The 1,142,430-nt window shown below is 39.0% G+C and overlaps 9 protein-coding genes, 3 long non-coding RNA genes, 1 other non-coding gene and 3 pseudogenes across 24 annotated transcripts; 9 read left to right on the forward strand and 7 right to left on the reverse strand.

Moving 5' to 3' along the window:
• The first annotated feature begins 1,079 nt into the window (after positions 1-1,079).
• Positions 1,080-4,689, forward strand: LOC134806959 (WD repeat domain phosphoinositide-interacting protein 4-like; annotated as a pseudogene).
• Positions 4,690-5,118: 429 nt separating this feature from the next.
• On the forward strand, positions 5,119-23,621 carry LOC112209008 (toll-like receptor 2; annotated as a pseudogene).
• A 2,911-nt stretch (positions 23,622-26,532) lies between these two features.
• TLR2 (toll like receptor 2) lies at positions 26,533-53,189 on the forward strand. Of its 5 annotated transcripts, none has more exons than XM_009448315.5 (3): positions 26,533-26,804; positions 30,348-30,489; positions 45,424-53,189. In XM_009448315.5, exon 3 carries the CDS (start codon positions 45,440-45,442, stop codon positions 47,792-47,794), a length of 2,355 nt encoding a protein of 784 aa, XP_009446590.2. In that variant the 5' UTR covers positions 26,533-26,804; positions 30,348-30,489; positions 45,424-45,439; the 3' UTR covers positions 47,795-53,189.
• Positions 52,712-102,384, reverse strand: RNF175 (ring finger protein 175). Of its 4 annotated transcripts, none has more exons than XM_001155746.6 (9): positions 102,221-102,384; positions 93,858-93,895; positions 90,941-91,082; positions 70,609-70,763; positions 65,864-65,971; positions 62,704-62,824; positions 58,064-58,197; positions 55,015-55,116; positions 52,712-53,035 (listed from the first exon to the last, which is right to left on the reverse strand). In XM_001155746.6, exons 1-9 carry the CDS (start codon positions 102,284-102,286, stop codon positions 52,915-52,917), a joined length of 987 nt encoding a protein of 328 aa, XP_001155746.1. In that variant the 5' UTR covers positions 102,287-102,384; the 3' UTR covers positions 52,712-52,914. The 4 variants fall into 4 exon arrangements, with proteins under 4 accessions (XP_001155746.1, XP_009446697.1, XP_016807916.1 ...); XM_009448422.3 differs by having other exon boundaries at positions 90,941-91,123; positions 102,221-102,266; XM_016952427.2 differs by lacking the exon at positions 55,015-55,116.
• A 20,955-nt stretch (positions 102,385-123,339) lies between these two features.
• Positions 123,340-131,824, reverse strand: SFRP2 (secreted frizzled related protein 2). The gene is given in 3 exon segments (NM_001280534.1): positions 123,340-124,507; positions 128,620-128,700; positions 131,091-131,824. Coding segments are annotated over 3 exon segments (888 nt in total). The 5' UTR covers positions 131,593-131,824; the 3' UTR covers positions 123,340-124,202.
• Positions 131,825-350,859: 219,035 nt separating this feature from the next.
• LOC104006251 (uncharacterized) lies at positions 350,860-627,567 on the forward strand. 2 transcript variants are annotated; one of them, XR_010156726.1, is made up of 6 exons: positions 350,860-351,245; positions 489,328-489,454; positions 554,918-555,020; positions 565,570-565,653; positions 570,782-570,867; positions 626,141-627,567. It is a non-coding gene; the product is annotated as an uncharacterized LOC104006251 (long non-coding RNA). The 2 variants fall into 2 exon arrangements; XR_010156727.1 differs by lacking the exon at positions 626,141-627,567 and adding an exon at positions 578,439-578,768.
• Positions 596,094-859,836, reverse strand: DCHS2 (dachsous cadherin-related 2). 2 transcript variants are annotated; one of them, XM_009448442.4, is made up of 20 exons: positions 856,669-859,836; positions 744,427-744,618; positions 733,260-733,491; positions 701,921-702,157; positions 699,530-700,546; positions 696,637-696,824; positions 695,207-695,306; positions 689,470-689,627; positions 687,513-688,356; positions 682,888-683,127; positions 672,254-672,388; positions 671,828-672,037; positions 664,307-665,164; positions 636,353-636,466; positions 623,422-623,633; positions 619,418-619,569; positions 606,541-606,671; positions 604,406-604,692; positions 603,039-603,171; positions 596,094-601,012 (listed from the first exon to the last, which is right to left on the reverse strand). In XM_009448442.4, the coding sequence occupies exons 1-20, from the start codon at positions 858,718-858,720 to the stop codon at positions 598,389-598,391; spliced, it is 10,116 nt and encodes a 3,371-aa protein (XP_009446717.3). In that variant the 5' UTR covers positions 858,721-859,836; the 3' UTR covers positions 596,094-598,388. The 2 variants fall into 2 exon arrangements, with proteins under 2 accessions (XP_009446717.3, XP_024212112.2); XM_024356344.3 differs by lacking the exons at positions 596,094-601,012; positions 603,039-603,171; positions 604,406-604,692; ... (8 more) ...; positions 687,513-688,356; positions 689,470-689,627 and adding an exon at positions 690,241-690,456.
• Positions 859,837-891,288: 31,452 nt separating this feature from the next.
• Positions 891,289-892,083, forward strand: LOC100614529 (methylosome protein WDR77-like; annotated as a pseudogene).
• Positions 892,084-903,595: 11,512 nt separating this feature from the next.
• On the reverse strand, positions 903,596-917,775 carry PLRG1 (pleiotropic regulator 1). 2 transcript variants are annotated; one of them, XM_063808394.1, is made up of 16 exons: positions 917,642-917,775; positions 916,173-916,279; positions 915,823-915,894; positions 915,056-915,198; positions 914,355-914,408; positions 913,469-913,559; positions 913,182-913,269; positions 911,792-911,893; positions 909,522-909,614; positions 908,123-908,272; positions 907,932-908,033; positions 907,289-907,391; positions 906,439-906,547; positions 905,303-905,442; positions 904,620-904,813; positions 903,596-904,078 (listed from the first exon to the last, which is right to left on the reverse strand). In XM_063808394.1, exons 4-16 carry the CDS (start codon positions 915,183-915,185, stop codon positions 904,019-904,021), a joined length of 1,416 nt encoding a protein of 471 aa, XP_063664464.1. In that variant the 5' UTR covers positions 915,186-915,198; positions 915,823-915,894; positions 916,173-916,279; positions 917,642-917,775; the 3' UTR covers positions 903,596-904,018. The 2 variants fall into 2 exon arrangements, with proteins under 2 accessions (XP_063664464.1, NP_001233577.1); NM_001246648.1 differs by lacking the exon at positions 915,823-915,894 and having other exon boundaries at positions 903,845-904,078; positions 917,642-917,763.
• Positions 911,280-911,384, reverse strand: LOC112209067 (U6 spliceosomal RNA). The gene has a single exon (XR_002943747.1). It is a non-coding gene; the product is annotated as a U6 spliceosomal RNA (small nuclear RNA).
• A 12,595-nt stretch (positions 917,776-930,370) lies between the features above and the next one.
• FGB (fibrinogen beta chain) lies at positions 930,371-938,469 on the forward strand. The gene is made up of 8 exons (XM_517495.7): positions 930,371-930,507; positions 933,183-933,374; positions 933,864-934,047; positions 934,969-935,196; positions 935,766-935,879; positions 936,565-936,690; positions 936,897-937,182; positions 937,802-938,469. Exons 1-8 carry the CDS (start codon positions 930,394-930,396, stop codon positions 938,031-938,033), a joined length of 1,476 nt encoding a protein of 491 aa, XP_517495.1. The 5' UTR covers positions 930,371-930,393; the 3' UTR covers positions 938,034-938,469.
• A 12,823-nt stretch (positions 938,470-951,292) lies between these two features.
• FGA (fibrinogen alpha chain) lies at positions 951,293-958,122 on the reverse strand. The gene is made up of 6 exons (XM_001136067.8): positions 957,996-958,122; positions 956,800-956,925; positions 956,156-956,339; positions 954,884-955,029; positions 952,910-954,290; positions 951,293-952,205 (listed from the first exon to the last, which is right to left on the reverse strand). The coding sequence occupies exons 1-6, from the start codon at positions 958,047-958,049 to the stop codon at positions 951,496-951,498; spliced, it is 2,601 nt and encodes an 866-aa protein (XP_001136067.1). The 5' UTR covers positions 958,050-958,122; the 3' UTR covers positions 951,293-951,495.
• Positions 958,123-971,488: 13,366 nt separating this feature from the next.
• Positions 971,489-980,023, reverse strand: FGG (fibrinogen gamma chain). 2 transcript variants are annotated; one of them, XM_001138780.7, is made up of 10 exons: positions 979,887-980,023; positions 979,746-979,790; positions 979,373-979,556; positions 979,160-979,253; positions 977,419-977,549; positions 976,982-977,115; positions 975,818-976,002; positions 974,058-974,335; positions 972,250-972,419; positions 971,489-971,707 (listed from the first exon to the last, which is right to left on the reverse strand). In XM_001138780.7, the coding sequence occupies exons 1-10, from the start codon at positions 979,962-979,964 to the stop codon at positions 971,693-971,695; spliced, it is 1,314 nt and encodes a 437-aa protein (XP_001138780.1). In that variant the 5' UTR covers positions 979,965-980,023; the 3' UTR covers positions 971,489-971,692. The 2 variants fall into 2 exon arrangements, with proteins under 2 accessions (XP_001138780.1, XP_009446721.1); XM_009448446.5 differs by lacking the exon at positions 971,489-971,707 and having other exon boundaries at positions 972,037-972,419.
• A 14,326-nt stretch (positions 980,024-994,349) lies between these two features.
• LOC129143784 (uncharacterized) lies at positions 994,350-1,014,180 on the forward strand. Its single transcript, XR_008547640.2, has 3 exons — positions 994,350-994,537; positions 1,003,650-1,003,717; positions 1,014,078-1,014,180. It is a non-coding gene; the product is annotated as an uncharacterized LOC129143784 (long non-coding RNA).
• Positions 1,014,181-1,039,616: 25,436 nt separating this feature from the next.
• LOC134809924 (uncharacterized) lies at positions 1,039,617-1,062,519 on the forward strand. Its single transcript, XR_010156728.1, has 4 exons — positions 1,039,617-1,039,685; positions 1,051,564-1,051,652; positions 1,054,132-1,054,230; positions 1,060,184-1,062,519. It is a non-coding gene; the product is annotated as an uncharacterized LOC134809924 (long non-coding RNA).
• A 47,933-nt stretch (positions 1,062,520-1,110,452) lies between these two features.
• Positions 1,110,453-1,120,338, forward strand: LRAT (lecithin retinol acyltransferase). The gene is made up of 3 exons (XM_001139032.6): positions 1,110,453-1,111,435; positions 1,111,539-1,112,079; positions 1,116,210-1,120,338. The coding sequence occupies exons 2-3, from the start codon at positions 1,111,540-1,111,542 to the stop codon at positions 1,116,360-1,116,362; spliced, it is 693 nt and encodes a 230-aa protein (XP_001139032.2). The 5' UTR covers positions 1,110,453-1,111,435; position 1,111,539; the 3' UTR covers positions 1,116,363-1,120,338.
• The last annotated feature ends 22,092 nt before the right edge of the window (positions 1,120,339-1,142,430 follow it).

A 1,142,430-nucleotide genomic window follows, 5' to 3' on the forward strand; every position in this document is an offset into this window, starting at 1 on the left:
AATTTTCATATTGTTTTTCTCTTATAATTTTTATTCTTTGCCAATACAGCTTTGAAACTCTGTAGTTTCCTTAGTAACTCTGCAGTGTCTAAAAGTTCCTCAGTCAACTGACGTATAACTCCTCTCTTTCATGTCATTCACCCCATAATTATGTACTTTTGTCAACCTATCATTATAATTAGTATTCATATGCCTAATGTTTTTGTATATCTGTTGTATAGACAGGCAGCTTTGTTTCTCCACTCGATTCTTCTTTTTTGATTTTTTTTAAACAAAAGTTTACTCTTACATGTACAGCAGGCTGTAAGACAACAGTTCATTCTAACTATAGGTGGCAAAAGATGTTACGGCAGGAAATGCAGAGGTTTAAATAGCAATGGAATCAAGGGTCATCATTGCCTCAGTCACAAGGAACAGCTTTTTTTTTTTCCTCAGGTTTCTGATTTATTTATTTTCAACTCTTATTATAGATTCAGGGGGCACATGAGCAGGTTTGTTACCTGGATATATTGTGTGGTGTTGAGGTTTGTGTTGCAAATAATCTCATCACTCAGTTACTGAACATACTACTCAATATTTCCTTTTTCAACCCTTAACCTCCTTCCTCCCTGCTCTAGTATCCCCAGTTTCTATCATTGCCATCTTTATGGCTATGAGCACAAAGTTTAGCTCCCACTTATAAGTGAGAACACATGGTATTTGGTTTTCAGTCTATGCACTAATTTGCTTACGATAATACTTTTTGCCAGATTTCTTAATTCCACTTGTGGCCAGGAGTCCCTTCCCTGTGTCCTTTGCTTTTAGCTCCTCAAGTTTCTTCTGCTCCTCTTTTTGCTTCTGCTTGGAAGCCTGTCTTCCTCCTCCATCTCTTTGGCTTGTTTCTTGGTCTCTTCTTGCCACCTTGCTGCTCTTTCCCCAGACCCTATCACCAGAATTCATTTTTTATAAAACAAATATACTTATTCATTTGGCTCTACTTACCAAGGAACTCATATCTAGCACTTACAAACATTAGGTACTGGCAGGCGGCACCGACAGCTGGGGCCTGGGTCGGGGACACGCGGAGGTCAGGCTGGTGAAGGCGGCAGGAAGCTGGAGCACGATCCCAGGGGGAACAATCCTGGACCTTGACTCAACAGCCACTTCGAGGAGTGACCAGCCTGCGTTTCAACCAAGACCAAAGCTGCTTTTGCTGCGCCATGGAGACAGGTGTGCGCATCTACAACGTGGAGCCCTTGATGGAGAAGGGGCATCTGGACCACAAGCAGGTGGCAGCATGGGCTTGGTGGAGATGCTGCGCTGCTGCAATCTTCTGGCCTTGGTGGGCGGTGGTAGTAGCCCCAAGTTCTCAGAGATCTCAGTGCTGATCTGGGACGATGCCCAGGAGGGCAAGGACTCCAAGGAGAGGCTGGTGCTGGAGTTCACCTTCACCAAGCCAGTGCTTTCTGTGTGCATGCGCCATGGCAAGATCGTGACCGTGCTGAAGAACCGCATCTATGTGTACTCCTTCCCAGACAATCCTCGAAAGCTGTTTGAGTTTGATACCCAGGTCAACCCCAACAGGCTCTGTGACCTCTGCCCCAGCCTGGAGAAGCAACTGTTAGTGTTCCCGGGACACAAGTGTGGGAGTCTGCAACTTGTGGACCTGGCGAGCACAAAGCCTGGCACCATGTCTGCTCCATTCACCATCAATGCACATCAGAGTGACATAACCTGTGTGTCTCTAAACCAGCAAGGCACTGTAGTGGCCTCAGCCTCCCAGAATGGTACCCTTATTCGCCTCTTTGACACACAATTCAAGGAGAATCTGGTGGAGCTGCACCGAGGCACTGACCCTGCCACCCTCTACTGCATTAACTTCAGCCACGACTCCTCCTTCCTCTGCACTTCCAGCGATAAGGGCACCATCCATATCTTTGCTCTCAAGGATACCCACCTTAACCGCTGCTCCGCGCTGGCTCCGTGGACAAGGTGGGGCCTATGATTGGGCAGTACGTGGACTCTCAGTGGAGCCTGGCGAGGTTCACTGTGCCTGCTGAGTCAGCTTGCATCTGCTCCTTCGGTCGCAATACTTCCAAGAAATTCAACTCTGTCATTGCCATCTGTGTAGATGGGACCTTCCACAAATATGTCTTCACTCCTGATGGAAGCTGCAACAGAGAGGCTTTCGATGTGTACTTTGACATCTGTGATGATGATGACTTTTAAGGACCCTGGGAGCTGTGCTAGAGACCTGCAGTGGCAGACTGCAGAGCTGAGCCTTGGCAGTGGGGCATGCTTGGAAGCCACCAGCCAGCAAGCATTAATGCGGCTGGTGCCCACTTTCCACTCAGCAGAGCTATGTCTAAATAAAGAGCTCACTTCCCCCCAGCACTTCTTGATGACTGTGTGCCCCCAGGGCCAGGCCAGAGACCCAGGAAGGCAGCGACCCCTTGGGATCCCTAACCTGGAGGAAATTGCCAGGGACCCAGAGGGAGTGCCCTAATCCAACCTGGGGATTTTTTAAAAGCTTCCTAGGAAGAGATGATCTCCGATGTGATGAATACGAATAAATGCCCTTAATGGCAAAACAAACAAACAAACAAACAAACATCAGGTACTGTTGGTAATTTACATGTGCCATCTCACCAAATTTTCAACCCTATGAAGTCCATTTTACAGAGATAATAACTTGCTCAAAATCATGCAGTTAGCAAGATGGCTCAGAATCTCTATTCATAACCTCTATACATACTGCCTTTGTTATGTTTCATGTTATCAGAAATGTTTAAAAATCACTTTGGAATGTTATTTATCACAACAAACAAAAGTTACATCATCCTAAGCTTCTAAAAGCCAATCTGAACAGTTTGACCAAATGAAAACTTAAGGTAGACTAAGACCCCATTGTACCCAACCTTGCATACTCAAGGTTGATGAGGTACTATTCCTGCTATTCTCTAGTTACTTGGTGAGGCCATCACTAATCTCAACAGATTCTGGTGGTTTGAAGGCAGTGGCCACCTGAATCAAGAAACAAAATGTTGACTACAAGCAGAGCAAGTAACTGTATGATATTCCTTTTTCCCCAGGACAAATGTTTCCACTATTTTCATTCTGATCCATCAACAATGTGATTAGACTTCCTGGTCCCACTGAAAAATGGAACTAAGTTCTCACAGTTTAAATCCTAAGGCCTTTCTTGAAAATAATAGCTAGCACTGAACATTTAACCAGGTTCTAGGTACTATATTCTGGATAAGAATTATCTCCATTTAATAAATGTGAAAACTGAGTCTTGGGAGATCTGCTCAGTTATAAAGATAACATGTGGAAGAATTAAGATTTGAATCCAAGTCTGTCTGACTGCAAAACATTTGCCCTTACAAACCATGGTACATTGCTCCCATAATGTGGAGGGTGGGCATGACTGAATCGTGCTGAGCCCCAGGAATCAGTGGACATAACCTTGGATCTGAGGCACGTGGGCCACAGTTGATAGCTGCCTTGAGACAATCCAGAAGCTGATTTATGGCAGTGATTCATAGTGTGTCCTTTAGAGCAGGAGTCCCCAACCCCATGGTACTGGTCCATGGCCTGCTAGGAACCAGGCCGCACAGCAGGGCATGAGAGGCAGGCAAGTGAGCATTACTGCCTGAGCTCTGCCTCCTGTCAAATCAGTGGCAGCATTAGATTCTCATGGGAGCATGAGCCCTATTGTGAACTGCACATGCAAGGGATCTAGGTTGTGTGCTCCTTATGAGAATCTAATGCCTACGAAACCATTCGTCCTCCTCCCCGGTCTGTGGAACTGGTCCCTGGTGCCAAAAAGGTTGGAGACTGTTGCTTTAGAGCCAGTATAGCATATTTTAAAGATACTATATTGTATTATGCAATAAATAAATGAAAAATTCCAATGAAGAGTTCTTGCTATGTCACAGGTCAGGGATGATGATGATGATGAAGATGATGATGATGGTGATGATACTAGCTAACAATGATTGAATTCTTTCTTTGTGTCAAGCATTCTGTTAAGCACATTATATGCATAACCTCATTTAAACAGGAAAGAAAATCAACTGTCCTTTGAGTGGTATCCGGTACTTGAGCCATTACTCAATCATCGTTTGACTTCCTTCTTGGACTTAAAATAGTATATGGCATTGTTTCAGGCAAGATTTGTTATTGCTTAAAATTCTCATATGAGGCAATCGTACCTGAATTGTGCAATGCATTTGGGCAATATTTGTATGAAGAAACCATGTGACAAAATGGGAACATGCACACACACATACAAAACAAACAACAATAAAATAAATAAAAATAAAGAATTCAGCCTTTTCAGGAGAATCGCTTAAACCCAGGATGCAGAGGTTGCAATGAGTCGAGATCATGCTACTGCACTCCACTCTGAGTGACACAGCGAGACTCTGTCTTAAAAACAACAACAAAAAAATTCAGCCTTTTGTATTATTTGAGTGTTTGGTTATGCTCTCATGAAATAAAAAGATTATGAAGCATGGGAAGTTGGTTTATGGAAATCTAGTGAAATGCATGGCATGTATGCTTTGAAATCAGGTGAAGGTTCCAATCCTAACTATGTTACTTGGCAAGTTTGTGAACTCTTCTGAGCCTCCTTGACTAAAATGCTGATAATACCTGCCGCATAGACTTCTTATAGGATTAAACAAACACACTTAAAACAACTAGAAGAGATCTTAGCTCAAGATAGGGTCTCAATAGAAGTAATTGACTTCCACTCCCCAACCTTACCCTGGATTCTACCTGCCAAACTCTACAGAGTTTACTGACTTCTCCTTCCTTCACCCTCTTTTCTATGTCCCATTTTTATAGTTTTGTATTTCCTAATTACTTTTTTTTACTCATTTATTTGTTCAAAGGTATTTACTGAACAACTGCTATATATGAGGTACTAGAATAAGCACTGAGGCGGCAATGGTAAGCTAAACCAAACAGAATTCCTGGTTATGGCCTAGTGAGAGAGACAGGCATTAATCACACAAGCAGGAAGAAAGCTACAAGCTGAGCCACATGCTTTGAAGGAAAAGATCACATCTCTAGGCTGAAAAGTGAGGGAAGTGAAGTTGGGTGGGAGCCTGAAGAGAATGAGCATGGTCTATGATAGGTGGTGCTGGTGCTAGTGGAAGTGGTGGTGATGGTGGAGTTGATGGTGATGATGGAGGTGGTAGTGATGGTGGAGTTGATGGTGGTGATGGAGGCAGTGGTGATGATGGAGGTGATGGTGATGATAAGGTGGTGGTGAAGGTGGAGTTGATGGTGATGATGGAGGTGGTGGTGATGGTGGAGTTGATGGTGGTGATAGAGGTGGTGGTGATGGTGGAGTTGATGGTCATAAGGTGGTGGTGATGGTGGAGTTGATGGTGATGATGGAGGTGGTGGTGATGGTGGAGTTGATGGTCATAAGGTGGTGGTGATGGTGGAGTTGATGGTGATGATGGAGGTGGTGGTGATGGTGGAGTTGGTGGTGGTGATGGTGGAGTTGATGGTGATGATGGAGGTGGTGGTGATGGTGGAGTTGGTGGTGATGGTGGAGTTGATGGTGATGATGGAGGTGGTGGTGATGGTGGAGTTGATGGTGGTGATGGAGGTGGTGGTGGTGATGATGGAGATGATGGTGATGATGAGGTGGTAGTGATGGAGTTGATGATGGTGATGGAGGTAGTGGTGATGGTAGAGTTGATGGTAATGATGGAGGTGGTGGTGATGGTGGTGATAAGGTGATGGTGATGGTGGAGTTGATGGTGATGATGAAGGTGGTGGTGATGGTGGAGTTGATGATGGTGATGGAGGTGGTGATGATGGTGGAGTCAATGGCAATGATGAGGCGATGGTGGTGATGATATTGGAGGTACTGGTGATGATGGAGGGAATGTGGTAGGAAGTAGCATTCACAACAGAGGGAACAATATATTCAAAGAATCAGTAGTGGTGGAACCTCTGCATGTCTGAGAAGCTGAAGGACTAGTGTGGCTGGCATGTGGTTGGTGAGAGAGAAGGAGCAGAGACCAAAAGGAAAGCAGATTCGACACCACAGACCCTAGAGGGCCTTGTAGAATACGTTAAGCATTTGGATCCTAGTCCTAAGAACAACTAGATGCCACAGAAAAGCTTAAACATGGGGCGAGGTGAGGTGATCAGATTTGCATTGTGAAAAGATCATTCTAATTCTTTATGGTCCAATAATGGTAGCTACTAGCTACACATGGCTACTGAACACTGAAATATTGCTAGTTTTAGTAGAGATGTAAAATAGACACTGGATTTCAAAGACTCAGTATAAAAAATGTAAAATATCTCATTAATTTAAAAATATTAATTATATCTTGAAAAAGTATTTCAGATTAAATGTAATTAAAATCAATTTTAAAATTATTTTTAAAAACAATTACTAGGCCAGGCATGATGGCTCATGCCTCTAATCCTAGCACTTTGGGAGGATGAGGTGGTAGGATTGCTTGAGCCCAGGAGTTAGAGACCAGACTGGGAAACATAGGGAGACCCTGTCTCCAATAAAACAAAAAAGTTAGCTGGGTGTGGTTGCACACACCTATGGTCCCAGCTACTTGGGAGGTTAAGGCAGGAGGATCCCTGGAGCCCAGGAGGTCAAGACTGCAGTGAGCCATGATCATGCCATTGTACTCCAGTCTGGATGGCAGAGCAAGACCCTGTCTCAAAAACAAACAAAACCCATTTCCCCCACTCCCCAAAAAACCAATTACCTGTTTCTTGTTAACATTTTAAAATACAGCTATTAAAAATTAAAAATTGGGGGCAGCCATGGTGGCTCACACCTATAATCCCAGCACTTTGGAAGGCTGAGGTGGGTGGATCACTTGAGGTCAGGAGTTTGAGACCAGCCTGGCCAACATGGTGAAACCCTGTCTCTACTAAAAACACAAAAATTAGCCAGGTGTGTTGGTGGGTGCCTGTAATCCCAGCTACTCTGGAGGCTGAGACAGGAGAATTGCTTGAACTCAGGACGTGGAGGTTGCAGTGAGCCAAAATCACACCACTGCACTCCAGCCTGGGTGACAGAGTGAGACTCCATCTCAAAATAATAATAAAAAAATTAAAAATTGCATATGTGGCTCCCATTGTATTTGAACTAGACGGTGCCACTCTAAGTGCAGTATGGAGAAGGTGCTACGGAGAAGGCACAGTAGAGGAGAACATTTAGGAAGTTGTCTTTGTACTCCAGGAAAGAGAGGAGGAGGTAGCTTGAACTAGGATGACGGCAGTGGGAATAAAAAGAGTTGGATGAATTCAAGGTAAAATGAGCACGACTAAGAGCTGCAGCAGATGCATCTGGATGGATGGTGGAGCTTCATGTTGAAATAACACCAGAAAAAAATCAGCCTTGGTGATATGGTTTGGCTCTGTGTCCTCACCCAAATCTCATCTTGAATTGTACTTCCATAATTCCCATGTGTTGTGGGAGGGACCTGGTGGGAGATAATTTGAATCATGGGGGCAGTTTCCCCCATACTGTTCTTGTGGTAGTGAATAAGTCTCATGAGATCTGATGGTTTTATAAGGGGTTTCTGCTTTTGCATCTTCCTCATTTTCTCTTGCCGCCACCATGTAAGAAGTGCCTTTTGCCTCCTGCCATGATTCTGAGGCCTCCCCAACCATGTGGAACTGTAAGTCCAATTAAACCTCTTTTTTTTTCCAGTCTTGGGTATGTCTTTATCAGCAGTGTGAAAATAGACTAATATAGTAAATTGGTACCAGTAGAGTGGGGTGCTGCTGAAAAGACACCCAAAAATATGGAAGCAACTTTGGAACTGGGTAACAAGCAGAGGTTGGAACAGTTTGGAGGGCTCAGAAGAAGACAGGAAAATGTAGGAAAGTTTGGAACTTCCTAGAGACTTGTTGAATGGCTTTGACCAAAAGCATGATAGCAATATGTACAATAAAGTCTAGGCTGAGGTGATCTCAGATGGAGATGAGGAACTTGTTGGGAACTGGAGCAAAGGTGACTCTTGTTATGTTTTAGCAAAGAGACTGGTGGCATTTTGTCCCTGCCTTAGAGATTTGTGGAACTTTGAACTTGACAGAGATGATTTAGAGTATCTGGCAGAAGAAATTTCTAAGCAGCAAAGCATTTAAGAGGTGACTTGGGTGCTGCTAAAGGCATTCCATTTTATAAGGGAAGCAGAGCAGAAAATTTGCAGCCTGACAATATGACAGAAAAAAAAACCTGTTTTCTGAGGAGAAATACAAGCCACTGCAGAAATTTGCATAAATAATGAGGAGCTGAATATTAATCCCCAAGACAATAGGGAAAATGTCTCCAGAGGTCTTCACAGCAGCCCCTCCCATCACAGGCCCAGAGGCCTAAAAGAAAATGGTTTTGTGGGCCAGGCCCAGGGTCCCCATGCTGTGTGCAGTCTAAGGATTTGGTGCCCTGTGTTCCAGACACTCCAGCCATGACTAAAAGGAGCCAAGGTACAGCTTGGGCTGTTGCTTCAGAGGGTGGAAGCCCCAAGCTTTGGCAGCTTCCACGTGGTGTTGAGTCTGTGGGTGCACCAAAGTCAAGAACTGAGGTTTGAGGAACCTCCACCTACATTTCAGAAGATGTATGGAAATGCCTGGATGTCCAGGCAAAAGTTTGCTGCAGGAGCAGGGCCTAGATGGAGAACCTCTGCTAGGGCAGTGCGGAAGGGAAATGTGGGATTGGAGCCGTCACAGAGAGTCTCTACTGGAGCACTGCCTAGTGGAGCTGTGAGAAGAGGGCCATTGTCCTCCAGACCCTAGAATGGTAGATCTGCCGACAGCTTGCATCATGCAACTGGAAAAGCCATAGACACTCAACACTAGCCCAGGAAAACAGCCAGGAGGGAAGCCATACCCTGCAAAGCCACAGGGGCAGAGCTGCCTGAGGCCATGGGAACCCACCTCTTGCATCAGCGTGACCCAGATGTGAGACATGGTGTCAAAGGAGATCATTTTGGAGCTTTAAGATTTGACTGCCCTGCTGGATTTCAGACTTGTAAGGGGCCAGTAGCCCTTTTCTTTTGGCCAATTTCTCCCATTTGGAATGGCTGTATTTACCCAATGCCTGTATCCCCATTGTATCTAGGAAGTAACTAACTTGCTTCTGATTTTACAGGCTCATAGGTGGAAGGGACTTGCCTTGTTTCAGATAAGACTTTGGACTGTGGACTTTTGAGTTAATGATGAAATGAGTTAAGACTTTGGGGGAACTGTTAGTTTTGAAATGTGAGGACATGAGATTTGGAGGGGCCAGGGGCAGAATGATATGGTTTGGCTCTGTGTCCCCACTGAAATCTCATCTTGAATTGTACTCTCATAATTCCCACATGTTGTGGGAGGGACCTGGTGGGAGATAATTTGAATCATGAGGGCAGTTTCCCCCATACTGTTCTCATGGTAGTGAATAAGTCTCATGAGATCTGATGGTTTTATCAGGGGTTTCTGCTTTTGCATCTTCCTCATTTTTTCTTGCCGCCACCATGTAAGAAGTGCCTTTTGCCTCCGGCCATGATTCTGAGGCCTCCCCAGCCATGTGAAATTTTAAGTCCAATTAAACCTCTTTTCTTTTCCAGTCTCAGGTATGTCTTTATTAGCAGTGTGAAAATGGACTAATACACCTGGCAAAAATATTTTGAGCTCAGATTGGGACATATTGAATGTGCATGCTCTGAGACAAATGTCTCAAGTAGGCAGTTGCCTATCTAGGTCTGGAGCTCAGGTGAGATATTTGGGTAAGAGATTTAAATTGGAAAGTTATTGGGTTATGGACAGCATAAATGAGATTCATTAAGAAGAAAGCAGCCAGTGAGAAGTGGCCTCGGACCTAGACTTGGGAAATGGGGCAGGGAAGGAGATAACCTTGAAAAAGAGGGTTTAAAGGAAAGACTAAGTATGTGGTCATTCAAGCAAAAGGAGAGAACGTTTAAGAAAGGAGGGGCCAGCTGGGTGCGATGGCTCATGCATGTAATCTCAGCACTTTGGGAGGCCAAGGCGGGTGAACCACCTGAGGTCAGGAGTTCCAGACCAGCCTGGCCAACATGGTGAAACCCCGTGTCTACTGAAAATACAAAAATTAGCCAGGTGTGGTGGTGCGTACTTGTAATCCCAACTACTTGGGAGCTGAGGTAGGAGAATCACTTGAACCTGGGAGGTGGAGGTTGCAATGAGCTGATGAGCCGAGATTGTGCCACTACACTCCAGCCTGGGCGACACAGTAAGACTTTGTCTCAAAAAAAAAAAAAAAGAAAGAAAAAGAAAGGAGTGGTCAATCACATCTGCTCTGAGAGGTTAAGCAACATGAGGACCAAAAAATGTCTGGGGGAGTGAGAAATGCAGTGGTCCCTGGTAACCTTCGCAAGTGCTGTTTGGATGGAGTGATGAGGTGGAAGCCAGACTGGAATAGAGGGAAGACTGGGTAAAAGGAGAGGAGATAGAGACAGTAGGTACAGAAAACTCTTTAAAGGTGTTGCGCTGTGAAGTGGAGAGAGAGAGAAAGAGAGAAGTTTGAAGGAGACCAAAAAGATTTTTTGCTGTTGTTCATTTTAAAAATAAATATGGAAAACTTGAGCATGTGTGAATATTGGTAGGAATGGTCTGGATAAGATGGAATAGTAGAACACAAAAGAAAAGAGGGGGATAATAAGCAGAGCATCTAGATAACATCTACATAGGACAAGTGGGTACCCAGCATCCTTGGAGGTCCCCTCTTCTACTGTGCTAGGAAGGTGGAGGGGGTGTTTGGATATAAGTTCAGGTGTGGGAAGTTAGAATTTCTCTAGATGGCTTTAATTTTCTCTGTGAAATAAGAGATAAAGTCATTCCTGGAAAGGATGTGAGGAGGCAGAAGCTGCTGGTGGCTGGACAAGAGTGGAGTAAGCTTGAGACAGTGTTGCAGGAATTGCAAGAGAGCTGGCTCAAAAATGCAATAAAGTACCTGGTCTCCTCTAAGAAGGCATGTCATAGAGTTCTTTTAGGTTTGGGGTTTTGTCACATAGGGGCATAAGGAGAAGAGACAGTGATGGCTCCAGAATTTCTGTTTAGTAGAGCTTTAGAAGAAGCAATCTGATTTGGGGATAGGAGGGCTTGAAGCATCTTGTACAGTATTTTACATTAGGTATATTAAGAAAACATCAATTGTTCATATAGAAGAACAGGGAAGACATAGGAAAATTGAGAATGATGTAAAGCCCTCTCCTGCAACCTTGCGTTCACCAACACCACCGGAAAGAGTTTCTGGTTTTGGCAAGGGTGATATGGAGATTCTGAAGTCTGGGAGCTCTTCCAAAAGCCAGTAAGAAGGGCTGTGCACTATCTGAACTTCCCTGAAGTAGTTCATTCCAGCACTCCTGGGCAGCTGGCATTCATGTTCAGACCATCTGGTGGCCACACTCAGGATGGATTTTTTCCCCTATAAAAAGGGGTCAGGTCTCTCTGTTTTGCAATTAGCAATTTGGGGGGCCAAGTATGACTCCCCATAGTATGCTATGAGAATGGGAAGCCCAGGGATCTGCTGATTCTTCTGCTGTGAGGTCCAAATTGAACCAAGTATTTGTCTGAGAAGAATGGAGGTAACAAATGGATTGGAAAGAGGAGGGATCAGTGGACTCTGATCAAGATGCAGGAGGTTTGAATGAGTCGTTCTGAAGGCTGGGTAACTGTAGGTAATGACAAAGTCCAGGGCATGGCTGAAGGGGCATAGAGGAGAAGATCCCTGCAGAGGAGGAGGTAAAGGAACTGAGCAGCCAGGGTGTTGGGTAGGTCATCTGTGGGAACACTGAAGGCATTGGGTCTCCTGGAAGATCTTGAGAAGAAGAAGACTCTGAGCAGGTCCCAAAGTCTTCAAAAAGTAAGAGGAGTATCTAGGAGGTCAGCAGATGGTGACAGAAGTTGAAGGGCATGAGGACAATGTGGTCCAGTGGCATGAGACTAGAGCCTCACGGGAACTGGTTTTCTTACACCATGTTGCCCAGGCTGGTCTCAAACTCTTGGCCTCAGGTGATCCCAGAGGGGCCTCCCAAAGTGCTAGGATTACAGGTCTAAGCCACCATGCCGGGCCTGTTTTTAGTTAATTTTTTTTTTTTCTAAGACAGAGTCTGGCTCTGTAACCCAGGCTGGAGTGCAGTGGCATGATCTTTGCTCACTGCAACCTCCATCTCCCGGGTTCAAGCAGTTCTCCTGCCTCAGCCTCCTGAGTAGCTGGGATTACAGGTACCTGCCACCATGGCTGGCTAATTTTTGTATTTTCAGTAGAGATGGGGTTTCACCATGTTGGCCAGGCTGATCTGGAACTCCTGACCTCAGGTGATCCACCCTCCTTGGCCTCCCAAAGTGCTGTGATTACAGGTGTGAGCCACCGTGCCCGGCTATTTTTAGTTTTTAAAGGAATCTCCATACTGTTTTCCATAGTGGTTTTATTAATTTACATTCCTACCAACAGTGTACAATGGTAAGGATGTGGAGAACATCCTTACCAGCTCTGATATTCTGTCTTTTTGATAAAAGCCGTTCTAACTGTGTGAGATGGTATCTCATTGTGGTTTTGATTTGCATTTTTCTGATGATTCGTGATATTGAACATTTTTTCCTATACCCGTTGGCCATTTATATATTTTCTTTTAGGAAATGTCAACTCATATCTTTTTCCCCATATTTTAATCAGATTTTTTTTTTTTTTGCTGTGGAGTTGTTTGAGCTCCTTATATATTCTGGTTATTAATCCCTTGTCAAATGGATAGTTTGCAAATATTTTCTTTCACTCTGTGAGTTGTCTCTTGGTTGTTTTCCTTGCTGTGTGTAAGCTTTTTAGCTTGATAAAATTCTATTTGTTTATTTTTGCTTTGGTTGCCTGTACTTTTGAGATCTTATGTAAAAATTCTTTGCCCAGACCAATGTTCTAGAGCGGTCCCTAAAGGTTTCTTCTATAACTTTCATAGCTTCAGGTCTTAGACATAAGTCTTTAATCCATTTTTATTTGATTGTTGTATATGGTAAGAGATAGGAGTTTAGTTTCATTCTTCTGCGTATAGATATCCAGTTGTCTCAGCACCACTTATTGAAGAGACTGTGCTCTCCCCATTGCATGCTCTGGTACCTTTGTAAAAAATCAGTTGGCTGTAAATGTGTGGATTTACAGCTGGGTTCTCCATGCTGTTCCATTGGTCTATGTGTCTTTTTTTTATGCAAATATCATGCTGATTTTGTTACTATGGCTTTGTAGTATATTTTGAAGCCAGATAGAGTGATGCCTCTGGCTTCATTCTTTTTGCTCAGGACTGCTTTGGCTATTCAGAGTCTTTCATGATTCCATATAAATTTTAGGATTGTTTTTCTATTTTTGTGAAGAATGTCATTAGTCTTTTCATAAGGATTGCACTGAATCTATAAATTGCTTTGGATAGTATTGTCATTTTAAAAATATTAATTCTTTCAATCCTTGAGCATGAAACATCTTTCCATTTTTTGGTGTGTGTTCTCTTCAACTTCTTTTTCCAGTGTGTTATAATTTTCCTTGTATGGATAAATGAAATTGCTTTCTTGATTTCTTTTTCAGATTGTTCACTGTTAGTGTATATAAATGTTACTAATTTTTTTTTTTTTTGATACAGGGCCTGGCTCTGTTGCCTAGAATGGAGGGCAGTGGTGCGATCTCAGCTCACTGCAACCTCCATATCTGGGGCTTGTGATCCTCTCACTTCAGCCTCCCAAGTAGGTGCAGGTGCACGCCACCATCGCCAGGTAATTTTTGTATTTTTTTTTGGTATAGACAGGGTTTCACCATGTTGCCCAGGCTGGTTTTGAACTCCTGAGCTCAAGCCATTTTCCTGCCTCTGCCTCCCAAAGTGCTGGGATTACAAAGTCAGCTACCGCAGCCAGCACTACTGATTTTTTGATTTTGTATCCTGCAACTTTACTGAATTTGTCCATTAGTTCTAATAGCTTTTTTGTGTGGGTGTGAAGTATTTAGGTTTTCCTAAATATAAGATCATGTCATCTGTGTACAAGCCTGATTTGATTTCTTCCTTTCCAACTTGGGTGCCCTTGATTTCTTTCTCTTGTCTAATTGCTCTCACCAGTACTTCCAGTATTATGTTGAATAAAAGCAGTCAAAGTGGGTATCCATGTCTTGTTCCAGGTCTTAGAGAGAAACTTTCCATTTTTCCCCATTCAGCATGATATTGGCTGTGGTTTGCCATATACAGTGAGGTATATTCCTTCTACACCTAGTTCATTGAGGGTTTTTATCATGAAATGATGTTGAATTTTATCAAATGCTTTTTCATCATCTATTAAAAAGATCATATGGTTTTTGTTCTTGGTTCTGTTAATGCAACAAATCACATATATTGATTTGCTTATGTTGAACCATTCTTGCATCCCTTGGACAAATCCCACTTGATCATAGTGAATGATCTTTTTAATGTGCTGTTGGATTCAGTTTGCTAGTATTTTGTTGAGGATTTTTGTGTCTATGTTCATCAGTGATATTGGCCTGTAGTTTTCTTTTTGTTGTTGTTGTGTCCTTATCTGGTTTGGGCCTCAGGACAATGCTGGTTTTGTAGAATGAGTTTGGAAGAATTCCCTCCTTGTCAATTGTTTTTGAGGAGTTTGACTAGAATTGGTATTAGTTATTTAAATATTTGGTAGAATTTAGCAGTGAAGCCATCGGGTCATGGGGTTTTCTTTGAGAGAAATTTTTTATTATGACTTTGATCTCATTACTTGTTATTGGTTTATTGAGGTATTCTATGTATGCACAATTCAGTCTTGGTAGGTTGCATGTGTCTAGGAATTTATCCATTTCTTCTAGGTTTTTCAATTTGTTAGTGTATAATTGTTCATCCTAGTCTTTAATGATTCTTTGTATTCTGTGATATCAGTTGTAATGCCCCCCTTTTCATTTCTAATTTTATTTATTTCTTCTCTTTTTTCTTAGTCTAGCTAAAGGTTTGTTGATTTTATCTTTTCAAAAAGCCAACTTTTTGTTTTGTTGGTCTTCTGTATGGTTTAGTCTCAATATCATTTATTTCTGCTATGATCTTTATTATTTATTTCCTTCTATTAATTTTTGGTTGGTGTAGGCTGGGCGCAGTGGCTCACGCCTGTAATCCCAGCACTTTGGGAGGCCGAGGCAGGCGGATCACAAGGTCAGGAGATCGAGACCATCCTGGCTAACACGATGAAACCCTGTCTCTACTAAAAATACAAAAAATTAGCCGGGTGTGGTGGCGAGCGCCTGTAGTCCCAGCTACTAGGGAGGCTGAGGCAGGAGAATGGTGTGAACCTGGGAGGCGGAGCTTGCAGTGAGCCGAGATCGTGCCACTGCACTTCAGCCTGGGTGACAGAGCGGGACTGTCTCAAAAAAAAGAAAAAAATTTTTGGTTGGTGTGATGGTTAATACTGAGTGTCAACTTGATTAGATTGAAGGATGCAAAATATTGATCCTGGGTGTGTCATGAGGGTGTTGTGAAAAGAGATGAACATTTGAGTTAGTGGACTGGGAAAGGCAGACCCATCCTTAATCTGGGTGGGCACAATCTAATCAGCTGCCAGTGGGCTAGAATATAAGCAGGCAGAAAAATATGAAAAAGAGAGACTGGCCTAGCCTCCCAGCCTACATCTTTCTCCTGTGCTGGATGTCTCCTGCCCTCTAACATTGGACTCCATGTTCTTCAGTTTTGGAACTCAGACTGGCTCTCCTTGCTCCTCAGCCTGCAGACAGCCTATTGTGGGACCTTGTGATCATGTGAGTTAAAGCTTAATAAACTTCCCTTTATTTACATATAAAGGGAATATATATATGGAATATATATGGAATATATATATGGAATATATATGGAATATATATATGGAATATATATGGAATATATATATGGAATATATATATATGGACTATATATGGAATATATATATGCAATATATATATATAAGAGGAATATATATATATATATAAAGGGTATATATATACATATATATATATGTAAAGGGAAGTTTATAGATATGTTATATATATATTCCATTACTTCTGTCCCTCCAGAGAACCCTAATACAGTTGGTTCTTGCTTTTCTAGTTCCTTGAAGTGTATCATTAGGTAAGTTTATTTGATGTATTTTTACTTTCTTGGTGTAGACATTTATTGCTATAAACCTCCTTCTTAGTATTGCTTTTGCTGTATCTTGTAGATTTGGGTATGTTATATTTCCATTTCTATTTGTTTCAAGAAATTTTAATTTTTTCTTCTTAATTTCTTCATTGACCCATTGGTCATTCAGGAGCATGTTGTTTCATTTTTATGTGTATGTGTAGTTGTTTCCAAGATTCCTCTTGTTATTGACTTCTAGCTTTATTCCATTGTGGTCAAAAACAATATTTGATATGATTTCTCCTTTTTGAGTTTGTTGAGACTTGTTTTGTGGGCTAAAATATGGTAGACTCTGGAGAATGTTCCATGTGCTGATTCAAAAGAATGTGTATTCTGCAGCAGTTGGGTGAAATGCTCTGCAAATGTCAGTTAGGTCTATTTGGTCTAGTGTGTAGTTTAATTCTGATGTTTCCTTGTTGATTTGCTGTCTGCATGACTTGTCCATTGAAGTCCCTTACTATTACTGTACTGCAGTCTATGTCTCCCTTGAGCTCCATTATGTTTGCCTTATATACTTTGGTGCTCTGCTGTTGGGTGCATAGATATTTATAATTGTTATAGCCTCTTGCAAATCGACCCCTTTATTCTTATATAGTGACCTTCTTTGGCTTTTTTTATAGTTTTTTACTTTATTTTATCTGACATAAGTATAGCTACTCCTGTTTTTTTGTTTGTTTTTACTTGCATGGAATATCATTTTTCATCACTTCACTTTCAATTTATGTGGGTTTTTATAGATGAGGTGGGTTTCTTATAGCTGGATCTTGTTTCATTATCCATTCAGCCATTTTATGTCTTTTAATTGAAGAATTAAATCCATTTACATTTAGTGTTATTATTGATAAGGGCTTACTACTGCTATTTTGTTGCTTGTGTTCTCCTTTTTAAACTCCTTTCTTACTGTCTTCCTTTGTGGTTAAGTGATTGTTTTGGTAGTATGTTTTAATTTATTGCTTTTTTATTTTTAGTGTATCTATTATAGGTTTTTGCATTGTGGTCACCATGAGGCTTACAAAAAATGTCTTATAGATATAACAAGTTGTTTTAAAGAGATGATAATTTATCTTAGATCAGAAAAAAGAATAGAAACAAAGAACAAACTTAAAAAACAAAAAACCCTCTATACATTGACTCCAATACCCCCCACATTTTGACTTTTCTTTTCTTAGTTTACATACTTTTATATTGTCTGTCTCTTAATAAGTTGCTATAGCTATTATTGTTTTTCATATACTTGCCTTATAGGTTTCCTACTAGAGTTCTGAGTGGATTGCATACCATAATTACAGCACTGGAGTATTCTAGGGTTGTCTTCATACTAGTGGGTTTTATACCTTCAAATGTTTTCTTTTTGCATGTTAGTGGTTTTTTTTCTTTCAAATTGAAGAACTCCCTTTAGCATTTCTTGTAAGACAGGTCTGGTGGTTGTGACTTCTCTTAGCTTTCGTTTGTCTGGGAAGAGTTAATTTCTCTTTCATATTTGAAGAATAGCTTTTCCAAACATAGTATTCTTGGGTGGCAGGGTTTTTTCAGAACATTGAAAATGTTGTTGCATACCCTCCTGGCCTGTATGGTTTTCGTTGATAAGTCTGTTGCCAGATGAATTGGAGTTTCTTTGTATGTTACTTGCATCTTTTTTCTTGCTACTTTTAGGATCCTCTCTTTATCCTTGACATTTGGGAGTTTGATTATTTTATGCCTTGATGTAGTCTTATTTGGGATGAATCTGTTTGGTATTCTCTGACCTTCCTCTACATGGACATTTATATCTTTCTCAAGTTTTGGAAAGCTTTCTGTTACTATTTATTTGAATAAGCTTTCCATCCCTTGCTGTTGCTCAACTACCTCTTGAACAACAATAAATTTTAGACTTGGTCATTTCCATGTATTTTAGGTAAACGTTCTTCCTGTTCAATCTTTTTTCTCTTTTGACTGTGTGATATTGAATAGGCTATCTTCAAGCCAACTGATTCTTTCCTTTGCTTGATCTATTCTGCTGTTGAGACCCTCTAATAAATTTTTCATTTCAGCAAATGTTTTCTCAGTTCCAAGATTTGTCTGATTTTTAAAATTATTATTTCAATCTCTTTGTTAAATTTCTCTGATAAATTTCTGAATTGCTTTTCTGTGTTATCCTGAAGGCCACTGAGTTTCCTTAAAATTGCTATTTTGAATTATTTGTCAGAGAGCTCATGTATCGCCATCTTCTTAGGGACTGTCATGGGTATCTTGCTTTGTCCAGTTAGGGAGGTTTTGGTTCCCTATTTGCTGTTGTTTCTTGTGGATATACCTCTATGTCTTTGCATTGAAGGATTTGTTATTTATTCCAGTCTTTTCTGGCTTGTTTTGGTTTTTATTTGGTATATTTGCCTAGAGATTCTTTGTAATTTACTTGTTAATTTCTTATTTCCCCCACCACTAAGTTGCCACCTCCTTTTTGGTGCTAGATGATGCCTTAAGCACAGGTTTGCCTCAGCTCTAGCAAAGAATCAGAGTGCTGCAAGTCCCAAATGGAAGAAGTCCCAGTGGGGATATCTTGCCAGTTTGGGAAGGCTGGCTAGAGGTTCATGCCCAAGGGACCTGTGGAAGGTACTTCCTAAAGCTGGTGCTGCTAAACAGTCACTCTGATTTGGCATCTCCTTTGGCTTAATTACAGAGCAGAGTTTCCAGGGCTGGGCAAGGTAGTCCCACCTCTCACCTTGACTTTTGCAGTTTGCAGGGATATTTCTCTCTTCAGGCACTTGTGATGCTTTCTGTGGGTTGAGGCAGGTACAGTTCCCCTGCCAGGGAGCCGAAGGTGATGGGGAAGCTGCTTGTAGACCTCTATCTCACTTTTTCCAGGGTAGAAACTATGAGTGGGGAGGAATTTTCCCCATGCTTCATGACAGGCAGATTGTGGGGAGGGGCATCGTGGATGTGGAAATCTGATTCTCTTAGTCTATTCCAGGCTTTTTCACTTGTCTGTGGCCCCAGGAACTGACTCATCCTCATATTTGAGTTCTGGGATATTGCTGGTGATAATATCTGCACTGTCTATTTGTTTTGAGTTTTCTGTGGACAGGGAAATGAAGCCAGTATGCCACCATTTTGGAACTGAAATTCTCCAAAGTATACATTTTAAGTCGCTATGATAAGCGACTCTCATAGGCCAAATTCTTTTAAACATGACAAGTCTTAAAAAATCAAGTATCCACCAATTCTTTAACACAAAATATTAATATAAATACTAATTATACATCTTCCAGAGGTTGCACTTAGAAACTTTTTGGAGTAAGTAAGACTGTCCATCTAATTGCCCAATAGGACAAAAACCTTGCAGGCTTTGAAAGATTCTTACACACCCATAGGAAATGATTACATTATTGTATGTAATTTGGGGAATTCCTTCTTAGATACTTGGCCAGCAATATTGGCTGAGAAGCTGACAGTAGTCTTTTCTGTGACCCTGACCAGTACACACTGAGCTCTAGTTATACTTAATAATAGAAACTGAATGAAAAGAAAACAGTGGTTACACAGCTTATATTCCTGACTTTGAATCATATCATGACTCATTGTTTTTCCAACTACATGGAAGTTGGCAACCCCTACACAGACTGGCATACCACAAAGTTGGACTCAGCAGTTATTTGGCTAAGATATATATATAGATATATAGATATATATCTATATTATATATAGAGAGAGAGACAGATTGAGAGAGATGGAGTCTCAACTCTGTCTTGCCCAGGCTGGAGTGCAGTGGCATGATCTCAGCTCACTGCAGCCTCCACCTCTTAGGTTCAAGCGATTATCCTGTCTCAGCCTCCCAAGTAGCTGGGAATACAGGCGGGCACTGCCACACCCGGCTAATTTTGTATTTTTAGTAGAGATGGGGTTTCACCATGTTGGCCAGGCTGGTTTCAAACTCCTGACCTCAGGTGATCCACCTGCCTTGGCTTCCCAAAGTGTTGGGATTACAGGCGTGAGCCAGGCTAAGATATTTTAGTACATTTTTCAAGGTGCTCCAAATAAGTTAGAACTTGATAAAATTCTGCCTTCTCTTCATATTCTTCTCTGAAGTGGTCTGAAAGGCCATATAACCCTTATATATATTAAAATGATATCAGTCACTCATGGTTTTGCTTGACTACGTGGGTGAAAATAGTGCACTATATTTCTTCATTCCCATCTTTAAATGAAGTCAGCTCTTGTGTGGTGGAGGCAAGATGTCAGTCAAGACAAGGGGCCTGGTCTAGGCTTCTTTCCCCTGAAGTCTTGTCTCTGCAATGGCCACTTCAGATGTTTATACTCCATTCCTCCAGGTCTAGCCCATATTCTGAAAAGGCAAGGCAATCCACCACTCAACAAGTATTCATTGAGTGCCAGCCATGTTATCAGGGATGAGAATAGTTCAGTGCATAAAAGAAAACAAAATCCCTGCCCCATGGGATTTACATCCAGTCATACTTAGCAGATGTGTGTGAATCTGGAAGCACCTTTTCTATAGCCTGACAGAATTCTTACAACAGGTGAAAACTGCTTGCCTTGTCTTCGGGAGCCTTGTGCATTTGGATCTATCCTTTAACAACTAACCTTGTCTATCATCCTCACAGTCTGACTCTTTACTTCTAGGATAGTCCATCAGAGACTTGAGGAAATGTTTCCTTCTCTCTTTTTCCATTTTCCCAAATTTAAATTCATGAAATATATGTAAGTTCTCTAAATTAAAAACAACAGGATATTTTACCAGCTTTCTGTTCTGAACTAACTTAAAATTTATGTTTCCAATCCCCAGAGATATGAACTAAAAAGCCTGAAATAAATGTAAATCAGTCACTTGAGCTGACATATGTAGCAGTCAAATTTACTCTGAGACGTTTTGGTTGATCTTTCAAGTTTCTAAAAGTATTTGGAAGTGGGAAACACTGTTCTTCATAAGAGATAAAAGGAAGAAAAAAGGACCTTATAGTCAGGCTCATTGTGAAAAAACTAATATTAAGATAAGCTGAAGCAATCAAACGAGAGCATTTGCAAATCACTTGTTGGAGGTAAAGCTGGAAGCCTATGTAGTTCAGGAAAATGGAAGATGAGATGGCTGAGATCCCATGAACAGACCACGTCCAATAGAAACTGTAATAAAACAGAGCTCAGCTACAGGAATTTTCAATGATGACAAAATTTTAAAGACATGCTTCTACTTTTGTATTGACTAAAGATCTTCAGGTTGAAAGTGTCAAGATCTGCTTAATAGCATATCCTCTGTTGCAACATTCAAAATCATCAGGATTCTTAGATCTCAGTGAAAAATTGATGTTTGAAGAATAATTGAAGTATTCAGTCCATAAGGAAGCCTGAAGCTCCCTATACACCTTGAATTTCATGCTAAATAATCTACAAGTTCTGGAAAATGCTGCTTAACTCTAGAAAAACTGACTAACCTTGATCTTGGTCAGCATATACTTGGTTCTTTACATATCACTTATCAACGGTCAGAAAGGGAAGAATACTTGAACTTATCTAACACAAAAATTCACAATTTAACCAATTGTTTCCCAGACATGAGGCTTACTAGAAGTGAGCCTTGTAAACTTTTATTTAGCTGCAATTTAAAGAACTTTACATTTTCAGATATGTGTTGAAGACCCTACCAGATGCTTTCTTCCCCTTTGAGAAGAAGCAGGAAAAGAAAACTTTCTCTAAAGGGCAACTTGACTCTTTTCACACACTGAAGACTTTGGAAGCTGGTGGCAACAACTTCATTTGCTCCTGTGAATTCCTCTCCTTCACTCAGGAGCAGCAAGCACTGGCCAAATTTCTTATCGGTTGACCAGCAAACTACCTGTGTGACTCTCCATCCCACGTGTGTGGCCAACAGGTTCAGGATGTCTGCCTTTTGGTGTCGGAGTGCCAAAGGGTGGCACTGGTGTCTGGCATGTGCTGTGCCCTGTTCCTGCTGATCCTGCCCATGGGGGTTCTGTGCCACTGTTTCCACAGCCCATGGTACATGAAAATGATGTGGGCCTGGCTCTAGGCCAAAAGGAAGCACAGGAAAGCTTGCAGCAGGGACATCTGCTATGACGCATTTGTTTCTTATAGTGAGCAGGATGCCTACTGGGTGGAGAACCTTATGGTCCAGGAGCTGGAGAACTTCAATCCCCTCTTCAAGTTGTGTCTTCATAAGTGGGACTTCATTCCTGGCAAGTGGATCATTGACAATATCATTGACTCCATCGAAAAGAGACACAAAACTGTCTTTGTGCTTTCTGAAAACTTTGTGAAGAGTGAGTGGTGCAAGAAGGAACTGGACTTTTCCCATTTCCGTCTTTTTGATGAGAACAATGATGCTGCCATTCTCATTCTTCTGGAGCCCATTAAGAAGCCATTTGCCTTAGTCAATCTGGGCTGCTATAGCAAAAATGCCAATAGACTGGGTAGTTTACAGATAAGAGAAATTCATTTCTCACAGATCTAGAGGCTGGGAAGTCCAAGATCAAGGTGTTGGCAGATTTGGTATCTGGTGAGGAACTCTTCCAGGCTCAAAGATAGCTGTCTTCTCACTGTGTTCTTACGTGGTGGAAGGGGTGAGGGAGCTCTCTGAAGTTTCTTTTGTAAGGGAACTAATCCCATTCATGAAGCTTCTGCCCTCATGATCTAATCACTCATCAAAGGGCCCACCTCCAGTACCTCACATTGGGGGTTAGGATTTCAACAGATGAATTTCAGGAGGACACAGGCCTTCAGTCTATGGCTAGGGTCATTCCCCAGCATTTCCGTTAAGCCGCAGAAGATAATTAACACCTAGACCTGCCTGGAGTGGCCACTAATGAAGCTCAGCGGGAAGGGTTTTAGTTAAAGAAAACTCCTAGTTTTTAGTTCAACCATTGTGGAAGACAGTGTGGTGATTCCTCAAGGATCTAGAACTAGAAATACCATTTGACCCAGCCATCCCATTACTGGGTATATACCCAAAGGATTATAAATCATGCTACTATAAAGACACATGCACACGTATGTTTATTGTGGTACTATTCACAATAACAAAGACTTGGAACCAACCCAAATGTCCATCAATGATAGATTGGATTAAGAAAATGTGGCACATATACACCATGGAATACTATGCAGCCATAAAAAGGATGAGTTCATGTCCTTTGTAGGGACATGGATGAAGCTGGAAACCATCATTATGAGCAAACTATCACAAGGACAAAAAACCAAACACCACATGTTCTCACTCATAGGTGGGAATTGAACAATTCCCACCTGGACACAGGGTGGGGAACATCACACACCAGGGCCTAACATTGGGTGGGGGGCTGGTGGAGGGGTAGCATTAGGAGAAATACCTAATGTAAATGATGAGTTAATGGGTGCAGCACACCAACATGGCACATGTATACATATGTAACAAACCTGCACGTTGTGCACATGTACCCTAGAACTTAAAGTATAATAATAATAAATAAAACATATCAAAAAAAAGAAAAATGAGCTTGGGAGTCATCATGCCTCCTGCTCCCTTCCCCTGCCCCCAGCCCCACTTCTGGCTGGGACCTTTGAAGAGTGCAGTTCCCTTTTCCCCATAATTCATTCTGTCCATCTACTCATTCCAGCACACTTTTTGATCTGATTTCTATGGCTCAGCTCCAAGGTGCTTGCCTCAGTCCCCTGGCCCGCAGGAGCCCACCAAAAAAAAAAAAAAAAAAAAAAAAAAAAGAAAGAAAACTCCTAGTTTTTAAAAGGGAAATATATACAACATGAAATATTCTGATATTCTGTTTTCAGAACTTGGTTCTATGTTAACTTAGAAGTTTACTACTATTATTTTGCATAGGCAGTATTTTTGAAATGTCTTAAAAAATTATGGACATACTGACATCTGTGCAGAGTAAAAAAATTTTGAAGAATGTATGTTCATGTATAAAGATCTGTAAAATAATGCAGGATTTATGGCATATTTTCATTAAGTGGTCTTTGGTGGATGAGTTTCTTATTATTTCATCTGACAATTACAATATACTTTATGTGTAAAAGACATAGACTGTGTGTTTTGTTTTGTTTTTTCAAAACAGAGTCTCACTCTTATCTCCCAGCCTCAACCCACTGGACTCAAACGATCCTCCCACCTCAGCCTCCTGAGTAGCTGGGGTTACAGCTACAAACCACCATGCCTGGCTAATTTTTGAATTTTTGTAGAGATGGGGGTCTCCCTGTTTTGCCCAGGCTGGTCTCAAACTCCTGGACTCAAGTGATCCTCCTGTCTTGTGCTCCCAAAGTGCCGGGATTACAGGTGTGAACCACCACGCTGGCCTTGTGTTTTCAGATAACTTTCAGATAACAGCTTAGGATTTCAGTTAGATGCTCAAAACTATGAATATATACAATGAAAGTTACCCTTTCCCCAAATATTAGTACAGTTCATATGCCGTGTTGATTTTCTAACTTTAATCAACATTTTTTTTTTTTTGGTAGAGAGTTATAGGAGGTCTTATATCTAGATACAGAAGGAGACTTGGAGTCTAACCTGGAATTTGCCACATGTTAACTGTGAGCCATGTGACTCTGGGCAAGTTCCCTAATCACTTTAACCAAAGGAATAGTAATATCAGAATTATTTATTGCATGTGTTATTGTAAGATTCAGATGAAATTCTAGATGTGAAGGTGCTTCAAAAATGTCAAGAACTAGGCCGGGTGCTGTGGCTCACACTTGTAATCCCAGCACTTTGGGAGGCCTAGGCTGGTGGATCACTTGGTGCCAGGAGTTCGAGACCAGCCTGGTCAATATAGCAAAACCCTGTCTCTACCAAAAATACAAAAATTAGCCAGGCGTGGTGGCACGCACCTGTAATCCCACCTACTTGGGAGGCTGAGGCAGATAATTGCTTGAATCTGGGAGGTGGAGACTGCAGTGAGGTGAGATTGCACCACTGCACTCCAGCCTGGGTGACAAAATGAGACTCCATCTCAGAAAAAAAAAAAGAAAATGTCAAGAACTGAACAAGTATAAGGACTGTGTCTGAATTGGACGTGCTAATAGCTTTGTGGACAGTGTACAACTACCTTCAATATATGCAGAGGACACTGATTTGTGGCTAAATAAATGATTTCTATCTGACTTTGCCAGAAAATTCTAATTGACTTTGGGATTATAGAGCAATAGCATCAAAATCCACCTTAGGCAGTTCAACTAGGGAAGAGAAATAGAGAAAAAACAAGTTTTTAGTTTCAGGAGAAATAATTTGAAGGAAGTTTTCTTGTGTCAGAAATCACAAGGTAGAGAGCTGGAGATTTGGAATTAATAAGAAAGCATTTTCAGCCAGCTGGACAACGTGATGGTCAGGATAAAGAAAAATAGTAAGATAGTGACCTGTATACAAAAACCTCTCAATTTCATATTTAGGTCTATTGATTAAGTTTCCCTGATATTCCAACCATCAGAGAGGATTAGGGATGTGGAACAGGGTAGGAGAAACAGCCCTGGATTTAAGGTAAAATTCTGGTTTCAAATCTCAGTTCTGTCATATGTTATACAATTCACATGACATTTTCTTGTGTAAGGGAGGAACAAGGATGCTTGCTCTGCTTCATATCTCACTTTGTGAATATCAAATGTAATTATGAACATAAAAGGTAGATTATTAACATTAAGGCAGTTGAATTTTAAAAGCTTGTTTTCTTCCCTTATACATATTCCTAACCATGGAGACAGCTAGGTTCTGTGGCAATGAAGAAAATTGATCAATGACTGTTTTTGGTATTACTTTGGGAAGTAGGGATGGAATAGGGGCAAGGGAAGGGCTTAGCTTCAAACTGTAGATAGAAGTGGGAAGCCCAAATCTTTGCATGGTGAGAAGTGGGATGGAATGTAGGTGCTAGAGATGGTTCACCAGTAGGGACTGTCACAGGATTGGGGAAAAAAATCCGGGGCTGTCCTTATCTGCTCCCTTAGGCAAAATCGTTCTGTGTTAGTCTGGAGGGTGAACCTATTTTAATGCAGGAGGGCATAGACTTGGGCGGAAGCGGACCCTGGAGATGTACTGGCAGGTGAATAGAGTGTGGAAAAGTGGGGAAAGGAGAAGCACGATTCATGAGCCTGAGTTCGGGCTTCCATGGATGGAGAAGCATCAGGAGTGGAGTTTAAAGACGGTGTGTTTCAGGTGATGTGAGGTCCTGGATGCCCGAAGCTTCAAGAAAATACTGGTTGGGCACTTAGCTTTCCCTCTGGTTGCCAATCCCACGCAGGCCGCCTCTAGCGTCTCGATTCGCTTTTCCCTGACCTGGAACCTCCGCCAAGCCCCCAGCTCTCTTCTTCGACCCAGCCTTGCACGGGGCAGCTGTCGGGGCAGGACCCGCCTCTGGCCTGTCGCAGCCTAGCTCACGGTCAAGGGCGGGAGCCTGCTGGGAAGCACGGCCGCGGGGGCTCGCTCGGGGCCACCTGCCTGGAACTCAGCGCGAGGTCCAGAGTTCCCTCCGGCTGCGCAGCGGCGCACGTGCCCCGTGGAAGGGGCGGTTCCCGCACCCCAGAAGGAGGGGGCGCCCGGCCGCGCGGACTTTCCCTTTTGCTTACTTCCTAGTCCCGGGCAGGCCGGCTCGGAGGCAGCGAGAAAGCGCAGCCAGGCGGCTGCTTGGCGTTCTCTCAGGCAACTGCTCGGCGTTCTCCCAGGTACGTCGTGCGCGCCCCACTCGTGTGGTCTCTCTGCACCCCTTCCTGGGGTCGGGTCGGGCAGGGGCGGAGGGGAGCCGCAGCCCGCTCACGGTCACGGGCTCTGGGGACCCCGGGCTCCCGTTCGGCTGCACCTGGGCCCCTAGCTCCTGTCCGGGCGGGGATAGCGGGAAGCGCACCAGGCCCCTGGGATGCCGGTGCTTCTTTGCACGGCCCAGCGCGGGAATGTGGACACCAGCGAAGCCAGCTCAGGTCGGCCCTCGGGAGAAGCAGGGGCTACACGGAAAGGGAGCCCGAGGGTCCTGCGGAGCCCGAGGTCGGGACCCCGCGCGTGCAGTGCCAATGGGCTGCGGCTGGGCTGAGCGCCCTTCCAACCTTGCAGGCCCCGGGGGGGTTGCCGCGGAGAGCTTCCGCTGGGGCTCCGGGCCTCTGGCCGCCACCTCCCTCGGGAGGCCGAGGGGGGCGGTGGCCCCGGCCCGGCCCTCCCGCTTCCCTCACGGCCTGGCCCTCCCGCTTCCCGGATTCCCGGTAGGGTCGCCCTCCCCGCCTCCTGGCCCCTCTTGGCTCGGAGTGCGGATGACAAAGATTGGGTAAAGGCTTTCAACGAGCTAGCGTCTCGCAGGGGGTGTGTCCTCGCTCACTGGTTACTGCTAGGACGGAGCTTGGATTTTGGTCACCGTGGCTCAGAGGTGGGAAAGGTTCCGTGCTCTGGGTCTGTCCAGGACCCTTTGCTCCCTGGCAGGCTTCGCCCCACCTCTGCGTTCCTTCATTCTTAGGATGTGTGAGTTAGGTCTCTGATTAGAAAACAACTTACAGCGTTTAAGCAAAGTCGAGTCCTTCAAGTAAGAATGCTTTGAAGTGCCCTTTACAACTTCTTCAACTTCTATAAATATGAACTTGTGTTTAGAACTTAAATGCAAGCCAGCAAAGTCTTTTTCCTGTTTGAAAGAGAGAGAAAGAGAGAGAAAGAGGTGATTGGAAGTGGTGGGTGGGGGCGGAGAAAGAGAAGGAGAGTAATCTGGGTGTAGACAACTCAAAGTTTGCTGAGATGACTTTAATCTTTTGACTCTGTTATTAAGATTTTTACCAAAGAGCAACTGTAGCTATGGTGGCCTGACTTGAAGGGACAGACCAAACAAACAACAAAACACAAAACAAAACAAACAAACAACAAAAGCAAGAGCAGAAACTATTGGAAAATGATTTATTCACCAATATTTTAAAGGTTCTTCCTGTTCTAAGCAAGGAACATCTTTAAGTTCTTTATAATGTACCCATTTTACATTTACAAAAACTGCCAGAAGTTGACAGCATGTTTTGGGGGTTTCTAAGCTATCAGTTAATTTTTTGGGGTACAGTTTTATTGATAAACTAACAGAGTAGAAAAAATCTAATGGAATACCCCCAAATTTAAAAGAGGGCAAGAAAAGAGAGACAATAGAACATAAAAGAAATGGGACAAGAATAAAGTACATAGTTGTCATAGTCCCTTGGGTACTGCTGTAACAAAATACCTGAGACTGGGTAATTTACAAAGAACAGAAATTTATCCATTCATGGTTCTGGAGTCTGGGAAGTCCAAGATTGAAGGGCTGCATCTGGTGAGGGTCGTCTGGCTACATTATAACATGATGGAAAGCATCACATGGTGAGAGAGAGCAAGAGAGGACAGAACTTACTTTTATAACAAACTCATTCTCACAATACTGCTCCCTTGGTGATAACATTAATCCATTTATGAGGTACAGCCTTCATAACCTAATCACCTCTTAAAAGGTTCCACCTCTCAGCTCGCAGTGAGCCGAGATCGCGCCACTGCACTCCAGCCTGGGTGACAGAGCGAGACTCTGTCTCAAAACAAACAAACAAACAAAAATTCCACCTCTCAACACTGTTGCATTGAAGATGAAATTTCCAATACATGAGCTTTGGGGCACACATTCAAACCATAGCAATAGTTCAATTACTTTAAAGCCCAAAATGTCAGTAATTATATTAAATGCAATTTAATACATCAGTAACTAAATGAGATAGACTAAATTTTATGATAATCAGACTAATATTATCAGACTAGACTTCAAAACAACCCAACAATCATATGCTGTTTACAAGAGACACATTTATGGATACTAAAAGGTATAAAGTGAACAGATGCAACCATTTATCAAAAGAAAGCTGTTGTGGCAATATTACTATTAGACAAAATAGAATTAGGAAAAAAATCATAACTGTAGATAAACATTTCACTAAGTTAAAGGTTTCACTGAGAAGAAATAAAAATTCTGAATTTATAAGTACTTATAACAACATTAAGAAACTAGAAAATAGAAAAAGAATAGAGCCAAATTGACTGAACTAGAAAAATATAGAAAAATAGAAAATTCATAGAAAAATCCACAATCATAGTGGGAGATTTTATCATACATCTCTCAGTAACTGATAGAAAAACCAGACAAAAGATCAATAAGGATAAAGAAAATGCGAACACAATGTAGTTCACATAAGGAACCTATACTACTTCCAACAGCTGCTGAAATCACAGAGCATACTTAAAATCTGACCATATACTGGCTCATAGAGTAAACTGCAATACATTTTAAAGAATTTAAATCATACAGAATATGTCTTCTGACCATAATGCAATTAAAGTAGAAAAGAACAGAAAAACTTATAGAAAATTCTCATATATTTGGAAATTAGTAAATACATTTCTAAATAACCCGTGGGTGAAAAAATAATCAGAATGAAAATCAGAAAATATTTTTAATGACTTATGAAAAAAATTACATATAAAAACTTGTCAGATGCACCTAAACTATTGCTTAAAGGAAACTTACAACCTTAAGTGCATATATTAGAAATGAAGAGTGACTAAAAATGAATGAGCAAGCAAATACCTTAAAAACTGGAAAAGGAATAGTAAAATAAATCCAGAGAAATCAGAACAGGGGAAATAATAATATAAGAATAGAAATTAATGTGCTAGAAAATAGGGGATCTATCAAGTCAGAAGTTGATTTTTTGAAAATGCTAATAAAAATGATGAACCTCTGGCAAGACAATAAAAGCTGGTACAAATAACTCATCTAAGGAATAAAATTGAGGACCTCTCTTTTGTTAAATGACATAAGCAGGAGGCCGTTATCCTGAGACTGTCTCTACACTTTGAGTTCTTGCATAATAAACTGCAACCTAATTTAGTATACTACATAAACAAACTGAAACCTAACTTAGGAGTCTTTTTTTTTGTAATTAATAGCTAAATTTCCACCAAATCATAAATAGCCAAGCTTTAGCCAATCACAGGCAGCCAACTGATCAGACTATGCCCAAACAAGGTAAATGCCTATTACACCATGCCCAAATAAGGCAGACTCCTAGCTGAAGCCAATCAGGTGATTACTATGCTCTTGTGTTTGGCCTATAAAAGCTCACTGCTCACACTGTTGGATGCTCTCTGAAACTTTTGTGAATCTGAGTGCTGCCTGATTCATGAATCATTCTTTGCTAAAATAAACTCTGTCAAATTTAATTTGTCTGAAGTTTCTCTTTTAACAGTGTTTGGTGTTGCAAGCAGGATCCAAAGGAGACCTATAGTGACTCTCAGGAGCTCTTAGTGACCAAGTGAAGGTACCTGCAGGGCTCATTGTGCCCATTGCTCTTTCACTGCAACTGGTAGTTGTGGGTAAGTTCCTGCTCAGACTTGAGCACTATACATTTGCATTTTCAGCTCTCTGACTTTATTTGAGCAATTCTTTGATGGATTGGCTCCAGAATTGGATTGGATTCAGTGAAGAAACTGAAACTGGACTGGTGCTCTAGGAGGCCTCAAGTAGATAAGGTTACTAGAAGACAGGGAATCCTGGGCTTATCTGGATTTAAGGAGTCTACAACTCCATCTGCAACTCCAGCCGATTTCATTTATAAGAATTATGGACCAAGAATCTGTGCTTTTCTAGAGAAATGTGTGAGCCTTACTAAAGGTAACTTAGAATTACAGTGGACTGCTGAGACCAGCTCGGTCGTGGAGACCCTAACCCAGCAGTGCTAGAGGAATCAAAGACACACACACAGAAATGTAGAGTGTGGAGTGGGAAATCAGGGGACTCACAGCCTTCAGAGCTGAGAGCCCCTAACAGAGATTTACCCACATATTTACTGACAGCAAGCCAGTGATAAGCATTATCGCTATAGATTATAGATTAACTAAAAGTATTCCTTACAGGAAACAAAGGGATGGGCTGAAACAAAGGGATAGGCTCTGGCTAGATGTCTGCAGCAGGAACACGTCCTTAAGGCACAGATCGCTCATGCTATTGTTGTGGCTTAGGAACACGTTAAGCAGTTTTCTGCCCTGGGTGGGCCAGGTGTTCCTTGCCCTCATTCCAGTAAACCCACAACCTTCAGCATGGGCGTCATGGCTGTCACAAACATGTCACAGTGCTGCAGAGATTTTGTTTATGGCCAGATCTGGGGCTAGTTTATGGCCAGGTTTGGGAGCCTGTTCCCACATGTCCCCCTTTTTTGTTTTGCAAAGCAATAAAAGCAAAGGCAGCTTTGTCATGGTGAGCTACTTCTTGCAGGAGTCGGGATTCGCATATGCATACTATACAAAGACAAACAACGCAGATTAAAAGCACAACCATCATTGAAATCACAGAGCTTCCAAGTGTCTTTATCTATTTTAATGGGTTAATCACTGCTAATCTGTCTGCAGCTCCTTCAAGCACTCCAGTTCCTGGCATTAAAGTCTGGTGTGCCTGGAATGCTTTAAATATTTGTTCTTTTAATATTGCAATATGGAAAGACAAGTTTGTAGAGTGTCTTTCTAGGTGCTTTTTAATTCTTTCCTGAATTTGGTCTTATTTAAGAGCCATTAATAGTTTCCACAAATCCTTATGTTTAGCTCCTACAGCGGGCCATATCATTTGAGGGTGAGGGGCCACTATACCATCATGTTTCCAGATAATAGGAACTCTTGCCATATTTCTTGCTATTTCTACCATCTGACCATTTTGTTTAGACCAGCTAAACATAGTGTGGCCATGGCACGCAGACTGAGAGGTGCAATTTAAGCTAAACATCCCCTTAGGGGACCAATCAATAATGATTCCGTAGGAATCATCGCGCAGCACCTCTGCCTATTCTGCAATGCAATCTTCCCAAACAAGTATGTTCATTATTTCTGGCCAGGTCCAATTCTGTTTACAAATAGGTTTTTGAGGGCAGTATGCCTCAATTATAGAAACAGATTTATTATGGTAAATACTGAGATCAGAAAGCATGTGTAACTGTGTCATAGAATGATTACATCCAGGCATTATTGCCAGCCAAGATTGATAAATATGCCCAATAAGTATAATTGTTCTCTGTGTCAGCCCTTGTTGAAGGAATACTAATGGCAATGGTGATCACTGCTATCATAGCTATCATTAAATTACTCATTGTGACTGGTTGTCCCACTTTCCTCAGGTTTTCTTCCACCATCTATGGCAGTTTCTTGATCTGTCCCCAGGTAGGTGGCTGTGTTTGATGGTTGTTGCTCGTGATAGTTTGGGTCCTCCTCAGCGTCAGTCTCGACATGGCTGCAACCAGAGGGTCCTCGGGATCCTCCCAGAATCTCTTCCTTGGCATCTGGCTCATGATAAGGTTTCAGGTGTCCTGATGGTATCCAAATCAGCTGTTGATTCTGGCCTGGAGAAACACAAGCATAACCTCTACCCCAAGTTATTATTTTACCTATTTCCCAACTTTTTGTTGTCAGATCTCTGCACCAAGCCAGTTGTTCTGCTTCTGTCTTTGCAGCTGGTTTCTGTAGATTCTCTTCAGCTGCTGATAGCATCTGGCCTTTAGGCAGGCTCAAAAAATTTAAAGTCAATAATGCTAGATTCAATTCTATATGGGGTGTCCCGTAATCCCTGTTTCCCCTTTTTGCTTTTGCAACTGCTGTTTCAGGGAGAGATTCATTCTTTCTACAATGGGTTGTCCTTGAGAATTATATGGGATGCCAGCAATGTGTTTAATATTCCATATAGAGAAAAATGTAGCTAGAGCTTGGCTAGTATAGCCTGGGGCATTATCTGTTTTAACAGAAGCTGGAATTCCTATCACCGCAAAACACTGCAAAAGGTGGTGCTTAACACATGCAATCTCCTGATTGGCATGTAGCCCAGACAAAGTGAGAAAAGGTGTCCACACATACAGGTACATAAGCTAGTCTCCAAAACGAGGGAACGTGTGACATCCATTTGCTAAAGTTAATTAGGTTCCAATCCTCGAGGATTAACTCCTCCTGTTAAAGATGAGGAATGCACCATTTGGCAAGTTGGGCATCACTGGATAATAGCTTTAGCTTCTTTCCAGGTACTGTTATATCTGCATTTGAGACCAGAGGCATTAACATGGGTTAAATTGTGAAAGTGTCTAGCATTAGATATTGCAGTAGCAACTAGGCGATCAGCCATTTGATTCCCTTCAGTTAAAGGTCCTGGAAGAGGTGTATGAGCCCTAATGTGAGTGATGTAAAAAGGGTGCATTCTACTCCTAAATGCTGTTTGCAATTGGGTAAATAAAGTCATCAGTTGTTCATCTGTATGAAATCATAACTGAGCATTTTCAATTAATTGTATGGAATGAACCACATATGAAGAATCAGAAATCACATTAATAGGCATATCAAAAGCAGTCAATACCTCAATTACAGCTAAAGCTCCACTTTTTGAGCTGAAGTATAGGGCGTCTGAAAAACTTTACCTTTCGATCCAGAATAAGAGGCTTTACCATTACAAGACCCATCTGTAAAAACATTCTCAGCACCTTCAGTTCGTTTAAATTTAGTTATTTTGGGGAGAATCCAATTAGTTAATTTCAAAAATTGAAATAATTTCATTTTAGGAAAATGATTATCAAGAATACCCACAAAGTCAGCTAAATGGGTTTGCCAAGTAAGACTATTTATAAAAGCTTGCTGTATTTGTGCCTTCGTGAGAGGGACAATAATTTTTCCAGGATCATATCCATGTAATTTAACAATCCAAATTCTTCCATTTCTTATCATCGTAGCAATTTGATCCAAATAAGGAGTTAGAGTCTGTGAATTAGTATGTGGAAGAAAAAGCCACTGTACAAAGTCCTGCTCTTGTACAATAACACCAGTAAGTGAATGCTGAGTTGGAAAAATTAGCAAATCTAGGGTCTTTTTTGGATCTATTCTATTTATTTGAGGTTTATGGACTTGCTTTTTGATTAGCTGCAGCTCTGCCTCAGCTTCTTTTGTTAATTGCTGAGGGCTAGTGAGACTAGGATCTCCTCTAAGGATAGAAAATAGATTACTCAGGGCATAGGTGGGAATGCCTAGAGCAGGTCATATCCAATTAATGTCCCCTAGTAATTTTTGAAAGTCATTTAATGTTTTCAATTGATCCCTACGAATAGTTACTTTCTGTGGCACAACGGTAGTGTCATTTACTAAGGTCCCCAAGTAGGAGTAAGGAGTAGTAGTCTGAATTTTGTCAGGAGCTATATAATTATTTTTTTTATTTTTATTTTTAATTATACTTTAAGTTTTAGGGTACATGTGCACATTGTGCAGGTTAGTTACATATGTATACATGTGCCATGCTGGTAGGAGCTATATAATTAAACTGGCATGAGAAATCGAGTTTTGCAAGTGATCATAACATTGGAGTAATATTTCTTGAGTGGGGGCAGCACAAAGTATATTATCCATATAATGAATAATGTAACACTGTGAAAATTTTTTACGAGTAGGTTCAATTGCTTGCCCTTCGTAAGTCTGGCAAGTTTTTGAACTGTTTAACATGCCTTGTGGCAACACTTTCCAATACAAATGCTTTAGTATGCTGCAGGTTTTTTACTGCAGGAATTGTAAATGCAACCAGTTCACAGCCTTGCTCAGCTAAGGGGATAGTAAAGAAACAGTCTTTTAAATTTATGACTATTAAAGGCCAATTTTTTGGAATCATAGCAGAAGAAGGCAGTCCCGGCTGATGTCCCCATAGGTTGTATAACTGAATTAATGGCTCTTAAGTCAGTTAACATTCTGCATTTACCTGATTTTTTCTTAATTACAAAAACTGGAGAATTGCAAGGGGAAAATGTTGAGCCATGTGTCCTTTTTCTAATTGTTCAGCAACTAAGTCCTCTAAAGCCTCCAGTTTCTCTTTACTCAGCAGCCATTGTGCTATCCAAATTGGCTTATCTGTTAACCATTTTAAAGGTATAGGTTCTGGAGGCTTAACAATGGCCACCATCAAAAATGATATCCTAAACCTTGGTGGGAACTTTGTCTTTCCGCTTGAAGCTTTTCCTTCAAAGCTTGCAAATTTTTTCCTAGTCCCATACCAGGGACGTACCCCATTTCATGCATCATATGTTGACTTTGAGGGCTGTATAATTATTCTGGAATTAGAACTTGTGATCCCCATTGTTATAATAAATCTCTTCCCTATAAATTTATAGGTACAGAAGTTATAATTTTTTGTATAGTCCCAGGTTGTCCATTGGGCCCTTCACAATGCAAAATATAACTACTTTGATATACTTCAAGGGCTTTACCAACTCCAACTATGTTAAATTGAGCAGGTTGAATTGACCATGCGGATGGCCAGTGCTGTACAGAAATGATTGAAATGTCCGCTCCTGTATCTACCAAACTTTTAAATTTCTTTCCCTGAATAGTTATTTCACCGGTAGGATGTTTATCAGTAATTTGATTCACCCAATAAGCTGCTTTGCCTTGTTTATTTGTGCTTCCAAATCCTCCTGTTCATTTAATTTCACTTTTCCCCATTTCCACATATGACATAATCAGGAGCTGTGCTATATGCTCTCCTGGCTCTGCTTTCCAGGGAACAGAAGTAGATATAACAATTTGAATTTCCCCTTTGTAATCTGAATCAATGACTCCTGTTTGTACTTGCACGCCTTTTAAATTTAAACTAGACCTACTTAGAAGTAATCCTACCATCCCCGCTGGCATCATCTGACTGGAGACAGCAACCTTCTTTAACAGTCCCATTACAAAAGGAGAACCTGGTCCATATGGATTAATAACTTGTTTAAATTATTTGAGTAATTTAAAAGGAAAAGGCTCAAATGTAGCTATAATATTTCCCTGTTGATCTAGGGGGTATATTCTAACAGGGAACTGCTAAGCCTCTGTATCACCCTCTCTTCTAACTTGCTGAATTCCTGGCTGAATAGAACTGAGAGTTGTCGCTCGAGGCGCTGCTCGAACAGTCACTGGGACGACTACTTTTTGCCCAGTGTCCTCTGGAAAAGAAAGATCTGGAGGATCAGGCCACTCTTTTTCTTCAAAATAATGAGGGGGGTGCAGAAGGGTAGGGACAAACCTCTCCCTCCTTTGCCACTTTAGCTTTAGCTGGCAAACAAACCTGCTCTGTCACCTCTTCTGTTACTTCATTATACTTTCCTTCCTCCTCATCTTTAGTGTGAAAAGGTTCCAAGGTGGAATGAACTAGAGCCCACATTTGCCCATTGTTACCCTGATGCTTCCGAGCTCCCCTTCTTACTCACCATGGGGATTGCTTAAGAGTACTCGGGTGTCCTCCAGCTTTGTTCCACGTTTTCCAACCATTGCTCCAGCGAGCCTTCATCCCGGTTTTGAGTCCCCACGTTGGGCGCCACTTGCCGAGACCAGCTCGGTCGTGGAGACCCTAACCCAGCAGTGCTAGAGGAATTAAAGACACACACACAGAAATATAGAGTGTGGAGTGGGAAATCAGGGGACTCACAGCCTTCAGAGCTGAGAGCCCAGAACAGAGATTTACCCACGTATTTATTGACAGCAAGCCGGTGATAAGCATTATTCCTGTAGATTATAGATTAACTAAAAGTATTCCTTACAGGAAACAAAGGGATGGGCCAAAACAAAGGGATGGGCTCTGGCTAGATATCTGCAGCAGGAACATGTCCTTAAGGCACAGATCGCTCATGCTATTGTTTGTGGCTTAGGAATGCCTTAAGTGGTTTTCCACCTTGGGTGGACCCAGGTGTTCCTTGCCCTCATTCCAGTAAACCCACAACCTTCAGTGTGGGCATCATGGCCATCACAAACATGTCACAGTGCTGCAGAGATTTTGTTTATGGCAAGATCTGGGGCCAGTTTATGGCCAGATTTGAGGGCCTGTTCCCAACAGTGGACAAAGAAGAAAAGCTGCTTAAGGCAAACAGGCACATATTTTTAAACCTACAATAGCTAGACAAACTAAGAGAATCCTGTGTATGTTTTACTTTTGTATTTTTATTTTTAATATTTGTGGATACATAGTAGATGTATATATTTATGGGGCACGAGATATTTTGATACAGGCATACAATGGATAATAATAACATCACAGTAAAAGGGGTATCCATTACCTCAAGCATTTATCCTTTCTTTGTGTTATAAACAATCCAATTAAACCTTTTAGTTATCATAAAATGTACAATAATGTTGACTGTGGTCACCCTGTTTTGCTATCAAAGAATAAATCTTATTCATTTTATCTAAGTATATTTGTGTAGCCATTAACCATCCCAGTCCCCCTGCACCTCCAACTACACTTCCCAGCCTCTGTTAACCATCATTCTACTCTCTTATCTCCATGAGTTCAATTGTTTTAATTTGTAGCTACCTCAAATAAGTGAGAACATGGGATGTTTGTCTTTCTGTGCCTTATTTCACTTAACATAATATCCTCCAGTTCCATCCATGTTGTTATATGACAGAATTTCATTCTTTCTTATGGCTGAATAGTACCCCATTGTATATATGTACCACATTTTCTTTATCCATTCATGTGTAGATGGACACTTGGATTGCTTCTAAATCTTGGCTACTGTGAATAGTGCAGCACTAAACATGGGTGTGCAGATATCTCCTTGATATATTGATTTCCTTTATTTTGGGTATATACCTAGCAGTGGGATTGCTGGATTGTGTGGTAGCTCTACTGTTAGTCTTTTGAGGAACGTCCAAATTGTTCTCCATAGTGGTTGTACTAATTTACATTCCCAACCAACAACAGTGTACAAGGGTTCTGTTTTCTCCACATCCTTGCAGCATTTTTACTGCCTGTCTTTTGGATAAAAGCCATTTTAACTGGAGTGAAATGATATCTCATTGTAGTTTTGATTAGCATTTCTCTGATGATCATTGATGTTGAGCACCTTTTTATATATCTGTTTGCCATTCATGTGCCTTCTTTTGAGAAATGTCTATTTAGATCTTTTGCCCATTTAAAAAATTGGATTATTAGATTTTTTCCTATTGAGTTATTTGATCTCCTTATATATTCTGGTTATTAATCCCCTTTCAAATGGATAGTTTGTGAATATTTTCTCCCATTCTGTGTATTGCCTCTGCACTTTGTTGATTATTTAATTTGCTATGCAGAAACTTTTTAACTTGATGTGATCCCTTTTGCTCATTTTTGCTTTGGTTGCCTATGCTTGTGGGGTATGACTTAAGAAATCTTTGACCAGACCAATGTCATGGAGAGTTTTCTTAATGTTTTCTTTTAATAGTTTCATAGTTTGATATCTTAGATTTAAGTCTTTAATCTATTTTGTTTTTGTTTTTGTATATGGCAAGATATAGGGGTCTAGTTTCTTCCGCATATGGATATCTATTTTTCCCAGTACCATTTGTTGAAGATACTGTCCTTTCTGCAATGTATGTTCTTGACACTTTTATTGAAAATGAATTCACTGTAGATGTGTGGATTTGTTTCTGGGTTCTCTATTCTGTTCTGTTGTTCTGTGTGTCTGTTTTTATGCCAGTACCATTCTGTTTTAGTTACTATAGCTCTGTAGTATAATTTTAAGTCAGATAATGTGATTCCTCCAGTTTTGTTCTTTTTGCTCAGAATAGCTCTGGCTATTCTGGGTCTTTTGTGGTTTCATGTAAATTTTAGGATTATATTTTATTAACATATTTCTGTGAAGAATGTCATTGGTATTTTGATAGGAACTGCATTAAATCTATAGATTGCTTTGGGTAGTAAGGATATTTTAACAATATTGATTTTTTCCAATCCATGAACATGGAATATCTTTCCATTTTTTGGTGTTCTCTTTAATTTCTTGCATCAGTGTTTATAGTGTTTCTTTCATCAGTGTTTATAGTTTTCATTGTAGAGATCTTTTACTCCTTTGATTAAGTTTATTCCTGGGTATTTTATTTGTAGCCGTTGTAGACGAGATTACTATCTTGATTTCTTTTTCAGATTGTTCACTGTTGGCATATACAAATGCTACTTATTTTTGTATGTTGATTTTATATACTACAATTTCACTGAATTTGCTTATTACAGAGAGACTAAAGATAGTTAGGTCTGTTACCAAATGTGTTTTCTGTCACATTGAAAAATTATACCATGAGAAGTCACATGCTTCTAGTAATTACAGTTCATAGATATGTCAATGTACAGAATGCTGGTGTGACAGTTTACAATTGTTTGCTTTATAGTTTTCACTGGAAATTAAAGTTACTAAGGGTAAAGTAATCCCAGCACTGTGGGAAGCTGAGGCAGGATGATTGCTTAATGCCAGGAGTTTGAGACCAGCTGGGGCAATGTAGCATGACCCCATCTACAAAAAAAAAAAAGGAATTCTAATTAATATGTGGTACTAGAATTACCAGAAATAATAAGGGAAACAACTCTGAAAAGAAGGTAAGATGTGTTTTGGGTAAGAACAGCTATAAAGTATGAGGGGATGTTTTGTTTTGTTAAGGAAAAAATAAAATAATATTTGTCCTAAAGTAGAATGCCTGGTTGTTAAGACAATGAGAAAGAGAAAGAGTATAGAAGAAAAACTGAATGGATATAAGAAAGTTGTAGAAGGTTGTGGGATAGGAATCCTGGAAAGGGAATTTTATATGTGATCAAACTAAGATTTGAAGAAAATTCTAAGTTTTTTTTTAAAAAATTGAGCATGAATATCAAAAACATACTGACACAGAACTAGAAATTTGTCCTCTATGTTAAAACAACAAGGTTTTCTTAGAGTATTGGTCTGCTCTTAATAAGAAATTGAAAGACTTTTCTTTACCTGCTAAGTAATTGGCCTAGGAAATGAAGATTCTGTGTTTTATTGAGATAATTTATTGTGCTTCATGTTGTCTTTATTAGATCTTTGACTGCCTCAGAGACCTGAGTTCACCTTATTAAAAGAGAAAGAGTTTCTACAATTATGTGGCTTTCTTTATTTGCCTTTGAAGTCTTTTACCAATCACTCTAGTTAAATGAATAAATATTGTTTCATAGGGACCTGTGATCCTATTTTAATCAAATATTTTAAACCTTTTGATATTTTTGACTTCTCAAAATCAAATTCTAAATTAAAACCTTTTGACGTTGAACAAACTTTGGAAGCTTCTAGATGGGCTTCTGGAATATCTCAAAAGAAATTGTTTTCTCTCCTGATAAAAAAGAGAGATATTAAACCAATTAGGCTTATTTGATATGTTATATTGCATGGGAAGAATTGTTAAATTATAAGTGATGCTGAACTTTCTTTAAGTCATATTGTATGGGTATGTTATTAATATGTGCTTCAGAAATTATATGAAATTCTTAGAAACCAGATAGTCGTGGTATAATACTATCAGCCAAAATTCTAATTATCGTGAAATATTATATGTTGCAGAAGTAATACAATTTCCTTATCAATTGCATTATTGTGAACTCTCATCATATCTTTAACAAAGTCCATTTTAAGCTTTGTCATCTACAAAGAGTCACTTGTTTTACTCTGGTACTTTCCGGAACACTGTGAAAAACAATTATATAAAGTGTGTGGACCTATAAGACAAACAACCAAACAAAAATCTTAAAGTGTTCTTTTAAAAGATTCGTGGAAAGGACTCTGATAAGTATAGGTTTCTGATAACTTTAAGATCATACTACTGGACTGGGTAAGAATTTCCAGAACTCTAGCAAAGAAGTGGATTGGTTCATAAAACTGCCAACCCAACATGAAGCAGAATAAGAATTAATTGAATACCAGGGAAATGCTTTGGCAGATTTTCCTGCTAAGTCAGCCAGTACTGAAATTGTTAAGATATGCAATTTGAAAGAACACTATAATATTCATCTGAATCAAATTATCTATGATAACCTATTTAAATGAACAGCATCATGCACCTGAATTGGAGAAACAAAACTGATATTTAAAATGATATAAATTTAGTGTTAAATGTGGCCTCATGGATCAGACAGCTATCTGGTCCTTTCTGAGTCCATATAGCTGCCATTATTAAAAGTTCTGCACTCTATGACTCATCACAGAATAGATAACATGAAATTATGAAAAAATATTGGTGTTATGACTGTTCTAAAATTGCTAAAATGGCTTATAATCAATGTTTAGTTTGTCAAATCCACAATTTTTATAAGATAATAAAAACCTCAGTTGGTACATTTCCACCATCCACTGGACTATTTGAACATTTACAGATGGATTGCATTCAGTTGCCTCATTGGGAATCTGCAGGAAACTTAAGTAAATGCTGGATATGTCACGTTGAACCAAATACTAATATGCTTTTAAAGATCTTCTAATTCACCCTATAGCAGATTTCACTGATATTCCAAGTGTGACTACCTGTTCAAATTGCACATCTGGTCTTTCTATAGGGTTAGGCTTTTTGAGTCACATATTCAGATTTCATGTTTAAAGCTAACAGTAGACAAAACATATAGGAGAGGCTTTACAGTTAAATTATTCCAGAAACTGAATAATAAAACCAAAAGGAGAGACAATTAGACAGTTTGTAGACGAATTCATAACCCTAATTCTCTAATTGTTGGTAGCCTCCATTGATGATAATTAATAGTGGAGCCTTAGATAAATACTACTATTGCTTCCCTGTTGATGACCCCTGTAGCACACAGTGTCCCACAGGGAACTGTCTCTTGTGCCCCTCCAGCATATATTTTTATCTATGAAGGATTTAACTATCAATCATAGGCACAGGCAACTCCATGTCCCAGTCAGTAGGAAATAAGAAGTCAGTGTGGATTAGGGATTCTAACAGTACCACTGTCACTCCATAACCAACTGAAAATTTGACATTGTTCTATACCTCTTAATTTGCACTATGGTATAAAAAGGAACTTTCTAGCAGGTACGAATCCCTCTAAATGGGCATCTTTTGTTCAAATGCTCCTTCCCTGGCTTGGAATAAATGTAAATGAGGTTATGATTAGAAATCCCCTTCAAACATTAGCTACTACAGCTCACTCTACTGCAAAGGCTATATAGTTGCCCAGTGAAGTTCTCTAAATTCTCTTGCTAAAGTTTCTTTAAATAACAGGATTGCCTTGAACTATCTGTTGGTTTGTAGTGGGGCAGGGGGTGTGATAGGGGACACTGTGTATAATAGCTAATACATCCTACTGCACTTGCATAAAGGAATCTGTTATAAAGAAAATGAAATAAAGGTATAAAAGTTGGCAAGAAGAAAACCATCATTATGTCTTGAGGATGATTGGGGATACAGAAAATGAGAAGAATCCACAAACTATTAGAATTACTAAGTTAATTTAGCAAGGTTGCTCAATGCACGGTCAGTATACAAAATTTAATTGAATTTCTACATATATGTATATGCCATATTGTGTTAGATTGTTTTGCATTGCTATAAGGGAATACCTGAAGCTGGGTAATTTATAAAGAAAAGAGGCTTATTTGGCTCATGGTTCTGCAGGCTGTACAAGCATGGCACTAGCATCTGTTTGACCTTAGGAAGCCTTTACTCATGGTGGAAGAAGGGGGAGCAGGCATGTCATATAGTGAGAGAGTGAGTGAGAGGGAGGGAGCAAGAGTGAAGGGGGAGGTCCCAGACTCTTTTTAAATAACCTGAAATCCTGTGAACAGAGTGAAAACTAACTTATTACCATGAAGAGCACACCAAGCCATTCATGAGGGATATACCTTCATGACCCAAACACTTTCCACCAGGTCCTACCTTCAACACTGGGGATCACATTTCAACATGAGATTTGGAGAGGACAAACATCCAAATCATATCACATATATAAATATGTAAAAACTATTTTAAATGTTTTTAAAGTATCGAATAGAAATAAATCTCACAAAATATGCTTAAGAACTTTAAGCAAAAACCATAAAATACTATTGTGATAAGTTAAAGAAGACCTAAATAAATGGAGAGATCTGTCATGCTCATGGATTGGAAGATTCAATACTGTAATGATATGAATAGTTCCCAAATTGTTCTATAGATTCAAAACATTGCCAATTAAAATCTCAGTGGACTTTGTTTTTTGAAACTGACAAGCTGATTCTGCCATTTATAATAATATTCAAAGGGGCAAGAATAACCAAGACACATTTGAAGAAGAACAAGGAGGAAGAAGAATGTATTTGAAGAAGAATAAGGAACTCTATTAAGTGTGTATCTCCTAGATATTGAGATACACATTTGAAATACATCTATCACCTAGATATTGAGATATATTATACATTTAATATAGTGTGTTGATGGTATAGTGATAGACAAATGAACATTGGATCAGAATAGCACTGAAACAAGATCTACCCCTATATGGGCATGTCCCTATTAACAAAAAAAATTGTTGATTATTTCTGCAAGGTGATCTGTAAAAAACAAGTTAATTGAACATCCATATGGGAAAAAAGTGAATCCTTCTGCTACCTCAAATATCAACCCCGGGTAGATTATAGATCTAAAAGTGAAAGGCAAAGCAATAAAGATTTTAGAAAATAACAAAGAGAATATCTTTATGAAAATACAGGAAATATTTTAAAAATAGGCTAGAAAACTCACTATTAAAATATATAAAATATAAGAACATCTGTTCATCAAAAGTACTATAGTTTGAATAGCAGTGTCTCCTCCAAAATTCATATTGAAACTTAATCCCCATTGTAACAGTACTAATCCTAAAACTATTAAGAGGTGTGACCTGTGGGAAGTGACTAAGTCATGAGGGGTCTTTCCTCAGGTATGGGATTAGCATCCTTATAAAAGGCCTTGAGATGGAATGTAGTGCCCCCTTGCCCTCTTGTGTTCTCCCATGTGAAGACACAGCAACAAGGCACCATCTTGGAAGGAGAGAGAAGCCCTCACCAGACAACAGTGCACGTGCCTTGATCTTAGACTTCCCAGCCTCCAGAGCTATAATAAATACATTTCTGTTCTTTATAAATTACTTGGTCTCTGGTATTTTGTTATAGAAGCACTAATGGACTAAGACAAAAAGATTCCATTAAGAAAGTGAAAAGGCAACTGCAGAGTGGCAGAAGCTTTTGGAGATGATGAATATGTTTACTTCCTGGATTGCGGTGATGATACCATGAGTGTATACCTATGTGTGTATACGTAATGTATACAAATTGTGTTCATTGATTATGTACAGTTTCTTTGTATACCAATTATACCTTAATAAAGCTAAGGAAAAAAAAAGAAAATCCAGAATAAATATGCATGGTATGACCCATTTATTTAAAAAAAAAAAGAGGGAATGCGAAGCAGTGGTTTTGGTGCGAACACAAAAATTCTGGCTTCAACAGCATTTAAATTCCCAAACCAAGCATGTTTATGTTTTAATTCTTTGTGGCCATAAATTGTACAGCTCAGGCCTTTATAATCTCTCAGATTCTGTGAATGTGGGGAATTAGTTTTACTCATAAAAAGTTTTGTTCTCGGGGATAAATTTTTTAAAAAAATTTTTGTATAGTTAGCACACTGAGAAAATACAGACAAAGGCATACAGATGCAAGAAATGAGGTAGCTGAATAGACCAAAGAATGATATAGGGCCCAGAAGGTAGGCAAAGAGAAAGTTGTTGGGTTTATGGTTACAAGTAAACTAGCAGTTGTGGTACAGATAGTTTTATTTCCCCCACATTAATCTGAACAGCCCATCCAGACTTAAACACTGCTTTTTGCATTTACTTCTAGGCAGGAAGACAGGGTTCTGATGGTGTGAGTCTCCTTCAACTCAGCAAACCACCTTGGTCTGCCTCGAGTTTCCAACACCCCTCCTGCCTGCTAGTGATAGGTGTGAGGCAGGTTGATGAACATGGAACTTTTTTCTTTTGGTCCCAAAGCATGCTACTCCTGGAGTTTCATTCAGTGAATGAGAACTATAGTTTGGTTCTGTGAGATCTCTATGAATCAAGGCGGCCACTGAAGCGGAGAAAAGAAATGCTTAAATGTTAAGAAAGTTTGAAGTGCAGAAAAAGGTGATTGTAAATCCATATGGTTAAGCTTAGCCCATTTCTTAAAAGGCTTGATTGCTCATTCCTCCATTCATTGATTTACTCACTCTTCCAATCCATGTTATTGAGTCTTGCTCTATATTTCTGGATGGTTGTGCTTTTAAGTACTGCATAGTGGTTGTATGTCTGTGTTAGCATTGCTGAATGTATCAGGGAATTCATTTTTTTATCCCCATTCATTCGTTCCATTCATCTGTTTCTCTCTCTCTCTCTCTTTGTGTGTGTGTGTGTGTGTGTGTTATGCCTAGAAAACATTTCTCAAGAATTAGAATTACGATATGCTGTCAAACACAATGACTTATTTGAACCTCTTTTATTTGTAGGTTGAATCACTGGACAATGCCACATACTTTGTGGATGGTGTGGGTCTTGGGGGTCATCATCAGCCTCTCCAAGGAAGAATCCTCCAATCAGGCTTCTCTGTCTTGTGACCGCAATGGTATCTGCAAGGGCAGCTCAGGATCTTTAAACTCCATTCCCTCAGGGCTCACAGAAGCTGTAAAAAGCCTTGACCTGTCCAACAACAGGATCACCTACATTAGCAACAGTGACCTACAGAGGTGTGTGAACCTCCAGGCTCTGGTGCTGACATCCAATGGAATTAACACAATAGAGGAAGATTCTTTTTCTTCCCTGGGCAGTCTTGAACATTTAGACTTATCCTATAATTACTTATCTAATTTATCGTCTTCCTGGTTCAAGCCCCTTTCTTCTTTAACATTCTTAAACTTACTGGGAAATCCTTACAAAACCCTAGGGGAAACATCTCTTTTTTCTCATCTCACAAAATTGCAAATCCTGAGAGTGGGAAATATGGACACCTTCACTAAGATTCAAAGAAAAGATTTTGCTGGACTTACCTTCCTTGAGGAACTTGAGATTGATGCTTCAGATCTACAGAGCTATGAGCCAAAAAGTTTGAAGTCAATTCAGAACGTAAGTCATCTGATCCTTCATATGAAGCAGCATATTTTACTGCTGGAGATTTTTGTAGATGTTACAAGTTCCGTGGAATGTTTGGAACTGCGAGATACTGATTTGGACACTTTCCGTTTTTCAGAACTATCCACTGGTGAAACAAATTCATTGATTAAAAAGTTTACATTTAGAAATGTGAAAATCACCGATGAAAGTTTGTTTCAGGTTATGAAACTTTTGAATCAGATTTCTGGATTGTTAGAATTAGAGTTTGATGACTGTACCCTTAATGGAGTTGGTAATTTTAGAGCATCTGATAATGACAGAGTTATAGATCCAGGTAAAGTGGAAACGTTAACAATCCGGAGGCTGCATATTCCAAGGTTTTACTTATTTTATGATCTGAGCACTTTATATTCACTTACAGAAAGAGTTAAAAGAATCACAGTAGAAAACAGTAAAGTTTTTCTGGTTCCTTGTTTACTTTCACAGCATTTAAAATCATTAGAATACTTGGATCTCAGTGAAAATTTGATAGTTGAAGAATACTTGAAAAATTCAGCCTGTGAGGATGCCTGGCCCTCTCTACAAACTTTAATTTTAAGGCAAAATCATTTGGCATCATTGGAAAAAACTGGAGAGACTTTGCTCACTCTGAAAAACTTGACTAACGTTGATATCAGTAAGAATAGTTTTCATTCTATGCCTGAAACTTGTCAGTGGCCAGAAAAGATGAAATATTTGAACTTATCCAGCACACGAATACACAGTGTAACAGGCTGCATTCCCAAGACACTGGAAATTTTAGATGTTAGCAACAACAATCTCAATTTATTTTCTTTGAATTTGCCGCAACTCAAAGAACTTTATATTTCCAGAAATAAGTTGATGACTCTACCAGATGCCTCCCTCTTACCCATGTTACTAGTATTGAAAATCAGTAGGAATGCAATAACTACGTTTTCTAAGGAGCAACTTGACTCATTTCACACACTGAAGACTTTGGAAGCTGGTGGCAATAACTTCATTTGCTCCTGTGAATTCCTCTCCTTCACTCAGGAGCAGCAAGCACTGGACAAAGTCTTGATTGATTGGCCAGCAAATTACCTGTGTGACTCTCCATCCCATGTGCGCGGCCAGCAGGTTCAGGATGTCCGCCTCTCGGTGTCAGAATGTCACAGGACAGCACTGGTGTCTGGCATGTGCTGTGCTCTGTTCCTGCTGATCCTGCTCACGGGGGTCCTGTGCCACCGTTTTCATGGCCTGTGGTATATGAAAATGATGTGGGCCTGGCTCCAGGCCAAAAGGAAGCCCAGGAAAGCTCCCAGCAGGAACATCTGCTATGATGCATTTGTTTCTTACAGTGAGCGGGATGCCTACTGGGTGGAGAACCTTATGGTCCAGGAGCTGGAGAACTTCAATCCCCCCTTCAAGTTGTGTCTTCATAAGCGGGACTTCATTCCTGGCAAGTGGATCATTGACAATATCATTGACTCCATTGAAAAGAGCCACAAAACTGTCTTTGTGCTTTCTGAAAACTTTGTGAAGAGTGAGTGGTGCAAGTATGAACTGGACTTCTCCCATTTCCGTCTTTTTGATGAGAACAATGATGCTGCCATTCTCATTCTTCTGGAGCCCATTGAGAAAAAAGCCATTCCCCAGCGCTTCTGCAAGCTGCGGAAAATAATGAACACCAAGACCTACCTGGAGTGGCCCATGGACGAGGCTCAGCGGGAAGGATTTTGGGTAAATCTGAGAGCTGCGATAAAGTCCTAGGTTCCCATATTTAAGACCAGTCTTTGTCTAGTTGGGATCTTTATGTCACTAGTTATAGTTAAGTTCATTCAGACATAATTATATAAAAACTACGTGGATGTACCGTCATTTGAGGACTTGCTTACTAAAACTACAAAACTTCAAATTTTGTCTGGGGTGCTGTTTTATAAACATATGCCAGATTTAAAAATTGGTTTTTGGTTTTTCTTTTTTCTATGAGATAACCATGATCATAAGTCTATTACTGATATCTGAATATAGTCCCTTGGTATCCAAGGGAATTGGTTGCAGGATCCTCGTGGATATCAAAATTCATAGATGATCAAGTCCCTTATAAGAGTGGCATAGTATTTGCATATAACCTGTGTACATTCTCCTGTATACTTTAAATCATCTCTAGATTACTTATGATACCCAATACAATGTAAATACTATGTAAATAGTTGTACTGTCTTTTTATTTATGTTATTATTGTTATTTTTTATTTTCAAAATTTTTAAAACATACTTTTGATCCACAGTTGGTTGACTTCATGGATGCAGAACCCATGGATATAGAGGGCCAACTGTAATCTGTAGCAACTGGCTTAGTTCATTAGGAAACAGCACAAATGAACTTAAGATTCTCAATGACTGTGTCATTCTTTCTTCCTGCTAAGAGACTCCTCTGTGGCCACAAAAGGCATTCTCTGTCCTACCTAGCTGTCACTTCTCTGTGCAACTGATCTCAAGAGCAACAAGGCAAAGTATTTGGGGCACTCCCCAAAACTTGTTGCTATTCCTAGAAAAAAGTGCTGTGTATTTCCTATTAAACTTTACAGGATGAGAAATACTAGAGGGTGTATTTTCATGTGATCTGGATCTGTCTTTCTGGCTATTAGATAGGTTTCTCCAGCCATAGTTACTTGAGAGAGTGAGTACACAGTGCAAGGTACAGTAAATTATGTATTTCTGTAATTTAACAAAATAAATACTCATTTTAGGAGAATTTGAAAGACACTTCCCACATCCGGACTCTGGTCTTCCTCAGCCTCTAACTACCTTTTGAGTTCTAGTTATTGTCCAATCACTCTGACTCTCAGTTCCTGTTTTTTAGCCTATATCTCCTGCATCTTGTTGCTTTTTCCTTCTTCGAAAAGTCTTGTTTTTAATTCTAAAAAAGCCTGCCCTTTTTCCCCTTCTGAATATTTTAAAAAGTACATGTGAGCTAAATAGATTTTTAAGCAAATATATACCTAGAGGTTCCTCATAATGACTCAAAAATAGTTTGATACACAGTAATTTAAAGGTAGATACTACTACCATATGTTAATTTTGCAATCTAGGTATAATAATACCACACATTAAATTTTGATGCAACTTTCTTTGGTAAGCACTATTTGCTGATTCTATGTAACTTTCTTAAGCTGGGAACCATGTGAAAGGAAGTGAGCCTTTGACCCCTGCTCAATTCTCAACCAGAACTGGGTGTATGTGGTTAATTGGGCACTAGAGTCGGAAAGACCTGGGTTAGTAGATGTATAATCTTTGGCAAGTCAGTTGACATGACCCAAAAAGTTTTTCTGTCTTTAAAATAGGGATGGTGATCTCTATATCCTAAGATACTGAGAGTATGAAATGTAGGAATGTAAGTAAACCATGAGCCTAAGCTCCTTGATTCCCATTTTCTCTGGAGGGGTGTTGAGGGCAAGAGTACCACGCCTAAGAGAATGGGCACTATGGGTTCGTGTGTGGGGTGAGGGTGATGTCTGTAGTAGATGTTAGCTATTATTATTATTATTTTCCAAGAAGATATTTCATTCCCTTATATATTATGGCTTGTAAGTGGATATTTTTCTGTTATGGATACTAGCAGGGATATAAGGGATCCTGCTGTTTGCAGAAAAATACCACAAAGAAATATATGCTCATTAACTGCAGAACAAGCTTGTCCTTGGGGAACTCGCATAGGGCTGCTGCTGTTTCACACGACCTCCCAGAAGAGTGTTATGGAGGAAACGGTAGCCAGCCTTAAAAAAAATCAGGCTTGGCGTAATCCCAGCACTTTGGGAGGCTAAGGCAGGAGGATTGCTTGAGTCCAGGAGTTGGAGACCAGCCTGGGCAACATGGCAAAACCCTGTCTCTACCAAAAAATACAAAATATTAGCAGGGCATGGTGGCATGTGCCTCTGGTCCTAGCTACTCGGGATGCTGAGGTGGGAGGATCACCTGAGCCCAGGAGGTCCAGGCTGCAGTGAGCTGTGATTGCACCACTGCACTCCAGCCTGGGTGACAGAGCAAGACACTGTCTCAAAAAAACAAAATGAAACAAAACAAACAAAAAACAAGTTTAGAGGAAGGAAACTTGAGATTCCACAGACACCAAATACAGTAATGGACTTTCTGCTTTACTTCTCTGTTTCCTACATTAAGCACCATGCTAATTATGAGAACAAGGTAGATTTAACATTGACTCAATCTATGTTTAATTTCAAGAACTTAAAATAGCAACTGAAATAGCTTCATAATTAATTGATAGATTTAAAATAATATTTAAAAAATAATCTTTAGGACGGACGTGGTGGCTTATGCCTGTAATCCCAGCACTTTGGGAGGCTGAGGTGGGAGGATCACCTGAGGTGATGTGGTGCCTATTCACATTAAAGGTGGATCTTCCTTTCCTAGTCCACTGACTCAAATGTTAATCTCCTCTGGCAACACCCTCACATACACACCAGAAACTATACTTTACCAGCTATCCAGGCATCTTTCAATCCAATCAAGTTGACACCTAGTATTAGCCATAATACTCTCCAATCTTTTTTCAGTGTATATATACACACTACTTTACAAAATTGGGATTAGATTGTAAATACTTAAATTTTATAAAGAAAATGGCATCTTCATTTTTTTCTGAGGCTGTTTAGTGATTATCTGACATTCCTGAACTCTGAGGGTCATTGTGAATCCCATTCAGATAAATACTGGCTTATTTGCCGAGAGTTCTAAATGGTTCTGAAAGCTGCCATTGTGGCTATACATAAAAGTTAAGTGGGAACTAAATTAGAGATCAGTTTAAGGGTTCTTTTTTTTGTTTAACAGGAGAAAAACTAATTTTTTGTTAGTGCTTTATCCAAATGTGAAGTCTTTTATTTGTCAATAGACTATAAGCTCAAGAATCTTGTTTTATCTCCCTACCCCTTGAACATGCCTACTATATAGTAAGTATTGAATTATTGGGATGTTTTCAGAGTAGAGAAATAAGCAATTAAAAATTCTATAATCTGGATGCTGAATCAGTCATAATGAGAGAGGAGAAAATGAAAAATCAGTTGGGTAGACAGCTAAGGCTAGTCTTCAGAGAAGCAGCCTGCCTGGAAAATCACAGCTACAGGCAAAAATAGAGCAGCCTGGGGAAAACTCAGACTGTACCTGCACAGATAAGCAGGCAACGTCCAGCAGAGAAGCCTTTTGTTCTTTGTGTGATTAGCAGGCTCCCAGGAAAATGTTTTCTCCCCTTTTCAGATATGAACACGGGGGGATCCATGGGAGATTGCACTGGAAACAGAGGGGGTTTACCTAAAAGAAACCCACAATTACTCAAACAAGAAAAAAGCTATGCTTTGTGCTTACCTAGAGACATCTCACAGCTGTATAGGTAGGTGGAGTTGTGCAGACAGGTTTTCAAATAAGAGAAGTTACTCAAACAGCTACAGAGATGAGAGGAGTTTCTTATAAAAGCTTTTGCATTCAGCTGTAAAATGGCACCCCACTTGGGCTCTCCTCTCCACTGTGGAGAGCTTTCTTCTTTCACTTACTAAACTTTTGCTCCAACCTCACCCTTTGCATCCATGCTCCTTAATTTTCTCAGTCATGACACAATAAGTTCAAATAACACCTTAGACAATGAGACAATGGACCCTGACCTATTTCAATAATACTGAAGCATTGGGCAGTTTGAAAGAGGAAAGTTCTCAACAGTAAGAAATTGTAGTGTGAGTTATCTTAATGATGGACCTTTGAATAGCATTAAGTATAGTGCCAATATCTGAACAAGGAAAATAATCATTGTATTTCCTTTCTACTTCATACAATTGTAATGGCTTCAAGTATTGCAGAGTAGATGTCTGGTGTTAATGTATACAGTGTTGACTATTTTAAAAATGACCAGTAATTCAAAACAAATTAATTTTGAGAGTCCAACATATCATTCATGGGTTAATTCTTTCTGACTGGTCTTCTCTATTCAGTTAATTTTGTTCCCTTCTGCCAGATTAATTTACTCTTTCAGCAAATATTTTTTGAGTGCCTCTTATGTGCTAGGCAGTGCTCAAAGTGCAGGGGATATGGTAGGGAACAAAACAAAATTCCTTGTCTTCATGGAGGAGAAGACAATAAATTTATGATAGGATTTCAGGTATTGATAAGTACTATGAAGAAAATAAAAGCAGAGTGCCACAATGGAATGACTGTGCACGTGTATGTGTGCACGCGCACGCAGAGTGGAACAAAAGAAAAGTGATTCTTCTTGCTTTAGTACAGCCGTTGCATGGGTTTGAGCACTTTTGGCAGCTCCGGGAAACCCAAAGTACCTGTGGCCCATTGAGAAGGTGTGGCACCTGCTGTCAGAGGCTTTGGGAGTAACCCACTTTCTACAGAAGAGCTCTGTGGTGCAGAAGCTGCCACATGGTAACAAGCACATGGAGCAGAAGACAAGCACAATGTCCTTGACCATAGATTACTTAACGACTCCACCTACTTTAAAGATGTTGAACTGATGAGAAAGTATTAGCTATGGCTAAATGTTGTATGTGAGAAGTACTTTGCAAACCTCTGAAACACTTTACAGATATTGTTATCAGTCAAACCGGAAGTAGAATGTCCACAGTGCAGTGTAACAAATGTGACATGTGCATGAGTTAAGAAACAGCTGTAATGGGAAAGATGAAAAAACATGCTTTATTTGTTTATTCCATTGTTCAGCTTCTCTTTAAATTCTTTCCACATGGACAAATTGCTTGACAACAAAGTTTACTTAGTTTTCTAAACACTTGGGATCATCTCTAAAATTAAAAAAATTAATATTAAATCTTGGACCAAGGATTTCAACCATGCAGTATGTTGCTTCTGGGGTCTGCTGTCCTATTCCAGCCCTAGTGAATAGTTAATGCCTTGAACTATTCCTATCACCACAGGTTGCCAGGCCACCAAATAACGAAGCCAATCCAGGATTTGTCCATACAGAAAATGTGTGCGCTCCCAGCTAAATCTCAGTTAAGGAGGTTGTTCTATATACAGCCAAGTAGCAGAAATATTCATAAATGTCATTTGCAAATAAACAATGTAATGAATGGGTATTTCCTTTCTTGTTAATTCTATGTGCTCAATTAAAAGCCCCTTATGTGAGTTTTATAGCATTATGGTTGTCATTGTTACTTACATCACACCCAATTCCTGAAAATAAATTGAAGTTCTTTACAATAAAATCCCAAACTAGAAAACAAGAATCAAAGGCAAGGGTATATGCTGAAAGAAGGAAGAAGAGGGGAATGACTATATTGGAAAACCAAGGATAGTGGAAACTGCTCTAAATGAGCAAAAACAGCTCTGGGCTTTCCTGTAGTCATACATCAGAATGAACCCATTGTATATTACGAAGAATAACACTGGTTCATCAGATAAGAGAGACCTTTTTCTGCTGTCTTTGATAAACTGTGCTAGGGAGCTTAATGAATGCATAGTGTCTCTGACAACAATTTTACAAACAAAATGACAGCTTTTTCACATGTAGTTTTTTCTTATATTGAGTCTCAATAAAAGAGTAGTACATGTTTTATTCAACAGTTTATTTTCTCAAGACTACATAAAGAAATGAATTACCCTTTGTTAAAGTATCACTTGAGGTGACATTTATGATCATATTATCACCAATTTTATAACAAAGATTTATGCATTGAGGTTTTATAGGTTAATAACCAAAAACTGTTCTGGACTTGGTATCCTCATTTTAGAAGAGGAATTCCAGGACAGTGGATGAACAGGAAGGTGGAAGGATCATCACACACTTTTAGCCTTGAGTTGGGCTTGAGTGGCACTGACTCACCGAGAAAGGCCAGGTCTGTGGATGGAGTGGGCACTGCAGAGGGTGGTCTCTTGCAATGGTATGGGCCTTGAGACCCAAAGATCCACTGATGTTGCCTCCTTCTCTGATGCCCTCCTTGAATCCCTCCCTGATCTGCAGTGCCCAGAGATGAGGGCATTGCTGCCAGTAGCCATTGTTAAACCATACGTATAGGGTTGGTGAGGAACAGGGGAGCAGGAAGCAAGGAAGGTGATTCCTTTAGCATTGTAAAATTTAGCTGTTACTTAGAAAGTACAGAAAGGCTGTCTCTTAGAGAAGAGATGGTACTTGGCAGGTTGATGCCAACCTTTCAGGACTCTTCTGCTTAAGGGAGGATATGTTTTAATTCCATTCCCACCCTGCTTCCTGAACGAGATATACTATGGTCTTGAGATAGTGAGGTTGAAGACAAAGTCTTTCTAGTTAGCTCCTGATGGGGGCCATTACCTTCCTGCGACCTTAATGTGACTTGAATTTATTCTGTTGCGCATCTCTGATGTCTATACAAATCTCAGTGGCTGCCAGAAGCTGACCAACTCTGTAAATCTTTATTTATTTTCAATATTGTTATCACTAGTGTTTGGCCTAAGAAGAGATGATGCATGGCATGGAATTTAAAAAGCCAAAATCCAAACGGGGAAATACCTACTCATTTCTGGGAATAATAAAATCTGGTACACCCTAACATATTTTAAAAATAGTTTTCTGTACTCTAGTTCACATTTTGGCTCTTAAAATTTCAATTCCAATTTTTCTATTTATGCACCTATCTACCCACACATCCAGTTCACCCATTTATTCATCCATCCATCCATCCTGAATATTCTTCCATATATTTTACCTATTTTTTGCAGTGTCTCATCACATTTCCACTACAGCCCTTAATGTGGAAAATATAGAACATAAAGAGTGGAATGTTTTCTGGCATTTAACTTTCTAACCAGATTAGTAATATAGGCACAGAGGAGAAAAGAGACCATAAGTCATTTTGAAATAGGTGGTTAGGGAAAACAAAAAATTTTCTGCTGGAACTATACAAAAACACTGAAAGTTTTCATTGAAGAATATATCCCCAGAAACATTCAAGATAATCTCTTGTAACCTTTTTGTTTAAAGGATATGGATTACTGATCATCCTCTTCAAATCAACTTTCTCTTTGCAGTAAGGGCAAGTCTGCTTTTTCCCAACGATACACCAACCTCGGATGCAGAATTCATGAAAGCTGAAGCATCTTGTTAGGGAGGCTTCTAGACATGAAAAGGCAATGTCTGGTTCATGATGGCATGGAATGGTCCCATCTTCAGGGTCTAGTGGTGGAGTCATGACTTGATGAGGCACATCGCTTTTTTCGGGAGGTTCTGTAAGGGACCTGACAATGACAGTGAGCCTTGAGTCACAGCTGCATTCGCTTTATGACCCTGAGGAATTTACTTAGCTTCTTGGCCTTCTTGCCTCACTTGATTCTGGTAAGAATTAGATTAGATAAAGAATATGAGTCCTTTTTTTTTTTTTCCTTTACAGTGATGTCTTCCATAAGTGTATTGTTATATTTCCCCACCTTGTTATTGTGCGTTTCTCATGCATTTACCGTAGCATTTCTCTGTTCTACTTTTTGTGCATTATTCTTTAGCTTCATGTAATCAGACTTGTCTTAGGCACTTAGACAAGTTAAAATTATTTGTGGTCATAAAGTTACAAATATTTCCATTAACTTCATAATTTTTTTTCTTGACTTTTAAAAGTACTGATAAGGAGCCAATTATTTTTAATAGAATATATACCTACTAAACTTAACTTCTCAAACTCTAGGCATTTACAGATCCATTTGTATACGTCTCCTGGTCCAGAAAGTCTGACCCTTTGTCCCCAAACTTGAGTGAACCCTATGTGCTCTCACAGCACCACGGACTTACTCTAGTGTAGCAGGACTTTTGGTACTTACATGTTTCTCCTAGACCATGTGTTACCTGTAGGACTATGTCTCATTCATTTCAGTGTCCTCAGCACCTTAAGCCATGCCTAAGAAATATTTATTGAATGAACATTTGAATGACTCTTTCAAAACTGATTATTTTTGGGAATATATATTTCCATGTTCCCTGATACTATGGATTTGGGCAAAATGAACTATAATGAAATCCATCCTACTGATTTGTTTATTTCTACAATCGTTGGTCCCAATGTGACTTTCTGGGCCAAGATCACATGATCTTCTGACTGGCCTGCTACACACCCAGGTGAACAGCAACGATGTAGAAGTTCCCTCCCTAACAAATGGAGGAGCTTGGAGGTGTAGCAAGTCAAGGCCATGTATATAACTCCTCAGTATTAAATTTCAATGTAACCAGGAGTTTCCATTATTTTATGTTCTTGGAATTGGGGTCATTTTTGTAATATGCTTTAAAATAAAGTGGTGTATTATAACGAAGATTTTGAACCAAAACTCAAACAGCCTTTCATTCAAAAGGGCTGGAATACAGCCCCATCTTCCACAGAGGTATAGAATTCAGGGACCATTAAGCCAGCACGGAAATGTCCACATTCTCTCTAATGTTCTTTTTCATTTTCAAAATCTCAATGCTGAAAAACTTGCACACTGGCAGAACTGCTGCAGAGCAAGACTCAGATAACCCATCCTTGTTAATATGACTCATATTTGCCCATTTCTCACTAATATGACTCATGCTAAAATGGGCCATTAATAATACTCCCTGAAAAGCAAATTTAAAGGTGACTACATTTTAGATTATATATGCACACATGTACAACAATCCCTAAGGGCTTTTAAAGGTGGAGAGAGAAAACATTTCCACTTGCAAATGGCAGAAGGGGCTCTGTTCCAACATTTGAAAAATAAATCATATTTAAAACTAGGGCCAGACTTGGAAAATTGCTACAAAGAATGAGTTTTTTGGGAAAGGTATCACACTGAAAAAACCACTACAGAAATCCATATGGGGTATCTTTGTGTTTCTTCCCTTAAGATTTTAAGGCTTATGTGTTGGAGTAAAGGCTCCTATTACTTTTGAGATGCATTTGGTCCAGGTTTTACTCTCAGGATTGAATAAGTGGAAACTGTCCAGATTAAACAGAATTGAATCATAGGTACTGGACACCGAGGTATGACTGACTAAATTAAGTGGGCTTTAGGCAAAAGACAGATGGTTTAACCATTTCATAATGCCAGAGCTTTGAACTAACTGGGTACATAGCGATGACATTATTAAATTGATACTGTACTATAAAATAAAGATAAATGATACCCTTTTTTGTATTTAGGAAGAATTAAAATACTGATGATTGGCCAACCTAAGCCTAACTTTGGTATCCATAGCAAAAGTAGTGTCCATACATGTTCAGGCAACACAGGTTGATTTGTTCAGGGGTCTCGATGCCAGCATTTTTCAGCACATTGAGGCTTTCCTTAATGGTTACTGGAGTTCCCATAGAATGCTGGTTTCCAGGCTCAGGCTGTCTGGTACCTATCATATGAGGATCCCTCAGCCAATGGATAGCTATTTGGGATAGAACCCATTGGTGGAGGAGCCCATGGTCCAAGAACAAATGTCCAAATTTTGGTCCCTGCTTTTGTAATCCAAGGTGTCTTGCTGCCTGTGGCTGTATCTTCTTCTAAAGACTGAAGCTGAGAAGAAGGCTTGGTTTCCTCCCTTGGCTGCCCCCAAGACTACTGTTGCCACAGGTAGGTTCCTAGGATTATTTCTAGGCAAAGCACTCTTTGTATTTCTTGATCTGCTAAGATTCAGACCTTGGGCTCCACTTGGATAGTCTTAAGTTCCCCCTGCACCTGATACTTCACTCTTTTTCTCACCTCCAAACCCCTTCTTTCCCTGATCTTTCTTGGCTATCTGCTCACTTATGACTTCAACCAATTTCCCCTGCCAGCACCCTGCTCAGATACTGCCTTCCTGTCTATGTGGCATTAACAGTCCTCTTTAGAAAGGAAATTACTGGAGGAGGAGGTTCACCTTAATTAGCAGTTCATTATTCAGCAGGGACAAACAGGAAGACTCGACTGGGCTGGAGGATAAAGGACTGGGGTTTGGGCATGGAAGGTAAGCAAGATGGAGGAGATGGGGACAGGAGGAGGAGGAGAAGGAGGAAAGAAGGAGGTTTGATGAAGCCCAAACAATTTCCTTTGAAAAGGATACACATGATTACAGGAAAGCTGGTAGGTGTTTTCAATGAGCCCTTCTTCATCAAGCTCCACAATGATCTTCTGCCCACAGACTGCACAGATATTGTCCGATAAGCTCCTTGTAGGCAACCCGCTGACACTGTAGAACTATCAGAGGAAATGGACAGAGCACAGTCGGAAAGGAGAGCACATGCCACTCTCTGAATGCAGGAAGCCACTGCCAGGCACTGGGACAGGCAGCCCTTGGCACATAGAATCTCCACTGCGGCCGGGCATGGTGGCTCATGCCTGTAATCCCGGCACTTTGGGAGGCTGAGGCAGGTGGATCACAAGGTCAGGAGTTCGAGACCAGCGTGGCCAACGGGGTGAAACCTTGTCTCTACTAAAAATACAAAAAAATTAGCCAGGTGCGGTGGTGGGTGCCTGTAATCCCAGCTACTTGGGAGGCTGAGGCAGGAGAATCGGTTGAACCCGGGAGGCGGAGGTTGCAGTGAGCTGAGATTGTGCCACTGCACTCTAGCCTGGGTGACAGAGCAAGACTCTGTCTCAAAAAAAAAAAAAAAAAAAAAAAAAAAAAAGAATCTCCACTGCTTCTAAGATAGTTTAGAATGTGAGACACCATTTCCTGTAAGAAGAATGCTACAGAGGGGTTAAGGTTTCCAGGCAAAAACTCGTTGAATTCCAAATGGACCCAAAGCACATTGCCAATTATAACTTCTCATCTAACCTCCACATTGAGGAATCCTTTCACAGGAATCGTTTTTATCCAGGGCTGGAGTTAAGAGGAAGCTTCAGAGGAAGCCTTTGAGTTTAATCCATAGATTGGCCCTTCCCTTTATTGTCCTGGAGATTCTGATTCAGATCTCTGGAGTAAACCGAGGCATCTCTCCATCATTTAAATCCCCATGTTTTTATTGGGTGCATGCTGAGCAATCACCATTGGAAGGCAATGCATTTAGAACTTTACTTGGGGATATCTGCATCTTCCCGTACTGTGGATAAGGAGTGGTTCTCAACATTGGCAGCATATTAGAATCCCTAGGAAGCTTTTTTTTTCCCAAAGAAAATTATTTTATAATAGTTTTAGATTTAAAGAAAAGATACAAAAATATTACAGAGATTGGCTATATACCACATATCTAGTTTCCCTATATGATTATTAGATTGATTTTAAGGAATTGGCCCACACATTTGTGGGCAAGTCAGAAATTTGCAGAGCAGGTTGGCAGGCCAGCAGGCTGGAAACTCTGGCAAGATTGATGTTGCAGTCTTGAGGTAGAACTCCTTTTTCTCTAGGAAGCCTCAGTTTTTGCTTTTAAGGCCTTCGACTGATTGGCTGAGGTCTATGTAGAATATTAAGGGTAATCGCCTTCACGTAAAGTCAATTGATTATAGATATTAATCATATCTGCAAAATACCTTTGCATCAACATGTAGACTAGTGATTTTACCAAACAAGTGGGTATCATAGCCTAGGCAAACTGACTCTAAAATTTAATCATCACAACCTCGTTAAGGGAGGAGAATTTATATAAATTATGTGGAGTTCTTTTGCACAGATTTGACTCTTCCACTTATTTATTTATTCAATCATTTATTTGATATCAACGTGGACTCAAGGATATTTATTTTATGCTTTGGGTTATAACCCAATACTACTACTATTACTATTTTGTTGCTCAAATTCCAGCTTTGGCCATTGGGAGCTCTTTCAGTTGGCTCCTGTGTCTCTTTGACATATCCCCAATCACTGTGGAGTTCTTTTGTTTTGTTTTTAGCATTTTCTTGCTTTTGGTCACTACGAGATGCTCCAGGCTTATATTGTGTATTCTTTGCCCAGACCTATAATGAGCCATTTCTTCAAGGAGCCCCAGTTCCTTTTATTGTAGAATGATATTAGAAAACAAGATCTGGACACTATGTATGTTCATTGTTGCTGGAGTGTCATTGCCCCTAGGACCTCTTAGCTGACAGAAAAAGGAATTCATCTGTATATACTAACACACACACACAGATACACACACACACACACACACATACATATCTGTAAATATTTCTATATCTATCCATGTATATCGATATTAAGCTAAACAATTACAGTTACAGAATACATGTATGGTGGTATCAAAATTGTTAACCCATAGACTTGACAGCAATAACTTTATCAACTAGAGTACAGTGCTTATGCCACAGTTTCTTTTGTTTTTAGTCTTATGATCTCCATTCATTTCAAAGTTACTTAGGTCAGCACCTTTTTTCCCACCCCTTTCAATGACGTTATTTCATACATTTGTAATATGGTTAGATTCTTTTGGCATGATCTCAATTCTATCCTTGGATTCTCTGACTTCCTAAATTATTTTTAAAATTTGCATAAATTTAAGGTTCACACTTTCTATGGATTTTGAGAAATGTATAGTGTTGTGTATCCACCATTATCGTATCACACAGAAGAGTTTCACCACTCTAAATTTCCTGTGCTTCACCTATTCAACCACGCTCCTTCCCTAAAGCCTTGGCAACCATGGATCTGTTTAGCAACTCTATAGTTGCGCCTTTTCTAAAATGTCAGATAAATGCAGTCATACAGGATGGAGCCTTTTCAGACTGGCTTCTCTCACTCAGCAACATGCATTTAAGATTCACTCCATGGTTTTGGATGGCTTAATAGCTCATTCCTTTTCCTAAGGAGTTTTTTTTGTTTGTTTGTTTGTTTGTTTGTTTTTTTTTGGAAGCAGATGCACTGGATCTACTCCCAGAGATTCTGATTTACTTGCTTTGGTGTGGGGCTTAGGCACTGATACGGGAATGGAGACTGTATGTCCTTACCTCAGTCACAAGCACATGCACAAGTGTCTGTGGACACACACACACACACCCCTTATTAATCCAAATCACTGGTGGCTGTACCAATGGCTTGAGGCAGTGGTTTTTATAGATTTGGTAGCTGGAATAAACAGACAGGATGACAAAATGTTAAGAACTGGTCGGGTTGGATCAGGTGAGAAGTTTCCCAAAAGCTGGTGCTTAAAGACTTGGTTGTCTTGCCAGGTAAAGTCTCTTCTTCTTGGTCCACTTGAGAACAGCCACGTATAATTCTAATCTTCCTTTTCTGCCCATAAACACAAGAGGTTTTGGGAATTTTCCAAGGGGTATAACTTCTGTTTTTTCTTGGAGAAACTGGGAATAAAAATACTCTTTCCTGTGCTCACATTAAACTTTATAAGAAAGGCAGTTGTATTGTTCCAGCATTTCACCACAGAATTTGGGCTGCAGGTTTTAGGAAAAGAGTAAGATAGAGCCTATGGTGGAGGGGATGGACAATTGCTGTGGGGAGGAAGTCAAGGTCATAGCCACTTAGGTCCTGCTCCAGAAATGGAGGGAGCAGTCCAGAAGTTCACCCTTTTCTTGCTACTTACACTGTTTTTTTCTTTTTTTAAAAAAATTAAATTTAAAATTCCAGGATACACATGCAGGTTTGTTGCATAGGTAAACATGTACCATGGTGGTTTGCTGCACCTGTCAACCCATCAGCTAGGTACTAAGACCCACATGCATTAGCTATTTTTCCTGATGCTCTCCCTCCCCCTCCCGATAGGCCCCAGTGTGTGTTGTTTCCCTCTCTGTGTCCATGTGTTCTCATTGTTCAGCTCCCATGTACAAGTGAGAATAGGCAGTCTTCGGTTTTCTGTTCCTGTGTTAGTTTGCTGAGGATAATGGCTTCCAGCTCCATCCATGTCCCTGCAAAGGACATGATCTCATTCTTTTTTATGGCTGCATAGTATTCCATGGTGTATACGTACCACACTTTCTTTTTCCAGTCTATCATTGATGGGTTGTTTCCATGTCTTTGCTTTACACTGGTTTTTCTACTTCACATCTGGCTGTGTACCAGGAGACACATGTAGAGGACAGAGATGTGGAATTCTTGAAACTACTAAGTCATCCCTAGAGCCTTTAGTTTGTAAGTTTTTAAGAGATATGCAAGAGTCAGACATAGATAAATGCCCCTGATATCTGAATCAGGAATACATCTAACTACAAAGTATGTCCATTCTGAATTTTAATCTTAAAAGAGTTCAAAAAAAGAAAAGAAAAACAACTGTTAGGGATTAAAAAAATTCTAGGTAACAGTATAGAGTCAGAATACATCTAGCATACTTTTTATATCTTCTTCAGATGCTATATAATGTGACTGGTATTTATAATAAGTATTACCCAGAGGCACTGTTGATTCTGAACTGTTTTATGCATCATCAAATATAGTTTGTATTTGCATTAGGCAGGGTTTCAGACAGAGCTAAAAGGTTTTAGTTATTGTTAATGTTTTACTAATCCTTAAATGTTGGCAATTGGAGTATGCTAGATACAATAACATAAATAATTCGCATATTTTATTTTAAAAGATGCCTTATTGCACAAGTATTCTATATACATAAGACATGTATTTTCCAATTAATTAACAAAGAATTTTTTGATGAAAGGAGAATCCAGGGAGCAATTGGGCTAGGTGAACCAAAAGAGTTCCAAAGGAAACAATAATCAGTATATGGAGAAAGACTTATTTGTTTCTGAAAATGGATGCAGACATGTAAGATGAGACCATTTCTCTTTGTGTCATACGTGGTTTCAGAAAATGAAAGCAACGCTTACCCCTATAGTGGAAGCCATGTAGTCTGAGCAGATCTCGGCAAAGTCTCTCCCCATTACTCCATAGTAGAGGCCGTAGAACAAAGACACAATGCCAAAATCCATGGAATCTCTAGCTTTGATTCTATTGAAAACAACAGTATAAGGAAATAAGAATGCGGCATATTTCCAAACAGCTGGAGTTTGGAAAATATTTCCTGTTGATGGTATCTAAGAGAACCTTGTGGGTATTTTTTTTTTCATTTATTTGTTTGATTTTTCTTTTTTAAATGAAATAATTTAAAATTCTCTGAATATCCCTCAAATTGTAGCACTCAGTGCCAACTGGACAAAGGAATTCTTGAGATAGCCTTCAAGTGCTTCTTAGGACTGCAGTGCCTAGACAAGCTGACTCTGACCAGTGGTTTCAGGCTCAGCTGTAGGTAGGCCTCAGCAGCTTGTAACAGTTTCCATCTCCAGGCCACACCCCAGGTAACTCCAATGGGCAGCTAACATTAAAACCACTAGAGCAATAGTTCTTAGCCCTAAACATATATTAGAATCACCTGGGAAGATTTAAAAGCGCATTAACATATGGGCCCACCACCAAGGACTGGAGTTTAGTTAATCTGGGTTGGGGTCTGGAGAGCAGTATTTTTAAAGAGCTTGTTAAGTGATTGATTCTTTAACACAGCAAGGATTGAGTATGTCTGCTGTAGAATTTAGATTTTTATAAAATACTTTCTAATGATCTTTCCTAACAAGTGCTTGAGATAGATATTATCACCACCACTTTGCATGTGAAAACATGGAGACTTAGAAAACATTATTTGCTTGACACAACAATTGGTACCTCACAAAGCCACAAATCAAGCTCACATCTTGAAGCCCTTGATTACCATGCCAGAGTTGCTATGTATTAACTGAAAAAAACTTTTTGCAAGTTAAATCATATTTCAATTATACCAGGATTCTTTGTGATCATCCCCCCAGCAAGTTTTTTTTTCTTAAGGGAAAGATCTCTTTTAAAAGTGAATAATTTGCCCTAAATTTAATTTATGAATCTAAATAATTGCACATTTGGTTTGCTCTATCTATAAAACAATCTCAAATATCAGTGGTGAGCCTTGGTGGTTCTGATTGATTCAGGGAAGGGAGGAAAATGTGGACAAGAGTTGGGTAGTCTCTCTCTAAAACCTATTTCTGTTTTCTGCTCATTGCAGGAAGAAATGGTGAAGGCAGACAGCTTTGTAGATTTAGAAGGTACAGATTTTTGGGTGGTATGAACTGAGGCTTCCAACACAGGCGGTAGCTTGATCCTTTCAAGATTTGTCTGGGTATATCTGAGAATTAGGACAGTGGGGGAAGTGAAGAGTATCTTTCCTCCATGTCCAGGGAAATATGTATCAATAATTTTATTGATAAAAAGTACAGTAACACACTTGTGGCTCCCTAGGAAAAAAGCTTAATACAATGATAATCATCAAGTAGTGAAAAAAAATAGTTCCTTTTCTAAAGGGTTAAGTTTTTGGTATGCCTTACTGTAGGAAAATTCATGAACAAGGATCTTGAAATCTTATGAGGTAATAATCTTGAAACAGCTATCGTTCCCAGTGATTTCAAAAAAATCCTTATGAGTATTTTTATGTTCACTAAAATAAACCAGTATAGACAGTATGTTAAAAAAGACATTACAGTGTCTTTCTATATCCTAACCTAGCAATAATAGATCTGTACAATTACTTTCTACCCCTTTCCTGCTAGAAAATGTTAGGTGCTCCTGCTCCGAAAGTTTTATGAAATGCTTATAAAATCAGATTGCTGTGCCACCATAGGAAAAGCCCTTTCACCCAGGGCTGACTCTCCATCTAATTGCCTTCCCTGTTTTCTGAGTAAAGGGTTGATGATCTCTCCTTTTCAATTTCCGTTATGGTCCCAGAAGTTTAGAGTAACTTTGATGTGAGAGCTATTCTGGGGGATTTGTATTCGAGCTGCTTTCCATAGCTGTGTGGTATGTCTTCAGTCCCCTTTCCAGGACACAGGCTGGTTACTCAGCCTCAGTCGTGTCCCTGAGAATGCCATCCACAGCATGTCTCAGCAACCACCTTAAGTGGGAGCACAGCTGTTGGTCAAAGATGTGGTTATCCCTACTTCCTTTATCTCTCCCTAGACTTTCTTGCTCTTTTATACCTTTACTTGTCTTTCAATTGCTTTTTTAAAACTCCGCAACTATTAAACAATAGATATTGACATGTTTTCTATCCTTCAAATCTTTTTTATTTATTTGGTTTCCCAGCTTATATTTTTTTCCAATTAAAATTATTTTTGAGACGAGGTCTGGCCATGTTGACCAGGCTGGTCTTGAACTCCTGGCCTCAAGCAATCCTCCCACCTCTGCCTCCCAAGTAGCTGGGATTACAGGCATGAGCCACGGCACCCAGCCTCTTACAATTTCGAAGCACTCACTTTTTCCTCCTTTTCCAAGTATCCCCAACACAAGGCATTTCATGACTATCAGAAACCAAATTCAAGAGAGAAGTGCTGTCCAATGTAAATACAACCACAAATATAATTTTAAATTTTCTGGTAGGTGCATTTAATAAGTCAAAAAAGAACAACAAAAAACAGGTGAAATTAATCTCACCAATATATTTAAATACTATCATTTCAAAATGTAATTGATATGAAAATGTTTTTTGTGTAAGTCTTTGAAATTCAGTATGTATTTTACACTTAGAGTACATCTTATTTCATATTTTAGGTGTTCAGTAGTCACATGAGCTAGTGGCTACTATACTGGACAACATAATTCTAGAGGTTTCAGATAAGAAGATATATATAAAAGGAGATCTAGGTACTTGAGAATTTTGTAGAAGAGAAATTAGTTCAGTAAGAATTACTCTAGCACAATTGTAGGTCCACTGTTAATAGTAATCTTTTAAATTTGCAGACCAAATATAAATTCTCCTTAAACCTCCTAATTTTAAAAAATTATTTTGTAGGGTGCTTCTTTCTTCCCTTTCTATTGGTTTTCCCCAGAGAAGACTACGTGTGGATATCTACTATAAAACATGTGTGCATGGAAAATTGTAGGGCCAGATGCTTCTGGATTAAGAGAACATGACCAGGTGAGTGCGCCAAGCAAGTGCTTGGAGATATTAATGTCTTAATTGGAGATACTTACTTGAAAAACAGATTGAATCCACACATTGTAAACATGATCGCCAAGTAACCCACAACACCAAATGCATAGCTGAGTTTGTAGATCAAAAGAAACCATTTGTAGACCAATCTGTGGAGTGAAAAATGGGGAGAAACACAGAACACAGAAACACAGAAACACAGAAAAATGGGGAGAAACACAGTAATATTATAAAATATTTTGTCTTTTTCAAAGACTTATAAATCAGTTTTTAGTTTCTAAAAGTAAATTTATAACACACAGAACACAGATGTATATAGCAATAAGCATTATATGAATAGAACTATCATGCTCATGTGTTTCTGTGTATATGCGTATGTGAATTCTTTTTAAATTTGTCTACGTCCCTCATGTGCTTCACTTAAAAATAGCCTTCAGGAATGGTTACTCTTCCTGGGACCCTGCCTCCCCACAGCGCCCCCTTCTCATTTGGTCCTAGGGTTAACCTTGAGTGGTTTCAGCAGGAGTGCCTTGGAGGTGAACAAAAAGTGGGATGAGAAGTCAAAGGGGAGTCCAGAACTTCTTCCCCAGGAGTTTTTCTTCCCTCTTGTTCTGTTGCCCCTTTTCCCCCAGCCCCAGTGCAGATATCACCAGTAGTGGGCCCAGCCCTCATCCCATGTCCCCTCCACCCAAAGAGCCCTCCCCTAGCCCAGGGGATGAAATGATGAGAGCCCCAGGCTATTTCCTTCTGCTGTGTGGAAGGGTCCTGCGTGTACCCCAGCACCCTCTGTGACCTTCCAAGGCCTTTCCTTGTTCCCAAAGGGTCTAAGTGGAGAAGGAAAAGGATGAGGATGGAGGGTGAGTGGAGAGAATCTAGAAGGAAGCCCTCCCCTCTGCTGGTTTCCTTCTTCATTGGCAGTAAAGGCCCTTAGAAAAAAACTACAAGAAGGACCATGTGACAGCTTCATGTCTAGGAGGATGGGGGAAGAGGTTGGGAGCCCAGTTCCATTCTTGGAGGGCCACAGCAGAGGGGCTATGCCCATTGGTACAAGAGGTAGTGGATGGAAAAGCTGGGGACTTATCTTTGTTGCTCAAAGAAAATGAAGAGGTGGCTAGAAAGCTGCTTACAAGGGTGTGCAGTGGCAGAAGGCCCTGTTTGCCTCACATCCCTTTCCCTGCACATCCTCTTGGAGTCTCTTTCCTGCTTTTCACTCCAAACTGCATTAAGAGTCTCGCTCCAGATATTTAGCCCCACCCTCTCACCCCCAAGTCCTGAGCCCTGTCTCTGACTCTCTCACCTTTCCCAGCTCACTCCCTGTTGGAGCCATTGCACCAAATACTTAAGATCTATGATATTACTAGCATAAGGTTTCAATATGATTTTAATAGGTGCTCTATTTCACTGAGTTCCAGTCAGAAGGGACCTTCTGAACATCATGGTTTAAATGGGTTGTGGGCTAGCTCCTGAAATGAGTTGTCATATACATCACTTCTATGGTGAACCACCTTCTGCACCTGAAGCAACTGATATTCAAGGGCTGTCTGTGCTGCCACCTACTCCACCAGGTGTGATCCTGCCCCAGGGGGGAGTAGGCAGGGGTGAGCTATGTGGGGGACCAGGCAGAGGTGAGCTACGTGGGGGAGCGGGCAGGGGTGAGCTACGTGGGGGAGCGGGCAGGGGTGAGCTGTGTGGGGGAGTGGGCAGGGGTGAACTGCGTGGGGGAGTGGGCAGGGGTGAGTTACGTGGAGACAGAAACTTGCATGGGCTGCAGAAGTTGGCTGAAATTACTGTGAGGCTGTGTGGCCTCGAAAGGAAGCCAGAGAAGGCTTTTGGCGTCTTTCTGCCACAGTGACTCTTGAGCCATGGGTTCTTTTCATTTGTCAGTACTGAGCAGTTTAGATCATTGCTCAGGGCAGCCAGATCAAGGCGGAAGTTTATGTTGCTAAAAGTGGTGATGGTGGAGAAACAGGCAAGCTCTGAGAGGGTCCCCTCTACTAGGCCCCCAACACCTGCCAGTACCAGAATATGGTTCCTTGAACTCCGCACACACTGGTGACCCATTTCCCTGCCTTAAGGGGCCTCTCTCAAACTTCCGCCAGCATTAGAGATGTTCTAGGACTAATAACCTTTAAACTGCAGGGTTTCTCTGTGCAAAGCGGTTTGTTGAATTAATGAAGCCATAGCATGCTTTTGGGAGCAGGAGCTTTGCAGCCACGTAGTTCTTTGGTCTGATCCAAGGCTTTGCTGCTTACTGCCCATGGGACTTTGGTCAATTTACTTGGCATTCCTTCCTATGATTGCCTAATTTATAACATGAGGATAACACTAGCTCCTAAAGTTGTTCTGAAGGTTGTGTGAGCTAATGTATTGATGTTTATTGACTTGGCACACTAAATGCTCAATATGTCATATCACTGTTATGGATGTGTTCGGTTTTCCAAATCTCAAGCCCCACTTCTCCTGCCATTTTCCTGCTTATTGCGGGTACCTATTTTCAGGAACAGTAGAGTCCAGAACTTCCTTGCTACCCAGACTTACACTGTAAGGCAGATAAGCCAGATAGGAGATTGTTTAACTGCTTCAGAGCAGCCTCCAAAAGGAAAGCTTGGCCTTGGGCTGGATTCGATGTGATCAAGCCCAGCTCTTTGTGGCTAGTGTGTGTATGTGTGTGTGTGTGTTTTGTTTTTGTTTTGTTTTGTTTTTGAGGTGGAGTCTTGCTCTGTTGCCCAGGCTGGAGTGCAGTGGCGTGACCCTGGCTCACTGCAACCTTTGCCTCTGGGTTCAAGTGATTCTCCTGCCTCAGCCTCCCGAGTAGCTGGGATTACAAGCACCTGCCACCACACCCAGCTACTTTTTGTATTTTTAGTTGAGACAGGACTTCACCATGTTGGCCAGGCTGGTCTCAAGCTCCTGACCTCAGGCGATCCACCCACCTCAGCCTCCCAAAGTGCTGGGATTACAGGCGTGAGCCATCGCATGTGTGGCTTATTTCTGACCCTGAACTTCGCTGCTTGCCAGACAAACCAACTGTAGTTGAGAGGAAACTCACTTCCCCTTCTTTGGGCACCCCATCCTGAAACAAGAGCTTGATGTGCTCTCAAAGAGAAACAGTAGGCTTTGAACTGCTGGTGCTGGAGACCACTGCTCATGGGTCTGCCTTCTACAGCAATGCTGATTTCTTCATCCAGCTCCCCTAGCCTGTAATGAAATCCTCTGCTTCCAAATGGAAGATAGTTAAAATGTGACTCGCCCGTAATACAATAATTAAGCAAAGATCCATGGTAATTCTGGGGCCTATTGCCTCTTATGTACAGGAGCTCCATCCTGACTGCTCTTCTAGAAGAGGCCCTACTTCACCTTGCTCACTGATGTCTCTTCAAATGGCAGCTGAGTTTGCTTTATAAAGTCAGTGGAGCCTCTTGACTCTCAGACTATCCTCTAGGGCTTGGAGTTGTGCAGGCAGGAAGAAGCTGAGAGGACATGCTTTGGGCATGGGAAAGAGAGCGGACATATGCAAGCCATAAAGGGTAATGAGGCAGCATTTGGGTATTTCTTGTAATAAAGTTCCTCTGCATTGCACGAACTGATGTACACAAAGACACTGCCTTTAGATAGGGTAATTCATTCTACAGTGGATAGGCGAACCATTCTCATGGAAATACAACATAGATTATATCCAGGGGATGAAAACAAGCACATTTTGATTCATCCCAAACTCAGAGCACTTTCACAAATCTTAAATAACTTAGAATATTTTCTAAGGAGAAAGGTACCATACATTCACTTTACCGATTGATAAGCCAGACACTACAAGGGCTGTCCAAGATCCCAAATTGGCCAGTTTATAAGGTCTCCTACCACCACCCAGACCTCTTCCTCTTTAGTTTAGTGGAACTGAACTAAAATACTCATAACATGAATTCATGTATTTGGATATCCATTTTTATCATCACATTTATTTATCTGATTTCTCATTGGATATTTTTCCTTCTCCTAACTTGAAGGAAAAGTTGATATACGTGTTTCCTACTTTTTTAGAGGACGAAGACAAATGTCTAAATAATCATAAAAGTATTTCACTGAAGCTTATGATTTATTCTTCCAAAAGGTCAAATTTAGCATTGTTTTATCACTATTTTACATTTTACACACTTTATCTCATTCCAGTTTTATCATGATGAGGATATGGATTTTATCCACAGAACAGGGAGGGCAAAAGCAAGCCTGTGGGCGCAGTATGTGATGATAAGCACTTTGGAAGGATTTGTGAATGATACAATGGAGTTATACAAATCTTTGGAGGCTGACAATGGTAATTAAAGTGACCATTGGAATATTAAACCATCATTTGTTATTAGAGTAATAAGTTGTCCATGACTTATGATTTATTACATGTTTTCAGGTTGAAACACAACTTTCAACTCTTGCTCTATTTTAAAATGTGTGACACAACTTATAGTGGAATAAAGAAAAATGCTGAGGTAAAAATAAACTTGCAAATAATGCTCTAGAAATTTTAAACAATAGTTTCACTTCTTTCTTCTGCATTTCACTAGCTAATATTTGAAGTAATAAATTTTACATGCATATCTGAATTGCCATTAAATAATGAAGACAAACTAAGACCAGTGTAGCTAATTTCTCAATTGTTTTGCTACCAAAGGTAAAAGACACGTAAAAGAAATGTAACCCCCCCACTCCCCAACCCAGGAAAATGGCAATAAAATATGCTTTGTAATATTTAAAATAAAGGGGCTCCTGGGGAAGGAATGTATGGAATACATACCGTGGTGTCCTTCCTGAGAGGGGTTTTCGGGTAGCTCTGAAGAGGATGTAACTGGTAATAACGGAGAACATCCCCCACATAGACAGAAACCGCCACCAGTATAATTTTATCGTGAAATATAAGGGGACAACCCACATCTGCAACAAGGTCACCAGCTGTCAGAGAAATGAACAGGAAGTCTCTTTCAATGACCAAGTGCCTGAATGGCATCTCCACTATTAAATGAGTCTGAAGCATCTCTGGGAGAACCACCTTCACCATCATGTCTGTACCATGCAACTGGTTCACCATCAAACTGTAAGCTTCCCTAGACAGGCCAGGCTATGGGGAGTATGGGCACAATTATCTGAAAATTCCAATGGGAAACAATCCAAAATACCCGCCCTCTGTCACTTCCTTTCATCTGACAATTTTAGATTAAAGGCCTTTGGGGCCTCCATAGAGATGTGATTTTGGACAAGGGAGCCTCACTTTAGTTGTATAATTGGGGGTACGGATGCTTGCACTGCTTCCCTGCACTCACTGAGGCGGGGATCAAACGAGATCAGGAATGGAAAGCACTCTGAAAACCATACTGCACTACACAGAGCCCAGGGGCTTTGTTACTGTCATGTACCCATACGAAAGTGACAGCAATGTCAAAGGAGGAAGTGGAGGTCAGAGTTTCAGAGAAGCCCCTGGGATGTCTTCTGCCTGCAGTCCCAGGGCACTCTGCAAGGTTTCCTGTTCGTTTGGTGCATAAACCCTTTGTGATCTATGCCATTGACCTGAGTCCAAGTAGCCTTCAGAGGGTCCTTTAATCTGGTCCCATTCCCATAGGTCAGGGAGCAGGGCAGAGTGAACTGACTGTCTGTGGGTCACTGATGTGATATGGTTACCATAGCTACACTCCTACTCCTCGAAGCAGGCCTAGTACCAGCTAGTCACCCCTCTTGGGAAAAGCAGACAGCTTTAATCAATAGCAATATCCTTTGGTCTTTCATGTTTTCTCGCATTCAGACTAAACACCTCTTATTTGCTCAGAATGAACATAAGGGGAACGGCAAAGAGGGTTTTGTCTCAAGGGTGTACGTTAACTAATTTTTAGTGGTAGCCTGCAGCGCTCTGTTGAGGATTCTGAGCCTGGATCCTTGTTTAGTGGTAGAGTCTTATAATCAGTTAATGAAGTCTGCCAGCAATGTGGGAAGAGTGGTTAGAGCTTGCTTATTGCATATTCATCATCCTGAGTATTAAAAAGGCTGCTGCCATTTGTTTTCTTTACCTTCTCAATCTTCGCAATAGAAAAGGGAGGCTTAGAACAAAAGAGTCTATGGATATATTGTTGGATCCTTTAAACAGGTCTTGGTGATAATAGTCTAAGGTCAATAACCAAAGCTCTTGGACAGGACTTCAAGATAGAAATGAGAAAGGCAAGACCACAGCCATTCTTCTTTCAATGTCAGATAAGAAGACATTTCCCAGGCTCACCATTCTCCTTTGATTGCTCCATCCTCATAAATGATCTGAAGTCTTCTTAGAATTGCTCTGAATCTTCTTTCAGAGAACCCTAGAGTTGTTATCATAGATATGCACTTGAACAAAAACACACACGGAGCAAGTCTGAGGTGAGTATCTGAGGAGTTCGGGAACAAATCCTATAACTTCAATTTTTGTTTTTTTAACTTCAAGGAATACTTTCAGGGAAAAAAATCCACTCTTTAATCTTGCCTCCATTTATCAGATAACTGCTTTAAATTTCCATCCTACTTTGTGGGTGTGGAAAATGAATGAGTTAGCACATTTATGTAATTGAGATAAATACACATACACAAATAGGAAAAACAAGCTTTACTTAAGGAAGTAGAATAGTTTTCAAGAGGACCCGAAACCATATGCTAAGTAACCAAGACTCAAGATGTGCTTACTTAAGCATTCACCAACTTTGACCCTCTGCTATTGACAGTAAAAGTATGCAGCACCATGGCCTGGTGTGGTGGCTCATGCCTGTAATCCCAGCAGTTTGGGAGGCTGGGGTGGATGGATTTCTTGAGCTCAGGAGCTTGAGACCAGCCTGGGCAACATGGCCAAACCCTGTCTCTACAAAAATTAGCCAGGCATGGTGGTATGTGCCTGTAGTCCCAGCTACTCAGAAGGCTGAGGTGGGAGGACCACCTGAGCCCTTGAGGTCAAGGCTGCAGTGAGTTGAGATCATGACACTGCACTGGGTGACAGAGTTAGACCCTGTCTTAAAAAAAAAAAGTGTGTAGCACCTTAACAAAAATCTTATCAGCATATTGGTCATTTATTTTCTGTAGCTGATTTTGGAGATAGTTCTTTATCATAAATTATACATTTGCTGACTTAAAAGATCATTACTTCTGGTAGTAAAGAAGGAAATGGACATGAACTTCATCTTTCAAAGTCTGGTCATCTGTCATTTGCATTTTTCCTCTTTCTATTTTAAGAATTTGATTCATTTTTATATTTCCCCATAAAATACTGGAGTTTTTTAAAATAAAAACTTGAGTTGGTTCATTTTAATTCAGTGGAACTACTATGCTCTTATATTTTATACTTTAGATCTAAGCCAAAATATAAGACTAATCAATTTCTTCTAATCCATGGAGTTACAATCCATGATAGTTTGGAGCTACAGCTGGACTATATTTTAATAAAACCAGTTCTCTTCCTGTAGATCCATAAGTATGAACAATTTCTAGAAGATGTCAAATTTCTCTTGATGCCTAGATTTAATTAATAGTGAGTAACAATGTTCAATGTACAGACATTGTACTTTTAAAAATAGGCTTTGGAGATCAAAAAGGAAAAGAAAGCAAAAAATCATTAGAATGTATTATGTATGCAAATATTTTATTTCTTAACTATCTTTAAAATGTAACCCAGCACCATATTTTCTCAATATATGAAGGGAAAGTTCAGTAATTTGCTCTGTGAATTCAATGATTGCATGGCTAGTCATTTTGAAATGAGAGACACATTTCATATCAATTTAAAAGATTCTTTATCAATTTCCAGAGCAGTTAAAAGTTCTCATTTTAAATAGTAACTGCCATATATGAAATGTAGGAATGCTGTCCCTCATAAATAAACACATGAAATACATGAAATCGAGGCACATACATGCAAAGAAGGAAGCCCGGCATCTGGAACTCATTAATAATGCCACAGGGGTCACCATCTGGGCATGTGTGTGTAAAACACATCTGCACTACTGGCAACGGGTGGCTCATGCATCTGGATCACATCACTCACGTTCTCCCCAACCACATATCATAGCAGGAGGAATTTCCTGATGAATCAGATGCTGCCCAAAAGTACCATGGTTTTTTTGTGTTGCCATGCACATAATGAATCTGAAAAGAATTACAGATCAAGCCAAAACAAAGATACCTTTCATTTGGCTAATTGTACAGAATGATGAATGGGCCGTGCAATATTAAAAGAAAGAAGGAAAGAGAAAGAAAGAAAGAGAGAGAGAGAGGGAGGGAGGAAGGAAGGAAGGAAACAAGGAAACAAGGAAAAAAAGAAAAAAATAAATAAATTATGTGTGTTCATTTCCTCTGCACTGCAAATCCCAAACTATCTGCAATCATTTGTGTGTGGAGGGTGGTGGGATGGTGGAGGCAGGGCAGTGGTGTGCTCAGAGGTAAGCAGAAAATTATCATAAAAAAATACCCAGGAAACAATGCTGCTATTAGTAAAAGACAATGAAGGAGAGTGTGAATATAAAGCAAGTAGGAAGAAAGTATGGGTTGGCACGTGGTGACTCATGCCTGTAATCTGAGGACTTTGGGAGGCCGAGATGGGTGGATCCCTTGAGGCCAGAAGTTTGAGACCAGCCTGGGCAACATGGTGAAACCCCATCTCTACTAAAAATACAAAAATTAGCTGGGCGAGGTGGCACACGCCTGGAATCCCAGCTACTTGGGTGGCTGAAGCGTGAGAGTTGTTTGAACCTGGGAAGCGGAGGTTGCAGTGAGCCGACATCCTGCCACTGTACTACAGCCTGGGTAACAGAGCAAGACTCTTGTCTCAAAAAACAAAAACAAAAACAAAAAACAAAAAACAAAGAAGAAGAAGAAAATATGGAAATGGAATATTGGCATACAAAGGTTCCTTAGAAATTCAGTTGGTTCACTTTTTTTAATCTCCACATCAATCTAGATGGCTGATTTTGTTATTTAAACTTTTAAAGGAGATTCTGCAATGTTATGTACATATGTATTTAAGTATGTAAGTATTTGTGTCTTGCCTCATTTTAAAAAGATTTGAGCAGACACAATGCTTTATTGGCCCAGTAATATTTTCTAGTATTTCACAGCTATTAATAGGCAGGAAGGTTGATTTAAATAGAGCAATGCTTCAATCTGGAAAATTATTTGCACTGTATTGAGGCAAGTTAATAGTGTGTCTGAAACCCAAGTTCTGGGCATGTAGTCATCAGGCCTTCTACTGATTTGTGAAGTCAGAGAAGGATTCTTTTTTGGCACTCTTCTGTCTGCTTGCTGCAGATATGGAAAGTAACTGCACATAAAAGAAGGTGGAGAGGGTGATGTTGAATGAAATTTTATTTCTAGTTAAATGCTGTTCAAAGCATTTGGAAACGATTTAACTTTGAGGCTTTGCCTACGTCTATAACATACCAAGATTACCAGCTGGAAAGGGAAAAATTCAAATACCCAGATGCTTGGACTATGCTGTGCTAAAAATGCGACTATTTGAAAACATCCAGGTATTTAGGAGTATCCCACATAAAATAAGAATTTCCCACCTTCTTTCCACTTTTGACATCACATAGGAGCAGTTAACATCATATTTCTATACTTTATTTTCTAAATAAACCATTTCTTTTGCTTTAGGTATTTATAATAAGCTGCTCTGATGTACACAGCTCCTACAGACCACAGAACATAATCTAGACAAATTTAAAAGACCACGTCAGAAGACGGGCATACTTGTTAATAAGTTGTATCTGAAAATATTCTGAGCTTTTTGAATTAGTCTGTGTCCTCTTTAAGTACATGATCTGAATTATGCATGAAAGAATGTGAAAATAATAATCCTTTATAATGAATAATACCTTCAGGGTAAAAATAATATGCATAAATAATAATACATTCAGTGTACAAAGCTTTTACACATATTACTATAAGTGCACTTCCTACTTTTTTTCTAACTTCCATCCCTTGCTTTTCTGTAAACTCCCATTCCAACAGTAAGTAACCTGGCTCCCACTAGCTGCTATTTACTTAATTGTTCAATTCCTGTGTACATACACAGCGGTATGATAATTGTTAATTTGTATCCCCACGGGGAACAATTTTATCAAGTGGAATACAGTGCTTTTTTGCAGTTCCTATTGCCTTCATCTTACAGACTCTGCTCATTTCCAAAGTTACTTAAAGAGGGGACGATACTTTTCCCCTCTCTACCCTTCAGTGAGGTAGTTTTCCATATTTTTAATGCAGTTAGATCCCCTTGCACAGTCTGCATTTCTCCCTGGAATCCCCCAACCTCCTAAATGATTCTTAAAAATGTTCCTATTTTGAAGTCTGGTTTTTGTGCTGTACAGCTCTGTGACATTTGACAAATGCATAATATATTGTACCCACAAATACAATATTACACAAATTAATTTTACTACTCCAAATTTCCTGACCTATTTATTTTCCTCTCTTCCCCTCAAACCACTGATTGTTTTGCTGTCTCTATAGTTCTGTGGTTTTCAGAATGTCATATAATTGAAACCATATAGTATGTAGCTTTTTCACATTGGTTTGTTTCACTATGACTTGTTTCACCAAAGTTCATCCATGTCTTTTCATGACACAATAGCTTATTTCTTTTTATTATTGAATAGTATTCCATTGCATGAATGTACCACAGTTTATTTATCCAGCTTTTAAAGGATATCTTGGTTGCTACCAGTTTTGGGCAATTATGAATAAAGGTGCTGTAAATATTTGCATGCAGGTTTTTGTGTGAATGTAGGTTTTCAATTTAACTGGGTAAATACCCGGTAGAGTGATTATATAGTAAGCCTATGTTTAGCTTTGTGGGAGACTGCCAAACAGCCTTCAAAAATAGCTTTACCATTATTTGCATTCCCAACAACAAGAGTTCCTGCTACTCCACATTGTCATCAGTATTTGGTATTGTCAGTTTTTCGAATTTTAGCTATTCTAATAGGTGTGTAGTGTTATCTTATTATTGCCTTAATTCTCTAATGACACATGATGAGATGATGAGCTCCTTTTCATATGCATATTTACCATCTGTAAGTTTTCCTTAGTAGGAATTAATTAATTACATGTGTAATTAATTACATAAGTTAATCCAGATCTTTTGCCATTTTTAATGAGTTGTTTTCTCGTGGTTGAGTTTTAAGTATATTTTGGATACAAGTCCTTTATCAGATATATGTGTTTGCAAATATTTTCTCCAAGTCTGGCTTGTTTTTTCATTCTCTCTTTTTTTTTTTTTTTTTTTTTTTTGAGATGTTGTCCCGCTCTGTCGCCCAGGCTGGAGTGCAGTGGCGTGATCTCGGCTCACTGCAAGCTCCGCCTCCTGGGTTCACGCCATTCTCCTGCCTCAGCCTCCCAAGTACCTGGGACTACAGGCACCCGCCACCACACCCAGCTAATTTTTTGTATTTTTTAGTAGAGACGGAGTTTCACCGTGTTAGCCACGATGGTCTTGATCTCCTGACCTAGTGATCTGCCCGCCTCGGCCTCCCAAAGTGCAGGGATTACAGGCTTGAGCCACCATGCCTGGCCTCATTCTCTTAACAGTATCTTTTCCATAGCAGTTTTTAATTTCAATAAAATCTACCTTATTTATATTTTCTCTCATGGATCATGCTTTTGGTACCATATCTAAAAATCCACCATCAAATACAAGTAAATCTAGATTTTTTTCCTATGTTATCTTCTCAAAGTCTTACAGTTTTGCATTTTTCATTTAGGCCCAAGATTCATTTCGAATTAATTTTTCTAAAAGGTGTATTGTATGTTCTGTGTCTGTGTCTATTTTTTTTTTTTGGCATATGAAAATCCAGTTGTTCCACAACCATTTGTTGGAAAGACTATCCTTTCTCTATTGAATTGCCTTTGTCCTTTGTCATGGATCAGTTGACTATATTTGTTTGGGGGTCTATTTGTGGGCTCTCTATTCTGTTCCATTGACCTATGTGTCTATTCTTTCACCAGTACCATGCTATATTTATTACTGTAGCTTTACAGTAAGTCTTGAAATTGGGCAGTGTCAGTCCTCCAACTTTGTCTTTCAGTGTTGTGTTGTCTATTGCGGGTCTTTTGCTTTTCCACATGAACTGTAGAATCAGTTTGTTGACATACACAAAGTACCTTGCTGAGATTTTAGTTGAGATTGTGTTTAATCTATAGATCTATAGATCAAGTCAGGAAGACTGGACATATTGATATTGAATCTTCGAATCTATGAATATGGAATAATCTTTCCATTAATTTATATCTCTTTTCACTGTATAGATCCTGTACATATTTTGATAGATTTATGACTAAGTATTTATATTTTTTTGGTGCAACTGTAAATGGTATTGTGTTTTAATTTCAAATTCTAATGGTTCATTACTGGTAACAATTGACTTTTGTATATTTACTTTGTATCTTCCAACCTTGCTATAATCACTTATTATTTCCATGAGTTTATGTTGAATCTTTGAGATTTTCCATATAGACAATCATGTAAGATGGTTTTAATTTTTCTTTCTAATCTGCATACCTTTTATTTCCTATCTTGCTGCACTAGCAAGGACTTCCTGTACAATGTTGAATAGGAGTGGTGGGACAGGACATTCTTTCCTTCTTCCTTATCTTACAGGGAAATCATCCAGTTTCTCACCATTAAGTATGTTAGTTGTAGGCTTTCTGTAGGCACTCTTTATCAAGTTGGGAAATTCCCTTTTATTCCTAGTTTGCTGAGAGTTTTACATGAATGCATGCTAGACCTTGCCAAATGCTTCTGCTACATCTATTGATATGATCACAGGACTTTCTTCTTTAGCCTCTTGATGTGATTATTTACATAAATTGATTTTTAATTGTTGAGTCAGCCTTTCATATCTGGAATAAATCTCACTTGATTGTGGTGTATAATTCATTTTATACATTGTTGGATTTGATCTGCTAATATTTTGATGAGGATTTTTGGATTTATGTTTTTGAGAGATTTTGGTCTACAGTTTCCTTTTCTTGTAATGTCTTCATATGGTAAGTCTTGAAATTGGGCAGTGTCAGTCCTCCAACTTTGTCTTTCTGGTTTTTTTATGAGAGTGATGCTGGCCTCAATGAATGAATTTGCAAGTACTCCCTCTGTTTCTATTTTCTGGGAGAGATTGTAGAGAACTGGTATCATTTCTTCTTTAAATGTTTGGTAGAATTTACCAGTGAAACTACCTGGGCTTGGTGCTTTCTTTTTTGGAAGGTTATTAATTATTGATTGAAATTTTAAATTGATATAGGCCTATTCAGTTCATCTATTTCTCCTTGTGCGAGTTTTGGTATAGTTTGTGTCTTTCAAAGAATTAGCCCACCTTATCTAATTTATCCAAATTTGTGTGCATAGAATTGTTTGTAGCCTTTTCTTTTTATGTCCATGGGATTAGTAATGATGATCTCGTTTTCTTTTCTCTTTTTTCAGGGAGACAGGGCCTCACTCTGTGACCCAGGCTGGAATGCAGTGGCACAACCATAGCTCACTGTACCTCCAACTCCTGGGCTTAAGCAATCCTCCTGCCTCAGCCTCCTGAGTAGCTAGGACTACAGGCACGTGCCATGATGCCTGGCTAATTTTCAAATTTTTTGTAGAGATGGGGTCTCATTATGTTGCCCAGGCTGGTCTTGAACTCTTGGCCTCAAGTGATCCTCCCACCTCAGCCTCCCAAGTGCTGGGATGACAGGTGTGAGTCACTAAGCCTAGCCCAATTTTCTTTTATAATATTAGTAATTTGTGTTTTCTCTTTTTTTTTTCTTGGTTAGTCTGGCTAGAGGTTTATCAGATTTATTGATCTTTTCAAAGAACCAACTTTTGGTTTCATTGTGTTTCCTCTACTGATTTCCTATTTTTAATTTCATCAGTTTTTGCCAAAATTTATATTATTTATTTTCTGTTTGTTGTAGGCATAAATTACCCTTCCTTTTCTAGTTTCCTCAGGTGGATTTTTAGATTATTGATTTTAGACTTTTCTAATATATGCATTCAATGGTATAAATTTTCCTCTAAGCACTGCTTTTGCTGCATCCCAGAAATTTTGATAAGTTTCATTTTCATTTTCATTTAAATTATTTTAAAATTTCTCTGGAGTTTCTTCTTTGACCCATGTGTTATTTAGTATTATGTTATTTAATCTGAAAATATTTTTGGAATTTTCCATGCTTTCTGTTATTAATTTCTAGTTTAATTCATTGTGGTTTGAGAGCATAGGTTGTATAATTTCTATTCTTTTAAATTTATTTTGGAGTGTTTTATGGCTCAGAATGTAGTGTATTTTGGTGAATGTTCCATGTGATGTCAAGAAGAATATATACTCTGTTGTTGTTGGATGAAGTATTCTATAAATATCATTTACAGCAAGCTGATGAATGGAACTGTTCAGTCAATTATGTCCTTACTAATTTTATGCCTGCTTGATCTATCAACTACTAAAAGATGTATTAAAATCTTTAACTATAATGGTCAATTTGTTGATTTCTCTTTGCAGTTCTATCAGTTTTTGTTTCATATATTTTGATGCTCTTTTGTTAGATGCATACATATTAAGAATTTCTTCTTAAATAACTGACCCCTTTATCATTATGTAATGCCCTTTCTTTCTTTCTTTTTTTGAGGCAGAGTCTCACTCCGCTGCCCAGGCTGGAGTGCAGTGGAGAGATCATGGCTCACTGCAGCACTGACCTCCTGGGCTCAAGCCATTTTCCCATCTCAGCCTCTGGAGTAGCTGGGACTACAGGAGCATGCCACTATGCCTGGCTAATTTTTAAATTATTTATAGAGATGGGGTTTCATCATGTTACCCAAGCTGGTTTTGAACTCCTAGGCTCAAGCGATCCTCTCTCCTCAGCCTCCAAGTAGCTGGAACTACAGGTGCATGCCGCTACATCTGGCTAATTTTTTTTTTTTTTTTGGTAGAGATAGGGTGTCACTTTGTTGCCCAAGCTGGTCTCGAGCTCTTGGCTCAAGCAATCCTCCTACCTTGGGCTCTCAAAGTGCTGGAATTACAGGCATGAGCCACTGTGCCAAGCCAAATGCCCTTTCTTATCCCTGATAATTTTCCTTGTTCTGAAGTCCACTTTGTCTGAAATTAGTATAGCTGGTCCAGCTTTCTTTTGATTAGTGTTAGTATGGAATATCTTTTTCCAAATCTTTACTGTTGATATATCTGTAACAACAAATAACTGCATCTTGTTTTTGTAAACTAATCCACTCTGAAAATCTTTGTATTTTAATTTTTATATTTAGACCATTCACATTTGAAGTGATTATTGATATAGTTGGATTAATATCTACCATGTATGTAACTATTTTCTATTTGTTGCACTTGTTCCTTGCATCTTTCTCCCTCTCTCTCTGCCTTCTCTGGTTTTAACTGGGTATTTTATGAGATTCCATTTTCTCTCCTCTATTAGTATATCAATTATACTCCTTTACAATTATTTCTAGTGGTTTCTCTAGAGTTGCAAAATACATCCATAACTAATCCAAGTCCATTCTCAAATAACACTTACAGCTTTGTTGGTATTATAGGTACCTTATAACAGAAATCACAATTCCTCCCTCCGATTTCTTATAATACTGCTATCATTCATTTCAGTTATCCATATAACATAATCACCCAATACACTGTTCCTATGTTTACTTTGAACAATTAATCTATTAGAGGAATTAAGAATAAGAAATAGGGCCGGGTGTGGTGGCTCATGCCAGTAATCCCAGCACTTTGGGAGACTGAGGTGGGTGGATCATGAGGTCAGGAGTTTGAGACCAGCCTGACCAACATGGTGAAACCTCGTCTCTACGAAATACAAAAATTAGCTGGGTGTTGGGGCAGGCGCCTGTAATCCTAGCTACTTGGGAGGCTGAGGCAGGAGAATTGCTTGAACCCAGGAGGCGACGGGTACAGTGAGCCGAGATCACGCCATTGTACTCCAGTGACAGAGCGAGACTCTGTCTCAAAATAAAAAATAAAAGAAAGAAAGAAAGAAAAAGTTTTATTTTATCTCTATTTATTCTTTCTCTGACATTCTTTCTTTCTTTATGTAGATTATCTGAGTTTCTGGCCTAAATCACTTTACTTCTTTCTGAAGAACTTTTAAAAAACACTTCTTACAGGTCAGAACTACTGGTAATGAATTCCTCATTTTTTGTTTGCCTGATAAAGTCTTTATTTCTCTTTCACTTTGAAGTGAATTTCTCTGGATATAGAATCCTAGACTGCTGGGATTTTTTCTTTCAATACTTTAAATATTTTACTTCACTTTCTTCTTGTTTGCATAGTTTGTTTTTCCCCTCTCTGGCTGCTTTTAAGGTTTTCCTTCATCTTTGGCTTTCCGTAGTGTGAATTTGATATACCCAGGTATAGATTTCTTGGTATTTACCCTACTTGGTGTTCTCTGAGTTTCTTGGATTTGTGGTTTGGTGTCTCCTTAATCTTGAAAAATTATTGGTCATTATTATTTCAAATATTTTTTCAGTTCCATTATCTCTTCTTCTCCTTTTGGTATTCCAGTATGTGTATGTTATATTTTTTGAAAATGTTCCATAGTTCTTAGATATCCTGTTCTATTTTCTTTTCACTCTTTTTTTCTCTTTGCATCTCATTTTGGGAAGTTTCTACTGACATTATCTTCAAGCTCACTAATTCCTTCCTCAGCTTTGTCCAATCTATTGATGAGGCCATTCAAGACATTCTTCCTTTCTGGTACCATTTTTTTTTTGTTTTATTTTTAGCATTTTAAAAGGTTCTTTGTAAGTTTCCACTTCTCTGATTACATTATCCATCTATACTTGGATGTTGTCTACTTTTTCCATTAGAGATCTAAGCATATTAGCCATCATTATTTTAAGTTTTATTTTATTTTTAATTGAAAAATAATAATTGTATATATTTATGAAGTACAATGTGATGTTTCTGTACATGTATACATTGTGAAATGATCAAATCAGGCTAATTAGCATATCTATCACCTTAAATATTTATCATTTTTTTGCAGTGAGAACATTTAAAAATCCTCTCTTAGCTATTTTGAGACATTCAATATGTTTATGTTAACTACAGTCACCATGCTGTGCAATAGAATACCAGAATTTATTCCTCATATCTAACTGAAACTTTGTACTTGTTTACCAGTATGTCTTCTTTCCCCATCTACCCACCCCTCTACGGCCTCTGGTAGCCACCATTCTACTCTACTTCTGTGAGTTTGACTTTTTAATCATAATTATTTTAAATTCCTGGTCTGATAATTCCAAAATCTCTCCCATATCTGAGTCTGGTTCTTTATCTCTTCAGACTGTGTTTTTTTCCTCCTTCTAGCATGATTTGTAATATTTGGTTGAAAAGCAGACATGATGTATTGAGTAATAGAAGCTGAGATAAACAGGCCTTTAGTGTGAGGTTTTGTATTAATTTGGCTAGGAGTTGGGCTGTGTTTAATGTTTGCTGTAGTTGTAGGTGTCAAAGGCTTCAATTTCCACTAGTGTCCTTGTTTCTGTCTCTGCGGTTGTCTTTGGGTTTCCCTAAACATTCCTTCTTATATAGAGTGTAAGCCTTGCAGCTCTTTCAGCTCTAACTTTTGGCTATTACACTGGACACCTGTTGATGTGGTGGCAGGGTGTAAGGATAGTGGGAGCATTCTGTTATCATATGGTTAAGTCTCTTTTAGGCCTGTGTCCCTGGGGTGGCCTTTACAAGTGTTTCTCAACTATTTTGTTTCCCCTTAGGTGACACAGGAAGGCTAGAGGGAGCTGGAGTTGGGTTATTTCTCTCCCCTCATATTGGATGAGGCTCTGATCAATCTTTTCCCTTGCTGTGGTAGGCCTTGTTATGGAGAACATTCTGGATCTGCTTCAAAGTGGTCACTTTTCCCCTCCCCTGCTGGAAGCATGAGAGCACTTCTTGGGCTTTCATTGTCAGACCCCGGTGGGGTAGCTGGAGGTAAAACCTAAACAAAATGTGGGGTCCCTGACTGTGGCTCCCAGGAGTTTCTCACTCTCACACTACTCTATGCACTGCTTCCAGCAATCCTTCAGAGTTACTACATTTGATATGGCATTGTCACTTCTGCTTTCGGGAAGGAGATCTCAGCTGTGATTTCCTGCATTCATCTGTCTCTCTAGATTTTGAGGTGGTGGTTTTCCCTGTGACCTCAATTCTCTGACAGGTCCAAGAAAAGCCATTGATAATCAGTTTGGCCCGTTTTTTTCTTGTTGTAAAAGTGCTGACTTCCAAGCTTTTTATATGTTGGAGCTGAAACCAGAAGTCCTTCCTATTTTTTAAAATTTCATCATTTTAAATATTAGGAAACAAAGGCTCCTTGTGGTTAAATGAGTAGCTAGAATCTTCCCACTTCTAAGCCAGTACTCTTTCCTTTCACCATCCTGCCACATTCGGTTGGTGCAAAAGTAATTGTTGTTTTTGCTATTAAAAGTAATGGGAAAAACCACAATCACTTTTGCACCAACCTACTATATCTCACAAAATCAGCCCAGGAAAATGTCCTCAGAAAAAGCATGAGACTGAATAGCTGGGCATGGTGGCTCACGCCCGTAATCCCAGCACCTTGGGAGGCCAGCCAAGGCAGGCGGATCACCTGAGGTCAGGAGTTTGAAACCAGCCTGGCCAACATAGTGAAACCCCGTCTCTACTAAAATAAAAAAATTAGCTGGGCGCAGTGTCAGGCACCTGTAATCCCAGCTACTCAGGAGGCTGAGGCAGGAGAATCTCTTGAACCTGGGAGGCAGAGGTTGCAGTGAGCCGAGATCATGCCACTGCACTCCACCTGGGTGACAGAGTGAGATTCTGTTCCAAAAAAAAAAAAAAAAAAAAAAAAAAAAAAAATTCAGGCAGAATAGAAGGGGGTGGCAAGGCAGTATAAGCAGATGTACTGCTTTGAAAAAAAACAATTCATTATCTCCTCATAGAGGATGTAAATCAATGGTTGAGCATTCTCTCTAGCTTTACAAAAGTGTCCAGAAAAGGATTCTTTTATTAGCAAACTGCTTTTACAGCATATGATTACGTTTGCACAAACGTTATAAACAAACAGTATCTATTGGATGCTTTCGGAGTCAACTAATAGTACTGAACACTTACTATGGATCAGCCACTGTACTAGAAATTCAGAGATATTTAATGAGCTTGTTCTTGATATGAGAGCAAATAACTAGTGAGGTTGGATTCTAGCCTCTCTGCAACTAATTAGTTATATGCCCTTGGCCAAGGTTTTTAATTTCTCTGAACTATATTTCACAAAGGGGATAAAAAATAATCACCTCTCAAGGTAACTGAGGTAATGTACAGAAAGCACTTATCATAGCTGTAATAATAATAGTAATTTATATATAGTAATTTTACGTATAATTATTATGAGTATTATAGTAATTATAATATATATTAATATGTTCCTAATATTGATAGAGGTTACAATATCAAGTCATGGAGATAAATTTCACTATGTAGCCCCTTGTAGAAAAGAGCCAGCAACGTTGTGAATCTTATAAACATGTTCAAAGCTCTCAGTAGCTAGTCTTATACATGCCAAGAAAAACAATTAAAAGCTAGCTTCTCTCTGGATGATAGGGCAATTTAGGTCAGCATTTATGGACACATGTCTGTCAAATTCCATCCCAAAGACTTTAAATTCAGTAGTGTATTAGGCCGTGGTTTTTTTTGATATTGTTCACCCAAGTATAAGAAAGCTGGAAACCAGTGTTAGAATAAGCTAGTGGTACTCTCGAAACAATTTCAAGCTCAAATGGTTGCAGACGTCACCAAGAGTGCCTGAAATGGCTGTGCTCTGATGACCACTCTGGAGGTGAATCCCCAAGAAGGAATGCAAAGCATGGGGCAAAGTCAAAGCTGCAGCATGGGAGAGCCTGGCCTCTCATCTTGAGCCACAGATTGAGTAGCCCCTCAATAGAGACATGCAGGGGAATGGGGCTACTCAACCTGTTCCTTTGGGACAATACCAATAATTAGATGGATTGATGTGCAAAGAAGTAGAATATATTCCAGAGACCAACAAAGTCTATGAGCTAACCCAGCAGAGTCTCAAGGCACCATGAGACCTGAATCTGTCCTTGACTATGGTGGGGGCAACTTTATGCAGGCTCCTGGCTTTGTCAAAGTGCTAGACAGGATCACCATGATCATTATCATCATGAGAGGCATGATAACAGGCACCTGGTCACCTCCAAGGTGATCCTTAGGACTACAGAGCCCCACTGGGTAGCCATAAAACATAGGAGCTGTGTGACAGAGGGACGTAGACATAGCAAACTTAGAGAGCAAAAGTGGGGTGACTAAAGGAGTCAGGGGGAGGTGGCAGTCAAAAGCAAGTCCCTGGAGAGGCACTGCAGGTAGCACAGCTTGTGCAGTTAGCAACAGGACACAACTCAGATGACTCCAGCTAACCAACAGAGGTCAGGGTCCGGGGTGTCCACCTAGTCCAGTGTAGCCTGAGTCATCTAAGGTCAGACCCTTCAATGGCCACAAGTCCTTAAAGGGGATTCTGAGGCATAGGCAGGTCTGTCTCTGGCCAGGTAGAGCCAGTGTGTAAGTGCCACACTTACACTTACTGGTGCAGTGACACACCCCCTCCAAGAGTTGACACAAGAGCAGCTGCTTCAAATATAAAATAAGGATGGTCTTTGTGCATATGCCACCTCAAAAATCACCAAATCTGGCCAGGCGCAGTGGCTCATACCTGTAATCCCAGCACTTTGGGAGGCCAAGGCGGGTGGATCACCAGAGGTCAGGAGTTTCAGACCAGCCTGGCCAACATGGTGAAACCCCATCTCTACTAAAAAATACAAAATTAGCCGGGTGTGGTGGTGGGCGCCTGTAATCTCAGCTACTCGGGAGGCTGAGGCTGGAGAATCACTTGAACCCGGGAGATGGAGGTTGCGGTGAGCCGAGATCGCGCCATTGCACTTCAGCCTGGGCAACAAGAGCAAAACTCCGTCTTAAAGAAAAAAAAAATCATCAAACGAAAATGTTGCAGGAGTGGTGCGACACAGTGCGAGTCAAGGGCTCCTGGAGCATTGTTTCCTTTCAAGGTCGGGGGCTTCCTATGCAAAATCCACACCTGTGTTACTATGGAAAAAGAACATTTTTTTCTACATCAATTTAGAGATAATGATTAATTTTAAAGAAAGAATGCATAAGGCTATGAACTGATTCCTTATGAATCCAGGTTTCTTCCTACATGAGGACTCTAGAAATTTTATCTTAGATACTTCCATTTTGCAGATAAGGAAACCATAGTTAGATATATTTAAAGAACTTTTCTTTGATATGAGTGAAGAACTAGTGAGGTTTGATTCTAGTTTCATTCACTTAAAAACATTATCCAAGTGCAATATATAGAGTGTTTATTATAATTGATAAGACAACGGTGACATGGCAGAAAATGGATACATTTGCTTTATAACAATAAAATGAGATTCCCCTTTCTAAAGAAAATGTTCAAAATTGCCTAAACTTAAATGTAATACAGAACTCAAAAGAATTCCTTTAGACCCTGTACTATATAGGAAATAAATTCTATGACAGGTAATAATAAAATAATATATTGGTCTAAGTCAACACTTCATATGTTGCAGGCAAGTTGAGTCCCTCAGGCTCTATAATGGCCATTCCAAGACCCAGAACCATGTAGAGTGTTAACTGAGGACCTTTTCCCTTTGCAACACTTCTCCATTTAGTCCATGTTTGAATCTAAACCAGAGGATTTTAAAGTGTGGTTCCAGGACCGGCAGCTTCAACATTACCAGCACCATGAGGGAACTTGTTAGACATGCAAATTCTTGGGTCCCTGTTGAATCTGAAACTCTACATTCAGGACCCGGAAACTTGATTTAACAAGCTCTCTAGATGATTCTGATGCACCTTGCTCTAACCATTGAGAAATACTACTCTAAACATTGTGATGGCAAGGTCTCAGGCCCAACAAGGCCCACAGTATGACTCTCTGGCTCTGGTGGTGAACATACTTGAATGAGATTGGTCTGTGAAAACGAAATCTTGCTCCATGTTGCTGAGGTCAGTGCAGTGTGTGCATGAACACATTTCCATGGATATGCAAACCATTAATGCCAAGATAGTTTACTACTAATGAAACAACATTAGACAGTGTCTTAGTGCATTTTGTGCTGCTATACTAGAATATGACAGATTGAGTAATTTACAATGAAAAGAAATTTATTTCTCACAGTTCTGGAGGCTCAGAAGTCCAAGATTGAATGGCTGGCATCTGGTGAGGGCCATCTTGCTGTATCATTTCATGGCATAAGACAAGAGGGCCAGAGAAAATGAGAGAGAGAAACTCATCCTTTTATAAGGAACCTACTCCTGCAATAAAGGCATTAGTCCATTCATGAAGGCAGAGCCCTCATGACCTAATTGCTTCTCATTAGGCCCCACCTCCCAACACTGTTGCATTGAGTATTATGTTTCCAACACATGAACTTTGGGGACACTCTCAAACCACAGCATTCTGCTCTGGCTCCAAAGTCATGTTTTTCTCACACATAAAATATATTCATTTCATCCCAATTGCCCCAAAGTCTTAACTTGTTCTGGTAAAAGTCCAGTGTCTCATCTAAATCAGATATGGATGAGACTCAAGGCACAATTCATCCTGAGGCAAATTCCCCTCTAGCTGTGAGCCTGTGAAATTAACAAGTTCTCTTCTTCCAAAATACAATGACAGGTCAGGCAGAGGATAGACATTCCCATTCCAAAAGGGAGAAATAGGCAAGAAGAAAGGAGTAACAGGCCCCAAGCGAGTCTAAAACTTAACAAGGTAAACAATACTAAATCCTAAAACTTGAGGATAATCTTCTTTGACTCCATGTCCTACTTTCTGGGCATAGTGAGGTAGGGTTTGGAACCTTGAGGCCTCAGGAACAGCCTTGCCCCCATGGCTTTGCTAGGCTTGGCCCACACAACTCTCACAGGTTGGAATCTCATGTCCATAGCTCTCCTAGGCTGGAGTTGCATGCTGCATGCCCATAGCTCTCCTAGGCTGGAGTTGCATGCTGCATGCCCATAGCTCTCCTAGGCTGGAGTTGCATGCTGGTAGTTGTGTAGTTCTGGGACTTGGGGGCATCCCCACCCCGAAGGGCTCCCCTAGGCCTAGTGAGGACTCTCTGCTATGGCTGTGACTCCACACTTCTGCTTGGCATTGTCCTCCTAGGCACTCTCTGTGGCAGCTCTGCCCCAAGACAAGTTTTTGCTTAGGCCCTCTGGTTGTCTGCAACATCCTTTGAAATCTAAGTGGAGGCTGCCATGGCCTCACAGCATGTGCCTACAGAATTAGCGCCACCAAAGTTTATAGATTGTACCTTCCAGAGCCACAGGTTGAGCTGCACCTGGGCTCCCTGGAGCCACAGCTGAAGCAGCCAAGGAGAATGATGCTGGAATTCAAGGAGCAGAGTCCTGAGGTGGCCCTGCTCACTGGTCTTGTGTAGGGTACAATGGGGAGTCACCCCAAACCATTCTACTCTCCTAGAGCTCTGGGCTTGTGATGGGAGGGGCATCCTTGAAGGTCACTGAAATGCCTTCAGGGTCATTTTCCTGTTGTCTTGATTACTTGCACCTGGCTTCCTTCTAGCTGTGTTAATCCCCTTTATCAAAGGGTCACTTGGCTGTACTGCAAGTCTTTTTATTCTTTACATAGCCAGGCTGTGAGTTTTCCAAATTTTATATTGTTTCTCTTTTACTTATAAATTCCATCTTTAAATCATTTATCTCTTCTTTCATTTTACTATATGCAGTTAAAAGAAGCCATGCAGGTCCTTCAATATATTGCTTAGAAATTTCTTTCACCAGATATCCTGGTTCATTGCTCTTAACTCTGCCTTCCATAAAGCCCTCCAGCATGGACACAGTTAAGCCAAGTTCTTTGTGACTTTATAATGAGGATGGCCGTTACTTCAGTTTCCGATACCTTGTTCCTCATTTTCTGTCTAAGACCTCAGGATAATGGCTTCTATTGTTCATATTTCTACCAACATTCTGACCATGACCACTTAAGTGATCGCTAAAAAGTTTCAGCCTTTCTCTATAGTTCTTTTCTTCTTCTGAGCCCTCACTAGACTTGCCTTTAATACTCCATTACAGCAAGACCAGCTGTTTCTAGCCTGTTCCTTCAAACTCTTCCAGCCTCTGCCCAATTACACAGTTCCAAAGCTGCTTCCCCATTTTCAGGCATTTGTTATAGTAACAGACCCACTTCTTGGTATCAATTTTCTTTCTTAGTCTGTTTTCTGCTGTTATAACAGAATACCACAGACTGGGTAATAAATAATAAACAGCAATGTATTGCCTCATGGTCTGGAGGCTGGAAAGTACAAGACAGAGGGATTTGCATCTTGCAAGGGCCTTCTTGCTGTGTCATCTCATGGCAGAAGGTGAGAGGGCAAGACAGAATGAGAGAGAAAATGGGCCCACATTCATATTTTTATAATAAACCCACTCCCACAATAATTAATGGCATTAATCCATTCACAAGGGCAGAGCCCTTATGGCCAAATCGCCTCTTATTAGGCCCCACCTCCCAGTACTGTTGCATTGGGGATTAAATCTCCAACACAAGAACTTTGGGGGATACATTCAAACCACAGCAGACACCCTAAACCATTTCTTTTGGCTATTCTAATCCTCCTTTTCCTGGACTGTTGGCAGAAGTTGTTCATGCATGAAAGGAAAACTGGTTTACTTAAACCAGGGTTTTTCAGTCTTGGCACCATTGACATTTTAGGCCAGATAATTTTTGTTGTGGGGAGCTGTTCTGCATTGGAGGATGTTTTCCAGCATCCCTGGCCTCTATCCACCAGGTGCCAGTTGCAACTCCGCTCCCCCTTTTCACCCCCCACAAGTCTTGACAGTCAAAAATGTTTCCAGACATGGCCAAATGTCTCCCGGGAGTGAAATTGCACTTGGTTGAGAACCACTGACTTAAACCAAGGCAGTTCCTTCAAAGTGCTAACCAAGGGAGAACATGTCCTGGAAAAAAACAGTCAAGCTGATACAAGCTGGAGCAGGCTCCCAGCAGCCACGGGGGTGACTCACGTTGTAGGATCGGCCATGCCTCTGTCTCCACTGAACCAGCACTATCTGGGCAATGACCAGAACGCAGAGGAAGATCAAGATCATTTCCACGTGCATGGAATCGTGGCCCCGGTGCATCTTGTACATCCTCTCCTGCTGCAGGCTGGAACCAGCAAAATGAGGTCATCTGAAAAAGCCCTCAACCTTGCGCATTTAGCAAAAAAAAAAAAAAAAAAAAAAAAAAAAACAAGTTTGGCTTACAAAAAGCAACAGGGGATTTCAAATATAAGGGTTGGTAAGCTTTGATTGTAAAGTTTTTCTAAGTTTTTCTTGGTTTCTTCCCTTTCCCTAGATCTGGAGAAGGAGCAGCTGGGAGGAGGAGCCTGACTTTCTTAGCAAAACCAGTTCCTTTTCTTTCCCATGTGGTTGGCCTCAGCCTTGTCTTTTAAGTTAAGTGATGGGGCTAAAAAAACTAATGAGCCCCAGGAAGACCTGGGGTCCAGTCCCTGATCTGCCACTTCATTGCCTCACAACCTTGGGGAAGTCATTTATCCTCTCTGAGCCTCAGTTTCCTCATTTGCAAATTTCAAATAACCATCCTTCTGTAACTGACAAGGTTGTTGTAAGACTATAAAGCACATGTTATTTTATTTGTGTCTATATAAGGAATAATTATTATTGAGCTGCATCATATGAAACTTCAATTTTTGAAAGTCAAAAACAGTCAAATGTTGGTAATTTTAAATCATTTGCTACTATTTCAAGTAAAAGGATACCCTGCAGATGGTGCTTATGCCAGAGGAGAGAATATTATCCACGGGGCAATGGAAAGCTTCTGAATGAGTTGTATAAATTGTTACAGGACTATAATAGAGAGAAAGAATAGGCTTAAGTATTATCTTAGACATGCACAAACATTCCCATGATGGCTGAATGTTCCCATTTTAGCTGGATGCTTAGTTTTGCACAATTGTAGAGAAAATCAACAAAATAGTTTGTCATCTCTTTTAACGTTCTGGGATAGCCTCGATGAAAACCTAGAGCAGTGGTTCTTGACCTTGTCTGTAAGTTAGGAATCACTGGGAAGCTTTAAAAAAATCTTAACCCCCCATATCCAGATCAATTAGATGACCATTTCTGGGTGTTGGGGGCTGAATTTCACACTCTCAAAATTCATACACTGACGTCCTAATCCCCTGTACTTCAACATGCCAACCAAAACCTGCCAGCACCTTAATCTTGGACTTTCAGCCTCCAGAACTGTGAGAAAATAAATTTCTGATTTTTAAGCCACCTATTCTGTGGTATTTTGTTATGGTATTCCTAGCAAATTAATACAGATTTGCAGAATGGGATGTGACATAGGAATTTTTCAGGCATCCCATGTGATTTTAAGGGGCAGCCAAGATTGAGAACCACGAGCCTAGCAGAAGAGAAAGAGGCCCAGGGTCAAGATGAGTGAACATGGGGAAAAATTATGAATGCTGTCAGTTACTTTCTAAATACTGGTTATCATTATCTTTCATCCTTAGTGTGGCACCATCAGTCACAAAATCTCTTAAAGTTAAGTTTCCACTTACGTCTGGTTACAATATGCAGTTAGCTAATGTACCACCCAGAAAACACCACAGGGTAACAGTCTGTGCCGCGAGATAGTGACCTTTTAAAGGCACTTGATGGGTATGTGGGTTGGGTTCTCTCCCTCTGCCAGCATTTCTACAGCTACTCCAAAGAGCAGTGAATGCCTCAGAAAAGGGTCTCATCCAAATCCCAAGGGTGCCCCCTGCTGGAAAAGGTGTAGAAATCAGCCCACAGAGCCCAGTAAATACTCCTGCTCAAGTTCAGTTTCTTTGAGAGGGATTCTTAGAATGTCAGTGCTGGAAGTTACCATAGATGGAATGAATCTCCCTCATTTATCAAATGACGAAGATGAAATCCATATCAGGTAAGCAACTTGAATAAAATTACATGGCTCTTAGTCTCTCTATTGGAAGCTGAGCTCAGGAGACAGGAATGATTTCTAGAAGCTCATTTAAACAAACAAACAAGCAAAAAACAAACTTGTTCCCCTGAAGATATGGGAAGAAAAATGAAAAGAGTACAAGTGCTTAGTTGTGGTTTATACAGCTCCAAATCTAAAATAGCTGTTTAACATTCTATATAATTAACAGACTTTGAACTTACGGCATATAGATAAAAGAGTGACTTCATCATCAGTCTAAAATAGGATTTGCATAGATATAAAATAAAATATGCTTTATGAGATTAATCTATTAATCTGTTATATGAGATTAATCTATTAATCTGTTACATGAGATTAATCTATTAATCTGTTATATGAGATTAATCTATTAATCTGTTATATGAGATTAATCTATTAATCTGTTATATGAGATTAATCTATTAATCTGTTATATCAGATTGTAATAAAAATGCATCTCAAATTGGTTAGCCTATGTTGAAGTACTTTGAAAAGTATATATTGGTGTACAAATGTAGTATTTTCCTTTTTGAGTAGGAATATATCCAAAATTGACTCCTGTAATACAAAAAAGGAGGAGCTTTTCATTCTTATTTCACTTCATGTGGTGCTCACAGGGCCCAATGGCCCTACAGTATGCACCAGAACACAGGGGCAATGGTATAGGAACAAAACCAGTGTATCTTGTGCCTAAAATAAATAGTAACTTGACACAGCCATATTTTGAAGGATATATTAATCCACCTTTGTGGGACTGCATGATCTTTTCCTACAGATCATGCTGTAGAAAACAGATGAAATCCATGCATTTTGGTCTGTAGTATTTGTGTATCCTACCCCATCTTCTCTATCCTGGAAAATTTACAAATAAAATGATGACTTCATTCATTTTCTCAACTGTTAAGATAAAAATCTAATTTTTAGCAAAACAACTCTTAAAAAATACTAATTACTTACTTCCATGTGTCTTCTGCAGAAAGCTTTGTATGAGAGAGCTGAAAAACATAAAAAGGGCCCTTATCAAAAAATGTCCTTATTTTCTTGGTTTTTCTGTGAAAGCAATATATGGGAAACCCAGACCATGAAAAATAACAATGTCACATAGTATTTGAATAATTTGGGATAAAAGTCCTAGTAAAATAATTTGCTTACAGAACTAAAACAACACAAACAAAAAAAGAGTAATCAGGTCACTATTAATAAATATTTGATCCTGTTCCTGGATCAGAGAATCAGATGAGGCTCCATTTCAGTGGTTTTGTTTTGGCAAATCAGTCAAAGTTACAGAGAGTGGTCTCCCAATAGGCCATGCTACTCTGGCTTCTAGGATATGAAGTGTGAGTCTGAGCATCCCTAAAAAACATCTGTTTTGCTGGTATCTTAAATGATTGCAGTGAGTAAATATCTCCAATCTCAGTGAGTAAATATCATTTCCAAGTTCAAAGTTTCAGAGACAGAGCTGACCAGAGGCTCCGTTGATTTGGAGCATTCTTGTACTCTCCTGTTAGGAAGGCATCATTACTGACCCCAGGGAAGGGAGTAATCTGGGCTTGTGCCCTTACAAATTGAGCTGGAAAGCACAGAGATCGTCTCCAGAACCATGCTTTTTGGATGACCTGCAGAGTCCACCCATGGACTATGTTTTCTAGATTATTGCTAACCCACTACATTTGGTCATTTGAAACCTTTAAGGCCAATCATTGGAAAGACGTAATCGTGTAACTTTGGTGGAGAGCACAGAAGAGCATAGACAACCAATGTTTTTGCCCCCAAAGCAGAAGTTAGCAGAAAGGGACCTGTGGAACAAAGGAGGAGACTCATGCACCTTGACTACCTGAGGCTTGCTTCACTCCTGGAACTCAACACTTGAGCCCAGATGTTGTGACCTCCATTTGAATATTAGGGACCCACCTGGTGGGATCACCTGGGGGCAGGGAGCCATGGAGAAGTTGCCAGTATTACCCCCTGTGCCACCCACTTCTTCTTTCCTGGCATCACCCAGAAAGGTCCTGGCATTGTGCAAATATTGCCTAAACTTATACTTTTCTATTTCATCCAAAGCCTTGTTCTCTCTTAAATGTGAGAAAGAAAACCTTAAAAGTACTAGAAGAAAACATGGGTAAACATGTTTATAATTCTGCAGTGGAAAAGGCATTTTTAAGTATAATGTAGAGCCCAGAAATTATAAAGTTAAAAAATGACAGATTTTGAGGACATTTAAAATAAAATACATTATAGTCCTCAATATTTGAAAGACAAATTGAACTGGGGAAAGCACAACATATGTGAGGGGCAAAAAAACTAAAAAGCATATGTAAAAAGGGCTTTTATAATTTAATCAAAAAGAGACAGTCCAAAAGGGCAAAGTACATGAATGAGAAATTCACGAATTGAGATATACAAATGACACATAAATTTATGGAAAGGTGTTCAAACTCACCAGTGATAACTGTGTTTAAAAAAAAGTAATGAGGACTTCTATTGAAACACGGTAAATAAAAAAAGTGCACTTACCTCCTCTCCCTCCCCAAACACCACTAGAACAATAGCAAAAGGACATAAACCTCCAAGTCCAAGGAGAATGAGAGAGGAGTCCAGAGCAGCCAATTCTGAAACTGACCAGCAGATGGGCCAGCGGAAAGGGACACTGGGACACCACAGGGCAAAAGACACCGAAGCCCACCAGCATGCGGGCAGTGCAGAGCAGAATGTGTGTGCTAAGACCCTCAGGAGGGCTGTGGATTGCGGGCTCCTAGGGCGTCTAGAAGTGGGGGATGCAACCGGGGTTAGTAACAGAAGGTTCACTGAAAGTCAGTTTAAGGTTTGGAGGCCCCCACACTAGCAGAATACTAGTGGCTAAACCGGAGGCCCGGGCCAAGAGGCACCAGGCATGTGGAGGGAGAGTAGAGGACACTGGCAGCCCTCATCTGAGTCTAGAGAGCCCTAGCACCATCCTCCCTGGCAGCATCACCTCTAGATCCGGCTGCAGGGGCCCTGCCTTGCTTTACAGGACCCCGGACATCTCAAACCCTGAAACACAAAATAACTGTGTTGTTATCTTCTCTCTCTCTCTCTTTTTTTTTTCCCGAGGTGGAGTCTTGCTTTTGTCACCCAGGCTACAGTGCAATGGTGCGATCTCAGCTCACTGCAACCTCTGCCTCCCGGGTTCAAGCGATTCTCCTGCCTTAGCCTCTTGAGTAGCTGGGACTACAGGCACTCGCCACCATGCCCGGCTAAATTTTTCTATTTTTAGTAGAGACGGGGTTTTGCCATGTTGGCCAGGCTGGTCTCCAACTCCTGACCTCAGGTGATCCGCCCACCTCGACCTCTCAAAGTGCTGAGATTACAGGCGTGAGCCACTGTGCCTGGTGTCTTTTCTGTCTCTTAAGAAAATATTTTGAGGCCGGGCGTGGTGGCTCACACCTGTAATCCCAGCACTTTGGGAGGCCAAGGCAGGCGGATCACAAGGTCAGGAGATCGAGACCATCCTGGCTAACATGGTGAAACCCCGTCTCTACTAAAAATACAAAAAATTAGCCTGGCGTGGTTGTAGGCGCCTGTAGTCCCAGCTACTCAGGAGGATGAGGTAGGAGAATGGTGTGAACCCGGGAGGTGGAGCTTGCAGTGAGCTGAGATCGCGCCACTGCACTCCAGCCTGGGTGACAGAGCAAGACTCCGTCTCAAAAAAAAAAAAAAAAAAAAAAAAATTATGAAAGTCTGGTAACTGATTGAGTGAGTAGACCTTGATTGGAGAGAGATGATGTAGGGCTGACACCCCAGGGGACTGGCAGGTTGGGGAGAAGAAAAAGAATAGCCTGTGCTCTGGGAAACTGGAGATAAAGTTTTGAAATTTGGCCATCCCAAACCATCTAAGTGGGATCTTGGCTGACCAGGCTCCTCAATTAACTGCAGTGAGGTAGTCTGGGAGCAGCTTGGAACTGCTTGGAAATCCCGAGTCTGAAAAGTGAGATGTGTGGTGGGAGATCCTATCTACCACAGCTTCCTTGGGAGTCAGTGGGGTCAGTCCACATCCCTGGTTTAGGCACCGTAGTGGGTTGAATTGTGTCCTCCCAAAAGATATGTTTGAGTCCTAACCCCCAGTACCTGTGAATGTGATCTTATTTGGCAATAGGGTATTTGCAGATGTAATTGAGGACCTCAGAATAAGACCATCTGGATTTAGGGCAGGTCTAAATCCAATGCCTAGTGTCCTTGCAAGAGAAAGGAGCGGAAGATTTGACATCCAGAGACACAGACACAGAATAGCAAGGCAGAGTAGATGGCCGTGTGAAGACAGAAGCAGGAACCGGAGGGATGCAGCCACAAGCCAGGAACACCTGGAGTCACCAGAGACTGGAAGGGGCAAGTAAGAAGTCTCCCCTAGAGTCTTTAGAGGGAGCATGACCCTGTTGACACCTAGATTTTGAACTCCTGGCCTCCAGAACTGTGAGATAATACATTTTTTTGTTGTTATGGAAGACCTAGGAAACTAGTACAGGTACATTGAAACTTCCATCTTCCCTGTCCCAGCAGATCCTTGCTACCACTCAAGCCTGCAGCCAGCACTGCAGGTAGGGAGAATGTGGCTACACGGGCCACAAGTGGACCTGCAGGCAGGGCTGTGAGAGCAGATCAGTTGATGATACTTAGACATGTGGCACGAGGGCCTCCATTTGTGCTCTTGGCCTAGGCATGTTAGACATGGGCTTGCCCACTTGGCTGGCAGCCAGACATGCCCCTTACACAGGGAATGAATCAATTTAAGCCAAGAGAAAAGACCTATAGATGGACAGTCCTTGTTCTCCCTACGAAAAGGCCCAGCCAGGTCACCCTCCACTGAAGCCTGCCTGTCAACAAGCTTTCCCTGCTAGCAAGAGCTTAACAGTGCTGTACTGTCTCACCTCAGACACAAGTGAACAGTCAAAGATCACAAGACGTTTGAGACAGGAAAGAGTTCTGCACCCATGATGACAAGAACACTGTGCTTTAAAGAATATAGAAAAACAACCAAAAGCTCTTAGAAATTAAAAACAGGAAGACAGAAATAAAAACTCAAATGAAGAATCGAAGATAAATTGAAGAACTCAGAAAGAATTAAAAAAAAAAAAACTCAAAGACATGGAAAACAGAAGAGAAAATATAAGAATATTAGTGAATTGGGCTAGGAAATCTCCTCATATCCCCCCCCCCCAAAAAAAAATGAGTTCTAGAACCAGAGAAGAAGATAACAGATGGCAGGAAGTTTAAAAGAAATTACACAAGAAAATTTCCAAGGACTGAAAGATACCTGTTTTAAAAATGAAATGCTCACCAAGTACCCAGCCCGATGGATGAAAAAGACCCATATTTTTATATATCTGCATAAAAGAATCTGTAAGATCTACAAAATGATAACACAGATTCATATTTACTGACATAGAAATATTTTCATGACATATTCTGAACAGCAAAAGCATGCTTCAAAACAGTTGTGTATAATCTGAGCCTATTTATGTAAATGTATAGTTACATAAAGAGACATCTGTAATAAAAAAGCCCAGAAGAGTGGCTCCCAAGACATTAACAGGAATGCTCCATGGGTGGTGATACATCCTGGGCATTTACTTTTTTTTTATACTTCTTTACATTAAGTGTATCCTACATGAACATATGTCACTGAAAAGAACAATACAAAAGTAAGCTTGCCTCTGTCCTCTTTTTTATCCCTTTCCTTGTCTGATCAGTAGCCATGTCCTTTTTATCCCTGTTCCAGCACCACATTTGTATCAATCTCTTATATCTTTCTTTTGGCTAGCTAAATTTGTGTGAGCTCCAGATGCTTCTGAATGCCTCCTACATAGCCCCACTTGGGACTCTCTCTCTCAGATATGTGAATTAACCTGCCCTAAAGTGAACATACTTGTTTCCCCCCAGGCTGCTCCCACTTCGGTGTCCCCCCTCCCCCATCTCAGTTAATAGCATCCTGTCCTATCTATCCAATTGCTCAAAGCAGAAAAGCCTGGGGCATCATCCTTGCCCCTAACCAACCCTGTACCTCCAACCCACTACTCTCCTGTTGACCCTACCTATAAATGCCTCACAAACATGCCCCCTTCTCTCCACCCCTATGGCTTCTATGCCATTCATTTTGTCATTCATTCAGCAAATATGGAGTGGTGCCTCCCATGTGCCAGCCGCTGGGTGAAGAGCTGGCATTCAAGGGTTAGAAAGACAAACAAGGTGTCTGTTCTCATGAATAGGACCTTGTGTTCTAGAGGAAATGATGCACAATAAACAAGCAAACAAAACAACTGCCTAATGAAGTAAATTATATGAAGAAAATAAAATGTGTGATAAAGAATTACCAGCAGAGGGCAAGGGCTGTCACTCTTTAGATAGGGTGGCTAGGGGAGGATGAGATGGAGGCCAGCATGCAGGGTGTCCCCCTCCTCTGAGGCCCTTGCCTTCGCTCTCTTCCCTCTTCAAACAGTAAGAGTGTTCCCATTAAAGGTAGACTGATCCTATTGTCTTCCTGCCTGAAATCCAACATGGCTCACAAGGCCTTGTATCCCATTTCAGCCTCTCCTCTCTCCACTGCCCCTGCACACCCTCTGCTCCAGCCAAGCAGAGCTTTCCTGTCCCTGAATGCTCTCCCTCCACTCCCAGCCTCCATGCTGGGTTGCCTCATTTCTGCTCACCCTTGGATCCCACTTACTCCAGGACACCCTTTTGGTGAGGCCCCTACCAGGATATCTACTGACCTCGAACATTGTTACCAGACTGCATTGCTGATGACTAATTTACTTACCTGAATCTGTAGGTGGCCAGCACTGGCCTCATCCCCCCACTGAATCCTCATGTCTGGTGCATGGCACACTCAATGTGTTTGGAGACTGCCACCCCGATTGGCTTTCATTATCTCTCACCTGAACTGCTGCCTCCAAACTGATTTTGTCACTTTCAACTCTTCCCTCACAAAACCCTCCTGTTAGAAAAATCTTTCTAAACCAAGTGGCAAAGCCAGAACAATGAACTCAGAAACTAGTGATGACCCTGGACCACATGTGAGTGCCAGGTAGGAATGTTAGGTTTAGAGGGCTGTATTCATTGGTAAGGAATTCATGTCACAAGGCAAGGCCGCATGCCTGTGGGTGGAGAGGAGGGGCTGTGTATGGCCTGCTCCCAGGCAGAGAGCAGTTTTGGGGAAGTGGTGGGTCCTCTCAGCTCTCAGGAGAAATCCGAGCCTGGAAAGCAAGCCTCAGACAAGCAGAAGAGGGAACTCCTAAACCCATGGTCTCTGCTCTCTTACACTCCAAATTTAAGGAGTTTCAAACATACCTAACCAGTTGCAGTCTCAAAAGACCCCAGGGGTTGTAGCTGGGGAGGTGGAGGATGGCGAATAGGGAGATGGTGTTTGTCCAGTAAGGTATGCTGGACTTAGGGTCTTACATCATAAGATTGTACGTTACTGTTCATTTATTCATTCAATACATATTTATTGAGGCCCTGCCATTTGCTGAGACTGTTCTAGGTCCTGGAAATACAGGAGCGAGCAAGGCAGACCACATGGCTTTTCTGCTGGAGCTTTCATGCTGAAGGAGGTTCTTAGACAATCAAATACACACATAGACATACTTCAGGTAGTGATAAGGGTGATGAAGGAAAATAAAATAGGGTGAGGTTCAAACCAAAGGGAAGCTATCAGATAATAGGCTGGTCAGTAACTATCTCTGTTTTCACTTTCTTATCCCTAGCTCTAGTAAAGTCAAGAAACCAGCACTTCTTGAACTTTGATGTGCAAATGAATCACCCTGGGATCTGGTTAAAATGCGGATTTCAATTCAGTGGGTCTGGCATGGGAACTGAGACTGCATTTTTAACAGGCTCCCAGGTAATGCCTTGGCTGCTGGTTCCTGGACCACACTGTCTTGCCATATGGGATTAAGGGAAAAGCTGTGAGTCCCTCCTAGGGCAGCCTCAACAGAGAGGCCATACCTCCTGAGGGCAGCAGACTAGGCAGTGATGCCAGCCTTAAGGAAGAGCAAAGATCAGCAGCAAATCCACCAATACTAGATCCTCTGACACTCCTGGCATGCATTCATCAATTCAGAACCTCCCTTTCGATAATCTGGGTTTGAAACCAGCAAGAAAGTCATGGAGTTTCATTTTAAGTTTCCCCATTTTGTGGTACACAAGCCCCTCCACAGCCTAGCCCACCCTCATTTTTTGCTATAAGCATTCCTGACCCCTAGGTTTCTGCCAGTCAGAGTGGACAGTCCCCTCTCTCTGCCTTGTCCCATGGCCATCCATCCCAATATTTAAAAAAAAAAAATCTCCAAGCCATTTGGTACTGTTGTTCCCTCCATCTAGAATTCTCTGGCCCACGAGGTCAGATCCTGTCCATTCCCCAACACCCAGCTCGAACGCCACGCCCTCACGGGTTGGAGGAGAAGGGGGTTAGTCAGGAGCAAGCCCTTCTCAGAAATCCTACAGTTCTTTGCCTGAACCTATTTTGGGACATTAATCTCTTCCTACCCGCTCTGTGAGTGATTTTTGTTGTTGTTTAAGAGTTATCTTTGCCCTTAAGAGTTATTTTTGTCCTCGTTTTACGGATGGGATTTGGGTTCCTCCAGGTAAGACCTACCCTCCTCCACCCCCAAATCCTCCTGGTACCTGGATGTAGCCTAAGAAGAATTGTCCTATGAATGAAGAATAAATTAAGATTGGGTTTGCAATTGACGCCAGCAGAAGCAGAAATGGGCTAGGTTGAGCACCAGGCAAGACAAGCTGACGATCAGGGTACACATCTTGAATCAGAAACCCTGGGCACAGACCAGCAGTCTGCGTGGTAACAGGCCCTCCGAGTTATTCTGATGACACTCGAGTTTGAGAACCAGGGCGGTCTAGCCAAAAGCCTGCAGTACACCCCTTCCCCTCTCTCGCAGCTTACGACCTTGACCCTGGGCTCTGGGGGCTTCCGCCGAGGAGGGAGGAGGGCACAGGCGGTCACTAAGGAGGGCGGGAGTGGAAGGGGTGAGCCTGGAAGAGAAAGTGCGAGGATGCGAACAGAGGGATGGAGCGAAGGAAGAGGATCAGAAGGAGGAAAGGAAGGTAGCGGGGAGGGCACAGAAGTGGGGAGGGAGGGAGTGGAGGAGGGACTGGCACCCCGCACGGTGGCATCTTCCAGAAGGTCATGCCTCCGTCCCCACGTCTTTCCAGGGCCGGTTCTCCCCGGTGGGGCCCGGGGTCTTGGAGACCAGTCTGTGCAGCCTGCCCGGCACCAGCGTGAGCCCCGGGACCCCGGCCTGGCGTCCCCCACGCCCGCGCCCCCGCGCCACTACCTGCTCCTGCTGCGGGGGGGCCTCCAGCACCGGCGCTGCCTTCCGCGCCGCCGCCCCCGCGGCCATGCCTGAGCCACTGTGCCTTCTCCAGGGCACAGCGCCTGCCGGGGAGGGTCCCGCAGAGTCCGCAGAAGGAGGCGCCGCGGGGCCTCGGGAGCCGAGGGTGAGAGCCGGATCTGCGGCGGCGGCGGAGCGGCGGCCCTGCCCGGGTTGTGCGGGGCGGGAGATGGGAGCCTCCCGGCACGCCCCGCCTCCGCCCCCTGCACGCTGGCCAGCGTCCTCCCCAGCAGCGGCCTCGAGGTCCCGGTCGCCAGCACCCCCGGTTCCTTCAGGACCTCAGGCCTCCCATTCAGCCAGCCATTGTCGCCGATAAAGCGTCCTGAGCCCTACCGGCTGCGTGTGGCGGGAAGCCCGGTTTTGTTACCGGGCGGCAGGACTGGAGGAGGGGTCAGAGGTGGGTAGGGAGAGAGAGGGGAGTAGAGGAGTGAGAAATGGCGGTGGGGGGGCGAGGGGTGCTGGGGAGGAAGAGAAGAGAGAGAGAGAGTTTCCTCTCCCTCAGAGGTGTTTATTAGGAGGCAGGAGTTCGGGTGGCTGTGCAGATACAGACTTACCTCAGTTATCTGTGCTTCCTCCAAAGATGATGGAGAGAAACTCCAATCTAGGGAGAGCGCAGACCATCTTGGCCCCTATGCTGCTCCAGGCCATGCAGGGCCCCTGCGACGCAAGCATCTTGCCTTTGCCCCTCTACCTCCAGGGTCTCCCCTCCCGCCTTTACAACTTAGGCCTAAGCCTGGCTTCAAGGTTGAGAACAAGCTGGAACGTTTAGGCAAGCCTTTAGAAATACCTGGGTGTTGAAAAGAGGAGCACAGAATTAGATGATGTGTCCTACGAAATACGGCTTACCCCTTTCCAGTTTGTGATGGCTTGTATTTGTCAACACCAAAAAGGAGGTGAACGGACCAAGATGGACATTTCTCTGCCATTGTGGAACGTAGAGCCTAACAGGGGATAGAGAAAAATAAGCATCTAAGTACAATTTATCACGGATGGTGCCTTGGTTTTCCAGCCTTAACTGGGCATCAGAATCCTATGGAGGAATGCTGAGTTTGTTAAAACTCAGAGTGCTGGCCAAGCACAGTGGCTGATGCCTTTAATCCCAGCACTTTGGGAGGACAGGGCGGGCGGATTGCTTGAACCTAGGAGTTTGAGACCAGCCTAGGCAACATGGTGAAGCCCCATCTCTATAAAATATACAAAAGTGAGCTGGGCGTGGTACACCTGTAGCCCCAGCTACTCAGGAGGTTGAGGCTGGAGGATCGCTGGAGCCCGGGAGGTTCAGGCTGCAGTAAGCCGTGATGGAACCACTGCACTTCTGCCTGGACAACAGAGCGAGACTCTATCAAAAAACAAAACAAAAATCTTCAGATTGCTGGAGTTGAGCCCTAGAGTTTTTAATATAGTAGGTCTAGGGTGGGGCCTGAGCATTTGTCTTTTGAACAAGTTTTCAGGTGCCGCTGGGGCTGTTACCTACATCTGAAGACTACCTTGTAGCATGATCAGAGTGTGTTGGAAAGAGTGTCTGAGATGGAGAGAACAGCGGACGCAAGGGCCAGAATGCTGGAGAAGGCATAATGAATTGGAGAAATAAAAATCATGGTTAACATTGATAGAATGCTTACCGTGTGCCAGGTGCCGTCCTGAGCACTCTACCTGTGTTAGCTCATTCAGTCTTCCTGACAATCCTGTGAGGTGGGCATTGTGACTGTCCGTGTTTTACACGGGAGAACACTGAAGCACAGAGAGGTCCAGAAGTTTGTTCAAGTTTTGAAGCTAATAGGTGGGGCAGTGGGAATTTGAACCCAGACAAAACTGACTTCATGGTCTGGGTTCTTAATCTCTCAAGGAAGTAGCTGCGAAGGTCAGCAAGGGCCAGATCCACGTAAATCATATTAAACAGTTTGGACTGTAGCCTCAGGAGAATGAGAAGCCATTACCGAGTTTTAAGCAAGAAAATGACAATACCAGACTTGCCTTTTGGCTTCAAGAGTGGGGAAGAGGGCTATGACTATGACTCAAGACAGAGAGACCAGCCAGAAAGCTATTGCTGTAGTTTCAGCTCTAAGGATGACAGTGGCCTTGGTGGTGAGAGTGTGTGCAGGGACAGAGTGGAGGGGAGATGGAGAGATGTGTTTGGGGATGGGAGATCTAGGTAATAGAATCTACTGTACTTGACTCATCTCCAAGGATGGTGCCCAGGCATGTGGCTTGGGCAGTCTAGCATTTGGGCAGACAGTGCTGCCATTGCTGAGAATGGGAACATTGAAAGAGCAGCAGATTTGGGGACACAAAAATAGTGGGTTCATTTGGACATGTTACTTCTCTACCTATCTTGTGGCCTGCCTTCATGTGGCAAGAGCCATTTTTTCTCTCCAGCCCAGGATATCCTCACATTCATCTAGATTCTCCCAAGGCAGCAAAATAATAAAATGAAAATAGTCCATATGGAGATAGATGTTCCCTTTCTATAAAATTCTGACCTGTTATTGTTATATAAGTCTTAGGTCCCTGATTTGAAACTCTCTCTCCTGATTGATTGGCACCAAAAAGACCCACATACTTCACTGGAGACCCATGTATGCACAAAGGTATCATCTTCCTTCTGGCTTCAGCTCAGCAATCATATCAGAATAAAACTCAAAAAGTGCATTTCTTCCCCATCAGTAATGATGGCTTTGCTCTAATCTATCCTCCTCTTATACCTGGTTTCTTCTATGATCAAATTGCAGATATTCAGAATGAATATTTAATTTCCCAGTCAGTTAGGCAATGCTTTCTGGAGTAGTTCACTGAAACAAGGTTAATTAATTTGAAATTTTGTTTTCCAAATCAAATGGTTGGCGGCTGACTCTGTCTTCTGTCCTGGAATAGATGAACTGTATTCTGCTGCTTAACACTAATCTCTTCAGCATTTTAGCTGTAGTCTGTGCATCCTCCTTCATGTCCCGCAATATAGAGTCCTGAGGTGGTTTTAATGATGTAATGGAAGAAATTAGCTAATGTGGTAAATGCGTTTGAGAAACAAGGTGGGGTCAAGAATCACTAGTCAGTTGATTGTCATATTTGGTGCAGGAATCAACAGACTCAAGGAACAGAATGGGCACATACATTTATGGAAAACTAGTTTCATGAGAGGAGTAGCAAATCAGCAGAAAAAAATAGATTATTTAGTAATTGGTTTATCCATAAGAAAAAAAAATTATACCATACCAGCACAAAACTGGTGGTTAGAAAGCAAAAGTTTATCTAAAAGAATGTTTTTATGGTCTCAAGATAAGAAAAGATATATTAAACAAGACTCACAAAGAACAAATGGCAAAGAAAAAAGTCTGCCTGTATTAAAATGAAAAATTTCTGTACAACAGAAACTTGCTGTTAAAAAAGAGGCAAGCCATGAACCAGAATATATTTGTATATATCTCATTGACAAAGGACTAGTACTCAGAATAAGTAGAACTGCTAGAGATTAATTTTTAAAAAGCGTAGATCAATAGAAATGGGCAAGGGATATAAATCAATTTGTATAAATAAAATTATGAGACTTTAAAAATAATTTTAAGGGAATTAATGATTGAATTTATTAATATGTGGATTAATTCAGAGTACACACTTCACAGGAATGCTTGTATATGTTCAGTTACTTGTTCCGCTGTGGCTCCCTTCAGCCTTCCTACCCTAGACCACTCAGCAATTTTCCCCATTTCTCCTCCACTTTCTTGGGGCCACCAAACTTCCTTGGGCCAGTGGTGCCACCTAATGGTTAGATCTTGCAGAATGCCATTGTATTGCTTTACAAATGATCTTTTTCAAGTAACTTCCATTTTCAATTTACTCCTTTCCTCATTTCTCATCTTTTCATATTTCATATACCATATACAGATATCTCATGTCTTTTTCATATTCCCAGATAAAATGTGTATTTGATCCCTAGCATTAAGCTAGAATAAATGATTCAGAATGTCTCCAGCCAGGTGCAGTGCTGGTCACATGTGGAATAGGATGGCAGAGGGAGACTCCAGGCAACTGGCAGAACTTCTCCTCTGTGAAGGGGATAGCAAGAGCAGGTTCATCTACATGAGGGCAGGGCAGGGAAGTAAAAATCCATCCAGGATGTGTGAATATCCAAGAGCTTGTCTGATCTCAGAAATCAGTATGAAAAAGACACCAAACTTTCTGGACTCCAGTGGTTCTTTGGGCCAGGGTTGGCTTTGTTATAAATAGGAATAATCGCCCAAGAGGGGAGGAATGCTGAAGCCAGGTCCCATCTTGGCTGATGAAATAGCTGCATAGGAATGACTAGGCTAACTTCTTTTCAGTCATCCTAACCCTCCATTCCACCCCCTCCCCAAACTCCTTTCTGGGTGCTAGGTTGGTCTTCACATGCAGACACTAGTTCCTTAGAATTGACAGAAATCCTGCAAGTTGGTCTGATTCCCAACTGTCGGGGTTCCTGACTTACAGTCCCAGTTTTCCTTGGTCCCTCTGCCTAACTGGATAGACATTTTCATCTTCCTTTAATTAAATCTGTTTTTGCCTAAGCACTAGTACTCAAGACAAATGAAAGATTTTTTTATCTCACCCTTTAATTATTAGTATTGTAACACTATTGATTTCCACTCTCTTGGGCTAAAATGTATGGTGTTTAGCTATATTATGGTTACATGGCTTTTTGTGAGCTGGCTTGTAGCCCTAATTGCCATTTATAACATTGCTTCTATGGGAAAGTGCATTCTGCCTTTCAAACCACAGCCTTCCAAACACACGAACACAGTTCATTTGTGAGCTGGGAACCATCAGTATTAATGTCTCTTGGCCCATGGCAGCCCCACAACCAAATGACATGTGGTTTAAGGTTCGTGTAACAGCCGGTTCATTTAAATAATGTTAGCTAGGACTCAGCTTTCAGGTTCTCGGATTTCTGGTTAATTTCGAATAGAAGAGGCAGCAGAGTTGTAGCATTCAGACAGTGTATATATGGTGCTCCCTGCTCCTTATTGAGTAATGGCACATTCTTTCTTTTAATGGTTTACCCTGCAGGTTTTAGGAGTCAGCCTCTTCTGAAGGCAAGCTTTTCAGTTCTGTTGAACAATTGATCTTGGAAAAGAAGAACTCCTTTTAAAGGACAACTATACTTTCAAGCCTGGAAGTTCAGCTAGGGTCATTCCAGTTTATTGAGTCCAGGGGCCCTCTCAGCAGGAGGGAAAACCACATTTAAATCCTTGATGGGGCTCCTTCTCCATCTTTCTGCTTGTCTTCCTTTCCCCAGTGCCTCCTCTAAGAAGTTTCTTCTTTACTAAGTTAGAAGCCAAACAGCCCGTCCCAGGCAAGCTAGTCTCCACAGTCCTAGCTATAAAAAGAGTTAATATTTATCAAACACCTACAGTGTGCCAAGGCACTGGCTAAGTGTGATACATGTCTGATATCATTTAATCCTCAAAAGGACTCCCAGTGGCCGGGCGCGGTGGCTCACGCCTGTAATCCCAGCACTTTGGGAAGCCGAGGCGGGCGGATCACGAGGTCAGGTGATCGAGACCATCCTGGCTAACACGGTGAAACCCCGTCTCTACTAAAAATACAAAAAATTAGCCGGGCGTGGTAGCGGACGCCTGTAGTCCCAGCTACTAGGGAGGCTGAGGCAGGAGAATGGCGTGAACCCGGGAGGCGGAGCTTGCAGTGAGCCGAGATCGCGCCACTGCACTCCAGCCTGGGCGACAGAGCGAGACTCCGTCTCAAAAAAAAAAAAGAAAAAAAAAGGACTCCCAGTGATAGGTATCACCATCCGCAGTTTACAGATGAAGACATTTAAGTCAAAAGAGATGAATTGCTTTATCTAAGAATGTGTAGCAGCAACCACTGCTGTTCCAGTGGCCTAACCCCTAGGTTGTGTGGGGAGGCCCATTGCTTCACTGGAGGTGCCCCCAGGAAACCTTGTCCTGATACCATGTCCTGTGTTTTTTTTTCATTTCTAGTTAAGACCAAGAACTTGCCCTCATAATTCCTATACTTCAGATTAATTGCCAGAGGTGCAAGATCACGTGCACCTCTGTCCCAAAAAGTCACATTCTGGTGAAAGAAAAGTACTAATATTCTTATTTTCTCTTTACTTTAGATATTTGTCTTCCCTAGGGGCTTGAAACAATCAGTTATAGAAGCACCAAGAGCACACAGTTATTTTTACCCTCCAGTGCGCACTTCTGGCCTGACCTCTTACTTTGCTTTCTACCCATGACAATAGCTAAAACATTTTATACTCCTGAATAGTGCCAGGTGCTTTACATATATTTAATCCTAAAACAACACTATTGAGGAGGGAGAATAGGGTCTGAAGGCAGGGAACATAAGGCCAATTCACGCAAATTTCCTGGAACTAAATTAAAAGGAAGAACCTGCACTCTGGCCTACTGTCGGTCCATTCTAGGACCTTTATTTGCATAAGGCACCAGTCAACGCCAGCATCTGATTGGCTACGGGCCAAACCTGCACTCTGGCCTATGAGTGGTCCATTCTAGGACTTTCATTTGCATAGGGTGCCAATCATAGCATTCGTGGATTGGCTGCAGCCCATTTCACTTTGGCCTCTAATTGGCGGTGAGCTAGCCCTTCATTTACGTATGGTGTAACCAATGAGAGACCTCTAGAGAGTACTGAAACCCCAGAAGGCTTTGCTACCGGGACTGTTGAGCCACTCGCTGGGGCTTCTCCCGTTCTGTGGAGTGTACTTTCGCTCCTATTACCTTCCGCTTCAGTAAATCTGGGCTTTCATTGCTTGCTTGCGGGTGCTGTTCAATTCTTTGTTCAACGCACCAAGAACCAGGACAACTCATGATTAGAACCTTCCACTCGGTACCAGGTAGGTTATTATTATATCATTTTACAAATAAAGATGAATAAGGACTTCTGGGCCATCCCCTATGCTTGTGAAGCCCTTTCGTTTCCTCATTTAAATCTGCCGAGGTCCCACCCCTCCCCTGTACCCTCCCCAGGCTTTCCCAGAACCCAGCGGCAATACATCTCTCAGCCCTTTGCTCCCAGCTTTTTGCATCAGCCTCTATTCCAGACTGCTTTGTTTTAAAGGTGCTTGTAAATATGTCTTTGTCAGCCACCCGCTGCAAATGCATGGAGAGCAGAGACCATCTCTCAATCATCTTCATTGCACCACTACAGCTAGTAAATGCCTGGCCTGGAGCCAAATCAAATGGGCGATCCTGCCCCCACGCCCCTCACTGGCTTATGCAGGGAGAGTGAGGACAGGTGGCTTTCTTTAGCTCATCACCTGCAGAGGTTCCTCCAGGAAGGAGAGGGGGTCGTTGTCAGTGTGGCCACAGCCTTTCCTTATCTACCCATTACAGGACCATTGAGAACTTGGCGCAGGATACAGACTTTAAATAAGATAAGAGATATAAAATGTTTTTTTCAATTCGCAATTGCAAAAATATGGAACCAGCCCAAATGCCTATCAATCAGTGAGTGGATAAAGAAACTGTGGTATATACGTACACGATGGAATACTACTCAGCCATAAAAAGGAATGAATCAATGGCACTTGCAGCAACCTGGATGGGACTGGAGACTATTATTCTAAGTAAATTAACTCAGGAATGGAAAACCAAACATCGTATGTTCTCACTTATAAGTGGGAGCTAAGCTATGCGGATGAAAAGGCATAAGAATGATACAATGGACTTTGGGGACTCAAGGGGAGAGGGTGGGAAGGGGTTGAAGGATAAAAGGATACAAATTGGGTTCAGAGTATACTCTGCTTGGGTGATGGGTGCATCATAATTTCACAAATCACCACTGAAGAATTTACTCATGGAAACCGATTACCACCTGTTCCCCAAAAACCTATAAAAATTTTTAAAAATGTGCTCTTAACATTATTCCATGCACTGCAGAGTGTATACTCCTTATTTTATAATGAGTTTATACTTTTATATATAAATATATTCTTATAATACTCGTATTTTGTAATATATTCTTATAAGCATCTACTACTTCTTATTTATTACTCAAAATGGGATATATTTTTGCCATCACTTAGAGATGCCAAGATGTGGATGGAAGAAGGCAAGCAGTGTGAAGGATAAGGCCTGGGTCTGCTCCATTCTACCTGTTCTCTTAGCCTTGTATTGAATGAACATAAATTTTGGTATTTAGCCATGTAACTGCTAAAAATATGTGGCACAAGTCAGTGTTGGCGATACAGTTGCTTTTTAAATTTATCCTATAAGTGTAGTAATCCTAGCACTTTGCAGAATAGCTGGAATAGTGCACACAGGGAAATAAAACACATATTTACATTATTTGGGAGTATCAGAAATAGAATATCAGTGTTTTGGGGGTTTTTTTATTGTTGGTTTTGCCTTTTCTGTGGAAAGGATTTCAAATATTCCAAGTTACTAAGTGGTTATAAACAAAAATTTTGTGCTCGGCATGTTATCTAAATAGGAGTATTTTTCTTTTTCTTTTCTTTCTTTTTTTTTTTTGAGACGGGATCTCATTCTGTCACCCAGGCTGAAGTGCTGTGGCACGATCTCTGCTCACTGCAACCTCCTCCTCCCGGGTTCAAGCAATTCTCCAGCCTTAGCCTCCTGAGTACCTGGGATTACAGGCACCTGCCACCACGCCCAGCTAATTTTTGTATTTTTAGTAGAGACCAGGTTTCACCATGTTGGCCAAGCTGGTCTCAAACTCCTGACCTCAGGTGATCCACCCACCTAGGCCTCCCAAAGTGCTGGGATTACAGGCATGAGCTACTGCCACCGGCCTAAATTTGAGTATTTTAAAAATTTAATATGTCGATATAAAATTGCTTAAAATGTTTAATTTTTGTAGTAAAAATATTCTATGGGGCTTTGAAAGAAGGAAAATTTTAGAAACCATTCTGGATTTGATGGTTAGTAGGTAATCTAAGGAATAGTTAGGCTTTACTAGTGTAAGATTTTTCTGACGATCTTACAGATATCCTTTAAAGTGGCCATGGTTTTGGTGATGACTTTAAGTGAACAACTCAAAGGAAGCTTTAGCCTGTGATAAATGTGGGAGAAGGACAGTGTCTGGGTCCACACACTCACTACAAGACTTGAATCAGAGCCCTGCCTCTCCTACTTGCTCTCTGGACTATTTTGGAGACAGGGTCTCTATTTTTTCCGCTTGGTTAATTTGTGTCTGTACTGTAAGTATATTAAGGCATTATTAGCAGTGAAATGAAATTGAAAAATTCTCTTAGTAGTACGTCGTTTGTGTGAAGAATCGCCAAATAACATGGTCAGAGCTGGTAGCCTAAGCATGAAAAACTTGATCATTTACTGAACTTAGGGTGGGCTAATTATCTTTGCTTTTTGAATGGCTGAGCACTGGAAAGGTCGCCCCAGCCAACAAGGAATTAACTACTGATAAGACTATCCAGAAAAGGGAGAAAAGGTTGTGGAAAGTGAAGTTAAGTTTGGTTTAATGTGTATTGATTTTGAGACACCTCCAGGCTACACAGACATAGTTGTCCACAGAAGACAAACTGAAGTCAGGAGAAAGGTTAGAGATTAGAGATTTAGTTTTCGACAGTGGCAAACTTTCCAGGAGTGAATAACATTTCCTAGGAAGTCTATAATGTGAGAAAGGAAGGAGGTCCAGGAATATAGTTGGTAGTTAAGACAGTGGGATTTAGGATCAAATACATTTGGCCTCAAGTGTTAATTATAATATACTCTAACTCTGTGATCTTGGAACATCTGCCTTTGAAAAAAAAAACAGGCTTGAGGTATAATTTATATACTTTATGATTCAGCCTTTTTAAAACAGTTTGATTCTATGTTTTTTTAGTATATTCACAAAATGACTATCACCACTATCTAATTCCAGAACATTTTTATCACCCCAAAAAGAAACCTTATATTCATTAGCAGTCACTCCCCATTTCCCTCTTCTTCTATCCCCTGGCAACCACGAGTCTACTTTCTGTCTCTATGGTTTGTAATAAACATTATGTATAAATAGCATCATACAAGAAGTCTTTGTGCTTGGCTTCATAGCATAATTATTTCAAGGTTCATCCATGTTGTAGTATGTATCAGTACTTCATTCCTTTTTATAATTGAATAATATTTCATTATATAGATATACTACATTCTATCTATCCACTCATCAATTGATAGACTTTTGAGTTTTTTTCACATTTTGGTTATTATGAATAATGATGCTGTGAAAATACATATACAAATGTTTTGTGAATATATGTTTTTAATTCTCTTGAGTATATCTCTACAAGTGCAGCCGTTGGTTCATATGGTAACTCTACATTTAAGATTTTGAAGAACTGCTAAACTGTTTTCCGGTGTAGCTGCATCATTTTACAAACCCACTAGCAATGTATATGGGTTCTGATTACTTCACATTCTCACCAACAGTTATGATCTGACTTTTTGACTCTGGCCATTCTGGTGGGCATAAAGTCATATCTCATTGTGGCTTTGATTTGTATTAAATATTTTCCTAGAGACTAATAATACGAAGCATCTTTTTGTGTGATTATTGGCCATTTGAATATCTTTTGTTTTTGTTTTTGTTTTTTGAGACAAGGTCTCACTTTGTTGCCCGGGCTGGAGTGCAGGGTGTGACAGTGATTTCTCTTGCCTCAGCCTCCCCAGTAGCTAGGACTACAGGCATGTGCCACCATGCCTGGCTAATTTTTAGTTTTTTTATAGAGATGAGGTCTTGCTGTGTTGCCCAGGTTGACCATTTGAATATCTCTGGAGAAGAGTCTATTCAGTTCCTTTGTCCATTTTTAAATTGAGTTATTAGTTATTTTATTGTTGAATTTTAAGTGTTCTTTATATATTCTATGTGACAGTCTTTTGTTAGATATATGCTTTGCAAATTTTTTTCTCATTCTTTGGGTTGTCTTTTCATTTTTTTGATAAAACTTTCAAAACATGAAAATTTGAAATTTACTCATGTGTTCTTTTGGTGTCATATCTAAAAAACCATTGCCTAATCCGGGGTCATGAAGAATTATTCCTATGTTTCTTCTAAGAGTTTATAATTTTAGTTCTTAGATTTAGGTCTTTGATTGAGTTTGAATCAATTTTTTTTTTTTTTTTGAGACAAAGTCTCACTCTGTCACGCAGGCTGGAGTGCAGTGGCGTGATCTCAGCTCACTGCAACCTCTGCCTCCTGGGTTCAAGGGATTCTTATGCCTCAGCCTCCCAAGTAGCTAGGATTACAGGCAGCTGCCATGATGCCTGGCTCATTTTTGTATTTTTTTTAGTAGAGATGGGGTTTCACCATCTTGGCCAGGATGGTCTCGATCTCCCGACCTCAGGTGATCCACCCACCTCAGCCTCCCAAAGTGCTGGGACTACAGGCATGAGTCACTGTGCCTGGCCGAGTTTGGATCAGTTTTTATATTTGGTGTGAGGTAGGGGTCCAAGTTCATTTTAGTTTCTTTCTTTCTTTTTTTTTTTTTTTCTCATGTGGCTATCCAGTTGTCCTGGCACCATTTGTTATTTGTTGTAAAGACTATTCTTTCCCCATTGAATTCCTGTCTTGGCACCCTTGTGAAAAATCAATTGATCATAATATAATGGTTTATTTTGGAACTCTCAATTCAATTTTATCAGTTTATATGCCAATCCTTATGTCAGTACCACAGTGTGTTGATTATTGTGGCTTTGTATTAAATGTTAAAAAAGGAAAGTGTGAGTCATCCAACTTTGCTCTTTCTCCTCCCCCCCCTACCAACTTTGTTCTTCTTTTGCAAGATTTTCTTAACTATTCCTGGTGCCTTGAGTTATCATAAGAATTTTAGAATCAGTTTGTCAGTTTCTGCCAAAAAGGCAGCTAGAATATTGATAAGATTATTTTGAATCTATGGACCAATTTGGGAATATCACTGTATTAATACTAAGTCTTCCAATTCAGGAATGTGGGATGCTTTTCTATTTATTTAGTTTTAAAATTTATTTCAATTATGTTTTGTAGTTTTCAGTTTGCAAGTTTACACTTTTCATTTGTTAAACTTATTCCTAATTATTTTATTCTTTTTAATGCTAGAGTAGAGTTGTTTTCTTAATTTTATTTTTGTATTGTTGATTGCTATAGAAATACATTTGATTTTTGCATATTGATTATGTATCCTGTAAACTTGCTGAACTCCTATTAATTGTGGTAGTTTTTCAGTGGCTTCCTTAGAATTTTTTATATATAAATCATGTTTTCTGTGAATAGAAGTAGTTGTTTTACTTCTTCCTTTCCAATCTGGATTCTCATGCTCTCTCTCTTTCCTCTCTTCTGCCTCCTTCTTTCATTTTTTTCTTTTCTCTTTTTTCCATACTGTGTTGCCTAGAACTTCTAGTACTATATTGAATAAGAGTGGTGAGAGTGTACCTACTTGTATCTTCCTGATCGTAAAAGGAAAGTATTCAGCCATTCACCATTAAGTATGATGTTAACTATGAGATTTATGTAGATGGCTTTATCAGGTTGAGGAAGTTCCTTTTTATTGCTAGTTTACTGAGTGTTATTATCTGAAAAGATACTGGATTTTTTCAAGTGCTTTTCAGCATCCGTTGATATAGTCATGTGATTTTGCTCTCTTATTCCATGAATATAGTGTCTTACATTGATTGTTCTTTATATGATAAATCAACCTGGCATTCCTGGGATGAATGCCACTTGATCATGTTGTATAATTCTTTTAATATGCGGCTTCATTGTTAAGGATATTTGCATCTATGTTCATAAGGAATATTGGTCTACAGTTTTCCTTCCTTGTGATTTCTTTGTCTGGTTTTGGTATCAGGTTAATGTTGGCCTCATAGAATAACTTGGGAAGTGTTCCCTCCTCTTCGGGTTTTTTTTTTTTTTTTTTTTTGGCAAAAGTTTGTGAATGACTGATGTTAATTCTTCTTAAATGTTTGGAATTCACCAGTGAAACCATCTGGGCCTGAACTTTTCTTTGTGGGAAGTTTTTTGATTACTGATTCAATCTCTTTCATTGTTGTAGGTCTATAAAGATTTTCTACTTGCTCTTGAGTCAGTTTTGAAATTTTGTGTCTTTCTAAGAATTTGTCAATTTTGTCTAGGTTATCCAATTTTTTGGCATATAATTGTTCATTGTATTGTCTTATAATCTCTTTTATTTCTGAAAGGTTGGTAGTAATAGTCCACTTTCATCCCTGATTTTGTAATTTGGGTTTTCTCTCTTTTTATTTTGGTCAGACTAGCTAAAGTTTTGTCAATTTTATTGATCTTTTAAAAGAATAAACTTTTCATTGATTTTGTCTATTATTTTCCTATTCTCAATTTTATTTACATCTGTTATAATCTTTACAATTTCTTTTCCTCTGCTTGCTTTGGGCTTAGTTTACTCTTATTTTTTAAGGTAGAAGGTTAGATTATTGTTTTAAGATCTTTTTTCTTTTTAAATATAGGCATTTGCAGCTATTTCCCTCTGAGCATTGCTTTAGCTGCACCCTATACATTTTGGCTTTGTTGGGTTTTTGTTTTCATTCACCTAAATGTCAAACACATTTAGGAATGTGTTGTTTAATTTCTGTATCTTTGTGAGTTCTTCAAATTTCCTTCTGTTATTTATTTCTAATTCCATTTCGTTGTGGTTGGAGAGCATACTTTGTGTGGGTTTATAAAGTCCTTCTAAGTTTATTGAGGCTTGTTATACAGCCTAATGTGGTGTATCCTGGGGAATGCTCCAGTTGTACTTGTGTGGTAAGTTCAAGGATTTGGGGGCTAATCAAGGAAAGACAGGAGCACAAGATGGCAGTGTTGTACAATAAGCTTTTTTGGTGGTATTTGAACAGGGTTGCAGGAGAGGGGAAGTCTCTCACAGCAGGAGACCTTCCAGAGACAGGGCCACCGTCCAAAAGGGGAATATGGTAAGGGAACTCCTAGAGGAGAGGGGAATTGGAGGTGGGGCTCATGTGTCTAGGTGATGTCACTCAGCAGCAAGGTGGAGAGTTTCGGGATCAGATGGCTTTGAAGGGCAGTAATGGGTGGGGTCTTTTCTAGCCACAGAATTTGTCTTATCTATGACAAGCAGATGTGGGCCTACATTTAGAGCCTATCCTGTTTTGCAAAACTGCAGGGCATGCAAAACAGGATAGGCACTAAATGGCAAAAAGTATACTTATTTAGGATATATTTAAGGCAATTAGATGTAAGAATTTAGTGTGGTCCTGGTGGGCTTTCAACTACTGGTCCCAGCCTCTTGTGAAGAAGTAAACAACATGAGGGCCAATATACAGAGACCATCTTTGGCCCATTTATATAACAACTTGAGAAAAGTTGGCTGATAGTATCATTCGAGTCTTCTATTTCCTCATTGATCTTCTGCTCTCATTTGTTCTTTCCATTATTGAAAGTATGGTTTTGAAGTCTCCAACTATTATTGTTGAATTGTCTATTTTCTCTACTTTGTCCTTTATCAGCACATCCATCCTACCTTCTTCTTTGCCCACATAACTCCTTATATCATAAAGGATTCATATTGGTCATCTGTCTGGCTTTGTTGGGCAGAGGGTAACTTTACTGGTTTGGGGATGGTTTTGTTTAATTTTTCTTTTCTAGCCTTGCATCGCTGTGAGCCAATGCACACATTCTAATCCTCTGTAGGACAAGTGTTCAATGGTGTTAGACCAGGAAATGTAATAGAGACCATGCTTTACTCGGAGCCCTGCCCTGCTTTTCACTTTCATCAATGAGTGTTAAAATTGTTAGAAGTTCAAAACACTTAAAAGATTATTATGACCTCCCCACACCATTCCCATATTTTTATTCCATAAACAAACAAAAACATGAAAACCCATTAACTTAGTTTTAAAAATATAAAGAAGTACACAATTATCTGGTTTTCTCTCATGATGACTATTTTGATGATTTTTTTGAGAAAACAAAAAATTACGTGCTTTTTTCTTTTCCTGTTTTTGGAATTCTCACTTTAATGGCACCCTAAACACAAAGCTTTGTCCATTATGGAGGCACTATAAGAAAACCTCCTTTGTCCCATAGGACCTGGATGGCAAGTATCCAGGATATAGCTACCACTCCCTCCTCCCATGCCTATGGCAGACACCATCACAACCATACGTACATCCTCTTCCATGAAATGTCTGTACATGCTTTGCTCATTTTCTAAGTGCTTTGTTTGATTTTTTTACTGTTAAGTTTTGTGGGTTCTTTATATATTCTAGATACAAGTCTTTTATTCCTAATCTGTAACTTGTATTTTTACCCTCTTAACAGGGCCTTTTACATAGCCAAAGTTTTACCTTTTTATGAGGTTCAATTTATTCATTTTTCCTTTTGTGGATTGTACTTTTGGTATCAAATCTAAGAACTCTTTGCCACGTTCTAGGTCTTGAAAAGATAAATTTGTCTTATTTTTCAAAAACTTATATAGTTTTCTATTTTACACTTAAGTTAATGGTTCATTTGAGTTAACACTTGTATGCAATGTTAGATTTAGATTTTTAATTTTTTTATTTGCCTGTGGGATAGCCAATTGCTCCAGCACCATTTGTTGAAAAGAGGATTTCTACTTCATTGAATTGCATTCACATCTTTGTCAAAAGTTAATTGAGTATATTTGTCTGGATTCATTTCTGGATTCTCTGTTCTATTCCACTGATCTGTGTCTGTCCTCCACACTGTCCTGATTGCTGTAGCTATATAGTAAGCCTTAACATGGGAAGAATGATTTCTCCCACTATATTATTTTTCAAAATAATTTTGGCTAGTTTAGAGCATTTTTATTTTAATATATATTTTACAATAAGATTACCCATGTTTACAAAAAGCTTGCTGAGATTTTGATAGGAATTGCTTTAAATCTGTCAGTCAGTTTGGGGAGAATTGATATCTTTACTATATTAAGTCTTCAAATCTATGAATATAGCATATCTCTCCAATTATTTAGGTCGTCCTTGATGTCTTTCATCAGCATTTTGGATTTATCAAAATATAGAACCTGTACATACACTGTTAGATTTATACCTAAGTATTTTATTTTCTTTGGAGCAATTCTAAATGGTTATAGTGTTTTATACTAACAACAAAACAACTTGTTGGTATGTGTAAATGCAGCCACTTTCGTGTGTCAATCTTGTATCCTGTGACCTTACCCAACTCACTTATTAGTTCTCAGAGTGTTTTGTAGATTCCTTGGGATTTTTAAAATGTAGATAATTGTATTTGTAAATAGACAATGTTTTATTTTTTTAACCCAGTTTGTATGTCAGTTGTTTCTTTTCCTTGCCTCATTTGACTGTCTAGAACTTCCAATATGATGTTGAATAAGAATGGAGAGAGTGGACACCCTTGCCTTGTTCTTGATCTTAGAATGAAAGCACTCAGTCATTTACCATTAAGTGTGATATTAACGGTAGGATTGTTGGTAGATGCTCTTTGAGGTTAAGGAAGTTCCCCTATATTCTTAGTTTGCTGACAGATTTTATCATGAATGAATATTGAATTTTATATGCTTTTTTATCACATCAATTAATATGATCATGATTTTTTTCTTTAGCCTGTTGATATAGTAGATTACATGAATTAATTTTTGAATATTGTACCAGGCTTGCATACCTTAAATAAACCAGCATGGTTATAGTATATTATTCTTTTTATGTATTGCTGGATTTGGTTTGCTAACATTTGGTTGAAGATTTTCATGTCTAAGTTAACAGGAGATACTGATTTGTAGTTTTCTTTTTTGTGTGTGCTGTCTTTGTTTGGTTTAAGTGTTAGGGCAATACTAGTCTTAAAAGACGAGTTGGGAGGCATCCCTTCCTCTTCTATTTTCTGGAAGAGATTGTGTAAAATTGGCATTAGTTCTTTTTTAAATGTTTGGTAAAATTCTCCAGTGAAACTTTCTGGGCCTGGAGATTTTGATTTTTAGTGTTATTTTAAATGTGAACTTACTGGTACCTGTAAGAACAAATGGGGCCCAGGAAGACTGTGTTTAGGGGCGTCTGGGGAGGTTTGGGTCTCAGTTACTATTGTCCATCACATGTGTTTGTTACATTAGATCATGAGCTTCTTGAAGGCTAGCCGTGGTGTGTTGGTCATCATTGGAATCCCAGCACCTGGGACAGTGCCTTGCACATACTGAGTACTCAGTGTAAGGTTGCTGAGTAATGGAACTGACTCTCAGCACTTTGATTGTTGCAGACTGGAACGCTGATGCTTCTTAGGGAAGCCAAGGGAGAAGAGGGCAGCACAAAAATGCCTGAGTCTTCTTTTGGGGGTGGAAAAGTCTCTTTGGGAGAAGAGAGAAGTAGATAATATTTGTGATCTCATTCTTCCTCTTGCCTGCTTGAACTGCTACCATTCAGGCCTTGAACAACCCAGTGTACCAAGAAGACGGTGTGTGGAGCACTGGTAGTGGGGAAGAACAGATGCAGACTAGCGCCCCTTCCTGCTGTGTGTGTCTTCAAACACAGAAACAAGCTCTGAGAATTATGCTTCAACATAGAAGATGGAAAGGAGATGAGAATGTATCAAGCTTAGGCATAACTTACTGAGTAATAGTTCTTAATTATTTATAGATGAGAAGACCGAGGCTTGAAGAAACTATTGACTTGCCTAGGTCTCTCTGAATTTCGAAAGCTACGCCAATGAACTTGACACTTTTACTGCAGCTTCTAGTCTGTTAAGTGGTTTATCTTGATATACTTTAGATGATACAGCTGTAGAAAATTTTGTACCAGTTACTGACACCAAGCTCTAGTGCTTTTCTCATTTCATAACATAAAATGACAAATTAATGATTATTACTACTCTGAATTGGAACATCTTGAGACAGATTCTTTGATTTGTCCTTCTAACACTATCTGCATTAACTGATACCTTTATTAATTGAACTTTTTTAGCACTTACCTCTCTGTATCACTCTCTGGACAGTAATGGAGTGCATTTTAAAGTATTTTGTTTTATTATGTTTAGTTACTATTTGTTTCTGAGCAATAATGTATTTAATCATTTTGCAAGTTGAGAATTTTTTAATGTTATTTACTCTAAAATCTGTGGGTCTTATGCTAGATTTATTTGTAGCATCTAGGGCAATAGCTTCAGCATAATATTGCACAATATCATTGTTGATTGGTCAATATGTAAAACTGATGATACTTAATTTCTAAGGCTCTGTCTTAATAGAAGATATTCTGGTTCAACTTATTAAAAATTCTCTTCTTATAAGTACCTTTACCCAGATCCTAATCTCAACTTAAACCCAACATTCTATTTTCAACTCAAGTGAACCACTCTCTCTTCTAAGTCATCCCTGGTGCATGTACACATCTCCCTCTTAACATAGAGCATTGGAGTTGTTTGCACACCTCTCTTCCTTATTGGATTATGAGTTCCTTTTGGGAATGATTCATTGCTGTATTACCAGTGCCTAACACAATCCCTGTGGAATACAAGCTGAAGGATGGCAGAATCATTGTGTACCCACCATCTAGACCAGTGTCTGGCATGTGGTAAGCACTCAATGCATATTTATTGAATGAATAAGCCAGTGTCAATAGTTTGTGCTCAATAAATAGTTGCTGAGTTAATAAATTAATTTGTATTTGTGCAATGTGTTTCATAGGCAAAAATCAAACTGTTCAATAATCCAGATTCAGTGACTACATGAGGGATACATATGCCAGGATTTGCTTTTCAAGGTAACCCCATCCATTAAGAGCATTGAAAACTTGATAGTAAATAAGAGTTGAAAGATAAAAAGGCCAGCCAAATTATCATCTAATGAGAGAATAGGGAATCAGGAATTGCTATAGTTTGAATGTATCCCCTAAAATTCATGTGTTGGGAAGTTAATCTCTGGTGCAATAGTGTTGAGAGGTGAGACCTTTAAGAGGTGATTAAGTCATGACGATTCTGCCCTGTGAATAAATGAATGCCATTATTGCAGGTGTGGGTTTATTGTGGGAGTGGGTTCCTGATAAAAAGAATAAGTTTAGTCCCTTTCCATTCTGTGTCTTGCACACTCTCTTACTCTTTCTCCTTTCACTACGGGATGACACAGCATGAAGGCCTTTATCAGATGCCAGCACCATGCTCTTGAACTTCCTAACCTCCAGAACCATGAGGCACATAAATTTCTATTGTTTGTAAATTACCCAGTCTGTGGTATTTTGCTACAGCAGCAGAAAACAAACTAAGACAGAAATAAAGGGTGTTTTTAGACAAAACTGATCTTTTTTAATCCTGTGAATTTCAATATACTGGTTTGTGCATGTAAACACTGCCTTCATCCTTTGTTCACTTAGAAAATGCTGCCCTAAAACCTTTTATAAATATCTCTTGTAGAACAACTCATTTCTCAAGCTATTTATTAAAGGGAAGAGGAATTAAATGCATAGCAGATATGTAGTTTTAAAAAACTTTTTTTGAGAGACAGGGTCTTGCTATGTTGCCCAGGCTGGTCTCAAACTCCTGGCCTCAAATGATCCTCTCACATCAGCCTCCCATGTAGTTGGGATTACAGATATGAGCCACTATACCTGGCTATTTAGGCTAATCCCCACTTTGGGCATTTTAAGTTTATTAATGGGTCATGAGTCATCTTAGGAAACTCAGAAATCCAATATCCTTGATTACTTGCTTTCTTCTTCCAATAGTGGATGGACATTCACGTTTTCATCTGCCCACAAAAGAAATCTGATAGTTGAAAAAGTAAGAATATAATCATGATTATTGATATAATATAATCATGATCAAACAAAAACCTACCTGCTCTGCCCCAATGAGCATGTCTCATTGGCTTGTGCCCTCGTCAAAGACAGGAACAAGAGGCATGAGGTAGAAGAGTTGGAAAGCGTATGGAGAGACATATAGTCATGCACCACTAAGAACATTTTGGTCAGTGATAGACTGTGTATACAGTAGTGGTCCCACAGAATTATAATGGCGCTGCCCTATACAGGTGTACCATATTTTATCTTTTATACCATATTTTTCCATACCTTTTCTATATTTAGATATGTTTAGAAACACAAGTACTTACCATTGTGTTACAATTGACTACAGTATTAGGTACAGTAACATGCTGTACAGGTCTGTAGCCTAGGAGCAATAGACTCTACCATATAGCCTAGATGTGTAGTAGGCTATACCATCTAGGACTGTGTGTGTACACTCTACGATGTTCACTGAATGACAAAATGGTTTCACAATGTGTTTCTCAGAACACTCCCGTTTTTAAGTGAAACATGACTATATATGACAAGAGGCAGACATTTGGGTGATGCCAGAGCTGCTAACTCCTCAAAACATGACCAAAGGTTGAGCCCCATGAATAGGATTAGTGCCCTTTTAAAATAGGCTAGAGGGAGTTTGTTCACCCCTTCTGCCATGTGAGGACACAGCAAGAAGGCACCATCTGTGAAGCAGAGAGCCCTCATTAGACACCAAAATCTGCCGCCACCTTGATCTTGGACTTTGCAGCCTCTGGAACTGTCAGAAGTAAATTTCTGTTGTTTATAAACTACCCAGTATATGGTATTTTGTTATAGCAGTTGGAAAGGACTAAGAGACATTTAATGGACAGATGTCTGTCTCTCCCTTTTTACCCTAGTTCAAGTTTTCACCATCCCCTTCCTCCTCCTTGCATTCCAGTGGATACTCTCCAAATCATGGCTCTCTCTATCTGAGGGTTAGATTTGAGTCGGGGAAGGAATTAACATTTTTGCAGTGGTGGTTCTTTTTCGGTATGAAAAATCTCAGGAAATGAAAAGCACAACTGTAAAGCTCATAAACCTTAAGTTTAGGGTAATGTTTCCACATAGCTGCAGCTGGACTGCTCAGAAGGGTCAAAAGAAGGCAACCCCTTTCTAGAGGCTGCAAGTCGCTGCTTCCGCAGGGTGAAAGTGGTGAAATCTGTGAGATGTGGGGCATGGTGGTGGAGGGGGAGACACTTTCTGAGTCACTTGAGAAGTAGATCACTTTAAACTGCTGGAGGGCTGGGCTCATGGAAGGAAGTGACCACCCATACATAGCTCCATTCCCAGTTCCTTTTACTAAGAAGACAAGACAGAAGACAAAGAATAGGTAAAACAGGATGTAAAGTTTATATACAAGAATATAATGTTTATCTGAAATATTTACAGTGTTGGTTAAAGCAATATTTTTACAACTTTTAAAGGTAAACTACTATGTATATTACAGGTAAGCTACAATGGGTTTAATTTGCAAAAGTTAAGTAAGAAATGTTTTAAACAAGGCTTAAAGTACTCAAGTCAATTATAAAATTTATATCTTTTGCCTTTTACTTAAGAAATCATGCTATAGAAATGGTTAATGTGCTTTTAATAAATGGAAGTACTGTAGCTGGAATGTGATACATGTAACAGTTTAAGTTCCCATTGAAGGTATAAAATGATGAATTGTTGTAAGACTTAGACACTGAGTCTCAGTCTGGAGCTGATGAAGATGTTGAGATAACAGCCAGCTTTATCTCAACAGGGTTTGTGACCCACAAGTTTGGGCCACAGAGAAAATTGAAGCAATTTGCATGTTATGACAACCTCAGTGGGAAGTGAAAATCAGCTGACTCAAAACAACAAACAACAACAACCAACCAGACCCAAGTCACAGTTGCACCTATTCAAAACTAGCTTTAAAGTGAGCTATTTTTAAACTTCATAAAAATATTCGTGATTTTATTAGTTTGAATATTTCTACAAGATTCGGGTGGGCTTTTCCTTTAGGTGAAAACAGCTATCCACTCCTGTGGCCTTATAACTCAGGAAATGCTGGGGATGCAAACGTGTAAAAGGCAGGGGGAAGCTGCCCAGGCTGAGACTGGAGCAGCTAGGAGTGTGCTTGGGAAACGGGAGCTGAGATCCCGGAGCAGAAATGGTCAGCCGTGCTCTGGAGCAGGCCTGTCGGAGCCATCAGGATGCCGGGACTAGCACTGCAGCTTGCGGATGCTGCGGGAGATGCGTTTGAACTCTCTCTGCCCCTTCTGCCACCGCTTCACCGAGGTGATCACCAGCTCCCCACCCTGTTTCTGTCCCATGACCAGATAGGGCGCGTTGATGTCGTTCATCTCCTCACAGGTGCACTGCAAGCTGTCTTTGAGCCACAGCACCGATTTCTTCAGGTCCCTTTCGGACACACCGTTCAGCTTGTAAATGGTCTTGCTCTTGGTCTCCAGGATGATTTTGGTATCTCGGTTGATGTAGGTTATCTCCTTCACTTTTATTTTCAGTGCTATGAGAGAGGGCAGAAAGAGTCATGCCAGTTATAATGAGGGAATACAGTATACCTCCCCCCATTCTGCCAACTCGTGTGACTTGGCCTGGATGAGGAAAGAGAGGCTTCCTAGAGCTAATGGGACCCTCAGAGGCTGCAGATCGGGGGTTGGGAGCTAGGGGCAGCAGGTGGCTCCACTGCTAAAGCCTCAAAGCATTTGCCAGGCACTTGGTTTCCAATCAGCCATTTTTTCAAAACTCTCTCTTTGCGGGACTCAATTAACTTTTCTTCTCCTTTCCTCACTCACCCTTGTGTTTGTAAGAAAGTTGCATGTGGTGTGTGCTCTCCCCAACAAATGACTTCCTCTGTTAGAAACTTAAGCATGAAAAGAAATGCCTGACTTTTAGGTGAAATGTGATCCCTCTGTGGCCGTAAAGTTTAAACTCAATTTATTATGCAAGAGGTTTTTGGACAAACCTGTAAGGAAACTGTGTCACACAATCATTGTTTTCTAAAGATCAGATTACAGGGAAGGAGAATTGATCTTACAGCTGCATTTGATTTGGTAAAGCAGGAGAAACAATATGCAAGTCTCTTTTTAACAGCACAACATGGTTAGTCATAAAAGTGTTTTTCTGAAGACCTCATCCTTATATGCTCTCATTTGCCAGTCCAAGGCCAAGGCGTTTACGGATCATGTATGTACTGTTTCCAAAATGTATATGTAGACTCGTTAGAATGCGAAGACCAAAAGTAAGTGGTTTACTATAAAGGACACGTTTTATAGTCATGAACAGTATGCTCTGGGAAAGAAAGCCCTACAAACGTGTATGCTGGAATTAAATTTCAAGACTCCATGAAAGCAGGAAAAGAATAGAATTTTAAGGTTAGAAGGGATCATCCCATTAAAATTGCTTGTTAATACACAAAGAATCTTAAATCCAGAGAAGTTTAGTGACTTGCATGAGGTCACCCAGTTTAGGTTGTTTGCTAGAACTCCAGTTGCCAAACCTCCTCCTGTAATACCACTGTGGTGTCTTGAGGCAATGTCCATGTTTTTGTAGTGGTTGCAGCATAAACTTGCCCAGCTGCAGTGTGTCCTAAGACCCTGGGTGCCCCTGACAGCTATTCTGTATAGATGAAGTGTAAGTATGACTTCCTGACTTTGATGGAGTTTAATCTATGTTTAAATTAGTAATAGAGGAAGATTTTTCTGTGTTGAGTACAACTGTTTTTGAGATTTTCTTTTTTTTTTTAAATATCAGAATGGGAATTTGACTGAGTATGGCTTTCTAGTCAACCAGGAAATTATAGAAGCTCTATCAGGTAAATCAAAGATGCTATGACTTGGCCAACCATGGTTTTGTCTGGTATGATATGCATCTGAACTGTGGCACTGAATTCTCAGTTTTTGAGACTCAAGTCGTGGAATAAGCCATACTTGTGGAAATGTTTCATGCTTTTGCGTCCTCTGCATTGGGAGTAGGGTGTTGGATAGACCTCACCATGGTGGGAGAAATGGACTGATTACACTTCACCTGGGAGCCTTGTCTGTAGTACAGGTAGGGCATATATAAGATTTCACCTGGCCAAATGAAACATTCTCAAGCTCCAAACATCAGAAAAAACCATCACTTTTAACCAGGAGGAAGATTTGTTAGTCATCTTTGTCTAGCTCTAAAATAACTAATTTTGCAAATGTTTATCATGAGAAAACATTAGGGATTTTCTCCTTGGATTTTCAGCTAGGCCCAAACAGAGAGAATTGAATCCCCCACATAACCTTTCCTGTCCTGGAGGATGTGACTGAGGATGCAGGATGTGATCGCAGGCAGAGGTGATGATACTTTCTGGTCCTACAATAGGTTGTATATATAGGAAGGTAGTTCTGAACCATTTTTTATTCACCAGTACTTGTACCACTGAATTTCCCTTGTACTTCAGGAGCACAGTAGGGAAGAGGTGATGCCTTCCCAGAGTAGTCAAGTCAAATAAATCAGATTTCTATGCTTGTTCCTCCTACTCTTCCGTTATTCACAAAGAACAGAGGCAAGATGGAATAGTGCTTATAAACCAATAATCTTATGATGCAGTTCTTAAAATTCTGCTTCATTATCCCTCTATGGGTCAAAAAGAGTGAAGAAATAGAAAACAAAGCTTGTGAGGTATCTATGCATGTGATACCTTAAGTGTGATAACTTCTGTGTTGTTTTGAAAGGCTTTCTCTCTGTAAGGAGAGAGCACACTAAGGCACACAGGCATCCATGTTTTGGCTCATGTCTTGATAGGGCATCCTTAGAAAGGTGGTCTTCTGTAAGGTCAGCCACAAAGCAAGCAAGTAATAGGTGTGTGTGTGTGTTTCCCAAAGCCAATTGTTATGGAGCTCCACAGTGTAACAATCAACTTTTCATGGAAGTCAGGAAGGATCTGTTTTATGTGCAGTGCAAAGGATATAAACTGCCAGAAGAACATGATATTTTATAGGCTTTTTAATAGAAATTTTATAAAATGATATTTTTCTATCTTGCCCTTAATGAAGTGATGTAGCATGGGGGCTGAGAACTGTGTTTTGGTAAGGCTCTGGTGATTTGGAATTATCTGCTGCTAACATGCCTGGCTCTCAGCCAGTCTGAGGGTTGTATACATTTGAAAACAGGCATATGAAACCCCGTCAGCCCCATTTGTGGCTCCTCCTGAGGGGAAAAGTTGCTAAGGACTTGGAGCTACCTCCCTTCTTTCTCTTTCCTCAGCAGTGTGAAGCCTTTCCCAACACCGGGACTATGGTAGTTCTGGGACCAGTCAGAGTTAAACCCAGGACACTTTCTGGAAGAGACCTGGAGTTGTCAAAGAGCAGGGATTGGATGGTTCCAGAGTTTTAGGGACCTGACCAGGCCTGAGATTTCGGGAATGGCAAGGTAAGGAGAGTGAGAGCTGGAGTGATTTCCCTCAGTCTCGAGGACTATGATGAATATGTAGAAGTGTTAATATGGGTCTATTAGACTCCATTATTGATTGACAGAGCAGGGAACATATCTGCTTATGAGTAAGTTCAGCCTTGTGCCTGAATAAATACTTTTTAAAAAGGTACCAATAATTCCAACACACCAAAAGGTACCTGCCCTTGGAAAAGGATAAAAGCAAGAATGCCTCTGGGTGAAGTTCCTGGTCATTCCCAACTCTGAATTTAGCATTGATCCTGTGTCTAGCTGGGCTCCTCTTCTGACCTGAGAGCCCTGAAGTCAGCAGATGAGGTGCTGGTAGAGTTCCATGTAGACAAAGCCCCAGCTCTCTTTCCCCTTATAATCCTGTCTTCAGGGGAGTGACTTGCAACTTATGGAACATATCACATGTGTTTTTTATTGTCCCCAAACACCATGTGATCTATCATGTATCTTGCTAAAGTAAATTTCTAAGCTTTTTTTTTCCTTTTTAAAACTATTTTCGAAACTGCGGCAAATGTGTCTAGACTTAGTCATACAAAATTTACGAAAACCTTTTAAAAGGGATTTTAAGATGGTGTTTTAAGGTTGTTAAGTGTTCCATGTTAGGTGTCTTCTCAGTAAGCCACTCTTCTTTTTCAACTTAAGGAACCCCTCCTTGACAAATTATTAATCAGTGCCTTGGATATATTCACTAATGGTAGAACACAGAGGTTTAAAATCATTATGGGTTATAAAGAAAGTAAAAATATTTTTATTTGTGGCCAATTTAAAGCCTTGAATCTGTTTGGCTGGGGCTAATATTTACACTTCCATCCCTGGTGCACATGTTAAGTAATCAAAAGAAAAGAGAACTCGGGATTATGCCTGTCGGCAAAAAAAAAAAAAAAAAAAAAAAAAAAAGGGATTTAAAATGTGCCACTGGAAATTGATAATCTGAATAATTTTCATTATTTGATTATTGGCTTAACAGAACAATGAGTCTCACCTAACAAGATACAACTCAATGCTAGACAGTTACATAAGGAGGAAACTAGGATAGATCAAGTTAGATGATTTTGGGATACATGAGCTATAATGGTGTTTTACCCAACCTTTATCTAGCAACATCATAATGATTTGCACCTTGAAGTTTTACTGGTAAATAAAACTTCTGAATGTGAAATCTGTTGTTGTTGTTGTATTACTTACCAAAATCATTTTTACAAAGCGTTTCCATTATGTCGTTGTCATCATCATTTTTATTTTTGCAGGCTTCACATACCTTTGGAGCTAGAAATGTGAAAAACAGTCTTTAGTAAGTTTGCTTAAAAGAGAACAGTAGGTGGCGTTTGTAAACAACTCAAAGGGACTTATCCAGACAAAAGTAGCAATTGTCCTATTTAACCTCAGCTTCTGCCTCCTCTATAAAAGCAGGAACACTCAATCCTAAGAAAGTTTTCCCATGCTTCCCAATTTTTTTTGGGGGGGAGGGGTGGTGGGAGCAAAATGAGAATGCCTATATGTTGTTGTGTTTAATAAATTATGACTCTCAAAAGGGAGTTGTGGGCAGAGTATACAAGTGTATGTAGTTATAGTTAACTGAGACGGTGCAGCTTTTCAGCTCATCCTCCCAACCTCTGGGAAATTCAGTCTGAAAAAGTTATTCCCAAGGCCTTTTGAAGGAGAAAGCACCCAAAGAACCAAAGATCCTTAAGGGGTTTGGGAAAACTGGTAACTAGAAAATATAGACAAAAGATTGTCTTTCTCACCCACAGGACACCGGTGTAGCTGGCTCTACTCGGCAGAGCTCTGTATCTCAGGGGGGCCAAGTCTGGACTGGGAGGGGTGACTGGCTAGCGTTCCACATGTGGGCTGTTTCCACCTTGAAAACACATCTCACTAATTACAACAGCCTGCTCTAAGTGGTTCTGTGTCACCTTGTGCCTCTGCCAAGATTGTGCTTGAGTTAGGCAGCATTCATTTCATTGTTATCTGCAAGCTCCCTGGTACAGGTTCTTCTTGCCCTTCTGTGCCTGTTTCAAACTCTCAAAACAAACAAACAAATAAATAAACAAACCTGTTTCTGAAGCTAATCAAAGATGAAGCAAAAACGGTTTAGTGGTCTGATCAAACCTAGGGATTGTATACTAGCACAATTATCAGAAGACCTGCTAAAAGCTCTTCTAAGAGTTTGATTTTTTGGGAAAAGTAAAAAAAAAGAACAATTATATTGCCCTTCTCTCATTTATAAATGTGTTAATTATGTCTTTAAAATTTAGGTGAAATGAGATTTTCACTAATGTGAAATTTAATGTTCACAGAAAACTATGTGACTTAATAGAAGCGTTATTTATCAAATTAGAAAAATCACAAAGCTGGAATTTTGAAGAACATAAACTTTTATTTTGAAGGAGAAAAGTGGCTTTTTGGAGAAATGTAAGATGCATAATGTTGCTGCTGATAGTGGGAAGAAATAAAAGCAACATACATAAAACTGCCCTTAAGTCCCCTCACCCAAACAAAATCAAACATTTCCAATTAGGAGCTCTCAGGATGTATATAAAATATTACTAACCTGTATTGGTTGGTCTATGGTACATGTTGGACAAATGTTTGAAAAATGCCAAACATTTGCAATAAATTAGAAATCTAACCAATAAGATGATTGCAAATTCATGGTCCCTGCCAGGAAAGATTGCCAAAGAACTTTGCATTTGCTTTAACTAATGATGTCTGTAGGAAAACTACTAGAGATTGAAAGGGAGAGGCTGCTGAAGCCCTCAAAGGGATTAGGAAGCTCCCTTTTCCAACCCAGGGGACCCAAATCAGCTCAGAGGCATTGTATATGTTTTCCTTTCAGAAAAAATATTGAGAGCCCATGAGGTTTTCATTGCTTTGATGGTTTTTGCACAGGAACTCTCCCTCCGTTTGCTAAAAACTTGGGAATCTCTTTTGCATGACTTTCTCCAGCTAATCAAAACCACTCCTAAGTTAAAAACTGATAGCAATAGAAAAGTGATTTCCACAGATTCCCTTTATGCCCTCTTCCTCAAGTATCTGAGCAGTTACAACCAATGTTCAATTTTCCACACACTCCGTGCCAGTCCCGGTTTTATTTCCAAAATCTAAATTGACAAAGGACAAAAAGACCCTTAAAAGGTTATCTACTTGTGCATCCTGGTTTTCCTTCCTGTACGGGAAATGTTCCTGTGACTAGAATCCTGCCCAGTGGTAGGAAGGTGCAGAATGAGGCTGAGCGAGGGGCCTCTGGCCAGAATGCTCACCACCAACTCCCCCACCAAACACCACTTCCAACGCTCTGCGCGGCTCCAGTGCTAGCATCTTTAACAATAATCGTGTATATATATTTTTTTAAACCGCAGTTCAGTTCTTCGGTTTTTTTGTTTTGTTGTTTTTTGTTTGTTTGTTTTATTTTAAAACTGCCCTTAAGTATAGCTGGTACAACTCGGGAGGAGAATGCGCGAGACTTGGGCGGCGTGGGAGGGGTGCCTCAAATTTGATACAGGCTTGTTGTGATGACAGACCAGGTCAGGCAGAACTTCTGCCCTTCCCGCTACTGGCACCCCAAGCAGGGATGCACTGGGATGCGTGGCAGGGGCGGGATCTCCTGGGAGCGTCTCAGCCCAGCAGGGAGTGGGGAAGCAAGAGGGAAGGCTTACCTTCCTCGGTGGCCGGCAGGAGGTGGTCGCTGCTAGCGAGGGGGATGCAAAGGTCGTTGTCCTGGGGGAAACGGTCGCACTCAAGCATGTCGGGCCAGGGGAAGCCGAAGGCGGACATGACCGGGGCGCAGCGGTCCTTCACCTGCACGCAGAGCGAGTGGCATGGCTGGATGGTCTCGTCTAGGTCATCGAGGCAGACGGGGGCGAAGAGCGAGCACAGGAACTTCTTGGTGTCCGGGTGGCACTGCTTCATGACCAGCGGGATCCAAGCGCCGGCCTGCTCCAGCACCTCCTTCATGGTCTCGTGGCCCAGCAGGTTGGGCAGCCGCATGTTCTGGTATTCGATGCCGTGGCACAGCTGCAGGTTGGCTGGGATGGGCTTGCAATTGCTGCGCTTGTAGGAGAAGTCGGGCTGGCCGAAGAGGAAGAGCCCGCGCGCCGAGCCTAGGCAGCAGTGCGAGGCGAGGAAGAGCAGCAGCAGCGAGCCAGGGCCCTGCAGCATCGTGGGCGCGCGACCCCGAGGGGGCAGAGGGAGCGGAGCCGGGGAAGGGCGAGGCGGCCGGAGTTCGAGCTTGTCCCGGGCCCGCTCTCTTCGCTGGGTGCGACTCGGGGGCCCGAAAATCTGGCAGCCGGCGGCTGGGGCGCGGAGAAGCGGGACACCGGGAGGACAGCGCGGGCGAGGCGCTGCAAGCCCGCGCGCAGCTCCGGGGGGCTCCGACCCGGGGGAGCAGAATGAGCCGTCGCTGGGGCACAGCCAGAGTTTTCTTGGCCTTTTTTATGCAAATCTGGAGGGTGGGGGGAGCAAGGGAGGAGCCAATGAAGGGTAATCCGAGGAGGGCTGGTCACTACTTTCTGGGTCTGGTTTTGCGTTGAGAATGCCCCTCACGCGCTTGCTGGAAGGGAATTCTGGCTGCGCCCCCTCCCCTAGATGCCGCCGCTCGCCCGCCCTAGGATTTCTTTAAACAACAAACAGAGAAGCCTGGCCGCTGCGCCCCCACAGTGAGCGAGCAGGGCGCGGGCTGCGGGAGTGGGGGGCACGCAGGGCACCCCGCGAGCGGCCTCGCGGCCAGGTACTGGCGGGAACGCGCCTAGCCCCGCGTGCCGCCGGGGCCCGGGCTTGTTTTGCCCCAGTCCGAAGTTTCTGCTGGGTTGCCAGGCATGAGTGGGAGAGGGTGTGTGTGTGTGTGTGTGTGTGTGTGTGTGTGTGTGTGTGTGTGTATGTATGTGTGTGTGTGTGTTGGGGGTTGGGGGGCTGCGTCCCTGGTAGCCACGGAGCCGGCAGCCCCTGGGCTCTTTGTGCCCTGTGATGGAGCCCGGGACCTGCCCGCCCGAGGCCGCCTCGGCGAACTTAGTTTTCCCTCGAATCTCCAGCCACCGTTCAGCAGCCTGTCGGTGTGCTCCCCAATGCCGTAAAAAAAATCAGAATTATAAATATATTCGTATGAGCAGAACTTTACATGGAAAACGAAATACTAATAAAATGGGCTTGTTATTTTGTTGGAGTGAGTGCCTAGGAAGGGTTTCGTCGTTGTAGAAACGCCCCTACAAGAGTCTCACCAGTCACACAGGACTGCCCACCATTTCCCCGTTTTGGAGAGATTTTTCCTTCTTAAATGAATGGCATGACTCAATACCACGGCATCACGGGCTCTAACACACAGCCGCCCTTGCAGCTGTGCGCTCTGGAAAGCTGGAGTATGGGCCCCCAGGGCACTGTTTGTAAAGACTGGTGGCCGGCACAAAAGACGGGCACAAAAGATGGGCAGGCTGGGAGGGAGCGAGGTAGAGGAAGGAGTCCTGCCTAGAGATCCACGAGGGCTAGAATTAGCTCATTCATCCCCTACGTACCAGGGGGCACCATGCTGGGCGCTGGATGTGCAGAAATGAACAAACAGGCCGGCCTCTGCTCTCGTGGAGCCTGGGATCTAGTGTCTCTGACTGCAAACAGTAAGTTCTGGGTTGGGGGGTGGGCTTCTTTTGCCTAATTGTCCCTAGTCTCCCTATGGGGACAGGAGGCCTTCGCTCTCCTCAGCTTCTGTCTCCGGGTGGCTGTGAAGATCCAAAGAGATAATCCCCGGAGGGCGAAGTTCTTTCATATGTAAGGTGGGCGCATTGTTATTACTTCCCGACCACTTAAGAGTCATTCACAGGCTCAGACCCCGGCTTCCTAATTTCCCTCCTTCCGGAAGATGCGTTGGCCTTGGCGGCTCCCAGGCCCAAGTTATCAGGCACGCTTTGTGGTCCAGCTGCTTAGAGGAGCCGGGTAATGAATGAATGGGTGGCAAAAGCCCACTCAGTGTTATCTGCTGACCGTAAACACGCCAGGAAAATCGCCATCTGGAGAGAATGCACATTCTGAACTCCAAGAATCTGCGTCCCTAAGAGCCCAGCTTCCGGGTGCTCTGCTGGGGAAGGGCCCGGGGTAGCTGCAAAAGGCCTCTCTTTCCCCAAATTGGTTCAGGGCCTTTTCGTCTCTAACGAAAGCACCAAGAGGCCTAAAAGCCCCCTTCCCACATAAACTACTTTGCAATGAAACCACAAAGGAAACAGAAGCACACCAAAAGAAAGAGCTAATAAAGAGCGTGAGCTCTGAGAGATGCTACGACTTGGGCCTGGGAGTGGGATAAGGGCCCTCTCGCTTTCACGCCCCCCCAACCCCTCGCCGGCCCCGGCCAACCCCTAAATCCCCAACGCCCTCCGCTGGGGTCACCTCCTCCCCGCAGAGCCCCTTGTTGGGAGTTCAAGGAGCCCGAAGCTGGTCTGGCTGGTTTGAGCCCCGCGCTGCCGCACGCCTGGGAGTGGCTGGCGGCCCCCGCGCTCCGCGCGCCTGCTGCATTGTTTTGGGAGCCCTCGCTGCCCGGCTCGCCGCCAGGAGGCGCTGGGAGTCGTGCCTGAGTCTCCATCCCTGCCGTGCGCAGTGTCCACCTCTGGCCAGCTTGTTTGCCCGGCCCGCGGCGTCCCCTGCGGCCCATCGCTGCTCCTCCCGGAACCCACGCCACTTAGTCTGGTCCCGACCCTGCACTCGCTGCTGCTGCCTTTCCCACCTCAAGTCGCGCTCCCCACTCCCTTCTGCTTTTGGGCCAAGACCGGTCCAATTGATCACTGGGGAACAGGGCAATAACCTCCCGCGGAGGCTGGGACGCGGGCACGGAGCTCTGCCCATATGAGCAGCGCAGGGATGGGACACTGGGTGACTATCCCAGCGCGCCTCCCCAGACTGGTCCCTGAGATGCTCACACGTGGCGCGGCACCGCGGCGGCGCCTTCACGAACCCAGACTCTTCTCTGCTGCCAGTTGACCTCAGGTCCACAGGTCTCCTTCGATCCTTGCAATTGATCAAAACCCACCAAAGGCTTTTATTTGTACCAATGGACCGTCCATGTTTACCCCCTCCCTGCCCATTTAAGGCACGGAAAATCTATTCACCCAAGCCCAGGGTAAGTGATGGTGGATGCCCACTCCACCGGGCATCTTGCTTAAAGGGGGCTGCCCATAGGTCCCTGGAGAGGGGCTTGGTCCAGAACACACACAGAATGAACATCATCCCACCCCAATGCTGCAGGTCTACGGAAGAGCCTCGACCTCCCGTATCCTGGGTTTGGCTCTGCTTCTCTGCTTGAGTGTTTCCTGTGCTCAGGGCACTGAAGAAGCTTGAGGCACAAAGAAAGCCCCCAGCAATCTCTCCAGAACAATTTGGCTTCTTGTTTAAACCTGTGCTGGCTACAAGAGTTTCTGGACAGGCAAGACCTTCACTCTCACGTTCAGATTCTGTCCTGTCAGGGAGTCCGCTTGGCCTCCGCGAAGAGCTGGGAAAAGCGAGCCTCCCACCCCCACTCGCAAGTAGTAAAATCAAAGCGGATGGACCCTCATTTCTGAGGAGTGAAAGCGAGAAGAACGATGCGTGTAAAATGCTAGTTCCTTAATTCACACAATCCAGCACCGGCTCCCGGATGATCATTTTGCACACAAGCAGTCACTGGGAAACTGAGGCATGGAGAGGTTAAGTAACGAACCGGGCCACACCGTAAGTGGTACAGCTGCTGACGTTACATGTGCCTCGGTGAGGTGAAGTGACTACCGGGCTAGCCTTGGGGACCTGTCGCGACTTGTCGGGTGTCTCCAACCGCGTTGCCGCCTGGCTTTCAGCCGTGCGCTGGCCAGCCGGGCGGGTGACGTCACCTCTCCCCGGTCCGTGCACCCAGGCCTTCCCTGCTCCGGGTGAGTATTTTTTCATGGGATTCAGCCATCTGGGGGCGCCATTTCCCCAAACAGAGATTGTCCCTTTGGGGTTGCAAGTCAGGTTCCTTTACGCTGAGATCCTTTACATTTTTACTTTTAGGAAGGTTTTTTCGAGGGGTGGGGGGATGACCTCATTCCTTCGCCTTTGGCCCTCCCTCTACCCGGCGCCACAACGAGGACGCCCCTGCAGCTGGCTGGGCCGCTTCCTCTTGCCACGCGGGGGGACCTGTGCCCGCGGCCGTGCACCTCCGTGTACGCTTCTGCTCCTCGGACCACATCGGTTCAGACGCGGATTTCCGAGAACGAGACCAGGGTCTGCGTCTGGAGAGCCTTTGCCCCTCATCTTAGGAAGAGTCTAGTCTGAGAACAAACAGTTTGCCAACTCCTACCCCGAGCTCTTGCGCGTATCTCCTTAAATATTTCAAGGGTCTGGGCCCCAGATGGGTGCTCGGAAAGCAAACGAAGGGTCCAGGGAGGCCGAGGCCGACGCGGAGCTCAGCGCCCCCTTCTTGCCTGAAGGGGCGCGCTGGAGGAGGAAGGGCGCGGCGGAGACGCAGAAGGCGGTTCCTTGGGGGCAAAGCAGGAGCCAGTCTGGGGCCTACCCCTTCTCGCCCTGAGGGATTCTGTCCTGGAGAGAACTGTAATTGCCCAGGTCTGTGTAAGCAATCTGGTCTGTGGGTTCAAAGCCAGTGTGAACCCCACGTTTCCGAGACCTCTTTGCCCCAACCAAGTACAGCGAAGTTTTGAAGCTCAGTAGAAAATGACTAAAAAACAGTCCAAACTCCAAAATGATAAAAACAAGTACACCTACAAGGATAATCTTCTGCAACAGAACATTTTCTTGTTCTTCCCCACCCCATGAGTGTTTTAGTCCACAGCTGACTGGGAATAGACTGAACGCTATTTTGTACTATGCTTCTCTCAGGAAGATAGAGGCACATCATGGAGGCTGGCTGTGGGTTGGTGCCTTGGCAGAGACCAGTTTCTGTTTCTTCTGTTGTTCCTTCAATAAGAAAATAGCCCTAGAAATTTTGGGAGAATGAATGGGGCGAAGGCATGGCATGTCTTTTTTGTATCTCTGGGCTGCTTCTGATTAAAAAACAAAAACAAAAAAAAACCACACACACAAAAAACCTCGAGGGCAGTTCGGCAAGCTCGACTTGTGGGAAGGAAATTCCATTTCTGTTTAGTGCACACGTCCTTACTCTAGCCTTTTATTTATAGCATAAGTTCTCAAATTTGCTGGACCAGTAGAAATTCTTTAGTCTTTGCATTCCAAAATTTGAGATTGATGTTAACGGTGTACATCTATTTTACAATCTTAAATACAGAAATATTTATTGGCACTTCTTTTCTCTCCCCTGTCCCTTTCTTCCCAACTTTCCCTGTCTCTTTTTGGGGTCCTAGTAGGTTATTGCTCACTGATGTGTTGCAACTGCTGATGAGACCCTTGAAATGAAGTATCTCTTAATTGCTCACATTAGAAAATCCTGAATGGAAACAGCAAAAACCCAAGGCCATTCATGCAGGGTGGTCCACAAGCCACAGAGTGTCTCCAAAAAGACCCGTTCCATTGTCTGATTTGAACAGCAGGGGTCACTGGCTAAGCTGGTGTTTCACTCTGGTGAGAATTTATTGCCATCAGATAAGAGCACAAAGTCAATACAATAAAGCATGTAGGCTCTAAAGCAACAGATGGAATCTGAGTTCCTGCACACATGTATGATCTTTCCAGAGACAAATCCCAGAATAAAAAGCCCTTTGTCATTCTTACTGAAGTGACTTTTAGGAAAACTTTTCCATACCCTGCGTGTGTGTGTCTGTTTGGGTCTTTCTCTATAACGATAGGTTTTTATGCTGCTTAAACTGAGACATTTGTCAGAATCATTAAAGCAGTTTATCCTTTTATGACATATACTCAGCTTTAGTAAGTCACAGGATTCACAGCAACACAATTAAATCTGTTAATCAGAAAAGCATGTGTTTTTGGCTGATTTAGAGCCAAGTGTGTAATCTGTAATTTCAAACCATAGTATCCAGCATATGCAGATTTAGCACTCTGACTGAATTCATTGGCACTACCAACAAAGTTTCATTAGTAGGCCTAATATTTCCGAATAGTTTGTAAATCTCTGGTGGTACAATGGGGAGTGACATGTTATATATAAATAATATTTCCAAATGTTAAATTTGGTTCCTGGTGGATTTGGTTCCTTGGTAGTCTGTGAAATGTCTAGTGATCATCTTGGCTATGTTGTCCAGAGTTTTGCTGTTTTCCCTTAGTTTCCTGGAAATCTTAATGAATTAAAGAAATTCATGATTAAGTTCTGCTCTGGAAGAAAATAAGAGAGTGCTTTTGTGAGTATAGTTGATTTGTTATTATTCTTTATGTCCCAGTTTGTCTAGAGTTTGAAGATGAGCAAGATTATCTGAGGTTTTTCTATTATCAATTCTTGTCTGGAACACATACTGAAAACCTGTCTTTAATTCCTTTCCATTGGTATTAATAAGTTGAAACCCTTTGCTTGTTATGCTAGTTATTGTTCCATTCAGAGGAATTAGGGATAGTAGGGATGGGGTAGGGAAGAAGAAGGAGGGAGTCACTCTTGCTTGTACCCAGCTTCAAAATCAGGTTCCTTGCATTTTGAATTTTTTTGGGAAAGGGTACGTTATTCCCCAGGATATTCCCATGGTGTCTGAATGATTCCATAGGTAGTCACTGGAATGATTTTCATGGGATGTCACCATATCACCACAGGCAGGACAAATATTCTGCTCTGCTCTTCTCTGTAACCATAGATGATATAATTAGGAACCTGAAACCTTAAAGATGGAATTCCCCAAGTTCCTTGGGGTTTAATTTCATTCATCCAGTCAAAAGACTGTTGGGCCTCTACCATGAGCTATGAGGGTAATAAAAAAGATCTATGCTTTTGAGGGATTTGTCTTAGTATTTGCAGGTAAAAGTAAAATTTCTGCTTGTCTGCATTTAGCTTAAACGTAAAAAAGGCACATATTTCTGAGAGTAAAGCCTTATTCCCAGTATACTTGGATAAAGGGTGAAGGCTTATGAAGATCCTCATACAGTGAAATAATCGGTGTTGCTCAGTAAAGGAGTAACCAAGCAAAGGCTAACAATTCATTTGCTGGTCATGTCTGAGGACTTCAGTTGCTTTTTGAGTTGTGATAGAATAAGCTTTATTAGAAAGCAGACTACTAGAGAAAAATTCTGGAAAAGATCTTGAGAAATTTGTTCCTTGCCCTTCCATAAGACCAGCTTAAATGAACAAAGGGAGATTATACTCTGTTCAGTTTATAAATTTACTTTCAGAGAATTGCATTCCATCTTAAAAACCCTAAATTGTAGTAGATACGTGGGAAATTCTCATGACCTACCAGATGAATGATGGATCTTGAACAATTGCATTTCCCCAAAAAACAGCTAAGAAATATGCTGATAGTCATATTGTCTTTCCCAAATCAACAGGAATGAATTGAAAATTAAACTGAGTTAATATGAAGCTTTTCACTCACAGCTTGCTTCCCCCACCCCAAATGCTTCTTTTTGTGTATAAAAGTTATACAACTCCATGTAAAAATTTCAGACAAGACAGAAAGTTATCAAGAGAAAAGTGGAAATCTCTAATGTCACTGCCTGGATCCACAAAAAAAACTTACATTCTTTTAACTTAAGAAAATAAACATACATGAAGCTGCATAAAAATGCAGTAACGTGGCACATACTATTTATAACAACTTTCCACATGTCAAAATGGAGATCTAAGCTCTAATAAGTTACCTGAATATACTATTCAAGTCATATTCAGTTTCGGGAGTGGATGCATGTTATTGATGGCTCCTCTCTAGTTTCCTCCCGTTCTCAGGTGGTGCTGCTTGCACAGTGGCTGAATTATGCATCGTGATCAGGATGGCTCTGGGTGAGCATCTTATTGTCCAGATTTCTGCCAATATGCAAGTTTGATTATAATACCCCTGACACTTGGGTAGATTGGCCAGAACTCAGAAACTGTTTTTCTTGTACTTTTCAGTATGATATTTCCTGTATCAACTTATTTGAAAAGAGGAATTTTAGATTTGCAAGGAAAAAAAGAGCTGTTCTCTTAACCTCAAAAATGACGTGGTTAGAATTTGGGAAGGGTTAGCTCTTACTTTTCTGAATCAATTTTTCCCATCCATGTATTTCAAATATCGCTTTGTGCAGAGAATGTACTTTGGGAATCAGAATTTTCTGGTTCCTGGAGAACATGCTTGGAAGGCCCAATTCTGCCTTCCATGAGGGTGATTGACAGGGAAGGTGGGGGGAAGTTGAGGCAACGTAGTCTGGGGGATGAAGGTGTTCACTGTCAAGTGTAGCTTTGGAAGGGGACAGTGTCAGATCTATTCTGACACTGTCAGAGGTGTGGTGTTCCTTTTGTTCACAGAGTGTGTGCCTACAAGTCCTCTAATAAGGATCTTTATGTTGGCATGAAATAGCTGGAAACTGATTTTTATGTTGTGTCTATCTATAGTTTTCCAGAATTAATTTAGCTCAAATAGATTTTTGATTTACAAGATATACAGGGCTATCCTTTATGCACAAGGATGGTCCTATGAACATTGATCACTAAGATATATGCCATTACTTGCTTTTTTAGAAATAAAGAAAATGTATACTGATTTATGCAAATCATCTTTCCCAATTCTCCTTAGAAGCACACATTAGTACTCATTTTTTTAGTGCAGTAGGGTTAAAATAATGTTTGGCCATTTATAGAGCAAGTTGACTAGTTTACTCCAAAATTGTACCTATGGCTCTGGGCTTCAGTATGATGCAAATCATGTATCACACACAGTACTGTATTATAATCACCACCAAACAACTAAAGTTTGTCTCTCACTAATGCAAAGTTTTCTGTGGAGGAGAGGGGCCTTCTAGGGCAGTGGTTTTCCCAGTTCAGCATTCTTAGCTGCTTGATATCATGGTACTCCCATATCAAGACATGCTCCTGTAATCACTGAATAGGCAAAGAGAAGGCTGGTGAATCCATCACTGGAAGTTAAATAGTTTCCTTCAGAAGTGACACGTCACTTTCACTCATATTCTATTAGCCAAATCAGTAAGAAGGCCATCCCTAGCTTCAGAAGGGTGGAACATGTAGTCCTGCCAGTGGCTAGAAGTGGAGAAGAACTGGCTATTAGGGACTGATGCTTACCACATATATGTTGACATTTCAAATGTATTGCTTTGAATAGTGCTTAAGACACTATTGATCAGTACCTGTCAAGTGATGAATAAACGTTGAGATTTATAGATTGACGTGCTGAAAAGTTGGGGCTAGTGAACAGACTGACAGTTGGGAAATATTACATGAAACTTTTTCTATGGTTATGCTTTGGTTTCTATCAGAGCAGAATCTCTAGGTTATGATCCAGTTCCACTGCATTTGTAACTAGCAATGTCAACTGACATGAAGAAATAAAAATAGGCTACTGTTAGGAGAGCTAGAGAAATATAATGTAACTCCCTAGAACTGGAATGCCTATGCTGATGGTCCTATGAAAGTTTTCCTACATTTCTAATGGATGATTTTAATTAACTCCTATAGGAGTTTCCCATAGGAACAACTATAGGAAATCAAAGCATTACCAAGAAGACATAGCACAGAAAATGTGCTTTAAAAATCTTCTTATATTATAGATCTGAGAAAGAGAATGCTTACAAAAATGTAACCTGGGGGAGTAAAGCACTTTTAAGAAAGAAAAGTACTTTCTGAATTAACTTTCTTTAATCAAATAAAATCCTTGAGCCAACTGAAATGTGATGGGGCTGTAGCTAGGGATACACATTTATGATATATTTGTATAGCATGCATTACTGGTCCTCATGAATTAAATTTTCTTTTTGCATTTCGCGGTGATCCAGCTATGAAAATATGTTCATGAAATGTAAACTGCCAGGAGATGAGATAAATACCATAGATTGAGGGAAGGAAGATAAAGGAACCCTCCAAGATATTTTGATGCTCTTGTTTTCCGTGGAACAAGGAATGGCAAAAAGAGGAAGAACATGCTTCAACACTCCCCAGGGGAGGGCAGTCAGAGTCTTATCGTCAGAGAGGGGGAAATGAGGATTGCAGATGTTTTCTTAAATTCTCTTCTTCAGCATTGTTACAACCAAAGAAAGCAAATCCTGTGGTTTAATTTCAGATATATATTTGGTGCTGGGACATATCAGTGTCCCTTAGGCTGATATCTGGGACAGGCTGATAGGAAGAACTCAAATTGTGTTCAAATCTGGTTTCACTACTTTCCAGCTGTGAGATCCTGAACAAATCATGTAAACTCTTCATGCCTCAGTTTCCTCATCCATAAAATGGGGTTAATAATAGCACCTAGCGAGGATTAACAAAGAAAAAGCACTTAGAAGAAGTACATAGTGTTTTCTGTGTGTGTTATTTTTATTTCATCAGGTATACAGTAGTGTAGCCAACTCCACCCACAGAAGCTTCCTCTGGGAACTTATCGTGCAGATGTAATGTGGTGTTAGGAGACTTACCCAGGTCATAAATAAAGTCCCAAATCATTAGCAGAGTTGGAGTGCTGCTCTGCTGTTAAGGATGGGGCTGGGAATGAACTCCCGGTATCATCCCAGGCAGGGAAGGATGTTAAGGATGGGGCTGGGAATGAACTCCACAGCATCATCCCAGGCAGGGAAAACAAATTTGACTCACATTTTGTTGCCTGTTCAAAAGAAAATCAGGCTCACTAAATTAAAAAGAGATCTAATTATTTAAAAAATGTTGTTACTGTTGTTGGAATTTGAATTTTAAATCAAAATTATATTGCAAAATAGATGACAAGTAGTTGAAATATTAACTGAGGGAAACAGTTTTGGCACTCCAAGAAAAACTCTTGTAATTAATCTTCACTGGTAATCTCCTCAGGCTAACCATTACTAATTAGAAACATGTTTTGTCAACCCATCCAGATTTTAAGCCTGGTGATGGTAGGAGTATATTTTTTTGTACTGCCATAGCCCCAAGACTGAGTAGTATGCTTTGCATACAGCAAATGTATAACCAGTGAAGTTTGTTACTACTTTGCACTGAGGGCTAAACATAACATCATACACTTAAGGCAAACACAGAACAGAAGGCTTTTCCTGGGATGGAGCTATTCTCTTTTCCAATCACGTGCTGTTGTTGAGAGACCATCTATGTGGAAAGAGTGATTTGGTTCTGACAGTGTGAGCCACAACATCTGGAGTCTGGCCCTCCACCCCAGGCCTTGACCTTCTCAGTCAGAAACAGTAGATAAATAGTGCCTGTAGAGAAATGATTTAATCAGCAAAAAGATGCAACCTTGTAAAATCCACGAGGGCAACATGACTAGTGTTTTGCAGATAAGTTCATACTGAGTATCATTCTTAGCATAAAGGCATTTACAGTCTTTACTTGATAAGTTATCAGAAGAGGCTTCTGTGCTTTGGGTGCAGATGATATAATTCTCAGCTTCCCATTCCTACCTGCTCTACTTTGCTGACCGACACGGTTTTATTAACCATGCCCCTTCCTACTCTCTTAGAAGGCTGGCACGCTTACAGGTGCTCTCTTAATGTGATTCAGACTTTGTGTTACTTTTTTTTTATTGTGGTAAAATACACTGTATGTTAACATAAAATTTACCATTTTAACCTTTAAAAAATTTTTTTTTTAATTTTTATTTTTTAAAGAGACAGGGTCTTGCTCTGTCACCCAGGCTGGAGGGCAGTGGCATGATCATAGCTCACTGCAGCCCCAAACTTCTGGGCTCAGGGGATCTGCTTGCCTCAGCCTTCCAAAGTGCTGGGATTACAGGCATAAGCCATTGTGCCTGGCCCCATTTTAATCATTTTAAAGTGTACAGTTCAGTGGCATTAAGTACATGTGTCCACTTTAAAAATCAAAATATTATTCACATTTTGGGGCATTTACTACTCATTAACACTTTTACCAAAGGAAAACCTGGCACAGAAGAGCAGGGACACCCTTATCACATAATGAGTTCTCTCAGCAGCAGCTTATTGTAAAATGAGTTGGCAGAGTGGGAATTAGAATTTATTGACTAAAGCAGAAATGTTGTGTTAGCCATAGCCATTATTCTTTTTTTTTGATTTCTCGAAATTTTTATTAATTTTTTTGTTTTTTTACAGCTTGATCCTCTTATGAAAAGGAAAGAATTTAAAGATGAACAATTACATTTTTGTTTAAACAGCAATTAATCCTTATTACAGAGAACAAAAGATCTGTGGCACATTGTCTTTGGAAAGATCTTTTGCAGATTTTTCTTCTAAAAAAACTATAATTCTCTCACAGATCACATATTCTCTTTCAAACGACTATACAAGGCAGCTACACTTTATTCACAAAGCCCCAAGTTGCAGTTCCATTGCTGAAGTAGGTAAAATACATGGAGTTCCCCTTAATTTGTGTTGCACATCTTCCCATTGAGAGCATCACTGCTTCCCTACCCTATGTACAAAATCATTGTGTTGATGATAGCTGGCACGTTATTCCACAGTAATTAAAGAAAAACTCATTATTTTAAAGCTAGATCAGTGACTTTCATTTATCAACTGGAAAATTTACTCCTTTTTAAGACAATTTTAATAATACCAAGATTTGACTTTCCTCCAAAGTTATAAGAAAGCAAAAAATATATAATATTATATAATATACAATGGTAATAAATAAAAAAAAGGCAATCCTGCTCAGGTATCATCCCAAACATGATCACATTCAGAAAAAAAAATTAACACAAGATTTGGGACACATTCGTGTGTACATACATACACACACACACACACACACACACCCCAACATGAACAGTGTATACTCGATATCTGAGGGGGATGTGCAGTAATTTTAACAATACATGTTGATGGCCTGAACGAAAGGTGAAGTTAATACTGCCTGTGTTAAGCATTGCTTAAAAAATCTACTTTTAAGCAGAGCAAGTTGTCTTCCTTAGGTCAGCCACTGCCTGGTCCAACCAGTGCAGCTTGGCCAGCCTCACTATGAGTGGTCTTATTCCCTTGTCCTCTCCAGGCCGATATACTAATATATAGGCTCACAAGGAGCTGTAGGGTTTCCCTCCTGCCCTCTTAGGTAGAGAAGTATAGGCACTTCTCTACCCAGTACAGTGCCTGCTGATCTCTGACGCTCAGTGGAACAGAATATAGTGTCATTTCCCCGACAATAAGAAATTTATAGCCACCTGAAGAAAAGCAGTAGTTGGTATTTGTCAACTCACCATAAATAAGAACTGAAGAACATGATCAGTGCTCACAATTCATGAAGAGATGAACACTCTAAGTCACCGAGAAACCAACACAACTGGATTGCATATTTGAGGTTCACATGGTGGCGATACCACTTGCAGTGTTTGAAAGAAAACCCCCAACACTATGCTATTCTGCCGTTACACCTCCTTCCAATAGAATGACACAAAATAAAGGCACAGGAAAAATACCTTACATCCATTAATCCTAAGTGGGACCCAAAACAAAAGAGGCAACTGGCTCAAGAACAGGAGGGGAAAAAAGGTACTGCCATAATTGATCCTAGCATCCTTTCATGGCTGCAATGCGTAACTCTCACTTTTCAGTGAGAAAAATCTATACTCTTGTGTTTCTAAAGGAAGCACAAAATATTCTTGCAAGATTTAAATATTGCTAATCAGTGGCCAAGAGTGTAAATAGATGAAATGGCAAAGTTTAAAAGTTTTTTGTTTGGGAAAATAAAGAATCTGTGGTAGGAAGCAAGCAGGTTTAAGTATATTAAAAACAAACAAACACAAAAAAACCGAAAGCCTGGCCTCAGGCCTTAATCTACTTTCAGATGGATGAATACAACTCAAACTTCATAAAGCAGAGGAGTAAAAGGTGCAAGAGCCATGTAGCATCCCTGAAGCCAACCATAGCCATTATTGCTATTCTTTTCTCTCAACAGAATTGGTTAGACTTGCTAATAACTTCACGGAGATCACAGCTCTCTAAGCTGAGTGATTCTTTAAAATGAACACAGTTAGAAGTGGATCTGTAGACCTTTAAGCCAGGTGGAAAATTCTGGAATACTGTTTTCCTGTGGTAACTGCAGTTTTTGAAAACCACCTCACCTTTCCGTGACTCTGACGGTAGAGACAGGGCGACATCACCTTCCTTCCTACCTGGAAAGACAGTCCTCAGTCCTTTCTCTCTCGTAGGAGCCAATCTGTGCTTTAAGGCCTATTTCAAACATTCGTGTCCAAAAAGTAGGGCAAAGATGATGGCAGCAGTAAGACAGCATGCGCTTGAGAAATTTAGGAGCCAAAGGAAGGAGGGGACAGAGGGAGTCAAGTGAAAGTCTTTAAATGTGCTTTTGTTTTCATTTTAATTTCTAGATAGGAGAGTGTATTTGATGATGGAAGTGATAATTCTCTTCCGTGGAGAAATCAAAGTTTGTAGAGAAAAATGATAGAATCTAAATGTTGGAAGCCAGCTGGTCTATTCTCCACCCAGTGTTATGTCCCTGATGGGGAATCCAAATTTCTCCTGGACACACACAGGGATGGGGAGCTCCCTCTTGAGCTATTCTCAAGATTACCTAACTCCCTTCACTGTCTCCTGCATTCACCAAGCAACCCTGATCTAGGGAGAGATACTGTATTAATTTGCTAAGGCTGCCATAAGACAATAACCACAGACAGCGTGGCTTAAACAGCAGAAATTAATTTTCTCACAAATCTTGAGGGTAGAAGTCCAAGATCAGAGTGCTGGCAGGGTTAGTTTCCTCTGAGTCCTTTCTCCTTGGCTTGCAGATGGCTGCCTCTTGTTGCCTCATCACAGGGTTGTTCCTCTGTATAAGCACATCCCTGGTGTCTCTCCCTCTTCTTATTAGCACACCAGTCATATTGGATTAGGACCCAACCTCAATTACCTAATTTTAATTTAATCACCTCCTGAAAGAGTTTATCTTCAAACATGGTTACATTCTGAGGTACTGGGAGTTGGGATTTCAATATTAAAATTTTGGGAGGTAGAGGACACAATTCAGCCCCTAAGAGATGCTCTAGATGGAGTCATACCAGGGCACTCCAGTGAGCCACAGAAATCTTACAGATGTGCTGAGATATTGATTCCTTTAGTCTTTGAGGTGGCTGTTTAGGGTGAGGGGCTACTGGGCACCAAGAGGAGCTGCCAAATTTACTCTAGTGTATCTTTCAAAGATCAACATTTCTATTAGTGGCACAATGCAAAAAATATTGTGAAGCACTGGTGGAAGACCCATATATTCCAGTAACTATAAAGATTATGTTTATTATTCTAAATTAATATGTTGTCTCGCAAAGTGGACATGAACACTCATCACCACTGTTATGCAGTGTAAATGTAAGATAGGATTTATTTGGAGGAGAAAACTTAAAGCAGAGAAGTGCACAGGAACCTCCAAGCTCTCATGATCCCACATAGAGACATACTTAGGCTAGGCCCAGCTGGAATGGTTGTATCATGAATGGACCCACCCTGTCTTAGTCCATTTGTATCACTATAACAGTATACCACAGACTGGGTAGTTTATAAAGAAAAGAAGCTTATTCCTTATTGTTCTGGAGGCTGGGAAGTCCAATATCAAGATAGTGGCATCTGGCAAGGGTCTTCTTGCTGTGTCATCCCAAGGTGGAAGGTGAGAGAGGGAGAAAGGGGAAGAAAGCAAGCAAGAGGGCTGAACTCCGTTTGATAAAAAACTCACTCTTGCAATAATGAATCCATTCCTGCGATAGCAACATTAATCTATTCATGAGAGCAGAACCCTCAGGACCTAATCACCCCTTAAAGGTCCCACTTCTTAACACTATTGCATTGGGGATTACAGTTTCCAGAAGTGGACTTTGGGGCACACATTCAAACCATAGCACACCTGTACAATGCTCCGTCAGTGCTGCTCACGGTGTACTCCATTGGCTGTCAGTTAGTTGCCAGTCCATGAGGGACACAAGGAGATGGCACCAGTATGTAAATCTGCTATGTCCCTAAGCACAATGTGTAGTTCAGCAGGCATTTTATTTTCTTGTAGCAAGGCTTCCTTGATGAAGAGAGTAGTGTGTTGATTTACAGTGTGATACAATTTTCAGGCCCGTATCAAACAGTTCCAGTCTGTCCTTTGAGCATAGGGACATATGAGCAGAAAGCATTAATGGAGGCCTCTGGTGGAGGAAGTGGCCTCATTAGGAAAGAAAGTCTTTGAGGCTCAGCAGCTGCTGTCAGCTTGGATTCCTCTGAGCTAACTCAGATTTGCTGAGTCAGCTTCTAAGCGAACAAACGTTGGAAGAAGTGAGCCTTCAGGGTTGTCCAGCTTTATTTCTCCTCACATACTATCCTTTAGGCTTATTATCAATTTCTTTAGTATGTGATAATCCTCTGATCAATTCTCTATGCACCGACAGATTGTGTTTCTGGATCTGCAATACTGAAGACCATGCTCTGGTCTATGGTGACACAGGAAACTACTGCCACCTTTTGAGCAGCTGACCATCCACCCAGCCACACTTTCTGACATCTTTCCATCAGGAAATACTTGACACACAGTATTTTCTTTTTTCTCATTTTCTACAGGATCTGATTAATTTAACAGTTTCCTTTGCCATGTTTCAGTCATGAGCCTTGATGCTATCTTTGTTTGACACTGTACTTATCTCCTTTATCTTTTTAATTATCATTTTAAACATCCTTAACTTGTTACTCAATTTGTGTGTGCGGGTAATAAGTAGTGTTCTCAAACATTTTTCTATTTACTCCCAAGAACTGTTAGAAGCTGCTAATATTTTCTGTATTGTTTTTTGACCATGGAATTTGGTAGTATGGCTGCATTTGGATGATTCATCCCTCCTTCTCAGATTTTCATTTGATGTCTTGCTCTTTTTCCGATGAGGAAACTGCCTTTGAAGTGCATTTCCACCTGACTTTCCACTCTTCACCTATCAGTGGTCCAGTATTTAGGCATCATAAACCAGGATCTAGACAAGTGAACTTATTCTTTGACATTATTTACATAGCAAGTTGCTCATTTTCTATGCCCTCTTCCTTCCCAAATTGTTATCTCCAACTGGAAAGACAGATGAAAATTCAAGATAGGTCTCCATGTGCCAGTTTGTGCAGGATTTCAAAGCCACTTCAGTTGCAATCCATATTTCTTCGAGGAATGTTAAGTGGCCTGAAAATTGAAGGAGAAAAAAGACGGAATATCTCCTCAAGCATTCAGATGAAGACAGCCAGGTGACCGTGAGAAAGTTACTTTACCTCTTTGTCTTGCTTTCTTTCTCTATGAAATGAAAATCATGTATAATGAAATAAAACACATAGGAAACAAATGCTTAATTATGTTTGTGCATTTATGAAGCTGAGTTGACTTATTTCATGGGTATGTACATTTTGAGAGGTGACAACGTGCTAGCAGCCCTCGCTCGCTCTCAGCGCCTCCTCGGCCTTGGCGTCCGCTCCGGCCATGCTCGAGGAGCCCTTCAGCCCTCCGCTGCGCTGTGGGGTCCCCTCTCTGGGGCTGGCCGAGGCCGCAGCCGGCTCCCTCTGCTCGCGGGGCGGTGTGGAGGGAAAGGCGTGGGCGGGAGCCGGGACGGCGCGGTTCCGGATGGGTGCGGCCCGCACTCGGCGCGGCCAGCTGGCGCCTGCTGGGCTTGATCGAAGGCTGGGTCCTGTGCGTGGACCACCGCTCCCTCTTCGTGGGGTCATTGGCCACGATGGCGGGTCTCCATCTCTTTCTCGCTTCCCCTCTTTTCCTCTTGGTTGTCTAGGATGAGCTCCCTCTAGGCTGCCAGGGTGCCTGGGATAGGCACTGCAAAATACAGCGAGGGTACCAGTGAGAGGTGAAGCTGGCTGGGTTTCTCCCAGGGGTGGGGACTTGGAGAACTTTTCGGTCTAGCTAAACGATTGTAAATGCACCATTCAGCCCTCTGTGTCTAGCTAAAGGTTTGTAAATGCACCAATCAGCACTCTGTCAAAACAGACCAATCGGCTCTCTGTAAAACGGACCAATCAGCTATCTGTAAAATGGACCAATCAGCCCTCTGTTAAATGGACCAATCAGCTCTCTGTAAAATGGACCAATCAGCAGGATGTGGGTGGGGCCAGATAAGGGAATAAAAGTAGGCCACCTGAGTCAGCAGCGGATGCTCACTCGGGTTTGTTTCCTAATGGTGGAAGCTTTGTTCCCTAATGGTGGAAGCTTTGTTCCCTAATGGTGGAAGCTTTGTTCTTTTGCTCTTAGCTATAAATCTTGCTGATGCTAAGTTTTTGGGTCCATGCTACCTTTGTAAGATGTAGCACTCATTGCGAAGGTCTGCGGCTTCACTCCCAAAGCCAGTGAGACCACAAACCCACTGGAAGGAACGAGCAACTTCAGGTGCACCGCCTGTAAGAGCTGTAACACTCACAGCGAGGGTCTGCAGCTTCACTCCTGAAGTCAGTGAGACCGTGAACCCACCAGTAGGAGTTTCTTCTACTGGTGGAAGAAACGCTGGACACGTCCGAACATCAGAAGGAACAAACTCCGGACACACCGTCTTTAAGAACTGTAACACACTGCGAGGGTCCGCAGCTTCAGTCTTGAAATCAGTGAGACCAAGAACCCACCAATTCCGGACACAATTTCATTGTAGAGGATTTTAATTGAAAATAAAAAATAACTTACAATACCAAGTCCTTATATAATGCTTACACTACGAGCACCTGTTTAAGTCCTTTGCATTTATTTATGCAGCTCATGCTATTCTGTGGGGTAGGTATGATTGTCTCCATTTTATGAAAGAAGCAGGAAGGCATGAAGATGTTAAAGATCTTGCCTAGGGTCACACAGGTAACAGGTGCTGTCAAGTTATGGAGTCTGTGTCCTTAGAACCTCTATAGCATGGGGCAAATTTGATTTGCACATGCAATGTACAAAGTAAAGCCCACTGGGGCTTTCAGAGCCAGATACCACTCTTCTTAGGATAGAAGTCATTCATGAATATTGAATAAATGACATTTAGACCAGCTACTTAAACCAGGCAGGGTTTATTTAGGAAAAAGTTAAGAACATTTTGGGATCACAAGACAAATTACACTTTTTAGGTCATGGCTTGGTCCATATTATGCAAGAAAACCAAAGATCAGATTATGAAAATCTGAATTCTAACACATAGAAACACCATAATAGGAGTGAAACTTCTTAGGGATACACACAACTATATAATTTAGATTTAAAAAAGAAAAATCGGCTGGGCGCGGTGTCTCAAACCTGTAATCCCAGCACTTTGGGGGGCCGAGGTGGGTGGATCACGAGGTCAGGAGATTGAGATCATCCTGGCCAACAATGTGAAACCTCGTCTCTACCAAAAATACAAAAATTAGCTAGGCATGGTGGCGGGCGCCCACAGTCCCAGCTACTCGGGAGGCTGGGGCAGGAGAATGGTTTGAACCTGGGAGGTGGAGGTTGCAGTGGGCCCAGATTGTGCTACTGCACTCTGGCCTGGAGACAGAGCAAGGCACTGTCTCAAAAACAAAAAAACAAAAAAAACCCCACAAATTTTAAAGCTAGAAAAGGCTTTTGGTATTGTTTATAAAAACCCTTCTTTTTACCGTAAGGGAAGGTGAGGCTCAGAAAGGTTGAAATACTTGACTAAAGTCATGCAGAGAGTTTGTGAGAGAACTCCTGGTTCATGGCTAAATATTCTCAACAGCCTTGGTGAGTCATGTTTTATGGTGTAGTGTGGGGTTAGATAGCACAACAAAAATCCACTCTGATCATCTGCGTTAATCAGGCTGACTGCATAGTTACTGAAGCTGCACTTCACCTTGAGTTGTGTACACAAAAGTGTTGAGTTAAAGCCTTTCTGGCCATCATGCCAGTCAGAAAGAGAGAATCAAATTTAACAGGGGAGAAAGTAAAAGAAAATAATAGAAGACTGCAACTGCAACAACAAGAAATCCCCGTGTTTCTGACCTTCCTGTCTCCCTTAGAATGGACATAATTTTCTTCAGGAAAAAAAAAAAAGACAAGTAGGAACCATGGTCACCTCTCTTGGACTTCAGTTTATCCCTTCTTCTGTTTTTAAAAAATGCATTCTCTAAAAAGCCCTGGAGCTAAGGCCCTGAGGATCGAACTTAAAATGGATTTCCTTCCTTCCTTCCTTCCTTCCTTCCTTCCTTCCTTCCTTCCTTCCTTCCTTTCCTCCTCCCCTCCCTCCCTCCTTCCCTCCTCCCCTCCCTCCCTCCTTCCCTCCTTCCCTCTCTCTGTGCTATTTGTTTTTTTTTCTTTGTTTATTTGAGACAGGGTCTCACTCTGTTTCCCAGGCTGGGGTGCAGTGGCATGATCATGGTTCATGGCAGCCTTGATCTCCTGGGCTCAAGCAATCCTCCCACCTCAACCTCCTGCATATCTGGGACTACAGGCGTGTGCTAATTTTTGTGTGGTGTTTTTTTTTTTTTTTTGAGATAGGATTTTGCCATGCTGCCCAGGCTGGTCTGGAATTCTTGTCTTGGGTTCAAGTGATCTACCCATTTTGGCCTCCCAGAGTGCTGGGATTACAGGCATGAGTCACTGCACCTGGCTATCTGTGATGTTTTTAAAAATACATTTTTTGTATATAAAAAATGGCATCACTTAAAGCTTTTAAAATTTGTGACTGAAATACAGATATCCTGCTTCTCTATCATAGGCTGTGAGTCCAGCAAAGTGCTTAGCACAGAGTAAGTACTCTATACTCAAATACATCAAAGTGACATGATCTGAAATTCATGTCTTTATTCACTAGATGTTCTATGAGAAGCAGGATGTGGTCAAAAAGGTTGCAAGAAAGTGAGAAAACCACCTCATGATGGTGCCTGGGCACATCAGTACTCTTGCAGCTTGAAATTGAGATGAGCCATTGATTTTCCATGGGTTGAGCACATGATACCATCAGGTAGGTTTTAAGCAAGTCTTCTGGGATTTCATACTTAATCAGTAATGCAGTGAGTTTCCATTGCAACTGAAAGGCATTTATATTGGAAACGGGTGCCAGCTGTAGTGTGATGATTTCTTATTTCCAACCAGCTAGGGAGAGATAATTGCAGGTATTGATAAAGCCAACAGATTCGCTCTGTATGGTTCAGTGAACTGCTCTTTTCATTCTGTGTAGACAAATGTTGTTATCGTTTATTTATGACCTGTGAGCAGGTTGTTATATCCTAGATTACTTATATTCAATGAGGCATACTCTTTTATTATTCTTATTTCTTTGCCCTTCTCATTTAATGACTTCTACAAACTCTTCAGTGCAATAGGTTATTCTATAGCAGCAGAAGAATCATCCTGCTTTGCCTAACGATGCACTGCTCGGTTTCAGCCATCATTGATTGTTCAGTTGGTGGAGCCTGCATCCACCTGACTTCCCTGTTTCTTGTTATGTACACTACTTTCTAATGTCACAGATGCCCTTACGTGATGCGCACTTTCATTTTCTTTATTTGCTTCTGCTTCTGTTCTGGTATCCCTTCCTATTTTTTTCATGTTACTATGAATTTTGAAAAGTCAATTCTTAAAAAATACTTTTAATTCCATAAAATAAATATTTCAAAACCAACATATTATTTTCACCTTCACTATCCATTTTTTTTTCATTTGGACCTAGTTAGCGAATATGGAGGATAAAATTTGTTCATATTGCTCAGAGTATAGTGGTGATTATTCTCCTTGACCTTTGAATATCGTGCACCGAAGAATAGGGAAGTGTAGTCTTCTAGAACTGAGAATGAAGCATGAATAAGTTCACATGCTGCACTGTTGCCTAAAGCCATAGGAAATTATGTTGACAGTCAAGAGAATGCTGGCAGTCACAGGACACTTCACCTGTTATTTACGCAAAGGCATAGTGCAGGTTCAGTAGCATAGCCTGTGTGGCTTGTGGTTCATGAATCAGACCGCCTAATCCCTGGAACCACAAGGGACATCTGTAAATCCATTGGCCAATTCCTGAGGTAAGGGCCCACAGGCAAACAGACTGTTTCTAGAAAATGGACAGTAGAAAAAGCCTGATGTGGGGTGGGGGGTATCAAAAAATGATATTAATTTTCATAAACACTTTATGAGTTTAAAATACCATGTGTATTTTAATGTGAGACAAACCTCACATTGAGTTTGATAAAATAGAATAACATAATTATGAAAAATTAAAATGGTGACATGCTGATAAACCCACAACAATGAAATCCTTTTGTCAAAGGAATGGGAAAAACTCAATAGAAATATTAGAAAAGCGTGTAAATAATATTTCTTTAGGGAATAAAGAATTAATGTTACCAGCATTTTATTCAACAGAACTGAATAGGATTAAAATAATAATTTAGGCTAGGCGTGGTGGCTCCTAGTCACCTAGCCTAATCCTAGTACTTTGAGAGACTGAGGTGGAAGGATCATTTGAGGCCAGGAGTTTGAGACTAGCCTGGGCAACATAGTAAGACTTCCATCTCTAAAAAAAAAAACTAGTCAGACATAGTGGCATGCACCTGTTATCCCAGCTACTCTGGAGGCTGAGGGAGGAGGATCGCTTGAACCCAGGAGTTCAAGGTTACAGTGAGCTATGATCTCACCACTACCCTCCAGCCTGGGCTACAGAGTGAGACTCTGTGTCAAAAAAAAAAAAAGTTTAAAAAACTTAAAATTGTTTCTCTATATGGAAATCACTTGATTGTCAGACTTCCAGGAAATACCCTGAACAATACCTTGCTAATATTCTTGTACAGATTTGCACATTTCTGAGTTTTTATGTTTTTACCAACTCTGAATATACAAAACATGTATGCAAAGTGTGTATATTTCTTTCGGTGAGAACTAATAACATGGTAGTTTTCATATGTGAAGGATGGTTATTGCAAGATTGGGATTCTGCTGCAGTTAGCTGTGTAACTCTCTGTTAAGCGGAGGAGAGGGTATGTGGTTGAGGAGTAGGGAGGATGTCATCAACAGATATTTTCTTTCCTAAAATCTCCTTGCTAAATCCTGTTTTTGTTATATAACTAAAGACTGACATTCAACCTTAGAGTTCTTGAGACCCTGGCTGTTGATTAATGGACTCCTGTGAGCAGTCTTCTTGGTGGCCCAGTTTTTTGCTGTGATAGCTAAATGACAGCAGCAACAATGGCAACCCAGACACCTGCAACAACACTGCCACCCATTGAGGCTTGTAAGAAACTTGTGGTGCCCCCCTGTGGACTGGTGAATAGGCTAATTCCCCCACTTTGTCCCATAACGTGATGACTTGGGGACATTTTCAAAGGGGTTAGGCCATCAAGACCAGTCCTCCCAGTGTGTTACCTCACTCTTAAGACATTTCAGCAAGTTATTAAGCAATTTTATTTTTTTACAAGGGAAATTTCAATTTTCCAGTCCTGGACTGTTTTACAGATGTTACTTGGAGACATAATTTTTCATTTAGGCTTATGAGTGCCACTACACTTATGACAGGCTGAACTGAGCAACAGCCTGGAATGATAATGCACAAATCAATCCAACTAAATTTGGCTTCAAGGTCCTCAGACATCACTGACATTGGTTACAAGTGAAGCAAGTATTCCCATTAATTTAATATCTGAAAAGATTTGTGTATCATCTTCTAATGTTCTTTAGATTGGCCTTGGAGGTTGGGAAGGTGATGCAGCTTGTCACATTGCATAGAATATTTATGTTCTCCTTTGACAACCAACTCACCTCTGGGCTCCTGGGAGCAGTTTCCACTGGAATGGAGAGCAGAGAGAATCATAATTATGTCTCAGCCCTGGTTCATCGCCCAGTGGGGACCTGTATTTCTACATGTGCCCTTATAAATATTTTAGCTAAATCAGGGTCTCAAATGTAAAATCTAGTTCCCTGGGGAACTTTTTAATATAAACCAAAGTCCGGTTTAGGCTGATTAAAAAAAAAAAAAAAACTTTGTGAAATGTATTTACTCATGATAATTGCAGATTTAAAACAAAGTCTTAGTTTTATCTGACACTAAAAACTAAAACAAAAAACCCCAGATGAACAAAAGTGGAAACATACTTCAAACACCTTATGACACATGATCAAATTCCTTATAAACTTAAATTTATGAAAATATAGTTTGGAAGTGGATAGGATATTCAGAGGAAGCACAATATTTATGGGCAATGCTATCATCATTGTTTTGCATTCTAATGGAATGTTTTTACTTTCTTATAATATGCATCCCTGAAGAGATAAAGTAGTGGAAATATGACACACTTACCCATTCTGACTGTTCTTGTGTCCTGCAACAACCATAAAATCTGATAATCAGTTAACCAACTGACTCAGTTGGGATTTAGTCCAGGTTAAAGCCTGGGTAAGTAGCATTCTGGAGTAAATCTCATAAGTAACTCTATCTGATGATGTCCTGACTATCCTCAAAGGAAGAGATTCTGTTTGTTCAGCATTTTGGGAGCCAAATATTCTTTTAAAATCTGGATTGTCTGATGTAGTTTATTTTGTATCAGCTGGAGTTTTTTACAACTCAGGTGAATTTTAGCTCATGTCAAAATCCAGACAGAGTGATAAATTACTCATAAATAAAAACAGAGGAAACTATTGTAGTGATGGTCACTGGCTATGATCTTGGTAATTCCCGTTCTATAGCTCTACTTTTAGATACAAATCATTTTCATATGGAACATTTGATTCCCAATTAGAACCTCTGAATTTGAATGGCAGAAGAAGTTGCTGGAAGCTGTTAGCAAAAACTGTGCTGCCTACAAATGATCCTTGGAATCTCAAGAATCCTGCAAAAAAAAAAAAAAAAAGAAAGAAAACCTAGGGACTGGCCGGGTGCAGTGGCTCACACCTGTAATCCCAGCATTTTGGGAGGCTGAGACCGGTGGATCACGAGGTCAGGAGATCGAGAGCATCCTGGCTAACACGGTGAAACCCCATCTCTACTAAAAATACAAAAAATTAGTCAGGCGTGATGGCAGGTGCCTGTAGTCCCAGCTACTCGGGAGGCTGAGGCAGGAGAATTGCTTGAACCCGGGAGGCAGAAGTTGCAGTGAGTAGAGATCACACCACTGCACTCCAGCCTGGGCGACAGAGACTCTGTCTCAAAAACAAAAAACAAGAAATAAAAAACAAAAAACAACAACCTAGGGACCACCAAAAGCCATGTGAACTGCAGAGTACAAATAACTTGCATTTTCTGGAGAATAGATGACTATATTTATTTAATCGTTTCAATTATGACTCTGCTTATTAGCTGCAAACTCCAGAATCACAAATTTAATAGGAATCTTTAAAAAAGACACATGTTAAAATTAGGGAATAAAGTTACACATTTGCAGAATTCAAGATTTATTGGGATGAGTATCTGTCTCATATGTTAGATAGAGTCTTCGTAGGGAATATTGGCTTCTGGCACATACTCTCTTGGCTTCTGTGTTCTTTCTGTCTGCACAAAGTGCTTTTTGTTCCTCAAACCAGTAGAAACTATTTAAGCCTTAAGTGATTCTCCCTCCATTCAGCATCATGTAAACCATAAACATACATGTTCTGTAAAGATACAAGAAAGGGTCCCAGCAAGTAAGTTTGTAGTGTTAGTAATACACTTCTATGTGTTAGCACACTACCTATTTTGGAGTAATGTTTTTTTTGGTCTGAGTGTTTTTGTTAGTTTGCTTTGAATTTATAAATTTTAATTTGGTTCAAAAGTTTATTTTCTGTTTTTTTTTTTTTTTCCTTTTTTGAGACAGGGTCTTGCTGTGTCACCTAGGCTGGTCTTGAACTCCTAGCTCAAGTGATCCTCTTGCCTTGGCCTCCCAAAGTGTTGGGATTACAGGCGTGAGCCACCACACCTGGCCTTCTGTGTTCCTTTGTTTGTTTGTTTGGTTTTAGGCTCCTAAGCAGCTGGAACTACAGGTGCATGCCACCACACCCAGCTAATTATTTTTTGGTGTTTTTGGTAGAGACCGTGGTCTCACCGTGTTGCCCAGGCTGGTGTCAAACTTAGACTCCAACGATCCACCCTCTTTGGCCTCCCAAAGTGCTGGGATTACAGGTGTGAGCCACCACCCCGGCCTTATTTTCTATTTTTAATATATGCTAGGATGCTGTAAATGAGTAAGACAGAAGAAATATAAATGAAGAATTAGCACATAGAAAAATTTCAACCTCAGGAGTCATCAAATGAATGTAATGAATGTATATTAAAATGAGTCCCCCCCCACCATCAGATTAACTAAGGTTTTTAAAAAAGCCTGTTGGTGAGACTATGATGCTAGGGACAATTTGTTGTACTGCTGTTGGAGTGAATGTCATAAGAGAGATCCAAATAAAAATCCTGGGGGGAAAGATCGAGATTGGAAACAGCAGAGAAAATTTCTGGAGGGATTAGTGCTTCAGGAAGATTTGAAGGAGGAATAAAATTCAAACAGATGGAAGGTAAAAATGGCAAAGCAGAGAGCTTGATTAAGGGTAGTACTTTTTCACTCCAGCATGTTTTGGAGATTTATCCCATTCATTTTAATGTTTTTATAGCATTCCATTGGATGAATATATAATAATTTATTTACTCATTCCCCTTCTGGTAGACAATTATGTTGCTTCCAAATTTTTATTGCAAACAAAGCTGTTTTGTGAACATCTTTGTATTTGTCTTCTTGTGCACATTTGAGAGATTTTTTTTCCTGGATGTACGCTGAGGAATAGAAGTGCTGAGCTATGGGGCATGCACTAAAGTGCCTGTGCCAATTGAAACTACCACTGGCAGTGTTTGAGAGTTCTTATTTTCCCACATCCTTATACTTGGTATTGGCAGACACACACATTTTTATCAATTTCATAGGTGTGAATGAATATCATAATCATTTTTTCAGTTCCCTCATTACAGGTGAGATTTGCAATATTTTTCACATATTTATGACTCATTCAATTTCTTCTTGAGCACATTGTTTTTCTCTATTTTCTATTTTTTGTCATTTTCTTTATTGATTTGTAGGTCTTTATAAATTCTTGATGTCATGTTTTTAAAAATACATATTCTTGAGGTCATGGTTTTTAGAAATCTATTAATTGAATTGCAAATATCTCCACTTCTTCTTAGTCTTGTTTTAAAAAATGTTATTATGGTTTTTTCTCTCATCCAGAAGTAATTGTAATTTAGATAAAATTATCAATCTTTTTCTTTATAGTTTATGCTTTGTATGACTTGCTTAAGAAATTCTTTCCTAACGTATTTTCTAAAGAGAATGTTCTACCATTCTTTGCAGAATTTTTGCTTTTTCATATTCAAATCTTTACTTGGCTTGGAATTGATTTTTGTCTATGGTGTGAGGAAGGGTTGTAGCATTTTTTCCTGAAAGATTGGCCAACTCTCCAAGCTCATAAATAATTCCTTTTCTATTTTATTTTTGTTATGTATGCATCACATGCCTGGCAAGTTATACAGGTTTCAGTGAGCAAAACTATGGAAATCCTCTCAATGGCAAAGAGTGTGTGCATATCCCTGTAGTCTGGGTGTTCCAGAAGCAGCTAGAGATGAGGAATACAGATCTGATTGAGTTTGAGTTCCAACTCTGTCGTTTACAAACCAAGGAGGGTAAAAAGGATGTTAACAGAATGAATTGATTTGCAAAAGTTGGAACTGAAATAAATATTATTGGGCAAAAGTTTGGGATAGAAATATAGCATATCCACATCAATTTCAAATAGTTGGAAGGGGTGGAATATGAGGTTCTTCACTGGGTTCTGAAAGTATGGGAATGAAATGAAGAGAACCTTTAATAATACTAACTCTGAGAGCCTAAATAAAAACACTGAATTAAATCAGTTGAATGAAACAATATTAATGGAGTGCAAGGTGGTATGTATGTGAAAACCATTTGTTATTGGAAAAAGAGCTGTTTGCATGTAGCATCAGGACTTGGCTTACTCAGCTCCATTCCCAACTGACTTTTCCCTTGCCTTCCCCTTTTGTAAAGGCTAAAAGTGAAACACTCCGTTTTCTTAGGCATCTCCTGCCTGAGGTGACCACTTGGCTCAGCTTTAGCCAGTGATGCAAATGGACAACATTCCTTTCCACACAAAAAGACAAAAGCTGCCTGGGAAAAGGTCTTTAGCCCTCTCACCTTCTTCCTTCCTGAAAATTGGATGTGGGGTCTGGAAGTGCAGAGGCCATCTTGAGATACTAAGGACAGTGACTTGTGGAATTCTGAGCTACTCTGACAGCCCTCGTGTTTCTACCCTTAGACTTCTTGTTGCCAGAAACAAAATAAACCTGTATCTTTTTAAGTTCTTGCAGTGAAGGTTTGTATTTTTTATAGCCAAACATATGCATACCTGATATAGCTTTGATACCTCATTCCTTCATTTGTTCAATATTGTTATCACTGAAAACATTACAGTAATGGATGTATGTTAGTGAAGTGATGGAGGATTGAACAGAGGAAGGGAAAGAAGAAGATGGAACATGTACATTGTGTATATGGAGTTTAATTTATAATAGGAGGAATAAGACATGACCACAGTAAGAGATAGTTTATGTACCAACATTTGGCCCCAAGTTTTATCAGATAATCTTTTACAAGCATGTGGGATTCATTGTGGCAGTTTGGGTATTACATGGACATCTTTGTGCATCACTTTGTCCTGGGAACACATGCTATGTGCTCTGAAGGTTACATCAGGACTATTTTGTAGTATGAGATATCAGTATGTAGTATGAGTGATAGTATGAGTGATAACCAATATTGACATACTCATACTACATACTCTGGCCACATGGCTCAGCTCAGTTACATCAGGACTATTTTGTAGTATGAGATGTCTAAAGGCATGTTTTCTGCTACAAAGCAATCCATAAAAAATTTCAACAAGGAATTCCATCTACCTGTTATAGACACATGATGTCCCTCTTCCATTGATGTGGCTTTGAAAGAAATAAACAGCCTGCTGTCATTTTGTGTTACCATCCTCAGCAGGCAGCAAGAATGCAGGAAAAAAACCTGCTTACAGCCAAGGGTCAGGATTAGGATGTAAACTCCTGGGAATGTGTGTGTGTGTGTGTGTTTTATCCTGGTATCTCTCATGGTGACTAATTCCTTGCTTGTGCATTTCAAGAGCTCAAAATATTTTTGCTCTTTGCAATGGTCTGAATGTGTTCTCCCAAAATTCATATGTTGAGACTTAATTGCCAATGTGGTAGTAATGCAATAAATCAGATTATATCTTTGTAAGCTTTAAGAGATAATTAAGTTATGAGGGTAGAGCCTTCATGGCAGGAATTAAGGCTCTTACAAGTGGGCTTAAGGGAGTGGGTTCATTACCTTCTATCCCTTCCTCCACGTGAGGACACGGCATTTACTCCCTCTGGAGCATGCAGCAACAACATACCATCTTGGAAGCAGACCACAGTGCAATCAAATTGGAACACAAGATTAAGAAACTCACTCAAAACCACACACCTACATGGAAATTGAACAATCTTCTCCTGAACGACTTCTGAGTAAATAATGAAATTAAGGTAGAAATCAAGAAGTTCTTTGAAACCAGTGAGGACAAAGAGACAATGTACCAGAATCTTTGGGATGCAGTTAAAGCAGTGTTGACGGAAATTTATAGCACCGAGTGCCCACATCAAAAAGCTAGAAAGATCTCAAATAAACACCATAACATCACAACTAAAAGAACTAGAGAACCAAGAGCAAACAAACCCCAAAGCTAGCAGAAGACAAAAAAAAAAATCAAGATCAGAGCAGAACTGAAGGAGATAGAGATATGAAAAACCCTTAAAAAAATCAATGAATCCAGGAGCTTTTTTTTGAAAAAATTAATAAAATAGACCACTAGCTAGACTAATAAAGAAGAAAAGAGAGAAGAACCAGATAGACACAATAAAAAATGATTAAGGGTATATCACCACTCAGCCCACAGAAATACAAACAGCCATCAGAGAATACTATAAACACCTTTATGCAAATAAACTAGAAAATCTAGAAGAAATGGATAAATTCCTGGGCACATACACCCTCCCAAGACTAAATCAGGAAGAAGCTGAATCCTTGAATAGATCAATAACAAGTTCTGAAATTGAGGCAGTAATAAATAGTCTACCAACCAAAAAAAGCCTGGGGCCAGACAGATTTACAGCTGAATTCTTCCAGAGGTACAAAGAGGAGCTGGTGCCATTTCTTCTGAAACTCTTCCAAACAATTGAAAAGGAGGGATTCCTCCATAACTCATTTTATGAGGACAGCATCATCCTGATACCAAAAGCTGGCAGAGATACAACAAAAAAAGAAAACTTGAGGTCAATATCCTTAATAAACATCAATGCAAAAATTCTCAATAAAATACTGGCAAACCGAATCCAGCAGAACATCAAAAAGCTTATCCACCACGATCAAGTTGGCTTCATCAATGGGATGCAAGGCTGGTTCAACATACACAAAACAATAAATGCAATTCATCACATAAATAGAACTAAAGACAAAAACCACATGATTATCTCAATAGATTCAGAAAAGGCCTTCGATAAAATTCACCATCCCTTCATATTAAAAACTCTCAATAAACTAGGTATTGAAAGAACATACCTCAAAATAATAGGCATTTATGACAAGCCCACAGCCAATATCATATGGAATGGGCAAAAGCTGGAAATATTCCCCTTGAAAACCAGCACAAAACAAGGATGCCCTCTCTCATCACTCCTATTCAACATAGTATTGGAAGTTCTGGCCAGGACAGTCAGGCAAGAGAAAGAAATAAAAGCTATTCAAATAGGAAGAGGGGAAGTCAACCTGCCTCTGTTTGCAGATGGCATGATCCTATATCAAGAAAACCCCATCATCTCAGGCCAAAGCCTTCTTAAGCTGATAAGCAAATTCAGGAAAGTCTGAGGATACAAAATCAATGTTCAAAAATCACAAGCATTCCTATATACCAGCAACAGACAAGCAGAGAGCCAAATCATGAATGAACTCCCATTCACAATTGCTACAGAGAGAATAAAATACCTAGGAATACAGCTATCAAGGGAAGTAAATGACCTTTTCAAGGAGAACTACAAGCCACTGCTTAAGGAAATCTGAGAGGAAACAAATGGAAAAATATTCCATGCTCCTGGATAGGAAGAATCAAAATGGCCATACTGCCCAAAGTAATTTATAGATTCAATGCTATTCCCATTAAACTACCATTGACATTTTTCACAGAATTAGAAAAAACTACTTTAAAATTAACATGGAACCAAAAAAGAGCCCACATAGCCAAGACAATCTTAAGCAAAAAGAACAAAGCTGGAGGCACCACACTACCTGACTTCAAACTATACTCCAAGGCTACAGTAACCAAAACAGCATGGTACTGGTACAAAAACAGACACAAAGACCAGTAGAACAGAATAGAGAACTCAGAAATAAGACCACACTTGTACAACAATCTGATCTTCAAAAACCTGACAAAAACAAGCAATGGGGAAAGGATTCCCTACTTAATAAATGGTGTTGGGAGAACTGGCTAGCCATATGCAGAAAATTGAAACCGAACTCTTTCCTTACACCTTATATAAAAATTAACTCAAGATGGATTAAAGACTTAAATGTAAAACCTGAAACCACAGAAACCCTAGAAGAAAATCTAGGCGACACCATTCAGGACATAGGCATGGGCAAAGATTTCGTGATGAAAACACCAAAAGCAAAAATTGACAAATGGGACCTAATTAAACTAAAGAGCTTCTGCACAGCAAAATAAACTATCATCAGAGTGAACAGACCATCTGATAATAAAATATCAAAGAAAAACACCTATTTTTTTTTCCTCCAAGACTTGAGTAAATAGGAGAAAATTTTTGCAATCTATCCATCTGACAAAGGTCTAATATCCAGAATCTACAAGGAACTTAAACAAATTTACACACAAAAAAACCAAACAACTCCAGTAAAAAGTGGGCAAAAGACATGAATAGACACTTTTTGAAAGAAGACATTTATGTGGCCAAAAAACATATGAAAAAAAGCTCAACATCACTGATAATTAGAGAAATGCAAATCACAACAACAAGACACCATCTCATGCCAGTTAAAAAGTCAAGAAACAACAGATGTTGGCAAGGCTGTGGAGAAATAGGAAGACTTTTACACTGTTGGTGGGAATGTAAATTAGTTCAATCATTGTGGAAGACAGTGTGACGATTCCTCAAAGACCAAGAACCAGAAATACCATTTGACCCAGCAATCCCGTTACTGAGTATGTACCCAAAAGAATATAAATCATTCTATTACAGAGATACATGCATGCATATGTTCATTGCAGCAATATTCACAATAGCAAAGACATGAAATCAACCCAAATGCCCATCAATGATAGACTGGATAAAGAAAATGTGGTACATATACTCCACAGAATACTATGCAGCCATAAAAACGAATGAGATCAAGTTTTTTGCAGGGACATGGTTGGAGCTGGAAGCCTTTATCTTCAGCAAACTAACGCAGGAACAGAAAACCAAACACCACATGTTCTCACTTGTAAGTGGGAGCTGAACAATGAGAACACATAGGGAGGGGAACAACACACAGTGGGGCCTGTTGTGGGGTTGGGGGAGGGAGAGCATCAGGAAAAATAGCTAATGCATGCTGGCCTTAATATTTAGCTGATGGGTTGATAGGTGCAGTAAACCACCATGGCACATGTTTACCTGTGCAACAAACCTGCACATCCTGCACAAGTACCCTGGAACTAAAAAAAAAAAAAAAAAATTGATGAATCCCAGTGTTGGTTAACATTAGTATTGGCCCACACTGAAATTCATATTGACCTCAGAGTGGAAGGTTATCTTTTTTTTTTTTTTTTTTTTTTTGAGACGGAGTCTTGCTTTTTTTGTCGTTGCCCAGGCTGGAGTGCAGTGGCACCATCTCGGCTCACTGCAACCTCTGCCTCCTGCGTTCAAGTGATTCTCCTGCCTCAGCCTCCCAAGTAGCTGGGATTACAGGCATGAGCTACCACACCCAGCTAATTTTTGTAGTTTTAGTAGAGATGGGGTTTCGCCATGTTGGCCACACTGGTCTTGAACTCCTGACCTCAGGTGATCCGCCCACCTCAGCCTCCCAAAGTGCTGGGATTACAGGGGTGAGCTGCCACGCCTGGCGGAAGTTTATCTTTTGTGGTTGCTTTGACTTTGTGGGAGGATGGATATTGGAACTTCCCATGGGGAATACTGCTTGCTTGACTTATTTTTCTTCTCCATGATGTTAGGAGAAAAATCTTTCTGACCAGAAGGCTAACTCCTCAGCCAAAGTGGCAGTCCATCTGCCGTATCACTGGCTTTACAGGGGAAAGAATCCCAAGAGGTCAGTTGATCCAGGATCCAGTCCTAGGCTGGGAAGACATTTCTGCTGTTTTACAGGTGAGGTACCTGAGGCCCCAGGAAGGCCAAGCAACTTAGCCAAATCACTGAGAATGATGCTGATGGTGGAGCGGAGATGCAGTGGGTATAGGGGAAGACAGGGTTTGTAGTAGTGAGGGAATGAGAGTAGATGCTAGAATTCCTGGTTCTTCTCTGCATTGCTAATCTATTGGAGATTGGCATCATGCCTTCATCTTTGAATCCCTGGCACCTTCACAGTGTGTGGCAATTAATGTGCCCAATTAATATTGTTGAATAAATGAACCATAATGGCCCCCTCTGGTCAAAATCCTCTATGATAAATTCTCGTAACATTACGTATTGTTCTTTCAAAGTACTTGTTACAGTAACAACTTTCCATTTTTTTGGAGTGTGATTATTAAATCAATGTATTTCCCCTTCACTAGACAGACCATAATAAGCTCTATGAAGCTTTTAGTAATCACTGAATCATGCAGTGCTTGGCACTTAATAGGTGCTTGGGACATATTTGTAGAATGAATAAATGATCTTGGGCAAGAATGGCCTTGGGAGGTTCAGTTTGGGCTTAATAATGGCAGCAGCAGCAAAAACTAGTATTAGTTTAAGGTGTTTTCATAGGTATTATTTTCATTTAATAATTTAAAAACTCCTACTAAAAAGGTATTATTTCTATCATATAGATGAAAAAAACTGAGGAAGATCAGAGAGGTTAAACATCTTAAAGTCTAATACTCTATGATCACTGTATTACAAATGTGGGCCCTGGGTTATTTGTTGTCCATACAGCCAGACTTGCAGAGATCAGTATATGTTTTATGGCACATGAAGTGAATGAGAGAATATGTGATTCTTTTGTATTTTTTGTGTATTGGTTTAGAGCAAAGGCATTTTTACATATGAGAAGAGCTCACTGGAATTGATAATAAGGGCTCACACCCCCTCACTGGCCCTGTAGTAACACAAACACTATCTTCATTTGTATTCCAGGGGCCAGCCAGAAACGGTTGATGTAAGATGTCTTATAGGTCCAGCTGATGCTAACAACCAATGAGAGAAAAATTTTCATGCTTTGAAGACTAAAATACTTTCTCTGTATGAATTTATAATATAAATGATTGACAACCTGAATAAGATAAGGGAGGCCTAGGTCCATGGTTCTTAAGCTTTTGTGGCACATAGAATCATTTGATGGGACACAGACTAATACAGACCCCTTAATCTGGTCATTTCTTACTACTAGAAACATGGGGATAACAATGTCACTCCCACTAATGTGGAAATAGTGGAAAGGATGGATTTGCATGTATGAGTGCCTTATGGGTAAATTATAAATATATTCCTGAAATTGACTAGAGACGTGAGCACCTTGTGAACTTGAATGCTATAGGAGACCAGCAGAAGCTCCTTTGTGGAACATTGGAATTCCCAGGCCTCAGCCAAATGCCACTGGCTAATCACCTTAGAGTTTTAATTCAGGAATGATGGGTTGAATCTTGAAAATACATGAATGTAGAAAAGGTGAAAATGGGATGTCAAGTGTATACTAATGACCTTTAGAAGATGCATTAGAAATGGGATTGGATTCTTATGAAGTGGACAATTATTACTACCTGGTAATATGCTTTATTTCACCATGCCAGTTCAATGAAGGCATTCAACAGTTACTTGTTGAATAAAATAGGACCTCCATTCTATCATATGAATGCCTAGCTAGAGAAAAGCCTTCCCAGACCAAGAAACTTACCTCTATTTCATGTAATATTTGCTGAGGTGTATGGAAATCTATCCTGTGGTGACACCAAAAGAGTCTATATTCTGTCATTTTATGTATTACATAAAAAGGATGGCATCAGAGACATTTCAGATGACATGTGGAATTCCTGTAGAACATTCTTGATGAGGCTGACAAAGACAATTCCTTAATGATGTTTGTTTCATTTTTGATATAAATGGAAAGACTGAAGACAAATGTAAATGAAGGAAAGTGTTTCTAATAATAACAATAATATGAATGTATGAGGTATCAATCTTTGCGTTACTGATCATTGATTTATTTCTTGGTGAGATCTTTATCACAGGATGACCTTGTTGCCAAAAATTACCAAGTATTGGGAAAATGTGTAGCTACTGACAGGAGCATGTGCAGATTTGCTTTTTGTCAGTGTGTGTTTATGTTACATGTAGATATTGTCACTTTATTTAGCAAGGCATTCTTTCTTCTTGAGTCAAGAATATAATGTAAACTCAAGTGAATTTCTCTTTAGTGAGAAGAGCGTTTTATTTTGTCCTTTCTGACCCTTATATTCATACTTTTGACCACCCACAGGCGAATCCAGGAGAACCAGAGATAACTTCCATAGACTGGAAAACCAGGATGAAATTGTGTGTATTTCAGTTTAAAAGATTCCTTTCAGGGGAATTATCACTGTGATGTTGGAAGATATTCTTTCATTCACAAGGCATTTGCAAGATCTATTATGTATGAGATTACTCACATGTAAATATTTTGTAGATGTAAAGCAAATTTGCTCCCTGCAAAATGGACCCAGTGGTGGGAACCAGTTTGAGGAGATGAGGCTGTATTTCCCTTCTCTAAGCATCACCAACAGAGCTGCTTATTCTGAGTCTGGAAGAGATCCAGTGGGATTTAGTTTTATGAGTTTTAATGTAAAGGTGTTGTATTTCATGAGATGAAATCATAACACAGTGGATTGCAAGAATTTTGAGAGATTATTTTTTCAGAGTGTTGGCAAGCACCATCCTCTAGAGAATTTTGTGTCTAAAAAAGAAATATAGATACTCTTTCATAGGATTCACATGATAACTAATCATTAATTCTTTCTAGATGGTCAGGGTTTGACTGGAGAGGCTGATTTGGAACATCTGGAGCAGGTCTGACCTCTCTAGTTGGCCTTTATTGAATTTGTGACTTCCACAGCATCCTAAAACTTCAAAGTACATGGGCAATGCATTTTTTTTGGGTCCTCTACTCCTAAGCCATGATTACAGTTCTTTTTATTTATATATAGATTATACTTCACCTTTAGTCTTCATGCACAGTTTGATTCTCTATGAATTTTGACAATCCAAATGAATATTTGGCCAAGACAAGAAATGTTATCAAGCTGTATCTCAGGTTTCTTTCCTCTCCCGTTCTTGTTATGTTTTCAGCTGAGAAGAAGTTCTCTGTCTCTGTTTTAGAGAAAGCTGAGCCATTTCCTTGACTTAAGTTTGACCTTTTTTTTGCTTCATTCTGGAACACGTATAACTGTTCTTAGGCTAAACATCTCTCTACTTTTGTGACTGTCTCATCTCCAATTTCCCTGTAATGCAACATGTTGGAATAGGTTTCTCATGAATGGCAGGGGAGAAACAAGACGCTCTGGGGGAAATCTGGCACTTCTTCTGATTTTGATGTGTATGGAAGGGAGTTTGTGTTCTATGTAGCTGAGAGCCTTCTTGAAACATGGCTCAGGCAAGAAAGTTTCGGAAGTGCAATTAGTTCAGCATGGGAGTCTAGCAAAATGAATGTATGCCCCAATGTATGTAGCACTTTTCCCAGGGAGATTTGTTCCTACCTTATTTCAGAAATAATAGGTGAACTCTTAAGACTTTATAAAAGTTCTGCAGTGGCTGACATATCATCTGTAAAGATAAAAAGATGTGTACATCAGCACAGATGTGTTTGTATGAAATCGTGCACATGATAGACCTCATGTGGAGCCTCTAGTGAATTCTCATGGTAACGCTGATGAAATTGGTGTTATGGAGGAAGGGAAAGAGGAGTTATGAGTTATTACCATCAAGCAACAAATGTTACATTCCTTATCTTTCTCAAATGCTGTCTTGCAAATGCATATCAGAGGAGATTATGATTGGAGAGAGTCCAGGCATTAGGATGCTGAGGGAGTCAAGCTGAGGGAGATTAAGCAGCTAGGGTATGAGCAGCAAGAGGAGCAAGCTTACTTGCAGCTGTAGACTATCACCTATCACCTTGCTTTCCAAACTTGCCTGCTTACCTGGGGAGTGTGTTAAAAATGGAGATTCTTACAGACTTAGCAAATCAAAGTCTCCAGGGGAAGGACCTGGAAAATAGATTGTTTTTTTTTTTTTTTTTACTTTCTCTGTCTACAAGGTTGATGTGCAATGCCACTGAAATAATGTAGATGACACAGCCTTGAAAAACAGAAAGGTTTTTTTTTTTTTTACCACATTCTGGGATTTTCTTTATTTATTTTTATTTTTAAAATTTTACTTTAAGTTCTGGGATACATGTGCAGAATGTGCAGGTTTGTTACATAGGTACACACGTGCCATGGTGGTTTGCTGCACCCATCAACCCATCATATACATTAGGTATTTCTCCTAATGCTATCCCTCCTCTAGCCCCCACCCTCCAACAGGCCCTGGTGTGTAATGTTCCCCTCCTTGTGTCCTTGTGTTCTCATTGTTTAACTCCCACTTATGAGTGAGAACATGCAGTGTTTGGTTTTCTGTTCCTGTGTTAGTTTGCTGAGAATGATGGTTTCCAGTTTCATCTATGACCCTGCAAAGGACATGAACTCATCCTTTTTTATGGCTGCATATATTCCAATTGCTACAAAGAGAATAAAATACCTAGGAATACAGCTTACAAGGGATGTGAAGGACCTCTTAGAGGAGAATTACAAACCACTGCTCAAGGAAATAAAAGAGGACACAAACAAATGGAAAAACATTCCATGCTTCTGGATGGGAAGAATCAATATCATGAAAATGGCCATATTTTCTAAAGTAATTTACAGATTCAATGCTATCCCCATCAAGCTACCATTGACTGTCTTCAAAGAATTAGAAAAAATCTACTTTAAAATTCATTTGAACCAAAAAAGAGCCTGTATAGCCAAGACAATCCTAAGCAAAAAGAACAAAGCTGGAGGCATCACACTACCTGACTTCAAACTATACTACAAGGCTACAGTAACCAGAACAGCACGGTACTGGTACCAAAACAGATAAACAGACCAATGGAACAGAACAGAGGCCTCATAAATAACACCACACATCTACAACCATCTGATCTTTGACAAACCTGACAAAAACACGAAATGGAAAAAGGATTCCCTATTTAACAAATGGTGTTGGGAAAGCTGGCTACCCATAGGCAGAAAACTGAAGCTGGATCCCTTCCTTACACCTTATACAAAAATTAACTCAAGATGGATTAAAGACTTTAATACCTAAAACCATAAAAACCCTAGAAGAAAACCTAGGCAACACCATTCAGGACATAGGCATGGGCAAAGACTTCATGACTAAAACACCAAAAGCAATTGCAACAAAAGCCAAAATTGACAAATGGGATCTAATTAAACTAAAGAGTTTCTTCACAGCAAAAGAAACTATCATCAGAGTGAGCAGGCAACCTACAGAATGGGATTTTTGCAATCTATCCATCTGACAAAGGGCTAATATCAAAAATCGACAAAGAACTTAAACAAATTTACAAGAAAAAACTTTTTGATTTGCCCATCAAAAAGTGGGAAAAGGATATGAATAGATACTTCTCAAAAGAAGACATTTATGTGGCCAACAAATATATGAAAAAAAGCTCATCATCACTGGTCATTAGAGAAATGCATATCAAAACCACAGTGAGATACCATCTCATGCCAGTTAGAATGGCGATAATTAAAAAGTCAGGAAACAGATGCTGGAGAGGATGTGGAGAAATAGGAACGCTTTCACATTGTTGGTGGGAGTGTAAATTAGTTCAACTATTGTGGAAGACAATGTGGTGATTCCTCAAAGATCTAGAACCTGAAATACCATTTGATCCAGCAATCCCATTACTGTGTATATACGTATATACCCAAAGGATTATAAATCATTCTACTATAAAGACACATGCACATGTATGTTTATGGCAGCACTGTTCACAATAGCAAAGACTTGGAACCAGTCCAAATGCCTATCAATGATAGACTGGATAAAGAAAATAGAATTTTTAACAAGCTGACCAGCTGATTGCTATGATCAGGTAAGTCTTGGAACCACTCACTGAGTGTAATCAGACGGGCATTGAAAAAGGGTTGGGTTTTGTGAGTATGGGTGTCAAGGGTGGCTATGGATGCTAAATAACATAGTCAAAGGGATATTTCCAACTCTGTGTTTGTTGAAGAACACTGACTTTATGTTCTTCAATGCCCCATCTGTAATGCCCCACCCATTATATTTCTTTCAAAATTGATTCAAGAAAGACCTTTGTCTTTCCCAAGAAGATGGTTTGTGTCATTTATGAGATGAAATGTTGCCACTTCCTGAGCTCCCATTGCCTCAGTTTCCAGGAAATGTGATGCCAGGTTTTATGCTCTATCACTATTACCACATCTACTACTATGATTGGCCTGTTAGATTTTCTTTTCCCACCATTTTTACCTTCTTTTAAAACCCTATTTTGATTAATTTTTATTTGTTTTGTAAGTGATTTCCAATTTCTTTTTTTCCCTGAAAAGTGGCAGAGTATAAATGTATTAAATTGAACCCATAATTAATAGTTGCTAATGGAAGGAAAATAAGATAGTGATTAAATGATGACAAATTTAAATAACTTTCATTTCTGAATGCAGTTGTACCTGTACCAAACATACGTGCATTTTATCCTTACTCCTGCCAATGACCTAATGTGGGTTAGGGAGAGAGTCAGAGAGGCTAGGTCAATTATGGATACTTGGGGAAATGCATATTTTAAAGCTAACTGATGTAATTTGCATCTGCAAATAATAATAACAGTTCTATATAATAACAATAGATTATAATAATATAATAGTTCTAATAATAATAATAGTTCTATATAGGTAGGGTGACTTTTTCCCATTTATTCATAATTCACAATTATGGGTGTAATTAGAGATATGGTAGGCAGCATTTTTACTTCTTTTGTTTTCACATTAAAATAAAGATACACCCAGGGAATGCACAAAAGCAAGAAACACAAAGCAGACAAAGGAATTTCTAATGAAAATCAAGCCCCTCACCCATCCCGTCCAACAACAGTCCTTCTCAGAGGTTGTCACTTTGAACTGCTTCAGTTTTTAATTATGTTAGTGGCCACTTGATAATTTCAGGTAGTATGGATATACCATTGGTTTTGAATTCATCTTTTTTTGTTCTTTGCTGTTTTGAAATTTCAATTCTGTGTCCAAGTGGTTCCCTTTATATGCAGTGTCCTCCATGAGCCCATACAAATAGAAGACTCACTTTCTCCAGGTCTGAGAATATTTGATTATTATTTCCCTAATAATCTCTCACTCTTCATTTTCTCTATTCTCCCTTTTAGGAAATCCTACTGGATCATTCCTCCTCATGTCTCCCCTCCCTCCATCCTGCTCCCTTTCTTTCCATTGCTTAGAGAAGATTTTGTTTTTGTTCCTGGAAGGTAAACACTGGCTTACCTACCTCTCTGTGAACAGGGTAACTGGTCCAACTTTTCTATTGCCAGGTATTCAACTAATTCCTTGTTTTCAGTTCTGTGCCTCACACCTGTCCTCCTCCTTGATGGTATTCGTAGGTTTCTTCTGCAAAGGCTGTTTCCCACCTCCACTGTAGACTTAACCTGCACATACTGGGACTGTAGCTGTCTCTCCTCTGTTTGTCATCAATTGCCCCCCTGGGCCTTCTCTCTTTCAAAATGTATTTATGAATTTATCTCCTGTGGATTTCTTTACTTTCACTAAGTTTTTCGTCTATTAGTCAGAGTGGGTCACATTATGATGCATTAACAAACAAACCCTGAAATCTCAGTGGCTTCATACAATCAAGGTGTATTTCTGCCTCACACAAAGTCCAGTTTGATGCTCCTGTTTGGGGAGCTCTTCTGGTCAGTTCTCCTCAAAGCTGTGAGTCCTTCACTCCCTTTTTTTTTCTGCTTTGCTATTCTATTAAGTATATATATCATATTTTACTAAAGCATCGCCTGATCATTGGATCTTTAGATGACTCCAATGTTTTGCTTTTATAAGCATTGCTGCTACAAACTTTTTAAAACATATTTTAAATTTTTCTTGACTTAGAATTTTTCCTTAGACACGGAATTACTTAATGAAGAGTCTAAAAAATTTTAATGTCTACCAAATTGCTCTCCAGAAGGCTTTTTCAATTTATTCTCCCACAGCATTATTATTGTTATTTTCTAATTTAATTTTGTACTTGAAGAATCTTTATTTTATTGAAGCTTTATGCATGGGAGAGATTTCCTCCCTTTTGTAACAAATTACATTTCCTCTTTTTATATTGTTTGTTCATGTAACTTTAACATTTTTTCTAATGGAAATTATCAATTTTTAAAATGAACTCTTCGTATATTAAGCCTAGTAACCCTTTAGATAACTCATTTTATCACATGCTAGAGGCTCGTATAAAAACACGCAAACTTGGTTTCAATTTATGAAAAACTGCTGGCTACTTTATCTTTTCTCCTTTGCTGTTTTTCAGTAATGGAGGAATGAGCTATAAACATACCTTAGGGGACTTATAGTTTCTCTTTTTTCTTCAAGAGGTTATGAACAAAGTTTTCCTAGAAAGTTTGTTTATCAGTTTTGCTTAGAGGAGTGAGTGTAGTGTATAGTTTATTGGGAGAAGGTGATGCAACATTTTAGGACTGAGAGACAATGGTGGAATGGGGGCAAGGAGAGTAGCTGGCAGAGAAGAAAAGGTGAATCTTTTTAGATATTTGGAAATGAAATCGCTGGGTGTCAGAGTGGAGACGGAGGGGTGCGATGGGGTCAAATCTCGAGATTGGGAAATTGTTAAATGAGACTATAACATATAAAATAGTTAAATGACAATGAGACTATATTGCAGAGAAATGTCTGCCACAATCAGAGCTTCAGCTAAAATCACATAGGGGACTTAACGATTGTTAAAAGCATTAAGGAAAGGTGAAACCTAATCAGTTTTTTATACTTCACTCTTAATGTGTTAATGACTTGTTCTGATTCTTTCCTGAGAATGCCCTTTGGTAGGAGGAGGGAGCAAACCTGCAGCACTGGGGTACGACTTGGAGATAACAATGAGAAGGAAAAGGCAGAGAGAGAGAGGTGGAGGATCCAAAGGCACATTTTCCCCTTTTGGTTGAGTGTGATGCATTCTGGACAATGACTTGGGCGCCACCAGGAAAGGGGAGAATGTAAAGGGCAGGCAATATATGGAGGCTATTCCCTGAGGAAGTGCTGGAGAGCATGCCACAGCTTGAGAGAACTAGTTTCTGAGGTAGGTAGGAGGCAGAAAACCATGGCAAATGCAAAGGCTGCCCAAGGAGCCATGTGGGTGGATGTCTTCCATTTTAGCAGTGAAAGCTGCAGGGATATAGTTACAGCGGGATCATCAGGGATGCCTCTGCTTCTGATTCTCTGTGTGTCAAAACTTGCCAACTCTGCAAAAAAGATCCCAAACAGAAAGATACAGTTGATTTATTCTGTCTAGGTTCAGAGTAGAAGTTTATATGATATATTGGTCAATGATACTGAAAGAGCCAAAAATATGACAGCAGGGATTAAATGTCAAGCCAGATTTATCTTGTGTGACCATTTCTGGATGATGTAAAATAGCACACTATCTTTAGTTTGGAAGCATATTAATTTATCTGGATTTTTTTTTTTACTTGAGGGGTAAACTCATGTTGAGGATTTCATTAAAAATGGGTAATTCAATCCAACAACTAGACCTTATGTGGGGTGATTCTTTTTTACTTTAAGGTGGGAGAACAAAGAGAATTTTTCAAAAACTAATTTCCTGATTTTCAATTTCTAGAGATCTCTTAAAGCCATCAGAACTATTACTGCCTAAAACACGCATGGCAAACAAAAGTGTCTCACTGGATTTCAAATAAGGGGAATAATCAATGTTAAGTGCTGCCTTATTGGATTTCTTCCTGATTTTTTTGAAGCTCTGGTAAATCTTTATAATTTCTCTTTTATGCACTAAATTGTGGGTATACTCTAGAATGTATCTCATCATGAAGCAGATATAATACTAGCTGATACATATTAAAATGGTTAGAAAACATTGCTTTTAAACAATTGTGACTCACACCAAAATTTGTATTTAGTAACCTAAATACACATATAAAACAGATGATATCCTGTTGTCCTAATTTCAGCTGATGCTCTAAAGCTGAGTACAAAGCAATAACTAGCTCCTACATTCCAGAGGCGGGTGGATTAGTGACCTCCCTGCTGGATTTATAAGGGGATAGCAGAGCCAGTCACAAAATGATCAACCCGGTCTCTCACCTTCAAGCCATCCAAAATAAGATTAGACCTTTGAAAGATGGGTTGGAGAAAGCCATCAAGGTAAACAGTTAAAGGTAAAAGGGTTGTGTCAGCCCAGGAGATAGTGGCTGTGTGTGTGCGTGTACGTGTGCATGTGCATGTGTGTGTGTGTGTGTGTGCACGTGTGTGTGTGCATGCACGTATACATGGCCAGGGAGGTGGGCGGTAGCACTTCAAGAGAACTGCTCATAGAGATTTGGCATATTCTTAAAAAAGAGAGAGAATCTCATTTCCTTTCCCACCTGGCTGTTTGCTGAGCCACAGAAGTTTGTCAGCTCACTCCAGGTACTGGAGTGGAGCTCATAGAGATTTTCTGGAAGCTGCCTGGCTCTGGCAAAGGGGTGGCAGCTGCAGGGCCTGTATTCCCACTGGGAATAATGGCAAGGATGTGAATTTTCCACAGGTCAGCTAGACATTGAGGAGTGAACCCAGGTTGGAGTCATTGTTATGGACTATTAAATTAAGTCTAGCCTAAAGCTGCCTCCTTACATATTTTAAGTTCAGCCTAAAGGTTTCTCTGTACATAGTGAACCGTAACCTAACTGGATGTGTAAATAGACCGTAACCTACTCTTGGTTCAATCACTGAGGTTTTGCCAATCAAAGGTGGCCAACTGTTCAAACGGTGTTTAAATAAGGCAAACATGGAACTGAAACCAATCCAGCTGTTTCTCTACCTCCCTTCCATTTTTGTGCATCATTTTTGTTTTTCTGTTTACAAATCTTTTTTAACCACATGGCAGCACTGGAGTCTCTCTGAACCTCTTCTGGTTCAGGGGCTATCTGATTCACAAGTTGTTCTTTGCTCAACTAAACTCCAAATTAGCTAGGCACGGTGGCTCACACCTGTAATCCCAGCACCTGGGGAGGCCAAGGCAGGTGGGTCACTTGAGGTCAGGAGTTCCAGACCAGCCTGAACAACATGGTGAAATCCCGTCTCTACTAAAAATACAAAAATTGGCAGGGCATGGTGGTTCATGCCTGTAATCCCAGCTGCTTGGGTTGGGGCTGAGGCATGAGAATTGCTTGAACCTGGGAGGCAGAGGTTGCAGTGAGCCAAGATCGCAGCACTGGCACTCCAGCCTGGGCAACAGAGTGAAACTGTGTCTCAAAACAAAACAAAACCAAACCCTCCAAATTTAATTTGTCTAAAGGTTTTCTTTTAACATGCCTAAGAGGGCAAACTTCAGGCCTGAGGTCCAGAAGCCCCTTAAAAAAGAGTTTAAATCTCATCCAAAGCTGATGTTCACACCTATCCTGATGCATCCGACTATAGCTGTAACAGATGCTTACCCCAGGGGAACCTGGTTCAAGGGAGATTAGGAACAGGGTCCCTGGGAGAAAGTTACCCTCAGTGAACAAGGATTTGGAAAGGATGGGGAAGACCAAGCCTGCGACCCAATGTCAGGATGGCACACGGGATCTAAGATGGACAACCATGCCCTCCTGCCCACAACCATGTGTTCTGTGTAAGAGGATTGTGTATGAGGAAGATGCAAAATAATAATGCCACAAGAGCCCCCAACCCCGTTGTTGTGAGTGCCCTTGACTCTTCTGAACAAAAAGGACATTAAGAAAGAAGCTGCTGCCCTGAGATGTTAGCAGGAGAGAGGCAATAGTGGCCACCACAAGATGGAGGCCAATGCCTGAGGCTGGCAGTGCAGAGAGGGCTGAGGCCTGGGGTTCCTTGTAGCCAAGAGCAGGTGAGCACAGGATGTAGTGGCCTCAGTAATCCCACAGCAGTGGCAGTGGAACCCAGGGACCCCAGAACTGTGTGATGGAGAAAGCAGTTAGAGAGCAGGACTGGGCTGGTCAGATGACAGCTCCACTCTGAAAATAGTACCATCACCACCGTGTCTGCTCTCGTGGAGCCTCTCAGACACCTTGGGGCTGGGAGCTTGAAGGTAATTCCTATTTAGTAGATGAGGACCATTCATTCAGCCCACCTAGCCATACAGTGTCAAAGTGCTCTTCTACGATTCTCAAGCTGCGTGGGACCTTGGGAACCCCTGGGTTACACTACAAACTCAAGTGTGACTCACCCATCCCCAAGGAGGGTATTTCTTTAGAAATCCTCTGTGATACTCATTAGAGAGCACTGTAGGATGTTGATAAGGAGGACAAGTGTGGCAACTTTCAACATTTAGTGGGCTTTAAAATAGTTTTGCTCAGACTATAATCTAAGACTAAAAACTCTAAGGTTCATGAAGAAGTTAATATCGAATAAGTCTCTGGTTGAGAAAAAAAAGGGAAAGAAGTGTACCTCAAATGCTTTGAGGTGTTGCTCTACTTGCTTCTCTTCTGGAGGACAGTGACCCACAAGTGAGATTCCTTGTAGAAGCCTTGAAATGGTGCAACAGCTGGTTTTCTTGGAAAGAAGGGGTGCCAGTGCATATCAGACACCTCTCCCTATCCATCAGATAGATTTCCTAGATGGCTGCAGGGTCAATGTGCAGTCTACGATAAATGCACTCACATACTGTAACCCAAAGAGAAACATGAAATGATTCCTTTGTCCAGGAGAATTTCAGAGGCTGAAAACTCCATGACCCTCTAACCTCCCAATCCCTTTCCTCTGTGCACTCTCTTTCCTCTTGCTTTATTTTGTTGAGGGATTTTCTTTTGTCTTCTGATTCTGCTTCATTTGGCCAGCTCTCTGCGGGTCTTTGGCACCTGGGAAGGTCTGAATGTGGCTTTTGTGTTTGCTGAACTGCACTGTGCCCAGCCAGGCAGAGATGATCACTAAGCTTTTCTATAGCTTCATAACTGCAAATTGCTCAGCCATTTGTTGTTTAATCCTCACAAGCCCTTTGTCCTGGAGGCAGTGCGGCATTGTCATCACCCTTCATTTTCCAGTCGAGAAGGCGGACGATATGTGACTTGTTCAAGGACACAGGTTGAGTTGAGAATCTGTCTGCTTGGGCCACGGGAGACTTGCAAGTGAACACAATAGCAGTGAAGCCCAACTGTGAAGAGTGGGTTAAACTGGGCTAGGCTGAAGTTTGCATCCTTTTGAAGAAATTCTGACACCCTAAATTGAAGGTGTGAAAGAGTTACTGGTTGAAGACCTCTAGGGGGGAATCATGCCACAAAGACAGCTTGTACACTCAGATTATTTCTGGGTGGTAGCACTTATAGAGATATAATTTTGAGGTTAATGCCATATAGGTTCCTTGATTACTTTAGGTGATCTATCCAGGCAATAATGAGTCAATAAAAGTCTCTAGCTTGTACTCCCATCCTGCCTATTGCGAAGGCTTTGTCCCTTCCCCTGGACCATGTCATTTCCCCTACCTTTTGGAGGTAACTTTGTTTTCTGCTTCATTAAGAAAATCTAACTCATCAGGCTTTTAGCTTCCTCATTCTTCTCTTTTTCATCTTTTCTAAGCTGTCCTTTTATTAATCCTACCTCCTCACCTTCTGCTTTCAGGAAAAAGTGGATCTGTCCTTTTGTCTGGGGGCAATCCTACCTTCCTCCCCTTGGTTGCCTTTGATTTACCTTCTCAATGATTTCCTTCACTCTCCCCAGTGCCCTCTTCCTCTCTGGCATATAAAGCCTCTTCTATTGACTCTAATCCCTACACGTGTGCATTCATGACACTCCTTTATCTTGATTTCAGGTGATCCTGATACTCTTTCCAGCTGCCTGAGTATTTTACTCTTTCCTCCTCTTGTAAACCTTTTGAACCAGATGACTCCACTTTTTTTTTTTTTTTTTTTTTGAGACGGAGTCTCGCTCTGTCGCCCAGGCTGGAGTGCAGTGGCGCGATCTCGGCTCACTGCAAGCTCCGCCTCCCGGGTTCACGCCATTCTCCTGCCTCAGCCTCCCGAGTAGCTGGGACTACAGGCGCCCGCTACCACGCCCGGCTAATTTTTTGTATTTTTAGTAGAGACGGGGTTTCACTGTGTTAGCCAGGATGGTCTCGATCTCCTGACCTCGTGATCCGCCCGCCTCGGCCTCCCAAAGTGCTGGGATTACAGGCGTGAGCCACCGCGCCCGGCCGACTCCACTTTTTGTCTCCGCTTCTTACCTCCCACCTTCAACTTCTTGTGGTCTTGCTCTGACATCACATGCTGTGGATGCTGCACTCATTCTTCTGTGTGTTTGGTCTCCAATGACCTGTGATTGGCCATACACAGGTTTTTTTTTTTTCTTGCCTTCATATGTGATTATTGTATGCAACATTTGCCATTGTAGATTATCCCATGCTCTTGGAATCTTTTTCTCATCGAGTCCCATAATACAGCCTGTCCTTGTCCCTTTCTGTGTTGGACTGTTCCCTGTGTCCTTCATAAACCCCTTCAACCATATCCAGAGGTGCTTTCTTATCTTATGTCCTTCAGAGAATTCACTTAGGGCTTTCTCTAATGATCCACTATTATGACAACATGACACCTAAGTCTCTACTTCTACCTTGAAATACCCTGCTGTGCTCAAACTCCTAATTTCAGACTTGTCACTGGACATTTCCAAATTGATGACATGACAGCAGCTGAGGCAAAATGTGTGTAAAATGGAATTCATCATCTGCCCTCTGAAGCCTGCCTCTTCCTCCTGAGTTCCCATTTCTGTTAATTATGTCACCAAGGGCTAAATCTTAGGGCCATCTTTGATCCCTTTCTCTCCTTGTCTCCTATCATCCAGTTGAGTCCTGTCACTTCCTCCATCACAGTGTGCCTTGGATGTGTCCTTTGCCCTCACACTGCCATGGTCCTGGTGCACTGCCTCTGACCTTGGCCTTCCTCATCTCTATCACTTGCTCCCTGACCTCCCTCTCTCCAGGCTCTCCTCTACCATCCATGCAGCACATTCTCTAGAAGAATTTCCCTGCATTTCCAGTTACGGAGTGACAGTTATTTTGTTCACCTTCTTTCCCGGCTCAGAAATTAGCAGTAGTTTCTTATTACTTCTGAAATCAGCTTCAAACGTAGCTGCCTTCAGACTCTCTGCCTCTGGGCCCTGCCGCACATTTCTAGCCTGTTCTCCTCCTTAATGTCCCACAAGATTCTGCTCCACTCAAAATCAAAATCCCTGAAATGCTCCTTGTTCTTTTTCACATCTTTTTTTTGGTTTATGGCATTTCTTCCTCCTCTGACTCACTTTCTCTGTTCTCCATCCCCAACGCTTCAAAACTGCCTATTCTTCATGACCCAGTCCAAATGCTACTTAAGGGGCCAATTCAGGTGAGAGGAAGGAAGGAAGGAAGGAAGGAAGGAAGGAAAGAAGGAAGGAAGGAAGGAGATCCCTACAATGTCCTGAGAGCTGTTCACTGACACTCTCAGCCATCCATGTACTGTGTGTCTCTCCATTGCTCTTGTAAGCAGTGCTTCTCAACCTCAGCTGCACAATAGAATCACCTGGGAGCTTCTAAAAAGTACCAAAGCTCAGGCTCCACCCCAGACCAGTGAAATCAGAATATGTGGGGCCATGACCCAGTGATTCATATTTTTAAGGCTCATTGAGTGACTCCTCTGTGCAGCCAAGGATTAATGTCTACTACTATGTGAATTTTTGTAGATTATTTTTAGTGGCTCTGCGTTTTTTTCCTTTTTTCCAACTTTGGTTCTTGTGGGATTCTGTGTTTTTTAGCCTCTGTGATGTCTAGCACTGTTGTTTGTTTGTTTTGTTTTGAGATGGAGTCTTGCTCTGTCGCCCAGGCTGGAGTGCAGTGGTGCGATCTTGGCTTACTGCAGCCTCCACCTCCCTGGTTCAAGCAATTCCCCTGCCTCAGCCTCCTGAGTAGCTGGGATTACAGGTGCACACCACTACGCCTGGCTAATTTTTTTGTATTTTTAGTAGAGACGGGGGTTTCACCATGTTGGCCAGACTGGTCTTGAACTCCTGACCTCAGGCAATCCGCCTGCCTCTGCCTCCCAAAGTGCTGAGATTACAGGCATGAGCTACCGCTCCCGGCCAGCACTGTTTTTTATACTCAGTGGAACTTCAAAGAAAAAAAGTGTTAAGATTTAAGAATGGAAAACAAATAAAAAGAGTTGATTTTTAGGGAAGGAATGCCAACTGGCTCAATGGTTATCCCACACTGGAAATGTTAAGTTAAGAGTCTCTTGTATGTTAAATAACCGACTTCAAGTATTTGGTGTAAACTGTTTGTATCCAAGCAGTTAATATGCCAATTAAGCATTTATTAACATTTGTCTCATGAAGCCTTACTTGCCCATGTAATAATATTAGTTTGGTGCAAAAGTTAATTGTGGTTTTTGCCTTTAAAAGTAATTGTATGTAGCAATTAATATAATGCTACATACAACTCAAATACCTTGGATGAGTACCTGTTCTACCTCTTGGGTTGTTCGCAAGATTAAACACATAAAACTTCTGGGGAAAAACAAAAGCTTTTAAAACCATGGTTAGATATTATTTTTAATGAAGCTGTGTTTTTTTTTTTTTTTTTAAAAATGAATCTTAAAGAGCTCTTATTCAATGCATTCTCCCTTTCAGGAACACCACTGAATACCTTAAGTCAAAAGGAAAGCTTGTCTTGTGGTGGGCATATCTGCTTCTCTCCCTATGCTATATTTCTGATAACAATTTGTGGATGTCGCAGAGTTTATTTTAGTCTAGGGGATGGGAATGAATTTAAATTCATTTCTACCTCAGGTGAGGCAGCCCCTTTCAGAAAAAAAATAGGAAGTAAAGAAGGAAGACTGCTGAGAAAATTCTCTTTTCAACTTAGAAAAGCACAGAATGCCTCTTGGAGAGTGATTTAATGGCCTGGACTCTGTAGCTTATAGATTCATATTCAAAATCTGGCTCAGTTTAACAGCTATGTTGATCTTGGACAAAGTGCTTGGCCTCTCTGTGCTTTGGTGTCCTCAGCTGTGCATAGAGAGTAACATTTAGGTCTCAATGTTGGGAGGATTGAGCCATATGATATATGGAAGGTAGCTGACACTTAGTAGGACCTCACAGAGGTTCCCTTTTCCTTACGGCACCATGGATATCAATGAGTCCTGTTTTTGTCATGACCTTAGCAGGCTTCCTCTTAGTGTTTTTTCAGGGCATGCATTTTACTCGTATGTTTGTAAACAGAAATATACAATTTCACTTTGGGTCTGAGAGGTTTTCATTATTTTTTGAACCACATAATGATTTTCTTTCTTTCCTCTTCTGTAAATTCATTGAATGTTGGAATTCCTTTGCAGTACCTTTGCCATAAATTCTACTCACTACATATAATTTAAATCAAGCAGATATAACATAATTGCCCTCATTAGGAGAGTGTAGGACGGTATACTAACTTTGTTTACAAGGAATTCACATTGCCACTTGAAAAAATTTCAAAAGTGATTTTCCCAGTTGCAGAAGTTTCTGGAAACTTGGATTGAAGAGTCTGCATACTTTGGTGGGCTTCTAGTTAATGTATTGCGTTGAACATAGATTTCTTGAACGAGTCACAGTAGTCTCTTATAAATCACAAAGAAAAGTTCATCCTCATTCTAGTTACAAGTCCTACGCCATGAATCAAATCTTAGCAAAGACCAGCTTAGAAATCTTGAAAAAGTCCTGACATTTTGTTAAAATGGCAGGCAACTAGATTTCTCCTGCCCTCCCTCCTCACATTTCCTTTCCTTGTTCAACAACAGTACAATTTGTGTAGTGGTATTTTCAGTCTTCTTTTTCTATACTGAAAGTAATTTTTTAAGCATGAAACTGGGTACTTTGTTGCCCCCATACAGACAGACTTTACAAGTTTAGCTGGAGTAGAGTTGAAGAGCACATAAAGTTGATGTCAAGGCCTACTTACATTGAAGTAAAATTAGATTTATGGATTGAAATGGGAAGCCTAATTTGTATGTGCTTCCTTCCTAAAAGCCAGCTATAATCTAGAGGGAAAACTATCTGAACCAATCTGAGTGAACCCAACCCATTTCATCTTCTAAGACTGGTTTGTTCATTACTTAGGGGATAAAGGCAGAGACTAGCTCATGGGGATTAAGAATGACAGAGTGGCCCTCCGACGCTAAGCTAGAAATGTATTAGCATATTTTAGTGCCTTGCCCAGATAGCCTGGGTCTTTCAAAAAAATTGTTTTTTAAAGAATGATAAGATACATTTTTCCTCCACCCCAATTTAAATTTTCTGAATTTCTATTCATGGTTCAATATTTCCAATTCCTGGGTAACTCATCAATTTTTTTATTATTGTTTCTTTCCTAGCTTCTTCTGTTTCAGAGCTATGTTTCCCAGTGGGCTGCCACATCTTTGGGTTTCCAGTACTTGGAATTTTGCTTTCCAGTTGCAGAGCTAAGAAGCCAATTCACATTCCGTCGTTGTCCCAAAGTCTTTTTCCTATTTTGAATGCCCCATCTTGTCTGGATTTATCAAGGGGTAAGAAGCATGTATTACTTTGGCCTGAAAAATTTCTTGCTGAGTCCCACTCCATTAGAAAACAATAATATTTGAAAGAAATCGGCCAGTCACAATTCCTAGGCCTGAACAGTTTAGACAATTTCAGAGAGAGTCTTTTTGTGATTGTTTCTCTTCACATAGTGACTGAAGCAATTCAGGCTTAAAACACACCCTGATCATTAGTTGTTATTACAGACGGTAGGACGAGCAATTATGCTGAATTGAATTTTTCCCATCTTATCTATTTCAGGTAAAAGAGTCAGTGTAGAGCATGAGCTCTTAGACAAGGTTTTCCAATGTTCCAAGGTTTTCCAACCCAGATGAAGTTTCTATCTGAGCTCCTGGCAAATCTTGAAGTTTTCCCTGTAATCCTGATAGGTTTCACCACAATTCTGATACATATTCCTTGGTTTAATTGTGTGCCATAGTCATAGAATTTTGGAAGCAGAAAGAAGCTTAAGGGTATCTAGTTAAATGCCCTCCTCCGTATTCTACAGATGAGAACATGGAGTTTGAATGGGATCTTAGAGAAAAATGAACTGGGGTATTTTTTTGTTTACTTTTCCTCCCAAGGAAATAATCCTTATCTCAGTATTTTCTAAATTAGACCAGCCACATTTTTCTTGCCTTGAAATTCTCATTTCCCTTTGGACAGAGCAGGTTAGCCAAAATTTAGTGAAATGATAGACAATAATATTGCTATTTAATTCAGATTCTTTTCTTTTTTTTTTTTTTTTTTGAGACGGAGTCTTGCTCTGTCGCCCAGGCCGGAGTGCAGTGGCGCGATCTCGGCTCACTGCAAGCTCTGCCTCCTGGGTTCATGCCATTCTCCTGCCTCAGCGTCCCGAGTAGCTGGGACTACAGGCGACTGCCACCACGGCCGGCTAATGTTTTGTATTTTTAGTAGAGACGGGGTTTCACCGTGTTAGCCAGGATGGTGTCGACCTCCTGACCTCGTGATCTGCCCGCCTCGGCCTCCCAAAGTGCTGGCATTACAGGCGTGAGCCACTGTGCCCGGCCTAATTCAGATTCTTTAGCACAAGAATTTATTCTAAGTAAAGGCAAAAGGTAACGTTATTGGCAGTATTCAGACTGCCCTTGACTAGTGTTGTCTATGTCACGTTCCTGATTTATTTCTTGAAAAGCAGTCATTTGGTGTAAATATGCCCAACCTCTCACCACTGAAAATGGCACCCCCATTTATTTTTGCTCCTTTTCTCTAAATAAATAAGTTTATCTATACAAGTGTACTACTTCGATGACAATATATTTTGTAACACCTTTATTGAGATATAAATCACATACCAAATGATTCACTCATTTACAGTATATAAGTCAATGGTTTTTAGTATATTCAAGAAGTTGTATAATCGTTACCACAATCAATTTTAGAACATTTTTATTACTTTCCACAGAAACCCTGCATCCTTCCATCACCACTCCTCAATACCCCCTCCTCCAACCACTAATCTACTTTGTGTTTTTATAGATTTGACTATTTTAGATAGTTCATAGAAAAGAAATAATACAATATATAGTCTTTTGTGACTGGCTTTTTTTCCCCACTCAGCATAATGCTTTCAAGGTTCGTCCATGTTGTAGCATGTATTAGTACTTCATTCTTTTTCAAGGCCACTTAGTATTTCATTGTATAGGTATACCACATTTTGTTTATCTATTTGTCAGTTGATGAACATTTAAGCTATTTATACTTTTTCACTATTACATATAATGCTGCTATGAACATTTGTTTATAAGTTTTTCTTTTTTTTTTGAGACAGGGTCTTGCTCTGTTGCCCAGGCTGGAGTGCAGTGGTGCAATCATGGCTTACTGCAGCCTCAACCTCTTGGGCTCAAGCAATCCTTCCACATCAGTAGGAGCTACATGTCATCCTCCCAAGTAGCTGGGCCTATAGGTGCATACCACCACACCTGGATAATTTTTTATTTTATTTTGTAGAGATGGGGTCTTGCTATAATGGCCAGGTTTATGTAAGGTTTTTTTCTTTTGTGGATGTATGTTTTATTGCTTTTGGGTAAATATGTAGAAGCAGAATTGCTGGGTCACATGGTAACTTTATGTTTAACTACCAGCCTGTTTTCCAAAGTGACTGTACCATTTTACATTCCCACTAGCAGTGTAAGAAGGTTTCAATTTTTCCACATCCTTGTCAATACTTGTTATTATCTTTCTTTTTGATTATAGTCGTTCTAGTGGATGTGAAGTGGTATCTCATCGTGGTTTTGAATTGCATTTCCCTGATTACTAATGACGTACCTTTTCATGTGTTTTTGCCATTTGCATATCTTTTTCAATGAAATATATTCAGATGATAATAATATCTTTAGGAAGAAAAAATGCATGTTTATTGGTAATTCAGATAAAAAGACTGGGAGCAAGGATTGTTAATAGGAGATTAACATTTGACTAGAGAAATCCAAGGAAAAGATTTAATTCTGTGTGGTTGTTATAACTTTCGTGTATTGAAAAAAAGACATTAGAGGAAACAGGGATGTGTGTATAATAATATATGCATACATGTACACACCTCATATATACAAATAAATGTACAATTATATATTGAAAACATATATATACATATATATTTATTTTTTTCTCTTCACTGCCTGGGATTCACATTTGGAATCCATACATATATCTGTATCTATATGCATATCTACATATTAGATTTATATATTCCCTACCTTCCAAAAAGTGACCTGAGGCAATAAAAGAGGAATTTAAATTCATCCATCGGTTCAGTCAGCACTAGCTGTATCCTAAGAATCATGCTCAGCTCATAGGATATACTAAATGAATATGACAGGCTAAATAACTTTTAGACAAGTAACCAAAAACATATTATAGCACACATGTCGCCTTAAACTTTATATTCTACTACTCATGGACTGCAGAATCCTGAAGTAGATGGAATCACCTTGATTTGTCCAGTTGCATTCAGCCCGCACAATGGATGCATCAGGAAGTCTTACTGATTTTTGTTTTGAAATATAATTTCATTTTTATTACTGTAACCCTAGATTAGGCATTTGTTACTTTGTGCTTGTAATATTGCTTTGGTTGGCCTCAGAAGTCTAGTCTCTGTACTTCATTTTATTCCAAAGACACAACAAGACTAATCTTATAAAACAAAACCAAGCTTAGCTTTTATTGTTTCATCCTTTTTGCTCAAACATATTAATGACTCCCTTTTTCTTATTTCATAGTCTAAATGTTCTGCCAGGTTTAAAGTTCTCTGTCACCTTGCCTCTCCTTGCATCCATCAGTCTATTCATTAATTCATTCAATATATATTTTTGGGTACCTACTTTGTGCCAAGCACTATGCCAGGGTAGAGACTATTTCATTGAACAAGGTCCCTGCCCTCACAGAACTCGCCATCTACTGGGGAGCCTGGAAGGCCAGTTGAGGAATAGACAAGGATGAGAGAAGGAAGCTCAGATCACAGTAGGAGTGAGCTTAGAGGATGGGTGTTATGACCTCCCTTGGGAGTTGAGGATGAGAGACTTCTTGGTGGAAGTGGCAGAATGTGAATCCCAGCAAATGAAGAGAAGAATAACATTATTCCTCTGTGTAGTAGAGGACTTGAGGTGAGAATGAGCCTGCTTACTTGCTAATGGGAGTGAGAAGTTAAGACAGTACAAGAAGCAGAGGAGAATGGAGAATCAGTAGGCAAAGTCCCTGAGAAGTGGGTGGCATGGAAGGAAGAGGGAGGGATGAAAGGATGGGGTGCTAATTTAATTGGGTTGGTGATGGGAAGTGAAGGCAGGTATTCAGTTTTTGTATGGCTCTTACTTTTTCTGTGAAGCAGAAGTTGAGGGCCTCAGCTTCAGCTGGGAGGTGGGGGTTAGAAGAAGGAGGCCTGAGGATAATGAGGATGTAGAGTAGCTGCTGTGTTATGATAGGAACAGCACTGTAGGGTGCTAGAGACTGACAACAGTGGTCCACGCTTTGCTGGTGAGGAGCACAGGCTCTGAGGTAAGACACGCCTGGACTCAGTCCCTGTGAGGCCCTATTCTGACACCATGTGTGTTAATGTGGGCAAGGATATAATGTCTCTGATCATCAGTTTCTTCCAAGAATGGAGATAATGAGTACACTGAGTTGTTCATGGGGTAGTTGTGAGCTTAGATAACACATGTAAAGCATTTAGTACAGTGTCTGGTAGGTAGTAAGCACTTAATAAATATTCTTCTTCTTCTTATCGTTGTTGTTGTCATTTTTATTGCTATTGTATTAACTTATGAGTTCAGTCCCTAGCAGTGCTAAGCAGCACAGATGTGGCATGCAGAAGGTAGAGAGTTTTTTGTACACAGAGCTGGGCTTTTCCAGGCCAGAGGTGATGGAAGGCCACGTGGGTAAATGAGTTGATGATATTGCAAGGAGAGTGGTCAGATGACAGAGTCCAAGCTGGATGTATAATATGACAGATGGGGCTGATTGATAGGTGTGTCACGAGTAATTCAGTGAGAGACCTAGGGCAGGAGATTGTGAGAAGACATCAGGAAGTTTGAATGGAATATTTCAGAGATGGAGTGATCACAGATAAAGATATTTACTCTACATCAGTATGACTACTCAAGATGATCAGACTTGATAAACTGTCTAGTAAAATCTTTCATTACCTCTGAACCCCTAAGGTGCAGTCATGTGAAGGAACCGAGAGGCTAGGATGGAGTTTTGAGATTCCCACAGTGTGGGAGCATTTGCAGGTTGGGATGAAGACAGTAAGTGGGTTCTATCATGTTAAATGAAAGCGAGGAGTGACTGGGACATATGGCAGATAAAGATGAGGGGGATGAAGAAGAGTAGGGTTTTCCCAGAAAGTTGGAAGAGGAATGATCTGGAAGAAGTATTAGGGAATAAGAAAGATAGCTTCACCCTTGAAGGCTGTGGAAGAATATGAGGCCTCCACTTGGGAGAGGGAGCAGGTCCTCAATGACTCGCAGGATTCTCCTGAGGCAGGGAGGTCAAGGACAGAGAGCAGCTGTGGTCCCTAGGTGAAGATTGAGGGTATGGCAGAAGCTGAGTTAACGAAGAAGCGCAGCACACAGCAGTGGGAGGGAAGAAGGGCCAGTGGGTGCTCCTCCAACTGGATTTCGCTTTCTTCTTTGGAGGTTTCTGAGTGCAAATTAGTGGTGATTCATGAGGTCGAAAAGCTGTGCTGAGGCAGGGGGTTCGCATTGTTTATTGTCATCTTCGTGTTCAACTGTAACAATATTTGTACTGTAAGAGATAAGATGATCTTATAAGAGCTTCTTAAAAGATAAGAAGCATTTGTCCTTAAATTCTAAATTATTAAAGTTGCATTTGGTTTGACATTTTTTTCATTTTTAAAAATTATTTTTGCTAATAATTAATGAAGTTTTAGCTAAAATCTGCCAGAGGAGAGAAATTGATGTCAGCTCTTCTAGAAGTGCTTATGATGATTTTGTTTTGCATCTAAGCATTCCATGTATTTTCATAGTTCATAAAAAAGAATTTTATTGGTTATTGCATGCATTCTCTATCAGATGAGAAAAATAAAGAGAGTGAATTAACAAACTTACTTGCTCACTTTAAGTTTTTGAATAAAATCTTTTTCTTTTCTATATGCCTTATTCTCATGAAAGAAATCATAATTATTTTATTTTTTCTGTTTCTCAATATGATACATGGTCAGTGTAGAACATTTTTAAAACATCTACAAGGTAGAACATAAAAGAATGAAGTATATACTCCTTCAGCTTCCACGACTCAAAGGGGAAAAACATTGCTAACCCCTTTTAAAGAATGACCTATAAAAAAATGGTGGTGTGTAACTCAAAAGAAATTATGGAGAAAGGTTAATGATACATGGGTTTCTCTGCGATTGAGTATTATTGTCTTTTTTTTTGCCTTTAAAACTTGGTCTTTGCATCGTGTAAGTGCAGCAAAAGTGTGCATGCTTCCCAGTGGAAATGAATCCACCAGGAGGCCTCTGTGGACTTGTTGCTAGTCCAGCCATGGGAGGGCATCTGTTTAAGTGTTGGACAACCTAATAGTCAGGAAGGTCTTTTTTATATGGCTTGTGCTTGTTAGAAAACATTTACTTGTGGTCAGATTTATGGTTAACAAAACAAAACAAAACAACCTGATGAATACCACTAGCTCAACATCCAGAATCTCTTAGTGTAGGGACTGTATTTGAGGAACCAATCTGGGACATTTCAGACTCAGAAGAATACTATTCAATACCTTATTGCTGCAGGGCACTAAACATTTGCAGGATTGAACATATTGGTTTCCTTTCATTGAAAAATGACTTGAATGTTTTCAAAGGATGTCTAACAAAAATCAAGAAGTCCAGTGACTGCTAGTGCTATTGGGACTGGGACATAAGAACCCTGCCCAATTCATGAGAGCCCCTCAGTGGCTGCTAGGAGACAGCTCTGGGAAATATATTCCTCAATGGGATTTGGTAGACTGGAGGTGTGCTATCTTATTTTGAACTGTGATCCTTTGGGACACTTCCATCTCCCATGTCAATTTATGACAAAGTTATCTGTCTATGGGGCAGAAAGGAGGTGATCAGAAAAGGTCAGAGGAGAGTATGGAATAGCTCTGTGGTCAGTTATTCCAAAGCTAGGCTACAGGTGGGTGAAGTAGTGGATGGCATGAACTGGGGACATGGGCAGGATGAAGACGAACTTACCTGGAATTATGTATTCCATGGGCCTGCACAAATACCCCGATCTCCTTTTATAGATGTAGAAATCACCTGCTAAGATTCACCTACTTTCCTGGAGACACAGAACTGTATGGGGGAAGGAGCTTGGGTTTACATGTCAGGCAAGTATCATCCTAATGCTGGTCCTATAAACTACTCAATCTTAGAGGCAGGAGAGAGTCACTAGCACTCTCTTTTCCCTGAAAAATGAAAAGATCAAAAATATATGGCTGTTGCCACGGATTTGTCCCTGTGCAATGCTGCAACAGTCTCCTTGAAGCTTTTGTCCACGTTCCTAGCTGCAAAGGCAATGTATGTAAGCTCTTTGAGGGCAAGGCCATGTCTATTGGGTCCACAGATGTATCTCCAGGGCCTGGCACAGTGCATGCTCAATAAATATTTCTTGATAAAGAGAGAGGAGGTGGGACTAGTCAGAGTAATAGAGGTAGAAAGTAGAATAGTGGTTACCAGGGGCTGGAGGAGGTGGTAATGGGGAGTTATTGATGAACAAATCCAGAACTTCAGTTTGGGATGATGAAAAGTTCTGGAGATGGACAGGGGTGGTAGTTGCACAACAATGTGAATGTAGGAACTTAAAGACACTGAACTGCACACACAGAAATGGTTAAAATGATAAATTTTATGTCATGCATATTTTAAACCCCCCACCCCCAGACAAGATGGATGTGTCTCTGTGGAAATAACATTTCCTGGCTGAGTAAGATTTCATTATTTTCTTACTTGCAGCTTATGTAAACAAACCAAAACATTTTGTCATCAACAACTGTAGTACATGTTTTCATAAGATTTTATATTTTCTACATTAGTGGACTCACTTTAGCCATACTTTCTTCTGAGAGGTAGGCAGGGCAGGGTGGGTATTAACTGTCTCTAAAGCATGGGGATTGTTCACATAGCAAGTTAAGAACATTATTTGACTTAGAAATGGGATTAGTTTCCTAGGGCTTTTGGAGAATGTACATAATTTTACACAATAAGCAGGAAGAGGTAACGTGAAGGTCTTGGATGAGAAGTGCCACGATGTTCTGGAGTAAGGATTTCAATTTGGTGGTAAAGAGAACACTTGCCTGCTCAGTGTTGATCTAAGGTTGACTGAGTAGAGCATCTTTTATGATGTTTTGCTCAAGGGAAACGAGACTGGTTCTGATCTCTGTTGGCCTGAGGAGGCTTCTACTCTTTTCTACGACCTCTATTCCTTTTTTCTGTAGTTCTTCAGGGCATTGCCTATTCCTTGTGCCGCCTGAGGCAGCAGACAATGTTTAAGTTTTATTTAACTGCTGTTGCTTTTCTGCTTTCCCATTTATGTCAGAGATGATTATGGTTCAGAGAATCTCCATGTTCCCTCACATTTCCTAGCCTTTTGTAGCTAGGCAGGGCTATGAGATAACTGGCCAATGGGCAGAGCAGAAGCAATGCTTGTCATTTTCAGACTCAAGCATTTAAGGATCCATGTGAAGCCCTCCAGCTCCTTCTTCCACTGCTGTAGTGATTTGGAAAGTGTTGAGATGTGAAGCATCTGTCAGTGTTGGTCCCTGAGTCACCGTGTGGAGCAGATCCTCCCTCCCCTCACCTTAGCCCTCTCCCACTGTGCAAGCATGCGTGAGAAACATATCCTTGAGATATTTTTCAGATAAAATTCTGAGATCTCATGGTCAATTTGTTAACGCCTATCTTGACTCACCCCCTGTTAGACAGACTCACCCCCTATTCTCCTTGAGAGCAGGAGTTATATGCATGTACTTCTAAAAATCTTTGTATCCTGGGTACCTCACACATGTGGGGTAGTGTTTTCCATGTGGTAGATGCTGAGTACATGCTTACTGAATGAATAAATGCATGAAAAGATAACTGAATGCATTCATAATTGGCCATGATAGGTATTCACATTGAACACAACATGAGCTGTCTTATCTACTTCTGGGTGTTGATAGCCACGTAGAGTCCTTAGAGTCTCCTTTGTCTATGACCTCCCTTCTTAGACTTGTTCTCATCTGTGAGGGTGCAGAGTGCTGACTGACCCACGTGACATGCTGGGAAAGAAAAGCATAGAAAACACTTGACATTATGTTTTGCTACTACCCCTGCTCAGCCAATCCTCTGAGCCTCAGCTATCTTCATTTTATAATTCTGCCCCTGAACTGGGATTGAGACAAACCATTTGCTTCTATTTGACATTTCCTCTGCTTTAAAAAATGGGGAACAAATAATTATAATTTTGACAGCTGGCTTCTTATACTGTGCCATGCACTGTAATAAGTGCTTTACTTGAATTATTTTGTTTAATTTTCATGACACTCGGTGAGATAACTACTATTAGAACCCCAGTTTAGAGGGGAGGAAACTGAGGCCCCTGAGCTGGACTTGCCTTAGGTCTCATGGCAAGGGGAGCAGAGTAGCAGAGCTGGAATCTTTGTCACGGGCTCTCTGGGGTCAAGGCTGATATTCCTAAACATTAAACTGTTCTCCAATGCCATGTCCCTATTTGCAACTTTTCCAGAGCTTCCCTGCTGCAGGACTCAGTCTCTGGACTCCACACCTCCAACAACCTGGCCCCCAGGCACTTCACGGCCACATGGCTCAGAGCCCTACATCTTCTGGCTTCTTTATTAAAGTGATTCTTTCACACAGTTCTTGCTGGACACTGTGCTAACTGCCTGGCCAGCTGATCTGTCCCCGAGTCTTCAGACTGGGCAGTCCCCCTACCTGCTGCTCTGTGAAATCTTTCCCTCCCCTGGTTAGATTCCCTCAGATGTCTCAATTATTTCCAGGCATTAGCCATTGAGAGGATCGTGCTTCAAGGCAGATTTTCTGGCCTCCTCCTCACCTGTGTGCACTGAGCTCTTAGTCTCCCTCGTTCATTTGATGGACAGCTGGTCAGATCACATTGCTTGGCTTGTGTCTAAAGTGATATTTTTCTCATTGCTAGAGGATTTCATATAGTCATCTTTGAATATTCTTAAGACTTGGACACCTCCTCCGCAGACATGCATATAATGGTTGCTGAGGATACCTCCTGCTGCTTTTAAGATGTTAGAGTCAAGAGAAACCCAAAGTGAAGCTTTTATTTATTATTTTCTGAACACTCTACACCAATTTATTCTTACTTTTTTATATTGAGGTATAACAGTAAGTGGACATGTCTTCAGGCACAGTTTTCAGTAAGACCTAGTTTAGAGAGTTGAGTTTTTAGAAGTGAATTCCCTTAAAATCTCCCTGAATCCATGGTCCCCATGGTAAGTCTTCACGATCTCAAAAGAAAAGTCCTATTTCCCTTCTGACTTTATATAACATGTATTAAATGATTTTTCTGTTTTTTTTTTTTTAAGTAACACATGCTCACTGTAGAAAATGCAGGAAGTTATGTAGAGCTCTTTGTCCAAGTCTGGTGGGTTTTTTCTGAAATTTTAAATTAAGGTCTCTGTACATAAATCTCTGTTCTTCATTTAAATCAGCTGACACTAAACTGACTTTAAAGTCAGACCACTAGATCTTGGATTCAAGGCAGCAACTGAGGCCCCTCTTTGGGTTGAATTATGCATTGTAAGCTATTCAGAAGAAGGTCAAAAGTGCAAGCCCGAGGAGACAGGGAGGCCCCCAAAGGAGTGTGATTGTGCTGCCCCAGATAGCTCTCACCCTGAGCAGCACCATCTCCAGAAATAACATGTGTGGGTGAAAGCAATCAACAGCACTTAGAGCTGGAATTCCAGACAGCCACAAACATATCAACCTAAATGTAAAGTGGCACTGCTAACAGTCCATCTATAATTACATGTTATTTTATTAGTTGCAAAGGGTAATTGTATCCAGAAAATTCCTAATGCAAATACATGCTACAGAGATAATGTATATGTTGCTCTGAGAAAACAATGTGGTAGAGAAGTTTCAATAATGTTAAGTGATTTTCTAGCACTCATCACTGATTAAGCACCATCTGGGCTGTAGGAAAACAGGGGAAGGGGAGTTGCCAGAAGTCAGGATGTCTGAATTCTCTCTGGACTCTCAAATCTTTTAATCTCTCAACTTTTTGCCCTTAAGTGTCCTGAGGGAGGGGAATGGCTTTGGAAAACACCAGGCAAGCAGTTACATTCTTGGGACTGGATGCTCAGGCAGCTGGTTTTGGTAGAGCTGAGGTTTAGGCCAACCCTGATGCATGCACCATTGGCAAAGTGATAATCATAACATGCCCTTTCAAGGCAGCCTATGCAGCTCTGAAGGGATGTTGAATGCCATGCCTTTCTTCATCTAAGCTATATGAGTACGGATCTAATGATTAATATAATTGTTTTAAGCACTGGCTTTTAGGAGCTAAGAGATGTTAGAGATCAAACACTATATCTGTGAATGTTAGAATTTTATTAGGATTGAGCTGCAATAGTCCTATTACTGAGGTAGATATGAAATAGAGAGCAGAGAGCATAGTACTTTACAAAGAGATGCTTAGAAAATGTTATTGTTAATAATGAAATTATCCAGAAACTCAAATAACTCATATGCCTAGTAGAAAAATCATAATCTGCTTTCAAATGGTTTTCAAATACAATGGCAGTTTTCACTATCATAGTTTCTGTTTTTATTTATTTATTTTGTCATATTAGACATCCTAAAAATAGATTATATGTTTTTAAGGCTGGTTTTAAGAAATGATTGCCTATTCTTAGAGCCAATGAGGCAATAATTTGAAATAGTTAAAATTACCTTCTTGAATACATCTGACAACAATTACAAAGAAATTGTAAAGAAATTACCTGTTGTGTGCATCAATTGATTAGTGCAATATGTTTAGTTTCCACTGTAATCTGTCTGAAGAGTTGCTATAGGATGAGTGAGGCAAGGCACTTGAGTTGGGAGAAAGGCATGCATGGAATTAATATGTTCCTTTTCACTGTTTTTTGGAGATGCTAAAGACCTCTTCTTCTTTCCCTTTGATAATGAAAGAGAGTGTGTGGAGGAAAGGGAAAGGAAGGAGAGTGCCAGAGGGCATAAGCAAGGTCCATCTTCACCATGGGAGCTGAAATATGGGCATTCCATGCCTGCCATATGTCTGTTCCTTGCATTTTGGAAAGGGGCTCAGTGAGGGGCCTAGAGATTCTCATGGGCCTAAGAGGAATACCTTCAGCCAGTTCAGATGTTTCTAGATACACAAGGAAGGATGTAGGGGTGAGCCTCTTTAAGGATTCTAGCAGCTTAATGGGAAAGAAAAATGCTTGGCTCTTTTGCCCGTTAGGATGGGCAGCTAGTCCCAGCACCAATGCCTTTCAGCCATTGATAAGGGTTGAACTTCCATGTTGTGACTTGGAAGCCAGGAGCCACATGGTGAAGGGGTGACAGCAGGTGGGAGGTTCCCAGGGACCATTCTTCGAGCCCAGACTTGAGAGACAGATACCCATGTATTGGAATTTCTGCAGAGTAATTCTAATATGCCTTCTATGTATGTATGTATATCATAGGTGTGCATATATATGTAGTATATCATAGGTGTGCATATGTATGTATGTAATGAACATGGGCTAGGGAATGACTGCGATGTGTGAGTGACCATGTGAGAAGGCAGCCCTTGTTTAGTGTGAGATGACCACTAGGACTCACCCTTTTCTCCTGCTAATACTGATTTCATCACCGTGTCTCTCCTTCTTGCCAACATAGATAGATCATCATGCCTGGACTGTTTTCCTCCAACCTCACTCCTTATTTTCCATTTTACCTCTCTGCTGGTTCAGAGTGGAATTTGTGATTGCAGAACTCTGGGAAGAGGCAGAAGTAAGGATAGCAGCTTTCTAAATGTACAGTGACATGCCTAATAGCACATCTGTAATCACGTTTTATTAGTTGTAGAGGGCAGTTGCATCCAGAGTGGCTTTTTTCCTAGCCACGCTGAAATGCTGCCTCTGTGTGATGTTGTCACAAGTGGATGACTAAAGGACTTTGGGGGCACGCTTATCTTATTCTTGCCTTATTATTCTTTTTTTTAAATTTTATTTTATTTTTATTGTTTTATTTCAATAGGTTTTTGGAGAACAGGTGGTGTTTGGTTACATGAGTAAGTTCTTTAGTGGTGATTTCTGAGATTTTGGTGTACCCATCACCTGAGCAGTGTACACTGTACCCATTGTGTAGTCTTTTATCCCTCACCCCTCCCACTCTTTCCCGAGTCCCCAAAGTCCATTGTATTATTCTTATGCCGTTGCATCCTCATAGCTTAGCTCCCACTTCTAAGTGAGAACATACAATGTTTGATTTTACATTCCTGAGTTACTTCACTTAGAATAATGGTCTCCAGTTCCATTCAGTTCTCTGCGAATGCCATTATTTCATTCCTTTTCATGGCTGAATAGTATTCTATGACACACACACACACACACACCCCTATATATCTATATCTATATCTACCACATTTTCTTTCTTTCTTTTTTTTTTTTTTGAGACAGAGTTTCACTCTGTCACCCAGGCTGGAGTGCAGTGGCATGATCTCGGCTCACTGCAACCTCCACCCTCCAGGTTCAAATGATTCTCCTTCCTCAGCCTCCTGAGTAGCTGGGACTACAGGTGCCTGCCACTGCGCCCAGCTAATTTTTTGTATTTTTAGTAGAGATGGGGTTTCACCATCTTGGCCAGGCTGGTCTTGAACTCCTGACCTCATGATCTACCCACCTTGGCCTCCCAAAGTGCTGGGACTACAGGCGTGAGCCACCGCGCCCAGCCTACCACATTTTCTTTATTCACTCATTGATTGATTGGCATTTGGGCTGGTTCCATATTTTTGCAATTGCTAATTGTGCTGCTATATACATGTGTGTGCAGGTATCTTTTTCATATAATGACTTCCATTCCTCTGGGTAGATACCCAGGAGTGGGATTGCTGGATCAAATGGTAGATCTACTTTTAGTTCTTTAAGGAATTTCCACACTGTTTTCCATAGTGGTTGTACTAGTTTACATTTTCACCAACAGTGTAAAAGTGTTCCCATTTCACCACATCTACTCCGACACCTATTGTTTTTTGATTTTTTTGATTATGGCCGTTCTTGCAGGAGTGAGGTGGTATCACATTGTGGCTTTAATTTGCATTTCCCTGATAATTAGTAATGTTGAGTATTTTTCATATGTTTTTTGCCTATTTGTATATCTTCTTTTGAGAATTGTCTATTCATGTCATTAGTCCACTTTTTGATGGGATTGTCTTCCACAATGGTTGAACTAATTTACACTCCCACTAACAGTGTAAAAGTGTTCCAATTTCTCCACATCCTCTCCAGCATCTGTTGTTTCCTGACTTTTTAATGATCGCCATTCTAACTGGTGTGAGATGGTATCTCATTGTGGTTTTGATTTGCTTTTCTCTAATGACCATTGATGATGAGCTTTTTTTCATAGTTTTTTGGCTGCATAAATGTCTTCTTTTAAGAAGTGTCTGTTCATATCCTTCACCCACTTTTTGGTGGGGTTGTTTGATTTTTTTCTTGTAAATTTAAGTTCTTTGTAGATTCTGGATATTAGCCCTTTGTCAGATGGATAGATTGCAAATTTTTTCTCCCATCCTGTATGTTGCCTGTTTACTCTGATGATAGTTTCTTTTGTTGTGAAGAAGTTCTTTAGTTTAATTAGATCCCATTTGTCTATTTTGGCTTTTGTTGCCATTGCTTTTGGTGTTTTAGCTGTGAAGTCTTTGCCCATGCCTATGTCTTGAGTGGTATTGCCTAGGTTTTCTTCTAGGGTTTTTATGGTTTTACGTCTTACATTTAAGTATTTAATCCATCTTGAGTTAATTTTTGTATAATGTGTAAGGAAGGAGTCTAGTTTCAGTTTTCTGCATATGGGTAGCCAGTTTTCCCAACACCATTTATTAAATAGGGAATCCTTTCCCCAGTGCTTGTTTTTGTCAGGTTTGTCAAAGATCTGATGCTTGTGGATGTGTGGCATCATTTATGAGGCTTCTGTTCTGTTCCATTGGTCTATATATCTGTTTTGGTACCAGTACCATGCTGTTTTGGTTACTGTAGCCTTGTAGTATAGTTTGAAGTCAGGTAGCTTGATGCCTCCAGCTTTGTTCTTTTTGCTTAGGATTGTCTTGGCTACACAGGCTCTTTTTTGGTTCCATATGAAATTTCAAGTAGATTTTTCTCATTCTGTGAAGAAAGTCAGTGGTAGCTTGATGGGGATAGCATTGAATCTATAAATTACTCTGGGCAGTATGGCCATTTTCATGATATTGATTCTTCCTTTCCATGAGCATGGAATGTTTTTCCATTTTTTTTGTTTCCTCTCTGGTTTCCTTGAGCAATAGTTTGTAGTTTTCCTTGAAGAGATCCTTCATATCCCTTGTAAGTTGTATTCCTAGGTATTTTATTCTCTTTGCAACAATTGTGAATGGGAGTTCACACATGATTTGGTTCTGTTTGTCTGTTGTTGGTGTGTAGGAATGCTTTTTGCACATTGATTTTGTATCCTGAGACTTTGCTGAAGTTGCTTATCAGCTTAAGGAGATTTTGGGCTGAGACAATGGGGTCTTCTAAATATACAATCATGTCATCTGCAAACAGAGACAATTTGACTTCCTCTCTTCCTATTTGAATATCCTTTATTTCTGTATCTTGCCTGATTGCCCTGGCCAAAACTTCCAACACTATGTTGAATAGGAGTGGTGAGAGAGGGTATCATTGTCTTGTGCCAGTTTTCAAAGAGAATGCATCCCATTTTTGCCCATTCAGTATGATATTGGCTGTGGGTTTGTCATAAATAGCTTTTATTATTTTGAGATACTTTCCATCAATACCTAGTTTATTGAGAGTTTTTAGCATAAAGGGCTGTTGAATTTTATCGAAGGCCTTTTCTGCATCTATTAAGATAGTCATGTGGATTTTGTTGTTGGTTCTGTTTATGTGATGGATAACATTTATTGATTTGCATCTGTTGGACGAGCCTTGCATCCCAGGGATGAAGCTGACTTGGTCATGGTGGATAAGCTTTTTGATGTGCTTCTGGATTCGATTTGCTAGTATTTTATTGAGGATTTTTGCATCGATATTCATCAGGGATATTGGCCTGAAATTTTCTTTTTTTCTTGTGTCTCTGCCAGGTTTTGGTATCAGGATGATGCTGGCCTCATAAAATGAATTAGGGAGGAGTCCCTCTTTTTCTATTGTTTGGAGTAGTTTCAGAAGGAATGGTACCAGCTCCTCTTTGTACCTCTTGTAGAATTTGGCTGTGAATCCATCTGGTCCTGGTTTTTTTTTTTGTTGTTGTTGGTAGGCTATTAAGTACTGCCTCGATTTCAGAACTTGTTGTTGGTTTATTCAGGGATTCAACTTTTTCTTGGTTTAGTCTTGGGAGGGTGTATTTATCTATTTCTTCTGGAATTTTTCCATTTCTTCTAGGTTTTCTGGTTTATTTGCTTAGAGGTGTTTATAAGTATTCTCTGATGGCAGTTTGTATTTCTGTGGGATCAGTGGTGATATCCTCTTTATCATTTTTTATTGTATCTATTTTATTCTTCCGTCTTTTCTTGTTTATTAGTCTGGCTAGCAGTCTATTTTGTTGATCTTTTGAAGAAACCAGCTCCTGCATTCATTGATTTTTTGATGGGTTTTTCGTTTCTCTATCTCCTTCAGTTCTGCTCTGATCTTAGCTATTTCTTGTCTTCTGCTAGCTTTTGAATTTGTTTGCTCTTGCTTCTCTAGTTCTTTTAATTGTGATGTTAGGGTGTCAATTTTAGATCTTTCCTGCTTTATTCTGTGGGCATTTAGTGCTATAAATTTCCCTCTAAACACCACTTTAGCTGTGTCCCAGAGATTCTGGTATGTTGTGTCTTTGTTCTCCTTGGTTTCAAAGAACTTATTTATTTCTGCCTTCATTTAGTTATTTACTCAGTAGTCATCCAGGAGCAGGTTTTTCAGTATCCATGGAGTTGTGTGGTTTTGAGTGCGTTTCTTAATCCTGAGTTCTAATTTGATTGCACTGTGGTCTGAGAGACTGTTTGTTATCATTTCCATTCTTTTGCATTTGCTGAAGAGTGTTTTACTTCCAATTATGTGGTCAATTTTAGAATAAGTGCGAGGTAGTGCTGAGAAGAATGTATATTCTGTTGATTTGGGGTGGAGAGTTCTGTAGATTTCTATTAGGTCTGCTTGGTCCAGAGCTGAGTTCAAGTCCTGTATATCCTTGTTAATTTTCTGTCTCGTTGATCTTTCTAATATTGACAGTGGGGTGCTAAAGTCTCCCACTATTATTGTATGGGAATCTAAGTCTCTTTGTAGGTCTCTAAGAACTTGCTTTATGAATCTGGGTGCTCCTATATTGGGTGCATATATATTTATGATAGTTCATTCTTCTTGTTGCATTGATACCTTTACCATTATGTAATGCCCTTCTTTGTATCTTTTGCTCTTTGTTGGTTTTAGTCTGTTTTAACAGAGACTCAGATTGCAACCCCTGCTTTTTTTTTTTTTTTTTTTACTTTCCATTTGCTTGCTAAATATTTCTCCATCCCTTTATTTTGAGCCTATGTGTGTCTTTGCACATGAAATGGGTCTCCTGAATACAGCACACCAATGGGTCTTGACTCTTTGCAATTTCCCAGTCTGTGTCTTTTAATTGGGGAATTTATCCCATTAACATTTAAGATTAGTATCATTATGTGTCAATTTGATCCTGTCATTATGATGCTAGCTGGTTATTTTTCCCTTTAGTTGATGCACTTTCTTCATAGTGTTGATGGTCTTTACAATGTGGCATGTTATTGCAGTGGCTGGTACTGGTTTTTCCTTTCCATGTTTAGTGCTTCCTTCAGGAGCTCTTGTAAGGCAGGCCTGGTGATGACAAAATCTCTCAGCATTTGCTTGTCTGTAAAGGATTTTATTTCTCCTTCACTTATGAAGCTTAGTTTGGCTGGATATGAAATTCTGGGTTGAAAATTCTTTTCTTTAAGAATGTTGAATATTGGCCCCCACTCTCTTCTGGCTTGTAGGGTTTCTGCCAAGAGATCCGCTGTTAGTCTGATTGGCTTCCCTTTGTGGGTAACCTGATGTTTGACTCTGGCTGCCCGTAACATTTTTTCCTTCATTTCAACCTTGGTGAATCTGATGATTATGTGTCTTGGGGTTGCTCTTCTCCAGGAGTATCTTTGTGGTGTTCTCTGTATTTCATGAATTTGAATGTTGGTCTGTCTTGCTAGGTTGGGGAAGTTCTCCTGGATAATATCCTGAAGAGGGTTTTCCAAGTTGGTTCCATTCCCCCCATCACTTTCAGGTACACCAATCAAACATAGGTTTTGTCTTTTCACATAATCTTATATTTCTTGGAAGCTTTGTTCATTCCTTTTCACTCTTTTTTCTCTAATCTTGTCTTCAGGCTTTATTTCATTAAGTTGATCTTCAATCTCTGATATCATTTCTTCCACTTGATTGATTTGGCTATTGATACTTGTGTATGCTTCATGAAGTTCTCGTGCTGTGTTTTTCAGCTCCATCAGGTCATTTATGTTCTTCTCTAAACTGGTCATTGTAGTTAGCAATTCCTCTAACCTTTTTTCAAGGTTCTTAGCTCCCTTTATTGGGTTAGAACATGCTCCTTTAGCTCAGAGGAGTTTGTTATTACCCACCTTCTGAAGCCTACTTCTGTCAATTTGTCAAACTAATTCTGTGTCCAGTTTTGTTCCTTTGCTGGTGAGGAGTTGTGATCCTTTGGAGGAGAAGAGGCATTCTGGCTTTTGGAATTTTCAAACTTTCTGTGCTGGTTTTTCCTCATCTTCATGGATTTATCTGCCTTTGGTCTTTGATGCTGATGATCTTTGGGTGGGGTTTCTGTATGGATGTCCTTTTTGTTGATGTTGATGCTATTCCTTTCAGTTTGTTAGTTTTCCTTCTACCGGTCAGGCCTCTCTGCTGCAGGTCTGTTGGTGTTTTCTGGAGGTCCACTCCAGACCCTGTTTTCCTGGATATCACCAACGGAGGCTGCAGAACAGCAGAGATTGCTCCCTGTTCCTCCCTCTGGAAGCTTCGTCCTGGAGGGGCATCCTCCAGATCCCAGTCAGAGCTCTTCTGTATGAGGTGTCTGTCAATCCCTGCTGGGAGGTATCTCCCAGTCAGGAGACACAGGGATCAGGGACCCACTTGAGGAGGCAGTCTGTCCCTTAGCAGAACTCAAGTGCTGTGCTGGGAGATCCACTGCTCTCTTCAGAGCTGGCAGGCAGGAATGTTTGAGTCTCCTGAAACTGCACCCACAGCCTCCCCTTGCCCCAGGTGCTCTGTCCCAGGGAGATGGGAGTTTTATCTATAAGCCCCTGACTGGGTCTGCTGCCTTTTTTTCAGAGATGCCCTGCCCAGAGAGGAGGAATCTAGAGAGGCAGTCTGGCTACAGTGGCTTTGCTGAGCTGTGGTGGGCTCCACCCTATTCGAACTTCCTGGTAGTTTTGTTCACACTGTGGGGGGAAAACTGCCTACTGAAGCCTCAGTAATGGCGGATGCCCCTCCCCCCACCAAGCTTAAGGATCTCAGGTTGACTTCAGACTGCTGTGCTGGCAGCGAGAATTTCAGGCCAGTGGATTTTAGCTTGCCTGGCTCCGTGGGGGTGGGATCCGCTGAGATAGATCACTTGGCTTCCTGGCTTCAGCTCCCTTTCCAGGGGCATGAACGGTTCTGTCTCGCTAGCATTCCAGGTGCCATTGGGGTATGAAATGAAACTCCTGCAGCTAGCTTGGTGTCTGTTCAAAGAGTTGCCCCGTTTTGTGCTTGATACCCAGGGCACTGCTGGCATAGGCACCTGAGAGAATCTCCTGGTTTGTGGGTTGTAAAGACTGTTGGAATATCGTAGTATCTGGGGCCAGAGTGCACCATTCCTTACAGCACAGTCCCTCATGGCTTCCCTTGGCTAGGGGATGAAGTTCCCTGACACCTTGTGCTTCCCGGCTTAGGCAATGCCTCACCCTGCTTCGGCTTACCCTCTGTAGGCCGCACCGACTGTCTAACCAGTCCCAATGAGATGAGCCAGTTACCTCAGCTGGAAATGCAGAAATCACTGGCCTTCTGCATTGATCTCGCTGGAAGCTGCAAACTGGAACTGTTCCTATTTGGCCATCTTGCCAGCCACACTACTATGCCACTTTAAAAGATCCAGTTTCATTTTTCTACATGTGGCTTGCCAATTATCCCAGCACCATTTGTTGAATAGGGTGTCCTTTCTCCACTTTATGTTTTTATTTGCTTTGTCAAAGATCAGTTGACTAAGTATTTGGCTTTATTTCTGGGTTCTCTATTTTGTTACATTGATCTATATGCCTGTTTTTATACCAGTACCATGCTGTTTTGGAGACTATGGCCTTATAGTGTAGTTTGAAGTCAGATAATGTAATGCCTCCAGATTTGTTCTTTTTGCTTAGTCTTACTTTGGCTATGTGGGCTCTTTTTTGTTTCCTTATGAATTTTCAGATTTTTTTTCTAGCTCTGTGAAGAATGGTGGTGGTATTTTGATGGGGATTGCATTGAATTTGTAGGTTGCTTTTAGCAGTATGTTCATTTTCACAGTATTGATTCTACCAATCCATGAGCATGGGATGTTTCCATTTGTTTTTGTCACCTATGATTTCTTTCAGCAGTGTTTTGTAGTTTTGCTTGCAGAGGTCTTTCACCTCCTTGGTTAAGTATATTTCTAAGTATTCTATTTTAATTTTTGCAGCTATTATAAAAGTGGTTGGGTTCTTTTTTTTTTTTTGAGACATAGTCTTGCTCTGTCACCCAGGCTGGAGTGCAGTGGTGCGATCTCATCTCACTGCAAGCTCTGCCTCCTGGCTTCATGCCATTCTCCTCCCTCAGCCTCCCAAGTAGCTGGGACTACAGGTGCCTGCCACCACGCCTGGCTAATTTTTTTTTTTTTTTATTTTTAGTAGAGATGGGGTTTCACCATGTTAGCCAGGATGGTCTCGATCTCCTGACCTCGTGATCCACCCCGCCTTGGCCTCCCAAAGTGCTGGGATTACAGGCATGAGCCACCATGCCCAGCCAGCGGTTGGGTTCTTGATTTGATTCTCAGCTTGGTTGCTGTTGGTGTATAGCAGGGCTTTGATTTGTGCATGTTAATTTCTTATCCTGAAATGTTGCTGCATTTATTTACCAGTTTGAGGAACTTTTTGAATGAGTCTTTGGGGTTTTCTAGGTATATGATCATGTCATCAGCAGAGACAGTTTAATTTCCTCATTACCAATTTGGATGCCCTTTATTCCTTTCTCTTGTCTTATTGCTCTGGCTAGGACTTCCGGTACTATGTTGAAAAGAAGTGGTGAAAGTGGGCATCCCTGACTTGTTCCAGTTCTCAGGAGAGTGCTTTCAACTTTTCCCCATTCAGTATGATGTTGACTATGGGTTTGTCATAGATGGCTTTTATTACCTTAAAGTTTGTCCCTTTTATGCCGATTATGCTGAGGGTTTTAGTCATAAAGGGATGCTGGGTTTTTTCCAAATGCTTTTTCTGTGTCTATTGAGATGACCATGTGATTTTCATTTTTAATTTTGTTTATATGTTTAATTCTGTTTATATCACATTTATTGACTTGTGGATTATTAAACCATCCCTGCATCCCTGGGATGAAAGCCACTTGATCACGGTGGATTATCTTTTTGATATGCTGTTGGATTTGGTTAGCTAGTATTTTGTTGAGAATTTTTACATCTATGTTTATCAGGGATATTGGTCTGTAGTTTTCTTTTTTTGTTATGTCCTTTCCTGGTTTTGGTGTTAGGGTGATACTGGCTTCATAGAATGATTTAGGGAGGATTTGGTATTAGGGTGATACTTGCTTCACAGAATGATTTAGGGAAGATTCCCTCTTTTTCTGTCTTTTGGAATAGTGTCCATAGGATTGGTCCCAATTCTTCTTTGAATGTCTGATAGAATTCAGGTATGAATCCATCTGGTCCTGGACCTTTTTTCTTGGTAACTTTTAAATTTTCATTTCAACCTTGCTGCTTGTTATTGGTCTGTTCAGAGTTTCTGTTTCTTCCTGGTTTAATCTAGGAGGTTGTGTATTTTCAGGAATTTATCCATCTCCTCTAGGTTTTCTAGTTTATGCACATAAAGGTGTTGGTAGTAGCCTTGAATGATCTGTTGTATTTCTGTGGTATTGGTTGTAATATCTCCCGTTCCATTTCTAATTGGGCTTATTTGGATCTTCTCTTTTCTTTTCTTGATTAATTTTGCTAATGGTCTATCAGTTTTATTTATCTTTTCAAAGAAACAGTTTTTGTTTCATTTATCTTTTGTATTTTTGTTTGTTTGTTTCAGTTTCATTTCATTTCATTCAGTGCTGCCCTGATCTTCCTTATTTCTTTTATTCTGCTGGGTTTGGATTTGGTTTGTTCTTGTTTCTCTAGTTCCTTGAGGTATGTCCTAAGATTGTCTGTTTATCCTCTTTCACACTTTTTGATGAAGGCATTTGATCCTATGATATTTCCTCTTAGCACCACTTTGCTGGATCCCAGAGGTTTTGATAGGTTGTGCCACTATTATCGTTCAGTTCAAAGAACTTTTTAATTTCCATCTTGATTTCATTGTTGACCCAGTGATTGTTCAGGAGCAGGTTTGTAATTTCTACACATTTGCATGGTTTTGAGGGTTCCTTTTGGAGTTGATTTTCAATTTTATTCCCCTGTGGTCTGAGAGAGTACTTGGTATAATTTTGATTTTCTTAAATTTTTTGAGACTTGCTTTGTGGCCTATCATATGGTCTATCTTGGAGAATGTTCCCTGTGCTCATGAATAGAATGTATGTTCTGCAGTTGTTGCATAGAATGTTCTGTAAATATCTGTTAAGTCCATTTGTTCTAGGGTATAGTTTAAGTCCATTGTTTCTTCATTGATTTTCTGTCTGCTGACCTTTCTAGTGCTGTCAATGGAGTATTGAAGTCCCCTGCTATTGTTGTGTTGCTGTCTATCTCATTTCTTAGGTCTAGTAGTAATTGTTTTATACATTTGGGAACTTCAGTGTTAGGCGTGTATATATTTAGGATTGTGGTATTTTTCTGTTGGACTAGTCATTTTATCATTATATAATGTCCTTCATTGTCTTTTTTAACTGCTGTTGCTTTAAAGTTTGTTTTGTCTGATGTAAGAGTAGCTACCCCTGATTGATTGCTTTTGGTGTTGGAATATCTTTTTCCACCCCTTTACCTTAAGTTTATGTGAGTCCTCATGTGTCAGGTGAGTTTCTTGAAGTCAGCAGATATTTGATTGGTGAGTTCTTATTCATTCTGCCATTCTGTATCTTTTAACTGGAGAATTTAGGCCATTATATACATTCAATGTTAATATTGATATGTGAGGGACTATTCTATTCATCATGCTATTTCATTCAGAGTTCCTTTTAGCAGTTCTTGTAGTGCTGGCTTGGTAATGGCGAATTCTCTCAGCATTTGTTTATCTGAAAAAGATTGTATCTTTCCTTCATTTATGAAGCTTAGTTTCACTGGATACAAAATTCTTGGCTGATAATCGTTTTGTTTAAGGAGGCTAAAGATAGGACCCCAATCCCTTCTAGCTTGTAGGATCGCTGCTGAGAAATCGGCTGCTATCTGATAGGTTTTCCTTTATAGGTTACTTGGTGCTTTTGCCTCACATCTCTTAAGATTCCTTTGTCTTGACTTTGCATAACCTGATGACTATGTGCCTAGGTGATGATCTTTTTGCAATGAATTTCCCAGGTATTTTTGGAACTTTTTGTATTTGAATGTCTAGATCTCTAGCAAGGCCAGGGAAGTTTCCCTCAATTATCCTCTCAAATATGTTTTCCGAACTTTTAGATTTCTCTTTTTCCTTAGGAATGCCAATTATTCTTAGGTTTGATCATTTAACATAATCCCAAACTTCTTGGAGACTTTGTTCATTAAAAATTTTTTTTTCTTTGTCTCTGTTGGATTGGGTTAATTTGAAAACCTTGTCTTCAAGCTCTGAAGTTCTTTCTTCTGCTTGTTGATTTTATTGATGAGACTTTCTAGTGCATTTTGCATTTCTCTAAGTGTCCTTGATTTCCAGAAGTTGTGATTGCTTTTTATTTATGCTATCTATTTCACTGGAGGTTTTCCCATTCATATCCTGTATCCTTTTTTAAAAAATTTCTTTAAGTTGGATTTCGCCGTTCTCTGATGCCTCCTTGATCGGCTTAATAATCGACCTTCTGAATTCTTTCTATGGTATTTCAGAGATTTCATCTTGGTTTGGATCCATTGCATGTGAGCTAGTGTGATCTTCTGGGGGGTGTTAAAGAACATTGTTTTGTCATATTAACAGAATTGTTTTTCTGGTTCCTTTTCATTTGGACTATGTCAAAGGGAAGATCTGGGACTCAAGGGCTGCTATTCAGATTCTTTTGCCCCACAGGGTGCTCCCTTGATGTGGTGCTCTCCTCTTTCCCCTAGGGATGGGGGTTCCTGAGAGCCAAACTGCAGTGATAGTTATTTCTCTTTTGGATCTAGCCACCCAGCAGAGCTACCAGACTCTGGGCTAGTACTGGGGACCACCTACAAAGATTCCTGTGATGTGATCTGTCTTCAGGTCTCTCAGCTGTAGATACCAGCACCTACTCTGGTAGAGGTAGCAGGGGAGTGAAGTGGACTTTGTGAGGGTCCTTGGTTGTATTTTTGTTAAATGTGCTGGTTTTGAGTTGGTTGGCTTCCAGCCAGGAGGTGGTACTTTCAAGAATGCAGCAGTTCTGGTTATATAGGGAGGATCACGCAGTGGATGGGACCATAGAGCTCCCGAGAGATTATGTCCTTTGTCTTGGGCTACAAGGGTGGGTAGAGAAAGCCCATCAGGTAGGGGCAGGGTTATGTGTGTCTGAGCTCAGACTCTCCCTGGGCAGGGCTTTCTGTGGCTGCTGTGGGGGATAGGGGTTTGGTTCCCAGACCAATGGAGTTATGTTCTCAGGGGGATCATGGCTGTCTCTGCTGTGTCACACAGGTCACTATGGAAGCGGGAGAAATCCATATCCCACAGCCCAAAAGGCCAGTCTCACTCCCACCATGCCCCACCAACAGCACCAAGTTTATTTCCAGCAGCCAGTGGTCAGGGCTGAGAACTTGCCCCAGGCTACAAGCCTCCTAGCTGAGAAAGCAAGCAGGCTTACATTTTCGTGGCTGTCCCACGGAGCCTGCAGCAACAATCCATCTCCTTCAAAGGGTCTATGGATTATCTTGCTTTCCTGGTATGTTCCTGTGGTAGTTCTTCGAGCAAAAGTTCATGATGTGGGTCTCCACACATTGCTCTGTCTGTCTGAGTGGGAACTCCAAGTTAGTCCTGCCTCTTATCTGCCATTTTTTCCTATCTCCCCTAATTATTCTTTTAGGTTTTTTCCATTGCTCCAAGTCTCTGAACTACATTGTTAGTGTGGTTTTCCTCTCCCTTTCAAGTGCAAAGTCTTTCTGAGTACTTTCATTATTGTATAATTGGAGCTTTAAAATATTTTGGGAGGGCGTCTTTTAAATATCCCAGTAAATACTGAAGGACATTATTAATCCAACCCCTTTTAAATGTCCAGCAAGAAAAGGAGAAAAGTACATACATTTCTCTCCAATCTTATTTAATTTGCTTTATGTAAGGCATCCTCCTGGATAAAGCTACTGCTCTGGGACAAAAGACTTTTGGAAGAATTTTAGACCTTCTCACTCTTAACAAACTTAGAGGTGGCTTAATTGTTGGTTCATTCATTCATGTATTAATCAATATTTATCACATACTTATTGTGTGCCAGTTGCTGTAGTGGGCACTGTAATACAAAGGTGAATGAGGCACAGGCTTTAACTTTCAATGGAGAAGACAGAGTCATAAGCAATAGTTGTGATACCGTGTGTGGAGAGGATGGTAGAGACAAGAACAGGATGTCGTGGGAGACCTGGCCCAGAGGGCCACTCAACCCAGCTGAGGGCCTGGGCAGCCTCAGTGGAGAGAATGAGGCCTGAACTGACACATGAAGGATGAGGAGGCTGAAGAAAGGACAATAAAGTGTAGGGGGAGAGGGACTCAAACAAGTCCACTGGATTTGGGAATTAGGAAACCATTAGTAACATCAGCCAGAGCAGTTTCAATAGAATGGTGGGGTTTTTCAATAGGAAGCTGGATTGTAGCAGACTGGAGAGTGGCCAGGGACTGAGAAAGTGGAGGTGAAAGGGAAAGGGTGAGGGCAAGAAGGATGGTGGCCTCTAGAGAGTCTTGGGGTCAAGGATGTATTTATTTTTATTTTTTATTTTTTAGGGCTTGAAAAATTTGTGCAGTGTTCCAAAAGCAGAGTAAAGGAGGAAAGGCCAGGAAGTATGGGAGAGAGCCAGGCAAGTGGTGAGAGCCAAGGGTTCAGGTGAATGAGAAGGCTTTACACAATGGGAGTTGCCCTGGCAGAGAAAGTTTGGATCTGCCCGGTCTGTGCAATAAGATTTTCTTTTTGGTGCCTGTTTGGTATAATGGGACAGGAGGCATTGATATGTTTTGTCTCTGTGTCACCACCAAAATCTCACCTTGAAATGTAATAATCCCCTTATGTCATGGGAGGGACCCAGTAGGGGGAGTAATTGAATCATGGGGGTGGGCTTTTCCCATGCTGTTCTTGTGATAGTGAATAAGTCTCATGAGATCTGATGGTTTGATAAAAGGGAGTTCCCTGACACACACTCTCTCTTGCCTGCTGCCATGTAAGACGTGCCTTTTGCCTTCCGCCATGATTGTGAAGCCTCCCCAGCCATGTAAAACTGTGAGTCCATTAAATCTCTTTTTCTTTATAAATTGCCCAGTCTTGGGTATGTCTTTATTAGCAGTGTGAGAACAGACTGATACAGTAAATTGGTACCAGGAGTGGGGTGCTGCTGTAAAGATACCTGAAAATGTGGAAGTGACTTTGGAACTGGGAATGAGGGAGAGGTTGGAACAGTTTAGAGTGCTCAGAAGAAGACAGGAAGATGTGGGAAAGTTTGGAACTTCCTAGAGATTTGTTGAATGGCTTTGACCAAGATGCTGACAATGAAATTCAGGCTGAGGTGATCTCAGGTGGAGATAAGGAACTCGTTGGTAACTGGAACAAAGGTGACTCTTGTTATGCTTTAGCAAAGAAACTGGCAGCATTTTCCCTTGCCCTGGAGATTTGTGGAACTTTAAACTTGAGAGAGATGATTTAGGGTATCTGGTAGAAGAAATGTCTTAACAACAAAGTGTTCAAGAAGTGACTTGGGTGGTCTTAAAATAATTCAGTTTTATAAAGGAAACAAAGCATAAAAGTTCAGAAAATTTGCAGCCTGATAATGTTATAGAAAAGAAAAACCCATTTTCTGAAGAGAAATTCAAGCAGGCTGCAGAAATTTGCATTGGTAATGAAGAGCCGAATGTTAATCGCCAAGACAATGGGGAAAATGTCTTCAGGGCATGTCTTCTTGGCAGCCCCTCCCATCACAGGCCTGGAGGCCTAGGAGGAAAAAATTGTTCCATGGGCCAGGCCCAGGGCACCCGTGTTGTGTGCAGCCTAGGTACTTGGTGCCTTGAATCCCAGCCACTCCAGCTGTGGCTAAAAGGGGCCAAGGTGCAGCTTGGGCTGTGGCTCCAGATGGTGCAAGCCCCAAGCCTTGGCAGCTTTTATGTGATGTTGAGTCTTTGAGTGCACAGAAGTCAAGAATTGAGATTTGGGAACCTCTGCCTAGTTTTCAGAGGATGTATGGAAATGCCTGGATGTTCAGGCAGAAACTTGCTGCAGGGATGGGGCCCTCATGGAAAGCCTCTGCTAGGGCAGTGTGTAAGGTAAGTGTGGGGTTGAATCCCCCACACAGACTCCCCACGGGGGCACTGCCTAGTGGAACTGTGAGAAGGGAGCCACCATCCTCCAGACCCCAGAATGGTAGATCTATTGACAGCTTGCACCATGATCCTTGTAAAAGCCACAGATGCTCAATGCCAGCCCATGAAAGGAGCCAGTAGGGGGTTGTACTCTGCAAAGCCACAGAGATGGAGCTGCCCAAGACCTTGGGAACTCACCTCTTGTATTGGTGTGACCTGGATGTGAGACATGGTGTCAAAGGAGATCATTTTGGAGCTTTAAGCTTTGACTGCCCTGCTGGATTTCAGACTTGCCTGGGGCCTGTAGCCCCTTCATTTTGGCCAATTTCTCCCATTTGGAATGGGTGTATTTACCCAATACCTGTACCTCCATTGTATCTAGGAAGCAACTAACTTGCTTTTGATTTTACAGGCTCATAGGTGGAAGATACTTGCCTTGTTTCAGATGAGACTTTGGTCTGTGGACTTTTGGGTTCTTGCTGAAATGAGTTAAGACTCTGGGGGTTTGATACATGAAAATGCCAGGATAAACCTAATCCTTAAAAAAGGCTTTCTAGATCAGAGGTTACAAACAGTTGCTCAGGAGCCAAATTAGTCCCACAGATATATTTTATTTGACACATATGCTGTTTTGTGTAAAATAAATTCAAGTAAAATCATGATCATGCATGATTGGTTTTGAAATCTGAGGACATGAGATTTAGGAGGGGCTGTGTTGGAATGATGTGATTTGTCTCTTTGTCCTCACCCAAATATCACCTTGAATTGTAATAATCCCCACGTGTCATGGGAGGGACCTTGTGGGAGGTAATTGAATAATGGGGGTGAGTTTTTCCCATGATGTTTTTGTGATAGTGGATAAGTTTCATGAAATCCGATGACTTTATAAAGGGGAGTTCCCCTGCATGTGATGTCTCTTGCCTGCTGCCATGTAAGACATGTCTTTCGCCTTCTGCCATGATTGTGAGACCTCCCCAGCCATGTGGAACTGTGAGTCCATTAAACCTCTTTTTCTTTACAAATTACCCAGTCTCGGGTATGTCTTTATTAGCAGCATGAGAACAGACTAGTACAGACACCCTCTTCCCAGTCTGGAAGCCCTTTGGATAGGATATAAGGCAGAAATCACAAGCTCTAGTATTCGTGAAGTGAGGCAGGTGGAGAGGCCTGTGCCCTTCTGCTGGGTGGCTGCTGTTTTACTCCAGTTGTATTTGCCAGGGCCCATTTGCTGGATCAAGAAAAGCCAGAATTCTGGATTTCTATGTGAAATCTCCTAGTTTTGAAATTTTGGCAAATATTTAAAACAAATAAAGAATTAAACAAAATGGCATATGTGTCAAATAAAATATATCTGCTGGCCTAATTTGGCCCCTGGGCACCAGTGAGTTTCTAACTCTGATTTAGAAAGCCTCTTTTAGGGATTAGGTTTATCCTGGCATTTTCACGTATCAACTCTATCCTCTCTGTACAACTATGGAGGAAAATGTTAATATGGAAAATAACATGGACAGTTGGAGAAAAGAAGCACAAGGATGTGTTTAATCCTCCTAAATCTAGTTATTTGCTATGACTTCTCCAGGACATTAATTTTACTAAGTTGATTCCCTTATGTCCATGCTTTTTAACTGAATTTTCTTTGTTCATCTTAAAGTTCTATGAAAAGTTGGATTGCTCCAGGAACCAGAAAGGAGGACATAATTACCCAGCTTATTACTAAAAATAAAATGGAAAAGTAGTATTTTTTTTTTTTTAAATTGGGTCCCTTATACTACAGGGCAAGTCTGAAAAGAACTACAAATACTGAGGGAGAAGACATCTGCATGCTCCAAAGGAAGCAGAAAACTTTTATAATTTGTGCTCTGCTTAGGTTTGATTATTAATCATTTGTTTGTGGCAGGATAATGATTGATGATACATAAAACCTGATAAACCTTGCATCAAGGATCTAGTAAAGATGCTGCAGTTCCAAAATTTGATATGTATCATGACAGTGGACCTCAAAGTTTACTGTGCATGAGAATCACCTGGCAGGCTTGGCTTGTTAAAACACAGGTTGCTTGGCCCTGTCCCTGGAGTTTCTGATTTAGTAGGTTTGGAGTGAGCCCAAGACTTTAAATTTCTAGTAAGTTCCCAGTTATGCTGATGCTACTGGTTCAGGGACCACCCTTTGAAAACCACTGTTCTAGAAAATCTACAGGCTTTACTATTTACAAATAACACATCTGAACCATACTATGTTTACATTTACTGAAATTCATCCAGTCTTTTTGTTGATAAATGCTAAAGCTGATACATGTCTTCGGACCACTGGTTATGTGAACAGATCTGCTGGTTCAAGCAGAAGAGGTTCTTTATTACACATGGCCCAGGTTGTCTGTTCTCTTGGATGCTGTTGTTTCATCCGGGGTGGTCTGGTGATGTGTTCTCTAGGTTCCCTTGGCATAGCGACCCTGCAGAGGGAGGACCCAGATCTCCAAGGAAATGTGCTGCACATTGGAGGAAGGAGCCTGCCCGGCAGCACATTTCCTTGGAGGTCTGGGCCCTCACTCTGCAGGATCACTATTCCAGGTCTCCAGGTTCTAATAATTCCAGTTGCTTCTCTTTGCTCTCCCTGCCCGAGGGTGGTGGCTGCCATCTACAGTAACTATTTCTATGCTACCACAGAGTTCTCTTTTGCTTTTCAATCCTCTAATATTTGTTTAAACCATTCCCTGTATTGAAGTCTCTCTGTTAAAACAGCAACTAATGTTGTTTCTACTTTTTTGACTGCACCCTAAAGAACAGTGATGTCCATCTTATGTGATGTTAGACTGACCTCCATTCTGGAATTTAAAGGCAAATTCTGGAATGGATAAATTCCAGAATGGGACCCAGGAAGCATATAAACGGCTCTCTTTTTCTGGCTATAGTTTCATGGGCTGCTTGAAGTAGAAACATAATCATCTGGGGTGCTTGTTAAAAATGCAGATCCCTTGGCCCCAACCCCAGACCTTAAACATTTTAAATAAACTTTCTAGGTGAGTTTCCATGATAGGTGATTCCTAATTTTTTTTTTTTTTTTTGAGACGGAGTCTCGCTCTGTCGCCCAGGCTGGAGTGCAGTGGTGAGATCTTGGCTCACTGCAACCTCTGCCTCCCGGGTTCACGCCATTCTCCTGCCTCAGCCTCCTGATTAGCTAGGACTACAGGCGCCTGCCACCACGCCTGGCTAATTTTTTTGTATTTTTTAGTAGAGACGGGATTCCACCATGTTAGCCAGGATCACAGGCACTCCAGGTGATTATGATAGGCTGGAACATGAAACCTTCTGGTGACAATTTTAGAGCAGAGAATACTGTAGAAATGCTTTGGGACAATTAATTCGTTTGTGCATTCATTTAAAAAACTATTTCTCATGTGCCTACCATGGGCCTAGAACCATTCCAAGCACTGGGCATATTATAATGTACAGGTCAAGTCTAAACCACACTCCCCAGAGTGTGATTGTCTCACTCCATAGGACTCTCCAGATGCATCTTCTTGAGCAATTGAAAAAGTAAAGCTTTGTATTCATTTTAAAGGTCCATGGCTATCCTCTTCCCACTCTTTTATGCCGAAATTTTGACTCTAGCCATTATAAATATACCTTCCTGGTGACTCCATACTTTGTGAATATGTCTTTAGCCTTAGAGTTAGGTCTCTTGGCATTTATTTCTTAGAGTAGAGGTTTTCTCTCATTTTAGTAAAATTATTTTAAATTAAATTTAAGAAGTACTTACTATGTGCCAGGTGTAATGTTAAATACCTTTCTCTCTGAGACTTCATAGTTTATGTAGGAAAAGACTGATAATAAACTAACTATTAAAACACAGCAGAGGTGTTCTAGGGGCATGTATGTGATATCCTGAGAGGATGGGGAGGGCTCCATCCTGAAGTCGGTAGTAGAAGACAACTTCTCGATCGAATGAATGTGATTTGAAATAAGACTTCTCTTGAATTGATGAGTTATATTGCTTTGTATAAGAACTGCAGAACCAAGCCACAAGGTACCCTATTATTTCACCCTGCAAGACAGGTTCTAAAGTTGGTTTCTGTTGGTTCTTGCTTTATATGGTGTCAGACTCATTGCCAAGAGGGGAATGGCAGGGAGGGGAAAAGGGAGGTATTGAAAATGAAGTTGTTCGAGGATGATAACATTGAGTCTTGATCCCATGTTTTCTGATCATCCATTATTCTCTTGCTTTCCTTTTGCCTCTTTCTTTTATACGTTTAGGATGACTTTTAAGCACCATATATAAAAAGGTTAGGTAATAATGATTCTTATTGATAAGATGGCATGTTTTCTTCGAATGTGGTTTCCAGTTAAGTGCTAGGTTCCAAGTTTCTCGTAAAAAACAGATTTTTGAAGGAGTGTGCTGCGTATTTCGTGTGTAGATAAGAAAGAGCTGGAATAGGCTAGTATCTAAGGAATACATGCATCCTGAAGCAAAGATGTTTCATTCACATGTTTAAACACAATTTTAAGTTACTGCATCCTACTTCAAAATATATGTTTAAATATAATTTTTTGAAATCACATGGTTGATGTTCAAATTAAGGAAGGTGAAAGAAAAGTTTAATGTTTGATTTAGTCACTAACGAAAACCAGAGAATTTATGCATCAGAAATATCTTGTGCCACAATATCTGAGTTAGTCGTCGTTTATGAAGATGATACCAGAAAAGGCATGCTATTAGTATCCATTTAAAAAATCTTAAATAATCACATTTTATTAAAGGAGTCCAAGTCCTTATCATTTTATATTTTAACTACTTATTGCAGTTATATATAAACTTGTTTATCGCAATTCACAGATATCGTGTTTTGTTACAAATTGAAGGTTTGTGGTAACCTTGCATTGAACAAGTCTGTAGGTGTCATTTTCCCAATAGCATGTGCTCACTTTGTGTGTCTGTGTCACATTTTGGTAATTCACACAATATTTTGAACTTTTTCATTATTTTTTATGGTGATCTGTGATCACAGATGTTTGGTGTTACTGTTGTAATTGTTTTGGGGTAACATGAGCTGTACCCATATAAGATGGTGGACTTAATAAATGTTGTGTGTGTTCTGAATGCTTCACCAACTGGCTGTTCCCTCATCTCTTTCCCTCTCTACAGGCCTCCCTATTCCCTGAGACACAGAAAAATTGAAATTAGGCCAATTAATAACCCTACAGTGGCATCTGTGTGTTCAAGCAAAAGGAAAAGTCACACATCTCTCACTTTAAATCAAAAGCTAGAAAGGATAAAGCCTAGTGAGGAAGGCGTGTCAAAAGCCGAGATAGGCCAAAAGCTAGGTCTCTTGTACTAAACAATTAGCTAAGTGGTGGATGCAATTAAAAGTTTTTGAAGGAAATTAGAAGTGCTACTTCAGTGAACACATGAATGATAAGAAAGCAAAACAGTTTCATTGCTGATATGGAGAAAGTTTGAGTGGTCTGGATAGAAGATCAAACCAGCCACAACATTCCCGTAAGCCAAAGCCTAATCCAGAGCAAGGCCCTAACTCTTCAACTCTATGAAGGCTGAGGAAGGTGAGAAAGTTGCAGAGGAAAAGTTGGAAGCTAGCAGAGATTGGTTCCTGGGGTTTAAGGAAAGAAGCCATCTCTATAACATATTATAAAAGTGCAAGGTGAAGCAGCAAGTGCTGATGGAGAAGTTGCAGCAAGTTATCTGCAAGATCTACCTAAGATAATTGATAAAGATGGCTGCATTAATCAACAGATTTTCAATGTAGATAAAACAGTCTTCTATTTTAAGAAGACAGGACTTTCACAGCTAGAGAGGAGTAAAAGCCTGGCTTCAAAGGCTCAAAGAACAGGCTGACTCTCCGGCTGGGGGCTAATGCTGCTGATGATTTTAAGTTGCATGCAGTACCCATTCACCATTCTAAAAAATCCTATGGCCCTTCAGAATTGTGCTGTATCTACTCTGCCTGTGCTCTATGAATTGAACAACAAAGCCTGGATTAAGCACATCTATTTACAGTATGGTTTACTGAAGATTTTAAGCCCACAACCTGCTGCTCAGAAAAAAAGAAAAGATTCCTTTCAAAGTAATCCTGTTCATTGACAATGCACAAGGTCACCCAAGGACACTGATAGTGATGTAAAGGAAATTCCTGTTGTTTTAGTGCTTGCTAACACAGCATCCATTCTGCAGCCCACAGATCAAGGAGTAATTCCAACTTTAAAATCTTATCATCTAGGAAATACATTTTGTCAGGCTATAGCTGCCACAGATAGTGACTCCTCAATGGATCTGGGCAAAATAAATAGAAAACCTCTGGAAAGGATTCACCATTTGAGATGCCATTGAGAACATTCATGATTCACGGGAGGAGGTCAAAATATCAACATTAGCAGGAGCTTGGGAGAAGTTGATTCCAACCCTCATGGATGACTTTGAGGGGTTCAAGACTTCAGTGGAGATAGTCACTGCAGATGTGGTGAGATAGCAAGAGAGCTAGAATTAGTAGTGGAGCCTAAGATATGGCTAAATTGCTGCAATCTCATGATAAAACTTGAATAGATGAGCAAAAAATGTGGTTTCTTGAGATGGAATGTATTTCTGATGAAGATGCTGTGAACATTGTTGAAATGACAACAAAGGATTTAGAATATTACATAAACTTAGTTGATAAAGGATTTAGAATATTACATAAACTTAGTTGATAAAGCAGCAACAGGGTTTGAGAAGATTGACTCTAATTTTGAAAGAAGTTCTACTGTAGGCAAAATACTATCAAACAGCACCACATGCTGTGGAGAAATCTTTTGTGAGAGTCAATTGATGAAGCAAACTTTATTGTTACCTTATTTTAAGAAATTGCCACAGCCACTCCAACCTTCAACAATTACTACCCTGATCGGCCATCAGCCTTTAATATGGAAGTGAAACTGGCAAAATGATTATGATTCACTGAAGACTCAGATGATAATTGGCTTTTATGTTTTAGCAATAAAGTATTTTAAAATTAAGGTATGTACTTTGTTTTTTTCAGGCATAATGCTATTGCACATTTAGTAGGCTACAGTATACAGTATAAACATAACTTTTATATGCACTGGGAAACCAAAATGTTTGTGTGACCCAAAATATTTGCAATATTCACTTTTTTTTGCAGTGGTCTGGAGCTTAACCTGCAATATCTCCAAGGTATACTTGTGTGTTATAAATATATATATGTGTGTATATGTCTATACATACATATGTGCATATACAGAACACATACATATATGCACTAAGTTATCACATATCACAAGTGAACAGCTTGATAAATGTTTAATACTGAACTCACTCATCTAACCAGCATTTGGATAAAGCCATAGAATATCACCAATACCCTAGAAGCCCTTTTGTGTTCCTTTAAGTCATACCCCTCCCCGAGGGTAGCCACTGTCCTCTTCCTAATAGCATAGATTAGTTTTACCTGTGTTGTGTTTTGTATATGGAGTCATATGATATGCACTATTTTGGTTATATTTTGTTTAATCACTTTGATTTGGATGTATACCTTGACTCATATCAGTCAACATTTGAATAAAACTACGAGAAGCCCTTTTCAAATGTTGAAAACATGTTCTTTGAGACACATTTAAGATATATATTCCAATTTCTGCTTCTCAAAAGCTCTCAATTCTTTTAGGGCTTTTCTCTAAACTCTAGAGCATCACAGCCAGTGAGAGCGAAGAGATATGAAAAATAGAATATAAAATATTAATATTTATGTTACTTATGTCTTGAAATAATATTTTGGATATATTGAGTTAAATAAGACATATTATTAAAATTAATTTTGTCTGTTTCTTTTGACTTTTTAAAATATGGCAACTAGGAAATTAAAGTTACCTTTGAGATTTGCACTGTATTTCTATTAGAAGCATTGATTTAAAGTGTCAGCAGGACTAAGAGAGACTCAGTGAGTTGAACAGTAAAGATTCCAAGTAACATCCTCTCTATGAGACCATCAAACTTCTTAATTTGTCCCTGAGAAAGGGTCTTGCTCTAACTCTTGCACAAAAGGCAATGTGTCCATGGTTCCCAGATTTGGATGAGATGGAGACTCGCTTGCCTTCCTATGTATTTTGCCACATTTTCAAAACCAAGTTACTTCATAAATGCATCAGTTTAACCACCAGTTTCTGCATATGTCATGTTTGTCCTGACTCCTGTCTAGCTTCCTGTGGCTCCTATCAGTAGGAAGGGACTCCTTTCTTCTGTCTGAACCATCAGGTTGCACCTGTCCCTCACCTCTTCTCTCTGCCCTCTTTTCTAGCTGGAAAGCTAGAATAGGCACAGATTCCAAAAGACTTAATTTGCAAAATTTGTTGCAGGTCGATGTTTGGTTCTCAGTGTACATTTTCACTTGGAAGCAATGTTTTTTTTGTTTGTTTGTTTTTGCTTTTTTTTTTTTTTTGAGATGGAGTTTCGCTCCTGTTGCCCAGGCTGGAGTGCAATGGCATGATCTTGGCTCACTGCAACCTCTGCCTCCCGGGTTCAAGTGATTCTCCTGCCTCAGCCTCCCGAGTAGCTGGGATTACAGGCACCCACCACCACGCCTGGCTTATTTTTGTATTTTTAGTAGAGACAGGGTGTCATCATGTTGGCCAGGCTGGTCTCAAATTCCTGACCTCAAGTGATCTGCCCACCTCGGCCTCCCAAAGTGTTGGGATTACAGGCGTGAGCCACTGCGCCCAGCAGAAGCAATGTTATACATTGTGTCTGAGGTCTTTGGTCAGTTGATGAGGCCTATTTTACTCATAATATATCTGAAGTATAGTATTTACATTTCTATTTCACACACGCTAATCAGAGGTGCAGGAGACCTAGTAGCTCAGTCCTTGTCATAGGGGAGGGGAGGGTGGATAACTGCACACTGATGATTTACTCATTCTCTGCATAAAAGGAGAAATTGTAATCACTTAAGCATTCAACTTGGGTGAAATAGAGAACTGCTGCTCTGGACATAGAATCCATGAAAAGGTTAGGTTAATTATTGTGCTTCCTATTTATAACATTAAAAAATACATTCTCACTCTCATTCAGCACCTATCACTTACTTAATTAGCATCTATTTACTTCTAGTCAGTTGTATAGGAGAGTAACCCTATCTAAGTTTTTTTTGAGCCATGACTTTCAAATGTACTTGACTTTTTTGCTTTTCACAAATACCCCATCTCTCTCTCTCTTTGTGTAACGGTGGTCACCAGCTGGGAAATGGATGAGAAGGCCACATCCTTAAGGCACTAATTTTTGCTCTGAGTTTCTTTTCTTTTCATTTTTTGTTTTTTTCTGAAGGGTTCTACAAAGTACCATACTCTTAGGCTGGTCTTTACTTTGTGTCACTGTGGGCCCTTGACTCTCAAAATCCTTCTCTATTTCTGGGAGAAGAAAATCTGGGATTGAAAAAACTGTAGACTTTTCTATCTTTGCAACACCACCTGCATTTCTGAAATACTTATTTGCAAACCAGGCAATTCCTTCTTGAATACATTTATTTCTTGTAATTTCTTGTCAATCACAATCAATAACAACTAACACACATTACTAAGTTTCTGTTTTCTAACCCGTTCCCCCTTAGGCCACCAAGTGCATTAAGTACATGGTCTACTTCCCTGATTACTGCAGGCAACAGTTACCGAAGGTGACAACAGTGATTATCTTTAAAGCTTCTCATATCAGTTTTCTACTGCCTGCTGCCTGACCACGAATGTCACCTATTTTAAGTTTTTTTTTTAAACATCAGCATTTTACAACTGCATATCCATATCTGTGTCAAGATAGACAAAATTATAACATTTTGTATTTACTAACCTCAGAGGCTTAACACACAAAGAATTGTTTCTTGATTACACAAAATTCTGTTAGGCAGAACACAGAATTCTCCAAGAAACCCTCCAAGAAAGCTTTCTTCATGTGGTGCCATAGGATTGAAATTGCTTCTCTATTCTGGCCCTGGACCTCAACTCATAACCCCCACTTCACATCTAAGGAGGAAGAGAAAGCAGGAGGGTCATGTCGCTTAGGAAGTTTCTAAGTTAAGGAGTGACTTACATCCTCTGAGAAAACTGCATACTGTAGAGTGTTTCTCCATATTCTCTCACAGAACACTTCTGACACCAGATGTGCAAGTTTTTCCCTCACCAACACCAGCTGGGTGTCCCACAGTTCAATTCAATTCTGACATTATCTGTCTGGAATTAGTGCAGACCTCACAGCTTAAGGGCTCAGTGCCACAGGACTTTTCCCACTTCAGATGCCAATTGCAAATCCAGGACTTCTGATTGACTGGCTATATATTGGGGATTCCCATGACCCCTTCCTTGCTTCAATAGTTTGCTAGAATGGCTCACGAGAACTCAGAGAAACACTCCACTTACATTTACTGGTTAATTATAAAGGATGCAGAGGGCAAAGTATGGATAGGGCAGTAGAGCTTCCAGGCTGTCTCCAGGATGTGCTACCTCACAGCAATTCCATGGGCTTCTTTGGCAGACCAGAAGCTCATCTAATCATGTTATTCAAGAGTTTGTATGGAGTTTAAGCACATGCCCACCCTTCGCCTTCCTGGAGATTGGGAGGTGGGGCTGAAAGTTCCAACCCTCTAATTACTCGGTCATTCTGGTGATCAGACCCATTCCAAGGCTATCTAGGGGGCCCCACCCTGAGTCGCCTCATTAGCATAAACTCAGCATCCCTACATTTTCCATTTTCCAGAGTTCTGGATGTAATTTAGGTTCAGTCAATTAGAGGTACCTGTATGAGGTTTGGAAAATGGAAATAAAATGAAACCTCATGAGACCAGACTCATATTTCTGTTTCTTTCGTGGCAAGGAATGGCCATGAAAGTATTTGATTTTTCTGTAGTAACTGTAGTAGAGGCTCCAGTGCCTTATTCCTGGCTTCATGGCTACCGGGAGGCAGAGAATAGAAGATACATTTTGCTGGAGTGGATTGTGACAAAGGTGGCATGGTTCTGTGTCCACTATCTAAAGTGATGGTTTCCAATTTCACCTGGAGTCTTCCTGATTTTACAGCATTTTGGTCATGGCAGAGGTATTGGCCTCCTTGGTGGCCTGGTTCTGTCATTCCTGGAAGCTTAGCCTTAAGTCTGTCTTTTCAAGTTTCTCATTTACTTGGCAAGCCGTTTTATAACTTCTTATAAAATTCCCTTTCTACTTAAGTTGGCTAGAAAATTTGGGCTTAGTTTTCAGAAGATTTTATATGATATGTTGGCATTACCTGAATGTAGATATTGACAGTTCTACAGCCCCACTTCTGGGTGGCTTTGAAGGAACAGCAGTGAAGGGAAGGCCTCCCAGTGGATTGAACATTGATTATTGTACACACTTGCTCATTTGGCCTGGAAGAAGAGATATCCTGATTAATGGATGAGGATTAATGGTTTGACTAGACTCTCAAAGACTTGGAAGGAACACAATTGGTAACCCGGTGACAAAGCAATCTGGGGAAGAGATATGTGGATGGATCTTTCCAAGTAGGCAGAACATAAAATATATTTGTGTTCTGTATGAATGTTCGCCAAAGAGCAGCCTTAGGATGAACTCAGTAATTGGGTAGACAAGTTCGGTGAACTTCCCTTTGGTTCTCCCCAGCCACCTTTGTCCTTGCTCAGTGTGCTTATGGATAAAGTGGCCAGAGCAGCAAGGATAGGGGTTAGGTATGTTCTCAGCAACACAGATCTCCATGCACTAAAGGGAATGCAACTATAGAATAGCAGATTTTCCAGCCTGCCAACAGCAGAGAACAACACCTAGCCTTCAATATGGCAGAATTATCCAGGGACCAGCTGGCCACTATTGGCAGTTTGATTACACTGGACTACTTCAACTGTGGAAGGAACAGCACTCATTCTCACTTGAATATACACTTACTCTGTGATATGGTTAGGCTTTGTGTCCCCACCCATGTCTCATCTTGAATTGTAATCCCCATAATCCCCATGTGTCAAGGGTGGGATCAGGTGGAGGTAATTGAATCACAGGGGTGGTTTCCCCCATGCTGTTCTCATGAGAGCAAGTTCTCATGAGATTTGATGGTTTTAAAAGCATCTGTAACTTCCCTGGTTGTACTTCTCTTTCCCGCCACCTTGTGAAGAAGGTGTTTTGATTTCCCTTTGCCTTCAACCGGATTGTAAGGTTCCAAAGGCCTCCACAGCCATGCTGAAGTGTTAGTCTATGAAACCTCTTTCCTTTATAAATTACTCAGCCTCAGGAAGTTCTTTATAGCAGTATGAAAATGGACTAATACAGTAAATTGGTACTAAGGTGGTGGGGTGCTGTTGTAAAGATACCTGAAAATGTGGAAGCAACTTTGGAAGTGGGTAACAGGCAGAAATTGGAACAGTTTGAAGGGCTCAGAAGAAGACATGAAGATTTGGGAAAGTTTGAAACTTCCTAGAGACTTGTTGATGGTTTTGACCAAAATGCTGATCATGATAGGGACAATAAAGTCCAGGCTGAGGTGGTCTCAGAGGGAGATGAGGAGCTCGTTGGGAACTGGAATAAAGGTGACTCTTGCTATGTTTCAGCAGAGGGACTGGCTCATTTTGCCTCTGCCCTAGATCTGTGGAACTTTGAACTTGAGAGAGATGATTTAGGGTTTCTAGCAGAAGGAATTTCTAAGCAACAAAATGTTCAAGAGTTGAGTTGGGTGCTCTTAAAAGCATTCAGTTTTATGTTTTCACAAAGATATGGTTTGGAATTGAAACTTATGTTTAAAAGGGAAGCGGAATATAAAAGTTCAAAAAATTTGAAGCCTAATGATGCAATAGAAAAGACAAACCCATTTTCGGAGGAGAAATTCAAACTGGCAGCAGAAATTTGCATAAGTTAACCAGGAGCCAAATGTTAATCACCAAGACAATGGGAAAAATATCTCCATGGCATGTCATAGGTCTTTATGGCAGCCCCTCCCATCAAAGGCCTGGAGGCCTAGGAGGGAAAAATGGTTTCATGGGCCAGGCCCAGGGCCTTGCAGCTTTGTGTAGTCTCAGGACTTGGTGCCCTGCATCCCAGCTGTGGCTACAAGGGGCCAAGGTACAACTCAGGCCATTGCTTCAGAGGATGCAAACCCCAAGCCTTGGCACCTTACACATGGTGTTAGGCCTGTAGGTACACAGAAGTCAATAACTGAGGTTTGGAAACCTCTGCCTAGGTTTCAGAAGATGTATGGAAATGCCTGGATGTCCAGGCAGAAGTCTGATGCAGAGGTGGAGCCCTCATGGAGAACTTCTGCTAGGACAGTGCAGAAGGGAAATGTGAGGTAGGAGCTCCCACATAGACTCCCAACTGGGGCACTGCCTAGTGGAGCTGTGAAAAGAGGGCCACCATATTCCAGACCCAAGAATGGTAGATCCACTGACAGCTTGCACCAAGTGCCTGGAAAAGCCTCAGACACCTAACACCAGCTGTGAAAGCAGAGAATAGGTGGGCTGTACCCTGCAAAGCCAGAGGGGAGGAGCTGCCCAAGGCTATGGGAGCCCACTTCTTGCATCTGTGTGCCCTGGATATGAGACACGGAGTCAAAAGAGATCATTTTGCAACTTTAAGGTTTAATGACTACCCTATTGGATTCCAGACTTGGATGGGGCCTGTAGCCCCTACATCTCGGCCAATTTCTCCCATTTGGAATGGGTGTATTTACCCAATTCCTGTGACCCCCATTGTATCTGGGAAGTAACTAATTTGCTTTTGATTTTACAGGCTCATAGGCAGAAGGGACTTGCCTTGTTTCAGATCAGACTTTGGACTTAGACTTTTGGGTTAATACTGGAATGAATAAAGACTTTGGGGAACTATTGGGAAGGCATGATTGATTTTGAAATGTGAAGGAGACATGAGATTTAGGAAGGGCCATGGGCAGAATGATGTGGTTAGGTTTGTGTCTCCACCCAAATCTCATCTTGAATTGTAATTCCCATAATCTCCACATATCAAGGGCAAGACCAGGTGGAGGTAATTGAGTCATGGGTCAGTTTCCCCTGTGCTCTTCTCATGATAGTGAGTGAGTTCTCATGACATCTGATGGTTTTATAAACATCTGGCTTTTCTCCTGCTTGTGCTCACTCTGTCCTGCCACCCTGTGAAGAAGGTTCCTGCTTCTCCTTTGCCTTCTGCCATGATTGTAAGTTTCTTGAGACCTCCCTAGCAATGCAGAACTGTGAGCCAATTAAACCTCTTTTCTTTATGAATTACCCAGTCTTGGGTATTTCTTCATAGCAGCATGAGAATGGACCAATACATTCTGGATACAGATTTATCTTTCCTGCTTCTGCCCAAATCACTCTCTGTGGACTTTCGGAATACCTTATTCATCATCATAGTATTTGACTCAATATTCCTTCTGACCACTGGACTCACTTTATTGCCAATGAAGTGCAGCAATGAGTTCCTGCTCATGCAATTCACTGGCCTTAGAAAATCCCCAATACCCTGAAGCAGTTGGCCAGATAGAATGGTAGAGTGGCCTTTTGAAGATTCAGTTACAATGCCAGTTGGGTGGGAACACCTTATGTGGCTGCTATAAAGCAGCAACTAATCTCTCCATAACCAGGATTTATATATCCAGGAAATCAAGGAGTGGAAATAAGAGTAGCTCCACTTACTATTAACCCTAGAGTTTTAGTAGTGAAAATTTTGCTTCCCATCTCAGTGACTTTGTATTCCACAAACATAGAAGACTTAGTTCCCAAAGGAGGAAAATTTCCTCCAGGGGATACACCCATGGTTCCCTTAAACTGGGAGTTGAATTTGCCCTCTGTTCACTTGGGCCCCTCATACCATCAAATGAATAAGCAGTGGTTGAGGGAGGAGGGAGCATTGCTATAATGACTGGAGTGATTGATTCTGGCTTGTTGAGGGTTGCTGCTAAACAATGCAGCAAGGAGAAATATGTCTGAGCTAAGATGTCTGCTGAGGCAAAAGGAATATGGAATGGATAATGGAAGAAGAAAAGTATAAATATCAGCTAAGACCATATGACTAGTTGAAATAAAAGCATCATACTATTACGAGTGTTTCTTTCTTATTTTGATATGAACACACACATAAACAAATTCTTTTCTTGCCCTCCTCCATTGCTCTACCACCTAACCTCATACCTCTCTCTTTTTTGGAGACAGGGTCTCACTTTGTTGCCCAGGTTGAAGTGCAGGGGCACAATCATGGCTTGACCTCCTGGGCTCAAGCGATCCTCCCACCTCAGCCTCCTAAGTAGCTGGGACCACAGGCACATCTCCCTGTGTTGCCCAGGCTGGTCTTGAACCCCTAGGCTCAAGTGGTCCTTCTGCCTCAGCCTCCTAAGGTGCTGGGATTATAAGAGTGAGCCACTGTGCCTGGCCTAACCTTGTATCTTACTAGCTAAGTTATGGAATATCAAAGGGGGAAGTATGATTCAAGTAGAAAAGGAATGAGCATCACCAAAAGACAGATAAAGGGGCTTTGAATATTTTTGATACAAACAGGTCAGTGTTTCAGGTTGGAGGAGAGTTTTATGATGTTAGGTAGAAGCATGACATTGTTATTATTTTTATTTGGGTGGTAAGTATAGTTAAAAGAGGGAGGTAGAAAAGGGGCAGACTGCAATGCCTTTGTTATGTGTCGACTAAGCTGGAACTATGTTTCCCAGAATTTATTTCCTATATGGGTTTTGGTAGGATAAAGCTGGGGCTGGCTACAAAATAAATTTGCAAGGTTTGGAAGGTGGAAGTGCAGTAGCAGATATTACACTCTGAAGCCTGGTGGAGGGTACAAGGCACCTGCTGCTCCTCCACACGAGGCAGCCACTGGGCCCACATTCTCCTAGCTCCTGTCAGACCTCATCCTTCAGGTTTTCTGAATCTTAGGTCAGGTGTGTTTACAGTTTCGTGGTGAAGTGTGCCAGCACTTTTTGCACATCCCCATTGAGATTGGGGATGTTGAGAGACAGATGCAGGTTACAGTTTGTCTTTCTGGGTTCCCCTACTTCACACTTACCTTTTCTTTGCTTTCCAGTCCACAGATTTACAACTTCAGGTGGCCTGCACCAGACCCATGGGGCAATAACAGTCTTCCATTGAATTCTTTAGCAGTTTCTACAATTGCATAAGGTCAGTCACTTTAATAATTCCGTTATTCCATATCACTCACACTGGCATTGCTTTTCTGCTAAAACCTTGACTAAAATAAATGAATTCTGGTTTTTTTGAACCAAACTCTGACCAATATAACTTAAAAGGTAATGGCCTATCTTTCTAGTTCATTTAACAGAGTTAAAAGTTCATTCTGGGCTTATTCTTCACTACCAAACACATGTTTTCTAATCACTTATTACTAATTCATATATGCATCCAACCATTGTTTGCCAGATATTGTGTGAGTCCAACAATGAATAGAGTTGGTGCCTGCCCTCAAAAGCTAATGGAAAAAGACAAAAACAAAGACAAAAACAGACATGATAAATGTGACTTTTATTGCCACTGCTCCACTAAACTACTTATTCAAGGTTACTGAAGATTGACTATTGAAGGTCCTTTAAGTGCCAAATCTAGTAGCTATTTGTTATTCTTATCCCATTTAACATCTCCAGAAGCAATGAGCATTGAGCATTGCTAACTATTGTCTAGAAAGTGAGCTCTCTAAGAGCAGGGTTCTTTTTTTGTCTTGTTTTGTGCTGTGTTCCCAGCACACAAAATAATACCTGGCATGCAGAGGAGGAGTTAATACTTGTTGAATAAGGCTGGGCATGGTGGCTCATGCCTGTAATCCCAGCACTTCGGGAGACTGAGGCAGGCAGATCACTTGAGGTCAGGAGTTTGAGACCAGCCCATCTCTACTAAAAATACAGAAATTAGCCAGATGTGGTGGCTGTGCCTGTGATTCCAGCTACTCAGGAGGCTGGGGCACAAGAATCGCTTGAACCTGGGAGGTGGAGGTTGCAGTGAGCTGAGTTTGTGTCACTGCACCACAGCCTCAGTGACAGTGAGACCCTGTTTTTTCAAAAAATATTGTTGAATAAATGATTGAATACATTTGCTTGTTCTTAAGATTTGCTCTTTCATTGGTTTTTGAGATATTGTAGTCTTCCTGTATTTCTTTTACTAATTTCTCCCCTCTATTTTCATTAACTTTTCCTTGATAAATTGAAGCCTTCCTCAATATTCAACCTCTGCTTACTTACTTCTTTTGTATTACATTTATTGATTACACAAATATTTAATGAGTACTTAATCTGCATCAGGAATTATGCTGGTCACTTGTGACCCAACAGTGAACAGGTCAAGTGTGCTTCTCTGATTTCATCCAATTCCCTTCAGACAGAGCTATCTCCATGAAGGTGACTTCCAAAATTCCAGCTACCTCCTGGAACTTTAAAAAAAATAGAAGCCCTGTGCTCAAATTCAACATGCCCATTACAGAACTTCACAGCATTCACCAAAATATTCTTACATATAGGCACCGGCACCCTTGTGTTCATCCTTCTGACTCCACATCTCTTGAGCCTACATCTGAGGCTCTCCATCTTCTGTCCCTAAATCTCCTGGTCTATATTTATCCATTCATTTCACTATTTTCCACCCTTCCTGGACTTGTGGCCATTTCTTGGTACTTTATTTCGCTAAGAGCTGATGCTCCTTCCTCAGTCTGGAATGTCCTTCATTCTTCATGTCTTTTTCCAATGGAAATCCTCTTTTTCTGTCAAAGTTCAGCCAATCACTACCCAAGAAATGCTCAAATTAACCCAGTCGGCATAAATCACTTTTACCCACTTCACTTGCACTTTTTTTCTGTCTTTCATTCAGGTAATTATTAACTGGTTTTCCTCCCCTAATAGATGGTCAGCTTCTTAAAGAGTTTTATTTTTATGGTTCTGACAGTAGCATCTAACATAATAGTAATTGACCATGGTAGGTACTCAATAAATATTTAATAAAAAATATACAGGGGCAAGAATGAAGCACTTTACCAAGCGGGGAGGCTGAATATGAAAGTAAGGTAGGAAGAGAATCCACCAGTGGGACCAAGCACAGTACTTGGAACCTGCGACTGTCAGATGCAGACTGTCACAAGGTCAGCTGGGCACAGGCAGGGGTTTAGAAGAGGTCTGCATGAGGAAGGGAGTGGAGTTCAGCTGTAGAAGGTTTGAAACACTTTTGACCCCAGAGGTCATTCTCATACTGGAATTCATGGAAACTCCTCTCAGTTTTTGTGGGAGAGTCTACTATTGACCTGTCCCAGCATCAGCCAGATCTGTATTCTCTCTCTCTCTCTTCATTTCTATACCATGCTAGAGCCTCTCAGGCATACATGAAAAGGTACTGACTGGTGGAGGGATTATAAAAGCTGGAAGGACATGTTTGTTGCCTGAATTTCCCTGTCTCTAGAATATCTTTCTGTGTCTTCTCTATAAATAAACACATCTTCCAAGTAGAAGTTAGAAATCTCAAGTGTTATTATCTTATAAGGTGTGAGGGTTATGCATTTGGCTGAATATTATCTCTCCATGTACACACACACACACACACACACACACAAGACTTGAGGAAATGGACATGTCTCATTATGTTCTGTCACATCCATTGCAAAGGGAACTTGCCAAAGCTGTTCATTCATAACTCTGACTCAGTGAGGAGTGGCTTTCTTGGGCTTGTATACATGATCAGGCCTCTTTGATCTGTTGGCTCTGTTATTTTGAAAAACTTTTATTTTTTCCAAAACAGACAGAAAAATGCAGTTTGCTTTTTTGAGCAGAGATAGTAACAAGGCAAGTCATTTATGAGTTATTGCAAAATCCCACAAGGAACAGCAGCTGAGGAAGGAAAGGGCAACTTGGGCAACACGTTGACAACTATCTGGATGAATTAGAAAAGTGTGTTCCAGCAAGAGTTGGGATTAACAGCAAATAAAACCACATCCTCCACAGAAAATATTAAACTTGGGACTAGACTATGTTTTATGTCTTTGTCCAGACATCAGGATTTTAGAGCTTGTGACAAGAATGATTTTGGTGAAATGTTTTGTGATGGAAGATGTATTATGATGATGATGACTGTTCATTATGCTCATACATTTTAATTTGGGGTTATTAGCACTGGGTACTCTTTTGCAAAAAAGGGATGATTTCTACTGGACTTACTGCAAGGTGCATTCTGTGGCCATCTTTTTTTTAAAATAATGAATTGTTGTGGATAAAATTTATGTATAGCAAGACAGCTTGTATTTCTCTCACCATTTCAAGAGTCCCAGTGGCGTTGCTCTCAGTATGTTAGAGGTTTGATTGTTTATGTGGGCTATTCTGTTTTTGTCCAGAGTCTGTGTATATAATCTACTTAGATTTTGGGGGTCTGCTGTCTCTGGCCATTCCAGTTCTGGGTCTGACATCATACACATGTGTATGGTTTGCACTGAGGTGCTGCTTTTCTTTTGGTGTGCTCTTTACCAACAGGCAGTAATCCTCAGTTGCCAGAGTCAGTCCTAACTGGAATCCATCTGGCTCTCTGCAGCACAGCATCCTTGCCTAGAAATATTGAGCGATCAACACTTTATATTTTTTCACCCATAATCTATGATTTCTCACTTAGATCATGTTTAGGGTTCCTAAACTCTTCTCTAGAAGAGATTAATTATATTTTGCAAAGAAGTGGGAAGAGCTAATTCATTTGATGTGTTTATCCATTTCATAACATTTCTAAAGATCTTAATTTATGTTTTGTGCACAAACATCACTCTAGTCATTAGCCAATGGTCAGTGTCATCTTTGTTTTGGTGAGGGAGACCAGAAGCCTGAAGACATGATTGTCTTACCTCATGGCCCGGCCTAGCCACTTAGCCTGTGGAAGGGTCAGGGTCCCTGTCTTTTAGGTCTTGTCACTTTAGTCATTAACAATGTACCCTTCATGATCTCTTTCAGCTCATTCTCCACAAGCAGTAGCCAGGTAACAAACGTTACAGGGAGTCAGACAGAGAAAATGTTCCAAAAATCATAACTTTGTTACATCTTATTCTTTCAGGAAAAAAAAAAACTTTCAACTTAGCATCTGGACCTAAAAATGAATCACCTAATTAGAACAAGGTTTCTTAAAAGCAGAACAAGTATTTCTTATTTACTTTAGGTTTCTGTAATTTCAAACTTGAGAGTTTTGTATAAAATGCTTGAAAAAAGAAATAGCCAGTATAAGAAGTGTGCTAAAAGTTGAACAGTAATTAGCCCCTCTGTTGAAAAAGGAAAATGAAGGAAGCATTGAGGTTTGACTGTGCGAGACACAGTCAGGAGAGAAGGAGAAAAGAGAAATAAGGTAGAAACTCACTTTTGCTTGTTTTGTTTTGTTTTGTTTTACCCCGATTTTTTGCAGAAGCCAAGATTAGTGGTAGACAGGACTCGTCTGTATATCTTAGGAAGACTTTCATAAGGATCGCCTTTGCCTGTGTACACCCTCCAACTGTTCCTTGAGATTTCATGTGAAATCCAGGGGTCCCTTTGGTGTCTACTCTATCCTTTCACACTTACCTGCACTCTCAGAGCACTTTGTCTGGCAGCCTCATGTCTGCGGAAGTATGACAGTACTATTCCAGCTCACAGACTCAGAACAAAAGGTGAGACAGAGAGTGTGCTCTTTCATGGACTTTTGAACAATCAATTTCATCCCTAAAGTGCACGTGTACTTGCTTAGTTCATGAATAAAACCAATTTTACCTCTTTTTGAAAATGATTAATTCATCTACATAATAGTAGAAAACCCTTTGCCATGTGCCAATGAAAAGTAGCTTACCTTTTCTCTTCAATTTCCTCAACTGTAAAAGAGGGATTTGACAGGTTTCCTTCCATCACTGAAATATATGAGTCTATTCTTATTCTGTTACTAACTGAAGTAAATGATCGTATTCTCTCTTGTAAATGGGAAGGGTGATTCTGCTATTTATCTGGGTAGTCTTGCAAGTTGTGCAATCTCAAGCACTGAGCTATTGGTGTGGAGTTTGCTTCTAAGCCATTCGCTGTCGTTTATTTTTTATTTTTTTGTAGTTACTCATTCTCTATGAACTATACTAATACTTCCTAAAAGATGTTAGAGGAAGTCATGAGATGTTCATAAAATTCTGCATGACTTACAGAGCAAGTGCTGAATAAGTATAAGGTTTGATTATTCCTAGCAGCAGTTGCCTGCAAATCTGGGCCATGCCTTTGAGGGTAATTTTTTTTAATAAGTTCTACCATCTTTATAATTTTTAAGTCTATAGTTCAGTGGGCAATCTGTTTTGGTGAGAAATAACAGAATGAGTTATTTTTCAAAGCATATTTTCTAAACTGAGAGGTTGAAGGGAGTGATAATTTGGTTCCTTGAAGGATAAAATCTGAACCCTCCCTCATGACTGGCGAGGCCCTACTGGACCTGGCTCATGCTGATAGGTCTGATGTCACCTCCTACCATGCATCTGTCTACATGCCAGCCAGCTTGCCTTCTTCCTGTCCCTTGGATGCTCCAGATGATTCCTACATTAGGGCCTGAGCACTTTCTCTTGCTTTTGAATGGAATGCCCTGTACCTGGATTTCCATGGCTGCCTCTTTCTTGTCATTTGACATTCTGCTTATTGTTACCTCCTAAATGAGGGCTTCAGTGGCTACGTAATTAAAACTAAACTAAAAAATTAAAACTAGCCCCCATCTCCACCTCACCTCCAGTCCAGTCGATTGTCTACCCTATCACCTGGTTGTATTCAATTAATGCTAGGTAAAATGATCTTGTCCATTTATCTGTCTTATTGTTTCTTGTCTGTCTACGTCTTGCAGAATGTAAATTCCTTGAGGGCGCAAACTTTGTTTTGGTGACCACTGCATTCAACAACTGTTTACTGAGTGGATAAATAAATGATTACTCTCTGCCAGTGCTGTCCAAGTGAACTGATGAAGATGTTCTATCATTTGCACTATTCAATATGGTAGCCTCTAGTCATATGTGCCTGTTGAACACTTGAAATGTGGCTACTGTACTAAAAACTGAAGTTGAAGTTTTATTTAATTTTAATTAATTTAATTTTTAAATCATCACATGTGGCTAGTGGCTACCGTATTGGACCTTAAAGCTGTGTTTGGCCTATGGTACTTAGTAACTGAATCAATCAGTAGCAAGATATCAATAGCGATGTCAACAGCAAGAGCAGCAGCAACTTTTGGAGTGTCCTCTTCCTCTTTCATGATACTTTCTCTTTTTCTCTCTCAGTGGGATCAGTGAGGTAGAAAATCTTCATCCAACAAGACTGTGAAATGCCATCTTTTGAAATGCTTTTAGCATCCTTCAATGTGAGCAGTAGAGGAAGTTTAATTAATTGTCCTACGCTTTTCTGGGCTGCTGAAATGCATATTTATCATATATATTTTTTTCTGCTAATAACCTGTTAGTTGTGAAGAATTACATATTTAGTAGTTTCTTAAGAGGTAGGATGTCAAATGGCTTTCAACTAAAAGTTTAAAAAGTATATGCATCAGACATTCACTATTATGTAGCACTCTTACTACAAGCTGTAATTTATTCAGAGGAAGCAAGGAGAACTAACATCCCCATTCATAGTTAAGTCCGGACAAAGCTCTTTTGTAAAGAAACTGTTTATGTACCTTCAACACTTTAAGGCATCATTTGGGGCGTATTACCTTACAGGTGATTTACATTTTCTGTTTAGTATCACTTCTGCTCCTTAGTCTGTGAAAGGAGGCTGAATGGAGAATTTTTTCCAGGCTTGCAGCTTTCTGCTGCTTAAGCCTGTAGAAATACTCCATGTATTTGGAAGTGTGCTGCTAGGGGAATAACAGTTTTTAGACTGCTGACTTGTCCATCGTTTATCATCATTATATGGTGTCTGTCAACAGAAAACCATTTCTCAGAATTCCACAAGGAGTCATTCCATATAGAAGTATGGAGTCTTGTGACAAGAAAAAGGCATTGCAATGAAAAGTAATAAGAAAGGGGGTGGAGGGATAAACAGAAGCTTTTAGAGCTAATTCATGGCTGGCGTCATCTCCATTAGCATTGGGACTGTTTGACATTGAGTTCAGAGAACACGACCAGGGCTGGTTTCCGTCTGTCACGGTGATTAATGGGAGTATTGTTAGGTAATAATAATTTAATAACATAGCTGGAGCCAAAGAGGCACACCAAAAGGGTGTATGTAATTCTAAAACCAAGAGGAACACAAGAGCCAGGAAATTGGGGTCCTGTTCTCAGCTCTACCTCTTAGAAAAGGGCAGCCAGTAAGAAATTTTCCCCTAAGTTGAAAATGGGTAAGAGTCTACCAATGGGTAAAAAGGGTCATTTCAGCTCTTAGGAAGGATGGCCATCTTGGTGGTTTTAATGTACTTGTATCTCACGGATCGAAAAAGTTTGTTAAACTATAACTCTTCTGAGACATGGGAGTAATGGCAGCCAATGAATCAGACAGGGAAATAGACAATTCTTTATGTGAATAGGCTGGATTCAATTCTTCCAAATAATATCCAGATTGCATTATATGATTGGTCCCACACTTGACTCAGTGGCTATCTATCATTAATGTGAAACCTAAATGAAGTTTTCTTGCTCTTCTGGGGCTGCAAGAGGCAAAATCTGGTCAACCTACAACATATTTCAATGAAGTTGCCCTTTTCCTCAGCTGGCAGTGACCGTTGGAGGGTCACAGACCCAACATGACCCATACAAACCCAGAACCTACACCATATGGGCTTTTACTCTACAATGTTGGAGCTTTTAAAGTGAGAAATCACTTTTCTTTCTTCTTCTTCTTTTTTTTTTTTTTCTGAGGTGGAGTCTTGCTCTGTTGCCCAGGCTGGAGTGCAGTGGCACGATCTTGGCTCACCGCAACCTCTGCCTCCCAGGTTCAAGCGATTTTCCTGCCTCAGCCTCCTGAGTAGCTGGGATTACAGGCACCCACCACCACACGTGGCTGATTATTGTGTTTTTAGTAGAGATGGGGTTTCACCATGTTGGCCAGGCTGATCTCAAACTTCTGACCTCAGGTGATCTGCCCACCTTGGCCTCCTGAAGTGTTGGGATTACAGGCGTGAGCCATGCATCCAGCCAAAAAATCACTTTTCTTACAGGAAACTGGCAAAGTGAGACTATTTATATGTTGGCTTTCCTCCCTGTCAGTTTCTACTCAGTTTTTAATCCAGTTTTTACTTAGAAAATTTCCCCCAAATGGATCTAAGCACGAATGGAAAAAGGTTTCAGGAAGTAAGAGTAGGTTTATGTGAAAGGGGAGGATGGAACCTGGCCAAATGCCCTCTGGACCAAGTGGCATGTGTTGACCCTAATAGCTCTTGCTCCTTGTTTAGTCTATCATGGTATCATGGTAGCTTGAACTCCTGTGGGAGAGAGAGGCCAAAATGCACTAAGGCTAACAAAGGAAGATTGAAAGTAAACTGCAATCCAAGAAAAGGAATAAGAGGGCTTTATATTTGTTGTAGTTGTTGTTGTCTTTTTTTTCCCCTCAGTTGTTTAAACTATATTTCTTTTCCCCAGTGGTTTGAACTAAATTTCGTTTCCTGCTTCCAAATGGATGTTCTGGGGGCTAAGAAAATTAGGACAAAAATTCAGGGTTCTCAGATCAGGTAAAGGATTTTATTATATATTTGCAGACAGGGTAGGTGCTCTTCATCTCCTATGCCTGAGCAAAAGCAAATGGCTATCTGAAGGCAATCAGGGATAATTTCTATCACTCACAATCAGGAGGAGGTGATGCTGGGTGTCTAGCCTGTAGGCTTCTATTTAACTCTGGTCTCAGTTGGAATGTGTTTACACTCTACAGAGTTCAATGGGGGATTTGACTTTAGTGGGAGCACAAGGTTTTGTATTAGCTTTTTCTTTCCCAGGGCAAGTCAAGGGGAGGAGTTCTGATGAGAATGAATTAGGGTCAAGGATATTGATTGGCCCACAGTACGAGGCTGTGGAGCTTTGGTGTAATTGGAGAATGAGTCAGGGTCTGAATTTGTGTTGGTTTTGTTTTAGACTTTTCCTTCCTAAAGAGGCCTCGTGGAAGGAAGTTAGACAAGTCCTAGGCCCCACAGGCAAATTCTTGCTTTCCCTTCATTTCCCTTGGCATATTTCCTTGGACTAAGCTTTGGTTGCCATCAGAGTGATAAGATGAAGAGGAGACTTCAGTGTAGGCTGGGGCAATAAATAGAGGGGTAAGAGACCACTTAATCTTTCTCTGGCCTTGACATAAATGGAACTATCATGGGCTTTGGCACAAAGGCCTCTGGGTAATAAAGGTGCATTTTCCTGGTCTTCCTTTCTGAACATGCATTGCTCTCAGAAACATTGAAGGGATGACTGGGTTGAAGGACTGTGGATCCCCAGCTATTATTCAATTTTTAACTTAAGACAAGATTTGTAAAGTAAACACTTCCAGTATCTATTTTGATGCTGCTTCTATTTCTCAAGTAGACTGCCACATATTCTTGACTTCAAGCTGAACAGGCATGGATGGATCTATCTGTGATCTGAGTTACAGAAACTGTAAGAGAATAAAATGACATTCTCATGGTAGTCAAATCAAAGGACAGATTTGTCTCCTTTTCCCTCTCTTTTGTTAATTTACTATAAATCGGTGCAGTCAGCTTGCTGTAGTGCAGTGAGCACCAGCTTGGAAGTCAGATGCTGTGTTCAAGCTTTTGGTCCTCCTTCACCAGAGTGCATAGCCATCCAAGTCCTCTCATTCTATAAAACAGAAAGTTTGAAGTGGAGAATCACCAAGTTCCCTTTCAACAACACCATGCCGACACAACAAAGCAGACAACCGAGGCAATTCCAAAAGGAAATTTATGTCCAAAGACTTGTTTGCTTGAAATATAAACATCAAGGCATAAAAATAGCTCTAGCAGTTTAGTTTTAAAAGTTAATTTCGAGTTCCTTATTAATTAAGTAATTAGAAAAGTTTTCTAACTGCTGTTAGTTGAGGCAAAGACACTTTGAGAGTTTGTGTGTGTTTTACTTAAAATTGCTATATAATTATTTCTTGACTTAATTTCGAAAACAAAGATCATAACATTCACAGAACTATTACATACTTTACAAGATTTAATCATCTGTTTAATATCCATGTTATCTCCCAAAGACATAGTTAGTTATTGTCCACATCAAGTACCTATTCATTTGTGTTCATCTCCCCAGCTCCTTGTCTTTCTTGATGACCAAGTCTTATTACTGTTATCTTCTATTCAGCTCCCTGAGGCCTCTCAGAGGGGTTAGGTGTAGAACATGCTAAAAAGACTATAGGTTTGATCTCCACACAGGTCACCTGTTTTGCCCTCTTCTGGCCATAGCTTATGCCTTTTCTCTACCAGCTACTCACAAATGAGCCCAGGAGAATATGGATGGATCTGCACAAATCCATCACCTCTGTGGGAAACAACCGTTTAAAGTGGGCTTTATTCTCATGATGATGGGTCAGTAATAATGAGATCATTGTTGTCAGGCTAAGAAAATATGAAAGTCTGCCAGAAGAAACCATTTTGGCACCCCCCTGAGTATATTAGTCCGTTTTCACAGTGCTATAAAGATACTACCCAAGACTGAGTAATTTATAAAGGAAAGAGGTTTAATTGACTCACAGTTCTGCAGGACTGGGGAGGCCTCAGGAAACTTACAATCATGGCAGAAGGCAAAGGGGAAACAAGGCACCTTCTTCACAAGGCAGCAGGAAAGAAAGAAAAGCCCAGGGGAAACTGCCATTTGTAAAACCATCAGATTTCATGAGAACTCACTCACTATCACGAGAATAGTGTGGGGGAACCGCCCCCATGATCCAGTCACCTCCCACCATGTCCATCCCTTGACACATGGGGATTATGGGGATTAAAATTTGAGATGAGATTTGGGTGGGGACACAGCCAAACCATATCACCCAGTGACAGTCACATGCAGAAGGCTGGAAAAGAGAATCAAACGAGACAGCACCTCTCAGTTCTGTTTCCTGGTCTGGTTACTTCTAGGTGATGGACATGGGACAGGCTTGATGGCTGGTTTACTGAACTGACAATGACTGAGTCTCATATGCTCTAACAGAGCAGTATGCTAGCTATCTGGGGTGGCAGCAACAGAAAAGAGGCCCCAAATGTAATCTCTACTTTACAGTGATCATTCATCATTGTGCTTTACACGATGCAATGTCTTGACTGGAGAAAGTTCTCTCTTGTTTGTATGTCGTGATTATTTGTATGGTTTACTGTGAAACTGTGAGTTTTAAAGTTTCCATAGTTATATTCCTTTCTAGGCAGGAATTTCCTCAAACTTTCTATCTAAAAATTTCCAGTGAGAAATTGATAGAAGAAATCCAGGAAAGACACAATTATTTGTCACAGAAGAGGATTCTTGTATCTTACCATTACAATTTTTTCCTAGAGAAAGAAAAGTACTGTGCCAAAACTGGAAAAAATGGTGAAGTACTTTTAAAGCTGTGAAAGTTTGGATGTGAGTGATTGGAAAATGCTGCTCTTCCCCCACTTTTGTATATTGATTTTTGGTTTTAGCCTGGCCAGTGTTAAATTTTCCCTAGGTCAAATTGCCCTCCATTAATGCAATTTTAATTGAAGCAGAGAACTGAGGTAATAATTTCGTCTTTAGCAGAAACTTTTTTTTCTTGTTTTTTTTTTTTTTTTGAGAGTTAAGTTAGAATCTTATCCTTCTAGAGCCCAGTGACTTCATATGCAAAGAGTACATTAATTATGGAAGTTAATTCTGCATGAGCACTTTGCTAAGAATTTTCCAAACCCCACATTTTCATCATTTTTGTTGTTGATTTTGCACCTTAATTGCTGTTATGCAAAATAGAGACATAGCATAAAACGTACAATGTGTATAACCTGGCTGAGAGAAAGTGCTTTTTAGGAAAGTAACATGAGGAAAGTTTTAACGTTGTGTTTGTCTTTGCTTTTTTGAAGAGAAAAAGAACAAAATCAGCAACAAAAAACCCAAAACTTGGTCTGGCCACCACGGAGCACAGTAAGATCTGCCGAGATTCTGGCCTGCACCTTTCTACTGTTGAAAGTCTTTTATAACCTGGCTAGGAATTAGGCAGCTTTTAAATTTGGCAGGTCTCTGGGTTCCATTAAGAACTCATTTAAATCCTTTTTCAGTTGAGCCTGAATTTTAACTATCCCTTGTGGGTTTCAATTAGGATTGTTATAGAATTAGGTGAGGATGGAAATTAGATTAATGTAAAGAAACAACAGCAAAGATACTATGTTAGAAAATGTATGATTCACATATCTAGATTTTACCATAGTCATCAAACCATGAATAATATGGAAATGAATTATTAACCTGATAAAACATGTCAGGCAATTGATGAAATTACTGCATACTTTGGAAACCTGTAGTAACAATAAAAACACGTATAGTTTTATGGCTCTGAAGCAAATTGCCTGCATCACCTGCAGCAGGTTTAGTTGAAATAACTAAACTAATTAGATAAGAAATAATGAATGAAAGTAAATATAAAGGTCTAGGTCAGATGAAGAAAAGCTGTTTATAAAATCTGTATGTTATATTTGTATTAAGGTCTTGTTTTAAGGTATGTGAGAAAGGAAATTGCAAATTAAGTCTGGTGCTACGTATACTAAGAGCCCAAGTTTTAAAACTGTACAGTATTGTTTGGCATAAAACATTTTCTTTCTGCCAGCCCCCTCTTCTTTCTTCCCAACACACAACAAATACTGTTTATCTCCTTGGAGTGGGTGAATGCAAAATCAGACCCTGGTTGACCCTATTTTCAGAAAAATAATGACTAATGATGCATAGTTAACTTCTCTGGCAAAACAATTATAACAAATCATATAGTAAAATGGGCTTTTTAATTCATTTTGTGTTTGGTTATATGAATTTTAACACATTTATGGATTTGGGTTGCAACTACCACAATCAGGTTATGGAACAGTTCCATCACCCCTAAAATCTCCCTTCAGGTACTTTCCTACTGAAGTCACATTATTTTTGAGTGGAGATGTCATTGAGACACGTTCCTAACTTGACATGTTCAAAACACGACACTTTCAAACCATTGTAAAAGTGTATTATCTCTTTTGCTCTCATTTTGGCGTTTGTTTATATGTTAAGTGCTCCTGCCCGAGAGTCCTATACAGTTGACAAATTTCCTCAAAACTAAATGGGATTGAATTGAGTATGATCATCTGACCCAAAGGCAGGACATGCAGAAATGTTACTGGAGTAGTGTTGCAAATTGTAATTCAAGGGATTAAGCTGCTAGGAACTAGCAATAGTCAAGGGAAGGGCTTATGATTTGGGATAGGTAGGACTTAAACCCAGGGAACAGAATGGGAAATGGATATTCCAGGCTGAGGAACTGCATGAGCAAAGCATACAGGTGGGAAAGTGTGAGATCTGGCTGAACACAGCAGGTAGCTCTGCATGGCTAATATGAAAGATCTGTGGAAGGTGATAGTGGAAAAGAAGCCCAAAGGTATACCAGAGATGGATTTTCTCTAATTGTTGGTGGGAGATCATTGACTTCTTTCTGAGTAGGTAGGAGATTTGATATGAATTGTGATTCCAGAAAAATAAATGTGTAGGACACACCCCGCTTTGGGGACAAGAATATGTGAGACATCCAGAAAAGGATCCCAATGACACCACAAGTTTTCTTTAGCTGCTCCTCAGTGAATTCAAGCCTGCTTGGTATCAGAACCTTCTGCGTGTGTCTTATGCTTGGGTATGGAGACGCATGAAGATTAGATTTCATGTTGGTCTTAAAATATCCTTTGGTTACCCATATTAAGTTTAGGATTAAAGAACCCTTGCAGTAGTGTTAAAGAGAAATACCAGGTGGTATTTTTCCAATTATTAGAGTCAAGAGTCTAATGTCAAAAGGGGAAAAAACCCAGATCAGTAGCATTTCTTTTATTTTGTATAATTCCAACTTTTATTTTAGATTCAGGGGTACATGTACAGGTTTATTACATGGACTTATTGCAGGATGCTGAGGTTTGGGGTACAAATGATCCCATCACCTAAGTAGAAGGATGGAAACCCTGTGGGTAGTTTTTTAGCCCTTGCCCTCCTCCCTCTGTTCTCTCTTTTGGATTCCCCAGTGTCTATTGTTGCCATATTTATTGCCCATGTGTACCCACTGTTTAGCTCCCACTTATGAATGAGAACATGTGGTATTTGGTTTTCTGTTCCTGCATTAATTTGCATAGGATAATGGCCACCAACTGCATTCACGTTGCTGGAAAGGTCATGATTTCATTATTTTTTATGGCTGTTTAGTATTCTCTGGTGTATATGTACCACATTTTCTTTACCCAATTATTTGCTGATGGGCACCTAGGTTGATTCCATGTCTTTGCTATGGTGAATAGTGCAGCACTTCTTAGAGACATTATTTTACAAGACTTATTCTTGTCTGAGTGAGCTGTACATCATACATATAGGAAAATAATAGCAAACCTATACCTCAGATCTGCAGGAACTCATTCATACAAAAGCATGTAAGTGCACATACTACATATGGGGTATACATATTTTCTGGAAGCCCAGTTGTGGGTTAGGCTAGACTTTAGAAAACTGTGGCAGCCGTCTCCTGGCACCTCAGCCTAAGTTATCCTAGCTAGGCCATTCAGCTCTCATCTTCTCTGTAACCATCATTATTAAGGTCTTTTTGGACATTGGTCCTTTTTTGATGACTTTCTTACATTTTATTCTTTCTTCCTCCATTTCCTGCTAGCTTCCAGGTTCCTGATCCAGTCTCTTGAATCCTGCTTCAGTTGGCCTCCTGCATAATCTGCCTGGTTCATTCCTGCCCACCCAGCCCATAACTTCCACTGGATCCTTACTCTTGCCTGTGTCTGGCCTCTGATGGACTTACCTGGTGTTGACTCCTGACCTATTTCTGATGTTACCCAAATGAGGCATATTACTACCGAGGATCTCTAGTCCGATTTATTTCAGATCACTGACTAAACTTTGAGCAGTGGATTAAAGTTCCATCTTCCACCACTCTTTGTACTTTTTACTGTAGTAATATCAAATTGTTTTCAGGCCTCCATGCCCCACTGTCTCCAAAAGAAGCATGTGACACCAGGATGTTTCATAACTGCTTTACTCAAATGGCATGAAGAGTTGGTTTGGGGCACATTTAGTTCAGAAAAGAGTCCTGTTTTGTTTTGTTTGAGATAGGGTCTTGCTCTGTTGACCAGGCTGGAGTGCAGTGGTGCCATCATAGCTCAATGCAACTTTGGCCTCCTGGGCTCAAATGATCCTCCCCCCTCAGCCTCCCAAGTAGTTGGGACTATAGGCATGCACCACTATGCCTGGCTTTTTTTTTTTTTTTTTTTTTTTTGGTAGAGATGAGGTTTCACTGTGTCACCCAGGCTAGAGAAGAGTTTTAAAAATTCTAGTTTAAGGCCAGGCACAGTGGCTTCTGCCTGTAATCCTAGCACTTTGAGAGGCTGAGGCAGGTGAATCACTTGAGGTCAGGAGTTTGAGACCAGCCTGGCCAACATGGCGAAACCCCGTCTCTATTAAAAATACAAAAATTAGCCGGATGTGGTGGTGTGTGCCTGCAATCCCAACAGTAGCTGGGCAGGAGGGAGGCTGAGGCAGGATAATTGCTTGAACCTGGGAGACGGAGGTTGCAGTGAGCTGAGATCAAGCCACTGCACTCGAGCCTGGGCGACAGAGCAAGACTCCATCTCAAATAAATAAAAAATAAATAAATTAAAATAAAATTCTAGTTTAGTTCCAGATTAATAATCAGGAAACTAGATTTGCTTCTGCTTTAGATAGATTCAAGAGAGCTTAGAAAAGAGCCTTGGTTCAAAATTGGGTTAAAAAATGCATTTAGTTATAGGGCCAGGAAATGAGAATGGTTTCTTTTAGTTTTAGATTCATGATATTTTTTGGGTTTTGCTTGGATTAAAAGGACAAAGACAAGATGGATATGCAGACTGTAGTAACTAGGTGACATGTCACCTGAGGGGCTATGCAACGGTAGGAGTAAAATTTATTTTCTAAGTGATCGACTGTGGCACTGTGTAATATAAATGTTCCACAAGATTACAGTCCTGTATCCAAAGCACAGGGAGGACAGAGAAGATGCTAACACATGTGACATGACGCCACAAACAACCATTCCCCTTTGGGCCAAAGAAGACAGTTGATCTTTGTTGTCCCACAGAGGGGAAACTGATTTCAAGAGATCTGTGGAACATGTGTTCTGCTCATGTCTCTAAGGACTACCAAGAAGAGTGGTGTCTTGCTTAGGAAAACACTGAGACCTGGGTGTTAGGGTCAAATTGACCTCTTAAAAAGACTACTACCTTCTTCTGTGTGACCTTAAAACTGTCTCTTAAGAGCACTTGAAACTCCCTCAACCCCAGAGACATCCATCATAGCTTGGTATGATTAAGGAGGCTTTTTCCCCCTTTCACAGCAAAATGACTGTTTTGAAGCTCTCCTGAATAGCTGAAGGGGAACGTTGTCACTTTGGTTATTCTTTCTACAGACTGAGCACTTCCAGGGATATTCTGCAAATGTGGGGGTAGGAGGAAAGCACAGCTTTTTGCAATTGGATTTTTCGATGTCCCTGGGACACAGAGGACGTCTTTACTCACTGAGCGTGTGAGTCCGCCCAAGCTTCGTCGCTTGCCCTGCTAGCATGTGTCAACCATGCATGGTGAGATGATAGGGACCGGAGAAACAAAGGAAGGCTCTCCCAGGAGGGGAGGGAGTGGAAGTTAGTAAAGATGCATGTCTTATACAGCAGCAGATATTAGGACTGTCTCTGCATGCTATGTCATTACAGCTTTGCACTGAGACAGCTCAGTCCACTTCTACACACCTGCCTCTTCTCAGGCAGAGGGAGGGAGAGGACAAGCATGCAGAGCTGCACTTGCTCAGCCTCAGGTCTGTGCTCCTTCCCTCTCAACAAAGCCCCATTTGCCAAGTCAGGCACTGACTTTCTTCCTGGCACTGAGTGAAGGGCTCCACAGTCACCCTGCCATTCAATCCCTTACAGTGGGCTCTGCTATTATCCTCACTCTATGGGTGGGGAAACTGAGGCTTAGAGGTGTTAATAACCTTCTCCGGGTCACAGAGATAACACATGTGAAGACTGAATTCAAGTCCAGGTCAAATTTTTGGTTAGGGAACCTTAGATTGTATCCACTAGAATTATAAGATTAAATTTCCCTGTACCTGAAATTACAATGAAGTGAGGTTGTTACTCTGATGACTAAGGTGCCCTTTAATTAAAAAAAAATTGGATTGCTGTTTGTGATTTATCCCTCCAGATTAGGGGCTTGAGGATTAGGTAAACTAATTTTTTCAAGGCTGACTGTTTCCTCCTCATCTCTTTGTCCTACTTCCTCCGTAGCATTTTCTTGGCAGCATTTAGGTCTCTCTGTTCCTTTCGCTTCCCCTGACAGCCTATAGCTTCACTGGGCACTGAAAATACACTTGCTTGCACTGCTGCTTCAGGGCTCTTGCAGGAGGTGCTATGTGGTGTGGAGAAAGACAGATTAGAACTGGGTAAGGAGAAGCCAGTGTGCCCAGGTGGAGGTGGGGCTGCAGTGTTACACACGATGGTCAGGATAGGCCTCCTGGGGACCATGATATTTGAAGAAAGATAGGAAGAGCTGTGTGTGTGTGTGTGTGTGTGTGTGTGTGTGTGTGTGATGTGATGTGTCTTAACACCAAACTAGATCGTGAACTCCTCGACAGAGGTCCTGTTTTATATTACCTGGCATTCTGTATGCTGTGTTCATAGTAGGCACCCAGATGTATTTATTAACCTTAGTGTATATGAAATTTAGTAAATTGCTACCAGCAACGAATTAGGTATGAGTGAATAGTGGGATGATTTATTTTCTTTTAAGAGCCTCTCTTTCTTTTAACAAAGAACATTCTTGTTCTTCTTTCCTCTGGCCATAATGGCAATATATGCTTACTGTAGAAAACTGTAGAAACCCTGCAAACATAAAGAAGAAAATAAAAATCACTCACAATTCCAGCTCTCAGTATAATCACTGCCATGCATTATGGTGTATTTTCTCTCTTTACACACACACACACACACACACACACACACACACACATAAGTTAAAACATAGGATCATATTCAGTAATATTTAAAATGTTGAATGACCTGTATATCAGAGACACTGATCCACTGTAACCCTTCAGTGGTTGGATGGTGGGGATGGTCGAGGGACTCTAGAGGATGGGCCAGTGCAGCAGGAGGACACTATTTACTAGTACTAGGCCAGGTTGGCCATACTAGCACATCTGGAGTGACCACCAGCCCTGAGTGTACTGTATGTAGTTTTGTACCTTACTTCTTTTCATCTAACAAAGCACAATCACAGTGTGATTACAAGTCTCTTAACTAAGTTTATAATTTTAAAAATGTCTTTATTGTAAATGTTAACTTTCATCATGGCACTATAAGTATCAACTAAAAAATATCTAAATGCTTTTAAAGTCTTTTATCTTGGGCAAAGCAACACAACAGATCCTACCTTTCCACTGTTCCCCAGATCCTAGCTGGCTCAAGAGTCTTCTTGCCTCTGCTGCAGCAGTTACTTGGCTTGGTGTGTAGATGTCTGAATGCCATGAAGTTTAGAGAGGAAAAGATGACAAGAGCAAAGTAAACAAACAAGAAAGGCCATGGATCTTGGTTGATGCCAACAGATGCCGTGTCGTGAAGATGCTCTGAAGGAAAGACGTTGACGGGGTCTCCTCACTCTCCTGGGCCCTTCTGACTAGTGACTGTCTTCTCACTGCTGCTGCTACCGGTGCCCAGTTTTTGCCTGAAGCCAAAAGCTGAAAGCTCACATAATCTTTTGAAGAGTACTACATAAGTAAATTGAGTTCTCATAATGAAGAATAGCTGAGTAAACAATGCCACACCATGTGGCTACATGCATTTCCTAAGATTAAAAACATTTGCAGTCACAGAAACAGACAGGGGATAGGAAACACAGGTCTATTTTATTTTGTGGGTTTTGAAATTAAACCAATTGTTTACAGTAAAGGCGCTGAAGTTCTGCAGATTAAAAGAATGAATTAAATGTATTTATTCAACAAATATTTATTGATCATCCACTACATGCCAGACACTGAGCCAGGTGCCAAAGACAAGCATGGGTCATAGAGGTTTCATGGTGCTTCCAGGGAAATTTATTAAATGGAGACAGAGCAGTGATTATGCTTTTCTTTATTTCATAAATGTGAATAAGAGTATATAGTTGTTTCTCAGCAAAATGTTAATTTTCTTTATTTTAGGGCTTCAGCTGCTTCTGTATAAGAGAAACTTTACTTTCAGCCCCAGAAGTTCATTCCAGTGTGTTTTCATGAATTTACAGCTATATCACAGATATTGCAACATATTGTTGTGCTTCAAATCCTCCAAGAGGGGCCACTTTTGATGTGCTGAGACATTTAAAGTTGGAAGGCTGTTTAGGAAATTGATGCAAAGACATGTGCATTATCATATGTGGAGAGAGAAAAAAATGGCATCTTGAGAGAGGTGCACATATGCCAGGTTAGCCGTGTCCCACCCCATGGGATGAAGAGCTTGAGGAACCAAGGGAAATGCTTATCTGGAGCCCACATCTGCTTTCAGACCATATTCTGAGGACCCAGAACTTCAGATTCCCTGGCCCAGGGTCTCTAAGTCCATGATCAGAGCCTGTGAGGGCTTCTCTTGTAGGTCTGCCATTTTGAATGTTGACTGCTATCACTATGCACTGGTGTGCACCCAAGCATAGAAGACCACCTCCAAGTAGGATGCAGATGGGAAAAGGGAAGGTGGCTGGACCACCACTGATGTTAGGTATGGGCCTGCATGTAGCTATGGAAATTTTCTCATTGGTTAAAAAAAATGATAAAGCAAGGTGGTGTGTGTGTGCGTATGTGTGTGTGTGTGTGCATGTGTTTAATCTTTTCAACATTTCCCATTACTTCCTAGGGTTACCCTCTGAGAATTTAGATGAAAGGGAGGTGACCTTTCATTAAATAGAGGATTCTGTTTATTAATGTATCCTCTATAGTTAAAGAATTCTTTTAGAGGAAAACTAAAGTTGAGCATTTTATTTTGTGCATCATCGTGTTCTTTGAAGCAATGGATTACATCTTAATCCTGCACACATTCTTAAGATGAGGACTCCATCTGGGAGGACTAATCTTCCACAGAAACGTCTGGGTTACACATGTCCATCCGGTCCTTTGCCAAGTGCTTAATGGAGCACGCAATTGTTGGTGAGATATACTGAGGTCCTCTGGGGAAACCCAAAAGAGAATCAAGGGACTCAGAGCAGCCTGGCGTGCACATCGTTTGGGTCCAGCTTCCATCGCTCAAACCATTTGTTTTAAATAATTACAATTAGACACTCTTCTCTTTATGCTGTTTCTATTTTTAATTCCATTAAGTTTGAAATAATGGAGGTTATTTTACTCTGTCAGTTTTACAATTTTCCTTTGGGTTCATTTCTGTCATTGAAGTTAAAACTAGATAAGAGTTCCAGAACCCTTAAATCAAGAATCTAATGATTCGGTCTTCACACTGCTCTGGAAAATGCAGGAAATGCACTTCCAGTAAATACTTCTTTCTAAGCCTTATGGAGTCCTGCAGCCATAATTCATGACAAACTATCTCTTGCATTGAGACTGGTTGCAGAATCATGAACTGTCAGAGCTGACAGGAATCTGAGAGTTCATATGGTGTCATTGCCTTACTTCACAGGTGAGGCATGAGGATTCAGAGAGGGGAAATGCTTGTCCAAGGTCACAGAGCAAATATAAGGTGAACTAGGACCCAGGACTCCATGATGTAGTTTTCCATCTTCAGTTCATGCGACTGCAATGAATGATCAGGTGGTTCAAATTGTTTCATTGTTGTTTCTTGGTTTAGGCCTGAGAAACCTAAACAAAACTTCAACAACTTGCCCATCCCCTAAATTTTTGTGCTTATAACAAACCATTTTGAGTAAAATAGGAGTTCTTGGCTTATTTCAGCCTTATCCCTACACTGTCAATTCTTGTTATTTGTAGTAGTTATGTTCTGTAAGTTTCCATAAATATCATTGCTCCTAGAGGAAACAGTTAGGTTCCCATGAACCTCTGGTCACAACATTTTCATCAAGCAATCAATACATAACCTTGCTTATATGTGTCTCTGCTTAAAGACACCTTATTTAATATATGTTGTTGATTTGTTAACATTTAACTCATGGCCAACATCACTGTAACTCATGCCAGAATGAGGCTTATCTAGCACATGTATTTTCTCTGTAAAGCACATCACAGCACAGCCTTCTTGTGCTTAGGAACACCAGACAGCGCTTCAGCACTGTGCCTAGGGGCCGTTTTACACAGAGAAGTCACCAACAACAAGCACAGACACATGAAAAGCTTGGCATTGCATAGACTGTGAAGAGGAGATGTATTTATAGCATGAGAGCTGAAAGAAGAAGGCAGAGCGTTGGCTTGTTCCACCTCAGCTGGGAACGTGCACATCAGGGACTCAGTTTTTTGGCCACTCCACGCGTACCTATGAGTGACCACAAAAGTGCTGTGAGTATTGATTTTGGGTGTTACAAATACATTTTTAGTTGGTGAATTTGCATATACAGAGTTTGTGAATAATGAGGATCGACTGTACACACAAGCTTGCACATATCACCACACATTATAATTTCATCCATTAATTTTTAGGTTTCACTTCTGATTCCATGTGGAGCACTTTCAATCCTACATTGGTGGTGCAGTTATGCTGGGAGCCTTTACACAGGCTTCCTAAAAGTCATTCTTCTAAGTGCACCTAGTTTCTAATAGTTGTGTTGCTGAAAGACCCCTTACAGTAGAGCCAGGCTCCATCTCCCTAATCCCGGAACTTCACAGAGTGGGAACCCTCTCTTGGAACCACTATCCACACTCCTCTCCCTCCGATTATGCCAGCTTGTTATGGGTGAAGAGGTGGGTCTCTATACAAACTTGTCCCAAGGAGACTGCTTCATAACTGCTTTTGCCCCCAGAGTTCTGTTCTCAGCCCTCTTCTTACTTGAGCCTCACTTAGGAGTGCTTGTTAGTCCCATGCCTGACCTAGCCAGGCCCATGACTCCCAAATCCTTACCTCTGGTAAGACCTTTCTTCTGCTCTCCGTATCTCCCTCTCTAGTTTCCTCCTTGACATTTCTACCAGAAAGACCCACTGGGACCTCAATATGTCCCAAAGAGTTCTCATTGCCTCCAGCCCCACTCCAAAGCCTGCTCCTTCTTCTCTTCTTCTGGAGGCCTTGGCACCTTGGGCCATTGCCAACCACTTACACAAGCTTGAATTTTGAGTGTCATTCTTAATTGCTCCTTCTCCTTTATTCCCAGATTCTGCTATCTTGTGAAGTCCCACAGATAGTGCTCTTGCTCCCATCTGCCCATGCCTCTCAAGTGTCAATTACATGGCTCTATTCCAGTTCTTATTGAGTGTGGCTGTCAGTCTTGCATGCCTCTGAGCCACTCTCCACAGTGCTCCCAGAAGGATCTCTTGGGAACACAAATGTGACCATTTAACTCTCCTTCTTTAGATCTTTCAGTAACTTCCCATTGACTACCGGATACAATTTCAATTTAATAAAGGCCTTTTCTAATATGACTCCTGCTTCCTCTCCTGTTGCATCTTCTATCACCACCCGTACACCAGCTACATTCTTTGAAATTCTTAAAACACCTCATGCCCTTCCTGCCTGCTTGCCTTTCTGTGTGCTCTGCTCTGCCTGCAATCCTGTTCCTGCACCCATTCCTCTTGTGAGCTCCTGCTCACTATTCAACACGTGGCTCAAGGTTTGCCTCTTCTATGAAGCCTTCCTTGACACCTGCACACAATGTAGTCAGTTCTCCCACGTTTGAGCTTCTAGAGACCTTTGAGCAAACATAAATTATATCACTCTATTTTGGAATTTTAAAATAATGGATCTAGTTTTGGACATGTGTTTTAGATGCTTTGAGGCACATCCATGAAGAAATACTCAGTAGGCAGTCCCACAGAGTCAGGGTACATAACTCCTAGGACATAAAGAAAATCCAACAAATCTTAAGACTTTATGGCACCCTAGTAGCCATTATTTCAAATTTGCAGGAGACATCCCTCTTTTTCCCTCTTCCTGCTTATTAGTTATTTTCATTCATGTGGCTACACTCATATCTGAGCCACATTGAATGAATTTGACTAATAAATTTCATGAGTTACATTGTCAGATACCCTTTCCCTAGTTCAGAGTTACAATTACTTCTGAGAGAGTATTGCCAATTTCATGTCTCCTTTTGCCTATTATGCATTTAAATTTCCCTGTTTTTCTCCATGAAGTTTCCAGACACAGCTATGAGAAAGTTGTTCTTGGTCTCATTAACTCCCTTGAGAGGACAACCATGCTTAGTGAGCACCAGGGGACTATTGCTGGAGTCTGGGCCCAGGGGTCCCAACCAAAGAGTAGAATAGGCATTTTTGAGGTAATTATTCAAGCCCAAAACATTGTACCCCTAGCAATGATCTTCCATTGGAAGACTGAAACTGTGCAGGTTGTATTTTGTCTGACTTTATCTCCATTTCCTGGTGCAAATTGCCCTTCCTCTTGCTCTTTTGTTTTTGATTTCCTTCCTTCTCTGAGCCTCAAATTGTACTACAAAGCTTGTCACATAGTAGAGGCTCAAAAAAAGGTCTATTGAGCTAAATTAGAATGAATTTTTAAGCTATGCGAAGGCTAGTTCCTCACAATGGCAAATTCTTACTTTGTGTTCTCTACCCTGTAAGACTTGCTTCTCATGTAAATATGCCTACAGAAAAATTCCTTGGAAATGGTATTTATCCTTTACTTTTGTGTTTGAGCTTGTGATTGAAGGGGGTTGAAGAGAAGCTGTAGCTTCCTTGGCCACTTGCTGTGGTCTCTGACATTGTAGGTATCCCATGTTTATCGGAGAGTTCACTCTTCTGACCAAACTTGATTTGTAACAGGAAGCTCCTTCCCCAGAGCCAAACAGCACTTGCTCCAAATATGTCTAGAGGGAAATTCAGATTCAAATCAATCATTCTCCCAAAGTCTTTTCTTACCAAAATATTCTATATGTTGGAACAGTGATTTAGTCCATGTTGATGTGACCCTTGACACTTCTATATGGTTGATCTTCTTTCTCCAGGATGTCACATTGTGCTTAGACATTCTCAGTTTGTGGAAAATTATGAGGTTCATGACCCCCCTGAGAAGCCCACCTTGGAAATGAAGATGTCTATTGAGAGAGGAAATGGTCTCATATCTCAGGTAATGCAAAAAATTATATTCATTTGTAGTCAGGGCATGGACAAATTTCTGTAAATCATTCAAACTTTTCATCTTACACTTTTAATCCTGATTTATACTTTTATTACTAAAATATCCCTTAGTCCATCTAAATATTGACTATGTTCTATGAGAGAGAAGTAACAGTTATAACCATGAGGAATAAAATAATTCTTTTTGGGTCTCTCTTTTCATACTGTCTATTTTGTCAGTGCCTGTCTTTCTAAAATTCTGTTCAATCTGCTGAATGGTTCCCTTGTCTTTCAACTTACTATTATTCTCTGATGTCGTTTTCTCCATCTTTTGGGCAATATTTGAAAAATTCCTATAATCATTCATTCTCTGATTCTTTTAGTTAGTTCTATTCAGTCAGCAAAATTTCAAAGTGCAGTGAAATTAAAAATTACAAGCACTGCCAAATTCCAAACCTACTGACCTCGCCAAATGGACTTGAGAAAATGTTCTCCAATATAAACTTTAATTTTTTCCTATTGGTTAAAAATTCTTTCCAAAGGATGTCAGAAAGTAATAAAGAGGGAAACATTTTTAGGTCTAACTAATTAATATTTTAGACAAATTAAGGTTCTTATGATGGAGACCCCACTGTTTATTTAAACAAAGAAGCAGAAAAATAAATGTCACAGGAGCTATATATGAGGCATTTATAATTAATAATAAGTGTATTCCTTCAGAACCATCCTTATGTAGTTTTTCTAGCCAAAATGAGAAAATGTCCTCAGCTTGTGAGTTTATAGGTTAAGTTGAAGTGAAAGGATTTTACCTTCTTTGACGTACTGATTGATCCTAAATGCTAGTCTTAGACTGAACACTCAACAGGACAATTCTGACCACTCAAAGAGGGTAGTTGGGGTTCACTAGAGTTCTTCCCATGCCAGTGTTCAAATCATGTGTTTGCTTTTAAGTTCTGTTACATTTTCATCAGGCATGTGTTGGCTTCTTTCTGCTAAGATCAATCACCTTATTCCTCTGTGTATTTCTAAAGCAAATTAAATGCATTTTTTCCCCAAACCAATGCTGGCATCACCGTTTAAGGAATTGGAATAAAGAGCTGTGAATTCTAGGTTGCCAATAACTTTCTTCATGAAGTCTAGCTGATTACATGGAAAGCCAGGAGCAAGGTTTATTGGGAGAAAGAAAGAATAAAGAGTTTAAAATTTGGTTAGGAAGAAAAGAGAAATATATGAAAATATAGTTAGTTAACATGGCATATGATAAGGGCAAATTAGTCCTGCATTATTCTCAGTTTATTTACATTGGACTGGGGAAGACTCATCATTGAGTTTGATTTTGAAATAACTCTGATTTGAAACAAATGAGACATTTTAGTAGAATTCTGAATTGTTTAAAAAATATTTGGCCTAACTCCTGGGAGATAGATTATATATTTTTTCAAATGTTCTTCTCAAAAGCACAGTCTATTATATCTTGTTAGTAAATATTAGATGAAAGTTTGAAAGGGATAATGATGAATCAGCCTTTGGGTTTGGTTTCCTCATGTGTGAAATGTGGTTAGCAACTAGATGATTTACACCATCTCTCTTACTCTTAGCTCCATGAGTTTAATATGGAGCTGTACGTAAGACAGAAAAGCAAAATTAAGAGGATCTTCAAAATAATATTAGATTTAAAAATCCATTTTGTCTTTTGGGTAAAAGCAAGCAAACAAAAAGAACTAGAAACATCAAGTTATTGAGAAGATTAAAGGAAGTGTGTGTGTATATATATATATATATGCATACATACACATACATATGTATATATATAATTGTTTAAAAAAACCATATTTGTACCAATAATTCTATCATATAAATTAAATATGACTAAAAGGTTGAAATTCCTTGTTTCCATGGTCTCAAGCAGAGTGGACTGGGGAGTTCCACATCTCTATCTTTTCTAAGCCAATCTTGATATCATAGTTAATTGCAATGACATCTTTTGTTCAAATAAACTGCAGTTGATAGAGACACAGCCTCTTTTGACCAATAAGTTTGAAGCGTAATGCCAAGAGCAAGAGACATAATTTGTGAGGGGTAAATCAGTGGAGTAATGGCATTCCATTAAAAAGATAATGCTAGTCCAGAAATACTGAGATAATGGAAGCAATTGCCTAGAAGGCTTATTTTCCCTTCTTTTAGCTTCATTAATCAGAAACGGAGACTCAAGCCTGGACTGAGGACTACAGTTCATAGTAAGAGGAAGAATCTTATTATTCCACCTTTAATTTCTGTGATTGTCCAAATCTGTATTAAAAACACCGAGAACATTCAAAATGTTCATGAAGTATTTTAAGCAACAATAATAGCGCAATATAGTACACTATGTATAGAGAAAAGAAAGAGAATAGCTTATCACCAACTTTATGAAACTTACTGACTCTAAGTAGAGAACGAGCCGGTCAGGTTTCAAGTTTTTCTTAAATGTCAATATTCTAAAAAAGAAAGCTGATTCTTGGGGAGTCTAAGGAAATAAATGATTCTTCAAGCATTTGCATATTTTATGACTAAAATCATAGGCAACTTGTTCCTCACAACATGAAACTAATTTTACATGTGTCTACTTAATGAAATATGTGTTTTGGAAATAATCTTATTTATTTCCCTGTATCCCATGAAGCCAAATCTCTCCTCAAATCAATCTCTTTCTTTCTCTCCTTTTTAGTGTAACAGACATTTCTTGTTTTTGCTATTGGGACCTGGGTAGTTAAAAAATTTGATTATCCACTCAAAATTTCTAAGGTACCTATTTTCTTATGGGAAGTGATGGATAGATGTCATAAAATGCAATGCTAATGTCATGAGACATTAAAAACAATAAGTGTCCAGAACTTTAATTGCTAACTGAATAAGGCTTCCATCAAAGTAGTCACCTTTGGAGACAAGATGCTTGGATGATCATGCCCCTGCTCTAAACAATGTTGGAACTTTTCTTTTGGAAAGAACTTTGGAGTAAGGAATGGGCAATGTCAAAAATTATTTCAAGATTGTACCGACTAACTACCTTTTGTATGAGAAGACATGTTACCCAGCATAATCACCCACATGCAGACTTGACTTCTTTATCCGTCAGGGTTCAAGCAAGAAATATATTGCTCACTTACATAATGTGTGTGTGTGTGTTTAATTGAGGACCTTTTAACAAAGGTCTATTTATAAAAGATGTGGAAGGGATAATGGGAAACCAATAAGGGATGGGGAAGCCTTTACTTTTCCTAGGTTTGGATTGGATAAAAGTAGGGAGGTGCTATTGGCATGTTGAGTCAGATGTAGGTAAGAGCTTTCCCATTGCACCTGGGGACTACAGAGGAGAAGGCAGCCACACCTCTGAGCTCACTCACCTCTTTACCTTCAAAACTCTGATGGTGCTTCCTTTTGTCCATTCTTGATGGAAAGCTGGAGAGCCAGGGACCCTCCTTTCTTCAGCCCATACAGATCAGTCTGCTAGGACACAGAGCAGAGTAGAGAAGCATGGAGAGTGATCTGGAGGGGCGAGTGGAGAATACCCAGCACAGCCATTCCTGGCTCACCTGTTCACAGTGATCCTCATCGCTCCACCAAGGACTGTCAGGAGGACGGTGTAGCTGTGGAAGGCAGTTCTAAGAGAAGGGTCCCTTACATAAATGGAAAATGGAAACTCACTGGAATAAGCAGGCAGCCAACAGGGGAAATGAGTATGTTTTAGTTCATTCATTATGATTCAGCCTTATTCCTTTACCTTATTCCTTTACAGCCATGTCTTAGCTTTTGACAGGAACATATGTGAATGACTTTTAATACATTCAAACTAAGACATTTTCATTGTTCTTTAGGTGAAACAAATGTATTTTTTTTGTGAAGACTTTTAATAGACAGTGGAAAACTACAAAATGACGAATCAAAAATGTGTGTGTTTGGTGTGTGTGTGTGTGGTCATCTCCATAAATTAACTATGCACATAGAGTCTTGAAAATCTCACTTGGATTTGGGAATTGGAGATTAAAAACAAAAATTTTGGACATCTGTAATAATCCAAATCTGCCTGCTCTTGACAGTTTTTATTTCCTTGAACCAGTTTCAGTGCCTTGGCAGGTTCAATGATGTTTTATTTTTGCTGGAAAATAGGAGCAGGGCAGTAGTCATGACTGCCAGGGACACAAAAGACAAATTATCCTGAGTGTGCTCTGGAAAACATTGAGAGCATTGATGTACAAGCCCTGATTTGCTGGACAGAGGTATGGATTACCTAATAGGGCTTCTACTTCTCTGGCACAATTAGGCTATCTTTCATCCAAATTAAGAGATTGAACATTTTTCCTATGAAAATCAGGTCAATTTTTGGTCTTGTAATTCACCAGTTATTGTGCACAGTTACTATCTCTGTCTGTTGAGTAACAGTGGTTCAAAGGTCCTAAATGAGATACTAGGAGAAAGTGTTTATTGTATGTTCTTTTGAGTAATTGAGACAGAATAGAGTGTGATATCAAAACTGGTTTTTGTCCTTAAGAAAACCCAAGGTACAGATAGATTCAGTGGTAACTTCTAGCAAATATTTAAGGGAGCGATGCCAATCTTATACAAATTCTTTCAGAAAATAGAGGAGGAGAAAATGTGTCCCAACCTGTCTTATGAGCCAACATAGCCCTGATGCCAAAACCTGTCAAAGATATTACCAAAAATAAAAAAAAAAAAGAAAAGACAGGAAAATTGCAGACCAATATTTCTCATGAACATAGGGACCAGATTCTCAATGAAATATCAACAAATTAAATCAATAGCACATAAAAGAATATTACATAATAACAATGTGGAAGTTATCCCAGAAATGCAAGATTGATTTAATACTTAAAAATCAATCAACGTAATTCACCATATTAATAAAATAAAGGAGAAAATTTAAATGATCATTTTCATAAATGCAAATTTGTCTATGTGCTTTTCTTTACATATATGTGAATTCATGATAAAGTATTGCCCTTTAAAAACTTTCTGTCTCACTTTTTTTTTAATAAAAAAAGGAAAACAAAAGTAAAGACAAACTGTAGTTTAGTTTAAAACTCTGTTTAAAGATTAGGTTAGTTTCTTTATAAGTAAAGATTATACTTAATTTTTTAAAAATGGCAGAAAGAGTGAAATTTATAAAAATCCTAATTGCTCACATAGTAGGGGTGAGATTTGACCTCAACTGGATCTGGAATGGATCTGTTGTCCATACTGTACACACCCACAGAATGCATTTTTCCTTTGCTGCACGTCCACATTCAGCCTGTGGTAAGTGAGCTCCCACATCTGTCCAAGTCAAGGTGCTGGGGTCTGAGGGCCTCTTTGGATGTGGCTGGTGTCAACCTAAAAAAAGATGAGAGAGGTGTCCAAATCAGGGGTGCAGCTCAATGGAAAGCAACTCCCCTCTTCTTTCCCTCCCTCCCTTTCTCCAGCCATTCATCCGTGTAATAAATAGCTGAGGATCTACCTTGTGAAAGGCACAAGAGAAAAGAAGCTGCTGCCCTCCTGGAATGTATATTCTAAGAGGATTACTCATGGCAATAATAATATGCTTATCTTTCTCTTATGTATCAGAAACCCAAGGAGTAAATGTGGTGGTAATTTTTGGTCTATCACAGTTTAGATGGCTCTTGAATGGGCTAGAATATAACTTCCAGTTTTGTTCATTTCATTTCTGGCCAAAGACTATCTGCTTTCTTATCTTCCTTCCCCTTTCTCATTTCTGTACAGGATTCTACCTGTTTTAAGAGTCGGTCCTACCTTTCTTCTTGATCCACTTGATCACAAAGCAACCTTTCTAGAACATCGTTTTCGCCATCACAAGACAGTTGGTTCCAGATGGTAAAGCCTGATCATTTAAGAACTCTTGATGGAAACATTTTGTGAATAGGCAAATAGTTTCAGTGTTTTTTTCTTTTTTGGTTCTGCATTGACTCCTCAGAGATTTGTTTGGAAGTTGTAGGCCTAGTTTTCCTTGGAACATTACATATTCAATAAATCCCTTGATTAATCTTACTTTGTGTCATGGAAGAACATGGAATTTCTTTGATATTTAATCTGTAAAGTTTCAAAGAAAGTCTTTAGGGTCTATCAAGGTAGCATAACAATATTTAAGTGATAACAACAATAGAAATTAAGCTGAACTCTTGAAGAATTTCTATAGATATGTGATTATTTTGGACCTTGGGTGTTATGAATGATGTGGTATGACGTGTGACATTGTGAATATATGGCATGACACAATGTATCTCTCAGGGGAATAATATTGAAATTATTTATAAAATAATTTCTTCTAAGCTAATTCCATTGTTTTCTTGTTCTGTTTGGTTGTTAATTCCAGGGTTCCTCTGAATTTTCTGAAATGTTTTGTCTAGTTCTTGACAGCTAATTATTTCTATACACAGGTTCCTAATGACTATTAGGCTTCATCCTGTCTCAAGGGTTTTTTCTCCTAAATGGAAATTTGTGTTTATGTAATAATACCATACTAGTTATTTAATGGACTATTGTCTGTCAACATTGCCTGTTTTGCTGAATGTTGGGTCTGTACTTACCACTTCCACAGAGGTTTCATTTTTGGCTTTTTTTGAGGGGTTAGATTATTCTCTGTCTTGAAGGAAATAATTATGTTTATAATGACAGGAACAGAACCTTTTCTTAGGTGAGTTACTTTCCTAGGTAGATGGTGCAATTTAATCCTCTGTTATATATTTTATTCATAAGATGAAGTGAAAATCACCTACCCTCTGAAACATTCAATTTTTATTCCAGAAGCAGTTTATGTAATAGTCCTTAAGGATTTTTCTGGAGGCTCCACTTTTCCCTACATGTCTTGTTAAGCTATGGCCAAACTGCAAATTACCCAGCCTTTGAGAGCAGGTGATAAATAAAATAACTGGATTGAGGTGGTCCAAAGAGATTTTGCAAAGTCATCTACTCTATCATATATTTTTGACTGTTCGTCAGGTGAAAAGTAGTTTATAATTAATAGATGAACCAAACCAATTCAAGATTATTAATTGAAAGTGTGCAAGTAGGCAGGAAACCAGCATTTTCTGAGATCATTGTATCATTTAATCTTTCAACAACCTTCTAAGGAAAAATGTTACTTTTTCCTGTGTCACTGATGATAAACTAATGATAACTTGCTCACTATCAGGCATTGAGTTAGAAACCAGAGTAAGATTATAATCCAGGCTTATGGCATGCTGCTATGAACTGAATGTGTCTCCCTTAAATGCATATGTTGAAGTCTTAAATCCCCAATGTGGTGGTATTAGGAGGTGGGGCCTTTGGGAGGTGATTAGGTTTACAGGGGGTTATTAGGGTGGAGCCCCCACAATGGGATTAATGTCCTTATAAGCAGACACCAGAGAGAGAACATCTCTCCTCCATCCCCCATGTGAGGATACAGCAAGAAGGCATCTGTCTGCAAGAAAGCCCTCACCAGAAACCCCGAATTGGCTGACATCTTGATCTTGTACTCTCCAGCCTCCAGAATTGCAAGAAATACATTTCTCTTGCTTAAGCAACTCAGTCTATGGCATTTTGTTACAGTAGCCTGAGCTGATTAAGACAGCTGACTTGTTTAGGAATAGCAATCTTGCCTCTGCTTAGGGAATTTCTACTTTGAAGATTACCAGAAACAAGGGAAAGAGGAAACCACTTGGTCATCACAATTTGAAAAAAATTTTAAAGAGTTTATCGGTGCTGAAAATAAAAGATAACAAATGAGCAATTTAACTAGAAAGGAAGAGAAAAGAATAGAAAATTATCTCTGAGGCCTTTGCCTCACTTTTGGAAAAGGATTCGAGCTGGTATATGGCAAATAAAACTTTCAGCCTGGGGCTTGCCAAAATGTCAGAGAAGATTTCAATGTCTTTTTACTCTTGTCAGTGCAGTCTCTCCAGCTCAAGGAAAACAATTGTGTAACCACTTAATTCCTTGTGTCACTCATATGAACTAACAGTACTTCCTGAAGTGGGTATTCCATTGTCTGAAAGCAAACTGCTTATTCAGGCCAGACTAATGAGCTCTTCTCAAGTGCCATGCAATGTGCTCCCTCAAAGCTGAATGATTCTTCTCTTCCCTCTCCTCTGTCTTTTGATGGACAAAAATCTGCTCAAAATCGGAAGACGTTGTCACAGCCTGTGGTTTCCTTTCCTTTCTTTATTTTTTGGAATATTATAAACATTTATCTTAATTTCTTTTCCAGATAGATCTACTATCTCTAATTCCTGAGGTGCCAAGTCTCCCATTGTTTGGTGGTTTGTTTTCTCTCCGTGGCTTGTCATGTTTTCTTGTTAACTCATCTGCAGCAGAGGGCGCTTCCTGAGCCCTAGGAACCCTGGGCCATTGAAGTGGCCTTGTAGAGTGGTGTGGGGTTGCAGGACCCTACAGAGCTCAGTGTTTCAGGGCACTTTTTATGTTAATGTGTTACTCTTGAATTTCTGTTCCACTTAGCAGTAGAATTTAGACCCCACATCTGAGCATGGGCTGGGGTTCAGGCTTTAATGACTCAGAGATCACTTCTTTCATCCACCGGCTCAGGGAGAAGGTAAGATTTGTGATGCTTGTCCAGGCCAGTACGCAGAGGTGTTCTATGTCCCGTCTTAAATATGGGTGGTCCTTATGCTCTTGGGAGTTTTCAGAAGACTCATTTCAAGCCCTCCTTTTTCTCGGGCTTAATTTCTCATGTTTTGTCTCTCTGAGTGTGTTACCCCAGATGCCAGCCTCTTGGGCCTACATCTGAGACTGAAACCCTGTGAGTCATGGCCTTCAGCTCCTCACTCTTGTTTTGAGGTCTTTTCTATTTCTGGCACGTGGAGATTTCTTTCTTGTTTTCACCCCCAGCTTATTTTTTGGTCATTTTATCTTTTATTCAGCATTTCTATGTGTTTTGGAGTAGAATGTACTGTGTCAATGCAGTCTACCATATTGATAGGAGGTTTCCCATTACTGAAAGTGTGATATTTTTATTCTATTTATAGTTACCTGTTGATTTTCCTGAACATTTTGTTATTCTAACCTTGGTTACACTTGTGAGATGACTATATATATACTTTGATAGAAAACTATGTCTATAATGTGCTGGCTCATTAAGAAATAACTTATTTAATTATGTAGTTAAACAGATATTAATTCAGAAACCACATTAGCCTAGAAAATAATGTTAAATATATTTAAGCTTAGAATTTACAAGAAGGCTCTTAGAAAGGTTGAAAGCAAAATTTGCAGAGTGCCTAAGGGTTGAAAGTTTCATTGACTCTTTTGAGCAATGAAACTTTGGCAAAGGATATGTTTTAATGAGGCTTTTTTTTTCCCCCTGAGAGAGAAGACTGGAGTTCTACTTGCTGTATATAAAACTCCCTATAACCTCTTAACAGGTGTTCCAAGAATAAAGAAAACTACTGTTCTGCTCTCCTTGGAGACATCTTACCTGACACACAGATCCAGATTCAACCACAAGGGTAGAGTAGGGGATTACATGATTAAATTGGTCCTTTTCTTCAGCTTCAGAATCAGAACAGAAAGGAGATTCCCATTTTGGGTCTGAAATCAAGTGGCTTTGACAATACTTATTGTTATACTTTGTCCTTGTCCCTTTCTTTAACTCATGGGTTTTCAGGAGGAAGATTTTAATGTTTAATGAAAACATAATTCAGTTCATCTACTTTCAAGTTAAATTTATCTTTTTAAAACTGGCCCAGTGAAAAGCTTTATTTGCTCAACATTCTAGAAATACAATGCTAACAAATAAAGAGGACTGGAAAGCTGCAATTCTTTGGAACAGAATATTCCAGAACAGAACTGAAACCATGTGCCTATTTCAAGCATATTTGAAAAAGCTTGTATCACATTTTGTCTCATCATGGGTTTAATGTCATTGGTAGGAAAGGGAAGGTAAAAATAACTGTCTAAACCCTGACTAAAGATTCTTGACCTGTTAAGAATTTCTCTTAAGGTGCAGGAAATGAGATTATCATCTTTTCAGAGGGGTCAACACCAGGGGAAGGTTTAGAAAAGTGTGTGGCAATCAAAACAAAAACAAAATGAAAACAGAACACACTCCTTCTCTGCGCTAACACCTCATAAAAGTAAAATCCCAACCTAAACAATGAAAATCCAAGAGCTCTAAATAAGACCTAGTATACTGAAAGATCCCAATAAAAATATGTAGTACTATATATATATAGATATACATAAAATAATAGGATGTTTTGAAAGCTGTGGGACATCTGGCCAGATGAGGAAGGAGTATAAAAAGGTAGAAAAGAGTAAGGTCCTATTGTAATCATAAGGAGTTTCCTTAAACCTCTGGAAGAAACCTTAAAGGCAGGGTCTCTGAATTCCACACCATATGTGAAGACACTTTGCCAGTTTTGGTTTCTTTACCTTTGGGGCTCATCAGTGAGTCTGCTATAAGCTAAGAACTTATTTGGAAGTATGTGTGACCCTCTTGTATAGGGAAATAAAAACTAAAAGTTTCTGTAATGCCATGTAGTGAAAAGCACAGTGTCTGCTTTTGTTAGCTTGGGTCACATTTTTATTTTTATAAGCAGAGTTTTTCTGCAATCAAGTCAGTTTCCAAGGAATCTGAGAAATAATCTCTCTTTATTTCATTATATCATTTCATTATAAAGAAAGAAACTGATGAATTTGGCCAAAATTATGGCCAAAATGATATTGTGGCTGTGCCTTTGGATAAAGTCATATTCTAGGTATTTTTAATAGCACTGGCACAACCTACCAAAGAATTAAACCTTGAGAAGGAGGAATCTGAGTTGAGTCTTCTAGCTTTTTCAGTTTGGGAGGTTTCCTCTTTAAAAGGGCAAATGTTCGTTAAGTGCCAACTCATGTGAAAAGTTAGGTTATCGGGTACATAATCTCCTTTCCCCTTTTCAAAAATACAGTTGCTTATTAAATTCTTATACATGTAACAGAACCAACACAAATAACATTTTTGGTGAAAACATAATTCTGTCTCTATTTCACATCTTCTCACAATTCTCCAGGCCAGAGTTTTGGGATTGCCCTTTCTCTATACTGAATTCTCTTTCCCCGTAGGGTTATAAACTCATGGCCCTGTGATAATAGACTAAGAGGACTTTCCTCTGTACTGTGATAGATGACACTGTGACCCAAGTCCTTCCAGAGAGATTTTTTTTGTCTTGCCTGAAATGAATATAGTACCTCTTCATGGCCTAGGCAAATCTGAGTATGAGTATGATAAGAGTGTCAAAGTGGAACATAGAGTCTCAAGAATTCTTACCTTTCCCACTGTTTTCTATTTGGTGACTTGGATTTCTAAAACAAAATACACATGGTGTAAGTGTGGGAGGGGACCATAGATATAAGGCAATCTAACCTCCAACAATTAATGATGAAGAATCATTAATTGTTTTAACTATTTAATTGTAAGCAAATCATTAGGCTTCTTGGTTCTAGACTCAAAAGATCTAGAGCAGTTTGAGTCTAGAACCAAGAAGCCTAATGATTTGTTTCACAAACTCTCCTAGTGTTCATGTTTGGTTGGGGACTTTTGTGGATGAATCCAAAGGATAATGATTACTCCAAGAGGGAAAGGAAATAAGTGTCAGTGATCCATAATCTCTGTTTATCCCAGTACTCCACAGATATCTAAGGGCATCATCTCAAGAGCTAATAATGCAAATGATTATCTAATTAATAATTTTGTGCTGTTCTTTGGAAAAAAATATGCAAGGTTATTCCTGCAGCAAGTACTTTATAGACTTCAATAAATTTCATAAGATTTATTTCTATAATCCCTGCCTCGTACTGCTTGCCCCACAACTCAAATCTTAAAGTTATGCAGTTTGGGTTATTTTGATCATGGACATTTGATGTTTAAGTGGGATAGGGTAGGGTTCAAAACTTAATAAAGTATCTGGGTTTTGCTATGGAATGATGCAAACTTTGGTGAATCTCTTGACAATATTGGGATTGGGAAATCTGCCAAGAATATTGCTTCTACTTGGTGACGAAACATTATAAGGCTTTCTCCGGTATGGCAAGTATTGAGAAATGTGGATTTTCATAGTTTATGAAACCTCTTAGTAAAAAAAAAAAGTAACTTTTTTTGCAAAATACTTTGAAAAAAGGAAAATTTCTATTGATCATTTGTGAGTTTATATCTATATTTCGGTGGTTCTCATCTAGGGGCAAAGTTGCCCCGGAGGGAATGTTTGGCAATGTGTAGAGGCATTTTTTGTAGTCATGACTGGGGTGGAGGATGCTACTGGCATCTGGTGGATCGAGGACAGGGATGTTGCTAAACATCATACATGTACATGTAGCACTTTGCCCTAAAAAAGAATTATGTGTCCTAAATGTCAGTATTTCTGAGGTTGAGAAGCATATCATAATTTTTTATTCTTTCTTAGAATATTAACAGTTTGCATAACTCGTGATGGCCTGGTAACTCTAATTTATACACCAACCATGGTTGAAGGCCAGCACATGCCAAGCCCATCTTTTCAATGTTCTTCAAAGTATAATTTTATAGATCATAGAAGGTGGTACTAGGCAAACCCTCTGTCTCCTCCCGACTCTTCAAAACACCCTCCTGCGAGGTTAGATCCTCTACTGGCATTTTACAAACACTGAAATTAAGCACACTTTGTAACTTCAAAAAGCACGACCTAAGAATTACTTAAAAAGCAAAAGAAAATGGCTGAACCCTTATCCTTCTCTCACCTCCCACAAATGTACCAGAGTCAGCCTGCACCATCACTAGCCTTTTAGTCTTTCAAAACAAACAAAAAAAGAGAAGGAAAGAGACTCCTTTCTCCTCCTTGTCTTAAGCCTGTTAAACTGTAGCATATTTAGAATAAAGGATTTTGCATTTTATGACCACCTAGTTTACTATAAAAGGGGAACGTCAACCATCTTTACCTAATTTCTAAGTTGCACATTGTCTAGGTTTAGCTGATGATTGGAGCATATTCATCCTTTCCCCCATACTTGAATAGAAAAGGAAAAAATGTATTTGTCTCTTTGTTGTATTCTGAAATGCTTATTTGTAGTTGTTATGTTAGTACCAGTTTCCTAGGTCTGGACTGTTCTTATTTCTATAGTAACCACATAGCCTATAACTCCTTTAAAAGGTGATCTATTGTTTTTTTTTCTAGTCAATTAGAATTTCTTGCCTTTGTGCTCTGCTTTTTAAAAAATCCATGGTTTGGGATTGTGAGCAAGTAGAGAGATGAGAGGATGCCACACACACTGAATGAAGTGTGTATTTAACCTGTAAGAAATATGTGTGGGTTCCCTTTGTGTTAGGTAGTTTTTCTCTAAGATTATTTTTTAATCTACTTGACATAATAAACTACATGTAACATCCAGATGTTCAGCATATTCGGTACAATGAACATTATCAATAATATGCGACATTCTGATGTCTACAACATGCCAGCTTTGTGCTGAATTATTCCTTTATATCATCTACTTTAAAACAATTTTTTAGAACAACCCCATGGGGAAGATGCTATTATTATCCCCATTCTACAGATGAGGAAATAAAGATTGGAAAAGTTAGGAAATAAAGCCGGTATCAACTGATTATTGAGTGGTAGTGGTGGAAGTAGAATCCAGTCTGTCACTGAACCATGAAGCTACTGTACCTCACCATTCAGTAAGCATCGATTGCAGGCAGGCTAGGGGCTGGGGCTGGAAAGACGAATGATACAGTGCCTTCCTTTAAGGAACTCACAGCTGAGTGAGGGAGATGGATACACAAACAGATAACTGTTTCAGCCTGAAAATATTCACAGGATGTTACCAGCATACAGAATGTCTGATGTAGAAACTGGATTGGGTGCCTTATAAATGACCCCGCTACAGGGCCCTCTCTCTTCAATTACCCAGGAACATGTCCAGCTTGGCCTCTGTGCTTCATGGAGGCTGCTCTGACCCTACAGAGGGATGGAAGCCAGGTAGGAGGGTGGTCTGATGCCTTCCCCTGCAAAGTTAAGGACCACAAATGCCAGGTTCAGATGAGGTTGCTATCCTCTGGGAACACCGATCTTCAGTCAAGATGCTTGGAGGAAGTGGATCAGGGTCTGTGATTCTTATGTGTACAGGATATAGAGATTACCAGCAATGGTCCTGTGTGGATTGGTGATGGCTATAGGAAAGTTCTCTTGGATACAGGCAGCTCTGGAAACTCTCTAAGACCACAGAACAAATCCTGCATTTTTATAGATGGGGAAGATAAGACTTGTCTTAGGTAAGAGTTCCTTATAAAATGAAGGGAGCTTGTCTTGCTGGGCCAAGAGCATTTAAGCGTCAGAGAGGGATTTGAATCCACACAGCCTATGGACAGTTTCCATGCTCTTAATCAGAGACTGACAGCCTCTCATTGAAATATAGGTGGCCCATTTTGGGCTGGCACAGACTACAATTGAAGGTACAGGATTGTCTATTAAAGTCTTGAGGTTTCCTCTTTTCCCATTCAGCACTTTGCTCTCATTTGCATCTGTGTCTTTTCTGCATGTGACGTTATTGATGTTATCTGTCCCTCAAGTTTTTCCTGTCCTTTAACTTTCCCTCTGACTTCTGTCACCAATTTTTCCATCTCTTTCTATGTAAGTCTTTCCTAACCAAAGTTCTGTTAGTATACTTTATTAAATAATTCCTCTGTGAAAAAGACACCCCAAACTTCCAATTTCTTGGCCATATCCACTTCCCCATTTCCTCACAGCCTTCAAGAGGAACCCACCCTACGCCCTCTTGATTTCAGACCTCTGGCCTCCAGAATGGTGAGACAACACAGTGCTATTGTTTAAGCCACTCAGTTCATCATACTTTGTTATAGCAGCCCTGGGAGAAAAACATGCCTTTCATTCAGCACAGATGCCATGGTCTGACATCATAGCCACCCCACAAATCCCATATCCACTTTTGTCATACTTGCCTGGCATTCCCTCCTGTAGCATCCTGGTGAGATCCATTTATTTGCATGCTCTGGGGCTGAACTTTTGCAACAGAACATCATGGGAAGGAAACACATCCCTGCAAACTGGTCTTGCTTACCTTGAGGTTGCCCAGGCTGGCTAACCTCAAGTGGGCCCTTGGTGTTGCCCAGCTACTATGCTACCTCTCCCTAGAGTCAGCTCTCTCTCCTGCCATCTGATATGATCATTATAGCCCTTCTCTCTCTTCAACCTTTCGGCACTTCCTTCCCACCTTCCTGATCCAGTGATGACTCTGCTGCCCAGCTCATGGAGAAAATGGACGTAATTGGGAGAGAACTTCTGTGTGCTCCCCACCATGCACATCTACCCTCCCGTATCTGTATCAAGGTTTTCTGCTTTCTCTCTTGTTATTATGAGGAACCACCCATGTCCTGTCTTCAGCCTGCTTCTTTCTCTTGCACCCGATCCCATCCCTCTTTGCCTATTCCAGACTATTGTTGAAAAACTACCTATCAGGTTCCATGCACAGTACCTGAGTGATGAGATCGCTCATACCCCAAACCTCAGCGACATGCAAGTTACCCATGTGACAAACCTGCACATGCACCCTGAACCTAAAATAAATGTTGAAAAAAAAAGAATATCATTTCAGAAATTTTCTCTGGGATTTTTCTCAACAGTTGTTACACGCTCATTTGTGTTCCCCAAAAATTCATATGTAAAGTCCTAACCCCCAGTACCTCAGAAGGTAACTGTATTTGGAGACAGGGTCTTTACAATAGGTAATTAAGTTTAAAGGAGGTCATTGGAGTGGGCCCTAATCCAGTATGACCGGTATCCTTAATAAAGAGATCAGGATGCAGACGCGCACAGAGGGAAGACCATGTGAAGACACCAAAAGACGATGGCCATCGGCAAGCTGAGAAGAGAGGCCTCAGGAGAAACCAACCCTGACGCCACCTTGATCTTTTACTTCTACTCTCCAGGACCGTGAGAAAATAAATGTCTGTTGTTTAAGTCACTCAGTCTGTGGTGCTTTGTCATGCCAGCTGTAGCAGACTGAGACAGCCCTACAAATGTGCTGCCATTTCTCTCATCTTCAGCAGCCTGATCCTTTCCTTTTTTTCTCCTTTTTTTTTTCTTTGAGACAAGGTCTCACTCTGTTGCCCAGGCTGGAGTGCAGTGGCACAATCTTGGCCCACTACAACCTCTGCCTCCTGGGATCAACTAATTCTCTTGCCTCAGCCTCCCGAATAGCTGGGATTATAGGCGTGCACCACCATGCCCAGCTAATTTTTGTATTTTTAGTAGAGACGGGGTTTTGCCATGTTGGCCAGGCTCTGACCCTTTCTTGATTCCTCATCTCCTTTCCTCTGCTCCTTTCCAGAAAGACCTTGAGCTTTCTGTGTTGGCTGTGTCCACTTCCTCTCCTCTCAGTTTTTCTTCCATCTCATTTTCAGATCTCTGAGTATTGGAGTGTCCCAGGGATTAGTCTTTGAACCTCTCCATTTCTTTTCCCATAATTACTTCCTATGTGAATTAATTTAGTCTCATGGCTTTAAACACTACTCATCAGCTAGCAACAGCTTAGTTCATCTCTCCCTTGCCCATTGGGTGTGTATACAACTGCTCACTCAAGACCTCTACTTGGAGGCCTAATTGCCAACTTCAACTTAATACGTCCCAGACTAACTTCTGATTTCCATTTCCCATCCCCCTAAGACCCCAAATTCTGCTCTCCTGCCATCTTCTGCATCTCTTAGATGGCTATGCCCTCTTTCTATTTGTCTACACAAAGACAGACAAAACAAAACAAATAACTTTGGAGTTATCCTTGAATGCTCCCATTGTCTTATACTGGTCATCTAATCTATCAGCAAATCCTGTTGAATTATCTTACAAATATATCTAGAGTCTGACACTTACCACCTCTACAACCACCACTCTGGTCTAATCCTCCACCATCTCTCATCAGCATTATTGCTATTGGCACCCAACACATTTCCCTGCTTCAGTCCTTGCCTTTACTAGTCCTTCATTTTAGCCTCTGTATAGCAAGCAGAGTGAGCCTTTAGAAATATAAGTCAATCATGTAACTGCTTGCCTTAGATCTCTCCAACAGCTCTCTTTCTCACTTAAAGGCCAGAGTCCTTACTCTAGAAGGACTAGAAGAAGAAGTCAACAACTAGAATCTGCTCCTCCATCCCCTGAATCCATTACCTCTGTGAACACATCACTTCCCTTACTTCATCCTCATTCACTCAGCACCAGCCATGCTGATTGCCCTGCAATTTCTTAAAGATACGAGCATGCTCCCACCTTGGGGCCCTTGTACCTGCTAACCCCTCTTTCTGGGACGCTTTCCCCATAAGGAGAGATAGCACCTGTACTGTGCTAACTGTGGGCCAAGTCTGTTCTAAGCGCTTTGCCGGTAAGAACATATTTGATCTGCATGTCTCATGCCTCGACTTCCTTCAGATCTTTGCTCAATGTTGCTAGAAATGCCCTGTCTGACTACTATATGTATATGTATATATACACACATATATATTAACTTATATATAAATATATAGCTTATATATTTATATATAGTTTATATATTTATAAACTATATATTCTATATATGGTTTATATATGTGTATATATATACATCTACCTCCCTCATCTCCCTATCCTCTTTCTGGACACAAAGACAGACAAAACAAAACAAAATAACTTTGGAGTTATCCTTGAATGCTCCCATTGTCTTATACTGGTCATCTAATCTATCAGAAAATCCTGTTGAATTATCTTACAAATATATCTAGAGTCTGACACTTACCACCTCTACAACCACCACTCTGGTCTAATCCTCCACCATCTCTCATTAGCATTATTGCTATTGGCACCCAACACATTTCCCTGCTTCAGTCCTTGTCCCCCAATCCTGTCATCATCATTCATGAGATACATTTACTTGTTTATTTTCTTATATGTTTCCTTCACTGGAATTATTATACACTCATGAGTCAGGGCTTTTTTGGTTCTCTGCTTGTCAAATCACTGACTGACTGACTGAATTTTATACTTGGTACTATTGGCAAGCCTACCTGAAATCAGTAACGCATTATCAGGGTCTTACAGCTCTCTTCTGTGGCCCTAGCACTGTATGTGCCAGACAGGCTTTGCAGGAGTGTGCAGGGGATGAGAGTGAGTGTTTAAAAAACATTTAAGGCCCTCCTCTCAAAGACCTTTTGGTTAGGTTGATAGCACTGCTCAAATACATGTGACACAGTGATGATTTTTCTTTGTGGGGTTAGGAATGGAACATGGGGAGCTTATATAGCCAGGCACGGCTTCTGTGAAGAAGAGAATTTTGAGCCAGTCTTTAAAGAATGGCCAGGGTTTAGTAGCAGCACAGTGTGAGATGGGACACAGAGTGGAGAGAAAGCCAGGGTTTTGTGAGAATATGTATGGAGATGTTTGCATGTATTCACATACACATGTAGCCACTATTTAGTCCTACTACAAACACAGAGAACACATACACACACACATTTACAGAATAGAATGTTATTTTATTCAATGTTCTGTAACTTTCTAAAACTAATAATAAATTGACAGTACCTTTTTGAGACAAGTCACCTCCAATCTTATCGAATTTGCTTCTGCAACTATAAAACAGGCATAATAGTGCCTGTTTCCTCAGGTTCGTGGTATAACCTAGTGGCTTCAAATTCTGTCTCTGCTACTTTCTAGCTGTATGACCTTGGACAAGTCATTTAGCCTCTCTATACCTCAATTTCCTTATATGTGAAATGGGGATGATAATAAGTGCCTCATAAGATTGCTTTAAGAATTCAGGCTGGGCACAGTGGCTCACACCTTTAATCCCAGCACTTTGGGAGGCCAAGGTGGGCAGATCATGAGCTCAGGAATTCAAGACTATCCTGGGTAACATAGTAAGACCCTGTCTCTACTAAATTTACAAAAATTAGCCAGATGTGGTGGCCTGCGCCTGTAATCCCAGCAACTTGGGAGGCTGAGGCATGAGAATCGTTTGAACCTGAGAGGTGAAGGCTGCAGTGAGCTGAGATGGCACAACTGCACTCCAGCCTGGGTAACAGAGTGAGACTCTGTCTCAAAAAAAAAATTCAATGAATGAATACATGTGAAGTATTAGAGCAGAGGCTGGCATATAGTGCTATATAAAGGTTAGCTGTCATTGTCACTAGGTGAGAATGAACTATGATAATGAACTCACCGACCTATTACTAGGCAAAGATTAAGTATAAAGCCTGTGAAAAGTGATGCATCACATTACACAAATGTATGCTTGTGTATATCTGTGAGGAGTTTCAAGCGAGTATGTGTAAGTGGGTGCATTTTTCATCCTTGCCACAGCATTGAATGGTGGTTAAAATGAATAGGCTCTTAGACATATACTCTAGAATCTAATCCTGAATCCACTATGTACCAGCTGTGTATCCACTGGGAAATTACTCAATCTCTCTGTACCTAAATATCCTCATTTGTAAAGTGGGATTAATAACAACAACCCCCATAATAATAATACCTCCTTTATTGGGTGGTTATGTGGCATAAATGCAATAGTATATATAAAGTGCTTTTCCCAGTGGCTTGGTGTAGTCAGCACTCAGTGAAGGTTAGCTGTTATTAGTAGCTCTTATTTGTGATGAGTCTATGTAACTGGGACCTTAATGTAGCAGTTCTATTAATCCCCCAAGTTTTACAGCATAGTCTGACCTTGTGTGTCCCTTTTGGCTAGTAAAGCGGTTGGTGAGAGGCTGAATAACAAGTCCCAGCCTTGGGTTGAGCTTATCCTGCCTCATAACATGCAAACACTTTATATTAATCTGAATTTTTCCCACCCCGGCTAATCACTACTTCTCAAAAATGCTGACCAAATCTGAAAATAATCTTCAGTTCTGTCATTAATTTAAAAAGTAATATTTTCCAGTGTGGCTAGCTTTCTCAAACCATTCTTCCAGTGAATTACATTCATAACTGTGGTGGGTATTCATTTTTGTTAATCTTTTAAGAGTGAGTAATGACCATAGAGTGGAAATATTTTTCGTCTGTGAGTGGGAATGCAGTTAGAAATTCATCATGGCCTGATTAGAATAGTAGAGATCCGTGAATGGACATGATGAGGGTTGTTGTTGTTGCTATCTTTAAACAATTGTTGTGTTACCTGGTATGATGTCCAGATGCGTCATTGGCTGCATAGCCTCTCCAAGATGCTTCATTCAGAATAATGGTAACCTTTGTCTGCTAACTGGATTTCACTGGGTCTCTACTCTGAGACTGGTAAAAACCAAAGTGTATTTTGTGTGTGTGTGTGTGTGTGTGTGTGTGTACACGCTTAACAGATAATGAATCAATTCAAATCCAAAATATAATTTACAATTTGTACCTACAATAGCTCTATTTCTATAGCTAAACATTCATACCTAATTAATCTTCTCTAGAAAAGCATCTCTAGCCTGTGTGCTTTCTTTCGTATGCAGGCTATCTGCATATTGGAATATTAATTTGGGTTTCATTTCTATTGCTGTAGGGTTTTACTTTTATCCACGTAATGTAGCCAGGCATTTATGTTCCCATAGCTCAGGGGCCTTGGGGTTACAGGCTAAAAGGAGAAATTTCCAGTCACCCAAAAGGCAACCACCCACATCATCACTGGTTTTTGAAAGCCTGGGTTCACCGAGAGGATATCTTTGGCTCTTCTGCTGGGGAGAGAGGGTGGAGGATGGTACTTTAGGAGGCAGAGGCCATAGCAGGCACACTGCGCGGAGGGTAGATTTTCTGAGAGGAGAGTGTGGATCGATTGGGTTGGAGGCTGTCTGTGTTTGTGCAGCAGCCCCTCTGTGGGGGCATGAGAGGCCTGACAATGGGGTAGTTTGTGCCCTTCAGCCTCAGTGGTGAGGCTCTCTGAGGTCGAGGCTATGGTCAGAGGAATGCCCGCTGAGGGGCAATCTCTGGGCTTCCTGGGAGCCAAGGCACATCAGCTAGGGGAAGGAACAGTGGGAATGATGGCAACCCTAAAACTGACACCTTGCTCAGAGTTTGCTGGCACTAAGAGCACCCCATATTTGAGTATGATTCCTTAGCGCCCCATATTTGAGTGTGGTTCTTTTGAGGGTGGGGAGGGATTCTTAATACTGAGTGCCCAGTTTGTCACTAGGCTCTTTGGGTAAGAGCTTAGAGCAGATTTAATTTGATTTAGAAAAACAAATGAATCGGAGATTTCCTGTATTCAAGTGTTGTGGGAAAAAATCCATACTGACCATATTTATAAGCCTGTAAAAGGAAGGTAGTAAACAGTTAATTTAACCTAGAAGTTACCATGAAGTTTAGCAGCATGGCTTAACTGAAGCCTGTCCCAGTAAATGAAGACATGTCTGTTCCCCTCTCAGAGGGGATCTAGCCCATCTTTGTGTGATACTGTGCAGAATAGGAGAGCTCAGAAGACCATGAGGACACCTAGCTGTAACCTCTAAACCTGGAGGAACAGAGAAAGCATGCCTTGTTTAAAGTGACAGCAAGGGTGATGGGGGTACTTCTCAGGTGCATCTTGAAGCACTTGCTTTAAGAAACCTACTTCTTAATCCAAACTCAGGAAACAAACGTCTGCCTTTGTTTCTGTATCTCACCAGAAAAAGATGGAAGTTTCATGTTTGAATATAAAATGGAACATCCATTGGACAATATTGAAAACGACTTGCAGAAAAAGAGATTAAGTAAAACAACAGATTTTTCCAACCATATCAGCCTCCATTTAAACCATGAGCAAACTCTGGTCCGAAATCTTTCACCGCCAGGGTTTCTTGCTTTTTTCATGTGTGGCATGGACCTCTTTGGCAGTCGAGCAGACCCTTTTAGAACGATCTTTTAAAATGCATACGATAAACTACATAAATTGAAAAAGAAACAAGACATGTTGGAAGGGAATTATTAAAATGTTAAGAAAAACAAACTTGTGCTATGTTAACATGTTTCTTCTTTGTTAAGGCATCCGATAACAATGTCTAGCAACAGGGCTAGCAATTACCATAATTTTGAAGTGTTGATCTCTTTACAAAGAGATGCCTGTGGGGAAATCCTCTAAGGCTAGAGAAACTTCAGGCTTTCTCTTGGAGCCTTTGGATTTGGCGACAAGCTCAGCCACTCTGGAGTCAGAACAAATGGAGGCAGTGATCCAGAACAAAAACGAAAAGAAATTTTAAAAGACCTCTGCCTGGGAGAAGGAAAGGGGGTCAAGGGTCAGGCTGCCAAAGAGAAAAGACCTATGCCTTCTTATTTATTCCCTTTTAGGGAGGGCTGGCCGTCTGCTGAAGTGATGGCAGTTTCTGAACCAGCACATGCGGCAGCATCGGCAAGCTGAACTATCGCTTTCATAGGGATTTATCTTACAGAAGGAGAATTGAATGTTTCTACATGTTCTTTTTGATGCTCCTTTGAGGAGAAGCCCTGTTTATTATTTTCTATGAAAACCAAGCCACATGGACTCAGGTATTTTTCCATAGCAGCAGTAGAATTCCATTGTTTACCTACAGAAACATATGACAAACTGCTCAATAAGTTCTTCAAGTGATATCTTTCAGAGCAAGCACTCGGCTGAGATATTTGTCTGAGGGTGTTTCTCTACCCTGTAGCTTTCTCTCTCTCTCTCTTTCTCACTTACCCACCCACTTACACACAAAAACACATACTCACATGCTTTTCTGTTTGTTGTGCATAAATTCTATTATTTTTGTCTGTTACCCTTGAAATTCATGTTTTTAAGGAAGGTTAGGGAAAACAGTTTCATGAAACACTAATATCAGATATTTAAAAATTATCAGTGCTATTTTAAAACAAAACAAAAGCACGATTACAAGGCAACCAATGGAGCTAAAGCTGAATTTAGCTTTAGAAATGATTATAGGCTGAATTATATGCCATGTATACAGATTTGCTTCTAGATTTAGCAATCAAGAAGCCAAGTATAAATATATATACAAGTAGACTTCTCTCTTATAAGATGACAGTAAAGGTACACATGGACATAAGCATGAAAATCCCGTCGTATGTGTTATTATGGAAAAAAAGCATTTAAATGTCTGAGTAGTATGAGCTGGAGCCTGGCATAGAAGTAAAATAAAGGGTTTAAGTTTGGTTTAGATTCCAGGTAGCACCTCTGCTCCTGAATATTATGATCTGTACCCTGTTGCAGCACTTAAGCTGTTGATTCCAGGCAGTCTGGCATTAAGCATAAATAATATCATTGGATGCATTCAACAAACTTGTGACCAGAAGAGCCCCCTTCCAATAAAGACATTGGAAGTGAATATATTGGCAGGGCTGCAGGAGCATCATCCTGAAGATACTCGGTAGTGCATTCAGGGTCTTTGGAAGGAGAGATAGGTACTTTTGGGCTGTTGGAGGTCCTTCCCTGTAGGGATACCCAATATCATGTCTCAGGGTTTGGGGTAACAATTCTCTCTTCTCTTCTAGAACACCCCATTTCAGATAAAATGTCAGCTTTAAGAAATCTGTTATAGATGGGTCACTCAAGACATTTTATTTTGCCAAGAATAAATTGGTAGCCCACAAAGCTAACTTCATTTATTTGACTTTCAAATTCCCCATTCTCAAAATTAAGATTCTTGTAGTTCTTTAAGTCTGGAAATTCTATTTTTTTCTGCTAATTGGGATTGTGGGACTAGAAGTCTCTTCCCTCTTTAATTTGCCTTTCATTTTGGATATCTGGATATTTTAATTAGAAAAATGACTGTTCACTTTAACTGCAGGTCATACACTAGCCATTCACTTGCAGAAAATCTAGTAGGAATCTGATCTTAAATCAACGTGCCTGTTTTTCCCCCTTTATGGGAAAATTTAGGTTAAGCTAGCTCATGCTTTTTCATAAGTAGACTCAATACAACTTTTAATAGGTATGTACAAATACACTTGCATCAATTACTTAAGGGTTAAATCTTCCTGGAAAATGAGATAATAGTAAACTAGAAGAAGAATTTTGTTTACTGAACTTATTGTACAAACTACAACAAGAGGAAAAGAGAATTTTCTGATTGATAAAAAGGCACCCAGTATTGATAGATTTCCAAATAACATTTTTTCAGACATGATCTCAACCATATTAATCTTTCAGGGGCAAAATAAGTAGGTGACCAAGAATTATTTGCCACAGTTTAGAAATCACACCGCTGGGGCTGAGGTAGGAACTGCATGCCACCAAGCAGCCTAGGGCTCAGTGGTGCTCAAGATGGAATGCAAATTCCCCATCTTATATAGTGAGCAATGCCATTAGTCTGTTAGATTGTATGATGTAATTTCACTTGTTTAAAAAAGGCAGGACAGTCTTCTCAAGGAAAACCTTGCAGTTCACATTTGAGTGATTGCATAACCACTTCTTAGCAATGTGTACTCAGAGTCCTTCAGTGTTATGGACAATTTATTTTTTATTAAGTCACTTAGCAGTGGTCCTGATAAAGTCATTATTCTAAGTATGTTATGGTGGTTATTTCAGACAGTTAAGCACCAGAAAATAAAAAGATTAATTCTGACACCGATGAAACTGGTCTTGGTCCATTTAACTGCTTATGTGTGCTGAGACAGCCAGCTGGAGCCTGGATATGCTTCTGGGATACTTTCAGGCTTCTTCTTCTTTTTTTTTTTTTTTGAGATGGAGTCTTGCTCTGTCGCCCAGGCTGGAGTGCAATGGCGTGATCTCGGCTCACTGCAACCTCCGCCTCTGGGGTTCAAGGGATTCTCCTGCCTCAGTCTCCTGAGTAGTTGGGATTACAGGTGCCCACCACAATGCCCGGCTAATTTTTGTACTTTTAGTAGCATACATTGAATAACTTACCTATTTTTCTATTTATTTTGTATACATTTTCCACTTTACAGCCACCTAAGTTACAGTTTTGGGAAATAAACTGGGATGCTCATATTCAGGGCTTCTATAGCTTGTCTATTATTGTCTTTAAAACAGGTAAGATTTACTTTCTTATCACAAAAGTGACCCTTAATCATTGTAGAAAATTTAGGATATTCAGAGCTAGCATTTTGGAGCATATATACATATATAGCTTTATATTCTAAAATAAATTTGAATCACACTATGCATACTATTTTTGAATGCTTTTTCATGAAAATATATTGTGAATATTTTCCATATCTTTTAAGTAGTTCTCTATAGTATAGTTTCAAAGATTGCATAGTATTTTATTGTATGTATGCTGCATAATTTAGTCAGTACTCTCTTTTTAAACATTGAGGTAGATTCTAATTTTCAGCTGTGATAAACGATGCTCCGATGAACATATTTGTAGACAAATCTTTGAGTGCATTCATAGTGATTTCTTTAGAATAAGCTCCTAAAAGGATTGCGTTAGAGAACATCATTAAGTCTTTTCATGTGTGTTGTCAAATTTCCCTCCTGAAAAGCTGTACCAAGTGACAACCTGCACCAGCCATCTCCTCCTTGCCTTCCCTTCATTTCACCTGCAACTGGTTTGCCGCTTCTCCCTTTTAGTTTGATGTTTCGTCACAAAATTGCAACCCCTAATTTTCAAGTGAAGTGATATATTTCCCCCTATTTGTTATGCTTTTCCCTGAATGCAATATGTCCTCAAAACACTTTTCAACACAAATTTTAGACGTAAGAGGCTAACGATTAGAAATGTCCCACAGGAGGAAACCTATTTGCCATCACTGCTTTATGGCTGTGAATGTGGCCATAACTGGGCTGAAATAAGACAACAGGTGATTAGAGGCCAGTCAATCAATGGTATCACATGTCACTGTCCACTGTTTAGGCTTGGATGTGTTTCAGGGCAGGACAGGGCTGAGCAGGGGGCCAGCTGTAGTGGTTTTGTGTGTACTAAGCAATCACCTTCTTATACAAAGATGGGCGAGGGCTCTTGCTTGTGGGCTTCATTTCAGATTCAAAGCTGGGCTATTGCACAGGGATCTGAAGGAGGTAGAGGAAAAACTAGACAAATTCCTCAGGGATTAGGTGGCCTAAGAGGGCTTCACAATGGAAGCTTCCCACTTTGTTAGCTAGTAGAACACGTACCCACTCCTAAAACGGCAGTTATTTTTAAAATCCAGGTTAAGCTGCTGTATCCTTTTCCTGTGTCTGAGTTTTCTGCTGAAATTTGTCCAGCGGTATTATGGAGGAGCTACTGAAGGGAGCCCCAGCTGCTTCTGGATGTGAGGGGTCAGCTCTGGGCACAAGGCAAAGGTTATCGGTTCAGGATCAGACATGAGCCCTGAATGAACCTCCCCTGTAGGTGCTGTCTGCCCCTAGGCTGCTTGCTAGGCTAATGGCTCAGAGAACCTGAGCTTTCAACCTCTGCACCACATGTACCCTAGGAGACCTGGCTTCTCTGGCCAGGCCTGAACATTGGAAAGCAGGAAGTGGGATGTGAGGGCCGGCTTGTGACGTAGACCAAAACCAAACCACTTTGAAAATCAATTTTTAACTGCCTTAGCTCCCACTTTGTAAAGCATTTCTCAACAGCGTTCTCTTTGTTGCGACAATGAAATGTTTCTTCTGCCAACATTTTAAAACCCTTTTAATTTTAATGGATTGCTTTATTTTTCAAAAAAAACTGTGTATGCACAATAATTCAGAAAAAAAAAAGCTCTTGAACTTTTGTCAGCTAGATTTCTGGCAGGCTTATAGAAGCTTCTTCTTCTTCTTTTTTTGTAATTGCAAAATAGTCTAGGAAGCAGAGAATGTCTTTATTCCTAATTCAGATATTCTTGTTGAGAGAAAACGTGGTTTCTCAGGGAAGCTTTTATCTTCCTACCTTCCTATTAACTCTGCTGTGAATGAGGCTCAACCTCAGTGCTGGCAGAGCCCAGCCTGTGCTGTGGCGGATTCTGCCCCTTCCCTGCCCTGCTCTCCTTCCCCCTCTCTTCCCTGCCCTGTCTTCACCCTTCTCCATGGCTCTTTTCTCTTCAGTTCCCACTGGTTCTTCTGCCTTTCATTTTGATTTGTTGTGGCTCTTGATAGTTTTAAAACTGAGTCATTGAAAGCAAGCATCTAGCCTGTTTTCTGGGACTTCGTGTGTGTATAATAACAACTTAGTGTCATATGTGTGTCGTCTCCTTTACTTACTCAATTATATGAACCAATAACTGAAATATGAGAAAGAAGCAAATTTCATGTCTGACTGTTGCCTCATATTGGAATCCTCCTGCCTCTTCAAAATGAAACAAGGAAGGCTTTAAGAGGAGAAGTTTCACAGGAAATGTGTGTGTGTGTGTGTGCGTGTATATATATATATATTTTTTTATTTTTATTTTTTTTTGAGACAGTGTCTCATTTTGTCACCCAGGCTGGAGTGCAGTGGCATGATCACGGCTCACTGCAGCCTTGACCTCCTGGGTTCAAGCCATCTTCCCACCTCAGCCTCTTAAGAGAAGCTAATTTTTTGGTATTTTTTTGTAGAGACAGGGTTTTGGTATGTTGCCCAGGCTGGTCTCAAACTCCTGAGCTCAAGCAATCTGCCTGCCTTGGCCCTCCAAAGTGCTGGCATTACAGGCATGAGCCACCACACCCAGTCTCACAGGGAATATTTGCTACCTATTTTTGTATATTTTATCTTTGCTCTCTTTGTGTTTATCTTCTTTCTCAATGCAGCAACCTCCTCCCCAAACTCCAGCCAAGCCCTTTTTGTAGCTCTAAGTAGTATCTTTTGGTGCATGAATTTAGGTCATTGTTGTACCTTGGTCTCTGACTTTAGTTCTATTCTCAATACTAAATTCAAGTAAAAATACATAAGGACAGAGAGAAAGGGAACATGACATCATTCACTTGCCATGGCTTGTTTTTTCTGATACCTAGTGAATGAATTGGCATTGTTTCAAACAAGGCCAATAGTTAGTGGCATTGAAAGCCAGGTCCTGTACCATGTTAAATGCATGAAAGGCATTTATTCTGTAGGTGTTAATCTCGTGAAAACCAATGGGCATGCCAACTCTCCCGTCTTCTGCTGTCTACATGATCAGGAAAAAGAGAGCAATTCCCTAGGAAGTAAACTCCATTGAGGCCTCATTAATTAAGAAAGAAGATCATGCATATTTGTAGTAGTTCAATAAGAATTGAGCTAAAGCTTGTGTTTATACTATTTTCTGTGGAAGCTTGTTGAACAAGAAAATAGTGTCCACAAGGTAAAGAAAACATTTATTTTACTTAAAACAACATATTAAGCAGGTCAAAAGCATACTTTCTTTTACAAATAATTGTTAAGATAATTAAAACAATTTTTACATTATCATTATGCTATAAAAAACTCAGAGTAATAAAGTCAGATTTTAAAAATGTGTGTAATAATCATAAGCCTATGTAAAGGCTTATATAAAGGCTTACATAAATCCACGTAAAGATAAGGTTAACAAATATTTATTTCAATATTCTTCTTTTAGTCTTACAATAATCTAAAGTAGTATGACAGAAACTATTATCCCTATGCACTAGTTGGGTTAGTTAACTGTAGCTGCCATAGCAGGGAAACCCTGATAATGTCAGTGGTTTAACACAACAGAGGTTTCTTTCTCCCTCAGGAAAAGTGTGATGGTAATTGGATGAACCATCTCGATCTTGCAGCCATACCAAATAGAACACCTGACACATGTGGCCTCTGAGGTTGCTTCAGCTGAGGGAGGGCTGGAGGAGATACACTGGGTTGTACCTGCCTTGACCTGGAGAGATTCAAGTCGTGTGCTTTCAGATTTCACCAGCTCGAGTTAGTCACATGGTCTCACCCTGACTGCAGGGAGGTGGAGTGGTATATCTGGAAAGCATTGTCCTTCTCTGTCAAACACAATTTTACAAATGAGAGAACTCTGAATAATCAGTAATGTGTGCAAATTCACACAGATATCAAATGGAGAAGCTGGATTTTTCAAAGGTCTTTTAACCCCAGTTCCAATGAACATATACAATAGTGTCTCTCTACATAATCTAATAATAGTATCTCTCTACATAATCTAATAATGTCTAATAATAGTTTACTAAATCAAATAGACTCTTATTTAATCCCGAAGACATTGAGACAGTTGTGTTTGTGCACATTTAGGAGAAAATATAAGGAGAACCCTGATTATTCCTGTTATAAGTATTATGTGGAATTCTAATTTAATGATAACACTTAGTACTTCATAGGCTTGTTATGTTTCCTATTCTCCCAATGTAACCAGATCTGTGATGGGGCAGTGTGGTGGAGTGGAAAGACCATTGCCTTTGGTGCCAGATAGATCTCTATTCACATTCCTGTATCAACACTTACCAGTGGTGTAATGTTTTGAGCAAGTTATTTAACTTCTATTATTTTCATTCTCTTCATTTATGTAATAGAGACAACAATATCATGTAGGCTTTTTAAATGTACAAACAAGTTAATATTTATAAAGTACCTGGAAATAGTAGGTAATGTTATTTTTTAATTTCCCTTAAAAAGCAGCATGTTCAAGTTCATAAAGCAAGATATCTTAGAATTAGATGATGAAATACAAAATCAGACTTCATGCAAAGAAATTTCATCAAATTAAAAAATATATATAAGTACAAATACTTATCCAGTGGAAAAAACTGCCCAAACCAGCAATAAAAAAGCAATGTGAATTGAGGAAGAAATCCAGATATATAGCCACTGGCTGGGTTTGCGAGGTTAGATTGATGAAATACAGGCTGATCTATATTTCTTGGAGTTGATGAGTGTAGGTTTTGATGGACCATCTGGTAGTATTTGCTCTGCACAGCCCCTGTTTTCATGTGGTTGATTATCTGTATTACACAGGAAGAAACAACGGGATGATAAAGTCTAACTGCAACAGTAAGTTTCCATGTGCGAGTCTGAAGTTGCTGTCAGTTAGTGTAACCAGAAGATGCTCTGGGAAACATCAGGGCTGGGCTGGGGAAGGGTGGCCGTGGAGCACTGGGTGTGTTTCATTTGGAGGTCATCACCAATGCCCCCTGTGTCCCGAAGCCATTATCATGTGAGGATAAATATCTTCTGGTTTTCTTGAGCAATAAAAACAGTGCTAGATTTTAAGCATATAGTGGTAGAATATACTCATAGCTGTAGGGAAAATGTATATGTTGACATGTGGAATCCAGCAGAGAGATACATATACTGTCAGATTTCCCTGAGTTGAACATTCTCAAAGTCCAGGTCTTAAGTTTAATCCAAGATCCTATTGGGAAGGGGTTTTAACTTTACCCTTCTTCCTTTGGAGAGTGGTGTGGTCACCTTGGCTTGTTTTGTTGTAAAGTGAACAGTGAAAATAGAATTATGAGAATTGCATAGAAGTTAAAATTTGGCATCTTCCAGAATTACTTTTCATAGAAATTACCAAAAGTAGATAGAAAATAGCCAAGATTCTTTGGGCAAATTGTTCCAGGGTCTTATGATGCTTCTTACTAGAGTAGTCTGGATGTGATAGTCAAGGAGTCTTCCTCGGTGAAGTGTGGTATGAACTGGAGGTAAACTGGTTACTATAAATCAGAGTGGGTATATATTTAACAGAAATAAAAGCAATATCTTGAAGAGGTATATCCACTCACATGTTCATTGCAGAATTATTCACAACAGCCAAAATATGGAATCAACCTGTGTCCATTGAAGGTTGATTGGATAAAGAAAATGTGGCATATATACACAATGGAATATTATTCAGCCATAAAAATGAAGGAAATCCTGTCATTTGTGACAACATGTATGAACCTGGAGGACATTATGTTAAGTGGAATAAGCTGGGCACATAACAACAAATGCCATGTGATCTCACTTATATGTGAAATCTAAAAAAGAGAGACTCAAAGAAATAGAAAGTAAAATGGTGGTTGGTGGGTTTAGGGTGAGGAAAATGGGGAAATATTGGTCAAAGTCATAGTTATTCAGGATGAGTAAGTTCTAGAGAGCTAATGTTCAGCATGGTGACTGTAGTTAATAATACTGTATTGTATACTTGCAATTGGCTAAAAGAGTAGATCTTTAATGTTCTCACCACAACAAAAAAGAAAATAGCTATGTGAGGTGATGGATATATCACTTAGCTTGATTGTGGTGCTCATTTCACAGTATATATATATATATATATATATATATATATATATATAGTTGTACACTGTAAACTTACACAATTTTTATGTATAATTATACCTCAATAAAGCTAGAAAAAAAAGAAATCAATCACTGCTCTCTGTTCACAGACCTTCCTCTTAAGGTTTTTAAAACCAATTTTTAAAAGTTTTGATTTTTATTAAAGATCTAACCTGAGCTTTCCAGATAGATGGGAAAATAGCATTTTGTGAGTTAAGGTGGAATTTTTGTTTTGTTTTATTTTTGTTTCATAACATTTGCCCCCTAAAATATCCACTGACAGTCACATTTTCATTTTGCTTTTTAGTTGATTGAGCTACAGTGTTTTAAGCTCTGGGGACCAGATATAAACAGGAGAGGTTTCTGCTGTCATGGAGCTCATGCCATAGCACTCGGTCTAACATGCGGTGCGTGAGCTGCCAGCTCATGCATTATTCATTCACATCATTGAGCATTTGTACATGATGGGTGGTTTTCCATGTTCAATTCATTCTTTTTTACCCACCCATCCATTTGTTTATTAATCGAGGGACCAGAACTTACCTAGGACTTCTGAATAAATGCCTTCTACAATCACCAAAGAAAGAGATCACAGCCTTCCCAAGATTTCAGTGTTCCGTGGAATAATTTTTTATCTGTGGTTCCAACTTAGTGATGTTGGAACCTGGAGGTGATGAAGGCTTACTGACAATAACAAAATCCATTGTTCTGAGGATCATGCTATTATGAGGAGTTTAAAATTTGGAAAATAGCTTTACAGAAAATAAAAATCACAATCAAAATGGATACAAGTTATTGAAGATGACTTAACCAGAATATATTCAAGTTATTAAACTTAGAGCTGGGAACTTGAGAGACCTCCTTCCCTTCCAGCGTTCCAATGTCCTTTTCCAATGTGTTCCAAAGCACAATAAAGAGAAAAACCCACTGGCTAAGAAAAATATTGCCTAGCTATGCTGTAATTCAAAGCAGGTTTCTCAATCTTTTCCTTCTGAAATTTCTTTTGAGTCTCAGAGCAAGAAGGGTAACCACAGGCCCTGTGTGGGAATGATCCTGCCCGAATGAGGGCTGGGAATCCAGAACCTTTTAACAAATACTTTGTCAAGGCAATATTTATTTATCATAAAAATCAAACCAATTTTCTGTAGCTTCCATCTCTCTTAGCCTGCCTGTGAACCTGTGCCTCTGCATTCAATGAGTTAAAGAGCTCTTTGCTGAATGGATTTATAAACAGAAATTTGAACACAGTGGTTTAACAAGTGAGACAGAAATATATCTTCTTCTATCTCCTACCCACTCCTTCTGGCTTTTCTGTTTTTGCTAAAGGTACTACCCATTCTTTGGCCTATCAGCATGGAGCCATCTTTGAACACTCTTCTTTCTTTGCTCCCATCATCTACTGGCAGAAAATTTTAAAACGCAGAAGTACAAAAAATAAATGTGAAAGTTTACCTTCACTCCTCCATCCTCAGTAGTTCTTTAAACTCAATTACTTTTAACCATTTGTATTTTTAATTCTTATGCTTTACCCCCAATACTCTGAATAATATATTCATACCTCTGCTAATTAACATGTTAACCTTAGATAGCATTTATTCATTCCTTACAATGAAAGAAGAAGAATTAGCTTGCTTATACTACCCAACTTTTACCCTCCACATTTTTTGTTTTATGCTATTTGTATTTGTTCTATTGCTTATTTTTTTTTTTTTTTTTTTTTTTTGAGACGGAGTCTCGCTCTGTCGCCCAGGCTGGAGTGCAGTGGCGCGATCTCGGCTCACTGCAAGCTCCGCCTCCCGGGTTCACGCCATTCTCCTGCCTCAGCCTCCCGAGTAGCTGGGACTACAGGCGCCCGCTACCACGCCCGGCTAATTTTTTGTATTTTTAGTAGAGACGGGGTTTCACCGTGTTAGCCAGGATGGTCTCGATCTCCTGACCTCGTGATCCGCCCGCCTCGGCCTCCCAAAGTGCTGGGATTACAGGCGTGAGCCACCGCGCCCGGCCTGCTTATCTTTATAAAATACTTAAACTCCTTCTAGATAAATTATCAATTTTAGAAGATATTGCTTGCCTTACTATGAAAGACCAGGAAATAATCATGCCTGTACTTTTCCACTTTATTTCCTCCATGTAGCTTCTCTGAGCTACGCTTTGCTTTCTATTCACTTTGCTTTCCTTAATTCTTTCCCTGTTTTCTTACCTTTGATTATGGTGATCAAGTTTTCTCTGTTCCTCTGGTCCTTTTACTGATCTGAAAAGTTATGCATACACTTTATATTCTTTTTAAAGGTTACCCTTAAAATTTCAATATGCATGTTTCATGTGACCTAACATTAATCCATGTCTCTATCCTCTTCTGAAAGAAGGTCAAATCATAACATGCTTTAACCCAAACTCCTTCTTCCTGTCTTCTCTGTTAATTATTATTTGAAATTTTAGTTGAACTTAGTTTTATAACTTCCCCAAACAGAACATTTAGATTTACCAAATGCGAGAGCCTGGGAGCTGCCCTGCTCAGATGTCCCTTTAAGTGAGAACTTGCTGCAAGGAGTGTAGTGAGCTGGCAGCCTGCATTTGCTGTACCTTCAGGATCCGTGGCAGTGTTCATGCTGAAGCTCTGCTCTGCATGGGCCATCTCCAGCCAGTGGCTGAGCTCAGGAAGAGCAGGCGAACCGATCATTGCTGCCTACATGGGACTCCTTCACAGGCTGCTTCGCTCTGCCTTCCTGCACTGGCCTGAGACTCTCACAGGTGCACCGCTACCTCGGGCTCTTCCTTTTCAATCCTTCTTCATTTGCCCCTCTCGTTTCACAGATGTCAGATCTGTGTCATGGTCTGAAGGATTTCCCTGACTACTCTTGCTTCATCTCTGCTTTCCTTTTCATGGGATTTCTCTGCAACAGATCTCTTGCATTTCTGATTCCATGATGGTGTGTTTGCTTCCTGGAGAGCTCAAAATGACACCAGAGTTTTCTAATCATTCCTTGGTTCCCTTGAGCTTCTTGTACTCCTGCCATCTGTTCAGCCTGGATGCTTTCTTAGCGTACCATTCTCATTATCCTTAGTTTGTCCTACAAAGTCCTGTATGACCAGGTACCTCCTTACTGTCCAACGTTATCCTCACCCCATCAGTAAATATAACTCAGCCTCATAGCCCTCCTTTTAGCTTCTCAAATGAGCTAAGCTCTTTCTTTCTTGAGAGTTTTTCTGTGCTGGCTGCTCTTCCAGGAACCCTTTTCTCCCAGTCTTTGTAGAGCCAACTCCTCATCTTTACATCTCTTGTATCATCACTTCAGGGATGCCTTTCCCTGATCACTCCCCTTCTGCAGCTTTTTTATGTGGTAATGCAGCAGCTGGTTGTTTTTATTTCCAAAATGATATTTTGTAATTATTTGTCTCTTTTCCACTATGTAGCAAGCAGAGATTATATTCATTTCATTCACCACTGTAGACTTAGCACTTAGCGCAGGACCTGGGACAAAACAGATAGTTAGTAAATATTTATTTCGTGAATGAATAGTCCCCTCTTTCACGTTCACTGACACCATTCTTACCTCTTGCCTTTTCATTGCTATAATGTCCTTAACAGTCTTACTATTCACCACAGCTAGATTAGTCTTCCCTGAGTATAGCCCCTTTTAGTGTTCATTTCTGCTCAAAAAACCACCAAGGAGTTCCCATTCCTCATGACTTAGGTACAGATGTCTCAGCCTGGCACTCAAGGAAGCCACAAGGTCCATCTTTCTAGCCTCATCTCCCTGCGATGGTCTCTCTCTCAAGTCAAACTGGACAATCACCAGTCACCAAGCACATTCTGACATTCTGGGCTTTCTTCTTGCCACATCTTGGGCTATGCTAGATTGATCACCATACTTTTTCTCCTCATCCCTCTTCCATCTCACTATGTTGTTGAGTAAAAATCTATGTGGACCCTCCCAGTGGAAATTCTTCCTCATCATTCTAAATTAATGTGCCAGCTTCTACTCTAAAATCCCATGGCCCATTGTTTGAGATTTAGGGCATTTTCAAATTTACTTTATATTAAAATGATTATTTACTTGCCTTTTCTTAACCTTGCCAAAGTCCATGATCCTTCATGACAGGAACTCTTTTATACATCTTTTGTGGCCTCTACAGCACTGAGCATATACCTTCTTACTCTTACATTTTTATTTTTAAAATTTTACTTTTATTTATAAATAATACTTTAATATAATTACCACTTTATTTGTATGAGTATAAAATAATATATATATTATGGAAGACATGAGAGACATAAAATATTAGAGAATAAGAAATAAACTGCAATTGCATCACCTGCCGATCATCATTTCTTAGCATTCTATTGTATTTCTTTTTGTTTTTATTTTTCAATAGATAATGTTTGTATTAGCACAGATCATATTGAATACACAATTTTGTGTTTTGGAGAGTTCCAGGTGCAGTTGGAAAGTCTAGTTCTAAATTTTCTCTTTTTTCTAGAAAATAAACAATAGGAGAACTAAAAACAACAAGAAAAAAAAAAACCTCAAAATACATTTAATCAAAAGTGAGAGGAAAAAGAAACCCAAGAAAATTCCAGATTTCTTTTAAGTGCTGCCAAAGGCAGAGCTGAACAGGAAGCCCATGTTGTTCTTCAGGTAAGACCAGAGGTTTCAAAGGGCAGTAAGGGCTAGAAGTTCTCAGAGCTGTCCAGCAAATATTCCTTTTGAACAAGAGGTCTCCACTCTGAAAGGGACAAGATAAAGCAGAGCAAGTTCTTTTGCTGAAGGAGGCAGAGGCCAGGTGCGGTGGTTCATGCCTGTAATCCCAGCACTTTGGGATCACATGAGGTCAGGAGTTCAAGGCCAGCCTTGTCAACACGGTGAAACCCTGTCTCCACTAAAAATACAAAAATTAGCTGGGCGGGGTGGCGCATGCCTGTAGTCCCAGCTACTCAGGAGGCTGAGGCGGAAGAATCTCTTGAACCTGGGAGGTGGAGGTTGCAGTGAGCTGAGATTGTGCCACTGCACCCTAGCCTGGGTGACAGAGCAAGACTTAATCTCAACAAAAAAAAAAGGAGGCAGAGAGGGAAGATTCAGAGCACACCCTGGGACTCTGGGAGTCCACACGTGGCAATTCTTAGATAGCAATTGCAAAATATGACTTCCAAAATGGTGCGACAAGCAATAACAATGTGGGGAGTTCAGAAGCCCAGGGCCAGTGGTAGAAACTCTTTTGAACAAAGCTGTGCCCTGAGACCTTGTTTGTGGCAATGTTTGATGATTTTAAATTGAGTTATAGGTAATGTGTATAGAAATTATAGAGATAATTTGGACAGATAATGTTATGTTTTTTCTAAGAGGGTTTATGTTTGCTTTTGACAGGCATTTAGGTTACAGGGAATTCACCTTAATTCAATTCAGGATTGAGCTGATTTGAAACTAGGTTTTATTCTTTGTGATGACTGGTCTACTTATGATTCACACTGATTCTTAGATCCTTCCTCCTTGGTTGACCTTTATAGTAGTTTCCTAAGGCTTCTGTGTTAGGCTGTTCTTGCATTGCTATAAAGAAATACCTGAGCCTGGGTAATTTATAAGGAAAAGAGGTTTAATTGGCTGATGTTTTAGCAGGCTGTACAAGCATGGCTCTGGCATCTGCTTCTGGTGAGGGCCCCAGGAAGCTTACAATCATGGCAGAAAATAAAGGAGGAGCAGGCATATCATGTGATGAAAGCAGGAGCAAAAGAGAAGGGGAGGTGCCACACACTTTCAAACAACCAGCTCTCATGAGAACTCACTCACTCATTATCACAAGGACAGCACCAAGCCATGCATGAGGGATCTGCCCCCATGACCCAAACACCTCCCACCAGACCCCACCTCCAACATTAGGGATTACATTTCAACATGAGATTTGGAGAGGACAAACATCCAAACTATATTAGCTGCCATAAAATATTTACCACGAAGGTGGCCTAGAACAACAGAAATTTATTCTTTCACAGTTCTAGAGGCTAGAAGTCCAAAATCAAAGTGTTGGCATGGTCATGCTCCCTCTGAAGGCTCCAGGGAAGAAGAATTCTTTGCCTCTTTCTAATTTCTGGTGGTCACAGAAATCCTTGGCATTCCTTGGCTTGGAGCTGCATCACTGTAGTCTCTGCTTCCATTGTTACACGACCTTCTGCCCTGAGTGTCTGTCTTCATGTCTCTTCTCTTACAAGGATACCAATCATATTGAATTTAGGGCCCACCGTACTCTACTATGCCCTCATCTTAGTTTTTAAAGGTCTTTTAAACAACCAGATCTCATGAGAACTCACTATCACAAGGACAGCACCAAGCCATTCATGAGGGATCTGCCCCCATGACTTAAATATCTCCCACCAGGGCCCCACCTTATAAGTAATGGCCAAAACTGCAAGTATCTTTTGCATCAACCTAATAATTACAACTGTGTAAAGACCCTATTTTCAAAAAGTTAACATTCTTAGGTTCTAGGTAGACATGAATTATTTTATTTTATATTTTTGAGACAGAGTCTCACTCTGTTGCCCAGGCTGGAGTGCAGCGGCATGATCTTGGCTCACTGCAACCTCTGCCTCCTGGGTTCAAGCGATTCTCCTGCCTCAGCCTCCCAAGTAGCTGAGATTACAGGCACCCACCACCATGAATTTTTGTGGGGGGAACACTGTTCAATGTAATGCAATCTTGAACTCCATTTTTGGCTCCAGCCCTGTGAAAGTTCTGAAAATCCTGTTCACCTTCTTAGTGTTTTAGCCATTACTTCTGAATGAACAAATGCCTTGAGGGCATATGTGCACCAAATGTCTGGCTTACCCTTCTGTGTTTCTTTTCTTAAGTTTGTTTGTTTTATTTTTTAAGGGGGGAAGGTTAGTTTGATACAAGCTTATCAATCATAGCCTGAAATGGTTGTCTATTATAATGTTTTGATTTAATATTTTCCATTATCATTTTTATTGCTCTTTATTCCTTCTTGAGTATTTAATTTCCATTTCGTATCATTTCCATTCAGCCTGAAGAACTTTCTTTAGATTCCTTGTAGTATGGAGTCTAATTTTCTCTGCCAATTTTCTAGAAAAATTATCTTGGTTTCTTTTAACTTAAAATGTCTTTACTTTGTCTCATTATTGAAGGATATTTTGTGGGGTATAGGTTTCTGGATTGACAGTATTTTTTTAAAAATCACTTAAAAATATTGCTCACTCTCTTCTGGCCTTCATAGTTTCATAGTGAGGAGTTGACTCATAATTGAAGCACTGTCCCCCTATATATAATGCCCCATTTTTCTCTTGCTGCTTTCCAGCTTTACTATTTATATTTGGCTTCTGACTCTGACTCCTAACTTCCGAGTCTGACTCTGATGTGTCTCAATGTGGTTATCCTTCTTGGTTTTCATGGAGTACCTGGGATCTGTAAATTTATGTCTTTCATCAAATTTGGAAAATGTATGGCTATCACTTTTTCAAGTAGTTTTCTCCCCATTTTTTCTTGATTCTCCTGTTTCTGGGACTATAATTCATGCATGCAATTAGGTTTACCAGGTGTCTGAGGCTCTGTTCATTTCTTCCCCCTAATCTTTCCCCCACATTGATCTGTGTGCCCATTGGATTACAAATCCAGAAATGCTCTACGTAAGTATACTTGTAATTGCAAATAGGAAACAATGTGTGCTAGAGTAATGAATAGTTATGTAAATGTGGCAATAAGGAAAAAGATATATAGATGTATGAGGAGAGGGTGGTCTTCTCAATGAGCCTATTGAATTTTTGCATCTCCCAGATAAAATATCTATTGTAATTGGAAGAAATATGAACAAATACACAATGAATAGCATATTAAGTAAGTTTTATTGAGAAATTAGGGGAAGAAATCTGATTTCCATTTTGTGACAATACCTACTAGTACAGCATTCATTTGTGAGTTCTCTTCCCACCGCTACCCCATCTATTTAAGTTGTGATATACTTTTTCTTGAGGAAGGTTTTGGTTAGTACAGTGTATCTGAATGGAAATGTGGTGAGGCAGGAGAGATGGAAGGAAGTTTGGAGATTATCACATAACTCAGAAAAATCAAAGGGAGGTAAACTAGGAGGCTGCAGTCTTGCTAACCTGAAAACAGAAAGGTAAAAACAGTATTGAAAGATGATAACTTTTCTGTAGAAGTCAAAAGTTTAGTTGTCTCAGGATTTTATGTATATGTAATTCCATAATTAGAAATTATATAACTGTTCTCAACTTCATCAGTTTTTAAAATTGTTATTTCTCTACTTAATCAGTTTTTAAATAATCCTTATAGATTTCTTCTTCTCCTTTAAAATTCTATAAATCCTTTTTCATCATCTTGGGTTTATTCATATGTATTTTGTTAAAGGCAGAGTATGGATGCTTTAAAATATTTTAAGACAAAGCTCAAATAACACTCTGATAATACTCATATCCAAGCACTGACCCAAATAGGGCTAGCTGGATACACTCATGTACACGAGGGCATTTATCTCAAGGGAAAAATGTTGCTATATGTTTTGAAACTTTTCTTGGTAAAACATATTAATTTTTAATGTATAGAGTAAATTGGTTATAGCATAAATGTAAATAAAGCTGTCCTCTACCCCAATCCATTAATGCTCAATTTAAATTTAAGAATTTCAAGATAAACTAATCAGGAACAGTTTTTCTCAAATCAAGCCAACCATCAAACTCCATTTGAAAAACACATTTTCCTCCTTTGTTTGAGAGTAGCATTGATCTTTCATTTGTGGCTTTATTTGTGAGCAAATGAAAGCATCTGAGGGGTAGGGAAGCCCCTGGGAGTGTGACTGTCTCACAGACATTAAGCCTGCAGGTGGAGTCCTCGATCTCCTGACATGGGGCTTAGCCTCAAAAAGGGCCTCTCTTTCCCACTCCTGGGAGTGCTTACTTCTGAAGCCAGGAGTGTCAGGAAGTGGAGCCAACAAGAGAGGAATTTAGGTCCTCTGGAGACCTTATGGGGAATACTTTGGTTTCCCTTGAGAGCTCTCACACCTTGAGCTCTTCCACCTTCTTGTTTGTCACAGGCCTAAAGTTGGGAGTTGGGGAGAGGTGTGGCTATCGGTGAGACTAGGGCTGGAGTCTTGATGCAGACACTTGGGAGGAAGCTCTTGCTTAGTCTCCAGCAAGTGCTTCTTGTCTAGTTTCCTGGCTGTGGGTGGTGACTATCATTTGCTAAAACTTTGGGGAAGAAGGAGTGCTCAAATATTGAGGTGTCCTGATAATATAACTCCTGGTTTGCTCAGAGGTAAGCGGCCTCCTTCTTTGTGCCCAACTCTCTTGCTTTCTCCTTTCAACACTTCTTTTCACAACTCTCAGGCCTTGGGTCCTCGTCTTAATGCTCAGTCTATGGAACCTCAGGAAAGAATCTAATATCAACCATTTGCCTTTTTTTGGAGTTGGGACGGGGGTGGGTAGTTCTTTTATTTTAAGACTTAGATCCTACTGTGGGAAAGCCTTTGCTTGCTACTAACCAAATTAGTAGGGGGTATTTGGGAGAGAAATTGGTTCGTCTAATATATTTAGGAGAAAAGTTGACTTTGGAGTGAGGATGTAATCCCAAAAGTTTGTGTATGAGTTGTGAATTTCTAAAATGTGATCTTTAGGTGCTCAGGGGATTCTGGTGCAGGTGCTAGATGAGATGAGTTGGCAGTTAATTGTAATTTTCCTGTTGCAAAACAGAAAATCTCAACACAGCATTTCTTGATGACCAGTTTCACCCTTATTTGTCTCATAGACTACACACTACTTGCTCAGATGCTGCACCAATACTTTGCTAAGGAAATTCAATCTCTTAGTGCAATTTCCAAGACATATTTATTAATTGAGGCTGACTCATCATCCCAGAGTTCTAATATCATTAATAGGCCGTCCAATGTCCAATGACATCAGTTTTGAAAATGTTCCTTCAGGTATTTGCACTAGTCTATTAACCCTGCTCCTCTTGTCTCCTGGAGCTGCAATCCTAGTTTAATCCCAATTTTGGACATTCATTTATGTATTCATTCATTCACTGAATTCAAGCATTTAATATTTATTGGGCGTCAGCTCTTGTTGCTGTGCTAAACCCTCAGGGTACTAAGATGAGTAAAACCTCAGAATTCCACATTCATTGAAGACCTTAGAGATCATCCAGTGAAAAGCAAGAAAATCAGGATAAAGTATCTCATGATGCATGAAAAAATAGCTTCTCTGCTCAAGAGAGGTGAGAAGCCAAGAATAACTCTGTGTGCCAATTTCGCAGACTCTGAGAATTTTATAGGCTTAAAGTGCCATGGAGATTCCGTTGTCATTTATGCTTTTTTTCTATTTGTGTTACAGTTAACAAGATCAACCTTGCTGGGAAATGAACAAGCGACCAGGTGAGCTCAAGAGTCCTTTCCTTTTTCCCCAAACTTATGGATTTCTCAAATAGAAACAGGTCATTGCATATTTTAGGGATGTTTAAATAGACTTAAAGCTAACAGGGGTGTTAACTGAAATCTTTCCCTTTTTGGAAAAGTGAGGGAAGAGAAAGGACTGGAGGGCACTGATAATTTGGGTGAAGTGTTTCTACTCAGAAGGGAACGTGAAAAATTTGGATGAAGTCAGTTTTATTAAAGAGCTAGTAGCCTGTTAAACAGAACTATAGGTAAACTTGTGTTAATACAGCTAAATGTAGATCTTTACATACTTAAACTACCCAGAGAGTTGCTCGTTAGAATAGTGAGCTAATATTTATAGTGAGCATTAAGGGAATGGTTTTGAATATTAAAAATGCTCTGCAATAGCAATTTTTATTGTGATTTGAAATGCTTGTCTCTATTACCTTTTTAGGAATTAGTGGATGATAGTCCTGTTCTCTTCTGGCATTTGTGAAACACAGCTTTCTTCTCTATAGTTCTCCTATTCCTAGAAACTGTGCATGTGCATGCGTGCACACACACACACACACACCATTAAAAAGGAATAACAATTCAGGATTTCTGAACATCTTTATTTAGATAATTTTATGTCAAAACGATAAAATGTATTACATGTCCTTTTTAATGAAAGAGAAAGCAAACACTAAAATGTATAACATCTGCTGGAAATAGAATCTACATTAAAAACTCATGTAGACATAAGGACCAAGGGACAAAATATAGGGGCAGGAAGTATGGCAAGATGTTAGTGTTAAAAATAATTTTTTAAAACATTATGCCTGATAGCAGGTGCATAGATGAAATATTTTTGGGGTAAAAACCTCATTCTGAATCTTATCCGAAGATTGACAGCAATGTTTATTTGCTCAAGGCATAATAAATCTTTTAATATATTCCCACTGAGTTTTCAGATTTTAATAGATGGAAAGGCCATATTCACTGACTATTTGAGGATTGAAATTTTCTTTCAGGAATAGTCATTCTTACCTGAATTATTAAAATGATTAATCCCTTGCAAGTGACTAAGAACCACTGCTTACTTCTTTCCCACTTTACTCATCTAACTGAGGTTTGTGTTTATCAGCTGATATAATGTAGCCCCTTAAGTGAACAGTATCATCCAGTCGTTTTGGTAAGAGACCTTCTGTTTGGGACAGGAAATAGAAAACTAATTGGAAGACAGATTTGTTTTACCTAACAAGGAAGAGGTATCATGAGGATCAAGTGAGAAAAAAGTGTATTGAAAAATTATAAAGCACATAATGAAATGCAAGATGAAATTATGCTGTCTGATGGCTCGTGCACAGCTGCAGCGAAACGCAGCATTGTATAACCTGCAAGCTTTGGAGGCTAGTCCTGTAGGTGGATAAATGAGACAGCCTCTGATATGGTATAATTTCAAGATTTCTGTAAGCTCTGCCCACTTCCTCAACAATAGAACCACAGCTTTGGACTGAGATGTTGGCTCCAGAAAGCCTCTGTTGAAAGGACTTTCCTACAAGGTAGAGAAAACAAATGAACTGACTTTATCAGGCTAACCAGCTCTCACCTAAAGAAAGCTTATGAGGGAGGGAAGCACAAGAAAGATAATTTTTGAAGGCATGAATGTGAGATTAAGATGGAAAGTTCTGTGCATGCAGGTTAAGATGGAAAGTTTATTCTGGGGAGGACAAGCCCTCAGCAGTATCCTAGTAGGAGGTTCTGGTAATCTAGGGACAGTATGAGAGCACTGTGTCACTTGTCTGGAAAAGAAGATAGAGGAGAGGAAGTTTGGAAGTGAGGGACACACCCAGGGCCTACACTGCCTGTGCCACAGTTCAGCTGCAGCCCAATCCTGCATGCCTGACCTCAGTTCATTGATCTCTGAGCATGCCCATTCTCTTCATAAAGCACCTTTGTTTTCTGCCCAGTGCACAAACATCACGACCCGTGTCTGAGAATGTTGGGAATTTTATTAGGTCCATAAAGTTTTAGCTGTGGTCTAGTCCACCGAGGCCAAAATAAATAAATAGAGAGAGTGTAAAAGTAACATTAAAAAAAATAAAAAGCCTGGCTTAAAGAAAGAAAAACTACTGAAGCTCTAAAATAACTTTGTCACAGTGGTTTTAGAGGGGATTTCTCCTTACCAGCTAAGAACTCTGTAAAGTGCAGGCTGAGAAACTGCGGTATAATTGCAGCCAACAAATTCACTTTTCATATTTCTCTGAGAATATTCTGTTCTGTGGAGTTAGGTTTAGAGGTTACAATGATTGACAACTGATTGGCCACAGGCCTAAAGCTAACTGAATAAAAAAGCAAAATGCCTTGGCTTTAAGATTCAGGCTTTCTGGGAAAATGTTAAAGATAAAATTAATTACTATTGATAATGTAATGCATTTTCCTTTTTCTTAACTACTTTCTTCAGGTTCAGAATTCGTATCACTCAAATTTTCTTCTGCTTATATATTTAGTTTCATAATAATAATATTAATTATGATTACTATTAAATATAATCATGATTTGAGTGCTTTCTATGTGTCAGGCACTATTCTAAGACCTTGAAATGCATTAATTAATTTACTTCTCACTACGTAAATTAGCTACTGGTATTATCCTTCATTTTATAGTTGAGAAAACTGAGAGACAGACCAGTGAGGTGACCTGCCTTAGATCTCAGAACTAGGAAGTTGAGAACCTGGAATGAAAAAATATATATTTAGCTATGAGCTCTTAAGCTCATGAAAACATTACAAATGAATTTGTAACTACACTCCTTGCTTGGTGTCTTTCCCCATTGTCATCATTATCAAAATCCTTTTTGGGTGTTCAGTATGTGTCCTAAGAATGCAATTAATTAGTAGTGGAAAAATCATAACGTGGAGTGGAAAAAACAAGATTCAGAACAATAGTAAAATATGATGCCCCCTGTGCAAAATTTAAATTCCATACTTAAAAAACCATATAATGTTCATATCACATATAGGTTTTTGTAAAAGCCATATCAACTTCATGAGAGTAGGGCTTTCTGGTCCATGAGGAGGGGATTGGAGGGGTTGGTGGTGAGTCTAGAAGCAATAATTTGAAGTGGGGACAGTTGTTAATTCTGAGTGATATGACTATTGTTCTCTGGATTTATTGTATTTCTTAAATTTCTGTTCAAATTTTTTTTTTAGGGATGGAATCTCACTATATTGCTCAGGCTGGTCTCAAACTCCTGGCCTCAAGCTATCCTCCCTCCTCAGCATCTAGAGTAGCTGGGGTTACAGGTGAGAGCCACCATGCCTGGCTAAATTTCTAAAAGTATGATAAGCAGGAATATATATGAAGGACACTGATTCCTGTGCCAAAGAGACCTTCGTTTCAGTTAGAGAGTTAGGACGTGTAGATAAGGAGGAGACTAAGACAAGGTGTCAAATTAGTGCCATAGCATGTAAGACTTGTGGAGTTTCACAGGAGAGATTACTCAAGGTGAGCAGAAGTAGGTACAGCTACATGGAAGAGGGAGATGTGAGTTGGGCCTTGAAGCTTTAACCTAGACAAGCGGAGAGGAGAGAATCCCAGGCCGAGAGCTGGACAGAAGGCCAGACTGAGTGGGGAAATCTAGCGGTGGCATTCACAGCAGTGGTGAGAGTCAAACGAGACAATGTATGCAGAACATCTAGTGTGGACTTTGTACAATACTGATAAATGTAATTCAGGCAATACCAAACAACAAAAGAGGCATTATCCAGGCTCTGTACTGATGTTCATGATCCCCGTGGCCTATTGTTGAGAGTCACACCCAGGGGCATTTATTACCTTCCTTTGAACCTCAAAGGAACCATAAGTGTTTAAGGGGTCATTTTGTTTATAAAGACAACGTCCCACTTTAAGACCTATTGCAAAAATGGCCACCATATGTTTCTAGAATATCGCCTCTGTTTTATCTCCAGAGCTAGCTTAGAAGTGGTATGAGAAAAAACTTAGAAAACAGTTATTTTTTGGCCGGGCGCGGTGGCTCACGCCTGTAATCCCAGCACTTTGGGAGAGCGAGGTGGGCGGATCACGAGGTCCTGGCCAACATGGTGAAACCCCGTCTCTGCTAAAAATACAAAAATTAGCTGGGTGTGGCAGCGCGTGCCTGTAATCCCAGCTACTTGGGAGGCTGAGGCAGGAGAATCGCTTGAATCTGGGAGGCGGAGGTTGCAGTGAGCCGAGATTGTGCCACTGCACTCCAGCCTGGCGACACAGCTAGGCTGTGTCTCAAAAAAAAAAAAAAAAAAAACAAACAAAAAAACAAAAACAAGTTATTTTTCATTTTTCACTCATTGAATTCTAACCATATGCCCTCAAAGACTGTCAGAAGAGTAAGGACACACACACAACTGAAGGAGGAGGCAGAAGGAGAAAAGGCCAATGGGAGGCAAGGGTGAATTCGTATGAGAGTTTAGAAGGAGGACAACTGTAGCCTCATTGAGTGATCTTGGAAAGATTATTTCCTGATTGTTCCATGGTTTTCTAATTGGGCGAGTAGTTGACTTCACAACTGTGGCAGCATATCTCCTCTGAGTTAGCTGAGGAGTTTGTGTATCAGGACACAGACTGTGAACAATTCTCCTTAGCCCGTTCACCTGGTATGATCATATGGGGCATTTACCACAAGGCCCCTGAAAGAGAAAATAGGTGTATTCATGGCTGTCTGGGCATTATGGCATTGTGACACCATACCCAACTCCTCCCAGTCCCCTCCCATCCTGCAAAACATACCCTTAGTCTCTTCCTAGTCCCAGTTCTCAGTGTTCTCACAGTCTGGGTGTTTCTTTTTAGGATGTATGTGTTAGGCAATCGATTGGAATATGCATGGCCCCTATTGGACTACAACTTGGGTGATGCCCATTTTGTGGTTGGTCTATTTCTCTGAGGGAAGGTAAAAGGATCTGAGGTGGGTCTCAGAACACCACAGGGACACTCCACTGCACTCACAGTGGCAGCTCCCCACAAGCAGGGCTGGGTTCCTTTACCGGGAGGGCTTCTGCCCTTAGTGCAATTGCCCTTTATTCCTTTCATTTTTACTGGGATCAGCTTTTCACGGGTCTTTCTTCCCTAAGACTGCCATATGGGAAGTGGTATCTTAGCTCTCATTGGCTTATTTTGTGTGGAGGTAGAGTGAGGGAGTCCAATTATTATTGTCTCAATAAGAGACATATTGAGACAATAATATTATTGTCTCTTGTCTATTATTATTGTCTATTGTTATTATTGAGATAATAATAATTAGACCCCCTCACCCTACCTCTGCTCAAAATAAGCTTTAGTTTATTCAGAAAAGCAAATTTAGCAACACCAATGAAAAACCATTTTTATAGTAAATTTTGTTAATCTCTAATGTATTTGCACACACATAAATATATCCTATTCTGGACCTAAATACATAGAATATAATTTTTACTTCTCTTTTGTCCAAGATGGAAAAAATGAAAGTAATAGTATTTTGAAAACTTCCCCATACACCTGCCATTCACTTTGTTTTTGTCTATTCCTTATTGATGCTCATTGAGTGATCTTTGAAAGGCTAGTTCTTGATTATTCTTTGGTTTTCTAATTCAGTGAGTAGTTGGTTTCACAACTGTGGCAGCATATCTTCTCTGAGTTAGTGGAGCCACTGAGATGACTCTTAAAAGAAAACCCACAAGGCTATCTGGTAGTCAATCCAAATGGAATAACTTTAATACAGACAGTGGAAGAGCCAGTAGAGATGTCCTCAGTCCTTGTTCACAGCCCTGAAGCTAAAGGAGTTTAAGGCTAATTGAAGTTTTGGAGGAGAAGAACCTAAAGTCCCTCACATATTGCAAGGTAGATTAGCAAAATGTCTGAAATGTATGGAATCTGGAACCAGACTACCTGGTTAGAATCTGACTCCTGATACTACTGGTTATGTAACCCTGTTCTTCAATGCTTTCATGGGTAAAATGCATGTTCCAGCCTAAGCTGTGTGGAAGCAGATGATAAGATGGAGTTTGGTGTGCAGGGCATTGATTAGAGATTAGGACATGTAAAAGGAAAAGGGAGGAAGGGAATTGGGCGAGCGAGAATTCAAACAGTGATTCAGGCCTGACAATATTGGGAATAGCTCAGTGGGGAGTCCTGGAGTGAATATTGTCCATTGGTGTTACCCCAGGTCAGGCTGCAGTGGTCAGGTCTGTCTTTCCCCAACTCATTCTGCTGACACAGGGTTCCTGTTTGAAGAACATGACTCTGGACAGGACAGCTCTGCAGTTGAGACAGACCCTGAAGGAGCTGGAGGCTACCTGCAACTGAGAAGTGAGTCCTTTTTTGGAGTGGGATCTTGGTGACAAATTTCCATGTCTATCAAAAATGCAAGTAATAATAATACCTACCTCATAGGGTTATGATGAGGATTAAGTGAGCCATTATCTGGAGAGTTCTTAGAAGAGCTTTTGCTGCTATTATTGTATGTGCATATGTGTGTGCAAGTAAATGTATGCAATGCTTCTGCTCCATCAACAGAATCTTAGAGAATGATTTCTAGAATGTAGTGAACTAAAGCGAGTGTTTCGACATCTTGTTTGCTCTCTCTCTCTGTTATTGCAAATTCTGCTGCTAGAAGCTCATGGGTTATTTTATGCATTACTTTGTTACACAATTCAAGCGGGTCTTGACTTCTTTGTCTTCTGGACATTATGAGTGTTACAAATCTTTTGAATCACCCTGGGCAGTCATGATATAAACCTTGGCCTGTTTTTCCTACTAGATGATAAAATGTGAACAGTAGGAGCCAAGCAGAACTAAGGAAGGATGTGACTTAGGTTGGGGCTCCTAGGGAATGTTGAACAAATTGTGAAAGGAAGCAAACAATTTTGGAATAAGTGTGATGTGGTGCTGAGAGAAATGTATATTCTGTTGATTTGGGGTAGAGAGCTCTGTAGATGTCTATTAGGTCCGCTTGGTGCAGAGCCGAATTCAATTCCTGGATATCCTTGTTAACTTTCTGTCTCACTGATCTGTCTAATGTTGACAGTGGGGTGTTAAAGTCTCCCATTATTATTGTGTGGGAGTCTAGCAAATGTAAAAGAACAGAAATTATAACGAATTGTCTCTCAGACCACAGTGCAATCAAATTAGAACTCAGGATTAAGAAACTCATTAAAAACCACTCAACTATATGGAAACTGAACGACCTGCTCCTGAATGACTACTGGGTACATAACGAAATGAAGGCAGAAATAAAGATGTTCTTTGAAACCAACAACAACAAAGGCACAACATACCAGAATCTCTGGGACACACTTAAAGCAGTGTGTAGAGGGAAATTTATAGCACTAAATGCCCACAAGAGAAAGCAGGAAAGATCTAAAATTGACACCCTAACATCACAATTGAAAGAACTAGAGAAGCAAGAGCAAACACATTCAAAAGCTAGCAGAAGGCAAGAAATAACTAAGATCAGAGCAGAACTGAAGGAGATGGAGACACAAAAAACCCTTCAAAAAATCAATAAATCCAGGACCTGGTTTTTTGAAAAGATCAACAAAATTGATAGACCACTAACAAGACTAATAAAGAAGAAAAGAGAGAAGAATCAAATAGATGCAATAAAAAATGATAAGGGGGATATCACCACTGATCCCACAGAAATACAAACTACCATCAGAATATACTATAAACACCTCTATGCAAATAAACTAGAAAATCTAGAAGAAATGGATAAATTCCTTGACATATACACCTCCCAAGACTAAACCAAGAAGAAGTTGAATCCCTGAATAGACCAATAACAGACTCTGAAATTGAGGCAATAATTAATAGCCTACCAACCAAAAAATGTCCAGGACCAGAGGGATTCAAAGCTGAATTCTACCAGAGGTACAAGGAGGAGCTGGTACCATAACTTCTGAAACTATTCCAATCAATAGAAAAAGAGGGAATCCTCTCTAACTCATTTTATGAGGCCGGCATCATCCTGATACCAAAGCCTGGCAGAGACACAACCAAAAAAGAGAATTTTAGACCAATATCCCTGATGAACATTGCTGTAAAAATCCTCAGTAAAATACTGGCAAGCCGAATCCAGCAGCACATCAAAAAGCTTATCCACCATGATCAAGTGGGCTTCATCCCTGGGATGCAAGGCTGGTTCAACATATGCAAATCAGTAAACATAATCCAGCATATAAACAGAACCAAAGACAAAAACCACATGATTATCTCAATAGATGCAGAAAAGGCCTTTGACAAAATTCAACAGCACTTCATGCTAAAAACTCTCAATAAATTAGGTATTGATGGGATGTATCTCAAAATACTAAGGGCTATTTATGACAAACCCATAGCCAACATCATACTGAATGGGCAAAAACTGGAAGCATTCCCTTTGAAAACTGGCACAAGACAGAGATGCCCTCTCTCACCACTCCTATTCAACATAGTGTTGGAAGTTCTTGCCAGGGCAATCAGGCAGGAGAAAGAAATAAAGGATATTCAATTAGGAAAAGAGGAAGTCAAATTGTCCCTGTTTGCAGATGACATGATTCTATATTTAGAACACCCCATCATCTCAGCCCAAAATCTCCTTAAGCTGATAAGCAACTTCAACAAAGTCTCAGGATACAAAATCAATGTACAAAAATCACAAGCATTCTTATGCACCAGTAACAGACAAACAGAGAGCCAAATCATGAGTGAACTCCCATTCACAATTGCTTCAAAGAGAATAAAATACCTAGGAATCCAACTTACAAGGGATGTGAAGGACCTCTTCAAGGAGAACTACAAACCACTGCTCAATGAAATAAAAGAGGATGCAAACAAATGGAAGAGCATTCCATGCTCATGGATAGGAAGAATCAATATTGTGAAAATGGCCATACTGCCCAAGGTAATTTATACATTCAATGCCATCCACATCAAGCTACCAATGACTTTCTTCACAGAATTGGAAAAAACTGCTTTAAAGTTCATATGGAACCAAAAAAGAGCCCACATTGCCAAGTCAATCCTAAGCCAAAAGAACAAAGCTGGAGGCATCATGCTACCTGACTTCAAACTATACTATAAGACTGCAGTAACCAAAACAACATGGTACTGTTACCAAAACAGAGATATTGGCCAATGGAACAGAACAGAGCCCTCAGAAATAATACCACACATCTACAACCATCTGATCTTTGACAAACCTGACAAAAACAAACAATGGGGAAAGGATTCCCTGTTTAACAAATGGTGCTGGGAAAACTGGCTAGCCATATGTAGAAAGCTGAAACTGGATCCCTTCCTTACATCTTATACAAAAATCAATTCAAGATGGATTAAAGACTTAAATGTTAGACCTAAAACCATAAAAACCCTAGAAGAAAACCTAGGCAATACCATTCAGGACATAGGCATGGGCAAGGACTTCATGTCTAAAACACCAAAGGCAATGGCAACAAAAGCCAAAATTGACAAATGGGATCTAATTAAACTAAAGAGCTTCTGCACAGCAAAAGAAACTACCATCAGAGTGAACAGGCAACCTACAGAATGGGAGAAGATTTTTGCAATCTACTCATCTGACAAAGGGCTAATATCCAGAATCTACAATGAACTCAAACAAATTTACAAGAAAAAAACAAACAATCCCATCAAAAAGTGGGCAAAGGATATGAACAGACACTTCTCAAAAGAAGACATTTATGCAGCCAACAGACACATGAAAAAATGCTCATCATCACTGGCCATCAGAGAAATGCAAATCAAACCCACAGTGAGATACCATCTCACACCAGTTAGAATGGCGATCATTAAAAAGTCAGGAAACAACAGGTGCTGGAGAGGATGTGGAGAAATAGGAATACTTTTACACTGTTAGTGGGACCGTGAACTAGTTCAACCATCGTGGAAGACAGTGTGGCATTTCCTCAAGGATCTAGAACTAGAAATACCATTTGACCCAGCCATCCCATTACTGGGTATATACCCAAAGGATTATAATTCATGCTGCTATAAAGACACATGCACACGTATGTTTATTGTGGCACTATTCACAATAGCAAAAACTTGGAACCAACCCAGATGTCCATCAATAATAGAGTGGATTAAGAAAATGTGGCACATATTCACCATGGAATACTATACAGCCATAAAAAAGGATGAGTTCATATCCTTTGTATGGACATGGGTGAAGCTGGAAACCATCATTCTCAACAAACTATTGCAAGGACAGAAAACCAAACACCGTATGTTCTCACTCATAGGTAGGAATTGAACAATGAGAACACTTGGACACAGGAAGGGAAACATCACACACCAACACCTGTAGTGAGGTGGGGGGAGGGGGGAGGGATAGCATTAGGAGATATACCTAATGTAAATGACGAGTTAATGGGTGCAGCACACCAACATGGCGCATGTATACATATGTAACAAACCTGCACGTTGTGCACATGTACCCTAAAACTTAAAGTATAATAATAAAAAAAAAAACCAGAAAGGAAGCAAACAAACTTCTGTGCACTGAATCCTCAATTCAGACTCTGGGAGAGCAGGGGGCTCTGTAGGGCTGACTTAAATCAAGAAGCCTGGTGGTTAGGGTGCACAGAAGGCCCAGCCTACCTCTGTCGATTGGCTGGCTTCTGAAATTCCAGACTCAGGTTCAAGTTTTACCTGTGCTTGTCTCAAATGCTGTAGGCTGAAGGAGCAAAGAACTTCACCCTTTGAAACTGTCTGAGGTTGCTTTTCAGATTGAATCGGGTAACAAAGGACTCACTCTTGTTGACAAAGAACAGAAGATGTTTGCTTCCTGGAGCATAGTGGTTGGTATTAGGATATATTCATTTAAAGAATGAAGCTGTGAATAAAAGTTTTGATTTTGGAAGAGCTCACAGTCTGAGGAAAGGAGAGCACAAACTGAGAAAAATGTGTGCATAAAAATATGAACTTAAATGTGAACACTGAGAGAGTGAGGTCTACCTTATGGCTAGGTGAGTTCTGAAGGTGTTTTTGAGAGGAGGCTCTGAAGAGAGGAGTCTGGGAAGACTATGAGTAAAGTAAACATTTTGAAGAACACTTTGAAGGAGGGAAGGAGATCATGACTTGTTGAAAAAGAGAACCCCTTAAGAATACATGTTTGTGAGCTGAACCTTGGACAACACCATTGTTAGGGGTAGTGACCCCCACACACAGTAAAAAATTCATGGAAAACTTTTGACTCCCCCAGAACTGAACTACTAATAGCCTACTGTTGACCGGAAGCCTTACTAATAACATGAACAGTGGATTAACAAGTATTTAGTATGTTATATGTATTGTATATTGAATCCTTATGATAAAGTAAGCTGAAGAAAAGAAAATGTTATTAAAATCATAAGAAAGGGAAAACATATTTACTATTCACCAGGTGAGAGAGGATCGTGGTAAGTTTCTTTATCCTCGTCATTTATGTTGAGTAGATTGAGGAGTAGGAGAATTTTTTATTTTGATTTTGCTGTCTCAGGGGTGGCAGAGGTGGGGAGATGGAGGAGGTGTGAGGGGAGACAGGAGAGGCCGGCACTCTCGGTATAACTTTTATTGAAAAACATCCATGTATAAATGGACCCATGCAGTTAAAACTTGTGTTGTTTAGGAGTCAACTCTATGCAAAAATCATATATCTGTCACTTTGGTATCCCTAGAACTTTACATAGCATTTGGTACATGGTAGGTCTCAAAAAATGTAGGTTGAACTGAGGGCAATCACTCAGGCTACTGCATAGGGGATGGGTTGCAGTAGATGGGGACAAAGGCAAAGAGAGATGTGACCATGAGCCAAGGATAAGAGGTCTAGAGAGGGCATGACTAGGACACCAGGAATGGACAAAGGAAGTCTAACACGTGTGTGGATCTGTGTTTCCCAATCAGGGTCTATAGATACCTTCTCAAGGCCCAGCAAGTGCTCCCTAAGATTTTGAAAAAGCTGCCTTTTCTTTTTGATCATCTGAATAAACCATATTGTAACTAACCCTGCTGTATGATTTAGATGCTGTATTTTCTTTGTATTTGTAGTTGAGAATTGGCACCACGTAATTGCCAAAACGACAGCATTTAACGTTTAATGTGCTGTTAGGCACGCCTGGTTGCCACTGGGTTGGTTGCTCCTAAAGTCAAAATCATAGTAACCGTTCTTGGCTGCCACTGTTCAGCAGATGACTGTTTACCCAGGAGTCTGAACACTAGCAATGCTCAAAGAACAAAATTGTCCTAAATGACTTTAAAATATATATTTTAAACTCTTTTATGTAACAGTGATGAGCTCTGGTGCATTTGCTCCTGTGGATGCCTGGGATTCAGGGGTCCAGACAGCATAGGGTATCAAGGAGGTGTGAATGACTATAAATGGTCACTATAGAATAATAGCATTTTCCCTACAACCCCCTTGTCTCTGGCTTTCTGTCTAAGATTGAGTTGTGGTGCTTCTGGGATATTCATTATTTTGGCAGGTAACAGCTAAGCAAAAGTGCTAAAACGTGAAGTTGAAATTTGGCAAATATATTTTACATATCCCATTGTTTCTTCTAAATGCTGGAAAGAAAAAATAAGGGGATGAGTATATGAAATATTGGGGTGGAGCAGTGTTTTCCATCCTTGTGTGCTTTTGGAATTAAGGCTCTAGAAATATAGGGAATCCTGATGAAGCTATAAACCAGGACATGAAAAAAAAAAAAAAAAAAAAAAAAAGACCAGAGTGTGCAGGTCAAATTTTAAAAATCAGTTGCAAAGGCACAATTTCTCCTTTGCAGTGAAATTTGCTCTCAGAAGGAACTTTCATAGAGCAAAATTTTGGTTCCTTGAGTATTTGATATATGGACTTGTTGATTTGGTTTGCAAGAAAATGGGATGGTGTGGCAGAGTGATCTATTGTTAAAATGTTGAAGCTTAATGAGAAAAGGAAAGGGTGGGTTTAATATGTAAATGATGTGATTGTACCACATGATATTATAGTTCATTATATGGAGGAAATGTTTGCAGTTACTGGAATACAGACAAAAGGTTGTAGAATTGGGTTATTATGTGGTAAACGGTGGCATAGATAGGCTGAACTCAAATGACGTTGGTTAGTAGCAGTTAGTTTCGTAGAGTCCCTTGTGAATTGTGTTGGGTTTGGGCATGTTAATATTACCTGGTTCTTTCAGAATTATCAATATACTGAAGTGTGTAAGTGTAATCCATGTGGTCAGCTACTTTTGTCTGTTTTGTTTATCACTGTATCTCTAGCACTTTCGACAGTATCCGGTACATAATAGATACTCAATAAAAACCTTTTGGAATGAATAAATTAAAATTTTATTGGTTTTATACTTTCATTGTGTTTAGTTCGTAGATTTGTTTTTGTTTTATGATTGCATAAGAACTTTATGCTTAAGAACTTTAAACCTAGTTCTACATTGTGCACATTGAAATGAAATTAAGATAGTTAAATTCAACCAGAGTCTGTGAAAGTGTTTATTTTTATTGGTGTCTATATCTTACTTTAGTTTGTCAAGTACTGCAATGGAGCAGGAGTAATCAAGTTACAAACTCTGTTTTGCGTGTGTTAGAGGGGAAGGGAAGTAGAAAGTGAAACAAAGAAAAGAGAAAAGGAGAGAGCTTAGACATGAAGCCAAGACTATGAACCTCAGGAGTTTCCAGGGACTGACATCATTGCTTCTGTAGTGGGTTAAATATTCCCCACCCCCCGCAAAAGAATGTGAAACCAGAATTGTGAAGGTGACCTTATTTGGAGTAAGAGTTTTTGCCATTGTGATTAAGGCAAGGATCTAGAGATCAAATCATCCTGGATGAGGAAGGGCCCTAAATTCACTGATGGGTGTCCTCATAAGAGAAAAGGAGGAGACACACAGAGACACAGAGAGGAAGGCCATGAGAAGAAGAAAGCAGAGGTTGGAGTGATGCATTTACAAGCTCAGAAGCACCAAGAACTACGGGCAGCCACCAGATGCTGGAGGAGAGTTGGGGAGCAGGTCCTCCCTCAGAGCCTCCAGAAGGAACCAACCCTGCTGACGCTTTCACTTCAGACTTCTGGCCCCTGGAACTGTAAGGGCATACATTTCTATGGTTCTAAGCTACCACATTTGTGGCAATTACTGCCCTAGGAAGCTAATACAGCAGTGGGATATTGAGATAAACAGAACCCATCCCTAGAACTGATGAAACACTAATATGCTTGCTTATTAATCAATAATTTATTTTGTTACAGAAGTTTTAAAAATATTGTGTCTCCTAAGTGGATTCACATTTGAGAAGCTCTGCACAAAGTCCTTTAAAAACCACCCAGCTCCCATAAAGCAGATTTCTGACACGAAGGACTTTTTCCCTTTGTCCAGAGCCTCAGTTAGTGCCCTACACCCCCACCTCTCCGTTGAGCACACATTGGCTTGAGTGTGCTCATGCACTCCAGGCAAGGCTCCTCTTTCATTGTTCCTCTCCTTTGAGGTAAAGAAAGAGCAAAATGAGGTGACTGGTTTGCTAAAGGAGCTATTCCAAATGATTATTGCTAACACCCAAACCCAAAGCCAGATACAATCCCATGAGTCATTCTTGACTAACATTATAATCAGTCCATGGACTTAATAATTGTCACATTTCCGTGTGTTGTCTTCCAATCATTAATCTCTTTCTGCATGTGAGGAGTACTTTTCAATGTGGCTGTCCAGAAGTTAAGACTTGAAAAGAGTATATTTTCTCTTTATAGAAGTTTTAAAACTCAATTTAAAAATATTTCCAAATATGCCCTGAATATCTAAAATATCAAATAATCATTGAATAAGTGCCACATCCATGAGGGTTTTTTTTTTCTTTTTTTTCCTGGCAGGAAGATACATAAATTAGATCAGCATGGGTCCTGCAATCTTCTTTTGAGAAACCTGTACATTCCTTTCCTGTCACAATGGCTAGAAAAGGCACTTTATATTCCACATCCCAAATAGAGCCTCGGGTTTAGAAATGCTAGTGTTTTCATCTGCTTAAATCAGAGAGGACTCTGAAGGGTGGGGAAGAAGTATTATTTTTCATTTCAACCATTTTAAAGAATTAACTTTCCAGAAGAACTTTTGTTCCTATAATAAACCTAATTAGACCTACTTATTCATTTGAAAAAAAAAAAGAAAAAGAAACTTGGAAGAGCCAAGAATCTGTCAGCTCCATAATAGTGGTTGACCAAGCTCTGGCATTGAACTCTTGCAAGATTTCTGCAGGGCGAGAGGACTTTTGGAGTGGAAGCAAGTCTTACAAGGAAGCAAACCTGGGGCGACAAGATCTGGGCTTGACTCTGTTGCTAATGTGCTCTGCAGTCAGGGAAGAAAGGTTTCATCTCTGAATGTAATTTATCTGTTAGGATATTTCCCAAAGTGAAACTGCCTTCTTCCCTAACCCAAAGGCAAGTGGACTGTCTTGCAGCAAAGCAGCCCGCAGTGGAGGAGAAGCTTAAGAGATGCCATGCACATACTCCTGAAGCTGGGTGTAAAGGAACTTGAAACGTTGAATGTTTTCAATGGATTGGCAAGCTTGGTATTGAGGCGTCTTCTGTGTTTAATCTGTGGGTGAAATAACTACCTTTTGTATTATGTTTTCACACACAATAAAACCCCTGGATCAGGAGGCCGAGGAGGCAGGCTGCATAGCAGAGAGACAGCTCCACGTGGGCTCAAATCCTACCTCTCTCTCTTTCTAGCTGTGTGACCTTAGAAAAAAGACTTAAGTCACCTGACTATTCTTTCAGTTGTGAAATGGTCATAGCTATGGAGAATTCAGAGAGTTGATGCTGGGGATGAAACAAGTTAGTGTGTCCAGATGCCCAGCATGGTGCTTGGCCCCAGGGTGGTCCTCTCCATGAAAGCACAACAACAAATTCTCATCTCTCCATTCTCTCACCAAGTGAGCATCCCCCGGTCCCTCACTTAGGTTCCTTATATCCTGGCACGTTTAAATATTACTTCATTTCTAGACTTAGTTAAGATTTGGTTTGGCTGTAGGTCATAGAGGCCCCAAATATCAGCAGCTTAAACTGGATAGGAATTGATTTCTCTGTAGTAGAAATCTGCAGTAGACAATACGGGTGATCATTCTGCTCATGAGTCCTGGGGGACCTGGGCAACTGCTCTTTTGTTTCTCCCTCATGCAAGCCTCTCATCTCATTTCCCATCTTCAGTAAAAGAATAGAAGAGATTGCAAAAATTTTCTCCCATTCTGTAGGTTGCCTGTTCACTCTGATGGTAGTTTCTTTTGCTCTGCAGAAGCTCTTCAGTTTAATTAGATCCCATTTGTCAATTTTGGCTTTTGTTGCCATTGCTTTTGATGTTTTACACATGAAGTCCTTGCCCATGCCTGTGTCCTGAATGGTATTGCCTAGGTTTTCTTCTAGGGTTTTTATGGTTTTAGGTCTAACATTTAAGTCTTTAATCCATCTTGAATTAATTTTTGTATAAGATGTAAGGAAGGGATCCAGTTTCAGCTTTCTACATATGTCTAGCCAGTTTCCCCAGCACCATTTGTTAAATAGGGAATCCTTTCCGCATTTCTTGTTTTTGTCAGGTTTATCAAAGATCAGATAGCACACACTGGGGCCTGTTGTGGGGTGTGGGGAGTAGGGAGGGATAGCATTAGGAGATATATCTAATGTAAATGACGAGTTGATGGGTGCAGCACACCAACATGGCACAAGTATACATATGTAACAAACCTGCACATTGTGCACATGTACCCTAGAACTTAAAGTATAATCAAAATATTTAAAAAAAAGAAGAGAAGAGAATGTGGCCAAGAGGCAAAGGAAGTCAGATCTGAGAACTACGAGTAGTGAGTTTTGATAATTTTTGAGTCCTTTGTAGTCCTTGAGGCCAACTCCACCCCAATATCTCAGTTTGATATCTCCAACAAGTCTGTGTTTTGCTTCAATGTGAGTTTCTGTCATTGCAACTGATTGACTCATGACAAATTTATGCCTCTAGTTCAAAACTCATGGGAAGCACTGCTCATAGACCTGGCTGTGAGTCTGGGCTAAGTTAAAGTACTTTGGTTTTAAAACTAACATTAAAAAAATTAAAAATCATATCACCTGTAAATGTACTAAGCAAGTTTATCGTTTTAAAATGTAAGCTTAGCCATGAGGTTAGGAGGATGCAGTGTGGCGCCAGGGTGCCTTGGTGCAAATCTGAGTCCTTTCACTTAACTAGAGGATGATTCTGGCAAACCACTTCATCTGTCAGTGTCTCAGAGAGATGCTAACCAATCTATCTCACAGGATTGTTCTGAGGATTAAAGGAATTAATATCGGTACAAGTTAAAATAGTGCTTGGATCATATCAGCTATAAGACTTTATAAGATACTTGTATAAATTACTAAGATCTGTTTTGGGGGCTCTCAGTGCAGGCAGAGGCTTAAATTAATTTCACTCTTCTGTTTGTGGAAAAATTAATAACCATTAATTAGTTACTTTATAAAAACTTTACTGGTAATTTAAAAATATTTTTAAGTAACTACTCTAGAATTTACCAACTTAATATTGCCAGATTTTAATATATTGGGGTTGCTTCACACAAGATAAATCTACACACTTAGAATTAAAATATGGCACAGTTTCCCTGATAAAATATGGCATGGTTTTATTTTGCTATAAAAGTATCCACAGAAATCCAGTATTATGGATGGAATGCAGCTTTTGCAAGCTATTTTATCATTGCCATTACCTTTTCTTTCAGTAATATTTTATGGAGGCTTATTTGGAAAGCTGGGGTTGAGGAGTGTTACAGGCCATAGCTGGTACTTTCACAGTAGCAGGCCTGGTGAACTGAGAATGATGAAGGCAGCTGACTCTGCAGACAGTGAACAGAGCTTGAGAAATTATGAAGTATCAGGATTCCAAATCAGTAAAAGAGCTGGACTCCAGTGAGGAGATATTAATAATTAGGTTACATTAATAAAATCTGTATCTGGCCAACTGACACTTTCTGAATCTCATTGAGGAGGATGTCAACTGTGTGATATGTCCTGGAATTAAACATAATCTGGGTGCATGTTGAGAAGGTACACCAGCCCTTGGTTAAATATGTGTAAAACTCTCAAGACTCAGCAAGGGAAAGATAGCCCAGAAATGTACACTTAAATGTTAATGCTTCTGCAAAGAATTGCAGATCCTCATACAAACATCTAAATGAACAACCTCTTAGCCTTAGCTCAGGCAGCATCTGCGTTATCATTAGTAAGGGATTGCCCTGACCTGCAACGAGAGTCTCTCGTAATATTCTCACAGCTAGTTGTTTTCAATTACTTCAACTTTTTCCCAAAACCAAGCTGCAGAATGTCAGAGCCTGAGACAACTGGAGCAATCCTCTTCACTCCTTGCATTATTTTACAGATGAGGGAATGGAGGCTTAGAGAGGAAGAATGGTCCAAGATGGTGCAGCAAATGGCAGCCTCAGGAAGAGGATCCTGACCAGTTCCCTGAAAGGTGGCCAATCATTATTAGTAATTAAAACAGAGGGGCAGTTTTCTCTGTGATGTGATTTGCATATGACCTACTAGCATTATTTGCAGATCCTACTGAATCAGTAAGTCCAAGGAATAGCTAACCAGGAATTTGAGCCAGCAGGGACAATCCTGCAAAAATGCAACTCCAGGACAGACCTGCCACTGTAACTGACATGGCAGTCTGACTTGTCACCCCTAAAGGAAGGCTTTCCAAAGGGTGGCTACCTGGGAACTGTCATGCTTGTCATCAAAACAGAGGGTAAAGCATTTTGTTAGATAAACCCAGCCTGTTTATAGTATTCTACAGTGTATATAAAAGTCAGTGGTTGGTTACTAGCTTGTGGTAAATAGTTATAGGCAGGAAAATGCTATCCTATATGGTTGGCATAAAGTCTAAATGATATTTCCACATCTAAATGTACTCTCAAAGGTAATAACATGTTGCTCGTGATTACTGCAGAGCTGATAGCACTGCCAAGTTTAGATTTTTAAAACCATTCCTATTATAAGCTTTTTGACTCTTGACTGCTATGCAAGCTGGGGTTTTCTTACTAGCTGGCCTGTTGAAGAAATTGGAGCTGGGGTGCAAGAGAAGGTGTAAGGCAAGAAAATAATTGTGATTTACATGTTATTTTATTTAGAAATTGAGCAAATATTTATAAGGAGAGAAATTCTCTGATACAGTTGTTATTGAAAGTAACTTTTAAAAGACAAAGGCTTGATTCTTAAATGCTTCTTACCTGTATTTCCTTAATGTCGCCTTAATTTTCTACACATCCATGAGCACAATTTATTTTCTTGCTAGCCTTCTCTTTCTTTTTCTTTAGTCCTTCCAAATTTCCTTTCACAATATCTAGCTTGGAATCTAGGATAGAGCCGAACGCCCGCGTGATCCCCAGCCACGAGGCACTAGGTATTAGTTCTGCTGCCTGGGTGGGTTTTCTTCTGTCCTTGACAATCCAGCTCTGATGCTATGGGGGACATGAGGCATAGGGTACAGTTGTGGTTGATGTTTCCCTAGTCCTCTCCTGGGAATGATTGTGTGGCCAACTGAGACCATCAGCAGTGGCAGTGGCAGTGGCAGGTCCCATAGTCTAGTGGGTGGAAAGAGCCCTGTACTCAGGGTAAGGTTAGCTGGGTTCTGGTCCTCACTTCTGTGTGGTCCTGGGCAGATCACTCAATTTCTCTGAGAATCTTTTTCCTCATCTATTAAGTGACAGTGTTGGATGATGTAATCTCTAATTCCTTTCCATTTCCAATGTTCATGATTCAGGAGACTCAATTTGATCCAAGGCGTATCCAATTCTATTTAATAAGAGTCGTGTTATGATGGGATTCCTCTCTACATTCTCAAAAGAAAATAAAAATAGATATTTATTTTGGAGTTATAGTAATTGAATGTGACTGCTTTTGGTGAAATTCCAGAATCAGGGAGCTTACTAAGCATTAATGGAGGAGCATAATGAGCCGAGGTCTCAGTCTGATTTTTCATTTTAAATTGGATATGATTGTTTCATCTTGCACTTATGTACCCTGAAAATATCAGATAGCAACAGAGCACAGTCAGAATTCCATGCAAATCTGTTATTCTCATGGCAGGTAGAGTTGCGCAAGTCTCTAGAAGGGAGAGTATCATGGTAGTTAGTGGGGACCCCTGTCTCAAATGTCTCCTTAGTTAGTGTAAGGAGCTATAATCACTCCAGCTCTCTGTACTTCATTGCATGTGTTCACATAGATGAAAATTGTTGGACAAAACAGCCAAACTTGTGGTTGAATCCTAGTGATTGGAGAGAAAAGACAGAACTAAATAAAAGCTCTCATTTATAAAATGTTGAAAAGAAAATCAGGCTGGGTGCAGTGGTTCATGCCTGTAATCACAAGGCTTTGGGAGGCTGAAGCATGAGGATTGCTTGAGCCTAGGAGTTTGAGGTTGTAGTGAGCTATGATTGCACTACTGCACTCCAGCCTGGGTGACAGAGTGAGATCCTAACTTAAAAAAAAATGAGTACCATCTAGGAATCTGATTCATACAATCATCTAAACCAGAGGATGTCAGCTTGATGTAAGGACACACTGGTGAGTCTCCATTTTTTTGGGATGTGTTGTGAATAATGTGTTCAGATGTATTAGGTATAATAGATAAAGTAATCTAGTTGCAAAATTTCACATGAAAACAATTAGAGCAGATTCAAGGTTATCCCTTTAATATTTTTATTTCTTTCATTTGAAGTCCAGTGTTTTTAAAAGTGAGAGGAAAAGGGGGTTTAATTACAACTAGGGTACAGGGAACTATGTATTACTCTGGGGGTTTCCATGGGACTGAGTCTTGCATATGAACTCATCTTGCCTGGCAGGAAAACAAAAGTTGAAAACTGCTGAACTAAAAGATCACTTGTGAATCTCATAGCAACCTAGATTGAGCAATCACTAGGGACTCAGTGAGTACTAAAATTGATACATGTATCATTATTTGTCACTGGGGTGATCACACACACACATTCAACTTGCCTTTATAATATAAGGTACACATATTCACTGTAAATGAATATTTAGATATTTGGAATATTTAGATATAAAAAGTAAATCATAATCCCAGGTGCAATCATAGTAATCTATCTCTAAGAATTACTCTGATAATTAAATGAGTGAATATAACTGTCAAATAGTACAGCTGTGCCTGGCCCAGAGCCAGTAAGCACATCTGAGTGTAAACTGGGATCATGATCATGAACTCAGGCAAACATCGTTTTGATTAGCCCTATAGCTGCTCCTCCTCCAGCGTTTCCTAACTCAATAAGTGGCACTCTCATTGTTTTAAAGTTATTCAGGCCGAAACTTCACTCTTTCTATGTCTCTCACTGTGTATCCAGTACATTAGATAATCCTACTGATATTACCTTTAATATATATCCATGCATCATACAAAGATTAATAATTAATTAAAACAATGTCTTATTAATGAAACTTTGGATTGATTTCAAATTTTTCCCATCATAAAAACTGCTGGCGTAAGCATCTTTAGGAACACTCCTAATTACCACAGGATAAGTTGTTGGAAGTGAAGGGTGACCTCAGATATAATTATTTGCAGGCTTTTACTACACTACAGAGTCCCAGATTCTCTTTTAGGGTAGTTGTGCCATATCTGATTCCACCATCAATATAGAGACAACCTTTATTATAAAGCTTGCATTTGCATAGAAAGATTCCAGAGGTGGAGTTTTATTTATTGAGCTTGAATTGCACCAGAAAAGGTCAAGTATACTCAGCAGCATTTCAGATGTTTTGGGGGTGGCAAATATGAAAAAATATGATGGAGATAATTTTGATTTGAAGCATTAATGCACTTTGGGACTGTCGATTTGCAGAACAGTGAAAGGACTGACAGTCCTCAAAGCCAGGCACGCACAGCAACCACTCTTCTCCCAAATGCAAAAAGCCTGTAAGACAAACTATTTCTAAAGCTGATAATTCTGCCCTAACACAGGATGGTTACATCACCTCAAGTTTGAGTAAGGAGGAAAGAGAGATTTTTCCAGGAAATACTGCATGATTTCAAGGATTCTTGAGCAAAGATTGTCAGAGAACATTCGTGAAGATGTATATAGGCAGTTCAGTCTTGCTTGCATGACTTTCTCTAAGATATACCAGCCCCCACGATCCAAGTGTTTCCCTTGTAATGTTGGTTAAAATCAGAGATTCCCATGCCAAGTATGAATGAGTTAAAAAATGTGCATTTTTGTGGTGCTTTATCTATTGGTCTTTAATAGACTTTTAACAGAAGTGGGAATAGAAGTGGGAATGGAAGTGAATCACCCTGCTGGCCCTAAGGAGGCCTAGTAGCCACCTGGTTTAATACTTATGGTTAGAAATATAGAACTACCCTTGCAGTTTTGTGCAACTTGTGTTCAGAGAGCAGGGCTGGAAAAATTTGATATTCCAGAGGGCCTGCAGTAGGTTCTTCAGAAATTCCTGTGAGCCAGTGTCAGGAGAACAAGGAAGACTGTTACAGGAAAGCTTTGAATGTCTGTAGAATTGTACCCTTTTCTCTTATCCCTATTCTATTGCTTGGGGACTTTGGTGGTGTTTTTTTTTTCTGAGGAGCCGAGGGTCGGGGGTGGTATTAGATCTGTGTTTCCTGGACATAGGGCCATAGCCTCCTCATACTCACACATGCTCGTCCCCTTAAACCTGGCAAGAGACTTTAGATAGGTAACCACCCTGCCACATGGTTAGGGGTAGATACAGTTCTCTAGATGTTATTCCATCATCTCTCTAGTCTTAGGAAGCATCTCTGTGAGCAATAAAGTTAACTGACTCCAAATTTTTCTGATTAAAAGCAGAACAGAATCCTGCTAACATCACCATTACTGCAAAGATCTTAGACAAGAAAGAGGATCTTTTGGAAATATTTTGTAATCCACCCTGCTCTTTGTGAATGCTCTACAGTACTTAATCCATACAACAAGTACTTCTTTCTTGGGAATAATTTTAAATTTATTATTGTGGAAGCCCTAGTGATAAGCTGTGTAATTCCGATTCCTGCCCAGAGGTGTTGAATCAGCCAAGGGAAACTACGAGAATGAACCCAATTTCTCAACAATTTCATATGTTGGAGAATTTACTCATCCCATGTTCCAAGTGTTGCCCTAAGAGCCAGCGTGGAGCAGGAGACATGCATTAGCTCCATACCCCCTGCTTCCTGGACTCACAGAGTGGAAACTGGTCTCTCCATGACTCAGGGTGAGGAGGTTGGACTGGGGGCCCTGCTGTTCCCCCTCAGGGTGTCTGATTTTTATCTCCCTGATTTCACAGTTTGTTAATAACATTTTTGAAAGTTCTGTGGGCTCCAAAATTGTTTCCACAGTTTTATTTTATTTTTGGCATTAAAGATTTAATTTTGCTATTTCGTGAGAGTGAAAATGCTCTTGTCCTGTAATTTAAGTGTGTGACATTTCAGTGTTAAGTCCTGGACTGGAGAGCTGTAAATTGGCTTTTTCTGGGCCACTTGAAGGTGAACTAAATGGTTCTCTCTTGTTCTGGAGAAAGGGCCTTCCCTTGCAGAAGCTGCATCCAGACAGCCCTTGTACAAGTCACATGCATGGCGCCTAGAAAGAGGAAGTTTGGGAGCTTGATTCTACTGGAATCAACCTGTGCTAATGGGCTAATGAACTAGGTGAGACCCCTTCAGAGCCTTGCCTGCTTCAGTCAACAGACTTTGAGCGAGCATTTCCTATGTGCCATGCACAGTGTATGAGGTGCTGGGGGTACAAACAGGGAGAAGACACAGTTTGTGTCTCCCAAAGGCTCAGAGTAGGGAGTTGTAATTGGAGGCTGGGGCCACATTGCAGCTCTGCTGCTTACTCATTGTATAACAAAGTCAGTCACTTGACCTTGGTGGGTCTCAATTTTCTCATATGTAAAATGACTCCACACATCTGAGGTGTGATGAGAATCAGTTGTCAGATGCCGTCCACAGTCCTCTGAAGTTCACAATTGGAAATATAAACGAGTGCTTGCAATTATGTTCTTCATCCTTCAGAGACGTAGTCCTTCATCTGTAAAATAATTTCTCTACTCCTCAGGGTCGTGGTGAAGATGAAGCAGAATGATCTCTGAAAATCTTCTCTAATGGTGCTAGCATGCACTAGTTGCTCAATAAGTATTACTTTTCTACCCTTCAAAACCTTCCTGTGGCCCAGATGCCTGATCTGGCATAGAGAGGTTAGTTAGGGAGGTATGTTGTTAGAACCCTGAGGTGTCCTCCTACCTTTCTATCTGTTAATTTTGTATTAATTTTCAACACATATTAAACTTGGGAGTTTCCAATAAAATTCTGGTTTCCTGCTTCTCCCTTTTAAATATGTTACCAAAAGCAATACATATAAGAATTATAAAAAGTCAAATAGTAGATAAGAATTAGAAATATCAGTTTCCTACCTTCCCGTCCTAAGTCAGATTCCCCAGAGACAGCTGTTTTTGTTTATTTTAGCTTTATTCCTTAATATGTAGTTCTATATTTCTAAATAATATGATACTGCTACTTCTCATTATAATTATTGACTTTTCTTATAAAAGATAAAAATTTAAATCCCTTAAATAACTCATGATATGGCTTGGCTCTGTGTCCCCGCCCAAATCTCATGTTGAATTGTCATCCCCAGTGTTGGAGAAGGGGCCTGGTGGGAGGTGGTTGGATCATGGAGACAGATTTCCCCCTCAATGCTGCTCTTGTGATAGTGAGTGAGTGCTTGAAGATTGGTTGTTTAAAAGTGTGGCACCTCCCCTGTTTCTCTCTCTCTCTCCTGTTTCATCATATGAGGACAGTGCCTCCTTCCTCTTCACCATCTGCCATGACTGTAAGTTTTCTGAGGCCTCCCCATAAGCAGAAACCTATACAGCCTGCAGTCCTGTGAGCCAATTAAACTTCTTTTCTTTATAAATTGCCCAGTCTCAGGTAGCAGTGTGAGAACAGACTAACACAGAAAATTGGTACCAGAGAAATTGGGTATTGCTATAAAGAAATCTGAAAATGTGGAAGGGACTTTGGAATCAGGTAATGGGCAGAGGTTAGAACAGTTTAGAGGGCTCAGAAGAAGACAGGAAGATGTAAGAAAGTTTGGAACTTCCTAGAGAGTTGTTGAATGGTTGTGACCAAAATGCTGATAGTGATAGGGACAGTGAAGTCCAGGCTGAGGTAGTTTCAGATAGAGATGAAGAACTTATTGGGAAATGGAGTAAAGGTCACTCTTGCTATTCTTTAGCAAGAAAAAACAAACAAACAAAAAAATAAAACAAACAAAAAAATGGCAGCATTGCGCCCTGTTCTAGAGATCTGAGGAACTTTGACCTTGAGAGAGATGATTTATGGTATCTGGTGGAAGAAATTTCTAAGCAGCAAAGGGGTTCACGATGTGGCCTGGCTGCTTTGAAAATCCTATAATCGTATGCATATGCCAAGAAATGACCTAAACTGGAACTTATATTTAAAAAGAAAGCAGACCATAAAAGTTTGGAAAATTTGCAGCCCAGCCATGTGGTAGAAAGAATAACCCATTTTCTGGGGAGGAACTCAAGACAGCTGCAGAAATTTGCATAAGTAAAGAGGAGCTGAATATTAATAGCCAAGACAATGGGGAAAATTTCTGGAAGGGATTTCAGAGAGCTTTGCAGCAGCCTTTCCCATCACAGGCCCAGAGGCCTAGGAGGAAAGAATGGTTTTGTGGGCTGGGCCCAGGGCCCTGCTGCCTGGTGCAACCTTGGGGCACTGCTCCCTGCATCCCAGCTGTTCCAGCTTTGGCTAAAGTGTCCCAGATACATTTCAGGCCACTGCTCCAGAGGGGACAAGCTGGAATCTGCCAAGCCTTCCACACGGTGTTAAGCCTGTGGGTGCACAGAGGACAAGAGTTGAGTTTTGGTAGCCTCTGCCTTGATTTCAGGGGATGTATGGAAATGCCTGTATGTCCAAGCAGAATTCTGCTGCAGAGGCAGAGCCCTCATGAAGAATCCCTATTAGGGCAGTGCAGAGGGGAAATGTGGAGCTGGAGCCCCCACACAGAGTCCCTACTGGGGCACCACCTAGTGGAGCTTTGAGAAGAAGACCACTGTCATCCAGAACCCAGAATAGTAGATCCACCAACAGCTTGCAGTGTGTGCCTGGTAAAGCTGCAGGCACTCAATGCCAGCCCATGAAAGCAGCCATGGAGACTGTACCTTGCAGAGCCACAGGAGCAGAGCTACTTGAAGACTTGGGAAACCCACACTTTGTATCAGTGTGATCTGGATGTGAGACATGAGTCAAAGGAGATTTTTTTTGAGCTTTAAGATTTAATTACGGCCCTGCTGGGTTTCACAATTGCATGGGGCCTGAAGTCCCTTTGTTTTGGACGATTTCTCCCTTTTGGAAAGAGACTATTTACCCAATGCATATACCATCATTGTATCTTGGAGGTAACTAACTTGTTTTTGATTTTACAGGCTCATAGGTGGAAGGGATTTATCTTGTCTCAGATGAGATTTTGGACTGTGGACTTTTCAGTTAATTCTAAAATGAGTTAAGACTTTGGGGTACTGTTGGAAAGGCATGATTGTGTTTTGAAATGTGAGAAGGATGTGAGATTTGGGAGGGGCCTTGGGCAGAATGATATGATTTGGCACTGTGTCTCCACCCAAACCTGGTGTTAAGTTGTAATCCCCAGTGTTGGAGGAGGGGCCTCATGGGAGGTGGTTGAATCACGGGAGCAGATATCCCCTTCAGTGCTGCTCTTGTGATAGTGAGTGAGTGCTCAGAGACTTGGTTGTTTAAAAGTATGTGGCATCTTCCCCCTCCCTCTCTCTCTCTCTCTCTCTCTCTCCTGTTCTGCCATGTAAGGATGGTGCCTCCTTCCTCTTTGGCTTCTACCTTGATTGTAAGTGATGTAATTTGGCTGTGTCTCCACCCAAATCTCATCTTGAATTCCCATGTGTTGTGGCAGGAACTGGGTGGAAGGTAATTGACTCATGAGGGCAGGTCTTTTCTGTGCTGTTCTCATGATAGTGAATAAGTCTCACAAGATCCGATGGTTTTAAAAATGGGAGTCTCCCTGCACAAGCTCTTTTCTTTTGTTTGCCACCATGTGAGATGTGCCTTTCACCTTCTGCTATGATTGTGATGCCTTCCCAGCCACGTGGCACTGTAAGTCCATTAAATCTCATTCTTCTGTAAATTGCCCAGACTCAGGTACGTCTTTATCAGCAGCATAAAAATGGACTAATACAGTAAATTTCTTGAGGCCTCCCCATAAGCCAAAACTTGTACAGCACACCCACAGAACTGTGATCCAATTAAGCCTCTTTTCTTTATAAATTACCCAGTCTCAGTTAGTTTTTTTTATGGCAATGCAAGAATGGACTAATACAACTCATAAACACACCAACTTCTCTCCAGCCTCATTCACCCAAGGCAGTTATGTCATAATTATTTTTTAAATTACTCAATATTTACATTATTGGGTTGATGTAAATATTGCTCACAGCTCACCATGACTACTTTTCTTTCTTGTACCAGCTTTTTGTTTTTCTTGGAGTTTAAATGATCTCTTTCTCTAAATAAATCTGTCTAGTGTTATGTACCTATACTAATTAGTTTCCACATTCTCCAGGAGAAGATGGTTTTAGAAATTGATTCCACTTCTTTCCTTGGTGATATTTCTTCTGGAGTATTTCATTTTCCTATTGTAATCTGAACTGGGGGAATTTCCAGGCCTGCTGCATAGGTGCAGATCTGGGTATTCCCATTATTGTTATTCTTAGACGTCTCTTCACAGCTCTTCTGAAACTATATTTCTCATTTTCTGCATGTCTCTGTTTACTGTCTTATTTTTGTGAAGCCATGTGTCAGTAGCTTACTGACATAGTGTTACATGGGAGGTAATATTTTTGAGACCTTGGCCATCAGAAAATATTTTTATTGTACATTTACACTTGATTTTGCTGCTGATAGAATTTTAGATTAAAATATTTTAAAAAGTTAGAATACTGCTAGCATTGCTCCAGCATCTTCATTTCAGAGTGCTTTTGAAAAATTCAGTGTCTTATTGATGCCTGACTCTTGGTATATGCCTGTTTTTTCTGTCTGAAATTTCTTAGGATTTCTTTTTATTCCTAATATTTAGAAATTTCACAGTGGTTTGCTTTGGTGTGGTTTGTTTTTCATTTATTGTTCTCAGCACTTGGTAGGCCATTTCAATTTGGAAACTCATGGCCTTTAGTTCTGGGAAAGTTCTCTATATTATCTGATTTTTACTTCCATCTGTTTACTTGGTGTTCTTTCTGGAATGCCTATTAGTCAGAGGCCAGACCATCCAAATCAATCCTCTATTTTAAAAAACCTTTTCTCTCCTATTTTCCACTGTGTTATTTTTTGGTCCTATTTCCTTTAAGATTTTCTCAACTTTACCCTCTTTTTACTCTATGTTTAAGATTTTTGCCTCCACATTTTTTATTCCAACAATTCTTTCTTATGCTCAGAAAGTTCCTTTCTTTTCTTTCTAAAATAATATACTATTCTTATTATTCCTCATCAAGAAGGCAATATTTTCTTTTGTCTCTGAGAATTTTAGATTGAGGTTTAAGTTTCCTTCTTTCTCTGCATGGTCTCTGTTTCATCCAAGTTTCTTTTTGGATTGTTAATTTTGGTCTTTGTATTTATTTCACGTATCTGATGATCATTGCTGACTGTGCTGATACAGGAGTAAGGTAGGGTTCAAATCAGCGGTGTACCTAGCATATTTGATATCTGGATCAGATCAGTTTATGCACATATGTGAATATATTTATTTATTATAATACATATATGTGTTTATATATGTACATATATAGCAAAATTATTGTCAGTAATTGTAAAATCAGTTATTATTTTTTGGTTAGTTCTTTAGCTGAAAAACAATGAATAGAAAGGAGAATAAATTTCTGTTTTAAAGATTTTATTCAAATTAAGTGAAATATTTTATGTATAAAATAAATTTTGCGATTGCCAAACAAAAGTGTTATTCTTCACAGTTCTCTGTGTCACTGCTTTAATTTGTAAACATAAATAAAAACTCCAAGTGGTTATGTAGAATGACAAAATTAAGTAATTCAAGGATTCTTTTTCTTCACAATTACTTGGTGGTGGTGTTTATTTCTTTATTTTTATTTTTATGTATTTATTTATTTATTTTTAAATGTATTTCTTTTATTTTATTATTATTATACTTTAAGTTTTAGGGTACATGTGCACAACGTGCAGGTTTGTTACGTATGTATACATGTGCCATGTTGGTGTGCTGCACCCATTAACTCGTCATTTAGCATTAGGTGTATCTCCTAATACTATCCCTCCCCCCTCCCCCCACCGCACAACAGGCCCTGGTGTGTGATGTTCCCCTTCCTGTGTCCATGTGTTCTCATTGTTCAATTCCCACCTATGAGTGAGAGCATGCGGTGTTTGGTTTTTTGTCCTTGAGATAGTTTGCTGAGAATGATGGTTTCCAGTTTCATCCATGTCCCTACAAAGGACATGAACTCATCCTTTTTTGTGGCTGCATAGTATTCCATGGTGTATATGTGCCATATTTTCTTAATCCAGCCTATCATTGTTGGACATTTGGGTTGGTTCCAAGTCTTTGCTATTGTGAATAGTGCCACAATAAACATACATGTGCATGTGTCTTTATAGCAGCATGATTTATAATCCTTTGGGTATAGACCCAGTAATGGGATTGCTGGGTCAAATGGTATTTCTAGTTCTAGATCCCTGAGGAATTGCCACACCGACTTCCATAATGGTTGAACTAGTTTACAGTCCCACCAACAGTGTAAAAGTGTTCCTATTTCTCCACATCCTCTCCAGCACCTGTTGTTTCCTGACTTTTTAATGATCGCCATTCTAACTGGTGTGAGATGGTATCTCACTGTGGGTTTGATTTGCATTTCTCTGATGGCCAGTGATGATGAGCATTTTTTCATGTGTCTGTTGGCTGCATAAATGTCTTCTTTTGAGAAGTGTCTGTTCATATCCTTTGCCCACTTTTTGATGGGATTGTTTGTTTTTTTCTTGTAAATTTGTTGGAGTTCATTGTAGATTCTGGATATTAGCCCTTTGTCAGATGAGTAGATTGCAAAAATCTTCTCCCATTCTGTAGGTTGCATGTTCACTCTGATGGTAGTTTCTTTTGCTGTGCAGAAGCTCTTCAGTTTAATTAGATCCCAGTTGTCAATGTTGGCTTTTGTTGCCATTGCTTTTGGTGTTTTAGACATGAAGTCCTTGCCCATGCCTATGTCCTGAATGGTATTGCCTAGGTTTTCTTCTAGGGTTTTTATGGTTTTAGGTCTAACATTTAAGTCTTTAATCCATCTTGAATTAATTTTTGTATAAGGCATAAGGAAGGGATCCAGTTTCAGCTTTCTACATATGGCTAGCCAGTTTTCCCAGCACCATTTATTAAATAGGGAATCCTTTCCCCATTGCTTGTTTTTGTCAGGTTTGTCAAAGATCAGATAGTTGTAGATATGCGGCATTATTTCTGAGGGCTCTGTTCCGTTCCATTGGTCTATATCTCTGTTTTGGTATCAGTACCACGATGTTTTGATTACTGTAGCCTTGTAGTATAGTTTGAAGTCAGGTAGCATGATGCCTCCAGCTTTGTTCTTTTGGCTTAGTATTGACTTGGCAATGCGGGCTCTTTTTTGGTTCCATATGAACTTTAAAGTAGTTTTTTCCAATTTTGTGAAGAAAGTCATTGTTAGCTTGATGGGGATGGCATTGAATCTATAAATTACCTTGGGCAGTATGGCCATTTTCATGATATTGAGTCTTCCTACCCATGAGCATGGAATGTTCTGCCATTTGTTTGTATCCTCTTTTATTTCATTGAGCAGTAGTTTGTAGTTCTCCTTGAAGAGGTCCTTCACATCCCTTGTAAGTTGGATTTCTAGGTATTTTATTCTCTTTGAAGCAATTGTGAATGGGAGTTCACTCATGATTTGGCTCTCTGTTTGTCTGTTATTGGTGTATAAGAATGCTTGTGATTTTTGCACATTGATTTTGTATCCTGAGACTTTGTTGAAGTTGCTTATCAGCTTAAGGAGATTTTGGTCTGAGATGATGGGGTTTTCTAGATATACAATCATATCATCTGCAAAGAGGGACAATTTGACTTCCTCTTTTCCTAACTGAATGCCCTTTATTTCCTTCTCCTGCCTGATTGCCCTGGCCAGAACTTCTAACACTATGTTGAATAGGAGTGTTGAGAGAGGGCATCCCTGTCTTGTGCCACTTTTCAAAGGGAATGCTTCCAGTTTTTGTCCATTCAGTATGATATTGGGTATGGGTGTGTCATAGATAGCTCTTATTATTTTGAGATACATCCCATCAATATCTAATTTATTGAGAGTTTTTAGCATGAAGCATTGTTGAATTTTGTCAAAGGCCTTTTCTGCATCTATTGAGATAATCATGTGGTTTTTCTCTTTGATTCTGTTTATATGCTGGATTACGTTTATTGATTTTCATATGTTGAACCAGCCTTGCATCCCAAGGATGAAGCCCACTTGATCATGGTGGATAAGCTTTTTGATGTGTTGCTGGATTCGGTTTGCCAGTATTTTATTGAGGATTTTTGCATCAATGTTCATCAAGGGTATTGGTCTAAAATTCTCTTTTTTGGTTGTGTCTCTGCCGTTCTTTGGTATCAGGATGATGCTGGCCTCATAAAATGAGTCAGGGAGGATTCCCTCTTTTTCTATTGATTCGAATAGTTTCAGAAGGAATGGTACCAGCTCCTCCTTGTACCTCTGGTAGAATTCGGCTGTGAATCCATCTGGTCCTGGACTTTTTCTGGTTGGTAAGCTATTAATTATTGCCTCAATTCCAGAGCCTGTTATTGGTCTATTCAGAGATTCAACTTCTTCCTGGTTTAGTCTTGGGAGGGTGTATGTGTCGAGGAATTTATCCATTTCTTCTAGATTTTCTAGTTTATTTGCGTAGAGGTGTTTATAATATTCTCTGATGGTGATTTGTATTTCTGTGGGATCGGTGGTGATATCTCCTTTATCATTTTTTATTGCTTCTATTTGATTGTTCTCTCTTTTCTTCTTTATTAGTCTTGCTAGCGGTCTATCAATTCTTTTGATCTTTTCAAAAAACCAGCTCCTGCATTCATTGATTTTTTGAAGGTTTTTTTATGTCTCTATTTCCTTCAGTTCTGCTCTGATCTTAGTTATTTCTTGCCTTCTGCTAGCTTTTCAATGTGTTTGCTCTTGCTTCTCTAGTTCTTTTAATTGTGATGTTAGGGTGTCAATTTTAGATCTTTCCTGCTTTCTCTTGTGGGCATTTAGTGCTATAAATTTCCCTCTACACACTGCTTTGAATGTGTCCCAGAGATTCTGATATGTTGTGTCTTTGTTCTCATTGGTTTCAAAGAACATCTTTATTTCTGCCTTCATTTCGTTATGTACCCAGTAGTTATTCAGGAGCAGGTTGTTTCGTTTCCATGTTGTTGAGTGGTTTTGAGTGTGTTTCTTAATCCTGAGTTCTAATTTGATTGCACTGTGGTCTGAGAGACAGTTTGTTATAATTTATGTTCTTTTACATTTGCTGCAGAGTGCTTTACTTCCAACTATGTGGTCAGTTTTGGAATAGGTGTGGCGTGGTGCTGAAAAGAACATACATTCTGTTGATTTTGGGTGGAGAGTTCTGTAGATGTCTATTAGGTTGGCTTGGTGCAGAGCTGAGTTCAATTCCTGGATATCCTTTTTCACTTTCTGTCTCATTGATCTGTCTAATGTTGACAGTGGGGTGTTAAAGTCTCCCATTATTATTGTGTCGGAGTCTAAGTCTCTTTGTAGGTCACTAAGGACTTGCTTTATCAATCTGGGTGCTCCTGTATTGGGTGCATATATATTTAGGATAGTTAGTTATTCTTGATGAATGGATCCCTTTACCATTATGTAATGGCCTTCTTTGTCTCTTTTGATCTTTGTTGGTTTAAAGTCTGTTTTATCCGAGACTGGGATAGCAACCCCTGCCTTTTTTTGGTTTCCATTTGCTTGGTAGATCTTCCTCCATCCCTTTATTTTGAGCCTATATGTGTCTCTGCACATGAGATGGGTTTCCTGAATACAGCACACTGATGGGTCTTGACTCTTTATCCAATTTGTCAGTCTGTGCCTTTTAATTGAAGCATTTAGCCCATTTACATTTAAAGTTAGTATTGTTATGTGTGAATTAGATCCTGTCATTATGATGTTAGCTGATTATTTTGCTTGTTAGTTGATGCAGTTTCTTCCAAGCATTGATGGTCTTTACAATTTGGCACGTTTTTGCAGTGGCTGGTACCGGTTTTTCCTTTCCATGTTTAGTGATTCCTTCAGGAGCTCTTTTAGGGCAGGCCTGGTGGTGACAAAATCTCTCAGCATTTGCTTGTCTGTAAAGGATTTTATTTCTCCTTCACTTATGAAGCTTAGTTTGGCTGGATATGAAATTCTGGGTTGAAAATTCTTTTCTTTAAGAATGTTGCATCTTGGCCCCCACTCTCTTCTGGCTTGTAGAGTTTCTGCTGAGAGATCAGCTGTTAGTCTGATGGGCTTCCCTTTGTGGGTAACCCGACCTTTCTCTCTGGCTGCCCTTAACATTTTTTCCTTCATTTCAACTTTGGTGAATCTGACAATTATGTGTCTTGGAGTTGCTCTTCTCGAGGAGTATCTTTGTGGTGTCCTCTGTATTTCCTGAATTTGAATGTTCGCCTGCCTTGATTGGGGAAGTTCTCCTGGATAATATCCTGCAGAGTGTTTTCCAACTTGGTTCCATTCTCCCCGTCACTTTCAGGTACACCAATCAGACGTAGATTTGGTCTTTTCACATAGTCCCATATTTCTTGGAGGCTTTGTTCATTTCTTTTTATTCTTTTTTCTCTAAACTTCTCTTCATGCTTCATTTCATTCATTTCGTCTTCCATCGCTGATACCCTTTCTTCCAGTTGATCGCATTGGTTACTGAGGCTTGTGCATTCATCACGTAGTTCTCGTGCTGTGGTTTTCAGCTCCATCAGGTCCTTTAAGGACTTCTCTGCATTGGTTATTCTAGTTATCCATTCATCTAATTTTTTTTCAAGGTTTTTAACTTCTTTGCCATTGGTTTGAGCTTCCTTCTTTAGCTCGGAGTAATTTGATCTTCTGAAGCCTTCTTCTCTCAACTCATCAAAGTCATTCTCCATCCAGCTTTGATCCATTGCTGGTGAGGAGCTGCATTCCTTTGGAGGAGGAGAGGCACTCTGATTTTTAGAGTTTATTGTTTTTTGCTCTGTTTTTTCCCCATCTTTGTGGTTTTACCTACCTTTGGTCTTTGATGATGGTGACGTACAGGTGGGTTTTTGGTGTGGATGTCCTTTCTGTTTGTTAGTTTTCCTTCTAACAGTCAGGACCCTCAGCTGCAGGTCTGTTGGAGTTTGCTGGAGGTCCACTGCAGACCTTGTTTGCCTGGGTATCAGCAGTGGTGGCTGCGGAAGAGTGGATATTGGTGAACCACAAATGCTGCTGCCTGATTGTTCCTCTGGAAGTTTTGTCTCAGAGGAGTCCACGGCCGTGTGAGGTGTCAGTCCACCCCTGCTGGGGGGTGCCTTCCAGTTAGGCTACTCGGGGGTCAGGGACCCACTTGAGGGGGCAGTCTGCCTGTTCTCAGATCTCAAGCTACGTGCTGGGAGAACCACTACTCTCTTCAAAGCTGTCAGACAGGGACATTTAAGTCTGCAGAGGTTATTGCTGTCTTTTGTTTGTCTGTGCCTTGACCCCAGAGGTGGAGCCTACAGAGGCTGGCAGGCCTCCTTGAGCTGTGGTGGGCTCCACCCAGTTCGAGCTTCCGAACCGCTTTGTTTAACAACTACTCAAACTTGGGCAATGGCGGGGCCCCTCCTCCAGCCTCGCTGCCGCCTTGCAGTTTGATCTCAGACTGCTGTGCTAGCAATGAGCGAGGCTCCGTGGGCGTAAGACTTTCCAAGCCAGGTGTGGGATATAGTCTCCTGGTGTGCCATTTGTTTAGCCTGTTGGAAAAGCGCAGTATTATGGTGGGAGTGACCCAATTTTCCAGGTGCCATCTGTCACCCCTTTCTTTGACTAGGAAAGGGAATTCCCTGACCCCTTGCACTTCCCGGGTGAGGCGATGCCTCACCCTGCTTCGGCTCACGCACTGTGCGCTGCTCCCACTGTCCTGCCCCCACTGTCCGGCACTTCCCAGTGAGATGAACCCAGTACCTCAGTTGGAAATGCAGAAATCACCCATCTTCTGTGTCCTTTATGCTGGGAGCTGTAGACTGGAGCTGTTCCTATTCGGCCGTCTTGGCTCCACCCCGGTGTTTATTTTTTAATCTACTGCTTAAACACAGGAATATGTAGTGCCACAGGGATTGGAGATATGGACTGAGCTAAATCAAAGTGGAAGAATTTGGCCCTTTGAACTTACTCTCAAAGGTACCATATACAGCTGTGTTTTTGTTAGTTGGAAATTGACTGAATAATGGGGAGTTTTCTGAATGAACTTTCAGGTAGAACACTAAAATGTGCCAAGTTGAAGTTTACATTTATGTTACTAATATTCAATTATAGTCACAGCACTTGCAAAACTTAGACCCAGAAAACATTTTTTTTTGGAGGAGTACTCTATCACTGAAGTTGAGCCATGTTACTCAGAACTGCTGCACAGAGTAATAATAAAAAGCAAACCAACTTTTAATCAATTTAATTATTGGTTTTAAATTATCTATAAACAGTTCTTCATTGCTCACACCCTAGGCTTATAGCTCCCATCCTGCCCTTGCTGTGCAACAGGGGCCAGTCACCTGGATTTTTCACTTGGTGTTCCATAGATGTCATTTCTTTAGGGCTTTTCTCTAGGGTCAGATTTTCTGGGGAGTATATGGCTGCCAGCATTTTGGGAGCTGCATGAAGGAACAAGGCTAGGTAGTTATGTTCAACATGTAGAGTCTTACTTAATCCCCCTCTTTTCAGTAGGTGGCTCCCATCCCACAGTTTGCTCAGTCAACCATTGCTCAGTGGTTCTGTTTTAGTTTTTTTCATAAAGTAAACCTTCCATCTGCTTCTAAGATTATGGATTGAGGGCCACCTGGAAGCACAGGTAGAGTAGGATCTAAGTGCTCCCTAAATGGACTTTCAACCACTTTCTTCTGCTTTTCTTCCCAATCTTCGACTCTGCTTTTAGAGATACAGGTGCATCCATTCCTGGCCATCCCTAGAATTTTGTGTACCAAATCTGAATTTTTGTTCGCTTGGCATTCTCCTCTGTTGTCATTTTAAATTTTAACTTTTCTACTCAGCTAGGTTATTTTGTTTTTGTTGTTGTTGTTGTTGTTGTTTGTATTTTAAGACAGGGTCTTGCTGTTGCCCAGGCTGGAGTGTAGTGGTGTAATCTCAGCTCACTGAAGCCTTGACATCCTGGGCTCAAGTGATGCTCCCACCTCAGCCTCCTGAGTGGCTGGGACTAGAGGCGGGTGCCACCCCACTTAGCTAATTTCTGTATTTTTTGTAGAGATGGGGTTTTGCCATGTTGCCCAGGCTGGTTTTGAACTCCTGGACTCAAGCAATCCTCCTGCCTTGGCCTCCCAAAGGGCTGGGATTACAGGTGTGAGCCACTGTGCCCAGCCTAGGTTAGTTTTAATCAATTGATTTCCATCTTCTCCAGTTTGGCTGGCATCTCTTTGATCCCTTTCTCTTTTTAGGTTGATGTTATGTAACATTTTTCATGGCATTTTGAGATGGAGCAAAGACAAATGTATTATTTCATCTATTTTATGTAATTGGAAGTCTCTTAGTAATTCTATTTATTATTTTTATGTAAAAGTAGACATTGGCATTTTAGGGAACAAAATGTAAAATTTAAGGTTTAAACTAATGTTTTGATAAAAATTTCAGAGCTATTTTAAAGTTGAGTTGTGCCACTTCTTCTACCATCAGACCCCCAAGAGAATGAATTTGCTCCACTAATAGAGGTACACATGTGTGAGAATCCATTATGAGGCAAATTTTAGATAAATGCGTTTGGATACAGGTTCTCACTGAGAAGGAATCAGCAGGTCAGAAAAATCCCTCCTCTAGTTAACCGGAAACAGTCATGCTTTACAAAATCATATGTTTTCCACCAAGCATCCCATAAGATTTGAGGGTCATAATACAAAATGATCAGGGTAATTAAAAGAGGGAAATAGCCATCCAGCTAAATTCCTATGAGCCCTGGTTCATATGAGAATCCTCACCCAGCTTATAGCTCACAGTTAAGAGCTAGCTCAACTAGGGGGACTCTGGAGAAACTTATTTGCTTTTCTTGTCCTATAAGGTTGGACCGTAAAAGGTGTTTTGTTTCATGCTATTTGCTTATTTTAATTGATAATAGCCAATGTTTGGAAGCACCTGGAAACTGGAACTCTAATAGCTGCTATTGGAATCTTTATTGGAAACAGTTCTTGGTTGCAAACAACATAATTCACTATAACTACTACAAGGAAAAAGAAAAAAAACCATTTATTTAAGGTTACTAAGTATATTGCAAGTTATGTCTCTAGGACAATGTGAAAAGCTTAAGAAATGTGCAGGGGAAGAAACAAGGAAACATTTATCTATCAGCTCCTAGTTCCTATAGTGAAGATTTGGCTATGGAGTGTTAACTATCTTGCACTACATGATTGCATGTGGGTGAGTGCAGAATGGGTTCCTGTGGTTCTCAGGAAAGCTTTGGGTAGGGGAGACCTAAAGGAAAAAGAAAGTCTGTGCTAATTGTTTTTAAAGAAAGAGTTTACGATTGAAGGTTGAGAATGAAATACATAGAGCTTTGGGGAAGTTGCGAATAAGACTGATATTGAGAGGGAAAATAATAGAGAAAGAGGGCTTTAAGAAATATCATTGTGGGTTATAAATGGATTTTCCTTTGACATCCTTTAAGAAATTCAAGAAAATATTGGAATTGCTTTTAATTACTTATAGTTCCAGGACTGTATTTACTTGAATGCTATAACTTGCAGAGACTGGAACACATGGGGCTCTAGTTTATAAACAGTTGTTAAAAGTACAAAGTACTCTTCAGTTAGTTAGAACGAGGTTCTTCAGTAAGAACACACCCATCTTCAGCCTCAGTGGATTTCTGATATGAATTTTCTAATGGTTCTCAAACACCTGAATTGTATCACAAGTAGGACAACTTAAAAACAGTCTCTGGAGATTTGACTCAGGCTGTATTGTTTGAGAATGAGCTACGTTGAAAGTCACTTAATCAGCCTTTAACCAATTGGGTGCTTATTCCATTTTTTTTCTCCTAACAATTCAGGAGACATCCACAGGACACTGGATTCTTTGGGAAATATCACCAAAAAAAGAAGGAAGATGTAAACATTTAGAAGAAAAATCTAGAGAATTTAAAAGTCATATAATGACATCTAGAAGTCTAGACCTACATAAAAGCTTACTTTCATCTTTGATCACCCAGACCATTGCAAAGAATTTGCAAGGAAGAGAACACATAGACTCAGTGATTCAGGGGCCTGGAATCTCCCATTCTCTTGAGAGAGCTAAGGGTTATGTCCATACATAACAATGAGGGGAAAACTAGGCACCCAGACTGACTTGTGGGATCAGGAAGATGTCCAAGGTCAGAGCAGGCAAGTCTGGAAAAATAAGGAAGGAATTAAAGGTCACAGCAGATAATGATCTGAGCCCAGAAAAATCAGATCAAACTGGAGTGACTGGAAGGCTCTGAAAAGTTGAAACAGAACACATCTGGCCTTCAAGAGGTTGTATAATTCCAGGATGTGGCATTGGCCAGGAGAAATGATTCTAAGTTAGACGTTTTAGAGAAATACATTATTTACCACTTATTAGCTATATAACCTTGGACAAATCATTTAATCTCTATGAGCCCCTTCCTTTCATTGTAAAGTGAGAATAGTAAGGCTTATCTTCTTGTAAGGATTAACATATGCAAAATGTCTGGAATAGATCTTGATTGATAGGTGCTCAAAAATTATATAATTATTTCTAAGACTGAAGCTTTTTCACATCAGGAAGCCTTGTGCCTGTCTCCATGTGCTTCTACTGTAATCTATTATGCTCTCAGTGCGGCTTCAGAGAAAGGATAAAGCTACTACCACCTCCCCTTCCCCCACCTCCTACCTTCACCCTCTTCACATGCCTCTGACTCTTCTCTGCTAAACTCAAATAAAACATTTAGAGACAGATGATGGCATCTGTATAGATGTGACTCAGCTTGAAATTTCTTACTGACCTTGACTGTAAGAGTGACCAGGATAGGGAAGAACCTCAAAATCATATCATATGAGGATTGAATTCACAGTGGAAAAAAACAGGGAAATTTCATTTGGAACAGAAATGATAAAAATCAAGGAATGTATGATAGCCATCATAAAATATTTGGTTCAATTTGGGTCTATTCTGGGGAAATAGTGATGTCTTTACCCCTGGGTGGCCACTTCTGGGGGATTTGAAAAGAGAGTCCTTACGTGAGAAAGAGCGAGACTCCAAGAATCTCCAAGGTCTCTTGACTTGAGAGTCTATGGTTTTAGGAGCACAGCTGGCCCACGTGGTGTGTGTGGCATGGGCAAAGGTGCTGAGTTCTTAGGAAGCAGCTCTGGGCATGGTCCAGCCTTCAGGCATGAGCCATGCCACAAAGTTTGCTCTTGGCATGCAGGGTTGTGGCCTTAGAATCCTTCTTACCATAATTCTCTCGGCGCTGTCTCAATGCATTTCCTTTCCATTCTTCTTTGTCACCAGTTGGCAATTACACGCTACAGAAAATGTACACAGAAGGGGTTTGTTTTGGTTACCATGTAGCAGGGTGGGAGGGAGCTACGGCTGGTGGCTGATTCTCTGGGGTGACTGGGCATGGGTTATGGGAATGGAGGATGATGTCCCTCATCGGTTCCCAGAGAGTTGCCTCACTAGCACCCTGGAGCCTGTGAATAGTGTTTAAATCAATGGTCAAAGTGAAGAGAGCAGCTTAGTCCTCATTACTCCCCAGGACTAATTGACCTCTTCTGAAAAGGTACATTCTTGATTTGGTGAGACTCTTCCTCATCCGGAAAGGCCAGTGAAGCAAAAAGATCTAATGTGAAAGGGTGGGGGCGAGGGGTCAAGGGTGGCATTGAAGGGAGGGAAAGGTGCAGAGCATTCACTAAATCATTTCCACCAGAACAGAGGAGAACAAAGGCATCACCATCCTGAGAGTGTTTGTGAAGGACTCATACAGACCGAACACTGCGCAGAGCCTGATGACCTTTTCCTGCCCTGGAGATTCTCAGTTTTGTCATTTTGATGAATCTCTAAGTTGTGTTCACTGTGAGTACCTCTGATAGCAAGTAAGCAATTTAACATAAAAGGTCCTTTGAAAGAAATGCATCAAAATTGAGTCAGGCTCAGTGCTGCTCCAAAGCATGCCATTTATTTTTAATTGTTCCCCCCATCCATCTCAGCTATTAAGAAAGAAAGAGAGAAGGGAGAAAATAAAATGAAATTAAAAGAAGCAAGACACAAAAATGAAGTTTGATTTCTTTCTGAATCCTCTATTGGTGATATAAAGCTCAGATATTTATGCTACCATCCCATAAGAGCCAAAACATTCATTCAGTTTGTGGGAATCAAATCTCAGAGAAGTCATGTTGAATATTCAATTTGATGCCTCCCGAGAGAGTGTATATTTAAGAATACAGAGCACCATAAGAACATGAGTTCCAAATAAAAAGCATAATGTTGCCATCCACTGACAAGTTTGTTCTTTGATCAGTGTGATGTTAATAATACCAAAGAAGCATTGAGAATCCATTAGTCTGCAATTTGATGGAAATTCCACCCACAGGCTCTCCAGGAAACCTTACATTTACAGCTTGTTTCTAGGTCTTTCTCTCTCTTTCTTTAGTCAGGTCTTTGGTTCCTAAGAGTTTTTGAGAAATAAAATTGGCACTGTTTAGGTACACTGGCTATTTAGATAGTCACTAGCTTTGCATGGTTATTTAAATTTAAATTCACATATTTAAATAAAATTAAAACTTAGTTTCTTAGTCATACTAGTCACCTTTCAAGTGCTCAGTAGCTGCATGTGGAGTGGCTACCTTATTGAAAGTTACAGATATAGAGCATTTCCATTATCATAGAAAGTCCTATTAGACAGTACTGACCTGTAGCCTTGTTTATAGAAATGTGGGTCTTTGAAATGTAGTTCCTCACCATAGGAGAAGCATGTTGTCATCTAAATCCCTGAAGTGGAAATCTAATGGACATATTGACACTTCATTTTACTTTCCTTTTTAGAGAGAGGTCATCAATGAATAAGGATGGCTTCTCCCATAATCTTTAGTTAATGGTAACCAAGGACGCAAGCAACAATAACAAAAATCCCTCACCATTGTATAAATGGCATGGTCTTTCTGCTACTTAGAAGAAAAGACCCCCATGGCTGTGCGATTTTATTTCCTTGGCTCTTTTAAAAATTATTTTAAAATGTTCATTTTTATTTGACACACAATAATTGTACATATTTATGAGGTACAATGTTACACTTCAATACATGGATACGTTATGTAATGATCAAATCAGGGAAATAAGCATTTCTATCACCTCAAACATTTATCAGTTCTTTGTAGTGAGGAATATTCAAATTCCTGTCTTCTCGCTATTTTGAAATATACAATACATTGTTATTAACTATAGTCACCACACTGTGCATTAAAATACCAGAACTTATTTCTCCTATCATTCATGTTGTTGCACACACACACACACACCTTCAACACACACACCACATTTTCTTTCCTTCCTTCCTTCCTTCCTTCCTTCCTTCCTTCCTTCCTTCCTTCCTTCTTTCTTTCTTTCTTTCTTTCTTTCTTTCTATCTTCCTTTCTTTTGACAGGGTCTCACTCTGTTGCTCAGGCTGGAGTGCAGTGGCACAATCATGGCTCACTGCAGCCTCAACTTCCTGGGCACAGGTGCTTCTCCCACCTTAGCCTCCCAAATAGCTGAGACTATAGACATGGGTTACCATACCCAGCTAATTTTTTGTACTTTTGGTAGAGATGGGGTTTCACCATGTTGCCCAGGCTTGTCTCAAACTCCTGGGCTTAATGAATCCACTTGCCTCAGCTTCCCAAAGTGCTGGAATTACAGTCATGAACAACTGTGCCTGGCCTATACCACATTTTCTTTATTCATTCATCCATTGATGAATACTTAGGTTGATTCCATATCTTGATTATTGTGAACTGTGTTGCGATAAACATAGGAGTGCAGATAGCTCTTCAATATGCTGATTTCATTTTCTTTGGATATATACCCAGTAGTGAGATTGCTGGATCATGAACATGTGATAGTTCTATTTTTAATTTTGGGGGAAACCTCCTACTATTTTCCATAATGTCTAATTTATATTCCCAACAACAGTTCCTTTTCTCCACATCTTTGCCAACACTAGTTATTTCTTGACTTTTTTGATAATAGCCATTCATACTAGAGTGAGGTGTTAGCTTGTGGTTTTGATTTGCATGTCCCTGATGATTAGTGATGTTGAGCATTTTTTCATATACTTGTTGACAATTTTATGTCTTTTTTAAAGAAATGTTTATTCAGGTCTTCTGCCCATTTTTAATTGAGTTATTTATTATTCTGCTATTGAGTTGTTTGAGCTCCTTATATATTTTAGATATTGGTCCCTTATCGGATGTACAGTTTGCAAATATGTTTTTGCATGTCATAGGGTGTCTCTTCACTCTGTTGATTGTTTCTCTTGCTGTGCAGAAGCTTTTTAGTTTTATGTAATTCCACTTGTCTATTATTGCTTTTGCTGGCTGTGCTTTTGAGGTCTTATTCAAAAAATCGTAGCTTAGACCAATGTCATGGAGATTTTTCCTTATTTTTTCTTCTATCAGTTTCATAGTATTGGGCCTTACATTTAAGTCTTTAATCCATCATGAGTTTATTTTTGTATATGGTGAGAAATAAGAGTCTAATTTTATTCTTCCGTATGTGGATATCCAGTTTTCCCAAGTCCATTTATTAAAGAGACTGTCTTTTCCTTATTGTGTGCTCTTGACACCTCTGTTGAAAATCAATTGGCTGTACATGCGTGGCTTTATTTCTGAGGTCTCTTTTCTGTTCCATTGGTCTATGTGTCTGTTTTTATACCAGTACCATGTTGCTTTGGTTATTATAGGTTTGTAGTACAATTTGAAGTCAGGTGGTGTGATGTCTTGAGCACTGTTTTTTTTAAAATGCAAGACTGCTATGTCTATTTGGAGTCTTTTTTTTTGGTTCCATGCAAACTTTGTGATTGTTTTTTCTATTTCTATGAAAAATGTCACTGGTATTTTGATAGGGGTGGCATTGAATCTGCAGATTGCTTTGGGTAATATGGACATTTTAACAATATTTATTCTTCCATCCATGAACATAGACTATCTTTCCATTTATTTGTGTCTTTTTCAATGTATTCAATCAATGTTTTATAGTTTTCAGTGTTGCAATCTCTCATCTCCTTAGTTAAATTTATTACAAGCTGCTTTATTTTTTGTAGCTGCCATAAATGGGATTGTGTCCTTGACTTCTTTTTTCTCCAGAAAATGTGCCATTAGTGTATAGAAATGCTATTGATTTTTGTATGTTGATTTTGTATATTTCTACTTTGCTAAACTTATTTATTAGATCTATCAGTTTTTTTGGTGGAGTCTTTAGGGTTTTCTACATATAACATCACATTGTCCACAAAGACAGACAATATAACTTTTTCCTTTCTAATTTGGTTGTCTTTTGTTTCTTTCTCTTGTATGATTCCTCTTGCTAGGACTTCTAGTACTATCTTGAGTACAAGTGGGGAGAGTGGGCATCCTTGTCTTGGTTCCAGTTCTTAAGGGAAAAGCTTTCAACTTTTTCCCATTCATTATGATGTTAGCTGTGGGTAAGTCATATAAGGCCTCTATTGTGTTGAGCTACATTCCTTCTATACCTAATTTGTTGGGAGTTTTTATTACAAAAGGATGTTGAATTTTGTCATATGTTTTTCTGTATCTACGGAAATGACCACATGGGTTTTGTTCTTTATTCTGTTGATGTGATGTATCACATTTATTGATATGTGTATGTTGAACCATCCTCTCATCCCTGTTAATCCTACTTGATCATGGAAAAACATTTTTTTTTTTGAGATGGAGTCTCACTCTGTCACCCAGGCTGGAGTGCGGTGGCACGTTCTCGGCTTACTGCAAACTCTGCCTCCCAGGTTCAAGCGATTCTCCTGCCTCAGCCTCCCAAGTAGCTGGGATTACAGGCATGCAACACCATGCCTGGCTAATTTTTTTTTTTTTTTTTTTTTTTGGTAGAGATGGGGTTTTGCCATGTTGGTCAGGCTGTTCTAAAACTACTGACCTCAGATGAGCCATCTGCCTTGACTTCCTAAAGTGCTGGGATTACAGGCATGAGCCACCATGCCTGGTCCCTCCAACCCCCACTTTATTTTTAAAGACTGAAAGTTTTATTGCACTCTTAGCAGTACTGGTTATTAGCATTTATTTTCATTCTTTGTCAATCTGATGAGGGAGGGGTCTCTTTCTGTAATTTAATTAGGTAAAGTTGAATTTTTGCTCACATATTCATAGGAATAACTTTACTACCTTAAGGACTGGTAATTGCCTTTTAATAAGTAATATTGCATTTAGTTGTTTTTTTCAGAATACATATAGCTTTATTTTTATTTATTTACTTATTTTTAATTTGCTTTCAGAGTTTTTTTTTTCTATAGGTTATTGGGGTACAGGTGGTATTTGGTTACATGAGTAAGTTCTTTAGTGGTGATTTGTGAGAGCTTGGTGCACCCATCACCCAAGCAGTATACAGTGTGCCCTATTTGTAGTCTTTTATTCCTCACCCCCTTCCCACCCTTCTCCCCTAGTCCCCAAAGTTCATTGTATTATTTTTATGCCTTTGTGTTCTCATAGCTTAGCTCCCATGTATTGCTGAGAACATACGACGTTTGGTTTTCCATTCCTGTGTTACTTCACTTAGAATAATAGTCTCCAATCTCATCCAGGTGGCTGCAAATGCCGTTAATTCATTCCTTTTTATGGCTGAGTAGTATCCCATTGTGTATATATATATACCACAGTTTCTTTATCTACTCATTGATTGATGGCCATTTGGGTTGGTTCCACAATTTTGCAATTGCAAATGGTGCTGCTATAAACATGTGTGTGCAAGTATATTTTTCGTATAATGACTTCTTTTCCTATGGGTATATACTCAGTAGTGGGATTGCTGGATCAAATGGTAGTTCTACTTTTAGCTCTTTAAGGAATATCCACACTGGTTTCTATAGTGGCTGTACTAGTTTACATTCCCAGCAGCAGAGTAGATATGTTCCCTGATCACTGCATCCATGCCAATGTCTACTGCTTTTTGATTTTTTTGATTATGACCATTCTTGTAGGATTAAGGTGGTATTGCATTGTGGTTTTCATTTGCATTTCCCTGATCATTAGTGATGTTGAGGATTTTTTCATATGTTTGTTGGCCATTTGCATATCTTCTTTTGAGAGTTGTCTATTCATGTTCTTAGAGTACTTTTTGATAGGTTTGTTTGTTTTTTTCTTACTGATTTGTTTGACTCCATTGTAGATTCTGGATATTAGTCCTTTGGTCATATTTATAGATTGTGAAGATTTTCTCCCACTCTGTGGGCTGTCTGTTTACTGCTGATTATTTCTTTTGTTGTGCCGAAGCTTTTTAGTTTAATGGTTCTGTCTATTTATCTTTGTTTTTGTTGCATTTGCTTTGGGTTCTTGGTCATGAAGTCTTTGCATAAGCCAATATCTAGGAGGGGCTTTCCAATGTTATCTGCTAGAATTTTTATAGTTTCAGGTCTTAGATTTAAGTCTTTGATCTATCTTGAGTTGATTTTTGTATAGGGTGAGAGATGAGGATCCAGTTCCATTCTTCTACATGTGGTTTGCCAACTATCCCAGCACCATTTGTTGAATAGGGTGTCCTTCCTCCACTTTATATTTTTGTTTGCATTGTCGAAAATCAGTTGACTGTAAGTATTTGGCTTGATTTCTGGGTTCTCTATTCTGTTCCATTGGTCTATATTCCTGTTTTAATAACAGTACCATGCTGGTTTGGTGACTATGGGCTTATAGTACAGTTTGAAGTCAGTTAATGTAATGCCTCCAGATTTGTTCTTTTTGCTTAGTCTTGCTTTGGCTATGTGGGCTCTTTTTTGTTTCCATATGAATTTTAGGATTGTTTTCTCTAATTCTGTGAAGAATGGTGGTGGTATTTTGATGGGGTTTGCACTTAATTTGTAGATGTTTTTGGCAGTATGGTCATTTTCACAATATTGATTCTACCCATCCAGGATCATGGGATGTGTTTGCATTTGTTTGTGTCATCTATGATTTCTTTCAGGAGTGTTTTGTGGTTTCCTGGTAGAGATTTTTCACGTCCTTGGTTAGGTATATTCTTAAGTATTTTATTTTATTTTTTCAGCTATTGTAAAAGAGTTGAGTTCTTGATTTGATTCTCAGCTTGGTCACCGTTGGTGTATAGAAGAGCTACTGATTTGTATACATTAATCTTGTATCCTAAAACTTTGCTGAATTTTTTTTATCAGTTCTAGAATCTCTATGGAGGAGTCATTAGGGTTTTTGAGATAAATGATTATATCATAATCAAACAGTGACAGTTTGACTTCCCCTATACCGATTTGGGTGCCTTTCATTTCTTTCTCTTGTCTGATTGCTCTGGCTAAGACTTCCAGAGCTATGTTGAAGAGGAGTGGTGAGAGTGGGCATCCTTGCTTTGTTCCAGTTCTCAGAGGGAATGCTTTCAACTTTTCCCCTTTCAGTATTATGTTGGCTGTGGGTTTGTCATAGATGGCTTTTATTACATTGAGGTATGTCCCTTGTATGGCAATTTTGCTAAGAGTTTTAATCCTAAAGGGGTGCTGGATTTTGTTGAATGCTTTTTCTGTATCTATTGGGATGGTCATGTGATTTTTGTTTTTAATCCTGTTTATATGGTGTATCACATTTATTGACTTGCATATGTTAAACCATCCCTGCATTCCTGATATGAAACCTACTTGATCATGTGGATTATCTTTTTGATATGTTGTTGGATTTGGTTAGCTAGTATTTTGTTAAAGATTTTAGCATCTACCTCCATCAGGAAAATTGTTCTGTAGTTTCCTTTTTTGGTTATGTCCTTTCATGGTTTTGGTATTAGGGTAATGATGGCTTCATATAATGAATTAGGGAGGGTTCCCTCTTTCTCTTATCTTGTGGAATAGTGTCAAAAGGATGGATACCAGTTTTTCTTTGAATGTCTGGCAGAATTCTGCTGTGAATCCCTCTGGTCCTGGAATTTTTTTGTTGGTAATTTTAAAATTACCATTTCAATCTCACTGCTTGTTATTTGTCTAATTCTTCTTGATTTAAGCTAGGAGGGTTGTATTTTTCCAGGAATTTATCCGTCTCTTCTAGATTTTCTAGTTTATATGCATACAGGTGTTCATAGTAGCCTTGAATGATCTTTTATATTTCTGTGGTGTCAGTTGTAATATCTCCCGTTTCATTTCTTAATGAGGTTATTAGGATTTTTTCTCTTCTTTTCTTGGTTAATCTTGCTAATGGTTTATCAATTTTATTTATCTTTCCAAAGAACCAGCTTTTTGTTTCATTTATCTTTGATATTTTTTGTTTGTTTGTTTCAAATTTATTTAGTTCTGCTCTGATCTTCATTATTTCTTTTATTCTGCTAGGTTTGGGTTTGGTTTGTTCTTGTTTCTCTAGTTCCTTGAGGTATGACCTTAGATTGTCTATTTGTCCTCTTTCATACTTTTTGATGAAGGTATTTGATTCTACGAACTTTACTCTTAGCACTGCTTTTGCTGAATCCCCGAGGTTTTGATAGGTTGTGCCACTATTATCATTCAGCTCAAAGAATTTTTTTAATTTCCATGTTGATTTTATTGTTGACCCAATGATCGTTCAGGAGCAGGTTATGTAATTTCCACATACTTGCATAGTTTTGAGGGTTCCTTTTGGAGTTGATTTTCAATTTTATTCCACTGTGGTCTGAGAGAGTACTTGGTATAATTTCAATTTCCTTAATTTTTTTGAGACTTGCTTTGTGGCCTATAATATGGTCTATTTTGGAGACTGTTCCATGTGCTGATGAATAGAATGTATGTTCTGCAGTTGTTGGGTAGAATGTTGTGTAAATATCTGTTAAGTCCATTTGTTCTAGGATATAGTTTAAGTCCATTGTTTCTTTGTTGATTTTCTGTCTTGATAGCCTGTCTAGTGCTGTCAGTGGAGTACTGAAGTCTCCTGCTATTGTTGTGTTGCTGTCTATCTCATTTCTTAGGTCTAGTAGTAATTGTTCCAGTGTTAGGCACGTATATATTTAGGATTGTGATTTTTTTTGTTGGACTAGTCATTTATCATTATATAATGTCCTTCTTTGTCTTTTTTTAACTGCTGTTGCTTTAAAGTTTGTTTTGTCTGATATAAGAATAGCTACCCCTGATTGATTGCTTTTGGTCTCCATTTGCATGGAATATCTTTTTCCACCCCTTCCTTAAGTTTATGTGAGTCCTTATGTGTTAGGTGAGTTTCCTGAAGGCAGCAGATTGTTGGTTGGTGAGTTCTTATCTATTCTGCAGTTCTATATCTTTTAAGTGGGGCATTTAGGCCATTTATATTCGATGTTAGTATTGAGACGTGAGATACCATTGCATTCCTCATGCTATTTGTTGCCTGTGTACCTTGCTTTTTTTGTTTCTGCTTTTCAAATTGTATTTTGTTTTATGGGTCCTGTGAGATTTATGCTTCAAAGAGGTTCTGTTTTTATGTATCTCCAGAATTTGTTTCAAGATTAGAGCTCTTTTAACAGTTCTTGTAGTGGTGGCTTGGTAGTGGCAAATTCTGTCAGCATTTGTTTGTTTGAAAAACACTGTATCTTTCCTTCATATATGATGCTTAGTTTTGCTGGATACAAAATTCTTGGCTGATAATTGTTTTGTTTGAGGAGGCTGAAGATGGGGTCTCAATGCTTTCCAGCTTGTAGGGTTTCTGCTGAGAAATCTGGTGTTAATCTGCTAGGTTTTCCTTTATAGGTTACCTGGTGCTTTTGTCTCACAGCTGTTAAGATTCTTTCCTTCATCTTAACTTTAGATAACCTGATGACAATGTGCCTAGGCAATGATCTTTTTGCAACGAAATTCCCAGGTGTTCTTTGTGCTTCTTGCATTTGGATGGCTAGGTCTCTAGCAAGACCAGGGAAATTTTCCTCAATTATTACCCCAAATATGTTTTCCAAACTTTTGGATTTCTCTTCTTCCTCAGAAACAACAATTATTCTTAGGTTTGGTCATTTATCACAATCCCAGACTTCTTGGAGACTTTGTTCATAATTTCTTATTCTTTTTTTTTTTTTTTGTCTTCATTGGGTTGAGTTAATTTGGAGATCATGTCTTTGAGCTCTGCATTTCTTTCTTCTACTTGTTCAATTCTATTGCCAAGACTTTCCAGAGCATTTTGCATTTCTATAAGTGTCTCCAATATTTCCTGAAGTTTTGATTGGTTTTTCTTTATGCTACCTGTTTCCTTGAATATTTCTCCCTTCACTTCTTGTATCATTTTTTGGATTTCTTTGCATTGGGCTTCACCTTCTTCTGGTGCCTGCCTGATTAGCTTAATAACTAACCTCCTGATTTCTTTTTTCAGGTAAATCAGGGATTTCCACTTGGCTTGGTTCCAGTGCTGGTTAGCTAGTGAGATTTTTTTGGGGGTGCTGAAGAGCCTTGTTTTGTCATATTACGAGAGCTGGTTTTCTGGTTCCTTCTTATTTGTGTAGACTCTGTCAGAGGGAAGGTCTAGGGCTGAAGGCTGTTGTTCAGATCCTTTTGTCCCATGGGGTGTTCCCTTGATATAGTACTCTTGCCCTTTTCCTATGGATGTGGCTTCCTGTGAACCAAGCTTCAGTGATTGTTATCTGTCTTGTGGGTCTAGCCATCCAGCAAGTCTACCTGGCTCCAGGCTGGTACTGGGGGTCATCTGCACAGAGTCCTGTGATGTGAACCATTTATGGGTCTCTCAGCCATGGATACCAACACCTGTTCTGGTGGAGGTGGCAGGGGGGTGAAATTGACTCTATGAGGGTTCTTAGCTTTGGTGGTTTAATGTTCTGTTTTTGTGCTGGTTGGCCTTCTGCTGGGAGATGGTGCTTTCCAGAGAGCATCAGCTCTGGTAGTATGGGGAGGAACTGGTGGTAGGCAGGGCCCTAGAACTCCCAAAAGTATATACCGTTTGTCTTCAGCTACCAGGGTGGATAGGGAAGGCTTGTCATGTGGGGGCAGGGCTAGGCATTTCTGAGCTCAGACTCTCCTTGGGTGGGTCTTGCTGTGGCTGCTGTGGGGGATGGGGGTGAGGTTCTCAAATCAATGGAGTTGTGTACCTAGGAGGATTATGGCTACCTCTGCTGCGTCATGCAAGTTGTCAGGGAAGTTGGGGAAAGCCGGCAGTTACAGGCCTTACCCAGCTGCCATGCAATCTGATGGTCTGGTCTCACTCCCACCGTGCCCCCCATAACAGCCCTGAGTCTGTTTCCAGGCAGTGGGTGAGCCAGGCTTGAGAGCTTGCCCCAGGCTACCCACCTCCCACTGCGAAAGAACAGGACTTTGGTTCTTCCACAAGAACAGAACTTGTGGAGTCTGCACACTGGATTCACTCCCTCCCTGACACCAAGTTCTGGCAAGGAGGCTTCTCACCTGGTTCCAATTATTACAGAGTTCAGCTAGTGACTTCCTTTTTCCTGTAGCATTTTTCTCCATGCCTCTGGCTGTCCTCCTCAAGGGTCCCTGTGGTACCAGGCAGGAATGGCCTGCTTGGGGACCCAGTGAGCTTTCATGGTCTTTCCTGCTGCTTTCTCTACCCCTGTGTTTTGCTCGGTTCTCTAATTTGACTCAGCTTCAGGTAAGGTTGGAAGCTTGTCCCACAAACTAGACCTTTATTTTCTCCAGTGGGGGTGTGTGTTTGGGAGTGGAGGGTCTCCCTTTCCTACTTCCAAAGTTTGGGGTACTCACAGTAGTTGGGGTGTCTCCCGGGTCCTACAGGAGCAGTCTGCTTCCTTCAGAGGGTCTGTGGGTCCTCTTGGGATTCCTGTTTTGTTCTTGCAGTCATTCTGGAGCTAAAATTCATGATTTAAGCCTCCGCATGCTGCTCTGTCTTAGTTAGAGCTACAATCTAGTCCTGCCTCCCATCCACCATGATGATCTGTGGAAAACCTTTCTGATGTACCATTGAATTTGGCTTGTTAGGATTTTGTTGAGGATTTTTGCATGTAAGTTCATCATAAATATTCATTTACCGTTTTCCTTTTTAGTGTGTATCTTTGTCAGGTTTGGCATCAAACTTATTCATAGGATAAATTTGGAAGTATTCCATCCTCTTCAATTTTTTGGAATAGTTTAAGAAGAATTAGTATTAGTTCTTCTTTACATGTTTTGTAGAATCCAGCAGTGAAGCAGTCAGGTTCTGGGTGGAAACTTTGATAGAAGACATTTTATAGTATTATTACTGGTTCAATCTCCTCACTAACTATTGATCTTTTCAGATTTTTTATTTCTTCATGATTCAATTTTGGTATATTGTATATGTATTTATTAATTTCTTCTAGATTATCGAGTTTGTTGGTGTATAATTGTTTATAATAGTCTCATGATTTTTTGCATTTCTGTGGTATCAGCTGTAATGTCTTCTGTTTCATCTTTGATTTTATTAAGTCTTTTCTTTAGCCAGTCTTCTTAGTCTGGCTAAAGGTTTGTCAATTTTATCTTTCCACAAAGCCAACCCTTTGTTTCACTGATCTTTGTATTGCTTTTTAAATCTCTATTTCTGCTCGATTTTTATTAATTTTTCTTTCTACTAACCTTGGGTTGAGTTTGTTCTGGTTCCTTGAGATACAGTATTAGATTGTTTATTTGAGATCTTTCTTCTTTCTTGATGTAGGTGTTTGTTGCTATAAACTTCCCTCTTAGGACTGCTTTTGCCGTATCCTATAGTTTTTCATATGATGCATTTCCATTTTAATTTGCCTCAAGGAATTTTAAAATTTCTCTCTTAATTTCTTCTTCTACCCATTGGGTATTCAATAGTGCATTGTCTCGTTTCCATGTACTTGTAAATTTTCCAAATTTCCTCCTGTCATTGATTTCCAGTTTTATACCATTTTGGTATGGTTCAAATCTTCTTTAATTTGTTAAGATTAAGTTTGTGACCTAACATATGATCTATCCTGGAGAAAGTTCCATGGGCAATTGAGAGGAATGTGTATTCAGTGGCTGTTAGATGAACTGTTCTGTAAATGTCTCTCTCCATTTCTATTCAACATTGTCCTAGAGGGTCTAGTCAGTGCAACAAGGCAAGAAAAGGAAATAAAAGAAATACAATTTGGAAAGTAAGCAATAAAACTCTTTCAGATGACATGATTGCTTACATTGAAAATCTCAATCTAGAATAATGCTATTAGATCCAATAAGTGAATTTAACTGGATTGCAGCATACAAATTCATTATATTAAAATCACCTGTACTTCTGTATACTAGCAATGAGTAATTTGAAATTGAAATAAAAACTTTAAAAAGAGCTTGCTAAGTTTCTTATAAGGTTGACTACACTTTTCATAAGACTTAGCAATCCTACTCCTAGATTTTACCTGTCCCCTCCTTCCTCCACCTGTTTGTATTTCTTCAATCTCTGGTGCTAGAGGGCTGCATTCCAGTCTTGCTTAGCATTTCTTAGCTGCGTGACTGGACCGGTTTCAAACTCCTGCCTAAAATGAGGAGAACCACAGGACTTACTGCACTGGAGAGTTGTGAGGATTAAATGAGTTACCTCAGGTGAAGGGCCCAGAGAGGATTCTGAATATGGTGTCACCCAATACATGTTAGTTTTATGGTCACTGCAAGCACCCATCAGGATGCAGATGTTTTGTGAAATTCAGAGATATTCTCTTCCTAGTATATCTGCTAAAACACAAACTCAAACCTACCCTTGAAGTCACCTTTTTTTTCAGCACTATGTTATAAAAACATGCCAGAGGTGGAAAAACTTATCAACATTCCAAGCCTTTTCATATATATATACATACATACACACAAATGTTTCAGAATAAGAAAATGTCAGCTTTTCATGGACAACAATATGCAGGCAACAGTCACGCCTCTTAGGGAGGTTACCGAGAGCTTCATCACTGCCTGGGCAGGTGTGAGGTGGCCCAGGGAAAGAGGGCTCAGCATGAAGTCATGAGCAGTTGACCATCTTTATCGAGTGTGTGTGTGTGTGTGTGTGTGTGTGCATGAGAGAGAGAGAGAGAGAGAGAGGAATTTTTTTTTGGCTAGGTTGCTCTGGATTCTGTCAAAATGACATTCATGCTTTTCATGGTCTCCACCAACACTCCAGAAGAGATGAGAGCAAAATGCAATAAAGTCAAATCCAGGTCCACATGGCAGCCCTTCCCATAGATGGTTTTGTTTTTCAAGATCATGAAAATGACACAGGCTAAGAATTCCCAAGCCCATCCAGAACAATAATCTAGCGTACTTGAGATTAAAAAGCTTGCTCTAAAATGAATTTTAATTTCTTTTATCTTCTACTCTTCCTTCTCATCCCTCCTACCTTCCCATCCCTTCTCTTCCTCTGTTTCCTCTCTTCTTTCTACTTCTTATTTCCAGGAAAGGAAGGAATTTTGGGGGTCAGGAATCAGATAGTTGTGAAAGTTCTGCTCTGGTGCTGTTACTATGGTTTGAATGTATTGGAAACTTAATCCCCAAATTCATATATTGATTGGACATTGGGCCTTCTGGAGGAAATTAGGTTTAGATAAGATCATCAGGGTGGGGGTGGGGCCCAAAATGGGATGGGTGGCTTTATAAGAAGAGAAAGAAAGACCCTAGCTGACCTGCACATTCTTGCTCTCACCACGTGATTCCCTCCACTGTGTTATGATGCAGTGAGAAGTCCCTCACTGGATGTCAGCCTTAAACTTCCCAGCCTCCAGAACCAGAAGAAGTAATTCTTTATAAATCACCCAATCTAAGGTATTCTGTCATAGGAACGGACAACAGACTGAGATGGCTGTTATTTTAAGAAATAAAGCTGGCATATATTCCCCTCACTCAAAGTACTTCTAAAATGCAGATGTCCACCACCAAAGGGCATTGCATGTAGGTGCATATGCACAAACATAGACATCACCATTGCTAAATAGCAGGTACCATGGAGAACAGAGCAATGAACCATTTCCTCATATGGAAAGAAAATACCTAATAAAACCCAAGCAAAGAGTCCAAAATAGCTCCACTTTATTTTTGAGCACTCTTATGTAGAACCATTTAGCCAGGGCCAGGAATAATTGGTGCCAGGTGCCTTGTAGAGATGCCAGGTTCATGGATTTCTCACTCTCTTTATGGGAGGATGACTTAATAACACATCTTTGTCTGCTGAATGTTTGAATCTTATTTCTGAGATTATACCCAAAGATGGCAGCCCTCCTCTGCATGAGTAAATCACATTGAAAATAGGAAAAAGAGTCCAGGCAATCAATGCCTGTCTCAGCTGAAACATAATTATAAGTCCACTGTGCTTAGAGGTAATACTTTATTAAAAAGAATATCAGGACTGGGTGCAGTGACTCATGCCTGTAATCCCAACACTTTGGGAAGCCGATGTGGGCAGATCACAAGGTCAGGAGTACGAGACCAGCCTGGCCAATGTAGTGAAACCCTGTCTCTACTAAAAATACAAAAAATTAGCTGGGCGTGGTGGTGGGTGCCTGTAATTCCAGCTACTTGGGAGGCTGAGGCAGGAGAATCGCTTGAACCTGGGAAGCAGAGGTGGCAGTGAGCCAAGATTGTGCCATTGCACTCCAGCCTGGCAACAGTGTGAGACTCCATCTCAAAAAAACAAACAAACAAAAAAAAAACACTCTCTCTCTTTCTATATATATATATGTATATATATCAGAGCTACATTTTTGGTTTGGTGGCTAAGTCATAATTGTAGAAATCTATTTTCCAATAAATCCTTCCCTTGAACCTAAATATATAAAAGAGATAATGTGTGGAGCTGCTCTGGTTATATTGGGGGTTGGGGGTCCAAGGCATTGCCCATTTAGCTTCTTCCTTGGCTCCCACTTAAGCCACTACTCACCCTCCCCATAAGCTCCCCATGGAGCTCCTCTAACAGAGCGTGAAGAGTACTGACTGTTATGCTGGTTATTAGTGAATACATAGTACCCATTACTACACAGGGGGAAACTGAGGCCTGGAAAATGAAGTGTGATGCCAAAGTGTTGGAGCTGGTGCTGCTGGGACCTGCCACCTCCTGTAGAGCACTAAGTGTCAGCGAGCACTAAGTATCATACTCTGTGACCCTTAGCAAGGCAGCCCCTCTTGGGACAGCACATGCACCCTGCTCCCCAACAGGAAGCAAACATTTAAACTAGTTTGACCTCGAATGTAAAGTCATGGAGTGAAATAGTCTACTTAGCAGAGCCCTTCAGGGTGTTCTCCTTTTCCTGTCAATTTGGTATTTTAGTTTTGGACAACAAAAATATTCTGTAAGAGGAGCTCTGATTTGGTTCACAAGCCTGTGCTAGTAATAGGAGAACTTGGATAGCCAGGCATCCTACTGTCTTGCTCCTCCACACCCCTGCTTCCTCACCTTTGCCAGGTGCCACCTGGCCTGGTGGAATGGTGGGCAAGTACTGCAAGAACATGCTCTAAGCCACGGGGTGGTGCAGCCTGCCCGCCCAGGCCCCTTGGCAGGAAGCTGGCAAACAGGCATCTCATCTCAGAGACAGGACAGTGAAGTAGACAGACTCCTGTGTGTGTGTGTGTGTGTGTGTGTGTGTGTGTGTGTATGTGTGCGCACACTTAAATAGCATGATTTTCCTCTCTAATTAAAAAAATGAAATTTACAAGGAAAATTTATACCATATAATAAGGATAAAGAGAACGTCACTATATAGAGAAGCATTTTTTTTTTTTTTTGAGACGGAGTCTCGCTTTGTCGCCCAGGCTGGAGTGCAGTGGTGTGTGATCTCGGCTCACTGCAACCTCCACCTCCCAGGTTCATGCCGTTCTCCTGCCTCAGCCTCCTGAGTAGCTGGGACTACAGGTGCCTGCCACCATGCCTGGCTAATTTTTTGTATTTTTAGTAGAGATGGGGTTTCACCATGTTAGCCAGGATGGTCTCGATCCCCTGACCTTGTGATCTGCCCGCCTCAGCCTCCCAAAGTGCTGGGATTACAGGCAAGAAGCATTTTAAAATACATATCCTTAGATTCTTTCTTTCCTTCCCTCCCTCCTGTCTTTATTTTCTCTCTTCCTACTTTTTTTTCACTATTTCATTTTGCCAAAATGAGATCATACTGCTTGTGATCCCCTTTTATTTACTTCATGTATTGTGAACACATTTTTTGTGATGAATACATAATAATGTGTACTTATTATTGGTTTAGAAGTATTCCTTTGTGCTATAACTCATTCAAGTACATTTCTACTTTTTAACCTTTGTTTTTTCTGCCTTTATAAATAACATTTTTGTTACTAGTTTGAGTCCTAAATCATTGCATATTTCTCTAGCAGGAATTCCTAGAGGTGGAATTGGTGGATATATAAGAAGAACTGTAGCGATTGTAAATAACCAGAACTATGGAACTGACTCTTCTGTCCTTAAACATTTGCTAATTACCACACCCGACCAGCCCAATCCAGGCAGGCGGTTGATGGCAGCTCTTGGCAATCGATGCCCTCTCCATTTATCAAAGAGATAAATGGAATCATCAAATAGGAAATTCATTATTTTAAGGAGTTCATCTAAAATGGGGTCAGAGAGAGAATGTGACAGAGTTGAAAAAGCAGGCCCCTCAGAGGAGAAGGGGAAGGGGCAGGGGTGAAATGGAAATTCTCCAACTCCTCAGACTTCCCTTTATCCTTCCCTTGAAATCTTGTGCATCCGCCCTGACTCCAGGCCTCCTCAGCAGATGGTGCCAGGCAGCACCTTCCGTTCCCTGCCCAGGGAGGTGACAAAGTTCTGGCTAGCGTGACCACAGGATGGATCTCCATTACTTCTTAGCTGATCCATGTTAAACTCAAGATGACTGTGGTCAGACTTAGTTTTCCACCGAGATTTAATTAACAAATTTTCTGGGCTGTGTTCCCTGGGGCATATTTAGAGTCATGCTCAATGTCTAACTTTCTGGGGAGTTTTCAGCTCGATGAACTTCTTTCTACTTGGACATAGCACATAGCCACAGAAATGTGTGGGGAGACTAGTGCATGAGAAGAAGCCAGCATGTAACTCTGTGAATAGAAGCTCTTTCTATGTACAGGTATTTGGGGAGCAAAGGCCTCCTTTCTGCTCCTCGAGGCGGGGTGTGTGACTGGTTTCGAGAGGTGGGCTCTGTCGGTGTTGGTAGACAGGCCACCTTAACCTCCCTCAAAGGGGCAGTGGAACAGGCTAATGAGTATCCTCTGCGAGCTTGAGAGGTGCACATGCATTCACTTAAAGCAAGGTGGGCCCCTGCCAATTTGTCCAGATTCACTGCCAGTTGGCAGTAAGATTGAATCCTCCCTGAGGAGAGACAGAGAGAGTGGAAGGCCTGGCCTGGGGTTCTGGCCTGACCAGCGAGCAGTAGCTTTCATGTATGGGGAGGCCACGTTTTAGCATAGATGGGCCGAGATGGGCCCAGTCTCTAGCAATTACCTTCATGGTTTTCTGCCAGAGGCTATTTTTTTCCAAGGGAAAACTTCCCATTTGTTTTTTGTATTTTTAAAGTGTGTGTGTGCGTGTTTGCTCTTTGTGCTAAGGGTACATGTTCAGCAGAAGGAATTGGCAGGAGCACGCGCTCTCTCTCTCTCTCACTTTGCATGCTTGACCCTGAGACCTTATGTTCTCCTGAAGCCTCTGCCACGCAATCTCTTCCATCTTCTTCCTGTCTGATGATTTCCCCTGGACTCTCCCATGGGCATTTTTATGTCAATAGATTGGAATGTTTCTCTCCTCACTGGGAAAAGCTCCTTTGGTCTCAGTGAACTCAGAGGTGGAGAAAGTCATAAGAATCAGGGAGCCTGCCCCAAATTGCCTCCTATGATAACTTTCCACAAAGACTGGAGGGGAGGCTCCAAACGTCTTCCTGCAGTGTCCAGCAAGACAGCGAGGCAGACTCCCTTTCTCCTGCCAAAGCCACGTGGAGCCAGACAGAACCACAAGCATACCTGTGGTGCTTGGAGGCCCAAGTAGAAACTTGAATGCTCACGGCTGCATTGGCAGCTTCTACTTGCCTGCCTGGATCACTGTTCCTCATGAGAACTTGGAAAAGCAGGACTATCATTCTTGCTTGACAGATGAAGAAACCAAGCCTCAGGTAGGTAGTTAGTTTCCCAAAGTAACATATTGTAGTGGATGGCAGGGTGGATGTGACAGTCAGCTTTGTTTGACTTTCAACTGAGTGGCATTATAAGGTTGCACTGGTCACATGGGAGACCTGACCATCCTGGGGACCCTGAAACACCTAGGCCTAGCCAATCATTAAGGCAGTTCATACCCAAAGCAGGATAGTTGGTGATCTGATTTTAGGTGGCACCAGGAAACTCCAACACTACCCTTGTGAGGTTCCATAATTTAGTGTCATTCTTTGGTTAATGGATTGTCTGCAATTACAATGAAAATATCTTTGTGTCTATAATCATTTAAGCAGTCATTTCCATCTAAGTGTGAATTAATTTATTGTCTTATTCAATGTAACAGCTAGCTGAGGCTTGATTTTATTTTCCTTCGTGCATTTATTCTTTCAATTGGTATGCATTTAATGACCATCTGAGGACAAGATACTATGTGAGTTCAAGGAGGAGTAAGACATGCACTCTGCCCTAAATGAACTTACAGGTTAAAAGGGAACTGAAGTCACCATAAAGCAGCATACAGTAAGTGACATAAGAACAGCACAAATAGAAAAAAATCAATTGAGGGCAGGAACTGAGGTGTTTAGGGAGCACCCACTGGGGGAACCAACATGTGGGATGAGTCTTTGTGAAGGATGGTCATGATTTCAACTAGAACCTGTAGTGTTACAGAGGGCAGGCAGAGAAGGGAGAGGAAGGCATTGCCGGAGGGAAGGCAAGGAGCAAAGACATGGGGTAAGAAACTGACATGTTTGTTTGGGGCATTCACATGGTTCCCTTTAACTTAAGTATAGGGTATGTGGAGGAGAGTAACAAGAGATAAGGATAAAAGGTGTTTTGAGGCCTATATTTAGAAGACTGTCGGTGCCAGGCTAAGGAGGATGGTGTCTTACCTGGTCGGCAGTGGGAGCCTTTGAAAGTGTGTGAACAGTAAAGCGCCAGGACTCCAACTGTGTGCTAGGAATGATGGGTCAGAGGTTCCTGGAGAATGTTTATTTCAAGCTGAAATAATCAAGGCCTGAGCTTAAATAATAGTGGTGAGAACTGCCAGGAGGGAATGGTGCAGAAGATAGCCCTATATTGTGATATAATACAAAAATATATCCTTGTCTTCAGCCCTGGCTCTAGTTCCTTACACGGAGCTCTTAAAACCTTTGGAATTCCCTGAACGATGGGATGAGAGGAGTGTGTTTTTTTATTCGTAAGCCCCTTTCAACCACACATGAGTGGATGCTAGTGAGATGGCTGGGGGTTGGGGGACTCTAGATAGCTTCTGGCTGGGGGCTGGTTCCCAGGAAGACCAAGACAGGATAAAAGAGTTGGAACTTTCAACCTCACTTCCACCCCTCAACCTCTGAAGAAAGAAGAGGAGATACAGATTGAGTCAATTGCCAATGGCCAATGATTTAATCAGTTATGCCTATGTAATGAAACCTCCATAAAATCCCCAAACAATGGGATTTGAAGGGCTTCTTGGTCAGCAAACACATCAACATGTGAAGAGGGCACAGAAGCTCCATGTCCTCACCCCCATCCCCGGCCCTATGCATCTCTTCCATTTGGTTTTTCCTGAGTTGTAGGTTTTATAATACATACGCAATGGGAAGTAAACTGGTTTTCTGAGTTCTGTGAGCTGTTCTAGCAAACCACTGAAACTGAGGAAGGGGTTGTGGGAACCTCTGACTTTATGACTGTTTTATCAGAAGTATGGGTGGCTGGGACTTGTGATTGGTGTCTGAAGTGGGACAGTCTTGTGGGACTGAGGCCGTAACCTGTGGGGTCTGAATTAACTCTGGGTACCTAGTGTCAGAATGGAATTTAATCATTGGATACCCAGTTGGTGTCTGGAAAGCTGGAGAACTGGTTGTGGGTGTGGAAAAAGACTTACATATTTTGGTGTCAGGGTGTTGTGAGTAGAAACAGATCATGTCAACAGATGGGCTCTTTTTTTTAAAAAAATTTTTTTACATTTCTTTTTTTCCTTCTACATTTTTTCTCTTTAAGCTTTATTTTTGATACACAATAATTGTATATATTTATGGGGTACAGTGTGATGTTTTGTTACATGTATGCAATGTGCAATGATCAAATCAGCACAATTGGGATATCCATCACTTCAAATATTTATTATTTCTTTTGGTGAGAACATTCCAAATCTTCTTTTCTAGCTATTTAAAAATATACAGTAAATTACTGTGAACTATAGTCACCTTATTATGCTACTGAACACTAGATTATATTCCTTCTATAATATCTAAGTGTGTTTTCGTTCCCATTCCCCCTCCTCACTACCCTCTGAGCCTCTAATAACTATCATTCTATTTGCTATCTCCATGTGATTCATTTATTTAGACTCCATATATAAGTGAGAACATGTGACATTTGTCTTTCTGTGCTTGGCTTATTTTACTTAACACAATGTCCTCCAGTTCCATCCATGTTGTTGTGAATGGCAGGATTTTGTTCTTTTTTACAGCTAAATAGTATTCCATTGTGTATATATATGAGATTTTCTTTATCCATTCATCCTTTGATGGATACTTCAGTTGATTCCATATCTTGGCTATTGTGAAGAGTGCTGTGGTAAACGTGGGAGTGCAGATATTTCTTCAAAATATTTGACTTCCTTTCCTTTGGCTATATACACAGTAGTGGATTGCTGGATCTTATAGTAGTTTATATTCTTAATTTTTTGAGGGAACACTATACTATTTTCTGTAATGACTGTATTAATTTACATTTCCACCAACAGTGTATAAGAATTCTCCTTTCCCCACGTCCTCACCATCATTGGTTTTTTTTTTTTGTCTTTTTGATAATAGTCATTTTAACTGGAGTGAGATGATAGCAGATGGGCTCTTGTTTAAGAGTAGTTGTGGTATATAAGGGAGAGGGAGATGTTAAAGATGGCCAAGTGTCAAGTCTTGGTAAGTTGAAGGTGTGGAAGATTAAGAGGAAGCCCAGGAGAAAGAACTGCTGAGGGTGGGAATAGGAGGTGTGCCAATTTAGACATGTTGACTGGAGGTAGCCGCTGGCCTGCAGGCACAGCAGGGCCTCATATGTGGGGAGAGCGTTCAGTGAGCATGAGAGGGCACTGACGGAAGAATCAAGGAGAGACCCATGGTCACAGGGAGGCAAAGGGATTCCAAATCTGTCTCATTCAAAAACATTTTCCTGTGTGAGGCCACTATTCTAAATCCTGAGATTCATACGAGCAAGGACAAGTCACTCTTCTCATGGAGCTTTCCTTCTTATACAGCAATTGGTAGGACCCAAGTCTTCTGCAGAGCCCTAAAGTGTAGCTTTCCTTCACTAGTTGTCATTCTCAATGTGGAAACATTCAGCCTCCACTCCATCATAACCTGAAGGAAGGGCTTCCAGCTCCTCAAGCAATCTGGACCCTTCCCTGTCAATCCCCTGGCACCTGGCCACCCATACACCACCACACATCTCCCGTCAGGAGTTTCTACTATTCTGACTTCTATCATCATAGATTTGTTCTGTCTGGTCTTGAACTTTCATATGAATGTAATCACACATTTTGGGAAGCCTTCATTTGTTCAATATTGTGTGGTTGAGTAGAGTTGTAGCTTTTTTTTAATATTCCTTTTTTTGGGGGTATTATTCCATTGCAAATACCCTACCTTCTATTTGTCGATTCTACTACTTGATGAAGATTTGGGTTGTTTTCAGTTTTGGACTATTATGAATAAATCTGTTATGAACCAGCTGGGGGAGCTGACCTAAAAAAGCAGTCACATCAAGTGATAGCAGGAGTGAGTACTCAGAAAAAAAGGGGGATGTAAGATACACTTTCAACTTTCCCAGTACTTAAAGCACAGCATGCAACCGCCAGGGAGAACCACACTCAGCTTGAGCAACAACACCCTCCCTGGAGATATGTGATTAATACCCAACTGCTCTGGTAGCCCTTAGGGCACGTGAGACCTGGGATAGGGTGAGTTTTGTGTGGCGATTGGGAGGAGGGAAGTGAGGAGATCAGCTTGAGCTGTGAAAGGGCCTGGTAGGCCCATTCCTCAGGTGTATTTCTTGGTCTGGCATGGATTTCTGCCCTTGATCTCTGGCTCTGGAGGTGACTGGGATAATTGAGGCCTTATGCCCCACTCCCCGAAGACTGGTTTTGGCACATATGCAACCTGCATTTTAATATTATTCCTTATGACTGGAAGCATTTGGAAGGAGTCCTTGCCCCTGGTTTTAAAAGGTGGCATTATTTTATGAACATTTAGACATTGATTAATAAAATTCCGAACCCATTAACTAATGGGGAAATGCCAAACTTTTTTGCGTATCCAAGAAAGTAAATGTAATAAAAACTATCCCAAAAGGTAAGTTAAATTATAGTCTTTGCTTTTTCTCTCCTGATAGTCCCACCAGATGTTTTTCAAATGCAGGACACAGGCCCTTTTTTCTGTTTTCTCCAGGGAAAGAAGACAGAAAGCTTGGCTCAGCTATGCTAACTTTCAGAAGGAGAAAAAAGCACCACGTTAGGACAGGGCCTGTTGGGAATCGCCGTGCTGCTGGTTCATAAATCTGAAGACAAGGAAACTAGACCTCCGTCAATTTCCAATCCCTTTTTCCTATTGACCCCCACCCACTCTTCCCAGATCACCATTGGGAATTTAGCTCTGATTTTGAATGCTGGGAACAGAGCTTGTGAAGACCCTGTAAGCCCTGGGAGGTTGAAAGGCGGCCATTTGGTTTCTTCTCTGTGGAGAAGGGCAGGGGCTCCCTGCCCAGGCAAGGCCTCCATTTGAGGACTCCCCTCGCAGGAGCCGAGCCCATGGCCGGATGGCTATGTGGTCACTGAAGACTGGAATCAGCACCTCTCCCCAAACAGCCTGCTCAGGGCTCTAAGTTCCTCTTGCAAATGGGGATCTTGATTTCTCCACCCTTCCTCAGCCCCAATCCAAGTTTTCTGAGTCTGGAAAGAAATAAAACAGCTATAAAGTTGAGGGACAGGATATGTCCAATCCTCATGGCCCTGCGGTCATATCCTCTGCTTTTGCCGTGATGAGCCATGGAAATGTTTATAACCTGGCTGCAGTTCCTGGGCCTTAGCTCCAAGAGCGGAGCTTCCTCTCCCTCCCACGGCTTCCCCACCTCCCTGCCTTCCCTGACTGATCTGAAAAGCCAACTTGTCATCCGAAATGAAATGCAGAAGTCAGGGATGCTTTTAAATTTCTCCCTAAGAGGAGCGTTCCCAAGTTCCCAGGCTTTCTCTCACATATTGCGCTGGAGCTGGGCTTCAGAACAGTTCAAAAGAAACGGGACGGTGGGCCTAGGAGTGCCGCTCCTTTCCTTCCACAGACCCCACTCCTCTCCAAAATGTTGGCATTGTCGCCAACACAACGTGGAAGCTAGGGGGCTGCGGGGGACCACCCTGTCCCAGGGAAAAGTCAAGCAGGATCTCTCACGGTTTTTGGTGTGGGAACGGTCTCTACATGGGAGGAGCTGATGGAGCATAAAGTTTCCATTTTTGTTCCTCCATATTTGTCTTCCCTTTGGGCAGTGCTTCCTATTCCTGCTGTCCTGAGAATCACTTGGGATGCCTAAACAATGATAACACGGCCGGGCGCGGTGGCTCACGCCTGTAATCCCAGCACTTTGGGAGGCCGAGGAGGGCGTATCACGAGGTCAGGAGATCGAGACCATCCTGGCTAACACGGTGAAACCCCATCTCTACTAAAAATACAAAAAATTAGCTGGGCGTGGTGGCGGGCGCCAGTAGTTCCAGCTGCTGGGGAGGCTGAGGCAGGAGAATGGCGTGAACCCGGGCGGAGCTTGCAGTGAGCCGAGATCGGGCCACTGCACTCAAGCCTGGGCGACAGAACGAGACTCCATCTCAAAAAAACCAAACCAAACCAAACCAAACAAGCAAGCAAAAAAAAAAAAAAAAAAAAAAAAAGAATGATAAAAACACATCAAGCACAAGAGCAGGTGAGGAACCTGGAGATGGCTGGCAGGATGATCTGGCTTAATTCAATTTTCTGGCCTGTTTGTGCCACTGTCTTGTTTTAAGGCATAATTACATGTTGTGTTAGCTATAGCCACAAAAATATACAATTTAGGGGAAGAAGTGTTCCATTGAATCAAAAGATGGCAGGCAAACAAAGGATGGAAATGATATTCATGGATGGACTTTTCTTGGTCTTGAACTACAAGTGGTTTTGCAACCCATTCTTAATTCTTGGTTCTGAATGACTCCCCTCTTAACCTCCCCACGTGTGAGGATTTACTGGTGCCCTGATCCCATAACTTAATTTTTGTCCTCTCTTTTTCTTTTGGATTATGAATGTCTGCTGAAGTTAAGCTGCAATAACATAATTTGTCATTGTCTAACATGCAGTGTTATGTTTGAGCCTTTTGACTGAGCAGCATAAATTAGTGTCCTGTTTTATTAATGGTATAAATTCATAGGAGTAGGTTTATTTCAAGTGAGAGATAAGCTGCATAGCAAGGGAAAACTGAAAATGCCACTTGTAGAAAGAAGTTGCTTAATTTTCTGCCACTATCCCATTAGGCCAATCATCCCCTTTATAGGAATCTACCTACAGGCAATTTTCAAAGTCCTAAGCAAGAAACCCTATCATATTTTCCACTGTATTATAGACATTACCTTTCATTTCTGTAGTTCTTGGGGGCAGTGGATAAAATGGTCTTTCTTCACTCAGTATGTGGAGTGCTACAGTCTCCTCTTCTTGAAAGCCTCCACCTCTTACTCAGCCCTTCCTTCAACTCTACTGCCAAAGTTATTTCACACCCTGTGTTTGCTCAGTGCATTCAACCTGATCCCCATGCCTCAGAGGGCCTTCCAGTGGCTCTGCAAAAGAAGGCTCGGGGTCTCATCTTTTGCTCCAAAGTCTAACCCTTTTCTTACTAATGCTGCACAATGCCCTCTGCTTCTAGTCACATTTCCCCCCAAAGCCACACCCTGGTGTCTTGGTGTTCTAGTCATTCTTTCTTCATTCCCACAATATACAGAAATTCCCTTTTTTTAATGAGGCCCTTCCCAACTGCTTTGTAAAAGAACGGGTCTTGCTTCTGGAAGGTAAGCAACATGGCCCCTTTGCCACTCCATTGCCTCTTGCATAATAAAAATGACAATAATTGTCTCAATGGCAACACTTATGTAGCACCAATTATGTGCCAGTCACAGTCCTAAGCATTTTATATGTCAACTGATTTAATCCTGGCAAAAGTCCTTTTAAGTGATGTGATGGTTAATTGTTTGTGTCCAATTAACTTGGCCACGGTGCCCAGATATGTGGTCGAACATTTTACCGAATGTTTCTGTGAGGGTGTTTTTGGTTGAGAGTAACATTTACCTGGGTAGACTGAACAAAGTGGATTGCCCTTCATAATGCAGGTGGGCCTCATCCAATCAGTTGAAACCCTGAATAGAACACAAGACTGACTTCCCTCAGGCAAAAGGAAATTCTGCCAGGAGATGGCCTTTGGACTTGAACCACAGCATCAGCTCTTCCCCGGTCTCCAGTCTTCCAGTCCACCCTGCAGATTTTGGACTTGCCAACCTCTGTAATCACATGAGCCAATTCCTTAAATCCCTTTACAGACACACACACACACACACACACACACACACACACACACACACACACCCAATTGTTTCTGATTCTCTGGAGAACCCTGACTAATACAGGTGGGTATTTTTATGATTATCCCACTTTACAGATGTGATAACTGGGCACAGAGATGTTAGGTAACTTGTCCAAGGTCATTATCAGTACCAGTATGTAGTGCAGTTGGGATTCTGTGTGACTCCTGAGTCTGTGCTCTTCACCACAAGATTAAATACATACTTATGTTCAGACTTATTTGTTCATTGGTCTGCCCCACATATCATTTTTGCTGGGTTATTTTATGTTTTCAGTTGTCAGTTTTGAGAAGACAGAATCTGCCCATCTGGCTAATGTACCATGGAGAGGCCTAGCCTAGACTTTTAAAAGGAAGTTTAGAAAAGTGTCTGATGAGATTGACTCCTGTGTATTCTTCTAAGATTTTTATAATTTTATCTGTTATATGTAAGCCTATGGTTCAGTTAGAGTTAATTTTTGTGTATGGTGTGAAGAAGGGGTCTAACCTCATTCTTTTGCATATGGCTATCTACTTATCCCAGCATTATCTATTGTAGTGTAGGGTGCTACTGCCCAACCTCCTGTCTCTCTCTCATGCACTGTGGTTGGAACTCTATCCAGCTAAATGGTTCTCCCAGGTGTCTCCCCTGATGAAATCCTCTCATGTGAATCCCATCTTGGCATCTGCTTTCTCCAGGGAGCTGGATTAACAAGTGGGTTTATCAGCTGAAATTAGATTTCATTATATTAAGTATTCCCATAATAGTAACATTCAGTACATCCTTTAATACATGAAAAGTGATAAATTGCAACATTTGGTTATTGGGTCTGTCAATTCTTCTGTGCATTTAACTTGTTGATTTTTTTTTCATTCTATATAAGGAATTTGGGCAATGCCCCAATTTTTTATCTTAAAAAATTTCTTTTTTAAGATAAAAAAGAAAAAAATAATTGGATGACACATAAATGGTACTTATTGTAAAGGTAGTTAATATTCCAGATTGTCAACTCTTCAATTTTTTCCTTTCAATCTGATTATTGTCTCAAGACAAGTGAGTAAAATCCCATAATTTTACCAGTGGATAAAATTTTTGTCAGAATTTTAGGATTACATCTTGGAATCCCAAAAGACATATTTTGGAACAAAAGATGCTCAAAATTTTAGAAGAGTTGGATCTTTAAATGTCTACACATATGTGCTTGCTCTCTGTACATTGTACAGCACAGTGTAAACATGGGTCAAAACCATGTTCTTCTATTCCTAGGGAATCAATTTTCTATTCCTAGGGAAACGGCACTGCTCCAGGAAATGGAGCTGTCTGAGGAGACCCAAGCTGAGGGAGGGTCCTCCAGCTCCGAAGACAGCACCTCCCTCTCAGCCCTGTGGTACAGCCTCATCTCCGGGGTGGAAGTGTAGCAGCTGGTTTCCTAAGCTAAAGTTCATGCTTGCTTGCTTTCATACATTAGCTTAATGGAATTGTGTTTCACATAAGCCTTTGATGCAGGCATTTTGTTTCTAAAAATCCGTGAAAGTTTCGTGACTTCAGCAGCTTTGTTGGAAGTTTTCATCTTGGAGCAGTTTACATTTTCCACTGGCCTGATGTGGTGATTTTCACAGACATTTTATTGTATTTTCTGAGGTACATTCTCAGGACCAGCAGGGCAGGAATGGGCACCCAGTAGCAGCAGACCTCTGTCTCCCTTTCTCTCTCTCCTCACAGACACACACACGTGTCACACACACACACACACACACACACACACACACGTCTCCTATAAGCAGTTCACCACAGCACTATTTTCAGCCTTTCAGGCTATCAGGCACCAGAGTGTTTAAAGTTTTAATAGGCTTAGAGGTGACTCTAGAGTCCACCAACATCTGCATTCATCTGTAATTTATGGCTGCCTCTTATTTAGTTGGTTTAGTAAATTGTACCTAAGAGTATTCTTTGAGACTTGGCAGCCTGGTGTACAGTTTCACGATTCAGCTGTGTTTTTGCCAACTATTTGGCTTTTTTTTTTCTCTTGGATGACATTCTCAAATACTTAATTTGGAGCTTTGGTCTGGAACACACTTTATCAGACACCTCTTGTGTGCCAAAGACCCCTTATATTCTGTTAAGACTAACTTTCCACAAGCTAACACATTTATTTCTAAATTGCTTTTAAAGTCACCATATTTCCAAATAGCAGAAGGTAGAGTGTGGTGAGTTTGGACTATGTCTTTCTTGTGGTCTCCCTGTCCCACACCCTCCACCCTTCTTCTCTGGATTTTAGTGAAGGGAAAATTCCTCTGTAAGTGGAGAGGTGAGGGTAATGGTGCCTAATCAAACCATAACATGAATGTCTGTTGCAAAAATAAAAAGGCTCACTTTCTTATGAGTTAGGTGAGGAAATGTTTTGGCCTTATTTCATTTGCTCAGCCTAACCATGCTCTAAAGATTAAGTCAAGGCTGTTATGGGTATAATTTATTTCTCTTCCAAGTCTGTCATCATGTGTGTAGATTTGGGGTATTATGTTTTCCCACTTTCAGGGGTAAGGTCCATATCTGGCAAACACAGATTTAAGACATTCTGTGAAAAGTCCCTGAGGCAGTTTGTTTACAGTTTCACAGAATATGATTTTCTAGCTGAATCTGTGACTAACTGACTACTCCCTTTTCTTTTCAATAAGCATTACGGAGAAGTCAGCTTTCCAGAATTGAACACTCCATTGCGTTGTTGCCTCCAAACAAGAGAAGGTGTAATTCATCTGCATCATGATGAATACACTGAAATCATGTAATCTGTTAGGAAAATGCAATCTTAAGAAAAAAAATTGTAATACAATTAAATCCTCCACTCACACCATAAATCTCTTAAGGTCTGAGGAGGAATTAGAGATTAAAATAAATCTTTTAACATTCTTTCTTATGAGGAGAATAATTAATTTAGCCACTTTAGCTGTTTGTGATGGTGGAATGGGAATTTAGGTTTTAAGCTTGAAATGCACACTTTCCTCCACATTTTCTTTGGGGTTTGGGTCTTCTTCATCCCATTACACTTGTGGGCTGACTGAGAAGTATCTGGGGCCACACGTGCAATCCACTCTGAAACCCACCTCTGTACTGTGTTGCTGCCTTGGGTGCCTGGCTGCTGCCTCTTGGGCTTGTCTCCTGGTGCAGAGATGCCTGATGTAAATATAGTGTGTGCACACTGGTGGCCCGGGCATGGACAACATGTGTCTAGGATCCTTGATTCTTTTTGAATCTGATTTCTCTTCCACATAAATCCTGAATGCCAGGAGTAGAGAAATTGTTATAACGGTATGGCAAAGGACATTCAAAGATACCTGAAGAAGGAATAAATGGAATAGGTACATTTTCCTTTTACTCAGGGACTCCAAATCCCTAAGCCCATGCAGAGGCTTCTGTGTGTCAAATGTGTATCATTTGTAGGACACGAGGTGCCAGAGTCAGCCTCCCTACCTGGTGTAGCCCCTCCCTTCACATCCACAAGCTTTCTAGGGCAGGGGCATGCAATTGGGAGGCTGACCCCAATGGTATTTTTTGTGGCTATAGCTAATGCAAACATGTAATTATTTTGTTAAAAATACTCACAAACCCGTTTTTCTGCTAGAAAGTAAGGAAGTGCTCAAAAGTTAGTGAAGACCTATGGAAAGGACATAGAAATCAGCTTAAAGAGGTTCCTACTGGCCAATGTGGGTCAATTTAAGCATAATAATAAATTATCATAATGGATCATAACACATTACATAAAATATAAATCTATGGATTCTTATTGGCAAAAGTAAAAAATAAATGGAATAGATTTTAGAGATCTACTAGATCTATAGTTATAAAGCCTATAGTTAACAATGTTGTGTTGTATTCTATACTTAAAAATTTGCTAAGGGAGTAGATCTTATGGTCAGTGCTCTTACCACAAAAGAAAAAAATCTTAAACAAAATAAAGGGGCAGAAGGAACTTTTGGAGGTGGTGGGTAAGTTTATGGCTTTGATTGTGGTCATGGTCACGTCAGTGTATACTTAACTCCGAACTCATTAAGTTGTGTACATTAAATAGGTACAGCTTGTTGTATGTCAATCATACCTCAAAAAATGGTCTTAGAAAAACAAAAACAATATAAATGATCCCTGGATTACCTTATAAATTACAATTGTTAGGACAAAAAAAAGGAAAAGGAAAAGCACAATAAGCATGTAAATCGCCAAAAAACAGATATACATAAATGAAAATAAAATGCTAATAATAATTATAGAATCAGTAATAATAAAAATAATAAAATAGAATAACATGCCATAACTATAGAAGGAATGATGGACTTAGAAAATCAACAATGGTTGCTAAAACAAGTGAGTGAAAGTTTGATGAGAAACAAGATGCATTCGTGATCTCAGTGTCTCCTTTCAAATTACTTATTAATTACACAGGGAAAAATAATTACAGTGGAGAAATCTGGTAAATATCACCTTATCCAAGTGATAAAAGTCAATTATCACTCAAAATGAAGCAAACTGGTAGCATGTGTCTCCTGATATGAAGGGCATGGTATCACTCTGTGACATTTCTGCCAAAAAAATGCATAATCTGAATCTAATCATGAAGAAACAGCCATCAAGGCCAAATTGAGGAACATCTATAAAGTAACTGGCCTGTAATCTTCCAGATTGAAAAAGTCAACAAAAGCAAAGGCTAAGGAAATGTTTCTGATTGAAGGAGACTAAGGAGGCATGACCACCAAATGCAATGTGTCTTCCTGGGTGGAATCCTGGACTGGAAAACAATTGGCTCTACAGTATATTTTGGGGACTTTTGACAAACATTGAAAATGGACTGTAGATTTGATAATAGATTTGCAACAAAATTAAATATCCTGATTTTTAAAATTATGTTGCAGTTATATAAGGAAATGTCCTTGGTTTCTAAGATATACAGACAAAAGTATTAAGGGGTAAAGGCACATGATAACTACAAGTTGCTCTCAAGTGGTTCAAAAAATAATATATACACACATATGTCTATATACATATATAAACATACATAGAGATATGTATACATGCACATGTATACACATGTAAACATACATAGAGCTGTGTATACATGCACATAGAGTTGTGTATACATGCACATCACTATGTATGTTTATATATGGAGAGATAATATATACATATATTTATATATGAAGAGAGAGAGAGAAAATGACAATGGAAATAGGACAAAATAGGATAAAATAAACAACTGATAACTCCCGAAGTAAAGGGTACACTGGGTAGACCTTGTACCATTTTTGTAAGCTCTCTGTATGTTTGACATCATTTCAAAGTAAAAAAGTGACAAAAAACATTCATAAGATTAAACTTGGTTAAACTTGATATCACCAAACACTTGGGAAACTCAATTATTATTCCATACTTGTGTTCTACATGACCATACTGGCTATTCTTGTCTCTGTCTGCTTCGCAATTATAGACAGAGTGCAGATTCATTTCCTCAAATCATAGGTATTTAATTTTGTTGCAATTCTATTATCCTCAGTCTGTTTTCACTGTTTGTCAAAGGTTCCCAAAATAAAAATAAGTAAAACAAAAGGAAGCATCCTTGACAGGTTTGGTCATTCTCAGTCCCAGCAGCGAGGAAGAAGGCCCCTAGCTCAGGGGAGGGAAAGGGGAGGGACACCCTAACTCCAGGCAGGGTGTCGAACACAGATGGCAGAGAGGAGGCGATGGGCACCCTCTGGTGGTCTGTGGGCTTTTGAGAAGTGTTGGGTCTAACTTGCCTGGGCAGGGGAGGCACAGAAATCATGGCAGGGGGTTGCAATAGCAACCACAGAAGCTGTACACTCTCCAGAGAGGACGTGAGGGGTGTTTATGTACAGTGCTAGCTGGGTGCTGTTTTGGCAAAGGTGAACAGGCATTCACCAGGCAATGTCACACATGGACACATGACCCCTTCTTGCAGATGTTGCCTCTAAAACCAGTCACACTTAAACAGTATTTGTGCCATAATTCAAACAGCTGTTTCACAAAATTACATTATCTTACTTAAAATTTAGCACCTATAGGAATCACTTAATTTGGGGGTTAATCTACTGATCAAAGAGAATGTGCATAGCTAAAATGTAATATTAGTTTGGCCTTAGGCCATGCAATACAAGATTTTCTGATGTTCTCACAACATATTAGTCTCTTATTTTTGTTGAGCAGAAACAAGAATCACGGTCTAGATCATTGTCAATAGGTCAGTTGCTAATATTGTAATCAGTTTAAGTCAGAGTGAACATCAGCTGTAATCAATTGTTGGAGCGGGGGGCTGATTTGTAGCCCAGGGAACAGGAATGTGAGGGAGTATTTTGGGTATCAAGAGATTTTCAAGTGTTCTTGAAAAATAGCTAGTAAATTTCACTTCCTGAAATATACTAATGTTTTTCTAGTTTGCTTCCTTTCACAAGGGATTCAAAGTGATTTACAATAAGACAATGTTAGGTATCTTGGCAGTTAATAATAATAATAGCAGTTTCTCTTTGTCGAGCTCCCAGTATATAGCAGGCACTATGTTATATTGTTTAATTATCTCGGTCACCCTAAGAGATAGGATCATTTTATGAAGAGGATTCAAATCCAGTGCTCTCTGTTTGTCAACCCATCGACACTTAACTATGTGCAGGGCAGCCCACTAGAAGCAAGTCATGGAGAAACCCACTGGTGGAGCCCAGAGACTTCTTCTGCACATTAGAACTGTGTCCACTTACTTACCTATGGGAGTGACTTTGATACAGAGCTCATTCGCTGCAGGTTTCCTGCTGCAGACTTACTCCCTATTTAACTGTCATATCATGCATGGAGATTCATTTTATTTTGGCAAGAGCAGTGCATTACAACACATAAATAAGCGTTTCTTTTCTTTTCCCTTGGTGTGCAAACATTACACTGCAAAGTCATCAACTAATCCTGCCATTTCCCAAATACATTTTTTTTTTCTTTGAGACGGAATTTTGCTCTTGTTGCCCAGGCTGGAGTGCAATGGCGCAATCTCAGCTCACCGCAATCTCCGCCTTCCCGGTTCAAGCGATTCTGCTGCCTTAGCCTCCCGAGTAGCTGGGATTACAGGCATGTGCCACCACATCCAGCTAATTTTGTATTTTTAGTAGAGACGGGTTTTCTCCATGTCGGTCAGGCTGGTCTCAAACTCCCGACCTCAGGTAATCTGCCTGCCACGGCCTCCCAAAGTGCTGGGATTACAGGCATGAGCCACTGCACCCGGCCCCAAAATACATTTTTAAATAAACATATAACCTTCAAATCCTGATGGACAGACACTGTAGAAGTAAAAAGTGGGAAATTTAGACAGTAAGTAATTGAAATGGAAGAAAAAATGAAAATCACAGTGTATTAGTTTCCAAGGGCTGCCAGAACAAAGTACCATAAACTGGGTAACTTATAACAACAGAAGTATACCCTTACAGTTCTGGCGGCTAGAAGTCTACACTCAAGGTATGGGCAGGGCCATGTTCTCTCTGAAGGCTCCAGGATCCTTCCTTGCTTCTTTTTGCTTCTCATGTTTTTAGAAAATCCTTGGCATTCCTTGGCTTGTAGATGATCACTCCAGTGTCTGCTTCTGCCTTCATGTGGGCTTCTTTCTTTTATGTCTGTGCATCTACATTTTCCTCTCATTATAAGAGCACTAGTCATTGGATTAAGGCCCATCCCAATCCAGTATGTCCTCACCTTAATGAGATTACATCTGCAGAACCCCTATTTCAAATGAGGTCACATTCACAGGTACCAGGGGTTCAGTCTTCAACATAGCTTTTGAGGGAATACAGTTCAACCCACGACACAATCATATATATATATATATATATATATATATTTTTTTTTTTTTTTTTTTTTTTTTTTTGAGACGGAGTCTCACTCTGTCACCCAGGCTGGAGTGCAGTGGCACAATCTCGGCTCACTGCAAACTCCACATCCCAGATTCAAGCAATTCTCCTGCCTCAGCCTCCTGAGTAGCTGGGATTAAAGACGTGTGCCACCACACCCGGCTAATGTTTTTGTATTTTTAGGAGAGACGGGATTTCACCATGTTGGTCAGGCTGGTCTCGAACTCCTGACCTCATGATCCACCCACCTCAGCCTCCCAAAGTGCTGGGATTACAAGCGTGAGCCACAGTGCCCAACTCACACAATCCAATATTTTAACAGAGAAAAAATATGACCCAAGTTGTATTTAGAGAAAATAGGACTTAAATCCTGGAGAGCAACGACTGCCATTGGTATGCTCTCCATTCATATTTTGGCACCTGCAGTTCAGTCTTTTCTTTGCTTGCTCTGAATTGTAGGTGAGGCAAGGATAAAGATTCTGTTGACCTGAGACTGAAAGCAATAACCAAGACTGTACTGGCTCAATGATCACTGCTACATACTTGGTTTTCAAAAAATATAAGGCATACCTTTAGGCGACAAAACACGTAGCCTTCGGTCAAGTCACTACATACAGCAGCTCCATGTTCCTGGGGTTAGGACTGGAAAGAACAGTCAAGGAGACAAACTTGTAACTGATCAAATCACCTAACCTGATTATTATGTCAAAATCCAAAACTGATAAGAAAAAGAAAATCCACTTGGGTACCTAACTCCCTGATTTGGCTCCCTACTGTGCTTATATTAATATCATAACTGCTGGGTCTTCATAAATCTATACTGAAAAGACATATCTTTTGGTTATGCCTGGGCAGTATAAAAAAACTGAACACTTTCAAGTTCATTACCAAACCCATGACTGAATTGCTGAATTGTTGATGCAACCCTTTTTGCAGTAATTGAATCAAATATGCTATTCAATTACATGTTTGGCATTTGATTTAGGGATAGTCTAAACTCCCCATTTTGTTTTCTGTTTTCATAACATATTAGTCTCTTATATTTGGGAAATGTTTCCTGATGTTCAATGGATGCACTAGAGAATAAAAATCTAGTGCCACCTACAAATAAATCTGTGACAAACTGTTTATTCAGAGGAAATATTTCAGGGACTGACATGAAGCTGACAAATACAGTGTCAATATTTTACTGTAGAGTCTTTTATAATATATTGAAAACATTCAAACCCAAATGTCAAGGAAACAATTTTACTCTGACTCAAGGGCCAAGGCTTATATTTTAATGTAGTTACTGTTGAATGTTGGTAAATAACTCTCATTTTACATAAGGATTGGCTTGGATCAGTTGGGAAAACTCCCCTAACTGCTGCACTGGGCAGCGAATGGTAACTTAATTTATCTTTTGGAAGTTCAACAACTCCCCCTTGTTATTAGAGGAGCTAGCTCTAACAATGTGTGGAGTGCAGGACCATTGGAATTCTGGGCTGGTTTAGATTAAGGGGCTTCCTTTCTTTGTGTTCTTAGAGAGCCTGTTGGAGAACATCTAATTTTTCTCTGTCACTCACGTCAACACAAGTAGAAAACCTGTCAGAGGTTAAGCCAATCAGTCTCACCTTGAAGAAGAGTTTTTGTGGAATGTTTAATTTTGGGGGTGTGAAAGAGGAAAGGGATTAGCATGTTCTCAAGCAGCCTCAGCAAGAGACTATGTACCCGGGGAGAGTCTCCAGGAAGTGTCCTCAGAAGCAAAGAGCAAGAGCTGGGAGCCAATGAGGGCGGCAGGAAAATGGGAAAAACCCTATACCACCAGGGAGCCAAGTGGTTGTGGCTTGATGTGTCCTGCATCGTACTTTTTGACTTTTTCCAGAAAAAGCTGGCAATGAGAATAGAAGAATTGCAAACAATGTAGCAGGCCCTTGCCAAGATTTAAATACAGAAGAAACATTCAAAAGGACGGTATCAAATTATCTGCAAAGATGAAGAAAGTAATGACTTACATTCTCCATCCTCTGGCTGGGTGACTCACCAAAGTGGAAAATGAAGCACTTGGAGATTAAAGTTACCCCCAGAAAGAGGGGGAAAGGGATGGGCTCTGGAGAAGCCAATCCACTTACAAGTTAACATGCCACAGGAACATCTGTGATGGAAGGTGGCAGCTAAATGCTTCGTGTCTCTTTGTGTTCTCCAGAATCTTCAAGTAAGAAAGTCCAGCCCTGCCTCAGCATTCTTCATCTGGACCACAGACGTGTTAAAAAAGCACCTACTGCGTGCAGGGTATCATGTGAGGATATGCAGGTGATAATTGTTGTGCATGCACACTTAGTTAGAACACAGAGTGAAAATAGGTGTCCCTGACCACTCTACTTAAAAAGGCTGCTCTCTGTAGTCTCTATTTTTGTAATGGTCATATTGATATATAATTCACACATTATACAATCTATCCATTTGTATTTTGTTATATGTATGTGTTAACTTCTTTAAAGTACAGGCTCCATGAAGATAACAACCAGGTGTCTTTTGTTCATCAGTGGACACCCAGCAGCTATCATAACGCACAATGCAGCCGCTCAGCAATGATGCGGAATGGGGAAGGAAAGTGCTGGGAAGAGAAGGGCGTGGTCCCTTTAAATGATAGGGAAGCGGGGAAGAGCATGGTCCCTGGCCTAGGGCTCCAGCCCTGGGCCTGTGCCCATGGACCTAGGTGAAAACAGGCATTTTTGTTTTCCTGCCCAAATGTTGCATTTCCCAAGACCACCCTGGCCTGCCACGCCCCCATCCTGTGCCTATAAAATCCCTGAGACGCTAGCAGCCAGACACACAGGAGGCTGGACGTGGAGAGGAGCATTTCAGCAGAGGCACACGTGGGCGGCTGGACATTGAGAGGAACGCACCGACAGGCACCAGCACACCAGCAGGTCACTGACTGGCAGAACGACGTGGAGTTTGGCCGGGGCAGTTGGAGGAGAGCCCGGGCGCCAAGCAGCCCGACTCCAGGGGAAAACCATCTCTCTTCTGGCTCCCCCATCTGCTGAGAGCTACTTCCACTCAATAAAACCTTGCGCTCATTCTCCAAGCCCACGCGTGATCTGATTCTTCCCGTACACCAAGGCAAGAACCCCGGGATACAGAAAGCCCTCTGTTCTTGTGATAAGGCAGGGGGGTCTAACTGAGCTATCACAAGCCACCTACGATGGCTAAACTAAAAGAGCACCCTGTAATACATGCCCACTGGGGCTTCAGCTGTAAACATTCAGCCCTAGACACTGCCCCCACTGCCGGTCTGTATGCTCCCCCTAGAGGTTTGAGCAGCAGGGTACTGAAGAAGTGAGCCACACCCCCATCACGTGCCCTGCGAGGGGAACAAGGGAACTTTTGCCATTTCAGTAACAATATATTTTTAGTAAATTCATAATTAATGCATAGACAAGAACAAGATGTCTAAGGCTCAGAAATTGGCTTTAATAAACCTCACATTCTTGTGTTTTCCTCCAAAATTATAGGCAATGTGTTTTAAACAGATGGGGCCTTACTGTGCAGCCCAGGCTGAACTCCAAGCCCTGGGCTCATGGAATCTTTCCACTTCAGCTTCCCGCAGAGCTGGGCCCATAGGCCCTTGCTGCCATGCCCGGCTAACAGGCCATTTTAAAAATCAAGAGGTAACAAAGAAAGAAGAAAGCCCTGGCCAGGCGCGGTGGTTCACACCTGTAATCTCAGCACTTTGGGAGCCCAAGGTGAGTGGATCACTTGAGGTCAAGAGTTCGAGACCAGCCTGGGCAACATGGCAAAACCCCGTCTCTACTAAAAATACAAAAATTAGCCAGGTGTGGTAGTGGTGGCTGTAATCCCAGCTACTTGGGAGGCTGAGGCAGGAGAATCACTTGAACCTGGGAGACAGGGGTTGCAGTGAGCCAAGATCGTGCCATTGCACTCCAGTCTGGGTGGCAGAGTAAGTGAGATTCTGTAAAAACAACAACAACAAAAAACTAACCTAAAAAAAAGTCCCTATTTGGTAGGAGGAAAACAATATGGACCTCTCATTCTCTCAACCACTTCTCACTTTCTCATGTGCTACAGTTTGACCCCAAATCTGAACAGAGGGGACTTTGGTGGGAAAGCCTCTCACCCTCTTTGTATGCTCAGGAAAGCAGAAGACGTCAGATCTTTGTCTCAGAAGGGGTTTGATTTTCTGTACTTTTACTCTTCATGGTTCAGTTTGAATCAATTCAACTCAGCAAGGAATCCCTGAGTGAGGCTTATGCTAAGGCCATGAGGAAAACAAAAGTATGAGATGCCTCCTGGTCTTTCTAGCTTGCTGTCTCAGTGGGACAGCAAAACATATGTCCCTGAACTAGAGTCAAAGAAAAGGCAATGAGACTTAGAGCCAAGCACTCAGGTCAGACTTGATGCAGAAGGAATTCAGGGAAGGAAGAGAGAATGGTGCTTTGGAAGGTCAGGAAATGCTGTGCTGAGGAGACGGGGCTTGGGCAGCATCTGGGAAAGCAAAGCAAAGATGACAAGGCCTATGCTGCATTCAGGGGACCCTGGGGGCACTGGCCCTGCTGCAGTGGAGGGGCCAGGCTGGGGTTGGTGAGAGGGGCATTGGGATGGGCGCTGGAGTTCTGTGTGCTCGTGCTGAGGGAGAGGAGTTGCAGAAACCCAAAGGCTTTTTTTTTTTTTACTTCTACCTCTGTAGGAACCCCATTCTTCTCTCCCTTCTTTCAGCAATGCTCCTACCAGGCTGTTTTGTTGTTGTTTGTGTTTTTTGTGAGACAGAGTCTGTCTTCGTCACCCAGGCTGGAATGCATTGGCGCAATCTCAGCTCACTGCAACCTCTGGCTCCTGGGTTCAAGCAATTCTCCTGCCTCAGCCTCCCGAGTAGCTGGGAATACAGGTGCCCGCCACCACACCCGGCTGATTTTTGTATTTTTAGTAGAGACGGGGTTTCACCATGTTGCCCAGGCTGGTCTCGAACTCCTGACCTCTACCACGCCTGGCTAATTTTTGTATTTTTAGTAGAGATGGGGTTTTGCCATGTTGCCCAGCCTTGGCCTCCCAAAGTGCTGGGATTACAGGCATGAGCCACTGCGCCCGGCTGCTTTGTTGTTTTTGTTTTGTTCCTTCTATTACGGGGGAGAGAGGAAGAGCCTCGCCCGCAGAGGGAGAGGCATTTCTATCAAGCAAAGTTTGTAAATCATCTAAATCAGTCACATTCCAGAAAGAAACAGCGATAGGTCCTGTCTCCTCCCGCCACGAGAAGGAAACAATCCCATAAGCACTCCGTCATGGGCTTGGCACAAGCCTATCATTTGCATTAAACATCTAAAGCCATTATTGAGTAGCTCTATGCATACCCTTTAACATTATGCTTTCTTCTCAATCATAAAGCCATTTTGCTCCTTTGGTTAAGGCAAATAAATATAAGAATCATCATTATTATCAATAAAGGGTACTAGTGTCACTATTTTAAAAGAGAGAAAGTGACAGATTTCATGACAGCATCAGCGGAAGTCTGTGGAAAGATTCAAATCTCAAGGGAGCACTGAATTAGCTTCATGCAGCCCATGGATTCTCACTATGTCTACCTTGGTGGGCACAGAGAATGTATAGTGAATAGGGATAAAAAATAGAGTTGGTTTTCTTTTCCCAGAAACAACTTGTCGTAATATCTAAATAGCTTAATATTTTGAATTTGCAAAATGAGGTTCTCTAGATCCTAATGCGAGCTTCTTTCTTTAAGTAGTTTATTCCCCCTTTCTCTGTAGAAATCTTCATTTACCTTTTCCTCGCTGACTTTTAAACGTGTGATAAAAATCTAACATGGAGAAGGAGTTGTGGGCACTTAGCTCAACAAAAACCGTTTAAGATGACTTTTTCTTCTTAATCATAGAGCTTTTTTTTCTCGTTTGGGTTTAGCAAAGATGAGAGTAGTGCTGTGCAGATGGTAAGTATAGAAGCTTTTGAATAAAAGCTGGTCATGGTTAACCCTCAGACTGTAGCTCTAAGATGCTTTAAGAATGTGTTCTGAGCCCTTCGAGAGCTGTGAAATGAATATGGCCATTTATGAGGCAGTAATAAGAACCTTCAGTGATAGTTTGACTCAGAAGCTAATCTTAAGGGTTGTGAGTTTTTATCAATCACTCATCCTTTTCCTGGACATGTGGCTTAAAACAACCTCTTCCTTGGATGAATCCTCCATGTTCTATTTTTCTTCTCATTATCTGTCTGTTGTTGTTGTTGTCATTCCTACTGTTCATTTCCTCTTTCACTGCAACTTTTGTATTTGGTTCATCTTTACCTTCTTATTTTCACGATTTCTCTGACTGGCAATCACTCCTTAGAAAGCTTCACAAATCATGTCAAGCTGTCACCATCTCCTCCTTATTCTGTTCCTTTTGCTACTTCTCACTCATTTTCTTTTCTTCTTTTCAGTTTTGTAGGCTCCTACCAGTGAAAGCCTCCTCACAACTCTCTTCTTCTCCCCAAGGTAAGTAACTGCTTTTTCTTCTTCCATGCTTTCTTTCATTCCAGAGCCATTCTCTCTGCATAACCTCTATTGATGAGCTTCGTTTGCTGCTGTTTTCTTACCCTCAACTACCTCCTCCCTCAGCCACAGAAGTACAATCCATTGCTCTTTGTCTCTACCCTGTCCTTCTAGGATTTCTACCACAAAATAAGGCTGTTTTATTATGCCATCCTACCCCTCACTTAGACTATTTTAGATATATTATTTAAGCGGAATCGTGTAGCAGTAGTCTTTCTGTGTCTGGCTTATTTCACTTAGCATAATGTCCTCCAGGTTCATTCATGTTGTAGTGTTGAGTATATTTGATATACAAAAATACTTCACATATTTAATGTATATAATTTGCTGAGTTTGGACATAGGCATACACCCATCATACCATCACTGAAATCAAAGTTATATATATATATATACACACACACATCACCTCCCAAAATTTTCTTGTGTCCCTTTGCTTTGTCTGTGGGGGTATGTGTGTGGTAAAAATGCTTAACATGAGATCTACCCTCTTAAAACATTTTTAAGTGCACAGAATTGTACTGTTAACTACAGGTACTACATTGTACAACAGACTTGTAGATCTTATTCATTTTGCATAACTTGAAATTTTATACCCGTTGAACAGCAACTCCCTATTTCCCCCTTCCCTCAGCCCCTGAACAACCATTTTACTCTCAGCTTCTATGACTTTGACAATTTTAGATATATCATTTCAGTGGGATCATACAGTATTCATCGTTCGTGTCTGGTTTATTTCACTTAGCATAATGTCTTCCTGGTTGATCCATGTTGTAGCATATGGCAGGATTTCCTTCTTTTTTAAAGGCTAAATAATATTCCATTTTATGATTATACCACATATTCTTTACTGACTCATCTGTTGATGGACATTTGGGTTGACTCCACATCTTGGCTATTGTGAATTATGCTGCAATGAATCTAGGAGTGCAAATATCTCTTTGAGATCCTGATTTCAGATTTTGGAGATATATACCCAGGAGTGAAAAGCTTCTGCACAGCAAGGAAAACTGTCAACAGGCTGAGAAGGAAACCCAAAGAATGGGAGAAAATATTTGAAAAGCATATATCTGATAAGGGGTTAGTCTCTGAAATATATAAGGAACTTCCTCAACAAAATAGCAAAAAAAAAAAAAAAAAAAAAAAAAGTAGAAAGAAAGAAAGAAAGAAAATAGAGGAGAAAACACACCAAAATCCAGATAACCAGTTTTTAAAATAGATAAAGGATTTGAATAGACATTTCCCAAAGAAGAGATACAAATAGCTAACAGGTGTATGAAAAGGTGCTCAACCTCAATAATCATTAAGGAAATGCAAATCAAAACTGAAATGAGATATCCCCTCACACCTGTTAGGATTTTAGAACCCTTGTCCACTGTTGGTGGGAATGTAAAATGGCATAGCCACTCTGAAAAACAGTATGAAGTTTCCTTAAAAAATTAAAAATAGAACTATTATATGATCTAAAGCAGACCTTCTGAATATGGATCCAGAACTTTCCAGAGGAACCGCTGTCAGTGAGGGCATTGCATTCCTCACCAAAAACGCATCCTTGGAGAAGGCATAGCTATCACCTGCTTTTCAAACCAAACCAAAGATTCAACAACCACAAAACTGCACATTTTACTCAACTGGTAAATTTGTAAAGCTAATCTCCACCATGGGAACTTTGAATCTCAAGGGACCTCAGTCATCGTTCATTTAATCCAGGTGTTTGTGAACTTTTTCTTTTTTAAGTCAAAATCCCTTTTTGATCAAAGAAAATCTTACAAAATGAAGAAGTTTGAAGTCCGATTAAAATAGAACTGCCTTGGCTTGCTCTTCCGTGCTTATCCTATAGCCCCACCTCACCCCTGAGGCCTTGAGGAGGTTGTCCAACTCTGCAACACACAAATGAGGAAATTGAGGCTCAAGATCAAGGAGCTAAAAGCAGAAGGGCTCAGCACTTCACAATCTTCATTTTCAAATAAGCAGAAATGTAGGCACACGCTGACTATAACCAGAGGGTTGAAAACTTTGCTTAGCAATGTCAAAAGTAGAGAAGCTAAGGTTTAGTGTATCTAAAATGAGACTCACTTAAAAGGACTATGCTAGCAACCAGAAGCATTTAATTAGTTTTAAAAATGTGTTTGCATTCTTAGTCTTCAGGAGGAATCCTGGGTTAACTTTTAAGACTCATGTCTATTTAAAAGTCATCCAGAAAATTTGGACTGATGATTCTTTTCCTTTCAATGAATCTTCCCTAATAAGCAAAGGCTTCAGAACAATTCTGTCCCCCAGACTTTTAAGAAAGCAATTATAGATAGCATCTACATATTTAAAAAGTCATTGTTAAGAAAATTTGTTGTGAGCATTTGAAGAATAGGAGCTTCTTGAATCTGGTCCTTCCTATTTTGCTTTTTCTCTTCCTAAGAGTGAAGGCAGCTTCACAGGGGAATCAGACAGAGACCTTTTAAGCAGAATGTCTGGGGAAGGGAAGAGAAAGATGGGGCCAAACATCTGCCTTGATATAATAAAGACTGTGCCTGTTTATGGACTGGCTGCTTTTCAAAAAATTATTAAGAAAAATCTCTTCCACCCCCACCTGAGTTGTTAAACATTCATTTAAACGATATTTCTTGAATATCTTGCATATCTATAGTATACAGTGTAGATATTAGGAATATGTCCTTTTATAGAAAATAAGAACATTTACTGGGAATTAGCACAGTTCATTAAAGATAGTAAGTGGAGGGTAACACCCAAAGTACTGAATCATGGGCAATTGTGGTTCTTGTGTTTGCCTTTCTATTGTTCTGCTAATGACCAGAGGAAATTGTTTCCTTTCCTGAGATTTATCTGGTCACACTCTAGAGGGTAAACTAAAGGTGATGCTTGGAGGTAGAAGTGCACCTTCTAACAAGGGTCCTAAAACATCAGGGCCTGGGCATTTGGTAGGGATAACATGTAAGTTATTTTAGATGTCTCGATACTCCCAACATGCCAGCTAATGGTGATCTAATTTTCACTACCTTAGATAAGACGTGATGAAAAAAAATCAAGAAAGAAAAGTCCTTTTTATCCCCTTTTATACGCAATTGAATGGGTTCTTGACTGGAAGTGTCTGTAGGCAGAGAATCATTCAACATGCTTAGCAACCACCTGAGTAAAAATATGTAGCTGATTTTACAAAGCTCTTAACTAAGCCTTGGAAACTGGAGGGACATTTAATATGCTCTCTGGGAGAGGAGATTCTGTGGTGCTAAGAGTAAGATATTACAATTTCCTCAACAAAGAAAAAATAAGCACATACACCTGTGAGGCTGAGTGGAAATCACTTACTGGGGCCATAAAACTGCACTTTACAGTCGAACTGTTTACCTTAAGATAACTGTCAGCTCTGATGTGCCTCCTTGGAGCTAATACTCCTCTGTGGGTTGGAGCTCTGACTCAGGATGCTCATTTCAGCCCTGATGTAATTTAAACAGCAGTTTCTTCTTGTCAGCAGCATCAGAAGCCCCAGGGAGATGTGGATCAGTGATTCACGGAGTGCCAAGAACAAGGAGGTGATGGGGATCCCAAATGTTTATAAAACCATTTTTTTGTTCAACATCAGATTAACCCTACAAATTTTTAGTTGTTGGAGAGAATTCTGCTAATAAGCTCCCAGATAAGCAAATGCAGTAAACACACAATAAATGTTTTCCTTGGGAAAAATAATCTTGACTTAAAATGAAACAAGATGGAGTGTGTATGGTTGAGGGAGGAATGGGGTTGGAGGTTGAATTGTGTTTTCAAACCCACAAAAGAAGCTTACTTCATAGTCAATATTCATCTTTTGATGTATACTTTATGTAAGTCTTGCTCATCACATATTATCTCAGGCACACTCTTTTTCTTTTTTTGATTTCAAATTTTATTTTAGATTCAGGGGATATATGTGTGGGTTTGTGTGATGCTGAGGTTTGGGGTACAATTGATCCTGTCACCCACGTAGTGAACACAGTACCTGAAGGGTAGTTTTTCCATTCTTAGTTCTCTCCCTCCCTCCCCCATCTAGTAGTCTTCAGTGTCAATTGTTGTCATCTTTATGTCCATGAATACCCAGTATTTAGCTCCCACTTATTGGAGAGAATATGCAGTATTTGATTTCCTGTTCCTGCATTAATTTGCTTAAGATAATGGCCTCTAGCTGCATCCATGTTGCTGCAAAGGAGATAATTTTATTTTTTATGGCTGTGTAGTATTCCATGGTGTATATGTACCATATTTTCTTTATCTGATCCACCACTGATGGGCACCTAGGTTGATTCCATGTCTGTGCTATTGCAAATAGTGCAGTGGCAAACATATGAGGGTCTTTTTGGTGGAATGATTTATTTTCCTTTGGGTATATACCTGCTAATGGGATTGCTGGGTCAAATGGTAGTTTTTTAAGTTCTTTGAGAAATTTCCAAACTGCTTTCCACAGTAGACTAATTTACGCTCCCACCAACAGTGTACAAAGGTTCCTTTTCTCTGCAACCTCACCAGAATCTTTTTTTTTTTTTGACTTTTTAATAATAACCATCTGACTGGTGTGAGATGGTATCTCATTGTGGTTTTGATTTGCATTTCTCTGATGATTAGTGATGTTGAGCATTTTTTGATATGTTTGTTGTTTGCTTGTATGTTGCCTTTTGAGAAGTGTCTGTTCATGTCCTTTGCCCATTTTTTAAATGGAGTTGTTTTTGGCTTGTCGAATTAAGTTCCTTATAGATTCTGGATATTAGACCTTTGTTGAATGTGGAATATGCAAATATTTTCCCCCATTCTGTAGGTTGTCTGTTTGCTCTGTTGACAGTTTCTTTTGCTGTGCAGAGCCCTGTAGTTTAATTAGATACTGTTAGTCAAGTTTTGTTTTTGTTGCAATTGCTTTTGAGGACTTAGTCATAAATTCTTTGCCAAAGTCGATGTCCAGAATGATATTTTCTAGGTTTTCTTTTAGGATTTTTACAGTTTTGGTCTTAAATTTAAGTCTTTAATCCATCTTCAGTTAATTTTTGTATATGGTGAAAGGTAGGGGTCCAGTTTCGTTCTTCTGCATATGGCTAGCCAGCTATCTCAGCACAATTTATTGAATCAGGAATCGTTTTGCCATTGCTTATTTCTGTCAACTTTGTCAAAGATCAAATGGTTGTAGGTGTATGACTTTATTTATGGGTTCACTATTCTGTTCCATTGGTCTATGTTTCTATTTTTGTACTAGTACAGTGCTGTTTTGGTCACTGTAGACCTGTAATATAGTTTGAAGTTGTGCAATATGATGTCAGGTGCACTTTAAATGATAGCTTCACATTTGTAAATGATCTGTGGTAGATTAAAAACATTTACTTCAAAATTCCTGAAAAAGACTCTAATTTGCTTTTTTTTTTTTTTTTTTTTTTTTTTTTTTTTTTTAAATAGGTAAGGTCTTGATATATTGCCCAGGGCTCAAGCTGTCGTCTCGCCTCAGCCTCCTGAGTAGCTTTTAAGAGAAAGGTATGGAGGCAGGGAGTGGGCTGCAGGCCTGGCTCTTAGGCCAGTTGTGTGGGTTCTCTGAAGAAGCTGTGAGAAGGCAGGTGGCGTGGCTCTTGTGAACCAAGGCATTCAAGTCAGTGCAATTACTTATTAGAACGATGGGCTGGGCATGGTGGCTTACACCTATAATCCCAGCACTTTGGGAGGCTGAGGTGAGTGGATCACTTGAGCCCAGGAGTTTAGGACCAACGTGGCCAACATGGCAAACTCCATCTCTAATAAAAATACAAAATTTAGCTGGGTGTGATGGCACACGCTTATAGTCTCAGCTATTTGGAAGGCTGAGGCATATGAATCACTTGAACCCAGGAGGCAGAGGCTGTAGTGAGCTGAGATTGTGCCATTGCACTCTAGCCTGGGCGACAGAGCGAGACTTGGTCTCAAAAAAAAAAAAAAGGATGGTGGAGAAATGCCAGAATAACAACCACTGAGGCATTCTCCTCATCTGAGGAGTCACACCCATGTGATTGTGCCGTCAATTCTGGGGTTCTGCAGACGTGTTGTTAGCAGGCTTCTTTCTTTTATTGAGGCTAGGATGTCCCCTTAATTCATTTTAGCTCTCGCCTTTACTTTTTTCACAGGATACTTCCTGAATGGAAGCTATTCTGCAAAGCAGCCACTCTGGACCTGTCCTGCTTGGGTGGGAAGCTCAGCCAGCTTACTGCTTCTCAGCCTCCAGGGGGATAGTCCTGGGTGGGGTAAAAGGGCAGGTCATCAGCTTGAATCAGGTTGGGCTTGAGAGAGAAAGCAGAGGTCCTGCCCAGAATCTCTTCTGCCTCCTTCCAGGGGGATGAGACAGCTGGGTAGTTGCCCACCACTCTTACTGGTCAGAAGCTCTGCCACATTTTCTACCCTAGACTACGAGGTCCTGGGAGGCAGGGGCTGTACTTTATGTGCCTACTGTAGGTCCCCTTGGAACTCAACACGTTGCTGGGTTCAAGGGGGAGTGCCAGAAAAAGTCTATTTGTTTGAGCAGAATTAAGCACAGGTTGTGTATACTGCAAAGCTGTGTTCTAAACTGGGCAGTGCTTAGAGAAGGCAGAATTAGGGAAGTAACACAGAAGAAAGCCCTGGAACCAAATTGCCTTGGTCGAGCTATGTAACTCTGAGTAAGTTGCTCAATTCTTCTGTGCCTTGGTTTTTGCATTAGTAAAACAGGGACAGTGATAGCATTAAATGGGTTAATATATGTAAAGGGCTTAGAACAGTGTTTCAGAACAGTGATAACTGCTGAATAAATGCTAGCTATTATTTTTAATCTTCAGACTGGACTTCAGACTGAATTTCTGGGGTCTTCAGGTCTTCCTTTTATGCCTAGCATATGAACGTGTGACATATAGTATGTATGTATGTATTCCCTACTTTTTTCCAGAAATAATTTAAGCTGGCATTTACATCCTCTCTTAAAGGATACATTTCCATAAGGCACCTATAATCATCTAGAGTTGGAGCACTGATCTGATGACTAATGCCAGTGTACCCAAATCACTTGGGCCAAACCAACCCATCCTTTTGTTCTCCAAGGAGGTTAAGTATCTAGAAGGCAGCGCCTGGGAAGCTGAACACTCTTATACAGTGGCATTATTGAGGGTTTTCATACTACTCAATTACAGGCAGAAGTATCCTCTGGCTCAAGTCACTTGGAGAAAATTCCATGGCATAGAGATATAAAACTGTATTTATTCTCCAAGGATGGAGGTCTTCTTAAAAAATCTGCTTGCCTAATGTATTTTTTTCTTTTTAAATAAAATGCTCTCTGCTGGTCTGGGTAATCTGGTTTACTGAAAATGGAGGCTATTTAGTTTGCCTCTAAATGGATCCTTTCTTCTAAGGACCCCAAAGGGTTTAGGAAGCCCTACCAGGGGAGGTAGGGCTCTTACTTGAATAATGTCTGAGGTGGGGAAAGAGGGGGCTCCATACAGGTCTGGACAACTGTCCTCAACCTAATAAGGTAGAGCCAGCATTAACAATAGTACTAATTCAATTGTTAAAAATTTTATCAATAAGAAAACCAATCTTGATATCTTACTATAGAGTAAGACTCTGTGCTAACAGCTGTAGGTGATAGACCATGTCCTCAAGGATCATAAATTTAGCATAAATACTTTCTTTTTAAAAATTCTGTAAGTGAATAGTGAGTCAGGGTTCTGAAATCTGTGCTGTCAATGTCCCATTGCAAATCTGCGTGAATACTGAGGTTGACATAGTGAGGTGAGAGACCATCAGTGAAAACATCAAGCAGATTCTATCTGCAGCACAAGAAAATATATTATCATATTTGGAATGCAACTGGCTTAGGCTTGAGCTATCAAATGTTCAAATTCTCTGGTCCAGATAGTTTAAGTGGGATGGCTTTAATTCAAAAGGCTCCCTTGCTTATTTTAATTAGGTAGAAGCAGAATTTAAGATGAGTTATTCACTGATTGTTAACCAAGGAAGATGGCCCGAAGCACCACTCAGTTCCCAAGAATTTCTCAAGTGCTCTTTTCTGGCTGTGAAAACAGTATTTCACATCCAGGAAAAATATAGAGGGCTTATTTAGGGAAAATGATGCCTAGAAACTGTCAACTTTGTATCATCATAAACTATATAGAATATGAAAACAAACTGTCTAAATATGATTATATGCATTCTTTGGTATGTGCATGTATAGATCTGTGTGTAATCAGGGGACCTCCATCCCTAAACCAGCCTTTCTTTAGACAGTCATGAAGAATAAAGCCTGTGGGGGAGGAGGGGAAAGGGGAGAGAAGAGGAAAACAGACAGCGTAAAGGAGACAAGGTGTGTGTGCACTTAGGCGGCCTGCCCTGCAGGGACCCACTCATGCACACTAAGTTGGAACATTGCCTCTTGGGTGTGCCTTCTCACTCCTTCCCTGGAGTGCACAACTTTTCAATGAGCATGGGCCATTTTTAGTTCCCCCATCTTGGAGTGAGAAAGGGGCAAGTGACAGTAAAGTGAGTTAAAGCTATGCTAGTGACAGCCCTGTCCTCCCACCTGGAATGTGGGAAAACTCAAGGAGGAAGATCTGATGGGGGAGCCCAAAGGAGAGAAGGGAAGAGAGAACAAAGGGGGTAGAATTGGTCATTTGTTCATGCCTCCATTTATTAATTCAATCCAAGGCCTGTAGCAAACCCTGCATTAGGGTGTGGCAACCCAAAATCAATTTACTTGTTTATGCATTCATTTATTCAATATATATTTGTTAAATTGTTTCAGATGGTATTTTGATCAGTATGTTTCAGATGGTATTTTGGACACTGAGATTCAGTTATGAACAAGACAGGAGGCACTGCTCTCATGGAGTCTGCCTAATGGAATTTAGGGTGAGAGACAGACAAGCTAACAGGTAGATCTGACACATAGGATGTGCACCTATCCAGCCTGGGGGGTTAGGGAAAGCTTTCAGTAGGAAACTGAATTAAGATGGAATGGATGAGAGGGTAGACAGGTGAGACTATCTTCAAGCTAGATCTTCAGAAGAGACCCTAATATATTTCTTCTGGAGCCTTGCACATCACTTATTTTTTTTCTTAGTATAGAACATTTGGAGACTATTTAGATTGAGCTAGTGCAATTTTCATTCTATTCCTTTTGCAATTTAATAATATTATCACATTCTTTCTAAAAGAAAATATCTCCTATATAGTCAAATATACACCATTGTTTTTAAAATTTGGGAAGAATTTTGGAAGCAATGGACCCAAGAATGTAGAGAAGGTTCCTTCTATTTTATAAAATATGATATCATTCTTAATGAACTTGCATCCAAGTACCAGATATGGTTAGGGAGGTGAAGACAGAAGAACAGTTGTGTGCCATAAGTGGGAGTATCACTTGGCACAGCCTTTTTAGGGAGCAACCTGGCAGAACTCAGTTACATTAATGCATTCCACTCCTGAGGATGTGTTCCAAATATATTCTCACAGGTGTCCATAAAGAGACATGTGCAATGCTATGTGTGGTTGAAGGTAGGTGGAGGCAGTCACTGCTCCATCACCACCCAGGTGCCATGTCGTGCCTGCATACCATGAAGTGCTATGCAGCTGGCAGAAGCAGCAGACAAGGTATTAAAATTGAGATGCTGAGTGACAATTATAAGTAACATGAGGTTTATAATACCACTCAGATAAATTAAAAGACACGTACAGAGAAGTACCTTTTGAAATTTGTAAGAACATACATAACAAGATTTGTATTAAACATTAGAATGGTTAACTGCGGTGAGTAGGGGAAAAGGAAAAGGGAATGGGAGACAAGGGATAACTAACTAACTAACTAACTAACTAACTAACTAACTAACTAACTAAGTAACTAAGAGATCAGCCTTCCTTGGATCCGTATAGAGAATGCACCATAAACTAAAAGGTGTGATTAGTCTTTCTGAGGTTCCCTAGTAAAGGAAGGAAGAAGGGAGGGAGATGGGTGGAGCAGGAAGGGTGGAAAGGAAGGAGGGCATCTCCCAGTGTGCAAGGCCATTCTCCAACCTCTTTCTCCTTTGCCATCCTAGGAAGGAAGCTGCTGCCCCACATTCCCATCCAGCTGCAGAGCAGGGCAGTAGAGAAGAGTTAAAACTCACTATCCAATGCTGAAGAGCCTGTCAAGATTTACAAGACAGAGCAGGGAGCTTGGGGCTTAGTACGCCTAACAGAGAAAAGAAGAAACTTTAGGGAAAATAAGGAGTTAAGGGTGTTGAGGATAAGGGAAGGGGAGTGGAGAGGGCAGCAATGTGAGGAAGGGAAAAGGGGTCCTTTTGGAATCATCCGCCTCACCACCCTATTCCAGGACAGCTGGCCTGGGGAGAAGGGCAGTGCTGTCCATCAGTCAGGGTGAATGATACTCTCTTTCTGGTCCTTGGACTCCCCAAGGATCAGCTCAACAGAACCAGGATGCCCCATCTTCTCAGGAGTCTTTCTAAGAGCTTGAGGGGCATCTCTGCCAGGGAAGAAGATCCCTCAAGCCAAGTTTCATGCAGAACTTTCCCTGGGCTCCAAGAAGGAGAGGAACAGACAGCTCTGTACACCAGCATGTATAGACAGCATCTGTTTCACCAGGGGGAGTTCTATCTGAAGGTCATATTATTTGACAATTTAATGAGAAATCCTAGAATCGCTAATATGAGAAGGGTTGTTAGTGACTACTTCTGACATTTTCTAGCTGAGAAACCTGGGGATCAGTAGATTCAAGAGACCTAATTTCTGTTTCCCTCTGGCATTGCCTGACCTGACATTGGGATATTCTTACTATGAAAGTCAATATTGAGGGGCAGAGGGGAGATTCCAATCTGAAGGGAGTGAGCAGTAGGAAAAGGAAAGTGCCTATGCTTCCAAGATTCTGTTTATAGAAAATTATTTTTATTAGTTTTAAAAGAGCAAACACTAAAAATACTTGACATATCAGCACATTCAATCTTAAATTGATTATTTTTCAAGGTTTTCCATACGACACCAGAAATGAATTAAATTTCTGTTCCTAAAAACATCTGACAGAAGAAATTCATACCTGACATATCACGTAATGAAAAAGAACATGAGCATGGCATTTGTTCCTTTTTCCTGCAGAAGAAAAATAAAATTTTCTTTAGAAATATTTCACCCAGGCGTGGTGGCTCATGCCTGTAATTCCAGCACTTTGGGAGGCTGAGGTGGGCAGATTGCTTGAGTACAGGAGTTCTAGACCAGCCTGGGAAAAAAAAAAAAAGGAAGAAAATTAGCTAGGCGTAGTGGTGGGCACCTGTGGTCCCAGCTACTCGGGAGGCTGAGGTGAGATAACTTGAGCCAGGGAGGTGGAGGCTGCAGTGAGCCATGATCGTGCCACTGCATTCTGGTTGGGGCTACAGAGCTGACCCTCTCTCTCAATCTCTCTCTCAATCCATATACACATATATATGTATATATATTCCTTGGGATTTTTGAATTCAAACATCTGCAGGCAGCTCATTTTTATAATTGGGAAAGTTGTTTTTCACCCCTGTCCTCTGCCTCACCACTTCCTGTTCTTTCACTTCCAGAGGCATGGAATAGCTGGCTCCTAAAATGGTTAACCAAGTCTGTCTTATCCTACCTGTTTTCATTTTCCTATTTGTGGATTCATTTCTTCCTTTCATAGTTAGCTCAGTAAAACATTTGCTTTTAATAAGAAAAAGCGTTGCTTAAATATTTTTTTTTGTCAAAACTTACAAGTTTATTTCTGGCATTTGCTTCTAGCAGAGTTCATTAATTTACTATTGTCAGATTAATAGCCTTTTAATTAGCAGTTATTAATATAAAATGCAATCTTTATCCTCTCATCCAAGAAAAGAGAAAAACTCATATATTTCATTTGTATTTTTTGGCCCTTTGCCATTTTGGTAGCGAAGAAAAAAATAAATGTATATGTTATAGTAAACACACATTTGTTGCATTACATTCTGGAGTATACCATCTGTATTTGTCTGTGTATGTGAGAAAATTATATATTGTTCACCTGGGTAGCAATTTGTGTTCTGGAAAATCTTTATTTGCTCTCAGGGGATCCTGTGTAATATAATTACATTTAATTGATATTTGCGGTGGTGGATTAAGGCAAAAGGAACCGTCATTTAATATGCTTCAGGATTTTATAGGTCTTGTATTTCTTGGCTTGGTTTTCAAAATACATGTAACCAAGTTTTTAAAGCTAGGTACTTAGATAAATTCAGTCATTATTAAAATAGTGCATGAAAAGGAGTGGGTGGAGTTTAGAACTATCTAATATCTTTCTGGTAAAACAATGAAGAGAGAATTAAATCTTTCTCCTCCCAAGTGTTCTCTTACATAATTGTGTTGTCTAAAGGTTTATATGATTAAAACATATTGCTCATGGTTTAGCTGACAGTTTGGCTCCCATCCAAACACATAGGAAAAGAATGGTTAGCTGTTGGGAGGATTAGCACACTGACTTTTCCACCTTCCTTACATTCTCAACTGTGAATTTGGTTTTCTGCTTATGTCAAATTGCAACAGAATTTTTCCATTCTTTGTTGCCTGTCAATGTGCAATGGTTGATTTATTTAACGGATGGCTCTAGGTAACAGTTAAGGCTGCCATATATGTAAAAGCTGGCAAAACAATAATTGGTGTTTGTATCACTGTTTTATTCATGAAGTTATTTGATTTTAATTCGTTTTATAATATAAGCACTCCTAGTGAGCAAAGCAGCCACCAGTTAAATAAACAATTATGTATAAAATGTAATGGAGGACAGTTAATGTTGATGCATGACAGGCTTTGGACACACTCAGACCTGAAGACAAAATCAGGTTAGAGCAGCAGCTGGAAAGATTAGTATATTTACATCTGAGCATATTAATTTCACTTGCAATGGGAGAAATAATGATTACCTAAGACCCTATGAGACACATTTTTTTTTCTGATTTTCAGGGAAATGATGTCATTTATAAATGACAAGAGTCCTAGAAAAGGCAGAATGCTTCACCCAAGATGTAATTTCCCTTGGCTTGTTTTTCCCTAACAGCACTGCCTTCATTATCTTGAGATAATTATCAGGGCCATTTTCCCAATAAAAACATCCAGTTGATCTGTCTTCTTGTTTCTCCCCTTGTACCCATCAAAATGCATAAGTGAGAGATTTCCACCTAACATCTCCAGGGCAGTTATGGGTATCCATTAATCATTCTCTTTCTAAGATTCCACTTGCCAAAAAGTTCAGAGAACACTAGTTCTCAAGCTGAGTACTGTAATTCTAACCCAGGTGACTGGGAGACAGCATCAGGTCCCCTGTGTATGGGAAGAGCCGGAGACGGTGAGCTGGGGGATGTGGGTTTCTGACTCCTCATATCTCCGGACTTTACCTTCCATCTCTGTAGAATAAGGAAATGCTCAGAGGATCTCTGTGAGCCCTTCCAGCTCTACGTTTACTTGGAATTTTATTTATTTTGTTACCTCTTTAGATGTGATGTATACAAATCTCTAGTTTTAATATAGTTTCTACATATAAACTAATAATTATCAATTTTCTGGGAAAGACTTAGACAGTTTTCTATTCGTTCTTTGTTCTCAGGAGGCAGCCAAAATTTCCCAAGCTGAGGTCATGAAGCACATCATTAAATATCAAATTGCCCACCTCTTCCCCACCACACACCACCCATTTTCACAGGTGAAGAAACTGAGGCCTGGAGAAGTCAGGTGACTGACCCACAGTGTCAGGAACTAGACCCACTGCCCCAGGTGAGAGGCTTCCTGCCAGCCAGCTGTGCTGTAATTATTTAATGCTGGACCATTTCATTTGGCACACAGTAATCCTAAAAGCAGGATAAGCCAACTCCCGGTCTTGTATTTGGGTTGTTGGATGTTGTGAGCACTTTTGAGAATTTTTGTGGGGACAGGGAGGGAACAAGTGGGGAGGGGAAGAGAGACAGAGACAGAGACAGAGACACAATGAGATTTTTGTTTCCATTGAAGAAGATAAAGATTCTTCTTCCTTTGATGGAAAGAGACTCATCTTTGGAGACAGGAGATTATATTTCCTGATTCCCCTTCCATTGCAGGGCTAGTGCTCCCACTAAGAAATCAGTGTCCAAGAGATTAGGGCAGTGTCAAACTGTTACTTAGAATTCCCAGGTGGAATAACTTGTTCTTGAAAGCAGTGTGAGGTAGGTTTACGTATGAAATTCCTGGGCCGTCATGTCATTTTGCATTAAACCATCAATTTCTTGGTCTGAGATGACAAGCATATGACACGTCCAAACAATTTTTCTGTCAAGTCTATTCAGACAAAGAGCAGAGATGAAGTATGAGAAAGCAAGTTCAAGGAGACGAAGTTCCTTCTGATGGATGGAATGGAACATTTTCTCCCTGTTTTTAATTTAAGGTTTTGAAACTATGGCTCTTCACTCTGGAAACTGACAGTTCCCAGGCTTGGAATGATGCTGTTTAACATAACGAAGGGTGACAGGGTAACAAGGGTATACTCAGTCAGAGGTTTCAAAAGCCACAGGGCTCATAGGCTCACAGGCAAGAGAGAAGAATCACCTGAATTTAGCAAAATACGGTTTTGGAGGAAGACTGTCTCTTGGGCTGATATGGACATGGGACGAGTTTCTGTTCTCCCTACTCCAATAACCTGCCCTATGAGTTGAGATCACTTGACTTTAAGCATGAAAAAGGCACAGATACAGACAGAAATAAAGCTGGAATAATTTTGAGGATCCCGGAAACATCTTTGCCTAGCTGAGAAAATCAAATGGTGCCTGAGAGTCCACCCACCCAAAATAAGAATTACAATATCATGCTGACCAGAGAGCTTTTTAGGAGGGCTGAATATGTTTCTGTCAAAAATGCACAGGGCTTTGAAGTCCCTGTTCCATCTTTTTTTTTTTTTTGTGGGGGGCAGGGTCTCACTCTGTCACCCAGGCTGGATTGCAGCGGCACGATCTCGGCTCACCGCAACCTCTGCCTCCCAGGCTCAAGCAATTCTCCCGCCTCAGCCTCCTGAGTAGCTGGGACTACAGGCATGTGCCACCACGCCCGGCTAATTTTTTATATTTTTGGTAGAGACGAGGTTTCACCATGTTGGCGATGGCTGGTCTTGAACTTCTGACTTCAAGTGATCCAACAGCCTCGGCCTCCCAAAGTGCTGAAATTACAGGCGTCAGCCACTGCGCGTGGCCCGTTTTCCATCTTTTACAGACAACAAGATCTTGGAGAAGTTACTATTCTCTTCTGAGCCTTAAGGTCCTCATCTTGAAAATGAGAATTAAAAACCTAGGGCCTCACAGAATTGTTGTGAAAATGATGACAATCATTTAGTGGGTGCTTCCCACGTGTCAGACACTGAGTAAAGCTGTTTGTGCCTATTATCTAATTTAGTCCTCAACATAGGCCCAAGAGAGAAATATTATTGACCTTGTATCATAGATGTGTAAACTGAGGCTTAGGGGTTGCCCAGATTCACCTGACTACGAAGTAAAAGATTTGGATTTGAGCCTGAGTTCGTCTGATGCCATGACTGACACTCTTAACTACGAGTCTTGTAAAAAAAAAAAGTTCTTTGTGAGATGCAGGCCATTATACGACAGTTAGTAGTTCTTGTAATGACTTTAAAGTAATCTTGTAAGGTAACTTCAGTTACTTTACTCGTTCTCCTTAGGCTACAAGCACCATTTATTTGGCAACTAGCATTTTTTAAAAAAATAATACTACCATTGATAAATACTGAGTGCCTATGCTGGGCCAGGCCCTGTTTTAAGACCTTGAAATGTTTGGACTTATTTACTCCTCACAACGGCTTTATGAAGTAGCTGCCATTATTATCCCCATTTCACCAATGTGGAAATAAGAACACTGAGACTTTGAATAACTTGCCCAAAGCCCCATTGGTGGTAAGTGGCAGAGCTGAGATTTCAGTCAAGGCAGTTGTAGAACCGAAGTGTGTATTGTCTCCTCATGTGAAGCATAGCTCTAGAAATTGGCAGAGTGAAATCACCAATTGAGTTCTCGCTTATCTCTCTTGGGAACTGGAGTGGTTGGTGATGATGCAGGGCTGATAGCGGGAGCCCTTCTGTGTATCCCCATTTGTCTGGGACACCCGGCCATGGGAACTGTGGTTTTTCTCTCCGATGGTCTCCTGAGTATTCCTCCAACCTTTATTAATCACAGGATTCTTAAAAAATCCCCAGTCACAGTTGGACCCAGGCAACCCCAATTGTTACGATGACCCCTGACTGTTTGGGGTCATTCCCCAGCCTGGATCTTGCCTTCATAAGCCAGATAATTGGGAGCATGAGGACTAGAACAGTAGGGAGGTTATGAGAAGGTGTACCCAGTTCATACAGCCTATGTCTCTGGTCTCTATAATGTTCTGTGATGCACATGGAAGGAGTCCCAAAACTCTAGAAAGCAAGTAAAATTGTATTTCCTAACAATCAGTGTTCTCAATCCTAAATGAGAATTTGCCTATTTTAAGTTATCCTAATCCAAAAATGAACTTATCAAGGGGCTGCTGGGTAGTTCACAGAAGGGTGGGAAGGCTAGCAAAACTGACTCAGAAATGGAAAAGGAAGCTCAGAGGGATGCAAGTAGAGATGGGCTGGTCAGAAGCCACAGCCACTGCTGGAGGACACTAGACCCCACCCCGTGGCCAGGACCCTGGAGGCCACTGCTCTACCAAATGGAATTCTGCAACTGCCCTTGTTTGTTTGCTTGTTTGTTTTATCACTTCTTCAGATGTAAAGTCCTGGGCTAGATAACCAATTGGCACTTTTTCAAATCCTGTGTCTGCATAGTAGTTGCCAGATGTCAGCAAGAGCAAAGACTGGCTTTTCCACTTCTGATTCAGAGGTTGGGCAATCAAAAAAAGCATGACCGCTGCACACCACATAGTTACTGATCTATCTGCCGGGAACCTAAGTGGTCACATTTAATCTTGAGTAAACTCTGCTGGATAAATAGCTCCATTCTCTAACTGTGAACTACAGTTAGGGAGGTAGAACTTAACCAATTTTACACAATTCCTAATATCAGATCTACCTTTTGCAATTTGCTCCTCAGCTCAAGAAACACTGGCTTAGGCAGGAGGAGTTGTGCTTTTATTCATAGATTGCTTGGGTGGAACCTTACCTGTTCTCTCCATGGAACTAAGAAACAGACCGTCCCCTGGAAAGTGCTCCAGTGTCTTCGGCATTCTGGCAGGAGCATGGCCTGAGGTATCCGAAGGGGAAGCAAGTTAATATGAAGTGCAGTCTATAAAATGCACAATTTATTTCTATATATTCATTTGCATCTGGTGCACACACAGCTGTTAAATATATTCCCAAAGAAGAGAAACGTTATCCATTTCCATAATTTTTGAATTATAGAAATATTTAGTAAAACTGAAAATACAGCGAGCTTTTATAGGCTGTTATACTGATTGAAAGGCCCTGACAACTTCTCATAGTTCACAATCATGGGAAACAGATGTGCAGATCTCCTTGAGGGAGCAAAGATGTGAGAGCATCGTGGGGACTGGGGGGGAGAAGCTTTCTGTGGGATTTCAGAAGGTACTGAGACCAAGGAAGGACCTCAGAGATCAAGAGGAAAGATTTTCAGCTTAAGATATATTATCAATAGGCCCCAAAGTGGGAGAGGCGGTACCAACAATGCATTCTAGACCAGCAAGCCTGGAGAGATGTGGCCAGCCTGATGGGCTAGCAAAACATGTTCCCTGCACAAGACCAGAGTGGGGAGGCTTCCAAGATTGTTTCAGGAATGTGACTATTTTTTCAGCAAGCTTTCTGTGCTGTGTCACATTTATGAAAAGAAACACATTTTCCTAATTTGTCTTCTTTGTAGGAAGAAAGGCAACATGACAAAGAGAGACCACATGGTTTAGTCAGAAGCCAGAAGACATGTTCGAGAGCTAGGCCCACCACTGACTGGCTGTGTTGGTCTTGGGTATATTGTGGCACTTTTTCTGAGTCTCAGATCTTCATTTACCTCACAGGATTAAGTTAGGTGAATTCAAAAATGCCCATGCAACTTAAAGCAATCTTCAATTGTGAGGTGTTACTCATAAATGGAAATGTGGCCAGTCATAATTTAAGTATAATTTGGAACATAGTTTCTCCTAAAGTTCAAGTTAAAAACTCAGTAGACACACAGAATACACAATGGATCAGTGTATTGATCCATAAGACCCCAAATGATAGTAAGCATGGGTCATCTGTAGTGAAGATGATGGGATGATCACACATCTATGCTATCCTTTCCTGAAATCTCAATTAAATAACAGCGAAAGGATTTGTTAAAGGCATATGCTCACAAGGAAGGGAAGAATAGTGGGGAGAAAACAGCAATAAAACTTAGGAGTCTGAAAAGCAATTGAGTGAGTGGTAAAGGATTTATAGAAAAGGGAATATTAATAGGTAACAGGGGAACTTAGGCATCAGCAAAACCTAGACTGCAGAGTCCACCAGTGCCTCAGGAGCTGACAACACAGGGTACCTCTGAAGTGAGAGTGAGATGCACCTAAAATGTGGAAGATTGGCTGAAAGTCTGTTTAAAACGCCATTGACCTCTGGGTTCCTTCTCCCACCACACTCAGCCAGAAGACTGTCCTTCTCCTATCCAGCCAAAGATGGGAGGTCTCTGGGGACATTAAAACAGAGGGTGTCTGGCACAATTGAGAATTAAGTGAATGATGTGCACTTTGTAGTGAGGACTCAGCCCTCTTTTTCCAGTGGATTCCCAGAACTCACTGGATAGCCAGGGCTTCACCACTCTGCCGGAGTTAGGGAAAGTGCTTTATTGGGAGTCTAACCAGCCTGAGATATAAAACTTACAGATATTAACTTTGAAGCTTCTCTAATAAATTACCCAGCCATATTTATCTAAGTAATATTTACTGAAAGCCTATGATGTGCCAAGGATTTTTCTAAGTCCAAGGGTTTCAGCAGAAAAAAATAAAGAAAAAAGAAATTCTTCACTTTGGGAGGCCAATGCAGGAGGATCACTTGAGCCTAGGAGTTCAAGACCAGCCTGGGCAACATAGTGAGATGCCACCTCTATAAAAAATAAAAAATTAGCCGGGTGTGGTGGCACATGCATTTAGTCCCAGTTACTCAGGAGGGTAAGTTGGGAGAATCACTTGAGCCTAAGAGGTTGAGGCTGCAGTGAGGTGTGATCACACCACTGCACTCCAGCCTCGATGACAGAGTGAGACCTTGTCTCAAAAAAAAGAAAGAAATTCCTTCCCTCATAAAGCCTACATTTAAGATGAGTGAAATGGAAAATAAAAGAAGTAAATGAGTAAAATATGTGATATGCTAGATGATAATAATTACTCTGGGAAAAAAATAAATTAGGGAAGGTGACAAGAAGTGTCTAGGGATAAGGGAGGGAATTGAACATTTAAATAAGTTGGCCAGAAAACTGCTCCGTGAGAAGGCGATGTTTGAGCAAAGGGCTGGAGGAGGCGAAGGAATGAGTGTCAAAGCTCACTAGGGAATGGGCCACCTCGCAGAGGGAGCAGCCCGGGCAAGGACTCTAGTGTCTGGGAGATGCTGAAGGGCCAGAGGCCAGGGTGGCAAGAGAGGAGAGAGTGCAGGGTCAAGGAGGCCAAAATGAGGGCAAATTAGAGAAGGGATGTGGTGGGCTGAATAATGACTTCACATTGTAATCCTCAGAACATGGACTGTGTTACCTTACCTAGCAGAAGGGACTTTGCTGATGTGGTTAGGACTTAAGATGGGGAGATTATCCTGGACTATCAGTGGGCCAATATAATCACGAGTGTCATTTATAAATGAAAGGAGGAGGCAAGAGATCTAGTGAGAGAAGGAGATGGGAAGGTGGGAACCGAGATGGCAAGAGGAGAGATGCCAGGAAGGGGCCAGAAGCTAAAGAATGCGGGCAGATTCTAGAAGCTAGAAAAGGCAAGGAAACAGATTCTCCCTGAGGATCCCCCAAGCCAAAAAAGCACAGCTCTACTGACACCTTGATTTTATGAGTGCTGACCTCCAGAATGGTAAAATAATAAGTATGTGTTGCTTTAAGCCACTAAATTTGGGGTAATTTGTTACAGAAGCCGTAGGAAACTAATAGAAACTAAAGTAAGAGGGAGGGGAACAGATCCCCTGTTTTGATAAAGTGAGAAAAATTTTAAAATTCACCTTATTTTTAATGCAAGTATAAAAATTCCCATCATAAAACTCTTCTGAAGTGTTTATTGTTTTGAATACATAATCCTAAAACATTATTTAACATGAAGCAATTTAAGTCTCTTGAGCAAAGCTTTCAAATATTTTCCCCTTTGATATGTAAGAATCTGTTCTCCCCATAAGCATATTATCCAGGCATGACTAGATAATTTAAGTAAATATTAATCTATGTTTATCCTTCCAGTGTTTTCCCCTATTTCATGGAGCTGGTCAGGACGGTAGGAGCTCTGCTCTGAGGGTTTTTTGTAAGTGCTGAGCGGAGGTTGCTAAAGCCCGGGGCTGTAGATCTACTGAGAGGTCATACCTGGGGTTTGGGGAAAGGGTGGGTGGAGGGAGGGGAAGCTTCAGATGCGGAGGCTTCTGAGGATTCCAACATATAAGAAAGAAACAGATTTTGCATTTTTGGCCCCTTAATGGAGATTCTAACCTGATAGGGAATAGAGGCCAGTGCTTTGGGCTGAAGGGAGTTGCTGCTCTGCAGGGGTGGGGAGAGGATTTATCTTCCTAGAGACCCAGAGGGGCTGAGCATGGGGTGGGGTGCATGTGGACAGTGTTTTGCAGCCAAAGGATACAGGAGGAGGGTGGACACTAAATGCCTTTATAGGATGTGGAAGGTCTCTGGGGGACCTCCACCTGCCTTGGTCCCTGGAGCAGACTTGGGAGGAATGCCTCAGAAGTTATCCAGACCAGCAGTGATTGACAGAGAGAGAAGAACTAGTCTTCACCAGCTGCCTCCTGTAGGGAGAGGAGTGACTTGGAGTCTAGGTCTCTTGCCCATATTGTAGGCCCTATATAAGCTACTGGGGATCTTATACCATTCTAGGAAGGGGAGCTTTTAACACCCGCTACAACTCTGTGTCATTCAGTAGATGCCATAAAGACCAAACTTTGCTTCCAGATAGTTGAGACATTGTGTGATTTAAATGAGGGGAGCAGCAGCTCGGAAGCTGTCTTATTCCTGCCTCAGTCACCAACCAGCTGAGTGACACTGATTAGAGCCTTAATTATAGGGGCCTCATTTCCTCCCCTCTGTCAGGGGGAAAGACCAAGACATAAGGTTTCAGAATTGCAATTTTTTTTTTTTTGAGATGGAGTCTCACTCTGTTGCCCAGGCTAGAGTGCAGTGGCACCATCTCGGCTCACTGCAACTTCTGCATCCTGGGTTCAAGCGATTCTCCCCCCTCAGCCTCCTGAGTAGCTGGGACTACAGGTGTGCATGGCCATGCCTGGCTAATTTTTTGTATTTTTAGTAGAGACAGGCTTTCACTATGTTGGCCAGGCTGGTCTCGAATTCCTGACCTCAGGTGATCCGCCCACCTTGGCCTCCCAAAGTGCTGGGATTACAGGCGTGAGCCACTGCGCCCAGCCCAGAACTGCAAAATTTTGAGCTGAGTGGAAGAATTCTGTTATATTCTTTCTCTCCCAACAAACCCAACCTAAAGCAAAGCAGGTCAAGCCGATAAACAAACAGCAGCAGCAACGCAAACAAAAAAGAGATAGGTTAAAGTATCTTTGAAAATTGCAGTGTCATCCAAGAAATACCACAAAATATGGAGAAAAAAATCATGTAGGGACAGTTTAGAAAAAATGAGATTCAATAACATAAAGTTGTCACCAAGTCTCATAAAATCCATTGATTCATAATACTTCTGATATGCCATAGGTGTCTGAGACGGCAGTGTAGACAGGGTGAACTATTTCAGAGGATACTCTCTTGCATAGGATATGGAGAAAAATCTTTCAAGTGGCAAAATTTCATAGCTTGGGAAAATAATTGGCTTTGAGTAGAAAATATGATCCTCTTGTAGAGCCTCAGCTTTGGGCTTCTAGAATTACATCGCTGTCAGTCATTGCTCCAAACTGCCTGAAGACAGTGATTTCACACAGCAAACTTGGACTAGCACATTGGAGCCCAGTGCTCTGGGTGTTAGCAAAAGCTTTGGTATTCAAATGTTGCTGCCAAGAGATTTCAAGATTATATTAAGAGTTGCAAAAATCTAGAGCTGTGTAGATATTATGCAAAGCACCGTGAAGAAATATACCTTAATTTTTTTTGACCAAATGTTGATACTGAAACCATATATATGATGGAATTTGAATTATTCTTTTCTAAGTTAATTACTTCAAGGCTCTAAGAAGGAATTAAACAGAGCCACCATCACTGGAGCCACCAAGCACTGGTGTCTGCTCTTATTGCCGGGACCTGGGAGTAGCTGGTCTGTTATCTCTGGATTCAGTTCTGATCTCCCTTTCTAGTCTTGCTGCCCCCAGGTGGCGGTTTCCTCGTCACTCCCCTGCAGACCCATGCCCAGCTCAGTTCCCTATCCCATGCCTTGTCAGAACTCAAGTCTTCCCATTTTGTAGTGTTATTTGTTCGATTTTGAGGGGCTAGTACAGTCTACAAATGAGAAAGGCCCCACACCCCTGGGATCTTGGAAGAATGCATTTGCTTAACTGCAGAACAGCTCATTCTCCATGGCTACTCTCTCAGATAACATCCAGAGGCAAATCTTTGCTTCAATTGTAGACTCCTTGATTATTGTAATGATACTTTCTTCATTTTACTAGTCAAGACTTAGTAATCAGGATAAATATTTCAATGCAGTATTTTCTTAAATAAAAATTAATACCCCCAATGCATGATAAACAAAATATCAGCATTTTAAATAGAGATGAGGTCAGTATTAGTGTTCTTTCTCTTACCTCTGGCTCTCCTATGGCATGGCACAACAGTGTCACTGATCCCATTCGTGTGGTGTTTTCTTATACCACTTCTGACACCAAATGTGATTTTTTCTTTGGCACCAAATAATTGTAGTTTTCCACACCAATTCTCCAACACCAATTGGTGTCCAATAATTTAATTCAATTCTGACACTAACTCCTGGAGTTAGTGTAGACCCCGTAGGTGAAGGGCTCAGTCCCACAAGGCTGCCCCCACTTTAGATGCCAGTCACAAATAGAGCACCCAGGCTACTCCCACTTCTGTCCACCAACTGCCAATTTGGGGGTCCCCATGACTCCTTTCTCAGGTTTCTTAAATCACCAGAATGACTCATAGAACTCAGAAGAGCACTTTACTTACTATTACTGTTTACTATAAAGGATACAACCCAGAAACAGCCAAATGGAAGAGACACATAGGGCATGGTTTGGGGGCTGTAGGGTGCAGAGTTTCCAAGCCTTCGCAGAGCATATCAATGCCTCGATGGCTTCATTAATCTGGAAGCTCCCTAAACCCCATCATTTGTGGGTTTTTATAAAGTTTTCATTTTGTAGACATACTTGAAAATTATTGGCCACTGGTAATTGAAGTCAACCTTAAGGCTCTCTCTCCACCCTGAAGGTCTGGGAATAGGGCTCAAAGTTCTAACTCTGTAATCACATAGTTGTTTCCTCTGGTGACTAGTCCCTAGACTGAAACTATTTAGGGGCCAACCAAAATTTGCCTCATTAGGATAAACTCAAGTATTATTGAAAGGGGCTCATTATGAATAACAAAAGATGCACCTATGAGTCAGGAAACTCCAAAGACTTTAGAAGCTCTGTGCCAGGAATGCAGAGACAAAAGCCAAATATATATTATTTATTGTACCACACTATCTTTATTTAAAATTTTGAGTTTTTCATACATTTTCCCACTATTTTTGATATTTTAAAATATCACATTAAAATATTTTAATTGACAAAAAATAATTATACATATTTATGGGGTACATGGTGATGTTTCAATACATGGAATGTATAGTGATCAGATTAGGATAATAAGCATATCCATCATCTCAAACATTTATAATTTCCTTGGGTTGGGAACATTCAATATCCTCCTGCTATCTAATTGAAACTATATATTACTGTTAGCTATAGCCACCCTATAGTGCTAAAGAGCCCTGGGGTTTATTCCTCCTATCTAGCTGTGATTTTGTATCCTTTAACAAATCTCTCCCTTTCCCCTACTTCCCCTTTCCTTTCCAGCCTCTAGTATTTTCTGTTCTACTTTTTACTTCAATGGGATAAATGTTTTTTAGCTTCCACACATAAGAACAAGTGGTGTTTAACTTTCTGTTCCTGGCTTATTTCACATTACATAATATCTTCCAGTTTCATTTATGTTACTGTGAATGACAGGATTTCATTCTTTATGACTGAATAGTATTCCATTGTGTGTATATCCATATTTTCTTTATCTGTTCATCTTATTGGACAACTAGATCGATTCCATATCTTGGCTATTGTGAGTAGTTCTGTAACAAACATGGGAGTGCAGATGTCTCTTCAATATAATGATTTCCTTTTCTTTGGATAAATGCCCAGTAGTGGGATTACTGGATCATATGGTGTTTTTATCTGCAGTTTTTGAGGAACCTTCCCACTGTTTTTCATAGTGACTACACTAGTTTACATTCTTACCAACAGTGCATAAGGGTCCCTTTTATTTGCATGCTTGCCAACATTTTTTGTTTTGTCTTTTCAATAATGGCCATCCCAATTAGGGTGAGATGATACCCCATCATGTTTTGATTTGCAGTTCCCTGCTAATTAGTGATGACAATCATTTTTTTCATGTATTTGGCTGTTTGTATGTGCTCTTTTGAGAAATGTCTGTTCAGATCATTTACCCATTTTCTAATTGCATTGTTTGTGGGTTTTTTGCTGTTGAGATGTTTGAGTCCTTGCATATTTTGGATGTTAATCCCTGTCAGGTGAATAGTTTGAAAATGTCTTGTCCCATCCTGTAGATTGTTTTTTAATATGTGGATTGTTTCTTTTGCTTTGCATAAGCTTTTTAGTTTGATATAATTCCATTTGTTTATTTTTGCTTTGGTTGTCTATGTTTTCTGGTTGTATTCATAAAATCTTTCCCAAATTCAAGTCCTGAAGCATTTCCCCTATGTTTTCTTCTAGGACTTTTATAGGTTTGGATCTTACAGTTAGGTCTTTGGTCCAGTTTGAGTTGATTTTGGTATAAGGTTAGAGGTAGGGGGTCTAGTTTGATTCTCTGCATATGGATATCCACTTTTCCCAGCACTATTTATTGAAGAGACTGTCCTTTCCCCAGTGCATGTTCTTGGTGACTTTGTGAAAAATCAGTTGGCTGTAGATATGTGGATTATCTTCTGAGTTCCCTATTCTGCTCCACTGTTTTATGTATCTTTTTATGCTGTTTTAGTTACTATAGCTTTGCAGTATATTTTGAAGTCTGGTAGTGTCATACCTCCAACTTCGTTCTTGTTGCTCAGGATTTCTTTGGCTACTTGGGGTCTTTCGTGGTTCCATACAAATTTCAGGATTTTTTTTCTATTTCTGTGAAGAATGTCCTTTTTATTTTTATAGGGATTTTAATGACTTTATAGATTGGTTAGGATAGTATTGTCATTTTAACAATGACAATACTTTTGATCCGTGAGCATGGGAGGAGGATTTTATGTCCTTAGCTAAATTTATTTTTAGTTTTTTTCTTTTTGCTATTATAAATAGGATTGTCATCTTGATTTCTTTTTCAGCTAACTTGTTCATGTATAAAAATACTACTAATTTTTGTATATTAATATTATATTTTGTATATTAATTTTGTGTTCTGCAACTTTATTAAATTTGTCAGTTTTGAGAGTTTTTTGGTCAAGTCTTTAGGTCTTTCTGTATATAAGATCATGTCATCTACAAACAGGGACAATCTGACTTCCTCCTTTCCCATTGGGATGCCTGTTATTTTGCTTGCTTAATTGCTCTAGCTAGACTACCCTGTACTATGTTGAAAAAGAGTGGTAAGAGTCAACATCCTGGTTTTGTTCCAGTTTTTAAAGGAAAGGCTGAAAGCTTTCCCTCAATCTGTAAGATATTAGCTGTGGGTTTGTCATCTATGACTTTTATTATTTTGAGGTAGTTTCCTTCCATTCCTAATAAGAGTTTTTTTTTTTTTTTTATCATGGAGGAAGGTTGAATTTTATCAAAACCTTTTCTGTATCTATTGCATGATCATATGGCTTTGGCCTTCTTTGGATTGATGTGATATGACATTTGTTGATTTGTATATGTCAAACCGTCCTTGCATTCCTGGGATAAATCCTGCTTGACCATAATGTATTACCTTTTTGATGTGTTGTTAGATTCAATTTGATAGTATTTTGTTGAGGATTTTCTCATCTATGTTCATTAGAGATTTTGGTCTGTAGTTTTCTTTTTTTGTTGTGTCCTTGCCCGGTTTTGGTATTAGGATTATGCTCACCATATAGAATGAGTTAGGAGGAATTCCCTCTGCTCTAATTTTTTGAAATAGTTTGGAAGATTGGTATTAATTCTTCTTTAAAGGATCAGAAGAATTTAGCTGTGAAGCCATCCAATTCTGAACTTTTCTTTGTTGGAAGACGTTTTATTACTGAGTAAATCTCATTGCTTCTTATAAGTCTGTTCAGGTTCTCTATTTCTTCTTGTTTCAATCTTAGTAGGTTATATGTACCTAAGAATTTATTCAGTTCCTCTAGGTTTTCAAGTTTATTGTCATATAGTTGTTCATGTTAGTCTCTAATGATCATTTGTTTTTATTTTTTCCATCTGGTTTTATTTATTTGAGTCTTAGCTATTTTTTTCTTAGCTAACCTAGGTAATGATTTGTTGATTTTGTGTATATTTTCAAAAAACTAACTTTTTGTTTCATTCATCTTTGTTGTTTTTTTAGTCTCAACTTTGTGTATTTTCTGTTATTTTTTTCTCTTGCTTAGTTGCCCTGGCTAAAATACCCAGTACTATGTTGAATAAGTGTGGTGAGAGTTGACATCCTTGTCTTGTTCCGGTCTTAAAGGAAACATTGGAAGCTTTTCCGTAAGATATTAGCTATGTGTTTGTCACTTTGATATTAATATTAAGTTAATCTTTAATTTAAACTTTACTATTTCTTTCCTCTACTAATTTGGAGTTTGGTTTGGTCTTGCTTTCCTAGTCTCTTTTTCCATTGTTAGGTAGGTTGTTTATTTGAAATCTTTCTAGTTTTGATATAGGCTTTTTTGCTGTAAACTTGCCTCTTACTACTGCTTTTCCTGTGTCCCATAGGTTTTACTGTGTTGTGTTTCTATTTTCTTTTGTTTCAAGGAATTTTAAAATTTCATTCTTAATTTCTTCCATTACCCATTGATCATGCAGGAATATTTTGCTTAATTTCATGTATTGGTATAGTTTCAAATGTTACTTTTGTTTTTGATTTTTCATTTTATTCCCTGGTGGTCAGATGAAACACTTGATATGATTTTGACTTTTTAAAGCTTTTTAAGACTTCTTTTGTGTCCTAACATAATGGTCAGCCTTGGAGAATGTTTCATGTGCTGATGAAAAGAATGACTGCTCTGCAGCTGTTGGGTGAAATGTTCTGTAACTGTCTGTTAGGTCTATTTCATCTACGGTGCAGTTTAAATCTGATATTTCCTTGTTCATTTTCCATCTAGCTGATCTATCCAGTGCTGAAAATTGGGTGTTGGAGTCCTCAATTATTATTATATTGAAGTCTATCTCTCCCTGTAGATCTAACAATATTTGTTTTATATATCTGAGTGTGCCAGTGTTTGGTGCATATATATTTACAATTGTTATATTCCCTTGCTGAATTAATTCTGTTATTATTTATGCAATGTCCTTCTTTGTCTCTTTTTACTGCTTTCAACTTGAAGTCTGTTTTGTCTGATATAAGTATAGCTGTTCATGCTCACTTTTGGCTTCAATTTGCATAAAATATATTTTTCCATCCTTTCATTTTTCAGTCTATATGTGTCTTTACAGGTGAGGTATGTTTCTTGTAGGCAGCATATTTTTTGGGGGGCCATCTTGTATTTTTATCCATTCAGCTAGTCTATCTCTTTTAAGTGGGGAATTTAAGCCATTTACATTCAATGTTATTATTGATAGGTGAGGACTTCTGCCATTTTATTGATTGTGTTCTTGTTGTTTTGTATGTTCTTTGCTCCTTTCTCTCTTATTGTTTATTTTTGAGTTGAGTGGTTTTCAGTAGTGACAAGTTTTGATTCCTTTCTCTTTTTCCTTTATGCATCAGCTCTACCAGGGAGTGGTATAGTTTGGATATTTTCCCCACTGAAATCTCTTGTTGAATTTTAATCTCCAGTGTTGAAGGTGGGGTCTGGTGGGAGGTGTTTGGGTCATGGGGCTAGATCCCTCATGTTTTGGTGATGTCCTTGTAATAGTGAGTACTCACAAGATCTGATTGTTTAAGCGTATGGCACTTCCCCTCTACTCTCTGGGTTGCTCCTGCTTTTGCCATGTGATGTGCCTGCTCCCTCTTGACCTTCTACCATTATTGACAGCTCTCTGAGGCTTCATCAGAAGCTGAGCAGATGCCAGCATCATGCCTCCTGTAAAGTCTGCAGAACTGTGAGGCAATTAAACCTCTTTTCTTTATAAATTACTGTCTCAGGTATTTCTTTATAGAAATGCAAGAATGGCTTAACACAGAAAATTGGTACCAGGGGTGGGACATTGCTGTGTCAGGTCTCTGAGCCCAAGCTAAGCCATCATAACCCCTGTGACCTGCACGTATACATCCAGAGGGCCTGGAGCAACTGAAGAACCACAAAAGATGACATTCCACCATTGTGATTTGTTCCTGCCCCACCCCAACTAATCAATCAATCTTGTGACATTCCTCCCCTGCAAAATGAGTCTCATGATCTCCCCATCCTGCACCTTATGACTCCTGTGGCTGCCTGCAAGAGATAACCACCTTCAACTGTAATTTTCCACTATCTACCCAAATCCTATAAAAAGTGCCCCACCCCGTCTCCCTTTGCTGACTCCTTTTTTGTACTCAGCCCACCTGCACCTAGGTGATTAAAAAGCTTTATTACTTGCACAAAGCCTGTCTGGTGGTCTCTTCACACGGACTCATGTGACATTTGGTGCTGGAGACCCAGGACAGGGGGACTCCTTCAGGAGACTGGTCCCCTGTCCTCGCCTCTCTTTGTGAGGAGATCCACCTACAATGTCAGGTCCTCAGACTAGCCTAAGGAACATCTCTCCAATTTTAAATCGGGTAAGCAGCCTCTTTTTATTCTCTTCTCCAACCTTTCTCGCTATCCTTCCACCCTTCAATCTCTCCCTTCCTTAATTTTGGTTCCTTTCCCTTTCTGGTAGAGACAGAGGAGACGTGTTTTATCTGTGAACTCAAAACTCCGGTGCTGGTCATGGACTCAGGAAGACAGTCTTCCCTTGGTGTCTAATCACTGCAGGGATGCCTGCCTGATTATTCACCCACATTCCAGGTGTGTCTGATCACCGCAGGGACCCCTGCCTTGATCCTTCACCTTGGTGGCAAGTACTACCTCCCCTGGGTGGCAAGTACCACCTCCCCTTGGTGGCAAGTACCACCTCCTGTGGGTGGCAAGTACCACCTCCCTCCCTCCGTGTCTCTACCCTATCTTTTCTCTAAACTTACCTTTTTACTATGGGCAACCTTCCGCCCTCCATTCCTCCATCTTCTCCCTTAGCCTGTGTTCCAAAAAACTTAAAACCTCTTCAACTCTCACCTGACCTAAAACCTAAGCCTCTTATTTTCTTCTGCAATACCACTTGGCCCCAATACAAACTCGACAATGGCTCTAAATGGCCAGAAAATGACACTTTCAATTCCTCCATCCTACAAGATCTAGATAATTTTTGTCGTAAAATGGGCAAATGGCCTGAGGTGCCTGATGTCCAGGCATTCTTTTACACATTGTTCCCTCCCTAGTATCTGCTCCCAATGTGACTCATCCCAAATCTTTCTTCATTCTCCTTTCTCTCCTGTCTGTCCCTTCAGTCTCCACCCCAAGCTCTGAGTCCTTTGAATCCTCCTTTTCTACAGACCTATCTGACCTCTCCCCTCCTCCTCAGGCTGCTCCTCGCCAGGCCGAGCCAAGTCCCAATTCTTCCTCAGCCTCCACTCCCCCACCCTATAATCCTTCTATCACCTCCCGTCCTCACACCCAGTCCAGCTTACAGTTTTGCTCCGCGACTAGCCCTCCCAACAATCTCCTCTTGGAGAGGTGGCTGGAGCTGAAGGCATAGTCAAGGTTAAGGCTCCTTTTCTTTATCCACCCTCTCCCAGATCAGTTAGTGTTTGGGCTAGTTTTCATCAAATATAAAAACCCAGCCCAGTTCATGGCCCATTTGGCAACAACCCTTAGACGCTTTACTGCCCTAGCCCCAGAGGGGCCAGAAGGCTGTCTTATTCTCAATATGCATTTTATTACCAATCTGCTCCTGACATTAGAAAAAGCTCCAAAAATTAGATTCCAGCCCTCAAACCCCACAACAGGATTTAATTAACCTCGCCTTCAAGGTGTACAATAATAGAGAAGAGGCAGTCAAGCAACAACATATTTCTGAGTTGCAATTACTTGCCTCTGCTGTGAGAGAAACCCCAGCCACATCTCCAGCACACAAGAACTTCAAAATGCCTAAACTGCAGCAGCCAGGCATTCCTCCAGGACCTCCTCCCTCAGGATCTTGCTTCAAGTGCTGGAAATCTGGCCACTGGGCTAAGAAATGCCCGCAGCCCAGGATTCCTCCTAAGCCATGTCCCATCTTTGTGGGACCCCACTGGAAATCGGACTATCCAACTTGCCCAGCAGCCACTCCCAGAGCCCCTGGAACTCTGGCCCAAGGCTCTTGGACTGACTCCTTTCCAGATCTTCTCACCTTAGCGGGTGAAGACTGACACTGCCCAATTGCACTGGAAACCTCCTGGACCATCACAGATGCTTTGGGTAACTTTTACAGTGGAGGGTAAGTCTCTCCCCTTCTTAATCAATATGGAGGCTACCCACTCCACATTACCTTCTTTTCAAGGGCCTGTTTCCCTTGCCTCCATAACTGTTGCAGGTATTGACGGCCAGGCTGCTGGACCCCTTAAAACTCCCTCACTCTGGTGCCAACTTGGACAACATTCTTTTATGCACTCTTTTTCAGTTTTCCCCACCTGCCCAGTTCCCTTATTAGGTTGAGACATTTTAACTAAATTATCTGCTTCCATGACTATTCCTGGACTACAGCCACATCTCATCGCTGCCCTTCTCCCCAACCCAAAGCCTCCTTTGTGTCTTCCTCTCATATCCCCCAACCTTAATCCACAAGTCTGGGACACCTCTACTCCCTCCCTGACAACTGATCACATGCCTATTACTATCCCATTAAAACCTAATCACCCTTACCCGCTCAACACCAGTATCCCATCCCACACAGGCTTTAAGGGGACTAAAGCCTGTTATCATCTGCCTGTTACAACATGGCCTCTTAAAGCCTACAAATTCTCTTTATAACTCCCCTATCCTACCCATCCAGAAACCAGACAAGTCTTACAGGTTGGTTCAGGATCTTTGCCTTATTAATCAAATCGTCCTTCCCATCCATCCTATAGTGCCAAACCTGTACACCCTCCTATCTTCAATACCTCCTTCCACAATTCACTATTCCATTCTTGATCTTAAAGATGCTTTTTTCACTATTCCCCTGCACCCCTTGTCCCATCCTCTCTTTGCTTTTACCTGGACTGACCCTGATATCCATCAGTCCCAGTAGCTTACCTGGGCTATACTGCCACAAGGCTTCAGGGACTGTCCTCATTAGTTCGGCCAAGCTCTTTCTCATGATTTACTTTCTTTCCACCCCTCTGCTTCTCACCTTATTCAATATATTGATGACCTTCTACTTTGTAGCCCCTCCTTTGAATCTTCTCAACAAGACACCCTCCTGTTCCTTCAACATTTATTCTCCAAGGGATATCATGTATCCCCCTCCAAAGCTCAAATTTCTTCCTCATCTGTTACCTACCTTGGCATAATTCTTCATGAAAACACAAGTGCACTTCCTGCCAATTGTGTCCAGCTGATCTCTAAACCCCAACCCCTTCTACAAAACAACAACTCCTTTCCTTCCTGGGCATGGTTGGATACTTTCACCTTTGGATACCTGGTTTTGCCATCCTAACAAAACCATTATATAAACTCACAATGGGAAACCTAGCTGACACCATAGATCCTAAATCCTTTCCCCACTCCTCTTTCTGTTCCTTAAAAACAGCTCTGGAGACTCCTCCCACACTAGCTCTCCCTGACTCATCCCAACCTTTTTCATTACACACAGCCAAAGTGCAGGGCTGTGCAGTCGGAATTCTTACGCAAGGATTGGGACCACGCCCTGTAGCCTTTTTGTCCAAACAACTTGACCTTACTGTTTTAGGCTGGCTCTCATGTCTGCATGCAGCAGCTGCTGCTGCTCTAATACTTTTAGAGGCCCTCAAAATCACAAACTATGCTCAACTCACTCTCTACAGTTCTCATAACTTTCAAAAACTATTTTCTTCCTCACATGTGACGCATATACTTTCTGCCCCCCAGCTCCTTCAGCTATACTCACTCTTTGTTGACTCTCCTACAATTACCATTGTTCCTGGCCCGGACTTCAATCCAGCCTCCCACATTATTCCTGATACCACACCTGATCCCTATGACTGTATCTCTCTGATCCACCTGACATTCACTCCATTACCCATATTTCCTTCTTTCCTGTTCCTCACCCTGATCACACTTGGTTTATTGATGGCAGTACCACCAGGCCTAATCACAATTCACCAGCAAAGGCAGGCTATGCTATAGTATCTTCCACACCTATCATTGAGGCTACCACTCTGCCCCACTCCACTACCTCTCAGCAAACCAAACTCCTAGACTTAACTGAAGCCCTCACTCTTGCAAAATGACTGCATGTCAATATTTATACTGACTTTATATATGCCTTCCATATCCTGCACCACCATGCTGTTATATGGGCTGAAAGAGGTTTTCTCACTACGCAAGGGTCCTCCATCATTAATGCCTCTTTAATAAAAACTCTTCACAAGGCTGCTTTACTTCCAAGGGAAGCTGGAGTCCTTCACTGCAAAGGCCATCAAAGGGCCTCAGACCCCATTGCTCAAGGCAACAATTATGCTGATAAGACAGCTAAAGAAGCAGCCAGTATTCCTACTTCTTTCCTCACGGCCAGTTTTTCTCTTTCTCATCAGTCATTCCTACTTACTCTCCCACTGAAGTTTCCACCTATCAATCCCTCCCCACTCAAGGCAAATGGTTCTTGGACCAAGGAAAATATCTCCGTCCAGCCTCAGAGGCCCATTCTATTCTGTCATCCTTTCATAACCTCTTTCATGTAGATTACAAGCCACTAGCCCATCTCTCAGAACCTCTCATTTCCTTTCCATCATGGAAATCTATCCTCGAGGAAATCACTTCTCAGTGTTCCATCTGCTATTCTACTACTCCTCAGAGATTGTTCAGGCCCCCTCCTTTCCCTACACATCAAGCTCAGGGGTTTGCCCCTGCCCAGGACTGGGAAATTGACTTTACTCCTGGGAAACTCCAGGAAACTTGGAGTTTCCTGCTCCAAGTCAGGAAACTAAAATACCTCTTGGTCTGGGTAGATGCTTTCACTGGATAGGTAGAGGCCTTTCCTACAGCATCTGAGAAGACCACCATTGTCATTTTTTCCCTTCTATCCGACATAATTCCTCAGTTTGGCCTTCCCACCTCTATACAGTTCAATAATGGACTGGCCTTTATTAGTCAAATCACCCAAGCAGTTTCTCAGGCTCTTGGTATTCAGTGGAACCTTCATACCCCTTAGCGTCCTCAATCTTCAGGAAAGGTAGAACAGACTAATGGTCTTTTAAAGACACACCTCACCAAGCTCAGTGACCAACTTAAAAAGGACTGGACAGTACTTTTACCTCTTGCCCTTCTCAGAATTAGTCTGTCCTCGAGATGCTACAGGGTACAGTCCACTTGAACTTTTATATGGACGCACTTTCTTGCTCAGCCCCAACCTCGTCCCAGACACCCGCTCTCTAGATGACTATCTTCCAGTCCTCCAGCAGACGAGACAGGAAATTCGCCAGGCTGCTAATCTTCTCTTGCCTACTCCAGATTCTCAGCCATATGAAGACACCCTAGCTGAACGATCAGTTCTTGTTAAGAATCTGACCCCTCAAACTCTACAACCTCAATGGACCGGACCCTGGTTAGTCATCTATAGTACCCCAACTGCAGGCCTGCAGGACCCTCTCCATTCCTGTTCTAGTGATTGCCCCCCTCCATATCACTGTTCCAGAATAAAGCTGTATCTGTCAGCCAGCCAGCCTGATCTCTCCTCTTCCTCCTGGAAGTCGCAAGTACTCACCCCTACTTCCCTTAAACTCACTCTCATTTCTGAAGAACAGTAATAACACTTATGAGCCTAATACATCTCTTCATTCTATTACGTCTATTCATCCTTACCCTACTTTTTGCAACAGGGCTTTACATAGTCACCCCCACTACTTGGACTGCACCCTAAAAACTTGTCATCCCTACTATCTTCTCCTATTCACCATTCCCAACTACTCATAAATGCCCTGCCCTTGTTTACACTGCCAGTTTACACTTTTTCTGTAAACCATCATAACTGATATCTCCTAGTTTTACCTCAAACTGCCATTCTTGACTCCCTCTTGGAGTGGGTAGGTGATCTTTGCTGACAGGGCACCCTCCAATACTTTCACCCTGATGAAGTCCTATTCTTTACTTGTATACTCACTCTTATTCTCGTTCCCGTTCTTATGCCACCCTCTACCTCTCCCCAGCTATCTCCACCACACTATCAATCTCACTCACTCTCTCCTAGCTGTTTCTAATCCTTCTTTAACAAACAATTGCTGGCTTTGCATTTCTCTTTCCTCCAAAACCACCAAGGCCTCAACTTACTCACTGCTAAAAAAAAAAAAAAAAGAGGACTCTGTATATTTTTAAATGAAGAATGTTTTTTTTACCTAAATCAATCTGGCCTGGTATAGAACAACATAAAAAAAAAAAAAAAAAAAAACTCAAGGATAGAGCCCAAAAACTTGCCAACCAAGCAAATAATTATGCTGAACACCCTTGGATACTCTCTAATTGGATGTTCTGGGTCCTCCCAATTCTTAGTCCTATAATACCTGTTTTTCTCCTTCTTTTATTCAGACCTTGTATCTTCCATTTAGTTTCTCAATTCACACAAAACTGCATCCAGGCCATCACCAATCATTCTATATGACAAATGCTCCTTCTAACAACCCCACAATATCACCCCTTACCACAAAATCTTTCTTCAGTTTAATCTCTCCCACTCAAGTTCCCACATTGCCCCTAATCCTACTTGAAGCAGCCCTGAGAGACATCACCCATTATCTCTCCATACCACCCCCAAAATTTTTTGCTGCCCCAACACTTCACCCCTATTTTGTTTTGTTTTTCTTACTAATATAAGAAGACAGGAATGTCAGGCCTCTCAGCCCAAGCTAAGCCATCATAACCCCTCTGACCTGCATGTATACATCCAGAGGGCCTGGAGCAACTGAAGAACCACAAAAGATGATATTCCACCATTGTGATTTGTTCCTGCCCCACTCCAACTAATCAATCGACCTTGTAACATTCCTCCCCTGGACAATGAGTCTCATAATCCCCCCATCCTGCACCTTGTGACCCCGGCCCCTGCCTGCCCTGCAAGAGATAACCACGTTTAACTGTAATTTTCCACTACCTACCCAAATCCTATAAAACTGCCCCACCTCTATCTCCCTTTGCTGACTTTCTTTTTGGACTCAGCCCACTTGCACCCAAGTGAAATAAACAGCCTTGCTGCTCACACAAAGCCTGTTGGTGGACTCTCTTCACATGTACTTGCGTGACACTATGAAGATACCTGAAAATGTGGAGGCGACTTTAGAACTGGGTACTGGCAGAAGTTGCAAGAGTTTGGAAGGCTCACAAGAAGACAGGAAGATGAGGGAAAGTTTGGAACTTCAGAGACTGGTTAATGGTTGAGACCAAAATTCTGAAGGTGATAAAGACAATTGAGTCCAGGCTGCTGAGGTCTCATATGGAAATGAAGAAGTTTTTGGGAACTGAAGCAAAGGTCACTCTTGCCATGCCTTAGCAAAGAACTTGGCTGTATTGTGTCCATGACCTAGAGATCTGCAGAAATTTAAACTTGAGAGTGATGACCTAGGGGATCTGGTGGAAGAAATCTTTTAGTAGCAAAGTTTTCAAGAAGTTGACTGGTTGCTTCTAACAACCTATACTCAGATGTGGGAGCAAAGAAATGACTTAAAGTTGGAATTTATATTTAAACAGGAAACAGGGCATAAAATTTTGAAAAATTTGCAGCCTAGCCTTGTGGCAAAGAAAGAAAAAGCTTTTTCAGGAGAGGAATTCAAGCAGGCTGTGGAGCAACCACTTGTTAGAGATATTTGCATAACTAAAAGGGGGCCAAATGCTAATATCCAAGACTAACAAGGAAAAGGCCTTAGAGGCATTTCAGAGACCTTTGAGGCAGCCCCTCCCATCACAGGGAAGGCCCCCTCCCTCCTGAAGCCTAGGAGGATTAAACAGTTTCATGGGCCATGCCCAAGGTTCTGCTGCCCTGCACAGCCTCAAGACACTGCTTCCTGCATCCCTGCTCCTCTTTGGGAGCCCCCTCCTCACACCAGTGTGCCCTGAATTGTGGGAGACAGTGTCAACGAAAATTATTTTGAAGCTTTGAGATTTAATGATTGCCCTGCTGGGTGTTGAACTGGCTTGGGGCCTGCAGGTCCTTTTTTTTTTTTTTTTTTTTTTTTTTGGCCAATTTTCCCCTTTTAGAATGGGGATATATGTATATACCCCTATTGTATCTTGGAAGTAAATAACTTGTTTCTGATTTTAAAGGTTTGTAGGTGGAAGGGACTTGCCTTGTCTCAGATGGGACTTTGGACTTTTGAGTTACCACTGGAATGAGTTACCACTTGGTAACACTTGGAAGAGTGTTGTAAAGGCATGATTGTATTCTGCAGTGTGAGAAGGACATGACATTTGGGGAGGCCAGGGACAGAATGATATAGCTTGGATATTTGTCCCCACTCAAATCTCATGTTGAATTATAATCCCCAGTGTTGGAGGTGGGCTTGGTTGGAAGTGTTTTAGTCATGAGGGAAGATCTCTCATGGCTTAGTGCTATCTTTGCAATAGTGAGTGCCTTGCACGATCTGGTTGTTTGTGTGTGACACCTGCAACCCTTCTCTTGCTTACCTCTGCTTTCACCGTGTGATGTGCCTGTTCCTTTTTTACCTTCTCCCATGATTGAAACTTCTTGAGGCTTCACCAGAAGCCAAGCAGATGAAAGCACCATGCTTCCTATAAAACCTGAAACACCATGAGCCAATTAAGCCTCTTTTCTTTATAAATTACCCAGTTTCAGGTATTTCTTTATAGCAATGCAAGAATGGCCTAACACAGGGAATTTTATGGTTTCATATGTTTTCATAAGATGGTTATTGTCTTTTCACTTCTAGATGTAAGATTCTCTTGAGCATTTCTTGTAAACCTGTTCTAGTGGTGATCAATTTCCTTAGTGTTTGCTTATCTGTGCAAGATTTTTATTTCTCTGAAGGATAGCTTTGCTGGATATAGCATTTTTGGCTGGCAGTTTCTTCTTTTAAGAAATTTGAACATACAATTTTATTCTTTTGGTTTCTGCCTAGAAATCCACTTTTAATCTAATGGAAATTCTCTTACATGTTACTTTATGCTTTTTCCTTGCTTTGTCTTTGACTTTTGACAATTTCACTATAACATGCCTCAGAGAGGACCTGTCTAAATTGAATCTATTTGAGGTTCTTTAAGCTTACTGGACCTGGATGTACGTCTCTCTCCCAAGATTTGGAAAGTTTTCTACTATTATTTCATTAAATGTGTTTTCCTCACCTTTTCCCTTCTCTTCTCCCTCTGGAAGGCCCATAATATGAATATTCGTTAGTTTAATGGTATTCCATAAATCCTATAGGCTTTCTTTATTATTTTTTATTCTCTTTTCCTTTTTCTTGCCGCTTGTATTATTTCAAAAGAGCTGTTTTCAAGTTCAGAAATTTTTTTTTCCTGCCTGATCTAGTCTGTTGTTGAAGGTCATGACTGTATTTTTAAATTTCATTCATTGAATTTTTCAGCTCTAGGATTTCTGTTTGGTTCTATTTTATGATATCTAGCTCTTTGCTATATTTCTCATTCAAATCAGGAATTATTTTCCTGGTTTCATTGAATTGTGTATCTGTATTCTCTTGTATCTCACTGAATTTCCTTAAGATTATTATTTTGAATTCTATTTCTGGTATTTCACATATTGTCTTATGATTGGGATCTGTTACCTCCTTTGGAGGTAACATATGTACTTACTTTTTCATGGTTGATATGTTTCTACATTGATTCCTATTCATCTGGGGGAAAAGTCACCTCTTGTAATTTTATGGAATAGGCTTTGTAGGGACTTATTTATATGAATAGGTCTTGCGGTATTGGTCTGATGGGGTACATTGATCTTGGCTCTAGGTGGATGCAGTATATAGTCTCTGTGTAGTTTCTTCAGCCATAATCCACATTAGTGGTATTTGTGAGTTTCTCAGTGGCCTAGGCTGAGAGAATCTGTGGTGATGGTGGTGTAGCTTAGCCAAAGGCGGGCTTGTCTGGCTATTTCTCTAGCTGGGGTTGAGTCAGCTAGCTTGGGGTCTGTCTCTCTGGGATTGAGGCCATGGGCTATCTGGCCAGGAGCATGGACATACAGTTGCTTGGCCAGCTTGGAGTTATGCCTGCCAGGAGCAGTGTGCAGCACTGTTTCTCAGGCCCAGGACACTGCTTACACTGCTCAGTTTTTCTAGTGGTGTGTTTTCTAAGGGCAGAGCACATGGCTATTTTTCAGGTCTAAGATGTAATAAGATGGCTTCTCAGCTGGCTTGGATGCATGTACACTGAGGGTAGCCCAGGGGACTGTTTCACCATCTTGGACATGGGCACACTGCTGCTCAGCCAGCCTGGGGGTGTGTCTGCTGGGGGTGGCCCATGGGGCTGCTTCTCAGGCTCAAGATGTGGGTACAAGACTGTTTGGCTGGCTTGGGGACATTTCTGTAGGTGGTAGTCCATGGAGCTGCTTTGTAGGCCTGGGACACAGGTACAGGTCCACTTTTTCAGTCTGGTGGTGTGCCCACCAGAGGTGCTATCTACAGATTTGTTTCTCAGGCCTGTTTCTTGAGCCTGGGATGTGGGTACATAGCTTCTCAAGCTTGCTTGGGTGCATGTCTGCTAGGGGCAGCCTAAATTTTTTTTCAGGTCTGGAATGCAGGTGCGAGGCTGTTCAGCCAGTTCAGAGGCATGCCCACGAGGGGCAGCCGGAAGGGCTGTTTCTCAGGCCCAATATGCAGGCACATGGCTGCTTGACTTGTCTGGGATATGTTCCCCAGGAGTGGCCCACAGGGCTGTTTTCAGGTCTGATACATGGGCTGTTGGCTGTTCAGCCAGCCTTGGACTATGCTTATCAGAGGCAGCTTATGGGATTGTTTTGCAGGCCCTTATGGGTGGAGGGACATTGGGAAGGCCAGGGGTGTCTGCAGAGGGGCAGGGTACTGTGGGGCTGTTTCTCAGGTCCTGAGCCCAGGTCCATAGCCTCTCTGTTGGCCCAGGGTTGTATCAGCTGCTTGGAAGCTCAGGGGCCTCTTCCATTTGGGGGCGATCTCAGTAGTTTGGCCAATTCAAGGGCAGATTTGAACTGGGCAGAGCTGGAAGACTATTCCTCCATCTGAAAGTATGGAGGCAGGAATTGGTTTCTCTGCTGTGCAGGACTGAAGTCACAGCTGATACTGGGTTCAACCCTGCAGAGCTAGGGGTGTGACATTTAGCCACTCATGTGGGCTTGGTGAAATAAAAATGGAGTCCCAGTGCTGAAGAGATGCAGTGACTGCTGGTCCCCAGAGTAGGGAGGACTCAAGAGGTGGCTCTGGTCTCAAGATGGTGCTGTGCCATAACAGCTTGTCTCCCAGGGGGTGGGTGGGGAGTGCACAACTTGTGTTTCTAACCTGGGGCAATGAAGCTGCATGAATTCCTGGCATCTCTCCAAACTGGGCTCAGGGATTGTGAGGACTGTGGGATTCTCCTGTAGTAAGAACCTTAGGTGTTTGTGGTGGCAATAGGAGCTGGTGGGGATCTTCTCTTACCTTTCCCCTGCAACAGAAAGTCCCTCCTGTCTCTGAGCAGATTCAATCTAGGTTGGGGAGACAGGGCTGCAGAGGCTTGGGCCCTCCCTGCTGCTTTCCTGGACTTCCAGTCACCACAGTTGCATCTTCACTTTCCTGTTGCACTCTAGCACTCTCGTTTCAAATATTAGCTGTTTGTTCTGTGCCTTGGTTCTTTCTTGTAAGAAGGGCAAATTCCAGGCATCTCTAGTCAGCCATCTTGCTGATGCCACTGCAAAGGAAAAAAAAAATATATTATTTATCTTGATTACTGAGCTTTCTGGATCCCCTTAAATTTGGTTTCTGTGGTGAGTGCCTCATTGACCTTACCCTAGTCCTGGCCCTGATTCTCAGCCCCCATCTTTGGGACCCTTAGGTGCCAGACAAAAGTGGTAATGGCATTAAGGGCAAGGCCCTTAATACAGGCTATATGCCACATTATTTAGTAGCCTCTATAATGTGGAGATCAGTTAGCTTTATCTGTACAAAACTGCAAATGAGTGGAATCTATGAGCAGGGCAAACATCTAGCAGTTGGGTCCATAAAAAGAAAAGGAGGGAAGGTGATACCTTCCAAGTGGGAGATGGGAGGAGCATTGAGCAGTACACTTAGGGTCAAACTGCCACCTCCTTTATTCTCATGGGCTGGAGAGCTCTGGGCAATTTGGTTACACTAGGAAGTTACTTCCAGCCTCAGTTCAGCTAGGAGGCTTTGGATGAAATTCTCTCTGGGCCTTGATTTTCTTTTATGTAAAATTAGAAGATTTTTGATTAGCCATTTCTGTTCTTTGTCACAATACTAAATATGTGTGACTTGATTTTGTTTTTCCAATGGTGATTTTCTAAAAATCAGCTCTTAAAAATACAGTGTCGGCCAGGCGCAGTGGCTCACGCCTGTAATCCCAGCACTTTGGGAGGCCAAGGCAGGTGGATCATGAGGTCAGGAGATCAAAACCATCCTAGCTAACATGGTGAAACCCTGTCTCTATTAAAAATACAAAAAATTAGCCGGGCGTGGTGGTGCACCTGTAGTCCCAGCTACTCAGCAGGCTGAGGCAGGAGAATTGCTTGAACCTGGGAGGTGGAGGTTGCAGTGAGCCGAGATGGCACCACTGAACTCCAGCCTCAGTGACAGAGTGAGACTCCATCTCAAAAAAAAAAGAATACAATGTCTTCATTATAAATGATAGCAAATTTGGAAAATCAGAAAAGCGCAAAGAGAAAAAAAATTGTTCATTATTCTACTTCTCAGAGATAACTGATGTTGATATTTTGGTGTATCTAGTCCACACACACATTGTATATAAAACGTACACTACTTTTGGTAAGCTTTACAGATTTGGAGGAGAGTGGCTAGAAAGGTGGTAGTGAAAGAAATCTTAATTTGTTTAGAGTCTCCTTTGGAAAAGCTCTGGATTAAAGTTTAATTTTCACAACTGGTGAGGTATTCATTTTTATTTCCATTTTACAAATGAGAAAACTGAGATTCAGAAAAGTTGAGTGGCCTTCCCTAGGTCCCTAGTGAATAAATAAGCAAGGCAGGGTAACAGCTCAAGGCTATCTGTAGGAAATGCCTAGATTATCTGCAGCCCACCCCACTGTTTCCATCACTCTCATTGGGAAAATAAGTCTGGCAGTAAAAGCCATATTCCATGCATAGGTAAATACATTTTTACTAAAATTAAATATATTGTGGGACTCTGAGAATTCAAATTTAGAGAAAGTCTATAAGATATTCAAAAGGGTTTGTTTTTCTCTGCTATTTCTAGAGAATATCTTTTCTTGGGCAGACTTAAATTCAGGTTCTGGCAAAAATGCCTGCATGAAATTTTTTTCTGAATGGAAGGAAAGCAATTTTTTATTGAATTTGGAAAGCATATACTTAACATCAATACTGATTGCAAGAGATTAGGCAAAACTTTCTTTTCTACTTTAAAACTTTAATTCAAAATGTGTTGTTGAGAGTGGAGTCAAAATCAGTGCTTTGGTAAAGTCTCTAGGGTTCAGGTGCTATGCAGGTTCTTACATTAGGTATTTGAACCACACATTCTAAGGTAATGATCTCACAGCTGCCTTAAAAGTGTACTAATTGTAGAAGGGGGAGACATGCAGAAACTAAACATTAGCTGGTGGAACCATGGGAACTCTTTTAGGAACTGAACTTCAATATGCTTGAATGCTTGAGTTAACTATTACTTCAAGAGAATCTAGATTTAGGAAAAGACAGAATTTTATAGGCTAAACTGAAGCATTTGAGTCTACAATGGGCATTTTGTTAAAAAGTTCTTCCCATTCCCCAACACACTAAAAAGACAGAAAGTTGAGTTGCACTGGTAAGGAGAGCAGGGTAGGACACAAGGCTGACTCTCAGCGCTTGCTGAGGGGGGCTGTAAATTAGCTCCTTCCTTTTTATGTCTTGGGTTTCCCATCAGTGAAACCCATGATACAAAACTTTCTGCTACCTTCTCAACTCTCACCTTCAATGGCATGTTTTGAGAAGATGATTATCTGCCCATATATCCAGACAGTTAATTCCAAGAAAAAATAGTGCATAAAAATCAATGGTATTTTGCTTTTCATCCCTTCTTTCTTTCTGCCATGGCTAGGACAAGGCAATCCAAGTGGGGAAGTGTGGAGGAAGGGATCCCCCTTCCAGAGTCTGCTCAAAGGGCTGCTCACTACACAGGTGGGAGAGTCAGGTTGTAACTTCATCTCCTTAGCTGCAAATAACCTTGCCCATGTCCCAGTTTCTTCATCTGCAAATTGGAACTAATATTTATGTTGTAGCTCAAAGGGATTTAGTCAGGCCTAATGAGATCAGTTGTGCAGCGGGTTTGGTGCTTGTTGGATGAAAGACATTATATAAATACATCGTCATTTTCATTAGGATTATTTTCATCATCATTCTATGGTAAACACAGCTGTGGCAACATATGTTTTAAAGATTTAAATAAACATTCTAAATTTGTGAAACCTGATTCACTTTTGCCCAATTTGGCTAAATTTGCCATCATTTTGAATATTCTGAAGGCAAGCCTTTCAATGCACAAAGCCTCCCCTCCATAACAAGGACCTATTCACTGACAAGCACAATTTTCTTTCTTGCAAGCTCTTGAAAAACAGCAAAATTGCCCAAAGTGATGGCCTGGTAATTTGGAGGTGGGGCTCCCTTATAGGAATGGTGTGAAGGAGGGTCATTTATAAAAGTGACACTGGAGTGCATCCCAGTCCTGCCTACCTCCTACACAAAAGCTTGATTCCTGGAAAGGTAGAACAAATCAATTGAAGGGGCTTAAGTAGTTTTTTTGTTTGTTTGTTTCTGTGTTTTAACTTGGAGATCAAATCATGGCTATGTCTTTAGCGGTTCAATATATTGGCTATAGGCCACTTGTATTTTGGGTCATATCATAACTATTTACTTCATCTTTTCCCAGGATTAAGCATGTGGTGACCCAGCTGCACAATTTAAAGGGCCCAAAGCATTGAATCCTTTGTGCCCTGTATGAGTTACATGGAACCAGCTGTAGGCAGTGTTGCACCAGTAAAAAGGACTCACACCTTTTTTGGCTCTTTCCCCAAAGACATTGTCTTCAGTGCCTTGGGTGGCAGAACCATAACTCTCAAGTTTCTTTTGGGGCAATGCAGATAAGTAATCAGCTAAATCAGGGACAATCCAAGGACTCCATATTTTGGCTTTTTCCGATATGCCCATAATTGAACAAACTCGGTGTCAGGGCAGTGATTAATTAGGTTTGCAACCCTGCTGTTGATTCCTTATTTATCTTTACACAAACTTGTTCTCAGTCTTGAGTACATTGCATAAACTGGTGATTACCTGTCTTGGTTTTATAACATTCCACACTATCTCCAGTTGCCTTAGAGTTGTACATTTTAAAAATAACTTTATTTAATTTATTGGAAGAATAAATACATGTCCTAGAGTGCTTTTAGGGAGAAACATTTTCAAGCCAAATAATAATAATAGTTTGGGAGTATCTCGCATAGAGAGATAGTGGTAGTGATGACCAGATTTAGAGCTTTTACCTTAATTTAGGCTTCAGGGTGTGCCCCGGGAAAGGGTCACCCAGAGGGGGGGAAAAACACGCTTAGGAAGATGAAGATGAAACATTCTTATCAGGAGACAAAAGGAGGAGGATGTTTTGCTTTTCTCTATAAAGCTAATACTATTTGTTAAGCCAAAGAATTTCAAACCTCATGAACACGTTACCTCAGAATCTCATTCTTGGGTTGAGAGTATAGCCAGGAATGTTCAGCTTAACAAATTTCTAGGTGATCCTGTTGGAAGTGGTTTCTATAATTGCAATTTGAGAATAACTGATTTAAATGCCATCTCTTCTAATCCAATTCAAAATGAGAGCAATAGTAAATCAGTGTTCTCCAAGAAGACACTAGCTGTGTTGTTCTTAGAGAGCTACCCTCCACACTCCACCTTTGCCCTTCATCCAAGAAGAGGAATAGGAGGTAAGAAATGAAAGATATCCCTGGAGACTCCAAGAAATATCTGGGTGAGCTTTTGGGGCAGGGGGAGACAGGTGAGATAGGTCCTCGTTATCTCATGGTCCTGCAAAGAGATAAGGCCTCCAGGAAGTGGAGGAATGGAAAGCCACTGTAATTCTGGCCTTTGTGTGGTATGAACCCAATGGGGCTATGGTAGGCTGAATGATGCCTCCTCATCCCCAAAGATGTCTAAGTTCCAATATCTGGAACCTCTGACTGTGTTACCTTACATGGTAAAGGGAACTCTGTAGATGTGATTAAGTTAAGGATTTTGAGTTGGAAAGACCCTGGATTGTCTGGGTGGTTCCAATGTAATCACAGGGCTACTTGTAAGAGTGGGGTGAGAAAGGAGGGTTAGAGGAAGGATATAAGGCAATGGAGTGACCAAAGTAGGGATATAGAGAGATTGGAAGATGCTACCCTTCTGCATTTGAAGATGAGACCATGAGCCAACAAACACAAACAGCCTCTAGAAGCTCTAGAAGAGGCAAGGAAGTAGATTCTCCCTTGAGCCTCCAGAAGGAATGCAGCCATGCTGTATTAGTCTGTTCTCATGCTGCTAATAAAGACACACCCAACTGGGTAATTTATAAAGAAAAGAGGTTTAATTGACTCACAGTTCCACGTGGCTGGGGGGGGGGCTCATAATCATGGTAGAAGGCGAATGAGAAGGCAAAGTCACATCTTACATGGTGGCAGGCAAGAGATAGTGTGCAGGGGAACTGCTGTTTATAAAACCATCAGATCTCATGAGACTTATTCACTGTCATGAGAACAGCATGGGAAAAACCTGCCCCCATGATTCAATTACCTCCCACGGAGTTCCTCCCAGGACACATGGGGATTGTGTGAGCTACAGTTCAAGATGAGATTTGGGTGGAGACACAGCCAAACCATATCACCTGCTGAAACATTTTAGACTTCTGACCTTAAGAACTACAAGAGAATAGATTTGCATTGTTTAAAGCCACCAACTTTGTAGTAATTTCTTATAGCAGCAATAGAAAACGGCATGGGAGGGATTTCCCCAAAATGACTCTTAGGCTTGATGACTCACTACAAGGAGTCACAGGTCTAAGAAAAGCTGTTATACTCATGGTTATAGTTTATTACAGCAGAAGAATCCTGATTGAAATCAGTCAAGGAAAAAGGCACATGGGATATTCACTGTAAGTTAGATGTGCTAGCCTAAAATATTTGATCAAACTAATACAGTGTGGCTCAAGGCCTCAGGCATACAAAAACCCTCTATTAGGGAGCACATGCAAAGGGTTCAGATATTATCTCCTAAGAGTTGCTTATTTTTTTGCATATCTTCTCTTTAGACATTTGTCAAAATGCTCATGGTTATAATAATACCTACCTCTTATGGCTGAGGGTCTTGAAGAAGATGCATTGTTTAGAAACACTTTTAAAATATAAAGTATAATTGTTATCTTCATAATTTCTGGTTACCAATTCAGAGTGACAAATTAAATGAACAAAGAATTGGGAATTAGAAGGCTCTCTATACCATTATACACCTGGAAGTCTTTGGGTGCTTTGCTTAACCTCGGCCTGTAAAATAAGGCAATTGTTCTAGGTGAGTGGTTCTCAACTGACATATTTTGACACCAAGGGGTGGTAGAATCACTGTTAGCTAGCTAGAAATTGTGCAATATCCATATCTTGTAGACACATGTGAATGTGTGAAGGAGTGTGTCCCACATGTGAATGTCATCAGAAGAAAGGGGGAAATTGACCACATGAATAATTGGTAAGGTCTAGCTTGCTCTAAGAAGTTTATTCCATTATGTTTGATGTATTCTACCTAACAAGATGTTGAAGTGTACAGTACATCACAGAATAATTTTGGCCAAAAACACTTCAACGTAAAACATTCAAGATTATACTAAATGGCACATTAATTTGCGGAAATAGAGATTATGTTGAATTCTACTTATACTGGGTTTCTGTATTTTTGTTTTATATTTTGTTTTTGGCAATAATCAATTTTTGCTCATATTTAGTTTTTCATCAATTCTGCCCTGCAGGCCTTTTTCTGATTAACAAGTGCCTTGACTGACTCTACTTAATTTGTCTGTTGGTTTATTTGTTTTTGCTGTGGATTATTTGATCTTCTACTGTCTTTAGTATCTTGTAAGAAAAATTTTTATAATTTATCATCATCAACTTTCTATTGTATTACTGCTTCCTATATTAACTGCAAATATTTCAGGCAAAGCCAAGGGAAAAATTAACATATTCAATCTGGATATAGTTGTGGAAGTGTTCAACATTTCCACAATTATAGAAGTGTAGTAATATTTCAGATGCTCAAAAAATCCATTCTATTTGATTTGTTTTTTGGCTTTTGTTTTTTGGTGAGTGTAGGTATATCTGATGTTCAGGAAATTCATGCATCTTCAAATTCAAAGACTGAATATAGAATATGAATGCCTGAAAAGAAAATAGGACACATGCCGAGTGTGTTATTCCAGACCTTCCTAGCTAAATATCTATTATGTTTTCACTATAGACATAAAATATATAGCAACATTTTTTTCAGACTGAAGAGCTACCCATTGTTTCTGTCCCCACCCCCCATAATCCCTTTGTTTTCTGCTTGCTGAGTCCTTTTGCTTTCTCATTTAATGTATGTGTTTGCATTAGGAGAATTGATTGAATGTTTTGAATCCATACAGATGAGGGGCTGATTACAGAGTACATTAACATAGAATAAAATTTAAGATGAGAATTCACTCCTATTTTTATTTTTAAAACTTAGGCTGCAACATGGTTAGGCACTGAGCACAAGTGCCAAGAACTCAGAGGTAAACTAGTAATAAGTTTTCAACTTTAAGAAACTCACAGCTCAGTGGAGAAGTCAGATGCAAATAAATACAACAAATACTGTGAGTTGGAGTTAAGGGGCCCATCTCCTGTGGTCACATGCAATATAATTAACTTCTGATATGTTTCCTTCTTTAGGTCACGTGTTCATTGAAAGCAGGAATTGTGTTTCTATTAAGCTACGCACAACATTCAGCAAAATTCCTGGCATTCAGAGATTCCTCAATAACTGATTTCTGATTAAATGTACAGAACATGATGGAGAAAAAGAGGAGAGGATGGCCCCTGTGCCTGAGAAGTTCAGGGAAGACATTCTAGAGGAGGTAGCACTTGAGCCCTACTGGGTGGAAAAGAATGGGCATTTCAAGTGGAGGAATAGCAAGGATACACGAACAGAGGTATTAATAAAAAGAACACATACCATCAGGCTATGGACTGGATGGTTCATGCCAGAGAGTGTCATGAGATGAGGCTGGAACAAACATTAAGGACAAGTCACCAGGGGCTTATTTGGAGATTAGATTGAAGCATCAGGGAGACTCTTGCCTGAAAATGTTGTGACTTAGTTTAAACAGTAAATATTTATCAAGTCAAGAACATTTTATATAAGACAGTTTATTTCTCAAGAGTGTTTCTTTTGATTTACATATTTCTGTAGGTCATTGATGTCATCTAGTGCAGCAGCTTGTGACCTTAGTTAACATTAAAGTTAAGTAATCAAACAAGCACACAAATTTAAAATTGCAACGATGATAGCCTATATAATTCAGGGATTTGAAAGAAATCATATTTAATGTGAGATCTGAGGGCTGCACAGTGTATAGGGAGGAACCAGACTATGAAGGGCATTGAGAAGCAAGTTAGGGTCTATGATGTTTATTGTAAGAACCACAGGGCACCATTGAATGTGTTAATGAGAGATGATTTCATTAGAATTGCATTTTGTCAGAGATCACTCTAATTGTGGTGAGGTGAACAGGTGAGAAGGGGAATAAACTGGACATGAGGAGACCTTTTGTGCTGCAGTGAAGGTGAAATACGGCAACTGATTACGTTGTGGTGTTGTTCCTAGAGAAGGATGGATATGAGAGCTACTTACGAGATATTTAAGAGGCAAAATCAACAGGGCTTGTTGATGAATTGCATGTGGCAGAGTGGGACTCCAGTAGATTTCTGGTGTGTGCAGCTAGATTTGTGTTATGCATTCATGGAAATAAGAGACATTGAAAGAAGACCAGGGCTTTTGTGAGGTGGCGAGTAGAGGGAAATCTTAGTTCAGTGTTGTACATACTGAGTTTGCAGGGTCTTAAAGACATCTAAGTGGTGACATCAAGTAGGCAGTGGATATAAAAAATACAAAAATTAGCCAGGCGTGGTGGCACGCACCTCTAATCCCAGCTACTCAGAAGGCTGAGGCAGGAGAATTGCTTGGACCCTGGTGGTGGAGGTTGCAGTGAGCCAAGATCACGCCATTGCACTCCAGCCTGGGCAACAGAGAGAGACTCCATCTCAAAAAAACAAACAAACCCAAAAACCCCCCCCCCCCCCCACCACCACCGCCACCACCACCAACAACAACAAAAAACAACTCAGAGAAGAGGTCAGGATAGAGTCATAAATCTGTGAGTCATTGGCACATAAGTTTTAACTATGGGTCTGATGACATCAGTTTGGAAGAAAGTATTGAATGACGGGACATGGTAACAAAATCCTTAAAATTCCTCAAAGAAGTCAACAAAAACTTGATGTTTACATGGATGCAAAACCTCGAAGAAGGTTGAATTTTAGATAAAGTTTCATCTGATGAATTGATAATTAGAGGAAATGGTTTTAAACAAAATAATTTTAGGGTACAAACTATGGAAGGGCAATATTAGATATTGTTAGTTATGAGGCTCTTGCACTTGCAGAAACAAAGAGATGGTAGGAATCTGACCAAGGAGGTAGCAAAGAAAATGGAGATGAGGGAATGGAGTGAAAGCCTATTTAGAAGGTAGAATGAACAAGACTAATAAAATGGGATCTGGGACAGAAGAGAGAAAGAGGACCATTGGATGGCTCTGAGAATCCCAGCAGGAGTGACTGAAAAGAGGGTGATAACATAAACACAGAAAGGGCACAGGGAGGAAGAGGAAGCTTGTGGCAACAACAGTGTTTGAGATGTCAGTTTAAGGTACCCGTGAGAGGACCTAGTAAGACATCCACCTGATCCCTGGAAATACAGTTGTGCCACCCAGGGCAGGGTCTAGGGTGGAAATGTCAATTGCAAGTTACAGGCATGGGCAGGAGGAAGAAGAGTAAATGGGTGATAGGGAAAGGAAGTGGCCAGTATAACTAGAGAAGGGCAGGAGGGAAATGGGGTGGAAGGCAGTGTGGCCAGGAAAAGCCTGAAAACTCAGATTAGCCCCAAGTCACTCCCAGGGTGGCTAATTCAGAGCTTGGGTGACTGTACCAGCAAGTAGTGGAGCACCCAGCTTGTAGGGAAGAGACACGGAATGAAGTGGGGTCAAGGCCCCACTTCCTTTCCTCCTGTCAGAAGTCTTCATGAAGGGGACAGCCTGTACACTGCCTTTCAGCATTTCTTTGAAAATGAAGGCCTCAGGTAAAACTACTGTAAATTTCTTACAGAAAATTTCTCCCCAGAAACAGCTCCTCCCTGAGACTGCTGTATTTATGAAAGATATTGGATTTCTGGAGGCAATTATGAGAACTGTGGCTTCTTTGGGTCTTGAGCCACCAGAATTCAGCTATGGTGTGCGGACAGCTGAGTGCTGGCCATTAGGCTTGGGCTTTCAAACCACTGTACTATGGAGCTTGTGCACCACTTAGGTGCTCCTACCTGCCCATTGCATTTCCCTGGACCTTCAGGCTACAGGAGAGGGATCAACAGAAGGGGAACATTGGAGAGTTAAATGAACTGGGGGAAGCCAGAAGGGGAAGAAAATAAACCTCCCAGAACCTGCAATATCCTTTAATCTACAAATCTCACACTTAAACCACCTCTTCTATAAATATGATCAGCCAGCTCCAGGTCTAGGTCCATTCTGCCCACATGCAGTAAATCAATCACAGTCACATGGGTTTTGCAAAAAAAGAAAAGATTTCTTCACAAGGCCACAGAGTTCTTGCGGAATTGAGACGTGGGAGAACAGCTCTCAATTCCACTTCCCTAAAGATAAGGCTTAGGGGATATCTATGGGTTAGGGAAGTGGGGTGGTTTAAGGCATGGAGAAAGGTGATTGGCAGTGGGGAAAAATGAAGTGACAGGTTTATTCTGTGCAAGCTTAGTCAGGGTTCATGGCATTTCATAGGACATGTACAGAAAATGGCGGCATTACCACGATCTAAGGGTGGAGGTTTTGGCCCTCTGACATCAAAAGGCCACCTCTTAGGCACTTGCATAGGCCCATGTGAAGGGTTGGTGGTTTCAATGGTTTGAACTGGATAGGAGCTGGCCCAAGTCGCTGAAAAACGACTGAAATGACTGTCAGAATGGCGACTTATGAATGTCATCTATAAAGTGGCCAGTGAAGATTAAGTTTCAGCCTTTAGGAGCATAGCCTTCAGCTACCACAACCTTCAGCTTCATAGAAAAAGCACAGCAAAGCAAAACAAAAAGCAAGCAACCCAAAGCAAGCAGAACAGGCAGACCTGATCAAATTAATCCCTTGGGTTCATTAAGAAACCTAAACCAAGACATCATTAACCCTATTGTTACATAATAGATAAAATGACTTCTGGTTATTACATTTCTAATAACTGAAAGCAAGCATATTGACCACACTTTTTTCCTTCTATCTCTTCCTGTAAATAAGATATTTAGTTAAAGACTTACTAAAATATGCACTATTGTTTAGATAGACCCCAGGCAACGTTCTTTGCATCTGGACATTTAATTAGTGATATGTTTAAAGTGTCAGCGTTATCTGTCTGCTACTAGAAAAGAGCCTAGAATTTGAATTCTACAGGGGCACCTGTGACCTTGACCAGCTCCTTTATTATGTTGAATCTTTGCATCTTCAAAGGAGAAGCAGGGACTTGGTCTCTGGGGTCTGTGTTCAAAAGGGAGTAATGTCAGTGGAGTCCTTAGAGCATTCCAGAGTCAAATGATCAGATGTGGCAAACCTCTGGGTCATGCAATGCCTATGCAGTGAGGGCCCAGGAAGATAGGTCACAGGGCCTGCTGTCCAGTGATGAAAAGAAGACAAATCTCCCACCTTCTCATTGCAATAGCAGGACAAAAAAATCTTGGATTCATTTTCAGCCTCTGTGTAAAAACTAAAAGCATGTGGACTTTAAACGTGTTTAAAATATTAAGAGTCTATTAAAGCCCAAACTGCAGAAGCTTATAAAGTAATATATAAGCAGTTATTTGAAATATTCTGTACAGGGTCCAGAATATGGTAATATTCTGTACAAGTCTGACTGATCACCTGCCAATGCCATCACTGGTTTCATCCAGCCCCACACTGTGCTCTGGGCAACAGCCCCGTTCTGATGAGTTGAGTTGGGCAAACAGGCTTGGAGAATGGTTCCTTCAGAATCAGCCAAACAGTTTCTGTTAAATGTACTTCCCATGAAATTACTCAAAGACATTTTGATGAAATTCTGCATTGATCAAAACTCAATGTAATTAAATATAGCAATGTAATTAAATGTAATTAAAATTCACAACATAGTATGTTTAGGAAACAGTGTAATTTTGATTTGTGTGCTTTTTATTGTTCCCATGCTGGTCACATCCAAATGCAGTTGACATGAACCATTTTACAGATGAGTTTCTTGGAAGATAGAAGTCATGTTCGACATGAATTCGATAAGCATCTAGGGTCCCTTAAAACCTGACTTGTCTTATCTTTTTTGATTTATTGCTGTTAATTTGCCTCCCACTTTAAAGTTACTGTTTCTGCTCTGGTCTTTCCTTGCCCTTTGTTCTTTAATTTCTTTCTTTCTTTCTTTTTAGAAACAAGATCTTACTCTGTCACCCAGGCTGGAGTGCAGTGGTGCAGTCTCAGCGCACTGCAGCCTCTGCCCCCAGGCTCAATCGATCATCCCACCTCAGCCTCCAGAGTAGCTGGGACCACAGGGGTGTGCCACCATGCCCAGTTAATTTTTGCATTTTTTTGTAGAGACAGGGTTTCACTGTGTTGCGCAGGCTGATCTCGAACTCCTGGGCTCAAGTGATCCTTCCACCTCCACTTCCCAAAGCGCTGGGATTACAGGAATAAGCCATTCCTGTATTAGGCTCAGCCACAGTCCTACAGCCCAGATGCTTATAGTTGTATTTAAAGCATCAGGTTTCCAATTGTATTAGTTTTCTATAGCCATCATAACAAAGTACCACCAACCTGATGACTTAAACCTCAGAAATGTAATGTCTCCCAGTTCTGCAGGCGAGAAATCCAAGATCAAGTGGTTGGCAGGGTTGGTTCCTTCTGATGGCTGTGAAGTGGGAGCCTGTCTCAGATCTCACCTCTAGCTTTTGAAGGTTTGTTGGCAATCTTTGGTGTTCCTTGGCTTATAGAAGCATATCACACCCATCTGTTCCTTCTCCCTCATGTGGTGTTATCCCTGTGTGTGTCTGTGTCCAAATTTATCTTTTTTATAAGGACACTAGTCATATTGAATTAGGGTCTGCCCAATTCTAGGATGACTCGTCTTAACTAATTACATCTGTACCAACCTTATTTACAAGCAAGGTCACATTGTGAGGGTTAAAACTTCAACATATGAATTTTTGGGGAGGGTATGTGATACATAATTCAACCCATAACACAAATAAATATTTCTTTAAGGATCAGAAGAGTAAAGAAATTGAAGGGATTCTAATATACAAGTTCTCTTAAAATAACACTTAAAATATTAAGCATAAAGTTTTTTAATTAAAAAATTGTTTTATTTGTAATTGACTAATAATTATATATATTTATGGGGTACAAAATAATGTTTCAATACATGTATACATTGTAGAATGAGCAAATCAGGCTCATTAGCATGTCTATTACCTGAAATAGTTATCATTTCTTTGTCACGAGAACATTTAAAAGCCTCTCTTTTAGCTATTTTGAAATGACTATGCATTATTATTTACTTTAGTCATTGGACTATGGAATGGAATCTGAAGTTTCAGTTAGGAGGAAAAATCCCTTTCCTTTCCCAGTTCTATTTCTCTTCTCCTTCATCTGTTTGTGGCAGATTGGATGGGGTCTCTCTCTTACCCCCAACCAGCAGGAGAGATGTTTGGGGGTTAGAAATTAACAATCTGGGGCTGGTGCTATATCCCTGAGACTTCAGACAAACCCACGTTCAGTTGATATGATGGTTTCAAATATAAGTAGGATCAGAGAGAACAAAGATGCTGGGATTATGATTTCTCAATAATATACTGAATAGTATACTCCTCCACATGAGGCTATTCTGGGTTTTTCTTGGGAGGGAAATTAACACTGTGGTGAAGTATGAGAAAACTGGACACAACCCTTACTAGTGGAAAGACAGAGCTGGAATTGACAGTGTTCATTTCCTCCCACTCTCCACCCTCTTCGTGATATCAGGGCTCACTCTTGGCACCTTCTCACTTAGAAAAAACATTGTCCATCATCACTTGGCCAAAGCCTGAGACACTGGCTTCTAAGATACAAGAAAGGGCCAAAGGCCAGGTTGTATATCCATGGTATCAGGTATATAGAGATGGAGTTTTCTGGTGGAGAGAAGTGCAGACACTTGAGGATAAAGGCTTGAAGTAGGTCTATGGGAAGAGGATGGAGGGGAGTGAATGGTGAGGCAGAGTGAGGTGAGGGGCAAGATGGCATTTGTGTGGAGTACATGAGGCCACAGCTCCTGCTAGGCAGCCTGGCTTTCTCCAGGTTCCAGTCTCCTCTTTTTTCCCTTTGGGCTTAGGGATGGTAATAGCTTCCTTCTATTACTAATTGCTGGGTACTTCATCATCCCCTACAGTTCCCCTAACATTATCCACATCTTCATAAAGATTAAACACTCCATTCATCTGACTGCGGCCTCGAGTTCCTGCCTGTGTTCAGGTTGCATCTCCCTAAGGAGATTTTACATTTCTGGAAGGCAGAGATCAAGTCTTGCTCACCTTTGAATCTGCATAGCATTGCATGAAAAGCCTTGTGGAAAACTCTCCATGAATAGTGAAGACAGAAAAGGAAAAAGGGGAAGAGTGGGTGAGGAAAGAAGAGCAAGGAAAGCAGAAAGGAAAGAAAGGAAACCATACAGGAAGGTGGAAGGATGGCAGAAAGGTGGTATAACACAAAAATGGGAACCCAACTCATTTCTCCAGAATTATGCTCTCTGACTATCAAGGTAAAGCCAAAACAGCCAGGAAGAACAGGGGCCCAACCTGCCATCTTATTAGGCCCTGCATAGACAGATCTTTCTTATTTACTGCCCTGCCCAGCTCCTCATTCTGCAAAATGCTTTTACTGCCCCCAGTGGCTGTCATACAGTACTGAGGAGTAGCTTGGGCTTCTCTCTCTGAGTTAGAGGCCTGGGGACCTCTCCTGGGAGCCCACTCAGCACTGCATTGCATGATGTCAATCTTAGCAAGCTGGGCTATTCTGGAATAGCAGCCGCAGGCCCTCTGACTGCAGTCATTGTGTTCCTGCTATGTGCAGACTCTTGTAAGTCTTAAGGGTAGAAAGACATACAGGAGACTCCTTCACCCTCAAAAGGTATAGTGGCACCATCCAGGGTCCATGAGACAAGTAGAGGGATATTTACAGAGCATCACATCAACCCAAATGGGTGAATTAGGAAGGTCAAGTGAAGCAGTATCAGGCAAGTGAAGTGCAGAGTGCAGATGGGAGTAGTCATGAGGGATGACTCAGAAGGACTGGCGAGATTTTTTAGTTATATTTGTGGTCAGAAGACTGAACCAGGTAGCTTGGAAAATATATTAGAAAGCAATCAATCAGTGTCAAGCACTGTCCTCAGGAATGTGGGCTTCTGGGTCCTCTGAGGATGCTTTATTGCTGATGGAATAAAAACTCTTATATAAGGATATGTTCAAGGTTCAGTGTGGATGTTTTGTGTTTTATTTTTTTTAGGCTGGCAAAGTCCACCAATAATGGTACACAGTAGAATTAAAGGGGAATTGGAAATTCTTTTCCTAGAACCCAGATTATACATATTGATGGGTATGCTGATTTGCATCTATTCCTATTTATTCATTTACCATCTCTGCTGGTAAGCTGATGGTGTGCCCAGCATGTCGAGGATTCATTGATCCTGCCTCAAATAAAACAGACTAATGCATATTTATTTTGCCATTTTCATTATTAAGTGAAATGCCAGAAAACATTTCAATATAACCTCTAGAGAAAACAAACCACTTTCCTGAAACCAGCTCTGTCTCTTCATCAAATGGAATGAAATATTTGGAAATGCTTCATTTCTTCCAGGCCAAAGGCACATCCATTCTCCTCATGCTGTTTCAAAGCTCTGATGAATGGAGTTCCTGTCCTGGCTCTCCTTCAGGAAGTCGTTGATCTCCAGAACCCAATAAATAATGGGAAAAAGAATGAATGGCATATATATGCATTGAGAAAGGACTTAAACTTTCACAATTTTTCTTTTTTGGTGTAGTCTCACAGGTACTCTTTCATTGATGAAAGCAACAAAAGATGGCTCCATTTGTTTCTGTGTTAATTATAAAACTGACAAGCTAGCTCAACAGCACATGAGAAGCATGTTTAACAAATCATATTAAAGAAAAACAGAGCCAGAAACTGGGCCAGTTTGACCATTAGTTTAGGAAATAACACAGGACTGTTCCTAGGAAGAACCAAGAGGCCTAGACATAGCCTGTTAACTAGAGATGAAGGAGCTTCCATTGTCTCAACCACTTATTCATTCAAAAGCTGTATCCTAAGGACTGCCTCTAGATTCTGGGAATAGAAGAGTGAATAACATTAAAAATACCTAGTGCTAGAGACACAATAAATCAGACAAACGAACAGGGTAGGGACTTACCTGTAGGTCTTGCTGCCTGCCAATCTCACAATAAATCAGACAAACGAACAGGGTAGGGACTTACCTGTAGGTCTTGCTGCCTGCCAATCTCACAATATTCTGCATACAATAAGAACACAATGAATGTAGTTAGGGGGCCAGTGGCTGCTGCTCCAGGGCCCCAGCTTGCTGGGGTTGGGGCTTGTGTAGCACTGAGTGGGCTCTTCCAAGTGGAGGTTTCCAGGGCCTCTATCATAGAGAGAGAAGCCCAAGCTACTCCTCTAGCATTGTGTGGAAGCCATGGGGGACAGTAAAGTCATTTACAGACTCAGAAGCCAAATAAACAATGGTAAAATATAAGGTATGCTAGATGGGGCGGAGAAGAAAAATAAAGTATGGAAGGGGACTAGGAAATGTTAAGGGGATGCACAATTTGAGACACTTTTATTAGAACAAAAGAAATCTCTGCCATCTATCAACAAAGAAGACTCGGAAATATCATGAAAGCATGAAGACTTATTAAGCACCTAGTCAACAGTGAGACCCAAACTACACCTATGTAGTTGACATTCTATGCATTCAGCAGGAGCAGGATGAAGGGTACTGAGTCAGAAGTCCTGGCCCAGGCTGTCAGTTCTGGCCAGATGAACTTGGGTGAATCATCTAACCTCTCTGAGCCACTGATTCATCATCTGCATAAGGGAAAAAGCATCTTCATAGTCCACTGCACAGGGTTATAGAGAAAACCTAATAAATATTGAATTTGGAAATTTTTTGCTGAAATCAGAGCACTGACAGTGTGCTTGGGAAACACATATTGCCAGGGATTTCTTCCAAGAACTTCTGGTTCAGTAGATCAGAGAGAGAGACAGAGTCTAATCCAGCAGTTCTCAATGTTGGATGAACATTAGGATCACCTGAGAAGTTCCCAAAAAATACAGATGCCAAAGGCCCACACCAGACTAACTAAATCAGGATTTCTGGGGCACAGGCATAGGTACTTTTTAATAAAGCTCTCCAGGCTATTCAAATGTGTAGACAGTTTGATAAACAACAGTCTAGTGAAGTCCATGTTACTGTGAATGATTAAAATTACAAAAAATTACAAGCTGCTAAAAGGTCTCAACCACCTTTATCTGAAATATTAGAAGAGTGGAACACCCACACTTCATGTATATTAAGTGCCAGGTAGTTCCAGGGTGGAAAGTGGCTTTCCAAGTAGCAGATAGACGCTTAAACATCTCCAAGTATGCAAGAATCTCCTATTTTGTGGGCATTTTCCTCCTCCTAGAGGCATTGGCTCCCTCTCCCCATTATTTAATCACCCCATGATGAGGAACCCATCCTTTAGACATCCTAAGTCCCGATTGCCTCAGCATGATGGTGCAGCACCATAGGAAATGGGCACGCCATGTGAGCATCTAGATGTAAAGATTGAGTCAAGTAGTAGCACAAGGATGCAACTTTAATAGCACGTTTCCTTACTTTTCATTATCTTTTATTGGAAATAGAAATAAACAAAGTGAAATGTATCAGTGCTGAAAACAATCGTGTATCAAAGTATCTATGAAGTATCAAGTACAACTTTCTGAAGGAAGATAGGCATAGCCTACTGTCTACAATACTGACCAAAAAGGCTTATTTGCCAGCAGGAATGTTTCTTAAAAAAAAAAAAAAAAAGACAAAGGAAAGATGATAAAACTGGGTCAGATGATTGTGTAAAGTTTTCTACTTAGATGCAAATATCAAATGATAAAATTTCCTCTTTCCCTGTATAAACCTTTCAGTGTCTTGAAATTATCCCGGATCATTTTCTCTTTATTTCATTTATTTTATAATTTTGCCAGATACTTTTGTATGGGAAAATGGGAAGCTTTGGCAGGAAGGAAAAAGGACTACTGATATCAGGTTCCTGTACTGGGGAGCAGTTTCTGTGAATTGTGGAGCTGAGGTGGGAGCTGGGAGGAGCTAGAAGCCTGTGTTGTCTTAAGCTCTGTTAAAGGCTATACTAGGTAGTCACGAAGCCGTTTCCCAAAGGTTTTTTTTCTGATTCACCACAATGTAAATAAAACCCCCAAAGCTCAAACAGTTATCTACTGAGATCAGGTTATCCCTGGATTCCTTTACACATCCCAATGTAACATCTTTCAACACTTGAATCCATTTTTTAACTGTCTTGTTTTCCTATAGTAACTACTGCATTAAATTACCATGCAGGAGAAAGATTTTAATCTTGGCTTCTCAGTTTTGTGAAAGCTTGTTTTATAACCCCGGATCAGCCCTGTTTTTACATTTTAAAAAGTGAGATAAGAAACATCTCATCCTTTGCAAAGAAGGGCAAGTCTTCCATTTGGTTGTTTGAGGGCTGGTTAAAAAGGTCCCTCATAGCACATTTCAATAAAATATGTATAAATGGAAATAGCTGATTTCTATTTTTCAGAAAAACAACAAAAACAACAACAACAAAACCCAGCTGGGCGTGCTGGCTCACACCTGTAATCCCAGCACTTTAGGAGGCCGAGGCGGGCGGATAACCTGAGGTCAGGAGTTCGAAACCAGCCTGGCCAACATGGCGAAACCCCGCCTCTACTAAAAATACAAATATTAGCTGGGTGCAGCGGTGGGTGCCTGTAATCCCAGTGGCTCGGGAGGCTGAGGCAGGAGAATCACTTGAACTCAGGTGGAAGAGGTTGAAGTGAGCCGAGATTGCACCATTGCACTCCATCCTGAATGACAGAGCAAGACTGAGTCTAAAAAAATAAATAAATTAAAAAACAAACAAACAAACAACCCATTGTATTTAGAAAGAGAATATTTTGTTAAAATTTTGAGGCTAAATTTTATTATTTAGAATATCTTTTTAAAGTGTCCTATGGAGCTTATACTGTAAACTATGCCACTTGCATTCAGTCATCTTTCCACGTAGTAATTTTGGTCTTATGCTACTGTTACTTAAAAGCTATTCAAATTATTATGTTGTGACTCTATATTTCTTCATTTTTGACTGTTGTCCTGTTATTCTTACTCATTTAGAAGCTCCAAAGAAGATTGTTCCCAGCATATAAGTACACATGAACATATCGTGTTAAATTTCTCTTTGCTTATTTTCTTCCCACCTTCTACCCATCCAAAAAAATCAGTCAAGAATGACTCAGAGATACCTGAATGGAGTTTGCAGTTCTGCATTAAAATTGAAGCCAAAATTAAGAACACTCTCTGAAGGATTGATTTCAGAAGAAATAATTTGATTCTTATTTCTTAGATGAAAATTGGTTCTCCCTACTAAGCTACATTGGACAAATCCAAATTACATAAATTTGCCTTAGTTATATGACTATTTCTGAATACATCGTTATAATGATTGCTATGTTTTGCTATTTTAAACGATCCATAATAACTCCATTTTGTCATTTTCCTGTGTACATACAATCAGACTTAGGGTCTTTGCATGCTTTCAGTTTGTACTCTTTGATGGTATTAGAATACCCTTTCTCTATATCTAGCACTCAGTAGGCATTTGATACATCTTTACTGACTAAATAGTTATCTCTTTAGCTACTTTCAAGCCTATTTCTATTTTTTCTATCCCTTCTTCTTACTATTTCCATGAGGTAGGCAGAACTGACTACCTCCATTCTCAAGGAGGAAGAATCCATGGCCCAGGGAGGTAGAAGACCATCCCCAGTCCTTCTAATAACTTATGCAATATCTTTCCTCTTTTCACCGGCCTCCTTTGCATTCATGATTCTCAACTGGGAGCAATTTTTTCCCTTCCTCCCTCTTAGGGGACATTGTCTGGAGACATTTTTTGTTGTCACAAGAGGGGTCCTACTTGCATCAAGTAGGTAGTGGTCAGAGATGCTGCTAAACATCCTACAATATATAGGACAGTCCCACAAAAAGAATTGTCTGGCCCAAATATCAGTATTATTGCTGTTGAGAAACACTGTTTTGCATGTGCCTGCAATGCCTTTGATGGTCCTCAAAGCCCATGACACCTGAGGACCTCAGCTCCTGTGGCAGGTTGGTGGACTGGCTGGTTGCGAATGCAAGAGCCCAGTGGTAGGTAGCTGAGAGTCCACCTTTTTTCTGGAGGTTGAAGTCACTTGACATATTAATGGATGGAGATTATTCAATTTTAAATATTTTTATCTTTAATTGCAAAAGGAACACATACTCCATGCATACAACTTACGTCAATGACCATCTTTGGCCAAAGACCACAAGAAACACACCTATTCTAAAAGTTAGATTTGTTGATTTTGCTGTAGCAAGGGAGGCTGCTGAAAACCATAGCAGTAAGAGGCTGTTACAGGGGCTCGTTAGGATTAGCTTGTGTTGGATATTTTGGGTAGGGTTCGAGGATGTGTGGATTGGGAGGAAGTGGAAGAAGGGGAATTCTATGATTATATTACAAGTTTTTATCTTAGGAGGTAGGAGAACAGAGTAGGTTAACAAACACTATAGTAAGCAAGGAAGTTGAAGTCACTCATATTTGGCTCTTTGTGGTTTGCACAGCGTTTTTATTTTTGTCTGTGCTCAGACATGTTTACAGAGTGGTCCTGTGTTTGTTTTACTTCATCGTGGTTACAGATAAAGGTCACATGCTGTTGGTGCAGTGTGAAATTATGTTCATCAGGAGAACAGTATGATGCAGCTATTAGAGCCAGTCCAGCTTCCAGCTGATAGCTCTCAGGGGCTTCTTTTTCTTTCTCATTTGGAACACATGAAAAGGCACAAAGAAAAACAACAAACAAACAAATAAGCAGAAAATACCTTATAATCGCACCATTCTGAAAGAAGAAAATTCAGATGTTTGTTGTAGGTCTTTTCAGTATTTTCCCAGTCATGTAACTATCATCAAAATGATAGTATAATTTATCAAACAAGGTTTAGTAGTCTGCTTTATCACTTAGCAAGATATCAAAAACATTTTTCTCATGTCAGCAAATGTTTTACTACAACATGATTTTTTATTGGTTGCAAAACACTTCATAAGATTAATAGCCTATAACTTAATCAATTCCATATTGTTAAACATGTACATTATTCAAATTTTTTACTATTATAAAAGTATTGAGATATATATCCTTGTACAACATGTGTTATTTTCCTCAGAATAAATTTCTAAAAGTATAATCAGTAGGTCAAAGAATAACCACATTTTTAAAGAGCTTTTATGTTGAAATAATTATATTTTAGGATGATAGCCTTTGTCTGCTGGTCAGAAGAAAATCATAAGAAATTGGGTTAAGTGATTATTATGGAGATCTTCTTTACCAAGTTTTGTTTTAGAATCCTGAGGCTAGAAAAGGACAAATAATAATAAGTACAAATTTATATAACTGGAGAAAATCTCGTAAGCTTGATGAGGGATTTGGGGAGAAAGCTTATTTTCATCATGTGAAATGTGTCAGAAAGTTTTAGCCTCTTACGCAAAAATCAACTACAAATCAGAAAAGGAAACCTGTTGATATCTTCCTTCCCCTACCCATGGAGCATCAAGTTAACTGCTTTTCTCTCTGACAATTAGAAGAGAGGGTATCTCTGACTCAAAGCAGAGGAGAGTGGTGACTTGATTCCTTAAAAGTGAAGGTACATGTTGGATGAGGTGAGTTCGGATGAAGAGAGGGAAACTTTGAGCAGGAGAGTGAAGATTTGATTCTTCTTTTCCAATTCCTACAAGTTTTATTTCCTTTTCCGGGCTAGTTATATTAGATAGCATCCTCAGGTATAAAACTGCATAGCAATGGAGATTAAGGAGCATGTGGTTCCTGATTTAATGAAACTGGATTAACAGTTTTATAACTAATGTTCTGTTTGATCCAACTTTTTGATAGAAACTCTTTTCCAGGTTAAAGAGGTTTCCTTTTATGCCTAGCTTACCAAGAATTTTAATCATAAGTGAGTAAGTGTTGAAATTTATCAAAAAAATTGTGCATCAGTTAGACAAACATTTTTCTTTTAATCTGTTAATGTTGTGTAAAAGATCAGTAGATTTTCTGATATTCAACCATTCTTCTATCCTTATACTAAACCCAACTTGATCAATATGAAAATGACTAAATTCAGCTGACTAATATTTTTGTATCTCTATTCGTAAGTAAATTTGGACTATAATTATATTGTCCTTTTTTATTTTGGGGTCAACTAGCTTTCTAGAAGTATTCGGCAACTTTCTTTCATTGTCAATTATCTAAAACAGCTTTTATAAAATAGAGATTATCTGTTCCTTGTAAATTTGTTATAACTTGCTTCTAAAACCATGTCCTCTTATATTCTTACCCCATTCTCAACCCCCACCAATAGAATAATTGATAGTCAGCATTTTAAATGGTTACTCATTTGGGAAAATTTTAATAATTAATATTTTATGGACTATTATACCATTTCATCTACATTTTTGAAAATTAATTAGAATATATATTGTATTTTAATATTTTCTTTTAAATATTTCCACTGTTTCTGTAGTTACATCTTCTCTCATTTTTCCTGATAATGTTTATTTGTGTATATTCATGTTATTTTTCTTATTTGTCTTGCTAGAGATTTGTGTATTTCATTAGATTTTTCTAAAGACCAGTTTTGGAGGTCTTAATTCTTTATATTTTTTCTTATTTATTAATTCTGTGTTCTATAGGTTTATTTGTATTTTCTTTTCCTATGTTTTTGGGTTTAATGTACCTATTTTCCATTTTTCTTATTGAAACAAATTATACAAGTGCCACTTGAATTGCTTCCTGTAAGTTTTTGCATGTGCTAACTTCACTAACATCTCATTCTAAATAATTTCCACTGTGATTCCTCTTTATTTCATCAGTAATTTAAGATTTGAACTTTATATTCCCTAGGATATGAAATTTTAAAATTATATTTTATTTTGTTACTTAATCAATTTATGGTTAGAGAATGTGACTTGTATGGTTCTGAATCTCTGTAATTTGTTAAGATATCTTTTATGAGCTAGAATGTGGTCAGTTCTGAAAATGCATTTATTAGCTCAAGCGTGTTAGTTTTGTGGTTCAGATTTTTAAGTCCATGCTATTTTTTTCTCACTTGATCTATTACTATCTTATAGAAATATGACAAAATATCTACTACAATTGTGGATTTGTAAATTTCTGCCATGATTTTGTCCATTTGTATGTATGTATGTGTGTGTGTGTGTGACACTATGTGTATTCAAGTGTATGTTGTTGGCACATTTAAGTTCATTATTGTTATAACTTCTTATTTTATTACTTTTATTATTATATTGTTTTCTTCTGTTTTTCAATAAAGCTTTCTCCCTTAACATCTATTTTGTCTGATGTAAATATTGTTACATCAGTATTCCTTTCTGTGTGGTTTTTTTCAGGTGTTTTTATTTTAAAGAACATACAACTTGATATTATATACATATATATGGTTATATAGACATCTATCTATATCAATCAATCAGTCTATAGGTCTCTCTCTTTCTTGTCTCTCTCACCACACACACACACTCATCACACACACATACACACACACAAAGTGTATTCACATGAACCAATTTAAAGTTCTAGGTTCTTCAATAGCTAAGCATAATCAATTATATTTATTGTGATTAAGGATATATTTATCTCTATTTTCATCATCTTAATTTGTATTTTCGATTTATGATCATTTACCTTTGTTTCTATTTTTCTCCTTCTCTTTGGTCTTTTGAGTCAATAATATTTTCTGAAATTATTTTCCTACCTCTGCTGGTAAGGCAGCTAAAGATTATACTTTTAAATAATTTTATCTTTAAACTTCATGTTTTTTCTGAATCAATTTAGAAAGTTTAGTTTGCTAAGGATAAGGACATGCTTGTGACACAGCCTCAGAAGGTCCTAATGACATATGCCCAAGGTGGTCAGGGTATAGCATGGTTCTATACATTTTAGGGAGACATGAGACATCAAACAGTATGTGTAACATGTGCATTGGTTTTATATCTATATCTATATACTCAAGTATAAACTTTTCAACAAAATTAAAATTGTTGGGTATTTCCAGTCTCCTCCTGAGCAAGGGTCTTAGCACTCTTTAACTATATATTGAACTACACACCTGTTTTATAACTGTTAAAAGTTTCAATGTTTTTGTAACAGGAAATGTTTATTATTTATTTTTATAGCTAATACTTGATTAAATTTATTGGCATTTTTAATGATTTTTCTGCTCATCATTGCTTCATATATTCTTCCCTACTTTCTGGGTTTACTTTTTAAAAGTATTTTTTTCAATAATTATTTTCTGTGGAAGGTAAACTATTTTTATTCTTATATGAGATATGTAGTCTTACCATTCTTATATATTCTGAAAGTTTATTTTGCCCCCTTTTGAAGTGATGGTTTAGCTGAATACAACCATAATACAACCCCTGTTTTCAGGGAGCATTTAGGAATTTTTTTTGTCCCCTGGCATATATTGTTTCTCTCAAGAAATGTGGATCGTTCTGGTTGTTCCTTTGTAGATAACATGTCTTTTTATGACAAGATGATATCTTTCCTTGCTGTTTTACAGTTTTTCTATAATGGGTTTCTGTGGGATAATTTTATTTATTCTTATTGGTATTTACAGTGGATTTTTAAACTGAGGTGTCATGATTTCACTTTTGAAAAACTCTCAGTAAATATTTCTTCATATTCCTCCCATTTTCTTTTTCTCAAACTCTCATTAAGTAGATGTTGGTGTTTCTCAAACAATCCTGATTCTTAACTCTCTTATGTTCCTGATTTCAGTGTCTTTGTGTTGTGGGTGAATTTCTTAATGCCATCTTTTAGTACTCGAATTCACTCTTCAAACACTTCTTATCTAGCATATATGTAGTATGTTGCATTTTTATTTTATATATTTTACTTTTCATTCTTAAGATTTCTGATTTTTATTTTTCTATTTATTATACTTAATTTCTTATTGTTTTGTCATTTTTGTTTTTAATTTATATATTGCATCTTATTATTTCTTATTTCTTATCTTTTTGAACTTCTAAATATATTTCTTTTTTTTATTATACTTTAAGTTTTAGGGTACATGTGCACAACGTGCAGGTTAGTTACATATGTATACATGTGCCATGTTGGTGTGCTGCACCCATTAACTCATCATTTAACATTAGGTATATCTCCTAATGCTATCCCTCCACTGTCCCCCAACCCCACAACAGTCCCCGGTGTGTGATATTCCCTTTCCTGTGTCCATGCGTTCTCATTGTTCAGTTCCCACCTATGAGTGAGAACATGTGGTGTTTGGTTTTTTGTCCCTGCAATAGTTTGCTGAGAATGATGGTTTCCAGCTTCATCCATGTCCCTACAAAGGACATGAACTCATCCTTTTTTATGGCTGCATAGTATTCCATGGTGTACACGTGCCACATTTTCTTAATCCAGTCTATCATTGTTGGACATTTGGGTTGGTTCCAAGCCTTTGCTATTGTGAATAGTGCCGCAATAAACATACATGTGCGTGTGTCTTTATAGCAGCATGTTTTATAATCCTTTGGGTATAGACCCAGTAATGGGATTGCTGGGTCAAATGGTATTTCTAGTTCTAGATCCCTGAGGAATCACCACACTGATTTCCACAATGGTTGAACTAGTTTACAGTCCCACCAACAGTGTAAAAGTGTTCCTATTTCTCCACATCCTCTCCAGCACCTGTTGTTTCCTGACTTTTTAATGATCACCATTCTAACTGGTGTGAGATGATATCTCATAGTGGTTTTGATTTGCATTTCTCTGATGGCCAGTGATGATGAACATTTTTTCATGTGTCTTTTGGCTGCATAAATATCTTCTTTTGAGAAGTGTCTGTTCATATCCTTCACCCACTTTTCTGTTAATACTTTATCAGACTACTCTATAAAATTAGCTTTACCTTGGGTCAATTCATAACCTAGTTGTTAGTTTCTCTATTTTAGTTTTGGCTCACAGCAGATACTTTTAGTTGCAATCATTTCATAGGATCCAGTTTTTGTTCACTCCCCCAACTTTCGTTCCTACCTTCTAATACTAGATTTCAGCATGCCCAAGGCTTCATCTCTACTCAGCAATTTACATTTATGATCTATTTATGGTCAATAGAAATGTCTTATTTTCTGAGCCTGGCTATGTCTTCATGATTTTTTCTTTATGTATTTCATCTGTAGTTGCTATGCTTTTAGTATAGAGAGTGCTTGTATGTGTGTACATGCTTTTAGGCATGAATTTCCTGTGTCTTTCTGACCAAAATTATCCTTACAGTCCCTCCCAATCCCTCTCTTCCAATAGGTGATTTTTCCAAATTATTACTCTTCAAACAGTCAGTAAATGCTCATAATCACTAAGCACACTATTCTTCTCTTGTGTTTAGGACCTAATGGTACATTTCAAGTATGTACAAGAATAAAAGACAAGGTTTCTGACCTCAAATAATTTACATCTAGTCACAGAGACAAGTGAGAAGGACAGTACACAGGGTAGTAAGGATTAATTACAATAGCATAGATTTCCAAGAACATAATAGGCACTTGATACGGTTTGGCTCTGTGTCTCCACCCAAATCTCATCTCAAATTATAATCCCCACATATTGAGGGAGAGAACTGTAATCCCCACGTGTCAGGGAGGGAGGTGATTGGATCATGGGGGTGGTTTCTCCCATGCTGTTCTCTTGATAGTGAGTTTTCATGAGATCTGATAGTTCTATATGTGTTTGACAGTTCCTCCTTTGCACACTCTCTCTCCTGCTGCTTTGTGAAGAAGGTGCCTGCTTCCCCTTCCACCATGATTGTAAGTTCCCTAAGGCCTCCCAGCCATGCCTCTTTCCTTTATAAGTTACCCAATCTCAGGGATTTCCTTATAGCAGTGTGAAAATGAACTAATACAGCACCCAATGCTTATTTCTTATGTTTCTATGTCTTTGTCCATGAATCATAGCAGTCAGTTGAAATTATATATATATACACACACACACACACACACACATATGTGTGTATATATACATATATACATATGTACGTATATATACATATATACATATGTACGTATATATGTGTGTATATACACATATATACACATGCACATATGTGTGTATATACACATATACATATGCACATACGTGTATACATACACATACATGTGCACATACGTGTATACATACACATACATGTGCACATACGTGTACACATACACATATACATGTGCACATACGTGTACACATACACATATACATATGCACATATGTGTACACATACACATATACATATGCACATATGTGTACACATACACATATACATATGCACATATGTGTACACATACACATATACATATGCACATATGTGTATACATATACATACATATATATGTACATATGTGTGTATATACACACACATATGTACATATATGTGTGTGTATATATATATACACATATATAGACTTTTGTGCCAGATAGACAAAGTTGAGATGCTCAGTTTTACTTATGAGTTTAAAGATCATAGACAAATAATTTTAACTCTCAAAGTCTCAATATTCTCATTTCTAAAATTGGGATAATAATGTCTGTTACTATGTTAGAATCTGTAGATACCAATTTGAAACAAAAAGATCTTGCCTCTTCTCTCATGAAACTTTCAATCACTGGGGAAGACAGGTGTTTCATAAATGGGTAAAAGTGCTCTGAGTATTATCATGGAGAGATTTAGGGTGCTATAGGAGCTGATCAAGAGTGAGGAGTCTGAGAAGACTGGGGTTGTGAAGGAAATAACATTTTACCTGAGACCTAGAGCATGCATTACTCAGGGAAAGAAAGTTGGCAGGTAGAAGCAGCAAGTGTGAATCCTCGGGGGCAGGAAGAAGTATGGTATGTTTGAAAAACTGAAAGAAGCCCAGTGTATCTAGAGGGTAAACATGCAGAGAAGTAGGTGAGAGGAGGCCCCTGGGCCCTGAGGCCCTGCTCTTTTGTTTGTTTGTTAGGGGTGTGTGTCTTTGTGTGTGTGTTTTAATCCTAAGCAAAATGGAAAGCCATGGAAGATTTTTAGCCAAGTGAATGTTATACTCACACTTGTGGGTTCAATCATGGTGGATGAAGTAAAAAGGAGTCCTTGGGAGGCAATTGCAGTAGCCTTGGGAGAGATGGCCGTGGCTGAGACAAGAGCCGGTGTGTAGAATGGAGAGGATAGAAAATACTGAGAGATATTGAGAGGGCCAAATCAGCTGGACTTGGTGTTGATTGGATGGGAGTCCAGGGATACAATGTGAGTGAAATATCTCTTCCATGCATCCATTTCTATCTGGAATTTCTGCTCCTTTTCCTCCATTCCCTCACATAGTAAATTTAATGGATTGAACTCATTGAAGAGATTATTAAAAGTTGTCTCACAGAGAATGTTTTCCTTGTGGATGACAAAAGACATACATTTAATATGCTTTTATTTGTTCAGTTGGTTTCCTTAATATTCTGGGCTTAAAAGAAGCGATAATTCCTTTAAGTAATGGCCGTTCAGTGTCAAGCACTCCATGTGTACTACATAGTAGCTTAGAGTCACCCACCATCCACCTCACCCAAAGGCTCCAAGTAGGTAAAGTGTGTGATGTATTTGGTGCAGTGACTGCATGTCCCTCTGCTTCTTCTCTAGAATGTGCTAAAGGCCTTTGTTTTCCCCCTCTCCACCCACCATTTCCTGGATTGGAGAAGAGGTGGAGTTAAAGGATGAGATCAAATTGTAATTCTATAGGTAGGAGGGACCATTCAGGTTGATGTCTTTCTCCCCTGGTCAAATTTCATCCAGCAGTAGTCATCTAATAGTGTTGTCCTATGCAGCCCATGTTCCCAGGAAAATGGTAAAGAATGGAGCCTGATCCTTCATAGATATGATGATATCTTGGCAGGCACTTTAGAAGCATTCCTGGGGTTTTTCTATAACTGCACCAGTTCTAATCTTTGAAGAACATCGAGGCCAATATAAAATTTCTGCCTTTTCTAGGACAAGAGATTTGGGGGACTGAATTAGATTTTCTTTTTCAAATACCAGAGTAAATATATAGCTATGTTTATATGGAAACTCTGGAGTTTTGTAATCTATTTCCTAGTGAGAACCCCAGGTGGAACTTGTCAACGTTCTACTGGCAATTGGACCTTCTTTTTGGGATGTGCTTTCAGTTGGCACTCAGAACCGCATCCAATATATCAAGTTCAAAACGTCTTACGCTATGCTCTCATCAAAAACTAAGATGAAGGAAATTGCATACGGAGAAGTTATCTGAAGCAGAAATTCTCAAGTGGAAGTGGGCAGGTTCTATCCCTTGAAGAATGTGGTCTTTCAGAATATCTGGTAGCACCTTTCCATCACTCTTGTCCCATCCGTTTGAAAATCACTGTGTATTATAGGGAGCGTTATTGGTGGAACTGCAAATGCTGTGGGAAGAGAGAAAAAAAATGTGTGATCTCTAAAACGAAGGGGTAAGCTGCTTATAATTACATTCATGGACTAACACACAGATGTATGTTCTTCCATTTCAGAGCATGTAAGGAAGTCTATTCAGATATCATTCATTAAATGCAAAGATCCTTACTTTCCTGTGGATCAATTTACATCTCTAAGTTCTAACCTTGACTCAAATTAGACACTTAGAATGCAGAATACTTTGTTCACTCTAAGTTATGCTTTAATAGTATTATTTCAGCTTTTAGCAAAAGAATAAAAAGTTGCTACATGAAACAAGCAGATGACATTCACTTTTTAATTTGCTCTGCAAAAAATACATGACAATTATTCTTTATATAACTTAATGCTTTCAGAACAAAGCTCCATGTGAGAAATTTCTTCTAGAGTTGAAGAGGTTTATTTTCTTCCTTAAACAACTGATTTGACTCCTTTTTCCAATAATGAGAGTAATGCAACCAATTATGTTTCCACTTTTGCCTTGACTGCAAGGAAACTATATAGGCAAATTTTTAGCTTCAGCATTTGAAGTAATATATTTACACCCTCCTGTTTTATTTGTTTATTAATTGATATTTCTATTTTACTAATCTTTTTGTTAATTGGCTTCTTTTTAAACTAACTCAAAATTTCTTTTTAAGGATAAAAATTAGGGCTAAATTTAATATGCTAGTAGACATTATGTGGCTAGCTTCAAAGTCCAAGGTTTGCAGCAGCCCTGTAGAAAGGAAGCCATTTGGGACTTTCTCACCTGCCATTCTAGCTGAAATCCTCAACCTGGAATTACACCTTATTCACAATCCCATAAAAGCTACTATTTAAGCACTGCCCTCTGTTGAATTTCACTCTTGAACAGATCTAGTGTCAAGAGGCTTAAAAGTACTCCAGGAAGCTTCACACGCAGCCTCCAACTCTAACACAAATCACTCAAGGTGGACTTGCCCAACAAACCTGTACATGTGATGTTTTAAAAATCTTGTTCCAATGTTCAGCCACCTTGAAAGTTTAGGGTTTGTTTTGCCTGAATTTTTTTTATTCTTCTCTTTTTTAAATTGACATATAATAAGTGTACATATTTCAGGAGTACATATGATATTTCAATACATATAATATATAGTGATCATGTCAGGATAATTAGCATGTCCATCATTTGAACACTAATCATTTTTTTGTGTTGGGAACAGTCAATGTCCTCCTTCTAGCTATTTAAACTGTATATTGTTGTTAAAAGTAGTCATCCTACAGTAGTATAAGACTCTAGAACTTATTCCTTCATCTAGCTGTAACTTTGCATCCTTTAACAAATCTCCCCCTATCTCCCTTTTCCCCAGCCATTCCCAGCCTCTAGTATCCTCTGGTCTAGTTGGTACTTCTATGAGATCAACTATTTTTAAGCATCCACATGTGAGGGAGAACATGAGTGTTTAACTTTCTGTTCCTGGCTTATTTCACTTGACATAATGTCCTCCAATTCCATTCATGTCGACAGGATTTCACTCTTTTTATGGCTGACTAGTATTCCATTGTGTGTATGTGTGTGTGTGTGTGTGTGTGTTCATTCAACTGTTGTTGGACACCTAGGTTGATTCAAATCTTGGCTATTGTGAATAATGCTGTCGTAAACAGGGGGATGCAGATGTCTCTTCAATACTCTGATTTCCCTTCCTTTAGATAATGCCAGTAATGCGACTGCTGGGTCATATGGTAATTCTATTTGTGGTTATTTGCAGAACCTCCATCCTGTTCTCCATTGTGCATTGTGGCTATCCAAGTTTACATTCCCACTAACAGTGTACAAGATTTGGTGGGAATCCTTGCCAGCCTGCTTTTGTTTGTTTGTTTGTTTGTTTGTTTGTTTTTGACGGAGTCTTGCTCTGTCGCCAGGCTGGAGTGCAGTGGCATGATCTTGGCTCACTGTAACCTTCGTCTCCCAGGTTCAAGAGATTCTCCTATCTCAGCCTCCCAAGTAGCTGGGACTACAGATGCACATTACTACACCCAGCTAATTTTTGTATTTTTAGTAGAGATGGGGTTTCACCATGTTGGCCAGGATGATCTTGATCTCCTGACCTCGTGATCTGCCTGCTTTGGTCTCCCAAAGTGCTGGGATTACAGGCGTGAGCCACTGTGCCTGCCCCCCCTCCCCGCTTTTTTTTTTGTCTTTTTGATAATTGCTATTCTAAGTAGATTGTGGTGACACCTCATTGTAGTTTTGATTTGTATTTCCCTGCTGATTGGTGAGGTTGAGCATTTAAAAAATATATTTGTTGGCCATTTGCACATCTATGTATTCTTTTGAGAAATGACTGTATAGGTCCTTTTACTATTTCTAAATCGGCTTGTTTGTATTTTTGCTGTTGAGATGTTTGAGTTCCTTGTATATTCTGGATATTAATCCCCTGTCAGATGAATAGTTTGTAAATATTTTGTCCTATTCTTTAGGGTGGCTTTTCATTCTGTTGATTTTTTGCTTGGCAGAAGATTTTTGGTGTGCTGTGCAGAAGCTTGTTAGTTTAGTATAATCTCATTTGTTTATTTTTGCATTTGTTGCTTGTGCTTTTGAAGTCTCATTCCTAAAATCTTTTCCCAGACCAGTGTCCTGAAGTGTTTCTTCTATATTTTCTTCTAATAGTTTTATAGTTTTGTGCCTTACATTTAGGTCTTTGATCCACTTTGAGAAGATTTTTGTATAGAGTGAGAGGTGAGGGTCTAGTGTCATTCTTTAGCATATGGATATCCAGTTTTCCCAGCACCATTTATTGAAGAGACTCTCCTTTCCCCAAGAAGTGTTTTTGGTGCCTTTGTCAAAAATCAGTTGACCATAGGTTGGGTGTGGTGGCTCATGCCTGTAATCCTGACACTTTGGGAGGCCGAGGCTGGTGGATCACTTGAGCCCAGAGTTTGAGACCAACCTGGGCAATATGGTGAAACCCCATCTCTTTAAAAAAATCAGTTGACTGTAGATATGTGGATTATTTTCTGGGTTCTGTATTCTGTTCCATTGTTCTATATATCTGTTTTTATCCCAGTACCATGCTGTTTCAGTTACTATAGCTTTGTAGTATATTTTGAAGTGTGGTAGTGTGATGTCTCCAGCTTTGTTCTTTTTCCTCAGGATTGCTTTGGATATTTGGTGTATTTTAAAATTCCCTACAACTTTTAAATTTTTATACTACATTTCAATAGAATTTATTTGTGTTTGGGCCACATATAGATGCAATTCTGACCCATATGCCCTGTTTAATAACTCTGGGAGCACTTTTAGGACAGGATAACACTGTGCCTAATAGGGTGCCTGGTGCATAGTAGGTGATCACTAAATTGAATTGCCTTATGATGCTTCTCATCATTCTCTCTTTAAGGAAAAAAAGTGATGTCAAGTATTCTTGTTAATTTTGGTCTGCATGTGGCTTCCAAAAGCCTCCAAATGAAGAGCTCATATAGCACTGCATGAAACTCCAGGGATGTTTTTTCAGAATGCTTGGTCAGGCTCACAAAAGCCCTTTATGGGTTCCTCCTCAGGCTCATTATATCATCCTCTAAGCCATTAAATCAATCTATTTCAATTAGATAATGACTCCCACTTTGAATCTGTGTAAAATCCATCCCCACCTCACTGTGTATCTCCAGCAGCAGATTTCCAATGTCTTGACAGCAGCAGGGCTTTTGTCCTCCCTGTATCCCTGCAGGCACGAGGGGCCAAAGACCAATTTGTTGTAATGAATTTAATATGTTTAGTCTGAGCCATATAATTCCAGGCCAAGCAGAGAGGGCCTCTGTTAGGGTTAATTTCCATTAAGTGAATCAAAGAGGCATGTTAGCAACTGCAGGCTGAATGTGCAAACCCTCTTGATGCCAACTTCATTTTAAGTCCAGCCAGCTTCCAATCACTTTATGGACTGCCTCAAGACCATTTTGACAGTAGTTTATTGTGCCTCTGGCTCCTAGAAACTACACTAGACCACTCCCAAGCATGTATTGCAACTCTTGGAAGATGAGCTTGTTGATTTCTCATCTAAGAGTTGGCTCTTGTTAGTGACAAGAGATGGTTTTACAAGCAATCAATTTCTTTGGATATCTTGGAAACCTGTTTCTGTGTGTGTGTGAGGCAAAATATACCTGAAAATTTTGTTTTCAAAGGAAGGCAAATACAGAAAAGGGTAAGGATTGACATAATTTAAGGATTTTAAGAGAGTATCCATTCTAGGCCTATACCTCTAGAAATAGACTTAGACTTCCAGTGCTCAGGACATTCATCTTAAGTGGACATTCCAAGGCCCTTGACAAGGTAGATGCTGAATATCTGTTAGATGCATCCAATCATGAATTTTTTTATTTTGCCAACCTTAGCAGCAGGTACCTGGCTAGGTGTTAGGGAAATCAAAGATGAATTTAAAAAGATACCCGTGTTTAAGGAGCTCACAGTTTGAATCTGGTATAGGAAACACAAACAAGAATGATGTTATGAGGGCTTTCATAAAGATACAGGAACATTGTTATTATCAAAGGAAACTTGGAACCAAGAAAAGTCCATTTAAATTGAATCCATTTAAAGTGGAGACCAACTTTTCTAATTCCAAGTAAATTGGAAAAGGTTTGTTTGAGAATTTGTCTTGAAAAATAAAGCTAAAATATAAAAATAATTTTTATTTATTAAACTAAATTTAGATTATTATTTAATTTTGTCTATACTGTCATTCCTAGAACAAACAATCAGAATAACATTTTTGGTGGAAAGTAGCATTACGGCAGGAAGGTAATACATAACAGAGGGTTATTTTGCAAAAATATTTAGAGTTTAATTGGTTTTTCCAAAGACCAGTGTTAACTTTTGATATCCAAATCATTTTATTTCACATTCCTATATTTCATTGTCTATTGATTTTTGTTGTCTTCAATTGCTGATGCATCTAAACCTCCTGGATTTTCATTCGTCAGTAACTTTCCATGTGATTCCAGCAGTTTTCTAAGAAAAAAACTTTTCTCACTTTTGTAAAATCCTTCATTGTTTGCAAGGTTTGCCATTTCATGTGCAGTTGAAAAGACTTTGGAACCAGAGGAAGGAGGATAGACTCCAGTGTGAAGTTGGGTGGCATGTTTTGGTGGGGATTTATATTGTTGATAAAGAGTTGATTAGTAAACATTTTCATGTTGTGATGACAATTGGTACTTCTCAAATTCTTAGTTATGGGGTTTTTGACAATGAATATTTAGATAATAATAATAATCTGCAATCCACCAAGAGCTCAGGTGGCACAAAAACTCAGATGCCAGAATTTAAAAAAAATTACATTTACTACTAGGTAAGAAGTGGTTGTATTCTCATGACTGATTCAAATAATAAATTCCTATATGAATAATATGACTTATCCATTAACATGATCAATATTAGTTGCAACTAGACTAGTGGTACTAAACTTGTTTGAGATCACAGATGTTACAGTTCTTTCACTTACAACCAAATATGTCCCTGAGGTTTTCTAATTCTGAAGTCAGTGAGTACTCTTTCACCACACGATTGGCTCCCAAATGTATCCTGGGAGATACTACTTTTATTACTCTATTGAATTACTTTCCCAGAATCTCAATCCTTACAGGATGCTAGAAAGATAGCGCCAAGTGTCTTCTTAAATTATTATTATTATACTTTAAGCTCTAGGGTATGTGTGCACAATGTTCAGGTTTGTTACATATATATACATGTGCCATGTTGGTGTGCTGCACCCATTAACTCATCATTTACATTCGGTATATCTCCTAATGCTATCCCTCCCCACTCCCCCAACCCCATGACCAGCCATGGTGTGTGATGTTCCCCTTCCTGTGTCCAAGTGTTCTCATTGTTCAATTCCCACCTATGAATGAGAGCATGTGGCGTTTGGTTTTTTGTCCTTGCGATAGTTTGTTGAGAATGATGGTTTCTAGCTTCATCCATGTCCCTACAAAGGACATGAACTCATCCTTTTTTATGGCTGCATAGTATTCCATGGTGTATATGTGCCACATATTCTTAATCCAGTCTATCATTGATGGACATTTGGGTTGGTTCCAAGTCTTTGCTATTGTGAATGGTGCCAAAATAATCATACGTGTGCATGTGTCTTTATAGCAGCATGATTTATAATCCTTTGGGTATATACCCAGTAATGGGATTGCTGGGTCAAATGGTATTTCTAGTTCTAGATTCTTGAGGAATCACCACACTGTCTTCCACAATGGTTGAACTAGTTTACAGCCCACCAACAGTGTAAAAGTGTTCCTATTTCTCCACATCCTCTCCAGCACCTGTTGTTTCCTGACTTTTTAATGATTGCCATTCTAACTGTTGTGAGATAGTATCTCATTGTGGTTTTGATTTGCATTTCTCTGATGGCCAGTGATGATGAGCATTTTTTCATGTGTCTGTTGCCTGTGTAAATGTCTTCTTTTGAGAATTGTCTGTTCATATCCTTCACCCACTTTTTGATGGGGTTGTTTGATTTTTTTCTTGTAAATTTGTTTAAGTTCTTTGTAGATTCTGGATATTAGCCCTTTGTCAGATGGGTAGATTGCAAAAATTTTCTCCCATTCTGTGTGTTGCCTATTCACTCTGATGGTAGTTTCTTTTGCTGTGCAGAAGCTCTTTAGTTTAATCAGATCCCATTTGTCAATTTTGGCTTCTGTTGCCATTGCTTTTGGTGTTTTAGACATGAAGTCCTTGCCCATGCCTGTGTCCTGAATGGTATTGCCTAGGTTTTCTTCTAGGGTTTTTATGGTTTTAGGTCTAACATTTAAGTCTTTAATCCATCTTGAATTAACTTTTGTATAAGGTGTAAGGAAGGGATCCAGTTTCAGCTTTCTACATATGGCTAGCCAGTTTTCCCAGCACCATTTGTTGAATAAGGAATCCTTTTCCCGTTTCTTGTTTTTGTCAGGTTTGTCAAAGATCAGATGGTTGTAGATGTGTTGTATTATTTCTGAGGGCTCTGTTCTGTTCCATTGGTCTATATCTCTGTTTTGGTACCAGTACCATGCTGTTTTGGTTACTGTAGCCTTGTAGTATAGTTTGAAGTCAGGTAGTGTGATGCCTCCAGCTTTGTTCTTTTGGCTTAGGATTGTTTTGGAAATGCAGGCTCTTTTTTGATTCCATATGACCTTTAAACCACTGCTCGATGAAATAAAAGAGGACAAACAAATGGAAGAACATTCCATGCTCATGGATAGGAAGAATCAATATGATCAAAATGGCCATACTGCCTAAGGTAATTTATAGATTCAATGCCATCCCCATCAAGTTATCAATGACTTTCTTCACAGAATTCAAAGTGTCTTTTTAAACATGCCAACCAAGCATTGTTTTAGTAAAACAAAAAAGATGTCTCCTAGAGTGGTAGAATTCTACTGAATCAAGTAGCAAACCATTTGCTAGTTTGTTAAATGGAGTATCTTGTTAAATGGACTACCACGAAGTAGAATATTTTAGGTAGATTATGCACAATTATTTATGGTAGATTATGCACAAATATTTATGCATAATCATAAATATCTCCCTAAAATATTCAAGAGTTTAATCAGTTTTTCCCAGGACCAGTGTTCACTTTTGATATCCAGAGTTTTAGGTAGATTAAGCACAAATATTTATGAGATTTTCATGATACCAAGGTATATTATTCTTAATCTTTCAGAATATTTATTATGCATATGTTATACAAGATATACCCTTTAAGGTCTTGTGGGAAAATAGTTTGAAAAAATAGAGTCAGATCAATAGCCAAAGTGAGACTACTGAGGGCAGAAGATTATCCAACTAATTGAAACCAACTATAGTGGTCCCATGCCAGAGTGGGAAGACAACATTAGCTTTAGGGACTGCAGGTTTAGGACTGCCTTTTAGTTTCAAGTGACAAAAATCTAACACAAGCTAGCTTTAACTCAATAATGGGAATTTATAGGCTCATAAAACCAAACTCAGGACAAAGGATAATACTGGCCTCAGGAATGACAATGCTGGTGGCCCTTGATGCTCTCAAGGCTCCCTCTCTCCATTTCTGTCTGGCATCTGCTTTTCGTCTGTGCTGACTTCACTCTCTTACCTCTGCATCATCTTTTGGCACGTGATGGGCAACAGGAATCCCTCAAGTCAACCCAACAACTCTGCCACCAGGAGAGTAAAGAAGTTCTGTCCCATTAATCTTAGGTGGAAAAATTTCAGGGCAGATCTTAGTTAGGGTCAGTTGCAACTGACCATCACTGACCATCAATTGTCATCCTGGCTTCCACGTCTGAGAACAGGAGGATACACTAACTGGGCTAGCCCTGGTCTTCTGAGCTCTCATGAGGCCAAAGGGATAGATTATGTTACCAGAGAAATGCAGAGAAGCTGGGCAGAAATAGACAAAAGCCACTGCAAGGATAAAATCCTTACCTTCTATTACTTTTTGTCTCTCGTCTCTTAGTTGTATGGTTTTACGTGTTGCATATGGATTCTCATATAGGCCAGTTAAACTTAGGTTAATCTGACTTGGACTTGAGTTACATTTTCATTAGTTTAGGACCAGATTGTGAAACAGAGTTTATGTGGGAAGTAATTTACAGATGGCCTGACATTGGTTTTGTGAGCCTGTTTACTGTGTCTAAACCTGAGAAATGCATGGGTGTTTTTCCTCCTTTAATTTAATTTTAGCTGTGATTTGATACATTAGGTGTGTCAAGAAACACATTGAAAGTCTCAGTTCAAAATAAATTTGTTTCTAAGAATGTCCCATTTTCTCTCAAAATGCTATGAGAAAAATTCAATAAAACCTCTTTCATATCCTTAAATGAAGAGACCAATAGTAATTTAAATGGATTTTAATCGTATTTATGGTTTTTAATGTTTATGCTGTAAGTATATTTATTAATATACATATGGGTTAAATTTCTTTATGGCCTTGAAACTAGTTTTAAAAGTCATTAAATACACCAAAAATTATTTAGCTGGTAAAATTTTCCCTTGGCTTTGTTTAAAGAATCAGTCTACCCTCAGACAAATAAATATATATTGAGCATTCAATAGTCCTGAACTCTGAACTAGGAGCAGTAGCAGCCAAAGCAAAAGGCTTCAACGAGTTTACTATGTAGTTAAGGAGACAGGTCAAAGGCTTGAAATAAGAGAGAAATATGCATGGCCTTGTATCACATGTACATAAGCCAGCAATAAGATGAAACGCATTCAAGAGCATGATCAGCTGCACAGGCTTCAAGGCGCTAGTTAGGTAGGGAGAACATTGCAATCAAATAATAATGACATTACTTTTCAGTCATTCTCACATTCCTGCTGACTTATGCCAGCTTAAATCCCCATTTGTGTTTGTAGCACACATATTTATACTAAGGTGGTGCAAGGTGATGTGACAAACAAACCCTAAATTATATAATGGCTTAGACATAATAAAGCTTAATATGGGTGTTCATGATTGCCACTTAGTGACTCAGAAACTCAGGCTTCTTCTGCCTTATGGCTCTGCCATCTTCAAAACAGCTTCCAAAAGGATGCTTTGCTCATCGGAGCCAATCCAGAGGAAGGAGGGAACACCAGGAAAGAGCATCCATTGCAGGTTTTTATGAGCCAAGCCTGGAAGTGGCACATATTCCTTCTGTTCACATTCTGATGAGTAGAAGTCAGGTCCATGGCTTTGTCTAACTGGCTAAGAAATGTCACCTAGGTGTGGGCCAAGGATGAAGAGACAGGTTAGGTGAATAGTTAGCCATAACATCCGTGAACATCAAATTGAAGAAACAAAAAGAGAGGGGGGACAAAGTACTACTTGACATGTGTTTGTTGATGACTCACCCACCATCATTTAATCAACTTGTACTCTGAATCTTATTAATTTTGTAATCTGAATCTTATTAATTTTGTAATCTGAATCTTCTTAATTTCTCCACTGCCAGACAGTGATTTGTGGAATGGGTTCAAAGACAGATGAACATTATTTAGATATGCTCCGCTTGTACACATGTACATATGCACAGCTAGGGAAGCATGACAGTAAAGCCTCATCACACCCTCATGCAGAAGCCTGTGTGGTATAAGATTGTGTGTTTGTGTGTATATGAGTTAAGTGGATGGGTGCATGCGTATCTCCACAAATAATACACATATATATGAAACCTTGCTATTATGAATGTTTCTCAAATTAAGTGGATACAAATTTTAATATTCCCAGTGGAAACATAAATAATAGCTTTTCAAAACTTGTTCTTTCATTTACACAAGGTAATTTTAGCATTTTGGTTGAATGGAAATACCCTGTTTTGGAGATGCTGGTTATTATGGGTTAAATTGTGTTCCTCATGATGATATCTTAAAATCTTAACCCCTTATACCTGTGAATGTGACCTTATTTGGAGATAGGGTCTTTGTAGATATAATTGGGTTAATATGAGGTCATACTGGATTACAGCGAGGACTAACCCAATGACTAGTGTCTTTAGACATTAGACTTAGAGGATGTTTGGACTCAGGGAAACACAGAGCACTCACTTTGTGAGTCCTCCTCACAAAGCAGAGGACACCAGGAGAAGATGAAAGCAGTCATTGGAGTGATGTGTCCCCAGCCAAAGAACATCAAGGGTTACCAGCGACCACCAGAACCTAGAAGAGAGCGTGGAAAAGATTCTCCCTCAGAACTTCCATAAGAGACCAACCCTGACAACACTGAATTTCAGACTTCTAGCTTCCAGAATTGTGAGGGAATAAATTTCTGCAGTTGTAAGCCATTTACTTTGTGGTAATTTGCTATGGCAGCCCAGGAAACTAATGTATATGTTATACATTTATTTATAGTATGGTTGTTTTCCTCTTATAAGTGTTCAACTTACACATTTTCATGGATATAAAGAAAGGTATGAACACCATTAGCACTGTGACTATTCCCACTGCCAAAAAATAAGGCTAATAGTTGCCTTTATAAAATCACTCTGGGTGGCTGGCAAGATGGTGGAATAGGAACAGCTCCAGTCTGCAGCTCCCAGTGAGATCAATGCAGAAGTTGGGTGATTTCTGCATTTCCAACTGAGGTACACAGCTCATCTCATTGGGACTGGTTATTCAGTGGGTGCAGCCCATGGAGGGCAAGCTGAAGCAGGGTGGGGTGTTGCCTCACCTGGGAAATGCAAGGGGTAGGGGATTTCCCTTTCCTAGCCAAGGGAAGCCATGAGGGAGTGTGCCATGAGGAATGGTGCATTCTGGCCCAGATACTACTTTTCCCATGGTCTTTGCAACCAACAGACCAGGAGATTCCTTAAGGTGTCTACACCACCAGGGCCCTGGGTTTCAAGCACCAAACTGGACGGCCATTTGAGCAGACACCGAGCTAGCTGCAGGAGTTGTTTTTCATACCCCAGTGGCACCTGGAATACCAGCGAGACAGAACTGTTCACTCCCCTGGAAAGGGGGCTGAAGCCAGGGAGCCAAGTGGTCTAGCTTAGCAGATCCCACCCCTATGGAGACCAGCAAGATAAGATCCACAGGATTGAAATTCTCGCTGCCAGCACAGCAGTCTGAAGTCAACCTGGGATGCTTGAGGTTGGTGGGGGGAAGGGCGTCTGCCATTACTGAGGCTTCAGTAGGTGGTTTTCCCCTCACAGTGTAAACAAAGTCGCCTGGAAGTTCAAACTGGGGGTAGCCCATGGCAGTTTGGCAAAGCCACTGTAGCCAGACTGCCTCTTCAGATTCCTCCTCTCTGGGCAGGGCATCTTGGAAAAAAAGGCAGCAGCCCCAGTCAGGAGCTTACAGATAAAACTCTCATCTACCTGGGAAAGAGCACCTGGGGGAAGGGGTGGCTGTGGGCACAGCTTCAGCAGACTTAAACGTTCATGCTGCTGGCTCTGAAGAGAGCAGGGGATCTCCCAGCACAGTGCCTGAGCTGCGTTAAGGGACAGACTGCCTCCTCAAGTGGGTCCCTGACCCCCATGCCTCCTGACTGGGAGACACCTCCCAGCAGGGGTCGACAGACACCTCATACAGGAGAGCTCTGGCTGGCATCTGGCAGGTGCCCCTCCTGGATGAAGCTTCCAAAGGAAGGAATAGGCAGCAATCTTTGCTGTTCTACAGCCTCCGCTGGTGATACCCAGGCAAACAGGGCCGGAAGTGGACCTCCAGCAAACTACAGCAGACCTGCAGCAGAGAGGCCTATTAGAAGGAAAACCAACAAATAGAATGGAATAGCATCAACATCAACAAAAAGGACGTCCATGCAGAAACCCATCCGAAGGTCACCAGCATCAAAGACCAAAGGTAGATAAATCCAAGAAGATGAGGAAAAACCAGCACAAAAAGGTTGAAAAAATCCAAAAATCAGAATACCTCTTCTCCTCCAAAAGATCCCAACTCCTCACCAGCAAGGGAACAAAACTGGACAGAGAATGAGTTTGGCGAATTGACAGAAGTGGACTTCAAAAGGTGGGTAATAACAAACTCCTCTACGCTAAAGGAGCATGTTCTAACACAATGCAAGGAAGCTAACAACCTTGAAAAAAGGGTTGAGGAATTGATAACTAGAATAACCAGTTTAGATAAGAACATAAATGACGTGATGGAGCTGAAAAACACAGCATGAGAACTTTGTGAGGCATATACAAGTATCAACAGCTGAATCGATCAATCAGAAGAAAGGATATCAGAGATTGAAGATCAACTTAATGAAATAAAGCGTGAAGACAAGATTAGAGAAGAAAGAATGAAAAGGAATGAACAAAGCCTCCAAGAAATATGAGACTATGTGAAAAGACCAAACCTACGTTTGATTGGTGTACCTGAAAGTGACAGGGAGAATGGAACCAATTTGGAAAACATTCTTCAGGATATTATCAAGGAGAACTTCCCCAGCCTAGCAAGACAGGCCAACATTCAAATTCAGGAAATACAGAGAACACTACAAAGATACTTCTTGAGAAGAACAACCCCAAGACACATAATCATCAGATTCACCAAGGTTGAAATGAAGGAAAAAATGTTAAGTGCGGCCAGAGAGAAAGGTCAGGTTACCCACAAAGGGATGCCCATCAGACTACCAGGGGATCTCTCTGCAGAAACCCTACAAGCCAGAAGACAGCAGGGGCCAATATTCAACATTCTTAAAGAGGAGAATTTTCAACCCAAAATTTCATATCCAGCCAAACTAAGCTTCATAAGTGAAGGAGAAATAAAATCCTTTACAGACAAGCAAATGCTGAGAGATTTTTGTCACCACCAGGCCTGCCTTACAAGAGCTCCTGAAGGAAGCACTAAATATGGAAAAGAAAAACAGGTACCAGACACTGCAAAAACATACCAAATTGTAAAGACCATCGACACTATGAAGAAACTGCATCAACTAACAGGCAAAATAACCAGCTAACATCATAATGACAGGATCAAATTCACACATAGCAATATTAACCTTAAATATAAATGGGCTAAATGCCCCAATTAAAAGACACAGACTGGCAAATTGGATAAAGTGTCAAGACCCGTCAGTGTGCTGTATTCAGGAGACCCATCTCACATGCAAAGACACACATAGGCTCAAAATAAAGGGATAGAGGAACATTTACGAAGCAAATGGAAAGCAAAAAAAAAAAAAAAAAAAAAAAAAAAAAAAAAAAAAAAAAGCAGGGGTTGCAATCCTAGTCTCTGATAAAACAGACTTTAAACCAACAAAGATTAAAAAAAAGAAAGCAAACAAAGAAGGGCATTACATAATGGTAAAGGGATCAATGCAACAAGAAGAGCTATCCTAAATATATATGCACCCAATACAGGAGCACCCAGATTCATAAAGCAAGTTCTTAGAGATCTACAAAGAGACTTAGACTCCCACACAATAATAGTGGGAGACTTTAACACCTCACTGTCAATATTAGATCAATGAGACAGAAAATTAATAAGGATATTTAGGACTTGAACTCAGCTGTGGACCAAGTGGACCTAATAGACATCTACAGAACTCTATACCCCAAATCAACAGAGTATACATTCTTCTCAGCACCACATCACACTTATTCCAAAATTGACCACATAATTGGAAGTAAAACACTCCTCAGCAATGCAAAAGAACAGAAATCATAACGGTCTCTCAGACCACAATGCAATCAAATTAGAACTCAGGATTAAGAAACTCACTCAAAACCTCACAACTACATGGAAACTGAACAACCTGCTCCTGAATGACTGCTGGGTAAATAACAAAATTAAGGCACAAATACATAAGTTCTTTGAAACCAATGAGAACAAAGTTACAATGTACCAAAATTTCTGTGACACTGCTAAAGCCGTGTTTAGAGGGAAATTTATAGCACTAAATGCCCACAGAAGAAAGCAGGAAAGATCTAAAATCGACACCCTAATATCACAATAAAAAGAGCTAGAGAAGCAAGAGCAAACAAATTCAAAAGCTAGCCAAAGACAAGAAATAACTGAAATCAGAGCAGAACTGAAGGAAATGGAGACATGAAAACCCCTTCAAAAAATCAATGAATCCAGGAACTGTTTTTTTGAAAAGATTAACAAAATAGACTGCTAGCCAGACTACTAAGAAAAGAGAGAAGAGTCAAATAGACATATAAAAAATGATGAAGGGGATATCACCACTGATCCCACAGAAATACAAACTACCATCTGAGAATATTACAAATACCTCTATGCAAATAAACTAGAAAGTCTAGAAGAAATGGATAAATTCCTGGACACATAAACCCTCCCAAGACTAAACCAGGAAGAAGTCAAATCCCTGAATGGACCAATAACAAGTTCTGAAATTGAGGCAGTAATTAACAGCCTACCAACAAAAAAAGCCCAGGACCAGATGGATTCACAGCCGAATTCTACCAGAGGTACAAAGAGGAGCTGGTACTATTCTTTCTGAAACTATTCCAAACAATAGAAAAAGATAAAATCCTTCCTAACTAATTTTATGAGGCCAGCATCATCCTGATACCAAAACCTGGCATAGATGCAACAAAAAAATAAAATTTCAGGCCAATATCCCTGATGAACATTGATGTGAAAATCCTCAATAAAATACTGGAAAACTGAATTCAGCAGCACATCAAAAGGCTTATCCACCATGATCAAGTTGGCTTTATCCCTGGGATGCAAGGCTGGTTCAACATATGCAAATCAATAAACATAATCCATAACATAAACAGAACCAATGACAAAAACCACATGATTATGTCAATAGATGCAGAAAAGGTCTTTGATAAAATTCAACACCGCTTCATGCTAAAAACTCTCAATAAACTACGTATTGATGGAACGTATCTCAAAATAATAAGAGCTATTTATGACAAACCCACAGTATCATACTGAATGGGCAAAAGCTGGAAGCATTCCCTTTGACAACCAACACAAGACAAGGATGCCCTCTCTGAGCACTCCTATTCAACATAGTATTGGAAGTTCTGGCCAGGGCAAGCAGCCAAGAGAAAGAAATAAAGGATATTCAAATAGAAGAGAGGAAGTCAAATTGTCTCTGTTTGCAGGTGACATGATTGTATATTTAGAAAATCCCATCGTCTCACCTTAAAATCTCCTGAAGCTGATAAGCAACTTCAGCAAAGTCTCAGAATATAAAATTCATGTGCAAAAATCACAAGCATTCCTATACACCAATAATAGACAGAGAGCCAAATCATGAGTGAACTCCCATTCACAATTGTGACAAAGAGAATAAAATACCTAGGAATACAACTTACAAAAGATGTGAAGGACCTCTTCAAAAGAGAACTACAAACCACTGCTCAAGGAAAGCAAAGAGGACAAAAACAAATGGAAAAACATTCCATGCTCATGGATAGGAAGAATCAATATCGTGAAAATGGCCATACTGCCCAAAGTAATTTTTAGATTAAATGCTGTCCCCATCAAGCTACCATTGACTTTCTTTACAGAAATAGAAAAAGCTACTTTAAATTTCATATGGAACCAAAGAAGAGCCTGTATAGCCAAGACAATCCTAAGCAAAAAGAACAAAGCTGGAGGCATCATGCTACCTGATTTCAAACTGTACTATAAGGCTATAGTAACCAAAACAGCATGGTACTCGTACAAAAACAGATACATAGACCAATGGAACAGAACAGAGGCCTCAGGAATAATGCCACACAGCATGGTGCTGGTACCAAAACAGTTACATAGCCCAATGGAACAGAACAGAGGCCCCAGAAATAACGCCACACATCTACAACCATCTGATCTTTGACAAACCTGACACAAACAAGCAATGAAAGGATTACCTATTTAATAAATGGTGTTGGGAAAACTGGCTAGTCATATGCAGAAAACACAAACTGGACCCCTTACACGTTATTCAAAAATTAACTCAAGATGGATTAAAGACTTAAACATGACACCTAAAACCATAAAAATCCTAGAAGAAAACCTAGGCAATACCATTCAGGACATAGGCATGGGCAAAGACTTCATGACTAAACACCGAAAGCAACAACAAAAGCCAAAATTGACAAATGGGATCTGATTAAAGAACTTCTGCACAGCAAAAGAAACTATCATCAGAGTGAACAGGCAACCCACAGAATGGGAGAAAATTTTTGCAATCTATCCAACTGACAAAGGGCTATTATCCAGAATCTACAAGGAACTTAAACAAATTTACAAGAAAAAAACCAAACAACCCCATCAAAAAGTGGGCAAAGGATATGAACAGACACTTCTCAAAAGAAGACATTTATGCAGCCAACAGACAAAAACGTTCATCAACACTGGTCATTAGAAAAATGCAAATCAAAACCACAACGAGATACCATCTCACACCAGTTAGAATGGTGATCATTAAAAAGTCAGGAAATAACAGATGCTGGATAGGATGTGGAGAAATAGGAACACTTTTACACTGTTGGTGGGAGTGTAAATTAGTTCAACCACTGTGGATGTCAGTGTGGTGATTCCTCGAGGATCTAGAACCAGAAATACCATTTGACCCAGCAATCTCATTACTGGGTATATACCCAAAGGATTATAAATCATTCTACTATGAAGACACATGCACACATATGTGTATTGCGGCACTATTCACAATAGCAAAGACTTGGAACCAACCCAAATGCCCATCAATGATAGACTGGATTAAGAGAATGTGACACATATATACCATAGAATACTATGCAGCCATAAAAAGGATGAGTTCATGTCCTTTGCAGGTACATGGATGAAGCTGGAAACCATCATTCTCAGCAAACTAACAAAGGCACAGAAAACCAAACACCACATGTTCTCACTCATAAGTGGGAGGTGAACAATGAGAACACGTGGACACAAGGAAGGGAACATCACACGGTGGGGCCTGTGGGGGATGGGGAGCTAGGGGAGGGATAACATTAGGAGAATTACCTAATGTGGATGATGGGTTGATGGGTGCAGCAAACCACCATGGCACTTGTATGCCTACGTAACAAACCTGCACGTTCTGCACATATATCCCAGAACTTAAAGTATAATTAAAAAAAGAGAAAGTTCAAACAAAAAAATATTTAAAAAAATAAAATCACTTTGGTCTTATAAATAATTGACTCTGAGAATACTTTCCACAACCTAGCCAGAGTGCAAGCAAAGGAGCGTCTGTATCATTCAAGTCATTCACATACATTTATCTTACGAGAGACGTACCTAATTGCGTTACATATATAGAAGGAGCAGAAAACTATATAGAAAATCAATTCTTCTTTTTCCAATTTATGGAATGTCTTGGAAGGTGGGAATTTCACTTTTCTTACAAATGAGCATTCAAAACCCCCAAACTAGCAATTTGTGTAGACCTATTTTCAAAAAATCAGTCAAGACTTAATGCCTCTGAGCTTCACTTGAGGTGAACTGGATGTTGACCTGCCAGCCAGGGGTCCCTAAGTGTTTCAGGTTGTCCTGTCTCCATGAGACCAATGAATCTGATCCTGATGTCAACAGTGATGGGGCTGTGTCTCAGGCTGGGCCACACTGAGGAGCTGTCCTCACTTTCCAATCACCTAGCCCTGTCCATTGCAGTGGATCAGACACACCACATTTGAGAGTAGGAGGTAGACATTCGTGATGGTTTTGTAAGCAAATATGCCTTTTCTTCCTTCTTTTTAGAATATATTTGGCACTTCCAGAATAGTTACTATTCGAGGAGCTCCCTACTTTTATTGAGGAACTGGTACAGGCAGCTGAAATACTACAAGTAGCATTTTAGATTTTATATTTGGTTATGATTACATTCATGGAAGAACACACTTTTGTATGTTCTTCAATTTCAGAACATGTAAGAAAGTTTACTCAGATACTGTTCAGTTTGATATGATTATTGACAGAAATGCTAGGATAAAAAATATTCACATTAATGATGCCAGGCACAGCATCTGTTTTTCAGGTCACAGCACTTGGTGAAGTAGCATAAACTGCAATTAATTTAAAAGGTTGAATTTCTGATTCCCTGCATAAGCTGACATGCAAATCTTATAGTTTACCTGAGAGCAAGAATGAATGAATTGAGATTGCATCATTTCTCAAGAAGATTGGGTGAAGAATAGGCAAGATTCTTTGTACTGAGCCATAAAGTATTAAGAAAGTAGTAATTGCAAAGATTTCTCTTATCCATTCTTTTAAAGCACAGGGAATACATGAAAACAATTTCCTGTACTTTGTCTTTTGATTTAATGCTTGCTATAGACATGTGTTACATTTTAATGGGGGTGTGGTTAGAAGAGAAAATTGTACCCAATCTATATAGTCAACAAAAGTGTGGTGCATAAGTTTCTCACAGAGGTGGAAACAATTACATTATTGACAACATAAATTTGATCTGGGATACTTGACACAATTCTATTATCTATTTCCATGTTGTTTATAATGCTGAGACCCCTTTGCTTCTCAGAAAGGTCCCCTATAATTCTTTCTCCTGCTGGTTTGTTTTGTTGGTTTAAGTAAGCACCTTTTACAAGGGGATGCTTGGGATTGGGTCATGTATAATGTTTGTGGCAGAAGAAAAGACATTAACAATACACAACAACAACAACAACAAACTAATGGGGTTGGAAGTTTATAAATAGAAATACTAGTTGAACTAAAAATGGAAAATCCAAATAATGAACCTTAATTTTAAAAGTGACAATCTTAGAGTGTGTGTTTCTCAGAGTTCTGAAGACTCCTGTTTTCATTTTACTTTCCTGAAATGATTAATTCATAAAATAGCAAAGGAATAAAATAAAATATAGGCTCAAGGTTTAAAACACTCTCCTAAAGGTGGGGCAAATTTTCTTCTGGAGTGTTGAGTTTTCACTTGGACCTAGCAATATGTAGGAAAATGTCCCAGACTTTGGAAATATTCTTTTATCATGAATTAATATCTTAATTGTTTCTAAAATCCTCTTCACTGGCCTGTCACTTCTGCTAATAAAAAATACCACAAAAATGATATAATCTAGATGAATTATGCCAAAGTATGATTCTAAAAGAGTTTACATCTCAGAACAGTTTGACATGATTATTGACAGAAAGGCTAAGACCAAAATATTCACATTAATGGTGCCAGGCACAGCATCAGTTTTTCAGGTCACGGCACTTGGTGAAGTAACATAAACTGCAATTAATTTAAAAGGTTGGATTTCTAATTCCCTGCATAAGTTGACATAGCTTTATCGTCTCATGCTGGTAGAAAGTAACTTTTACCATTTATTTCTATCAGAAGACAGAACTAGGAAGGAAATAGAATAAATGAATTAAAAAAAGAAAAACAGAAAGAAAGGAAGAAAGAAAAGCCAGAATCCCCAACTGGGAATTTAAAAAATAATTTCTTAGAATTCAAAGCAAATAGTTCAGTCAGCTAATAGAGAACAGTAAAAAATAGGTACTACTGCTTCTGCAAGGCATTTAGTGTCTTCATCTTTTCGGAATGCTGATTGGGGCACTCAAATAAACCTGAATTTTTCCAATTATACAGGGCACAGAAAAACTTTACCTTTACTCAGGAACACATAAGTCACAGAAGGAGGAAACACATAAAGCTGTCACATGTATTTTTATATCCAAAATTAAGTAATGCAGATCAAAATATCCAGTTAGCAAGGTTTGCTTTTTATGCTAAAATTGAGCACTGATAAGAGGTTGGGTGAGATGGTTACTTTTATACATGGTTGTCTGGAAGATGTTGCCAAATAATTTGACAATAGGTGTAAAAGAGCTTAAAAATGTTCATACACTGTTGCCAAGTAGTTCTATTTTTAGAAAGTAGTCAGAGATGTGTTCAAGGATATATGAACAAAGATGTTCATTATGGTTATTTACATCAGGGAAAAAAATAGAAATAAAAGCCCTACCTGTCAGATAAGAGGAGGAAGCCGGCCTGGCGTGGTGGCTCATGCCTGTGGTCCCAGCACTCTGGGAGGCCGAGGTGGGCAGATTACCTAATGTTAGGAGTTCAAGACCAGCCTGGTCAACATAGCGAAACCCCACCTCTACTGAAATTACAAAAATTAGCCGGGCGTGGTGGCATGCACCTGTCATCCCAGCTACTTGGGAGGCTGAGGCAGGAGAATTGCTTGAACCTGGGAGGCAGAGTCAAGTGAACCGAGATTGTGCCACCTCACTCCAGCCTGGGAAACAGAGTGAGACTGTCTCAAAAAAAAAAAGAGGAGAATGCCTAAATAAATTGTCATATGTCTGTGTAATAGACTATTCAGCAACCATTAAACAAGTGAGACTCAACTCAGAGCCCTAGGGTTCATGAGTAAAACTTGAATTTGGCTCAGAATGTGCCAGCTCTCATCATCTCAAATATCCTAGAAGAGGGAACAAAGGTTGAGCCTGTGAGTGAGACCTCAAAGAATTGAAACCTGAAGCCCAACTCCAACACAGCTGCCTGTATGGGGGGTCTAAGCTATCAAGGGCATGACAGCAGCAGCGACTTGTCAGAGTCCATTGGGCTGTGAGAAGAGGGGACAGTGTTCAACATGTGAAGATGCAGTAAGAAGACCCTCACTAGACGCCAGAACCTTGATCTTGAACTTCCCAGCCTCGAGAACTGAGAAATTTCTGTTCTTTATAAATTACTTAGCCTCAGGCACTCATATAGCAGCACAAAAACAGACTAAAACACACATACTACACATATTTTGAAGAAATTTATAGAGGTAAAAGTTTATGTTGTCAACTTAAACGTATACTGTTTATGTTGTCTTATACAGTCTGGTTTTTAAATGTCAGTACCTGTATTCTATTGTATTTACTAATCATAACTTACTTTATAAATCTCTCATATAATTAGATTTAGTTTTTCCCAGGATTTTTGTAATTATAAGTAACACTGAAAATGAAAGCACTTAAAAGTGCTGACAGGTCTTAGGCTAGAGAGTGAAGATGAAGGCTTTTAATTACCAAGCCATTGGAAGGGTGCCTACTGGTGCAGGCATGGAAATGCATCTTATATTGATGTGATGTATTCACTAATAAACCCAAAAGGCAGAAACGTTTTGTTATGTTTACATTTAAAAATTCACCGGAGGTTACAACAGCGGTTACAATGGTTACAAATGATAAATTCCATTGGTTTTCCACAACGAGAACAAAACCTTTACATAGAATGTGTGCAGGCATGCCTTGTTCTATGCCCAGCAGAGTGACTATTCCACATGGGCTGATTTGGTGTCTCACCACTCTTTCTGCATTCAGCCTGAGGCCAGGCATGCTCCTGGAGAAGTCATACGAGCTAGGGAATGACCATGGGCCTCTTCATTACCTATCTCAGCCCTGCCTCTTGGAGCCTCACTGCTCCAACCTGTAAAAGACAAGTAACAGTAGTTTCCATCATCATTGTTATCTCACATGAATAAACAATATGATAGCATGCCATATATATGCACATCCGCTTAGTGAATTTCATAGGTAATCTTTACCAGTGAAGGTAGGTGAGCTGGGAGGAGGAAGGACAGGAGGTAGTGGCATTGTCCCCCTCAGGGAGTCCCTGCCTCAGCCTGAGCTGTAAGGTAGCTGTGTCCTCGGGGTGTCCCTTCTCCTGCTCCTCAGAGGGTGAGTGCTCCACCCAGAGGAAAGAGACATGCACAGCATCCTTTAATGTAGCCCCTGAATGCAAGCTGCACCATCTTCATTTGGTGCTCAAAGAAATAGATCTGTTCCAAGCTGGAGATTTTCAAGTGCAGTATTGATAATACGGGTGTTGTTTTGCTTTATATGCAGACTTCGAAACCAAAATCCCTTGTCACTCTTCTCAGAAGCAATTCCTTTGTTACCCTCATTGTATGGAGGAGAAAGCTGGCACCCCAGAGACTGGCAATCACCTGAGGCAGCAGGGTCATAGCCACTGACTTCCAGGTCAACATCACTTCAAAATGGCGGCATGCACGAAGACCCTTCATTTTTACCTGTGGGTGTCCCAGAAAGTCGTGAAACAGAAAATTTCACTGATGTCAAAGGGTCTTCTTCCCCTGGAAGGCCCTAATGAGCAAAGGTGCCCATGAAAACAAAAATTTAATATGGGAGAAACAAAACGTCTGGTAAATCCATGTATGATAAAGGATCATTTGTTCTCAATAGGTTTTTACTTCCATCACCCTTCATCTCACTTGGGGATTTCTTAAGTGTTGCTGGGGGAGGAGAGTGAGAGCTGTCTTGTGGCTTGGCTGAGGGATGACTCTCTGGGTGCCTGCCTGGCCACCAGGACAGTTGGGCCCCAAGAGGACTTAGTTTTCCTTGAGTTTGAGGATTTGAATTATTTTTCATCTATTTCACTGCAAAAGGGTTAATGTCCTTGTGGTTCCTGGCTCATGGCAAAAATTCCTCCATGACTGACACTTTTATAGATGCTGGTGAATTTGGTCTGGGATAACATCTTACTAGTTTACCAGGTAAATGCTGGCTTTCCTTGTCTAAATGGAAAATTTAGTGCGAACCGATTTAGTTGCAGGTGAAAATTGACTGTGTGTATCACAGAGGTGGTTTCTCACCACTGAAAACACCATGTCCTGTTTGGGAAAGAAAGCACCAAAAACCAAAACCGCCTTTGCTTTTCATAAGCAATTTTCTGCCAAAAGGAAAAGCAGTTTTATTTTTTGTGAACCCACAAAAATGTGATATTCGCCAGTGAGGAAATCACATTTGTATAACTGTATTAAAGATGTTTTGCTTATGCAGGCAAATGGAGAGAATTTTACCTGGAACTACTTTGGGGGCAGGAGCAAGAGATAATGCTTTTATATGTTTTAAAAAATAGTCTTCCTTGTCTTGGAAATAGAAATTGCTCTAAAAAGTAGACTTGGAAGCACTTTCTAGTCTCTCTGCAGCTGTTAGTCCATCACTGGCTCAGGTTTAAGTAGAACTTCCACAAACCACACTATGAACTTTTTTTTAGTGAAACATTTTTGACAGATTTAAGCTGTGGCATGAAAGTATGCACATGACAAGATCACATTTCCAAAGAACACAAGATCATTGGATACTTCCTGGGGGAGGTAGGCATGCTCTCCAAGTCGAGTTGCCTGCAGGAAGCAGACCACACTGGCTTCCCAAACTTGTCCTCTTGCTAATTGGTTCTACTGGGCACTCCAGGGCGGTAAACACTGATCTCCAGGGTCCAGATGAGAATGCATGATTTCTGAGGTCCACCCTTCTGGAATTGATAACCACCCATGGCTCTGCAATGCTGGCCTGTATGCCACAGGGTGTGGCAAATCCAGAACCACAGGCCAGAGGGTCTGTGAGGGAGGGAGTTGCCTACTCTTGCTTTGCTTTAGGAAGGGGCAGGCCTGCCCCCAGCATGTCTCCTCCTTATGCAAGCACAGTCCAATGTCAGGTATCGGCTCAGTGTTTTCAAAGCAGTCAGAGGCTGTGGCCTTTGTGCCAACAGGGGCCTTCTCAGATTCTGCCTCCTGGAATGGTTCTTAACCTGTCCCTGCTTTTAAATAATTCACATCTCATTCTGTCTATTCTCAGTCCAGAGCTCATTTACCTAGAGAGCTCTGGACTGAGAATAGATTGAGATGCCTCTCAAAAACTGGTGCATGCTCTTGTTATATTCCTGCTACCCCCTCTGTTTAAAGGTGCCCTGGAGAGTGAAGAGTAAAAGAATGCTAATCACAACCAGGCTTATCACTCAGTTTAAATTGAGTGAATAAAGAAAGGAGAGTTTATGATACACTAACATTTGGATATTAATGATGGTGGGTATCAGCTATAGTTTTCATGAGGAACAAAAAATGCCCTTAAATATCAATATAACAGGTTAATGAGCATTTGATATTAGCATAAATTGCTGAAGAGAGGCTGTGACAGCTCCAACTGAAGGTAGCTTCATAAATTTAGAGCACTGACTGCCTAATAGAGCTCGTTTGAAATGCTACAGTTCTGCTTTAAGGAAGATGATGTGGACAACATATTGTCATCCCTGCCAGCCTTGGTGTTAAAAAGAGAAAAGCCTAAGAGGCAGAAAGATGCTGGAAAGCAGTTAGCTTCACCCCCTCCCTCAGTACAGAGCCTGCTGGAGTACTTGAGTTGACCCAGGAGGACTTCCATTGACCACACAAGTGAGCCTGTTCCATTGCCAGACAGACCCAACTGCCCCGAACACTGCTTTTTATATTAAATTAAAATCCACTTTGTGCTAACTTTCACCAAGTCCAATCTCTGGAGTCCCACAGCTCCCATCTCATTCTCCTCCTTCGTGTGAGCTGCAACAGTCCCCACTTTGTAGCGATGGGTGTTCCGGCTCAGCCATCGACATCCCATGGCAGGTGACGTAAACCATGCAAGCTAGTCAATTTTGAAAACGTAAATTAAGCCTAAAAGTGACTGAATACCAGCAACTTGGGTCTCTACTGCCTGTGTAGGCTACAAGGATATTTATTATAACCCAAATGGCTCCAGATTTTACCAGTCTACATCAATGAATATTGTCACCTCCACATGAATACTAGAATCAGGCTGCTCCAGTCCTCACCTGCTTGTACCTGAGTTTCAATCCCATGAACCGTCCTGTACCCCATTCCATTGCCCAGGTGAGTTAAGCTGGAATGCCTATCTGCCTCCGTGAATCAGTTTGGGATTTTCTGTTGCTATGGCCTCAGCGACTTCCCTCAGGCCTCCCTGCACCCACCTCCCTGCTGCTCTGGTCCAAGTTGCTCTGTGTGCTCCCACCTCCACCCCAGCCATTTCTGCTGTTTGTCCTCAACGTGCTGTGCTAGCTTAACTGTTCCTTGCATGATGAGATGTGAAACTCACTCATTAGTGAGGAAGCCTGTGTCATTTTTGGGGTAGTTAACATTAGAAAAACTTTTCTTATGTTTATCTGAAATGCATATTCTTATATTTTCTACAAACATTTGTTCCCTTGTCTTTTGGAGCAGTTTAGACCAAGTTTCTTTGTTTGTAGGGTATGGCGTAGCCTGTGTGTGTAATTTCTCTCTCTCTTGCTCTCACTCTTATCTCTTTCTTTCTTAAGATTCCTAGATGGCAGAATGTGTATCTTGATGACTGGCCTATAATTTTTGTGTAGGAGAATGCCACATTTAAACAGAAGCTTCAGCTAAGCATAGTGGCTCATGTCTATAATCTCAGCACACTGGGAGGCCGAGGTGGCAGGCCAATTGAGACCAGAAGTTTGAGACCAGCCTGGGCAACATAGTACCTAGTCTTCACATATACACAAAAAATTAGCTGGGCATGATGACATGCACCTGTAGTTCCAGCTACTCGAGAGGCTGAGGTGATTGCTTGATCCTGCAAGGTGGAGGCTGTAGTGAGCAGAAATCACACTACTCCACTCCAGCCTGGGTGACAGAGTGAGATCCTGTCTCAAATAATAATAATAATAATAATAATAATAATAAGAAGAAGAAGAAGAAGAAGAAGAAGAAGAAGAAAAGTAAAAAACAGAAAAAAAACCCAGAAACTTTATATATGCTCTAGATGATTATAAAAATTGTATAGCCAGGGTGGACTGCAGGTGACTACCTTCCTAGTGTGATATAGACAGTCCCACAAATTTCTTCCCCTCTGTAAAATACCTCCTTTATTAGTGTGCCTGTCTATCTGCAATTCCAAGGGTTCCATCACTATATCCATGTTCAGATGATGTCCTGGGGCCTTTCAGATGAACATCTGTTTCTGTGGCACAAACACACTGACACAAATCAAAACATTGCTCTAACTGGATTCTAGGAGGAGCTACCTCTACTACTTATACCTAAGTGATGAGAAGAGGGATCTGAAAAGTTTCAGTGAAAGGATCCTGGTCGAAGAACAGATCCTCTTAAGGTGCCTTAGCGGGTGTCTGTTGCAAATTGGGGTGGTGGGTTCCAAAGAAACTGCCAGGCATGTTTAGACTTGCAGCCTTGCATTAGCCCGTTTCTAGCTTCTGTGAACTTGATGCTTTAACCTGCTCTACATGCATATGCTAGGCACACCCTGTTCTGGACAACCTCATAATACCCTTGAGTCGCCCTGCGTTTCTGCCTCCCTTGTCACCTCCCCACACCCTTTGGTAGGAGTCCTCCTCCTCCTGTCTCTGAGATCTTTTCTTAAGGATTACCTTAGCATGCCTACTGGACTCTCTTTGGAGGAGGACACAGTGTCTCTACCAAACCTTCCCATTGCCCCTATTGCACTTCCTCTTTTTTATCCTTCCTAAGGCCCCTCCCTGGCCCTTCTCAATCTCAGCCCCCATGTAGTCAGTCTCATTTATTCTCCTAGTAATTGTCCTCATCACTAGCCTTTCCTCCTCACAGAGTGGTCTTCATCAAAATGTAAACTGTATTTTATTTTATTTATTTATTTATTTTTAAGATGGAGTCTTGCTTTCTAGCCCAGACTGGAATGCAGTGATGCGATCTCGGCTCACCACAACCTCCGCCTCTCAGGTTCAAGCAATTCCCCTTCCTCAGCCTCCCGAGTAGCTGGGATTACAGGGACTCACCACCACGCCCTGCTAATTTTTTGTATTTTTAGTAGAGACGGGGTTTCACCATGTCGCTCAGGCTGTTCTCGAACTCCTGACCTCAAATAATCTGCCCGCCTCAGCCTCTCAAAGTGCCAGGATTACAGGCATGAGCCACCACGCCCAGCCAATACTGTATTTTAATAGGTTTCATTATTATTTAGGGATGGCATGACCAATGGTCTTAGGCCACTCCAGCTGCTGTGATAAAAATAGCATAGACTGGGTAGCTTAACATTTATTTCTCACAGTCCTGGAAGCTGGGAATCTAAGATGAAGTTACCAGCAAATTTGGTATGTGGTGAAGGCCTGCTTTATGATTCACAGATGACTGTTTTCTCACTGTGTCCTCATGAGTCAGAAGCAGTGAGAAATCTCTCTGGAGTCTCTTTTGTAAAGGACACTAACCCTATTCATGAGGTCTCTACCCTCATGACTTAATCACCTCCTAAAGGTCCCACCTCCTAAGACCATCACACTGGGGGTCTAGATTTCAACATATAAATTTGGGGGGAACAAAAGCATTTAGAGCACCAGAGGACCAACAGATCAAGAGACGACAGCCATTGGAAGGCAGTCTGCTATACTCCCAGATCCCAGGAAAGGGAGGGCACATCATGCCACAGGCCACACAGGGAGGCACTGGGAGGAGTCTGGAGGCAGAGAAGGGATGCTGTGGGTGAGATTCTCTACTGTGGCTCCTGCAGGAAGGAACAGGCATGCAGGAGAAGCAGGTGTAGGACTGGCTGGTTTGAATGATTTCAGTGACTCTGGGGCACAGGGGCTATCTCTAGTTGTCTAGTTCTTGACCCAGAGGTGTTTTGGGCAGGTGGACAGGGGCCCAGAATGTGAGAGCCTGGTAGAGAAGGTGCTTAGGGGTGTGAGCTGTGGATTGGTTGGTTTTGTGCATTTGAAAAAAACTGTGCATTTGAAAAATGTGCCCTAGGAGGAGGAACACGGTCTTCTTTACATTTTGATGAAGACCACTCTGTGAGGAGGAAAGGCTAGTGATGAGGACAATTACTAGGAGAATAAATGAGACTGACTACATGGGGGCTGGGATTGAGAAGGGTCAAGGAGGAGCCTTAGGAGGGACAAAAAAGAGGAAGTGCAATAGAGGCAATGGTAAGGTTTGGTAGAGACACCATGTCCTCCTCCAAAGAGAGTCCCATAGGCACGCTAAGGTATATGTAAGAAAAGATCTCAGAGACAGGCAAGAATAAAAGCTGCCTATGCAAAAGATATACATTGAGGAAAATTAGAGAGAAAGAGCCCATCAGGAAGAAATCCATTCCCTCAGTGCAAGGATTCCAGTGCTGTAGGGGAAATTACTCTAGCAAACATGCCTGCCCTGCATTTCCAGGAAGTTCCCCAAGGTGAAGGCTCAGGCTTGTTTCTGTTTTCTTCTCTAAGGTTTTGGAACGGCTCTGTCTAGACAGATCACACAGAGCACCTGCTGTCATACGTTCTATGTGAGGTGACTCTGGCAGGAAAGGCCCTGGTCTCCCATGTCCCTGTGTCCCTGGACACCGGCCCAGGGGTGGCGGTGGGGCTATCTGTTCTGAATGGGCATATCTGGGGTTTGCCAGGTCTCAACCCTAATGGGCCATGTTGTGTCTCTTACTTACTCTTAGCATAGGGCTCTCTAGATCCTGTCTCCTTCATTGGTGAGCAAAGCCTCCATGTTGGCTGACAAATGTCAGGGGGCTCATTAAGAGCTTTTGGGGTACTCTTCAATGAGCATTCCCCATCCCCACTCTGTTCAGCTCCACTCCATCTATTTTGCCTTCTGTTTATAGCAGGGGCCCCAGTTTAAACCTAAGCTCTGAGCAGCAGGATCTGACATGGATGGTGGGTTAATTAATTTGCATGAGTCCATTCAGCTAAAGAATTTACTCTTTGACTCAATTTCTCCTCCAGCTGTGCTCCTGCTCCATCTCAGAAAATGATACCAACTTTCACTCAGGTCATCAGATCATCCCTGCCTTCTTTCTTTCTCACATCCAATTCATCAGGAAGTCTAGTCAGCTCGGCATTCAAAAGATCCCTCAATTTACCCATGAATCACCTCCTTCACTGTTGTTACCCTTGGCCAAACAGCCACCCTGTCTTGTCTAGACCACTGTCTGTCTCTCTGCTTCCACTCTCTTTTTAGTAACAGGGTCTCACTCTGCTACCCAGGCTGGAGTGCACTGGCAAACTAACTACAACCTTGACCTCCCAGGCTCAAGTGATTCTCCCACCTCAGCCTTCCAACTATTTCTACTCTGCAGGTCATTATTTTAATTAACACAGAAGCCAGAGTGACCTTTTACAATTTGAAATCAGATTATGTAAAACTGCAACTCGAAACCCTCTGTCTTACCAACATACTTGAGATAAAATTCAAACCCTTCAAACTGCCTGGCCTCTGTCCATCTCTCCACTTGCCTTCCTACCACTATCTTCACACCCCTCTGAAATGGGAGAGTTCCCTGACCCCCTCGCAGGATGTGTGACAGGGGTGTGGCTTGTCTGTTTGGGTGGCTGCTGCACTGTGTGCTGAACCCCTTACAGGAAGGGGAACACACAGACAGGCAGGAGCAGGAGCCAGGGCGAGTGCTTTTGGGCTCCGGCCTCATGGTAGTGTCTACAGGTTGGTGCCTGTGACTCTTGAAGCCCGAGTGGGTGTACTACAGTGCTCTTTCAACTCTGCCATCTGCAGACAACTTAAGTGTTAACCAGCTCATTGCCTGGTTGGTACTTGGGTTTTTGTTTAGTGTCCAGAAAGAATCAGGTCACACACAGACTCGAAAGATTGTGAATGTGGGGATTTTATTGCCAGATGGAGGTGGCTCTCAGCAGGATGGGTGGGGAGCTAGAAAGGGGATGGGGTGGAAAGATGATCTTCCCCTGGAGTTTGGCTGTCCCATGGCTGATGTCCTCTCCAACCATCCCCAGCTGAACTCTTCTCAACGTTCAGATGCTCCTTCTCTTCTCTCCCTCTTTGCAGTGCCACTCTCCTGTTCCTCTGCTCTTATGTTCGTCTGCTCATCTGCTCATGGAGCCTGGGGTTTGAGGTTTATATGGGTACAGAATAGGGGGTTGTGCTGTGCCAAAAGGCAACATTTGGGCTCAAAAACAGGAATACCTATTCCCATTTAGGGCCACAGGTTTCTAGGCTTGGGGATGGGGGCTTTGCTGGGGAACTGCCCTCGTCTACCTAGTATTTCCCTGTCCATATCACCTCCACTCCAGCCACACTGGCCTTGCTGCTTCTCTAAAAGGTCACGTTCACTGCCATCTTGGGTCCTTTGCACTTGCTTTCTTGTTTGGAAAGTTCTTCCTTTAGATACTCACTCAGATGTCTTTTAAGATGTTACCCCTCAGACAGGTCTTCCCTTATGATGTGGGTTCACATAGAACCTTCTTCCCTGGTCATTCCCTTGCTTTGTTCTTTCCACATAAAATGCATGCATGTGTTAGTAGGTTGCTGTTTCTCCTCTTACCAGAGTGTACATGCTGCAAGGTCAAGATTTGTCTGCATTGCTCATTGCTATATCCTAGAGTTTTGAACTGCATCAGTCAGCATCCCAGCAATGTTCAACTCTTGCTCTAGGTTCTTCCTGGCAAATCCGTAAGTTGCCAAAGTTGTGTTAAAATTCATTCAGGGGCAGAGATTGAAATCTCTTAAAAACAGTACAACTGATTATGCTACGCAAGAAAAGGGGAAGGAGCTGTGTGAAGTTTAGAGGCACACAAAGGCAGGGACTGAGCTGGCCTCCTCTACAGGAGTGTTGTAAATGGCTGTGCATGGAGGGAAATGGCTTGGACGGATCAAGGCAGGGGTGGCAGCAGGCAGTCCTAGGGCTGGCTCGCTGGGAGGCAGCCTGGGGTAGGAGATGAAAAGTCTTTCTCAGCAATGCCAGTTTGGACAGAGCTTTGCAGATTCCTGAAGTGTTCCAGCATGGGGCCAGGGAGGGCAGGTCAGGATGGTGGGGTGATGTGAGTTGGGAGATGTTAGAGGGAAACAAGACCAATAGTCTTCCAACAAGTAACAGAAGAATGTGGCAAAGTGAAAACAAAGGAGGCAGCTCCAATCACGTTATGGAATATTTCTATTAATTTGCAAATAAATCAATATTTTAGATTCCAGGAATTCTCAACACTTCTACTCTTTGGTGAGATGGGATGCCCCTAGAGCAGTGTCTCTCCAAGTGTAGTCCTCAGACTTCAGATAGCAAAATCAGCCTCACTTGGGAACTTCTTATAAAAGCAAATTCTCAAGCTCTCAAGCTCTCCAGACTTCTGAATGAGAAACCCTGGAGGAAGGACCCAGAAATCTGTGTTTCTACAAGCCCACCAGAGGATTCTGGTGCACACTAAAGTTTGGAAACCAGTGCTCCAGAGTAGGCCTTCTCAGACGTTAAGGTACATGGGAATCACCAGGTGATCTTGTTAAATAAAAATACACATTCTGATCAGTAAGTCTGGGCTGGGGCGGAGATTCTACATTTCTTTCTTTTTTTTTTTTTTTTTGAGAGGAAGTCTCACTCTGTCACCCAGGCTGGAGGGTCTGCATTTCTAACAACTGCCCAGATGCCACTGATGCTGCTGGACCACGGAGACCACAAAGTGACGGTCTGTGATCAGAACAAGACCAAGAGTTCATGACCTGTGTCATGGGCTTTGTGGGAGCTTTTCTACATGGCAGGGAGGGAATAGAAGCTAAGTATAACCTCCTCTAGGAATCCCTTGTGGGGTGATGAGGGCTGGACTTCAGGTCTTGATGCTGCTTTCTGGTCTGAGGGCAGGTGGGAGAGGGGCTGAGTTGGTGGTAGTAGAGTTAAGAGCAGCCACATCTGGAAAACATTTGCTAGATCTGGCCTTGTGGGGAAGGACCCTGGAGTACTTCCACTCAAATTCCTTCTGGGGGTTTCCATGCATGCATCAGTTTCATGCTCTAGACTGTGATTTGAAGTTTCTTTCTTTCCTGAGGGGTATAGAGGAAGATGGGAGGAGGCAAACAAAAACAAAAATCAAAACGTTTGGAGGGAAATTGGCTCGAGAATCTCACAAAAGATGTTTGTTATATTTAATTGGAAAGGAAAGGGTTTAAGGTGGAAATAGGTGGCCAGAGTCAGATTATTTTTATTTCTGATCTAATTAGTTGCTTAATGTAGTACTAAACATGAACAAGCCTTAGTAAAGCAAAATGGAAAGACTTCTAGGCAAGACTGAAATCCACATTGCATTTTCTTTTGACCAGGAGATTTTCTTTGCAGTTGAATAGGAAAGCAAATTAGACTGGATGGTCTGGTATTAACCCCAATTTGGATGGACAAGAGACTCCTTGAACTTCAGTGCATAACCAAAGAATGAACTTGAAGTAGCTGAGGATATCTGACTCCCTCTGTAACTGCAGAAACAGAATTGCTGTGTAAATGGGTTTATGATCATATGGCAGAGAGAATGTTCATTCAGTGTTTAGTGCTATGTTTGAAAACAAGAAAGTTTTTTTGCTTTCTCCATTCTGGTGAAAGTTAAGTATGTGCTTTCTTCTTTAAATGAAAAGCAAAGGCAAGAGTGTTGCTCTTTTACCTTCAATTTTTATGACACTGGAATCTCTCAGACTCCTGAATTATACAAGTCTAGAAGGAACACAGGTTATTCTTTAGGCTAACTTAATACAAATTAATATGAGTTGCTTAAATTTACGTCATGTATGTCAGTCTTATGGGACCTTTGCCTTTAAAGTACTACAATTATTATTCAATAAAACAATATTAAGGGGTCTGACTTCAGGTAGGAGAGTTCTCAAAACATCTAAGTGGAGAGCTACAATTCCTGGAATAAGATGCCCTTCCTTTTCTTTGCTTTTGAGTATGTCTCAAAAATTAGATATGACATCATACTTAATGTGAGAGGCTAGATGCTTCCTCACTAAGATCAGGAGCAAGACAAGAACATCTGCTTTCACCAATTCCATTCAACATTATATCAGATGTCTTAGCTAGGTCATCTGGACAAGAAAAATAAATAAAAAACATCAGATTGGAAAGGAAGAAATAAAACTGTTTCTTTCTTTTTCTTTTTTTTTTTTTTTGAGATGGAGTTTCACTCTTGTTGCCCAGGCTGGAGTACAATGGCACAATCTCAGCTTACTGCAATCTCCGCCTCCCGGGTTCAAGTGATCCTCCTGCCTCAGCCTCCCGAGTAGCTGGAATTACAGGTGCCCACCACCACACCTGGCTAAGTTTTGTATTTTTAGTAGCGACAGGGTTTCACCGCATTAGCCACAATGGTTTCAATCTCCTGACCTCATGATCTGCCTGCCTCGACCTCCCAAAGTGCTGGGATTGCAGGCATGAGACACCGCGCCCAGCCTAAAACTATTTTTATTCACAGATGATATGATCTTGTATATGGTAAATGTTAAGAATTCATGAAATAACTCTTCAAACTAATCAATCAGGTCAGCCAAGTTGCAGGATACAAGATGAGCAATAAAATTAACTGTCTTTCTACACACTGGCAATGAGTAATTTGAAAAGGAAATTGAGAAAACAATTCAATTTAAAATAGCATCAAAATGAATACTATACCCAGGAGTAAATTTATCAAAAGAAGTTCAAGACTTGTACATGAAAAACTTACAAGACACTGTTGAAAGAAATTCAGCATCTGAATACATAGATATCTCATGTTCATGGATTAGAAGACTTAATATTGTTAAGATAGCAATGCTTCCCAAATTAATCTACAGATTCAATGTGTTCCCTATAAAAATCCAAATAGCTTTTTTTTTGGAGAAATAGAAAAGCTGATCATAAAATTCATATGGAAATGTAAGAAACCAAGAAGAGCCAAAACAATTGTGAAGAAGACAACATTGCGGGACTCATACTTCTGACCTTCAACATTTGCTACAAAGCTACAGTAATCAAGACATAGTGCTGGCATAAGGATAGATATAAATATCAATGCAATAGAATTGAGAGTCTAGAAACAAAACACTTACATTTATGGTTGATTGATGTTCAACAGGATGATAAGACAATTCAACATATAGTAATAGTCTTTTCGACAAATGACATTGGGACAACTATATATCCATATGCAAAAGAATGAAACTGGATTACTTTATATTGTGAAATTAAATCAAATGGATAAAAGATAAACACAAGAGCTAAAAGTGTAAAACTCTTAGAAAAAAGCAGTAGTGAATTTTGATAATCTTGGATTAAGCAGTGATTTCTTAGATTTGGCACCAAAATTAAAAGCAACCAAAGGAGAAACAGCTGAGTTGAATTACATCATAATTAAGCAAATTTTGTAATAAAGTGATAAAATCGAGAAAGTGAAAATACAATATACAGAATGAAAAAGGATTGCAAATTATGTATCTGATAAGGGACCTGTATCTGGAATATATAAAGAAATTTTAAAACTGAATAATAAAAAGAAAGCCCAATTAAAAAGTGGGCAAAGGATTTGCATAAACAGTTCTCCAAAGAAGATATTCAGCCAATAAGCACATAAAAATGCCCATTATTATTAATAATTAGAGAAATTGAAATTAAAACCATAATGAGACACTACTTGACATACACTAGGTTGACTGTAATAGAAAAGACAGACAAGAACAAATGTTGACAAGATGCAGAGAAATTGGAACCCTCATAAATTTGTTGGAGGGAATGTAAAATGGTGCAGCCATTTTGGAAACAGCTTGGCAATGGAGAATTATCATGTGACTGAGCAACTTTACTCCTAGGTTTCTATATAAGAGAAATGAAAACATCCAACCCCAAAAAACTTGTACATGAAAATTCATAGCATCATATATGAATGTTCATAACAATGTTTGGTTATTATGAATAATAATATCCAATAATAATTATTATGAATAATAACCAAACATTGGGGACCACCTTAAATTGATAAATGCATAAATAAAATAAAATGTGCTATATTTATACAATGAGATATTGTCCTGAAATGAAATGAAGTTTTGACACATGGTATGCCATAGTTGAAACTTGAAAAGTGAAAAAGGCCAGAAGCCAGCTGCAAAACCCTCACATATTTCATGATTCCAATAATATGAAATGTTTGAAATACACAAATCCATATCTAGAGGAAGTAGATTAGTGGTGACTCAGGCTGTGGAGGAGAGAGTTGGGGGGAATAAGCTGGGACTGCTAGTGTGATGGCTGTGGCGTTTCCTTTGGGGTGATGAAAACATTCTAAACTTAGATTGTGGTAATGGTCACACATATCTGTGAAGATGCTAAAACCATCGAAATGTCCAGTTTACACAGGTGAATTCCTTGATATGTGAGTTATATCTTAATAAACATATTTACGAATAAATAGGATTTTAAGTATGGAAATCTAAGTTGTGCGCTACATAATAATTTTCTCTTCCTATTTCTCCTTGTTTGGTTGATATTAAAATGAATGTATGATTATTTTTTAGACCTATAGGTGGCCAGTCACATATGGTTAGTTCCCTTTCTTATGCAGAGCTTCATTGTGTGTAGGCAAAGACCAGATCACTACAGAGTGAAGAGGAAAAAGTTATATTCCCTAAACACTGAAAGCCTGATTGCGGTATGTGCCTAGTGCTTGGTGCTCCAAAATAAAAGAGGCTTCCTGTCTTAAATACTTTTTTTCTTTATTTATTATCTAATGTATTGATTAGGTCTAATCAACAATGAAAACTTGATAATCTAATACAGGATGGTAAATGGAGTTTTACAAATAGTAAATAAGAATAAGAATAAGAAAGTTTTATTCTAAGTCTTATTGTAAGAAATAGGATAAGACTCAGCTTTGGAATGTCGTAAAGGTGAGGCGTGTCTCATTCCATGGACATGTTTCACTGAAGAGGCAGAGTAATAATAACTCAGTAAAAATCACTGCAAACATTTGTACTACTCTTTTTCTAGTTTGCATGGCCCCTTGCCTAGCCATTACCATTGCTTTGCTTAATGCTCCCAGCATCCTATGTGAGGTAAATATTGCTACATCCAATGTAAAGAAGAGACAAGGGTGGTTATGCACAAAGATCCCCTACTTCAAACTCTGGGCCACTACTGGAGGTCAGTGATTCTGTGAGATTTTACATGGAATAATTTTGGAGAATACTTGGAAGACAATTTTTTAAAAAAGCAAACAGGAAAAACCTTACTGAGGGAGTAAATTCAGGCAGCCCAGCCAATCTCTAGAAAATGGGTAAGACATTCCTCTGTAAATTGTAACACCATCACTGAAGCACCTCACAGTAGAGACAAAGAGCTTCATCGATTTGGACATCTACTTAAACGCTCACTTTGCTCAATGCGCAGCCTTTGTTAAGTTTGTTATTTTTCTCACTACAGAGAGAAGGCAATAATTGAAATTGCTACTTGGTTTTAAATCTGAATCATAACATAGATTCAGGTGGTATCTGGAAATAATGGGAACTGTAGAAAAGTGTGAAAAGGTTATCACTGAATGATTCTGCCCAGAAATGGATGTGTTAGGCATCAGACTTAACTTGGAGTTTGGGAAAGCAGTTTCAAAAAAGTCAGTAAAAAGTTGGATAATTCCATAGCCAGAGACTCTAAAGGGTAGATGCCCAAGAGGTATGGAAAGTTCTGACAGGCAAAATTCTGACCTTTAAACTTGAAGAGTAAAAAAAGAGAAAAAGACTCGAGAAAGCAGCATGTTTTCCCAGGGTGCTCTTTGAGAAACTGGGAAAGGACTTAGCCTAAAAGGTGGAAGGAGGGTCCCAAAATTGTGGCTATAAAATCATGGCATGTTCTCTGATAATAATGCCAGCTAAGCACAGTATCAGAGTGGGCTGAAGTTTTCTAAAAATACCAGAGAAATTTAAAAAGAGACATTTTAAAAAGTGTTGATTGAAAACAACAAGAAATTATGGCGCTCGTAACAAGGACAATAGAGGTGTAAAGAGACCTCTAAAACAGCACCACTCTTCTCCTGCCCAAGTCCGTATTCTCCACAAAAGGGAAAGAACTTTAAAAGCAATGGGTGCCCAGACCCAGTGGAGATGAGACCACCAGAAACTCAGCACACATAGTTAAGGAGCATTTCAACCCTAACTGAGGTGGATGCATGGAGGAAATGAGAAAAGAAGTAAATAAGCAAATAAATAATACAAAAGTAAGTGTGTTTGTTAACTGGCAATTCAATATGAGGCTACAGCACAATGACGTAACCACATAATGAGTGGGTTTGAAAAACAGTCAAAACTGCGGCTTTGTTAGTAGGCTGAGAGTGTTGAAAGTAGAACAGGCAGCCTTACCCTTCAGTGCTGGCTAGACCACATTTAGAGTGTTGTGTTCCATTCTGTGGCCCACACTTCAAGAGGGGACACAAGAAACTGGAGCACACTATTCTTGGAATAGAGAAGGAGTTGAGGGCAGATAGACAAAATGGTGTCGAGTCCCTTCTAATGCTATGATGGAAGAACGCTTGAAAATTCCCTTCCTAGCACTGTGCACCTCCCAAGCCCTAGCAAAGTAACTGCCTTTCCTCCAGGAATGCTCTCTGCTAAAGGGGAGCGACTCAGCTCTTTCATGTGAAGGTAGGAGCCGCGTCTGGCCTGGACTCTCCTGGGAGACAGCAATGTAGCAGGTGTGAGAGCGTCAAAGCAAAGCCACCATGACTGTGGTGCTGCTGAGGACCTGAGGCAAGTCCCTTTCTTCTCTGCACCTCATTTTGCTCAATTGCAAAGTGCGGAGAATACGTAGGGAATTTAGTCTAGTGGTCGACATGTGGAAAACCACCAGAAACACGCATGGAGATGTTTAATTTTGGAAAGAGTCTACCCTGAGCTAGTCCAGCAGCGCCAGTCATCCTTCTTCCTACAGTCCTGTCTGTACTCCACGCCTTTCAGAAATACCATCCCATTTGGGATAGGCCAATGCATCCCGAAGAAAATGGCGAAAGGACGGATCAAGGGTACCGTCTGCTACTTACTAAGCAATTTCAGATTCCAGTTCTGCATTCACTTTTCTCAAGGTTGGATTCATTCCCCACTGCTACCGAAACAGAGACAATGGAGGCATTCTCCGCTCCTAATCACCCCCTTGGTCTTGATATTTAATAGGGTCATGTGGGCTGCAGGGGGCTTGGCTCTCAAGTCCTCAGGGTTACCAGGATTCACGGAGGCAGGGCTAGAATTTCCAAACACTCAGTTCTGACCCAAGCGCTAAAATGGCAAGGACCTTCCTGACTACTATTAATAATTGGTCCCTGTGCCCAGCAGAGTCTGACGGCACCGTGGCGCCAGGGCCTGGGGTGGCAGTGCGCCGTGCCAGACCCGGCAGGGCCTGGACCTAGTGGGCTCCGGGAAGGGCTGAGCGTGAACCATTCCCGCTTCTGCGCTCGGGCGCCCAGCACACCAACCCGCTCAAAGTAGAAGGGCCTGCTGGGGCTCTCGGACGCCAAAAACATGAGAGAGAGTAGCATTTTAATGAACTGAGTGTAAATGCATTAAAAACACATGGAATTAATGCTCCTTGAAATAAACATAGGTTTAAAAAAACGAGGAAAGCAAATGTTTTGGCAAAACACATTTTGGGTTTTTTGAACCCCAAATATTTGAAAACTATTCATGCAATCTTAATCCAGAGTGCCATTTAGCTCTCCTGTGGTGACGAATAATATGAAAGTAGGAACATTCAGCGTCTTTCTCTATATTCATGGGATTTCCACAAAGACACAGACCAGCAGGAAGGCTTTCAGGGAACAGTTTAAAAAATACTTAGGAAAAGCAGGTTTCGGTGTTTGAAAAGAAATGACAGGAGGTAAACGTGTGTTATTTGATTGATGGAAGGCAAAGGAGTAAACAGCTGCCATATTATTTATTTGAATGGTGAGGTGCAGCACTAACCAAACACTGAAGCTTAATGCGTATGACTCAAAAAGCCACAATCTTATTTAAAAAGAATACAAATATGAAAAAACCCTCTCTCAATACATTTTGAAATCCTGTATTTATGTATGGGACTTGACAAGAAAGTAAAACTGAAATAGGAGAGTTCCCTGATCCCCCTTGCAGGACATGCTCACCTGCCTGTAGGACAGGCTCACTTGCCTATCAAACCCCTAGCGGGAGGGGGAGCATGCAGACAGGCAGGTGCAGAGGCAGGGGGAGTGCTTTGGGCTCTGGCCCCGAGGTAGTGTCTAGGGGTGGGTGCTTGCAACCCCAGTTACAAAGCTCTTTCAGCTTTGCTATCTACAGATGGCTTGAGTGTTAGCCAGCTCAATGGACCCTCTGCTTTTTTGCAAAGGCAGAAGACCAGTGTGACAGCTTTCTGTATCCTGAGCTCTTGCCCAGCATCCTGGAAAAATTGGGTCACACTCAGGCTTGAAGGGTGAATGTGAGGTTATATTGAGTGGTGGAGGTGGCTTTCAGTGGAATGGATGGGGAACCGAAAGTGGGGGTTGGAGTGGGATGGTAATCTTCCCCTGGAGTCAGGCCACCCAGTGGCTGAACTCCTCTCTAACCAACCCGGCCAGACTCCTCTCGGCATTCAGACGATCCTCCTCTTCTGTCTTTCTCTGTTGTGTTGTTCCACCATCCCTCTGCTGGTCTGCTGGCTTGCTGGTTGGCTTCTGGAGCCTGGGGTTCGGGGTGTATATGGGTGCAGCATAGGGGGCGTGGCAGGCCAAAAGACAACTTTTTGGGCGTGAAAACGGGAATGCCTGTCCTCATTTAGGACCACGGGTCTTCAGGCTTGAAGGTGGGGCCTTTGCTGGGGAACTGGCCTCTTCTACCCAGTATTTTCCTGTTTCCTGTCTGTATCAAAACTACCTGGAAGGCTGAGGGCACTGAGGCCAGGAGCACACCCACCTGCCATATGCCCCACCTGGGCTTGTACCTTGACCACCAGGCCCAAGAAAGATAGACCCCTTCAACCCTCTCCAGCACCTGTTTGGAGTGCTCACTGACAACTGACATTCCTAACCCACTCCTAGTGCCAGATCCAGCCCTGGAAATCTGACAGTTTGAGCTTCATCACCCTAAGGTCCTTCAGCTGTCCTCCAGCTGCCCCCACTATTTCCCCACCTCTCTAGGAACTGATTTCCCAATAGGCACGTGCTCTCAGATGGCTGTTGGCTCAGGTGTTAGCTAATAAGCAAGGTGTTTGCTGACAAGGGCTTAACGCCTCCCAGAGGCATTTGCATTTTAATAGGGACTGTTACAAGAATTCAACCCCCAAAGGAATGAAGTTATGATGGTAAAATGCCAGGAACCCATGTGGATATTTCAGAGCAGGGAGCCCTCTCCTTGGATCCTAACACCTGGTTAGCTAGCCCTGTCTATAGCTCTCTGGAGTGGAACATGAGATCATTTCTCTTCAACCTGCGGGGGCTGGCAATCAGCTCACAAAGTGAGGCAGCCATCTTTAAACAGCAGGATCCAGAGTCCCAGAAATCTTGACTCAGCCAGATGGGATGTCAGAGGAAGCTTCTGAAGAACTGGAGACCAGTTACAGGAAGCCGCTATGGAACATCTCTGGGCCAGATTCGGTGTTATCTTAAAGGTACCAGTTTCTAAGCAGTTCCTGACCTCAGGGAACTCCCTGTTTAGTGGAGGATGGGCCCTCTCAACGAAGATACAGGAGCACAAAGAGGGAGAAGGGGTTTCTGCAGTTGGCTGGGGGAGCTCTCATCTTTCTCCCCGCACAAGCTATTCACCACGCTGCTGCTCCGTCTCATCTCTGCTCCTTGCATCTTGCTCCCCGCCACGTTATGCACATTTGGGGCCTTTTTAAAGTTATAAAGCTAAGGTAACTTTATTTTAGAAGTTTTCAAATTACAGAAAAGCACGAAGCAGGAGGTAAAAATCCATAATATCACCATCCCTAGGATCACAGGGTTAACTACTATTTTATGTTCTTCTAATCTTTAATCTACACTTGGGGATCTATTTTTTATAAGCTGAAGATCATAAATATATAATTAATACAAATTCTTATAATTTGTAAAAGTCCCATATTGTTAAACACACTTTGAAAATGTATGTTTTTATACACATTCCATATTACGAAAGGTGATGATCCATCTTACAAAGGGTAATAATTAACAAAGAACTTTGTGATATGTTTAGGTTTTAGCAAAATGTCTTTAATTCTTTATTAAATAGTCAAGCTCATGGGGAAGGAAATCGTAAAACTAAAAATCTTAAACACAGGAGCTTGTATTGAGCAATATATAACGTTTTAGGATGATGCATCTCTTAAAGAAGGTTTGATAAAGTTGCATTTTCATTGAAATTAACTCATAGAAATGTGAAACATTATCATTTTTCATTCCAGCCATTGTTTTGTAATTTATATTACCTAAAGTGTAAATTAACCTTGAGGTTAATTTAGGTTAGAGGTCTGTATTGCATAATAGAGAAAAACCAACAAGTCTTATTATTTCTAGGAGAATTTAGTATCTTTTCTCCCTCGAATGTCAGAATCTTAGGGAACAATGAGGGAACATATTTTGCTGGCAAAAAGTGTATTTGCTTTGAGATTTTTTTCCCCTTTGGCTTAACATATCTGGCAACAAGCATCTTACACGAATTTATTTTCTTAAAGGGAAACTCACACTTCTGTAACAAATACATGTTTTTCTTCTGGAAGAGGAGCTTTCTTGCTACTGCCCATAGTATGTATGGGTATAGCCAGCCACTTGTCTAAGACAAAGCTTATTATACAAACTATATGTTTGGAAAACATACTTTGACTCTTCATAGTATCTCAGTATCGCAACCATGACTATAAACAAGAATCACCTGGAAAGCCTGTTAAAATGTCCCAGGCCTTATATTCCAACTCATTATTGGGGTGGAGATTAGGAGGCAGGGGTCCTTATTTTTAAGAAGCCACACAGGGGATTCTAATGACCGAGGGCCACACTTTGAGAAACACTGCCCTGCTGAATAAAAGCCCAACTCCTTAGCATGGGATCCAAGTCCCTCCTTAATCTCATTCCTATTAGGCCCATCTCCCAACACTAGACCCAGCCATTCTTTGTCACACTGATGGCTCATTCTTCCGTAACACAGCATTCTACTCCATGCCTTCATCCCTTTGGTCAAGTAGTGTAGCTGTCTTTTCCTTTCTGGTCTTAAGAACAAGTAATTCTTGTTCTTAAGAATTTTCCTGCTAATTGGTGCATATCATCCTATTGTGTGCCTGGTGGTTTCCTAGTGCTGTTCTAAGCAATATATGTGTGTGTGTGTAAATATGTATATTTATATACAAATAAATTTGTTTATATATAAACTTATAATTTATATAAAATTATATAAATAACATAAATCATACATAATTTCCATATAAATGTATAATATATATTATATATAATATATATTACATGTAATATATATTATATATATTATATGTAATATAATATATATTACATGTAATATATATTATATATATTATATGTAATATAATATATATTACATGTCATATATATTATATGTAATATATATTATATGTAATATATATTATATGTAATATACATATACATTATATGTAATGTACATATAATATATTATATATAATATTGTACATATAATATATAATATATTACATATAATATATATTATATTACATATCATATATATTATATAATATATATGATATGTAATATAATATATAATATATGATATGTAATATAATATATGTTATATATAATATATATTATATTACATATAATATATATTACATATAACATATATTATATTACATATCATATATTATATATTATATATTATATTACATATATAATATATATTATATTACATATATGTAATAATATATATTATATATAACATATATTATATGTAATATAATATATATTATATATAACATATATGTATGTAATATAATATATATTATATATAACATATATCATATGTAATATAATATATGTTATATGTAATATATATTATTATATATGTAATATAATATATATTACATATTACATATATAATATATATGTAATATCATATATTATATATAATATATATGTAATATATATTATATATAATATATATTATATGTAATATATATTATATATAGTATATATTATATGTAATATGATATATGTTATATGTAATATATATTATATATGTAATATAATATATATTATATATAATATATATTATATGTCATATATATTATATGTAATATAATATATACATATATTATATTACATAAAATATAATATATACATATATTATATATGTAATATATAATATATATTATATTACATATATAATAATATATATTACATGTAACATATATCATATTACATATATATGTATAATATATATGTATAATATATATAATACATATATATGTATAATATGTAATATATAGTATATATGTAATATAATATATATTATATATAATATATATTATATGTAATATAATATATATTATATATAATATATATTATATGTAGTATAATATATGTTATATATAATATATAATATGTAATATAATATATGTTATATGTAATATATAGTATATGTAATATAATATGTATTTGTAATATATTATATGTAATATTATGTATAATATATATGTAATATAATATATATTATATGTAATATTATATATAATATATATGTAATATAATATATATTATATGTAATATTATATATAATATATATGTAATATAATATATATTATATATAATTCATATATGAGAATTTATATAATATAATTTATATGTTCATATATATGTATAAATTTATATGTTAATATATTATATATAATTATATACAATTTTAAAATATATAATATGAAACATATTAATATATAAAAATTATACTATATACATTATAAATTTATTTATGCATATATCTTTATAAATATTAAGTATTAAAATATTGATAAATTAAAATATTAAACATTAAATATTTATGTAGAAATTTATATATAAATATACATACACATACACATATAAAAATTTATTTCATCCTCCCCACCTCTCTATTAATGTATTATCATTCCTATATTGCAGCTTAATAAACTATGGCTGAATTAAATAAGTAAAGAGATGAATGAATATTATGAATATTTGTTCAATGTAAAAACAGCTGGAGTAGTGGAGGGGAACAGACCCCACATCCTAGGCCTGAGACTCGGGGGACATGGGAAATGACTGTTCACATTTCATAGGAATACGAAGATAATGGGTGCTATGGTCTGCATGTGTGTTCCCCAAAATTCATGTGTTGAAATCCTCATCCACAAATTGATGATATTAAGAGATGGGGCCTTTTTGGGACATGATTGGGTCATGGGAGGAGACCCGCCCTAAATGGAATTAGTGTCCTTATAAAAGAAGCAGGAAGTGTTTATGTCTTCCACCACAAGGACACAGTGACAAGGTGCCATCTGTGAACCAGGAAGTGAGTCCTCACTAGACACTGAATATGCTGGCATCTTAATCTTGGACTTCTCAGCTTCCAAAACTGTGAATAAATTTCTGTTGTTTATAAGCCATCCTATTTATGGTATTTGTCCAAAAGAACTGTGATAACGGCATGCTGATCATTCAGAATTTGAAAGAAAAGTATTTTTAAAACATCTGTCTCAATTTTTTGTACATATTATGTTGAAATTACAGCATAGCAATGCAAATCTTTTTATAATTTTTCACACCTACTCAAAAATATGCTATGGAGACCTTTATTTATGGGCATAAAATGTGCTGCTTCCTAAGGCTGTTCTGCAGGGGAGGCTTTTCTTCTGGCCCTGTACTGCTCTTTAGTCAAGCCTCTCTGTGTGCCAGACACAGTGGACTCCTCTCAGTTCCTCAGACACATCATTTTCTCTCTACCTCCGAGCCCTGACACATGTGGGCCTCCTGCGTAGAGGCTTTCTTCTTGCTTAGTTTCAACTTGTCTTGCAAAGCCCAGATCAGATGGCCCCACCCCTAACATTTTTAGGGCTGGAAGCAAGAATGCAAATGGAAACACATGCTATAGACAGAATTTAGACTTCTCAGATTCCATGCAGTTTCACATGGGAGTGCTGTGGTGTAAGAATAGGGACTCCTGACTTGTGGCCGAAGCCTCATCTTTCTACTTTCCCCATCCTTGGCTCCTTCTCTCATCATGAAAGGAAGAGCTTGTGAATATCCCAGTGTGTACATCAAAATCCACACATACACACACTGCAAGCAACCTCTCTTGGTCATTACCCTGAAGCCTTAGGGTGTACCTGTTTGTCTTAGTACCCACTGGCATGATAGACCCAGGGAAGAGGCTTGAGGTGCTTTCAGGAATTCAGAGGTACAGGGCACCCCGAGCCTGGTCTAGAATGGAGGTGTGGGCTTCTTCGAAGTGCTGGTTGTGGTGACTCTTGCCTGGGGCCATGGGTGGCACTAAGCTCAAACATCCATTTCTCCAAGTTTAATCTTCCAGATAAACTTTCATACTTCTCTTTGAAGTACTTAATAAGGAGAACTCATTCAAAGTTTAATGAGTTATTGTTCAAACTGGTGGTATAAGGTCTGACTCCCTTGCAAAAAAATCATTTCACAAGGGCAGAGCTGAATCTTGTCTTGTTCACTTCTGTTTTTTCTGTTGTCCAAAACAGTGTCTGGCAAACAAATGGTGCTCATCATATATTTGTTGAATGGATTAATGAAAGTCCGCTGAGACTTCTAGAAATAGTTTGGGTCTCTCAAAAATATTTTAAAAACTCTGCTTGTCTTTTTCTTGTATATCTGCATTATTATCAACATTAGCAGCTTTACAGACTAAAAGTTTAAATATCACAGAAGATTTTCTAGCACTTTGGATCTAAAGATAAAGTCCTCAGTGGGAACTGCAGGGATAAAGGATTTAGGTAAGATTCCCAGGCACAGGCCCATACAAATATGTGTGGTGTAAATCCTATAACAGAATACCAATATTATATACAGAACTTTTTCTTTGTGGCAAATTACAAAGTTAGCATTAAAAAAATCAAACTGGAGGTGAAAAAAATAACATCTATCCTTCACAGGACTGCGTGCAATTCTACTTGGAGATCTTCATAACACCTTAAGGGAAAAATCCTTTTTGAAAGAAAAACAACTCTGGGTGGTGCTTGAAAATTCAGAAGGCAGCTAGAAACTTTGCCAATTACAACTGTAAGTAATAACACAGTATTAAATTTTATTTTCCATTTTTAAGACTGGATTTTTTAAAAGCAGCAGGTATGTGGAGTGATATTTCTAAGAGACGTTTTGAAAAAAAATTAATAGTTTTATTTATCTTGGTTGGTATGAAAACTTTGACCTTCAAGGGTAAGGTTTTGATTCATTGAGAGATGGAATCCTTGTGGACAGAGGCCTGAATGCCTCAGTTTTGGGTTTTAGTTATTTTCAAAGTTTTTGTCCTCTTTTTCCATCTTATTGATTAGCAGGCAAAAATTATCATCTAAATTTGAAATTCTGTTCTCACTTAAAGCTTATTCTGTAATTCTGAATAATCTAGAAAAGATAATATTGTCTATATATCGGTCTTCTTGCAAAAAACACTGAGAGACGACAAGGCCTCTTCAGCCAGAAGCCACTGTATCTGGCCACAATTACTATCCTTATTTATTGAAAACTGTATTACAAGCCATGGAAATTCAAAGTGCTACAGAAACAAACACTCTTCCTTTAGAACCTGCTCAATTTCCCCGGAGCTCAACAGAACTCTATCTTATATTCTCTCTGGGAAAGATAAAATAGCAAACAACAAAACTCAAGGTCTAAAAATAAAACCAGTTAAATCAACACACGGTGTAGCAGAACACTGCCACTCATCTGGTCACCTCTGTAAGACTCACCTGTTTAACCCTGTAACCCAGAGTTTCTCAGCATTGGCACAGTCAACACTTTGGGTTGGATAACCCTCATTTAACTTCTCTTCTTTAACTCCTACTTTTTGTCATTGTGATAAATATGCGCAACATAGAATTGATCATTTTAACAATTTTTGAGTGACAGTTCAGTGGCTTTAAGTACATTTATATTGTTGTGCAACCATCACCGCCATCTGGCTCCAGAAATTTCTCATCTTACCCAACTGAAACTCCATGCCATTAAATAATAACTCCCCCTCATATCCTGCCCCTAGTCCTGGGAACCACTTTTTTTTTTTTTTAAGTTCTAAAACTACCCACATCCTTGAGGCAAAAGTAAAGTGTGAAGGTGCATGAGTGTGCTCATATGTGTGTGAGTGTCATGATAATTTCATTAATTTAAAGGGCCAAGGACCAGGTACTTTCCTCCCCACGCATGAGTGTTCTGTGGGGATTAGAAGACCAGGCTGTACCATCAAACTGCCCAGCTTCAATCCTGCCCAAACCCATTGTTGACTAATGTGAGGGATGTTTCAGATCTGCCTGCCTCAGTTTCCTCATCTAAGCAGGGTTGGTTATAGTACTATCATGTAGAATTTGTGTGAGGATTAAGTGAGTTAAACATTAAGTACTAGGACTACCTCACACTCCATCAAGTTCAAATTCTGCACAACAGTGATCTCCAGATCAGTTGCTGATTTTGGCCAAAAGCCTCATGGCAGAACAGTTTGTTGCCATAGACATAGTAGATATTTAATCCCACTGTCTTCTCCTTGTTACAATGGATATCTAACTTGGAGTGTAATATGTTAGCTACAAGAATCTGGATTTCGTTTTCACACTCTGGGATCAGAAGACATAATCATGAGCAGACTTGGACTGCGACTCAAATGCATGCAGTGTATACAGACGCGATGGCTGCCAACTCAGCCAGGAGACCAGCGTTCTTGAATCAGATGTTTCTGTTGTCCTGCAGGTGCATAAATGCAAACTACAAACTTCACTGGGCTCCGCCTCTTCTCTCTCCATAGTGTGAGCCCCAGGCACATGGTTCCTCCCTATTCTCCACCCTCTAAATGCTGTTTCCCCTTCAACCATGTAATGTAAATAAATTAACATACAGCCTGAGAGGTACTAAAAGTTGGTGATTATTATCTAACTTCAAATTTCACATATTTGAATGCTCCTTCCACCACTTGACTGCCTGTGTAACCTTAGGAAACATTTTACCTTTAGGTTCTCATCTAAAGAATCGAAAGAATCATGGTTCCTGCCTCACATGATTATTGTGAGAAATAATGAGATAACCAAATATAATACGCTTGGCATGCAAATAGTACCTTTCTTGTCCATGAGAATACCAAGACTTAGCAGGCACACATCACTCTCATTGCCTAGACAGATGTAAGATGAGTTCAGCAAAAATCAAAGTTTCTCAAGTAATATCTGTCAGCACTAAATGTATTAGTACTGTGAACCATATTGAATACTATTCTAGAAAGAAAGCGTCTAGAGTAAAAAAGAAATGCTATCAGTAATTGTGTATTATGTGCTAGGAACTGTGTTAGTGATTTCACAAATTTTTTTTGTTCAAATTTTCATATGGTCTACTTAAGAGAAGATATTATTATCCCTATTTTTCTTTTTTTTATTATACTTTAAGTTTTAGGGTACATGTGCACAACATGCAGGTTTGTTACATATGTATATATATGTGCCATGTTGGTGTGCTGCACCCATTAACTTGTCATTTAACATTAGGTATATCTCCTGATGCTATCCCTCCCCACTCCCCCCACCCCACAACATGCCCCAGTGTGTGATGTTCCCCTTCCTGTGTCCATGTGTTCTCATTGTTCAATTCCCACCTATGAGTGAGAACATGCGGTGTTTGGTTTTTTGTCCTTGCGATAGTTTGCTGAGAATGATGGTTTCCAGCTTCATCCATGTCCCTACAAAGGACATGAACTCATCCTTTTTTATGGCTGCATAGTATTCCATGGTGTATATGTGCCACATTTTCTTAAACCAGTCTATCATTGGTGGACATTTGGATTGGTTCCAAGTCTCTGCTATTGTGAATAGTGCCACAATAAACATACATGTGCATGTGTCTTTATAGCAGCATGATTTATAATCCTTTGGGTATAGACCCAGTAATGGGATTGCTGGGTCAAATGGTATTTCTAGTTCTAGATCCCTGAGGAATCACCACACTGACTTCCACAATGGTTGAACTAGTTTACAGTCCCACCAACAGTGTAAAAGTGTTCCTATTTCTCCACATTGTCTCCAGCACCTGTTGTTTCCTGACTTTTTAATGATCGCCATTCTAACTGGTGTGAGATGGTATCTCATTGTGGTTTTGATTTGCATTTCTCTGATGGCCAGTGATGATGAGCATTTTTTCATGTGTCTTGGCTGCATAAATATCTTCTTTTGTGAACTGTCTGTTCATATCCCTCGCCTACTTTTTGATGGGATTGTTTGTTTTTTTCTTGTAAATTTGTTGGAGTTCATTGTAGATTCTGGATATTAGCCCTTTGTCAGATGAGTAGATTGCAAAAATTTTCTCCCATTCTGTAGGTTGCCTGTTCACTCTGATGGTAGTTTCTTTTGCTGTGCAGAAGCCCTTTAGTTTAATTAGATCCCATTTTTCAATTTTGGCTTTTGTTGCCATTGCTTTTGGTGTTTTAGACATGAAGTCCTTGCCCATGCCTATGTCCTGAATGGTATTGCCTAGGTTTTCTTCTGGGGTTTTTGTGGTTTCAGGTCTACCATTTAAGTCTTTAATCCATTTGAATTAATTTTTGTATAAGGTGTAAGGAAGGGATCCAGTTTCAGCTTTCTACATATGGCTAGCCAGTTTTCCCAGTACCATTTATTAAATAGGGAATCGTTTCCCCATTTCTTGTTTTTGTCAGGTTTGTCAAAGATCAGATGGTTGTAGATATGCGGCATTATTTCTGAGGGCTCTGTTCTGTTCCATTGGTCTATATCTCTGTTTTTGTACCAGTACCATGCCGTTTTGGTTACTGTAGCCTTGTAGTATAGTTTGATGTCAGGTAGCATGATGCCTCCAACTTTCTTCTTTTGGCTTAGGATTGACCTGGCAATGCAGGCTCTTTTTTGGTTCCATATGAACTTTAAAGTAGTTTTTTCCAATTCTGTGAAGAAAGTCATTGTTAGCTTGATGGGGATGGCATTGAATCTATAAATTACCTTGGGCACTATGGCCATTTTCATGATATTGATTCTTCCTACCCATAGCATGGAATGTTCTTCCATTTGTTTGTTTCCTCTTTTATTTCATTGAGCAGTGGTTTGTAGTTCTCCTTGAAGAGGTCCTTCACATCCCTTGTAAGTTGGATTCCTAGGTATTTTATTCTCTTTGAAGCAATTGTGAATGGGAGTTCACTCATGATTTGGCTGTTTGTCTGTTATTGGTGTATAAGAATGCTTGTGATTTTTGCACATTGATTTTGTATCCTGAGACTTTGCTGAAGTTGCCTATCAGCTTAAGGAGATTTTGGGCTGAGATGATGGGTTTTTCTAGATATACAATCATGGCATCTGCAAACAGGGACAATTTGACTTCCTCTTTTCCTAGTTGAATACCCTTTATTTCTTTCTCCTGCCTGATTTCCCTGGCGAGAACTTCCAACACTATGTTGAATAGGAGTGGTGAGAGAGGGCATCCCTGTCGTATGCCAGTTTTCAAAGGGAATGCTTCCAGTTTTTGCACATTCAGTATGATATTGGCTGTGGGTTTGTCATAGATAGCTCTTATTATTTTGAGATACGTCCCATCAATACCTAATTTATTGAGAGTTTTTAGCATGAAGGGTTGTTGAATTTTGTCAAAGGCCTTTCCTGCATCTATTGAGATAATCATGTGGTTTTTGTCTTTGGTTCTGTTTATATGCTGGATTACGTTTATTGATTTGTGTATGTTGAACCAACCTTGCATCCCAGGGATGAAGCCCACTTGATCATGGTGGATAAGCTTTTTGATGTGCTGCGGGATTTGGTTTGCCAGTATTTTATTGAGGATTTTTGCATCGATGTTCATCAGGGATATTGGTCTAAAATTCTCTTTGTTGGTTGTGTCTCTGCCAGGCTTTGGTATCAGGATGATGCTGGCCTCATAAAATGAGTCAGGGAGGATTCCCTCTTTTTGTATTGATTGGAATAGTTTCAGAAGGAATGGTACCAACTCCTCCTCGTACCTCTAGTAGAATTCGGCTGTGAATACATCTGGTCCTGGACTTTTTTTGGTTGGTAAGCTATTAATTATTGCCTCAATTTCAGAGCCTATTATTGGTCTATTCAGAGATTCAACTTCTTCCTGGTTTAGTCTTGGGAGGGTGTATGTGTTGAGGAATTTATCCATTTCTCCTAGATTTTCTAGTTTATTTGCGTAGAGGTGTTTATAGTATTCTCTGATGGTGATTTGTATTTCTGTGGGATCGGTGGTGATATCCCCTTTATCATTTTTATTGCTTCTATTTGATTCTTCTCTCTTTTCTTCTTTATTAGTCTTGCTAGCAGTCTATCAATTCTGTTGATCTTTTCAAAAAACCAGCTCCTGGACTCATTGATTCTTTGAAGATTTTTGTGTGTCTCTATTTCCTTCAGTTCTGCTCTGATCTTAGTTATTTCTTGCCTTCTGCTAGCTTTTGAATGTGTTTGCTCTTGCTTCTGTAGTTCTTTTAATTGTGATGTTAGGGTGTCAATTTTAGATCTTTCCTGCTTTTCTTGTGGGCATTTAGTGCTATAAATTTCCCTCTACACACTGCTTTGAATGTGTCCCAGAGATTCTGGTTTGTTGTGTCTTTGTTCTCACTGGTTTCAAAGAACATCTTTATTTCTGCCTTCATTTCGTTATGTACGCGGTAGTCATTCAGGAGCAGGTTGTTCCGTTTCCATGTAGTTGAGCGGTTTTGAGTGAGTTTCTTAATCCTGAGTTCTAGTTTGATTGCACTGTGGTCTGAGAGACAGTTTGTTATAATTTCTGTTCTTTTACATTTGCTGAGGAGTGCTTTACTTCCAACTATGTGGTCAATTTTGGAATAGGTGCGGTGTGGTGCTGAGAAGAATGTATATTCTGTTGATTTGGGGTGGAGAGTTCTGTAGATGTCTATTAGGTCGGCTTGGTGCAGAGCTGAGTTCAATTCCTGGATATCCTTGTTAACCTTCTGTCTCATTGATCTGTCTAATGTTGACAGTGGGGTGTTACAGTCTCCCATTATTATTGTGTGGGAGTCTAAGTCTCTTTGTAGGTCACTAAGGACTTGCTTTATGAATCTGGGTGCTCCTGTATTGGGTGCATATATATTTAGGATAGTTAGCTCTTCTTGTTGAATTGATCCCTTTACCATTATGTAATGGCCTTCTTTGTCTCTTTTGATCCTTGTTGGTTTAAAGTCTGTTTTATCAGAGACTAGGATTGTGACCCCTGCCTTTTTTTGTTTTCCATTTTCTTGGTAGATCTTCCTCCATCCCTTTATTTTGAGCCTATATGTGTCTCTGCACGTGAGATGGGTTTCCTGAATACAGCACACTGATGGATCTTAACTCTTTATCCAATTTCCAGTCTGTGTCTTTTAATTGGGACATTTAGCCCATTTACATTTAAGGTTAATATTGTTATGTGTGAATTTGATCCTGTCATTATGATGTTAGCTGGTTATTTTGCTCATTAGTTGATGCACTTTCTTCCTAGCCTCAGTGGTCTTTATAATTTGGCATGTTTTTGCAGTGGCTGGTACCGGTTGTTCGTTTCCACGTTTAGAGCTTCCTTCAGGAGCTCTTTTAGGGCAGGCCTGGTGGTGACAAAATCGGTCAGCATTTGCTTGTCTGTAAAGGATTTTATTTCCCCTTAACTTATGAAGCTTAGTTTGGCTGGATATGAAATTCTGAGTTGAAAATTCTTTTCTTTAAGAATGTTGAATATTGGTCCCCACTCTCTTCTGGCTTGTAGAGTTTCTGCCGAGAGATCCACTGTTAGTCTGATGGGCTTCCCTGTGTGAGTAACCCGACCTTTCTCTCTGGCTGCCCTTAACATTTTTTCCTTCATTTCAACTTTGGTGAATCTGACAAATATGTGTCTTGGAGTTGCTCTTCTCGAGGAGTATCTTTGTGGCGTTCTGTATATTTCCTGAATTTGAATGTTGGCCTGCCTTGCTAGATTGGGGAAGTTCTCCTGGATAATATCCTGCAGAGTGTTTTCCAACTTGGTTCCATTCTCCCCGTCACTTTCAGTTACACCAGTCAGACGTAGATTTGGTCTTTTCACATAGTCCCATATTTCTTGGAGGCTTTGTTCGTTTCTTTTTATTCTTTTTTCTCTAAACTTCTCTTCTTGCTTCATTTCATTCATTTGATCTTCCATCACTGATACCCTTTCTTCCAGTTGATTGAATCGGCTACTGAGGCTGTGCATTCGTCACATAGTTCTCATGCTGTGGTTTTCAGTTTCATCAGGTCCTTTAAGGATTTCTCTGCATTGGTTATTCTAGTTAGCCATTCGTCTGATTTTTTTTCAAGGTTTTTAACTTCTTTGCCATGGGTTCGAACTTCCTCTTTTAGGTCGGAGTAGTTTGATCGTCTGAAGCCTTCTTCTCTCAGCTCATCAAGTCATTCTCCGTCCAGCTTTGTTCTGTTGCTGGTGAGGAGCTGCATTCCTTTGGAGGAGGAGAGGTCCTCTGATTTTTAGAGTTTCCAGTTTTTCTGCTGTTTTTTCCCCATCTTTGTGGTTTTATCTACCTTTGGTCTTTGATGGTGACGTACAGATGGGGTTTTGGTGTGGATGTCCTTTCTGTTTGTTAGTTTTCCTTCTAACAGTCAGGACCCTCAGCTGCAGGTCTGTTGGAGTTTGCTGGAGGTCCACGCCAGACCCTGTTTGCCTGGGTATCAGCAGCGGAGGCTGCACAACAGTGGATATTGGTGAACAGCAAATGTTGCTGCCTGATTGTTCCTCTGGGAGTTTTGTCTCAGAGGAGTACCCGGCCATGTGAGATGTCATTCTGTCCCTACTCGGGGGTGCCTCCCAGTTAGTCTACTCGGGGGTCAGGGACCCACTTGAGGAGGCAGTCCGTCCATTCTCAGATCTCCAGCTGCATGCTGGGAGAACCATTACTCTCTTCAAACCTCAGTTGAAAATGCAGAAATCACCCGTCTTCTGCGTTGCTCACGCTGGGAGCTGTAGACTGGAGCTGTTCCTGTTCAGCCATCTTGGCTCTACCCCTATTATCCCTATTTTTCAAATGGGGAGACTTGGGCAGCAGGAGGTTAATGAACATGCCAAAGGTAACAGATCCAGTAAATAGCAGGACAAAATACAGTTTGGTCATATTCTCATCTCCTGTGTAACATTGCCTCCGTGCTAAAGTGTTGACTGATGAGACCCTGTAATGCAGTAATGATAAATAATGAAATAATAATTATATTATATTGTATCATATATCATACTATGCAGTGCTACAATACACATAAAATTCCCATGTTATCTTTTAAAGGAAATCTATTTATATGGGTACTTGCAAACTGAAACTAATTTTTATTTCCATATATAACATACATTTAACTATAGTATTTGGTCAAAACTGAAACAAAATATGTTAATGATGTTAGCGGTCTTTTCTTGCTTTGAAATTTGGTGATTATAATGCTGCTCCGTGCACAGCTTTTGCTTGATTTCTGCTCACTAGTTCAGGCTTGAAGACCTAATAAATATCTCTATATAGTCATTGTTGAATAGATCTTCACATTCTGATGAATGAAACTGGTTGAATTTGAAAAATCTACTGTTTGAGATTGGCACATAACCAAATTATAACTTTAGGTGGAAAAAATACCTGATTGCTTGTTACTTTCCAAATTTTTGGCATGTTTTCAATGTTACAAAGCTGTTTCTAAATAAAATTTGTTGGGGGGAAGAAATCTTGAGAACTCCACCATATACAATTTGCATCATTTGCTTTTCTAAATTGTTGTTTCTCGCCAGTGTCAATAAACTGCTGTAAGTGGTTAAGCATGTTTGGTTGGCTGTACTTACGTATAAAATAAACAACGTGGCTAGTATTCTCTTTACAACTGATGACCATGGGTGCTGTGTAACTACCCTATATAACCCTTAATGAGGGAATAATGAAATTTACCTTGCAGAGGTATCAAAAAGCAAACATGTTTTTCTAGTGCCTGGGTCCGTGACTAATTTCCCAATTTCTGTGTAATAATTTTATATATAGGATGTCTTAAATTCCACTCCACATGCCTAACAAGCATTTTAAAACCTGTGCTTGTCTTATCTGGAATGACATTGGAGTGATTAATTTTTTTTAACCTTTTAGAATGGTGTCAGCTGGGATTGAGAAATTAATCAAGGGTAATCAAAGTCTGAAGAAAATTTGAACTGTTGAATTAAGACAAGATGTTTGCACTGAGTGCCAGCAGGAATGGGGTACTATATGTAGTAACTTGTTAAAAAATGTCATGTGTTGAGGTATTTACATAAATTTTCATAGGAATATATTAGTTATACTTTTAAATTATACAGTTAAGGCTTGAGAACAACAGGCAATACATTGTGTAACAATTTGTCCGAAGAAACATCAGGTGGATTTGGAAGCACAAGGCAAACTCATTTTTCAAATTATAAAATCTAGTGTCAAAGGGATAGAGTTTTAGTTTTGTTGCTTTTTAAAAGGTATAATAATAAACAGAAAATGCCAATAAAAAGTATATTTCAGTTATCTTAAACGTAATTATTTTTTCAGAAAAAATTGGCAACAGTTAATTACTTTGTTGTGTGAGAATCTTTGTGATTCTTAAGGCTGACCAAAAAAGGGAAGAGATTTTTAATAAGTAGGTTTGGAAGGCCAAGTTCATGGTGTCCTTCCAAGCTGGATAAATCAGGCAGCATGCTCCTTACCAAGAAAGGGATGGTCTTTTGGAAGAAAGGATAATCAAGCTAGAATCCTTCTACTCGGCATAAACATCAAAGTCCTTGTTCAAAGAAGAAGAATCTGCCTCCATACATTTGGCCAGATTTTTGGCACCTGGTTAAAGAGATTGAGCAACAAAAAGCTTTGCTTGAATTTCATTAAAATTTAGTATTAAAAGCATACTCTTACAATTGAAGTGGAGTGGATTGAATCTCTTGATGGGGATGGGCCCTTAGTATATATGCATGGCTTGGGTAACTTTCTTCATTTGTTTAATTGGAAAAATTGCTGTTTTTATCTCTCTGTCCAACCATAGCCCCCTCTCTCCACAATATTCTTTGAAGAACATCTAGCTCTCCATAAAATATCTAGCAAAAGAGAGAGAAAAAAATACTTCCACAAATGCTTGTCAAAATAAAAGAAAGCAAACAGAATTACATACCAAGTCTTTATTTCCTCTTAGACCTAAATTTGATTAGATGTGATGCTAATGATTAGGCTAAAACGAGTGATGGTAAGCTTGTTTGTTAAACTAATTAATGGCATAAATGTGACTTCCCAAAACAATCCCGCTGAAATCCTGCTTCAGGTTTCCAAAGAAGCCTGTGCTTTCCATCCATTTCCATGGAATTTGAGGGGAGCCACCCATTTTTGCCAGTGGTTTAGCTAGAATTAAAATTAATAACATTTTGGCCCCCTGCCTTTGCTGAAACTTCTGGGAAGCACAGACTTCTGTTGTTCAGTGCTACATGCATCTTCCAGATTCTCAATTGGGAAAAATGCGAAGTCCGCATTCTGGCCTTGGGCAATAGAACGTTAGGCATGGAAATCAGCGCCTCGGGTTTTTATAGCAACGTCAGCCCCTCACAGGTCAGCAACCGCAGCGGCTAACCTCTTTCTCCCAACCGCAACACAGAATGCATTTTCCAATGCAATGCCAATACATCTCTCAGGCCTTTGCTTCATGGGGATCGAGAGTTATTTTTTTCTCTCCAAACATTTTGTTTTGAAAGTTTCAAAATTTACATAAAAGATAAAGACTAGTACAATAAAAAAAGTATATACCCTAATCTAGACTTATCAATTGTTCCCACTTTGCCATTATTTTCACTCAATATCTCCTATTTATTTATTTATGTATTTTTGCTGAACAATTTGCAAGTAAGTTGCAGACACTATGAAATTTCACTTCTATGTACCTTATCATGCATCTCCTAAGTATGAGCTCATAAGCACAGCACCATTTTTTACATGCCCAAATTTACATGCATTATGTTTAATATGAACTCCATATCAAAATTCCCCAATTATTTTTCAAATGTATTTTGTTTTCTTTATCTGCAGGATTCAGTGAAGATTGATGCATTGCATTTGGTTGTAATCACTTTTTAGTTTTGTTAAAGCAAACCAAATATGGCCTGAGAAGGACTCCATACGTCTATATTTGAGTCCTTGAGGATGAACTGCAACGTAACTTAATAGGTAGACAAGATTGAAAACCTAACTTAAAAGTATGCACCTGTAACAATTGCTGAGCAGGTCAGCGATTGGCCAATCCCAGCAGCCTTATTTCAGCCACTCATAACACTGCTGAGTGTTTAAACTGTGTTTAAATAAGGCAAACGCCAAGCTGTAGCCAATCCAGTTGTTTCTACACCTCACTTCCGATTTCTGTACGTCACTTTACTTTTTTTGTCTATAAATTTATTCTGACCAGGAGGCACCCCTGGAGTCTCTCTGAATCTGCTGTGATTCTTGGGGCTGCCCTGTTTGTGAATCGTTCATTGCTTAAACTCCTTTAAATTTAATTCGGCTGAAGTTTTTCTTTTAACAGTTTCTTTTAATCTAGAACAGGTTCCTCACATTTTGTTTTGTTGTTCTCATGATAATTACTTTTCTGAAGAATCCAGGTTCGTTTTCTTATGGAATTTTCTACGTTGTGAAGTTACCTGATTAATTTTTTTCATTGTTAGATTCAGGTTACACATGCTTTGGCAAGAATACTCTATCAGTGTTGTTGTACATTTCTCAGTGCTTTATATACATGATGTTAGACTGTTCCCCCATAATGATGCTAAGTTAGGCCACTTGGTTAAGGTGATGATCGCAAAGATCTCTTCATTGTGAGGTAGATTTTCTCCTCTGGGATTAGTAAATAATTTGCAGAAGACTACCTTGACTGTGTGACTAATCTGTTCCCTAACCTTTCATGTTATATTTTCATGATCTTACTTGCTACAATTATTACTTAGGGGTTGCAAAATGGCATTTTTTCCAATTCTATTATTCCTTCTTAATTTATCAGCTGGTATTCTCTTACAGAAAAATTTTCTTATTTCTCTATCTTGTTTCTTCTCTATTATCATTATGAACTCATTTAAAAAAATTCACTAACCTGGATTTTTCAGAAAAGTCATTATCGTGAGAACAACAAAACAAACAAAATGTGAGGAACCTGTTCTAGATTTAAAGAAAGTGTTAAAAGAAAAACTTCAGCCGAATTAAATTTAAAGGAGTTTAAGCAATGAACGATTCACAAATAGGGCAGCCCCAAGAATCACAGCAGATTCAGATTAATGTATTACAATTAATTACCATCATTGTTCTTTTATAGACTCAAATGTGCAAAATTTGCTTCATGGGAGCCACTTTAACAGGCTCATGTGCTCCTCTGACATGGTCTTAGTATTTCGGCACTTAGAAACAAGTAAACTACATTTTATTTTCCTTGCCCTGGACTTGGAATTAGCTATTACTATAACAAATTATGATATTTTATACTGTGGAATGATGTCTAGAAATCAATAGCTGAACATGAACTCTGTTCATTCCTATTGAAGTGTCATTATTTCTACCTGCTTTAGGTAGAGAGTGCTATAATACATGTGAATTTTATATTCAATTAAAATTAGTATTGCAAGATTGTTTACTTTCTTTAATTTTATATTAATACCTCTTTTACAGTTCAAATCTTAAATTTAGTATGCTTAGTATTTGCATTAAAATTGGTAGTATAATTATGAAACTATCTTATGTATAGTGTATGATAAGTACAGGATCTCTTAATGGGATATTAATCCTGCACTATACGTAACATTTCATTTCAGTTATTTTTGTCCTTGAATATATGCCACAGAGAATGTACAGTCAGAAGAATTGTATTAAAAACTTACTTTAATTATTTTCTTCATTTGATTATCTACAATTTTTGTCATTTTATTGAGGTATACTTTACACATGATAACACTTACCCTTGTAGAGTTCCAAGAATTTTGACAATTGCATGCAGTCAGCTAGCCATACTACAAACAACGTATAATGCACTTCCATCACCCCACTGTTTCCTCATTCCCCCTCCTATTTAATCCCCTTCCTCCAACACCCAGCCCCTGGCAACCACTAATTTGTCTTCTGTCTCTATGGTTTAGCCTTTGCAGAATGTCATATGAACAGACTCATATGTAACCACTGAATCTGACTTCTTTCATTTAGTATAGTGCAGTAGTATTGTGCAACTTAGTTCACTCAGATCATTTTTTTTAATTGATGGGTAGTATTTCATTGTATTGGTGTACCAAAATTTTTTTTAAAAAATCTATTCAGCGTTTGGACATTTGGCTTGATTTTTGAATAAAGCCATTACAAATATTTATATGGACACATTTTCTTTTCTCTTAGGTGAATAGCTAGGAGTGGAATTGCTAATTTTTAGGTGCATTTTTAACCTTATTAAACACCTCTAAATTATTTTCCAAAGCGTCTGTACCTATTTTTATTTCTATCAGCGATGTATAAGAGCTCTATTTGCCTTTCACATCCTTATTAGCACCTATTATTGTCAAAACTGGTTTGTTCATTTGCTTCTCTATTTCTTTCCTTTTTTTACCATTTTGAGATGGAGTCTTGCTCTGTTGCCCAGGCTGGAATGCAGTGGCGCAGTTTTGGCTCACTGAAACCTCTGCCTCCTGGGTTCAAGCAATTTTCTGCCTCAGGCTCCCAAGTAGCTGGGATTACAGGCGCCTGCCACCACGCCCAGCTAATTTTTTTTATTTTTAGTAGAGATGGCATTTCACTATGTTGGCCAGGCTGGTCTTGAACTCCTGACCTCGTGATCCACCCACCTTGGCCTCCCAAAGTGCTGGGATTACAGGCGTGAGCCACCGCGCCTGGCCTCTTTTTTCTTTCTTATCATTGTGATAGTTATGTAGTGGTAACTCACTGTGGTTTTAGCTTGCGTTTCTCTAAAGACTAATGATATTAAGAATTATTTTATATATTTATTTGACATCTGTGTATTTTCTTTTTTTTTTTATTATACTTTAAGTTTTAGGGTACATGTGCACATTGTGCAGGTTAGTTACATATGTATACATGTGCCATGCTGGTGCGCTGCACCCACTAACTCGTCATCTAGCATTAGGTATATCTCCCAATGCTATCCCTCCCCCCTCCCCCCTCCCCACCACAGTCCCCAGAGTATGATATTCCCCTTCCTGTGTCCATGTGATCTCATTGTTCAATTCCCACCTATGAGTGAGAATATGCGGTGTTTGGTTTTTTGTTCTTGCGATAGTTTACTGAGAATGATGGTTTCCAATTTCATCCATGTCCCAACAAAGGACATGAACTCATCATTTTTTATGGCTGCATAGTATTCCATGGTGTATATGTGCCACATTTTCTTAATCCAGTCTATCATTGGTGGACATTTGGGTTGGTTCCAAGTCTTTGCTATTGTGAATAATGCCGCAATAAACATACGTGTGCATGTGTCTTTATAGCAGCATGATTTATAGTCATTTGGGTATATACCCAGTAATGGGATGGCTGGGTCAAATGGTATTTCTAGTTCTAGATCCCTGAGGAATCGCCACACTGACTTCCACAATGGTTGAACTAGTTTAGAGTCCCACCAACAGTGTAAAAGTGTTCCTATTTCTCCACATCCTCTCCAGCACCTGTTGTTTCCTGACTTTTGAATGATTGCCATTCTAACTGGTGTGAGATGATATCTCATAGTGGTTTTGATTTGCATTTCTCTGATGGCCAGTGATGGTGAGCATTTTTTCATGTGTTTTTTGGCTGCATAAATGTCTTCTTTTGAGAAGTGCCTGTTCATGTCCTTCGCCCACTTTTTGATGGGGTTGTTTGTTTTTTTTCTTGTAAATTTGTTTGAGTTCACTGTAGATTCTGGATATTAGCCCTTTGTCAGATGAGTAGGTTGCGAAAATTTTCTCCCATGTTGTAGGTTGCCTGTTCACTCTGATGGTAGTTTCTTTTGCTGTGCAGAAGCTCTTTAGTTTAATTAGATCCCATTTGTCAATTTTGGCTTTTGTTGCCATTGCTTTTGGTGTTTTGGACATGAAGTCCTTGCCCACGCCTATGTCCTGAATGGTAATGCCTAGGTTTTCTTCTAGGGTTTTTATGGTTTTAGGTCTAACGTTTAAATCTTTAATCCATCTTGAATTGATTTTTGTATAAGGTGTAAGGAAGGGATCCAGTTTCAGCTTTCTACATATGGCTAGCCAGTTTTCCCAGCACCATTTATTAAATAGGGAATCCTTTCCCCATTGCTTGTTTTTCTCAGGTTTGTCAAAGATCAGATAGTTGTAGGTAAGCGGCGTTATTTCTGAGGGCTCTGTTCTGTTCCATTGATCTATATTTCTGTTTTGGTACCAGTACCATGCTGTTTTGGTTACTGTAGCCTTGTAGTATAGTTTGAAGTCAGGTAGTGTGATGCCTCCAGCTTTGTTCTTTTGGCTTAGGATTGACTTGGCGATGCGGGCTCTCTTTTGGTTCCATATGAACTTTAAAGTAGTTTTTTCCAATTCTGTGAAGAAAGTCATTGGTAGCTTGATGGGGATGGCATTGAATCTGTAAATTACCTTGGGCAGTATGGCCATTTTCACGATATTGATTCTTCCTACCCATGAGCAAGGAATGTTCTTCCATTTGTTTGTATCCTCTTTTATTTCCTTGAGCAGTGGTTTGTAGTTCTCCTTGAAGAGGTCCTTCACATCCCTTGTAAGTTGGATTCCTAGGTATTTTATTCTCTTTGAAGCAATTGTGAATGGGAGTTCACTCATGATTTGGCTCTGTTTGTCTGTTGTTGGTGTATAAGAATGCTTGTGATTTTTGTACATTGATTTTGTATCCTGAGACTTTGCTGAAGTTGCTTATCAGCCTAAGGAGATTTTGGGCTGAGACGATGGGGTTTTCTAGATAAACAATCATGTCATCTGCAAACAGGGACAATTTGACTTCCTCTTTTCCTAATTGAATACCCTTTATTTCCTTCTCCTGCCTGATTGCCCTGGCCAGAACTTCCAACACTATGTTGAATAGGAGCGGTGAGAGAGGGCATCCCTGTCTTGTGCCAGTTTTCAAAGGGAATGCTTCCAGTTTTTGCACATTCAGTATGATATTGGCTGTGGGTTTGTCATAGATAGCTCTTATTATTTTGAAATATGTCCCATCAATACCTAATTTATTGAGAGTTTTTAGCATGAAGGGTTGTTGAATTTTGTCAAAGGCTTTTTCTGCATCTATTGAGATAATCATGTGGTTTTTGTCTTTGGCTCTGTTTATATGCTGGATTACATTTATTGATTTGCGTATGTTGAACCAGCCTTGCATCCCAGGGATGAAGCCCACTTGATCATGGTGGATAAGCTTTTTGATGTGCTGCTGGATTCAGTTTGCCAGTATTTTATTGAGGATATTTGCATCAATGTTCATCAAGGATATTGGTCTAAAATTCTCTTTGTTGGTTGTGTCTCTGCCAGGCTTTGGTATCAGAATGATGCTGGCCTCATAAAATGAGTTAGGGAGGATTCCCTCTTTTTCTATTGATTGGAATAGTTTCAGAAGGAATGGTACCAGTTCCTCCTTGTACCTCTGGTAGAATTCGGCTGTGAATCCATCTGGTCCTGGACTCTTTTTGGTTGGTAAACTATTGATTATTGCCACAATTTCAGCTCCTGTTATTGGTCTATTCAGAGATTCAACTTCTTCCTGGTTTAGTCTTGGGAGAGTGTATGTGTCGAGGAATGTATCCATTTCTTCTAGATTTTCTAGTTTATTTGCGTAGAGGTGTTTGTAGTATTCTCTGATGGTAGTTTGTATTTCTGTGGGATCGGTGGTGATATCCCCTTTATCATTTTTTATTGCGTCTATTTGATTCTTCTCTCTTTTTTTCTTTATTAGTCTTGCTAGCGGTCTATCAATTTTGTTGATCCTTTCAAAAAACCAGCTCCTGGATTCATTAATTTTTTGAAGGGTTTTTTGTGTCTCTATTTCCTTCAGTTCTGCTCTGATTTTAGTTATTTCTTGCCTTCTGCTAGCTTTTGAATGTGTTTGCTCTTGCTTTTCTAGTTCTTTTAATTGTGATGTTAGGGTGTCAATTTTGGATCTTTCCTGCTTTCTCTTGTGGGCATTTAGTGCTATAAATTTCCCTCTGCACACTGCTTTGAATGCGTCCCAGAGATTCTGGTATGTTGTGTCTTTGTTCTCGTTGGTTTCAAAGAACATCTTTATTTCTGCCTTCATTTCGTTATGTACCCAGCAGTCATTCAGGAGCAGGTTGTTCAGTTTCCATGTAGTTGAGCGGCTTTGAGTGAGATTCTTAATCCTGAGTTCTAGTTTGATTGCACTGTGGTCTGAGAGATAGTTTGTTATAATTTCTGTTCTTTTACATTTGCTGAGGAGAGCTTTACTTCCAACTATGTGGTCAATTTTGGAATAGGTGTGGTGTGGTGCTGAAAAAAATGTATATTCTGTTGATTTGGGGTGGAGAGTTCTGTAGATGTCTATTAGGTCCGCTTGGTGCAGAGCTGAGTTCAATTCCTGGGTATCCTTGTTGACTTTCTGTCTCATTGATCTGTCTAATGTTGACAGTGGGGTGTTAAAGTCTCCCATTATTAATGTGTGGGAGTCTAAGTCTCTTTGTAGGTCACTCAGGACTTGCTTTATGAATCTGGGTGCTCCTGTATTGGGTGCATAAATATTTAGGATAGTTAGCTCCTCTTGTTGAATTGATCCCTTTACCATTATGTAATGGCCTTCTTTGTCTCTTTTGATCTTTGTTGGTTTAAAGTCTGTTTTATCAGAGACTAGGATTGCAACCCCTGCCTTTTTTTGTTTTCCATTTGCTTGGTAGATCTTCCTCCATCCTTTTATTTTGAGCCTATGTGTGTCTCTGCACGTGAGATGGGTTTCCTGAATACAGCACACTGATGGGTCTTGACTCTTTATCCAACTTGCCAGTCTGTGTCTTTTAATTGGAGAATTTAGTCCATTTACATTTAAAGTTAATATTGTTATGTGTGAATTTGATCCTGTCATGATGTTAGCTGGTGATTTTGCTCATTAGTTGATGCAGTTTCTTCCTAGTCTTGATGGTCTTTACATTTTGGCATGATTTTGCAGCGGCTGGTACCGGTTGTTCCTTTCCATGTTTAGCGCTTCCTTCAGGAGCTCTTTTAGGGCAGGCCTGGTGGTGACAAAATTGGTCAGCATTTGCTTGTCTGTAAAGTATTTTATTTCTCCTTCACTTATGAAGCTTAGTTTGGCTGGATATGAAATTCTGGGTTGAAAATTCTTTTCTTTAAGAATGTTGAATATTGGCCCCCACTCTCTTCTGGCTTGTAGGGTTTCTGCCGAGAGATCCGCTGTTAGTCTGATGGGCTTCCCTTTGAGGGTATCCCGACCTTTCTGTCTGGCTGCCCTTAACATTTTTTCCTTCATTTCAACTTTGGTGAATCTGACAATTATGTGTCTTGGAGTTGCTCTTCTCGAGGAGTATCTTTGTGGCGTTCTCTGTATTTCCTGAATCTGAACGTTGGCCTGCCTTGCTAGATTGGGGAAGTTCTCCTGGATAATATCCTGCAGAGTGTTTTCCAACTTGGTTTCATTCTCCGCATCACTTTCAGGTACACCAATCAGACGTAGATTTGGTCTTTTCACATAGTCCCATATTTCTTGGAGGCTTTGCTCATTTCTTTTTATTCTTTTTTCTCTAGACTTCCCTTCTCGCTTCGTTTCATTCATTTCATCTTCCATTGCTGATACCCTTTCTTCCAGTTGATCGCATCGGCTCCTGAGGCTTCTGCATTCTTCACGTAGTTCTCGAGCCTTGGTTTTCAGCTCCATCAGCTCCTTTAAGCACTTCTCTGTATTGGTTATTCTAGTTATACATTCTTCTAAATTTTTTTCAAAGTTTTCAACTTCTTTGCCTTTGGTTTGAATGTCCTCCCTTAGCTCAGAGTAATTTGATCGTCTGAAGCCTTCTTCTCTCAGCTCGTCAAAATCATTCTCCATCCAGCTTTGTTCCGTTGCTGGTGAGGAACTGCGTTCCTTTGGAGGAGGAGAGGCGCTCTGCATTTTAGAGTTTCCTGTTTTTCTGTTCTGTTTTTTCCCCATCTTTGTGGTTTTATCTACTTTTGGTCTTTGATGATGGTGATGTACAGATGGGTTTTCGGTGTGGATGTCCTTTCTGTTTGTTAGTTTTCCTTCTAACAGACAGGACCCTCAGCTGCAGGTCTGTTGGAATACCCTGCCGTGTGAGGTGTCAGTGTGCCCCTGCTGGGGGGTGCCTCCCAGTTAGGCTTCTCGGGGGTCAGGGGTCAGGGACCCACTTGAGGAGGCAGTCTGCCCGTTCTCAGATCTCCAGCTGCATGCTGGGAGAACCACTGCTCTCTTCAAAGCTGTCAGACAGGGACATTTAAGTCTGCAGAGGTTACTGCTGTCTTTTTGTTTGTCTGTGCCCTGCCCCCAGAGGTGGAGCCTACAGAGGCAGGCAGGCCTCCTTGAGCTGTGGTGGGCTCCACCCAGTTCGAGCTTCCCGGCTGCTTTGTTTACCTAAGCAAGCCTGGGCAATGGCGGGCGCCCCTCCCCCAGCCTCGCTGCCGCCTTGCAGTTTGATCTCAGACTGCTGTGCTAGCAATCAGCGAGATTCCGAGGGTGTAGGACCCTCCGAGCCAGGTGTGGGATATAGTCTCGTGGTGCACCGTTTTTTAAGCCGGTCTGAAACGCGCAATATTCGGGTGGGAGTGACCCGAGTTTTCCAGGTGCGTCCGTCACCCCTTTCTTTGACTCGGAAAGGGAACTCCCTGACCCCTTGCGCTTCCCAGGTGAGGCAATGCCTCGCCCTGCTTCAGCTCGCGCACGGTGCGCGCACCCACTGGCCTGTGCCCACTGTCTGGCACTCCCTAGTGAGATGAACCCGGTACCTCAGATGGAAATGCAGAAATCACCGTCTTCTGCGTCGCTCACGCTGGGAGCTGTAGACCGGAGCTGTTCCTATTCGGCCATCTTGGCTTCTCCCCGACATCTGTGTATTTTCTTTGGCAAAGAATCTGTAAAATATTTTCTCCAGTATTTTAAAATTAGTTTGTTTGGTTTCTTACTATTGATGTTTCTTTTTATTTCAACATGCATCTTTTTTTTTATTTTTATTTTTTAAATTCCTCCTACTTAGGAGGAAGGTAGCATTTAGCAATGTGTTTTATTTTATTTTTTATTTTTATTTTTATTTATTTATTTATTTTTTATTTTTTTTAACGTGTTCTTTATTACTATTATACTTTAAGTTCTAGGGTACATGTGCACAATGTGCAGGTTTCTTACGTATGTATACATGTGCCATGTTGGTGTGCTGCACCCATTAACTCGTTATTTACATTAGGTATATCTCCTAATGTTATCCCTCCCCTGCTCCCGCCACCCCACAACAGGCCCCAGTGTATGATGTTCCCCTTTCTCTTCCATGTGTTCTCATTGTTCAGTTCCCACCTATGAGTGAGAACATGCGGTGTTTGGTTTTTTGTCCTTGTGATAGTTTGCTGAGAATGATGGTTTCCAGCTTCATCCATGTCCCTACAAAGGACATGAACTCATCCTTTTTTATGGCTGCATAGTATTCCATGGTGTATATGTGCCATATTTTCTTGATCCAGTCTATCATTGGTGGACATTTGGGTTGGTTCCAAGTCTTTGCTATTGTGAATAGTGCCGCAATAAACATACGTGTGCATGTGTCTTTATAGCAGCATAATTTATAATCCTTTGGGTATATACCCAGTAATGGGATGGCTGGGTCAAATGGTATTTCTAGTTCTAGATCCCTGAGGAATCGCCACACTGACTTCCACAATGGTTGAACTAGTTTACAGTCCCACCAACAGTGTAAAAGTGTTCCTATTTCTCCACATCCTCTCCAGCACCTGTTGTTTCCTGACTTTTTAATGATCACCATTCTAACTGGTGATACTGCCTTCTATGAGTAAAAATTTCTGTACATTGTTATCATTGTCCCTAATAGGGCATGATTTTAGATTATTCACTAGGGTTACATAATGGTAAAGGGATCAATTCAACAAGAAGAGCTAACTATCCTAGATATATATGCACCCAATACATATAGTTCTGTAGATGTCTATTAGGTCAGCTTGGTGCAGAGCTGAGTTCAATTCCTGGGTATCCTTGTTAACTTTCTGTCTCATTGATCTGTCTAATGTTGACAGTGGGGTGTTAAAGTCTCCCATTATTATTGTGTGGGAGTCTAAATCTCTTTGTAGGTCACTAAGGGCTTGCTTTATGAATCTGGGTGCTCCTGTATTGGGTGCATATATATTTAGGATAGTTAGCTCTTCTTGTTGAATTGATCCCTTTACCATTATGTAATGGCCTTCTTTGTCTCTTTTGATCTTTGTTGGTTTACAGTCTGTTTTATCAGAGACTAGGATTGCGACCCCTGCCTTTTTTTTGTTTTCCATTTGCTTGGTAGATCTTCCTCCATCCCTTTACTTTGAGCCTATATGTGTCTCTGCACGTGAGATGGGTTTCCTGAATACAGCACACTGATGGGTCTTAACTCTTTATCCAATTTGCCAGTCTGTGTCTTTTAATTGGGGCATTTAGCCCATTTACATTTAAGGCTAGTATTGTTATGTGTGAATTTGATCCTGTCATTATGATGTTAGCTGGTTATTTTGCTCGTTAATTGATGCAGTTTCTTCCTAGCATCGATGGTGTTTACAATTTGGCACGTTTTTGCAGTGGCTGGTACCGGTTTTTCCTTTCCATGTTTAGTGTTTCCTTCAGGAGCTCTTATAAGGCATGCCTGGTGGTGACAAAATCTCTCAGCATTTGCTTGTCTGTAAAGGATTTTATTTCCCCTTAACTTATGAAGCTTAGTTTGGCTGGATATGAAATTCTGGGTTGAAATTTCCTTTCTTTAAGAATGTTGAATATTGGCCCCCACTCTCTTCTGGCTTGTAGAGTTTCTGCTGAGAGATCCGCTGTTAGTCTGATGGGCTTCCCTTTGTGGGTAACCTGACCTTTCTTTCTGGCTGCCCTTAACATTTTTTCCTTCATTTCAACTTTGGTGAATCTGACAAATATATGTCTTGGAGTTGCTCTTCTCGAGGAGTATCTTTGTGGTGTTCTGTATATTTCCTGAGTGTGAATGTTGGCCTGCCTTGCTAGACTGGGGAAGTTCTCCTGGATAATATCCTGCGGAGTGTTTTCCAACTTGGTTCCATTCTCCCCGTCACTTTCAGGTACACCAATCAGACATAGATTTGGTCTTTTCACATAGTCCCATTTTCCGGAGGCTTTGTTCATTTCTTTTTACTCTTTTTTCTCTAAACTTCTCACTTCATTTCATTCATTTGATATTCCATCACTGATACCCTTTCTTCCAGTTGATCGAATCGGCTACTGAAGCTTGTGCATGCGTCACATAGTTCTTGTGCCATGGTTTTCAGCTCCACAAGGTCATTAAAGGTCTTCTCTATGCTGTTTCTTCTAGTTAGCCATTCGTCCAATCTTTTTTCAAGGTTTTTAGCTTCTTTGCAATGGGTTCGAACATCCTCCTTTAGCTCAGAGAAGTTTGTTATTACTAATCTTCTGAAGCCTTCTTCTCTGAACTTGTCAAAGTCATTCTCTGTCCAGCTTTGTTCCGTTGCTGGCAAGGAGTTGCTTTCCTTTGGAGGAGAAGAGGCGCTCTGATTTTTAGAATTTTCAGCTTTTCTGCTCTGGTTTCTCCCCATCTTTGTGGTTTTTATCTACCTTTGATCTTTGATGATGGTGATGTACAGATGTGGTTTTGGTGTGGATGTCCTTTCTGTTTGTTAGTTTTCCTCCTAACAGTCAGGACCCTCAGCTGCAGGTCTGTTGGAGTTTGCTGGAGGTCCACGCCAGACCCTGTTTGCCTGGGTATCATCAGCGGAGGCTGCAGAACCGCAAATATTGCAGAACGGTAAATGTTGCTGCCTGATCGTTCCTCTGGAAGCTTATTCTCAGTGGGGCACCCGGCCGTATGAGGTGTCAGTTGGCCCCTACTGGGAGGTGCCTCCCAGTTAGGCTACTTAGGGGTCAGGGACCCACTAGAGGAGGCAGTCTGCCCGTTCTCAGATCTCAAACTCTGTGCTGGGAGAAGCACTACTCTCTTCAAAGCTGTCAGACAGGGACGCTTAAGTCTGCAGAAGTTTCTGCTGCCTTTTGTTCAGCTACGCCCTGCCCCCAGAGGTGACGTCTACAGAGGCAGGCAGGTCTCCTTGAGCTGTGGTGGGCTCCACCCAGTTCGAGCTTCCCGGCCGCTTTGTTTACCTACTCAAGCCTCAGCAATGGTGGGCACCCCTCCCCCAGCCTCACTGCGGCATTGCAGTTCGATCTCAGACTGCTGTGCTAGCAGTGAGCAAGGCTCCGTGGGTGTGGGACCCTCTGAGCCAGGCACAGGATATAATCTGGTGTGCCGTTTGCTAAGACTGTTGGAAAAGTGCAGTATTAGGGTGGGAGTAACCCGATTTTCCCGGTGCCATCTGTCATGGCTTCCCTTGGCTAGGAAAGGGAATTCCCTGACCCCTTGCACTTCCCGGGTGAAGTGATGCCTCACCCTGCTTCAGCTCACAGTCTTTGGGCTGCACCCACTGTCCTGCCCCCACTGTCCGACAAGCCCCAGTGAGATGAACCCAGTACCTCAGTTGGAAATGCAGAAATCACCCGTCTTCTGTGTTGCTCATGCTGGGAGCTGTAGACTGGAGCTGTTCCTATTCAGCCGTCTTAGAACCTCCCCACTATGGAGTTTTGAGTCATTTATATATTCTAGATACCAGTCCTATATCAGATATGTGTTTTGCAAATATTTTCTGCAAGTTTATGTTTTATGTTTTTAACATTATTCTTTGAAGAAGAAAAGTTTTTAATTTTAATGAAGTCCAATTAACCAATTTTAAAAATAATTTGTGCTTTTTGTGTCCTGTGTAAGAATCTCTGTCTGACTTAAAATGGCAAAGATTATCTCCTGAATTTTCTGGTAGTAATTTTATACTTGTATATTTTAAATTTATAGGTATGATCCATTTTGATTTAATATTTGCATATGGTACAGGGTAGATAGAGGTCAAGCTTTATTTACTTGTATATAGATATCAAATTGTTCCATCACCATATATGGAAAATAATATCATTTCTGCATTAAATTTACTTAGTACCTATGGCAAAAAGCAATTAAGTATATATGTGAGAATCTATTTCTAAAATCTTTATTCTGTTCCACTGATATACATGCCTATCCTTTTGTCAATATCATATTACCTTAATTATTATAGATTTGTAGTAAGTTTGAAACCAGATAGTGTTAGTCTTCCAACTTAATTATTTTTTTCAAAATCATTTTGACCAGTCCCTGCTTTTCTGGTTATTCATTTCTTTATCTTAATAATTTGATACTCAGCTTGTCAATTTCTACAAAAATAGCCTACCAGAATCTTGCCTGGTGTGCTGTGAATCTATATATTGATTCAAAGGAGAATTAACTTACTAAGAAATTGAGTCTTCCTTGTGTTGATTTATTTTGATCTTCTTTGATTTCTCTCATCAATGTGTTTTAGTTTTCAATACAAACACTCCACATATTTTGTTATATATAATAATTTTATATTTTGTGTATTATGGTAAATCATACTGTTTTCCTGACTTCAATTTTCAATTCTGTATGTTAGCTATATAGAGAAGTACAATTAATTTTTGAATATTAACATTCCTAAATTCATGTATTAGTTCTAGTTGCTTTTTAATAAATTCTTAGGGTTTTTCTATGTAGACAATCATACAATCTATGAAAAAAGGCAGTTTTAATTCTTTCTTTTAAATCTATATGTCCTTTTTTTCTCTTGTCTTATGAGACTGGCTAGGTCTTCCAGGTAATACTGAATAGGAGCCATAAAAGAATATATTCTTGCTTTGCTACTGATATTAAGGTGGAAAGCTTTCAGGATTTCACTCTGAATTAAGGTATTAACTGTAAATTTTTCAAAGATGCCTTTTATCAAGAATTAAATTCCTTTTAATTTCTCATTTGCTTAGAGGCTTTTTAAAAATCATGAATGGATTTTGAATTTTGTCAATTTTTTTTTGGCATCTATTGAGATGGTTTTTTTTATCCTTTAGCCTATTGATATGATGAATTATATTGATTTTCAAATATTAAATCAACTTTATGTTTTTGTGGTAAACCCTCTCTTAGTCATAATGTCTTATCTTCTTTATAAATTGCTGAATTTGACTTATTAATAATTGGTGAAGATTTTTAGGAGTGTTTTTATGAAGAGTAGGTTTTTCTCTTACAATATCTTTGTCAGTGTTCCATTTTGGTTGCTTTCTATTGAACTATCTCTAAGTTCACTGGCTCATCCCTCAGATCAAGTTTAGTCATAACCACATTGATGACATTCTTCATCTCTTACATATTCATCTCTATGCCACATTTGTTATATATAGCATTTCTAGTTAAGTCCTTCTTTTAGTTTTTATCACTTTGCTGAAGTTTCCCATCTATTTGTACATGTGGTAAATCTTTTCCACTAGATCCACTAGAAGTTTTACATATTAGTAAAACTTATTAGTCATAGTTATTTTATCATTTCTTTCTGATAGTTTCACATCCACGTCATCTCTGGCTCTGGTTAAGCTGATTGCTTTGTCTCTTAATAACGTTCTCACCCTGTATGTGTATGTGTCTCATGATTTTTTACTAAATATTAAACATTTTGTGTAAAACAGGAGACTGATGTAAATAGCATGTATGCCTGGAAGTAGGCATACCTCCTTTCAGACAGCTACAGCAGAAAATTGAGTCAATTTAGTCAGTATCTGAGCTAGGTTTGAGTTTTTTGTTGCTTTGATTAAATTTCCTCTAGTGATGTCTTATGCTTAAAACTCAGATGGAAGTGATGGAGACTCTGTCTCAATATTTTGCTTCCTTCTCAGTTTTCAGACGTCTCTATCCACTTGTACAACAGAGAGGATCTTTCTCTGTGGTCTCACCCCTTCCACAATGACAGACTGCTCTTTCTTGTTAATCAGTTCTTGCTAGTCTGGGGTTGGGGGTTAGGGGAGTTCTCCGTTGTCCTGCAGCAGCCTCAGTCTTAGATAGAGCTTATACGTGTGGGCCTCAGGGGTGAAGTTTTCTGCCCTTCCTTCCCAAGGCAGGCAGTCAAACACCACCTTTTATCTATAGCAGGTCTTAGCTAGGAGAGTTTCCTTCCTCTCCTCCAGGAGTACTATAATAGTGTTGATATGGAATCCTGGGTTCAGGACTCTTTCTTACCCCTTTGCCAGGACTAGAGGGTTCTCTCCCTTTCTCCTTTTCCCAGCAACAAGGTGTTTCTACCTGTGCTCTGAGTCCATAGGGTTTACTGCCTCTCCCTAGAAGCTTAGGGCTTTGGAGAGAAGAATCCAAGCAGAGGAGGGGCTTTGTGACATTCCCACAGTGGTGGCTGATCCATACCAGGGTTTTCCTGGCAATTGTATGTTTTTGTTTGCCTAAGAAGAACTTCAGAATCAACCTATGAAGCTGGAGGTGAAAACAAATCTGTGGTATATTTATCACTATATATTCACACTTTACTTGGTGAGAAGTGGTATTATTAATATGTTCAGTTCTAGCCAAAAACAAAGTATATCTTTTTTATTTGTTCAAATCTACTTTTATATCTTTCAGGCATATTTTAAAGTTTTCTTCACAAACTTTTTTTTGTTAGTTTACCTTAAAGTACTATATATATTTTTTTCATCTCTTATATATTTGTATATACATTCATCTCTATGCTATATATATAAATATATATATACACACACACATAGTGGCTCTTATGACTCTTATAAATGATGGGGGTTTTTCTGATGCCTCCAAATCCCAAATCCGGGTCAGAATAGACTCTCAAGGCAGATTTACATGTTGGTTTTCCAATTCTGTAGTCAGTCTTGTGATCCAAGACTAGAATATCTTTCTCTCAAGGCTTTAATGATGATATTTTTTAAAGTCCTTATTAAGGAAAATCTTACCAGTAGAGATTAGAAGCCCCTGAGTTCTTCCTGTTCTTTTTGGTTGGCTCATTTCATGGGTCCAACTGAGCAGAGTTGGGCCATGAAACACAGCTAAAGTGCTTCATAGCACTTTAGCTATGGGGGATATCCTTGTTTTCTGGCTGGTCAAGAATCCTAATGATGGCAGGCAGTGGGGGATAACAGTGCTATAATCCAGATAGGCTGGCCTTCAGGAGATGGAAACTGGGTAACGTGTTCTCTGAGTTAATCCCATTTCTTGCTATTCAGCACCATCAAATTCAACACACATAGACACTGGCAAAACATGTTTAGTTTAGTTTAATTACAGCTGAGTCCCCCCTTTCTCAGTGACTCTACGGGACGCCTGGTAAATGATACTTCCATGAACTGTTATGGTGCATGGGATATAGACAAAATTAAAAGATCATTAGAGTGTTTCAGAAAACCAGGAGGCACTTTGGCACCAGGTGCTGGCCTAGCAGTTTTGGTTAAGGAGGTGATTTGCACATAGATGTACCACCAGGAAGAGGCCAAGGCATGGTCAAGAAAGGCATGGGGGAGGCGTGGAGGACTGATGCTAAGGGGAGAAGCCAGATGACTAACTCCAAAGAGCTCCACAGTGTAGCCTCTTTACCCTGCAGATTTTGTGTGTGGCTGAGTTTGGCCTTTAACCTTACAGGCTCTGACACAGGACTGCAGGGCTCCATCTCTCAAGACAGACTGGTATTCACTGAAGCACAACACTGACTATATCATCAGAATAAATAGGTGCTATGGCAGTGATCTTCGTTGGCATTATCAGGAGAGCTTGTTACAATGCAGATTGGGGGCTCAGCTCCAGACTTTCTCATTCAGTAGATCCAGGTTGGACATGAGAATCTGTATGTTTAACCATCTCTCAGGTCCTGTTGGTGCTGCTGGCATTGAACATCCAGTATTTACAACTTGAATTACAGAAAGGAGTCACCTGTGGAGCTCTTAAAAACACCGTTGCCTGGGCTTAGCACAGACCAATTAAATAGGGACCTCTGGGGGCAGAGCTCAGGCACTTTTATGCTTTTAAGTTAAGCTTCTCAGGTGATTTTCGGGTTTTTTTTTTTTTTTTTTTTCCGGAGATGGTCTCACTCTGTTGCCCAGGCTGGAGTACAGTTGTGCGATCTCAGCTCACTGCAACTTCTGCCTCCCAGATTCAAACAATTCTTCTGCCTCAGCCTCCCGAGTAGCTGGGACTACAGGTGCACACTGCCACACCTAGTTAAGTTTTTTGTATTTTAGTAGAGACAGGGTTTCACCATGTTGCCCAGGCTGGTCTCGAACTCCTGAGCTCAGGCAATCCGCCTGCCTCGGCCTCCCAAAGTGCTAGGATTACAGGCATGAGCCACCACACCCGGACTCTCAGGTGATTTTCTTATGCAGAAGGTATTGATAACTACCAGTATAGGCATCACAGAATTTTTCCTCCTGGAACATTCACCACTTTCAGCTAGCTAACTTCTTACCTGTCCTTCAAATGTCACCCAACGTGTCGCTTTGTTTTTTATTAGCCCTAAAATATCTGTGTCTCTTTCCTTCAGAAACTGTCTCAGATTGTAACAGTGGGTCATTAGTATGATTATTTAGACACTTCCTGTTTCCTTAAAAGGCTCTAAGCTTCATGTGTCTGCTGGGCTCATCACTGAAGCCTCAGCCACCCTCCCACAGCATGGGCTTGAAAATCAGCACTTAACTAAATGGAACCTCCAAATAATGAAGAAAGACCAACCAAGTTGGTCACTGTGATAACTATTTTAATATCTTCTTTTTAATTTCCAAGTATGTTTTAAAGTTTTCGTGCTCATTATTTGCTTGCCTGGGCTTTACTGGCTTTAAGAATATGCTTAGTCTCCTTGTTGAACAGTAAGCATTGGGAGAACAGCATGTGCCAAGGTAGTGGGGAAGGGGAGATAAAATGAAACATTCAAAGAACTGAGGAGGGCAGGCTGGATGAGCACAGTGTAACTAAAATGAAAGGCTGTACCAAAGGGGATTGAAACCCAGGGAAAGGCACAAGGCCAAGGATGGGCTCTAAGTAGTGTACTTAGACATGTATTTTGCAAAGATCAGTTTGATTGTTGTGTGGGAAGTGGTCTAAATGGCCTCAGAATGAATGCTAGTCCACAGGCAGTCACAGTCAAGATGAATAATGATGGGGACTTGTGGGCGAATGTTTGGGTCCTAAACTCCGGAGCAGAATCTCATTCAGGTAGGTTGGTAGATTGAGGTTTTTTAAAAGAAGGACCATTGAATATTGAGGCTGGTAAAACAGTGTGAGACGAGCCAGCCAGTAGAGCAGGACGTGTAGATGAGAACGAGGAATAAAATAAATCATCAACGTTTCCTGGAGACATGTCAAATATTCTTAGCCCCATCTGCCTGATGTCTCATCTCAGTGTGACCATAGTGAGGCCCAGAGCAATACTATTCACATGCTCCCAAGTAACTCCATCCATCAGCCAGGATTGGGGAACAATTTAAATAGATGGAGCTCAGTGTGAACAGGGTAAGCTTGAAAAGATGACTGGCAACAAAATTGGGCAGGCCCTTATGCTATTCCTCAGAAGTGATGATGATGACATAATGTGGAGTAATAAGAACACTACCATATTGGGGCGGGGCTGTTGAGGGAAGGGCCCTGGCAGTCAGAAATGGGTGCAGAGGATGTTTTTATCCCGTGCATCAGCATAGAGTGGGAAGTTTGCAAAATGTTGTACTCTAAAGCCTATAGGTGTTCCTCTGGATGACTCCATTATTGAAGCATCTTGGAAATAGTTTGTGAAGAAGTCTGAGTGCTAGAAACAAAGTAGGCAGCCGTTGCCTTTAAACAGTCCTCCACACCAGCTGCAGTACATTCTCCAGAAGAACTCTCTAACAACTGCCATCAAGCTAGAGGAGGAATAACCGCCAGCATTCAGAGATGCACCAAGTAGCTCCTGCCCTCAATCTCCAAGTGCTCATAGCCTTCCTTTTAAACATCCTCTTTTAGAGTTTTTTGAAACCCACTAATGACATGTTTGTATGGTTAATTTACATGGTCTAGTGTTTAGCCAGTTTACCGTCACATAGTAAAATATGAATGGCTTTTTTTCTCATGATCTGAAGCAAGTTCTGGGAGGGTAAGTGTGCACAGGTGGGTATTGACTGGGGTATAGACAAAGCAGAGGGGAAGGAAGGAAGATGCAGGGAATAGTGTTAGTTTCTGGGCTTTACTAAGTGACACTGAAGGGAGGAGGGCCTGAAGTGTAGGTGGAAGGAGAATCCAGGATTAGGGAATAGGGGTAGGAAGGACAAGGAGCATCCCAAAATAAATCAGCACAAGTTTTTCCAAGGGCTTGCCCGGCCTGCCTGAAGTCATAGAAGTTTATTATTTCTGTGTTCATAAACAACTCCCTTGTTCCTTGCCCCCAGGAGCAAATCCAGGTTTTTTGGGGGTTTGAAGCTTATATGATTTAGGGTAGTTCCTGTTTGAGAAAAAAATTCAGGTTATGATATGAAAGTGAATGAGATAGGTAATCATAGAAAATTACATAATTTAAAAACACTATAATCACATTGCAAACTTTCTAAAATTACATAATTTAATTAATTGACTTCATGGCTCACCTATAAAATACTTTTTCCTACTTTTTGGCTGCACACTCTTTGATCACTTCATATCAGAATGCTTTTGTTATATTATTTTCTAATGAGAGAAAAGAAAGATAATTTAATATTTCCTTTAGCATGGATGATCAAAATTTGTTTTTTATTATTGTTTAATAGCATTCTTTTAGCTTTACAACTTGTTAATGGTATGCTATATAAATGTTGAAGATTATTGCCAAATTTGAAACAAGTGCCTTTTTCATAAGAACTGTAAGATTTAAGTTATTTCAAGTTTCATTGTGCAAGCATGAGCCTTAAATTATCTTTGAATTTGATGATATTCAAACACCAGTTTGTTACCACAACCATATATTACTTCTTCAAACTTTACAATTCTATGAATGTTTTACTGCACTGCTGGGGCTCCTTCCAGGTGAGAGGGGTGCAAGCATCATTAGATCCATAGCAAAACCACCTCTGATTGCTTCACGTGCTTGTGTCTTATTGTTAAAAAAATAGATAATAAAAGCTAACATTTGCTGAACAGTTTCGCTAAATTGCCTCATTTAATTTGACATTTTTTTTTTGAGATAGAAATTAGTGTCCCCCTGTACAGATGAGCAAACTGCTATTCAGTGAAGTTGACTTTGGCCAAGCAAGGACCTGAAATTAACTGAAATTTCCTGGGTGTCATTCCATCCATAGAGCTCTATTCCTTGCTTTTCTCTTCATTGCTGCCTATGAACTTTGAACCATTCTTTGCAAACCAAACCAAAATCTCCACAGAGAACCCTATAAGTCTGCTAAGAATAAAGAATAATCACGGATATTTTATGGATTTGGGCAAAGAAGGTAACCACTTCTTCATAAGAGACTTTCCACATCTTGACTTAGAGTCTCTGTTTTATCCCTAAGTGAGAGGGAAACATCCCAGATTCAGACTCCAGAAGGATCACAGAAGTCCTGTCAGGGGCTCAGCTATTTGCAAGTCCAACAATGTGAGGCCCAGAGGCTGGGAGTGTTTGGCAAATGTGATGTCTTAATGGGCCAAAGCTGTTTGGTGGGATTTGTAACTAAAAAGAGATTTCAGCCCATCTGACTGAATGTTAATGGATTGGTCTGAGGCAGATTTTTAAAAATATACTGTTTTATCTACTCATAACAGAGTTAACAGGTTTTGATGACTCTGGCCCTTTCTTTTTGCTCTGTGTGTGTTGCCAGGCCAAATAACCTAGCTGTGTTGGAAACGAGTTTCAAATTACTTGCAGGTGGCTGGAGGCAGATGAAAGCTGCCATAGAGGTGTTCCTCATTCTATTCTCTAGTCCCCAGACTATCAGGCCATGTGCTGACACTTGGATGCTTGTTTTACAATATCATTTGACAAGTGGGATTTATGTGTCAAAATTTCAGTAGAAGCCAAGAAAATGTCAGAGTAAGCAAAGAGAGGCAGCATGAGAAAAGGGGAAGGGGGCTGCTTTTTAAACCCAGGAGTGTGTGAGTTAAACTGTGCCAAATCCCTACTCTGTATGAAACACACAGGGAGATTAACCTGGCTGCCAAAAGCCCGAGATTTCTTTGGTGTGTTTTTGTGCAGTGCTGTTACTGCCTTTATCATTAAGGAAACAATGTAATAAAAATGAGACCTTTTCCCTGAATGCATTAATAAAGATAACTTATTGGTCCTGGTCCCAAACCACTGGAGCCACATTTAATTTGCTGCATTTATTGTTCTGGGCTCTGGTATACAGAGGTGCTCAGGAGCACAGCAACATCACTGGAAACACTGATAGAAAGGACAAAAGGAAAGGTTCCTGTTCTTACTTAGAATTTCCAAAATGCCCTAGTTACTAAATATTCATCAGTCCTCCTAAATTTGTTTGAACTTTCCCCAAAGTTTTAATCTTATGGTTATTTTAAAAGGATTAAACACCTATACATATACACAAGTCCCCAAACCTTACCTGAAACTGTTAGAGTGTCCTATTAATTCCCACTTAAAATAACTTTTCCCCTATTCTTTTTTTTTTTGGTGTAGGGGAAGGAGAGGTGGCAAGAGATTGAATGTTTAAGTTTCTCTAAGCCGTGTGCTGTTGCTCACCATATTAAGAGCATGTGTGCATTACTTCATAAACTATCAGATGACATGCAACTTTATTTATACTCAGTAAAAAAGAATAATGAGTTACGTAAAGTTATTTCTGACACACGGCAAAATAACTTTGCAAAAAGGCACCATTCATGGGGGTCAGCCCAGCCTGGCTCAGGGGCCATCATCCACTAGCTCCAAACAAATTTAAGAAAGAATTACAGCTGTGGACACCATGTCACGTGCCAAGGGTAATATGTACAAGTCATGATCAAGCATAATAACGAAAGCCCTTATGCCCTCTATTCTATTCCTCTCTGCAGATTAAGGGCCTCCAGGGTCAGGACCAACTGCCTAGGGAAGGCTTAGGAAGTCTGAGTTTGTGTATTCTCCAAATTTATGAAAGACAACATCACAGTGGCCATCAGTCTGGGGTTTGAAAATATCTAAACTGAAAAAGCTGAGATTTAGCCAAAGTATGAAGTACAATGGATCTCCTTATAATCTTTTTTGTTTGTTTGTTTGTTTATTTTGTTTTTTGCTTAATGACAACCTAGATGTAAGTCAAGAGGTAATTAAGTGAACACTTAAGTTTAGCTGATAAGGAGGGGCAAATACTGAGGTTTCTTTGTGGGATGTCATACCTTTGTATTTTTCTCAACCATCCTAAGAGAAACATAAGAGTGTGTTTCTGCCAGGATCCGGGACCATCAACATGTCAATTCTTCTGATCTGCAAATGTCTAATTTCTCTTAGCAGAAATGGTGTTTATGGGGAAAATATCATGTGTACAGCTAGTTGTTGCTTAGTTAAAATGAATTCTGGGAAACATACTTAGGGCTCCTAGGTATCATAAATACCTTATAAAGTAGCCCCAGAGTAGGCTTGCTAATTTAGAAATTTTGGAAATAAAAAGATTGAGATCTTGGAAAACTCCCACTTCATGTGATATCAGCAGGTTAAGTATGTGCTGTTAACTGCTGATAATTGGCATTTCATTACTGATGGAACTACTACAAACTGCCTACTGGGAGGGTGTGTAGAAACACCATGACCAAATCTAGCATGCACCAGTACTTATTTTTCCCTGAGCTCTATTAAGATGATTTATTACTAAATATTAAGATGATTTATTACTATTAAGATGATTTATTACTAAAAAAAGGCACTAATTTCATGGGCTCATATGAACTTAAATTCACATGTGTATGTGTCTCTGTGTGTGTGTATTTCTTTCTCTGTGTGTGTGTGTGTAACTAGAGAAAATTAAGCAAAGACATTTGATTAGCAAGTACAAAGAGGGAAAGAGGGAAGTTTAGTTTCTCCCAGTAAAATGATTATTTTTAACGTTTCTGTACAATCAATAGGAAAAGAGGATGCGGGTGAAAGGGGAAAGTCACAGGTATTTATATCTAAATAGCTCTGTAGGTTTTAGAGAAGGTTAAAGAAGGTAAGGGTGGTGATGTGTTTATTGGAGGTGGGAAGGTGGAAGTTGGAGGAGTGTACATCAATGGGCCCTTTTTTGTTTAGTGTCCTGGGAAATGTGGCCATTTCTGAAAGTCACGTGAGTCAAATGGAAGAGGTAATTTGAGAACTCTGATATTGCTGGTATACAGGAAATAAGAAATAGGATGAGAATAAAAATATTGAGCTGTAATGAAGGCCCATGTGAGAGTGGAAATGACAAATGTACACTAGTGGCTAATTGTTACAATGTTGTCATTTTATTCAACTGAGCTCAACATGTCAGGAGCAGAAAAAATGAATGTGATAGGATTAAGTAAGGTGTATTAGTCTATTCTCTCATTGCTGTAAAGAAATACCTGAGACTGAGTAATTTGTAAAGAAACAAGGTTTAATTGGCTCACAATTCTGCAACTGTACAGGAAACATGATTCTGGCATTTGCTTGGCTTCTGGGGAGACCTCAGGAAACTTACAATCATGGTGGAAGGTGAAGGAGAGACAAGCCTGTCTTACGTGGCGGAAACAGGAGGAAGAGAAAGAGGGAAATTCCTGGTTTCCCGGAAAGTCTATGGCTTTAAATCATATTCAGTTTCAGCAGAATATTTGTGTCTAACCTTTCCCATGCTGCTGCTACACACTTTAAAACAACCAGATCTCTTGAGAACTCACTCACCATACAGTACCAAGGGGGGTTGGTGCTAAGCCATTCATGAGAACTCCACCACCATGGTCAAATCACCTCCTGTGAGGCTCCTCCACCAGGACTGAGAATTACAATTCAACATGAGATTTGGGTGGGAACACAGATACAAACCACATCAGAAGGATTTGCTGGACCCAACATCCAGGAATCAGGAAGGTGGGAGACAAAGATGTTGCAAAGACACGGCTGAAATTATTGACTGTATGGTCCAAGCTGGGTGAGAAAATTGAAACCAAGAGGAATTTGAGAGGGTAGGGAGGCATGATGAGAGTGGAAATGTCACAGTACAGACATAGTTAGAGTGTGAGAAGTGGAAGAATTAGAAGTAGAGATTGGAGAGTGAAATTTTACTAAGAGAATATGCTAGGGTCTGAATGTTTGTGTCCCCTCAAAATTCGTATGCTGAAAACCTGATCATCAAGGTGATGATATTAGAGGATGGGGTTCTTGGGAGGTGATTAGATCACGAGGGTGGGGCCTTCACGAATGGGGTTAGCGTCCTGACGAAAGAGGCCCCAGAGAGTTCCCTTGCTCCCTTTCACCATGTGAGGACACAGCTAAAAGGCATGACCTATGAGGCAAAAAGCAGGCCGATGGCAAACACAGAAACTGCTGGCACCTTAATCTTGGACATTATAGCCTCCAGAACTGTAAGAAATATTTCTCTTATTTATAACCTACACAGTGTATAGTATTTTGTCATAGCAGTCTGAACTGACTTTGACAGACAATTCCTGGTAGTGGCTGGTATCTGGACTGTGGCCCTGGGAGTGGACTGATGTGTAAGAATGAAGGCAAAGTTGGATGATCTGTGAGGCTGGGAAGATACCCAAATCAACACATACATCGCCTCATGTAGGATACATTAAGACTCTGGTTGAAGAGAAAGTCTACATCAATTTAGACCACTTGGCCTCTGAAAAGATGTTGCCCTTGTTGATTTTATGTGTATATATTGCTGAGTCTTTGGTTGATAATGCTTTTTTTTTTTTAATTCTCAAGAGTCAAAAAGTCCCCACAGAGAAGACCCACTTGCTAATCCTGAGCAGACCATGCAATGGAAGCATCTTGAGGCAGAGTGGTGAAGTTGAAAGCCCTGGACTAGGAACTGGAGCTGTAGAGTCCTGCTGTGGTTCTGCTGCTGACTTACTTGTTTAAATCAGAGATGAAATAACAACCTCTCTGGGCCTCTTATCTGTGAAATGAGAGGTTTGGCTAATGTGGTTTCCCAGGAATTTTCTGGCTCTAAGTTACATTCAATTTCAGCAGAATATTTGTTTCTAACCTTTCCCATGCTGCTGCTGAGTTGGCCTAATTGCTAGCCCTCCACTGATTTCATTCTGCCCTACCCCACCCTCAGATGACTCCTTCTTTCCACTTAGAGATAACAGCACCAATTAACTCAGGATAATTTCCCTCACTGCCAAAACTATTTCCAAAATGCAAACTTGTGGCTGCTGATTCATGCTGCTAGAGAAGCACTGTTTCTTTCTGACTGGCTTCACGTGTGTTGCCACTACAGGAAGAGACCAAGTCACTGGTAAAAAGCTAGGGTAACCAGGAGAAATGGCCCCTTCAGATGACACTGTGAGAGTCAACAAGGTAAGAAAGAGGAAGCTTTAAAATCACCACCATCATCATTTTTGAAATGTGGAAAGTTAGTTATGCATGGTGCTTTCCCTTGGGTACCTTAAAATTGAAAACATATAAGCAAAACACCATATATGGCCTCGCACAGTGACTCATGCCTATAAATCCCAGCACTTTGGAAGGTGGAGGTGGGTGGATGGCTTGAGCCCAGGAGTTTGAAATCAGCTTGTGCAATATGATGAAAGCCTGCATCTGCCAAAAAAAAAAAAAAAAAAAAAAGAAAAGAAATACACAAAAATTAGCCGGGTGCAGTAGTGCATACCTGTAGTCCCAGCTACTCAGAAGGCTGAGGCAAGAAGAACGCTTGAGCCCAGGAGTTTGAGGATGCAGTGAGCCATGATTGCACCACTGCACTCCAGCCTAGGTGGCAGATCAAGACCCTGTCTCAAAAGAAAAAAAAAATCAAAAACCAACAAAAACCAAAAACCATATAAACATCATCTTGTAAAGTGAATAAATATATAAGTGATTTAGGAGTCAACACATATTACTCAAGAGCACCCTATTGAGGCCCCAAGTCTCATTGACAAGATCTAATTGGAGTTTATATCTGTAAGGCCAACACTATGAGAATGAATGGGGTGATGAGCAGAAAAATAGTAGGGCTGGGGAGGGGACCCAAAGAGAGACACTCTCAGCACAATTCCCAAAGGAGCTCCTTCTTTCACATGGCTAGATGACAAGAGGAAGTGATGAAGTCATGAAAGGAGTCAATGAGAGAGAAAGAAATGGGTGAGCGAAGTTCCTCAGTATCACATAAAATGTAGTTCAAAGGAGGAGAGGCTGGTGTGAAGAGGAAAATGACAAAGGTGAGTCAAAAAAGCTAGGCCTGGAATAGGTTTTTGGAATTATCCATTATGAGGTCATTGACAACTTTGTCATAAGAGTTTCTGTGGAATTACAGGGCAGGAACCAGACAACATTAATTTACATAGCAAATGTTTGGAATGAAAGTGATGTTTCTAAGTTGAGACTATTCTTTCAGAAAAATTAACAGCAAAGTTTGGTACTCAAGGGGATAATAAAAACAAGGGAAAATTTTGAGGAGGAATAAACCTTGGCCTGAGGTTAAAACAAAAAGGAAGAATTGATTGGAAGCAGGGCATTAACAACACATAGAAGAAGAACGGCACAATGGATGAAGCAGAAACCAGAGAAAGGAGACGAGCTCACAATCCTGGGTGAAGGAATGAGGGGAAAGGAGGGTAAAGAGATTCTGAGTTTTCAAGAATAAAGGATATCAGCAGAGAGGCAGATATAAAGCTGGCCAGTAACTTTTATGTGGAGAGTTTCTTGAAGATTTCAAGCACAGGAAGAGGGAAGAAGAGCAGAGTGCCATGATCCAAGATCTAGGCTTAGAAAGTTCCAGAAAAAGAAGAATTAGAACAAGTAATTGGCTTATCTCCAAATATACCCAAAGATGGGACTGAGGACATTGCCTCACCTGCATAACAGGGAACAATTTACTGTAAAACTAGAAATGATTGGAGCAAAGGTTGATTCTCTCACCTCTTATTACTGTTGTCTCCATTTCTATTACTAACATGGAGGGGCAGGAAAAAAAAACAAACAAAAAACATTGCTGATCCTAGTAAGGACTTCTGCACATATGTGACCAACTGCTCTGTAGAGTGTATATTTGACAACCCAGAGTTCTGCTGGTGTGGCATACAACCATTAAATTACCTAAAACTTCTTGTTAGCTAAAAAATAGTTTCTACTTATATCATTTGTAAGTATACTCAGTATACTCTAATTTTTTGCTGACTGGAGACCTATTTTGGGAAATATATACAGGTCCACAGCTCCTTATTGAAACAGCACCTAAGTAAGGCTCAGCCTCTTCTACTGAGTTTCACACACTATAATAGTGGTCAATAAGCTTTATTCTCAGATATACATTCAAAGGTTTTAAAGAAAAAATACATACTTTTTCATAAATTTTTAAGTTAACATCTAAAAATTTTCATTAACACTATAAATGATTACAAAGGATATCATTTTCCTGTGTGTTATAAATGAATGACATTGAAAAATAGAACCATTACTTCATTTTATGAAAGGTACTAATGACATCAAAATACCATAGTGATCATTTAAAAACAAATTTTTGATTGACATATAACATTTAAAAATGTACCAAATTATGAGTGTACATCCCACTGGTTCCACAGAGTTAAGACACTCATGTAACCAGCAAACAGACAAACAGTTTAAGAAGTTCTTCACTCCTTCTAAGACAGTCCTTTGCCACAAAGGTAACCATTATTGGGACTTTAGTATCACAGATTAGTTTCCTGTTTTTAAACTTTATGTAAATGGGATTATACAGTAGTTATGCTTTTGAATATGGCTTCTTTTGCTCAGTATTAAGTTTATGGAATTTACTGTTGGGAGTAGAAATACGTCATTCTCCTTGCTGTGTTGTAGTCCTTAGTAGGAATATACTGCAATTTATTTATTACATTTTTAGTGTACATTTGAATTATTTTCAATTTGAGACTATTATGGGCAGTGCTGCTGTACATATTTTTATTCATGCTTTTTTGTGATGTATGTAAACATTTATGTTAGTTATATGTCTAACAGTGAAACTGTTGGAAGATAGGGTCATGCATATATTCAGCTTTTTTTATATATTGTCATATATTCAGACATTTTTTAGGGTATTTGTACCAAATTATCTTTTTATTAGAAGTATGTGAGAGTTTTAGCTGCTCTGCATCATTTGATAGTCTCTCTTTATTTTTCCTTTTACCTATTCTAGTGAGTATAAAATTTGAGCACTTTTCAAATTTTTTTGGTTCTTTGGATATCCTTTTTTTGTAAGTCTCTTTCCATTTTTCTATTAGGTTATTCTTTTTCTTATTGATCTGTTGGTACTCTCTGTATACTCTCTATATAAGCTCTTTGATGTACATATTGCAAATATCCTATTTCGTTCTTTGGCTTTCAATTTTACTAGTGGTGTCTTTTATATGCAAGTTATTAATTTTAATGTGTACCAATTTTTAACTATTTTCCTGTATGGTTAGTACCTTTTATATCCTGTATAAGAAATTTCTGCCAACTCAAGATTATGAAAATGTTCTTGCAAGTACTCCTCTAGAGGTTTTATTATTTCAGCATTCACATAAATATAATCTCAATATGATATAATATAAAATTACTACTGTATTACATAATTAATTAGGTAAAAATCAATTTGAATTGACTTTTGTGTACTATGTGAGGCAGAAGTAAAAGCAATTCTCCCCTGCTTCATAGCCAATTGACCCAAGAATATTTACTAAAATGGCATTTATTTCCACAACACTGCAAGGCCATCTTTGTTATAAATTAGGCAACCTTATATTTGTGGTTATGTTTCTATTTGGCTATTGTTGTGCAGATACAATGTTATCTTAATCACTATAGATTTATAATGTGATCTGGTGATTCTTGTATTTACAATTCTTTTTCAATATTGCTTTGGCTATTCTCTACCCTTTAAATTTCTATACAAAATTTAGAATCTTCTGGTCACTGTAAAGACACACATCCACACCCCATCTGGAATTTTTATTGAGATTATATATTGTGATATATACATTATATGTTAGATTAATTTGGGAATATCTTTATACTATTGTGTCTTCTAACTCATGAACATGGTATGTCCACTATTTACTTAAATCTTGTTTAATTTTTCTCAGTAATGTTTTGTAGTTTTTAATGTAGAGGAATATGTGTAGATATATTTCTTTAATCTTATAACTAATTGTATCTTTTTAAGATTTAATTTATCCTTATTGTTGAAATATAGAAATATGCTTAATTTTTGTATATTAATCTTATATCCAGCCACCTTGTAAATTTTTTACTTTTTAATTTTAATAATGTTTAAATTGTGAAGGGGTTATATGCATACAATCATATAATCTCCTAATGTCAGTTTTATTTCTCTCTTCCCCTTTATTAAAATTCTAGTTTTCTTATCAAAATGGGTAAGACCTCAAATACAGAGTTGAAAAGGTGATAGTATCTTTGACTTATTCTAATCTCATGGTGATAGCTTTCAATATGAAATGATTAAATGTGGTGTCTGCTATAGTTTTTCTAATTATTCTTTGTCAAATAAGAAAATTTGTATCTATTCCTAGTTTACTAAAAGTTTTTTAAAATCATGAATTAGCACCAAATTCAATTAAATATTATTTTCTGCATTTATTGAGTTAATTATATATTTTTCCTGCTTTTTTCTGTTAATATAGTAAATTTCCTTGTCATTATAAGTGTATATGTGTATGATATGTATCTAGATTTAATTTGTTAATATTTTCACAAATTTTAAAATTTTATGTCCTTAAGGGATTGGCTTGTAATTTTGCTCTCTATGGCCTTGTCATATTTTGAAATCACAGTTTTATTGCCCTCAGTAAATAAACAATTACTTTCATAATTGCTTATTTAATGAAGGCATTAAAAGTTTGTGTAAGATTTGTATCTTTTTTTTTCTTAAATATTTTGGAGAACTTATCTACAAAGCCAGGTGGGACTGGAGATGTTTGTCAGAAGGTTCTTAAATACACATTCAGATTCTTTAATGAATGTAAGAAAATGTTTTTCTTGTGTTAGTTTTGGTAATTTCTGTTTTTTGAGGTATTTATAGATTCATTTAAACTTTTAAATATTTTACAATAAAATTATTAATAACATTCTCTTATTATCTCTTTTTGTTAGTAGGCTTTACACTTTATAATAGTTCTAGATTAACAGAAAAATTGAGTAGATTATAGAGAGTTCCTATATAGCTTCACACATAGTTTTTCTTATTAACATTTTATATTAGCATAGTATGTTTCCTATAATTAACGAATTAATGTTGATACAGAATTATTAACTAGAGCTCATAGTTTATTCAAACTTCCTTAGTTTTTAACCTAATATTTATTTTGTGTTTTGAGACCTTGTCTAGGATACCATGGTACACTTAGTTGTGACGTCTCCCCAGGCTTCTCTTAACTGTGATAGTTTTGTAGACTTCTTGTTTGGTTTTTGATCACCTTGACAGTTTTGAGCAGTACTAGTCAGATATATCATATGCCCCTTTATTAGAATTTTTCTGATGTCTTTCTCATAATTAAACTGGACTTATTTCTCTTTTGTTTTCTAAGGTGAAAGCTTAGATTATTGATTTTAAATCTTCTCTAATACACATATTTAATACTATAATTACCCTTCTAAGCACAACATTAGCTGCATTCCACAGATTTGTGTTTTTTCATTTCATTTTCATTTAGTCTGAAACATTAAAAAAATTATCTTGAAACTTCATGAATTCATGTGTTATTTAGACATGTTATTATATTTAGAAGTTATTTAATATCCAAATATTTGTGGTTTTTTTTCCAGTTATCTAATTTAATTCTATCATGGTATAAGATAATACCTTGTATAATTTCTATTCTTTTAAATTTATTAAGATGTGCTTTATGGCCCAGAATGTGGTCTATCTTGGTGAATGTTCCATGTACACTTGAGAAGAGTACATATTCTGCAATTGTTTGATGAAATACTCTCTAAATGTCAATTAGGTGCAGTTGATGGTACTGTTCAGTTCAACTATATCCTTAATGATTTTCTGCTTACTGGGCCTATCAATTACTAAAACAGGAGTGTTGAAGTCTCCAGTCATGATAGTATATTTGTCTGTTTCTCCTTGAAGTACTATTAGTTTTCGCTTCACATATTTTGAGGCTCTCTTGTTAGGTGCGTGCATATCAATGATTGCTGTGTTTTCTTAAATAATTGATCTCTTTAAAAGATAAACCCTTTTATCCCTGATAATTTTGCTTGTTTTGAAGTATTCTTTGTCTGAAATTATTGTAGCTAATCCAGCTTTTTTTGTTAAGTATTAGCATGATATATTGTTTTTAACCTATCTGTGTATTTGTATTTAAAGAGGGATTCTTATAGGTAACATAGAGTTAGATTAAAAATGGTTTTTAAAAAATCAACTCTGATACTCTCTGCTTGGTAATTTAGACTATTCACATTATAAGTTATTATCGATTTAACTGGTTTAATATCTACCATAATATAGCTGGTTTAATGTGGCAGATATAGCTTGTTTCTGTTTGTTGCCTTGTTGTTTCTTTTTTTCTCTCCTTTTTTCTGCCTTTTCTGGTTTTAATGAAGCACTTAAATGATTCTATTTTCTTTATTTTAATGCCATACAAATTATAATTATTTTAAAAAATGTTAGTAGCTGGAGTTCACAATATAAATTTATAACTAATCTAAATCCACTCTCAAATACCACTGTACTGCTTCAGAGGTGGTACAAGTATTTTGTAACAGAGTAGCCCCAATACCTCCCTTTCTCTCTCTCTCTTTTTTTTTTTTTTTTTTTTTCCTGGAACGGAGACTCACTCTGTCGCCCAGGCTGGAGTGCAGTGGCACAATCTTGGCTCACTGTAAGCTCTGCCTCCCGCTTTCACACATTCTCCTGCCTCAGCCTCCTGAGTAGCTGGGACTACAGGTGCCCACCACCACGCCTGGCTAATTTTTTTTTTTTTTTAATTTTTAATGGAGACGGGGTTTCACCGTGTTAGCCAGGATGGTCTTGATCTCCTGACCTCGTGATCCGCACGCCTTGGCCTCCCAAAGTGCTGGGATTACAGGCGTGAGCCACCGTGCCCGGCCCCTTTTTTTCTTTTACAACATTCCTGTCATTCATTTCAGGTTATCTGTATACTGTAATTATCCAATACACTTACTCTATTATCACCTTGAACAAACAATTACCTATGTAGTAACATATTTCAAAATGGTTACTTTTCCCTCTCTCTGCCTGGAACATGAGGAGATTTTTCTCCTTTCTTCACCATGAGAATTTGATTTGGTCCCTGGCAGTAAAACCCACAAAACTGAGTCCCCAGAAGTTCACCCACTCTTAAGCTAGTCCACAGGCATACTGTAGCAGTTCCTCAACAATTAAGTATTCCTACAGTTTATGGCTTCAAGTGGCTTCTGCTTAAGGTGAGCTGATCTCAACTGTGATTCTCTGTATTCACTTATCTCTTCAAATTTCATAGTAGCAGTTTGTCTTGCAACCTCAGTTTTTTGATGGATCGAAGAAAAGTCATTTATTTTCAGTTTGTTTAGTGTTTTTTTGTAGTTGTTGCAAGGATGGAAGCGACAACTTCTAGGCTCTTGTTGAAAGTGAAACAAGAAGTCATCCTATCTTTTTAATGTCTAAAAAAATCAGTGGTAATATCCCATTTTTTACTTATGATATTGGTAATATATGACTTTCCCCTCCCCTCCCCTCCCCTTGCCTCCCCTCCCCCTCCCCTCCCCACCCTTCCCCGCCCTTCCCTGCCCTTCCCCGCCCTTCCCTGCCCTTCCCCGCCCTTCCCTGCCCTTCCCCACCCTTCCCTGCCCTTCCCTTCTTCTTTCTTTTCTTTTTACTTTGGTTTTTTTTTTTTTTTTTTTCAGAGTCTTGCTCTATTGCCCAGGCTGGAGTGCAGTGATGCGATCTCGGCTCCCTGCAACCTCTGCCTCCCGGGTTCAAGCAATTCCCTTGCCTCAGCCTCCAGAGTAGCTGGGATTACAGGCATATACCACCATGCCCAGCTAATTTTCTTGTATTTTTAGTAGAGACGGAGTTACAACATGTTGGTCAGGCTGGTCTTGAATTCCTGACCTCAAATGATCCATCCGCCTCAGCCTCTGAAAGTGCTAGGATTACAGGCATAAGCCACCCACACAGCCTTTTTTTTTCTTGATAGTTCTTGTCAGAAGTTTATTAATTTTATTAATCTTATGAAATAAGTACTTTTGTTGACTCTATTATATAGGTATTTTCTTTTTCTTTTTATTATACTTTAAGTTTTAGGGTACATGTGCACAATGTGCAGGTTAGTTACATATGTATACATGTGCCATGTTGGTGTGCTGCACCCATTAACTCGTCATTTAACATTAGGTATATCTCCTAATGCTTTCCCTCCCCACTCCCCCCACCACACAACAGGCTCCGGTGTGTTATGTTCCCCTTCCTGTGTCCATGTGTTCTCATTGTTCAATTCCCACCTATGAGTGAGAACATGCGGTGTTTGGTTTTTAGTCCTTGCGATAGTTTGCTGAGAATGATGGTTTCCAGCTTCATCCATGTCCCTACAAAGGACATGAACTCATCCTTTTTTATGGCTGCATAGTATTCCATGGTGTATATGTGCCACATTTTCTTGATCCAGTCTATCATTGGTGGACATTTGGGTTGGTTCCAAGTCTTTGCTATTGTGAATAATGCCACAATAAACATATGTGTGCATGTGTCTTTATAGCAGCATGATTTATAATCCTTTGGGTATATACCCAGTAATGGGATTAGTGGGTCAAATGGTATTTCTAGTTCTAGATCCCTGAGGAATTGCCAGACTGACTTCCACAATGGTTGAACTAGTTTGCAGTCCCACCAACAGTGTAAAAGTATTCCTATTTCTCCACATCCTCTCCAGCACCTGTTGTTTCCTGACTTTTCAATGATCACCATTCTAACTGGTACGAGATGGTATCTCATTGTGGTTTTGATTTGCATTTCTCTGATGGCCAGTGATGATGAGCATTTTTTCATGTGTCTTGTGGCTGCATAAATATCTTCTTTTGAGAAGTGTCTGTTCATATCCTTCGCCCACTTTTGATGGGGTTGTTTTTTTCTTGTAAATTTGTTGGAGTTCATTGTAGATTCTGGATATTAGCCCTTTGTCAGATGAGTAGATTGCAAAAATCTTCTCCCATTCTGTAGGTTGCCTGTTCACTCTGATGGCAGTTTCTTTTGCTGTGCAGAAGACCTTTAGTTTAATTAGATTCCATTTGTCAATTTTGCCTTTTGTTGCCATTGCTTTTGGTGTTTTAGACATGAAGTCCTTGCCCATGCCTGTGTCCTGAATGGTATTGCCTAGGTTTTCTTCTAGGGTTTTTGTGGTTTCAGGTCTACCATTTAAGTCTTTAATCCATTTGAATTAATTTTTGTATAAGGTGTAAGGAAGGGATCCAGTTTCAGCTTTCTACATATGGCTAGCCAGTTTTCCCAGCACCATTTATTAAATAGGGAATCGTTTCCCCATTTCTTGTTTTTGTCAGGTTTGTCAAAGATCAGATGGTTGTAGATATGCGACATTATTTCTGAGGACTCTGTTCTGTTCCATTGGTCTATATCTCTGTTTTTGTACCAGTACCATGCCGTTTTGGTTACTGTAGCCTTGTAGTATAGTTTGAAGTCAGGTAGCGTGATGCCTCCAGCTTTCTTCTTTTGGCTTAGGATTGACTTGGAAATGCGGGCTCTTTTTTGGTTCCATATGAACTTTAAAGTAGTTTTTTCCAATTCTATGCAGAAAGTCATTGTTAGCTTGATGGGGATGGCATTGAATCTATAAATTACCTTGGGCAGTATGGCCATTTTCACGATATTGATTCTTCCTACCCATGAGCATGGAATGTTCTTCCATTTGTTTGTATCCTCTTTTATTTCATTGAGCAGTGGTTTATAGTTCTCCTTGAAGAGGTCCTTCACATCCCTTGTAAGTTGGATTCCTAGGTATTTTATTCTCTTTGAAGCAATTGTGAATGGAAGTTCACTCATGATTTGGCTCTCTGTTTGTCTATTATTGGTGTATAAGAATGCTTTTGATTTTTGCACATTGATTTTGTATCCTGAGACTTTGTTGAAGTTGCTTATCAGCTTAAGGAGATTTTGGTCTGAGATGATGGGGTTTTCTAGATATACAATCATGTCATCTGCAAACAGGGACAATTTGACTTCCTCTTTTCCTAATTCAATGCCCTTTATTTCCTTCTCCTGCCTGATTGCCCTGGCCAGAGCTTCCAACACTATGTTGAATAGGACTAGTGAGAGAGGGCATCCCTGTCGTATGCCAGTTTTCAAAGGGAATGCTTCCAGTTTTTGCCCATTCAGTATGATATTGGCTGTGGGTTTGTCATAGATAACTCTTATTATTTTGAGATACGTCCCATCAATACCTAATTTATTGAGAGTTTTTAGCATGAAGGTGGTTGAATTTTGTCAAAGGCCTTTTCTGCATCTATTGAGATAATCATATGGTTTTTATCGTTGGTTCTGTTTATATGCTGGATTACGTTTATTGATTTGTGTATGTTGAACCAGCCTTGCATCCCAGGGATGAAGCCCACTTGATCATGGTGGATAAGCTTTTTGATGTGCTGCTGGATTCGGTTTGCCAGTATTTTACTGAGGATTTTTGCATCGATGTTCATCAGGGATATTGGTCTAAAATTCTCTTTTGTTGTTATGTCTCTGCCAGGCTTTGGTATCAGGATGATGCTGGCCTTATAAAATGAGTTAGGGAGGATTCCCTCTTTTTCTATTGATTGAAATAGTTTCAGAAGGAATGGTACCAGCTCCTCCTTTTACCTCTGGTAGAATTTGGCTGTGAATCCATCTGGTCCTGGACTTTTTTTGGTGGGTAAGCTATTAATTATTGCCTCAATTTCACAACCTGTATTGGTCTATTCAGAGATTCAACTTCTTACTGGTATTTTCAATATTATTAATTTCTACCTTAAAAAATTATTTTTGCCCTCCTACTAATTTTTGTGGGTTTAACTTGTCCTTTCTCTAGCCTTACATAATAATTACATCTTAGACTTTCATTCTTTTTTGTTTTCTAATATATGTATTTAAATATATAATTTCTCTCTTAGCATTGTTATGTGTATCCTACAACTTCATATACATAATGTTTTTATATTTATTCCATTTAAAAAATAATGCCATATTTTTGTTATCATTGATTTCAAAATATCTTCTGATTTCATTGTGATTTTCTCATTTGGATCATTTAGAATTGGATGCTTAATTTACAAAAAGAAAATCTTAGTATTTGGATAATTACTTTAAGTTATTAATGGCTAGCTTAATTTCAGATAATATATTCTGAATGATTTTAATCCTTTTAAACGCATTGAGGTTTATTTTATAGCCAAATATAGTTGATACGGGTAAATATTTTAAATGTACTTGAAAGGAATGTGAATTCTTTTTTAAGTACGTTGTTCTATATATGTCAGTTAAGTTTGTTAATTGTGTTGTTCAGATTTATGTCATTAATTTGTTGTTGATTGATTTGCAAATGGTGAGAGATGGATGTTAGTCATCTACTTCTATTTCTCCACCTAGTTCTTTCAACTTTTGCTTTTTGTATTTTGACGCTATGTTATTCATTGTATACAGATATAGAATTTTTATATCTTATAAACTATCTCTATTTTTAGTAATGTTTCTTGCCTTTTTATTTAAAGGCTACTATGATATAAATATAGCTACACCAGCTTTCCTTTGGTTATTGTTACCATGTTATCTTTTCCATTCTTTTACTAACAACTTTTCTGTGGCCTTATTCCTAATACATGGCTTTTAGAAGAAGAATCTGTTTTCTAAAAAATCTAGCCTGAGAATTTTTGTCTTTTATTTTGGGTATTTAGTTTCTTATATTTAATGCGATTTTTATACACTTCAGTTTTTACTTTCTATATTCCCTTTCTCTCTTTCCTAGCCTTTGGTTGTATTAATCAAATATTTTTATTGTTCCATTTCTTTGCTTTATTATATTGGTAATTGTACATTTATATTGTTCTTTGGTGATTATCCTAGAGATTATCGCATATAACTTGAATTCTTTGTAGTCTTAATATAAATTAGTATATTTATCCATTCCCAGATAGGACCTTGGAGCACTTTTACTCTATTTACTTTCTGCCTTTTATGTTACTTTCCCAGGGATTTTAACTCTACATATACTTTTGATACCACAACTCATTATTATTATTGTTCCTTATAGTCAGTTTTTTTTGTATTTATCAATCTGTTTGGTTTTGACTCCTTCTGACATTCTATTCTTTTCCTTTGGTTGGGGAGGAGGGGATATTATATTATTTTTCCTTTTGCTGTAAAAATTCTCAGCATTTCTTTCAGTAAACATGTGCTAGTGAGGAATTGTCTATTTTTGAAGGGCTAAAAAATCCTCATTTTGCCTTGTTTTTGTAACAGATATTGTTACCAGGTGTAGATTTCTATGATGACAGTTGTTTTCTTCCCATAGTCTAAAGGTGTTTTTTTCTGTTGCCCTCTGTAGACAAGTCAGCTGTCCATCTTATTGTAGCTCATTTGAAGAGAATGCCTTTTTTCTTTGGCTTGCTTTTAAATTTTTATCTTTTGTCTTTGGTTTTAACAGTTTTTTCCTCTAATATGCCTAGATGTCATTTTCTTTGTATTAACTCTACTTTAGTTTGTAGCACTTTTCATTCTGGAGGAAGGATTTTCATCCTGGAGGTGTGTTTACATCTGTAGACCAATTTCATTATGCCCCAGATATCTCTTTTTCTCTCTTTCTCTCTAGAATATCTATTATTCTGTCTTTTAGTTCACTAATTTTTTTTTGCATGTCCAATCTGCTGTCAAAATCTTCTCTTGAGTTCCTTATTTAAAATATTAAATGTTGCACTTTCATAATTTCCATTTGATGTTTCAAAATATTTAGTTTCCAGCTGAAATTCTTCACTTTAATAACTATTTTCTTGAACATGTCCATCACATACATTTTAAAGTCTGTTTCAATAAATGGGCCATCTATAATTCTTTTATTTGCTTTTTGGTTTCATTTCTTGATATGCTTGCCAATCTTTTAAAATAAACTACTTTTTAGAGAACTTTTAGGGTCATGGCAAAATTGAAAAGGAAGAACAGTGAGTTACCATCTTCCGCTTGCCCACACACACACTTGCACAGTGTCCACTACTGTTAACATCCTACCCCAGTGTTGTACATTTGTTGCAATCATTGAATCTACATTAACACATCCTTATCACCCAAAGTCCATGGTTTTCATTAGAGTTCATTCTTGTTGCTGTTTATTCTGTGGGTTTGACAAACATATAATGACTTTTACCCACCTCTATACTATTAGACAGAATAGTCTCACTACTATAAAAATCCTCTGTGCTCCATTTATTTGTTCCTCCCTCCTTCCTTACCTCTGGCAGTCACCATCTGATCTATTTATTGTCTCCATAGCTTTGCCAGCCTGCTTAGCAATTTTTGAGTGAATGGAAGAATTTTTGAGTGAATGTAAGAGGAAGTACAGAGGCTCTGGATGATGTTGCCTTCTTCTGGAGGGGCATCATTTTTATTTTTTGATAGGCAGCCAGGGTGACACAGATTATTTCAATCCAATCAATGACTAAACTGACTTGAGGCTGAGTTTCAGTTTTGTGAGGCCTAGTCAATTCTTTTAATCTTTGCCCTGGAGTTTATAGCGTATAGCAGCCTCACCGAGAATTGGGGATGCTTCTTTGGAGGTTTCTAAATATTTTTCCTTTCAGCTCTCTGAGACAGCTAACATACCACTCTGCTTTTCAGAAACTTTTTGCATAGTTACATAGAATTCTACACTGGCAAATTCCTCTGAGGGGAAAAAAACACTAAGTATTGGCCATATTTATTTGTATTTTCTTCCTCCTCGATCTTAGCCCCTCAAGCCCTAGATGTCTTCACTCCCATAAGTAGTATTTTTGTCCCTGCAGCCCATCAGATTGCCTAAAACTCTGCTGGCTTCTATGTCTCCCCTCCATGTTGTTCTACTTTGGTTTTTAGCCTCCTTCCAGGACTAGAATCAACAAACGGCTCATGGGGAAATTTGTTTCAGTGAATGTTAGCTCATTCTTCTTCCTTTCCTCTGAGATCATGGCCCATGAAGTCTAGGTTGCTTTAGTATACCTTTGATACCTCTAAGAGAATTTTCGTTTGTCTTTTATTTAGCTTTTTTAGTTGCTTCATCAGAAACATGGTCTGCTGGAAGCTACTCTATCTTAGCACAATGTGACAATGATTTGATAAACACCATTATCCTTTTTTTTAAAAAAAGCTCTACAATGCTGGAAATTTTACATTGTTCCTTTTGTTCTTTGAACTGGTTTATGTCCATATTTTATTCTGCTTCCTCCATAGGAATCCTATGTGATTTAGGATCCTAATGTGGTATAACTTTTTACTAAAATGTCTGTGCATCACCCTATAATAGTTTTCTGAAACAAAATGGACACACACAATATTTTTAAAACATTTAACATTCTATTATCAATAGTCTCTAATTCATTAAGTCTCTAATTCTGTATTTCTCAATGTTACATAGTTGAATTACCTAAGAGCATTTAAAAATTGCCGATGTAATTTTTGTCCTAACCCTAGAGATTCTAACTTAATTGATCTGCGGTGCAGCTTTGGCACTGAGATGTCTTTAAATCTCTTCAAGTAGTTATAACGTGAAGGGAATCACTGCTGTAACTGCTAAAAAAATGTTCTTCTGGTTTGAGTAACCATTGCAAATGTGTTGGTATACAATCACAATAAATGAAATACGTTACATATTTGGATAAAAGATTGTTCACAGACTCTCTTTCAAATTGTACCTTTGTCACTTTAAAAGTTTTCATAGGTAAGGGTAATACATAAGTATGGATAAGAGGCATGCCTTTTGTTCCAGATAGGTAAGATACGTCTTTTCTTTTCTTTTCTTTCTTTCTTTTTTTTTTTTTTTTTGAGATGGAGTCTCGCTCTGTTGCCCAGACTGGAGTGCAATGGTGCAATTTCGGTTCACTGCAACTTCCGCCTCCCAGGCTCAAGCAATTCTCCTGCCTCAGCCTCCCTATAGTTGGGATTACAGGCACACTCCACCACACCCAGCTAATTTTTGTATTTCTGGTAGAGATGGGGTTTCACCATGTTGCCCAGGTTGGTCTTGAACTCCTGACAGGTGAGTCACCCGCCTCGGCCTCCCAAAGTGCTGGGATTACAGGCATGAGCAACTGTGCCCAGCTGTCTTTTCTTTCTTTTTCTCTTTTCTTTTTTTTTTTTTAAGGTGAATAAAGGCATTTGTAAAAGGGATGGTAGGAAAGAAGTGGCCACAACCAAAGGCATATTCTCAGGCAGATTAATATTAGGAAAGAATACAAATGCAGCTGGAGGATCTGGAACTTGATAGACTTAAAGCTGTTCTTGCCACATACCCCTAGGAAAATCTTCATGTATCCCCCAAATTAGGTAAGGAGTATACTACTTTGAAAACTCTGTTTTATAATATGTTAGATAATGTTCTTTTTCCCTTCCAAATTAATTGTTCACCCTCTTCCACCCTGCTCTCTGCCTCTGGAGGCTGACCTCAATGAATGCCAGCAGACTTTCTTGCCCTCTGGCTTCTGGTTAGGTTTATTCAATGGGTTAGGGAAGAGATCAGGTCAAGGTGTTTATTTTCTAAGCTCCCTTTCAGCAGGGTTTTCAGTCAGCAGGAAGGCTGACTCCCTTGATTCAAGGTCACAGTTCCTCCTAGGTGGCCATCTCTACCTGACTTTCTCCTTGTTCTTGGTAGTCATTCCATCCACTTCTCCCCTTGAGAAGGTAACACCCCCAGGGTATTATATAATGCTTCTGATTTTCCCATAACATTTGAAAACAGCCTCTGCATGAAATCCTCCTTAAATTATCCTAGTTTGCCTGGCTGGTACACATAGGAACAATGGTATTCTCGGTGGGACTCAGTGGTTTCCACAGAAGTTAACTGAGATCAGGAATGTTATTGAACAGGATTTCTAGTTCCTCATCCTCTCTAATTAGACAGTACAACAATCTTTTATGAACTAAACCTCAATTTTGCCTGACAAACCTGGTATTATGGCTCTGTCGATACACAGATCCCAGAGAATGAATGCTTCAGCTGACATCATTTCAAACTAATACTAGGAGAACATGGGTATTCTGTTCCGGATCATTTCCTGCCCACATCTTTATCCTTGGCAAATTAGGGATAATTTGACAAACACTAAAGGAGGAATGTCAAACCTATACAATACGTACATTCCTCCATCACTTTTCCCCGCTTACCCCTTATTTATCTGCAATTCTGTCTTTTATTGTTTGTAAATCATTTCTTAGACGTCAGTCTCCTCTTCTTAGCTAGATTGTAAGTTTCATGGGGACATAAGCCGCAAACTTATATGTCTTTGCAGTTTATACAGCCTGAAAATTTTCTACTCAGCTCTCTTCCAGCTCACCTATCTTTTGCATGTCCAATCTGGTGTCAAGCTCATTTAGTGAGTTCTTAGTTTTAATTATTACATTTTCTTCATTTATTTATTCAACAAAAATATTGAGCACCCATTCCATGCTAGGGATTGGGTGGATTGTAGGATATAAAAGCAAACAAGGACCCTGACTAGTGTTATTAAATAAGGATAATAACTGATTTTAGAAGACTGGTTGCTTTAAAAGGGTCACATGCCCTTATTCATCTTTCATGAAACCACATCCACCCTCATGGTGGTTGCCAAGGATTTTGGTTGAAAACAATATAAACCAACTTTTGTGTAAGGACTTTATTGTAGATTACAGACTTAACCAAAAGTTGGAACACTGGGTGATATGGCTTGGATTTGTGTCCCTACCAAAATCTCATGTTGAATTGTAATCCCTAGTGTTGGAGGAGGGGCTTGGTTGGAGGTGACTGGATCGTGGGAATGGACTTTCCCCTTGCAGTTCTTGTGATAGTGAGTTTTCACAAGCTCTGGTTGTCTAAAAATGTGTGGCATTTCTCTCTCTTCCTTCTGCTTTGGCCGTGTAAGATGTACCTCCTTCCTTTTTGCCTTCTACCATGATTACAAGTTTCCTGAGGCCTCCCCAGCCATACTTCCTGTATAGCCTGCAGAATGGTCAGCCAATGAAACCACTTTTCTTTATAAATTACCCAGTCTCAGATATTTCTTTACAGTAGTGTGAGAATGGACTAATACACAGGCAGAAAACAGGTAGAGACATAAGGAGTCTACCAGGTGAGAATTTAGTCAGAGCACACAGGGGGTCACAGCACTGAAGATGAACACCTGGCTGTATGACTGACTCTAATGTCTCTCTAGAAACTGGACATCAGAAGTCAGTACTTCCCCTGATTCAGGAGGATGTTGTCAACTGTCTCTTCTCCTTGGGTCATACTTAGTCCAGACTCTAGGATCCCATGGTGATTATCTGTGGAGCTGAGTTTAGGTCCCTACCAGTTGCTAGGGGTCTGGGAGAACAAGGATATTCAGGAATTCTGAGAAGTGGCATTCTACTTCAAATTATGACTCACATAGTACAAGATTTCCCCAATATGGGAAGGGGCCCCAAATGCTTAGTAGCCAAAAAGTGCTCATAACTGTCCACCCCATTTATAATAAAGTTTGCGGCCAACACATTGGCAATGGTATTATGCACAGGTAAACTACTTTGAAAGTGCTGAATATTTCAGATGCCCTTGAAGCCAGCATTTTTGGGATAAATATTAGTGACTTCTTTAGGAATGGAACTATTCAGAGCAAGATTTTCAGTTCACCCAAATATTTGTAAGGACAGAACAGAGCACAGTGAATTCATTCATTTACTTCTGTAAATATGTATTGACCACATGTTAAATGCAAGGAGGTCAAGAGTAGAAAAGACATAGCTGCCCCACCCCCCACCATTCCAGCATCAGCTTCTAGCCTAGTTTTGGGAACTGTGAAATTACAAGGATTTCACTTTACTAAAATTTAACCCAGAACATTCTCTCTCTCTCTCGCTCTTTCTCTCTGTCACTCTGTGTTATTATACTTAGTGTTTCTCTTGTGGAGAAACTAGTATTAGTTTTCTAGTTTACTAGGTAACTAGTAAAATGAAGAAAATGACCCAGTGTCAGAAAATTTACTACCCAAAATAAAAATTTTGGGTAAAAAACATCAAAGAAACCCAAAAGTGAATGCTGGCAACAAAGATAATGATATAAAAGAGAAAATACATCTATAAAGCAAAAAATTGGAAAGATTTTTGCTTTTCTTTTTCCCCTATATTCAACATCCACTGGATGGCAGCTCTAAGGTAACACCATGAGAATGTGGCCATTGCAGCTGCTGAGATAGAGCAGCTAATCTGTCCTGTGCAACTGACTAGGCTCTTCATGATTTCACTTGGACTTTACAACAATCCTATGAAGTAGTAGATATTATTATCCTGACTTTCTAATTAACAAACTGATTCTTCAAGAGGATAAGTACCTAATGTAGTCACACAGTTAGTAAATAACAGAGCAAGGAGTCAAAATCATCTTTACCTGACTCTAAAGCTGAGCTCTTAATGATGGCTCTATACATCTTCTCATTGAAAAGCCAAGGTCTGTGGCATATACATGTCTGGAAGATGTTTGTTGGACTTGAAACAGACATCTTCTCTGCAGGTGGCCCTGGGATCTGGTTTGATAGGAGGTGGTGGTTGGGACATTTTATTTTTGAATTTGCACGTGTAAGCTTGTTATTTGGAAGAATGTCGATGATGCCATTTTTAGCCATTCAACTGGTTACCGAGCATGTGCCAATGAGGCATTTTGTTGTAGTGTGTCCTGACTGCTGTCTTATATGTCTTTATGTAACTACATGATCATGGTGAAGACACAGCCTAGAGATTTCTGTGGCTGCCTGCATCTGACTGTAGTGTGTACAAGGTAAACTCTAAGGAAATGGCCTCTCGGTTCTTTCTGTGTAAGATTTCTTTTGCTATGGAATCACAATCTCCAGTCTTTTATCTTATCAATATTACTGCTTCATTTGCAAGTATCTTAAAAATAAAAGAAAGGCTGCTTCTTGGACTTGACTTTATAGAACACCGCACGTGCCAAAGCCATTCCAAATCTTACCTCATTTTGAAATGCCTTTGTGGCCGGTTTTATTTTTCCTTCCTTTCCCTTATTTTAGATCATTTATAACACATTTTATAGGTCAGCGTCAAACAGCAAGGCTTCAACAGTGTAGGGACTATTGCTGGAAGTCATGCCAGAACACACAACTGTAATCCACTAAGTTAGTGGAAATGCAACATTATGGCTGAGATTTTACGTGTGTGGAAATCATGAAAACTCACAAACCCAATTCGCGCAACACAAAGAGAAAAGAGAACTGCCCTCTTTTCTATAAGCAGCTGGCCCGCACGCGGTTAAAGACTCCATTTGCGGGGTAGGAGACCCTTGGTAGTTCACATTTCAATAAATCATAAACATTTACGTGCATATTAAACACCAAAGGGCTTGCAACCATTTCGCTATTACCTAGATCTGTTGAGTTTTCATTGATGCCATCAAAAACCAAAGTGCAAGACAAAAAGCTGTTTTATTAAAAACTTTACATTTGATCAGATCAACATCTCCAATGTCCCCAGGAGAGTAGCAACATGGAAAATAAGGTTTTGTAGTCCCATTTGAGCTCACTGGATGCTCCGTGTTACAACCGCAGCTTTCATCCCGATGCAAACCTCACATCTTTTTGCTAAGCAGAGTTAGCAGGGAAAAAAAACTGTAAAGCAATGGTTCTCAACCTTGGCTGCACTGGAATCATCTGGAAAGTTTTATGAATCCCGATGCTTAGGCTGCACCCAGACCAATTACAGCAGAATCGTTGAGGGTGGGACCAGGGCATTCATATTTTCCTAAAACTTCCCATGTGAACATGAGCCCATGCTGAGGCCCCTGTTGCAAACCTTGCCCTTGGTAGTATTTTTTTTCCTTTTCCATGCCTCCTTTGTTCTTCATTGGGTTCCCCCACTTGCAGATCTGTCTGGGAAATTCCCTGAACTCCAAAATAATTTTTTACCCTGCAAAAACTATTTCACAATAACACGAAAGCTTAATGTTTGCTTTAAAGGAAAATGATCTCCAAGGAGGGAAAATGTTTTAAATGGAACACCTGATTTCCAATACCATCACAGGGCCAATATCAGAGAGGTTGTGGTGTGGATTTTCTCTCTCTCTTCAACCTCAAGGCACTTCATGAAAGAAATGGTCTGTTCTGACTATTTCAAGAAAACTCGGTTGCTGTGGATATACATGCGGTATGAATAAGAGCAGCATTTTAAAATATGTGGGCCATGGGCCATTGCATCAGTCACCTGGGCTCCAACTCCAGACACCTGAATGTCTCAAATAGGGGCCTGGTTATTTGCATTCTAATAAGCTCCCCAGTGATGCTTATGCAAGCACATTTTGAAAAGTCTGGAACCAGCACGTTAACTCTCTGACAGCAGTGCCTTCTGTATAATATCAGTGATATGGTCTGCCTGTGTCCCCACTCAAATTGCATCTTGAACTGTAGTTCCCATAATCCCCATGTGTCATGGGAGGGACCCAGTGGGAGGTAATTGGATCATAGGGGTTGTTACCTCCATGCTGTTCTTATGACAGTGAGTGAATTCTTACAAGATCTGATGGTTTTATAAGGGGCTTTCCCTCCCACCTTTCACTCTGCACTTCTCCTTCCTGCCATCATGTGAAGAAGGATGTATTTGCTTCCCCTTCTGCCATGATTGTAAATTTCCTAAGGTTTCCCTAGCCATGCTGTACTGAGTCAATTCAACCTCTTTCCTTTATAAATTACCCAATATCAGGTATGTTTTTATTAGCAGTGTGAGAACAGACTAATACAATCATTTCATACAAAATATAAGACAATTAAAGTGGAAGAAATATTGAGTCCTATGCTAATACAATTAATAGGTGGGAATGAATTTTTATAAAGAGTTAAAATACAACAGAAATATCTATTGTCCATGAAGCTGTTGGGTTTCACTGATGATAAACGTGTTTGACTGTGTGTTTTGGTGGATAAATAAAAGGGTCTTCGAGGGGATTTGCATCATCAAATTCCATGCACTAAAATTTCATGCTTCTATGTCAAAATCTATGATTGGCCAGGCATGATGGTTCACACCTGTAATTTCAGTGCCCTGGGAGGCCAAGGTGAGAGGATCACTTGAGTACAAGCGTTTGAGACCAGCCTGGGTAACACAGTTAAACCTCATCTCTACAAAACACTAACAAAATTAGCCAGGCACCGTGGCACATGCCTGTAGACCCAGCTATTCAGGAGGCTGAGGGAGGAGGATTGCTGAAGTCCAGCAGCTTGAGATTGCAGTGAGCTGTGATCCTATGACTATGCCACTGCACACCAGCCTGGGTGACAGTAAGAAACTCTGTCTCAAAAAAAAAAAAAAAAAAAGAATCTGTGTTTTGATACAGCCTTGGCTACTCTCTGTGTGACCTTGGACAAATTACCCAATCCCTCAATTATCATTGTCAGATGGGGGCCCCAGTGCCTCACAGACTATGTAAAAATGTAATGAGATGATTTATGTGCTTTATAATCTGTAATGCACTACACAAGTAGTGGCTACGCCTGAAGCTCCCATTGTCCGTACCCACATCATCATGCTGCACAGAGCTCAAGAAAGGTCTAGTCTTAATGAGGGACACATCAATCAGTTTAGTGGCTGGGCTGGGACAGCAACCCAGGACTACTGGCTGTATCCAGTTTTCTTCCACTCCCCCCCAACATCTAAATTGAAATGTTTGACTCAAATTTGTATCATATTGAGCAAGGAACTCAGAGCAATGATTTGAATTCCTTGTGTGACAGAGAAAAGTAAAATTTAAGTATTTTCAATCCTTCCTTTCTCATGTCTTCTAAAGAGAAGGGACACTTTTTCAAGTTAGGTACCTGAAGTTTGTTCTGCTAAAGAAAGAGGTAATAGATAGAGAGAGTGGGAAGCGCTGAGAAGGCCAAACTATGCTACAGGAGAGAAGACTAAGAGCAAAAACCAAGATGAGAGGTAAGAGGAACTAAGCAGAAGAGGGCAAGGAGGATGAGGAGATAGGAGAAGCAGGTGGAGACGGGGGAAGGCAGTGGGCACTGCCTCAAGGAGTGGAATTTCCTGGAGGGAAAGAGATGTTCAGGGAGGGTTTTTAGGAAACTTTGCTTTCCAAAGATGCACAACACAATCTCTTTCTTCTCTCTGCAAGGCACCTTCAGGGATGACCTGCATTGCCTTTAAGTGCTTTTAGTGTCCAATTTGGGTTTACTTGTATGTTTGTTTTTCAGAATGCATTGGTGTATTGAATTTGGCATAAGAAAAGAGTAAAAATTTAAGATAGTTACATCTATTTAGGTAAATGTTTTATCACCATTTTTCTTTTTGAGGTTTAAAAAAAATTACCGAAGGTAAATAAACCACCATTCAAAACAAAATAAACATAAATTCACACACAGTAAAGGCTTGTTAAGTGGGTCAGGCCTTGTCTTTATTTCTGGATTTCCCCCCCTCCCCCGCTGGATAAGGAGACAACCCTAGGCTAGGCCCTCAGAGCAAACAGAGTTTTGCAATTCCTTTGTCTGTTAAATCTGTGGTTCCAGCATGAGGCATTCTGAGACTTTCAGTGCTCATTCAGTGTCACAATTTTCTATAACTGTTCCCATCTCACTGCCTTTCTGCCTCATGACCATCTATATCCTGATTGTTTTGCATCACTGCTGTGGTTTGAAAAATGGTGTCCCCTCCAAAATTTATATTGAAACTTAATTCCCATTGTGGCAGTATTAAGAGGTAGGGCCTGTATTAATCTATTATCACACTGCTATAAAGAACTAGTGGAGACTGAGTGATTTATAAAGAAAAGAGGTTTAATTGACTCACAGTTCCACAGGATGAGGCATGGCTGGGGAAGCCTTAGGAAACTTACAGTCATAGCAGAAGGGCGGAGGGGAAGCAAGCACATCTTCCCATGGCAGCAGGAGAGAGGGAGAGAGAGAAAGAGAAGAAGAAGGAGGAGGAGGAGGAGGAGGAGCTACACACTTTCAAACAACCAGATCTCATGAGAACTCACTCACTATCATGAGTACAGCAAGGGGGATATCCGCCCCCATGATCCAATCACCTCTACCAGGTCCCTCCCTCAACATTAAGGATTACAATTCAACATGAGATTTGTATGGGGACACAGAGCCAAGTCATATCAGGGCCTTTTGGGAAGTGACTAAGTTGTGAGGGCTCTTGCCTCATGAATGGATTAATACCCTTATAGAAGAGGCTTCAGAGAGAATGTGCCCTTTCCTGGCCCTCTGCCTTCTGCCATGTGAGGATGCAACAAGATGGCCCTCACCATATATCAAATGCTGACACCTTGATCCTGAACTTCCCAGCCTCCAGGACTGTGAGAAATAAATTTCTCTTTATAAATTACCTAGTTTGAAGTATTTTGTCATAGCAGCACAAATGAACTAAGACAGAAATTGGTACCAAAGAGGTGGAGTGTTGCTTTAACAAATACCTGAAAATGCAGAAGCACTTTTGGAACTCGGTAATGGGTAGAGGCTAGAATGGTTTTGAAATAAATGCCAGAAAAAAACCTATATTACCACTAGTAGAGCATTAAGGGCAATTCTGGTGAGGGCTCAGAAGAAGAGAGCTATGGAGAGAACCTAAATCTTGGAGATTATCTAAGATGTGAACAGAAATGTTGGTAGAAATGTAGACAGTGAAAGCCATTTTGATGAAGCCTTAGACAAAAATGAGGAATATATTATTGAAAGCTGGAGGGAAGGCCATCCTTGTTACAAAGTGACAAAGATCTTGGTTAAATTGTGTCCATGTCCTACTGTTTTATGTAATGCAGAATTTGAGAGCTATGAACTAGGATATTTGACAGAAGTAATCTCTAAGCAGAGTGTTCAGGGCACTGCATGACTTCTCTTAACTGCTTATAGTAAAATGTGAGAAGAGAAAAACAAGTTCAAGATGGAATTTATAATCAAAAGGAAGAGTGAACGTAAACATTCTGGAAAATTCCCAGCTTAGCCATGTAAAGAATAAAAAATTGCTTAGAAGAGAAAACCAAGGGTGTGGCCAAGTGACCTTTTGATGAGGAGATTAGTGTGGCTAGAAGGAAGCCAGATGCTATTCATTAAGAAAATTGGAGAATAACCCCAAAGGCATTTCAGAGATAATCAATGCTGCTACTCTCATCACAGGCCCACAGCACTAGGACCACCTTAAAGACAGGACCCTTTCAAGGGAGGAAGGGACCCAGGGCTTCCTCACGTCTCTTCTTCCTGCATTCCAGTGCAGCACTCCTCTCTCCACTTCCCCCACCCTGTCACCACACTGCTGGGGCTCCGGTGAGCTGAGGTGCAGCACAGGCTGTCCCCCGGAGGGCATATCTGCAAACCTTGGCAGTGTCCACATGGTGCTAACTCTGCAGGTGCTCAGAGTGCATGAGCTGTGCAGGCATGGCTACCTCTACCTGGATTTCATAGGATGCTTCAGAGAGTCGCAGGGCCCTGGCAAAGAATTGCCACAGGGTCAGAGGCATGTGAACCAGGGCAACTCCATTCTTGAATAGGAGCTGGGTAAAATGAGGCTGAGACCTACTGGGCTGCATTCCCAAATGGTTAAGGCATTCTAAGTCACAGAATGAGATAGGAGGTCATCACAAGATACAGGTCATAAAGACCTTGCTGATAATACAGGTTGCAGTAAAGAAGCTGGCTAAAACTCACCGAAACCAAGATGGCTATGACAGTGACCTCTGGTCGTCCTCACTGCTACACTTCCACCAGTGCCATGACAGTTTACAAATGCCATGGCAATGTCAGGAAGTGACTCTATATGGTCTAAAAAGGGGAGACATGAATAACCCACCCTTTGTTTAGCATATCATCAAGAAATAACCATAAAAATGGGCAACTAGCAGCCCTCGGGGCTGCTCTGTCTGTGGAGTGTCCATTCTTTTATTCTTTTACTTTCTTAATAAACTTGCTTTCACTTTACTGTATGGACTCTCCCTGAATTATTTCTTGTGTGAGATCAAAGAACCCTCTCTGGGTCTGGATCTGAACCCCTTTCCTGCAACAACAGGGGTAGGGACACTGCAGCGAACCCTCAAAAGGGCAATGCCTCATGGAATTGTATGGGGCAGGGCTACTCCTGAGATGCTAGATCTGTAAAGCAACCATCATGCAACTCCCCACCCTGGGGAGAGCCACAGACACTCAACACCAGCACATGAGAGCTGCAGTATGGGCTGTGCCCAGTAACACCATGCAGGTGGAGTCCCTGAAGCCTGGGGGACCCAAACTTCACCCTAGTGTGTCTGGAAGGTGCAATCTGGAGTCAATAAAGATTGTTCTCAAGCTTCAAAGTTTAATGTTGTGTGCCTTGTTGGATTTTGGACTTACTTGGGAAGCTATTACTCCTTTCTTTTTGCATATTTCTCCCTTTTGGAATGGGAATGTCTATCCTATGCCTATCCCATCACTGTATTTTGGAAGCACATATTGTTTGATTTCACAGGCTCACAGCTGGAGAGTAATTTGCTTCAGGATGAAGAGTACCTTGAATCTCACCCATATCTGATTTAGATGAGGTTCTAGAGTTTAGACATTTGAGTTGATACTGGTAACAGTTAAGACTTTGGGGGCAATTTGAATGGAATGAATGTACTTTGTAGGTAACAAAGTTATGGATTTCTGGGGGGCCAGGGGTGGAATGTCATGGTTCAAATGATGATGTCACCTCCAAAATTTATGTTCAACCTTAGTCCCCATTGTGATGCTATTTAGAGGTAGGGCCTTGGGGAAGTAATTAAATAATAAAGACTCCACCCTCATGAATGGATTAATGCCTTTATAAAAGAGGCTTTGGAGAGAATGTGCCCTTTTCCTGCCCTTTGTCTTTTGCCATGTGAGTGAGGATGCTGCAAGAGGGCCCTCACCAGACACAAAATGTCAGCACCTTGATCATGGCCTCCTCTGACTCCAGAAATGCAAAAAATTAATTTCTATTCTTTATAAATTACCCAGTCTCAGGATTTTGTGATAGCAGCAAAAGCAACCTACAGCAATCATAGTCCATTTTTAATCCGTATCATACTACAGTTTTCATCTGTACCCAGTCTGTTTGGTTTCTGATCCTTGGCCCAGTTTTCCATTTATAATATGTAGTTTGTACTAGTTTCTCAACCTCATTTCCTCACCTTCATCCCAAGGACTAACTTCTGGCTTTCACCATTCTCTGTGGCTCCTGTGCACCTCTTTGACTTCCTTGCTCTCAAACCTCTCTGGCAACACCTTCTGCCATTCCAACTCCCCACCAGGCCTTATTTCCAAGACCAAGACCCAGAAGTTAGCTAACAGCTCTTGTTAACCTCACTCCTACCCCAAAAGCACCAAGGAAAAGGTCAATGTCCCTTTGAAAACAAGGCTACAGGGTAATGTATTCCCTATCCATACTTTAATATCTCAAGGACTAGACTCGCATGTTAAATGTAGGCATCTACACACCTAACTGGCATAACCATATCTGTTGTAGTTCTGAGGCAGTAATGAGTAAACACACACACCCCAGAAAACTACTCCTGCGCCTCCACACTTAAGTATGTGTGTGTGTTCATGCTAGTGCACGACTCTATCTAGACCTCTACATTTGGTGTTTATTAATTTTTAAGATATTTTAATTAGAAAACAACACATGTGTTCTACGCTATTTTCATGTGTTGATAAATTCTTTAATTCTTAACCAATTCTATTCAAGCTTAGCAAAGAAGAACAAAGATACATTCTGTATTCTTAAAACCCCATCTGTTTTCTCATGTATCAAAATAGAAGAGAAAAAGAAGAGGAAAACCTCACCTGGACTATGCCATTTTTCCCATGAGATGATCTTGGAGGTCACATTCTTTTCACCATTATTTCCAAGTTGCCCTCTGAGGGCAGAAGCATAATGCAATTGAGCTCCAAAGCTAATTTGAGCAAAACTATTTATAGTCTGAATAAAATATTTTTATAGACTTAAGTAGCATTAAAATCAACAGCAAAACAGCTGTATTTTTGTGAGAAATAAGAAGTGAGTCTACAGAACTGTATCGTGGATGCTCTTTACTCCCTTTTAAAATTAGCACATTTTCACCATTAGCACTACTACATTCTTTCTTAGACACCCAGCCCCACATTTCAGCTCTGCCTCTTCACTAGGGAACACATGAGGGGGATGCCGAAGAGAGATAATTGCAAAAACATGGCGCTTTATGCTTCAGTTGCCAGCTTTTCCCACCCCAAATAATACACTGGAATCTCAAGTCATGTGTAATTCTTTCTGAAGAAAGCATAGAACTATTTTGAAGGAAAATGCATAAAGAAAAAGTGATTTGTTTGAAGGGAGAAAAATGCTACTTTTTCCCATTGTCAGGATTATCAAACTGTTTGTTTTTAACTGCTTTTATCCCCGTATGAGATAAAGAGAAGTCAAAATGAATTCATTAAAGTCACGTGAGCTTATTTTTCAGGAGATGGGTATTAATATTTTATTTTAGAGTCTCTGTCATTCAATCTGACAGGTGTGGCCAGGCAGGGTTGCTGAAACCAACTCATCCCCACTCTGGTCTCATTTCCTCTCCTTGGATAACAGTCACAGAAGCCACACGCCAATGTGCTGAGAGTCACATTTTCCATCAGCAGCGTTTTGCTATTTGGAAAGTCCTTAAGCAGTTGTGCCGGCTGCCTTGGAGTTACCTGCAATATGGCTCATGTGTTCCTCACAGACCGCCTGGGAAGCTTTGTTAGTCTCAGAGGCATTTATTAAATGTTTAAAAAAAAGGCAAGTTACCTTTGTCTGTCAAATCTGTTTTTGAACATGGTCTTGAGTTACTCTGCGTTTCAGGATAGTGCAATAATTCTGTGACGATAAATGAGAATTGGATTTGAAAACGAAGCACCAGTTGTTCCTACTTCTGTCCTTTTCTGCAGAAGGAGATCTGTGTTGTGTAATTCAGCTTTCATATGTGCCTCTTCTGGCACCTGTTTTTGCATGAGGATATAGAGTACACAGAAATTTATTGTTTGCCTAGAAATTTCTTATGTTCACAAGTTGATTGCTGCTCAATCTGTGGCTCAATGGATGACTATGAAGTGTAAAAATAGTTAAAAACATTTCTAAACATTTAGTTTCATTGTTTTGTTTCATTAGTTCAATGTTCACAGCAATAAATGGTTCTTAAAACATCTCTGAAAAGTCCAGTGGAAAACAGAAAATATGAAGGAGGAAATGACCCTTTCTAGCAGAGGGTAGGTGCAGAAGCTCAAACCTCCCTTTCTTTTCCTGATTCCATTCGTCAGTGCTCTGCAGAAGTGGCCCCTAGAGAAAAGTTTCTCTACACATGTCTTGGTGATAATGTGGAAGCTCAGCTAAGGTACATCCAATCTTCAAGGTCCTGAGTAAAATAATGAGAATCTCTTCACCACTTGGCTAAAAATTTATTCTCCAGGAAGAATCTAAACATTGGGAAAACAAATTAATTAATAGCAGACAATGAAACATCCCCCAGATTGGTACTTCGTTACTGAAATCAGTCCCCGAGCCATCCTGAAGACTCTGGAAGGGATAAACAGGGGACTGGTTCAAGTTTCTACTGTTTCTGGCATGATCTCCCACAAACCTATCAAGGAATTTCCCTTTAATCAAATGTTCACATAAAAGACAACAAATAAAAAATCTTAAAGAAAATCAGAAAGGGAAAAATTTACAAAGAATTATCAAGAATGTTTGGTGTATTATTGGTAAGATGCATTACCTGTGTGGGAAGTAGGACTTACCAGAGAGAACCTATTGATCAGTTCCATTTATCCAATAGCTGTGACTGCTCAAAATGCTGAGGTACCACCCCAGCCACCTGCAACAAAGTCTGAGGCCAGAGGTGGCCAAATTGCCCAAGTGTGCAATGACTTCAATGTACTAGGTACATTGCATTGTACCTGGGACAGTGGAATGTAGAGAAGACCTCTATTAGACATGCCCTCTATCTTTCCTAATTCAGCAGTGATTTTATGAATTAGATAATTGGTTTTCCTCTGCAGATGTTTGCAAGTTTTAAGCAATTAGTCTCAATATTTGCATGAACCTTTATTTATCTTAGAGGAAGGTAATTTGGTGCTATCTGTCTTTGAAATTGTTTTCTAGTCCTTTTCCTCTTGTTTCCCTAGGCACCGACTGAAGACAAAAGAAACTTCTCCAGTGGATGAAGTTGTCCACTGGCATCCACAGCAATGATGTCCTTGCTTCCCAAAGTGTACACATTGTTTGCTGGTGAGTGAGCAGACTGGGTTGTGCCATCTTTCCTGCCCCCACACATGAAGACACATTCCTTTTCCTCTCTAAATAACCTTGAAACAGGCTAAGCTTTCCAGAGCTCATTTATAGAAATCCTCGATTTATGCAAACACAGTATCATGCAAAAGAATTAAAAAGGAGAAACAGAATTTTGAAATAGTAGTGAAAGGGAAGAGCTCAATGAGGACCACCCTGGAGATGGAGAAAAGATCCAAAGTCTGTTTCCAGTTATGAGCTTCTAGGAGGACAATGAGTTATATTTAAAGTAGTTCCAAACCAGGTGAGGATGGAGAGGTCATCTGTGTTGAAGAGGGGTGGGGCAGCATGGCTGGTGGCAAGTTGTGACCCTTGTTTATAACTAAAATTAGATAAGTTTGCATACAAACAAAAAACAGTGTGCCTTTGGGTATAGTGACTACAGTTGGGCAGACAGAATGGGGAAATAGAGAAAGGCTTCACTTAGGATGGAGAGAGGGTCAGACCGGTGTTATTAAAACATTTGGAGTGGGAAATCTTGGCTTTGTGTCTGAGCTCTGCCAGGTTGTAGTTACTTTGGGTAATCCATTTCAACTCTGTGGGTCACAGCTTAGTTGTCTTTCAGTGGTGGTATTAGCCAGTGATTCTCAAACTTTTTGATCTAAGGATGGCTTAACACTCTTAAAAACTGTAGAGACTCCAAAGAGTTTTTGTTTATGTGGAATCTATGTGTTGATAATTATATTAGAAATTAAAATGATGAATTTAAATAAAGATATGTATTAATTTATTTATAATAACAGTAATAAGCACTTTTCATATTAACATAAGATATATTTAAGAAAATTAACTATATTTTCCAGAACAAAAAACAGTTTGGTGAAAATGAGAGACAGGACTAGCTGGATTTCCTAGGCCGACTAAGAATTCCTAAGCCTAGTTGGGGAAGGTGACCACGCTCACCTTTAAACAGGGGCTTGTAACTCAGCTCACACCTGACCAATCAGGTAGTAAAGAGGGCTCACTAGAATACCAATTAGGCTAAAATCAGGAGGTAAAGAAACAGTCAAATCATCTATCATCTGAGAGCACAGGGTGAGGGACGATGATTGGGATATAAACCCCAGGCATTCAAGCCGGGAGTGGGCAAACCTCTTTGGGTTCCCTCCCATTGTATGGGATCTCTGTTTTCACTCTATTAAATCTTGCAACTGCACACTCTTCTGGTCCGTGAATGTTCCGGCTCGAGCTGAGCTTTTGCTCATCATCCACTGCTGTTCACCATCGTGGCAGACCCGCCATTGACTTCTACCCCTCCAGATCCGACAGGGTGTCCACTGCGTTTCTGATCCAGCAAGGCGCCCATTGCCCATTGCCCATTGCCGCTCCCGTTTGGGCTAGAGGCTCGCCATTGTTCCTGCACGGCTAAGTGCCCGGGTTCATCCTAATCGAGCTGAACACTAGTGGCTGGGTTCCACTGTTCTCTTCCGTGACCCACAGCTACTAATAGAGCTATAACACTCACTGCATGGCCCAAGGTTCCATTCCTTGGAATCTGTAAGGCCAAGAACCCCAGGTCAGAGAACAAAAGGCTTGCTGCCATGTTGGGAGTGGCCGCCACCATCTTGGGAGTGGCCCACCACCATCTTGGGAGCTCTAAGAACAAAGACCCACCCAATAACAAAAAGATTAATGTTGGCTTGCATTTTTGCAAATCTCTGTAATGCAGCTAGATTCTCATATCTGCTTCTGTAGATTGTGTGTTACAATATCACATATCATGTAGTCTCTGGAAAACTCCACTGTATAAGATAAAGAATGAATAAGTGAAACAATAACTAAGTATTATGAAAATCGTTTTGACCTTGCAGACTCCCAGAAAGGGTCTTGGGAATGGGAAAGCTTACATTTACATTCCCAAGGCACAATAATATCACTCTCTTCATTTTGTGCCTGTAAGATCCTCACAAAGTCTTTGGTCATTATGCACCTATTCCTTTATCTGTGATCTTCAGACCCTTGGCAAAAGGGGAGATATATTAGAGTCCTAAACTTCCCCCTCTATCCTCCTTCATCCTTCAAATAATGCAGTGGAATCTTCCCAGGACACCTCAGGCAACTCTAGGCCCCAATACAACCTGGTATCACCCTATCCATTTCTTATTCTGGAAGCTAGTCCCTCAGAACGGACAGGCAGAAGAAGTAACTCTGACCTGACTTCAGCAATGCTCCTGAGCTGAGGGCATTATTTCATCACTTTACTCTGACTCTGATGTAGCAGAGAAACATGGGCTTTTGAATTGGACAGGATTGGACTGAATTCCAATTCTTGATTTATGTGACTTGGGCACGTTAATTAATATCTTTGACACCCATTTTTCTTGTTTGCAAGAGGTTAATATATATGGTTGCATAAGGATTAAATGTGGTACTATATGCAGTGCTTGTGAGACTCACAGAAGGACTTAAAAATGATAATCATTGCCAGGCATGGTGGCTCACGCCTGTAATCCCAGCACTTTGGGAGGCTGAGGCAGGTGGATCACCTGAGGTCGGGAAGTTCGAGACCAGCCTGACCAACATGGAGAAACCCCATCTCTACTAAAAAAAAAAAAAAAAAACAACCAACCAAAAAAAAAAAAAAAAAAAGAACCTATTAGCCAGGTGTGGTGGCGCATGCCTGTAATTCCAGCTACTCGGGAGGCTGAAGCAGGAGAATTGCTTGAACCTGGGAGGTGGAGAGTGTGGTGAGCTGAGATTGTGCCATTGCACTCCAGCCTGGGCAACAACAGTGAAACTCCTTCTTGAAAAAAATAAAAGATAATCATTATTATTAGAAAAGAGTATCCATAAGCCCTGGAGAATAAATAATGAAGAGAACTATTTGAGAGGGACATACTCCCCACCATTCATTTATGCCTATGTGAGAAGTTCCAGTAGTTCAGTGGTACTTAATCATTTTTGCTTTTAGGAGCCCTTTATGTTCTTAACAATTCTTAAAATGAAAAAGAACTCTTGTTAATGTGGGTTCAATCTACAATGTTTACCATAATAGAATTTTTCCTTTTTTGATTTTTAAATTAATATATGATTTAAATACAGTGAATTTTACCTAAGTTTTATTATTAAGTCTATGATCTATTTTCAAGTTAATATGGTAGAGTACAAAATATAAATAGAAGTTCATTTACACAGAGACAGGGTATCAGAAATGTGCAGACAGCTCCCTCAAGTCTTCGTCTGAGTATTAATGAGCATACATATAAAAGAATACAACACTGAGAAAGAACTACCTGAAAGGAACACCCAGAACCATTCATGAGACTCACACCTGGCTGGCGGTAGTTTGTGTCCCCATGAGTCAAAGTAGAAAAATAATTCTGTAATATGTAGGCACTGGGTACTCAGAAGTATATAGCTTCAGTACTAAGGAAAAATTAGCCCTAGACTAAAAGTTCCTTTGATCTCCCTTAAAAAAAACATGAAAAGTACACCTCAAAAGGGTTAAGCTATTTACAAGAAACTTAACTGCATCTCAGAACAAAGCTTAAAAATATTTTAAGTTATATTAGTTATTTAAAAATATTATGTTATATCAAGTTAATATAACTTAAAATATTATAAAATATTATAAAATTTATTGTTTAATTTACTTATTAAAATAATATAAAATAGTATACAATATTTAAGTTATATTATATATTATATCCAGCACCCAACAAGATAAGATTCACAATGTTTATATCTAATCAAAAGTGACTAGGCATACAATGAAGCAGTATGATATAATTCATACTGAAAATGACAGTATATTTTTCATCAAAAATAATCCAACTTAGAATTATATGCTGAAAAAAATACATCTTTTAAAATGAAGACAAAATTAATGCTTTTGCAGACATTCAAAAACTGAAAATATTCATTATTTATTAGCATACCTGATTTGCAGGAAATGATAAAGTCCCTCAGGCAGAGAGAAAATAATACTGGAGGGAAATATGTATCTACATGCAGGAATGAAGGGCACTGGATATGGTTTTTTGCAACTGCTTTTGAGGACTAAGTCATAAATTCTTTGCCAAGTCCAATTTCTAGACACATACTTCCTAGGTTTTGTTCTAGGATTTTCATAGTCTGAGGTCTTACATTTAAGTGTTTAATCCCATCTTGAGTTAATTTCTGCATTTGTAGGGGTTCAGTTTCAGTCTTCTGCATATGGCTAGCCAGTTTTCCCAGAACTATTTATTGACTAGGGGATCCTTTTCCTGTTGTTTTTTTATGGGTTGATTTTGTCAAAGATCAGATGCCTGTAGGCACATGACTTTATTTTGGGATTCTCTAGACTGTTCCATTGCTCTGTCTATTTTTGTATCAGTGCCATGCTGTTCTGGTTACTGTAGCCTTACATTATGGTTTGAAATTTGATAATGTGAAGCCTCTGGCTCTGTTCTTTTTGTTTGGGATTACTTTGTCTATTCATGCTCTTTTTTGGTTCCATATGAATGAATTTTAGAATAGTTTTTAAGTCTGTGAAAAAATGACGTAGGTAATTTGATAGAAGTAGCATGGAAACTGTAGATTGCTCTGGGCAGTATGGTCATTTCAAAGATATTGATTCTTCCAATCTATGAGCATGGAATATTTTTCCATTTTTTTGGTGTCATCTGTGATTTCTGTCAGCCGTGTTTTGTAGTTCTCCTTGTAAAGATCTTTCAACTCCTTGGTCAGCTATATAAGGTATTTTATTTTTTTGTGGCTATTGTAAATGGGGTTATGTTCTTGATTTTGCTCACAGCCTGTGTGTTATTGGTGTACAGAAAAACTGATTTTTGTATGTTGATTTTGTATCTTGAAATGTTACTAAAGTTGTTTATGAGGTCTAGGTGCCCTTTGGTGGAGGCTTCAGGGTTTTTAGGTAAATAATCATATCATCAACAAAGAGAGATAATTTGACTTCCTCTTTTCCTACTTAGATGGCTTTTATTTATTTCTCTTGCCTGATTGCTCTGGGTAGGACTTCCAATACTATGTTGAATAGAAGTGGTGAGAGTGGACATTCTTTTTGTGTTCCAGTTGTTAGGGGAAATGCTTCCAGCTTTTTCCCAGTCAGTATGATGTTGACTGTGGGTTTGTCATCAATGACTCTTATTATTTTGAGGTATGTTCCCTCAATGCCTAATTTGTTGAGTTTTTTTTTTTTTTATCATGAAGGGCCGTTGAATTTTTATTGAATGCTTTTTGGCATCTATTGAGTTGATCATATCTTTTTTGTTTTTATTTGTGTTTATGTTGTGAATCATATTTATTGAGTTGTGTATGTTGAGCTAACTTTGCATCCAGGAATGAAGCCTTCTTGATCATGGTGAAATAACTTTTTGATATGCTACTGGATTTGATTTGCTCATATTTTGTGGAGGATTTTATTAGGATTATTGGCCTGCAGTTTTCTTTTTTTTTGGTGTCTCTTTCACTGATTTTGGTATTAGGATGATACTGGTTTTGTAGAATGGGTTAGGGAGTGATATGGTTTGGCTGTGTCCCCACCCAAATCGCATCTTGAATTGTAGCTCACATAATTTCCATGTGTTGTGGAAGTAACCCAGTGGAAGATAATTGAATCATGGCAGTGGTTTCCCCCATACTGTTCTTTTGGTAGTGAATAAGTCTCATGAGATCTGATGGTTTCATAAGAGGAAACCTCTTTTGCTTGGTTTGTCATTCTCTCTCATTACTGCAGCCATGTAAGACATGCCTTTTGCCTTCTGCCATGATTGTGCGGCCTCCCCAGCCACATGGAACTGTGAGTCCATTAAACCTCTTTTTCTTTATAAATTACCCAGTCTTGGGTATGTCTTTATCAGCAGTGTGAAAATGGACTAATACAGAAAGGAATTCTTCCTCCTTGATTTTTTGGAATAGTTTCAGTAGACTTGGTACCGGCTTTTCACTGGTAGAATTTGCCTATTAATCCATCTAATCTAGAGCTTTTTTGTTTGGTAGGTTTTTTTTATTACTGATTCAATTTCATAACCATTCTTAATCTGTCTAGGGTTTCAATTTTTTCCTATTCCGTCATGTGAGACTGTGTGTTTCCATGATTATATTCATTTTCTCTAGATTTTCCAGTTTGCGCACATAGAGGTATTCATAATAGTCTCTGAGGATCTTTTGAATTTCTCTGGGATCATTTTTAATCTGTTCTTTGTCATTTCTGGTTGTACTCCTTTGGATCTTCTCTTTTTTTGTTTCTTTGTTAATCTAGCTAGTGGTCTATCAGTCTTGTCTTTCCTTTCAAATAACTAACTTTTTATTTTGTTGATACTTTGTATGATTTTTTGAATCTTGATTTTGTTTTGTTTGACTCTGATTTTAGTTATTTCTTTTCTTCTGCTAGCTTTGGAATTATTCTTTCTTTTCTAATTCCTTGCATATGATATTAGACTGTTAATGTGAGATCTTTCTATCTTCTTGATATAGGTTTTTAACTTTATAGACTTTCCTCTTAACACTGCTTTAGATACATCCTAGAGGTTTTGGTATGTAGTGCCTCTATCTTCATTTATTTCAAAGAATTTTTAAATTTCTGCCTTATTTTTTGTGTATCCAAAAGTCATTCAGGAGCAAGTTGTTTAGTTTCCATGTAATTGTGTGGCTTTGAGAATTCTTTTATTGTTGGTTTCTATTTTAATTCCACTGTGGTTGGAGAATATGCTTGTTAAAATTTCAATTTTTTTAAATTTATTGAGACTTTTTTATGAATGAATATGTGGTTGATCTTAGAGTATGTTTCATGTGCAGATAAGAATAATTTATATTCTGTGGTTGTTGGGTGGAATATTCTTTATATATTTATAAGGTCCTATTGGTTAAGTGTTCAATTTTTAAGTCCAGAATTTGTTAGTTTTATAACTTGATGATCTGTCTAATGCTGCCAGTGGGGTATTGAAGTTCCTCACTGTTGTTGTGTGGCTAAGTCTCTTCCTAGGTTTAGAAGTAATTGTTTTATAAACCTGGGAGCTCCAATGTTGGGTGCATATATTCTTAGGATAAGTAAGTCTTCTTGTTGAATTGAACTATTTATCATTGCGTAATTCCCTTTTTTACCATTGTTGGTTTAAAGTGTGTTTTATCTAATACAAGAATAGTGACTCTTGCTCTTTCTTTTTTTTTTTTTTTGAGATCTTGCTCTGTCTCCCAGGCTGAGTACAGTGGCGGGATCTCGGCTCACTGCAAGCGCCACCTCCTGGGTTCACGCCATTCTCCTGCCTCAGCCTCCCGAATAGCTGGGACTACAGGCGCCCACCACCACGCTTGGCTAATTTTTTGTATTTTTAGTAGAGACTGGGTTTCACCATGTTAGCCAGGATGGCCTTGATCTCCTGACCTCATGATTTGCCCCCCTCGGCCTCCCAAAGTGCTGGGATTACAGGTGTGAGCCACTGCCCCCGGCCGACTCTTGTTCTTTTTTGTTTTTCATTTTCATGACAGATCTTTCTTAATCTCTTTACTTTGAGCTTTTGGGTGTCATTGCATGTGAGATGGGTCTCTCGAAGACAGCAGAAGGTTCTGTCTTGCTTTATTTCAATCCAGTTTGCCACTTTGTGTCTTAAGTGGTGTGTTTAGACTGTTTACATTCAAGATTAATATTTATATGTGTGGTTTTGTTCCTGTCATGGTGTTGTCACCATGTTGCTTTGTAGACTTGATTGTGTAGTTGCTTTATAAGGTCTGTGGGCTGTGGTATCAGGTGTCCTTTTTTCATTTCTATGTTTAAAACTCTTGTATCTCTTGTAAGGCCTGTCTAGTGGTAATGAACTCTCTTAGCAATTGCTTATCTGGGAAATATTTAATTTCTCCTTTGCTTATGAAGCCTAATTTGGCAGGATATGAAATTCTTCTTTGAAATGTTGTTTTCTTTAATAATGCTGAAAATAGACCCTGATCTCTTCTGTCTTATAAGGTTTCTGCTGAGAAGTTTGCTGTTAAGCTGATGGGATTCCATTTGTAGGTAACATGACCCTTTTCTCTAGCTGCCTTTAAGATTTTTTTTCCCCCATTGACCTTGGAAAGCCTGATACCTATGTGCCTTCAGGATGGTCATCTTGCATAGTATCTTGCAGGAGTTCTCTGAACTTATTGAATCTGCATGTCAACCTCTCCGGTAATATTGGGGACACTTTTGTGGATTATATTCTCAAATATGTTCTGCAGGTTGTTTATTCTCTCTTCTTCTCTTTCAGGTATGCCATTGAGTTGTGGATTTGGTCACTTTATATAATCCCGCTTTGTCCATTTTAAAATTTATTAGGTTTTCTTTGTTTTTGTCTGGCTTGATTGATTCGGAGGCCTGATCCCTGAGCTCTGAAATTCTTTCCTCTGTTTGGTCTAGCCTACTGTTAAGGCTTCAAATTATATTTTGAAATTCCTCTAGTGAATTTTAAAATTCTAGACATTCAGTTTGGTTGTTTCTTAATATATCTATGCCATCTTTCAAATCTAGGATTGTGTTTCTGGTTTCACTGGATTGGATTTCCACTTTCTCTTAGATCTTGTTGAGTTTCCTCACTATCTAGGTTCTGAATTCTATATCTGTCATTTCAGACATTTCAATCTCATTAGGATCCATTGCTAGGAAGCTAGTGTGATCCTTTGGATGTAATGAAATGCTCTAGCTTTTTGAATTGCCAGATGAACTTATGGTTTTTAACAAATACATGACAGATAGATAGATGGATAAATAGACGTTAGTTTGTATACATACATATATTTCTATACTCTAGGATCTGGAAACAGTGGTATTCCCACAGCAATGAGGACACCCAGCACTCAGAGATCTTGATTTCTAAATACCATCTTCAGTAAAAGGAACTAGGCTTCTTGGGAGAACTGGTTGATCCAGGGCTGGAGCAGGAAATGTACAAAATGAGGCTGAAACATTTTGTGGTATCAGATAGTAAGAAAGTCTCAGAGGAACAAATGAGCCAATAAGAAAAACTTCCAATGGCCAAAGATGGAACAATTGGAGCAATAACCTAATTTATGATAATATATGCAATCTAAAGAATAAGATAAATGTCCATGACTCCACATTGATATGTTAATGATTGAATAAATAAATGAGTGATAAACAACAACATTTACAGAGTTATTTAAACTACATATTTACATGGTGTATTAGTCCATTTTCATACTGCTATGAAGAAATACCCTAGACTGGTTAATTTATAGGCAAAAAGAGGTTTAATAAACTCACAATTCCACATGGCTGGGGAGGCCTCACAGTTATGGCAGAGGTAAAGGACATCTTACATGACAGCAAGCAAGAGAGCATGTGCAGGGGAACTGCCCTGTATAAAACCATCAGATCTCATGAGACGTATTCGCTATCAGGAGAACAGCCTGGGAAAAACCACCCCCATGATAAAATTACCTCCCATGGGGTCCTTTCCACAATATGTGGGGATTAGGGGAGCTACAATTTAAGAAGAGATTTGGGTGGGGACACAGCCAAACCACATCAAATGAAATGAGGGAAATAGGAAATCACCATTAGAACACCATAATAATAATTACTTCAAGCAATCCACCAATAAATGCTAAAATTAGTGGGCAAAAGTTTAAGGAGAAATAAGATTTTGCATAGACCAAATTTTTATTGATTACAAAGTGAAAAGTTGTGATTTACTATGGAGAAACCCGGTAGACACAGCCTTAACCAAATAATTAAATTTATTATCACCAGTGTCAAGACATATTGATATCATATATTCCCGGAGAAATACATATCACCACCTCTGTGGCATTCCCTTCGCATATCCATAACTTTAATCTAATCATGAGAAAATACCAGACAAACCCAAGTTGAGGGCCATTCTACAAAATCTCTTACCAGTACTGTTTTAAAATGTCAAGGTCATGCAGGACAAGTACAACTGACTATCAGATCAGACAATACTAAAGAGATATGACTACTAAATGCAATGTAGTACCCTGGACTAGATCCTGGATCAGAGTAAATATGTTAATGTAAAATCTTGTGAAATCCAAATAAATTCTGTAGTTTAGTTAGTAGTATTATATCAATGTTGATTCCTTAGTTTTGGTAACTGCATTATGATTATATGAAATGTTGACAGAGGAAACTGGGTGAAGGGTATACTGGAACTGTTTGTGCTTTCTTTGTAACTCTTCCGTAAGCTTAAAATGGTGTCCAAAACTAAAAGCTTTTAAAATAGTTCAAGAAATAACCTAGTGAGAAAAGTGGCATTGTTTTACATTTTTGAAAATCAATTTAATGACTGTTTTTAATGGGAATCAGATGGATTCTGAATTTTACATTCAATCTGTTACAATATTATGTGTCATATAGCCTCTGGAAACCCAACTATATATTTGTCAGAAAATGGGAGTGAAAAAGGCAATGGTGTCATCATAAAAGTAGTTTTGACTTTGTGGATTCCTGGAAAGGGTTTATGGGTCCCTTGGCCCTGTAACACATTTGAGAACCAGTGAATTAGAGTAACACTCTTGAGTTCTCTTTACCATTTAGGGTGATTGCTGAGTTCCGGAGACAGACTGGGCTTCTGCTTTCTTTTGGTGGAGGTGTCTGCTTGCAGAAAATTTATGTTCTGGGGTGAGTATTTAATTTTGAATAACGTTATCAAGCTCATTTTTGGCTACATCTAACTGTATTGAAAAAACAGCTTTGTTACTATTAAATCAGACCTATTGATCTCTATCTACAAGAGTCCTGCTGTATATCTTGGTTAATTCAGAGCTTGGCTACATCTAACTGTATTGAACAAATAGCATTGTTACTATTAAATCAGATCTATTGATCTCTATCCACAAGACTCCTGCTGTATGTCTTGGTTAATTCAGAGCTTGGCCTGGTATCAGAGGTGTTGTTTTCCTCCTACATCCATGATATGAGCTTGTGTGATTCACAATGGAAGGATAAAGGAGGACAACATGGCAATAAATAGGGAGTGATGGGAAAAATCGTCCAGAGTAAAGTATCAGGTTCACCAGGGTAATCCATGGATCCTTTCTCTGAGTTCATTCCAGCCCAAAGAAGGATTCCTTCTTTGTGTGATACCTGCAATACTAAATTTACTTAGGTTCAAAAGCATTAATAATAAAGTAAATGACTATCATATGTGTCTGGTTATAAATCTTTTCTTCCTCCCATGATGAAAGCTTGGCTACTCATTTTTACTCTGAAGTTCATAGTCATCTTCCTCTTGAACTAAATTCTGGGGAAAGATTGATAAGCCATTTCAATATGGCATCCTATGACAAATAAAGCTTTGGAAACTCAGACATTTAGCCCCTTCCAAACTCAGAAGACAGCTGCTACCCATACGGTCACTCAATAATCACAACATGTTCCCAAATCTTGCTTTGTGGCTGAATTTTTAAAGTACCTCTAGAGTTATGATTGGACAATCTGTTTCTGTTTTACTATAATTACTATTTAATTTGTACTCTACTAATCCAGAATTTTGCATAAACATCCCTCCTATGATTCCTGCTTAATAGAATATTGAAAATCATTTCCTCACTGAAAATGTTTTGAGCTATTAAGAATAAAATACTCTGTTTTCAGAGCAGTTTTTACATTTTCCAAACTAAGGGAGCTGAAACAGTAAAGATTCTTTTAGCTTGCCTTTCGTTTTCAGGACTAGCAGGTTCCTGTAATATAAAGGTCTTTGGGGTTTTTAGTGCAAGCCTATTGAGAACTGTAATTTATTTCACCTCATTTCACTTATAAATAATACTATTTTACATGTTCCATGTAAAAGAAAAAAATAATATTTCCTTAAAAATTATTCTATACATTCCTATAATTTAGCCTTGTGTGTGATGATGACCTTTTTCTATCAAAGAAAAATGTATGTAAATGCTGCTATAAGTTAATTATAAATAATGTTGTTGACATGTACAACCTAAGGCACACTTAGAAAATATATTCATATAGCTGGGCGCAGTGGCTCACGCCTATAATCCCAGCACTTTGGGAGGCCGAGACAGGTGAATCACGAGGTCAGGGGTTCCAGACCAGCCTGGCCAACATGGTGAAACCCCTTCTCTACTAAAAATACAAAAAATTAGCTGGGCATGGTAGTGGGTGCCTGTAATCCCAGCTACTCAGGAGGCTGAGGCAGGAGAATGGCGTGAATCCAGGAGGTGGAGGTTGCAGTGAGCTGAGATTGTGCCCCTGCACTCCAGCCCAGGCGACAGTGCAAGACTCCATCTCAAAAAAAAAAAAAAAAAAAAAAGAAAGAAAGAAAGAAAAGAAAATATATTCATATAACCCTGATTTTGGTAAAACACATTTCTACATATTCATTTCTGAGGCACAGGGTTTCTTATACAGTCACCTGTTTTGAGGTATTTAAAACACTTTTTAGTTTTGTGCTAGTTGCAAAAAAATGACATTTTAACATAAACTATCAGTTTTACTTGCAGAGTTTGGTGTAAAAAATATGAAGATTTTATCTCCAAAATTAAGATACTTCTATATACCTTTCCACACGTCTCAAATTTGTGAAGTTTAAGAGGATTTTAGAAGTGATCAGTATCAGTTTACAAAATTACTTGGAACATGTGTTAATCAGTCATCTTCCTTTGCCAAGCTGACTCTGAAATTCATGGAAGGTACCTACACACCAAACTTTAAGTGATTGCATATGCTAGCTTCTAAATATTTATGAGGATTCTTTCAATTTTAGCATTTTGGGTACTAGCAAACAGTCTATTCCCATTACCAAATTCCTAAGCACAACATTGTTTCATTATCAAAGAAAATAACATCTTTTGGGGGCTGTAAATACTCTGTGAGGACAAATGGATTTTCTAAAGGAGACTACTGACCATGTGTTAAACTATGACATTTCAATACACTTGTTTGATTGTTGGTCAAAAACATACTCAAAGGTAAACAACTTGAGCAAATAACAGGCAACTGAAGTTGACCATTTAAAGAGAGGGACAATAAGCATGAAAAATCAAGATGAATGCATTGCTTCAATTTCAGACAACATGAATTAAACACAAGCCACTGCCATTCTGCTTTAATTTAAATAAATCAAATGTTTTCACTGTCTCAGAAAACTAGTTTTTTCAATAACATTTATGACATATTTTTTCTTGGTTTGTGCACCTATTTGGAAAAGCATCACCGAGAGAGTTGTTGGTTATGAAAAAATACAATTCCCTTAGCCATTTACTGGGCTACATCAGTTAGTGGAAAACAGATTTCTCAAGATAAATTGTTATTGGTCATTAAAAACATATAATGCTTCTCCTTAGACAGACTAAATTTATCTGATATGTTTGTATTCCAGGATGAAATCAGAAAAGTGACTGACGACAGGGAAACAGGATAAGATCTATTTTCATACCAGATTTGTTATTCAAGTTAGCTTCAGAACTATTAATAAATATTTCCAAGAGCAGTTTTCATCAACTTAGATTAGACCAAGAATTATGACCACAGACCACAGACCCTCTGCCATCCCAGCTGGCCTCTCCCATCAAGTAGTGCAATGGGGCTATCAAATTTTTTATTTTATTTTACTATTTTTTTCTCTAGTTCTTCTAAAAAAAGGGGATACATGTACAGTACATGCATGTTTGTTACATAAGCCATTACATAGGTATACGTGTGCCATGGTGGTTTGCTGCACCTATTGACCCCTCCTCTAAGTTTCTTCCCTTCAACCCCCCCACCTCCGCCAACAGGCTCTGGTGTGTGATGTTTCCCTCTCTGTGTCCATGTGTTCTCATTGTTCAACTCCCACTTATGAGTAAGAACATGCGGTGTTTGGTTTTCTGTTCCTGTGTTAGTTTGTTGAGGATGATGGCTTCATCCATGTCCCTACAAAGGACAGGATCTCATTCTTTTTTGTGGCTGCATAGTGTTCCACGGGGTATATGTACTACATTTTCTTTACCCAGTCTGTCATTGATGGACATTTGGGTTGGTTCCATGTCTTTACTATTGTAAATAGCGCTGCAATAAACATAAGTGTGCGTGTGTCTTTATAGTAGAATGATTTATATTCTTTTGGGTAGGGGCTATCAAATTTTTTATGAAGACTAGGTGGCCAGACAGCATATCTGCTCAGTTGTTCCTCCATTCCTACCCATTTTCCATACTCTCTCACACTCACTTTCACCCTCATCCTCACCAAAGGATGATAAAGCAAATGCCTACAATTGCAAGTGAGTGAGCAAGCAAGTCAAACGGAGAAAGACGAGCTATAGGAAGCTAAGCAGAATCATATGCTAAAACAGGGAGGTGCCTGCTTCACTTGGGATAAAGCCAGAAGCTTCCTTCCATCTCTTTGGTATCATTTCAGGCCTAGTTGAAAGTGAACGTGAACAGTAAAACGGGTGACCTTGAGCGCAAGCTTATGGATAATGATAGTAAAAAAGGAATTGTGTTTCACAAAACCACAGATTTCAGTTCCTTGAGGCTCTGAAAAAGTAAACAAGGAAGCTGACACATGACAGCATATCTTGAGAGCACACTCGAAGAATTTTTAGACACTTGTGATAAGAAGCTTTTTGGGGAATGTTCAGTTGTTTTTCCCTCCGCACAGAAGCAGTGGGAGGCAGAGTTTAGATTTCTGAGTATTCCAGAACCTGGGGAGGGTCATAGCTGCTGCTGTTGCTAGAGAAGTCTGCAGAGTTAAGAGCAATAAAGGCAGTAAAAATAAAACCTAAAATAAGTATTTGGCCTTCTGTTTCTCAGCCTTCTCACTATGTGAGGCTCTTAGACTTCCTCCCTACCAAACAGTGGGCCAGACCTGCCTTCACTGTCATTTTCATCCTTGATTTATCTGTTTTCTTCAATGGAATTTTTGTTTGTTTTTGTTGTTGTTGTTTTTTGTTTGTTTGTTTGTTTTTGAGACAGAGTGTCGCTCTGTCACCCAGGCTGGAGTGGCACGATCTCGGCTCACTGCAACCTCTGCCTCCCTGATTCAAGCAAGTCTCCTGCCTCAGCCTCCTGAGTAACTGGGACTACAGGCATGCACCACCACGCCCAGCTAATTTTTTTGTATTTTTAGTAGAGACGAGGTTTCACTATGTTGGCCAGGATGGTCTTGATCTCCTGACCTCATGATCCGCCCGCCTCAGCCCCCCAAAGTGCTGGGATTACAGGTGTGAGCCAGCACGCCCGGCCTCAATTGAATTTTTAATGAACCCCTCAGAGATAGTATCTTTGTATCTGAATAATTCCTAGGCGAGGTTTAGATATATCGAGTATGGTCAACTTCATTAGAACACATGAAAGTGGTGACTATTTTCTTCTCCCTCAGTTAGTTCATATCATCCTGTTTCTCTAGTGATAAAATATGAAAGATTCCAAAAGTTGTAAAAGGAGAGAAAACAGGAATATAGAAGCAGGGAGTGCGTAGGGAAGATAAGGAGAGTGGCAGGGAACTAAATCTTGAGAAAGCACAGAACTCAACAGACATAGACCGAAAACCTTGTTTGTTATTAAATCTTACCTTAGATTGAACAAGTGAAACTCCATCCCTGAGAAAGCTCACCTGTGAACTGCACAATTTCAGTGCATTTTTTTTTTCTTAGAGTTATTAATAAGCTGAATTGAGATAATGCCAATGCCTTTTGGAAATAAGAACCAAACAAATGCAAGGTGGCCTGGAAAATTGTCTCCAAAAAAAGGCAGTGAGACCCCCATGAAACATTTTTAACTGTATTTTTCAAAATTGCTTTTGTTTTCAAAGATTTACAACTTCAGGGAGACAAAGGAAACTCCAGCTCATCTCCCACATCATTGATTGAGAGGACCATCTTCTGACTCTCTGCACATGTAAGTACCTTGCTTTCACTAGTTAGAAGCTCTTGCACTCCAGTCCTTACCTCCTGATGCAGTTTGTTCCTTATATTCTGTCTGTGATTAATGTAGGTAACTTCCAACAACACCTGTCACATTTTAATCTAAGCTAAAGGGAGAACTATAGCCTAAAGGCACAGTAGGTAATTTCATGAACTTGTTTCTGAAAGATAGAGAATGACTGAGTAATGGAAAAATTGTGAGATCCTTCTGTTTCAACTCAGTGCATTACCAAATTGAGTGCTGGAGGAAGATCCCAAGGAAAGGAGAAAGAAGGACCAATTAGGGAGAAATCATAAATACTTGAATAGTTAGATAAGCTGCCCATTAATTAGAGAAAAAAATAAGTTATGAAGAGATAAAGGAAAATTTGAAGGAGAGCAGACAAAAAGCACCATGCGAGGAAGCTTGTAATTAAAAACAGAATGAATGAAAACAGATCACAATTGGCTAAGTGGATGAAAAGAGAGGAATGGAAAAATAACATAGTTTTAACAAATGACAATGATAGAGGTAAAGACTCTTCCAACAAAAAGCAAGGATTAAAAAAAAAAGAGATAATCTTCAAAGCAAAAAGAGACCCAAAAGTCTACCTGAAACTGAATGGCAGAAACAAGAAAGAAAAAACTTGAAAGGGGGGAAAAAAGACAAAACATACAGGAGAAGTAAGTAGACCCAGAAACACACATAAGAAAACATTATAAAACAGACCTATCTTATTCAAACATTAATGAAAGAATGAAGCTCTGAGAGTAGTAAAATATTAATTATTATTCCACTACCTGCTAGTCTGTCTCTGCTGGCAGCTTTAGCATATCTACTTGTTTGAGTGACAACCTCCTGTCTTTGCTATTTCTCGCACTTTTTAAAGTCCCTCTCCCCAGGAGAGAACTTATTTTACTCTTATAGAACCTGTATAAATAATGGGCCAAGAAATCTTGTGTTTTGAAGATTGACTGAGAAAAAAAATTTCCAAAATGTTCTCCAAGTTGAAAAAGATGTAGAAGCCTTAGACCAAATGGTAGGTCAGTACCCAGAATATTCCCAAATAGATTTGTATCTGTAATTGGAAATAATGGCAATTTCTAGGGTTATTTGAGGACAAAATGAGATTATACACTTAGAACATGTCTGGCATCTAGTACGCACACAATAAATATTAGCTGTTATTGTAAGCATGGACACTCATTTTTATCAGATGGTGGGCCAAACCCTGTTGGACCGTGACATACTTATTGCTTCTTCCTGGGTCTCTCAACCCAAGTGAGAAGTCAGCAAAGAAATCATTTGGGAAACCCTCTGTTTTTGTTTGTTTGTTTGTTTGTTTTTAATACCATAATTAGATTAACTAATGCTTGTTCCATTATTTCCTATGAACAATCCAAGTTTTTTCTTTCAGGAAGCTGTGCCCTGTGGTCAGGGCCAGACATGTTTCTGTGCTTTTCCTCTCCACCTGCTTCTCCCCTGTGATGCAAAGGCAAAGGGGCTGTGGGTGTGGCTGAGTGCTCAGGAGGGCACCGCCCAGTGAGGTCAGTGAGTGTCAGTGACTCACGTCCGCCTAGAATTGCCCCCACCAGGGCCTTGCTGAGTCTTCTCCCTGCTGCTGGGAATTTTGTCCCACCTTTATGTAGATGTGCGTTACTGAGTTTATCTGCATAGGAAAGGATATGAGCTCTGAGTTCCTGGACTCTTCCTCCTCTCAGGTTCCTTAGAATGATTTAGGAGTAGGATTCTGAGCATCTTGGGGAGCTCTCCTGGGGGGTCTAATCACCCATGTCTCAGGGACATGGGAAGGCCTAACAATCAAAGTGCACTTGGTGCTAGACATAGAAGTGGGAAGAAAGTGGAGAACAAATGAACAGGAGGCTGGCTATCTGGATATCTGGATGAGGGGCCCGAAGGACCATAGAGACCACCTAAGCCATGGGATAGACAAAGAATGGGCAGTGTCCAGAAGCAGAACTGGAAAGTCCCCTATACACACATGGCCCACCCATGCTAGATTTTCAGTCCCTGGAACCAACACTGCTACTGACAAATATGTTATTTCTGGGAGATTCTCTGACCTCACTTATGCTTAGTTTCTTCATATATATAGTGGGAATTTTATAACTCATTTGTCAGTCTTTTCCTGGAATAAAAACAAATGAGATACAGAAATGCTTTGCAAGCAGATGAACTAAATAAATACATCCAGAGAACTGGCAAACCGTACTGCTCCTTCCTACCCACTTCTTTGCTAAGTTTTGGAAGAGGATTTGTGGACAAACATCTTATTTTACACCTCCCATCTGGGGACAATATATCAAATGACTTACAACATTTTAATCATGTAACACAAGTCTACTGTTATGAGTATTTGAAGTGTTGAAGATTTAAAAAGAAATGAAAATGACAATGCCTTCATTTAAAAGTGGAATGTTCTCTGAAAAAGTCAGAAAGAACTCCAAACTCAATTATTATTATTGAATCATATTTATTAAACAGTGTATGCTGTGTCCTCAAGAAAGAGACTACACACACAAACAGATTAAGAAACACAAAACTCCAAACCCCAGAACGAACACTATGGTTGAAAATGCCCAGAGCACATGTGACTTTTCAGGAACCTCTGATGACCCTGAAGCCACAGACAGGGAACCCTGGCTCTAGACTGTTAGCAACTCCAGACAGGAACAATGCTTTATTTGTTGTTGTACCCCAAATCCCAGCACAGTGCCAGCATCTAAGAGATGTCATTCTGAATTGGCAGGGCTAGACTCATTGTTATTTATGCTCTTTGAACACAAGCACAGGTATGAAGGACAGCTTTGGACCAGGGACTCAGAGGGAGGATAACAATAGCTGAAGAGTTTGAAAAGCAAGACAAGAGCACAGGTATCCAAACTGCTGAGAAGTGACTCCACTTCTCAGCTAGCTATGAAGGTGTGGTGGACAGGGACAGTCCTAACAGCCAGCTAAGAATTCAGGAGAACACCTGAGGACAAGATCTTGATACAGTTATTGGAACCACGGTACAAGATGAGGTGTGACTAAGGGCAAGCCAGACCAGAGGCTAGTTACAGAAAATGGGTGCAAATCATAGAGAATGGGTATTCCCAGCCTCCTAGGGTAGGGTAATGAAGGGTCTAGGAGTCAGGGAAATAATTGCAGGAGGTTCTATCTTTGACTGTGCCTGGGACTGGAAGAGATCACTCAGCTTCTCGGAGGTTGTTCCATGGAGCTTGCAAGTTTTCAAAGCACTCTTAGGCCCACTTTTAGAGCTTCATAAATACAAGACAGCTTCTTAGTTTTGATTGCTTCTACCTTATGCCAAGCATATGGTACTGAAAAAATTAAACAGTAGACATTTTTTACAATAATCAGTTGTAAAAATAATCGATTGGTGATATTAAAATGTTGTTTACCCGTATTCATCCTTCCACATAGTGTAGTCTAACAGACGTCATTTAACCTCAACACTTAATCATCTGCTTCTAAAACGCTGCTGCTCTTGTGGGGTATTATACTCCATTATTCTAAGACTAGGGAGTACTTGGAAGAGAAGATCCAGAAGAGTGGCATCATAGTTGGGTAGGCTGGGCTACATCTCATGAAGAAGCATTTATAAGAACAAAACTCATTTGAAGGGGAAATATAAATGATACCTACATTAGCTGATAAATAGAAGCTAATTAAGAGATTTTCTGTAAATTTTAAGTTTACAGACTCTTAGAATCAGAAGGGATCTTGGAAATTACCACATTGCCAATTACTAATTTTCAATTGAAGAACCAGGTTTTAAGGTTGAGTGGGTTGCTGAAGGCCAGGAAGTTAGAGGAAAGGAATAGGATCTGTTTCCTCTCATCCCAATCAATGCTCCTTCCGGGGACCTCCCTGGCTGGAGGAAATGGGGTGGGGATAAGAACCAGGAGGAGAGATGTGTAGATTACTCCTTTCTTCTCAATGTCTGCCATATGGAAGTCATTTTGTCCAGTGGGGGAATTGTAAGGAAAAAACCATATTTTAAAATTCCCTAACAAATATGACATCACAAGTCAGGTTTCTTCTCTAGAATTTCTAGTTGTTTCTAATGACAACCTTATTTATTAACTCCCATAGCATTATTTTTACTTGTTTTCTAAGAAAAATAAAGGTTTTGAAAGTAATATTTTTGAGTAGGAAAAAACTAGGAGATCAAAAACTGAGGAAAATATGAACAAAATTATTTTAAAATTTGTGTTTCTTTTTAAATTGTATTACTTTTGATAGAATAAACCCATTTTAAGCAGTATTATAATAATGAAGTTTACATTGTGGCAAAATTAGCTTTTGATTTATTACAAACAATATTTCTGATAATATTTTTTGAGGAATTTGTTACCCCATTAAAATTTTCGTTACATCTCTACTTGAATGTCTGTAGTTTCTGGTTAAGACTGATTAAATCTAAGGAAATGTTCTTCTTAGATGAAAGAAGGGGTTCAATGCATCATGCTTCCTCTGTAAATGCTTTTGCTAATGGAGTGCTCATGTTCAACCAGATGTGGGAAAATTCTATCGACAGGCCCTTGAATAACTAATTGACAATTACCATGGGAAGTCTTTTGATAGAAGGCCACTTGACATTTATTAAATGTCAAACTTCCTTAGACCACAGATATCACATGTTTCTAATGTGACTTGAATCCTTTGAGAGAAAGAAATCAGTCATGTCTGATGCCAGGGTTAATATAGATTTGGGGCTGTCTTTATTCTTTAAGGAGGATGACAGCTAACATTTATGGAGTACTTATCATGTGCAAGTCTCTGTTCTAAGTATTTTATATGGATTAACAACATTATTATTGTCCCAATCTTACTGTTGAGGGAAATAAGGCACAACAGGTTAAGAACTTGGCTAAGATATACAGCTCATAAGGAAGTCTAGGTCCAGAGACTGTGCCCTTTTATGTTATACTGCCTTCCTTTTTTTTTTTTTTAGGCTATTAAATTACTATAATTGTATTTTTTAGTGGAGAAAGACAGCTAGGTATAATTTATTATAGGTGGTGTATTCCCCAAATTCTGGATCTGTTTGCTTCCTATGGTTTTTTTTAAATTTTTTTTTATTATTATACTTTAAGTTTTAGGGTACATGTGCACAACGTGCAGGTTAGTTACATATGTATACATGTGTCATGTTGGTGTGCTGCACCCATTAACTCATCATTTAACATTAGGTATATCTCCTAATGCTATCTCTCCCCCCTCCCCCCACCCAACAACAGGTCCCGGTGTGTGATGTTCCTCTTCCTGTGTCCATGTGTTCTCATTGTTCAATTTCCACCTATGAGTGAGAACATGCAGTGTTTGGTTTTTAGTCCTTGCGATAGTTTGCTGAGAATGATGGTTTCCAGCTTCATCCATGTCCCTACAAAGGACATGAACTCATCATTTTTTATGGCTGCATAGTATTCCATGGTGTATATGTGCCATATTTTCTTAATCTAGTCTATCATTGTTGGACATTTGGGTTGGTTCCAAGTCTTTGCTATTGTGAATAGTGCCGCAATAAACATACATGTGCATGTGTCTTTATAGCAGCATGATTTATAATCCTTTGGGTATATACCCAGTAACGGGATGGCTGGGTCAAATGGTATTTCTAGTTCTAGATCCCTGAGGAATCGCCACACTGACTTCCACAATGGCTGAACTAGTTTACAGTCCCACCAACAGTGTAAAAGTGTTCCTATTTCTCCACATCCTCTCCAGCACCTGTTGTTTCCTGACTTTTTAATGATCGCCATTCTAACTGGTGATACTGCCTTCTATGAGTAAAAATTTCTATACATTGTTATCATTGTCCCTAACAGGCCATGATTTTAGATTATTCACTAGGGTTCTACTAAATAAAGAAAATATGGATCCTTAAATTAACTCATTATCTCTAATTGTCCCCTCTACATGAGCAGTGATAGCAATGATGGCTATTATTATTATTTTGGACTTTTAAAATAAGTTTTTATTTCCAGTGGAAATAGAACCTTGTCACCATTATTAATCTGGCATTGCACTGCATGGTACAGTAGGCACTAGTTTCCTGTGGCTATTTAAAATGAAATTAATTACTATTAAGTATTGTCATACTCTGTTTTCTGTTGCTTCTAAAAGAATAACTGAAACTGGGTAATTTATAGAGAAAAATAATTTATTCCTTATGTTATATAGGCTGGTAAGTCCAAGGTCAAGGGGCTACATCTGGTGAGGGCCTTCTGACTAGTGAGGACTCTCTGCAGAGTCCCAAGGCAGTTCAGGGCATCACATGGTTAGGAGCTAAGCTTGCTAGCTTGGGTCTGTCTTCCTCTTGTTCTAAAGCCACAAATCCCACTCCCATGCACCCACTAATCCATTAACATATTAATCCATTAACATATTAATCCATTAATTCATGAATGAATTAATCTATTCATGAGAGCAGAGCCCCCATGACCCACTCACCTCTTAAAGGCCCTGCCTGTCAATTCTGCCACATTGGAGATTAACTTTCAACATGAGTTTTGAAGGGGACAAACCTTCAAACCATAGCAAGTACAATTTAAAAAGTAGTTCTCAGTCATACTAGCTATGTTTTTAGTCCTTAATAGTCACAGGTGGACAGTGGCTACCATAGATATAAAAAACTTCTATCATAATAGAGAGTTCTATTGAACAGCAATGTGTTATAGAATGCTCAGCTTCTTTATATGTAACTAAACAAATCAATTACTAGCTGCAGAATGCAGCCAGGAGACAGAACTTCATCTATTTGGGGGAAAAAAAACAAACTCATAAATTTATCTTTAAACTTGTGAGGTTGGAACTAATTAACGTTTCCTATTTGACCTTGAACCAAGTCAACATAAAGTGAGAAAGTTACAAGTGAGAGGAGACAGATTGGCTGGTGATTTGATGAATCAGTAAATTATTTATGTAAAGAAGGGAGGATCTTTTCCATGGAGCTAAAGGGAGTGTGTTAGAAGGACTCTTGCCTCCCCATAACTAGAATAACTCACTTTTGATGTATAGTAACATGGATATATATACCATTTAGAATGTCAAAATGAGCAGAATATTTTGCCATAGGAACATGTTTTGAAGATTTCTGAGAAAGAAATGGGATTTTAGGATCTTTTCCAGTCATGTGAAAGGGACTTGTTTTAGTCAGCTTTCTCCAGAGAGACAGAAACTATAGAATATAGACAGTAATACATAAAAAGGGATTTGTTAGAGGAATTGGCTCCCTTGATTATGGAAGCTGGGAAGTCTCAAGATAGGCTGTCTGCAAGCTGGAGAACCAGGAAAGCAGATAGCCTGGCTTGGCCCATGTCTAAAGGCCTCAGGACCAAGGAAGCCAATGGTGTAACCCTCAGTCAGAAGCTGAAGGTCTAACAGCATGGGGGTGGGGAGGTGGGTGTCACATAAGTCCTGGAGTCCGAAGGCCAGAGAACCTGGTGTTTTGATACCCAAGGGCAGGAAAAGAAGAATGTCTTGGCACTGGCACAGAGATTAAATTTGCTCTTTCTTCATCTTTTTGTTCCATTCAGGCCTCCATCCAATTGGATGGCACCTGTCCACATTGAGGGCAGATCTTCCCACTCAGTCCACTGGCTCATATACCAATGTCCTCTGGAAACACCCTCATAGACACACCTGGAACAGCCCCATCATTCATCGTTCTAATCAAAAGCAACACAGGAAGGGGAACATCACACACCGGGGCCTGTGGTGGGGTGGGGGGAGGGGGGAGGGATAGCATTAGGACATATACCTAATATTAAATGACGAGTTAATGGGTGCAGCACACCAACATGGCACATGTATACATATGTAACTAACCTGCACGTTGTGCACATGTACCCTAAAACTTAAAGTATAATAAATAAAAAATAAAAAATAAATATGTGGTAAAAAATCCCCGCCCCCCCCCCCCCCCCCAAAAAAAGCACATCCACCTGGGTTTTCCTTTCAGCAGGAGAGAGACAGGCTCTGTACCTGCTGCTGCACTGACAATAACTGATGCTTTACCAGCTCTCTGGGTATCCCTCAATCTAGTCAAGTTGACCCCCAAAATTAACCATCACAGTACAAAAGGACTGACTTGCTTAGGATTATGCAGGTCAGACTGGCTTTTAGATTTCTGGGTTGGGACCAAAGATACCAGGATCTGTGGTCATGATTCATTCTGGTGAGGGAAAAATGTTGTGGGTGAGGTATTATGTTTTGTGCAAGAGATAATTTTGACTCCAGGTCTGTTTGTCCACCAAAAGCCTGTCTTCCCACTATGGCACATGTCATTGGTACATATCCCACAAGTTTAGCAAATTTAATTGGGGAAGTCAGAAAAGATGTTGCCCGGAAGAATGGCCTCAGGAAGAGGAAAGAGTGGGAGCCACAGGCTGATTGGATGCTAACAGGAGAGCTGCTCTAGGGAAGAAGATTGGCCACGATGGAGGCACTGGGATGGGGAGGAGGAGACACAACACATTTAATAGCTCTCCTTTGGCCACAGTAGCCTCGAAGAAATGGAAATTAGTACTTAAATTATGTAGGAAGGTAGACTATAGTAATGAGCACAAGAGAGAATTTTCCCTACTATTGCTGTCCAAAGGTGTCATCCTGTGAAGAAGCTGAGACTGACTGCATCAACAGTAACTAGCCTTCGTTATGGAAGTTTCCTATGGTCCTAAACTTGACTTCAAGGTTAAGTTCTGTTAGGCACTAGCACTCCAGAAGGGTCAACCTCCTCTGAATCCTGATGCATTCATTCATGTCTCAATTAAGGGAAATGACATCATTTTAGAGAATTGGCACTTTCAAGGGGGTCAGTAAGTAAACTTACAGTATTAAATGGACTCGTCAAATGGCAAACAACACACTTTCCAGTGCACAGAAATGAGCAGTGTTTTCCTCTGAGACTCCTCTTTTCCTCCTCCGCCATAGGTAACAATCCTAGACCAGTATTATTCAATGTTCCTCTAGGTACCCTCTTTATTTTCCTGAGAAGGTAGAACATTCTTCTGTTTAGCATTTGTTTTCCTGTGTTTTCATCTAAAAAACCATCTGCTGTATTCTCAGAAAAGTGTTTCTCAGGAGGCGAGGAGTTAGGACTGATGTAGAGGTGATGTGAAGTGGAGGTGGAAAAGAAAATGAATCAGTAGAGCTGCTTGTGAAAGCTGACACAAAGTCTGTATTAAGACTTTTGGCTCAAGTTTTTGTATATTTTTGGGTGCATTCTAGGTTTACAGAAATAATTTTTAAAAGCAAAAATAAAAATAATAATTGAGAGCTAGGTTGGGCACGGTGGCTCACACCTGTAATCCCAGTGCTTTGGGAGGCTGAAGCAGGCAGATCACCTGAGGTCTGGAGATCGAGACCAGCCTGACCAACATGGAGAAACCCTGTCTCTACTAAAAATACAAAATTAGCTGGACGTGGTGGTGCATGCCTGTAATCCTAGCTACTCAAGAGGCTGAGGCAGGAGAGTTGCTTGAACCTGGGAGGTGGAGGTTGTGGTGAGCCAAGACTGTGCCATTTCACTGCAGCCTGGGCAAGAGCGAAACTCCATCTCAAAATACTACTACTACTACTACTACTACTACTACTACTACTACTACTACTACTAATAATAATAATAATAATAACTGAGAGCTAAAACATATTTCACCTGTAGGGCACTATCTCAATCTATTCTGGGACTGAGATCATTTGGGGCTGCTGAGAGAAAAGCTGACATAAAATGAATTTTTGTGGCCTTGTTTAATGTGTAAGGTCATAAAAATGAGTATCACCACCTCAGATTGGAGCAGAAATGCCAAGAGTCAGCTTCTTTGTGCCTTTTATCAAAGCCACGCCTGCACTATGAATCATGGTCAGCTTGTGGGTCCACCAATAATATCGGTATTGTGAATAGCTTCAGGTTAATATGTCCAGACATGATTGAAGTGGAGATCTTTGGCTCTACAAACCCATTGGTGCTGGCAGGCATTTGTTGCACATGGAACCAAGGGTCTCTGCACACAGACTAGCATATTCCAGTCGGTGGAAAGGATGCTGGGGATGGGCTCCTCCTCTTCCCAGTCCCACATAGTCATCAGTGTGTGATTGTGCTTTTGGAATGACCATGAGTACACCAGGAACCCACTTGTTGCCAGACACTTCTTGTGGGCTTGCAATAGTTTCACTCTCCTGAGAAAACTGGGGCTTGCTTGTCCATAGTGAATACCATACCCTTTTCTTCCGCCTGTCTCTCCTTGAAGGAAGCTTTATGCTCAAAGAGACAGTAACTACTAAACATCTCTTTTCCTTTAAAGGAACGGGACGTGAAGTTACAAAAATATGACTCTAAATCTGTGTTTGTCTTTCTCTACTTCCAGGATTGTTAGGTTACCATTGTGAAACAGTTTTCAGCATACAAAGTGCTGTCATGTACATTTTTCTTTTTTTTTCTTTTTTTTTTTTTGAGACAGAGTCTCTCTCTGTCACCCAGGGTGGAGTGCAGTGGCGTGATCTCCACTCACTGCAAGCTCCGCCTCCTGAGTTCACATCATTCTCTCTGCCCCAGCGTCCAGAGTGGCTGGGACTACAGGTGCCCGCCACTACGCCCGGCTAATTTTTTGTATTTTTAGTGTAGATGGGGTTTCACTGTGTTAGCCAGGATGGTCTCGATCTCCTGACCTCATAATCCACCCGCCTCGGCCTCCCAAGGTGCTAAATTATTTATTTTATTCTGGCAGGAAGATGTCAGTCATAATTGTGCTAGGATGCAACATCTGTATATGTAAAGATATGTCAAGGACCTAGACACTTAAATTGGCCCATTTATTAATAGAGGCAAGGCAGTTAAGGGAGAAATATCACATTGGCAGCATTTAGCTAGAAGGACAAATTCTCAGTCATCATTAAATGCCCAGATGATACAAAGACTCAGCTTTTCCCTGGGAGAACTATGGCAGCTAAATAATAGGATAAACACCCTGCTTATCTATACCAAACAAATCTCCCAAACTTATACTTCTTTGGAGACATACCTCCTCTTCTTATTCATTTTTACATAGGCAAGTAAAAATGTAGACATGATTAAGAAATCAAGGACTCAGCTTCCAACAAATGCAATTGAGGCCACAAACAAAACTACACTTAATTATGAAGTTGAATGGTGACATGATCATTCTCTGTGTGCTTTCTATGGGTCACTTGCCAATCAGAAAATGCCACATCTCATTCATCACAGAAACAAGGGGCTCTTTTGCTCAAAGTTAAAATGTGTATTTTAAAAACCCCAACAGTTCTCAGGTTCTGTGGTTCACCCCTAGTAATGTTGTAGAGTTACATGATTGCATTCACTACTGATATTCTTTGTAATGTGAAAGAAAAGAAAACTCATTGGCAGAGGATGCTGATTAAAGCATATGCCTAAAAAATTTTCCACAGCACTTAAATGCTTAAAGATTCATTGCCACAGTTTGCATAGAAAAAACACTCTTTTAGAAGACAAGTTAGTTTTCCTAAGTAAGCAGTATGAATATGAATTTAGAAGCAGCCAAGTTTTAAAGTAAAATCTTTTTATTTGATATTGATACTTATAATCATTATTTTTTATTTGAAAAATACTACCAACTACTCAGCTCTGTGATAGCTTACTGTGTTGCCAGATTTGCTTCAGATCTTTAAAAGTAATAAAATATTACAACCACATTTGAAGACCACACGCTCCTGTCTTCCCAGTGGTGAGCACCATTGTGTACTTGTATCACATTGAACATGTATATGTTTATTGACTATACAAATTTCCTTTTCTGTAATTTTTCTTTGTTCATTTATCTATTAAGCTAGCACTTTCTTACTAATTTGTTATTAGGTTGTTGCAAAAGTAATCGCTGTTTTTGCCGGTACTTTCAATGGCAAAAACTGTGATTACTTTTGCACCAACCTAATAAAGGTTATGGATATTAAGGCTTTTTTTCATGATGTATATTGTAAATGTCTTCTTCTAGGTTGTGGATTCTTTTATAACGTTGTATAGCATGATTGTTTCAACACTACTTCTTAATTTTAAAGTAATTTATGAATCTTTTCTTGTGTTTTTGTATTTTGTTTAACAAAGTCTTTCCTACTCTAAGACTATAAAGATACTCTCCTATATTTTAATCTCAAAGTTTAAAATTTAATTTTAATTTCATATATGTGATGAAGAGATCCAATTTCATTTTCTTTTTTATAAAAATAATAATTCAGCACCATTTATTAAATTATACCCTCTCTCTTTATTTACTAAGCTATCTCCATATCAAATTTCCACACAGGTGTGTATTTCTAGGCTACTCTAATCTATTCATCTCTTTCTATCTCATAGGATCCTCCTATCCTTTCTTTTTTCTTCAAAGTTGTCTTCATTGTTCTTGTACCTTTATTCTTCTGTATTAACTTTTAAATAGTATTGTCAAATTCCACAAAAATCCAGACTGGCCCTTTGATTAAATTGCATTGAGTTTATAAATGAATTCATAGAGAATTATCACATTTAAATTATTGAGTATTATTTTCCACTATATATCATCATTTAATTAGGTATTTTATTTACTAAAATAATAATTTAAAATTTTTTTCCAAAAGATCTTCAAAATGTTGTTAGATTTATTCTTAGACACCTTATAGTCCTTGTTATTGTGAATGAGATTATGAGATTTTCTTCTATTACATTTTCCATTTGATTGTATATAGAGGTGTTAAAGATATTTGATATTGATCTTGTATTCACAAATGTTATGAGTTCTCTGTTAGTTCTAGTAGTTTACGTATAGAATAGATGTCTAGATAGTGATATTGTCTATAAATATGGACTGTTGACAGTTTTTTTTCCCAAATTTCCCTCCTTCCCTCCCTCCTCCCACCCTTTCTTTCCTTCCTTCCTTCCTTCCTTCCTTCCTTCCTTCCTTCCTTCCTTCCTTCCTTCCTTTCTTCCTTCCTTCCTTCCTGACTGCCTGCCTACCTTCCTTTCTTTTTTTCCTACTATTATATACAGCTATTGGTACACTTTTAAATAGTAATAGAAGTGAACCTTAAGTCATGGGCAGATTGACTTAGTTCTTATTCATGAGATCAAGTGTCTATCCAGGTTCTCAAGTTCCCAGGTGGTCAGCAACTTATCTTGTTCTATCCTTTTTAGGAGGAGGGAGCTCAGCAGCCCTAACCTGCTTCTGGTTTTAAGTACTTAGCTTAGCTATGTTCCCCATCTTGCAAAGAACATTTTAAGCACTTTCCTTCATAAATGTAAAATGTCCGTGTCTAGCAATGCCTACTTCCTGCAGTAGACCGGGCCCAAACTTCAGCCTTGCACACGGCTCATTTCTTGTTCAATATCTTGGGAGATTTTTCTCTAGAGTACATACCAAGAAATGAAATTATCCCACTTTCTAAGATATCTTCAGCTTCACTAGATATTGCCATGGAGATGATTTTCTTGTGTTTTAATTTGCCTATGCCATTTTTACTTTTATTTGTGCTTTAAGCATTTTATCTCTTGTTGCTATTTTTCTGCAGTGAAAACTGAAACAATATATGAACTTTTGGAGCCATTTTGGCCAGAAAAGTCATCAGTTCTATTTTAAACATGACTTTCTTTGTGTGTAAGAAAAGGTGGGAATCAGAACAATTATAATTATGTGTCTGCAGAATTATCCTTCAATTATGAATTCACTATGACTATAGATTCAAACACAAGGAAAATATCTGCCCAATGGTCATATGGCTTATTTATCATTTGTTGAACATGATCTGTGCATACTAAAGAATTGTTAAAACAGGGTCTGACATACAATGGATATTTGTCCAAAGCTCATGTTGAAAGGTGATCCCTGATGTTGGAGGTGGGGCCCAGTGGGTGCTGTTTGGTCATGGGGGTGGATCCCTCATGAATGGGTTGGTGCCGTCCCTGTGAGTTCTTGCTCTGTTAGTACACACAGAACTGGTTGTTTAAAAAAGCATGGCACCTCCTCCGCGTTTCTCTTGATCCTTCTTTCGCCATGTGACATGCCACTTCCCTTCCCCTTCCACCATGATTAGATACTTCTTGAAGTCCTCACCAGAAGCAGATGCTGGCACCACACTTTTTGTACAGCCTGCAGAACCATGAGCCAAATAAACCTATTTTCTTTATAAATTGCCCCTTCTCAAGTGTTCTTTATATCAGCACAAAATGGAATAACTTAAGGCCACTATAAGTTTATTGTTTTAAAAATTAGACCTTCCTAAGGTGCTTTCAAGTATGTAAAAGACACACTTTAAGACAATGTAGTGAAGGGGTTAAGAGAAGCGCTTCCAGTCACACCACTGAGTTGGAGTCTAGGTTCCACCAATTACTAGCCATGGTTTCCTTATTAATAAAATGGGACCCTATTAGTACCTACCCTGAAGGGTTATTTTGAAGATTAAACAAAATATACTACACTTAAAACATTTAGCACCGGATTTGGCACATAACAAACACTCAATAAAATTTAGCTATTATTTATTTAAGTTCACAAAGGTTAATATATTATCTTTTATGTGATACATAATCTGACAATAATCTGAAGCTTTTATTTTCATTACTTTCAATTTGTCCATTTCATAAAATTAACCACTTATGCTTCCTGTAATTAAAATTTAGGATAGGGGTTTTCCATAATTTTTAGATAAAAATAGAAGCTTTATTTTTAAACAAATTAAATCAGAAAAAGTTGAACTTCATAATCAAAGTCTATTTGCTTGTGTCTCATTGCTGAAGATTACTTTAATATTCTAACAATAGGCAAATTATTTCCATTATATTAGCTGAAGAGAAAAATGAATGACAGACTAAAAATGATAGATAAGGAAATGAGAAATAAAAATTAAAAGCCAAGTTTAGAGATGACCTGCAGATTCAATTACTAACCTTATGAGGCTTTACTCTTCTGCTCTGCTCTGTGCAATAGCACTTAAAACTGGTGAATTCATGGTTTAGCCAGGTATACTTACAAATCTGTGTTATAAGTGAACACGCAAGATAAAAATAGTATCGAATTGATGGTGTTATAGTGACAGAAGTATGTTCCTTTGAGGAACTGGCCTTTCTCCACCAAGTGCTTGCCAATCACATGACCCAACCTTTCACATCACAAGATTGACATGAGGCCAGAGAACCCATCCTCCTGAATACTGTAATTGATTTAGAGTTTGTTTTTGCCATACAAAATATTTTTTAGTCAAATTTGTCACCAATTTCTGTTATTGCTTCTCGACTTTGAGTTTATTAGAAAATATTGGCTGGGCGCGGTGGCTCACGCCTGTAATCCCAGCACTTTGTAAGCTGAGGCAGTTGGAGCACCTGAGGTCGGGAGTTCAAGACCAGCCTGACCAACATGGAGAAACCCCATATCTACTAAAAATACAAAATTAGCCAGGCGTGGTGGCACATGCTGTAATCCCAGCCATTGCACTCCAGCCTGGGCAACAAGAGTGAAACTCTGTCTCAAAAAAAAAAAAAGAAAATATTTTCCTATTCCCAGTTTATTAAATTATGCACTTGGGTTTACTTCTAGTATTTACTTATATTTATTTGTATAGTTTATCCTGGTGTGTGGTATGAATCAGTTTGATCTTTTTTCATAAAACTCTCCAGTTACATCAACCACACTGATTTAAAAATTCCTCTTTTCTTAAATGTATGGCCTTTATCATGTGTTATATTTCCATATGCACCCAGTTCTTTGAAGATAATGTGTCATTTCTCTCTGAATGCTTTTAAGATATTTTTATTTTGTTTTATAGCAATTTTGCTATGATGTGCTTGGTTATGGTTTTCTTTTTATTTATCATGTCTGTGGTGTGTAGCACTTACAAAATTGTGATTAAATGTCAGTTTTGAAAGATTCTCAGCTGCTATCTTATCAAATATTTCTGCTGGCCCATTATCTCCATTCTCTTTTTGAGATTCCAATTACACATAGAATCTGTGTGTAATAAATTAAGGTTTATGTTAGATCTTTTTATTTTGTTCCACTCATCCCTTATTTTCTTTACAGTATTTTCCAAACATCTCTCTGTGTTTGTCTGTATATTTTCATTAGATATATTTTCTAATTTACTAATCCTCTCTTTATCTGTGTCTAATCTAATGCAAACATTGAGTTCTTAATTTTCAGTTACTGTATCTTAACTCATTTATTAATATATAATTCATATATAATTCATACATCATATAATAATTCACCTATTTAAAGTGTACAATCAATAGATTTTAGTATATTCACAGAGTCATATAACCACCACTACAATTAATTTTATAACATTTTTATTATCAAAAAAGAAACCCCATACCCATTAGCAGTCATTCACCATCTTCTCCCAACTCTCCAACCTCTGAGCCCCACTAATCTGCTTTCTGTGTCTATATATTTGCTTTTTCTGGAAATTACACATAAACAATCATAAAATACGTGATCTTTTGTGACTGGATTTTTTCACTTTGCATAATTTTTCTCAAGTTCATCTGTCTTACAGCATGTGTCAGTACTTTATTTTTGCTGAATAATACTCAATTTTATCGATATACCACATTTGGTTTATACATTCATCAGTTAATTGACATTTGGGTTGTTTCCACTTTTTGGCTTTTATAAATAATATTGCTATAAACATTCCCGGACAAATGTTCATATGAACATAACTTTTATTTCTATTGGATATATACCTAGGAATGGAATTGCAGAGTATTATGATTTGACTTTTTGAGAACCTCCTGGACAGTTTCCGTACAGACTGTACCATTTTACATTCCCATCAGCAGTATATGAGAGTTCTAATTTCTCCATATCATCACTAATTATCACGTGTTATTATCTTTCTTTTTATTATAGCTATCTTAGTAGGTGTGAAGTGGCAGTTGTATTTTATAGTTTGGAATTTCTTTTTCATTAAAAGAATAGTTTTCAGTTCTCTCCTGATATTCTCTATTATGGCATCTAATTTCTTGAACAGCTATTTGAAAGTCCACATGGGATAATGCAATACATGAACTTCCTGTTGCCTGTTTCTATTATGTACTTGTGTATATTATGTGTGTGTGTGTATATATATATATTAGCTCTGGTCATGTGGGCTTTTCCTCAGTATCTCTAGCAATTTTGGATTGAATGCTGGACATTGTTGTGAATAATCACAAATGCTCTGAATGATTTTATCTTCTATAGAGGTCTAAATATTCTTTTTGGCAGGGAGTTAGAGTAGTGACAGATTACCAGACTCAAATACGTGATTGATTTTATTTGAAACTTGGCAATATGCTTTGTGAGAGCTTGTCTTTTCTAGTTTACCTCTGCTCCTGAGGTGTAGCTTTCTAGGATTTCCAACTTACAGGCTGGCATATTTATCAAAGGCCTGCCTCCTTGGTAAGCAAATCAGAAATAAAATTCTAAGACCCCAATTATCTGAATGAATTCCTCCTCTCAACCAACAGCATTCCAAAGTTAACCTGAATAACTAGTTCAGGCCATGATAGGAAGTGGGAGTTGGACATGCCTAATTTTACCTCCTGTCTTTTGGAATTCAGGAAAAGCCAACCAACATTCACATCAACACAGACTTTAAGTCTGTTAAGAAACATTTACAGTCTATTCTCTCTGAAGTCAGCTACCTGGAGTCTTCAGCTGAATGATAAAACTTTGGTCTCCACAACCCCTTATTGTAACACAGACATTCCTTTCTACTGATGCCAGGTGTTTAGATAATTTCACTCTTTCAAGCAATTGCCAATCACAAAATCTTTAACTGTTCCTGTGACCTGGGAACCCCCACTTTGAGTTGTCTTGCTTTGCACATTGAATCAATGTACATCTTACATGCATTGATTGATGTATTATGTCTCACTAAAACGTATAAAAATGCAAGCCGTACCACAAGCACCTTGGGAACATGTCATCAGGATCTTTCAAGGCTGTGTCATGAGTATGTCCTTAACCTTGGTGAAATAAACTTTCTAAATTGATTGATGCCTGTCGCAGATACGTTTGGGTTTACAACCCTTAACTCTAATTTTTGTCCCCATAAAATTGCCAATAGTTCTGTGTAGCTACTTCAACTTGCAGTTGACATTGCTGCTCAGCCTCAAGGGTGTTAGAGGCACAGTGTACTATTAGGTTTACCTCTCTGTGTTTCTCATCTTTCCAGGAGCATGGCATCTCAAGTCTTAACTGCCTTGGTGGTTCTCTGATGCTTCACATACAAACACACGTACACAAAACTGCTTCTTTTTCTTCTTCTCCTTTTCCTTCTACTCTTATGCCTCTAGCTTCCACTCCTCCTCTGTCCCTCCTCCTTTTTATTAATTACCCAGCTTTTTGTACTTATTCTCAGTGGTGGGGTTGGTATACAACAACCTAATTCATCATTACAGGAAGACTTCCATGCACTTGGATCCATTTTTGTATTTTCTATTCGGTTCCATTAGTCTATCTAGTCATGCCCTGTTGCCACCCTGTTTTAATTATCGAGGCTTTAATAATACATTTGTTATCTGATAGGGTTAGTGCATGAGTGCATGTTTGTGTACACATGCATATACACACACACAGCTTTTTTTTTAGTGTTTCCCAGTTATCTTGTCTGTTTATGCTTCCAAATAAACAGTATATTCAAGTTCTTTTAACTCCAGAAAAAAATATAATATGTATATTAAGATAAGATTAAATTTGTAAATTTACTTAGGAACAACTGGCATTTTTCTAACATTTACTATTTCTATTCAAAAACATCTACTCGAGTTTACTCTATGCACTTCAGGAGATATAATTTTCCTCACATAGAAGTTAGACATTTTTTGGGTGAAGTTTTTGCTTAGGTATTTTAAATTGTAAATGGAATCTTCTCTTTCATTCATCCTCTAACTGATTGTTATTCATATATGTAAAGAGTAGTGATGTAATTTCTTGCATATTTATTTTATATCTTGCAACTTTACTAATTTGTTTTGTTTATGGTAGTTTTCCGTCAATTATTTTGAGCTTTCCAGAAAAATAACATAGTGTACCAATTGAGATGGTTTCACCTTATTCTTTCAAACTCTGATGTTTCTAATTGCTGTCTTGTCTACTTGTATGGACTAATTTCTACAATATAACATTAAATTTTGGCAGAGAGACTAGGCATGTTGTCTTGTTCTTCCTTTCACCAGAAAGAATCTAGAGTATCTCCATTGAGGAAGATCTGGCTTTTGGATTAAATATCATTTTAAGGATGATAATGATTTTAAAATTTAAATGATATTTAAAATGACGATTTTAAGGATTAATCATTGATGATTATTGAGTGCTTTTTGCATCACTGGGTATTGGGTTTTGTTAAGTGCCTTTTTGCCATTTAAGAAAATGTTCTTATTTTTTTTCCACAGCTCTATTAATGTGAATTACATTGATTGTTTTCTTAATATTGAATCGTTTTGTGTTTATGCAATAAATCCTACATGTTGTGAGGTATTATTTTAAAATATGCTATTAATTCTTTTTGCTAATATTTTATTTTAGAATTTTGCATACCTATTTATAAGTGGGAATAGTCTATGGTCTTCTATTTTGTACAGTTTTTAAGATTTTGATATGAATTCTACATTCAATTCATTAAAAGATTTTAAATATTTTCCTTATTTTTTCATGCTTTGGAATAGTTTATATAGCATTTGGATGATCTAGGATTTAAAAGATTTTTAAGATGTCACTCTGAAACTTTGCGAGGGTGCTTCTTTATATCTTTATTTTTTTCTTTTAAGTTTGGTCCATTTAGATTCTATGTTTACTGAGATCAATTTTAGTAAATTAAATTTTCCTATAAAATGCATTTTTAAGTATTTCAATAAATTTCTATATAGTTGTGCAGAAAAGTCTCTTTTGATGTTAATTCCTCTCTTTGGTGGCTCTCATTATCCTCTCTTTGCTCTTTCTTATTATGTATGCTATTATTTTTTACTTTCTCACATTTAATTTATTTAATTTTATTGATTTTTAGGGAACAAGATTTATTTATTCATAAATTCTGAGTTTTTTGCTTGTTAATTTTTTAACCTTTAATATTTCTTTTCTTCTAATTTCTTCATTTTTCTAATTTATGGCAATAGCTGTTACTCCCAGTTAATACCTATCAGGCAATTAGAAAGCATTCTATTTCCATATACTCTACCTTTCTTCTCTCATTTTTGTAGTTAACATTTATTCAGATGATCAGGGCATATATTAAGCATATACTATTCTATCACCTTTATATCCACCATCACCTCTACAGTTAAATATCTTTAGTGGCCTTATGGTGAACCTGCCCCAGTATTTCCCAGTTGTCTGAAATTCATTTTCTACTTGATTCTTGGAAAATGTTCCTTGAGGTCTTACATACTCATAGCCTTCTCTATGACATATGTATATATATTATGTTGTGTGTGTGTATATATATGTATACACATATGTCTATGACATATGGTATAATTTATCATATTTATCATATGGCATTAATTTACCATATTTTCAATTCCATTTGATTTTTAATATTTTTTTCCTTTCCGTTTTCTATTTCTCTTACTGTATTTTCATTGGTGTTTATTTACTTTTGTTCTTTCCAGTTTAGTCTTCTGAATTTTTTCTCTCATTTTCAATTTTTTTGTTTACACTTTTTTATTTTTAATTATTACAGATACTAGTTGTATAGTTGTATATATTTATGGGGTACATGTGATATTTTGATAAAAGCATATAATGCATAATGATCAAATCAGGGAAACTGGGATATTCATCACCTCAAGCATTTATCATTTCTTCGTGTTAGGAACATTCCAATTTTATGCTTTCAGTTATTTTGAAATAATCTTATTCCTTCTATCTAACTGTATTTTTGTATCTATTCACCATGCCCTCTTTATCTCCCCTCCCCACTACCCTTCCCACCCTCTGGTAACCATCATTCTACTCTCTATCTCCATGAATTTAGTAATTTTTAGCTCCCACATGTTAGTGAGAACCTCAATATTTGTCTTTCTGTGTCAGGCTTATTTCACTTAGCATAATGTCCTCCAGTTCCATCCATGTTGCTGCAAATGACAGAATTTCATTCTGTTTTTATGGCTGAGTAATATTCTATTGTGCATCTACGTGTACTACATTTTCTTTATCCATTCATCCACTGATGGACACTTGGGTTGATTCCATATCTTGGCTATTGTGAGTAGTGCTGCAATAAACATGGGAGTGAAGATATCTCTTTGATGTACTGATTTCCTTTGTTTTGAATATATACCTAGCAATAGGATTGCTGGATCACATGGTAGTTCTATGTTTTTGTTTTTTGAGGAACAGAGAAAGAGGAACCCTCTACAATGTTGGTGAGAATGTAAATTGGTACCTCCACTATGGAGAACAGTATGGAGGTTCCTCAATTATTTCTTGAGCTCTGTTTTCTTTCTTTTAGTATCCTCCTCTTGGTTAGCCTTTTAATTTTCGCCTTGTCTGATTGATTATGCAACCTTTACAGTTTTTATTATTTTTCTAATGTTCTTTAGCTGGTTTTGAAATATTAAGTAAAAAAAACTTTTATTGGCCTTTTTGCTATATTTTTCTAGTGGATCTTCACTGTTCATTATTGTGTCAGTCAGCACATGTACGAAATAAAATGTCTTTGCTTACAAGACATTTTATTCTGGAATTATTTTCTGTTGCTCATGTTTTATTGAGATGGATTATATTATATTTTAGGGGTTATAATGTAGAGGTGGTAGCAGACCAGAATAGCCTTCCTAGATTCATGCATGGCTTTAAGACCCCTTCTTCTTTTGTTTCTGCAAAATATTTACAAATAGGACCTCTTTGTACCTTCTGCTTTCTCTGGTCCCTTCTCTCCTTTATATCTAGGACTTCTCTCCATTTTCTATTTATATGGATTTGAATTCTATTTTCAGTAGACTTTACTTAGTGTGGGGTTCTCTTCTTACAGAAGGAAATTTTGGTCGACTATTTCCAGAGGCTCTGGGACTTGAATGCCCCTGCATAATCTGATTTCACTTTAGTTTTTCTACACCCATCTACAGAGTTGCTGCTCTGTAACCTCTCTCTAGTTTTGGCAATTATTCTCAGACCTGCCTGCTAGGTTTCCATCCAAGAGCAGACTTCTGCTTTAGTAGGTGAGTACTTGTGGATTCTTGGTACTCCAGCTCACAGAAAGTTGGAAGTTCCCCCTTTCTCCTCTCTGTTACTGCCAATAGTTGGTAATTTTTCTTGCCTATCCATATTCTAGAATTTGTAAGAATGATCCTTGTGTTTGTTGAAGATAACCATGAGGTTTTACTTTTACTATTCTAGATGCTCTAACCATTTTGTAAGGGGAATTGGGATGGTTTAAAAGTCTGCACTGATGCTGCCATGTTGCCCTGACTAAAACCTAAATCACTTTCTTTATTTGGTTTTGGAGAGACATCATACTACACTGTCTTTCTATCCTATCTCACTAGGCTGGTTTTTCTGAGAATTAATTGTTCATGGTGTGAGGAGAAATTTCGCGTTTACTCCCTTCCCTAACACCCTGGCACACACTTATGAGATAATCTATATTTGTTTAAAATGTTACCCTTGACACACACTAAGTATACGCACATATAGAATATCCCTCATAAATTCCTTATGTTGTTTGTACTTTAAATATTGATACATTTTGATGTAAACATTCTAGGCATATCTACTTAACTGCATTTTGTTATCATACTGATAGAACTTCATTCTGCCATTCTGCTATAGGGCAGTTACAGTTTATTATGAGATCAGAAACTAAATTAAACCAATGCGCTTGGTCATGTCATGTTGCTGTCTCAAACAATATGCTTTTGAATGTCATATATAGCTTGTTTCTCTTATGTCTAAACTTCACAAGATATACATGTATATTGTGGGGAAGGCAGAGAGAAGGAAAAAACCCAAACCGGATTACAGAAGAAATTACTATTCCTTTGGCATTTTATAAGATATTCTATAATATTTTGATATAATGTTTAAACTTACTTTCTCTCTGCTTTGTGACTGGCTAAAATCACAGAACTATTGTAGCATTCTCACCTAATGGGTTCAAGGCTATGTATCACATCCTTGCATTACAGCATCCTCTGTGCCCGTTCACATATGTACTCATTCATTCTAAAAACCATCTGTACCTCATAATGCAAGTGGAGACAGGCCCTGAGGGTTTACTATCTAACAACGAAATCCATTTATTTAGTTTTCTAACCAAAATAATGCTTTCTCATTCAAGAGATGTACTTGTGCATCTGCTATTTATTTGGCATGCCTTTCCCCTCTCTATTACTCACTTCACAGTTTTGGTTTAGCAAATGCATTGGGTGAAATGAATAAAGATATGTAGACCAAAACAGTAGGAAGTGTTAATTGTCATCAAATAGCCAAGTTCTGAGTTTATAAGAGAAAGGTATAGTTTGATACTCCAGCCACTTTAGGGTGGATCTTTCTAAGATGGCCACATTCTGTTTCTAATAGACAAATTTCTTTGATCTATATGGAATAATTTAATTTATGAATAATTTATGCACCAGAATTCAAATAAAACTGACAATGTTTGAGAACAAACTATTGACCATGCCCTTCTCTTATTTTATACTGTGGTTTACAAGTGATATAAAATGTAATATTTTAACATAAACTCACAAGTGTCAAGCATGCACTCATTTTAAAAACGGACTGGCCATCAGGAAAAAAGATTAGGTAATGAAATTCCACATTCTGACCCACTGTCTTCTGAATGCCCATTTATTTGTTTATGTGAATAAAAGCAACTACTTAAAACTGTGTCATTCTCAATGCCAGTGCAGAGTGGGAAATAAGGTAATCATTCCTACCTTTTTGTTCTGAAATTCACCCCAAAAAAACACAATAAATGCAAGTTTTCATGGTCAAATGTATTCTCATTCATTATCATCTAGCTTTCAATTCACAGCTTGATACATCTAAATTGTCAGACAATGGAGAGAGAGATTTGAGAGGAACACAAAGGAAGGAGGAAAAGAGATTCTTCAAAAGGATGAATCTGTGAAGGGCAAATGACTCAGAAAAATCTTCATACACTAAAAATTACTTTTTAAAAGTCCATACCCATCTACTTTCTTGTATTTCTCTACTTGTGTCCTAATTATTCATTTTAAGATTTAATTGTCTATTTCTCTTCTGTCCCTCCCTGCCTCTCCCCCTCCCTTCCTCTTTCACTTTTCTCCTTCCATCTTTATAGTGGGTAAAAACTCCCACTGAAATGCTTCGTTTGGGTCCTAAGCAAATCTGCAACTCCACTGGATCCCAGTATCCCTCCTGTACAGGACCATCTTCCATTCTAACTTCCTTCAGTTATGGCCAAATAGATGGCTCTATACCTTTGAGCTCAAGTAAAACATGCTGTGAAAATAAACTCAATTTGCTTATCTGGAATATCACGTGAGAATACACTGACCATATTAACGCCATATATTTTATTGCTTTGAAGTGGGTTATCTTAGATCCTTAGTTATGTCTTGCTTTTTAAAGTTAAGGTATGCATAGAATGGCAGAACAAAAGTAACAAAGTGTCTGTTTGGATGAAAATAACTTTAAAATTTACAATTAATTTTCATTGCTATAACTTCTAGAAAACACAGCAAGGAGGGCTAAAGGTGAAGGTGCTGAGAAACACAAATCCTGTCTCAACTGGACGTCTATTATAGATTGAATATGAATATATGGAGGCAGCCAGTAATGTAGAGTGCATTTTAATAACTTTTAAAAGAGTTAAATGATCAAATCCCTAAAGATACAGCATTTTTCTTTTTCTTTGCCCAGGAATCTGTTTTGGAAGCCAATTCAATGATTACTACTAGGACATGGAATTTTGATATCCATTTGGTACTGATTTACACCAGTATTTTTAAGGCTGCCAACAAGAAAGTCCAGAATTTCATCAGGCAGCCAAAATTCCACAAGAGACAACTGTCTTTTATTTTATAGCTTATGAATTTGGGGCTTAATATGATTTTCCACTAACAAGTTCTGTACCCCCTCCAGAGTGCTAAAGCCAGTGCATAGATCAGCAAAGTAATCCAGAACATATGAGGCAAGTTAATATTAAACTTGAAGGAAAAATGTACAAATTATATTGTTTACTTAGGAAAAAAAGCACTCTAGTTGAAAGAGCTGACATACGATTTATTGCAAACACTTAACCAGCGTGTTCACATTTTTACCCCCATTCCCACTTGTAGTACTTGTTTGGTGGCATTGTGGCACTGGATACAGACTAATAAACCCATCAATTAAAAATCCATTAAATATTGGTAAAAAAGCTCTATTACATGTCTTCTCTTGTTATGCAATGGCTAGAAAACATACAGAATCACATCCATAATGAGTAAATAAATCACAGTAATAAATAACTAACTTAGGGAATAGGTAGATGAATAACTCTTTTTAAGCATAAGTAAATGAAGAACCTGTTTAATTAAAAACAACAAAATGTTCTTGGTTTCCAGAAATAATTCTATTGTGAAAAAAAAACTTCCATATATAATTAGGAAAATATAGTATAGGGTTTCTTTCTATGCTCAAAGCAATGTTTTCAAAAGAGAGATAATAAATACTGGAACACATAAATGATTAAATATGTGTGGGTTTTTTTTTTTTTTTTACATAAGTAAGTCATGAAATCTTCTTCCCCAGATGCCAGGAAGAAAAGGAGAAACATATATCAGTCCCATAATATTTAAATTTTCTACTCCTAAAGAATTTTTCCTAGGATTTCAGGCTTATTCAAAAACCTTCATGTTTCATACAATTTGTAATACAGCTTTATACATTTGTTCTCAATCTGAGTCAGCATAGATAGATAATAGAAAATATCAGCATAGGAAGCTGTAGAATTATTTATCTACAAAACCAGATATCAAACACTGCACCCTGCAATATTTTTTAGTAAAGAGAAATTATGTCACAAAATTTCACAGATGAGGCCTATGGAAGAAGAACACAAAGGAACTATATCTGTAGTAGAAGCCCATCCTAACTACTAAGAAAGCCACACGATACCCTTTAGATTTCACATTAGAATTCCTAAACTGTTAGCCTAACACCTGGCCCTCATGCTGACCACGGGAAGAGGACTTCTGAACCACCATCGTCAGGATGCCGTCCACCTTCCTGAAAGGGATGAGAATCCGTGAGGGATTCCCAGGCTTATCAGAAAGAAGGCTAGAGCATTGTATATGAGCACCATCTAGCACTGCTATATTTCTAAAATAGTAATTGTACAGAGTCATTTTAACCATGTGCCAAACTGCTCCATCTAATGACAGTTAAAGCTGCACATATGTGTGAGCAAATGGTAAAAAGACTTCTGACTTCTATTCTTAACTTTTATAGTAGAAACATTTCCATAAAAAAACTTCATTTAAAAATATATTGCTAAATTACTGTATGAGATTTATCATTAGCTAATAACATGATTTTTATCTACACAAACTTTAAAAACTGACATTGAGTGGATAAATTATTTCACACAAAAGGTACTGTATCTAGAAGAAAATAAAACGAAGAAATTGCTATAAATTAACCTTTGAAATTTAATGTCCTTACCCATACCTACTTACTTATAAGACAAGACCTGAAAAAAAAGCCATTCTGTTTGTTCGTAAGAAGGCCAAGATAATATGTTTCAGATGGTAGCAAACCACATAAATATTGCGAGTATCAATCCTGGCCCTCTATCAGGAACATGCATTTCTGGTTTATTGAATCATGAATAATTATTGATATTACCTATCATTATAAATCCTATTTGTTTCTCCCTATTGTCACAGAGTTATGACAAATTTCCTTCTGCATTTTTTATTAGTTTTCCAAAAGACTCCACATTGAAATTCAATTATGGCTAAACTCTACAGGTGTGGTATATGGGGAAAAATGGAGAACTACTCCTCTAAATATATCAGATCCACCGACTATTGCTTTATCTTAAAATGAAAGTTTATTCCTCTAGACTTCCCCTCTCTGCTATATGTTCTGACCTAAACTCATTCTCCATTTAGCCTTTACTAATTTGTTTTCGATATAGCGGTGTGATCAGCAGCAATGTGACCAGAGTACACTATATTTTGTTTCCATATAAACATTCTGGCAGTCAGTTAAGTTCACTGTGTCCTTTGGAAGTCTAATCATACAGACAACAGGTCTGACAGAATATACACTACTTAATATATACAAATGTGAGTCCTGAGAGCAACACATAAGGATTAAAAGAGGAAATAACTTTTCATTAAGGCTGGAAGAAATTTGAGAAACTTTAATGGGGAAGTTTTAAAAACTCTAACTAAATTACATCACTTGCTTTTAGATAAAAATGAGCCCAATCTCGAGTTGCTGGCTTGAAAACATTTTGTTCATTCATTCATGACCAATGGTGAGCAGGTACTTGGCATCCCAGTGGTTTCATATTTGAACTTCATCTTCTGCTTTAAGTTCATGGCATGTACCACTGATGTGTGTTCCTAATAATTCTCCTTCTGTCAACAGTGGAGACAAGGCAGGAGGCTGCATCGTCAATAGGGAAAGAGATGGAGAAAAACTGGGAGTCATGGCTTCTGGCAGAGAACCAAGATGGTAGGGGATGGGAGAGCGTGGGTGTTTCGGAGGCACCTGCCCCAGGTTTACTGCCGGCATTCTTGGTGGAACTGCTTTAATCCCAGGCTGGGCTACTGCTGTTATCAAAGGGGGTGGAAAAACAAAAGATTTCTTCTCTTTTGGAATGCCAGGCATATGCAAATGTTCATCCTTTAGTTTTGCAATATCATTAAATACTGAGGCAAGAGGTTGGAATTTGGGCTCCCAACTGAGAAGATAATTCCAGTGATAGTTGCCTTTTCCATCATGATCAGAGGTCGTCTGAGTTGAAAGAGCTGCACACCTTACTTCCTGATCACTTGAAATAAAGACAGACTCTTTTCTAACGTCAGCCAGGATGCTCTCTTTTGCCTCTCTCTTCTGAACTGTCTGGGGTAACACATTATTTTGAGCACAGGTGGTGCTGCAGCCTTCCCCTTGATCTCCTTCCCCAAATGTTTGGCTGGCTTCTGCTGTTTCGGCAGTCACCATCACATCGGTTTCCCCAGATAGGCAGGAGAGCTGGTCTGAGTCCCTCGGGATACCCGAGTCTGGCACCCTGGACTCGCGGTCACTCAGAGCTGAGTCTGAGCCCTTTCTGTAGGGATGCTCATTTATCCTCTGGATTTCCTTATCTTCTGCAGTTTCTCCTTCCACAGAACAGTGGCCACTGGAGTTTGAGTGTCTGTACAGATTGACAATATCCTTCTCCATGATACTTATTAAACTCAACCATTCCGGCGTGGCATCCACAGGGACCACCTCGTTACTGCAGTCGTCAGTTTTCTGGAAGGCTTTGAGCACACTGGCATCCCGGGTCACTCTCAAGTCCATATCTAAAGATGAGGTTTTCTTCTCCTCATAATTGTTTATTGTGTCTTTTTGTTTATGTCTTAAAATCATTACAATTAGAATGCAGATGAGTATCAGAAACACTAAAAAGGAGACCACCAGGCTGATTGAAAAGCTGCTGGTGAACACTGCCAAGGGTGTTCCTTCAGAGGAGAAAGACACATTCACAAAAACAGTGCAAGATGCAAACTTGGAGTCTGATTTGGGACTATGAGCGATTATTTTCATTTCCATGGTGTCTTCTTTGTTGAGTTGACTTTTTATTAGGGGAAGGGCTCTAATCAAATAAATATTTCCATTGGTTTTATTTACTGAAAAGAAAGGAGATGAGGTTCCAAGGGAGTAAAGAATGACTCCATCAATACCAGCATCTGCATCTGAGGCTTCCACTCTGCCAATCAACTGTCTGTCTTTATTCTTTTCTGGGAGGGTGAAAAAATACTGATCTTGAGTGAAAATGGGCTCAAATTCATCTATCCCTTCAATATCCACCCAGACCACTAAGGAGGCAGTTGCATCACCTTTGTCTTTGGCTTGGACTGTGAGGCAGTATTTATTGCCATTTTCATAGTCAAGGATTTGCTTAGCATGAATATCCCCTGTCAAAGGGTCAATGAGGAAGAGATCATGATCATAAGACATTCCATGAGTGAGAAAACAGGGTGATACAATAGAATAGGTCAGTTCTCCATACGGACCAGCATCAAAATCCAGAGCATTTATAGAGCATATGGTAGAGGAAATAGGCAGATTTTCTGGAACAATACAGCTGAAGCTTGAGAACATAAACTGAGGTGCATGGTCGTTATCGTCCAGGACATTGACAAACACAACTGCAAAAGAAAAATGTTTCTTTTCTGCATCTGAAGCTTGGACAGTTAAGGTGAATTTTGTCATTTCTTCATAATCCAGAGGTTTAATCAAATAAAGAACTCCAGTGTTTTCTTCTAAGTAAAAATGTCCCTTCTCATTTCCAGAGATGATGTTGTAGATGATTTCTGCGTGTGACCCTGTGTCACGGTCATTTGCTGAGACCACAGTGATGTGACTCCCTAGAGGGGTGCTTTCCTTGACATGGGTGTGATAGCTCAGGCTGCTGAAGTTTGGGGGATTGTCATTGACATCAAGTACTTGTATTGATATGACAGCTGTGGAACTCAATGGAGGGCAGCCACTGTCAGATGCCAGAATGACAAGCTCATGGCTAGCACTTGCTTCTCTGTCCAGACTGTGAAGCAACACAAGATAACCGACTTGCTTATAAGGATATTCTGAATGAAAGAAATTAGTTTCCACATGAAAATTGTTCTGTGAATTACCACTGATGATGGAATATTCAACATATGTGTTTTCACGGGTCCAGTCATGGTCGATGTTTGAAAACGTAACAAGCGTGCTTCCAACCAGAGCATCCTCACTTAGGCTAAGATTATAGGATTTGACTGTGAATTCAGGGGCATAATTGTTCATATCTTGTATTCCTATCTCCACTAAAATAAGAGCTCTCAGGTCAGGATTTCCACCATCACTGGCTTCCACAAGAAATTGAGTTGTTGATATTGTATCCAGAAGTAATACAGGACTGATAGTAAATATTGTGCCTGAAAAATAAGACATAGTATTTCAACACTGTGAGGTGCAGTTTTGATGATCCATTTAATCGGCAGTTGACTATCCAATGTCTACTAATATGTGTTTAATTCTTTGTTAGATCTGTTAAGTCACAATGAACAATGACTCCAAATAGAAATACAAATTATTGTATTTATATGTTTATAACATGTAAGATACAGAAATAATATTCATGACATTCACTCTGTGAAATATGTGTGCTGCTTGAGGTTGCTGTTGCCACAAATTCCTCTGAATTTTGTTTTTGTATAGTAAGTTGTTCCACTATTCTTAAAAAATATTTTTGTTTGTAAAATTTATACCCCATTCTACTACCCACAAACACATGTATAAAGATATTCTGGCATAAAGATACTTATTCTGGAAATACTTGTTGATATTCAAGCCAAATGAAAGCAGTAAAAATGATAATGCTGAGTTACTATTATACTATTGCTTAATTAGAGAGATGGGCTTTCCTACAGATCATGCAAGTTGATGTTTCCCTTATTGCTGAAATGTAGTTGATAAAGTTTATTGTATTAAATATAGAAATATTTAATTTTTATAAATATGTGTGTTAAAACATTTTTAAGATAAATATGTCTTAAGGATGGTCACTAAGAAAGAATACAGAATGCTGACATTTAAATGCCATGTTTCAGTTAGAGTCCCACCATGAACTAAATCGGCCATCATTTAATGTTTTAAAAATATTTGAATCAATAGCTTAGTGCGTTTAATGTTTTAAACATTGCATTTAATGTTTTTAACATTGCCTTTAATGTTTTAAACATTGCATTTAATGTTTTAAACATTTAATGTTTTAAAAATATTTGAATCAATAGCTCAGTGCAAAATTTGTCAATAGCACATGTCAAGTAAAAGTGTTGCTAAGGATTGAGTGCTCAGAAGAACTGCCTTGCACACTGTGATTTGCTGTGGCCAGGGTGGCAGTTGCCATCATCTGAGACTAGAGAAAGAGAGACAGACAGAGAGAGAAAAGACGGTGGGGTGGTGGGGTGGGGATACAGAGAGAAGAAGAGCCAAATACCTGATATGTTTGTAATCATGCAGTAATCGTTCATCCACAGGCAGCATGATACAGGACGTACTTCTCCATTTACAACACCCGGTGGGCTTCATGCTGGTATTTTGGGACTAAATTCCCCTTTCAGGTAATCCCAAGGTTAATTTTTAAATGAACTCTCACTTGTGAAATGATGCAATGGTGGATAGAGATGGGGAACACAGAGTGTGATGTCTCCCAGGCCCTGTTATTTTCTAGTATGCTCTGGTAGGGACATTGTTTTGCTACTTATTCATCTTTATAAAATTTAGCTTTTAAATTAAATTAAATGTCCACTCACTGTTCAACTTTCTCTATATACTGTTTAATTGAATGTAGAATCACTTGCCTGAAGGCATTTCACAACCACGAATGTCTTGGTCTCTGATAAAAAGACAAAAAGCCTTGGGAAGCATCAAATAAACCAAAACACCACAGTGGTTTCCAGTTGGTAGAGATGCTTAAATAATTTTCCTTTTAAAATTATTCTTGTGCTTATTGAACATATAATGCTATTACTGATTTTTTTTAACTTGGCTTGGGAAGAAAGCATCCAGACTCTAGTAATATGAAGTCTTCAGCACTAACTTAATCCCTTCAACATCATTTTGATTCTTGCTGAATCCTGGGATAATTGCCTGAACTGTGCTTGGTTGGACGGATGTAACTGGGTGTTTATTATACTGGGGTCTCTGAATTTGTGAGCATTTACCAGCATTTAAACAGTGACATTTGCTTTCCAGCCACTGAGATGTTGGAGAAGAGAAATAACACTGGCATTTGCTATCGCAGCACTTCATGTGAAGAGTAATGAAACAGTCGTGCTTATAATTCCATGGGGGGTGGGGAGGTGAGGAACTTTTATAGAGGCATTTAGAAAGGGTTATTTCAGGTTTCTACTTTGAAACCCAAGCCTATGAGCATTAATGCAACTATAAATAACTCACCATTCTTAGGATCAATGGAGAATTCCTTAGAAGAGGATAGAATTCTGTAAGAAATGTTCTCATTGCTTTCTAAGTCTGTGGCTGACAGAGTCAGCACTGAATACCCCACAGGTATTGATTCAGGAACTGTGACCTGAGGGAAAAAGAGAAAAATAGGGACATTGTGCTTAAAGGCTGAAGGTATTTTCACAAACAGGGACAGAACATGAGGTCATTTTATTCATTTTGATTATGGAAACCATACAATACAACCTGACTTTGTTAGACATATTAATTTATAGAATTGACATATTAAAAAGATTGTGTGAATAGTCCCTGGATTCAGAAAAAAAGGTGCTGTTTTGTTTTGTTTTGTTTGAGATGCAATCTTGCTCTGTTGCCCAGGCTGGAGTGCAGTGGCGCAGTCTTAGCTCACTGCATCCTCTGCCTCCTGGGTTCAAGCGATTCTCCTGCCTCAGCCTCCAGAGTAGCTGGGACTACAAGTGCCTGTCACCACACCAGGCTAATTTTTGTATTTTTAGTAGAGATGGGGTTTCACCACATTGGCCAGGCTGGTCTTGAACTCCTTATCTCAGGTGATCCGCCCACCTCAGCCTCCCAAAGTGCTGGGATTACAGGCGTGAGCCACCACGCCTGGCCAGAAAAATATAAGTTTTAAAAATAATTTTATTCAGTTTTTTTTACTATGAAAAAAAGTTCTTCTAAACTATTTCTATGAGGCAGAAAATAGTTAATACATTCACTAATATATTATTCCATTACATGCATGGCATTAATTCAAGCAAGCCTTCACAGGGGATCATTACTTAGGTTACCCTCCCCTTGTGTTTACACTTAAATCTTGCATTTGCTACATTCAAAAGTTCTGGAGTCCATTTGCAAGTATTGAGTTGAATGCTATCCTTGCCCTTACTTCTATAAACATATATTATGCTCTAAAAGCTAAAATTTCCACTTTATAGTTTTGTTCGTGATTTTTTTTCTGTAAAATTTTAATCAATGCATTCCAAAAATATGCCTATGAAAGAAAGAATTTTCCCAAATTAACTGCAGATAATGCAAACAATCTTATCAGTGGTTTGCAAATATTAGGCAGGTTCCAATTGTCATGACAAACTGGACTACAACCTCTAAAAACTAAAAAAAAGAAAAATACATATGTAGTAAACTAAACCGAATGAGACATTCATTTCCATATGTACTTATAGACTCCGTGATATTAAGTGTAAAACCTGCAGCGTTAACTTAGGCACTACAAACAGTGAATGCTGTCTATCTGAATTAGTCTATCGGCGATGGAAGACTTACATTATTCTCTATTCTTTCTAGTTTTGGCTTTGGTTTCGGCATCTCTTTAAGCCCTTTACCTGATAGAAATCTTGAGAAAACACTGGTGGATTATCATTGACATCCAGCACACGGACTACAAGTGCTCCCTCTGTGTGGTGCACTGAATCAGAAATTTGGATGAGCAGCTCATATTCAGTCATTTCTTCAAAATCCAATGTTTTCACCAACACCACCACTCCAGTGTTCTGATCAATAGCAAACTTGGTTCCAGGATTACTCTCTTTGGCAAAACTGAATATGAAAGCTGAATTCAAATCCACATCATGAACTGACACATGAGTCACAATTACACCAGGCAAAGAATCTGAAATAGTCATGACCAGTGTCAGTCTCCATTAAAATTCATCCTTTGAAATACATTTCTTTAGTAGTTCCATCCAAGTATTTTTATTCTAAGTCCAATATGATTTGCTCTTTCTTGGCTTGATTTCTCATACAAAGCTCATTATGCACTGAACAAAAACTCTGAAGAATTTATGAGACCAATAAAAGTGAAAATTTACCACTGAGTAGGGAATTGAGGAGGTAGGGTATATTCAATTTTTATATTACATTATTTTCATTATATGCTTACAACACAATTCCAGTACCAAGAAACATTCTAAGCCACTTATTTATAATATACACTTTCTGTATCAAAATCATATCTTCATGGGGGATATGAATGGGATGAAAGGTATTACTCAGGACATTAATACAAAACATGGCATTTTCAAAAACAGGCCAGGTTTAAATATTTGGGCACTAATGTCCGAATTAGATACTTATTTCCTTATATTTATTTTTGTGCAATTATTTATTTTGGAGTGGTGCACACACTGCTTCCTTTTCTTAAATCTGACTCTCAAAATTATTAAGACTATAGAAAAACAAAGTCTACATAGTACTAGTGAGGAAAGCAAATCTCAAATATTATTCACCAAAAAATTACAAAATAGATGAAATGTTCAATGCCTCACTCACCACATATGTTCTGTAGCCTAAACAGCCCGTGAAAGGGACTTTGTTTTTAAGCTTACAGATATGGTACAGCTAGAAAAAATATGCCAAGATGCTCAGAATAGTTCCATTGTATATGAAACCCATAATTTTCCATTTTCAAGCTTGAACACTCTCAATGTGCACCAACCACACCGTACCCTATTCAGTATGTTTTGATTTATGTAGTTTCTTCTTGTGATATATTTATATTAGGCCCATTGCTATATTTTAACACTAATTGCATGTGCTGAAAAATAGATCCTTCAATAAAATCAAATGAAAATATATCGAATATGCAAAAGGCAAAACTGGAGAATTTATTTTATTTGTAGTCTGTAATATTTGTAGATATCTCTATGCATAGACATGTCTGGAATATTTCCCTCTGTGAGAGGTTATGGTTGTAATTTGTTTAGAAAGTGAACATAATAAAATGTTAGAAACATTTTAGGAATTAATGTAGTATTACGAGTGAAGTAGAGAGGCAAGCGAGGGTCACCGTTATTTTCATCTTCAACTATAAAGACTTAGGTTATGTTTCACCAACGCAGCCATTGACCATGGACAACTTTGGGTCCACAGACTACGGGACCATTGTGTAACCCACAGACCCAAATAATGAAGTTTAACCAGCATCTCACTTAAAAATTTCTAGTTTCAACCTCTACCATTAGTGTGGTACAAACGTTGAAGATAAGGTTATTCTGGGAAAAATGATGGCTTTGTGCAATAAACATCTAATTCACTTCACTAATTAGTTGTTGTTCGTATCCTGAAAAGACTGACAGAGTTATGAATGCTGATTCTTCTTAGAGGAGGTTCACAGTGGTTATCACAGTCAACAAAATATGCTTCTTCATAGAGTAGATATAATTTGTAAGAAATGTCTGCATTATAAACAGATACTATAAGGGATGATGGTTGGAGCATGGGGACTTGGCCTCCAGCTGATCTGAGTGCAAATCTCAGCTTTAACATTTTACTCCTTTGACATTTAATATTTAACTTATGATCATCCATTTTTTTGTTCTGCAAAATGAAGACAAAAATGATCTAGTTTGCTTGGTTGTTGAGGATTAGCACTCATGTTAATACAGTGTCTGGCTAAAGAAAATAGTAAATGATATTATACAAGTTAATCAAAACCACTATGCCAAATTGTCACACTTACCTTCTGTAATTTCCACTGCTTCAGAGGGGAGAAAAGCTGGGGCATTGTCATTTATATCGGTCACCTGTACCTTGATTACAGTCGTATTAGAAAGCCTGGGCATCCCTTTATCTGTGGCTTGGACAATCAAGCTGGTTTGGAAAAAGAATCAAAGAATGTGATTCATCATCCAGGAATTAGAAAAACAACATAAATATCAAATATCTAGTTGAAAATTTTAAAATGAGCTGACTAGCTACTTTTATTTCTCTCTTGGATTTTCTAAATGGCATCATTTAAAATGTATTTCATAAGAATGGTACTCTGAAATTTATTTATTTTTGGCATGTTCAGAGAACCAAATCCAGCAAGCTGCCAGGGATCATGAGGCATTAATGTCAAAATGGACCATTTCGGAGAGCCAGACTGTAAAATTCAATCCTGTCCTGTGAAGAATAATCTTAAAAAATAGAAACACCAATACCTGTACTTTGGATAAGTAGACTGTTTCCACCTTGCCATGCCCTGGTCTGGATATTGCTACATATTTCCATCTTACTGAACCAACAAAAGATGTAGCCACTAAAAGATTGCTTTGTACTGATATTTTTGGATCCAAATAGCAAATCAATCGAAATGCTAGAAATAAGACAGGACACCGCTATGATGAACACACTTACAGAAGATGCATGATTGGCTAGGATTGTGAAGTAGAGGTAAAAGTCCATGATCTGAAAGAATTTACATAGACTAATTTAATTTCTCTTGGATGATGCTACAATGAGCTTCTCCATCAAACAAACTACAAACCTTGTTACTGTCTTCAACTTCTCCCTTTCTCTCACCACCCTTCCAGTGGTCAACTAATTATGTATCTTATCGGTATTACCTCCTGGATGTCACTTGGATTAGTGTCCCCAGCCATTTCACTCCTACATTCAGAGCCCTCATGTATGGTAATCAGCACATTTTGCTTTGTCTGGGAGTGAAGAATTTCCTGGGACATGAGACTTGCAGTGTTTTTAAAACCAAGATACTCCAGGCAAACTGGACATGGGACTTTCAGTGCTACATCCACTAAAGTCCCAGGCAAACTTGGACAAGCCAGTCCCCTGTAGCCTCAGCCCCTCACCATTTTTACCTGGAATGCTCTATATGTATTGTATCCTTTCTCACCAGGAGGACCTGATAAATTACCAACCTCCCTACTGTGAGTCTCCTCTTGTTCCATCCACCCTCTATATTGCGCTCAATTGCTCTAACTAAGATCCTAATTTGAAAACCTGACCTCCCTATTTAAAACTCTTCTTTGGCTCTCCATGTCTCTAAGAGGTTATCCAAACCCCTGAACATGTTCACATAAACTTCTTTGTTCTTGCTTTTACATGGAATCTCAGCCCTTACACCTTCTTGGTTTTTCAAATCTCACATCTCTGTGAAGTTGTCATGGACCTTTCATTTGATTTAAATGCACCTTTATGTATTCGCATAGCACCCTGTACATTCTTCTGCCATAGCAATCATCACTCTTTTTTCTTAATAACATATTTGTCTGCCTCTTCTGTAAGTTTCTTATGGGCAGGGAGCTGCCTTATTTGCTTTTCTATAGTAAGTATTGAATGTTGGTTTCTCAAGATTTCCCCAAGGTTATACATATATTATATGACAGAGCTGGGATTCAGGCTTATGTGTTGGTCAACTGGAAACCTGTGCTTCATGATACTTGTTGAACATACCTCTCTTATTGTGTATATATCACATTCTAATGTATAATTATTGGCTTATTTTTCACTCCCCTCTGAACACGATGAAGGCTAGGAGGGTGGCTGAGTAATAAAATGAGTTATTAATTAGAAGATGCTCTTTATTTCAGAAGTGGAATTAGTCTCAGCTAGTTGTGGGAACCACCTTTTAAGAAACTATGTCTTGAAAGTTGATACACTTTCACTTTGTTTTCATTGTTAGAACGTTCACTTGATGAATGTTCTTTCTCTTTCCAATCCTAAATTTAAAAATGACATGAAATAAACATCAACTCCTTCTTGGTTTGAATTCCACTTAATATTAAATCATCAGGGCTTATCTACTATTCATGAAGAACACAGGCTGCCTTCTGCATTATCAGAGTTGGAATATTAGTAGAACAACCACCTGAATCTCACATTTCTGGAGCCTAACTTCTGGAATAATTATATGCTGAAAGTTTATTTTGTTAGTATGAATGTCAGTCAGATACATATGGAAATATTTTACCAAAAATAATCAACTCATACTGCTTTCTCCCCTGCTGCTTGCCCCTTCCAATGTCATCTAAAGTCTCAGCCAAGACATCAAAGTTAAGTTTCTACCAACTGTTCTACTGTAGCCATAATTACCGTTATTTTCACAATGTTACAACTTCAGGCATCCTACATAATGTCTTGTCAGATTAAAAAGAAGTGAGATTCTTTGATATGGAGAGAAATATGTTGTTTAGCATCAAAATAAATGGGAAAGGAAAAGGTTTCTCAATGACTTGAAGAACAAATAAAAAAATATGAAGGTAGATGTGCAGATATTCTGTACACAACCTCTGCAAGACTTTAAGCCATCTATGATGGCTCTTTCGCAGTTGTGAAACTGTTGGTTGTAGCCTTTCTAACTCACTCCATGTTCCACAACTGTTGCCCTGATTACTATTATCACTAGAGACAATAAATGAAACTGACCAGATTTAGAACAGGCCCATTCTAAGCCTTTTAAATTCAGAGCATTTTTCTCCTATTCTATCAACAATGGGAAGCTTCTTTTACCATGTTAAACTTTAAATAAGGCCTTTGACCAGGAAGGATCTTTTTGATTGTCTTAACAAGTACTAAACTTGTTGGTAGAGGATTTTTCAAAACTCTCAATTATATCTTAAACATCTAGCAGGAATTTTCTAATCCTTCTGAAATTCTGAAAAAAAAATAAAATATCAGCCACCAGCAGAAATAACTATGAAAAGAAAAACTATGATTTCTGGTTAAAGACAGCAAGCTGACTACACAGGTTTTATCTTCCCTTCCTCTCAAGATTCTTCTAAAATGATATCAAAAACCTTTTATAATAAGTTATAAGTCCATAAAGCTAAAAAATGAGGGAAGATATTAGTGGGTGAAATGAATGAGAAATATCAACAAATTCTGGAAGATACGAGCAGATTGAAGAGTGGTTGCAGATGAGTGGGCCAAAGGAAATCAGAGATTAAAATCCACTCAGAATGTACAACACCAAGAGTGGATCCCACTGAAAACTGTAAATCTGAGGGATAATGATGTGTCAGTGTAGCTTCATCAAAATGCACCACTCTGGTGGGGATTTTGATAACAGGGGAGGCTGTGCATGTGTGTGGGCAGGGATATACAGGAAATCTCTGCACCATCTCTCAGTTTTGCTGTGGACCTAAAACCACTCTAAAAGAAGTCTTTTAAAATGCATTCAGAGGAGCATAAAGATACGTGAGGAGCAGAGTTGCTCCCAGGTCACCAAGGAGAGGCTCAAGACATGGCAAAAATTGCAGTGAGGTATTGAGATAAAAATAGGAAGAATATTTTAAATTCAGATTATTTAAATAGAAAGATTATGTATGTTATTTTAAATACAGGGTAGTTTTGTCCCTCTTGCCCATTACTCTGCATTCTCAGCCAAAGAATGCCTTTGGTTCATACTTGGGGTTAGTAATATTGAAAGACCTTCTCTGGAGAACTGAAAGTCCCCTCCCAAAGAAAAGTAAACTCCATATACTGCCATTTGTATGTCATCCTGAAAAATAGTCGACTTCCCCTGTGGTACATTTGAAAGTAAAGTGTGCTAGTCAAGTCCCTCTAGCCCACTCAGAGGTTCTAATGACTTTGACATTGCCTCACTTATATCTAAAAATCAACACTTATTTACAGAAAGCCTTCACCATGAAAAAGAGAGCTCAATATAGACAAATAAAAAAAAGGAACCCAGTGGAAACAGATATTGAAAGGAACAAAAGAAAATTTAAAACAATTCTAATTAATACCTTGGAGAGATATCAGAAGACAACATATGCATAAAACAAGAGTTGGATATTATTTAAAAAGTCAAACATCAAAGAAGAGCTTTTAGAAGTAAAAACAAGTATATAATATCCTCTCAATTTTTAATTAGAAAATAAAAAAGAAATTTTAGAAGATTAAAATTCAGGAAATATCTTCCCAAAATACAACAACAAAAACTAAACCCACACACAAACAATAAATGGAAAGTAAAAAATAAAATATAACTAACAAAGAATCCATCTAGGCAATCCAATACCTAATTGAATAGGATTCAGGAAAATGAAACAGGGCAAAACAACAAAACAAAACTAAATAAAGGGGAGGAAATTTTCAATGAATTTTCCTTTTCAATAATACAAGAAAATTAAAAGAAATATGTGTTTTTATTAAAAGTGAACACTGAATACACAGCACAAGGAGAAACCCACATCAAAATATGCAATCATATTTTAAAATACTATGGATGATAAGTATAACCTATAAATTTCTAGAGAGAAGGAAAAATTATACAAAGTAAAAGAATCAGAATGGTGGCCAGGCACAGTGGCTCATGCCTTTAATCCCAGCACTTTGGGAGGCTGAGGCGGGTGGATCATAATAAGGTCAGGAGTTCGAGACCAGCCTGGCCAATTTGGTGAAACCCCATCTCTACTAAAAATATAAAAATTAGCTGGGTGTGGCAGCGGGCGCCTGTAGTCCCAGCTACTCGGGAGGCTGAGGTAGGAAAGTCACTTGAACCCGGGAGGCAGAGGTTGCACTGAGCTAAGGTCAGGAGTTCGAGACCAGCCTGGCCAATTTGGTGAAACCCCATCTCTACTAAAAATATAAAAATTAGCTGGGTGTGGTAGTGGGTGCCTGTAGTCCCAGCTACTTGAGAGGCTGAGGCAGGAAAGTCGCTTGAACCTGGGAGGCAGAGGTTGCACTGAGCCAAGATCACACCACTCCAGCCTGGGCGAAGATCAAGACTCCGTCTCAAAAAAAAAAAAAAAAAAAGACTTAGAATGGCACCAGACTTGTTAATAGCAACACTGGGTTTCAGAGAATAACACAGCAATGTCTTCAAAATTCTAAAAGATACTTTCAACTTCTGTATTGTCCATTGCATATATTACATGAAAGAGTAGAATAAAGACATTTTCAGACATGCAAAGGCTCAGATAATTTACTTCTGTGGCACCTTTTCCTGCAAACCTATTGGAAGAGAAAGACATGGGATCTGGAAGCGCTGGCCTGACCTAGGAGAGCTATAAACCAAAGTTATTGGATCTCAGCCTTGCAATAGGTTTATTAACCCAAACTGTTCATGCTAGATGGAGAGGGCATAAAGCAGTAGGAACCAGGTCTTCATGAAAAAAGAGGGCTTGATAGAATATTTGATGAAAGGCAGTTAGAGGATAAATTAGATGCAGATAACAGAGCTTATGGGATATTTACAAGGAATTCAGTGCATAGATATAGCCAATTGGGCAATCAAGAAAGAAACTGGGGGCTTGAGGAGTAGTGATAAAAGGAAAAAAACATATAATATGATTTGACTATGAAGTAAACATGAATAGATTCATATAATATAAACACTAATTACTGATTAAATGAAAAACAGTGATATGAATATAGAAAGAGTTGGAGCATGAGAAAGTAAGGATTTTACACCTATATTATAACAGGAAGTTAAGAGATAATGTTTAAAGTTATAAATTATTACATACTTGTATTTATAATATCAGAGAAAATCAGTTAATAGTGTCTGCTTCTGGAGGGCTTTAGCCTTGGGAGAGGTGAGGCAGTGGTTGCTGACTTTCATCTACACTCTATACACTATTTGATTTTTTTAAAAATGTATATATTACTTTGATAATAATAAAAAATCAAATTAAGAAAATATGCTTAGATCAAAATCTTTAATCTTTATGTATCTATTGAATACTTATTTTCTGCCTAAACAGACTCAATCCTAAGCAAAAAGAAGAAAGCCAGAGGCACCATATTACCTGACTTCAAACTATACTATAAGGCTACAGTAATGAAAATAGCATGGTACTGGTATAAACGCAAACACACAGAGTGATGGAACAGAATAGAAAACTTAGAAATAGAACCACACACGTACAACCATTCAATCTTTGACAAAGCCAGCAAAAACAAGCAGTGAAGAAAGCACTCCCTATTCAATAAATGGTACTGGGATAACTGGCTAACCAGATGCAGAAGAATGAAACTAGCTCCTTACCTTTTACCATATACAAAAATTGACTGAAGATGAATTGAAGATTTAAATATAAGGCCTCAAGCTATAGAAATCCTAGAAGAAAACCTAAGAAATACCCTTCTTGAAATTGGCCCTGGCAAGAAATTTTTGGCTAAGTCCTCAAAAGCAATTGTAACAAAAAACAAAAATTGACAGATGGGATCTAATTAAACTAAAGAGCTTCTGCACAATAAAAGAAATAATCAGCAGAGTAAAGAGACAACCTACAGAATGAGAGAAAATATTCACTAACTATGCATCTGGCAAAGGTCTAATATCCAGAATCTACAAGGAACTTAAATCAACAAGCAAAACCCAAATAATCCCATTAAAAATTGGGCAAAGGACATGAACAGACACTTTTCAAAGAAAGACACAGAAGCAGCCAACAAACATATAAAAAAATGCTCACGATCACTAATCATCAGAGAAATACAAATCAAAACATAATGAGATACCAGTCAGAATGGCTATTATTAAAAAGTCAAAAAACAAAGATGCTAGTGAGATTGTGAAGAAAAGGGAACATTAATACATTGTTGGGAATGTAAAATAGTTCAGCCACTGTGGAAAGCAGTTTGGAGATTTCTCAAAGAACTTGCCACAAAGTACCATTGGACCCAGCAATCCTATTGCTGGGTATATTCCCAAAGGAAGGTAGATCATTAGAGCAAAAAATACATACATTTATGTGTTCATCACCACGCTATTCACAATAGCAAAAAGGCAACCTAGGTGCCTGTTAATGGTGGATTGGATAAAGAAAATGTGATCTACGCAGCCATAAAAAAGAATAAAATCATGTCTTTTGCAGAAACATGGATAGAGATGGAGGCTATAATCCTAAACAAATTAACACATAAACAAAAAAACCAAAATAGCTCATGTTCTCACTTACAAATGGGAGCTAAACATGGAGCACACATGGACATAAACATGGGAATAATGGACACTGTGAACTGCTGAGAGGGAGGGAGGGAGGGGGCATGGGCTGAAAAACTACCTGAGTACTGTGCTCACTACATGGTACAACACGCCTATGTAACAAACCTGCACACATGTCTCCTGTAACTAAAATAAAATTTGAAATTAAAATAAATAAACTATATGAGAGGATTGCATAGGTAATATGCAAATACTATGCCATTTTATATAAGAAATGTGAGCATCCATGGATTTTTGTATGGGGGAGTGGGAGGGATGCAGTGGAGAGTCTCACAACCAATACCTCATGGATACTGAGAGATGACTGTATTTTTAGTGATTCTAATGCAAACATATTTTGAAGTCTTCTTTCATTCAGCCCAACCTCTCCCCTTGGTCTCCATGATATTATCTTTTTCTAGATCTTTCTATTCCCTAAATATATTTTGCAGTTCCTATTTATCGGCCGAATCCTGAGGTGGTGATAAGTCACCACTCCTCAATTCTCATTTTACATATTCTCCCTAGGTAATTCATTTTACACATTTTCCCTGGATGAATCTCAAATCCATATCTTGAGTGAAGACCCCTACCCTGAGCTGCAGATTATTATTTTCAATTGCCAAAAGGGTATCTTTACTTTTGTCCTTGTATTGGTCCTTCCACCTCAAAATACCCAGAATAAAAAAATCATAATCTCCATCTGTTCCTCTCCCTTCCTTTCCTAAGCAGAAAAAGAACCATTCTATCTCTTTTCTTGCTCGATAAATTCAATTGGTGATCAAGTTCCTATGGATTCCATATTTGAATCAATATTTTAGTATGTATCTTCCTTCTGTCCCCACTGCACCATCCATGTAACAGACTTTTCATTGCTGCAGTCTAGCTCAGCTTGTTGGCCTAAGCTAGTTCTCTCTCTTGCAGTGCATCCATTATGAGGTGTCTTTAGAAATAAAGATACAAACATTCGTTCAACTGCTTATAGTAGTATGTAGTTCGCAGAATAATGTTTAGTTTCCACTACGAGACACAGAAAGTCTTTCAAAACTTGCCTGCTGCCTCTTTCATTACCCCAAACTTAGTTGCTTCTTTGGTGTGCTGTACTACTTGCTACTTCCAAACATACCAAACACTTTCACGTTCCCGTGCCTTTGGCCCCAAATCCTTTTTATTCCCTTTTTCTCAGGGCATCAATAGACTGGGATTCCAATCCCAGCTTTGCTTTTCATGAATTGTGTATTTTGAAAAAGATAATTAACATCTCAGTCCATTTCCTACGTTGCCTGTAAAATTGCTTTCTCCCACAGTCATAATGAGCATTCAATGGAGAATACACTGAGGAGTTATAGCATTGCTCCTGAAAATAACTGCTTGCCTTGAATATTTATTTATTTTGTAAATGTACATGCATATACTTTTAAGATTCATTCACATCATAAAATAAGCCCTGCAATCATTCACATCGGCTAGAATCATGTTCTACCATGTACTAGCTTCGGATTCTTGGCCAAACCACTTTACCTCTCTGAGTTCCCATTTCTTTATTTTATAAATCATGTCTATTACAAGAATTCAATTAGATAATAAATGTGAAGCAGGAGTTCCATAAATGGCAACTATTGTGATTATTAATTTGCCTTCTGCTATATATTTTACTAGGACTTGATTTTCTTTTTCTTTTTTTGAGACAAAGTCTCACTCTTGTTGCCCAGGCTGGAGTGCAGTGGTGCAATCTCAGCTAACTGCAATCTCCACCTTCCGGGTTCAAGCGATTCTCCTGCCTCAGCCTCCCGAGTAGCTGGGATTACAGGAGCCCGCCACCATGCCTGGCTAATTTTTGAACTTTTAGTTGAGACGGGGTTTTGCCATGTTGACCAGGCTGGTCTTGAACGCCTGACCTCAGGTGATCTGCCCGCCTCAGCCTCCCAAAGTGCTGGGATTACAGGCATGAGCCACTGCACCCGGCCAGGACTCGATTTTCAAACTCCTTGAGAACAAGGGCTCTTGCATTTGTCTTTGTGTCCCCAGCTTCATGCTTGATAAATACCTTTTTGTATATTCATAAACATCAAACAGAAATTAATGCCTATTTTATAATTTGTCATCGAATTTCCACTGAATTTTCTTCTATGTGGCTTAATATGAAAACTAAAAATTATTTAATACATTCATATTTAGTAGAATCATGACTGATACTATCTCCCTTTTTCCGTTTTATGTTTTATTATTATTTTAAAAAATGCATCACTAATTAAAGGTTAAATTGCCCAAGTCTTGGAAATTGAAGAATATAATAGGAAATCTTTTCTTTTTCAATTTTTAATTTTTGTGGGTACATAGTAGGTATATACATTTATGGGTTACATGAGATATTTTGATACAGGCATGCAATGTGTATCAATTACATCAGGGTAAATGGAGTATCCATCACCTCAAGGATTTATCCTTTGTGTTACAAACAATCCAAATCTTTTAGTTATTTTTAGTTATACTCTTTTTGTTATTTTTAAATGTATAATTAAATTTTTGACTATAGTTACCCTTTTGTGCCAGCAAATACTGGGTCTTATTCATTCATTCCAACTATATTTTGTAATCTTTAACCATCCCCATTTCCCCTCAATCCTCCCTGACCCTTCCCAGCCTCTGGTAACCATCCTTCTACTCCCTATCTGCTTGAGTTCATTTGTTGTAATTTTTAGCTCCCACAAATAAGTGAGAACATGTGATGTTTGTATTTCACTTAACATAATGACTTCCAGTTCCATCCATGTTGTTGCAAATGACTGGATCTCATTCTTCTTTTTTTTTAATGGCTAAATAATACTCCATTGTGTATCTGTATCCCATTTTCTTTATCCATTCACCTGTTAATGGACACTTAGGTTGCTTCTAAATCTCGGCTATTGTGAATATTACTGCAATAAATTGTCGATATAGTGATTTCTTTTTAGTGGGTATACATCTAGGAGCAGGAATGCTAGATTGTATGGTAGCTCTATTTTTTTGAGGAAATGTTTTATATTTTAAAACAAAGGGCTGGAATTGGGATACTTTCCTTGATCGGACAAAATAGCAATACTTCAAAAGTAAAAAGTTGGAAGCTAAATGAGACTGTTTCCAAAACATTCACTGAAGGTGTAGCAGACTAGGGAAAATCCTCCTTTATTTCTTATTGCCTTAAATATCAAGAAAAGCACTAAAGGATAGAAGCCATGCCACAGGTGTTGTGCGGGGTGGGGGGCGGGGCGTGGGGAGAGCCCAGGGAGGAAGGAGGTTTAAAATAATTCCTTGCCTTGGTGATGCTGGAGAGAGAGAGAGAAAGAGAGAGAGAGAGAGTGTGTGTGTGTGTGTGTGTGTGTGTGTGTTGTTACCTGTGTGTATCTCTCTGTGGCAGTGTGTAGGGGGTTCAACTTTTCTCAGTTCCTGCTTCTTCAAGCCTAGAGTTAAATTCTTCATGGCAATGTGAAACAGTCACTTTTTAATATTGGGACCAATTTAATATTGTGAACATAGAAACCATGACGCAAATAGGAAAAAGTTGAAAGAAATTAGATTTAATTGTTAATTAGGTTCCATTGAGTAAGAAGAACACTGTGACAGAAAGTCCTTAAAATCAGAAAATGCTTAGTTCTTAGAACATGGCAGACCTTTAATAATTCCTGAATTTGTAATCACTCAATTAGATTGAGATTTATCTGCAGTCATCCGTGGAAGAGGAGAAAAGTTTCATGCTTAAACAATTACTATAGAAACAATGTAGCAGGGAATAGGTTTTAATATATCTAAACAATAAGTACCAATAGCTATTATGCTAAAATATTATTTTAAAATTTATAATAGCTAATACAGGATAAAGTCTTAAACTTTTAAAATACTTTCGAAGTATATTAAACAAAAAACTAAACATTTAAATTTTTAGCATTGGGAGGTTTTCCAGAGGGTAATTAATCCAATATATCCAGTAAGATATTCCAGTTTAATCAGCTCTCATTGCTCAACCACATGCACATATTATAATTTTTTCATAAAACATAAAAGTAGCCTGGTGTAGAAGCATACTGACACTCACTGTCTTTGGTATACTGTACCTGTGTTTTCCTTAGACAGGATGTCTGCTCTGCAGCTCTGCAGTGGAAAGACTGTGACTTAGAAGCAGAATACTTAAGTGCAAGTTCACTTTTGAACCTCAAATTATCCTATGACCCTGAGCAAGCCACTGTATTTCTGTTGCCTTATCAGCAAATAAGAAAATGCCCACCTTAACATCCTCATGAGGTGCTTGCGAGGATTAAATAGAATACAGTATGAGCAAGGCCTTTTGGAAAAACCCAAAAATACAACATCTATCTAAAGCATACTAAAATGTTCAGTAAGAGAGCTAAGCCTCTCTTGGACCACAGGCTGCCTGACTGCTTCTCCAGAGACAAATAAGGTGAACGGTTTCTTATATTTTCTTCCAGAAGCATTCTCAATATGCGGGTGTGCTTTTACTCAAACAGGCATGCTGGATAAGCATGGTAGTGGGTCTCGTTCCTGCCTTCACTTAGTCACATATCCTAGAGCTCCATCCTCATCGGCACATAGAGTTATGCCTCTTTCTTTTGTAAAATCAGCTTCATGGTATTTCATAGTATTCTATTCCAGGGTTTTGCTAATTCTTTAAGCAGTCCCCACTCATGGATATTTTAGAATTCTTAACAGTCTTTTGCTGGCTGGGCGCAGTGGCTCATGCCTGTAATCCCAGCACTTTGGGAGGCCAAGGCAGGTGGATCACTAGAGGTCAGGAGATTGAGACCAGCCTGGCCTGGTAGATGGTGGAACCCCATCTCTACTAAAAATACAAAAATTAACCACGCATGGTGGCAGGCGGCTGTAATCCCAGCCACTTGGGAGGCTGAGGCAGGAGAATTGCTTGAATCCAGGAGACAGAGGCTGCAGTGAACTGAGATTGTGCCACTACACTCCAGTCTGGGCGACAGAATAAGACTCTGTCTCAGAAAAGGAAAAAAAAAAAGCCTTTTGCTTCCACAATTTGTGATCCCATCACTGTCTCTCTGTATAAATCTAGTCTTTTGTAGCACTGATTTTTTTAAACACCAAGAAAACTTAAACACTATTATTATTTCCTTTGTTGAATTCTGTATAAGGCTGGCATATCTTAGGCTCTAGGCACAAAGTTTTAATGTTAAATGTATGCATTTAATAAGATCATTTCTATTAGAACACAGAACTGCAACAGGACCTTCAAGACAGCGTTGTACTTTCACATGCAAGAATAAAGAATCAAAAAGCAAGGTATCCCTCAGTCTTCACGTTTTAAAAAAACAATAACAACAAACACCTGCAGAGGGCTCTCTAGTTCATTAGACATCTCACAAACATTATCTTTTTAGTGTCCCCCATTTAGGGCTTAATAGCATCACAAATTCATAAAATCTTAGAACTAGAAGGGACCTTAAAGTTTTGCTATTTTAATCACTTTTTCCAAATACAAATAATGGCTGAAACTATTTTCAATATCAAAAAGAGTAGATCAAAGAGAATATCAACAAGTTGGATCAAAGGGATAACACATTTTACAATAAGCTTACGTAACCGAAAGTTATGAACAAAACAGCAATGTTGTCAGTAAGCAGGCAGAATAAATGGAGCCAATGGATCTGAACCCTGGACCAACCTGTAGGAGCTGGTGAGCTCGTAATCTAGAATCGCTTTTGTTGTTATCACACCACTCAGTGCATCAATCTGGAATGCTTCTTCTTGGTTGCCAGACAGAATAGAATACTCAATCAGGCCGTTCAAACCACTGTCCAGGTCGGTAGCAAAAACCTGTGAGGAATCGACTGTTTCATTAGATAAGATTTATTCTGCAATATGGGTTCAGTCTGTTTTTCAGAGACATGCATTAAGAAAGAATCACAGCTTGTCAAACATATTTTAAAAACAATGATTAAATGAAATACCAACAGACAACTGAAGCTTACATTTAACTTTATGATAAACTGAGTGATGTGGGAAATTCTTCATCCAAAGAATTTTCAAATAGCTCTCAGTAGACATGGTACATGTTTTTGAGGTATAATTTTGTGCAATGAGAAGAAATATTTTTAAAAACATCTAAGTTGCTTGAATAGGAGAGTTCCAATAGTGTATATGAATTCATGCTAGCACAAGTAATGGAAAAAATGTTATGGGAAATCTCCACATAGTGATAATTTTTTTTTTCATTTGCTCTTTTTTTTCTGCTTAAAGAATTACCTATAAAATTGGCCAGGTGTGAATTTTTTTATATTGTACTTAAAGTTTTATTTTATTTTATTTTTGAGATAGAGTCTGGCTCTGTCACCCAGGGTGGAGTGCAGTGATGTGATTCATGGTTCACTGCAGCCTCAGCCTGCTGGGCTTAAGTGATCCTCCCACTTTAGCCTCCCAAGTAGCATGCACCACCATGCCCAGCGAATTTTTGTATTTTTTGGTAGAGATGGGGTTTTCCCATTTTGCCCAGGCTGGTCTTGAACTCCTGGGCTCAAGTGATCCACCTGCATCGGCCTCCCAAAGTGCTGGGATAACAGGTGTGAGCCACTGTGGCTGGCCCTAAAGTTTCATTTTAAAGGGATCATTAAACAAGTGAAACAAAACCTAGATTTAGTGCTAGGAAGTGTAGATCCTGATCATGTATTTGATGAGTTATCAAAGTTGTGTTGAGGATAAAACAGAAGTTTTACATCATTCTCTATCATTTTGCAATAAACTTTAATCACTAAACCAATTATGTTAGTGGATTCGATATCTTGATTAAGAACAAGTTGACAAATTAATTAATTACTTTTTACTTATTTATATCTTCTATGCCCCTGAGCCTTAGTCTTAGCTCATGTCCCCTGTCATCTCTCTCCTGGGCTACTATACTGATGAATGTCCTAGTGGGTTTTCATTCTAATTTCCTACCATCTCAATTTATCCTTCACTTTGCTGCCAGAGTTCTCAGGGGACCCTGAGTGACCCAGGTGCAGTATCCAGGAGCTCATCAGACGGGACAGCTCTTGGGACCGAAAGGCTGCAATATGCAGTTTCCTTTGGGATCACCAAGAAAAGAAACCAGTCTGCATCAAAGTCCACTATATCCCTTGGAGCCATACATTTAAAAGTGCTACAGAAGCACTTTGGGAGGCCAAGGCGGGTGGATTACGAGGTTAAGAGATCAAGACCATCCTGGCCAACATGGTGAAACCCCATCTCCACTAAAAATACAAAAATTAGCTGGGCATGGTGGCAATACGCCCGTAGTCCCAGCTACTCAGGAGGCTGAGGCAGGAGAATTGCTTGTACCTGGGAGGCAGAGGTTGCAGTGAGCCGAGATCGCGCCCCCACACTCCAGCCTGGCGACAGAGCGAGACTTCGTCTCAAAAAATAAAAAGTGCTACAGAGAGTATCTCTGGGTGGTCTATCAGCTATGGTTCTAGGGTACTGGCACATCTTAAGTAGTGCTAACCCAACCGGGGAGAGATGTATCAGAAAGACAGTGCCCAGTGAATACAAGAGCCTGAGTGGCTCTAGGGAATGTAAATCACAGCTTCTTTGAGTTGTTGTCATCAAGATGAATTGGCTGTAATTTGTCTCTGTCTTGGTGTCCCTTCACTGAAGATTCAAATTTCAGGGAGAGAAAGTCTGTGTGACTGAGAGAAGCAAGGCAGTTCACCACACCTTTGGCGGGATGGGAGTGGGAGGCAGGTCAATATCTTGATGACAATCCCCCCAGGACTGCATCTACAGAGGGTCAGACCCTCAGAGGAAGTTTGTGGGGCTGTAACCAAAGGAGGGCATTGAGCAGTGTGGGGGCAAAAACCAGGAAGCAACCACCACAATTGGTATGAGCTCCAGAGCCTCCTTCATTTCTAATTTTCTGAACAGGACACAGCAGAATGGTAGTGCTAGCTTCCTGGGAACTCAGTGATTGAAAAATGGAAAGAACAAAGTTCATTCTATCTGTCCCTGACTCAGCCTTCTACAAGTCTGCCATAATTTGAAGCGCCGGTGGGTCAGGCTCTCTCATTCAGTGCACCTGGGCTTTATATGGGTCTTTGCCTTCACTTATTTCACACTGAGCAATTTAGCTCCACCCCAGTTAGCATTTGGGACAGAGAAGTGAAACGATGCAGGGCCCCAGTGTGGGGATCCTCTTGTGACAAGGTGGCCTTGGAGGCATCTGCCATCCCCACTGATCAGCCTCACTGGGCAGGGATGATAAAGACTGGAAAAGTGAATGTTCTTTCTTCTGAAACATCTCAGTCATGGCTGAAACCAGGGTAAAGACATCACATCTGGAACAGGCTAGTGACTAGAGCAATCAGGCTGCTATAAAACAAAATACACCTGCAGTCATAGCCTAGGGGATCCCAGATATCCTGGATGGGGTGTAGGGGCACAGAGCTAAAACTCCAAGGCAGCTGAGACTCTATTGGTCTTGTTTTCACCAACAGCATGGATATGTGCATCAGAAACTGGAATTGCAGTAAAAGAAAGGCTTTTTTTTTTTTTTTTTTTGAGATTGAGTTTTGCTCTTATTGCCCAGGCTGGAGTGCAATGGCGTGATCTCAGCTCACTGTAACCTCTGCCTTCCAGGTTCAAGCAATTCTCCTGCCTCAGCCTCCCAAGTAGCTGGGACTACAGGTGCCCACCACCACACCAGGCTAGTTTTATATTTTTAGTAGAGATGGGGTTTCACCATGTTGGTCAGACTAGTCTCGAACTCCTGACCTCAGGTGATCCACCTGCCTTGGCCTCCCAAAGTGCTGGGATTACAGTTGTGAGCCACTGTGGGGTCTTTTTATATAATGAGGTGAAGGTGTCTGCACAGTAAAGAACTGTTGCAGGTTTTGTCCAGAAAATATGCTAGCATGCCATGTAAACGCCTTACCCCACCTAGCCCAGAGAAAAAGGGGTGTAATAAGCATGAAGTGCTGACCACAGCCATGACATTCCAGGGGCCAAAAGGAATGACCCTCCCTGTGGCTAACTTTGCCTGGAAGTTGGATATATACTGATTTCCTTTCCAAAGTCACGGGAGGTTAGAGATCTCCTAATGCCCAGCTTCCTGACTACAAAAACTCAATTCAATAGTGGAGGGAAAGATGAAACAAGCACTTGTCCTGAGGCAGGTGGAGAAAGTATCAAGGATGGGTGGGTTTTACAGCATGAACAAAATTTCCCTGTGAATGGATGCTTCTCCAGGACTTGGGGCCTTTTACTGAGATGGGGCTAGTCCTGAAAGCAGATCCGTCCACTGTTCACCTTGAAGACTTAGTGTAAATATCATTATTCTATGAAGTCTTACACTTTTCCTTCAGGAGGAGGCTGTGTCTCCTCTTTTCACTCATTACACTAAATGCATACTTCTATTGTATTAATAAATGCATACTTCTAGTGCTCAATAGTACTTCTAGAGAAAGCAGGTGTCAGTAACTGAGCACTGAATAAATAAAGAGGAAGAGAGTGCAAGAATTTCAGATTTTCTTTAACCTAAGGTTTCATCCCATCTATAAAATGTACATGGCCTGGAAAGACTGTTGGACCACAGGGCTTAGAAATTTTTATGTACATTGACTTGTAATAATTCTCTCTCTCTCTCTCTCTCACACAGACACACACACACACACACACACACAAATATATTTCTGTTACCTGTATGACATGAGCATTGTAGAGTTGGCTTTCAGACACTGATGCTTGGTAAACGCTTTGTTCAAAGCATGGTGAATTATCATTCTCATCCTGTATCAAGACTGCTACTTTGCAATAGGCTCTATGCCCACTACTTTCAGCTAAAACGATGAGTTGTACCTCATTTCTGACTTCAAAATCAAGAAACTTGGGTTCTTTCACAGTGAGTTGTCCTATTTTTATTTCCAAGGAGAAAAAAAAGAAAATGATGTTGTAGTTATTCTTTTATTTTTTATTTTATTTATTTATTTAGTTTTGAGACAGAGTCTCGCACTGTCGCCCAGGCTGGAGTGCAGTGGTGAAATCTCGGCTCACTGCAACCTACGCCTCCCGGGTTCAAGCGATTCTCCTGCCTCAGCCTCCTGAGTAGTTGGAGTTACAGGCACCCGCCACCATGCCCAGCCAATTTTTTGTATTTTTAGTAGAGACGGGGTTTCACCATGTTGGCCAGTCTGGTCTCGAACTCCTGACCTCGTGATTCACCCGCCTTGGCCTCTGAAAGTGCTCGGATTATAGGCGTGAGCCACAGCACCTGGCCATAGTTATTCTTAAAATGACTCAAAGCATCTTTGCCTCATGTGCTCACAGCTCACCTGTCCCGCAAAAGCCTCCCATTGGCGGGCCTCCTTTCCCCACCAACCCGGGTCATTGTGAAAAGATTTGGGATCTTGCAGATGTTTGCAGGTTCAAATATGTAGAGAGAAAGAAACTATGAAATACCAAGACCTGGGAGCTATCTCTCTCCATATTTACCCCCTGGCCATGTCTGGAAAGTCTATCTATCTTTCAAATTTAGCTTCACTCCAGCCCCATTACTGCTGCCTTCCTTCAAGCCACCAGCACTTCCCACCTTGTCCCCTGCATTAGCCACAAAACTGCTCTCTCCCTAATCCAGTTTTCATTCTGAATTTAATAAAAAAAAAAGATGCTGTCATTGTTCTGCATGAAACCCTTCCATGATCATAATATGCATCTGCTTCTTGAATGCTTATTAAAGAGTCATCACGCATGCGGTTCCATCAGCCTGGAATGGCTCCCACAGCGATTCTTCCTCAGGGATTTTTCCAGATCACCATCCCTGTACCATCACCTCCCCAAAGTCTCTTACAAAGCCTCTGCATTTCCCAGCAGCTTCATCATTGCTTTGTTCACCTTCATCTGTTTTTGTCCTATTATTCCTCTTGTTTATAAGCTCCATACACCATCTCTTATGTACCATCATATCTCCAGTGCCTGGCTCAGGGTCTGGCCTCCAGAAGGCACACAGTAATACTTTTATGCCCTCATATAAAAGGCAGATCCAGGTTAGGGAAGCAGATTTTTGAGGGTGATGCCATACTCTAGTTTCCCCCACCCCCAGCAAATTAAGAAACTTACTCCTTTAACATAATTTCCTTGTCTAGATTTTACTGTTTTTTCCTCCACTTTACAATAAAATTTCCAACTCAATGTATTATTTTTATTTACTTGGCTTTCACTGTCAGCAAGTCCATCAAATAGAGAGTTGCTGAATGAACACTAATTTGGAGTTAGAGAAACCTGAAACCAGGCATAAATCTGAGGCCTAGAAATTTAATTTAGGTCAATTACCTGGCTCCACCACCTCCTAACTTTGTGACCTGGATAAGTTATGCGGTTGACGTAAAGCTGAGTCTCCTTTTCTATATAAAATGGGATGTTAACAATGAATTCAAAGAGTGGCTGTGAGGAGCAAGTGACATAATGCATATTTGGAATGTCTCTTTGTAGTAACATGTAGATTCCACGATGTGTTACTCGTGTTTGTCTGCCCCTCATCATCACATATGGATTTAATATCTCTGTGAACTCTGAATTTAGAAAGAGAATATTTAATAGACATCAACTACTTGAAGTTCGATCCTCTTGTGAAAGAATCTGTACTGGAACTATGTTCCGGAACTATGGGCTGGGAGCTGCAGTTTTTATTGCTCTATCTGAATCAGCTTCCCCAGATAACCTAGTCCAAGAAGCTTTAGGTCATCTGGCACCTACTTGAATTCTAGTGGGAGGCATATCCTGTTCAAATATTCTATCTTTGTTATTGGGTGTTTTGGGGGAGATTTTGTAGCTTATATTCTGTTAGGAAAAAAAAACAATATATATTAACTCACTATACTACCAAATTTAAAATTTCATAAACTCAGTATCATTTTTTGATATCAAATTTAGTTATCAATTTAGTACTAGAACCAAATTACTTCACAAACCATAGTCTGTTGTGACCAACACCCCTGGCAGAAAATTTAGAGTAGCTCTAACTTTGGGCAGCTGGAGAATAATTAAGATGCTTTTTGATATGCTGGTGATGAAACTAGGTGGTCTTCAGAAACCTCCCTGAAACAAAGGCTGATTCCCACACCCCGAAATGTCACCAGAGCCCGAGTCTGAGGTGGGTCCACAGCTCTCACCCAGATCTCTTGTCTCCACCAAACAGAGCACTTGCCTGGCTATCATGTTCTGTTACTGTTTGTAAAGGAAAAATAGAATAGAAATGCAACACTAAATTTCCCATGTCACTGAGTAGAAAGTGTGCCAATTATAGTGCAGATCAAAGTTGATTTTTAATAAAAGGCTTGTGTTTAGGCTTTGATAATTGGAATTTTGCACTTGGAATGGATCGACGGTTCTAATGCTTTCCTTGCATGGTTTTTATTTTTAGGGTAATAACTGGCATATGCTGTGAAAGTCGTGCAAGTAGAAAAGACAATAACCAGTCTGTGGGATGATTCAAGGCTGCTAGATCCACATTTTTCCTTGGATAATACATGTGTAGTTTTCACAAAGACATCAAGCGTGTACTGTCATCAGTGAGAGCAAAGTACTACTGGACTCTGTCTAATGGTATACGCAGAAACTAACACCTTCCTTAGAGTAAGAAGCCTCACGAATACTAACTTCATGTTCTTGCTTATATGTTAATGTGCCAGTTATGGAATAACTTGAGAAAAAAATGGTAGTAACATTTTCTTCTAAAAAATACATACATTATGTAGCTTTTGACAAAGTTATGAAATACACATCCAAATGAGATTAAGATTCATCAAATGCTACATGCTTGATAACATAATCAGGTTACTTCCATCAGTTATATACTGTGTACATGCATTTGTACAAACCAAAGCAGAATGTGATAAATATTTATGTTATTCAGTAGCTTTCAAACCCTCTCCTACTTAAACAGTGTCTTTGAAACATTGAAAGTTTGATCAGTTTTGTTTTGCGCCACTCTAATAAATACTAAAATGAATGCTGCCATCTGTTATTTACATACAAAACCTTAGTCAAGCTCTAAAATTGCTGCTGATTTAGACAGTGAGAAATACATGTTTTTACACTAAAGTGGCATGAAGTTTAAATACAGAGTCAACTTGGTTTGTGACGATGGAACAGAGGGTAAACTGGCACAAATTGACAGAAAACAGAGTTCTCATCAGAGATCTGTCTAATGACAACTTATTAAACTAATTACTAATAAAATGGTTTTCTCACACTTTTATTCTTAAGTTACTATAATCTTAGAGATAAATATTATTGATTTATTATACATATCAGTCTCACATTTTAAGTGGTGTATGTTTAAAATACATACATTCAGAAAACCTATACAATTAGATACAATTTTAATGATAATTTGTCAAAGGTAGCATAAAAGATGCATTTAATATCATAATTAAAGTTTTAAAAAAGCTTTCTTGACAGCAGTATGATAAACTATATACTTGACCAATCTTCATGATAAAAACAACTAAAATGCATGATAAATTATATATATAATACATATATATGCATAGACATATATGTGTATGTATTACAATGCATTATTGAGTTGGTACAGTTGTAAGAATTCTACAGAGGACAAAACAGAAATGAAGACAGAAATCCTGAGAGGTTAGTAAGTACTAACAGCTCATTTTTCTTCCAAAGATTTCTACCACAACCTTCTATCTTACTATTCATTTCTGATAGTTGCATGGAGTGTGGAAAATAAGGTGAGAACCCACAAAAGGTGAAGGGGCTAATAGGAAAAACTAGCATAAAGCTGGAAACCTAAAGGCTGCATATATTCCAAATCCGTGGCCATTATTGAAAAAAAAAAGAAAACTGAAACCGAAGCAGAATTAGCAATGTGGACATAACTGAAATTTGCTGAAGTGTTTCAAATTGTGTAGATATTAAAGAACAAACTCATGAATACAATCCACAGATGGAATGCAGCATCAAAGTCACCCATATGATCACAGAAGGATTACAATCTGCAGCAACGGTGATGAGTTAAAAAGAAAGAGACTACAACTTCTAATTACAATGTTCTTCCAAAAGGTTTTGGCCAAAAAACCACCAGAAGCTTGACTTTTTTTTTTTTAACCTTGATGTTGATTGAAAGGGAGAAAAAAAATCTTCCGTATTAGTTTAAGCCTGAATTTATGGTAGCTATACTATCATAGTTATACATATTTAAAACTCTTAGGAATTAAATTTAAACTGGCTTCTCCCTGGTGATTCTCCAGGTGAATTGCAGAAAAGGAAGCAAATCCTCTTTTAAGGGCATAAATTCAACTGAGGCTTCAAAGAATCGTCAAAGAGCTTTCAAGGATAATGAGTAGCTCATAGTCTACAAGCACTGAAGTCATAGAGAAGCAAGGCACCATAAATGACAGCAAGCAAACCCATAGACAACAGAACCAAACATCAAAGACTTCAGATGCAGGAATTGTTGGACACAGAATTATTATATATGTTTAAATACATTAAAAACCCTTGGAAATATGAGCAAGGAACAAGAGGCTATTTTTCAAAAGACAAAGAGTTGAAAAAGAATTCAACAGAACTACTGGAAATTAAAAATACAATTCCTCAGAATGAAGAGAAAGACAGATGAAAAATATAAAAAAGAGATGTAGCAGAGAATCACATAGCCCAACATTTGTCTAATTGGAGTTCCAAGAAAAGATACAAATGAACGGCGTTTAGATCAACAGCTGGCTTCTTAATGCGACAATGGGATGCCAGAAGCCAGTAGAATAATATCTTAATATGATGAGATAAAATAACTGTGAATCTAGAATTACAAGACCAGCAAAAGTATTTTAAAAGCATGGATTAAATAACTACATTTTTTAACTACCTAAATCTGAGAGAGCTTATTCTACAAACCCTCACTAAAGGAGATAGTTCAAGCAGAGAAAAAGTAATACTAGAAGAAAGGCTGAGATGTAAGAAAGAATGGTTAGCAGAGACATCAACAAGGATGCAGCTAAATCAACTGAAAAATACTAATAATGCCTAATTTGAAAGCACCAAAATTGTGGTCACAAAAGCATGTAAATTCAAATAGGAGCACTTCGAGATCAATAATTGCAAATCTCTTGTATTACTCAGGAAGAGAATATTGATTAATGTTGGACTTTATATATGTTAAAATAACGAGGCTAGCCACTGAAATAAGAAAAATAACTATATAACTTCAGACAGGGGAAAGTGGTCATTTTCAGATATGATTTTATGTGTCAAATATACAGAAAAATGTCAGTCTCTAGTTTGCAAATTTGCCAGACAAAAAATCAAAAGACAAAAATCATTTTCAAATACATACACCAGCACCGTCAGGAAAAGCATTTTTTTTTTTCATTTACCATAGCAGGAAAAAGTATAATGTACTTAGGAGAAACCTAACAAGAGACATACAAGCCTGTACATTTCATTCTTTGCTATTTCTCTTTAACATGTAATGGTTTATGCACTGTAAGTCATAGTAAAAATGTTGAGCAAAGGAATAAAGTCATAGAAGAGTACGTAGCATGATTCTATTATCATACTTAAGTCAAGGTAAAAGTAAATGACATATTGTTTAGAAATTCAAATGCAGTAGAAAAATTATAACCAAAAATGTCAGCAATCAGTTGGGTGCAGTGGCTCATGCCTATAATCCCAGAGCTTCAGGAGGCCAAGGCAAGGAGATTGCTCGAGTTCAGGAGTTTGAGGCCAGCCTGGGCAACAAAGTGAGAACCTGTCTTTCTTTACGAGAAAAAAAGAAGCCAGTGATCAATACAAATTCAAGTTACTAATTATCTCTGGGACAAAAAAAGAGAGACATAAAGTGATGTGTATGTTAATTGGCTCAATTTAGATATTCCGCAATGTACACATATTTCTGAACAACAAAAAAAAAAAGAAAGGAAAAAAGAGATATAAAAAGGAAGGGGCACACAGAGGCTTTCAAAAATTCGAAAATTCTAGTACAGTAGTTCCCCCTTCCCTGTGGGGGATATATTCTGAGACCCCCAGTGAATGTTTGAAACTGTGGATGGTACAAAACCCTATATATACTATGCTTTTTTCTATATATGCATACCTATGATGAAGTTTAATTTGTAAATTAGGCACAGTAAGAAATTAACGACTAATAAAATTGAACAATTATACTGTAGTAAAAGTTACGTGAATGTGGTCTCTCTTGCAAACCATTGTATTGTACTGTATTCATCCTTCTTCTTGTGATGATGTGAGATGACAAAATGCCCACATGATAAGGTAAAGTGAGGTAAATGACATGGGCACTGTGACATAGCAGTAGGCTACTACTGAACGTCTGATGGTATGTCAGGAGAAGGATCATCATCTGCTTCAAGTGGTCCTGGATCAACGAGCCACGATGATGTCGATGGTTGGATGTCAAGAGCAGATGATGTTGATGGTTGGGAGTACTTGAGAGTTGCAGTGTTTTTTTGTTGTTGTTTGTTTGTTTGTTTTTCCAAAACCTTTTGGAAATCATTGTAATAAAAGCTTTGCCTGTAATCCCAGAACTTTGGGAGGGTGAAGCGGGCGGATCATGAGGACAGGAGATCGAGACCATCCTGGCTAACACAGTGAAACCCCGTCTCTACAAAAATTACAAAAAATTACCTGGGTGTGGTGGCGCATGCCTGTAGTCCTAGCTACTTGGGAGGCTGATGCAGGAGAATCGCTTGAACCCAGGAGGTGGAGGTGGCAGAGAACCGAGATCATGCCACTGCACTTCAGCCTGGGCAACAGAGCAAGGCTCCGTCTCAAAAAAAAAAAAAAAAAGAAACCTTGTCAGTTTTTAATCAAAATGTTGGTACAGAGGTTATAATCCTGTGATCATATGGGTGACTTCAATGCTGCACTTTATCTGAGGATTGTATTCCATAATTTTGTCTTTTCATATCTGTGTGATTGGAAACACTTGAGCAAATTTCAGTAATGTCTACATTGTCCGTTCTGCTTTAGTTTCTTCTTTGTCTTCCCTTTCTCTGTAGATGACTCAAAAATTTCTTCCTCATTTATTAACAATTCTCATTGGCCTTCAATATGTTCTTCTACTTCTTCATCAAGCATGTCGGCAAACCATTCTCCACCAACTTGTCTTGCTGTGTGAATTACTTTCCTAACTTTTCCATCAATCCCCAGGAAGCCATTAAAATCATTCATGACTTCACTCTAGAAGTTCTTCCAGCAGGCATTTACAGTTTCTGGTTTTAATTCATGCATGGCAGCTTTGATGAATGTTACTGCGTCAGCAACAGTGAATGATTTCCAGCATTACATTACATCCAGATTATGATCTGCATCAATCAATTAGTGGCTGATCAAATACCAGGCAGGTGTGTGACCTTGATAAACCAAATGATGCCTGCTCAAGGGGCTGAAGCAATGAGGTTTTATTTGGAGGTAAAAATACAACCTCAACAGTTTCATTTTCATAGCAAGATGGCCAGGTGCATTGTCTAATATTAACAGAACTTTGAATTCCAACCTTTCCTCATCCAAGTATTTTTTTTTTAACTCCTGGAATGAAGCACTGGTGGAACCATTCCATAAACAAGATGTGTGTCACCCATGCTTTATTATTATGTTGCCAGAGGCAGATAATTTTTTGTTTCAGAGAGCATGTGGGTTCTTCACTTTGTATACTACACTTGATTTTATCATATGTCCTGCAGTGTTGCCACATAGTACCAGAGTTCATCTGTCCCTCCATGTTTTATGCCCTGGTGCTTCCTTTGTACATTTATGAATGTAGGTTCCATTGGGCATCTTCTTCCCGAAAAGCCTAGCTTTACGGCAATTAGAGATTTGCTTTAGATGGTTTCCTTTCTCCTTATTCAACATTTTCAGAAATGCGGCAGCACCTTCTTTGTTGGCAGATGCAGCCTCTCCAGTAGTTTTTGTATTTTTCAGTCCAAACCTATTTCCAAATCTGTGTAACCATCTCTTACTTGCAGTAAATGGCTTATGGTCACTCGTTTCAGGGGATTCCTTGCTGAAGCCTTCATAGAGGGCTCAATGCTTTCTGTTGCAACATGTTACTGTCAAATTGAACACGTTTTTCGATTCAAGTCTTCCACCCCCAAATTTAATGCCTTTTCCATTCTTAACTAAGCATTTGCCATGCCCTGTGGCTATGACTTTTGCATCGTGAGGTGCCATAGCAAAACTAGCACAAAATTTTTTTTCTTTCTTCACAATTTCACAAGTAGAATATTCATTCTTACTGTAGATCTTAGCAACCTCAGCATACAATCTTTTCTCTTTTCTTATTAAATTGAGAACTTTCACCTTTCACTTCCCCCCCCCCCAAAAAAATAACACTTTACCACTTCTCTTTGGCATATCTAAATTGCCAGAATCCAGAATACTACACTCGTGCTTTGGGGCCATTATTAAGTTACATAAGAGTGACATGAATATAAGTACTGCAATATGTGACAGTGAAACTGAGAATTGAGACAGCTACTGACTAATAGACAGGGAGCATGTACAGTGTGGAGACCCTGGACAAAAGGAGGATTTACTTCTGTGTGGGGCAGAGTAGGATGATGTGAGATTTCATCACACTACTCAGAATAGTGAGAAATTTAAAACATATGAATTGTTTATTTCTGGAGCTTCCCATTTAACATTTTTGGGCCATGGTTGACCACAGGTCACTAAGCCTGGAGAAAAAGAAACTAAGGATAAGGGAGGGCTACCTTAATGTCTATTTCCAGAGATGGGTGGCATGTGTATGGGTTTTTATTTTACTATTGTCCATTAAACAGTCTTACATGTTTCAACATACCATCTGGCAGATATTTCATAATAAAATTTTAAAACTCAATGTAAATAAGTTATCTAATCAAAAAATAAAGATGTTCCTGTGAATAACCTCTTTGGACTAACCCTAGGAAGATTTTATCTGCATTTTAATGATGGACTGTAGAAGAAATAAGACCAGGTCTGGGCCATGTTAGGAGTGCGGTGGCAGAGGGTCTGGATAGCCTGGGAAAATATGCCAGCTCTGCTACTCTTCTTTGTTCCTAAGCATTTTAATCTGGGCTGCTTTCCCAGAACCCTCAGACACCTGGACTGCAAGAAAATTAAGACTTGGTGATGTTCACAAATGATCCTTTGGTGAACAGGTTTCCTATACTACCCTTTAATGCAACAATGGGATGAAGAGATGAAGACTTCTAGCAGGCTACCTCAGAAAGGTTGCTGACCAAAGGCTGTGTGGACCAAAAAGTCATAACACCACCCTGGATGAAAGGACATTTACCTAAGGAATTACCCTCTCTCAATTCTTCCCAGGTGCATGTAGTATAGATTAAATAAGGTGGTTGTATGGCAACAGAGACATTATTAGAAACATTCTTCTTGAAGTTTGACAACAAAGCAGTAGATGTGTATCTACTACAGAGTTGTTAGTGAAAAAAGGTATGTTTGAAATAATCAATTGGTATTCATTTTAAACAGTAATGGTCTTACTGAAGCTAAGCTTAATACATGCTGTGTTTGGAAGTAATTTCTTTACCACTGTGTAGAAACCTTCGCAGCTGTTCTCTTTTTTTTTGTTGTGTTGTTGACATTCAGTAGCAAATTACAAGAATCTCTGATGAAAATTCCTTACAGCTAGACGTGTTCTTATTTTTGAATTCAGACTCAGTGTCAATGATCTCACTACTCTATCTCCACTTTTCCCAAATACACGGGTAAATTGTAAGTGGAAGCTAATTTATCTTCAAAAGTTTGAAGGGCAGGATAGACACTGTCTAGTTTGGAAATATTAAGAATATAATTCTTAGTGAATATAAATAAATAGTTTTTGATTTCCCATAATTTTTCATAGGCTAGCTTAAAAAATTCTTTCTTGCGCTGCTGGGGAGGCTGAGGCAGGAGAATGGCGTGAACCTGGGAGGCGGAGTTTGCAGTGAGCCGAGATTGCACCACTGCACTCCAGCCTGGGTGACAGAGCAAGACTCTGTCTCAAAAAAAAAAAAAAAAGAAAGAAAGAAATGGTACATTAGGCTGTTCTTGCACAGCTCTAAAGAAATACCTGGGGCCATGTGCAGTGGCTCATGCCTGTAATCCCAGCACTTTGGGAGGCCGAGGCGGGCAGATCACGAGGTCAATAGATGGAGACCGAAGGCACCCAAGACTGTGTGGTAGATAGAGCTCCCTCTCCCCTCTCCCCTCTCCCCCCCTCCCCTCTCCCCTCTCCCCTCTTTCCACGGTCTCCCTCTGATGCCGAGCCGAAGCTGGACGGTACTGCTGCCATCTCGGCTCACTGCAACCTCCCTGCCCGATTCTCCTGCCTCAGCCTGCCAAGTGCCTGCGATGGCAGGCGCGCGCCGCCACGCCTGACTGGTTTTCGTATTTTTTTGGTGGAGACGGGGTTTCGATGTGTCGGCTGGGCTGGTCTCCAGCTCCTAACCGCGAGTGATCCGCCAGCCTCGGCCTCCCGAGGTGCCGGGATTGCAGACGGAGTCTCGTTAACTCAGTGCTCAATGGCGCCCAGGCTGGAGTGCAGTGGCGTGATCTCCGCTCGCTACAACCACCTCCCAGCCGCCTGCCTTGGCCTCCCTAAGTGCCGAGATTGCAGCCTCTGCCTGGCAGCCACCCCGTCTGGGAAGTGAGGAGCATCTCCGCCTGACCGCCCATCATCTGGGATGTGAGGAGCCCCTCTGCCTGGCTGCCCAGTCTGGAAAGTGAGGAGCGTCTCTGCCCGGCCGCCATCCCATCTAGGAAGTGAGGAGCGCCTCTTCCCGGCCGCCATCACATCTGGGAAGTGAGGAGCATCTCTGCCCGGCCGCCCATCGTCTGAGATGTGGGGAGCACCTCTGCCCTGCCGCCCCATCCGGGATGTGAGGAGCGTCTCTGCCCGGCCGCCCTGTCTGAGAAGTGAGGAGACCCTCTGCCTGGCAACCGCCCCGTCTGAGAAGTGAGGAGCCCCTCCGCCCGGCAGCCACCCCGTCTGAGAAGTGAGGAGCGTCCTCCCTCCTCGTCCGGGAGGGAGGTGGGGGGGTCAGCCCCCCGCCCGGCCAGCCGCCCCGTCCGGGAGGTGAGGGGCACCTCTGCCCGGCCGCCCCTACCGGGAAGTGAGGAGCCCCTCTGCCCGGCCAGCCGCCCCGTCCGGGAGGGAGGTGGGGGGGTCAGCCCCCCGCCCGGCCAGCCGCCCCATCCGGGAGGGAGGTGGGGGGGGTCAGCCCCCCGCCTGGCCAGCCACCCCATCCGGGAGGAGGTGGGGGGATCAGCCCCCCGCCTGGCCAGCCGCCCTGTCCAGGAGGTGGGGGGCGCCTCTGCCCGGCCGCCCCTACTGGGAAGTGAGGAGCCCCTCTGCCCAGCCAGCCGCTCTGTCTGGGAGGGAGGTGGGGGGTCAGCCCCCCGCCCGGCCAGCCGCCCCGTCCGGGAGGGAGATGGGGGGGTTAGCCCCCCGCCTGGCCAGCCGCCCCGTCTGGGAGGTGAGGGGCGCCTCTGCTCGGCCGCCCCTACTGGGAAGTGAGGAGCCCCTCTGCCCGGCCAGCCGCTCTGTCTGGGAGGGAGGTGGGGGGGGTCAGCCCCCCGCCCGGCCAGCCGCCCCGTCCGGGACGGAGGTGGGGGGGTCAGCCCCCCTCCCGGCCAGCCGCCCCGTCCGGGAGGGAGGTGGGGGGGTCAGCCCCCCGTCGGGCCAGCCGCCCCGTCAGGGAAGTGAGGGGCGCCTCTGCCCGGCCGCCCCTACTGGGAAGTGAGGAGCCCCTCTGCCCAGCCAGCCGCCCTGTCCGGGAGGGAGGTGGGGGGTCAGCCCCCCGCCCAGCCAGCCGCCCCGTCCGGGAGGGAGGTGGGGGGGGGTCAGCCCCCCGCCGGGCCAGCCGCCCCGTCCAGGAGGTGAGGGGCACTTCTGCCCGGCTGCCCCTACTGGGAAGTGAGGAGCTCCTCTGCCCGGCCACCACCCCATCTGGGAGGTGTACTCAACAGCTCATTGAGAACGGGCCATGAAGACAATGGCGGTTTTGTGGAATAGAAAGGGGGGAAAGGTGGGGAAAAGATTGAGAAATCGGATGGTTGCCGTGTCTGTGTAGAAAGAGGTAGACATGGGAGACTTTTCATTTTGTTCTGTACTAAGAAAAATTCTTCTGCCTTGGGATCCTGTTGATCTGTGACCTTACCCCCAACCCTGTGCTCTCTGAAACATGTGCTGTATCCACTCAGGGTTGAATGGATTAAGGGCGGTGCAAGATGTGCTTTGTTAAACAGATGCTTGAAGGCAGCATGTTCGTTAAGAGTCATCACCACTCCCTAATCTCAAGTACCCAGGGACACAAACACTGCGGAAGGCCGCAGGGTCCTCTGCCTAGGAAAACCAGAGAACTTTGTTCACTTGTTTATCTGCTGACCTTCCCTCCACTATTGTCCTGTGACCCTGCCAAATCCCCCTCTGCGAGAAACACCCAAGAATGATCAATAAAAAAGAAAAATAAATAAATTAAAAAAAAAAAATTCTTTCTTGCTTACCTTTTAAATTATTTAGCTCTAACAATTTCTACTTTGCAAATTTTGCAGAAATAACATTAAATGGAGCAGAAAATAAAGCTAGTATAGGGTAGAGAAGGATTACCTGACTTAGAGCACAGGGAAAGAACTCCATCTTCATTTCCACTAAAAATTGAATATTTCATGCTGTCCTGAATTGAGTCAGGAGCAAAAGCTTTTACAGTCACAATAGAAGTACCTGTAAAAATTAGGTTAAAAAAGAACTCCATTAGGATAAAAAAATTTCATGGAAACACAAGAGAAAATACTGATTATTTATTATTTGCCTACTATGTTTTCACTTGTTCATTCATTCAACAATAACTTATTGTCTTCAATGAGCCAGATCCCATGCTAGGTGCTGGGGATATACTAGCAAACAAGATAGAAAAGATCTCTGTCCTCATGGTGGTTATTAACTTGTGTAAGGAGACAGACAATAAACCATTAAAACATACATAATCATAGAAAAGTTTCAATTGTGCCAGGCCCTTAGAAAGAGAGAAATAATGTTACTTGATATAAGGTACTTCTTTTTCAGGGGAAGCACCAGACTTTAGAGAGGTCTGGGGACAGTGAAGGATGAGAAGCCATAGAAACAGCTGGAAGAAGAGGATTTTGGGAAAAAGAGCCACCACCACAAAGGCTGTGGGCCAGGAAAGGGCTTGGTTGGGTAAAGCACAACGAGTAGGGGAAGAAGAAGAAGGTGGAGATGGCAGGATAAGCAAGGGTCAGATTTTACTGTAAGTGCAAAGGGAAGTCATGGAAGCATTTTAAGGAGTGGAGTAAAATATGATTTGCTTTTTAAAAATATCATACTAAGTGCTATGAGAACAGAGAAGAGAGGGGTAAGAATGGAGCAGAGAGGCCAGTTAAGATAATACTGCAATAGTCCAAGCAGAAGACAATGACCTAGGACTGTGGGATGGGAGATGGAAAGACATGGACAGATTAAAGACATTTGACACACTGCCCCAAAACACTGGAGGTGGGAGTGGGAAAGGAGGCTATGACAGCATAAAGAAAAGAAATATTGCCTCAACCAGCTTCCGATCTAGCTGTAGGTAAAAGCAACCCAACTACAGAGTAACCAACAACTTAACTGCAAGACATGAATTAATTCAAGATTTGTTCAGATAGAGCAGGGGCAAAGAGATAACTTTAAGGGAGAAACAGAAATTCAGTTAGGTATAGGAATTGGAAAGACAAAAGAGAAGGAAGTCATTTTAAGTTATGGGAACAGACTAAATACTAACATGAAAGAAGAATTAGCAAGGACTGATAGAGGCAAGAAGACAATCCTTGTAATTAGATCTAGAACCAAATAAGGCAGGAGTGGGGAATAAATTTAAATAGGAAGTATAAATACAGTGTGAAGAAGGGTAAGAGAGGTAGCAAGAGAATGGGAGAGCTTGAGAGCCAGGGAGATAAGTGTGGCTTTATGTCAAGAATCAGCTAATTTTTCTGTCAAGGGCCAGATATTAATTATTTTAGGCTTTACAAGTCACACAGTCCTGTTGCAAATACTCAAATCTGCTATTGTAGCATGAAAGTAGTCACAGACAATGCATAACCAAGGGAGTGTGGCTGTGTTTCAATAAAACTTTATTTACCAAAATAAGTGGATGAGCAGATCCTCGCTTTATGTGACAGGAAGCAATGAAGAAATGCAAAGTTCTTGAGGGGACTGATATACTAAGAGAAGATGCTGAGTGCCTTTAAGGCAAACCGGGTAGGACAGCTGTCTGTATGGGAAGCTCTGTGGAAAAAGTCATCTACAGCAGCCGGAAGGGTCCCAAGTATTCATTTGGTCCCCAAGTTAGTACTTTGATGTCCTTGTAATATTTTATGTCCTTTGCTGCTCATCTTTCCCAGTTGTCTATGTGTCACCCTCTTAGGATTGCCTGCCTTGTTTTGTAAAAGTATTTTTTTACTTAATCAATTTCATTTATGTGAAATTTACATACAATAATCTGTACATATTTTAAATATAGAGTTCTATGAATCTTGAAAATATATACACTGTGTAATCAGTATCATAAGCATAAAATATTTTCTGTGATCAGTATCATGATCATAGAATATATTCGACACCTCAAAATGCTTTCTTATGCCCATTTCAGTTTTCTCTCACTTTTGGCCCCAGTAAATCACTGATCTGCTTTCTATAACTCTACATTAGTTCTGCCTCTTAAATTTCATACATTTGTGAATTACACAATACCTGATTTCTTTTGCTCAGCATTTTTTGAGAATCAAGCATGTTATTTTATGTATAAAAATTCATACAATTGTTATTACAGAGTAATATTCTATTAAATGGAAAACCACAATTTCTTTTTCATTTACCTAGGGATGGGCATTTGAATTATTTCCAGTTTTTGGCTATTATGAAAAAAACTGCTATGAACATTCATACACAAGTGTGTGTGTGGACCCATGTTTTCACTGATCAAGGCTAAATACCTACGGTAAGTATACATTTAACCTCATAAGAAAATGCAAAACTATTTTTCCAAAGTAGTTGTATCATTTTACATTTCTTCTAACAACATATGAGAATGGCAGTTGCTCTACTAATATGGTTTGGCTTTGTGTCCCCACCCAAATCTCATCTCAAATTGTAATCCTCATAATCTTCACGTGTCAAGGGAGGCACCAGGTGGGAGGTGATGGGATCATGGGGGCAGTTTCCCCATGCTGTTCTCATGATAGTGAGTGAGTTCTCATGAGATCTGATGGTTTTATAAGGCAGTTTTCCCTGCTCTTGCCCACTGTCTCTCACCTACTGCCATGTAAGGCATGCCTCGTCCCCTTCCACCATGTTTATAAGTTTCCTGAGGCCTCCCCAGCCATGCAGAACTGTGAGTCAATTAAGCCTCTTTCCTTTGTAAGTTACCCAGTCACAGGTAGTATCTTTATAGCAGTGTGAGAATGGACTGATAACATCCACATTGATTGGTATTATCAATCTTTTAAATTGTAGCCATCCTAGTGGATATGTAGTATCTTACAGTGGTTTTAATTTATCTGGTGTCTGGTGATGTTGTGCATCTTTTCATGTGCTTATTGGCCACTTCCTCCTCTTTTTAATCCATCTTTGGTCCTTGGCCTCCTGTTTACTACTCACCTACTATTCCTCAGAAACTTCCTCATAGTTCCACTTCTACGCTGTTGGTGAAAATGTAAACTAGTACGACCACTATGGAAAACAGTCTGCAGATTCCTTAAAGAACTAAAAGTAGATCTACCATTTGATCCAGCAATCCCACTTCTGGATATCTACCCAGAGGAAAAGAAGTCATTATACAAAAAAGATACCTGTGTATGCGTGTTTAGGACAGCACAATTCACAATTGCAAAAATATGGAACCAGCCCAAATGCCTATCAATCATCGAGTAGATTAAGAAAATGTGATTATATATATATATATATATATATATATATATGCACACACACCATGGAATACCTCTCAGCCATAAAGAGAAATGAAATAATGGCATTCACAGCAACCTGGATGGAATTGGAGACTATCATTCTAAGTGAAGTAACTCAGGAATGGAAAACCAAACATTGTGTATTCTCATTCGTATGTGGGAGCTAAGCTATGAAGATGCAGAGGCATAAGAATGATACAATGAACTTTGGGGACTTGGGGGAAAAGGTGGGGAAGTGAAGGATAAAAGACTATACAATAGATACTATATACACTGTTTGGGTGACGGGTGCACCAAAATCTCAGAAATCACCACTAAATAACTTATTCATGTAACCAAAGACCATCTGTTTCCCCAAAACCTACTGAAATAAAAACTTACTTAAATTTAAAAGAAACAAAAAAACAAATATGTATACATAGAAAAAATATTATATATATGTATATTCTAAAAAATAAATGAAAGAAGCTTCCTCATAGTTCCTTTACTGGCCTTAGTCCTCTGATATTAGGCCTGTAATTTATGGCATCTGTTTTACACTCCCAATCTTGCAATGCCTGTGCTTCTTCACTTAACTGTCATCCTGCCCTATAGGATTACACATACTGGTAAAAGTATGCACACTGTCCTGACTGGGGAGAGATGGATAGGGAGTAAGTCTATAGGAGTCTACCCTGCTGCTGGGTGCACAGTAACAGAGGCCATGTATAAGACAGTGGTAACAAGTCACAAGAGGAAAGTAAGAGGAAACATTTAAAAGGAACAGGAGCTGACATGGTGTCAGAGATGAGTACAGAGCAGAGCTCATCATCCCATATGCATTTGGGTAAAAGCAAGAAGAAGGAACAAATGTAGGGGTCAAATGGTGGAGGAGGCCAGAAAATGTCTCAGACAGTCACTGTCAGCCTATTGCTGTCAGCAGGGAAAGGAGGCTTCAGGATGCTGAAGATTCTGGGCTTTTCAAGAGAAGCTCAAAATTTTATATATTTATTTTTATTTGAAATCTCTCAATTTCTAAGTGTTGGAAAATAATTTAATTTATGGGGAAACCCCCCACTATATTGGTTGAACAAAACACAACTGTGGTCTGACTCCAGTTCTGAGTTTTCTTGTTTACCATCTCTGATAGAGAAGACAAATCTCTCCTCTTTTGTTACTAACCCTTTTGGCACTTAGATTGTGCTACTAATTTGTCATCTAAGGACTTGTACTGAACATAGTTGAAGACTGATCTCATCTGCCTGCTTAAATTGGACTAAGTTCCATGACAGCAGAGGAGATTTTCTATATATTTGTATTGTATATGTTTTATAACTCTATATTAGTTTTGCTTTGAAAATTTCATATACTTGTGTATCATGTAGTATCTGGCATATTTTGCTCAGTATAATTTTTCAGGAATAAAACATGTTATTTTGTGTATCAAGTTTATTTTCTTGTATGTAGTAGATGCTTAATGAGTACGGGAAGAAAGGAGGTTAAAAAGGGAGACAGAGGAGAAAGGACACTGACATTTTCTATTGTGAGAGATTAGAAAAATCCTGGTCTCTGCCTACAGGATCACTGTAAGCCAAAAGCAATTTTTTTAACTAATTTTTTTTTTCAAATAACTCACTGCTATAATACCATATCTGATAGTGAGATTTGCAGTAGTTAGAAAAAACAAACAAAATAACAAAAAAAACAGCTACTCAAGATCTTTGCTGAGCCATCTCATTGAACCCTCATACACAAGCCCCAGAGACCCCAGCTTGAAACCCATCTTGCTAGAGGCAATAACAAAAATGACCCCTAAACCAAGCCAAATTGTTATTTTTTTTTTCTGGATATGTAAAAGGATTTTACTGTAAAGAACAGAAAAAAGAAAAGGCTCTGGAACAAATAGTAGTTTTCCTTAGAAGCCTTTCAATGCCTAACACTCAAAAATGCAGTGATCACTGTAAATATTAAAGGAAACAAGTGTGATATTGCCTGCAAAACTGAAACTTCAGTGAAAGCTCAGTCAAAAAAAAGGGATAAAACAGAAGTTGTTAAGGAAAAAGAGCAAGAAAACCCAACTGAATATATTACTCTCTTTACAAACATTATGCTTAACATAAACTGTAACAAAGTTTAAAAATCATTTATCAGGATTTCCAAATGGTTATTCTTTTCAAGCCAGTTAGGAAGAAGTCATTTAGTGACAAAGTAATGGATTATAATCAATCATGGTGGAATCAAGTTACTACACCTGTTGAGAACTCTTTCAAATTGCATTATAATCTGATGCTTATTTTATTGCATTTTGAGAGACATATTGTTAATATAAAAATGTCTTAGATTTTTGGTAGGAATATGCCTTTACAGTAGTACAATATGTTTTATCCCCACTGCTCAAAGTTCTGTGCTTCCGGGTACAATTTATTTCCTAAACACAGGAAATTTTATTTCAACTGGCTTGTCATATAAGTCTTAAGGATGGCAGTAAGAAAAGAAACAGCTATGCCAACAAAAGAAACAATCTTGCTGACGGCCTTTTTTTCATGGGTTAGAATGCTTATTATATGCCCAATTACAAAAGAAAACATAGTGACTGCTTGCATAGAAAAGAATAAAGATGAGTACAGAACTGCAAAGAAGAGTTATACATGGCCTCTCTCATAAAGGAACAATCCTATTTTTATTGCAAATCAAATTTTCATAATATCAAATGGAATTGTAGCACAAAAGAATTTCATTCAATGAAAATACTTCAAACTAGACACTGAAGTCAGCAAGAAGCTGCAAATGTTTTATATGTTCTTCCTCTGACAAAGTCCAAATTGGAGATTCTCTTGAAAAAAGATAAAATAACTTAAGGGACTTGAATCCTTCTTGGCATCTGCTTACTGTGAAAATTTTAAATAAAAGTCTATCTCTGGGCATATAGATGAAACTTACTATTCATTTCACATTATCAAGGTAGAAAGGGTAAGCTATGAAAACCAACACTGTACCTGCAACTCGAATGAGTTAAGTGAAACATACAGAATAATTTACCTTTTACATTTTCAAGCTTTTATAAATTTTATTTCAAGTCTGACACCATATTTAAAAAGTGTAAAACATTTAATGTTCTTGGTTTTTTCTTCTTTACATAAATAGAGTTAAAAAACTCTGAGCACTCACAGCAGCAATTTAAAAGCATACTTAGATAACTATTAATTAATGCTATATGACTGTAAAAATCAATAATTATAAAAATATTTAGGTAAAGTAATTATGAAAACATTGTATGCATAGAAGTGCATGAGTGAATAATTCTAGAGTTTTATGTTTGTTATTCCTAAGCAATGCCAACATTTTCTTATTGATGACTGACTTGAGAGAAACAGATTTTCAAACATTTGGATGATTCTGAATTATCTGTTATCACTTAAGTGTCCAACCATTGAAACTAAACATATTGCAACTACTTAAGAAAAGTCTGGAGTGACATTAGCAAGATGGCAGAATGGGAAACCCCAGACCTTGCTGCACAAAGGCACTGACTTAACAAGAACATATGTTCCAAAAAGCCTTCATGAGAACTGCAAAAGCAGTTAAGAAGTCATGGGACACCAGGCAAGCTCAAAACCAAGAATAGTCAGATTGTAGACATTGCATTTAATCCCCAGTGGACATTCCCCTAAGCTAGCAACAGTGCTAGTGAAATTCTTTTGTGCTACAATCCCATTTGATATTATGAAAATATTATGAAAATTTGATTTGCAATAAAAATAGGATTGTTCCTTTATGAGACAGGCCATGTATAACTCTTCTTTGCAGTTCTGTAGTCATCTTTATTCTTTTCTATGCAAGCAGTCACTGTGTTTTCTTTTGTAATTGGGCATATAATAAGCATTCTAACCCATAAAAAAAAGGCCATCAGCAAGATTGTTTCTTTTGTTGGCATAGCTTTTTCTTTTCTTACTGCCACTCTTAAGAATAAACACACAACTTTGGGCTTCTCCACTGGGATGGAAAGAGAAGGGTAGAATATACATCCAACTTTATAGCTTTTGAGGGGGCTACCTGTGGAGATGGTTTCTGTGTTAACTTGGCTCAGAATACTGATGGAGAGCCAGCATACTTTGGATGCTTGAAGGTTGCTGAGAACAAAAGAGAACTCAGTGGCTTACCGCAGTGCCAGAGAATGTGAAGTACTGCAGATAGACACCAGAGAGAGCAAGAGACTACAAAGCCCCTCAGAAAGAAACTGGCAAACCTCTCTAATTGGGTAGTCACGTACGTAAGCCCAGTGAAGATTCATCCCCAGAAAACCTTTAGGAGGCCCCCAGAATCTGTAGCCAGGCTGATTGGTAAAGATCTTCCTTTGCACAAATCCAGTCTGTAAAATCTAGAGAGGTGGTAATTTTTTTCAAATGCACAAATCACACCAAAAAAAAAAAAAAAAAGACAATAGGAATATGAAGAAACAAAAAATGGCTGAATCAATGGAATAAAACAAATCTCCAGGTGCTAACCTGAAGAAACAGATCTATAAATTACTTAACAAAGAATTCAGGACTGAGTGCAGTGGTTCATGCCTATAATCCCAGCACTTTGGGAGGCCAAGGCAGGTGGATCACCTGAGGTCAGGAGTTCAAGACCAGCCTGGCCAACATGGTGCAACCCTGTCTCTACCAAAAATAAAAAAATTAGCTGGGCATGGTGGCGGGCACCTGCAATCCTAGCTAGTCAGAAGGCTGAGGCAGGAGAATCGCTTGAACGCAGGAGGCAGAGGCTACAGTGAGCCGAGATTATACCACTGCACTCCAGCCTGGGCAACAGAGCAAGACTCCATCACAAAAAAAAAAAAAAAAGAATTTAAAATAATTACACAGAAACTCAGTGCACTACAAGAGAACACAGACAATCAAATGAAATGAGGAAAACTGCATGAACAAAGTGAGAATATCAATAAAGAGAGAGAAACTAATTTTAAAAAACCCAGAAATTAAGGAGCTGAAGAACAAAATAACTGAATTGAAAAATTCACCAGAGGGATTTTAACAGAAGACTTGATCAAACAGAGGAATCAGTGAACTTGAAGACAGATCATTTGGAATTATCAAGTTAGAGGAACAACAGCAACAATAAAATAATGAAGAAAAGTGAAGGAAGCCTAAGGAACTCATGGGACATCATCAAGTGGACCAATATATTCACTATGAAAGCTCAGAAGGAGAAGAGGGAAACAAAGGAAAATGGGTAAAAAGCTTATTTGAAGAAACAATGGCAAAAAAGTCCCCAAATCTGAGGAAAAAAATAGACATCCATATTCATGATACTTAAAGGACTATACATAGGATAAATCCAAAGAAATCTACATGAGAACACATTGAAATCCAACTGTATATGTCAAAGATAAAGAGAAAATCTTAATTAAAAAAAAAAAAAGAGAAAGAAAAAGTGACTCATCCTGAACAAGGGAGCTCCCATAAGATTAAGTGGATTTCTCAGCAGAGACAGTAGAGATCAGAAGGGAGTAGGATGATGTACTCAAAGGGCTGAAAGTAAGAAAACTGCCAACCAAGAATACCACGTCTTCCAAAACTGTCCTTCATAAATGAAGGAGAGGTGACTTTCCTAGATAAACAAACGTTGAGGGATTTCAAGTCTATTAAACCTGCCTTACAGGATATGAGAAAGTGAGTCCTTCAAGTTGAAACAAAAGGACACTATACAGCAAATGAAAACACAAAAAAAATATACAGCACTTGTAAAGGTAAATATAATATGGCAATAGTGATGAAAAATCACTTTTATTCTGGTATAGAATTTAAAAGATAAAAGAATAAAAATATAACTACTAACTAGGTTAATGGATATGAAATATAAAAGATGTAATCTGTAACATTGATAATATAGAATGTGTTGGGGATGTAAAGGAGCAGAGTCTTTTGTATGTAATTGAGCTAGAGCTGTTATAAAGTAAATTGTTTTAATATGATATTTTATATAGTCTCCATAGTAACCACAAAGAATATATGTATAGAAGAAACACAAAAGGAAATAAAAAATCAAGGTATGTTGCTACAAAAAATTAACAAAACACAAAGGAAGGTAACAAGAGAAGAAAATAAAGAAATGAAAAATAAGATCCAGCTATATGCTGTCTATTAGAGACTCACTTTACGTAGAAGAACACACAAATAAGCTGAAAATGAAAGGATAAAAATATTTCATACAAATGCTATCCAAAAGAGTGTAGGGTTGGCCATACTTTTATCAGGAAAAATTGGCTTTAAGTTAAAAACTATCACAAGATGTAAATAAGAACATTATATAATAATAAAAAGTCCATTCAACCACAATGGAATGAAACTCAAAATCATTAGCAAAAGGAAAGCTAGTAAATTCTCAAGTACATGGAAATTAAACAACACATTCTTGAACTACTGATACATCAAAAGGAAATCAAAAGAAAATTTAGAAAATATACTGAGATAAAAACAGAAACAAAACATACCAAAAATTATGGGATGCAATGATAGTAATACTAAGAGGAAAGTTAATAGTGGTAAACACTTACATTAAAAAAGAAGAAAGATCTCAAATTAACAATCTAACATTACAACACAAGGAACCAGAGAAAGAACAAACTTAACCCGAAGTTAGTAGAAGGAAGGAAATAATAAATACTAAAGGAGAAATAAATGACATTATAGAAAAGCAATAGAAAAAAACAATGGAACTAAGTTATTTTTTTGAAAAGGTTAATAAAATTGGCAAAGCCTTAGGTAGACTAATGAGACAGAGACAGAGAAAGAGAGAGAGAGAAAAAAATGAATCTTTAATTAAAGAGGAGACATTAAAACCAATGCCACAGAAATCCAAAGGGATCATAAGAGACTAATTTGAACAATTATACAGCAAAAAATTAGATAACCTAGATGAAATAGATAAATTTCTGGAAATATATAACCTACCAAGACTGAATCATGAATAAATAGAAAATCTCAAGAAACCTGTAATTAGTAAGGTGATTGAGTCAATAATCAAAACCTCTCAACAAAGAAAACTCCAGGACCAGATGGCATCACTGGAGAATTCTAAGAAATATTTAAAGAATTAATGTCAATTCTTCTTAAACTCTTTCAAGAAATTGAAGGGGAGAGAATACTTTGAAACTCATATTATGAGGCCAGCATTATTCTCATTCCGAAGTCAGACAAAGATACTAAAAAGTTTTCTTCAGACCAGTCTCCCTAATAAATATATATGCAAAACTTATCAATAAAATATTAGCAAGCATAATTCAACAGCACATTAAAAGGATTATACACCATGACCAAGTGGGGTTTGTCCCTGGGATGCAAGAATTGTTCAACATACAAAAACAAATTAATGCAATATACCACATCAACAGAACAAAAAATAAAAATTACATGATCATCTCAGTAGATGCAGAAAAAGCATATAACAAAATTCAACATGCTTTCATGGTAAAAACTCAAAACAAACTAGGAATAGAAGGAAATTATTTCAACATAATAAAGGCCATATATAAAAGTCCCACAGCTAACACAACACTCAACAGTGAAAAACCAAAAGCATTTATGCTAAGATAAGGAACAAGACAAGAATGCTCACTTCTTTTTTTTTTTTTTTTTTAAGACGGAGTCTTACTCTGTCACCCAGGCTAGAGTGCAATGGCATGATCTCGGTTCACTGCAACCTCCGCCTCCAAGGTTGAAGTGATTCTCCCACCTCAGCCTCCTGAGTAGTTGGAATTACAGGCACCCGCCATCATACCTGGCTAATTTTTGTATTTTTGTGGAGACAATGTTTCACCATGTTGGCCAGGCTGGTCTTGAACTCCTGACCTCAGGTGATCTGCCCACCTCGGCCTCCCAAAGTGCTGGGATTACAGGTGTGAGCCAGTATGCCCAGCCAGAATGCCCACTATTACCACTTCTATTTAACACAGTATACAAGTCCTAGCCTGAGCAATTAGACAAGAGAAAGAAGAAGAAGAAAAAAAATGCATGCAAACTAAAAAGAAAAACAAAGTAAAATTATCTGTGCAGACAACATAATCCTGTGTGTGTAAAACCCTAAAGATCCCACAAGAAAAACTAATAAACAAATTCAGCAAAGTTGCAGGATACAAAAATCAATATGCAAATATTAGTTGTGTTTCTATCCAGTAACAATAAGCAATCTGAAAAGAAAATTAGAAAAACAATACCATTTACAACATCATCAAACAGAATAAAATACTTAAGAATAAACTTAATCAATGAGGTAAAATGTTAATACGTTGAAAATTTCAAAACATTACTGAAGGAAGTCAAAGAAGTCACAAATAAATGGAAACCATTCCATGTTTATGAAGTGGAAGACAATATTGTTAAAGTGACCATAGTACCAAAAGGAATCTACAGATTCAATTCAATCCCCGCCAAATCTTCAATGTCATTTTTTGTAGAGTTAGTATAAGCTACCCTAAAATAAATATGGAATGTCAAAGGACCCTGAATAGTCAAAATAATCTTGAGAAAGTAAAACAAAGCTAGAGGCCTCATACTTACTGACTTCGAAACAGTTTACAAAGCTACACCAATCAAAATGTATGATACTGGAATAAAGACAGACATATAGACTAATGGAACAGAATATAAGGCCTAGAAATAAACCCATATGTATATGATCAGATGAACTTCAATAAGGGTGCCAAGGTTACATAATAGGGTATGAATAGTATCTTCAACAAATGGTGCTTGGAAAACTGAATATCCACATATGAAATACTGAAGTTGGACCCTTTTCTTATACAATCTACAAAGATCCACTCAGAATGGATTAGAGACTTAAATGTAAGAGCTGAAACTCCAAAATTAATATAATATAGGAGGAGAGCTTCATGATATTTAATTTAGCAATGACTCATTCTTTGGATATAAGACCAAAAGCATAGGCAACAAAAGCAAAAAAATAGACAAATAGGAGTATATCAAACTGAAAGCTTTTTCACAGCACAGGAAACAATCAACAGATTAAAAAGGGAACTTATATAATAGGAGAAAATAGTTGCAAGCCATATATCTGATGAGAGGTTAATATCCATAGTATATAAATAACTCTTGCAAATAAACAAGAGAACAAAAGCAAATAACCTGATTAAAAATGAACAAAGGACTTGAACAAACATTTCTCCAAAGATGATATCCAAACGGTCAATATCATTCAATATCAGGGAAGTAAAAATCAAAGCCACAAGATATTATCTTATACCCATTAGGATGGCATTAATTTTATATTAAAAATTAAAAAAAAACAGAAAATAACAAATGTTGACAAGGATGTCAAGAAATTGGAACATTTGTGCACTGTTGCTGGGAATGTAAAATGGTGCAGCCCACTATGGAACATAGTACAGAGGTTCCTCAAAAAATTAAAAATAGAATTACTTTATGATCCAGCAATTCCACTTCAGGATATATATCCCCAAGAATTGAAAACAGGATCTCAAAGGGATATTAGCATACTCATGTTCCTTGCAGCATTTTTTAAAATAATAAATGAGACGTAAAAGCAACCTAAATGTCCCTCAATGAATGAATGGATAGCCAAAACGTAGTATATACATTCAATGAAATATTATTTGGCCTTTAAAAAGAAGGAAATGAAAATCCTGTTATATGCTACAAAATGGATAAAGCTTAATGACATTATGTGAAATAAGCCAGTTACAAAAACAAATACTGTCTGATTCCACTTATATGAAGTATTTAAATAGACTCTTAGAAACAGAAAGTAGAATGGCATTTGCTAAGGGTTGGTGGAGGGGGCAGAAGAAAATAGCTTGGTGGGCACAATTTGAATTTTACAAAATGAAAAATATCTAGAGATCTGTTGTGTAACAATGTGCACACAGTTAACACTGTCGTAGACTTAGAAATAATCAAGATGGTAAATTTTATGTTATGTGTTTTTAACACAATAAAAAAAGAAGAAATGCATTGATTTTTTTCTACCACCTTCCTATCATAAAAATGGCTGAACCATTACTAACGCTTTTTAAAAAAATCACTCCTGATGTGAGACAAAGCATGGAAAATGTATGCTCAAAAGAAATAATTTTCCAAAATTTGTGGATAGGTGAAAATCATGCTTTAAAATGAAAATGGTATACATTCTTAAACTTATTTGCTTTTGTGAACACCTAAAGAAATAATAGAGAAGCCAGAAAACTGCTTATTTTTTTATAAGTTTAAGCAAAAAAAAAGATGTGCAGATAAACCAAAATAAAGTTAATGCATGCAATGAGAAGTAAACACAATTGATTAAGTCTGAAATAGGTTTTTAATAGGATTATAGATTTTAATGGGGCAACTTTCAAAGAAGTGATTATAAATTGTTGCACTTAATTATTTAAAAATGCACACATAGCAACTTAGAGAAAGGCAGGTGCTAAAATGATCCCTAGATGTTCCAACTATATCTCTAATTTTGTGATTTACAGAAGACTGTATTTAAGACATGAGTTTGAGAATTTTCACTGCTGCTTCAGTGTTGGATCAGAGTCAACATCTTGCTTGTGGACCTGGTGCTGCCAATTTTCCCTCACTTCCCAACCATTTCTTGTATGGGCTGTCATCCCAAAGTTGACATTCAGACTTTAGATTCCCTGAATTTTCAGGAGCCATCCTCATTATCCTTTCCAGCTCCCAGAACTCCAGATCAAGCTAGAATCCAGAGCCTGCATGTGTTCAGAAAGAAAGGTTGCATAATTTTTCTATGTGAGTAATTCTCAACTTTGGTTTTGAGATAACCCAGAACATTTCCAATTATCTCAAAAAACAAGGTAAATGTATCTACCAAAATGTACAGTTACACTTCACTTAAAGAAATGCCTTTTAAGATGTTTTTAGTTGCCAAATAATAAAAACTACACTACAGTATTTCCATAATTCAATGATTGTTGCAGCAGCTCTTCATGAAAACAGCATTTTTATCCTCAAAATAATCTAAAATCAGGCTTCAGACATCCACAAACAATAGATGCCAATTAAAAACAAAAATAAAATCCTGTTATTTCTACCAAATGTTTTATTCTATTTTTGACTTAAATATTAATAAGGAGGTTGAGCAAGATGGCAAAATAGAAGTCTCCCCAGATTGTCCTCCCAACAGGGAAACAAAATTGAACAATTATCTACACAAAAAAGGACCTTCATAAGAACCAAAAATCAGGTGAGCAATCACAGTACCTGGTTTTTACTTCATATCACCAAAAGAGGCACTGAGGAGTGTAGGGACAGTCTTGAATTGAATACACCCCCACCTTCCCCATCTCCTGGCAGTGGCCATGTGCTGAAGAGAGAGAATCTGTGCACTTGGGAGAGGGTGAGCATGGTGATTGTGGGACTCTGCATTGGAACTCAGTGCTGTCCTGTCACAGCAGACAGCAACACTGGGCAGAACTCAGCCAGCTCCCATGGAGGGAACATTTAGTCAAACCCTGGTGATAGGGGAATCTCCTATCTCAGCAGTTGGAACCTGAATTCCAGCAAGCCTTGCCGCTGCAGGCTAAAGAGCTCTGGAAAGTTTGTCTAGGCCACAAGGACCACAATTCCTGGATAAGGAATTGTGCAGGGCTTGAAGCCAGTGGACTTCCGGGAGCACATGACCTACTGAGACACCAATTGGGGTGGCCAAGGGAGTACTTTCACCACCGCTCCCCTAACCCCAGGCAGCACAGCTTATAACTCCAGGACAGACTCTTTCCTTCCACTTGAGCAGAGGAGAGGGAAGAGTAAAGAAGACTTTGTCTTGCAACTTGGATACCAGCTCAGCCACAGTATGATAGGGCATTAGGCAGAGTGCTGAGGCCCCCATCCCAAGCCCTAGCTCCCAGACAACATTTCTAGACACACCCAGGGCCAGAAAGAAACCTGCTATCTTTAAGGCAAATACCTAGTCCTGACAAGATTCACCACCTGCTAATGAAAGAGCCCTTGGGCCCTGAAGTACTCCTTGGTAGCCAGGAGTACTCACCATGAACCCTGGGCGAGACTCAGAGATGTGCTGGCTTCATGTGTGACCCAGCATATTCCCAGATGTGGTGGCTATGGGGAGAGATCCCTTCTGCTAGAGAAAAAGAGAGGGAAGGGGAAAGGGGACTTTGTCTTGCAGTTTAGGTACCAGCTCAGCCACAGTGGGACAGAGCACCAAGTGGGCTCTTAGGATCATTGATTCCAGGCCTTGGCTCTTGGACAGCATTTCTTGAACTGCCCCAAGGCACAGGGGAGCCTACTGCCTTGAAGGGAGAGTTCCAGGCCTGGCAATATTCATCACAAGCTGACTAAAGATTCCTTTGGCCTTGAATGAACATTAGCAGTAGCCAGACAGTATTCCTCATGGGCCTGGAGTTGTGGTGGCCATATGAGAGAGACTCTTATGCTTGTAGAAAAGCGGGGGGAAGAATAGGAAGGACTTTTGTCTTGTGGCTTGGGTGCCAGCTCAGTTGCAGTAGAATAGAGCACCAGGTAGATGTGTCAGCAGTCCTGACTTTCTGATGACATCTCTGTACACTCCTAGGCTTCAGGGGAACTCACTGCCATGAAGGAAAGGACACAAGCTTGGCTGGCTTCAACACCCACTGTAGAGCCCTGGGGCCTTGAGTGAACATAGCTGGTAGCAAGGCAGTGGTTACTATAGGCCTTCGATGGGACCCAGTGCTGTACTGGCTTCAGGTATGACCCAGTGCAGTCCCAGTGGTGGTGGTCACAGGGGTTCTTGGGTCACTCCTTCCACAGCTTCAGGCAGCTCAGCACAGAGCAAAAGAATTTGTTTGGGAGGAAGTAAGAGAAGAGAACAAGAGTCTCTGCCTGGTAATCAAGATAATTCTTCTGGGCTATATCCAGGACCACCAAGGTGGTGCCTCTGCATTAGGAACCCCCTAATGCAGATATGACTGCAGTGACCAAAAACTTAGATCACAACACCAAAGTCACTTTGAATACCTGGAAAGTCTTGCCAAGAAGAAGAGGTGCAAACAACCTAGATGGCAAAGACTACAATAAATACCTACTCTTCAATATGCAGACACTGAAGAACATCCATAAGCATCAGTACCATCCAGGAAAACATGACCTTACCAAATGAACTAAATAAGGCACCAGGGACAAATCCTGGAGAAACTGAGATAGGTGACCTTTCAGACAGAGAATTCAAAACAGCTGTTTTGCAAAAACTCAAAGAATTTCAAGATAACACAGAGAGGGAGTTCTGAATCCTATTGGATAACTTTAACAAAGAGATTGAAATAATTGAAAAAATTCAAGCAGAAATTCTGGAGTTGAAAAATGCAATTGACATACTTAAGAATGCATTACAGTCTCTAAGCAACAGAACAGATCAAGCAGAAGAAAGAATTAGTGAGCTTGAAGGCAGGCTATTTGAAAATAAACAGAGGAGACAAAAGAAAAAGGATGAAAAGAAGAAAGCACATCTACAAGATCTAGAAAATAGCCTCAAAAGGGCAAATCTAAGAGTTATTGGCCTTAAAAGGAAAGTAGAGAAAGAGGTAAGAGTAGAAAGTTTATTCAAAGGGATGATAACAGAGAACTCCTCAAACTTAGAGAAAAATACCAATATATAAGTATAAGAAGGTTATAGAACACCAAGCAGTTTTAACCCAAAGAAGACGACCCAAGGCATTTAATAAACTCCCAAATGTCAAGGATAAAGAAAGGATCCTAAAAGCAGCCCAAGAAAAGAAACAACATGCAGTGGAGCTCCAATACATCTGGAAGTAGACTTTTCAGTGGAAACCTTACAGGAAAAGAGAGGGTGGCATGACATATTTAAAGTTCTGGAAGAAATAAGCTTTTATCCTAGAATACCATACTCAGTGAAAATATCATTCAAATATGAAGGAGAAATAAAGACTTTTCCATACAAACAAAAGCTGAGGGATTTCATCAACACCAGACCTGTCCTACAAGAAATCCTATGGGGAGTATTTCAATCAGAAAGAAAAGGACATTAATGAGTAATAAGAAATCATCTTAAGGTACAAAACTCACTGGTAATAGTACACAGAAAAACACAGAATATTATAACACTGTAACTGTGGTGTGTAAACTATTCTTGTTCTAAGTAGAAAGACTAAACAATGAACCAACCAAAAATAATAACTACAACGACTTTTCAAGACATAGTCAAGACAGTACAATAAGATATAAACAGAAACAACAAAAAGTTGAAAAGTGAGGGAACAAAGTTAAGGTATAGTCTTCTTTAAAAATTTTTGATAAGGAGCCTTACTCTGTCTCCCAGGTTGGAGTGCAGTGGTATGATCTTGGCTCACTGCAAACTCCGCCTCCCAGGTTCAAGTGATACTTGTACCTCTGCTTTCCAAGTAGCTGAAATTACAGGTATGTGCAACATACCTGGCTAATTTTTCTATTTCTTTAAGTAGAGATGGGTTTCATCATGTTGGCCAGGCTGGTCATGAACTCCTGGCCTCAAGTGATCCACCTGCCTCAGCCTCTTGACATCCTGGGATTATAGATGTGAGCCACAGCACCCTGCCTAAAGTGTAGTCTTTATTAGTTTTCTCTTTGTTTGGTTGATTGTTTGTTTATGCATTCGGTGCCAAGTTATCATCAGTTTAAAATAATAAGTTATGAGATATTATTTGCAAGCCGCATGGTAACCTCAAATCAAAAAATATACAATGAAAACAAAAAAGCTAGAAATTAAAATACACAACCAGAGAAAACCACCTTCACTAAAACGAAGTCAGGAAGATAAGAAAAAGGGGAGAGAAGACCCTAAGACAATCAGAAAACAAATAACAAAATGGCAGGAGTAAATCCTTACTTAGCAATAATAACACTGAATGTAACTGGACTAAACTCCCCAATCAAAAGACATAGTATGGTTAAATGGATATAAGAAGAAGACACAATGGTCTTTTGCCTACTAGAAACACACCTCACCTATGAAGAGACACACAGACTGAAAATAAAGAGCTGGAAAAAGATACTCCATGCAAATGGAAACAAAAAAGAGAAAAAGTAGCTATATTTATATCATATACAATAGATTTCAACACAAAAACTATATAGACAAGGAAGGTCATTATGCAATGATAAAGGAATCAATTCAGCAAAAGGATATAATGTTTGTAAATATATATGCACCCACCACTGGAGGACCCAGATATATAAGGAAAATATTATTAGACCTAAAGAGAGATTGACCCCAGTTCAATAATAGCTGAAGACTTCAACACTCCACATTCAGCATTGGATATATTATCCAGACAGACAATCAACAAGGAAATATTGGACTTAATAGGCACCATAGATCAAATGGACCCAATAGATATTTACAGAACATTTCATCCAATGAAATGGATGGAGAATACACATTCTTCTCCTCAGCACATGGATCATTCTCAAGGACAGACCATATGTTAGGCTGCAAAACAAGTCTTGACAAAATATTGACAATAATTAAAATTATATAAAGTATCTTCTCTGACTGCAAAGGAATAAAACCAGAAATCAATAACAAAAAGTATTTTGGAAATTATACAAACACATGAAAATTAAACAATATGCTCCTGAATGACCAGTGATTCAATGGAAAAATTTAAAAGAAAATTTAAACATTTCTTGAAACAAATGATAATGGAAAGACAAAATACCAAATCCTATGGGATCCAGCAAAAGCAGTACAAAGAGTAAAGTTTATAGCTGTAAGTGCCTACATCAAAAAAGTAGAAAAATGTCAAATAATCTAACAATGCATCTTAAAGAATTAAAAAAGCAAGAGAAAAACAAACTCAACATTGGTAGCAGAAAAGAAATGACAAAGATCTGAACAGAAATAAATGAAACTTAAATGAAGAAAAAATACAAAGATCAATGAAACAAAAAATTGGCTTTGTGAAAAGATAAACAAAATCAACAAACCTTTAGCCAGACTCAGAAGAAAAGGGAGAAGACCTAAATAAATAAAATCAGAGGTGAAAAAGAAGGCATTCCGACAGATACTACATAAATTTAAAGGATCATTAGTGGCTACTATGAACAATTATACACCAATAAATTAGAAAACATAGAATAAATGGATAAATTCATAGACACATATAACCTACCAATATTGAACTATAAAGAAATCCAAAGCCTGAACAGACCAATAATATGTAATGAGATCAAAGCTGTAATAAAAAGTCTCCCAGCAAAGAAAATCCCAGGACCTGATGACTTTACTGCTGAATTTTACCAAACATTTACAGAAGAACTAACACCTATCACACTCAAAGTATTCCAAAAAATAAAGCAAGAGAGAATACTACCAAACTCATTCTACCAGGTCATTATTATCTTCGTACCAAAATGAGACTAAGAGACATCAAAAAAAGAGAAAAGTAAAGGCCATATCTCTGATGAACACTGATGCAAAAATCCTCAACAAAATACTAGCAAACCAATTCAACAACACATTAAAAAGATCATTCATCATGACCAAGTGGGATTCATCCCAGGGATGCAAGGATGGTTCAACTTACATAAACCAATGGATGTGATACATCATGTCAACAAAATAAAGGACCATATGATTATTTCAATTCATGCTGAAAAAGCATTTGATGAAATTCAACATCCCTTCATGATAAACACCTTCAACAAACTGGGTATAGAAGAAACATACCTCAGCAAAACAGAGCAATTAGACAAGAGAAAGAAATAAAGGACATCCAAATTGGAAAGGAAAAAGTCAAATTATTCTTGTTTGCAGATGATATGATCTTATATTTGGAAAAACCTAAAGACTCCTCCAAAAAACTATCAGAACTGATAAACAAATTCAGTGAAGTTGCAGAATACAAAATCAACCTACAAAAATTCACAGCATATTGCCATGCAAGCAGCAAACAATATGAAAAAGAAATGAGAAAGTAATCTCATTTACAATAGCTACAAATAAAATAAAATACCTAGGAATTAACTTAACCAAAGCAGTGAAAGACTTCTGCAATGAAAAGTATAAAAGATTGATGAAAAAAATTGAGGAGGCTTCACAAAAAAGGAAAAGATATTCCATGTTCATGGATTGAAGAATCACTATTTTTAAAATGTCCATACTATCAAAAGCAACCTAAAGATTCAATGCAATCCCTACTAAAATACCAATGACGTTCTTCATAGAAATAGAAAAAATCTAAAATTTATATGAAATCATAAAAGACCCATCATAGTCAAAGCTATCCTGAGCAAAAAGAACAAAACAAAGGGAATCACATTACCTGGCTTCGAATTATACTACAAAACTATAGTAACAAAACAGCATGGTTCTGGCATAAAAACAAACATATAAACCAGTGAAACAGAATAGAGAACCCAGAAACAAATCCAGACATCTACAGTGAACTCATTTTTCACAAAGTTGCCAAGAACATATACTGGAGAAAGAACAGTCTCTTCAACAAATGGTGCTGGAAAAACTGTATATCCATGTGCAAAAGAATAAAACTAGACCCCTACCTCTCACCACATACAAAAATTAAATCAAAATGGATTAAAGATTTAAACTTAAGACCTCAAACTATAAAACTGCTAAAAGAAAACATTGGGGAAACGCTCTAGGAAATTGGAGTGGGAGTAGATTTCTTGAGTAGTGCCCCACAAACACAGGCAACCAAAGCAAAGACAGAAAAATGAGATCATATCAAGTTAAAAAGCTTCTGCATTGCAAAGGAAAGAATCAGAAAAGTGAAGCGACAACCCACTGAAGGGAGAAAATACTTGCAAACTATCTATCTGACAAGGGATTCATAACCAGAATGTGTAAGAAGCTCAAATAACTTTTTGGAAGAAAATCTAATAATCCGATTAAAAAATGGGCAAAACACCCAAATAGACATCTCTCAATAGAATACATACAAATGGCAAACAGGTATAAGAAAAGGTGCTCAACACCATTGATTATCAGAGAAATGCAAATCAAAAAACTACAGTGAGATATCATCTCACCTCATTTAAAATGGCTTATATCCAAAAGACAGGAAAAAAAAATGCTAGTGAGGATGTTGAGAAAGGGGAATCCTTATACGCGGTTGGTGGGAATGTAAATTAGCTCAACCACTATAAATAAATAACAGTGTGAAGGTACCTCAAAAACCTAAAAATAGAGCTATCATATGATCCAGCAATTGCACTGTTAGGTTATATACTTAAAAGAGAGAAAATCAGTACATTGAAGATATCTGCACTTCTATGTTTATTGCAGCACTGTTCACAATAGCCAAGATTTGGAAGCAACTTAAGTGTCCATCAACAGCTGAACGGATAAAGAAAATGTGGTACATATACACAATAGAGTAGCATCCGGCCATAAAAAAAGAATGAGACCCAGTCATCTGCAACAACATGGATGGAACTGGAGGTCATTATGTTAAGTGAAATAAGCCAGGCACTGACAGAAAAACTTCACATGTTCTCACTTATTTGTAGGGGCTAAAAATTACAATAATTGAACTCATAGAAATACAGAGAAGAAGGATGGTTACCAGAAGCTGGGAAGGGTAGTGGGAGGTTAGAGGGGAAGTGGGAATGGTTAATGGGTACAAAAATATAGTCAGATAGAATGAATAAGGTCTAGTATTTGATAGCACAACAGGGTTCCTACCGTCAACAATAATTTATTGTACATGTAAAATTAGCTAAGAGTATAACTGGATTGTTTGCAACACAAAGTATACAAGCTTGAGGAGATGGATACTCCATTTAGCCTGATGTGATTATTACACATTGCATGCCTGTATCAAAATATTTCACATACCCCATAAATATATATACCTACTACATACCTGCATAAATTAAAAATTAAAATTTTTTGAAATGTAAAAAAACAAATTTTCTATAATAAAAAATAATGAAAGTTTCTTGTAAATTTTCCAGTGCTATAAATCACAAATACCCAAACCTGTTTCTGCTTTCAGAAACATAACAAAATAACCCTCTGATTCTTCAGGGTTCTTCAAGCTATTGCCACTTTCCTTTCTTTCCCTTCATAGGAAAAGCTTGTGAAAAATAAACTGATGTCTTTGTCTGATTTCAGGGACTGATTTCACTTTTTCACTCTGCACTTCACTATATTCTGGCTTTTAAAATAAATCTCTATGGAATTAGTCCACTCCCAAAATCCCAATTCCCTCCCAAGTTGTTCCATTTAGCTATGAAGAATTCCTATAAGAAGCCACAGCTGACTCCAGAATTCACATTAGAAAGCCTGGGCTGCTGGTATCTATTCTTGGCCCAAATCCTAAACTACTTCAACAGAGCAAACTTACTCCTCTCTAGACTCTCCAAGCACCTTATTTTGCTTTTAGTGCCATTCCTTTATTGTCTTATCCTCTATATTTAACACATGGACTTGTTATTTCAGACATGCCTTCCTTTCTCCCATGTTCATACCTCCTGATACCAAGATGGCATCCCCAGAACATCTCAGGTAATGCTGTTCCCAACTCAACCAAGCCCAGGGACTCAGTGAGCTGTAGCCCCACTCCCAGCAGGTGGCAGCCCACTACCTCACTTACTTCTGCTTTTGGGACAGGCCCCCAGATGAACCAGTAGCCATTTTTCCATCTCTATCTTACCTAGCCCCTGCTCTATATTAAATATGGTTGACCGCCCCGTTTCTTAAATGTGCCACTTTCTTGTTTCTCTAACACCATCCTCCTGGGAATTGTCACTACCACCCTAGCCCTCCAACTCAATCTCCTTTTTAGATACATTATTTGATCAACTCCTGTAAAATATTGATGTTACTTTAGATTTTCTTCTCAGCCCTCCCTCTTCCTTCACCCTTGGCTGCACATTGGAATCGCATGGGAGCTTCTACAAATAAACAATGTGTGCTCTACCTTCAACGATTACCATTTAGCTGGATGCGGGAAAGGGGTGGATATCCAGGTATTCGATTTTTTTTTTTCTCTGAGACGCAGTTTCGCTCTTGTTGCCCAGGCTGGAGTGCAATGGCGTGATCTTGGCTTACCGCAACCTCTGCCTCCCAGGTTCAAGCGATTCTCCCGGATTACAGGCAAGCGTCAGCATGCCCGGCTAATTATTTGTATTTTTAGTAGAGATGGGGTTTCTCCATGTTGCTCAGGCTGGTCTCAAACTCCTGACCTCTGGTGATCCACCCACCCCGGCCTCCCAAAATGCTGGGATTACAGGCGTGAACCACTGCGCCCGGCCGGTATTAGGAACTTTTTAAATCTCCCCTGGTATTTCGATGTGTAGTCCTGGTTGAGAACCTCAGGTATAAACAACCCCCAGGCCTCATTGAGGCTGTCTTGGAAACACGTGAGAAGCACATTCCTCTTTATCATCCCTCACTGCTGTGGCTTTCTTCAGGCCTGGGTCATTATCACATAAATCACCACAGTATCCTCCTAACTCATTTCTCTCCTCCAGGGTACACTCCACACAGCTTCCAAAGTGAGCTTTCTACAACGTCAAGTTTGATTTTGATAATTTAAAGGCCATCAATGTCTCTCTCTTCCAAATTATCACTGGAAAGCACATGAGGCTCTGTGCACGCTGCTCTCCAGCTATTCCAGATGAGACGCTTGGTCACGGGGTCAACTCACCACACCCTCTGGAGGCCCCAAGCTTTGTGCATGACATTTCCACTGCCTGGCACAACTGTCTCCCCGACCCTTCCCTCTTACCCCATGAGTTTTTCTTTTCCTCATTTGTGCATATATATGCCTTTTGTTATCTTAGAAGTAATGGTTAAATGGTAAAATGATATCAACAAACATTTGGGGAATACCCACTAGGAGCAAATATCCTCTAGCTCTGCTATCCACAGGGTCTGGCTGCACTTTCATCTTCATATCTTAGACTTATAACTACTGGTAATCATGATGGTGAAATGCTTTAGAGATTACAAAGTGCTCATTTGATCATCAAAACCACCTTTTAAGAGACTAAATGAATAGATGTTCAGGGCTCCTTAAAATTGAATATTGTATATAATATATCAAATATATAGTCAACATATAATAGGAAGTATGTTGGGGAAGGAGAAAAACTGTGAGGGGTATCCTCAGGAATATTGATGAGTGTCCTTCAATAGTTAAAGATGTATGAAGCAGAGTTACAGTTTTAAACAGTACAGCTGATATGCACACAAAATTAGTTGATTTCTTGATGCTTGATCTAATATTTTTTATGAGCCCCACTCAGTATTTTGTTTATCAAAGGCAGAATATCCTCTCTTTGTACTCCTGCTATAATAATCCTAATGCTATCCGCAGCAAATGGATGTGTTTTGTAGAATAGGTGGAAGTTCTTATCTACAGATAGGCAACAGAAGAGTATTAATATATTTCCAAAATATTAACCCTTTACATTTATAAACAAAGTACAACAGTTCAGAACAGTGTTATGCAAAATCATCATAAAAAATCATAAGTGGCTTCCAGGGCCGAGCCTTGACAGAGGTGTTAAAACACCAACAGGGAATGTGTAAATCAAAAGGAAATTGGTGAGTAATGAAGCCCAGGCAGTCAATGAAGGCATCATAAAATCTGACTTGGCAGGGCTGGGTAAGCTCTGCCTGAGGAAAGAGTAATGTAGGCTGATGACACTCAACACCTGAATGACCTCCTACTCCTAATTGTTGAGGATTAGCAAGCAACTTTCTGTTTACAACTTGGCTTCTTGTGTCTTTTATTCCTAGAAAGAGAAAACTGGTCATTCCAATATGACTACTGTAATCCACATAACAATCACAGCTCACCAAATAAATAACAAAACTGTCCTGGTGTATATATCAGTCTCTTTCATATTGGTGAATAAATTCCCACCCCTGGGGAAAGGAAATCCTTGGTGAGTTAATCAAATGATGTCTTGTGCCTGTATGGCTGAGGGCCAGATGTGGGACTTGGGTGAATTTGCAAAGATAAAAACTGCTTTGTGAAGTACGTACCTTCTTCTGAGAATAAGATATTTCTCTATCTTCCTTCCCTATAGCTAACTTGGAGTCATAAGTCAAATGATTAAATTCCATACCATTTTAGATGCCTAGTTAGATAATGCTCATTCCAATGAATTTATAATAAAATATGAGACAGTCCCTAAATAACAAAATAGCAATGACAGATAATATGTGCTTCCCTCTTTCATTATCATAGGAATTCATATGTGGAAACATTCATACATTCCAAAGCTGAGAATAACACTGTGTTTATGGAGAAATTCATCGCCTTGGAAAGTATCATTCTTATCTGGTTTGAAGACAAAAAAAGACATACCGTAGGCCCCTAACAACCACTAGTTCATTGTTGTAATATAATTGTTATGTAACAACTTGTTGCTCTGGTGAGAATTTATACCCAAGTAACTTTATGAAATTCATAGATTTGGGACAGGAAGATAACAAAAATAACAACCAAAGAAAGCAATGACTAGTATCCTCTTAAAACTTAATCTTTACAGTATCCCTGTGAGGAAGTCATCAAAGAGAATATGCCCAGTAAAGCCATCACAGAGGCCGACCCACTCAACTACATTAACTGGTGTCACGAGTTTCACACGCTAACACACATGTGCCCAGCCTTACCAAGAGTGGAGCCTGAATTCAACAGATCAACTGCCAAAGGGCTGGAAGAAGGGTTTTTCCTTCAAAACATCAAGATCTAATTTATGTATTGTACAATAGTAAATACATTTCACTAGTGAGAGTCCTCCCATGTGTCATCAGGTTTTAATTTTATTTCATTTTCAAAGTCTGAGTATTTACTTTTAATCGGGGTATCAATATCATTCATAATTTCAATTTCTCCCCTCCTGGCAAGTCAATGAAATGCATGAAGTTGTGAATAGTCCACATCATGGACTATGATTGCTGATTCATTCTTATCATGACAATCAAAGCACCGGAAATGAAACCGAAGAAATAAAAGCTGGTTTCTAGGAGATTCATTTAAATTGTTTAGTTGAGTTAAACATCGTGGGCAACCAAGTGGTTTATCCTTAACTTTTAAAGAGATTCAGAACAGTTACGTTTTCTCTAATCTGGCTTGGAAATGCAGGGGGTGGAGGGGTAGTCAGGAGGCGTGGCATTCACAGTAAAGAGTCGGGAGTCACTTGGTTAACTTTTCTTGTCACACTGCTGTGGGGCCAGCCTGTGTCTTACCAGAAATTCTGAGTGCCTCTTCCTACGATTAAGTGAACATTTAATGACTGACTCTTAAAGAAATTTTACCAACCAAAAGACTGATTTCAAAATAGAAACTATACATTATTTTAAACAATTGAGATGTTAAGTTTAATAATGTTAATAGATGAATGCAATGTTAATCAAAAGCTGAACCTGTGGGCTTTCCAACAAAGAAATGTTAAACAAATAACAATACACTGGAGTTATTTGTTTTAACTTTTAATTTTTTGTTTTCTTAAAAGAATAAGAAAATGTTAAAAGCAGTTTGGAGTGATGAAAATGTATGATAATACCAAAAGTAATTCACTCAGGATGACAAGTGGTGCCTACTCATAGATCAAATGTGTGAGTGGCCCACAGAAAACTTAAGCTTCCGATAGGCATCTATTTTTCATTTGAAAATAAAGGTTAAAATTGCAGGCGTATTTGGGGAGAAAATAACGCTGGCAGCTATAAAATGTTATTAAATAATTTATATCAAGGCTATTCCAACACTGGTAGGTGGATTTACAATCTTTAAAAACCACTAGAATTTGGGAATTTGAAAGCAAAAAACTAACAAACGAGGAAAAATAATCTTCTGGTGTCTAAAATATGATCTGGCAGTTTGTAATGAGTTCATGTTCCAAGCAAAGCATCAGCCAGCTTGAAATGTCAATCAATATTTTATGATGTTGTCATTATTTTTCACAGGGGCCCAAGAAACCCTGCTGACCCAGGTGTAGATTAATTACATCTAGTCAGCTTCAACAGCCTCCTTAACTGTCATCCTTTCCTTTTGCCTCTTTCCTGTTACACCTGCAACTTTTAGTTCGCCTCTCAATTTAGACTTATGCCCTTCACACGTTATATTTGCTCTTCAAAGAGAGGTCCCAACCTATTGCTTCAGATGTCTTGACATGTACACCTACCTGGATATTTATGGATACCACATGCTTATATTATTTCCAGAAGTATCTATAGCCTTTTTTATGTGTAATATTTAATAAAGGAATTTTCAGAGTAAGTTCTATTAAAAAGATAAAAGCTAAATTTAATTAAGTAATTCCAAACATAAGGGAACTAAGAACAACTCTGACAAGAGGTCAGGAAAACACAGTAAGAATATCAGATTGAAGGCTCCCTATCCACTTATTCATTAGCTTTTCTAACTGAATCTTTAATGGGAGGGCCCTCCTTTAGAGGTCAGAAGGAATTTGGTCCTGACTGTCTTCTGCCCTGTCATTTCATCTCAGACCAGGTTCCACTTAACCATGTTTATTCCAATATCAAGAACAGGCATTGAACTAAAAAATGTGTAACTGAATGCGCAATGGCACTCTTGTAGTATAATCCGTACTCTTAAGCATTTTGTCAAAACAGGTACAATATATGAAAAACTTGAAGGGACACTCACCTGCCTCACAATTTTCAGTCACGAGCCCTTTATACAGGTGGTGGCTGAAGGAAATCTTTACATCTTCTCCTTCCATGTGAATGACCAAGAGACCTGTGGTTGTCCTGGCTGGAATGCCCTGGTCTGTAACTTTTAACTGCAGCCAGATAGGGAAGTATTCTGAAGATGGATTTTGCTGAAATTGAATTTCTCCTGTGTATTTATCAATAGAAAACATTGACTGGGTCTCTGCGAAACTAAAAACCACAGTTCCATTGGGCCCCAAGTCCAGGTCATCAGCTCTCACAATGACAATTGTCTGGTTTGTAGGCGACTGGGGGGAAAGAAACACATCAAAAGGGTTCTGTTCCAAAACTGGATCATTGTCATTAACATCAGTGACATATACTTTTATAATTACAGTGGTGCTTCGTGAACCCTGGATGCTACAGTCTCTGGCCACAGCACTAAATGTATGCTGAGATCTGGCTTCACGGTCGAGGGTGTTGCTGGTTTTCAATGTGCCTGACATAGGATCAATGGTGAATGCACCAGAAGCCTCATCAGTCAGAAAATACTCAGTTTGCCCATTCAGGCCTTCATCCTTGTCCACAGCTGAAAGCACGAGAACCACTGTTCCCACTTCAGCATCTTCTCTCACAGAGGACTGGTAATAAAGTGTGGGAAAAGAAGGACTGTGGTCATTGGCATCCAAAACTCTAACTTGCAGGTGTATTACAGAGCTCCTAGGTGGATCTCCCAGGTCAGAGCACAGAATGGCAAGGGTAAAATTGCTGATTTGCTCCCGGTCCAAAGCACGAGTGGTTGAGAGTTCTCCTGACATCTCATTTATAGCAAAGCACTCATCAGTATTTCCATCTATTAAAGAAAACAATTACAAATTCATTTGAATTGAAAAAGTAGCAGCTCTTTGCTAGCACTATCTATGGTATTCATTTATACATTCATTAAAAATATATTTATTCCCGATTATATTGTATCCTAGCACTTTTGTAAATATTGGGGATATAACAGTAAGCATGATAAAGGCTCTGCCCTCATGAAACTTCTATTGAGGGGATAAACAGAATAATATGATTCAATGCCTATCTTTAATCAGTCAATAATTAGAATACTTGCTTTCACTGATTTGCAGCCGTATGATTTTTTGTGTGCATCTACAACTTTTAATTTTAATATATTTTTCCTCATAAGAGGATGAAGATATATGTTTTATTTAACACAAAACAATAGTTGAGGATAAAAAAACAGAATATAATGTCCTTTTTTAAGATATCAATCAGAAATGAACAGATTTGATTTGTAGTTATTTTCTCAAATATGACCCACTACAGTATTCATGCCTGTTATACTATTACAGTAAGCCTTCTCTTCTACATGTCCACAGCATTTTGTACAAGAATCACAACACTTTGGTTAGAGTTAGTTGGACACTTGACTATTTCTTCCAAAACATAAATAAGGACATTGTTCTATTCATCTATTCCTTAAAAAAAAATCTGCCCTTTATTATATTCCATCGTATCAAGTAGAATAAAACTTAAAATTGAACACAGGGACAAAAAGCTTTCAAAGACATTTTTAAATAACCCTGAAAATTAGTGAGGAAAAATGTGGTTCATATGCTTGCCAGCCATATTCTTGGATGAATAGCAGGCCCAATAGTGTGGGAACTTACTAGAGTCTGCATATCAGAGGCATATGAGGACCAAGTGGAATGGCATTCAGAGGAAACAACAGCAATAGGTAGTTTTAGGGAGGAGGAGAGGGCCCTGCATTTGTATTCATGAGGAACAGTTAATTTACACCAAAATAGAGATGATTGGACAAACCCACATTTCTGTAGTATTTGTGGCTGATAAAGTGATTCAGTCATTCAGCAAACATTTGATGAGCATCTACTATGTGCCAAGTTTGTGCTCAAGATCACAGATATGAAGGGAGTAAGACATGACCTAGCTCCAAGAGTTCACAGTCTAAAAGGAAAGGCTGGTCAATACTCAGGTATTAAAGTACCATGTGAAAATCATATGTACAGAGTGCTAAATGAGTCCATATAGATAGTGCTAGCCAAGGGGTGCTATTTCTCTGAGAAGTAGAGAGAAACGGCACATAGTCCTATGTTAGTAAGTTCAAGAAATGCTTATTGGAAAAAGTGACATCAAATCTCACTCCTAAAGTGGAGAAAGCCATACTACAAGTTTTGGGGAGAGTGTTCTATGCCGAGGAAAGAGCCTGTGAGAAGTTCTAGGAATATAAGAATTAACAGGCTGCAAATGTTTGGGTGTGACTAGTACACAGGGTTCCTGGGTGTTTGTATGTGGCAAGTAGGAAAAGGGCTGGCAGTAGCGGTAGAGGAAAGACATGAATTTGGGAGGTAAGCAGGGGGTCAAATTGTGAAGGGCTCTCTGTATACTGCTGAAGATTCTATAGTTTCTCCTGAAATCCATAAGGGAGCCCCCTGAAGGATTTTGGACAGGAAAGTGTCATGAATCAAATTTCTATTTTAAGAATAGTATTGAGGCAGCAATGTCAAAGTTTGTTTAGAAAATAGGATGGTTCCTGTAATCCCAGAACTTTTGGAGACCAAGGCGGGAGGATTGCTTGAGTCCAGGAATTTGAGTCCAGCCTGGGCAACATAGTGAGACCTCATCTCTACAAAAAAAAAAAAAAATGTTTTTAAGTTATTCAGGCATGGTGACATGTGCCTGTATTCCCCGCTGCTCAGGAGGCTGGGGTGGGAGAATTGCTTGAGCCTGACAGGGGGTACAGGTTGCAGTGAGCTGTGATTGTGCTGCTGCGGTGAGCTGTGAATGCACCACTGCACAGCCTTGGTGACAGAGCGAGAGCCTGTCTTTAAAAAAAAAGAAAAGAAAATGAAAATGGGAAGGTTAGGAGTCATAGTAATCTACTTGTGCAACAAGGGTATCTGAAACAATATGTGCATACAGGAAGTGAACACATTGCAAAGATATTAAGGAGAAAAAATAAGAAGTTATGGAGAAAGGATTCATGATCCGGCTTAGGCGAATAAGTGAAGGGTGTTTAGACCACTCAATCATCTTTAAAATGAGGGCTGAGTACAGCTAGGTTACTTGAAGTTTTCTAAGGAATTCACTTGGAAACAGGTAGTCTTGTGGTAATCTCCAGAAGTTCAATTTAAATATCCTTATTCCTAAAATTGCTCTACCTGAGAGCGCACCTGGGATCATGGAATTTATCTTTCCCACATTCACCTTTATAAGCACTCTTCTTGCAAATTAAAAAAGAAAGGCTCCCTCTCACCCAAATAAATGGCTGCCAAATAAAGTGGTCATTCCCAATGTTGAAAGTTCAATGTCAAAACAGTGACTGATTTTAATGCCTGGGAAGATATCCTTATGCAGTGGGAGGGTGTCTCTGCTGTCAACCAAATTATAGAGCCTATTCAAGTTTTCAAGTGGTAGATAAAGAAAAAATAAAGACTATTCATTAACTTTTTGGCATATAACTCAGAAGGCGTTCAAGTACTAAATTAACTTCTGTAACAATACTTCCATTTTTAAAAAGGTGAGCAAGAATTTTCAGTTCTTACATCTGTAACAAAGAGAAACAGCAACAGACTTGGCACTGTGCTTTGCCTTTTGCCTTATTTTTATTTATTTATTTATTTATTTATTTATTTATTTATTTATTTATTTATTTTTTTGAGACAGAGTTTCGTTCTTGTTGCCCAGGCTGGAGTGCAATGGCACAATCTCAGCTCACCTCAACCTCTGCCTACCGGGTTCAAGCGATTCTCCTGCCTCAGCCTCCTGAGTAGCTGGGATTACAGGCATGTGCCACTGGCTAATTTTGTATTTTTAGTAGAGACGAGGTTTCTCCATGTTGGTCAGGCTGGTCTCAAACTAACTCCAGACCTCAGGTGATCTGCCCACCTTGGCATCCCAAAGTGGTGGGATTACAGGCGTGAGCCACTGCGCCCAGCCGCTTTGCCTTATTTTAGCAAAAAGGAACATGCATTCCGAGAATCATGAACTCACTGGAAAAAAGGAACCCATTAAACTGATTCAGAGATGCATTTACAACACAATTTTACTTTTTATGTTATTATTGGTCAAAATTGGAATACACTTTTGCTATTTTAATCTTATAATCATAATAATAATCTAATATAATTTTCAAAACTGAGACCTTATGTTCATTGGAAATTTTTAGAAATCTTAAATTTATCCACATATTTTAATTGTAGAAAAGTATAATAAAATGATCAATATTTTAAGCATAAAAGTCCATTACGTTATGGTAAAATTCTGCAAGGATGTAGAAAGGTAATATTGATTGAAGAAGTAAAAATGCAAAACATATAACTGAAAATGCTCATTCATACATATAATTGAAAAAAACAAGTAAAATTCTACATTTTTATTAACTTAAAAAAATCACATTTCAAACAGTAGAGTCTGTGAGCTATGAAAATGTACAATTCACTCGGCATTCCCAGCGCCCTGCGCTCCCTGTGACTGTACTGTGCAGGCGTCTTGGTTTGTGCAGGGTGGTTCTCATGCTTGCCAGCATCCCCTTCCCCTTTCTCCCCTTACGCACCTCATTCCCTTCTTTGCCGAGTTGTGGGGGCTGTTTTAGGCCTGGCTTTTGTTTTTGGAAGGGCAGGTTTAGCAGACAACCCTGCCTGTCTCCTGTGTGGCTCCTCTATCACCTTTGCTGTGTCACCTTTTTAGCCGATTTCCTGGGCATGGTGGCTTGGCAGGTAGCTTTGCCAATCCAAGGTATGCTCTCTGCTCCTGGAAAGATTTCTGAGTCCCACAGCCATCTGAGGGCTACGGAGCTCCCAGTTTCCAACCTGGCTGAGAAGGTGGCCTCAGCTTGGGCAGAACAGGTGGAGACTTTGGGACCATGAAGAGACATGCAGAGCCAGGAAAGAGGAAGGTGACACAAGGGAGGATGCCTTTCATATATATATATATATATATACACACACATATATATACACACATATATGAAATATATATACGTGTATATGTACACACACATATATGAAATATATATACGTGTATATGTACACACACATATATGATATATATACGTGTATATGTACACACATATATGAAATATATACGTGTATATGTACACACATATATGAAATATATATACGTGTATATGTACACACATATATATTTCATATATATACGTGTATATGTACACACATATATATTTCATATATATACGTGTATATGTACACACATATATATTTCATATATACGTGTATATGTACACACATATATATTTCATATATACGTGTATATGTACACACATATATATTTCATATATATGTGTATATGTACACACATATATATGAAATATATATACGTGTATATGTACACACATATATATTTCATATATATGTGTATATGTACACACATATATATGAAATATATATACGTGTATATGTACACACATATATGAAATATATATACGTGTATATGTACACACATATATGAAATATATATACGTGTATATGTACACACATATATGAAATATATATACGTGTATATGTACACACATATATATGAAATATATATACGTGTATATGTACACACATATATGAAATATATATACGTGTATATGTACACACATATATATGAAATATATATACGTGTATATGTACACACATATATATGAAATATATATACGTGTATATGTACACACATATATATGAAATATACATGTATATGTACACACATATATGAAATATATATACGTGTATATGTACACACATATATATGAAATATATATACGTGTATATGTACACACATATATATGAAATATATATACGTATACACACACACACACACACACACATATATATATATTTTTTTTGAGACAAAGTGTCACTCTTTTCCCCCAGGAAGGAGTGCAATGGCATGATCTCAGCTCACTGCAACCTCTGCCTCCTAAGTTCAAGTGATTCTCCTGCCTCAGCCTCCCAAGTAGCTGGGATTACAGGTGCCTGCCACCACACCCAGCTAATTTTTGTATTTTTAGTAGAGTCGGGGTTTCACCATGTTGGCCAGTCTGGTCTCGTACTCCTGACCTGAGGTGATCCGCCCACGTTGGCCTCCCAAAGTGCTGGGATGACAGCCATGACCCACCGTACCTGGACACCTTTCATATATTTTTAAGGTTTTTTTATTCTATCAAATACTTTTAAAAGGTGATATAACAGTCTTATTTTAATGTGTCAATATCTAGGATATGCTGGGAAACACACCTTTGTTACTCTTTTTAAAAAGTTTAGTTGACAACATAAAAATATGTCTGTGTTGGTACATAAGTTTTCAAGATTATTTTAAGGGTAAGTGAAGAAAAAAAAAAAAAAAGCTGAAGATCACTGGCAGAGACTAGCAGAAGGACCCAGACCATGATGGCGGAGGTAGAAAGGGGGTGAGGCTGATGTGTCATTTTGGACACACTGATAATGCAGTGCTGTTGGATATAAAGACTGGGTCCTTGGGGCTGTTAGGAAATTGTGAAACAATTTGAAATAGGAGGAACAAGATTAGTAGGTGTCCTGGTATTGAAGAAAGAAGGGTGGGGCACAGGTGTCCAGTGTGTCTTTGCCATCAGAATGCTCTTCCACCTTCACCGCATTTTGACCACTCTGTAAATTGTTGAAAACTGATAATAATGTAAATGATTCTTATCCACAGAAATGCAAGTAAATCTGGTGAAATGCACTGATTGTTGTCTTGCAAATACACCTTTTCTGCATTTCAGAATTCCTTATTCCCTTTGTGTGTGTATGTGCCTGTGTATGGCTCTTGGAATTCTCCTTGAACCCATTTTAACATCTTTTTGGTTTACTTATTCATTAGTGAATTAAATAAAAGTTATTTGCAGGTACCATTTTTATATTTGTATGAGAGTTATTACTTTACTTTTAAAAACAATATCCTTTAATGGGACCTAGATCTAGGATGCAGATAGAGATGGGAGCCATTGGCATCCCAGTGGTAGCTAAAGACAGGGACTGGATGAAATGACCCGGTAAGAATCTGTGTATGAGACAAGAAAAATTAAAAAAAATTAAAACTGATCACATGAAAGCAACAAAAATAGAAAAACACTATCTTTTCCGTCCTTACATCCACTAATATTACCATAGAAAAAAATTCACAGCAATTTGCAAAGGCAGATTTTTAAAGAATGTGGAGAGCAGTGGTTCAAGGTGGCTGTGAGAAGGAGGTAGAGAGAAAGCTCATGGCACCAGTCAGTTCTGACTGGGTGTGTATTTTGTAGAGAAAAGCAACAGGTATCAAACACAGAGTAATCAACAGAGAGTGTGTGTCAACTCAGTCAGCATCCTGGAATAAATTTTAATTTAAAAATACTTACCAATTTGGGAGGCTGAGGCACAAGAATTGCTTGAACCTGGGAGGTGAAGTTGGAGTGAGCCATCGCGCCACTGCACTCCAGCCTGGGTGACAGAGTGAGACTGTCTCTTAAAAAAACAAACAAACTTACCAATTATGTGATATTCAACAGCTCTGTTATTGCCAGCATCCATATCAGAGGCTAAAACCGTATAGACAACCTCTGGTTCCTGGTTTTCCAGAACCTCAATGTCATAACTGGAAACAATAAACTCTGGTGCGTGATCGTTTTCATCTTCAACAGTGCAGAGGATTGTTGTGGTGCTGGACAATGAAGGGAATCCCCCATCTCGTACTAGTACTGACACAGAACACAAAGACGGCATGAATTGTGGCCTTTGATTCATACCTAAAATATGTTGTTCTAACTAGACAATGTCAGGCTAACCAGGTAGCACTGGCTCAATAATATTTTATTTAAAAACACCCCAACAAAATATAACATTTCACCACTTAACAGGTTTTTTAAATTTAATTTTTTATTTTTATTTTTTAGCATAGTCAAAGAATCCCTTACCTCGAAGGGTGAAGACTTCTTGAATTTCTCTGTCAAGTATGGTGGTTGTCACTACCTCTCCAGTGTCAGAATTTATCTTGAATGATTCAAATGAAGCACCTGGCATGATTTCAAACTGAAGCTTGGAATTGACTCCTTAAGAAAAATATAAAGAAAAACTTAGCAATCATTTCTTTGAAATACATTTATCCACTTTCCTATTTCTTTTCCTTTGAACACATTAGGCCATAGATGAAAATGGCAAGATTCTCAAACAGCCTTTAAATTAAGGTAAAAGAAAACCTCTTTTGGCTGTTCTTGCTAAAATAAAAGCCTCATGGGCTGAAATGCTTGATTTTCAAAAGTCTTATGAGACTTCCCCACAGTGAATGCTTAGAATTTTTTCCTTCCCATAAAAAATTTCTTATGAGTGTGCAACTCTACAACATATTCCTAATTACTCCTTCTAACACCTCTGATTGTGATTTAATGACTTAATTGTAAGCTTGCAGGGCAAATGACAATTTCTGTAGATTGACCTGCTGTTTAAAAGCCTGTGCTAAGTTATAGAACTCTGTTTATTCTCAACCTCAAGAAGCGAGCACCTAGAATTGCTTATACACGTATTTCTGTTTGTTTTGTTTTCGACTTAGTGTTCAGTCTGCTATCTGGAGTGAGAAGTGTGGTACCACATTATTATGAATTTTGGAAATAATTCTTCCCATATTTTTGTGGTTTCATTTCTCCCCTGAGAAAAGTATCACGTCATTTCCATCTCTGGTTATGAAGATCATTCATACTACTAATTTTAATGAGTCTGTCCCATGCCATTGTAATTTATTGCATTTTACACAAGTTCCTCTCAGTTATTTTCCTATGTTCCTTTCTTAACTGACAAGAATCTAGGTGTACACACAGTACTGAGAATATATGATGTTATACTTTAATAAAAGATGAAATGTCATTCTTTTGGCCTTAACAAAAAATCTTCAATTACAAATTTCCATCTTGCCAGTCTTAAAAAGTAAATTTTCATTACATTGTGATCTGGCAGATATTATATAGGACTGAGAGCTGAAAGGAGTGAAATAGAATTCTAGTTTTATATAAGAATGAAAATACATATCTTATTACTATATAACTTGGAGGAGAAATATATTTGAGATATAATCTACAGGCATTGGAATGACCCTGAGAAAAAAGTCTAATAACATAGGACCAATGTATTTGATATGACACGGTCAGAGGTCACCAAAATGTTTCATTCTATTATTAGGCATTACACATATTATTAATGATATTACTAAAGAGTCATAGTGATTATTTCAGTAACTTAAGGATCATATAATCTATTCTATAGCCAAGACAGAATTTCTTAAAGTTCCAGGTTGTTAAAATTTGTTATTCCTATCTCTGCCTACATTATAAAAATGGGAACAATATTATCTTATATTTACTTTCCTTTTCCTCAAAAAAAAAGAGAGAAATATCAGGTGCCAAGCATAGTACTATGTGCCAAAGACAGAGTGCTGAGTCAGACATGACCTCTGTCTTCAAAAAGATTACATGGATCTTTTAAATGAATGAGCTCATTTATATGATTTTGTTACACATTATATATACACCATTTCATATTATTTTATATGATTTTCTTACACATTATATATACTGCTGCATATTACATATTGTATTACATATTATAGAATGCTATATATTATACATTTTTAATTCTCACCACTTGCCAAACCTAGAAAATGTCTTCAATTGTTTACACATAAATTCAGATCTTTCTGCTGTCCCTTCCCATTATCCTCTAATGTGCTTCACCACTCTACTCAGTATTTCTCTGACTTTTTAGAAACTTCCAGATTTTATTTTTTTCTATTATTCTATACAGGTTTTTTATCCCTAAGATAACAATACATTAACCTTCAACCCTCCTAGTATATTATTAAGGATAAATAAGATATTTACCTATAACTGTAGTCTGCATACACACATTTTTCATACCCCAAACTTCATACCCTTTACAACTTAGGAAGTAAATTAAATGTATTTTACTATGGCTTATTTGGAATTTAACTAGTGCCTTGCACCTTATACCCTTACACCCTTATAATCCTACAGAACAAACATAGCATCATCAAACTTGAGAATTAAGAAAATAAAAATTAAAAAGAGGTTATTTGGTCTCATTCTATCACCTCACTGAGCAAATTGGAAATTTGGATCTGAAGATATTTAGCGATATCCTTATGACACATGCCCACTAAAGGATATGTGTGTGTGTGTGCCTGTGTATATATGCCCATACCTATGTGTGTATGCACGCCAGTGTGAATACACACACACACACAGACGTGCACACACGCGCACACACACACATATCTACCTTCTCTTAGACTTCAAGACCTGCAGTCCCATGACTTCTTAATCCTCCCGCTCTAGGATACACCTCTCCTCAATTCATTTCTCTCCTTCTCCAGTCCGGCCCCATGAGCTATTCCTCTAGCAACCTTGCATAGTTTCTCAGGTCCTGGGGCTTTCTGCCAAAGATTTCCGGCAAAGCTTCAGCCTGGGATCATTCCAACCATCTCTTTACTCCATTTGAATATCCAACAGATGGCTGGGGCTACAGAAAATTTCACAACAGCATGGATTGAGACAACTGCAGTGCTGTTGTATCTGGCAATCTTTCCAGGTGTCCATAATCACCCCTCTTCCATTCAGGTCTCCTACCCGACCACTACCTGGCTTACTCTCACAGATCACTTCCCTTTCCATTTCCCAGAGAGAAAGGAGGCATTGGGAAAGAACTCCCTCACCCTCTGCACCTGTACTCAACTGTACCCCTTACTCCCTGTCTCAATGGCAAAAGTCATTCTTCAAACACACTCTCAGAATTTTCCTGTCAGGTCTAGTCTTTCTCCTAAAATTTTTTTCCTTAAATTATATCCTTCTCTAGCTATAAGAAGAATTAGGCTTTTATCTCCTCCTCTTTGTGGCCAAATTTCTTTTGAAAATCATATTCAGTCTGCAGCTAGCTTCAAACCATGCCATTGCCAGTTACTCTTTCTACAGTGACCAATGACCTTCTGATTATAAAGTCTACTGGCCATTTCTAGTTCTTACCTAACTTGTCTTCTCTGTGGCATCATATATGGCTGACCAATTTAAAAAAAAAAACAAAGAAACAAAAGAAGTCAGGGGAGGAAGGCATGAGGAAGAGAGAAGTAAAAAATAAAAGAAAAATAATATTTTTGTTTGTTTCTCTATGACATATTTTTCTCCTGGTTCCAGGAGTGGGGTGCATTGACAATCAATGTGCTGGCCATCACGCCATTGTCATCTCACTCTACACATTCATGTCTTCAGTTTGCAACCATATCGATTTGGTTGGTTCATTCATTTATTCATTCATGTGTTCATTTATGAATGCACAGATACTGAATGTCAGGTACTGGAAAGGCACCACTGAATAGTTACCTTGGACCTCAGAGTTTCTCTCTAGAGTGGAAGATGATTAAATCAATGAGTAATGGAAAGTGTGATGGAATATATGAAATCACTGAGGGAGTGGATCATAGAAGACTTATCTCAGGTATATAGTTTGTCATTAATTATCTCATTGTATTAACATATATAAAGAGTGATCTTAGGTGCCAAGATACCATACCATGTGCTAAAAATATAACTGCTAGTAAACAGACAAATTCTCTACCCTCATGGTGCTTACAATATATCACTGGATACAGATAAGCAAGCTGGCAGTGACAATTCCCCCTGAATAGACATGATGGGTAAGTTGAGTTGCCTTGATATAACTGGAAACCCTAAAGATGAATACGAGTTAATGGGTAAGAGGGAAGAAAGAACATTTGAATGAGTTCAAAATAAAATCTAAATACCTTACCACAGTCCACAAAGTCCCATATGATGTGGGCTCTGCATATCTTTCCAACCTCTTTTCATGGACTTGCTCCCTTGCTATATTCTTATCGCACTGGCTTCCTTTCTGTTCTCTGAACATACTAAGCATCTTTCTGCTGAGGCCTTTGTAGTGGTTGTTCCCTCTGCCTGCTCTTTTCAGTTCTTCACATGGTGTATTATTTATTAAACCATAGTGTCTCAGATCCAAATCTGTTCTTCTGTACTCCACCCTGTGATGCTGGGTCTGGGGATCTGCAAACTACATTCTCCATTGCCAACTACCTCTCTCCTAGGGTTTGCCACAAAAGGACACTAGAAGGAGACCAAAAGTCAGAAGGACAGAAAATGGGACTTCCTTCTTCCTAGTTACTTACTGTCATCATCAGCAATGCTATTCAGTCTGTTTTGCTACTCCTTTGCAAGGCCCCCTCTCTCATTTCCTTCCCAGGGTCTGATAATCCAAACATCTTCTTCTTTCCCAGTATTAGGGGTGGTAGCTGCCTTCTAGAGCTTTGTTTTTGTCTTTTTGGTTACTTCAGTATTCCCTTCTTGCTTACTCATTCATCCAACACCTGTTTGTAGCATCTATTCTTCCTGACTAAACATGGCTGATAGAGTACTTGGCACCAGAATTGGGTCTCAGGTAACAGGCTGAGATTGGTTTGGTTATGTCTTAGGCTTTGAATGCAGCTATGAGTTCCTTAACCATGGGAAATGGAATGCTAGGAATTCAATACTTGGAGTGCTGTCACGATTAATTAAATTATCAATCATGTTTGACTGTGATAAAGTGACTATTAAAGGACTCAAATTCCTTAGAGAACCAAATGGCGCTGACTTTGACCACATAATAGTAAAAAGGACTATGATGCAGAAGACTGTTTTTCAAAGGACTAGGAAATTATAGAACGATAACTACGAGCTGAGGCTTTAAACCTGTAACTCAAGTCATGGTTAGAAAGCTGGAAAGCTCCTATATAGAAGGCCTAAAATTAACCTCCCTGAAGATCAGACCCAAATTGAGTGGCAGGTATAACAAATACCTTGTAAGGAGATGACTTTCGTGTAAATACCCATAACCAGAGTCAGATTTCAACATAACTCAGGTAGCCAAGTGCAAATCTGACTCAGTCAAAGAAGCTTAATAGTTTCAAAGAATAGTAATATTTTCTAAGTTATATTGGCATAAACCTGGGGAATATGTGTGGAAATCAGTTCTAAGAATGTGAGACCTAGGAAGATATAACATTGGTTTAGGCTGGATTTATTGATAGATAAATAGACAATATTGATACTGTTTGCTAGAGAGTCAGAATTTAATGTGTTAGCCCATAGAGCTGTGTCTCTTGAGAGTTTCTTTGATTGGTTGGATTCAATGGGAGCCTATAATCACTGAGGCTGAGACATTAGGTCTTCTTTTGAATACTATAAATAATCCAAAGCTTAAGGAAATGAGAATGTTAGAGTGAACTTATCATGTATGACATGCTTACCAAACACTCCCACTACCTTTCCCAAGAGATCAGAGGACCCTACTTTCATAAGTACACTGGGAAAGGTATTAGAAGGCCATCAGCATCCTTGAAAAGCAGAATGGGTGCTGTTTTCTGTAGACTGGGGATGGATCATGGTGCCAATGGTCCCAGGGACCACCTTTTGAGAAGCAACATTTGATACTAATTTATAAGAACTATCAGAACTCATTAGCTTTCACCCATCTTTATGCAAACTCTCCCACTGTTGACATCATCTAGTTGGTAGAGATATTATGATGACATCATGATAATTGGATCTGATGAGCAGAAAGTAGCAAGTAACTTAGATGTCTTAATTAGACACATGCATTAGACTAGGGATTGGCAAACTACAGTCCAGTGATCAAATCTGGCCTGCTCCCTGTTTTTGTAAAGTTTTTTTGAAATACACACAATATTAACTATGGCTGCTGTCTTGCTATAGTGTCAGAGTTGCACAAAGGAGACCGTAAAGCACACAAAGCCTAAAATATTTACTATCTGGTCCTTTAAAGGAAAAAGTTTTCCAGAATTCTATCCTAGAGTAAAAGGTGGGAGAGTGCTAGGAGCTGAGAACAGACAGGAAAGCTGATTGTTAAGCTAAAAGGGATAAAACTTTATCCTCCTCTTCCTCAAACTATGGGGATTTAATAAATAATTCTTTCCAGGGGTGTGTTATTTTTAGGAAGATCATTTTTCTTTTCTTTTCTTTTTTTAAGACAGCATCTCACTCTGCCACCCAGGCTGGAGTGTGCAGAGGCACAGTCGTGGCTCACGGCAGCAAATTCCTGGGCTCAAGCCATCCTTCTACTTCAGCTTCCTGAGTAGCTGAGACTACAGGAGCATGCCACCATACCCAACAAATTTTTATATTTTTTTTTGTAAAGGTGAGGTCTTGCTATGTTGCCCAAGCTGGTCTTGAACTCCTGGCTTCAAGCAATCCTCCCACCTCGGCCTTCCAAAGCACTAGTACTACAGGCGTGAGCCACCGTGCCCAGCCAAGATTCTTGTTTGTATAATGCCTCAACTGTACAATGCCCTCACAATCAGGCATTTCTAAAGCAAAAATAGAATTATGCTTGGTTGATTGAATAAAGGAATAAATAATAAATAAATTCTAAACAGTGAGGGCAGCTTGAGGAAGCTTATGTCATACATGCTTCAGTTTCTCAGACCATATGGTCAAAAATATTTATTGAGTTCCTATGTCATATCTTGCATTACTCTAAGAACCTGGAATAAATGTATTAATAGATAAAAAGTGCTGAATCCAGGAGAAGTTCACAGCCTAGAGAAAAAGCAGATGAATAAACATTTACACAATTAAAATACTATATATTAAATGTATTAAGAATATATACCAAAGTTTTAACAGTGATTGTCTCCGAGTGAGTGAGGTTATGACTGGTCCTTATTCTTTTTCATCTCCTTATTTTTGATATTTATGCAAATGTATTTATAATAGAATTTTTAAATATATATAGAGAGAAAATTTATATAGAGAGAGCCAAGGAAAACATAACAGCACTAAGGGATTAGCAGAAATACTGCAGCCTAAGTAGGCGATGGCTTCAATTAGCATGCTGTTGTGACTTTCTCTAGCAAATGTTCCATAGCTTTGGATTGGGAAATTCAACTTTTGAAATGCTCTATAATCTAGCCTGCCTTTAAAAACTTCTCTGGGACTTCAGTATAATCGAGGTTGCTAGAATGGCACAAAGCCAGTAAGATCGGCTTGCGCTTGAATCCTATGGATCTCCATATGTGCCCCTGGATTAATTAGATTGAATCTAAAATGATGGACAAATGCCACTGGGGAAAGAATGAGGGGGCACGTCAATGAATAACTACTAATAAAGTGCAGAGAGACCCAGCGCTGTGACTCACAACTGTAATCCCTACACTTTGGGAGGTGGAGGCTGGAGGATGGCTTGAAGCCAGGCATTTGAGGCTACAGTGAGCCACGATTGGGCCACTGCCCTCCAGCCTGGGGAACAGAGCGAGATTCCATCTGTATAAAAATAAAACACAAATAAATAAAAATAAAGGATCAGAGATATGTTCTCTTTAAATGAAGTACGGAGGAAAGTTGATGGATATTTTGCCTGAGTATATGATACAGAGAAAATATCACTCCATAAAGAAACATTTAAAATAAACTGAATAGCCAGATAGTATTGTCCACTTGAATGAGAAATTGTTATTACAAAATGCCATAGATTCAGATATTTTAGCATCCTTATCCTTTATTCTTTGATATACACACAAATAAGTCACCTTCTAAAGGGTATACAGAATGGCACCTTATAACTTCCTATGAAGATAAAGCTATCAGCCCAGTGGAAGTATTCCAAAATTAGATGCATCTTACAATTAATGGTGTCTTAGATTTGATGAAATAAGGTGTTTCTCCCTGGCTCCAAGTGTAGACTTAGGCGGTGCAGTTGTACATCTAGTGCAGCACCAGGGATTCCAGAAAACCAGATGTAGTTTATTGAAGATGACCCCAGATACAGAATACATTCTTATGGAATAGAGAATAACATCTCACTAATGAATTCTATATTTCAGTGTGGCAATATACTGTTAAGTTATTTTATGTCCGACACCCTTGAGCGAATGTGAGTGGTATTCCCAGTGGGGCACCCTTTCCTCTTGGGAGTGGGGGAAGGGCACTGCAGGGGGAGATCTTTTTTCACTAACAACGGCGCTCTTGTTGATGGCACCAAATGCTGCAGCAGTTTTAATACCTTAGTTAAAATCTGGTAGTTGTTTTTTCCTTTTGATACAAGAAGAAACTCCTGCTAGAGCTCGTGTGAGTCATACACCATAAACATTCAGTGCTCAAATCCCTGTGGGTTTCGAATGCCAAATAACACTGTATACTTACATTTTTAAAAACTGCATCGTAGAATGCTAGAAAACACATGTTAAGCTCTCTAGTATTAAGGAACACTGTGGTATTTTTTTTAAAAATACGTACTATAAAGTAAACCATTCATAAATTCCAGTGTAATGCCAGTTATGTTAAAATCTTGACTAAGTCATTTAATTCTCATGCATAATCCTGTTTCATTGTTTTAACCCAATAATCAAAAAAGAAAAAAAAGATTGAGGGAAAATATATTCGAAAGTACGTGCATACACACAAATATTCACATGTGTTTACATAACCACCTACTTAACAGATCTGGCCTCATTAAAAACACTGAGATTTCCAGTAAATCAAAATTGTCTCCAAAATATGTAAGGTTACATGAGACTCATGAAGATGTTAATGTGTATTTCAAACATCCATTAATTCAGAAAAACAATAATTTTGTACCTAAATTCTCAGTTGGCATACCATAATCTCTAGAATAATAAAGTTTCAATTCAATTATAATTAGCAGGTTGCAGATAATTCATTCTAAATGAAAATAACATTAACACTGGGCAACTTGACAGTAAAAATCAGAAGAATATATTTATGGTAATTTTCTTTGGTTAATATATGCAAATTTTGAGAGAAATTCTTTTCTCCCTCTTCAAGCGTTAAAGCAAGAGAAGCCTTTTTAGTAGAATCCATTACAAAAAAATAAAATTCATAAAATAAAGCAAGGCCAAAGGGAGGAAGCATTTTACATACCTTACTGTTTGCAAAATCACACAACATCAGCAATAAGTTCAGTATATGTCTATATACTTTGGGAAGTAGTTTTTGCATTGCTCAGCACCCTGTATTGCTCTGTTTCTACAGAGAACACTCTAAGAGAACTTTACTGAGCTAAAATTATTGTGAAACACAAAGCTTATGTATATTCTTCATTGTTTCTGACACCCTAAAAATGAATACTGCCAAAAACGTACTAAGTTCTAAGGACAGATTGGAGCAAACAATCGTTAGCATACTTCGGACTCAACTCTTAGAAAAACTCTTTGATCACACTGCCCCACTCTGGTCAAAGACAGAAAATTGGATTAGCCCTTGAAAAGAGTGTTAGTAACATCACATACAAATTCATGTAAAATGCATTTCATTAAAAGATAATGTTTTCCAAGAGGGCAAAGTATTCAAATATTTTATAATTTACTTTAAAATTTCAAGTAAGTGTATCTTTTGCCCCTTAAATTAACAATGTACAAGGAAATGCTATTGTTAATACTATTTCCATAAAAATATCTATTACAATTCTTGTAAAAATATAACAAAATATTACATTGATATATAATGCCATTTGCTATATACAAACGTAAATTTTAAAAGACCGGATTATTAAGCTGAACTAACACGAATAGTTTATATTCATATAATATTCATATTTACATTAGTTCAGTGTTTCACATGTGAATGAGAATATAAACTATTCATATTAGTTCAGATGGAAAAATTCAGCATGTGCTGTGAATAAGAAACACAGCACTGTAATTTTTGTAATTATTTTGTTTAAGATAAAAACAGAATATGGTTAAAGTTGCTGAACCTTAGTTGCCAAAACAGCCACAGTGATGTTGAAAAGCAAGTCTAAGAAATTTATAAATTCCTAGCCATAGTAACTGTTTACTCTGAAGTCATTTGTCTGGACACAGTGTTTGAAAATAGTAAAAATAGTAACAAAGTTAACATATTGACCATTTATTGTGTCAGACACTGGTCTAAGCTCTTTACAAGTAATCATTCATTCATACTCATAACAGAACTATAATTTAGGCTCTGTTATTATCTCCATATCATAGATAAGTAGGGAAATAGAAAGAATTAGTAACTTGTTCAAGGTCACATGGCATAAGTAAATGGTAGTTTTGGATTCAAATCTAGGCAGTCTGACACCAGCACCATGCCTCTTCCACTATGCTATATACAGAGGAAATAAAGAACCATTTATCTTCTTCTTCTTCTCAATGTATCTAACTATTATACTCTGAAAGAAATGTGATGCTTTGTCCATACTTCGATTATCAAGATCAAATCAATAAAGTGTATGTTAATAAGGTGTGTATCACCCTAATATAAATAATAATAAAGTTAATACAAGCAAATCTTATGTGATATATCTGTATCTTTACAGGTGTATGTGTTTCTGTGTGGATGCAAAAGAAAGAAGTATTAGAAATTTGAGATAACTAGCAACTGTTCATTTTTTCTGAGCCATAACTATTATAAATTACGTCAATTATAATCTTCAATTTCTTTTAAGCATTAAATGCCCAGTTTCTGTATTTTTAAATTACCTGAATCTCTGTCCAGAGCTTCAACCCTGGTAACAAACTCCCCTGGATTTTGGTTTTCTTTCACTGAGGCTTCATACAGGTGCTGCTTAAATACTGGAGCTTCATCATTTACATCAAGAACAGTAACTGTCAAAGTCTGGGATGAAGAAAGTGCTGGTGTGCCGTCATCCAGTGCCAGAACAGTCAGAATATGCTGAGTTTTCATTTCATAATCCAAAGGACAGGTTGTAGTTAGTAAGCCTGTTTTGAAAATGGAAGAAAAGCAACATGTAATGAATATTCTTTAGAGAAGTCATGCTTACTCCACTTATATCTAACTTGTCTACCTAATAAAAATTCAGAAGTCTTAACTGCTAAAATATGAACTGCATTAAATCATCTTTAAATGTGTACACTATCTACAATTAAAAGCAAACATTTTTAGTCAGAAAAGTCATCTCAATTTAAATTATATCAGACAAAACAATTCAAGAATAATCAATGTTATGCAATTATCTACTGAGAAGATTACATTAAAATTCTCTAGCCAACATCTACCTCCCTTTTAAAAAATATCTAGGATACTAACAATATATATCTTCATGTCACATAACTCCTCATGTATAAAAGCGACCAAGTTACAAAAATGTGGGTATGGCTATATTCTTTAAGACAGTTGATTTTTGTTAAAGAATTATGCTCTTTTAATATTTATTCTCAGTTAACTGGATTTTTTTTAACAATAAAGAACAGGCCAGGTGTAGTGGCTCAGGCTGGGTGTGGTGGCTTACACTTGTCATCCCAGAACTTTGGGAGGCCAAGGCAGGAGGATCACTTGAGGTTAGGCGTTCAAGACCAGCCTGGCCAACATGGTGAAACTCCATCTCCACTAAAAACACAAAAAACTAGCCAGGCATGGTGGCGGGTGCCTGTAATCTCAGCTACTTGGGAGGCTGAGGCAGGAGAATCACTGGAACCTGGGAGGCGGAAGCTGTAGTGAGCTGAGATCATGCCACTGCACTCTAGCCTGGGCAACAGAGCAAGACTCCCTCTCAATACAAAAAAAAAAAAAAAAGCAAAGATGTTATAACTCAGACAATACACTTCACAAGTAAAACGTGTCTCTATCCCACTGCCATTTAAGCATATAAACCACATAAGTCAGATGTAATACCTACTGGCACACAGATGCCATTAGATGATTCCAATTATCACATTTTTCTTTTAGGATTGCTGTTTGCTTGTCCCTTTTATAAGAATTTTTCTTGAAATAATGAAAGAAGTTTACTGAATTCTATTTTATAAAATAATTTTTCAATAATTACTCATCACTTTATATTTCACAGCCATAGCCACAAAAAACTCACTGTCTTCTTTATAAGAAATATGAGCTTTGTGAGAGAAAAAAATCCCATCTCATATGAATGCATTTGGCAATTATCATTTTATGTCTTTGAAAAACATCTCCATTGAAACAGTCACTGCAATTACTCAAGAGATTCACATTACCTATATTACCAAAACACAAGTCTAATTTTATCCATTCTTTTTAACAATCTGAAATATACCTTCCTTAGCCATCTTGGAACACATTCCAAGTATTACTGAAACAGGTCCTTGGAGAGCCTCAGCTCTAACAGATAGCAGCAGCCTGTGTCTGGACTATTTCTCTGTCAGTTGGGCATTTAGGTGGCGTCCATGCATGCCACAGAATGAAACCATATGTACAGGATTTAATAAATATTTTGATGAAATTTTCCAACAGAATATAGCCAGACTATAATCATGACTTCCAAATCCTCCACATTTAATTCCATTCCAAATAATGCTTTTAACTAACAGTTGGGCCAAATGGTGTATATCTGAGATTTTTTTCATTCATGTAGAAATAACTTTATTTTTTAGTGAATAAGATGAGAGTTTATTAATTTTTCAATATTCCCTGAAAATCAGGTAGGAGGTTCATTTTTAAAGTCATAAGACTGAAAATTTGTACATTTACTCTTCCATCAAACTACATAAAAAACATATAATAGATGTTATCTAGCAACATGGTGACAGCAAGACAAGTAAAGTTGAGGGTGAGTGACATTTCTGCAGAGTACCTGACAGTGAATAAATGCTTCTTCAAAAAAAGAAATGTTACAATTGATGTGAAAAGCAGAGGTCTTAATGTCCAAATGAATTCAGCCATTAAAAATATATATTATTTCCAATATTTACGAATACATGTTTGTATAATCTCAAAGATAAATTTCCATACTAAAGTCTTTGAACAATGCTGTTGATTTGTCATACTGCTACCTCATTCACTATTGGTACCATATCCTACCCTGCAAGGACTCACAATGGGGGCAAAGAAGTTTTCTGTTGTGTATTCAGCCCATAGTGTCAGCTAGCTACAGAGCATAGTTAATATTAACAAACAGGACCGTTAAAGTTAGTTCTCCAAATACAAACCCTGTGTCTATTTTATATATATATATATGTATACGTATATACGTATACATATACATATATAAGTTAAACAACAGAAGAAGTCAAAAATATTTAAAGCATATGTATCTTAAGAACCATCATTTTAAGAGAAGAAAAAGAAAAAGTTAAATATAAGCAAGCGATGAGAGGGTTTAATTGAAAGTGGCAGGAAAAGAAATGAAAGTCATCCAAATCAGAAAGGAAGAAGTAAAATTATCCGTTTGTAGATTACATGATCTTATATATAGAAAATCCTAAAGACTCCACCAAAAAACTGTTAGAACAAATAAATTCAGAAAAGGCAGGATACAAAAATCAGTTGCATTTCTATACACTAACAAGGAACTATCTGAAAAGGAAATTAGAAAAACAATTCCATTGACAATAGCACAAAAAGGAATAAAAGAAAACACTTAGGGATAAAGCTAGCTGAGGAGGTGAGTACCCTGCATATTGAAAGCCACAAAACAATGATGAAAGAAATTAAAGAAGATACAAATGGAAAGACATGTATGTTCATAGAGTGAAAGGTCTAATATTATTAAAATGTTCATACTACCCAAACTGATCTACAGATTCAATGCAATCTCTACCAAAATCTCAGTGGCATTTGTTGTAGAAATAGAAAAAAATAATATCGCAACTCAAATGGAATCTCAAAGAACCCCAAAGAGTGAAAATAATCTTGAGAAAGAACAAAGCTGGAGGCATCACACTTCCTGGCTTTGATATATTACAAAGCTGCCATAATCAAAACAGTATGGTATTGGCATAGGATAAACATTTAGGCCAATGAAACAGAGTAAAGAGCCCAGAAATAAATCCATCCATATATGGTCAATTGATCTTCAACAAGGTTTCCAATAATACACTTTAGAAAAAGGCTAATCTCTTCAACAAATGATGTGGGGAAACCAGATATCCACATGCAAAAGAATGAAGTTGTATCTTTATCTTACACCATACAAAAATAAAACAAAATAAAATGGATTAAAGACTTAAATGTAATACCTGAAACTATAAAGGTCCTACAAGGAAACACAGAGGGGAAAGCTTTGTGAAGTGGGTCTTGGCAATTATTTCATGGGTAGACAACAAAAACACAGACTACAAATCAAAAATAAACAGGCAGATTACATAAAATTAAGAAGCTTCTGCACAGCAAAGAAAAAGGCAACCTATAGAATGGGAGAAAGCATTTGTAAATCATCTGTCTGATGAGGGGTTAATATCCAGAATATATATAAAAAGACTCCTACAACTAAACATAAAAAAACCCTAATTTTAAAATGGACAAAAGACTTGAATAGAAACATCTCCAAAAAAGACATACAAATGGCTAACAGGTATATGAAAAAATGCTCCATGGCACTAATTATTTGAGAAATGCAAGTCAAAACCACAACGAGATATTGCTTATACCTGTTAGGATGGCTGTTACTAAAAAAAAAAAAAAAAAAAAAAAAAAAAAAGACAACAAGTATTGGTGAGGGCGTAGAGAAATTAGAACCCTTGTATACTGTTGGTGGGAATTCAAAATGTTACAGCCACTATGGAAAATAGTATGGATGTTCCTCAAAACATAAAACTAGAACTACCATATGGCCCAGCAACTCCACTTTTGGATATTTATACAAAAATTTGAAATCAGGATCTTGAAGAGAGAGTAGCACACCCATGTTTACTGCAGCATCACCCACAATAGCTAAGATGTGGCAACAACCTAAAAATGTTAATCGGCAGATGAATGGATAAAGAAAATGTGGTATGTGCATACCATTGAAGATAATTCAGCCTTAAAAGAGAAAGACATTCTACAAGATGTGACAGTATGGATAATCTTGAGGACATTTTGCTAGGTAAAATAAGCCAGTCACAAAAAGACAAAACTCCATTATTCCATTTACACGAAGTATCTAAAATAGTCTAATTCATGGAATCAAAGAGTGCAGTGGTGATTGTCAGAGGCTGGATGGAAGGGAAAATGGGAGAAACTAAAGTTTCAGTTAAGCAAGGTAAATAATCTCTAGAGATACGCTGTGCAACACTGAACTCACAGTCAACAACAATGTTTTGTACACTTAAAACTTTGTTAGGAGGGTGGATCTCATGTTTTCTTACCACAATAAAATAAAATATTTTTAAAAGTGACATATAGGGCACTGTACCTGATGACTCATCTAGCATAAACGTCATGTTTTCATTTCCTGAGAGGATGCTGTATGTTACTTTCCCATTCCTTCCTTCGTCTGGATCGTGAGCAGTTATGTGGTGGACCAAGGAGCCCACTGTGACATCCTCTTTGACATGGGCAATGGGGAAAGACATAAAAGTGGGGTTGTGGTCATTTACATCCAAAATCACTATTTGTGCTGTCAGTGATCTCAGTCGCCGGTCTGTCACATTCACAGCCTGATCAGACGCTGTTACTGTCAGGATGACAGTTGGAATGCTTTCTCTGTCAAGAGGGGACACAGTGACTAGTGTGCCAAATGAGGGGTGGATGAGAAATGGATTCGTGCCAGGGTTGTGGGATTCAATGTAGTATTGTATTCTACTGTTCAAAAAACTGCCGTCATCATCTTTGGCATTGAAGACATACACCAGGGTTCCTATGGGAACATTCTCCTCTACGCTGATCACAATGAGCTCATCCTGGAAAGATGGGGAATGGTCATTCTGATCTTCCACATCGATACTAAGGAAGACTGTGCTACTCAGGGAAAGGTTTTTGCTATGGTCTGTAGTAATCACTCTGAAAAGATAATGAGATGTCATCTCATAATCAAGTTCCTTAGAAAGAAACAAGTCTCCGGTTGAGCTGTCTATTTCAAAGTGTCCATCCTTATCATCTGCAACAATACTAAAATGTAACTTTCCATTATAATGTTGTTGAAGGTGATCAGATGACTTTATCAAGCTCATTATTTTTGTGGGCTTCAAATTTTCTGGTATAACTAAATGTCTAATATTCTGAGACATGATTGCTCTCCCTTTGGATAGTGGGATCACCTGAAATACGAATAAAAGAGATATTAATTTGGGGTATTTTTAAAACAGTTTAATGAATAAATGTAATAATATTATTTTCAAAGCAAATTCCTTCCATGTATGTGATCATATGTTAATTAGTGAGAAAAATGTCATTTTTATATTATATAATTCAGGTATGTCTCAGAAGATCAAAAACTGCATAATATTTAGGAGATAAGAGCTACAGAATTTTCTATTTCCCAGTTTGCTGTATTGTGTGAAACAACAGTTTGGTAAAGCCATGTTATAGTTAAGCTGAACTGTAGCCTTGTGATTCTTCAATGGGAATGCAGGGTAGCTAGTTCTCCAAATTATTTTAAATACTACAGACCGATCTATCCATAATGACAACATCTGTGTACATTTAAGAATCATATGTCTTTGTTTGTCTGAAACAAGAAACTGGAGGTATGACCATATAGATTTTTCTCTTAACCCACATATCCTTAAGCAGTAAAGAATATAATTTGGAAACAGAGTTCTTGTGGATATATATCCTTGGTTATTGTATATACCTGTATTAATATTTCTGATTATCACATGCACACACAAAGAAACTAACTATGCAAGTCATCTTCTTTTTGAGTGGTTGGTGTAATTTTTTTCTTACTATGGAGACTTCCCACAACTTGTTTGCCCATTATGATTAAAGTAAAGCCTTAAAATGAATCTGGAGTTACTTTTCTAAATTAAAAAAAATTACAAAAATCTATGTCATTTATTATATGGCCATTTGTTTACATACAAGTGTCTCCTGCAAATTTACCAGGTCCTTGACATTAGAAATAAGCACAAGAAAAGATACCTTTTGTCCATTATAAACAAAGCAACATAAATGCCAATATAGTGATGATTATCTTGTCAAGAACTGTACAAAGCTAATTTGCAAAATAATTTGGGTCTAAATCATTTTTCTAGTGATAGCAAAAAGCTAAGTATGCTATGTGCAATGCTCTTTTAAAATAGTATTCATGTCACATACATACATATTCATATACATACATATTACATGTATCTTCACTCTATAAACTTGTAATGAAAATCAAATGAAATCTTTAGATGTCCTTCCATATTTTATGGTGACAACATTACCTGAATATTAACAACTGCCTGTCCTTGAAGAGGAGGCACTCCCTGGTCAGTGGCAATGACAGTCATTCTGTAGGAAGGTCTATAATCATATGAAAGTATTGTGGTTGTTCTTATTTCACCACTGTTGGCGTCAATCTTAAAGTGATCAGAACTATCTTCTACACACACAAGAAAATTAAGAAATGAATGTTAATTGACAATGCAGAAAACAGAAAATCAATTAATCCAATATATCGATCATTTGGAAGATTTGTTTGCTTTGAATTCTATGAGAGTATGAACACAAAAATGACATTAAAAATAGACAAGAAACATCACTTTTTAAAAAGTTTTATTATGGAAAATGCATACAAAAAAGTGGACAAAATGGTATAATAAACTTTCACGAGTCCATCACCTAGCTTCAACAATGATCAGCTCATGGCCAATCTTATTTCATCTATTCCCCATGTATATACTTCGCTTCTCGCATTTTTTTGAAGTAAGTTCCAGAAGTCATATTATTTCTTCTGTATATATTTCAAAATGCATCTTTAAAAAATAAATATTTTAACACAATCACAGTACCATATTATACCTTAAAAATTAATAATGGTTCACAGTATCACCAAATATCCAGTAAGTTTTCAAATTTTCAACCATCCCATAAATACTCTTTATTTTTCTTGTTTCCATTAAGATCAAAATAAAGTCCATATATTGCATATTTCTTTAATCTATGGATTCCTGCCACCCATCTCTCTATTTGTCCTTGCAATTTATTTGTTGAATAAACTGGAACTTGTATCCTAACATTTTCCATGATCTAGATTTGCTGTTGCATCTCCAACGTGTAGCATAATATGTTCCTCTATTCTTATGTTTTCCTTAAATTGGGAGGCAGATCTAGAGAACTGACCAGATTCAGGTCAGGATTTTGTTTGTTTGTTTGTTTTTTGCACGACTGCTTCCCAAATGCTGTTTTTCCCTTCAGAGGCATATGTCTAGCTGCCAAAAAAAAAAAAAAAGATGAGGTCTCTTTCTGTTACCCAGGCTGGAGCGCAATTGTGCCATGATAGCTCACTGCAGCCTGGAGTTCAGGGTCGCAAGGTATCCTCACACCTTGGCCTCCCAGATAGCTGGGACTACAGGCATGGGCCAAAAGCTAGTTGTTTTTGATGTTGGCCCCCACTGATGCACAGCCTAGATCCATTAATTATTCTTTAAGTTTTGTGAAGTATAATGCAAGTTGACATCCCAAATCCAAAAAATATGAGATCCAAAATATTCCAAAATCCAAAACTTTTTGAGTACTGACATGATGCTACAACAAGAAAAACTCTACGCCTGATTCATCTGATGGATTGCAGTCAAAACACAGTCAAAACTTTGTTTCATGCACAAAGTTATAAAAAATATTGTATAAAATTACCTTCAGGCTATGCATATAGATGTATATAAAAATGAATTTCATGTTTAGACTTGGGTCTCATCCCCAAGATATCTCAATATGTATACGCAAATATCCCTCCCCCCAAAAAAAACCCACCAAAAAAAAAATCCAAAAGCTGAAACACTTCTGGTCCCAAGCATTTTAGATTAAGGATACTCAATATGCACTGCATTCTGGTTTATCATCCCTTTTTCATGTATTAGCTAGAATATTTCAATAAACAGAAACTTTCAGAGGAGTATATTATAAGAAAGGCAGGATAAATGCTTGATGAGTTAAACTTTTATTTAACAGTTTTTGAAATAATGGGTTGGTTCACTAACATCCACCAATGTTCCAACTATGATAAGTAAAATTTTGTCTTGCTTTTGCTTTGGAAATCATTAAGCATGATTTAAACATATTAGTTGTATTTCAATATATTGCCATTTTTATCCTTATTGATGCTCAAACTGTCCCATCACCAAACATTGGGATCTTCTTCAAGTTGGTTCCCGGGTCTCTTTCCATGATCCTAATAGTGTTTAGTAGCCTCCTTGTAACTGGTATGACAAAATGGTGCAGACTCATCTTGTAGATTTCCTGACCATGACCTGACATCATTATTTCTCCAAGGACTCCTGGTTCCTTTGGTGGAAAATGGTTTTGGGAGAACATATTTGGGACATTAGAGGTGCTCATTGTTTCTGGGTTTGTCATCACTTCTAGGCCTTTTCAGTGCACGGAGAATACACATGCACACATCTATACATTCATATTGATGCTTATAATTTAGATTGGTATCATAAGGTTTTGAGTTAAATAACAGATTTGTATTCTTCAATAAAATCTGAACATTTCAAACAGTTCAAACCTCAGACAAGTCTTGAGTAGAAGCTCCCCTCCATTCTTTAGTTCAACAGTTGCTGAGTCATTACTATGGACCAAATACCTCATCAGTTTTTAGGGACATAAAAGCAAATAAAAAAGAACCCCTGTCTTCAAGAAACTCATAGCATGGAGCAGGCAATTATGTAACATTTATTAGTTGTGATTTCTATGCTTTAATCCATTGATTTTGTTCTCATAGAAATACTATAGAATGCATTCATGAATATGATACATACCTTTATTCCCCTGATACCAATTTTCATCTCATTATTTTACCATATATTTTGTAGTTGCTTCTATTTTACTATCAGATAAAAAATAAAGATGGGAATAATGTAATATATATCTCCATATTTTTGTATTGACATGCCTCAATTATCATTTAAAAGCTAATTTTTAAAAAAGAATATTTCGATGAACACCAAAGTATCACTTCTTAGACTGATTAATTTTCAATATTTTTTCAATTTTTTTCCAAGAAATGGCAGAGTATGAATAAAGGAGTGGATCTGTATATAGCTCCAAATCTCATTCCCCTCCTTTTTCCCCGTAGAAAGTCACTTTTATAACTGAAGTTGAGGTTTATCTTTGAAGTCCATACATCCATAAATAACATATGCCATGGCTTCGCTTGCTTTTAAATAGTGGTATTATAGCAGGATTATAGCTGTGTGTGTGTGTGTGTGTGTGTGTGTGTGTGTGTATTTTCCCTCTTCACAATCATTGTCCTTCACAGGCACACTATGTCGTCTTCTCCACCCCAAAATAAGACAGGAAAAAAAGATATAAAGATCTTATTGACCTAACTGACCTCATATCCAGAGGAAGATTCTGGAATGCATACCTGCAAAGCCAGTTTTTCTTCCACCCAAGGACCAGATTAAAATAAGCTAAGACAACAAAAAGAGAAATTTGAGAAGTAACAAAAGGGAAGACAAAAAAAGAGGGGGAGGATGGGGAAAGAGTCTCTGAAGGAGGGGACAGCAGGAACACAGAGGAAGGGCTGTCTCCAAATGTGGATCTGCTGCAGGCTCACTACCTCACTTGAATCCACCATTCAAGTGTCCTGAAAACTTGGGAAGACATTTATAGGTAAATAACTTCGGATGGTTTATATGGGTATAGAAACATCAGAGAAGAATTTGGCTCCCTGACCACGGAGGTATTGAGAAGAACTGCCTATGTAACTTTTCCAAGGAAAAGCAATGCAATGAACTCAAAGCTGCTGTTTGCGTCAAATTCTTTTTATCTTCTGTAAAATCCTTGCCTTCCTTGCTTAACTTTGGATTCAATATTTATCCACACTGCCATGTATGAAATTCTATTGTATTCATTTTCATTGCTGTATAGTATTCCGTGAATATACCATATTATGCAGACAACTGAAACAATGCTTCAATGAATATCCTGTTACAGTCTCACTCTGCACATATAGAGTTCCTCTAGGGTAACAGAAGTAGAACTGCAAGGGTATAGCATAAACACATCTCCAGTCTTATCAGATATTGCTTCACTGTTCTTCGAAGTCGTCACATCAAGGAGTCTGGGCATGCTTTAAAAACCTTTTTAATTATTCAGGCTTCTTTTCTTTGAGTTGTCTGTTAACATTCTTTGTCCAATTTTATTATTTATTTACTGGTTTTTCTTACTGGTTTGCAGGAGTTCTTAATAAATTCTGAATACTAATTTTGTATTGGTTACTGGACTATAATTATCTTTTCCCAACTTGTGACTTCAATAGTCAAATTGTAAACAATGGCATATTTTGTAGTGTTTTCAATTTTCATTTAGTTTTATTTATCTATTTCTTTGTGAGCTTCTGCATTTCTTCTTGTTTAAACCGTCTTCTTTATTCTCAATGCCATATATATAACCAGTCTCATATTTTCTTTTGTAAGAGTTAAAGATTTCTACATTTAATAAGACTCATCTTTGATATGCTGAGAGTAGAGATATTTTTCCTTGTAGGTAACCGATCATATCAGCATCACGTATTGATAGTCCATCTTTTCCCCATTTATTTTCTACCCCCTCATATGTCAAGTTTCCATACGTGTAAAGTGTGACCCCTACTCTTTTCAACTGGCCCATTTATTAATGAGTGAATCAATACAATAGTGTTTTAATTATGAAATTTTATAAATTAAGACTGGGTAAGGCCAACTTCCCACTTGTTATTTGGACATTGTCTTAGTTATTCCTTGTCTTTTGCCCTTCCACATGACGTTTAGAATCAGCGTGTCAAATTCTATCAAAGCCTCATTGAACATTTGATTGAAATCATACTGAATTAATAATGATATTTTTGTTAAGAATTGTAATCTTTAGGATATTGAGTCTTCCCAAGCATGAACATGATACAGCTTTTCATTTCATTCTTTTATGTCCTTCATTAATATTTTGTATTTTTCTGTATGAAAGTCTTATACAAGTTATATTGGAATTTTTTCTATGCCCCTAATAGAGACAGATCCTATCTGTGTTGTTTTGAAGTTTGTACAGTTTGAGAGGCACTCCTTAAGAAAAATAAATTGTCCACTTCCCACTCCCTGGGGAGGCTATGCAAGTAAAACACCGCAAAACTTAGCTTCATTAGTTTCACAGTAGATCTGCTCCTACCCCCTTTCATTTTCTTTGTGAATTCACCATAGTGAATGAGATCTTTGGAAACTGCTAAGTTTTAAAAATACCAGTGAGTTTCGTATGTTGACATTATTCTCAGAAAATTGGCTATTTTATTAATTCCTAAGAGTTGCCTATAGCATCTCTTGGGTTTTCCATGCAGACAATCAAACTATCTGTGGGTAAGGGCAATGTTATGTCTTCTTTCCTATGTCCTATGTTTGTGTCAAACATGACAAAGCACCAAATGTCTTTTAAAATTATATAAAACACAATGCCAATTAAAGTAAATAACTGGAAAAAATCTAGGGCCTGCATGTTCCAACAGAAAACATAATAGTAAGCCCACTTCAATAAAATTTCCCCATACACACACGTATGTATACATGTGACATTTTCTAGGCATGATTTACTCTGACCTTACAAGTATTCAGTCTTCATAAAGATTTATAGATGCTTGGAACTCTTAGTCATACTTAATACCAATTCTTATCCCCTAACTAACACTTTCCTATCAATAAAAGTAAATTTGTACTTCACATTATTGCAAATTACTCACTAAAGATGAATGGTTTCTATTAAGAACGTAAAAAGCTACTCTGATTTTTTATTAAACTTTAAATTACTTTTCAAAAACTGAAAGTAGTTCTTGACAATAGCAAATGTATTTTGTTTGTAACTTGGTGTTTTTTCAAAACTAACTACAGCATTCAAAGTAATCAAAATAGAACCTCTTTTCCCAGAAGGGGATAGTTGATAAATGAAAGCAGAAATCCTAAAAGTTCTTAATCCCGTATGAACAGTAAGTTTTACCTGAAGATACTGAGTATGTAACTTCTGCATTATTTCCTTCATCAGGATCCTTTGCAAACACAGTTGTAACCAACATATTTACTGGTTGACCTTCCAGAACCTGCCATTAAAACAAACAGCTTACAAATGAGTCAGCAAAAGTTTAAAAAGAAATATCAGTGGACCTTTAAATGAATGAATACATTATACTAAACATTTTAAACTATCTTAAAATCCACATATAATTCAAATGCATACCATGTAAAAGTTATATGGGTGTATGTCCATGAAAAGAATCCTCCTTACATATTAAATCTTTTATTCAATTAGAATGAATTATCTGAGGCATCTGAACTAATTCTGACCAAAAGAAAAAGAAATTGAACTTGCTAAACAATCTTAGATTTTTGGTGTATTTTAAGATTTCTAGCATATTCTCATTCATCATCTCTTAGGACATTTTTTGAAAGGTGGTTGCTATGGCTTAAAATATGCTTAAAATAAGTATGAACCTTTAATTCAGAAAACAAAACTCATGCAGGACATACCAATTATCAGGAGCTGTCCTGCAATGTTGAAATGCACATGTGAAGTTCAACTACATGTTTAGAGTCCAACTGCCCAATTAAGCCACAGGACATTTTAATGATATGATTAAAAAGTGTAATGATGATATAATAATATTTTGCTTTGTTAGAATTTTTCTTTAAAGCTGGATTCAGATCAGTTTAAAGTTATGAGTTCCTCAATACTTTTGTTGAGTTGTTCAATATGTATATTTGAGCACAATTTGAATGTCTAATTCAATTGTTCTGGAACAGTAGCTTCTAAACTTTTCATTATTATAACCCATCCACTAAAAAAATTATTAGTAGGTCCAAACATATTTATTAATTATGTGAATGAACTGATATTCTAATTTATTATGTATATTATACAACATACAAAAAGACAAATGAAAAAGATGAGATAATATAAATATAATTGCCAGTTTGTGCATGTGATCAAAAGGATCAACTTTTACTATCTCTGGATGTCCACCTACCCACTTTAGAGCTACAGGTTGTTCCCCTACCCTTAAGTAACTATCTTAGAGACATGTATCAATTGCCGTTAAGAAGCTCTGCACAAAGAGATGCACGTAAACTACTGGAAAAACAAGCCATGTCTGAGCATTAACCTGAAGCACCATTCAGTTTGTGTACAAGGGGCTGAACTAAACTTATTGTTATAAAGCAACTGGAGGTACAATGCCAAAGAGCACATATATTCATTTACTTTTTAAAAATTTTCTTTTAAAATAACATGTGCACAGTATCTAGGTCTTCTAGAAAAAGTATGCTTTGCCACACCAAGACTGATGTGATAAATTCACATGTTTTACCACAAGATGGTGCTCAAAACAAATGACTTAAGATATTACAAATTCATTGCAAGGTTACTTCACAAACCTTTACGTGTAACTCCTTTCCAGGGAGACACTGGGGGAAGAAGGGCCTGTTATCATTGATGTCAGTAACTGAGACGTAAACCGCCATGGTGGCGTTTCGTGGTGGGGAGCCGCGGTCTGTCACTAGCACAGTCATCTGATGGTGCCCCCGGTGCTCACGATCCAGTGCCACCCAATTGATTAACTCTCCTGCGGAGTACAGAGCAGAACAAGACACAGGCACTGTGTACCAGGCGCACCACAGCCAGAACCATTTCCAGAAGGAAAACCAAGTACAAAGCTTTGAGCAAATATGCGACTTCTAAGACCATCTACATAGTAGTTTGGCTCTATGGTACTGTTGAAAAAATTTTCTCAAGTTGCTCCTGAAAATGTCACTTTAAATTTGTTATTCTTTGTATTTCAAATTATCATCCATCAATCATTTGAACTAATAAACAATGAATTCATAAAAATGATAAAACTCCATGGGAACTTAGTAATGATTTGGAAGATTTAAAGCTGCTGCTTATCCCTCTTTATGCTGCTATACAGAATGATGGAAAGCATGTGAGCTCTGACACAGGTTCTGGATTTGGCCCCAGTTTCCCCACCTCAGACATGGAATGGCTCCTCTGAGCCTGGGACTGCTGTCAGGAAGAAATGTAATCACACATTTAAAAGTATTGTGCAAGCTATACATGACGACACAAGTGGAAGCTGTTATTACTACTTTAACATAATGGCTAAATACCTTTCTGGAAATCAAATAATATTCCTTAGGCAATAGTTCTTGTTTTATGCACACAAGTATTTGTTTTTTATCTCACAAAATATACATGTAGCAGTGGATAGTGACTTCCTAAAAACTCTTAATGCTTTAGAAGCTTTATTTCAAATATTTCTGCCTAGAGCTATACTACCTTCAGTAACTTTCCTCATGTGTCAGCCATGCAGACCCAGGCATAACATCTAAGTGCCTCTTCCTATTGCCAGGGACCTTGGGAAGACAAGCACTCGGTCCAATAGCCTGTCAGAGCTCTGCCAAGCATTGATTTCCTCACCATTTATGAAAAAAAAATGTACCTGTGAGAATGTGAGCATGAAGCAGCTACCGACAAACATTTCTATGGCTAAAAACTTTTTTCCTCTTAATACAAATAAAATAGCATTGCATTAAAAAAAAGTGGAAACAAGGAACAAAAATGAAAATTCTCATTTAGGTAAGTTGCTGAATTGGTGAGCTTAAATGCAGTGTTTATGATAACTTTACTGTTAATATATAAACTATATCTATAGTGTTTACTCTCTGGTTTTAATATAGATCATACACACAATTGCTTTTTTTAAATTCCAAACTATAATTCTCCTCTGAAGACCTTAACTTCTGAATGGCAAACAGATTTTTATTCATAAAGCAAATCTGATGGATAAGCAGCAGCCTTGGAGGTCGGGGATGTAAAAGACTGTGCAGCTCAGGCTGCAGCTGGGGATGGGCGACACCAGGGTATGGTTCCACAGGAGCTCAAGTCCTGGTCACTTGTAAGACTGTCCAGAGAACTGGATGAAAAGGTGGTGTGTCTCCCAGGCTCTGAAGGACACCCTCCACCCTGCCTTGCCATGCTGTCCTTCAGAGGAGGAACAGTTTACAAGCACGTAGTGTTCCAAGCCCCTTCATATTCTTTAGCTCTTTACCCCTCAAAGCATGGCACAGGGCGTGTCAGGAATTGTCTCCTGTATTCATGGTAAGGAAGCAGCTCTGAGCTTAAGCTACTTGCTTAAAGCCATACAATGAAATTAGGAATGGACACCTCGTTTTCTTGTAGGGGAGGGAAGATCACGGGGGAATCAACTGTAGTTTGCTTATTTTAAAGAAAAAAACAAGTGAAATAGAAGACCTTGAAAACTAGCCATATGGAAGTAAAGTGCAAGCAGGGTCATCCCATATAGCTGTATGGTTTGTGCCCTTGCAGAAAGCCATGTGCCCTGTGAAAACCCTCCATCTGCTGTGAAAGGTCACCTTCTCCTAATTCACAGAACAGAGACTTGAGAACAAAGGCTTGAAGTTCATCAGAACTGAATGCAAAGTCTGTCCCACTAAAGGCAGCAGCACCATCTGCCCAGGTTATGACATAGATGGTGCCTGCTGGACCTGCACAAAAAGGGAGCTTCTTCTCATCTTACCAGCTCCATGACTTTGGGTGTACTACTCGAGCTATCCGAGTTTCAGTTTTCCCAGGTATGTATTTGCAGTATAGATATATTTCATTGTAAGGATTAAATAAACTCCCCGTAAACTTATACAACATAAATTTTAAAATATAGTGACTTTTAATCTTTAATTTCTTAATTCAGACTTTAAAAATGTCATTGTAATTATTCCCCCTTTTCCTCTGGTTCCCCTGTCAGAATGAGAAAAAGGATATATATTCTTAGAGTGATTTTGAAATCTTAACCAATGAATTGATGTCTAGCTTTACATTGATGATATTTATATTTCACAAAATACGTTTCGACGTTTTTTAAATGTCTACAAATGGAAAAGGATGGTTGTTGAAAAAATTAGCCTTTACACAAGGATAGATTCAATCCAGTTCTGACTATACCTCTAGTTCAGAAAAAGAACCATATATTGGCAAGATGGGGATGTGATGCAGGGAAAGTATGAATTATTATGGGTGAAACTCTATTCAATTTTTAATCCATTTTTAAGACCTCACAATAGAGTAATCGAATACCTTATTTATTAAAAACCATTATTTCAATTGCATGTATGCACTAATGCTATACCTAACGATTTGAGTTTTCTCAATCCTGATTTTGTTTAATTTTTTATTTTTATTTTTACTTAAAGACCAGTGTGATAGTACTGAACCCTCATTTTAAAGGAATAGGTGGAAACTATGAAGTGCTACCTGTATTAGGATTCATCTTGAAGAATTTTCCATCAGACAAAAGGAAATATAATAGCTGTCCATTCTTTCCAGAGTCCATGTCAATAGCTGTAATTTTGCCTATTACCCCTTGGGGAACAGGGCTCTCTTCGACTGTCAAAAACAACACATCATGCAAGAAGGTGGGGGAATTGTCATTCTCATCCCAGACACGAACAATGACTGTAGTGCTCACATTTTGCAAGAATCCGTCCTCGGGGATCCAAGCAAACACTCTAAAATTATATGTTTGGGTGGATTCATAGTCAAACTGTCGCCGCAAATAAATCCAGCCCGTGTAAGGGCGGATTCCAAATATAGCAGAGTCTACGCTGGGTTCCAGCGAGTACCTAAGCGGCGAGGCTGCACGCTGGGGGCCAAGTGGGTGCGCCTGTGTTTGCAGTATTCGTGTCATCGGTGAGAGAGACTCACTGACTTCCACTTGATAGACCAAATGTTCGAAAGTCCAGGATGGGCTGTGTTCGCGTTTCTCGATAACGACTGTCAGCACCAGCAGGGCTGCCTGAGGATGCACGCCTTGGTCCTCGGCCCTGAGAGTCAGCGTGAGCTCCCGCTGCTCGCCCGCGCCCAGGCTGCCGTTGAGGAACAGCACCCCCAGGGCTCTGTCGATGGCAAAGACGCCTGGCTGCGGGCTGGCGATGGAGTACCGGATGAGTCCGTTCCGCCCACTGTCTCTGTCTTCCGCACGTGCGAGGTACAAGGCTGTGCCAGGGGGCGTGGTCTGGGATATTCTAATCTCATCCGAGGTCCTGAGGAACGCTGGGTGGTTGTCATTGACATCCATGACCGTTATGTTGACCTCGGTGCTGCTGCAGGCTGGGGCGCTGCCGAGCTGCGCCTGCACCGTGAGCACAACCACGGGCTGCGTCTCGTGATCCAGGGGCTTCCGGGTGCGAATAGTGCCCAGCCGCGGGTGAATGGAGAACTTTCCGCCGAGATCACCAGAAGAAATCCTGTAAAAGATTGGTTCTGAGGAGTCTGAAAAAGAGAGAGGGGGCAACCACTGTATGTTAAAAGGGTGGACCCACTGGAAACTCAGAAATTGAAATGTTAATACAGTCATCCACTGCCTAATGACACTTCAGTCAATGATGGATCACATATACTATGATGGTTCCGTAAGATTCTGACACCGTATTTTATTGTACCTTTTCTGTGCTCACATACATAAATCCTTACCATTGGGGTACAACTGCCTACAGTATTAAGTGCAGTAATATGCTGTGCAGGTTTGTAGCCTAGGAGCAATCGACTGTAACATTTAGCCTAGGTGTCTGGTAGGCCACACCATCCAGGTTCGTGTGAGTACACTCTGTGATGTCTGCACACTCACAAAATTTTCTAATGAGGCATTTCTCAAAACATTTCCCATCGTTAAGGACGCATGATTGTATATTCTCCATCTACAGAGACTGCTGTGCAATGTCTTACTTTCTCCACTCTCCAAAGCCTGCTGAAAAGTGGACACACGGTTTTAAGAATTTTTTTGGTGTACGAAAAGAATGTCCAATGGGCAAAGAGCAAGCCACAGGTTTCACTCTCTTCCTTCATCCCTCTTGCATTAGATAAAAGGGAAAGATATTCAGAAAATAATTCAAATACCTTTTTTTAAATATATTTGAGGAAGTCAAGTTCAATTTATGTTGATGTTACTCTATTATATCTACCTATGAAGGGCAAATACTCTCCATAGAGATTGAGGGAAGGGAGAGAGGAAGGAACAGGAGGGGACGAGGAGGAGGACAAGCTCTTTGGAAAGGTAATTCATTTCTAGGAATTTATCCTGCAGAGGTTCCTCTACAGGTGTGAAAAAGTCACACACGGCTATTCGCTCAAGTACTATTTGGACTAGCAAGATTTTTTAAATCCTTCAAATTGGTAGCAAATGTAAACATAAAACATATCTAAGTTGAAACACTATAAACTGTCTTTTAAGGAAACAGAATGGCATCCATTTATCTGGAAAGTTGTTCAGTATATACTAAGTGGGGAAAGAAGCTCTATAACAACAAATATAGAAAGATGCATTTTTGTCAAAAATTTGTAAATTGCGTGTGCATGTGTGTGTTTTTGTGAGTGGGTTATAGGAGACATATATTTTGTATATTATAATCTGTATTATTTTAAACATTCTTTTTAAAATGCCTATTATTTTTGTGATCAGAAAAAAAAATTGTGGGATGGACAGAAACAATGTTGGAAGAACAAAGAGCAAGCCACAGTTTGTGTTATCTCCCTTGTTTTGACTTGCGTGGAAAGAAGAAAAAAATTATTCAAGATTGTACCGCCTACGAAAAAACAAGAAATATTCCAATAATGGAATTCCATGCAGCATAAGAAATAAGTACTTACTCAAGGGCTCTCTTGCTTTCACTGTTCCAATGGGACTATCTTCAGGCACATCTTCATAAACTAAGAAAGTGTACTTAGGCCTTTCAAACTCAGCAGGTGCCAGAGTTGTCTGGAAAATGTGTATGGTGACGTCGGCATTAATGACAGCTGTGAGCCCACCACCGTCTTGAGCAGAGACCATCAACGAAAGTGTGGTAGATTCCAAATGACTAAGAGGTGATGTTAAGTAAATAATTCCTGGGTAGGGAAAAGAAAACATTGGTAAACAGATAACATGTAATAAATACCGATGAGCAATAGTAACACCTGGTCTATTAAGTGTATTGTGATGTCTTATTTTATGTGTTAACTGGGCCACAGGATGTCCAGGCATTTGATCAAACATTATTTTGAGTGTGTCTGTGAGGGTGCTTTTGGATGACATTAACATTTAAATCTGTAGACTGAATAAAGCAGATCATCCTCCCTAATGTGGGTGGGCCTCGTCCAATCCATTGAAGGCCTGAATAGAACAAAAAAGCTGACTAAGAGAGAATGGCTCCTGCTCCCAACCTGGGGCACTGGTTTTTCTCCAGCCTTCAGGCTCAGATAGAAGCATTGGCTCTTCCTAGGTCTCGAGCCTGCTGGTCTTCAGCCTCAAACTATACGACTGGCTCTCCTGGTTCTCAGGTCTTTGGACTGAGACTGAAGCAACACTGCCAGCTCTCCTGGCTCAGTTTGATGGATCTGCTCACCCTGCAGATCTTGGGACTTGCCAGCCTTCATAATCACATGAGCCAATTCCTTGTGATCAGTCTCCTCATACATATACACACACACACACATACATCCTGTTGGTTCTGTTCTCTGGAGATGAACTGATACATGTATTTGCCAACCAAAGACCTTCTGCATATTTGCAAAACAATGTCAAATTATGTTAGGTAAGCAATATTTTCCTAGAGTTAAAACATTAGACATTTTAGAAGTATATAAAATCACTAGAAAAAATATAAATTGTGTTGTCTTCTTTAGGGCTTACCATATCACCAGCCCGAGATGACAGAAGATCAGATTATATCCCATAGTCCAGTGTATTCTAATGCAGGCTAGCGCGGGGTTGTAGAGTGATTACAACCTGCTCAAGTGCCAGAATCCCAAGTCTACAGGATGAAACTAAAATTTTATCTTCTGAGGTATTTGACATTTGCCCTGAACTAGACCGTGTAGGGTAGCTCTCTTTTTAAACTGACTCCACTCCACCTTTGTTGGTGAGAAGATATAATACAATAGCTGTGTACAACAAAACTTCAGCAAATGTAAAGACAATGGGGACAAGAGTGACGACTTAGGCTTATGCATGTAGAGTACGTGAGAGGAGAACTTACTTATGGCTAAGTTGGGAAGAGATTCGGTAATACTGACACAAATGAATTATTTAATATTATTAATACTACCACTTAGTGTACTAGTTTAAAAACCTGAAAACAGATCTAATGCAATCAACTTAAGAAATGAACCTGTTAGTTTTGTTTAATGAGAAAAATGTATGCAAACTTATTAAATGAATTTGCAAACAAATACGTATGGCTGGCCTTTATGGAATTCATCATGTACAACTGGCCATAACAATTAGTTAAATGAATGAATACTGCAGTCTTCGCCAGTTTAGGAGAAGTTGGGAAAAACATCAGGGATATCAGTTTCTAGGCATTAAAAGGTGACATCCATTTGATTTCTTCCTTTTTAATATAAAAATCTGCCCTCTTGCAACTTTGATTTCTTGTTTCTATTTCTATTAGAAATTTAATAAAATATTCTTATTTACTGAAATCAAATATCTTGCTTGGCCTGCTCTAAACACATACTCATTTTCCTTTTTTCCCCAGCTTTATTAAGGTATAGTTGACCAATAAAATTACATATGTTTAAGGTGTACAATTTGACAATTTGTGATTATAACCATTTTCTTTAATGATTCCTTATCTAATATGATTTTAAGTCATTTCTCTCACAGTTCTTTCTCCTAAACATGGTCCAAGTTGATCATCTCAATTTTGATACCCAAAGTGAACAAACTTTGTTTCCAGATACAATTTTACTGTTATAAAGCAGAGGATAAACACTCTTTATTAGAATACCATAAAATACTAATGTAACCAACTATTAGTACACCAGCTTTTAGTAGCCATATTCACATCTGGTTTCAGACTGATTTGATGGTCCATCAAAGCACTCAGTACTTATCACAAAAAATTTCCAAGTCAGATCTTTCTCATCTGTTATTGGTGCAGTTTCTAAAAAATATTGCTTTAGTATTAAAGTCTCTGATTGATTGAAAAATAAAACTTGAATATACACAAATGTGTACAGAAGAGAAGAAAAAGTCCCCCTACCCCAACCATCCCCACTCACCAGGTATATATTCTTCCAGAGCTACCACTAAATTCCAATTACAGAGAAATTTTAAAAGATTTTATGTTGACCCCTGATGATTATGACAATGAAAAACTTAATGTCTGCCTCAACACAACCTGGTCTTCCTGCATCCCGACTGACTCCTTCTGAACTATTTTTATATTTGTGTTAGACCAGTCTTCCTGAAATCCAAATCTAGACACATCGATGGCTCCCCAGCTTTTCAGGGTAAAGCTTAAATGCATTATCTTAACATACCAAGCTATTCATAAATGGCCCCTCTCCCTCTCTGTAACCCCATCTCATAGCTCTCTGTGTCATAGCTCTCTGTACAGTACCTTTTGCTCTAGGCAAAGTGAACAGCTTGTAATTTCCAGAAAAGACCTTGCCGTCTTCCATCTGGATTGCTGCGTCCTCTTCCCAGAACAACTTCTTCATCTTCTTTGATGTAACAATTTCTAGCCATATTTTATTATTATTATTATTATTATTATTATTATTATTGAGATGAAGTTTCACTCTGTTGCCCAGGTTGGAGTACAGTGGCATGATCTCAGCTCACTGTGACCTCTGCCTCCTGGGTTCAAGCGATTCTCCTGCCTCAGCCTCCCGAGTAGCTGGGATTACAGGCACGTATCACCATGCCTGGCTAATTTTTGTATCTTTAGTAGAGCCAGGGTTTCACCATGTTGGCCAGCCTGGTCTCGAACTCCTGATGTGATTTGCCTACCTCGGCCTCCCAAAGTGCTGGGATTATAGGTGTGAGCCACTGCACTTGGCCTCTAGTCATATTTTAAAACATATCTCAGGTTTCATCTGGTGCAGCTAGCCTTCTTTTTCTCTCCACTTAGCTCTAGCTACCACTATTCTATGATCCCACAGCAGCCTGGGTACATGTGCCTATTATGAACTTAACATGCCTTACTTAATTACCAGTTTTTAATATTTTATATCAGTCCTTCATTTACTCATTAGTTTACTGAATGATTTATAAATAAAATTAAAAGAAATTTTGAAAATATACAAACAACAATTTACTATACATAAGGAGAAGAGAGATCTGTAAGCAAAATGGAAAATAACTGAAAGTTAGATTAGCAGTGGATAAGGACAGGTAGTTTAGATAAGAAACAATAAAATGTTAATAAATATAATACTACCTAAAATCACTAATAATAATGAAAATACAAAATTAAAACCACTACCTCATTTTTACCTCTCTGTTTTCCTAAAATATTTAAGTGATAATACCCAGAGTTAATAGCAGGTTGTTATTTATGTACATTCTCCAAAAGGCACTTTGGTGATACTTATCAAAATTTTAATTGTTCACACTCAATAACTCAGAAATCTACCCTATATTTGTGTAAGTACACAGAAATAAATCAAGAGGATGTCATTTGGAACACTGAAAATGACCTTAATATCCATCAAGAAAAGAATGGACAGTGCACTCTATTGTGGTATATCAATACAATAGAATACTGTGTAGCATCAAAATGAAGTAAATATACATGTTTTCATCTAGAAAGACTTTACACACTACATTTTATGTGAAAAACAAGTTGCAAACGTAAGCCTATGTTATCAATCCATTGTGCTTGAAAAAATAATGTCAATACTACAAGTATTAGCCAGGATTCTCCAGAGAAGCAAACCAATGGGATCTCTCTTCTGTAGATATAGATATCTATAGATCTTATATCTCTCATATCTACATATAGAGATAGATAGATAGACATTAAAAGATATAAAGTGAGATTTACATTAAGGAATTGGCTGAGATTATGAAGTCTGAGAAGTCCCATGTTCACCCATCTGCAAGCTGGAGACCTAGAAAAGCTGATGGTATAGTTTGAAAGCCTGAGAGCCAGGTAGTCAGTGGTGTAGATTCTAGTCAGGGTCTGATGGCCTGAGAGCCAGGAGCACTGAGGGCAAGAGACTGATGTCTCAGCTCAAGCTGTTAGGCAGAGAGCAAATTCAACCTTCCTCCACCTTTTTGTTCTTTTTCAGGCCCTCAGTGAATTAGATGATGCTCACCCATTCTAGGGCTGGCCATCTGCTTTACGCAGTTCACCAATTCAAATGAAAATCCACCCACAGAGACACCCAGAAACAGTGTTTAATCAGCTATCTGGGCATCTCGTGGACTATTCAAGTTAACACGTAAAAGTAATAATCACATGAACAAACTTTTTTTTTTTTTTTTTGAGACGAAGTCTCACTCTGTTGCCCAGGCTGGAGTGCAGTGGCGTGATCTCGGCTCACTGCAACCTCTGCCTCCTGGATTCAAGCAATTCTCCCACCTCAGCCTCCTGAGTAGCTAGGACTACAGGCGCCCACCATCATGCCTAGCTAATTTTTGTATTTTTAGTAGAGAGGGCTTTCACCATATTGGCCAGGCTGGTCTCAAACTCCTGACCTTGTGATCCGCCCATCTTGGCCTCCCAGAGTGCTGGGATTACAGGTGTGAGTGACCGCGCCCAGCCAAACATTTTTAAAATCATGGTATATCTTTATTTAATGTAAAAGAAAAATTCATGAAAACCTGCTGAGAATATCTGATTACAGAACACTATGTAAAGTTTGAGTACAAACACTAATACATATACAACGGGTATACACACAGAACTATGCATACTGAAAAATATGAAAGGATAGGAACTGTCAAGGGAAGTCATCTTTGTGTGTTCAGATTATGGGAAGCTCACTTTTTACTTCTTACATTCCTGTAGTTTAAAAATTTTTTAATAATTATATGTTAACTTTGTAAATGAAAAATATATTTTAAAGATATTCAGAAAAAGAAGATATGTTTGGTTATTTATTTAACTTTTTTAGGACTATGAAGGAAACTTGTAAACTATAGTGTAAACTAAAATTGGACATTAAAATGTGGGCCTCTAAAAATAATTGCAGAGCACACTTCCTTAAAAATAGGATTCTTATTCTACAAAAAATTTCAAGAATGAATATCATGGATATTTCAGAACCATCAAATGAAGATATTAAAGGGATTAATTTCCATTAAATCAATCCCTGAGGTTATAATAAACAAACTCTGGAGAAGCTGTCTATATAAAGCTGAACATGAAAAATAATGTTTCAAATACTCAAATTACTAAAGTGTGTCCTAGTAACATACAGCAAATTGTGAAGTCTAATAAAATTAATATCTATACTATATTCACTCTGCTACTGAAAAACATTCTCTCTGGTAGAACTATTTGGTGTCTAATTATAGCCCCTCCAAATCCCCGAACTGGCATTTTTAATTGAGACAGTTTAATAATAGTTTTTGAGGTTCCCGATGATTTGACAATGGGGAGCAAGAAGCAACACATCACTTATTTTATCCTTGATACCACCTGGAATGTTAGTCCATGAAGCAAAATTAAGTTTACTGTCTTAACAAAATTTTACTGATGAATGTCCATTTTATTTGCCATATTATGAGTTATCAAATAAATTTGAAGGAAAGGAAAAGGGAAGAAAAAGGGAGACATGACATCAATTATAGAGAGTTATACAAATGTAACCTTTTCAAGAATCTTTACCCTTAAAGAATTTATACAAGCCAATCAGTAACTAAGTGTAATGTCAACAAAGACAAATAAGAGCTGTCAGTTATAGGTGAGCAGGAGATAACGAAATTTAAAGTTGTATGTAAACAGTGAAACATCACACAAATATTAGCTATTATGAAGAGGGCTTAGCTTAGAACCTTGCATATGGTAGCCATTCAAAGAAATGAATTTATGTGGGGGGAGAATCGTGAACCTTACTTCTCAAAGGGAAGTGCCTTGTTAATAATTTGAAAAAATGTTTTCGCCCGGGCGCGGTGGCTCACGCTTGTAATCCCAGCACTCTGGGAGGCCGAGGCGGGTGGATCACGAGGTCAGGAGATGGAGACCATCCTGGCTAACACAGTGAAACTCCGTCTCTCCTAAAAATACAAAAAAATTAGCCGGGCGTGGTGGCGGGAGCCTGCAGTCCCAGCTATTTGGGAGGCTGAGGCAGGAGAATGGCGTGAACCCGGGAGGTGGAGGTTGCAGTGAGCCGAGACCGCGCCACTGCACTCCAGCCTGAGAGACAGAGCGAGACTCTGTCTCAAAAAAAAAAAAAAAAAAAAAAAAAGAGAACGTTTTCAAGTATTTCAAAACACCGCTCTATAAGCACCTAACCATACAAGGTAAATCTCTGAAATCTCAGTTTTCCACTAGGTTTTAAAAAGAAAATGCCTGTTATCATATTCCTCCATTTTTCATTTCATAGAAGTCTTAGAAGTAGAGACCATCACTCTATATACTGTATATGTATCTTAATGCATACATTCATATATATACACATACATTCATATATATATACACACACATATCTATCTATATATAATATGCTGATCTATCAAAAATTCCTGTGTAGTAATGGGATTATAAATATTGTGTGAACAAAAAACCTGTCCATCAATTGCTAGGCTCTAAGTAATTTTTCAATAACATCAGAAGCTCCACTGTTTTCTGTGCATATCCATAGGCTAATCACTTAAACCTACCATGGTTTTACCTTAATCTCCCAGGTAATATCAGACAGAAGTATTTCCTGTCTGAAAGTGCTGAATCCTTGGGTTAATTATTTCCAGAAGCCCAAAAGTTTAGTCTTTTTAATTTTTTTTTATTAAATGAAAGCATTATACTCAACTAAATATAACCATCAAAAGAAATCAACACAATTGGTAAATTCACTTGTCTTTGAACTTGAAGGGCTTTAGAGGTACTGTGGGCTTTATTCCAGACCACTGCAATAAAGCCAATACTGCAAAAAAAAGTGAGACACAGAAATTTTTTGATTTTCCAGTGCATAAAAAGTTATGTTTACACTATGTTGTAGCCTATTCAGTGTGCAATAACAGTAAGTCTAAAGAAAACAATGTATATACCTTAATTTAAAAATATTTTATTGGTAAAAAAAAAAGTGTTAACAGTCATTTGAGATTTTAGTGAGTGGTAATCTTCTTGCTGGTGGAGGGGCTTGCCTCAATGTAGATGGGTACTAACTGGTCAGTGTGGTGGTTACTGAAGGTGGCGGTGGCTGTGGCAATTTCTTAAAATAAGACAACAAGGAAGGTTGACACATTGATTGACTCTTCCTTCCACAAAATATTTTTTCTGTAGCATGCAATGCTATTTGCTAATAGTTTACCCACATTAGAACTTCTTTAAAATTGGAGCCAATCCTCCTAGGCCCTACTGATGATTTATCAACTAAGTATATGGAATATTCTAAATCCTTTGTTGTCATTTCAACAATGTTCACATCTTCCCCAGGAGTAGACTCCATCTCAAGAAACCATTTTCTTTGCTCATCCAAAAAAGCAATTCCTCATTAGTTTAAGTGTTATCATGAGATTGCAGCAATTCTGTCACATCTTCAGGCTCCACTTCTAATTCTATGTCTCTTGCTATTTTTACCACTTCACTAAAGTGGTGATTCCCTCAAAATCATCTGCAAGGGTTGGAGTCAACTTCTTCCAAACTCCTATGTTAACCTCCCTCCATGAATCACAAATGTTCTTAATGGCATCTAGAATGGTGCATCCTTTCCAGAAAGTTTTCAATGTATTTTACCCAAATATATCAGAGGACTCACTATCTATGGAAACTAGAGCCTTAGGAAATGTATTTCTTAAATAAAATACTTGAAAGTCAAAATTACTCCTTGATGGATGCATGGATTGCAGAATGAATCTTGTGTTAGGAGGCATTAAGAAAAAACCTCCTTGTATATCTTCATCAGAATTCTTAGGTAGCCATGTGCATTGTCAGTGAGCAGTAATGATTTGAAAGAATTTTTTGTGAATAATAGGTCTCAACAGTGGGTTTAAAATATTCTGTAAACCAGGCTGTAGACAGATGATATCTATAAACAGATAACATCTGTTTGTCATCCAGGCTCTGTTGTTCCTTTTATAAAGCATAGTCAGAGTAGATACAGTATATTTCTTAAGAGCCCTAGGACTTTCAGAATGATAAATTAGCATTGTTCCACTTAAAGTCACCAGCTGCATTAGCCCCTAACAAGAGAGTCAGCCTGCCCTTTTAAGCTTTGAAGCCAGGCATTGACTTCTCCTCTCTAGCTATGAAAGTCCTAGATGGCATCTTATTTCATATAAGGCTGTTTCATCTACATTGAAAATCTATTGTTTAGTGTAACCACCTTCACCAAGAATCTTAGCTAGATTTTCTAGATACCTTGCTGCAGCTTCTCCATCAGCACTTGCTGCTTCATCTTGCACTTTTAGGTAATGGAGATGGCGTCTTCCCTTAAACCTCATGAACCAACCTCTGCTAGCTTCGAATTTTTTTTCTGCAGCTTCCTCATCTCTTTCAGCCTTCCTATATTTAAAAAGAGTTAGGACCTTGCTCTGGATTAGGCTTTGGCTTAAGGGAATGATGTGGCTGCTCTGATCTATCCAGACCACTCAAACTTTCTGACTCAGCAATGAGTCTCTTTTGCTTTCTTATCATTTGTGTGTTCACTGGAGTATACTTTTAATTCCCTTCAAGAACTTTTTCTTTACATTCACAATTTGGATAACTGTGCAAGAGGCCTAGCTTTTGGCTTATCTGCACTTTTGTCATGCCTTCGTCACTATGCTTAATCATATCTAGCTTTTGATTTAAAGAGAGAGATATGCCACTCTTCCTTTCACTCGGACACTTAAAGGCCATTATATGGTTATTAACTGCCAAATTTTAACATTGCTGTGTCTTGGGGATTAGGGCAGCCTGGGGAGAGAGAGAGACAGGAAACAGCCAACGGGTGGAGCAATCAGAGCACACACAACATTTATCAGTTATGTTAGCAGTCTTTCATGGCCATGGTTTGTGGCATCCCCAAACAATTACAATAATAATATCAAAATTTACTGATCACAGATCATCATAACAGGTATAATAATAATGAAAAAGTTTGAAATGTTATGAGAATTATCAAAATGTGACACAGAGACACAAAGTGTCCCCATAACACTAATAAATTTGCTTGAGGAGAGTTGCCACAAACCATGAATTTGTAAAAAGCACACTATCTGTGAAGCACAATGGAGTGGAGTATGCCTGTATAAATAGGCTGGGCTTAGATCTGAGCATGGCTACTAGGTCATTTATCAGCAAATATGCATATCTATACATTCAGTCACTTCCTTCATTTCTTGAATTATATTCAATATATTTGTTTTGGTCAGGGTCTAATCAGGGAAACTGAAACCGTCCTAAGAATTTTAGAGGCTATTTAATTAAAGAAACTGATTACACAAGTATGGGAAAGCCAAAAGAATAAGAAGGGGATGATGAACAGTAACTCCAAGAACCTGCAACCTTCTCTAGGGTTGCAGAAACAGAAGGAAAAAGGCAGTATTGCTACCTCTATCAAAAAGAGGAGGAGGGTGAGCCATGGTGTCTCTTGGAGCCCTGAGGCGGTGCCGCAGGGCTGGCGTCCACAGCTCCGAGGCATCCCTGTGCAGCTGAGACTCAGGTGTCTCAGAGGATTAGTGCAGAGCTATGTTCAAACCTTTAAGGGCAGGGCCCAGGAAGTACTCTGGTCACCATGGTGTGGCTGCTATAACCCGAGGAGGCCTGGTGAGGGCAGTGCTCACTGTTCAAAAGGTCTTGCGTGGCTGACATAGCTGATGGTGGCATTTCTGAGGAAAATGGTGCAGTTGGTGCCAAAGGACTTGGGAGGAATACTAAACACAGAAGAAAGCATGAAAAAGCCCCTTCTCTCCTCCTCCTGATGTCCAGTTTCCTGCCAGTACCTGCCACTGGTGGAACAGATCTGAAAGTCGGCTGTAACAATGTCTTGGTGCATCAGTCCCCATCTGGCTGTGCCTTCTCCCAAGATGTCTAGGTCCCAGCTCTGCAGGGCCTCTTCACTAATGCTAAGTTTTGATGACGCCAAATGTTTAGCTTAGTTCCCCCAGCCTAGGGGTGATAGTTGCTTCCATCATATGTTAACCTTGGTGTTTCCTTTTCGCCTTTTCTGTCTTCCATTATCCACTTAACCAGCTGTCTATACTAAATTATTTCTGTTACTATAAATGTTATTGTTTCTGTTTTCCTGACTGGCTGCTGACTGATGCTGATCTAACTGATTCTACTGGCCTGGCTTGTACTAGTTAGATGTAATAATCACTATGGCTTGAAGGGATGTGATGTTTGACCAATGTCACCTTGTTCACATGTCAAGGTTCTCCAAGCAAATAAACAAGTGCATGCTGGACAGACAAAAACTACAAGTCCTAATTATGCCACCCTTGCAAAACAGGCTCTTGTTATTCTCTGCCTAACTCCCCTGTTGTTTCCTTCATGAAACCTATCATAACCTGTGGTATTTTCTGTTTTCCTGTTTTCATTTGTCCCCCTCCACAAGTTAAAGCCCATGAGAGCAAGGACTGTGTCTGTCTCATTCACTACTACCAAACAGGGTCTGGCACAGTCCCAAGCTCAGAAAAGGTGCTTGGTAATTATTTGTTGAATTAATTAACAAATGAACAAACCAACCTGGAAAAAATCATGGCTTGAGATTAGTCAGAATTACACAAAGAAGAAATAAGATGTCTTAGTCAGTTTGGCTGCTATAGCAAAAGTAGCATAGACTGGGTCGCTCACACTTCTGGAGGCTGGGAAGCCCAAGATCATGGTGCCAGCAGAATCAGTGTCTGGACAGGGCTCTCTTCCTGATTTGCAGACAGCCATCTTCTTGTATCCTCACATGGCAGAAGAAGCAAGCTCTAGTCCCTCTCTTCATATAAGCCACTTATCCCATTGTGGAGCGCCACCATTATGACTTTATCTAAACATAATTAACTCCCAAAGACCCTATCTCCTAATTCCATCCCATTAGGGGTGAGGGTTTCAACATATGAATTTTGGAGGGGCACAAACATGTAGTCCATAGCAGAAGAGTAATGTGGTGTCAGAACTCCAGATCAAATATTTACATTATTATACATCTGTAACCATTTATAGTGTATGCTACCAAAGCAAGAATAGATAATAGAACGGAACAGACAGCCCCTACAAAGATGCTAGTCTACTTAAGTGGCAGTTATGATATTAATGAAGGAATTCCTCTAGGTCCTGATGTACTACATTTAAAAATCAGTCAACTCAGAGAGGGAAAATCACCCCACAACAACTTTGTCCCATGCAATGTAGTTTCAGTGTATAAATCACTTTTGTGCCTTTGGTAACAACATGTCCTTATTTAGTCAACATATATAATTATTTTTAATGAATTATACATGAATTCTACCTAATTGCCCATTTAATAAAGAAAGTCACCAGATCAGGTGCCTATGTCAGTAACTGTTCATGCTTAAAGTCGAATTCATGGAACCCTGAAAAGTCATTTATTGAGCTGCTTCTACTTAAGACCACAAAATTTGTCCCTGGCCAGTGGGAAACTATCTTATGTTCAAAAACTATAGAGAAATAATTCATAATTCCTAGATACCCATCGAAAAGTCTACCCCATATTTAACTGTACTCATTTGCATTTTAAACCCATACTCCCCCTCTTGATGTGGAGTGTTTACCATAACAAGCTGCAAACTTTGTGTCACAAAACTGGACATTTAAAATACCCTGATTTTTAATGATAATGTCTGACTTCAGATTTGTATGTATCTAACTCTTGTGAACCTGCTTAGGATGATATATTAAAGATATGTCTGTGACAGTTAGAAGACCACTTTAATCAATGCGATATATTCAGAGGATATAATCATTATTTCAGTTTAAAATACAAGTCTCCCTCCTGCATCAGTACTGCACAAACAAATGAGTGACATTTGTAATGTTTTTAATCCTTGCCTTCAAATGCTATGAATGTTAGATTTCTGATTCTATATGCTAATTTTATGTTCTCAGTGCTAGGTTTATTTGGGAATGATTTTGATTAAATCTTAGCAGAACCAGACTTCCTACATAAACCTGGCATCCTAGATATATTCCATATGGGGAACGGCTTCTTAAAAGCAAGGCAAGAAATCTATTATCTAGGGTTGATGGAGTAAGAAAAGAGCATGGAGTCAGATTTTTGCATCAGATACAGCTGGGTTCAAATCTTGGTTCTATCAATCCCTAGTTTGATCTTCAGCTGTTTCTTAAGTGCTCTGAGCTTCTGTTTATCACTTTAAACAGACTGAAGAATCAGACTAATACCATTTACTGTGCAGAACTGCTATGAGGATAAAATTACATCGTATATATAAACAAAGTACTGTTGTACTACAGTATAGTACTACAAAGTATTGTAGCATAGTGTCTGACATATACTGACTCCTTAATACAATACTAGTTCCCTTCCTTCTCTCCTAAGGACTACAAGGTATTAGATGGGTAATTCCATGCACCAAGAAATAATCAATAATGAATGATTTAAAAATATTTCGGGGAAAGGGAAAGTAGGAGGAACTTGAGTAGCATCAATACTTCACTGCAAAGCATGCATAGGAAGTCCGCTGGAAGAGCTGACCAGTGGCCAATCTGACCTGGCAGCATGCCACCAAGGAGCATTTTGGGAGAGGCTGTAATGACACTCATTCCAACATGTCTAGCCCCTTTACTTAAATGGTACAGATTTCTGGTCCATAGACTTATCTAAACCAGTCCTGGATAGATATATATTTTGCATTTGTCCCACTACTGTAGATGGCAGACTCTTATAGTTTGCATGGGGTTTACAATGTGTTCCCCTAAGTTAATATTTCAAAATATTTTCAATAAAGCTTTCTGATTTTATAAAGCTGGATACTGACACAAGTTGGCAACAGGGATGTGGGCTGATAGTCCCTTTTTGGGAGGCCCAAATACATTTCCAGTGGACACAGATGGCTTAACTATTATTCTCTCTCACTTTGTCATTTGAAACACTGATCATTTGAGAGAATCAACTCTGAACACCACTATTTACACCAACGCACCACCAACAACAGACATAACACTGATTTAAATATTCAGTTTAAAGGAAATAATTTACTTAAAGCAAAACCCAAAACCCTTGAAGACCTGAACCTGACAGTGGTCCTCACAGTTGTGGGAGTACCATGGAAAGGTCATAAATTTGGCAATAATTGAGAAAAGAATCGAGTATTATTTTAAGATAACATAATTTTAGAAAGGTAATATAGTAAGTTGGATCATGTCTCATAAAATTTATGTCCACTTGGATCCTCAGAATATGACCTTATTTGGAAAAGGGTTTTTGTAGATATAATTAGTTAAGGATCTCAAGAGGAAATTATCCTGGTTTTAAGGGTGCCCTAAATCCAATGACCGGTGTCCATACACAAGGAAGGACACAAGAAGACATGGAAAAGAAGGTCATGCAAAAATGGAAACAGAGATGAGAGTAACACTGCCATAGACCAAGGAGTGCCAAAGATCACCAACAAACACCAGAAGCTAAGGGAGTTTCCAGAAGGAACTAATCCTGTTGACACCTTGATTTCAGACTTCTGGCCTCCAGAACTCTTAGAGAATGAGATTCTGCTGTCTAAGCCACCCAGTGCGTGGTGCTTTGTTATGGCAGTCCTAGGACATGAACACCAGCAGGAGGCGTACGGTAAGGTGGGAACTCTGAAGCCAGACTGTCTCAGTTCACATTTTGGTTGTCACTTTCTCATTACGTTTATGGGCTGTTGATCTTTTTTAGATTCATTTGCTCATTTGTGAAATGGAGATAAAACTAGTTCCTATATCAAAGGTTTGGCATGACAGTTAAATCAGGCAGTTAATGCTCAATAAATATTGCCAAAAGACAAAATGACAACAAATTTAGTTTAAAGATCTTAATTGGCTTTTATTTGCAATTCTAGAATTGAGAAGCACCTCGATGTGTTCCAATGAGCTGAGCAGAAGTGGCTGGCTTTATAGACAGAAAAGGAAAACAGAAACAGGGAACAAAAAGTCGTTTCACAGTTACTTTCCTTGTAAAGGTTAAATCAGATGGGACTTTCTTATCATGCCAGCTAAAATTGGCTCATTTGGGGATTTGGCTATTTATTATCCCTCTCTCTCCTGATTTCTTGGAAGGTCAAATAGACAACTTCATTTCAGCTTGGTGGCCATGAAACTTTAGCGTGAGTGACTCCATTTTGGTCTGGTCTGTTGGGCCTAGCGCAGGAGCTCCGTTCAAACCAATGGCTTCCTATAAATTTTATTTAACAACACTCATTATGATTTACAGACTGTGTTTCTATGTCCCTGTATTTCAAAAGCATATTATTTCTGCCTTCTCCTTACTTCATGGGAAGATTTGTGACAATGGACACAAACTAATATTTTTATAAACATGGTGAATATGACTAAACCTTTGTTTCTATTATTACTATCCTTTCGTGTCTACTTAGGGTTCAACAACTAAGGGAAATCACAGCCTTTATGGTAAAACTCATGCATTTTTTGTGTGACAGTTGTAACCAAATGCTGATTCACATGATATGTATTTAAATGTGTTTCTACGATTAACAGATAGTTGATGAATACTATTTAATTAATAAATCAGAAGCCTTATTTTGGAGTTTTAGAAAAACAAAAGTTAGAAAATGTGTAGCTAGTTCCAGAAATAAAATCTCTGTGAAATGATAATAAATAAAAATGCCTTCCACTTCCTTTAATTTCATTCTACAGTCTTGGTTCTACCTCTGAGTCCGGAATCTGCTCATTTGAAATTTTCCATTGTGATAAGGTGAGCAGGTCCTGGCTGCTCCACCTACTGGTGTTACTTGATAGAAATCATGAAACTTCTCTCAGCAACTGCTTCTTCATTGGAAACATAAGGAAACGCGTAGGCTCTACCTTACAGATCTCTGAGGAACTCAGCTAACAGGACACAAGTAAAGAAAGAACTATAGCATGAGCACATGGTGACTGTTCAATAACTTTCTGAAAAAGTTGTTCTTATCTCCAAGACATATTACCCTGAATTTCTTTGATTTTAATTACCTTAACATGAAAGCTCTCATCACAAGCCACAACTTAGATTATACATCTAACAACTAGCACCAAAAACAAGCAAATCATTGGAAAATATCTCTGCAGAAAGGACTACATAATTAAAGAACAATCTGTGAAGATCTGTAGTTTTTTTAAATTTTTTTCAACTTGAAGGTGAAATTGTACATCTATGCTTTGCCAACTGACTACTTTCTGGGGCTGATTTGAGTCATGTGCACACACTGGTCCCCAGACACACAAAACAGAAGCAAGGCCTTGGCTTACAGTGACATTGCATCTGTAAGAGTAATGTAAATACCTGCTACTTGGTATCTTCTACATCTTAGATATTTATTTTTATTCTAAAGCCAACCTACATATCCATAACTGCACAGCAACCATTTATACATCTCTATATTTGTGATTTTGATTTTTAGGCAACACTTACCATCTATTTTTTTTTTTTGCTATCAATCTCATCACAAAAGGTATAATCACATGTATTTTGTATATTGGAAAGTAAATTTACCAATATTAACTTTAGGTAGAAGATGTCAGAAAATCCTTTTAATATTATTTTTGACCTTTATTTTCACCAACAGCAATAGGTTAGTGTCCATTAAAAAGATGAGCTTTACAAAAGTGCAAGGTTTCAAAAATTATTTGAGAAGTCAGATCTCAGGGAAAATGCAGGAAAAGAAGGGATGGCCAGAGGTTCAGGAAGAGGGACACCCATTGGCCATGCCTTCAAGAAGTTCTTGTTCTGGTTTGCTGCCATGAAAGCTATGTCAAGGAAACTGCCTTCTAGTGATGAAAAGATTCATTTAGACAATGGCATTTGTGATGGATTTGTCTTATGTTCAGCATGACCAACGAGAAGCAGAGGGATTTGGGGAATGGTGGACAACAGGTGGGAAAAAGGGGGCAATTGAAGGGAAAGCTTTTAAGTGACTCCAATAAAGTATGTACCAAAAGATGGTCCTTTTGTCAGGAAATGCTAATAAGGGATTACACTACAGACTCTCAATGGGAGTGTAAAGAGGAGTTGTGTGGGCAAATTTGGAGGGGGTTATAGTCTAGAAAGCATATTCAAATACTTGCCATTTTTATAATACAGTTCAAAAATTACAGAAATTAATGCAACTGCAATAAAAACATTACAAAAATATTTAGAGTGGTATTAATACTGAAAATAGAAATCTATAGATGATATAGGTTTAGCAGATTGAAAAATGCTGCCTTCATAAACAGTTTCTTCTGAATAGATGCCTTCTTATTTATACAATAGTTTTTAGCTATTCAATATATTTAACCTCCAAATCAGTGTTCCTCAACCTTTTTGGTACCAGGGACCGGATCGTGGAAGACAATTTTTCCACAGGACAGGGCTGGCAGGGGAATGGTTTCAGGATAAAAGTGGTCCACCTCAGATCATCAGGCATTAGTTAGATTCTCATAAGGAGCACGCAACCTAGATCTCCTGCACGCACAGTTCATAATAGGGTTAGTGCTCCTATAAGAATCTAATGCTTACGCCGATCTGACAGGAGGTAGAGCTCAGGCGGTAATGCTCACTCACCTCCCATTGTGTGGCCTGGTTCCCAACAGGCCACAGACCAGTACCAGTCAGTGGCCCAGGGGTTGGGAACCCCTGCCCTATGAAGGCACTGATTGCTTTTAGGCATTTTGCTATTTCTATGAATTATGTATATTAGGCAATTTAATCACAGTTATAGCTAGGTGCATTCAACTCACCTGAGTATAGCATGAACTAACTCCAAAAACACAGACACATGCACACACACACACATACATACACACACACAGAGACTTGCATACACACACAAATTATGAAGGACTCCATGTTTGTCCAGCAATAAAAGGCTTATTATTATTATTATCTGTTTCATTAACTTTTTATTTTCTATATGGACTTTCAAGAATTTCTGGTTCCCCACTACTGCCATCACCCCACAAGTCATCCCAACCTGCCAGACTAAATATGGGATCTTCTCTAAACCAATAAGGCTGAGATAATAAGAAGCAACAGCTTGCTTTATCCTCATCCTCTGAGAAGCTCAGCCTTCTGGGAAGAGATGAGTAGCCACCCCCTCTAATCGCAGAAGGTGTTGAATCTAGAATCTAGTTGTCCTTACAGAAAAATCAAGTGTCCAGATAAAGACTCCCTTACCTGTCTTCTTTGTAAATGTTCCCAATTTCTGGTAAATGCAGAGGGTTCCTCTTGGGCCTCTTTCATGGCCCCCAGGTAATATTGGTAAAATTAAGTATAAAATAAAACAAACACAGACAGATAATTTATATCTTACAGACCGTCACTGAAAGGACTACTAAAGGAAAGTTTTGTGTTCTAGCACTAGGGACTCTGACTAACCTTCCTCCTGAAAGCAAGTGCTCCATAAAATATAAAAACACATCCTCATAAATGCTTCAATAAATTGACAATAAAGAAGGCAAAAAGTTTAAGTGATGTCAGAAACCTAGAGAATAAGCAGCATACTGAATTTGGCTTTGGCTCTCAGGACATTCGCAAAATCCTAGTGACCTTAATCTTTCCTTTTACTGACCTTGTGGAGCTCATGGAGGGCAGAAGACAAGATCAGAGCCATTTGAGGGTAGGGGCAGACTGGGGATGGAGAATCTCAGAAGAGTTTCTCCAATAAAATTAGGTCCACAAAGATTTCAGTTTAAGGGCGAACTAGAAATAAGCTTCTGTATCCCCAGTAGATCGCAAATAAAATTGTCTGGCTTGAAATTCAGTGATAAATAAGAGGTGGTAAAAATTTCCTTTGAGAATTCCTAACTATAAACCAGATTCACACCAGTTTTTAGTCTGAACTCACAATATAGGATGATGTGAAAAATTTCAAGCCAAGAAGTTAGATTAAAATTGTAGGGAGAAGTATGTCTCTAGGACACTCGGGCAAAAGAAACACAAATACCTAAATACCTTCTAAAGAAACCCACCTTCACCCAAGGATTCAAAGAATTCCTCAGATAAAGATCCAAGCCCACAATTTAAAAAAAATCACACAAAAAATGAGGAAATATGTCAACATGAGTGAGACCAAGAACCAATAGCAGATTTAAAGGAGGAAAGACTTCAGAAAAGACAAACACACAAAATACTCTAGTTAAAAGACAAACATTATCAGAGTGGATTTCAAAATAAATCCAACCATATGTTGTGTATAAGAAGCACACCTGAAACAAAAGAATACAGACAGGGTGAAAGTGAAAGACAGCCAACTGGAAGTCATCTCCACCCTCATGTTGCCTGACTCCTATCATCTATCAGAGCCATGATGACCCCTTGCTCTTTGTCTCTTTCCTTTGGTTATATTACAGTTTTCTTTTTTGCCTTCCTTAACAATCCCTTGGACTTTTCCAGTGGTCCTTCTTCCTCCTCAGACTTCTAAGCATTCCTCTAGCGAAGTGCTACGCTATTTGTTCTATTCCCTGGAGGGTCTCAAAGGGTGTCCCCTGACTACCTGCATTAAAATCATTTTGGCTACTTGTAAAAACAGAATTTCCTGGGCAATTAGCCAGACATTCTGATTTTTAGATTTGGGAAAGGATCTAAGAATTGCATTTTTAACAAGCTCCACCAGTAATTATTATATACTCTAAAGTTTGAAGACCTTTTTTTTATTGTAGTTTTCATTTTTCAGACAGGATCTCACTCTGTCACCCAGGCTAGAGTGCAGTGGTGTGATCTCAGCTCACTGCATCCTCCGCGTCCTGGGCTCAAGCAATCCTTCCACCTCAGCCTCCAGAGTAGCTGGTACTACAGGCATGTGCCACCACGCCCGGTTAACATTGTATTTTTAGTGGAGATAGGGTTTCACCATGTTGCCCAGACTGGCCTCGAATTCCTGGGCTCAAGCCATCCACCCGCCTCAGCCTCCCAAAGTGTTAGGATTACAGGTGTGAGCCACTGCACCCGGCTTGAAGATAATTTAATGTATTCTTTCTTTCAAAATATTCATGTTTTCATGTTTCATGGCTTTAATAGTTGTTAATAGTTTATTTTAGTATTTTCCCCTGTCCTCTCATCTAAATTACAGTTCTGTACTTTAGGTGGCACTTCTAAGGTATTTGTCAACTTGATGTCAATTGGACCATCAATCACATTAGTTAAAATTAAGAAATTAAGTATAGCTCATCCTTTCATTAATAAATCCAATTCATTACAACTCATATTCTTGTCCTGTAAAATATCCTTAAGTTCCTTTTGCTCTGTATTGCTATCTCTTTAGTACGACCCTCATTACTTTATGTATGGATTTTTATAACTAGTTTTTCTATTCAAATGTTCTAGTCCTACAATCCATCTAGGACACTGCTGCCAGAATAATTTTCCTTAAATATCACTTTCACCATATCACACTGATGCTAAATATCTTCATATCATTCCTTAGTTCCTTAATAATCAAATTTAAACTTGCCTGTCATGTTTTTGAACTTCAGAATCCACTCCACTCAATGTGCCTTCCCATCATCCAGTAGTCCATACTCTCTACGTCAGACATGCTGCTCTCCTGCTGTCATGAATGCATGAAGCGAGTATGACAACAAAGCACAACTCATGGCAGGCAATCACAGAGTGACTTTTTTTTTTATTTAAATTTATGTTGTGCAGCTAGCTATTTTTCCCCCATTCCTAAGTGAAAATTTAGGAAGCTCCTATGCCTTCCACAGCTGCCATCAACCAATTAAAATTCCTAGTTATTATCAGTGATGAAACAGTCTCAGTTTAATACTGATATTAGAGGTGCTTGAACCAGAGTGACTCCATCTTGAATAGGGGCTGGGTAAAATGAGGCTGAGACCTATTGGGCTGCATTCCCAGGTGGTTAGGCATTCTTAGTCACAAGATGAGATAGGAGGTCAGCACAAGATACCAGTCAGAAAGACTCTGCTGATAAACAGGATGCCATAAAGAAGCAGGCCAAAACCCACCAAGACCAAGAAGGCAATGAAAGCAACCTATGGTCATCCTTTCTGCTCATTATATGCTAATTATAATGCATTAGCATGCTAAGAGGCACTCCCATCAGCACTATGACAGTTTACAAATGCCATGACCACGTCAGGAAGTTACTCTATATAGTCTAAAAGGAAGAGAAATCCTCAATTTGGAGAATTTCCTGCCCCTTTCCCAGAAAACTCAGAAATAATCCATGCCTTGTTTGGCATATAATCAAGAAATAACCATAAAAATAGCCAACCAGCCACCCTCAGGGCTTCTCTGCCTATTTGATTCCTTTACTTTCTTAATAAACTTGCTTTCACTTTACTCTATGGACTTACCCTGAATTCATTCTTGCGTGAGGTCCAAGAACCCTCTCTTGGGGTCTAGACCAGGACCAGCATTCCGGTAACACTGTCACATACATAATGACATTTTGGTCAACAACGGCCCATGCACTTACGATGGTGGTCCCATAAGATTATAATGGAGCTAAAAAATTCCTGTTACTTAGTGATGTCATAACAGTCCTAATGTCATAATGTAACGCATTACTCATCTGCTTGCGGTTATGATGTAAATATACCTACTGCACTGTCAGTTGTATAAAAGTATGGCACATGCTTATGTACATAAGTACATAATTAAGCATATGATACTTGATAATGATAATAAATGGCCATATTACTGGTTTATGTATTTATTATATCATACTTTTTATTATTTTAGAGTGCTTTTCTACTGATTGAAAAAAGAAGTTAATTGTAGAACAGCCACAGACAGGTCCTTCAGGAGATATTTCAGAATGCATTGCTATCATAGGAGATGACAGCTCCATGTGTGTTACTGGCTCTGAAGACCTTCCAGCGGACAAGATGTGGAGGTGGAAGACAGTGGTATTCATGCTCTTGACCCTGTGTAGGCCTAGGCTAATGTGTGCGTTTGTGTCTCATTTTTAATTAAAAAGTTTAAAAAGTTAAAAAAAATTAAAAACAAAGAAAAGCTTATACAATAAGGATACAAGGAAAGAAAATATGGTTGTACAACTATACAACGTGTTTGTCTTTCAAGCTAAGTGTTACTACCAAAAGTCAAAAACTTAAAAAAATTAAAGTTTATAAAGTTAAAAAATTATCATAAGCTGAGGTTAATTTATTTTTGAAGAAAAAATTTAAAGAAATTTGATGTAGCCTAAGTGTAGTATTTCTAAAGTCTACAGTAGTGTACAGTAATGTCCTACATCTTCACATTCATTCACCACTCACTGTCTCACCCAGAACACCTTCCAGTCCTGCGAGCTTTATTCATAATCAGTGCCCTATACAGGTGTACCATTTTAAATCTTTAATATTCCCTTTTTACTCTACCTTTACTATGTTTAGATATACAAATTCTTACCATAGTGAAACAGTTGCCTATAGTAGTCAATGCGGTAACATGCTGCATAGGTTTGTAGCCTAGGAGCAATAGGCTATACCATATAGCCTAGGTGTGTACTGGGCTATGCCATCTAGATTTATGTAAGTACACTTTATGATGTTCACACAACAACGAAATCACCAAATGATGCATGTCTCAGAATGTATCCCCATCTTTGAGCAATGCATGACTAAAATTAAATATAAAGGACCATATAATAATCCAAATTCTAAACTTACTTTTAAGTTTGGAGGAGCACAGGCTACAGGTCAGAAGTAGTTGGCTTCTCTCTTTCCTTATCTAGTAGTTGTTTTCTTCCTTCATCTTTTTGTTAAACTAAATCTCTGAATCATCCAGGATTAAAGCAAGGGAGAAGAGGAGGAGAGAGGCCCAGAAATGTTCTTTCTTGACAAGCGCTAGTATAATAATCTAACATCAACGAACCTTTGGCCTGCGAAGTTGTTTAAAACTCACTTTCTCATATAGGTGCTTTCATGGCCTTTTTGTTGAATGCTTCTGACTCTGGCTTTTTTGGAGAAGGCTAACCTCTACTTGAAGTGCCTTAGCAGAGGTAAAAACATCTCTAAACTGTTCATTACTTCCTTGTCTGCTGAAAAGTTGACAGTACTCAGAATTTCTACCTCTGGACTATAGAGTCCTAATTAGGGAAAAGGAGCCAGGCTGGTGGGAGCAGGGAAAAGCAAAAAGAAAAAGCAGGTAAGCTATAAGTCTGCCTTTCTTCATAGTCCAGGACACGTAGCACTCTTGTGCAAATAATTCACAATCTTTCTGAGCCCAGCTATCACCAGACCCTTGGATGACAGTAAAATGCAGGTTAGTTCACTGCAACCTTGGTGTTATCAGTACTGCACAAAGCCTTCTTTAGCACATCACACAAAATCCCCAGCAAGCTTTTGTCTCCTTACAGTCAGCTCCTTTCTTGCTGACCTGCCCATTGTACACTTGCAATGTATTTTCATACTTTCTTGAATAATCCTGCCTTTCTTTACCTACAACTGTCTTGGTAAATTCTTCTTACTGCCCATGCCACTGGCCCCAGATGGTTGCTGATCACTTGCAGTATGGCCCTTTCTGGACAGGGCTTAAAAACAACTCTATACTAGCTCTCCCTCAAAAATGATCCATATTCAGAAGAAAAACTTAAATACTCTTTGCACCTACAAACTCCTGGAATGTAGCGTGTCTCCACTTCAGAAACTTCTCCTTTATTCTGTCAGTCTTTCCTTTCTTCAGATTTCTCAGGTGAGAATCAGACATGAGCCTACAGTTAGCCAGCAGACTGCAGGGAATACATTGTAAGTTCTCTGAGTAGCTGGTAAGGTGCTGGTACCCCATTCTGGTACCCACAAATCAACAGCAGCTCTCTCCAAATTATCAACATTTTATACCATTGACAAGGTGGATCTCCTTTGTAAATCTTGCATAAAGTCTCTGTGGAATGTAGAATTTGTATATATCTTAGTTTCTCAGTCCAAACTTATATTTTAATTTCTCATTACAAATGCTTAATAATTTCTATCTTCATGTGTGTTGTTTTCCTCTCTGGAATCTATCTATTCTTTCCCAACTCGCTTATCCAAATCTGAGCTATCCTGCAAGGTTGTGCTCAAGTTCCATCTTATTTATGCTCTCTTGCCTGACTGTTTTAGATTTTCCAGCATTGTCTTTGGAAGCCCTACACTAGTTGCAGAAGTTACTATAATCAATACATAAAGTTTGCCCTTAGCATTTCTTTTTCATGAAAGAAATACAGGCACCTTCATGAGACAGTGACTCTGTGGCCTACAAACTTAATTGTACTTGAAATACAAAAATATCTTTGAAAAATGTGCTGATCCAAAAGGTGGCTTATAAGTTTAAGAAAAGTGGGACAAAGAGAGGCAAATGTTAGGCATGCACATCTAGGTTCATTAAATTTCTTTGAATGAACACTCATCACTTAGAAAAGAAGGGAAGTATTAGGATAAAGCTTGTTGTTCTATATTATATATGCTGAATATTTCAAACATTCACTTTTTTAAACATTTATATATAAACAGGAGCTAGAAAACCTATTTACTTGAATCTAACTTTTTTTTCAACTTTATTGAGTATAACTGACTAGTAATTGTATATTTGAATCCAACATGCTTAAATAAACTAAGCTCTCTATTAGAAGTTGAGGAGCCAGAAAACATGTAACTCCCATATTTGTTATTAATTGTTTACTATATACAAATATGCATATATGTAATATATGTGTGTATCATAATTCATGTTGTTTATTAATAAATAATAAAATCATAAATAAAATGAATAACTCTCTTTGCCTATATATTGGTCAGAGTAAAATTTATGACACTATATTTTAATACTTTAAAGTACAGTGATTATTTAGCTCACATTTTTCATGACACTTGCAAATGGTAATTAACCACCAGTGCAGGGACAAACATTAACTTTAAAAAACGTCATTAATTAACTTACAGAGCACTGGTTATTTTCTATTTTAATGACTGCTTGGATTTATACATACCAATTATCATATATAATGTTTGTCTATGCTCTTCACCTTGTCACTTTTTATTTAAATAGAGGAAACTGTTGTAATCAAAAAATGTTTTGAACAGATGCAGTACTAAGTGAACTTAAAGATATATATATACGTACATAATCACGCTCTTCTACTAACTAAGCAATACTGACTTTCAGAATAAAATATCCTAGAAAATGGAATTTTTAACCAAGGTAGCAATTCATAATTAGAAAATAATCAGTAAATCATTACTAAAATTATAAGCCATGAAATAGTTAAGAACAAAAATAAGCACAAAATCATGACCTTCAACAGATATGGAGTTTAAAAGTGAGGTTCTCTCACAAACAGATACAAACCAAAAGCTACAGGATATCAATACCATTTTCTTCTTAGTTGTAGATATTTATGAAGTATCTCCTATATTCAGTTTGTGAGAATATAAAAACTTATTTACCAAATAGATTACACTATGCTATTTATTTTGCACACAAATCTTAGTAACTAAGTAGTATTGGCTGAAAAAACTAGAATGGATTTGAAATTCTATCTCATATTGAGAATTTTAAAAAATTCTTAAGAAAAAATGTACCTGTTTTGGAAAAGTCCACTGAGTTCTACTTACTCAATTGGAAAGAGTAAATAAAATTCAACAGATAATTTGGTGTTTAGGTAGTCTTATAAAGAAATTCCTGTCACAATGAGAGGTCATTTTTCTATCTTATTTAGTTGAATCAGTAGAACCTATATGTATCTTAGCTTCATCTTTAGTGTTTTTTTTTAAGTCATAATTTTGAAACAAGCTTTGAAATGGAAGTGCAAGAAGTAAATTCAAGTGTCAGGTTTACTACTGTGTCTTTGAGTAAGTCACTAAGAATTTTAGAGTCTTCAGTCTCTTAATCTGCAAATGAAAATAAAAATATTTGCCGTGTTTACCCCTGTAATTAATGTAAGACTCAAATAGGCAATATTACATATGGAAAAGACACCGAAAACTATTATTATCTGAGACAGAGCAGCACAGGAACAGATCACAGGTTTAGAATGGGATTCAAGTCCAATGCCACCATCACCAACAGTATACCTTTAGATAAGTCATCAAATCCCTTCCAGCCTCAATTTCTTCCTCCACTAAATGAGGCAGCTAATTTGTAAGGTTCTTTCCATCTTTATGAGTCTGTGATCTGGTACGAGAAACCTAATGAAGAAATTCTCTAACATGCTTTTGTTTCCTATGAAAGTAACATACACTGATTAGGTGCTCATGATTAATTTTAGACTCTGTCTTGCAAATAAGAGAAAGTCATCATTTATTTGGCAGGAACAGGCTCACATCCCTTATGAAATGAGGTGTGGTATTAATTTATTAACTGTATACCAGAATGTTCAGTGTTAAATGTAGGAAGGTGGCATTCATGAAGAATTACAAGAATCATTACATGGTATAAAATCTGAGCATAAAACTAACATTGGAAAAGAATCTGCCCTTGAAATACAGAAAACAAGTCTGTACTACATTACTTACAGTCTATGTTAAAATCACACACCCCATACAAACAAAAGATTACAACTAAACACTGAGGAACAGCTGCCCTTGTCTGGCAGTTTGATATCCTTTCAATTACTTGTTTTTCTGTAGTGCTAAACTTGGATTTTGTGTACACCACAACTAAACATAGAACAGACAAAGGCTAAGCCACATAAGCTTGTTGCTGTAAGTGCTACAAGAGCAGGGATTCTTGTCTGTTTTATTCACTGATGTATCCCAAACACCTAGAACACGGCCTGCCGCAACATAAGCACTGAATAAATGTGTATTGAACAGATGAACTGGCTTCCATTTATTCCTTGAATAGATAAGCTACATTCTGTTTATGACTTTTATTGATTTGCATTTATATCATTAACATGCTTCTATAGAAAAAGAGATAAACCACAAGATTTAACCAATGGTTGCCTGAATAAAAGAGATAGTTTGGGATGAAAATAAATGACCAACACAAAAGCTTGAAACCTGCCTGTTGCCTTAAAATGATCTGAATTCCTCAAACCTCAAACCTTGGCATTATGCATTATACCCAGGTAACTTCACCTGCACATGTATCCCCTGAATCTAAAATAAAAGTTGAAAAAAAAGTAGTTTCTTCCAGTGTAAAACTACAGAATAAATAGGACAAACCCCAAAGCTAAAGAACTGCTCTTTTAATGTTACTAAAGAGAGCACTTCAAACAGTGGAGGAAGAAATCTACATATAATTCACAAAATGGGATTAAAAATACATGAAAAAAGAGCTATTAATAAATATGCCTCTTGTGTTTCTTCCCGTTAAAACTCAAAACAGTGTGGTCTGCCTTGTGCCCACATCAAAGAAAGCCAGTGAACTAAGAATAAGAGAAATGAAGGCTCAACTCAGTATCTCTCTCGTGGCGCCTAAACACATTTTACAAAAATGTTCTTTGAACCAGCAACAAACCCAGAAAACTAGAAACAGAACAGGAAGATAAACCCACAAGAGAAAACAACCATGACATCGCCACACCCCCTTCTAGTTTTCTCCAAAACATTTTTCATACCAGATGAACACAGTAAGTCAAACAGCTCTATTTTTAAATGCATGAGTCTTGGTTGTGGCATAATAGATCAATGAGAAATCTTTTGTCTTCAGGAAAACACAAGCCTATAACAGAAAGCATGTAAGTTTATAAAATAGCATGTCTGATAAAGAAAGCATCAAAATGAAAGAATGAATGAACCAGTGTGCAAATGAAATCTCTAAGAGAGAATTCTAGAGTAATTCAGGAAGAAGTAGCAATGTATAAATGGGCTCATCAATTCTCAATCTTCTTCTCATATGACATAACATCTCAACCTGCCTATATAAGAACTTAGGATAAAAAGGAAGAAGGAAAATTAAAAGGTGTTGAGACTAGCTTGAACAATTCCCATTGTCAAGGCCAGACAGTTATTCTGGAAGAGAATAGAATAAATCCAGAGACAAAGGGAGGTAACAAAAAGTAAAGTGCCAGCACAGGTCGGCTGGAGAGAAAGTCTAGGGAGAGTTTTGAGGAAATGTGGGGATAGGCCACAGAGTCACTTACCATGCTGTGATTCAGAAAGAGGATTTTAAATAAAGTTTTGCTCCATATATCAATGAAACTCCCATGAAATTTTTAAGAGGCTGTAGGAAGGATTTAAGTTACTTTTGCAATATTTCTAGATGTTATTTATTCATTTATTCCACAAATATATGATGGGGGCACTTTCTTAGGACTGTGTTTACACTGGCAGCCTCTACAGAGATCGGCCATATGATGGGAGCAAGAAAGTCCAGCTTTATGTAGGTTCCTGAAAGAAAATATCCAGAAGAGGAAGACTACAGTTGAGCCTTGAATAACATGGGTTTGAATTGCGTGAGTCCACTTATACACAGATATTTTTCAATAACAGTTACAAGTATGCCTGCCTGTCCTGCCTGCTCTTTCCTCCATCTCTACCACCTCCGCCACCCAGGAGACCCAAAGACCAACCCTTCTCCTTCCTCTTCCTCCTCGGCCATCTCAACATGAAGATGATGAGGATGAAGACTTTACTTAATGAATAGTAAATATATTTTCTCTTCTTGATGATTTCCTTAATAATAACTTCCTGTCTCTAGCTAACTTTGTTGTAAGAATACAGTATATAATACATAAAACACACAAAAGATGTGTTAACCCACTATTTATGTTATGGGTAAGACTTCCAGTCAGTGATAGGCTATTAGCAGTTAAGTTTTGGGGGAGTCAGAAGTTATGCACAGATTTTTAACTATGTGAAGGGTTAGCATCTCTACCCTCTGCATTGTTCAAGAATCAACTGTATATTCTAATACTGCTTCTTGTTCTATTATTTGAGAACATCCTTGTATAGAAAATGTGTAACAGTCATTATGGAAAACAGTATGGAGGTTCCTTTAAAAGTTAAAAATAGAACTAAAATATGATCCAGAAAGTCTACTTCTGAGTACATATCCAAAGGAAAAAAAATCAGTATGTCAAAGATATATTTGCACTAGTATGTTCATTGCAGCATTATTCGCAATAGCCAAGATATAGAATCAACCAAAGGGTCCATCCATAGATAAATGGATAATGAAAATGTGGTATATATACACAATAGAGTACTATTAAGCCTTAAAACAGGACAGCCTATCATTTGTGACAATAATGGATGAACCTCAAGAACATTATGCTAAATAAATAAGCCAGGCACAGAAAGACAAATACTGCATGGTCTCACTTTTACATGTGGCATTTAGAAATACTGAACTCATAGAAACAGAGAGTAGAATGGTGGTTGCCAAGGGCTGGGGTAATTGGAGATGTTGGCCAAAGGTTACAAAGGTTCAGTTAGACAGGATGAGTAAGTTCTGAAGATCTATTTTATAGCATTAATAATAATGTATTATTAATAATATGTTCTATACTTGAAAATTACTAAGAGAGTAGGTCTTAAATATTCTCACCACAAAAAATTCTAAGTGTGAGAGGTGATGGATATGTTAACCAGCTTGATTTAATCGCTTCACAATATACGTACATCAAAACATCACCTTGTACGCCATAATTATATACAATGTGTTCTCAGTTGCTGTCAACCAACAGATGAACTTTCAGAACTCGACCATTCAACTTAGGGGCAGCCTGTTCACCGGACAACTTTTTCCCATAGCTAGTCATGATGCTTTTTCATTCTCTTCTAAAGGTTAAAGTAAAGCACTACCAGTCCTCATGAATTTCTCATGAGTTATGATTAAGTGCGACCAAATTCCAAGCACTATTTGACTGAGAAATGTCTTCAATCTAAATACACGGGTATCAAAACCGCCAACAATAAGAACCCAAGGCTATTTCCATATAAATTTGGTCTTTGCTTAAAAATAAAATTCCATGAAAGTTCCCTAAGATAATCACCCACACAGAGTGTTTTCCATGATTAACAATGGCATTTGTGCTATAGTCGCTGCCAGGAAGGGAAGCATGAGTCTGGCTTCGGCCAGGACAGCAAGAGAGATCTCTTCTAAAAACAGAATACAGTATAGCTCATTCTTCCATATCTTCCAGGGAAAACTGAATGATGAGTGTGTGAATGTCTTTTTAAAACAATCTGTTAAATGCTTTTAGATCCTGTGCCCTGATTACTGGCTGACCAATGTGTTTTTGGCAATGCTAGTGCCCTAGAGGGCCTGACAATTTGATAGGCAGTTAAGTCCTCAGTTAAGATGAATTTTGAAAAAGCTGAGATTAAACAGACTAATTTCCCACAAAAGTATTTTCTTCTGATCTTTGAAATGTTAAAGGGGCCACATCAGTGTATTATTTTGAGCAAGGAAAGTTTTGCCTTACAAAGACTACCAGTATAAACAACTAATCCCTGGCCAGTTGCACAAGCCAGACAAAGCAAAGTTTCCAGGCAGAAGCAGCAGCTCTCTACCTAATGGGGCTGGGTGAGAGGGCACACTCACATAGCACATTAGATTTCCTGTGTAAATTATCATTTGTTTCTACCGTATATGGCTATTACAAAGCATGTTGTGAAGATCCAATAAGACAATGTACAGAAAATGTCTAGTGTAGCATCTGACATTATCATTACCATTGCAATAGAAACACATTCTACCCACTGTTTGGATCAGGTGGAAAAATGCAAAAGAAAAAAATTCTTTTTTTTTTCTTTTTTTGCAGCCTCATTTTTGGACCAGAGTATCTCTAAGTATCTCAAAAGTATTGTAATGTCATATTATATTTTTGAAATTTTTTATTTTCTTATAATCAAATATTTAAACCAATATTTTGTTAGCAACAAGCTAATGAATAGAAAATGGAAGGTAACTTCTTAAATATTCATGATTTCTAAAAGACAGCTTGCCCATTGGGATTCTTTGGCAGATATGCAATTACCATTGTAGAGAACTAAAAGGAGCTTTAGGTATCATTTTTAAAACAAGAAACTAAAACCCAAAGAGACTAAGGGAATGCCAGACCTAGTACAAAAAAAAGGATCTACTTTGGACGCCTGTACAAATGTCTTTGCACTAATCTTAGCTATTAATACATCCAAATGAGGCTCAGTCACCCTCGAGTCACCCTCAGATGGCATGATCATACAAATAAGGGGAAATTAACATTTGCAAGGTAAATATTGGCCAACTGTTTCTACATAAATTACTGTCTTTAGTTCTCTCACAAAAACTTTGCAACATAGGTATTATCAGTGTTACTTTTTTGTTTTTTTTTTTTTGAGACAGGGTTTTGCTCTGTCACTCAGGCTGGAGGACAGTGGCCTGATCATAGCTTCATATCTCACTGCAGCCTCAAACTCCTGGCCTCGAGCCATCCTCCCACCTCAGCCTCCCAAGTAGCTAGGATTACAGGAGTCAGCCACAGAGCCCAGATAACACTACTTTTTTTTTCTTTTTTTTTAGATGGAGTCTCTCTGTCACCCAGGCTGGAGGGCAGTGGCGTGATCTCAGCTCACTGCAACCTTGGTTTCCCAGGTACAAGCAATTCTCTGCCTCAGCCTCCTGAGAACCTGAGATTACAGGCGCCCACCACCACGTCCGGCTAATTTTTTTTTTTTAATAGAAACAGGGTTTCACCATCTTGGCCAGGCTAGTCTTGAACTCCTGACCTCTTGATCCACCCACCTCGGCCCCCCAAAGTGCTGGGATTACAGGTGTGAGCCACCGCACCCAGTCAACACTACTTTTAAGGTAAGGACAGTGAGGCCAATAAAGACCACAAGATCAGTGGTAGGCAAAGCTGGGACTCAGATCCAGGTCTAACCCACTACAAAGCCTCAGCCATTTTGAATATACTTCAGCATCTGCTAGAAGGTTAAGTGAGTCCTGCAACACCCCCATTATTGAAAAAAAGTCACTTTTTCTAATTTTCTGGCTGTTAAGTAGTTAAGCAGAAACTTTATAGCCAAAGGATGAAAACTGTTCCAAGATCACATACCTGTGGTGGAGTCAATGGTAAAAAGGGACGACAGGTCTCCTGGAATAAGCTCATAAGCCACTGTCCCATATATCCCAGAGTCCTGGTCAGTGGCAAGAACATTGATGATCTCGGTGCCTGGCTGGGTCTCATCACTGATGCTCGTCACATAGGTTGATGGGTTAAACACGGGATGATTATCATTCACGTCCTCCAGGTCCACACGAACAAAGGCTTGGGCACTTAGCCCACCCTGGTGGATGAATGAGTGGTGATTACAAATGGGTTTTTGCTGAACACTAGGATGTAGAATAATTGACAATGGCCCTACAATAGTCTTGAAACAACAGAATTTGAATATGTGGGGGTTTGTATATGTATATGTGTGTATACACATATACACACCCCCCCATATATACACATTTTGTCATTTCAAAAGAGTGTGTATATATACATACACACACAGACACACACACACACAAACACGTCTTTATATTCATTTTATTTTCAACTTTGATGTATGAATTCATAGGTAATAGCATGGTATGTATACTTCACTGCTGATTCTTAAGCATGGAATGAGATTTCCACTTACAGCAGCTGTGAGGCAAAAATTTCAGAGTAGAGGCCAAATACATTCAAGGAAATTTGTCCTGATGTCCAAAAAGAAATCAGAATCACTTTTATCCCTTAGATAATTTTTAAATGAATGCTGGTAAGTGCTAAGAAGAAGGTGTGAGGGAGCATGGGCGGCGGGGGGGGGGTGGGGTGCTCTGGTGACGCCCTCACTAGGAAGGTACGATTGGTGTGCAGACCAACCCACATGAGGCAGCTAGACTTCAGTTACCAGAAAGGAAAGAATAACAGGCAGAGGAAAGAGCAGAGCCAAAGGCCCTAAGGCAGGAACGTGGTGTGCCTCTCAGGCCTGCTCAGCCGCAGCAAGGAAGCAGGAAGGGCTGAGCTCAGAGAGGCAGGAGTGAGTCCTAGGGACCTCTGCAGGTCTCTGGAAGGACATGGTTCTTCCTCACAGGAGGGCTTTGAGCACAAGAGTGGCCTGATTTCACTGAGATGTTAACACTGCTCTAGCTGCAGTGTTCAGAACAGACCGAAGAGCAGCAGGGTGGAAGGAGGGAGAACGGGCAGGAGGAGGCTCTTTGAATCAAGTCCAGAGTGGATGGGGCCTGAAGGAGGACAGGAGCAGTGCAGGTACTCATCCCAGATCCTGGGGGCCAGATTTGTTTGGGAATTCTGAATTTTTCAAGTTTTAGAAGGGAATACAGCACCTAAAGTAGTGAGAAGTGGATCCCATACTGCTTATTTTGTGTTGCCTCCATCTAAAATCAAGGAGAAAGAGAGCAAATGAAATAGAAGAAAATAATCCTCTGCAATTTTTACTTTTCTAAAGTAAAACACATGTTCCCACTTTAAAGCACCATTTTCCGTTTCTATCTGGTACATTTTGACACTTTCATCTTTGACAAAAATCCTTGGTAAGTCACAACAGCCTGGGTTTTCTCACTCATGTATCCTCCCCCTCTTCATCTTTTTTGTTTCCTTTTTCTACTCTGGCAGGGAGGCACAGAGTAAGGAGGAAAAAGGACAAGGAGGAAGAAGATTTGGCAAGGGACAGAGGGAGAACTGCTGCCATGCAGAGAGGAAGCACTTGTTGACAGGGAGGGAGGGAGGGCAAGAATGAAGATTGTATGGGAGGAAGGTAAGACAAACCCAGAAATGGCTGTCCTGCTCTGAGCTCTGAGCTCTGAGGTCCCTTGTACTCCAGGCTTTGAGGACTAAAAAATGATGGGGAAATAATTTAGAAATAGTCTGATTTTCCATGTTCTGAGTTCAATAAAGTGCCAGAGCCATGCCGGGTATCAATTAGAATAGGAGAAATGGGGCTGGTTATGATTCCACAAAGAACAATGCAAGTTCATCTATCTGGCCTTTATGCTTAAAATGCAGGGTCGCCCTACATCTGCAGCCACCCTAAGTAACCTGTATGTCTCCAGGTTCGACGTAGTAAGAGGGGACTGCACACTGGTGATAAGCTTATAGAAAATATTCCTTCACCTTTGCCACAGACCCTGCTGCTGCTCGAAACTGCCTTTCTTCTCAGTTTTGCTTTCCCTTTTCCTTTCCCCTTCCTCTTTCTTTTTTATTTCTCCTCAAATTCAAGAGGTCACTTAGGGTTGAGGTAAGAGAAGTAATGAAAAAGTGGGGAAAATATGAAGAAATGAATATTGCCCCAGCTTAAGATATTTAAGAACAAAGATCCTAAATCAGGCAGTGCTATAAAAAATAAGCAAATGTTAGATGCACAAAGTGGAAAACGTGTAATACTTTTTTTTTTTTTTTGAGATGGAGTTTCTCTGTTGTTGCCCAGGCTGGAGTGCAATGGCACGATCTTGGCTCACCGCAACCTGCAGCTCCCGGGTTCAAGTGATTCTCCTACCTCAGCCTCCCGAATAGCTGGGATTACAGGCACACACCACCACACCCGGCTAATTTTGTATTTTTGGTAGAGATGGTCGACTGGTCTCGAACTCCTGACCTCAGGTGATCCACCCACCTTGGCCTCCCAAAGTTCTGGGATTACAGGCATGAGCCACCATGCCTGGCCAACAATACATTTTTGTTGCCGGTAGGGTAAGCACACTAGTGGGGCTAGAGAGAGCTGGGCATTTAGTGACAGAGGCTGGGCAGAATCCAGAGGACGGGCTTGGCAGTCAGAGTCCTCTCACCTGATTTAAGTGCTAAAGAGGACAGATTTATTCTACTCCATCAGTATAAAATGTGGTGTGTACATTCCTAATATATATTTTTTATCTGTTAATAAACTGTATATACATTTACTGTGCTAATGTATTACTTATATTACAAATATCAGAAAAATAAAATGTAAAAGGACAGAATTCTAATGTTGTCTTCTTAAACACCCACATGGGGCAACTATTGCTATCCTCAATGAAATGACAAGATCAAATCTAGATTTTAGAAAGAGGTATCTGGGATAGGGAAGAAGAGATGCATCTTTACAAAACAGGTAAAGAAGTTCCTCAGACAAAAAGGGGGGAAAATGCTGAATTCACCAAGTTAAGTGGATGCATTCTATGCCTCAGAACTTCTCACAGAGCCTTTTGCACGTACATTTCTAGAGGGAGTGAGTTCTGAGGTGTTCCCCACTCTTTTTAGGCCCCAGAATGCTCTTTGAAAGAAACATATTGGGAAACCAGTTTCCCACAGAACACAGTGCGGGAATAGCTGATCTAAACTAACTTTCTCCATCCACTTAGAGTGTGCACTTCCCAATGCTGTGTAGCTAAACTTCTGTCCAGCTCATGCAAACTGTTTCGATAATGCAACCTCATGAGAGACTGAGTCACAGCCACCCAGCAAAGCCACTTGCAGGTTCCTAGCCCTTAAAAACTATATAAGATAATGAATGTTTGCTATTTTAAGCTGCTAGATTCAGGAATAATTTGTTATACAGCAATAGGTAGCTAATACATCCCATAAATTCCATGCATGAGTATGTCTTAATTTTCTCTTATCATTTCTTTTTCCACCGATGATTCATATGGCATTTTTATTTCATTTTCAGCATTTAATTGTGAGGATTATGGTAGGAAACCCAATTTCCTCAAGTTATACTATAAAAGATGAAAGTAGTTTGGGAAAGCTCCAAGCTTGAAAACATATAATATTGGAGGCAGGAGGATCGCCTAGGGCAGTCAGCAGGTAGGGAACATTTTCTACTGTTATTCTACTTTGGTAATTGTCTGCTTTCCATTCTCTTTGTTCTTGCCTTCTGGGACTCCTGAATAGTAGAATATTAATAACATCTCTCCTTCACGTCTCTCAGCTCTTGTGAGCTGTGGTTTCATTCCAGTGAGCTTTCTATGTCAATGAACTCCAGTCTATATTTCATGATTCAATAAACAAAGGTGGAAGGAAATGAGGTTCCAGCTTCTTAAAGGGGAAAAAAAAGAAACATAAGTTGTGACATCACCAAATCCAAGAGAAGCAGCATCTAAAGAATATTTTCAAATTCATTGAGAGGATGAATCAGATAAAAATAAATAAAGAATCCCAGGTTATGGCACGACAGTAACCATGTAGAGAAAAGCAGTCTTATAGAAGAGGTAGAGAGGGAAAAATAGATCAAATAAAGATTGAAAAGTGAGGAAATGGAGACAACTATTTTAGGAGACTTGCTGTGAAGAAAGAAGAGGAATAAAATGGTTTTCTGAAAAGGTACCTGACATCAAAAGGAATCCAGAGTATTTTTTAAGATAGAGACTATTATTATGCCCTGTATGCTTATGAGGGTCATCCAAAAGAGCTTGATAAATTAATGATGCAGGAAAAAAGAGAAAATCATTATAGAAATGTTATCTGTAAGAAGGCCGGAATGGATGGGACCCTAAACAGTAGAGAGATTTGCTTTTGATGCAAGCAGGGACATCTCTAAAAAGATAATAGAAAAGAAAGCAAAGAATATGAGCTGATACGCAGGTAGGTTAGTGGATTTGGTGGCAGGAAGGTAAGACCTTTTTCTCTCAAGCAGACCTGTTATTTTTCTCCAAGTACTTCAGCTGCTGAGGTGGCAGTGCAGAAAATGCAGAGTCAGATTTACGTAGGGCTGGGGTTTTACCGGAGAGTTCTATTGAATGGGAAAACTAAAGGGAGTTTGCAACTGAGTGACTTTAGTGATGGGTAACAAATCAATGATCTTAACGTGGGAGAAGAATTATTGATTAAAGCGGACGTGCTACAGTAAATTAGACAGAAAGATAAAAATGTTTATCAGATACAGCACGCTTGAAGCCAAGATATCAAAGCTATGCAATTACTGGTGACAATCCTTGGAAATGAGAAAGTCAAGGAACTGAGAGGCTCAGGGTGCTGGGTTGTTCAGCAAATGAATAGTAAAGTCTCCCAGAATGATGAGGAAACTGGTGAAGAGGAAGACTGTGAACAAAGTGTGAAAGTCCTAAGTGATAAGGAGGTTTAAGTCATGACAGGAAAAAAAAAAAAAGAGGAGAAGTATCTATGGTATAGTCAGACAACAAGAACTTCAAAAGGGATTCGTTTTTGATGGAGAAAGGAGTAGAAATTATTTGGATGCTGCCCTGGGCAACAAGCAGGGCACCTAACTCACTTCCTGTCAGCTTGTGATTGGTGGACTATGGGCTTCCTTGTGAGAGTGCAGAAAGGAACGGGTATCCTTGTGGGGTAGGTTGTTTTAATCAGGGCCGAAAGTTAAAGAAACAATCAGAGACCAGCTTAAGTTCATAAAGGAGTTTGCTAAATAATGGACCACGAGTTCCAAAGGGCATGGTAGAAGCATTTCGAAGGGCAGAGAAGGCAGGTAGGTGTATTAGTCCATTCTCACATTGCTATAAAAAAAGAAACCTGAGACTGATTAATTTATAAGAAAAGAGGTTTAATTGGCTCATGGCTCTGCAGGTGAACAGGAAGCATAGCAGCTTCAGCTTCTGGGAAGGCCTCAGGAAGCTTCCAATCATGGCAGAAGGCAAAGGGGGAGCAAGACATCTTAAGTGGTAGGAGCAGGAGCAAGAGAGAAGGCGGAGGCAGAGGGGTGTTGCTACACACTTTTAAATAACCAGATCTCATGAGAACTCACTCACTATCAGGAGAACAGTACCGAGGGGGGATGGTGCTAAACTATTCATGAGAAATCCACCCTCATGATCCAAACACCTGCCACAAGGCCCTACCTCCAACACTGGGGATTACAATTCGACATGAGATTTGATGGGACACAGATCCAAACCACATCAGTAAGAGACTGATTCAAATTAAGGGATGAACTGGGCAGGGTGGGGAGGAGAATATGGATAATAATAAATGGCTTGGATGCTTAAACTTTTAAAGATTAGAAGGAGGTAAAGGAGTATTGAAGATACTTTGGGATACATCCTGGTCATAGATTAAAGAATGATGGGAAATCTAAGATATGGTCCAGGCAATTTAGTTAGAAAACACGGGACAATGGGGCGATGGGGCAACTGCTCATTCCTAGAACAGGTGGAGGGTGCTAATGAAGGAAACGAAAGACAGGAATAAGCATTTGAACATTTGTTAGAAAGTTAAAGAACATAATCTATTAAAATGAAAATGAATGTGCCTTTTTACTCAGCAAGTTTACTTTTTGGTAGTAACTGCATTGCACACAAACTATGAGCACAACTTCAGTAGCCAACTTTTCTCATGAACGTAAAGAACAGTGAAGAGCTCAGTCCGTTTACTTCCTTTCTTGCTCGTCTGACAAAATCCTCCCTTAAACCTTCAGTGGTGAGATGGAGTTGAAATAGCTTTATCTCAAACACATATGTCAGCTACAGAATCCAGGATGTAACAAAAAATAGAGATAGAGTGTTAATAAGCACATACACCAAAAAAAATCTATTTGGTAAAAATGAATGGGAAAAGGAAACAAAAAATTAGATATAAGCATGGAATAATTAAATTGTAGAGCTTTCTTGTGAAAAACCACTTGATTGCCAATGTAATTCAATTGTTTGGTTACATTATGTAATTTTATAGCATTCTCATGACTTATGAGATAAATAGCAGCAGCAGTAGCAGCAAAAATAGAGTATTTCAGAAGTAATATCAGTAGAGTAGAAGTGACTCAGTTGAAAAAATATTGACAGTCATCACAAGGATAAATAGAGCAGTAGCAACGAACATCAATATATTTTACAAGAAAAATTCTTCTACTGGCAGATAAAAATCTCTTAGTAACCACCAGCAAATGGGTTCTCAGCAATTTTCTTCTAAAGGGCTTTCAGGACATTTATTACAAAGAGAAGGAATCAGAGGAAAAACCAGAGATTGTCAAGGTAACAACATAAAGTTAAAGGACTTCTGTCAAGGTTCAGTTTATTGGTTTAAATAAATTCATTATGGCCTAGAATCCAACAACGTAAACCTAAAATATCCTGTCTGCATTAATTTATTCTTTGAATGCGGTCTACATTGCTTTCAGGGGAAGACTACTGAGTCATTACCAACTTTGTCATCTTTCTCTTTACCAACCTTTTTGACTATGCATTTCTGAGGGACATGTACTGCTAATTAATATTGCAAAGAATAATTATGATAGATGCAGAAGTCACCCTGTAAAAACTCAGTTCATCACAGAAGAAATTCATGAGGATTATGCAGTCAACAGAATAAACGCTGCACACTGGATAACCTTGTATTTGTATATATGTTTACATACATATATACATACTATATGTGTATACATACACATACACTCACATGAAAACACATATGTTGCTTGCTCTCCATATATTCTGAGGCAAACATAAGGAATGCTGGAGGCAGTTTTAGGTCCAGAGTGAAGGTTGGGGATTTGTTAAAAGCCTGTGATGTGGAGGCTCTTCTAGAATTTGTCTTTTAAAATGCATCCCTGGGCTTGTGCCAGGTCCCGTTTTCACATAAACCTACTTCCAGGAGGGGTCCTGCTTCCAGGAGGGGACCTGCTTCCAAGAGGGTTCCCTCCTGCACACAGCTCCCTGTCTGGATCTCCATTCAGCCTCAAACCTGCAAGACGGGCAAGAGGGCAAGAAGGAGAAAATCACAGCCAAGATGGAGAAGGTGTGCAAGCACTCAGGGGAGAAGGAAAACTCAAAGCTCTGACAACCCATTTCCAGGCACCAGATGTTAAAAAGACTCAGATTATAGAAACATCATGTTCCTCACCTTCACCAGGGCTAAATGTGTCATTCTCTGCTCATCCTGAAAACAATGAATTGATCCTTTTTGGAGGTGAATATTTTAATAGCCAAAAAAAAAAAAAAAACTTGCTTATATAACCACCTCTATATCTACAATACCAGAAAAGACACCTGGATTAAAGTCAAAATTCCCAATGCACTTCTGGAGCACTGTGCTTTCCAGGCTGTGGTGGTGCATTGATATGACAGACAGGTTATGAGCGTTTGCAGGGGAGCTTGCTTCTCCTGATGGACAGCAGTTCTACGACTACAAGGATCTCTGTGTCCTGCATCTGGCCACCAAAACCTGGGAACTAGTTGAATCAACAGGGGCTTGTTTAGATCACAGTGGACAGCAGACAGTAGCCTGGAAGACACAGCTAATTCTTTTTGGTGGTTTTCATGAGAGTAGTGTTTTAAACCCATTATTCAATTCTAGGATGGCATCATACAATTGTCTCAAAATCTATCAAGAATATATTTCTAAAGGCTTGGATTAATATTTGGGTGTGCATCTATTGGGCTTCAAATAATTACATATACTTGAATTAATATAAATTCTGTTTACTCCTATTTTTTGTTTCCTACATATTTTCTTACATAGAGTCAGGGATTCCTGAAACTACATAGTAAGGTATTGGCAAAAATCTAACCAAACAGATCATGAATATTTATTGAATATAAAGGGCTGTACTTCATGTTCATTTTTACATGTTTACTTTTAATATATTTAGACTCATTTTTTCGCCAAAATTCATAGCTTAAATAGGTGGATTCTCTCACTAATTTCAAAAGAGAATGATTAGACCAGAGAGGTGTTAGTAGGGTCTGTCTATACAAAGGAGTAGTAAGCAGATGAGAAAGAAACAAAGAAGGTCTTCAAAATGTATAAGTGAAAAATATAAGTAAAGTCTCCAAAATGAAATAAGTGAAAAAAAATCAAAGCGCAGAACGGTGTGTATAGTAGGCCACCTTTTCTGTAAACAATGCAAATTGAACACCTTGTTTCTAAACTGTATTTGGAAATGTAAATGGTCAAGAATAGTCAAGGTAATCTTAAGTTAGAACAAAGCTAAAAGAATGTATGATACCATGACCTATGATAAAGCTAAAATAATTAAGAGAGATGTTGCTAGCACTAAGGTGGATAAATAGGTAAAAGTGAGAATAACCATTTCAGTAAGTGGTGCTGAGTTAATCATAGGGAAAAAATAACAAAACTTCTTCCCACTAGATTGAAAAAAAGTAAGTATGAAAGGTAAAACAAAACAGAAGTTTTGGAAGAAAACAATAAGAGAACATCTTCATATCCCTAAGATAAGCAAATATTTCTTAAAAGAACACAAAAATCACTAGGTATAAAAGGAAGCAAACTGAGAAACTACTAAGCTCTATTATAATGAAGAACTTCTGTTCCTCAAAAGAAACCATTAAGAATAGAAAAGGCCAGCCACGGAATGGGAGAAAAATATATGCAATAAATATATCGAAAAAAGGACTTTCAGTCCAAAAATATAAGGAACTCATGCACGTCAGTAAGAAAAAGATCCAACAATAACAATGGAAAATGAATAAAGGATTTTCTTCTGTGAAGAATAGACACTTCACAAATTATACGAATAGCAACAAACATGAAAAAAACCTCATTAGTTATCAAACAAATACAAAGTAAAACCCCAGTGTGATATATCATTACATAAGTACTATTATTTCTATAATAGAAAAGGCATTAAATATCAAACGTTAGGGAGAATGTGTAGCAAATGAAACTTTCATACTTTACTGGTGGGAGCGCAATTCTACTCCTAAGTATATACTCAAGAGAAATGCTTACATTTGTTCACCAGTTATACGTTACCAGAACCCAGAAGCCCCCTCTTTGCCTCTTGTTGTAACTGTCCTCCCTCCACCCCTCCATGCCCCCATCCCTGCCTTTTTAGAAACCACTGTTGACTTCTAACACCAAGCATAAGGCAAGTATAAGAATGTTAAAAGAAGCATAGCCTAAAATGGATAGCACCAATTATAGAACAGGTTAAAATTATTGTATATTCACATAAAGGCATACTATAAGCCAATGAGAATGAGTGAACTATTGCTATACACAACAGCATAAATGATTCCGGCAAATAATGTTCAGCAAAAGAAACTCAACAGAAACACATACTGTATGATTCCATTCACTGAAAGTTAAAAAAATTGGTATACAAATGCTTGGTGTTAGAAGTCAACAGTGGTTTCTAAAAAGGCAGGGATGGGGGCATGGAGGGGTGGAGGGAGGACAGTTACAACAAGAGGCAAAGAGGGGGCTTCTGGGTTCCGGTAACGTTTTCTCATTTGCTTTTATGGGTCTGTTGATTTTGCAGAAATCCATTGAGCTATACACTTATTATTTGTGCATTTCTCTGTATGCATTTTATATGTCAATTAAAAAGTTTAACAACAAAAAAAGACAAAGGAATCAAACTGAAGGTGCCTTCACTGATCAAGAATGGGCCAATGAGAACATCAGAAAGGATATAGGGTCAGCAATGTATTGAAATACATCAAATTTTTTAAAATCCAGGAATTTATACTCAAATTAGGAAAAAAACATTATTGTTTACCTTTGGAGATAATTAAGACAGCAAGTTACTATTAAAAAAAACTGGTAAAATAAAAACAAATAATCAAGCCTTATCCTGCAATTCCTGTATGAATTATACTTAAGAGTAATCAAATAGTTGTTGTGAGAACATTTTCCTTAGTTGAAGAATTCCAGATAATAAATGCAAAAGGAATAATAGAATTCAAAAGCTACCATTTTTCAACCTCTAAGAAAATAATGGTATGTGTCTGCTGATGCAATAAGAAGCAAATGGCATCACCTAAATGAATCTGAAAACAATCAGCTCTCTGTCTCTAATGCTAGTTTATAGGAAATAGAGGGAATGGAAGAACACAGTAAATGAATCCCAAGGATGTAATCAGCCACATTTAGCATGTGGAAAATCTACCGGACAAATGACTTGGTTTTTTAAAAAAGCCATAGGAGAACAGGTAAGAGGCCTGACTGTTACAGATGGAAACTTAAAGAATATATCAATCAAATCAATTGTGAACTTATTTGGATCTTCATTCAAAGAAACCAACTATAAAAGACATGTTTCGATAATCAAGAAAATTTAACATAGAAAGGATATAAGATATCATTAAAGCATTATTATTAATGTTTTGTAGTTCTGTGTTTTTGAAGTCATTTTTAGAGATATTCTTGAATTATTTATGGGTGAAATAACATGCTGGATATTTGCTTCAAAAAACTTCAGCAAAGGAAAGAGGTAGTGACACATGAAATAGAATGACCCAATTGTTGATCATCATTGGTCCTCTGTGATGCATACACAGTGGCTCACTTGTGATTATGTTTAAAATAAACTTCATACATAAAAACTTACCCCATCCTTAGCTTTCACCAGGAGATCATAGGTAGCTGGATCCCTTTCCCTGTCGATATCTTGAGAAACACAGATTTGCCCATCATGAGGGTCGATCCGGAATGCCTGAGGTGCTTCATAGCTCAGGAATCCATCATAAAGAGAATATTCAATAAAGCCATAGAGTCCTGAATCTGCATCAGAGGCTGTCACCTGTGAGACAGGAGGGTGATCAGGAGGAAACAGAAATGCTAGCATTACTTTTCAGTCAGTCATGAATTATTAAAACAATTTGCACAACCACATAACCCCCATAGCTATTCACAAAGCCTAGGCTTTGGTTTCATATCTCTCTCCTCGCTTACCTTCTGTGATAATTCCCCCTTCACTTTTCTCCTTTCTTTGTGAGTTCTCCTTTTCAATATCTCTTGCCCACTCCTATCTTTTCAGATGATCTCTGAAAGTTTGAGGTCCCTAAGGACCTTATTTCATTCACTTATAGTCTTCTTATTTCATTCACTATACGTAACTAATCTCATCCAATCTCAAAGATTTAAGAATACCCATAGGATTAAGGACTTGACAGCCAAGCTGTTGATTCCCTCTCATACCTAGGCCTTCAAGTGATAGGCTTGATGCCCTCCACCTTTGAGAGCAGCAAGGGGAGGGCCAAGAAATCAAGACAGTAAATGCCACCATTACTAGAAACCCAATCCCAGTGACAGAATTCACACTGGAATGTGAGAGTTGAGTCTCCCTGGCCAGCTTTCCTTCTGGGAGTAATGTCTCAATCAGGGCCCTGCACAGTGGTGTAGCATTCAGTCTTCAGGTGCCTGTAGGTACATGGGGAATGAAATCCAGCCCATGCTGTGCTCACCAAAACAGGCACAAACACTGACATGCCCAGAGGAAAAGGCACCGTCTTATTTTGCCATACGTACCACTTATGTTACCAGCAATCCTGTGCCTGATAGAAAAGATGAAGCAAGTGAAATTATGAAAGCACTTAACTTATTTATACTAACTGTGGGAGTATATAGTGAGAAATACAACAGGCTCTATAGAACTCAAAAAATTCTCAAGCTCATAGGCTCATGATAGATAATGCTTTTAATTTACAACCCAACTAACAGTAAGAGCAAACACCTACATAGCACTTACAATAAAAGCAGCACTTTAAGGGAAGACAGAAAGAAAGAGAGGAAAAGAGGAGGAGGGAAGGAAGGAAGGAAGGAAGGGAGGAAGGAAAGAAGGAAGGAGGGAGGGAGGGTGGGAAGGATGGAAGGAAGGAAGGAAGGAAGGAAGGAAGGAAGGAAGGAAGGATTCCATGCTACAGAACACGTACTCTTATAAGAGCTTAAAGTACATCACATACTTACAACCTATAGGTACTAACGTTCACTCTTCAGATCAGACAAGTCAGGCTCAGAGAGTTTATGTAACGGGCCAAAGGTCACATAACGAATAAGTGTCAAAACTGAAATTCTTATCCATACAATTGGCAGCAGAGGGCATGCTCTAATGACCATGATCTATGTGCTGCCTCCCAAGTCTGACACCTTGTCATATAATCCTTTATTTACAGAAAAATCAGACCCCAAATCTCCTGACCTTCCTCTGATGCAGAATGTGCTAGATTATGTGTAGCACCATTCCAAGTAAATGTTTACCCCAGGTATATGTTGTTTCTCACCACAATATCATTAACATGAAGAAAGGCAACTAGTAGCAGTGCCTGTGCTCTTAAGTCTTAGCTGAACCTTCTATTCCATGTGATCAAATTCCAAATGGGTTCCAGAAAGCAGAAATATAAAGTGATGACAATTGGAAATAAAAGAGAATTAAGCAGATTAATTCAGAAAGTCCAACTTCCCACTAATGGACATCACAGAAAAAGAGAAGAGAAAACAGATAAAATGGAAAAAAAAGGAGCAAAGGAGCAGCTATTTCTTTGGTTCACAAGGACACATACATGCAAGGTCCCCAAAGTCACTCTGACAGGGAAGGAGAGAGATGGAAGAGGCATTCTGGCTTTTAACTTCTTCGGCCCAGAAGCCGTGCTCAACTCACATTCCACTGGGCAGAACCAGTTATATGTCCCCAGCTTAGCTGCAAGGGAGGCTGAGAAAAGGAGAGGAGCATAAGGATATTTGGTGCATACAAATAGTCTTCATCATACATATCATTTAGTCTAGAATATGTGAAGACAGGCATATAAGATTATGTAGGTCTCCAAGTAGATGTAGTGAAACTTAAGCAAGAGGAAAGTTATACCCAGAAATGGCTACCCAGTGCCACTCTACTATAGATTTAGTTTTGGAAAATAATTCTGGCTGTCTTGCATATATTTGTAAGGCTTTTAGGAGGGAGGCAAAAATAAAAGACAATTTCATCACCTACAATATTTGTGCTCCTATTATACTCATTTAACTCTGGACTGAAAACAAAATAATAAGCTTTTCATCAATATAATATACATGCAGGAGCTACAACTTAATTACAGTACTTCCCAAATAAAGCTTCATCCTGACAACATGTTCAACAAAGTTCTCAATAAACCTTCTCCTTCATCCTGTTCCATCTTGAGCATATAACCAGAATGTGACTTTTGGAGCTATTTTGAAGTAGTCTAGCTTAGTGGTTCTCAACTAGGGACAAGTTTGCCCCCCAAGAAGACATGTAGTATGTCTAGAGACACTTTTGGTTGTCACAACTGGGGAAGGGTTTCTACTTTCATTTAATGGGTTAATTTAATGGGTTAATTCGAGAGATACTGCTGCAATGTATTATATAACATCCTACAATGCATAAGATAGACTTCACAACAAAGAATTATCTGACCCAAAATGTTAGTAGTGCCTAGACTGAGAAACCCTGGGCATGATGAAACTCCTACCAATTGGCAGTGTTATTTTCCTGCTTTGTCTATTTCTTAAACTGATGATACAGCCTTTAAATTTATCTTTTCTCTCATCTATCTCATATTCTGTAGCAAAATTATTCATCCTGTGCAACCATCTAACATATTTATAAGTTCTTCTCATCACTTCTTCTCATATTGTGATTCTTCTCATCAGTTGGGCTGAAGCAGGAAATCCACAAATTTCCCCAGTACAAAGAACTAAACTCCAAATACATTTGGTCTATTCTATTCTGACAGCTGTTAATAATTTAGAAGCTTCAAGTTCCTGAAGACACCAAACATATCTTCTAAAGCCATATGGTATTCTCAATAACTTTGGCTTCATTGAAAGACACATACAATGAACTTTTAAATTCTAAAATTCATTATTAGCCTTTAATAGTACATATTAATAAGTGATTCAGCTTATATAAAACAAATTTCCTTACTTCCATTTTCAAGACCTTTTTCTCATCTGGACTTTTGGCAAAGCAAAATGTAAGGAGACAAAAGTAGGATAAAAGTATTGATCTCAATTTATGTCAGCAATTCATATTCTGAGTTTCAGAATCGTAACATAAGAATGTTTTTCTTCCTGTTGTGACCAAAATACCTAAAAATACTGACCTAGTATTCTCAACAACATATCCCACCTACTGGGTCTTGAATGCCTAGAATTAATATTGGGTCTTGAATGCCTAGAATTAATATTGTGTCTTGAATGCCTAGAATTAATTTGACATCTTTCTAAGATTTATATTTTCCAATATCCATTGACTGACACATAAAATTTAGGCAAATTGAATAATAGAAAATGGAAATGGCTTTGTCAAAGCTTCAAGAGGAAATCTTGCTTAGTTAATAAGCTCCATGGGTCCTTTCTCCAAAGATGATTGTTTAAATTGAAGCAAGAGGCACCTGGCCAACTCTATTATTGCAATCTTATGGTGCTGATTGAGCATCAGAGGATATCTCAAGAGGATTTTATCCCTACGTCTACTTATTGAGCCACATTACGGCACTCTAAATAACATTCCTGTGTTCTTCATCCTCATCTCAATTTACCTATTTTAGACAGAGATGAATCTTATACTTTTTACTGTAAACTTCTTCCAACTCAGAATTGTTCTCCCCAAGTCTATCTTTCACAAGTTTGATGGAAACATTATAAAAATGCAAAATATCAATATTATTAAAATCCCCCTGATTCCATTGTTAGCTTTCTGAGATTTAAATAATTTTTATCAGACAAGGATATACACTTTCACCACTCCTATTCAACATAGTACTGGAAGTCCTAGCCAGAGCAATCGGGCAACAGAAAGAAATAAAAAGCATCCAAATAGGAAAAGAAGCCAAACTATCTCTCTTTACTGACAATATAATTCTATAGCTAGAGAATTCGTAAGACTCTGCCGAAAGGCTCCTGGAACTGATAAACAACTTCAGTAAAGTTTCAAGATATGAAATCAATATACAAAAATCAGTAGCATTCCTATACAGCAATAATGTTCAAGCTGAGAGCCAAATCAAGAACAGAATCCCATTTACAATAGCCAACAAAAAATAAAATACCTAGGAATAAATCTAACCAAGGAGGTAAAAGATCTCTACAAGGAGAACCACAAAACACTGCTGAAAGAAATCACAGATGACACAAACAAATGGAAAAACATTCCATGCTCATTGATTAGAAGAATCAATATTGTTAAAATGGCCAGACTGTCTAAAGCAATCTATAGATTCAATGCCATTCCTATCAAACTACCAATGTAATTTTACACAGAATTATAAAAAACCATTATAAAATTCATATGGAACTGAAAAAAATGTCCAAATAGTCAAAGTAATCCTAAGCAAAAAGAACAAAGTTGGAGGCATCACATTATCCAACTTCAAATTATACTATAGGGCTACAGTAACCAAAACAGCATGGTACTGGTACGAAAACAGAAACATAAACCAATGGAACAGAAGAGAGAACCCAGAAATAAAACATCACACCTACAGCCATCTGATCTTTGACAAAGTTGAATAAGCAATAAGGAAAGGACTCCTTAATCAATAAATGGTGCTGGGGTAGCTGGCTAGCCATATACAGAGGATTGAAACTGGATCCCCACCTTTCACCATATACAAAAATTAAATGAATTTTAATTTCAACTAGATGAATTTTAATTTTAATACACAATAATTCACAATATACAAATATTTAAATGGATTAAATATTTAAATGTAAGACCTCAAACTATAAGAATCCTAGAAGAAAACCTAGGAAACAACATTCTGGACATTGGCCTTGGCAAAAAATTTATTACTAAGTCCTCAAAAGCAATTGCAACCAAAACAAAAATTGACAAGTGGAATCTAATTAAACTAAAGAGCTTCTGCACAGTATAAGAAAATCCCAACAGAGTAAATAGACAACCCCTCAGAATGGGAAAAAATAATCACAAACTATGTATCTGACAAAGGTCTAATATCCAGAGTCTATAAGGAACTTAAATAATTCAACAAGCGAAAAACAAATAACCCCATTAAAAAGTGGGCAAAAGACATTAACAGACACTTCTCAAAAGACGACATACAAGCAGCCAAGAAACATATGAAAAAAATGCTCAATATCACTAATCATCAGAGAAATGCACATCAATACCACAATGAGATGTCATCTTGCACCAGTCAGAATAGCTATTATTGAAAAGTCAAAAAATAACAGATGCTGATGAGGCTATGAAGAAAAGCAGACACTTAAATACACTTTTGGTGAGAATGCAAATTAGTTCAGCCACTGTGGAAAGAAGGATGGAGATTTATTAAAGAACTACCATTCGAACAATAATCCAATTACTGAGTAAATATCCAAAGGAAAATAAATTATTCTACCAAAAAGACACATGCACTTGCATATTCATCACAGTGCTATTCACAATAGCAAAAACATAGAATCCACCTAGGGACCCATCAATGGTGGATTAGACAAAGAAAATGTGGAACATATGCACTATGGAATGCTACACAGCCATAAACAAGAAAAATATCATGTCCTTTGCAGAAACATGAATGCAGCTGGCTGCCATTATCTTAAGGGAATTAACACAGGAACAGAAAACCAAATACTGCAGTTCTCACTCATAAGTGGGAGTTATGGGTATAAAGATGGGGACAATAAACACAGGAAACTACTAGAAGGGGGAGGTTGGAAGAGGGTTGAAAGTCTACCCATTGGTTGCAACGCTCATTGCCTGGGCGATGGGATCAATTGTACCCCAAACCTCAGCATCACACAATACACTCACATGACAAATCTGCACATGTACCCCTTGAATCTAAAATAAAGGTTGAAATTACAAAAAATAAAGTAAAATACAAATAAATAATTTTTATTACTTCCTTCATATTAACATCTAGGTAAGAATTCCTCCCTATGAATGTGTCATGAAGACAGGAGACAAATTGAAATCACTGGCCCTTGAAGGCATGTTTCCATGGTTTTTGGATGTTCTACAAGTGGAATGGATCTGCTTACATCCCACTCATCAGGATAATAGGGCTTCCTCCCCTTCAACATCAGTGGTCAGTCCAGCCATTTATATCAGCCAGACTCCACCCAAAAGGCATGATGTAACAGGGTTGGCCATAATTCCTCTGTCTACTCCTAAAAAATTGTACACTCAACTCAGCAAAATTTGTGAAAAAAAATAAAAACGTCTCAGAGCCCAGTAAAAAAGAGCAATAAAACAGGAGTTCTAGTGGAAAAAAAAATAGCAGCACTTAAGATGAAATTCAAAATGAAATAACCCACTTTAATTTTTTTCTTATTACAATTTCCAGTTTTTCTATCCATGAGCATTTAACAATTTGTTTGAAGAAACAAAGTTATTAACACAACACACACATAGAACTTTACATAGAAAAGAAGAAAAAAATCATTAAATAACGTTTTACATTTGAAGCACTGGACAACCACTGATCCTGCAGCTGAAATAGGACTATAATATTCCAGTGGAACTTGGAATCAGCATTGGGGCCCACAACTAATGCAAGTATGCCACTCTCTGAACACCACTTGGCAAGTTCACCAAGTTCCAAAGTCTAATGATCGAGGCTTGATCTTTATTTTCTGAATTATTTGGCAGCCTTTCACACAGCTAGTCATTGCCTCCTTATTGAAACACATCCTTCATCAGACACCATGTTATGGCCCTCCTCCTCATGCACCACCTTACTGACCTCACCTCAGTTTCCTTCACTGGTTTTGTGTTCTCTTCCTGGCTTCTGAACACTATAGCACCCCAGAGCTCAGTCTCGGGACTACCTCTTTTCAATCCACACTGACTGCTTGTAGGGGACTGAATGCTGGCCTCCAAAAAACCTCTGTCAATGTTCTAATCCCCAGAACCTATGACTATTCTCTTATTTGATAAAGTAGTGAGTACTACCTTATATGGCAACAGACATGATTAAGTTGAGGATTTTGAGAGGAGAATCTTATCCTTGCTTATCTGGGTGGGTCCTATATCCAACAAATGTCCTCACAAGAGATAGACAGAGGAAGGTCTGCCCAACAGAAGAGGAGGAGGCAATGTGACCAGGCAAGCAGAGATTAAAGGGATGTGGCCACAAGTCAAGGAACACCGACAGCCACCAGAAGCTGGAGGAGATAAAGAATGGATTGACCCCAGAGCCCCCAGAAGGAGCACAGCCCTGCTGGATTGCAGACTTCTAGTCTCCAGAACTGTGTGAAAGAATAATTTCCGCTGTTTTTTTTAATATGGAAATGTTTTTTATTTTTATTTTTATTTTTATGATACTTTAAGTTTTAGGGTACATGTGCACAATGTGCAGGTTTGTTACATATGTATACATGTGCCATGTTGGTGTGCTGCACCCATTAACTCATCATTTAACATTAGGTATATCTCCTAATGCTATCCCTTCCCCCTCCCCCCACCCCACAACAGGCCCCAGTGTGTGATGTTCCCCTCCTGTGTCCATGTGTTCTCATTGTTCAATTCCCACCTATGAGTGAGAACATGCGGCGTTTGGTTTTTTGTCCTTGCAATAGTTTGCTGAGAATGATGGTTTCCAGCTTCATCCATGTCCTTACAAAGGACATGAACTCATCCTTTTTTATGGCTGCATAGTATTCCATTGTGTATATGTGCCACATTTTCTTAATCCAGTCTATCATTGTTGAACATTTGGGTTGGTTCCAAGTCTTTGCTATTGTGAATAGTGCCCCCAATAAACATACATGTACGTGTGTCTTTATAGCAGCATGTTTATAATCCTTTGGGTATATACCCAGTAATGGGATGGCTGGGTCAAATGGCTTTTCTAGTTCTAGATCCCTGAGGAATCGCCACACTGACTTCCACAATGGTTGAACTCCATCTCCAGGCTGGAGTGCAGTAGCACAATCTCGGCTCACTGCAACCTCCGCCTCCTGGGTTCAAGCGATTCTCCTGACTTAGCCTCCCAAGTGCAGAGACTACAGGTGCAGGCCATCATGCTCGATTACTTTTTTCTTTTTTTTGCATTTTTAGTAGAGATGAGGTTTCACCACGTTGGCCAGGATAGTCTCGATCTCTTGACCTCGTGACCCACCTACCTCAGGCTCCCAAAGTGCTAGGATTAAAGGTGTGAGCCACCACGCCCAGCCCAATTTCTGCTGTTTTAAGCCACCAAATTCTTGGTAATTTGTTACTGCAGCCCTAGGAAATTAACACACTCCCTGAGTGGTCTGACCAGCCCACGACACTACACCAATCTCTGTGCCAATGACTCCCCAATTCTAAATCTCCATCTGGGCTCCAGACTCTGCATCCTCCTATGCCAACTCACACCTCACACGTCTTAAGTGACTAATTGGCATCTCAAATGCAACCTGCTCAAAGGGAACTCCTGATTCCCACCCCACTCCACCCCACAGTCTGCTACCCTCCCGGTCTTTTTAGTGAATGATACTACCATTCACTTTCTGCTACACACAGTCAGAGAGATACTGTCTAAAATGACACCAAATCCTATTACTCTCTTGCTAAGAATCTTTCAACAACTTCCCATCCTACCCAACATAATCCAAGTCTTTAATCTGACCCCTGGCTACTTCTCTGACCTCATCCTCCACTCCTGTCCGACTCTCTCACTCCCCTCTGGACACAGCGGTCTCCTCGACAGTCCTGGAAAACACTGGCTTGTTCCCACCTTAGGGCCTTGTACTTGGTGTTCTCTGTGCCTGCAAGGCCTTTCCTCCAGCCTTTAGTATAACATGCTCACATCTCTTTACTCTTTGTACCCCTAATCAGACAGGCCTTGACTGATGCTCTAGTCAAGAGTCACTTTACCTCTGTCTCACCTTTTTTTTTTCTTAACCCTGCTTTGCTTTCTTCAGAGAACTTATCTCCAAGTTATGTTGCATTATATATTTTTATTTATTTGTATATTGATAATAACATGTCTTCCCCACTGGAATTTAAGCTTTGGGACAACCATTACACTGATCTCGCCCCACCCCTAACCACCCCTGCTGCAACTCCAGCAGCCATAGCACTGGTGCCTAGTTCATACTGAGGTGCTAGAAATGTTTGTTGCATGAATTAATGAATCTAATACTGTGTATAGGATACAAGCACGTTTAAGAAATAAACTTTATGACTATTCTCTCTATTTGCCCTTCAGAGGAAACACATAAGAACAAGATGGTTCGTGACACTCATCAAACACTCATTGAGAAATAATATTTTTACTCATAAAACACTATCTATTAACAAAGCTATATTATCATACAATAAGATCCATAATACTTTTTCAAAGCCACTAAATACTACAACTAAAATCAGCTAGGCAAAAAGAAAACAAAGCTATCTCAAAGCATGTGGAACTATTAAGATGTTGGAATCAGAACATCTTTTAAAAGGTTTTACCTTTTAAAATGTATGTTAAGAGAGACTCTCACAGCTATTAGATGAATAGGCTGAATACATATCCTCAAGTTACAGCCTGAAAAAGTTGATACAATAGCATGTTTTTATTGCCTTAATTGAAGAATGAGTTTAAGCAACCACGAATTCTACCACTTAATTATTGTCCTTTCTTCCTACCTCAAAAAAGCAGTCTAAGGAAATTTTGTGAAAGGAGACCAGTGGGGTTTAGGGGAATGGAAAGTAACTTGTCCTATAAGGTGTTATAAAATAAACAATTAAAATAGTGTGATCTAATAAAAGAATTGGCAGGCAGATCAATAGAACACAAAAGCAAGACCTGAAACAGATCCTACTAAAACTAAAAGTGTATATAACAAAGAAAACCACTGAAGAATGTGGGTTTATTCACATAAATTGCTAAAAAAATTGGCAAAGTACATGAGGAAAAATCAGGATTGATATTAACCTCAGACCAAAATAGATTCTACACCAATATGTTAAATGTAAATAATGAAATCATTTAAAGTACAAAGAATATATAAAGAAATATTTGACTGATCCTTACATTGAAAAGAAATTTCAAAGCAAAGAAGAATTTCAAAATTAAAGCAGATCACAAGGGAAAAAGTCAACAAATTGACTACATAAAGGCTTAAACTCCATTATGTCAAAAATATACACAAAATATTAAAGGCAAATGAGGTATATCTGCAACAAATATATAGTAAAATGTTAATGTCCTTAATATAGAAAGAGGACTTCAAAGATAAAAATAATACAGATTTCCCAGTAAAAACAAATAGCCAAAGGACATGAACAGACAATTCATAGAAAAATATATTTAAGATATTCAACTTCACTTGTAATTAAATAAATAAAAATAAAATAATACTTTTGCCTTCCAAATTGGCAATCATTAAAATAATATATTAAGTTGTAGAAAGATGTATTAAGTATATGCTTATTCTTACAGCCCATCTGAAAAGTAACTCTGTGTTTACCACATATACATGTTAAACATTCTCCCAAATCTAAAAATATTCATCTCCTTTGACTCTGTTAGCATATTTCTAAGAATATACATAGAAAGATATTTGTATGAAAAACATATAATGTGGCATTATTTATTCTAAAACCCAAATGTCCAATCAGAAAAGAGTTGTTAAATAAATTAAAATTCATTCATAAGAGAGAATTCAATGTAGGCATGAAAATTGTATATTTAAAGACACAATAAAATGTCCAAAATATTGAGGTGAGTAAAAAAAAGAAAGGTAACTAAAAATTACATATAAAAATCCCATTTATGCAAAAAAAATTCAATGTATACAATTAAAAACTGAAAGGAAATAAGCAAAGGGTTAAGTGATTTAATGTGGGGAATAGATGATTTTTTTTATTCCATTAATTTCTTTCCCAAATTTTCAAAAATAGATGTAATTTTTTTTTTTTTTTTTGAGATGGAGTCTCCCTCTGTCGCCCAGGCTGCAGTGCAGTGGTGCAATCTCGGCTGACTGCAACCTTTGCCTTCTGGGTTCAAGTGATTCTCCTGCCTCAGCCTCCTGAGTAGCTGGGATTACAGGCGCACATCACCACGGCTGTCTAATTTTTTTTATTTTTAGTAGAGATGGGGTTTCACCGTGTTAGACAGGATGGTCTCGATCTCCTGACCTCGTGATCCACCCGCCTCGGCCTCCCAAAGTGCTGGGATTACAGGCGTAAGCCACTGCGCCCGGCCAAATACATGTAATTTTATGGAAACATTATTATGAAAAAGAAGATGAGCATCAAAAAATATTAATCCTAAAAAGAAATTGTATTTGATAGGCATTGGCCGTCTGTCTATTGAACTATTATGAGTGCAAATTCACAGTACTGGGTTCTTGAAGACCCACTACAGCACGGATGGGGAGGAGTCACAGGGCTGAAGGCATTACTGATGTCTAAACCAGGGGTGAGCAAGGGCCGGACAGTAAATATTTTAGGCTGCACAAGCCATAAAGCCTCTGTTACAACTACTCAACTCTGCCATTTTAGCATGAAAGAGCCGTGGACAATAAGTAAATGAATGGCTGTGTTCCAGTAGACACATACCAATATTTGAATTTCATGTCACTTTCAATTGTCATGAAATATTATTTCTCTCTCTCTTTTTTCAACCATTTAAAAATGTAAAAACCATTCTTAGCTTTTGTACCAGGTGGTACAAAAACAGACAGGAGGCTGGATCTGGCCCATGTGCCATGGTTTGCTAACCCCTGATCTAAAGCATAAGAAGTAATCTTTAGAAAAACAGAGTCAACACTTCAGGCCCAGGAATACCACTTCAGAATGACCTCAGTCCAGTGCATATCAGGGGCTTGTTTGACATCCTGGATTTGAGCTGGTCTCACAGACAGGTTTACTCTCCATGTATTGCTGTCTCCATGTTCTATTCCTAAAGACAAAGGTTATATATATATATATATATATATATAACCTTTTTTTAAAGGACCTAAACTATTTGACTTCAAAATGCTTTCACTGAGTGAAATTTTTATATCATGACTGTATATTTTACAAAAATTTCATTTTAATCGTTTGTCTTTGGAAAAACTAAAACAGAAAATGGATTTATTACAGGATCCAGTAATTCTTTTATCAAGATCCTTTTAACTTTAAATCTAATCACACTCCATGACCCCCACCCCTCCTCGAAAAACACACACACAAATCAAACAAAACAAAAACCTCTCCATGGTACCTATGCTAAAAGGAATTGAAGGAAGTTAAAGTTAGAGGAATAGAGTGTCTGCACAGGAGCTCTCATTCCAGAGCTCCTCTCTACCAAACACCCTGTTTCAATAAGGCCTTGTCTGCCCTCACAGGTAAGATACTCATCTTTAAGAGAATAATTAATTTATATTTATGGCATAAAAATTAGGTTGCTGGTAGCTGATCCACAGACTGGCACTTCAATATCTTTTTAGATTACTTGCTTTTGAGTTATTAAATTATTTCAGTGAACTGACCTAGGCATTGATACTCTTTTTTTTTATTATTTTTATTTTTTTTCTTTTACTATTATACTTTAAGTTTTAGGGTACATGTGCACATTGTGCAGGTTAGTTACATATGTATACATGTGCCACGCTGGTGCGCTGCACCCACTAACTCGTCATCTAGCATTAGGTATATCTCCCAATGCTATCCCTCCCCCCTCCCCCCACCCCACAACAGTCCCCAGAGTGTGATGTTCCCCTTCCTGTGTCCATGTGATCTCATTGTTCAATTCCCACCTATGAGTGAGAATATGCGGTGTTTGGTTTTTTGTTCTTGCAATAGTTTGATACTCTTAATCCTGTGGCCAAAGAATATATCGAAATACTTGTAGCAATTGTAAGTAACTGGCTGACTAATGCTCAAAAGTTACCTCACTTTTCCCATCACTAAGTCATTCACACACACACACACACATGCACACACACACACTAGCCCAAATACACCTACATCATCTTTCATTTCCAGATACTCCTGAAAAACAAGTTATGACGCCTACTTTCCCAAGTTCTTACTATACGACTTCAAATTCTCTTTTTAACTGTTTATTATTAGCATTAACAGTGTTAGTAACAAGTGAAGTTCTCTTAGTTCTGGTTCATATGATCATTTGTCATGTACAACTCTAACTATTCAGGACAACAATCATTTTCAAATACATTTGTACTATTCTTCATCACCAAACAATAATAAAATAAAGAGAAAGAAACCATATGTAAACAACAAAGCAATCCATGACCGAATATTTTCATAGTATTCTTACAGGTATCTGGAAACACACAAAAAGTATATGATCAGAAAATATTATTTATCCAAAAATGAATTTGGATTACAAATACTACATGTCTATCATAGATATTGATAACGTCTAATACCATAAAACTTTAAATGACAAACAAATTCATGAGAGGATCCTAGCTAAGTATTTCTTCCAAGGCTTTATTTCCCTGAAGCTCAGAAGTAAATTCTTTGGCCAGTATGAATCCCATATGTAATTTAGCAGAAGGAACAGACTTATAAAAGCTGATACTTATTTTTAATTTTTGTTCTTACTTCTAAGATTTCACAATGGAATTTATTTTCACATAGACCTCATATACACAGGCATCAGTACTTTCAAACTGCTGAGTAAACATCTTCTTTTCTCCGTCTTCATTCTCTGATTTCGTTATCTCATCCAGTCTCATGATTTTAAATATCTCCTATATGAGGGTAGCTTCAACTTCATGTCTCTGGCATGAACCCTTTCCTTGTGCTACAGGTTCACATATGGAAATACCTCCATGACTTTCCACTTGCAGCATAAAGAAAGCGTTCAAAACTAAAAATAGGCAGATCAGAGAGTCACTGATGCTGAGTTTGCAGGAGGAGGCAAAGTGCTGAAGGAGAAGAGGAAGAGTTAAAAAGACTGAGGCAAAGGAGTGCTTCTCTAGGAGAGGGACCATATGCAAATGGAAACAAAAGTCCAGGCAAAAAGACAAGGCGATGGGCAACTGGGCCAGCCAACCTCATCTGACATCTCAACACCCTCTCGACACCTTATGGGTTGGATTGTATTGCAAGAATCCAAAGTAAAAGGTGACTTTCAATGTTTTGGGGGTTCTGTGTGTTCCCAGCAGAGGAAGAAAACAAGATATTGTTCTCCCTGCAATCACCTGTACTCCATCAATGTGAACAGCAGGAGATGAAGGCGATGGGCCACGTGATGGCCCTGACCTGCTGAAAGCTAAAGCTCAATTCCTTTTGACCAATATTCTAACTCAAGATAGAAGACCATTGTGCAGACTTACATAAATGTTACTCTTCCCAGAGAAAATAAAAATCTGAATAACATACCCCAAACTACTAACAGGTGTTCTCTCTTGGGGTACAATCATGGGAAAAGTTAACTTATAAAATGACACCGTTTTGTAAACAATGTTTTACACTGAGCCTGATTTACTTTATATACGCCAAAAGCTTCCACGCGGTATGATTGTTAAGGGCCAGCCTCTTCCCACTCCACCCACAAAGATACCTTGAAATGCCCATGAAGTCCAGAGAGGAGAGCTGGTTGTTGATTTTTTTTCCAAGCGATTCACATTTAAGCATCTCCCTCTTTTTTGGGAATGAGTATCATAATTCAGAATCATTTGACTTTTATCTTTTAGCTGTACCTTCCCATATATGTTTTGTAAAACAAACAGATACCCGGAATTTATGCACAGAGGTCTTCCCAGTGGAAGGATGCATTCCCAGATATAAACATGAACAGGTGCACTCTAAACTCAAGGGAAACCCATCGTTTTAAAAAAATATATAATGAAAAAGACAAAGAGTAGGGAGGCAAAGTGAGTAAGTTCACAATATAACCTTAAGGGCTGTGATTTCCAATATGGACTGTGACTGACTGCACTATAGCTAACTGCTTCAGTTTTCACACCTGCAAAACGGTCATAGTCACAATGGGCAAATATTAAGGTTTGGAAACCTATTCTCAATTTAGCAGCTTTGCTTCATGGAGGAAAAGAGAAAACCATGCACATAGATCTAACTATGGAAGTGTGGGATGCACTGTTTTGTATATCAGCTCCCAATACAATCACTTTTACAGAACTGTATATTTATTGTAAATGTACTATTTAGGGGACTTCTTATTACATTTTAGAGTCCCCTTTATAAAGACTTACAGGAAAAACATTTCCTCAGGGCTTAGTGTCAGGGAAAGTCAATGCTGCTTCTCTTGATCAGTTAGGAATGTTTCTAACTTGGGGACTGTATGAGTCTTATCACTTCATCGAGGCAGCTTTAATACATGTGCATAATCTTGCATAATCCACTTCCATGTACTAAGGCTTCCTGATTTCATCTCACTATTCCACTTGACTTTTTTCCTGATTTCTTTAATTTTATCTTCATCTTACTGAGTTATTGTAGTTTTGTTAGTAGCTCATATTATATTTTTAAGTAGATGGATAATAAAATACATTAACTTAACAAATGGTATCCAACAGAAATGGATGTTACAAGCATACAGCTATATGATTAATACCTGATTAAAGAATTTAAACCTAGGAAATGTTTTCAGCCCAGAAGAGACCAATAGATAACTCTAAATATGCCACTAAAATGAATTATGTGCAAAGCCCATTCCTTGCAAGTTAGAACTTCTACATGTTGATTCAAGTCCCATTCATATGGCTCTTCAACTAATCTCTCAGTGTTCCAAGTCAATGATTGGGCTTGAAAGCTTTTGGTTGGGGGAAAAAAATGGGCTTCATATTTTAACACATACGGAGTTAAGACAAAGACAGTATGGAGATATAAAGTGATTCTTTTAAAAAGATCCTCTTTATGTAATAGTTTAATCAGATGTTTTATTTCATGGTGTGATAGTCACAATGTCTTCAACATCCCAATGTCATAAGTGCTGCCTAAATTCTGGCTATGTCCAAAAGGTACTTTTAAGGCAAAAAGCAGGATTTTCCTGCCAAGGTACCCTATAGAATGTTTCATTATGTCATATGCTAGTCTAATCTCTACAGTCTTCCAGAAATGTCCCACCAGTCCACTCTTTCGCTGTTTCAGCCTGACTTGGACATGCTCTTGTCCATGATCCTGAAGTCTAAGATGTGCCACATCACCACTCCCAACAGCATGTCCAAAGACTCCCAGAATTAATTACATTATGTCCTGATGGTGTCTGTCTCTACAAGGATGAGGACTAACTCTTAAGGTGACTTTATTCTCAGGCAGGTACAAACCATCAAGTAATAATATTTATGTATATAAATATTTATGATGCACATATGGGATAATTCCTCAGTCTCAGACACATCCATACTCAAGAATTCAAGGAATCAATCTAAGTAAGATCTATCATGCAGTTAAAAACACCATTGACAAAAACTAAAATTTTACACATCCATTGGATAGATTCTCTCTCAAATCTGTAATCACAGGTAAAGAGGAGGTGTGGAGCGGAAGGCTAGGAGAGGACCCATCACAGTTCTCTTCTGCTGCTTCATAACTGTTATTAATGAGGGAGTCACAGTCCAGGGAGGCCTCAGGGTCACCAATAATCTTACTCTAGGCCAGACTGACAACACCGTACAGCAAATTTTTATTCTTGAAATGCAATGAACTTAATTCAGCACTATTCTGCTCATACAGAATTGAAATGTCAAGGTCAGTGCAAAGGGATTACAGCTGGTCGTTAGGCACAAGGCCCCCCTCAGGAGTCAGACAGGTTTTGGACTCTGGTTTTCCCTCTTAGCAGCTATGTGACCTTGGACAGTAACTTAACTTCTCTGTGCTTCAATTTTGTAGAAACCGAATAACTCATCTCTAGGCATTCTCTTGGTTACAAGTAACAGAACATCCAACAGGAATATCTTAAACAATAAGGACATTTATTATCCCTCTTTGTCAAGATCTGGGCAGTGGTGGGGTGGGCAGTTCCAAGACTGGTTAATTCAGTAGCTCAATAATCCTATCAGGGTTCTAGGTCCTTTATATCTCACTCCTTCCACTCTCTGACCATGCTTGATGCATTGGCTTATCCTCTTTAGCCTGGTCCTCAAATTGGGCCAAGTTGCTGTTTGGTGCTATACATCACTTGCCAATGACAATATCCACAGATAGAAAGGACAACATATTTACCTTGCATCCATATTTTAGAGCAAGAAAACTCTTCTCATAAATTCTCAACAATGTTTCCCTCAAGTCTCAAAACTGCATGGCCTTTCCAGGCCTAGCCAATTACTTGGCAAGTCAAATTAGACCACTATGATTTGTTTATACCAATTACAATTCACTCCAAGTGGAGGGACTGAGAATGAGCCAACCAGAACGTGCCCATTTGGAGAAAGGTGAAAAACAATAGGGACTCTGTAGCAAAGACAAAAGGCGTGAGACTGTAGGACAGGCAACTACTAGATCTGCCACTATCTTCTTGAAGCTATTTTGCGTTTTAAATGAGATAATCTGTGTAAAGCTCCTAACACAATGCTTAGCCACTAGTGCAGAGAAGTAAAAATATGTTAGCTGTTTATATCATTAAGGGCATTATTAATAACATCATTAAGTATGAGTACCACATAGTCTTTCCACAACGTTCATAATCCGTTTATTTAAACACTTAACACCTGCTTGGTCACACTCCACCTGGAGAATCTGATGAACTTTTCTGCCAACCTAGCATGCAGCTACAGGTGTGTGCCTCTGCAGTGACCATGCACACACATTTTTCTATACTGTTTTAGCTGAAGGTTCTTGGCCCTCTGAATGCCATCTAGCAGACTCTGGATTAAATCTTTAAAAAATGCTTCCTTATATAGGTCTTCCCACTGATCCTCCTATCTCCTGGATTGCTCCCCCATCACACTTGTGGTCTGCCTCCTGCCATAGCCCATAAGATCTACAAGGAGAGAGACCATCTCTGTATCCTTCAATGCTAGTTCCCACTGCCCAGTAGGGTTTTTGATTCAGCACATTGACCAAGTTCTATTTGTAAAACTGAGAATTTATCAACTTTAAATAATGAGTTAAAGCATTTTCAAAGCGCAAGCAAATTTTCTTTTCCAATGCAAAGTAGCTATAAGACTATTATATAAAACTCAAGGGTGGGTTTCTTGGAAAGCCCTCAAATATCCTTAGTGGAGAAAAGCAGGCAAGAAGGAAAGTAGACGAATGAATAAGAGGACAAAGAGGAATTATGGTAATAAGAGTTGCTAAGTAAGAAGAGGGAAGAAAACATAAGGTTTATTAACTCAACTTGTCTCTATGTGTGAACAGTATGCTAAGATATTCAATGTGCTTTCATTTGACTTAAAAAATGGAAGAGTTATTCAAGGGAAGAGTTCTTATTACCATTTTGTAGGTTAGGAAATTGAGCGAGGTAAACATTTGTCATTTCTGTGGTTATACAGCATCCTGAGTTTAGGAGAAGAAATTGAGCATGATCAGCTGAGGCTTTTCTGGGATTTTTCTTTTCAGATCTGGTCTGCCTTAAGAAGATTTGAACTCTTTCTTAAATGTAAGTCTTATGTCTTTCTTGTTCAATACTTTATTCTCAGCAGTAGAAGTGTACCTGGCACATTATAGGTACTCAATATATATAGAAGAAAAGAAGAAACAAAGGAAGGGAGGGAGGGAGGGAAAAATGGGAGATGGAAGGAAGGGTGGGGGAAGAAGGAAGGAATTGAACAATTTCTGATGTCTGCCACATGGTACAGGTTCTGCCCAGAAAAGAGAGGCCTTCAGTTGACCAGTAATTTTGTCTAATGCAAGGGTGGAGTATGAATAAGCCCACTTGGCCACCAATTAAAAGTCCATTCTCTAATCAGCTCTAACAGTACTGATGATGGCATTATAACTCCAATTTGTTGACACCTAAAATCTCTTAACTGGCTCTGAATTCAGGAAGGGAAAGAGTTTATTGAGCTCCCAATGCCAACACTTTGTGCTCAAAGTTTCAACGGTGTCTCTAACCTCCTTTATAGCCTATTCTCTTTTATTTTTTGCAACGTCTGTTCCTGCCAAAATACACAATCCACTGTTTCACACACTCCTCACTCCAGTGTTTGCCTCATGGTGTTCTCTTTGCATGAAATTCCATTTCCCACTCTACTTCAGTATAACAAAATGCTACTCATAATTCATTTATTTGAATACAAAGGCCCAATGCAATTTTTACCACTCCCAAAACTCTTCCCAGATGCCCGCAGCTGAGGTAATCTTCCCTTCCTCTGAATTCTCAGCGCTACTTCTCTGTATCATTCTGATAGTGACCATCTCCTATTTGATTTATTTATATATCCTAAACCTTCCTGATATAAATTCTTCAAACAGAATCTGAAGGAATTGGTAGGAATAATAGCCTAAGACAAGAAAGGCATCCTTGTTGAAATCAGCCTGAGCAAAAAGTAAGACCCATGAATGTCTAACTCATGTTCATGTGGAGTGCAGGAAGCACAGGGGCATGTAATATAAGCTAAGAGTAGAAAAGGACACTGCACTAATCTAATTATACTAATTCTAATGACAACAGAAAGCCAACATAAGTTAGCATGGGAAAGAGACATAAACAGTAATATGGGCAAACATTTATCAGGCTAAACAGATTCTTACATATTTGTCAAAATCTATTTCATTCACACATACCATTTGGGCTAAGACTTACTGAGTGATTGTTTTCTCTATTTCTGTTCTTAACTTCTTTTACAAATTAGGCCAAAAGTTTGAAGTAAGTTTAGTCTAGGTCTAGAATACCTATTCTGTATTTGAAAAGAGAGCCCATTTGTAGACCTGAACTTGACCCAATTTAGGATATGGGCTCAATTTAAGTAAAATATTGCATCATATTAAATTAAAAAGTTCACTTATACTTCTCATGCTTCTTACCAAATACTACTTGCTTTTTCACAAAACTGTGACACCCTTTAATTACAAGATACTGTGTCCCTGGTTTTTCTAGACAACAATCCCTCCTTAGTGGGTACCTTTTCCCTACTTTTTTAACCTGACTGTGCCTAACAGTCTGAGTTTTACCCATTCCATAGTTAATTCTCCCAAGGACAGGCAAAGAATTGACTTTTTACAAGTTCACTTTAAAAAATGGCACTTCCTGAGACCCAGATTTCCCATTTGTCAATGAATTCTGAAGGGCTCCTTTCAGAGCAACAGCTTCTCAAAATGAGGAGATGAGGGAGGTGGTTGAGCAGTAGTTTTTTCTTCTCTCTCATTCCCCCAAAAATGAATAATGAAAACCTGGCACAAAATCTCAGAATATCTGCTCATCTCTGTGTTGGGTAGAGTAAACCTACAAAGAAGGAAAATGGCAAGTGAGGGGAGAGTTTGAAGGCATAAAAAGAAAGAGTTAATAAATAGACCAAGGACTGAGACTGGAAAAGGAGACAATAATGGGCATGAAAGTAGATACACTTTGTTTTTGTTTCTGTTTTGGCTTTAAGGAGGGAAAAATACCATCTGGTACATGTTTATCTTCTATGTTTTCTAAGAGATTCTGAAATCTATGTCGCCATAAGGCCTTACACTATGATCAATGGATATTTGTTGATTTCATTTTAATTTCATTGAAATCAAGAATTGTACCCATAAATTCTCTCCATGCCCTTATAGGGGTAGAAAAGAGGAGTTTGAATCCTGGGTTCACCATGTACAAACTTTATCAAAGTTAATTAGCCACTTCCCAGGGTCGCAGCAAAGATTCAGTGAAATAATGTGCAGAAAGTGTCCAATGCCTGACATATATTAAGCACTCAATAAAACATAGTTACTGTTATTATTCTTGTTCTCATTTTCCTTCCAACTTCCCTGTCTTTACCGAACACAGCCCCAGCCCTTTGACTGTGACACTATGGTTCCATAATTCTCAACCACCACACCTCAACACATCATTGTTGGGATCAGCAATGAGGCATGCCTCAACTAATGTGCTTATGATATAGAATAACTTCCAAAATTTTTGAATGGTTTTTTGGAAAATAAATGTTATTGAATTCCTATCCCTATAAAGCTATCCCCATGATAATATCACTCTTAGTCATTTACATTCCAGTGAGCTCTCAAGTAGGACCTTCTCCCCCAAACTGCCCGCCCTAACCAATAAAGTCACATTTACTATATAAAGAGACTTAAGTCTCCATTCCTATTTAGAACTAAGATCTGAGTCTAAATCTGCATAAGCAAAAACTCACTAAGTTATTCTACTAAATAGAGGATTACAGGTCTATATCCCTCCGGCCAAAACATTGGCAGAGGCTTTAAAAGGACAGTTTTTTCTTTGACATGCTCAAATTCTTAGGCAGGACCCTGCTCCCCATCACCCCCGCCTTCTCACTAGGTCTAAGGGAAAATGGGAACAGTACGATCAGCACGAGCCCTCCGTGTCTGTGGGCTTTTTCCATGCCTCCAAAAAACATCATCTTAAGAGGAGGTTTGGAGTTTCAGGAACAATTTCATGATATCTGTCTTCTGGGAGAACTGGAAACAGAAACTGAGCTGTAAATGCTAGACTGTCATGCCTAAGAGCAACTTCCATTTTCCATTCTGGATTGGTTTTAAAATATGGTATCATTCCCAGAACCTTTAAGAATAATTCAACTTTTACCTACCCACCCTCTCCCTTTGCTTTTAATCGTTCCCCCAAATCAGATGCCATGCAAGAGTTTAACATTCAAATCTGCCAAAAAATATAAAAAACTAGTGAGTACAAATCTGTTAAGAGTTAGAGACAGTTTATGGAAATACATATTTTAAGTACTCTGCATTAAAAAGAAAGAGCACATTATCTGAGACATGCCTCACTGGTGACCCCAACAACGATGTGTTGAGGCGTGGTGATTCAGAACTACAGAACTACACAGTATGACCATAGAGGGCTGGAGGTAATGGCTAAAAACAGGAAAGTGGGAAGGAAAATGAGAACTGCGAATAATAAAGTAAGTTTCATTGAGTGCTCACTTGCAAGTGAACATCATCTTGTTTTTGTTTGGAGTTGCTATCTTTAATATTCCAAGGAAATACAAGACCAGCAGAGGGAGTTGGTGACAAAGGGATTCATGCACCAAAGCAGAATCCGAAACCAATGTTGGTCTATAGTGGCTGGGGAATAAAGAAAGTAAATTCCAGCAGCTCCGGGAACATTCTGCTGAGGTTTTCATAGAATTTCAAGTTGCTTCAGAACAGCAAGGGAAACCTAGGGGGATCCCTCGGGGAGCAAACGAATAGAGAGGATATGCTACGCTGCTGTGAATGAGCTGTGAGAGGGCATAAATCCATAGAGCATTTCGCTCTGTTCAAGCAACCCATGATGGAATCACCAGGATTCTTCACATATAAATCCAGAGTAAGATTTTCCTTTAAAAGTAAGTAGGCTTTCACGGCTGGGCGCGGTGGCTCATGCCTGTAATCCCAGCACTTTGGGAGGCCGAGGCGGGCGGATCACGAGGTCAGGAGATCGAGACCATCCTGGCTAACACGGTAAAACCCCGTCTCTACTAAAAATACAAAAAATTAGCCGGGCGTGGTGGCGGGTGCCTGTAGTCCCAGCTACTCGGGAAGCTGAGGCAGGAGAATGGCGTGAACCCGGGAGGCGGAGCCTGCAGGGAGCCGAGATTGCGCCACTGCACTCCAGCCTGGGCAACAGAGCGAGACTTCGTCTCAAAAAAAAAAAAAAAAAAAAAGGAAGGGCTAGTAAGACTAGCCCTTATTGTTTGATGATATAAGGACCCCTGCAGAATGTCTTTCCAGGGTCCTTCTCATCCAGGAAATCAGAAATGTACACTACACTCTTCAGTAACCACCCATCGACCCTCGCCCCCCATGCTGTAAGGGTGTTGAGTTATTTGATGATTAAATGAGAGTTGGATGCTACCTGACACCCTTGCAAATCAGAGTCCTCATACAACTAGCCTCGGTATAGTGACACTTTCAAAAGCAATAGGAACCTACTCTGAACACCAAAAAGAAGAATGCGGCTCTTCACTTCGGGTTTTCTTGAAGGGATAATGAGAATCTATATGCTGCTTCAAACAAATAAAACTTCCTTAAAATCTGCCTTAGACATCCTTCTCTTTCCTCTAAGGTTTCACACTCATGCTAGCTACAAAATCCCTCCCTCTCTCTCATGTAACGTTGCACACATTCGCTCTTTTTTTACCCTGTCCCACCAGTTTGCTCTCTGTCCACCTACTCCATGCTCCCAACTTGGGAACTGCCAACTGCATGCAGTTCCAGAAAATTAAGAAGTCCACTCTCTCAGCCAAGCCTTTTCTCATCACTTTCATTGCAGTAAATTTATATTCAGAGTTATGCAATGACCTTAAGGTATAGTTAGATGAGTTTTGAAATGTGTATGTGCAATCAACACACCAATCAAAATAGAGAACATTTAAATCAGCCCAGAAGGCTTCCTTGTTCCTCCTCCCAGTCACTCCCACGCCCCTAAGCAACCACAGCTTTCATTTCTATCACCATAGATTAATTTTGCTCGTCCTTAACTTTACATAATGAGATCACACATGTGCTTTTTTGATTCTTTTTTCATTCAACATAAGTTTTTTGAGATTCATCCCTATTGTTTCATGTTTTAGTAGTATTCTATTAACTCTATACACCATAATTTATTTATCCATTCACCACGGACATCTGTTATTTCCATTTTGGAGTGACTATGAGTGAAGCTGCCATGAATATTATCGCATGAGTCTTTTTGCAGACATGTTTTCATTTTGGGGGGGTAAAAATCTAGGAGCAGAATTGGAGGGTCATAGGGTACCCATCTAACTGCTACAGAAACTACCAAAACACTTCTAAGTATTTTACCAGTAACATATGAGTTCCAGCTGCTGCTCCACATCCTCATCAACATTGGTGTTATCAGACTATATTCTTCCAATATGTAGCAGGCCTTTTTGTTTTCTTAATGATGTCTTTTGATGAGCAAATTTTTTAAATTTTGATGAAGTTCAATTTTAGCAGTCTTCTTTTTCTTTTGTGGTCTGGGCATTTTGTTTCCTCTCCAAGAAATACTTTTATCTCAAAAACTGCACTGTCTCAAAAGTGCCAATGGTGGCCAGGTGTGGTAGCTCACGCCTGTAATCCCAGCACTTTGGGAGGCCAAGGCGGGCGGATCACTTGAGGTCAGGAATTCAAGACCAGCCTGGTCAACGTGGTGAAACCCCATCTCTATTAAAAATACAAAAAATTATTCTGGCATGGTGGCGCATGCCTATAGTCCCAGCTACTCGGGAAGCTGAGGCAAGAGAATCGCTTGAACCCAGGAGGTGGAGGTTGCAGTTAGCTGAGATCATGCAACTTCACTCCAGCCTGGGCAACTGAAAAGAAAAAGTGCAATGGTATTCTGCTGTGTTGTCTTCTAGAAGTTTTAAAGAAACTTTTAATCTTTGGGTCTATAAGCAATCTCAAATTAATTTTCATGTGCAGTGTGAGATTATAAAGTTTTTCCCCAAACAGATGTCCAATCATTCCAGAATGATTTATTGAAAAGACTTTCTTTTTACCACTAAATTGCCCTGGTACCCTTGTCAAAACTCAATGTGAGGATATCTTTCTGCACTCTAATTCTGTTCCACTGAATTATTTGTCTTTCTTAATGCTTATTCTGCACTCTCTTGATTAATATAGCTTTATACAAGGTTTTAAATCAAGTAGGGAAAGTTCCCCATCTCCCAACCCCCAAATGTTTGGCTGTCCTAGATCCACTATATTACCATATAGATTTTAGAATCAACTCACAACTTTTATAAAATAAGCTTGTTGGAAATGTCAATTGGGACAGTGATAAAGGTATAGATCAATTTGGGAAGTAGTGACATCTTAAAAGTACTAAGTATACCATATTAGTCTGTTCTCACACTGCTAACAAAGACATACCTGAGACTGGTATAAAGGAAGGAGGCTTAATGGACTCACAGTTCCACATGGATGGGGAGGCCTCACAATCAGGTCAGAAGGTGAATGAGGAGCAAAGTCCCATCTTACATGGCAGCAGGGACTTGCCTTGTCTCAAATGAGGGTTTGGACTTGGACTTCTGAGATAATGCTATAATAAGTTAAGACTTTGGGGAACTGTTGGGAAGGCGTGCTTTGTTTTGAAATGTGGGGACATGAGATTTGGGGTGGGGACACAGCCAAACATATACAATAATGCATGAACATTATATACCTCTCCATTTATTTAGATCTCCTTTATTTTCTCTCAGAAGAATTTTGTAGTTTCCAGTGTACAAGTCCTCGTGCATTTTATTAAATTTGTTCTTAGTTATCTGATTTTTGATACTATTTAACAACTCAATTTTTAAAATTTCATTTACTACTTTTATGCTAACATATAGAAAAACAATTTCTTGTGGTATATTGACCTTGTATCCTCACATTTTGCTAAATTCACTTATTTGTAAATTATTATAGATTACTTAGGCTTTTCAACATAATCATGTCATCTGTGACTAAAGATTATTTTATTTTATCCTTTCCAATATTTTGCCTTTTATTTCTTTTCCTTGCCTTACTATTCTGACAAGGACCTTCATATTACAATACTGATTAGAAGTGGTGAGAAAAGCACATTTTTCTTTTTCCTAATCTTAGGAGGAAAGCATTTAGTGTTTCATGTAAGTATAAAATTAGCTATAAATTTTGGGTAGATGCCCTTATTAGGTCCTATTTTCAGTTTGTTGACAACTGTTTTATTTTAATCTCAAATAAGTGTTGTTTTTTCAAATACTTTTGCTGCATTTATTTAGATTATTATATAAATTTTTCTCTTTTTTTCTAGTAATGTGGCTAATTTACATTGATTTTCAAATGTTGAACCACTTATATTCCTGGGATAAACTCCGCCTGGTTTTATGATCCTTTTCATACATGAATGGATTTGATTTTCTAATATTTTACTGAGGATTTTTATGTCTATGTTCATTAGAGATACTGGCTGTAATTTTGTTTACCTGTAATGCTTTGATCATGTTGTGATATTAGGATGATCCTGGCCTTATAACATGAGTTGGGAAACATTCCGTCGCCCTATATTTTCTGAGTTTGTCTGACATTAGTACCAGTAAACTATTTGGGCCTGGTATTTCAAGGAAAAAGAGTGGGTAATTATTAAAAATTCTATGTCTTAAGTAGATACAGAGCTATTGTGATTTTTCATTTCTTTTTGTGTCAGTTTTGTAAACTTGGTTATTTGTCCATTTCTTTTTTTTTTTTTTTTTTGAGACGGAGTCTCGCTCTGTCACCCAGGCTGGAGTGCAGTGGCGCAATCTCGGCTCACTGCAAGCTCTGCCTCCCGGGTTCACGCCATTCTCCTGCCTCAGCCTCCCGAGTAGCTGGGACTACAGGCGCCCGCTACCACGCCTGGCTAATTTTTTGTATTTTTAGTAGAGACGGGGTTTCACCGTGTTAGCCAGGATGGTCTCGATCTCCTGACCTCGTGATCCGCCCGCCTCGGCCTCCCAAAGTGCTGGGATTACAGGCGTGAGCCACCACGCCCGGCCTGTCCATTTCATGTAAGTTGTCAAATTTATTGAAACAAGTTTACATACCCTTTTTAAGGTATGTGGGATCTGCCATTATATCCTCACTTTCATTCCTGCTGTTAATAACTTATCTTCCCTCTCTTTTTTTCTTGATAATGCTTGCTATGGGCTTATCAATTTTATTAGTATTTTCAAAAAACTTTCATATGGTAATTTTCTCTAATATTTGTGTTCTACTTCATAGGATTTCCTCTTTGTAATTCTTTGCTTCTATTTTTTACCTTGCTCTGTCTTATTTCTTTCTTTTTTTCTAATATAAATATGTAAAACATTTCCCTCTAATAATTATTTAACTGAAGTTCACAAATTTTTATATTGTATTTTTATTACCATTCAATTCAAAATATTTTCTAATTTCCATTTTAATTTCTTCTTTGACTCATGGATTATTTAGAGGAGTATTGATGATTTTCAAATACTTGGGATGTTTTCTTCTTTCTAGAAATCCTATGGTTATTTATTTCTAATTTAATTCCATTATGATCACAGAACATAGTCTATGACTTCAATCCTTTAAGTGCATTGGTACTTTTTCATGGTCCAACACGTGATCTATGATGCTGAACATTCCATGTGTACTTGAAAACAATATGTTCTGCAACTGTTAGATAGAAAGTTCTGTAAATGCCAACTGTGTTAAGTGGAGGAAAGAGTTGTTCAAATCTATATTCTTGGATTTTTTGTTTGTACTTTTGCCTACTTGACCAATCAACTACTAAAGAAGGGTGTTAACATCTCTAATTTATGTGTTTTATTCTTTCTCCCTGCACTTTTATCAGATTTTTCCCCAAGTATTTTGAAGCTATTATTAGGTCCATGCGCATTTGGGTTTATTATGTCTCCAATGATTAATTGACCTTTTATGGTTATGAAATATCTTCCTTTATCTGTGGTAATAATTTTTGTCTTGAAGTCTACTTCATCTGAAAAGACAAAGCCACACCAGCTTTCTCATGCTTATTGTCTAGGTAGTGTATTTGCTAACCTGTCATTCCCTGCTACATAATGTGTTTCCCCTACCTTCACTCACACCTCTACCCCCAGAGTCCGCCCACTTTAAACATTTTCTCTTGGCATGGGCATGGTGGCTCATGCCTGTAATCCCAGCAGTTTGGGAGGCTGAGGTGGCTGGATCACCTGAGGTCAGGAGTTTGAGACCAGCTTGGCAAACATGGTGAAACCCCCTCTCTACTAAAAATACAAAAAAAATTAGCCAGGCCTGGTGGCGGTCACCTGTAATCCCATCTGCTCGGGAGGCAGAGGCAGGAAAATCGCTTGAACCTGGGAGGTTGAGGTTGCAAGTGAGCTGAGATCATGCCATTGCACTCCATCCTGGGCAACAGAGCAAAACTCTGTCTCAAAATAAATAAATAAATAAAAATAAAAAATAAAATTTTATCTTTATCTTTGTTTGGTTTTTCAGCAGTTTGAGGATGATTTGCTGAAGTGTATTTTTCCTTTTATTTTCCCTGTTTGGGATTTGCTAATGTTCCTAGATATGGACATTGATTTTTTTTCCCAAATTTGGGAGATTATTAGCCCTTATTGATTCATATTTATTCATATATATATATATATTTTTTTTCATTGCTCCATTCACTCTCTTCTCCCTAAGGGATGCCAATTATATGTAAGATAGACTTCTAAATATTGTGCCAGAGTTTACTAATGCTTTAAAAATATTTTTTAAATCTTTTTTCTTTTCATTCTACAGATTAGACTTATTTCAGATATTATCCTTTTCATTTCTGAATCTCCTTAGCTAATTTTCATAGTTTTTATTTTCTACTGTCATTCCCACATATTCTCTCATTAGAAACATGCTGTCCTTTAAGTCCTCGAACACATTTTTTAGCAGCTGTTTAAAAGTCCTTGTCTGCTAAATCTAACATTTGTGTCAACTTGGGTTATTTCTCAGGGTTTGATGTTGGGTCACACAGTTTCATGCTTCTTAACATGTCTCGTAAGTTTTTTTTATTGTATGCTGAATATTGTGCGTGATACATTGTAAATAGCCTGAATTATGTTGTCTCCCTTTAAAGAGTTGACATTTTGTCCTTAGGGGATAGCCCTTGCTTGAAGGCATAATCCTTATTGCTAAGGTGTGGGTTTTCTGTAATCTCAAAAGAATGCCCAAGTTGTACAGCAAATCTCTTCACCTCTGTCACGGAAAACCAATTATCTCCTAGCACTGGATGAACTCTGGCTTCTCCGTGTCAGCTCTCTTCCCAACTGCATCTGTTCTCTGCTGCACCTCAGAGTCTGGGCCAGCATATGCACAGCCCAGGCCTAGGCCATGGTCCTATGGTAAACACCCACACAGATTCTCAGAACTTCCCTCTAAGCAACTTCCTTTTCTCTAGCACTCTACCCACAAAGCTTAGCAGCCCTCAAGTCCCAATCACTGCCTCTCAGTTCAGCAAGAACACTGCTCCTCAAACTATGCCTCATTTTGCTGCAATTAGAAAGGCGCCCTGAATCAAAGTGCCAGGGCCAACAAAGGTATCATTCCTGTTCTCTTCTCTCAAGAATCCCAGTCCTGCTCTGCCTATTGTCCAACACCTGAAAACATCTGTCTCATATATTCTGTCTGATTTTATGGTTGTTTATGGTGGGAGGACAAGTCCAGTATTGGCTACTCTGTTGTAGCTCGAAGTGCAAATGATATAGCTCTTATTGTTTTTCTTGTGAAAATCAACTCCACCCAAGAATGTTAATGACTAAATTCCTTCATCTCATTACATCTTACTCCAGGAAAGTTTTCTGGAATCCTGACAAATCTATTACACAGTTTTCTCTCGGAGGACTTACATGTTATATGTACTTGTGGAAAGAAAATCTCTTCTGATTTGCAGCATAGATCCTACCTTCCTTTCTTCTTTTGCTATTGTGTTGGACAACATTGTCAATTTCCCAATGGCATCTGACTGTATATCCCACAGTTTCTTCCAACAAATCTTGGGACTGAGACATAAGTGACTGCGCTGGAAAGGAAGTTATCAGCATCAGGTTCCAATCTTCCCCTCCTTGGGGTCTCTCTCACAAAAGAAAAAAGATGCCAGATCTATCAATCATTTTCCTCATGAATGCAGTGAGATACCAAATACTGCAAGAACTATGAAAGCACCCACCCTCCCAAGTTCTAGGCAATCCTGAGACTGTCCCACACATACTGGCGTCTGCAATGAGTCAGAGAATAAATGCTCACAAAAATCTGTTTTATGGCAACATGAGGGAGGACAGGATACACAAGGAAATGCCCAAATTCTGGGACTCAGGCATCTTTCGCTTGGGATTGAGGGCTCTCTAGCTGCTTCACCATCATGGGGATTTTCTTACTTGTTACAAATCTGGCTTTAGAAGGTTGATTCATATGGACCTTAACTTCTATTTCTCCCAGGTATCTTGTATACAATCTCTGTTAATTTGCTATTGAAAGGTTTCTATGTTCTCCTCCTTTTTTATATCAACCCCAACTTGCTTAACCAAGAGCAAAAACTTGGAGCTTCTCAGGTATGTGGTGGAGGCAGAGGTTATGTGTTAACTCTGAACTATTGCATAGCCCTCGTCCAAGTAGACATCCCAAGATGAACATACACATAAAACCTTTTCTTTTTCTTGTGACAGGAAGTCATACTTTTTTCTAAATCCCAGGACTGCTCTGCCTTTCCACATACTTGTTTTAAAGTAGTCACACATTTCACCAGAAACAAAGTCCTGGTTGCTTTCTGTCACAGCTGAGAGCACTGACTCTGAAAATCCCCCACTATGCCAGTGAGGTGCCCCACACAACCCTGAGACTCTCCCCCTCAGTCTTGGTACAGTGCTTCCCATAAGTTCCTGCAGGGTCTGGGAGGGTGCAGTTGCACCAGTGCTTGCAAATATCTGCTTAATGGCAAACTCCACAGTGGCAGTCCCTGGGAAACCATTTTCTATTGGTAGGTCAGAGCAAAAGCCCTGCATAAAGATATGCATTCCCTTTACTAAATCCTGCATTTTCTCTTTTTTCATGACCCCTTTCCTCCTCATCTCCTTACAAATGCAAAAGTTTCTATAACTAGACCCTCCCTGCTGCTCCTCCCACCCACCCCAAGTACCGTCCACCTCTCACCCTCAGACTGCCCATGTCATGGAAAGTTTCTCTGGGTTTCTGCTCAAATAGTATCTTTCATCTCTGTACGTATTTGATATGGAATTAACCTTAGAAAACAAGTTTAAGAATGAGGAGGTTAATACTAATATAACTTTAAAATTAACTTCTCAATACCTATGTTCCAGAATTTTAGTGATAAAAATGCAAATTTAAAACACTTCTCTCATGTGTGAAATACATTCAGCCAGATCATTTTAAAATTACATTAATCATATTATCTCATTTGTCACTCAATGATTACTCTGATTTAAATATTATGATGGTGCCAGAGCTATATTTAATGAGCAAATTTAATAAGAATAGCACTGAAACTCTATCCAAGAAGCTTAATAGTCCTTGAGGAAAACTTTCATAGGAGATCAATCTATAATTCGTATATGTTGACCACGGAAAATAAAATGTACTGGCTTTTCCTAAAATAGGCCATCATTATTTTGTATATAACTTATTTTTTAAATTAATAGTTTAAAGTTAAAAAGGAAAGATTTAAGAATTATGAGAGGAAAGGCCAAATGCAATAAAGCAAGATAGCCAGCTAGAAGCCCTTAGCACTCATTCCCACACAAATACAGCCAAAACAAAAAATAAACAACTACATATTGATGAAAATAACTAAAGGAGAGTGCTGGAGTACATCAAAGGAATAGCAGAAACCCTGTGGAGCACAGTAACCTAGGACAGACACAAAGAAAAGAGAAGAAAACATCTGGCCTCCACCACCCCATCACCCAGTTGGGATCAGCTTGGAACTAGGAGGTACTTTTTTTTGCGGAGAAAAAGTAAGCAAGGGGACCCCAGCAGTCCTCATCACCACTTTTGACACCTACAGACCTCACCACTGGGAACATCTGAGGTTCTCACAGAGGCTAAGCCCAGATGAGTGAGCTGCGTGGAGTTCCCCTGGGGAGATGATGCCTTGGATGCCCAGAGCAGTCACACAAAATGGGCCTGAGATAAAGGAGCTCATCATCTCCTGTGGAATCAGTGCCTTGGACAAGCCAAGCAGTCAAGCATCTCAGGACTAAGCTGACGTGGAGCCCCATGTCCTAGAGAAACCGAGCATTGGCTGAGCTCAGACACCTAGTCCTACAGGCCAAGTGACCGCAGTACCCTGTTTCCCTGGAAGTGGAGTAGAGTCTGGGCTGCTGAGTCCAGGGAGTGGAGTCATTACTGTGTTGCCCCTGCCTCCCAGGGCCCAAGTGACAGCTATGCTCCACCATTCCAGAGTCCTTGCTGCTGCCATACTTGACCCCACAGAATCTGAGATACTGGCATGTCCCATCATCCCAGGGTCCAGAGTCACCATTATGCAGTGTCTTATCCTCTGGGGCCTGAGTTTCCACTGTGCCTTATTGGTTCTGGTTCCTAAATTGTGATTGTACCCTGTTCACCGAACTCAAACCTCCAGAGAATCTCTTCTTTCCCAGAGACAGGCCAGTACCATGCTCTGTCCCCAAGGGTCAGCTACAACCTGGCCTCCTGAGCCTGAGCTGACAGGGGATTCCTCAGAGTAACAGATCCCAACGTTGTGGGTAATCTTCATCCAAACATGCCTTGGAGACTCACCCTGTACCCCAAGACCCTGGTGCCACAATAGGCTCATAAGCTCCTGAGCACAGGACTCTGGCTCCACAGCCACTCTGAGCATTTGTGTCCTGGAACCCAGCACCAATGCCGTTGCTTAAGGGTCATGTCAGACATGACACCAAGAGGGATCCCCTCAACTAAGATTACCCATTATCGGGAAAACAAGAAGAAAAGGTCCCAAAAGCCCTCACCTCTGAGGACCCTAACAACCTATGCTCTTGCCACCACTGCCACAAACTCCTGTAGCCTAGCCCACTGAAACACCACAGTCATCACTGACATTGATTGCAGCTGAAGAACCTGCACAGATGCTATACCACTGCATCTACTTGGAACCAAAGTCATCACACCCTTCCCAACTGGCACACTAAGACCCACCTGTAGTGAAAGTTTTTCCTTACAAAAGCCACTCCGTAAAGTTTGGAAGAAGTGATTATTCCACCAGATGCTCAGCCAGCAATGCAGGGCCACAAAAGAATGAAAAAGCAAGGAAACATGATACCACCAAAAGAACACAATGTCTAGTAACTGACCCCAAAGAAAAGTAAATTTATAAATTGCCTGAAAAGGAATTTAAAATAATAATCTTAAGGAAACTCAGCAACATACAAGAGAATACAGATAGAAAATTCAATAAAATCAAGAAAAAAATTGATTACTTTAATGAGAAATTCAGCAAAGAGATGGATATCATACAAAAGAACCAAGCAGAAATCTTGAAGCTGAAACATTCAACGAATAATATAAGAAATAAAATAGAGAATTTCAACAGTAGACTACATCAAGAAGAAAAAAGAATCTCTAAACTTCAAGATAGGTATTTTGAAAATACCCAGAGGGCAAAAAAAAAAAAAAAGAAAATATAATGAAAAAGAGTGAAGACAGCTGGGCATGGTGGCTCACACCTGTAATCCCAGTACTTTGACAGAGCAAGACTCCATCTCAAAAAAAAAAAAAAAAAAAAAAATGAAGGCAGCCTATGGGACTTATGGGACACCAATAAGCAAACAGACATTCACATTATGAGAGTTGCAGAAAGAGAAGGGACAAAGATAGGGACAGAAGCTTATTTAATGAAATAATTGCCGGAAGTTTCTCAAGTCTTAGAAGAGATATAGACATTGACATCCATGAAGTTCAAAAGTCTCCAAATAGATTCAATAGTTCAAAGGGGTGTTCTCTGAAGCACATTATAATTAACCAGTCAAAAATCAAAGACAAAGAATTTTTAAAGCAGCAAGAGAAGTGTCAAGTATTGACATATATAGGAATCCCCACTAGACTACTAGTGAATTTCCCAGCAGTAACCTTGCAGACCAGGAGAGAATGAGATGTTATACGCAAAATGCTACAAGGAAAAACAACAAAAACTGTCAGTCAAGAATACTATACACAGGAAATACGTCCTTCAGAAATGATGGAGGAGATCCTGCCATTTGCTATAAATGCCATTTGCTATAAACCTGGAGAACATTATGCTAAATGAAAGAAGTCAGACACAGAAAGAAAAATATTGCATGATCTCACTTATATGCAAAATCCTTTTTTAAAAGGTCAAATACATAGTGATAGAGAATAAAACAGTGGTTATCAGGGTAGAATTGGGATGGGTGGGAGGAAATAAGGAGATGTAGGTCAAAGAATACAAAGTAGCAAATAAAAAGAATAAACAAGTCTGGGGCGGGGCACTGTGGCTCATTCCTATAATCCCAGTACTTTGGGAGGCCGAGGTGGGCGGATCACAAGGACAGGAGTTCAAGACCAGCCTGGTCAATATGGTGAAACCCTGTCTCTTCTAAAAATACAAAAATTAGCCAGGTGTGGTGGCGCATGCCTGTAGTCCCAGCTACTCAGGAGGCTCAGGCAGAAGAATCGCTTGAACCTGGGAGGCAGAGGTTGCAATAAGCCAAGATCATACCACTGACTCCAGCCTCAGTGACAGAGACTCCCTCTCAAAAAAAAAGAAAAGAATAAACAAGTCTGAACAAGTCAAAAGACCTAATCTACAACACAAGCTATAGTTAATAACAGTGTATTATATTCAGGATATTTGCTAAATGAGTAGATTATAGCTGCTCTTGCCACCAGGTGAAGGGAAATGGATAACTATGTGAGATGATGAATGTTAATTTGTTCCACTACAGTAACAATTTTACTATATACAGTATATGTATCATATAACATCATGCTGTACACCTTACATATACAAAATACATTTTATTTTTCTAAAAAAGCCTGAAGGTTTTATTTATAGAAATAAAGAAAACACAATTTATTTAGTGTAAAAACACAGAATTATTCTTACATGCAATTGACCCAATTAATATTTTATAATGTAATGTTCATGGGTTTACTTTCAGAGGAATAGAGTTTAATATAGGGCTTAAATAATTTTTAAAAAATGAATTCTATGTACTAATTTACTGTATCATGCATTCTCAAATATGAAATAAATTTGATTTGGTTTAATTATAAGAAGAAAGATAGTTATAAGGGAAATACAGTTCCCAAAGAGAGAGAAAAAAAGCACAAAATTGCTAAGATCTCTTTTTCCAAGTGAATTCTCTCTTGTCAACATTGGGAATAAAGAGAAACCTCTGCATGTCTCTAAAGAAGCATCTCTCTGAGCGCAGAGCAAAATCTTCTTTCTCACCTCCTCTGTAGACGACCCAACAATGTTTTACCCCCATCAATTTCAGCATGTCCTCAAGCTGAGCCTTCAGAGTGAGTAATCCTCTTTTCAGTCTAGCTGCCTTTCTCATCCCCACCGTCAAGACATTTGGAATTCCAGAAAAAGAGGAAGAGAAGGAAATGTTTCCACTGAGTGGAAGGATATCACTCTGGACCCAAACTCAATTTCAATGGGTCCCTCACCGAGAAAATGTTCCTCATCCATAATATACGCAAAACTGAAATCTTATCCACACTTGATAAGCAGTAGGTTGTCCGGTCAATTTAATATTTCAGCAAATGAGCACTTTTAAAACAATCAAACATAGCTTTATAGGACTAAAATGTGGGAGATCATTTCAGTAATCCCTTCTTCTAAGCTTTTCATACGTTCTTCCTAAGACAAACCAAGTCTCCTTGAATAAGAATAGTATCTGGCATATAACAAATGTTCACATAAGTGTTTGCATTATTATTACCTTGTTGAATTACTGAAAAGCCCTGTGGAATGCTGAAATTCTAACTAAACTCCCTGATAAAGTAGAAAACATGGTCTTGTTTGACACAGTGACATACTGCTTACTTATTGCAACTATGCAAATCATGGGCGCTCAATAAATTTTTGTTGAAAAGCACAGAAGTAAGAAGAGAGGAGAAAGAGAAATAGAGAGGAAAAGGAAGAGGAGGAGGAAGGAAGGAAGCTACCCAGCATTGACAGACATAATCTTTACACTGGTAGGGAGGTTAGAAGAGAGCAGGCTTATTTTTAATTACAAGTCTGATTCTGAAAGGATTATAGAAACATCCAACCACTGGAGCCAATTTATTTCTAAAACATGTCCTATCTGTGCACTTTGGCCCATGACATTTTGTATTCCTGGGATGCTTCCTTCTTCCTTTCCAACTATTAACAATCTATCCATTCCTTAAGCCCAGTTTCAATTATACTCACTCCATTAAATGTTTCCTCTTCTTCCAAAGTAGAAGCAATCTTTTCCGTTCTCAAATGTTAAGAGTTATGGTGTAGATGAACACCACTTTTTGTCACCTATATCCAGTTCTATATTGCTACTTATATTTTCATGAATTTATTTTTGATCACCTTAAATAAACTGTCAGCATCTTTGAGACATTGCATTTTAGATCATCAAGAAATGCAAGTTTTATATAACATCTCATTTCTCTCTGATGCTGGATATCTCCAGGTGGCTCCAGAGCCACATGCTCCACCTTTCTCCCACTTGATCTGTGTCCCAGAAGGCTGACCTGTAGGGATGGATTATGTCATCAGCTCCCTTGCCATCTGACTTCCAGTAGGTTAGGCCAATGGGGGAGCCAGTGAGTTTGGGTACTTACTTCTCCAGTTCCTTCCCTGCAGAAACCCAAGGGCTGGCTGAGGCCCTCACTGAAGGTCAGAACCCCTATAAGATGGCCCTCCTTACCTGGCCTCCCTGTCCTTCACATAACTGTGCCCTCCACTTCAGGGTTTACTTCTGTTACTAACCCCAAAGCACTGCATTACTTTATAGCTTCCTACCATGCCCTTACCCTTACCCTTGTAAACAGAACTTTTATTAAACTTTTCTTAAATTATACTAATTTGCATGCTCTGTCTTCTTGAGACCCTGGTTAATATATCTGCTTTATTTTCCTTCTTGCACTTAAGATCTAAAATAATCTTATTCATTTATTTGCTTACTGGGGTTTATTTTCAAGACTCTTCTCCTCCCTACAAAAAAATAACAATAAATTCCATATGGCAGGCCTTTTTTCTTATTCACCACTATCTCCTCAGCTTCTAGAATAGGGCAGATAGAGGGCAAACAGTCAATAAATATTTCTTGAAGAAATAAATCAAATAAATCAATTTATATATATATATATATAGAGAGAGAGAGATAGATATATGTTCCAATTCAGAGTGATATCTCTTTATGTTTAGAAGAAGATTCGAAAACCCTAGCTCAGTTACTAATCTACTTTTTCAAGATTTAAAACAAAGTACTAACTCAGAGCTTAAATCTAGCATTTCTTTAAACCCAATCAAAACACAAAATGCTTAACACTATAAATTATCCTCCTAGGTTGAGTTTCTAACATTAAAGGAAGCAAATTCCCAGAAAATTCCCAGAGAGTGTAATATAAAGTGAAGACAAAAAATATCTCCATACAGCTTTTTTTTTTTTTTTTTTTTTTTTTTTGGCCAAGGGACATATGATAACTGCCAAAAATTAGGCCGTAATTCAAGAAGCATTCCTGACATCATTGTACACTTGTTTCTCTACTCAAAACACAAATTTATCACTAACTGTCACTGGACTGCTATCCAACTACAACTTCCCCATCTCATGCGTAAAACTATGCTTTTAAAGTACTAAAACATTAATACCCACCAAGATGGGGGACAGGCCTTTTCTTACATGAATATGTAAAAGTTGATTTAGGTATTCGTGATAGAGAAGTGAAAGGAAAGACTGAAAATGAGACCTTGCTCACCTCTTTCCTAAATGGGATACTGCAGGTTATAAGGAAAATCAAGAATGGACAGAGAAAAGGGAGTTTAGAATGATCTGAACCTGTGTTGGCAGTCATGCCATTGGGGAACACAGCCATTCAACAGTGGAAGTACTTGCCTTCCTTGACAGCTGCTAAGAAGGTGATGCTGCGGCTACAGCTCCCAGATGAGCTCATGTGGGTATGGCAAAAGGTTCACCCCCGTGACATACTGTCCTCTTTAGCAGCTGTTCAACTGCCTAACACATGGCTATTTTCTCTGCCTAAATCAGTATCATTTAGTTATACTACTGAAGACTGGGAGGGACCTGATATAACTGATGCTATTTGCAAATTAATAGATGAGGGAACTAAGCATAAAAATTTTTTCAGAAATCTGATACTAATTTGAACAGTATTTTCAATCAATTACAAGGATTCATTTCTAATCTTCTCTCAAATATTGATGAAACATTTCATAATTTGTTTTGACTTATACATAGATTTAATTGCATATACATTTAATTGGAGCCCATGACTCATTAGCAATAGAATTTCCTAACTTGCTCCAAATTTTCAGTAGCCTCAGGTTTTCCAGAGACCCAGCCTTTCTCAGTTGCCATGGATTTCCTGCCTCTGGGGGTGCCACCACATTATTGCTTAGAGGCATTCCTACTCCTAAATCTGCTCTTGAATGAGCTGGCATTTGACAGAATTCCTCCTTTTTGAAGAAGCAACCAGAGGCAGTCTGAGATTATTCAGATATTTATCTTTGACTTCCAGTACTGGGGGAAAGACAGAAAGACTTAGCTAAAGAATCTCAAGTAAGCCTGACCTTGGGTACTGGAGACCTAAAGCTACGGTATCTCCAGGTCCCGAGCGTCAGTAAGATGGAGGTAATTAGGAGGAAACCGAGGTCGGTGAGGAAAATGACTATGAGATCAGATTCAGCCCAAAGCGTGGCCAGGAATCAGCTCCACCCAGAGGTCTTCAAAAAGTGGCAGAACACTCTGAGTTTTCTCCAAGGGAATTGATGGACAGAGTTGTAGGAAGAAAACATAAATTCACTTAAATAAGTTTTTTACCTCTTCTATTTTATTATTTTTAAATATTTTTCTTATATATTTTAAATTCATATTTTATCTTCTATATTCATTTTTATTTCATGTATACATTCACATTTATACACCTGTATACAAAATTCTTGCACGTGGTTTATAAGGAAATAAACATATACTGGAGATGAGTACTCAAAACTTTTATTAATAGGTACATTCAGTCCAAAAAGTTTGAAGGCTGATGCAGTAGAACTGAGATGAGCACAAGAGAAGGGGTAGGAAGAGGGCGCTAAGTCAAATGGTCATGATCAGCTGTCTGAAAGTTGGGGAGATCCCACAGGAAGAGAGCCCAGAGACGAGGGACAGGATAGGCCCCGAGGACAGCCTGGAAGGAGGGTCCACACCAGAAACAGAGGAGCACAGCTGCATCAGCCCCGTCTTCTATTTCCTGCCAGAGGGACGCAGTTGACCTCACAGCGCCCCCACCTCCCATCCCAGGATCATTAGCAGCTGACAGCGCAGGGAGGTTGTGTTTATCCAACATCTTTTCTTTTTCTTTTCCTGCAGGCCTCTGGTGTTATTCCCCACCCGACGAGGAATACGTCTTCCTTCTGTTATTAAATCTTCAGGCTCCCTGAGTCCTGCTACTATTGTTTCCTGTTTTGTGCCATCTGATCCTCCAAACACCTTGTCCTAGGCTCTAGCCGGACATTTCTGACATCTCAAGACTTCAGACTTTGATTTCTGAGCCCCTCAGATCACACGGTAACTCCACCCACTTTCCTAAGCAACCAACTTGGTACCACAGAAGAGGAACTGGGGAAAATCAAACTGAATAAAAACACTTATAAATAAGCTAGTTTCCCCCTGTGTAACAGCACGGTTTCCCCGGTGCTGCTTGTTTAAATCTCCGAGCTGGCGGCGCCAGGCAGGAAAGTGTCTGCTCCAGCTCCTCGCTGCACCTTCCTCACATAATCTTGGCGAACGTTCACATTTCCAGTCAGCGTGGCTCATTTTATTTCCCAGATGTTTTTACACTCCGAGGCCAAAACTAACACGAAATCGCTCCTTTCCTGTCACCCCCGGCCTCTGTCTGTCCCCGTCACTCCCGTCCTCCCATTACCCTCTCCCAGCTGCAGGGATCACGGACGCCAAGCGGCACTGTTTTACTAGGAGCTGCAACTACAACCACAGGATCGCGGCGGGGTCGCCCTCTGTGAGAAGCCACACAAACGCGAATCACATGGCTAAAACCACACAAAAACCACCTGTCACCACCTCAGGCCGGTCCCGAGTGTGTGTGTGTGTGTGTGTGTGTGTGTGTGTGTGTGTGTGTGTGAGAGAGAGAGAGAGAGAGAGAGAGAGAGAGAGAGAGAGAGAGAGAGAGAGAGAGAGACCCGTCAGGGGAACTGGGAGTCATTCTTCCCGTTTACAGTGTAGACTCCCAAGTGCACTGTGAGCACATTTTTGACAGTTTAATGTTCAGGATTAGTAGCCTTACCAGACTTCCTTGGCCAAATTCAAGAACTATTTCCATTTAAGCCAAAGCACTTTGTTATTACTCAACAGTTGTTTTAATTAACTCCCTCAGAGCAACTGTGGCCCCAATAAGCTGCTTCAAGGGAGGGATCTCACGATATTTTTGGACCTCACACGAGAAAAACCTACAAACATTAGTAGTGGACTGGTTAATCTGAGCTGTTTCAGAAATCAAATTGTTTTATGCACTATTTGGGACATGATTATACTAAAAACAAAACAAAAAACTATTCATTGTTTATCTGAAATTCAGATTTCACTGAGCACCCTTTTTCTTTGCTAAACTGAACAACCCTAACGTGGCCAGGGGGAAAAAAGTGTCCTGGTTCTGTGAGAATCAGTATTGTCTTAGGAAGACCTGGAAAACAAAACATAAAATCCTTCTAATAGCAGAAACTATCTTAAAAATCAACTAGGCTTTCAATTCTCTTTCTATATTCTACTACCAGAATATGGTATTTTCTCAACTTTCAGAGAACAAACTAAGTTAATTAAAATTTCTCAATGTTAAGCTTTTCTTCCCAGTATTTTTTCTAACCATTTCATCCTTGCTTATTTGCCAGCAAACACCAGTGGATGTCAGAAAAAGTGAACAATCCTTAAATGATATTAGTAGGAAAAATGACCTCCCCATTCTTAGTTTGGAAAGTTGCCTTTTTCTGAACAAATATTCTTATTTTTGTAACATTTATATTATATGGTCAAATTTCTGTCGTAAAATTATTTCTAGTTAATACAATAATTTTAAATGCACCTGTAGGTCATGGTATTCTTCTAGGGATATAGTTATCAGAATAAATGTGAAAACCAGCAAATAATTGCATGTATTTCTTTCATTTTACATATGTAGAACCCGAGGCTCAGAAAACCCATGAATGTGCCCAGAGTTAGGCACATGGCCCCGGTGTATCAGCACTAACGCCAGGTGTCTCAGTGCCCAGCTCACTACCTGATTAAAAACAGGACACTACTTTTCAAATGGCAGAAGCCCCTTGCAAGGTGTCGCCAGCTGAGAGTGCCTTTAATCCACTCACTAAGACTCCCTTTTCCTCTTCCACCATTTAGAAAGGATGATTATCACACCACTGCAGCTAAAACATAAAAGAACATATCAAAGGAATTTGTAAAGTATTTATTAAAAACATTTATTTCAGAAGAGCCAATGTAACAAAATTTTGCTATTGCAAAATTGACACAAAATGCCAGTTGTTCTCCCCTTTTAGATCCATGCACTCTTTTTAGTTAAGCATTTTGTAATATCTCCTTTTCTACCCTGATATAAATTTTTTATGACATCGATATAATGTCCTAGCTATAATATAAAGGGAAAATAAAAGTGATTCATAGTAAAATAGCATGTATTTCAATATGTAATTATGTAGGTATGACTACAATAGGAAAGACAATGAGATAGATATTTGCACATATTTTTAATGAATAAGTTTGGAGTTATGAGAAGACACCATTCAATAAGCTTTTGTACATATTTTACAATTTGAAATAAGGACTAAATAAAGCTATACGCATAGAAAAACAGCATGAATGCTGAACATGAATGAATGTTTCATATTTGACATTTTAAAAGAAAAAACAAGCCTATATGCATGTGTATGTGTGCATGTGGGTGCACATGCAAACACACACGCAATCAGCATGAATGTAATAGCTACAAAAATAGGCCTCCTGAGTAGGTGACTCAATTTAATAGGCAATGCTGCCATCAGTGATGCATTTTGCAAAATGGTAAAGTTACAAATAAAGTTTCATCTTACCTCAATTTACTTAGTAGTTGTATTCTTGGGTAATTCAAAGTATATAAAGTCAGCACAAAAATTATTTTGTGTGTTTATACAGAAAATAGAGTAAGGTTCTGGACTTAGGTAGCTTATTTTAAGCAGGTTTTTCACCTGCTTGGATATCAAACTACTCATTCAACATTTATGAGGAACTCAAGCAACTTTTACATTGTGTGAAAAATGAGATGCAGCAATTATATTTTAAAAGTGCTACTTTGTGAGGCTGAGACGGGTGGATCACCTGAGGTCAGGAGTTCAAGACCAGCCTGGCCAATGTGGTGAAACCCCGTCTCTACTAAAAATACAAAAGTTAACCGGGTGTGGTGGTGGGCACCTGTAATCCCAGCTACTTGGGAGGCTGAGGCAGGAGAATCGTTGAACCTGGAAGGCGGAGGTTGCAGTGAGCCGAGATCACACCATTGCATTCCAGCCTGGGCAAAAGAAACGAAACTCCATCTCAAAAAAAAAAAAATGCTGGATGCCATTACGAAGGATGTGCAGGACACTAAAGGAATATAGAGGAAAGGAGTCATCTAAGTCCATATGAAGATGGTGAAGAAGGTTTCCAGGACAGAAAGCAGGGTGATGCTAGAATTAAATGTTTGAACTAGAACAAGACCAAAAAAAAAAAAAAAAAGCCAGAGAAGAACGTATGAGTGGACAAGGATTGGGGCATGAGGGACTGTGGTGTGTAGGGGGAAGTGGACATATATAGGCAGGGAGGAGATGATGAAAAATCAGAGTATATCCTGGAGTCCTTCAAGCTGGAGTGACATCCAGTTTGCATTTAAGAACATCCTCTTTGGTAGCAGTACAGAATGATTTCTAAGAAGGTAAATTAGATAAGTTAGGAGATTGTTAGTTTAACACAGGTAGAAATAGTCAAGGCTTAAAATAACAGCCATGGGGGCTGACTGAACAGGGCAGACTTGACATATATTTAGAGGTAGATTTGATGGGCTGGGGAGACCAGATGGAGAGAAGAAGTGAGAGAAAAAAGGAGTCAGAGTTCTCCAGAGAAACAGAACCGATGGGAGATAGGTAGGTAGGTAGATAGATAGATAGATAGATAGATAGATAGATAGATAGATACGTACATACATACATACATATATGGATGCGAGAGAATTTATCACAGGAATTGGCTCACACAGTTATAGAAGCCAAGAAGTTCCACAATGTGCTATCTGCAAGCTGGAAAACCAAGGAAGAGAATGGCATACCTCAGTACGTGTCCAAAACCCTGAGAACCAGAGAAGACAATGATGTAACTCTCAGTCCAAAGCCAAAGGCCTGAGATTTGGGGCAGGACACTAGTACAAGTCCCAGAGTCTAAAGACTGGAAAACCTGGAGTTCTGATGCCTACAGGCAGGAGATAGTCCCAGCCCCAGGAGAGTCAGTGAATTCACCTTTCTTCTGCTTTTTTGCTCTATCTGGGCCCTCAACTGATGGGATAGTGCCCACTCACATTGGATGAGGGCAGATTTTCCTTACTCGGTCCACTGATTCAAATGCCAATCTCTTTCAGAAACACTCTCACAGCCATACCCAGAAGTAATGTTTTTCCAGATACCTGGGTATCCCTTAACCCAGTCAAGCTGACACCTAAAATTAACCATCACACCCTCATAGTAGGACAATTGTAGAGGACTGGTAGCTATGCAGGGAAGATACTATTTTGGCATGAGTGGATGGTGCATACTAACTAAACTAGTAATTACCAAATTACTAGTGCCTACTTGTAACCTGGTAATTACTACTACTACATATAATATATACACTACCATCATTGGAAAAAAAAGGCCCAGAAATCACACTCACTGACAGTGATTTGAATAACACAATTCAGCAATTTTTGTTGACATAGATGCTATGATAGGTATTATCTAGATACTGGGGAAGCATAGTGAAGAAGACTCAAAATGCAGCTTTATGGAACTTTAGCTACATAGAGGACTTATAGAAAGTATCCTGAGAGCAGAAACTGGTTTTCATTGATATAATCCTAGTTGTAGCATATTGCCTAACAAAAAGTAAAAGGTCAGGAAATATTTATAATATAAAATACTTCATTAGGCATCGAAATACTTTATTAAAGAATCACTCCTTTGCAGTCTGAAAGTTTCCTCTATTAGACCCTTCTCATCTGTGTTAATTTAATTTAATTTAATTTAATTTATTTATTTGAGAAGAGTCTCACTCTGTCACCCAGGCTGGAGTGCAATGGCATGATCCCGGCTCACTGCAACCTCTGCCTCCGTGGTTTAAGCGATTCTCCTGCCTCAGCCTCCTGAGTAGCTGGGATTACAGATGCCAGCCACCATGTCTGGCTAATTTTTGTATTTTTAGTAGAGACAGGGTTTCTCTATGTTGGCCAGGCTGGTCTCGAACTCCTGACCTCAAAAAATCCACCGCCTTGGCCTCCCAAAGTGCTGGGATTACAGGCGTAAGCCACCACGCCCGAACTCATCTGTGTTTAAACACGCTTTCGTCTGCTTTAAAAAATAAACACACTACCTTGCACCCATTTTCCCTTCTAGCCACAGCCTTTTCTCTCTCCATCCTGTTGCAGCTGAACATTTCAAAATGGTTTTCATATGCTCTCTTTCTATTTTCTCACTTCTCACTTCCTCTTTAATCTGCTGCAATCTGGTTTAAAATCCCATCACTCCATTGAAGTAATTATTGCTAAAATCACGAATAGCCAAAGTTGCTACATCCAATAAACATTTTCTATCCTCTTTTTATTTAATCTCTCAGCATCATTCAATAAAGGTTGCCACTCTTTACTTCATGATAGAAAGTTTCTTCGCCTAATTTCACTGAATAATACTCTTGGTTTTCTTCCTACTTCTCTAAATATCCTTTTTCAGTCTCCTAGGCTGATGCACCATCTTCTAGTCAACCCTAAGTGTTAGAGTCCCTCCAAGGTTGGGTCTTCAATCTCTTCTTAGGTTATACTCTCTGCTTAAGCTATTTCACCTCTGCCCATGATCTCAAGCCCATATGATGCCAGCTTTTGGACTTTATCACCTGTCCAGCACATTCATCTGAGCTGTAGTACTCTAAATACAACTCTTCAGCATCTTCACTTGTGTGACCACAGCTCCCTCAAACTCAATATGAACTCATCAAGACATACTGGTCAGAAACCTAAGAGTCACCCTTGAGTCACCCTTTTCTTTACCCAGTAACCCACTCCATCAGCAAGTTCTATTGCCTCTACATTCAAAATATATCCTGAAACATCCACTATTCTCCTTCTCTATCAGAACCCTGGGCTATTACATTAATCTCCAAAGGTCTCCCAGTTTCCATTCTTGGTCCCCATCCAATCCATACTCCACCCAAAACAAGAGTGATCTAGAAAACATATATATACCCATTCATGATTGAAGCTGTTTAGTAATCTTTTGTTGTTTTAGCATAAAAATCAAAGTCTTCTATGTGACCTGGCCTTGCTGCCTCACCAGGCTTGCTCATGATGCTCTCCTCCCTCAGCCCCATGCTCCATTCCACTAGCCTGTCAGGTCCTCAGATGTTCTATGTGCTTCCTGCCATAGGCCCCAAGCAATGCCACCCTTTCTGCCTGGAATTCTCTGTGGCCCCACTACGCTTGTCCAGGCAATTCCCACGCATTCACCAAAGCTTAGCTGAAGGGACACACAGTCAAAGAAACCTGCCTGTCCAGGCGTGAAGTCTCCATTGTACACACTCAGAGCACCCAAGACTCCTCCTCCATAGCTCTGCCCAAAATAATTTTAACAGTGTTATAATTGTTAAAATTTTATGATATGTGAGATATAACTCACATACCATAAAATATATTTACTGTATTGATTTAAAATATAACTCATACCATAAACTCCACCCATTTAAACTGTACACTTCAATGGTATTTAGTAGGTATGTAAATTTTAGAAGTTTTCATCACCTTGAAAAGAAACTCTGTAGCCTTTAGCTATCACTGCCTGGCCCTCCAGTCCACTGGCCTAGCCCAATGCTAACATTTGACCAATTTCTGCCTCTATAGATTTCTGTATCCTGGACTTTTCACATGAAAGGAGTCATGTGATATGTGGTCCTTTGTGACCAGTTTCTTTCCTAGAACATAATGTTTTCAATGTTTATCCATTTTGTAGCATGTGTCAGCACTTCATTCCTTTTTATGACCCCCAAATTATTTTTCATAGTTGAATAATTGGTTGTCTCTCCTGCTAAAATGTAAGTCCTACAAAACCAGAAACCATGTCTCATTGCTTCCCATATCACACAGGGAGGTGATCAAAAATGATTTGTTGAACTACTAACAAATCAAAAAAGTGAACTTGGCTCAAAGCCTATGCAATACATCACTCCAATTTTGAAGGCTAAGAATCCAGCTGAGCTTCTTTTCATCACTGAAATAATAAAACTCATTCTGCATTCTATGTTGGTACATTGTAGCAATAATTAGAAAATAATTAAAATCTAGGAATATACCCTCAAATTTATGTTATACAACTCTGTACACTTTTCTTATATGCATATGTTAAAATGCATATACTTATACATACTTACATGCATGCATTAAAATGCATATAAACCACTTGGGGATCTTGGTAAAGTGCAGCTTCTGATTCCCTAAATCTGGGATGGAGCCTGAGATTCTACATTTCTAACAATCTCCTGGGTAACGCCAATACTGCTGGTCCAGGGACCAAACTTTCAGCAGGAGGGTCTTAAAATATCGTGGTTTATCTTCTTCAAGCCTGCTGGCATTTTAGAAATATCTTCAAATCATTTTTGATAAATTATTGTACTTACAATATACATGGTAGGAGCTTAACAAATGCTTGATGAATTAGTACTTAGTAAATGTATAAATTGCCTCCAGACATAACAAGGTTTCATTGCTGCATCCTTGGTCTGACTTATGTACACAAACAACAAAAAAATAGGGCTGAAACATCAAGTAAAAGCAAGGAGCTTTGAGAATCAAAGAATTCAAGAAAAAGAAAAAGTAATTCAGATCCTAAACTACTGTAATTCAGGGATATAAGTAGAATACGTTACTAAGCTGAAAGTAAAGGACAGTAAAAAGGAAGCCAGAAAAGAACATCTTAACATTCCAAGCAAATGTGTGTACTATCTAAAAAAGAAATAAAAAGCTTCCCTTGTCTTTATGCAGTGATTAGAAGGAGCAAAAGAAAATGAGACAATTAGGATGTGCAAAAATGAAACTTTACAGTGGATAGGAAAAACTGTGCAAGAACCAGAAAATGAAGATGAAAGCAAGCTACAGATCCAAACAACTAAAATGAGATCTCTTTTGAGAACATGAATCAGGCAGACATTAAATTGAATTGCTACATCAAACTAGAATCTCTTGGATTTTAGAATAAACAGCACAAAGGCACACTGTGAAGAAGTAAATGAACACTGACACTGGAGGTTCTAAAAACTGCAACTTGTCAGAAACCTTATAGGGTCTCAGTAAATTAGCTAGGTCTATGTGTTCAAGTAAGCCTTTACTTCAAATCAGATGTTTGGCAGAAAACAGAAAGATTATCTTCATTCAAGCCCTCCTATTTAAGATTCAGGATTGTGTTATCTGAAAATTCTGTGCACTCCTCTATCACAAGGTAATGGCAGCTGGAAGTCTCCAGCTACAGAGACCCTTCCCATGATAATGACATCTGCAACAGGTACAGAGTCAAAGATAACCATGAACGCAATAATTCACTTCTGGCAGCTCTATTTCTTTTTTAATTAACATCTTTTCCAAGCAAGAGAGAAGACTGCACTGCAGAAAGCAGATTCCTGATAAGCACACCTTGACAGCAGCAGATAAACAGGATCACTGGGCTAAGGGATCACGGCCAAATAACAGGTGACAGCAGTTATTCACCATGGCTGTGCAACAGGATCTAGAGGGGTCTACCCCTTCAGTAAAGAGATTGACAATGAAAGTCATCCCAAAGTCACAGCTGAATGAAAGGACGAACTTCTTTTCAAGGCTCTAGCCCCATCTGAAGAACAGGTAGCTCTGTACCACGCCTGCATTGTGCAAACGCTTAGAGCCCTCGTGGTTATATCCAGTCCCTCAAGTAGCGTGTGGAGGACTCTTCTCTATATTTAAAACTTCTAAGCTGAGTAAAATTTCTGAGCTGAGTGCATTTCTTCCAGATAGGATAATTTAATCTACTGAGATCACTTGCATTTCCAAATGTTGCTGAAAAACATCTAGAAAAAGTACAAACTCACTGCCCTATTTAGAAGCCAAATGCCAATTAGCAGGTGCCCTTGATCATTAAAACCAGAGCTGTGAAACTGACATGGTAGTTAGCTCATTTGGAGATCTCAGCCTTTAACACTTAGCAGGAACTGAATTTCCATTCCACCCGATCTCTACATTATATAATAGAAAGTGCATTTCTGGTTCATCAGGCTCCACTTAACTAAGGCAAAACACACAGCTCCGAGGGAACTCGCAAAGCCACAATGCTTAAATGAACCATAACCAATTTTTAAACAGAGCTTTTTAAAAGTAATACTGTCATCAGCTTCTCAGTGTGCACACCACAGACCCCTGGCCCCAGCCAAGTGTGGCTAATTGCGTCTTTGCTAGGCCCACCCACAGTCTGAGAGCTGTTCTGGCCCTGGGCAAAAAAATGAGGAAGAATTCAGTATCACACTCAATTTTACTGTTAAAGCGTTCCATTATCCTGCCTGCACCTTTAGATTTGGATGCTTTGGGGCCCAGGCTACATGGATCCCTGGGCCTTTCTTTGATCGCCCTCCCCTGCCCTATTTTTTGTTTCTTTCCTTGGTTGCCCTCTTGGCCTCTGTTTTTTTCTCAGGAGTAATGTGCAGCCTGTCTAAACCAGAACTACAAGCCAGACTCTTCCAGGGGCTTCAACACTGTTCCCTCACTGCCAACCCCCACCCCAGACCCCGCTTCTACTGGCCTATTGCCACCAAAGTCCTTGAGTGACTAACAGGTGACAAAAAATTCTAGTTCATTTTATTGCATCTAAAAATACACTGATATATCTCATGTCTTCTTCAATTAGTTTTTAGTGACAGACAGTGTAAGGCTGTAGTGAATACCTAACAGAGAAAAGTTGCCATCAGTTGGTGACAGTAATAGTACCATAGATTCTTTAAAGTCACCTGTTTTCTCACTTTGCAGTCTTTAGATTGGGAGGCATTCCATTCATCATGATGATCTAGGTAACATAAGGGAATAAGCAGGAAGCTACACAGGTCTCCGCATAAGGTTATATATGAAGAATTGTAATACAAAGTGCAGGTCCACAAAGGGGAAAAAAATGCCATGTAATCAGTACAAATATATAACTAGATAGAATAAGATTGAGTATTTGACAGCACAACTGGGTGACTATAGTCAACAATAACTTATTGTACATTTTAAAATAACTGGTCAGGTGCGATGGCTCATGCCTGTAATCCCAACACCTTGGGAGGCTGAGGCAGGAGGATTCCTTGAGCTCAGGAGTTTGAGACCAGCCTGGGCAATATAGTGAGACTTTGTCTCTACAAAATAAAAATAAAAATAAAAATAAAATAAAATAACTAAAAGAGTATAATTGGATTGTTTATAACACAAAGAAAGGATAAATGCTTGAGGTGATGGATTCCCCATTTACCCTGATGTGATTATTATGCATTGTATGACTGTATCCAACTATCTCATGTGCCCCATAAATATATACACCCACAAAATTTTTACATTTAAATTTTTTAAAATGCCATACAAAATCAGAAGAGGTAGAGATTTCTCAGAGCCACAGTGATTCATGAATGTTTCACTTGATAAATGTTTGAGGTGATGGATAGGCTAAACACTGTGATTTGATCATTACACACTGTATACATGTATGGAAACATCATAAGTACCCCATAAATACATACAATTATTATGTGTCAATTAAAGAAAAATAGCATGTTTCACTGAGAAGTGGTAAATTAAGTCTAGCCTAAAGCTGCCTCCTTACATATTTTAAGTTCAGCTTTAAGGTTTCTCTGTACATAGTGAACTGTAATCTAACTGGATGTATAAATAGACTAACTTGCTCTTGTACCACCACAGAGTTTCAGCCACTCACAGGTGAAATGTTCAAACTGTGTTAAAACAAGGCAAACGCCGAGCTCTGACCAATCTAACAGCTCTAAGAGAAGAGCTGTTCTGTACCACACTTCTCTTTTCCGTATGTCACTTTCCTTTTTCCATCCATGACTATTGCCCGACCACGCAGCAACCCCAGAGTCACTCTGAACCTATTCTGGTTCTGAGGGCTGCCCAATTTGCGAATCATTCTTTGCTCAATTAACTCTGTTAAATTTAATTTGTCCAAAGTTTTTCTTTTAACAGAGGTAGCATCTGAGTTATGTCTTGAAAGATGGGAAAATTTAGTCTTATTGAAGTAAAAGGAAAGGGGATCCAAGACAGAGTGAACTGACAATGCCAACAGACAGAGGTGATAGTGTCCTGATGAGAGCAAAGGCTCTGAGCTAGAAAGAGTGGGTCTGAAGACTCTTTCTACCACCTCCCATCAGAGAGACCTGGGGAAAGGCCCATAAAGTTAACTACCTTTCTCTCCATCTGTAAAATGGAAAATATAAAACCTTGTCACATAGGAATGTTGTGATTGAAATAAATAGTAGAAACAATCAACAAAATCAACTGCTCTATACATTGAGAGCAAACAAGGTATAGATTATTCATTCACAGTTCAGCTGGAGAGAAGTGCCTATGAAGGCAGTCTGGAGACGCGGTCTGGAGCCATGCCATGTGGTTCTTTGAACTCAAACTCAGGAGGCTACAGCCATTGAATAGTGAAGAGCAAGAGAGTCATTAGAACTGGAGCTGAGCTTCAGAGTAACTTAATTTGGTAGAAAAAGGAAAGGCAGACTGGAAGAGAGACACACTGGAGATATGAAATCTAGTAGATACAAAGCAAGTCATACAAAAAAATAACAAGGGTGAAAATAAAAAAGACAGGGCCAATTCTAGGTGCGAAAAAAGACTGGCCAGGCACAATGGCTCATGCTTATAATCCCAGCACTTTGGAAGTTGAGGCGGGAGGATTGTTTGAGGCCAAGAGTTCAAGACCAGCTTGGGTAACACAGTGAGACCCCCCATCTCTACAAAAATAAAAATTAGCCAGGTGTGGTGGTGTGTGCCTGTGATTTAATCTACTCAGGAGGCAGAGGCAGGAGGATTGCTTCAGTCTAGGAGTTCGAGGCTGCAGTGAGCTATGATCGTACCACTGCACTCCAGCTTGGGTAACAAAGTGAGACCCTGTCTAATAAAAACAAAAACAAGAACAAAGAAACAAAACATAACTGCTGAGGTTTGGTAAATATGTGGTTGTTGAGGCCAATGAAAATGGAAAAAAGGAAAGTGGATACTGTAATCCCAGCACTTTGGAAGGGCAAGGTGGGTGGATCATTTGAGGTCAGGAGTTCAAGACCAGCCTGACCAACATGGTGAAACACCGTCTCTACTAAAAATACAAAAAAAATAGCCAGGCATGGTGGCACGTGCCTGTAATCCCAGCTACTCAAGAGGCTGAGGCAGGAGAATCGCTTGAACCCAGGAGGTGGAGGTTGCAGTGAGCTGAGATCGCACCACTGCACTTCAGCCTGGGCCCTGGGTGACAGAGCGAGACTCCATCTCAAAGAAAAAAAAAGGAAAGTGGGTAAAAAGTCAAAGCTACTGACAGAGACCCAAAAGAAGGGGTAAGTTTAAAAAAAAAAAGGAGATGAATGAAATTAAGTTCAGGGTTCTAGCAGAATATTTGATAATGGTTATAAACACACAAAGAAATCTTCAAAAGCAAGAGTACAATCTGGCGATGGTTTATAAACTGGGTCAGTTATGTCCTATGCAACTATGAGGGGATATCGTTTAATGTCTCTAATCTGGCTTATGCATACAGCTCTCCTATTTGCTGGCATAGAATGTGAGTGCCTATTGGGCCACTTTTGGTAGACAGAACTGGCGCTTTGGGATGAACACATGACAGCAAATTGGAGAGCCGAAATGACTGTTCATCATTTTTTTGGCTGCTTGACATCTACTCCCCCTCTTTCCTTCCTTTTGTGGGGGACATCCTCAGTGCATGTGTTTTGATGGGACGCCAAGTCCTACTTCTCACTTCAAAAGCCAGAGGAGGCCAGATACTCCCTCTCCTCATTCTTGGCAGATAGACTACAGACAGGTGTCCTAGGCTTAACCAAACAAAATGTTTCCACACAAAAACTTACATTTGTGAGGAAAGGACACATGGAAAAGGAGGCAGCGTAGAACTCAGCCTCAGCAGCAGCACCCAGCGGCAGCACATTTCTTAGACCACCTTGGCCATCTGACCCAGCTCTTCCAGTTTCTGCCCAAACACTTATTCTCATTTTCTAGATTTTAGATCAATTTTTTAAAGTTACCTGATATCCTTCCCATAAGTTTTTTTTTCTATTAGATATGGTCTGTTTCCATTGTCATATAATTTCAAAATTTCAAAACTTCTCTTCTGTCATCAATGTCTCCTGTGTATAACAAGCATCATCCAGTAGTGAGTAGCCACGACTCTGGAATAAATCCCTGCTGGGCTTTTCCCCTAGCTCTCCTCCTTACTAGCTATGTAATCTTATGCAAGCCACTCACACAGTGTGCCTCAGTTTCCACATCTGCAAAATATGGGTCATAACATTAACCCATGTCATGGTGGTGTGCGAATAAATGAGATAATATAAAGGGCTTACCACAGGGCTTGACACCTAGTAACCATGAATGTAGGGGGTGATTATGATAGTGTGATGACAAGAGTAATGTAGGTGTCTCCTAAATAAGCCATGATCTCTGTCCTTAGCACTTTGGGACCTAAGTGAAGAGGCAAGAGGCATACATGTGAAATATTCCATAAGTAGAAAAGAATGGCATAGCATGCTTGCAGATGACACAAATGTGAGTCTAAAACCTGTTGTCATGTCAATTCATAAAATGCTCTTTTTTCAACCAGCCATATTTATGCCACTGAAATATTAGGCCATACCCTACAGCCATAAAAAGTTTTCAGAGTCCAACTGAGAACTTCTGACAGGCTAAGATCAAAAGAGAAAACTAGAAAAAGGCATTCATTTCAAGCCTGGGCAGCATCAAAAATCCAAAAGCACTCCCCAGGAACATGAGTCTGTTTCCATGTGCCCTAGGGATTCTGGTCAGGCATATGGAGACCCAAGGCAGGATAAAATTAAAATATGACCCCACAGGATCCTCCCTGGGGAAAGTGGGAAATAATTCCCCTGGATGAAGAGTTAACTCCAAAAGGAGTCTCTTCCGTAGAGCAGACAATGCTGTAGAATTCTTGGACCTGTTCTCACAGCAAAAGTCTGAATTATGTACCTTTTAAATTCTAAGCATGAGTTGTGTGGTGTAGCATCTATCAATATTCTTCAAAATGTATCCATCCCCCACTTATCTAAAACAATTACTTATAGGAATTCAATTTCAGGATCATCTAGTACATTGCTTTTGGGGATTCAATTTCATCTTTTCACTCTAAATTCCCAGTTGTTCCAGCACCATTTTTTACAAAAGACCATCCTACCCTGTGGCCCTGCAGAGCCACTTCTGAAATAAATCAAGTGTCCACACGTGCAAGTGCTTCTGGACTCTCTTCTGTTCCATCGATTGATCTGTCTATTCCCACACCAGCAATGCCCTATCTTAATTGCTATGCTTTTATTATTAGCCTTCTTATCTGGTAGCTCAAGTCTCCTCACCTTATCCTTCTTTCAAACCTCTCAATTATTCTTAGCTGTCTACATGTTTATGTGTATTTTAGAATCAGCTTGTCAAATTCTACCCAAAAAAATCTGCTGAGATTTTTCTTGGGATTGCATTGCATCTAAAGATCAGTTTAGGGCAGCATTAGCATCTTTACAATATTGAAGACTAGAGTGAACAGACCTCAGCTTGGATGCAGGCGGTGGGGAGATTTAACACTAAATTTTCTAAGTTTGGACAATTACAGGAGGGTGGGGATCCTGTTTACTGAAACAAGACAGTGTGTGTGACTTAAAGAAATCATAAAACTTATTTCATAAAGAAAACATAAAACTTATATCATAAGCGGTAGTACTGGTTCAACATACCAGTATCATTCAGCACTAATATATACTTTTCTCTTTTTTAGATACTTATATATATATTGTTAGATATATCACACATCTTTTGTTAGATATATTCCTAGTCATCTTCTTTTATATTTTCTTATTCCTTATATTATTGTATATAGGAATACTCCTGAGTTTTTATGTTAATCTTATATATTGTAAAAAATCATCTTACAATTAGTTGATATATTTTCTCGGAATTCTCTATGCAGATAATAACATCAGTTCCAGTTAAATCTCTTCCAGGACTTGTAATGGCGTTTCAGGATTCTTGTCCCATGAGGACATAAGGATATCATGAGTCTAGCCTCAAAGCCCACAGATGGCCTGAATCAGTTTTTGGTCACCTGGCTCTAAGTTCCCAGACTCCATGGGCCTTCAGCCTTCTTTACATACAGAAGCTGAATTCTTAGCCATCACTTTCTGCTTTCAGACCATCCCAAGCCGAATGCCCAATAAGCCTGAGGCTTTGATTCCAATGAACATTTAAAAAATTTCTGTCCTATTTGTATTCCACAGAGAGGAAGGTGTTCATTTGAAGCCTGGATACATATTTTTGTTTCATATTTTAATATTTACCTGCCATTGTTATTTGTTTATAAAGAAGGGAATGCATCAAGGTATAAACCACCTGTGCCACTATGTCAGAAGTTAATACAACCACCCTTACTATCTCTCGACTATGGGAAATGTTTTGAACAAATACTGTGTGCAAAATAATTAGCATGAAGTTCTAAGAGATCATAAAACAAATCATTTTAAAAAGATGATGTTAGCTATTTTGTCTAAAGAGCAACTTGAATAGTCCATCTTTTTACATATTCTCCTGGAGGTTGCAACATGGATTATATCTTATCTTTATATTCCTAGAGTCAGGCATGCAATAATGCTAAAGACTCTCAGCTTATCTACAACTATGATTTGTCAATTTAATTTTAAAAAATTAAAATAAAAACTCAGTGGTGTGCTGGTTGTCTTAAAACAAGCCACATAACTTTCAGTGCCTCATTTTCTTTATCAGACAAAAGTTGTGTTGTAATAACAACTATTTCAAATAAACCATGATGACATATAAGTTGGGAGGAAATAATAGGAGTTAAAGGTCTTACATTGTTCAGTAAGAGAGTAAAGGTCCTAATTTGTTTTAGACTTTAAGTTAAATACGCATGTTAAAATAGGCCAGGTGAACACTAAAAGAATAGGCACAAATAATAAAATTTTCAGGATAATGGAGTAATAGAATGAAAAAAAAAAGATGAGAAAAACACAGAAAATCTCAATCAATCCAACAGCTGTGCCCCAGATCCAGTCCTAACCCTTCTCCACCAGGATCTGTGCCCTTCAAGCCTAATCTTGCATGGACCACAGACTGAGGTTCCCTTGCTTCTGGAGTTCCAGTGAGCTCAGCCATCCAATAGGAGAAAGGATAAGAAAGCAGAGAGAAGAAAGGGAGGGAAAGCAGGGTGTCTACTCCCTAGCTCCATTTTACAGGGCCTTCAGCTTCTAGAGGGAAGGGTCTACAGATCTCTCTCTCTATATATATATACCTGGTTCCAGTAACTGCTACCTTCCTCAGTGGGTTGAATCATGTCCTGCAAAAAGATGTGCTCAAATCATAAACTCCGGTACCTGTGAGTGCAACTTTATTTGAAAACAGGCTCTTTGCAGATGTAATAGGGTTAAGAAGAGAACATATTGGATTAGGCGGACCCTAAATAAACCCAATGACTGAATTTTTATTTATAAAAAGAGAAGAAAAGGGACTTCAGTTACAGAACCAGAGAGGAAACAGGCCATGTGAAAACGGAGGCAGTTTGGAATGACGCAGCCACAAGCCAAGGAGGGAGGAAGGATTACTGAGAGTCCCCAGAAGCTTGGAGGAAATGAGGAAGAGCTCTACCTTGGAGCCTTCAGAGGGACCATGGCCCTGCCAAGTACATTCATTTCGGACTTCAAATCTCCAAAACTGTGAGAAAACAAATAACTAGGTTTTTTTTTCCTTTTTTTTTTTTTTTTTTTTTTTTGAGACAGAGTCTTGCTCTGTCGCTAGGCTGGAGTGCAGTGGCGTGATCTCCGCTCACTGCAACCTCCGCTTCCCGGGTTCAAGTGATTCTTCTGACTCAGCCTCCCAAGTAGCTGGGCCTACAGGCGTGCACCACCATGCCCAGCTAATTTATGTATTTTTAGTAGAGATGAGGTTTCACCATGTTGGCCAGGATGGTCTATAATCTCTTGACCTCTTGATCCGCCTGCCTCAGCCTCCCAAAGTGCTGGGATTACAGGCATGAATCACTGCGCCAGGCCAGTAACGGTTGTTTTAAGCCACTCAGTTTGTGATAATTTGTCGCATAGCCCTAGGCAACTAACGCACTCCTCTCACTAGGCTCCTGCAGTGGCCTCGCTGCTCTCACTGGCTCCAGGCCACCTTCTATCTCTTGTGGTTTTCCTACACTTTGTCCATGCCTTCATATATAGTCACTTAAACAACAATCTACAAACTGCCAAATTACCCAGTTTCAGAGTTCATCAGTTTCATGCCAGAACCTTGACCAATACAGAAAGCAAAAGAAAAAAGGAAAAAAGAAACACAAAAATCTTGACAAAGAGAAAGTGCATATGATGATAGATGAAGATAGTCAATCCAAATATCAGTCATAGACATGGATAAATGTCACGAACTAAAACTGAGCAAAATAAATCAAGTTACAGAGAATACATACAAAATTACATGTTTACATGAAATTCAAAAACTGGCAAATAATGGGCTGGGCATGATGGCTCATGACTGTAATCCCAACACTTTGGGAGGCCGAGGGGAGATGATTGCTTGAGACCGACCTGGACAATAGAGTAAGACCCTGTCACTACAGAAAATTTTAAAAATGTAGCCAAGCATGGAGGTGCGCACCTGTAGTCCCAGCTACTTGCGGGGCTGAGGTGGGAGGATCGCTTGAGCCTGGGAGGTGGATACTGCAGTGAGGTGTGATTGTGCCACAGCACTATAGTTTGGGTGAGAGAGTGAGACCCTGTCTCAGAAAAAAAATAAGTCACTGGCAAAAATAATACAATATATTGTTTAAATTATACATATTGAAGTAGTAAATTTGATGAGAAAGATTAATACAAAATTTAGAATTATAGCTATAAAGGTGGAATACAGAAAATTTCCAAGGTGTTCTGGGTAAAGGGTACATGAGTGTTTTTTTTATTATAACTAACCTGTACCTATATGTATTCTGTGTACTCTTATGAAGATAATGTGCTTCCCAATAAAAATTGTAAGGTTAAAAAGTGAGTTAACATTATCAGTGATAAGCCATGTTGATAGCATGTACTTCTGATATGATGTGATGAAAATGGTATTTTACCTCTGTGGTCTTCTTTCCCCATAATTTATCAGCCCAGTCAAATCCTGAGAAAAATGTAGGACAAACCCCAAATTAAGGGACATTTTACAAAATACCTGATGAGTAATCATCAAAACTACCAAGGTCATCAAAACCAAGGAAAGTCTGGGAAACTGTCACAGACCAGAGGAACCCAGGGAGACACGCTGCATAAAGGTAATGTGGTGTCCTGAATGGGATCTCGCAATGGAGAAAGGACAAGAGGGAAAACTAGGGATATTAAGAATGGAGTTCAATCCATAGTAATGCACCAAAGTTTCTTTCTTGGTTTTGACAAATGCACCATGGAAATATACGAGGTTAACACTAGGGAAAACTAGATGAGGGGTACACAGAGAATCTGTACTATCCTTGCAATTCTTCTCTAAATCTAAAACAATTCTAAAAAAAATTATAAAACTTATTAGAAGCAAAAACAAAGCTAACTTTTAAAGTTTGATCAGCAAATTCTCAGTCATCACAGTCACTATGCCAGATAACATTTAAAAATTACAGAAATTATGGCTGGGCACGGTGGCTCATGCCTGTAATCCCAGCACTTTGGGAGGCCAAGGCGGGCAGATCACGAGGTCAGGAGATCGAGACCATCCTGGGTTACACGGTGAAACCCCAACTCTACTAAAATACAAAAAAATTAGCTGGGTATGGTGGTGGGCACCTGTAGTCCCAGCTACTGATGAGGCTGAGGCAGGAGAATGGTGTGAACCCGGGAGGCAGAGCTTGCAGTGAGCCCACATTGCACCACTGCACTCCAGCCTGGGCAACAGAGTGAGACTCCATCTCAAAAAAAAAAAAAATTACAGAAATTGTTAAGACTAATATTACTTTAGAAATAATGAATACCTCTGGCCAATAAAAAAAGGGTACAGATTTTATATCCTCTCATTTACCTCCTAACAAAATAATCCAAATTGTACTTACCAGCTACCAAAAATTAAAACCAATAAACTAGATTAGCATCTGAAGATTTTGTAGAGGACTTGTTACACAATGTTAAATGCAAGCTGCAAAAATTTATCTTGTTGTTAGTGCCAGTATTATTTGAGTCTGAGCTTGATGAGAAACCTGAAATAGGCTCAGTGACAGCAAAAAGTAAAGGTCAAGGCAGAGTGGAAAGTAGTATAGCTAAGTGTTGAAGGCATACAGTATAATCATATATAACATCGTGATAAACATCCTTATTCACAAACTTTGTAAACCTCTCTGCTTCTTTTGCTAAATTCCCCAAAGTAGAAACAATGCTGGGTCAGAGTATAACCTTCTTTACTGCTCTCTGTAGGGAAATCCTGTCAGGGGGTTCCCCAAAGACTGAACTAACCTGCCCTCTACCTTCATGTTATTTTTCCCCCAGTAATGCTCAATTGATAAATCTCACTGCTAGTTTTAATGTTTTTATCAATAATAAGGCTGAATTTTTTAAATTTTATTGGTCCTTTGTGTGTCTTTCAACAAATTATTATATCACTTACACTGCCCATTTTTCTTAAAAATATTAAGTAGCTCTTTATAGTTTAAGTATATTATCTATACTATATGTTGTAAGTACTTTTTTCCATCATCATTGCTTGATTTCTAATTTGGGATGCCGTGTTTCTGATTAATTAAATGTTAGATAGATTTGACTGCATGAAAAGCTATTATTTTCTTTTATGACTGCTTTTCCCTGTGTTTTCATGTTAAAAAATACCTCGTGGTACTCTCAATATCAGAAAATGTGTCACTATATTTCAACCACATTACTGTATGGTTTATTTAAAAATCCTTTATCCAGAAATTTATTTTGGAATATGTGATGTGATATATACATATACAATAAACATATACTGTAAACATGTATTTGGCTCGTATACATGAAGTAGGAATCAGCATGTCCAAATTTTTATTTGGGCTAAAATTTGTATAAATCAGAAAGGATTCTTTTACTGTTTTATGGTTCAATATGGTAGCTGGTAGCCACACTTGGTTACTAAGTGCTTGAAATGTGGCTGTATTACAATGCACATGGAGGTATATTGTAAGTATAAAATACACAGGGGATTTCAAAACTTAATTTGAAAACAAAGTATGTAAAATATCTCAATAATGTCTTCCATCGATTACATGTTGAAATAATAAGATTTGGGATATATTCTTTAAATAACATATAGTATTACAATTAATTTCATCTGTTTCCTCTTCCTTCTTTTGGTGTGGGTACTGGAAAATTTTAAATCATGTATCTGGCTCACATCGGTGGCTCACACTACATTTCTTCCGGACAGTGCTGATTTAGTTCCCACATTCAGTTAGGCCTCCTTGGCTCCTTTTCAGTTTAGCCCCTTGCTACTCAAAGTGTGAGCCCTAGACCAGCCTTAGACAGTTCACCCAGGAGCTTATTAAAAATGCAGAATCTCAGGTCCCACTCCTGAACTATTAAATCAGAATCTGTACTTTAAGGAGACACCTCCAAGTGACTCCTTTGCACAATAAAATGAGAACCACTGCTTCCATCAATAAACGTCCAAAACTTGGCCATCTCACTCCTACCACTAACCACTCTCATGATGAAAAAAGGATGGGAAACATAAATTCAGTGACAGGGAAGGGAGGGCAGCGACTACTGAAAGCCTAAAACAAAACAAGCCCAATCTAGGCTTTCTTTGGGTAGAGAGAACTCCCTAGATTACTCCAAAATCAGGTAATTCAACAAAACAAAGACCTTTGCTTATTGGGTTTATGTTTTTAATCAAGCAATATAAATACTATATGTATTTTATAGGTTTCTTTGGAGGGGAAATCTTTTAGAATCTATACAACCAATTTGTGCTATGGCCCCTGACATTTTTTCCATTCCTGCAAATAAACTTTGATTTTGAGTAATATATTCGTTGAATCTGGCTTACTTTGTTCTTCCTTGACTGACTTACAGTACCTCTTTCAACTTTTCTCTAAAATAATATGTTTTTAAATCATTATATATAAGGAAAACTGAAAAAGTATTCCTTAGTCTCCTACATAGAAACACTATTCCAAAAATTCTTTTTTCTTAGAGGCTAAACAGTTATACAGTAGAGATTTGAGTATTATTTCTAAAATTACCCCCTAACTGGGCATGATGGCTCATGCCTGTAATCCCAACACTTCGGAAGGCCAAGGCAGGAGGACCACTTGAGCCCAGGAGTTCGAGACCAGCCTGGGCAACATAGTGAGAACCTGTCTCCTAAAAAAAAATTAATAAAATAAAAATAAATAAATGAAATTACTCTTCTCAGTCCCCCTGTATACTTCCTCACTGTCAGTCACCCTCCTTAAGGAGGTTAGAGTAACAAGACATTTGCCCCTAAAATCATCTTGCCAGGTAAACCTAATCAAATGGTCATCCTCTGCCTGCCCTACCTAATACCAAACACTGAAATGGCACAAGGTATGGTGAAAAGTGCAAAGGAGACAGGGCTGAGTCTGGCCCATTTTGAGTGATAATAAAGAGCTTGGAAGGCTAAATGTGAATCTCTAGTAGGAAAATGGCAAGCGATGCCCAAGAGACTGTAGAGGCCAGGCCACTAATTTCTGGCTTTCCATTCTGTTAAGTGGATCTTCTTGTCTAATCATGAGCCAACAGTTCGCTATTTTCATTACTTTAATTTTAGGGTAGCTTTAATATCTGGTTGTACAGGCATACTCTTACAATTCTTTTTCAAGATTTTCTTGGTTATTCTCACCTACATTTTTTGTTCTTGCAGAACTTTAGGATAATCTTGCCAAGTTTAATTTCCCATGGGTTTTGACTAGATTTGCACTAACATCGGTACACTTATATTGAATCACTCAATTCACGAACATGTTACAACTCTCCATTTATTCAGGTCTTCTTTTATGTACCTTCATAAAATGTAATAGTTCTCTTTCCAAAAGTCCTGCACATTTCCTAGTAGCTTTATTCCTAAGTTGTCTATATTGCTGTTGTTATAGCAGATGTAATCATTTTTAAATTTGTTTCCTTTTACTTAATTATGCAGCAATACATGAATACAAAGTCATTACAAAACATTACAGAAGAGTAAAAACAAACACTCTTGTCATTAATCCTACAAACCCTCACTCCTCCCACCAAAAGGGACATCTATAAAGAGTTGGGCTCATGTCCATCAAGACAATTTTCCATGCCCCTTAACTATTGTTGAGTTTGTGGCTTTGTTATGTATAAACAAGATTGTACTATGTATTTTCTTTATGACTTTTCATACAGAAGTATTGTCTTAGAAAAGTTTCCAGGTGCATAGACATGGCTATACCTGTAGTTGCATATTATGCTATTATAAGAATTTGACAATACATTTAATACATTTCCCTACTAATGGACATTTAAGTCACTTGAGGCTTTTCACACTGAAAGCACCATTTCACCAAACATACATATACATAGATTTATATACATATTTATGCCAGTATTTTTGTAGGTGAGATTTATAAAGATGGGAGTTCTGGGTCAACATATGAGCATTTTAAGAAATTGAAAGCTACTATCAAATTGCCCTGAAAGAAGGATTTACCACCTTGTGCCAACATTCTGAAAAAGTCCATTTTCCCATACCGTTTATATTTTACATTTTCACTCTTAATTTTTGGCAATTTGCCAAAATGCTATTAAATAATTGTTTTTTAGTTAATATTGCACTGAAGAACTGAGGAAGATATTTATATTTGCATTGGCTATATCAATATTTTCTCCTACAATCTGTCTTTTCCTAGCTCCTCTTTGATAAGCCATGAATTTTCTCCTTAATCCCATGAATCTGCTCAAGGAGCTCTATTTTATTATGAATATGGATTTCTTGTCTGTTATATATGCATTCCATACTGTCATTTTCTTTTTAACTTTGTGCTGTCCCTTGTCAACAGAATTTTTTCATTTTATATAGTTAAATCTGAGCTTTACAAAATATGTGCTTTATTAACAAAATGTTAAGTAACAGAATCTAGAGGTGTATCTAGTAACTATTATAATTCCAAAGTAGTTATGACCACAAACAATATTTCAAGATATCTGCAACAACCATAATGCTCTATGGAAATAGCTAGTATTTCTACTGTTGACAAAATCCAGGTCCTGCTAATACTACTGAGGTTTGCCACATTGTAATTAAAGGAAACAGTAAATTTTAGATGTGGTTAATTGATAATAAAGATGTGGTTGTTTTCCCATTCAATTTTGCAAACTCCTTGGTCCAAAGTCATCTATTTATTGAATTCTTTCCTAACCACCTTCTGGCAAAGTTAACTATTCTTCCTCTGTGATCCCACAGCTGTCTACACTTGTACTCACAGAATGCTCCGTGCCAAGTGCTTCACTTTCCTTATCTCATTTCCCTCAAAAGACAGCTCCTGGAGGAAAGGACTAGAGTGAGACGAAGCTGATGGAGCCAGTGCCCTGCCTTAGAACCCTGGCATACATGGCCTAGCATGAGTTATAAAGAGGCTGATGTACTAAAAAAGTGTAAGATTGATGGTTAGCAAACAAATGGAACTGTACTTGCAATGCACAATTGGAATTTGTGTTCAAAATCTGTCTATAGTCCCATTGTGCTGGTGGCTCACATTTTATTGTGGTGCTGAGCTTCTATTCTTCTATCAGCGATTCTCAACCTTGTTTTGAAATTATTGTCCCTCAAAAGAGCCTTTTTGGGCATTTTTTCCTAATTGCCCGCATGAAATTTTAATATTACAGACTATAATATACATGTATAGCTATTCATGTACCATGACCCTTTGGAGGGCCAAAAACCATTGTCATAATTTTTTTTTATTTCCCCAAACCAAGTTTTGCCCCTGCTAAGGATTCATAGACCAAAATGAAATTCTAAGAAAGATGAGTATATCTGTATTCTATTTTAATGAGACATCAAAATCATAAGCCATTGTGTTTCTTACACAGAAACAATGTTATGTTGTACCCTTCTTATCCCTACAGGCTAAGAAGTTGTAAGACCAAAGAACACAGTATTAAAGAAGATATAAAGAGAGGCATTTTAAAAAATCACAATTGAACCCTACACTCCTTGCCACATAACTCAGACTCTCTCAGTTTCACCAAATAATGTCTTTCACATGTTTATTACTCCATATGTCATTAGAGGAAATACAGGATGCCTGGAGTTATAATGTGCAAAAGGCATACACATATATCTCACCAGTAAGTTGAGAGTTACTATGAAGTCTCTTTGAACTTTGCCAGCATTTTAGAAAAATGACTCAAACTTTTGCTGGCATGGGCAAAAATAAAGCAGAGTCACAGCACTGACAGTCCTTTGATATTAGATTGTTGTTAAAAGAAAGGATGCAAAGTCTTTGTTGGAATCATGTACTAAAATAGAACGGAAAGCCTCATTGACTTAAAAGCTAAATGGAAATTGGTTTGGTCATATTTTAAAACTGTAGCCAAAATATCTTCAATATGATAATACAGTATGTTCAAAAGATTTCTGCATCAACTGTAGCAACCTGTTGAGTCTTTGAGAGCAAAAAAGATAACATTCTGAATCAGCATTTTGGGAAGCAAAGGGATTACACAGTTCATGAATTAATTAAACACAGTAAATAATGTTCTTTTTCCCCAACCTTCTTAAATCAAATACATGTAAAGTCTATTTTTTAAAAGCACACAGTACGCAAAATATTTGTCATAAAATAAAAGTAAACTGAAAATTGGTAAAGCTCTTTGTATTTGCAGTGATGATTGCTGGCAAATAGGATAACATAAATAAAAGTTTTTCAGAAAAGTTTTTTCCTATTTTCATTTTGAAAACTCCTCTTGTACCAGAACATTCTTTCCCTGAATTTAAAAAAAAAAACTATAACACAACATTTATCAGTTAGCAAAACTCAATTTAATATAGTTTAAAACTATTAAATTTGTACTGAATGAGCTACGTCACAATTTATTAGGCTGTTTTTTTTAACTTGAAAGTCTCAGTGTTTATAAAGCACTTCTTGTTTTATAAAAACAGCTATTTATTAATAAACATAAATGTACACATATGACCAATAAGCTCTTGTGGTTGAAAGGTTTGAGGAGGGAAAAAGACATAAACCGGGGCCACAGTCGATTGCATCCAGGTAATATTCTGGTGAGTGATATCACTGGGAAGAACTGAGCTTTGTTTTGCCTCTATCTTCAATAACCATTGGGTAAGTAAATGGGTAAATTTTATTTACCACTAAACCAAAGTCTCCTTCATAACCTCATCAAATATACCATACTCATCCCCTACTCCAAACATCATTATATCATCGTCATCTGGGTGACCTTTCAGCCTTGTTACCTCTGGTGACAAAATTTAGTGGGCAGGTACACAGAATTCAACTTGCTCCCAGTCAGACCACCACTTATCCTTCCTAACTCATGGTGCCCCATTTTACTGCCTAAATGAGTCATCCCAAGGAAGCTACAATCTTCTGATCATCTGTCTCCCCTGTGTGACTTTCAGGGCAGACCTTACTATCATTCCTCCATCTTGTTGACCTCAATTCCCATAAAAATGTAGAGTCTCAATCCCTAGACTCTCTTACCCTACATGGCTCTGTATATCCTGTAACTGACTCAAACATGCCCTTCCTGAATCCCCCAAACCCCTTGACTGTACCTTGAATAATCCAGGTCTATGACCTCAGGAAAATCCCCTATGTTCTCACCCTCTTCTCTGAATATTCTCTTCACTTTTTTGCTGTCACTGAAAAGTGGACACCCCCCCCACACACACACACATACACACACACCAGGACATTGCTTACGTTGACACCTTCTTGTGTAGCAGCTGTTATTTTTCCCCCATATCCCTAGTGCCAGTGGGCTGGAAGTGAGGTGTATATCCTCTTTGCTGCTTCCAAGCTATTTCTCTTTCCTCCTTCTTGGAATCCATAATCCCTTTAAGGCACATGTCATCAGATACACAAGCTACCTCTCCTTATAATTATCTACTATATTCCTGAGGATTCCCCACTTATTGTTAGAAGATTTTGCTATGGTTCCCTGTCTTTCTCTTGATCACTAGTTTTCTTATCTGCATAGATAACTCATCCAGAACCCTGATGACAAGGTCCATGCCCTCCTCATGCAAAAAACTCCTGTCTCCCAGTCCTCCTCAGACACACACCCCTCTGCTCATGCCCTGTCATCATGAATGCCAATAAGTGCACCATCTACAAACACCCCAAACTCAACTTTCCCTTTCTTTGACCACCTCCTCCCCTCTGTCCAGCCTACTCACTCCAGTATCCACTCCAACCACCTCCAACAACCACCACCGCCTCATGCCCTCACTTCCTTCTTATATTATTTAAATTCCATGGTCCACTGTTAAAGTCACCCCCATGCCCAAACCCTTACTTCCATCGCTCCTAAGTTAGTTAAACCCAACTCTTCACCTATTAGATATTTCTCTAGACCAATATGGCTAAACAAAAAAACAGTTACACTGGCTCATCTCCCTTAAAACTTATTAACACAACCTCAAGTGACAGTCGAAGCTACCTGGAAAATAAAATAAATTACCACTCAAGGTTGTGGTAAAATAAATTTCTCTCCTGAGTGGACATTTTCATTCTCACATACACATTGTGGAATGCTCTCTCTTCAAAAGGCTCTATTCCCTCTACCACCTGCACTCTGAGATGACTGTCAATCCTGTTTCTCTTATTTCCCTGAGAACACAAAAGGTAACCAGAAGAGAACTTCCATATTTTCCCACCCACAAACTACCATCCCCACTGCAAACATACCCACAGACTACACCTTTCCCATAGAAATGGATTAATTGTACCCTCTCCACTAGGGCTCTGGGCCCCATCCCATCTCACCTACTCCAGGACTCTGCACCTGCAATTATTACATATCATAGGCATCATCAATTGTTCCCTTTCTCAGGATCATTCTTTCAGTATACAACATGCTGTTAGTTCTCAAAAAATCTCCATTGAGACCACACAGTTCTCCAGCTACACCACCCTCCCCATTCTGCTATCCAAATGAGTCATGGAAAGTGAGGAGTGTCTTCTTCTCTTTATATTCCACTCCATTAAAACTGCTTGTCAAGATCACCAATGAGCTGCTCACTGCTTGTGGCCCATTCTTAGCCCTCATTTGTATCCAGCTTTCATTTGACAGAATTGATCATTTGCTGATTCTTGAAAACATTTCATTCTCTTTGCTTCCAGGATCCAGTATTCTCCTGATTCCTCTCCTCCCTGCCCAGCTGCTTTTTCTCAGCCTCCTTGCTTCCTCCTTCTGTTTTGGGATGGACTTCTGCATGGCTCAGCCCATGGGCCTCTTTCCTATTTACATTCAACGCACTGGTGATGGGGCCCAAACTAATGGTTTTGATACCATCTGCTAGCTGATGACCCTCAAATTCATATCTCCAACTCAAACCTCTTCTGAATTTCAGAATTGTATATCCAATTCTGATATATATTCACATGTATATATCCAACAATGTATGCCTAGCTGTTATCTCACTTGGATATTTTTTAGGTATCTCAAAATTAACATACCCCCAAATCAACTCCAAACTTCTTCCCCTAAACCTCTTCCTCCAGGTGCCTGCATTTTCATTCACCCTATTACTCAGGCCAAAATTCACACAGACAGCCTGTCTGGCATTGCCCTCATCCAGTTCATCAGCCAATCTTGTCTTCTCCACAATGAGAACATATCCTGAATCTGATTGCTTCTCCCCACTTCCATCTCCACTTCTACCACCCTGGGCTGAGCCAGCACCACCTTGCACCTGCATTACTGCAACAGCCTCTTCATGGCTCTCCCTGCTTGGAATCATGCTGTATCACCCCCAGCACCACCCTCACAACACCATCCCACCACACAGCTCCAGGTGATCTTCTCAAAGGATAAATCAGATCATGTCACTTTGCTGGTTTCAAAAGCCTTCACTCACTTTCCTCCACACTCAGGATAAGATGCAAAGTTGTTGCTGTGGCCTATGAGGCAGGCCTCATATCGGCTGGCCCCTGACCATCTCTCCACATCTCTTCCACGCGCCCCGTTCATTCCTCATTTAGCTCCAGCCACAGTGCCCTCCTGGAGTTCTGCAAACCCAGCCAGCAGGCTACCACCTCAGAGTGTTTGCGCTTTACTTGCTGTCTCTTCTACCTAGACGACTGGTCCCACACAGTTGGGCATGGCAGCTGGCACCTCACCACACTCAAGTCTTGGACCAATGGTTACCTCTTTAGACAGGCCTTCCTGACCACCTTATCTGAAAGAGCAATGGCTGTCACTCCGTCTCCTCACCCTGCTTTAATTCTACTCATACATTTGTCACTATGCACCATGAGTTGTTACTTCTTCATTATCTTTCTCTCCCACTAGACTGGCTCCCTTAAGGCAGAGATATTGGCCCACAGTGTTATCTTTAGGGCTTAGAATCGAGTCTGGAACCTAGTAAAGCCTCCATAAATAAATATTTCCTGAATGAATTAATTCATAAATCAATCTTGTCTTCATGCTCTGAGAAAACTAACCTTATTGAACAGGAAATCAATTTCTTCAGGGCATTTAACAAAGGAGGCAATTTCCCAGGTCACTTATGCAAGTAACCGAAGGAAACTGTTTTGTTTTGTTCTTAACATATAATTCTTTCTTCTTGCTCCCCCAAGCACCTCCTAGAAAAGCCTCAAATAGTTGGTTGTTCTAAGTGCACCTCCCCTTACAACGAAAGCATAGGCCAGGCCGGGCATGGTGGTTCACACTTGATCCCAGTGCTTTGGGAGGCCAAGGTGAGGGGATCACTTGAGCCCAGGAGTTCAAGGCTAGCGTGGGCAACATAGTGTGACCCTGTCTCTACAAAAAATAGAAAATAATTAGCTGGCTGTGGTGTTGTGTACCTGTGGTCCCAGATACTAGGGAGGCTGAAGTGGGAGGATTACTTGAGCCTAGTAGTTCTAGGCTGCAGTGAGCTGTGATCAGGCCACTGAGCTCCAGCCTGAGTGACAGAGCAAGACACTGTCAAAAAAAAAAAAAAAAAAAAAAAAAACGAAAGAAAGAAAGTATAGGCCACCTGCCCTTCTGGTCGAGCCACCAACATCCCTCGAGTAGAACAAAAACTGATTATAGAATCCTCATTATAAGAATGCATTTGTCTACCCCTGAAAAATGACTTCAAAATCTCTCAGGGTACAATCAGAAAAAGAGTTTCATTACTGAATTTATAGAAGATGAGAATATTCCTTGGAGAACTTTTTAAAATAATTTCATCTACATTTTCCTGTCAGAAAGAACTCTTCACCTTCTCCTTTTCCAATAATGAGTCTAACTCTCCTATGTTAGATATGTGGCATCAGCTCTTAATAAATCAATAAGATTTCTCAGGAAATAGATAAGACTTAAAAGTCTAATCCATAATAGCTTACATTAGAAATCTGAAGGTTAAAGAGGTTGCCTTTAAGGCTTTTATCATGGCTCTGAAATGGAATTTCATGAATCAATACATCCTTGAGAGTCAAATGTAGAGCACCATATTTCGATTTGTACCAAAAGTTAAATATACACTAAAGTTATCACAGACCCGCTGTCAAGAGAAAGTCTTGCTTTACATAGAGTGAAGAAGGTAAAGCCCAGAGTCTGTTTCTGGAATTTTCACTGACAGACAGATTATAGTCTTGAAAGAATTAACTGTAAAAATAATGAGGCAGTTCTCAGTTACACAGTATACTATTTAATCCTCAGAACAACTTCAGGAGGTGGGTCCTATTATCATCTGCATTTTACAGATGAGGAAACTGAGTCAGAGAGTGCTTATGACCTGCCTAAGATCATATACAGAGAGTAAGGGATTGAGCTGGAACCTGAGTGCAGGCGATCTGGCTGGAGTCCACGCTCAGCACTCCTCCAAATGACATTACATGATGGGACCTACAATGCTGCCTCTCCTGACATTTGGAAATTATCAGATTTCAAGAATAAAGCAAGTTACTGGCTAGAAAAAAAAAAGAGGCAAATAAATTAGCTAGAGTTGCTCTTCGACCTATTCAAGTACAATTTACTATCAACTATGCAAACTTAGAGTGTTAGCTTGTTTTCTCATCAAATTACTTTTGACTGAGGTAGTGGACACACTTCACCTGTGAGGAAGGTGTATAGAACTACACACAGGCACACTCATACACACACATACACACACACACACACACACACACATAATAAATGCAAGTAAAACTAGGGAAATCTGGGCCATGCACAGTGGCTCATGCCTGTAATCCCAGCATTTTGGGAGGCCGAGGCGGGCAGATTACTTGAGGTCAGGAGTTCGAGACCAGCCTGAACAACATAGCGAAACCCCATCTCTACTAAAAATACAAAAACTAGCCGGACATGATGGTGCACGCCTGTAATCCCAGCTACTTGGCAGGCTGAGGCAGGAGAATTGCTTGAACCTGGAAGGCAGGGGATGCAGTGAGCTGAGATTGTGCCACTGTGCTCCAGCCTGGGCAACAGAGAAAAACTGTCTAAAAAATAAATAAATGAATAAAAATTAAAAAACTAGGGAAATCTAAATAAGTGGTTTATATCAATGTCTGTATCCTGGTTGTAATATTATACCATAGTTTTGCCTCTATGTTGCTGCTGAGGTAAGCCAAATAAATAGTATGTGGATGTCTCTGTATTCATTATTCCTCCCAACTATATGCACATCTACAATTATCTCAATAAAAATTTCAATTAAAAATTATTAAAAATATATATCTTTAGGGTTTTTGATATTTTGAAAAATCACTTTCAAATGGATTTGGATTCTCCATACTGAATTTCAAACTATTTTTTGCTCTTAACAAGATGGAGTTTGAGGAAAAATCACCTGGAAACTTTATACCATGAGGTATTCTCAAGAGGGCTTTAATAACAATATTCAACTGCAGTCCTGATGTGGTGCTGTCTTTACTGAGAAGCTAAAACTATTATATGATGGTCAGTGATGTGGAAGGCACACTACCTTTTTAGATAATTTTTATGTAACTGAAATAGATGAATAAGAAAATTGTAAACAGGGAAGGATACCTTTTCCAAGCAACCTGAATGTGGCAGACACCTTTTGATCATAAAACATATGCCTTAAACACACTCCCTCAATCCTACATTTCTTTCCATGCAGAAGACAAAATTCTTCAAAGAGCTGCCTAATTCCTTGTTGAGTTCCTTTCCTCACCTCCTATTCCCTCTTCAAACTACCTCAGTCCTGTTTCAACCCTCACAACTCATCCCATTAAATTCAACTGAAAATTACTGCACTCAGTTCCTTGCCTTGTCCTCAGCCTCTGAGGCTGCTTTCCCTCCCTGCTTCCACATTCCCTCTTCCATGGCTCTTCTGGTTTCCTCCACATCTCAGGTGCTCCTTTGCACTCTGCCCTGTGAGCTTGCCCTCCCATTCCTGGCTATGACATGTGGGCGCTCCTCTCTCCCTAGGTAATCTGATGCAGGCCTATGACTTCATTTTATATCTATAAATGTATCTTTTGCTCACTATTTTATGTCTCAAGACCAGAACTCTATATCTCAGATGCCTCAAGTGTCCTCAATATGAAAGCTGGATGTATGATCTTTTCCCCTTTACAGAAGCAAGTAACCCAAGAGTTCTTTTACACCACTCTCAATATCCAACCCCTTAGCAACTCACTTACCCGCTTATCCTTGTAAGGATTTCTCAAATCTGTGCACTCCTCTCCATCACTCCTGCCACCACCCATATCCCAGCTACCACTATTTGTCATCTCAACTAAAGCAAGAGCCTGCTAACATATCTCCCTGGCTTCACTCATGCCCCTGACCTCCATCCAAGTGAGCTTCTTGTGACCCCCATGCTTAAAACACTTTGATGACTTTTTACTATAAAGGCAAAATCCTTAACATGGCCCCCTGCTCTCTACTCCAGCCATATGAGCACTTCTTTGTGGTTTTCACAGAAGCTGTCTCTGTTTCCTCTGGCTGAGCCAATCTTTCCAGTTTGCTTGCCGAATGAATTCCTACTCACCCTTCATACTTCAGCTTCATGAACAATATTTCCTCAGGCAGGACGTGCCTGTCCTCTCCATCCCCCAATATAGGCTCACACATTGCCATATGCCATTCTTTGTAGCACTTATTGATATTTAAATGCAACTTCCATCTGTGTGATTGTATGGTTAATGCGTGCCTCCTCACTGGACTGTAAACTCCTCAGGGAAGAATCATGTTTACATGTACTCATCACTGCACTCATGCCTGACACACTCCCACAAACACACCAATATTGAGGAAATAGCACCAAAAATAAAAGGTAGATTTTAGAAATGGTAGAAATTGTGCCTCTGCCTTTCTGCCCCTTCGCACCCTGGCTGGAGAAGAAGATGAGGTTTTATAATTATATACATGATAAAATTTGTCACTTAAACATCCCCAAAATTGAAAAAAAAAATGCTGTCATTGATACAACTGTTATTTAAATATTACCATTCATGTTTTAATTGAATTATGATATTTTCAATTAATCTTGATTTTTCCCCATATCTCCATTCCACAGGTAATAAAGAAGTAAAAAAAAAAAATGAGTAAGTTTTTTAATTAATCTTTTTTTTTTTTTTTTTTTTAGACAGTGTTCCTGTCGCTCAGGCTGGAGTGCAATGGCACAATCATGGCTCACTGCAATCTCCACTTCCCAGGCTCAAGGGACCCTCCCACCTCAGCCTCCCTAGTAGCTGGGACTACAGGTGCGTGCCACCACACTCGGCTAATTTTTGTAATTTTTTTATAGAGATGAGGTTTCATCATGTTGCCTAGGCTGGTCTTGAACTCCTGGGCTCGAGCAATACTCTTGCCTCGGCCTCCCAAAGTGCTGGGATTATAGGCATGAGCCACCACGCCCAGCCAATCTTTATTTTCTCTCAAAACTTTAATTCACAAGTAAAAGCTGAAAATGTGTATAAATAAGGAGTTTTATATTGTTAAAATAATAATAAATGCAATTTTCAGATGTTTAACTTATTAGACAAATGGCATTGCTAAAAATTTCCGTTAGGGCATCATTTGTTTGCCTTCACGTTTGTGATAATCAATGTCATAATTTTATCAGCATCTTCATAGCTTTTGTAACTACACAAAAAATCTTAACGTGAGCATCACACCCTTTCCTCCTTCCACTCTCACCTTTCCACAAACAAGAGAAAGTTACCAGCTTAGCCTTACCCTGTCCCTTGTGGCTTTGAGTACAGAAAATGGGAAATTCCATGCAAGTGGGTCTTCAAGAGGAAAACAGTTAAAGAACTATACTCCTCATGGGCTGAACATGCAGAAGGAGCCGACCCCTGGGAGAAGGTTACCCTGGGGAAACAGCACAGAGGTTGCTGAGAATCCAAAGAGAAAGGCAACAGTGGGAAAGGGAAGATAACATAGATGAAGGAAAACACTTCTTGGCTAGGAGGGCTTCAGTCTCCCAAAGTTATAAGTGCCAAAGAATAGAAAGGGGACAAGGGACTTTAATGAGATTTGACTTGAACGGTACTTGAATGCTGTTAAGTACTGGAGGGAGTTTCAGGTGGACTGGAATTCTTGCTTGGACTGTGCATCTTCCAAAGGACATGCTCACATCACACTTTCTTTACCAATCACTAAAAATAAGAATACTTATTCTGCACTTACTCAGTGCTGGATACTACAGAGAATGTTCCTGGTTCAAGCAACTATTCTAGACTTACTAGTAAGAATTTTTTTGCCAGAAGGTGAGAAATGCATCCATCAAAAATTTAGGAGCCACCCGGGCAGGGTGGTTCATGCCTGTAATCCCAGCACTTTGGGAGGCCAAGATGGGCGGATTACCTGAGGTCAGGAGTTCGAGACCATCCTAACCAACATGGTGAAACCCCATCTCTACTAAAAATACAAAAATTAGCCAGGCATGGTGGCACATGCCTGTAATCCCAGCTACTTGGGAGGCTGAGGCAATAGAATCACTTGAACGCAGAAGGCAGAGGTTACAGTGAGCCATTGCACTCCAGCCTGGGCAACAAGAGTGAAACTCCCATCTCAGAAAAAGAAAGAAAGAAAAAAAAATGTAGGCGGCTTCCACCTCAGTGAAATGTCTAGGAGTCCAGTGGTGTGGGGCATGTTGAGATATCCCTTCTAAGGTGAAAGATAATTTGTTGCATCTGGTCCCTCCTACAACCAAGAAAGAGGCATATGCCTGGTGATCCTCTTTGGATTTTGGAGGCAACATATTTCCCATTTGAGTGTGCTACTCCAGTCCATTCACTGAGTGACCCAAAATCTGCTAGTTTTCAGTGGGTCCTGAACAGAATAAGGTTCTGTAACAAGTCCAGGATGCTGTGCTGGCTGCTCTGATTCTTGGGCCAAAGGATCTGGCAGATACAATGGCTTAAAGTGCCAGGGGCAGACAGGGATACAGTCTGGAGCCTTTGGCAGGCTCAGCTAGGTGAATCACAGCACAAGCCCTTAGGATTTTAGAGCAAAACCCTGCCATTCTCTGCAGACAACTACTCTCCTTTTTGAGAAATAGCCTTTGGCTTGCTACTGGGCCTTAAGAGAAATTGGACACTGACTACGCTCATCATGAACAGGGTGTTAATGACCTTCCAAGATATAAAGTTGGGTGTGCATAACAGTAATCCACTATCAAATGGAAGTGTTATTAATATATATAGGCTCAAAGTGGCACTGAAGGTACAAGTAAGTTACATGAGGAAGTGGCCCAAATCCCCATGGACCTGACTCCTGCTATGTTATCTCCTCTCCCTCTGTCCACAGCTACGACCTTATGGGAGAAAACTTGGGCCTGTTCACAGATGCTTCCACATGACATGCAGGCACTATCTGAAAGTGGACGGCTGCAGCACTATAGCCCATTTCAGGAACACCTATGAAGGACAGCAGCGAAGGGAAATCCTCCCAGAGGGCAGAACTTCAAATACTGCTTCTGGTTGTTTATTTTGCTTGGAAGGAGAAATGGCCAAATGTACAGTTCTATACTGATAAATGGGATGAAGCCAGTGATTTGGTCGTATGTTGAGAAACTTGGAACATGATTGGAAAATTGGTGAAAAGGTCAGGGGAAGAGATATGTGGACAGACTTCTCTAAATGGGCAAAAATACTTGAAGATAATTGTGTCCCACGTGCATGCTCATCAAAGGGTGGTTTCAGCAGAGAAAGAGTTTAATGTCAAGAGGACAGGATGACTTGTTCTGTTGATACCAGTCAACCACTTTCCCTAGACACTCCTGTCATTGCCCAAAGGGCTGATGTGCAAAGTGGCCACACAGTCATCTAGTGCTTGTGACACACCACAACATAAACACAAAATCCATGCCAATTATCATCATGGGTTTGTGCCCATGTTGATATATATAGCTCATCATATAGCTTGATACTACAGTTCCACACAATTTCTACACAGAATGGAAAGAATATATTTGTTTATTTACATCTTTAATATAAGGTAGCATTAAGCCTCTAACAAATATTCATTTGTCAATCTAATACTCTCCTAGCATGTATTAACTTGTCAATTTAGCACCCTACTAAAGAAGCTTTAAAAATTAAAGGTTGAGACTGTAACCCAAGCAATTTGGGAGGCCCAGGCAGGTGGATCGCCTGGGGTCAGGAGTTCAAGACCAGCCTGGCCAACATGGTGAAACCTCGTCTCTAATAAAAATACAAAAATTAGCCAGGTGTGGTGGCACGTGCCTGTAGTCCCAGCTACTAAGGAGGCTGAGGCATGAGAATCACTTGAATCCAGGAGGCAGAGGTTGCAGTGAGCCAAGACTGTGCTGTTGCACTCCAGCCTGGGCAACAAGGCAAGACTCCATCGCAAAAAAAAAAAAAAAAAAAAAAAAAAAAAAACTGTTAAAGGTTGAGTTTTATTTCATATATCTCAAATGTGAAAAATCTAAATCCATCCAAATAACCCTAAATTTTTTTTCTGAAACTAAGAAGGATCTACATAAGTGTTCCAGGAACAAAATGTTGTGAGAAAAACAAGCAGTATTTGTTACTTATTACAAATTGAGTATGATAGAACCAGGCAGCTGGAAGTCCTTTTATTTGACAATCACAAAAGCATCGTCTTCAGGATAACAGCTTTACAAACATCTCAAAGGACACAGTAAGCACTTCCACTTCAAGGACTATGAAATGCTAGATATTCTAAGAATCCCTCAGGCAATAAGTTAAACAGAAACTGGACTGACTACAACAAGCTTATTGCCTTGCTAAGCTCACAGCGAGGTGTAAGCTGAAGTCCAGGTCTTGGGAAAGAGGAGCATTAAGAATAAAGAGATACCGCTAAACTTTGAGACCATCCCGTGCATGCAGGCAAAAATGGAGAGCCAAACCTGAGAGGCCCACATCCAGCTGGAACTCCTGAAGGAAGCACTGTCTTTCCTATTTAATGAGGGCCTTACGAGACTGCAGTTAGACATTTTAGGGGACTGCATAGTAATGCGACACTGCTGGAGACAGAAAGGGGCAGACACAGGGGCCCTATTGCATCCTAGATGTGAAATCTATTTAAGGGGGTGGGGGTGGTGGGCAAAGATAGAGAGAGCTCAAGAGGGTTATATTTAGGAAATCATAAAGATTTTTTTCACCGTTTCTAGCAAGACAAGGATTCCAGACATCTTCAGAGTATCCAGCAGTTAGGTGACAGCCTCCAGCTGCCACGCCTTCAGGATCTGTGGCAGCATCCTATCCCCAAGCCTCTCCTCGTCAATGCCTAAACATGTTGGGGCTGGGCTTTCCTGCTCAATGGTTGACTCATCTGCTGGGCAATCTTTGCTGTAGAGGACCCCCTGGTCTAACCAAGATTTTTTCAAAGCTATATTCAGTCTGAGTCTCTTCCTGCCCAACCTCCTTCCTTCCTTCTTTCAATTCACAAGTGTCAGACCGGCATCACAGTCTGAGTCCTACCCACCTGTTCCTGCTCCCTTGTCCCTGTGTCCTTCACAAACTTGTCTCCCAATAAATCTCTTGCCCATCTAATTCTATCATGGAGCCTGAACCTCAGAGCATCTCTGAACTGACATAATAATCAACAGTGCTATTTTGTATTTGTTTTATTTTATAAGAAGGAAATACTGTTACTGTGATAAAAGCACATTAAATTTCATGAATGCTATGCAATTACTTATTTTTTAAAGCATTAATGTGACAAATACTAATATAGCTCTTAGCTTTCATACACTAAAACTAGTAAATTATTTAATACGTGCAATTGATGAAAATGAAATATTAAATAGAAACTATAACTACTTATGTACAATGGTCCAATCATTTTATATATTCCCATGGTTCAAATAGCATTTACACACACACACACACACACACACACACACACCCCTTGCCAGGATATCGATGTACTCAGCATAACATGCTCAGGCCTTTCAAAAGAAATTGTTTTAATCAGAGAAATAAGAAAACAATCTGCCTATTCTTTTGTTTTGAGATGGTGTATCTCTCTATCACCCAGGCTGAAGTTCAGTGGCATGAACATAGCTCACTGCAGCCTCACACTCCTGAGCTCAAATGACCCCCCTGCCTCAGCCTCCCAAGTAGCTGAAACCACAGGTGTACGCCATCATGCTCAGTTAATTTTTCTATTTTTTATAGAGATGGGGTCTCGCCATGTTGCCCAGGCTAACAATCTACCTATTAACCCCAAATTAAATATTATTCTACATATGGACTTAATAATTATTACATTTGTAATTTGGATTATGTTAGTTATCACTAAACAAATATTAATTTTGTTTCGATAGCACCCTGGGAACTACAACCAGGCAAAACTGCAAAGCAAATGAAGCTAAAGCTCCCTATGACCCCCCTCCCATTCATTTTTAGTCTTTCCAAGTTCTTCTCCATCCCAGTACTACTTCAAGGCTATAAACGAGGCTCCCCAGAGTCCACAAAATGTTCCCTCCAAGAGGGCATCCTCTAAAGTATTAACCAGTGATACCAGCCCATAGTACAGTTGCTTTTCAGAAAGAAAATAATCTGAGCTGCAGTGAAAACTGTCCCACAGAGCTAACCCTGTGACCTGGATCTGAGGGGATCAAAGGCAAAGCTCACTGATTTGAAAAGTGAAATACAGCTGACTTCAGCTTTCCTGCTGAACCACAGCTTTCTAACTATTCCTTGTCAAAATGTGTGTCACTACAGGCTTTGTCATCAATGATGTCAATGTGAGGCAGCAGCTAAAGAACTGTGTGAAGACAAAAATGTTAAATAAGAAAAATGCACATATAAACTTTCAATTACCTGTAAATATGTCAGAAGTCCAGTGTAGTAAACACTCTTTCACAAGTCTTTAAAATCCAAACCTCTGTTAAATTCACCAGGTCTAGGCCTACTTTCTGGTACTGGTGTTCAGTTCATAACATCTGATTTCCTTCTTTGAATTTATAATTCATTTACCAACCATTTAGGCTCAGTAACAAACCTACTTTAGAAAGAGCCAGGCCAGCTCAAGAGAACAACTGGATCTGGGCCATTTTATGTAAACAAAGAATCATCTGACTTCATGAATTGTCAAGGGAAATATCATAGGAAGGAAGAGATGGGAATGGAAAAATTAAATACTTCTGTAAATTGCTTGGATCCTGTCTTTAACATACATTTTGTGATATGAGTTCCCACCACGTCTGCAAGTGATTTTGTTTATTAAATGCCCTTCACACACATTATTTTATTTAATTATGAAAACAATTCTATGTTGTAGGTTTGCTTGGCTCCATTTTGCACAAAAGGAAATCACTTCTGGTGGAATTTTAGTGATTTAGATGAAACTTACACTTGCCATGTGGCAGACTGGGGAGTAGATTCCAAATAAGAACTGTACTACGCAGCTTCTTTGCAAAATGCCATGCAGCACTTTTCTTTCGCTCAAAACAATATTTCAAAAAGGTATTCATAGCTGCTCAATAAAGTGTTTCTTGGCCACAAAAGATTACCATGCTATAGGATTTACAAGATTAAAAGTAATAATTTGGGGCTGGGTGCAGTGGCTCACGACTGTAATCTTAGAACTTTGGGAGGCAGAGGCATGTGGATCACTTGAGGCCAGGAGTTCGAGCCCAGCCTGGCCAACACGGTGAAACCCCGTCTCTATTAAAAATACAAAAATTAGCTGAGCATGGTGGCACATGCCTGTAATCCCAGCTACTCAGGAGGCTGAGGTAAGAGAATTGCTTGAACCTGGAAGACAGAGCTTGCAATGAGCTGAGATCATGCCACTTCACTCCAGCCTGGGCAACAGAGCAAGACTCCATTTAAAAAAAAAAGTAATAATCTGTTCTCCAGCCTGCGCTTCTATCTAGGCTTCTTTATATATAGTATATAGGTTTTCTGTTTTGTCTTTTGTTGTAAAGTTGTCAGGAGTCTGTATTCGCTGCTATAATATCTCTCCATCAGGAAACTTTCTTTTAATTTGCTATCTCTCAGGGGCTGTGAGATTGGAAACCAGACTACCATGTTAAAATCATTCATGTAGTAAGCATTTATTGAGCCTCTTTTATTTATCATCAACAGTGCAGTAGCTGCTGATGATCTGAGCTCCTTTAGACGCAGTCCCTGTCCTCCAGGAATCTGCAGTCCAACAGAGAAGATAAGCACACAGAGACAGGAACCCAACAGTGGAGCTCCAGATGCTAATGCAGATATGACACGCTGCTGTGAGTGCACAGGAGATGCGGAAACTAGCTCAGCCTCTGAGAACGGTTCTCGGAAGTGAGATGTGAGCTGGATTTTGAAGAATATATACAATTTTATTAAGCGAAACAGAGGAAGTGAGGGCATTACAGGCACAAAAGAACAGAGCATGAGAAAAGTCATGGTGTACTGGAAGGACTTGATGGATTTAGAAAAGGTAGACAACTTAAAATAACAAGTCAAGGAAGATGTTCTATAAAATAAACTTTGAGTCAGAGCTATAGGTAAAGGGCATGAGGTTAGTAGATGAACTTGTTGACATCTATTTTGGGTTTGCAGAGGACTTTTTTCTTACATTCTGGTTAGATGTGTTTGATATTATAATATATTTGGGCTATAAGTAGGTAAACTGTTATTGCCATATGGGACTTTTTTGCATTGTGATTTTTTCCACTAATCAACCTCAGTTTACTCGTAAGTACCCATGTATAGCTTACCTATAACATGTACATACTAAAATATAACTGCAACCCACTAGAGTATGAGTTCCATGAAGGCATGACCATCTGTTTTCTTCATTGTTGATTCCCCAGCCCCTAGAGCACTTAAATGTTTGTTGACTGAATAAATGCACAAGTTCACTTATGTTGTGTTTTACAAAAGTTTACCTACTTATAGTCTAATTATATAGTAATTTCAAACACGTCTAACCCAAAAGTAAGAAAACAGGCCTCTGTAAACCCAAAATAGATGTCAGCAAGTTCATCTACTAACCTCATGCCCTTTAGCTCTAGTTCTGATTCAAAGTTTATTTTTTAAAACATATTCCTCAACCGGTAACTTTAAATTGTCTACCTTTTCTAAATCCATCAAGTTGTGCAAATCATTTTCATGTCTATTACCTTCTTTTATCCTATTAATATGACACAAATAAAAGCAAGCACCATTTTAACTAAATGAGAAAGTACTCACCCATGCCTGGTTCCTCTAGCTCCCATCACTACGGCCTTAATGCTTCCGTGGCAACATTTAAGAATGGTGCACACATCCCTGCCTTTAGAGCTACTATTGGCTCATCCCCAAAACAGCCATGCAAATTTTTCTTCACATGAAAGGCTTCTACAAATCCAACAACCAGCAGCGGTAGTGTTGACGATTTTGTTTTTTAGAGTATCTATGCCATCTGTTACATCTGGCTTATAACAGGGTGAGCTGAATTGACAAGTGATACCCAATTACAGTAATTATTCTAGGGTCCACAGAATCACCTGGAGGGCTTGTTAAAGCACAAATTGCTTCTCTCCCCCGCCTCTTCCTACTGCCAGTTTCTGCTTCAGTACACCTGGGGGGAGCACGAGAATTTGCATTTTTAACGAGTTCTCAGGTGTTGTTGATGCTGCTGGTCCAGGGACCACACCTTGAGAACCACTGATCTGGAAAATCAGGACAATCCATTCACTCTACTATTGTAATTACATCAGTATGCCCTCTGCCTTTTTGTTTAACTTTTTTTCCTATTTTTAATCCACATCAATCTTCAGTCATATACAGAAATAAATGTTCAGATATAGAAATAAATGTTAATTCGGATACATTATTTTATGAAAACTGAAGTTTCATTCACCTTCTTGCTAATTAAAATGAGTTAAAAGAAGAAAAAAGTACACAAGAGGGGTAGGTAACTGCAGAGAATTAGTATAACATTATTTTTAAATGAAATACTTCAATTTAGAACAAGTTTCTATCACCCAAAGAGAAACAATATTTTGCTAAAATTCTAAATAAAATTCTATAACTGTATTAATAGAAAATCAGACCCATATTTCCAAATGAATGGAATTTTCATTATGGAATCAAGTTACTTGGTTCATAAACTTAGTATGTAGAAGTTCTGTGCTTCCTAAGGACAAACTGGAAAACAGCTGTTACGGTTTTTCTTCTCCAAGCCTTAATTTCCCAGAGAAGCGCTAATATTCTCTTGTTCATTATATCATATAAGCACCTCACAGTGTTTCCCATTATGAGATTTATCTTGTTTGCTTTGAAGTTCAAAAGGGAATGATTGTCTGGCCAAGTCAGGACCCATGAAATTCTAAAAGTCGATGAGCTCAATTTTGAAATAAAATGCCATCTCTTGCACACACCATATTAAATCTAGGAATCTGTATTTACATGGCTGTTAAATGATCTTCCATGTTACAATCCAAATATCTACATATACTATACAAATATGTGCAGATATATGCTGAAAACTCTAAAGAAAATAAAACAAATGGAATTCTCTGTTTTCAAGTGTTGATAATTAGAATGTTCACTGATTCTAAAGTTTATTAGACTGGTGGTAGTATCAGTTCAAATACTGTCCTCTAAGGTTGCAGTTTCTCAGGTGCACACACAAATATTCCACAGATGCATACACAGCAGATTTAATCCCCAAAAAACAATGAAAACATCATTACAATACTCTGATGTACCCAATCTTCTGATCTAAAAAATACCAAATGGTGATTTGACAACAGAAAATACTACAGTGATAACTGCTTTCATCAACTGACCCCAAAATATTCTATTATATTTCCAAGAAGATAATGTCTTTGCAGTTACATAATGGAGGCCAGAATTTTAAAGAATTATGAAGAATTCCTACTCCCCATGTGTGGAAATAAGCCAAATCAGAAAGTAGCAGCTCCCATAGAACATTTCAACATTAGATTTGTCAGGGGAGTTATGCTTCCTCTGAAGCATATTCTCATGACAAAATGGAATAGCCCTGAAGGTAGAGTGTATTTGAGAATCTCTCATTTAAAAACCCTGGGAGGGAAGGTTAGGATTGAAGCATTTGCCCAAGTGATAAAACTCCCGCCTTCAAAGCTCTCATTATAGAATTTCTTCAAAGGAATTTTACGTTTCATTAAAAAAAAAAAGAAACAAAAGAGACTTTAAAAAAATCATCAAAAAATCCAAAAATCAAAGTTTTTGCTCTTCTCTTCTCAGTGAAAGGGAAAGCAAGGCAAAGAGCCCCAACCACCGTCCCCACAAATGATGTGCCAGTCCTCCCTGTCTGATATCAGACCCTTCCCTTCCCTTGCCCTGCTCTGCCTTGCCCTTCCCGGGAATGACCCTGCAGGCTACCTCTCTCAGGCACCCCTGTGAAGTGACTTCTAGTTAGATTTACATAATGGGATGTGGCAGGAGACTGAGGGCCAAAGGAAGGTCAACTCCAAGATGTGGCAGTCTTTTTCTCTGTCTCCAGCAGTATCTACACATTCTCTCTCTCTCTCTCTCTCTCTCTCTCTCTATGTCTCTCTCTCTCTCTTTCTCTCGCTCATTGTTTCCAACTTACAAAACCCAATCCAGATGTAAAAATAGAATATTCAAGACCTAAATGTACCCACTTAACCCAACAAGTACTAATCTAATACTTAGGTAGGGTCTTCCCAACATTAAATCTGCCAGGCCACCAATTCTACACCTGATGGACCAGCAGCTGATTGGAGCTTTTCTCTGCATTGTAACCAATATTATTAGCATGAATAGCTCAGCAATACCAAGGTTGTACACAGAGCACTGGTACATTTCTACTGTTACAAATGAATTAATACCCTATCTATGAACCTGAGCTTCAGTGCCTCATCTTAAGCTGGCATTAATTATACTGGTTCAACTGACAAAAGTCTCCAATGATTTAATTAGAGATGGATACAGAAGGGGAAAAGCAAAGCAAAACACAAATATATACTGCTATGTAAATGCTAAGTGTTATTTTGATGAGCTCAAGTTCCAACCCCTTCTTAGACACACTTTGTGCTGAATGATTTTGTCAATGCTGATACAAACATTTTCCATGTGAAGTGGAACATCTTCCTAAGGGAGATTTGTTTCCTGAGACATTTGTAAACCTCCTTAATATCACCAATTAGGCATCCTGACTCCACCATGTATGATCTGTTTGACCTCAGGCACATTATTTCACTGCTATTAAAGCTTCAGTTTCCACATCTATAAAATGGTTTAGTAACAGGACCGACCTCATGGGGTTGTAGTGAACAACTTTGAACTTTAGCGATGCTATTACTTAGTATGGGTCAGGGACTAGGATTGGAAAGGGCTCTGCTTGAGCTCTCTTTGGGGCATCTTAAGGCTGGTGGAAATAGTTTTCTGAAAACTTGGTGGTTGTCAGAAACTTGTGCTTCTGACTCATAAATGGGTTAGATATTCCATATAAAGTTAAATGGTATTGCCTAGCATATAGTAAGAAGTCAATAAATCTTAGCTATGTTATTACTGCCAGCTACAACTTCATGCCAGTAACTGGAAAGGAATATAACAAGAAAAAGTTGCTGATCTATATATTATTTGGTTAAAACAATAATAATTAAAAAACTAGCAGGGTAAAATATCTACAGAACATGTAAAAACCCTATTTTCAGCCTCCACTTTCAACTGAAAGGCATAATTGAATCACTGTATGCCATTGTTCCCAAAATGGGCTTCCAGACCAAGAAAAGCTCAAATGTGTTTAAAAGGAGAAGCAATTCAGTGAGCAGAGGAATAACATATGAATCACAAGCTTCTGACAAACATCAGGTCCTCAGAAAACTACTTCCACCAGCCTTAGGAAGCCCCAAAGAGGACTCAGGCACAGCCCTTTCCAATCCTAGGCCCTGACCCATACTAAGCAATAGTATCACTAAAATTCAAATGCAATTTTAGGCCCGTCATCTAACAATGTAGAGTTTTTCATTGAAAACACGTTTATCCTTTTCTTCTATGAAATATCATTTCTGTTTTCCTTCAGTGTCCATTTGTTATATATCCAATATATAGCCATCTAGGGCCTAGCTAAATAAAGCTGATGGATATAGTTTTTAAAAAAATAATAAAACATAGTTCTGAAACCATAAAAACAAATAACTCTACTTTGTATCTCAGGACATATCAGTATTTAGTATATCTCAGTGGGAAATTTATATTTATCTACCCTTTAAAAGCTAACATTTGTTTTTCTATCCTGCTAAGTCTATTTTCTGAAAGAGAGTAGGAAAGAAAGAGAAAATATATAAAATGGAAAAGATTGTGACATAGCATAATGACAGATCATAACTTAGAATAGAAGGTATATAGGTTATTAAATTTAAGAAATAGAACATATTTTTATAAACTAAAATGAAATACACTCTAAATATTATAGGTTTAAATCCATGTATTGTAAGAAGGGATAAAGATGTTGCCTTTTTTTTCCTTTGTGCTCTTAAGATTATTACCATCTGGCTGCAGCACATAGATCCTTAAGTAACTGTATTTATCATTTAGAGAAACATAGAGCAAGAACCTGGACATTTTCGGTGGATTGTCCAAGAGATAGGTGAGGAGGGGACATTTGCAAGAGGAAGACTTTCCCACACTTATTCACTTTCCAAGGCTTCCCAGAAAGTTCTCCCTGAGGTCAGGAGCTGACATTCAATGCCCTGCACTTGATGTTAAACTTATCAAAAGCACAAGAGGGAGGTCATGCTTTCAAAATTCAGAGGAAGGAAAGGTACAGAAACCATCTGGCGGGAACACACCCACCTCACCCACCCCACTCCCAACAAGATGAGATGCCTTCCTTCCCTTCTCTTCAGTACAACAAATATCTTTTATTATCCAGAATTTTTATCCCCTTAACATAGAGTATCTTTGGTTGCTCTTTGTCTCAAGTTACAAATGATATATCTAATTTTTGCCTTAGATTTTTGGCTTCATAAATATTTTCTGACTCCTTCAATGTCTTTTCTTATTTCAAAATATGGGAAAATTGGACATCTCAACTCAGTAGTCTTTACTTAACACTTTACAGTCAAGCAAAGGACTACGAACAATCACACTTTATGTTTGCATATTGTTTTACAACATACGAAAGCTTTCATGTATATTCTCTTTTGTTGCTCATCACAAACATGTAAGGTAGGTAAGAAAGATGGCATCGTTATTTATGTTCTCTGAGAGAAAACTGAGGGTCTGAAAAATAGTTGTGAATGTTGACTCTATGCACATGGACAGACAGAGAGACAGAAGAGTTGGAAATGGTTAAATTTCCCATACAAGGTCTTACAGCTATTAAGTGATAGAATTTAAATTCCTTCCAGAATGTCTGACTCTGGATTTTGTATATACAAATTGACAACTGTTCCAATCCAAAATGTGGCTTAGGGAGATTTAGCAACTTTAATACATATAACCAAAAAGCATTAAACACTGGGATAGAGGGGAAAACATTATCTAACAGATTTAAAATTTATACTATCCATAGCTAAAGACATAAATGTATAAACCCAATATGTAGTAAAAAGACTATGAAAGAGAGATCCTAAGACAAGACGATAAAAGGAAATAATTGTATATAGTTCTCTACAACTAATGTAAGATTGCACAACTAATATGTATATGCTCAATGTTTAAAGTAACTAGCTAGTTAATTGGGAAAATGACATGAAATGAGAAAAAGCCAAAACCTCAAAGATGAACCATGAAAAAGTAAGACTCTTCCCCATACCAAATCCTCGACCCCATTCCTCAATTTCCTCTGTATCCTTCTAAACATTTTGTTTACATTTATAAGTATGTGTGTGTGTGTGTGTGTATATATATATATATATATATATTTATACACATACCCACACACACACACACACAGGAATTTGGAGGGTTTTGTTTTTGTTCTACACCAATGGCAGCATACTATACAACCGCTTTTTTCATTCAGAATATATCAGCACATTTTCTAAATCAATATACATAAATCTACTTCTTTAAAAAATTATATAGGATTTTTTTCCCAATATAAGGCCTTAAGATCCCCAGCTATTAATTTCCCTATCATAGCATTTTTCAGGGACATAAATTGCATGACTAGAGAATGAACACTTTATTGTCATGAAACTAATTCATACCAAGCCTGACATATTTTTAACAAAACTAAGTAGGAGCATGTAATAAAAATTGTACGCTAACAATTTCAAAACTCTTTAAGGAAGCCTCTTTTCATTGATTTCTTGAAGGAGAATCAGAATCTTTTGGAGAACAGTACTGAGCTATTAAAATGCTAATAGAAATGTATCCCTTAAGTCTTAGTACAAATAGTACAAGCAGAGGTCATTAGGGAAACTAAAAATCCTATAAGCTATTCTCTCTTCTCTCTCTCTTTCTCTCTCTCTCTCTCTCTCCCTCCTTCTGTCTCTCTCCCCAAACTAAAGTTGATACAATACAACAAATTTTTAAAAGTCAGGGCTCTATATACATCAGCATAGAGACTTCATATAGATTCCATGTGATTTGGATTTTATGCTTAACTCAGAACAAGCTTATTTACTTCTTTACTAAAAAGCATGTGTAAAAATAAAAACCATCAATAGTGACTTTGCAGAGAATAGCAAATATTCAAAGAGATAGAATATGATATTTAGTTCCCTATTACCCAAGTAACATCAAAATACAAGTCTATCCTTCCAAAGTACGAGTTGGAAAATGATTGAACGTCAGAATTAACACCTTAATGCCCATGTATTGTTGGAAAACAGCAATGTCACCATGTAAAATGTGTGAGTGGGCAAAATTAGACTGGTCACCAAAAAAGCACCCTCCAGCATGTTAGATAGAGGGGACACTGAATTCCTATAGAATTCAATAAACAGCCATACTGAAACATATCACCAAAAATGCTTTGCGACTTAAGTAGTATTTGAAGGAAAAAAACTTTTCCCTCATTGCTTTTTAACCTCCCTGAGAGAAATAAATGTGGAGTTTGACTCCTACTTTTGATTACACAAGATTCCTGATTAAAGAACAATTTGAGGAAAATTCACAGCAAGAGATAGCTCCAATTACATCCAGAGATCATTCTAACTAACCTCGTATACCTTTTTTAAATAGAAAAAAATCAAAATGTGTGCAAGGATATAAAATCCATTTATATGTTTATGGAATATATTAATATAGAACAGAAAACTAAGAAACTAAGTGATTAAATCCTCTCAGAGGATGACTAGAAAAATTGGACAAAATATTTAAAGAAACAACCCATTAAAGGCACACAGATCTCTCAAGTATAGTAAAGATTTACCGGGAAAGGAGTCTAGGTAAATACAAATTTGAAGCAACTTCTTTCCATGGGAACTTACATGGGTTCCAGCAGGGAGAACTAGAGACTGAGGCTGAACAGGATTTGCAATATCCTCTTGGTGCCCAGGCCACAGAGGTTGGTCTTCAGGGCCTGCAAAGGGTTGGGGAAAGTCCTGCTGAACTCCCTCACTTTTGGCTGTGATCCCTAAAGGCTGTTCCTGAGGAGTAAATGTGAACCACAACTTCAGCCCTTGCAACTCAGCTTTGAATTATTGCAACATTTGAGACAGGAAAAGAGATCTTTCTACCTCCTAGTCTCCCCAGGTTTCCTAAAGTGTTAGCATCCCCAGGCAACTGGCAGAAGGAAATATAAACCCTACTGTTAAAAAGAGATCATCATCTGCATTAGTTATCAATTACTGCATACAACATTATTCCAAATTTAGTGGCTTAAAACAAGATATATTTATCATCTCACAGTTTTGAGTCAGGAATCTACGAGTAGCTTAGCTTGGTGGTTTTGCTTCAGGACTTCCAACAGGCTGCAATCAAGGTGCCAGATCGAGCCGCAATCATGTAAGCCTTGACTGGGTCTGAAGGAGCCACCTCCAAGTTGACTCATCTGGCTGTTGGCAGGAGCTTCAGTTCCTCACTGTGTGGGTTCACCATAGGGCTGCTCTCAATGTGCTTCTCCAAGAGGGATCCAAGAGTACAAGAGGGAGTCCAATATGGAAGCCACAATCTCAAAAGTGACATACTGGCCAAGTGCAGTGGCTCACGTCTGTAACCCTAGCAGTTTGGGAGGCCGAGGTGGGTGGGTCACCTGAGGTCGGGAGCTCAAGACCAGCCTGGACAACATCGTGAAACCCTGTCTCTACCAGAAACGCAAAAATTAGCCAGGCATGGTGGTGCACCCCTGTAATCCCAGCTACCTGGGAGGCTGAGTTAGGAGAATTGTTTGAACCTGCGAGGCAGAGGCTGCAGTGAGCCGAGATCACGCCACTACACTCCAGCCTGGGTGACAGAGCAAGATCCCATCTCAAAAAAAAAAAAAAAAAAAGTGACACACCATTACTTCTACCATTTTCTATTAGTCAGAAGTGAGTTACTAAGTCCAGCTCACCCTCAATAAAGGACAATACACAAGGATTGATGTCGTTGGGGGCTATCTTAGAGCCTGGATGCCTCATCATGCTGGGCCTCAAAGTATTTTTACAAACAGCTTTTCAAACACAATATCCACATACAATCAAAGGTAACCAGGAATACAAAGAAAAAAGACAAAAAGAAAAATACACTAGAAACAACAGATCCGTCAAGCTTCAGATATTAAAGCTGCATTGTCAGACAGAGGCTTTAAAAGCTGTATATTTTTTGTTGCTGTTGATAACGAAAAGATGATAAATTTTAACAGATAACTGCCCAAAAATAATTAATTAATTTAAATTAATGAAGTTTCAAATTTCTACTTCCCAGCATGCTGGTGTAACTGGGGCTGGACTTACCCTTTTGTCATAAACAACTAGAAAACTGGACAAAATATAGGAACTAGCTCCTCTCAGACATCAGAGAACAAGCAAGACAAAATTGTGATCCCTGGGCTGAGAGAAACAAGGTGATTCTTACAATTACCCAGTTTAGAGGCTGAGAGAAGACAGAAGACTCCTGGATCAGAGATGAAAGACTTCATTACTCATAGCAAAGGCGGTAGCCGCATATCAGCATATTCATATCAATTACCCAAGCCTAAGTTTTAAGGGCAAAATAGATGGCCAGATGATGCCTGCACACAGATAGAGTAGGAACACTGAGCCTAAAGAACCCATCACTTTATAGCAAGCGGTAAAGAAGCCAGCTCTTCATCCTGAATGGAGACATTACCTCATCCCTCGAGACCGCTTGCTGAAAATGCAACCCTGATAAATAATCCAGGTAAAGAGTGGTCAGGACCTTGCATTCTTGGCATACCCAGCAAGACATGTAAGACCTATGGGAAAACTGATCTATTTGAATGCTAAGTGCATTTCATGTTAGGTAGATTAGAATGATAGCTCTAAAAGCTGAACTATTTTTTGCCAACTTAAAAAACCAGACTGTTTATATTCAATATTTTTATTAATCAAATGAGACAGGTTTTAAGAAACGGAGACAAGACTTTTTGTTTTAGTTCAAGAAATATAGGTAGTGTATTTATACTTCTTATACAAAAGGAAGCTTAAGGTTTAACTAGATTTTACTCTAATTCCTTTTCTATTTTAGCTTCCTTTACTGGCATATAAGTAATACTTGGTCAACAAAGTTCCAAGAGAGCTCTCTTTCCCATATTCACAGGTATTAAGTATTATACACAAAAACTTTCTCAGCATCTGGTACAGTATTTAGTGCAGCATCTATGAAGGTTACACAAGATTCCTGATTAAAGAATAATTTGAAGAAAATCCACAGCAAGAGATAGCTCCAATTACATCCAGAGATCATTCCAACTAATCTGGTATACATTTTTTAAATAGAAAAAATCAAAATGTGTGCAAGGCTATAAAATCCATTTATATGTTTATGGAGTATATTAGTATAGAATAGAAAATAATTTATAAGCTTAATATACAATACACCTGATGGCTGTCGAGTTGTCCTATACTTTGGATAGAGTTCCTACTACTAAGTTGCATATTTAACTTCAGTCTTTTACAAGTAAGCAAGGATTGCCAGGCACGAAATGATACCAGGTTATATTTCCTATTAGCAAAATAAGGTATATCTCAATAATTTACTGTTTTATACTATATTTTAAGTGGCTTTAACTCTAAATATATACTCTATAGCCACTGTAATAATTTAAACATGGAAGCCTATCAATTAAAATTGCTAAAATAATGAAAATATTCAAAAGAAGCATTAGCCAATTCTTGTAAGGAATTTGCAGAAATGTCAAAAGTTTAAACAATGTTTGTAATTTTACCAAGAACAAAGAGGTATATTATGTCCAAGTATAATACTTAATATATTTACATGTTTCTGGAAAAAATGGAATGAAAATAGATATTTGTAGGTTGAATTATAATTTGAATGCATGATGAAAATTACACCTAAAGGCAATTTTGAAGAAATCATTTATAAAGAAAATAATCTCTTCATAAAATAGGTGTATTTTTATACATCAGACTTGTTTAAAACAAGGTATATCTTAAATGCTTTATAAATGTTTGCAGAATGATATTCAATATCATAATCCCTGTAGTCCAATGAAATCATTCTGTCATATGTTCATGCCAAGATTATTGAATAGCATGAAACAGTTTTGAAGATACATGCATTTAGTCATTGTGATGTGTAAAATCTGGCAGGTACACATTTAAATGAGTCTGACTAGGTAGTTGGTTTGAATGCCTGACCACAATTACCCTAAAAGCAAAACCTCATCAGCTTGCTATTTGGTGTCCACAGTTTTCTCTGATTAGTTGTTTCATATACAAAGGATTATTAAATATGGGCAGTTCTCCAGCCGGACATTCTTACCCAATGACTAGAGAGTTTTATTGCACATACATGTTTCATGAGCAGTAATATCACATTTTGAATGGTTTAGAATGTTTTTTCAGCTCATCTAGATACAAATCATAAAATAATCAAGTCCAAAATGTGCAGCAGTATTACTGAATGCATAAGTTACATCATATATGATTACACATAGAAAAGTTTAAGCATTTTCTTTTAAAATTTTTTCCAGGATTTTCTTTGAACACTCATGTCATCTGAAGGTCCCCAGTGCAGAATTTTCTCCTCAGAATCATTCTTTTGCCTGACCATTTCTCTATGTTAGCTTCTAATTATTCACTGGACACTTTTCTTTATGAATATGTTCATTAAAATCCTCATCTGCCATACAGTATAGAATTTCATTTGCTCTAAAGTCATGTTTTGATGGGATATCATGTTAATTTATGTTATACTAGCATCCATTTAAATAAGACAAGATTAGTCCATTTCATAATGATAATATTTCTTTATTGCTATTGATACAATGGTTTCTCTTAAAATAAAAATCCTACATTTATTAACTAATTTATTAAATTTATTCACTGATTCCTTCTCTGAATACCAACTTGGCTCTATTTGTTAGGTCTCCTAGGCATAGTAGTAACATATTACAAACTATTCATTAAAATACCAAATATTTATTGCCTACTATGTGCCAGGCATTGGTTTCCTAGGACTACTAAAATACGGATCATGCTATTGTGAAGGCACTTAGAGACTGGTGGAAGAAGAGAGGAAGGGAGAGACGTGAAGAAGGAAGGAAACGGTAACTATGTAAAGTGATGAATATGTTAATTAGCCTAATTGTGGTGATCATTTCACAACTTACATATATATCAAAACATCAAGTTGTACACCTTAAATATATACAATTTTTACTTGAGAATTATACCTCGATAAAGCTGAAAAATAGCATATATATATTTATACTTGCTTGTATGTGCACAAAGAAACACTGGAAAGACATAAGAAACTAAGAGAAAAGGTTGTTTATTGGGGTCAAGGGAGGCTGGTGAACTGGGTAGACACAGGAGTGCAAACAAATCTTCTCAATATACAAATTTCTATTTTTTTTTTTACTTTTGGATGTCATAAATGTCCAAAATTTATGACATTTAATTTAAAAATTTAAAAAGTGTATTCAATACAACAGTGTACAATAATCTATAATTACTGGAGGAAAGATGCAAATTAGCTTTGAACTTCCTAGAGGTCATATCAAATGGAGAATTATGTTGTTTCAAAATTCAGATTTTCCCCATATTAAGACCTGAAAGGAATTTCTCTACTGTATTCTCATTAATTGGATATTCTGTGATGTAGTGAATGAGAATCAACATCTTCTTAATATGTACTTGTAAGTTTCAAATCATTCTCTTGCTTAAACTCTCAATACCCTCCAATTTGATTGGAACAAATCCAAATCTCTCATCACAGTCTGTGACACCCTACATGACCTGGCCCTCACCTGTTCTCCCCTTTGATCACAAAGCTCCAACAGCAGTGGGCTTCCTTCTGTCCCTTGACCATAGCAAGCTCCTACCTGTCTCAGTGCCTTTGTACTTACTGGTCCTTTTCACCTTCGAAGTCATTCTCCCAGGTAGTATTAGCACGGCTGCCTCCTTATCATTCAGTTCTCAACTGTAACATCATCCTGTTAGACAAACCTTTCCTTCCTACTCTCAATGAGAGCACATCACCTTGTCCCCAGCCACTCTTGAGCCCATCCTGCTGTTTTTATTCTTTATAGCACTTTTTACAGTCTTCTATTTCATTATTTCTATTTTCTGTCTGTCTTCTCCCACAAGAAAACAACTCCTAAAAGTTATTGACTACCATCTTGTATCATCAGCTTTCTACAACAGGGCCTGAGACGTAGTGGGTGGTGAATAAATAGTTGAATGAATGAGTGAATGACAATGAATTAGTGATTGTGAAAGAGAATGGAAGAAGCAAGAAAGGGAAAGACGCAGAGAGATAAGAGAAAGAAAGGAAGGAATCTCTTAATATTCAACAATTTTTAGCTAGGCACAGTGGCTCATTCCTGTAATTCCAGCACTTTGGGAGGCTGAGCTTGGAGGATCAATTGAGCCTCAATTGAGGAGTTCGAGGCTAGCCTGGGCAACAAAGCAATACCCCGTCTGTACAAAAATAAAATAAAATAATTAACCAGATGTTGTGGCACTTGCCTGTAGTCCTAGCTACTCAGGTGGCTGAGGCAGGAGGATCACTTGAGCCTAGGAGTTCTAGGCTGCAGTGAGCCATGATTGCACCACTGTACTTCAGCCTGGGTGACAGAGCAAGACCCTGTCTCAAAAAAAAAAAAAAATGTCAAACAGCTGTGACTAATATTGAATAAGATCTGCCAGCTAATTCTGATATTACCTTGCATGAGGTTTTTAGACTTCAATGGCTTATACACGATTTTAACCAATATTTACTTAGAGTACAAAGTTTTAATGCTGCTGTACATATGTCACTCATCTCATAAGCTATGTATCTCAAGAAAATTATTATTGGAAAAGTCCTAAAAGTTTAACTAATACCTGTAGTTAGATTAGATTTATCATAAATTTATGTTTGTCAAACCATCTTCCCCCCAAAGAAAGAATTCATGAAGCAAGACTAAGGATTCTGAAAAAGATTTTACCACCTACCACCATACTTTTCCCTTTGTAATACTTGGTCAAAGTTAACTAACAATTATTACAGTATAGCTAGAGCTTCAGGTAGACTGGATTTGGGCAACCACATTTGGATATCAAGAGAAGGAACCTGAACAAGGATCTGCTGGATCACTGGATTTCTGCAGTTGCACTACAGAAGCAATCTAACATCAAAACTTACCTTCTTCCAGCCCTTCACGGTGGATGAAGAGAAGAAACCTACAAATGGTTTCTATTAATTGGCCCAGAATTTCACATCCTTTATTTCTTTGTGTGCTGGCTAGATTTTATAACCATTGCCATGTGGGTTCAGGACAAACTGACTTGCTTAAAATCACACATTAAAAATGTTTCAACTCCACAGTGTCTCTGACAGCCCAGTTTTTGTTTCAGAATGATTCCACAATCTACACAATGTGTAAAATTACTCATACAAAGATTACTCCCTATTATTTGCATCTGTTAAGGTTCAAGTGTGTTATTTATTGCAGCATAGGTCTGAAATAAATTATGGTTTAAAAATATGTTCCTGATAATACCCTTTTCATATCACAGCATGAGGGCAACTGGTGTGAAAGGCTTCCCACTTTTGATCAAACCATGCTTCCCTTTATTTTCAAGGTCAGCTATAACAAGAGTTATGTCTATAACTGAGTTAGAAATGGTTTATTGTAGTACCTTAACTGGCTATCCTCAGTCACAGATGATTTTTACTTTTCAGTTAATAAATCCAGGGTTGAATTTAATATCCATTGGCCCTCCTGAGACACATATGCACAATCCTAAGAAGACATCTGTCTCAGAGAGCAAACATCTCTGCCATCCTCAAAACTAAAGTTGCATTATGGTCACGTGCAGAGCATTTGTTTTGTGTCTTTTCCATTCTCTAAACTTTAGAGAATGCTTTAGAGTGTGAGATTGAACTTTTCCCTGGAAGAGTAATTGTTCATGCAAATCTGTGCCCAATCTTCACAAAAAGTGTGGAAAAAATATGCAAGCAGAAGCAGAGAACAGCAATGCTCACAGTCCAGATTTTAAAGGTGATGCAGAGTTAGGTTGGTGATTTGAACACTGCTGGAGCTTTCAGACTGAAAAATCATCTTCTTATTTCAATAGTAATGGCATTAAGGATTCTACTACACTACTACAAATATTGTACGCCTCATGTCCTGTTAGTCTCTAACAAAAACAACTTGCTATTTAAAGTACAGCTCTGGGCAAAAAAAGGTGGTTTGGATTGCAAGAAGTTATTAATTAACATGACAGCAAAGCTTCAGGACATGAAACCACAAAGCAGCTCTCTGGCTGGTTGTCAACAGTGTCACACATATGTAAATAATCCACAGTTTTAAAAGGCTGTTTTCTCTTCTATACTTTATCCCCTTGACAATGATTGTAATTTTCTGTACTGAGATCTCTTCCAAGTCTAACATTTGTGACTACAGAACAGTATGAAAGTAATCTTGGTTCCAATAGTTTCTTTTTAAATCTCATAATAATAAAAGCATCCTAGAAATGAGCTCTGTCATATTCTTAAAGACAACTGAGACAATTGTCAGTATATCTATCCACTGTAATCTCAGCTAGCAGGTAACAATTAAATTAAATTAAATTAAATTAAATGTTGTGGGATATTTTAAGCCATTTTTAAAGAACACTACCTTTTTGTCAACATATTAGAAAGTCCTCATTTTTCCCCTAAACTTTTGGCATACACAACATTTCCAGGAAACTGTTCATTAAGACTAACTGCAAGAGAAAGACTCACTCTCTCACCAAAATGTCTACAATTAAGTTCATTTTACAATAGTAATTTTTTAATGAACTGCTAACACTGACGGAAGCATAAAAACTTTGTAAAACTGCCTTGGATATGAAAACCCATATTAAATATGTAGGTTTCAGAGATGACCCCACCCTGCCCACAATACACAAACACACACACAAACACCCACACATACACATTCACATACACACGCATTCACATACACACACATATCACATCACACATAGAGAATAAAATCTCTCAATTGACTTCATTAGAATAACATTTCAGTTAGAAACCAAATTTGAAAATCATTCAACAGAAATGTATATTTTAAGTAGCAGCCAACTCATTTTCATTATTAAGTAAAATTAATCCATGTGAAGTAAGGGGAAGCAGCACAGTGCCTCACCAAGATGGGAGTGTCCGGGGCCTAGTTCAGCTGCTGCTCAGCTGTGTGACCCTGGATAAGCTACAGCACCTCCCTGAGCCTACAGAAATGAGGAAAGCCAATCGGGTGGGCTCTAGCATCTCTTCAGCTGCTGCTCCAGAAATCCTCAGGCTAGGGTTACTTGAAAGCATCCCTTCTGCATAGCTGGTTCTACTGACCACTCCAACTCTATGTGAAAAACCTTGGCCACCACCACAACTCTGGGCTCAGTGCATCCAGACATTCTGATTCCCAGAGTTGGGGAGCACTTCCCCATGGGACACAGTGATCATTCCGTTAAACTAAGCAGAGGCCGCTATCTGGTTGATCATTCGGTCTTCTTGTGCCAAGTGACCAGCTGCAAGGAAAGAAGTTACTATGCTATCAAGAATAATGGACTCTGATCATTAAGAGGAAGGGAGAGCTAATATTATACAATGCAGACAGGGGAGAATTCATTTGACACCCAGGTGACATATGGAAATGTTTTTTGGTGCTGCCTTGCCCAATTTTGATAGCAAACGGACAAATGTGGTGGATACGGCCCTAGAAGGGTTATGGTATTCAGGTGTTTGACCCCTCCGGGATGAAGATCTGAGTCACACCACCTTGACGGAGAGGGGTGCTAGCCAAGCGTGAGGGGATTCTAGAATGGGCAGGAGAAGCGGAAGATGATGAGTATCAGCTGTAGTCCCAAAACCATCTGCAGCAGAGAGATACGGCCCCTCCCACTGATCTTCTTGTAAGTTTCCCCAGAAAAAGAAACCAACCAGAGTCCAGAATCCTGGAGGAGCAGTTCCCGGATGGAATAAACAAACATTTAGGAAGTAAGTGGACCCAGGAAGCCCAAGAGGGGCTATATTCATTTCCTTAGGCTGCCATAATAAAGTACCACAAACTAACTGACTTGAGACAACAGAAATTCATTATCTCACAGTTCTTGAGGACAGAAATCTGAAATCTGAGCTGATATTAAAGGTACGTAGGTATCAGCAGGGCCGTGCTCACTCCAAGGGCTCTGAGGAACAATCCTGCCTTGCCCTTTTCAGCTTTTGGTGACTCCTGGCATTTCTTGCTTTATGGCAGTGTAACTCCAGTCTCTGCCTCCATCTTTACAGGGCCTTCTCCCCTGTCTCGAACTTCCCTTTCCCTTGTCTTATGACACCAATAACTGGAATTAGGGTCCACTCTAAATCCAGTGTGATCTCATCTTCAGAGCGTTAACTTACATCAACAAAGTTCCTATTTCTAAATAAGGTCACAGTCACAGGTGGGCTGCAGTGGATGGCCCAGTGCCCTGCCCAGAATCCCCTTTCAAGCCCAGGCACTCGTTCCTCCATCAGGCAGTGTAGTGTCCCCCAGAAAAATGCCCTCAGCTAAAGGGAGCTTCCTCACGCAAGGCTATGCCCCTTCCTCAGGGGCAGCCCCCTGACTCAACTGAGCACAGATCTGAAGGGCGCCTCCATCCCAGAGCTCCCTACAGGAGAGGCTGAGGTCTTGCTGTGTTTGCATCATGGTTCACCTTCCTCTACGCCCGACCCTGCTGCCCTCACTGCTGTCCAGGCGTTGTTCCCAAGAGCACACGCCAATAAACTACGTCCGTCTTCACCTCAGCAGTTGTTTCCGGGGAACCTGACCCTCAGGCTCCCCGACCCCAGGCCAAGCCTCTTGGCCACTTACTAGCTGGAGAATTTTGGACCGGATACTTAACCATGCTACTCCCAATTTTTCTTATCCATGAAATAAGGATAATAGCAATACCCTCCATGCAGGGTGTTGTGAAAATGAAACAAGTTAATCCAGATCTCTTAGAATACTGCCTGGCAACATAGGAAGTGCTCCATAAATGTTGATTACAAGCTATTATTATAAGCATGTTTTCTTCTGTAGGAAAAACATTCATTAAGGAATGAATTCGTTTTTATATTATTATTGTATTTTTTAGCTTTTCCTGTTATGAATCAGTAGGACAATGAATCTAAAATCAATTTATAATTTATATTATTTCTGATAATCTAATTATAATAAAATTAAAGTATTACTACTTTTTAAAATCACTATTACCTTATCCTAATTGCCACATTAATTAATTTTCAGCAAGGGAATGTAATAAGTGGTTTTTGAATTCTTTATACATATCAAAGAAACAAATGTACTGAACTCCTTCTGTAAACTTATATATTTACTCTAAATTTCATATATCAAACCCAACAAAATCAGAAAGGGGCAAAACTGTAATTTAAACTGAAGGTTTAATATTTCAGAGTGGCTCTGGATCTTAAAATTTATTAGCCAATTAAAGTATCAGAAAAGTACCCTATAGAGTTCTTCCCATCAAGGCTATAAATTAACCCTTGGAGAACAATATAAAGTTTCAAGGGTAGAGTCATTTAATTCATAAGCTTAAAGGACTGAAATCTTAAAGGAATAAATTAGCCACACTTTTTTTTTTTGCATTTAGTACAGCCATATCTTAAATAAGTTTTTCTCAGGATTAGGATGTATTATTTATGACCACGTCCAGTCCCATTATTTGTTAAGACAAAAGCAAGTAAGTCCTAGTTAGTCAAAGTAAATCAAGAAAATTAACCCAGCAGGCAGAGGACTCACATGCTATTTACCTTTATGTAGTAAATATTTCCCACATTGCTTCACCCAGAAATCTCACCCAGTCTAGTAAGAGGCAGTCCTAACAACAATGTCTGGTTGACTTTCCATGCCTCCACTTATAAGAAATAGCTGAAACTTTTTAAGTGCTTACATGTGCTAGTGCTTTAAATACATTATCTTCAATTCTCAAAATAACCCTTCAAAGTACATATTATTATCCCATTTTCTAGATTAATAAAATGAGGTTCAATACACACAGCTTATGAAACACAGAGCCAGATAGATTCAAGACTATCTGTTCTTTCCTCTTGCTGTGTCTCACTGAGCACATAACTATTAATAAATCAACTCATATTCTGCTTAAAAGGATTGGGAAAGTGCCTCACAATATTGGCATTTCTCCAAAAACAAGAAGAAATATATCTACTATAATTGTCTTTTTACATTTTCAATTGTTTCATTTTTCAAACTAGAGAACAGAATAAACTAAAAAGTTAAAATATTGTGTTCTCAAATCTGCTACCCAAATTTTTTTCATAACAATGAGAAATATATATACTTTTTAAAAAGTGATTTCTTACAAGTGGAGACATGGAAACTCAAGGTTAAAAGACCAAACAGCAGATTATTAACTTGAGACATTTAAGAAACAAAATCACTCTGGTAATATTTCTGCTAATATGCAAAATTCATAGCTTCATATTCTGACAGTAAAGAGAGGCACAGACAAAGATCATGTTTTTTACATGAAATGGAAAGATCTGTCTGATATGAAATTACAACACAAAAAGGGTATTAATTATCTTACTGTTGTGTAATGTTTATGGCAGGCATTTCAATGACAGCACTGCTTTTCAGAAAGCTTTAAGTACATGAAAGATTATAGATAGACTTCACTGTTACCCTGCAGAATGTGCCCAATTCTTCAAGTAATCAACACTCTTTTATGTGGCTACCATGCAGGGCATTTCATTTTATCATTGAACAAATTTTACTTTTATTATGTGCCAAGCATTTTACTAAGCACTCAGCAGTAGGCAAGATGGGTAAGGTCTCTGCCATCATCTCATGATGCTTATAATGAGCAGGGAAGCAGATCTAAGTGGTTACCTGTGAGGAATGCTGCAGAACATAATACGCATTACGTGGTATCAGGAAATGTCAGGTTCTATCTGATATATGATAAGAGATATTATCTTTACTATCGCATAATGCATATTATCTTTAGGTGTTTATAAGATGGGAACTTAACTAACAGTGGGCAAGTGGGGAGCTTAGGTGGTCAAGGAAGGCTTCCTAAGGACATGATATTTTTAAGAAACAAGTAAAAGTTAGCTAGGGGAAGGGGAGACTCATGACAGAGAGGACAAGGATAGCATATTCAATGCAAAGGGAAGAACTAGAGTGTCTTACTCAGCTCAGGCTGCCATAACAAAATACTGTAGGCTGGGTGGCTTAAACACTTAAACAACAGAAGTTTATTTCTCATGGTTCTGGAGGCTGAAAGTCCAAACTCAAAGTGCCAGCACGGTTGGGTTCTGGTGAGGGCCCTCCTCCTGGTTTGTGGACAGGTGACCTCTTGATGTAGCCTCACGTGGCGGAAAGAGATTCAACTCCTCTCTCTTTCTCTTATAAGGACACTAATTCCATCAGGCAGATGCAACCCTCATAACTTCATCTAAACCTAATTATCTCGCAAAGGCCCCACCTCCCAAAAGGATCACATTGAGGATTAGGACTTCAATGTACGAATTTTGGAGACATACAAACATTCAGACCATAACATAGCACAAAGGCCTGAGCTGAGAAAAAGCATGGTGCCTTTTTGAAATACAGAGGACTGGGGAAGAGTCCCTTGAAACAAGGATAGAGAGGCAGGCAGAATGGATTAGATGTGAACTTGATCTTACAAGCAGTGCAAAGCCACAGAAGGTGCTCAGCATGAGTAACATAATCAGATTTGTGTTATAGATTATTTGGAAAGAAAGCAATTATCAAAGGAAATGTCAGTTTCTATCTGATACATGATAAGAGAATGTTGTACTCAGTGAGAGATAATTGTGAGATATTTGGGTCCCAGAGCATTGACTCTCAAAAAGAGAAATAGCAAAATAAATTTCCACTTAAGATGAAAGTGTCTTTGGCATTCAAAACTTAGTCTTTACGACTGTTAACAATCTTAGGTGGTTCTTATCATGTGGTCAGGGCTTGCTAAGGACTGATGTTCCTCAAATGGGTCACAGTGAATGACTTTTCCTGTATGTCCTAGTCAATCCCAAATAGGGTGGGAAATATTATCAGCTAATTCATGGAGTTGATTTCTATTTCTACTTTTCCATGAAGGATTATCACAATTATTCAATTAAAATTCCATAATCATAAATACATGCAATAATTTGTTTACACTAGGTGTAACTAGGTGAAGCTTAAAAATACTTAAATAATTTTAAACTGTTAGCATTTACTACTAGTAACACTAGTTAATCCAAAACACATTGACCTAGTAAACCTTGGCAGCTGTGCACAATAGCTATCACTCAAGAACAATGTAATGTATTATACAACTAGAGTAAAATTCTACAGGCTTTATTTTCAAAGGACTCTTACTATTAAGTCTTAATCATCTGAATCTCATTGAAATTAATAGAAATTGAAATGCAAGAATAAAGCAGGAGTTCTGCTTCTGGTATGAGTATACGCCTACTGAAACCTACCCTCCTGCATGTAACAACTGTAAACTTTAAATAAAACAGAAACAAAAATACTTGAACCTTCTAGGGGTGAGTAGAAGCATTCAACTTTTTACAAGGGGTCCAAAATGGAAGAATGGACCTATATGGAGTGAGTTTCCCATTTTTTGAGGATTATTTATTTAGGCTGTGAACCTGAGGTTGGGTAGCAGTCAAGGCACCATGCAGGGTGGTTAGAGTCACTAGAAACACACAGTCTTTCTGGACACAAGAACCTTAGCATAGGGTTCCAGGAAACCATAGCCATTAGCGAGAAAGAGGGAACTCTTAGAGTGGGGAAATCTGGGCAAGCTCGAAATTCTGTACATAAACTATGCCCAAATTTCTGACTGACCTCTGAGCTCCACATGCATGGGATATGGACTGAAAACAGCCCAGTTAAGAAAAAACAGAACTGAAATGGGGCTTTCACAGGTGCCTGAGAGTCAGAATTTGCAGTTTGAGTCCAATCAAGTTGATTACCTGCTAAAACAAAAACATCAACATTATTCAGAAGAACGTAACACTCAGAAGAATCTATGGTCTCCACAACATAACACACACAATGTCCGGAATACAAGGAAAAAGTATTCAATATCTGAAAAACTAGAGAAATATGATACATTTACAAGACAAAAAAACATTAAAGAAGCCAAACACAGATGACTATATTTCACAGATAAAACTTTAAAGCAGCTATTATAGTTATATGAGGTAAAGGAAGACACTCTTGTAATGAATGAAAAGATAGATAATATCAGCAAAGAAACAGAAACTATAAGACAGAATAAAATGAAAATTGTATAAGTGAAAAATATAATAAATTAAAAATGTGTTAGAAGGGCTTAACAGCAGGATGGTGATGAAGAACATGACAGTGAATTTGAAAATAATACAAGCCATCTGATCTGAAGAATAGAAAAGAAAATTATTGAAAAGAAAAATGAACAGAGTCTCAAGGCCTCAGATCTAAAGGTCTAACATATGTATATTTGGAATCTCTGAAAGAGAGAAAAGAAAGAATAGAGCAGAAAAAAATATTTTAAAATAAAGAAAAAGCACTCTCTAGAAAGATTCCTGTTGGCACATAGAATAAGCTTTCTCATTTAAAAAAAAGTTTTCTTCACAAGTTAACAGACAAATGTGGTAACTGTACTTCAGATGTTAAAACACATTTAGAGAAATAATGATAAAGTAGCCTTAAGATATTATGAATTTAGATTAGAGCACAGTTGTACTCCTCTGTATAAGTGGCAAATCTGAATACAATTGTGTTCCAAAAAAATTGTCTTTCTTTTAAAATCTACTAAGAATCAAGACTCAAGGTAAACTTACTAAATTCATGTTGTGGTATTAAGAGTATGCTGTGATATATGTAGAATCTATATGTTTAATGCCAGCAAGCAAATTACCTCTAATACCGTCAAACATTAATTTATAAATTGGCCTCCCTGTCACCTCTCTTCTTTATGCTAGACGCTGATAGAGGCAGTGGAAGTGAAACAGACATAAGCATGACAATTAGATTCTACACAAGAAAAATGCCATATAAAAATTCTTGTAAGATGAGTCCAGGAAATATATCTGACAGCCCTGAAATATTGTGTTCTTGTTTATACACAATGTAACAGAACAGCCTTTGTATTATTTTTAACCGTTCCTACTTAAAATAATCTATACTTCAAAGGAGAGTAAACAGTGCATAAGCTTAGGTTGCTCTTTACCTCATAACTTGGTTCTTGTATAATAGATATTCTTAGGACCAGACAAGTCAATCTCTAAATAAACATTAACTTCCTCTGTGTTTCCAAATGTAGAAATAAAGATGAACATACAACATGAGGAGTTTCTAACTAAACAATTGTTAAAAATGAAATCATGTTTAAGGCCATATACGGTAAGGCTAAAAATAATATTTAATCGCTTGAAATCATACCCATAACAATTGCTAATTCTACACAGTTAATTGAAATGAAGAACAAAGGAAATTTCAGAATAATCTGAACAAAAAAGATTTGAAAAGTTGGAGGACGGTTTGTCATACTGAACAGAATTTTTAGATTAACTGTCATCAGTAATGAAGCCACTCAAAAATTGCCAAGTTCTGTTTTGTTCTTTCTTCTTAGCTATTCTCATGAAAGTGAAGCTCTACTACAGGTCTTCCCTGCCTTTTGCCGTAATACATTTTCCAAAAGCATCAAGGAGATGGAATTTTCTAATCTGAGAATTTAGTATGAAATAAATCAACAGTGTCATCAAAGCAAGTATGCAATAATTACAAATTACTATAGTCATTTAAAATAGAAAATAAAGATTTTAATTTACATAAAGCATGCATAAACAATTTACTTGATTTCATGAAGGGCTATCAATATATCTAGTACACACACAATACAAATCAATTCAACTGAAAAAAGTTTTACATTAATATTCTTTTTAAAATTTATTTTCTTGAAATAGAGATAGGGTTTTGTTATGTTGCCCAGGCTGGCCTCAAACTCCTGGCCTCAAGCACTCACCAACAGAGGCCTCCCAAAGTGCTGAGATTACAGGCATGAGCCACTGCCTGGCCTAATATTCTAATTATAATAATATGTTAACAATTATTTTAATAATGTTTCCTTTAATATGCAAAAGAACTTTTAAGGAAAGATTTGTGTTGTTCAGCTTTCTTAAAAGTGGTATACAAATAGTTTTTAACTGATGTCCCTTTTTGTTGGTAAATTTTGTACAAACAGCTCCTGTTTAGCTGTCCAAGGTAGGAAGCTGACTGAATTTGGGATGGAAGCCCTGGGTATTAATTAGGACAATGGTTTTCCTAGAGTATCTATTGAGATCATATCTCTAGCCATTTAACATGACTAGCCATAGGAATTTTTAAAAGAAAGAACTGACTTTTATTTTATTATTTTATTTTATTTTATTGGAGACAGGGTCTTGCTCTGTCACCCAGGCTGGGGTGCAGTGGCGCAATCATGGTTCACTGCAGCCTCGACCTCCCAGGCTCAACTAATCCTCCCATCTCAGCCTCCCAAGTAGCTGGGACTACAGGTGCACATCACCACACCTGGCTAATTTTTGTATTTTTTGTAGAGGTTTTGCTCTGTTGCCCAGGCTGGTCTCAAACTCCTGGGCTCAAGCTGTCCATCCACCTCAGCCTCCCAAAGTGCTGGGATTACAGACAAGAGCTACCATGCCCAGCCTGACGTTTCTTTTTCTCACTCTCTCTTAGCTCCATAGTTTAATCACACTCAAGTGAAATTACATATAATGGTAAACTTTCCTGGGAGTTTACCATGTGCTAGGCAGTGCTCTGTGTCCTGGATATGCATCATCTCATTTAATCGCCACAATAACCCTACCAGGTGAATCCCATTATCATCCCTATTTTATGGATGACAAAATTGAGGCTTACAAAGGTTTAGGAATTTACTTGAGGTTAAGCTATTAAGTAACAGAGCTGAAATTTAAACTTGGGTATGTTTCACTCTGCATTGCAAGCTTTTATCCACGGGATTACTCTTCTTCTGTCCAAATGAAGGACACCTGGAAATAATGAGAACGAGCAAACCTCTTCCATCCTCTCTACCAAGGAGCTTTCACACACTTCATCAGTGGACTCTGAGATCTGCATGTTTATGGGAAAGTGATAAAGCCTGAAATGAAGGTAACAGCCTGGGCTGTTTAAAAGGAAATTCAAAACAGAATTATTGAGAAAGGAAGACACGGTGTCTTACTGTACAGATATGGTAGGGTTAGTATGCCCAAAAACCATCCAGTAAAAAGTGAGTGTAGCAAGATGATTTAAACAATCATCAAGACTAAGACACTTTTGCCTGTTCAATAGAATATACTATTTTGATTGATTCAACCATTTCTTCTCATATGAAACATATTAGTTAATGGCTTCCATCAATTACAGTGTATAACATTAAGAAATGAGCAAAAATAAATTCCATATGTCACTTCTTACACTTTAGCAGCTACATTTTTTCACAACTTCTTGACACTAACAGATGAGAAAGAAGGCCACTTTTGCTCAAGAACCAAAACAGAGTACTGAGTCCATCGTCAAGAGATATCAGACATTGAAAAAGATAGCAGCACAGGTTTCCAGAACTCTTCTTTGAGTAGGAAAGACTTGGGGAAAAAAATGGGCCAATAGGTAGCAGACATCAACTCCTACAGGACATTGAGGAAAGAAGTGAGCGAAAAAGACCCTCACATACTTAGTTTTTAAATATTACAAACTATGAAAGAGTCGTATTATGTGCTAAGAGAATAAGTAAGTATAGAGGTAGAGGTAAAAGATAAAGGAGAAATGGAGTGATTGAGAATCCATGTCAGAGAAGATGGAATAGGGGATTGTTGGATGGATGGATAGATGGATGGGAGAATATGAATGGGTGAGTTTGATGTGGACAAAGAAAAATCATCTAGTCTCTAGGGATTGGATGGTGCATTTATAGAAAGCCTCATGGTGGCAGGCAAAAACACAAGCAAGTTTTCAGCTACTAGCCTCTACTGAGTAGGAAGCATAGTTACCTGTAAAGAGTAAAGGCAGCAGGCTATGGTGCTTAAAGCGAATGAGGTTGTGGAAGAGATGCTTAGATGAATACAACAAAATTACTCAACAGAATTGAGGGCCTGGCTGATATTAAAATACCATACTTAAATTCTACTCTAAGTAGACTCTATTATCACTTGGAATTACTCCAGCAGTCCGCTGTAGTCTGAGTGTTTCAGAGAGTGTGTGGGGCAGGGGGAGATATAGTTGGAGAGATCTACTGTTGGTAATATGTATACATGTATGGAAGAGGAAGGGTTAGTTTGGTGCATAGAAGAATTACAACCAAACAGAGAAGGAACTAAAGCAAGGAGGGGGGTGATATGCAAGAAGAGAAAAGAAAGAGCAAGTCATCTAGAAAAAAATCTAGATTAAAAAATAAATGCAAACCAAATCAAAGGCTGAGAAAGCGGAAAGGCTGGCAAGCTGTGATCAGAGAGTGAGATGAGACATAAGAGGTAGAGTTGTTCTAAGTGATTCCAGATTACAGGGGATGACTGTAGGATAGGGTTCCTGGAGAGGAAGTAACAATAAGGACATCAAAACTGGGTCAACCGAAGAAACATGAGACCAAATTGCCTGGATGACAAGAGTTACAATGGGGACAACAATGACTAAAACAGGCTGTCATTGTCTTCAGTGCACATGGGGACTGACCAGATGGTCCATAGGAAACAGGAAGAAGAGGAGAGAGAAACAGGCAGATTCAAATAACGAGTGCCTTAATGCCTGGGACTGTGGCATGGGAGGCTGAATATCTCAGAAGCTATGCTGAGGAGCTCAGAAAATGGAGTAAGATGCCAACCATCTCTCTGGGTTGTGGTCCTTGAGGCTCAGGAATACAAGCACATAGCATTATCATCACAGAGACCTGCCCCCCAACATCATATGAGTCGCAAGACCCTCGTCTCAGCCAGCGTCCTTAGCCATTGACTCTTCTCCCATTATCCTGACACTTTCACAGCTTTAAGTATCACCTCCACATGAGTAACTTCCAAGTTTATGTCTCCAACCTTACATTCTCTCCTGTTAGTAGTTCTGAAGCTCTAAATAGCCTTCAAGATGTATTTTCCTATACTACTGGCCGTTAATTCACACTGAAATCAAAAACTCGAGAGAGCCAGCATCTTTCCCCCAAAACTCTCACCTCCAGCTTTTCCTATTCTTCCCACTAATCCAGATGGAAAACATGGTGTTATTTTTTACTCCTTCCACCAGTTTCTCACTCACATCTATACAAGTTGTACCAATTATTCCTTTGTGATACCTCTAAGGCCATCCTTCCTCTTACGCTTCACTACCATTCCCCTAATTCAGGCCCGTGTAGCTGAATATGTGTTATTACAAGAGACTCAGAACTCTCCTACCTGGTTTCCCTCCTTACTTCTTTCTATTCTTTCTACTAATTTAAGATGACTCTTCCTAAAACGTTACTTTTCACATGTCAATCTCTATTCACAAACCTCCCATATCTCCCATGTATTTCCATAATAATAAAGGCCAAACTCTGCGCAAACACTGATATCTCCCATGTCTCCAAAATGGCCTCCCATTACTTCACTACAGGAACCAGGCACACCGTGATTATTCCAATTCCTCCTATCCCCATGGATTACATAGATTTTCAATTAATTCATACTTCCGATTATATTTACCTGATCTACTTTCACTACAAAACACATATTTTGATTAAATGAAGATTTTAATTCAGTAAGATTCAAATAACCTGGCATTTGTAAAAATGATTTCGCATAATTTCCCTAATGGGCTATGAAAATATAAATTACTTCCACAGTTGCTCACTTTTCATTTATAATTTAAAAGGTGAGGGGACCATTAATAGACATCTGGAGTTTAGTTGTTACTGAAATCGATTTATTGTGAAATTTCAATCCTCAGAGAAGGGAAATCTTACTGATCACAATTTTCTGAAGTCCATCCTAAGTGGTTCTCTTTTGGAGATGATCATACCTAGAAATGCATTACACATTCCTACATAAACACAAAATGTGCAGCTACAGTGGAATGCATCCATGACAGGTTGTAAATAAAAATGTACATAACAGAGAATCCCCAATCTACTGGATAGATCTACTTTCCCACCTATAAAGCTCTACAAACCACTTTCTACCGCAACATACCAGTTATCTCCAATCCTTACATCCATGTGGTGTTATGAGCTTTTTTTTTTTTAATGAACTTCTGGGAATACACAGGAAGAGATTATAGAAAGGCAAGGAGTGAGGGGAAGACAGAGCCTTTGGGAATGCCTCTACCACACTGAGTGTGGGGTGGCACAAGAGAAAAAAGGAAAAAGAGGAATTGGCAAGCGAGAGGCAGAATGTAAGGAGACAATGGGCAGTGAAAAAGATGCATGCAAGAAAGAGGAAGTGGTCAGCAGTCCAAAATGCTTCAGAGAGCATGAGAGAGGTTATGACTAAGAAAAGCCCATTGGATTTGAAAGAAACAGATACACGCCTCTTGAGAGGCAGAATTTAGTACAGTGATGGGAGAAGGTCAGAACACATGGAGAAGGGGTGATCAGCAAGTGGGAGTCAGGCACATGTCATTCATTCACAAGGACTGACGGAGAAGGGAAGGAGATGGAGAACACACATTATAAGCTCTGCTAGCAAGCACCTTGCCCGTTTTGCTTGTTGCTGTCCCCAGCACCAAGAACAGTTCCTGGCATGTAATAGATATTCAATAAGTATTTGTTGGTTAGATGTTGTTGAATTCAATCAATGTTATTGAATTAATGAATGTTGTTGTTTGGATAAATAAATGAATTAATGAATGAACATAGTACTTGTATTTGAGGGAGTATGAAAGAATACTCTTCATGTTACCACATGTAATTCAGGTCTCAATGCTGGAGTTATACTTAGTACAGACTAAGATCTGGTTATAAGATAAAAGCTGCAAATGCAGCTCACAACATCAGACTTAGTGTAGGGTGGAGGATGGAGATCTTGTCTAGAGGTTGAAGTTAATCTTTTTGACAGTTATCTGAGCGAAAATGGAATCTTTCAGGCCAAACATGAGAACTGGAGGAAAATCTCTGGGTGTCTGCAGAGTGGAATTCCCTCTCTGTCTTGACCAAGAAGGCAGCAAGAGATTGAAAGGAACTCCTGAGGGGTGGATTGTTAAGAAGAGGCTGTCCACCTGAGACAGGCAGGGACTGAGTTATTAAGAAGTCCAGACGAGTGCCTACAATGTTGTAAAAACCTTTTGCAGCTAGAGGTTATCTATCTCAGTTTGCTAATGGTTCTTGTCCTCTGCATTAATTCCCTCAGTTCTGCCTCACTCATAAGTCTTTGGAAAGGTCTCGTCTGGGCATGAGAATATAAGAGTTCAGCCAACACTCGGAGAGGGGAGGGTGGCCAGCACCATAGTGCCAGCAACAGCAGCAACTAGAGTGGTAGGACCCCAAACATTGGAGATGTGGAGTAACCACTAAGACAACTTGAAGTTAAAGGGTTTGTTTTTATCAGACGACATGGTATTATCTTACAGGAAATCTAGGCAAGATTTTGTTTTTCCTGTATTTCCTTTTGTTTTTGTTTGATTTTGACAAAGGCAACTTGAGCAGATATAAGCTGTAAAGGAGGAAAACTTGTAGACGGCAAGAAAAAGAAGGTACAGTTACAAGGAATGTATGTAATGTCATTAAGCAAAGCCATGGAACACAGGAGGTGTCATGAGATTCAAAGGCAAGATGGGGGAGTTGGTTTTTGCAAAGTGGTATAAAGAAAGATTGAGAGAGTAGAAAGAAGGAAGACGCTTCTTTGAATCTCATATGGAAATTAGGGGGTAAGTCAGCTGTGGGGCGTATGGAACACAGAGAGTTCACATAGCTGCCTTGGAGAGGCCACCAGAGAGCCCAGTGACTAAGAGGCTTTTGCAAATCTTGAGGGGCTAGATCGCTGGAATTTCCAGAAATTCTAGTCAGCACAATTTAATGCTGTCTGCAGCAATACTTGGCAACCTGGAAAGGTTTGTTGCAATTGTTGGAGATGCAGTCCTACATGTAAGCCAAGCTGAGCTCACCATAATGGATCTACCACATATGGAGTTGTAACAATGGGATAAACTCACACCTCATAGAAGAATCATCTCACGATGATAGAAACAACTCTAAAGACAGGCTTTCATCAAAAAAATCATAATTAATCCACCCTGCTTATTTTCCTAACAATGGAGCCAAGTTGTACTATTCATACCAAGATCTTCAGGGAGTTCCAGGTGGAAGGAATATTGGAAGTCAACTTGTCCAACCTGTCACCTATTATGACTTTCATTTTTAGAAATCCATGGAGGAAACTATCAGTGGGCACTGGCATACCCGGGCTCCTCTACATTTCTCAGCCTCCTTTGCAGTACATCTGACGCTGCATGGCTGGGCTCTGGCTAATGTGACATTGGTGGAAGTTGTGTAAGTCACTCTCAGGCCTGGCTCTCTCAGACGGAGGAGAAACAGCCAAGTTGCTTCACATCAGACTCTGCTTGAGAGAGAAATATACTTTGACAATGTTAGTCACTAATATTTGTGGATTTGTCCATTTCATCAGCAAGCATTAATTCATATCAAGCCACTTTTTAACAATCTAGCAACTCAGAGCTGGCAATCACTCTAAAGAAAGGGATGGAGATTATTATCACCCATATACCCAAAAGATTAAAATGGTGGAAGCAGTCATGAAACCCACTTTTACTTTGCAGTAGCACCTCAATTATCTAAAGGTTATTATTTGAGACATAACTTGCAAAGCTAAAGCCTGAACTCCCTAACTGAGAACCAGAAAGTAAGCAGCAAACATCTTAAAACAACCCAGGCTGAGAGCAAAATTAAGCTTTAGAGCTTCATTCCCTGGTAAGCTCTTCAGGCTAGATATATTTACTCAAGTTATTTCAGAGTAAATAAATCAGTCTTGGAACTTTGATTATCTCCCATCAAATAAGAAATAGGAAATTGGCCAGGCAAGGTGGCTTATGCCTGTAATCCCCGCACTTTGGGAGGCTGAGGCGGGAGTATCATTTGAGCCCAGGAGTTCGAGACCAGCCTGGGGAACACAGCTGGACCTCGTCCCTACACATTATTTAAAAATTAGCTAGCCATGTTGGCGCATGCCTGTGCTTGCAGCTACTCGGGAGACTGAGGTGGGAGAATCACTTTACCCTGGGAGGTCCAGGCTTCAGTGAGCCATGATTGTGCCACTGTACTCCATTTTGGGCCACAAAGCAAGACCCTGTCTCAAAAAAATAAAAAAGAAACAAATAGGAAATCGGAAGCAAAAAAAAAAAGGAATGGCCTGGAAGGGGGCAAAACATGCCATTCTGATAGTGAAGGAGAGATCAGGAAAACTACAAGAGGCAAAACACCCAAATCAAAAAGCAGTGTACAGTGCCCCATTTTATAAAGGATAATTGAGTCCCACTGCCCTTCAGAGTCCTGAAAGCATCATGGAAGAAGCTTAGCTCACACCTGATGCTAACTAATAAAGATGACTTCAGTCTTCATCCAACCTTTGTAAGCTTCGAAGGAAGGTAGGAAAACATGTAAGAAGTCTCTGGAAAAGGTAACTCAAAACAGTGTCAGTGTATAAAGATATACACTTGGTCATTTTAAAAACTCACTTACGAGAACTACCTTATTCCCTAGGTTGCCTCATAAAGCTGTTAAAAAAAAAATATGAGACATTGCTGGGCGTGGTGGCTCACCCCTGTAATCCCAGCACTTTGGGAAGTTGAGGAGGGCAGATCACCTGAGGTCAGGAGTTCGAGACCAGCCTGGCAAACATGGTGAAACCCCATCTCCACTAAAAAAATACAGAAATTAGCCAGGTATGGTGGCAGGCAGGAGAATTGCTTGAGTCTGGGAAAAGGAGGTTGCAGTGAGCCGAGATTGAGCCACTGCACTCCAGCCTGGGCAACAGAGTGACACTCTGTTTGACAAATATATATATATGTGTGTGTGTGTGTGTGTGTGTGTGTATACATATATTTATATGATATGATGTGAGACATTGTCAGTTGGAAGAGGTCTGATTTAGAATGGGCTGTCCCTCCTGAACCTATTTAGGTGCATACATCCAGCATGAAAGAAATCAGGCTTCAATAAGATAAATCAAGATCTAAAAGTCAAGTTGAAAGGACCTTAGAGATCATGTAGCCAAGACCCTGGCAAAAAAAAGTTAGGTGACTAGAGGGCATCATTCATCTCACTGTAGAGGGGGCACTACCGCCAGTCTTGTATTTGAGAGCCGGAATATTATCCTCCACATCACAATTTCCTAGGCCAACTCACAACCCTCTCCATCCCTTCCCAAGCCTTCAGGTTGGCCCACAGGCCTGATGCACTCACCTGCAGAAAGCAGTGTCCAACCGGGGCATGCTCTGCAATGGTGGCATTGTACACCTGCCTCCAGAAGATGGGCTCATTGTCATTCACATCATCTACGGTGATGCTCACCAGGCAGGTGGCAGAGAGTGGGGGCTCTCCGAGGTCCTGGGCCACCACTTTCAGCTCCACCGCCTCCTGGACCTCTCGGTCTAGAGTCCGGATAGTGCTGATCGCACCGCTTTCGGAATCAATGGCAAAAGATGGTCCACACTCTGCGGTGTGGACCATCTTTGATTGCAGGGAGCCGAGATTGCAGGGAGCCGAGAGTTGGACTACAGTGTAGCGCAGCCAGGCGTGATCACTGCCTGCCTCGTCGGCATCGGAGGCGCTGACCCACATGACTACAGTGCCAGGGGCCGCGGCCTCGGACACTGAGGCCTTGTAATGCTGTTGGCTGAAGAGAGGTGGTTGGTCATTGAGGTCAGCGACCCGGAGTAGCAGCGTCTCCTCCGTGCTCAGCGGCGGGGACCCCGCGTCCGTGGCCACCAGTAGTAACTCATACAGATCGCGGCTCTCTCTGTCCAGGGGCCCCTCCACGCAAAGGAAAAATACCCCTGGGGGGCCGCCGGGCAGCAACGCGAAGTCTCCCTCTCCGCCTTCCAAGGACAGCGAGATGCTCCCGTCTCCAAGACCCACACCAAGCTCCCCTGTGGCCTCATCTTCCTTCTCCCAGTCACCGTCCGCGTCAGACACCGAGACGCGAGCCACGTAGTCGCCCGGTCGGGCGCCTTCAGAGACACGGGCGACGCCTCCCTCTGTGAGAAAGAGCACGTGAATTGCTGGCCGGTTGTCATTCACGTCCAGCACGGCGATGGACACGCGCACCGTGGCAACCTCAGGCTCGGCGCCTCCATCGCGGGCCTCCACCACCAACTGGTGCCAGGCCTGTGCCTCGCGGTCCAGAGGTCTCCGCACTCGCACCACGCCGCTCAGCTCCTCCACCGCGAAGTAGGCCGCGTCGCCCAGTGCCCCGCCGCCGCTACCCGCCCCAGGCACTTGCCGGGCGCGGACGCTGTAGCGCACGAAGCCATTGGGCCCCAGGTCGCGGTCGGTGGCGCGCACGCGACAGACCTCGGCGCCCGGCTGGGCGTCCTCGCGCACCGCGGCGCGGTACTCGTCCTGCTCAAAGACCGGCGGGTTGTCGTTCTCATCCAGCACGCGCAGCTCCACGCTCAGGAGGCCGGTGCGCCGGGGTCGGCCGCCGTCCCATGCCTCGATCTGCAGCCGGTGCGCCGCCGCCTCCTCTCGGTCCAAGCGCCGCAGCAGCACCAGATCTAGAGGCTCCAGGGGTGACGAGGAGCCTGGCAAAAGCGGTGACGGTAGTGGCCCCGGAGTCCGGTAGCGCAACTGGAAGAACGGGCCTGCGGGGTCCTTGGGCAGGTCGGACGGTTGCACCAGGGTGTAGCCCTGAGTGCTGAACAGTCCGGCGTCGGGATCGTGGGCACCTGGCAGGCGGAAGGCGGTCCCTGGCGGGCTGAGCTCGGAGACGTCGAGTTGCAGGGAGTCGAGGGGAAAGCGGGGCGAGTGGTCATTCACGTCGTTGACGCGAATCTCCACCTGCACCACAGCGCCCAGCAGCGTGGCGGCGACGAAGCTGTAGTGGTCCCGCCGCTCGCGGTCCAGGCGCCGCGCAGTGCGGATGATGCCGGTGTCCGGGTGCACGTGGAAGTCGTCCAGCAGCGGGGAGTCATCGGAGTCCTCCGACAGAAAGAAGCCGCTCCCCTCCTGCTGCTGCGCGGCCGGCAGCCCGGCGCGGATGTCACCTACCAGCGTGTCCGGGGGAAGCCCCTCATCTACGGAAAGGGTGAGGTTGAACAACTGGGCAGAGGAGCCCGAGGCCGCCCACAGCCACACGTGCACCAAGAGCCAGAGCAGGGAGCGCTGCGTCCTGGCGCCGCTGCTGCCTGACCGCCCATGGGGTGTATCTCTCCTCCCGGGGAGCAGAAGGAGCTTCCCGACCGGAGCCCGCCGCTGCTGACGCCCTTCGCCCATCTTCCGCCCACAAGGGCTCATTTCTCCTCCAGCTCCTTGGGAAGGCTCTCGGGTAACTGCCAGCTTGTGGCAGGATCGCAGAAAAATCCAGGAGCCTCTTCAGTGTCTGAGCCAGAGAAGAAAAGACTTCGTTTGGCAAACAAACCGACGGCCCAGGAATTCCCGAGGTTACATCTGCAACTGGTGAAAGCGTCCTCTGCCTGCAGCTCACGCAGACAGGGAAGTAAGCTCTAGCTGCCTCTGCCGCGGCAGCCACCTCTTCTGTCCCTGGATTTCTTTAAACGAGTCTCATCTCTTTTTCTCTCTCCTTTTATTCCCTTTACATCTGTTCCTTGTTCTACTCGGCTGGTTGTTCCCCCCTGGTAAAGTCAGGTGCATTATTTCTTTTGCCAAAAAGGAGGAGATTATATGAAGCGCGCACACACAAGGAGAGGATGGGGATCTGGCCGGAGTAGGGGGTGGAGTAAGGGCGGGGAGGCAGGGAGTCAGGGCGCTGGGGAGGAGGGAGAGAGGGAGGGGGGAAAGGAGGTCTGCGGCCCTGTCCGCTGCTCCGGGGGCGGGGCGGTGGTTCCCCGCTGTGTCTCCGGGCGCCAGGGACCGCGCGACTCCTGCTCCGACCCAGCCTCCGCCGCCTGCCTTCCCCTCCCTGCCGTGTGACGCGGCGCACACGAGGGCAAACTCCAACCTGCGAGCCGCGCTCTGCAGCAGGGCGGAAGAGGAGCAAATGCAAAAGCACTGGGAGACGTGCACCGCGGGGCGGGTGGGGGACGCGCAGGCCGGGCGTCTGCCTGGGCTTGGCCAAGTGCCAAGTGATGATGGGTGCGGGGAGGTGAGAGGAGCGGCCTCTCCCCGGCCTCCCCCTCCATCCCCTTGACCGTCCCTCTGCAGGCCTGACGCTTGGCTCGCGCTGAGCCAAGAGGGTAGAGGTTATCATCACTTTGGGGTGCCAAACTTGTGTTCTCCATTTGGCGAGAGGGACTCCCGTCCGCAGCGGAAGGACAGATGGAGTCAAAGGCCGATGCACAGCTGGGGCCAGGATGGCTGCAAAGGGGAGAAGGCGGAACTTGGAAAAATCTTCCAGAAAAACCGAGAAATCTGTGGCACACATGGTGCAAACCACACTTTATTATGCGTGCTACTACCCAGCGACGTGTGAGCCTCTTGTCACTCCCCTCTGCCACCAGGAATGACGACAATATATCCTCCCTGAGAACCCTTTTTCTACATTCAGCGCCATCATAACACTTCCAGGATGTCTGACGATGCTGACTGATGAGCAGAAAGCCCTGGTGGCTGACACCCCTCAAGCCCTCAGCGCTCCCCCACCACCCCTAGGCAAGGAAGTTTGCAAGCGGGATAACTCTACGGATACCACTTTCAAAACTAGCTTCTGTCTGAGCCGAACGCAAATGCCAATAAATAGCCATAGTCGCAGATTTCCCTTCAATTAACCATAATAATCGGTAGAAACTGATCAATGGCCTCTAATAAAGTACGCCTGAGAAAAGACTCTCTGGACTCTTAAAAATGGCTGACCATATTTAGCAAGCGGTTTCTGCAATTTTGCATTTGGGCCTGAGAGAAGAATTAATTTCCTAGATACCGTTTCTCTCCTTTAGGGAGGACCAAAAGCCCTGCATAGTGGTTTCTTGCAGCAACAATAAAATGCCTTTTTAAATGTGCAATGGAGTTATATGTAATTGCTAATCCACAGCCACACCGTTATCTCTACCTGTGACCAAATAACAATAAAATAATTGACTTTGTAGCATATATGTTGCCGAAAATGGGGACATTATTAAAATAAATTCAGCTTGCTTTCCCCCAATGAACTCTCTTTAACCATTAAAGAGATTTGTTATGAATCTTTAGAGTCTTTTTATCTTCAGTCTCTGCATTTGCACCCTAACTAGTCCCTCCCCTCCCACTCTTGCCCCTTTATAAGTAATTCTTTTCTGTTTTTGCTATTGTTGTTGTTGTTGCTGTTTTGTTTTCTGAGTCAGGATCTCACTCTGTCACCCAGGCTGGAGTGCGGTGGTGCAATCATGGCGCACTGCAACCTCATGGACTCAAGTGATTCCATCACCTCAGCTTCCAGAGTAGCTGGGACTATAGGTGCCCACCACTATACCTGGCAAATTTTATTTTATTTTATTAATTTATTTGTTTATTTTTTTTTACCTTTGTAGAGATGAGGTCTCACTATATTGCCCAGGCTGGTCTCGAACTCCTGGGGCCAGTCTTCCTGCCTAGGCCTCCCAAAGTGCTGGGATTACAGGCTTGAGCCACCGCAACCAGCCTATAAGTAATTCTTGAACAAGCATCTGGATTAATGTTTTTAAAGCTGTCTCAAATCATATTACCTCCTGCTTAGAACCTGAAATGATTCCATTATACTTAGATTATAATTCAGACTCCTTCAATCAAGCTCCTTTTAATAGTACAGGATCCTATCCATCTTTCTGACCTTGCCTCATACCACCACTCTGGACTCAGCCATCTGCCTTCTTTTTGATCTTGTACCTTTGAATTGTTAGAACTTTCCATGCCTGGGAGTTCTTTTTTCTGCTTTGGAAAGAGCTAGCTCTTTCTCATTCAGGTCTCAACTCCAATGCCCTCTGTTAAGAAAGATCTTCCCTAATTACCCTATTTCAGATAGCCTTTCCACTATAAACGCTATATCCTTTCAGTATATTTCATTCACAACACCTATCAGCATCTGAAATCAACTTGCTTTTTTCATTTGTTTATTAGATTATTACAACCTCAAAACCTTCATTCTGCTTTATCTCAGCACCTAGCACAGTACCTAGCATGTAGTGTGTCTCTATTTACTAAGTATGTGTTGGACAGACGATTGGTTGAACCTATGGGTAAGTGAATGCATTTGTCTGTTAAAGTAGAAGTTGGAAGCCATAACCAAGAATGAATTGGCCATGAGAATCTTCACTGTAATGAATTATGTCTTTGCAATCTTACTCATCTTAATTATTTCATAGGACTTCTTGAACTTATTTTTCAGCTTCGTCAACTTACTTTGTAAACCATTGTATTAGTCTGTTCTTGCATTGCTGTAAAGAACCTGAGACTGGGTAATTTATAAAGAAAAAATGTTTAATTGGCTCATGGTTCTGCAGGCTGTACAGGAAGCATGGTGGGATCAGCTTCTGGGGAGGCCTCAGGAAACTTACAATCATAGCAGAAAGTGAAGGGGAAGTAGGCAGGAGGAAGAAAATGAATGGGGAGGTGCTATACACTTTTAAACAAACACATCTCATGAGAACTCACTCACTCTCATGAGGACAGCATCAGGGGATGGTGCTAAAGCCTTCATAAGAAACTGCCTCATGATCCAGTCACCTCCCACCAGGTCCCACCTCTAACACTGGGGATTACCATTCAACATGAGATTTGGGCAGGGACACAGATCCAAACCGTATCAACCATATTGTTAACAAATATTTACTTGAGTCTAAAAATAAAGGAAAAGAAGCATCTTTTACTGCATCTTTCACTGACACATTCTTTGTAAACAGTGGTTTAGTTTAGAAACAGTGGAAAACAAATGGAAAATCAAGAACCTCAGACATCTATTTTCTTATTAGTTCTAAAGCTTTATATCTCCAGCATGTACAATTCAAGGTCTCCTGTCCATTTCACAATTACCCTTCATTGAATGTCCTGAATATCCTTAATTATAGAATTAAGAATTCAATTTTGTAAAGTAAGAGAAATAAGAGCATTTCTCAGATATGTGAAAAATAATTTTAGATAATACAGCAGCCAACAGCCTGCAAGAAATAGGTCAAGGTCTGATCCTTGTAAGCGAAGCATCATGGCGTAACTGGCCAGAGTTTTAGCTTTAAAGTTGGAAAATCCTTATTCTGCTCTATAATTTGGGGCAAGTTATTTAAATCTTAAGCCTTAGAGTTTCCTCCTTTCTAAATTGGGGATGATACATCTAATTTACAGGGATGTCATGGGCCTTAAATGAGGCAATATATGTGGATTGGTACCTAGAATGCATGTGGTAAATTGTATTTTTCTTGCCCTCTGTTGTTTGTATGATGAAATGTTTTAGGAGTGAATTATTTTGGAATTCTCAGTAATATCAAACTCCGACTTCTTAGCCCCCCAGAAGGTGTGAAGGGGGAGGATATAAAATTCCCACTATCTGGCTGGATGCAGTGGCTCATGCCTGTAATCCCAGCACTTTCAGAGGCCAAGGCAGGAGGATTGCTTGAGCCCAGGAAGTAAAAACCAGCCTAGGCAATGTGGCAAGACCTTCTCTCTACAAAAAAAAAAAAAAAAAAAAAATTTAAAATAGCCAGGCATGCTGATGCATACCTGTAGTCCCAGCTACTCAGGAGGCTGAGATGCAGGATGGCTTGAACCCAAGACATTGAGCTGTGTCATTGCCACTGCACTCCAGCTTGGATGACAGAGCGAAAGCCCATCTCAAAAAAAAAAAAAAAATCCCCAGTATTGTAAACAGAAACTCGGACAAAAAGGCTCAAGGCATTTCTTCAATTTGTGTTATTCAGTTTAAGTAATACAGGAAGTCCATCTTCAGAAACATTTTCCCTCAGACTGTAGGTAGCCCTCAGCTTTGTAATAGTTAATTTAAATAGTGTAGTTGCTAAGTGCTCAAAGCAGGGTTCAAATCACCTCAAGTCAACCTTTTAGGAAAGGAGTTATAATTAGTATTCCCATCTTACAGATGAGGAAACTGAGGTTCAGGAGCATTGCAAGTCATGTGGCCAAAGTCCCACAGGTAGTAGAATTGGAACCTGAACCCAGTTTTGCTCCAGTGTCCACGGTGTTCACTGGTCATTTATTGTCTTCATGATTTTCTTTAATAAGATTGTCTTCTTCTGAATTCTTGATGAAATCAGTACAGTGATATAGTGAGTTTTGGGAAGACCTGGGAGAACTACAGAAGGAGGAACTTGTGAGCGTGTTAGTGGGAGTGGTGGGGAGGCACAAGAGGATAGTCACACGTCAGTACTTGAAAATGCAACCAAAAAAAAAAACCAACTCCGTACTTAGAAATGGTACTTAAAGGCCAGTAAGGAGAATCCTGTGACATGGAGGATTTCTTCCCAACTTCTCACCCATGGGGATGGCCCTCTGAGGGTTAAGAAGGGTGCATGATACCAGGAAGCCCCCATACTCCCTTGACTCACATGCCATCTTTCTGAAAACGTTTGAGCCAAAGAGCGTTTGGAGCTTGTGATGGTTAAATGTGATGTGTCAAGTTGGCCCAGGCTACGGTGCCCACATTGTTTGGTGAAACACTGGTCTAGATGCTGCTAGGAAGGTTATGTCATGCTGGGAAGAACCCTAACTAATATAGTGCTTTGTGGAAGTGGAGATAATTTAGTATTTAATATTATAGCTGGTATTTAGAATCTACATATATTTTGTGTTCTTAAAGTTTTTAAAATCAGAATCCTGGACATAATAGGGATCTTAATAAGTAATCAAGTACATCTTTCTGTCTTAGATTCTAAGCCACTCAAAAGAGATGATAGTCTTTTCCTTTTTTTAACATTGAGAACCAATTCCACACATGCCTGTATGATATTCTCAACTCCACAGAATATGATCACATTTTACAGATTAAGAATCTCTGATTGGAATATCAACATATAGTTATTTGCTTTGATTTTGGGGAAGATGAAGAAAAACTGGTTGATTATTTTTATGCCAACACTTCATCATATAGTTGAAGGGAACTATAACAAGGCTTATCGTTAAGTTGGTTTTATCATACTATATTGAATCATAGTTTCAGATCTAGTAGAAGCTGGAATATAAGAAGTGCATATACCAAAGTTGTCCCTGCTTTTGAAGATTGTGGTATTTGTAGATCACAGAACCCCTAGCTAAGGTAATTCCTGCCTAATTTCCCCTTTTCTGTCCTAACTTGCTTATTCTCCTTCCCAGTGCTTGGTAAGGCAGACCAACTTCTCCCCAATCCCTCCAACAGACTCAGGATAGTCTACAAAGGCCAATCAAACCTGCCCAACCATATAGGCTCTACAATTTGGCTTTTCTAATTCTGTCTTTGGCACATACCCCATTTTGCCTTTTGTAAAAGCTTTTCTTTAGATGAAATAATCCCAGCTCCTCATTCCCTCAACCCTTTAATCATTTTGTTTCTGTTCTCTGAACTCTTTCCAATTTTCCTATATATTGTATCAGATGCAGAAACCAAAACCACACACCATTTTCTAACAGGGTCTATGCATTGCCAAACCTGGGGAGGTGACTTACTTCTTCAATCAGAAATTGAAGCCAAGTCCAAAAGGTTAACAAGTGGATGTTGGAACAGGTGTGACACCCCCATTCCAATAAAGCAACACTTTCTGAGTTGGTAATTATTCAGTGTGGAAAGTGTAATCTACTTGCTTTCACATAAAAGAAATTTTAGAATATTCATGTATTTGTATAAGACAGCATGATAGATAAAGCTGGTGAAGAAAAAGATAAATAGCATTGGATCCTGCCAATATTTTTCTAAGTGCTATTGTTCTTTGTGAGAAGTTAAGGAAGCTGATCTGTTTCCTGGGACAAAGTAAAGTTCACTGAAATATATATACATAATATATGTTATAATAATTCCAGGCAAGAGAAAGCAAAGGAAATACCCAGGACTCTGCCAATCCCACAAATATTCAGTGAGAAAAACACCTGGATTCTCCCCAAGCCACAGCTGTTTAGTTGGAAAATGCCTGGTTCCCATTGAATCAAGGCAGTCAGGGAAAAGGGCCACATCCGGCCCAGTGTGTCTACTGCGTACGACGCACACACATGAATCCTATTTGATCAAGACACAGTTATTTTGGAAATAAATAGTTCCTGCTGGATTCAAGCACAGCTCGTGACTAGCACACACAGATGGGGGTATACTGAGTGCAGATATTATCTATGAGAAACTCCAATACACAGATATTTGGTAAGAAAACTTATGGCACAGGTTTTTGGGCTCTGTTACTATCTCAGTTATTTCTCTCCTGGAACATATGTGGGTTTGGCAGTGCTGCTCCTTGATTAGGGCTGCTTGGATCACCAAGATCTGAGCATGTCCAGCCAGATTCTTTAGGTCGAGCAGCGAATATATGTAAAATGAAATGCAAAATTGATAAGTCAATCTTGTTTTCCTTTAGTATACAATCAACAATATAGTAGCATAATCATAACAGGAAAGTTCCAGGACTTTCTGAACATACGTGAATTAGGAAAAATCCTATATCTCTATCATCACAATGTACACTTTCCACATATTCCCATCTTTTCCTTTATTGGCATAAATTTCCTTTGTGTCAAAAGGACACATTTTCACTACATTTTCCAAATAACTTTTCATCAATCCATTATTTTAAAAAAACCCACTGTTGGCCCTGAAATTAATCTGAAAATTAGGCAGATATTTCCAATGAATTAAGTAATCATTTATACTTAAGATTTACCTACTTTAAATCATACAGAGGTTTCTTATTGTTAACATAATTTGTAAGGAGTGAGTCAGTGCTTAATCCCTTTAAAGGTGTTTTTAGTTTGCTATCCAAAATCAACCTGAGGAGAGAACCTGTGTTTTGAGAAATCACAGACTTCACATCTGAGGGCTGTAGAATCCTGAGGCCTTGGGAGAATTTCTTTTACCCAGTTACTTGCTCCAGAAATCAGGAGAGGTTATGGTGGAAACAGCTTCATGAATTCAGGTTCTCCTCATCTTTCCTCTGTTGACTGCCAATTCCTTATTTCCCATAACTCTTTATATCTCAGTGCAAAAAAAAAAAAAAAAAAAAAGGAGAGAAAGAAAAATGGAGGAATGATATTGCAGAAGCTTCTAGCCTCAAAGGATGCATTCAATTAATAAACAGTAATCTTTCAGGAAAGCAAGCCTAAATCCCCTGGTCAACAATGTCCATTCTGACCACTGCACATTGAGTGTTTTAGCCATCAAGCTGACCTCCAGGGTATCTGCAGTAGCATTACTGCATGTGCAGGAGCTTCTCTTCAAACACAGCTTCCTGTGTTTGCAAATGTATATGTATAATTTTTCTCTGACTTCACGGACTTTTATCCCCGACCCTGTATTTTTTTTAAAAATAAACGTAGCTTCCACGTTTTTGCTGTGTGCTTTATCTTGAAAATCCTTTTTGAAGGCCTCCAGCCTCTCTTCTCATGCATTTTCATCCCCCGTCTGCCCTGTTCCACCTGTGGGCTTTATTCACTGTTCTTCCTTCTGTTGAGCCCTGGTCTCTTATCCAGGCATAACGGAGAAGCTTAAAAATAGCCATAAAAAATGTAGTTTAGAAGAGATGCTTTAAAGCTCAAATGATAAAGCCCTTCAGGGAGCACAGATGAATGTTAAATGCTGGAAAGCAAACACCAGTAATCAGAGATGTAATCGTTCATTTTTGAGCAAGTGCATTGTGTGGCCCAAGAGGAAAAAGGCAGAGCTGTAAACGGCTGCAGAGTGGCCACAGCTGCCAATCCTTGAACTTTGCAGGTGCCCAGAGTGAATGATTCCAGGAACTCAGCTCTCCTTCTGCAAGAATATCACCAGCAGAAAAGCCATACTCACAAATCAAGGGAACTTGAAGGATTATTCTAGACCTAATCTCCATAGTCCCCTGTGGTAGGCAGAATAATTCCTCCTCCCCTACGCCCACAAAGATGTCTTCGTCATAATCCACTGAACCTGTAAATACATTACTTGACAAAAGGGACTTTGCAGATGTGATTAAGTTAAGGAGTTTGAGATGTGGAGATTGTCTAGGTGGACCCAATGTAATCCCAGGGGGCCTTAGAAGGGAAAAGGGGAGGAAGGAAAGTCAGAGTCGGAGGAGGAGATGGGACAAAAGGTTGGAGTGAAGGAGCCATGAGCCAAAGAACTCAGGCAGTCTCTCAAAGCTGGCAAAGGCAAGGAATTGGATTCTCCCCAGAGCATCCAGAAGGAACACAGTTCTGACAACACCTTGATTTTGGCCCAGTGAGACCTGTGTGGGATTTCTAATCTACACAACTGTAAGATAATACATTTGTGTTGTTTTAAGCCACTAAATTTGTGATAATTTGTTACAGCAGCCACAGGAAACTAATACACCCCTTGGCAGTGCCGAGACCAGTTTTTCCTCTTCCCTGAATTCTCTGAAGTAAATATTCACATTCCCAGTGCCATTGTTCCCTCTCGAACATGAACATTTACGTTCTCAATGAAAAGAAGACAGAAATTATCACAGCATCAGTTTTTGCCTCCAGCCAACAGTATCTCAAGAGATCAATTCCTGCTGGAAATTTGGGCAGATTCCTTTCATAGAAAGTGTCTCTCAACAGTGTCAAGATGAAGTTTTTCTTTGATTTAAATGCATTATTTAAAGTTATGTCTTTGTAAAAATGTTTTTTAGAAAAAAACCTGTCACAAAACAACACTCATGTTTAAAAGGCTAAAGATATAACAATCATGATTGTTAAAACTTTAACTAGCTGTGATTTGGGGATAATATTGAGTTAGCCATAATTTATCAGAGGGAGAGAATAGAGTCTTTGGGAAAGATAGTCAAGGACACAAAGGTTCTGTTTAAATCAAAGGGCTTGACCCAACAGCCAGAAAATGGGGTTCCAGTTGTACTGTGGAGAGAAATAAATCCTGACTGTGGAAACAAATCTAAGTGCTGTATAATGGGCCACGAAATCTATTCAATGGGAGTCGGTGGCTCCAGAGGTGGGAAACTGCTAGTGTGTACACAAAGAATCTGTTTCTTTTCATCTCCTCATACTCAAATGGAAATGTGGTGGTTTCCAAACTTTTCTGACCCACCTTAAATAATATATTTTATATCATAGGCCACATATACACATATACAATGTAATTAAAACAATAGTTTCATGACATCTTACTTACCCTTGCAATGTGAGCTATATTCTGATATTTCCTAATTCTTCTTGTTATTTTTCATTGATGTTCGTTCATTTATTTATTTTTCATTTTTAAAATGCTAGTCAGGATCATTTATTTATTTTTCATTTTTAAAATGCTAGTCAGGATCAACTAAGTGGTCATGACTTGGAGTTTAAAAACATAGCTTCAGTAGGACTATTATCAAGAAGGTAGGTATTTTCTTTGGGTTGTAGTAGTAACAGCTATTCATTACTACCTAGTAACTTCAAACAAAATGATAGCTTGGAACTCAATACCTTTAAGGTCTTTCTAAGTGTATAATTTATAGTTTTTCATCAAAAGAAATATCACTTTATCTAAAGTTTTTTTAGTAAAATAAAGCAATGACTAATAACTTGAAACCTTCTCTCCAGCAAGTTTGTTTAATTTTAAAAAATCGTTTTACTAAAATAATTCTGATTCCGTTTTGGTCTTCAATTATTAGTTCTAAACACCAAACATGTCTTTCTAATCAAAATCAAATTATTGAAATTTTTGCCATACATTTTTTGTCACATTGTTCATTGGTGTTTCTGAATTTTGATTTCAGGAGTTGAGGAACTAGAATCACTCCTAAGGGATAAAGCATTTTGAGTCACTTCCAGAGAGTGTTTTGATTTATGCTGTAGCCAATATCATCTTGAAATTGTCCTCCCCTTCTCATTACTAATATTGCTGAAGGCAGGTGAAGCTAGTGTCCTAAGACTCACAGAGAAACTGCTCACTTTCACTTTGTTTTTAACAATTATGCTGCACAACACACTTGTCAGATTCTTGCCTGTAAAATAAAAGTGATGCTAAACTCTCAGGGCTGAAGAATAGCTAATAAACTGTGCTAACCCTTCAGAGATGCAAAACAATAGCGATCACTCATCAGTTTGCTGAGAGGTGACAGATTCCAATTTCCTATTTTTCCAGAGACACTCTCCTCATTACCAAGCAAAACCAGACCGGTTAACTTGCCCAAGATCTATAGCTTGCTGCAGCGATCTCATCGGTCTGTGTCCCTGATGGGAACTCAAGCAGGTGGTGCGGAGAGCAGCGAGATGACATATGGAGACATATTGCCGAAATAGGCTGATCCACCAGGCCAACTAATTTTCCTTCTGAGAAGAGCAATTATTTTAAATTGCCATATATCAACATGACTTCGTTCTTGCCACTAAAATATAACATCAATAAACTATAATGTAAATGAGTGCCTCCTGCTACATTGATTTTTAAAAATTAAAGATTAAAAAAATTAAGAAGAAGAAGCAGAGCTCACATTGCTTCATTTAGAATTAAGACAGGATCACAATTCAAGGCATTACAACATTAAGCTGGGATGTGTAACTCACACTATTTTAGAAGCCTTTTGACAATATCACAAAACTACTCTGTAACTTTGTTTTTAAATCATATTAATTCTGTTGAAAAGTGTTCTTTTGTGTGAGAGAACACGGTCTCTTATAGAAAGTGATAGATACAAAAATAAGGATGCTGGAAAGTAGATGCTGGATACAAGAGAGATAAAAAAAACTCACCTGCCCAATCTGTCTAGAACCAGAACTTAGGCTGGTTCAATCAAATACTCCTTATGAAAGAAATGCATTCAGAATTCCAAATAAGGATTTTGAAGAAAAATTTTAATATCTGTATTTAGATTTAGTGGCCCTAAAGGGAAATAGGGTGTTGATTTATGAAATTGAGAGAAATTATGAGCAGCTGGAACATTAAGGGCACATTGTCAGAGGGAGTTTTCATTGCCAATTTGGAATGAAGTTCCAGCATAGTCCAGCACCATGATTTAAACACATAAGATCCTAGACGCCCCAATCTAGTTAATTTTAGCATATGTAATATCCAATCCTTGGATTATTTGATTGACAGAGCCATTAAAGATACAGCAGTTAAAGATAGATACAGAATGTAGTTAAATTTTATTATATTTTACACTTTTTTCTTTAGAGATAACTATTTTTAACTTATGATGAATGATTTTTGAAATAAAAGACACTTTAACAGAACGACTAAGTAAAAATAAAGTCTGAAAATCTTTTTATTAATTCTAGAGAGCTTGACAATCAAACTACAAAGCTGTTCCCAAGGTAAAGTATCTAAATGCATATAAGCTTCCTCATGTGGGCTGAGCTTGCAGCAGAAACATAAAACAAGAAGAAGAACGTCTCAGGGTAGACAAAGACATAATTATCTACTATATTATTGAATAAACACATTACTGCATAATAAATCATCTTAACCCCTTTTTCTTCAAATTCGGATAAAAATTGTTTTCCCGGCTTCTTGCAAAGAGCTTCCAAATAATACATCCATTCCTGATCTCTTGGTTTTCTCCCAGAAATCTTTAAATCAAATCAAGATAAGCAGTTTAAACCATTGAATTCGTTCTGTTATCTTTAAGGATTTTCTCTAACATTACTCTTCATTTGTCTGGACAAACAAGTTACCTGGGGTTGTGGAGGACCTACACAAGAGGAAGATCATTTGGGGTATATTAGACTACCACAAGGGGGAGTGAGTGCCAAATATTTTCAGTTGGGCTTTTAGAAGGAAACCATCCTGACCTATGAAGTATTTGTATTAGGAATTCAAGGAAGAATCTGGTGGAGAAGGTCCCTTCCCCGGAAGAACCCAGGATTTAGTAAGGAAGTAGGTAACAAAAATTAATTACATGACAAGACAAATAATGCTGTGGGAATAAAGACTTATGGAACTTAGAAGACAGCTTCGCTTTCATTCATATCCAATCTGGCTAACACAGTTCATTGCTTCAACCGTCTCTTAGCAACATACCTTAATATCCTTCGCACCCAGTCCTTCCAAGGCATCTTCCCCTTTCACAGCCTCCTCCTTCCCCACATCCTTTTGGATTAATCCAAACAAGTGTTTCCTTTTGTTTGGCCTTCCTTGAGATGCTACCTGCTCCTGTCTGTGTCTCGCCGCTGCTGTTTGTTTCCTGCAATAGCACTTATCACTTTCTAAAATGAACATCTTTGTTGAGTTACCTGTTTATTGTCCGCCTTCTCTCTAAAATGTATGATTCTGGTGAATTTTATTCACTTCTCTGTCCTCAGTGCCTACAAAAGCATTGACTGAATTTATGAATTCATGCAAACTGATATCATTTTAAATCTATAGGTTCCAATCCCAATTGGGTCCCCACTGCTGTTCAACAAACCTTTAGTCAACAAATTCCTTTCCTTGAGTTATAAGAACCTCCTTCACCACTGTTATAAATTCACTTCAGCAAATGATCTGGTCCTTCACACCCCAATGGCAGCCCCTCTAAGGACCTCATGGGTTTAGGGATATTTAGGGTACTCTTCGGTCTGTCTCATAGTTAGCATCTCTGCTGCATTAGGCAAGGTTTCCCAGTCTCTCTTTTAAATCCTTCTCCTGTGGCTTACACAAAACCATTCTCTCTTGGTTTTCATTCCTCAGACCTGCTGGATCAAAATGTCCATAGACAAGACCCAAGTGTGTATGTGTGTGTGGGTGTGTGTATTTCAAGACAGAGTCTTGCTCTGTCACTTCACCCAGGCTGGAGTGCAGTGGCACAATCATGGCTCATTGCAGCCTTGACCTGCTGGGCTTAAGTGATTCTCCCACCTCAGCCTCCCAATAGCTGGGTCTACAGGCATGATCTGCCATGCCCATCTAATTTTTTTTATTTTTATCTTTTTAGTAGAGATAAAATCTCGCTATGTTGCCCAGGCTGGTCTCAAACTCTTGAGCTCAAGCAATCCTCCCAGCTCAGCCTCCCAAAGTACAAGGATTACAGGCATGAGCCACTGTGCCTGGCCTGTTTGGTTTTTGTTTTAAGAGCCACTGATAAACAGGTAGGACTGACAACTTCTTGTGGATTTCTTCTCTTCTCCTTTTCTTGTCCAGGGACAGCTTTAAACTTAGCAACTGGGTAAAAGCCAAGGTAAGATTATAGGGGGCTGGGCTTGGGGGGGACAGATTTTGCCTTAAAACTGCCTTTGCATGACAAACACATCTCTTTTATTTGGATTACACGTTTCCAGATCATTACAAATGGGAAATTTTAATCAAGATGCCCATATACACAGCTTACATAAAGGCAATTGTAAGATGCATGTATTCAATATTTACATGTTTCAGAAAATATTAGTTGCCATATAGAAGAATATTGCTATGCCATGGTGATTATCATTTGGGGGAAAATCATTTGAAGGGATGCTGCCTCAGAAGGACCAGGCGCCAAGGATGTTAAGGTATGTTGCTAAGAGATGGGGTGTCCCCACTATTGACACCCCCTCATTTTCCCACTCTCTTAGCTTCAGCTTCCTACCTAGACCCCAACGATACTCAAATCTATGACTTTAAGAACACATAGCCTCTTTCTCCCTCAAATGTGAATTCCTCATTCTCAATGGATGACGAATCTTTTCCAACTGATACTTAACAGGACCCATTGGTATATTGGGGCTGGTATTTATTGGGGCTGGTATATTTAACAACTGTTAAATACCAGCCCCAATATACCACTTTCTCTCCTAAACTTCCCTTCTTTCACTGAGTCCAGTGGACTATATTTTTTATTTAAATTTTTTCTCCATCTCTCCACCATTTCTTGAATCTGGATAATCAGGTCTTGTTTAAATGATTGGAATTGCTTTTTGACAAGCCAGCCTACCTCCAATACCTAAACATGTTCCCTCCCTCCACTGACAAACTACTAAATACTTCCATAGTTATCTTTCCAAAGAGACAATCCGATTATTTCCACTACCATCCCCTCTTGTTTTAAAACCCTTCAGTGGCTCTCCCATTAAGGACTAGAGTCATATCTCCTTATTCCTGCATGCAATGTCCTTTGTGATCAGACCTCAGCTCATTTCCCAGGCTCATCACCCTCCTGTCCTCCCCAGGCCTTAGCCAGCTCTCATTATGTGAGAGTTTGAGAAGATGTCACTAAATTGTAGCCTTTCAAATGCCTTCAACTCCTAGGCATGGACTTATGCCTCCAAAAATGCAAAGTAATAAAATGTGGAAAATAATCAGTTTATTTTTATTTGCTGGTTGGTTTTATTTCACATGCTAAGGTTCTTCTAAATTTATTCTGGCTTCCCTGCAGCAACTCTGCCCAATTCCATTTTACGTGCAATAACAGCAGCAAAGTTCAGAAATACTGCCACCTTGTGATCACAGAGTAGGTGAAAAGCCAAGTGGTCCTCCCTTAATAAACGTGTTTATAAACAGAGGAGCTGAGAACTGGAGAGATTCCCTGACCAGTCCCTCTTTCCAGGCCTTAAAACTAACAACCACTTGATTACTGCTAGAAACTCAAAATTACAAAACTCTACCTTTAGGGTCTACTCTTAGTGACTCTCTTTTGTAGAGTTTTGTTGATTTCCCTCCCCCAGATTATTTAAAGATACTGAAGGACACACTTATTTAAGCCATCTTCAGGTTCAGGTCCTTTGAAGCCCAGAGAACTTTTTTAAGCCTTTTACTTTTAGGAGGTATGTGTTCCAGACCATAGCTGTCAACTGTATTAGGACAGCAGTGAGTTGATGCTATTTGACAATACAAACCCAAAACAGGGTGTGTAAGAAGTCCTCAAGAGCTGCTTATTGAGAGAATTAATGAGTAAACAAATGAACAGCAGATACGATGATGATTTTAAGAGTGGAGAAAAATGTTTCTAATGTTTTTGAAAGCAGTCATTTTATTTTGAAATGTCAAGTCCATCTTGAAACATTGACATATTCTATACTCTTGAGCTATTTAAGGTGGGTTTGAGTAAAAGAATAATGGAGGTGTAGAGAGGCGAAGTGACCTATGTCTAGTGGCATACCAACAATAAATAGGTTCAGGGCAACTCAGGGCATTGCAAAGATGGGTGAGGCTGAAAGAAAATGTAAAACATATTCATTCAAATCCCTTTTGATACTGCTTTGCAAAAACAGGTTCATCCAGTTCTTCCTTTCTCTCTCTCTGTCTCTCTCTCTCTTTCTTGAGACAGGATCTTACTCTGTCACCCAGACTGAAGTGTAGTGGTGTGATCATGACTCACTGTAGCCTCAGTCTCCCAGGCTCAAACAATTCTCAGGCCTCAGCCTCCGCACCTGGCTAATATTTTGATTTTTTGTAAAAATGGGTGCCCACGCTGGCTCAAGTGATCCATGCACCTCAGCCTCCCAAAGTGCTGGGATTACAGGCAAGAGCCACAACCCCTAGCCTTCTTCCTTTCTTTGACTCTATTCTTAACTATTATTTCATCACATAGAATAGCTTATTTTTTAAGGTTTGTTCTCAGACTGATTGTTTTCAAATGACTTAGAACTGGATTTCTCATAAGCAGCATAGTAGCCACTGGAGACTTTTGTACACAGGTAGAGAATCAGCTGCTTTGAAAAGTCATTGGTCATTCCAAAACTCATTTGTATCATGAGACATCACAGAATATATGCTTTGTAAATAATTTGTTTTTCAGAGTCAATAACTAATTACCAGTTCATGCCCTATAAATAAATCCATATTGGAAATTATGTCTAAGTAGATTCGTCACAGAAACGATTGGCCGACTGACCAAACAGCAAACTTCATGAGTTACTTCTTGGCTTAGCTGCTCTCTTTGCATTTCTTTCTTAAGCAGTCCTCCTCCCCCATCATTATTATAATAAAGAAGGAAAATGGACAAGGTGAGGCAAGGCTAGAAAGGTGTGAATTTAAAAATCACTGATCCTAGAAAATGTTTGCAGCTTTTGGGTTGTAAGAAAGTGAAGTAGGCCTGACATGCTGGCTCACGCCTGTAATCCCAGCACTTTGGGAGGCTCAGTCAGGAGGATCACTTGAGCCTAGGAGTTTGAGACCAGCCTGGCAATATACGGAGATCCCATCTCTACTGAAAGTACAAATAAAAAATTAGCTAGTCATGGTAGAGCATCCCTGTGGTCCTAGTTACTCAGGAGGCTGAGGTAGGAGGATTGCTTGAGCCCAGGAGGTCGAGGCTATAGCAAGCTGTTTTCGCAAGGAAGAAGATGAAGCAGGTTCTGTGACACAGAACAGAATTCAGGGCAAGTGCAGGGCTGGGCAGCCTCACACTGTAATTCACACTCAGGGCAATAAACAGAAAATAATTTTCAGAATGAAATCATGGCATTGATCTTGTCATCATCTCCGAGCACTTGAGTTTTTGAAACAAATTAACATTGTCTCCTTAAATGCAAGGTATCCTTCTTAGGCTCCTTAAGGAACTTTGCCATTTAAAAAAGTTAAGTTTTCAAGATAAAGAGACCTACTTTGGTCACAGTGAAGATTATGACTGGCCAATTGGCAAATGCCGGAAGAAATCCATGTGTTTCTTTTCCTTTCACTCTGCCCATGTTCCACGTATATCAGTTCCACTTAGCTAAGTTGTCTGCTACTTTTGACTTGCTGGAATATCACAATGCAAGTCTGGTGGGCACAGAAATTCTGGGATGGTGTCTAGCCTTAATTAAACACCCCCAACTGTGGTGCAGTCAAACCTTGAGATTTTCATGACTACTGAGACCTGGACAAAAAACAAATATTTTTTGCCCAGTAGAGTTGAAAGCCAAAATAAGCAAACAAGAAGGAGGAAACATATAAGTAGGAGATTGCAAAGGCAGAGAGGTAAAGATGGCTTAGCTCCAGGTGGTCAATGATGCTGTATCCAGATGAGGGGCTTTGGGGCCCAGAGCCTACATGTCCTGATGGGTTTTCAATTCTGAGCACAAGATGTTCATCTGAAATGTTAATTTTCCATGTTCAGCCATTTGCCATCCGGATAAAATTCCCAGCACAGCTTCTGCACGAACTCAGGATAAGGTGGCAAGCTCTTAACTGCCTTGACTGGTAAACCATGTAAATAACCCCTTTCCTTTTTTTTTTTTCCACAGGCAAGATAGAGTAGTCTTTATAATATTAACTTCAGCATAAATATTGAAACTCACATAACTTGAATATTGAAAAAAGCTTCCAAATGGTCTTTGAATTTAAATAGCACCTTAAGACTCCTAGCCCCTAGAACAGCTCTAAAATTCAAATGACTAACCAACTTGCCATTCTTTGCCTTCTCTAATTTCCATATTTCTTTTTTTTGTGCTAATAATTAGCCATCTCCCACATTCTTGATCACGTGTAAACATTAGACCAGGCATGGTGGAGAGAGCAGCTAATTAATATCACTCAGATGGAAGGGCTTTCATTTTCTGCCTGCTTTTGGGAAATTATTCCCTGGAAGAATTTCCTTGTATGGAGATATTGGACAATCTCCTATGTCCATCCTGTGGACAATAGGAGATGTTGTCTGGGCTCTGTAACATGGATTTGATCATTCCAGCTGTCTGCTTTTAGCAGTGTGCGATAACACATGGTCAGATGGCTTGCCCTGCCCTAACATACACACGATCATGGTTCAATATCACTTCACTGGAGTACCCAAATGTTTCTGGTTTACCTGCAAAAAATTCAACTTTTTTTAAACAAAATTGGGAAATAGTATAGGTCATGTACAGCATTCCAGTCATGCACCATCACACACCAAGGTTTGTTTAGTAGGTGGCCCCATGGTGGGTACAGTTCTCTCCCTAAAACTACAGGAAAGGCACTCCATTCTCACACATTGGATCCTTCTTGCACTTTCATTCTCACACATAACAAATCTCCCACAGGCAGACAGTTCGCAAAGACCATATGGATAGAGAGGCATTTTGTCTTATTTTTAAATTTTTTTTTTACAAAACTGATATGCAGATTTAATAAACTATCTAACAGTATTGTCAAGGGAGTTGGGCAAAATTTTCAGATAATTATATTTGGCCCCATTTCACATGAAAATATCCTTTATGGCTTAGAGTACATTCTTGGTGTATAGATTTTAATGTATTACTCACATTCTGCCTTTTAAATAAAATATGCTGAACTTGAAGTATCCGCCATGAATCTTTGATGTAATTAAGGATATCTGATTCTTCCACTCCCCAATGCCCCCAGGGCCTGCTTAGGTATTTGAAGCTGTTTCTTGCTACATAAAACATCCCAGACTGATTTTTTGGGCTGTCTTTCTAAGTTATAACATACTTTGTTTCTTGGAGCCACTCTTGGTGTTTTCATTGTGTTGATTTCTGGTGGCCTTGCTCCTGAATATTTTCTAGATTAAGCCTTGCATGGCTGTGATAGGTGATTATTTTATACTTACTAGCATACAGCAGGACATTTATACATATCCACATTTATGGCTATCTTGATAGTTCATTATTTTACCCCTAATACATAGAAAAATCTACTATTATGTTTGCAGAACAAAACTTGGAGATGTGAGTTCTGGTGGTTTCAGGCTCACTTATTTGTGGCCCTGTGTGACATGTTGGGCAGGATTTAAAACTTGTACTAATAAAATTTAAAAGAGCTACAGGTCACACACTTCAAAAAGTAGATATGCAAATGACAAGGATCTAATACATTGCATTTATACCTACAATCACAGATGATTTAATTAATGGCAATTCAACTCTCTTCAGGAGCCAGTGAGTAATATAAATGTGTGAATGAGCCAAGGTTAAGATAGCAGGGAGTAACCAGGAGTGCGTGCCCCTCCTAATAACACAGGTACCTTTAGAATTCGTGCTGGTCAGGCAAACACATCTCCAAGTCAAATATGGCCTCTGGAGCATTGTAATTTTATTTTTTGGGCTATCTCTGTCACTGGTTTGCTTGTTTTTTTTTGTTTGTTTTTTTTTTTTCATTTAAGGGCAATGTAACATCATTTGCCCTCATATGGGCAAGATCAACTGAAGAGCTTTTTCTTTTTGAATGTTCTGGTAGAATTTTATGATGGAAGTGATCTTCCTTTGAAAGTGTGAAACAGTATATAGTTAACACAATATGGTGGAAGTGCTCTGATAATTGTTTTAGTTCTTCTGCAGTTTGGGGGATGTTCGTGACACTCAGGGAGGAAGGAATATGGTGGGTGATTCTGAACAAGGGCCCCAGAGTCAGACTGCAGAGGTTCGCATCCCTTCTCCTCTAGTTTCCAGCTGGACAATCCTGGTCACATGTGCTCTCCTTCCTAAGACTGGGGATTTCTTCATCTGTAAAGTAGGATGGGATGCCAGGCATGGTAGCTCACACCTGGAATGCCAGCCAAGGCGGGAGGACCACATGAGGTCAGGAGTTTGAGACCAGCCTGGTCAACCAAGTGAGACCCTGTCGCTATAAAAAATATATATATTGTTTTTTAATTAGCCAGATATGTGTGTGCCCACCTGTAGTCCCAGCTACTCAGGAGGCTGAGGTGGGGAGGATCACTGAACCAGGAGGGCCATGACTGCAGTGAGCCATAATCGCACAACTGCACTACAGCCTAGGTGACAGAGTGAGACCCCATCTCAGGAAAATAAAAAAAAGTATGATGGGAGCAGTGCCTACTTCACAGAATTGGTCTGAGGATTACATGAGACAAAGGAAGATCTCACAACAGTGCATGGCAAATAATAAAAGCTCAACATATGATGGTTATCACTGTTATCATCATTATAGCATTATATTTGACCTTGTAACTAATGTGTTTTCTTTATTCCCTGTGATTCTAGTATTTTCTAGTAGCCTCTGTGATCGGCACCCAATTAATCAAAGGCATTCATTGTTCCCAGGAGGAAGGTGGGTAAAACCTACAACAAAGACATCAATTAAAGTGCTAAATTAATTTCTATCCCTCTCTAACATAAATAACAAACTAGAAAGCAAGGCATTCATTTGCAGGAGGCTGGCTTTGTTAAGAGAGACAAAGAGTTGTGTCTCCAAAGAGCTAGAGAGTGGAGCACTGGAGGCTTTGGGCATGCAGTAAGTCACAGGGAGAGTAAGAATGCACACGTGTGTGAACAGTTTCCCTCTACACGGAGGACAGACAGCAGCCGTCCCTGGAGGGCTGGAGGGAGGATGGAAAAGAAAGGAGAGAGCAAAGGCATTTAGACACCAATAAAATGGTGACTCGCTTCCCCTCCTCATCCCATACCTCATCCCCAGCATCTACCCCCAGAAAGAGGCAATATTGAACCCCCAAGTTTGTTTTGAGTATTCAAAAGTATGGGAAACCCATGCCCCAATTCCTGTATAGCGCTCTAGGAGAGCGGTTTCAGAGTGGACAGTGTGATACCATAAACAGTAGAGAAAAATAGCTGCTTCTTAGATTTCAGACACAAGGAAGAACATGCTTGGATGTCTAGGTGTGTGTGTGAAGGATGAGGGCCCCAGAAATATTTTCAAAAGTTTAAATTCTGACCTGACTGTATTTCAAACCAGAAGCGACTGAGTTTTGTTGAACTGGCAAGGTTGTTTTTCTACCACTGGGCCAAAATAGGGCTTGCAGTTTGATTAGCATAAAAATAAAGGAAGTTACCAATCTGAGTCTAATGAATGTTTAAAATGCTTCCCCTTTTATTATGATCTATTCATTGATTTCCAGGAAGGTGTTTTTTGCTTGCTTCCCTGTGCTCTGGATTGCTGGCTGCTGGCTCTAGTTATTAAGGAAACAAGATCATGACCCTGAAACCTTTAGACACTCAACCAACTCTGTGCATCTGTTTTTTCTCTGCCATGATCTGCTGTCTGTATTTTGCAGCCACATGGAAAGAGCAATGTTTTAAACCTTCACTAGTGCTGTGGATCAATTCTGGCTTGGATTCTCATTTGGAATTGATTCCCCTTGGGCAGGAATGTGGGTGGCTCACTCCCTGAGCATGTCAGTAAACATCCTCCCTGTCAGCATTGCTGTTCAATCATGTCTTGTCCAGCACCCTGTGGGTACAAGAGATCACAGAGCCTTACATTTGGCCATTTCCTAGGAAGCCACACTTTTATACATTAAGTCAAATTCTCAGGTATCTCTTGGTTTTGCTCTATTCTCACCTCTCAAGCTGACATATATTTTCTAAAATTAAGTCTTCCAGAGACTTATCTGTAAAAATATTTTCTTAAGAAATAATTTTCATTTTATGGAAGAAGAAATATCAACTTAGAACTACTTTGTGACAGCATCCAGGCTGGGTGTGATGGCTCACGCCTGTAATCACTTTGAGTGGCTGAGGCAGGAGGATTGCTTGAGCCCAGGAGTTCAAGACCAGCCTCCTAGGAAACATAGTGAAACTCTATCTCTACCAAAAAAAAAAAAAAATACAAAAATTAGCTGGGTGTGGTGACACATGCCTGTAGTCCAGCTACTCAGGGGGCTGAGGTAGCAGGATCACTTGAGCCCAGGACACTGAGACTGCTGTGAGCTGTGATTGTACCACTGCAGTCCAGCCTGGGCAACAGAGGGAGACCCTGTCTCAAAAATTTAAAAAAAAAACAGAGTAAGATCATCCATTTTTGATAGGCACATATTGACTGCTTGGCCCCATAGCCATGTGGGAGCTAAGGCTCCATCCAGTTGGGGGATCTGTGCTGGCAGTGGCCTGAGCTGGATATTTCACTGATGGGTCCTTATGTAATCATCCAGTGGGTTCTTTCTGCCCACCGCACAGACAAAATCAATTCACTGAGATCATGACATTGCAGTAAAGATGGAGTTTAATCCATGGGAGGCCAGCCAAGAGGGAAACAGAGCTATTACTTAAATCAGTCTCCCTGAAGTCTTGGAGTTAAGGTTTTTCAAAGACAGTTTGGTGGGCAGAGGGCTGGGGAATAGGTGCTGCTGATTGGTTGAAGAAGCAATCATAGGTGTGTGGAAAATGGTCCCATGCACTGAGTCTACCTCTGAGGGGGGCCACAGGACTGACTGAGTCATGAGGGTCCATGTGGAGACAGCCAGTCATCAGAAATGCAGAAAAAACATCTCAGAAAAATATCTCAAAAGGCCAATCTTAGGTTCTACAAACAGTGCTGTTATCTATAGGAGGAACTGGAGAAGTTACAAACCTTGTGACCTCTAGAACAATGGTCAGTTATTAATTACACCTACGTCTTCTCAGAATTCAGGCCCCTCTCTCATGATCCTAACCCTGTGGCTTTTCTTTAGTTTTACAAAGGCAGTTTAGTATTCGGAAGGGTTATTATCATCTTTAAGGTTAAACTATAAATTAAATTCTTTCCAAAGTTAGCTTGGCCTATGCCCAGAGATGACTGAGGAAAGCTCTGAAGTTATAAGCAAGATGGAATCAACTATGTCAGATTTCTCTTGCTGTCATAATTTTGCAAAGGCGGTTTCACTGTTGTCTAATACCCAGGTCCTCTCAAGGTCTCAGTCCAGATGGATTTAGAATACAGGATCACTGCAGTCCAGTTCTGCTTCATCTTATCCTCCAAGGCACTGAGTTATTTCATGTGCATAGGGCATCAAAGCAGCTTATTAACGTGGTGTATAAGTAGAAAGAAAAGAGACTAGGAAATCCAGAAGAAAATCCTGTTTTATCTTTTGAAATTCATATTCATTCCCAAACATGAATGCCAGCATTTGCTCATGTGCTGGCCAACTAATGGAAACTAAAAATGGAATAAAAAATAACAATGTCTAAGGCTTTCAGACTATCCCACATCAACTTATCTTGAGGTAGAATTTTATTGTTACTGACCTGCTGCTCCTACTAGTACCATAAACTTTCAGATTTAAATTTACAGAAAACATCAATTGCATGATTGTCCCAAAGTACTTGTCCTCTCCCGTTCTTGCCCTCTGCAACTCTTAGTTGCATTCATAATGTTAACTTACCAGTTTCCAAAATTCCTTCTTCAATTGGATAGGACTATATGAAAAAAAAAGCTAATGTGTAAATATGGTGAGAAAAATCTAAGGATGTAAGTAAAATTCAGAGAGGCAATTTCAATGCCCCTCATACAATGAAACCCTTTCTACCTGAAATTTCTCTATCCAAATCTGATCTGTGGACACTCTCCAGAGCAGCCTCTGGAGCAGCACTAAACTTTCTGGAATGAAGGAAATGTTCTAAAACTGACCTGTCCAATATAGCAACCATTAGCCACATGTGGCTATTAAACACTTGAAATGTGGCTGGTGTGAGTGAGGAGCTGCTTTTTTATTTAATTTCAGGTAATTAAAATTTCAATCTTTTAATTTAAATAGCCGTGTATGATATGATAAGAAATATATATTTTGGTCTTCTTTCCCCATTTCTTAGCACATAGCTCTTAAAACCCTTGCAATCTCTGAAGTAATCATGTCTTTCTATACACTAATGAGATGACTGGTGTCTGGGGGCTCTGGACAGCCTCAGAATAGGGGGATGGGTGGCAGGGAATACAACCACATGATTAGAGAGTCAGAACTTTGATCTCCAATCCCCCTGCCTCTGGAAGGGAAGAGGGCCTGAAGGTTGAGTCGATCCCAGTGCTCAACGATTTGATTAATTACCCCCACAAGATGAAGCTTCCACAAAAACCCAAAAGGATGGGGTTTGAAGCGCTTCTGGGTTGGTGAATGCCTGGAGGTGCTGTGAGAGAGAGTGGCCCAGAGAGGTCATGGAAGATCCTCATCCCTTCTCCCATACCTTGCCCAATGCGTCTCTTCCCTCTGGCTGTACCTAAATTGTATTCTTTGTAATAAACTGGTAATCTTGTAAGTAAACTGTTTTCCTGAGTTCCGTGAGCTGCCTTTGCCAGAGAGGAGCTGTTATTATTAGCTGAGTCAGACGGAAGTTATGGGCAACCTGGGGCTCACTACTTGTGATTGACATCTGAAGTGGGGGACTGTCTTGGGGGACTGAGTCCTTAACCTGTGGGATCAGATGCTATCTCCTGGTAGATGGTGTCAGAATTGGGTTAAATTGTAGGACATCCAGTTGGTGTCCTCAGAGAATTGGAGAATTGCTTGTCATAGGAAAAAGCTCTACACATTTTAGTGACCAGAAATGTTGTGGTGGTATAGAAGAGAAAATACTGGTTTTCCCCCTAAAACCGTGAGGCTAGTAGCTGCCATTTTTGACAGCACTACTGCAGAGGATTTTACTTTTAAGGTTAGAAAGAGCAAAGCTCCAAGGGGGTGGGAGGGAAGAGGCCCCAGCACCAGGCCTAGGCATAAGGTAAGCCACTACATTTGACCTTGCTGTTGACTCTGTTTGGAGCTTCTGAGAATCCCCAAAGCTGACACTGGGAGAATGGAAATCGGCTAAGATGCCCTTTATGAATCTCTTCCAGGCTCATGAGAATTCTGCTCTATTCATTGTGTAATTGTAGTTTCTCCCTTCCTCCAGACATTTTTCTCGTTTGGAGAAGTGTTGGTTGCTAGGAGACTGAACTGCCTTTTCAAGGAGAGTACTTTAGAGAGAAACAATTCACATGATTTTCTTCTTTTATAAAATGAAAATTTGTAAAATATTTGCAATGCATAGTGAAAAAGTCAAGCTTTTACATTTCTTTGTATATTTGTTTTAGCAATCATAGAACCTTTCAATTACTTTTCCCACTGCTTCACACTGCAAGAAAGAAAACAAAAACGGACTGCCCTTTCTGTAGCATTTCTTAAGAAAAAATAACATTCCAGGCTTGTTTCCAGAAATGGTGAGGTGATATCTATCCTGCTTACCTCACAAGGGAGCTGTGAGTGAGAATCAAAAATAATGACATTTATAATGGAAATGGAAATTGCAAAGCACTATCCACCAGAAATAAATCAGTATTGCACCCAACAGCTCATAGTTTTATCCAACTACTTATTCTTACCATGATTTTCATAAACTTACAAAATCATGCAGTCTGAACACATCATTTAACAAATAAAAGAGCCACAACTTGGAGAAATGAATAGGTCTCTTAGGTTTCTAACTTCCAGACAAAGATGCCATTATATTGCAATGACTTCTCAGAGAATGTGAACAAAACTCCTTTAAATGTTCGACTAGCTCTTGTAATCACCACCAACAACATTTAAACCTTGGATAGGGAGTAGTCAGCATGAAATGACATTTCCTCTCTAACTCACCTAATACGATGCCTGGCACACAGTAGGTGCTCATTAAAGGGTAGTTGTTAATAATGATGGTAATATCCTAGCTAACAAGGATCTTTTCTTTCAAATTTCTTGGCCCCTGCTTTAAAAATCCAGCTGTAGTAATTTTTTTATTGACCAACTGCAAAATTCTTTCATGTTTGAGAAATTTGCCTATGTTAATTGACAGTTTGAAGCAAAAGAGCTTTCTTTCTTTGTATATCTGAGCAGCAGAAGAGCCACCAAAAAGGATACTAGGAACAAGTTATTTTACAAAGAAATATTTTGGCCAGGCGTGGTGGCTCATGCCTGTAATCTCAACACTTTGGGAGGCTAAGGCAGGAGGATCATTTGAGCCTAGAAGTCCAAGACCAGCCTGGGTAACATAATGAGACTGTCTCTACAAAAAACAAACAAACAAACAAAACTATCTGGGCATGTTGGCACACACCTGTAGTCCCAGCTACATGGGAGGCTGAGGTGGGAGAAACGCTTGAGCCTGGGTGTTTGAGGCTGCAGTGAGCCGTGTTCACGCCACTGCACTCTAGCCTGGGAGCCTGGCCAACAGAGCGAGACTCTGTGTCCAGAAAAAAAAAGAAGGAAAGAATTTATAATGTAAGAATAATACGGTTGGAAGAACCTATTTGATAATTATCATAGATGCTATATTTTTTCAGGTTATCCATGGCTTTTGTGGAGCCCATACTCCTTAGAAAGAGTTCAGCACAGGAGAGCACCCCGTGGGTCCACTTTTGCTAGATGAGCTAGTATTTTAAAAGTACTTAGATGTAGACAAGCTCCTCAGGGTGACAACTAGCTTACAAACAGCATCCCACAAACACACAATGCCAGTTTCATACTGCTCCAGTGTCTCCAGACCTGCCTAGGGTCTCAACCGTGACTAGGCATTAGAACTACCCAGTGAACTTTAAAAAATTGATGTCCCAGCCCAGATCAATCAGTCCCTGTTTCCGGGAGGGGAGGCAGGTCTAGGCGGCTTTTAAAACTCTCTGGGTGGATCTAATGTGAAGCCAGAGTTAAGAACGAAGTCCTTAAGCTGTTCTGATTCCAGGTTTCTTTGATCTAAACCAAACACGTGTAGGTCCACAGCACTAGCTAAAAGAACTGAAGGATCAAAAGTTTCTCTGCCCCATCTGAAATTGCCAACATCAGATCCTCACTGAATCTCCTGCGCTCCTATTTCTGCTCCTCTCTCTCCCCCTTTTTCTCCCTGCCTTACTCTTTCCCTTTGTCCCTAGCTTTCTTCTCTCCCTTGCTCTCATCTCCTTTTCTGTCTCTCTCCTTATTCTCTCAGTTCTGCTTTGAGAAATCTTCCCCCTCAATATGTCCTTTGATCCCTTTCACTTTCTTCCTTTCTGATAGTTTATCTCAGGAATCCACCTTTCTTATTTTTCATTTATTGTTCCATTTTTGTTTCATTTGTGAGCCAAACTAAAAGATTGTGTGTGTGGTGAGGGAAGAGCAGGAGGGCTGGAGGGCAATGATCCAGACATACACATAAAAACATTGAAAAGAAAAAAGTTCAAAAGGAATCAATGCCACCAACTTTCAAAGCACTTGAAAGCAGCCACAAGTCCCATTCCAAATCTCCCTATCCTGCTCTAATTAGACTTTCCTTTCCTTAATCACCAGCATTCAAGAAAACAAAAAACAGAACAACAAAAAAAACCCCACTATTTTGTTTTTAATGTAGTTTAATGTTCTTCTGTTTTAATTAAGGGTACTACAACACCACTGTGCTAGTCTTGGCTGCTTTCAGTATTCGGTTCTCCAGTTCAGTGGCTGAATGCCTGCCACCATGGTGGCTGTAGAGAGCTGCAGATTGAGAAATTTAAGATCTTAAGGAAAAACTGTTTGGAGGTCATCAAGATTGAGAGTAAAACCATTAGTAATGGTAAGTTCTATACCATGAATTTCCATTTGACATCTCTTGCTCTCTGGAATCTCTTGAGGATCTCCCACATAGGCCATTTTAGTAAGGTGCTCATAAATCTGTTTAGCATTATTGAAGATAAAACGCAGACCAAAATGCATTGGTCTCTGTGTCTGTACTCCCATCCCAAGTGCCCCACATATTCGACAGTTTCATTCAGCGAGTGTTTGTGCTTATCTCTGCCTCCGCTGTCCTCAGTCCTCTGTGCTGGAATTATTCTCCAGTTGTCACATGTGCTCCAGGAACAGCCACCTGAGACTGCAGCTCACATTCTGCGCTCATTTTTGCCATCCCTGCCTATTTCTCCCATTACCTCATTTAACCCTGGAAAGAGTGACTTAAAACTTACTCAATAAAAAGCTAATTCCTTGGGATTGTTGTAAATATATACAGAAAAGACTTCGGTATGCTAGGATTTATATATATATATAAAAGAAAAAAGGGGAAGAGTCAGACTGGTTCAGATTCCCTGGGCTTTTGCCAACCGACCTAGGAACCCAGACACAAGAATGGGAATGTTTCTGGAAAATGCTTCCTGAGTTCCAAACAACCAACTTACAGCAAATATAGGGCATAAAGTCAGCATACAGCTATTCAGTCAATAATTGCTGTTCTGAGAGTTGTGAATTGAGGACTGCCTAAGGTGATGGGAATCCAAGTGTGCTGTTTGAATAAATAAGACAATTTTGGCTTGTAAAGCCTTCTTAGCCTGTGGGGGATGCTTAAATGGTGCTGGCTAAGATTATTTGGAGAATCAACACTGACGGCCTTGGGGATGAGAGAAGTCAAAGGAGAAGGACCATACCAGGGAAGTGGATGGGTTCCAACAGTTTCCACCTCCCTGGTGTGGGCCCTTGCTGCTGCTGTCACCCTGTCTCAGACTTCCTTGTTGCCAACAAAAACTAATAATAGCCTGACTCCTTTCAGGAAACCAAAGATAAAGGAAAACAAATAAAGCAGGATTCAATGAGCTAAGGATCAATCATTTAAGAACAATAATCTTTCAAACTAACTAGCTAATAATAGATGCAACAAATAAAAAATAAGCAAACATGATGAAAAAAGCAAAAGTAATATTAAAAGAGCTCAAAGAATAACTGAAAGAATAAAATTTTAAATAATTCAGAGTACATTTAAATAAAAATACTGTAAAGAATAATTAGTATGGTGAAATAAACAAATCTTTATTAAATACCTATTTTTTCTTTCTTTTTTTTTTTTTTTGAGACGGAGGTCACCCAGGCTGGAGTACAGTGGTGTAATCTCGGCTCTCTGCAACCTCTGTCTCCCAGGTTTAACCAATTTTCTTGCCTCAGCCTCCTGAGTAGCTGGGACTACAGGCATGAGCAACCATGCCCGGGTAATTTTTTTTTTGCATTTTTAGTAGAGATGGGTTTTCACCATGTTAGTCAGGCTGGTCTCAAACTCCTGACCTCAAATGATCCACCTGCCTCGGCCACCCAGAGTGCTGGGATTACAGGTGTGAGCCACCGCACCTGGCCAAATACCTAATATTTTAAAAGGAAAAATATTCTATATAAATTCAAACTCTGTTAATGGGTATTGTGCCAGAAATAGGCGATCAGTGTAAATATGAGCTACTAAATGCTTATTCATTTGTTCACCAGCACATATCAAGGAAACATTAGTCAGCTGGCTGAATTATGAAAATTCTCTCCCTATAATTAAATTATCATAGTACTAATTAAAACAAGTATATACTTTTTATACCTGCATGTCCTTAAACAAATGTCCACTTCTATCTAGTCAAACACTAAATGAATGTATTGTAAACATTGCATGAATTCTAAATCCCAAAGACCAATGCACAGAACAATTTCATTTTGCTTTTCAAGATAGCAAAAAGACTGAGAATAAGTCTCGCTCACCCATATGAATTTCCTTTGCAGGCATTATTCCCGGGTTATCTAGAGTTGAATTGTTAATGCTATTTAATTTTAATAGCCTTCTCAATTTTAAATCCTACTTGCAGAATGTGTACTCCAGTTATGCTATTTCATGCTTGACTTGTCTACATATCTGGGGAAAATTTTTATTTTGATTTGGGTTCAGAATCAAAAAAAAAAAATTCGCAACTTGGAAACAACTAATATCTGAAAGCACGACCAAATAAATCTTCTGTCATTCACAGCACCCAGGAAAGCCAAGATTGGCATGAATGAATATGCTTTCCAAACCCTGGCTTTTCTTGGGATCAAGAAGATTTTGCCTTGTATTTTTGCATGTACAGAAATAAGAACAAAAAGCACAAATATATATTCAATTTTTGCACTAAGTTTTGGGCTGCTTATACAACTTAGAAATATTTCTCTATGTATCCATCTTTCTATTTTCAGGTAGAGTCCAATGCCATGAAAGGAGCTACGCTGAGTGGAAGCACATCAACTATGTTTTTAATGGTCATTAAATGAAGTCTCAAAAGTGAAGATATCCAATCAAGTCCAATCTCTGGAACAATGTAGAAAAGATGGACCTAAGAAACTAAAATTGAAATGTCTTTTTCATGGATTTAGTGCAGATTCCCTTTAAGAAATTGATAAATTTCACTGTGGACTGGTTGCTAGGATACCCCTCAAAATCTATTAAAGTAAGCTCTTTCCTTTAAAGGACTGGGCAGGGTTTCCATTATTTCAAAATGACTTTGAAAATCATGATGGGTGTTCCATCTAAGTGAATGAAACAGGTAAATGAATGGCCCTTAAGAAAAATAAATGACCATGAAGGTTCTAAAAAATAATTAGGCTCTCCCATAATGATATATTTAAAAGTTAGCTTTGTCAAGGAGATTCAGATTTTCAAACCTGAAAGGAAGAAATAAAAATCAAATGTGAAATGGAAAATGTGAAGTTCCTTGGGGGTAGTTAAAGGCCTACTGTTGTAGAAAGCAAGGGACAGAGTTTACATTTAGAGTGGGCATGTTGTTTGCCACTTATCATATTAAATGTCATTTTTCTCTGGAACGAAAAGTAGCATGGGTACTTAAAATATTTCACATTTTGAATTTCTGTCAATTAGTGAAAACTTGGTAAGCGCTCTTACAGGAATGTTCATATCCAGTTCTGTTACAAGGAAGGCAGGCTGGGGTAAAAAAGATGAATGAGTTCTAGAAAGGAAACCAGAAGCCTGACTCCTGAACTGAGGACACAGAGTGAATGTTCTTCGATATTTTGATATTCACATCTCTGGAAACTCATTACATATGGCTGTTTTCCTTATCTCTTTTTGTCAACTATGGATAAAAATTCTGAAATCAAGAGTGATCCTGTATCACCAAAAATGGGAACTTTGATGTCAATACTACCTAAAGTGATCTACAAATTTAATGCAATCCCTATCAAAATCCCAATGTTTTTGCTTAAGCAGAAAAAAATCCATCCTAAGACTCATGTGGAATCTCAAGAGACCCAGAATAGCCAAAACAATCTTAAAAAGAACAACTTCAGAGGCTTCACACTTCCCAGTATCAACATGTATTACAAAGATATAGTAATCAAAATAGTGTGATACTGGCATAAAGGGACATATAGACCAATGGAACAGAATAGAAAGCCTAGAAATAAATTATCCATATGTGGTCAAATGATTTTCAACAAGGCTGCCAAGACCAGTAAATGGGGAAAGGACAGTCTTTTCAACAAATGGTGTTGGGAAAACCAGATACCCACATGCAAAAGAATAAAGTTGGACCCGTAGGTAACACCATATACAAAAATTAACTCAAAATGGATTAAAAACTTAAATTGAAGAGCTAAAACTATAAAACTCTTAGAAGACAACATCGGAGAAAAGCTTCATGACACTGGATTTGGCCATGATTTCTTGCACCTGACACCAAAAGCACAGGCAACAAAAGTACAAATAGATAAATTGGACTACATAAAAATTAATCATTGTGCATCAAAAGACACAATAAACGGAATGAAATGGCAACGAATGGAAAAAAATATTTGCAAATCATATATCTGGTAAGGGTTTAATATCCAGAATAGATAAGAGCTCCTACAACTTAACAATTAAAAAAAAAACCAAACAACATGATTTAAAAACGGACAAAGGACTTCAATACAGATTTCTCCAAAGAAGACATACAAATGGACAATAAGCACATACAAATATGCTCAGCACTACTAAACACCAGGGAAATGCAAATTAAAACCATGAGATACCATCTCATACCGATTAGGATGGCTACTATCAAGGGGAAAACAACAACAACAACAACAACCAAAAGCAAACAGGAGGTGCAGCACGTGGGAGTTGCTACCGGAGCAGAATCCAGGTTGGAGTTGGAACCCTGGAGATGCCGAAGGAAACCCGTCTTCCCTACCGCCCCCTAACGCACCGGCCTGCTTGGGAAGCAGATGGAGGCTGCGCGGTACCGGTCCCATGGGGGCTTCTGCTCCGGGTCCTCCAGTCTCAGTGGCCGCTGCTGAGCCGGCTCCCTCTGACTTTTTTTTTTAGACGGAGTCTCGCTCTGTCGCCCATGCTGCAGTGCAGTGGCGCGATATCTGCTCACTGCAAGCTCCGCCTCCCGGGTTCACGCCATTCTCCTGCCTCAGCCTCCGGAGTAGCTGGGACTACAGGCGCCTGCCACCATCTGGCTAATTTTTTGTGTGTGTTTTTAGTAGAGACGGGGTTTCACCGTGTTAGCCAGGATGGTGTCGACCTCCTGACCTTGTGATCCGCCCGTCTCGGCCTCCCAAAGTGCTGGGATTATAGGCGTGAGCCACCGCGCCCGGTCCCCTCTGCCTTTTTAAGGACCCCTGTGCCACCCCCAAAGAAGGCTTCTGCTCTGCTGGAGCCCAGATGGAGGCTGGAGTGTCTGACCTCACTTGCGGGGAGGAGAGAGGTATCATAGCGGCTTCTGATTCAGGTGCTGGTGAATTGTGGGAGGTGGATGAGAACAAGCCACTTACCGTCAGCAAGTTCTGCAAGTATGAGCATGGAGACACTGTGTCTACCCTCAGTGTTCTCGGCTGTCAGCGGAAGCAAAGACTTCAGCATCAAGGATTGGGACCTTGCTCTGCAGGTGGCACTGAATTCATACCGATCTCATGCTGGGCAGGTCACCTGTGCTGCTGCCTCTCCCCGCAAGGACTCTGTGTTTCTTTCCTGCAGTAAGGACAGTAGAATTTTATTCTGGGATACTCTCTGACCAAGCCGACGTCACAGGTGGGCTGCATTGCCTCTGGCTGCCTTCCCACCTCACTGGCTTGGCATCCTCAGCAAAGTGAAGTCTTCATCTTTGTGATGGGAATGGGACAGTCTCCCTTGTGGACACCAAGAGAGGGAGAGGTGCCCTTGGCTCAGCTGTACAAGACCAGTGTGTCATTGGGCTGGTGTTTTCCTCACACCGTGTTCCCTTCCCGGCCTTTTACAGCGAAGATGGCTCACTGGCTGTGCTGGACTCCAGCCTTTCTGAGGTGTTTAGAAGCCGAGGCCACTGTGACCTTGCGAGAGATGCTGCTTGATCCCCACTCAATCACTTTCTGCTTACCACAGTGGGCTGGGACCATCAGGTCGTCTGCCACAAGTGCCCACAGAACCTCTCCCAGCCCCTGGACCTGAAAGCGTTGCTGAGTAGATTGGACTTAAGACAAACAGCAAGTCCCCCATGAGAGTCCACTTCTTTGCCCCTGTTCCCTCAGCTTGTGAGATAACACAGGAGCCTTCTGTAGTATGTTGAAACATTAGATCTGTGCTATTAATTGGCATCGTCTCGCAGCCTGAAGGAGGCTGGATGCTGGGATCCTGTAGTCACAGGGAAGAAAAGCTTTCTTAAAAATGGGCATGCAGGTGCGTCTGAGTGTGTGTGTGTAGGTTTTGGTGGGGAGGTGGGGCGGTGGGGGAGGGATTTATAAAAAATCTATCCCACATCCCCCCTGAACACCACCTCTCCCTCACTCCCCAAAAAAGTTGACAAAAGGGTTTTATTCTTCCCATGTAGCTGTCTGAGGAATTGACCATGTTTGGGTGGGGTATGGAATGTGGGCATCCCTAGGCTCCTGGAAGCAGCTCTTATGCTACTCATAGAGATGGGACTGATTTTATTTTTTATAGCGCTTAATTCACCATTATGGGAAATGCTTCCAATCACAAAAATTCAGCCCAGCTCGTTTTGAGGAAGAGGCAGGACATGTTATAGTTTTATACAACTCATTGCCATTAAACTGAATCAGAAATCCTTTTTCTGGATGAATTAAAAATGTGGCCTGTGCCTGTGTAATGTCCACTCCTTTCTGCCCACTCCCTTCCTTCTGCTCCCTGCTGGTGTTGTGTATATGAAAGAGGAGTGTTTTTCTGTCATAGATGCCCTAGAGGAAATTTTGTGGATGACGGAGAGCTTAAAGGCATTTCAATTGTTAGAAAACTGACACAGACTGTTACAGAGAAATCTTTGCCACTTTTCCCACCCAAAACCAGCCTGGGGCCTGACCTCTTCTGCTCTCAGCCCCTTTCTCTGCATATAGAAAGTCTAAATGCGGTATGTGTAGACTTCTAAAGTTTTAAAATTCAGCCTCAGGAAGAAAATCAGAAATACTGGCTGGTGAAATAAACAGTTTAGGCATCTTGTAAGCCTGCCTTTTTTGAAAAACAACAAAACAAAGTAAATGTTGGTGAGGATGTGGAAAAATTGGAACCCTTGTACACTGTTGATGGGAATCAAAAATGGTGCAGCCATTATGGAAAACAATATGACAATTCCTCAAAAAATGAAAAATACAATTACCATGTGATCCGGCAATTCAATTTCTGGACACACATCCAAAAAAATGAAAGTAAGATCTCAAAGAGGTATTTGTATACCCATGTTTAGAGCAGCATTATTCACAACGGTCGAAAGGTGGAAGCTCCCCAAGTGTCCACTGACACATGAGTGGATGAATAAAATGTGGTATATACATAAAATGGAATATTATTCAGCCTTAAAAGGAAAGGAAATTCTGACATGGGCTACAACATGGTTGAACCTTGAGGACACCATGCTGAGTGAAATAGGCTAGCTGTAAAAAGATAAATGCAATTCCACTCACATGAGGAACCTAGAGTAATCAAATTCATAAAGACCGAAAGTAAACAGATGGTTTCCAGGAGCTACGAGGAAAGGGGAATGGGGGTTTATTGTTTAATTGGTGCAGAGTTTCAGTTTTGCAGATGAAAAGCATTCTCAGGATTGGTTGCACAACAATGCAAATGTACACAGCACTACTGATGTGTATAATTAAAAATGGTTATGATAAATTCTATGTGTATTTCACCACAATTTAAAAAAAATAAAATACATGAAAATTCTTTAGAAAGTATAAGATATTACAGACAAGAGGCCTCAATTATTGAAAAAAAAGATTAAACACTGTCCTGAATATCCCAAGGGGAACAAAATCTTGAGCATGTCACCTTTGACAGCAGCATCCTGATCCATGTGTACTAAACCAAGTCTAGCGTGATATAAAGTTCCATAGGCTGCATGTGGTATTATGTGCTACCCTTCAAAATTGATTTCAATCCAAGAAAGAGAACAAATCTGGATTCCCAAGTCTTTCCACAACTTGCTTGCTTTTCAAACATAAATCATACATATTAAATCTAACCATTGTCTATAAAAAGCCAACCACACATTTAAAATGTGTTACTGGTAATAGAGCAGCTTGAGGAGGAAGAGGATGAGGGAACTGAAGGCAAGGGGAGGGAGGTCTGTGGAGAGGCTGGGGTGGAATCTGCCAGGCTCTGGGAAGATCAAGGACATTGACAAAAAAGAACAGATTTATCATCACAGAAAAGATGAGGGTAAAAAAACAACAAACAAACAAAACAGGTTACAGGACAGGACATAAGGGCAGACCAACCGTTTAAGGAAAAGAAGTCTCATTAGAGGGTTAGAAACATTAAAAAACTTTTTTCACTTTGTCCTCTGAGGAGAATATTTCTGAAATTTCTGCTTATGCTTATATAAAATCGGGCGGAGGATTTTTTAAAAAGTAAAGTTGGTAGCAGACTTTGGATATTTTCATCTATATTTGTTTTTCTGCCTTTAATAAAGTAGTGTGTATGTTTCATTTCAGAAGATATCAAAGACCACATTTTGACTGGTCCACACAATCAAACCAGAAGAATGTTCCAGTTTATTGAATTTGTCTCCTTATTTAAGATAAAGAAAATTAAGCCAGGAGAAGTTAGCGCTCCATCCACCAGCTGGGTCTTTGATGAAGGGAAGTGAAATGAGGATTCTGCACAGGTGGGCGGTAGCTGGTGGAGTGAGCGCCCTGCAGGTGCAAGTCATGACAACAAATGGGGAGGGATGCTGTGAAGACATTGCCCCATTGTGTTAGGAGAATTCCCAGACACCCCATTCCACTCCTCCAGCTCTCTCCAGGATGGAAGAATGGGGAACTATGAGGCATATGCACCATCCAGGAAGAATCCTAAGTCACATTTACCCTGAAAAGCATGCTTCTGTCCATGAATGTCTTCCACTCTGTGGCTGGGGCTTGGGGGCGGGTAGGGAACAGTGTGGCTGGTGATATTTATGCTTTTCTTTATTTACCAAATATCTTGTAAATGGAACTCTTTCTTTTTTATAAGTCAGTGTTAATGAGTGTAGACCTCAGAGATTTAAAATGAACTATCTGCAAATCTGTGACATTACACTAGAATAAATGTTTTATTACCCCCTCAAATCCAAGTCTCACTTAAAAGATGTTGAACAGAAAGTACTTAAAGGAATATCTTACATTTTTCATCCATAGTTCAAGTTAAATGATAGGGTAATACTAACACATTAGCTGTCCTTTATACATATTAATCAATAATGCAGTTTTATTATCAATAATTGATTTAAGTCTCAGTAGTGGACAATTTTAAAACAGTCTAAATGTGAAAGTTCAGCATTCTAATCGTTCACAGACAAGCAAGTTAGTGTGAATATATGACACTATGTAAATGACAATATATACATCCAAGTTTAAGTTTACAGTCAAATATAAGGTTACAATTATGTCAAGTCTTAGAAGAATTTTTTTCGTAGATACGGACTTCTAACCTATGTATCTCACTCTTCTGTTACTATACTTGATAAAATACATTTTGCTAGCTAGAATAGACTTATACTTAGAAAGTTCCATTTACAGTTACACAATTTAATAAAGTTTGATTAAATGAACTGGAAAAATCGGTAATGTTACAAAGTAATAAAATGTAAAACTAAAACTATGGCACATCTGAAAATCAAGAATGACTTGTTTGGCCCACATTATAATTCCTGTATACTAGAATAACAATATATGTTATGTCATAATTTTTCATAAATGATTTTTCAAAATTCAGCAATAATTTTAAATAAATGTGTGCATATATATACGTTTTGTATATAGTTACACAGGTTTCCCAACTGAAATAACTAAGAGAAATAAAAGCAGAGAAAAACCTGCCTCTGTGCTGGAAGGAGGGAAGGGTGACATGTCAGTAAGTGTTTGTTGAATGAGTGAATGAATCATGCGAAGTTCTAATATCTTATTAAAATAAGATAGGAGATAACCTGCCATAGCTGGGTTATCTAAATAAAGAAATAAAGAAAACAGAGTTACTTTCATTGTATCTGGGGATCATCCCTTAGCTATTTCTCTCAGTATTTTGAACCTATGTTAATAATAGTTGGATATCAAATTTTTCAAACACCAGCAGAGGACAAGGAAGAGCTAACATTCTGACCCCAGTGAAAGTGGACTCTGGTACTTTCATTTAGTCACAGGCTCGCTCAGGGAGTCTTGTTTCTTATTCCTCACTAATAGTCCCAGTCATATAAGTACTTGAGATTATTTTGGCTCCATCCTACTTCCCTGTGGCTACTATGGCCTCCCACTCTCTCATGGACATTCATCGTATTTTGCTCTTGCAACATTCCCTCTCTTGGCCACACTCCAATGTAAATGATTTACTGTAATACGTCTCCACCTTCACACCTTGTGAGAATGAAATGAAAAATCCTACAATTAATTCCTAAGGAAAACAGTACCTTCTAATGCCACCAAAGGTATTGGAAGCAATTATTATTAATTAATAATATAATTATTATTAATTGCAATTGTCGTTGCAAACAGCTTCCAAGAGGATGGTAGACAGCCAAGACTTTTTATTCAAATAGCTGTTTTCATTCATAAAGCAATCTACTAAATGATAATGTCATGCTTTTTGGCAACATCCGTATTTATGAGTTCTCCTTTTAAGAATTTTCTCTTACATTTGGCATGCTCAGTACAGGACAATACTTCTTAGGAAGTTTGATGGATATTTTTCTTTTGTATTTTTTTAATCAGCAGAAACTACACTGATTTTGATTTGCTTAAACAAAAATTTTTTTCATATTAACAGTCATTTTACCATAGTGTTAGAAGACACCATGGTGGAGGTACTTGCAGTGAGATAACATCCTGCATATTAATCCTTGTGTTTTTCTCTCCTCCACTTCCTGACTCTTCCCCTCATCAGTTGGAGGCAATCATGTTGCCTGGGAGAGAATTAAGATTGTTAAAGCAGGAATTTGAGGAGAAAGGAACTATTTTAATATTATTTTTGAAGTAGAAACTAGGGTTTTAAGATTCAAAAAGAGAAGCTCCAAGGAGAACAGAGCAGAGAGTTTATAACCTCTTCAAAAAGAAAGAGTCAGCCAAGAGTCAGCTCCACCCCTTGGAAACATCAAGAAGCCCAGCCAACACCTACAGACCATCCCTTGCCATTCCTGTGAGCTCATCATCATGCCCCTGGCAGAAAAGCTACAAGTTTCTTCTTGTGACTTTCCTATGAATGCCTTCCTCGCGTTGTTGCCTATACATGGACCGTTGCTCATTCAACAAAAGCCAACTTCTCACCATTCCTTCGCCTTCTCTCCTGCCCTGAGACTTTGATGAGCTCCCATCTGAATTGCCATGGATATGTACTCACTTCTGGAGGCACTCAAAAGCGAGTCCCCTGGATCTGTTAAAAAACAATGTGGCTGCCTATAAAATCGAAATGTCAAAATAACAGTAGCTTAAGGAAGATAGAAGTTTATTTCTCTATGATGTAATAGATATCTAAAGATGAGCAGTCTAGACTTGGAATAGCAGCACTGTATTCATAATGACCTCAGGCTGCTTCTGTATCCCTGCTACATTATCCTAATGCTGGCTTCCATTTTCAGAATCACCTCTTGTCCTAAGATGGTGGGACAAGCTGTCACATTTATATGCTCCAGCTATCACATTTGCTTTCCTGACAGGAGAAAGGGTGAATGCCCACATCTCCCAGCTGAGTCAACAACTTTAAACAAACTTTCTGAAAGTCCCACACAACATTTCTGATTAAATCTCACTGGCTAGGACTTGCCTTCATAGCCACACATAACTGAATAAAAGTCTGAGAAATGTAGCATTTTATGTGGATGCATCCCCTACACCTTCCCCACTGACCCCTGACAAAAAAAAAAAACATAATAATAAAGTGAAAGAGGAGAATGCTTATTGGAAATTAACTCACCCTACCATATGCCCCTCTCCTAAAAAAAAAAAAAAAAAAAACCAGAGCTGGGTCTTTGAAGAGAGTTGATGTGGAATCAATTCACAGGTACATATCTGGGGGAGGACTGGGTAGTGGGGAAAATTAATCCTTGTTTCATAAGAAATATATAGATAAATAACCAAGTAATTAAGGTTCCATTAAGATTTTTAAATGGCAATTAACAAAGCCAAATATTTCAAGTGTGATATATATTATACAATTATCTATGTTACATATAAAGATGAAGATGATTATATAAAATATAAATTATATTAAAAATAAACATACAGTAAATTATGTGTAATATATAGATATGCCATCCAAGGCATCTATGTTATTTTCTCCTTGAATGATCAACATGACATTCATCAGAAACTGGATATGTCTAGAGACATCTTGATTTGCACCTAAAACATGAAGAGCCGCTTTACCAAAGGCCTTGGGATAGACAGGTGTCCTAGAGTCTAGAACTAATTCAGCAGCTCAGGATAAAAAGGAGAGCAAAGAACCTGTGACACCATAAAAAACTTCAGCAGCAGTAACCAACCATGATGGCAATTAACATATCTAGCAAAATAATAGCTAATATTCATAGAGTGTTTACTATTTGGTAGGCCCTGCAATTACTTTACTCTTTAATAGGCACAACAACTCGATGGGACTAGAACTATTATCACTCGTTTTCACCAGTGAGAAAACTGAGAAACAGAAAAATGCAGTCACTGAAGTCACTTGTAGACAAGCGCATTGCACAATTAATCAGTGTCAGAGCCAAGAATAAAACCAGGGTTTTATTCTGCTCTGAACTATACCTTCTCCTCTTCCAGAAGTGCAGACATCTGATCAGAAGAAAAGATCACATGATATCACAGAATCATCAGGATGGTGCTGAAGATGAACAAACTGAAATGTCCGAAAGTTTTTAAGAAATTCATAGGCTGTCTTTTAAGTATGATGTTAGAGACGCCAACCAAATATTGCTCTTCTCAGGGGTGGGTCATTTCAATTTCATTTTCAGAAATTTCCAGTTGATACTTATCACCACAAATGAAAGCTATAAAGAAAGACTACTTGAAATGCTTGTCAGTCCTTGTCTTTAATAAATTTGGTTTATGGTGAAGCCACAAGACAAAATATGTTTATCCCCAGGAGGTATAAACAACTCAATGCAGGTTATAGGAATCTCAGTTTTGTATCCAAACAGGTGAAAAATTTTTACCACTGACCTTCAGACCATCCTCACTTATCTGAATTTCTGAATTTCAGACAGAAATTAAGCAAGGATGTAATGCATACTCTATTTACTTATATTATTTATATATTTCAGAGCTAAATTTTTTAGAAATGCAAACACTATCTTTGTTTGTGAGACAGGGTCTCGCTCTGTTGTTGACTACACTGGAGTGCAGTGGTTCCATCAGGGCTCACTGAAGCCTCGACCTCCCAGGCTCCAGTGATCCTCCCACCTCAGCCTCTCAAGTAGCTGGGACTACAGGCTTGTGCTAACATGCTTAGCTAATTTAAAAAAAAAAAAAAAATTGTAGAGACTGGGTCTCACTATGTTGCCCAGTCTGGTCTTGAACTCCTGGGGCCAAGCAATCCTCCTGCCTTGGTCTCCCAAATTGTGGGGATTACAGGCGCAAGCCATCATGCCCAGCTGACACTATCTTTTAACCATAAGCTACTTAAAAAAAAGAGCAGTAGAGGGTACAGTTTGTTCAAAGAAGAAAATTTTACTTTTTGAAAAATTGAACAGTACAAATGCTGTGAGATTGTAACTCGCACTTTCTAAATTCAGCTTAATCACATCATAGTATCTTCCAAATCTATGAGTTTGCTGTTAAATATTAATTACATTTTAAATTCATAAATGTGCAAATCAACCTTGTTAAAATTACTTCTGAAATCCCATTGTTTAATAATTCATTCAATAATACGCTTTTGTTACAAAAGTTTAAAAATTCAAATCAGATCACTGAAGGTGATTCTTCCAATTTCCTAATTATTAAAATTTCTGACTTCAGTTATCTAACAAAACAATACCAGCCAACACATTGGTGATAAAATAGACCTGTTATTTTGCAGCTTACATTCTACTGGGTGAAACAAACAATAAACAATAATAATCGAGAAAAATAGAGCAGAAATAGGCGATAGCTAGGGTGTACTATGTGATTTAGACAGGAGGGTCACAATTTTAAATCAAGCAGAAAGCACACCCATTCCCCCCATTCTAAGGCAGAGTAGTCCAATAAACTTCAGTTTTTACAAAATTAAACTATAATTTATGACTCAGGTATCAATATTTCTATTTGATATATTAATTAGCTAACAAATTATTCTCAATGAAAGAAAGACAGAAATTCTCCATGAGAATTCTGGTTTTCAGCTTTGTAAATTCTCCTAAAGAAGTTTCAGGAGAAACTTCCTCTGACCAAGTTAAGAAAGAAGAGCTGTATTTAATCAAAGTATCTATCTACTGCTGTGTTAATAAGTTTCTTAACCAAGAATAAATTTCAAATTATATGGAGAATCGCTGGAACCCAGGAAGCAGAGGGTACAGTGAGTCACGATTGTGCCACTGCACTCCAGCCTGGGCAACAGAGCAAGACTCTGTCTCAAAAAAAAAAATACATATATATATATATACATATATATATATATACACACATATATGCTTTTTTCTATGTATAGAAACCCTTCTTTGGCATCTATGAAGATGCTCATATTTTCTACCTTATCTAAATCAATATAGCTAATTATCAATATAGCTAATTAACTTAATTAGCTATATTAATAGTAAACCATCCTTGCATTCTTAGAATAATCCCCACTTGGGTATGTGGCTTGATTCTTTTACTAAACTCTCCTAATAATATTTGCATCCATAAGTGAGATGAAATCACAATTTATTTGTTCTTTATTGGATTTAGGTGTCTTTGTTACAGTAACATTTAAAAACACACAAAATATTTCCTTATCAAGGTCCTAGGAAAAATTTCAAGTGCATTTAAATTATTTTAGGATTCAATTCTGAAGTTCTTCAGGTTTAGTGATGTATGTGTTAGTGGTGGTAGAGGTGGCTGTCTTTGACAACTTCATTTTTTTATGGCAATTAATTTGTTTATGTTTTCTGTATCTTTTTGAAATAGCCATAGGCTATTTTTTTCTTTAATCATTTTGTTTGGCGAATAGCATGGAATTGGACAGAGCTCTTTTAATTATTACTTCCCTCCTCCCTTTGTTTCTATTATTTATATTTCTGTTTAATTGGCTTATCTAGTTTTATCTATTTTTGTACCAAAAAAATCAGTATTTATTATTTTTCCTTATTAACTTACCAATTCCTTTTTTCAAAAGAAAAATGTTTAACACATTTTCATTATTTTTTTTTTTGCAATTGGTTGAAAAAATGTAAAGTGAGGAAACAGAAATAAGTTTATCAAAAACTCTAAGAGTTTGGCTGTAAGAGTAGAGAAATGGGTATATTCCTAGAGGGAAACAATAGGTTTAGTGTTTTTTTTTTTTTTCTAAGAAGCAGTATTGCAACCTATTTGTTGATGACACTCATTTAGGGCAGAGGGAAGAAATTCATGGTACAGGAGAGAAGGAGTTTAATCATGGCAGCAAGGTCCTTGAGTGGGCAAGAGTGTATGGCAACAACTGCACAGAGGGAATTGTTGTGAGGCAGATTGCTCATCCTCTGTAACAGCAGGCAGAAGGCATTAACTATGGAAATGTGTATTTGGTCATTATTGATGGCCCACTTGAGATATGTGGTTATAGACCAAGAATGAGTCCAGTCAGTGGAGCTGTTTTTCTTTGGTAACATTTTACAGCTTGACTACACTCAAGCTGTACGGAATGGGCAGTGGAAAAGATTTGAGCTCAACCCTGGTTGGATGTCTGTCAGGTAAGTAAAAGGGCACATGCATGAAATTCTGCATCTTTCATAGCGTTCACAAACACATTATAGTATATGAATTAATGCAACAGAGGATTCAAGAACACTGTAATACAGGGCAGCATGGAGCAGGGAAACCGATTTTTTTTTAATGCTTTTCAGAATTTGATACGTATACCTAACTTGAACACAATAGTTGAAGCTTTGCCAGACAGCTCGGTAGGGGCTTTCTCATCTCCTTGTACTAGTAATTTCTTCTTGGCCTTTAGAGATGGAACAGCATCCACCTCTGATTTTTCTTGTTAGAAGGCATATCAGAATCTCTCAGGAATGCAAGTGTAGTGTTCTTTTTTCTTTATTTAAGTTTATGAAATACATGCTTATAGAAAATTAAAACATTATAGAAATATGTAAAGCCACCCATGAAAGTTCTTCCATAATTCTGCTTCCTAACAAAGCCACTGTTAGTAATGTGGTGTTACTTATATTTTAGAGCATCAAGTTGTCCACAAAAATGCTTGCACAACTTTTTTTTTTACCCAAAAGTTTAGAAATCTTGCCCTAATAATCCAGACATTCCTCACTCTCTTAACGAATACTTAGAAACAAATTGCATAAAGGTACTATCTATTAAACCAGTCCCTTATTGACAGGGCATTTGGGCTAGTTTTAAGTATTAAAGAACAAAGGCGCAATGACTTTGGTTGTGTACACTTGTCAGATTATTCCCATTAGGCAGTTTCCTAGGAATGAACTTAGTAGGCCAAAAGGTTCAAAGTTTCAATAAATCCCGGAAAACTACATTCCTAAAGGCTGTGACAATTATACTCCCACCTATGGCATACAAGATGGGTAATGTAATTGGAAGTGCTCGTTCAAAATCATGGTGCAATTTTTTAATTTGGAAAATTTAAAAAATTGACTGTTCTTATAACTGTGTTTTCTAATTATAGAAGGTGAAGTCTGACAAATCTTCTTGATTAATGGGGAATCAGGATCCCAGGGCAGGATTTATAAAACTTATATTTACCAAAAAGAGGCATCAGTATTAGAAACTTTAAAACTTCTCTTTAAAATCTCCGCAAGATTGCAGCCCTTGCTACAGCTTTAAATAGCTGCACTGGTATCTCCAGTTATTTTCCCCGTTTCAATACCAGTATTGGTATCCTACTAGTTGAGGAATAAAATCCATACTTATATGAGCTTTCCCCAGAACAAGCCAGCTTTAGTCCCCATTATTCGACAGTAGCAGAACATTCTTTGTCCCAGAATACACCGCACACTTTCTTGTGCCTGGTTTCATCACTTTATGCCTCATCTCTTTTCCTTCTTTGTTCTCCTTCACTTCAAGGTAATCTCCAATGCCACTTACTCTATGAAGTCTTCCACAATCCTTCCTGAGAAAAATAAATGGTCTTATCCCTTCTGTTCCCCCAGCATTTCACCTGCACCTCTGTTACAGAATTTCTATACTAAGCTACCAAACTGGAAGTCTTACAGGACAGATACATCTTACTTGTCTATTTCCTGAACAGTATCTAGTGCAGAACTTTGTAGAACATACACTCAAAAACTGTTTTTGGAATAAACATACATAAATTAAGACTTCAAATCTTTTAATCTCAAATTATTAGTCACAGATATTAGTTTTTAAAGGACTAAAAAAAAAGTACTGCTCCTTCAAATGTCCTAATAATCAGTTTCATACATTTTTTTTTAAAAAGGGGGTTTTCTAATAAGACTGTCAAAATATTACATCTAGAATAGTTATGTTCAATAAACCTGCATTTACTTGATATCTGCATCTTCCTAGTATCACAAATTGTTTTAGAAATAAAAACACAGGGGTAGGGGACAGGGGACAGTTTATTGTAAAATATGAAGCAGCAATGATTGAAGCAAGTGAATTTCTCCTTTATATTCCCAGCCAGAGCACAAAATGACTGGATATCCTCATGAACGCCAAGCTTTTTTTTTTTAATTAAAAAGAAAAAAAAAGAGAGAGAAAAAATTCCACATTCATTAAAATCTCTTTCTCTTGATAATTTCTGGTTTCCAGCTGACTGGATGAGTTTCTTCTGTCTAAAAATAGAAAAGTGAGTTAAAATAAAGTATTATTAGTTTGCTTCATGTCTAATAGGCTTCCTTTCTAACAAAAATAAGGTATCTAACATTATTCATTGGCTTTATACACTTAGTTCTTTGACAATTTTAGGAAGAGTTGATAAACTTCTGGCATTATCCAAGTCTAATAACAGATGGATGGATTCATTATGTTTAGTTTGTAGTTTTCCATCTAAAATAACATTTCTACTTGGATATTCTATTAACACCAAAGCTTATGATTCTCGAATTAATTTACATAGCAATCTATTTATTTGCTGTTATTCTTGGTGCAACATTTCCCAGCAACTATAACAAAGAAAGTTGGGATAAAATTAAAGCCATCCATGGATTCACTGGCATCAGTGAAACAATATAGAAATATATAAATGGACACTATTCAAGAAGACAGATATCTTAAATACTATAAAGATTATTTTTCCTTCTGATAATTAAATGAGAATATGCTGCCAAATTGGTATAGCTGTTTTACTTAACGAATGTGAAACACAGAACTTACGGCTGTGTCATCCTCTCTGTATACTTTAATGGTTTTATCGGCTTCAGCTGTTAGTAATCGACTTTCAGACTGATCAAAAGCACAAGCAAATATTCCTGATTCACTGTCCAAAGACCCAGGTTGCACAGCTGCGTGAACTCTCTGAAAATTGTAGCCAGTTCTCCAGTCCCAAAGATGCATGGTGCCATTGTCAGCTTAAAGGGAAAAATCTAGTTACACCTGGTATCCCCTCAGCAGTACAGCTTGACAAACATTTATGAAGCATCATTAGCCCAAGCATGGGAATACTACGGTTATAAAAATACATAAGACACAGGCACTCCACCTTCTCTTAATATTGGTTTGTCTACTTTCATCTGCGCTGGGTTCAGAACTTATAGATCTTAAAAAGCACCTGAAAATCTGACATCCAATTCCAGAATAATAAACAAAATTTTAAGCAATTCCCAGCATAAATCCCTGAGATTCATTAGATGGGAACTCAAAGAGGACTAAGCTATGAAATATACTACATGTAATATGAATATGCATGAACACACATAATAACATGCAAATATGCCCTAACCAGGCAAGTGCTGCTATAATACTTAAGTGTGACAGCTTAGAAGCATTACAAATGTTTATTCATCATTAAAAGAAAAAATAACAGACTAAACATATTTATTATAAAAATCCTATTTTACCTCCAGATACAAGCACTCCATCAGAATTTACCGTCAATGTGTTAATAATAGCATTATGACCGGAAAGATTTTGAATGAAACTTCCATCAGGGAATTTCCACTGCTTTATGTTATCTGGAGAACCAGATGCAAATGTGTAACTGAAATAATATTAAAAAGAATTAACGACAAAGTAAACCAAGTTAAATAAAGTGGTGGGTTTTAAAAAGTTTATTTCAGTTATATTTTGCATTGTATACTCAATGATTTATATATTCAGCAAAGTAGTCGTATCAAAATGTAAAAATATTAAGACATTTGTTCAAGGTTAAATCAGACCTTCACATTTTTAACAGTCTATTTTAAGTCCCAGATTAATGTTTTGTTCTCCTTTCATTTCCTTAATGCTGTGCACTAAGCCAGAGCAATAAATGTGCAGAAGCCTTATTTCACATGAAGGGCAATGTGTTATGCAACTCTTTTGGAGGGAGGGAGAGCAAGACAGGACAGGAAGAAAGAGAGAAAAGGAATAGAGGGCAAGAGGAAGAGAGAGAACAGGAGGGAGGAGAGGCGAAATGGGAGTGAGAAAGATAAGCAAAGGAAGGAAGAAGAGAGGGGGAAAAGGGTATGGAGAGTAGAAGACAGAGAAGAGGAAAGGAAGGAGAGGAAGAATCCAGAAAAGTGTCAGAGTGATCTGATACAACAAACAATAGTTGTGATATTATGCTCCACCTTTTTGGATACTCCGACTATAATGTTCACGGTTCTTATTATTTCTCTTTCTACATATATTAACTTCCTCCTTAAGAATTAAACTATTCAATGAATGTCTCAGTGTCCAAAATCATTTATGTCCAAAACATTAAGCCCAGCCACTAATATCTTTTATTTTGACATGCAGCATTTAATCATGATTTACATTGCCTCATTTGACATTATTTATTTGTTATCAAGTAGAAGGCTTTCCTCATGTTTTATAGGGCATGAAGCAAAATAGTGCATGAGGAAAATAAAATAAACACACTTTCCTATGCGGCACAGGCCTAGAAATGACAGCAGCTAAATGACTGCCAAAAGCAGTGCTAACACCACTAGCATTTCAGCATTATCTTAAGAACTGAAGAAAAACAAGAAGCTAATTAGGAAAATACACTTACTGTCTTGGATGTAAAACCACAGCCCTAACTGATTTTTTGTGATTTGTTAATGTCACTCTTGTTTTTCCAGCCACCAGATCCCATAATCGAATTGTAGTATCATGGCTTCCTGTAATAGAAACACATATATCCCTCAAAACATAGACCAGGAAAAATAATGCAAAAGTTAAATAAAATACAAAGCATTCTTCCAAAACACCTATGTTCTAAATGAAAGTCATATCACATGCAAATTAGTCTTGGCTAATTTCTTCATAGTTCCAAATTTTTAGGTTGATTTTAATTCTTTAAAAAAATGCAAGACAACAATTGATTCACTGTCAATTGAACAGCTAAAGCAAATGCAAATAACAAATAAATATATAATTGTATACCCTAGTGAAAAGGAAAAAACTTCAATGATTTTTTTAAGTTAATAAAATACATCAGGCAAAGGAATTATTTTCTAGTATTAAAGATCCATTGTTACTAACTTTATTTAGAGCAAAGTAAGATTCAAATCAGTTCTAAAGGTTACTAGTCTCAAGGTGTTTTGTCTTCTAACTTCAATTTCTTAGAAAAATAATTTTGACACTATAAAATAATACTTAATTGTTCATAACACAGTATTCTAGTCAGACATTACAGGATACTATGTATGGCATACTCTATGATATGTAAAAAGCATGAGGTAAAAACAGTGGAATGAAATTTCATTTGAATACATTTCAATTGTCCATGATTAAAATATGACACAGAAACACTGTAAACACAATACAGAGCAAGAGTCATCATGAATATTAAAAGTATATGTATAATAACATGGATTCTGACATGAATATTCTGTAAACTTGAAAAGTATCGATCATACCTGTAATAATTTGTGGTTCTGCAGCCTGACATCTCACTGTAGCAACTGCATTTGTATGTCCAGATAATGTGTGTACACTGGCTTTAGTTCTCACATCCCAAATCTATAAAAACACAATAGACACATTAGGAAAGAGAATAGGTATTCATTATCTCAAGAAGATAACTGGATCAATTCAAGGCTGAAAATTTACTACACAACTAGTGCCTGAATATAATAAAGAAAATGCTTAAGTGAAAGATAATGATTTACAAACTGGAGGACGCATATAAATAGGAGACAACTTGCAAGAATTCTAAAAAGCTAAAAGATCAGGGTACTGAAAATCTAAGAATGGGTATGATGGGACTACTTTTTAAGACTACTGAATGAAAGAACTAATGGACAATAGTTGTTACAGAATGGAACATGAGAATATCACATTTCAGGGGCAGGGCACTAATAACACTAACATGGTGAGGCCATACAACTGAAGACTAAGGTGGAAAAAAATGCAAGTTAAGAAACTTAGGGACTAGGATATTGATGACTCAAGACAGCTATCTTTAATTCTCTATCAATCAATTGAAGACACTGAAACCAAACGTGCACCCTACAAGATGCAATATATTTACAGATAAATACACAACTCTATCCCATTTACCCGTGCAGTTGAATCTCGACTACAGGTTACCAACACATCGATTGTCGGGTGCAAATCCAAACCATACACTGCACTTAAATGTCCATGATAATGCCGTATAACCTAAAGACAAAGCAGGAAAGTTAAAACTTCTAGAATTAGAAAGATAAATAGTAGTTCACAATGTTTTAAATCCTTAACTCCAAACTTACCTTATTGTATTCGAGATCCCAGCATTTCACTTGTTTGTCTTCTCCACAAGAGAACAGGTATGGGCTCCTTGTGCTTACTATCACGCCCCGCACAGTACTAATATGCCCAGTCAATGACAGTTTTAATTTGCCACTAGCCAAGTCCCAGATCTGCAATCAAAGAATATTTATTTTTTTCTTTCACTGGTTACTGCAAAACAAAATTTTAGAATCCTGATTATTAGAACTGAGCTTTCAAAGACAAAAGGAAAAAGATAACAAATAGGTAAAAATAAAAAATTTTGCAAAATGACTCCCCTCCAAATAAAAGCAAGAAAAAAACTGGCATGCTCAAACTGGAAAAATATTTGCAATTAGATGACAAAAGGTTAACCTTCTTGTTATATAAATGATATCTTTGATAATAACAGTAAGAAAAGTATGGTATTAAATTAACTGAGGATGGCAACAACTTAAAGAAATCCTAAAAGCAGCAAATACAGATATGAAAAAGTTCACACTCATTAGAAATTTTATACAAAGTTTTTAAAAAAGATTAAGTATCCATTTTTGCTTACCATATTAGATATTTGTAAAGGAATGTACAACCAATGTGCTGAAAAGGATCCTCTCATACACTGCAAGTATCGATTCACCCATTTGGAAAGTAATTTGTACTTTGGGTATCAGCTTCAAAAATATTTGACCCATTTATTCCATTTATGGAACTCTACCATAACAAAATAATTTAAAATACAGAAAAAGTCTTATATACAAAACTTAACAGCATTACTTGTAATGGTGAAAATCAGACTAAAAACTCTACTGTCCAATAATAGGAAAACAGATTATAGACTATCTAAATGATATATTATGCAACCACTTTAAAAGATGGTAAATTTTTCACAGGAATATGCCTTTGATACAACGTTAAGTGAAAAAAGCAACATACAAAATTACATACTAAGAATGATTTTTTAAAAGATACACACACAGGAAAAGAGCTTAGAAGTAAAGGTATTGATACTTACAGAAATAAATACTAAAACGAAACTTATCCAAATATCTAACAATGGTAGGATTATATACAGGTCTATGTACTTTCATAATTCTCTATATTTTCCACATTTTCTATGAATGAGCATGCTCTTAATTTTGTAACCAGTTGGAGAGAACAATGTAAGTATAAAGGAATTAGTGGTAGGTATTCAGCAGGTAAAGAAAAAGTGGTTTAAATAGCACTTTTCAAACAGATATTTATTTAGAACACTTATTAGTATAAATGATAAATTTTACTCCTCATTCAGGTCTAAAATAACAGAGGAACTGCAAGAGCAATTCCTGCCACAGGAAATAATAACTGATTAAACTTACATGACAAACACAAAGTCATGTTTATTTTTTCTTCCTTCATTATTACCTTTATAGTTCTGTCAGCAGATCCAGTAACAAACCACTGATTTCCAGGTTCCACAGCAATACATCGAACCCAGCCAAGATGCCCACTGATAACCTGTATAAAACAAAGTAGAATGGGCAGGCCAACATAGAAGTTAAAATGTATTTAAGTTTAACTGCAGCCCGAGTTTGAATTGCCCTCCCATCTTCAAATCATAAATTTAAAAGATAATGACTATTATATTTTACAATAATATGAAATTATCTTCAGTGAGTTAATAGTCAACACAAATTGTGGCTCATCTATATAATGTATACTACTCAGTAATAAAAAGGAATACATTATTAATACTTGCAACAACTTCAATGACTCATGAAGTATTAAGCTGTGTGAAGGAAGCCAGTCTCAAAAAGTACATATTGTATGATTCCATTTATATGACATAGTCAAAAAGACACAGCTAAACCAACCTAAGTGTCCATCATGAGGTGAATGGATAAATAAAATGTGGTACATACACACAATGGAATACTATTCAGCCATAAAAAAGAATGAAATTCTGTTATTTGCAACAACATGGATGGAACTGGAAGATACTATGTTAAGTGAAATAAGCCAGGCACAGAAAAACAAATATTGCGTGCTCTCTCTCATATATGGGAGCTAAAAAATAAATGATCTTCAGAGTTGAATGATGGCTACCAGAGGTTGGGAAGAATAGTGGGGAGGCAGAAGATAAAGAAGGGGTGGATCACGGGTACAAAAATAGTTAGATAAAGGGAGTAAGATCTAGTGTTTGGTAGCACTAGTTTGGTTAGCTAGTTTGGTAGCACTAGTTTGGCTAGTTAGCTTGGTAGCACAATAGGGTGACTACAGTTAAGAGTAATTTATTGTATATTTCAAAATAACTAGAAGAGTAAAATTGGAATGTTCCTAATACAAAGAAATAATATCCCAATTACCGTGATTTGATCATTACACACTGTATGTTTTTCTTTGTTTTTTGTTTTGAGATAGGGTGTCACTCTGTTGCCCAGGCTGGAGTGCAGTGGCGTGATCTTGGCTCACTGCAACCTCCGCCTCCTGAGCCCAAGTGATCCTCCCACTTCAGCCTCTGGAGTAGCTGGGACTACAGGTGTGCGCCACTACACATAGCCAATTTTTGTATTTTTTTGTAGAGACGGGGTTTTGTTGTGTTGCCCAGGCTGGTACTGAACTCCTAGGCTCAAGAGATGCGCTTGCCTAGGCCTCCCAAAGCACTGGGATTATAGGCATGAGCCACCATGCCTGGCCTACACACTGTATGCTTGTATCAAATTTGATATGTAGCCCATAAATATGCACATCTATTATGTTAGCCATAAAAATTAAAAATAAATTAGAACTGAAATTATTGAAAAAAAAAATAAGACAACTATAGTGATAGAAAACAGATCAGTGATTGTCAGAGGTGAAGGAAAGTGTAACTACAAAAGAATAGCACAAGGGTGTTTTTTGAGGTGGTGTAACATCTATATCCTAATTGTGGTAGTGGTTACCCAAATCAATACATCTATTACAATTCATTAGACCTGTATGTCAAACAAAAAGGCTCTTACTGTACAATCATTTGAAAAATAAAATTTTTAAGATACATATTAAATTATGTATAGCTGTACATTTCCTACTATGTACATTTTCTTTTTTAAAATTTTCTGTTTTTAATTTTTGTGAGTACACAGTAGAAATGTATTTATGGAGTACATGAGATATTTTGGTATAGGCAAGCAATGCAAAATAAACAGTATGGAACACTTTACGAATCTGTGTTAACCTTGTGGAAGGGCCATGCTCATCTTCTCCGTACCATTCCAATTTCAGTGTATGTGCTGCTGAAGTTAGCATGCATGTGTATTTTCTTTTAGATGATACACTCTGAATCATTTTCATTTATTGTAGTTGAAAGAGTAACTGGTAGGCCCAAAGAACTTTCTTTATATGGTGTTTTTCCCCTTCACCTTCAAACTAAATACTTTGAACTCTTTTTCTAAATTTATTTATTCTGCCATCCATATTTAGTAGCTTTATCTTGACATTTCATACTATTTTATATAAAAGTATAACTTTTACTTAAGGAAGTCACCTTCCCAAGAGATCTTTTAAGATACTCCCTACGACTCTTCTCAATCCACCTCAGATCGCTCTACCAGCTTTTCATATTCACTCTTTTTCCTCCTTATTCTATTCTTCAGTGCTTGTCAACTACAAAGCAATCATGGCTCACATAATAAAATAAATGCAGAGTCACTCACCCTGTAGAGTTTCCACGGTGGGTGCCACTGGGGTTTTGGCATTGTAGGGGCTTTTTTAGCCATCAGTGCAGAGTTCTTGGTATTGCCAGTCTCCATGACAATCTAGACATAGAAGAGACATTATTATTATTAAAGACATCATACCTAAGGCTTCATGATATCAATTCAGAAATGGAAATGAAAAGAGGGAACTTACAAAAGAATTTTTCCATAAATGAAGAAATAAAATTTTCTGTATGTTAACTTAAAAAAGCAATTATAAAATCACAGACAGGCAGAACATTAGACTTAAGAGCACACATCACTGTGTACGGGTTCAAAACCCAGCTTGGCCAATTACTAGCTGTTTGACATTAGGTAACAATCATGTAACCTCTATGTGGCTCACCTGTAAAATGGGAAGAATAGTGCCTATTTCATAGGGTTACTACAAAGATTTAAAAAGTAGTAAATGCTCCATGTAAGCTCCCAATATTAAAGTCATTTTAAGTGTATTAATGCCACTGCCTTTCACTGTCATATTTTAACATTATTGGTTTAATATAGCAAAGACTGACAGTTCCTTCTATTTATCTTCTAATACAATATTTAAATACTATTTTAACAGGTATACCGCCTGATATACCATCTATTGTTAGCAGTCATCTAGTCATCCAAAACATAAATAAGCCCATAAAGTTCCTGCCCTCAAGAAGCTTAAATTATACCCTCATAAGGAGGGTAGAGAGCCTGGACAGAAGATGTGCTCTGAATGGAATAAAGGAGGAAAGGAGATGTGGCGGTTACACATTCATTCACTTCATAAAGTCAAATCAATTGCATAATGAGCTGAGAAGCAAAACCAGCACTTATTTCAAGTGGCAGCATATTTATTATGCTGCAGATAAATCAATAAAAGAACTATAGAAAATAATTCAACAACTATTTCTACCATACTAATACCAGTTGCCATTTACTTACAAACAGATAAACTTATTTCTAAATGCTCATTTATAAGACTAGTTGTATAGCCCATGAATAGTACAACACTAACAGCACTCAAGATAACTGTACATACCAACTTAAAATTTAATAAAAAAAAGACTTTCATATTCAATACATACTAACACAAGTTTCAGAAAAACTCTCCTTGCATTTTTAATAGTGGGCAATAAATACCAACATCACATTATCTTTATCAAAATATATATTACACACAATGTACAAGTAGACAAATAACAGAATTAAATTCCAAAAAATACGTTAATTTACTACCAACTTGAGTTTTAGGGCTATGAAATATGAATGACTAGCTCAGGCTGCTATTTATCTTAATAATTCCAAAGAAGAGGGAAATAAGGCAACATGTTCCAAAAGTTAGAAACCTGCTATTTGATGCACAAAAACTTACTGAATTCATCGCTGTAGGCTGTGGACGGTCAGAAGCCCCAGGATGTCGGTATTCACTTCCACTAGGTGCAGTACGATTTGCATCAGCCCTGAGGCAAAAGAAATAATATATTCAAAGTAATTAATGCCTCCAGTCATGTATTCTGCAAAACTAACCCTTTATTTTAAGTTGTTATTAAGTCCTGATAAAGGAAAATGTCATATAATAGTTATAAGGAAATTTTAAAAAGAAAAAATGTGAACAGTGAAATATGCTTTTAAGATCTTTGTAATTATAATATTTCATACTTGGTCTGCGAAGGTAATGCCACCGCTAAGGACTGTGCAGCTGATTCACTTGGCATTCTCTGGATCTTAGTATCTGCTGTCAAAGCAACCCCTATTAAAATGAAAAATGAACTTCTTTTAGTAGCTGTGTATTATTCATTTACATGCATTTAAAATAAAATGATGAAGGAAAACATACACCAAATGTTTATTATCTCCAGGCAGTGATATTATACAAATTTGATTAAGTTTTGCTCATCTTTGTTTTTAATTTCTACAATAAATACTGCTTAATAACACGTAACTCAAATTTGATTTGATCACAGCCCACATGGTATTAAAGCGGCCCAGAATAGTAAAGTTAATTTCCATTACATTTGGGTATTAGTTTCAAGTCAGTATTTAGCAATTCCTCAAATACTAACAGAATGTTTCCAAGAGTGGATGTAACTTACTAAAACTAGAAACACCCAATTTCCCTGTACTTTCTTTACATACTAAGCCTTTTGTCCTCTACCGTTATACTGGCCACTCCATCTGTGGACCAATGCCTTAATACAGACAGAGGACATGTTTCTCAGATACTGCTTCTAACATTTCCATCATTTTTACAAGCTTAGTGATATTTACATGTCTGCCTAAACCACCAGATAATAAATAACTAGGCCTGCAACAGTTTTACTGTCTTTGAATTCCTAGCACATTGCCTGAAAAATTATACGTACTTAAGAATGTTTGCTGAATGAAGGCATATGAGTATTCATTATCACCTACAAAGCTATGCATGGATGCTTGGCTATTGAGCTTATCTTGCATTTTATAGGCAACAAGAATCTCATTATTGGCTCATTAGTGAAAATATATGTGACATTTTTAAGACATTTTCAATATATAACAGCTCACTAACCAGGTCCTGGTGGGTATGGATGTGTACCTGCCACAAAGTATTCAACTTCTTGTCCTAGAAAAAACACAAAAAAAATAAACAGTAGTGAATTTACCTTATACAAAAGTTATCATCTCTTTAAATGTATCAAGTAATATTAAATTTTCAACTGGATCTATCAAATTTTCTCAACTAAAGTCAAGCCTCAGAAATAAGGGAAGTTGATCACTTTTGCTTTGATCTCTGTAAACCATGTCCTTGACCATTTGCTATATAGCAATGGTATACAAAGAAGCCCTCCTATCAAGTGACAATCCACTCTGGTATTTCTTCCAAGCAAATGGTTTCCTGTGGAATCTTGAATTCTCTTTACTTATTAAGATTTCAGTATTTAATTTCATCTTTCTGAATTACAGACAAGATAGATGGTATCCTCACAGGTTAAGAATATTCTCCAATTTTTTCCTTTAATCTCTACTGTGACCTTCTCCACACTCTAAGAATCTCTGCCATCATTATACTACCATTTTTATTTCCCATAAGAAAAAAGTCATCAACAGCATTCCCATGAGGATCAAAACTTGCATTATAATACAGGTACAGCCATTAAATACTGTACGACCACAATAAGTCCTGCCAGGAGGGGCAAAAATAACACATTTTATTTTTCTGTTTTTAAAATTCACATATAAGTCTGACATTTCTGATAATACCATACTCACCTTGATTGGCAGGGTACTGTTTATGAACATATGAATCCGTTGCATTCTGAGGACCCTTCTCTTTAAGATTTTCTTTTGAAGTAGGCATATGCAACACAGGACCATACTCATTACGAAGCTTGATTGCCATTTTTCGTTTGTGACTATTTAGAAATTATAAACATAAGAACGTATCCATAAATACTTTAAAACAAACACTTAGCTTAAGTTTGCCCATTCACGTAGAAAAAGTTTCTAGTATGATTTTAAGTAGTATTTAAAAGAATCAAAAATTTCCAAGTGCATTTCCCCACCATATCTGTTCTTTTGCTTACATTCGACCACACAGCATTCATTAAACCTACGTAATATTTTAGTTTGTTACCTAATAAATAGAAAACCTTTTATGATAAATTGTCAAGGGTCTGACTGAAAGATATACAGAAACTAACATACCCTTTAAGAAACCTCAAAGTCAATATACTTTCCTTCAAAATATAAATATAGTAAAAACTCTATAGCAACCTTTACTAGATGTATCCAAACAGGTTAGTTAGAACTAATCAAAGTACTTAATTGGTTCAATATCTTAAAAAGAAATGCACTTATATTACTTTTAAAAATAGTCTACTTTATAAATTAAATATAAATGCTTGTTTGAGGAGTTAAGTAGATTTTAAAAAGGTAAAGGACAAAGAAGGAACACTGCACATAATGCAATCCCAGACTGAAGCTGGATATGTAGAACCAAAAATATGCCACCACTCAAAAATCTTCATCATACTAACGAGAAAAGATGGGAGTAGAGGTACTGGCCAGGTACAATTTCAGCTCAGCAAGGCTCTGAGAGCAGCGGGAAGCTGAAAGCACATACAAAGTGATTGATTATAAAATAAAATACCTAAAAGGGACTCTCTTAATTACTGGGTATTTGTAAAATGCAATTAATTAATGAAACTTTTACTGTAAAAGGCCAAAAAAAAAGTTAAATCAGCTTAAATTATGCCAAAACACCACTCATTATTGAATAATTAGCCCATGACTAGCTTATCTTTAAAGGACTCCCTCTCCCTGCTCTCTTCCCCCAGTATTAGAATGTTAAGTATTTTAGCAATTGAAAAAAAAAAACTACACCAACCTCTCTTCATCTAAAGGCACAGGTTTTCCATTATCAGCTACAAACATGTCATGGGTCCTCTTCAATGACCTGAACACAAGGGTGTGTACAGAATGTTTCTGTACCTCCTAAAACAAAAGAATGTAATTACACACCTATCTACAAATTACACAAATCATAACCTAAAGTCAGATTGATTATACACTTCACGTGTTTAAATATGTAAAAAGCTTTATACCACTCACCATAGCTACTTGTTGCAAGCTACAGGAGTCAAGTTCAGAGAAGAGGAGGAAGCTCCTCTTTGGCTAGAACCTCAGGTTTAGCAACTGAGTGATGCCGGAGTTTAACTTACTCAATAATATTTACTGAGCTCCTACTGTGTGTCTAGCAGGTATTGTGCTAGAATCTCACAATAGAATGATAAAAAGGTAGTCATGGTCCCTGTGCTCAAGAGGAAACAGACAAATAAAAAGTAAAATAATTTCACATTTTGATAAGTGCTATGAAGGCAACAAGCAAGGCGCTGAGTCAGGGAACGAAGGACTAAGTATAATTGTGAAAGATTTCACTAAGGTGATATTTAAGCAGAAAGGGAGTTAGCCTTGCACAAAACAGAGGTAAGAACGAACCAGGCTGATGGAAATGTCATGTAAAAAAAAGTTCAGTTAACTGAAATAATACAAGGAGCGCAGTACAGCTGTGTATGGAGGATGAGATGGTGCTTTGTAGCTGCAAGGGTAGACAAGGTCCAGATTAGGTAAGGTCTTTTAGACTATTACAACAGCCTATATTTTGTTCTAGCAACATAGGGTCAGTAAAGGGTTTTAAACAAGAAAGGTATGAACAACTTACGTTTTAAACAGAACAACTTATAGAACAAAATGGAAGCAAGGAAACCAACCAACGGGGAGCTAATGCACCAGTCCAGGTGAAAGATGATGTTGGTCTCAATTAAGGTGGACTGCAGGGGATGTGGAGAAGAGTGAATGGAATCAATAAACATGTGGGGTAAGATGGACAAGACCAGCTAACAGCGTTGGCTGTTCATGCCAGGGAAAGATGTAAAGAATGGCAAGTTTTTCTGGGGGTAGAGGTGAAATAAGAGACGACCTGAACGCAAGATAGAGAAGACTACCAATCTTTTAGGGCACAGAATCACTGACACTGCCCCGAGGGCGGCAAGTACCAGTGATCGAACACCAACAGAGGCCCCGCCTCCGAGGACAGTTTCCAGCTCCCAAGAGTCAAACGAGGACTGGACGAATTATCTCAGGCTTCGCGCCCAGGCTGAACCTCCGACTCGGGTTCTCATCCGGCTTCTACCCCTTCCCCGAAAACCCGAAGAAGAGACCACCCGGCCTTGGCCAAATAGCTCCCCTCGTAGCCTCTTTTCTCTCTGGACTCCAAGTACTCTCAATCCCCCACGCGCACTGCCAAAAAAACAGTCCAGAGACAAACGACTCTTGAGAGCCCCAGTGTCACTTTACCTCGACCATGATGCTACCGTGTATCCCACCTCCGGCAGGGAAGAAACTCTAATCACTAACGCAGTACCCGCCGCCACAGCTGTGCAGCACCTTCCGGACTTGGGCGCCCAGGCGGCGGATGTGATGCAAGCTCTGCGCACGCGCGCTAGTCTCCCTCGGCCATCTAGGATCAGGAGGCGGGTCTCCCTCCTCGGGACCGCCTCTAGGGTGGAGTCTCGAGGCTGAAAGCCTCGAGACTCCTGGAAGGGCCTGGGTGGAGGGTTTCACTCGTTCCTCTGAAGAAATCTTAGAATTATGTTTTCTGCCTTAGTTGGGGTCCTGGTTGTTCGTGCTGTATTCCCCGGAAGCTTAACGCTTTTTATTCAGAGAACCTAAGCGTCTGGAGAGCAAACTCCCGTGGGCTCTATCTAAGGCATTTCCACTACCTTGATCTCTTTGGAGGTCGCCTGCGTGCTTTGTGTCTCCTGGTTCTAATCCTGGCGAGAAGCACTTGGACACTTGTAGGCTTAACACCTGAAAACAATTTCGCTTAAACAGTCCAGTAAACACTTGTTAAGTGAACGTTGAGGAATAGCTGTTTTAATTTGGAAAATTTTGACATGTAGATATAACAAAACCCGATATTTATTTTCTGCTAATAGATTGTTTTTATTTATTTCTTAAAACTGCATAGCTCTTGGCCATTTCCTAGTTGCCTGCTGATTATTGTGGCTTCAACAATGCCAGGGTACAGCTTTTCAAAGCTGGTAGAAGAAAGACACAATTGGAGACTTTAGCCATTTTTATTTATACATATCCTTGTGCCAAGTATTGGTATTTTTGCTTTCTACCCTGGTAAAATCTGTGGTTTGTGATCAACCCTACCCAATTATTTTTCTATGTAAAAAAAAAAAATGGATCGACTTAGGCATTTACAAACTTAAACAGACAAACATTTTACTGGCCCTGTTTCAGTTTCACTAATCCTGTCCTGAGAGCATACTGCTTACACTTTGAGAGGGGGGAAAAAATCTAGCAAAAGAATAGCAATATAAATCAACCTTACTTGGAAATTCATTAAAAACATTAAGGTCATGGGTTTTTGTTTGAGACAGAGTTTCGCTCTTGTCGCCCAGGCTGGAGTGCCATGGCGCGATCTTGGCTCACGCTGCAACCTTGGTTGGCGCTGCAACCTCAGCATCCCAGGTTCAAGCTATTCTCCTGCCTCAGCCTCTGGAGTAGCTGGGATTACAGGCGCCCGCCACCATGCCCGGCTAATTTTTGTATTTTTAGTAGAGACAGGGTTTCACCATGTTGGCCAGGCTGGTCTTGAACTCCTGACCTCAGGTGATCCACCCGCCTCGGCCTACCAAAGTGCTAGGATTACAGGCATGAGCCACTGAGCCCTGCCTTAAGGTCATGTTTTTACTTGAAGATACAGCATCTCTGAATTTAACTGTGAGTTTGGCCTAAGAATTGCTTTTCTGTAAAGGTGGCAGGTGATGGTATTTCCTTGCAAGAAAATACCATAATTGTAAAATATATACTTGATGAACTAAATAATATACTCACCTATTAATATTAACTATAGAAAATAACATGATTTGAAATGACAATAAAACCATAGAAACCTAAGCAAGACTAATATATATGGCAATATATTAATTGTCTAGTTGGACCTATTAACTTTTTACATATTTAATCATCCTGGAGACATTAATTTAATTTCTCAATAACAACATGGTAATGATTGAGGTAAATTGCCTCGAATTTGCTCCTTTTAAAACACTGTCATGAATTTATAGAATTATGTCATCCCCTTGAAAGTTTACAATATTTTAGATAAATATAGAACTCAAGTGACCCTATTATTTAGTTCAGGGATTCATGAATTATGTATATTGTAGGAAAATTTTGTATTTATATGGGAGTATGTTTTATTTTCTGGAGAAAGGATCCACAAGTTTAATTGGATTCCTGAAGGGCTCCGGGATACACACATGGCCTGGCTGACACCCCAAGCTGCCTTATTTGAACAGCAGGTGTCACCACTGCTCTTCGTACGGGCCCTCAGGGCTGTCCTTAAAGCAGACACGGCAAGTAACTTATTGATATAAATTATTAGTATTACGTCTGTGTAAAACCAAGAATACAAGTTTTAAGGAAAGCCCTCCTTCTTTAGGCAAGATTTTTTAAACTCACTAATACAGAAACTCTTTTTATTCTCCTTCAAATATTGTCCTTTGCTCTTGAACAGTGATAGGTCATATGAGTATAGATTTGAGTGCCATTTTCATCAGCTTTTTATGATATTTTTATAGGAAGTGTTTTCTGATGCTTATAAAATAATAAATATTACTATTTATTTTCCTGTTTCAACTTAGAGGGTTAAATATACAAGCTTTAAAAAACACTATATGCAATGTTCTTTAGAGTTGTGTGGCTCAGTATGTCCATCCCTTAAATTTCATATTTGAAATCGTTCGTTAATTCAAAAGGAAGTAATCATGGGAGTTATCACTGTTTATTTGAATTTCTGAGGTCAAAACCTGTGAAAAATGATACTTGGACATTTCTTCCAAAACTTTGGTCTTTAATTGTTTAGCACAATGCTATGAATTTGCCTAAATACTAAGGTAGTGTTAGCAGATACTTTCTTGTAGCATAGTTGAAACAAGCTTTTGGGACTATAAGGAACAGTGAAGGGGCTGTTCTTCCTGTTAATGCCTGGAAAGACTTTGGGAATAATTAGATTGTACTATCAGTTATAAACTGTCAGTTATAAATATCTTAGCAAGGTGTATGTGTGTGTGTGTGAGAGAGAGAGAGAGTCCTCGGGTCTTACTTATCACAATTTCACCATCCTCTACTACATGAAGCCCCATCTCATGCGTATTAGTTTGCTAGGGCTGATGTAACAAAGTACCACAAACTGGATGGCTTAGACAACAAATATTTATTGTCTCACAGTTCTGGAGGCAAGAGGCTTGAAATAAAGGCGTTGGCAAAGTTGGTTCCTTCTAAGGGCTGTGAGAGAGAATGTGTTCTATGCCTCTCCCCTAACTTCCAGTAGTTCTCTGGCAGCCTTTGCCATTTCTTGGCTTCTGCTGCATCACTGTCATGTCTGCCTTCATCTTCACATTTCGTTCTCACTGTGCATATGCCTATGCCAAATTTCTCCTTCTTAAAGAACATCAATCATATTGAATTAAAGGCCCACCCTACTCCAGTATGGCTTCATCTTAACTAATTCCATCTAAAAATACCCTATTTCCAAATAAGGTCACATTCTTAGATACTGGGGGTTAGGAATTCATAATGTGAATTTGGGGGGACACAGTTCAACCCACAACACTATATCACAAAATAAGTGACAATATTGAACATAATCATGACTTTTGTTGTTTACCTTTACAAATAAGAATTTGTACTTACAAATATTTGCAGGTATTTACAAATGTTTTTATTTTACAGAAATATTTTTGGTGTTTATACTGCCACAGAAGAAATAACAATGTCTTGGTTCCAGCATTCTTAGCTGAATGTTTTGTTGTAATATTTGTTTAAATATCTGTATTTCCCAGTAGACTTATGGGGTGAATATGGCATGATGTTTACTATCACACAGTCAGAATCTAATTGATTTGCAACTGGTAAGTTTTCAATATTTATTGAATGAATGAATAAGTAAGCTATTATATTGTACACTTAAATATGGGTTTAGGTGGCTTTGAGAGCTTAATTTTTTCTGAGACGGAGTCTGGCTCTGCCGGCCAGGTTGAAGTGCAGTGGCACCATCTCAGCTCACTGCAATCTCTGCCTCCTGGATTCAAATGATTCTCCTGCCTCAGCCTCCGGAGTAGCTGGGAATACAGGTGTGCACCACCACGCCTGGCTAATTACTTGTATTTTTAGTAGACATGGGTTTTTACCATGTTGGCCAGGCTAGTCTCGCACTCCCGACCTTAGGTGATCCACCTGTCTCAGCCTCTCAAAGTGCTGGGATTACAGGTGTGAACCACTGAGCCCAGCCGAGACTTTAATTTTGATTTGAAGTTGCAGCTACTGAACATGTAGGAAGGATGGTCTGTGAGTGTGTGTGTGTGTGTGTGTGTGTGATGTGCTCACTCCGAAAAGTTGCTATTTCATTAACCATTAATTTAATCACAGTCTTTCTGTGTGTGTAATGCAGATAATTGCTTATAAAAGGACTGTTCAGTTCTGTATTTCTGATCTTTGTAAATTTTATGACAATGAAAAATATTTTCCATTACATTTAAGTAAGTTAATTCTAAATTTTATTTAGTTTCTATAAAACTTAGCAACTTAGTTACAAAATACAATTTATCTGTAGAAATATTTGCAACATTCAGTCTAGTTAGCAGAAATACCTTTTGACATGAATAATTAAGAAGAGTAAGGCATTTGATTGAATATTTTACTATTATTATTAATTCATATTTATAGATCCCATTATATTTATATTACATAATGCTATTTAGACACTTTAGGCTTTCTTTTAGAAATATGCTACCAAAAGCCAGAATCATGTTCACAGAGAAATATTAAAAATATTCTTATTAGTCACAATACAAGGATGTCCACCATCACCACTATTATCCACGTTTATTTTTTATGAAAGCACTAGTCATTCAATTGGACAAAAAAATTAAATTGTGTAAAATAGGAAATAGGGATGAAAAGTTATCTTTATTTGCAAACGGTATGACTTTATACCTGAAAAACCAATTGAAAAAACTATTCGAAACAATATGAAAATTCACTGAGTATAAAAATGTTATTAAAAATCAATAGTTTTCCTTTATGCAGTTAAAAATATAGCAGGGAAAGGGATTTTTATTTAAAATAGCAATAAATTTTAAAATGTGCAAGACCTAAAGGAAAAAAAAATTAAGAGACGTGAAAACCTGAATCAGGGACCTCCCTCCTCTCTGTGCATGTGGCCCCACTACTGCTGCTTCTGGAGGGACTGAAAAAGCTCTCAGGGATGCTGGTCTGGCAGTCAGAGAGGTCTCTGAGCTGACAGGATTTCCTGAAATGCTGTGAAAATTTTGCATCCTGAAATCCATGCTGGAATCCTGGCTCATAATATCCCAAAAGGTAATGCTGACATGGCCAGGCCTGATTGTTGCCTGTAATCTCTATCCCTTCCTGAAGACAGTGGCTTCTCCAGGTGTAATGGTTGAGAGGCTGTTGAGCACATTGATACTGGTAGAGTAACTTTACTGAGAGATGCCACCAAAAACCACAATCCAGTGACAGTGGTGTGTCAGAGGACTATGAGGCAGTGTCCACAGAGAGGCAGAGCTCCAAGAGTAAGGACACCTTCTTGGAGACTAGGTGCCAGTTAGTCTTGAAGGCATTCACATTCACTTATATGGCACAATATGATGAAGCAATTTCAGATTACCTCAGGAAATAGCACAGTAAAGGAATATCTCAGATGCCCTTGCAGTGCAGAATGATCCCTCATCAGACTCCTGTGCAGCTATACACACTGAAGCCTAAGCTTCCCATCACAGTTCTAAATGGAGCCCCTGGATTTAAAAACTTTTGTGATGCTTTGAATGCCTGGCAGCTGGTGAAGGAACTCAAAGAGGCATTAGGCATTCTATCTGCTGCCCTTTTCAAACATGTCAGCCCAGCAGATGCTGCTGTTGAAATTCCACTCAGTGAAAATGAGGCCAAAGTCTGCATATATCATAAGCAAAGTTAAAAGACAAATGAAAAATTGGGAAATATAGGCAATGTGTATGTTAGCCACAGGGCTAATTTTCTTAATAAGAAAAGAGCTCTCATGAATCAACAGAAAAAATGAACAACTCAAAAGACAAGGCACATGGACAGGCAGTTCACAGAAAGACCACTGACATTGTGGCTGATATGTAAATTGAAAAGATTCTCAGTGTGCTCATGATGAAAGAAATTTTAATCACAATAACAATAAGATAACGTATTTCACCTAATAGGTTGGCAAAAAATTTTAAAATTTGACAACAACAAGTGATGGCAAGGATGAGGGACAACCTAAATATTGATGAGAGTATAAATGGTGGCAATCACTTTCATAGGCAGTTTAGCAATAAGCTGACAATTTTTTTCGAGACAGGGTCTTTCTCTGTGGCCCAGGCTAGACTTCAGTGGATGACCTCCTGGGGTCAGGCAGATCCTCCTACCTCAGCCTCCCAAATAGCTGGAACTACAGGTGTGCACTATGATGCCTGGCTAATTTTTTAATTTTTTTGTAGAGACAGGTGTCTCACTATGTTGCCTAGGCTGCTCTCGAACTCCTAGGCTCAAGCACCCTTCCTGCCTTGGCCTCCCAAAGTGCAGGGATTACAGGTGTGAGCCACCACTCCTGGCCCCAGAATTGTTTGCATACCTTTTGTTACAATGGATTTACTTTCCAAAAATGTCCTTGGTATGTATGTATGTGTGTTTGTGTGTTTGTGTGAGAGTGTGTATGTCTGTATGAATGTATGTATGTATTATATATAATCTTCATAGAAGGATGCAAAGATATACATACACAGGTGTTCATTTTGCTAAGGTAGGAACACCACATCAATACAAGAGAAAAAATAGCTTTGTACATAACAGGAAGAAACTGTCCATCATAGTAGGTAAGGGTATAGAGTCAGAATGCCATGATTCAACTCCTTCTCTGCAAGTTACCTGCAGCATCATCTTGGGTAACTTTCTTCTTTTTGTACTTCAATTCTCCCATCTGTAAAATGGGAATAATAGTACTACTCTACCTCATAGAGTTATTGTAAGAATTAAGTGTAACGTACTAGTAACAGTGACCAGCACAGAATTACTTGATCCATAAGCATTAGTTATATGATACTAATTATCCCCGTTGTTCTAAAAGGGGAGAAAGCTGCATAAATGTAACCTAGAAGTCAGAGGTCAACACAGGCAGCTTCTATTTTCATCCTAATCTAAACCTAAAGTGGGCCTCGATTCTCCCCACAAGGAAACCTAGTACACAAAATACTAGTTAGCACATACATTAGTCTGTTCTCACACTACTGATAAATACATACCAAGAGTGGGTAATTTATAAAGGGAAGAAGTTTAATTGACTCACAGTTCTGCAGAGCTGGGAAGGCCTCAGGAAACTTACAATCAAGGCAGAAGGGGAAGCAAATATGCCCTTCTTCACATGACAGCAGGAAGGAGAAGTGCGGAACGAAACAGGGAAATCCCTTTATAAAACCATTCAATCTCGTGAGAACTCACTCACTATCACAAGAACAGTATGAGGGTAACTGCACCCATGATTCAATTACCTCCCAACAGGTCCCTCCCACAACATATGAGGATTATGGGAACTAGAATTCAAGGTGAGATTTGGGTGGGGACACAGCCAAACCATATCAGCAAAGTAGATTGAAACATTGAGCAAATAACAAAGGATTGAAGGGAGATCCTGGACCCAATAGCATACTTTGTCCATCCTCATTCAACCTGCATCTTTTTCTTAGTTTGTCGTTACCTCTTTATTATGTGGAGAGGATAGAGATTTTTCTGCCCACGTCTCCCTCTTCCCTAACATTGTATCCGTGTTTCTAGAAACCAGCCTTTCTGGCTTTCTTTGATTTATATCTAGGTTCCATATTTTTTCAAGTACATGTTTGTGTTTTTTAAAATATATATATGGATATACATACATGTATGTATATGTTTTGCCCATTTTTATCTATAGGGCTCATGCTTTCTCATCAAACTGTAACTCTTCATAAAAATTTTATTAAACCTTTGTCTAATCCTGTGCACATTTTACAGAAAATATTGTTAATCTAATTCAGAAATACTTATTAGTTATTAAATTGTGAAAGATTTTTGAAATTTTTGAAATGCATGTTACTGACATGCACCAAAATAAAAGTTCCCATTTTCCCTAGAGTTTCACTGCTAATACTATCAGACTGGCTGTCTTATTTTTAAGCATAAATTCCATGTTGGAAAGAGAAGCTTTATATTCAAATAATGTAATCCATCACTAAAAGTTTTCATATATTAAGTATATGGGCTGGGCATGGTGGCTCACAGCTGTAATTCCAGCACTTTGGGAGGCCAAGGCTGGTGGATCACTTGAGGCCAGGAGTTCAAGACCAGCCTGGGCAACATGGTGAAACCCTATCTCTACAAAAAAATACATACATACATACATATATACATATATATATATATAGAGAGAGAGAGAGAGAGAGATGGAGAGAGACAGAGAGAGACAGACAGGGTCTTGCTTTGTCACCAAGGCTGGTGTATAGTGGTGCAATCTCAGCTCATTGCAGCCTCAACCTCCCAGGCCCAAGCAATCCGCCCACCTCTCAGCCTCCCAAGGAGCTGGAGTGGCTGAGACTACAGGTGTGTGCCACCATGCCCAGATAATTTTTTCATTTTTTTTATAGATAGGGTTTCACCACGTTGCCCAAGGTGGTCTCGAACTCCTGGGCTCAAGTGATCCTTGGCCTCCCGAAGTGCTGGAATTACAGCTGTGAGCCACCGCACCCAGCCCATATGCTTAATATATGAAAACTTTTAGTGATTGATTACATTATTTGAATATAAAGCTTCTCTTTCTAACCTGCAATTTATGCTTAAAAATAAGACAGCCAGTCTGATTCCTAAAAATTTGATCTTAATTTTCTCAACAAATGCCAAAAATCATCTCAGTCAAGGTTAATGAAACGTAAAATGAGTGCTATAGAAAGGACATCAGGTGTCTCACAGATTGGGTTGTGAAGAATCAAATTATTATGTTTGGAAGTTTTGGTTACTTCTGTTGATGCAGTTGCTAGGCTTTCCCTCTAAAATGCTGCCATGGATATAACATCAGGCCAATTGACCCAGTTCCCTTCCCCTTCCCCTTCCCCTTCCCCTTCTTCTTCTCCTCCTCCTCCTCCTCCTCCTTCTTCTTCCAGCAAATATCAAATTTGGAGAGACAATCTGGTAGATTTAGCTTGCGTAAAGGGTCTGTCTACCCCTAGCTTGGTCACCTGTGGTTAGAGGGTCAGGGTGTTGTAGTACTGACAGGACCACTGGAGCTTCACACCTCCATTTTAGTGGTCATTCCAGGAGAAGGGAGCAGCACTCCCAGAGGTGTTCATTACACCCTTAATGGTTGTGGGTCTCAATGTGACAAAAGCAGAAGAGCATCTCTATCTTTTCTTAGCTCTTGTGATCTCCATCCTGTTGTAGGAGAAAATGTCCTATTATCCCTTATTACCATGCTCTATGTCAGCTCCCATAAGAAATGGAAACTGACATCTAAGCCAGTAGAGGGAGACATTCCACAAGAGATGGTGTCATCTCCTATTTCTTCCCCACCATATGCTTTCCCACTAAAGATGACTAACAAATTGCAGGTGTCACAACTGCACTGCTCTCAGGCTTGCCCCAAGAGCTCTGGTCCAGCCTGGCCTCCAACTCTTCAGTGTTAATTTCCCTTTGGATAGTAGTTCTCAAACTGTTTTTCAAGGTAACACAAGGAAAATATATACAGAGACTAACAACTTATTACAGTACCTCAAACCTATGCATATTTAGACAACGAGAATCAGTATTCCTTTTAGTCATTCGTTCATTTATATGTTCATGAATTTGCTCAACTGATATTTATTAAATACTGGCTATGTGCCAGGTGCATGACTTAAACTGTACAGTCATTCAAACCAAGTTTCAAGTCTAAAAGCCCTTTTCCTTTGAAGTTCGTTTCCCCCTGAAGAAAGTTAGATCCTTAAGTTACCAATCCCAAATCCTCACCTCCCCCAATCTTAGGCTCAACACTAATTATTGTAAGTAGTTTTCATTTTCTGTCTTTCCTTTTAGACTTAAGGCTTCGCCAAGGTCTCCCCGGCCCCTAGCAAACTACCTGCTATGAAGTAGATGCTCTGTAAATAGTTGTTAAGCCCAAATTGCCTTGTGCTATGGAGACTGGGCCTGACATGAGTTGTAAAAGTATCAACAAGTGTATTGACAATGGGTATCGGCAAGTCTTTGCCCTTCGAGCCAGAGAGCTGCTGGGCAGGACAGATTATCTCTGTTTTCTCTGTCACTGATTTACTACCCTTGACTTATGCAATGACATCAGCTAATATGAAAAACATTGCACTAATGACCTCAAAATAACTGAACAAATAGTACTCCCTTTCCCCTCCACCAATGGCATCAACATTCTAAAAAAATTTAAGCATCTTAGTAAGCGGTGTCTCTGCAAATATATTTCTTCCCTGAAAACATGATAATCTTCTTTGTAACATTAGGCAATTTAGAGTCCCAGTGTAACTGTATATAACTCTACAGAAAAAAGACATATCTAACAAGAACTAGAATTACAAAAACTCATTATCACTGCATTGCACATGCTTCACACAGACATGAATACTATACCCACATATGAGGGTAAAAAGATAAGTGAAAGTAAAAGCTATGAGTGAGTGTGTCAGCCTGATACATTATAGTCCCAAGATGACGGGCTGGCCAAAATACTCCAAAAGAACAAACACACAAAAAGAAGGTAGAGGTAAATTTTTATAATGTTTGTATCCTGTTGGGCAATATGATGTAATGGGCACAGAGTGTGGACTGTAGAGTCAGACAGTCATGGGTCAAGTCCTCATACCAGCACCTACTACCTATACACTCTGGGGTAGTTTACTTAACCTCTCTGAACCTGTTTCACCATCTGTAGAACATAGTGGTTTCAAGAATTAAATACGATAAATGACTACCATAATTTGGCATCTGAGGCATGTACCAATGACAGCCAGTTCACTCATTCATCCCGTAATTATGTATTGAACGCCTACTATGTCTGTCTTGCTCACCAATGCATTCCCAGCCCCTATCACACTACCCGTCACTGAGGAGACTCTCAAGAACTATTTGTAAGATGAATGTTAAGTCTGTGCTGTTATGGTGCATGCATGCTGGATTGAATCCATCCTCCTTCTGACCATGGGAAGAATGCCAATCAGAGTAGAACAAAGTAGGAAAGTAAAGGAACCTTCACTTTAGTGTTGAACAAGAGTCTATTATATACTAGAAAAAACTTTACAAATTTACAGACTTCTGAAAGTTAAATGATGATTCTATTGTTAGTTGATCAAACATCAGTCATTGAAAATGTAGTAATACGTTACCTCAAAAGAAAAAAAAAGGTTAGAGTTTTCTTAACAGATAATTCTTTTTAAATCTGTAAGAATCTGTACGTCACTAAAATAAAATCCTGTCTAGATTATTAAAATAAACTTTGTTATCAGTTATATTTTCATGGAAAATATTCCTGTATATATTTTAATTAATAGCCACATAGATATTTGCTTTTTCTGTCAGATCATATATCCCTTTAAGAAACATTAAAGCTAAAGAAAAAAATCTTAAAATATAATATTTACTCATTGCTAATAAAGGGAACACAAATTTGGAAAGACTCAAGTGAATATTTTTTCTTAATTTAAACTGAGTACTTTGTCTCTATTAAGCTAAGTTAAAAGAATTTGGGAGGACAACCTATGCTACCAAGAGAATAACTTGTTTCTAGGAATCTGAGTTAAAAGAATTTGGGAATGCAATCTCTGCTACCTGGAGAAGAAAGAAATGTCGTGGGTCCCACACCATTCTCAAGACTCTGTTTCAAAGCATTGTTTCAATACGCTGATCCAAACGCTGATAACCTGCCATCTTTTTAATAAAATAATTTATAAATTTAATGAGAATGTTTCACTTTCCATACAAAAAACAGAAAAATGCTTTGAATCAATGCACTTACTGGGATTTGGATTACTGACTGGTGTTCCTATTGATTCTTGTAGGAGTTATTAATCCTGATTGCAACACACAAGTGAACAGACAAGAGAGATAAATTTTGTGGCTTGTGGGAAATGAAGGAAAATGGGCCTCATTTAGTCTGTGAGCATACTAATTGAAATAGATGTATGAAGACTTCACCAGTGTTAAAATAACATTGTTTTTATAAATCATATGATATAAACTATATAACAATAAAATAGAATGTTAAACATGTATTTAATCATCATCATAATTTTGATTCAGAAATCTATAATTTATTAGTTATCTTAATAATGTTTAGAATTTGTTGAACATTTTACCTTATGTGAATTAAGGACAAAATATTAAATCTATTCAGCACAAAAAAGGGTCTTTCTGATGTGTATCTTTCATAGAATAGGGTATGAATTTGTTATTTTGTTATTTTGATTAATGTCTAAAACAAAAGATAAACACATTATGATATAACATTACTATTGATTTTAATGGCCCCTTTTGAAATAGAATTATGTCATTGTCAGAAAACATAAGCATTTATGGTATATCATTAATGAGTCACGATTTTAGTGGTTGCCTTGTGAGTAGGTCAAATTTACTAAGCTTAGATTTGTTTTCTCACATATTCTTTCGGAGCTTGTGTAGTTTCCACATTAATTTACCAGAAACAAGATACACATCTCTCTTTGAGGAATGCCCTAACTTCCCATCATTTTGTCCAATTAAATGAATTGAAGAAATTTAAAGTTTCTAAACTAGACCAACAAAGAATAATAGTTGTATGACAAGTAAATAAGTTTTGCTGGGAAGATGTTGCTTAAATGATAAAATGGTTCAGCCAACAAGTGAACCAAAAATTAAATATTAACTGAGGAAAGGTAACCATTTCTGAAGTCATTCCTAGCAGAGGACTCAGATATATATAGGATTGAAGATCTCTCAGTTAAGTCTACATGAAAAGGATGGTTTCTTGGAGCTTCCACAAACTTAAAACCATGAAACATCTATTATTGCTACTATTGTGTGTTTTTCTAGTTAAGTCCCAAGGTGTCAACGACAATGAGGAGGTGAATTTTTTAAAGCATTATTATATTATTAGTAGTATTATTAATATAAGATGTAACATAATCATATTATGTGCTTATTTTAATGAAATTAGCATTGCTTATAGTTATGAAATGGAATTGTTAACCTCTGACTTATTGTATTTAAAGAATGTTTCATAGTATTTCTTATATAAAAACAAAGTAATTTCTTGTTTTCTAGTTTATCACCTTTGTTTTCTTAAGATGAAGATGGCTTAGCTAATGTAAGATGTGTTTTTCTCACTTGCTATTCTGAGTACTGTGATTTTCATTTACTTCTAGCAATACAGGATTACAATTAAGAGGACAAGATCTGAAAATCTCACAAACTATAAAATAATAAAAGAGCAGAATTTTAAGATAAAAGAAACTGGTGGTAGGTAGATTGTTCTTTGGTGAAGGAAGGTAATATATATTGTTACTGAGATTACTATTTATAAAAATTAGAACTAAGCCTAAAAGCAAAATACATCAAGTGTAATGATAGAAAATGAAATATTGCTTTTTTCAGATGAAAAGTTCAAATTAGAGTTAGTGTGTATTGTTATTATTAATAGTTATGAAACACGGTTCAGTCTAATTTATTTATTTGTAGAACAGTTTGTCCTCAACCATTATTTTTGCTGACTTATTGCTGTTAATTTGCAGTTACTAAAAATACAGAAATGCATTTAGGACAATGGATATTTAAGAAATTTAAATTTTATCATCAAACGTATCATGGCCAAATTTCTTACATATAGCATAGTATCATTAAACTAGAAATAAGAATACACAATAATATTTAAATGAAGTGATTCATTTCGGATCATTATTGAGTTTCAAGGGAACTTGAGTGTTGTACTTATCAGACTCTACATGTAAGAACATATAGTTAATCTGGTTGTATGTGTAAAAACATATGGTTAATCTGGTTAAGTCTGGTTAATCATATTAGGTAAGAAAAATGTAAAGAATGTGTAAGACGAAATTTTTGTAAAGTACTCTGCAAAGCACTTTCACATTTCTGCTTATCAACTAAACCTCACAGAGATAGTTTAATAGTTTAGGCTTTAAAATGGATTTTGATTATTCAACAAGTGGCCTTCATAATTTCTTTAAGTGTTTTTCTTTAAGTATATACTTTCTTTAAATATTTTTTAAAATTTCCTTTTCTCTAGTAAAGCCAGACCATCCATGCTACCTCTCTAGTGGCACTCTGAAATAAAAAGAAAATAGTTTTCTCTGTTATAATTGTATTTGTAATAAGCAGATGAATCATATTTCTTAAAATTTGTTTTAGAGAGAGTAAGCTCTGACTAGGACCATGCCTTCAATGTGAAATATGTATATATCCTCCGAATCTTTACATATTAAGAATGTATATAGTCAACTGGTTAAACAGGAAAATCTGGAACCAGCCTGGCTGGGTTTTAATCTTAGCACCATCCTACTAAATGTTAAATAATATTATAATCTAATGAATAAATGACAATGCAATTCCAAATAGAGTTCATCTGATGACTTCTAGACTCACAAAATTGCAAGAGAGCTCAGTTGTTGCTCAGTTGTTCCAAATCATGTCGTTTGTTAATTTGTAATTAAGCTCCAAAGGATGTATAGCTACTGACAAAAAAAAATATGAGAATGTAGTTAATCCAAATCAAAACTTTCCTATTGCAATGCGTATTTTCTGCTTCATTATCCTTTAATATAATATTTTAAGTTAGCAAGTAATTTTAATTACAATGCACAAGCCTTGAGAATTATTTTAAATATAAGAAAATCATAATGTTTGATAAAGAAATCACGTAAGAAATTTCAAGATAATGGTTTAACAAATAATTTTGTTGATAGAAGATAAGACTAAAAGTGAAATTCGCAGTGGAAAGGACACTTAAACTGTAGTACTTGTTATGTGTGATTCCAATAAAAATAGTAATGAGCACTTATTATTGCCAAGTACTGTTCTGAGGGTACCATATGCAATAAGTTATTTAATCCTTACAATAATCTTGTAAGGCAGATTCAAACTATCATTACACTTATTTTACAGATGAGAAAACTGGGGCACAGATAAAGCAACTTGCCCAAGGTCTCATAGCTGTAAGTCAACCCTACGGTCAAGATCTACAAGTAGCCGAGCTCCAGAGTACATTATGAGGGTCAAAGATTGTCTTATTACAAATAAATTCCAAGTAGAATCAACCTTTAATAAGTCTTTAATGTCTCTTAAATATGTTTATATAGGAGTATAATCATCAATTCACAAAAATGAAAGTAGGGAAATGATTAACAATAATCATAGGAATCTAACAATCCAAGTGGCTTGAGAATATTCATTCTTCTTGACAGTATAGATTCCTTACAATTTCGTAAGTTCCAATGTATGTTTTAGGAATATGAGGTCATTACTATTCATAATCTGATACAGCTTTATCCTAAGGCCTCTCTTTAAAAACTACACTGCATCATAGCTTTTTTGTGCAGTTGGTCTTTCTACTGTTACTGAACAGTAAGCAACCTACAGATTCACTATCACCAACCAGCCAGTTGATGGATCTTAAGCAAAATATCAAGCTTGTGATAACCTAAATTATAAAATGAGGGTGTTGGAATAGTTACATTCCAAATCTTCTATAACACTCTGTATTATATTTCTGCCTCATTCCTTGTAGGGTTTCTTCAGTGCCCGTGGTCATCGACCCCTTGACAAGAAGAGAGAAGAGGCTCCCAGCCTGAGGCCTGCCCCACCGCCCATCAGTGGAGGTGGCTATCGGGCTCGTCCAGCCAAAGCAGCTGCCACTCAAAAGAAAGTAGAAAGAAAAGCCCCTGATGCTGGAGGCTGTCTTCACGCTGACCCAGACCTGGTGGGTGCACTGATGTTTCTTGCAGTGGTGGCTCTCTCATGCAGAGAAAGCCTGTAGTCATGGCAGTCTCCTAATGTTTCACTGACCCACATTACCATCACTGTTATTTTGTTTGTTTATTTTGGAAATAAAATTCAAAACATAAACATATTGGGCCTTTGGTTTAGGCTTTCTTTCTTGTTTTCTTTGGTCTGGGCCCAAAATTTCAAATTAGGATATGTGGGTGCCACTTTTCCATTTGTATTTTGCCACTGCCTTTGTTTAGTTGGTAAAATTTTCATAGCCCAATTATATTTTTTCTGGGGTAAGTAATATTTTAAATCTCTATGAGAGTATGATGATGACTTTCGAATTTCTGGTCTTACAGAAAACCAAATAATAAATTTTTATGTTGGCTAATCGTATTGCTGAATTTTCCTATGTGCTATTTTAACAAATGTCCATGACCCAAATCCTTCATCTAATGCCTGCTATTTTCTTTGTTTTTAGGGGGTGTTGTGTCCTACAGGATGTCAGTTGCAAGAGGCTTTGCTACAACAGGAAAGGCCAATCAGAAATAGTGTTGATGAGTTAAATAACAATGTGGAAGCTGTTTCCCAGACCTCCTCTTCTTCCTTTCAGTACATATATTTGCTGAAAGACCTGTGGCAAAAGAGGAAGAAGCAAGTAAAAGGTAGATATCCTTGTGCTTTCCATTTGATTTTCAGCTATAAAATTGGAACTGTTAGACTGCCACGAGAATGCATGGTTGTGAGAAGATTAACATTTCTGGGTTAGTGAATAGCATTCATACGCTTTTGGGCACCTTCCCCTGCAACTTGCCAGATAAGCACTATTCAGCTCTTATTCCCAGTCTGACATCAGCAAGTGTGATTTTCTATGAAAAATTCTACTATGACTCCTTATTTTAAGTATACAAGAAACTTGTGACTCAAAAGATAATATTTACAGAGTGGAAAAAAAACCCCTAGCATTTATAGTTTTAACATTTGAGGTTTTGAATGAGAGAGTTATCCATAATATATTCAATTGTGTTGTGGATAATGACACCTAACCTGTGAATCTTGAGGTCAGAATGTTGAGTGCTGTTGACTTGGTGGTCAGGAAACAGCTAGTGCATGAGCCTGGCACAGGCATCTCAGTGAGTAGCATACCCACAGTTGGAAATTTTTCAAAGAAATCAAAGGAATCATGACATCTTATAAATTTCAAGGTTCTGCTCTACTTATGTGAAATGGATAAATAAATCAAGCATATCCACTCTGTAAGATTGAACTTCTCAGATGGAAGACCCCAATACTGCTTTCTCCTCTTTTCCCTCACCAAAGAAATAAACAACCTATTTCATTTATTACTGGACACAATCTTTAGCGTATACCTATGGTAAATTACTAGTATGGTGGTTAGGATTTATGTTAATTTGTATATGTCATGCGCCAAATCATTTCCCCTAAATATGACTATATATCATAACTGCTTGGTGGTAGTTCAGTGTTTAATAGTTTATTCTCAGAAAATCAAAATTGTATAGTTAAATACATTAGTTTTATGAGGCAAAAATGCTGACTATTTCTACATAATTTCATTTTTCCAGATAATGAAAATGTAGTCAATGAGTACTCCTTAGAACTGGAAAAGCACCAATTATATATAGATGAGACTGTGAATAGTAATATCCCAACTAACCTTCGTGTGCTTCGTTCAATCCTGGAAAACCTGAGAAGCAAAATACAAAAGTTAGAATCTGATGTCTCAGCTCAAATGGAATATTGTCGCACCCCATGCACTGTCAGTTGCAATATTCCTGTGGTGTCTGGCAAAGGTAACTGATTCATAAACATATCTTTAGAGAGTTCCAGAAGAACTCACACACCAAAAATAAGAGAACAACAACAACAACAACAACAACAAAAATGCTAAGTGGATTTTCCCAACAGATCATAATGACATTACAGTACATCATAAAAATATCCTTAGCCAGTTGTGTTTTGGACTGGCCTGGTGCATTTGCTGGTTTTGATGAGCAGGATGGGGCACAGGTAGTCCCAGGGGTGGCTGATGTGTGCATCTGCTTACTGGCTTGAACAGATAGCAGAACCACAGACAGATGTAGAAGTTTCTCCATTTTGTGTGTTCTGGGAGCTCATGGATATTCCAGGACACAAAAGGTGGAGAAGAGCTTTTTTCATCCTCTTAGCAGATAAACGTCCTCAAAACTGGGTTGGACTTACTAAAGTAAAATGAAAATCTAATATTTGTTATATTATTCTCAAAGGTCTATAATAACACACTCCTTAGTAACTTGTGTAATGTTATTTTAAAGAATTGGTGACTAAATACAAAGTAATTATGTCATAAACCCCTGAACATAATGTTGTCTTACATTTGCAGAATGTGAGGAAATTATCAGGAAAGGAGGTGAAACATCTGAAATGTATCTCATTCAACCTGACAGTTCTGTCAAACCGTATAGAGTATACTGTGACATGAACACAGAAAATGGAGGTAAGCTTTCGACAGTTGTTGACCTGTTGATCTGTAATTATTTGGATACCATAAAATGCCAGGAAACAAGGCCAGGTGTGGTGGCTCATACCTGTAATTCCAGCACCTTGGGAGGCCAAAGTGGGCTGATAGCTTGAGCCTAGGAGTTTGAAACTAGCCTGGGCAACATAATGAGACCCTAACTCTACAAAAAAAAAAAAATACCAAAAAAAAAAAAAATCAGCTGGGTTGGTAGTATGTGCCTGTAGTCCCAGCTATCCAGGAGGCTGAGATGGGAGATCACCTGAGCCCACAACCTGGAGTCTTGATCATGCTACTGAACTGTAGCCTGGGCAACAGAGGATAGTGAGATCCTGTCTCAAAAAAAAAAATTAATTAAAAAGCCAGGAAACAAGACTTAGCTCTAACATCTAACATAGCTGACAAAGAGTAATTTGATGTGGAATTCAACCTGATATTTAAAAGGTTATAAAATATCTATAATTCACAATTTGGGGTAAGATAAAGCACTTGCAGTTTCCAAAGATTTTACAAGTTTTCCTCTCATATTTATTTCCTTATTGTGTCTATTTTAGAGCACCAAATATATACTAAATGGAATGGACAGGGGATTCAGATATTATTTTCAAAGTGACATTATTTGCTGTTGGTTAATATATGCTCTTTTTGTTTCTGTCAACCAAAGGATGGACAGTGATTCAGAACCGTCAAGACGGTAGTGTTGACTTTGGCAGGAAATGGGATCCATATAAACAGGGATTTGGAAATGTTGCAACCAACACAGATGGGAAGAATTACTGTGGCCTACCAGGTAACGAATAGGCATGCAAAATAAAATCATTCTATTTGAAATGGGATTTTTTTTAATTAAAAAACATTCATTGTTGGAAGCCTGTTTTAGGCAGTTAAGAGGAGTTTCCTGACAAAAATGTGGAAGCTAAAGATAAGGGAAGAAAGGCAGTTTTTAGTTTCCCAAAATTTTATTTTTGGTGAGATTTTATTTTGTTTTTCTTTTAGGTGAATATTGGCTTGGAAATGATAAAATTAGCCAGCTTACCAGGATGGGACCCACAGAACTTTTGATAGAAATGGAGGACTGGAAAGGAGACAAAGTAAAGGCTCACTATGGAGGATTCACTGTACAGAATGAAGCCAACAAATACCAGATCTCAGTGAACAAATATAGAGGAACAGCCGGTAATGCCCTCATGGATGGAGCATCTCAGCTGATGGGAGAAAACAGGACCATGACCATTCACAACGGCATGTTCTTCAGCACATATGACAGAGACAATGACGGCTGGTATGTGTGGCACTCTTTGCTCCTGCTTTAAAAATCACACTAATATCATTACTCAGAATCATTAACAATATTTTTAATAGCTACCACTTCCTGGGCACTTACTGTCAGCCACGGTCCTAAGCTCTTTATGCATCACTCGAAAGCATTTCAACTATAAGGTAGACATTCTTATTCTCATTTTACAGATGAGATTTAGAGAGATTACGTGATTTGTCCAATGTCACACAACTACCCAGAGATAAAACTAGAATTTGAGCACAGTTACTTTCTGAGTAATGAGCATTTAGATAAATACCTATATCTCTATATTCTAAAGTGTGTGTGAAAACTTTCATTTTCATTTCCAGGGTTCTCTGATACTAAGGGTTGTAAAAGCTATTATTCCAGTATAAAGTAACCAACACAGTCCCTAGATGGATTGGCCACAAAGGCCCAGTTATCTCTCTTTCTTGCTATAGGGCACAGGAGGTCTTTGGTGTATTAGTGTGACTCTATGTATAGTACCCAAAGGAAAGACTACTGTGCACACGAGTGTAGCAGTCTTTTATGGGTAATCTGCAAAACGTAACTTGACCACCGTAGTTCTGTTTCTAATAACACCAAACACATTTTCTTTCAGGTTAACATCAGATCCCAGAAAACAGTGTTCTAAAGAAGACGGTGGTGGATGGTGGTATAATAGATGTCATGCAGCCAATCCAAACGGCAGATACTACTGGGGTGGACAGTACACCTGGGACATGGCAAAGCATGGCACCGATGATGGTGTAGTATGGATGAATTGGAAGGGGTCATGGTACTCAATGAAGAAGATGAGTATGAAGATCAGGCCCTTCTTCCCACAGCAATAGTCCCCAATAAGTAGATTTTTGCTCTTCTGTATGTGACAACATTTTTGTACATTATGTTATTGGAATTTTCTTTCATACATTATATTCCTCTAAAACTCTCAAGCAGACGTGAGTGTGACTTTTTGAAAAAAGTATAGGATAAATTACATTAAAATAGCACATGATTTTCTTTTGTTTTCTTCATTTCTCTTGCTCACCAAGAAGTAACAAAAGTATAGTTTTGACAGAGTAGGTGTTCATAATTTCAGTTCTAGTTGATTGCGAGAAGTTTCAAATAAGGAAGAGGGGTCTTTTATCCTTGTCGTAGGAAAACCATGATGGAAAGGAAAAACTGATGTTTAAAAGTCCACTTTTAAAACTATATTTATTTATGTAGGATCTGTCAAAGAAAACTTCCAAAAAGATTTATTAATTAAACCAGACTCTGTTGCAATAAGTTAATGTTTCCTTGTTTTGTAATCCACACATTCAATGAGTTAGGCTTTGAACTCCTAAGGAGGGAGAAGCGTTCACAACCTCAAATAGCTAATAAACCGGTCTTGAATATTTGAAGATTTAAAATCTGACTCTAGGCCAGGCACGGTGGCTCACGACTATAATCCCAACACTTTGGGAGGCCGAGACGGGCGGTCACAAGGTCAGGAGTTCAAGACCAGCCTGACCAATATGGTGAAACCCCGTCTCTCCTAAAAATACAAAAATTAGCCAGGCGTGGTGGCAGGTGCCTGTAGTCCCAGCTACTTGGGAGGCTGAGGCAGGAGAATCGCTTGAACCTGTGAGGTGGAGATTGCACTGAGCCAAGATCTCAACACTGTACTCCAGCCTGGGCAACAGCGTGAGACTCCATCTCAAAAAAAAAAAAAAAAATCTGACTCTATACCATGGAAAAGCCACCACTCTGCCACTTAAATAAACATCAAGATCAGAGATTCCAAGAGGACAATCTGGATCAAGTCTTCACCAAGTGTTTTTTAAGGGAAATAATGAAATAGGGAGCAGAATGTGCCTGTTGCCCATAGAAACGAGGTCTATTCTTGTCCTCAATTAGGCATTTTTTTTTTCATAGTTACACCAGAACTAAAGTAAAAGTGGTTTTTCTGTTCTTTCTACTTCTCCCCATGAAATGGGCATATCATCTCAACACTTCACTCCAAGTCGCCACGGGCAACCTTACGACCCTAGGTCCTCCACCCCTAATGTATCGTCATTGCCACCCATTTTTATGGTACTTATTGTTCTTAAGCTTATCCTCTTAATCTTTGCATGTAAGCAAAGCTCATTAATTTCTATCTTGGAAATGCTACTACTCTCTTTAATTACTCATCAAATCCAACTTGAACTTTTGACCTGGTTTCTCTGCCACGAGTTCTGTCCCACTGGAGCCCATACTCACCTACCGCTTTGCCATCACATTTAACAGAAAACTCTCATCAAGTTACTTCCTGCTTAACATTAGCTCCTTCCTATCTATATCCAAATTTCTTAAATTCAAATTTTTTAGCTGGAGTAAAAATGGTCCCAGTACCATTTCCTGTTCCCTTCACTATAACCTACATTTTTGTCACATTAAGTTTTTCACCATTCCAGGACAGGTCAGGCCCTTTAAAAATTTCAACAGCTTTATTGAGATATAATTGATATAATAAAAAAAATCCTGCACATGTGTCATGCTGGAGCCCTATTGATTCCAACAGGGATGGCACCGTGTCCAAGAAGAGACCCAGAGCCAGTGAATGGGACATAGGGTTTATTTAGGACTTAAATACAGATGTGGTCCAGTGGCAGTGGGCTGGACAGGACCGCTACTATTCGTAAAGAGTATGCAGTTTATATAACATTTCTACTTAGCACTCTCCACTTAGCAACCTCCATTTAACCCAAAATAAAAGGCCTTGGTTCCTTGCACATCCTGAGTTCCAACGGACAGGCAGGGTGTTCAAGTGTCCTTCACAGATAAGAAGTGAATCTCTCTGGGTTGGCCATTCCAGGATTCCTTAGCTTAGGACTCTGAACACATATTCTTCTTAGACCATACAGTCATTCTCAGGGTATGCTTGAGTTAATGCTGTCGGATGCATCTGTCATACAAAGTGTTTAACATATACAATTTCATGATTTTGGAAATATGCATACACCCATGATATCACTGGCACGGTCAAGATATTAAATATATCCATCACCTCCAAAAGTTTCCTTGTGTTCATTTATTTTAGTTTTTCATGGTAAGAACATTTAATATGAAATATTATCAACAAATTTTTAAGTGCACAATACTGTATTATTAATTTTAGGCATTATGTTGTACAGTAGATCTCTAGAACATATTCATCTACTAAAAATGAAATTTTATCTCCATTTCCCCCTACCTCCCATCCCCTGGCAACTACCATTCTATTTCCACTTTGACCGTTTCAGATACCTCATATAAGTGAAATCACACAGTATCCTTTCGCACTGTTGTGGGGATGTAAAACGGTGCAGCTACCGTGGGAAGAAATGTGGAGGCCCCTAAAAAATTTTTTTAAAAATTCTAATTATCATATGATCCAGCAATCTCACTTCTAGGTATATATCCAAAAGAACTGATATCAGGATCTGGAAGCGATATTTGTGCATCTGTGATCATTGCAACATTATTCACAATGTTCAGGTCCTTTTATATGATGCCCTCATTGCAGCAATGTCTTCCTCCCAACACCATCTGACAAACTGCTATTTGTTTTTAAACCTCACTTTAACTGTCACCGCCCAGAGAAGACTTTCTAAAACCTTTGGGCAAATTTTATTACTTTTTGACAATGAATGCCTGAGGCTTATCCAGCTTTGATTCCAGAAACATCAGCCTGTCAGAATGGCTAATTTTCATGCATTTGTGAATGCTGGATGGCTAAATCCAGTGATTTTCAAAGTCTCGAACATCCTCCTTTTTAAATGTAGAACCCATTTTCCAATAAAGCCACAAACAGAAACTCAACATGCAAAGTTCTTGAATATGAAACTTTTGGGGCAATACTGAGAGTCGCAAAAGTTCACTGAATGAAAAATGCGGGTTGGGAAGACTGCAGTCATCAGACCTTTGCTCACTCCTTACGTGTTCACAGAGGATCAAATCAATCCCTAGAGCCTGAAGTAATGCCATAGAAGAAAAACCACTAAAGTAGATAATCTGATGGTCAATTCTTAGTTAATGTACAAATAGAAAAAACACAGAGACCACTCCCAGGTAATATGTAAGTCTATCTAGAAAGAAATGGACTTTCTTGGCTGGGCACAGTGGCTCCCATCTGCAAACCCAGCACTTTGCTGGGATGAGGTGGGAAGATTGCTTCAGACCAGGAGTTAGAGGCCAGCTTGGCAACATAGTGAGACCCTGTCTCTACTATAAAACTTGTAAAAACAAACGAAAATACAGTAACGAAAAAAGAAATGCACTTTCTTAAGGTGTCATTTGGTAAGAAATGTTATGTGTCTGATTTTGCCCATGCACAATTTTGAATATAATAAAAAAGGTAGCTTCCCCTATTTAGAATATATAAAACAGTAACAACAAGATTGTATAACTCATGATTTTAAGATGGTGATAGAAAGATTAGTTGAAAGTTTTTAATCCCACACTCTGGTATGAGAACCATTATATATATATATACACACATACATAATTATATATATGTGTATATATAATTATACAATTAGGACTGAAAGTCTGCAACAAACTATAATGGATGTACGCACTTGGGACATAAGCCTCTAGTTCCTCTTTATTTATGAACCAAGAGAAACAGCTAACTCAGGGATTGTTTTTAAATTGACTACAGATTCCCACCATGGGGCAAAAATATGGGTGACATGACACATCACCAGCTGCAGTAGCTCAGCTCACATTTCTGTTTAAGCATTACACACATAATATCCTGTATGCTGATCATTTAAATTTACTGACGCTTATAATCCCAACACTTTGGGAGGCCGAGGCGGGCGAATCATGAGGTCAGGAAATTGAGACCATCCTGGACAACATGGTGAAACCGAAACAGTGTCTTTACTAAAAATACAAAAATTAGCTGGGTGTGGTGGTGTGCACCTGTAATCCCAGCTACTCGGGAGGCTGAGGCAGGAGAATCACTTGAACCCGGGTGGCGGAGGTTACAGTGAGCTGAGATCACGCCACTGCACTCCAGCCTGGGCATAAGACTGAGACTCCAAGTCAAAAAAAAAAATGCAGATTTCTTGGTACTAACCTAGGTTTATTACATCAGAGACTCTAAGGGCAAAGAGCCTGAGTCTCCATTTTAAAATAAATGTCCCTGAGAGTTACTGATCACTGGTTGGATTTCAGAGTTACTGATAGAGGCTACATTTGTATTTACCTGAGACTCCCTTGATATTTCTTACCTACTATCCTTTTCACTCAAATGGTGACCGTGAGGCAATATTTTGAGCAAATAGTCATCCTTAAAGTTACCTTGAATAACTTCATGGTGACCACTGCCTATGTTTAAGACTAGACTTGGGTTTAACATCTCTCCAAATGCTAGAATCACTATTTCCACTATACTTCCGCTAGTCTCTGGTGATTCTTTGGATTGGACTTCAAATTCTCTTGCAGTGTAGAAAAGAATTACAGATGCTACCTCTCATGTGTACATAGAGCTGACACTTCAGTTTTTGAATTCCATCCTCCCCCCTCACTATTGCATGTGATCTGATGCTCTTGCTTGAACTTCTTGTGGTGTGCAGCTCTGCACCAAATAGCAATGAATTGGTACATAGTAATGCAGACACATGGAAAGTGGAATCACTGATTTTTTTTTTTTTTTTTAAGACTGAGTTTTGCTCTTGTTGCCCAGGCTGGAGTACAATGGCATTTGCAATCATGGCTCACAGCAACCTCCGTCTCCTGGGTGCAAGCAATTTTCCTGCCTCAGCCTCCCGAGTAGCTGGGATTACAGGCATGCACCACCATGCCTGGATAATTTCACATTTTTAGTAGAGACGGGGTTTCTCCATGTTGGTCAGGCTGGTCCCAAACTCCCAACCCCAGGTGATCCACCTGCCTAGGCCTCCCAAAGTGCTGGGATTACAGGCGTGAGCCACCATGCTTGGCCAACTGACATTTATTTTAACAACATTAGTTGTGGTATTAAATAATGAAAGTAGCCCGTATTCTTTGTAGACATTTTGGGAAATATAGAAATGATTAGACCCATTTATAATTTCAACACAAGCAGTGGAATAGCTAATACCTTCATTTATGTTTTTTGTCTTACCCTGTACATGTTTTAGTACCTGAATTTTTCACACTGAGTCACAAAAAGTTTTCAACATTATTTAACTTTCTTCTATAGTATCATTTTCTGTAATTTGCTTTTCAATGGCCATATGATATTCCATTATGGGAATTTATTTAAACAGTCTCCTCTCATTTCACATTTAGGTTTTTTCCAACCTTTTTCTATTAAAGAGAGTACTGACATTAACATCCTTCTCCATAAACCTTTTGTGCATATATATTATATAATACATTGTATACATTATTTATAATGTAAATTTATTTTATATTTTAAAATATTTATTTTATAACATCATTTACACATTATAAATGTATATTTATAATATTTATTTATTTATTTCTAGGATAAATTACTTGAAGCAGAATATCTGGAGGAAATAAAAGGTTTTGGGCTCAGCGCAGTACCTCATGCCTGTAATCCTAGCACTTTGGAAGGCTGAGGTGGGAGGATTGCTTGGCCCAGGCTGCAATGAGCCCTGACTGTGCTACTGCTACTGCACTACAGCCTAGATGACAGAGTGAGAACCTGCCTCAAAAAAAAATGTTTTTGGCATTTTAAACTTAAAAAAAAAAATATATATATATATATATATAGCCAAGTAACTCTCCAGAAAGATTGTACCAATTTACCTTTGATGCACAGAATAACATATTTAATTTTTATTTTGCTTCTCCATCACTAATATTATGATTAAAATATTAGTAATTACTTTAATTTTAATATCGTGAATTAGTAGTACAAGTAAGAGATTTAAAAATGTTTAATGACTATTTTACTATCTTCTGTGAATTGCCTATCCACGTCCTTTGCTCAATTTTCTTTTTTTTCTTTTTTGTTTTTTCTTTTCTTCTCTTTTTTTTGAGACAAGGTCTCGCTCTGTTCCCCAGGCTGGAGTACAGTGGCGTGATCTTGGTTCACTGCAACTTCTGCTTCCTGGGCTCAGGTGATTCTCCCACCTCAGCCTCCCAAATAGCCGGGACCACAGGCATGCACCACCATACCTAACTAATTTTTTTGTATTTTTTGTAGAGACTGGGTTTCGCCATGTTGCCCAAGCTGGTCTCGGACTCCTGGACTAAAGCGATCTGCCCTCCCTGACCTCCCAAAGTGCTGGGATTGTAAGTATGAGCCACCGCGCCTGGCCCTTTCCTCAATTTTCCATTAGCAAAGTCATCTTTTATATGAATTACTCATTTCATAATATGTAGGATAGCAATCAGAAACATGGTATTTTCCTCTATACAAATATTTTAATTTGTAAGTGATTACACTGGGAGTCATATACTTATGCAAATAATCTTAACTGGTACCGATATTCACCATCAGACACTTTCTTTTCTTCTCCCAGCCAAGATGTGATGAACAGGCAATACATCTTTTTGTTTGTTTTTTGATTCAATTATATTTATTTCTGCCCCAAACTTTTTATTTTGAACAGTTTATACTCTACAGAGAAATTGCAAGAATTTTAATAAATACCTCTCTGTCCTTCTCCTAGCTTCACCCTTTGTTTGTCGAAAGGAGATACTTCAGTGCAGTATTGCAACAGCTTATGTAGACATGCAACCTTGAGGTCATAGACCTATGAGGGATTGAGACAAAGGTGAATTTAGCAAATATTTTCCAGAGTACTCTGCTGCAATAACCACGTATCCACCTTCAGCAATGACCTGGTGAACAGGCAGACTACTGCTTAGTAACGGAGCAATTCTCAGCTCAAATCTGGCAGGTTCTAAGTTTTCTTGCCTCTGTGGTTTTGAATGGTTGCTCTTACTATGTGAAAATGGAAGACATCATGTCCTGTTCATGTTTAAGAACTAATTGAGATTTCCCCAGGGGCAAATTCTTCACGATACTGCTTTCCTCAGTGATATTTAATGCACTTCCAGCCCTCATCCCCAATTAATTAAGCATTTTCCTCTATACAGGAGATTTATGAAGTACTTGGAATTCCATTAAAAAGAGGTAATATGTGACTTAAATGAATGCATAAATACATCAAATATAAGATATCTCAGAAATGGTTTCTGTGTGAATTTTGTTATCCACAAGCAACTTGTATTATTTTCATGGCTACAAGAAATTTCAATGTGGCTGCTTCCCAAGCTGTTTCCCAAGCAAGTAATAAATGTTGTATTACTTTATTTGAATATAACAAAGCTTTAATTTATGATTGCATGTGCTTACATTGACACCTTGGCATTTCCCTTCAGGCTTTTCTGGACATGAAAAAGATGAGTGAACTTGGTTGGATGGGTCTTTCTGTTCTGATTCACCAGCTGCACCCCAAGCATCAGCTAACTAACTTGGAAATATATTTTGTTTTGGTGGGGAACCTATGACAAAATATAATTAGATCAGTGATACCACTGGGCCAATAATGAAAAGCAAATGCTATATACAATAGTGTCATGTTTATTTATGAAGTGTAGTATCATTATCCCAGAATGAATAATGAATGAGGCATGGAACTTAGGTGGTTAGAACCTGTAAGAACAATACTGTGGGCTTCATCCCCAGGTGTCCTCCTTATCATCACATTATTTCACCTCCTTAAACTACTATTTACTCACCTGAAAAATCAGTTCATAAAATGTTCTCACCTTCATTAAAAGAACACTAGTAATAATTGATTTCCATTAAAAGTATCCACATATTTGGGGGGAAACTTGTAATTCTTTATTCTAAAGAGTTTCCAGGAACTGAAAGTAAATACATAAACACAAGACTTGGATTAAAATGTAAATAATATCTTTTAATAAGAACCCAACAAGGCATCTTAACTTCATTATATTATGCATTCTGTAGAAAGTTCAAAAAAGATGATAAGTTCCTTGTTTTGTTTTGTTTGAGATGGAGTTTCACGCTGTTGCCCAGGCTTGAGGGCAGTGGCACAATCACAGCTCACTGCAACCTCAAACGTGATCTCCTGGGCTCAAGTGATCCTCCCACCTCAGCTTCCCGAGTAGCTGGGATCATAAGTATGCAACACCACATGCAGCCTATTTATTTATTTATTTATTTAGTAGAGACAGCATCTCACTATGTTGCCCAGGCTGGTCTTGCACTCCTGGTCTCAAGCTATCCTTCTTCCATAGCCTCCCAAAGTGCTGGGATTACAGGCGTGAGCCACCGTGCCTGGTCCCAAAAGTTCCTTTTTAACTGTTAGATTCCTTAGCTCACAAAAATTTGTTGAGTCATTATTATGTGTCAGACCTTGTGTTAAGTACTAGATATCAAATACAGTTCCTACACCTAAGAAAAGAATAACATATACTATGGTATACCAAAGGAGAACATCAAAGACAGCTTCAGGCTAAAGGATGGAGATAGATATACCTGGAAGTAAAATTAAAATCTAGCCAGATGTTTTTTCTATTCCTGACTCAGGATTAAAAACTCCAATTCAACACTCTTCTCTCTAGCAGAAATATTTAAAACCATGTCTTTTCCCAGCAAAATTTTCACATTCATATCTGTTTTGTTCATTAATCCATTCATTCAACTAAGGACTAATTTGAAATGGATAGCCTGAATAGAACTTGCATGTTAATGGAGGGAGACCATCTTATATAAGTAAGGGAGCAAAAGTTAAGGAAAGAGGAAACAATAATATTTTAATGTAAATGTAAAATAATTAAGTTTTAAAATTTATTATTTATAAGAAAGTATTCTAAATAAGACGAAAAATAAATCTTGAAAATAAAGGGATATATAAAACTTAAGAAAAGGGAAAACAATGGTAAAATAAAATCATGTTTAAAAATTCATCTGTTATTTTGGGAAAGTCTTCTAAACAAAGTGACAAAAAGTATGTTGAAAATGAAATGACATGTCAAGATATGTAGGCAAATTCAAAGAAAAGAAAATCAAAAGTGATGACAATGTTGCTATTTCACCAGAAGGAATTTAATTCCAAAAGGAGAAATGGAAAAAAAAAGAGAAACATTATGTAATGATAGAAAGTACAATTTGTGAGGAAGATATAACAGTCATAAACTTTCATGCACCGTATAAGGAAGGAGCCAAACTTATGAAACAGAATTCCTAAAATGCAGAGACCACACACATGCACAGAACCACAGAGTGAGGTCTTTTTATACACGCACACACAAAAACATGATGAAAATCTCGTAACTATAATCCCAGTGCTTTGGGAGGCCAAGGCAAGAGGCCAGGAGTTTGAGCCTCCAGTGAGCTACGATTGCACCATTGCACTCTTCCACCCTAGGTAACAGAGTGAGACTCTGTCTCTTACAAAAAGATACATAAAAAGGAAAAGATATAGGATATTTAAATAACACCATCCACAGGCTTGGTAATATGGAATATTATAATATATGGGTGTGATAGTATACATTCTTTTCACCTATGAAACATTTGCAAAAGTTAACGCAACTTGTTCACAAAGAAAACCTTAAAAATTCTATACTTTGGGAGACCGAGACAGGAGGATTGCTTGAGGCCAGGAGTTCAAGATCAGCCTGGGCAACATAGCAAGACTCTGTCTCTACAAAAAATGAAAAAATTAGCTGGACGAGGTGGTGTGTGACTGTAGTCCCAGCTCCTCAGGAGGCTGAGATGGGAGAATTGCTTGAGCCCAGGAGGTAGAGGCTGTAATGAGCCATGATTGTACCACTGCAATAAAATTAATTAATCAATTAATTAAGAAAATCTAAAATGCTTAGAATGAAACAGTTGGTTAAATTAACAAAATTTATAAAATACTTGAAAACTAATGATTGAAAGATGACTCACTCTAACCCCCTGAAAAAATAACAAATTGGGTTTTAAGATGAGAAAACTGGAAATTAAGAAAAACTTCTCTAAGTAGTCCCAGAACAACAAAATAAATAAAAATTAAAAGTACAATTTTACAGACTAAAAAAAAAGGAAAAAAAATGGGGAATAGGATGGAGACTACTTCATCCAAACTCTGTACTTGAAATGTGAGCAAGGAGGTATAAGCACGGGAGAGAGTTTACATATAGATCCCAAGAAAATCTTATAGAAAAAAGTTGACATTTTAATTCTATGGACAACGAATGCTTTCTTTATTAAAGGATCCCAGTATAACTGGCTACCCATCCACAAGAAGATAAAAGTAGATTTTCTTCATGACATATTAAAATAAATTCTAGGTTAAATATATACATGCAAAAGAAAAAACAGGAAAAATAAAAAACATTAAAAAATTTAAGGAAGTATTTGAAATACTGTATAATCTTAGAATGGGGAAACATTTTGTGTAGGACAGGATGCACCATATAAATGAGCTCTGTCCCAAAGGAGTTCATAACCTAGTGCCACAAATAATATAAATATGTTAGAGGTAGGGATAGAATATGCTATTTTTGAGATAAGAACAAAAACAGTGAGGACCTAGAGGACAATTCAATTCATTCTATGATGGGCACTGGGGAAGGGTTCACAGAAGCAGCATTGAGCTGTTTTTAAAGGAGTGAATGGGTGTCTTCTAGGTAGTTTGTGAAAAGGCCCCAAATCATTAAAGGACCTGGTATTTCAGTGCCAGTGAGAAATTCAGTGTAACTAATGTGTAGAATGAATGATTGCAGAGGTTGAAAATGGACCAATTTTTGAAAGAGTTTATATTCCAAGCTAAGAAGTTTTAACTTAATCTTAATGTCTGCCTCCTGCTTAAGGCCACTGATTGTAGTTGAAGCTATGGTGATTGTCAGATCAATCAAGGAGAAAGAGAAGAGCGAGAAAATGTTTGGCCAAGACTGGTAATTGCAGACTTCCTTATCTATTCTCCCTCTTTTCCTTATTAGCAGAATCCTGATTTTAGTTAGGATAGTCTTGTACCCAAGCTAATAGTCAACTTGACTCAGCTTCTCCTGCAACTGAGCTTATCTATGTGACTAAGTTGTGGCTAATATAAGCAGAAGTGCTGTTTAGAACACTCAAGAAAGTTCCTTAAAAGGAGAAGGTACTCCTTTGCCCTTCTTTCTTTTCTCCTTCTTCCAGATTGCCAGAGGACATGATATTTGGATTACAAGTTGAACCAAGGGATAGAAGTCTTTTATTAAAATGACGGCTTTCTGAAGACTATGTGGACATACTCCTACATAGGCTTTTTTGTGAGCAGGAAATGAATTTCTGCCTTGTTGAAGTCAGATGTACCAAACCTAATCCCAAATGATAAAGATGAGTACCAATGAAAATGCAATGAGAAACCCCTACATTTAAGAAGTGGTCAGAGAAGAAATTACCAGTTAAAAACACTGAAAAGAGTAAGATGGGAAGAAATGGTATAGAAACCAAGACAAAAGGACAGGCCCAAGAGGCAGGATAAGGGCAAAATAAGTAGCAGATGTTTAAAAGAGAGAAGTAGAAAGAGGCTTGAATGCAGCACATTTAATTTAGAATTGCAAAGTTGTGTTGATTTGAGATCAATTTCAAGAGTGTGGTAATTGCATGAAAACCAAGTTGAAATGGGCTTCTGAGTGAATAAGAGTCAGGGAGCTAAATTAATATTTAATTTCAGGAAAAATGAAATAGAAGGCTAAAGATAAGGTGAAATGGAAAATAGATGTTTCGTGTCTTTTCTGACAACCAAATTGTATCTCCAATTCTCATGATCCTGCTAATATTGGCTACCATTTATTAAATTAAAAGAGGTTTATCTAATCCTTTGATACACTCAAAATCTTCTAAATAACTAGAAATGAATGGCCCTTCCCGTTCATAATCACTTTTATTCCAGGAACCATTTATATTCCTACATAGTATGCTATTCTGGAAAACAAAATATTTTCTAGTCTCAACTCAAATTCTGTCAAGGCAATACGTGTGAGTGTAAGTAGAGTGGGGATAGAGATAGCATGAAGTTCTGATGTCTGAAAGAAGTGAAGCTTCATTTGATTCTGAAGAAGTTCTTGTCCAAGTATCCAACCATTTGAAGGTATAGCATTTAGTTTGTATCAGAGATTTACAATTCCCCATAAAGAAATGCAAGAACTCTGGGGTTCATCTGTGATGCATTTGCAAGGTTATTTCCCCTTTGATCCCCAGGCTCTGGTCCCTAGCTGTAGCCTCCTTTTTCCTCCTCCCTCTCTTCTCCTCTCCTTCCCTCCCTCTCTCCTTCCTTCTTTGAGAGATAATGCAGTTATATCAGAATAGAAGCTATGTAAGAAAGGGTGGTATACTGGATTGCTTGGGATATTTTAATATATATTCAAGAGAAAATGGCAAATATATCTTAATAGAAAAGGATACAAATTAAAAATCAGAAGGCAAGACCACCAGGATTAAAGATGCAACTTAGATCAAATATTGACCAAAGTAAATGGGTTGAATTTTGAATATAGCATAGATCATACTTAGTGAGAGGCTTTCGAACTAACAACTTACATTTAATAATAATTAACATGTCACAGAATATAGTTTATGATTATTAGAAAAATGAAGTTAAATCAATACTTGGGAGATTATTTATTAATGTGTGAATTATGTCTTTTTTAATATTCATAAATAGTTTTAAAATTTTAAATGTGTTTTAGAAAGAAATTGGTTACTCCTTGGGAAAAAAATAAGTGTGCATTACAACGTCTAGTGGAAGAGTTTAAAGGATAGATTTTCATTTATATTTAGGAAAGAATGTTTCTCTTGCCTTCCTGGATTTGCTCCATAGCAAAAGACATAAATACATATTGTAATTATAAATTGTGCATTGTAATTATAAGTTGTAAATTCTACTACAAAGGTCAGCTATGGTTAGATTCAGTGAGTTTTACCTTAAAATATTGGCTTAAAACAATTCAAATCAAATGGATAAAACAACTTTTTTGCTTTCCAATGGCATTATGATTTTGGGTGGTATGGGAAGAGAAGTTCTCAAACCAATACTCTTCAAGGTTGCAGAGAGAAGCTTCTGTCTGCCACTTTCCTGATGTACTGAATGGCCCTTGGTATATCTTTATAAAAATGTTAAAACCCACAGAGCTATTTAAAGATAAAAAAAACCTTACATAACTTTATTTTTCAAAGACTAATATGTCTCAGGTACATTTAGCTACAGTACAAAGGATAAGAAAATAGCACCTAGGAATTTTTTAGGTTGTAGAGAATCTCAACTGCTTTACCTTTTGTATTTTCTCTCCACTTCTCTAGCAAAGAAAACAGAGTGCTCCCATTCCCACTTCTTCAGCCTATTGGGTCACAAGGGGCCTAATTTTCATGCGAACAGCCCTGAGGGAATAATCTGCCCCTCTAAAGGAAACCCAGACCACTCCATTCTCAATCTCATAAGGACTATTATTCCTTGGGTCATAGGAGCCCCCAGGGTAGTAGATGCCATTGAGATTGGCTGCTTGGCAGTTATTATACCACCAGCCTCCCCCATAGACTTCTGCACAGTTCTCTTCCCACTGGTCTGCATCCCTGTCAAAGGTGCTGAACTGCATGTTGTTGTGAGAGGTGTACTCTGCCCCTTCCTCTACGGAACCCTCAATCAGAGCATCACCCGCAGTGCCTTCATAGGAGGAGACTTGGAGGGCATAGCCTTCAGCCTCAGAGCCTACCCAGAAGTGATATTCTGCATAAGCTTCGTTCCCAGCCCAGTCCTCTAATTCAACCCTAAGAACAGAGCCCCTTTGGGTTAGTAAGTGGAGGTAGTCATTGCCTAGCCAGAATTCTCCTTCCCCCTCGTCATTCAGGCTGCCGAAACCTCTCTTGTAGTCTTGCCAGGTCCGGTTAAAATTCAGTGATCCATCCATTCTTTGCTGGATCAAAAGCCATCCTCCCAAACTGGTCTCTTGATCGCAATAAACAGAAAAAATCTTACTGGATCCCGGTAGCTTGATATTGAAAATGCCACTTTGGGTACCTGAAGGATGTGTTTGGAGGACATCATCACAGTCTAAAAAAAAAATTAAGCTGGTTGGAAGAAGTTATTCTCATTTAACTTTACAAAGATAGGCACGGCTCAGATTAAATAAGGCAAATACTGTTTCTTTCCCTTTCTTTCTTTCTTCCTCCTTTCCTTCCCTCCATAGGGAAAGGATGCACTTACAGTGGGATAGAACTTATGCAAATAAGCGGTTATTTATACCTACAAATTGCAAAGGGGATTTTCCTCAAATGGATTTGGAATTTTACTTGCACAAACTAATAGCAAGTAACCAGTACAGGTAGCTAAGCATCACTTAATACTAACACAACTTGTTTTTAGCCTGACCTAAATGTCAACTGAGACACATACTAAAAATGTGATTAATCAGTTGGGTGACAATTCTAATAGCACACACTTTGAATAGTGAAAGAATTTGACTAAATAAGCTCAAATAGAGTTTCAGAGGAATTCATTCATCCATTTAACATGTATTTATTGAGTCATGGCTCTGTACTGTTAGGCATTTGGGAATACAGAGATGAGACAGACAAAGGCCCTGCCCCCAAGGAACTTACAGTCTAGCACAAAAACAGACCAAAAAAGTATAGTTTCAATGACGTGTAACAGAAAGTTAAGAAGGAAATGCAAGGGGCCATGGGAACACTGTGCAGAAATATTTAACTTAGTCTAGGGGGACAGGGAAGGCTTCCCCAAAGGAGAAGTGTGGATACCTCTGACAGGGCGAGATTTAGCATGGCCTCTCTTGGTGCTATGTGTTCCTTCATGATCGGCTTCACTTCCGGCCTCATCTGCCATTTTATAGCTCTTGCTTTCAAATGTGGAGCCTCCTCTGCTGTAACTCGTGCCACTAGTAAATTGTTTGCTGTGACTTGAAGTTTTACCACGGGAAGGGAATTCAGCTATCCCAGGGGGATGAGAACTGGATTCCTTTGTATTTGTGAAGATGCCAGATTCTGAGCCCCTAGACTCAGTCTCACTGACAAACTCTCTGAACATAGGTGAGAATAAACCTGAGAATGTTTTTCCAGTTGAGGCAGTGTCGAAGAAGGTAGCTTCATCAGGGTGCCTATGGCGGAACTCATCCAGAGTACCTATGCCAGACAATGTGCCTAAATCTATTGCCTCGGGACAGTCAGAACCATCTTCGGAGGTCACCACTTCTTTGGTAACTTCTTTGTGGCCATCATGACCAATAAAAGTCTTAGTAACGGTTTTAGAGCATGAACGACGCGTGGTGGTTGTGCTACCAGAGGTGACCTTCTCTTTACCAGTCGTGAGCTCTTTATCTCCTTTAGAAGTGACCAGTTTTTCTGTGTGGTACTCTCTCCTTGTCCCTGGACTTACATTTCCTGACACCTCTTCAAATGTGCCCCAGTCTGGGTTGGTAGGCCTCGCGTTCCCAGAGCCTGAGCTATCTGGCCTAAAACTTCCAGATTCAGAGTGCCATTGTCCAGTACTACCAGATACAGAGCTCTCAGAGGTCCAGTGCCCAGCACTTCCATGTTCAGAGCTGCCAGGATTCCAGGTTCCGGTACTACCAGGTCTAGGGCTCCCAGGGTTTTGGTTTCCAGTACTTCCAGTTCCAGAGCTCCCAGAGTTCCAGCTTCCAGTACTTCCAGGTCCAGAGCTCCCAGGTTTCCAGGTTGCAGTCCCTCCAGTCCCAGAGCTCCCAGGGTTTCGGTTTCCAGAACTTCCAGGTCCAGAGCTCCCAGGGTTCCAGCTTCCAGCACTGCTAGGGTTCCTGGGGCTTTCCGTCTCTGATCCGGTTCCATAAGAGGTGGAGTCTCCTCGAGTAATCTCATTTCTACCAGGTCTCTCTAACTCCATTCTCATCTGCGGCATGTCTGTTAATGCCTTCCACTCTGGGGGTGCCTTCTGAAGCTGGCTCTTAAAATTTCCGGGAACCAAGTCTGGAACTGGTTTCATTTTTATCAGTGGTAAGTGTTGCCTATCTCTAGAGGGAAGTAAGTCTTTGGCAATGACCTGTTCAAGTTGCTTCTGCTGATCTTCATAGTCCTTCAGATCTACTTCACGAGCTAAAGCCCTACTGCATGACCCTCGACAAGATCGGATCTTAATATCAATGTCCACCTAGAGAGAGGGGAGAAAAATAAAGAGAAAATGTAGATACAAATACATAAACTACGTCTATTGAGTTCCTGGTAGTTAATTTTCCTTCTGGAAACTGGTTTCATTTTTTTTGACTCGGAGACCTACCACTTAATATTCTCTGTTTTCTGCTTATCGAGCACCCTCAGTGGAAGAGATGTTGGGTATTGCAGGGCTAGCCAGGATAAGCAATGGATGCTATTTAATTCATCTTAGCCTCAGAATGGATCAAGAGTAAGGTGCTATTCCCTCTCAAAGGAAACGCTAATTAAATGATCCTTGGTGAAACTCAGGCTGAGGGCTCAGAGGCGTGGTGAGGTAATGGGCTTTGGAATTAGACAGGGACTGAACATTTGCTTTTGAAATTTACTATCTATGTACCGTTGGAAAATTTACTTAATATCTCTGAATTTTTTTTCTTCAACTGTGGAGTGAGGAAAATAATACCTACTTTTAGGTAGATGATGGACATAACACTTTTCTCTGCATATAGTAGACACTCAGTGCATAACTATCGCCTTCCTTTTCCCTCTACTCAAAAACAAGGACATCTGGGACCACAGCCACATACTTACCTCCAGTCGTTTCATATCAACCAACTGAGCTCTAACATTTTTCTGCAGAAGTTGGATATGCTGTACTTTTTCTATGACTTTGCGCTTCAGGACTTCAATTCTGCTTCTCAGATCTTCTGACACTCGGTTATAGGTATTATCACGGTCTGAAATCGAAAATATGGTTATTGAAGTAGCTGCTGAGTGATTTGTCTGTAATTGCCAGCAAAAAAGAAGGGAAGAAAGGAAGGAAGGAAGGAGAAAGAAAGAAAGAAAGAAAGAAAGAAAGAAAGAAAGAAAGAAAGAAAGAAAGAAAGAAAGAAACTAGCTTGTAAATATGCCTAATTTTATTTTGGTTACAGTTTAATCTGTGAGTTCAAAACCTATGGGGCATTTGACTTTTGGATAATGTTATGCCCTGCAGCCTTCCATGAATGCCAGTTAAGATGTCCTAATAGCAATTAGTAATCCCATAGAAATATAGAAGAAGAACTTTCTTTGGAATTTTAAAGGTGTAATTTGGAGTTAAAATAGTTGGTTTGATTGCATTCCAATTATTTTATAATATCCTTAATCAAGGGACTTGAACATATTGGATTTTCTTACTGATGAGCTTTTCTTTTTAATCTATAGATTTGAAATGGTTCCTAAGCTGTTTTGGGTCAACAAGATCACTCACTTGCCAGCTAGTGTTGCATCACTGATTTTAAATGTCAAGTGTTTGTGAAGGTGTAAAAAGGCAAAGCAAAACTTGAGAAACTGAGGACTCCCTAGACTCGCTGTCCATGCCCAGAGTGAATGTGATGCTTCCTAACCCTAATGAGTAGACTGTGAGAATGATGTAGCTTGACTCTATATTTTAAATTTAAAAATCTACCTAATCAGCTCAGTGGAGTCTGGGAGTTGAATTCCCAGCTCTGTGTCTTTGAACAAGTTCCTTGACCTCTCAGTTTTCACCTCTACAAAGCAGAAACAAAAATATCAACTCAAAGAGTCTGACCCATCCTACTTTCAGTATATACTGTTGAAAAGAACACATTTAAATTCTTGTTTTTAATCCAAAATTCTGACTTATTTTGTGACCTTAAACAATCTCAGTTAATATCTTTTACTTTGAAAAAATAACAAAAACAAAAGCTCCCCCTTAAAATTTTCAGGGATATTATGAAGGCATGTGTTTCTACACTAAGTACTTTGGGATGAAATTGTCATAGATATAAGCGGATATCATATTTATTTAGGATTTTTGTTGTTTCTGTTATAAAGTCAAAGCAGTAAATATGTAATACTTACTATTGGCTGAGGAAAAATCGCCTCTCAAAATTTCCATTATATTAGTGGTCAACGAATGAGAATCCTTATTGTTCTTCTGATATTCAAATAGTGAATTTTTGAGCTTATTTATTCTGTTTGTAAAATCTTGATTGACTTCATCAATCAACCCTTTCATCCTGCAGCCAGAAGGGCATTTGTAGTTCTGAAAGTGAAGGGAGAAAATTACAGTAAGGATCTATCTCTCAGATTCAGAATAATTTTGCATGTTTCCATGCAGCCCCCATTTCTTCCTACCCTTTCTCTTCCAGATAAGTTGGCTTAAAAGTAGGTAAGAGGACTAGTTCGAGGTCGCAGAGAAACTCTGGAATGAGGGTCCACTTAGCCATAAATTAGGTGCCAGGAAATTGAGGCCACAATACTCAGGAGCCTGGTTTTGCCTGAGCATGCAATTGAAATCCTGTCTGTTCACCCACTAATGATCCAGAGTTGGGGAGGTAATTAAACAGTGCTCTTGGGAGTAGGTTCCTTTTCTTTATTTGCTATGTAGGTAACTATTCAATTATTTCCTATTTAAAAAAGTTTCTGGGACCAATCAGGTCAGCCTGTGAGCCCCTCTAGCATCAGAGGGAAGGAATCTCCTGCTTCCCCCGCTGACTGCTTACCCAGTCTTCATCAGAGCAGAAGGGCCAGTCTGAATCTTTGCAGGCAGATTGATGTCTTTCCACAACCCTTGGGCCACGCACGCCTCCTCCTTCAGCTAGAAAGTCACCTTCACCACTATCTGCAGTCTTTAAAGATTCATTCACATACACAAAAGAGAGCAACAGCAATGTTAGCCAGAAGAGGAGACAGTGGCATGCCTACAAGTCCCCAGGAAGAGATGGCACTCTTACAGAGATTAAGGACAGCAGACACAGGGCTTCGGCAAGCTTCAGGTTTCTTATCTTCAAATGGAAATCCTAGGACCCATTTTATGGAGTTGTTATGAGAAGTAAAGGAGACAAGGTGTACAAATTTCTTAACTGTGTATGACACTAAATAAGCATTTGATAAATATTAGGAGTTTTAAAGAATCCATCCTAAAAGGAAAATTATTTGAATCTATAAAATCAGTTAAATTTTACCTTTTCATTTTTACTAATGACTGCAGACAGAAAGTTGAAAACTACTGTAGAGCTCTTTCTCCTGTAATTGCTGCTTCAGTAGAAAAACCTACACTATCTTGACTGAATGTTCCTCTCTCCTTCAAGTTTCTATGTAACCTTTAGAGATGGATTCATAATTTAAAAGAATACCATTACTGCGGAAAAGCATATTGCCTTACTAACTAATCTCTTCTGATACTGCAAAGATATTTCCAAAGATAATTCATTTGCTTTTTCTTCTGTCTTGACAAACACAACAATAACCTTTCAGCAAAACTGTACTAACACTAAAAGTTCTGCTTATTATGGACAAGTAGCAAGAAATTAATAACTAAAGAAAACAAATCTTACCATAAAATGTTTTATTCCATTAACTAGCATTATAATGCACCAAGGCTTTATAGGTACAAGGATGGCAAAGAATTATTGCCCTTTTTAAAACAAAACAAAACAAAATGTGGTAAGACTGAATGACAGATGCTAAAGTTTCCCTTGTGAGTTTGTACACTCTCATCCATCTAAGATCTTCCTCTTGGTGTCATATTACCCTGTATTCTTGAGGTGTCAAGCCCACCCAGGAAATTTCCTCCCAGGCCTGGGGTCATAAAGCTAAGAGTGTGTCAGGACATAGAGCAGGTAGACTCTGACCTCCAGGCTCTTTGTGGAATAAACACCAGAGAGAAAGCAAGAAGAGAAAATGAAAAGGGCCATACCCATGCTGTGCCCACCACACTTAGGACCAGGCAGACGATCCTCATGGAAAACATCTTTTCTAAGGGTGGGGCTGGCTCCTGAGGAGCACTCCAGCTGAAAGAAAGGATTGCCGCCACTCTTAGTTCCCATCCTATTTAAATCTGCAGGAGGTTTGGTTAATCATTGGCTTTGTCCTGTGTAGACAGTCAACCCTCCCTCTACGTCCTTTGTTCCTCCTATGCTGTTGGTATCCCAGAAATTCTTGCTCAATTCCCCTCAGCTTGTTTGCTTCCGATAAGCTGTTGCAAAGGTAGCATTTGATTCTCCAGTCAACAATTAGGAGATCTCACATTCCAGGAACAGGGTGGCTTTGAGAATGAAAAGAGGAGCATAGGAGGGTATATCCATATTTCTAAACGTGAAAGAATATAGAAGGTGCTTAGGTAAGCTAGCTGTAGCCCCCAGTATTAGTGATTTAGCAAACAATATTTCACTTTATGCAGAAATTAGGGTTGGGTGATCTGGCTTATAAAAAATAACTTTGGGGATAAGCTGGCCCTGAAGGCTTTCTATAAATTTATTTAGAACATATTACTTTTCTCTATTTAAAATATTAAGATGACAGCAGCCCCAGGAACAAAACATCTTAGGTTCATAATCCAAGCTGCACCACTTCCCTGCTCTATGCTCTTGGACAAGTTACTTTACCTCTTTATACTTCAGTTTCCTCATTTATAAAATAAGGATGCTGATAAGCTACCCCATGCTTTTATGAAGAATAAATGAGTTAATTCTTGTAAATCTCTCAGAACAGTGACTGTCACATAGGAAATATTCAGTGAATTATGGGAGATCATAAAGTGCCATGAAAAATACCACTTATTTCCTGTTTCTGTGCTAGCAATCTCATTTCTGAGTGTATTTCCAAAGGAAATGAAATCAGAATCTTGAAGAGACACCTGCATTCCCATGTTCATTGTAGCTATATTGACAATAGCCGAGATATGAAAACAAACTAAGTTTCCACTGATGGATGAGTAGATAAAGAAAATGTGTGTATATATATATATACACAATGGAGTATTACTCAGCCTTGAAAAACAAGGAAATCCTGTCATTTGCAGTAACATTGATGAACCTAGAGGGCATTATCCTAAGTGAAATGAGCAGATATAGAAAGACAAATACTGCTTAGCCGGTCGTGGTGACAGGCACCTGTAATCCCAGCTACTCAGGAGGCTGAGGCAGGGAGAATCACTTGAACGCGGGAGGCGGAGGAGGTTGCAGTGAGCCGAGATTGCATCATTGCACTCCAGCCTGGGCCACAGAGTGAGACTCCTTCTCAAAAAAAAAAAAAAAAAAAAAACACGGAAAAGAAAGACAAATACTGTATGATCTTTCTTACATGTGAAATCTAAAATAGTCAAACTCACGGAAGAAAAGTGTAGAATGGTGGTGGCCAGGGCCTGAGGCATAGGAGAAATGGGGGAGATGTTGGTTAGAGGGCGCAAAGTTTGAGTTATGCAATATAAATAAGTTCTGGGGTCTAATGTGCAGCATGGTGACTATAGTTGATAATATTATGCTGTATATTTGAAATTTGCTAAAAAGGTAGATCTTAAGTCTTCTCACCACACAAAAAGGTAACTATATGAGGTGTTTTATGTGCTAATTAGATTAATTGTGGTAATCATTTCACAATGTTTATGTGTATCAAAACACCAATCAGAGAGAAGTTCCCCTTTAAAGGAAAATAAAAAAACAAACATCCAGCTGTACAACCTAAATTATGCAATTTTTATTTGTCAATTATACTTCAATAAAGGTAAAAAAAATCTTCAGCTTAGATTTACCGGATGTATTAGGTTGGCGGAAATAGCAAATAAAAATAAGGGTGTCCCAGTTAAATTTGAATTTCAGATAAACAACAAATCTATTTGAGTATAAGTATGTCTCATGTGATATTTGAGACACACTTAAAATTTTTTTGTTGTTCATCTGAAATTCAAACTTTACTGGACATCCTGTACTTTATCTGGCAATCCTACCTTGCCTCAAATTCTGCTTCCTACATGAAGCCAATCCTAATAGAGTGATAGCTAATGTGTATTGAATGTTTACTAAGTCTTGGGTTCTTTGCTAGACATTTTGCAGGGTACCTGATTCAATGTCCAATTAAAAGCAATCTCATGTTCTTTCATACTTCCTTAGACTGTGCACCACTAATGGCATTTATCATTATAGGAGTACCGTCTGTCTCCTCCACTGGATCATAAACTTGAGAATTGAAATGTTTTATTGGTCTTTATATTCTCCCCAAAAGGTGTGGGCCCTCACTGAGCAAGAAAGCATAAGTGGGTTCCAGAGATGCGAAGTTGCCTGGCTGCCTCCCCCAGCACTGCAGACGTGTGAAGCTTTCTATAAATGGATGGAAGCCCTGGTGCAAGGCAGTGCACTGTCTGCTCTATGGAAGACTCCTTGTCTGATCAAGCTCACCCCTGAAGCAGATTGCTATGATTTTAGAGTTAACTGCAGAGCAAAGAGGAAGCCCCAGAGCCCCATCCAGGTTCCAGAGGGCAATGATTCCATGAAAAGCTGGGTTACACTCACTCACAATGACTGCACTGGCAAAATGTCAGGATTAGATAGGAAGGTGAGGCTTGATCTCTGCACACATTTTCCTGTGCCCACAAGAAGTGCCCCTTTGGGAGGTGAACATGGTATATAGCAAAGAGAGTAACCTGGTAGGCCTTAGGTGAGTCGGCTGAACATAATCTGATTGAAGGTAAATTAACAGAAAACAATTTGGTTGAATGCCACCACCCTAGTGCCATGTCAGGGTGTTTCCAAGGATGCCACCTGAGGGCTTTATCCTTGCCTCTCAGAATCAGCACATCTCACACCCTTTCTTACTCCTGGCCTCTGCTCACATGGCATCTACTCAGAGAGGCCTTCTCTGGCCACCTGATCTAAAGAGCTGCCACTCTCGCATGTCATTCCATTGACTCTGCTTGGTTTTTCCACACAGTACCTTATAACTCCTGGACAATGTGCATTTGGGAAGGTATTTGTTTATTCTGTGTCTTGCCTACACAAAGCTTCCTGAGGCCAAGGCACAAGGACTGGCACAAATGTCAGGCATAGAGCAATTGCTGCTCAGTATCTGCTGGAGAAATGGAAGGCTGTCACCATACGGTGGTGACAATGCATGGTGGGCTTTCCAGCATGTGAGACCTGGATTCCAGCTAAGTGATATGGGCAAACTATTTAAATTCTCTGAGCTATAAATGGGATGATGATATTTGTCTTACAGGATTGCTGTGAAGATTATGTAAAATGGTGTATGTAAAATGTTGGCCATACACAGCAGGAGCTCTAGAAACAGTAGCTTTTATTGTTCCTAGAATATCCCAATGCTCCATGATAAAATGTTCCCTTGTTTTAACTCTAGTACCAGGAGTCCCTAATGAGGCACTTCTGTAGGTCACTGTTTGGCCCCACACTGCAGGCTGCTCACTAGGCTGGGCTCTCTGCCCCATGAACAGGCTGTATTGTAAGCTTTGGAGGAGTAGGTTTTGTTTAGCTGGAAAACCATGCAAATTAATAGGCATGATACGAGTATCATTTTTTAAAAAGCGTGTGACAATAAGGGTATCTTTAAATGTGCAAAACTGGAAAAAAGATGGAAGAAATTTTCAGTTGTTTAAATTATAATCTGCCGTGCATTGGCTTTTTCTTTTTGAGATGGAGTCTCACTCTGCCACCCAGGCTGGAGTGCAACAGCGCCATCTCGGCTTACTGCAACCTCTGCCTCCCGGGTTCAAGCGATTTTCCTGCCTCAGCCTCCTGAGTAGCTGGGATTACAGGTGCCCACCACCATGACTGGCTAATTTTTTGTATTTTTAGTAGAGATAGGGTATCCCCATGTTGACCAGGCTGGTCTTGAACTCCTGACCTCAGGTGCTCCACCGACTTCGGCCTCCCAAAGTGCTGGGATTACAGGCATGAGCCACTGCACCAGGTTTGTCTTTTTCCTATAGATAACTACATCCTATTTACCTTAGCTCTAATGAGAAGGATGTTTGATATATCTATCTTTTTGAGGTTAATGTAATATAAACATTTAAATATAAATGTTAATATAAACATTTGAATGCAGGAATTTACACATTTGTTATGCCATAACTTTTGGCATGACTAGAATAGTTTTTACTAGTTTTAATAGCTTTATTTGTATGGTATATAATGTATACAGAAAGAGTAGAAATTCTATAGCTATATGTTTCAGTTTTAAACTATATCTACTCATCACAGCTTCCACAGGAAAAGTAAAATATATAACCAGTTATCTAGATATTTGCAATGTATAAATACAACTTAAAAATACAAAACAAAACAACAGTGTTATTTTGAATGGAATATTTGTCTTACCCTGGGCTGACACCAGAAATTAAATGTATTGATTTCTGAGAGCAGCTCACTCATTCACTCATTTGTCTAAATTTAGCAATTATTTATCCTATGTATATTATTTCTCTGGTCCTGCATACTATGTGCTTAAGATAAAAAGGCAAACAATGTATAGTCTTTTACCTTCAAGTTGTTTACAATTGGCAAGCAAGTCAAATACGTTATGCAGCTGAGAATTAAGTTAAACTATGTAAACTTGACATTTTTGTAGGTCAAAACAATAATATCTACAGTTTTATACGGTTTAATCTAATATAAAACAATGGAAAAAATCTGTAAGCTATATGCTGAGTTCTGTTAGAACACACAGCAGAGAGTGTTATATCACTTACGTATTGCTTTTTGTTTTGTTTGTGTGAGATATTTCTTAAAAGTCAGATTTAATTCAGGTCTCAAAATACAAGATGTTTCTGAAAAATTCTTATGTCATCTATCATAAAAATCTACATGAATCTGTACATTCTTTCCAAAGACATTTGGTATCCTAATAACAAGAAGATAATGGTACTTTGACAGGAAATATTTTGTTAAAACAATATTAAGTGCATTCTTGGAAAGTACTAAAATTATTTTCTAAATTTTGAAATGACTAAATTATAAAAATTTACAAGATTTTGGCATTTATAAATATAGTCTGATCTGTAATGAATTCACTGGACAACATTGGCAAAGCTATTTAACTTTCTGTAGTTTTTTTATTTTTCTTTTTTGTTTTTTTTTTTTTTTAGAGACAGGGTCTTGCTCTGTTGCCCAAGCTGGAGTGTAGTGGCACAATCATGGCTTACTGCAGCCTGAACTCTTTGGGCTCAAGGGATCATCTCACCTCAGCTGCCTGAGTAGCTGGGATTACCAGCTTGTGTATCTTATTTTCTCTATTTGTCTTGTGCACCTCAAGGGTATTGCAAAAGTTTGTCTTTACCAAGCTGCTTACTGTGAAAGGTAAATGAACTGGTAGGATGACCTATGTAAGTGTGACTAATGGAGTGTTTAATGTTTATTTTCAGAACTCATCAATTTTCTGACCTCAAATGGTTTCCCCAGAAGTTACAGCTGCAAAGATAAAATAGGAATTTCCTTAATACCCAGAAGTGATTCTGAGTTGCACTTAAGAAAGTGAGGAGGAAAAAAAAAGAGCTTTTTGTGATCTTGATTTATTCCATCACACTGTTATTTCTCTTTAATCTCTTTATTCAGGAAAGACACCCACTTTATTTTTTGTAGTTGAACTGACTTTAGATTAATGACCACTTAATTGAATAACTTTTTATCATTTTTGAGATTAAAATCTGTTCTGTTCCAATAATATAATAATAATTCTGTTTTTATCCTTAGGCATAATTTTCATGGTCTTTTACTTAAGCACTTTTAATCAAGTTCTCATTAAGTAGTTATGAGAGTGTGTGTGTGTGTGCAGAGAGGGAGAGAAAGAGAGGTGAAAGTAGAGTCTTTGAGTTTTTCTTACTGTTTTATCTCTTTTCATGTTTAACTGCAGTATCAATTACATAATTCATTTTTCAAGATTAATTTATCTTACCTATAATGTGCGTGATCTAGATTTACTAATTTTTGGCACTTAACATGTATTAAAACTTAAATGCTAGTTTTGAAAAGTAAAACCATTATACAGATAATCAATTGATGTATTAATATCAACAACATGGATTCATTCTCACATCATATCCATTAAATCCATGGTATTCAGCGCATTGCTGGATGGTCTCGCTGTGGTTCTTCTATTAAAGACTGGCAAACAAAATCTACCGGTTGGTGTTGGTTTAACAGTGACATGTTAAAAATTGGAGAAATATCATCTGCAAGGCATGTGGAATTTCCACAAACAAGGAATTATATGAAAAAAAGGGGTAAGTCAATTACCAAGATCCATATAATTATCCGTGGTATTTATTGGGCCCTATATTAATGGAAGATTTTACATAAAAATTTTACTGAGATAAAATTTGACAAAAAGTTACCAAGAAAAACAGTAGAGAAACCTAAACTGAGGGACATTTTACGAAATTCATGACTGGCACACCAGAACAGACTTCCTTAATTTGTGAAGGTTGTGAAACGACAAAGAAAGACTAAGAAACAGGGAACCAGAGGTGACTAAGGAGATGTGACAACTAAAGGTAATGTGGTATTTGGATGGGATCCTGGACAGAAAAGGGACAGTAGTGTAAAAATTGTTGAAATCTGAATAAACTGTGAAAGTTACGCAGTAGCAAGGTACCTGAGTTGGTTTCTTAGTTTTGACGAATGTGCTATAGTAATGTAAGACACTAACGTTAAAGAAAACTAGGGCAGGGCGCGGTGGCTCACCCCGTAACTGGGGCCAGGTGCAGTGGCTCACGCCTGTTGGGGCCAGGCATGGTGGCTCACGCCTGTAATCCCAGCAATTTAGGAGGCCAAGGTGGGCACATCACCTGAGGTCAGGAGTTCAAGGTCAGCTTGGCCAACATGGTGAAACCTCGTCTCTACTAAAAATACAAAACTTAGCCGGGTGTGGTAGCGGGCGCCTGTAATCCCAGCTACTCGGGAGGCTGAGGCAGGAGAATCACTTGGGCCTGGGAGGTGGAGGTTGCAGTGAGCCGAGATCATAGCAGTGCACTCCAGCCTGGGCAACAGAGTGAGACTCAGAAAGAAAAGAAAGAAAGAGAAAGAAAATAAAATAAAAGGAAAGGAAAGCAAAGGAAGAAAGAGAAAGAGAGAAAGAAAAGAAAGAAAGAAAGAAAGAAAGAAAGGGAACTAGGTGATAGTCTAGTGAACTCTGTATAGTACCTTTACACATTTTCTGCAAATAAAAACATGATTCCAAAATTAAAGCTTTATTTGAAAGCAAAAGCAAGCAAATATTAAAGTTTTAAAATTATATTTCCAAACTTAACATAATTCAAACCCCACACAGCAATACCAATCTTAAGAGTAAAAAACAAGAGTAAAAAAAAAAATTTTGTTTTATTGTCTCTGAAACAGTTACACATATTATCTCACTTGACCCTTATCACAGCTTTGTGATGTAAGGAGGACAAATTATGAAGGAAAACATTTCCAGTCCAAGGTCACTTAAATGTTAGGTCATATTGTCTTAATGTCACATTTTAACTATTCGTCCCGAAATATTTCAAAGAAGCCACTTTCATAACAGAGTGGAATCTGCCCTCCTATGTTTATCTAAGTAGAGTCAACATTTAGATTTATTTAGTGAGGATTCTCTACTTGCCTCAGTTCACCTCATGCTTTAAAGTTGCCAGTAGAAGAAAATCTGGGTGAGGATCTGGGAAATAGGAGTGAGGGCCAAGGATACGGATTTTGGATTTGGGAAACACATTTTTGACCCAGCTGTATACATGATTAAATGTCATGATCCTGAATTTACCACGATTTCTTCCTTCAAATATTTCCCAATGAAACTGAGGTGAGCAAGAGCTTAAAATTGTGCCAGCTACCCTTCCCAGAAAGCTTTCCAGGTTGCTACAGAGCAGTGTTCTATAAGCCATGGTTGAGCCTACCATCAATGCCCAGAATGAGCCAATGGCAACAATACCATTTGGGCCAAAGCTCATGTTTATGATAACCATTAGTCTATCTTTTAACTAATTTTTTTTTTGAGACAGAGTGTCACTGTGTCACCCAGGCTGGAGTGCAGTGGCGTGATTTCAGCTCACTGCAACCTCCCAGGTTCAAGCGATTCTCCTGCCTCAGCCTCCTGAGTAGCTGGGACAGGCACGCGCCACCATGCCTGGCTAATTTTTGTATTTTTTAATAGAAATGGGGTTTTGCCATATTGCCTGGCTAATTTTTGTATATTTTAATAGAAATGGGGTTTCACCATGTTGCCCAGGCTGTTCTTGAACTCCTGACCTTGTGATCCACCCTCCTTAGCCTCCCAAAGCACTGGGATTACAGGCGTGAGCCATCACGCCCGTCCCCTTCTTTTTTTTTAATTTTTTTTTTAAATTTTTTTTATTTTGAGGCAGGGTTTGCTGCTGTTGCTTAGGCTGGAGTGCAGTGGTGCAATCACGGCTCACAGCAGCCTTGGCTTCCTGGGCTCAAATGATCTTCCCACTTCAGCCTCCTGAGTAGCCGGCACCACACCATTCCCAGCTAATTTTTGAATTTTTCTGTATAGATGGGGTTTCTCAATGTTGCCCAGAATGATCTGGAACTCCTGGGCTCAAGTGATCCTCCTGCCTTGGCCTCCCAAAGTGCTGGGATCATAAGTGTGAGCCACCATGCCTGGTGTTTTTTTCCTTCTCAAAGCAAAAAATATTAACAGGCTTCCAGTATATAGATCATTAGTGGAGAATAATTACAACTGATGTACACTTTTATGGGGTGAGTTAATTCTGTAACAAACATTTGTTCCAAAATAATTTGTGAAATCTCTCTCCTGAGAATCAATATCATCAAAACTATGTTCTCTGATTATAATGCAATAAATTTAGATAATAATTAAAAATAGACCGTTGAAAAACTCATAAACTTTAGAACCAAAAAGTGTTCACTTCATAACCCTTGGGTTCAAAAGGAAATCAAGGAAAATTATGAAATACTCAGATTGTAGATAGATCTTTTCTTTTCCTTTTCATTCTGCTTTCAAACCACAAATTCATGTGTGGATAGATCTTAAAAACACAATGCTGAAATAAAAAAGTAGTAAGTATGATGAAGACTTCAGCAGTGATTGTCAAAGGATTTGTGGTGAAGGACTAGTTTTATTAAAATTCTAATCAGCCACAGACCAGGTTTTTATAGAATACAATAAAAATAATTACTAAAAAATGAAATGTTAAAAAGCAATGATATTCAAAATATAGGCCCATATTTTTATTATGAGATTTGAAAGATATAAAATTCTATCTCAGTAAGTATATCAGTACAAATATAACATAGGAAAAAGTTTCTCCCTGCTAATTCTCAATTTTTGTACTTAGTGCAGAAAAGTAACAGAAGTTTCGGGACCAGTATTCTAAGTAACACTAACTTATAGCATAATGTCATTTGCATAATTTAAAAATACATACACACACAAAAAAACCATGATTTATAAGAATGCATACAAATAAAGAAACAAATATCAAACCTATTAAGGTGATTGTTTATTAAGGGGAAGATGGAACAAAAAGGAAATGTGAATAAATGAGAATCAATCAATCAACAAAGCAATGAGAATGATGTACTGGGAGTGTGGTAACAACTTCTGTCTCTGCACGCATACACGCACACACACACACACACACACACGCATGCACAAACACAAAGAGATAAATGAAACGTAGTCTTTCCCACACTCTTGGTCTCTTTCACCAACTTATTTATTTATTTATTTTGAGATGGAGTCTCCCTCTGTTGCCCAGGCTGGAGTGTGATCTTGGCTCACTGCAACCTTTGCCTCCTGGGTTCAAGTGATTCTCTTGCCTCAGCCTCCCAAGTAGCTGGGACTACAGGTGTGCACCACCACGCCCGGCTAATTTTTTGGTATTTTTAGTAGAGACGGGGTTTCACCATGTTGGCCAGGATGGTCTCGATCTCTTGACTTCATGATCTGCCCGCCTCGGCCTCCCAAAGCAACTTATTATTTTCCATCCACTTTGACTCATCTTACTATATTTAACTTTTTCTCACTCTTTGAGCTACATCAAAGTGATAAGAAATCAACAGGTACACGTATTTCCCACAGGGTTAAATGTGTATTTTGTTTTCACCCTTTTCATCTGAATAAACTGAAGGTATCTATTATAAATACCTTGGCTAGTTTATACTAATTAGAATCAGAGCAAAAGAATTTTGGATCTTGGAAAGATTTCAACTATGCTGTCCATACATTTATTTTTTCATTTCTCGCTCACTTTCAACCCACCCACAGGTATGAAACAGAATCTTCACAGGTATATTTTAAAATCTTGGTATTTGGTCAGGAAGTCATCACCCCTCTCTGTTGATTCAAGAACTCTGCTCTGTAGTTGTATGGTTTAAAGTCACAGTATCACTACACCTGATATCTTCCTTTGTAGATGCTTCCCTCCATAGGTTTGTCACGGTGTAAGACACTACACATCTGCTTTGCACTTCGCCTCGCTACTTTTCAGTGACTAGAGTTTTTCTGTGTCCAGGAAAATAAAGAGGAGGGCTTAGCAATAGTCACCTGTGATTTGAGCTGTGAAAAAAATATATAATCTGTCTCTGGGAGACCCCAAACTCTTTTTTTCACTTAAAAGGTTTTTTGGTTGATTTCTCAACATAACCCTTTCAATTGCCACTTTATTTGAGGAGACATGATGCAACTGAGTCTAGAAGGGTTTTTCATGCTTTAGTTCTTACTGTAGCCTTTCAGTGCTCACTGCTGGATATTAATAACTAAACAAGTAGAATTTTGAAATTCTTTTTTTTGTCTCTGCCTCACTGGGTTGCAAAGTGAACCACAAAATTAATATGTACTCGTTATAACAAGCCAAACAATGCAGAGATATCTAAAGAAAAAGTTAGTAGCCTCTTTCTACCAATGAATGCTGGATTATTCAACATGCAGATAAAGCTTGTACTCAGGATACCTACAAAAATCAGGAGACTCCTAAATGTTTTTGAAAGAATGCTATATTTGATATTTCAGAAGAAGAATTGGACAAGTGATAATGGGAGACATCAGGAATCTTTAGACCTCCTTATATTTATTTTGTGTTTTCGTATTTTTTTGTTTTTGAGACAAGGTCTCACTCACTCTGTTGCCCAGGTTGGAGTGCAGCAGCACAATCACGGCTCACTGCAGGCTCAATTCCCCAGGCTCAAGTGATCCTCCCACCTCAGTTTTCCTGGTAGCTATGACTACGGGTGTGCACCACCATGCCTGGCTAACATTTTTTGGTATTTTTTATGGAGACGGTTTTACCATTTCGCCCAGGCTGGTCTCAAACTCCTGGGCTCAAGTGATCTTCCCACCTTGGCCTCCCAAGTGCTGAGATTACAAGTGTGAGCCATCATGTCCAGCCATGTTTTAGAATTTTCATGTAATTATATATTGTGGATTGGTTGACAGGAGAACGAGTATGTACAAATAAGGATATATGTCAAGATTATATTTTGTTCATGAAGTATATGTATATACAACTTTACATAATTTTTATTTTAGAATTATTCTTACATCTTAAAATTTCACTTATTTTGTAAATATTTCCATATTCATAAAAAGCTATTGTGCTTATATAATCCTTATATTCTATTTTATTTACTAATAAACTATCTTGCTTGTCCATTCTTCCACTGTTAAATATTTTCTTAATTTCCTACTAATATGAAATTTACATCTATATTTTTATTTCTGTATATAACTATTTTCTTTTTTAAAAATGATTTTCTTGGGATAAATCACTAGAGTGATATTGCATGAAAACTCATGAATATTGTATATCTCTTTGTAGCTATGACCAGATTGCTCACACAAAGGATTTTATAGGTTCACAAAGGGTAAACTGTATGCATTCTGGCTTTAGAAGTGGTTTGGAGGAGGATGAGATGGTAGCAGGAGAGGCTGGATGTAAGAAAGGGAACAGGAAGTGGGTGATTGCCCTTATCCTGGCAAGAGATATGTATCTCAACTACAATGGTGACAATCGGTATAGAGGAAAAAAGTGAATATGATAAATATTTAGGAGGTGAATTCAGCAGGCTTGATGAGTAATTGGATATGGGGAGGTAGAAATTGGATACGGGGAGGAAGATTGGAGGATAAGTCACTGTTTTTTTTGCATTTGAGGACTGGATGGAATAGAACAGGTTTGGGAGAGTGGAGAACACTGAGCATACCATGTACTATATCCCCAAATCCAACACAATGGCTACCACAAGGAAGGCATTCAATAAATGTTAATTGAATAAGTGCTTCATGCATACATGTATATATGAAGGCTGCAAACAATGAATCAATGTTTCTATTTTCCAAAGCCTCCCACGTCTTCGGTTGTATATCTAGAAGCTGACTTACTGTTTTTATCTCTTCAATAGGATATCTTAAATTCAGCACTCCTGATAACAAGAAAGTGAAAAGATTAAGAAGGAAATTGTGGGCCTGGCATGGTAGCTCATGCCTGTAATCCCAGCACTTTTGGAGGCCGAGGCAGGAGGATCACTTGAGGCCAGGCATTTGAGACCAGCCTGGGCAACATAGTGAGACTCTTTCTCTATAAAAATAAAAATTAAAGAAAAATTAGGCAGGTGTGATGGTGCACTCCTGTAGTCACAGCTACTCGGGAGGCTGAGGAAGGAGGATCACTTGAGCCCAGGAGTTCAAGGCTGGCTGCAGTGAGCTACTGTTGTGCCACTGCATTACAGACTGGGTGACAGAGTGAGACCCTATATCCAAAAAAAAAGGAAAGGAAAGAAGAAAGAAAGAAGTGTGAAAAGAAAGAGAGTGCAAAGCCAAAGCTCAGGACTTCGGAACAACCAGACCCATCTCTCATAAAATTAGCCAATTACTTCCCACAGTCAGCCTTTTGCTAAGTTATGTAGATTTAGCTATTCCTTAGAAAGTTGGCGAATGAACCTGAACTCAGGCTGCTAAAAAGTCAATATCCCTGAATCAGAAGGAAGAGATGGCTCCATTCAGCTCACCTCATGACTAGTGAGGGATAGGGCAAATAGCTCCCTAAAGCTCTCTGCTCTGAGTTGCAGTCCTTTCAGAGTGACCAGGTCCCACCACAGGTGTTTGGAGCTAAAAGGTTCTGCTGGGAGACTCCCCAAGCAGCTTTCCTGTCTCCAGCTGCACTTTGGATACTATGCATCTTGGTTGTGTGGCTGTGACTCCTGCTTAGTGATTATGTTCTTGTATAGAGTATTGTCAGTTTGGGTTGCTGTATTTTCCTGTATTTGTCCTGTATCTCCTAGAGGGCAAAAGCCATAATTGCTATTTCCTTTGTAACTCCCAAAGAGTTAGGCATAACATTTAGCATAAAATGAGGACTCAATTACTACTGATGGTTGCCCAATTGTAATTGGTAAATTGGCAAAAAGTGGTGGTTTTTAATGGTCAATAAAGGTACCATGTATCTAGTCTTAGGAAACAAAAGGTTTATTGAAATGCATGTAGATAAATTATCATCAGCATAAAACTGTTATGGAGTTTTCAACATGGGGTCTTTTGCTCTTAAAATGAAGTGAAGCTTTGCAAGTCCATTGTCCAATAGGAAAAATATTATATCTCTCTGTTCAGATAAAGTCCTTTAAAAAAGTAAATCTCTTTTGAAACGGTCTTTTAAACGTCTCCAGCCTGTGAATATATAACAAAACAAAAACCATATTAAAAAGACATAATTTTCTCCATTTAAAAAGAAGAATTAAATAGGAATGATTTAGGGGTAATAAACAAGGAAAATACCTAGGAATTTGAAACTCTAAAATGTTCTCCTATTTTATTAAGTACATACTAAAATATTTGATATAATGAAAATAATTTACGAAGACAAAATAAATGACAAGTGGTCATAAAAATGCAAATAAAGTCAATCATTTTATTATTATATATTTAGGAACAAAGTTGAAATGTTATCTCCTCAAATAAACAATTTTTAAATAACTCTGATATCAGTAATTTGGAAATACAGTCCTAAATGAGTTTTAATTTCCATTGAAGGCTAAATGTCCTTAATAGAAGACTTGAAATCAATAAATATAGTAAGAGAAAAAAGGAAGAAACTTTCAGAGAATTTCTGAAACTTTGTGGGTCAATAGAAATTAGCAGTTAATTTTCTACAAATCATCCTCAGGGTAAAGTGAGTCATATTCTGTTTCCACAGGGTGCTCTGGTCTGACCTGTTTGGCTCCCCCCAGGTGGTGTTGCTGTCCTTCTCCAATTGTGAGTCTGTTGAATGGGATTATCTTCATAGTGGTTTTCTTCATGGAATACCACCGGGTTTTCCAAGTGGCCCAAATAATGCCATTATCATAACCATTAGGAGTAGATGCTTTTGAGTAAGTGCCACCTAAAACAAGTCGTAGATGTACATATCATTATTCTGGAATCTTTTTACCTCTGCAAGTCTATGAAGAGCTGTCTATTACGAAGTGCATTGCCAGTTACATAAAATTTATAGTATTATCTGCTAACTGAAAATATCTCCAAAGATTCTTAAAATATCAATTTATAAAATAAACATATTATTAAACAACGTCTGTGCTGTGACTCATAGTCACATCCACACTTTAAATTTATTCACTACTAGTAGGGCTAGAAACCCAAAGTTCCCTAATTGGCCTCTGTCCCTAAGCTTATCCATCCTGGACTCAGCTGCTGTGGACCATCTTTCTTCAGGCAGGTTAGAAGAGAAGGAGCCACAAAATTCCTGATGAGGTCAACTCAGGTTATTTGAAAGCACAATTTTGTTGGTTGATTGAGGAGCTTTAGGAAATGGTTCTGGCATGTTATTTTATGTCTCCATTTTAAAGTGCAGCCTCTGTTGATTTGCCTTCTCCTTGTCCTAGGGAAGCAGATCTCATATAATTCTGTAAAAGGCTTGTCAGAGCACAACACTGGCATGAACTACAGCTCTGGCATGGCGCCCCGGGTCACACAGATCAAGCATTTTCCCTTAGAGTTTCTTCTCATTATGTGGTTTGTGAGTGCAAAGATAAGTTATGTTTCTCCAATTTAAAAATATTGTGAAAATCAAACTGTTACTTTAAATAAACTGTGCAAAGTTTCCTAGTTGGTGATTGGCTAGGACATCAGGAGGTAAGGTTGCTCATCTTGGTAGATGAGGAGACTATGGTTTGCTACAAGCCCGGAGTGGTTTGGAACACTGGTTTCACTCATCTACCCAGCAGATATGGTAGGGAAGCCCTACTGATGCTAAACAGGTCTGGTCTGACTGTTTGGCTTTCCCAGGGTGGTGTTGCTGTCCTTCTCCAATGGAGAGTCTGTTGAGTGGGATTATCTTCATAGTGGTTTTATTCATGGAATACCACTGGGATTTCCAAATAATGCCATTATTGTAACATGGATCCTTTAGCATCGGTAAGGCTTCCCCACACATAACTGCTGGGTAGGTGAGTGAAACCAGTGTTCCAAACCATTCCAAGCTTATAGCAAACCATAGCCTCCTCATCCAACCCCCATCCTAAAATAAGTGTCTACTATCCTCAGACTGGTCTCTTCTCTCAAGCTTTCACAAACCCCTGCCCTTACCAGTACTTGCCTTCTCTTTATTCTGTTCCTCCAAACACCTGCTCACTGCGTGTATCTGACACAAAGCTCATGGGAAGCCAGGTTAATGTGTCAACAAGCATCCATATAGTAATGTTAATCCATCCAGATCATTTATGTTGTATGTCTAAAGGAGATACCACAACCCACAGTGCCAGCTATGATGGTGATAGTTTCACATATAATGCCAAACTACTGGATATTTTGCAGCAGGTGGATTTCTTTAGAAGGGCTAATTTTAGGCATGAACTTGGTATTATCCACTTCCAGTTTCAAAGAACTTAGTTGAAATAAAGAACATGATAAAATCCCTACTATCTTTATAAATTATTCTTCATTTCTTCATATCTATTTATTATTTTTTATGAAAATAGTATACACTATACATTAACTTGGAATCTAAGAAAGGAAAACATACCTTGGTAATAAACTCCATTGAGATGGCCAGCGTGACACTTGTTCATCCACCAACCAGATCCGTCCTGTTCAGCACAGTTGCCTTCAAACTTATCATTGTCATTGTCCCAGGTACTGAACTGCATGCCATTGTGGGATGTGAAAAACTTGTCACTAGGATCATCGCCAAAATCAAAGCCATCAAAGGCATCTCCAGCATCCCCACCAGCGAAGTAGGCATATGTTAGGCGGTACTTGTCAGCTTCAGGTCCCACCTTGAACATGGCATAGTCTGCAGTACTGAGAAGAAGGAAATACAACCATCACATGCCGACCCTCCTTAGGGATCTCAGAAGTTCCCTCTTTTGTAGGACGCTTCCTTGGAATTTTTGACTTTGTTTCTTAAGGCTGAAATTTGCTCATTGAGTGAAGTTTTTTGCAAATCTGGCAAGAGGCAATAGATATGTGAACCAGTCCACAGCTCATTAACACTTCCGGGATGGGCCTAGAAGCCTTTGAAGCATCTCTGAAAACTAATAATTGCACTCATTTGGATGCTTTTTTGCTTGTTTCATTCTAAGATCAAATCCAGATGTGTAGATGACTCTAATTTCATATTTTCTACTTTTATTGAAATGTTATGTGTTGCACACACATTATCATAGATCACAGAAAGTATCTGACCGTGAGTGACCCTTAACTATTGCACAAAACTTGAAGGAGGTACAGTTCCATTAGCCACTCATACCACCTGAAGGGTTAGGTGCTAAAGGGATTTTCTTTCTCAAATCAGTGTGGTAGTGGCAAGAAGGAGAGCTTCTGAGGGCATTACACAATCAAAGTCTTCCCTGTGTGGTCTAAAGCATGTGAGCTGAAGGAGTTAGAGAGATTCTTTCCTGGAAAAAATTGTGCAAGTGGACAACACTTCTACAGAGTGGGGGAAAGGATGGGCCTTAATGAATGAACAGAAATTTCCAGAAAATATTTAGCTTCTTTTCTAATCTCCAGTAGCTGGGAAATGGAAGGTCCTTTCCTAGAAGAAGGTCTACTGACTATAGCACTTTCTGGATTAAAAACCAACCAAGCAATAAAAAAAAGTCCACGTGTTTGAAGACAATATATTTCACTATTCCTTAAACATAACAAGAGGGTTGGATATTTTTCTGCATTTTAATTAGGTAACAATGCTTAAAACCTTCAAATATCTCAAGCAAAAAGAAGCCTCTAGATCACCAAAAGAGCTAGCTGGTTTACTTTTAGGGTAGCTCATGATTTGACAGAATAAATGGCCATTAAGGCACTGAGAAGTCTGAAGAGGCTGTATTTGCTTTTCAACCAGGATAGTTGTTAAGAGGACAGGCTCTAAAGTTAAACTACTTGAGTCTGAATTCTACCTCTACCACTTATCAGCAATGTGACTTTGAGCAAGTTAATCTATAAAATGGGATTAATAATAATACCTGCTTTGTGAAATAGTAATTTAGACTAGATAAAATTATAATTTTATGCTCAATTCCTGGGACTGATTAAAAGTTCAGTAATTAGCTATTATTCTGAATGGTTCCAGGGTAATTAGATTGTACCAATACACTTAGATTCATCCTGAATAGAATTTACCTTTTTGGATTGCCCAAGAACCAAACAGACTCCTGGAGAAAATGGTGGCTGGATGTGCTGTTTGCATTTGTCAGGCTGCATTTGCCATTGTCTATTGATAGTTGGAAAGTGCACATTCCAGGCAATCTTTACAATAAAAAGTTAGAAGTCATTTCAAAACAGTACCTGATTCTGCCATTCCAGTCTTCCAGTTCCACTCTTAATGCATATGGGATGGCAGACTGTGTGCTTATCAAATGAATCTTCTCATTTCCCAGCCAAAATTCTGTTGTGCCAGTAGGAGACAGATGTCCAAATCCTTCTTTATATTGAATCCAGTTTTTCTTGAAATCCACACTGCCATCAAGTCTCTAATTACACATTTGCAAGAGCAAAAGGAGAAAATAGACTATCAATGTATGTAAAGAGAATGCTGTCAACATTTTGTCAAAAATACAGAGCACTGGTTCTATCAACTCCCAACTAAGTGATCTTGGCCAAGCTACCTCAGTTTCCTCATGTATCAAATAGGAAAAATGATGGTTACTTCTTAGGGCTGCTGCAAGGATCATGAGAGAGAATATGAGAGAAATACTTAAGAGGGTTCCTGGCACATCATAAACTCTAAATGAGTGGTAATATTAAAAAGACACCTAGATGACTTCAGAACTCTAGCTGGATATTACTGATTCTTACACTTATGATGGAACCCATTGCTCAATCGGTGTCTGGCAACTAATGCTTCCACCATTCATTCCCTCTGAGCACCCCCTGTAGAAACAGTTGTAACAGTGGTGGGAGGTAAACAGAAAGTAAAGGAGCCAAGATTCCTAGTGGGTATCAGCAAGTGGCAGATGCAACACAGGTTCCTTGTCTTGGAGCAGCCCAAGTGTATCCTCTGGTGTGTGAAAGGGTGGTGATGGTGGTGGGGTGGTGGGGGGTGGTGTTGGGCTTCCTCATCTTGTGATGGGAAACCTCAGGTCTTGACCTACCTGACAAAAGAGTTTCCTCCTTTTTCTTTGTCACTGTGGTACTATGATTATGTGCCATCATGAATCTACAAAGTCAGTGCCAGTACAATATAGAGTCAAGTCACAAACTCTGAAACTATACTGCCTAGGTTCAAATGCTGACTCTGTTGCTTATTAGTTATGTGGTCTTGGGCAAGTTATTTAACCTTGTGTGCCTCAGTTTCCTTTTCTGTAAATAGGAGTAACAGAAGTACCTTCCTCTTAGGGCTATTGCAAGGATTAAATGAGCTATGGTTCACAAGGTGCTTAGAAAAGTATCTGCCATATGGCAGAGACAATGTAGGAATTTATTAAATACACATGATGGGGAAAAAATTACCTTCTGAAACACAGTCCATCCATTTCCAGACCCATCAATTTCACAGTAGACTAAGAATTGCTGGTTAGCTTTCAGAGGTTTGATAAAGTAAAGCCCGCTCTGTTTAGCTCCCTTATTGGCAATGTCTTGACAATCTAGAGAAGGAGAATCGACTTTTACTGTGGTTTGAAATGCAGGTAAGACTGTGCCAGCCTTGAAAAATAGCTTTTAACATGTAGTAAACTATTCATTTTCCAAGAATAATTTTCTTACTTTTCACATCAGCATTCCTTTTAAACTGTTTTTTTTAGCTATTCAAGAAAGGTCTAGACAACTGAAATTCTTAGACTTAATGGGTAGCCACTTTCTAAACTATTCCTATACTTTCCAGTACATACTTTCTCCTTTACATTATTTACTTTGATGAACATAATCCCAATATAACCTTCATCAGTTACCTTTCCCAGTGATATCATGGATTTGCACCGTGTCTTTGCAAGGTTCCTGGCACTGTGCTTCAAGCTGGGCTACCTTCTCTTTCAGGTTAACAATCTTTTGATTATTTGAATTATATATTTCCTGCAAATATCTGCAAACAGAAACATAAGATAACAAAAATAAGAAGACAAAAATAAGTATTCCTTTCAGAAGAGTAATTTTATATTTTCTTTGAACTGCTAAGTATTTTCTTAAGAAGTGCTTTCTGATAAATTATTCCATTCTTGAGGAAAATGTAAAATTATATTACTAAATTAACATGAATTAAAATTATAAACTTTTTGAAAAAGAAAAACAAATCAAAAAATCAATTAAAACAGGAATACAATGTGGACCTGAATCTTTTTACTTAGAATGGGGCATATTGTCTCAACTCCCAACACAAATAACAAAGTCCTTGTCAATAAGCAAATGTCACTGACATTTTGCTTTTTACTTTATGCATAAGGGACAGCAGATAGCAACCTGCAAGAGTGGCGAGACTGGTTAATAGGAACACCGTGCCCTGATGCTTTAGAAGCAGGAAAGGCTCAGTTCAGTAATTCACATGTGCTGAAGGAGTGTACCTTTCACTTGTGGATCTACTGAGGCTATACATATAAGCTTCAATCTAAAATATAACTTACACAGGGACATGATCTGGAACGTTATTGTATGTAAAATAAAACAACAGATACTTCCCCTTTCTTCTTTAATGCTTCTGGTTACATAGCTTTGGGAATGGACTGGGGGAAGTAAAAACCCTCCTTTTGTAGTTACTTACAGGGTGGCTTGTAAATATCCAAAAATGATAGAAAACTGTCTACAATGCATAAACCGTTCTTTCTTTGAAGTAAAAAAGGGTAGACAAACTATTTGTCCATGTTTTCCCTCTACCTTGTCTTAGGCAATTTCTGTACAATAACCTCCTTCAACTTCAATGATGGACAATAATAATGCAAGTAATAATAATAACAATAATAACAAGGGTCCTCTGATAGCAAAAAGAGGAGAAATCTTTCCTGGGCCACTTCTCCCTAGCTACTATTTATCTCAATTTCTCAAGCTGCTTTGAGAAAAATTCAGAAAAAAAAAATTGGGGAAAAATATTAAAACTGTATCTGAGACCTTATGTTCAGAAAGTTTATGAGTCCCTGAGAAGCTGTTAACAGAGACATTCACTTCCAAATGAAGGCAAGAGACTATGCAGGTTCATTCTGCAATGATCAATATGAGCTTTGCAATATTTGCTACACTTAGTCTCTCAAGACATGTTTCTTCCTGCTCCACATTCAATATAATTTACTTTAGGAGCCAAAATCCTTACTATGCCTCTGATTGCTAATTTTTTTAACCACCAATTTGTCAACACTTTTATAAAGAGGATTTTATTTTCAACACCCAAATTCCTATGAGATTGATTTTATGTTGTAAGATAAATGGGGGATGGGGAAAAAATTTTCGATAAATATGGTCAAACTAGCATTTGAAGACATCTAGAACATCTTTCTTCAATGTGATTATTAATAAGCAATTATAACCCAGTATAATTTATATTGCACTAAAAACTTCTATCTCTACTATGCTCAACATAATCAGGCATAATGTCACTGGGATATTATAAATGGGGAAAACACATTAAAAATTACTTTCACTCAAGTATAGAATATTAAATAAAAACTAAATCAGTCTTGCAGAGCAAATTAAAACAAAAATCCTTACCGAATACTTGTGTCATGTGTTAAAATCGATGCTTCATATTTCATAATTTCTTCTAACATTTTCCTGGACTTCATAGTAGCAGCATCTATCATATCTGTAATATAGGATCAGAGACATAAAAATCCTTAAGCAAATAGAACAACTAAAACAACAGCAAAAGAACTTCACAGATTATTATTATTATTTTTTGGTCAGTAGTCTTTATTTTCTCACTTGGTTTTGATGATTCATCAGGATTATAAGTGAGTTGGATTGCTTTTATCAGCTGTTTGACTTCTGATGTTTTGTTTTCAACTTGATGTAAGATGTCTTCCAAAGACTGTAGATCCTTGTCTACTTTGGTTTGATAAGTAGATAGGAAATCTGCAATGCCACAGGTAGTTGGGCAATAACTACCCTGAAAATATAACAGTGATTAAAAATGTTGACAGATGCTACTCTTAAAATCTATTAAGAAAAATAGGTAAAACCTAGACTATGTTTTTAAAAAGTTACAAGTGCCAGATGATATTTATGAGGGAATTATTTCTATTCCTCTGCCCCTCTCCAGTTCACACACAAAGGGAGAAACATAAAAACTACTTACGAATCTTTCATCTAAGATGCAGCAGTTGTCTCTGGTAGCAACATACTAAAAGAGAAAAAATACAGAAATTTCACTAGTTTATTATCTGTTTTATTTTCCAGCTTTCCATTTAAAACAACGTTTTGTGAAGAGCACACTTACTGCTACACATGTTGAAGAGAGAAATAAAAGAGCATAGAAGTAGAGAATTAAATTCCGGGGGTGCAAGGACCAACTCATGATGTCTGAGTGCCCGGAGCTCCGAGCCTTGTAGCGTCAGCACTGTCACCTCTCAGGCTCCAATTGTCCCTTTATGTAAGCTCCTGGGATAGCCAGGACTGCAAATGGCTGGAGCTGATCACGGGGCCTCCTTACCAGAAGGGTGGGCAGGTCTTTCCCGTTCCTTTTTCCTCATCCTGGCCCCCAACCTATACTGTCAGGTTCCCAGATTTTGCACACAGGTTGAAGCTCCTCCTTTTTGGCCCAGCTCAAGGTTTTTTCTCTGATCCAAAATTATCTGCAAAGGCTAGTGAAGCATTATCCATTGCTGTGAGGAGGAGGGCAGTCCTGGAGGCTGTGTGATGCAACTTCTTCCAGTACATGGCTGAGAGCAAACAGATATGACCTCGAACTAAGCAAACCTAGTCTATCCTTAAGATGGGTCCTGCTGCCATCACCTGAATTACCAAAAGAACTTTCTTAGCTTAGGGATCAGTTAACACTATTATTTTAGCCTAGGGATCAGTTAACATTATTATTTTTAATCTGTGGCTGTGGCAGGAGGAGACTGACTTCCCCCATGTCCCAGTTCACTATTTCCAGGAATGAATGACCCTGGAAATACATTCCTGTCCCTCTGTGTCAACCATGTTCATAGGCTCTCACTTCTCAGGGAGCTTTTGAGCTCAATCTTCCCTTTGTCTGAAGGTGGGCTTGGCACCCCATCTGCCACAGAGAAAAGAGCCAGGAGCCCACTTCATTGTTCCTGTGGTTCCATCAAGCTATCTCAGAGAAGAGAAAAATCTACCTCCCTTGTATCTAAGGGGAGTAGAGGCATAGCTGAAGGAAGGGGCAAAATGAGATGCTGGGGAGGGGCCATCATTTCTGTTTGGCCCTTACAGCATCCTTGTGTTTGGGAAAACATGTCTGTCATCACTGCCTATTGAGATTTATCACTGGGCGTTACACTATTATTAATGTCTCTATTTTTGGTTATCCCTCATTTCTTCCTCTGGAACCAAGCTTATTATAAGTTTTGATGAAATATGTTAGTGGGAGAAATGCCTCCAGTTTGAAAGAAATACTAATACTTTAATGTTTAATTCTGTCTTTACAAAGGTATATTTATTGACTCAAAAACAAAGATAAATGTTCATATTCAGTAAATAATCAATAATTATAACAAAGTGAACACATCAAAACCAGATTTGTTGCTTTTCTTCTCCTCCTTAATATATCCCTCTCTGACTTAGCAGTTATTGTCAATCATATCACCATACCACCAGCCAATTAAGTCTCACAATCTTTCTCATCCATCTTTTCCACTCAGCTAATCAGTTGTCAATCAAGTCAGTTGAATTAAACATTTAAGTATTAGTATTCTTTCAAACAGCTCTACCTCAGATAGCATTTGTAGCAACCTTATATTATATGTATACATGCTGTATCCACTGCATTAGATTGTAAACTGATTTCTGTGGCTACGGCATCTAACATATATAGCTGTACTTAACATAGATGTAGTTAACACTCAAGAACTATGTAATGACTTGAATCAGTTGCCTCTGTGAAGAAGTATGGGATGCAGAGGTGGAGGACAGGATTGGAAAAAAAGGCTTTATTTTTCTCTGTAAACTTTCTATATTTAGAATGTTGAATGTATATAAATATTATCTACTAAAATATATATAATGAAAATATGTAATTATTGATCATTCACAAAGATTTACATAGTACACTGATAATTACATCTTGCTAACTTTTTAATATGATTTGAACATGAAAGGTGACTCAGGCATCGCCTTTGCCTTCAAGAAGTGTGTAGCTCAATTGGAGAATGTATAAATAAATAGTTGTTAAGGCTCTGGAGTCCATCTCCCTAGGTTTGAATCCCATCTTTACAATTTACTGGCTGTGTGATTCAGTACAAGTTACTCAATCTCCTTGAGTTCCATTATCCATGTCAGCAAAAGAGAGATAATACTTATGATATGGTATTTACTTAATAGGGCTATTACTAAGATTTAGTGGGATAATGTGTTGAGCACATTACCCAATTCATGGTAAGTGTTAAGTAAATGTTTGTAAGGTTTATGAATTACCAAATATATTTGGTATAAAATCTATGTCAATAGGAAACTCTTTTAATAGAGCTATTATTGGTAGATTTGGTTCACAGGGAACAAGCTTTGTTGTTCTAGCTACAGAAATTCTCTTTAATAAAAAATCTGTTGCAACTAACTGCAGTCTCCTTATGTAAGATTCCCCAGAGAAGAAAGCACCTGGTCGTTTAGTTTAGGAAATTCTATCCAAATTGATTTTACCAATCAAAGATCAAATGATAATATAAATGGATTGCCTGCCTTGTGAGAAGGTATACTTCCTATCTGTAAGAATGTTCAAGCAAAGTGTGTTTAGACAGAGCATGTCTTTGTGGTTCTTTTTGCTGAAGACCATAAAATATTAGTTTGTTGAATTTAGGGTAACAATTCATGCAGCCACAGGTTGGGTTCTGAGCTCCTTAATGTCATAAAGTTTCATTGGTTGTGTTAAGATATATAATATTCACAAAGTTGATAAACATTTAAATTGAAGACATTAGAAATTCTATCTTATCCCATTTTAGAAGTGTAATACTTGTATTACAGGCTTTTAACTGACTTATATTGGAATCCAGATGTGTTATCACAATTTTAGAGAAAATAATTTCCTTTTACTACAATCTCAAGTCCTAAATCCAAATCATATAAGACAAGATGCTTGCTCTCTGAGAAAAAAAAATGGTCAACAGTGATTTAGCGGTCTACATTGGCCCTGCATTCAATCTAGTATCACTTAGGTTTATTAAATTTTAACTAGTTTTTTCATGTTTGGGCCAATTTTTTCTTTGAAAAATGATAAATGATTGATGAATTCCAGGAATGAAGAATGTTTCTTAAATCACAGTTCTTCTACTTCCAGGTATGTTTTTTGAGATAATAGCATAGGTAGTATTTAAGCCAAAATAGTCATTTACTGTAACTCTGAGGTCAGTGGGCTTGTTTATTGAAATAATAATGTCCCAAATTCCCTATCATCCAACCGTTTGTGTTCTGATTTGAAAACACAAATCTACAGCTAACAGTCTTCGTGTATATTGGTAATTTACTCTGTGAGCCAAGTCTGTTACATTCATCTTTGCTCCAAAATTATTTGCTGAATTTAAATTTGATTATGTAGAAGACTTCTTGACCTAGTGACAAATGATATAGCCCTAAGGAATAATAGAAAGAACTACCAATTTTGAGCATCTTCTTTATGCTAGATGTTATGTGGTAGTATAGTTTTTGTTGTCATGTATATTCTCTCATTTAATCCTCACCACAAGCCTAGGAAGTAGATATAATTACCTGTATCTTATAATGAAAAAAGAAAGGCCTAGAGATGTTGTGTAACATATGCAGGGTCAGTGTGCCAGAACAGGAACTCAAACCCATGGGGCCCAATGCCTGTGCTCTTAACCATGAATCTTAATACAACCATGAAGCCCTTCTTAATTTAAAATAATACACAGATACAAGGTGTTATGAGACTCAAAGTTATTCACTGATAGAATGGATTTTAAAGATGTGTGTGTGCATCTACATAAGTGTGTGCATGATTATTTGAACACACATTTACATCTATCTACCAACTTATCTATCTTCTTCTCTGGGTTAGAGACAAGATTTTGTGAATGATCTTTTACAGTCTTTGAGTATTTCTCAAACCTAGATTTGTGTTGTTTTATGATTAGCTTGTGTTTATGGTCCTTTTTTTTCTCTCTCTCTCTTTAGAGATGCAGCCTAGCTTTGTTGCTCAGTCTGGCCTCAAACTGAACTCCTGGGCTCAAGTGATCCTCTTGCCTCAGCCTCCTGAGTAGCTCGGACTATGGGCACGTGCCAATGCACCTGGCTTCAGTCCAATTTTAGACGGAAGCAGTTTTTCAATGCTAACTGCATGGTTCAAGTTTAATAGGACTTGATAAATTGAATTCCATCAGTAAGTTAAAGGGAGAGACAGCCACTGTGTGGTCAAGGAAGCTCAAATCAATGGCGACAATGATATATCTGTTTTTCTAACAAGTAAACCATTTCTAGATCTAAGCTAAATTTATAGCCTGAACCCTCAGAACTGGATTTCCTAAAAACTGGCAGAAAGAAAATGACCTATTGGCATACTGAAAGCCAGTCCAACCTAATAGTAAAAATATCCCATTAAGGGCAACAGAGTTGTCTGTTAGAATATTTGCTTTGTGTATAAAAATAGCCCAGGGAAAGTGAAAACGCAAAAGTTTCTTGGTAGTCTGTGAACAATGTGCTTTTAGTTTCACTATGTAAATCAAAGACAAAAACAACATTGGGCACAAGTAAAATGGACTCCCTCACTGGCAGCAGAACAGCACCCACAGGTTGAGTTTTGCACTTCTTAACTTCATAAAGTTTCATTACATGTGTCATTTGGGGGATCTGTCCTAGTGGCAGGGATGTTGAAAAATCTCTGCTGTGATTGGAATTTAGGAAATAAAGTACTGGGTGCCTAGAGAAAGAAGGATTATCCCATTGGCAATTACAGAGGCCAAAGAGGCTGGAAATTAGCCATTTTTAATACTAGTTTGAGACTAAGGAATGATCTGAGGTGCCCTGGATTGAGACAGATTGGAACAGAGAAGTTGGATTTAAGTGTTTTGCTGTGCCACATTGGTATCTGCTACTGGTTTGTTTATGTTTTTCCATCTTTGTGTAATCTACGATTTTAAATCTCTCACCCCATGAAAGAATTTTCATGACTAAATATGATTAGCAGGAGATTTACAAGAGCAAATGAGTTTGGGGGGAAAAATAAACCACCACCCACCAAGGGGCCAAGTTATATTCACAAGAATGTGCTCCGGAAAGAAGGAACTTTTTAAGCCTTTGAGTAGAAATACTGGCCTATGTTGAAAGTGGACAGGCCCCTGTTTGAGAAAAACTGTAGTTATTTTGTCATATAAACTATCTTTGGAGGAATATATATATATTTCTAAAGAAGGAGAGAAAATAAGAAGAATAGAGAATGCTATCAGATCATCAAAGCAATTCAGTCATCTTATCTAGCTTAACGCACACATTTGCTTTAACCTGCAATTTTGAATGAGGACAAACAAAACATTTATAAGATTTAGATCTTTGTTTTAAATTCTAACTACTTGGGTTAGTTTATTGTCTTAGTGTAATTGCACTATAGTCCTTTCAAAGTTAAATCCATATAGGATTTGCTGTGTACAAAGGCTAACTTTCTATTGACATTTTGAAGGACTTTGCTTCATCCATGAAAGGTGACATATCTCTGTCTTCTTCAAGTGTAGATTTCTGTGTATACTTTACCTTGAGTGGTGGAGCAGTGACCTCTACTAAGTAAACAAAGATACGATTTGCAAAACAGATTAAGTCAAAGACCCAAATATTTATCGAATGTTGTGCAAGAAAGCCTAGAGTGTAAATCACACTCTTGATGGATAACACTATGGCTGCAAGTTACCGAAGAATGGTCTGGCTTCAGGGCTGACCAGAGCAAGCTCATTCACAAAGAAACAAGGTTAGGTCAAAATTTAGAACACTGCATTTTACCTTTTATAAACAGCAGAGAGGAAATTCTGTTGACCAAGATCCAGGAAACCGATTGCTTAATTATGCATCCTTCTGGGTCGGAAAACTACCTGATATTTACATATCAGTACTTCCTGTGGATCTCACTATGCTTTATAAGGTTAATTTCCTCATTAGTACTTTATTGATATTTAATACTACATCATCTAATTATGGCTATGGAAGGCCCCATACCCCTCCTCATATTAACCTGATATGTTAAGCCATTTCTAGCTCTGACCGAGAAACTTTATAGAATTTATCTAGGATAATATCTAAAATAATGCTGAATCAAATATGCACCACAAAATTTGGCTGCCGGGTAACTGCACACTGTCCCATGGTATTCCTCTGCTGGATGCTCAGATCAAAGTGGTCATTCACTTAGTAAATACATATTGGGCATATACTGTTTGCCAGGCCCTGTTCTACACAATGAACCAAAGTCGCTGCTGATAAGTTTACATTCTAGTGGAGAGAAAGAGGATATAAAGAAAATATTATATAATGTCAGTTGGTGACACGGGCTGTGAACAAAAATGAAGAAGGATTAAGGAAATGAAAGACTAGAGGAGGTGCTGTTTTAGATGTGGTGGTCGGGCAGCACTCTAGGTTAAGGTGACATTTGCTGGGTTTCTGGTGAGGCTAGTTACAAAGCTCATGGCTGGCTCACTATTGCCACCTGCAGGCCCCAATACATCTGGAGGATGAATGATTTAAAGCCAACAGACACATATTTTTTCATTTAGAGCTGTCAGAGATTTGACAAGTGTAGGTAAGTAATAGAATGAGAAGTATACTAAGAGAGGAACACTGCGCAAGTTAGCCAGAAAATACCACAATGACCATCTACACATTACTATTGAGCTTGCGAGTTATGCCATTCTCTTCATCAAAATCCTCTGAGGAATTCCCATTTCCTGTCTAATTAAATATAAACTTCTCAGCCTTGTATTTAAGCTTCTCCAAAAAAAAAAAAGGCCAATATAACTTGTTAGGTATATCTTATAAATTGGATTGAGGTAGCATATCCCATAAAATTTCAAAATTTTGCCTTCACGAGGCTGACATAAAAGATATTTTAATTATTATACAATTATTATTATATAATACCTTAATTAAATACCTTCATAATCATATAATAATACCTTAATTAAAGTAAATTTTATGTAAGCCTCATGAAGGCAAGGATTTTTAATCTGTTATTATCTGTGGCGCTTGATCAATGCACCCAATAAATATTTGTTGAGTGAATAAAATATATTTTACTAAAATATTAAGAATTACTAAATATTACTAAAACACTAACATAAAATACTAAAATGCAGTTTGAGGCAGAAAACATGACCATTAAGCAGATAACAAAATCATTCAAGAAAAAGAAATACACCCATTTCAAAACCATCTGTTTCAGAGCAAAAATCTGTAGCAAGGCAATCAGATCTCACAGTGTGGGTCAGTGATAGAGCTGATGGAGAGTACTGGGGAGGGACCACGGTGATCCTCCTGACTCCATTTGAGTGGATCAGGAGAGGAGCAAGACATTCACCGTGATTTTTTGCCTGAAGGAAACTTTATATGTATTTAATTTTTGGAAAACTAAAGCAAAATTGTGTCACATTTTAAAACAACTCCAAGTTTGAATGATAAACATAAAATAGAGTGGGCAAGTCCTAGAATATCACAACACTAGGAGGAATTGCCTAGAGCCATTGGTCACTGTTTCTCCTGATTTGCTTTATAAAATATAAGGAGAGAAAGCTCCACATAGGCCTCTGAACCACTCCTGCTTGACTGGAACAGGTGGGCTGCCCTAACCAAACAGTACAACTTTAACAAAGGTCAGTCAAATCCTAGAAGATAGGGAAATGAGGGAGTTTATAGCATTGTGTTGTGCATATTCTCTAGAATATGCAGAACTAGGGCTAGAATGTGTCATAGAGAAAGCCAAGTAACCTTCACCTGGCCCTTTCCTTAGGTTTGTCTGTCTTGGTCCCATGCTTTAGCTCAGCTCACTCAGCTGTGCTCCAAGTCAGCAAGTGGTCATGACCTACATTTGGGACACTATTGCAGGACCTTGTGTCACCCACTGCACTCCATTTCTCAACTAGAATTTGCCACTGGGCCTCAGGCTGCCACAGCCTATGGTTACTGTCAGGAAATGCACCAGTGCATTCCAGCCTGGCCCCAGCACCCAGCGCTACTTAGGTTTGTTGTGGTCCCTTCTTTCTCCATTCAGGAATCCCTCTCTACTTCCTGCTCTCCCAATGACAGGATCTGGTAAACTCATATGAAGTAAAGTAGGAAAGACTGAGCTCGCCTAAGGTATTACTTCTACCAAGACTGAAATTTAAACTTGAGAAAAACCCGGAAACTGAAGACATCAGAATCTAAAAAGAGAATTTTACAAAACAGTCAGCTATTAGAAGAGAATTATGGGATCAAATACAAATTAGGTAACTAAGAGCAGTTGTATAAAGCCATTTAATGACGTAAAGACAACGTTTTATTTCTATTTTAAGTACTTAGAATTTCTTCTAAGCGACTATTTCTTAAAATGCTCCTTAGATTACTGTGTTTCACTTTGTTAAAAATGTTAGGTTCCTCAGCCCCTTTCCAGATCTACCGAAGAATAGTATCTGGGAGTGGACCCCAAGAATCTTCATATTAACAAACTTCCCCAGATGATTATTATACACAGTAAAATAGGACAACCACTGCCCTATACAGGAGAGTAACCATACCTGCTTTACCTAAGAAGGCCTTATTTCCATTAGACAATCTCAAATCTTGTATACTTCCTCTTTGTTAGAGTATTTAATACTGAAGATATGCCATAATCATTTCTTGTTGCAAAAAGAATTTAAAAACCAACGGTATCAGTTTTTTTCTATTGAAGTTTAAAATTAGATTTTGGTAATTCAGAAACAAAAAGACAAATACAGCATGTTCTCAGTTATAAGTGGGAGCTAAAAATCTGCACACATGCACATACAGAGTGGATTAATAGACACTGGAGACTCCAAAGGGTGGGAGGGTCAGAGAGGGGTCAGGGATGAGAAATTACCTATTGAGTACATGTACATCATTCAGGTGATGGTTACACTAAAAGCCCAGACTTCACCACTACACCATATATCTGTGTAACAAAACTGCACTGGTAACCCCTAAATCTATGAAAATAAAAAACAAAACAAAAACAAAATAGATTGTGGATAATCCAGTTTACTGATGCATATTGCTTTATTGATGAATATGGCATCGATGCTGCCCAAAGAATAAAAAGTAGACTGGCCCCAAGCCCCAGTGCCTTAACACATTACAGAAGTAGGTGTTCAAGAAATTCAATCGCTTTACAGAAATAGAATAGAAAGGACTTAGGGAAAGACTGAATGAACACGTAGGAGAGGGGTAAAAGTTTCACAGATAATAACTCTGAGAAACAGTAAATATGGGAGAACACTAACATGAATAGGAAAACAAGAAGAGGAACTGGTTTGCTGAAGAGAGAAAATGATGAGTCCAATTTCCAACATTTTAAGTTTGGATGAGAGTGAGACCTGTAAGAGGAGATGTCATCAGAATGCTAGAGATGATAGAGCTTTGGGAATGAGAACTAGTGGTGAGTTGATGGAGGGTGAAGTGAGTTTCCAAGGAGAAAACAACCTGAGGACAGAATTTGGACTGAATTTAAGAGCTGGCAGAACAGGCAGAGAGGGGAAGAATGGCTCTGACTCTACCTCATGGCCCTGTCTGTGCCTACACAAAAGCCAAAGACTTTCATATCTCCAAATGACACCGCTTGGATGTGATTTAGCTGTTTATCTGTGTCTTGGAATGCTTTCAAATGAAAGAATTATAAACAGTATTTTATATATATATATATACACACAGATATATGTATACACATTATATATACATATACATACATATGAAACCTTTGCTGTTAGATATGTCAGATCATACAGAATGAGTGGTAGTCATTTAACACATTTCATGTTCTGTGGTGCCAGAAATGGGTAGGCTGTCTAGTAAATAGATTTTATTAATTAGTACATTCTGTGATATAATCTAGTTGTGCTGAATTTCCTGAGATGCTTGGAGGAAACTGTTGGATTTCATTGTGAATGGATTTTTATGTTGCATATGTCATTACAGATTTTGATGAATACATAGGGTTTATTAGGGCTAATTCAAACCAAAATTCAAATAATTTAGAAATATAGTACTCTATTTTAGCTGGGTGCTGTGGCTCACGCCTGTAATCCCAGTATTTTGGGAGGCTGACGTGGGAAGATTGCTTAAACCCAGGAGTTCAAGACCAAGCATGGGCAACAAAATGAGACTACAAAAAGTAACAAAATTAGATGGGCGTGGCAGTGTGTGCTTGTGGTCCCAGCTACACAGGAGGCTGAGACAGGAGGATTCCTTGAGCCCAATAGGTCCAGGCTGCAGTGAGCTGTGTTTGAATCACTGCATTGCTTTTCAGAGCCTGGGTGATAGAGTGAAACCCTGTCTCAACTTTGTCTCAAAAAAAAAAAAAAAAAAAAAAAAAAAAGACAAGAAAAGAACTGTATTTTAAGGCACTTTGTTGGAAGCCCAGTCCTCTCTAATGGTTAGTGTAATAGAGCCACCTGCTGGTGAAGTTATTACTAGACAGCAACAGCCACTTCTGTGGATACACCTGTGCACTCAAATTGCCACATAGATTCTTGTAGATTAAATATCCCCCACCCATTCTTTTTGTATGTGTGTAAGTTCTTATCCATATGTTAGGTTTCTCTGTTTTTGTGCTGAAGGGGTGGTGAAGTAGATATTTTTCTTAGTGTCAATCAACAGCATTTGAAATGGGTCCTCAGGTCAAAATCTGAAATTCAGAATTTGGGATTCTCTGTGTGTTTGGAGGTACTTCCAACCTAGCAGTTAGGGTATAATAAATGACCCCCAAATGGCCTCTGTATATTGACTTCTAAGCTGTTGATTTATTTTTTATTTTTTCCAATTTATTATTATTATTTTAAGGGATAGGTGGGGGTAGGGGCTCTTGCCTTGTCACCCAGCCTGGAGTGCAGTGGTGCAATCATACCTCACTGTAATCTCCAACTCCTGGGCTCTAGTGATTGTTCAATCTCAACGTTTTGAGTAGCTGGAACTACAGGCACACGCCACAATGCCCAGCTAATTAAAAAAAAATGGTAAAAATGGGATCTCACTGTGTTGCCAAGGTTGGTAAAGTTGTTGAGTTTTGTTTTAATGGCAGGTTGTCAACAAGTCAAATGTTTATATATCTTAATGTTTTAAACGCAGCCCAAATAAACAGATTTTCAGCTATTTAGAAACTGCCTGCTCTGTATACCCTGAGCAACTGCACCCAAGATCTGCTAGCCATAGATAAGATAAACTTTGCAGCTAAAAAAACCCCACTCAGCAGCTGCCCTTTGAGGGTATCTGATCCTGAGATTTTGCAGTGTGTTGAGGGACGTTACCTAAATACAGAAGTCCCCTCTCTGATTCCTCTTCTTCAGGGCTTCCTTTATCCTCCTCCCCTTCTGGGTGGTGGCCTCCATGCTGCCAGAGCTCTGGATGGGTCCACGCTGTGTGGGACTCCCCCTCACCACGCAAACCTGTTAAAGTGCTTCCAAAATAGAGCTCATTGTGTGCTACTCCCACTTCATTATTATGTTTTTTTCCTTGATCAGCCTCAAAATCCCTTGAAAAACTCATTCTATCAGGTGAGAAAGGCCTCACCTCAGCAGGGAGAAAGAAATGAATGTCATAAACTCTGGTAACTCTGGTTATTCATATGGTCATGGCCCTAAGTTACCCTCTGTGCCTCTTCTTCAATTACTGTTGTTCCCCTGCAGAAAGCAACATTATTTCCTCTAAAAGGGCAAAGATTACTTGGCGATACTGGTGCCTCTAGTCGTCTCTTCCCAAAGCGTCCAGGAGAACGGGTCACAGAAGGGATGAGAGCGCACCATGTGCCACACCATGTGCCCCACTGTGGAGGCTTTTTTTATGCCCTGGCCTCCTAAGGGAACAGTTGTTTCAGCTGTAGGTAATACAGCTGGACCTTAGTCTGGCCCTGAGTTTGGCGAAGGGCTCTTTATGCTCTTGGCATTGCTAGTGGAGTGCAGGAAGGGAGGAGCTGCTTAAACAGACAGTTCAGCCCAATGTCAGGCCTCGACTCTCAGGGACTCAGCCTGAAAGCCAGGTGGATCATTCAGGGTACTCTAGAGGGACAGGACTAATAGGATAGATGTATATATGATGTATATATGAAAGGGAGTTTATTAAGGAGAATTGACTCTCATAATCACAAGGTGAAGTCCCACAATAGGCCATCTGCAACCTGAGGAGCAAGGAAGTCAGTCTGAGTCCCAAAACCTCAAAAGTAGGGAAGCCGAAAGTGCAGCCTTCAGTCTGTGGCCTAAGGCCTGAGAGCCCCTGGCAAACCACTGGTGTAAGTCCAAGAGTCCAAAAGCTGAAGAACTTGGAGTCCGATGTTCTAGGGCAGGAAGCATCCAGTACGGGAGAAATATGAAGGCCAGAAGACTCAGCCATTCTATTCCTTCCACATTCCTCTGCCTGCTTTCATCCTAGCTGCGCTGGCAGCTGATTGGATGGTGCCCACCTACATTGAGGGTGGGTCTGCCCTGCCCAGTCCACTGACTCAAATGTTAATCTCCTTTGGCAACACCCTCACAGACACACCCAGGATCAATATTTTGCATCCTTCAATCTAATCAAGGGGCTGGATTTGTTTAACCATCACACAAGGGGCTGTTTTTGTTTTTGTTATTGTTTAAGAGATGAGCTCTCCCTCTGCCACCCAGGCTGCTGTGCTGTGGCACAATTAAAGCTCACTGCAGCTTTAAACTCCTGTTCTCAAGCAATCCTCCCACCTCAGCCTCCCATGTAGCTGGGACTACAGGCATGCATCACCATGCCCAGCTAATTTTTTAAATTTTTTAGTTTTGTAGAGATAGGGTCTCACAATGTTGTCCTGTTAGTTGCCTAGATTGGTTTCAAATTCCTGGCCTCAAGCAATCCTTGGACTCCCCAAATGCTGAGATTATAGGCAAAAGCCACCAAGCCCAGCTGGGCTCACTAACTGAAGGTTATGAAAGCATCACACCCTTTTTAGGCAATCCCTTCTCCCTCTGTATGGTTGAATGTAGGAAAAAAGTATCTCCCTCCCATGGTTAGTTAAGGATCAGACGCACTTGTTCTAATCTTGCCTGTACAAGTTAGTAGCTCTGTGTTCCTGGACTATTAGTTAGCCTCTCTGTGCCTGTTTCCTTTTATCAGACTGACTTCCTTGTTCCTCAGCTTGCAGATGGCCTATTGTGGGACTTCACCTTGTGATTATGTGAGTCAATTCTCCTTAATAAACTCCCTTTCATATATACATCATATATACATCTATCCTATTAGTCCTGTCCCTCTAGAGTACCCTGAATGATCCACCAGGCTGTCGGGGCTTAAATTCCAGCTTTATAACTTACTTCTAGCTGTGTGACCTTAGGAAATGTTCCTGCTTCTTTGTCTCAATTTCCTCAGTTGTAAAAAGGGGATAATATTATTACCCATCTTATAGGGTTGTTTTGTCTAATGTGTTAATAAATGTAAACATTTAAAACATTACATAAGAGCTGATTTTACTATTATTATAAAAAAGCTCTTAAAACAGTTTCTGGTCAGCATTAAGAACTCAATAATTGTTAATGGTTAATATTAGTCATGTAACTACCCAGATAATCCATAAACTGTATTAGTCATCCTGTTAAGAAGCAAGGCCTGGTTTGTCTTCTTCCTTTTATTATACAATTTTACTGCTTCTAATTTAAACTCTTGCCTCCCTAAGTTCAATCCAGGAAGAGAGTCAGGATTAAAGGACTAGAAGGAAAGACAAGAGTGCTGATGGAAACAAAACTACTCAAATAGTAGGTGTTAAAGAGAGAGAGAGAGAGAGACAGAGAGGGAGACAGAGAGAGACAGAGAGAGAGAGAGAGAGAGAGAGAGACTTTGTCAGCTAAAAATTAACTAGACTGTCAGCTCCTGCGTCTTCTGCATCCCTCTCAGAACCTGGAAAAAAATATTTGCAGTGGTCCTCATATCCGCTGCAGGCCTTGCTCCGATGGTTTTGCAGAGTAGGAAGTGAAGATTTCCAAAAGGCGGAAGAGCGGGATAAGAGAAGAAAAAGAGATAGATAAGCTAGCACAGGAAGAAGGCTCAGAGCAGGAAAGTTACCAGGACAGAACAGGGAGGGACTGACTGTCACAGGGCAGGGAGCAGGAGGAAAGAAGCCATTTTTCAGTGAAAGGTATTTGTAATTACAAGAAAGCCAGGTTCTTCAGGGCCCTGGAGAAACAGAAATACAATTCCCTGGCTTCTGGGGAGAGCACTTAGGGGCTCCTATATCCTCATCTCTTTGGATTTTCCCTTCTCAAACGCCAGAATTTGGAAAAGGGTGGGGAGGGTCTTTAAATTATTTGGCACAAACTCCAAAAAAGTGGAGAGGCTGTGAGCCAGCCACCCTCCGACTAGGTTTTGCGGTGATGGTTGCTGAAATCACTTGCGCACAGGATGACAGGAGCTGGGAACCTCAAGGTAGGTGAGCCTGCCAAGACGCGGGTCCAGGACTCGGCTGGGGCGCAGATGGAGCCCGCCCGGTAGGGGGTGTGCGGAGCCCTGTTTTCTGGGCTCCGGCCCCCAGCCCAGCCCAGCCGCCGCAGGAGCGCTCGGCCAGTAGGTGTCTCTGCTCCTCGGGCGCCCTTGAGCAGTGCCCAACGTTGAGCGTGAGGCTCGTGCTCCGGGTCTCGCGGGCGGCCGCCTCGGGCGTCGAGTTCCGGAGATTGGACAGACACCAGAGCCTGGGGACCGCGGAGTGACCGGATGGGGCTGGAGGGCGGCGCCGCGCCTTCTGGGGAGACGCGGAGGTATCAGGTAATCCCCCCGCGGCCTGCGCCAGGCAGTCATGCCCACCCGAGCCCTGGGACCCTTTTCACCTCCTCTTTCCAGGGAGGAAAGGCGGCAAGGGAGGCGCGAGGAGTTAGTTGCAGCCCTGGAGGCAGACACTGAACTCCAAGATAATGCCACTTGGACTCTGGAAGTGGGCTTTTCTCTACCACGCGAACCAGCTTAGCTTTTTCCTTTTCTCTAGAGGTAGAGAGGGCCGGGTGCCAACTCCTTGCTCAACTTCTCACTGGAAAAGTGGCTGCCTTCCTCCGTCTCCCTCCCCTGGGCTCCGGCCAGGGGAGCAAGGCCTGCTGTGGACATGAGGAACTCCCTGCCCTGTCCTGGTAACTTTCCTATTCTGCACCTTCGCTTTGCTAGCTTGTCTACCTCCTTCTTTTCGCTAGCTTATCCACCTCCTTCTCTTCTTCGCTCTTCCTCCTACTGGAAATCTTCACTTCCTAGTCCGCAAAACCGTCCAGCGGAGGTTTGCAACAGAGTCGGCTCTTGGAATCATAGCCCTCTTAGGTTGGTGGTGGTTGTGGATTAGAGGGCAGCAGTAGGGACGATTAAAAGTAGTTTTTAATACTTAAATGGTTTAGGGCTTTCTTGTGCCTTTGTTCTGCCTAAACATTAGTTTGATTTACTAAAATCCTCTCCTACCCCATTTCTGGCATTTGGTAAAGAAACCAAGTGAAGGTAATCAGGCCTCGGGTATTTATGTATGTAGAAATCATCTAGCAAAATAGAATGAACAGATCATTTCTTTTGAGGGGCCGTAAACTTTTTTGTATGTTGAAGTGTATTTTGATACTTGGGTGTTCCCTGGTTGCTGTGGCTGCCTGTTTCATTTGATTTGAGGGCCTTTGAGCATTGTCTGTCATTGACATTCTACTACTGAAGTTTATTCCTTTTGTTTAAAGTCTTAATATTCTTTTCCAGTCCCCCTAATGAATCACGGTTACCATGAGAAGGATGACCTCATGTTATTGAAGAAAAGTCCTGGTCTGAGATTCAGGAAACAAGATTCAGATGGCCTGTGTTCAGTGTTTAGTTCTGGACCCATTTCTGGGGCTAAATGGCTATGTGATTTTGGTTGTTCAATTTATTTAACTTCTCAGAACCTTGGTTTTCTCATTTCAGGGAATCTGGGACCAATAACCTCCATCCATTGTTATATGACTGCTAAATTCAGTCTTCAATTCTTGGCTGTCTTCTTCCTTGATTACCAGTGGCATTTAACCAAAGTGATCATTGTCTCCTTGAAATACTTTCTACTTGAAGTCTCATGAGGTCTTCCTCCTTCCTCCTTGCCCACTACTTCTCAGTCTCCTTGACTGGTTCCTCCTCAACCCTAAAAGCTAAAGTTTGATGTGTACTAGGCCTCTTCTCTGACTCCATCCTCTCTAAGTGCTCTCCATCTATGACATTTAACATCACCATCTTGGAAGAATCCCACACTTATGCCTCCAACATGGACTTGTCCTCCTCTAAAATCCACACTCAGGTATCCAGCTGCCTTCTTGACATCTTCATAGGCATCTCAAAAGTAACATGTTCAAAACGGAACTCCTGATCTTTACCCCAAATCTGATTCTTCCCAAGTCTTGTTCACCTCATTAAATGGAATCCCTATCTTTCCATGCTCGAGCCAAAATCTTTGCAGTCAAACTTGATGTCTACCATCAGCCTAGTCCACACCTCCATCTCTCTAGTTGATCTATATCAATAGCCTCTGATCTAGTCATCCTAGTTGCTCTCTTGCACTCCCAAAGTTTTTTTCTGCACACAGCTGCAAGAGTACCTATGCAGGAGAATCATATCCCTCATTGGATGAAAACTTCCCAATGGTTTATCTCATTTAGAGATCTGCAAGACTGATTTAGTTTCCTCTTCTTTTCTGGTCTTATCTATTTCTACTCTCCCTTTTGCTCACCAACACTGCAGGCACGTTGGTTTCCCAGTTATGACTCCAATATGCCAAGCACATCCCTGTCTTGGGAACTTTGCAGATACTTGCCCCTCGGTGTGGAACACTCTTTCCCCAGACAGTGCATGGCAAGCACTTCACTTCCTTCAGGTCTCTACTCATTCAAATATTATCATATCAAAGACGCTGTCCCCTGACCACTCTACATCCAGTAGCTACAATTCTATGGGATTCCTCTTGGTATTATTCTTTTAACTGAGACAGGGTCTTGCTTTGTCACCCAGGCTGGAGTGCAATAGCATGAACATAGTTCAAGGCAGCCTCAAACTCCTGTCTAAAGCAATCCTCCTGCCTCAGTCTCCCAAGTAGCTGGGACTACAGGTGTGTGCCACCACATTTGGCTAATGTTAAGATTTTTTTTCTTTTCTTTCCTTTTTTTTCTGGGTAGAGATTTTGTCTTGCTCTGTTGCTCAGGCTGGTCTCAACCTCCTGGGCTCAAGTGATCCTCTCACTTGGCCTCTGAAACTATTGGAATTACAGGTGTGGGAGACACTGTGCCCAGCCTTCTTGGTACTTCCTAACCCCTTACCTGGCTTTAGTTTTCTCCACAGTACTTGACAGCTGACAAATATTTTGTTGTTTCTTTTCCTACCTATACTCCAGAAAGTGAACTCCAAAGAGGGCAGAGGTTGTGTCCATTTTGATCACTGCATTGTCTCCAGTGCCTAGAACAGAGATTGGTATGCAAGATTACCAATGTATCTTTATTGAATAAATTATATTCATGATATTTATACCATAGGGCTAAAGTGAAGATCACATTGTGAGGCCAGTTTGTATACTGGAAAAAACCTTGGCTTTACAATTAGTGAAACCTGGTTTCCAATCATGGTTGCACACTCACTGGTAATGTGAACTTCTCAGAAGGTCCATTTTCCACACTTGTGTGATGGGTATAATATAATATCTTGAAGGTTTATTTTAGGCATAAGGTGTAACAAAAATGTTCATAAAGGACTCAGCTATGAGGAGGCTAGAAAATGAGCAGTTTTGAGAATATATGTGTGAATCTATTTTGTAAACTCTAAAGCCACATTTGTACATATAGAACTAATATTACTGGGGACAGTTGTGTGAAATGTACGTGCAAAGCATTTCAGGGTGAATGGTTTCAGTACTTGTAGCATACTAAAAATTAGAAAATGAATAATGGCTGGGATCTATACCTATATTTACACTTTCTAATGGAATTGAATGTCTGACTTCCTATTATTTCTGCATAATTTTCCCAATAACCTGTAGTTCTGCTGTGCCTGAGAAGGCAATACATTATCTTATTGTATCTTATCTTATTATCTCAATCTGTCAAAAAAACATGTGCACAAATTCAGCCACTTAACATACTCACATGAAACCCAAGTAATTAGCTGGTGACAAGCTGCCAGTCACCACTTCCTCAGCATGGTCCTGCTAGATGAGTACTGACTGGTTTATTTTAGTTCAGCACACATTGCTAGGTTTTGAGGATTCAAAGGGAAATATAGTATGTCCTTATTTTCAGGGTACTCATAGTCTCTTGCTATAGTCTAGCCTAGCTTTACAAGGGGTATACAATTCAGGCTCTTTGAGGACAGGAAGGAGGTCAGCTAGTATATAGGTCTGTAAGAGCTTTTAACTGCCACAGTTTGAAGACAGCAGGAAGGCAGACAGATGCTATGCTGATTCCCCTTTTCATCTTGAGTTTTTCCACAAAAACTTCAAGGTATAGGCCATATTCTTTAGACTATGAGTTAGATTTGAAGCCTTAGGACACAAAGAGTTGTGAGTTGAGGGTCCCTGAAATCCAGGTTCAGTTCTGTATTCTTGTTTGTTGAAGTTTAAGAATCACAGACTACAGGACTCTTAGGTAAATGCGGACAGCTTCAGAACCCAAGTCATCTTGTCTTGGTTGTGATGTACCCTTTCCCTGGTTTGCAGTCCCTTCCCCAGTGACCACACGGGCTCAGAACAGGACTTAAAGAACTCAGATACATTGCTGAACTATCTGTGTCCACCTGCCCCCCAAACCCTTCTCACCTGCTGCCTCCCCAGCAGCCCCATCTCCCCAAATAAGGTTGTGCTTCTTCCAGATGTGGAGGTTAAGGAGAAAATGCTGCAAGGTCACCAGAAGATGATCCCCACATATGAGGGCTCAACCAGGGTAGAGTTGTTCTAGATCTGGACAGCAGAACAGCTTCCTTCACCGTGAGACAGTGCACTTCAAGTTAAAAGAAATTCTTCAATGAAGAAGTTGGCTGTGGCCAGTAAATGCCTTCATTTCCCTATCAAGTAAAATAGCCTTGTAAGCACTCTCAGAACAGGGACCAGGATTTATTCATCCTTGCCTGGCACAGTATTGATCAACTGTACATGGTTTTATTCTCTAGGAATATTCATTGCCTCACATTTATTCATCAGGAATTCTGATACAACTACATAATGTGAAATACGTAGACATTGTTTTGGCCTCACATTTACTTGGCAATAAATATTTCTTGAGCACTGTGCTAGATCTTGGGAGTACAAACCAGAATACGACCTATTTCCTGAACCCAGGATACTGTTCTTGGTGTATTTTTATTTCCAGATTTATACCAAAATTAACACATTTTTTACCTTTTGAAAATCCGTGGCTGGTATAAATATAAACCACAGAGAAATACTTTAAGATGATTACTTCTGTTATCTTCTCATCTGTATTTACTTTTTTAAAACTCTGATGAACACAGCACATAAGCACATTCGTTCATTGAATTCTTTAGTAACCTTCAACTCCACAGTTGGAGTGAGACAGAGTCCAGCTGAGCTCCCCAGGGCTCCATCCCTTGTAGAGAATGACTTCCTTTAGGGAGGGCACAGTGCAGCCCTTGGGAGAGGGTTGTCTAGCTAGACCTCTGCTGCTGCTGTATCCTTGAACCTTAATGGCTTGGCTTTGGACTGCTTGCCGATTCTTGTACACTGAAGGGAAGGAAGGAATACTGACAGCCCATTTGACTGCTTTTTGAGTTTTCCACTGTGTCTTCAATTTATTCAAATGCCTTTCCTGAAGAAAGCAAATTTCATGGACCACTCCATTTGCTTCTGGACTATTGAGACACTGGCAGATATGATTTAAGAATCTGAACACGGAAACATTTAAAAATACATGACACTAATTTGCAGTGCAGTTTACATCTTTGTCTCGGATTTTACATTGTCTCTGGAACCTATAGCAGTCATTTGAATTATCCATCATTCACAAAGCCAGCTTTGTCTGATTTTTGTGGCATCCATTTGTTCTTGTCTTTCTTTTCTTCCTTTCCACAATATTCCCACGATCATTAACACAACTGCTTGTTGTGCCCTGTTTGAATTTTGCATTTGTATCCCTGTTACTAAACATCTCAATGTCAAATCCCAAAGTGAGATTTTTCTTCCTTCGCTGAAACCTTTGATGAAAAGTTACTGTTTTGTGTGCAGTTTGTAGAATTGCTTAATTGGAGATTGTCAGAGTTTCACTGGAGGGTATTGCATCTCATTTTGAAATAGTTGCTGTTGATTTTTCTGAGCTCAAGTGCTCTAAAAACAGGCGAGCTGCGTTTAAGTTATCATTATTATCCATGATAAATAATGTATAATTAATTATGGGACCATTTATCTTTCAGTATTTCCCTTCTTATATCTTAATGGTTTTCCATACGCATATTACATAATGTCTGAGTTTACTCTTTTATGATTGTAAAAGCCATCCAGCTTATAGGGTATTGCAGTTACATTATACAGAAAAAAATGTGTAAATGTATATTTCAATAATTAAAAAATACTTTTAATGCTGCATTTATTTTATGTATTTACATAAGACTGCTATGCCAACGCCTCTGACCTAGTGGGAAATATTTCCATCTTTGGTAAATCTTTACCTAAAATCTTTATGGTAGGTTTTAGGAATTCCAACTGAATTTCAAAATAAAAGATTCTATGGTAGTTAATAAGAAATTAGAGACAAGGAATCCTGGAGTATGCCATGAGAGCTTACAAAAAGTGAGAGATATGAAATGAAGAAACTTTAAGGTGAAGAGCTGTTTTAAAATGTGCTTTCCTATTCATTCAGCCATTATTCAGCCAACATTTGCTAAGTGCTCATCAGGTACAGTCAAAGAGACTAGGGACACACACACATCAAGACAAAGCTCCTACCTTTAAAAATACTGTTTTAGAAGAAAACGCTGTCTTGTGATGGTACTTTTTCTTTAGGCTTTTATAGCTCTTTTTTTGTACTCTTGGAACTGCCTTTGCATAACATTTTTAAATAAGGAAGTAACTTGAAGAAAACCAGTTATTTTAGGATTATGGAAAACTAGGGGCTTGGTAACAGCAAATCTTTCCTTTGAGGATGCTACTGACCCCTCATATTTACATCATATGTCAATAAGCAGGATCAATTTTTGCCTTAATTATGAGCTTGGAATAGCAAAGACAATTGTACATTGGATAAAGGAAATATATAATTTGTTTTAAAATGAGACCTTTGCCATTGGAAGGAAATAATTCCTGGAGATCACTGGGAATAGGGAAATCTGCTACCACTGCTATATTTTCCTTACTTGTCTGTTACCATATAATAATTTACTTTTAGTCAGCATAATTAAGTATATGGATTACCACTCTAATATGCCAATGGTTGAAATGTAAAGTACAGTGACAACTTATTGAGATAGAGAGGGTTGGCAGGAAATACCCCAAATGAATAAAAATATATCTACAACTTCTATATTTGGATAATGTACTGTAAAATAACATTTTACTCATACATTTTTCCAACTTTGATTAATTCATTGTTAAATTTAAATTTTAAAAAGTAAAATATACTTTGTGTTTTTCTTCCAGTTCCTCAGCTTCTGATATGGTTTGGCTTTGTGTCCCCAACCAAATGGCATCTTGAATTATAATCCCCACGTGTGTCCAGGAAGGGACCTGGTGGGAGGTGATTGGATCACCTGGGTGATTTCTCCCATACTGTTCTCTTGATAGTGAGGGAGTTCTCACGAGATCTGGTTGTTTGATAGGTGTCTGGTGTTTCCCCCTTCTCTCCTTCTGTCTCTCTCCTCCCACCATGTAAGACATGTCTTGCTTCCTCTTTGCCTTCCACCATGATTGTAAGTTTCTTGAGGCCTCTCCAGCCATGTGGAACTGGGAGTCAGTTAAACCTCCTTTGGTTATAAATTACCCAATCTCACATAGCATCTTTACAGCAGTGTGAAAACGGCTAAGACAGCTACTGTATGGAAAGAAGCTAGATTCTTTTCTTTTTTTGAGACAGAATCTTGCTCTGTCACTCAAGCTGGAGTGCACTGGTGCTATCTCAGCTCACTGCAGCCTCTGCCTCCCAGGTGATCCTCCCACCTCAGCCACCTGAGTAGCTGGGACTACAAGTGCACTACCACACCTGGCTTATATATATATATATATATATATTTTTTTTTTTTAATAGAGACAGATTCTTCCTATATTTCCCCAGGCTGGTTTCTAACTCCTGGGCTCAAGAAATCTGCCTGCCTTGGCCAGCCTATTTGATTTTTTATTATCTCTCAGAGATAAACTCTGTTCCTGCTAACTGCTACAAAAGTAAAATCACCTATAAGTTAACTATTGTAGTCACCTTAATAGCCCCCTAGCCTTACCTCTAAGGCTAGACCTTGAAGACAATAACTTAAAGGCTAATTATACAATGAGGTGTTTATGTAAGTGATTTATTGTAAAACTTTAAAAATGTTAGGTGCTATTGTTGTTAGAAAAAAGGTAAGTAGTTTGGTTATTTACCATCTTTATGTCAGAATATCTTAAGGAAATATAGCTAATTATAGAACTTTTGTTCACAGAGATGGATATGGTAGCCTTACTTATAACACACACACACAAAAGGAAAGACCTAAATGCTTAACAATAAGGAAATAGTTAAATAAATGAGGAGTCAGGCAATAAAATCTTACATAGCCATTAAAATTTTATTTATGGAAAACCTTATTACCATGGAGAACTGCTTATGCTGTCATATATTGTACCTGATAAATGTCTTAGTCTTAATTTTGAAATATTTCAGTTGCTACAGATGGATTAAATTTTCTTATTTTAATATTTAAGGCCTAGAGATTGGCCTGAGGCATGGAATATCCCAGCAGAAATTCCATTGAGACAAGAGAACCATTCAAATTATTTAGCTTGTTAGAGAATATGTAAGTATTATTATAGCTATAGCATCAACTTTGTGATTTTTAGTTTATGTAAGAAGCTGCTTTGATTTGGTGAAATTAATTTAAAAAGTCCCCGTCATAACATACCTAGATTAATTATCTAGTTTGTGCTTTAAAGGGCAGTTTGATCACAAAGGAGGTACTTTTGAATAGCTACATCACCTACAGTAACTCTTACTCCAATCTACCCTTTTGGTTTTCTGTATCTGTTTCTATAATCTATCAACTAAATATTAAATCACTGGTTTCTCTAAGGAATAGTGTAGACTTTTGGTAATGAATGTTCAGGGCATGTAAAATGTTGGTAACTTTAGGTTTTAGTGAAACTTTGGAGTTAAAACTGCGGCTAGTTGGGTGCAGTGGCTCATGCCTGTAATCTCAGCACTTTTGGAAGCTGAGGTGGGAGGATCACTTGAGCCCAGGAGTTCAATAGCAGCCTGGGCAACATAGTGAGACCCTGTCTCTACAAAACAATTTTTTAAAAAATGAGGCGGGAGGATCGCTTGAGCCTGGGAGGTTGGGGCTGCAATGAGCTGTGCTTGTGCCACTGCACTCCCTCCTGGGTGACACAGCGAGACCCTGCCTCAGAGACAAGTGAACAAAAAAGCTGCTAATAGATCACAAAAGAGAAGTGGTTACTTTGTTTAGTTCCTTTAAAGCCCAATTTTTTCACTTTGGTGGTAATGAAAGTTTAGTGCATCTTGAACATAATACCAGATCTTTCCATCAATTGATTATATTTCAAATTCACATAGGATTAGTTCATATCAAACAACATAAATATTACAATTTCTTAATGTTCATTATGGCCTTGGAAACATTAAAAGGTTGACTAGTCTGCATTATTGCCTTTGATAGCCAAATATATTTTATAGTGAATAATACATTTCTTTTTATATTTTAGGACCTGGGCTATGCTCCTGCTTTTATACAGACTGCCATGGCTCCAGATATAAAAGACCAAATAAAAAGGTAATTTGAAAACTATTTTTCATATAGATTATCTTAATTTTTTGTATTCAGTAGAATGTCAGATTTTAAGATAGAATCACACACACACACACACACACACACTTAGTAAAACTGTTTGACTTACATAGTCATGAAAAGTAAATAACTTGATGAACCTTTAAAAGGCCTTTAATAGACACATGCACACATATGTTTATTGCAGCACTGTTTACAATGGCAAAGTCATGGAACCAACCCAAATGCCCATCAATAATAGACTGGATAAAGAAAATGTGGTATGTATATACCATGGAATACTATGCAGCCATAAAAAGGAATGAGTTCATGTCCTTTGTGGGGACATGGATGAAGCTTGAAGGCATCATCCTCAGCAAACTAACACAGGAACAGAAAACCAAACACTGCATGTTCTCGCTCATAGGTGGGAGTTGAACAATGAGAACACATGGACACGGAGGGGAACAACACACACCAGGGCCTGTTGTGGGGTAGGGGAAAAGGAGAGGGAACTTAGAGGTCGTGTCAATAGGTGCAGCAAACCACCATGGCACAGGTATACCTATGTGACAAACCTGCATGTTCTGCACATGGATCCTGGAGCTTAAAGTAAAAATTTTTTTTAAAAAGGGCTTTATTGGCCAGGTGCGGTGGCTCACGCCTGTAATCCCAGCACTTTGGGAGGCTGAGGCGGGCGGATCATGAGGTCAGGAGATCGAGACCATCCTGGCTACCACGATGAAACCCCGTCTCTACTAAAAATACACACACACAAAAAAAATTAGCTGGGCATGGTGGCGGGGGCCTGTAGTCCCAGCTACTTGGGAGGCTGAGGCAGGAGAATGGCGGGAACCCGGGAGGCGGAGCTTGCAGTGAGCCAAGATCGCGCCACTGCACTCCAGCCTGGGTGACACAGCGAGACTCCGTCTCAAAAAAAAGGGCTTTGTTAGTTGCCTTGTGGTTCTGAGGAAAGAAGGCGGTTGCCATTATGTGAAAGAATTTTTAGAAATACAAAGCCACTTTTAATGCCCCAGCATTTTGGGGGATGATTCCCAGTAGGAGAAAGTTAGAACTGAACTGTTTGCTCTCTGGCACTCTGGATATCCTGTGACTCAGGACGAATCATTTTATGATGACTCCCGGGAGTTAGTGTGAAACTTGAGGCTATGAAACCAATCAAAGCAGCTTCCCAAACTAGAACCAAATCCAGGACTCTGGCCTCATTATCACAGTGGTTTGATTTATTGAGCTAATGAAGAAAGTCTTTTGTAATTGAGTACTGAATATCAAATGGTGTTACTGAATATCTCCTTTTGAAGTACTGAAAATGTACTTCTGCTTAAGAAGGATCAATTCCTTAGAACGTGCTGTTGTTTTAGATCTACATGAGGAGCTTTGAATAATTAACAGTCTGGATGTTGTTGCTATGTACGACTTAGTTTTATTAATGACACATTTCAGAATGCACCATAGAGTTGGAAGGGCTGTCTTTAAAATACCGTTATCATCCAGGAGGGGGAGGTATATCTTCTTTTAAGAAGTCAATTGCCCAGAAAAAAGAATAAAACTAGTTATACTATCTTGCAAAAAGAGAAAGCAAAGCTTCATTTGAAAAAAGTAAATTTTGTCAAATTTGCAAAACTTCTTATAAAATCACCAGAATTGTTGCTAAATTTTCTATTTGTATACTATCTTTCACTTTTTTTTTCTATTTGTATACTATCTTCACTGAGATGTGAGGAAACCCTCACATGTCAGTTAATCCACATTTATACTGCTCTTGCTATGTATGTGCCAAATATAGAGCTGGACATCACAGGGCACAAGCAGTGTTCAAGTCACCAGTGCCTCATAGATGAGAGGGTGGAAATAGGAACAGGTTAGGGGGAGGAAATTATATTCAGTAAAGGTACCTGTTGAGACTATTATTGGGAAGTATTTCTGTAAACAGGGTGAGAATGGTGTCAACCTAAATTGAGCAACAGGGATTCATTCTCAAGCTTATTAGGGAATAGCAAGGAACTGCAATCAACATAATACATAATACATGCCTGCTATGGAGGACCATAAGGGTATCCGAGGGAGTTGGGAAAAAAAGGAAGCTTTTAAAGGCAAAAAGATATCCATGTACCTGTTTTGAAATAAAGACCACTGGCTACAGGTCTTTTTACAGGCAGTGGCATTTGCTCATTGGTGGTACTGGCTGTTGGTAGGAGAGAGTTTTCATAGAAGTGGCTTAACTGGAAATTTCCAGTTGAGGAAGTCATTTCTGGCAGTTCCTGGTGCAGGCACACATGTGCGAGGGCCCTTCCTTCATGGCCTCCCACTGCATTTTGTTAGGGTTTGACATAAGTGACTCCGTTTTGGGTACTGACAATTTTCACAGGAGTTCTATTCAATAGAAGTAACAGTAAGAAGGTTGAGAATGGATATAAAGGAGAGTAGGATTGAGCTTTAGGGAACCCCTGGAGAGAGGAGAAATGGTAGCAGCTAAGGAGATAACAAATGGGAGAGGATACCAGGTGCGGTGGCTCGTGCCTGTAATCCCAACACTTTGCAGGTTGGAGGCAGGCTGATTGCTTGAGCCTAGGAGTTCAAGACTAGCCTGGGCAACATAGCAAGACACCTTCTCTACAAAAAATGCAAAACTTAGCTGGAACCATGGTGCATGCCTATAGTCCCAGCTGCTAGAGAGGCTGAGGCGGGAGGATCGCTTGAGTCCAGGAGTTTGAGGCTTCATTGAGCTAGGATTGCATCACTGCACTCCAGCCTGGGTAACAGAGCAAGACTTTGTCTCTTAAAAACACACACACACGTGAGGGGAGGGAGGTGAACCCTGGAAGAAGTGGGAAGAATCTGGATGATCACAGGAACCCTGGAAGGAGGGAGTTTTAAGAAAGTAGTGGTGCTGGGGGAGGAGGCTAGGAGGATAGAGTGAGTTCACATGGACCTGAATAGGTTTAGGAGAATGCACACAGAGAAAAAGATTTTGTATTTGATTAGAAAGAGTACTAGTGGGTATAAATTCTAATTATAGACACTTAGTAACCATTCTTTGGCCAGTTGATAGGAGTAGTTTAGTAGAACATTTAAGTCCACATAGAGCTTGATGCAGCAGATGACAGCAGACAAGGAGCAGGAAAAATAGGGTTTCCATCTTGCCTCTGTCACTAACAAGCTGCATGACCCAGGTTGAATCACTTTGTCTCTCTTCTCCTTAATTGCTTCATCTATAAATGAAGTTTCTTAAATTGATGTCCAAGGATGAGCTTCAGAGATTCTGAGATGTCTGAAATTATAAACTAAAAAAAAGGGGGTTTTCCCTCTAGGGAGACGGTCTATAGCTTTGATTGGATCCCCCAAAGTGATAATGCATCCTAAAAAGTTAAGGACTACTGGATTAGGTGATCATTAAAGTCCTGCTTAGTATACAATATCAGGAATTTTTAATCTCTAACTTTCGTTTCTCTATTGTATTCCATATGGCCTGTCTCCCAAATCATTCTCAGAGACCACTCTAAGGATTAGATTTTCTGACATGTAATTGACTGTATCAGTCATCCCCAGGGGATTATTTAGAAAATCCAGGCAATTTTAAAAATTAAAGTTAATCATTTCTTTAGTAGTCCACAGACATTTTCATTAGGACACAACCTTTATATCACTATTTATATCATTTACTAGCTATGCATCTAATGATCATAAACACCAGAAGTGGCTGTAGCCACTTAAACACATGTGGATGTCATTGCCTTTAGTGTTTTCCCTCCAAAAGGAAAAAAAATTGGGAAGAAAAAGCAGTTTATTGAATGTAAACTGGTGACTGAGCTCCCATCAGAGTGATTGCTTTGGTGGTTCTCTTCTGGCAGGCATGTAAGCTCTTAGCAGTAGAGGGGTACTGAGCCCCCAAGTATGCTGCTGCCCTTCATAAGATGGCCAGGAAGGCCGGCGTGGATTTGAATACAACAGTTGTCACTGTAGATAATGTCATGGGAGATGTTATTGACATTTATATTATATGCTTCTAAGCAAGAAGCCATCCTGCCATGTAATATACAATTATGATCATTTAATTTGGTGTAATTAATAGATAAATCTTAGGATTGAGCTCTAGAAATCCCTTTCAGGTCTCTTGTTACTTTTCTATAAAATCTGGTATGTCAGCTGCCTTTACTGGTTAATGATTTATGTCTATAAACCACCTATGTGGATGGTATTCAAGATGTATTGTTTCACTGAAAGCAATGTTTAAAATAACTCTGGACATTTCTAATTCACACAGAAGGTTAAGCTGAAATTGTGCTTCTTATAAATCATAAAGTTATTTAGCACGATCTGTTATCCACCTTTCTCATCTTCCCATCATTTGGTTCTAACTGATGGATTTTGCTGCAAGTGATACATTCTACGTGTCACAACAGAAAGGGAAATGAAGTTAATAAATACTTTTATTAACACTTCAGTTTGAAAAGCTAAATGTTGAAGGCAAGTGTCATACTTTTCCTTGGAGCTGTTTCTTTAGCACCGTCTTTAGCTCCCAGTGAAATGCAAGAGGTGGAAAATCCCACCTGTGAAATCCAAACACAGTTCTTGCTGGTCATGGATATTTGCAATATTGGTATGAGCTGTCAGGTGCACAAAACACTAATTTGTTTGCATGTAGACACAAGAGTTCTGCTAATTATTTATCTTTCTAAAGCCATTGTCCTCCCTCACAGGGGCCTGCTAAATGTGCTGTCTATGCAGAAGGTTTAGATTTATGATTTGTGAAAATTGTTCTGGAGATAACATTGTAGAGTTGTTCTATTGCTGTGTAGATAGTGTATTTTGAGTTTATCTTTATCTTTCTTCTAAAAAGAGGTTCTTGTTTTTACACTACCGACGTAGTAACTGGATGAGTGATTTCACTGCCATAACTGCTTGTTGGTTTATTTTAAATATGGTGTTTGCTAGCATGTGGCAGACTTCTGCTTTAATGATCACAATGTGATGACAAAAATGCTAAATCTTATCCAATGGAATTACAACATGGACCCGTTTTTGCCTTATGGAAAGGAAAATACCCCTCAGAGATTTTAATTTGCTCATTAAAAGCAAATGTGGAAACAGAAACACCTTGAACAGAGAGGAGAAGTAGGAACCTGCCTGGGAATGTAGAATTTAATAGCCGAAATTCTATTTCCTGTTGTGATAGTAACTGAAGACAACATAAAATATACTTGTCAAAATAATAACACTCTTTAAAATTCCACATTGGTGATTTAAAGATGGAGAAGTTTCAGCTTTAATTTTTGGTAGGGAACTTGCTTTTTAACTTTGATTGCTGTGGACAGGCAATCCACAGCAATCAGTCAATGTGGAGTAGCAGAAAATGTCCTCGGCAGCTATAATGGCTTGATAAGGTGATATGCAGTTTTTATGAGTGGCTGTACCCAAGCAGCATCAGCTGATGCTATGGTGGCTTAGACATTTTCACAGGCTTTTACCTGTTTTCCATAACTCTAGCCATGCACCCTCCTTTTTGAGGTGATACAGAGATCACCCTTTATAAAAAGGCCCTCTCTAGTGCTTTGGCACTTAGCCTGGGAAAACATGCCTGCTTCAGGAATCCCTGGACACATGCCTCATGATTATAAGAGAGAAGATTACAAACCTCATGTCTTTTCAGGAAATATATTGATAGTTTATTCTTAACTTTGGCTTGTTAGGGAGCATCATTCTTTACTAGACATAGACTACTGGTACCTTCCAAATATGGTAAATCACTTTGCAAGAACAAGAAGAGATTATATCTATGTGTTTATAACAACCCTATGAAACAGATAACTGTCATTGTCCTACTTTAAAGATGAAGCAATTTCCATCCTTTTGTAGAGAGCTAAAAAAAAGAAAAGAAAGATGAAGAAACTTGAGGATAGAAAAGTCAGGTGGGTTGCCTAGGGTCCAGAGCCTACACTTTAAACCACCAGGCTTCACTTTTCATTGTGTTTCTAAGGCCCTAACAACATGCTTATTGTTACTAGAGAATTGATGAATGTTATGAAAGTGAGGTAGGAGACTGGCAGGACTTGTTTTCTGGTCACAATCCTGCTGACCAAAACAGGATCTGATCCAGACAGGATAAAGTGAAAAACTAGCAGAAGCCAGAAGATGGCAACAAAAGCCATCCCTAGCTGCCCTCATTGCTTATTGGCATAAGATACTCCCACCAGTGTCATGACAGTGACTGGAAAGTGACCACTCATTTCTATGGCAATGACTCAGAAGTTACCGCCCCTTTCTAGAAAGTTCTAATTTACCCATTCCTCAATTTATATTGACCCACTCCTTAATTTGCATGTAATTGACATTGGATTTACATGAATATAAATACAGCTGACAAGAGCCCATACATTGCTGACTCTGGGCACACTGTCTATGTGTTAGCCCTGCTCTGCAACTGTTCAATAAAAGATTGCTGTCTAACACCACCGGCTTGCCCTTGAAATCTTTCCTGGGCGAAGCTAAGAACCCTCCTGGGCTAAGCCCCAGTGTTGGGGCTTCCCTCTCCTGCATGAAAAGGAAATGTTCAGGGAGCTTAGAAAATTTATAACTGGGGGTCCTAACATGTTCTGAAGGGGATGAGAATGGTCTTTCAGCAGAAGTGATGTTGAAATTGAGACCTTTAGGGTGAATATAATTTGCTCTGGAAAAAAATAAAAGGTTTCAAGTAGAAAAGACTACACTGCACATTTTCAGCCCTGGAGGGATATGCTGGAGGGATGCAGGAACTGAGAAGTCCAGAATGGTGACATGCAGAGAAAGGAGGGTGATGTGCCTGGAGAGACAGGTGGGAGCAAGAGGGGAGAGGACTTTGAAGGTCATGGTTCTGATTTTGTACTTTACTTTGAACACAAATAAAAAACAACTAAAGAAAAGTAAAAGCAGATAAGTTATATGATCAGATGTGAGCTCTGAATATATCGTTCTGGCTACAAAGTGGTTTAGAGACAAGAGATGGAAATAAGGAGCTTACTGATGAAAGGCAATTGAGAGCTAGTGGCTTGGGCATGAGAAAGAACTGTGAGTAGTGTATTGATTGAAGAAATTTTTAGGAGGTAGAACTGGCAAGATTTCATAATAGAGGGAATATAAAAGGTTAGAGAAAAGTAGGTCTCAGTCTTGTACACCATGCCAGTCTCATTACATTTAATAAAGTAATATTAAAGAGACATAAACCCATACACACTTTAAAATCTCTAACAGTTAGGAAATGACTAAGCAAACTCTTTGCTCTATTGAGTAATATGTCATCATTAATTATTGTGTTTATAACAGTTATAAGACATACAAAAGGCATATTATTTAATTTCAGGTAAATAATGAGTGCATGATGATAAAAGTATACCAGTAGTCTGATTTAATATATGCTGAAAACATAAAGATGTCAAAATCCTACACATAGGGAAGAATCAGGAAAGAATTTACAAAAGATGGTATGAGTAATTTATACCGGCTGCTATGAGTAATTTCTTCTTCTCGCCTTATTTATTTATTTATTTTTATTTTTGAGACAGAGTCTCATTCTGTCACCCAGGCTGGAGTGCAGTGGCATGATCTTGGCTCACTGCAACTTCCACCTCCTGGGTTCAAGAGATTCTCCTGCCCCTGCCTCCCAAGTAGCTGGGATTACAGGCATGTGCCACCACACCCAGCTAATTTTGTGTACTTTTAGCAGAGAAACCGTTTCACCATGTTGGCCAGGCTGGTCTCAAACTTCTGACTCAGATGATCCACCTGCCTCGGCCACCCAAGGTGCTGGGATTACAAGTGTGACCCACTGCGCCTGGCCTTCTCTCCTTTTTAAAATTTTCACATTTTCTTTGATGACCAAGTACTACTTTTATAACAAGAAACTATTTTTACAATAAAATAGTATGGAAAAGAGCAGCTACTTTAAAGAAAATTCATTTGTCATTTGCCCTTTGTTATTTGTATACATCTGAATTTTTATTTGCAGCATGTTTAAAATGAGACAAACCTGCATACATTTTTTTAAGGAAAGAGTTTCATTATTCATTTCTTGCTTATGTTAAAATGTCTAACAATAAGGAAAAAGTTAAGCAAACTGTTTGGTCTATTAAATAATATGTTATCATTAATTATTATGTTTATAACAATTATAAGACATAGGAAAATGACTTCTGCTAAGTGGTGAGAATTAACTGACTTTAGAACGTTTGGAATGGTTTCTGTGTTGAACACCATTAAGCACCACATATAATCCTGAAGTGAATCCATGGAGGGCTGCCGCAAATGTTGTTTGTGAACCATACCATTTATACGAGCATGTGTGGAAGCCCTAAGAGATAGAGGAGTCAGGGAACCCAGGTCTACCAGGGTTTAGACCCATGCATGTAACCAGTGCACACTCAATGTTGTATCTCTATGGCCCTTCTGTACCAAAAGCTGCATGCAGACAGGAGCTGTCTATTGTTCACTGCTGTATCCTCACGGCCTGAGCACATGGTAAGCTCTCAAGAAACTTTGTTGAACAAGTGAATATATTTGTTTATCAGTGTATACAATGATTTTCTTAGGTTGGTTCTAGAAATCAAATTAATGTGTTAAAGGTTATGGACATTTTACATTTCTGAGGTCCTTATAATGTATTACCAAATTACTTTGCAGAAGGCTTGTACCAATTTATACTTACTCACTAGAAGTATTATTTTGTTTGTTTAACCATTCCTTTACCAGCACTAGATATCTTTATTTTCTTAAGATTTTAAGTGTTTTTGATAAAAACAGGTAAGGCTTGTTTTCTCGATTTCTGAGTTTTAATCTAATTTTCATGGTTTGTTTTATTTTATAAAACAAAAAGTTCATTTAAAAATTTGGTTAATAAAGAAAAAATAAATGCAATAATGATCCAACTACACATAGCTACAGTCAATATTTTGGTATGTATCTTTTCAGCCATCTATATTTAGACTTATTTACATATATTTCATATATAATCCATTATTATATATGTATAATAAAAAGTCAGACTCCATTTTTGATGTTTGACTGCTGGCAACTTTCAAGCCCCACCACGCCCCCTTCCCCTGCTCCCCTACATTTGGGCAAGCAAGTAAAAAAGACCTGTTGCTTCTTCCTCTGGCTCCAATGAGAAGGACACAACACACAAACCTTGGCCAACATGTGGGAGCCTTCACCCCAGCTTTATCTCTTCATTGCAATAAAATCTAAGCTGATCTTCTCTTCTACTCTCTCAAATCATTTGTGAATCTGTTTGGGAGCCTTTCTCGCTCTCCCCAGAAAGCCTCATTATGCGAGTAGTAAATGTCTGCATATCCTCTTGGTGTGTATGTAGCATTATCATCAGTCTCTATATGTGACTCCAATTCAGGTGTTTAGGGGTGAAGGGAGTCTATCATGTCTTCTTGTGGAGACCACAACAATACAGATTATAAAAATGGAGTTTAACGTATATATTTCAAACGAATGAGATTATACTATACATATTTTGTAATAATCTGATTTTTATTTAATAATGTATTTTCAAAAATATCATTAAATAATTTTCACAATACCATATTTAATGACAGTATATTATACCGGTATATGGTACAAATGATCTCACTGACTTATTATTGGATACATATGTTGGTTCCATTTTTTTTTTGGCTATTTTAAATAAGCTACAGTGAATAAACATCCAGCTATACTTTTGTGTCTATTCTTGATGATTTCTGTAAGATAGCTTTGCATTTAAGTATTAATGCATCATAAGCACATTCACTAAACATTTACAGAGTACGTGAAATGCACAATTTTTGGGACTCCTAAACATAAAAGACATCAAATTTTCTTGCAGAGAAGTCCCTATATAATAAGGGATCCAGAAAAATATTTAGAAATTAAAAAACTGAATTTTTGGTTAAACCAATATTGGTTTTAACTGTCTGCATTAAAAAAAAACACAATAGCTTTTTTATTTGTATAAAATTTTATCAGGTGTGAAGTTTTTCAGGGTGGCACTAGTACATTTCTATTTATTTGTGACATGTTAATGAGCAGTTTCTTCTCTGATCTATTTTTAGTGAGTTATAACTGGAAAAGTAGGTTTCATTTGACATTTAAAAAATTAGATTACATTAAAATATAACCGCAAGGCAGGGTTTTTATAATACTCAAGTATTACATATGTTTTTATAACCACAGAGCCTGACAAGTGATTTGCTTCTTTGAAAACTGAACTCACATTACTGAACATAGTGTGTATGTATGTGTGCAAATTTATAGACATATGAGGATGAAATAACTAATTTACAGAGTTAGGTTTACTTTCTGACCTAGTGTCTAACTGAAATTTCAGGTTCATATGTTTGTTTTGTTAAAAGATGGGGGAGAGGGAGGGACCAAGATGGCTGACCAGAAGCAGCTGCAGTTGGAGACTCCCACCAAGGAGAAAGAAAAAGGTGAGTGAATCCTGCACTGGCAACTGAGGTATCCAGGTTCTCTCACTGGGACTGACTAGGTGGTTGGCATGACCCACAGAGAGTGAGAAAATGGAGGGTAGAGCAATTGTCCACCTGGTAGCCACATGGGGCAAGGAAGCTCCCACCCCCAGCCAAGGGAGGCGGTGAGTGATTCTGCTACCCCACCTTGGAAACCATACTTATTCCAATGATCTGTGTGAACCACAGGTCAGGAGATCCCCTTATGAGCCCATGCCACCAGGGCCTTGGATCCCAAGCACAGAGCTGTGCAGATTCTCTATGGCTGCTCAGCTAGAGACTGTTTAAGTCTACCCAGTTCTCAGGGGGAGGGGAAACCATCATCATTGATGCCTAAGAAAATAGGGAGACTGGGCAGTTTGGACCCAGGAGGAATTCCCCATAACACAGCACAGCAGTTGTGGCAGACTGTGGCCAGATTTCCTCTTTAGGCTAGACCCTAACCCATCCCTGCTCAACGGGTAGGGCCTGCTTGTGGGAATTTCAGCAACTCTAGCCAGGGGTTTCCTGACAGAACTCTGATCTTTCTGGGATGGAGTGCCTATGGGGAGGGGTGGCTGTGATCTCTGCAGATCAGCAGACTTAGTCTTTCTTCCTGCTGGCTCTGAGGAATCCAGGCAATATGGACAAGTGGGATTCCCCCCAGTATAGTGCACCCCCTCTGCCAAGGGGCAGCCAGAGTGCTTCATTAAGTTGGTCCCTAATCCCATGCCTCCTGACTGGGTGAGACCCTCCGACTGGGTGAGACCCTCCAACAGGGTCACCGGACACTTTATACAGGAGCGTTCCTGCTGGCATCAGGTTGGTGCCCTTCTGGGACAGAGCTCCCAGAGGAAGGAGCAGCAACCATCTTTGCTATTCTCCAGCCTTCCTGGGTGACACCTCCATGTGTGAGAAGGACCAAGGTGAATAGGGTCTGGAGTGGACCCCCAGCAAACTGCAGTAGCCCTATGTAAGAGGGACTTGACTGTTAAAAACAAACAGAAAGCAACAAAAACAACAGGGTCAAAAATAGTACCCACAAAAACCCCATCCAAAGGTCAGCAGCCTCAAAGATCAAAGCTAGATAAACTCATGAAGATGAGAAAGAATCAATGAAAAGACTCTGAAAACTCAAAAAGCCAGAGTGCCTCTTCTTCTCCAAATGATCACGACACCTCTCCAGCAAGGGCACAGAACTGGGAGGAGGCTGAGATGGATGAATTGGCAGAAGTAGGCTTCAGGAGGTGGGTAATAGTGAAGTTTGCTGAGCTAAAGGAGCATGTTCTAACCCAATGCAAAGAAGCGAAGAATAATGATAAAACATTACAGGAACTGTTAACCAGAATAACCAGTTTGGAGAGGAACATAAATGGAGCTGAAAAATACAACTCAAGGACTTCACAATGCAACCACAAGTATCACTAGCTGAATAGACCAAGCAGAGGAAAGAATTTCAAAGCTTGAAGGCTATCTTGCTGAAATAAGACAGTCAGACAAGACTAGAGTAAAAAGAATGACGAGGAACAAACAAAACCTCTGAGAACTATGGAATTATGTAAAAAGACCAAACTCTGATTGGGGTATGTGAAGGAGATGGGGAGAATGAAACCAAGTTGGCAGGGAGAATGAAATCAAGTTGGAAAACATACTTCAGGATATCATCTTGGAGAACTTCCCCAACCTAACAAGACAGGCCAATATTCAAATTCAGGAAATCCAGAGAACCCCAGTAAGATACTCCATGAGAACACTAACCCCAAGACACATAATCATCAGATTCTCTAATGTTGAAATGGAGGAAAAAATGTTAAGGGCAGCCAGAGAGAAAGGCCAGGTCACCTACAAAGGGGAACCTATCCGACTAACAGCAGAACTCTCAGCAGAAACCCTACAAGCCAGAAGAGGTTGGGGGCCAATATTCAACATTCTTAAAGGAAAGAATTTCCAATCCAGAATTTCATATCTGGCCAAACTAAGCTTTATACGCAAAGCAGAAATAAAATCCTTTTCAGACAAACAAATGCTGAGGGAATTTATCACCACCAGGCCTGCCTGACAAGAGCTCCTGAAGGAAGCACTAAATTTGGAAAGGAAAAACCATTACCAGCCACTACAAAAACACACTGAAGTACAAAGACCAATGACACTATGAAACAACTACGTTAACAAGTCTGCAAAGTAACCAGCTAGCATCATGATGACAGGATCAAATTCACACATAACAATATTAACCTTAAATGTAAATGGGCTAAATGCCCCAATTAAAAGACACAGAATAGCAATCTAGATAAGGAGTCAAGACTCATCATTGTGCTGTATTCAAAGGACCAATCTTTGTGCAAAGACACACATAGGCTCAAAATAAGGGATGGAGGAAAATTTACCAAGCAAATAGAAAAGAGAAAAAAGCAGGAGTTGCAATCCTAGTTTCTGACAAAACAGACTTTAAACCAACAGAGATAAAAAAGACAAGGGCATTATATGATAGTAAAGGATTCAATTCAACAAGAAGTACTAACTATTCTATGTATATATGCACCCAATACAGGAGCACCCAGATTCATAAAGCAAGTTCTTAGAGATCTACAAAGAGACTCAGACTCTCACACAATAATAGTCGGAGACTTTAACGCTCCATTGTCAATATTAGACAAATCAACGAGACAGAAAATTAACTGGATCAAGTGGACCTGATAGACATCTACAGAACTCTCCACCCCAAAACAACAGAATATACATTCTTCTCATTGTCACATGGCACTTACCGTAAACTCAGTCACATAATTGGAAGCAAAACACTCCTTAGCAAATGCAAAAGACCTGAAATCATAACAGTCTTTCAGACCACAGCACAAATTAGAACTCAAGATTAAGAAACCCACTCAGAACCACACAACTACATGGAAATTGAACAATCTGCTCCTGAATAACTCCTGGGTAAATAATGAAATTAAGGCAGAAATCAAAAGTTCTTTGAAACCAATGAGAACAAAGAGACAACATACCGGAATCTCTGGGAGGCAGCTAATGCAGTGTTAAGAGGGAAATTTATAGCACTAAGTGCCCACAACAAAAAACTAGAAAGATCTTAAATTGATATTCTAACATCATAACTAAAAAAACTAGAGAACCAAGAGCAAACAAACCCCAAAGACAGCAGGAGACAAGAAATAACCAAGATCAGAGCTGAACTGAAGGAGATAGAGACATGAAAAACCCTTCAAAAAAAAATCAGTGATTCCAGGAGCTGGTTTTTTGAAAAAAATAAAATAAAGTAAACCACTAGCTGGATTAATAAAGAAGAAAAGGGAAAAGAATCAACTAGACACAATAAAAATTGATAAATAGGATATCACCACTGACCACTGAAAACTAGACAACCGTCAGAGAATACTATAAACACCTCTGTGCAGATAAACTAGAAAATCCAGAAGAAATGGATAAATTCCTGGATACATGCACCCTCCCAAGATTGAACCAGGAAGAAGTTGAATCCCTGAATAGACCTATAACAAGTTCTGAAATTGAGGCAGTAATAGTCTACCAACCAAAAAAAAGCCCAGCACCAGATGGATTTACAGCTGAATTCTACCAGAGGTACAAAGAGGAGCTGGTACCATTTCTTCTGAAACTATTCCAAGAAATTGAAAAGGAGGGACTCCTCCCTAACTCATTTTATGAAACCAGCATCATCCTGATACCAAAACGGCAGAGAACAACAAAAAAAGAAAACTTTGGGACAATATTCCTGATGAACATCGATGCAAAAATCCTCAATAAAATAGTGGCAAACTGAATCCAGCAGCATATCAAAAAGCTTATCCACCACGATCAAGTCAGTTTCATCCCTGGGATGCAAGGCTGGTTCAACATATGCAAATCAATAAACATGATTCATCACCTAAATAGAACTAAAGACAAAAACCATATCTCAATAGACGCAGAAAAGGCCTTTGAAAAATTTCAACATCCATTCATATTAAAAACTCTCAATAAACTAGGTATTGATGGAACATACCTCAAGATAATAACAGCCATCTGTGACAAACCCACAGCCAATATCATACTGAATGAACAAAAGCTGGAAGCATTCCCCTTGAAAACTGGCACAAGGCAAGGATGCCCTTTCTTGCCACTTCTATTCAACATAGGTGTAAGTTCTGGCCAGGGCAATCAGGTAAGAGAAAGAAATAAAGCATATTCAAATAGGAAGAGGGGAAGTTAAACTGTCTCTGTTTGCAGATGACATGATCCTATATTTAGAAAACCCCATCATCTCAGCCCAAAAGCTTTTTAAGCTGATAAGCAACTTCAGCAAAGTCTCAGGATACAAAATGAATTTTCAAAAATTCCTATACAGGCATTCCTATACGCCAACAATAGACAAGCAGAGAGCCAAAATCATGAATGAACTCCCATTCACAATTGCTACAAAGAGAATAAAATACCTATGAATACAGCTAACAAGGGACATGAAGGATCTGTTTTATAGGTATGTTTTCAACTTAAGAAATACAGTTATAGTAATGGTTTTAATGACCTTGTCTACTAATTCTAACATCTGTGTCAGATATGAGTCAGTTTTAATTGATGGATTTCTTTTCCCTCAGTGTGAGCCTATTTTCCTGCTTTTTTGCATACCTGCTAATTTTGGTTAGGAAGACAGACATTGTGAATTTTACCTTGTTAGTTGCAAGTTATGTTCATATCTTGAGCTTTGTTCTGGATTGTGATTAAATTACTTTGAAACTGGTCCATTTTGGTCATGCTTTTAAGATATGTTAGGTAGGACCAGAGCAGCATTTAGTCTAGGACTAAATTCCCCACTTTTGAGGCAAAGCCTTCTGAGCATTCTACCTATTTTCCCATGAATTGTGAGGTTTTCCAGTCTAGCTAGTGAGAATAGGCACTACTGTCAGACTTAGGTAACTTCTTCATACCCATGCACTGCTAGTTCTCTGTGGAATACTTCGGAGGGACCCTCTGTAGATCTCCAGAGTTGTCTATCTGTATAGCAGATGCCTGTCTCTCTCCTGCAATCTATCCTGTGAACTCCCTGGACTTCCTGGTAATCGGTTTATGTTCTTCTTGGACTCTTAGTTCCTCAACTCGGGGAATCTGCCATTCTCCATCTGAGTTCCTCCTCCTGGTGCATGACCTGGAAACTCAATCATACACACACTTCATTTGTTTTATATCTCAGGGATCACTTTTCTTTGTTGCTTGATGTCCAGTATCTTGAAAACTGTTTTTTTACATATTTTGTCTGTTTTCTTGGTTATTTCAATCAGGAATATAAATTTGGTCCATGTGACTCCATCTTTTCTGGAGTGAAATTTCTACTTCAAGTGTTCATGAAAAGGTTTTTGTTAGTTTTGCCATATAATTTTCTATTTGAATTTAGGCAGTAATCTAAATTGTACTTTAGATTAAGAAAGGAATGAATTACTTTATGTCAAATACATATTTATATAAAGAAATATTCTACATACAAAAGGTGTATTGTAAATAAAATAATTAACTTTTGTGTTTTTTCATAGTTTGGTTGGAAAAGTAATTATTTTGATTTATTAGCAGCTATAAGGTAAGTCTAATAATAATAGTAGCAGTAATTTTACACTTTTAACTATATTACAGTTAAAATCATTTTTTTGAAATTAAAATACATATATCTGGAGATCATGCCAAATACATTTTAAACTGAATATATTTATAGTTTTTAATGCTGCAGATTATTAAAGCTGAATACATAAGTCTTATGCAAAGACTTAAGAAATTTTCTGAAACAAAGTAACTATCACTTGCTGAGTGTGTGTGTACTTTGTGGCAGGTACTTCATAAAATTATTTTTTATTCTCATAATGTATTCATTAGGTAGATATCATTATCCTCATTTCAGAGATGAGGAAACTGATATCTAATAGGGTTATATAATTTCCCTAAGTTACAGAGTAAGTTAAATGGTAGAGCCTGGATTTAAACAGGTCAGATAACTAAAACCCAAAGTATTTTATTATGCCATGCTGACCAAAATTCTCAACTCTATAAAGAACTTCCAGTTATTAAGATTTTTAAGAATGTGTTTTATAATGAATTTGTTGGTTAGTTTTAGCTTATTAACATACCAAGTAGGAGAGTAATATTTTACAAATTTTCTCTCCTGTAATGTAATGATAATTTGATGTCACACTTCAGGTCTGGTTATAACTCACATTTGAAACACTTTGCAGTTTCCATGGTGCTTTCACATAGTTTTATCTATTAATTCTCATAGCCACATGGGTATGACATTAACCTCATTTTGCTCAAACTTTACCACCTGGTCTAGGTTCCCATGATTCTTAGATGAATGTTTTTTCTATGGTTCCAAGCTAGCCTTTTTGTGTCATTAACTTATTTTATTAAAACAAATAAGCAAAACCAAAATGACACTGATATAAAATCAAATCATTTTCCCCGCTTTTATAATACTTTTAAAAATAAAGTTTTATTTGTAATATATTCTTTTTATATTTGAACATGTATTAAAACATTTTTCTCGCTATAGTAATGCTAGTTTTTTATTTGCTTTGCAGTCTTGCAGGCAATCTCACTGAATGTGGTACTCAGGGTACTGGTGGAATATTCACCGATTATCATTTGGTGCCAGACTGACAGGAAGCAATGAATATATATATATATAAAGGTTATAGCATGGCATATAGTATCTACATTTTATAAATTTTATTGTTCATTAAACTGTATTTAAGTAGTGCCCATTTAAAAATATCTTTGTACTGTGAAACACAAGCAAATGTTATATCCTAGTCATTATTATCTTATTAGGATCCAGAACTAAGTTGTAGGAGAATTCTTTTTTTTTTTTTCTTTGAGATGGAGTCTCGCTGTGTCGCCCAGGCTGGATGGAGTGCAGTGGTGTGGTCTCGGCTCACGGCAACTTCCAACTCTCTGGTTCAAGCGATTCTCCTGCCTCAGCCTCCCGTGTAGCTGGGATTACGGGCACATACCACCACACCCAGCTAATGTTTGTATTTTTAGTAGAGATGGGGTTTTGCCATGTTGGCCAGGATGATCTTGATCTTCTGACCTCGTGATATGCCCGCCTTGGACTCTCAAAGTGCTGGGATTATAGGCATGAGCCACCACCCCTGGCTGTAGGAGAATTCTTTAAGGCATCTTAAAGATCATACTTCCTCAAAATAATATGCAATATTTTTGTACTTCTATTATAATATTATGATGTCTAACTTATTATCAATGTTTGTTGTTATTAAACCATTATTATATCTGTTATGGGTTGAATTGTGTCCCCCCAAAAAGATACAGTATGTTGAAGTCCTAACCCCCAATGCCTAAGAATATGACCTTATTTGGAGATAGGGTCTTTAAAGAGGTAATCAAGTTGAAATGAAGTCATTAGGGAGAGCCGTCATCCAATATGAATGGTGTCCTTATTAGAAGGGGATATTTGGACAGACAGAAGATGAGAGTGATGCATTTAAAACCACGGAACACCAGCGATTGGTGGCAAACTCCAGAAGCTGGGAAGGGGCAAGGAAGGATTCTCCCCTAGAACTGTCAGAGAGAGCATGGCCCTGCCTGCTGATACCTTGATTTTGAATTTCTAGCCTCCAGAACTGTGAGCCTATAAATTCCTGTTGTTTTAAGTCACCCAGTTTTTGGTACTTTGTTATGGCTGCCCTAGGAAAGTAATATAGTACCTGAAATAGAAATAGAACCTCTCCCTTTAAGGACTGAATATACTGAATATACTGAGACCTTAAATGCCAGGACATGCTCATGATTTACTTTTTCTCTCACCCTATTCCATCCAAGTCTTCGTTGTTAGAAGTAGCAGAAGGCCCTTGGTCCTAGAAGCTCCTTGCTCTCAGAAGCTCCTGCAATATGCACCAGCAAAGTCGGCTTCATTTACCAATATGAAGCTTACAATACACAGGCCTCTGCTTTAGTGGAAAACAGGAGACTTTAGATGACATTCCAAACTGCTGTCAGTCTAGACAGTAGATCTTTCCAGTCTTGTCTCCACTTTTACTCTGTGAGCCTTGTCTGTAGCCAGACAGGCACTGCTCACTCTTCTCTCTGTCGTTTCTTTTTCCTCCTCCTTGGCTGTCATGTGGCGCCAGACTGGCAGGAAGCAGTGAAAACACGAGTGTCAGAGCACTGATGGGAAATGTGGCTGAGGCCCTTTGCTGTTAGGGCTCTGCATTGTCTCCCTCAGGGGGAGCATCTGCGGTCTCAGTGTGGAGAGCAGGTGGCTCCCACACTTTATACCTACTGCCCTGGCGTCTCACCGGAGCTTCTGAATCACAACCCCACTAGAAAGATCTGAATAGATTTGACTTTATTTATAATTTTATTCTTACCTCAAAATCATCCACCCCTGTTGAAGACATGTCCATTTCTGACAGTGACATGGTCAGTCGGCCACTAATTCAGACTCAGGCAATCTTGGTTCTCTTCTATGGTCTGCTTTATCTCATCAATCACCAGATGAGATCAGTGTTTCAATCCATAATATTTCTCATTTTGTTTCTTTCATATTCACTCACACTTGCCAGTTTCCTCATCTAGATTCTGCAGGCAACTATAATAGTCTTTTAATTGGTTTCCCTGTCTCTTGTTTCTAGTGCCAGGGCTTTCCAACTCTGAAGTAGTGATAGTCTTATCTATTCAACCAGATTGTAAACTCTTTGAAGAGATGGATCTTTGCATATCTAGGAATTTATCATAATAGCATTGTCTCACCCAAAATAGCAATTAAAAACCATAAATTCTACAGACATTACCTGGAATCCTAGTTCTACCACTTATAAGCTCTGTGAGATGGGTCAAGCTACTTAACTTCTATTTGCCTCAATTCACCTATCTGTAGAATAAGGATAATCTATGCTAGTTAGGTTGTAGAATGGGAAGGTGGTGTGAATCAAATAATAAATGTAAAGCATTTAGGACAGTGCCAAAGGTATGTAGTAAGTTTTCAGTAAAATGTTCACCTCTATTTTACTGTTTTGCACTTAGATGTTCATCAGATATCTGTAAATGAATCAAACTGATACTATATTAACACAAGAACAGACATGTGCATCTGAACATATGTTGCCCATCTTAATTGTGGTGATGTAGTCCTGAGCTTTTTGAGTTCCTCAAGCATAAAATTAGGATAACACCTACTCACAGGGTTGTTTAAAGAGGAAAATAAATGAGCTGCCATTGGTAAGGGCTGAGTCCAGTGCCTGACGTATAGTAAACACTAGATAAATGGCACCCAGTAGAAATAGAAATAATGGCAATACTATTGGTAGTAAAGCAGTGGTAGCAGTGATGGTGGTGGTTTTAACGGTAGCAATAATAGTAGTAATGCAGCGGGCAGCAGTATTTCATTTAGTTTCTTATAACTGTGGGACATATAAGAAATTGAGAGTAGCTTGGGGGAATGTGAGGAAAAGACATCAAGATTTATTTGAGATTGGGTGAGCATTGATAGTTGAAGCCATGGAAGTGGATGAGGTGGCTTGGGAATGTAGAGGACCACAAGGGGAGAATCAAGGAATCAAGGGAAGGGAAGGACAAGGGGAAAGTTGAGTGTATTGGGAAGTCTAGGGTTGGGTTTCAGTAAGTTCTTGTCCATCTGATTCAGAGGTAGTGGGAGGAAGCACATAAGTTCTAAGAGGGGCAGCTGTGATAAGAGAGTTAAGGAAGACAGCTAGTAGGCTGTGCTATAGTGCCTGCCCAGCCTGCATCTCCAGTCATTTCTCAACCATGTTCTCACCTTTCCACCTTTCTCCGACTTTGTCTCCTTTCCTTCTTAACATTTAAAGAATTAATTTCTTTATCTATATACCCATATAAAAGATTTTTCATAAATGAATAAATCTGGTCATATTCCATCTGCTTTCTTTAATGTAGTTCTCTTATTATTTTTTGCTTGCCTCCTCTTTTCCCACTGCTCCTCTCTCCTGCTTATTGGCATCGCTTCTGCCTATGTAATCATGCTATAGACCAAACATGTATTCTTTTATACTTTGTATTTACCCTCAGATAATCATATACGGATGTGAATGCATATACACATATTAACATATTGGTGTATAATAAAATGTTCTAGGCCGGGCGCGGTGGTTCACACCTGTAATCCCAGCACTTTGCGGGGCAGAGGCGGGCGGATCACGAGGTCAGGAGATGGAGACCATCCTGGCTAACATGGTGAAACCCCGTCTCTACTAAAAATACAACAAAAAAAATAAAAGTAAAAGTAAAATATTCTCCTATCTGATAAGCCAAGTCCTTCCTCATCCCCTTTTCTTAAAAAATATTTTTTGTGGCTGGGCACGGTGGCTTGCGCCTGTAATCCCAGCACTGTGGGAGGCCGAGGTGGGTGGATCACCTGATGTCGGGAGTTAAAGACCAGCCTGACCAACATGGAGAAACTGCATCTCTACTAAAAATACAAAAAAAATTAGCCGGACGTAGTGGTGCATGCCTGTAATCCCAGCTACCTGGGAGGCTGAGGCAGGAGAATCACTTGAACTTGGGAGGCGGAGGTTGCGGTGAGCTGAGATCGCGCCATTGCACTCCAGCCTGGGCAACAAGAGCGAAACTCCATCTCAAAAAATATATATATATTTTGCTATTGTTTGGCATTTGTTCTTTCACATGAGCCTTAAGATTATCTTATCCAAAGGAGGAAATTCTAACTGGATTTGTTTTGAGTATATAATTAACTTGGTAGAACTGACATTTTATTATAATGTCTTTCCATCTAAGAAAATGGTTTGTTTTTCCATTTTTATAGATCTTGTTTTATTGTTCTTCAATACATTTTAGAGATATGTGCCATGGATCATATCACAGAATTGTCAACTTACTTCCACACTTTGCTTAGAAAGGATGGTATGAAGTTGGAAACAATTGCAGTTTTGTATGATAAAGACTGGAGTGTGTGCGTGCGTGTGTGTGTGTGTGTGTGTAGACGTAACATTTAAGAACAAAACCATATTATTCACTGACCTGGAATTTCAGTAGGAGACACTTGGGAAGAGTCACAAGTTACATCTGCTGAGGATCACCAACTTCATACGATAGCTGTTCAGCCACTGTACCAAAGAAGACAATCCCCCCTAAGCAGGGGGGCTTGGGTATGAGGAACTGTCCATCGGAAAGCTTTCCAGTATGGGAAATCATATATTGTGCATAGGTGAAAAACAGGGAAAACTATGGTTCAGAGCAGCCAGGAGGAAAACCCGAGGAAAAGTGGCTACATTATACCAAATGATACATTTGATGAATAACAATTATCCAAACTGTGTATTTTACATATTAAATTTCTATATTTAATATTACACCTCTTAAAACCACATGATGACTTATCAGTGTGTGATAAGGACTAAATTCAGATGATGCCTGGGAGCCAAAGAGAAAGAAATCATACTGAGAGGAATGGATGTATTTCGTATAGAAATTCAGTTAATGTTTTTCTAAAGGTTCGGAAACGGCGTCTGGCTCCTTGTGATGAGAATCCTAGCTGGATGGAGCAGGGATTCAAGGGAAAGAAGTCAGAGGAATAGGACTGCATGAGCTGGGAGGCCTGGCAAGCGCTATGCATGATTGGTTCCTGCCCAGTCAAATTGAGGCAGGAGAATAGAGTCTGGAGGCTGAGAACCTAAGGCCGTTTCACGCTGACTTCCTATAACTAATTTAAAGGAAAACCCTAACTTTCCAAGCCTAAATAACAAAAGGACCAGAGGCTACTCACTTTGTAAACCCCCCACCTTTTCTGCACTGGCAGATGGGAAATTGGCTGTCCACAGCAAATCAGACTGATTGCTGGTGGAGTCTTCATTTGCAACTTTGTAACTTCACTCCAGCCTCTGAATGGCTGCTGTCCACAACCAATCAGACTGGTTGCCTGCCGAGTCTTCATTTGCATAGAAGTATAACTTTGTAACTTCACCCTAGCATCTGATTGGTTGCTTGGTGCAACCAATCAGATGCTTGCGCAGGAGTGTGACCTTTGTAACTTCACTTCAGCCTCTGATTGGCTGCTTTCTGCAACCAATCAGACTGACTGCTAGCTACCGCTTCATGTACGTGAAGTGAGCATGAAGTGGCCAATGGGAAATTTGTAGGGGGTATTTGAACCCAAGAAGATTCTGTATCCGGGCACTTGAGCTGCTGCTCAGTTTGGCTCCCACGCTATGGAGTGTACTTTCGTTTTTCAATAAATCCCTGTGTTCCTTCTTTTGTTGCTTCATTCTTTGCTTTGCTGGGAGTTTTGTTCAATTCTTTGTTCAAAACGCCACGAACCTGGCCAACTTGCAGTCACGACTCTCTATCGGTGACAAAATTCCTCTGGTCCATGGTGACTTCAGACTGATTCCAGAGCGACTTCAGACTGATTCCAGGGCTTACTGCATTGGTGGTCAGATTGATCCCCACTCTCTTCTTACTGCTTGCAGTAAAAGGAAGATTGTTATGAACCCAAGCTGGCAGGACTTAGCCTCAGCTTTCAAATACCCCCTGTGATGTACCAGTACTTTATAGAAAGAAAATATTTTTAATCTTTGAAGCCAGAAATTATCCCCTAAATGTATATATGTGTTCACTATTATTTTCCTTGAAAACATATTCTTCTAAATCTTAAAAAATATTATGGTTTTATCCAAAAGAAAAATCTTAATTTTGCCTCAGTGATTCAAATCATATTGACGAATGCTGTGTGGTTTAGGTTTTTTCTTAATGATTCAGTGATTTATTCCAAATAAGACATATTTCTCCTGGCTGCCTACTTCTACTATAAACATCCCACAAATATTGCACCTTAAATAGCATTCTTAGCAACTGCGAATTAAAAATCATCTCTATTCAGCTAAATAGTAAGATGATATCCACTTATTATTTCTGATGTTTCCTCTTTTTTCTATGTCTCTATATTTCTGCATTTAAATGTGTGGTTTAAATAAAATATGCAATACAAAATGTAAAATATGACAACTGTTTTACTTTAAATAATATCTAGAACAACCAAGATTTATCTATAATTTTTTCTCTGAGGATAGCCCCAAGGAATAGTATCTTTATCATCTTCTGTAGGGTCCTTTTAATTGTAATTATGCATAGCACATGGCCTTTTAAAACTTGTAATTTTTATTTATGATGTTTAAAAATGCAGTGGTCATAATATAAAATAGCTTCAATTAGTATATTTATTCTTTCTCCACTGCAGTCTTTAAAAACGAATAATAAACTCCCAGTGAACTTTTACCCTGTAAATGACCTGATATGACACATTTGAACTTGCAGTGAACTTACACATGAACTTTCAGTTATCCTCTGAGAAATATAGCAGATGGAAAATAGGCAGATTTTTCAAATATTTTCAGAAGCAGGACTTTGACATGCTCAACAGAGGGAACAAGGCCGGTTATCTCTTGGCAGTGTTTACTTTGCTGCCTTTGTTGCACTGCAGGCTGTTTACTTACATTATATGCCTGAACAGAGAGTTTCAGTTATATTTGTGTTTGACTGACACCTTGATTTTAAACCAGCTCTTGTGTATATAGTTAAAGACAAAATTAACTTTGGGAGGCCGAGGCGGGTGAATCATGAGGTGAGGAGTTCAAGACCAGCCTGGCCAAGATGGTGAAACCCTGTCTCTACTAAAAATACAAAAATTAGCCAGGCGCAGTGGCAGGCACCTGTCGTCACAGCTACTGGGGAGGCTGAGGCAGGAGAACTGCTTGAAGCTGGTGGGGCAGAGGTTGCAGTGAGCCAAGATCGCACCACTGCACTCCAGCCTGAGTGACAGAGTGAGACTCTATCTCAAAAAAAAAGAAAGACAAAACTAATTGGGTCATAAAATACAACAAATTCTAAGAGAACTTTATTGAATCAATTGAAATAATATTGTTTCTAATCATTTAAATACTAGGGGGTTTTAAAAGTTCATTTCAGATTTTAGAATATGAATCAGCTATAATGTCTTTGACTTTGAATAGTTTTCAGCTAGGAATTCAGGTCAAAATGTATGTGGTTTCTGAAAGGTCACTTGGGAAAAGAAGATAATTAACTGAGCACTAACTAGTCTACTATTATTGCTATGGTGTGAGATAGGCTCCTTAGAGTTACTTAATCCTGACAACTTTCTTCCAATGTAGTTCATTTTACAGAAGACAAAATCATGCTCATTTTATAGAGAAGGGAGACAAAGTTTGAGTAACTTGCCCAAGAAAACACAGCTAACTAGTATTCAACTTTAGTTCTCTTAGACTCTCAAACCCTTGCTCCTTGAACGATTTCATGCTCCCAGAAACAAAATATTTTGTTTGATCAAATAACTGCTAAAGATCAAAGTGTGATAAAACTCTAATACTTTTATAATCTTTATTTTGAGAATTTAAAGAGTTTCTTTATTCCAAAATATCTTTAAATAACTTAGATTGAATAAATTATTTCAGAAAGCTCTCAGTGGTTTGAAGATAGTAGCTAAGATTTCTGCTTCTCTTGACAAAAAAACTATACATCTATTACATTTACCAAAAAAATGCAGTCGTATATACTATTTATCTTCTGAGATGCATCTCTTTCCTTAGAATCAATTCTTTTTAACACCCACTTTATTTTCAGATCATAATTTATTCATTCTAAGCAGTGTTTTAGATTTATTTAGTTGAGAGAGATTATATTTAATGGACATAGATGTGTGAAATGGCACATAACTGCATTTATAAGATCAGAATGTGAACTATGTTAAGCTATCATTAGTCCAGCTTTTTTGACATTTGACTTAGTAATGACAGTATCATTGGTCAGACAGATAAATATCTTTCCATTGTACAAGGATGTGCTCAGAAGGTAATTTATAGATTCAGTGTCATCCCCATCAAGCTACCAATGACTTACTTCACAGAACTGGAAAAAACTACTTTAAAGTTCATATGGAAGTAAAAAAGAGCCTGCATTGCCAAGTCAATCCTAAGCCAAAAGAACAAAGCTGGAGGCATCACGCTACCTGACTTCAAACTATACTGCAAGGCTACAGTAACCAAAACAGCATGGTACTGGTACCAAAACAGAGATATAGACCAATGGAACAGAACAGAGCCCTCAGAAATAACGCCGCATGTCTACAACTATCTGATCTTTGACAAACCTGACAAAAACAAGCAACGGGGAAAGGATTCCCTATTTAATAAATAGTGCTGGGAAAACTGGCTAGCCATATGTAGAAAGCAGAAACTGGATCCCTTCCTTACACCTTATACAAAAATTAATTCAAGATGGATTAAAGACTTAAATGTTAGACCTGAAACCATAAAAACCCTAGAAGAAAACCTAGGCAATACCATTCAGGACATAGGCATGGGCAAGGACTTCATGTCTAAAACACCAAAAGCAATGGCAGCAAGAGCCAAAATTGACAAATGGGATCTAATTAAACTGAAGAGCTTCTACACAGCAAAAGAAACTACCATCAGAGTGAACAGGCAACCTACAGAATGGGAGAAAATTTTTGCCATCTACTCATCTGACAAAGGGCTAATATCCAGAATCTACAATGAACTCAAACAAATTTACAAGAAAAAAACAACCCCATCAACAAGTGGGTGAAGGATATGAACAGACACTTCTCAAAAGAAGACATTTATGCAGCCAACAGACATATGAAAAAATGCTTATCATCACTGGCCGTCAGAGAAATGCAAATCAAAACCACAGTGAGATACCATCTCACACCAATTAGAATGGCGATCATTAAAAAGTCAGGAAACAACAGGTGCTGGAGAGGATGTGGAGAAATAGGAACACTTTTACAGTGTTGGTGGGACTGTAAACTAGTTCAACCATTGTGGGAGTCAGTGTGGCAATTCCTCAGGGATCTAGAACTAGAAATACCATTTGACCAGCCATCCCATTACTGGGTATATACCCAAAGGATTATAAATCATGCTGCTATAAAGACACATGCATGCGTATGTTTATTGAGGCACTATTCACAATAGCAAAGACTTGGAACCAACCCAAATGTCCAACAATGATAGACTGGATTAAGAAAATGTGGCACATATACACCATGGAATACTATGCAGCCATAAAAAAGGATGAGTTCATGTCCTTTGTAGGGACATGGATGAAGCTGGAAACCATCATTCTCAGCAAACTATTGCAAGGACAAAAAACCAAACACTGCATGTTGTCACTCACAGGTGGGAATTGAACAATGAGAACACATGGACACAGGAAGGGGAACATCACACACCTGGGCCTGTTGTGGCATGGGGGGAGGGGGGAGGGATAGCATTAGGAGAAATACCTAATGTAAATGACCAGTTAATGGGTGCAGCACACCAACATGGCACATGTATACATATGTAACAAACCTGCACGTTGTGCACATGTACCCTAAAACTTAAAGTATAATAAAAAAAAAGACCTGCTGTGAACTTGTCAGTGATGTAATTTAAATGTATAAGAAGTCAAAATAAGTTATTATTCCTTTTAAGGGACTTTCTAATATCCTTCATTCTTTAATTTTTGCATTTTTTCATTTATTTTTAAAAATAATTTTTTCATTAAAAGTAGGAACAGATTTTATGTTAAAATAAGTGATGCTGTTTTTCTCTCCAATGTTTAGCTTTGGAAGGTAGGGAAGTGTAAGCTCAAAGAGCAAAGAGGTCTATTCCTTCTTCCTTATTTTTTTTTTTTCCTAGAGATGTGATCTCTCTTTGTTGTGCAGGTTGGACTTGAACTCCTAGGCTCTGGCCTTAGCTGCCCAAGTAGTTGGGACTACAGGCATGCACTATTGTACCTAGCTCAGTCTTTTGTTAATAAGATCTTCTCTCCTGTTTTATTTCGTTACCTGTTAAGAGTTGAGGGAGGAGCACACTAATTTCCCTATGTACAATACATGGGGAGACTTAGTTAGGGGTAAAATATTAATTTCCCATAGAAAGTAGGGAGAAACCTTAGTTGGGGGATAAGTCCACAGACTATCTTTGGTTTCATGACATTGATTAATATTAATTGGTATATATATATATAGTTACTCTTCCAAGATGGCAGTTTTCTTAAATTTGAGGTTTTCATTGTTTATCTTAAACTCCAGGTGTATACTTTGGCACTACAATTATAAAGCATCATAGAAGGGAAGTTTAGTTTGGATTTTGAAATGTTAATACAGAAACATATCTGCATGATACTCAAGATGATGTATTTTTTAGACATGATATGCAAATGGCAGAAAACACCAAATTTAAGCATTTTTAACAGTGTAATGAAATTTTTTCTTTTGTCCTTTTACTTTAACACAGGCTTTTGAAAGCTACAAAGCAATATTGTTTCAAATAGTAAAGTGTCAGCTAAAAAAGCTGACTGTTAATAGAAAGTTAAAATAAAATTTTATTAATTTTCTATTAATAATCTAAAAATATGTTAATTGGGACTTTTTTATTTCAAGTGACAGAAGCTTAAACTAGCATAAACAAAAAAGGGTGGTAGTCATGTGAACATAAATACACATAATATTTGGATCATATTGTGTACCATTTTTGCATCTTTTAAAAAATTTTAACATTAGGAGTATTTCTTCATGATTACATACTCTTTAACATTATTTCAAAAGCGCTTCATAGCATTTCATTAAACACATATATCAAAGTGTATGTAACCATCCTACTCTTGTTAGGCATTTAGATTGCTTCCAATACACTGTTTCCAAATTCTCTGCCCAAGTAGAACAAAAAGCGTGATTGGAAACTTAAACAGCAGTGAAATTTAAAGCCACAGAATATTTGTCTGAATTCAGAAATAACACTCAAAGGCAGCTGTAATTAGTTATGTAGTATTTAGCTAGTGAATTTTTTTTTTTTTTCCCTTGAGACAGAGTCTCGCTCTGTTGCCAGACTGGAGTGCAGTGGCATGATCTCGGCTCACGGCAACCTCTGCCTTCCTGGTTCTCCTGCCTCAGCCTCCTGAGTAACTGGGACTACAGGCGCCTGCCACCATGCCCAGCTAATGTTTTGTATTTTAAGTAGAGACGGGGTTTCGCCATGTTGGCCAGGATGGTTTTGATCTCCTGACTTCATGATCCGCCTGCCTCGGCCTCCTAAAGTGCTAAGATTACAGGCATGAGCCACTGCACCCGGCCACTAGTGAATATTTTCAATTGTTTATTAAATTCAGTGGGACTCAAAAATAGTTTTTAAAGAACACATTTCTTATAATGAACTTTAAGTCTCAATTTACTTTTGGTTTTTGTTTGTTTTGGGCTTTTGTCAGTTTGCATTGTGCCAGCCTTTCAAATTTTCTGCATATAATTTTAACCAGTATCGATAACATTTATGCTTAAGTTTGCAGTTACACTTTTAGAGCCATGAGTTACTTGAAATTTTGCTATAGATGTATTCTCTATATATGCCTTTATTAAAAAATAAAGCCACATAGGATTAAAACAGTTTTTAATTGTTTGTATTTTTCTAATTTTCTACAATGAAATTGTTTCTATTATAATCTCCCACAGTTTTTTCAAACCTCTATTTTATCTCTGTAAATATCATTATTATTTCATTATTTAAGAAAACATAATTATTGATTTATATATTTAGAATAGTTTTTGTTTATTTAAAAAAGCTTCTCATGTACAGTAGTATGATCCATTCTAGGGCATGTTATTCCTATGTAATCTCATTGTTTATATTTGTAAGCTTTGACAATTTTAAATTGTTTATTAAAGTTAGTTTTGACTCAAAAATGGTTCGGGCGAATGCTTGTTACCATGATGGTTTCAGAGCAACTGCAGTCTGCATGATAGGAGAGCCCCAAAGCAATGGAAAAGGAAATGAGAACAGCTGAAAGTATTTTTTAAAGGTGTGTATGTGAAGCAAAAAGACCGAATGTCCAGTCTAGCTAATTGTTTTTTTTATGGACAGGGTCTTGCTGTGTTGCCCAGGTTGCACTGAAACTCCTGGGCTCAAATGATCCTCCCATCTAAGCCTTCTGAGTAGCTGGGACTAACTAAATTTAATGTGTCATAGTGATCAAATTATTTGACAAAAGTCATTATTACAGTCAATGTTTTCTCCCAGAGTATTTATGTATTCACTCAGCACATTATATATTAAGCAACAGGTACTACTGGCAATACAAATGAGCCCTATACTAACAACTTTACAGTTTAGTAATGCACAGACCTAGAAAAAAGTTAAGTATTAGGAAAGTTTTATAGATGCCAAGTTTTACCAGAAAAACCTGTACATTTTTTGTCTTGACTTAGAGGTTATGTTCAGAAAGGTAACATAATGTACACAGGTGGTAGAATCAGAACTAACAGACCTATTTGCCACTTACATGTTACATCCAACTGTTTGGTGTCTGGAGAGCTCTTCATTTGTTTTAGACACTTCTCTTTTTCTTAAAAATATCCAGATAAAGAAATTTTGTATTATTTCTGTAACCAAATTGAATTATATCATGTATTTAAAGTATGTTATAGAGTTAATCAAGAAAACCTAGGTTTAAAAAGGCAAGCCCTATTAATAAAAATAAGTGTTGGTGAGAGATATTTTAAAAATTCTATTTTTTCTTTATATGAAAAGAGACTCATATCAAATCATGTCTTTTTTTTCAAAAATGAACATCATAAAACATTTAATAATACAAAAAAATGTAAACAGGAAAATAAATGAAAACAGTCTTTGATCTCATCACTCGGTAGAGAATCAAAGTGTTTTTAAATTCAAGATAATCACAGTTGAATGTTTAAGACTATCTATATCGTTAATTCATACATTCAGTCATTTATTCTTTTAACTAACATTATTGAGTGCCTTGCTACATGGCAATCCCTTCTAGGCCCTTGGTATATAGTTCTGAGCAGGACACACAAGGTACCTAACCTCTTGGGATGTAGTGAGTGGATAGAAATTATACTAATAACCTCACAAACAAAGAATTGCAAAATACTTTGAGGAAAAATTAAAGGATGCTGTGAAAAAGAATAATAGGGGAACATAATTTAATTTGGCAGCGAAGTAAGGCTTTACCTAAGTAATTTTTTTGAAAACAGAGAAACCTGAAAGATGAGTATGAGTTACCTTCTTAGGCACTTAAAATAAAATAAAAGCAATGAAAACATAGGTATATGTCACAATATATGACATTTATTCTTGAGTAAATATTGTTGAATCAATAAATACCTCTTCCAAAACATGAGAAAACAAAGTAAGTGTTAAAAGAGAAAGCATAAAACAAGATGTCTCAAGTTAAATCAAAAGTAGAATAGTGGAAATAAACAAATACTATAATACTGCAAGACAGATAGTGTCTTGCAGTTGATTAAAATCAGAGCCCAACTGAGTGCTGGGAAGCACATTGAAACAAAAAGGTGCAGGAAAGTTGAAAAAAAAACCAGAATGGGCACGGAACAAGAAGAAAAAGGCAGAGGAGCAAGAAAAGGAGGAGGAGGAGAATGAGGGGGAAAAATAGTGGAGATGGAGATGGTATTAATAGTGTGAAGGGAAAATAAATTTTGGGACCCCAAAATCACTAAGCTAAAGGGAAAAGTCAGGCTGGGAACTGTTTAGGACAATCGGACTGTGTCACAGGCATATCCTTAACTTTGGCAACATAAACTTCCTAAACTGGCTGAGACTTGTCTCAGATATTTTGCGTTAACAATAGTAAAGCTGGATTCAAGTGGCATAAAATATTCACAATGAAGATAACGTGGTCATGCATTTTCATGTGCCAAATAACATAGCACAGAGGCACTTAAGTCAGATCTATTAGATACCTAAAGAGAAACGAAGAGAAATACAATTACTATGGAAGATTTTTACCATATCTTAATATTTTATCAAGTTGATTTTTAACAGGACACAAAATATTAGAATAATATAATAGTATTGAATTCATAACTGCAGATAGAACATTCCCCCATCAAACCAAGCGTACACCTTGTTTCCAAGTATCCTCAAAACTACCTTAATTCTTTTCAGAAAGCAGATATTTTATAGAACCCTTTTTTGGCCATGTGTAGTACAACAAATTAATAATTAAACCTTAAGCAACAACAAAAATAAATTCTAATCCTTTATAGATATAAAAAGCTCTGGCATATGTAACTATTGGATCAAAGGGGAAATGTTCAATTTTAGACTAATGACAAAATAAGGATATTGAGTCTATGACATATCAGATGTGGTTTGAAGCTAAAACTATACTAGAATATAATTTATAAGCCTTAAATGATTTAGATTGCCCTGTTGCTTTAACTGTAATTGTTATTGAGATCCAAAATGGGTAAACTCTATCAGGAACCCAAACTAAGGGAATGTTAGAATTGATCTACCACACGTTCACAGATATCTTTTATTACATATACTTTGGTGCAGAACTAGTGTTACGTTCCAAGAAGCTGGTTTAGATTATAGTGAGGTTCACATTCAGATTTTAGGATCTGAAAAAACATATGTGGCATAAGCTACAATAAATTTAAATAGAGTAAGCAGAACAGATTTCTTATTCCAGTATAAATGAATGTGTTGGCATATTGTTAATCACTTATGTATAAAAATACTTATTGTACAGGCCAACCCAGTTAAGGTTTAATGGGTTATACATTTTGGACTACTTCTATTTCACAGTGTGTATTTTTTAAAAGGTCTATATTTCTATGACAAGTTTATTTTATATATATATATATATATATATATATATATATATATATATACAGTGTGTGTATTTTAAAAGATCTGTATTTCTATGACAAGTTTGAATTTTATATTTGTCTATGGCAAACCATATTTTGTAGAATGTCCCCTACCTACTTTTTGAAAATACCAACTTCCATAGGATAAACAATAGAAGATCATTTGTACAATTGGCAGTTTCTGGTGTTTAATAAACAAGGGTTTATGCTTCAATTCAGTGATTTAGGAGATATGATGTTGAAGGCTTAGAGAAAATAATAAAAATTAATACCATTCTATATCCATCACATCAGGAACAAGAAAGTCTCTTTTCATTCTATTCTCTTCCTTTCTTGCTCCACCTTTATATTTGTGCTATGTTCAAGCACTGGGGTGTCACGTATGTGATTTTCTTAAAAAATTCTTAAGGAACTGTGAATCTTTAAATTTTCAACTTCTACTTCTTAATATATGCTGTTCTTTATCAGTAAAAACAGAAGTAATATTCTATTTTTGCTGAAAGTTTTCTAGCTTTTCACTAGAAAAGGGATCAAATATTCAGAATTAGATTTTTTTTTGCTTATCTTAAAAAAATTTTTAAGTATAAAGCATGTCTTAATCTATTGTGACTACCCATTAAAAATTAATTTCATTAATCTAGTTTAATTTGAGGCTTTTTGAGATTACTTAAAAAATATAAATGAGAGAATTAAAGTATAATCAATATCTTATTAAATTATGGATAATAAATTTGACCTTGTCTAGGTAGTTTCTTTCCTCTATCCATATATTTATTCCTAGCAGCATTATTACACATCTTGTATTACTTATAAGCTTTCTATTCACATCTTTTATCTGTTTGAATATTTTTTAGAACTTTTAATGCCAGTAATCATATTCACGAAGGTTTGGTCATCTTACTAATTCTGGGATTATTTATAGACATTTTGGTCTATAGTGATTATTTTCATTTAATAAATGTTAATCAAAGATAGGAAAATGTTTATAAATAACAATGACAACAATAACAATAACAATTAACACTTAAAATTTATATGTATTGAATACCAGCTTAAGTTGCTGAAAGTAACAGAGGTAGAAATTTGCTTTTAAAATAAACCATTAGCTCAATTCCTAGAAACAGGTGTTAACTAAAGCCATTGTTTTCTTGATTCGAGGTACAGTATGTGATGACTTTTCCTTAAATTGCATAAATAGGAATACTTGCAGTGCAGAGTTAATTACCTTCACCTGGTTGATCGTGTGCTCTGTTTTAATGGAATGAAAAGAGACTTTCCTGTTCCTGATGTGATGGATATAGAATGTTATTAATTTTTATTATTTTCTCTAAGCCTTCAACATCATATCCCCTGAATCACTGAATTGAAGCATAAACCCTTGTTTATTAAACGCCAGAAACTGCCAATTGTGTAAATGATCTTCTATTGTTTATCCTGTGGAAGTTGATATTTTTAAAATGTAGGTAGGGGACATTCTACAAATATCTGACTGGTATTTCTCAAAACTAAACTGGTATCAATGCATATAATTTAAGTAAGTTCTAAACAAAAGTTAATTTGAATAACATTTTACTCAAGTAATTTTTATGGCTTTTGTGAAGCAGTTTACATTGGTATATGATTTGCACTAGACAAAAATGGGTGAATGTTAAAAGGGAAAGGGTTAGAAAGAGGGAAGATCACTTTGTCCTAGTTTCAAGTATCAAAATCCAGAAGTGATTTCTGTAAAAAAATAATAATAATTATGCTCTTATAGCATAATAACAAACATTATTATTAAAAAACAAATTAACACTAATTGAGGGATTAGTATGTGGCAGGCGCTATTGTTAAGTGTTTTATTTGTGTTAAGTCATTTAGTGCCCTGACAACTTTCTTTTAGGTAGGTTCTGTTCGTAGTTCCTTTTAAAGATGAGAAAACAGGCGTAGAGAGATTGAGTCCTACATATATACATGAGGTTATACCTAAGTCATACATAAGATGTTGCAGCTAACGAGGGACAGGGCCAGATATTGAATCCCCTACAGTCTAGTTCCATTTATCGCAAAATTCATTTAGTGTAAAGAATCAATTAAAAATATATAAAACTGTCGTAGCTGAATTATGAAAGCTTGAATAACATGAAAAGATCATTTATTAAATTTTAGAAGAGAATAAAATTAAAATAATGTATTTTAGAGTCCTAGATATATTAAAGTAAAAATAACTCAAGTATCTTTATAGAGACATTTTTCTATTTAGAAAATTTACTCTTCTATATAAAAATAAACTCAACAAACTATTGGCTAAATATTTTACTTCAAAACACTTTTTGGAGAAAGGCTTCTTGTTTTCATAATTTTTGCAATCTGTTATTAATTTTATTTTATCAAGCTCTAAAAATGACAAGAACTTCTTGTGTTTTATTTTGTAGACTAGTGTGTGGTAAGGTCAAGACATAAACTTAGGGACTATTTAGAATTCTATGGGAAATTTTAGATGCTTGATAAAATCCAGAAACAGAAACCAGGTGTCACAGTGTGGATATTTCTCTATACACAGGAATATGTGCTCTATTAGTTGCCTGGCAGTGTAATTGCCATATTTTAATTCACTAAATTAAAATTAGTAAATATTGAACTTAAAATGAAAGGTTATTTATTATGAAAGCAACTTACTGTATCTTGTAAGTTTCTCTTTATTAAACATGCCTGAAAACATTACCTATGTCTATTTTTCATGGTCTGACTATAAACTCCAATTTAGTCACATAATTAAATTGTCAAATGGATTCTTTAAGTTGGATTTTGAGAGAGAGTGAGTGACAATAAACATGATGGGAAAGGTATTAATTTACTTTGATTATTGGTCTGATTAAAATAACTATATCTCATATTTGTACTTGAAGAAGTGTTTCACATCTGATGGAACATTTTTTTTCATCATAATAGCTCTAAGAAGCACTTAGGAAGCTGATATGATCTGTGTTTTGCCGAAAAGGCAAATTAAGTTATGAAGAAATGAACTGACTTAATTAAGGACAAGCAGGTATTTAGAATAAGAAGCAGAACTAGACCTTAGACTTCCACTCCTTTCCAGAGACTTTCCAAATGACTGCACATTTCAAAGGTGATTGACAAGTTCTTAAAATTTTCAAATTAGATACTTTAATGTACATATTTATACCATAAGTCTGTTTCAAACTAGGAGAACTGATTTATTCTATAATAAGCTATCTATTTACTACAGACCATCTTTGTTACAGATACTCTATAGAGGAAATTGAGCTGTCTCAGTTACTTACATATCATTTAAAATCAGCAGTCATATGAAACAAAGCAATGGGTATCAGTTAAATAAAAGAGTAAAAAACAAAGGAATTTTACAAATATAGTTTATATTATTTTTTTCTAGCTTTCATTATTGTGTGTCAAGTTGTATTCCTAAGATAAAATTAATTATTATTAATTTATGAGGGACCAAAAGGGTTATCCTCTGTTTTCAGTAAGTTGTTTATCTTGTGTGTACATGTGTGGCATAATTACAAAAATTTATAACCTTCTCATAGTAATCATACAAACTAGATGACCCAGAAAAAAATGCTCTTTCATGGTATGCAAACACAAATTTGTGGCTTATTTTGAGGTATGCTCTTGTTAGTTTCTATTCTTTGTTATTACGGTCCTTTAGAAGGTGTCTTTTGTCTTTCAGTCCATCATAAACAGAAGATGGCAGTGGAAATCTTTTCTAGAGAAACTGCACTAGCAGGGACTGGAATGGGTAACTACACATATTTTTACAGTTACAACTCTAAGAATCTCTACTTTTTCTCACCATCATCAGTTATGATACTCATTAGTTAGCCCTTCTGAACTTGGCAATGTGTGCTAAATACATGGGTTGTGCAATACTCATAACCTGCTGCCTGTGAGCGTGTTAATACCTTTAAGCATTTGTCAAGAATATACCCATTTTTGTAATATTTATTTCAAGTATATCAGCATTAAAACAGTGCTGACATTAATTATGGCAGTATATGTTTGTAGATTCTGTGTAAGCTGAATTGTGAATTTAGGGTGATAATCCCAGACAGAAAAAAAACCTGGTAAAGTTCACTTTGGTTTCCTCTGCCCCACCTGCATCCTCATCCTATGTTCCAGTTTCCTCTACATTAGGATCCCATGTCCCCGCAAGCCTCTCTTCCTTCCTAGTGCCCTCTAAAGAGGTCTCATGTGTCCTGGGCTGTGCAGCCCTAGGCACATTGGGCCCTTTACCACAGTGCCCTTGCTTTCCCCACACTGCCCTTGCTTTCCCCACACTGCAACTGAAATGGACTTGATTTGGATCTGATCGTTAAAGGACCAGGCCTCTCAAGGCTTCAGTTCAGTTTATCCAATGAACTAATTTTTCACTGGACTATAACATTCGATATACCTCAAGCTTCCATGTTTAAATACGGAGAGGTTGAGGCTTAGAGAGGTGAAGTGGGGGATGGGAGAAGGCAGGAACCCTACTCTGACTCCTATAAAGAGAAGTAAAATTTCCTAGAAATACTGGTGCCAGGGGAAAATTTCTGTTCTGTTTCCACTTCCCTCTTCCTCTCCCAATGATTAAAAATGGAGAGAGAAATTGAATGTTGGTTAAAATATAGTTAAAATACAAAATAATATTACATTTTAAAATTAAAACAAGAACCACATTATAGAAAGAGCAGAGGCATATTAACTGTAAAGCTAGTGAAATTTAAACTCCAGGCCCCTCATTGGTGTGGTCCCCTTCCAAGGCCTTACCATTGTGCTCACACAGTCAAGATGTTTTTGTAAGTTTTCTAAGAATAAGATATTTTATCTGCAGTTTTTAACAAAGCTTCCATAACTTGTATTAGCTTCAGGCCCCACAAAAACCTGGATCTATTCTATTTATGGTTAATACTGAGTCTAGTTAATATAATTTTTAATGTTGAGGAAGTTACCAAACTTTTTAAAGTCTCAGTTTCTTTGTGTCTGAAATGAGAAGAAGAATAATCATGCTTGCTCAGATGCATGTAGGTTTGTGGGGTTGTAAAAGAAAGACAGCAGGGAGAAGAGGAAGGAAGAAGGATGGAAAGGGACAGGGGAGAGAATGTGAAAGTATGTTTTGAGCTACAAAGCAATATACATGAACAAAATACAAAGTGATCTTAATGAAATATTTCTGCAGCATGTGACCTCCTCCTGTCTCTTCTTAGCATATTACCCATCGTTTTACTTTTTAATTGATGATTTAGGATTGCTCTGTTGAGCACATTAAATGGATAGATTAATTCTCCCTTTAATGTCCATTATTCTGCAGGTCTGAAAAAAATAAACCCCCACTTTGTTTAAGTCACTGTGGGTTTTATGTGGTTGGTTGGTTGGTTTTTCAGTTTTTGACGCAGTTAAAAATAATCTAAATGATACTGATTTTGGGAAGGAATTTGGGAACTCTGCGTACAAAGAATTATTTTCCAAATCCTATTAAACATTTTCATGCTGGACCAAATTTTTCTTACTCTTTCTTCTAACAGAACATTTGCAGCACGTTGTCTGCTTTCCGAGGGGCAGGGTGGGACAGTTTGACACACTTTGATGTTACTGCATCACAAGAGTTACAGCTTTCTAGTTTCCAATATTTGTATCTTTTCTCAAATCCCCACCTCCTTCAGTAATCCAGTTCTACATTTCAGGTGGCTGCACCCCATTTCCAGGGACTAAATTCTATATAAGTCAAAGTTCTTGGTCTCAAACAGCATTCTAACTAATTTAACCCGAAAGGGGTTTATTGGAAGTTATTAGGTGGCTTACAGAATTTTGGGAGCACCGTATCAACCATTTTGGATACTAGTCAGTCAAAACAAAAACTGAAAATACCAAGGGTTCTAGGGAACTACTGCTGCCCTCGGCAGGTAGGACACAGCATGCCAGAGTCCACCTCAGTTTTTTCAGAACCACGTGGCTCCACCTCCATGCTCCCCAGAAGACACAAATTCCATCTTGATGCTTATTTCTCATCCGAGTCCTGGGCAGACACCTCTGTTTGTCAGAAGCTTAGGCCACATGCCTGCACTCTAACTTCAGGAAGATGGGGAAATGTTTTCAGTTCCCAGCCTCTATAGTACAGTAAGGCAGCAACAGAGGAGTTAGAATGAGTGCAGAGTGAGCCAGCCTACAGAATCCGCCACAGTGTCTTGCTTCCTTACATTTCACTGTGGGACTTGGGGCAAGATACTTAACCTCTCTAACTAATCCATGTTCCTAATACGTAACATGAGGATTTGGACCCCATGAATTCCAAGAGTTCTTACCGTAATACAATTCTGGGTCTGTACTAGTTAGAATTCTGGCTTCTAGTGATGGAATCCTTACATGACCCTGTGAAATTAAGTAAGTAGAATTTATTGGCTCTCCTAACCTAACTGTGGAAGATCAGGGGTGAAGCTGGCTTTAGGGGTGTCTGGCCCTTCTGGCCTGCCTCCCCTCTCTGCTTTCTCTGTGTGTGGACTATAGAAACCAGCTTGTCCTTCAAGCTGGAGAAGCAGCTGCTTATGGTACCAAGACTCATATCCAAATAGCTCTGAGGTCAGAGAGGAAAAGAGCTCCTCTTTTTCTGAATCAGTTTCTAAGGTTCAGAAGGATGCTTAGCTAAGCTTGGTTTGTGTGCCCAGTCCTGTGGTCAGGGAATGGAGTCTTTAACTAGAGAAAGGCAGGCTACCAGAGAAGTGTTTTGAGGCAGTCAGCCACCTCAATCAGTGACCAATGCAGATTCCAAAACGTAGTGTGCTACGATATGTAATGTGGGGTTTATTAATTTGTTTTCAGGCCCTTATGATGTGTAATAATGTTGTGTGGGGCTTAATGGGCAATAAGACATCATTGCAACCTGCATTCAGGGAGCATAAATTGAATTCTATAGATAAAAGCAAACACAGTATGGAGTCTTATCTGCAAATAAACTATATAATAATGTTTTTAGGGAATAAAAGCAAACACAGTATGGAGTCTTACCTGCAAATAAACTATATAATAGTGTTTTTAGGGAATGATCTGAATCCTAAAGCAGATGAATATGGAACTTGAAGGAAGAGACTGGCTTTTTTTTTTTGCCAAGGATTTTGCCCCAAGTCATATTCCTAAGCCAACTCATATTTGACTTAAAAGATCACAGGTAAAATCTAAAATTGATTTTTTTCCTTGAACTTTTTGCTTTTTTATCTATTTTTTTTTTGGATGTTGACTGTGTTGGTATTTAGAGAGCCTCTTCCTTTGGGAAGTTACATTACTGTACTGGAATATGTTTTGCTTCAGCAATAAATATGACGATATAGCCTTTTGGTCTTATGCTTTATCAACATAGCTTATATAACAGGAAAAAAATATATTTCCTCCTTGAAATAAAAAAAATTGGTAGTGTACCCTAAAATATATCTGTACTTTAGTAGCATTTTGCACACTAAGTTATACTTTGTTGGCAATTAGATTGTTGAAAATGTGTGAAAAGTTTCAGCTGATCAAAGTTTCAGCCTTTGGTTCATCATACAAATGTGCTTCTTAGTTTAATAATCTGAAGCACATGCATATTAAGTAGAGAAAACTAATTGCAGTAAATCCTGGAAATAATCTGGATGTTTCAATAATGTCACATTGTTTTTTATGAATTTACTTGTAACACTGTTACATAAGGGTTTATTTTTACATTGTTTTAAGTCTTGTTGGCCTCTGTTTCTCTGATGATTATTAATAACTATATGATTTAATTAGATTTTATATTTATATGTCATGTCAAGGCTCTTGAGTGCATTTTATACATTTTTCTACTTGAACAATGTCTATAGATATAATGAAATATACATATTCTGTATAGTTATTCTTTCTAGAAATTTGTATTGTGATAGGAAATAACTAATTTATATACTTCAGCGATAATGGAGGATCACTCTTTGCTTTTAAACATTGGATATATCCATTCCAGTAAGTGGAATATAACCATTTTTAATGAGACCAAAGTCATTTTAATGTCTATGTATTCCAGCATTTTTGTTTCTTTTTCATTTTACAGTAAGTGGTTCTTAAACATAAATGGAAATCTTTCATATTCCATGAAGTTGATCCACAGCCTTTGATGAGTGCCAATCATATATAGATAGTTGTTGGCTTGGTGCAAATAAAATTAAAAGCCTAGCATTATAATCGAATTGAAAAATCTATTGGAAGAGACTGGTTACTAAAGATGAAAAGTATCCTTGTGGAACAAAACAGAAACATTGATAGTGGGAGTCTAATATGTTATAGCAATACACAGCAGAAACATCCAGTGCAGCCTCGGGTACCAGGGAAGTAATGCTTAAACTGAGAATGGAAAGATTATTAGTAATGATGCTGAGCCTTGTGGAAAGAATCACAGTTAGAGGAAATAACATGTATGAAAGCCCAGAGGTGAAAGAGAGGTTGGCAGCTATGGAGAAACTGAAATAAGTTCCCTTCAGCTGCAGCAGAGAGATGGGGTCAAGCAAGAGAGAGGTGTTAGGGAACTGATAACAGAAAAAGCCTGACCTGGGATGAGATTAGTGGCACTAAGCGAAATGGGCAGATTCAAGAGGAGGACCTACTGATTAACAGGTTTTGAGAAACAAGGGAGAGGAGGGGAATCAAGGATTTTTCCAGACAGCTTGGGCAACTGGGTGGATGTGGTGCTGTGCATGGAGGAAGACAGCACAGGAGAAGAAGCAGATTTAGGGGGAGTCTTTGGGACGTTTCAGGATGTCCAGTGGGGAGCTGCTTTGGTGATAAAGACTGAGGAGACATCAGCATAAAACTAGTAATTTCATACCAATACCCAAAGGGTTTGCAAAAGAAGAGGAGGTTTAGAAGTATCTGCCAGAGAGGAGAAGAAAAGCAAAGACAGAATGCTTTTAAACATTCAAGGGAAGAAAGTCTTTCAAATGGGACTGAATGGTCATCATGCCAAATGTTACACAGAGGTCAAACAAGATAAGAACAAAACAGTTCCCATTGGATTTTGCACTGAGGATGTTGCTGTTGACCGCTTGACAGTTTCAGTCAAGTGGTCAAGGGTGAATCCAGATGCAGCGGGTTGAGAAATGAATGGGAAATAAGGAATTGGAGATAGTGAATGTAGACAGCTCTTGTAAGAAGAATGTTAATGAAAAGGAGATAAAGATAAGGCTGTAGCTGGAGGAAGATGGGAGGCCAAGGGACAGTTTCATTTTTTATTTAATATGAGAGAGACCTGAGTGTGTTTAACCACTGGCGATGTGAAATAACCGGAGGAGAGGGGAAGGCCGAAGACAGTGAGGGGCTTTGGGGAGGGTTGCAATCAATAGAAGGGGGCCTCTGAGAAGGTGGGAATGATGGGCTCCATCGTCACAGATAAGGGGGCTCTCTTCAATTGTAAAGGGAGGAAAGAGTGGGATCAGTAGCAGTTAGGAGTGCTTTCACTTGCAAATAACAGAAAACCCAGCTACCAATAGTGCCTCACTCAAGCAGATATTCATTTTTCTTGTATGACAAGCAATTTAGAGTAAGCAGTTGCTGACATTGCTTCTGCAAGTTGATGTCAGCCCTAAGGGGTTGACATCACTGCATTTCCCTTCACCTTTTCCTTTCAAACTGTGCTCAAGGCAGGAAAAGGGGGGAAGGGATGGTATTAGCTACACTTGGTCATTTAATCAGGAAAGTGTCTCCAGAGGCCTCCGGGAGACTTCTGCTTGCATCTCATTGGCCAGTACTGTGTCCCATGGCCACTCATAATGACAAGGGAGACTGGGAAAGATTTTTTTTACCCTCATAGTGGGAGAAGTCAAGAGAGATAAGATTTGGGAATGACAGATTAGTTAAATAGCAGCATCTACCACAGAGCAAGTGCAGATAATTTGTAAATTTGGTAGCATGCAGGTGAAGGACTTCCCATCTGATAGTTCTGTTGTCTCTAAAATTGGAAATAAGATAATCTGTGAAGTCAGGAATATAACTTTTGAGAGTGGTGAAAAATAGGAAATGCCCACTTTGGAGAACTTGAAACACGGGACTGATGAAACAGTGATCTCTGAACTACCCTGAGATTTAATTAGCGATTAGAGATTGATAGGGCACATGCCTAGAGAATTATGTGACTTATCAAAGAGTGATGACCAGACAATGAGAATATTATTCTTCATTTGTATTATACTTCTTGTGAATATAAAACATCCTACTGAATGCTTTTGATTTTGAATTCTGTTTGTATAAAATTCATATTGTAATTTTTTGAAAATGTGTTTATGCTGTATAAATCATTACCTACTTGTTTTGTTATAGGTATGTCTCTTATAAATTTACATATATATTTATGTGGATTTTTTCCCCACAGCTTTTTATTTTAAAAACTTTCAAATATATAGAAAACTTGAAAAAGTAGTACAGTGAACACCCCCCATGCCATTCACTGACTTCCACTAATTAACACTTCCCCACATTTTCCTTCCCCTCTTCTTTCTTTCTGTTTCTTTCACACACATCACACACTTTTTTTTTGAACCATCTAAAACTTTAAGTTGTAGACAATAAGACCCCTCAGCCCTACATACTTCTGCATTCATCCGGCACGAATGAGAACATTCTCCTATGTAACCACAATGCAAGAATTGCACCTAATCAGAATGAACGCTAATATCCCTAAACTTCAGTGTGTTTAAGTTTTCCACTTGTCCTCAAATTGTCTTTTGACTCAAAGAGTCTGAAGCAGAATATTTCTCGCTGTGTCACCCAAGCTGGAGTGCAGTGGCGCGATCTTAGCTCACTGAAACCTCCGCCTCCTGGATTCAAGCGATTCTCTTGCTTCAGCCTCCCCAGTAGCTGGGACTACAGGTGCACGCCGCCACACCTGGTTAATTTTTGTACTTTTAGTAGAGACGGGGTTTCACTACATTGGGCAGGCTGGTCTTGTACCCCTAACCTCAAGTGATTCACCCGCCTCAGCCTCCCACGGTGCTGGGATTACAGGCATGAGCCATCGCGCTCAGCTAAAGAAGAATATTTGAAAACTACATTTCTTTTTTTATAAATTAATCTAACAGGTTTGGAAGTGCCCTTTAGCAGTAGGCTTAATGTTGAAATTTTGTTTCCATTTGTGAAGGCTTTTCCGGTCTTTCTAGATTTTCATTTTGGATGCACACTCTAGACAGTATCTGCCTGTGTGTATATAACTGAAACTTATATTGGCTTTTCTCTTCAGCAGTATCCTCTTACTTCCCAATTTGATGACCAACCTTTCCATCCTCCACTTTGACTGTGGCTGAGTACTGTGTGATAGATAAAAGATATCTATATTATCTCTTACACAAACCAATTAAAGCCTCTATTTGAGTAAATATTATAAACTGTTGCTTTCATTTTTAAATGGTAAATTTAACATACTTTTTATCCAAGTGGATAAAGTAGCTGTTTTATGGCCATATTAGAACTATTAATTAATAAAATAGAACCCAGTGACTGAGATGGAGGTATTTCATATGAAAATTAAATTTACTTTGTATAAAATTGAAAATGCTGGTGATTAATGTTCCCTGGATGCAGGATACAGTAGGAAACACTGGGTTTTTCTAAATACAGACATGACTCCTTATCAAGGAACTGGAATTCTAAAACAACATTGAAACGAACATGTAAATAAAAGACTTGATAAAGAAATAGAGCATGTACACGGAGATTATTTGCCAAATGCAGGAATAAGATTGAAGATATTTAAACAGGCACAAATTTCTTGATGATTTATTTGTCTCTTTTAAATTTTCATATAGATTTAATCTGTTAATAAAAATAGGGTGACTGTGATTTGAGTAACTTTACAAGCACTTTCAAAACTGTGCAAAAGTATACAAAGTTGTCAGATGGGTGGTGTTTGTTCCTGCTGGACTGCTTTGATGTATGCTGTGTTATACGGGACTGGCCACAAGTTTTTGGCCTCTTCAGGTCCCATAAAGCTTGAAACTTTTGTGTTCACACTGAGCTCCTGGCATCATCAGCCACAGGAGCCCAAGATGCACAGACTCACCTAATATGCACCCCGGTTATTAGCAATGAACTTCTCTGCTCCCAGTGGACTAGTCAGTTTCCAGTGTTTGAATTATTTATAATTTAAAAACTAGAGACATAAAACTACACTGAAACAGACATGTCTCATCATCTTTTGCTCAGGGCCTTTTGGTGATAAATGCGCGCATATGAACTCGGGTTGAAAGATAATTTCGATTGCCTGCCAACTGTGGCCACCACCTGAGCAGTCAAATCTGGCTGAATAAAAACATGACTGCACTGATGGGGCCTTATTTTAATTTATGACCACGAATCTATGGCCTTTATGGGTCTGACTCCGTAGCTCAAATCCATTCACTTACCTGCAGTACTAGATCACTGTTTCTTACCTCCTCTCTGTCCCCCTTCACGCACTCTGAACTGGTGGTTTTGCATCATATTTCACTAAGAAAATGAAAACAACAGAAGAGAATTTCTTCCTTCTCCCATCATCATCATATCTACAAACTTACCTGGATCTACGTCCGTGTAACTGCAGCTTCCTCTTTAAGCCCACATTTCTCCATTTTCTTTATCTTCACTGACCCGGAGATGAAATTTAGCATTTCTTGCAATTGTGAACCTAGATAGTCAAACCATAGGAATATTAGCTGTAGCTGTCCAATAAAAAAATCTACAGATATTTTCATCTCATTTCACTTCTTACAGATATCTTGAAATAAGTATGTGCATGACTTCTTTGAAGTAACTGTGGTTACTATGTTCACTGATTGATCTCATTATTTAATGTGTTAATTAAAAGTATGTATTTTACTATAAAATAACTTTTAAAATATTTTGATGACATATTTTCTTATAATTTGTTTTCTTTTATACCAATTCTAGATACACCAAAAATATAAAAATGTTTTATTTTATGCATTTAAAATATTATTCAGGCGGAGCGCAGTGGCTCATGCCTGTAATCCCAGCACTTTGGAAGGCCGAGGTGGGCGGATCACCTGGTCAGGAGATTGAGACCATCGTGGCTAACACAGTGAAACCCTGTCTCTACTAAAAACAAAACAAAACAAAACAAAACAAAAAACTACAAAAAATTAGTCAGGTGTGGTGGTGGGCACCTGTAGTCCCAGCTACTCGGGAGGCTGAGGCAGGAGAATGGCATGAACAAGGGAGGTGGAGCTTGCAGTGAGCCAAGATTGCGCCACTGTACTCCAGATTGGGTGACACAGTGAGACTCCATCTCAAAAAAAAAAAAAAAAAATTATTCAGAGAAGGAATCTGAGGGTTTTAACAGACTTTCAAAGGGATTCATGAAAGTCCATGCCTCCTCGAAGTATATTTTCTGCCACAACCTCCCTTTTCAGCTTCTAAATTGATGTATGCAACTGCCTACTCAACATTTCCTCTTGGATATCTAATTAGAACCTCAGATCTACCATGTCCAAAATCAAGCTCCCTATTCTTACCTACTCCCAAAACTTGTGCCTCTTACAGTCTTCCCCCCACCTCAGTAACAGGTGATTCCATTCTTCTAGTTGCTCACACCAAAACCCATGGAATCACCCCGACTCTTCTCTTTCACAAGCCACATCTGATCTATTGGCAATTTTGTTGACTTTATCTTCAAAATCAGTTTCATGCTATCCATACTGGTTCATTTGTTCAGTAGTCTCCTGATAGCACCCATTGCTTCCACTACTGCCTACCCTGCCCCCCAACACACGTATACACACCACACACATACCTTGTGCTAAACCTCAGTCTAAATCCCTCTCCTCTCTTGCCTGGATTGCTGCAAAGGCTTTTTATTTTCCTACAGTCGCTACCTTTGCAACATCCTGCAGCCTGTCTCCACACAGTGTCCAGAGTGACCTTGTGGCGGTGTCCCACTGCCAGTAGAGCAGAAAACAAACTCCCTCCATGGCCACAGAGCCCCCCTCAGAGGGATCATGCCCATCTCACTGAGTTCACCTCCCACCTCTCACCCCTAATTAGCTGCCTTCTTGCTCTTTGAACATGCCAAGCCCAGGTTTCTTGTTCTTGCTGCTGCCTCTTCTCCCTGGAAAGTGCTGTTCTGACATCTCATGATTGGGCATCAGCTCAGATGCAACCTCCCCAGAGAGGCCAGCCTCTATCACCACAACTACAATAGTGCCTCCCCTAGTCACCCTCTGTCCTATTACCCTTCTTATTTTAGTCTGTAATTTATGACTTACTTGTTCATGTGTTTATTTCTTTCATCTAAAGTGTAAGTTCTCAGAGGGTAAGTTATTGTTGTAATCGCTACTGGCTTTCCAGCACTAAGAATCATCCTGGCTCATAGTAGGTGCTCAATACATTTGTGGTCAATGGATGGATGAACTAGGTGCCAACGATAGCAAAAATACTGTACAGAAGAATGTATCACTTAGACAGGCTAAAGCTCATTTAAAGGGAACTACATGGGTATATTCAAATACTGTTCCTCATTTGTCATGATTTGAATGCATAATTCTAAGCCCTTACTTTTTATATGATGGCTAACTCTTATAATAAAATACTTATGTTCAATTTACTATCCTGATGAATATTAGCTAATTTTCTTTATGGTCAGAGTTAAAAATTTAGAAAAAATCTCCAGGTAAACCAGGGATACGTATTGGAAGACAAAAGATACTATTTTGTAATTAAACAATAAACTGAGTGAATGAGCTTTAAAAATAAATAATGTATCTTTATTTTAAAGGCCAACAATTTAACAAAAATTGAAATAATCTTTACAGTATAGGTTCTAGAATGAACAATGAAAACGTATCCATGCCGTCTTATTTTAGATACGTAGACAATTGAATTGGTGCTGTGTACATACAAGAGGTTACTCTTAGATGTACATGTGTCATTATAATCAATGCCAAATATATAAAGACCATACCGGCTTGTATGTTTGGCTGTTTATAATGCTTTAAATACTAATTCATCTTTTTAATTTTCTTCTATGTATTTTGTTTGTGAACAATCATAATATTCCATGCGACCTAGATAACAGGAGTATGCAATAGTGACTTTGTTGGGAGTTTAAGCAGAGTTCAGTAGCTATAAAGGATTTCACTAATAGGAAAAGAATAAGACAAACTCTCTGTTGACCTTTGTTTCACATTAAAATGACCGAAGTTTAACACCAAAATGACAGCTGGTTAAAACAGCTTGAGATTTCAAAGTGCTTCAGTATATATAAATATTATGACTGATCCCATAAGTGTGTTGGAAGACACTTTAAGAAAGGTCCTTGGTTTAACAGTTTTCTACATTCTCCCATTTTGGTTGAAGGGAAGTATCACTCAAAAAAAGTTTTTTGTCTTCTGAATTTAGAGAAATAGAATAATTTAAAACATGTAGCTGAACTCAACAGAACCAAGATTGAAGGTTAATACTGTGGATGGAAATTACTACTTTGTGGAGAACCCTAAGCTTCAGATTCCTGTAGTTTGATAATACGATAGATACTTCTCTATATTAACTTTAGGTAATGAGTTGCCAATAGTATATACATTCTCTGTCTCTCTCTCTCTATATATATGTATAGAATACATTATTAAAATGTTTTTTTACCACTTCTTTTTCTGCAACAGAACATGTTAGGACAAGGCAATTTCTCAGGGATCAAAGGTACATCATGGCAAACTCATTCCTGCACTTTGGTCTCACGGTCTTTCAAAAGGTGCGTTCCTATCAAGCCTCAACTCTTTAAAATTATCTTGGCTTTACTACTGAAATTTAAATCAAGTTACTTTTTATCATAAACATTTTATAATAGTTACTTACAGTTTTCTGTTCAGTTTTCCATGGGCAAGGAAAACTTGGGATGACAGAGTAGAAAGAATAGGAAGCAAGCGTGATAAACAGAAGTCTGAATGACGTAATTTGTTATTAGAATAAATTATCAGCAGGACAGAGTTCAAGCAGAAGCTTTCCCATGAGGCATGTAACATTTCTAAAAGGCATCAACATCAATTGGTGAAGAATTAATTCAGAAAGTGGAGGTTGGCTAGGGTCGTGTAATCAGAGAGTGAGTGCAGATTTGAGGGTGGAGGCTGCGCAGCTGGCAAAAGGCTGGGCCAGCTTCCCGCAGGCAGGTGAAGGGAACAAGAGGGAGATAGCATGTGTGGAAGAAGCTGGGAGGAATGATTTTCTTTACGTGTTTACTTTCTAAGCTTTTAAAAGGCATGCACATAGTACAGATTCAAACAGACAACAGAAAATCGAATGAGAATTAAGTCAGCTTTTCACCCCAACTCCCAGTCGCTGATTCCCCTCCCAAGGGCCAACACTGTCTTGCAAATCCTTCCAGAGGTACTCTACGCATGGACAAGCATTTATGTGCAGTTCTTCCTTTTTTTTTTTTTTTTTACCCAAAAAGTAGCATTCTATACAATGCTTCCACTTTTTACATAGGTGGCATGCAAGGCATACCATTCTACACTGTGCATTCCTAACCAAATAGAGTATAGACTTCATTCCTCTTAATTCCCTTTTAAGAGCCACATTATATGCAGATGTGCCTGTCTCCAGCTGATGGACATTTAAGTTATTTGGTCCTGGACAGAGAACTTGGAGGTTGTAGGACAGGAATAAGAGGGAGATAATTTTTAATGTATACTACTTTCTTGACTTTGATAATGTGTATGTAGTTTGCATATTCAAGGGGAAAAACATTCGAAGAGTCAAAATATAGTCACATGCCCCCTTTGCTTAACAACCTTCTGTAAATTTTTTTACTGTGAGGATAAACCCAGTCCAGACCTACATGGCCTGCTTGGGCGGGCCTGTCTGTCTCCCCAGAGCCTTTTGGGGACTTTGCCCTGGTCCCCACACTCCAGCCCATCTTTCAGTTCTTCTAACATGGACTCTTTTTCACCTCAGCAGTGAGAAAGCTCATGCACCTTTGTATTCTCCCTGCTCCCTGAACCGCTTATTTCCTTTACTTATTCTCTTTTTGGCCTGCAGGGAAAAGTTCTCCAATCTAAATTGGGTCCCCTTATTAGTCTCTGTCATAGAACGATGAAATTATTTATTGATATGTCTGGATTTTAGTCTTTGCTGTGGGTACCACTTTTTACTTCATCGGTCTGGGGTAGTGGGAGAAACATTTTGTTGAGATTCAAGAAATCTGAATTCTGATCCTACCACTGCATGGCATGACTGCGGCCTTCAGCAAATCACTTAACTTCCCTGGCTTCAATTTTCTTACCTGTAAAATGAGAAAAACAGACTGGTTGATTTCTAAGGCCCTATAATTTGTGGTATTAGAATACTGTGAATACATAGGATAAAGTGAAATACATATAAATGTTGAATGCTAGTATACTCTTTATATAACATGGAATGCATTTAAATATTGAATGCTTGTATAAAAGTATTTTATGTTACAAATGAATGTTTAATTTCTTTCTTCAGAGTTACATAACTTTATGATTATTCCTTACAGAATAGTTTCCTAATTTCTCCCCTAACTTTTACAAATGTGTCAAATCCGCAGATACCCAGACAACATTCAAAGATAAACTTAATATACAGACTAGTATATTCTAATATGCCAATACCCAGACAACATTCAAAGATAAACTTAATATACAGACTAGTATATTCTAATATGCCAAACCCTAATTTTCTTATAATGCCCTCCTTGCAATATTTTTATAAGGCATTTATAATTTTTTATTATTGTGGATCCATATTAGTTGTACATATTGATGGGGTACGTGTGATATTTTGATACAAGCATGTAACATGTAATAATAAAATCAGGGTAGTTAGGATATTCATCACCACAAGCATTTATTATTTGGGTTAGGAATTTTCAATTCCATTCTTTTAGTTATTTTTAAATATACATTAAATTATTATTAATTATAGTTGCACTATTGTGCTACTGAACACTAGATCTTATTTCTTCTATCTAACTGTATTTTTGAACCCCTTAACCAACCACTCTTTATCTCCTGCCTCCCAACTACCCTTCCCAGGCTCTGGTAACTATCATTCTACTCTCTATCTCCATGAGTTCAATTTTTTTAACTCCCACATGAGTGAGAACATGCGATGTTTGTCTTTCAATGCCTGGCTTATTTTGCTTAACATAATGTCATCCAGTTTCATCCATGTTGCTACCAATGACAGGATTTTATTCTTTTTTACAGCTGAATAGTATTCCATTGCCTTCTTCCATTCATCTGCTTATGGACACCTAGGTTGATTCCATATCTTGGCTATTGTGAATAGTGCTGCAGTAAACATGGGTATGTAGATATAGCTTTGATATTCTGATTTCCTATTTTTGGATATGTACTTAGCAGTGGGATTGCAGGATCATAGGTAATTCTATTTTTAGATTTTTGAAGAACCTCTAAGCTATTCTCCTTAGTGGCTCTACTAATTTACCTTCCTACCAGCACTGCATGAGGGTTAAGGCATTCTTTCTATCTAGAGTCTATAATTTAAGTTATTACCTCATACAGTTATTTCTCATTCTTGTTTTTTATTAAATTCTAGAACCACTAGAGGGTGTATATGTTCAGAGAGAACAAAAAGTTCATTTTTTTCTACTCTCGACATAAAGACCTCATGTGAAAAGTTTCTGTTTGAGGAAAAGACTAAAAATATCTGATTGCATTTTGGTTTTTGGAGCAATGGGAAATTCTCATCAAAAAAGCAACCAAAAAAAAAAAAAGACTTTTTGCAACACATTTTAAGATTTTTGTTGTCTGTTAAAATAGGTAATTCTACAAAGTGAATACTTAAATTGAAAGAATGTATCCAATAAATACTATTCAATTCAGTAAATGTGATGAAAATTGTCTGCCTTCTTAGCTCTTTCAGCTTTCTCGGCTCTAAGAATAATTTGCTCCCATTCCATAAGAATTTTTAATTGTAAAAGTATTCCTTCCTTTACTGATTCCTACTTTAAAATTCTGGACACTGTTTTAACTTGTATTTTCTGAAGAGCTAATAGTGCCTTATATTAGAAAATTAACCCTGTGTTATAATGGACTGCACAGGGTTATATTATAATAACTTAGCAAACTACTATATTGTAAGAAGGAAATTGCTTTGTGTATTCTTTTTTCTTCAGCTCTTGGTCTGACAGCAGCTGTTGAAGGGTGTCCAAAAGTATTTCTGATGATAAGCTAAAGTCAGTCTTTCACATCTAAGTCTTTCCCCTTAGATAGTTGGCTGGATAAAGGTGAGAGCAGGCAGGTGTAGGAGTTGGAGGCCTGTGGTTCTGGCACATCTTGTTTATTAACTCTCCTGAGCTCACTGGGGGTTCTATTTTTTTTTTTTTTTAAGAGACAAGGTCTTGTTGTGTTGCCCAGGCTGAAGTGCAGCGGCTGCTCACAGATGCAGTCATTGCACACTACAGCCTCAAACTCCTGGGCTCAAGAGATCCTCCCACCTCTGCTTCCTGAGTAGCTGGGACTACAGGCATGCATGAACACACCTGGTTTTCTGTCATGATTCTTGAACATTAAGCTTGACTTATCTGAGAATCACCTGTATTGGTCCTGGATAAATCAACAGGTTAATTGGTCCCTGAGGTTAAAGTTCTCATGAGATAAGTGGCTTTTCTAGCAAATAACATAATAGGGCTGAGCTAATCTATTTTTCCAACCACTAATGTACAAGTGGGAAAATCTGATTCAATGACAACTAAAGGTGGCTTATTTAGCATCATATAAAATTAGAGAAAGTGATCAACTCACTTAGGTGAGTATTTCTTCTACCAGGATCCCTAGTTCAGACAGTTTCTCTGGGTGGTTCTTTTTGTTTCTAGTAAGTGAAGCAAACTCTTATACTTAAGTGAACTTTTCTTGCTGCTTTGTGTTCTATCCTTTTGAGATAAGATATGATATGTTTAGATTTCTGGATTCCAGTATGTATTGGCATCTGTTTAGTCAGGAATACATGGATTCTCTTTCCGTCTAAAAGTCAGATTAGGCAGAAAATGGCCTCAAAAGAGTTGTCTATCTTGTTTATTCCTTTCTCTCCAGAGCCCTGTATGAGAAGGGTCTCACACCCCCCGCACCACTCCTCCAGAACTGCCCAGGCAAGGTCCTCCATAACCTTCATTTTGCTTAATACTATGGTCTATTATTATCATCATCTTAAATCCTGAGCATAATTTGACACAGTTGGGCACTCCTCCCCTCCTTTACGTACTTTCTCAACTTGGTTTCCAAGGCACTGCCTTTGCGTGGATGTCTTCTACCTCATTATCTGATCCTCCACCCCCTCCTTTTCCTGACTTCTATACATTGCGATGCTTCAAGACATGGCCCTTTTTCCTCTCTTCTTTGCTAGCTGCTGTCACTCCCTGGATGATCTGATCTTATTTTTTGCCTTTAAATACCACCTATATGCCAATGGCTCTCCAATTTATTCCTCCAGCTTCTATGTGTCCCTTGAACCCCAAGCTCATATACCAGCTGTGTACTTAGCAACTCCATCTGGGTGCCTGGTCAACATTTCAAACTTAACACGTCCCAAACTAAACTGCAATTCCACCCCCATCCAACCAGCTCCCTGCCTTTTCTCAGCAAATGGCAGCTCCAAGCCAAAAATCTTCCTGTTATCCCTGACTGCTCTTTTTTTTTTTTTTTCTCATGCCCTGGATACATGATAGCTGTGCCCGTATCTTCAAAATAAGCCAAGCATCTGACTACTTCTTATCACCTCCTCTCTTGCTACCCTGGTTCTAGCTGCCATCATCTCTGGCTTGAATGACTGTGATAATCTCTTAACTGGTCTCCCTGTTTCTACTTCCCTACCATCACTCATTCTCAAAAGAGTGATTCGTTAAACATGTAAGCCAGGTGATATCATTCCTTTGTTGCAAATCCTCAGTATTACCTAGAATAAAAGCCAAAGTCCTTACAGTGATTTAGAAAGCTCTGCCCAGTCTCTGACCCTCTCCCAGGCACTCAGGCTCCTTCTGCCCTGCTGGCCTCTTTTTCCCAGCACCCACTGCCTTGAGGTCTGTATGTGCTCTTCCCTCCCACTCACATGCTCATCACCCCCTCCCTCACTTCAAATCGTAGCTAAAAGATCACATATTCAAAGAGAACAACATGACTACCCTATTTAATAGTGCCTAACATCTAATGTTTCCTCTTCCCCTTCCCTTTCCAGCTTTATTTTTCTTGAGGGCACTTATCTTCATGTGACTTACTATCTACTGTACTTATTTTTTCTTTATTATCTGTATTCCCTCCCTTGCCGTATTTAGTTAGTTTATGTTCATTGTTGTAACCCTAACACTGGAGGAGCTCCTGCCCTGTAGCTGGCCCTTAATAGATCTTTGTAACATTAATGTATGATTAAGAAAATGTTTGTGATCAGACATGGTGGCTCACACCTATTATCCTAGCACTTTGGGAAGCCAAGGCAGGAGGATTGCTTAAGGCCAGGAGTTTGAAACCAGCCAGGGCAACATAGTGAGACCCAGTCTCTACAAAAATAATAATAATAATAATACAAAAAAAATTTGCCAAGCATAGTGGCGTGTACCTGTAGTGCTAGCTACCTGGAAGTCTCAGGTGGGAGGATCACCTGAGCCCAGGAGTTTGAGGCTGCAGTAAACTATGATTACACCACTGTACTCCAGCCTGGCAACTGAGTGAGACCCTGTCTCTTAAAAAAGAAAGAGTTTGTGTTACTGGATACCCTGATTGGGTGGGATGGAAGCACATTACATCTGTGTTAGAGTCCAAACCATAATATGTGAAGTTTTGCTTTATATGTTTGGCTGACTATTCAACAAATATTAATTGAGCATCTACTCTGTGCCAGGCACTTTGCTTGGCATTAAGGATAGAGCCGTGAGCAAAACAGGTCTCCATGCTTTTAGGAGCTCATGAATGTTCCTCCATTGAAAAATTTATTTTGCAATATTTAATATATAAAAATACATTAAAAACATGTTCTTTATATCAAAAACATATAAAGAATAATGAATTCTTGTATGCCGTCCTTACCCATGAAGAAATGAAACATTACCATTGCAGGTAAGCCTCCATTTCCTCCCTTGCTGCCATAGGTAACTGCTAACCTGAATTTTTTATTTATCAATCTCATGCATTTTAAAAATGTGTTTGCTACATATGGATCCCTAAACCACATATAGTACTATTTTATGTTTAAATGCTGTAAAAGTGCAGGTCTGCTTTTTGCTTTGTTCACTCATTGTTATTTATGAGATTCATTTGTGTTGATACACATAAGCTTTCCTTTTCATTGCTGTGTAATATCTCACTTACTCATGCATTTCCCTGTACCCTGCCACCTTACTTATCCATTCCTCCATGTCCCCTGCTTCTTAAAAGGGGAATGGATAAGTGAGATATTTGTAGGTTGTTTCCAGTTTTTTGATACCATAAATATTGTTGCCAAAGATGTCCAAAAGAACTTTCTGCAATGATGAAAACGTCCTATATCTGCACTCAACAAGACTGTTGCCACTCACCACATGTGGCTATGGAGCACTTGAAATGTAGCTAGTGTGACTGAAGAATCACATTCTTAGTCTGTTTAGTTTTAGTTAGTGAGATTGATAACTATCGTATTGGAGAACACAATTCTACCTAGTGTTATCTTTGGGTACATATGTGAATTAATCTTTGGCTGTAGTTCTTACCACAATCAGACCTGATGCACTCTTTTATTAATAAATATTTTGTATCATCCCACTTACTATCTTGAAATGAAATTCATAACTTATCTGCACGCATTTTAAAAAATCATTGCAATACACTTTCTATGATATAAAGTAAAAATGTAAGAACAGTAATTTTAATAAAATAATATTTATTTCAATATGTCAGTAACCACAAATACACTCCACTACATTAGGAGACATGATGAAGCAGTTCACAGATGCAGAGTCATAGAAGATTGTGAGACTGGTAACTCAAACACTGCAAGTGATGCAACTATTGGTAATGTGAAGAACTCTTGGTAACATTCTGAAGAAAACACAATTCAGGCTGCCTTTATCTAGTAGTTGCATCTCTGAAAAATTCGGTATACAATAAGACCTTACAGAGTACTTATTATTTATATCTAAAACAGGGTTACGTTATACTCTTAGATAATTATAATCGGGTTTCCCACCTATATAAATGTTCTACTAGACCTTCTAAAGTCATGAAGGACCCAGCACAATTCTTTTTTGAATGAGACCATCCAAATTTCAGGACATACAGGATATCTGGCCCTTACCTACTAAATGGCAGTAACACATACACACACACACACACACACACACACACACACACACCCTCCATCACTATTATAAGCAGACCTGCCTCCCAGGTGTGGCACTAGTTCTGTTGAGACCCATTGGTCTATGGTACATACCCAGCAGCAAAACCACTGTCTCTTAAGATATGATCTTCTTCAACTTTACCAAATATGAGTTTGTTCTCCCAGTTACTCCAAAGTTTTCCAAAGGGTTTAGACCAATTTACATTCCCACTGCAAGCATATACAATGTATCATTTCTCTAAATATATGCAGTTTTTACCTCGAAAGTGACACTTTTCCTAGGTTATAGTTTTGCTGATCTCAACAGTTGGCTGTTAAAAAACGTAACTTACCTATGTTCTATAATAACTCTTTGTACATCTCCCTCCAAAGTAGGACATCCCACTTTTTTAAGTAAACGCAGAATAGCATGCCTGCTAACCTGAATGTGGGTATAGTCTCTTCCACCATTTTTCCCATTGTTGCTATGGCCCTAGAAGACCTAAATTCTAGCTCCTCTTCACTAACCCCAGGGACACCTATCTCCATCTCCTTCCACCTCCCTTCAGATTTCACAGGGATCTGATGGAGGTCCGCTGGGCCTTCAAGGCACTAAAACACCTTGAAATCTGAATCCCTAGTTTCATAGAGCAGATGCAGAGTGAGGTAAATGGAGCCAAGTCCATTACTATTAGAGGAGTCATGACAACCTGACCTTTACACTTCTGATTATAGCTGTAAAGCAGTTATTGCCACCATAATGGCAAAATTCTCCACAGCTCAGTGGCTCACAATAGCAAGCACTTATTCTCACACTCACAGGCAACTTCAGCTGGGCTGATGGAGGTTCATCCAGGCTGGGCAGCTCTGCTTCAAGTTGCACGTTGGCTGGGTTTGGTTCTAGGTTTTGGGTTGGGTTTGGGTCACCTCCTCATTTTTTATTCTGCGACTTAGGATGATGGGGCAGAGGCCAACCAGGCCTCGCTCTCCAGGGAGATCACTGGAGAACAAGACAATGTGTCCACCACTCAAGCATATTGAGAACTGCGCTTGCGTCAAGCATATTGAGAGCTGCTGCTTGCGTCACACCTGCTAATTTCCAGTGGCCAAAGCATGTCACATAGCTAAGCCCAAAGGTAGGAAAATATATTCCACTCTGAGGAAAAGGTGGGAGGGAGTGTTTGCTGAACAATAACCCAGTCCAACTCAAAGCAGTAAACTTTTGTAATGGGATAGAGTTTGTGATTAATAGAACATTTTTTCTTTGATCACCAAAACATAGCAAATGTATCTTGATAATTCCTCTTAACTATGTTGTTTATTTGATATAAAAGAGGAAAAACTATTAGTGGACCTGGTTGGGGAATGGGTCACTCTAATTACCTGATCGTTCCTACTAAGTGGAGGTTAACCCTTCCTATGAATTGCATCTGCCTTGACTCTGGACCATGTACATGACTACTCAGATGAGGTGGCCATATGTATCACATCTGGACTTTTTTCTAGGCTCATAAGGTTGTTTTGGATATTGTCTTCATTGTCCACTTTCTAAAAATTGCACTTTGCAAGTCATCTTTAGGTTAGGAATCAGGATGGTATTCATAGTGACAGTATACTCATAAAAATACAAATGTCTCTGATAATTGTGTTGGGTTTCAATAAACTTTATTCTTTAGAACAGCTTTAGGTTCATGGTAAAATTGAGCAAAAGTTTTCAGAGAGTTCCCATATATCTTCTGTCCCTGGCACAGTCACAGCCTCCCCCAATATCAGCATCTCCCACCAGAGTGGTACATTTATTATAATAGATGAATCTACATTGACAGATCATTATCACCCAGAGTCCATAATTTACATTAATGTTCACTCTTGACATTGTACACTCTATAGCTTTGGAAAAACGTATAATGACATGTCTCCACCATTAGAGTATCATACAGAATAGTTTCACTGCCCTAAAAACCCTCTGTGCTCTGCCTATTCATTTCCCCCTTTCCCCTAAACCCTGGCACCCCCTGATCTTTTACTGGCTCCATAGGTTAGCCCTTCCAGAATGTTGCATAGTTGCAATCATACATACACATGGAGCCTTTCAGTTTTTCTTCTTTCACTTAGTAATATGCATTTAAGGTTTCTCCATGTCTTTTCATGGCTGAATTGCTCCTTTCCTTTTAGTGCTGAACATTATTTTACTGTCTGGAGGTACCACGGTTTATTTTTCCGTTCACCTACTGAAGGACATTTTAGTTGTTTCCCACTTTGGGCACTTATGAATAAAGTTGCCATAAACATTCATGTGCAGGCTTTTGTGTGGACATGTGTTTTCAGTTCCTCTGGGTAAATACCAAGGAGCACGATTGCTGGATCATATGGTAAGAAAATGTTTAGTTTTGTAAGAAACTGCCAAACTGTCTTCCAAAGTGGCTGTATCATTGGCATTCCCATCAGCAATGAATGAGAATTCCTGTTACTCCTCATCCTTAACCAGCATTGGGTGTTGTCAGGGTTCTGGATTTGGGGCATTCTAATAGGTGTATAGTAGTATCTTGATGCTGTTTTATTTTGCATTTCCCTGATGACAGGATGTGGAGCATCTTTTCAAATGTTTATTTGCCATCTATACCTTTGTTGGTGAGGTGTCTGTGTAGTTCTTTGGTCTGTTTTAAAACTGGATTGTTTTTGTACTTATTGCTGAATTTTAAGATTTATTTGTGTATTTTGAGTAACAGCCCTTTATCTGATATATCTTTTGCAAACATTTTCTCCCAGTCTTTGGCTTGTCTTTTCATTTTCTTGACGGGAAACTTTTAATTAAACAGAATAAAGCAAAAAAACAAAAAAGTTTTGAATCAGACATTAAATATAAAATCTCAGAAACCGTAAGCACGTCTGAGACATTAGGTTTCTTTAAAAAGTGATCATCAAGGTAATCAAAGTGCTTATGAATTTCTTGACAAAATTAGAAAGCTTTAAAAACTAACATCAATTGTTAGTAAATTATATGAAGGGGGGATCATATCTGTCTCGTTCACCCCTATATCCCTGGCAGAGTGCCTGGCATACAGTAAGTGTTCAAAAAATATTTTTAAGTGAACGAATGTTCATTGTGGGTTAGCAACATTATAGATGTTATTTTATTTAATCTCCTTGGTAATCTTAAAAGTTAGATTTTGGCTGGGCATGGTGGCTCACGCCTGTAATCTCAGCACTTTGGGAGGCCGAGGCGAGCAGATCACAAGGTCAGGAGATAAAGACCATCCTGGCTAACACAGTGAAACCCCGTCTGTACTAAAAATACAAAAAAAAAAAAAGTAGCCGGGCGTGGTGGCGGGTGCCTGTAGTCCCAGCTACTCAGGAGGCTGAGGCAGGAGTATGGTGTGAACCCAGGAGGCGGAGCTTGCAGTGAGCCGAGATCATGCCACTGCACTCCAGACTGGGTGATAGAGTGAGACTCCGTCTCAAAAAAAAAAAAAAAAAGAAAAGAAAAGTTAGATTTTGGTGTCCTCATCATGGCAAAATTAGAAAACTGAACTTCTTGGCAAAATTAGAAAACTTTTAAAAACTAACGTCAATTGTTAATAAATTTTATGAAGGGGGGATCATATCTGTCTCGTTCACCCCTATATCCCTGGCAGAGTGCCTGGCACATAGTAAGTGTTCAAAAATATTTTTAAGTGAATGAATGTTCATTGTGGGTTAGCAACATTATAGATGTTATCTTATTTAATCTTCTTGGTAATCTTAAAAGTTAGATTTTGGTGTCCTCATCTTATAGATGAGGAGACTGAATCTCAGGGAGATAAGGAAGGTGCCCAAGGTCACACAACAAGGAAACAGCAGAAATGGAAATAAAATTACAATGTGCCTGACTCTAAATCCAATATTTGTTCTACTATGACACTCGTTTTAGCAAAGACTGAGAGTTGCCTGTTCAACAGCCATTTCCTTCCGTGTCCTTGAGGACAGACCTTAATTGTGTACTAGTGCCCTAGACCCTTAAGTGATTGAAGTAAATCCTTATTGGTCTGCCCCCATTCCCCATTTCTGTAACCAGTTTAGAGGTTTGGAATGTGACCTGGTTTTGGCTGTGAGACTGGAGAAAAATATTCTGGTAGTACAGATGGGGGAGGAGTTTGGGAAAGGATTTTTGTTGCCCCTTTAACAAAGAAACACAAGAGAGAAACAGACCTTTGTTTGACTCTTAAGTGTTGTTGCATAGGGATGTGATGCCACAGCTACTGAAGCCATCTTGCTGTCAGGAGGGGAATGAGAAGACACCCCTAGGTGCCTAACAAACCGTTGGACTCCCAGCATTTTTCAGAAAGTGGTAGCCCTCAGTCAAGTCTTTGGTTTTCCTAAGATAGTTACCTGAGCATTTGGGCTGCCCAGGAACCAGATAACTGGAGTATCAGTCACTCTGTAATACATACCCTACCAAAACCAGCTCCACAGTTTTTGAAATCTCTATTACTTATTCAGAAAGCAGTAGGGAGTTACTGAAGGATATTAAGTATGTGCTGAACATGACGATTCTTGCATATTAGGAAGATCACTTTGGCAACAGAAAGAATATTTTGGAGAGGAGGAAAGGAGACCAACTGAGCTGATATGCTGCTCAATTGTGCTTTCATTGGAGAAGCAATGAAAAGGGGCTTTTAGATTCAAGACATACTTAGGAAATGGTTTAGAACTTGGTGAATGTATACAAGAGTTCAGCAAAGAGGGGAGTGCAAGGTTGGCAAAGAAACACAGAGCTAGCTAGGGGCATGGAGGAGGCTGCCAGACTGTTAAGGGCTCAGTTGAGGACACAGACCAAGAATTAATGGCTCTAGTGCACATGGTCGAGTGATTTACTTAGTGTGGTTTTAGGAGCAAAGAAGGATGGATCAATCCACATTTGGGTAAGTGTTGCAGAAGCAAAAGAAAGCAAGAAGAGTGAGAAGTTGGAAGTATTGTTTAAAGAGACAGGTTGAAGAGCTAAACCAAAGCAGGATGAAGGAAGTAAAACCAGAAGAGGAAAGAGAGGGATGGGGCTTCACAATTGTGGAGGAGAAGCAGGTATGATTGGAGCAATGTGGATTGTAGGAGCTGATGGAAAGAAAGTTGAATAGGTGGAGTAGCTCCAGGTAATACTAAGGGGAAGGGGTGAGTTGCTGATATCTGTGTGGAGATGAAGGTCAGTGATGTTGAAGGTAAGGCACTGGGTATTGGAAAGGTCATCCACACGGACACTGAAGACACCAGGATTATGGCAGATTTGGGATGGAGAGAAAATTCATAAACCATGTCAGGAAATGATGAGAACAACAAGAAAAGATGGACAATGGTGAATTTGAGAGGCATAAGTTTCAAAGGAAGAAGGATTTTCATAGGACATTTGAGGAATATTGAATGAGCAAGTGTTAATGGTTATTTAGCACTTACTGTTTACCAGGTTCTGTTCTAAGTGCTTTACATTTACATTTACTAAATTCATGTAATTCTCATCTGTGAGGTCAATACTGTAACTCCCATTTTACAAATGAGGAAACTAAGGCTCTGAGACCTTTAATAACTTGCCCAAGGTACATAGCCATGTCTAACCCAGGCAGTTTGTCATCTGCAAAGTCTACACTCTTGCCCATGTCAGTCTTCCTGCTTCTGCCCACCAGCCCAGCCAGTCCATGTGGTTAAGTGGAAGGTTCAAGAACAAGCAGCCTCCACTTAAGAGTACAGGGAGGAGGTAGTGTCTGAGGTGGGAGCCATTCAAAAAACTCTGACCATAACCAGTCTTTGAGAGTATCACCTCCTTTATGTTTTCCAGGGTCTAATTCATTTAGTACTGAGACATGATAATGTGCCTTTGAACTATGGGTTAATATGTAAACTGCCCCGAAGCCTTTTCAGAAGTGGGTACAGTATACTTTTAAAATAAATGGTTACATAATTATTAACTATAAGTAATCAATTACATAAATGAGTTAATTTGCATGTTTTAGAGAATTTATGTACTCCTCTCTACCTAAGAAGTGGCAAAGAACAAACGGAAGTATACAACCATGAATTATACATAGTTCTGCTTTTTCTCTGGCATTACATACTAAATTTTATGACAAATCAGTTCATGATTATTTTTTGAAAGATAATCTCCCTATTTTTCTTTTTGACTTTAGTTACCTACCAGACACTGACTATCTTAAACACCGAAGCACAAGAATGCTCCAAAGAAGAGGTCTATATTGCTTGGCTCATATTAACTTCTGTTTATTTTCTTACGATTAAGGCTCAAACGTTGTTAAAAAATGTTCAAATCCTACAAGACACTGACATGCCAGTTCCTCAGCTTTGATGGAGAAACCAGCTTTCTCTTCTTGCAGAGATACTCTTCATGAAAAGTGGAGCTCCAAGAAGAGTAGACATGAGGAAAATATGAATTTTTACAAAAGGAAATGTATGGTGCAATTATAAACTGTAGCATGAACCCATAATTGGAAGTCTACATCTCACAGTTATAGTCAAGAATTCTGGTACATATAAAATAAGTTCTTTCAAAATGGGATTCAGGTATTATTTAGAAATGCATCTACTGAAAAGAAGCATACCATAAAAATTTATGCTAATTATGGATGAGATCATGGACAGTTTAATCGAAATTACGAGTTGGATTTGTCAGATGTAGAGTCTCAATCAGGCCACTTGAAAGACCAAATGATTTCCTTTTCATCTGAAAGGTTCAGAGAGGAAGCTTTTGAAAAGACACTATTGAAATCTTCAAGGTAGCTGTTCCTAGCACAGCTTTGATTTCTAAAATAACTAGAAGGACTGTAGACCTACATGAGGGGAGAGAAGAGAAACTGAAGAATTGTTAGAAAACATAAGTTTTCTTTACTTCTAGTACCACTCCACGCTTTGTGAAAAAAGTTATTTTATGAAGTCAAGAAGTCAATCAGAAGAAACACCAGGGAAAGTCAACACAAACTGGTTTATCTAATACTTTCTCAGTGTCCAATTTGCAATGCACTGAGTTCCCTGCTAAACTATGTCTATATATTGGGGGCTGGGAGAGGAGTAGGTTAAAAATAAATATGAGTTGCAAGTCTTTCTCCTCAGGCTACTAATAATATACCTGAATTTTATGTTTGATTTTGTCTTCCTTGTCTTTATAGTTTTTGCAACTAATGTATATATGTCTAAACAATCTATTGCTTAAATTTACATAATTTTCAACTTTACATATGTAGAATCATGCTGTTTGTTTTCTTCTGTACCTCAGTTTTTTTCACTAAAAATTGTCTTCTGAAAAAAAAAGCGGAGGTATCATACTTCCTGATTTAAAATTATATTACAAAGCTATAGTAAACAAATCAGTATAGTACTTACTCAAAAACAGACACAGTGAAACAGAATGGAGTCCAGAAATAAATTCAAACATATACAGTAAACTAATTTTTGACAGAGACACCAAGAGGATACAGTGGGAAAAGGTTAGGCTCTTCAATAAATAGTGCTGGGAAAATTGAATTTCCACATATATGCAAAATTTATAAAATATAAGACCTAAAACTATAAAATTCCTTAAAGAGAACACAAAAAGCTCCTGGACATTGGCCTTGGAAATAATTTTTTGGATATCACACCAAAAAATGAAAAAAAAAAAGCTCAGGCTGCAAAAGCAAAAATAAATAAATGGGACTACATTGAACTACAAAGATTTGCACAGCAAACTAAATAACCAACAAAATAAAATGACAGCCTATTGATTGGGAAAAATATTTGCAAACCATATGTCTGATAAGGGGATAATATCCAAAAATAATAAAGAACTCATACAACTCAATAATAGGAAAGCAAATAGCCTGATTTTAAAGTGGGAAAAGAACACTTGTCGACATTTCTCCAAATAAGACATAAAAGTGGCCAACAGATATATGAAAAGGCACCCAACATCATTAATCATCAGGAGAATGCAAATCAAAGCCGCTGAGATATCACCTCACACCCAATGGGATGGCTGTTATCAAAAAACAAAAGACAAATTTTGGTGGAGTTGTGGAGAACAGGGAGCCCTGGTACATTGTTGGTGGGGTTATAGATTGGTACAACCATTATGAAAAATAATATTGAGATGTCTAAAGAAATTTAAATGAGAACCATCATGATCTGATCCAGCAATCCTTCTTCTGAGCATAGACCCAAAGTAAATGAAATGATCACCTCGTAAAGACATCCACACTCCCATGTTCATTGCAGCACTATTCTCAATAGCCAAGATATGACAAGAGCCTATGTGTCTGTTAATGGACAAATGGATAAACTGTTATATATACATATACATACACATATAGTTCTCTTACACTGAATGTATATTATTCAATATTGAAAAAGAAGATTCTGCCATTTGCCACACATAGTGAACCTGGAGGATGTTATACTAAGGGAAATAAGTCAGACACAGAAAGAAAAATATTGTGTTATCTCGCTTATTTGTGAAATCTAAAATAAAAAGCCAAATATACAGAGATAGAGAATAAAACTGTTGTTATGGGCAGGGGATAGGGAGATGTAGGTCAAATATGTGGGCTGAATAAGACTAGAGATCTAATGTACATCATGAGGAATACAGGTAATAAAATTGCACTGTATTGGGAAACCTGCTGAGTAGATTTTAGTTACTCTTGCCACAGAAACAAAGAAGAAATAGGTATCTATGTGAGATTATGGATATGTTAATTTGCTTCACTATATGTTACTATCTATATGTATCCCATAACATCGTATTGTATACCTTAAATATATACAATAAAAATGTATTTTAAAAAATTATCTTCTGGGATTTGTTCATGTTGAGGCATGTAGGAATAATTCATTTTTCATCACTATAGAGTATTACATTTTATGAATATGTTATAATTTACAGCATAATTTATTTTTGCTTTGGGTGAATATTGAAATTTTTATAGACTGTTATTTATTTGTGTGTCTGCTTGGCTCTTACAAACACGCCTGCCTTGAACATTCTTGTATATCTCCTGGTATTCATATGCAAAAGTTTATCTAGGTTTATCTACCTAGAAGTAGAATTGTTGAGTTATTGGACATGGGCACCTTTAACTTTAGTTACTGGATAATGCCAGCTCGTTTTCCAGAGTACTAATTTATACAGTTATCCTTCAGTATCTGTGGAGGATTGGTTCCAGGACTTCCTATAGATATCAATATCCACAGATACTAAAGCCCCTTATGTAGAATGGCATAGTATTTGCATATAACCTATGCATACCCTCCCATATACTTTAATCTTTAGGTTACTTAATATACCGAATACAATGTAAATGTTATGTAAATGGTTGTTACACTGTATTGTTTAAGAGATAGTGATAAGGAAAAAAGTTGGTACCTGTTCAGGACAAATGCAAGCTCCCTCTTCTTTCCAAATATTTTCTATCCATGGTTGGTTGAATCCGTGAATATACAACCCATGGATACGGAGGGCCAACTGTACTCATACTTGCCTTCTGTTATTGCTTGAGAATCTCTCCAACACTTTTTATTATCCAACTTTTTAATTATTGCTGATGTGATTGGTACAAGTAGTATTTTATGTTATTTTAATTTGCATTTCCCATATGTTTGTTGCCAGTCCTGCTGTCTTTCTGGAAAATGCCCATTTTTGTCTTTTTCCCATTTTTTCTATTAGGTTGTCTGTGCTTTTTTCAGTGATTTTGAGTTTTAAAAATTATCTTTTGAGTTCCATATATTTTGGAGACTAATCCATTGCTAGGTATATATGTCACAAATTGGGGTTTATTGATGAATAGAATTATTCATTTTAATGTAGTTCAATGTATTAACCTTTTTCTTTATGATTTGTTTTAGATGTCTTATTAAAGAAATTCCTACCTATTATGAGGTAATTTATTCTCCTTTATTTCCTTCTAAAAGTTTTAAAGTTTTGCCTTTCACTTGTAAGTCCTTTGTCCAACCTGAAACTCGATAATGCATTTCCAATTAAGTTTTAAAATTTTCTCCATAATTGCCTTACATATTGAGATAATTGTATGTTTTCTTTCTTCATAGTTTGTTAAGGTAGTATTAGAGTAATAAACTTGAGAACGTTTAATCAACCTGCATTCCTGTAACAAATTCAACTTGAGCCTGATGTACGTTGGGTAATTTAGTTTGTGAATATTTCCTTGGTGACTTTCATATATATTCATAAAGGATATTAATCTATAATTTTCCTTGGTTTTGATCTCACAGTTATTTTAGCCCAAGAAAATCTTTTAATGCTTTTATCCTTAAAGTGTATTTTGTTAATATTAGAATATCAGCATTACCTAAATTTTATTAGTGTGTATGTATATGTATATATATATATATATACCTACACATATGTGTTTGTGTAGTCATTAAGCTGTACACTTAGTATTTCTGCATATTGCCATATGTAAATGGTACCCAATAAAGTACTATTGTTGTTTTTAAAAAGAACATAATAATCAACTAAGAAAACATGGACTATTGAGCTACCACCATCAACTTTCAGTCATGGAGAATGGCAGGTGAAACAAAACAAAGACGCATAAACCAAAGCAAAATTCCAAAATTCTTTCATTTTGGAAACAAAAAACTTTCATTAAAAAATTTCTTTGACATTAAGTCTGTTGGTAGAAATTTCAGTTTTTGTCTTCAAAACGTTTGTTTATAAGAAACTAGAAGCTTTCCTGCCAAGATCAAGAACAGGGCAAGGATGTCCCTTCTCACCACTCACATTTCAAGATGATACTGGAAGTTCTAACTAATGCAGTAAGATGAGAGAAGAAAATATATGTACAGATTGGTAAGGAAGAAATAAACTGTATTCACACATGACATAATTGTTTATCTAGAAAATCTGAAAGAATCAACAACATCAAAAAAATTCCTGGGGCCAGGCACAGTGGCACATGCCTGTAATCCCAGCATTTTGTGAAGCTGAGACAGGAGGATTGCTTGTGGCCAGGAGTTCGAGACCAGCCTGGGCAACAAAGCAAGACCTTGTTTCTACAAAAATAATTTTTAAAATTACCCAGGTGTAGTGGTGTGCACCTGTAGTCCCAGCTACTTGGGAGGCTGAGGCAGAAAAACCACTTGAGCCCAGGAATTTGAGGCTGCAGTGAGCTATGATTGCACCACTGCACTCCAACCTGGGTAACAGAGCAAGACCCGTCTCTAAAAAGCAAAAAAACAAAAATGACAACAACAACAAAACAAATTAATAGATTATAGTAAAGTTATGGTGTAGAAGGTTAATATACACAAATCAATTGCTTTTCTTTACACTAGCAAAGACCAAGTGGAATTTGAAATTAAAAACATAATACCATTTATATTATCTTCTCCAAAAATTAAATGCTTAGGTATAAATTTAATAAAATACATACAAGATCTATATAAGAAAAACCACAAAACTGCAATGAAAGAAATCAGTGAAATAAAAAGATGGAGAGATAGTCCATGTTCAAGTATAGGAAAACTGAAAATTGTCAAGACATCAGTTCTTTTCAATGTAATCTATAGATTCAATGCAATCTTGGTCAAAATCCCAGCAAGTTATTTGGAGGACATCAAAAAACTGATTCTAAAGCTTATAGGAAGAGGCAAAAGACCCAGAATTGCCCACACAATATTTAAAAAGAAGAATGAAGTCAAAAGACTGACATTACCAAATTTTAAGACTTACTCTAAAGCTTTGATAATCAAGACAGTGTGGTATTTGGCAAAACAATAAACTAATAGATCAATGGAACAGAATAGAGAGCTCAAGATTAAACCCACACAAATATAGCCAACTAATCTTGGACAAAGAAGCAAAGGCAAGTCAATAGACAAAATAATCTTTTCAACAAATGGTGCTGGAACATCTGAATAGCAACATGCAAAAAAAAAAAAAAAAAGAATATGGGACAACTTCACATCTTTCACAAAAATTAACTCAAAATAAATTATAGACCTAAGTGTAAAATTCAAAACTATAAAACTCCTAGAAGATAACATAGGAAAAAGCCTATGACTTTGGGTATGGTGGTGACTTTTTAGGTACAACACCAAAGGCCCAATTCTTGAAAGAAATAATTGATAAATTGAGTTTCATTATAATTAAAAACTTCTGCTCTGAAAAAGACAATGTCAAGAAAATAAGAAGACAAACCACAGACTGGGAGAAAAATATTTGCAAAAGACCTATTTGATAAAGGTATTGTTATCCAAAATATACAAAGAAATCTTAAAACTCAACAAAAGAAAATGAACAACTCAATTTTTAAAAAATGGGCCAAAGAACTAAGCAATATCTCACCAAAGAAGTTATACAGAGGGCAAATCAGCATATGAAAAGATATTCCACATTGTATGTCATCAGGGAAATGCAAATTAAAACATTGAAATACCACTATACATCTATTAAAATGGCCAAAATTCAAAACTCCAACACCACCAAATGTTGGTGAGGATGTGAAGCAATGGGAACTCTCACTCATTGCTGGTGGGAATGGAAAATGGTACAGGCCCTTTGGAAGACTGTTTTTCAGTTTCTTACAAAACTAAACATACTCTTAACATATGATCCAATAATTGCGCTTGTTGATATTCAGCCAGAGGTGATGAAAACATATGTCCATGTAAAATCCTGCACATGAATGTTTATGGCAACTTTATTCATAAGTGCCAAATCTTGGAAACCATCAAGGTCTCCTTCAGTAGGTGAATGGTTAAATAAACTGTGGTACCTTCCGACAATGAAATAATAGCACTAAAAAGAAATGAGCTACCCAGCCATGAAGGGGGTACATTAAACACAAATTGCTAAAATCCAATCTAAAAGGCTACATATTGTATTATTCCAACTATAGACATTCTGGAAAAGGCGAAACTATAGAGACAGTAAAAGATCAGGAGTTGCCAGGGGTTAGCAGAAAAGGAAGGCTGATTTGGTGGTGCACAGAGGATGTTTAGGGCAGTGAAACTATTCTGTATGGTGGATACGTGTATTACGTTCGTCCAAACTCACAGAATGTACAACACCAAGAGTGAACCCTAATGTAAACTATAGACTCTGGGTGATAACGATGTGCCAGTGTAGGTTCATCAATTGCAACAAATATGCCATTCTGATGCCAGATGTTGATAGTGGGAGAGGTTGTATGTGTGTAGGGTTGAGGGATATATGGTTACACTGTACTTTCTGCTCAATTTTACTGTCAATTTTACAACTGCCCTAAAAAATAGTCTTTAAAATTGTGTTTATTTCTCCTTTGTTTTTGAAAGATAGTTTCAATAGAAATATCTGAAAACTTAAGTTGTAAACACTTTGAGTATTCCACTATTGCTGCTGAAAAATCAGCTGTCAGTTTGGCAATGTTTTGATGGTAATATCTTTTTCTGGCTTCTTTAAAGACGTTTTTTATTGTTGGCATTCTGCAGTTTCACCATGTTCTTTCTAGGTATGCATTTCTTCTTATTTGCTTTGTTTTCATTCACTTTTTTTTTTGCATCAGAGAGTTTGCTCTTTCATTCATTCTGGAAGATTATAAACTGCTGTCTCTCTAAATATTTTGTTTTCTTTTTCTATTGCCTCCTTTAACTCCAATTAGAAATATGTGAGACTCCACCAGTTAGAATGGTGATCATTAAAAAGTCAGGAAACAACAGGTGCTGGAGAGGATGTGGAGAAATAGGAACGCTTTTACACTGTTGGTGGGAGTGTAAACTAGTTCAACCATTGTGGAAGACAGTGTGGTGATCCCTCAAGGATCTAGAACTAGAAATACCATTTGACCCAGCAATCCCATTACTGGGTATATACCCAAAGGATTATAAATCATGCTACTATAAAGACACATGCACACATATGTTTATTGCGGCACTATTCACAATAGCAAAGACTTGGAACCAACCCAAATGTCCAACAATGATAGACTGGATTAAGAAAATGTGGCACATATACACCATGGAATACTATGCAGCCATAAAAAAGGATGAGTTCATGTCCTTTGCAGGGACATGGATGAAGCTGGAAACCATCATTCTCAGCAAACTATCACAGGGACAGAAAACCAAACACTGCATGTTCTCACTCATAGGTGGGAATTGAACAATGAGAACACTTGGACATAGGGTGGGGAACATCACACACCTGGGCCTGTTGTGGGGTGGGGGGAGGGGGGAGGGATAGCATTAGGAGAAATACCTAATGTAAATGACCATTAATGGGTGCAGCACACCAACATGGCACATGTATACATATGTAACAGACCTGCATGATGTGCACATGTACCCTAGAACTTAAATTATAATAAAAAAAAATGTAAGACTCATGGTCTTGTCAAAAACAGCTTCCTAGAATTACTTCGTCTTTGTCGAAAGCCATAGAAAATATATCCTGCGTAGGAGTTTTTGAACTTGCCCTTAAAATCTGCCTGAACCCTAATCTTCCTGAATTATCTTCTGCTGTTAAAAGTCAATTGCATAGAATCTGAGGGGATACAATAACAAATTATAATGTTTTATGTTGATGAATTCATTTGTAGGAGTCACATCAACTTGGTTATTGACAATATGGATGCTAAGTTTTGGATCTCTATGATGTTATCGAAATGTGAGATGATCCAGTCTCCTTGTTCATGAAAAATGATGAAAATGTGCCATGGTGGAAAAGGAGTGGGTAGTGCCACTGATCAATGCCACCTGCGGATTTTTAAAATATAGTTTTTAGAAATTTGGGCCATAACAAATTAATAAGGAGTTTCTAGGGCTTCCAGTGTATGGCATGGATACAACACTAATTTTTAAAAGAGATTTACAACTCTTTTTTATTATTTGGTTTTTAGAAGGCATTTCTTTACTCATTAATAAAAAGAACCACTCATCTGTTCCTCATAGGCATAAACAATAGGGAAATGGATAGCCTTATTCACTGCTGCTGAATGTCTCCATCTGGATATATTTGATAGTATCTCAGGGCAAATATTTAAATGCCACTGCCTCAGTATATTTCTTAACATTTGGAAAGAGCACATCCTGAATGAGACTCTGTAGGCAAGTACCTAGTAACGGTATTCAGGATGGCTGCCTCCGTTTTTGCCAGATCACTTTGTAAAATAAATAAAACCTATTATGCCAGGAATCTAAGCTTTGTCTAGAACTTCCAATGGCAAGTTCTCTGTATATAAAAGTAACAATGGAACCATTCAATCAACCACTTTTGCCTTAGTAATATTAAGCAAGAAAAGCTAAGTAGTTGTTTTAAATAGAATGAACAGGACAGGAGGAGAGTGAAGATACTATTTGTTTAAGTGGAACAGCTTGGAAATAAAAATAGTCCTGTCATATATACAGAATGGTAAGAGGAATGATTTGATCAATGCAATTATTTATTGCCTGCCTACTCTGCCCAACTTGGTTCCAGTTCTCACAGCACTTGCATTGATCAAAAGTTAATTGCAAGGGCCTGTCCTGAAAAACAGCAAACAAATAAAAAATGTACAGTTTAGTATAATATTTAGTAAGAGCTTATATACGTTGTAGGCACTCACTGTGCTAGATATTAGGACACAAAGAAGAAAAAGACATGGTTTTCCTCTTGTATAATTATATAAACTAATGAAGTCATATAAGTCACTTTAGAAGACATGCTATTATAGATTCTTGTCACCATGTGAGTTGACTGTACATCAATATGTGAGTCAGGTTCACCACACCCCGACAAAAAGATGAAGCTGACATTGCTTATGGCACAGAAAGCTCCATTGTGTGGGCCTGGCACATGAGAGAAGGTGTGCCTCAGACGTGATTGAATTCTCAGAGGATAGGGTGAAGAAGCTGGAAATGCTCTTCCTAGGAGACTGGACTGATGAGGCAGGCATCAGTCACCAGCCCACGAGAAACAAAGAGTCATTGATTCTGGTGCCAGCCTCGGGGCTTCTGCAGCAGAGTTTGCCCCAGACTATCAGATAGAGTTCATTGCCACTCTCTCTTCACCATCAGCAAGCAGAGTCAGGAATTCCTGAGAAAGGAGTGCTTGTCCAGAAGCAGAAGAGAAGAGGTTGAATGCAGGTTATTTTTTTTTAGTATTATTTTGGCACTAAGTAGAATGACAAAGCAATATACTCCATGTGATTTCATAAAGCTTTCATAAAACTTCAAAAACAAGAGTGAAGAACTGATCAGTTAGTATTCCAATGAAACTAAATTATAGGTGCCAACCTTCTTATTCATAAAACCTTCTTGTGTTCTCATTTCTTAGCTAGAGAATGGGAGAAAATGAATTTTTTTGTTTTTTTCTGAGACAGAGTCTTGCTCTGTTGCCCAGGCTGGAGTGCGGTGGCTCAATCTTGGCTCACTGCAAGCTCCACCTCCTGGGTTCATGCCATTCTCCTGCCTCAGCCTCCCGAGTAGCTGGGACTACAGGCGCCCACCACCACACCCCGCTAATTTTTTGTATTTTTAGTAGAGACGGGGTTTCACCGTGTTAGCCAGGATGGTCTGGATCTCCTGACCTTGTGATCCGCCCACCTCGGCCTCCCAAAGTGCTGGGATTACAGGCTTGAGCCACCGTGCCCGGCCAAATGAATTTTTTTAAACACTTTTTTTTCCAAGTCATTATCCACATTAATGGGGAACGTGCCGAATTCTTTCGTGAAAATCTCACCTTTACACTGGAGATATTGGCTTCATACAAATTCTCCCAGGATAGATGATGACCTAAAAGGTATGTTCCTTTTCTCTACCTGATATTTTCTGCAAAATCAATTATTTTTCTCATTCTTCATTACTGATTCTATCTCCTAGTATATTGTTGGCAGACCTAAGTATGATATGGGAAGTATGTACACTACTTTGACAGGAAGTACTAACAGTTTAATCTGAGGTCTGTGATTGGTAAGAACCTGAGTGTGGCATACATGTGTGAGCTTAGGGTTGAGTTCATGGAAGATACTGACTAGACTGAGATTCATGGGGAAAAAAATGATGACCTACATTCCTCTTGGTCAAAGCAAGTATAAAGGTTATTGTTGCATAAATCAAAGATAGGCCTACATTAAGTGGAAGTCTAAAATTTTAGGTTGGATTTTGAGAGGTAGACTTTCAGGGAAATGATCTTATCCTAGCTGGGGGAGATCTAACACTCTAGAGAAGGTGGGAAGGGTACAGAAAAGGCAATCATTGTGGAAAGTAGTCACGAAATGGAAATGTTAATTTCCATTAACATGAGAAAGAGAGGGAGAACTTTGCAAAACTCTCAACCTTTACAGTCAGCTTTAGGTAGCTAAAATAAATCCACAGATCCACTCTGACTTTTCATATTCCTTTCCACATTTGGATATACTTCCAACATTTTATCCTCTATGCTTTTAAATGTTGTGAAATATCTCCGAGAATTCCTTTAATGTGAAGCTTTGTTTGTTTATCTGTTTTGGCTAGCATCACTACCTCTGGGACATCTTCATCCTTTTAGTCACAATCACTTTCCTCACTTACATGGATAAATTTGCCTTCTCTGCAGTCTCTAAAAGGTCAGCAGTGTCAACATTCTCCCTGTCTACTCTTTCTTCTATAGTTACATTTGCAACGGATTCGGATTTTACTTCCAGTGTTATCACATAACATTTATTTGTGCACTTTCGTCTTTCTTGGCCAGTTCTCTCTTGCATTTTTGTAAAATGTCATGTGAGTTTATCGCTGGGAGACAAGGAAGCAACACAGCTACATGGTTTGCTGTGTGTGCATGAACTGTAATAGTTATGCAATTACACCCAGTTAATATATTATGGTAACTGAAATAGGAATCATATTTTTGGGAGCCTAGCACTATTCAACTAATTTGTAATAACTAAAATTTGTGCATACTGTAAATGTGCAATGGGAGGGTTGCCTATATATTCAAAGGACTTACACTGTAATTGTCCATAAGCTTCTTAGCTTAATTTTAACTTTTGTATCCCTATGAAATTTGCTCTAAGGATATTTTATAACTGAGGGTGGCTTTTCTCCACTTGTTTGGAATGGTTTTCTTACTAATTCAAAATAAGGAGGTCTTAATAGTTTTGCATATTTTTTATCTTGTGAACTGGTATGCATTGTATGGTTCTCTGCATAAGTAAATGCTATTCAACCTCAGTGATAATCTAGAAAATTTTAGTCTCCCATGAAGATGAGATGTGAATTTAGAATGCAGACAAAAGGTAATTATTTCCATGAATTCATTATAAAAAGAAAAAAATCTGAAATGTTATGTTTCCCATTTGTTTACTTGACATGATAGATCTCTTTTCCTTTCTAGCATTTTTGCAGGGCTATTTCAGCTACTCTCACTTTATTATTGGCTTTACCTAAAAATTGGACTTTTTTTCTTAAGCAAAACACGCAATTATGCCTTATAAATGTTAGGTATTTTTGGAGGGCTAAAGAAACATGTCTTTTACCTAGTGTGCTGAGAGAAGATTCCTCCAAAAAGGGACTGTCTAACTTTGACCAGCTAAGCTGCTCTCTGTAACTTCAGTGTTAGAACAACCACACTCCATAGGACCATCTTTTTATTTTTTGGTATATGTCTTCAATTTTCTTCCATTCATAGATCTACCAAGTGCTTCACTCACACATCTCTTCGAAGATCTGGCCAATGCAAGAAGCAGGACAAAGGCAACTCTGCACATATATGTGTGCTTTTGCTTATCAAAAACATTTTTGCCCATCTCTAAACTTGATTGCAGTCATTTAATGTTTTCATTTGTATCAAACAATTAAATAAAATCTGTGTTTACTGTATTCAATAATATTAATTAGTCAATTGCTTCAAAGCCATTTTCTTACCAACATAACAGAGAAGAAATGTATGCTTCAGATAAGCTGGGGCTCTGAAGAATTCATTTTGGCAAAAAAGAAATATATTAAACATATGTGAGGTCAGAAAATCTACTCCTATTTCATAGTATTAATTTATTCATTCTATTAATTGGTCTTTTGTTAAGAGCTCCCTTTTTCTTTTCTCTAAGTATTCTCTAAATAGTACAGTATTTCTTCATTATCACCATGTTTCTATTTTTTATTCACATATATTTCCTTATTTATATATACTTAAAAACTCTTTCCCTCTTAAAATTTCTTCTTTCTTTTTTCTTTCTAGAAATTGCCAGATCCTTCCCTTATAACTTCTTCTTCCTTTTTAACCTCACTTATCTTGTTACTGAAATCCCAAGAATAATGAGACTATCTTCTAATAAATGCCTTTAGGTGGACCGTAAAAGCTATTTTCCTTTTATAAAATTAATATGCAAAAATCAGAGTGGACCTAAATTTCTATTGTCTAGTGAGTTTATAAGCTGAAAAGAATGAAAGTGTACAAATTATTATTAAAGGTGCCCATATTTATATTTTTATAAACAGTGGCTCCATGTACACTTTGTCTACACCTGGGAAGGTATCTGGATTATGGCCAAAGCCAGTTTGTGGACTTCAGCTTCACCAGTAGCTTCTGCCAAGTTATTTGAGCTGAGGTAACTAAAAGAATGAGCTAGCCAACCATTTATTACTGATGATAAAACAGAAGAATTTGCATTTTCTAAAAAATTAAGATATGTATTTCTGTTATTTTTCACTCAAAAATTATTTAGCCTTTACCATTCCCTAGAACATTGCTTTGAGTGGAGTTACATCAGTGAGCATGATAGTCAAGTTTCTTGACCTCATAAAACTTACAGTCTATTGAAATTAATATCCTAACACTATTCATTTGATTTTCTGTTAATCTTTAATCCTCTCTTTGCAAGTTGCACCTATATAGCATATGCTTAGTTTCAAAAATTAAAAGAAATGAATGTTATTAGAGTTTCATAACACCCCTTGAGATACTTAGAGTTGCCAGAAAAAATATAGAACTCCCTGTTAAATTTGAATTTCAGATAAACAATAAATAACTTTTTATACATAAGTATGTCTTGTACAATATTTAGGTATATCTTAAATTGGATATACCTAAATCTGGAAAGTCTAAATTAGAGAATCTCTGGATGTCATGAAAGCAGGAAGAGTGACATTCACTATCAACAGATTCACTGTGATGGCAACAGCCTGTCAAGTCTACATCCCACAACCCCTGCCATTCTCATCCCCAACCCTGGCCACCCGATAAAGAGTATTATCTCAGAATCAGATTGATACTGTACTTCAAGCTAGCTAGTCATCTCATTCATCTTCAGCATATGTGCTTATTAATGTGATGTTTTGTATATAATAGATATCATACACAGCATCCTGTCTACTATCCATACTTAAAAATATGTCTAACTGATCAAGTCATAGGAGATTACTTCCAAAATATTCTGCATAAAGAGCAACCTGAAGGAAAATCAGTAATAAGGCATGGCTCAATTTAAGTGGCTAAATTATCACATTTATATTTTGGGTTTATAAATAGTCCTGAGTATCGATTTCGAATTAGGAGATCAAATGTTTTTATTCCAATTCTAGGACTTTTACCTTTTGTCCACATTTTGGAGGATACAGGAAAACAGAAAACATGATCGTTATCCTCCAAAATGAACTGGTGGCCTTGCTTGACACTCTTTGTACACTTGTGAAATTAACAGGGTTTGCAGCATCTAGAAGTCAATAGGAGACCCTTTGGGGGATAAATGCTCAAATGGGTGTTTCAAACATTAAACCTAGTAGGTGGGAGAGACATGGGCTGGGAAAAACTTGGTAGAAATGGTAGGACTTGACAGGAAGAAACATGATCTACCATGTAATTAAAATACAAAGTGTGACATATTTTAAAGAAATACAAGTATAGAAAACTAAGTTTATATTATAGGACTTAGTGTAGCAATGTTGCATGTGATGTCTTTAGACATTGCCTCAGTGTCAGAAATCTTATTATTGTATCATATGCTGGAAAAATTATATTAATGAAATTGGAGTCTATTTCAGTTGCTCACTCTAAGTGAAATGTAAACAGTCTGATTTTCTTCAAATTAAAGAGTTTTTTTTTAAGTATAAGAAATATATTCAAGGCCAGGCACGGTGGTTCATCCCAGCACTTTGGGAGGCTGAGGCGGTCAGATCACCTGAGGTCAGGAGTTCAAGACCAGCCTGGGCAACATGGTGAAACCCCGTCTCTACTAAAAATATAAAAATTAGCCAGGCATTGTCGTGGGTGCCTGTAAGCCCAGCTACTCAGGAGGCTGAGACAGGAGAATTGCTTGAACCCAGGAGGCAGAGGGGCAGAGGTTGTAGTGAGCTGAGATCCCACCACTGCACTCCAGCCTGGGCAACAGAGCGAGACTCTGTCTCAAAAAAAAAAAAAAAAGAAATATATTCAAAATATGAGATATTATGTGCATGCAAAATTCTAAATTATATATCTGTTGTTTGACATGATTATGTTATGTTTTTGTTAAAAATTAACATTTTCAATAACAACTAAACTGTAATTTTTCTTTTAATCAGTTTATTATTTTATAATTATTTAACTTCATTTTCTGATAGCTGATTTTAGAAATTCATATACCTTAACAGTTTGAGAACAGAGGATCAAAATAATTAAATGAATTTGTTTACACTTCAAAATCAACAATTAGAACATTCAAACCTAAAGGAGTATGATAGATGCTGGTATTTCTTTATAAATAATCTTTTCTAAAGTCTTTGATTTTGGAATATGATCCTACTTAAGCACACTGCAAGTTTTCTTTTTTTAGCTCATTAGCATTTTGTACTTAACTAAAAACAACAGTGAAGCTATACTTTATTCTTGGCATTTCTTCACCTAAAATAAAGCCATTGAAAGCCCCATCTTCATATAAATGTAGGTCTTATGGAATGCCTTGGTTACTTTAGACATTTGGAAATGTCAGATCAATAGCTATGGGGGCTGGAATGTGCTACTTCACTTTAATAAACAAGAATTAGAAGGCAGGGCATTGCATTAAGAAGATTTATGCATGAGTTGTGGGAACATAGGCAGAGACCAAAACCAGACAGATCACCATCAGTATTTTGAGTGGGAAAAGTGTTTGAAATGGACTGAGATCGCAACTGAAGAACCACTGGCAAGTTTAATTGAGGGCCATAATTCAGTATACTAGGGTCAAAATAGGGCAAAGCTATGGAGGATGAAGCCCATTAGCTTAGCTATATAGGACGAGGTCAGGGAAGGCCAATGTCATCATCAGACAAGTTAGCAAGGCATACCGAGACTTTCTTAATGAACATAAGAAAACCAGATAAGCAGAAGCTGAGGTCTAGCTCTGAGATAATACTATCAGTCTCCATGAGTTATTTTGATAAGAGGCTATCTTTAACTTAGACCTTTTCTCTGCATGGGCTGGTAAAACTCTTCCATCGACAGCTCTGTTACTATGTCAGTATTTCTAGGACTGTGTTTGTTGAGGCAGGTCAGAAGCTGCATTTTCAAACTCCCAAAACCTGACCCATGTTTGTGTTGGGTGCTAGTGCTCTGAGCTGAGACCTTAGCAGGGAATTTCCCAGAGGCTAAGTTCTCCAATTCCCTTTTAGCCTCCTTCATGGTACTTTTACTCTGGTCCTGCCCCCACCATCCAACATCCTGGGCTTAGGGCCAGGCTTAGCATCAGGTTTCAGATGTACATTGCCTATAAAAATGTCTCTGAATTGGCAATAATTACTCTGTGCAACTGTATTTAGCTCTAAAATACTATGTGTGCTGAGGGATTGCTCTTACTGGAAATAGGCCTCTGGAGATAGATTGGGAATGACATAAATATTCTCAATGAATGGAAAAGCATATCTAGAAATATTTCTTTTACTCTTTCCTTATCAAAGCTTTTAAAATGACTGAACTCTGATCTTGGGTTCCGTAGTGTCTCTGGGGAAGGTCATTTGAATCTGCTGTATTGTCAGGCTGTCTAACATCTGCAAGGTGATTCTCAACCTGGACTCTTGGAAATTAGCATCAGGGTTTTTTTGTTATCACAATGACAAGGGAGTAATACAAGCATTTAGTGGTGATATGGTTTGGATCTTTATCACCTCTAAAACTCATGTTGAAATGTAATCCCCAGTGTTGGAGGTAGGACCTGGTGGGAGATATTTTGGTCATGAGGGTGGATCCTCCATGAATATGTTGGTACTGTCTTCCTGATAATGACTGAATTCTTGTTCTGAGTTTATATGAGATCCTGGTTGTTAAAAAATGTAGCGCCTCTCCCACTTTGCTCTTGCCCTTGCTACCTGATGCACCTGCCACCTCTTCACCTTCTGCCATGATTGTAAGCTCCCTGAATCCTTCCCCGGAAGCTAAGCAGATGGCAGCACCATGCTTCCTGTGCAGTCTGCAGAACCGTGATTCAATTAAACCTGTTTTCTTTATAAATTACCCATTCTCAGATATTACTTTATAGTGATACAAAATGGACTAACACAAGTGGAGAAGAGCCAGTGATGCTAAGCTTTCTATAAATGCGCAAGACAAAAATCCTGCACAACCAAGAATTCCTCTAGCACTACCATGATTAGCAATACCTGTAGTGATTTCTAGTTGACTCCCAGGGCATTGGCACTGGCATTTGAATGAAACTTTTTCTGCTCTTCCTAAATACACTGGGGATTATCTGCTGTTAAAATTTCATATTTTTGTTTTCTCAGACTCTTCATATCAGTCAACAAAAACTTGAATTCCCTCCCTCTTCCCTTTACTATTCTTCATCTGTGTTCACCCTGTTCTCTTTCCTCCACTCTTACAGAAGGAAATCTTTCCTCTTCTTTCCAAAGATAACAACAGCTCCATTCAAAGCTTTGGTAACATCCCACTGCATCTTATCCTTGACTCTGTCTCTTGCGTCTTTAATACCCTGCCAGTCCCTTCTTCTCCTTAGACAAGTGCTTAAGTGTCCTTATCCCAAATATCAAATAAAAGCAAAAACCAAAACTCTTAAACCTGCCACTTAACTCCTTAATGTTCCTTATCATTTCTTCAGCAGAAGGCTCAGAGTCTATAAACTGTTTTATGCAATCACTTCCTCTAGTTCCTCACCATCCATTGGATTTTAAATCTCTTGTAATCTGATTTCTACCCTCTAATTCTGCTCTCTTGAGTAATGCCCAGTTGCCAGAACCACTCTCTCTCACTCTTCAAATTCCTTGGATTTCTCTGCAAAATTGGATCCTTGATAAATCTCTTGTTAGAGATCATTTATTCTCCCTTTGCTTTAGTTTACCTCTTGATGCTCCTAGGAAGACTGAGACCATACCAAATGAGCCCCTTCATTTTCTTGAATTCCACTTTAATATTTCACTATCTGTATAAATCCAGGATTCTCGCTGTTCCATCTTTGGGGCTCCTATTCCTCATCCTCTTCCCATACACTGGATACTGGGCTTGGGTCCCCTCTGCTGACTGCCCTTAGCCTTCTTCTCGTCTAAGTGAATGTTCTGAAAAATACAAACATGGCTAGCCATAACCCCTCTGTTGTACTCCAGGCCAAACTGCCAGCTTCCTGACAGATAACTCCACTTGGATGCCCACTGCTACTCCTGAAATTCAACAAAATGACATCCAAAATATTTTGGCATATTTCTTGTATAGTATTTTGTGTTTAGCGATCATTTTTATACATGACTGTTTCAGCTACCAGCCTGAGACTCCTTAAAGACCAGGATGGTTTCTTATTTTATTTCTTTTAGCCCCTAGCATCTAGCATAGTGCTTTAAAAAATGTTAATTGGATGATAAAGAAGAGTGAAGACTTGAAGTTCCTTTAGAAAATGGATTGTGTCATATCCGTGGCCCAGTGCCTAGCACAGCTATAGCACAGTGCTTAGCACAACTGTACTAAACAAATATTTTTTGAGCAAATCTGTCATCTCTTCTTCCAAAGCCACCTCTGTTTTCTTTCCTATCAATGTCAATGATACCATCATTTTCCTGGTAACCAATGTCACAAACCTCAATCTTCTCTGATTCTTCCCTGGTCCCTAAATCCAGAGTAAAGTCTGGTAAGTCTTCCTCAAAAATTTTAAATATTTCTCTTTTATTTCATTTCCACTGTCACCATGCTAGTGTGTGCTTTCATTTAGACCAGTATTTCCAATCTGCTCTCTTGCAGTCTATCAAAGGTTCATAGAAGCATACAAAGAAAATGAAAAGAGTTCTTCAGGAGCAAATATGTTTTGGAGGTAGACACTGGGTCAGATGAAAGTAACTAGGTTTTATTGCTGAGTATCCTCTCTGAACCTTTCATTTAAAAAATATAAATATCTTCTAAGGCAATATAATATATAGGGGTTTACAAATTTATTTTACAATGGAAGCATTTTTCTGATGCTACATCAATTAACATCTCCTGCGTGTTCCACAGAATACAAGTCTAGAAAATCTAGAACTAGACTACTAAAATAGCATCTTAATTGCTCTCTCTGACTTGAGCGACTATTTTTTCCTAATCTATAATTTAAAATAATGCTTAAACTAGACTTCCTGAAATCCAGCTCTGATTGATAGATTATTATTTTCTTGTTCATCCACACCCCCAAAAAGGAAATTTTTAATGACTCTCAATGACTTAACTAATAAACTTTCCAAATGTCTAGTTATTTTTAGTTTTCTGCCTTTTACAAACTTCTGTGCCCAAGGAAGTTCATTTGTATCATAATAGAGGCATTTTGTCAAAAGACAGCATTGGGGCTTAGGATGCTCCACCCCAAAATATGACTGTAGGTGACCAGAATCTGCTTCTCTGGCATATTTTGAGTGGGAAATTGCATAAATTGAGTGGGAAATTGAGTGGGAAATTCTGGGAAATTGCAGACACAGGAGTAGCTCTGAAAAGCTCCCCTTTTATAAAAGAAACTTACATGTGTGAAGGAAGTCTACATTAGTAAAAGTATCTGTACCAGAAAGAGAGCTGCTGTGAGACAACTTTTATTACCTAAGAGACTTTTTATCTGCATAATAAGACAATCTTTATTCATCATACATTTCCTCCCCTCACCCTCCTGCAACCTCTCTCTACCATCCACTAGAAGCCCCATGCCCCTATTCCTTTACTGTAGCTCAAGATACAATAGAAGCTTCAATCATCTGGTACTTCTTCAAGTCTCATATTTTGTGGGACTCCTGTGCGCACATAAGAAATTAAATATGGTTTTTCTCCTGTTAATCTATCTTCTGTCAATTTCATTGGTACCCCAGCAAAAGAACCTAGGAAGGTAGAGGGAAGCTATTTTTTCCCTCCCCAACAAAAGCAAACCTTACATATTTTATTGCTCTTTAATTTCCATTTCAGTGAGTATTCAGTATTTGAACAAAGTATATTTTCCGTAAGAATATAATAGTTCCTTAAGTATTTGGCATTGAATGATGCTTCTTCTTGTGTAAGTAGGACTCAGAGTTAGATATTTGTGCCCACTTTTAGGTTTCTGAAGGAGATGGTTGTACAGTTCAGTAAAACATATATAGTGGCCTGAAGCTTGCGTCATCTAAACCTGCCCACTTTCTAACTTGAGTATTTAAGCAGATGGGATATATTTATTTATCTCTAAGGATATTGATAAATTTCTACCAGTTAGTTCTACTTTCTCACCCTGTCCCCTTTGTTATTTGTAAAATGCATTTTTTGAACGTCCTGAGATTAGAGCCATTTGTACAAGGGACTGAAAACTAATTACCCTGTGTGATTCCAACCTTGTACTCATTAACAACTTGCTCTAATCAGCTGGATAACTGGCACCAACAGTGTGGGATGTTGAACTGAATCATTACTCCAGAATACAATAATTTAAAAGTAGAATGGCCATTTTCAGTGTCTGGATAATCTTGGAATCTATACTTGAAAAGCTAAATCCTGGGAAATATCTAGACCTAGAAATACACTTTCTGATTTTGTCAACCAGAGAAGCATGTGGCCACCACATGGCTTACCTTCTGGTCAGCAATATCACCACCGTCCACCCACCTCAACCCTCACACACACATTGCTGAAATTTTCCAGAGAACAAAGAGCATGGTTTGTTATTCTTCTTAATAAACTCACCGTAGAAAGAGTAATTCGCTCTTGATGTTTTCTCTAAGTACCAGGGAACAACACACAAAGCATCTTTCTGAGTATCTTTGAATGACTCATTTCCTGGGTGTGCTCAATCATGATGCAATCAGGAAAGCTGCAATACATTTAAATTTAAGATTTTTATTTTCTGGATAAGTAAAATTGGAGAAAAATCATATTCTTTTCGGAGGTGGGGCATCTGGTAACTTCACTAAGAAGGAAGGAGTAAATATGTTTCTAGTTGCTTTGAGCAAGCCATATGGTGCCAATCAATACCAACATTGGCCAGTGAGAGAGGTGAATTTCACTCATGTGTTTCAAGACAGTCTGATCCTCTATCGTTTCCATTCCTAGATTCTACGAGATCTATTTTCTTTCTTGTATTCTCATTTAATACTTTCAAAAGATTATCTATTATCAGTTGATATTTTCTATTTTTCTGTACATTTCATCAATAATAATTTAGCCAAAGCTAATAAGAAATTCTCCTGAAAGTCTGATCTCTAATGAATACTGAAACCAAGTTCAACACATTAAAGGAAGTAATTAAGAAGGCACCCTATTGGGTTTAGGTATGCTAGGTCAGCCAAAACAGGATTTTTTTATTTTTATGAGTTTTTGTCAAATTTAAAGTATGTCTACATTTTAAAACAAAAATTTAATGAAATTTGTTTGTAGCTATGCTACTCTATAAATATTTATTTTTAAATTATTCTTCATGTAATTTAAAGATGATTTTTTTTTAAAATAATGGCCTAGACATGCCAATAAAAATACCTATTCAATTTGCAAAAAAAGTATTAAATACCACAGATATTTTCTACATAATTATATATATATACACAAGTGGTATGTGTGCGTGTATGTGTGTGTGTGTGTGTGTGTGTGTGTGTGTGTACGTGCTGTGTAGCATACTAGCCATGTAATAACTGTTAACTGTGAAAGTTTCTAAGAGGTCAGTCATCTGTTTCATCACCTTACTTCAGAAAGGGCTGTGCCTGTATTAACCGTGGGGCATGGCTAACTAATGTGGTTTCTTACCTCTTACTCTTCCACCTCTTTTTTTTCATTGAAGTCACAGTCATAACTAGCCCATACACAGTGCTCACTGTTTGCCAAGCATGGTTGCACTTTACACATACTGACTCACTTAACTCTTACAGCATCTCTATCAGATAGGTTTTCCATTACTCTTCACATATTACCTTTAAATTCCCTTTCTTTCCCTTGCTTCTCATTTAACCCAATTCTAACTTTAAATAAGCTCACCTGTCTTTATTCTTCTAGTCTCGTGTTCATACTTCTTATTTTAATTTTTTTCTGACCCATTTTCCCTACTTGTGTCACACTTTATCTTCCTGACATTTTGTTTTATCTCCCTCTATCACATTTTTCAGTACTTCTGCTTCTCCTGGAATTTTTAGCTGACAGCCATTGCTGAGCAGTGAGCTCTCAAGGTGCAAAAGGTGCTCAAGACTCCTGAAACTGTGCCGCTCACTTGTTCCCATATCATAGGAGTAGGTGAGGCTGAGGCAGGCTGGGTGCCTGGGAAGTCCAGGGGGGGTCAGGCAAGTAACACTTCTAAAGAATAGAGCACTCACCATGTTAGATTGTGTTCAGAGATAATCACTCACTCAGTCAGATTGCTATTCAGATTAGCAATCTTGTGAAAAGAAAGGCCCAACCTTCCCTGATGAGTATTTCAAGTGCACCCTGCCCAGCAAAGATTCTTTAGAGCACTGCTTAAGAATCTTGCACTTACATTAGAGTCACCTGGAGAGCTTGTTAAAACAGATCTGTAGGCCTGGGGTGGGGATCACAAATTTGCAATTCTAAGTAGCTCCCACGCTACACAGACGCTGTCTGCCCACAGACCACTGTTGGAGTAGCAGTACTTTACAGTTTATATATTTTTCTAATTTTTGGTTTAAATAATTCTGGATAGAGTTTAAAGCCAATCATCTGTACTCTCCTTCCAGTGGCACTGATCTGCCAGACAACTGTTGAGTGACATTCACTCATTAGATTCTGTTTTGTGGCTAAACAACACCAGTTTCTTTAGCTTTTTATAAAATCTATTTTGTAAACCTTGCAACACTCTTACATCTCTCTTTCATGCCTTCTACCAGTTGTCTACATCTTCCTCCAGTGTAGATAGGCAAACTGAACTGAATCTCATCAGACTTGGTTTTGCAGATTAACTTTTGGTTCCTATATATTATATTTATTAAACAAAATATGTCTTTATTTAGCACTTACATATAATGTAAGTGCTAAATACATATAATGTACTGCACAAAGTGAACTGGAGATTAAAAAAAAAAAAAAAGAACTGAGACACAGATCCAGAACTCCAGTTGCTTTGAAACTCAGGAGGAAAATAAAACAAAACAAGACAATAACAAAACAAATCACAGAGAAATAGAATTTTGGGAACTAGAGTGGACCAATTAAATACCAAGCATTGAGTAATAATATAAAACTGGAACAGCAATTCAAGGGAAAATAATTGAGTCAGTCGTGTTTAACTAAAAAAAAATCAGGCCATAGATAAAAATTTTTCATTTGTGTATCAGTACCCATATAAATATACTTTCTATCTATGCCACGCAGTTATTGCTGGATACATAGCCCCTTTTTCGTCCTTATTTATTATGTCCTACCTCCTCCACTACAATTTAAGGCCCTTCAGGGCAGAGACGATGTCTCACACTTCATATTACCAGCACTTAATATAGCATAAGTATATATTCCCCACTTACTACTGATTAAATATGTGAAAGTGAGTGCAGAGGACATAGGCTTATTGGGAAATAAAATGGTCACTGTATCATATTTTTTAAAGGTTATCAAGTAATTTTACCTCAACCATATTAAAGATCTTCATAGGAAGTAGCATCTAAATCCAAGCACAGTATTCTACATGTAGAAAGACTTTGTTAGCATATATTGAGCTAATCATTTCATTCAACAGGTATTATTTACTGAAAGTCTATCTGACCCAGTCATAGCTTTTCAGCACTTACTAATTCACTTATTCCTCCTGGCAACATACTTAGGATACTGGGTAGGAAGTACAGCACACAGTGATGAGATAATCTGCCTAAGGTCACAGTGGTTGCCTGGGATTCAAACCCAGGCAATGCAGCCCCTAAGTCTATGCTCTTGAGCACTGTACTGCATCACCATGCCTCTGGGAAGGAATGCCTGTTACAGTCTGTCTCCCTGCAACCAGGTGACATCCTACCTTGCATTACTTGTTTGTGCAGAGTTGGACATTGATGCTTCCCAGGTATAAGTGAGGTGTGTGGTACATGTGGGTTTTGGGCTTTGCCCTCACCTAGCACTAAGTTGAAAGTGATTCAGATTTGAATACTGCGGTTCTATTGAGCTTAGTTTGATGCTAGTCTGAATAGAATACTGGAACTTATGTACAAAGTCTCTGTTAAAATATGTTTATAGTTTCTAAATATTAGATTGGATTTTCATTCTTCATTACTTGAAATTTGGTTCTATTTTTGTAAGGGAATTGATCCTACCCACAGTTCCCTCTCTATAGCTAGAATACTATCTCTTGCATTATTTCTTTGTGCAGAGTTGGACACTGAGGCCTCCAAGGGATAAATGGGATATGAGGTACATGTGTGTTTGGGGCTTTGCTGTGATCTAGCACTAATATGGTTAAAGCAATTCAACTTTATACAATATGAATCAGTCTTGGCCACATTTTATCCTACTTTGAGCTCCTAAAGGACTTTATATTATTCCTGTCACACACTGACCTGGATTGTTAGGGAAGGCTGGTATACACCCAGCACAGCAGGACTGAAATATTTGTCCTGTAAATAAGGAAATTAATGAAAAAATCTGGTAGAATTCTGTGTCACCTGAAATTCATAAGCAGACTTTTCTTTTTAAATATAATTGCAGTAATTATGAAAGTATGATTAATAACAGTTCTTATACAATTTTCAGTCTCCTCATTAAGCCCACATTCCTCTTGGTTATATGTGCAAGGAAAAAATAGGTCAGATTTATATTAACAGCCATCAACTTACAAAGAAAATAGTAAACCTAGAAACTTGCAAAGAAAATAGAAAACCTAGGTCAGGTTTTCTTATTTAAAATTAATCTCTGCTTGAAATAACATATTTAGAAATTGCTCTTAAATATAGCTTATATTCATTTGAACAATAATGAATGCATTTAGTACTATGTAGCAAAAATTGCACAGTAAAAAGGAAAATATATAAAGTCTAGTTATTTCAGTTCCTTGAAGGTAAAAAGGTTGAGAGGAAAAAAAAATCCTTTCTGATACCAGTCTTATGATACAATATATGCTCTGTGAAAATCTGAAGAAAAGGTGAAAAATGTAAAAATTTAAAAAATGTGAAAACAGTATTTAAAAAAAATAGTTTTAAAGACAGATGATGGGCCGGGTGTGGTGGCTCACACATGTAATCCCAGCACTTTGGAAGGCTGAGGCGGGCGAATCACGAGCTCAGGAGTTTGAAACCAGCCTGGCCAACATGATGAAACCCTGTCTCTACCAAAAATACAAAAATTCGCTGGGCTTGGTGGCATGTGCCTGTAATCCCAGCTACTCAGGAGGCTGAGGCAGGAGAATCGCTTGAACCCAGGAAGCAGAGGTTGCAGTAAGCCGAGATCATGCCACTGCACTCCAGCCTGGCAACAGAGGGAGACTCCGTCTCAAAAAACAGAAAGATGATGAAGCTGTCTTCTGCCAATCTTAATGCTAGAATAAATGTTGAATGTGTAAATTCTTGTTGGTGCCTGTGCAATTAATTAAGATATTTATTCTAAATCCATTTTTTGTTTCTATACATCCTTGTATATTTTCAGTTATACTCATTTACATATTCAAGAAATAACAAGAACAATGTTTAAAATATCACAAGTAAAGGAAACTATTAGGTTGGTGCAAAAGCAATTGCATTTTTTGCCATTAAATTCAATGGCAAAACCGCACAATTACTTTTGAACCAACCTAATATTTTGTTGCTGGATGACATCTAAACAACATTCAGGTAATTCAGCCCCCTTTCCCCTTTCATTTAATTTCCCATTTCTACCTCTCCTCCTTTCACAGTTACACATTTTAATCACAATGCCCTGTTTCACACTTCCTTGGTCAGCACCGATATTCTCTGAACTATTTTTCCTGCACAAGCACATAAACCCATAAACATAAATACACACGCATATTAAACAATCCATCACATGATGGATAGCACGGCAGCCTGGTGACATTGTGGGGACGCGGCTGCACATGGGCTCTGACCCAGCTGGCCTTTTCTTGGTGTTGGAGGCCGCCTCTTCCGAGGTTGCAGCACAGGTGGCTGGAGGTGGCACAGTGTGTCGGATGGGCGGTGGTGTGCATATCCAGTTTCCCCAACTGACCAGATCCCAGGTGATCTAGGCTGAGGTCCTCAGTGCAACAATATGGTTCTGGATTCTCTGGTGCTTGTGTCATGAGACTCAGATGCTGTGCTGGGTCACTTTCTATATCCAGAGCCTTCCCAGTGGACAGATGAAGAATTAGGCATCCTTCCTAATGATGAAGACTGAAAGCGTAGACTCAGCTCTTTACAAGAGCCAGGTGAGCATTTCAAGAGATTGTAGACTTCATATTGAAGACAGAAATTAAAGTTGTTTGGTCAAGAATAATAATAAAGCTGGGTGTGGTGGCCCAGCACTTTGGGAAGCCAAGCGGGAGGATTGCTTGAGCCCAAGAGTTTGAGACCAGACTGGCAACATAGGGAGACCCTGTCCCTACAAAAATCAGCCAGGCACAGTGGCACACACCTGCGTTCCCAGCTACTCAGGAGGCTGAGTTGGCAGGGTCTCTTGAGTCCGGGAGGTGGAGGCTGCTGTGAGCCATGATCATACCAATGCACTCCAGCCTCGAAGAGAGTGAGACCCTGTCTCAAAAAATACAATAAATAAAAATAAAACAATCCATTAGGACATACTATTAATGTGTGTGTGTGTGTGTGTATGCGTGTATATACACATATTTTTTCTCATGGTGTAAGTGCAGTGAGCACTGAACAGAAGTTATAAAATAGCTTTGTCCTGTGGTCATTAGTAAATCTTCCTGTGAATACTTCCATGAGCCTCTACTGAGATATTGTGACTTCTGTGCATACTTTGTGATATCCAGGCTAGTCTATGATCAAAGGATAACAAAGATTGCAGGTAAAAAATTTTGGAGGAAATAATATCCACCCTGATACCACTCTCATGATTAATATGCTATGTGCAGACTTCTTGTTTTCTATCACCAACTTTGTGTCCTGGCAAACAACTTTGAATTCTAAGGCTGACAGCAGAATGCTAGTGATAGTGCTGCAACCGTAGCAAAGAAAAAACAAAAGATGTTTCTGTATGCAAGTTTTACCATGACTTAAAACTTCTTCAAACTGATTGTCAGTGAAAAGTGAGCAAAAATCAATTTAAGATTGGTGGAAGCCCATTGCCGATATGAAGGGCACTAGTACCATTGCTGACATTTGGAAGGACTGACCTCTAACTTTGAGGAAGGTGGCTGGAAGAAACTATTGGTAGACAGTAAGCAGGGCTTTATAAGAGGAATTACCAATAGACAGTACTGGACACACATGGCCATAAGAACCATACTAATACCTGGAAAATGCTCTTCAGTCTTGTAAAATGCTCTTCAGTCTTGTAAAATGCTCTTCGGTTAAAGCTGCCATTGTTGGGAACATGGTTTTTTGCCTCCCATTCATGATGTGTGTGTAAACTTAAAATGCCTTTCAACTCTGGAAGGACCCCTGTGGGGTCAGATTACAGGTATTAGGATAAATTCATGGTTTATGTAATAAACCATGATTTTCCATGAGAGAGACACGGAAATAGATATAAATGTATGCACGCATGTGTGCATATATGCATATGTGTGTTTGTATGTCATAAAGGTATTTTCTACGTCTGTCTGCTGAGATAATCTAGAAGCAATGGCACCCCACTAGCAATTACATGCAAAGTGTCCAGATTTTTATTTCTAAATACCATTCTATACACTAAAAGGAACAGGGGCTACATAAAAAAAATTATTGATTGTAGAATTGGGGTTGGGAAAGAACAAGATGAGCCTGGAACATTTTATGGTGGCAGCAAGTAAAGAAGTGCTCAAAGAATGATAGGGGCTGGGTGCAATAGCTCATGCCTGTAATTCCAGCACTTTGGGAGGCCAGTGAGAGGATTTCTTGAAGCCAGGAGTTTGAGACCAGCCTGGGCAACAAAGCAAGACCCCCATCTCTAGAAAAATAAAAAAATTAGCCAGCTGTAGCTACTTGGGAGGCAGAGTCAGGAAGATCGCTTGGCCCCAGGAGTTCAAGGCTGCGGTGAGCTGTGATCAGTCCACTGCACTTCAGCCTTCCAGTCTGAGTGACAGAGACCCTGTCTCTAAAACAAACAAACAAACAAACAAACAAACAAAGAATAGTAGGGACAAGTCAGAAGAACACACAGGTCAGTCTGAAGGAATTTTCACAGGACAAACTGGAACAACCTGATCATCAAAAGAAATAAAAATATTAATGGATCTAATCCATTGAATAAAATAATACAATGAAGTCCACAGCAATATTAATAGGCAGGAGAGAATAGAAACCTTTTTCTTATGATGGAAATATAACTCCTTACTGTAGAAAGAATGACTAGAATAATTACCATTTGGCAATCATCATCATAATATCTAATCCAGACAAGAATTATCAATGGATGCTAAAACTAACGGTAGAAACCTTGAGGGGTACCAGGATATGCACATAGTCTCAAAGTATTGCCCCAGAAGAAACATATTAATTACAAAGGAAAATAGTAACTTTGCATTGCATAAACCTGGCAGACATACTTTAACCAGTTGATCAATATTATCATCACTAGTGTCAATGCCTTGTGGCCTAAGACCAACAGGAACACACCTGCAGTTGAACAAGATGAGTTATTAATTATTGTAGTGACAGAGGATGCACCTCATGAGAAATCATGGGGATATCTCAGTAAGAAGGTGTTAGACAGGAATTATAGGATTTGGGCTTGTGTTAGATAATTTTGTGGAGGATTTAAATAATTTCTGGATTGGATGTTCTCAGGAAGCAGGGGTAATTCTATGGTTGGATAACTTATTAAATCTAATATAGAAGGAAAGAAGACCAGACTGAAGCTCCAGCTGTAATTGGTAAATAAGCCACAGGCATACTAGCCAGGATCAAGGAATGATTAGTCATTTGTATGATGATGACAATGTTTATGGTTTTGTCTATGCTCAGACTTGATAATGAATGGTCTTGTCACAAGGTCACAGAGTGGCCTTGACTGATTGCTCTGGTTCAATAAAATGGACCTTGACTGGTGTTCTGGTTAATAGTTTATGTTCAACAAAAGAACTTCAAGTCTCAGCTGTGAGTGCCAGTGTATCTCCTAGCAACACCAAGGTTACCGTGGTATTCTCAGATCCCAGATGTCAGGAACAAATCAACGTCACTTGCCTACTGATATCATGCTTTGAAAATGAAACACCATCACTCCTGTGACATTCCTGCCCAAAATTAATAACCTGGATCTAATCATGAGGAAAAATGAGAATAATACAAATTGCTGGATATTTTACAAAATAGCATGCCTGTATTCCTCCAAATGTGAATGTCATAAAAGAAAGACAGATTGAGTAATTAATCATTCTACATCAAAGGAGACTAGCAAGACATAACAACTGATTGCGATGCATAATTTAGAATTTACTTTTGCTTTAAAGGACATTAGTGGGATAGTTGGCAAATTCTGAATAAGCCTGTAGATTAGGTAATTTTGTACGTGTTAAATGTTCTGATTTTGATAATTATACTATGATATGTAAGAGAATATTTTTACTTTTAGGAAACATATATTGAAGAATTTAAGGGTAAAGGGGCATTATATCTGACCCTTTCTCAAATAGTTCAGAAAAAACCATATATTTGTATATGTATATACATGTATGCACATACACACAAAGGGAAGAATAAAACAAGATTTGGAAAATCTGGGTAAAGAATATATGAGAATTCCTCACACAATTGTTGCAAATGCTATGGATCATCTGTAATGATGTCAAAATTTAAAGGAAAAAGGAAAAAAAGTCTTCCTCTTCTGGTGAATTCAATCTTGTTGTTTGACTCATTGCATTCTTAGGTAAAATGTCTATTTATACACATATTTACATCTAAACCTCCTAGCTTAATTTTTAATGGCCATGATAAGACTGATGACTTGTGGGGTTTACTCAGAAGTATATACTTCCTTTAGCAGTCCTTGTATTTGGTAAAATGTGTTCTAATTCATCTTTTCTTCTGTAGATAAGAATTGCTGGCAACATATGCACTAAACTTCGTTTTGAAAAATCCCCTTGATGCCGATCACTGAGAAGTGATCCACAGGTGAGCGTCTAAGCATTGAACATTTTCTATTCTGTGCTTTTTTCTTTCGTGTGTTGTTGATATCAGGCTGTTATCAACACATTCTATGAAACAGGACCCTAGGTATATGCATTATAACACGCAACTCATTATAACACAGAGTATAGAATTAGGGATAAAATAGGAGTGAAATCATTTTTGATAGCTTCTTAGTGAAACATAATTGTCTTTATTTTAATGAGTGTTGTTTTAGAGGATTTGAAGATCATAGAGCACAAGAGAAAACATAGTGCCTTTACATTTAACTTCGTGTGTGTGTGTGTGTGCTCATAAATGACTTAATTTTAAAGCTAAAGATTATTTAGTATTCTATAGATTAAGATGAATCATTATTTGAGGCAAAGAAAGTTATTATCTTATTAATATATGGTCCAGAGTCAGCTAAAGTCAGATACTATGGAAGTGGGTTGACATGTGCCTGGGTCATCCTAAGAAGGAAATAAAATCAGTACTTTAGCTCAGTCCATTGTATCACTTAGCCTTAACATTTGCAAATGATTTTGAAACCTTGCTATATTTAGCTCTTCTTAATTATAATTGACAATTGGTGGTGGCTATATAATTTTTAATAAATGCATAGTAACAATGTCTTATTTAGTAGGAGTATCTCTTAGGTTCTCATGAATATGTGACGGGGACTGCCTTACCTTCAGGACTATACCATCGATCTCACTGGGCCCCATTACCTTGTGGCAATGACCTGAGGTTTGACAAAATTGTAAGAACCAGCCTCAGTAACAGTGTTTCTCGAAGTGTGAGTATTGCCTGCCTTGGAATCAACTGGGGTGCTGATTAGAATGAAGATTCCTGACTCCACCCCATACCTACTCCATTGGAAACTGATTCTGAGACCCAGGAATCTGCTTTTTAAATAAGCTCCCTAAAGTGATCCTTAGGTGCCTAATGTATGAAAAACATTCTCAGAACTTGCCTTAAATTAATTTTTTTAAAAATGAATGTACTTTATACTCCTCCATCTGTCTCATATTTCTTTCCACATCACATACTTTATCAATATCTCAAATTAAACACATAAGAAAGCACTGAAATAATTTTATTCATTCAAGATCTTAAAGTCCAGAACTACCTAAGATATCCTCAGTTCAGCTCTTCTGTAGTTCTGCTCTCAATCTATTATTTGAATCATCTAAAGATAATGAAGTCATTTTAAGCTATAGTCATTTGATAAGCAAATAATTGTAAAGTTTGTTAAAACAGCTCACATTCTTCAGCTATGCTTCTTGTTTCAGCAGATAACCTGCAGGCATCATTGATGAAATTAAAATTAGGGTGAATCATGAGCAGGAGAAGATATTACTTCAGAAGACTATAAGGTCAATCACAAGCAAAAATATATATATTTCAGTTCCTTTATATGTTCAATTTACTTAGATATTTGTTTATTTTTCCCTGTTTGTGGTAATCCCTAGTTTTTGCATTTTCTTGTAACTAGTTCATTCCTGTAAATGAAGAGTTTCTAATTCAGGAACTGCTTCTTTTTGCATACATTAATTTGTAAATTTTTTTTCCACATAGAATTTGTCTACCAAATAATGTATTTTACTGTTCCTTAGTATGCATTTTTGAAATGTACTTATTATCATTGTATCAAATACAATCTCATTTACCCAGAGCATTTAAATAGGAGTTACTGTTAAGAATGTCTGACCTGAAAGATAATAATTCTAATAATAGAATGCTCAAAACACCCAGTAATGTTCTATTTTGTGCATCAAAGCAAAATATTGGGCAAATGGTACTGGACTTCCAGATCAAAGATATTTCTAATTTAAAGTCATTAGTGGATGGACAAAAGAGCTTCAGCTTTAGAAAACTTATTCTTAGGACAAATGCAAAATTGAATCCCAGATAAAAGAATACACAAGATAGGCAGTATAAATAAACACCAGCGTGATAGACTGAATACCAGCATTAACAATGTGGTCATTGGAATGTGGAAGGGAGTAGGTAATTTTTAACAAATGTAGACCAACTATCTCACCAAATATATAACATATGAGACAAGAAGACTGGTATATATATACATATATATGTACATGTATATATATCTTCTTGTCTCATATATATATATGATATATATATGTCTTCTTGTCCCATATATGTATATACACATATATATACACATATATATACATATATATACACACACACACATATATATCTCCTATAGGCATTCGATGAAGATATTCTTTTTTCTGTAAAGCATATACTTAAAAACTTTGATAAACCGTGATTTGTTTAATATATTCACGTTTAGAGTATCTTTCTCTGATGCCCAAATCCAAGCTGTACTATTCTTGTCCTCATTTAAGAGTATCTTACTCTTCTTTTTAAATGTGCAGACATCTTATTATTTACTACGAGCAATTTGCATGTATAAGATTACATTACATTGTATACATTATACATATAATGTATAAATATTTTTTGTATAAGAAGCAATCTAACAATTACTTACACAATTTTAATGCTTTCATAAGATTCTTGTACTAAATTTGGAGAAATGGAGAAATCTGAATATTTTATCTATCTCAGTCAGAGTTTAAAAAATGAATGGTACAGTGACCTAATACTTTGAGCTCAAATTAAATTCAAGGTTGGCTATAAAATTTTTTGCATTTTAGCCCAGAGGACATTTAACCACTTTCAATTAACTACACGTATTTTCTGTTCTATAGTACATACTATGATAATGATATTACAGTGATTTTATGCAATAAAAATGTGATTACAAATTTTAACAAATTACTCTGAGCCTAAATTTTCCTAGTGTCTATCATTAATATGATTCTCTCACCAGCATCCTGCCACATGCCTAGTTTGATACTGAAGATTGACAGCACTAAGGGAGAACTTACTGTTATAACAAACTAGGAGAAAGAAAGATCAAGCTTTTGGGAACATGTATGTAAAATTTTCTACAATTATTAATGCTCTAAATAGGAATAGAATTAAAACTTGTTTTTCATGAAGATTTGTAATGTAAGCAAATGACCTACTACTGTCACTCTGTCAATTTATTACACACCAATAACTTCCATAAATTTCCTGGTTACATCAAGCTTTGAGTCATCTACATGGGCTGGTAGATGACCTCACCAACTGGTTGGGTTTAGGATTTTACTTCTTCAGAATCTACTTTACAAACTAAAGTGGGTAGGAACAAACCCTTTTTGACTTCACTTCCAAATGTTTCTGGACCTACACTTCTTAATCTCCTTCCTCCTTTCCTGTCTCAGAGGAACAGGCGTCCCTCCTCCTCATCAGTTCTAACTTCCATCTGCAGTTTTGATCCCATGGCTTCCCACCTCCTCTGGACTGATTTCCATCCGTTATTTATTTATTTATTTAGCTGTGTTTTTCTTCTCCATCGAGTCTCCTTTTATGTACAAATATCCTCCTGTGGGCCGGGCGCGGTGGCTCCCGCCTGTAATCCCAGCACTTTGGGAGGCCGAGGCGGGCGGATCACGAGGTCAGGAGATCGAGACCATCCTGGCTAACACGGTGAAACCCCGTCTCTACTAAAAATACAAAAAATTAGCCGGGCGTGGTAGCGGGCGCCTGTAGTCCCAGCTACTCGGGAGGCTGAGGCAGGAGAATGGCGTGAACCCGGGAGGCGGAGCTTGCAGTGAGCCGAGATCGCGCCACTGCACTCCAGCCTGGGCGACAGAGCGAGACTCCGTCTCAAAAAAAAAAAAAAAAAAAAAAAAAAAAATCCTCCTGTGTTCTCCATTTAAAACAAATTTAAAAATTAAAAGTAGGCCAGGTGCAGTGGCTCACACCTGTAACACCTCCCAGCACTTTAGGAGGCCAAAGGCAGGAAAATTGCTTGAGCTTAGGCATTTGTGACCAGCTGGGGAAACATAGTAGGATCCTGTCTCTACAAAAGAAAAAAAAAAATACCTGGTTATGCATGCTTGTAGTCCCAGCTACTTGGAAGACTGAAGTGGGAGGATCACCTGAGCCTGGGAAGTCGAGGCTGCAGTGAGCCGAGATTGTGCCACTGCACTCCAGCCTGGGTAACACAGAGAGACCCCACCTCAAAAAAATAGCAATTAAAAAAAACATGAAAAATGTAAAAAGTGAAAATTGAAAAAGCAAATAACAATAAAAAAAATTTCCATTTTATCCTCTATTTCTCATTTTCTTTACTGCAAAACCTTTAGAAAAGCTCATCTGTTCTTTGCCTAGCCCTTCCCTTTGCCTAACTCTCACTCCCTCAACCCTCAGCAGTCAGGTACTCATGAAACTATTTTGACACTAGTGCCTTCCTTATTGCCTAATCAAATGGTCTCTTGACGCTCTTGCTAACTCCTCTTTGTTTGACACGACTGAACATGCCTCTCCTAATAAGACTTTGTTCGGCCTGGCCATCTCCTACCTCTCATTCCTTCCCCAGCATCTTGGCTGACTCCTTAGTGCTGCCTTCCCTTTATGCAGGGCTCTATCCTGGCTGCCTTCTCACCACGTTCTATGTGTTATCCCTGGGCAGTTTTGTCTACTCCAAAGTAGTAGCACCCACACACTTCTGACTCCCAAATCTGTATCTTATGGCCATACTTCTTTCCAGAGATCTTGTTTAATCTATGTATCCACCTACTTAACATCCCAACTTGAAAAGCCATAGACTCCTGAAACTCAACATGTCCAAGAGTGAACTCATTTGTTCCTCCTGTAAAACCTGCTTTTTCTCCTACCTTCCCCATCCCTATGAAGGGTTTCACTCTTTGCCCAGAGTCATCGCTGGTTCCATTTTATTCTTCTTCCCACTTCTGCCACCACCACTACATCCAGTTGGTCATCAAAAATATCTTTTAACTTTTTTCCATGCTCCTCCATCTTGTTTTCCATTACCTTAATCTGGCCCCTTTTCATCTTTTCCCTGGACTACTAAGTGACCTTTTAATTGGTCTCTGCTCCACAGTTGCTTTGGATCACATCATTCCCCTTCTTGAATGTCCCTCATGGCTATTGACTACCTACAGAATAAAGTCTGAGCTCCCCACATGGCACAGGAGGCCCTTCACAACCCGGGCCCCACAAGCTCCCAGTGTGGATTTGACCTCTACCCTTAGAGAGGTATAAGCCTTATATTCTAGTTGAGCTGGACTATTTAAATCTCATCTTTGTTCATGCTGCTTCCTTTGACTGCCCTCTTGGTACCCACCTGCCTACCCCTGTAGATCTAACAAACTGACTCCTCATGGTACTGCTTAGGAGCTACTTATTCTCTCACATTCCCTACCCCAAGTAGATGAATTTCTCACCTTTAGTGCATGATCCTTTTCCAACACATCATACAGAATTATGAAAGTTTATTGAGGTCTGTTTCCTCCTTACCAGGCTCTGTGTTCTATTAGGGAGGGGACTGCATCTCATTCATTGCTGTGTTTTGGAATGTCCACATGGAACTTGAGACTAAATGTTCAATAAATACCTGTTGAAGTGGATTCAAGCCTAGAATTCTCCCATCCCTATTTACAGAATTTCCTACTGCCCTACGGCTCTTTGTCACCTTTTCCAAATTTACATGAGAGTTATAAGCAATGAAGAGATTGCTTTATGTATTCTAGAAGAAAAATATACATAGCCGTCATTTCTTGAGTCCTTACTAGGTGCTGCTTTTGTAATATATGCATATTAATTCATTTAATCCTTACAACAACCTTATGAGGTAGGCTTCATCTTTATCATCATCCTCACCTTAGAGAGGGGGTAACTGAGACAGAGTAGTTAAGTAACTTGCCAAAGGTCACAAAGCTAGGAAGTAGAAGAGCCAGGATTTGAATCCAGGCAAGTTAGCTACAGAGTACACATTCTTAACCATCATCCCACACTTTTTCCATTTGTAGTGTGCTGTCCCAGCCTACCCTTTTGTCTTCCTTATTTGGTAGCAACAACACATGTGTTTTCAGGAACAGATAAATATTATGTCAGTACGTTTCAATCTATTTGGCTATGTAAATATGGGAATGTTTTATTGATATAATTTTTATACATAATTTGTAATTTAAAAATAGTTAAAATATGTATTGCTTTTGACTTTCTCAAAGAAGTGTAGAAGTTTTGAGTCAAAAGGGACTTTGAAGATCACTTGGAGAGATGACTACTTACCCAAGGTAATAAATGTAAATTTTAAATAGGAATAATTATGGAATATAAGCCAAGAGAGTTAAAATTCTTAACTAATCCAAATAAGTGTAACTGTTTGATAAAATTGTAAGCAAAAACTTTATTGAATGCCCACTGTGAACTCAGAACACATTCTTATGAATATGTTGCCTTACTCAAGGAAGATCCATTTCTAGATAATATTGCTAAAATGAGTTACATAAAGTCACATTTTTGGTAAAGCACATAATTAAAATAGCTTCTTGACAATTAATCTTTCTTTTGTAATATCAGTAATTACTCTTTATTTATTCTTCTTGAATTTGTTTTTCTGAAAAAAGAATAAACCTCTGCTAGACATTTTACATTGGAGGATTCATAAACGAGTAGAGAGAAATCTTCAAGATTTCTATAATTTCACCTATAAAGCAAAATACTTGGTTAAATTATAATTAAGCACCACGTACTTTTTTTAAAAAAGATGAAAAATAGAAGAATTGTTATTTGGAAACCAAATGGTGCAGCCCTAAAAGACATACAAGAAAATCCAGTCCCTTTCAAAAGAAATAAAAACAAATGTAAGAGGAGACATAATTTAAGGAAACAGAAAGAGAGTTTGGACTTTGTCATCTTATACTGGACTTGGCAGTGAGATGTGAGAATGACCATCTACAGCTATCGCTAGATTGAATTCCAGGAAGGTTCAGAAGCTGAATTGACGATAAGAGTCACCAGCAGGGGAGTAATGGATAGTATCTATTGCTTTTTCTGTGATGAGTGGACCAGGGCACAAAGAGTTCAACTGATTTGCTTAGAATCATGAAGTAGGTTGTGCCAATATTCTGGGTGACACAGGACTAAAAGGAGGAAATCTAATAACAATCTAGAGGATTTCTAAGTCTGGCTAAACCTTTGGACCTGGTTCCAGGGCCACCCTCTACAGACCCCTCTATAGGTAAGGACCTGCTGAGTGTGGCCTGGCACCCTGAGGTTCACAGCATTATTGGTTTGGTTACTTGCTCTTCTACGGGAGGCAGGTCACAGGTGGATAAAACTCATGATCTAAGAGACCCCAGGTCACTCTCCCTGCTGATTGTGACCCTGATTTCCTAGGTTCTAAGGTATTTAGGGATGATTTTTGAGATGCCATTTGGCCTCTGACAATTAGAACCCATCGTAATAATATGTGATATGGTTTGGCTGTGTCCCCACCCAAATCTAATCTTGAATTCCCAAGTGTTGTGGGAGGGACACAGTGGGAGGTAATTGAATCATGGGGGCAAGTCGTTCCCATGTTGTTCTTGTGATAGTGAATAAGTCTCACGAGATCTGATGGTTTTAAAAACAGGAGTTCTGCTGCACAAGTTCTCTGTCTTTGCCTGCTGTCATTCATGTAAGACATTGCCTTCCACCATGATTGTGAGGCTTCCCCAGATATGTGGAACTGTAAGTCCAATTAAATCTCTTTCTTTTGTAAATTGCCTAGTCTCGGGTATGTCTTTATCAAACATGCGAAAACGGACTAATACAATGTCCTTAGAGGATATCACAGAAAAAAACTAGAGCCCTCCCTTCCGGATTCCAACACCCTAGAATTAAATGAGATAAAAGAATGACAGATGCAAAAGAACAAGTGTAATGTATGTTACAACATGAAATAATTATGACCAAAGGGCAAATATTCTAGATTATTCTTTTTGAAAGTTAAACTAGGTGAACTTTAAAAATGCCTGTGATTTCTGGTTTAAACTGCTATGTAGATTAAAAACTTTATAGGTTTTTAATTTATCTTTAAAGAAAAAGGTTGGGTTGGCCACTGTGGCTCATGCCTGTAATCCCAGCACTTTTGGAGGCCGAGGCAGGCGGATCACAAGGTCAAGAGATTGAGGCCATCCTGGCCAACATGGTGAAACCCTGTCTCTACTAAAAATACGAAAATTAGCTGGGCATGGTGGCGTACGCCTGTAGTCCCAGCTACACGGGAAGCTGAGGCAGGAGAATTGCTTGAACCCAGAAGGCAGATGTTGCAGTGAGCCAAGATCATGCCACTGCCCTCCAGCCTGGTGGCAGAGTGGAGACTCCAGCAAAAAAAAAAGAAAGAAAGAAAAGGTTACTGAATTTTAAAAAATTAATCCTATGTGATCCAATTTCAGTTCCACTCACATTCTTTATGAGTAAAGTCTGGATGTTAATAAAATGAAAGTAATTCTATGTAATCTGACTTAAAGGCAAGTCACTGTAGAGGGAAACCAGGATAAAAATAAGTGTACTTAAGTCAAGTGTGTAGTTTGTACCTGCAGAGGCAAACACAGGCAGCTTGGTTCTTAAGAGAGAGCTGCCCACTTGGAGTTCTCCCAATTAAGAAGTTGGAGACAAAAATCCATTTTTTTTTCTATAGTTGCATGAGACTTTTAGGTATGAATCAGCTTCAGTTGAACTACATTGAATTTTTAGCATGGTGTGAGATAAGAGTATATTTATAACACTGTAGGATGACTATAGTTAATAATATTATGTAGTTTCAAATAGCTAGAAGGAGGATGTTGAGTGTTCTCAACACAAATAAATGATAAATGTTTGAGATGATGGATATGCTAATTACCCTGATCTGATCACTATGCATGATATGTATCAAAACGTCACTATGTACCCCATGATACTGTACAATTGTTACTTTGAACTAAAAAATTTTTAAACATTTGAAAAAGGAAATGTAACTACAAAAGACCAGAATGGTACACTGACCTTTCAGATTAACTTTAGATATTAGACATTGTATTTTCAAAAAACATATCAACAATAAGTATTGCTACAAATCATTGATGAGATAGTGTGCCTATGTCACTTAAAATTTCTCTGCAATTGAAGATACATTATTAAAGGAGCCATTGATTTTCAACACCAATTGCAGCCAAACTCCTGCTCAATCTCTTCTTGTTTTGCTATGGAATTACTCCTTTACTGCAGTATGAATGACTTCTTTTTTCCTTTTAAAACCGTTATTATGGATCCTATTAGGTTTTCTAAGTACTAGACAGTGATTGATCTTCTTTTTCTTATAATTACTCCCCCGAAAATTGACTAGCAGTTAAGACACTCTGAAGGGCCTGAGTAATTTGATTTTTGTAGGCCCGGTGCTCCATGAACCCTTGGAGGGGTTTAGAGAGCATCTCATTCCAGTCTAGCACAGGCAGGACACTATACACATGAGGGCTCTGAGGCCTCAAGAGGGTCAGCAATCTCACAGAGCATCAGATATGAGTATTTAAAGCAAAGCATGACATTAAAAGTTATTTGTCTTCATGTCTCTAAAATGTCTACCTATTTAGGATTTTTGAAATATAATAGCAACATTCATTGCTGCTGTGGTAGTTGGTAGTACTGATGCTTCTCAATGCTGGTCTGTTTGATGATAGCAATACCCAATTTCTCAGTACATTTCCTATATGAATACAGTGGCACTGCAGCTTTCTTCTGAATTTCTGAATACGTAGCCAAAGGCTATAGTCATATTTCCTTTTGTTAACAATCCTGGGTCATCCAATATTCATATCTATTATTGTCTCATAATAATAAATTAGGATCTAAAGCAAACAAGATTAACTTATAAAGTAGCTGCTATATTTCTTCCAAGTGACTCAGAAGTAACATGCCTTGCTGTTTATTGTTTCTATTTAAAAGTGGAATATGCTTTATGTTTTGTGGGCATATCAAATGTTTTACTCATTTCTTGATATCATTTTATCATTTCTGAAATAGACATTTGGGGTGTTTTCTGCTTTGTGAGAGGCATTTTTGAACAAATGCCAGGTTTTAGTCTTTGTTTTTATGATTATAAACCACTTCATTGGTGAACAGCCAGAGGAGCTGAGCTCTCAGAAAGCTCCCAAATCTCCTGAGTGTGAGTCTCTGTGTGCTGGCTGCATGCTGACTGTGTCCATTTTACTCAACTCCAAAACACTTGCCTGCTTCCTGCTCACCCCTGTGGCTCTGTGCCAGTCCTCAGAACGTGTTTGTGAGTAAAGGTATGTCCTTTGTCTACACTGCATTCTTGGATGACTGTGCTGTCAAACGAGAAATGGAAAAGCCCCTCTGCCTTACTTTGTTTCTCTGAATAATACAAATATTGCAGATGATGCATCACATTATGAATTTTCATAGAATGCTGCAATGTATTTGATTCTGTTTAATTCTCAAAATAGCCCTCTGGATATTATTTCCATTTTAGAAAGACGGAATTGAGGCTCAGAGGTGGCAAGTGACTTGTCTGAGATTATTTTGTTGTAAATGGCACTTCCAGGCCCTTAACTCAGGATTTCTGCCTTTCTGCCTCCTACCTCTGCATCACAGCTGCCTCAACCTGTTGTTAATTTTATATTAAGCTGTATTAATTGGGGCTAGGAGTCTTCATAATGCTAAATGTAAATTCTTTGTTTTGTTCAATGTTCTTATTTTATGGTTGGCAAACAAAAACAACAAAACAGCATTGACAACAACAACAGAAACAACCAACTGAAGCTGCAGCTTTTAATCTTTCTAAAGACAATAGGCTAAAGTGAGGTCCTCATAATAAGATGCTAGTCACCAGGAAGGAAGCCAGGGGAAAATCTCCTCCCAGGGGGTAATTGATCCCTATTGGCCTAACACTGCATGTAGCACTGAGTTAGGAGGCTCCATGGAGAAGTGTCTGCTTCTTTTCCTCTGCTGTCAGAACAAAGTTCACAAACAACTTTGTTTTCCCCACACCCTTGGAGTTGTTAGCTAGTTAGGGCCCCTATTTATGTCCAGGGGACCAGACCTGGACATTTGTAAAAGAACTGAATATAGATGGATAGCTAAGAAAAAAACAAATGTTAAGATTATCATTATTTATAGCCCAATGATTTAGTAATCTAAAAAAATCCAAGAACAACAAAATAATCCCTAAGAAGGACAAGAATTTTAAAACATGCAGTTTAGAAAACCAAATTTCTCAGGCCTAGAGCTCAAGTAAAAGAAAATCTGAGATAATGAAGTCTGGAACACTGGGCCTGCATTCTGCTCCTGACTCTGTGCCCTTGGGTAAGACATTGAACTTCCCCTCCCCAGATTCATCCTACACCCTAAGGAGGGTGTAGGATTTTGTAGCCTTCCTAGTGATGGCATACTATTAATCAGAACCTTAACCAGCTCTATTCTCACTATCCCAGTAAAATGTTAAAAATTAGACCTCGTGACATGAGAGAAGAGGGGAAATTAATTACAGATTACAAAGAAAGTGTGGGATCTAAGTTTAGGGTGAGGTGTTTTATTGAACCTCTAGGGTTGGTCATAGCACCTGCCATATAGCAGGTATTCAATAAATGATGTGTAACGGGTGGTTAGACTGATGGAAAGGCAGGCCTTCCCAGTGATGGTAAAGGACCTGGGGCAAAAGAGACCTGTGGTTGAGTCCTGATCCCCACACATTAGCACACTGACTAGACGAAGTTATAAGCTTCAATTTCTTCCTGTGTAAAATGGAGATAATACCTCATAGGGTTATGAGGATTAAATAAGAAAATGCTTAGTTCAGTGCCTAATACACAGGAAGCACACCGTAAATATTAGTTATTATTATTACTAACACTGTGATCATATCTTCCATCCAAAGACTTCTCTGAGGAGCAGGGGGCATCCAGAGATAAAAAGCCTGCAGGTGGGAAATCTGTTAGCCTTCTAGGGCGTTAGGTTTCTGCGGAACTCTGCACCTCTTCCCTGTCCTAGTTCTTAAGAACAGAAACTCTCCAGGGACCTCTGGTGAGGTAGCCGTGGGAAGATGAGGTGCAGAAGTAAGCTGGGACCTGTGAGCCTCAATTTCGGCCTCTTCTGCGCTGAGACCCAAGCGGATCCTGCTTGGCCTGTATGCGTTACTAGGGGAAATGGACGTGGGCCTGAGCGCGGCAGGTGCGAGGGCGCTGCCCCGGGGCCGACCACCCTGCGGGGACACTGTAGCTGTCATTCCTTCTTCTGCAGGCGGGTAGGGGAAGCGGTGGCCAAAGTGGGAGTCGACCGCTCAGCACAGTCTGTCTGAGTGTTGACCAGGAAAGTCCAGGCTCTTTCTAAATCTCGCCGCCAGACCTGGTGACGCATTCGCATGTATTTAAGGCGTTTGCACGCAGAACGTTATCACAGAATGTAGCCACCTTTCTTAACGATCCGGGAAACCAGAGGTCTCTCCAGCTACTCAGGGTAGAGGAATTTCTCCTATCTCCAAGTGACATCTTCTGATTTCGAAGAACTAATGTTAGATTTCTCTTGGGCCTTTCCACCTACAGCTATAGTCTTCCCTTTGTTTAGCTAAAATTGAGGCAGGTAGGAAAATATTATTGGGGGCATAAGCCTATTAGTGTGTAAACGTATTTTTATGAAGTGTGCCTCCAGGGAGCCATTAAAAACTGACCTCTCAACCACAGAAATAGATGAGATTTTGAGAACATTGAGAAGCTGCCTTTTGCAAAGTAAATTTGCAATGGTCCTTGACGAAGGGGGGTCGGGGGCGGGGAGAAGTCCAGCCGAGGGAGGAGCTCATTCCACGCTATATTTTTGCAGTTGAAAAGCTGCCTAATGATCGCTAACCGCTTCCCGCATAAGAGTTCTGGGAAGACTTCAGAAACAAGGCAAATGAAGACTTTTCACTGCCTCCTTCGGGCTGTCGCTTCCGGAAGCCGAAGTCCTAGCACGCAGAGCAGCAGGAGAGGGTTACTTTCAGGCAATTCCACTGAGCAAAATAAATCATTTAATGGCATAACGTTCTGGCTTAAAAAATTGGAATTTATCAGAGGCAAAAATATCCTTCAAGAAACTATGGACACTCCGCGCCCTATTCATTTCCATGGCAGCAGAGTATCTGCATCTTGAGCCACCTATACAGATTCATGCCTCGTATCGCTCTCACCTCCTTTCTTTTTGAAGTAAAGCCCTTTCCCAAGAAGGCGGCCAGAAAGTGGACCCCACCGGGGGAAAAAGAAAAATGAAACGCAAATCAGCTTGGCACTGCTTGCGTCTTCCAAAATGCGGTGGGACAAGGCTATTGAGTCTATAGCTAATTCTTTCATGTATATAAAATGTATACATATGTATTTATTTTTATATATATAAAAGAATTCATATATATGTATATAGCTATGTGGAGCCCTGAAGCAATTCTCCATGCTTTTGTCTCCCTCAAGTTCCCCAGGTGGAGGCAGTCATAAGCATTATAAGCCGCCTTAGTGACCACCAGGGACGGAAACCGTTAATTATCACGTTTCCTTTCATCTCCAGGGGCCCTTTGGCCCGTGACACAAGAGGCTTCGGTATTGGCGCTTTCCCAGAACTGGCCCAGAGGAGCCAGTTCAGAGTCTGACGTCGGGTCTGCATTGAACGTACACACCGAGGTCTATCAGACTCCCCCGATTTTAGCGAAGGGTGCTGACTGCTGTGCTGCTAGAGGCTAGCAAGCTCCCTGTGCGCAGCTGATTAGTTTCAGCAACTCGCCACCTGGGCGCTTTTCTTTAAATTTTGGGAGTAAACTGGGAAAATAAAAAAATCTCCACGTCCACTGGCTCTCTCCCCTTCTCCAACTTCCTCTTTCGACTCGTTTGTGGGAGTTTTCTCCTCTTTGCTGGGACTATAATATGATGCGCAATCGTTTGTGAATGAACAAAAGTCACCGGCAAGCAGGGAGACGGGGACAGATCGCTGACGGCAGATTGAGGGTGGCAGCAAAGGCCCGGCCTCCAAGGATAATGGGGAGCCGTTTTCCCTCACGCCTGGTCTCTATGGCCCCCTTCGTCTTCCAGGTAAAATGAATGTTTCTTCATCCATCATCCGCAGAGTACCCTCAGGCGTGCGTAGAATCTGCTGATGAAACCTATTAGCGCCGACTGGGCAGCTTTGTGGAGCCATCCGAGGCTATCCATTGTGGCCTTTGTCTGCAGAATTTAAGCATTTACATAATGCATTAGCACGGAACTCAGCACCGGGTGGGGACATCGCGTGCCAAGCCTGGCGCGGCCAACGCTTCAGCGGCTCCCTCACCCGGCAGCTCCCTAGGACCACCCTCGAGGAGGCATTGGAGTCGGGCTGCAGGCGCACGGGCAAAGAACTTAGCATCTCATCCAAGTACTTCGCCTTCCTTGGCCGTCTCTGGGAGGTTATGCTTAAAAACATAAAAATAAAAATAAAAATAAAAATAAAGGGAGGCGGACAAAGTTTCGGTGGGTGAACTGAAGCTGGCTCCATGTGACCCTGAAGCCGGAGAAATAAACTTAACATGAATCTTGCTTTCCTGGCGGGCGTTGGGACCTCGCCGTTTTTCATGCCAACCGTTGGAAGCTTCGTACTCAACGGCCACAGGTGCCTAGGAGCGCAGAGAGGCCTCGGGTTCAAATCACCGGCGCGCAGGGCCTGGACTCGCGGGTAGCGACCCCCCCAACCCCCCCCCCCCCCCCGCCCTACACACACACCCTCGCGCCGGCTGAAAGCATGGGGGATTCAGGGCATTTGAAAAAAGAGGGGCTGGGCGCGGTGGCTCACGCCTGTAATCCCAGCGCTTTGGGAGGTCCAGAAGGGCGGATCACTTGAGGTCAGGAGTTCGAGACCAGCCTGGCCAACACCAGCCTGACCAACATGGTGAAACCCCGTGTCTACTAAAAATAGAAAAATTAGCCAGGCGTGGTGCCTGTAATATCAGCTACTTGGGAGGCTGAGGCACGAGAATCGCTTGAACCTGGGAGGCGGAGGTTGCAGTGAGCCCAGATCGCGCCACCGCCCTCCTGCTCTGGGTGATAGAGCAAGGCACTGTCTCAAAACAAAACAAAACAAAACGAAAGATTCGGTCAGGAAAGAATCTGCAGGCATTCGAGGCGCTCGCACTTTGCAAAGTAAATGCAATCTCTTTATTAAGCCGAAGTCCCTCATATCTATCCTTTTAGAGGAAGGTGGTCCAACTCAGAAATCTCGCCCAAGAGGACTTTCCACCGAAGACTACCGCGAAGTGCCAGGAACTCGCCCCAGTCCCGACAGGTGGAGGACCTTTCGTGCCGCCACACCTTGGGACTCTACCTCCCTAAATAGGCCACTTAAAAGCCAGTAGTGCAACCGGGATCCCGCGGCGATAAAGAATCACTGTGCAGAACCCTGGAGCTGGGAGTCGGCCCGCCCCCCTCCCAAAGAAACCGGGATCCCGCGTCCTCCCCGCCGCTAGCGCAGCGCGCCGGCGGCGCCCAATCAGTGAGCTTTCCGGGTCTGTGACGGCCTTCGGCTCCGCCCCCTCGACGGCCATAAAAAGTCGCAGCGAAGCCTGCACCTCTGAGCACCGCGCGCGGCCCTGCCCCCGGCACGGCCCCCAGGTGCGCTCCTTCTCCGGCTGCTTGTAGCACTGGTCTCACTGTCCCCGCCGTCAGCCACCGGTTCCTTATCCGTCTCATTCCCCATTGTGGCTTGGCTGAGCCGGTCGCCAGGCCTCGCTGTCCTCCTTTGCCTTCCTCTCTCCTCAGCGGCCGTACTTTGCGCCGTACCTCACCTGGCCTGCAGGTGAGCAGCAGCGCAGCACCCCTGTCCGGCGAGCTTAACTTGCCCAGCCCGGCCCCTGCCGGAGTGGCACCGGCACCTCTCCAAGACGCCCTCTTCCCTGCAGGATGAAGAACCCCATGCTGGAGGTGGTGTCTTTACTACTGGAGAAGCTGCTCCTCATCTCCAACTTCACGCTCTTTAGTTCGGGCGCCGCGGGCGAAGACAAAGGGAGGAACAGTTTTTATGAAACCAGCTCTTTCCACCGAGGCGACGTGCTGGAGGTGCCCCGGACCCACCTGACCCACTATGGCATCTACCTAGGAGACAACCGTGTTGCCCACATGATGCCCGACATCCTGTTGGCCCTGACAGACGACATGGGGCGCACGCAGAAGGTGGTCTCCAACAAGCGTCTCATCCTGGGCGTTATTGTCAAAGTGGCCAGCATCCGCGTGGACACAGTGGAGGACTTCGCCTACGGAGCTAACATCCTGGTCAATCACCTGGACGAGTCCCTCCAGAAGAAGGCACTGCTCAACGAGGAGGTGGCGCGGAGGGCTGAGAAGCTGCTGGGCTTTACCCCCTACAGCCTGCTGTGGAACAACTGCGAGCACTTCGTGACCTACTGCAGATATGGCACCCCGATCAGTCCCCAGTCCGACAAGGTATGATGTGTGACTCCCAGGGGAAGTGGGCTCCGCGGAGATGCCCCCTCCCATCCCTGACCTTTTCTCTTCACCGCGAGTAGGGATCTAATTCCTGGACACCTCCCCCACCACTTCCATACCATCCTTTTTCTTTTTCTTTTTCTTTTCTTTTCTTTTCTTTTTTTTTTTTTTTTTGAGACGGAGTCTCGCTCTGTAGCCCAGGCTGGAGTGCAGTGGCGCGATCTCCACTCACTGCAAACTCCGCCTCCAGAGTTCACGCCATTCTCCTGCCTCAGCCTCCTGAGTAGCTGGGACTACAGGCACCCGCCACCACGCCTGGCTAATTTATTTTTGTATTTTTAGTAGAGATGGGGTTTCACCGTATTAGCAAGGATGGTCCCGATCTCCTGACCTCGTGATCCTCCCGCCTCAGCATCCCAAAGTGCTGGGATTACAGGCGTGAGCCACCGTGCCCGGCCTTCCATAACATTCTTAAAGTTCTAGATTAAGTAAGGAAAGTGCTGGTGTTCCTAAGGTAGGCTAAGTAAATAAGCAAATGGCAACGTGCGTTGCAGGATATCTCGAAATGCTTAGAGAAAGGATGTGGCAATGCAGGACCGCTTCCAGAGATTCCAGAGCTGCCCAGTATTGCTGCAGAAGTCATCAGGTGTCCACCCACAATGTAGTTCAAACGACAAAGGGCAAGTGACTGGGGGTGGGGGATACAAGGAATCGGTCACCGCTGCTTGCAACTTTAACCAAGAATTTCACTTGAAAGGAAGAGGTCCAGAGTTTATATTTAATCTATAACACTATAAACAAAGTGTGTGCCTTTAAAATAAGGAACCATGCAGTTTTCTCCCTTTGAAAGCTGCATAGAGGGATTTTTCATTGCTTGCTATAAGCTATCAAAATTCCCAGTAAGAGGGCCCCCCTGGTAGGTCCCTTATTCTTTGTGTTGGTGCTTCAGAGTTGTATTTTCCATGGTATTCTGAATTCTTTCTGGGTTGGCTTTAATCCTCATCTAGACTTCATTGTTAAGCATCCTTTACCTATTAGCCCTAAAGGTAGATTACATTGTTTATGGGTTCCCCAGAGATCAATACAATTAGTTTTCAAGAAGAGATGTTAAACATTGGAAGGTAATTTTTATGAGTATTTTGAAAAAATACTCATGATTATTAAATTAGCCACAAATCCAAAGGGAAAAATGGATTTTTATTTCCTTTTAAAACCTCTTAACTTTTAAAAATAGTTAAGATTTTAAGACTGAAACTTCACTGACAATTGGAAACTTTCTCAGCCTTCATTGCACTTGTTAAAGAAGTCATTGTTAATGTTCAGTCTTTATAATGGAAACCTGGGCAATAACATATGAGCTTTAGTGTTACTCTTCATGTTTAGATATTTTTGGGACCAGAAAAAGCTAAGTCAGTTTTTTTCATGTAACCAGTTTTTTAATTGCTCCACATCTTGGTTAATTTTTTTGACCCATTTAGGAACATCTTTCTCTATCCTCTGTGGGAGAGCATGGAAGTATTTTGCTTTTATAGATCGGTGTATGAAACTCCTTATGGATTTTATAGAGCCACAAAAGACTCAATCTAGGAATTCTTTTCCAAGTAAAATAAAAATACAGTTAGAGCACTGTGCAGCGATTCAAGAATCACAGCTCTAGTCCAGGCCTGTTTAGAAATGAACTCCACCACATTTACAAACACGGGCTCCCAAAGTGTACAAAAGGAAACATGTCAGATTTACTTAGGAACCAAGCAAATCATTTCTCTAAGGAAAAACAGTATTTCTATCAGGTAATTAGGAGTTACCCTTTCATGGAACACATATAGCGCTGCATTATATATTTCTACAGAAAAACAGTAACTAGTGCTTTTGTAAGGTAGTAAAATATTTAATCTGCATAAATAACTAGTTGGAGTAGTTTTTCATCTTTGGAAACTTTGTTAGGGTCTACAGAAGTAGAGAAGTGTTTTAATTGCTGTTGCTGCATAGCACCTCTTGTGAAACTGAGTTTTGTCTTCACTTTGAATGGTCTAACAAACAATTTGGCCACAGAGTAGATTTCCCGGGGGAAAAAAAAAAGTTTTCATCCCAAATTTCCTAATTCTACAAACTGTTTTTGAACATGCACTGAGAGAAGTAGGTCATTAATACTGAAGGAAGGACTGGTTTCTACTTCTTAGAAACATAACAAATTATTTGATTCTGGGTCTGATTGCTGAGTTCTCCATAATGCAACTAATATTAACATGAGAGTTACAAAGTTGCCTCTTACTTAAATTTGAGTTAATAAAAACTCTCAAGAACACACTACCCTAAGGAAAACACTGCAATTAGTTTGCAAATGAATGAACTGGAAAAGAACATTTACTCCTTTGTGGTAACACTCTATTTTACAAGTTTAGAAGTCATAAAATAATGGGATTTTTATAATACTGTTGACAATCAGTATTTTGTAAACTAAAAATTCCTTTGGTTAATAACTATTACTATTCCTTATGCTTTTTCTACTATGATTTTTTTTACTTTGTTAATACTGCTCTTTCATTGCCAAAAATGATTGCAAATGCCCCTTTTCATTTGTGTGGATTGAGTGCTCACAAGAGTGTTCCTACAGACTTATTGACCCCTTCTAGAAATTTCCTACTGTTGAGCACCACTAAAGATGCCTGCTGGTCTGCTGACCAAGTGAACAGGAACAGGGTATTAGACATGAGTTGCTTTTTGAGAAAAATCTGCTTTTGTGGGAAATACAGTCGAAAATGATTCTGATTGACTTAATTATAAATTATCAAGGAAAAAAATAAGGATAACTGTATTTACAACTTAGTCATTTACAAAAATATGTCTTCCATCAACCTCCTTTTCTCCCTGTCCTGAAAACTTCAATTTGATCTTTACCATCTTAAAATAGTATACTTCTCAATGCCTTGCTAGTTTATTAAAAAAGGACAAATAGTATGTCTGATAGAAAAATAGGCCAACATCTAGATAAGAGTTTCACACTTGTTTAGGTAATTGTGTAAAAGTATGGATAGAGATAACCATGCTGTCAAAGTGGTGTATTAAAACATATTGAACTTGTTCATTCTATCACTTAATAATTTGGAAACCTAGCTGCCCGGTACCATGTAAGCCACTGTAGAAAACCCTAAAAGAACATAAAATGCCATGTCTAGAAACAGAGCTTAAAATTAGTATGAATAGCAAAACCCATATAGAAATGACTGACAATCACTGCATTCTGGCATCAACGGCAATATGGTAGAGATAACTGTCAACAAATAGAGTACTAATAATAATCACTGTAATACCTTATGTTTATACAGCACGTAGAAGAATACAGAGGACTTGTGCATCAAACATCTCAGTTAATCCTCAGAACAATTTGAGTGTTCCCATTTGACTACTTGAGGTGACATAGCCAATAAGAGCTGGAGCCAGGACTCAGACATAGGCCATCATTTCTAAGTAAAATTATTTTTCTAAGGAAAACATTACACATATTAGAAGGATGCATTCCTCAGGGGTAGGGACAATATTTGTCTTTTTTTTCCAGCAGCCAGTTATGTGTCACATAATTGATCCTGAATTTAGCATATTTAGTCAGGAAATGGGATTTGACAATAAAATTAGACTTTCTATGCCTGTAGATTTTGAGACTTATAAAAAAGTTATCATTGGTATCATTAGATTTTAGAATGGCAGATTGGAGGAATTGAATCTACTTTTAATTGGCCAAATTCTATTATTTTTACTCAAGATTAGAGACACCTCTTTGCTCATCTAATTTTAAAATATGCTATTGTTATTGATAAGCAGTTTGATGTTTTAAACATTTAGTCCTGAATAACTATGTGGTTATACTTTTTATAGTTTTCTATAAATGCTGTATTTACATAGGCAACTGCCATTATTAACTTAGTTGCCTAAGGGATCATTTCTGCTACTATACGGTATAGAATCAGAACTGGACTCTTAACATTGTAAATTTTTTTGTAAGTCATAAGAAAAAGTCTAGTTCTTCTGGTAGACAGAAAATAGCTGGGAAAACTGATTTACTGTTTGATATATGTGATTCTTCTTGGGTTTAGCCACCTTTCCTAATTTTCCAATATTTTATTTTCCAGTTTTGTGAGACTGTGAAGATAATTATTCGTGATCAGAGAAGTGTTCTTGCTTCAGCAGTCTTGGGATTGGCGTCTATAGTCTGTACGGGCTTGGTATCATACACTACCCTTCCTGCAATTTTTATTCCATTCTTCCTATGGATGGCTGGCTAACTTCATACACCCATGTCAGTGTGTGTATTCTGTATGTAAATATGTTTATATTTATAGAGCATCAATCAATATAAGCATTATTGAGAAAAATGTGACCCGTAACACTGTGTTCTGGATAAAAATGTGATTAGGAATCACGCAAAGTGCTTACTGTGTAAGCCCAAGAACAAAGGCTTTCTGAATCTTCTCAGGCAGTTCAGATTTAAAGCACCATCCAAACCTTGGAAATACGACAGGTTGTGGTAGAATTCAGCAATATGAGAAAACCAGCCCCTAAAATGAAAGCCACAAGAGATTAATTGTGTTTTTTTTTTTCTCCTGTAATCCTTGTACTGTTTGGCTGAATTTGAAGATTGGAAGACTTATATTGAGACCAGTAACTTTACTGTAAATTTACTTTGTTTCATTGAAAAAACAAATTGATAAACTTATATTAAACTGGAAGAATTTTCTTTATTCAAATGAAAACATGTTTGATGACAGGTCAAAAAATAAGCTCATAATCTATTTTTTTCATGTAGTATATAAGTCAAGAATGTTTTATTGTCATTATGTGAAACCAATATTGGCAAATAGTACTTTAATGATGAAGTAAATGACCAGAAATTATAGAAATCTGTGTTTTCCTGTAAAAATAGCACTATAGTATCACTTGAACAATTTGATTTGGCTTTACTTACTAGGAAGCCTGGAATTCATTATTTTTTTCCTTTTATGTGCCACTGTGGCTACTTTAAATCACTCTGAGAGGTAAATGGATATAGGATTGAAGTTATGTGGGTATTTGGCATGTGTGTGTGAAATAAATATGTAGATAGTCACATATACACAGACTGAGAGATAAATTATTCTTGATTGCTTTATTATCATCATACTAGTGTGTTCATTATAGAGTATCTGTAGAGGTGAATGTAAAAGTAAGTCCAATCTATTTTCTTATGTCATTGAATTTGTAGTGTTAACTTGCATATATGTTATTGGATGGGTTGTCTTTTAAAGCATTTACTAATATACTCTGAAATTTTTAAAAGCCTTCAGATTTGTTTTCTAGTCACTTTTTTCCATATCATTTCTAATTATAGTTTATATCCTTAAAAGAAGGATGCCACAGTAGTATGTAAAACCCAAACAAGTAGAACCCAAGCAAATAAAATTATTTAAAATAATTTTAAAGTGGCTTAGTACTGCCAGTCATGTAAATTGATTCTGCTGAGGGTCTTATAAGAATTGAGATATAACAATGGTAAAACAAGCATTCAAGCACTTTTACAAAATTACCAAATTCTTAAAATGAAGCCACAGCTAGACTTGCATTTCAGGTATTAAAATTGCTTTCTTAACTGTCAAGAATCACAAAATAACAAATCATATTATGAGTGAATATGGGGAGGGTGGGGCCAATCAGTCAATGATAATCTGAACAAATTTTAAGAGCAGATTTTAGATTAATAATGTTTTATCACCACTAATTTGCCCACAACAAACTCAGTATTTAATTCTTCAAATTAAATATTAAATTATTTAAGTATTTTAAATAATTAAAACATTAAATGGCAACACCATAGAATATAGGTGTTCTCTGGACCTATTCCAACCACTTAAAATTATCTTAAGTGTGCATACATAAAAGCAACCACTATGAGAACTACCGTGTTAGTGGTTTTTCACTTACTGTATATTACCCTTGTAGGAATAGTTTAAGGAAATTCATTTCTTAAAAATATAGTGTCCTCAAATAATTAATTTTTTTGCAAACTTTAGTTATTACAGGCAGCAAAAACCACTGTCTGAAACTAAATCTGTGTTCAAAGATGAAGACCCCTCATTAAAAGCCAAGGACGTTCTTAAGATTGGAACTGACATAATTAGTCTTGACTTACTTCATTAAAGCAAGATTCAATTCCTTGTTCATTTGAGTGTTCATTATATGCCAGGCATCGACCAGTTGCCATTTTATGGTCCAGAATTAATATTATTATTCGTAAACTAGCTATAATAGAGTATATACAGTGCTGTGGGAACACAGGGGAAGAAGCAATTAAATCTGCTAGAAGGGTAAGAGAAATCTGTATGCAGGAGGCAATGCTAGCATTAAGCCAAGAAATAGTGTGAGGTGATCTTATCACACTGATGTGTTCAACTGTTTATGGGAAAAGGAAACTAGGATGGTTTTATTTGTGAAATGTTCTACAACGCTAAAACTGTTGAACTTCTTGGGAGAAAAGGAGAATCTTTGTTTTGTTGTGCTGAGTTTGATTAGTTGCTTAACAAAGTAGAAAGAAAAGCACATCTTCCTGATCACAGTTATATAAGAAACCCTGAGGCCGGGCGCGGTGGCTCAAGCCTGTAACCCCAGCACTTTGGGAGGCCAAGGAGGGAGGATCACGAGGTCAGGAGATCGAGACCATCCTGGCTAACACGGTGAAACCCCATCTCTACTAAAAATACAAAATTAGCTGGGCGTGGTGGCCGGCGCCTGTAGTCCCAGCTACTCATGAGGTTGAGGCAGGAGAATGGCGTGAACCGAGGAGGCGGAGCTTGCAGTGAGTGGAAATTGCGCCACTGCACTCCAGCCTGGGCAACAGAGTGAGACTCCACCTCAAAAAAAGAAGAAGAAACCCTGAGCCATTAATGTGTCTCGTAACTTGAGGAAGTTCATGAATTTCTCTGGGCTTCATCCATTAAGATTCATCCTTATGCTCCTGCAAGTTTCTTATATTTATGTATTTCTATTCTGATTTCTGAAATGATAACCTAGTAGTGTCTGATGAAGTTTTTTCATGCTTATTTTATTCTTTGTCACAGACGAAGGAAGAATAGGACTAATTGGGGCTAAGATGAATTAATGTAAGTGTCAGATACTAGGCAGGTGTTAGGGATGAAATGATGAATGAGGCATGGACCTGTTCCTCAGAGTTTATGGCCCAGTAGACATAATTGTATTAGGACTTTCTGCAGTTGACATTTGCATAAAGCTGACTGACTGAAGGAACAGAAAGTGAGATGGTTGATTTTAACAGATATGACCAAATTTATACAAACCATGTACCAACACTTGAAAGATGGGTGGATATTTTCCAGGAAACAGATTTTGGGCAGGACATTCCATGCACTGGAAATAGCATGAACAAATGCATGAAAATTGCCTACAACATGCCTGGCACATAGCTGTGAGGTACCCTATGAGTTGTTGACTTGAAAACATGGAACTGCACAGGGCATTCAGGCAAGTGCAAGTGGTTCAGGGGCCAGCGCAGAGCAGAGTGCTGAGTAAAGATGTCAGAAAAGGAAAGCAATGGTCTGGTACAAGTCTTGTGTAGAACAAGAAGTTTAGACTTTTGAACAGGCAATCGAGATTTGGGGTTCAGAAAGATAAATCCCAAAAGTATGGAGGACAAAGGAACTCATTTTAAAGGACTAGCTAAGATGCTCAATCTCCAAAAAAAAAAAGGATCTGTATTCGTGAGAGTAGAGAGAAAGGTTGTTTAGGAAGAGTCAACAGACTTTAGCAAAATCCTTTTATTTGATTCATGCATAACTCCTGATGGAGTGTCAAGGAAGACTCATTCACTTTTCTTTCCTGCCAGAAAGTTGGTTCTTGCAAAATAGATTAACTTGATGACTATGTGTATATTGGATACTCCTAATTTTAGCTCTGTTAGATATGTTTCTTTCTAAGGACAAGCAACTATGTATAGACTTGTTGTTTAAATTTTTTTTTCAGTATATATATGTTTCTTGTTTTTCTGTTTTTCTACTTCATACTGTTAATGTCAAATATCAAAAATGTTTTCCAGCAATATCAAGTTATGGCAATGGCAAAAGTCCTTGTTGTAGATGAGAAGCATATAAGAAATGGTTGCCAATCTTTGTTTTGTATGATCTATTTAGAGTTTTAACCAACCTAGATCTGTCAGCTAAGCTAATTTTATATTTGGTATACATGCATGTCAAATAAAGTTAATTTTACATACTATTCTCTCTTGTCTTTAAATTTTAAATACATAAATGTAGATCACAAACTTTTTTTTTCAGCATGGCAGCCTGAAGAATTTTGCCTTTCCAATCTTCCTTTACAGATTACCAAACATAGTTTTATGCATTTGAAGTTAAAACTTTATGTGGATCTGTCTTCAGACTGATAATATCTATGTTATCCATATCTTGAAGGCTACCTTGATTGTGTAGGAATAGGTTCTGTGTAATATTAAATAACATATCCCTTCTCCATTGCACAAAATTAAGTAACAATGACAACAAATAATTAGTCATAATATGAACTCTATACAGTTGACCCTTGGGCAAAACAAGTTTTGTTTGTTTTTGTTTTTGAGACAGGGTCTCTCTTTGTCTTACAGGCTGCAGTGTAGGGACACAATCCTAGCTCACTGTAATCTCAAACTCCTGGTCTCAAGCGTTCCTCCTGCCTCAGCCTCCTAAGTAGCTGGGACTACAGGTGCATGCCACAATGCCCAGCTAATTTTCAATTTTTTCGCAGAGATGGAGTCTTGCTATGTTGCCTGGGCTGGTCTTGAACTCCTGGCTTTACTTGACCCTCCCACCTAAGCCTCCAAAAGCACTAGGATTATGGGTGTGAGCCACCAGGCCCAGCGACAACATGGGTTTTAACTGGGTGGGTCCATTTACGTGCAAAATTTTTCAACCAAATGTGGACAGAAAACCAAGTATTCCTAGGATCTGAAACCTGCTTATATAGGGAGGGCCAACTTCTGTATATGTGGGTTCCAGTTCCTGCAGGGCTGACTGCCAGACTTGACTATGCGTGGATTTGGGTGTACATGGGGGTCCTGGGCCAATCCTCTGAAGATATTGAGGGAACACTGTAACCAGATTTATGGGTGAGGAGGTGATGGGATGTGAGTAGAAGCAAATTCCAGGGCCAGTCTTGAAATGCATTCATAGCAGTGCCAAGGACCATAGAGGTTACTGAGCTTAATGCTTAGCCATCCAATGACATTTAAAGATGTGGAAAATCAGGCTCCTAGGGGTTGAGGTGCTTCAGAGAAAGACCCAGAACTTTGCTCCAGATTTCATTCCATTATACCTCCCTGAGGTATAATGGCTCCCTGAGGTCTCCCAGGGATTAGAAAAACTTTTCTCCAATGAATGTATTTATTTCTTGCACACCTTCTATGTACTTTAAGCAGGATCACACAAGAATAAACTGGTTAGAATCTTAGTCCTGGAATTGCTCAGACTAATGTAAACGAATGGCAAGATTTTAAAATAATGGTAGGCTTGTACAAGTGTCAGAAGAGCAGATATGAAACCTTTACCTGTCTGATGGGGACCAATAAAGGAGAGGGGTGTCACGTCACAGAAGTCTTCATTAATACCTTAACTGACCTGTAAAGAATATGAACACTTAAGGTGAAAAAGACCTCCTTTTTCCAGGCCTTTCAGGCACAGGGAGGAGCAACTATTACACAAAGGGGTGGAGTCAGGAGAACCCATATCACAGTTGGGTTACAACAGGGCGTTAAGAACAATCACTTGAGATTATATTGTTGCTGTGAGAGAAAGGTGCCAGTCCTGCCACAAAGAACTCACCACTCCTTTGGAGAAGAACAAGTCTGACTCAGATGCTGCTGCAGACAGGAGGCAAGTTCACGGAAGACTTTGCATTGTGAAAGTTTGGAGAGGAAAGAAAGCATTTCCCAAACTTTGCAACTGGGTCCCGTGAGTATTAGGAGCATGTGATTTTCTGAAACACATGAAGAAGAGGTGTGCAGTTAGTTTGTGAGGAAAAGAAACACTTTTTTTTTTTTTTTGGATGGGGTTTCATTTAAGGTTACAAGGAGAAGTGGAAAGTACAGAAATCACTTCAGTGCTCAGCAGATGAATAGTCACTGCTCCCTGCTCAGCTCACAACTGTTCCTGCATCCTCAAACAACTCTAGTGATATCTTCTTCTCGAGTCTGGATTCTGGTGCTGCTATTTGCTCCCACTTAGCTTATGATGGCTACTCGCGTGGCGGCCCACCTACTGCCACTAACTCACACTGCACCATTGTTTCTGCTGCCTTGTGGTTTTCATTACACTTCTACCCTGTTACTTTTAGCTTCTGCTCCACTGTACGTGGTCACTGTCTTTCATTTAAAATTGCAAAGGGATCTAACCAAGCTGACCGGTCACTATGCAATATTTGTGGTCACAGTCAACAGTTCTCTAGCCAGGCTACTGAATGGACCATTGATTCCCCTGATGGCCTTTAGGTCTGGTACCTTCAGATCAGGTGACATCCTTAGGCTAATCACTTGTTGCCAAATTGCACGACCATGTGTTCCCAGGCATGGAGATCTACTCTTATTCTTAAGGAGCTACTCATAACTGATATCACTTGGAGGATGGCTGTCTGCTTTAGTTTAAATGGGAGACCTATATCTAATGATCACTTTAGAGAGCTTATTCTGTAGCAATATAGAGAATGGATTGGACGAGGAGAAGTAAATTAAAGAATATGAAGTCTATTACCAAGACGCAGAAGAGAAATGATGAAGACAAGATGAAGTCAGTGTCAGTGGAGATGGAGGGGAGAGAATGGATTGATTTGAGGGGTGTGAAAGATGGAGAGTGTTTCATATAGGGTCCAAAGGAAACAAAAACCATTCTAGGTACTGTCTAGTGGTGTGTGTGCGTAAGAGATACCGTGGCTTCTCCTTTCCTTTCCTCTCACCCTCCAATCTCCTGTGAGGACTTCACATTGGGCAGCTAATGCAGAAACCAGCTAACAGGAGAGCCTGAAAAACAGCCTGCTGAGCAAGGCAACAATGTATCTGAGGGACAATAGGCCGAGGCAGGCACCAGATTAGTATGACTGATTGTACTGTGGCATCATGGCTAATTTAGGGGAATTTTTTAAAAATGAGGCTTGGGAGAAGTATGAATCTGGATTTGGATCTCTGAAGTCTGAGTAGCCCAGGGTCTCACAGTTCTCACAGGTAGGCAATAGGAAATTGGAGTCTCATAAGACAGAGTTCAGGGATAGGAATGTATTTGGGAGTTATTATAACAGTGGTGGTTTAGGCCAAGCATGTGAGTGAGCTAGACCATCCTGGGGAAGTTTATGAAGAACTTTTTTTTTTTTAAGATAAGAATGGAAGACTAGGGTCACAAACAAGGGGAAGGAAGAATGATCCAGAGTAATTCCAGGAGGAGACTGCAAAATAATGGTACAAAAAGTCAGAGCAGACCTCATACAGGAGAGATTGTATGAGGAAGCCAAGGAGGAGTGAGCTTTTGAAGGTATGGGTGTGAACAGCATCAAGATACAGAAATGAGATAATAACTGATTAGTGCCTACATTGGATTTGGCAAAAAGGAGACTGTGAGTGACCTTGATTAATAGGCATTCCACTAACTTCAAGTATGGGGGTGTTAGGGATGTTGCAGTTGTGGGGAGAAGGCAGACTGTGGGTTGAGATTTAAATGGAAAATGACTACGAGCGTCTCTTTGTAGCAGTTTGGTGGGAGAAGAAAGAAACAGATAAAGCCCAAAGACTCAGAAAGCAGTATAACGTGATCTCTTAGTACTTCCGCATGCTTTAGAACAAAATGTACCGTGACCTGTCGCAAGTTAATTTTTGTAATTATTTTCTGAGGGACAAACACTCTTTTTTGTGACATTATCACAATTGTACTTTTTTTCCAAGACTGATTACTATCAGAGGTTCAGTCTAATCAATGAGCATTCTCATTTCTACTGGCTTCTTTGAAAAGAAAACATATTCAGATTCAGAGTCTAACAGGCTCAGAGGACTGGGAAAGGGTAGAAATTAAAACTGCACTGCATGGGACTCTAGATTCTTGGGCTCTCATTCAAACAACCTGTTGAGGAAAGTCCATTACGATTCCTTCCCTTTCACGGAATGATAGAACAGAGAGATCAAGACACAGTGCAAGATTCAAACTTTCGGAAACTTTTTGACCAGCATGACCTCATAAACACTTCAGATTCTTTATAATTAAATTATTCATTGAAAAATAGAATTGAAGGTTAAATAAATCCAGGTGGCTAACAGAGCCAATGACAATCAGACGAAGTAATGGTTTCTTATCCCTTTGTCCTATACTAACCCAATTCACATAGCATCTTGAGACCACTTTATCTGGCACTTGACTGAATCACCATCCATTGAAGAAGAATATGTTAGTATTCCCGAAAAAACCTTCTTGTTTATGATGAGCCAAACAATGATTCCAAATTCAAAAATTTATCAGATAAACAACACTTGTCTGCTAAGCCTGGCTCAGCAGCAGCTGCCCCCAAGAATCTGTTCAGGCATAAGCTTTATGTTGGTCTAGACACCTGATCTGACCAGGTGTCTCACTGCTGGGTAGAAACCTAAAAGGTAGCAATTGCTACATGCTTGATGAACATCAAGATTTATTTCTTCTTCAATCCCCCCATGCCCCCAATTCTCTTCTTTACACATCACATCTCCACACACATCTTTCTCTACTTTACCTCTGACAAGTCACAGACAAATGACTGCCAGGGAATTTAACCATGGTAAATTATTTCACACTACATGCAATTTTTCTGGATGGGAAGTTGAGGTGACAATAAACTTTATATTTAAAAATATAAACGCATTTAAGGAATAATTCAAGATGGGAGAAAATCTGAAAATGAGATTGAAGGAAGTGGATTTGCACCACCTCAGTATGTTTGAGGGGCACCTCCTCTGTGAAGTGAAGCAGCAGGCAACCGTCAGGGTTCATCTCACTGCTGCAGCAGCAGCTGGTGCATCGCCACAGCTCAGCCAGATTTCTCCACTTTGCTAGTGCTCCCCCTGACCGCCCTGCGAGCCAGTGCAATGGGGATTCTCCCTCATCAGATATTTTTGAGGCAACGTTCTTTTTGCATTTATTCTCAACACACCTCAGCTGTAGGATTTCTAGTCTCAAAATATGGCTCTTTGCTTGGTTTTCAAACCAAACTTATCCCCGCAAAAGGAAGTCCATTCTTCAGTGTGTACTAGAAAGTGGGAATGAATGGTGTAGATTAGTGGCAGTCTTTTTCTTCTTCTAATAGAGCAGAAATACAAGTTTCAGTCACTATTTTGGGGTACTGTGTGGTTTCAATGGGCATCACTGAAATAATTGTCATCATGGCTTTACCTGAGAGTTCGGACGTTTACCCTCTTACAGTGTAATTAATTACACAAAATTTGTCAACTTGCCAGTTTCCCTTTTATGTTTTATTATTTTATTTTTATTTTCTTACTTAGAGAAAAATGAATCAACTTTCATTCTCAGAACTTGGTCTTTATTTTTTTCCAATGTAAAAGAAAACTTTGTGCTCATGTTCCTATCACGTCTAGGCTCAGGTGCCTTAGCTCTCAAGGACTTCACCTGCTCTTCTGGACTTTTCCATGCAAGGTGAACAGATGCAACGTGCAGAGTGAGCACTCTGCAAGAGACCAGAGCATGAAAGCTTTATTAACATACTGAAACTATGGAATGTCACCACAAACTTGCCAAGCTGATTTATGATCAAAGTGCAGTGAAATGGCAATCCTATCTTGTAGTTATGTGACCAACGCTGAATATCATTCATAACAGCACAGAATGGGATCACAAGTTTCTTGAGGAGCCATGGATGCCCAAGTGTAGGGGAGAATCTTTAGATAATGAGCACTCCTGAACTCCAGTAATTATCAGTCAGAAGTGGACAGCCATGGCAACTGTTGGTGTGATCATCTACTGAATCAGAGATGACAACACATTCAGAGCTCCCGGATGATAGAGAGGCTTAGGCCAGAGCCAATCTAATCCCTTCTGTTTATATGCAAGTTAGAGACCTATAATAACGTAGGAAACTCCAGGAAATTTTGTAACAGAACCAGAGCAAAAATCTGACTTTCCTGACACTTATTCCCTGTTCTGCTCTGGGGATTCTATATTGATGTATTGTTTGCAAGCTCTCCAGCAGATATGATTCTTATTCCACACTGGTATCATTGGTAGCTTATTTGGAGAGAAAAACTTCGATCCCAAAGTTATTGTCCCACCTAGACAGCAGGGCAGACTCTTAGAAAAGTAGAAAAGATCAATTTTTATCCCTTCTGCCCCCTTTTTTGGATTGCTTGATTCTTTTCCTTGCCAGGCTCAAATAACTTGTACAAATTTTGCCTGGTATGGAAGATACCTGGTAGAATCAAGGAGTTCTTCCAAGAACCCAGAGGATCTGTAGGGTTCCACATTTGTAGCCTTAAGCATTAACTTTTTCCTGGCAGGGCAAGGCAGCCAGCTTATTCCCATGACAGAGAATTCAGTTCCTTCACTCCTTTCATTCAGTTCACATGTATTCACTGTCCACAATATGCTAGGCATTGAACTTGGTAGTGGGGCTACAGAGGTAAAGGACAAAAGTTTCCATTCTCATGGAAAAGGTATGTTGTGACCACAGAGTTACAATTATCTGAGTTGAAAACAGCTTCAGAAAATATATAGCATTTTAGGATTTATTATTTCATAACATACTTTCACATAAGTTTGCTCATTTAATAACTGTCACCCCCATAAGGCAAAGAAGAAACTGAGCCTATAAATATCAAATGACTTAGCTTATCATATAGCCTTTTTAACCAACAAGGTAACTGTGATTCTCATTTTACAAACAAGAAGACTGAGGCTAAACACACTAAATATTTTATTCAAGATCCTATAATCAGTGATGTTATATTAAGACTCATACCTCAGTATTTTCACTCAAAATTCTGTAATATATCACATGCCCTATTTGTAGGGAAACTAAGTAAATATAGTCATTACTTTCTTTCCAAGATCACAGTGCTACAGTTAGCCAGTGGCCACTTGACATGATGAGAAGGCAACACATTTATTTCTAATAAATAAATGTGCTTTTTGACTATAAAGTTCAACATGATATAACACTTCTTAACTTCTTAAAATCCTCACCTAGGGAAGTAGTATGGAAAGATATGGCAGTGCCTGCCCCTGGAGCCTGAAATTTAAGCTGACACAATTAATGCCTGGTTCTAGTTTTGTTAATGTATCTGTTATGGGCTGACTATCTGTGTATCCACTAAATTCATATACTGAAATCCTAACCCCTAGTGTGATGGTATTTGGAGGTGGGATCTTTGGGAGGTGATTAGAGTTGGATGACATCATAGGGTGGTGTCCCATGATGGTATTAGTGTTCTTAGAAGAAGAGAGACCAGAGATCTCTCTCTCTCTCTCTCTCCCTGCCATGTGAGGACACAGTGAGAAGGTGGCCATCTGCAAGCCAGGAAAATGACCTCCACCAGGAATGGAATCTGCCAACACCTTGGTCGTGGACTTCTCAGACTCCAGAACAATAAGAAATAAATGTCTGTTAAGTCACCCAGTCTATGGTATTTTCTTATAGCAGCTTGAGCTAAGACAGTAGCCATGCAAGTTGCACCCAGTTACACCACATACTTTTCATGTTCAGCAGTCCCCAATGAGGACAGTATGGGGTTTATGAGCTGACAGCATTATGAACAATCTATATTCCACAGTGAACTGTTGGCAAAGCAACTTCCTTTTGTGAAGCAATGTCACAACAGGTATTAAGATAAAACAAAAGCCTGTAATAGTAAGAGATGTGTCCCTGTATCTTGTTTGTTGTTATACATACAGATGCACACATAGGTTCCCAAACTGGGCATCTTGGTAATTGGGATTTACTCTCTAGGTGTATAAGGAAAAGTTATTTCTGGGCAACAAAATGTGCATTCCAAATTATAGTGCTGAAACTCACCTGGTCCAATGCTGAGAAGCTGGGATGCAGTGATGGCAAATGGACCACCCTGGCTCTCCACGAGTGGGCAATGGTGCAATCCTTCTCAAGGCCTCCAGGCCTATTGCAATGATAGACCTGGTTACAAATCAAAGGATATCATTTACATGTGTGATGTACATAATGTTGATTCAGCAGAAATCTGTCTTGGCCATTTTCTAAGAGTGGACAGGCCTTAATCCTCCTATAGTTCTCCCTCAGAGTCTTTAGCACTTACAAACCAAGCCCTAGAATCTTTGCTGATGTTGTTGAAAAGCCAAGAGTGAGGCCACTGTCAGGTCAGAATGGTGAGGTCCTGAAGAAGAAATTAGCCTAGGAGATGGGAAATGTGTTGGAAGGCAAAGTGGAAGACAGGCAGGGCAAGTGGTTCATGACAGTGCCTGTTGGAAGGCCATGTGGTCCAGTCTATTCTTATAAAGACAGTCCTTCCAGCTTCACATGGCCCCTCTAGGCACTTACTAAGTGCCAGCCTGAACATTTGCAGCAGTGTGGGAAAACAAAGATCACACCAAGTGTCCTTTGCAGATGGGGGCTCAATTGGTGGATGCAGGTCCAGCACCCTTCTTTTACCAGGGATTCTAAAATGGAGGATGGGAGGCTGAGCACAAAGGCTGATTCTTGTAATCTCAGCTACTTGGGAGGCTGAGGCAGGAGGATGACTTGAGGCCAGGAGTTTGAGACCAGCCTGGGCAACATAGCAAGACATGGTCTCTAAAAAAATTAAAAAGTTAGCCAGGTGTGGTGGTGCACCCCTGTAATCCCAGTTACTCATGAGGCTGAGGTGGGAGGATCACTCCAGCCTGGGAAGTCAAGGCTGCAGTAAGCTATGATTATGCCACTGCACTCCAGCCTGGATGACACAATGAAACCCCGTCTTATAGATGATAGATAAAGTGGGCAGTGGAGGGAGGCACAGCTCAAGAGGCTAAGCCATTCCAAAACACCTCTATGCTGAAAGTTTGAAATTGATGAGTTTGCCTTGTTTATAGTTTGTCTTACTCCTTAACAAAATTATACACTTTTCAAAGGAGTTTCTTAGTGTCTAGTAGTCACAGTGTACATAGCACTCATAAATTATAAAGCGTGAATAGAATTTCATGGTCTCCCAGAGTTATTTTATTTTTTATAAAGTTCTACAGACAGGCAATCAAGGTAAGGAAGATCTTTCATTTCTAGCTGCTCAGGAGATTTACGTTCAAACATCTAACCAACCATTCTTGTTCTTTTTTCTGCCTTCCTCCCTGCAACAAGTTTATACTGAGTACCTGAGCACAAAGCAGGTGCTGTGCCTGTTTCTGCTCTGGTTTGGAAGAAGAAACACCAAGTCTTCCTCACAATCAGAATGCAGAGGGTAGGTCTGTGTGGTCTCTCAATCTTACACCTGACAGTATTAGTGGTGATATTATTCAGGCTGCGGCTTACATGCATGCATAAACCTCACACTTATCTCCATGCATTGTAAATTTCCTATTTAATCCTTTGCTTATCTTATCCCAAAGTTTGAAATCTCTATTCTTAAGACTGGCTCTGGGTTTAAGGTACAAAGGATTTTTCCTTTCTGTCTTCTTAAATTTCTTCTGTTGCCCAGATGACTATCATATAAAAAACCATTTTGACGTGCACCAATATGAAGTGGATTTGACTGCCTCTGAGAGCATCAGTTTTCCGGGGTGTTTGCCCCACTCTCTGCCTGTGGGAACCCCATCAATTCGGCATGTGAGCTTTTAGGTTGGCTACATTACCCATTTCCATCATTACTCTCATCATTAAAAATATATATAGATAAAATAAAATAAATTAAAAAACACTACTCCTCTCTTAGATGTTCTTCTGTTTGTGTACCATCTAATTTAATGGGAGACTGTCAGAATAATTTTCTTATTTCTAGATTTAATGGGAATATAACTAGTCAAACTGGAAGTTTTGTTATTCAGTTCTCTAATTTTTCTGTGTTGTTTCACAAATATGATCACATTTATTTGCAGTTCCTCACCACAATTTCATTTTTCTCTGATGAGTCTATTCAGTCTTCATGGGGAAATCTCTGTGATAAAACAAAAAGGCCTGACATTTTTGTCTTGCTCCATTAAAATGATCCCCATTGAAAGTTATTACATCCACTGAAAATTATCTGTTTTAATTTTCTCTAGTATAAATGGGGGTATTACTACTTACCTCTCAGGATTACTGTGAAGGTTAAAGTATGTTGAGCCCTTCAGTGGGCTTGGCACATAGATGTCCTTAATAAATGCTAACCAAGAGGCTGTAGGTAGTAACACCCCCTTCATATTCTGAACAGTATTTCTAGGCTTACAGTTCCTCCTAGTACCTACATATCAATTCTTTCTGTTAACGTTTATTAAAGAGATCCTTGTGTCCTCTAGCTTCTGCACCACAATTGAGCTCTCAGAATCAAAGCAGCTGCTTGGCCCTCCTGCTGCCAAACTTTGGGGAGCACGTCCAGGCCCTGTGGTTTCTGGGTGGCACCATGAGCCCTGGGGTGGCTGTTAGTCCCTCTAGCCACTCCATTGGACTGATCTGACCCAGCTGCCGAACTTTTGGAACTTTTGGAAATTCCAGTAATGGCCAGACTGGCTTGGCTTTCAGCAACTGGACGTGATGGCTCTTTTAAAGCAATCAGTTTATGAAGAGAAAGGATATGGGCTGTAAAGTGCTTTTTTTTTTTTTTTTTTTTTTTTTTGGTCAAAGCTGCCCAACAAGAAAGTTTGTTTGTCAGGGAAAGGAGGAGGAAGGGAAGTGTAGCCTAAATAATAGAAGCCAGGAATACAAACCAAAGCATGTTTTATAAACGAACACCTCTTTCTCTGAAATCAGAACTTAGAAAAGTAAAATAACTGTTCAGTTATAATTAGCAATCATACTGATAATTCTGAGGTTTTACATCACTCAAGATTCCACCTGAAAGATTCACTTGTCTTTCCACCTTAAAGATTCACACAGATCAATCTGTGTGTGTGTACATGTGTGTGCTCAGTGTTTCTTCTAAATATTTGGAAAAATAACACACATATAATAAGGCAATACTTAGTTAATTAAAATTTTTAATTAACACTGATACCCAATTTTCCAATATTCGTTATAAAGGAGAGTACATTTTCCTTGGGCTTACTGCCTCCATCAAATAGACTTTAAAAAACCGCCATAACATCAGCCAATTTCCCCCTTATTCTGATTTCCTATGATACTGTTACTTAATGTGCATTCCATGAGCCACTTGCATCAGAATTTCTCAGGAAACTTGTTAAAATTTCAGGTTCCTGGGGCAACATTCTACATCTACTGGAGCTTACTAGTTGGCTACCCCAACATCATAGTCCCTTTCCTCTTTAGTAAGATGATCTTGACTTAAGTGGAATTAGCCATACACTTGGCCTTCTTTTCCATGTGACAAAGTTTTGGCCAATCAAATAAAAGGAGATATGCTGTGCAGGAATTCCAGGAAGCCTCCTTCAATGGGAAAGAATACAAAGTTTTCTTCTCCCGTTTCTCTTGCTGCTAGCCTGGAAGTGGACAGCATGGCTAGAAACAAGAAGCCATTCCAGATCATGAGGTGACTCTGTGGATGGAAGCCAGGCACATAGGGTGGTAAAACAGAAAGAACCTTGGGTCCCTATGGTGCCAGCAGGTCGGGCTTGGACTGTCTTCCTCCAGAGGAAATAAGCGGCTAACTTATTCAAGCAGTTGAAGTTATTTTAGATTGCTGTCTTATATGCAGCTGACCTAATGCCACTTGCTAATTCTCCTGATTTAAAATATATGAGGGTTGTGAAATCTGCATTTTTGATAAACACCTAGGACAATTCTTAGACACAATCAAATTTTGAAAAACCTGCCATGAGATACAAGATCCATAAATAATTTTATAATTATTTCTTAGAGATAGACCAGAGACAGGGATGGTATACATTATACCTTTACTTGTATTCTGCAGGATTTAGTACCATAACAAATAGTGAGGGATGGTCCATCAAGGTCTGCAGAATAAATAAATTGTTAAGAGAAGTCTTCTTTTTCACCCCTAATTTTCTTCTGCAAGCTACCAGAGAAAATGTTTCTTAATTGTGGACAGCCTTGAGGAACACCTGGCGGATCATTTTTCTATTTCTTTGAAAGGTCTAGGTATATGAATGAACCACAAAACAATGAGCAGCAGCTTTGCAGTGACAATACGGTTTCTTAAATATGGTGGCTATTTTGCCTCTGGTGTCTCTTCCAGAGCTTGCTACCAGGATAGTGTGAGTCCAGTAGGCGTACCAAGTCCTTCAATACTACTAGTCTCATGGGGAGGAAAACAAAAACCAGTCCTACACACCAAGCAATTAAGTGCTCACTGTGTTGTTTTTACAGTATCTTATTTTATATATATATATAAATATATATAGATATATATAAATATATAGAGATATATATAAATATATATAAATATATAGAGATATATATAGAGATATATATAAATAGAGAGAGATATATATAAATATATATAGATATATATAAATATATATATAGATATATATAAATATATAGAGAGATATATATAAATATATATAGATATATATAAATATATATAGATATATATAAATATATATAAATATATAGAGATATATAAATATATGTAGATATATATATCTATATATATTTATATATCTATTTATATATATATCTATTTATATATATAGATATCTATTTATATTTATATATATTTATATATCTATTTATATATATAGATATATAAATATATATATAGATATATAAATATATATAGATATATAGATATATAAATATATATAGATATATATAAATATATATAGATATATATAGATATATAAATATATATAGATATATATATAGATATATATAAATATATATAGATATATAGATATATATAAATATATATAGATATATAGATATATATAAATATATATAGACATATATAGATATATATAGATATATATATCGATATATATAAATATATAGATATATATAAAAATATATATAGATATATAAATATATAGAGATATATATATCTATATATAAAAAAATATATATAAATATATATATCTATATATAAAAATATATATAGATATATATATATTTAGGCTAGATATATATAGATATATATTATATATCTATATATATATACACACACACACATATATACCTATGGACAAATATATATGTACGTATGTGTATACCTGCACACACAAGACATCACTTTATAAATACACTTCCAACTTCTCAGATATGTTTTCCAACATTATGGCAATTCATTACTGTGATAATTAGGCTAATGAAATACCAGTTACTTGAATGAGAAGTTGTTTGTGGTGCTCAGAAGTAAAGGATGATGCCTGTTGGTGATCTATGGGATTCTCACTACAAATTCTGGAAATAGTCACCTGCATCCTTCAGCACATTCATTATCCAACATTTCTAAAATAGGGTTAGTCAATTTGGCTATTTGCCTGAGTTTCCAGATTCCTTATAGAGTCTGTCAGCTTACCCAAGTTGACAGACTCTATAAGTCAATAAACTGATAGCTGAAACAAAACAAAACAAAGCAACCTAAACTCTTTAAGCTTTAGCTTCCTTCTAGGTAAAATAGAGATAATAATAGCAATTTTCATAGAATTGCAGTGAAGAATAAATGAGATAAGGTATTTAAAGTTCTGGTACAGTGTCTAACAAAGTAAGTGCTCAATAAATGATAGTTATGATTTGTATTTTCTCCTTTTTGCTTTTTTAAGATGGAGTTTCACTCTTGTTGCCCAGGCTGGAGTACAATGGTGTGATCTTGGCTCACTGCCACTGCCACTGCCACCTCCACCTCCCAGGTTCAGGTGATTCTCCTGCCTCAGCCTCCCAAGTAGCTGGGATTACAGACATGCACTACCACACTTGGCTAATATTGTATTTTTTTTTTTTTAGTAGAGACAGGGTCAGTCTTGAACTCCTGACCTGAGGTGATCCACCTACCTTGGCCTCCCAAAGTGCTAGGATTACAGGTGTGAGCCACCGCACCTGGCCTGTATTTTCTCCTTTTATTAAATGTTTCATCTTCCTTGTGTGTTTCTGTCCAGAAGATAAAACATCTGTTAAACTTTATAAAATATATTATTTTAAACCTATTCTTTTAGGATTTTAATAAATGGGAAAATAGGATCACTTTTCTGAAAATTAACCATTTTTCAATTACTTCTTCAAACATCATCAAAATTAATAACAGAATGAAAACCCAGTGCTGCCACATTTGTCCAATGTTCACCAGGTCAGTTTGTTGGGGCCAGGGTTACAAGCCCAAATCCATAACCAGCTTTTCATCCCCTGGACACCACCATGCCCACTTTCAGCTCACCCTAATTGCATGATGGGAAAAGAGAAAGAAAGAATAGCAGAAGATGGTTACAGAAGCCAAGTTCCACTTATAGTCTATTTATACTTCCTCCATTAAACTTCCTCTAAGGAGATGGGGTGATGAAAAAAGAGGGAAGCCTTGGAGTCCGTCCTTACAGGTTTGCATGTATCATTAGCAAGAAATGACAAAATAAGCTTATCAATTCAGTACCACTGAGGGATAATATTCATTAACATTATGAATTGTTTATTTATATTATGTCAAAAACATTATCTTCCCACTTCTATATTTATTTAACGACTGAGTTCAGGGTTTCTGGTTCCTCATTAGATGGCTACTTTGCATTGGCAGCAAGCAGTTCCCCAGGACCAAACCCTGGAGATGTCACAATTTCAAGACAGACCTCAAAGGATATAAAAACCTATTGTTAAAAATGTGAGAAACTCTGAGAAGACTAAAAATGTTTTGGCAAAAAACAGCAGTCAAGATGTAGCAGGGTGGACATCATTGTGGGAGAAATTTTGGGAAGAGCTTGTGTGATATAATTTCATTCTCTCAAATTCTACTGGGTGGAATACAACTTGACAGAGAAGCAGGAAAATGTCAGCACTAGCTAGGGCACCTAGTGGGAGAGTTACATCAGGGTTGTGTTGGCTGTGGTGAAGAGTAGATAAAAATAGAGGCAGGTCCTGGAGTTGTCCCTTCTTCTCTATTCATTCCACGAGCGCTGGGTACTATGACTAAAACATAGGAAGACTCTACTGGCTGATGGCCAGCTGCCGACTCCTTAAATAACTAAGAAGGGTACACTGTCCTTTGCCGCCAATTCACATTACTAATAAAGACTGCAGATATGACTATAAACTCACAAAGAATATTAGATAACCAAATAGGGCAACACCTACACAATAAACAAGCTATAGTAGATTAAGTTAATATCTTCCAAATGAAACTAAACTAACATATATTCTCCAAGAAATAAAGGAGGCTAACAGTAACACGAAGCAAGAACTAGTAGTTATTAAAAAAAAAAGGTGGAAACAGTTATGTATTAAAAATATGATTTAAAGTAAAATCTCAACAGGAAAGATAAATAGCAGAACAGATACAACCAATAAGTTAATTAGGAGCTGAAAGCTACAAAGTCAAAGAACTTTACCAATAGCATCAGGGACAAATAAAAGGCCACATGGCGTAGTGGTTAAAAGTGTGCAACCCTGGATCCTGAAGCCTGGGTTCAAATCTCAACTCTGCCAAATATTAGCTGAAATGCTCTGAGCAATTCACTTAACTAATATGTAATGACTTTTTTTCATCTATAAAATGGGTAGATAATAATAGTACCTACACTATATGATTGTAATGAGGATTAAATGAGTTAATATATGCACAGTACACATAAGAGTCTCTGGCAAATAACTAATCCTGCATAAATATAAGCTATTACTATTTTAAGGAGTAGGAAATACAAAAGAGCTATTTGTGGGAGATGTAGGAGAGACACAAACATGTCACGTAACTCACAGCAAACCTTGATAAGGAAAACAATTAGGTAGAAAGAAGGAAATATTAACAGACTGACAATAGTCTAGAATCAAAGAAAGATAAAAATCTCTGATCCTTCAGATTTCAATCTTCAGATGGATTATCATAGATAACTCAACAAAATAGATGAAAAAAACCCTATACCTTGATACATTGTGATAAAATTTAAGATCAAAGAGAGAGAAATAATAAGTGATTACATAAAGGAAGAACATAAAATCTTCAAAAGAACAAGATTAGGTTGACATCAGACTCATCCATAATAACACTGGAGGCAAAAAGATAATGAAGTACTATTTCAAGGTACTGATGTAAAAAGAATTTATACCCAGAAAAACTAATATCTAAAAATGACGGAGCAAGAAATATGATGATGTCAGACATTCAAGGCTCAGAAAGTTTGTATTCAAAGCCCAATTATGAAAAGACTATTGGAAAAAATATCCTAAGAGAAATAAATCTAGGCAGTCATACAGGAATAAGGGTTGAGTAAATAACTAATTTAAATAATGTTTAAGAAAAAAATGTGTGTGTGAGTGTGAGTGTGTGTGTGTGTGTGTGTGTGTGTGTGTGATGATCCAAAACTAAAATTCCATGTAACAGCAACAAAGCAGGTATGTGTAGTTTGGCTGGGGAAGTGGGGAAGAAAAGAGGGAGCTGAGAGAGTTCTGAAGTCCCTGTCTTAATCAGAAAGAAAACACAAATGTTGATAGGTATAGGTTGTAGTGGGTTAGTCAAATAGAATATATAATTTTCATATCAGCAGAAAAATAATTAATCTATCATAGGAGGTGGGAAAGGGAAAAAAAAAGAACTCATTCAGTATCTCCTCCCATTGTATTAAATCCCTACTTCCTTTATTCTTAAGTTCTTAATGCGTAAATTGGCAACCTCAGTATGAATTAACAATTGGTAACACATTCAATTTGCTTATTCCCTTGTCACTACTAAGACCAGTAACATAGTGGCTTTAAATTATGTACTGATATACCTAAAGTCTCATTAATTCAGATCTCAACAATTTGTATTTTGTGACATTCCTGACAGGGATGGGCTAAGGTTTAATTCTGCAAGAGTTTAAAAAAATTAGTAGCATGGCCAAGGGTACAAGACAGAATACTTAAATTACTTTAGACAATCATTTAAGGATCCCAAACACTTCTTAAGAAGTCATTTATTTATACCCATTTACTTGCAAGTACACTATAAATCACTCTTATGTATTCAATAAATCTGTTCTCAAAAGAAGTCATTTGGTCAGAATTTATTTTTCAAATTTCTGTATAAAACGGTAAATGCTTATTGTTAGTCTGGACATATAAATATTTTAATTTTTTCTCAAGACAAAATCCCTTTTCCTCCTTTTAATCTGAATTAGTGAGTTAAGTTTCTACTGTAAAGAGAAATCTAGTGTTAAATCTTTACTGAGTGACTTCTTATTAACTTTACCTGACAGTGTCCACCCCATAGGTGAGAAGCTGACTGCCCCTGTGGTCATTCTAGTTCTCAGCCTAAACAGTATCTAGGTTTCGTGTGTTTTTTAACCTTGTGCATACATATCATAGGAGGTTGTGTTCAGACATGACAACAAACGGTACATAATCAACTCACACATGCCTTATTAAAACAAAATCCAACACATATATTTATTCGGCTAATTACAATGTTATCTTTTTTCTTATGGCAGATGAAGGCTTGTTTTACTGAGTGACTGATAGATATAATTAGCCCATTTTCACATTGCTATAAAGATACTACCTGAGACTGGGTAATTTATAAAAAAAAAAAAGATGTTTAATTGACTTGCAGTTCCCTATAGCTGGGGATGCCTCAGGAAACTTACAATTATGGCAGAAGATGAAGGGGAAGAAAGCACCTTCTTCACAAGGCAGCAGGAGAAAGAGAGTCCAGGGGAAACTGCCACTTTTAAACCGTCAGATCTTATGAGAACTCCCTATCATGAGAACAGCATGGGGGAAACTGCCCCCATGACCCAGTCACCTGCCACCAGGACCCTCCCTGGACTCACAGAGATTACAACTTGAAATAAGATTTGGGTGGGGACACAGAGCCAAACCACATCAACCACTATGCTTACATAAGAAAGGGAGGCCTTCATGTCTTCATCTCTACCTGCTTGGACAGAGTCTTGGTTACCTCCTTCTTGGCCTGAAGTGGCTCCTCGGGGCACTCCTGTACTTCCTTGGTCTTAACCTTGGGGGCCTATCTGGTTAGCCAGGGGCTTCTTGCAGGCCTTCTCTGCCTTCAGCTTGTGGATGTATTTCAGGAGAATCTGCTTGATTCTCATTCACCTAAAAGATAATGTAATTTTTAAGAGAAAAAAAAGTCAGATATGTTATTTTTCTTTGAGTACCATGGCCACAGCCATACATCATGCTCAGGCAACCAAAGAGGCATGCCTCCAGCATCCTCTGCCATGACAAAAAGGCCTCATAGGATCCCAGTGAAACCAACCAAACAGTCAATGCCAACTCTAGCCAGCAGATCTGGAAGTTGATCAAAGATGGGCTGATCCCACCAGACTATGACGGTCCATTCCCAGGTTCCATGCCAGAAAGGGGCAGGCACATGGGTACATGTAGTCCTAACAGCCCTGCAGATGCTGGAATGTCCCAGAAGGTAACCTGCATGAGGAAGAGGAGGACTCTGCACCAGTTTCTTAGAAGATACAGTGAATTTGAAATTGACCACCACCTGTATCACAGCCTGTACCTGAAAAAGACTTGCCATTTTAGAACCTAGCACTGACTTGCCCATGCAGGACCCTGCAGAGTCTCCTTTCTCTCTGCCATGGCAACCTGCAGTGTAACAACCAGTGATGCTCCATCAGTCTTGACTCCTGAGTAAAGAGCTGAAGGATGACTGCTTAGGATCAGAGCTACAGACACCACAGCTCCAGAGAGAAATACACTTTGCTCTTTTAAGCTGGAATTTGTGGGACTGTTTATTATTGCAGCATAACCCAGCCCATCATGACTGACACAGCATCTTCCTTATTCCAGACAACAATCAGACAAGGTAGACAATATTGCTAAAAAAAAAAAAAAAAAAAAAAAAAAAAAAGGTAACTTATGTAAAAGTGGAGACTTGGGAAACTAAATAATTCATGTCCGAAGTTACACTGCCAGCATTTGACCTGTCTCATTCCAAAGCCCACTGTATTTCCACCTTATCACTTTGGCTCAAAAAATGTTTTGAAGTACAACTCATTAGACTTGCTATCATTATTAGAAATCAGGAAGTTCCAGACAAATATTTGTTGAGCAATGTTGAACATGCCCTTGAACCACTTTTCCAGTGATGAAGAGGATGAAGTCCTCTGTGCCAGCTAAGAATACTTCCAGAGGCTAAAGAGAAAGCTGGCTGAAAAATTTCCTTTAGGATCTGCAGGAATTTAAGCTTCACCATAATTTCCATCAAGGGATAAATGAATAAGAGCCGCATAGATTGTCTAAAACCTAATTTTAGAGTCACATGCCCATCAATTTCAACATACTTTAGCCAAGACTTCTCTAAACTCTAGACATTACAAATGTCATTCCACTCCTATTTTTTTAAAGGAACACTTTTATTTTTATTTATTTATTTCTGTTTATGCTTTAAGTTCTAGAGTACATGAGCACAACGTGCAGGTTTGTTACATATGTATACATGCGCCATGTTGGTGTGCTGCACCCATTAACTCATCATTTATATTAGGTATATCTCCTAATGCTATCCCACCACCCTCCCCCTACCCCATTACAGGCCCCGATGTGTGATGTTCCACAGCCTGTGTCCAAGTGTTCTCATTGTTCAATTCCCACCTATGAGTGAGAACATGCGGTGTTTGGTTTTTTGTCCCTGTGATAGTTTGCTGAAGAATGATGGTTTCCAGCTTCATCCATGTCCCTACAAAGGACATTAACTCATCCTTTTTATGGCTGCATAGTATTCCATGGTGTATATGTGCCACATTTTCTTAATCCAATCTATCATTGTTGGACATTTGGGTTGGCTCCGTCTTTGCTGTTGTGAATAGTGCCGCAATTAACATATGTATGCATGTGTCTTTATAGCAGCATGATTTATAGTCATTTGGGTATATACCCAGTAATGGGATGGCTGGGTCAAATGGTATTTCTAGTTCTAGATCCTTGAGGAATCACCACACTGTCTTCCACAATGGTTGAACTAGTTCACAGTATCACCAACAGTGTAAAAGTGTTCCTATTTCTCCACATCCTCTCCAGCACCTGTTGTTTCCTGACTTTTTAATGATTGCCATTCTAACTGGTGTGAGATGGTATCTCATTGTGGTTTTGATTTGCATTTCTCTGACAGCCAGTGATGATGAGCATTTTTTCATGTGTCTGTTGGCTGCATAAATGTCTTCTTTTGAGAAGTGTCTGTTCACATCCTTCGCCCACTTTTTGATGGGGTTGTTTGTTTCCTCGTAAGTTTGTTTGAGTTCTTTGTAGATTCTGGATATTAGCCCTTTGTCAGATGAGTAGATTGCAAAAATTTTCTCCCATTCTGTAGGTTGCCTGTTGACTCTGATGGTAGTTTCTTTTGCTGTGCAGAAGCTCTTTAGTTTAATTAGATCCCATTTGTCAATTTTGGCTTTTGTTGCCATTGCTTTTGGTGTTTTAGACATGAAGTCCTTGCCCATGCCTACGTCCTAAATGGTACTGCCTATGTCTAACATTTAAGTCTTTAATCCATCTTGAATTAATTTTCATATAAGCTGTAAGGAAGGGATCCAGTTTCTGCTTTCTACATATGGCTAGCCAGTTTTCCCAGCACCATTTATTAAATAGGGAATCGTTTCCCCATTTCTTGTTTTTGTCAGGTTTGTCAAAGATCAGATGGTTGTAGATGTGTGGTATTATTTCTGAGGGCTCTGTTCTGTTCCATTGGTCTATATCTCTGTTTTGGTATCAGTACCATGCTGTTTTGGTTACTGTAGCCTTGTAGTATAGTTTGAAGTCAGGTAGCGTGATGCCTCCAGCTTTGTTCTTTTTGCTTAGGATCGTCTTGGCAATGCAGGCTCTTTTTTGGTTCCATATGAACTTTAAAGTAGATTTTTCTAATTCTGTGAAGAAAGTCATTGGTAGCTTAATGGGGATGGCATTGAATCTATAAACTACCTTTGGCAGTATGGCTATGTTCATGATATTGATTCTTCCTATCCATGAGCATGGAATGTTCTTCCATTTGTTTGTGTCCTCTTTTATTTCATTGAGCAGTGGTTTGTAGTTCTCCTTGAAGAGGTCCTTCACATCCCTTGTAAGTTGGATTCCTAGGTATTTTATTTTCTTTGTAGCAATTGTGAATGGGAGTTCACTCATGATTTGGCTGTTTGCTGTTATTGGTGTATAAGAATGCTTGTGATTTTTGCACATTCATTTTGTATCCTGAGACTTTGCTGAAGTTGCCTATCAGCTTAAGGAAATTTTGGGCTGAGACGATGGGGTTTTCTAGATATACAATCATGTCATCTGCAAACAGGGACAACTTAACTTCTTCTTTTCCTAATTAAATACCCTTTATTTCTTTCTCCTGCCTGATTGCCCTGGCCAGAACTTCCAGCACTATGTTGACTGGAGTGGTGAGAGAGGGCATCCCTGTCTTACGCCAGTTTTCAAAGGGAATGCTTCCAGTTTTTACCCATTCGGCAGGATATTGGCTGTGGGTTTGTCATAAATAGCTCTTATTATTTTGAGATATGTCCCATCAATACCTAATTTATTGAATTTTTAGCATGAAGTGTTGTTGAATTTTGTCAAAGGCCTTTTCTGCATCTATTGAGATAATCATGTGGTTTTTGTCTTTGGTTCTGTTTATATGATGGATTACATTTATTGATTTGCGTATGTTGAACCAGCCTTGCATCCCAGGGATGAAGCCCACTTGATTATGGTGGATAAGCTTTTTGATGTGCTGCTGGATTCGGTTTGCAGTATTTCATTGAGGATTTTTGCATTGATGTTCATCAGGGATACTGGTCTAAAATTCTCTTTTTTTTGTTGTGTCTCTGCCAGGCTTTGGTATCAGGATGATGCTGGCCTCATAAAATGAGTTAGGGAGGATTGCCTCTTTTTCTATTGATTGGAATAGTTTCAGAAGGAATGGTATCAGCTCCTCTTTATACCTCTGGTAGAATTTGGCTTTGAATCCATCTGGTCCTGGACTTTTTTTGGTTGGTAGGCTATTAATTATTGCCTCAATTTCAGAGCCTGTTATTGGTCTATTGAGGGATTCAACTTCTTCCTGGTTTAGTCTTGGGAGGGTGTATGTGTCCAGGAATTTATCCATTTCTTCTAGATTTTCTA

The sequence above is a fragment of the Pan troglodytes genome, chromosome 3 (genome assembly GCF_028858775.2).
Source record: "Pan troglodytes isolate AG18354 chromosome 3, NHGRI_mPanTro3-v2.0_pri, whole genome shotgun sequence".
Lineage (NCBI taxonomy): Eukaryota > Metazoa > Chordata > Mammalia > Primates > Hominidae > Pan > Pan troglodytes.

Coding starts and splice junctions, on each gene's coding strand:
- TLR2 (XM_009448315.5), top strand. CDS start 45,440: ATGCCACATACTTTGTGGATGGTGTGGGTCTTGGGGGTCATCATCAGC.
- RNF175 (XM_001155746.6), bottom strand. CDS start 102,286: ATGGCCGCGGGGGCGGCGGCGCGGAAGGCAGCGCCGGTGCTGGAGGCC. Junction 62,825..65,863: donor GGATTCAATCTGTTTTTCAA/GTAAGTATCTCC, acceptor TGTTTTCAATAG/AATCAAAGCTAGAGATTCCA. Junction 55,117..58,063: donor CAGCTTTCCTGTAATCATGT/GTATCCTTTTCA, acceptor AAGATGCTTCAG/CTTTCATGAATTCTGCATCC.
- DCHS2 (XM_009448442.4), bottom strand. CDS start 858,720: ATGAGCCCTTGTGGGCGGAAGATGGGCGAAGGGCGTCAGCAGCGGCGG. Junction 744,619..856,668: donor TTGGACACTGCTTTCTGCAG/GTGAGTGCATCA, acceptor CCTGTCTCACAG/GTGACAGCCTCTGATGCAGA. Junction 683,128..687,512: donor TATGCTAGATGAGTCATCAG/GTACAGTGCCCT, acceptor TTTTCAAAACAG/GCTTACTAACTACAACCTGT.
- PLRG1 (NM_001246648.1), bottom strand. Junction 909,615..911,791: donor CACCGTGGAAACTCTACAGG/GTGAGTGACTCT, acceptor TGTTTTATACAG/GTTATCAGTGGGCATCTTGG. Junction 908,034..908,122: donor GGGATCTCGAATACAATAAG/GTAAGTTTGGAG, acceptor CTTTGTCTTTAG/GTTATACGGCATTATCATGG.
- FGB (XM_517495.7), top strand. CDS start 930,394: ATGAAAAGGATGGTTTCTTGGAGCTTCCACAAACTTAAAACCATGAAA. Junction 934,048..934,968: donor GAGGAAGAAGCAAGTAAAAG/GTAGATATCCTT, acceptor TCATTTTTCCAG/ATAATGAAAATGTAGTCAAT. Junction 935,197..935,765: donor TCCTGTGGTGTCTGGCAAAG/GTAACTGATTCA, acceptor TTACATTTGCAG/AATGTGAGGAAATTATCAGG.
- FGA (XM_001136067.8), bottom strand. CDS start 958,049: ATGTTTTCCATGAGGATCGTCTGCCTGGTCCTAAGTGTGGTGGGCACA. Junction 956,926..957,995: donor GTGTGGTGGGCACAGCATGG/GTATGGCCCTTT, acceptor GAATCTTTAAAG/ACTGCAGATAGTGGTGAAGG. Junction 954,291..954,883: donor TTGATATGAAACGACTGGAG/GTAAGTATGTGG, acceptor CCCTCTCTCTAG/GTGGACATTGATATTAAGAT.
- FGG (XM_009448446.5), bottom strand. CDS start 979,964: ATGAGTTGGTCCTTGCACCCCCGGAATTTAATTCTCTACTTCTATGCT. Junction 979,557..979,745: donor GCATCTTAGATGAAAGATTC/GTAAGTAGTTTT, acceptor TTATATTTTCAG/GGTAGTTATTGCCCAACTAC. Junction 977,116..977,418: donor CCATGATATCACTGGGAAAG/GTAACTGATGAA, acceptor CTCCTTCTCTAG/ATTGTCAAGACATTGCCAAT.
- LRAT (XM_001139032.6), top strand. CDS start 1,111,540: ATGAAGAACCCCATGCTGGAGGTGGTGTCTTTACTACTGGAGAAGCTG. Junction 1,112,080..1,116,209: donor TCAGTCCCCAGTCCGACAAG/GTATGATGTGTG, acceptor TTTATTTTCCAG/TTTTGTGAGACTGTGAAGAT.